This window comes from Loxodonta africana, chromosome 19, assembly GCF_030014295.1.
Source record: "Loxodonta africana isolate mLoxAfr1 chromosome 19, mLoxAfr1.hap2, whole genome shotgun sequence".
NCBI classification, from domain to species: domain Eukaryota; kingdom Metazoa; phylum Chordata; class Mammalia; order Proboscidea; family Elephantidae; genus Loxodonta; species Loxodonta africana.
Window position 1 is genome coordinate 65,909,582 of NC_087360.1, and position 1,153,433 is coordinate 67,063,014.

Here is a 1,153,433-nt window from a genome sequence, read left to right on the forward strand (position 1 = left end):
CTGGGGTGAGGGAAAGCAAGGAGCAGTAGGGAAAGAAAGAAGTCATTCGGCTTCTCTTTTATTTTCAATCTTACAATCCTGTCTCTGGTTTATTCTTATCCTTGTGCACTCATATTTTAGCCCATGTGTTCTTAGTACTTTATTTAGCTTTATACAGTCGTCCCTTTGATATTCAAATAAGCTGATTTAGATTCTCATCTTATCTGTTGCGGGAAAGCCTGGTGTCCTTTTACCCAGAAGAAAAACAAACCCGTTGCCGTCGAGTCGATTCCAACTCATAGCAACCCTATAGGACAGAGTAGAACTGCCCCATGGGGTTTCCAAAGAGCACCTGGTATATTCCAACTGCTGGTCTTTTGGTTAGCAGCTGAACTCTTAACCACTATGCCACCAGGGTTTCCCTTTTACCCAGAGTTTTCAGTTATTCTTTGGCGATTCATATCTCCTCTACTTTTGGCTTCCTCTCATCTCCTGTTTCTGATGAACTATTGTTCACTTTTGACCTGGAATTTACCCTTTAGCTCTTTCCCCAGCCACAAGTTGGGTACAGACGCTGTTTTCTTAATTTAAAAACTGCTTCTCATAGAAGGCAGTTATGTGTAGTAGACATTTTGATGAAGACCAAGAGTAATGAATGGGATTATACTGAATCATAGTAGAACCAACAACTTAAACCTGAACATTAGCCTTCTTCATCTCAGAAAATCTTCAGGCATCCTCATCACCATCTCATGGCTGCCTTATCCTTCGACAGGAGGGCACCTGGCCTTCTGTTGTGGAGACACCCCTGAGCTTCTGTCACTGACTTTCATGCCTTCTCTTCTTACCCATGTGTAAGTCCTCCCACCCTGTCCTTCTAGGCCACACCCAGTAACTCTGTTTCCTTTATTTTATTATGCATAGCAAGTTGTCTTCCTCCCTCTGTCCATTCCCTGAAATCCACAAATAAAATGGCTCATCAAAGCTTTTTGATAAACAAAAGACAGCTGTCTCCCCAAACTGAGTTCCCTACCTTAAAATAACAAAGTCCTTTGGTGAAATCATACTTCGGTTAAAGTTCAGCAAAGATCCATTCACAGTGTATTATTTTGGGTAACATGTTAGATTCAGATCAGTGTCCATTGGGCTAGCTTGAAGAAAGCATGAGAAGAAAATACTGCCTGCTTTTGTTTTTCTAAAACCATTGCCTTTGAGTCAATTTCGACTCATAGTGAGCCCATATGACAGAGTGGAATTGCCCCATAGGATTTCCAAGGAGTGGTTGGTGGATTCAAACTGCCAACCTTTTAGTTAGCAGCGGAGCTCTTAACCACTGTGTCACGAGGGCTCCTTTGTTTTTCTAGGATAATGTAAATCAGAAAGCACTACAATCTACTAGGGAAACCTACTTAAAAGTGTGGTAAGAAGGAAAGGTTCAAAGGAGATCCTGAAATTTATATGTCTTGAAAACTGTGTAAAATGCTTCCTTTTGTCCCAAGTAAATATTTTCTTAAGGGTTAGTTATGGGAAAGGGTTTAAAATATTTTTGTAACTTTATTTACTCTAAACACGTAAGAAATACAGGAATAAGAAGAAAAGCAAGGCCAAGTGAATAAGTAGCTCAGAGTGTATATTTAGTGAGAAGCAACCTTCTATAGAAATGTTCTGAGAACCCCTGTTCTGACCCAGAAAAAGAGGAGTCACAACAAGTTATGTGAAAAGGTTGAGTGTGTAGGGAACATTGATGCATCCAAGGTTGTCAGTTTTTACAGCCGGTAGACCAAGAAGAGGGGAAATAATGAAATTCATTGTCCTAAAAATATCTCAGAACTCCCCCTGCCCACCCACTCCTCCACACAAAATTGTAGTGGCTCAGGGAGTCCAGCCTCATGGCACATTTCATCCTGGGAGACTTTGGTTAGTCAGAAGAGCGATTTGTTTGACGAACACTCCAAAACCTCAAGGAATCTTGGTATTCTGAGCATGAATGCCCTGTAACCTAATATTTCTATTGAATTTATAGACCGATGTTATGAATATATGTTGGGAGGTCGGGCACGCTGCTGGGTTAAGGGTTCTTCCAACTGTTGATCTCAGCACAATAAAGAATAAGTGGTGCCACTGGAAATTTCATTTCTGTGCGATGGAAATGTGCTGAATCATCGATTATAGCTATACCCCTTGTGTTTCAGGCTCATTTGTAAAGCTGGGGCGGGGGGGGGGAGCTAAATAAAGTCAGACTTAGAGAATGTGGAAAAAAATATTTGTAGAAAGCATCAGGGGACCGTCAAAAATATGACTTGAGAGAACGATGTTTTAGAACCTTTCTGGAATAGCACTGTGCGGGCCACAAAGATGTTTAAAACCACTTTGAGTGTACTTGCATTAACTGAATTTCTAGATATTGAATGTAAAACAAATAGTTTTAGTAGTGCAGTCTATAACAAGAGCACTAAATAGTTTATGTGCTGCAATGCCTATAAATAGCTAAAAAAAAAAAAAAAAAAATCTAAAACACCAGGCAAATAGAATATGTTTTTTACACATATTTACTCATATTAAGGATGGAAGGGTGTAAGATAACTTGATGGTTTGGATTATAAAAGGCTCAGTATAGCCTTCTGTTATGCAAGAAAATGGCAGATAAATGCTGAGGTATGGAGTTCTATAAATGCATAAAATTCTTAAGTGATTGATGATAAACGTTTAGGTTTGGAGCTGTAGGTGTGGAAGCATTTACTCTTGGGATGCTGATATTGATGATGTGAACTTAATTGAGCTCTCAATTTTTAATTGGAAAACTCCTGTGAAGAAATCTAACTTTGTTGTCTGTTATTTACTGTTTCTGGTCCACTGAGGAAAACAAGACGGCAATAGCAGGCAAAGTAATTGAAGTTTTGTAAAGCACTTGTAAAGTCTAGCCACCCTGCATGGTTTGTAACTGCGTTGTCAGGTGGTATGTTTCTTTTGTGGTCCATCTCATCTGACCAAGTCATGTCAAAAATCCTTAGGGGCAGACCACTTACAAAGCGTAAGGGAAAGTGCCCTGGACATACAAGCAACAAATCCAGAGCTTAGACTTTGCTTTTCTGTAATGAGATATGTGACCTTGGGCGAGCCATTTAATTTCCCTGGGTGCTTATACTAAATAATATTAATAATTCCAGCTTATTATATGCCAATATTCTGCTAAATATACTTTCTTATCTCATTAATAACCCTTTGAAGTAAACATACTCCCCACTGAGTGGAGAATAAAACAGGTTTACAGATGCTAAGCAACTTGCCCAAGGTTACAGAGCTAATAAAGAGCAGAAATAAGATTTTAATTGAGGCATGTTCATGACAAAACCTATGTTCTTAATCATTATATTATACTGCCTTTGTAAAGAAGTATATCTCTTCCAAATTAGCTTGGTCATGTAGTGGCTAAGAGTATAGACTAGGGACCCAAACCGCTTGGGTTTTAATCCTAGCTTTGACACTTACTAGCTTTGTGAATTTCGGTAAGCTTTACCCTCTGTGTGGCCCAATGTTCTCATCTGTAAAATGGGGATGATAATCATAGTATTTACCCTTTAAGATTGTCGTGAAATATAAATAACACATTTAGAAAAGTGTCTGATGCACTGTAAATCTCGTATCAGTATTAACTATTATTTTCTTAAGCATAAAATTTACAGATATATGCTGAGAAATAGGGCTAGAAATACAATAAAATCATTGTAAAATATTCATTAATATCTGAATATATTTTATAACCCTGTGCCAGATGTTTTAGGGAAAATAAAATTAAAAAAAAAATCAACACAGCCTCTTTTCTCTCTTGCCTTGACAATCTTCTGGACATTGGAGATACATTGTTGCTGTTGTCGTTAGATGCCTTCCAGTCAGTTCCAATTCATAGCAACCCCAAGTACAACAGAATGAAACACTGCCCAGTCCTGTGCCATCCTCACAATTGTTATGTTTGAGCCCATTGTTGCAGCCACTGTGTCAATGCAGCTTGTTGAGGGTCTTCCTCTCTTTTGCTGCTCCTGTACTCTTTTTTTTTTTTGTAGTCTACCGACCATGATGTCCTTCTCCAAGGTACTGATCCCTCCTCATAACATGCCCAAAGTATGTGAGACCGAAGTCTCACCATCCTTGCTTATAATAAGCACTCTGGCTGTACTTCTTCCAAGACAGATTTTTTCCTTCTTCTGGCAGTCCCTGGTATTCAATATTCTTTGTCAACACCGTAATTCAAAGGCATCGATTCTTCTTTGGTCTTCCTTATTCATTTTCCAGCTTTCACACTCATACGAGGCGATTGAAAACATCACGGCTTGGAACAGGCACCCCTTAGTTCTTAAAGTGACATCTTTGCTTTTTAACACTTTAAGAGATCTTTTGCAGCACATTTGCCCAGTGCAATACATCTTTTGATTTCTTGACTGCTGCTTCCATGGGTGTTGATTGTGGCTCCAAGTAGAATGAAATCCTTGACAACTTCAATCTTCTTCATTTATCATGATGTTGCTTATTGGTCCAGGTGTGAGGATTTTTGTATTCTTTTATGTTGAGGTGTAATCCATACTGAAGGCTGTAGTCTTTGATCTTCATCAGTTAGTGCATCAAGTCCTCTTCACTTTCAGCAAGCAAAATTGTGTCATCTGCATTTCTCAGGTTGTTAATGAGTCTTCCTCCAATCCTGATGCTGCATTCTTCTTCATATAGTCAGTTTCTTGAATTATTTGCTCAACATACAGATTGAGTAAGTATGGTGAAAAGATATAACCTTGACGTACACTTTTCTGACTTTACACGGTGTAGTATCTATCCCCCTGTTCTGTTTGAAGGACTACCTCTTGATCTGTGTACATGTTCTTCATGAGCACAATGAAGTGTTCTGGAATTCCCGTTCTTAGTAGTGTTATCCATAATTCCTTAATGATCCACACAGTTGAATATCTTTGCATGATCAATAAAAGACAGGTAAACATCTTTCTAATATTCTCTGCTTTCAGCCAAGATCCATCTGCTATTAGCAATGATATCCTTGGTTCCATATCCTCTTCTATATTTGGTCTGAATTTCTGGCAGTTCCTTGTCGATGTGCTGTGGCAACCGGTTTTCAATGATCTTTACCAAAATTTCACTTGCATGTGATATTAATGATAATGATATTGTTCGATAATTCCACATTCTGTTGGATCACCTTTCTTTGGAATGGGTACAAATATGGATATATTGACTAAGCCAAAATTCCTGCTCTCCCTGAACTTCCTTTTTTAAAAAACGTTATTGTGGTAAAATACATATAACAAAAAATGTCCTATTTTAACAGTTTTTAAGTATACAATCCAATAACATTAATTACATTCAGGATGTTGTACTACCATCACCGTTGTCCATTTCCAAGTTTTTCATCACCCCAAACAGAAACTCGGTATCCCTTCAGCAACAACTCTCATTGCTTTCTCCCTCTAGTCCCTGTAACCACTAATAAACCTTTACCACTATGCATTTGCCCAATCTAGATATAAATAGGACCATGCAACATTTGTCCCTTGCATCTGACCTATTTCACTCAGCATAATGTTTTGAAGGTTCACCCATGCCATATCATGTCTCAGAACTTTATTTCTCTTTATGACTGAATAATATTGCACTGTATATATGTATCAAATTTTGCTTACTGAACTTCATTTAAAGTTTGATGATCATAAGGAATTTAAACTCCAAGGAAGAAAATAAAATCTCCTGGAAAGTACTTTTTCCTTAGAGAAACTGACCATTATCAGATTGCACTGTCTTGTGCCCATTATCATGTGTGAGTGTGATATTAGGTAAAGCATATATTTCTTCCATTTTTTTGAAAAATATTAAGTGACGTATCACTACTAACTTAATTTTCTTTTTGTTGTTGTGCTTTAGGTGAAAGTTACAGCTCAAGTTAATTTCTCATACAAAAATTAATTCACATATCGTTATGTGACCCTAGTTTCAATGCCTATTATGTGACAACACACTCTCCCTTTCCACCACCGGTTTCCCATGTCCATTCAACCAGCTCCTATCCCTATCTGCCTTCTCATCCCGCCTCCTGACAGGAACTGCCAGTTTAGTATTGTGTATCTCCTTGAACTAAGAAGCACACTCTTCACTCGTATTATTTTATGATTTATAGTCCCATCTAATCTTTGTCTGAAGAGTTGGCTTTGGGAATGGTTTTAGTTCTGGGTTAGTAGAGAGTCCGGGGGCTATGTCTTTTGGGGTTCTTCTAGTCTCAGTCAGACCATTAAGTCTGGTATTTTTACTTGAATTTGAGTTCTGCACCACATTTTTCTACTGCTCTTTCAGGGACTCTTTGTTGTGTTCCCTGTCAGGGAGGTCATTGGTGGTAGCCAGGCACCATCTAGTTCTTCTGGCCTCAGGCTGATGGAGTCTTTGGTTTATGTGGCCCTTTTGTCTTTTGGGCTAATGTTTTCCTCATGTCTTTGGTGTTCTTCATTCTTCTTTGCTCCAGGTGCGTTGGAACCAATTGATGCATCTTAGATGGCCGCTGGCAAGCTTTTAAGACCCCAGATGCCACTCACCAAAGTGGGATGCAGAACATTTTCTTAATAAACTTTGTTGTGCCAGTTGACCTAGATGTCCCCTGAAACCATGGTCTGCAGACCCCTACCCCTGCTACTGTGTCTCTCAAAGTGTTTGTTGTGTTCAGGAAACTTCTTAGCTTTTGGTTTAGTCCAGTTATGCTGACTCCCGGTGTATTGTGTGTTGTCCTTCCCTTCACCTAAGATAATTCTTGTCTACTGTCTAGTTAGAGGAAACCCTGGCGGCATAGTGGTTAAGTACTACGACTGCTAGCCAAGAGGTTGGCAGTTCAAATCTACCAGGTGTTCCTTGGAAACTCTACGGGGCAGTTCTACTCTGGTCTATAGGGTTGCTATGAGTTGGAATCGACTTGATGGCAGTGGGTTTGGTTGATTTTTTGGTATCTCTCCCTCCCTCCCCACCCTCGTAACCATTAAAGAATGTTTTTTTTCTGTGTTTAAACCTTTTCTTGAGTTCTTATAATAGTGATCTCATACAATATTTGTCCCTTTGCGACTGACTGCTTTCGCTCAGCGTGTAATGCTTAAAGTTTAGGTTTAGATTCGTCCATGTTGTGAGATGCTTTGTGGATTCATCATTGTTCTTTGTCTTTGCATGGTATTCCATTGTGTGAATGTAACGTAATTTGTTTATCCATTTGTCTGTTGATGGATCCCTGGGTTGTTTCCATCTTTTTTGCTATTGCGCACTGTGCTACAATAAACATGGGTATGCATATATCTCTCGTGTGACGGCTCTTACTTCTCTAGGATATATTCCAGTGAGTGGGATTGCTGGATCATATGGTACTTCTATTTCTAGCTTTTTAAAGAAGTGCCAAATCAATTTCCAAAGTGGTTGTATCTTTCTACATTTCCACCGCAGTGTATAAGTGTTCCAGTCTCTCCACAACTGCTTCAACATTTATTATTTTGTGTTTTTTGAATTAATTCCAGCCTTGTTGGGACGAAAAGGTATCTCATGGTAGTTTTGATTGGCATTTCTCTAATGCAACAATGAGCTCAAGCATGACAACGATTGTAAGGATGGTGCAGGACTGGGCAGTGTTTCGTTCTGTTGTGCATAGGGTCGCTATGAGTTGGAACCGAGTCGGCGGCACCTAACAACAACAACAACAATGGCTAATGATCATAAACATTTCCTCATGTATCTGTTAGCTGCCTGAATGTCTTCTTTGGTGAAGTGCCTGTTCATATCCTTTACCCATTTTTCAATTGGGTTATTTGTCTTTTTGTTGTTGAGGTTTTGGAGTATCTTGTAGATTTTAGAGATTAGACCCTGATTTGATATGTTATAGCCAAAAATTTTAACCCAGTCTGTAGGTCTTTTTACTCTTTTGGTAAAGTCTTTTGATGAGCATAAGTGTTTGATTTTTAGGAGCTTCCAGTTATCTAGTTTCTCTTCTGGTGTTTGTGCATTGCTAGTTATGTTTTGTATTCTGTTACGCCATGTATTAGGGCATTTAGTGTTGTCATTATTTTTTGTTCCATGATCTGTATCATTTTAGATTTTATATTTAGGTCTTTGATCCATTTTGAGTTAGTTTTTGTACATGGTGTGAGGTACCAGTCTTGTTTCATTTTTTTGCAGATGGATATCAAGTTATGCCAGCACCATTTGTTAAAGAGAATGTCTTTTCCCCATTTAATGGAATTTGGGCCTTTGTCAAATATCACCTTCTCACAGGTGGTTGAATTTATGCCTGAATTTTCAATTCTGTTCCTTTGGTCGATGTATCTGTTGTTGTATCAGTACCAGCCTGTTTTGACTACCATGGTGGTATAATAGGTTCTAAATTTGGTTAGTGTGAGACCTCCCACTTTGTTCTTCTTATTCAGTAATGCTTTACTTATCTGGGGCCTCTTCCCTTTCCATATGAAGTTGGTGATTTGTTTCTCCATCTCATTAAAAAATGCCATGGGAATTTGGATTGGGATTGCATTCTATCTGTAGATGGCTTTGGGTAGAATTGACATTTTCACAATATTGAGAGTTTCTATCCATGAACAAGGTATATTTTTCCACTTACGTAGGTCTTTTTTGGTTTCTTGCAGTAGTGTCTTGTAGTTTTCTTTGTATAGGTCTTTTACATCTCTGATTAGATTTATTCCTAAGTATTTTATCTTCTTGGGGGCTATTGTAAATGGTATTGATTTGGCGATTTCCTCTTCGAAGCTCTCTTTGTTGGTAGAAGAATCCAACTGAGTTTTGTATGTTTATCTTGTGTATCCTGATACTTTGCTGAAATCTATTAGTTCTAGTAGTTTTCTTCTGGATTTTTTTGGGTTTTCTGAGTATAAGATCATATCATCTGCAAACAGGAATGCTTTTACTTCTTCCTTACCAATTTGGATGCCCTTTATTTTATTTTATTGCCTTATTGCTCTGGCTAGGACTTCCAGCAAAATGCTGAATAAGAGTGGTGATAAAGAGCATCTTTGTATGGTTCCCATTCTCAAGGGGAATGCTTTCAGAGTCTCTCCTTTAGGATGATGTTGGATGTTGGCTTTGTATAAATGCCCTTTATTATGCTGAAGAATTTCCCTTCTAGTCCTATTTTGCTGAGAGTTTTTATCATGAAACGGTGTTGAACTTTGTCAAATGCCTTTTCTGTGTCAATTGATAAGATCATGTGGGTCTTATCTTTTGTGTTATTTATGTGATGAATTATATTGATTGCTTTTCTAATGTTGAGCCATTCCTGCATACCTGGTCCGAATCCCTTTTGATTATTTTTTTTTGACATGTTGTTGAGTTCTATTGGCTAGAATTTTTTTGAGGATTTTTGTGACTATGTTCATGAGGGATATTTGCCTGTAATATTCTTTTTTTGTGGTGTCTTTACCTAGTTTTGTTATCAGGATTATGCTGGCTTCGTACAGTGAGTTCCGGAGTATTCCGTCCTTTTCTATGGTCTGAAAAACCTTTAGTAGTGGTGGTGTTAACTCTTCTCTGAATGTTTTGTAGAATTTTCTAGCGAAGCCATCCGGGCCAGGGCTTTTTTTTGTTGGGAGTTTTTTAATTACCTCTTCGATCTTTTCGTTATAGGTTTATTTAGTTGTTCTACCTCTGTGTTAGTTTAGGTAGATAGTGTGTTTCTAAAAATGTGTCCATTTCCTTTAGGTTTTCAAATTTGTTGGAGTACAATTTTTCATAGTATTCTCTGATGATTCTTTTAATTTCAGTTAGGTCTGTTGTGATATCGCCCATCTCATTTCTTATTTGGGTTATTTGTTTCCTCTCCTGTTTTTCTTTTTTCAGTTTGGCCAATGGTTTATCGAGTTTGTTGATCTTTTCAAAGAACCAATTTTTGGTCTTGTTAACTCTTTCAATTGTTTTTCTATTCTCTATTTCATTTATTTCTGCTCTAATTTTTATTATTTCCTTTCTTCTGGTGCCCAAGGGCTTCTTTTGCTGCACTCTTTCTATTTGTTCAAGTTGTAAGGTTAATGTTTTTTTATTTTGGCCCTTTTTCTTTTTGGATGTGTGCAATTATTGCTGTAAATTGGCCTTTGAGCACTGCTTTTGCTGTGTGCCAAAGGTTCTGGTAGGATGTGTTTGGATTCTAATTTGATTATAAGAATTTCTTTATTCCATCCTTAATTTATTCTGTAACCCAGTAGTTTTTGGGCAAGGTGTTGTTCAGTTTCCATGCATTTGATTTTTTTTTTTTTTTCCTTGCTTTTTCTGTTATTGATTTCTACTTTTTTGGCTTTAAGGTCAGAAAAGGTGCTTTGTAATATTTCAATGTTTTGGATTCTGTTAAGGCTTCCTTTAAGGCCTAATATGTGGTCTATTCTGGAGAATGTCCCATGTGCATTGGAAAAGAAAGTATACTTGGCTGCTGTTGGGTGGAGTGTTCTGTATATGTCTATGAGATCAAGTTGGTTGATTGTGCCATTTAGATCTTCCATGTCTTTATTGAGCTTCTTTCTAGATGTTCTGTCCTTCACTGAAAGTGGTATGTTGAAATCTCCCGCTATTATTGTGGAGCTATCTATTTCTCTTTCCAATGCTGTTAAAGCTTGTTTTATGTATTTTGGAGCCCTATTGTTTTATTGTTGAGTGCATATATAATTATTATGGTTATGTACTCCCGGTGTATTGACCTTTAATTATTACATAGTGTCCTTCCTTACCCTTTGTGGTGGATTTTGCTTTAAAGTCTATTTGGTCTAAGATTAATATTGCCACTTCTGCTCTTTGTTGATTGTTGTTTGCTTGATATACTTTTTTTCCATGCTTTGAGTTTTAGTTTGTTTTTATCTTTGAATCTAAGATGTGTCTCTTGTAGGAGCATATAGATGGATTCTCTTTTTTTATCCATTCTGCCACTTTCTGTGTTTTTATTAATGGATTTAGTACATTTACATTCAGCAGTAATGATTGATAGGTATGAGTTTAGTGCTGTCCTTTTGATGTATTTCTTTGTGTGTTGTTGACAGTTTTTTTGTTTCGCTTAATTTTCTGTGCTGAGTTGTTTTTCTTTATTTATTTTCTTTTCCTCTTTTTCATTGTTGTTGATTTCGCATTTGCCAAGTCTTTGTTTTTTATTTTGATGTGTAGGATTGTTAGTTTCCTTTGTGGTTACCTTAATATTTACCTCTATTTTTCTAAGTTTAAGTCAATCTTTTATTTCTTGGTATCGCCTGGACTTCCTCTCCATATGAAAGCTCTATGACTACATTATTTAGTTCCTCTTTTTTTTTTAATGCTGTCATATTTTATATATCGATGTCTCTGTTTCCCTATTTTCAGTGTTTTATCTTTGATTTATCTTTGTGACTTCACTATCTGGGTTGATATCTGGGTGTTCTGTCCTGTGTGCTAGTCTCATGTTGTTATCTGGCATTATCGATTTTATAACTGGAGGACCCCCTTTAGTATTTCTTGTAATTTTGGTTTGGTTTTTACAAAGTACCTAATCTTCTGTTTATCTGGAAATGCTCTAATTTCACCATCATATTTCAGTGACAGTTTTGCTGGATATATAATTCTTGGCTGGCAATTTTTTTCCTTTAAGGCTTTATATATGTCATCCCATTGCCTTCTTGCCTGCATGGTTTCTGCTGAGTAGTCAGAGCTTAGTCTTATTGACTTCCCTTTGTAGATGACTTTTCAGTTATCGCTAGCCACTCTTAAAATTCTCTCTTTATCTTTGGCTTTGGCAAATATGGGATTATAATATGTCTTGGTAACTTTCGTTTTACTTTCTGTGGGGTTTGATGAGCTTCTTGGATAGATATCTTCTTGTCTTTCACAATATCAGGGAAGTTTTCTGCCAGCAAATCTTCAGCAATTCTGTCTGTATTTTCTGTTATAACCCCTGTTCTGGCACTACAATCACTCATAGGTTATTCCTCATGATAGAGTCACACATAATTCTTAGTGTTTCTTCATTTAAAAAAAATTCTTTCATCTGATTTTTCTGCAGATAAATTGGTGTGAAGTGCTTTATCTTCAGTCTCACTAATTCTGACTTCTGTTGCCTCAATTCTGCTCCTGTGACTTTCTCTTGAGTTGTCTAATTCTGTAACTTAGTTTTCAGGTCATTGCTTTTTAAATGTGTTCTTTTCTTATGCATTTAACAATATCGTGAATCTCTTTATTCTTTATTTATTATGACTGTCTTTTTTCATTGTGGCCTGGTGAGAGTTTATTAATACTTCATGAGAGCTTATTTATATTTATAAAGTTTCAAACAAAACGGAGCTTCAAAGCCAAAGATTTCGAGCTTGGGAAATCTTATGTGTTATAACCTTCGGTGCCTGAAAGGCAGAAAAGTTAATTACACTCTCCTAAGGGGAAAGTCTTTTTTACTTAAAACCAACAAATTAGTGATTTAATATTTAGGTGTCATTTTCCACACCGTTATTCCTGAGGTCTAATAGGAAGCTCAACTTTTAAATACTTGGAACAGCTTACATAATATATATCCTAGAATCACAAAATATTCTATGATAATAAAGTGTCTTAATTCTGTAACTTAACTGCAAGATAAAACGAAGAGAAGCATTTCTGAACTTGCCTAAGGTCACACAGTGAAACATAGAATCTGGAAGTCCTAGCTTGATCAAAGGTGAGTAAATCGTGAAAATCTACCTGGGTATCACATAGTGTATATATGCTGTAAGGATAGAAAAAGAAATTCAGTAGTTCAACAAATGTTTTCTGAATGCCAGTGTATACCAGACATTTTCTTTCCCACTTGTTGCTAAGAAACCCTGCAGTTTATCACTGCTTTTAATTTGAAGAAATTGAACCATACTGGGGTATAGACGATTGTCCGGCAAATGTCACTCCCCCCACTCTGATGAACTTCGTTGACTGTAGGCTTGGCCGGGAGCTTGGTTTGGCCTACAAGCATTGAAAGATATGATGTAAGCATAGGCTTGAAATATGCTTGTGCATTAGCGCTAGCTCTTATGCTTCTACATTGCTGTGAAAAGCATGTGACATGGGCATTCCACTCATGCAAGAAGAAATGAGAGACATGTAAAGCAGAAGTACCTTAGGTGACTGCCCTTGAAACCTGCATAACTGAGCTGAACTAGTGTGGTATAACAGATAATTTTTTGTGTGGTCTTTGTAGCCATGGCATTGTAACTTCCACCCAAGTGATTGGGCAGGACTGTGTGATAAGGTAATTATGGCCCACCAAGGGGATTGATCAGTTTTGCCATCCTGCTGTTCTTGAAATAAGCCACCCCAGAAGCATGAAAGAGAAGAGCCCACCACAACCAAGGAAGGAGAGACTTGCAGGAAAGACCAGCAGGAGAAACCTATAGGAGACAGCACAGTGGGCTTCCCGGCCTATGGAGCAAGAAAGCTGAGTGCCTTCGGGCAGAGACTGAGGGCCAGGGAGAAGCCTATGCCTGGCCCATGAATTTCGGCTTGCTGTTCTCCACAACTGCAAGAGCCATTTACTTTATATGGTTCATGAGTTCTTTGAGCCATTGCAGTGAATTAAGGAACACAAAGATTGGAGGGAGAGTGCTGAGGGGAGAGAGAGTAATTGATGTTAGGGATGATGGAGTGGTACAGCAGCTTGGAAGAGTTGGACATTTGGAACATCTTTAACTTCTGCCTCATAGGAACCAGCTTTGTGCCAAAACTTATAAAAGAAATTATTCATTTACCTGGGCACATGCAGACCTGCAGCTTGAACAGAGCCACCGCGCTTTAACCAAAGGCCTGTAAGTATGAGTATAAATGTTTATTGTTGTATGCCAATGAGTTTTGGGGTAGTTTGTTCTGCAGCAATAGCTGACTGATACAATAGTAATGGTATCAAAGTATTGGCCACAGTCACGTACCTAATTATCAGGGAATGTAGATTCCTGCCTTCATACTGCTTACAAAAATATAGCCAGGGAGAGAAGATAATTCCAGAACCCTAAACCAGTGATCTATAATCTATATTGCATAGATTAGACAATGTTATCTCTTAAAATTCCCATAGATGAAAGATTAGTGAGAGTTAGAATGTAGATGCAACATTTAAAATTAAAAAGTAACCTAATGTCTCTAACCTGAACAAAACCTGTTGCCATCGAGTTGATTCCGACTCACAGCAACCCTACAAGACAGATTCGAATTGCCCCATATGGTTTGCAAGGAGCACCTGGTAGATTCAAACTACTGACCTTTTGGTTAGCACTCAAACTGTTAACCACTGCACTACCAGGTTAAGGGCACTAAAATTGCTGCTTTAATGTATGCTGAGCTGTTCTACATTGTTGTTATTGTGTGCCTTCAAGTAGATTTTGACTCATAGCAACCCTGTGTGATAGAGTAGAACTGCCCCATAGTGTTTCCTAGTCTGTCATCTTTATGGGAAGAGATTGCCAGATCTTTTCTCCTGCAGAACATCTGATGGGTTCACATCTCAGACCTTTTGGTTAGCAGCCAAGGGCTTTAACCATTGCACCAGCCAGGCTGCATAAGTATGTGGGACAACTGCCATCACTTCCAAATACTGAACCTATGGCATGGATCCTAAATAAATTATATTATTTCCTGTGGTGCCTGGAAGAAGTCTGAAAATCCTACTTAGAGTAGTACTCTAGGGAATGACAACCAATTGATTAGAGTTGGCATATGAGCACAAATCTACGTGTCTCTCTTCATCTTGGCAGAAAATCTATCAAGGGATATTAATTTCTTCCCTTTAGAAGCTGATATTCTAAAGAAACTAGGTAGCAAAATATTTTGTATTTGCTGGACATATGGGCAATTATCAGTTTTGCCCAAAAGAGGGAAACTTCTTTTCTAACAGGACCCTTGCCTGAGAAGCTTCATTTCTTAATTAGATCATTTTTTATTCAATATATATTTATTGAAAACCTGTACTCACTAAACACTAAAGAGGCAAAGACAAATCATATACAGTCTCTCTCTGAGATACTTGAGATTTAAAAGCAGGAGAATAAGCAAAAGAAAACAAACAAACAAAAAACTAGTGATGTGATTATAAGACAAGAATGAAAAATCCAAGGAAGCACTTGGCAGAGAAGGCAAAGTGTGAATCTATGGGTAATGTCTGGGCTTCGTAGGATCCATGATACATATATTGGATGGTCTTGCCTGGCAGGAGACAGCCAACTATGCCATAAGTGGCATGTGGCAAGGGACAGGCTCAGTAGTCCAGTGTACCTGCATTGCAGAAGTAGGATTCAGGAAGTTGAGCTAAATAACCTAGCCCTGTATTAATTCCTCCAAGAAGTCCTCAGAAGTCATCTGTGATGAACTGGGAAATTTTGCGGGTATCTTCTACTAATTTTATCCACTCTCAAACATTTTTTTTATATACATTTTTTATTTATTGTGCTTTAGGTGAGTCTCTCATACAAAAACTTGCTATGGACTCCTAGTTGCTCTCCCCCTAATAAGACAGCACACTCCTTCTCTCCACCCTGTATTCCCTGTGTCCACTCAACCAGCTCCTGTCCCCCTCTGTCTTCTCATCTCTCCTCCAGACAGGAGCTGCCCACATAGTTTCATGTGTCTACTTGAGCCAAGAAGCGCAGTCCTCACCAGTATCATTTCCTGTCTTATAGTCCAGCCCAATCCCTGTTTGAAGAGTTGGCTTCTGGAATGGTTCCAGTCTTGGGCTAACAGAGCATTCGGGGACCATGACCTCTGCGATCCCTCTAGTCTCAGTCAGACTGTTAAGTATGGTCTTTTTGTGAGAATTTGAGGTCTGCATCCCACTGTTCTCCTTCTCCATCAGGGATTCTCTGTTGTATTCCCTGTCAAAGCAGTCGTTGGTGAGTAGCTGGGCACCATCTAGTTCTTCTGGTCTCAGGCGGAGGTAGTCTCTGGTTTATGTGGCTGTTTCTGTCTGTTGGGCTCATATTTACCTTGTGTCTTTGGTGTTGTTCATTCTCCTTTGCTCCAGGTGGGTTGAGACCAATTGATGCACCTTAGATGGTTGCTTGCTAGCGTTTAACACCCCAGACGCCACTCACCAAAGGCATCCCTAACATTTTTTTAAAATTTTTATTGTGCTTTACAAATCAAGTCAATTTCTCATACAAAAATTTATGTACATGTTGCTATATACTCCTACCCCCACGTGTCTGTCAGTTTGTCGTACTGTGGGGGCTTGTGTGTTGCTGTGATGCAGGAAGCTATGTCACTGGTATTCAGATACCAGCAGGGCCACCCATGGAGGACAGGTTTCAGCTGAGCTTCCAGGCTAAGACAGACTAGAAGGACCCGGCAGTCTACTTCTGAAAAGCATTAGCCAGTGAAAATCTTATGAATAGCAGTGGAACATTGCCTGATATAATGCTGGAAGATGAGCCCCCCCAGGTTGGAAGGCACTCAACAGATGACTGGGGAAGAGCTGCCTCCTCAAAGTAGAGTTGACCTTAATGACGTGTATGGAGTAAAGCTTTCGGGACCTTCATTTGCTGATGTGGCACAACTCAAAATGAGAAGAAACAGCTGCAAACATCCATTAATAATCAGAACGTGGAATGTACGAAGTATGAATCTAGGAAAATTGGAAATCATCAAAAATGAAATGGAACACATAAACATCGATATCCTAGGCATTAGTGAGCTGAAATGGACTGGTACTGGCCATTTTGAATCAGACAATCATATAGTCTACTATGCTGGGAATGACAACTCGAAGAGGAATGATGTTGCATTCATCGTCAATAAGAACGTTTCACGATCTATCCTGAAATACAAACCTGTCAGTGATAGGATAATATCCGTATGCCTACAAGGAAGACCAGTTAATATGACTATTATTCAAATTTATGCACCAACCACTAGGGCCAAAGATGAAGAAATAGAGGGTTTTTATCAGCTGCTACAGTCTGAAATTGATCGAACATGCAATCAAGATGCATTGATAATTACTGGCGATTGGAATACGAAAGTTGGAAAGAAAGAAGAAGGATCAGTAGTTGGAAAACATGGCCTTGGTGATAGAAACAATACCAGAGATCGAATGATAGAATTTTGCAAGACCAATGACTTTTTCATTGTAAATACCTTCTTTCACCAACATAAACGGTGACTATACGCATGGACCTTGCCAAATGGAATACACAGAAATCAAATTGACTACATCTGTGGAAAGAGACGATGGAAAAGCTCAAATCGTCAGTCAGAACAAGGCCAGGGGCTGACTGTGGAACAGACCATCAACTGCTCATATGCAAGTTCAGGCTGAAACTGAAGAAAATCAGAGCAAGTCCACGAGAGCCAAAATATGACCTTGAGTATATTCCACCTGAATTTAGAGAACATCTCAAGAACAGATTTGATGCATTGAACACTAGCGACCAAAGACCAGACAAGTTGTGGAATGACATCAAGGATATCATCCATGAAGAAAGCAAGAGGTCACTGAAAAGACAGGAAAGAAAGAAAAGACCAAGATGGATGTCAGAGGAGACTCGGAAAGTTGTTCTTGAGCATCGAGCAGGTAAAGCAAAAGGAAGAATTGATGAAGTGAGAGAACTGAACAGAAGATTTCAAAGGGGCTCTCGAGAAGACCAAAGTAAAGTATAATAATGACATGTGCAAAGAGCTGGAGATGGAAAACCAAAAGGGAAGAACACACTCAGAGTTTCTCAAGCTGAAAGAACTGAAGAAAAAATTCAAGACTCGAGTAGCAATAATGAAGAATTCCATGGGGAAAATATTGAACGACACAGGAAGCATCAAAAGAAGATAGAAGGAATACACAGAGTCATTATACCAAAAAGAATTAGTTGATATTCAACCATTTCAAGAGGTGGCATATGATCAGGAACCAACAGTACTGAAGGAAGAAGTCCAAGCTGCTCTGAAGGCATTGGCGAAAAACAAGGCTCCAGGAATTGATGGAATATCAATGCAGATGTTTCAACAAACAGATGCAGCGCTGGAGGTGCTCACTTGTCTATGCCAAGAAATATGGAAGACAGCTTCCTGGCCAACTGACTGAAAGAGATCCATATTTATGCCTATTCCCAAGAAAGATGATCCAACCAAATGTGGAAATTATAGAACAATATCATTAATATCACATGCAAGCAAAATTTTGCTGAAGATCATTCAAAAAAGGCTGCAGCAGTATATCAACAGAGAACTGCCAGAAATTCAGACCGGTTTCAGAAGAGGACATGGAACCAGGGATATCATTGCTGATGTCAGATGGATCCTGGCTGAAAGCAGAGAATACCAGAAGGATGTTTACCTGTGTTTTATTGACTGTGCAAAAGTATTCAACTGTATGGATCATAACAAACTATGGAGGACATTGAGAAGAATGGGAAATCCAGAACACTTAATTGTCCTCATGAGGAACCTTTACATAGATCAAGAGGCAGTTGTTCAGACAGAACAAGGGGATACTGATTGGTTTAAAGCCAGGAAACATGTGCGTCAGGGTTGTATTCTTTCACCATACCTATTTAATCTGTATGCTGAACAAATAATACAAGAAGCTGGACTATATGAAGAAGAACGGGGCATGAGGATAGGAGGAAGACTCATTAACAACCCGCGTTATGCAGATGACACAACCTTGCTTGCTGAAAGTGAAGAGGACTTGAAACACTTACTAATGAAGGTCAAAGACCACAGCCTTCAGTATGGATTACACCTCAACATAAAGAAAACAAAAGTCTTCACAACTGGACCAGTGAGCAACATCATGGTAAACGGAGAAAAGATTGAAGTTGTCAAGGATTTCATTTTACTTGGATCCACAATCAAGAGCCACGGAAGCAGCCATCAAGAAATCAAAAGATGCATTGCATTGGGCAAATCTGCTGCAAAGGACCTCTTCAAAGTGTTGAAGAGCAAAGATGTCACCCTGAAGACTATGGTGGGCCTGACCCAAGCCATGGTATTTTCAATCACATCATATGCATGTGAAAGCTGGGTAATGAATAAGGAAGACCAAAGAAGAGTTGATGCCTTTGAATTGTGGTGTTGGTGAAGAATATTGGATATACTATAGACTGCCAAAAGAACGAACAAATTTGTCTTGGAAGAAGTGCGGCCAGAATGCTCCTTAGAGTCAAGGATGGCGAGAGTGCATCTTACATACTTTGGATGTGTTGTCAGGAGGGATCAGTCCCTGGAGAAGTATATCATGCTTGGCCGAGTACAGGGTCAGCGGAAAGGAGGAAGACCCTCAACGAAGTGGGTTGACACAGTGGCTGCAAGAATGAGCTCAAGCATAACAACGATTGTAAGGATGGTGCAGGACGGGGCAGTGTTTCGTTCTGTTGTGTGTGCATAGGGTCACTATGAGTTGGAACCGACTCAATGGCACCTAACAACAACAACAATATACTCCTATTTGCTCTCCCCCTAATGAGACAGGCCACTCCTTCCCTCCACTCTCTCTTTTCCTGTCCATTCTGCCAGCTTCTAACCCCCTCTCCCCTTTCATCTCCCCTCCAGATAGGAGATGCCAACAGTCTCAAGTGTCTACTTGATCCAAGAAGCTCATTCTTCACTGGTATCTTTTTCTATCCCATTGTCCAGTCCAATCCCTGTTTGAAAAGTTGGCTTTGGGAATGGTTCCTGTCCTGGGCTAACAGAAGGTCTGGGGGCCTTGACTACCGGAGTCCTTCTAGTCTCAGTCAGACCATTAAGTCTGGTCTTTTTATGAGCATTTCTCCCAAACATTTTTAAGAACTTCTGGCATCAAATGGAACTTGGTCCTTCCTCGAGTTTAGGCAGCTTGAGCTAGTGGTGGGGAGGAGAAGATGGGGAAGTAGAGTCAACCTCCTTCCCCCAGGTCACGTGATCTTACTATTCTGTTGCCACTCCAATTCTAGTGGGCTAAAGCATCCATCTATAAGGCCCATTACCCACTAGCCTATCTAGCTTTCAAATCCATCCATTTTTCCTTACCAACTTGTTATTATCCTGTTCAAAGATACCTTTGGTTCTTGTCCGAGTGACTGCAAGAGCTAGTCATCCTGTACATTGCTTTCAGGGTGAACCTTGTAAGAACAAGAATCTGATGATTTTACCCATCCTGCTTAGAATCCTTCTAAGCTACACACTATCTTTAGGATGCAACTTAAACTCCTTGTTACTCTTCCATAATCTGTCTTCTGCCTATTTCTATAGATTCATATTCACTGAACTAGACTACTTTTAGGTATTCAAAGGTGTTACACTGTCTCATCTCAGGGCATTCGAACATGTGGTTTTCTCTGCCTGAAGTTCTAATGTTGTTAGTTGCCATCCAGTTGGCTCTGACTCATGGTGACCCCATATAAAATGGAATAAAATGGTGCCTGATTTTGCACCACCTTTTTTTTTCATGATCATTGGTATGTTTGGGTCCATTGCTTTAGTTATTATGTAGTTGCCTCCCAACCTAGGGTGTTCATTTTCCAGGACTATGTTAGACAATATTCTGTTGTGATCCAAAAGGTTTTCATTGGATAATTTTCAGAAGGAGATTACCAGGCCTTTCTTCCTAGTCTGTCTTAGCCTGGGAGCTCTGCTAAAGACTGTCAACCATGGGTAACCCGGCTGGTATTTGAAATACTGGTGGCATACCTCCAGCATCATAGCATCACACAAGACACGACAGTACAACAAACTGACACATGGGTGGTGGGTAGTTATAATACTCCTTTTTTTTCCTAATTCCTTGAGCCAGCTTCAACCTAAATATCCTGCTCACAGGATGCATTTACTAATCCACTATATAAAAGAGGTTACAGCTTTTATTTTTGTATGGATCCCTACATACTTCTTATATATTTATCATAATTAATTGCGTTTCAGTTCTACTGGACTGAAAATTCATGCAGGTAGTGACTGTAGACGTCTTATTCACCCTTGAATTTCCAGTGTTTAGGATAAATTATGGTGGAGCAAACAAATATTCATCAAATAAACAACTTCATTATTATAACCTTAGGTGACTACAATCGATGTAGAGGCTCAGTATATTCTGGAACAGGTTAGGCTTATTAGTTTGTATTACAGAGTCCACAGGGGATGTCGGGAGTAAGGAAGCTAGCAAGATAATCTGATGATAAGTGATTGAGGGCCTTGAGTTTTACAACGGTTGCTGTAGGCAATGGAGGTGATACCCTTCAGAGTATACCTTTTGAAGTACTTTCGCCTGAGTGCCCTCTTCTCAACTTACTGGCAACTTTCTAGCAAGTGAAGTAAAGATGGCTAGCAAATGCCTTGGCTGAATTCCTGTTGATTCTCTGCCATCCAGGCTCAGGGTATCTGCAATTACACTGGCAGCTAAATGGCAACAACTGAGGGAAGATTTGATGTAAATAGGACATAGAAACACTGTTCTTTACTGAGGACGCACATTCTATTGGACATATAAAGAAAGCATTCATTACTATCAAACTTAAAAGAGATGGCAGAAATTCATATTGAAAGTGGAAGGTTAGAATTTGAAGGGCCATTTTTGTCACCCTCAAGCGCCTTTGTGATAACAGACAACATGATTACTAAAGGGGTGTCAACATGTACATCTCCTTTCTTAAGGAAGAGCTAGAGAATAAAGAACTCCCCTTATTATTCAGGTTTCATTTAGGTGTGGTATTTTGACACCTAAACACAGAGAGAAATGCTAACAAAATATGATGCTTCTTCATTTTTTCTTTCTATTCAGCCCAGTAAAATAACTTTCAATCTTAATGGTTCAATTAAGTCTGTCTGTGGATAAATAGAAGTAAATGACCTTCAGGAGAGACTGCACTGATACACACATCAAAAGGCATGATTTAAACAGCTTTTATGGAAGGAATGTTAGGTTTCATATTGTTTAAACTAAAAAAAAAAAAAAAAAAACACTTTATATATCACAGTGAAATTTTTCCCATTGTTGCTTACTGGGACCCTAGTTACCAATAGCGCAGAGAAAGAACTGGCAAAATATAGAATTAAACAGACATCTCAGATGTTATCAAGATCCATTCTCCATGTGACATATTCATGATTCGTGTATTGGCTACTCCCACTAGGACTAAGGACCTACATGCCTGATTTAGCCTCCACAAAAGAACTAAGGCTCTTTTCAACTGCCTTTGGCATATCTAAAGATTTTTCTTTGGGTTCCATGATGATGCTACTCATGTAGTCCCCCCTGACCCACCCAGCCTCATAAATATGAGTAAAAAGACCAAGAAGTGGCCAAGAATTGTAAGACAGAGGGTGTGTTAAAATTTGTTCTGAAAAAGCTCTAAGTCTCTGGTGCTTGTGACTTTCCCCAATGGATTTCCCTGTTTCTTGGCCCCTCTTGAGCCCTGTTTTAATACATTTCTTTAAAGCTTCTCTTTAACAAATTTTCTCCCTTCGTGTTTGTTTTTCTTCAGTTCCAACCAGCAAAAAGTTTTTCTTCTCAAACCTAAAACTTTAGCCACCTCCAAGAAAGAAATAGATCTATCCCCTGCCAGCTTATCCCCAAAGGAGGTCCTGGAACTTCTTCATAAATATTTGAGTGTTCATTATAAACACAGATTCCTGGGATTTACCCCGGACTTATTCCAGAGATGAAGAAATCTCTGTGGGTGCAGCTCAGAAATTTGCATTTTAAACAATTCCCTCTTGTGATTCTGATGCACACTACAGTCTGAGAGCACTATCAAACCAAAAACCAAACCCATTGCTCTTGAGTTGATTCCGACTCATATAGTTGGATAATAAAAGAGTAGACATAGTTTGGACCTTAGCTAAGGCTGGGTTTGTCACCTGGGAAGAGCTAGATTAATTCATAAGTATGGGCTTTGATCTCATTGAGACAATCAGTTTATGTATTTATACACATATGCATATGTAGAAATCTACATACGTGTGTGTGTGTGTGTAAGAGCATCAGTAATGGTAGTGGAACAGGCTGCTCAGCCATACCTTGAACAGCACCTACGCCATTTTTTCCCACCTTCCCTAGCCTATCTCTGTCTCCAAGTATGATTTTGCTGTTAGCTCCTCTAAAAGTTAACCAGCGTTTCCCCTAGGACCTGGAAAAACAAGCGATATTGATCTAAGCCTATCAAAAAGGATGATGCTCACCAGGATGGCGTCATTCACCCCCTGGGCTGATGGGATAATGGCAGGAAAAGATCAACATGTTTGAGACGTGACTACCGAAATCACACAGAAAGAGAATGGATATTCCACAAGTTCCTATAACCCATGTCCCTTTTCCATATAAAACCCCAGGTGGCCTCAGTTTCTTGAGACAGACAGGTTTAGGAGGAGATCATTCCCCTCTGTCTCCTATATATCGATATATATAATAAAGCTCTTGCTACCCACCTCACCCCATCTCAAGAATTGGCTGTTTGCGGCAGGCAGCTCTAACTGGCGAAATTGCGCTAACAGTAGGAATGGCTAAGAACACAGGCTGTGGGACCTGCAGCCTGGGCTGGAATCCCAGTTACTAGTTCTACTATCTTGGTCAAATTACATAACCTGTTGGTCTGTAAGTTTCACCACCAATAACATCAAGATAATAATAGTCCCACCTCATAGGGTTGGTATGAGTTCTAAAGCTAGTATTTGTAGAGCATTTTGAACAGTATCTGAATTATCAAATGCTACACAAAAAAAACAAACCGATTGCTGTCCCGACAATGCCTACTCAGCAACCCTGTAGGACAGAGTACAACTGCCCCATAGAGTTTCCAAGGATCACCTGGAGGATTTGAACTAACGACCTCTCCGTTATCAGCTGTAGCCCTTAACTGCTAAACCGCCAGGGTTTCCAAATACTACATGAATATTTAAAATAAATATTATTTTTATATTATATTATGATATTATACTCTGTACCTCTCAAAAGTTTCTTGTTATAAAAATAATACGAATGGCTAAAAGTTAGTATTTATTTAGTACTTAACATGTGCCAGACACTGTGCTAAATATACCGAAATATTTATTATTTCATATTATCTCACTTATCCTTTACAACATGACTATAAAGCCGTGCTATTAATGACCCTATTTGATAAATGCGGTCACTTTCAGTGCCAAAGATGTTACATACCTTGGGTAAAGCCACACAATTACTGAAACCTAGCTCCCCAGAACATCTTATATAATCATTTTACTGTACTGTTTCCCAGAAGAAATAAGTAAAGATTTGGTATTAGATACGTATAGAGACTAACGAAATTACACAATCCTAACTCTTGTTGAGCTTCTAGTCATATGGAGAAAGCAAGTTTGCCATAATCTCTCAGAGGTAATTATAATTTAGTAAATTTTCTAGATTATCTCTTGGCTTTAGGCCTAATTCTCCTCATATGCTCTGAAGAAAACACCATTGATCAGAATTTCCTTCTTTAAACAATCTTCTTCTTTCTCTGTGACAATATACTTTCCTAAAATTTTTTCTCAATGATAATTTTTTTGGACAATTTATTTATAGAAAGAATATTTACTGAATATCCAGTACGTACTGGAAGCAATGGTAGGTACTAGGGATATAGTGGTGGCAAGACAGTTTTAGTCCATGTCCTCAAATAAATAAACAACTAGAAACATTTCAATATGATGCTAAGTATTATGAGAGAAACTGAAACTAAGGTAGAAAAACCCTGGAGGGACCAATTTTAATTAAGTTGATCAAAGAAGTCTTCGAGGAGGTGTCATTTATGTGCAGACTTATGGAAAAGAGAATGAAGGGCAACCACCCAATAGAGAAAGAACAGCAAATTCAATGGCTCTGAGATAATAAGGACCTTGCATGTCAGCAGAGCAGAGATAATGCCTGTGGGGCTGGCGTTCAGGGAGCAACAGGGATAGTGGTCCAGCTCTGAGGTAGTATCCTGTAGGGCTGGCTAAAGACATTGGATTTTCTTCGGAGTTGAAAGGGAAGCCACTGAGGAAGGCGTACATGAAAGTGAAATTATTTAATTTACCCTTAAGAGGATCCCTTTTGCTAATATATGGAGAAGAGATTGGAAGGGCGTGGGAATCTCTGAACCACCAGTCAGTAAGAGGTGATGGTGACCTAAGGTCGATTTTGGAAGCAGGAGTGGATGACTCTGAAACATAGTTTATACATGTAATTAACAGGATATAAAATGGTTTGAATAGAGGACTAAGGGAGAGGAAAGAATCAAGAATGACTCCTTAGTTCCTGAATTCAGCAGCCTTGAGAAGGCTGAGAAGGAAAAATTAGATATGAGGGACATTTCTTGGTGTAAGTAGGAGGAAAAATAGGGAAACAAGACTGATTAAAATAAAATTTAGTTAAAAAAAAAAAGTGCCTGTGAGAAAATCAAATGCAGGAGCCATTGGATATATAATCTTAAACCTCAAAAGAGAATTCTATACTAGAAATATAAGTTTGAGAATTTATATCAGCACAAATATTCTATTTAAGTACATGGAAGCGAATGAGCTCATCTCAACATAGAGAAAGTAAAAGCTCTGAACAGAAGGTTTCAAAGGGTGGCTGGAGAAGATAAAGTATTATAATGACATGTGCAAAGAACTGGAGTTAGAAACCAAAAGGGAAGAGCACTCTCAGCATTTCTCAAGCTGAAAAAACTGAAGAAAAAATTCAAGCCTTGAGTAGCAATATTGAAGGATTCTATGGGCAAAATATTGAATGACACAGGAAGTATCAAAAGAAGGTGAAAGGAAAACAGAATCACTGTATCAAAAAGAAGTGGTTGACATTCAACCATTTCAGGAGGTGTAGCATATTATCAAGAACCAACGGCATTGAAGGAAAATGTCCAAGTTGCACTGAAGGCATTGGCAAAACACAAGGCTCCAGGAATTGACAGAATACCAATTGAGATGTCTCAAAAAATGGATGCAGTGCTAAAGGTGCTCACTCATCTATATCAAGAAATTTGGAAGACAGTTACCTGGCCAACTGATAGGAACAGATTCATACTTGTGATCATTTCCAAGAAAGGTGATCCAGTAAAATGCAGGAATTATCAAACAATATCATTAATACTCATGCAAGTAAAATTTTGCTGAAGATAATTCAAAAACAATTGTAGCAGTACGTCAACAGGGAACTGCCAGAAATTCAAGCCAAATTCAGAAGAGAATGTGTGATGAGGGATATCCGCAGACAGTATCAGAAAGATGTTTACCTGTGTTTTATTGACTGTGCAAAGGCATTCAACTATGTGCATCATGACAAATTATGGGTAACATTTTGAAGAATGGGAATTCCAGAACACTTGATTGTGCTCATATAGAAACTGTACATAGATCAAGAGGCAGTCATTCAAACAGAACAGGAGGATACTGCATGGTTTAAAGTCAGGAAAGGTGTGTGTCAGCATTGTATTGTTTCACCATACATATTCAATCTGTATGCTGAGCAAATAATCCAAGAAGCTGGACTGTATGAAAAGGAACACAGCATCAGAATTGGAGGAAGACTCATTAACAACCTGTAAGATGCAGATGATACAATCTTATTTTGCTGAAAATGAAGACAACTTGAAGCACCTGCTGTTGAAGATCAAAGACTACAGGCTTCAATATGGATTACACCTCAACATAAAGAAAACAAGAATCATCACAACTGGACCAATAAGCAATATCCTGATTAACTGAGAAAAGACTGATGTTATCAAGGGTTTCATTTTAGTTGGATCCACAATCAACACCCACAGAAGTAGCAGTCAAATCAAATAATGCATTGCATTGGGCAAATCTGTTGTAAAAGACCTCTTTTGAGCATTGAAAAGCAAAGATGCCACTTTGAGGACTAAGGTACACCTTACCCAAGCCATGATATTTTCAATCGCCTCCCATGCATGCAAAAATGGGACAATGAATAAGGAAGACCAAAGGAGAATTAATGCCTTTGAATTATGTTTTTAGTGAAGAATATTGAATATACCATGGACTACCAGGAGAATGAGCAAGTTTGTCTTAGAAGAAGTTCAGCCAGACTACTCCTTGGAGATGAAGATGGACACTTCTTCTCATGTATTTTAGACATGTTATCAGCAGTGACCAGTCCCTGGAGAAGGACATCATGCTTGGTAAGATAGAGGGTCAATGAAAAAGAGGAAGACTCTCAGTGAGATGGATTGACACAGTGGCTGCAACAATGGGCTTAAGTGGGCTTAAACATATCAATGATTGCGATGATGGAACTGGGCAGTGTTTCATTCTGTTGTACATGGGGTCACTATGAGTTGGAACTGACTCAACAGCACCTAACAAAGACAAAAACAGACATAGAAGAAGGTTTAGGATGAAGCCCTAAGAAGCTCCAGCAGTCAGAGGTTAGATTGAAGCAGCTGAGCATCAAAGACATTTGAGAAAGAATGGCCCTAGATGTAAGAAAAACATAAAAGAATGCTGTCATAGAAGTCAAGTTAGGAGTGTATTAGAAAAAAGAGGAAGTGGTCAAGTATGATGAATGCAGGTCAAGTACAATAAAGACAAATAATTTGTACACTGGATTTAACATTATGGTTATCATTGGTGACCTTGGCAAAAGCAGATTCAGTCAAGTGGGAGAAGGTAAAACCAGATTACAGAGGGTCAAAGAGTAATGGAAACAGAACAGGGCATCAGAAAACTCTACTGTAATCCAGTGCACAGGGTCCAAAAATTTCAATTGTGTAAAACGTGGAGTCCCATTATTGCAAGGTTAATGAAAGGACCTGTGCAGCTATAATGCTGGTAGTTCTACGAGTCTGGCCATGTGATCCCCGCTATCCAAGTCCTGGCTGTAGTTAGCAAACATAGAGCAGTTACCCACTCCTGTTCAAATATAGACAAAAATGATTCTGGATGCTGTGGCTGTCTGAGATTTCCAGGGCATCTGCAGTGATTCTAATGACTCCTGACAGCAGAATGATTAAATTGGGCTGGGAGAATACTGGGAATTTTGGGGCTACTTCCTACCTTCTTAATTCAATACTACCATTTCCCAGCCTAGACAATTCTCCCATCCTCCATTTCCAAAGGAAAGAACTTTAAGTCACCCCTCTTGAGCCTGCAGGTTGGCCTGAGAACAGGTCTGAGCTGCCAATTGCTTTGTTTCAAAATTTGAATCATTTGAAGTTTTTATCGTTTATAATGACATCTGGCTCCAAAGGGAAGTGAACAGAGAGGATGGTAGCTAGAGCTCAATGCCGAGTTAAAGGAAGGTTTTGTGTTTGTTTGTTTTGATATTTAAGATGAAAACTGGCATAGCATGTGAGCTGCTGTTGGACATAATCCACTAGATGGCCCTTCCATAGGAACACAAAACTGCTAACAGTAAGGTAGGGAGCAAGGACTAGCAGCATATGTCAAGATGGCAGCCTACTTGTCTGGGTTTAGTGGAGGGTATCTGACTCTGAAAGGATAGAATGGGAAGGAGGTGAATCCCTGATTCAGGAAAACGTGGAGTCCTGGAAAAAAAAAAAAAATTTTTTTTTTTAAACATTGGAAAAATGCTTAAACTCAGGTAACAAGAACAGATCGCAGTTAGTGGAAGTGAGGTACAATACAGAGATTTGTTCTAAGGAACAAAGCAATGTACAGAGGCAGTGGATCAGAAAAAAATCAACAAAAGGCCCAGTTGGATGTTGATCATGACCCCTGGTTAGAGGCAATTTATAAGGCTGATACCCAAAGGTAAGTCTAACTCAGTAGGTGGTGAGTCAGATCATTATTAAAAGGTGGGCACTGGGGAGACATAGGGCAAGGACACAATGGATGTCATTAGATGTAACTTCTAATTTAACACCCCTACATCATTCTCTGTCTGAGGCACCAGCTGTGTATCTCCTACTTATGTAAGGAGATGTACCTCCATCACTTCTGCCCAGCATGTTTAAAATCCAGTTCACAATTTCCTAATTAAAAACAAAACATTTTCCTATTTCTCTGTCTCAGTCGTCAAGCTTTAAAATATCATTTAAAAATGTCTATCAACTGTACTTTCAGGTTAATTTTCAAGCAGTTAACAAATGTGATAATGTGATATTTCATTATATTATCTCCATCTCCTGTCTTTTCTTTTATATTGTGATTGCTAAAGATACGTTAAGCTATAGAAGAATACAGGCTTTGCAGCCCTACACAACCAAGTATAAATCTAGGGCCCAGTACTGATAATATTTTAGATTTTTTACAACTTAAATCTAAGTATCATTTTGGTTGTCATCTTAAAATAGTGATAATAATTTATAATTTGTTACATTGTTATAATTATTAAATGGCATATTGTATGTAAAATATCTAGTGTTATCTAAAACATAATAAACCCAAACCAAACCAAATTTGTTGTGATCAAGTCCATTCTGACTCACAGCAACCCTATAGGACAGAGTAGAACCGCTCCATAGGATTTCCAGAGAGCGGTTGGTGGATTCGAACTGCCAACCCTTTGGTTAGCAGCCAAGCTCTTAACCACTGTGCCATACATAATACGCTATTAATCTCAAATATTACTTTCTTCTTCCTCTCACAATTTATTCAGCATAGATTAGTGGAATAAATGGTGACATGCATTCTGTCTGCACTCTTTGTCTGCTTCATTCTTTCCTAAATGACCTTGAATAAGTTCCTGTTTGTAAAACACCCCATTCAAACATTTAACAGATTCTCCTTATTAACAAGACAATTCCTAATCTTAGATCTCCAATAATCTTTCATGTAAACTCTCAAATCCAGCCAGCTTTGACTACTCATTACTTCTTTGAAAATATGTTCAGATCTGTATTCCTCACTGCTTCTCCTGCTTAGAATATGCTTCTTAATTTTCTTAACCTACTGATCAATGCTCAACTCTAGTCTTTTTTTTTTTTTTTAACCACAAAACCTTCTAAAATCCCTCAGCCCTTAGTGAATGTTTTCTCTTCACCAAGATTAGCAATTATTACTTTTGCCCCTCATTTGGCAATTAATCATATATAGAAAATTACATTTGCAACGTTATTATTTCTTAGCTCATTCAGTACTAGATAACTAAGAATGATGCTCTCCTTTGCTAGAATTCACCCAGTACTATGTTTTCTAGGATGAGACCTGGCTAAGGCACTGGACATGGGCACCTGTTTATTTAAATACCTAAAGATGTTATCCATACAATCCCACAAATAGTGGCCATCTGTCCAGATACAGAGTCCTCATGGTCTGTCTTACACCCTTGCACTTCAATAGTCCCCTTGGAAATAATTTTCCATTTCAAGGCTGCTTTTGATATTGAGGAGAAAGAGGAAAGAAAAAGAACAAAGAAAAGGAAAGGCAACTTCTATTCTCCGTGCACACACAATTCAAGTATTTAATAAATTGTCAAATATATTCTCACTTCCGTGCCTTTAAAAAAAGAGTTTGATCCAACTTAAGTTCAGCTATAAAGTAAGAATGATTTTGAAAGCCTCAGCTTACTATAATAAATTTTATGAAGAAAAAGAAAAAAAAACAAGAAAAGAAAGGGAAGGTAGTTGAAATTTTACTAGATAGTCTTCTTAGGAGATAAGTTAATTCAGTCATTTATTCATTCATTCATCCATTGAACCCATAGTTAATTGAACACCAACTAGGTGTCAAAGAACTTTACTACAGCCTAGATACAGGGGTGTCTTCATGGATATCGGAAATGATAAGCATTAATCAAGTTACCACAAACAAATGTGAAACTGTAATAGTGACAAGTGCCATACAAGTGGGAACCCTAGTAGGGGGTTTTGTCCTAATAAAGGAGCATGTAGAAGGCTTCCTTAAGCTAAGTAGGAATAATCTAGGTCACGAAGTGAGACATCTTCTAGGCAGAGGGAATATCATGCAGAAAGGCCCATGACAGGATGGAACATTAAAACTATGAAGCAAAAAAAAAAAAAAAAAGGCAGTGGCACTGGATTGGAAATGATGGTGAGAATGAACAAAAGGAAAGAGGAATTTAGAGAAATCAGTGCCTATGAAGAGCCCTGCATGCCGCAAGGGGGTGTTTTGCCCTTCCTCTACTGTTTTAAAAGTGTGTGTACTATTGAGAAGAGTAACACAAATACATTTTTTATTTTCAAAAGATTGCTAAGGCTGCAAAATTAGCAAATAGAGGAAGAATGTCTAGGGTAAATGGTTAGAGAAGTATTGTGATCATTTAGGCAAGAGAAGACAGTGGCTTGTCTAGGGGCTGAAGATTGAGAGGGAGATCACTGGAAAGATGTACAATATTTTGTGTGGGTAAACCCATAAGCAAAATTACCAAAGATGACTGCCAGGTTTTTGACTCAGACAGATAGATGATAAGTGAGTCTCACTGAATAAGAAAACATTTCAAGAAGAACACATACAATGTCAAAGGAAGAACATGTGTTCTGTTTGAACACACCAAGTTTGAGGTGCCTCTGAAATATCCAAGAGATGTCAAATATGAAAGTGGACATACGATAAAATTATAGCTAGTAGTTTTATAGCATTTAAAATGTGTTATACTTTGTTCTAAGGGATTAAAATATATCAACTCAAATGGATTCTGGAGACGTAAGGAAATACATGATTTATGAACTACCTGAATAAAAAAAAAATAAGCGATAAATTAAGCTATGGTTTGGATGAAATTCCTTGGGGAGAGAAAATGGAATAACAGAATATAGACTAGGAATGAGACTTGAGGAACTCCAAAGTTTAACGTATAGTAGATAGATGCCTTAGCCTGGATTCTCTGGAGGAGAAAAACCAGTGAAGCGTATTTATAAACATACATACAGAGATTTATTTTAAGGAAACGGCTCATGCAATTGTGGAGGCAGGTAAGTTCCAAATCTGTGGGTCAGGCGGCAGACTGAACGCTTCTCCTGACTCATGGTTGCAGGGGTTGACGAACTCAAAATCTGCAGGTCATGTGGCAGGGTGCCAGCTCACAGGGTTGCTGGGGCTGGAGAATCCAAAATCTGCAGGTCCAGTGTCAGGTTGCTGGCTCTTGTCCCAAGAACTAGAGGCAATAGGATGACAAGGCAAACACAGGATTGAGAGTGAGGGAGAAAGTTTTTTTGGAACATCCATGTATATTAATTAGAGGATGGTCAGATGCTGGAGGAAACTCCCATCCCATCTGACTGGCTGCTCAGATCAGATCACAAAGTAGAGGATGATTACATCATGTCTGTCGAACCACTGAGACTGATGGCCTAGCCAAGTTGACACTAAACATTAACCGTCACAATGAATAAAAAAATAAGGAAATGGAAAAAAAGATGCCAAAAATCCTGAAGTCAAAGCTGGATAGCGTCAGTTTACAGAAACTAAGGGAAAATAGCATTTTAAGAAGGACAGAGTAGTCATAAACAGCAAATGCTACCAGGAGATCAAGTAAGATGAGAGCTGAAGAACATTTGTTGATCATAAGGACATGGAAACCAATGGTGGCATTAGCAAGAGCTCTTTTAGTGGCTTGATGATTTCCATTTATCCGTGTGTTCAGGTGTAAGAGAAAAGTGAGAAACCAGAGATTGTAAATACAGAAATATATATAGTAATACGCATAGAAATAAAATTTCTCCGTTGAGAAATTTGCCTCCAAACTGAAGGAAGTAGGTAGAAAAGAAGAGAGAAAAAGGATGTTAGCTAGAGGAGAGGAGAGTTTGAGTGGGCATGTGTTCTTTTTTTAAAAGAGGAAAGACTTGAATATTTAAAACAACAATAACAACAACAACAACAAAAATCGTTGGGAAGGTTTCATTAGGGACTGAGAGATTGAGGGTAAAAGGAGGGTAATCAACAATGCAAGTTTTCCTAAGAAACGAGGAGGAGATGGAATGCAAAGCACAAATGGAGGGATTAGTCTCATATCAAAGAGTGACAGATAAGGTAATTTGTTTTGTGTCTTGAAGATAAAGAGGTTCCAATCTAATGGTTTGAGGAGAGTAGAGAAGGTTTAAAATAATCTGGGAGGGTGGTAAAGTGAGCTTACCAGGGGAATGGGATAGGATTTTTGAGTAGTGTTGAAGAATCTATATTATAAATGTACAGTGGATGTCATTTGCTGTGTTGTTTGCCTTTTGCCGTATGAGTGAACAGTTGCTCAGAGAAAGACATGGAGAAAATGGATCATTGTTATGTTGATTAGGTTCAACAGTAAGTAACCAAAAAAAAAAAACCCACAAATCCACAATAAACGTTGAATAATAGAAATTTTCTCTTAGTATTCAATATGTTTGGCGGTACTCCATCGATAACTGTTATCACACGCCATGTTGTCCTTCTACGTTTCTTCATCTACTGCGAGGCTTCCTGTCTGAAGGTCACTGCATGAGAAGAAGGTTTCTGCATATCCAGCCATTCTGCCTACATTCTAACGAGCTGGAAAGAGGAAGGGACAAAGTAGAACTTGCACCCTTCCTTTAAAGACACTGCCCAAAATCACACACTAATCTCACACAGCCACCACTAGCTGAAGGAGAAGTTGGGAAATTTGGTATTTATTCCAGAAGACCATGTGCCAAGAAAACATTCAGGGTTTCTATTACTGAGGAGGAAGGGAAGCCTATATACTGGAGGAAAACTAGCAGTCTCTTCCAGAGTTAGGTTAATCCTGGAAAAGGAGTTTTCAAGGTGGCTAGTAGTGGTAGTTGAAAAACAAGCAAGCCAGATAAAGAAAATGGCCACAGTTGAGGTGAAATGTTTAAATTGGTGTTTTGGAGGTGGAGCAGTTATGAAAAATGAAATTATCAAGGTATGGGAGAGAATGTCCTTGGACATGAGGTGAGGAACAAAGAGGTATATTTGGTTGTGTTGGGGAAATGGATGTTAATGTTGTGCTAAATAAGAAGTGGGCTTGGAGCAGGGAGGAAGGGTGTCTGTCCCAGGTACAATTTTTGATGAATGAAAAGGAGTTCTTAGGGGTATGATAAATGATAACAGTAGAGAGCAGAGTGGATGATCTAACTGAATGCCACGAGCTTCAAAGTGATAGGTTTTAACATTGCATTGGTAGGACAATGCTCTGAAAACAGCAATGGAGAGCAAGGAAGATTCTAGATCCATCTCTAGTTGGAAGAAGAAAGCTTTGAGAAGATAAACTGCCACCACCAAAGTGTATAGAGGAAGTTGTTTTTATTGTTAGGTGCCCTTGAATTGGCTAAAACTCATGACTGTCTTGTATAACAGTAGGAAATGTTGCCCTGTCCTGCGCCATCTTCATGATTGTTAGTATGTTTGAGTCCATTGTTTTGGCTATTACATCAATCCATCTCATTGGGGGTTCCCCTCATTTTCTTTGACCCTCTACTTTACCAACTCTGATGTTCTTTTCTAGTGATAGGTCTCTCCTTATGAGTTGCTCTCTATAAGACCCTCACACCCTAATTTTCTGAAGTAGATTGCCAGGGCATTCTTCCTAGCCTGTCTTAGTTTGGAAGCTCTGATGAGTATATTGTTCTGAGACCTGTTCAGGAGCGAGGAAGCAGCAACCACCTGTATGGCTTCATGACATCTTTTTTGCTCCACTAAACAAACCCTGTGTATAAAGTTGTATAATGTATGAGCTATTTTAAATTCCATGGATGAACCTGCTGGCATTTAAAATACTGGTGATGTAGCTTCCAACTTATAGCTACATGCAAACCACCACAGTGTGATAAAACAGACAGGAAGGTGGTAGAAGTACTCATAGAGGAAGTAGTACTCTCAAAAGATGGCCAGATATCAGTTAAAGTAATGAGAAAATAAGTTAAAAATTGAAGAAAATTTGTCAGGCCAAAAAAAAAAAAACAAACCAAACCCACTGCTGTCGAGTCAATTCCGACTCATAGTGACTCTGTAGGACAGAGTAGAACTGCCCCCATAGAGTTTCCAAGGAGTGACTGGCAGATTAGAACTGTTGACCTTTTGGTTAGCAGCTGTAGCACTTAACCACTATGCCACCAGGGTTTCCATTTGTTCGGTAGGCAGCAACCTGCAATTTTATAGAGGGAGAGTTGGGGAGGTTGGGGAGGGGCAGGTGACAGGGCAGGGCGGGGTTCAGTGACATGTGGAGATGATTGTGGGGGGAGAAGCTAATGGTCATGGTCTTATAAAAACAGGGAAGTGAGGGAGGTGGATATTGTTTCCACTGCCACCTTGAGGGTAATGGGCACTGGGTCTAGTGGCCAATGAATTTCTTACACTGATGGAGTTATGACAGATCGAAAAACAGGGAGTCCTTGCTTCCATAACACTTTGCTCTGAGGCCTATTCAGGAAGTGAGGAGGCAGTATTAGAACTGCTTCTTGATGTCTCTTGTGCTCCACTTAACAATCCCTGTGCATAAAGTTGTCCCTCCTCCTTTACCTCATCTTCAGTGTGAGTTGCCTATGGGTAGAGACCTGATCTGGTTCGTCACTGTATTGCCACAGCCCTGAGCATATTGCTGTAGACAGGGGACTGTCAGTAAATGTTTACTAAATGAACATATGGCCAAATAAATCTGCTCATCTCCTCAGGTAAACCATTGCTGTCCAGTGGATTCTGACTCATAGCGACCCTATAGGACAGAGTAGAACTGCCTCCTAGGGTTTCCAAGGAGCTGCCTACCGTTTTTTTTGGTTAGCAATCAGGCTCTTAACCACTGTACCAGCAGGACTCCTGTCCTACATAGGGTGTGATAAAATCTTCAAAAACATGTGTAATATTTGGCTTGGCAGAGGGGTGAATAAAGAACATCTGAGTAGGGGGCAGTGCTGCTTAATCAAAGGCAAAGAAGGAGAGTACCATGTGGTGGGCCACCAAGGAAAGTAGGTTGTTAGAGTAGAGGAAGTGAACTGGGAAAAGACTGCCTGAGGAAGCTAAGGCTAGTTTAGGAAGACTCATCTTATTTATACAGAGATGGGGACACTCAGGCTAGTGTGACATATCTTCCAATGTTTCCATTATCTCTGTAAACTAACATTCTAAACTGTATAGAACCCAAAACTAGCCCCACTCTATGAATAATGAACTTAAATGAGGCTTATTGTGTTGATTATCTGATGATTCATTCTAATGGAGCAGTCACTTAGGGCTGAACTGAGAAAAAATACAGAATGTGCTCAGGTGGCATTTCTGATTCATGGTCTGTATTGTTTGAGTTATTATTCTGAGATATTCAATTTGAGAATCAAATAATTTGATACCAAATGATAGATTATTTTCTTCAGTGTGAAGAAAGCCTTGTTGACAAGTCATGCAAAGGAACTAACAGTGAGTGGGAGAGGTTTCTTTCCTTAAGATCCATCAGGAATAGAGGTTGACTTTAAACATGAGAGGCTCATTGGGTAATAGAACCACTATGGCAGCCTTTTATTCATTTAATAAATGATTTTCGGTGACAGCCTTACCAAATGTCAAGGCCTTTACTAGCCCAGTGGAGGGTAACAGTAGAATGTTGCCACAGGCTTATATGGCGAGACAGGCATTGTTGTGGGAAACTGTAGAACAAATGAGTAAGAACAAGCGAAAGGGCCTTATAACAAACACATGTTAAAGTCAAGCAACCATGTGTATGGAAGGGAAAAAGAACAAGAATGTGATCACAATGGGATAACATATATCAGAAAAGACTTCAGAGGACACCACAGGGGATACCAAATCAAATTCTAGATTTAGGCCTTTGCTGAAAACTGGACCGAGGGGGTCAGGGTGTAGATGAGGCTGGAGAAGCTCTGGCATCTGGACGTCACTTTTAGAATTATAAAAAGAAAACAGGATAAGAGAGAAGAGAGGAGGAGAGGAGAGGAATGGAGAGCAGAGAAGAAGACGGAAGGAGTGGAGGGGAGGGGAGAAGAGAAGAGGGGAGAGCAGAGGAGAAAATGGGAGGGGAGTAGAGGAGAGGAGACCGAGAAGGGGAGAGGAGAGGAGAGGAGACCAGAGGAGAAAATTAAATTGCAAAAGCATATTAAGAGATACTTTTAAAAAATCTAAACAAATGGAAATATATATTATGTTCATTGATAAGAATATTGAGATAATATAAATCCTACCCAAATTTATTTACATTCAGCCTAATTCCAAACAATTCCCAAAACTCATTTATGGACTTTATAATAAGATTGGCAAATTTATATGGAAGAGCAAAGGGGCAAGAATAGCCAAGAATTTCTGGAGATGAAGGAAAGGGGGAGGACTCTTGCCTTACCAGATACCGGGACTTGCAAAGCTGTAGGAATGAAGAAGGTTCATGAGACCAGGGATGAACCAATTAAACAGAATAGAATACAAAGCTGAGATCCAACCCCCCCCCCTTCAGTGCCAAAGTCAGAGATGGAAAATAAGGCTAATTTGGGACAAAACCCTGATTTCAAATAGCAATTAAAAATAGGTTGCAAGTACATTGCTAGCTAAAAGAAAAAAATCTGCTTTATACTGAGTTCTGTTCTCCAGTGAATGTCACAGGTGTGAATGTCATTCATGTAGTCAACATTATTTTTGAAATATATATTTTTAATTTGTAAAAGTTTCAGTTTAAGTTGTAATGAGTCCTTTATTCAATTTTAAAGATAGCATTTTAATTTAAAGACAGTTGTGGAATGGTCTTACTTGAACATCTTTGGAGGTCACCTCCCCGGTGGAGCCACTTCTGACTCCCTGAGGCAAGACAAGCTGCCAAGTCTTCTGAGTTTCCACAGCTATCTGCACAAATACTCACTGTAATGCATTTCATTTCTATTTCTTTATATCTGTCTTTCCTTCCAGAGAGTGTGGTAATCAAGGGGAGAGACACTGCCTTTTCATCTTTGTGTCACCTGGGCTGAACCAGGTATTTGGTCTACAATGAGCACTCAATAAATATTTATTGAATGAATGAAAGAATGAATGGATTTCTCTGAGACAGCTTAGACGAAGTGCTTTCTGAATGCAGGGACAGGGCCTAGAAGACTACTTAAGGAATCATTTCTGTTTGATAATTCAGTGATGAACTGGGAGTGGAGGCTATAAAGGGAAAGATCATACAAATAAAAATAAATAAAAATTCAATTTATCCAGGAAACATTTCCTTTTCAATGGCAGGCATTTTAAAGGTATGTCATTTATTCTGAGTACTAGGCTAGTAATTTCAAAACAAGAAAAAAAGTTACATATTTTATGTTTCTACTTTGCACAAAATATGCTCACAATATTTGTTTGCTGGAATAAAAGGTCTCTTGAAAATTCCAAAATCATTTCTCAGTAAGAGGTGAACCAATTAAAATCAGGTATTGGAAAGAAAAGTTTGATGAGTGTGTGGCGATAGACATTTGAGAGGGCTGCCGGGAAAATGATGCATGTACGTCATTTGTTTCCACCTAAATAAGAGAAGGAGAAAAAGAAACCTGACAAGAATATTGCATGAACTCTGTCATAAGCTGGCCCAATGTATTGGGTTGGGATACTTCATACATGTGAATTTCCAGAAGGAGTTCTTCCATGCCTCTTCGCATAGCCAATCACCAGTCTAGTCATTTGTCCACAGATATTCCTCTCCACCCCACTCCGTATATATATTAAGGGACTCATAAAAACATTCAGGAAGCGTTTTATTTTTATTTCAAGGCCCTACTTTTTCTGCCTGGAAACGTCTTCTAGCTGGGACTTCATATGTTGCGAAGTTGTTGCTATTGTTGTTAGGTGCTGTTGAGTCGCTTTCAACTTCTAACGACCCCATGTGCAGAGTGAAGTACTGTCCCGTAGGGTTTTCTAAGCTGTAATCTTTATGGGAGCAGATCATCAGGTCTTTCTCCCAAGGAGCCTCTCAGTGGGTTCGAACTGTTAAACTTCTGGTGAGTAGCCAAGTGCTTAACTGTTGTGCCACGATGGCTCCTTGTTGCCGAGATAGTAGCTGGCTTTTATAATTCAAAACGGTTATCTCTAGATATACCTTTTGAATCATTAATTTGGATATTTGGAATAGTTTGGGTGCTAATTCCATTAGAAAGTTATTTAAGAATGGTAACTCTCATAGGTCTACTTTCCATTAGCTGAAACATATCCATCATCAGAATATGCTATTTTATGACCATCCCGGATAGCACAGACTTCAAAAGTTAAAGTAGCAATGTGTAGGTGATACGAACGGGAAGATCGGAGCCAGCCTGCCTGGATTTGAATTCTAGTACTGTCTCTCACCAGTTTCTCAGATTTGGGCCCATTGTTTCACCCCTTGTGTCGGTTTTCTCACCTGTAAAAAGGTGCTGATGATAGCAAAAGTACATCTCTCATAAAGTTGTTTTAAGGTTTAAACAACTTACTTGGTATGAAAGCATTTAGAATAGAGACTAGCACATAGGAAAAATTGTGTGTTTATTTTTGTTATTATCTTTGTTATTATTACAGGCTCCTGGACACCATGGAAACCCTAGTGGCGTAGTGGTTAAGTGCTATGGCTGTTAACCAAAAGGTCGGCAGTTCGAGTCCACCAGGAGCTCCTTGGAAACTCTATGGGGTAGTTTTACTCTGTCCTGTAGGGTCAGTATGAGTCGGAATCGACTCGACTGCAGCGGGTTTGGCTTTTGGGTTTTATAGCACGCCCTGGAGCCCTGGTGGTGCAGTGGTCAAGAGCTACAGCTGCTAACCAAAAGATAGGCAGTACAAATCCACCACCTGCTCCTTGGAAACCCTATGGGGGCAGTTCTCCTTTCTTATAGTGTCGCTATGCGTGGAATCCACTCAACAGCAATGGGCTTGTTTTTTTTAATAGAATGCCATACGCTCTTACCATCACATGATCAATCTACTTACTACTTAGAAGATACCTAGCCAAGGAAAATGGGAAGTGTAGTCAAACATAGATCAACCTAGCATTGCCATATATTTGTTTAAAAATAAAGCAAATGTCTGTGAATCCCAGAAGCCAACATTAGAAAGGCATGTAGCAGAGAAGGAATAGGAAAGTCCCACTTTCTTCTTCATCACCATTACCCCTACACACAACAGGATACGTCACATGTTACACTTTTGTAGAACAATTTACAGTGGGTGTCAGCAAACTTTTCTGTAGAAGTCGAGAGATTAAATATTTTCAGCTTTGTTGGTCATATACTCTCTGCAAAGACTACTCAACCCTGCTGATGGTATGGTGAAAGCAGCCACAAACAATATTTAAACCAATAGGTATAGCTGTGTTACAGTAACACTTTATTTACATACGTAGGAAACCCTGGTGGCATAGTGGTTAAGTGCTATGGCTGCTAACCAAGAGTTCAGCAGTTCGAATCTACCAGACGCTCCTTGGAAACTCTATGGAGCGGTTCTACTCTGTCCTGTAGGGTCACTATGAGTTGGAATCGACTCGATGGCAGTGGAGTGGGTTTTACATAAGTAAGCACAGGCTTGACTTCCTCCATGGGCCATAATTTGCAGACTCCTGATTTACAGCACCACACACTAATTCTAGTTTTCAGCAATTCTGTCGACTGTGTTTGTTATGAGTTGGTGCAATGTAAAAAGTTGCTGATATTAACCTCTGCTTTTTCTTCCCTGTTTTTTTTTTTTTTTTTAATTTTTATTAAGCTTCAAGTGAACATTTACCATTCCAATCAGTCTGTCACATGTAGGTTTACATACATCTTACTCCCTTCTCCCACTTGCTCTCCCCCTATTGAGTCAGCCCTTACAGTCTCTCGTTTCGTGCCAACTTTACCATCTTCCCTCTCTCTCTATCTTCCCATCCCCGCTCCAGTCAAGAGTTGCCAGCACACTCTCCCGTGTCCACCTGATTTAATTAGCTGACTTTTCATCAGTATCTCTCTCCCCCCCACTGACCAGTCCTTTTCATGCCTGATGATTTGTCTTCGGGGATGGTTCCTGTCCTGTGCCATCAGAAGTTCTGGGGAGCGTTGTCTCTGGGATTCCTCTAGTCGCAATCATACCATTAGGTGTGGTCTTTTAATGAGAATTTGGGGTCTGCATCCCATTGGTCTCCTGCTCCCTCAGGAGTTGTCTGTTGTGTTCCCTGACAGGGCAGACATCGATTGTGGCCGGGCACCAACTAGTTCTTCTGGTCTCAGGATAATGTAGGTCTCTGGTTCAAGTGGCCCTTTCTGTCTCTTGGGTTCTTAGTTGTCGTGTGACCTTGGTGTTCTTCCTTTGCCTTTGCTCCCGGTGTTCTTCCCTGTTTTTACGTTTCCTGGCCCCTTATCCATGCTGGATAAATTGATGAGTCCCAATCATAGGTTTGGGCCTTTGTACATTCCCTTCTGTTTGCTACTCTAGATCCACTGTCCACACTTCTACACTCTTTTCTGCCCTTGTTGGGTTGGCAAGGTGACAGGTGAGAGATGGGTACTGCCCTTCGGAAACTACATGGATGATTTCTTATTTCCTCTGACTATCATGTGGGTTCAGCCAATGGAATCTTAGTAGTAAGAGATAAAAGGAAGGAGGAAGATGAGGTGTTTCTTCCCCTGACTCTCTTCTTGCAATCACCCTAGGACAGCTGTGTTCTTTCACAGAAGTACTATTTCTCTCAAGACAGGCGACAGTGCTATAGCACTCCTTCCTCTTTGGTTCTAGGAACTACTTCCTATTGTACTTGTCAGCTTAGAAAACTATTCCTTGTGATCGCCCTACGTCCACAACTTTGGAAGTAGTCCCTTTGAGAATAAATCCTCCTTGAATTCTCTTATTTAAATGTTCCATGTGTTTCCTGTTGTGGCCTTGGGGCTGGAGTTTACTCACCAAGAGTACTTAATATTTACTTTCCAGGTTTGTGAGTCACATGGCATGGTGGGAAAGAAGGTTTTCAAAGCTTAAAAAGGACAGATGGTTAACAGAAAGTGGCAGAGAAACGAAGAGTAGAGATGAAGTCTTTGGGGAATGCAAGTGGAAGTCCAAAACTCAGCCTAAAAAGATAAACTTCAGGCTCAGGTCAGGCATCCATTTGAAGAAGAACTTGATCTGGGGCATGGAGAGCAGAGCAAAACTTCCGTGACTGAGACGGGAGTGCAGAAATTTCAGGCCCAACATCTGCTGTGGTTGGGCCCATGAGGCACCCATTACAAAAAAAAAAAAAAAGTTTCCATCAAGTCTATTCTGTCTCCTAGTAACCCTGTAGGTGGAAGTAGAACTGCCCCACAGGGTTACAAAGGAGTGGCTGGTGAATATGAACTGCTGGTCTTTTGGTTTGCAGTCAAACTTTTAACCACTGTGCCAAGCATAGGACTGTGCTTTGTTCTTGCCTTGAGACTGGTACTGAAGTACCTGCATAAGGAACTAAGTCTTCTAGAGATTTCTTCTAGTCCATTTGAGAGAATTCCAGCTCAGTTCATAGCACCCATCAGATACTATGACAGCTCTTTTTAGTCCCCTATCCCGTAGCTTTGAATCTTCATTCTTGCTATCCTCAACCAATATCTCATAACTATGAGGCAATGACCCCTGTTCAGCATATGCTTGTCTTCTACTTGAGATCCGTTTCTCCTATGCCCTTTCCTCCAAATTGGACCTTGTGGAACAAACTCACTGCTTTGGATCTCATAGCTGTGTTTACCTAAAACAACCTCTATAGCCAGGTTAGTTGTCCCAAGGCTGAGGGGGACAGCCTCCCAGGCACCACTGCCAACCCCAAACTTGTAAGTAGAGTAGCATGATCCACCTCCCTGTCTATCTGGTTTCTCCAGATGTTTTTTAGGCAGTTGACCAACTTCCTGCACAAGATAAGAAAAAAGGAGGCTGGGGTCACAGACCACAGAACCAGTTAAGACCAAATCTGGCCCACCTGATATGTACAGAACCATAACGCCCGTGTCCTCTGGGTGACCCTGGAACTTTTTTTCCCTCTGGTCTGAACCAAACTTAAGTGACCCATGGTTGGGTGAAGCCTTTCAGAAGCGAAGTGTCCAATCCTAAGATCCGGTTTGAGAGACTCCCCCCCACTTTTGGACTGAGCAAGTGCGGCCATCAGAACCACCCCAGAATGTCTTTTTCTGGCCAGGATCAATCGACGACCTTGCTCCTTCCTGCCAGGACCCTACCCTTAATAAATACTGTTTTGACCATTGTTCAGAGAGCCATCTTGGTGACGTAAGTCCGGGTGTGCTTCTTTGCTCGGCCGACCAAATAAAGCTGCTTTCGCTTTCACCCGTTTCATGTCTCTATGGCCTCACTGAGTGAGAACTGAGACCCCTGGTAACAGGGCCACATCCCACAACTCAGGGAAAGGGGCTCTGACAAACAGGCTTCACTTTGATTCAATGTATGCTGTGCACCATAAATGCTTCCCTACTCTCCCTGCCTTCCATTTGGAAGTTGATCTATTTGAAAATGCACTGTGCTTCTTGACCTTGAAAAATCCATATGTTCACACATGCGCACACTCACACTCAAGGAATGCAAAATGCTTTTTGATTTCTAACCTCATTTGCTTAAAAGCAGCAAAACAAAGGTGTGGAGTGGTGAGAAATCAGAAAGAAAAAAAAACCTACCACTGAATAGTCACACGCAGAACTAGCCATGGTTTCAATCTCTGCAAGAAAAAAAGCCAGCCCAAAGTGATATATGAAGAGTGAGAAAAGCACAAACTAATGGGTGACTGGTTAAATTCATCTTCAATAATTCATTTAGAAATCAGGAGCAGCATAAAGCTGGAGAAATCTGAAAATGTCAAGAGAGAGACCTATTAAACTACTTTCCAACTTTCCAACCGTTACCCAAGGTCAGGGGAAACATTAGCCTGAAACCATGCAAGTCCTGGCTCCTCCTCTCCGATTTTAACAACAAGATGATATGCTTTGTTCTTCAAGGTCTAGCCCCCACCCTTAGAGGAATAAAAAGGAAACAAACCCCAGAGATAAATACACGTAATTCAGATTACTCTGGTCTTATCTGTTAAAAGGCATTAGTTTAGTAGAAGCAGCAGTGGGTGTGAATTATTCAATGCCCATATCCTTCCCAACTTTAAGGTTTTTTTTTTAAGTTTGGTGTCAAGACCATTAATAATTGATAAAGCATTTGTAAACCCTTAGCAAATGAAGAGTCGAGGGACACATTAATAAAACATCTTTAAAAATCTCAGTGTCTGGGCTGATTCTCAGCACTCTGTCCAAAGCCGAGTAAATGGGCTTGTTCATCCTGCAGCTGAAAACAGCACAGTCTAACAAGGTGAGACGGGGGCAGAGGGCAGAACCTTTCAGGAAACCAAGGCCATCTTTTACACGATTACTCTTACCCCTCCAGCTGATTCAAAGTTTAGCACTGGTCCCCAAATTAAATCCTTGGGCCAAGATTTTTCTGCTGGGTCGCTAAATAAAAAAAAAAAAATTTTTTTTTTTTTTACAAATGGACTTTTTGACATCTCTATTTGCGAAGCAAAACATCCAAGAGCCTGGGGGAATTGGAAGGTTAGGCATTTAGGAAGGGTCAGTGAAAATCTTCACCTTGAGGTCGCTGTTCAAATTCAACCCAGGCTAAAGGAGAGGTCAGGGCGGATGGACGCCACAGCTTTGGTGCAGTTAAGTGGCTTGGTTCATCTTATTTTCACTGGATAATGCAAAAGAAATCTCAATTTATTTTACTGACCTAGCATTAGGAATGAAAAATAGTGCATGTAGGCAAAGGAAGGAGCTATTAGCATATCAACCTGTCACAGCCCTTGGGCAGAACAGTGATTGTCAAGAAATCTCAGTGTAAATAAGATCAAGAGGCAAGGGTCAGGATTCCAGAGCAGACAGGCACTTACCACAATCCTATAGAGAGAACTACCCACTGGAGAGTGACCTGGTAGCAATTCCTTCTTTGGGTAATTTCCTTCAATGTCAAGATACAGAGTGGCCGTTTTAGGGGTGGTGGATGATTTGAGCCACACTTCCAGACATTTATTGAACACCAGCTATGTGCATAATCCTGAAGGCCCTGAGTACATAATGATAATATAGGACCTGGGCTGTACTTTCCTGGAGGTGTTACTTGATTCCTGGAGGTGAAATGCATAGGTAAATAGAGACATGTTTTCTCAAGGTGACATAAGATTTCAAGGTACCAGCTTAGAAAATAATTCTACTGAAGTCCTAAGGTGCGTATTACAAGGGTCTCCAACTGATACACTTAGGTGCATTATAGCGTAAAATATAAGGTCTCTCCATCCCTAAACATTTTGGTCTAATTTACTTAATACTGCTTCTACCTGGATTCCCATTCTGCAGGTTCAGTTCTGCTCAGGCCACAAGAAGGAGGTGAATGAGCCTTTTATCTGGAGGAGTTCTCACTGGGACATGCAGTATGTACTTTCTGCTCTGAATAAACTCTAGGGTAGCTGATCCATCTCTAAAAAACATAGAACTTTATCACATCTGTAGCAAAATGTCCAGAAGAGAATAAGGCCTTTCTCAGTATAATTTCCCCTGTTGGCTTCTTTGGTTTCTATTAGGGTTAGGGTTTGAGTTTGATTTAGTGTTTGGGTTAGGGTAAGAGTTAGAGTTAGTATTATCTCAGATTTTCCTAATTAGTAAAAGGAGGTCTCTAAAATGGACACACACCCTCATTCTAGAAAGTCTTCTTTTCCTTTTCACTTACTTCATCACTCACCAAATGCTGTAGTCTACCCTTGTACAAGTTGCCATCTACTGTCACCTGAACTATGTCTTATCCTCCTAAGGGATCTTCCTCCAGCCATTCTGGCTCTCTTAAAATCTTGGTCTTCATATCATCCGGAATGATCTTAAAAATGAAAACCATTCCGTGTCATCACTCTTAAGATCCTCCTTTTCAGAGCCCATGAAGGCTCACATGAACTATGCCCTCCCCAGCTTCTCCCCAATCCTCTAATGATGGCCTAGACACAGTCGTAACCTTTTATTCTTTGTGGTATATTCCAAGCTCATGCCTCTCTAATGGTTTTGCCTTCTCTGATTCTTTTCCAAAAAAATACTCTAATCCTGGATCTTCACATCTTTGGTCCATTCTTTTAATTCATCCCTCAGCTTGAACATCAGAGGGACCCTTCCTGACCCTTTAACCTAAGTCCTGTCTCCCTTTCCCTCCCATCCAACTCCCTACTCACTATCAAATCCCTGTTTTATTTTCTTCAGAAATCTTAACTATGTGGTTAATATATTTATTTGCTTTTTTGTCTTTCCTATCTGTCCCACTCCCACTTTCAATTAGTTCCATGAGAACAGGACCTACTGAATGAATGTTAAATGTTTATGACAGTGACTTAAGACTTTACTCTTCAGAAGTATATGTACTAATACAGAAAATTAGAAACATACCACATTAGCTATTAAAGGCAGTGTGTGGAAAGTATCATAAGTGAGTGTCCTGGATAGAATTGTGTTCCCCACAAAATACGTGTCAGCTTGGCCAGGCCCTGATTGCCAGTATTGTGTCATTGTCCTCCATTTTGTGATCTGATGTAATTTTCCTATGTTTTAAATCCTAATCTCCACCTGTGGTTAATGAGGCAAGATTAGGTTATATTAAAGAAGATTAGGGTGGGATGCAACACCCTTACTCAGGTCACAGCCTTGATCTGATGTAAGGGGAGTTTCCCTGGGGTGTGGTATGCATCATCTTTTATCTTACAAGAGATAAAAGGAGAGAGAAGGGAGCCGAGAGAGAGAGAGATCTAATACCACCAAGAAAGAAGCACTGGGAGCAGAGTGCGTCATTTGGACCCAGGGCCCTTGTGCTGAGAAGCTCCTAGACTAGGGGAAGATTGATGATAAGTACCTTCGCCCAGAACCAATAGAGAGAGAAAGCCTTCCCTGGGAGTTGGGGCCCTGAATTCAGACTTCCAACCTCCTAGACTGTGAGAGAATACATTTCTCTTTGGTAAAGCCACCCACTTATGGTATTTCTGTTATAGCAGCTCTGGGTGACTAAGACAGTGAGACTGAGGACAGATCACAAGAGTTCTAAGGAAAATTACTTTTGTCCAGAGTGAATGTGGAAGACTTTGTGAAGAAGGGAATCTTGTAGGTGATGGTTGAAGAGTCTAAAATCTGGGAATGGTTTTAGAGGAACATGGTGCTCAGTGTAAAGCATAGTCGAATATCTTTCAAGATGCGTGAATGAAAAATCCCAACCTATCATTGCATGAACGAGGGAAGGGAGACCAGTTGAGGCAGCCACCACCCCACAAAGAATTTCATTTCTTTCATGATGGCTCAAAATTTTACCTCATTATTCAGATGAAGAAATGTAAGGTACTTCCTGGAGATTTCAAAGTGGGAAATAAATGACTCATTTTAAGAAATTAAAACTTTGTGTAAAAGGAATAAATACACAGAGTTTATACATTCCTTGTGATCAAATACTTGACTACCTGTGACTGGTTATGATTTAGCTCCCTATGCACAAGAAGTTGTCACTTAAATAATATTAGGAATAATCTGAAAGAATCTTAAATGTGATGTTTCTTCCTTGTATCTGTCCTCTTCTCGACCCCAGCAAACACACTTTTTTTAAAAAAAATAAAATAAAAAAACAACAGATATGACTATAGATATTAAAAAACCCTGAATTTTTTTTTTATTTCACGTAAAGGAGACAAAAAAGGATAAGCCCTGCTAGTATCCCATTACTCACTGTGTCCCTCGCCCAGGTACTTGCTCTCGTAATAATCTTGTTCTACTTGCAGCAACACAATTCTCTCCAACAGCCTCCTATATCCTTGTAGGCAGTGGGCTGTGTCCATTCCTATCAGCACAAAAGATGCAACGAAAAAGGTCCCGAGGTAGAGCGTCAAGTGCAGAGCCAAGTAAAGAAGTGTTGGCGATGACACAACCCTAATTACTATGGGTGCTGTCAGATAAATCACCTAGTTAGACCCCTACTGTCACTTTACTTCTCTGCTGGTATCACCTGATGTTTTTCCAAAGCAAAGTCTACCCAGCCGTTAAAATAAATAAGGACGCCATTACTCCTTTCAGTCTCCTCACAGAAGAATAAATTAAGAACATAAACACATGCCCGTTTCACTGGCACTGAAGATTTCGTCTGCTATCTGACAAGAGGGTATTTAATTAACTCTCGTACCTGTCTCTCCCTGTACGAGGCAAACAAAGCAAAGAGCTTTAGAAGAATAATTAATTCAAGGTGTAAAAGCAGCATCAGATTTAAAAACAACAACAACAATAAAAAAAACCCTAGAGACGGAAGCCAGTAGGAGTCTGGAGTGTTTAATTATCATGGGTTGGGAACCTCCTGATCCTGGCTAAGAGGTTTCCCACCAAGGATTCTTCTGACATAAGGGCCCAGCTGGTCATGCTCCACCAAAGGGTATGTAATAAACCCTGGGGATTTAATATAGGGCCACCTCAGAAGGTTAAAAGTGTGTCTTTGAAAAATGGGTGCAGCCAGAGTATAAAAGCATCTCAAGTATCTCACCTTCAGAAGAGTGTACGTTAGAAGATATTTTCCCAGTGGTGAAGATGGGTTTGCCATATTAGAGCACAATTATTTTCCAGTGTCAGTTTCTGCCTGCAGAGGGACCCTAGTTTCTTGCCTATCGTATCTTATTTGATGGATGAATTTGGAAGGAGGGCCTAGTGTGCTGAGTTCACTCCTCCACATGCCACTTCTGCCTGAGCCTGTCAAACAGGCAGAATCAGTTCTCCACTCTTCCAAGCATAAGGCCGGAAACCTGGGGGCTTAGTGGTTAAGTGCTACGGCTGCTAATCAAAAGGTCAGCAGTTCGAATCTGCCAGGCGCTCCTTGGAAACTCTATGGGGCAGTTCTACTCTGTCTATAGGGTCGCCATGAGTCGAAATCGACTCAACAGCAGTGGGTTTAGTTTTGGGGTTTTATCCATTAGGCTTACAGGTTAGACAGCTCCCACAAGGGAAGCCTGGGCTTCTACCTTTTTGCCTGTAACTAGAACAAAACATTAAAAGCTCACTGTGCCACAAATCTTAAATCACATTCTGATTCATAGCAACCTTAAAGGACAGAGTAGAACTGCCCCATAGGGTTTCCAAGGAGCGTCCAGTGGATTTGAACTGCTGACCTTTTGCTTGGCAGCTGAGCTCTTAACCATTTCACCACCAAGGATGCTTCTGTAATCCAGGTTTGATTATTTTTATTGTTGTTCTGCTTGTTTGTTGTTAGTAGTAAAACTGCTATTTTGCTCTCTATCTAACTTTCATGTTTTTCTCTCAGTTTTTTTAGAGTTTGGACAAGGAGGAGGAAGTCGTTTATTGATACCTCAAATACCTCTTTCACTGAGTAGGAGGAAGGTTTGGATATCATAAGAAAATGTCAATAATTCAGTAGAATCTTGATATCTTACTATTTAAGGCAAACTAAAAAAAAAAAAGGATTCCACTTATTAAGGCCTTAGGCTTTCCTGACTCTGATTTTCCCCTCTTGACTCAAATGAGCTTGTGAAATTTTTTTTGTCAAGTCAAGGTTAGCCCTCTTCTTTCACCCCAGTAGATTTGGTGCTTTGGACTATCTCCTACTTCCAAGCCCTTTCACCTGAGATCCTTCTTTTTGTGCCTCTTTATACACCTGGCAGTCATAGTCAACTGGAATCTCCTCTTAGAATGTAGCTCTGGTGAGAACCTGGGTCCTCGACATGATGGGACGGGTTGGGTACTAACATTTACTATGTACCAGAAACTTTTAAAATGCTATTGTAACACCTCCAACAGGATAGAAATACATATACACAAGATTATTCATCATAGAATTGTTTGTAAATGCACAATACTGGAAACAGCCCCCCAAAACCAGCAAACAGTCCATACGTAGGAGACGGACTGAGTAAAACTGGGTGCGTCCACACAATATAGCACTGTGCAGTTATCAGGAAGAACGAGGAAGGTCTGTGTAAACTTCCATGAATTTCTTGAACATAATGTTAATTGTTACATTGTTGAATATATTGTTATATTATTAAAATGAACAACAAAAAAGAGTATCTATAGTATGCTACTTTTCAGGTAAGAAAGAAAGGATTATAAGAAAATATGTATTGCTAACATTTGTACAAAAATGAATAGGAAGGATTAACCAGAAAATAATGAGACTGATGAGACTGTTACCTACAGGGAAGAGTGGAAAGGGGGTGACAAGAATAGGGGAAGGTAAAGGGGATGAAGAATGAAGGAGGGGTCATAGTTTTCTGAATATATCTTTCAGTATAGTTCTTTCGTTTAGAACATGCCCCCAAATAAATGTTGTTGTTGTTAGGTGTGGTCGAGTCGGTTCCCACTCATAACGACCCTATGCACAACAGAACGAAACACTGCCCGGTCCTGCACCATCCTTACAATCGTTGTTATGCTTGAGCTCATTGTTGCAGCCACTGTGTCAATCCACCTTGTTGAGGGTCTTCCTCTTTTTCGCTGACCCTGTACTCTGCCAAGCATGATGTCCTTCTCCAGGAACTGATCCCTCCTGACAACATGTTCAAAGTATGTAAGACACAGTCTCGCCATCCTTGCTTCTAAGGAGCATTCTGGCTGTACTTCTTCCAAGACAGATTTGTTCATTCTTTTGGCAGTCTATGGTATATTCAATATTCTTCACCACCACCACAATTCAAAGGCATCAACTCTTCTTCGGTCTTCCTTATTCATTGTCCAGCTTTCACATGCATATGATGTGATTGAAAATACCATGGCTTGGGTCAGGCGCACCTTAGCCTTCAGGGTGACATCTTTGCTCTTCAACACTTTGAAGAGGTCCTTTGCAGCAGATTTGCCCAATGCAATGCATCTTTTGATTTCTTGATTGCTGCTTCCATGGCGGTTGATTGTGGATCCAAGTAAAATGAAATCCCTGACAACTTCAATCTTTTCCCCGTTTATCATGATGTTGTTCATTGGTCCAGTTGTGAGGATTTTTGTTTTCTTTATGTTGAGGTATAATCCGTACTGAATCCATTATTGAAATCAACCAAGTTGCTGGGGAACCCAAAATGACATATTCATGATCTATTCTGTAAAGCTGAAAACAAAAATTATTGTACACAAATATACTCAAGTTGGTAAATTTGGTTTTCACAGGTATACGGGTTAACAATTCTGAAGTAACTTTAACTGCATGCTAAGACTGAACAATTAAGTAAATATGTAATGGCTAATGAGAATACTTTCTCATTGTTGGAGAAAGAGCATGAATAAAGAAAGAAAGGTGAGAGTAAACTCTGATGTTGGGTGGAAATTCCTACTGTAGAGAACAACAGCAATGAATATGAACTAACTCATGGCTTTTTAAAAATAAATATACAGAAGGATAGATACAAAAATGTATACGTGTGTATGTGCACACGGGTACTTGTGCGTATTTTCCTAGGTTTTTTTTTATCTGCTAAGAGGACTTAAAAGCAATGACATCCTGGTAGCAGTTAGCACATGTTCAAATCTTGATTTCTAAATGTTATTTTCCTGTAAAAGGTACAGGACTCCTTGGAGAAAAGGTTGATACTATGGCTGGAGCAGGAAAAATACAAGATGAGGCTGGAATATCTTGTGATGCCAGAAAGTTAAGAACATACTCAAAAAATGATGAAGCCATGTTGAAATGACACAGGAATCAACTTGGTGAAACTCCCAAGAGCCAAAGCTAGGATAATTTGAGCAACCAAGTAAATAACCATAGTAATGAATTAAAACCCATCAAATATAATAAATATGTTTAAGTCCATGCCGATATAAGTACATAACTGAATAATAAAAAAAGTTGTTGTTAGGTGCTCTTGAGTCAGTTCCGACTCATAGCACTCTATGCACAACAGAACTAAACACTGCCCAGTCCTGTGCCACCCTCACAGTCGTTGCTATGTTTAAGTCGATTCTTTGAGCTCATTGTTGCAGCTACTGTGTCAATCCATTTTGTTGAGTGTCATCTTCTCTTTTGATGACCCTCTACTTCACCAAGCGTGATATCCTTCTCCAGGGACTGATCCTTCCTGATAACATATCCAAAGTACTTAAGTTGAAGGCTTACCATCCTCATTTCCAAAGAGCACTTTGACTGTACTTCTTCCAAGACAGACTTGTTTGTTCTTCTGGCAGTCCATGGTATATTCAATATTCTTTGCCAACACCGTAATTCAAAAGTATCAATTCTTCACCAGTCTTTCTTATTCATTGTCCAGCTTCCACATGAGTATGAGGACATTAAAAATCCCATGGCTTGTGTAAGGCACACCTTAGTTCTCAAAGTGACATCTTTGCTTTTCAACACTTGAAGGAAGTCTTTTGCACAGATTTGCACAATGAAATATGTCATTTGATTTTTTGACTGCAGCTTCCATTGACATTGATTGCGAATCCAAGTAAAACGAAATCCTTTAAAAACTTCAATATTTTTTCTGTTTATTGTAATTTTGCTTATTGATCCAGTTGTGCGAATTTTTATATTCTTTATGTTGAGGTGTAATCCATACTGAAGGCTGTGGTCTTTGATCTTCATCAGTAAGTGCTTCAAGTTCTCTTCACTTTCAGCAAGCAAGGTTGTATCATACTCATATCGAAGCTTGGTAATGAATTTCCACAAATCCTGATGCCCCATTCTTCTTCCTATAGTCCAGCTTCTCAGATTATTTGCTCAGCATACAGATTGAATAAGTATGATGTAAGGATAAGACACTGGAAAATAAACAAAGATTTTTCTTATAGTAGAATTCGAATTAATAAATATAGAAGAAAAAATTAGACACACAATAACAACTTTTTTTTTTTTAACGGAAAGTATGTGCTTTTTTTTGTTGTTAGTTGTTTGTTTTGTTTTTCCTTAATGTGATTTGTCAGTCAGGTGGAGTATTGAGTCTATTTGATTGCCACAAGCTATTCTCTTCAACACATATCTACCCTGTATGACGGAGTAGAACTGTTCCATTGGGTTTCTCAGGCTGTAATCTTTATAGGAGCAGATTGCCAGATCTGATGAATTCTAATTGGCAGTCTTTTGACTAGTAGCTGAGTATTTAACCATTGCTCCACCAGGGCTCCTTTTTACAATAATAATTTTTGAAGGTAAGAATTGTCAGTGGATATTAAAATTAGTGCACCAAAGTATCATGAGAAAGAGGACATTTGAAGAGTCACAAAGTATCTCCCCACAAGATACTTATTAATTACAAAACGAAAATGGTGAATTTAGAGTAGAGAAACCTGCCAGTCTCCATCTTAACCAGTCGATTGAAATTAACATCACCAATAGTAAGATGTATTAACACTACGTGGCCCCTGTTTCAATGCACTGAGACGGGCACAGCATCACTTCTGTGGCATTCTTACAACAGTGCATTCTTGACAAGCATAAGGAAACATTAGGCAAGTCCAACTGAGGGATAGTATACAAGATAACTGGCCAGTACTCTTTAAAAGTGTCAAGGCCTTAGAAGATAAAGACTGAACTGTCACAGATTGCAGGACATTAAGCTGACTTGGAAACTAAATACAATATGAAATCCTGAATTGGAGCCTGAACCGGAAAACAGATATTAGTGGGAAAATTAATGACATTTGATCAAGGTGTGTAGATTAGCTAAAAGTGTCTGAATTTGAGTTGCATCAGTGTTAATTTCCTGGTTTCAATAATTGCGCTATGGCTATAGAAGGTGTTAACATTGGGTGAAGTTGGGTGAAGGATATGCAGGAACTCTGTTTTTATAACTCTTTTATACATATCTAATATTTCAAAATACATTTTTAAAAATGTTATACTTAATCTTCTTATGAACCCTGTGAAAATCAAAACCAAACTTGTTGCCATCGAGTCAATTCTGACTCATAGCAACCATATAGGACAGAGTAGAACTGCTTCATAGGGTTTCCAAGGAGTGGATGGTAGATTCGAACCGCCAATCTTTTGGTTAACAGCCTAGCTCTTAACCACTCTGCTACCAGGGCTCCTTTAACCCTACGATGTAGATATAATTATCTCTACTTTATCAGTGAAGAAATTGAGACCTAATGAAGAAAGTACATACATTAAGATTACCAAACAAATGATAAGCTATACCCAAGTCTGCTTGACTACTATAAACAAGCTTTTGCAATATACTACATGGTAAATCTTTCCAAGAGGAGCCCTGGTGATGCAGTGGTTAAGTGCTTGGCTGCCAACCCAAAGATCTACAGTTAGAACCCACCTGCTGCTCCAGTAGAGAAAGTTGTGGGAGTCTGCTTTTGTAAAGATTATGGCCTTGGAAACTCTATGGGGCAGTTCTACTCTATCCTATAGGGTCCCTGTGAGCCGGAATCAACTCAATGGCAGTGAATTTAAATCTTCCCAAGGTTGATGATTTCTCTAAATGGATGGCATCCACATCATTGCTGTCTTTTACTCATGGTCCAATATGCGTCAGATAATAATGCATTCCTACTTTAAGTTTTTATTTTAAGAAACAACAAATGCCAGGAATAAAGGTATGATATTTTACACATTGAATAGTGGTCAAGGAAATAAACACTTCCAAATTTACCTACAATCACAATCAACTAACCAAATCACTCAAGGCAAACAGTGTTATCTTCTGGAATTTTTATATTCTACGTTGAGTGACCAATTCCTTTAATAATGGGGCAGTGACTTCTCTACATTACTTTGAACAGCTAACATATGTTAAGGATCTAGTATGTGCTGTAGGGTCACTATGAATTGGAATCCACTTGATGGCAACAGGTTTGGTTTGGTTTGAGTATATGCCAGACACTCTGCTAAGTTGTTAATTGTTGAGCACTGTTGAGTAAGCTCCAACTCATGGAGACCCTGTGTATAACAGAAAGAAATGCTGCTCAGTCCTGTGCCATCCTCACAATAGTAGGTATGTTTGAGCCCATTGTTGCAGCCACTGTTGAGTCTCTTCCATTTTTTCACTGACCCTCTACTTTACCAAGCATTATGTCCTTCACAGGGATTGGTCCCTCCTAATAACATGTCCAAAGTACGTGAGACAAAGTCTCACCATCCTTGCTTCTTCTAAAGAGCATTATGGCTATAATTCTTCCAAGACAGATTTGTTTGTTCTTCTGGCAGTCCACGGTATATTCAATATTCTTTGCCAACACTGCAATTCAAAGGCATCAATTCTTCTTCAGTCTTCCTTTTTCATTGCCCGGCTTTTGCATGTACGTGAGGTGATTGAAAACACCATGGCTTGGGTCAGCTGCACTTTAATCTTCAAGGTGACATCTTTGCTCTTTAGGATTTTTAAGAGGTCTTTTGCAGCAGATTTGCCAAACGCTAAGAGCTTTATATAAAGATTTGCATCCCATCTTCACAATTCACTGTGGGTGAGGTACAAGTACAAACTCCATTGTCAGAGCAGGACGTGTGAGGTAGCTTGAGGGGAGGTAACTTGCCCAATCAGAAATTTGAATCCAGGCTTTCCATCTGACTTCTGAGCTCATGCTCTTCCCCAGCTGCACAAAATGTTCAGGGCAAATGGAAGATAAGTGCATTTGATTGTAATAAGCCGTCCTCGTCTCCTCTTCCTGGTCTCTTTGACAACTCAGCGTGCCTCCAAGTACATAATTATGACTGTTGGTTTCTTGAAAAGGTCAGGCAGGGCCCCTCAAGGTGCATGCTTCCATCACACACCATGCAGGCATATCTCTCCTGGCTTTGTCATTTGTTGCCATAGATTTCCTATATTTTCAATTATGTTCTTTTTCAGAACTGGTTAAATCAGATTGGAGGGCAATAAAGGGTTAATGAAATTATCTTGGCATAATTATTCATTATGAAGCATCTCCTGTTTTAGTTGTGCCATTAGATGATTTTATTTGGAAAGGAAAAAAAAATCTTCTGGGGCATCAGCGACAGCACAAGCTGATAAAGGAAGAGAGAGCTGCCTATTCTTTAGAGATTTTGATCACAAGTGGAAAAGCATGTTACTTGTCAAAGGTGCTATTAGGAAACTCACTGTGAGATGAAAAGTAGAACTGAAAAAAAAAAACAAAAAAAAAACACAACCACCTGCTTTGCTTTTTCCATTGCTCAGGAATGTTTGTGTGTGTTTGTTGAAAAATGACAGTTTGAAATGTAAGACAGAAAAGGCTTAGGTGATGCTAGCCTTTGTTTTGTACTTTGTTCTTATTGTCTGTGGGGGTCCAGACACCCTGAAGTCTTGCCAGCCCTCCTTCTCCCTCCCTCAAAAGTGGCTTGATAATAACATGTTTAGAAATTCAGACAGAATTACATCTTAATTAATAGAAAGGAAAAAAAATGTAAAGCAGAAGGAGGATGGCAGTAATAAATACATGAGGCTGTCTTTTACCTAAAGCAAAATGGATTCGCTCTACCCTTAATCTTTATTATGCAGCCATTTTGTGGAAGGTGTTCTGGGTTGATGCTTTGCTTTTCTGAACCAAAAAGCATTTCTGTAACTCAAGCTGTTAAAATCATGGATAGGAACACCAAGTTGTTGTTTGTTTTGTTGTTTTTCTGCCCCCAGTGTGGAAACATGGAATGTTATCATCCTTGAGCCATAAGTCACACCACCCTCTTTTCTACCTATGAATTTGTGCTAAATAGAGCTGGGTAAATGCAAACTTCAAGGCAGATAATCTCAATAAATCTGTGTGCATGCTATTTGAGATAGCCTTCTGCATGAAACCATCTGAGTGAATGGTAGAAAAACACTGGGTTCTAATAGTACCCTTGACTCTAACTAGCTAGGACTTTTGAAGAACCTCTAGCTGATAAGCTGACCACTAGCTTCTTTGTGTTTTAGCCTTTTCTCCACACAGTTCCTATAGTTATCTTCCTAAACAGCAAAACTATTTATGGCACTCTCCCATGTAAAAACATCTTTTAACTATCTACAGTCCAAAAAATAAAATTAATATTATTTAGATAGGTAAGTAATGTTCTTTGCAATTGTATTACAGAGGTTTGGAATGCCTGTCACTTGAATAGCTTCTCCTAGGGATTGGCCCACCTATCATCTTTCTTCTGAGGGACAGCCTTTGAAAGATGGAGTAGGATGACCGGTAGCCTATGAAATGGGTCGGTAGAGAAATACCACCCAAGTGTAAATGAAGATTATTTGCTAAGCCAGTTTTATTCCTTCCCTAAAGTTTTGGCTAGAAAATATCGGGAAAAATCAGCTGATTGCTACTAAAAACAGTAAGTAGACAGATATGAACAGAAGCAGATCTGAATTAATGGTTGAGAGCTAGAGTGAAGAATCTGAACTCTTGTTGCCAAGATTCCCAGAGCTGCTTTGGATTCCAAATAACCTCCCTGGTCCCAGCTCTGGGCTATTAGTTTTGCTATGGTTTCTTCTCTTCCTCAGCCTAGATGTTTGGCTTTGCCTGGGTTCCTTTCAGTCCTGGCCATAAGGTTGAGATCTTTGTTTACTTACCCCCATGCATATCCTTAACCATAAAATGTCCATAATTTAAATTAATCCTTGGGTGGTACAAGTGGTTAACACAATTAACTACTAATGAAAACGTTGGCGATTTGAGTTTACCCAGAGGTGCCTCAAAAGAAACCTGGGGATCTACTTCTGAAAAATCAGCCACTGAAAACCCTAAGGAGCACAGTTGTGCTGTGAAACACACATGGGGTTTACATAAGTCAGAGTCCACTCGGTGGCAACTGGTGGTGGGCGTGGAGAGCGAGTTTATTGTGAACTGAACGTAACAACCACTACCACCGTCATCTCTAACAGGAATAAAACAGCAACCTGGCCCTAAACTAACTTCACCTTGCAGATGCTCATTCTTTCTTAATGTCTTAGCTCAAATGTCATGTCTTTGGAAAACCACACTGCCCTCAGACATACATTTTTCAACTTCATTTCCAAGATATTTTACTCATATTTCTGTTAGAGCAGTTACCACATTTTAATGTGGTTATTATTTTATCTTCTTCCTAGACTAGAGCCGCTTATAGGTAAGACCCATGCCTGATCATTTTATATCCTGGTATTTAGCAGTATCTGGCACAGAGCTAAAACTCGATAAGTGACATGTTGAATGAATACATGAGTGAGAAAAAAAAAATCTTCAACATCTCTCACTTATATTTCTAGGCTTTAATTTCCTAATCTTTAAAATGAAAGGCTTAGTTCAGTTGATTTCCTTGGTCCCTTTCAACATGTGATGAATAGATGAAATAGGCAGTGTACTAAAATCTGGGACTCTCATTCTCTCAGAAACACTTTCCAGAAAGATTGCCCCTTTGATGCTGTGATGATTTAAAATAAATAGTTTCTAAAAGGAAACTGGTCTTTTTCTTTTAAAATGTGTTCTCCAAAATGCTTCCTCTGAAGGCAAACCCACATACAGGTAGAGCATGATACACACAGATGTCATTGTACTGACATATATATTTTATTATAGTCAAAAGCTGGAACATATGTCCTGACAGGGAAGGCCATGTTCAGGGGGATAAAAGGATAGAATACTTTAAACCAGGTAGAGTGGGTGCTGTGGTATGTAACCTGGATTCCCCCTTCAGGACTGGGGCAAGTGTTCTCCTAACTGCTGGGAGTGTTGGCTGATGATGATGCTCAACTGGGTCACTTCCTGGGAAAGAGAACTTCCTGGCCCAAGTCCTGATCCTCACTGGGGGCAAACTTCAATCAACGGTAAGTCAGTATGGTGGGGAGGGGGTCACTGGGGAATAGAAAGGCCCAGCCCCCCTACCTCAATGCAGGGCCACTCTGAAGGGCCATCTCAACATCAGAACTCCTGGTGAAATCTACACTGTAGTTCAACCCATGACTGCCCAGTCATGCTTCTCTCGCTCCCCATCAGGGGTCGATCCTGAGGGCACTCTCCAATACATTCCTGCTGTGCAAACCTCTGACCCAGAGTCTGTTTCCCCTGGACCAGACCTAGAGATGAAACCAGACCTGCTCTAGAAAATCATTAAGTTCATCTCCTGTGTAACCTTACTCTTTGGAGGTGTACTGTCCAATGTGGTAACCACTAGCCACAGATGGCTACACGTATTTAAATCAATTACAATTAAATAAAGTTTAAAATTTGGTGCCCTACCACACTAGCCACATTTCAAGTGCTCAGTAGCCACATATGGTTAGTCACTGATATCGAACAGTGCAGATGAAGAATATTTTCATTATCACAGAAATCTCTGTTAAAGAGTGTTGCTTTAAGAGACAAAATACTTACAATTATTTGTCAACCTCTCCTCCACTCCTAATTTAACCTCAAAGCTATCTCTATAGACTTCGATTGCTTTTTCTCTATTTTTCCAGATATTTCCCATGATTCTGAATAAGTACCTCCAAGGTTGTATACCAATAGTCATTATTTTATTGCAGAGGGGTTGCATATGTCTATTGTATAACCAGATGGGTTTAACTTTTATTTCCCCCATAGCATCTCATAGCATAGCAGATAGAATCTCTTCTAAAGAGCCCAGGTGGCAAACTGGTTAAGAGCTCGGTTGTTATCTGAAAGGTCAGTGGTTCAAACTCATCTGCTGCTCCGCAGAAGAAAAGACCTGGTGATTTGCTCTCATAAAGTTACAGCTTAGGAAACGCTTTGGGGCAGTTCTACTTTGTCCTGTAGGGTCACTATGAGTCAGAATCAACTCAATGGCACACAACAACAGCACCTTTTCTGAGAAGGGGATGTGACAGAAGGGAGAAAGAGATGTAAGAACTGGGATATTCTTGGTCCCTTATGCAAACAGCCTTCTGTGAGTCCCCTAACTGCCTTTCAGAGAGCAATGCGGATGTCTATGGTCTGGCAGAGGTTGCATGACCTCAGCCTTCTATGCAGGCTTCTTTTTCAGGACCAGCTTCTACTGTGATGGACATCCTCCTCAATTCATCATGGCATGGCTTCTGAGAAGAACAACTGATAGATATTGGAGAAGGCAAAAAGAAAGGGAGCTCATTGGAAGGCCACCGACTGCACACAGAATGATGCATGCAGAAGATGAGATCGAGTTAAGATAGAAATAATGCACTGAGTTGTGGCTAAGGAAAATGTGTCTCATGTATTTTAGGGGACACTTGAAGAGAAGAGACATTTGAAACCTGGCTGTATCACTTACAATCTATATGACCTCAGGTGATTTTCTTAGTCTCATTGTGCCTCAGTGCTTCATTTATAAAATGAGGCTAAGATATATTTGAGAATTGAAAGAGAAAACAAATAAATTTAATTTAACATTGCACATAACACAGTGTAGCCTGGCACTGAATATTGGTTCCCTGTCTCCATGTCCTGAGGCCACACAGGACATGATTTTCTTACCCATTCTCCTTAGACATTTCCTTAATTTCTTTAAATGAACTAGAAAAGGATATTTTGTATGTCTTTTTCACTGTTACTTTTGTTTACCTTTATCCAAATGTTTGAACAGTGAATTGTATATTATTGGTGCTCTAAAATGGACTGGAATGATGGAATAAAAAAAAATGATGAATATGGACTCTGAAGTCATACAGATATAACTTTGAATCCTGGTTCCATGACCACCTTAGTTATCTAGTGCTGCTATAACAGAAATACTACAATGACTTTAACAAAGAGAAATTTATTCTCTCATAGTCTAGGAGGCTACAAGTCCGAATTCAGGGTGTCAGCTCCAGGGGGAGGCTTTCTTTCTGTGTCAGCTCTGTGGAACTGTCCTTGTCATCAATCTTCTCCGTTGAGGAACTTCTCCGCACAGGGACTCCAGTTCCAAAGGACATGCTATTCTCCTGGCTTTTGTTTCTTAGTAGTATGAGGTCCCCATATCTCTCTGCTAGCTTCTCTTTTATATCTCAAAAGAGATTAATTTAAGACACAATCTAACCTTGTAGACTGGGTCCTGACTCATTAACATAACTGCCTATAATCTTGCCTCATTAACATTATGGAGGTCGGATTTACAACACATAGGAAAATTACATCAGATGACAAAATGGTAGATAATCACACAATACTGGGAATCATGGCAAAGCCAAGTTGACAGTTATTTTGGGGGGACACAATTTAATCCATGACAATGGCTAACTTTTTTTGTCACCTTGGGCAGGTTAGTGAACCTAAGTTTTAGCTTCTTCATCTGTACGATGAAGAAGATAAAAACTATGTATCTTATTAGGGTGTTGTGAGAATGAAATCAAATAGTGTGTGTAGTGCTTCCTTCGGTGTCTGGTAATTCTGAAGCTCTCAATAAATGTTAGAAGGTGTGATGAGGAAGAGGGGGAGGAGAAAAGGGGGGACAAGAAGAGATGAGGATTTGAAATACTGAAAAAACTTTAGAGTAAAATTAGTTTCCATAGCTTCAAACTTTCTCTGGATCCAATTTCTGTTTCTTGTAAGATGAAGCAGTATGCCACAGTTAGAGACATACCAGTTGTGGGGATCAAATTCCTGGATACAAATTTTGGTCCCAATGACCTTAACCACTGTCTAGCTATGCGTATTTTGACAAGTGATTTTAACATCATCTCCCTCCCCTTTTCTTTAAATTGGGAGTGACAGTGCCCATTTAACTGAGATATTGTAAAAAAGTATAGGAGGTCTTTATTTGGAGATGACTGCACAAACTGTTATGCACTCAGCTGCTAACTGAAAGGTTCATGATTCAAATCCACCTAGAGGTGTCTTAGAAGAAAAGCCTGGCAATCTGTTTCTGAAAAGTCACAGCCTTGAGAACTCTATGGAGTGCAGTTCTACTCTGTAACACATGGGGTTGTCATGCATCTGAATCAGCTTGATGTCAACTAGTTTTGGCAATGTAGCAGGTAATCAAAAATTTTAATGAAGACAGAATTAGTATGAGCGAACTTTTTTTCCCCCCAACTCCTTTCTTAACCAGTATCCAAAAGGGGAAAAGAACTACACCCACTCCTCACTTATAGACATGGTTAGGTTCCAAAGACAAGGTTCCTATGCAAAAATTGGCATTATGCGAAAATGGAGGATGACCACAACAGACCACAAAGTGGAGGATGACTACATCATTGTATAACTGTGAAATTACATCATAACATAGCCACCAAACCACTGAGAATCGTGGTCCAGTTAAGTTGACACATAACGTTAACCATCACAGCCAGGGTTACTCTTGCCTGGCACCTTGGCATTCATTACTTCCAGACATGTGTCGTTAAGGTACAAAATAGCTGCATAGTAGATTTTTTACTATTGTTGGAAATGTGAAATGTTGGATAATGAGAGTAGATAAGTGAGGAGTAGGTGTAGTGTTATCAAGGGCCTACAATGTTCTAAATATGTTTAAAAAAATTACATATGTTACTAATTTATTCAAAATGAATAGCTAATATCCACGTGATTATGTACATACACACACATACCATCCACATACGGACACCAATATGTGCATGTTTAGCAATACATTCTGATTGCATTGTATATAATTGCAAGTGCTAGAAAAAAAAAAGTTATTCCAGTTTAGAGAATATTTTTATGTTCTAGTTTTGTTTTCAAGTTAATTGTTTTAGAAACTATATTCTGTTCTGTTCATCTTGTTTCACTAAGACATTAAAAACAAAGAAGCTAAAACTCCAAACTTTGATTTGGTTCATGGTTTAGTAGATGCACAAACCAAAACAAAGCAAAAAAAAAAAAATCTTAAGGGACCAGTTTTAGATTCAGAATATTAGGGCTGCTTGTTATGGTTCTTAGTTTGCAGTTCAGCCCCACTTAAATACCCAGTAATTATTATAGCCCTTTTGGTTGTGTAAGGATGGGTGATTTTCCTGTTGTAGAATGATTGTTTATTTGCTGTATTACTTAGGCAGACCTATGGATGGAACAGCAAATTGAAATTAGAATGATAATTTGAAGTGTCCTCTTTGTTGTTGATTCATCTTTGTCTTCCAGTGGACTGTGACAAGCGCTGCAAACCCATTTGTGCCACCTACACTTCTGTTTGTCCTCGCAAGAGATGAGCGCCTCTGCCTATCTAGATTGTTATAAATTGGATCTCTGGGTCACTGTTAAGCGAGAAGGTGGAGACACAATATAGCTTAAGATAAGAGCCGACTTGTACTGGATGCCTGAATGAAGCTAGAACAGTAACAGCCATGTCCTGTTTTCAGCAAGATGTGTGCATTGGACGTACAGCATATTATTATTTATTTATTTATTTTAACAAAAGATCATTGATGAAAGGCGCTGCCTTGAAGAAAGTAAATAGCACAACTGAAGAAAAACAAACCTGCCTCAAGCACTGATACCTATTTTGCCCTCCTGGGACACAAGAAGAATGTTAATACAGATTAGTTTTAGACCGATGAGAACTTGGCCTCTGTACTAATTATATAACCAGGAAAATTTTTAAGAATGATACTTTTCAAAGGTTAAAAAAACAAATGAGCTTTTTCCCCATTCTAACTTTATGTAAGTCAATTCAAAACATTATGAACAGCATATTTCTCACAGGGCTTTTCGCTCCTTCGTTTACATTTGTGGGCTCTCTGTGGCTATTTGTACCGTGTTCATCAATTTCTCTTTGACTTTCTCGGTCCACTGGCACTTTAATTTTGAATATTTTATATTCTGTACCTCCTCAAGTTTTTCTTGATGTAGACAGCAATCTGTTTCCTTACCCCTCTTCAGTTTATTAAAAAAATATTCCTACCTAAATCCCCCATCATCTGCATTTACTTCTGTACTTGTGGTAGTTGGTTTTCCAGCTGTCTTTCTTTCCTAAAACCCCCTCAGATGCTCTTCAGAGGGGTCACACTGTCAAGAATTAGAGCGGAATGCCAGTGGGAACCTCTTGGAATCTATTTGCATAAAATAACAAACAGTGGGAGATCATCATGGCTTCAGGCTAAGTCTGGCCCTCTCAGTGAAAAACACCTGTAACTCCTCTAGTATGAAAGATCTTGTCATAACCTCCCAGACACTAGGGACAGTTTTTAGTGTTAGGGAGAAGAGAGAGAGAGGACAAGAGGGAGAGATGGAGAGAGAGAGAAAGAGAGAGGTGAAATGCACAGATCGAGTTTAGGGAAAACCATTGGTGAGAGAACTGAGGAATGAACTGGATTTTTATATTATGTTGTCATAGTTTAAATTCCCTTAAAACAAAAATTTGGGTGCAGACAGATTTTTTTTTTTTTTGCACCCAGTGACCTCAGAATACTGGAATGAGGAAAAAAGAGAACAAGACAGGAAAAGAGGGAAGGCTAGTAGAGGATGAGTTATCAAGCTGGCTTCCCCTATGGGCTATTGAAGCTGAATCCTCTGGGAATCCCTTAGAGAAACTGGGCAGCAATCACCTCAGAATTATCCTTCTCAAATGTGGGAAAGCTGGGGGCATTTACCCATTGATCCCAGGTCCCCACTGGTTGAAAATTGCCTTCAGGGACATTAGTTTGCCTTCACTTCTGGGTTTCAGAGAATTCCTTGGGGCAGAAGACAGAGATGTTGCAGTCAGTTGAGGTGGGAATGCTGTCCACCACAGCTGTAGCTGAAGAGCCAGGTGAAGACGGAGTGAGGTGGGGCACGAACGGCAGATACCGTAACTGTAAACGACTTAAGTTTTCCTTTAGCAGAAGCTCATACTACAGTCCTGGAAATGGGGCTAGATCATTGTCGGGGTGTAGGATTGCAATTATCAAATGAATCAAATAAAAGAATTTTATCCCTATAGTCTTTCCTACTCACCTTCTCCACTCACCCCAATCCTCCCCGCAACACCCACTCACGCATGGTGGTAAAGGATGGTTGCTTTGTACCCAAGGAATAAAATGAAATGCAGAACTTTATAAATGATATATTTTTCCCCTTAACAAAACAGCATTTGTTCAGGTTGAACATTAGAACCAGTGGGGCACATCAGCACTGCAAACTGAGGGTTAAGGGCCTGACGGGAACCAGTGTGAGAAGAACTGCTGCTGCCAGCAAACGACTATGAATAGGAAACCGGCTGATCAGGTTAAAGCCACAGAGGAAGAAAAGTGGGTGCCACAGATTCATTTAGTCAACAAATGTGTGTTTAATTTGGACTAAATAAATATGGCTCTGACTTCATACAGGCCCGGCAAAGTTGAGAAATAGAAAGTGTGTGTATGTGTGTTTGTGTATGAAGAAGAGAGACAAACACACAGTGAAGTAAATACACAAGTAACCAAATATACAATAACATAAAGAAGCCTATTTCCGTAAAATCTCAATGAGTAAAGATCACGTTTCTCACAGGGCTGTGTAACAATCCCTAAGCAGAGAACAATGAAGGTATAAAAGACATGAATATTCTTGGTCCTTGAAGATACCAAGAGTAGCCCAGAGAGTCCTGTCGGTAGATGGAGAGGTCCAGTCAGCCACCCCTAGCAGAGACAGAGCACTCTGAACAGCTGGTAAGCGATGGAACCAGGAAAAGGAAAAGAGATGGGAGAAGTCTTCAGGAGCTGCCATAATTGTGGAATTTGAGGGAGAGCTTTTGATTAGAGTGAATTTCTGTGAGATATTTTCTGAAGTACGTGGTTAAACTCCTGATTCAGGCACTTAACACTCACAATAAAGATAGACATTTTAATAAATTCTAAAGTCATCTTTATGATTCCTTTAAAGGTAACTCCTTCTAAAGATTAGTCCATGCGGAACTTCCATTTATATTTGGGCTATTTTAAATTGCAAATTGTGAAAAGTGCCATAAAGTAAGAGATTATAGTACAATCAGAGAGAATAATGGTGGGGAGTATTGCTTTAGAGAGTATGGTCAGAAAAGTATTTTCTGAGAGGTGATAACTGAGAGTGAAGGATTAAAAGGTACCAGTCATTAACGAGTGCAGGAGGAAGCAGAGGGAATAATAGCAAATGCTAGTTCCTTAGGCGAAGAAGAGCTTTATGTACTGAGAACCCAAAACTGGAGAGAGTAGCATGAGGTCAGGCTAGAGAGCTAGGGAGGGATCAAACCTTACAGGTTCTTCCAGGCCAGTAGAAGTCTGAAATTTATTCAGAGCATAATACAAAGTTATTGAGGGGGTTTAAGTAGGAGAATTGATCAATATACATTTTCAAAAGATCTGGAGTGTTGTAAGGGGAGTGGATCCAGTGAAATGGCAAGGTTGTAAGCCAGAAGATAGATGGACATAGAAAGTTATTGGTTGCTTGAGCAAGGAGAAGGAAGATAGCATTCATGAGAATTTGTGAACATTTCTAACATAGCCCAGTGATCTCTTTAAATCAGAAAGCAAGATTTGAGATTGGTGTTTCCAGGCTTTGTTTGCTTGTGTTTCAGGGAGAAACTGCTATTTTTTTGGGGGGGGGCGGGGGTCGGGGAGGAGGAGAATCTCCAGAAAAATCAGGAAGTTATGCTGGTTATGGCACAAACATTCTTTGACCCTTTATATTCCCCAAGGTTTGGTGTCCTGCCTTGGATTACAAGGATTCTAAACCCAGGACTGCATCTAGATTCTTAGTTTCAGATACTTGATTAATGGCTGTGGTCTTAACCAAACAGTCTGATTCTCTCTCACATTTACTTTAATCAAATTTGGCTTCTCTTGTGTTAATGAGGGTTCTTTCCCAGCCCCCACCTCTCTTTACTGCAGTTCCACAGGCTCCATTGTTAGTGCTTCTCTGGCTTCCCTTCTGATCCCTCTCCCTTGTTTAACTTTTATGCATCCCATCTTGCTCTAACAACACTTAGAATAACACTCTGTGTTACTGCAATTTTGTCTTCCTGAAAATATCTGTTTAAACCATTAAATATAGGTTTTTAAAAAAGCAGCAAAGAAAAAAAAATCAGAGAACCAGTTGTGAAGTAGCAAATGTTTAAAAAAAAAAAATCAAACCCATCACCAACTAGTTGGTCCCAACTCATACTGACCCTATAGGACAGAGTAGAACTGCCCCATATGGTTTCCAAGGAGCGACTGGTGGATTCCAAACTTCCAGCCTTTTGATAAGCAGCCAAGCTGGCAATCACTGGGCCACCAGGGCTCCAGCAAATGTTCAGAGGTGCTTTATGCATGAGCCTAGTTGAGTTGCCATACACTCCTTGTCAGAAAGTGAATACCTTCCTGTGTTTATTCAAACATGACATTCAATTCTTTATCAGTGCTCACTCATTATTTTTCATCATATATGTTTAAATCATACTATGATTTGACTGTTCTCATAATTTTCTTCCCCACTAATCATAGTTCTTCTTTAAAACCAAAAACAACTATCTATGAAGGCTTTCTCCAGGGGAAATTATCCTATGTCTTTGAACCTTCCTATAAACTACCATTTTATATCTCATTTGGGTCCTTTGTAGTTCTCTGCTTCAGTGTTGGCGTGCTTCTTGGTTAACAAAAGAAGACATCAGAGATTTTCTGCCTCAGGTTCCTGACCAGTGATATTCCCGAATCTTTCCTGAGGCCCATTCTTGGCCTTCTCTGCAAGGTTGCAAATTTGATATAATGCAATTAGCTGTTGCCTAGCATGTATTTTTTTGAGAACAACAAAAGGTGTAAATAATGGGTTCCATGCCCATCAATGCTGCCATTTCTGTCCATCTGTCTAATTGCTATTGACCATGGCAAGTAGTTTTTGACTGAGGTGCAATGTAAAGTAATATTGATTACAGTCAATGAACTTTTCTGCAGTCACTGAGTCAATTAGGGAAAAAATATCTCGAGTTGCATCTCATGTAACAAAGTCCAATCCTCTTGTCACTGATTTGTAGCCCTGGTTTCTCAGCCTCGGCCTGAATATTGGAGGTAAATTCCCTCTTTTGTTTAATATCAAACTCCCATTGCCCTGAGCAGAAGGATAGTAAAAAATAAGTCTGTATGCCTGCTGTTCAAACAGAACAGAAGGAAATTAGAACAAAAACAGATTTTACTTTTAATCCTTCAAATAAGAAGCTTTTCCACATGCATTTTTTTTTTCTTATCAGCGGAATATATATTTTATTCTGGGTTAACACTCAAGGAATCCGTATCAAGAAGATATCAGCAGTTTGCAGCTGCTGTCACCCTGGAAAGAGGCTCAGTTCTGATTTCGCTGAGATGGCTGATAATGATAGCATTATGGATGGAGGGAGCACCTTTCACCCTGATATGCTTTACAGAAATCACTCCTGCCAGCTGTGACTGCTGATGCTTAGAACCTTGGGGACTTAGATGAAGCAACAGAAATGCCACATAGTGGGGAAATGGAGAGGAAAAAGCACAAGGCCACTGGACAGGTACAACCATATGGCGTAGAGACCCATTCAGGAGCAGGGAGGTCATTCAGTACTCCTGACACTTAAGCTTGGAGGTCTGAAGGTTTACAACCTTGATGGTTTACTGTGCTAACCTATCTGTGGAAATTCACACAGGCCTTTGATCCCAGGGCCTCGGTGGCCTGGGGTATAAAGGGAAAAAGTCACAAGTTTAAAACAGATGATTGACATAGCTCTTATTACACTTAATTTGTATGGGATTTTCAGGGAGATTTTTGCTATTAAAACAAAAAATAAGTGAGTTGGACTTTTACTATGCATTTGGGTATTCAAGGCCTAGTAAATATGTACATCATTGTCACCAAAAGTTCATAGCTCAGTTTTAAAAATGCATTAAAGCTTTGGTATTTATATATTTTTTTTGATGGAGATTTTTCATGGGAATCCCCAAACTGTCATATGTGACAGATAAGGTTGCTTACTGTTGTTATGGTTGCTCTATGTGGTTAAGTGCTACAGCTGCTAACCAAAGGGTCAGCAGTTCGAATCTGCCAGGCGCTCCTTGGAAGCTCTGTGGGGCAGTTCTACTCTGTTCTATAGAGTCGCTATGAGTTGGAATTGACTTGACGGCACTGGGCTTGGTTTTTCTTTTTTATGCTATAGAAGTAGAATTTCAGGCTTGAGGAATTTAGTTAACTTCTACCAAACTATGCCGGTAGCAATTGGTTGTCTAAAATGAGATCCAGAGATACCTTTCTCTAGGAAATGTTATTAAATAACCATGGAGGTTAGTTACATTTTTGCTGACAGTGTCTCTAATAAAACATTTCCTCAAGAAAACCTTCTGCTCCTAAACCTGTGAGTCTCAAAATTTTAATCTGCTAAATATCTTCTCTTTTCGAAGATGGGTTTTCTTGGTAATCAGTGTATCTATGACTACTGGAATTAGATTTGTTTTAGCATTAGAGTTCACATTGTATAATTTGAGTGTTTCATTCTAGTTTTAGTGACAATCTTATGCTAACCGTAGCCAGGTAAACTTTCAGAAAAAACACTCCTTAATGTATCTGTTTCATAGATTGCTCAATGTATTTCATCCCATTTGTTCCCAGAACAAAAATACTGAACGTTTTCATTACAGAATTTGGTTGCTGCTAATTTATTATAGGGCCATAATTAATGTAATTATATTATCCTACTGAATAAATCCACCACTTATTCCGCACCCCACCTCTCTGCAGATATAGTACTTGCCACAGTTCCAGTGTGAGAGTGATTAAAGCTTTTGCCAAGGTAATACATCATGCAATCTTGAGCATATAAGGTGAAATGATTTAAATAAAAAACTTCCCACTCATTCCCTATAGCTCTATAATTCCCTTATGAAGATTAAATCATGGTCAGAAGATAGAGCTGTTTGGTATACTTTCCTGGGGACAGCTGCCTCCTGTGGATGGTTGAGCAGGTTGTCCACTGCCCAGTCGTACTTAATAGCCTTTCCCACACAGTGATAGTAATAATTCCTTCACTCAAACACTGAGTGCCCATTATGGACCTTTTTCTAAAACTTAGGATATGTTTTCAGAATATTGTCTGGGTATCTGTTTTTCATAGAACCAGTATTTTAGTGGGGGGAGGTATAAATAAACGAGAAAATATGTAGTTATGTAGTGTGATTAAAGTAATATGAGGTGATGTGAAAATGATTTGAGGACTCTTTTAGACCAAGTGGCCAGGTTGGCCATACCTGAAGATGTGATGTTTTTGCCAAGACCAAGCAATGATCTGGGAAAGAGTATTTCAGGCACAAGGAACAGGAAATCACAGCTATTAAATGAGAAAAAGTGTGGCTGGAGCTTAGTGGGCAAGGGGAAAGTGATACCACATCAAGTCAGGGAAGTAAAGAGAGGAAGGGAAGATTTTGTAGGGATAAACCAAGAAGGGTCAAAGATCCAGCTTTCATTTTAAACAAAGTTTGAAGGCACTAGAGTGTTTAGAGCCGTGGAATGACATGACCTGACAGGTGTTTTTGAAAAGGTCTTTCTGGGTATATGGTGTCAATTAGAGAATAGGCAGCAGGGGGCCAGTTAGGAGCTGTGACTGTTGTCCAGGTGAGGAACAAAGCTGGTGTGGTTGAGGGTGGTAGCAACAGCAATGGTCACAATATGCTTTGACGGTAAAGTCAATGGCATATGGAAATATAATAGATACATGATGTGTAAGAAAGAGAGGCAGTAAAAATAATCCATGACTTTTAACTTGAACAACTAAGAGAACCCTATCGCCATTTATTGAGTTGGAAAATTCTGTTGGAGAAGCAGGTTTGTGGTGTTGAGTGGCTAGAATTAAGAGTTACTTTCTGGATATATTAAGCTTAAAGTTCTTTTTAAATATTCAAGAGAGATATTGAATAAGATATTTGATGTAAAGGATTGGGACCTGGAGGAGATTGGGGCTAGAATTGGAAATTCATTCAATTATTGATTAATATCCATTTAAACATTCAATGAACACTTATTGAACATCTTCTACTGAGGTCATACATGACACTAGTACTTCAGACACAAAGATAGAAATATCTGTTCTCAGTCTGATTGTAGGAATAGACAGTAAATAGAAAATGTCAACACAGCATTCTAGGTGTTATGATAAGAGGTATATAAAGGATGCTACGGGAGCCCAGCTGGAAAGCCTGGTGGTGTAGTGGTTAAGTGCTACAGCTGCTAACCAGAGGGTCGGCGGTTTGAATCCACCAGGTGCCCCTTGGAAACTCTATGGGACAGTTCTACTCTGTCCTATAGGGTTGCTATGAGTCGGAATCGACTCGACCGCGCTGGGTTTGGCTTTTTTTTTTTTATGGGAGCCCAGAGGAGAAGTTTCATGGAAGAATTCCTACGGGAGGTGATAAGTGAACCTAACCTTAGAGGAAAAGTTAGTTAGCTAGTTGCAACAAGAAGAATAAGGATATTCCATTTGCAATGACATGGAGGTAAAAAAGAATCTGGCTTATTAAAAGAGTAAAATTTTATCACTTCATTTTAGCATAGGCCATGTACTAGGGTAAAGCCTTGAATATCACACTGACTAAACGTTGTCCTTAAAATTATTGGGCTTGAGGAAGGATTATAATCAGATTTTCCTTTTAGAAAGAATTCTCTGGAAGTAGCTTAGAAGATGGATTCCTAGAGCCATTGAGTCGAGTCCAGCTCATGGTGACCCCATGTACTGTAGAGTAGAACTGCTCAATTGGGTTTTCTTAGTTGTAATTTTTTTTTTTAATCTTTATGAAAGCAGATCATCAGGCCTTTTTCCTGTGGTGCTGCTGGGTGTATTTGAGCCATCAACCTTTAGGTTAGTAGTTTAGAGCAAATTGTTTGTGCTCTAAACTACTAATAGATTAGAGAGGAACAATACCAGAGGCTGGTAACTCATTTTATTAGCTTTCTGTCGCTGCATACAAATTACCACAGACTTAATGAATTAAACAACACCCACTTATTACCTGACAGTTCTATAGGTCAGAAGTCTGGGTGGGCTTAGCTGGGTCTTTGCTTAGGGTTTTATAAGGCTGAGCGTAGTGTGTTGCCTGGGTGACTATTTTATCTGAAGTCTCTAGGGAAGAATCCACTTCCCAGTTCATTTAGGTTGTTGGTGGAATCCAGTTCCTTGTGTTTGTAAAACTGAGGTTATCAGCAGCTGCTCTCAGATTCTAGAGGCCACCCACTTTCCTCATCATGTGACCCTTCCATCTTCAAAGTCATCAATGCCATGTTGAATTTTTCTTGTGCTTTGAAGCTCTCTGAATATACCTTCTGTGACCAAAGATATTCTCTGCTTTTAAAGGGCTCGTGTGGTCAGATTAGGCCAACTCTGATTATCTCCTCTTAGATTAAATGAAAGCCACTAGATTGGAAACCTTAATTACAAAGGAAAATTCCTTTGACCATGTTACATAACATAATTAGTCCTGAAAATTAGGGCAGGAAATCTTGGATGGCTAATTTAGAATTCAGCTTACCGTGATCATTCCACCATTTAGAAAAAAAAAAAAAAAAACCCATTACTGTCGAGTCAATTCTGACTCACAGCAACCCTATAAGAGAGAGTAGAACTGCCCCATATGGTTTCCAAGGAGCACCCGGTGAATTCGAACTGCCAACCTTTTTGTTAGTAGCCGTAGCTCTTAACCATTTAGGAAGAGGTTATAATAATCTTGGAAGAGACCCTAAGGATCTTTATTGAGACAGAGGCAGTAAGAATGAGAAAGAAGGATGGGTTTAAAATATGTTTAAGTGGTAGAATAAAAATAGTTGATATTTGACTATCTGTGTTAGGTGGGTTAGGGAGTAGATCAAAATGATGATAGAGTTTCCTTTGTTTGGATTAGATGGACTATAGATAATTAAAAGGAGTAGCAGGCTTAGATGAGCATGGATGGAGAGGAATAGAAGTGGAAACAAGGAAATAATGAGTCGTAGCTTGAGACTATCAAGCAGAAGCATCAATGATACAGTGGGATACACTAGTGGGGGCACCAGTGGGCAGATGTATGAAAACATCTGTTACTCAGTGAAATGCTTTTGCTTCAAATTCAGATATTTGGGAATTTTCAGAGTATATATGATAATAAAAAACATCAGAGTAAATGAAATTCCATAGAAGAAAACATGCTTTCAAATGTATTTTGCTGTTTTGCCTCAAAAAGCATGTACCGCATGTCATATTTTGTTGTAGAAATACATAAACCCCAAGAATCTCAATCCTAGAAGGAAACCTACAGATGACATCATTCATTTATGTCCGTATGCGATGGTTGACTTCTGTTTAAAATGTGTCCATGATGGTTATTTAGTCTTTGCTTTAATATTACCTCTGAAAAAGAATTTATATCTTCTTTGAGAGCTGGGTCTGATAAAACTTGATTCTTAAAAGATAATGAACAGAATATATATTCTTCTCAAGTGTACATGCAATATTCTCCAAGATAGACCATATACTAAGCCATAAAAAAAGCCATAATAAAATAAAGGTTTGCAATCATGCAAGGTGAGTTCTCTAACCACAAGAGAATGAAGTTAGACTTCGTTAACATAAAGAAATTTGATAAATTCCAAATAGATGGAAATTAAACAACACGGTCTTAAAACACCAATGACTCAAAGAAGAAATTCCAAGGGAAATTAGAAAATACTTGGAAATGAATGAAAATAAAGACACAACATAACAAAACTCAGGGCATGTAGCTAAAGCTGTGTTTAAGGTAAATTTTATAGCTGTAAACACCTATATTAAAAGGAAAGAAAGATCTCAAGTCAGTAACTTAACATTCTTCTTTAAGGCATTGAAGAGAGAGAGCAATCGAAACCTGAAGCAAGCAGAATAAAGGAAATAATAAAGATTAGAACAGAAATAAATAAAACAAAAATAATAGAGAAAATCAAGAAAACCAAAAGTTAATTTATGAAAACATCAACAAAACTGACAAACCGTTAGCTAGACTGACTAAGGGAGGAAAAAAGAGAGAGGGAGAGAAAAGGCTCAAATTACTGAAATCAGGAATGAAAGAGGAGGCATCAATACCAACCTTACAGAAATAAAAGATTCATCACGGAGTACTTGATAACACAGCAAATATGGCCAAATGTTAATATTTGTCACATTCATTTGGCAGCCAATGTAACCATATCGATAATGATATTTATGTCTATATTCATATCTATCTATAAAATAAACATAATAAGGGACTAGTGAAATAAAATAATAGTAATTAAGAAAAACACCATGATAGATGTGAGGGAAAAAAATTGCGGAATGAAGGAAGAGAAAGAAGAATATAGAAAATGTGGTTATAAGAGCATTATGGTAAGAGAGATGAGAGATAAGGACAACAATGAAGAAGAAAAGAGAAAACAGGAAAAAAAAAGAATGGAGAAAGATTGGATGGATGGAGCTATAAGCAAGAGGAAGGAGTAAGAAACTGCAAAATTCCTAATGGGGAGACTAGAAATACATAGGTAAACAGGGAAGGTCAGATTGAGGGGGTAAGGGATGATTTCAATTTTATTTATTTTGTGTATGAGTTGTCAGATGGAGATGTCAAATATTCAGAGCTCAGGATACATGGGGCTAGAGGTGACAGTAGGCATTTGTCTCATTTAGAGTCAAAATTTTAGATAGTAGTTTGAATGTGGAAGTGGATGTTATGTCCAAGGAAGATGGTGTAGAAGTGGAAAATGAGCACAAAGTACCTCACTGTGGCAAATATAAACATCTAAGAGGTGAGGAAAGAAGCTATCTGCTCATCTTAGATTATTTGAAGAGAAGGTTATATAAACTTTTTTTTTTTTTTGTAGTGACTGTGTTGTTTGTCTAAAGTTGGTTTGCAGGTCTTATATCACAATCCTAAACCTTCTAGCTTCCTGGTGGTGAGCCAAAATCTGGTCTGTCATCTAAACCTGAGTTATATGCAGTTTACTTTTTGGCTTGTGTCTGAAAGTGGCGCTGAAGGAATTGATCGTCTGCTCACCATTACTCATCCTTTGAGATGGGATATTCCTCCTAAGTGTAGCTGGAATGACATCTGATTCCAGAATTTCTCTTTTATGCACTGTTCTCTCCTATTTGTTCATTTTCCATAGTTAAAAATCCTGCCCCCGTTTTAGCTATGCTAAACTCTGAATGTATTTTTAGTAGATTATTGTAGATGCTCTGTCCTATAGGAATCGACTCGATGGCAGTGGGTTTGGTTTTTTGGTTTATTGTGGACGTATCTATTTGATTCTTTTGTCCACAGTTAGAACCCCCTGATTATAATATGAGGATTGATATACAATGAGCAACTTGGGCTGTCCACAGCTTAACCATTAACTGCAACAATATTGAAACACAAATTAAAAACATAGGCTCTTAATCTTCATTTCGGTCTTTCCATTTATGTGAGATATAAATCAGGTAAGTGTACTGGGATGTCCTTGAGATTCTTCACTGGTGACCTTACTACTGAGCATAAAGCTTCCGGGATGACTGCAGCCACATTGATCTCTCTGTGGTCTAACTCACTCTGGATTTTTTGTTGGCACTGCACAGCAGCTAGGCCAAGTTATTACATATTGTTCCATTCTCTAACTTTTCTATAGTATTATCTTCTATTGCCTACTATAACAACTCATTAATTGTTTTATGTGTGTATATGTTGTTTCAATAGTTAGCATAAAATCTTTTCAGGAGGAAACATGTTTGTGTTTTGTACTCCTTTTGAATGCTACAGCTTGGCATAATGCTGGGTATAGAAAATCTTTTTGATTTATTGACTGATGCGTTGGTTCCTTACTACTATTATTATAAAACTACACTAGATAAAATAGAAATAGTAACGGTGCCTTTGCCTGTCACATACAGTCATTGTGAGGAGCAAATCAGATGTTAGGAGGGAAACTGCAGGAAGATACATTGCTGTTATGGACACGTATTAGAGCAATTCAGTTGGATTTTTTTTTTTTATATATATATAGGTATCTTTACTAGACTTCTTATATGGAATTCTAGTCTTGAAGAAGACCCTACTCACTAGTTAGGAAATCATTATTCAATTTCAGTAGACAGACAATAAAGGTTTTTTGCATAATGTAATATAGAAGGGAGCTAGTTTTGACTGTGTTTTGAGGGTTTAATCACCTTCCTCTTTGTCACCATTAATAAAGACAAATAATCCTCTGAAACAAAAGCAAGGGTTTTCAGCAGCCATTCCCAGGGGCACTATGGGATATTTAAAATTTTCAGTGTAAACACAATAATAGTTGACATCTGCTGGACACCATGCTTACTAGCTTGTGGTAGTTTACAATTTCAACAGCGGATCATGCTACGTTCCTTCCCCCTTATGAAGTTGAGGTTTTTGGTGGTTGCTAGTCAAAACCACCACGACTTGTCTGTCAGTTTGTTGAACTGTGTTGGTGTGTGTTGCTGTGATGCTGAAAGCTATGCCACCCTGCTGGTCAACCATGGTGGACAGGTTTTCAGCAGAACTTCCAGACTTAGAAGAATGACCTGGCAATCTACTTCCAAAAAAAATTGGGCAGTGAAAATCTTAGGGATAGCTGTGGAATGTTGCCTGGTATAGTGCTGGAAAATGAGCCCCTCAGGTTGGAAGGCACTCAAAATACAACTGGGGAAGACCTGCCTCCTCAAGGTAGAGTCAGCCTTAATGATAGATGGAGTAAAGCTTTCGGGACCTTCACTTGCTGATGTAGCATGATTCAAAATAAGAAGCAGCAGCCATAAACATCCATTAGTAATTGGAATAAGTAATGTAAGAAGTACAAATCAAGGAAAATTAGAAGTTGTCAAAAATAAAATGGAATGCATAAAGATCAATATCCTAGATATTAGTGAGCTGAAATGGACTGGTATTGGTTATTTTGAATCAGACAATCATGTAATCTACTATGCTGGGAACAACAAATTGAAAAGAAATTGAATGGCATTCATTGTCAAAAAGAACATTTCAAGATCTGTCCTGAAGTACAATCTGTCAGTGACAGCATAATATCCCTATGCCTACAAGGAAGACCAGTTAATAAGACTATTATTCAAATTTATGCACCAACCACTAATGCCCAAAATTAAGAAATTGAAGATTTTTGCCAACTTTTGCAGTCTGAAATTGATCAAATATGCAATTAAGATTCATCGATAATCGGAGATTGAAATATGAAAGCTGGAAACAAAGAAGAGGGATTGGTAGTTGGAAAATATGGCCTTATTGATAGAAACAATGCCAGAGATTGTATGATGGAATTTTGCAAGACTAAGGACTTCATTGCAAATATCTTTTTTTCAACAACATAAATGGCAACTGGACACATGACCTTGACCAGATGGAACACACAGGAATGAAATCCACTACATCCGTGAAAAGAGACAATGGAGAAGTTAAATATCATAGATCAGAACAAGGCCATGTACCAACTGTGGAAGAGACCATCAATTGCTCATATGCAAGTTCAAACTGAAGCAGAAGAAAATTAAAACAAGCCCATGAGCGCCAGAGTAAGACCTTGAGTACATCCCACCTGAACTTAGAGACCATCCCAAGAATAAGTTTGGTGCATTGAACACTAATGACTGAAGACCAGAAGAGTTGTGGGATGAAACCAAAGACATTATACATGAATAAAGAAAAAAGATTACTAAAAAGATAGGAAAGAAAGAAAAGACCAAAATGGATGTCACAGGAGACTCTGAAACATGCTCTTGAATGTAGAGTAGCTAAAGTGAATGGAAGAAATGATGAAGTAATAGCTGAACAGAAGATTTCAAAGGGGTGACTCTGAGAAGTCAAAGTAAAATTTTATAATGAAATATACAAAGCCCTGGAGATAGAAAACCAAGAGGGAAGAACGCGCTTGGCATTTCTCAAGCTGAAAGAGCTGGAGAATAAATTCAAGCCTTGAGTTGCAATACTGAAGGATTCCATGGGCAAAATATTGAATGACTCAGGAAGCATCAAAAGAAGGTAAAAGGAATGCACGGAGTCACTATACCAAAAAGAACTGGTCACCATTCCATCATTTCAGGAGGTAGCATATGATCAAGAACCAATGGTACTGAAGGAAGAAGTCCAAGCTGCACTGAAGGCATTGGTGAAAAACAAGGCTCCAGGAATTGACGGGCTACCAATTGAAATGTTTTAACAAACGGATGCAGTGCTGGAAGCGCTCACTCATCTATGCCAAGAAATTTGAAGGGCATCTACCTGGCCTACCAACTGGAAGAGGTCCATATATGTGTTCATTCCAAAGAAAGGTGATCCAACAGAATGAAGAAATGATAAAAGAAAAACAAACAAACAAAAAAACCATTGCCTTCAAGTGGATTCCGATTCATAGGAACCCTATAGGACAGAGTAGAACTGCTGCACAGGGTTTTCAAGAAGCAGCTGGTGAATTTGAACTGCTGACCTTTTGATTAGCAGCCGAGCTCTTAACCACAGTGCCACCATGGAGAAAATGATAGAACAATAAAACTTTGCTGAAGATAATTGAAAATGGTTACAGCAGTACATCAACAGAGAACTGCCAGAAATTCAAGCCTGATTCAGAAGAGGACATGGAATGTGGAATATCATTGCTGATGTCAGGTGAATCTTGGCTGAAAGCAGGCAATACCAGAAAGATGTTTACCTGTGTTTTATTGACTATGCAAAGGCATTCAATTGCATGGACCATAACAAATTATGGATAACATTTTGAAAAATGGGAAGCCCAGAACACTTAATCATGCTCATGAGGAGCCTGTACTTAGACCAAGAGGCAGTTGTTCTAAAAGAGTAAGGGGATAATGCATGATTTAAAGTCAAGAAAAGTATGCATCAAGATTATATCTTTTCACCATACTCCCTCTATCTGTATGTTGACCAAATAATCCGAGAAGCAGGGCTATACGAAGAACAGATTGAAGAATCAGGATTGGAGGAAGACTCATTAACAACCTGCGTTATGCAGATGATACAACCTTGCTTGCTGAAAGTGAAGAGGACTTGAAGCACTTACTAAAGAAGATCAAAGACTACAGCATTCAGTATGGATGGTACCTCAACATGAAGGAAACAAAAATCCTCACAACTGGACCAGTAAAAAAAATCCTGATAAATGGAGAAAATATTGAAGTTGTCAAAGATTTCATTGTACTTGAATCCATGCCCATGGAAGCAGCAGTCGAGAAATCAAACAACGTATTGCATTGGGCAAATCTGCTGCAAGAGACTTCTTTAAAGTGTTAAAAAGCAAAGATACCACTTTGATGACTAAGGTGCACCTGACCCAAGCCATGGTATTTTCAATAGCCTCATGTACAGGTGAAAGCTAGACAATGAATAAGGAAGACCGAAGAAGAATTGATGCCTTTGAATTATGCTGTTGGCAAAGAATATTGAATATACACGCCATGGACTGCCAGAAAAAGGAACAAATTTGTCTTGGAAAAGGTACAGCCAGAATGCTTCTTAGAAGTGAAGGTAGAGAAACTTCATCTCACTTAATTTGGACTTGTTATCAGGAGGGATCAGTCCCTGGAGACGGACATCATGCTTGGTAAAGTAGAGGGTCAGTGAAAAAGAGGAAGATCCTCAACAAGATGAATTGACACGTGGCTGCAATGATGGGCCCGAACATAGCAGTTATTGCGAGAATGGCACAGCGCCAGGTATCGTTTTATTCTTTTGTGCACAAAGACACTATGAGTCGAAACCAACCTGAAGGCACCTAAAAACATCAACAACAGTCAAACCGCAGTGATGTATTACTTCATCCCCACTAAGATGGCTATAATTAAAAAAAAAAAGAAAAGAAACAACAGGAGTTGACAAAGATGTGGAGAAATTGGAACCTTCATCTACTTCTGGTGAGATTGTAAAAACATACAGCTGCCAGGGGAAAGAAACTGTTTGGAGGTTCCTCAGAGAAATAAACATAGAATTTCCATATGACCCAGCAATTCCACTCCTAGATACATTCCCTAAAAAACTGAAAGTAGGAACACAAACAGATGGACCAATGTTCATTGCAACTCTATTCTCAATAGCCAAAAGGTACAAACAACTTAAATGTCCATCAACAGTGGAATGGAAAAACAAAGTGTGGTACATACATACAATGGAATATTACTCAGCCATTAATAAAAAGGAAGTAGTGGTACATGTTATGACCTGTATGAATCTTGAAAACTTTCTGCTGAATGTAATAAGTCATTCACAAAAAAGGAAAAATATTGTATGATCTCATTCTGGTGGCACAATTATAAATTAAGCACTGGGCTGCTAACTGAAAAGTCGGTAGTTAGAACCCATCAGTCGCTCCATGAGAGAAAAGACCCAGTGATCTGTTCCCATAAAGATTACAGCTAGGAAACCCCGTGAGGCAGTTCTACTCTGTCCTGTAGGGTCACTATGAGTCAAGTTGATTTGACAGCAGACAACAAGAATAAGCAAATGCATAGAGACCAGTGTTTATTAATGGTTACTTTAGGGTCTCTGTGAGTCAGAATCGACTCGATGGCAATGAGTTTTTTTTTTTCTTTAATATGAAAATTTTCTAAATATTACTAACAATAAAAGAAGCATGAATTAAAAAAAAAAAGAGTATGTTGTAAAAATCAATGTGGAATGAGAAATGAATGGCAATATCCAATCTGATCCCAAGGTTTGACAAGGCATGCGTTGATCCCATTAGTAGGTGCATAGATCCCATTTGTAAGTATTGGGGTTAAGAATGAAATAAGCATCATATCATTTAATCTTTCTTTGTATGTGTGTTCTTTTTGCAGACAGTTAAGACACAAATACTAAGTTGTTTGGATTAGATTTGTTAATAAACTGAAACGTTAAATGTTTCTTTTGGCACATGAGAGCTGTAAAAAATTAAGACATGAAGGGGCCTGAGAACCAAGATAGATTGGGAGCCTCAGGCCTAATGCAATAAAATATTTTGAGTTTTCCATGTAGCCAAGGTCTCCGCAGCAGCTTCATTTCTTATCTTCATTCCTTTATTTTCCTGTGACAGTTTAGAGAGATATATTTTGCACAATCTATGTAAATAAAAAAAAATTGTTGATTCTCATAGTCCTCCTATAGAAGTGACTCTGATATATTAGTGCCATTTTTGGATTAGGAAATTCGCTTTACTATTGTTGTCCTTGATCTACAGATCAGTGAAAGAAGAACATTGCTATGGATTGAATGGCGTCCCCCCAAAATATGTATCAAAATCCATACTCGTAAATAGAATCCTGTTTGGATACAAGATTTTCTTTGTTGTGTAAATGAGGCCATGCCTGAGAAAATACCTGTTGGCATTGTCGATTACGACTCATAGCCACGTAGGACAGAGTAGAACTGCCTGATAGACTTTCCACAGAGCACCTGGTGGATTTTTGAGCTGCCGATCTTTTGGTTAGCAGCCATAGCTCTTGACCACCACGCCACCAGGGTTTCCTACCTGAGTAGGGTGGGTCCTAAATCTTATTATTTCTGAGTTATAAAAAAGAGAAGAATAGATTGACATACTGAGACAGATGTGTCTACAGGGATTGTTGGTACCTCCTACAAGTTTAATTAATTAGACAAGAAAGCAACTCTCATTAGAACCACACCCTGAGTTGGGACTTCTAACCTCCTGAACTGTGTGAAAGTAAATTTCTGTTCTCTAAAGCTGCCCAATTATATTTGTGTTACAGCAGCACTAGGTAATCAAGGCAAGTGTGTGTGATATCGCTGGTCTCTTTCTAATGTAGTATTCTGTGATGCTATAAACCCGTAAGGTTCTTAAAATGTAAGGATAGGGTCATCCAGCCGGTAGCATGAGGAGAGCCCATGTTTCATGTGGCAGAGAATAAGTCTTCTAGAAGCAATGGCCTACAGTTTTGGTACGTGCGTAAGGGTTGCAATGATGTAGGTATTGTCCAGTGGGAGGCCCTGGGTAAATAGGTGCCTGCATCTAGTGTGGACTTTGTGGAGCAGACAATTCTTTTATCTATAATTTAGTTTGGATCTTGGAGTTGGAGGAGGCACAATGGAAACGAGTCACTACATTGTTGAGAGCAGTATATTTGGAACTCGGTGAAATTCCAGCCCGTTCTTGCAGATGCCCTGAAACTCATGTCATATGTATAAATAAAAAATTCAAAACCATTTCCTTTGATACTTAAGTACAAAATCCCGTGATATTTCCTTCATAGAGTTAGATAACACCTCCCCCCGAAAAAAACGTATTGTCAGCGAGTTGATTCACACTCATAGCAACCTATAGAACAGAGTAGAACTACCCCATAGGGTTTCCAAGGAGCAGCTCGTGGATTCGAACTGCTGACCTTTTGGCTGGCAGCTGAGCTCTTAACCAGTGATAATTTAGCCAAATTGTGCATGCAGACAGACAGACTCTGCTCTCTAGATATTTACGGTGATACTTTTCTAATATTGCAATAGCTGCCTTTATGCATGAATAAACTCTTAATTACACTTCGAAAAATACCTTTATCATCCTGTCAATGCTATTTAAAGACTTAGTGAATGCCTTTCTCAGTCGCTTCTTTTAAAAGCAGCTCTGGCTGTATGCATTTCCTTTTACGCCTGTCTCCTGCCTTCACTCTTTTATGCTTTGAATAGTTCTCTCCTGCCTTCTGTGTATTGTATTAATATCTGTCACTTATTCACCTCTTTTATCGTTTTTATCTCCATCGTCTTGGCTCCACTGTGGGCTGAACTTTAAATTATTTTTTCCCTTTTATTTTACTCACTCTGCGGTTTCTCTCTGATGTTTTCCTTGTGCTACTTTTATAACCCGTAATGTATTTTATTGTTCTTTGCAGAACCCTTCTTGTTGCCATGTTAATTTATTTTTCAATCATCTTTATTGGATCTTTTACTTTGTAATTTTTTAAAGTTCTTTTTAATCCCTTTTTATACAAATTCTTTTTTTTTTTTTTCCCCTTCCACTCGCTTAGTTGGCCTGTTCTCTGATCTTCCTTTCACTGTTTTATTACAGTTTCCTCTCATTTAGTTTTTTGTTTGTCTGTTTGTTTGTTTTTCTGGATGTCTTTAAAATATGACCTCCCCACATTCTTCATTTTTTTTTTTTATTGTGCTTTAGAAGAAGGTTTACAAAGCAAATTAGTTTCTCATTAAAAAATAATACACATATGTTTTGTGACATTGGTTGCCATTCCCATGACATGTCAGCACTCTCCCCTTCTCAACCTTGGGTTCCCCATTACCAGCTTTCCTGTCTCCTCCTGCCTTCTTGTCCTTGCCCATGGGCTGGTGTGCGCATTTAGTCCCATTTTGTTTTATGGGCTTGTCTAATCCTTGGCTAAAGGGTGAACCTCGTGAGTGACTTCAGTACTGAGTTAAAAGGGTGCCCGGGGTCATACTCTTGGGATTTCTCCAGTCTCTGTCAGACCCTCCCCACATTCTTTAACTGTTTCAGTGATTCCATCCCTCTATCCCATCCTCCCATTCTTGGCCTTACAATTTTGAAGAATTCATTTTCTTCACTAATCTCTCTGCCTCTTCCTCCTTCCTTCCTTCTTCTTGGTTTGAAATTAGTTTGCTCCAAAAGAATTGGTTACCCAGAATGGCTTTCTTAATTATTTAAGGGAGGATTAAACTGCTGTCCCTAAGCACTGTACATTTACAATGTATAAGGCCTGAGAGATGGCAGCCTGAGGAACAGGGTTGAAACCAACTCTATGAGAATGAAAAGGTCCCAGTCAGGTTAAGTTGTAAGAACTTCAGAGCTAACTTGTACCTTGTACGGTCTATGGTTTTCTGAGTAGACTTCGTCTTCAATAGGAAGTCAAGTCCAATTTTCTGACTCAGACATATACCTATAATAAAAATGAAGCCTTTTTTTTTTCTCCTCTCTCTCTCTGACCTTTGCATATGCTAACTTGGGGTGGGAAAAGAGATATAGGGATAGACAACTGTCACGTTCCAGATTTTTCTATCTATAATTCCTAAGTTTTGTGGCTGCTTCTGCATGGGGTAAACAAATATAAAGCCAACTCATCCTTTCCTGCAACAAGATGGTACCTGAATATTCCATAGTAGTTGATTAGTGGGCATTTTCCAGGTTAGATGTTGCCACTTGACTTACTACTTCTAGGTGCAAAGTGTCTCTTTAGTATACTGTTCTTTAGGATGTGATGGCCAGCAAAGAGCATGACCCCTGAGGCCTGGAGGCCTGGGGGTTGATTCATTGCTGTTGGGTGCAAGTGTTGGGTAGGACGGACAGGTAAACTTCACTGTTGACAGTAAGGTAGCTGCTGCTGGGTTTCCCTCACGGCACATGGCACAGCAGGCAGAGTAACCACTTGTGAGTCTGATTTAAGTTTCTACCTGAGCTATGAACCTTGGCTCTTGGGCAACACCTGTCATTTCCCTCTTTTCATCTAAATTTTCCCATCCATAAGACGAAATGGCTGTACTCAGTGAAATCTAAAACCTCTTTCAGCTTCTTCTCCTCTGTCATAATGCTTCAAAATCCACCATTAAACATTGATTTCTTTTGGTTTTTAAGGCTTTTAGGTTTTCAAGGATTGCCATTAAAATGCATACCCTCAGGGAGGTATAACACTTTATAGTGTTTTCAGCCCATATCTTTCAGCAAGCTTTGACTGATATCCTAAAAAAAAAAAAAACAGGTATTTTGGGACTAGGACATCGGGGATCAACTACGAGAAAGGAGGATACTAGGATCAGGGATAGACCTAAGTGGAGTGACAGAAGGAGCCAAGAACAAACAAAAATAATGACTAAGTGCTACTTTTCATTTTTGTTTTACATATGTTTTCTCAATTCTTGCAGAAAATCCAGGATGTAGTCATTACCATACCCATTTTACATATGAAAAAACTGAAATTCAAAGCTGTGAAATGACTCACCTACAGTTCCTGGTGGAAGAAGAGGCATGAGATTGGAATCCACAGTTGTATGAGAACAGAGTCCATGTCCACAATCTTCCCACTGCATGTGTTCGTTTTTGTTTGCTTGCTCATCTTTCTACCATTTTTTATGCAAATAACACGTGCCTTCTATGTTTGTTTGCCAGCTGCTCCCTCTCAATTCATGTAAATGCTGCTATGCCAATTTCTTTTTACATGCTGCTTTTACATGTTTGCATAAAAATGTGGTTTCTGTCTCTCTGTTTCATCATATATCTATTTATTTATTTAACAGTGTTATCTGGAGTGACATAAAATAAAGCATTTAGTGGATGTGGATGTCACAGAGTAACACTCAGTTCTCACAAGGTAGATACCTTCATTTTTTCAAATTTTCGGATGAAAATCCTGAAGTTTCAATTTGTAATATAGCATTTAAGTCTTGAGTACCCAAACCAAAAATCCCAGGGCCGTCAAGTCGATTCCAACTCATAGTGACCCTATAGGACGGAGAAGAACTGCCCCATAGAGTTTCCAAGGAGCGCCTGGCGGATTCGAACTGCTGACCCTTTGGTTAGCAGCTGTAGCACTTAACCACTACGCCATCAGGGTTTCCAAGTCTTGAATAAGATTTGCAGTTAATTAGACGACTTGAGTTCAAATCCCAGATTTGTCTTGTATTGGCAGAATAAGTTAATTTTTTGAAGTCTCCTATTTCTCATTTAGAGAAAAAGCTAATAAGAATATCTTCCTCACAGAATTATTGTGCAAATTTAATGTATGGCAAATTACTTAGTGAAATATAAAGCTCCAGTTAAATGAATTGTAGTAATCTTCACCTCGCTCACAGGGCGTTGACATCCAATAACTATCACATCACCCTATGCTGTTGGAAGGGCAGGGGTGGTTTATTTGTATCACACAGTATATAATGGGCTCCAAGTAGGAGGGAAGAGTCCCTTCCAAAGAAATTTAAAATGCCATCCTTTACCCTAAGAAGCACGGAGAATGTTAATCCTGCAGGAAGAATGTGACTGTCACAAGGAACACAAAAAAGGCACTGAATATTAAGGTTTTAGGTTACAGAACTATGACATGTCATGCTGACTATATTGTAAGAAAGTATATTCTTCCATTCAAATCAATTAATGATGGCTTGGTCTTAAAATATCTATCTTGAACAAATGCATAAAAATCATTGGTAGAGATCTTAATACTAGAAGGGTACTATTTGGTATAAAAATAAGAAACAGGGACAAAAAGAAAGAGCCACAGATAAATACTGAGACTGGGCCAGATTCATTCCCTGGTTGAATGGTTATTGGTTTCCTTGTGAGAAGGATCTTGAGAGTCATTTAAAAAAAAAAAAAAAATCACAGAATTATCTTCAGCTTATATCATTTTTCTCTATATTACCACTGCAGAATATAAGATTATTTATTCCTCAAAAATTTTTATCAACTTCATGGAATCACACAGTAAAGAATCCCTCCAGAAGAGGGAGCCAGGGAACCACTGGGCATAATGGAAATGTTCTATGTTGAAGGGGGTGGTGGTTATACAGGTGTATGTATATATATGTAAAAATTAATCAAGCTGTACATTTAAGATTTTTACAGTTAATATAACTTGAAGATAATTTTAAAACGAGATTATTGCCTCTAGATATTAAATATATAAGCTAGTTATTTTGACTGGTTGGAATATACCTGACTATTAAGAGTCAAGATTTGTGCTTAAAAAGGAGTTAAACCAAGTAAGGCAGCATTCTCCCCTCAACATCGACTTCAGTGTGACAGGGTTCTTACTGTAAAAGCCTATTTCTGTCTGTGTGTGCAACATATTACTCATAAATATGAGAAAACACCCTGATGTAGGCATGAGAGTCACTCCTTTCTAGTTCCTTCGCCCAGGCTTTTAGCAGCTATTAAGAGTGGGAAGCAGCCTTTTTGAGCATTTCTTAAGCCCCACCTCCTTTTACCAATAGCCAGCTTTCTACTTCTCTATTGAACTTGGCCCTTATGAGAGTATGCGTGCGTGTGCTTGTGGTTAAGTTCCTGCTACACACAACTACAAGTGCCAGAAAGTACAGGCAGCCTCTAGGGCCCTTAACTGCTAGTGTGAAGTCCTTCACACTCAATGATAGTCCTCTCTCTTTCCTAGAAATTCTTTCTCTCTTCAGCACTGCCGAGGCCAGCGCCTTGTGAGTGCTAATGACAGATTGGATGGAGAGAGAAGCTGAGAAGGAGGAATGGCAAAGAAGGTGAAATAAGCTCCAAAATAGTGACTTTAATTGCTTTTGCCTGTCAAAATAGGGTCTTGTGGAAGGGCACCTAGGGTCCAGATGAACAGAGCACTATGAATTACTGAGACTACCCCAGCAGCCGCTAATATTGAATCTTTAGGATTTGAATTATTACAGTTTATTCCATAAACTTCTCAAATTAAAACTTTACATTGCGTAAGTGTTTATCGAGGTTTTATCATGATAATGACTAACATTTATATCATACCTATAACACCAATGGGTCTCTAGGCAGTTCCAGAATGATACATAAACTCTAATTATATAAACTAATTAGGACAAACTTTTTTGCTCCAACCATGTCTGGAAAAAGAATAAAAATCGACAGTAAATGTGTCAAATTTAATATAGTTAGCAAGAGAAGCCATAAATATGAAACAAGACCACTGCTCATAGTAGAGTGCTTGAAAAAAGGTGGTGCCCTCTTTCTGTAGCTGTTAATGGACTTTTTAAAAATTATCTGGTAGCAGACACAGAAATTATTGTACAGGGAACACATGAAGTGTAGTGCAGTGGATAACCAAGTTCTGGTCCTTTCTCTTCTGGTCCACTCCTGTGGTTGGGGAACCCTAGGAAGCAGTCACCAAATATCCCTGGAGCAGTGGGCAAAACACGGACTTTGGATTTGTCCAACCTGGCTACTTTTCTTAGCCTTGCACCACTGAACTTAAAATTTCACCTAGTTCTATGACTGTTAGTTTCCCTATATCTGGAATGGAATCCATTAACTGCTATCATTAAATTTGTGCTTATATCATGTAAACAAACAAACAAAAACTGTACCCATTGCCATCCAATTGATTTTGACTCATAGAGACCCTCTGAGACAAAGTAGATCTGCCCCATAGGGTTTCCAAGGAGCAGCTGGTAGATTTGAACTGCCAACCTTTTGGTTAGCAGCCAAGCTCTTAACAGTGTGCAATTAGCAGTTTTCTTCTTACTCTGCCCCCTTTACCTTTGTATCAAGTCATAGTGCCTTAAAGGCATTTCTTTTACTATAATCATTATATGTTGATGTCTGTCTTCCACATTTTATTTTGAGCTTCTTAAGGATGAGGACTTTGTTTTATGAATCTTCTTTGTATCTTCTGTGGTTAGTGCATTGCCTGTCACATGGTAAGTAATTTTGAAAATTATTTAATGCCTGAATTATTTTAAATAACTTCCTCGTTAATTTAATTAGTCGTTTTTTTAAGAGGCAAAGGAATTAAGTTAACTGAGAACATCTAAGTTACTAGAATTAATTATAAAAACTCCTGGGGATATACAGTTACTTAAGAAAGTTATCCTCATGGATGCTCAGATAGCTGGACCTGATTGAGTAGTAGAATACTGTTCTGAGTACCACACAGCTCTGATGACCTGTCATCTTGTCATTCTCTCAAGAGGCCTTGCTTCTCTTGACTCTGGACATGGAAAAAAAACTTGGAAAGTCACATCGAAAAAAGTAGACCCTCTCATGTTCAAGACACAATTATTTTCAGTGTCTACCCACTGAGCTGAGCCTACCTACATTAGTGCTAAGATTCTGGAAAGTAGAAAATTTCAGGTATCAGGTATAAGACTAGGTGTTTCCATTTTTCTCATTTCATGATATCCACCAATAAATTCCATGAGATGGTTATTATTTCTTTCATGTTATAGATGGAAAATAGGACGAGGAAGATTCAGGACACTTCCTAAGCTCACATAAGCAGTAAGTTATAGAAATATATTCAAATCCAGATCTCACAGACACCAAAGCACATACATACTCTTTTCTCTATATTTTGTTGCTGCCTTAGAGTAAACCCTGGAGGGTCTAGTCCAGGAAGGGCAACTCTCTCTATAGAATAAAACACTCTGCAATAGGGATAAAATCCCAGTACCAAATAAAGGAATGTAACTTCACATCAATTTTTCCATAATTTAATTTATGTCAACTGAGCCCTTGTGTTATCAAGTGGCAGACATTAAATCTCAATTATGTCAAAGCCACTAATTTATGCAACCCCCTTTTCTGAGGCTTCATTTAAGTTTGGATGGATGTGGGATGGTGACAGGGAGCTTACAGAAAAGGCTTGGAGTGGGAGCATACCATTTGGTCCTAGGCTATCATCTATCCATGGTGACATCCAGTGAAATGTCATTCTTCACATTTGATTTCTAAACATCCATCTAAAGAAATTAATTCTGAGGACTTCTTCATGCCCACACAAGACTTTCTGAGTCTACCTCTTCCTCTCTTCCTTTCATGTCATATTGAGCTTATGGGAAACATAGAACTTCCTATTTCTTAATATGGTTGAGGAACCCTAGGAAGTCCTAGGTCTGTTGGCCTAGAATCTGACCACCACTTACACCAAATCTATGGCCATCTTGTTGAGTCTGACTCATAATGACCATGTAGGACAGAGGAGAACTGCCCAATAGAGTTTCCAAGGGGCGGCTGATGGATTCAAACTGCTAACCCTTTGTTTAGCAGCCAAGCTCTTAACCACTGTGGCTTTTGTGGCTTGGTTAAAGTGCCTGTCTGTGAACAGAAGATCCTAGGTTCAACTCCCAGTAGGGCCTTGAAGTTTTCCTAGGAAGTCACCTATTGCCAAAAATCAACCCCCGCATAGCTATACCTAATCCATTGATCCTGTACCATATTGGGCCTATGAAACACTGTGAGAATTGCCACAGTTCAAGGGTATATCTGGGGGGGAAATACATGAGTCATCTTCTTATTTAGATCCCCAAATCACCCAAGATTTCAGTCATTTCACCCTCACCGTCGTAGGGACATGACCCAAGATGTGAAAGACAATGATGGCAGATATAGTAAGTATTGTACTCTGAAGTAAAAGAAATAATGTGAACCTTTTTGAGGATGGTTACATTGTATCCATTTAGTCATAGAAAAACAGAGGTTCATGGTGTAACTTGGATGCCATTGTACCCTCAAAGGTAATATACCTTTGCATGACTGTTGAATGCATGATCCTATTCAAGAGTAGCACATTAGGTATTAGGTCAATTCTTCTCTTTAAAGGACCTAAGCACTCATAAGTTAATATTTCCAAAGAATGTATAAAATATTTTTCTATGAACATAGTGTTTATAGCCAACACATGCAATTAAAAGGAAGAGGGGTTCCTTTGCTCTTTCCATTTTTCTTCACCATAGCTGGGGTTAGGCTGGCTGAGGAAGAACCTGGCCGGGAAATCAGGTTCTTCTCAAATGCCCCAAAACAGTCTATGTGATGGAAATGGAAATAGGAAAACATCATGACCATTTTGAGCTCTAATAAGTCACACTTTGCCCACCCCCAGTAGGGTCTAAGGCCCAGAAATTAAGCAACAACATAGGTATTGGGAATATAACCTGTAGCTTTTTACCTCTGAATTAACCAAAAAGCAAACTGCTTCCACTCAATTGCTGCCTTCCTTCCAGTCACTCTTTAAACTCATAAATTTTCAATTAATGATATATTCACCTTCTAGAGGCCTTATGGAAACCCTGGTGGTGTAGTGATTACAACTCCAGCTGCTGTCCAAAAGATCTGCAGTTCAAATCCACCAAGCACTTCTTGGAAACCCTATGGAGCAGTTCTACTCTGTTCTACAGGTTCACTATGAGTCAGAGTCAACCCAGTGGCAAAGGGTTTTTTTTTGAGGCCCTGTGGAAATTTTATGGAAACATCAATAGTTTCTACCTCTCTCTGGACTTACCCCGTTTACAAACACTATACAATGTCAATAACTCATCAGTGATTCACTTCCTAATATTTAATTATTGTTCACTAAATCGTTTACCTGAATAAAGGGAATACTGTAAAAGGATTTTAGAAATGTTCTCTGACGATATAATTATTTAACTGGTAGAAACACAAAGTCTCTCAGCAAATTAAAAAAAAAAAAGTGAAGAAAAAACACTTGAAAATGATAAAAACAAAAATAATTGCAGCCACAATTTATTGAGCTCCTGTTAATATATATCTACATATATCTGTATCTGTCAATCGGTAGAGATATGTTTTCTGAGTTGTCCATTAATCTTGCAGAGGAAGTATTATTATGCACATTTCATAGATGAGGAGACTGAACTTCAGAGCAGCTTCGTGGTTTGCCCAGGTTTTACATTGTAGGTTCTGGAGGTAGGAATCAAAGCCTAACACATTTTTATACACCACACTGTTTCTTCTCAGCAAATGTATTTTGGATGTCTGAAGAATGCATCTTTTTCACACAAGTATTGTGTTGTGCTTACTTAAGCTATGAAAAAGAGATTTGCAAAATAGTTGGAAAAAGCTCATTAATCACTTAAACCAAGGTTCACACGAGTAGCAAATGTCCCCAAAATTGAGTAGTTTGAAGAAATATTTTTTATCTTACAGTTTCTGAGGGTGAGGAATCAGCACAGCTTAGCCTGGTCATCTGCTCTGAGTCTATAATAGGCTGTAATTGAGGTATCATCAAGGGCTCAGGGATTGACTAGAGAAGGTTCTTCTTCCAAGCTCACTCACATAGGTGCTGTAGAATTCAGTTCTTCAGGAATTCATTTTGCGTGAGGCCTCAGTTCTCCCTGGTTGTTGGGCAGAGTCACTCTTAGCTCCTTGCCATGTGGTCAGGGGTGATGACCCAGTAAGCAAGGTAAGCCCGGGCTTACTTGTGCTTCCTTACTGATCTGTAGTGAACAATTTCATGTGTTTTTCACCACATCTACAAGTAAGCCCATGTATACCTTGCTTACTGGGTCATCTGCCCCTCTCAGGGATTGTAAATTTAGAAAGTGGTTTTGATTCTATAGCAAGGTGCTGTAGGGCTGGGAGAGAGACAGATGCCAACCATACCTAGAAGCAGAATCTTTGATGTGAAAAATATGAATTGTTCATTACAGATGATCTGGTAATCAAGGTAAGCACTGTGCTTACCTTGCCTATTAGATAATCCACTCCTGCATGTAGTTTTCTCCATAGCACTGCTCACAACATGGCCACTTGTTTCATCAGAACAAACAAGTGAGAAAAGTCAGAGAAAGATAGTGTGAGCAAATGGAAGTCATAGTCTTGTATAACCTAATTGCAGAAGTGACATCCCATTCCTTTTGCCATATTCTGTTTGTTAGGAGCATGTCACTAGCTACAGCCTACACTCAATATCAGGAGGCAGAGATCATTAGGGATCATCTAAGATATCTGCCTACCACTTCATCCAACTTATTTCCAGCAGTTCTGTAGAACTTCATGTGCCGTTCTCATTTTCCAGATACAGAGACAAAGGGGCACCAAAAGAGAGTGGCAGGGAAGGTAACAGCAGATAGACAGACCTCAGGATGCAACGTGACTTTTCTGCTCCTACACCTCCTGCCTACTTAGAGGTGATACTCAGACAAAAAAATGTCCAGCAATGTCAACTTGACTCCATTTGACATCGGTTTTATCCTCTCTCCAGTTGAATTCAAGTAAGCAAAACTTAAATTCTCGCAATACCTTCTAGAGCACTTGAATTTCACTCAAAAATCACAGCTTACAGTTACTTTTTAAAAAACATACAAATATATATATTTAGAAGACCCCTGTATGAATTATAAAAATAAATAGGTACATTAATCCCACCGACCCTCCTTTGGCTCTGTTCATTTCAAATCTTGCTTCTCCTCCACCACTCACATTCTTTTAGTACCAGGTTCCATGCGATGTGTTCAAATTGCAGTATGACTTCTGGCCCTGCACCTTTATGTCACAGCACCAAATGAGTTGACACAGTGGATGGTATTCTTGGAAGTCATTCCTTCTGTGAGATAAAAAACAAAACAAACAAACAAAAAAAACTAGAAAACCCATTGCCATTTACTTGATTCCGTCTCATGGCAACACCATGTGTTGTAGCAAAGTAGAACTTCATTCCATAGGACTTTCAAGTCTGTAACCTTTTGGAAGCAGATTGGCAGGTTTTCTGCCGAGGTGTTTCCAGGTGGGCTCAAACCGCCGACCTCTCAGCTCAAGTGCTGCTCAGGGACTCCATCTCCTCTGAGGTAGATGGCAATAATTTAACCATACAGAAAAAATGACTGTGATCCATTTAAACATATCCCACTAAACTCATCACTGATTTTAGAGATTAGACCCTTGTCAGATATGTTGTAGCCAGAAATTTTTCCCAGTCTGTAGGTTCTCTTTTTACTCTTTGGTGAGCTCTTTTGATGAGTGTCTTAGTTACCCAGTGCTGCTATAACAGAAATACCACAAATGGATGGCTTTAGCAAAGAGAAATTTATTATCTCATAGTCTAAAAGTCTGAATTCAGGGTGCATAGCTCCAGGGAAAGGCTTTCTCTTTGTGTCAGTCCTGCCATCAGTCTTCCCATGGCCTAGGAACGTCTCGGTGCAGGGACCCCAGGTCCAAAGGATGTGCTCTGCTTCTGGCACTGCTTCCTTGGTGGTATGAAGTCCCGGTGTCTCTGTTCGCATCTTTCTTTTATAATCTCGGCAGAGACTGATTTAAGAGACAACCTAATCTTGTAGATTGAGTCCTGCCTCATTAACATAACTGCCTCTAATTCTGCCTCATTAACATCATAGAGGTAGAACTTGCAACTTATAGGGAAATCACATCAGATGACAAAATGGTGGACAATCACACAATACTGGGAATCATGGCCCAGCTGAGTTGACACACATTTTGGGAGACATAATTCAATCCATAACAATGAGTGTTTAATTTTTAGGAGCTCCCAGTTATCTAGTTTATCTTTTGGTGTTTGTTCATTGTTAGTTATGGTTTGTACTGAATTTATACCACTGATTAGGACCCTTGCCATTGTCCCTATTTTTTCTTCCATCGTCTTCATCATTTTAGGTTTTATATTTAGGTCTCTGATCCATTTTGAATTAGTTTTTGTGTATGATATGAAGTGAGGGTCCTGTTTCATTTTTTTATAGATGGACATCCAGTTTTGCCAGCACCATTTGTTAAAGAGACTGTCTTTTCCCCATTTAATGGACTTTGATCCTTTGTCAAAGATTAGATGGCCATAGGTGAATGGATTTACATCTGGATTCTCGATTCTGTTCTATTGGTCTATGTGTCTATCCTTGTACCAATACCAGGTTGTTTTGATTATTGTGGCTGCTTCTGAGATCAGGTGGTGTGAGGCATCTTTCCTTTCCATATAAAGTTGGTGATTAGTTTTTCATCTCATTAAAGACTGCTGTTGGTATTTGGATCGGCAATTTGTTAAATCTGTAGATCATTTGGGTTGGATTGGCATTTTCACAATGTTGAGTCTTCCTATCCATGAGCATCATGCTTTTTTCCATTTATGTTGGTCTCTTTTGGCTTCTTGCAATGGTGTTTTGTATTTTTATCTGTATATCTCTTTTACGGCCCTAGTTAGATTTATTCCTAAGTATTTATCTTTTCAGGGGCTATTATAAATGGTATTTTCCTGATTTCCTTTTCGATGTTTTCTTGATTGGTGTATAGGAATCCAACTGATTTTTGTTTGTTGATCTTGTCTCCTGTGACTAGGCTGAATCTTTCTATTAGTTCCAGGTGTTTTCTTGTGGAATCTTTGGGGCTCTCTATGTATAGGATGGAGCACTGGTGTAGTGGTTAAGAGCTACAGCTGCTAACCAAAAGGTCAGCAGGTTGAATAAACCAGCCACTCCTTGGAAACCCTGTGGGACAGTTCTACAGTCCTGTAGTGTTGCTATGAGTCTGAACTGACTTGATGGCAACAGGTTTTATATATAGGCTCATATAATCTTTGAATACAGATAGTTTTACTTCTTTTTTTTTTTCAATTTGGATGCCCTTTATTTCTTTTTCTTGCCTTATTACTCTAGCTAGGACTTCCAGCACAATGTTAAATAGGAGTGGTGATAAAGGGCATCCTTGTCTTGTCCCCGTTCTTAGAAGAATGCTTTCAGTCTCTGTTGAGAATGATGTTGGCTGTTATGTTTATAGATGACCTTCATTATATTGAGGAATTTCCCTTCTATTTCTTTTTAATTGAGAGTTTTTTCAGGAATGGCTGTTGGACTTCATCAAATGGCTTTTCTGCATTGATTGAGATGATTCTTTTCTTTTATTCTATTTATGTTGTAGATTACGTTGATTGATTTTCTAATGCAGAACCGTGCTTGCATGCCTGGTAGGAATTTTAGTTGGTCATGGTTATTATTTCTGTGATATGATGTTGAATTCTATTGGCTAGAATTTCATTGAGAATTTTTATGTCTATATTCATGAGAGATATTGGTCTGTAATTTTCTTTTTTTGTTTCCTGGCTTTGGTTTCAGGGTTATGCTGGCTTCAGGGAATGAATTCATGAGCATTCCTTCCTTTTCTATGCTCTGAAATATTTTGAGTAGCACTGATGTGAGCTCCTCTTTGAATGTTTGCTGGAATTCTCCAGTAAAGCCATCTGGGACACAGCTTCATTGTTTTTGGGAGTTATTTTAATTATTATTATTATTACCTCTTCAATCTCTTTTCTTGTTATGGATCTGTTCAGATTTCCATCTCAGCTTGTGTTAGTTTAGTAGGTAATGTGTTTCTAGAAATTTGTTCATTTTCTGTAGGTTCTCAAATTTATTGTAGTACAGTTTTTCACAGTATTTTGTTATGATTCTATTTCACTTGGGTATGTTGTTATCTGGGTTGTTTGCTTACTGTCCTGTTTTTCTTTTGTCAGTTTGGCCAAAGGTTTGTCAATATTGTCAATCTTTTCAAAGAACCCACTTTTGGTCTTGTTGATTCTATTGTTTTTCTGTTCTCTGTTTCATTTATTTCTTCTCTTTATTTTTTTCTATTTTCTGGTGGCTGTGGGATTCTTTTGCTGTTCTCTTTCTATTTGTTAGAGTTGTAGGGCTAACATTTTGATTTTGGTCCATTGTTTTTTGATGTGCATGTTTATTGCTATGAATTGAACTCTGAGTACTGCCTTTATGTCCCAAAGGTTTTGGTATGATGTGTTTTCATTCTGATTTGATTCTAGGAATTTTTTTATTCCTTCTTTGATTTCTTCTTTTACACAGTTGCTTTTAAACAAGGTGTTATTCAGTTTTCATGTATTTGCTCTTCCTGTTCTTGATTTCTACTTTTATAGCATTGTGATCAGACACAGTGCTTTGTATTATTTTGATATTTTGGATTTTACTGAGAGTTACTTTGTGGTCTAAAATGTGGTCCATTCTGGAGAATGTGCCATGTGCGTTGGTAAAGAACGCATAGTTTTCTGCTGTTGGGTGGAAAAAAAAAAGTGTTCTATATATATCTATGAGGTCAATTGGTTGATTATGGCCTTTAGATCTTCTGTATCTTTGTTGAATTTCTTTCTAGATGTTCTGCCCATTACTGAAAGAGGTGTGTTGAAGTCTCCTACTATTACCGTGAAACTATCTTTTCAGTGCTGTTAGTTTGTTTTATGTATTTTGGAACCCTGTCATTGGGTGCATTGTAGTTAGTCTTTAAGATTGTATGCTTTTGTATTATGTCTGATATGAGTCCACACTATACTGAGGTTTGAGGTTTCAACAAGAAATTTATCCCAAGCCTTTGTTGTTCCACTTCTCTTTATAAGGAGCCACCTGAATTCTCTCTGCCACTGTCTGAAGAGCAGGAACATTTTCCAGTATTTGATAGATACCCTCCCACCTCTCCAAGGTTAGAAAAGAAAAATGTCAGCATTTCCCATTCTATCCACACAACCAAATGTCTTCCAGCTGATCCAATTACACTCTCATCTGCCTGACTTCCACTTTTCTTGCTCCTTCACTCCCTTCCTGGGCCCTAGAAATTGAAAGGTGACATAGATGCCACCTTAGTATGTTGGGAAACAATTTCTACACAGTTCTAAGCCTATTTTATTTCTCCTTTAGGGATGTAGCATAATAATTACATCCAGAATCTATTGAGAGAGAGAAAAAGGGAATGATGGAGGGGCAGATTCCTGAAGGAGTTGTAAATTAGTTGTCATATGCATCTCAAGAGTCCCTAAAAACTTTTCAGAAACTGTTGTCCTTAACAAAATTTACAAGACAATCTTAATGAGTAAAAAATTTCTAAAAGATCATTCACTCATTGATTGATTTTTCAAATTTATTAGGTCCCTACTATAGGTTGGCATTGTCCTGAGCATGAGGGATAAAATGTTGAACAAGACAAATCCCTGAGTATTTGGGCTTACATTCTAGTGGGGAAGGGTTTGACAACAACAACAAAAATAAAAGAAAGTCTTGTTCCAGATTTTAGTCATCTGGTCAAGCAGTTTTATATACATACACATATGTAGTTGCTGTCAGTTGCTATAAAGTTGATTCCAACTCATGATGACAACAGAGTGAAATGTTGCATGGACCTGAACAATCTTCACAATCATTTGTATGCTCAAGTCCGTTGTGGTAACTGTGTATTTTGAAAACCTTTCAACCTGGGAGGCTCATCTTCCAGCAATATATCAGATTATATTCTGTTAGAATCCACAGGGTTTTCATTGGCTATTTTTTAGAAGTAGGTCTCCAGGCCATTCTTTCTAGTCTGTTTTATTCTGGAAGTTCCACTGAAATCTGTCAACTATGGGTGACTCTTATGGTATTTGAAACACTGGTGACATAGCTTCCAGCATCATAGCAACACAACACACAGGGCACCACAGGCGGTGATATATATATATATGTATATATATATATATATATATACACACACACACACACACACACACACTGTGTAATGGTTAAGTGCTACAGCTGCTAACCAAAGGGTCAGTAGTTTGAATCCACCTGGTGTTCCTTGGAAACCCTATGGGGCAGTTCTACTCTGTCCTATAGGGTCGCTATGAGTCAGAGCGGGTTTGGTTTTTGGTTTTATATATATATATAGCAATACAGTACATTGCATTTGTCTTGCTTAAATTTTTTTCAAACCTGGTTAATTAGTACTCTTGTTGTCCATAATTTGAAGATAAGAAAAATAAGACTAAATTGAGTTACCTGTCACAATCACTCAATAAATTACAGAAAGGGCCTGAGATACTTTTAACTCCATTTCTCTGGTGCCAAATCCTCTCCTTCATGGTGTAATAAAAATCCTGAAGACAAGAGACAAAAGCAAAAATAAAAAAAACAAACCCATTGCTGGCAAGTCAATTTTGACTCAGCAGCCCTATAGGACAGAATTGTACTGCCCCATAGGGTTTCCAAGGAGCGGCTGGTAAATTCAAACTGCCAACCTTTTGGGTAGTAGCCAAGCTCTTAACAAAAATTGAAGTTATTAAAAAAAAAAAAAAAAGGAAAGATACTGTAAAAAAGACAGACAATAGCAAACAAAAACAAGAACATTTCTATTTTCGTGTGTTCTTTTTCAAAAAAGAACTTTGTTGTCTCGTTGACCTTTTTTTAAATAATCTTATCACCCAGTTTCCTATCCATAAAGAAATTTGTGAAATTAATCTCCAGTACGTAATTTCAAGAAAGGAAATACATACAGGAAATTCAAGTGTTGAAATAAGTGCAGAACACATCTGTAAGGGTGGAGGAAAGGATGAGCACATATCGAAACATCTTGCTTCCTTAGTATCCCTGACTAGCTACTTGCCTTTGCTGAGACCACTCAGAGATGTTTCCTATATGTAGATTTAATAATATAAATGTTCTTAATAATAGTAAATAAAAAACCCAGAAATACCCTCTGCAAAGTGAGCAGAAAATGTATGTCTCATGAAGAAAGACTCCTCCTAGGTCAGCCCAGTGGGAGAGGTTCCCATCATCAAAGCCCCTGACTGTTAATTGCCTTTGAAGTCATGAGAGCTTGTTCAAGCCTTAGCTGCACTCATTTTCAGAGAACCCATGCTGGAGACTATCTGTTAGATCAAGGACTCATTTTGCTAAAGCATCTCTCCTTTTTGACCACTGGTTGCCTGGCAGATCTGAATATAGCAGTGGTGCAAAATTCTAGGTAGTATCTCCAAGTGTCTGAAACTTGCAGCAGGCAGAAGGAACAGAGAAGACAAAAGAATTTCAGAATTACTCTCTGGATAATGGCATCATAGGAAGCAGAGGGATATAGCAACTGCCAGTCGTGTGTAAGATGGTTGGAGCTAGGTGTGACTTTAGCCAAGAAACATGAGTTTGCTTTGTCATTGATGCTTCCAGCACCAGCTAGGCCTTACAGACAGAGTATACATGGGAATCCACAAAATTAATTTTATGAATTGATTCATACAATGACAGTATTTTAGAGCTGAGAGACATCATGGTGATCATGTAGTTCAGTGGTCTTCATTTTTCTTAAGTAGTTAAATTATTTTATGACATCTTTTTTAAATTAATTTTTATTGTACTTTAAGTGAAAGTTTACAAATCAAGTCCGTCTTTCCTCATACAAAAATTTATATACACCTTGCTATATACTCCTAATTGCTGTCCGCCTAATGAGACAGCACACTCCTTCCCTCTACTCTCTCTCCTCATGTCCAGCTTCTGGCCCCCTCTGCCCTCTCATCTCCCCTCCAGACAGAAGCTGCCCACATAGTCTCATGTGTCTACTTGATCCAAGAAGCTGACTCCTCACAAGTATCATTTTCCATCCTATAGTCCAGTCTAATCCCTGTCTGAAGAGTTAGCTTTAGGAATGGTTCCTATCTTGGGCTAACAGAAGGTCTGGGGACCATGACCTCCAGGGTCCTTCTAGTCTCAGTCTGACCATTAATCCTGGTCTTTTTATGAGAATTTGGGGTCTGGATCCCACTGTTCTCCTTCTCGCTCAGGGGTTCTCTGTTGTGTTCCCTGTCTTGACATCTTTTTAAAAATTCAACAAAAATTGAGCCCCTTCTTTGTTGGAGACACAATTTCAGGTGGTTAAGATAAATCAGTGGAAAAAAAAAAGGTCAGAAAAGTCTTATTTCACGGGCTTAGATTCTAGCGGAGATATGTGGGCAGGAAACTAGACAAATTATGAGAAATAAAAATAAAGATGGATGATGAAGAAAGGGGAAAAAAGTATTATAGGATGAGGTGGCTAGGGCCTGCTGGAGCAGGTCGTGGGCAGAATTTTTAAATAAGGTGGCCTCATTGAAAAACAAAATTTTAGAAAATACTTTAAAGAGGGGAAAGGCTTAGTAGTTTGATATGTGAAAGAAAAGGATTCCAGGCAGTGGGAAGAGCCAGTGGAAAGTTCCCATGGTGAGACCATGCTCAGCTTTTTGAAAGAACAGCAAGGAAGCTACTGTGGTAGGAACCAAATGATGGAGGTGAGAGAAGTAGAAGAAGCAGCCAAAGTGGTAAAGATGCCCCCATCCTACCTGCAGTGCAGATAATTAGGACCTTTTATCTCATGGGGCTGATTTTATCCTTTATTCTGAATGAGATGAGGAACAACGGGAGAGTTTTGAGCAGAGAAAGAACAGGATCTGACTTAAGTTTTACAAGGATTCATCTGGCTTCTGTGTGGAGAATAGACTGTAGTGGGCAAAGGTAAGAGCAGGGGAAGGAGGCCACTCCCATAATCCTGGTGAGAGATGATGGTGGCAGGCTCCAAGGGGATGAGGAAACACAGTACAACTCTGGATGTATTTGGAAATTAGAGTCAACATGATATCCAGAAAAACTGAATTTTGAGTGTGAGGAAAAGAGAGGAATCAAAGATGACTTCCTAGGTTTTCTGCCTGAGCAATTGGTGTTGCTGCCAGTCGAGATGCATAAGGTAAGGTTGTGGTTGGAGTAGACTTGCGATGAAGATCAGCTGTTTAGTTTTGGACTTGATTATTAGATATAACACAGACATCTACATAACGATGTCGAGTAGGGAGTTTTTTCCAAAGTAATCTTATAGAAGCTCAGAAGGTAAAAGATATGAAAGAGAAATTACGGTGGTTGATGTGAGAGGGCTTAGTGAAGAAAAGCTCTGTCCATGCATAGTCATCTCCCCACCTTCTATGCCTATGGAGTTCTGTAGCATTCCAGAACCCCTCCAAACAGACCTTGGAAACCAGTGATCTACTTCAACGCCTTCATTTACAAATGTAAAAGCTTGGGCCCCTAGGAGCTACATGAAACAATTTGCTGACAAGCATATATCCCATTTAATAACAGAATCTGAATTTAGACTCTGGCCTCTTGCCTCCCAGTCTATTGCTCTAGTAGCTACCAACAGTTTTCCTTTGAGTTCTTAGGAACTCTCTTATATCTAGATTTTGGCTTTAGTTGATCCCAATTAAATTTCAAAAGTACTTTTGATTTCCATGAGAATCCTGATAAATTTGAATTTTTCCAGTGAGAATTTTAAAGGAAGAAACCAAAACTAATAACAAAAGCAAAAAAAGAAAAAAAACAAAAAACAAACATTCACCTATTGTCAAGATCATTTCTTGAAAAACAGGATGTAGAAAAAAGAAAGGAGAAAACTATTTAATCTCAGAATGAAGGATGGTCTTTAAGAAAGAGCAATTGGCGGCTTGATACTGGTTCTCGTATAAAAAATAGCTATCGATATTTCTGTGTTTGTGTAGCACTTATTTTAAAAAATGGCCTTTATTTCTGCAAGATCATTAAGATTTTATCAAAGAATTTTTACTACAGATTTTTCTATGCCGTGGATATCAATCATAGGGCATATGTGAAAAATAACATTGTCTGAAAAATTCTCGCTCCTTTCATGCATGTTTCTCCTGTCACCTTACCCATCCACCTTCTTCTGGTAGATACAAATCATTTTCTCTTTGAAGAGGGAGCAGCTGTGCCTCTCTTGGCAGCCAAGCTGGCGCAGATGAGAGACTGTTGGCCTTGGAGGAGAAAACGAGTACCCCATTCCCCCGTGAACTCAAAAACGACCTTGCCACCACTCTCCAGGCTTTGAAAATCATCTACTATCTTTTACTCAATAGTCCTAACTATTGATTATTATTTATTTTAGTTTCATTCAGTTAGGTTCAGAAGATTCAACTACCATTTATTGCATGCCAACTATGTGTGCCAGACTCTGTACAAGGTGCTATGGGTTCAAACATATATGCTTTTTACCAAAAAAATAAATAAATAAATAATAATGCTTTTTACAAACACACATTCTATTACAGTAAATCACACAATGTGCTATGAGCAGTCAGAAAGTGTATATGAAGTGCTTGAGAGCACAGAAAGAAAACAATGGTGGTGTAGGCAATGGAGAGCATAATGTCAAAGTTACAGAGAGGAATGCATGGTTTAGTTGGAGCTTGAATGATAAAGTGTTTACTAGACAGAAACACCCTTTAGGATAAGGAAAAAAGTATGAATAAAGGTAAAAGAGATATGAAATGGTATATGTGGGAGAAGAGAATAATCTGGTTTGTCAGGAAGTGACTAGAAAGAAGACTGTCCTCTGGTTGCGAAGGGATGGCCATGTTGCTCAAAAGAATTTGAGCCTCACCCTTGAGGATTGTTATGCTGGAGAGTGATACAATCAGATCATTTTAGAAAATTTACCGTGGTGGCAGAAAACACGTTGGATTCGTGGGGAAATAGACTGGAGACAGGAAGAATGGTTAGAATGCTGCTCAAATTACCTGGGCGAGAGAGGCTAGTGTTCTGAGCGAGGGCAGTGGAAATAGAAAGGAGGCTACAGAATCAAGATGTGTGATCTTCCAGTGAACACAAAGTAGCTATAAGAAAAAAAAAAAAAAAAAAGAGTCAAGATGTGTGATCTTCCATGGAACACAAAGTAGCTATAAAAAAAAAAAATTTTTTTTTTTTTTTTACCTATAGAGACCCAATAATCTTGTTTCTCTGGCATAACCGCCATTCATTTGAAAATGGCAGTATTAATTTTGGTCAAGTGAAGCACCCTAGTAAAATGTAAAATATAGGTAACCACCTCAGGCTGCATCCTAGAATCCCTGTGATGGGCAGTAAAAGTCATTCTCAGCCAGGCAGAAAGTCAGACTCTATAGAAATTTTTAATAGCAATAATAAAAATAATATAGCCCCGTAGAATGCTAGAAATGTATTTGAACACACATTTTCACTAGCCCCACAAATTTTTCATCAGGCTTCCCACGTTTGATTCGGCAAAGCAGTGATGTTATATGTCAATAAGCAGAGAGAGAGTTGTCCACATGAGAAAGTGGGTATGGGCTCTGTGTTTCAACAGGAGGTTTACTCTTGAGATCTTCGTTTTATCCAAAACACACTGGATTTTTCTTGAAATCTGATTTGACTTACTTGATTTTCTCTGGAAAATTAGAGCTGGTAATGTCAGAAATGCAACTTAAAAAGTTAGAATTATTTTCGTTTTCTCATTTTATCTATGAGAATGAGATGCAGTGACCTACCTAAATCACAAGCCAGGTAAGGGACTGACTTAGTAATAGAGTCAGGGGTCCTGATTCTGAACCTATTGCTTTCTTCACTATATCCTTCTCCCTTTTCAAGAATTTCTCCACACAAATTCCTTCCATTTGAACACCCCCACTGTTATGCTGTGTACCACTCAGTGATTTAGTCCCAGATTCTATTTTTCCATTTCCTCATTCTTCATCTAGTGTTGCCGCCTGCAAATTCTTAGTTTAACTTAGGTAAGCCCCTTTTTTAAGCCCCTTTAGGGTTACCACCATTTTTTGTTTTTTCTTCCCTCTTGGAATTTTTTTTACTTCCTTTTTATTTTTTTTTACTTCTTTGTTTTAAGGGGAGACCTTCTTTCTTTTCTAGCACAGAAGCACTTTAGTTGTATAATGTTTACTACTTTACAAACACGTTATCAGAAAAATCACATAACAATAAGTCACTCACTTCTGGGGCAATCCTTCTCCAGCCTGATATTACCCAAAACTTTTATAACACACCAGCCATTCCCTATTCTCCTCTTCCACAGATTTTTCACAATCACAGGTTCTATCCCAATAGAATATAAGGTTGCTACTCAATGGCACATCAAGGTTGCTACTCAACAACATCCCAATAAAAAGAGCTGGACAGTTCAACATTTCACTTCCTGTGTAACTTGAGAATGAGTCCCCTTCATTCATTCAACGAATAATTTTGAGTGCTTACTACGTGCTAGGCTCTGTGCTGAGTTAAGGAAATAGAGCACTGGCCAAAATAAATATGAAATTTATTTGCTAATTGTCTTAGTCATCTAGTGCTGCTATAACAGAAATACTGCAAGTGGATGGATTTAACAAAGAGAAATTTATTCTCTCACAGTCCAGTAGTCTAGGAGTACAAATTCAGGGCACTGGCTACAGGGGAAATCTTTCTGTCTCTGTCAGCTCTGGAGGAAAGTCCTTGTCATCAATCAGCCTTCCCTTGGTCTGGGAGCATCTCAGCGCAGGAACCTCAAGTCCAAAGGAAACGCTCTGCTCCCAACACTGCTTTCTTGGTGGTATGAGGTTCCCTTGTCTCTCTGCTCACTTCTCTCTTTCATATCTTAAAAGAGATTGGCTTAAGACACTACCTAATCTTGTAGACCTCATCAATATAATTACTGCTAATCCATTTTATTACATCATAGTGATAGGATTTACATGTAGGAAAATCACATAAAATGGTGGACGGTCACACAATACTGAGAATCGTGGTCCAGCTAAGTTGACAGGTATTTTTGAGGACACAGTTCAATCCATGACACTAATGGAAGAGATAAAATTTAAACAAGTAAACACACAGACAAATATATAATTACAAATTGAGAAAAACGTCATAAAATAAAATTAACACGTACAATAGGATAATAAATTCTCTTTGCCGTGCAGGATGGAGGACAGAGAGTTGAGGTCACTAAAAACACTGGTGAGAAAGCAATATTCAAGGAAAAGTTAAAGGAGCGATGCAGGTGAAGAGTGGGGAGGAGAGAAAGAATGTTGCAGGCCAAGGGAGCAGTGTGCACGTTCTAGAGGGACAGGGCATAATCTTTTTGTGTTTGAAGAAATTTAAGACCAGTGTGGCAAGCAGGGGAAACTGAAATGAGATGAGACCAAGAAACAGGCAAGAGTTAAATGATACAGGGCTTGGTACAGCATAGAGAGGACTTGAGATTTTATTCCAAGTGCAAGGAAAAGTCTATTAAGGGTTTTAAGCAGAAGAATAGATCAGGCTTTCATTTTAGGAAAATTGCTTCTATTTGGAGAACTTCTATAAGGGAGTGAAAAAGTCTAGTGGGATAGCAGGGAGACCAGTTAGGAAGCTCATCTTTGAGCTCAGTCAGGAGTTAATGGTGGCTCACCTGATTATCGTTCTGGGCCTAATAGAGACACTGTTCGTATTGTTGTCTACACACATGATGATCAATGAAGTATTGCAGTAAAGTGGCCCACTTCTTTTTCCTTTCTCTCTGTCTCTCTTTTTTCTTTCTAATCCTACAAACTGATTCGTTTTAGACTCTGACCCTATCCTAATTATTCAGAGAAAGGAAGTGATTTGGCCCAAATCATACAATCAGAAACAGCAAAATCTAGAGTTTTAAGTATAGGTGTTCTGACTTCTGGAGCCCTGATGGCACAGTGGTTAAGAGCTCGCCAGCTAACCAAAAGGTGGCAGTTCAAATCCACCAGCTTCTCCTTGGAAATCCTATGAGGTAGTTCTACTGTGTTCTATAGGGTCGATATGAGTCAGAATTAACTGGATGGCAATGGGTGTTGTTTTAGTTGGTCCTGACTTCTTGCTCAGTATTAATGTAGTTATAATTTCACTGATTGTTTCTTTTCTTCCTTTTATTCTTTTTTGGTACAGCTTTACCTTCTCCACAGACTGTCACTGTCTTTCAACCATTTTGATTTCCTCTGCAAAAATCCAGTAAGATAAGCAATCCAACCTCCAACTAGCTGGCTAATGTCCAGACTAAATAGCTTTTCCCATTATCAATTGAATTGGAACAATGTTTTTCCTGCTCCAAAACCAGTATTGTGATTGCACAGACATATTTGGACCAAAGGAGGTTCATTCCGTTGATTAAAATCAGCTGATATATTTTCTACCATCTACCATTATTTACAATGAAAGAAATCCATCTCTGGTTTCCGGTTTACTCCTCTCATTGCATGAGCTGATAGAAATATTGTTGTCAATGAGAATTCAATTACATCAATTTAAAGACTTGTATTAAGAACTTAATGCACTGTTTTCTCTCTTTTAGTCTAGAAAATCAGCTCATTTCCAGCAAAATAATTTAACGTACTTTTTAAATATTTGACAGCTTTTGTTCTAACCTTCAGCCTTTACCTTTTCAGCAACCATACCCAACCTGCACTTTTCTATTTAATCATAGAAATGCTTCAAGGCAAATCTTTATTTTAAGGCAATTTTGCAAGTTTTCTTTTTTATTAGTAGTGTGTCAAAATATAAACTCATGTATTGTTGATCTGTGTCCTTGTGACTTAGAAACAGGGAGCTGAATTATCAGCAGTGTCAATTAGGACATTGTACAACAGTACATTGCTATGGTACAAGTCAAGTCAAGTAAGAACTACAGGTAGAGGTTATAATGCTCAGATGCTGTCCCATGAACATGAGCTGGAAAAAAAAAAAAAGGGATGCTAAAAACTTTGCCTGCTGCTCAGTCTTAGCAGTATCATGAGTCTACTGCCATAGCGACAGAATAGAAAGCAGTTTACAGGTATTTCTTTGCTGGAGCAGCTTAAGCTGCAGTTGGGCTACTGGGCTCTAAATCTCCTGCAAACCAATCCAAGCTGTATACACATTTCACTGTGTGGTCCAGGTTTTGATTAAAAAGCTTTCAGCACATTTATCCTAAGAGCTCAGAATTCTTTTCCTAAGAAAATGCATACAATTTCTAGACAGGCAAAGAAGCAATAAAAATTTTGAGAAAGCTCTAATTGGAACTTAGGACTATAAGGTCTTACATGAAAATAATGGAATTGATCACAAATATGCCCTAACCTCCCACATTCAGTCTACTTTCTCAGCTGATGTCTGCTGCTACACTAGAGAGGGACTCCAAACAAGTCATATTGATTAGCAGCAATGGAGCCCCACTAGCTCTGATTCTCATCCTACTTGACTTGATCACTGGTGCAAGTTCCCTGCAGGTAAGAGTGAAAGAAAGAAAGCAGGCTTTTATAAAGCAAAAAATACATTTATGTGTTCATATGGGGTGCACATATGGGAAAATATCAAGGTGAGAGAGAATAATTGCCTTCCATCTATGTTGTTATTAGTTGCTGTTGAGTAGATTTGAACTTATGATGACCTCATATGTGCAGAGTAGAACCGTGTTTCACAGGGTTTTCAAGACTATGACTTTTTGGAAGGGTTTGACCCATCAACGTTTCAGCTAGTAGTTGAGCATTTAACCATTTGTGCCACCCAGGTACTTCATTCGTATATTTATACACACATTTATTGAATATCCTTTTCATGACCCATGGTACATATAGTATAAAAAAAAATAAAAAATATTTTTTTTTTATAGTACACCACTCATTTTTTCCAACTCTCATGTTTTTTGGGAGTATACTTTTACCACCAAAATCATTTGCTGCCCTCCAGTGGAGATTTGTGTAACAGCAAAAAACAAAAGAAACAAACCAAACCAAAAACCAAAGCTGCTGTCTTAGTTGAAGCAAAATACCTGGTATATGAGGATTGCAAGTGAGGTAGTGTAACCAGGAAGCATAACTGAGTAAAAATTACATCTCTTTTGGTTCTTGTGCCCCTAGATAAGCCTTGTAAGCATATTTATAGCTTCCAGTGTGTTAGTTGGCATAATGGTTAAGAGCTATGGGTACTAACCAAAAGGTCAGTGTTCGAATCCAACAGGCACTCCTTACAAACCTTATGTGGCAGTTCTACTCTGTGTTATAGGATTGCTATGAATTGGAATCTACTCAAGGGCAATGTTTTTTTTTTTGTGTGTGTGTGTGTGTGTGGTAGGGATTGGATGGATTGGATTTGTGTGTGTGTGTGTGATATTTGGAAAACTAGAGGTTCTCTATGTTACCTAATGGAAAAACCCATTGCCATCGAGTTGATTCCAATTCATAGCAATCCTATCGGACAGAGTAGAACTGCCCCATAGGGTTGCCAAGGAGTGGCTGGTGGATTCAAACTGCTGACTTTTTGGTTAGCAGCCAAGCTCTTAACCACTGCGTCACCAGGGCTCCAAGCTAATATAAAAAATATATATATATAAGGTGCCACAAAATACATATACGTTAGCAACCAAAGTCCAGAGATAGAGGTATAGATAAGTGCCCACTAATTATGGAGTTTGAGAACCTTAAAAGTTCTTTGATAACCATGTAGTATCAGATATTTCACAAAATCCACATTACCAACCAAAAATTTAAACACACTTCATGACTCAGCACGCTTCCATTAATAAAAACACATTAAGAAAAAAAAAGCAGAAAATAATTGGATCTTGAAAAGGATATGATCATCTTTTAAATATGTAATTGAGTAGACAATCTCCTCACTGGTTATTAGTTAAGCCCTTGTAAGTTCACAAAATGTACAGTCCTTCAGAATTATTGTAACTGACAGCATTACATCTTTGGGATATCTATGTTAGCAGTATGGATTCTAAGCCAACCTAATTTTCTTGTCCTTTTTTCCTTGACTTTTACTTTTTCTTTAATTCAGGGACTGCGCATATGGCCTTCTGTCCATTTGCATTTTTAAAATAGCATAGTGTCCAAATATAGAAAACTAATATGGTTTCCATTCCTCCCTTCTCTTTTTTAAAGTTTGAAGTGCTTGAATTCAAAAATAAATGAAATGGTATAACTTTAAAAAGTGGAATCCCAAGAGTATGTCAAAATTGCCAATTTTATTTTTTCCGAGGGTAAGTTTTAAGAAGGACATCATGATATAGTCCAACTACTAAGCTGGGAAGTCATTCCCCAAAATCAAATACATGGTCAAATATATCCTTTTATATAAATTAATATAGATGATTTACAATATGTTCAATATCTTAAAAGGATCTTACCACCTTCTAAAACCAATATGGCTTCTTTCCCTAAGGGCCAAGTCTTTACTAACATGATCTTAGTTCCCATTGCAGTTGCTTCTGTGTCTGAGATTGGTATCAAGCGTCTGGGAATATAAAGTCAGAGTATTATTTCCATCCTTGTCTTACCTTAAAATACCACCCACGGAGTTGATAAATAGATGAACCAGATCTAGAAATCACAGGTTTGGGCAAGCAGCAGGGTTTCAGGAGCTGCTTACCTGCTTTCCCTCTCCTTCCTTGTAAAAAATTTATTCGCTGTTAGTACTTCCTCAGGTACCCTGCATGGGGGCCTAAGGAACTGGAACAAAATTTTGAACCTACAAAAATGACTTAAGTTTCTCACCTATAAAAGTTGAATTTCCGGGGCGGAGCCAAGATGGCGGACTAGGCAGACGTTACCTCGGATCCCTCTTACAACAAAGACACGGAAAAACAAGTGAATCGATCACATACATAACAATCTACGAACCCTGAACAACAAACACAGATTTAGAGACGGAGAACGAACTAATACGGGGAAGCAGCGATAGTTTCCAGAGCCTGGAGCCAGCGTACCAGTCAGGTACGGCACAAGCACAGAGACCTGCTCCACCCCCCTGAACTAACCCCGGGAGGGGGACCAGCCGGATCCACGGGCGGCGTGGGACGCAGCCGGTAGGAGAAGTCCCCGGGAGGAAGTGACTGATCTTGGAGCAGAAAGACCAGCATCCGAGCCGGGGAACCATCCCGCAGGGATTTGGACTGCTCGCAGGTACGCCATAAACACGGAGAGTTGCTCCACCCCCTGAACTAACCCCGGGAAGGGGACCAGCCGGGTCCCGCGGGCGGCGTGGGACGCAGCCGGTAGGAGAAGTCCCCGGGAGGCAGCGACTGGTATTGGAGTGGGGAGAACAGCGTTCCAGCCGGGACACTTGGTCGCGGCACAAGCACGGGGAGCTACTCCACCCATCTGAACTAACCCCGGGAGGGGGCCCACCTGGTTCACAAGGGCGGCACGGCCACGCGGCTGGAGGGACGAGAAGTCCCCGGGAGGCAGCGACTGATTTTGGAGTTGAGAGCGCACCGTCCCAGTAGGGGAGCCTTGACGCTGGGCGTGGGGCTGGAAGCGGAGAATCTGACCGTGACTCCAGCGGGCCAGACCCCCTGGGGGCAATCTCCACACAGCCAGCACACATAGGCGACGCGCCCGCGGGAATCTCAGATATAACAGTCATTCCAAGCAAGACAAGCAACTCTGGCTATATTCTGAGGTGCTACTCTCCTATCTCTCTGTTCCCTCCCCCACCCTCCCCAGGCGGCTTCATTAACATCTGAATAGCCTGAGCCAGAGGGAGAACTCTGATAGGGATCTGACTGCAGTTTTTTTTTAGCGGATTTTCTGGAAAAACTAGTTTCCCAGTGATGGCTCGGAGACAACAATCCATATCAAACCACTTAAACAAGCAGACCGTGACAGCTTCTCCAACCCCCCAAACAAAAGAATCAAAATCTTTCCCAAATGAAGATACAATTTTGGAATTATCAGATACAGAATATAAAAAACTAATTTACAGAATGCTTAAAGATATCACAAATGAAATTAGGATAACTGCAGAAAAAGCCAAGGAACACACTGATAAAACTGTTGACGAACTCAAAAAGATTATTCAAGAACATACTGGAAAAATTAATAAGTTGCAAGAATCCATAGAGAGACAACATGTAGAAATCCAAAAGATTAACAATAAAATAACAGAATTAGACAACACACTAGGAAGTCAGAGGAGCAGACTCGAGCAATTAGAATGCAGACTGGGACATCTGGAGGACCAGGGAATCAACACCAACATAGCTGAAAAAAAATCAGATAAAAGAATTAAAAAAAATGAAGAAACCCTAAGAATTATGTGGGACTCTATCAAGAAGGATAACCTGCGGGTGATTGGAGTCCCAGAACAGGGAGGGGGGACAGAAAACACAGAGAAAATAGTTGAAGAACTTCTGACAGAAAACTTCCCTGACATCATGAAAGACGAAAGGATATCTATCCAAGATGCTCATCGAACCCCATTTAAGATTGATCCAAAAAGAAAAACACCAAGACATATTATCATCAAACTCACCAAAACCAAAGATAAACAGAAAATTTTAAAAGCAGCCAGGGAGAAAAGAAAGGTTTCCTTCAAGGGAGAATCAATAAGAATATGTTCTGACTACTCAGCAGAAACCATGCAGGCAAGAAGGGAATGGGACGACATATACAGAACACTGAAGGAGAAAAACTGCCAACCAAGGATCATATATCCAGCAAAACTCTCTCTGAAATATGAAGGCGAAATTAAGATATTTACAGACAAACACAAGTTTAGAGAATTTGCAAAAACCAAACCAAAGCTACAAGAAATACTAAAGGATATTGTTTGGTCACAGAACCAATAATATCAGATATCAGCACAACACAAGGTCACAAAACAGAACGTCCTGATATCAACTCAAATAGGGAAATCACAAAAACAAACAAATTAAGATTAATTAAAAAAAAAATACACATAACAGGGAATTATGGAAGTCAATAGGTAAAAGATCACAATAATCAAAAAGAGGGACTAAATACAGGAGGCATTGAACTGCCATATGGAGAGTGATACAAGGCGATATAGAACAATACAAGTTAGGTTTTTACTTAGAAAAATAGGGGTATATAATGAGGTAACCACAAAAAGGCATAACAACTCTATAACTCAAGACAAAAACCAAGAAAAACGTAACGACTCAACTAACATAAAGTCAAACACTATGAAAATGAGGATCTCACAATTTACTAAGAAAAACGCCTCAGCACAAAAAAGTGTGTGGAAAAATGAAATTGTCAACAACACACATAAAAAGGCATCAAAATGACAGCACTAAAAACTTATTTATCTATAATTACCCTGAATGTAAATGGACTAAATGCACCAATAAAGAGACAGAGAGTCACAGACTGGATAAAGAAACACGATCCATCTATATGCTGCCTACAAGAGACACACCTTAGACTTAGAGACACAAACAAACTAAAACTCAAAGGATGGAAAAAAGTATATCAAGCAAACAATAAGCAAAAAAGAAGAGGAGTAGCAATATTAATTTCTGACAAAATAGACTTTAGACTTAAATCCACCACAAAGGATAAAGAAGGACACTATATAATGATAAAAGGGACAATTGATCAGGAAGACATAACCATATTAAATATTTACGCACCCAATGACAGGGCTGCAAGATACGTAAATCAAATTTTAACAGAACTGAAAAGCGAAATAGATACCTCCACAATTATAGTAGGAGACTTCAACACACCACTTTCGGAGAAGGACAGGACATCCAGTAAGAAGCTCAACAGAGACACGGAAGATCTAATTACAACAATCAACCAACTTGACCTCATTGACTTATACAGAACTCTCCACCCAACTGCTGCAAAATATACTTTTTTTTCCAGTGCACATGGGACATTCTCTAGAATAGACCACATATTAGGTCATAAAACAAACCTTTGCAGAGTCCAAAACATCGAAATATTACAAAGCATCTTCTCAGACCACAAGGCAATAAAACTAGAGATCAATAACAGAAAAACGAGGGAAAAGAAATCAAATACTTGGAAAATGAACAATACCCTCCTGAAAAAAGACTGGGTTATAGAAGACATCAAGGAGGGAATAAGGAAATTCATAGAAAGCAACGAGAATGAAAATACTTCCTATCAAAACCTCTGGGACACAGCAAAAGCAGTGCTCAGAGGCCAATTTATATCAATAAATGCACACATACAAAAAGAAGAAAGAGCCAAAATCAGAGAACTGTCCCTACAACTTGAACAAATAGAAAGTGAGCAACAAAAGAATCCATCAGGCTCCAGAAGAAAACAAATAATAAAAATGAGAGCTGAACTAAATGAATTAGAGAACAGAAAAACAATCGAAAGAATTAACAAAGCCAAAAGCTGGTTCTTTGAAAAAATTAACAAAATTGATAAACCATTGGCTAGACTGACTAAAGAAATACAGGAAAGGAAACAAATAACCCGAATAAGAAATGAGAAGGACCACATCACAACAGAACCAAATGAAATTAAAAGAATCATTTCAGATTATTATGAAAAATTGTACTCTAACAAATTTGAAAACCTAGAAGAAATGGATGAATTCCTGGAAAAACACTACCTACCTAAACTAACACATTCAGAAGTAGAACAACTAAATAGACCCATAACAAAAAAAGAGATTGAAACGGTAATCAAAAAACTCCCAACAAAAAAAAGTCCTGGCCCGGACGGCTTCACTGCAGAGTTCTACCAAATTTTCAGAGAAGAGTTAACACCACTACTACTAAAGGTATTCCAAAGCATAGAAAATGACGGAATACTACCCAACTCATTCTATGAAGCCACCATCTCCCTGATACCAAAACCAGGTAAAGACATTACAAAAAAAGAAAATTATAGACCTATATCCCTCATGAACATTGATGCAAAAATCCTCAACAAAATTCTAGCCAATAGAATCCAACGACACATCAAAAAAATAATTCACCCTGATCAAGTGGGATTTATACCAGGTATGCAAGGCTGGTTTAATATCAGAAAAACCATTAATGTAATCCATCACATAAATAAAACAAAAGACAAAAACCACATGGTCTTATCAATTGATGCAGAAAAGGCATTTGACAAAGTCCAACACCCATTCATGATAAAAACTCTTACCAAAATAGGAATTGAAGGAAAATTCCTCAACGCAAAGTCAACAGCCAATATCACTCTAAATGGAGAGAACCTGAAAGCATTTCCCTTGAGAACGGGAACCAGACAAGGATGCCCTTTATCACCACTCTTATTCAACATCGTGTTGGAAGTCTTAGCCAGGGCAATCAGGCTAGACAAAGAAATAAAAGGTATCCGGATTGGCAAGGAAGAAGTAAAGTTATCACTATTTGCAGATGACATGATTATATACACAGAAAACCCTAAGGAATCCTCCAGAAAACTACTGAAACTAATAGAAGAGTTTGGCAGAGTCTCAGGTTATAAAATAAACATACAAAAATCACTTGGATTCCTCTACATCAACAAAAAGAACACCGAAGAGGAAATAACCAAATCAATACCATTCACAGTAGCCCCCAAGAAGATAAGATACTTAGGAATAAATCTTACCAAGGATGTAAAAGACCTATACAAAGAAAACTACAAAGCTCTACTACAAGAAATTCAAAAGGACATACTTAAGTGGAAAAACATACCTTGCTCATGGATAGGAAGACTTAACATAGTAAAAATGTCTATTCTACCAAAAGCCATCTATACATTTAACGCACTTCCGATCCAAATTCCAATGTCATATTTTAAGGGGATAGAGAAACAAATCACCAATTTCATATGGAAGGGAAAGAAGCCCCGGATAAGCAAAGCACTACTGAAAAAGAAGAAGAAAGTGGGAGGCCTCACCTTACCTGACTTCAGAACCTATTATACAGCCACAGTAGTCAAAACAGCCTGGTATTGGTACAACAACAGACACATAGACCAATGGAACAGAATTGAGAACCCAGACATAGATCCATCCACGTATGAGCAGCTGATATTTGACAAAGGACCAGTGTCAATTAACTGGGGAAAAGACAGCCTTTTTAACAAATGGTGCTGGCATAACTGGATATCCATTTGCAAAAAAATGAAACAGGACCCATACCTCACACCATGCACAAAAACTAACTCCAAGTGGATCAAAGACCTAAACATAAAGACTAAAACGATAAAGATCATGGAAGAAAAAATTGGGACAACCCTAGGAGCCCTAATACAAGGTATAAACAGAATACAAAACATTACCAAAAATGATGAAGAGAAACCCGATAACTGGGAGCTCCTAAAAATCAAACACCTATGCTCATCTAAAGACTTCACCAAAAGAGTAAAAAGACCACCTACAGATTGGGAAAGAATTTTCAGCTATGACATCTCAGACCAGCGCCTGATCTCTAAAATCTACATGATTCTGTCAAAACTCAACCACAAAAAGACAAACAACCCAATCAAGAAGTGGGCAAAGGATATGAACACACATTTCTCTAAAGAAGATATTCAGGCAGCCAACAGATACATGAGAAAATGCTCTCGATCATTAGCCATTAGAGAAATGCAAATTAAAACTACGATGAGATTCCATCTCACACCAGCAAGGCTGGCATTAATCCAAAAAACACAAAATAATAAATGTTGGAGAGGCTGCGGAGAGATTGGAACTCTCATACACTGCTGGTGGGAATGTAAAATGGTACAACCACTTTGGAAATCTATCTGGCGTTATCTTAAACAGTTAGAAATAGAACTACCATACAACCCAGAAATCCCACTCCTGGGAATATACCCTAGAGATACAAGAGCCTTCATACAAACAGATATATGCACACCCATGTTTATTGCAGCTCTGTTTACAATAGCAAAAAGTTGGAAGCAACCAAGGTGTCCATCAACGGATGAATGGTTAAATAAATTGTGGTATATTCACACAATGGAATACTACGCATCGATAAAGAACAGTGACGAATCTCTGAAACATTTCATAACATGGAGGAACCTGGAAGGCATTATGCTGAGCGAAATTAGTCAGAGGCAAAAGGACAAATATTGTATAAGACCACTATTATAAGATCTTGAGAAACAGTAAACCTGAGAAGAACACATACTTTTGTGGTTACGAGGGGGGGAGGGAGGGAGGGAGGGAGAGGGTTTTTTTATTGATTAATCAGTAGATAAGAACTGCTTTAGGTGAAGGGAAAGACAACACTCAATACATGGAAGGTCAGCTCAATTGGACTGGACCAAAAGCAAAGAAGTTTCCGGGATAAAATGAATGCTTCAAAGGTCAGCGGAGCAAGCGCGGGGGTCTGGGGAGCATGGTTTGCGGGGACTTCTAAGTCAATTGGCAAAATAATTCTATTATGAAATCATTCTGCATCCCACTTTGAAATGTGGCGTCTGGGGTCTTAAATGCTAACAAGCAGCCATCTAAGATGCAGCAATTGGTCTCAACCCACCTGGAGCAAAGAAAAATGAAGAACACCAAGCCCACATGACAACTAAGAGCCCAAGAGACAGAAAGGGCCGCATGAACCAGAGACCTACATCATCCTGAGACCAGAAGAACTAGTTGGTGCCCGGCCACAATTGATGACTGCCCTGACAGGGAGCTCAGCAGAGGACCCCTGAGGGAGCAGGAGATCAGTGGGATGCAGACCCCAAATTCTCATAAGAAGACCAAACTTAATGGTCTGACTGAGACTGGAGGAATCCCGGCGGCCATGCTCCCCAGACCTTCAGTTGACACAGGACAGGAACCATTCCCGAAGACAACTCATCAGAAATGAAAGGGACTGGTCAGCGGGTGGGAGAGAGATGCTGATGAAGAGTGAGCTAATTATATCAGGTGGACACTTGAGATTGTGTTGGCAACTCTTGTCTGGAGGGGGGATGGGAGGATAGAGAGAGAGGGAAGCCGGCAAAATTGTCAAGAAAGGAGAGACTGAAAGGGCTGACTCAAGACGGGGAGAGTAAGTGGGAGTAGGGAGTGTGATGTATGTAAACTTATATGTGACAGACTGATTGGATTTGTAAACGTTCACTTGAAGCTTAATAAAAGTTATTATAAAAAAAAAAAAAAAAGTTGAATTTCCATGAATAATGGATCCCTGATGCAATGTCTATATAGCAATTCATTATCACTTTCAAAGCACAAAAAATGAAATAATGCAATTGATCACAAAGATGCCTGCACCGCTCACATTGAGCCATCATGCTTGTTTTCACTGAAATCCAGATTTTTACTCCAACCGCTTAGTTCTACTGTTTTTTATCCTATGTTATTCCTCAAGTTGTAGAGCATGAGTAAAATTCCTGTAAAAATCATCTGAAATGATTCCCTCCTGACCATGATAGCGACAGTTTGGGAGCAATTAATTGAGAAAATCCACCCTTGGCTGTCAACTAATTTAATTGTAAACTAATATTTAATTAGTTCCTACTCTATTCCTGCTTTTGCACTAGTTGAGATGTATTATATCATTTATTCTTTTTTCGTGTTATTGTTGAGAATATACACTACAAAACATACACTAATTCAACCGTTTCTACGTGTACAATTCAGTGACATTGATTACATTCTTTGAGTTGTGCATCCATTCTCGCCATCGTTTTCTGAGTTGTCCCTTTCCATTAACATAAACTTGGTCCCCCCAATGTTCCAAGCTAATATTTTGAGTTACTGTTGTCACTTTGATTCCTCTTAATTTATATAGTCATTTGAGGTGTGAATATGTTATTTACATTGTAAAGATGGGAAAATTAATATTAAGAAAATGTGTGATCTGCCTAAAATCACCCAACAATTAAATGGTTGAGTGGACATTTAAAATTAGACCTTCTGGGCATGGAATTAGAGTTTTGTGATTATTGCTTGTTTTCTTAATTTTTTTGTGTTTGTAATTTTTCTGAAATAAATATGTACTAATTTAAATATATATATAAAAAAAAAAAAACCAAACCCAGTGCCGTTGAGTCGATTCTGACTCATAGCGACCCTATAAGACAGAGTAGAACTGCCCCACAGAGTTTCCAAGGAGCTCCTGGTGGATTTGAACTGCCAACCCTTTGGTTAGCAGCCATAGGACTTAACCACTATGCCACCAGGGTTTCCAAAATATAAAATACTTCTATTAAAATACCTGTTGTGTTGAGTTAATTACAACTTACAGTCTTAGGTTATTTTTTTTTTAAATGTGCCTGTTTTACTTTTTTTTTTTTCTTAGTGGTAGGATGTGAGAAACTAGAGATTCATTATTTTTATGTATTCAATGAGATGCAAAGAGTTTTCAGTTTGAAATCTATCAATGAGAACAACTATCACAATGATCAATTTTTCCTCCCACCTTCCCTCCCTCCCTCTCTCCTTCTTCCTTTCTCCCTCCCTCCCTTCTTCCTTCCTCTCTTCCCTCCTTCCTTCCTTCTTCCATCTTTTCTTTCTTTTTTTGGTGGAAACAGAAAATGACCATTGCCAGGACTCAAGCTCTAATTTGGATTGGATGAGTTCAGTATAAAAATAACAGATGGTTGTGTCTGGACTAATTCAACTGAGAATTTCTAAGAAGCTCTCAACTCAGAATATTACCACCATAAAGTATGTAAATTAGAAGACAAATCATATTAATAGGCCTGTGTTTGCACATGAGTTTACAAATGGAAGGGCAGTGCAGTTCGCTGTGCAACACTATGGAAATGGAATGCGTAATTACTCGTAGGTCAGGATTAGAGATAATATTATTGAAGTAAACAATAATTTGGTATTGTTTTTTAAATATTTTATAAACTATTTAGCAGTGTTTTGGGAGTAGGGATAGAAGATTCTGCTGGGTAATTATCAAATAATACTGAAGATTAAATGTGAGAAGAAGCTTGTAAAACTCTCAGAGGGATTCACAGTTGCAAGGGGAAATAACTTTATTATTTAATCTAAAAGTGAAAACATTGCATTATGTTTTTCTTCATCAGTATTGCTCAAAAGGACTAAGAAAAATATTTTAGAAGCATAAACTAAAGGTTTGTAATATGTATCTGCCCCATATTATCTTTTTTTTTTTTTAATTGTGCTTTAACAGGCATTTAGAACTTTCAGTTAACTAAAAACCCAGTTACCTTTGATTAATGCAATAGTAGGGAGCACCTATTAAATCTATTTTATTTATTTATTTATTCTAGATAAATTGAATCTTTCAATTATTGAATGAGTTCTCCCAGAATAAACCTTCACCCAAATTCATGATTCACGTCAGATGCCCCTTTCCTATACTTAGGTAAATGAAGATTTCTAATGCAACCTACAAGTTTCTTCTGCCCAAGAAAATTTCACTGAGGATAAAAATAAAGGTAGATTTTGTGCCTTACTCTTCCGAAGAACCACCTTGCCCTTTCTCACACTAATCCCATTCCTAAACCAGAATTCATGGACTCTTGCATTTATAAAAGAACTTCTAGAGGACTGTAATATAAAATTAAATATGTTACGTAGGAAATCAGCTCTTACCCAATCATAGCAATTCGTAGAGTTAAGAAATGTGAGACTCGAGGTGCTTTGCCAAATGACACATTGCTAATCAGAGACAGAGCTGAACCTCGAACAGCTCTTAATTAAACTCTCTGTGTCTCCTTTCCTTGCTTATTTTCCTGTCTGTTTTTCATCAGCAATCCTATCCTTCCTTTATCCTATAAGAACTCTCATGTTGTTCCATCTATAGTTCAGCTTCAACTACCAGATATTTAGAGAAGGACCAGCTTTCAGAGATCACCTGCATGCTGTGGTACCCTTGTATTTTTTTTTTTTTTTTAAATCTAAGACTGAAGGTAGTCAAAGTCCTGTTATAGCTCACGGTGGGTCATTGAAGGCATACAATTAACACCTGTAGTCACCTAGAATAAATTGTCAATTGAGGGAAAGGATCATGGCAGGGATAGGAACTATGAATATGATTTCCCTTGTCAGTTTTGGTTTGACTCTTGATTCAGCTGGGTTCCTAAAATATCAGCAGTAGAGACCAACCTTCAGCCTTCATGTGATACCACAGTTTCCAGGGATTAGTTAGTTCCCTGGTAGAAGGTGCTTAAACTGACCCCATCTATCACAGTAGAATAGACATTAATTCTAGATTGAATTTGCTTTTGCTGACTATCATTCCTCTTAAAAACACCCAGTATGAGGACTTTCTGGATGCCTCTGGAATCTCAAATTACATTGAGTCCTACCAAGGGACTTAATTTATAGTGAGAGAAATTAGGCAATGGAATGAATGCCTATGTGATTCACAGGTCTCATCTAATACCTCATCACCCAGAAGCAGCTGGGCTTACAGCTTGGTGAAATGACCAGGTGAAGACAAAGTTATGGGACCAGCTAGAAGACAATCCCTGTCAGTTTGCGGTGTTATCTTTAGAATGTGAAATGATATTTGAATATGCCACCAACATACATTGATATTTTTCCCACATCCAATACAAGTCAGCCCTCCTTATCCTCAGATTCCACATCCTCAGATTCAACCAACTGCAGAGCTAAACTATTAAAGACGAAAGAAAACAAACACAGGCTTTTTCTTCCTTGTCATTATTCCCTAAACAAAACAGTATGACAACTATTTACATAGAATCTGAGAAACATCTCATAACATGGATGAATCTGGAAGGCATTATGCTAAGCAAAATTAGTCACAAAAGGACAAATATTGTATGAGACCACTCTTATAAGAACTCAAGAAAAGTTTAAACACAGAAGAAAACATTCTTTGATGGTTACGAGGGTGGACAGGGAGGGAGGGGGAATTCACTAACTAGATAAGTAGACAAGAATTATCTTTGTTGAAAGGAAGGACAACACACAATACAGGGGAAGTCAGTATCACTGGACTACTCCAAAAGCTAAGAAGTTTCCTGAACACAACCGAACACGTCAAGGGATAGTGTAGCAGGGGTGAGGATCTGGGGACCATGGTTTCGGGGAACATCTAAGTCAATTGGCATAACACAGTTTATTAAGAAAATGTTCTACATCCCACTTGGTGAGTGGCATCTGGGGTCATAAATGCTAGCGAGCAGCCAAGTAAGATGCATCAATTGGTCTCAACCCACCTGGAGCAAAGGAGAATGAAGAACACCAGAGACACAAGGAAAATATTAGCCCAAAAGACGGACAAAAGGGTCCACTTAAACCAGATTCCATCAGCCTGAGACCAGAAGAAATAGACGGTGCCAGGCTACTATCAAATGACCACCCTGTTAGGGAACACAACAGAGAGGCCCTGATGGTGCAGGAGAATAGTGGGGTGCAGAACTCAAATTCTAGTAAAAAGACCAGACTTAATGGTCTGACTGAGACTGCAGGAACCCCAGAAGACATGGCACCAGACTCTCTTTTAACCCAGAACTAAAAGCATTCCCAAAGTCAACTCTTCAGATAAAGAATAGACTGGATTATAAGACATAAAGTGATACTTTGAGAAGTGTGCTTCTCGGTTCAAGTAGATACAGGAGACTAAATGGGCAGCTCTTGTCCAGAGGCGAGATGAGATATTGGAAAGGGATAGGGCTGGTTGAATGGACCCAAGAAATTGGGTGAAAAGGAGGAATGTGTGGTGACATTATAGGGATAGCAACTAGGGTCACATAACAATGTGTGTATAAATTTTTGTATGACAAGCTGACTTGAGCTGTGAACTTTCACCTAAAGCATAATAAAAACAAACAAAAAGTAAAAAAAAAAACTTGCTATTTTAATCATTTTTAAATGTAAAATTCAGTGGTATTAATTACACTCAACACGTTGTGCAAACATCATCATTACCCATTTTGAAATATTTTTTATCACCCTAAAAAGAAACTCAGTACCCCTTAAACAATATGTCCCTTTTCCTCTCCCCTTCTGCCTCCCCCTGGTAACCACTAATAAATTTTGGTCTCTATCCATTTGCTTATTCAAGATAGTCATATAAGCAGAATCATACAATATTAGTTCTTTGGTGTCTGACTTTTTTCTTCAGCATAATGTTCAAAGTTCATCCATGATGTAGCATGTATCAAGACTTCATTTCCCATTATGACTGAATAATATTATGTTGTACGAATATACCACATTTTGTTTATCTATTCCTCTGTTGATAGACATTTAGGTTGTTTCTACCTTTTGGCTGTTGTGAATAATGCTGCAATGAGCATTGGTGTAGAATTATCTGTTTGAGTACCAGCTTTCAGTTCTTTTGAGCATATCCCTAGGAGTGGAATTGCTGGGTCATATGGTAATTCCATGTTTAACTTTTTGAGGATCTGCCAAATTGTTTTCCACCAGCAATGGATGAGGGTTCCAATTTCTCCACGTTCATACAAACACTAGTTTTTTTTTTTTTAATCATAACCATCGTATTGGATGTGAAGTGGAATCTCATTGTGATTTTGATTTGCATTTCTCTAATGACTCATTTTTAATTTCTTTAATGACTAATAAGAAGTCCCTGGGCAGCACAAATGGTTAAGCACTTCACAGCTAGCCAAAAGTTGAAGGTTCAAACCCACCCAGAAGTGACTCAGAAGACAGGCCTGATGATCTGCTTCTGAAAAGTCACAGCCTTGAAAATCCTCTGGAGCAGTTCTACGATGAACGCATTGGGTTGCCATGAGTTGGAATCCAATCGGTGGAAATGAACAATGACTAACGACTTTGAACATCTTATCCTGTGCTTATTGGCCATTTATAGATCTCCTTTAAAGAAACATCTATTCAAGTCCTTTGCACATTTTTAAATCTGGTTGTCTTTTTTGTTGTTGTGTTAAAGGAGTTCTGTATATATTCTGAATATTAAACCCTTATCAGATACATGATTTGCAAATATTTTTTTCCCATTCTGTATTCTGTCACTTAATTTTCTTGATAAAGTCATTTGATGCACAAAATTTTGAATTTCAATGAAGTCAAATTTATTTATTTTTTCTTTTGTTGCTTTTGCTGTTGGTGTTCCTTTTCTGTTTAAATCTTATTAGTTTCAATCACGTGAAATTCTACTTTTCCTGAAACTCTCTACTCATTCATCAAAGCTTCCAGCCCATGTACTCACCATGATATTTGCTACCGCCACCCTCATGCACTGACCATACTCTCCATAGTTAGTTCACACAGCAGAAACCACCTTTGTGACATAGGTATCTTGGAAAGGTGCAGACAAATTTGTCATATGCTGCTAAGTAAGGGCACAGCATTCAATCCGCCTTTGCCTTAGGTCTATATAGATGATCAAGTTTGACACATCCTAGCATGGGGACTATAGGATGGCTGCATCTCTCCCTCAATGATCCGTTCAGCTTTCCAATCTACTTACACTTGTAGCAACTGTCCTTCTACCCTATTACTTGCTTCTTCTCACCAAACTTTCCTTTCTGGAGACTGGAGGAAGGACATGGTGATAAGCATGGTGTCTTAGTCATCTAGTGCTGCTATAACAGAAATACCCCAAGTGGATGGCATTAATAAAGAGAAGTTTATTCTCTTACAGTCTAGTAGGCTAGAAGTCCAAATTCAGGGCACCAGCTCCAGGGGAAGCCTTTCTCTGTTGACTCTGGAGAAAAGTCCTTGTGATGCATTAGTCTTCCCTTGCTCTGGGAGCATCTCAGAGCAGGAACCCCGGGTCCAAAGGACATGCTCTGCTCCTAGCACTGCTTTCTTAGTGGTATGAGGTTTCCATGTCTCTCTGCTTGCTTCTCTCTTTTATATCTCAAAAGAGATTGGCTTAAGACACTATCTAATCTTGTAGATATCATCAATATAACTGCCACTAATCCATCTCATTACATCATAGTAAGATTTACAGCACATAGGAAAATTATATCAGATGACAAAATGGTGGACAACCACACAATACTGGGAATCGTGGCATAGCCAATTTGACAGATATTTTTGGGGGACACAATTCAATCTATGACACATGAGAAGACTGAAACCACAGACATCATCAGTCTCCAGTTACTACAAGATCAAGGTTTGCCCAGAGATCCATAAGCCAATGGATGAATTAATTTACTGGCAGAAGAAATAAATGATTGATAATGGAGCAAAAGAGGGTGTGAAGGGAGGAGCAGAGAGAAAGCAACTTTTTCCTTCATGAAAAACCTGTCAACCTTTCACAATAACTCCACAAAATGACTAAGATCCAAGGAAATAAGAAAATGAAAAGATTTTTTTGAAAGAAACATTTAAAGGCCATTTGGGGAGGAGGAAGTCAACTTCAAGAAAACTGCCAAAGAGAAGAAAAGATTAAAGCATCATGCTTGAAAATAGCTTCCCCTCTCCCTGGAGTGACTGTAGAAAATGCATCAGTTGGCCAAATGATTTAGGTGGTATAAAACACTCACTGACTCTTGGAAAGGACTGGGCGGCTGTCTCTATGGCAGATATTTCTAGAGGTAGAAGAGAACGGAGGCTAATGTGAGCAAGAGCAGAATGGTTCAAGTGTATTTTGTAGAAATTAATCCAACAGGTAAAGTTTCCATGTTTAATAGCTAATCCAGAGTATAGCTTCTAACACAGCAGCAAACACATGGCATATGATCCATGGGTTTCTGGCTCTACTACTAGGTTATTTGTTCAACTGCTCTAATCTTCAATTTTCTTATATATAAAATGAGTAAAATGCCTGTGTCATACCCACCTTGCAGCACTGAGCTTTGTATTAAATGAGATAATGTAAGTGAAAGAAATGCATATATTTTGAAGCTGTTTAAAACAAAATGGTAATTCTATTCATAAAATTTAAACATGGAATTTCTCATACCTGACTTAAGCAGAAGAACCTGATTTCATATCTGTAATGATCAATGGGATACTTGTAACCTGTGCAGTTTTGCTAGAATGTTCACAACCTAATTTCACGAACAAGGGATTAAAGCCGTTAAAGATGATGAAAATGACCTCCTTCATTCACTTTTTCAGTTATTGCATGAGCATTGAGAAAACTCTTTTAAAGCATGTTATCCTAGCCATTTCACCTGCTTCTTGGGCTAGGCATAGTCTGATCTGTAGTTCAGAAATGGAGAAAAAGCAAGGTCAGACATGGATATGGCATCGTGTCTGGTTCTGCCCTACACCAACATGGACACAGAGCTCAGCACTTCACTACTACATCACAACACATCCCACAAGGCTTTGTAGAACATACCACTTTAACTAAGAACCACATTGGGAGGGCAAAGAAAACAGCAAACAACTTAAACATAGATATTTATTTTCCACAACCCTCTCTTGACCACCAGTGCTTAGATTCCCTTTTCCTCTTACAGCGTCTAGCTCCTCATCTCCCATCCTCCAGCACTATTTAGATAGATCTCTTCTCTCTCACTTGCTTCTGCTCTTGCTTTTCCCCTTTTTCTCAATCCTGAGCACCAGTGATCCCGTTGACCTGGAGCCCCAACTTCAGATGGCTTATACAAGTGTTTTCTTTACTCAATCAGGTGTTATTCTAAGGGGAATTCTGCTGTTAAGAAAAATAAGCTTCCACTTCAATGTTTTTGTAGCCGCACACCACTCAACCCAACACCCTGCACGCTGAGCTGCCAAATTCTCTTTGACCTACTTTGAACCCCTGTGGGAGTCAGGCTCATGGCAGAGTAAAATTTCTGGCTCCTTTGTGGTTGGCTAGGTAAAAGCATGTGTCAAGTTCTGGCTAATGAGCTTTGAGTAGAATAGATGTCCTTAAGGATTAAGCATTGAATTGCTGATATGGCTATTCTCCATAGTTTTATGTTTTTTCTTCTGCTGCAGCAATGGTCTAGCTATCAACTGAGATGTGGGTGCTGTATCAGCCTAAATCTCAGAATGAGAGTATGTGGAACACAGCTGCCAGCTTGCCATTGATGGACATATAGCATGAGAGATAAAAGATTAAAAAAAAATTGTAAAACCTTGGTATTATAAACTACTAATAACCTGAGAGTTGTTTGTTATAAAGCATAGCCTCTTATATACTGACTGACAAAATCCTTCCTTCCCAGAAAGGATACGCCTGTCTTATGACAGCTTTTACAGTACTCTCTAATCTGTGGCTGGCTCTGGTGGCAAGTTCCCTAGACCCAATTCTTCCCTCATACCCTATGACTTTTTCGTTTATCTTATCTCACAAAAATGTGTTCAAAAGCAGAACATGGTAAGGTTTTAGAAATCTCATTTTATGATGTCTAAAATTACCGTCACAAAATCCTACCATCTTGGGTTTCCTTAAATGATAAAAAGACAAATTTTCTAAAAACAAAACAAAACAAAAAAGACTCCTTTGAGATTCCTGAACTGATCTTCATGGAAGCTCTATTTTCGTACCTTTATTGCTCCCTATATGGTTTGATTCTTCAGTTAGTGCAGTAGCAGTAGGTTGAAATTTTGTAATTAGTAAGAAATGGGTACAAATTCTTGGCTCATAAATTGCAAGTATATGAGTTTGCACAAGTTATATAACACCTCTGAGTTTTTAATTTCTTCTTCTGTAGAACAGGAACAATTCTAGAACCTTCCTCAAGGATTACTGTTAAGATTAAATTAGGTAATGCATGTTAGGTGCTAATTATAGTGTCTATCAAATAGTAGAAGCCCTGGTGATACAGTGGTTAAGAGCTCAGCTGCTAACAAAAAGTTGGCAGTTCAAATTCACCATCCACTCCTTAGAAACCCTGTGGGGCAGTTCTACTCTGTCCTATAGGATCGCTGTGAGTTGCAATCAACTCCATGGCAATGGGTTTTGGGTTTAGTCAAATAGTACATGCTCGATAAATATTAAATATTATTATTTTCTGGTAATTAAAAAAAAAAATAGTTGTAGATTTACTGGCCAAGAAGCATTCTTGGCAGAAAAATAACTTTGTATTCATATTCATATATATACATACATATTTTACTTAAAGCTACAGTATTATTCTTATCACAATGCTCTGAATGAGTGATAGCTTTATTAATTTTCACATTTCAAATTCAGTACCTATGCAAATACAGTAGTCCTATTCTAAGCTTTCCTCAGGTTAAAAAAAAAAAAAGTGCCATAACACTTCCAAGTGGTGAAAGAAGTCTTGCAGTATGTCTCATATACAAAAGAAAGATAATGTACATAGATTTTTATACAGTCCACCTTTTATTGCTTGAGATTGGGATTGGAAAGATAGCTTTGTTGGAGAGGACATAAGCTGTGTGTTGTTGAAAGGTGACTAGACAGTCTTTTTGTCAGCTTTTTTTCCTCTAAATATCTTTTCCTGCATCTTTCAGATTTTTCCCCTTATTTTTTTCCTCCCCTGATTCCCACAACCTCCAAATCCCATGAAGACATTATTGGAGAAAAAAGAAATGAGGAAACAAAGAGAGGAGCAAGTATCTATTGAGTAACAATAATATGCCAATGATTGTACTAGGCACTTTCCCTTTGTTAATTTATTTCATATTGATAACAATACTGTAAAATATATGTATTCTCCCTTTTTATGCCTGAAAAAGTAGAAAACCAGAGGGAGGGATGAAAGTTCCTGGGTTCAAATATCTGGTCTGAGTTGGCACTTGGATTGAAATTCAGGCTGACCTGACACCAAAGGCCTTGCCCATTTTACACTTCAGTATGACCAGGGGGGAATGGTGTTCACTATCTAAGGTTTTTTTTTTTTTTTTTATGTAAGGCTACTGATGAAGAACTCAGGGTCAGATTAAATCATGTTCAACTGTGCCTGCCATCTTTGCAGCTGCTTCAAGGACTCTGGAATGCAGATTTCTTTCACGACAAAAAATAGTAGAATTTGGCAGACTTTTGTGTTGTCTTGATATTGCAACCCATCGTTAGATTCTTCAGGCTACGTAAAAGCTCCTTTGGCTTTAACATATAAAGGCACAGACCTATGCCTCATGTTTAAAAGAGCCCACCCAAAGGGGTTACATGTTTGCCTTCTCACTAATTGAACTTCTAATATGCAGTTGTAACATCTAACCCTTTCTATGCCATCTCTGAAATGTGTTCATGTTGTAAACCAAACCAAATCCACTGCCTTAGAGTCACTTCCAACTGATAGCAACCCTATAGGACAGAGTAGAACCGCCCCATGGGGCTTCCAAGCCTGTAATCTTTACAGAAGCAGACTGCCACATATTTCTTCGGCGGGGGGGGGGGGGGGGGGGGGCTGGTAGATTCAAACTGCCAACCCTTTGGTTAGTAGCTGAGTGCTTTAACCATGATGCCAGCAGGGGTCCTTCATCTTGATATACATACAAATATATTTCCAAAGGTTTAGTTTCCCTTTGATCTCCAAAGCTAAAAAATCTATTTTTTTTTCTTTTATCTGGCACCAAATTAATTATAAAAGCTGTATGTTAACATTAATATTGCTTCACTGTAGATCAGTAGCTTTTATTACCTTTGAATCAAACATTTCCATTTGATGACAGAAAACTCACAATACCATTCAAAAAAAAAATCAAGCTGATAAATTCAGGTAAAGATTTAAATGGAAGTGTTTTATCTTTTAATCATTCAACCAAGCTCCAGTTCAGCTGCATAACCTGCTTAAAGTGCCTGAATCCTCACAGCCACAGGAATAAAATGAAAGCAAGGTTTATGACATTGTTCTGTCATTTTCACCGGTAATTCTCCTTGATGGATGGCTGGAACACACAGGGCTGGGGGGAATTACTGCCTACCAGCCATTCGGCGGGTCTAGGATGCTTTAGTGCAATTCCAGTATTACCTGCTTCCTTCCTGCCTGCATGACAGCAAGCACAAGGGTTTTCTGTGAACTTGCATGTTGTTCTCCCAGACTTAGAAGAAACAGGAGAAAGAACCACATTAGATGATGTAGTGGGATGTGCGAATTTACCCAGCTTAAGAGGAGCAAGCTTTGCTTTCATAGCCCACGGTGGATTCAGCTGGATAGTTCTTAGCTTAAGGAGTGTTGGTGGAAGTGATGGCTATACTGGAGCTACTGGCTTTTCTGGAACCAAACTCTCAGAACAACAGGGATGGTCTCAGATTCTGGACTTCTCGGCTTTCTCCTGCTTTATGGGACTTCAAAGAAGGGGAGCAGCAGGAGAGGTTTGTAGGTAGCTTCTTATGGAGAACACTTCTTTTTCTGTCTTCCACTTTTCATGATTAAGTCTGCACAGAGCAGGTAAAGGACCATTCAAATGGGACCTTCATATAAATGCCCCACAGTGCCAACAGCAACAGCAGCGTATTAGATGAGGCAAGTCTTGGGTATAGACATGGCTTGCGATTTTACTTGGGTCTAAAACTCTGACAGATTCCAGGCCTGAGTTAACAGCCAGCAGGCATATAGGGTCTGTGGATTGATGAAAAGATTGAGCAGGCACTACTCTTTGGCCTCTTCACTGTTATTCCCTTTGCCTCTTTTCCTTTTAACTCCTCACTTTCATTTCTTCTTCCTGTTTGTCTGGTACTCAATTTAGTTTCCCTTTCATTTTTGTTTTTCTCTGTCCTTTTTAGCTACCACGTAGGAGTCTTATTAAAAGTTATTTTCCATTATAATGATGCCAACATATTTTTGCTTCATTTAATGGCAGCAATGAGTGCAGGTGGCCCTTAGAGCCTTTTGTCTCACTGAAGATCACATGGCCCTGAAACTTAAAAAAAAAATTTTTTTTTAAAGAAGCTGATTTGAGAACTGCTGCTCTTGTCTTAGTAGTTGACAGACCTCTCTTTTTATTTGTTTCTAAAAGATTAAGGCTTTGAAAACTGGGCAAATTAGTGCATAAATTGTGAACCTGTCACTTTAAATGAAACACCAAAGAAAAATAGATGCATAGCTGGCAACATATAAAGATCACAGTGGTTGCCAAGGGTGATCTAACCTTTGACTGAGCCTCCTTAGGAAGAGCGCAGAGAGATTTCACATCCAAACAGTTGCCTTTCATGAGTTTCAGTCCCTTCTCAGGAAACTGACATTGCAGACTCTTGCGAAAAGAAAGAAGATATGCTCTGGGACGTACACATTCTGCAGTTCTGAGAAAAGAATCCTCTCCAGAAAGCATATTCTTAATATACCAGGCAGCACATCCAACTGCCATTTACAAAAACCACTTTGTTGGTTTAAGTGACAGATTTGCCATTAACTAGTTTGGGGGAAGACAGTTCATCTTTCTGAGCCTCAGCTCTCTCATCCATGAAAGTCAGTGATCAGACTAAGTCATCATTTAAGTTCCTTCAAGCTCTAACACTGACTCTAAGAGCAAATTGACGAGCATCCCAAACACAGTATAACTGAACTACTCTCTTATGGCAGTAGGTGGCGTAGACTTTGACTAACCAAATCCTTACTATTAACATGTTCTTATTCAGCAACAGTTACCTTCTATCTTAGCTTGAGCCATGCTCCTGGTCTGGGCTTACATACACAGATGAGTTTTCAAAGAAAGGATGAAAATGAGGATTTTTTGAGTGCTTATCCTAAGCATAATCCTGGCTAGATAAAGACACACAAATATCAAAACAGCTTGTGAGTAGGGTATTACTAGGTTAAACACACCCATGAAAAAAACTGAGAGTCAAAGGTCACTAAATCATTCGAGGTGACTGAGAAGTAAAGCCAAAATTTTAAACAAGACTGATTCCAAAACCCAGGCTCTGCTATCCCTGGGTCCTTAGATGACTCTATTGCTGTCTATAAGACTCTGCGGGACTTGGATGGACTCAGTTGGGTTCAGTGCCAGGTTGAAGGTTTTGGAGGCACAAGATGATGAACTAGACCCTATGTGGGGCACACCCTTTGTAAAGTTGGGAGGCAGAATTTCAAAAACAGGAACAAAAACATACCATGCTTCTTCTACTCCAAACTGACAGAATATCACTTCCACCCATATTTTATTGGTCAAAGTCAAATGGATAAGCTCAAAGTCAATGGCTCCTGGATGTATACTTTTATGTGTTGGGAAGACATGGCAAAGTCTCATGGCAAAGGAAGTGGATAAAGGAAGCTACTGGAGGTGAGAAATAGTTGGGAAAATAATTTATCTATTTTGTGAAATCAATAAATAGATTGTTGTGGGAGTTTGGGACTCTCTTTTCATAATATCAGCAAGAATAGGAAAAATAGATTAATTCCCATTTTGTGAAATTCTAACTGGATATAATCCAAAAACCAAACCCCTTGCCGTCTAGTTGATTCTAACTCATAGCAACCCTAATAGGACAGAGTAGAACTCCCTCATTGGGTTTCCAAGGAGCACCTGTTAGATTCGAACTGCTGATCTTTTAGTTAGCAGCCAAACTCTTAACCACTACACCACCAGGTTTCCAACTGAATGCAGGGCTATATAATCACTGACCAGCTTTGTCAACCCCATGATTATAACACAGGCATTATTTTCCAGTAAGTAAGAAATGTAAATATTAAACAGATATTAGTATTCTTCCTGAAATGTAGCCACATTTTCCACTAAATCTACTCATTAGCCAATTGATTACCATCACTGTATTTTTTAGATAAATGCATGATTTTAAGGATTCTGTTTTATGTAGTCTACCCTCCCAATTACAAAAGACCAGAGACTGGTCTGTTGACTTTTTAACCAAGCATCCACTAGGATTAGGTTTCACTCTAGTTGAAAAGGTCCTTGTTCATTGAGTGACCATTGGTGGTATTAGAGGGGAACAAGTTCTAATTGCTCGTTTTGTTTCTAAAATGAGACTTTCTAAATGCAAAATATATCTTGATACCTCATTCCCTTCCAAACTCTTTTGAGTTATTCTTCTGTATTTTCTTTTTGTAGGAACTATGGTGAAATCTTGACTGTTGATTTGATTTCTGGCAAAAGCAAACTCCTAATGAGCTAACTTCGCATGAGAAGGTAAGAACAAAGTCAAACTTTAAACTTCTCCACTCTTGATTTCACTGCAGGATACACTCCCTTTCATCTGACTGCAGACTGCAAAGACCACTCCTAGCTTCCATGGAGACAGTTCACATCAAGGGTTTGCAGAACTGAGCTTGTTTATCTGCCTCACAAAGGTATTTGTCTTGCAACAAGAAAGGAAAGCCAGCATATTGAGGTCACTCTAATTACTCAAGCAATAGCCTTCTAAACAACCCTATCCACCCCTCTTTTAATTATGATTTGTTCTCTAACATTTAAGAGATTAAATTGAAGGAGCCAAATCAAGGTAAAGGAATGACAGCTTTAGAATGCCTTGAGCCAGAGTTTAAGCAAAACATGATGATACATTTTTATGTTACCATAAAAACAATTTACAGAGTTTTTTTTCCACTTTTTTTAGGGTTAGTCTAAAAGATTATAGTTTCCTCTTATGCCACAAAGTTTACCAAAGCGTGAGAAAACAGACTTTTTTTTTATGAATTAAGAAAGCCAATTTAAGATACAGAGGATTTGCATTAAATTTGGAATGGTATAGTCAATTTCAGAAACCCTGGTGGCCTAGTGGTTAAGTGCTAAGGCTGCTAACCAAAGAGTCGGCAGTTCGAATCTGCCAGGCGCTCCTTGGAAACTCTATGGGGCAATTCTACTCTGTCCTATAGGGTCGCTGTGAGTCGGAATCGACTTGACAGCACTGGGCTTGGTTTTGGTTTTTTATAGTCAGTTTCAGAGGCTGATGTTCAAAAATCAAACCACCAGTGTGAAATACTAATGATTATTATCAATGGTAACAACTTCTCCATACATATAAAGTTTTATGGTTAAAAAGCTTATTTAATTGCATCATCTCATTTGATCCTCTCTGCAACTCTAGAAGTCAAATATAGTCATAATCTCTCCTCTCTCCAACTACCAAATAAAGGAATTAGTAGCACTCCTCAAACGTTAATTGACTTATGTGTCCAAGGTCTGACATTTCTAAGTTTCTGTAGTAATTGCCTATGTGAGTAAATCAGAATTTGTGAAAATTTTGACTGCTGTATTTTTGACCACTGTGCCACCAGGGCTTAGTGATTAAGTGCTACAGGTGCTAATTAAAAGGTTGGCAGTCCGAATCCACCAGGTGCTCCTTGGAAATCCTATGGGGCAGTTCTACTCTGTCCTATAGAGTCGCTATGAGTTGGAATTGACTCAACAGCAGTGGGTTGGGTTTGGTTGGTTTGTATTTTTGAAGTTTTAGTTTTCTCTTTTTATGAATAATTTTTTTTCTCCTAAGAAAGTGAGTTGTTCAATCCTTTCATGAATAATGGGTTATATGATCATCCATTTACATTTTCCGTCTCTCAGCTTCCTTGGGACTTTGCTTTCCTACGAACAGAAGGTACAACCATCAGGAAGGGACTTGTATAACAGTCTGAAGTGGGAAAAGTGGGCTTGTACCACAAATTACTGTTTTTATAGGGTATTGTGTGAGGTGGTGCATCCTAGAGTAGCATATGTTTCCCAACAATCTGCACATGAGTCCACAGGGATGTTTGTGTCCCAGAGTCCAGTGGGGCATATGCATACTACCAATTGTACCCCACAGAGTCCAGTGGGACACACTCAGTTCAGCCCCACTCAATGATTCAGCATGCATTCCATTAATGAAAAAAAAAAACTGTTAAAAAATTTAAGGCGAAAAATAATTAGGTCATGAAGGGGTTATTAAACAAGACTGCTAAGAAAATAACCTAATAGAACGTTGCTATAAAATGTCTTAAAAAGTATTTGGAAACATTCGTTGACTATATCAAAACTGACAGAGAATTAAAAATAATTCTAATTAATTGATCAAATTAGCTTCATTTGAGATTTCTATTAAGAAATAATCAAGCCCTAATACAAGGCATAAACAGAATACAAAACATTACCAAAAATGACGAAGAGAAACCAGATAACTTAATATTTTGTTAAGGCTTTTGTGTCTATATTCATGGTAGTTTTCTTTTTTGTACACTCTGTTCAGTTTTCTTATCAGGGTAATACTAGCTTCATAAAATAAACTAGGAAGTATTCTCTCCTATTCTATTTTCTGGAAGAGATGTATAGAACTGGTCTTGATTCTTTAAATGTTGGATAGGATTCTCCAGTGAGATCATCTGGGCCTGAACATTTTTTGGGGGGAGGGGAAGATTTTAAATGCAGAATTCAGTTCCCTGATGCCTTTGAATTATGGTGTTGGTGAAGAATATTGAATATACCGTGGACTTCCAGAAGAATGAACAAATCCATCTTGGAAGAAGTACAGCCAGAATGCTCTTCAAAGGCAAGGATGGCAAGACTTTGTCTCACAGACTTTGGATATGTTATGTGGAAGGATTAGTTTCTGGAGTAGGACATCATGCTTCGTAGAAGATGGTCAGCAAAAGAGAGGAAGACCCTCCACAAGATGGATTGGTACAATGGCTGCAACAATAGACTCAAGCATAACAATGATTGTGAGATTGTGCAGGACTGGGCACTGTTTCCTTCTGTCGTACATAGGGTCGAAATTATCTACTTCACATTGAAAGAGTTGTGGTAGTTTGTGCTCTTTAAGAAATTGATCCATTTTTTTTCTAAGTTGTCAAATTTATGTGCAAAGCTGTTTGTAGGGTTCCCTTATCCTGTTTATGTCACAATTATATCATCTGCAAATAGGGACAATTTTGTTTCTTCCTTTCCAATCTGTAATTAAGTGTATGTAGTGGTTTTTCTTGTTCAGTTCATGGTATTGGTAATTTGTTTCTTCTCTGTTTTTCTCTTTGACAGTTTTATTAGAGGGCTTCCAATTTTATTGATCTTAAAAAAAAAAGCTGTTTCATTGATTGTCTTTATTGTTTGTAATTTCATTGATTTCTTACTCTTATCTTTATTATTTCCTTCGGGCTCATTTTTGTCTTTTACTAAATTCTTGAAGTAGAAGCTTAGATCGTTGATTTGAGACTTTTCCTGTTATAATGTATATATTTAGTATTTGAAATTTCCCTCTCAGCGCTGCTTTGGCTGTGTCCCACAAATTTTGATATGCTTATTTTCACTTTCATTCAATTTAATGTATTTTAAAAAATTTCTCTTGTCATTTACTTTTCCACCCATGGATTATGTAGAAAAGTGTTTATTTTCCAAGTGTCTAGAGATTCTACTGTTATTTTGTTGTTGATTCCACTGCAGTTGGATAATATATTTGGACTTATTTTCAATTATTTTAATTTTTTTTTTAATGTCCAGGACATTGTCTGTCTTAGATTTGTTCTGTGGGCACTTGAAAAGAATGTGTGTTCTGCTGTTGTTGGGTGCAATAATCTATAAATGTAGTTAGATTGTCCTGATTGATGGTCTTGTTGAACTCACTGCTGCGTGGTTTCTCAGCTCCTGATGTCCTTAGCTGGTCTGCCTTCTCTCTATCTTCCAAAGTCTTTTTATGCTTGCTTTATGTGTAAAGTCCAGGGTTTTATGCGTACATATATTATACAGTCAAAATAGGGAAAAGAACATTTACTCTATCTTTGCCAAAGCAGAAATCCTGTCTAAACTCTTTCATTCTGTATATAAATTGAGTATTTCAAAGCTATGCAAAAATTTTATATTTAAAATTTTTGCCATCTGATTTTTTTTTTTTTCATTTGTATTGAAATGTTTCTGCATTTTCCAGGAACTAGCTAATAGTCATGGCAACCACTTTTACAACTTTTTGTTATTTTGTGTCTATATCCAAAAGAATAATTTTTGGTGCTTCGATGTTAGAAACTCTTCAAATAAATATGCAACACACAAACATTTTTTTATGTGTATGGTGTGAAATAATTTTAAGATTAAATTATCTGTTTAGTTTTTGTAAAGCCACCTCTACAACAATGAAAAGACTGTTATGGTTTGAATTAAATATAAGCTGTGGAAGCTCAAGTGAAACACCACTTGAGGTGTACATACTTGTGACCAGATATTAAGCAATTTTAGTATGCTCAAAAGCCATAATATCAATTAATTCAACAATTTATTTCCTCTAAGTATTGAAACCATACACGTGCCTAAGGCAATGAATCCAAGTGATGCTTTCTGAGCCTCTTGGTTTTTACATGAAAAGTGCATTCCTGAGAGCTAAAATTATGGATTCACAGACTATTTCAGCTGGGAGGGCACTTGCAACTTCAGCTCTCCAACTGTGGTCTTCTCATGTGTGTGAGTACATGGCAATATGCCTGGGTTACATGGAGTCACAGCGTTGACAGGGCATACCTTCATGTAGAATGAACTATGAACTGTGTTAAAAAATATGGAGGATGGTGTTTTGAAATTTTATGTTCTTAAAAGCACATTCTTACGTATATATCTTGTCTTTAAGTATTGTGGTTGCTCTTCCTAAAAAGCTAAAAAAAAGAAAAAAGGGAGGGGGAAGGGAGGGCCAGAAAGTTGTTGAACTACTATATGTACTTTGTGTTCTTGGGATAATTTGATACCATTATGTTAGATAATGGTGGTGTTAGTACTTCAATCTGTTAGAACAAATAGAGAATGATACCGAAGTGAGAGTCATTTATGTCACATTTATGTTCATGTCATTTTTGGATGTCATTTATCGGTGACTCCATGAAAGACCTTATAGCATATATTTTTTAAAACGTGTCTAAAATTACACCAGCTTAGGAACCATGGCTTATTTACTCTGTGTGGCATTAAAAAGTTGTCTTCCTCAACTTTTTTTTACCATGTGCATTCAATCAAATCTCTTTTTATCAATTATTCATTTGTTTATTCAAAAATATTTTTGTAGTGCCTATTTTGAATCAGGAAAAGTGCTAGATAGTAAGAGTAGAGTGGTAATTAAGACTTACATAGCATTGCCCTCATCAAGCCCATGGTCCAAAAGGAAAGACAACAAATAAATAAATAAATAAAATTAAAAAAATAAAGATGCAAAGTGGAATATGAGCCGTAAGAACTGACAGTGGAAATTTGGCCTCCTAAAATATGTTCTCGTTAGGTGCTGTAAAGTCCGTTCCAACTCATAGTGACCCTATCTACAACAGAAGGAAACACTGCCCACTCCTGGGCCGTCCTCGCAGTCATTGTTACGCTAAAGTATGAAAGTACTAAAACATTTGTTAGGTGATTGTTGGTAAAATATTTGTGTGTACATGTGTAGGGTTTTAATGTTTTTCTCCATTTACTAATTTTTTTTTTCAAATATATACGTCTTAAACTATATTTTTCACTAGAAACATAATTTTGGTGAGAAATATAAAAATTTAAGCCAATAAAAATGATAATGAAAGAAAGAGCAATATGAAATGACATAGTGGAGCACAGAAGTTTTTCCTTAGGAATTTAGGCAATAAATCTTCCAGTGAAAAAAGGTAATATGACTTCATTATCAGTTGTTGGCAAATATATGCGCTTAATCTAATTATTGCAGGTTGTGCTTAAATGGAAGGAACTCTGGTGGTGCAGTGATTAAGTGCTTGCTACTAACCAAAAGGTTGGCTGTTCAAATCCACCAGCCAATCAGTGGGAGAAAGATCTGGTGACCTGCTCCTGTAAAGACTATGGGGCAGTTTACTCTGTTCTTTAGGATCACTATGAGTCAAAATTGACCGGACCGGAATGAGGTACTAAAAAACAAAAACAAAAAAACCATTGCCACACAGTTGATGCCGACTCATAGAGACCTTATACGACGGAGTAGAACTTCGCCGTAGGGTTTCGAAGGCGCTCTGGTGGATTCTAGCTGTCAGCCTTTCTGTGAGCAGCCAAGCTCTTAATCATTGGGCCACCAGGACTCCAGCAATGGGGAAAGCCTCCTAAACTATGAGAAAATGAGTTTCTGTTTGTTAAAGTCACCCACTTGTGGTATTTCTGTTACAGCAGCACTAGGTAAGTAAGACAAGGGCTATACAGATTGTATGTTTTACCTTGTGTTCCTTTTAGTCAGTCGTATTTTTTGAGGAGTCTGCTCATTTTATGTAAATTGTTGAATTTTATGGCATAAAATTGTTCATAATGTTCCTCTTAGGGAGCCCTGGCCAGGAAGTGGTTAAAGAGATCAACTGGTAACAAAAAACGTTGGTGATTCGAAATCACTAGCTTCTCCAAGGGAGAAAGATGTAACAGTCTGCTTCCGTAAAAATTTACAGCCTTGGAAACCCTATGGGTTTGCTCAGAGTCAGAATTGACTTTAAGGCAGTGGTTTTAAGATTCTGTTATCCTTTCAAAATCTGTAAAATTGCTAGTGACAATCCCTCTTTTGTATCTGTTAAAAAAATTTGTGATATCTCTTTTTCTTTGTACAATTTATATAAGATTTATCCATTTTGTGGACCTTTAAAAAGAAAACAGGCTTTTGGGTTTGTTAATTTTCTCTAAAATTTTTCAGTTCTCTCTGTAAATTATTTCTGTTCTTATCTTAGTTCTTCCTTTCCGCCCTTTCTTTCTTTCTTCTTTCTTCTGTTTCTTCTTATGTTGAATTTTTTTTTGCTTCTCTTTTTCTAACCCCTTAAGGTTTTAGATTTTTTTCTTCTTATTTTTTACATAAATATTTAAGTTTATATATTTTAATTTCCTTTAGGATTGTTGTGATATTTTCATAAGAATTATACTTTAATTTTTCTATTGAATTTTAAAATATATCTGTTTGCATTTTATTTTTAATGGTTGTAGAATTTCAATATATGTTTTAATTTTTCACATTCAAATTAGGGTTATTTTTGTACTATTTCACCTGAAATGCAGGAATCTTCTCATTTTGCACTTTAAAGATATTTCCAATGTTTACAAGGTTATTGTTTCTGTTGAAAAGTCAGGGATTATTTAAATTATTGCCTTTCTTCCTATAAAATGTTATCTTTCCCACTGACTTCTTTTAATATTTTTTTCTCTCCTTGATTTTCAACAGTTTGAGTACAATGTGACTAGATGTGAATTTCTTTGTGTTTATTTTGCTTATGGTTCACTGAGATTACTGAATATTTAAACTTACCTCTTTTCTCCAAACTTTGGAATATTTCAGCTGTTATTTCTTTAAAAAAAAAAAATTTTCTACCTTTTTCTCTGTGTCTTTTCCTTTTGTAACCCCATCTTAACTTACATTAATTTTTCGTTATATCCCACAGATCTCTAAGGCTTCTGTATATTAATTTTCAATCCTTTTTTCTCTTTGTTCTTCATATTGAATAACTCATACTATTATACATTCAGGTTCACTGACTCTGTCTTCTGTCATTTTCATCCTGTTTTTAAGCCCATTTAGTGAAATTTTATTTCAGATACTCTGTTTTCCAGTTGTAAACAATATTCAGTTTTTTAAAACTTCTTTAAAATGTTTTTTCCATTTTATATTTGAATACTGAATAGATTCTTTAAAATTTATTTCTGCTAATTCCAACACCTGGATCAGGTTAGTGTTGGCTTTCATTAATTTCTCTTAATCTTGAGCCATTATTTTCTGGTTTTAAATATGTAATTAAATGTTGGATTGTGTTGAGCATTGACAAGAGTGTTATAGAGAGTCTGAATTCTTTTTTTCCCCAAAGGATAGTTGTTTTTTTTTTGTTTGTTTTTTGTTTGTCTTTAGCAGGGAGTTAATTTGGCTAGACTTAAAGTGTGCAACCTTCGTTTTTCTTTTAGTGGGCAACAGCTGAAATTTCAAATAAATTCTTTTAGCTTTTCTTTTTTTTTAAAATTGTTTAGAGTATTTTCTGCATGTATGGGTCATAGGTTTTGGATAAAGTTTATACACAAAACTTGGGGTTTCAATCTCTGGCTGTTTTGTTTCCAGGATTTTTCTCTTCATATTCCAGATTCTGTGAATGCCTTGCAATTCGATCTCTGCAATTGTCTGTCTACCCAGTGCCGTTTCCTTATCCAAGTCATCAACTCCCCTCCAGAATCCGATTCTGGTTGTTTTATACTGCCTTCAGGCAAGATTTTTGTTATCGTTATTTGTTCCTTTGTTGTCCAGAGTATAATTACTATCTGTTGGAGGGCTGGCTCTACATAATCATAACTAAGGACACAACCTTGGCTTGGATTTTTGTGTTAAAATATATGCAGTAGATACCTTCAGCTATGTCATCGTATTATATATGCTGTTTTGACTTGTTTGGATGCAAGTGACATAAATTTAGCTTAAACTAGTTTGAGAAGAAAGAGGCATTTATTGGAAAGTTACTGAGACTAATCACATAATTGTAAAAAAAAAAGTTTTGGACAATTATGCAGAGTGAGAGCAGGGATGCAACGGGACAGCAGGACAAATCTAGAACAAATGATTTAAATTTTTATCTCTTGCTCTAGCTTCTCTTAGTGTATTGGCTTTATTACTCTACATTTAACCCATTTCCTCCACAAGTTAAGAAACTTAGTAAAAACACTGATGTTTAAACATATTATGAATTGCATCAACAGAACAAAATGATTTCACTCACTACTTCTGGTTCCAATTAAAAAAAAAAATTAAGTTGTCTTAAAATTTGAGGCAGTTGCCAAGCTCTAAACCAATCATTTGTAGCTAAAATGCAGAATCTGAAAGAATACGATATACTACCATTGAAACCTCTGATGTGCATAGTCTCAAACATCGCTGATTCCCCAAGATCTATTGTTTTGATCTGAGTTGATTACTGTTCACAGTATTTCCAAACCAGGGCAGCACTATCTTTTTCTAAGGGTGGTTTTATATGCAATCTGACAGTGCTAGCGCCACATTGCCTTCTCTTCTTTGTCGTGCAGTCTCTGCACAACAGTCCATCTTAGTATGGGTTCAGGAGTGTCTCTAAAGTTTTAAGATGATTATTTCTAAAATAATATGAAAATTGAAATTTGTAGTACCCTCTCCTAGTTACCCTTTATGTGTAAGCCTGTTTGGTTTTATTAGCTCACCTTGTTGATCCATGGTTTTTGGAGGATATGTGAAGAGATTTGGGTTTGGACAGCTGCCATTTTCCAACAGGAATGTTCCAGTGCATTTTTCCACTACCTGTGCTATTTTTTGAAAATAAACATGTTGGATAATTAACAGTTTTACTAAGGTCGAGGTTTACATAGTGGAGTGCTTGTATCTCAGAAGATATGAGATAAAAATCTTAGTTTTTTTTCCTTAATCTAAAAATAAAGGAAAGATATTAAGCTTCAGTAAATGAATCAACAATAGCCTGTGCATATAAATTATTAAAAAAAAAAAAAACCTTAAATTTGTATTGTTACATTTGCATTATAAGACTAGGAGACAATTGTACCAGAGTACTGTGAAGAGTTACCCTGAGTTGTTTCTTTCCATTTTGAATAATCACTGCTGTTAAACCAGCTTTTTGGTAGATCGGCCTTTTGCATTCTTTTTATTCCCTTGACTTGGAGGTCCGCTTAATGCTCTTTTGGTAGAGTTGAGGCTTTGGATAAGTATATTAAAATTAACATCTTCACCGTGTCAACAGCCACTGATCATGCAAGTTCAAGAATAAAAGTCAATCAAGGAAGATCAGCAGAGTGGAAATATAGTGCATTGGGATTCTTTTTTCTTTGTGTCATAGATTCTTTGCTAACGGAGAAATTCTGAGATCATTTCTATTGGCATGAAATGACCATAGTATATTTGTTTATTTTGACTAGATTAACCACTGACATAGATCTTCAAACTTGATAGTACAATTGTGTTGATTACACCATGATAAGGGAAGAAATGTTACTTACATAAAGTGACATTCTAGCTTTTATTTGTTGGCCTGATTTATACAGAAACTAGTTAAATTTATTGATTAGAAATGAAAATATTTAATAGTAGTTATTTGTCTTTAGCCAGTAGTTAGTTTCGTGACAAGGGTAGCAGAATTTGGTAAGAATAGAAAGGAAGGAGGAACCTAGTAATGGCGCGAACAGAAAAAATGAATTTAAGATTGTCCTGGAAAATAACAATGATAATAGCCACATGACTCCAAAAGCCTCTAATTTTTTAACATTGTTGTTGTTGTCTCTTTCCTTGTAGCAATGCCTTAAAAGTAGGCAGCTAGACCTAGATGCCTCTTGGTTAGCCTTAACAGTAGCACATTATTTCAACTGAGGCTCAAGAGAAGTTACAGCAGAGGGATGGAAGTACAGCCCACACCACTCTTCACACACTCCATGAAAGATTTTCTTGGCTGATCAAAACACACTGCCACATTTAAGTCTCACAACCCTTGTCATCATGGTGTTCCCAGAAGACAAAAACAATCAACTGAAGTTAACAGTTGACAAGAACATTTTGTATTCAATAAAAGAAAACAATTAAGGCTGAATAGAATATTATGGTTTTATAGGTAAAGATCAGTTTTGACCTAAATCTCTAGCAAAATTAGGCTAAAACATGAGGGATAGAATCACTGCGAACACAGCATAATCATTGTAAAGAACTAGTCTCTAACATAATACAGTGAGTCCCCCGGTTACAAACAACCAATTTACAACTCTTAATTGCTCTTTGATGTTATGTAAATTTGTCCTTACTTTGAAACAATTGAAGTAACCAAAAACCAAACCCATTGCCATCAAGTGGATTCCAAAATCATAGTGACCGTATAGGACAAAGTAGAACTGCCCTGTAGGGTTTCCAAGGAGCTGCTGGTGGATTAGAACTACCAACCGTTTGGTTAGTAGCCGAGCCCTTAATCACTGAGCCCCACCAGGGCTCCGAATCAACCCCTACAAGTAGCAAACTCTTTATCACAATCACCTTTGCATGCTGGATGTGCAGTTTTTAAATCATTGAAAAGGCTTCGAGTCTATTCTTACACTAAAGTAAGGCTAAATAAGAACCATATGCACCTAGGATGGCTTTGAAGTTTTATATTTTGACAGTAGTCACCAATACAGAACATTTTAAAGAATGCAGGTTCTAAAGGGCCATTCTGATTTCACATACCAGTGGCATTATTATTCCCCAATACTCAAGAGCTCTTGGAGATTGGCTGGGAGGGACAAGAATATTTTACGTGCCACACCTACTAGTGGCTCAGTTGGAGCTACAGAACATTCCCTGTGGTGTGTAGGGGGCATTCTCCTAGAGTCAATGGTGTCACCTGGTCAGAGCCAATGATTACACCTGAATTGCCACCATATACCTCTTCAATTCCTGTCCATTATCTTCACGTGATTAAAGCAAAGGCCCGGATGGTGCAGATAAGAAAGAGGGGTCACTTAGTGCTATATAGCAGCTTTGATTACATTCTAAGCCCACGTGAAAAACGTGATACAATTCCTAGGCTGTGAATGATGGCAGTACCAAAGCCATAGTCACAGTTTATAGCTGTACAAAGGTATATTTGATAGTAGGTAAGTGTTCTTTCATTATTGCTATTTTTAATGAAACTAGTCACTTTCCACCAGACTAGTTTCACAAGTGATGCCTCTCTCTAGACAAATTTTGGCTGTGACCAGCAGTCAGAAACACAGAACTATATAATTTTATATCCCACCTCCTCCCTATCCTGTATTTCTTTCCCATTTTTTTTTCTTTTGGGTATTATGTTTTTACTTGAACTCCACCCATACACCAATTTGATAAATACAGGAGAAAAGGGTAAATAAAATTTTAATTTGGCTATTAATATAAGTAGATTCCTTATCACTTCATTGGTAGATAATAAAAGGGGTATATTGCCATCTAAGATTAAATTAACTGTTTTATGTGTGTTTGTGTGTTGTGTTTAGAAATTTAAGTTAATTTAAATAATGTCCTAATTTTTTTCAAAGTGATAAGCTACCTGTTGGTAATAGGCAAAATTCTTTTTCATAAGCAGCTTTGGTTATTGGAAAGAAAATTTATACTTTACTTGGGATCACCGTCATAAATTTTTCCTTATACTGGAAAAATTTTCAATAAAAACATGCCTGGTAGGATTAAGTGGGTTAGCTCTGCTGCTTGTGCTGGCTTTTTCCTGACTTTGAGCTAACGGAATCTTCTCACTTACTCAACAGCTAGTCTACAACTGTTGACATTTTTCACTTTCCAATTAATTCAACAGCATCTTTTTTTTAAAAAAAAATATAAATTGTTCCTGACAAATCACTGTCTTAGAAATATTCGATAAAATTCCTGTGGGCAACCAGGAATAGGGGTAGAGTGAAGGATGTCTAAAAAAGCAATTAGTTACAAAATGACATGAATTGAAATTGGGACTATAAGAAATGATGCTAATTATTGTCGAGGTTGCTTATATCCCACACAACACTTCTCTTAACATCAAATTGTCTAATTGTAGACATTCAGGTTTACAAAATCGTGTTGAGGTGGAGGTGTTATAAAATTGGTGAGTCAGAATTTAATTTATGGGCAATTTTGGAAAAATAGTTTTAACGTTTTTGCTTCTAATTACTGAATGTCCATATCATTTCAAGTCTAGTTCCATCAATTCTCCTAAGTTATGCTAAGAATGACAATCCTGGAGGAAATAAGATATAAAAATTAAGGAATCTGGGTTATACTGCTGACTGTGCCACCAACAGTCTGTTGGACAATCACTTAGGAAGTCTGAGTCTTAGATTTATCATCTGTATAACATGAAAGTCAAAACTATTTAGATGTCATCTAAAGTTACTGAAGATCTTGATTCATTATCTCCAGGAGTGAGATCCGAAATATGCCATTTAAAAAATTTCTCCAGGTGATTCTGGTGCAGGAACAAGTCTGGGACCACTTACATAATTTTTGCCTAATTTCTTATATGTGATGGTTTATGATTCGAGCTTTTGAGAAAGTAAATACTCAACAAGCAGCTGGCAGATTATATTAGGCAGGGTGGGTTATAAACTGTGACAAAAAATCCCCAAATCTCAGATCTTAGCACAACGTGGGTGGGGTCGAGAGGATGACATGTCCTTTTAGTTGTTCAGGGGCCCAAATCTTTCATACCATGTTGCCACCATCCTCAACGTACTGCTTTTCTTGTTACAGAAAAAGGGAATGAAAGAGAAAGATCATTCATGGGAGATTTCTGATTTTTTTGTTTGTTTTTTATTTGCCAAGTCTGAAGTGGCATACCTTATATTCACCACCACGCTATTGTGTAACAGTATGCATATGGCCAAAGCTAGATAGAAGGGAGTGGGAAAATGTAGTTTTCCTGAGCGTCTAGGGAAAAAAATGAAATGATTTGGTTAATGTATAGCATTTTGTCTGGCATGTAGGTGAACAAGTAAAGGCTTTTCCATCTTTTGTTCACACTTACTCTGAATAAACCAAATAAAAATAGGGATATTGAGGTAGAAACATTTTTATCTTTATATGAAAAACTGGAGATTTGGACTTAACATACTTACCTTGGGTTTTGGTAGAAATTGCTCCTAGGAAATAGAATTGAAGTGGCCAGTAAACTTGATTTGTCTTTAGTATCCATTTCCTTCCTGTGGAAGGTATAATAATGGCCTCCTAAATGTGGAGGCCTGGTGGCACAGTGGTTAAGAGTTCAGCTGCTAACCAAAAGGTTGACAGCTCCAATTCCCTGCCTTTCCTTGGAAACCCTATGGTGTAGTTCTACTCTGTCCTATAGGGTTGCTGTGAGTCGGGATCAACTCGAAGGCAACGGGTTTGTTTTTTTTAAATGTGTTCACATCCTAATCCCCAAACCAAAAACCAAACCCATGGCTGTCAAGTAGATTTTGACTCATGTCAACGCTATAGGACAAAGTAGAACTGTCACATAGGGTTTCCTAAGCTGTAATCTTTTCTGAAGTAGACGGACACATCTTTCTCCCTTGGAGCAGCTGGTGGGTTCTAACTGGTGACCTTTCGGGTAACAGCCGCGTGCTTAACCACTGAGCCCATAGGGCTCCTTAGCCTAATCCCAGGGACCTGTAAATATGTTACTTTCTATGGCAAAATGTAATTAAATATGCAGATACAATTAAAAAAAAAAAACTTTTTTTTTTTTTTTTAACAATCCATTTACCTTAAAATAGGGGGATTATCCTGGATTATCCGAATGAGTCTACTACATGGCCTCTAAGTAGAAGAGGAAAGCAGAGGAATTGATCAGAAATGCCATGATGAAAGAAGAGGAAAAAGAGTTTGAAAGAGAGAGACTCGCCCACCATTAGCAAATTCGAGAAAGGAAAAAGACAGCCATGAGTCAAGGCATGTGGACAGCCTTTAGAAGTAGGAAACCACTCTCAGCTGACAGCAAGCAAGGGAATACAGATTTCAGTTCTATAACATGAGAAGCTGAATTTGGCCAAAAACCTGAATGAACAAGGAACTGGATTTTCCCTTAGGGTCTCCAGTAAGGAATGCAACCCTGCCAACATCTTGACTTTAGCCCGGTGAGACCCATGTCTAGAGTCTGACCTACAGAATCATTAAGATAATAAGTTGGTATCGTTTTAAGAACAAAAGTTGGTGGTAATTTGTTACCAAACCCCCCCCCCAAAAAAAAACTAATACACTCACTATCAGCAAACTTATTCTCTCTTCTTGACAACTAACAAGTGTCAAGGTTTCTGTGGTCTGAGACAAAAACAACAACTGAGAATATTTTCCACAACAAATTACTAGGAACTTCATGTTATGTTTGTCATGACTTATGCACATATTAGAAGCTAACTGTCTGGAAATGAAGAGAAACATTGAAAGAAGAATATGGCAAAATCTTTTTAGAAAAGTTAGGTGGGGCACAGAATCTTCTCAGAAATTCTCTAAATGTATGTATCTAGGAAAGTGTATACTTTTTGTCTCACATTGTTGTTGTTTCAGTGCCTTGAAGTTGGTAACCTTATATATAACAGAATGAAACGTTACCTGGTCCTGTGCCATCTTCACAATCACTGGTATATTTGAGTCCATTGTAATGGCTGTTGTGTCAATCTATATCATTGAGGGTTTTGTTCCTTTTTGCTGACCCTCTGCTTTACCAAACACCATGCCCTTTTCTAGCAATTGGTCTTTCCAGAAAACATGTCCAAAATAAGTGAGCTGGAGTCTTGATATCCTCGCGTCTAAGCAGCATTCTTGTGGTACTTTTTCTAAGACTTTTTCTAAGATTTGTTCATTCTTCTGGGAGTCTACAGTATATTCAATATTCTTTGCCAACACCATCATTCAAATGCTTCGATTCTTCTCTGTTTTCCTTTTCCATTGTACACTTTCTCATAGATATTATGTTATTGCAAAGACCATGGCTTGGTTCTGGCTCACCTTAGTCCTCAAAGTGACATTTTTGATTTTTAAGATTTTAAAGAGGTCTTTTGCTGCAGATTTGCCTAGTGCATTGTTTGATTTCTTGACTGCTGTTTCATAGATGTTGATTTTTGATCCAAATAGAATAAAATTGTTGACAACTTCAATTTTTCCTCCGTTTGCTGAGTGTAGGATCTATGAAGAATGTGTTATAAAAAGATACACTGACAACCTGGTTTGGGACTAGAAGGAAGCATTTAGCAGAAGAGTAAAAATGTGGAAATCATCACATATCAGGAAGAATGGAAAGTATGTATGGTCTGGAGAAAAAACAACTTGGTTTAATAGGACCATTGCCTACAAATATACAGGAGAAAAGAAGTAATTTCTTTTTCTCTTTTACTACCCTGGTGGCGCAGTGATTAAACTTTGGGCTGCTAACCAAAAGGTCGCAGTACGAATCCATCAGCAGCTCCTTGGAAACCCTATGGAGTAGTTCTACTCTGTCCTGTAAGGTCACTATGAGTAGGAATAGACTTGACAGAAATGGGTTTGTTTGTTGGTGTTGTGTAAAAGTTATACATATATATAAAAAGATTTATGAACATAGTGTTTTGATATATTAATCAGCATAGCCTCCCTCTTGCTCTCTGGTTTTCTGTTTAGCCTGTGACCCTTCTTTCTACTCAGCCAGCATTTAGAGTGTTTGGTATTCTGTCTCAGAAAAAGGGGGATAGAAAATAAATGGAAAAATAGACTAGCAAATCTCGGCTTCGAGGGATTTGGAGCATAGAGAATTTGGGTTCAGAAAAAACACATCACTTTTAAAAGTGCACATAATTTTGTGGATTGGAAAACAAAGTAAATTGAAATGAGATAACGGAGGTCTGAGATGAGAGAACAAAGCAGGCAGGGTGAATCATTACAGAGAGATATCCCAGCCTTCGAGGAAAGGAAGACCATTCACTGTCAATGCCAGAGAGTCATGTGAGAACAGACTCAGAACCCACAGATTTTCTAGTCTTCACTTGATTGAAATCATAAACCACCTAATCTGAGGAGTTTGGATAAATCTATCTCCATTTTGACATCTACTCCCCTGCCACAAAAAATAACCAACATGTTTCCCATTGACTGCCTAAGAAGGTTCATTCCTGTGTGAGAGCCCTCATAATTTGCTCAACTTCATTGAACTTGTATTTCATATATTATATAGGTCATTATAAAGACATTGCTTACAGTTAGGATAATCCAGTAATTGAAAGGGAAAGCCTATGAAGTGTTTCTGAGTTGAGACTAGATATGCTACAAAAAAATCCTGTGTATGGTAGAATATAGATCAGATTTGTATCTCACAGTGTTTGGTGGAACAGCAGCAATTCTCAAGTAATTAAAATTTAAAATGAGTACAATAATATATATGTTTGAGAAATGCTTAGTTACCGCAGGATTTTGCAAAGCCTTTTGTTATCCTAGTACGTTCTGTAAATCTTCATGAGAAAAAACGGAGTACACAAAATTACCCAAACTTATTTAACTCTTTGGTTTTCTCTTCTATTTTTAGAAAAAAAATCTATTCACATCTTTCAGAATGTTATTATTATTGTTTTAACTGTTGGGAAAAGGTGGACTAAATAGTCACTAGCCTTCACAAAGCTCTCCGGTTCTCTGACTCTTTAATGACATATTTTTCTTGGGTTTAAGAAAAAAAATAATAAATGGGACAGATCAGAAGAACATATATGGCATTAGAACATAGAATTTAATATATCATAAACCTGGGGACTCCAAAGAAGGACAATTCAATTTGTACAGTGGGGCAATTTAATTGATTATTCTGGAAAAGTTAACTTTATATCACATAATAGTAGTTGAAGGAAAGAATAAACTGCTGTAACTAACAGTTCCCCATCAATTAAAAAAAAAGAAAGTTAAAAAACAAAGAAATTGAAGAATCAGTGACCTAGAGTCTTTCTATTGGTCAACCCCTGTAACTTTTTTTCTCATTTGATTGGTCAAAACTTGAGTAAAAACGCATCCATGTGCCAGCTCACAGAAAAGAGAAGATGATGGATGAGAAGGAGTGCATGCCCACAATTACAGGAAACAAGGGAATGGCACTTATCATTTCTGTTTACATTCTGTCATGGATTGAATTGTGTTCCCCCAAAGTATCTGTCATCTTGGCTAATATCGTGTGATTGTCCACCATTTTGTCATCTGATGTGATTTTCCTATGTGTTGTAAATCCTACCTCAATGATGTTAATGAGGTGGGATTATTGGCAGTTATGTTAATGAGGCAGGACTCAACCTACAGGATCAGGTTGTGTTTTAAGTCAATCTCTTTTGAGATGTAAAAGACGGAAGCAGAGAGACAAGGGAAGCTCATACCGCCAAGAAAGGAGCACCGAGAGCACAGTGTGTCCTTTGAATCTGGTTTCCCTGTTTGGAGAAGCTCCTAGATCAGGGGAAGTTTGATGACAGTGACCTGCCGACAGAGAGAGAAAAAGCCTTCCCCTGGAGCTGGCATCCTGAATTCAGGCTTCTAGCCTACTTGAATGTGAGAGAACAGACTTCTGTTTGTTAAAGCCATCCATGTGTGGTGTTTCTGTTATAGCAGCACTAGATAACTAAGACACATTCCACTGGTGATAACTAGCCATATGGTCAAATCTAGATGCAGTAGAGGTTTGGAAATGGAATCTCTAGTTGAACATCTATGGCTCTGTTACTACATAAGGGCAGGATTGGTTTGGGTGAACAAATAGCAGTCTTCAGCACACATATGTCTAAAAATATATATATTTTTAAGTAGTTCAAAAAGTTAGAAATATAGATAGATGATGGATGGATAGATGAATGGATGGATGGATAGGTAGGTAGGTAGATAGGTAAGTAGGTAGATAAATATAAAAGATTATAGATGATGATTGTCATGGATTGAATTATGACCTCCCAAAAATGTGTGTATCCATTTGGCTGGGCCATGATTTCCAGCATTGTGTGGTTGCCCTCCATTTTGTGATTGTAATTTTATATTAAAAAAGATTAGGGTGGGATTGTAACACCACCCTTACCCAGGTCACATCCCTGATCCAATGTGTGTGGCCTGCACCACCTTTTATCTCTCAAGAGATAAAAAGGAAAAGGAAACAAGCAGAGTTGGTGACCTCATGCCACCAAGACAGAAGAACAGGGAGCAGAGCGTGCCTTTTAGACTCGGGGTTCATGTGCAGAGAAGCTCCTAATCTAGGGGGAGATTGACCAGAAAGTCTGTCCTCCAGAGCTGACAGAGAGGGGAAGTTTTCCCCTGGAGCTGATGCCCTGAATTAGGACTTTTAACCTACTTCACTGTGAGAAAATAAACTCTTTGGTAAAGCCATCCACTTGTGGTATTTCTGTTGTAGTAGCACTAGATAACTAAGACAGTGATCAGTTTGATCTTTGAATGAAATAAAAAGTTATTCGGCATAAAAGCAATGAATTCTATTGGTGAATAGATGCACACTTTTTTTTTCTTTGTAATTCATTAATGATCTTACATACTTTGGGTTATTGTCCATTCTTGTCCCTTATTTCCCATTCTTCTTAACTTTTTCTCCTTTATATCAGTCTCAAAAAGGATTTATCCATTTTATTTTTAAAAAGATTTTTGTTTTTGAAGAACAAGCTTTTGGGTTTATTTATTGTTTCTATTTTTTTTTTCTTTCTCTTTTTTTAATATTAGTTTCTTTTACAACAGTAATATTTATTTTTTAGTGCATGTTTTGTTTCTCAATATTCTGAGTACTGATTTCCTTTCTTTTGAAAATTTTTAAAGTTTTGAGAAATCTTCTGTCTCCTTTAGAATTGATAAATGTTTTTCCTTTTAAAAGTTTGTTTTTTTTAAGATATTTTTTAACTATGGCTTTGGTTTACATTCTCAGTCAGTAATTACCATTGAGAAAGTACCTTGTTTTCTCGCTAGTTAATATTTTGGAGTGTTATCATTTATCTTCAACATTATTGTGTTATGACCATATTGACCATATAGTATGATTTATAACATCTCTACTTCTAAATATTTGTTAAAATACTATTCATCAGCTATATGACTGATTTTGTGTGTTTCCAGAAATATACTAAGAGGTATGTGTTTTCTATTCACGATATATACGTATTTCCTATGTACTCATTAAATTGAATGTATTAATATTTTATTCAATATATCTATTTTCTTTTTTTTTTTTTATACCTGACAATTCTGAAAGAGGTGCTTTAAAATCTACCAGTGTAATTATGTTTTTATGAAGACCTCTGTACATGGTAATCAGAAAAACAGAAATCTTGTGAGGTATCTCAAGTAGGGAAAGGTTGAATATGGCTAATTGTGTCCTGACAGAACTATTATAAATGCTGGGAGAACAAAAGCCAGGGACCTCTCACTACCTCTGTATGTGGACTCTCTGAAGAGAGTCAGGAAGTTGCAAGAATCTCACAAACCCCTGTTGTTGATCACAGCTGCCTCCAGAGCCAAAGTAAATGCTTATCAGGAAAATGCACAAAAGTCATTGGAAAATTTTGTCTGTGAAATTGCTTGAAGAAAAACACTATGACTTTGATCTCTCTTTCTTTGCCCAAACCTCATCTTTTTCTGGAAAATAAAATTTCCTCTCTACAGCTTCTGAAATTCAGATGAGAGCATAGAGGAAGGGAGATTATACTGAGTTCCAACAGGTAGTCTGTCATATTCTGCTTTCATTTCTATTAGCCTTAAAATTTATACTTTTAGCTAGTATGTGGTTTTCTGTATACAGGTTTAAATCTCTTTAACATTCTTCAGAAATTTTGTTCTTTATTCATAATTCCCTCTTTATCCTGTTTAGAGCCTTTAACCAGGCATATAAACTTGTCTGATTTTAAGACTGCCATTTCAGCTTTCTTCTTGTTCTCCCTTTTTGTTTCCCTCCTTTCCTTCCTACCTCCTTCCCTTCCTTCCTTCCTTTGTTCCTTCCTCCCTCCCTTTCTTCCTTTTTTTCCCTGAATTTACCTGCTGTCTCTTTGGATACCTGTTTTTATAAAACTTTTTATTTTGCAATAATTTTAAATTTACAAAAAGTTGCAAAGATACTAAACAGTGCTCACAAATACCCTTCTCCCAGATTCCTATAATGTTAACATCTTTCATAACCATGACATGATTATCAAAAACTAAGAAATTTACATTGCCACAGTACTATTAACTATAGTCCTAGTCCATCTGAGTGGCAATTCCACTCTTAGAAACCCCAGAGGCTGTGGCTCCACCCTTTGAAACTCCAGAGGTCGTGGCCATACGTTTTGAAACTGAAACAGTGCGGGTTCCTGTTTTACTTGTCTCTTCAGCTTCTGCTTTCTGGTTCCTTGGCTTCTTGGCCCTTGGGCCTCACGCCTGCATCTGCCCTCCTGGAGCAAGTGTTCCAATGCTCTTTAGCTCCACTTATAATGTTGCCAATGCCTCTATGCCCTTAATTGAAGAAGGTTCTTGCCTCTCACTGGTCAAGAATGAACAGGTAAGGCACGGAGAATTTTTCCACAAGAGCAAAGCTTTATTAAAACAGGCTTGCAGGTGGGGATGAGGAGGTTCTAGGCAACGCTTACCCCCATCTCCCAGAACAAAGAACTTGCATGGGTTTTTAAAGGTTTTTGAGCAGGAAAGGATTAATCTTTATTCATAGGTATAGGCAATGTTTTCCAGAAAGTAGCCCATCTAGGCAGGGATATGTTAACTACGATGCATATGCAGCAACTTTCTAAGATGGCTTCAAGATGGCTCCAGTCCTGGGGGCTTTAAGGATTCATATCAGGACTTATTATTGGATGCTGCACCTGTGCATTCCCTTGCTCCCTGAGTTCAATTCCTGGGGTCCGACTGTAGCCCTCTGTAGCCCCTGGTGGAGGATCACATAGCAGTTAGAGGTGGATGTTGTGCCCATGTCCCTGGGGCTGGATCTTTCTGGTTGCTGTGGGAAAAAACAGCTCTGAGAAAATCTGTGACCTTTAACATTAGGTCGACTTGACTCATTGTTCCAGGATGTGTTTGGTCTGTTGGTGATTGTCCCTTATCATCTATTTGCAGCTTCAGTTACATACAATGTTAAAGCTGACCTCAGGGGCCTCCGGATTCCCAGTATTAATAAGTGCCTTGAGGCACCCCACTCTACCAATAAACTTCAGCAGGAAGGAACTCAGCTCTCTAGCTCCATGGGTCAGCTCCATGGCCATGTCAGGCTGGTCTCCTGGTTCTGCTGCTGCCAGTTCACTGCTGCTGTTTCTCATCATCTGTACTTCTCCAGTGTTAACACTTCTCCTCACTTCTTTCTGAGTTGCTATCCATTCATGGTTTCAAAACCACTTCCACATTTTAGGTATTTGTTAAAGCAGCACCCCACTCCTGGTACCAAATCCTGTCTTAGTCATCTAGCCCCGCTGTAACAGAAGTACCACAAGTGGGTGGCTTCAATAAAGATATATTTACTCTTTCATAGTTGAGTTGGCTACAAGTCCAAATTCAGGGCATCAGCTCCAGGGGAAGGCTTTCTGTCTCTGTTGGCTCTGGAGGTAGGCCCTTGTCATCAATAGTTACCTGGTCAAGGAGCTTCTCAATGCAAGAACCCCAGATCCAAAGGACACATTCTGCTTCTGGAGCTGCTTCCTTGGTAGTATGAGGTCCCCATGTCTCTCTGCTCACTTCTCCCTTTTATATCTCAAAAGAGTTTGGCTTAAGACAATATCTAATTATCATGGATTCAGTTATGTCCCCCCAAAAATGTGTGTATTAACTTGGTTAGGCCATGATTCCCAGTATTCTGTGGTTGTCCTCCATTTTGTAATTGTAATTTTATATTAAAGAGGATTAGGGTGGGATTGTAACACCCTTACCAGGTCACATCTCTGATTCAATGTAAAGGAGTTTCCCTGGCGTGTGGCCCACACCACCTTTTATCTCTCAAGAGATGTAAGGAAAGAGAAACTAGCAGAGAGTAGAACCTCATACCACCAAAGAAGAAGCACCAGGAGCACAGCAAGTCCTTTAGACCTGGGATTCCTGCATAGAGAAGCTCCTAGTCCAGGGGAAGATTGATGAGAAAAGCCTTTCTCCCGAGCTGACAGAGAGAGAAAGCATTCCCCTGGAGCTGATGTCCTGAATTTGGACTTCTAGCTTACTAGACTATGAGAAAACAAAGGTCTCTTTGTTAAAGCCATCCACTTATGGTATTTCTTTTATAGCAGCACTAGATAACCAAGACACCAATCTTGTAGATCTCATCAGTATCTCATTACATTACAGTGATAGGATTTACAACACGTAACAAAATCACATGGTAGACAATCATACAATACGAGAGAACATGACCTACTCAAGTTGAAAGGCATTTTGGGGGGACACAATTCAATCCATGACACTAACTCCTTGTAAAAATGGCTTTGGGGCAGTGTCTGGCCTCATCCAACCCCATAAGGGGGAAGAAGAACCAAGATCAACTGTGCAAGGCTGACTCCCATGAGGCGGTGACCAGACAAGCCTTCTCTCTTTGCCATCTTTACAAATTCTGACACCAACCGTCCTTCACACAGCACTCTCTAAGTATCTGCTGGGTTCAGTAATTCATTGCAATGGCCACACAGAGCTCAAAGACCATACTCATGATTATGGGGTTTATTATAAGGGAAGTAACAGTTAAAATTCAGGCTTGGGTACACTCAGGATACAGTTCTTTCATCAACACAGCCTCTCCCCAGCTGTGCTCACAGGCACGTCTCTACCTGGCCCTCAGGCTCTGTTCAAAAGCACTCAGTTTTTTCTCTCCGTGGGTAGAGAAACCCACTATGCCCTCTCCTGCTGCAGGGTCTCTGCTTCTGGGTCTCTACTTCCTTGGTGTTGTGGGCACCTCCTCTTCTGCTCTGGAATTGGCTCTCTTTCAAGGTCAAATTGACCAGTTCCCTTGGTAGACCACAACCACCCCATCACACAGTCAACTGGGTGGGAGTTTACAAGACCATGGCTAGAAAGGCCACACAAAAGTAAACAATCAGTAATCAATCACACTGCACCCATAATAGTATGAGAAACAATTTATCAACTGGAGCACCGTGTTTATGTACAATTCTTTTTATCTTTAGCTTAACAGTTTCCAGAGAAACACTCCTTTATTTTTAACTTTGCATTATTAATTAGTTTTTGTCTATTTAAAATAGCATATAGACAATTTTTGTTTTACTTGTTTTTTTTTTAAACTTAATTTGATAGATTTGATGTTTTGAGAGGAGTGCACGTCCAGTTAAAATGAGAAATGTTTCCTAACAAAATATAAATTATGAATAGACATTCTATTAAATATGTTTCCCAATGAAATTTAAACTATCAGAATCAATCTAGAAAAAAGCCTGAATACACAATAATCAACTAAGGGAATGAAAGTCTTTAGTCATTTTTTATCATTTAAAAAAATATTAGAACCAAGTGTTTCACGCATGAGTTAAACCTAATATATAAAGAATAGAGTATTTTAATGTTTAAAATTTTCAAGATGACAATAAAATATATATATATATATATATACATATATATATATATGCCCGCAAAATAACAAACAGTGGCCAGGTAGGGGTATATTTCAGTAATGAAAATATGAATTAATACATGAAAAGTCTACAAACATAATTTGTATATCAATAAATTTACTAAGAAAACACATCAAATCAATAAATGTCAAAAAATTGATAAAATCAATCTGCCAGAAATAAAAGTAACTTTAAAATAGAAACAAATTAAACTACTTAAGTACAATATAGAATATTCATCAAACACATAAAGTAGTACTTTAAATGTTGAATCATTAAGTCCATTTAAATGAAAATCAGCAACTTGTCAGAGATATATCCCATCTACGTTATTATTCAGATGTGTCTTGGGGCTTCTAGACTCTAATAGCATTTTACAGCTATGTTGTGTATCAGGTAGACAGTAGTTACATGTGACAATTTAAATATAAATTTATATTAAACAAATTTAATTAATAAAATTATTTTTTCAGTCACACTAGGCACATTTCAAGTGCAGATTTTAAAACATTTCTATAACTGCAAAAATTCTATTGGACAATGCTGTTCTAGGGTATGCAATTATACAGGATGCAATTAGGCAAAATAATGAAATAATATGTAAAACTGTTGAAGAAAAATAGATAAAATCATATCCTTAGCTGGTTATATTATTGTGTATCTAAAAAATGAGACATACTAAAGATTATATTAGTAAGCAAATTTGGTTAGGTGGCTAGATATAAGATAAATGTGAAAACATCCATAGATTTTTTATTATGCTAATAATAAGCACATGTTTTTGTTGTTGATGGATGCTGTTGAGTCCATTGCAACTCATACCAACCCCATGTGACAAGGTAGAACAGCACCATAGGGTTTTTTGGCTATAGTCTTCACAGAAGCATTTCACCATGTCTTTCTGTGGTGGAGCCTCTGTGTGGATGTAGACTGCCAAGCTTTTGGTTAACAGCCAAGAATAGGAAAAACTCTCCTGTTAAAAATATATAATATTAACGACAAATGTAACAATAAAGATATCTGACCAATATAAAGAAAATGATAAAAGTATAAAACTCACTTGAGCTAATAGAAAGATATGGTATATCCTTGGATAAATTAATGTAATTAAAACTCCAGTTTGTCAAAGTTGTTATTTAAATAAATGTAACTATAATTAGAATACGCATGGAGTTGGGGGAATTGGATAAAATGATCATAAATCATATAATAAATTCCCTAGGACAACAAATAGTATTATGAAAAAGTACTATAATAAAGCACATTGCTTACCTGATATTAAAATGTATTACAAAGCACTTGTCATTAAATCAATAAAAATGATTAAGATTATGACAAAGCTATTTTTAATAGTACATAAAGTTGAAACAGATCCAGAAGTTATGAGAAATTAATATATGACAAATGTTCTGTCTTAGTTCAGAGACAAAAGGTAGATTAATTCACAAGAAAGTGCTGGCATAGCAGACTATCCATCTGGAAGGAAATAAACTTCAGACATCTTATACAACCTACATGAAAAATTAAACACAAATGTAGTAAAGACTGTAATGTTTTTAAAAGTCCTGAAAAAAGGCCTCTGAGATTGTATCTAAAATCTTGAAACTAGGAAGAAACAGGCAAGTATTCCAGCAACTACAAATGGATATTTGAGGGTATGGAAACTTAAAAAAAAAAAAAAAAAACACTTTTGTAAAGCAGTAGCCATCTAGAAACAAATTTAACGTGTGGGTTTTAAGCAAAACAATATTTATAAAGTTTATGATTGATAAGCTTAATATTTATTATATATTTATATATATACACATATACATAATATATATGTATTATAGCTCCTCACGTTAGTAAGCTTATTCTACGTAGATGAATAATCAATGTCCACGGAAGCAGCAGTCAAGAAATCCAATGATGTGGCAAAAAACCTTTTTAAAAATCCTAAAAAGCAAAGATGTCACTATAACGCAGATGTGCCAGACTCAAACCGGGGTCTTTTCAATCTCCTTGTGTACATGTGAAAGCTGGACAATGAAAAAGGAAGATAGAAAAGGACTTGATGCATTTACATTGTAGTGTTGGCAAAGCTATTGAATATACTGCCAGAAGAATGAACGAATCAGTGTTGGAGGAAATACAGCCAGAATGCCCCTTAAAAGAGAGGATGAGGAGACTTCATCTTATTTACTTTGAATGTCTTCAAGAAAGACTAAAATAGAAAATGACATCATGGTTGGTAAAGTGGATGGCTGGCAAAGGCAATGGAGGCCTTCAGTGAGATGGTTGATTCCAACTCATAGCGACCCTATAGGACAGAGTAGAATTGCCCCATAGGTCTTCCAATTCTTATGGAAGCAAAAATTTTTATAGGCTATAAATTTTTATGGAAGCAAACTGCCACAGTGGCCAAAACAACAAACTGATCAATAGCAACAATCACGAAGATGGCGCAGGACAGGCAACGTTTAGTTTCGCTGTAAAGAAGGTTGCGATGAGTCAGAGCCGACTCTGAAGCAAGTAACAATAACAAAGAATCAAACTCAGTAAGAAGAGTATACAGCGAATAATACATAAATCATGAAGAAAGTTCTAGACAAATCAGAAAAGAAGAGCTAAATAAATGCTTCAATTTACTAGAAATCAGAGTAATAAATCTAACTACAAAGATATTGTCACCTTTCTAATTAAAAAAAAAAAAAGATTTATTCAGAATATTGGTGAGAATACAGAATGAAAAACACCAGTGTTCTGCTGACAAGAGGGTAAATTAGTATATATGTTAGAAGAGATATTTGACAGTTCATTTTCAGTAAAAAAAAAAAAAAAAATTTATGTTTTGGCCAAATGATTTTAACTTTGGAAATATATCCCAAGAAAAAAATCAGAGAGCAAGAAAAAGTATGAATACAGTTACTGCAGAATTATATGTTCATTGTGAATAATCATAAGCAAAAAATTTCAATACTAAGTTAATGATAAATAGCTAATTCGTAATCAATAACAGGACAGAATGCAACATTGACAGTAATATGTCACTATTTTTAATGTCATGACAAGAGGCTTATGAAAAAATTATACACGTATGAAATAAGGTAACATTTGCACGTACTGTTTTGATTTAGCTATAAAAATGTATCGATAATTGCTGAAATAAAAATGCTACAATACTCTTGAAAATAGAGGTTGAATATTCTGTTTTACAATCTCCTATATTCTGTATTTTTCTATAGTGAACAAGTATTGATTTTATAATCAGATATAAAACAATTTATAGAAATAAAAGAAAATTACTGCCTAGATATATTTGCTTTTTAAGTGTTTACTTATGTTTATGTCATTGTCACAAAAACCCTTGTAGATTGTTGCAATTATTGTTGTTATTTAAGTTCAGTCAATCAGTATATACTGGAAGCAGCTGCATCCAGATCTCCTTGGTCCAACCTCACGTCGTTTCTGTTCTTCTACACTTCTTTACATGTTGATTGGGTAAAAAATAGACACCTTGCACGTGGATCTCTTTTATAGCTATTGAAATCTTTATTCTGATACTCTTATCTTTTATGATTGTAGATTAAATTTCCACTTCTGAGGGTTTTGGGAAGAATTTCCCTTGAAGGATGGGAGCATTCACAATGTCAGCCATTCAGGAACAAGGTAGACTCAGGTTAGAAAATAAGACTTGGAAAGTTGTGTCATAAATTGGAGAGACAGTTCTTTGTTGCTTTAGGCCTTGATCTTTTCAGACTTCGATCTTTTTAGACCTCTCTATGATCTCTACTAGGTTAAGGGAGACAGGAGTCCCAAGAAGAAAGACAACCTGAGTCAAAATGATATCCCCAAATATGATGCAAGACTGTTATTCCATTCTGGAGTTTAATATCTTTCTGATGTCCCTGAGCGAATGAAAGTTTTAATAAATATTACAGTGTAATCTAAGTTCTGCTAGGAGCCACATCAGGTAAAAGAAATCAATGTTCTTGAGGCCAGTATGATGGTACAATTACTAGTGAGATATCTAAGGGGAAAGGGACCCAGGCACACACCTCACAAAAGAATTCCTCCTCTGTTGATATATTTGAAGAGTTGGATTTTTGTTCCATTAAGAGAGTTAAGAGGGATTCCTTTCATTGTTGTTGTTAGGTGATGTCAAGTCGGTTCCAACTCATAGCGACCCTATGAACAACAGAATGAAACACTGCCGGTCCTGCGCCACCCTCACAATCACTGCTAAGCTTGAGCACATCATTGCAGCCACTGTGTCAATCCATCTTGTTGAAGGTCTTCCTCCTTTTTGTTGATCCTCTACTTTACCAAGCATGATGTCCTTCTTCTCCAGGGACTGGTCCCTCCTGATAACATGTCCAAAGTACATGAGATGAAGTCTTACCATCCTCGTTTTTTAAGGAGCATTCTGGCAGATTTCCTCTAAGACAGATTTGTTCGTTCTTCTGGAGTTCATGGTATATTCAAAACTCTTCATCAACACTGTAATTCAAAGGCATCAATTCTTCTTTGGTCTCTCTTATTCGTTGTTGGTTCCTTTCATAAAAACCCAAAACCAAACAAGCCCATTGCTGTCGAGTCTGACTCTTAGTGACCCTACAGAACAGAGTAGAACTGCCCCATTGGGTTTCCAAAGAGCAATTGGTGGATTCAAACTGCTGACTTTTAGGTTAGCTGTCAAACTCTTAACCGCTGTGCTACTATGCTTGGTTCCTTTCATAGCAGTATGTAAATCTTTGAGAGTTTGAGTAAAATGCCCATTACAGTGGTATACAAAAGAATAAGCCAGGAGATTGGAAAGAATGGCCTTATCTGAGAGGGAACTGAGTCTAAGCTTCAGAAGTTAAAAGCTGAGAGGAAAAGAAAGTGAATGAAAGAAAGGCAACTCGCAATGAGAAGCAAAAAAAAAAAAAAAAAATAGCCTTACTCCCCTCTCTCCTAGAAGAAAAGAATATTTTGGGAAGCTTATCTTTGAATAAAGCTTACTTTGGAGTAAACAGTAGCCGAGTTGGTCATGTACTGTAATGCCACTTACAGATTCAAATGAAGTGGGAAATTAAGATAATCAAGCACAATGAAGCAAAGGAGTATTTTCTCATTAAGGTGGCAAACTAGCATGAGCTGCTGGCTTGCTCTCTGAAAATCAAACCTGGTGAAGATACGAAAGTGAAGGACAAGCATGAATCCCAGTAAGTAATAAAACTAAAAACAAACAAATACTTGTGAGAAAATGTAGGAGACTGAAGGCACTTTTGAACTGGGAAGGAGGTGGGTTCCTGAAGTCTGAGATCGAGTATTGCTGGTGGTGGCAATGGGTGACTGTTGTGAGCTATGAAAATTTAGCTATGAAAAGCATGAGCTGTGATAAACAACAAAGTAGAAAAACAGCACAACAGATACAGCTGAAAAGAGCAAAAATAAAAATTCAATGCTGAGATATTGAGAATAATTATTTAAGTGCCAATTCCAGGTCATAATAATATGAGAAAGATGGGAAAAATGAATGGGATGCAATATTTGAAGAAATGATGGGCATATATTTTCCAGAGTTAAAAAGTAATAATAATTCCACTCAATAGAATTTATAGAATGCCAAATGAGAAAATAAATAATCCACACAACTAGATGAAATATAAAGCAATTTAAGATAAAGATAAAGCACCTATAATAAATAATAAGTTTGCCAAAAACACCATATGCAAAAAGACATGGAGAAAGTTTTTTTCTTTACTTTTTTTTTTTTTTACTAATTTCCCTGTATTGTGTGCTGTCTTCCCCTTCACCTAAAGTAGTTCTTATCTACTATCTAAATAGTGAATACCCCTCTCCCGCCCTACCTCCCTCCCCACTCTCCTAACCACAAAAGAAAGTTTTCTTCTCAGTTTAAACTATTTCTCAAGTTCTTATAATAGTGGTCTTATACAATATTTGTCCTTTTGCAAATGACTAATTTCACTCAGCATAATGCCTTCCAGGTTCCTCCGTGTTATGAAATGTTTCACAGATTCCTCACTGTTCTTTATCCATGCATAGTATTCCATTGTGTGAATATAGCATAATTTATTTATCCATTCATCCGTTGATGGGCACCTTGGTTGCTTCCAGCTTTTTGCTATTGTAAACAGAGCCGCAATAAACCTGGGTGTGCATATATCTGTTTGTGTAAAGGCTCTTATTTCTCTAGGATATATTCCAAGGAGTGGGATTGCTGGATCATATGGTAGTTCTATTTCTAGCTTTTTAAGGAAGCACCAAATTGATTTCCAAAGTGGTTGTACCATTTGACATTCCCACCAGCAGTGTAGAAGTGTTCCAATCTCTCCACAGCCTCTCCAACATTTATTATTTTGTGTATTTTGGATTAATGCCAGTTTTGGAGTGAGATGAAATCTCATTGTAGTTTTGATCTGCATTTTTCTCATGGCTAATGACCATGAACATTTCCTCATGTATCTGTTAGCTACCTGAATGTCTTCTTTAGTGAAGTGTCTATCCATATCTTTTGCCCATTTTTTAATTGGGTTATTTGTCTTTTTGCAGTTGAGTTTTTCCAGTATCGTGTAGATTTTAGAGATCAGGCGCTGATTGGAAATGTCATAGCTAAAAACTTTTTCCCAGTCTGTAGGTAGTCTTTTTACTCTTTTGGTGAAGTCTTTGGATGAGCATAAGTGTTTGTTTTTAGGAACTCCCCGTTATCTAGTTTTTCTTCTACATTCTTTATAATGTTTTGTACACTGTTTATGCCATGTATTAGGGGTCCTAATGTTGTCCCTATTTTTTCTTCCATGGTCTTTATCGTTTTAGATTTTATATTTAGGTCTTTGATCCATTTTGAGTTCATTTTTGTACATGGAGTGAGGTATGGGTCTTGTTTCATTTTTTTGCAGACAGATATCCAGCACCATTTGTTAAAAAGACTGTCTTTCCCCCATTTAACTATGTGGATGGACATGGAGAAAGTTTTGAAGTTCTAAAAATACGATATTTATAAAGATAGAATGGCTATAAATGAGTGAATTGTGTGGTATGCAAATTATATCTCAATAAAAAAAATTTTTTTTAATAGTTGTATTAAAAGCAACAACAAAACAAAAACCCAGAGTGTGTAAACTTTTTAACCAAGACAAAGAAACTTGATATACTAATGGAAAGGAAGGAAGGAAGAAAATAGAAAATACAATACAAAAAAAAAAAAAAAAGGCAGAAATAAGACCTAATGTAGAAGTTAATACAATATAGAAGTGTAATTAATTAAAATCACTATTTCTTAGGTTAGGTTAAAAAACTGTAGTAGTTTGTTCTCTATAACAGATTCACTTAAAACAGAAGATAATAAAGAAAAGTTGAAAACTAAAAAAAAAAAAGAAAAAAATGTACCAGGCCAATGTGAGAGGAGAAAAAAAATTGTCAGAAATCTTACATCTATCAAAATAAAATTGTGAGTCAAAAATATCATAAGAGGCAAAGAAGGATGTGATATAGTGGTTAAAAAAAAAATTCACCGTACTAAAGATATATAACCTCAATATATATCCCCAAAATATATTGAACAATTGGCAGAACTACAGGGAAATAGATGGATCAACCTTTTTAGTTGAAAAGTTTAATACGTCTTCTCAGAAGCTGGTAGAACAAAAGGAATAAAAGTAAGCACAGATGAGACTTCTGGCTTCTGTTCTGACTTGTAAAGAGCTTGGAAATCGTCACTCCCATTCTTACCACAAAGAAAAAACGGAACAAACAGGAAAGCAAAGACTTTTCTTAGAATCTTCAGAGAACTGAGGTTGTAGGGCAAACTGCCACCCTGAAATTTGGAGAGAAGGGAAAACCTAGGGTCACAAACAAGGTAAACGTACCTTAAGCAGAAACTGCTGTAGCCATAAACTAGTAGGGACGCTTCAGCGTTGATTTTGATAAATTGTTAGAGGCTGATTGTAGACTTGCAGGAGAGTCAAAAACTCCTGGAGCCTTTAGTCTTAGGGGTGACTCCACATTTTCTTAGGTTTTATCTCCAGGAACCCACCAAGTTCTCATGGTGAAAACCCAAGAAAGATTCTTTTACAATTCTGAAATTGTCTTTAACAATGGCGTCCACCGCGGGGAAAAGATTTTTTCTGAGCCTTATCCACCTCAGGAGTGCAAAGCAAAAGGTTTGGAGGTTCAGGTCCACCCAGAGGCATCTCAAAAGAAAGGCTTGGTGATATTTCCGAAAACACAGCCACCGAAAACCGGAAGGAGCGCGGCCCTACTCTGACACACGGGGCTTGCCCTGAGTCGGAACTGACCGATGACGACTGGTTTCTAACTAGTTTACTCATCTGGTGGAAGATTGGTTCTCCCATTCCGGTTGCTTTTAGCCCTCTTTTCTCACATAAGGGGATTCTTCACTGAAGAAACTTTTGTGAAGGTCACAGACCTGAGATACTGGCATTTCCTTTCAAATGGGGAAAATATATGTGCCCAACAAGCCCACAACTCTTTCACATAGTTCTGGTGGTTCTGGCAATGTCACAAGCAAATAAAAAAGAAACAATAGGTGTACATATTAAAAAGGAATAGATAAAACTGTCATTACTTGTAGATGGTATTGTTATTTATCTAGGGAAAAAAATGAATCAACAAGTTATTATAAAAATGAGAGAAATCATCAAGAATGACAAGCCTGCAAAAAAAATCAACAGTATTCTACTACAGCAATGATAACCAACTATAATATATAATAAAAATAAGATACCACTCATATCTACAGCAAAGACTATAAAGTATATAGAAATTAATCAAGCATACAAAACACCCACAAAACAGATTTGAAATCATTAACAAAAAGACATAGAAGATAATCTGAATAAATTACAAATTCTTACACTGGGAGAAAATTTAAGGAGGATATGACTTCAATTAATTAATTACATTCTTTATAATATTTTGTATACTGTTTATGCCATGTATTAGGGGTCCTAATGTTGTCCCTATTTTTTCTTCAATTAATCTGAAACTGTTAAGGCAATACAAAATAAAATTCTAGTGCAACCCTTGAGTAGCAGGTTAAAAGTACTTAAAAATTAATATGCACTTGTAAAAGTCTGTAATTAACAAAATCATTCCTGAAAAAAAAAAAAGCTGAAAAGTGACTCACTCAAAAAAAAAATTACAGTTTACTACATTGCCGTATTAGTGAAAATATTTATAGTATTGGAACACGCAGGGATAAAGAGTCCAAGGTAAGAGAACGGAAGTCCCAGAAACAGATATGATATTATCAATCACATTAATGTATTATGACGAAGTATGTTCCATAAACTGATGAAAACGAGCGGATGGTTCAGAAAGTATTTTGTAAAAAGTGCTTCACTATATTGCTACTAAGGACATCAATACGAAAAGTAAAATATGTAAAAGTTATTTTAAAAAATTCAGAGCAAAATATCTATTTTAAAATTAGGGACACATAAAGAATTCTTTAGTAGACCCTCATAAGCACAGCGCATAAGGGAGAGAGAGAGAGACAGAGGGAAAAAGCGGGAGAGAGATTTATTGGTATTAAAAGAAAGTAAAGAATTTCTGCTCAATAAAGGATGTCTTGAATTAAATTGACAAACAGAAAATTGAAGATAAAAATACATATGTATAAAATCGACAGACCTGAAGAAATTCTACAAATCGACAAGGAAAACAGTACTTCAATAAAATTGGACAAAATATCAAAATATATGAAGAGGCAATTTAAATAAGAGGAAAAACGGATGGCTACTATGTTAATGAGGTATTCAATCTCATAACTAATTAAAAAAATAAAAAAGTAAACCAACAATGAAATAACACTTTATTTTAGGAAGAATGATATTCCCAGGAGTTGGAATTGATATGTGGCTAGTGGAACCCTCAACATAGACTCCCAGTGTGAATGTAAACCGATGCATCCTCGTGGGAAAATACTGGTGATAGTCATTGACCTAAATATGCACAGAACACAGGCTCTAGCAGTTTTGATCCTGAGTACAGTCCTTACAGAAATTCTCTCATAGATAGATAAAGCGACCAGTTAGAGAATTTCCTGCACAGTGCTATTTATGATGGCAGGCAGGCAGTCGGAGAAGGATACCCAGCTGCTCATCATCAGGAAAGCAGATGTATAAAATACAGTGAGTGCAAACCAGAGTACTAAGCACCAGTAAGAAGAAACAGAATATATGTACGTATAGCAAGTTGGGTAGATCAAAACGTTGAATGAGAAAAAACAAGAAACAAACTATCATATGTAAATTAAAAAAAAAAAATCAAGCACACAAGATAGCAACTCACAGTTTGCAAGAAAAGTATCTTAGTTTCCTAGTGTTGCTGGAAAAAAAAAAATACTACAAATGGGTGGGTTTAAAGAACAGAAACATATTGCCTTACAGTCCAAATCAGGGCATCATCAGCTCTAGGGGAGGGTCCTTCCTTGTCAGTAGCTTCGGGCATTCCTTGGTCTTTCTTGGCTTGTAGACATATCTTCGCGTGATCTCTTTCCCCCATGCGTGTCTCTCCGTGTCCTCCGTTTTTATATCAGAAAAGATTAGTTTTATGACCCAACCTACTCTTGTATGGCCTCATTAACATAACAAAAGAAAAACTTCTACTCCCAAACAAGACCAGATTCACAGGTACAGGAGTTAAAAAAACAAAAGCAAACGAGAAAATATTCAGTCAATTCTGACTCACAGTGATGCCGGGTCTTACAGAGTAGAACTGCTCCTAGGGTTTTCTTGGCTGTAATCTTTATGTAAACAGATCTCCAGGCCTTTCTTCTGCAGCTTCTCTTGGTGGGTTTGAGCCACCAACCTTTAGGTTAGTAGTCGAGCAAAAATCATTTGCAGCACCCAGGGACCAATGTCGAATGTAGAAGACACAAGGCTTAGGACTTCAAAATATCTTTTTGGGAAACAATTCAATCCATAACACTACCTTAGCTTGGGATTCTTGGGAAATAATAGTGTGTTTTTATGCTGGAAGAGGAGAGTAGTGAGGAGAGTAGAGAAGAGAGAATGAGTAACACAAGAGAATGCTTGCTGAGAGTAATGATGATAGTGGGAAATGAACCGAAATATATTTAACTCTACTTTCTTCACCCAAGTTCAAAAAGAAATGGAAGTAAAGAAAATCCAGTACCAGGCGTCACAATCAGCAGGAAATATAGGTTGTGAAATCCCAAATAAGAAGATTCTTTACCTATTAGATTATTAAACCCATTGCTGTTGATTCAATTCCAACTCATAGCGACCTTATAGCACAGAGTAGAGCTGTCGTAGGGTTTCCAAGGAGCGTCTGGTGGATTTGAACTGCCTACTTTTGGTTGGCAGCTTTAGCTCTTAACCACTGGATAAACACAAATTTGTGTATGGCAGAAGGGAGTATTATAAATCGTGCCCCCCCCATTTATGTTGAAGTCCTAACGCCTGGTACCTGTGAACTTACATTGTTTGAAAATAGAGTCTTTGAAGCTGATATTGGTTAACATAAGGTCATAACAGGGTACGGTGGGTCCTAATCCAATCTGAGTCATGTCTTAGAAAAGAGAAGAGACAAAGAAAGACAGACAGAAGAAAAAAGGCCAGGTGATGACTGCATGATGCTGCAGCTGCAAGCCAACAAATATGTGGGGCTACCAGAACCCGGAAGAGACAAGAAAGGATCTTCCCCCAGGGCTTTCAGAGAAAACAGCCTTGCCTACAACTTGAATTTGTACCCCCAGTTGCCAGAACTATGAAACAATAAATTGCTCGTCTATAAACCTACCAGGTTTTTTTTTTTTTAACGACAGTCCTAGGAAACTAATACGGAGGATTTGCAAGTCCCTCCCCCCTTCCGAGTCAGAAAACTAAATATTTTTTGGTTTTGTTCAATTAAAATATAAATAAAATTCTATGATACAAGTAACCTTTCCTATATTACCAATATTTTCAAGAGTGATAGGAAAATCCAAGTGGGATTAGCAAGAGTCCATGAAACTAATCAGAGATAAGTGTTTACTAATATATTGCTAAGGGTGTTTAATTTAGCAAGGTATTGCTTATAAACTGTAAATTCCTTGGGTCTTGTGTAGACAATGTGCTGTCTTTGTGAAAAAATTTGCTTAATATTTGTTAGGACCCTTTAGCCAGCAGATGACAGAAACCCAACACAAACAAGTTTTAAAAACAACAAGAGAGTAGGCAAGAGGTATTGAATGTCATCTTACTTCACAACATAAAAAGTGCAGTTGAACTCACCTTCAAGTGAATGCACAATCTCAAATAACATTAGGATTTAGGGTCTATCGTCATGTTCTCTTTTTTTCTTTCTCAGACTCTTGTTGTAATTTCTGTCATTTCACTGCCAGCACTCTAAACTTAAGTACTATGTTTTAGGTACAGATGACTCAATTTTGACTCATAGTGATCCCATATGACCCAGAGTAGAACTGCCCCATAGGGTTTCCTAGGCTGTAATCTTTACAAGAGCAGACCACCAGGTCCTTCACCTGTGAAGCCGTTGGGTGGGTTCAAACTGCTAACCTTGCAGTTAGCAGCCAACCTTTTGGTTTGCAGCCAATGCTTAACCAATGTGCTATCAGTGCTCTCTTTATGTACTATAGAAACAAACAAACAAACAAAGAAACCCATTGCCATGGAGTCCATTTCAACTCATAGTGACCCTATAGGACAGAGCAGAACTGCCCCATAGGGTTTTCAAGGAGTGGATGGTGGATTCCAACTGCCAACCTTTTGGTTAACAGCCATTATTTGCACCACCACGGCTCCACACATACTGTATAATACTGTAGTATAGAAAGTTTCAGAAGTTTTCCATTAAAATACACATTTTAATTAAAATGTATTCTTTATTTTATTGTGATAAGATTAAAAATTTCAATATTGTGTACAAATGATCTATACCTGATACAGATATTTCATAATAGAAAATACAAAGAGAAGACAGAATGATTACAAAATAAATGCCAGATAAAAATCATTTTAAAATTGAATGATAAAAGCAAAGAATTATTATTTCTAATCTAAGATGAAATTTTAGTGTCTAAAGTATCGATTGTCTTGTCCTATAGTTTTGATCTTAACAAGAATTCTAGTCTTAGGATAATGTCTTCCAGTTTGCAATAAAATTCGTTGAATTATTGATTGCATCCCAAAGCACCTTCATTTCTGAGTGTTAGGATACATGTTGTTTCATATAAGCCCTTTTTCTTTATTAATGAAATAATATTATAATAAGGGAATACTGATATTCTTACTGTAATATTAAAATAATAAGAAATATCTCGCCTCCTTGTTCTGATTTTGATTTTTGCCTTTGGTATTGATATTGTTTCAGCTAATTAAGATTTTTTTTTTTATCATTTTCTGGTTTTATGCCTACTTTTATGTCAGCATCTTCTCTTTGTATTTCTTCTGTTAATGTGTTTCAAAAGAACTGTAGCCCATAGCAAATATTCAAAGCTAGAAAATGTCAGTGAACATTTTTGAGTGGTATTCAAATAATGTAATATTAGTATCCCCTAGCAAGGCTGCCATTGAATTATGGTGTTGGTGAAGAATATTGAATATACCATGGACTGCCAAAAGAACGAACAAATCTGTCTTAGAAGAAGTACAGCCAGAATGCTCCTTAGAGGCAAGGATGGTGAGACTGCGTCTTACATACTTTGGACATGCTGTCAGGAGGGATCAGTCCCTGGAGAAGGACATCATGTTTGGTAAAGTACAGGGTCAGTGGAAAAGAGGAAGACCCTCAACGAGGTGGACTAACACAGTGGCTGCAACAATGGGCTCAATCATAACAATGATTATGAGGATGGTATAGGACCTGGCAGTGTTCTGTTCTGCTGTACATAGGGTCACTGTGAGTCAGAACTGACTTGACAGCACCTAACAACAACAAGCAAGGTTAATAGCAGTACATAAAATCATGTATAAAAATTGCCAATTTAAAGATTAATTTTGCTTCCTAACTTTTTTATTGGAACACCATTCATAGAACTAGCATAAAGTACGACGCATGGCCAACTAACTGGAAGAGATCCATATTTATGCCAATTCCAAAGAAAGGTGATTCAATGGACTGTTGAAACTATGGAACAATATCATTAATGTCGCACAAAAGCAAAATTTTCTGAAGATAATTGACAAATGGTTGCAGCAGTACACTGACAGGGAACTGCCAGAAATTCAAGCCAGATTCAGAAGAGGACATGGAATGACGGATAATCATTGCTGATGTCTGACGGAACTTGGCTGAAAGCAGAAAATACCAGAGAGATGTTTACCTGTGTTTCATTGACTATGCAAAGGCATTGGACTGTGTGAATCATAACAAATTATGAATAATACTGTGAAGAATGGGAATTCCAGGACACTTAATTTGTGCTCATGTGGAACCTGTACGTAGACCAAGAGGCAGTTTGTCCAAACAGAACAAGGGGAATACTGCGTGGTTTAAAACCAGGAAAGGTGTGTCAGTGTTGTATCCTTTCAGCATACCTATTCAATCTGTATGCTGAGCAAATAATCTGAGAAGCTGGACTATCTAAAGAAGGGGACATCAGAATTGAAGGAAAAACTCATTAACAACTTGTGATATGCAGATGGCACAACTTTGCGTGCTGAAAGTGAAGAGGACTTGAAGCATTTACTAATAAAGATCAAAGACTTCAGTATGGCTTACACCTCAACATAAAGAAAACAAAAATCCTCACCACTGGACCAATGAGCAACGTAATGATAAAGGGAGAAAAGAATGAAGTTATTAAGAATTTCATTTTATTTGGATCCACAATCAACACCCATGGAAACAGCAGTCAAGAATTCAAACAATGTATTGCATTGGGCAAATCTGCTGCAAAAGCTCTCTTTAAAGTGTTAAAAAGCAAAGAGATCACTTTGAGGACTGAGGTGCCCCTGACCTAAGCCATGGTATTTCAGTTGCCTCATATGGATGTCAAAGCTGGACAATGCATAAGGAAGACCAAAGAAGAATTAGCACCTTTGAATTGTGGTGTTGATGAAGAGTAGTGAATACATCATGGCCTTCGAAAGAATGAACAAATCTGTTTTGGAAGAAGTACAGGTAGAATGCTCCCTTAGAAGAAGCAATGATTGAGAGACCTTGTCTCACATACTTTGGACATATTATTAGAAGGGGCCAGTCCCTGGAGAAAGACACCATGCTTGGTAAAGTAGAGGATCAGTGAAAAAGAGGAAGACCCTTAATGAAATGTATTGACACACAGGACCCCAAACATAAGCAATGATTGTGGGGTTGCCACGGGACTGGACATCGCTGTGAGTCAGAACTAACTCAATGGCACCTAACAACAACAACAATATGCTGTACATATAAATTCACTAATATGTATTTTATTTGCAAGAATAAATGACTCACCGTTAGCACCTGACCAGTCCAGGACGTACACTTGTAATATGGCAACATCTATAAGTAAGAGTCACTGATTATATTGTGACCACTCTCTTCTACTTGCTCCTGTACTCATTTTCAGAAATGTTGACCTTAAACTTCTACTTCTTGTGCCAGCATTTTCTGCTCTACTTTCAATTTGACATGAGTGGATTCTTTCAAAACATTAAGATTTCTATGTTTAGAGTTAAGTTTTAATTTTCATGGGAGAATTATATTTTCCCATTTTCCTGATTTCTTTCAGAATTCAGGAGTCAGAAAACATAAGTTTTTCAAAAAACATTGAGAAGAGATGCCAAGATAAGTACACTAACTTTCCTGAATCCCTTGAGTAACTCATCTTAGATAAAAGGCTTGATTTGGAAACATGCAATGACGTTTGACTTTGTAGAAAAAGACTGAGTTCACACAGAAACCTAATAGCTGGTTGTTCTTTCTCCTTCCCCTAACAACCTATTTCTACAATCTGAATTGCTGTCACTGAGAGGCAGAGATATTAACCTGAGGTAGCTTGGACTCCACAGGAAAACTTATCCTATGCATGGGTAAATCCGTCCTAGTGACAAAATGGTGGGCATGTCTGATAATATTCTCTACCGGAAATTGCTTCTGCTAAATAACAGTATAAATTTGATCACTGATTTCAAGAAGATAATGAAAATACAAGAACAGTACAACTAAGGGCAAGTGTTAAAGTTTAAAAGGAATAACGCATCTATTAATGTCTTTTCCTTTTTATTGTTTAGAAGTTTCTTGAATTTTCACAGGGTTAAACAAAATCTTAAAATAAATCTTTTTTTCTTTTTTCTTTCCTTTGCTTTATATCAGAAGATCCTAGGCCCTAAATGTCTTGACTGAAAGAGTTCTTCTAATGTTACCAAACTTTAAAATATATATATATATATTTGCAGTTATTTCATTCAATTAGTTCTTCCTCCACTCAATAGTTACCTTTCTAGGAAACCTTTTGTATTGTGTTTAGCCATTATGTGTTTTATGCTTGATTCTTATCTAGATTTCCAAATGATACTTTTTATGTGATAATTACCTTTTAAAGAAAAAACCAAATTGATTTTTAAAAAACAGAACATTTTCTCCTTTTCAAATTCAGTTGTGGAGATCCACAACCCAAAATTAGGGTACAGTCACTTGGGTGACTGAAATTCCACAGAGAAAGTACTGTCTGTTCTCTTGGGTCTATATTCCTGATCTTTTTCCTTGATCAATAGTGAATTATATATATATATATATATATTAATCTTTTTCAGAACACAGGCACTCTCAATAGACCAAATGCTTCACAACTCTTATAACACAGGTCAGCCCCTGTGCTTCCCTCTCATTGACTTAAATTGGCGTCCTGGACACAGACAGAAGGCCCTCATCGTTACAGCTGACTGAAAGGTTATGTAATCAATCAACAGGCTGTTGGGAAAGGTCAGACATATTACAATTTTTTTTAAAAGTAAATTTTCTTTTGAGATAGGCAATAAAGATCGTCAATGGAGAACTAATGAAGCAAAAGTTTGCACTTCTCTGTTTACACATTCCAGGCTCCCGACCTTCAGAAATTGTACATTGTCTCAGCTCCTGCCTGGAAATTTTAACTTCCTTGAATTGCAGCAGAACTGTGCTGGTGATCTGTTTACCTCCGTACTTGGATTCATTAAGGACCGGTATTTCAAGCATGTCTTTCTTGTTTTTTGATTCTAAATTTTTTTCAGTTGGTTGTAAACAGTTTACAAAAGTAAATGAAACAAGGAAAATGCTGGATTTTTTTTTTTTTTGCCAGAGTTGTATCTGAAATCCATTGCGAGTTGTGGTTGGAAGGGTACCCTACAAAATGGACCCATAATCAGCCAATGACTTATCTCTATTTCCCTAAAATAGAGAAATTTTAGAGGCGATGGTAAGATATGAAAAGGATAGGTGGAGGGGACTGGGGAAATCAATAGCATGTTTCTGCATTATTTTTCTTTGAGATTTGTTGTGGATCATACAATACATGATTTTGTATCAAGCATTAGAGAGTATAACACAATTTTTGCTTTCAGCTACAGCAGCACATCTTAATTAAAAACAAATACATAAAATGGAGTTACAGCTTGGAAGATCTGTATGTGCATGCTTCAGGTGACTGTGCATATTAGCATTTCATGTACAAGCCTGGAGGGGGATATTGTTCTATCACATGAACATGGAGCAAAAATCTGTCAATAAATAGTTTGCAGAGATGAGACGGAACTATCTGAGGCAATTCTAGCACATATACTGTGTAAAAGACAATGAAAAATAGCAGACAGTACCTTTGTGATTCAAACAATAATAAGAGATAAATTGGTTATTTTACACCTAGATTCCTTCCTATGTAAAAGAACATCAGGTCTCTAAATGTCTTTCCTAACATAGGAGGACCAGGCAAAATAAAACATGGGCAAATATTCTGTGATTTCTTAAGTGCTTTGAATGCAACCTGTCATTATCACTAATTTTAAATATTAGAGAACATAGAAAACAGTAAAACTAATAAGAGCCTAGAAAAGACTAGATTATTGTTCAAAAATATATTCCTATCACCTTTATAGAAGGATATTTTCCTCTCCCTTGATTTTGGACCCAAACTTGAACTTGTTTAGTCAAAGAAATATTAGCAGATTTGATTCAAGCAAGGGCTTGGCATGTGTTTGTATGATTGGGTGAGCCCTCTTGCAAGTTTATCGAGAGAAAAACATGCCTTAACTAGCCCTCTGAACTCAAGGCCCAACCAAATCTGGGACATAAAGAAGACCCTCCCCGATGGCCAGATGATCCAGTGCCAATCAGCCAACCTCTAGCCAATGATGATATCAGTGAGAAATGCCTATTTATGTTCATATGCCACTAAGATTTTATGATTTTTTTGGTACTCAATAATAGTTGAATGATATACTGCCAAAGAGATATAAACCTGGCAATGCACTTAGAATTAGATTTCTTTCTCCTTTGAGAGGGGTGTATGAAAGATAGCTTACACTTGTAGTCTTTTTTTTTTTTTAATTTAATTTTTGGTGAAAATAGATACAATAGTACCTGCTTCCATTTCACGGTTTCTAGACATAAGGATCAGTGATGGAGGTTACATTCTTCACATTTGGTCAACATTCTTGTTATTTCTGTTCTAGTTGTTTCTTCTTGTAGTATTTTTAAATTGGTCTTGTTGGAACATTCTCAAGTTTTTCGTGCTGAAGCAAATTTTGGAACTCACATATGGAGTTGCGGGTGTGATATAATTTTGACTCTACTGTCCTCCTGTACATATGTTCACCTTACTACCTGAAAATTTTAAAGAAACCACTTTAGAAGTGATTGTCTTCCACTTATGCACTGCTTTTAATAAAAGATTCTTCTGTTGAAAGAAAATACTAAAAATTGTGTTTTTTGAATATGAATGAGAGATATTAATTCTACAATAAACTACAACTTCAATACTTTGAAACATCCCTTCCACAGTAAATGCATATCAATTCCAGGTACAGAGTATCAAGAGAAAACTAAAAAGATAGAATCAGGCTTAAAAGCAAGATTTTTATTATTTTTTTTAATGTACTAGAAACAGAACAGAAATGCCCAGTCGTGAGAGGGGCTGAAGCCACGGGCCAGCTGGGCTCTGGGTATGAAGTAGGCATTTTTGGACTAGAGTTCAGATTCTAAAAATGGTATTTTTGCATAAGGAACTGTTGCCAAGCTCATTATTTGAATTTAGAGGCACAGGAAGAATTATGAAAACATACTGGGGGGAAAAAGAGAGAGAGAGACAGGGAAAGAAAGCAAAATGTCTGGGTAGGCTTCATGCTGTAGGCCAGCACCATAAAACCTTGTTCTGTACTGCCAGCTCTGGAAACTGAATGACGATAACCACAAAATTGCTAGACATGGTCAGAAAGAAGTAAATAAGCTAAATAATAACTCCTCACACTTTCTGGCCAAGTTGGAGTAACAAAGACTAAATTTACACTCCAGTCTGAAACATCATCAATAACAAAACAGTATAAATTATGTGAAGCAACAGTTTTCAAGACCCAGTACCGAGAACCAGATAAGAGAGAGCTGCAGAGAAAGAACTTCATAGACTGGCAAAAGGCCCCTCTCAAGTATCCCAGAGTGCTGATTATCATATATGTGTGAAGAAAATACCCAAAGGCAGGGAAAAAGCAAGCAAGCAAACAAAAAAAAAACAAAAAGAGTAGCCGGAAATACTACCTTGTGCTCACACAAGACAGGGAATAATGCCTGCTCTTATGAGCCAGACTGAAAAGCACCAAATTTCATGGAACGCTGAATAAGTACTCAGCAAAGTCTTGCCTCAATAGTGGGGCAAAGCCTACCAAAGACTTACCACTTTCTCAACTTCCAAGTAACTTAAGAACAAAGCTCATGAAGAGTTCAAGAAACACGAAAAATCCAGTATGCGAGCAGTACTTCCCCACACGTCCGTCAGTTAGTCGTACTGTGGGGGCTTGTGTGTTGCTGTGACGCTGGAAGCTATGCCATCAGTATTCAAATGCCACCACCCACAGTGGACAGGTTTCAGCTGAGCTTCCAGACCAAGACAGCCTAGGAAGAAGTACTGGCAGTCTACTTCTGAAAAAAAAGGTAGCCAGTGAAAACCTTATGAATAGCAGCAGAACACTGTCTGATATAGTGCCAGAAGATAAGCCCATCAGATTGGAAGGCGCTCAAAATATGGTTAGGGAAGAGGTGCCTCTCAAAGTAGAGTATGACCTTAATGATATGTATGGAGTGAAGCTTTTGGGACCTTCATTTTTGCTGATGTGGCACAACTCAAAATGAGAAGAAACTGCAGAAATATTCATTAATAATCAAAATGTGGAATGTATGAACCATGAATCTAGGAAAGTTGGAAATCATCAAAAATGAAATGAATCGAATAAACGTAGCTATTAGTGAGCAGAAATGGACTGGTATTGGCCATTTTGCCTCAGTCAATCACATGGTTTACTATGCTGGGAATGTCAAATTGAAGAATGGCATTGCAGTCATCATCAAAAAGAACATTTTAATATCTATCCTTAAGTACAACACTGTCAGGGACAGGATAATTTCCACATGCATACAAGGAGGACCAGTTAATATAACTATTATTCAAATTTATGTACCAACCACTAAGGCCAAAGATGAAGAAATTGAAGATTTTAACCCACTTCCACAGTCTGAAATTGATCAAACATGCAATCAGGATGCATTAATAATTACTGGTGATTGGAATGCAAAAGTTGGGAAAAAAGAAGAAGGATCTATAGTTGGAAAATATCACTTGGAGATAGAGACAATGCCAGAGATCGCATGATAGAATTTTGCAAGACCAATGACTTCTTCACAGCAAATACCTTTTTCAGCAACATAAATCATGACTATACACATGGGCCTCACTGGATGGAACACACACAAATCAAATCGACTACATCTGTGGAAAGAGATGATGGAAAAGCTCAACATCATCAGTCAGAACAAGGCCAGGGGCCAACTGTGAAACAGACCATCAATTGCTCCTATACAAGTTCAAGTTGAAGCTGAAGAAAATTAGAACAAGCCCGTGAGAGCCAAAGTATGACCTTGAGTATATCCCACCTGAGTTTAGAGACCATCTCAAGAATAGATTTGATGCATTGAACACTAATGATGAGTTGTGGAGTGACAGTGAGGACATCATATATGAAAGCAAGAGGTCATTAAAAAGACAGGAAAGAAAGATAAGACCAAAATGAATGTCAGAAGAGACTCAAACTTGCTCTTGAACATCGAGTGCTAAAGCAAAAGGAAGAAATGATGAAGTAAAGGAGCTGAACAGAAGATTTCAAAGGGCAGCTGAAGAAGACAAGGTATTATAATGACATGTGCAAAGACCTGGAGTTAGAAAACCAAAAGGGAAGAGCATGCTCAGCATTTCTCAAGCTGAGAGAACTGAAAAGAAAAATTGAAGCCTTGAGCTGAAATGTTGAAGCATTCTATGGGCAAAATACTAAATGACGCAGGAAGCATCAAAAGAAAGAATATACAGTCACTGAGCCAAAAATAATTCATCAACATTCAACCATTTCAGGAGGTAACATATGATCAAGAACCAATGGTACCGAAGGAAGAAGTCCAAGCTGGACTGAAGACACTGGTGAAAAACAGGGCTTCAGGAACTGGCAGAACACCAGTTGAGATGTTTCAACAAATGGATACAGTGCTGAAAGTGCTCACTCGTCTATGCCAAGAAATTTGGAAGACAGGTACCTGGCCAAACGACTGGAGGAGATCCATATTTATGCCTATGCCAAGAAAGGCGATCCAACAGAATGTGGGAATTATTGGACAATTTCATTAGTATTACATGCAAATAAAGTTTTGCTAAAGAACATTCAAAAGTGGTTGCAGGAGTACGTTGACAGGCAACTGCCAGAAATTTAAGTTGGACTCAGAGGAGGATGTGGAACCAGAAATATCATTGCTGATGTCAGATGGATCCTGGCTGAAAGCAGAGAATACCAAAATGATGTTTACCTGTGTTTTATTGACTATGTAAAGGCATTCGACTGTGTGGATCATAATAAAGTTTGGATACCATTGGAAAGAGTGGGAATTCCAGAACACTTAATTGTGCTCATGAGGAACCTGCACATAGACAGAGGCAGTCATTCGAACAGAATAAGGGGATACTGCATGTTCTAAAGTCAGGAAAGTTGCGCATCAGGGTTGCATCCTTTCACCATACTTATTCAATCTGCATGCTGAGCAAATAATCTGAGAAGCTGTGACTATATGAAGAAGGATGAGGTATCAGGATTGGAGGAAGACTCATTAACGACCTGCATTATGCAGGTGGCACAACCTTGTTTGCTGAAAGTGAAGAGGACTTGAAGCACTTACTGCCGAAGATCAAAGACCACAGCCTACAGTATGGATTACACCTCAACATGAAGAAAACAATAATCTTCACAACTGGAGCAATAAGTAATATCATGATAAATAGAGAAAAAATTGAAATCATCAAGGATTTCATGTTACTTGGATCTACAATCAACACCCGGGAAGCAAGAGTCGAGAAATCAAATGCATTGGGCAAATCTGCTGCAAAAGAACTCTTTAAAGTGTTAAAAAAGCAAAGAGGTCACTTTGAGGACTAAGGTGCACCTGACCCAACCCATGGTGTTTTCAGTCACCTCATATGCATGCAAAAGCTGGACAATGAATAAGGAAGACTGAAGAAGAATTGACGCCTTTGATTTATGGTGTGGGTAAAGAATATTGAATACACAAAAGACTGTGAAAAGAATGAACGAATCTGTCTTGGAAGAAGTATAGCCAAAATATTCCTTAGAAGCAAGGATGGTAAGACTTTGTCTCACATATTTTGGTCATGTCATCAGGCGTGGACCAGTCCCTGAAGAAGGACATCTTGTTTCGCAAAGTGGAGGGTCAGCAAAAAAGAGGAAGACCCTCTATTAGATGGATTGACAGAGTGGCTGCAACAATGGGCTCAAGCATAACAACGATCACGAGGATGGAGCAGTGTCCGGTACCATTTCATTCTGTGGTACAGAGGCCCTCTGTGAGTCGAAACTGACCCCAGGGCACCTAACAACAGCCTAACAAAAATTCAGAGTATATGGTAATGAATAAAAAATTTACCACACATGTAAAAAAGCAGGAAAATGCAACCTATAGAAAGAAAAAAAAAAACCCAACCCAGTATTTACACATATATTAGAAGTATCAAAGACATCAAAACAATTATTATAATTGTACTCCATATGTTCAAAAAGTCACTTAGAGACACAAAAGATATAAAAATGTCCCTAATTAAACTTTGAGCGATGAAAACCACAAAGATAAAAGATACACCAGGTTGAATTAATGGCAGATTAGGCAGTGAAGAACAAAATAGTGAACTTGAAGACAAAGCTATATGTACTCGCCAAAATGAATAGAACACAGAGAGAAACAATAATTTAAAAAAGTAAAAATAATATCAGCGACCTCTGGAATAACTTCAAATATACTAATATACATATAGTACAAAGCAAGGTGGGGTGGGGATGTGAGCAAAAATATTTGAGAAATAATTGCCAAATACTTTCAAATGTTATGAAAAAAAAAAAAAAGCCCATAGATCTAAGAAATTTGTTGATCTCCCAGCACAAGAAGCATGAAAAACCTCTATCAATGAACATCAAATCAAATTGTTCAAGATCAGTGATAAAGAGATAATTTTAAAAGTTTCCAGAGAAAAAAGATGTATTACACACAGAATCAAAAATAAAGATGATGGCAGACATCTCATAAAAAAAGAAAAAATCAAGTCAGAGGTCAATGGAGCAATATTTTTAACATATGGAGAGAAAAACAAAAATAATACTTAAAAAAAAATCTACTCACAGCATAAATATTTGAGGAAAATGAAGGCAAAATAAAGACCTTTTTCCTATATATATATATATATATATATACATATAAAAGCTAAAGAATAAGCCAGCAACAGACTTGTTCTATCAGAAATGTTAAAGAGAACTCTAGGCAGAAAGAAAATGATACAACAGGGAAACAGTGATCTATACACAGGGATGGTATGTCTCAGATGTAATTACAGGGGTGAATATAGAGAGTATTCTTACTATATACTTTCTTGAAAAATAATTGTTTTAAAAAATAACAATTTTTTAATGTGGAGTTTATATAGTAGAATAAAATAAAATATTTAACAGCAATAAGAAAAAGGCAGGGAAGGGAGAAATGCAACCATGTTATTCTCTGTTTCTAATGCTCTATGTCAGGGGGTATAATATTGCTTGAGTTTAGGCCGTGATATGTTAAGATGTGTACTACAAACCCTAAAGCAACCACTAAAATAAAAACAGCTAATAAGACAAAAAGGATATATAAAAAAATAATCAAAACACCTTTCTAGGACTGGGTTTCAAGTTCGTGGTAAGGTCTAAGACATCTGGGGCAGCTCTGAGTTTCGGGCTGGAAGAAGAAAAGATTAAAAAAAGATAAGAGAAGGGCCATTCCAGCCAAGTTGATTTTCTTCAAGGAGATGACCCAAAAACCTCACACAATATTTATGTTTGTATTTCGTTGTCCTAAATTTAGCAAAGTGACCACCTGCTGTTGCAAGGGAGGCAGTAACGTATTATTTTAATTCTGGTTGCCTGGCAAAACGTATAGCTAACAATCGGGGAATCTGAAGGGGTTTTTAGGGATCTAAAAACAAACTAAAGTCAGGAGCCTAGATAAAGTCGGAAGGCCATATGGAATGAGTAGAAAGATTTTTCCTTTTGAATTAGAGAAAAATGCCTTAAATTTCCTGATTCAGTGACTCATGAATAGTAGGCATTCAATTAATATTTGATGAATGAATTACTAATTTTTTGTATCACATAGTCTTGCCAAACACTGAGAATTCCATCATGTCAATCATGATAGAATCCTGCTATTGTGCAAACCCGACCTCTTGGCTCCTCTAACATGGTGGCAAAAGATTTGAAAGATACAAAATGCTTTTCTGTTAAATAATGTTTTGTTTTTTTTTTCCATTTGAAATAATTTAAGTGCAACTGGTGTATTTGATTTTATGAAAAATACCATAAATAAACACCTTTCTCACTCTCTTCATCTCTTCTTGAAAGCCAAATGACATGCAAATTTAGTTTGAACAGTATTAATTCCCTGATAAACTTGAACTGGGACAGAAAACATAAAAGGACAAGAGACTTTTTTTTTTTTTTTTTTTATCTGATAGGATCCTTTGTTTCTTGGTTTACAAATCTTCCTGACTTTGTAGTGGCAACGCTCACAGTTCTGCAGCCTTTGCAGACAAGTCCTAGGAATTCAGTTACAAAGAAATACAATCTACTGCATATATTTTCCTTTCGACCAGAGGATTTCTGGGCAAACCTCAGGGATCTGTTGTAATACAGTTGTTTCTTTTGGGTAGATAAGCTGTGTAAAAAAAAATATTCCAAAGGATAGCTGCAGTAAACACTAAAAAAAAAAACACTAGTAGCAGCCTAATTCTATCCAATAAACACAAATTACTTAAAATAAAAAATAACAACAACCAAAGAAGTATATTGCAAAACACATTGAATTGTCCCACTGACAACACAAAGATTACTTAATGAAAAACTATATAACTTTATTTTTATTAAGCTATGTTGATTATCTTAAAGAGCTTTCTAAGAAAACCAGAGTGTTTCTCTCATCTGTCCTTCCGGCCATGTGCATCTTGATGTTTAGAAACAATAGGGACTTTGGAAACATCATTAAACACAAGATATCCACCTATTTTTAAAGTGATTTTCTTTTTATAATTTTACATTCCCAACTCAGTGTAGTTTGTAAGAAACCAATCAGCATTTGAAGCTAAAGGGGTTTCTGTGTGTGTTGGTAATTATCTTAGCTACCTAGTGCTCCTATAACAGAAATACCACAAGTGGATGGCTTTAACAAAGAAAAATTTATTTCCTCACAGTAAGTAGGCTGAAAGTCCAAATTCAGGGCATCAGCTCCAGGAGAAGGCTTTCTCTCTCCGTCGGCTCTGGAGGAGGTCCTTGTCTTCCATCTTCCCCTGGTCCAGGAGCTTCTCAGGCACAGGGACCCCATGTCCAGGGACTCGCTCTGCTCCTGGTGCTGCTTTCTTGGAGGTATGAGATGCCCAACTCTCTGCTTCCTTCCCTTTCCTTTTATCTCTTGAGAGAGAAAAGGTGGTGCAGGCCACACCCAAGGGAAACTCTCTTTTTATATTGGATCAGGGAGGTGACCTAAATAAGGGTGGTGTTACAATCCTGCCCTAATCCTTTTAACATAAAATTACAATCACAAAATGGAGGACAACCACTCAATACTGGGAATCATGGCCTAACCGAGTTGATACACACATTTTTGGGGGGACATAATTCAATCCATGAGCGTAATTAAGCTACTATCTCTCAGTTTCAAACTCACTCTTCTATGATTTGCTTCGTGTTACTGGGCTAGGCCTCTGCCAACCATGTTTTGGTTTTTCCAGCTGCTCCCTTTTAGGCCCTGTCAACAGGAATAATAGAAAAAGATCTGAAGGCAGGAAGAAAGAGGGTATGCTTCTTCACTATCTTCTTCTGTTCTTCTTTTCTTTTTTTCCCTATTCACATTTCTGCAATAGTTCTTCACTCCAGTGGGGGAAACTTGTTTAGTAAAACCAGTTGCCATTATGTTCGTTCTGTCTCATGGCAACCCCGCGTGTGTCAGAGTAGAACTGTGCTCCATGGGGTTTTCAGTAGCTGATTTTTCAGAAGCAGATCCCCAGGTCTTTCTTCCAAGGTGCCTCTGGGTGAACTTGAACCTCAGCCTTTCAGTTACCAGCAGAGTGCTTTAACAGTTTGTACCACCCAGGGACTTCAATTTGTTTACTAGTAGCAATTAATTCCAGTTTGCACATTTGCCAATACTTGTAGAACCAGCCTCATCATGACCCCTCAGGCCAGTCAGTACTAGCCAGCTGGTGCCCTTTTCTTAGAGGTCTGATCCCCAGCCTCACGGCGCTCCTCGCTGAGCTAAGAGACATCAGCACCAGCTGAGCAGTGCCTACTCCTTAAAGCTCTGTGTTTCAGCTTCTGGAGAATCCTCCACTGAGCTTCTAAATTTTAATAATTCCAAGTATTTCCTCCAGTTCTAAGGGTTGTAGCTGCATTCTGCAATTGTTAATTGTGTTATATCTTAGTCTTTCCTTTTGAATTTTCAGTTTTTCAATACCAAGTCAATAATTCTTTATATTAAATTCTCTCTGTTAACGTAATGGGCATGGTTTCTTTTTCCTGACAGGACTATAATTAATACACTTTGTGATGTCCACACTAAGAACAACTGCCAAATTTGGTGTAAAAGCTTGCCATCTAGAGATTAAAATGATGTCGCAGACTAATTCATTTTTTCAGATTATTTACTTGGTATCTAAATGGTACAAATGTACTATGCTAGGCACTGCAAGGAATTCAGAGAATTATTAAACATAACCTCATCTATAAGTACTTAGCCAATTTTTATTATGGAACTGGAATAGGTATAAAATAATTGTAACACAGTAAATACATCAAGAGTATTAGGCAGAGAGATCTTTAGGGAAGTTCAGAGGAAGTAGATTATTGTCTTTGTCTGGAAATCAGAAGAAATAAAAAAAAGGAGGATAAATGATACTGGCTTAGAATTAAGAGACATATTTATAAAGGTAATGAAGAATATGACTGGCAGAGATTTTGAAGGATAACATTCTAAGGGAGAAGAGACCATGAACAGGGCAGAATATCAAAAGAGTTCAGCGCATGATTGTATCAACGTTTGGCCAGGATTAAGGGTTTATTTTTAAAAAAAAGTAATGGAAGATGGAATTCACAGAGAAGATTGAGGTGAGATTCTGAAAGATCTTAAAGGCCAGTTTAAGGATTTGGGGTTTTCTCCTTTAGGTAACAGAAAACCATTAAGGTTCTGAAAAGAACTGGTGGCTTAGAAACATTAATCTGTGTTCACGTTTGACTTAGATGGGGTGGGGGATAACTGAAGAATGAAAAAGCATCTAGTAATATGGGTACAATAGCCTAATACCTCCTTTTCAGATTTGGAAACTCACCACAGAGGATCTCAAAACTGATTCATGGCATTGTGATCTGAGTATCTGGAGGAATGGAAGTAATACTTATTGAGATGGGAATATAGGCAGGGAGGAAATACATGTGTATGGGGGGAATAAGGCTTCATTTTTGGACTTGACAGTTCTGAATTGTCTATTAGACCTCAAATTGGAATTACTGAACAGGTGGTTGTACAAAAAAATGTGGAGACAGAGATATGTATTTGTCAACCACCCACAGACAGGTGGTATTTATAACCATCATAAGGCTGAATGAGACCACTTAGGGAATGAATGTAGGTAGAGGAATGAGAAAGTCTGAGGACTGAACCCTAGGGCAGGAAAACATATAGAGGTTGAGATGAAGAGGAGGAGCCACCAAAGAAGACTAAGACAGAGGTGTCCATGAATTAGAGGAAACTACATTTTTTTTTTTTTTTTTTTTACCAGTGTGGTGTTCTAGAAGAGAAGACATGAAAGCATTTCAGGAAGTATAAATTGAACAATAGTGTCAAATGACATGAAGAGACTGACTAGGATGTGAACTGTGAAAGGATCATTATGTATTTAAATGTAGATATCATTTATGACCTCAGTGAGGGCAACTGTAGTCTTTTTTTTTTTTTTTACCAGACAAACATCCTCTCACAGAAGCCTGATATTTACTCCACATTAGGTAGTTCATTGCCTAGGAAGACACACACAAACTAGGTAAACTGTATAGGCAATTAAGTTTATGCTAATAAAAAGTAGCACCTCTGAGAGAAGCACAGTCATTGAGAGCATTCTGAGGATGTAGACATCCTGTTGAATAAAAATATAACTCTTAGACAGGGTGATTGGGACACAGCTGTTTTTACATGTGCCATGCTAGTCCACTTGGCCCATTAACCTAATTTACTGTGTAAACTTTCACTGATAACACAGTGAAATATTATTTAAAAAATAAAAAGAATCAGGCAGAACAATCTATAAAACATACAAATTTGAGCATAGGCCATGTTCCCACCAGTCAGAGCAAAAAAGCCTCTTAACACATGACCACTGAGTAGATTCCTCAGATAAACGCTGCCTAAATAGTGGGGCCGAATTAGCCCTCAAATAAATGCTCTTCTATACCTGGTGGCATAGTGGTTAAGTGCTACCACTGCTAACCAAAAAAGTCAGTAGTTTGAATCCACCAGGCGCTCCTTGGAAACTCTATGGGGCAGTTCTCCTCTGTCCTCTAGGGTAGCTATGAGTCAGAATCGACTGGATGGCAATGGTTTGTTTGGTTGTTTTTTAAATACTTTCCTAGCAAAGCTTAAAACCAGCCAGAAAAGGAACAAATCTCCTCCAAGTATGTTGACTTTTCCGCAGTCCAGGAAAAAAGCCCCAAAATATTTAAAAAATAAAACAAAAGCCTTCATGCAAAAACATAAAATTTACAATGTCGGACAGCTAATAAAAATTTACCAGGTATACAAAGAAGCAGAAAAATGCAATTCATAAAAAAAAAAAAAGGAGGAGAAAAATCATTTAATGAAAACCAATCCAGAAGTGATGCAAATTTAGATGCAAATACATTTGTGAAAAATCCATTATCTGTCTACCTATCAACTTATCTATCCATCTCTACATATAATCTGTGTACAAATTAAGTGCTGGGTGTCCCTGGGTAGTGCAATGGTTAATGCACTTAGTTACCTGTCCACCTAGTGATGTCTCAGAAAAACAGGCAGGAAATCCACTTCCAAACAATCAGCCACTGAAAACCCCACGAAGCACAGTTCTACTCTGCACACAGGAGGTCACTATGAGTCAGAGCTGACTTCATAGATTTAAAGAAAAAGGGTGGAAAAGATGAACATTCTTATAATTACCAAAGAAAGGTGAAGTGGTTATACTTATAAGAGATAAAGTGGATGTCAGAACAAGCAACTTTACCAGAAATAAAGAGAGCAATTTCATAATAATAAAAGGCCAATCAAGAGGATGGAATGATCTTTCATGCTTATGCAAACAATAATACTGTTTCAAAATAAATGAAATAGCTATAGAACATCAAAGAGAAATAGATGAAAATTCGGCTTCACTTTATCTGTAATTGATAGAACAGTATCAGCCAACTTGGCCTAATTGATGCTTTAGAACTCTCCACTTAAAAACAACAGAATATACTTTTTTTTTTAAAGTATACATGGAACACTTACCAAAATTAATCACATATGGCTGGAGACATAAAATGTCTCTATAAATTCACAAAGACTGAAATCATATTAACTATATTTTATGAAAGCAACAAAATTAAATAAGAAAAAAATAACAGAAAGATATCTGGAAAATCTTCAAATACATTTGTAAATTAAACAACTGACTTCTAAATCATCTCTGCATCAAAAATAAATCCTTAAGAAAATTGGAAAATATTTAGAACTGAAAAACATAACATACCAAACAATTGGGGATCCAGTTAAAGCCATGTTCAGAGGAAAATGTACAGCATTAAACATTAAGTATTACATATTAGAAAAGTACAAGGATTTAAAAACAGTGATGTAAAAAATCCCCCCAAGAAATAAGATAAAAGCAAGCAGCTATAACCCAAAGTAAGCAGAAGAAGGGAAGTAACATAAAAAGGAAAAATTAAATGATATTTTAAAAGGTCAGTAAACTAAATCAATAAACTAAAATATGGTTATTTTAGATGATCAATAAAATTAAGTAACCACAGTGAGGTTTGAATCCACTAGCTGTTCCACAGGAGAAAGACATGGCAGTCAGCTTCCATCAAGATGACAGCCTTGGAAATCCCCTGGGGCAGTTCTACTCTGTCCTATAATGTCACTATGAGTCAGAATCCACTCAATGACAGTGGATTTGGTGTTTTGGTGAGACTGATAAGGAAACAAAGATAACATACAAAAATTAAAGATATCAAGAATGAGACATGGGACATCACCATAAATCCTATAGACATTAAAAAGACAATATAGGAATATTATGAACAATTTCACACCAATAAATTTGACAACTTAAACAAAATATATAAATTCTTTTCAAGGTACATACTATCCAATCCCAATTAAGAAGAGTTAGATAACCTGAATAGCCCTCTATCAGTTAAAGAAATCAAATTTGTAGTTAAAACACCTTCCCACGAAGAAACCTCCATTTCCAGAAGCCTTCACTAGTGAATTCTACCAAACATGAAGTAATGAAATAATAGTAATTTTATATAAGCTTTTCAAAAATTGAAGAGGAGGAAGCATTTCTCAACTCATTTTATGAAGCCAACATCATGTGGATATCAAAGGCAAAGACTTTACACTTCAATCTACAGAGCAACATCACTCATGGACATAGTCGCAGAAATTCTCAATAAAATTTTACCAAAGCCAAACAAAATGTAAACATTATGATACTATATGGCCAATGGGATTTTTGACAGGATTACAAGGTTGGTTTAACAGTTTAATGTCTATCAATATAATCATCATATTGTTAAAGTAAAACAGATAAACATATCATCTCAACAGATGTGAAGAAAATGGACTAAATTTAATGTCCACACTAGGGATAGAAAAGAACTTGTTCTATAATCACAATAAAGATGCTACAACTAATGTCACAATTCATGCCCACAAACTCAATATTTTCGCCCTAAGATCAAGAACAAGACAAAAGTATTTGCTCTTCCCTGAGCTTCAAAGGCAAGCTTAGAAAATGAACTGAGGGGCAGGGGGAGGAAAAGACCGTTCAGAAGCAGAGAGGAGTTGCTGGACCTGAATTGTGGGGAGCCCTCAGGCACCATTCCCAGAGCGATGGCGGCAAGCTGGTACTAGTGTTCGGCTGCAGTTTCCTCAGGGAGAAGCAGCCAGCCACACAGCCTACTCACACCTCCGGAATCTGAGAAGAATGGTGCTCTCGGCAAAAGCTAAGTACTTGCATATATTTTACCATGCCACCCCCTCACCCACAAGGTGGCTTCAGTGACTAAATTCCCTGGGCCTGAGATAGGCCCTGCTGAGCACCTAGAGCCATCCATCTGGTCTTGGGGAAGGAAAAAATTTGCAATTGGGGAAAAAGATAATTTGCTAGCTCCACTAACTGGGGGAGCTCAGGACAGAAGCGGCTCCTGTCCAGGCATAAACTGTCCATGGACTTTGAGCACCTTTTCCTTCTGCATGGACCTATGTGGTCCTATTTCAGGAGAATAGGCTCTTCTTGGCAGACTCCAACCATTTCATCTGTGCGGTAGAAAGGTGGGGGTTTGATGTTTGACATTGCTTTGCCTATTAAACAAGGTCCTCATCTACCCAATTAGGGACTGGTAGCTCCACTCAGGTCACCCAGCCACTCACGACAGGGGTCCAAAGATAACTGGTACCTCCCAGTCCTTACAACCAAAAACTTCGGGTGCCCATGGTCCATCTGCAGAACCCACCCACCCGCACGCTCTAGGAAACAGGGACACTCCTCAGAGACACTTGGGGATAGGATCTCAGCCCCCTGCCTTGTTCAGAGCGTGACCCCCTGCTGCAATCAGATACTGGTATATATGCCAATCACTCCTGTCCCTCTAAGACTGTAGGACAGAGCCTGTACCACACACTTGATGACCAGCCACCTGGAAACCTGAGCTGAATTCATACAAGAAAACTGAATGGACCCCTAGACTGATATACATGATAACAGCTCTAGCCATCTAGGGACAGGACGTCAGAGCTCCAAAGGTGAAAATAATCAAGCTAGCTCACTCAAGCAACTCATAGGGGTATACCAAAACAAAACAAAGCAAGAAGCTATGACATAGTAAGCAAGCACAAACTAATACAATAACTTATAGATTGCTCAGAGACAATAAAGAAACAGGCCGTGATCACCTCAACAGGCTCTCAAAACAAAGAATCCAGGGATCTTCTAGATGAAAGTGCATTCCTGGAATTACCAGAGCCAGAATACAAAAGCTTAATATACTGAGCCCTTCAAGACCTCAGGAAGGAAAGAAGGCAATATGCAGAACAAGCCAAGGAGCACATAGATAAAGCCATTGAGGAAATTAGAAAGATTATTCAGGAACATAATGAGAAGTTTAATAAGCTGTAAAAATCCATAGACAGAGAGCAGTCAGAAATTCAGAAGATTAACAATAAAATTACAGAAGTAGACACCTCAATAGAAAGCCAGAGGAGCAGAATCGAGCAAGTAGAAGCTAGAATTTCTGAACTCGAAGATAAATCACTTGGCACTAATATATTTGAAGAAAAATCAGATAAAAGAATTAAAAAAAAAATGAAGACACCTTGAGAATCATGTGGGACTCTATTAAGAGAAATAACCTACTAGTGAATGGAGTACCAGAACAGAGAGGGATAACAGAAAATACAGAGAGAATTGTTGAAGATTTTTTGGCAGAAAATTTCCCTGATATCGTGAAAGAAGAAAAGATATCTGTCCAAGATGCTCATTGAACTCCACATAAGGTAGATCTTAAAAGAAAGTCACCAAGACATATAATCAAACTTGCCAAAACCAAAGATACAGAGAGAACTATAAGAGCAGCAAGGGATAAATGAAAAGTCACCTACAAAGGAGAGCTAAGAAAAATAAGCTCAGACTACTCGGCAGAAACCATGCAGGCAAGAAGGCAATGGAATGACATATTTAAAAAATTGAAGGAAAAAAATTGCCTGCCAAGAATCATATATTCAACAAAACTGTCTCTTAAATATGGAGGTGAAATTAAGACATTTCCAGATAAACGCAGGTTTAGGGAATTTGTAAAAACCAAACCAAAACTACAAGAAATACTAAAGGCAGTTCTTTGGTCAGAATATCAATAATATTAGGTATCAACCCAAGACTAGAACATTGGGCAGAGCAACCAGAAGCCAGCCCAGACAGGGAAATCCAAAAAACAAAGCAAGGATATTAAAAAAAAAAAAGCTCAAAACAGGGTGACAGCGATGTTACTATGTAAAAGAAGACAACATTAAAATAATAAAGAGGAACTGAGAAATGTAATCATACACCTTCCATATGGAGAGAAACATACGGCAATACAAAGAAATAAAAGTTAGGTTTAAATTTAGAAAAATGGGGGTAAATAATAAGGCAGCCACAAAGGAGACAAACTATCCTACTCATCAAAATAAAATACAAGAAAAAAATAGAGACTCAGCAGAAACAAAATCAACAACAACAAATACGAGGAAAGGACAATATATAAAGAAAATCTACTCAGCACATAAAATCAAGTGGGAAAAAGAAACTGTCAACAACACACAAAAAAAGACATCAAAATGATAGCCCTAATTCATACCTATCCATAATTACCCTGAATATAACTGGACTAAATGCACCAATAAAGAGACAGAAAGTGGCAGAATGGATTAAAAAACAAGATTCATCTATATGCTGCCTACAAGAGACACACCTTAGACTTAGAGACACAAACAAACTCACACTCAAAGGAAGGAAAAAAATATATCAAGCAAACAACAATCAAAAAAGAGCAGGAGTGGCAATATTAATTTCTGACAAAATAGACTTTAAAGTTAAATCCAACAGAAAGGATGTGGAAGGACACTATATAATGATTAAAGAGACAATACACCAAGAAGATATAACCATATTAAATATTTATGCACCCAATGACAGGGCTGCAAGATACATAAAACAAACTCTATCAGCATTGAAAAGTGAGATAGACAGCTCCACAATAGCAGTAGGAGACATCAACACACCAGTTTTGGTAAAGAACAGGACATCCAAAAAGAAGCTCAGTAAAGACATGGAAGATCTAAATGCCACAGTCAACCAACTTGACCTCATAGACATATACAGAACACTCCACCCAACAGCAACCAAGTATACTTTCTTTTCTAGTGCACATGGAACATTCTCTAGAATAGACCACATATTAGGTCATAAAGCAAGCATTAGCAGAATCTAAAACATTGAAATATTACAAAACATCTTCTCTGACCATAAGGCCATAAAAGTGGAAATCAATAACAGGAAAAGCAGGGAAAAGAAATCAAACACTTGGAAACTGAACAATACCTTGCTCAAAAAAGACTGGATTATACAAGACATTAATGATGGAATAAAGAAATTCAGAGAATCCAATGAGAATGAAAACACTTCCCATCAGAACCTTTGGGACACAGCAAAAGCAGTGTTCAGAGGCCAATTTATATCAATAAATGCACACATCCAAAAAGAAGAAAGGGCCAAAATCAAAGAACTATCCCTGCAACTTGAACAAATAGAAAGAGAGCAACAAAAGAAACTCACAGGCACTAGAAGAAAACAAATAATAAAAATTAGAGATCAACTAAATGAAATAGAAAACAGAAAAACAATTGACAGAATTAACAAGATCAAAAGATGTTTTCTTTTAAAATCAACAAAATTAATAAACCACTGGCCAAACTGACAAAAGAAAAATAAGAGAGGAAGCAAATAACCCAAATAAGAAACAAGATGGGCGATATTACAAGAGACCCAACTGAAATTAAAAGAATCATATCAGATTAGTATGAAAAATTGTACTCTAACAAATTTGAAAACCTAGAAGAAATAGATGAATTCCTAGAAACACATTACCTACCTAAACTAACAAAAACAGAGGTAGAACAACTAAATAGACCCATAAAAAAGAAGAGATTGAAAAAGTAATCAAAAAACTCCCAACACAAAAAAGCCCTGCTCCGGATGGCTTCACTGCAGAGTTCTACCAAACTTTCAGAGAAGAGTTAACACCATTACTACTAAAGGTATTTCAGAGCACAGAAAAGGACGGAATACTACCAAACTCATTCTACGAAGCCACCATATCCCTGATACCAAAACCAGGTAAAGACACCACAAGAAAAGAAAATTACAGACCTATATCCCTCATGAACATAGATGCAAAAATCCTCAACAAAATTCTACCCAATAGAATTCAACAACATATCAAAAAAGTAATTCACCATGGTCAAATGGGATTCATACCAGGTATGCAGAAATGGTTCAACATTAGAAAAACAATTAATGTAATCCACCACATAAATAAAACAAAAGACAAGAATCACATGATTTTATCAATTGATGCAGAAAAGGCATTTGACAAAGTTCAACACCCATTCATGGTAAAAACTCTCAGGAAGATAGGAATAGAAGGGAAATTCCTCAACATAATAAAGGGCATTTATACAAAGCCAACATCCAACATCACCCTAAATGGAGAGAGCCTGAAAACATTCCCATTGAAATCAGGAACCAGACAAGGATGCCCTTTATCACCACTCTTGTTCAACATTTTTTGGAGGTCCTAGCCAGAGCAATTAGGCTAGATAAAGAAATAAAGGGCATCCAGATTGGCAAGGAAGAAGTAAAAGTATCTCTATTTGCAGATGATATGATCTTATACACAGAAAACCCTAAGGAATCCTCCAAAGAACTACTGAAACTAATAGAAGAATTCAGCAGAGTATCGGGATACAAGATAAAATACAAAAATCAGTTGGATTCCTCTACACCAACAAAAAGAACATCGAAGAGGAAATCACCAAATCAATGCCATTTACAGTAGCCCACAAGAGGACAAAACACTTAGGAATAAATCTTACCAGAGAAGTAAAAGACTTATACAAAGAAAACTACACTACACTTCTGCAAGAAACCAAAAGAGACTTAAAAATAAGTGGAAAAACATACTTTGCTCATGGATAGGAAGACTTAACATTATAAAAATGTCTATTCTACCAAAAGTGATCTATACATTTAATGCAATTCCAATCCAAATCCCAACGACATTCTTTAATGAGATGGAGAAATGAATCGCCAACTTCATATGGAAGGGAAAGAGGCCCTGGATAAATAAGGCATTACTGAAAAAGAAGAACAAAGTGGGAGGCCTTACTTTTCCTGATTTTAGAACCTATTATATTGCCACAGTTGTCAAAACAGCCTGGTACTGGTACAACAACAGATACATAGACCAATGGAACAGAATAGAGAATCCAGACATAAATCCATCCACATATGAGCAGTTGATACTTGATAAAGGCCCCAAAACGGTTAAATGGGGGAAAAGACAGTCTTTTTAACAAATGGTGCTGGCATAACTGAAGGCATTCAAGTAGCTAACAGATACATGAAGAAATGTTCATGATCATTAGCCATTAGAGAAATGCAGACCAAAACTACATTGAGATTTCATCTCACTCCAACAAGGCTGGCATTAATCCAAAAACACAAAATAATAAATGTTGGAGAGGCTGTGGAGAGTTTGGAACACTTCTACACTGCTGGTGGGAATGTCAAATGGTACAACCACTTTGGAAATCGATTTGGCACTTCCTTAAAAAGCTAGAAATAGAACTACCATACGATCCAGCAGTCCCACTCAGAATATATCCTAGAGAAATAAGAGCCTTTACACGAACAGATATATGCACACCCATGTTTATTGCAGCACTGTTTACAATAGCAAAAAAATGGAAGCAACCAAGGTGCCCATCAACGGATGAATGGATAAATAAATTATGGTATATTCTCACAATGGAATACTATGCATGGATAAAGAACAGTGAGGAATCTCTGAAACATTTCATAACATGGAGGAACCTGAAAGGCATTATGCTGAGTGAAATTAGTTGCAAAAGGACCAATATCATATAAGACCACTATTATAAGAACTTGAGAAATAGTTTAAACTGAGAAGAAAACATTCTTTTGTGGTTACGAGAGGGAGGAGGGAGAGAGGGTGGGAGAGGGGTATTCACTAATTAGATAGTAGATAAGAACTGCTTTAGGTGAAAGGAAAGACAACACAAAATACAGGGGAGGTCAGCACAACTGGACTAAACCAAAAGCAAAGAAGCTTCCTGAATAAACTGAATGCTTCAAACGCCAGCGTAGCAGGGGCAGGTGTCTGGGGATCATGGTTTCAGGGGACATCTAAGTCAATTGGCATAATAAAATCTATTAAGAAAATATTTTGCATCCCACTTTGAAGAGTGGTGTCTGGGGTCTTAAACATTAGCAAGCAGCCATCTAAGATGCATCAATTGGCCTCAACCCACCTGGATTAAAGGAGAATGAAGAACATCAAGGACACAAGGTGATTACAAGCCCAAGAGACAGAAAGGGCCACATGAACTAGAGACTACATCATCCTGAGACCAGAAGAACTAGATGGTGCCCAGCTACAACCGATGACTGCCCTGACGGGGAACACAACAGAGAACCCCTGAGGGAGCAGGAGAGCAGTGGAACGCAGGCCCCAAATTCTCATAAAAAGGCCAGACTTAATGGTCTGACTGAGACTAGAAGGACCCCAGTGGTCATGGCCCCCAGACCTTCTGTTGGCCCAGGACGGGAACCATTCCCAAAGCCAACTCTTCAGACAGGGATTGGACTGGACAATGGGTTGGAGAGGGATGCTGGTGAGGAGTGAGCTTCTTGGATCAGGTGGACACTTGAGACTATGTTGGCATCTCCTGCCTGGAGGGGAGATGAGAGGGTGGAGGGGGTTAGAAGATGGTGAAATGGACATGAAAAGAGAGAGTGGAGGGAGAGAGCGGGCTGTCTCATTAGGGGAAGAGTAACTGGTAGTGTGTAGTAAGGTGGATATAAGTTTTTGTGTGAGAGACTGACGTGATTTGTAAACTTTCACTTAAAGCACAATAAAAAGTAAAAAAAGAAAGAAAAAAAAAGAAGCGTTTGCTCTTACTACATTTAAGGAGCCCTGGTGGTGCATTGCTTAAAGCGATCAACTACTAACCAAAAGCTTGACTGTTCAAAACCACCAGCAGCTCTGAGGAAGAAAGACGTGGCAGCCTGCCTCTGTGGAGACTTACAGCCTTGGAAACCCAAAGGAATTGCTGTAAGTCAGAAACGACTTGTTGGCAGTGGGTTTTGGTTTACAACCACTATTCCAAGTTGAAGTGGTTTTTTTAGCAGTGCAATAAGGCAAGAAAAACGAATAAAAGCTGTATGAATTGGAAGGGAAGAAATAAAATATTTTTATTTAAAAATAACATGATTACTTATGCAGCATATCCTTAAAAAAATCTAGACCATACATATACAAACTGAAAAGTTAGTTTAGCAAGGTTTTAGAATATAAGATTATTATATAAAAATAAATTGTGTTTCTATTAACTAGCAATAAGTAATCAAGTATTGAAATGCAAAGCACCAATGCCTTTTACAATAAAAATATAGCACCATAAAATATGAAATACTTAAGGATAAATTGGATAAAAATGTTTAATGACTGTACACAGCATACTACAAAACTTTGCTGAAAGTAATTAGATAAGGACTAATTTAATTAGATGGAGAGATAGAACATAAGCATTGATATCTCAATACGGTCAGTTCTTTCTAAATTAATGTGTAGATTCAACACAGTCAAAAGCAAATTACTGGGTAAAAAAAAAATTTTTTTTTTTTTTTCCTGATACTACTGGAATTTGATTTAAAAAAAAAAAGTCGATGACAAATGGTGGGAACCAATGTCTCACTGTTGGAGTGCAAGGATGCAAATAATGCAAGAGGAGGAGACTAGAATAATACATGTAATAATGGAGTAGAGTCGGAGCAGTCAATATGAACTCATCATGTTTAATTTAACGTACATACGTATGTGTGCATATGCGTGGGTTAGTGTGTATATATTTTTTGCTTCATTGACAAAGAAAGCCTAAGAGAAATGACATTCCAGTAGCAATGAGCACATTTAAAGGGCCAGATAGAGTTTTGAACACAATTTTCTAAAAAAAAGACCCAGAGCTTCTTAGAAAAACTGCTGATTCTAAGACCAGGTCAGGAAATACATAAGCTGGGCCTGGAACATCTCATTGTGCCAGAAAGTAAGGCACTGCTAAAAAAAAATATATATATATATATATATATATATATATATACATTGATGCTGTTGTCAAAGTAGCATAGTAGCCAACTGAATGAGCGTCTAGTGGACAAACCTGGAAAAACTTGAGCAGCACATTAAATGATATTGAATTATAACCCAAAATATAAAATCCACAAATCATTATTCAATCATTTATTTATGCTGCTATAAATAAATGATTGAATAAATTAATAAATTCAGAAGAAGAATCAAATCTCCCATGCAGAAAAATTCTAAATTATTTATATTGATGCACTGCCCTCAAGGACTTAGAATGTAACTCCCCACTCCTTAAGTGTAGGCTGCACATAGTGACTTCTGTCCAAAGAGTACAGTAAGCAAACAGAAAGGAGGGGGAACTTTACAGCAAAAGAGCCTGGAAAACATTACTTCAGCCAGGAGGTCATGGTCAACGTCAATGGTCTTAAATCATGTTGATAGCATCTACCATTGTTATGATGTGATGAAAATGGCACTTTACTTCTGTGATATGTCTCTCAAAAACACTTAGCCACAGTGTAAAGAAGAGAAAAATAGCATACAAAGGCCAATAGTGAGGCATTTTAAAAAATCACTCACCATTGAGCCCTGGTAGTACAGTGGTTAAGAGCTTGGCTGCTAAACAAAAGGTCCACAGTTTGAATCCACCAGCCACTCCTTGGAAACCCTATGGGGCAGTGCTACCCTGTCCTGTAGGGTCCCTATGACTCGGAATCAACTTGATGGCAAAGAGTTTGATTTGGTATACTCCTCAAAACTGTCATCAAAACAAGGAAGCTGCCATAGCTTAGAGAAGCTAAACATGACAACTAAATGAAATATGCTCTTCTGAATGAGATCCCAGAACAAAAAAATGATATTAGATAAAAACTAAGAAAATATGATAAACTATGGACTTCAATTAATAATAATGTATCAACATTGCTCCATTGATTGTAACATATGTATCATCCTAATGTAAGGTATTAACAATAGGGGAAACTGAATGAGGAGTTAAGTGTAACTCTGTCCTGTCTTCTCAATTTTTCTGTAAATCTTAAAACTGTTCTAAAAATGAAGTCTATTATTTAAAAAAAAAAAAAAATACCAGCAAGCTTTGGGTAGAAATTGAAATGCTGCTTCTAAATTATATGTGAAAATGCAAAGGACTTAAAATAGCAGAAATAATTATGAAAAAGGAAAACATATTTCAGGGTTTAAACTACATTATTTCAAGATTTTTTACAAAGCTACAATTACTAAGAAAGTGGGTATTGTCATAAAAATAGTAACACAGAGAAAGGGATTAAACTACATTATTTCAAGATTTTTTACAAAGCTACAGCTACTAAGAAAGTGGAGGTATTGTCATAAAAATAGTAACACAGAGAGAGGCATACAAACACACGGACATGCAAACACATATCAGTGGAACAGAAGAAAGAATCCAAAAAGAGACTTCTGTATTTATGCGCATTTGATATTTACAAAGTATTGAGGTAATTCAAGGGGGACAAATAGCGCTTGGTTAGCTGGATACCTGCAATTAAAAAAAAGAGCCTGACCCTGACTTCACACCACACACACACAAAAAAAAAAGTAATTAAAAATAGATTACAGACCAAATATATGAGTCAATACCTAAAATTTCTAGAAGCTCTAGAAGAAAACATAGGAGAAAATCTTAATGACCTTAGGTTAGGCCGTGATTTCCTAAAGAGGAAGCAAAAATCATGAGCTATAAAAAGGAAATTTATAAATTGTACATAATCAAAATTCAAGAGATTAGCTACTCAAAAGACAATGTAAAGATACTGAGAAGGCACACCACAGGTGACAAGAAAATATTTGCATGGTTTATAATTGATAAAGGCTTGTATCCAAAATATAAACTCTTATATCTCAATAAAAAATGGACAATATATCTTAAAAGAGGCTTTATCAAGAAAGATGTTGTTAGTTGCCGTTGAGTCAGTTCTGACTTATAGTGACCCTATGTACAACAAAAAAAACACTGTCCAGTCATGTGCCATCCTCACAACCATTGCAATGTGTGAGTCCATGGTTGCAGCCGCTATGTCAATCCATCTCCTTGAGGGTGTTGCTCTTTTCTGAAAAAAAAAAATGCTCTCTTCTAAGGAGCATTCTGGTTGTACTTCTTCCAAGACAGACTTGTTCATTCTTCTGGTAGTCCATGGTATATTTCAATATTCTTCGCCAACACTGAATTCAAAGGAATCAGTTCTTCTATGGTCTTCCGTACTCATTGTCTGGTTTTCACATGCACGTGAGGCAGTTGCAAATACCAGGCTTGGGTCAGGTGCATTGTCTTAGTCATCTAGTACTGCTGTAACAGAAATACCACAAGTGGATAGCTTTAAGAAGTGGAAATTTATTATCTCACAATCTAGTAGGCTACAAGTCTGAATTCAAGGTGACAGTTCCAGAGGAAGTGTTTCTTTCTCTATCGGCTCTGAAGGAAGGCCTTTGTCATTGATTTTCCCGTTCTAAGAGCTTCTAAATGCAGGGACCCAGGATCCGCAGGACGTGCTTTGCTCCTGGAAAGTATTTCTTCTTGGTATGAGGTTCCCAAGTCTCTCTGCTAGCTTCTCTCTTTTATATCTCAAAAGAGATTGACTTAAGGCACAGCCTAATCTTCCAGATCGACTCCTGACTCAATTAAACTCACTGACAGAACTGCCTCTAATCCTGCCTCATTAACATTATAGAGGTAGGATTTACAACACACAGAAAAATCACATCAGATGACAAAATGGTGGACAATCACACACTGCTGGGAATCATAGCCTAGCCAAATTGACACATATTTTGGGGAGACACAATTCAATCCATGACATGCACCTTAGTCCTCAAAGAGTCATCTTTGCTTTTTACCACTTTAAAGACGTCTTTTGCTGCACATTTGCTCAAGGCACCACATCGTTTGATTTTTTGACTGTTGCTTCCATGGGCACTGATTGTGAATCTGAGTAAATTGAAATCCTTGACAACTTCAATCTTTTATCTGTTTATCATGATGTTGCTTATTGGTTCAGTTGTGAGGATTTTTGTTTTCTTTATGTTGAGGTGTAATCCATGCTGAAGGCTGTGGTCTTTGACCTTCATTAGTAAGTGCTTCTAGTCCTTTTTCCTTTCAGCAAGCAAGTTTGTGTCATCTGCATATCAGAGGTTTTTAATGATTCTCCCTTCAATCCTGATGCCGTGTTCTTCATATAGTCCAGCTTCTCAGATTACTGGCTCAGAATACAAATTGAATAAGTATGGTGAAAGGATACAACCCTGAAGAACTCCTTTCCAAGCAAGATATAGGGTTCACAAATAGCACATGAGAACATGTTCAAAATTATTAGTCATAAGAGAAATGCAAACAAGAACCACAACAATACTACTATACATTCGTTAGATTGGTTAAAATTAAAAAGACTGACCGTAAGTACTATTATTGAAGAGGTAGCAATACTGGAGCTCTCATGTACTGCTTGTGGGAAATTAAATTGGTAAAGCCAATTTGGAAAAGAGTTTGGCAATTTATAAATTAATTAATATACACTTATCATATGGCCCAGCCATTCCACTGCCGTGGATTTACCCAAGAGAAATAAAAGCGTATTTTTACAAAACGATGTACAAACAGATGTTTGTAACAACTTTATTTCCAATAGCCCCAAATTAAAAATAATCTGAATATCATGTAGGCCCTGGTGAATGGATAAACTGTGGTGTATCCTTACAATATAATACCACTCAGAAACAGAAGAACAAGTTATTGATATACCCAACAATATGAATGAATCTTGAAACTGTTATGCTGAGTGGAAGAAGGTACAAAGAAAGAGAGTAAACAATTATGTATGATGAATTCTTGAAAAAGCTAACTAGTCTTTAGTGACAGAAAGAGGATCAATGGTTTTCTAGAAATGGAAGTGGAGGGAGGAATAGATTACAAAGGGAGCAAAGAAACTTTTGACAGCGATGGAAATGGCTGTTATCTTGATTGCGACAATGGTTTTATGAATGCATATATTTTGAGCCTCATCAAATTATACATTTTAAATTGTACAATTTATTGTATATTAACAAGACCTTCATAAAACCATTAAAATTAAAAAAAAAATTTCAAGTCAATGGTGTCTTATCCACTATCCGCAGCAAAGAAGAATAGTTCACAAATGCAGGTATCTTAGGGAAATGAGACAGTGGAATTGTTGGACAGAGCAATGCAAGTATTTTCTGGGTGTTCAGAAACATTAGTAGAGATCCAGAATCCCCATGATGACCTCAGAGTTGGGACCACATGCAACACAGCATCACGATACAGAGCACAGATACTACTCCTCAGCCTTCCAGCTCACATTTTCAGCCAAAGGGAGGAACATCTTTTCTTCTTCTTATACAAAAAGATAAATATAAATATACTTAAACTCTTGTATGTTCATTGATAGTCAAGACAAGGGTAAGCTTCATACATCTAAAGTGAATTTAAACTAAGATCTCAGGATGCTTCTGTCGAAGATAACACTAAGAAAAATGAGATTCAGGTGAAAGTAAAGATGTTAGGGATGTCAACAGGAAAACAAAAAGTTTTGGAAGGTGAGCATCGTAAAACATTGTTATTAAAGAAAACTGTAGAATTGTCTTTGGATCTGATATTTTTAGAATGGGCCCTCTTTTTTCACTACTGTCATAGAGTAAATCATGGTATAATATTTAGTCACCTAAGCCAGAAATTCTAGGTGCAGTAAAAATTTTTATATTTTCTACACTTCCTGTTTCAAACATATTCTTAGGTAGGGAGCAATTAACATTTCTCAGAAACTTTCTCGATCGCAAAAATCATCTGAAGTTGCTCATTTAATATACAGGTTTCCAGGGTACCTTTCATATGGATTCTGGTCAAGAGTTCTAAAACTGCACAGGTTATCTAGTGACTGGTCATATTTCCGAAACACAGGAAGGAGACATGGGACATTGACTTTGTTCTCGCGTTATTTCAGTTTGGGGTTGAACAGGCCTAGGTATTTATCATCATGAAAATGTATCTTCATGAAGTTAGGTACTATTAGTCTCACTTCTCTGACAGAAAATTAACGAAAAAGTAGTTTTAATATTCGATCTCATTGCACTACTGAGGGAAAACTCTTGTTAGAGTTCTATATTGGAAAGAGTATCACATTTAGAATCTTATTTGAGTTTGAGTCCAAATTCTATAGATAACCGTGTGAACCTGACAAGGTATTAAACTCCTTGAGCTAAGGGTCCTCAACTTTATATATATATTATATGCATTATATGTATAGTATTTATGTATTATACATCATGTAAAAACCCCACACAAAACCCATATCGATTCTGACTCATAGTGACCCATGAGACAGAGTAGAACTGCCCACAGGGTTTTCAAGGCTGTAATCTTTATGGAAGCTGACTGCCATATCTTTCTCCCATGGAGCAGCTGGTGAGTTCAAACTACTGACCTTTTGGTTAGCAGCCAAGCACTTTAACCACTGTACTATCAGGGCTTCATACATCATATGAAAATTATACAAAACCCGCTGCCATCGGGTCAATTCCAACTAATAATGACCCTATAGGACAAAGTAGAACTGCCCCATGGGGTTTCCAAGAAGAGACTGGTGGATTCAAACTGCCTACCTTTTGGTTAGCAGCCAAGCTCTTAATCACTGTGCCACGAGGGCCCTATAAAAATTATATATTATATTAAAATACAACATATATTATATAAATTGTACTATACATTATAGTCATTATATACTAGATAAAATGCACATTATATATACATATAAAACACCTCTATAGCCTAGTTTATCTGACTGCATAAAATGACGTTGTGAAAGTTCTTTTAAACCATGTAGTTCTACGTGAATTTAAAGTCGTAATAATCAGTCCCGTCTTTGCACTTCCTTCACATCAATGTTCATTATGGTATTTTCTGAGAAGAACGTATCTAATTACTTGGCTGTAGGTTGCCAGTTTCATCATTTTTTTGCTTGTCCTTATTTTTTTCTTTTGGTTTTGCTGCCTGAATTTTTCTCATGTTGTCCAACCACAATGAGAAATCCTTGCCATTTCACTGAGGTGGCTGAAGTAATTCACATTTCTGTTCATACATTCCAATTCACTTTTCTCCCTGATGGCCCATTCTGATCGTCTGTTTCCATCTATTTTATCTGCTCTTGCAATACCGTCCTCTTATTACTCTGCTTCGACCACAGCGCTCCTATTCTTGCAAGAGATTTCTAACACTCTTTTTCTCCTGAGAGCTTTGCTTCCTTCCTTGCTTCCCACCTCCCATCTGTCCACTCTTCCTGATGTGGTTTTCTTGCCTTTCGGTCTACCTACAATCCTTTATTTTTCTACCTAATTGAAGAAAAAACTAATCCCTAGAGTCCAGTTAAACATATTTACTTTCAATGGAGATATTCAATGCCCATCTTCGTGATCACAAGACCATAGAGCAGCTTCCATGGCTCCTGGGACAATTGTATTTACACCAGGGTTATTGTCCAGCATGGCTACTGGGTAAACAGAAGTGACAGTACCTTGCATTTGATGACACATGGCCAGCTGCTTTCTGTCAGTGAGATCTGTCATCACTTAAGCCTCTTGCTGTCCTCAACGCCGAGGAGCTTTTTTTTCCATTTGAAGGCTTTACATTTGTGAATTGCAAGAGTTCATGACCTGATTCCACTCTCCTCTGATTATTATTGGCAGGCCACTCATCTTGAGTGGTTGCTCTGACAACGGGTGAAAAACAATGGATTAATAGCTTGCCAGGAATATCCTTCAGACATAATTAATCCCTGCCTTTGGCATTTACACCTCATGTGCCACCCCTTCCTGCTAAATTTCTATTCTACCCATCTTGGAAAGAACCCTAAATTCACCTCTCTATTTTAGTACAGTTAAGTTATGTATTTTCCCTCTTTAAACAGAGGAGTTTTTTTTCCCCTGTTACCCTATTTTCTCATATTATTTACCCTATTTTCTCAAGTGGATATTTTGAATGGAAAAAAAAAAACCCTCAAGCACTGTTTGATTTCGATGTATTATCATTCCGAGTTCACTAATTCATCGTATATCTTAGGAAAAGCATTTCAATAAATCAGGAAATAACAATTTGAATAAGGAAGAAAAAAAAATTCTCTCTTGTGAGAGTAATTCACAGATGTAATTACTTTTGGCTGGATATCTGTATTAGGCAGTAGTTTGCTCTGTGGCTTGCTTATTTATTTTTTTACCCTGATGCAGTGAAAGTCCAGTGGGAATGCTCTCCTGTCTCGAAGAGGGAATCTCTTTAGAGGATTTTCTCTAAGTCAGGGTGGGGGGGCGAGATCTAGAATCCAGGCTACCTTTCATTCTGTGCGGTCACAGTCTCCCAGGCTCGTGGAAACCTCCTCTGTGTTTTCCGTATCTGATTGACCGATGAGCAAAAAGGTAAAGTGGGTGATCTCAAGGGCGATATTTGGTGTAGACTGTAAAGTGGCATTCATTACTTCCCCCACATTCCATTGGTAAGAACTAGTTTGTGGCCCCAAATCATACAAGGGGGATATAAAAAAGCTGTCTTTCTACATGTCAGTGAAAGACAGCATTCATAGGCATTAATCTGTGCCACAGTTGCATTTCATTTTTCCTTTAAATTCTCATAGGCAAAGACTTAGCTTCTAGTTTTCCTTATTTCATTCACTAGCTGGCAGTCAATAAAACTTTCTGGGTTCCAATTTAATCTAAAGGAAATGAAAATAAAAACAATAATCCTAAAGAAGAGTTGTCTTAGTCATCTAGTGCTATAACAGAAATACCACAAGTAGATGGCTTTGACAAAGAGAAATTTATCCTTTCACAGTCTAGTAGGCTAGAAGTCCAAATTCAGGGTGTCAGTTCCAGGAGAGGGCTATCTCTGTTGGCTCTGGAGGAAAGCCCTTGTCATGAATCTTCCCCTGGACTAGGAGCTTCTCCGCATAGGAGCCCTGGGTCCAAAGGACATGCTCTGCTCCCGTCCCTGCCTTCTTGGTGGTATGAGGTACCCATCTCTCTGCTTACTTGCCTTTTATCTCTTGTAAGATAAAAGGTGGTGCAGGACACACTCCAGGGAACTCCCTTTACACTGGATCAGGGATATGACCTTAGTAAGTGTGTTAATCCCACCTTAATCTTCTTTAACATAAAATTGCAATCACAAAATGGAGAACCACCACACAATACTGGGAATCATGGCCTAACCAAGTCGACATGTATTTTTGGGGAACACAATTCAGTCCATGACAGGGGTTGTCTTAGTTAACTAGTGCTGACATAACAGAGATACCGTAAGTGGATGGCTTTAACCAGCAGAAGTTTATTCTTTCACAGTTTAGGAGGCTAGAAATCCAAATTCAGGGTACCAGCTCCAGGGGAAGGCTATTTCTCTCTGTCTGACTTGAGGAAAGGTCCTTGTCATCAATCTTCCCCTGGTCTAGGAGCTTCTCACTGTGGGGACCCCCAATCCAAAGAACCCACTTCGTTCCTGGCTCTTCTTTCTTGGTGGTAGGAGATTCCTCTCCTCTCCGCTCACTTTTCTCTTTTATATCTCAAAAGAGATTGACTCAAGATACAACCTAATCCTGTAGATTGAGTCCTGCCTCATTAACATAACTACCTTTAATCCTCCCTCATTAACATCATTTCCATTGCCAACGAATAGATTCTGACTCATAGCGACCCTGTAGGACAGAGTAAAACTGCCCCATAGTGTTTCCAAGGAGTGACTGGTGGATTCAAACTGCCAACCTTTTGGTTAGCAGCTGCAGCTCTTAACCACTGTGCCACCAGGGCTCCATCACTAACATCATAGAGGTTAGGATTTATAACACATAGGCTAATCACATCAAATCATAAAATGGTGGACAACCACACAATACTGGGAATCATGGCCTAGCTAAGTTGATACACATTTTTGGGGGACACAATTCTATCCATAAGAGAGGTTTTGAAGATCAAATATATTGATGGATGGGAAAATCCTTCAGATGAAAGAGTTATTGATATAAGGAATTGTTATTAATAATGTTATTAATGTTTACCAATTTTTGTAGGCAAGTGAAAGTAGGGATTGAAGAGTCTGTCTCAAGGCACATGAAGAACCCAATCACTTTCTGGAAAAATATTAGAGAGAGGATCCCCCAAATTCCCACCCCAAACAATGACTCTAAATGCTATGTATTATGAAGAATCTAATCTATACCAAAGAGTAAGAGGTAGGAGAACGTTGTTAGATTAAGTTGTGAGAAGGAACTGATCACCTATGGCCTTGCTTTCACAATTCCATTATAACTGATTGAAGAGCCTCAACAGAGCAATGTGCAAATATGAAGCATTTCTAATTTTTGAAATAACTGTCATCAGTGTAGTTTTATTAATTCCCTACCTTTCCATGCTCTAGGGAAGAAGACACAAAGGTGTAGAGGAAAGGAAAGGAAAAAAAGAATCTTAGCATTTGTATCTATTCTAAGATGTTTAGTCCAGTCCAGTGATTTGTTGTCCAACTGATTTTTAAAGCTTCATGATTTGATGGTAAATATTCAATACAATTTATATCTTATTATCCTTCATCACTGTCAGTTCTGAGAACTCAGAATGACTGCCCATATACTAGAAGTCAGTTCCTGGTTTGGAGCTGGTTGTGTGGCTTACTTTCCCTCCCTCCCACACTTCCTTCCCACATCCTATACAAGCTAAAACTCTGGGTGGGAGGTGAAAGTCACCATCTTACAAAACTGATCACACTTGGTGATAATGAGTTTCTTAGCTTACCATCTCTTGGTCATTCTGCCTGATCTAGGCCTTCAGACTTTTCAGAGTTGGAAGGTGTATTAGTGTACTAGAATTACCATAACAAAATACCACAACTTGGGTGACTTATAAGGATAAAATTTTATTGTCTCACAGTTCTGGAGGCTAGAGGACTGAATTCATCATGTTGGCAGCTTTCTCTGAAGTCTCCACAGGAAGATCATTTCTTATCTCTCCTGGCTTCTGATAGCCTCAGGCGTTCCTTGGCTTACAGCCATAGTGCTGTATAGCGTCCTTCCCTCTGTTTCTGAGTTTATTATCCTCTTTTATAAGGACACCACTCACATTAGATTAAGACCCACCCTACTCCAATATGACCACATGTTAACTGATAACATCAAAGACCCTATTTCCCAACAGATCACATTCACAGGTACGGGGGCTTAGTACTTCACCATATCTTTTTAGGGGACACAATTCAGTCCAATAGCAGAAGGCCTAGGGGACCACCTGGAACAGGTGCAGCCTGTGCAGGCACCTAGAATCCTTGTGAAAATTGTGACCTGATATTTTGCCTGACTCTGAGCTGTTGGCATCATACATACTTTCCTCAGATGCACCCATTTTTTTTTTTGGCTCTGAAGACCTTAGCTTCTGACTAACATGTACACTCTCACTATTATTTACTGTCTGAAACTCTATTCAGTGTCTATAAAAAAAAAAAAAGAAACTCATTAATTCATTTATTAGTAAAGTAGGCACTAAGAGAAACTCAGAGAGTAATGTTTCCTCGTTCTCTTTTAGCAGCGCAGCTATGACGTTTTTCTCTAAGATCCTTCACCTGAGTTCAGTCTTCTTGCTGCTGCTGATGTGTCTAAGACTGTCAAGTGTCTAAGGGAAAGGAGGATGACTAATCCCACAACTTCCTGAATGGAACTAAACAGAGACTAAAAGCAGAAGCCCTGGCTAGAAGGGTATTCAAATTGTCTATGCAAAAAAAAAAGGATGTGAATTTGGGTTGGTGGTTTGCTAGTGGCAATAAAGAGACTCATTAGACAGACATTTATTGAGCACTTTCTATTTGCCAGGCACTGTACTAAGTTCGAAGCCCTAGTGGTGCAGTGGTTAAGAGCTATGGCTGCTAACCAAAAGGTCAGTAGTTCAAATCCACCAGCAGCTCCTTGGAAATCCTATATGACAGTTCTACCCAGTCCTATAGGGTCACTATGAGTCGGAATCAACTCGATGGTGATGGGTTTGGTTTGTTTTCTTTGTACTAGGTTCTAGAAATATGGCAGTGATAAGATGAGCATTGATTTTTGAGAGCATATAGACTAATAAAAAAATAGCAGAAGCAAATTTTGAGTAAAAAGTTAGTGTAAAATGTTATGGTTAAAATAAAATTGGAAGTACAGAGCTGATGAGAGTACATAGTACGAAGCATATAAGTTAGGATTTGGGAGTATCATGATGTTGATAATGTAATGATGATGATGATGGTGATGATGATGATGGCTGTAGCTTTTATTAAATCATATCAGGCTTTGCTCTAAATTTCTCACATTCATTATTTAATATGTCTTTAACTTTAATGGGCATATGACTAATCAGAGAACCTTATTAAAATGCAGATTCTGATACCGTGAATACGCGGGTGGATCCACGAATCTGCATTTCTGTAAACTCCCAGGTGATACCACTGGTACTGGTCTGAGGATCACTTGTTTAGTAGGAAGGAACTAGCTCATTTAAGCTTTATAACAACTCATTGATGTTGGTATTATTATTGTCTCCATTTTGCAGATAAGGAAAATAAGTTCAGAGAAGTAAAATCTGTGTTACAAGGTCAGATGCCTAGAAAATGAGGGTGTAGCAGATGAAGTCAGTTAGTCTAGTGCTAGAGTTAACCCCCGCAGTTTTTCAGTGAGTTTGTTTTAAGCAAGGATCTGAAGGCTGAAAAAGTGTTAGCCAAGAAAATTTCAAGTGTTCAGGAGGAGTTAGTGTTTCTACACGTGTAGGAAGGATGCAATGCAGGGATAAGAAGAGTGTTCCAAGGGAGAAACAACGTGTATGGGGGCTGAGTGGTAGAAAGCAGAAAAACATCCAGAAACAGAAACATATTCATGAGTATTTTGAAAGCAAAATCAATAAGATATGAGATACATGGGATGGAGGTGATGTAAGGAAGAGGCAGACTCAAAGGAGAACTCAAGATTTCGAGTTTAGGTAGCAGGATGGGGTAATAAAACCATTAATGAAGATGAAGATACTAGACATGGCTCAAGTTGGAAAGAGAATAGAGAGGAGATGAGGACAGAAGCCCAGGTCTGGATGAAGAGACATGACTTTCCAGGTTAACCGTCGTTGGCTCAAACGTGGCTGATCATCAGGCATTTGGAAAAAGTAGCAGAATTGTGTATGTCAAGTACCGTCGGCAACTTCTGTAGCCTTGGGGATGCAATCATGTATTATTTTTCAAGCCAATAATGAGAGGTTGGAGTACAGATGAAAAGATGTCCCTTCTGGTCTCCTACTTACATCTAGCCCACCTACATCTACCATTTTTTGACCTGCTTCATTTCACTGATATCAGGATTCCTCTATCACGGAGAGAGAAAGGAGACTGAGGTGAAAAGTTGAGGAAGGGAAGAAGAGAATAATTTTTATTTCCACCTAGAAAATGAGCCCATTCTTTCTTTTAAATTCTGTCCCCTAGTCTGTATTCTATCATGCCTTTACTCTGGAAACTAAATCACTGTTAAGTAGGCCCTTGCAACCTACTTGAATAACGCAAGCCCCAAAGGGTCCTATGAGAGAAGACACCACCCTTGCCTCCACTCAAACACACACACTAGAGTTCAGGGGTCTGTTGACTTTATTCTTTTTCTTTCTCTTTTATACAAACTCAGTGATAAAACTGCTCATGCAATTTATTTTTCCTGGAATTACAAATAGATGAAACCTCAAATCTGTTTTGTCCCCATTAGAGATATATCTCCTCTTTTGTTTCATATTAAGTTTTATGTCTCCCTTTGCCCACCCCCCTGGTTTAAAGACAGAGAAATGAGAGTTCCTTGTGGGTTACCCAAGTCCAATAACACATAAGGTGTAATTACACAGCTATCCCAGTGTCGAGGGAGAAGATAAGGAATCGTATGTCTTCTGAACAGAAGATACTCATGGATATGTTAGCCAGACTCCTTAACCCCAGGACTAAGAAACATACCTTAGACTCTGTTGCTACCCATATCTCTTTAATTAAAAAAAAAAAAAAATTTTTTTTTTGAAGAAATTCCCAAGTTGGTTTGCCGGAGTCATTGAGACACGCCTGTCCCCTGTGTACTTTGGAAGCAGGGAGTAATTGTGGGGTTACTCAAAGTGAGCTATGCATTTAAAACTAATGACTTCCTGGAATTTCTCTAAACACTGAACTAAGAACTTTCTACAAATCCAGGGTTCGTGAAGACATGCCATTCATTGAAGTAGCCCGAGCCTTGTCCTGTAGTAGATATAGTTTGGTTACAGTATACGCCCATGCAGTGTTTTTTAAAATGTAAGCAATTCCACATTACAAACATGCTTAAAATAAACAGGAAAAAGCTGGCCACTGCTAACAATAAAGGCAATACATCTGTAAATTTATGGTATAATTTTGTCCTAGTTACACAATGTACAGCAACGACAAGCAAGGCTGCTTCTCACAAGCAAATTTATTACTTCTGGTTGCTCTTCTATTGCTTTCAATAAGAAATGCCAAAATAGCTGTGATTTAAAAATGCTATCAGCTGATTTGAATGCTCAATAAATTCAGTGCATTATAATAAAGCTTGCCTCTAAGTGTTGTATTGAGAAGAAAACACTGTGTGAACTTAAATCCTCTGCTTCGGCTGCATATTCCTGCTGATGTATTTACTAAGGACCACTGTCAGTCTTTAGTTTCCTATCTGCATATTCATAAGGCTGTCAAACAGCTCAGAGAGGTTTTTGCTTAGTTATCCCACTTTAAATATTAGGATTTTCTAATGCTCAGCTTATGCAAATCTAGAGTTGAACTCACATCATTCCTCTGATGTTGTGGGTCATAATTTCTCTATGAGATAACCCAGAGACTACACAGCAGCTAGAGCACGTGAATGTGGACTTATACTCCAGGATCCTCCCAGCCATTTAGAACCTGAGGTTCAGAACCCTCCTTCAAGGAAAAGAAATGAAGGCTTTAACTGTGGCTCCATTTCACTGAGGAATGAAGAACCAAGTAGGGAGCAGGCCCAGACGGTTAGAGCAGGTAGTATGCATACACACACACGTGCACACACACACGTGCACACACACAGACACACACACAAGCCCAGGTTCTCCCCTATATGTGCATCCTACAAACTACTCTTTTGTGACTCGAAAGCTATTTTCGATAGACAATATTTTTTAACCATAATGAGCTTGTGTGTGCTTGTGTGTGTGTGTATCTGTGTGTGCAGGAGTATGAGTTGTGCTGTACTGTTTTTGTGAGGGTGCTTTCTAGGTTGAATCCCTTATTCATTGTGTGTCTTGCAGCATGGTGGGAACAGCAGTATTTGATACACTTCTATTAGGGAAAAATAACCATCTCTGGTTATTTCTAGGTTATCAAAGAATTCCAGGATCCTAGGATGATCGCTTAGAGTTTGGAAATGATAGGCCAATTTGGATTACAATTAGGGCAGATAGCTAAAACAGTGATTACTCACAACCAGTGTCCATGTAAAAGGTAGCTTGGATAGCGTGTGTGTGTACCTGCTAAAGCTATTGGTTTTCAATGATGAATTCTACCCAACCCCTTCTAATCTTCAAATTTCTTGTCAGAACTTCTGAAATCCATTTCCACTTCCTCTGGTGCTCACACTGTCCGAAGAGAACAATGTGTATTAGTTAAGCGTGAATTACGTGTAATCAACGCCATCACTTCCCCAGAAATCTGTTATTTTAAATTAATACCATTATTAACAGGATTATAATTTTTTCTGAGTGCAAAATTGGCTCTTCAGAGATACAAGCTAAATGGTAAGTGTTATTAAAAAAAGTAGATATCTATTTGTTGAGGATTTTGAAGTGCATATTTGTGCATTAGCAAAGAATTTGACAAGATGATATCTGATGGCCCTAAAAATTTTGAGATTCTGTTGGCATTAAAACCAGCCCTAGGAGTATGGGTGAAAAAACTTTAGGGGAAAAATGTAACACAGGTCGTCCCCGAATTACAAAGGGGTTCAGTTCCAGTGACTCCATGGTAAGTCTGTTCTGATGTAAGCCGAATACCTCTTTTTTTTTTTTAGTTTTCATTATCATTGTCTTTTATTATCAGTATCTTTATAAATCTGATCTTTATTTGTCTTTGGGGATTGGTATTAGAATGATGATATCAGCGAATTACATGCTACAACATGGCATGTAGTACATAGTACTAACAATAAGATTAAAAAAAAAACTGGACGGTTGTAAGTGCAGTTTGTTGTAACTTGAATGCATTCTAAGTAGTGAACTACCTGTAGATATGATTTTTTTATTTCATTTTATAGGCCCAAATAGTAACTCCTTTTTCTTATTTATGAAAGGGGTAAATGTTCAATTGAGTGTACAATTTATATGGAAAAAAAAATGTCTTATTTACGTAAACAGAATTTACTCTTCATTCTAATTCCCTTCTAGACCCACTTGGTTTACCACAGATAATTTAGTGGGTTATAGTCCATAGAGGTTTGCACAAAACTATAAGTTTCTGGGGGGTGAGATCCCAAAAGGTGGAAGAAAGGCAGAATGGACAAAGGTAGCATTTAAAGAGTGGTTGAACTTGGAGATAAAAGTATAACACTAGAAAAATGGTGCTGTGTACCAAGTATCATTTAGCGATATTAGGCAATTGAAAGAAGATGAATCCCAAGGTCAGAATTAAGGCATAAGATAAAAACAACAACAACAAAAAAACACGTTCAAAATGGGTTAGTAGAAGTGGTTCCATATTAAGATCATATTAAGTGATTATGTTGGAGCCTTACATAAAGTGGCATCAAATATGCTGTGGATGAGAAGACAGCTCAGAAACTGAGAACTCCTCAACCCCTGGGGTCAACTAAAATGTATTTTTCTCATAATCGGAAGCGCCACTATTTGACTTCATTTCTACAAAAATCTCAATACATTGAATGTTTTCCGGGAGGATAATCCCAATGAGTGGATTGTTACCTAGAAAATTGTATGTAAACTCTCAGCATCTAGTTCAATGATATCAAACTGGCATGATTTCTCTTTTTCCAAAGCATGTTGGATTAGAACTGGCAGCTAAAAAAGAGAAAAAGACCGTGTAGCTGATTTATAGGCTACGACAGTACTTTCAAGTAAGATTTCAGGTGGTTATGAATTAAAGTCACTCCCTTTTCTGCTTTAATACAACTAAAGTGGAGACTGAGTGTGATACGTACAGGCATGTTGTGAAAATATTAACTGACTCTTTGGATAATTACAGAGTCCTGAGGTCTGGAGCTACAGTGAGATATCACTCAAGATCTTGAAGAATGTGAAGAAAATTGTATTTTCCTTAGATGGTTGTACTGTATTATTTCCTGATGATGATTCAAAGCAGAGGTAAGTAAGGTTACCTTGAAAAGGCCTTGACCTCATAGTTTGTGACTTTACTTAATGTGTTACTATATATAGATATAACAAGAGAGAGAGTTTTACTTACCAGAATTCATCCTGGAGAATTCTCTACTAGAATTTCTCCTGCAAAAAGCAGGCAGAGTGGGAGAAGTGCATCCCCCGGGCACTCTGTAAACTTTACTTGTTGCAGATTGAGGGACACTGTGACATGGAGTGCTACTATTTCCTCCACCCTTGAGAAGCCACTTGGCACAGCTGGTAGGTCGAACTATAAATGTCAACAGTCATTCTCAGGGAGCGGAGGGCACTGCAGGGTGCTGGGGAAGGAGGAAAGAAAAGATTCCATACAGGCAAGGTGTTTTGGGAGTTTTTTAAGGAAGAGTTAAAAGTAAGAAGATGATGGGAGGCTCAAGGCCCCTGCAGGTTGTGAGAGACTAGAAGAGGAGAAGAAATGGAATTCATTGGGCAGATTTCTGCTGTGGGTTAGGGATTAAATCCTCATTAATGTACTCAGAAACCTGCAAGTACTGGCTAGACTCATTTTCTAATTACTCTTGCTAGACTATGGTATCTTTAATGTGTTGTTGTTGTTGTTAGGTGCCGTCGACTCAGTTCTGACTCAGCCTGGTCCTGTGCCATCCTTGCAATAGTTGTTATGCTTGAGCTCATTGTTGCAGCCACTGTGTCAATCCACCTTGTTGAGGGTCTTCCTCTTTTCCGCTGACCCTGTACTCTGCCAAGCATGAGGACTCATCTCACCTGACAACATGTCCAAAATATGTAAGACGCAGTCTCGCCATCCTTGCCTCTAAGGAGCACTCTGGCCACACTTCTTCCAAGACAGATTTGTTCGTTCTTTTGGCAGTCCACGGTATATTCAATATTCTTCGCCAACACCACAATTCAAAGGTGTCGACTCTTCTTTGGTCTTCCTTATTCATTGTCCAGCTTTCACATGCATATGATGCGATTGAAAATACCACTGCTTGGGTCAGGCACACCTTAGTCTTCAGAGCGACACCCTTGCTCTTCAACACTTTAAAGAGGTCCTTTGCAGCAGATTTTCTCAATGCAGTGCATCTTTTGATTTCTTGACTGCGGCTTCCATGGCTGTTGATTGTGGATCCAAGTAAAATGAAATCCTTGACACCTTTACTCTTTTCTCCGTTTATCATCATATTGCTCATTGGTCCAGTTGTGAGAATTTTTGTTTTCTTTATGTTGAGGTGTAATCCATACTGAAGGCTGTGGTCTTTGACCTTCATTAGTAAGTGCTTCAAGTCCTCTTCACTTTCAGCAAGCAAGGTTGTGTCATCTGCGTAACGCAGGTTGTTAATGAGTCTTCCTCCAATCCTGATGCCCCGTTCTTCTTCATATAGTCCAGCTTCTCATATTATTTGTTCAGCATACAGATTAAATAGGTATGGTGAAAGAATACAACCCTGACACACACCTTTCCTGACTTTAAACCAATCAGTATCCCCTTGTTCTGTCTGAACAACTGTCTCTTGATCTATGTAAAGGTTCCTCACGAGCACAATTAAGTGTTCTGGAATTCCCATTCTTCGCAGTGTTATCCATAGTTTGTTATGATCCACACAGTCGAATGCCTTTGCATAGTCAATAAAACAAAAGTAAACATTCTTCTGGTATTCTCTGCTTTCAGCCAGGATCCATCTGACATCAGCAATGATATCCCTGGTTCCACGTCCTCTTCTGAAACCATCTTGAATTTCTGGCAGTTCCCTATCAATATACTGCTGCAGCCATTTTTGAATGATCTTCAGCAAAATTTTGCTTGCATGTGATATTAATGACATTGTTCTGTAATTTCCACATTTGGCTGGATCACCTTTCTTGGGAATAGGCATAAATATGGATCTCTTCCAGTCAGTTGGCCAGGAGCTGTCTTCCATATTTCTTGGCATAGATGAGTGAGCACCTCCAGCACTGCATCTGTTTGTTGAAACATCTCAACTGATACTCCATCAATCCCTGGAGGCTTGTTTTTTGTCAATGCCTTCAGGGCAGTCTGGACTTCTTCCTTCAGTACTGTTGGTTCCTGATCATATGCCAACTCTTGAAATGTGTTACCATGTAAGATATAGGCCATATGGAATCTCTGTTTATCGTTGAGCTACATTAAAACAAACAATAAAGAAAGAAAGAAGGAGGAATGTTCAACCATAAAATCATGGTAAAAGGAGAAACACTTGGGCAAATACTGGCAGTACTAATCTAAGCACTGTCCGGTAGACAGGTAGGCCTGAGGATTCAACCTACCTGTGTTATTGGCATCACTATTTTTAGCTTGATATTATTAAATAATTAATTGCAACCTTCTCGTTGTTCTCCAGCTTCTCATGTTGCATGTCCATAGGAAAATAATGCACTGGATAAAGAATTCAAGTGTTCAATCTGCTCAGGTTTCATAATTCTCATTGCCCATTAATAAATAGATTTTCTGATTTTGTACCTCATTATCTGTGACCTGAGTTGACATGAGTCTGCCTGTGAAAGAACCATACACGCTCTGATGTCTCTGAACATTTAAGACCAAGCAATTTACACTTGACCTTGAAAAATTCAAAACTGGCCCTGTGAGGGCTCATGAGATGTGCTGCCAGTCTCCCTAACTTCGTTGTGTCACAATCCCCTGTCCTATTCAAACAACCCTAATGGCCACATCAGTCATGTCTATCTGGGAAAGAAAATAATACACACACACAAACCAAAAAAAAAAAAAAAAGCAGAAGAGAAACAATAGAACATATAATGGACCATTTCATCTCATGCTCTCTTTGTCAGCCTTGTCCTAACGTGGTGGGTTCTATTTCCCTGGCATTACTCAAGCGGAGCTGATGGTCCCCTGGCAGTGATGCTACCTTACTTCTGTGAGATTTAGCCTTATCATCTCTTCCTGAGACTAAAATAAATAAATAAATAAGAAAGGCATAAAGTCTTTTGCACAATAATTAACATGTAAGCACTCACTACTGTACTTAGTCATTACTGTTGTTTTGGCATTGTACGAGAATATCAAGTATAAGCATTATGGCCATAATGGATAACATATATGTCCTTTCTGTCTTTAATATTCTCTGATTCTTCAAGAAAGAATGAGATTTTGATAATGTGCAAATAAATTTATAGGCCTTAATAAATAACATCAATAAGTCAACAGTTTGTGCCACATCCTTGCTACAACTTCACCCAAGTTCTTACTCATCTTACAAAGTTCAACACAATCCGTGTCCTTGCCACTTTTCTGACCACATCTTCTACAGCTTTCCCATTGAGTCACTCTCTCCTGACATACTAGCTTCCTTGCTGCGTGCTTGGACTGAGGGCCTGTGCAATTACTTTTCTCTTTATCTGCTGTGCTTACCCCACCAGCTATCTGCATGGCTTGCTCCAGCTGTCCTTTCAGTCTTGGTTCAAATATTATCAATGAAAACTCTCTGACCTTCATACATAAAAAGTCACCCCTTAATTATTGTCTTTCCCTTTACCCTTCTTTATTTTGTTTTATACCACTTTCAAACACTAACATATCACATATGTTACCTGACATATATTTGCCTTTATCTATCCCTTCAGCTGGACTCTAAGTTCCATATGAATAGGAATTCTGCTTTAATCACTGTTGTATTCCCATCACCTTGAACAATGCCCAGAACATAGCAAACCAAAAAACCAAAACCAAACCTTTTGCTGTCAAGTCAATTCCGACTCGTAACAACCGTATAGTGAACTGAGTAGAACTGCTCCGTAGGGTTTCCAAGAAGCAGCTGGTTAATTTGAACGGCTGACTTTTAGGTTAGCAGGGAAGCCTTAACTACTGCGCCACTAGGGCTCCGACACATAGTAGGCAGTCAATAAATATTTGTTTATCTCCAGGATGTTGCTTGTGATGTCATACTACCTGAAATTACTTCCCCCATCCTTTGCTGTTACAGACCTCCCACCTTCAACTAGTTATCTCCTATTCATCCTTTTAAGACTCAGTTCAGATATCACCCTCTCCCTTCTTGATATCCACAAACTGTTTTTCTTAATGTCAGTGCGTATCTTATCATCACCTTAAACATTTAGAAGAATGAGGATATGTGTGCCTATGGCTCCCATTAAATCCTTGCTATTGAGGGCTGAGGCCATGTATTTCTTTACTAAGTAATTACTTTTTCCCAGGAACTAAGTGCTTTGCCCCCATTATCTCATTTAATCCTCACAACAACCCATTTAGCTCATAGTTTTATTATTATTGTAATTTTATAAACGAAAGAAACTAAGTCTTAAAAAAAAAAAAGATGGGTTAAATGACAAGGTCACTCTGATACCAAAGACTACTTTTAATTACTTGGAATCAGGCCTCTTGGTATTATTGTTTTTGTATTCCTGGCACAAAGCACACTACCTGGCTAATAATACTTATTGAATAAGCAAATCAACGAACAAGTGAACCAGCCCATGGACCATAAAGAATAACTTTTTTTCTTTCCTAACTTGTGAAATGCCTGAACAAAGAGTGGATCCTTCAGACTGGGAAGAGTCAGGATCTGGAGAACAGGATGTTCCAAGGAGGCTGGGATTTATCCCCAGGAACAATGTAGAAATCCAATTATCTGAGTCAAGCCATAAGGTGAGTACTTGCCTAGCAACAAGTAAATTCATTGAAGCCACTGGTATGTTAGCCTAGAATTGCTTAAATCCCTCTTGAGGTCAGAATTGGCTGCAGAGCCTTAAGAAGATAAAATCTAGAGTCAAACTACATGGCCCCAAATCCTAGCTTAATCTTTCATAGTGATCTTATGAAAGTTCTTAAATTTGCTTAATCTCTTTGTGTTTCAGTTTTCTCCCTTGTGCAAGGAAGTAAAAGCACCTGCCTCATACAATCCTTGTGATGACTAAACAGTGCCTGCTCATGGAAGTGTTGTAAAATTGTTAGCTACAATTATCTTTAGCATGCAGTGACGGATCAGATGATCCCAACTATAGGAAGAGGCAAGTTTCTAACTCTGACAATTCGCTGTCTGTTTCTGAACCACGGCTTACAAATCAGTACTCTAATACAGACTGGAAAAGAAACAGATCCTTCATGCCCATTGAGTAATTGTGACTTTGATGATAACATGCATCATAATCTGATGTTTATTATTTAAAAAGAGATTATGATTTTGGATAACTAGAGCAGCAGGATTATTTTATGAATTTCCTGGATAATTGTCTCTAACTTCCACCTTGCTTTGACTAGGGACACCAGGTCACAGTGTTCTGAGGTGAGTTCCCAAAATACCCATGGATCCACATCCTTGAAGTGTCTCCAGAGTGAAGTGTAAGCATCAGTCCTGAGGTTGCCAAGCAACAAGTCATGTACCTGGCAGGTAGTTAACTTCCTGGAAACATTAGCAGAAGCAACTCAGACATGCCTGACTCGGCAGACGTGTACTGGTCGGCTTCTAAGTTATTCCCTGACTTTAGGGCAAATTCTAACGTGAATCCTCCAAAACACAGCCTATCATTGCTCATGTGAATTTAGTCTCACTCCATTTAAAAACAGCATCAGGACGGGTGAATTAAACAAAATATTTTAATATAAGAAAATAAACAGCAATTGTTAGGAAATAGTCTGCCTTTTTCTAAGCTGCTTCTAATCACTGCATGACAATTTCTATTCCTTTTTCCACTTCCTAAAGTCAATCTATTGATAAATCAGTAAGTATCGTAATTCTACTATGGCAGGAAGGTTTTTATTAGGTTGTTGGAGGTTAAAAAGGTTGTATGCGATGTAGTTACTATTCTGTAAAGATTTTTCTTATTTATGGAACAAGAAAAACAGTAGGCAATTTATGGCTATCTGTGATGCTCGCTCAAATTATAATTCTGAAACCAATCTGAGAAGCATATGCTTTCTTCTCTTATATCTGCAAACATTCATTCATTCACCCACCCATCCATTAGTCAAAATGACTTGGTTATGTGTTATTTTCCAGATTCATTCCTACGTGCTGAGGCTATAGAACCAAACAGACAACATTTCCATCCTCATAGAGTTTTCATTTTATTAGGGACAAGATAGACACTGTAGACACCAAAGACAGACAGTTTGGTATTTATAAGATAAAAAACCAAAAAAATCAAACCCACTGTCGTTGAGTTGATTCCGACTCATAGCAACCCTATAGGACAGAGTAGAACTGCCCCATAGAGTTTCCAAGGAGCGCCTGGTGGATTTGAACTGCCGACCTCTGGATTAGCAGTGGTAGCACTTAACCACTACGCCACCAGGGTTTCCATTTGTAAGATAGGGACTATATACACCAGTGTATGTAGTGTTTATAAGACAGACACTATGTACACCAAAACTAGAAGTTGATATTAATATCAGTAGCTCTGAGGGAAAGTAAAGCAGACTAAGGAGAACCCAGAATGTGGTTGCTAATTCAGAGAGGGTGGCCAGGGAGAGTAGCTGTGAGGAGATGCCACATGAGCAGAAGCGGGGAAAAAGTAAGTGAGCCGGCCACGCGGATAACTGAGGGAAGATGACTACAGACGGAAGTAACAGCAAGTGCATTCACAAAAGACAGATGACCAAGAACATACCAGTGCATTTCCGTTTGGAGCCATTAACAGAACAGTAGATGTGGCAACAGTGGAAGATAAAACAGGCCGGGGGAGGTGGGGGGTGGAAATAACCTTAGGTAAACCTCAAAATATTTGAAAAGAATTGGCCATCTAATCAATCTTTTATTTACTCTTGGTATTTGGACCTTTGGAGTCAGCTGTTTCCTTTAAAATCACGCTTAGACATATTTATTCAATTACTGTTTTTGCATCAGCTCCTCTGTACCAGCCACTGCCTTTCCCTGTTTAAGCATTTATCACCACTTGCCTGGACTATTACAATAGTCTTGCCTATACTAATGCAAAAGCCCCTGAGTGGTATAAAAGGGTAATGTGCTCAACTACTAGCCTAAAGGTTGGTAGTTTGAACCTACCCAGAGGCTCCTTGGAAGACAGGCCTGGCAACCTACTTCTAACAGGTCACAGCCTTGAAAAGCCTATGGAGTAGTTCTATTCTGCACACTCGGGTCACCATGAGTCAGAACCAACTGAATGGCAACGAACAACAACCCTAAACTAAAGACTGGCTCTTTGAACTCACCCAGTGGCACTACAGAAGACAACCTTGGTGATCTGCTTCTGTGAAGATTACAGACAAGAAAACTGTATGTAACAGTTCTACTGTATAGCACATGGGGTTGCCGTGAGTAGGTGACTGACTCAACGGCAACGAGTTTATTGTTGATGCTGTTTTCTTTATACTGATACAATCTCTCCTGGTCTATAATAACTCCCCCTCCTCAACCGGGGAAAAGATCTATCACATAATACTAAACTTATCCACTAAAAAGAGAAAAATTGTTCAATCCATGAAGGATTTTATCAAATAAATGTATATTAAAATTATCCAAAAATTGAAAATAAGGCAAAATGCTGAGTGTATAAACTTTTAATGTCACGCTAGAGCCTTGTCCAACACTTTACCCAAGGGTCAACTGGCCTTCTTGGGAACTGTAACTTTGTTTGACCTCGTATTTCCTACTGATTATGGCCCAGATGTGTTACAACTCCATAAAACAAGAGGTTTTAGAACAACAATAAAACAAGATGTCCTTATTTTCTGCAATGAGGAAAGATAACTTAGAGTCTATGGTTTTATTGCAATGTAAGGTATGAGCCAATTTATTTTAAATCAAATCTAAGAATCTTATGTGGGCATTCCTTTTTTTTTTTTTTCCCATTGATTATATAAAATCCCATTTCCTTTATAGAATTTTTGAATCTGTTTTCTCAAATTGATGGTTCCCAGCAATTTTTGATAAATGATCACTATGTTTTCAAGAACTGTATTTTAACATTTTGAGAATTATACTTTAACACGTGGTTGACTTTGTGATATTAGATTCAACTAGCTAATATCAGATGAGTAGTAATTTCTTATGTAAAATTCTGAGTATCGTCTATATGTGAGGTTGTTCCACAGATTTATTCAAATACACCTACAATCACACTGGCAAGATACCCCCTTGGGGGTTAGAAATGTTTTACAAATCGGTTTTGCTTAATTTGAGTTAGAATTTTCTAGAAAACATGAATTCTTAATGGGATTTTCAAAGATGGAAAAAGATTGGTTTAGAGTCTTTATACACAGGTACCAGTTCTCTGTGATAATTGACTGCTTTGTATGAAATCCCAGCCACGGGACTGTGAGCAAAAAGCACTTTTATATATACTGAAACTAGGAAATAAAGAGATTTTAATTATTGGCACTCAAAGTGTTCCCTGAAGTGTTGAGAAGTTGGTAGCGAATTTTGGCTTTTAAAGTGAGGAAGGTAATGGTCAAGGCAACTTGTGGAAAATGGATTCAACAGACCAGAGGTAAGAAAATCTGCAAGTGTATCAAAATTACTATATAATTCTTCTTGACAGAGATCTTTTTCATTACATACCACAGCACAATTCTACTCACATTTTAAAGTACTCAGTAAATCCTCGAAGTTATTTATGGTAGATTGGCATCAACATAAATTAGAGATTTAATAGTGGGAATTAAAAAATAAGAATAAATCAGGCAAAAAAAAACCAGACACCATAAATTATGTAAATTAGCAAAATTGTACCAATAAACTGGGTCTAGAAGAGCATGGTGGTAACTATGAACGTTGGAGCTAGACTGCCTGGGTTCAAATTCTATCTTAAACTCATATTAGCTATGTGACCTTGAATAAATTGTTTAAGGTCTCTATGCCTAAGTTACTCATCTGTAAAATAGGGTTAATAATTAAACCAATGGTATATAGTTATTGTGATGATTAAATTATTTAATAAGTACCCTAACAGGAATACCACAAGTGGATGTCTTTAACAAACAGAAATTTATTCTTTCACAGTTTAGGAGGCTAGAAGTCTGAATTCAGGGCGCCAGCTCTGGGGGAATACTTTCTCTCTGTCAGCTCTGTGGAAATGTCCTTGTCATCAATCTTCCCCTGGTCTAGGAGCTGCTCAATACAAGGACCCAGGATCCAAAGGATCCAAAGGACAGGCTCCCCTCCTGGTTCTTCATTCTTGGTGATGTGAGGTTCCTCTACCTCTCTGCTCACTTCTCTCTTTTACATCTTAAAAGAGATTTACTCAAGATACAACCTAACCCTGTAGATTGAATCCAGCTTCATTAACATAACTGCCTCTAATCCTGCCTCGTTATCATCATAGAGGTTAGGATTTACAACACATAGGATAATCACATCAGATCACAAAATGGAGGACAATCAACCAATACTGGGAATCATGATGTAGCCAGCTGACACATTTTGGGGGGACAAATTTCAATCCATAACAATAAATATACATGACTTAGAAGAATTTCTGGCACAAAATATGTACTATACAAATCTTGGCTATTATTATCATTACAATTATTAACTGTACATGGGAGACACAAGAGAAGGAGCTTAACGTGGCTTCAGACACCTGAGGGGTCAGATGTTACAGATGATGCTGTTGCCCCTAGCGACTAGGACGTTATGCAAAATAGAACTTATGAAACTTGCAAAACTCCTCTAGTTCAGTGAAGACAGATTTTCATAAGGAGTTGTCTGCTATATTTTTGCCTGAAGATCCATTTTGAACATATTTATTCCATAGTTATAGATGCAGAGATAGTCAGGATAGGAAGGAATTTTAGATATTATCAAGTCTAATCAATCCCAGCCTTTGGCCTGTATCAGCATCACTAGGGGAGATTATTTAAAAATGCAGACACCTGAATACTCTGCAAACTGTACTGCATCAGAAATTATAGCATTATCTTCTTTAGGTTACTCTGAAGTAAGTCAAGTTTGAGAAACATTAATCCAGTCCAACACCTTTTTTTTAAGGAGGCCTTGTGCCCAGTATTTAAGTACTTTGCTAAGTGAAAAGTCAGCGGTTGGAACCCACCAGCCGCTCTGTGGGAGAAAAGACCTGGCAGTCTGCTCCTATAAAGATTAAAAAGATTACAGCCTAGGAAACCAGATGGGGCAGTTCAACTCTGTCATATAGGGTCTCTACGAGTTAGAATCAACTTGATGGCATACAATCCCTTTTTTTTACATGTTGGAAAATTGAGATTTAGAGAGATGAAATAGCATAGATAGCTTCACACCCTTAAGGACAGCTTTGGGACGGGGACCCTGGCTTCTTGTATTCAGATTTGTGTCTGTCCCACATCACGTGAGGTGTGCAGAGTACAATGAAAGAGTTAGCCACACCCCACATCCCAGTGTGCAGAGGGCTGTCACATCCACGCAGGCTCCAACTGAGCACGCATTTATACCACCCTCTTCACCTGCATCTTGAAATATCTGTTGCTTAGCAATGGCATTGTTCAAGAGTCAGGATTTCTGCAATGAAAAAAGAAGGGGGTTCAATTGCTAAATAAGCTCCACACATCTCATTTTCATGCTTCTTCTAACAGAGTCTTACATCTGTAACCTTTCTACCAATGAGGAGAATGTACTAGCTTGGCAAAGACGACAAATAACCCCATACCGTCTTTTATTTACCAAAGATTGTTCCTTTTGTGAGACTAGGGGTAGGAGACATGACTGAGGTGTCAGAATACACACTGATCTTGTTCTTTTTTTTTTTTTTATCAGCAGAATAAGTCATAGTCTAGAAAATTGGTGCATTTAAGAGCGATTTCTTGCCATAGCTTTTAAACATCCCATCCCCTTAATCTTCACTGCACTTGAAATTTCCTCTGCAGGGAATTCCACTCTAGGTTCACGAAGACATCTGGCAGCAGAGCAGGGAACGAGATCTGTCTTGTGGACAGTTGCTGGGAAGATGTGACAATTCCATTCTCTGTCGAACAGCCAAGAGCACGTTGTTAAATCTAGGGTATTTTCACAAACAGCTGGAAAAATGAAGCCACAGAAAAGCTTGTTTATTACCCTGCAGCTTCCCATCCTACACAGGAAACATAACTGTGTTTGACCATGTGGTTCAGCATATTAATAACATCTCTATTCTGGGTAGATTTATTCTCTCTTTTAACAATAAATATGTCTATGTTTTTCCTCCTCTCGTTTTTCCTCCCCCAAGTTCATCTCAGAAGTCAACTGAGGAGGATATACCAAATCAACTTTCAAAGAGAGAAAAAGCCCTCCTACAGTTCATTCAAGTTGACAATGAATTGTATGTTCTCTGAGGATTGATGGAGTTATGCAGCAAGACCATGTAAATGAGAATTTAACTATTATTATGATAACAGGCATTTTCTAAAATTCAGGAGTCAAAATTTTATGATCATTTCTGTTTCAGTATTGTGGTAATGCTCTATCCAACCTGACTAAAACAAAAAACAAATCTGTTGCCGTTGGGTCAATTCCGACTTGTAGCTGCCCTATAGGACAGAGTAGAACTGCCCCATAATGTTTCCAAGGAGTGGCTGGTGGATTCGAACTGCTGACCTTTTGGTTAGCAGCTGAACTCTTAGCCACTGTGCTACCAGGTCTCCCATCTGGCCTGTAATTTCTGGGCATTTTTTTTGAGGGAATGCTTGAGTTCCTGTCTATTGGTGGCATTTCATTCGGGAAAAATATTCCTAGAAACAGAATCATCATATTAGAAGGTCATATAATCAAATTCTCTCATTTATAGATTATATATTGAGCCTCAAAAAGTTAAGTGATTAATCCAAGTTCTAATACCAGAGTTGATACTAGTATCAATATATCCTGTTTCCCTGTCAATTCAATTCAATTAAGTAAATATATAATGACTTAGTGAGATACATTATGAGCCAGGCACTGTTCTAGGCAGTAGGCCAGAATACGCAATAGAGCAAGGATAAAGGCAATTAAATTCAATGAGCTGTGATAGAAAAGCTAAGGGGAAGTGCATGGGGGGAGTCAGCGAGAACTTCAAGGAGTAAGTATCAGCCAAACTGGGACCTGAATATAAGTTAGCGTTTCTGTTTCCCTGAATCCGTCTTTTCTTTTTTCTTGTCTGAGACAATAAAAGAACGATAGCATAGATGTTAGGGAGATAGGCAGAGAGGAAGTATGTGTGTGTGAGAGAGAGAGTAAAAGAGAAAGCAAGAAAATGAATTTCATTATAGTGGGAACACAGAACGGGGAGAGTGGGGAAAGTAAACAAGTGGTGAGTGTTAAGAATTTGGAGGTCATTATAATAATTGGGAGTCACTGAGAAGTTTTCATGGGAAGTTACAGAACTTATTCCACCATACCATGTGAAAACTGGAACCTAACTAGTCAAAATGAAGGCAAAGGATAGCACTGAGGACGCTCCTACAGTAAGCTGAATGATCTGAGGAATATCAAAATCAGCATTTTTTCTGTTCCCAAGTATATCTCCTGTCAAGCTGTTAAGTTGAGTCCAACTCATAGCGTCAACCTATCACAGCTCTCAAACTTCCACACTTTGCTCTCCCTGTTCAGCCTGAGAAATGTGATGCCCAGGTCATGAATACAGGGCAAGGAGTACATATTTCAATGAAGAGGAGAGGAGATGCACTTGAACAGCCCAGGAGGGGTCAGAGAATGGACATCCTATTATGGGGAGGGAAATTATCCAAGGGGACCATGGTACAAATGATATTCATGGTTTTCTTATTGAGAGCTTTGTAGTGTAACTTTTTCATTCATAATGAAATCACGCTCTCTAAGAAAACTTGGGAAGCATTATTATCCCCACTAAACTATGGCCTACAGTGAGGGACTTACCAGTGTCAGAGAGCCAGGAAGAGGCAACAGCTGCACTTGGCCAATGGTCTGTGGCTTCTGATCCAGTAATCTTTTTTTTTAGCGTTTTATTTTGTTTTAAGTGAAAATTTATACAGTAAATTAGTTTCTCATTCAACAATTCATCACAGATTGTTCCCTGACATTGGTTGCTATCCCTACAATGTGTCCGCACTCTCCCCATTTCCACCCTGCCTTCCCTGTTTCCATCCGGCCAATTTCCCTGCCCCTCCTTGCCTTCCCATCTTTGCTATTGGGCAAATGTGGCCCGTTTGGTCTCATATAGTTGATTGTTCTAAAAAGCCTATTCCTTAGGGGTGTTATTGTTTATTTTATACACCATTCTATTATTTGATTCAAAGGTGGCCTCTGGAAGTGGCTTCAGCTCCAGATTAAAAGTGTGCCTTAGGGTGATACCCAGTAATCTTTTCACTACACCATAGCTGCTTTTGAGAAAGAAGTTCAACTGTCTCATACTTTTCCCAGGCACTTACTGTGACACCATCAGCCACGGTTGGTGTTTCTCCTGAGCTCCTCACATATTTCTGTTGATTGGTTGCTCGGCACCACTTCATGTCGTCGTTAGGTGCCATCCAGTTGATTTCTGACTCATAGTGACCCCAAGTGACAGAGTAGAACTGTTCCGTAACGTTTTCTTGGCTGCAATCTTTTTGGAGGCAGATCACCCAGCTTTTTCTCCCTGAGAGCCCCTTGGTAGATCTTAACCACCAACCCTTCTGTTAGCAGTCGAGTGCTTAACCGTTGTGCCACCAGAGCTCCTTTCATTTCTCCATAACCTTTAATAATCCAGATAAATAACCAAAATCCATCTCTTCAAGAAGATATAAAAAAATATGTATAAGAAGATAGGGAGAAAAAAAAAGTTGGAGACTGCTGGTAACCTTCAGAAACATCTGTCTACTCTTTTAAGAAGTCTGCCTTCCAATACCTTCACTTAAATAATGTTAGCCAAAGTTTAATTACTGTGCAGGTAGCTATTCCAAATAGTTGTTGCAATGCTATTTAGAAACCATCCTCCTTTCTTCCTTTTTGCCCCAGTCTCCACTTAGTCCGGTAACATCTCCTTAGCTTTAAAACCCGCACTTGTCAGATACTCTGCACAGCTCTGCCACTCCTACTCATTTTCAAAGAAAATAAATCACCAATAGGTGCCAAATAAAACAATCAACTTCAACTAGCATTTGAGCTTAATCAGATAGGTGAAATGGATTATACGAAGTTTCCCTTTTTTTTTTTTGTCTTCTCCTAATAGAGCAAATGCTCGTGCTGGCTCTTTAAATATTTTGTCAGCATAAATAAGTGCAATATTTTTGAAGGCCTTGATTTTTTTTTTTTCCTCCGGGAAAAATTCATTCAGTTCTGAGTTTGGCCATACCCTGGGCAACTCTCCCTTTTGCTCCCATTCTTCAACGTTTGGCCCAAAAAGCATTTAGCACAAAATCTGGCCCAGAATGAGGAACCAGTAATAGCTGAAAGTGAATGCTTTCCTAGTTTATTTCCAGAAAGAAAGGAAGGAAGGAAGGAAGGAAGGAAGGAAGGAAGGAAGGAAGGAAGGAAGGAAGGAAGGAAGGAAGGAAGGAAGGAAGGGAGGAAGGAAGGAAAGAAAGAGAGAGAGAGTGTAAGTAAGTAAGTAAGTAAGTAAGTAAGTAAGTAAGTAAGTAAGTTTGTTCCAGACCTCTATGCAGGTATCCTGGGTGACTGATGCTAATCAGAAGTTAGGACAACACAGGCTGTCAATGGCAACAGCTCTCACTATTCATAAAATGGCAGAATGTCAAGGAGTGTAGCATAGAGATGAGACAACACAGACTTCACAATGACCAAATTTGTTTTTATTTTATTTTTTTGAGATATTGCACAAAAAGACAGCTTCCTGCTGCCCATTTCAGACTTGGATTTCCTATGAGCCAGTCCTGGGTCCAGGCCAATGGGCTGCTGATTGGTTTGGAAAGAAAAGTCTTTATTATAAGTACAAAAAGAGAGAACAAATTTAAAACTCTCCTCTGGGTGTTTTTTGTTTTCTTTCTCCCAGAGATAATCAGGGAGAAAGCTTAGCCAGGATTTAAAACTTGTGTTTTACTTACAGATGCTAATTAATGGAGGCTTTTGAGACTTTCTCTGATGATCAGTTAGTTATTCGTGAAGTAGAAATCATCAAGTTTTTTTGTTAAAAGAAAAAACTAACAATTTCTAACATCTAGTAGAGATGCTCACTCTTTGAGAAAGCAGTGCTTAAATGAATCGAAAATTCAAGGGCAGAGTAGCAGCTTTTTACTATTTTCTTCAAGACTAAGAGTTTGTGAACTTTGAAATTTAGAATTTAAGAACTGATATCTCAAGATCATAGTGTAAATTACCCAGGTACAGAGTATTTGATGGACATTTGGGTCAAGGGTAAAGTGGACGCCACAGAAATTTGGTTAAAATTTTTGTAAACCAAACACCTGATTTTTATCAATTTCTGGAGTAAAAAAGGGTCATGAGTTTTATGAGAGCGCCTTGACCACTAAGAATTAACATCAACCCAAAGAAGACACATTTGGACGGAGACCAGGAAAAGGAGCTCACAGGTCTAATCCAAACGCAAGAGCTTGTTGTTCAAACTGGATTCTAATCTTCGTACTATGGAGAGAAAACTGTCCATTTTAGTTAGACTTCACATAGCAATCCACAGCTCTAAAAATAGGGTTTCCACTTAACAAGCACTGAAGCCACCAATTGACAAGCTTGACTTCCTGACCCAAACTTGTGAGACTGTAGAAGCAAAAGCAAAATGTGCCAGACTAAGACAAAACAGGCAAACAGGAATATAGCATGCTTTCTTGTCCAACAGAGGTCTAGATGCTCTCTCTAAGCATGTCAGATGCCTTCTCTTAGAGTTCACACCTTTGCTCCCTCTACAGCATGCTGATCTTCCTGCTGTTGCTGAAACATGAAGGGATGTCTAGCTTTGCACTGGCTGTTTGCTCTGCCAGGATCACTCTTCCAACTGAACACACTATTGAAAATTGCAACCAGTACACTGTATCATCCCACAATTCTTATATACTTTTAAATTTTTTTTTAAAGTTCTATTAACACTTTTTATCTTCTAACATGCTATGCTGTCATTGCTGTTGTCATTAGGTGCTGTCGAGTCAGTTCCAATTCATAACGACCCTATGTACAACAGAAGGAAACACTGCCCAGTCCTGTGCCATCCTCGCAATCATTGCTGTGCTTGAGCCCATTTGTTGCAGCCACTGTGTCAATTGATCTCATTGAGGGTCTTCTTCTTTTTTCCTGACCCTCTACTTTACCAAGCATAGTGACCTTCTCCAGGGACTGGTTCCTCCTGATAACGTGCCCAGTGTAAGTGAGATGAAGTCTCTCCATCCTTGCTAGTAAGGAGTATTCTGGCTATACTTTTTCCGAGATAGATATGTTCATTCTTCTGGCAGTCCATGCTATAGTCCATATTCTTCGTCAACACCATAATTCAAAGATGCAATTCTTTGGTCTTCCTTATTCACTGTCCAGCTTTTGCATGCGTATGAAGCAATTGAAATATCATGGCTTGGGTCAGGTGCACCTTAGTCCTCAAAGTGATATGTATATATTTTCAAAATACTTTTTAAAGAGGTCTTGTGTGGCAGATTTGCCCAATGCAAAGTGTCGTTTGATTTCTTAACTGCTGCTTCCTTCCATGGGTGTTGATTGTGGATCCAAGTAAAATGAAATCCTTGACAATTTCAATATTTTCTCCTTTTATCATAGTATTGTTTGCTTATTGGCCCAGTTGTGAGAATTTCAACATGCTATATAATTTGTTTATTCATTATTATTAGTGTTATTTTTTGTCTCAACTCTGCTAAAATGTAAGCTCTGTGAGGGAGAGGGTCTTTCTGTGATTTGTTTATAAATGTATCCCAGGAGTGTCTAGAACTGTGTCGACGAATAGTAGGTACTCAATACATTTATGTTGAATAAATGGATAATAAAACAAACCAAAAACTTAGTTGGATAAAATGTATGAAAGTTAATTAAGAAAAATCATTTTTCATAGCTTCATTCTAACCACTTTTTTCCCCCATCCATTGCTAATGAAATTCTCTAGAATCAGTTTGAAAATTAATATCATTATCATCTCATTACATACAATAGCCAGGGTGCAACTAATATGCTGATCTAAAACTGTTAAATTTGTGGACATTGGATCCAGACAGACCTGGATTTAAATTTTATCTCTGCCATTTGCTAGTGGTGATTGCAGGCAGTTTACTTCAAGTTATTAAGACTACATTTTTCACTAAAGTGAAGATAAAAACACCCACCTCCCAAGGTCATTATATTAATTATAATGTTTGCAAAGTGCCTAACACAGTGCCAGGTTGAAACTCCATAAATGTAGTTCTCATTACTGGATTACCTTTAAGCGCTTCCCTGCACTGACATTCTTAAAGGCCACAGATGAGTAACTCTGTACAGCTGAATCAAATAAGAGATGGTACTGAGTGATTTGGGAAATTTCCAGACTGTGCAGCAGGAATGCGTATCATTGGGAGTAAATTATTACATCTCGGTGGGCCTCAGTTTCCCTTCGGTAGAAGGAGAATTTCAGTTAACATCTGTGCTCTCAATATCAAGTATCAAATGTTTAATTTACCAACTGGAAAATGAAACCACCTAGACGCTGATAAGATAAATTACTTAAAACTTGTAAGTACTACTGGGGGGACATGAACAAGGTGTTATTGATCTATTGGCCTTTGTAAGCATGGGTGTGCACGTGCATGCACACACACACACACACTTATACCAGAGCAGCTCTCCTCCAAGTGTAGTCCAAGCAAGCAACGATTTTTTTTTATCTACTGAACCTTTATATCAATGTGTGCTCCCACTTTCATCACAGGAGAAGAATGGGCTGACATTCAAGAATCGGCAGTGCTTTCACTAGGAAGTGATGTCTGCTACCTCACTACACAGTTCATTGGCCAAAACATGTCACATGTGCAAGGGGACAAGGAAGTGCAATCTTCATTTGTGCCCAAGAGTACAGAGCACCAGGTATTGATGAAATGTTCACAGTTGTAACTGTCTTATGTCTAATGTCTAGAAAACTTTTGTGGCATACATTTTATCTAATATTGTAGGTGTTTCAAACTGGAGGGTAAATGTGATCTTTATTATCCTCTTATCCAAAAGTGCCATACTTTATTTTACTGTAATGTTGTACAGAATTTGAGATAGTTTATTATTACGATCTTCTTGATACACTTTCCTACCTAGGAACACATTCTCGTTGTTTTCTTCCAACCCTTTTAGCTATTCCTTCTCAGTTTCATTTGTAAATTCTTCCTCACACTTTGAACTCTAAATTTTGGAGCTCTCCAAGGTTAAGTTCTAGCTTGATGGAGACAGAGATTCAGGAAAATTATTTAAGTAAAATCCCCTTGAATATGCTTATAGACCATAAAGAGTAACCATGTTTACAATTTTACAACAGAAGACTTGATAGAGAAAGAGAATAATTAATAGAAGCATCACGTAAATGTTTAGCTCAAAGGCTATGAAACTTCTTTTTCAAACTTAGGAGGAAATTAAGAACTGATGAGCAAACATGGAGGAAGAAGAAAGCAATGAATTAGAAGAAAATTGAGTGTGACCGAGTTAAAGTCAAATTAGAAAGTGAATAAGGACTAGACAGCCAGCTTGGGCAGTGGACATATTAAGTGGAGGTAAATAAAACATGTAATGATAATGATGAACAGCCTTAATGGCCCTGAGTGACTTAAATAGTATTTTCTTGAGTTATATCAAAAAAATTGATATTTTATTTTATCCATCAGGTAGCAGAATCAGAGAAAATGGGTACCTGATTATTGTCCTAGAATGGGAATAGATGGGATGAAACCAGAAAAAGATCGAGGATTTTTTTTTTTTTTTTTTTTTAGTTACCTCATGCTGCCAAAACAAAAAATACCAGAAGTGGGTGGCTTTAAAGAACAGGACTTTATTGTTTCGTGGTTTTGTAGGCTAGAAGTTCAAATTGGTGCATCACTTCTAGGGGAGAGTCCTTCCTTGTTGAGGCCCTGATATTTCCCTAGCATTCCTTGGTGTATATCTGTGTCTATACTGCTCTTTTTTTAAGACACAACTCGGAAGTGATTAGGTTTAGAGCCCACTCTACTCTGGTATGACCTCATTAATATAACAAAAGGAAAGCCCCCTACTTCTAAACAGGGCAGTATTTACAGGTTAGAACTTTCACACTTATTTTTGGGGGCACAAAATTCAATCCATAACAGGGATGAAAATATTTGGACACCACTGAAACTCAGTTGACCTTAGTAGACTTCTAGCATGCAGAATTGTGAGAAAATTAATTTCTGTTCTTTACAGACACATATTTTGTGGTATTTTGCTGTGGCAGCCTTAGGAAACAAAGACACTGGTAGATCTAAGATGCGAGAAGTTAAGAAGGTTCATGCAGCCTCAGTTGATTGGTTGTTGTTGTTGTTAGGTGCTATTGAGTCAGTTCTGACTAATAGCGACCTTACAGGACAGAGTAGAGCTGCCCCATAGGGTTTCCAAGGAGCAGCTGGTGAATTTAAACCACCCACTTTTGGTTAGCAGCTGAGCTCTTAACCACTAAACCACCATGCCTCCCAGTTGATTGGTAGCATTATTTAATTAGGAAAGAAGGTTGGCCTTAGGGTCCTGCTGAGAGGAAGAAGAGACCAAGTGGAACTGAAGGACTGGATGCAGTGGGTTTCTCTAGACAGAAAAAGTTCAAGGTTAAAGTCTGAAAGTGAAACCCTTTGAGGTGACAAGCAGTCTGAGCTATGTCTGGGTGTTTTTGTTTAAAAAAAAAAAAATGTGGGTAAAACCAAGGATTTGGAAGAAGCAGAAGATACTAGGGAGAAATATGATTCATGCTTCACCTCATTTTCTGGTCCAAATACGGGAAGGAGGAGGATTGTCATTTTGCAAGATCAGGGGAAACTGGGTAGTATCTAAGCAAGGAGGTAGAGGAAGTAATTAGGAAAAATATTAAAATGTTGAGTTTGTGGAGGAATGTAAGGGACCAAAGATAGACTTAAAGAGATAAGTGGAGAGATTGGCAAGATGGGAATAGTCGAAACAGCTATATGCAGGTTGCCCGCGAGAGAGGGAGCACGTGAGTGTGGAAGGCATATGAGATCACAGGAATTTGCTCTTGGGTACTAATTGTTAGTCATGGGAAGTGAAGGCAAAAGCTTGGTAGTTAAAACACATCTTTTACCCACACTTCTGAGTTTTTGGAGGTCACAATTATAAGACATTTTCTTAACCTGAGCCCTTTTAGTAAGGATAGGATATTGGAAAAATGTTAATAGCATAGGAATTGATAGTAGACTGTGCATAATCTCTTAGTCTCAAAGTAAACACTTCAATCTTATAAATATTCCTTATATTTCAATCTACTGGTACAAATTTTGTGCACTAAGATCCAGGGAAAATCATAGATGAGGGATTAAATTCATTCACTAGAACAAGTAGGTAGAACCACCAAATTAAGAGTTGTATAGGTACATATAAATTCTTGACTGTATTATCATTTTTATACCTATTCTCCCTACAAATTGACTAATCATTTAACATCTCAGAGATACTTTCTGAGTAGCTTTGACAACATTTACAAGCGTGGATTTTTTTTTTTTTTAATATTTAAAAGAAAATGAAACCTTCACCATGAAACTAACCAAGCTAATTATGCAGCAAGCACATTCAATTAATACATTTTGGGCTCCATAAATAAGATATGAAAGGTGCATATGTAATGTGGATTCATTTCATGGTTTGCATCTATCTCCCCTTATTAGAGAACACTGGCATCGCAATAATCTCCATAAAGGCCCGTATAAGCAATGCCCTTGGCAATGACGAGTATGTCATTTTAACCTTCAAATGACCAGTTTTGTAATAATAAAGACCTGTCTGGGCTGGGTGATGAGTGCAAATTATTCACAGAGTTAAACCATTGGATGACTACAATCTCTCATGATACTGGTGTGCCCAGGGAAGGCAAGTTGGAATTTTTATGAAGTTACTCTCTTTGGATCCCGTAATTTAGAGTCTGAAGGATAAAAATGACCCCAGTACCCCCCAAATATCACCTGAGATGCTTGCAGAGTTTTACTGCTTCATAAAACTGCAATCAAGCCCTACTATTGAAAAAAGAGCTATCACTTTATCAGATGGTGTTTACAGTCTGCGATCACTTCAGATGGAAGAATTGGCCTGCTGCCAGAAGCAGAGAACTAGCAAGGTTTTGTGCTTTTCTATCTATTAAAATATTCGTATGCGTAAAGGGAAAAAAAAGAACAATGTCCCAAACAAGGTACTTCTGTACCATGTAAACAACAGTGTGATTTAATTTGCTAATTCTCAAATTTGCCCTGGAAAATAAAAGACTACCCGTAAGCTGTCAGCCTGGAGATAAATCTTATTGTTAGTATGCAAGCCTGTTAGCACAGTTTTAAAGATTAGATCTGCTCCTCAGGTGTAGGTAAGTCCTCTGCATATTCCATGAGCAAAGGAAAACAAGAATGTGCCATTGATGAGCAATGGTCCAACATGAGTCCCATGTCAAAGCATCATCAAAAGGAGTCATTTTCTTAAAACTAATCAGATCTCCTATGTCTGCTTAATGCGACTGAATCTTGCATGGTAGTTACCCACTAAGTGAACTCAGGAATACCCCAAGAGGCTTTCTGAAAATGGCCATGCTCCGACTAGGGACTGGCTCCAACATCTGTGAAATAAATAGATTGTGCTTTGGGGCCAAAGAGCCAACAGGAACAAATGAACCCTTTGAGTAAAGGAAAATCAGCAAGTTTAATTTTTGGTTTGACCCTCTGGGCAAGGTTAATACCTGGAAACATTTTAGTAAGGCCAAGTGGGCAATGGAAAAAAAAAAAAAAAAGAACATCACAACTAAAATATATTTTGGAACAAAGTGGTTTATAGATAACTTTTAAAGTACATTTTAAACTATTTTTATCTTTCCCATTAGGTTTGGAAGTTCGTGAGTAAGATGATACTTAATGATACTGCTCCTTGTGGATTTTTCTATGTATCTTTTTGTACGGACAAGCGTGAGCCCTCTCCATATCCACAGCCATTTGCACTTACACTATTTCTTTTTTTTGTGTGTACTTTGTTTTTTTACTTTTATTTTTTATTGTATTTTAGATGAAGGTTTACAGAACAAACTAGTTTCTCATCAAACAGTACACATATTGTTTTATGACATTGTAAACAACCCCATGACGTATCAACACTCTCCCTTCTCACCTTGGGTTCCCTATTACCTGCTTTCCTATCCCCTCCTGCCTTCTAGCCTTTGCCCCTGGGCTGCCGTGCCCCTTTAGCCTTATTTTGTTTTATTGGCCTGTCTAATCTTTGGCTGAAGGGTGAACCTTGGAAGTGACTTCATTACTGAGCTAAAAGGGTGTCCAGGGGCCAAACTCTCAGGGTTTCTCCAGTCTATGTCAGGCCAGTAAGTCTGGTCTTTTTTTGTGAGTTAGAATTTTTTTCTAGCTCTGTCTAGGACCCTCTATTGTGACCTCTGTCAGAGCAGCCAGTGGTGTTAACCAGGTACCATCTAGTTGTACTGGGCTCAGTCTGGTGGAGGCCGTGGTAGTTGTGGTTCATTAGTCTTTTGGACTAATCTTTCCCTTGTACCTTTAGTTTTCTTCATTCTCCCTTGCTCCTGAAGGGGCGAGGCCAGTGGAATATCTCAGATAGGAGCACTTACACTATTTCTACTTTCAGGTAAGATTTCATCATCACCTTATTTCAGCCCAACGATGTAATCACCATTATCATCATTGGACATTTCTTGAATGCTTTCAACTTTCATGAAATCTCTTATTTATTCACTGGAACACCAGGTAGAACCATTGTTTTACTTATCCACTTCACAATTGTTAAGGATACAGGATATGAAGATGGTTTTGTGTGTGTTAGTATCACATTTTGGCTTAGTTAGAGCTGAAGCATGCTAATAAGGCAACAGCCCTTCTCCTCTACCATAAATATCTCTTCATAGCAAGAACAGACTTTGCATGGGATACCCTCATGTAAAGATAAGATTTCCCCTACCCCATCCTCTCTGTGAAAAACAAACTCTTTAAAAACTTTTGGTAAATAATAACAACAACAAAAACCCTTCCTGCGGTGTGAGGCAAAAAGAGGACTACTGCTTCAGTCTTGATTTGGGGAGAAGGGGGTGTGGAAGGAGAAAGAAAATAAATGTTTCATAAAAATTCCTATCACAAACCCACTCAGGCTTAGCTTTGGTGATTAACTTCATATTGCCCATCTACTTTCCACTAACACTGAGATAAAATAACCTTAATGCCTACTCTACGGCGGTCCTGGTAATGGTGATGTCCTGATGCACCAGACAGAAGAGAGCTCGAAGCCTCTTTTAAGGAATACCCTGAAGACACAGAAAACTCAGGCAACAGAGATGAAATTCCAGGAAAAATGAACTTGAGTAATAATAGTCATCAAAACAAGTTCAAATAAACAAGTCACTGCTGAGTGACAGTCAACAGAAAAACGAAACCAAAAAACAAACAAAAAACAATTGCAGAATCAGGCCCTCAAAGAATTTTCAGAATCTGACTATAAAATATGTAGGCCTAAAAAAAAAAAAAAATTTTTTTTTAATATGTTTAATTTTTTAAAGAGATATAAGAAAATTTAGAAAAGAAAAAGTATGACTAGAGAAAAACCATCAAAAGTGACCAGGAAATTTTTTGTGAGGCATGTGTGAAGAGGTACTTGGTGAAGCAAGAGATAGATGGGAAGAAATTATCTAGAATGCAGCATCACAAAAGAGAAGGGATACATGAGAAAGAGATGAAGAAAAATGTAGCTTAAAGTTATAAAGGCCAGCTTTACTTTAAGACTTCTGAAGTTGCAGAAACACAGATTAGAGAAAATGGAAGAAACACAGAGTAGAGAAAATGGAGTACGTTAATTGGGGTAATGCTAGTTGCTCTTACACATATATTCCATTATCTCAATCAATTAATATAAAATAAATTTATTTTCTCTCATGTGGTTTCCTAAGCAAGTGTTCCTAATCTGTAGACGGCCTTCCACTTGACCAAAGACTGAGGTGGCGCCCGTTATTTTCTACCCACGACTGTAAATGTGGCTGTACTTGTCTGCATCATGCCAAAGTAAAAAAAAACATGGAAGATCAACCATACAAGGATGTTACAACACAGACTGGAAAGTGATGTACATCACCACTTGCTCAGATTCCATTAAACTGGAACTTAATTATGTGGTCATACCTAATTGCTAGGGAGGTCAGAAAATGTAGTCTAGTGAAGTGCTTGAAAGAACAGGGAATTGATCTGATGGTCAGTCAGCAACCTCTGCTATAGCCCACGTCTCTGGTCACTAAATACACATTTTACCCTTCTTCCGATACATTAAACACACTCATGCCCTCCCCAACAGATGTTACATAGAGTTCAAACCATTTACTTCCCACACCTGAAAATCCAGGATCTTTAGTTGATACACGTTATTCTCTGTTTACGTACATAAATCAAAAAACCCATTGCCATTGAGTTGATTCTTACAGCGACACTATAGGGCAGAGTAGAACTGTCTCATAGGATTTCCAAGAAGCTGCTGGTGAATTTAAACTGGTGGTGCAGTGGTTAAGCACTCGGCTGCTAACCATAACATCAGTGGCTCGAACCCACCAGCTGCTCTGCTAGAGAAAAATATGGCAGTCTGGTTCCTTAAAGGCTTACAGCCTTGGAAACCCTGTGGGGCATTTCTACTCTGTCCTATAATGTTGCTATGAGCTGGAATTGACTCGATGGCAGTGGGTTTTTTTTTTTTTTTTAACATTCCAGCAAACTATGATCTAAAAGAGACAAGTTATCTCCAGCCCTCCCCCTACTCCTCCAATACAATGGCAAAAGAGGGGCAAGGAAGCCACCATAAATATTCTCATTAAGAGCAGGGCAGAAAGGGAGACACAGGGCAGTGAGTGATTTTAAAACCAGGCCAAAACAGTATTATATATGAAAACTGGAGGCCAATAACACCCACTAATTTAGATAAACTTCTTAAACAAAATATGAGTCAATCAAATTCAACAATATATAAAAAGGTAGTACCAAGTTTTTATAACCTGCAACCTCAGAGATGCAAGGTTAGCTTATCATTTGATAACCAATTCATGTAATTCAATACATTGAAATGAGTGATGGATTTCCAAACAGAATGGCACATAAAATAAGCAAGCTGCAGGAGTGAACTTAGGGTAGGATCCATTGATCTTTAAAACATAAAAAATTAATAAAGAGGTGCTTTTAAAGATATGTGCATCTGTATTAAAAATACGAAAATTAACACAAGGAAATGATAAAAGCAAAGTTCAGGGTAATGGTTATCTGTGAATTGAGGAGCTTCAAGGATACTGGTAATATTCTCTTAAGCTAGTTGATAAGTATCCTGAAAGTTTTTGTTGTAGTGGTACTTCGTAACTGACATATCCACATAAATGAACTTTAATATGTTATTGAACTTGGTTCTTAAAAAAATAAAACAAAAATGTATAAGAGCGAAAGAAATTTAAATAGAGGGGATTTGGTTAGGGAAAGAAACAGCAAAAGAGAAGTCCTTTGGGGATGAGGGATTAGAGCACAGTGTTTTCCACCCATCCTCAAGATTTTGAGGACAATAAACTGCTTGAATTATTTTCATAAAAAATTTTTTTGGAGACTCTGGGCACAAGCAAAACTGCTGTAGGACTGAGGTGACAAAGTGTGTCACAGAGATGTGGAAGGACCATAGTCCCAGCTCCTGTTCAGCATCTAGGCTCACTCTGGAGCCCTGACAATAGGTGGCCTTTTCAGATGGGCTCTGTCAGCAGGGCCAGGGTGAGTCTCCTGCCAGGGGCCTTGCAAACAGCAGAGAAAACCAGTGGCAGTCAGAACATGACAGGTAGACCATGGTGGGTGTCACACTGTGGCTGCCACTCGCACTGAGAGTTGTGGGGACATGTGAGGCACTCATTTGGGAAATGCCAAAAATATAGAAAGAGGCATTTAGAGGAAGTTAATAAACTCATGCCCTGAAATATCACAAGGAGTCTATTTGTATTCATGGTCATTTAAACCAGGGGACCTTTTTGACATGTACGTATAGGTACACTACACAAACACACACTCCCCCAACACATCTAAAAATTGTATGTGTGTGTGTCATATGTTTGGTAGCTTTTCAATTTAGGAAAAGGAGAGTGCACTATATTGGGTTCTCCAAAAACACTATATTATATATTCTTTAAAAAACAATTGAAATACAACTAATAGGTTTTCAAATATTATTCAAAACATTTGATTATGGGCCTTGGCAAATATTTTGTTTTATGGTCATGCTTTATGGATTCTTTTCTTAAATGAAAATGGCGCAGTGGTCCAAAGCCCCTGCCCTGTAGAAAATGCTGGTCACGCTCTCAGCTTATGGCCTTCTGGCACCATAGAATGAGTGAAGGGGCTTGCCAAAACATCATTTGGTTACCTTACATTTCCACACCTTTGATTGTTTACTAATGACACAGCACTCGAGAGCTTTGCAAAGTCCTGTGACTCAGCCATCACCATCAGGTTTAACGGCATAAAATAGCTACAATGAGAAATTCACTTAATCAAGTGCTTGAAGTATTTCTGAAACGATGATTTCAACGAAATGCCCCGGCGCTTGTTCGTGTCCTTTCTATGAAGCCATTTTAAGCCGGTTTCTTCATTTTAACTTTCCTAAAAATGAAGCATTTCTATACAGTTAAACCTGCTTACCAGACACAGTCCACAGACTTATATTTTAGAATTGGCTTCTCCTCCTTCATTTTCAAATGGATCAAACAGCAAAATGCAACATCCATCAGAGGAAGTCATCGCAGCAGGAAGCCCAATTAACTCAAAATAAAGACTCAAATGGTAGATGAACCAGAACTCGTAATAAGCTTCTCCCAGGGTACCGGGACTAGTTTGTACATCGAAAAAAAAAAAAAAATTCGTACATTAAAAAAAAAAAAAATACTGTGATTTTGTTTTTTGTTCTTCCCAATCCTGTTATCTCTTTTACCAATACATTATAATCTATTATTATCTTTAATGTATACACTATTAGGTAAATGCACACACACATACACACATATATATGAATTGGGTGTGCTTTTTGGGGGGGGTTTGCTTTCAGTTACTGGGACAGAAATGTCTGCTTATGTCCCCTTGCCGAGAGTAAAGATTACTTGGTCGTTTTTTTGTTTTTGTTTTCAATTTCTCTTTTATAGTTATTTACTGAGATATTATTGGATGAGAGGAGTAAGAAGAGGAGAGAGAGAGAACTTAATTATGCAACAGATGCCAGGAGTGGCATTTATTCACCAAAACCAAGCGGGCCATTCATTAAAATCTCAGTTTTAATTAGCAAACACCTGTTTTCTGTTTGATTTTACACTGATATCTACTGTCTGCAATTTGCTTTCTTCAGTACAAGCAATTAGATGATCCTGACAGTAACAGTTAATCTAATTAGTCCACTAGTGCCCTGGGAGACAACTATCGACTTGAAGAAATTACAGATACAAGCGATCACAGCTTCATTCACCTGATCAGTAAGATCTGTGCACAATTATTATTGGGGTCATCTGTTCCCTTGGCCCTTCCTCTTAAGCATGGGTTTCAGAGGGACCTAATAAATATTTTCGAGTGCCTACTACGCACCAGTTACCACGCTAGGTCCAGAAAATAGAAAGATAGAAACATTACTGCTCCTACCCTAGAGGAGGTTACCATCTGATGAAGGAAGTTATTGTACATGTATAATACATATACAATACGTATATTGTATATGCTTCTTGGGAGGCTGGAAGAGGCAAGTTAGAATGCAAACACTTATAAGCCAGAAATGAGATACTTCTCTAATAAACGCTGGTTGCTACTGATGGAACACGATAATGACATTGGCTTTTCTCAAGCTGAGAAAGTTGTGCTTGTTTTCTAACTGTAGAAATTTCTGTATAACCTTGTGACGTTGAGTGACTCTATCAGCATTTTCTCATGAAACTTGATGTCCCCTGATACCTGTATTTACATGGATTATGGCATGGAAGATGTCCCCTTTCCTATTCTTGATACTTACATACAGCAAGTTGTCCCTGAGTCCAAAGGTCTGGGAAATGTTCACTAAAGAAATTTCAGTCCTCAGTTCTCATCCAATATGCACATTTCAGGAATGGTGTGGTTAGATGATTTAGAGTTAATATTTCCACAAGCAAAGCAGCAAAGGCCAAAACATGGTGCCGATAGAATTGTCTGGCAAAGATGTTCTTCCTCTGCTCCAGGCTCAGGCTGCTACACCGGTTTTGAAAAGATGAGAGTCCTGAGATTCACTTGGTTCAAATCACAAATGGGACACAGAAGCAGAAAACTAATCTACCTCTCAAGTGCACACTGATTGATTCCCATGCCCACTTATGGAGGTAGCTTCTATGAATAGCACAACTTCATAGAAGCAGCCTCCGACTCTGGGAACATCACCTTATGTTAAATGTGGTGAAAGAGTGGTGACGGGGACTTTTAACAAGAGTTAAAAGTCATAAAAATTAAGTTATGCTCTATGCACAAAACTTCCCAAAGACTTTTTCCCAAAGACATTTATTTGCTGGTATGTTGATACTCAATGATCAACCCATTGCCCAGAGTCCATTCCAATTCATAGCGACACAATAGGGCACAGTTCTACAAAGTAGAACTGCCTCATAGGGTTTCCAGTGCTGCAAATCTTTACTGAAGTAGACTGCCACATCTTTTTTCCAGACAGTTGCTGGTGGGTCTGAACCACTGAACTTTCCGTGAGCAGACAAGTGCTTAACCACTGTGATGCCAGGGCTCCTTGGTGGGTTGGTGTGGTTATTAGGTGCCATAGATTTGGTTCTGACTCATAGTGAACCCGAGTATAACAGAATGAAACACTGTCTGGTCCTGCACCATCCTCACAATCGTTGCTATGTTTGAGCCCATTGTTGCGGCCACTGTGTCAATACATCTTCTTGAGGGTCTTCTTCTTTTTCACTGACCCTCTACATTACTAAGCATGATGTCCTTCTCCAGGTACTGGACCCTCCTGATCACATGTCCAAAATAAGTGAGACAAAGTCTAGCCATGCTTTCCTCTAAGGAATATTCTGTCTGCTTCTTCCAAGACAGATTTTTTTCATTCTTCCGGCATTCCATGGTATATTCAATATTCTTCACCAAGACCGTGCTTCTTTGGGTTCTTTATCCATTGTCCAGCTTTTCCATGCATATGAGGCAACCGAAAATGCCATGGCTTGGGTCAGTGCACCTTAGCCCTGAAAGTAACATATTTGCTTTTTAAGACTTTAAAGAGGTCTTTTGAAGCAGATTTTCCCAATACAGAAACCCTGGTGCCATAGTAGTTAAGAGCTATGGCTGCTAACGAAAGGTTAGCAGTTCAAATCAACCACGTGCTCCTTGGAAACCCTATGAGGCAGTTCTACTCTGTCCTATAGGTTTACCATAAGTTGGAATCAACTCTATGGCAGTAGGTTTGGTTTGGATTTTGCCCAATAAAATATGTTGTTTTATTTCTTGACTTCTGTTTCCATGAACATTAATTGTGGATTCAAGTAAAATTAAATCCTTGGCAACTTAAATCTTTTCTCCATTTATCATGATGCTGCTTATTAGTACAGTTGAGAGGATTTTTGTTTTCTTTGTGTTGACTGTAATCTATACAGAAGGCTGTAGTCTTTGATCTTCATCAGTAAGTCATCTTAGCTTTCAGCAAGCAATGTTGTGTCATCTGCATATTGCAGGTTGTTAACTAATCTTCCTCCAGTCCTGATGTCTCATTCTTCATATAGTCCAGCTTCTTGGATTGTTTGCTCAATATACAGATTGAATAGGTATGGTAAAAAGATACAACCCTGACACACACCATTCCTGATTTTAAACCACTCAGTATACCCTTGTTCTGTTCAAATGGCTGCCTCTTAGTCTAGGTACAGGTATATCTTGTGCACAATAAGGTGTTCCGGAATTCCTATTCTTAGCAGTTATCTATAATTTATGATCCACACAGTTGAATGCCTTTGCATAGTTAATAAAACACGGGTAAACATTTTTCTGGTATTCTCTGTTTTTAGCCAAGATCCATCTGACATCAGCAATGACATCCTTAATTCCATGTCCTTTTCTGGATCTGGCTTGGATTTCTGGTAGTTCCCTGTTGATGTACCGCTGCAACTGTTTTTGAATTAGCTTCAAAATTTTTTTATTTGGGTGTGATATTAATGATATCGTTCTATAATTTCCAAATTCTGTTGGATCACCTTTCTTTGGAATGGGCACAAATATGGATCTCTTCAAATTAGCTGGCCAAGAAACGATCTTCCAAATTTCTCGGCATTCACGAGTGAGTGCTCTAATGTTGACTGTTTGTTAAAACATCTCAATTAATATTTCATCCATTCCTGAAGCCTTGTTTTTAGCCAATGCCTGCAGTGCAGCTTGGACTTCTTCCTTCAGTACCTTTGGTTCTTGTTCATATGCTACCTTTTGAAATGACTGAACATCAACCCATTCTTTTCGATATAATGACCCCATGTATTCTATCTTCTTTTGATTTTTCCTATGTTGTTCAGTATTTTGCCAATAGAATTCTTTAATATTGCAATGCAAGAAATGAACTTTTTCTTAAGATCTTTCAGCTTGAGAAATGGCCAGCGTGTTCTTCTCTTTCATTTTCTAACTCCAGGCCTTTGCACATTTCATTATGATATTTTACTTTGTCTTCTTGAGCCACCCTTTGAAGTCTTCTGTTCAGCTCTTTTACTTCATCAATTCTTCCATTCACTTTAGCTACTCTACATTATAAAGCAAGTTTCAGAGTCTTCTCTGACATTCATTTTGGCATTTTCTTTCTTTCCTGTCTTTTTAATGACCTTTTGCTTTCTTCATGTACAATGACCTTGATGTCACCCCAAAATTGGTCTGGTTTTCTGTCAAATCTATTGTTGAGATGGTCTCTAAATTAAGGTGGAATATACTCAAGGTTGTACTTTGGCTCTCATGGACTTTTTTTAATTTTCTTCATCTTCAACTTCAATTTGTTTAAGAGCAATTGATGGTCTGTTCCACAGTCAGCCCCTGGCCTTGTTCTAATTGATAATATTGAGCTTTTCCATCATCTCTTCCCACAGATGTAGTCAATCTGACTGCCGTGTATTCCACCTGGTGAGGTCCATGTGTATAGTCAGTTTATGTTGGTGAAAAAAGGTATTTCCAGTGAAGAAGTTATTGGTTGTGCAAAATTCTATCATGCGGTCTCCAGTGTCATTTCTATCACTAAGTCCATATTTTCCAACTATATGGATCCTTTTTCTTTGTTTCCAACTTTCATATTTCAATCATCAGTAATTATTAATGCATCTTGATTTACTTTTGATCAATTTCAGGCTGCTGAAGTTGGTAAAAGTCCTGAATTTCACCATCTTAGGCTTTAGTGGTCAGTGTGTAAATTTGAACAATAGTTGTATTAACTGGTCTTCCTTGAAGGCCTATTTGTATGGATATTACCCTATCATTGACAATGCTGTGTTTCAGGATAGATCTTGAAATGCTCTTTTTGACGATAAATGTGATGCCATTTCTCTCCAATTTGTCGTTTCCAAGTTGGTAGATCATATGATTGATTCAAAATGGCCAATATCACTCTATTTCAGCTCACTATTGCCTAAGATATTGGCCTTTATGAGTTCCATTTCATTTTTTATGACTTCTCATTTTCCTACTTTCATATTTCATACATTCAACATTTCAATTATTAATGGATGTTTGCAGCTGTTCGTTCTCATTCCGAATTATGCTGCATCAGCAAATGAAGATCCATCATTAAGGTCGACTCTACCTTGAGGAGTCAGCTCTTCTCCAGTTGATTTTTGGGTGTCTTACAACCTGAGGAGCTCATCTTCCAGCGCTATATCAGACAGTGTTCTACTGTTATTCATAAGGCTTTCACTGACCAATTTTTTTTTTTTTTAGAAGTAAATTGTCAGATCCTTCTTCTTAGTCTGTCTTAGTCTAGAAGCTCCCCTAAAACCTGTCCACCATGGGTGACCCTGCTGGTATTTGAAATATTGGTGGCATAGCTTCCAGCATAACAGCAACATGCAAACCCCACAGTATAACAAACTGACTGACAAGTGGTGGTAATATGTTGATAAAAAAAAAACCCCATTGCAGTCCAGTCAATTTTGACTCATAGTGACCTGTTTTAGTCACCTAGTGTTGCTATAAGAGAAATACCACGAGTGGATGACTTTAACAAAGAGAAATTTATTTCCTCACAGTAAAATAGGCTAAAAGTCCAAATTCAAGGCATTCAGCTCCAGGGGAAGGCTTTCTCTCTCTGTCGGCTCTGGAGGAGGGCCCTTGTCCTCAATATTCCCATGGTCGAGGAGCTTCTCAGGTGCAGGGACCCCAGGTCCAAAGGACTCGCTGTGCTCCTGGTATTGCTTTTTTGGTGGTATGAGGTCCCCAACTCCCTGCTTGCTTCCCTTTCTTTTTATCTCTTGAGAGATAAAAGGTGGTGCAGGCCACACCCCAGGGAAACTACCTTGGATCAAGGAGGTGGCCTGGATAAGGGTGGTGCTACAATCCCACCCTAATCCTCTCAACAGAAAATTACAATCACAAAACAGAGGACAGCCACAGAATAGTGAGAATCATGGCCTAACCAAGTTAATACACACATCCTGGGGGGACATAATCTATGACATTTGCCCCGTGGCCCCCCCGAAAATCACATTCTTGCAACATGCAAAACATAATCATCCCATCATATTATAGCAAAGGTCTTAACTCCAAGTCCAAAATCCAAAAATTCCTCTTCATCTGTGAAACCTAGAATACAAGTTATCAGCTTCCAAAGGTACAATGGCAGAACAGGCACAAGCTAGACATTTCCATTACAAATGGGAGAAACAGAAGGGAAAGAAGGCATAACAGGCACCAAGCAAGTCAGCAGAACACATTACATTAGCCTTCAAAACTTTGAAAATAATCCTCTGTTCTCTGAGACAATTTAGACTATAACCCTGCCCTCCAGACTCTAGGTAATGGCCACATTCTCTAGATTCTAAGTGGAGGCCCCTGGCCCTGGGCTTCAGCTCTGCCTTCCAGGCCCTTTGGGACAGCAGCTCTGCTCCTGGGGCTTTAGGCGCACCATTCTCCTACCCCGTCTGAGTGGCAACCCTTCCCTTAGAAACACTAGAGGCCACGGCTCTACCCTTTGAAATCCCTGAGGTCTGGGCCATACCTTTTGAGACTGATGCAGCTCGGCTTCTCATGTTGTCTCTTCAGCTTCTGCTTCCTGGTTTCTTGGCCTCTCAGCTCTGGAGCCTCATGCCTGCATCTGCCCTGCTGGGACAAGTGTTCTAAAGCTCTGTAGCCCCCCCGATAAGTGCCTGGAGAGAACCCACTCCACCAGGAAGCCTCCTGTGCACAGGCACTCAGGTCTCTCTCTCGTGGGTCAGCTCCAGCACTGGCTGGCACTGGTTTCCCGGTTCTGCTGCTGCCAGTTTGCTGCTGCTACTCTTCTGCTGCACTGGTCCTCTGCTGCTGTCGCAACTCTATCCATTCACAGTTTCAAAACCACTTCCACATTTTAGGTATCTGTTAGACTAGCACCCCACTCTTGGTACCAAATTCTGTCTTAGTTATCTAGTGCTGGTATAACAGAAATACCACGAGTGGATGGCTTTAACAAAGAGAAATTTATTTCCTCACAGTAAAGTAGGCTAAATGGTGTCATCTCCAGGTGAAGGCTTTCTTTCTCTGCCTGCTCTGGAGGAAAGTCCCTGTCCTCAATCTTCCCAAGGTCGAGAAGCTTCTCAGGTGCAGGGACTCCAGGTCCAAAGGACGTACTCTGCTCCTGGTGCTGCTTTCTTGGTGGTATGAGGCCCCCAACTCTCTGCTTTCTTCCCTTTCCTTTTATCTCTTGAGAGACAAAAGGTGGTGCAGACCACACCCCAGGGAAGCTCCCTTTACCTTGGACTAGGGAGGTGACCTGAGTAAAAATGGTGTTACAATCCCACCCCAATCCTTTTAACATAAAATTACAATCACAAAATGGAGGACAACCACAGAATACTGAGAATCATGGCCTAACCAAGTTGACACATATTGTTGGGGGGTCACAATTCAATCCATGACATGACCCTATAGGACAGAGTGGAAAAACCTCGTAGGGTTTCCGAGGAGTGGCTGGTGGATTCCAACTGCCCACGTTTTGGTTAGCAGTTGAGCTCATAACCTCTGCTCCACCAGGACTCCATTGTGTTAATAGTGGTAATTAATTAATTGGAATTTTGTTTTTTCCTCATAGAACAGATATGCATATAAAGGGGGATGGATGTGGGCCTTCTCTAAGAGATTAATCATCAATATATTGAAAGATCATGACTTTGAAAGGCTTCTTGTCAATATAAATTACAGTTATGATGAAAAGGGTGATCAACGTTGAGATTATTGAGATGAACTTCACTGGAAAGTCTTGCATATGCAAAGGTTCTATTGCATTTGGGAAGAAGGAGAATGAACATTTGTTAAGCATCTGTGCTGGTTGGGAATTTCATATATAATAAAAATCAAACCCATTGCCATTCACTCGATTCCAAGTCATGACGACCCTGCAGGACAGACTAGAGCTGCCCCATAGGGTTTCCAAAGAACGGTTGGTGGATTCAAACTATTGATCTTTTGGTTAGCAGCCGATCTCTTAACTGGTGCACAACCAGGGGTCCTTCATATATAAAATATATATATATATATATATATATAATATTACATTCTAATTCTCATGTTAATACTGTGAGCTAGGCTTTATTTGTGTCATATATGAAAGTGGAAACAGGCTCAAATGGTTAAGTGATTTTGTTAATAACCTTATTAAGCAATGCAGTTAGGAAATGGCAAATCCTTGTTTTGACCAATGTCCCTTTGATTCTTTACATTGTCTCTAAAGGACAATTAATAAATACTAATGTGGCTCTCATGCTCTGCATTTTAGAGCACACTATTTAAAATTATATGTGAAGCTCCCACTTAGAGTAGTGCTTGGCACTTGTATTCTTTCATTTGACTCTCACAATAACCTCAAGATATTTTGGGACAGACAATATTTCTATTCTGTTAGAGACCAAAAAAAAAAAAAAAAACAAATCGGAAATTAACAAGCCTGGAGATCTGCAGGGCTCTGTTAGACACTACTAACCATCAGATAAATGAAGATAAATGCAACACAGTTTTCCCTTAAGGAACTCACCACATTATGGAAAAGGCAGCCATAAGCGAATAGATAATAATACGTCTCCTATTATAGGAGATTCAATAGAACTAAGTACAAGGATTCTGGGGGAACGCAAAACAGGGATTTGCCCTTCAATGCAATAGCATATATTGCCATTTCTAGATATCCTGTGACCAATTCAATATTTACCTGTCCTGTACTGCACTCCCTCAGAGTAAACTAATTTAATGTGTTCATGGTATCTGATAGGTATGTATTACCTAGGATAAGCCATAGTCAGTGGTGTGCTGGCAAATGTTTAACAACTGGCACCCTGGGAGGAAAAACAAAAACAAAAAAGAACCCCCAAAACCTGATTCATAGCATTTGCCAATTTCCATGGTGTAAACATCTACACAATGGACCATTTCAAACTACCACTGTGATTTTACTGAGTGTGAAGTTGAAAGGATACATTCTTATTCGGCTCCTGAGAGCTGGTAAGAGCTGGCTTCATCATGCCACTGGCACAGTTAGTAGAGGAGTGTGGACTGTGTTGCCATAGCAGAGCACTCATTCCTCTCTCCATGATATTTTCCTCCTTCACTTATGTGTACTGGTGCCCTCAGATCCTCTCAGCCTCGGAGACAATACTTTCATCAGGTGAAAATTAAGTCAATTATTCACCTCTCCTAGACACTTCTGCGTTTTACTGATTAAAGAAAAATAATGACAAGAATCAACATGCAAGGAATGTATTTTAAAGGCAGAGCCCCATTCAGGTAATCACAAAAATTAGAGGTTGCCAACATCATCTAGACTTAATGGGAAGCCCAGCAATGCTGGCCCTTGCCTCCTACAGGTAAGGTGCAATTTAGTCAGACAATTTTAGCAGAATCATTGCACAAACATAAAGGGGCAACTCTAATCCTGGGAGCTAGGTAGATAAGGCAAAAAACCAAATCCATCGTCGTCGAGTAGATTTCGACTCATAGGAACCCTACAGGACAGAGTAGGGCTGCCCCATAGAGTTTTGAAGGAGTGCCTGCAGACCTTTTGGTTAGCAGCTATAGCCCTTAACCACTATGTCACCAGGGTTTCCAGATAAGATAATAAAAGAAGATCCTTGCAAAAATTAAGTTGGTTGTTTTCTTAAATATGCCCCATTTGTTACTTTACTGTCAAATCTCTACCTCAGTGATAATTCTGTTTCTAGCCTTCTCTTCAGCCCAGACCACTTTATTTCTAGGCACCATTAGGATGCAAAACCTAATCACTCAAATAGAATGTCGCTCTTCTGCTGAGGGATGTTGGGCAGGGTATTTTGGGGACCCTGGAGTTCCTGGGTGGCACAAACAGTTAAGCACTTGGGTACTAACTGAAAGGGGGATGATTTGAACTCACACAGAGGTGCTTGGAAGAAAATCCTGGTGATCTGCCCCTGAAAGGTGACAACCTTGAAAACCCTGAGGAACAGTTTTACTCTGCATGCATGGGGTATTCATGAGTCAGAACTGACTCAATGGCAACTGATTTTGTTTGGTTGGAATCCCTAGGTGGTGCAAGCGGTTAATGAGTTTGACTGCTAACCAAAAAGTTGGAGATTCAAGTCCACCCAAAGGTGCTTCCTGAGACCTGGTGATCTATTTCCAAAAAATCTGCCATTGGAAACCCTACAGAGCACAGTTCTCTGATGCAAATGGCATCGCCATGGGTTAGCTGACTTGTCAGCAACTGGTGGTTGGTTACGTTACTTCTCAACACGTAGCTGTGATAAGTTATGCTGTCTTTTTTCTCCCTCTAGTTTTGTTTGTTTGTCAAACAGAAAAACAACCCTGGCTACTTTCTTATTCATATTCAATGACTTCATTTGATTATTGTTTTAATACTTCATTAGAGAATTCTTCTTTTCTTTTTTTTTTTTTTCCTTTACACATGTGTTTTTAAAAGGCTGGCTGAATTTTAAAATGTGTCTTTGTCATATCTCCAGGCTTATATTCTTTCATAAAAAAATACACCTTCAATTTGATAATAGAAGTCACTGAGGAATTTGTGTCTTAAAATGTAGTTTTGAGGAGGTTATTTATTCAACAGTAGTAACAGCAAACACATAGAGCTCTTGCTACATGCAAGCCATTGTTCAAACCACTCTATATATGCTACTTTATTTATTCCTCATAACAACTTTACAACTAGGTACTACTATTCTTCCAGTTTTATAAATGAGTAAACGGAGGTACAGAAAGACATAGAAATAGAGAGTAGTAGAGCTAATCTTTGAGTCCGCCATCATTGACTCTAGAATATGTGATCTTTAACACCTGTCTTGTGTTTTGACTGAAAACAGAAGATACTGATCCATGATGGGGTCTATGAAACTAGAAGCACTAGAGACCTTGAAGGGTTTTCAATAGTTAAGATCGTCTATTGTAGTTTTTCTAATGAAAGAAGCACAAGATACCTAGACAGCAGTTAAAAAGTCTATTCCACTCTCAATATATATATATATGTTGCTGTTGTTGTTAGATGCCGTTGAGTTGACTCCAGCTCACAGCAGCCCTATGTACAATAGAATGAATATATATGTATTTCTGATCAGAAGATGATCTCAGGAAGCACAGTAGTATTTATGGAGTGTAGGTGATTCTAATTTTGAAAAAAAGAGGACACTAGGGACATCTGTGTGAAATTGTTGCATGGTTTCTTGGCTTCCTTCGCAACAACATGCCTCAGTCCCCTGACACCAGGAAAAGAGCCACTCATTGCATCAGGCATACAGTAGCATCTCAAAAGGACAAGTTCTTAGTTTGTGCCTCACAGATGTTTATGGAATAAGTGAAATGAATATAAGTGGCATAGATTGCTGCTGTTTACAGAGACTTGATATTCCACAGTTAGAATCAGAAACTCATTTCTCTAAGTTCCAGAATACATGATCACTTATTAAAATATAAAATTCTTTAAGCAAGTTACCCAAACCCACTGCCGTTGAGTCGATTCGGACTCAGCGACTCTATAGGACAGAGTAAAACTGCCCCATAGAGTTTCCAAGGAGCACCTGGTGGATTTGAACTGTCACCTTTTGGTCAGCAGCTGTAACACTTAACCACTACGCCACCAGGGGTACATTATAATACTTTCTTTAGTATGAATGCATACACTGAGGATAGTTGGGCAAAAAAAGAAAAAAAAGATATATTAGGGCATTAGGTGCTCTACAGTGAATAGGTTCTTAGTGAAAACTCACAGCCAAGGGACAAGGAGTGTGACTGGGATGAGAATTAAAGATACATCCTATAGAATAAATTATAAGACTCAAATGAGAGGGTAATGGATGAAGTAGATTCCTGGATAAGCTTAAGTCTTGAAAAAAATGAGTGAAGCAAATTATAGGTAAGATACAGGTCAGCCCCAGGAAGTAAATGTAAAAAAGATAGGCAGTAGAGTCAAGACTTTGATCCATGGATCAGAGTTAAAAATGAAAGATGAACAAAGATGGAGGGTGGGAAAAGACAATTTCCTGAAATGGAGACTCATGAATAGTCTCAGGAGAGTGGTAATGTTGTGGGAAAAAGGCAGAACCATGAAGTCAGAATGTCCTTGCCCAGCTCAGTAAGAGTTCTGTCTGACAGACAGCTGAGTAGGGAAGGCATTAATTTATGTTTACCTCAGTTTAGAAAAGATACAACATTGGATTGAATACTTAACTGACTCTATGGATAAAGGTGAACCTTGCCCTGAAGTGTATACGTGAACGTTGTTGAAATGTCAAATATTTTGTTACATATATTTGTTGTTGTTGTTGTGTGCCAAGTTGATTCTGACTCATATTGACCCCATAGGACAGGGTAGAACTGCCCCATGGGGTTCCAAGGCTGTAACCTTTAAAGAAGCAGACTGCCACATGCTTCTCCCTTGAGGCGGCTAATAGGTTCCAACCACCAACCTTTTGTCTAGCAGTCGAGCACTAAACCACTGTGCCACCAGGGCTCATTTGTTACATACGTATTTACCACAATTTAGAAAAAAAAAGCTCACCAGATTAACTGAAAATACATTTCATTAGGTGTTAACTTTCTCCAAGGAAAAACTTGATGAAAAATAAAATATCTAGTTAATTATTGAAAATTATAGCTAAACTGAAGCCAACAGCATACCATTAGTAAAAAGATGTCATTGAGGATTATTAGAAATGCGCTTGGAGTGAGTGTGTGTGTGTGCGTGTCAGAGAAAGAGAGAGAGGGAGAGAGAGCTTTAATGAATACGTATGTCATAAAAACAAGCAAAAAAACCCACTGCCGTCAAGTGGATTCCGACTCATAGCGACCCTACAGGACAGAGCTGAACTGCCCCATAGAGGTTCCAAGGAGCACCTGGTGGATTCGAACTGCCGACCTCTTGGGTAGCAGCCGTAGCACTTAACCACTATGTCACCAGGGTTTCCATAGAGAAGAAATATTCCGGTCTTGTTCCAATGGCACGGGACTGTACATAATACAATCATTTGGGGCTTTCTTTAGAAGGAAACAAGGAGAAGTGTGTCTGACTTCAAAGTCCATGACCGTAGTCACTATAGCATTTTGGTAGCTGACATAATCCTTTTTTTAAGAACCTCAGCCTGGCCAGGCAGTTTTCTTCTCTCCTTTTCTCTCCCGGTTGCCCCCCATAAAATGGTTATACTTGAGCTGGAGCACATGGATCATGCTATATGACTCACAAATTTAAACATCCCAGGTTGGATGTGAATGAGACTTTAAGATTATTAGACCTTCTCTCAGCTCTAATAGAGGTAAGACATTTCTGATCAAATTTATAACAAACATAAATTATCTTCCTATGCCATGTTGTAATGTGATATGTTCTAGTGAATATGAGCGTGAACTTTTGAGCAGACAGGTCTGTGCTGATTCCAGCTCTTTCACAACTCGATATGGGTCTCGAGCAAGTTACTTAACATTTTAGACTTCCATCACTCATAAGATGAGAATAATGATATCTATGTCATTGAATTGGTGTAATTAGCTTAGCAAAGGTCCTGGCACATATGTAAATGTTCCATAAATGTTACTACCTGTTATTTGTTGTTGTTGGGTGCCGTGAAGTCAATTCTGACTCATAGTGGCCACATGTGACAGTGTAGAAATGCCCCATAGGGTTTTCTTGGCTGTAAGCTTTACAGAAGCAGGTCACCAAGTCATTCTCCTGCTGAGCCACTGGGTGGGTTCTAACTGCCAACCTTTTGGTAAGCAGCTGAGCACTTAACAGTTGCACTACTTCTTTAGCTATATATACTTAACTCCCTTTTATGTCTAGTTATTTTGGGGGGGGGCCTTAAGCTGCCACATGTTGTTGGTGGCACAGAACTAGTCCCTCATATAAATGATACAAGAATGTCATGCCTTTAGCTCAGTTGAAGGTTGAACCACACTTTAAACTTTCCCAAATCCCCATGGACTCTGTGTTCCTAATTTTTTCTAATATTTCATGTTAATTTTTTCCTTGATGTTTGGATTCCTTTCACATATGTAATAGTGTATATAATAGTAAGAGTGACTTGGCCAAGGTCAAGTAGTATGACATCAGCCCTGCTCCATTTATTGACCTTTCTCTCACTACTATAATATTCACTCAATACTTAAATGCTATTTATATTATCCTATGAGTGACATTTACTTGAGTCACCCTGAGTGGCCATTCTCCTCTGTTCCACGTTTGCCTCTGGGTGCCATTTTTGCCAGACTAAAAGGGCTTTGAATGTTAAGTCTACCTAACTAGTTAAGAAAGAGTTTGAAGCCACTTTGCAATTCTCATACATGATTTCTAAGCTACTGGGCAAAGATACTCTTTTTCAGGCTGAAAGCATGGGTCACAGAATTAATTGTCAGACATAGGATGAAAATTGGTTCCTGTAGCTCTGGTCACTGCCCTGGACTTCACCAGTATCTCTGGTACCTTTGTAAAAATGCTCCTTGGGTTCCTTGAGTGAAATCTATGGCCGTTCAAGCCTCCCAGTTTTCAGGGGGCATGGATAGGAGGTAAATAACCTGCCTGATGGAGAAGACAAAATGAGTCATTCCTCATATGCACCCATGCAGCTTCCTTCTAAAGGCTTCCACCAGTGCTGCAAGGGATGTGCTCTCTGTATCCATTGGTGGCGAACCACTATGCTGTTGAGTTTCAGTTGCTAGTTTAAGGGCCTTCCAGGCATACTGACATTCTTCCTACCTAATACCAGGACAGGACTGCCAATCTCTCTCATTAGTAAAACAACACATCAGCTGTCCTAATGCTGGTATCAAAAAAAGAAGCTTCCAGGCACCTTCTTACCATTCGTAGTATCATTTATGAACTGTCTACCCTAACTTCTCCATGTAGCATACCCATATGACCTCTCCTTGTTCTTCTATTATCACTTCACTCAAAAGATTTGAAACAGTTTCAAAAACTGTGCCCACAGCTGTTCTCTGGGATCTCAATTCAGATTCTACCCTCAGCTATGTGATCTCAGATTATGGTGAATAAACTTTCAGTCTAATTTAACTCGGTCCCTGAATCTCTTACCTTAGCATGGATTCCGTTTCCTTTTCAAGCCCAGTACATTTCCCTTTCAAGCCCAGTACATTTTCTCACACTTCACAAAGTTGGACTTTGTAGTCCATCCATGATCCTTTCACTCTTTCCTCTTATTTCTTCCAGCATTCAGATTCAGTCCTCATTTGCTCTAAACACACCTCAGGGGGTTCTTCACAGCTAGAGGTTGCTTGCCTGAAAATTTCTGTGTGCTATACATGCAAGAGCAGCCCTGGTGGCACAGTGGTTAAGCGTTCGGCTGCTAACCAAAAGGTTATCAGTTCAAATCCACCAGGTGTTCCTTGGAAACCCTATGGGGCAGTTCTACTCTGTCCTATAGGGTCTCTATGAGTTGGAATCAGCTCGATGGCAGTGAGTTTGGTTTTTCAGGTATATATGCAGGAGGTTCTGGCGGTACAGTGGTTAAGCCCTGGGCTGCTAACCAAAAGGTCAGAGGCTTGGATCCACCAGAGGCTCCTAGGGAGAGAAATGTGGCGGCCTGCTCCCATAAAGATCTGCAGTCTCCGAAACCTTATGGGGCAGTTCTACTCTGTCCTAGAGGGTCGCTATGAGTCAGAATTGACTTGCTGGCTGTAGATTTGTTTTTGGCTTATGCATGAAGTGGTTGGGGGGGAGTAGCACTTGGTGGAAGATTCTGGGTGTATCAGCCTGTTTCAAAACCCAAAGGCATAATTTCTCCCTGGTCAGAGGAAGGAAAAGAACTTTTGGAAATAAAGACATCTGCTAATTAAGTTAAATTGTGTAGCCTGGGAAAGCTAAGCACTGTAATTAATCTATCCCTCTTACAGGACCTGAGGGGAATCCTTTCCCAGATACGCTGAATAGAATTTGGTGATAGAGACTAAAATGTTTTCAGTATATCTGACTTCAAGCAGGTAAAATAGAATCTGACTGAGCAGTGCAATGAGGCCCATGAAGGACTCAGAGCCCAATATGATTTAGTTGTCTTTGTCTGGCAGAAGCCCTGAGTTCATGCACACCAAAGGCCCCCTACAGAGAGCTGGAGGATAGATAAGGCAGACTACAAGATCATATTCAAAATCATCTTCCAATGCTGTACTCTCCTCTGCTAGACTCACTGGACAAATTTTGAAATCAGGACTACTAAAGAAAGCTCTTGCAAATTTATTCATTTATTTATTGGTTACTTAGAGAGGATCTACTATATGACAGGCATAGTTCTAGGGATGGGGTACAATAGTGAATAAAATAGACACAATTTTCTGCCCTCATGGAGCTTATAGTCCAGCCATGAAAACATCAAGTACATAGGTGAAATTCATGTCTATTAGAAAGTGATTAGAGTATGGAAGAGGGGATAAAATCCCTTGAATGGGAAAGTGCAGGGGTGTGAAATTTTAAGTAGGGTGATCAGGAAGGTGGCGTCTGGGTAAAGATATGAAGGAATAGGGGAAGTTAGCCATAAACTTATCTGAGAGTAGATTCTTCCAGAAAAAGAGAATAGCAACCACAAGGCCCTTGTGTGGGACAGGTCATGGCAAGTTTGAGAAATAGCAAGAAGGATGAGGAATTGAAGTGGAGTGAGCTAAGGAGCGTCTATGATGACATAAGGCATGTGTGAGTCTGGAGGTGGGGCAGAGTTTCAACTCATATTAAGAATTTTGGTGTTTACTCTTAGATGGAAGCCATTTGCCAGTCTTGAGCAGGTAAGTGACATGATCTGACTTCTGATTTAACAGATCATCTTGGCTTCTCTGTGGAAAATGGATTGCCAGAGGTAAAGATGGAAGTAAGAAGACCAGATAGGAGACAACACAGCACTCCAGGCGGGAGTTGATGGTGGCTTGGACAAGAAGAGTGGCAGTGGGGATATTAATATGTAGTAAGTTTAGAAAATATTTTGAAGGTAGAATCTATGAATTTTATAATAGAACATGAAAGAAAGGATAAGATTAAAAGCAAGATTACGGCCTCATCAGCTAGAAGACTAGAGTTGTCATCAATAAGTATATGTTAGAAGAGCATGGATAGGAGGCAGAAAGTAAGGACCTCAGTATTAGCTTATTTATTGAGGTGACCATCCAGTATTCACAGGAAGATGTCGAGTAGACAGTTTGACACGGGGGTCCTCTCATTTTCCTATTTTTATTTACAGACCCCTAAAGGGGGAGGAAAACATGAGATGAGATCAGAAGCTTTAGGTTCACCCATTTTTTTCTTACTCTGAATGGCTCTAGAAGCATAACAGGACTACAATTTTCAGAAAAAGCAATATGACAGAAGGCGATGAAGTTTTTATTTCACAGAAATGCTCACTCACACATTCTTAAAATAGCAGACTTTATTAGAAAGGATTTTTAAAAGTACGTTGGTCTGGGTTGTATTAACCTCTAAGATTTTAGATTTATATTGCTGTCCAAACATTACTGTATTGATTTTACCTTGGTCATCACTAAGTTTCACTGGCAAAAGTTAAGATCACTGACATCCATGTTGTGACTTGTTGACTGGGAAACTGACTGAGGTCAAATAGATCTCAGGATTTATGTCTTCATTCAAGGGCTCCAAGTAAATGATAAAGCTGTTAATAGAGCATTGAAGATTGTGGTGCCAAGACTTTTCCTCTCCGTGAGGCACTGAATACTAACTTAGGTCTCATGACTCGGAGGCAGGTGTCTGCCTCTTGCACAGTCTTCCTGTTCGCATCAACCCTGACCAGCAAGGTCTGTGGCTCTGATTCTTCTCTCTTGATTCAGCCCTTAAGAGAGTCCGAGACCAACTTACTTAATCACCGCATTGTACACCACCCCTTTCTATCATCAGGACTCTGGGAAAGGTTTCCATACATCTCTGCATACTCCAACCCTGAAAGTACCCACTTTTTAGCAATATGCAGGCTCCTTTGAATAGGCAGTGTTTCATCATTTTTAACAAATGGCGATTACTTCCCCTCCAGCACGTATTTTTTCTCACTAAAAGCCTACCTAAGTGACCTTCAGACTGCATTAGGAATTTTTATTTTTAAATTGCATTTTATTTAATTTTAAGGCTGGAACAAGATAAATAAATGAGTGGTCATTTTTTTTTTTTTTTCCCCTTCTACTCTACTGCAGCAGTGTTCCTCAACCTTTTATTCATTATTGGAAGAAAAAAAAAAGGAGTCCTTTTGGTCCTAATTGCTCCCTCCCATATAATTTTGATACCACTGAAATGCTATGTATTTATTTATGTACTGTGGCCCTTTGGAGTAATAGCTAAGATTTTGCCCCACCAATGAACCAATTTTGGCTCCCTTGGGAGCAGTATTGCCCCTGCGGAGAATGCATGCGCCACAGTGGTTCAGCTTCAGGAGTGGGGAGAAGTGGTTCATGAGAAGTAAAGGAAGCCTGTGGCTTCTGCTGTTGACATGGTTACCACTTTCTGTTTTTTCAGAGATGAGATGTTCTCTTAAAAGTTAGCATTGATAAGATGCGTGTATTTTTTGTGCCAAGTGGCGCATTTACATCAAGCAATCTAATGTCACCTGAGACGAGTACACCTGCCACTCTGAATCAATCAGCCACAGTGTGTGGTGTCTATATCCATAGATGATTTTCTAGTTTTGCCATTTAGTAAAACGTTCTCACAAAATTAGCGCTCCTAAAAAGATAAAGAATCAGCTGGGAACTTTACAGAGGCAGCAGTACTTCAGACTTTTCTTTGTCTTTCCAAGAACACGATGACCTAGGTCAGAACAGATGATTGGCACATCAGGAGAAATAAAGGCAAGCTTTGGATGAAGCCCTACATGACTGTTTGTTGAGGCCAGTTTATGGCAGGAGAAACACAGTCATCAAATGGCAAAAAAGGTCAGTAGTTAGGGTAACAAGACACAAAGGTGGGGCAGAATGACTAATTTTGTTTTATCAATAGCACTTGGCCTTAGAAGAATTTCCTACTCAAAAGCTGCATGGGTGAACCCGAATTTATAAGATAAATGAGTATTGTGATTAGTTACATGCCAAACTATTGGCTTTTTATGACATCTATTGTTTTTCTTTTATAAGCTCCGGATTTGGTATTTGAATAGCAATTTCTAGCTGGAAAGTTTATGATTATGACCATATTACAAAAACATGTAGATTTCCAGCATGAATAATGTAATTTAAAGGAATGCATTACATGCCTATTATTTAATAGTTTGGTATAAAAATTAGTTTCATATTAAATTAGAAAGTTAATATTTTATTTATTAGCAATATTCGAGGTGATTTAAAATGCTGTGAATATATTCAAGAATGTGAAATAAAAAGCACCTGCATATAATTTGTTCCTTCTTTACCAGTCCTCAACTTTCAACATTATTCTAACTCTCAGGTAACCAAAAAAACCAAACCCATTGCCATTGAGTCGATCCTGACTCAGCGAACCTACAGCACAGAGTAGAACTGCCTCACAGGGTTTCCAAGGAGTGCCCGGTGGATTCGAGATGCTGACCTTTTGATAGAACAACAACAGAAAAAACCCTTATTTTTGATTAAATTAATTAGTTTATTTACTCACTTACACACTTATTCATTTATTTTTATTTGTAGTAGACACCTGGAATGAAAACTCAGCGTCAGCTTTGGTATTAAAGTTGCCTTATATCAAAAGCCCTTTCAATAGCTTTCAGTGACCAATGTATTTATAACTCACAACAAAAAAAGTTTTTAAGCTGTTAAAAAATTATTTTTGGTCTTTTTAATTGGCCTCCCTGCTCATATTGATCCATGACTTTTCCATTCATAGTGTACAAGGAGAGAGCCCTATTACTTTGAATTTCTATTCTACGTGAGTTACTGTAAGATAAAAGAAGGAAGATTTTTCCTTTCCACAGGGGTGTAGGGCTTTATGTTTCCTCCACTGGTGTCCCTAAGAGGGTGTGGGGAGTGCAGGCTGCACCAGATGACACTGTCAGAGGGGTGACACTGAAATAACTGTCTATACAATTTTTCTACAGTGTTTCAGCAGAAATTTATTATTTTATTTAAAAATACCCCTGTAGTTAGTTACAACCACAAAAACACTTTTGGTAAGCCCAGCTTACACGTATCAATACGCCTACAAGGCTAAAACCCTATGCTAATTTGTTTTTTGAACCTTGTAATGAGAGCTGTCGTTATTATCCAATTACAGTGATGCTTCAGGTCACGTGGTTTTATCCACACGTGCTCCAAGCACCGGCTGTTGTTTTCCTTGCTGTTGGAGTTTTTAGGGTTGCTGATTTTGTCAAATATTCTGGTGTTTTAGCTACAATATTGTGGTAATTAGTATTTGTGAACCTGTATCAATAACTTTTTTGAGAATGAAGTAGTAATAAAAAGAAAAGAAGGAGAAAAGTCAAAAAAAGGCTACCGCTCAGTTACTAATAATGTCGTAATTAATAATATTGTTATTCAACATAGAAAAGTTTTACTGAACAATTTTATTGTTAGTATTTATATAATCTAAGGAACATTACATCTAAGCAGTTAACAACTGTATTTGTCAATATTATTCTATGATTAAAATTGGTAATAAACTTCCATGTATAACAATTACTGGTGATGCAACTCTTTGATAATTAATTAGAGAAACTGTCAGTTTAAAACATGAAGTGAGGGAAATGACACCTGTCTTGATACATGTTTGACATATAACTTAGATCTTAAATTCATTTTTTTGACAATTTCAGTCTTTTTAAAAATTTCTTTAAAAAGTCACTGTCTTGCAAATATATATCTGACTTTAACGAAATTTTCAGGGTTTAGGTTTAAATTCTGGTTTAAAAAAATGGTGACATTAAAAAGGGAGTTGGTGAAAGGCATTGATTTTGAGGAAGTGACGCACAAGTTTGCAGGCTTGAAGGCCAGGAAAGCAAATTTATGATTTAGTTGAGATGTCACTGAGTGCTGAAATGCTTATGTATTGGTTCCTGTTTATTTTTATGGTATTATTTCACTTATGAATATATTTTTATATGTGTTTCTACAACTTCTACAATTTTGGGCCACTATGGATTAAGCAAACCTAATCCATTGGCGTAGTGGTTAAGTGCTACGGCTGCTAACCAAAGGGACGGCAGTTTGAATCCACCAGGCACTCCTTGGAAACTCTGTAGGGCAGTTCTACTCTGTCCTACAGGGTCGCTACAAGTTGGAATCTACTCCATGGCAATGGGAATCCATTAATGTATCTCATATAATGGTAAAGGTTAACATTCAAATGAACATAATTTTGACATAGTTCTTAAATGTTTTTACTTCAAATTCTATTGTTTTCTTACCAAATATTCACTTTAACCACATGAAACCATGTAAATCTAACTACATTTAGGCTATGTGCAATTTTGCTGGTTGTTTATGTCAGTGTTATTGCCATTACAAGGAGCCCTGGTGTCACAGTAGTTAAGAGCTTGGCTACTAAACAAAAGGTCGGCAGTTCAAATCCACCAGCATCCTTGGAAACCTTATGGGGCAGTTCTACTCTGTACAGTAGTGTCACTATGACTCGACAGCAATGGGCTTGATTTTTGTTTTACTGCCATTACATTCAGTGATATACGGGAATTACCATTTACGAGTAACATTAGTACAAAAAACATTACTAAGACTTCTGTATGGTTTAGTACGGGAGAAGGTCCATGGGGGAAGGCGTGACACCATTTGTTACTGTACTGGGCAACACCAGCCCCAGTGATGCCAGTGGTTCCTTTTATGCTGATGTTCTGTAATTAGGAAAGTCATTCACAGAGTTACCTTCCTCCATGATTTAACCAACTGCTTTACTTAATGTTTACTTTCATCTTTATTGAGTACTAATGAATATTCTTGGCACTGAATAAACAAATTTGCATTCCTTTTATGATTGTGACTATTTGGAACATCCATTTTAGACTACATCTGATCAGACCACAGAGACTATGCAATTTAAGACTGAAATATAGTCATTCTTAGAGGTATCATGGCGTAATCATTTTCAAAGGAACTTTACATCCAAGTTTCTCCTTTATACACAGTAGTTCTAAAAAGGCATAGGGTATTCTTCCTATTTGACATATAAAGTAAACAAAGTTCAAGGAGGCTGTCACTAGTATAAGGTCAACAAAGTCTATGACATTAAAAAAAAAAAAAAAAAAAAATCTTGCCGAGTTGATTCTGACTCACAGCGGCCCTATAGGACAGAGTAGAGCTGCCCCATAGGGTTTCTGAGGAGCTCCTGGTGGATTCGAACTGCTGACTTTTCTGGTTAGCAGAAGTAGCTCTTAACCACTATGTCACCAGGGTTCCCAGTTTATGACATAGGTAAGAATAAAATTTGATTTTTAGTCCCTTCCACAAGAATATATTTTCTTTGAGAAATACAATCAGAGGTAATGAAGAAGCACCTTATGTGAGAAAACTGAGATGTGTGTGAACTTCAAAGCCCCGGGTGCAGTCAATAAGCATTTTCTCAAGCATTGTGCAAAGAGGCAGAGTGGCGGGCCCACCTCTGTCTCCTGGGAGTCCATACTGTGATGCTCAGCCCCTTACAGCAGAGAGTGTTCTTTTCCTCTTCATCTCCAGATTGTAAAATAAAAGCCATGTATACACCTTTGGGAGTCCCTGGGTGATATAAACAGTTAGCACGCTACACTGCTAACCTAAGGGTTGGAGATTCCAGTACACCCAGAGGCACCACAGAAGAAAGGCCTGACAATCTGTTTCCAAAAAATCAATCATTGAAAACCCTATGGAGTGCAGCTGTCCCTCTGACACACATGGGGTTGCCATGAGTCACAATCGACTCCATGGCAATCGGTGTTGATATAGCTTTACCTGCCTATCCAATGCAGTTACTGTGTACAAATAGAAGAGTGGCAACTCGTGGGGCTGTATTTTACATTCGCCTCATTTGTTAACCTAATGGGCCAGCAAGGAGCACCTTTTCATGCTTGGCCGATTCCTTTTCTTTCTTTTTCCCCCAGGCACTGCCAAGGGGATTAGGAACTTCCTAGGACTTGAACCAAGAACAATTTAAAGGACGTGAGGCCACCTAAGCCCCAGAAAGACCTGCAGTGCCCTTTCTATTGGAAGAGTTCTCCTTATTAAAATGAATGCATTTTTGAAAGGTTTCTTGAAAATATAAACACATTTTAAACAGCTAATCTACCACTGAATTTTAAAGGAGACTTAACAGTATAATGAAAACAGGACTCACTAACTTAAAAAAAAAAAAATCACAGTTCTCATAACTTTCTTCCTTTTGTTTTGTGATTTTTGTCACAATACTTGTAAAGACTCACTTTCCAGTTGTATACAATCACAAAAGTCCTGAGACATAATGAGAAAAACAGATGGGGTAGAATTTTGAGCTAATAAATATCAGGTTCACTGTATCTGGTTTTCAACCTCTAAATATTCCATCCAAATATCCAAAAACATACACGGAAAACAAATTGAACACAATTATAAACTAGAGTTAGGAAGAATTTTCATGCTGAAGTTCAGAGAAATTTCTAACACCTGTTAAGCACTCTTGGGCTACAATACACTTGCTCCAACTTCTGACCCAGGACAGCTTATATTGCCACCAAAAAAAGGAGATAAATAATTTTATCCTTTCTATGCCTTATCCAAAACTCCAGGATGCAGGTATAATAGAAAAATAGGCTGCTGGCATTCCCAGCTATCTTAGAACAATTTCTGATCAATGCAGTTACGGTTTCTCTCTCCCTGTGTTCCCTCAAATCACTAATATCAGACTTTTATTCACACAGAGACACAACATCTCACAAGATTCAGCAAAGCAAGAAGTAGAGGTAGATTGGTAAACATTCACTGAATCTACTAAGTCCTGAAGTTCTTGTCAAAGAAAATGTTTACATACAAGGAAAGTGATAGGAGAATCCCAGGGAGCAGCGCGTGCTGGGATATGTGTTTTCTCCTGCGGGACACCAGGCAAGTGTAAATACAAACTGACATCAAACCAAAAAACTCAAATTTGTTGCCATTGAGTCAATTCTGACTCATAGCCAGCTTATAGGATAGAGTACAACTGCCCCGTAGGGTTTCCAAGGAGTGGCTGGTGAATTTAAACTGCTGACCTTTTTGGTTAGCAGCCTTAGCTCTTATCCACCACCCTATCAGGGCTCAAAACTGACATCAGGGATAGAAAATTTATAAAATCGTACAGTGTTTTTGCCATCAGTGGAACACAACTGAAAAAATGTTAATTTCTAATGTTATCAAGTGTGGGAAACTAGTACTCTCATAAATTTTGAATGGGATAATCCATTGACATAGCCTTTTGAAAATATCTAGGAAAATTAGTAATTCACTTATTTTTAGTGCTAGCAATTCTGCTCCTGGTACCTGCCCTATAAAACAAACAAAACAAAACAAAACACCCTTACTCCTGTGAATTAGGCAGGAACAACTAAAGGTTTGTTAACTAGATAATAAGTAAATGTGATCCAGAGGACAAGCTTGAGAAATACCATAGTAACTGAGGGGAAAAGTGTAAACAAGTAAAAATTGCAATAATATAAGAAATATGTGAGATTTAAGATAAGAGCGTGGAGATTCCACTTAAGAATTCTAGCTTTTGCTGTGGAAGAAATACAAACAGGGACAAAAACAGTAATAAAAATTACGAAAGAAGGAAATTTTGCTAAGTTGGAAATCAGATTCAAGGTTTTGTTTTGCTCTTAGTTTAGTAGTTTTGCTTTTTTTTTTAGTTCTTTAATTAAAAGGTCTTAAAACATACAGGATTCTATTACTAAAGATTGACTAGTTATGTCCCTAAATTACCAAATCTCAATGGTTTAAGGCAACAAAAAGGTCATTTTCTGCTCATGGTATGCATCCATTGCAGGGTTAGGGTTAGAGTATTATCCTTGTTCATACATCTAAGCTGATGGAGTTTCCATCTCTACACTTTCTGATTTACCAGGCCAAAAATATATATTTATGTATATAAATCATGCACTGATTCTTACGGTTTCTGTAGGAAATGACATTCGTTTTGTCTCACACTTCTTTGGCCAACTCAAGTGACATGGCTAATTGAACTTCAGAGGGCAAGAAAGACTAATCCCACCAAGTGACTTAAGAATAAATAGATATTTGACAGCTTTCCAAACTACCCCCAAAGTCAATTTTGAAAATACTAAGACATTCCTTAGCAAAATTTTGACATTCTACTGTAAAGAAAAAAAAAAAAAAAGTCTAAATAACTTAAAATAATTGGTTACTCAGAAAGAAATAAATATCAAACTAACAGCAAACTTCTCTTCTACACCAGAAAGAGAAGATAATAGACATTTGGTGTGGAAAAGTTGTGATGAAAATAGTGAAATTTTAGTTTGCTGAACTAGTTAAGGAGTCCTAGTGACTCAGTGGTTAAGTGTTCGCTAAATGAAAGGATGGCAGTTAGAAGCTACCAGTTGCTTCTTGGAAACCTTATGGGGCAGTTCTACTCTGTCCTGTAGGATCGCTATGAGTCAGAATTTATTCCATGGCAATGAGGTTTTTTTTTTTTTTTTAACTAGTTAAATCATGTCTTGAGTGAGGTGGACTCCCAGGAGGAATGTACGAACATGAGAGTAGCTAAAAAGTTTGGAGCAGAGGTTTTAGAGAGAAACATGGAAAAGACTGTGGGATAAAGTAATTGCTAAGGAGAAGAAAGCTGAAGAAGGGCAGAGTCGATCAAAGAGCGGCATTTAGACAGAATTTATTGCTTGAACTGCAGGGTATACTCTGTCTTCAGTCTCTCTATAAAATATTGACTATGAATTATAATTTCAGATATTTATGCTGTTTAATTTCTGAGATGTATTTAAAATTTTGAAGAGGATGACGTAAGGAAGCCCAACGATACGCAGAAATGATCAGGGGTGCCTAACCCTTTGAGCTTATTTCAACAGGATCCAGGTACCACTGCTTTTGTCTGATTGACTTCTCCAGCCAGAAGTTCCATCTCTGTGCCTACTGGAACCTCAGATGTAGTTGTGGTATCTTGTCCCACAAAGTGTTTGCAGAGCTGAAGGAGAAAGAAAATAAGCCAGGATGACATAAATCTGCAGCCAACATTGTTATCCTTTCTTGGATGCTACCTGAAAAGTAGGAGAGACCCTTTTGCTTACCCAGATATATCTTTAAGAGGTCTAATGACTTGGAAAATTTCACTAACCTAGTCATGATCTTCTAAAAATACTGGAATTGTGACACCAAGTCTAAACACACTATTTCATCCAGAAATCTCTCCTTGATTTCCCAACAGAATTAGTTATGTTCCTTTCCTCTGTGCTCTTATTGCAATTATCACACTTTTTGCAACTATTTCTAGTTGGCTGAGAGTTATTATATTGCATGTTGAATTGTGTCCCATGCTTTTGAAGTGTTCATTTTTTTCTTTACTCTGCTAATAAAAAACCCGTTGCCATCGAGTTGATTCCGACTTGTAGCGCACTATAGGACAGAGTAGAACTGCTGCATAGGGTTTCCGAGGAGCGGCTGGTGGATTCAAACTGCTGACCTTTTGGTTAGCAGCTAAGCTCCTAACCACCGTACCACCAGGGCTCCACTCTGTTAATGCAGTGATTTAAATCGACTGATTTTTTCTTTCAAGTGTTAAATTAAACTTTCACACGTGAAATAAATCATGCTTGGTCATGACGTATTATCCTTTAACCTTTTTTTTATACATTGTTAGATTTGGTGTACTACTGTTTTTAAAATTCTCTTTTGTGCTTTTTTATTCTGATTTTGAAGTAAGGGTTATGTTGTTCTTATAACATAGCTTGTGAAGTTATTCCTCTTTTTCTGATTTCTGAAAATGTTTCTGTAAGATTGGAGTTGTTGCTTCCTTAAATGTTTGATAGAATTCTCTAGAGTCTGGAGTTGCTTTGAGGAAAGAGATTTGATATAAAATTCCAATTCTTTAATAGAAATAATATTATTCGGATTCTTTGTTTCTTATGCTAATTTTACTAACTTGTATTGTTTTCAGACAGTGCCCATTTCATTTATATTGTTGCATTTGTTGGTATAAAATTGTTCATAGTGTTTTCATATTATTATTTCAATACCTATACGATCTTGTAGTAATAATTTCCTTTCTATTTTTCTCATTGGTGGTTTGTATTTTTTTTCCTTTATTTCTAGAAAATCTAGCCTGGGATTTTTCAATTATACTGACATTATTGAAGACCCAGCTTTAGATCTTGTTAATTTTCTCTTCAAATTTTTTTGTTAATTTTTCTGTTTTGTTGACTTTTTTCTCTTGCCTTGGTTATTTCTTTTTTGTGCTTACTTTAGGTTTACCTTGCTCTGTTTCCCCCCACCCCCCACCATCTTAAGTTGGAAGCTTAGGTCATTGATTTTAGATATGCCGTCCTTTCTAATATAAACACTTAAAGGTATAAATTTCTCTCTAAATCTTGCTTTAGCTGCATCTCATCAATTTTTCTATTTTTCTTAGTCATTCATTTCAAAACGTTTTCTAATTTCTCTCATCATTTCATCTTTGCTCCATAAATTATTTAGAAATGTGTGATTTAAGTTCTAGGTATTTGGGATTTTCCTAGCTATGTTAATATTGATTTCCAATTTTAATTCCATGATTGTCAGAGAACACACTCCTCATTTTCTTGATCCAGTTAAATTTATAAGACTTATTTTATAAGACTTATTGTCTATCTTGGCAAATGAATTATGTGCACTTGAAAGAATTATTTTACAGTTGTTTGGTGCAGTATTCAGTAAATATAATTACACCAAGCTGGTTGATAATCTTCAGATCTTCTATGCCTTTAAGCTGATATTTTTTCTAGTTGTTTTATGAATTGCTGAGACAGGGATTTAAAAGATCTCCCAATATATTTGTGGATTGTCTATCTCTCCTTTTTATCTGCTCAATTTTGTCTCATGTACTTTTAAAGTTCTGTTATTAGATACATGTTTGTAATTTTAGTTTTTCCTGATGAATTGTCCCTTTTATCATGAACAACATGAGCTAGTATGCTCGTATGTTACATGAATTTGTAAGGGGCCCAGGGTTATTTTTATCTTATGGCTCCACTACCCCTAGAACGTGCCCTTTGTCCACATGATGTCAGATGAGTCAGCCACACATCTATATTACAGACAGAACCAAAAAACCCAGTGCTGTTGAGTCGATTCCGACTCATAGCGACCCTATAGGACAGAGTAGAACTGCCCCATAGAGCTTCCAAGAAGCGCCTGCAGCATTTGAACTGCTGACCCTTTGGTTGGCAGCCGGAGCACTTAACTACTACACCACCAGGGTTTCCCTTCCAGACAGAAGGAACACAAAAAAAGTGAAGAGGACAGCACACCCCTTTCTTTTAAGGACACAACTATGAAGTTGCTCTCATCACTTTTTGTTGTTGTTACATGCCATCAAGCCAGTTCTGACTCATGTAGCCTGTGTACCACAGAGAAAAATGCTGCCTGGTCCTGTGCCATCCTCACAATCATTGCTATGTTTGAGCTCATTGTTGCAGCCACTGTGTCAATTCATCTTGTTGAGGGTCTTCTTTTCTTTTTCTTTTTTTTCATTTGTACTTTAAATGAAGGTTTACAGAACAAACTAGCTTCTCATTAAACAATTAGTACACATATTGTTTTATGACATTGGTTAACAACCCCACAACATGTGAACACTCTCCCTTCTCGACCTTGGGTTTCCTATTACCAGCTTTCCCTTCCACTCCTGCCTTCTAGTCCTTGCCCCTGGGCTGGTGTGCCTCTTAATCTCACTTTGTTTTATGGATCTGTCTAATCTTAGGCTGGAAATCCTGGTGGTGTAGTGGTTAAGAGCTAGGGCTGCTAACCAAAAGGTCGGGAGCTCAAATCCATCAGGTGCTCCTTGGAAACCCTATGGGGCAGTTCTACTCTGTCCTACAGGGTCACTATGAATCAGAATCAACTCTGTGGCGATGGGATTGGATTGACAGACTCTTTGGCTGAAAGGTGAACCTCAGGAGTGACTTCATTTCTGAGGTAAAAGGGTGTTTTGCGGGCCATACTCTTTGGATTTTTCCAGCCTCTGTGAGGCCAGTAATTCTGGTCTTTTTTTGTGATTTGGAATTTTGTTCTATGTTTTTCCCCAGCTCTGTCCAGGACCCTCTATCTATTGCGGTCTCTGTCAGAGTAGTCAATGGTGGTACCCAGGCACCATCTAGTTGTACTGGACTCAGTCTGGTGGAGGCTGTGGTAGTTGTGGTCTGTTAGTCCTTTGGACTAATATTTCCCTTGTATCTTTAGTTTTCTTCATTCTCCCTTGCTCCTGGAGGGGTGGGTCTTCCTCTTATTTGCTGACCCTCTACTTTACTAAGTATGATGCCCTTTTCCAGGGACTGGTCCCTCCTCATAACATGTCCAAAGAACATGAGCTGAAGTCTTGCCATCCTCGCTTCTAGGGAGCATTCTGGCAGTACGGGTACTTCTTCCAAGACAGATTTGTACATTCTTCTGACAGTCTGTGATATATTCAATATTCTTTGCCAACACCGTAATTCAAATGCATCAATTCTCCTTCGGTATTCCTTATTAATTGTCCAGGTTTCTCATGAATATGAGATGGATGAGGCCAGAAAATTTAAAGTGAAATAAAAGAAGTGTCTGCTCTAACAAGTGAGCTTCACCAAGTGACATGCTCAATCTGGCTCATTTGCTGTTATTTCTGGAGAATGAGACTAACCTGGGCACTTGTTCATCAGTACCAGTGGCTTAAAGAATTGAGCCAGTGTGTACTTGTATACGTCCGTCTGCAAGTTGTCTGTCAATCCGTGACTGTATCATCTGGTGGAGGGTATATAAAGGAGAAGTGTGTCATTGAAGGTCACCACTATTTAAAGCACTCCCCGATGAGAGCCAAAAGCAATTTTTGGATCCATCACAAATGCAACAGCAATCACACCATGACTATCCAGCAGAATTACTCTAGATCACATCATGGCAATTGTCTTCCAATGCCTAGTTCCCTTTCATTGTTCTCAATTTTCCTTGCCCTCTCCCTTTAGCTTTGTAGCTGCCCCACAAAGGGCGCTTTCTGCTTTGCTTATGTCACTTAGACTGCCGCTTACCTATTCCATCAAATTCTTAGAACGTTTTTATACAGTGACTTCACACTCCCATACTTATTTTTGTAATGTCCCCACCTCGCTCACCTACCTCTACTTTGCTTTGGATGTACCAGTATCAGCTGCATGAAGATAAAAGTGTGGAAAATGATGCTAAAAATGAGACTTAAAATTCTAGTGATGACTAAATGTATTTGTTGTCTTATCTGCCACCACAAGTAAAGGTAGATATTCTAGAACAGTTGTATATAGCTTTTTTTTAAAGCAATTTGAAGACACTTATTTAATACTATGACACAGAATTAATACATACATTTGAAAAAAGAGTGAAAGCTTACTTTCCTATATAATTTTTAAAAAATTTTTTATTATTGTACTTTAGATGAAGGTTTACAAAACAAACTAGATTCTTACTAAAAAATTAGTACACATATTATTTTGTGACATTCGTTACCAACTCCACGACATGTCAACACTTCCCCCTTTTCTACTTGGGTTCTCTTTTACTAGCTTTCCTGTCGCCTCCTACCTTCCAGCCTTGCCCCTGGGCTGGTGTGCCCCTTTAGTTTCATTTTGTTTTATGGGCCTGTCTAATCTTTGGCTGAAGGTAAATGAAGGATTTGCTTCATTACTGAGGTAAAAGAGTGTTAGGGGGCCATACTCCTGGGGTTTCTCCAGTCTTTGTCAGGCCAGTAAGTCTGGTCTTTTTTTGTGAGTTAAAATTTTATTCTATATTTTTTTCTCCAGCTCTGTCCAGGACCCTCTATTGTGATCCCTGTCAGATCAGTCGGTGGTGGTAGCCAGGACTCAGTCTGGTGCGGGCTGTGGAAGTTGTGGTCCATTAGTCCTTTAGACCAATCTTTCCCCTGTATCTTTGATTTTTTTTTTTTCGTTCTCCATTGTTTCAGAAAGGGTGAGACCAGTGGAGTATCTTAGATGGCTGCTCACAGGCTTTTAAGACCCCAGATGCTACTTACCAAAGTAGAACGTAAAACATTTTCTTTATAAACTATGTCATGCCAATTGAGCTAGATGTTCCCTGAGACCATGGTCCCCACAGCCCTCAGCCCAGAAATTTGGTCCCTCAGAGAGTTTGGAGGGAGTCTAGGTGTTTAGTGGTTGACAGCGGGGTTGTTAACCAAATGGTTGGCAGTTCGAATTCACCAGCTTCTCCTTGGAAACCCTACAGGGAAGTTCTACTCTACCCTAACTGACTTGACGTCCTAATTGACTCTGGTTTTGGAAGCTCCATAGGCACATCGGAAGTTCCGAGGAAACTCTGTATATGGCTATTTGTGATCAAACGAGAGTGGTATAACGATTTGTGTGTGCCGTGGTATCTTTATAACACCTGGACTCTGGATAGTTAGCAACATTTCTGCAGATTTTCTTTGAATAGAATATTTAAATGGGGTAAATGTGGGCATTCTTTTCCTCTACTTGGCCCTGGAAGAACAAATAAGATCCTCCAAATTTATATGCCCAATTGCTTTTAGGTTAACAAGCTCTGAAGTGCTGGGGAAATGCTACCCTAGAGTTTTGTTGTGGACTAATGGAGAATCATCCAGACTTTCTTCGGGACTGTTAGAACAACAAACACCAGGCGGTTCAATCAATTAGACATTTCATCAAGACCATTACTCAAATGGACAAGTAATTCCAAACATTCCCCAAGGAAGACTGACCTCTGTGATCTCTGCTCTTTGCCAAAACCTTGGTGTGAGAGAGTTAAGAATTATTCTTCTAAGAATACAAGGCAAAGCCTGCTAGGGTGGCTTTTGCCGTGCCTGTCATTGGAGAGGCCATGAAGGAAGGACCAGGAGCAGATGCCTGACACAGGCACTGGCGATTCTGTCCCTTTTTTTATAGGACAAAGAAAACCATCAGCAATATATGATTCTCGTCTAGGAATGGCAAAGGGATACATTAAAACCTCACTATTTCCAAGGGTATGTGTGTGTGTCTGTGTGTGCGTGGCAGGTTCCAGTTCGAATATTCAGAAACATTTTTTAAAAAGCAACTAAAGAGGGGTGGAGCCAAGATGGCGGACTAGGCAGACGCTACCTCGGATCCCTCTTACAACAAAGACACGGAAAAACAAGTGAATCGATCACATACATAACAATATACGAACCCTGAACAACAAACACAGATTTAGAGACGGAGAACGAACTAATACGGGGAAGCAGCGATTGTTTCCAGAGCCTGGAGCCAGCATACCAGTCAGGTATGGCACAAGCACAGAGACCTGCTCCACCCCCCTGAACTAACCCCAGGAGGGGGACCAGCCGGTTCCACGGGCGGCGTGGGACGCAGCCGGTAGGAGAAGTCCCCGGGAGGCAGTGACTGGTCTTGGAGCAGAAAGAGCAGCATCCGAGCCGGGGAACCGTCCCGCAGGGATTTGGACTGGACGCAGGCGGCTTCATTAGCATCTGAATAGCCTGAGCCAGAGGGAGAACTCTGATAGGGATCTGACTGCATTTTTTTTTTAGCGGATTTTCTGGAAAAACTAGTTTCCCAGTGATGGCTCGGAGACAACAATCCATATCAAACCACTTAAACAAGCAGACCGTGACAGCTTCTCCAACCCCCCAAACAAAAGAATCAAAATCTTTCCCAAATGAAGATACAATCTTGGAATTATCAGATACAGAATATAAAAAACTAATTTACAGAATGCTTAAAGATATCACAAATGAAATTAGGATAACTGCAGAAAAAGCCAAGGAACACACTGATAAAACTGTTGAAGAACTCAAAAAGATTATTCAAGAACATACTGGAAAAATTAATAAGTTGCAAGAATCCATAGAGAGACAACATGTAGAAATCCAAAAGATTAACAATAAAATAACAGAATTAGACAACACACTAGGAAGTCAGAGGAGCAGACTCGAGCAATTAGAATGCAGACTGGGACATCTGGAGGACCAGGGAATCAACACCAACATAGCTGAAAAAAAATCAGATAAAAGAATTAAAAAAAATGAAGAAACCCTAAGAATTATGTGGGACTCTATCAAGAAGGATAACTTGTGTGTGATTGGAGTCCCAGAACAGGGAGGGAGGACAGAAAACACAGAGAAAATAGTTGAAGAACTCCTGACAGAAAACTTCCCTGACTTCATGAAAGACGAAAGGATAGCTATCCAAGATGCTCATCGAACCCCATTTAAGATTGATACAAAAAGAAAAACACCAAGACATATTATCATCAAACTCACCAAAACCAAAGATAAACAGAAAATTTTAAAAGCAGCCAGGGAGAAAAGAATGGTTTCCTTCAAGGGAGAATCAATAAGAATATGTTCTGACTACTCAGCAGAAACCATGCAGGCAAGAAGGGAATGGGACGACATATACAGAACACTGAAGGAGAAAAACTGCCAGCCAAGGATCATATATCCAGCAAAACTCTCTCTGAAATATGAAGGAGAAATTAAGATATTTACAGACAAACACAAGTTTAGAGAATTTACAAAAACCAAACCAAAGCTACAAGAAATACTAAAGGATATTGTTTGGACAGAGAACCAGTAATACCAGATATCAGCACAACACAGGGTCACAAAACAGATCGTCCTGATATCAACTCAAATAGGGAAATCACAAAAACAAACAAATTAAGATTAATTAAAAAAAAAAATACACATAACAGGGAATCATGGAAGTCAATAGGTAAAAGATCACAATAATTAAAAAGAGGGACTAAATACAGGAGGCATAGAACTGCCATATGGAGAGTGATACAAGGCGATATAGAACAATACAAGTTAGGTTTTTACTTAGAAAAATAGGGGTAAATAATAAGGTAACCACAAAAAGGTATAACAACTCTATAACTCAAGATAAAAACCAAGAAAAACGTAACGACTCAACAAACATAAAGTCAAGCACTATGAAAATGAGGATCTCACAATTTACTAAGAAAAACGCCTCAGCACAAAAAAGTATGTGGAAAAATGAAATTGTCAACAACACACATAAAAAGGCATCAAAATGACAGCACTAAAAACTTATTTATCTATAATTACCCTGAATGTAAATGGACTAAATGCACCAATAAAGAGACAGAGAGTCACAGACTGGATAAAGAAACACGATCCATCTATATGCTGCCTACAAGAGACACACCTTAGACTTAGAGACACAAACAAACTAAAACTCAAAGGATGGAAAAAAGTATATCAAGCAAACAATAAGCAAAAAAGAAGAGGAGTAGCAATATTAATTTCTGACAAAATAGACTTTAGACTTAAATCCACCACAAAGGATAAAGAAGGACACTATACAATGATAAAAGGGACAATTGATCAGGAAGACATAACCATATTAAATATTTACGCATCCAATGACAGGGCTGCAAGATACATAAATCAAATTTTAACGGAATTGAAAAGCGAGATAGATACCTCCACAATTATAGTAGGAGACTTCAACACACCACTTTCGGAGAAGGACAGGACATCCAGTAAGAAGCTCAACAGAGACACGGAAGATCTAATTACAACAATCAACCAACTTGACCTCATTGACTTATACAGAACTCTCCACCCAACTGCTGCAAAGTATACTTTTTTTTCTAGCGCACATGGAACATTCTCTAGAATAGACCACATATCAGGTCATAAAACAAACCTTTGCAGAGTCCAAAACATCGAAATATTACAAAGCATCTTCTCAGACCACAAGGCAATAAAACTAGAGATCAATAACAGAAAAACTAGGGAAAAGCAATCAAATACTTGGAAAATGAACAATACCCTCCTGAAAAAAGACTGGGTTATAGAAGACATCAAGGAGGGAATAAGGAAATTCATAGAAAGCAACGAGAATGAAAATACTTCCTATCAAAACCTCTGGGACACAGCAAAAGCAGTGCTCAGAGGCCAATTTATATCAATAAATGCACACATACAAAAAGAAGAAAGAGCCAAAATCAGAGAACTGTCCCTACAACTTGAACCAATAGAAAGTGAGCAACAAAAGAATCCATCAGGCACCAGAAGAAAACAAATAATAAAAATGAGAGCTGAACTAAATGAATTAGAGAACAGAAAAACAATTGAAAGAATTAACAAAGCCAAAAGCTGGTTCTTTGAAAAAATTAACAAAATTGATAAACCATTGGCTAGACTGACTAAAGAAATACAGGAAAGGAAACAAATAACCCGAATAAGAAACGAGAAGGACCACATCACAACAGAACCAAATGAAATTAAAAGAATCATTTCAGATTATTATGAAAAATTGTACTCTAACAAATTTGAAAACCTAGAAGAAATGGATGAATTCCTGGAAAAACACTACCTACCTAAACTAACACATTCAAAAGTAGAACAGCTAAATAGACCCATAACAAAAAAAGAGATTGAAACGGTAATCAAAAAACTCCCAACAAAAAAAAGCCCTGGCCCGGACGGCTTCACTGCAGAGTTCTACCAAACTTTCAGAGAAGAGTTAACACCAGTACTACTAAAGGTATTCCAAAGCATAGAAAATGACGGAATACTACCCAACTCATTCTATGAAGCCACCATCTCCCTGATACCAAAACCAGGTAAAGACATTACAAAAAAAAGAAAATTATAGACCTATATCCCTCATGAACATTGATGCAAAAATCCTCAACAAAATTCTAGCCAATAGAATCCAACAACACATCAAAAAAATAATTCACCCTGATCAAGTGGGATTTATACCAGGTATGCAAGGCTGGTTTAATATCAGAAAAACCATTAATGTAATCCATCACATAAATAAAACAAAAGACAAAAACCACATGATCTTATCAATTGATGCAGAAAAGGCATTTGACAAAGTCCAACACCCATTCATGATAAAAACTCTTACCAAAATAGGAATTGAAGGAAAATTCCTCAACGTAATAAAGGGCATCTATGCAAAGCCAACAGCCAATATCACTCTAAATGGAGAGAACCTGAAAGCATTTCCCTTGAGAACGGGAACCAGACAAGGATGCCCTTTATCACCGCTCTTATTCAACATCGTGCTGGAAGTCCTAGCCAGGGCAGTTAGGCTAGACAAAGAAATAAAAGGTATCCGGATTGGCAAGGAAGAAGTAAAGTTATCACTATTTGCAGATGACATGATTATATACACAGAAAACCCTAAGGAATCCTCCAGAAAACAACTGAAACTAATAGAAGAGTTTGGCAGAGTCTCAGGTTATAAAATAAACATACAAAAATCACTTGGATTCCTCTACATCAATAAAAAGAACACCGAAGAGGAAATCACCAAATCCATACCATTCACAGTAGCCCCCAAGAAGATAAGATACTTAGGAATAAATCTTACCAAGGATGTAAAAGACCTATACAAAGAAAACTACAAAGCTCTACTACAAGAAATTCAAAAGGACATACTTAAGTGGAAAAACATACCTTGCTCATGGATAGGAAGACTTAACATAGTAAAAATGTCTATTCTACCAAAAGCCATCTATACATTTAACGCACTTCCGATCCAAATTCCAATGTCATATTTTAAGGGGATAGAGAAACAAATCACCAATTTCATATGGAAGGGAAAGAAGTCCCGGATAAGCAAAGCACTACTGAAAAAGAAGAAGAAAGTGGGAGGCCTCACCTTACCTGACTTCAGAACCTATTATACAGCCACAGTAGTCAAAACAGCCTGGTATTGGTACAACAACAGACACATAGACCAATGGAACAGAATTGAGAACCCAGACATAGATCCATCCACGTATGAGCACCTGATATTTGACAAAGGACCAGTGTCAATTAACTGGGGAAAAGATAGCCTTTTTAACAAATGGTGCTGGCATAACTGGATATCCATTTGCAAAAAAATGAAACAGGACCCATACCTCACACCATGCACAAAAACTAACTCCAAGTGGATCAAAGACCTAAACATAAACACTAAAACGATAAAGATCATGGAAGAAAAAATTGGGACTACCCTAGGAGCCCTAATACAAGGTATAAACAGAATACAAAACATTACCAAAAATGATGAAGAGAAACCTGATAACTGGGAGCTCCTAAAAATCAAACACCTATGCTCATCTAAAGACTTCACCAAAAGAGTAAAAAGACCACCTACAGATTGGGAAAGAATTTTCAGCTATGACATCTCCGACCAGCGCCTGATCTCTAAAATCTACATGATTCTGTCAAAACTCAACCACAAAAAGACAAACAACCCAATCAAGAAGTGGGCAAAGGATATGAACACACATTTCACTAAAGAAGATATTCAGGCAGCCAACAGATACATGAGAAAATGCTCTCGATCATTAGCCATTAGAGAAATGCAAATTAAGACTACGATGAGATTCCATCTCACACCAGCAAGGCTGGCATTAATCCAAAAAACACAAAATAATAAATGTTGGAGAGGCTGCGGAGAGATTGGAACTCTCATACACTGCTGGTGGGAATGTAAAATGGTACAACCACTTTGGAAATCTATCTGGCGTTATCTTAAACAGTTAGAAATAGAACTACCATACAACCCAGAAATCCCACTCCTGGGAATATACCCTAGAGATACAAGAGCCTTCATACAAACAGATATATGCACACCCATGTTTATTGCAGCTCTGTTTACAATAGCAAAAAGTTGGAAGCAACCAAGGTGTCCATCAACGGATGAATGGGTAAATAAATTGTGGTATATTCACACAATTGAATACTACGCATCGATAAAGAACAGTGACGAATCTCTGAAACATTTCATAACATGGAGGAACCTGGAAGGCATTATGCTGAGCGAAATTAGTCAGAGGCAAAAGGACAAATATTGTATAAGACCACTATTATAAGATCTTGAGAAATAGTAAACCTGAGAAGAACACATACTTTTGTGGTTACGAGGCGGGGAGGGAGGGAGGGTGGGAGAGGGTTTTTGATTGATTAATCAGTAGATAAGAACTGCTTTAGGTGAAGGGAAAGACAACACTCAATACATGGAAGGTCAGCTCAATTGGACTGGACCAAAAGCAAAGAAGTTTCCGGGATAAAATGAATGCTTCAAAGCTCAGCGGAGCAAGCGCAGGGGTCTGGGGAACATGGTTTGCGGGGACTTCTAAGTCAACTGGCAAAATAATTCTATTATGAAATCATTCTGCATCCCACTTTGAAATGTGGCGTCTGGGGTCTTAAATGCTAACAAGCGGCCATCTGAGATGCAGCAATTGGTCTCAACCCACCTGGAGCAAAGGAAAATGAAGAACACCAAGCCCACACGGCAACTAAGAGCCCAAGAGACAGAAAGGGCCACATGAACCAGAGACCTACATCATCCTGAGACCAGAAGAACTAGTTGGTGCCCGGCCACAATCGATGACTGCCCTGACAGGGAGCATAGCAGAGGACCCCTGAGGGAGCAGGAGATCAGTGGGATGCAGACCCCAAATTCTCATAAAAAGACCAAACTTAATGGTCTGACTGAGACTTGAGGAATCCCGGCGGCCATGCTCCCCAGACCTTCTGTTGACACAGGACAGGAACCATCCCCGAAGACAACTCATCAGAAATGAAAGGGACTGGTCAGCGGGTGGGAGAGAGACGCTGATGAAGAGTGAGCTAATTATATCAGGTGGACACTTGAGATTGTATTGGCATCTCTTGTCTGGAGGGGGGATGGGAGGATAGAGAGAGAGGGAAGCCAGCAAAATTGTCACGAAAGGAGAGACTGAAAGGGCTGACTCAAGACGGGGAGAGTAAGTGGGAATAGGGAGTGAGATGTATGTAAACTTATATGTGACAGACTGATTGGATTTGTAAACGTTCACTTGAAGCTTAATAAAAGTTATTAAAAAAAAAAAAGCAACTAAAATTCAGAATATTTCTGAGGCAGTTTTGTAACTCTCAAATATATACAGTAGAAGGAAATAGAGTAGCAAATTGTTTTCTCATAGAGCTCTTTAGGTGCCCTGTTTTTTCACACGCATATAAGGATGATTTGTGAGTGGTATGTCAATTAATTGTTTAGAAATGGTGCTTCTCAATTGCTAGAGGGCCCTTGAAAACAATTGTTTAAGTGTTTTAAATGTCTTTCCAGCATGCTTACTTATACCATGAATTATTTAGAGAACACTTATTCTGTTGCTAGCATAAAGATAATTTTCAGCCCAGTTCTAATCAGAATTGTCACAAATTTTCATTTGATGCTGTCCAGTATTCCCTTTGTTGAGGGATGACTAGCGCTTTCTGCAGCTGCCATCAAAAAGAATCAGCTTCTTCCATAGCACTGAGCTTTTATTTCTAAAAGACAATAACAAATGGGAAAAAAATCCCAAATGTGTTGGAGGAGTTTGACATTTCCAAAACTAAAACCGAGATTGATTTTTTTTTTTTCTAGCGGTATATTGTAAGGTCACATTTAAAAAGAAAACCAGCATTAGCGTGTGGCACATGTGTGTGCGTGTTTACGTGAGAAAACAGGCTATTTTTCCTAGCTCCTGTCTTTTTTTTTTTTTTTCCTGTCTTAAATACTGGGGCCATTTTAACAATTGTGCATTTTGTTAGTGAGCCAAAGCTTATAAAAAGAGTAGTATTGGTACAAAAGATCCAAATTTTTACTTTTATTAACATTTCTATTGATGTAGCTTGATGTGTGTGTAAACACACACAAACACATGCATGAACACTTTTTGTAAGATTTTATTTTTTCTTTTTTTTTAAATTTCTTATACAAAAATTTATACACATACTGTTTTGTGACATTAGTTGCAATCCCCACAATATGACAGCACACTCCTCCTTTCCACCCTGGGTTCTCAGTGTCCATTCAACAAGGTCCTGTCCCTTCCTGCCTTCTCATCCTGCCTCCTGTCAGAAGCTGCCCATTTGGTCTCCTGTATCTGATTGAACTAATGAGTACACTCCTCACATGTATTATTTTTTTGTTTTATAGCCCTGTCTAATCTTTGTCTGAAGAGTGGGCTTCGGGGATGAGTTCAGTTCTGGGTTAACGGAACTTGCTGGGGCCGTAGTTTCAGGGGTTCCTCCAGTCTGTCAGACTATTAAGTCTGGCATTTTTACAGGAATTTGAGTTCTGCTCTGCTTCTCTCCTGCTTCTCCTGGGACTCTTGGTTGTGTTCCCCGTTAGGGCGGTCATTGGTGGTAGCCTGGCACCATCTAGTTCTTCTTGTCTCAGGCTGGTGGGGCCTCTGGTTTATGTGGACCCTTCGTCTCTTGGGCTACTATTTTCCTTGTGTCTTTGGTGTTCTTCATTCTCCACTGATCCATGTGGGTTGGGACCAATTGATGCAACATGGATGGCTGCTCACTAGTGTAAGATTTTATTATTGAGTGAAGTCAAATAAGACAATTATTTTTCTCCCTTGGAGACAGAAAGTTGGATATGTTCCCACTTTACTGAACTAAATGAAGAGGTTTACAATGGTTGTAATTTTCTGGTAGAGGCGTGGTACTTTTAGGCAAGAATTCCAAAAATAAAAGGAGAGTGTTTTCAGACCTTTCAGTTTTTTTTTTTTTTTAAATGCACTGGGAATATATCAGTGAGCAAAATAATGTCCTTGCCATCATGAAGTTTATATTCAAGCACTATCTATTCTTTCATAACCTTTTAACTTCCTAATTATAACAAGATAGTTCATTCTCATGCCTCTTTACGACTCAGTGTCAACTGAGCCGGCTCCAACTCTTGGCGACCTTACGCATAACAGAATGGAACCGATTGTTTTGGTCATTGTGTCGATACATCTCAGTGAGGATTTCCTCAGATGAGAAACTTTACATTTCTGTACGGGACTAAGTTTTCCACCAAAATTTTCTCAGCTTTGAACGAGTACTTGTCCCTGTGGAAAAGCCTCCAGTTCAAAATATTTCCATAGAATACTCACCCTCTAGCACTAGGATGCCGGCAGGAATTTCCCATCAAAAGTCAAGGGTCTCCAATTGGTGATATGCTTTCATGTTCAAAGCTACTCAAAATAATGTCTAAAGAGATTCTTTTGAGAACACAACTTTGGGTGCTTGTATTTTGAAGTTAGCATTTCCACAATAACGTTGGCATTATGAATACAGGATAGAAGTTTCACTTTATTGCTTAAGGCTGCTATTTGAAGCTGCTATCCCAGATTTAATATATCTCAAATCCACTTCATCTCTCTGGCTTTATTATTTCTACACACTAAACCTCAGCGTTTATTTTGGCAGCAGGAAACATTATTCTTGCTGAGAACTAGATCCCATTCCTCAACAGTTATGGCAAACAAGATGGCTTAAATATTGCATTTTACAGGCTTCTGACTTTCTTTGACTTCTGATCCATGGATGAAAATCTAGGAATCTGATAGTAACTTGTATTTGAAGACATCAGTACAACTTCCTCAAAATGAGGGGCATATTGAAAAGCAGACAGTAAAAATACATTTTTTCGAAAAATGTGTTTTATAGGGAAGACGTACCCCTGCCCTGTTTGGGAGCATTTTCTGTATATGTTTTTTTTTTTTTTTTTCTCCTCCCTTTAAATCTCAGTGGCAGGTTTCTGAGGCTCCTTGAAGTGAGGCCCAAGAGTGACACAGGTGAATAGCCCACACTTGATTACAGCATGTTCTTTTCATGTTAAATGGCTGACGATGGCACAAAGCCTTGTGCCTTATGTTATAGGCACAGCTGGATCTGAAGCTAAAATGCTGGAGCCCTGGGCAGCCAGCAATTCCATCCTAAGCCCAGGCAGCTAAACAATAACTAATAATGTGGCCATAGTTTGATCGGTCTTGAATAAAATACTAGGGCTGTTTACTCTACAATGGAACACACAGCAAGATTCTAACACTGTTTTCTTAACCAAATCCTCCCCTCCAGCTTTCTCAACTGTAGAAGAAAAACAACCAAGAGGGAACCTGGTTTTCTCAGGAGAGAGGTCTGGATATAATTTTGAAATCTGCTTTTAAACGTGGATGGACTAGGGAAAGGGGAAGCTGAATGGAGGATAACAAATTATTTATCAATTTATCTATTTAAATATATACATTAGTATATTTTAATTTCTCCTGGTGTATATAGATGTATGAGTTTCTATAAGCACACGACATTTTCAATAAAAATAATGAGCGGGCAAGCCTACTTAGCAACGATTGTTTTCTCAGAGATGTACACTGGGGAGACAGAAGGTTTACTTAGAACGGTTGATAGCAGTGCTTCATTATCGAGCTCTAAGAAACAGAAGAGGACAAAACAGGACCTAGGAGTGTACATCATTGCCACACTTCTTCATATTTGTTTTCTTCCTATATTCAATTCAAAAGTTCCCCTTCACTTGATTCCTTTACATATTGACTCTCGATTGTTGACAAAGACCTAAAATATGGAATTTTTTCACTGTCATCATCTGCATAACTCTGAGAAGCTGTGTAAAAACTGAATGTTTACAGAATTGGAAATGCAGATGCAATTATATTTGAATCAGCAGGAGCCCTGGTGGCACAGTGGATAAAGTGCTCTGTGGCTAACCAAAAGGTCAGCAGTTTGAACCCACCAGCTACTCCGTGGGGGAAAGATGTGGCAGCCTGATTCTGTAAAGATTTACTGCCTTGGAAACCCTAAGGGGCAGTTCTACTCTGTCTTATAGGGTCACTATGAGTCCAAATCGACTCAAGGGTGGTGGGATTTGTTTTTTAGTATAGTGTTCAGGAACATGGACTAAAGGTTAGACCCTCTTCTCTGACACTTATAGGTGTAGAACCCTAAGCAAGTTACATTATCCCTGCTCTACCTCAGTTTCCCATTGCTAAAGTTGAGTCAATAACAGTATCTAAATTATTGGGTCTTGTGAATATTAAATTTGTTAAAGCATTTCAAACAGTGTCTTGCACGTAATAAACCCCATATCACTGTTTTCTCTTTTGGTGGTGGCTGTGGTTGTGGTTATTTTAATTACTGTTCTTTTACAATGACAATTTTCTTTTTTGACTGCAAGTCTCTCGTTTTGGATTTTTAAAAATCTTAATTTAGTCAATTCCTTCTGGTAATTTTTTTTTTTTTTTTTTGTCCTTCTTTTCTTCAATCTCGGTTTTAAGACTTGTAGGTAGAGGGGTTGGTGGTGAGGCTTAAGAAACTACTTCATCAGTGTTGTTGGGAGAATAGCCCAAAACTGCATTAATGAAAGATCTCTGAAGTTTATTTCCAAAGTTTCCACTCAGGATGAACTTTGTTGTATCTAGCAGTTGAGCCAGTAATGTATAAACTCAAAACCAGTCTCATTGCAGTCAATCTGATTCAAACTCATGCCAACCCCTTATGTTACAGAGTAGAACTTCTGCAGAGTGTTTTCTTGGCTGTAATCTTTATGGAAGCAGATTTCCAGGTCTTTCTCCCATGGAGTCAGTGTGTGGGTTTGAACAATCAACATTTATGTTAGTATTTTGTTGTTGTTGTAAGGTGCCATGGAGTCAATTCCAACACATAATGACCCCATGACAGAGGTCTTTTCTCCTGCAGAGTTGCTAGTGGGTTAGAACCACTGACATTTTGGTTAGCACCTGAGCACTTAACCACAATGCCAGCAAGGCTTCTTATCAGTAATGTATAAACCCATTGTCATCGAGTAGATTCTGACTCATAGCAACCTTATAAGACAAAGTAGAATTGCCCCATAGGGTGTCTAAGTTTGTAAATCTTTAGAGAAGCAGACTGCAAGGTCTTTCTTCCTTGGAGGATCTGGTAGATTTGAACTGCCACCCTTTCAGTTAGAAGCTGAACATTTAACCACTGTGCACCAGAGATCCTCATCAATAATGCATACCAGACCAAACCCATTGCTGAGGAGTCAATTCTAACTCATTGTAACCTTATAAGAGAGAGTAGAACTGCCCTACAGGGTTTCCAAGGAGGAACTGGTGGATTCAAACTGCCAACCTTTTGGTTAGCAGCCAAGTTCTTAACAGTTACACTACCAGGGTTCCTAGTAATGAACAAAAACCCAAAAGAAAAATCCATTGAGGTCCACTCAATTCCAACTCATAGCACCCCTACAGGACAGAGTAGAACTGCTTCATAGGGTCTCCAAGGAGTGGCTGGTGGATTCTAACCGCCAACCGTTTGGTTGACAGCCGAACCCTTAACCACTATGCCATCAGGACTCCAGTGACTCTATTAAAAAAAATCCAAACCATTGCCATCATGCCAATTCCAACTCAAAGCAACCCTATAAAACCAAAACCAAACCCATTGCCATGGATTTGGTTTCAACTCTTGGCATCCCTATAGGACAGAGTAGAACTGCCCCATAGAGTTTTCAAGGAGTGGCTGGTGGATTCCAACTGCTGATCTTTTTGTTTAGCAGCCAAGTTCTTAACCTCTGCTTCACCAGGGCTTCCATCCTTAAGAAGCAATTGGATGGCTCCCTGGTACTGGCAAGCCTCTGAGTTGGAGCCAAGACTCCCATGATCCCAGGGTCATTCGATGACACTGAATTATCTCCATAATGAAACTTCTGTTCACTGTCTCACTCTACCTCTATCTCTCCCTCCTTTCCTCCTTTCTTACCTCCCTTTATCCCAGAAACTTTCTGCACTCCCCTCTTGGCTTAGAGGGAATTTTTAATGCCACTCTATACACTTGAGTGCTGCAAGAAACTTAGGGCTCTGCTCCTGATAGTCTTCAGAACTACCAGATTGCCAGAAATAGTCAGTAGAGCCCAGTTTTTATCTACTCTCATATCCCTCAACGTCAAAGGAAGAGTTCTATCAGCACTCCATCGTCATCTCCCAGCTCAGTTCTTAGGTGGGAAGTTGTGGGAAGGCTACAAATACAGGCCTTTGGCTAAGCTTCTTAAATCACTCCAGTTTGGCATTTGCTCTGCCTCTTTCTCTTCAGAGTTTAAGGGGTTGGTGAAAGGCATGAACAAATAAACGATTTGCTTTCTCATCCAAATTTTAGGCTTTAAACTTAGAAGCCTAGAATTTAGCATCACTATTTTCCAACATTGATCTGACAACTCTGACAACTTTTTCCGAGGTTTGTGTCGGTCCATGTCTTGCAGCAGAATACTTTTGTATGTCTTACTAATTTTCTACCAAATGTCCCAAGTCCTCAGGCAACACCTGTCTTAAACATGACTCAAAGACCTATATGAGTTATGACCAACTTTAAAATCTTAGTATAGTCATCATATCTAAATAGATAGAGCATAATTTTTAAACATAATAATGCTAACAAAATTTATTAGTGCAGCAAACTTTTGATCATCTCCGTAGACCAAGATCTGTATTGGACACTTTTATTCACTCCACAGATATTTATATGAAGCCCTTCTACATGTCAGCCACTGTTCTAAGACCTGGAGTAGAGAACAAATAAGAAGACTAGGTCTGCTCTCATGGAACATATACTCGACAGAGGGTACCCGAGAGAGGGAGATATACAATCAGCCCATTCACGAACAAAATAATTTCAGATATTGAGAGATGACGAAAGTAAATAAGCTAGAGTAACAGGACTCGTTGAAGGGTGAATTCAGGTTGGGTGTTGAGGGGACAGCTGTCTGAAGAGGTGGCTCTGAGAGGTCCCTGAAAAATTGGAAGGAAGTGATTTTGTGGCAATCTGGAGAAACAGCACCCCAGGCAGAAAAAACCCAAACAAAGTAAAACAAACAAACAAAACAGCAACAATAACAACAACAAAAAAAACACTCAGTGATTCTCTCAGCAGTCTTAAATGTGGGCACCCATATTTCCATTTTATTGATGAGGGAGCAGGCTCAGTGTGGTTAGGTAGGTTTCCCAAGTCTACACAGCTCATGAACAGAGGACACAGAACTTGAACAAACATCTGTTCTACTACAAAGCTCTTTCCAATAGCACATACTGCCTTTTTTTTTTTTTTTTAGAAAGACCAAATGCCTCACACTTAGTCAGCTGACAGAAGGCATTATTTGCTCTGACTATGCTCTACATAGGTGAGAACGCTTCCTGTGGATCACTTCACCTTGGGAAAGAATACTGAACATGCTTGCTTCCTTCATGTAGACCTCCTGTTGATAAAGGGCTATCAGAGGTACAAGCTGTGGGAAGAGAAGAAACCAGCAAAGTCTCCAGAGAGTCAACAATTATTTTGACTCTCTTCCTATAAACCATTCTCACGTTTTGAGTGTCTTGAGCAGGTCAGTAAGGGAAGTGAGTTTTAAATTAATTTTCTTCTGGCAGGTTGTATCTGTGATAAATTGAAGAACTCCACAAGTCATCCACATAGCTAGGCGCTTAATAGCTCAGTCACTTCAATGCCCCATTGGGGTCACTTTGTTTTTTTTTTCCCCTTCCCTTCCATCAAGAATAACATGAAGTCTTAACAAGACTTAGAAGCAATTTTGATATAAAAAACTAAGAAACAGCTCTACTTTTAATAAGCTTTAATATCAGGGTATCAGCAGCACCCTTGGTGCTGTGGCTGGAAATGACAGTTTTATTATTTTTTCCTCTGAAACTGATAAATTGGTTCAGGCTAAGGGCAGTCTTTTTAGCCTCCACAAAAAAAAAGGCAAGGAAAAAGAAACTGAAGATCACTGGAGTTATTTAAAGCTCCATAGAAAATTCTAATAGACGGGAGATTTCACATGGTTGTTGTCACTGAATGCTGAGTCCTGGATTTTTCTAAATAAAAAGAAACATTAGTGTGTGTGTGTGCACGTGCATATTTTAGAGAGCAATAGAGAGAGAGAGAAAAAAAATATTTAAGTTTTGGCTCACTTTTGACTTTGACTTTGCCTACTGCATGGTCTCACCATTTTGGACAAATCAAACATTATCAGTGTGTAAGAGGCTGCAACCACTGTTTATATTAGACATAGGTCACTATAAAAAAAAAAAAAGCATATAGTCATCTACAATCAGGAACCAGTAAACCCTATGAACCCTTTTAACAATGTCACAGTATTAAACTACACAGACATGAGTTTAGCATCAGTCTCTGATGAAGTCAATGGACAGGTTTAGATTCACATTTGCCCCAAGTAGCCAGAATCTCTTAATGGTTTGACGGTGAGTAGAAACACTGTAAATTCATAAGGAAAACGTTTACAGTGCCATGTGTATCCAGCATGGCATAGTTGAAGATACAGAGGCATGACTACAGCAATTATCGATCTTTTGTGAACCTGCACTTGGCACTTAGCATCTGTGCCTTCAGATTACACTTCCTGACTTCAAAACTGGAGAATTCTTTGTGAAAAATCTGTCTCTTCTCCAGACAGGAAGGCATGTAGTTCTAGAGGCTCAAATTCCTGGGCGCGGTCTGTTTTTCAGGCTGTACTATACCAGACGGTAGGTCAGTGTTTAAGAGCTTGGCTATTAACCAAAAGATCAGCAGTTTGAATCCACCACCTGCTCCTTGGAAACCCTATGGGGCAGTCCTACTCTGTCCTATTGGGGCGTTATGAATTGGAATCAACTCAATGGCAATGGGTTTGGTTTTTGATTTACTATACCAGATATACTACCTAATTTAGAAGACCAGATGAGGGGTACCCAGTTGGCAGGGCTGTGATCATACCGTTGTTAAGTATGACAGCAGAGCATCCCTCCGTTTTAGCATTCACAGAGAAAATAAGTGAGGAAGGCAGTATAGACTAGTGATTAAGGGCACAGTCTGGAGAGTGAGTTAGACTCAAGTTTTAGTCTAGTCTCCATTCCTTGTTATGCAACTCTAAACTTTTTTCCACATCTCTAAAATGAAATATAATACTACCACCTAGGGTTATTATAACAAGGAAATGAAAAATTTAAACTTTTAACACAAACCTGTCACATATAATGCAGTTAAAAATGATATTTGTCATTATCCCTGTATTATTAACTTTTTAAATTTTTAGATCAATTAACAAGAAGGACATCATGCTTGGTAAAATTGGAGGGTCAGCGAAAAAGAGGAAGACCCTCAACGAAATGGACTGACACAGTGGCTACAACAAAAGGCTCAAGCAAAACAACGACTGTGAGAACGGTGCAGGACCGGGCAGTGTTTCGCTCTCTCGTACGTAGGGTTGCTTTGAGTTGGAACTGAATCGACAGCACCTAACAAAAATAATTTTGACTGCGTGCATGATTTCTTGATATATGTGGTAAATAAAGCAAATTATCTCTCCCTCCAGGTTCATTACATGTTCCTGGTGTTAGTCAGTCTCACAAACCTGAGGAAATGTTGTCAGGGGGCAAAAATCCAGGGCAACTATGTCAAACCCCCAGTTATCTATTCAGTTGTCAATATCTTGTCCTCAGATATATTTTTTTACTAAAATATTATTATTTATGGCAACTTTTGGAATGTTGAAGTCTGACTTACTTGGGTTGGTCTTCTGTTTGAGGGCTCTCAGTGGTCTTGAGAATTAATGAACCTCTTTGAATGCATTTCTTCACCTAAGGTACAGTTGCTGCAGCCTCATACAAAGTGCTATTCTCCTTTCTCACGATGTATTAAAGGTCCACTGCCAAAGTTGTGCCAGCCATCTCCCCTCCTTCTCTTGTCTCCGCTCCATCTTTTCCACCAAGAAGGATCTGGTTCATATTTGAGGCCCTGTGTTAACAAACTGGAATACAAGGGAAGCAAGGAAAAACAAACAAAAAACCAGGACCACAGCATAGCTTCAGGTCGTCCTGAAGTGGTCGTTTGACCAAACATTTGCTTCCCTAGAAGTGGTAGTTTGGCCAAACTGGCTTTATTCGGAGCTCCTTCTCCCAGCCCTCAGTGGCCCCATCTTGCCAAGGCTTTTAACAGAAACACTGAGGCCCTGTTTTCATTGTTTAAGTCATATTGAGAACTGTTAAGCATGGACACGTGAGGTTTCTGGACAAAAGCTGTAAAACCAACAACATATTATAGCAATTTTCCATTTCATGTTTTTTCTTTGCTTAAATGGGGAAAATTCATTGCAGGTGAATATTTAGAAGCACAACATGGTACTAGGAAAAAATCTTCAGCCCAGATAACGAATATTTGTTTCTTCCAAACATCCTCCTTTCATTGGATCTTTTCATCCTGAGTGATTAATCAAAAACAACTACTTGACAATACAAATAAGCTGGGAACCTTAATATTTTTGCTTGTTTTCTTTTAAGTCTCAAGTCTCAGGAATGTCAATGAATTTGTGGAAGTCTTTTTTTTTTTTTTTTATGGACATAGCCCTGTTTAATTTAGTACATTTGAATTCCTGTCTGACTGGGTACATTGTGTAAACTGCAGCAGCTGTAGCAGCATTGCAGTAAGGATCAAGTTGCGCCAAAAGCTACGTGTTCCAGTCTACAAATATTTGACGCTTTGATTGTGAAGGTTGACATAGCATTGCAATCAATTAAACAAACAAGCTACAAGGGTACTATTGACTGGGAACATAATGCTTCAGCAAATCTGGTCATTGGAGTGCATGAGTAAAAAAAAAATCCATCTTGCCCTTTCTCAGCTATTTATGTATTCAAAATAAGAGCTCGGTATAGTCTCTCTAATACCCTACAGTGTTCCCTAGGCCAAGCAGACCCTTACTTTTAAAGGACTTCTCTTAACACTGCACTGCCACAGGTACTTAGCCTCACATATAGTTTGTTTTGTTTATTTTAATGATTAATCTGTCCCCTCTTGGAGCTTGACAGGATTACCTCTTCCCTCTTGTCATACTGGTTCTCTTTTTATATATATGTATATTGATTTTTCTCCAGCCAAAAGCATTGAATTCAACACTTCTTTTTTCATTTTTTTGGCCTTTATTTTTTCCTTGGGCGTGTGATGTCAGTGATGTCAGCCAGGCTTGGGAATAGAGCTAAGTTGTTCAACGGGAGAAGATTGTTAGTTTCTCATAGCCTACCCTGTCCTCTTTGCAGAACATGATGTAACCTTATAAATAGCATCCTGACCATGTATATCAGACAACTGAAAAAAATTATTATACTTATTTCATTTTACAGCAATTATAATTATATAATTAACCAAACTTTCTTATCCCATAGCTACCATCAAAACAATATGATCTATAAACCAACCTAGATGTGCAGAAGAGTTGCTAATGATACAGTTTTTATTCAAAACTGGTCCAGTGTTTTTATGTTCTAAAAGTGCAGCTGATTCTGTCTCACTTTGACCATAGAATGTGGCAAAATTGGCTCTGCATGACTTTTGAGAGTATATCCTAAAAAATTCTGTAGTTTCCATCTGGATCTTCTGCACTACTCATTCTTGAGAGGATTGTGTAAGAATCTATCATACCGTTAGAAGCCTAAGACACATAGAGTTATGATGTGTAGGGTTCTGGGCCACAGGATCAATTCAGCCTACAGTCAGCGGTTAGCATCAACTGCCAACCACGTGAGTGAGCCATCTTGTACACAAGCCCAGTCAAGCCTTCAGATGACTGCGACCCTGAGGGACCCTAGGAGAGAACTACCAGCTGAAACCCATTCAACACTCTCTATTTTAGGGGATAATAATAATTTTTAAGCCACTCAGTTGTATGTAAGAATAGATAACTGAAACAGGTATTTTAACTAGGTGGGATGCCATTTGGTCACCCAAAAGTCTTCACTAAGGAAGTTGTCTTTGGCCCAAATCCTTGTAAAGAGCAATTTTATAATTATCATTCTCTTTCATTATAGTCATTCCATTTTCAATTGGCCTATGGTTGTCCCACCACTAAAACCAATCTTTTGAAGGTCATTTATGACTTTGTAATTGCCAGTCACTTCCTAATTCAATCCTCTCATTCTATCCCCAACCTTTCTGGCTTCTTATATGATTTCACAGCATATCATTTTCTTATAGTTCCCTACAGCAAACTAGGAGAAAAATGAAGAATGTCACCTCTTCCCAAGTGCAGGAACTTCCTTATGCCTTCATTACCAAAGTAGAAGGAGAAGCGAGCAAATTGAACAGCAGACAAAGAAATCCAGAAAGGAAAGAAGTCTACAAACGTAGACTAAAGAGCAATGAGAGCTTTAATCTTTTTTTCTTTTTTAATTGATTCGCTGCACTCATGGCCCAACTCTTTGTACTTGTCCGAGATGCAGTTCTTTTTAACTTGAAAGTGGAAGTTAAGAGGAAGGGGTTGGTGAAAATAAAAAGCCCTGGTATTTTTCTAAAAATTATAATATTTGTCCAAGTTATCTAGTGCTGCTATAACAGAAATACAAGTGGATGGGTTTAACAAACAGTCTATTAGGCTAGAAGTCTGAATTCAGGGTACCAGGTCCAGGGGAAGCTTTCTCTTCCTGTCAGCTCTGGAGGAAGGTCCTTATCATCAATCTTCCCCTGGTCGAGTTGCTTTTCAGCACAGGAACCTCGGGTCCAAAGGAACCACTGTACTCCCAGCATTGCTTTCTTGGTGTCATGAGGTCCTCCTGTCTCTCTGCTCGCCTCTCTTATACTTCAAAAGAGATTCACTTAAAACACAACCTAGAGGCCTTACTTTACCTGATTTTAGAACGTATTATTCCGCCACAGTAGTCAAAACAGACTGTTGCTGGTACAACAACAGATACATGGACCAATGGAACAGAATTGAGAACCCAGACATAAATCCATCCACCTATGAGCAGTTGATACTTGACAAAGGCCCCAAAACAGTTAAATGGGGAAAAGACAGTCTTTTGAACAAATGGTGCTGGCAGAACTGGATATTCATCTGCAAAAAAATGAAACAAGACCCATACCTCACTCCATGCACAAAAACTAACTCAAAATGGGTCAAAGACCTAAATATAAAATCTAAAATGATAAAGATCATGGAAGAAAGAATAGGGACAACATTAGGGGCCCTAATACATGGCATAAACAGTATACAAAACATTATAAAGAATGTAGAAGAAAACCTAGATAACTGGGAGCTCCTAAAAATCGAACACCTATGCTCATCTAAAGACTTCACCAAAGGAGTAAAAAGACTACCTACGGACTGGGAAAAAGTTTTTAACTATGACATTTCTGATCAGTGCCTGATCTCTAAAATCTACATGACACTGCAAAAACTCAATTGCAAAAAGACAAATGACTCAATTAAAAAATGGGCAAAAGATATGAATAGACACTTCACTAAAGAAGACATTCGGGTAGCTAGCAGATACATGAGAAATGTTCACCATCATTAGCCATTACAGAAATGCAGATCAAGACTACAATGAGATTTCATCTCACTCCAACGCTGGCATTAATCCAAAATACACAAAATAATAAATGTTGGAGAGGCTGTGGAGAGATTGGAACTCTTATACACTGCTGGTGGGAATGTAAAATGGTACTACCACTTTGGAAATCTATCTGGCGTTTCCTTAAAAAGTTAGAAATAGAACTACCATACAATCCAGAAATCCTACTCCTCGGAATATACCCTAGAGAAATAAGAGCCTTTACACGAACAGACATATGCACACCCATGTTTATTGCAGCTCTGTTTACAATAGCAAAAAGCTGGAAGCAACCAAGGTGTCCATCAACGGATGAATGGTTAAATAAATTGTGATATATTCACACAATGGAATACTACGCATCGATAAAGAACAGTGATGAATCTGTGAAACATTTCATGACATGGAGGAACCTGAAAGGCATTATGCTGAGTAAAATTAGTCAGAGGCAAAAGAACAAATATTGTATAAGACCACTATTAAAAGATCTTGAGAAATAGTATAAACTGAGAAGAACACATACTTTTGTGGTTACGGGTGGGGGAGGGAGGGAGGGTGGGAGAGGGTTATTTACTGATTAGTTAGTAGATAAGAACTACTTTAGGTGAAGGGAAGGACAATACTCAATACACGGAAGGTCAGCTCAACTGGACTGGACCAAAAGCAAAGAAGTTTCCGGGATAAACTGAATGCTTCAAAGGTCAGAGGAACAAGGGCGGGGGTTTGGGGACTATGGCTTAAGGGGACTTCCAAGTCATTTGGCAAAATAATTCTATTATGAAAACATTCTGCATCCCACTTTGAAATGTGGCATCTGGGGTCTTAAATGTTAACAAGCGGCCATCTAAAATGCATCAGTTGGTCTCAATCCACCTGGATCAAAGGAGAATGAAGAGCACCAGGGTCACACGATAACTATGAGCCCAAGAGACAGAAAGGGCCACAGGAACCAGAGACTTACATCATCCTGAGACCAGAAGAACTAGATGGTGCCCAGCCACAACCGATGACTGCCGTGACAGGGAGCACAACAGAGAACCCCTGAGGGAGCAGGAGATCAGTGGGATGCAGACCCCAAATCCTCATAAAAAGACCATACTTAATGGTCTGACTGACACTAGAGGAATCCCGGCAGTCATGGTCCCCAAACCTTCTGTTGGCCCAGGACAGAAACCATTCCCGAAGACAACTCATCAGACATGGAAGGGACTGGACAATGGGTAGGAGAGAGATGCTGATGAAGAGTGAGCTACTTGTATCAGGTGGACACTTGAGACTGTGTTGGCATCTCCTGTCTGGAGGGGAGACAGGAGGGTAGAGACGGTTATAAACTGGCAAAATTGTCACAAAAGGAGAGACTAGAAGGGCTGACTCATTGGGGGAGAGTAAGTGGGAGTATGGAGTAAGGTGTATATAAGCTTATATGTGACAGACTGACTTGATTTGTAAACCTTCACTTAAAGCTCAATAAAAATGATTATTAAAAAAAAAACTACAATGAGATTTCATCTCACTCCAACAAGGCTGGCATTAATCCAAAAAACACAAAATAATAAATGTTGGAGAGGCTGTGGAGAGTTTGGAACACTTATACGCTGCTGGTGGGAATGTCAAATGGTACAACCACTTTGGAAATCGATTTGGCACTTCCTTAAAAAGCTAGAAATAGAACTACCATACGATCCAGCAATCCCACTCCTTGGAATATATCCTAGAGAAATAAGAGCCTTTACACGAACACATATATGCACACCCATGTTTATTGCAGCACTGTTTACAATAGCGAAAAGCTGGAAGCAACCAAGGTGCCCATCAATGGATGAAAGGATAAATAAATTATGGTATATTCACACAATGGAATAGTACGCATCAATAAAGAACAGTTAGGAATCTGTGAAACATTTCATAACATGGAGGAACCTGGAAGGCATTATGCTGAGTGAAATTAGGCAGTTGCAAAAGGACAAATATTGTATAAGACCTCTATTATAAGAACTTGAGAAATAGTTCAAACTGAGAAGAAAGCATTCTTTTGTGGTTACGAGAAGGGGGAGCGAGGGAAGGTGGGAGAGGGGTATTCACTAATTAGATAAAGTAGATAAGAACTGCTTTAGGTGAAGGGAAAGACAGCACACAATACAGGAGAGGTCAGTACAATTGGACTAAACCAAAAGCAAAGAAGTTTCCTGAATAAACTGAATGCTTCAAAGGCCAGCGTAGCAGGGGTAGAGGTCTGGGGACCATGGTTTTGGGGGACATCTAAGTCAATTGGCATAATAAAATGTATTAAGAAAACATTCTGCATTCCACTTTGAAGAGTGGCGTCTGGGGTCTTAAACACTAGCAAGCAGCCATCTAAGATGCATCAAATGGTCTCAACACACCTGGATTAAAGGAGAATGAAGAACACCAAGGACACAAGGTGATTACAAGCCCAAGAGACAGAAAGGGCCACATGAACCAGAGACTACATCATCCTGAGACCAGAAGAACTAGATGGTGCCCAGCTACAACCGATGGCTGCCCTGACAGGGAACACAGCAGAGAACCCCTGAGGGAGCAGGAGAGCAGTGGGATGCAGCCCCCAAATTCTCTTAAGACCAGACTTAAAGGTCTGATTGAGACTAGAAGGACCCCAGTGGTCATGGCACCCAGACCTTCTGTTGGCCCAGGACAGGAACCATTCCCAAAGCCAACTCTTCAGACATGGATTGGACTGGACAATTTGTTGGAGAGGGACTCTGGTGAGGAGTGAGCTTCTTGGATCAGGTGGACACTTGAGACTATGTTGGCATCTCCTGCCTGGAGGGGAGATGAAAGGGTGGAGGGGGTTAGAAGCTGGAGAAATGGACACAAAAAGAGAGAGTGGAGGGACAGAGTGGGCTGTCTCATTAGGGGAAGAGTAATTGGGAGTGTGTAGCAAGGTGTTTAGCAAGGTGTATATGGGTTTTTGTGTGAGAGACTGACTTGATTTGTAAACTTTCACTTAAAGCACAATAAAAATTATTAAAAAAAAAAAAAAACCTAATTTTATAGATTGAGTCCTGCTTCATTGATATAACTGCTGCTAATCCCGCCTCTTTAAGACCATAAAGGTAGGATTTACAACACATAGGAAAATCACATCAGAGGACAAAATGGTGGACAATCATACAGTACCGGAAATTGTGGCTTAGCCATGTTGGCACACATTTTCTGGGGACACAATTCAATCCATAGCAATGTTAGAACAGCATTTTTTTTTAAACCCTTCACATTTTTATAAGTATTTATTTGGCTGTCTTTCTTCTCAGTTAGATTATGACCTCCTAGCATATCTGTAATGAACGCTTGAATGACAATTTCCAACCCTGCAAAGCATTCTTTTAAATTTTGAATCAATATGAGTAAAAAATACTGACATCATCACTTTAGGGGGAAAAAAATTCAGTATTCACTTGTGGCCTGGGATAGGAAGAGGGTAATGTACTTGGATGGAGCCCTGATGGCACAAACTTTTAGCACTCAGCTGCTAACTGAAAGGTTGGCTGTTTGAATCCACCTGGCAACTCAGTAGGATAAAGACCTGGTGTTCTGCTACCTTAAAGATTACAGCCAAGAAAATATTATGAGGCAGTTCTGCTCAGTCATAGGGGGTCATTATGAGTTGAAACTGTCTCGATAGATCCCAACAACAACGTTCTTGGAGTTAGGAGGTGAAGGGATTCCCATTCTCTACTTACTAATGCCATCACATTTATTAGCATATTTCATTTTCTTTATTCCCTCACCCTTCCTTCTTTTCCTTTCCTTTATTCTCATATTCTCTTCCTTTTCCCTATACATTGCTTTCTGTATATGTATATATGTGTGTATATATATATATATATACATATTTCTTCCTTAAAAATGCAAAGCAGGTAAGAAAAATAACAGACCATTTTATTTTTATATTTGAGAGCCTTTCATAAGCAGAGCCAACTGCAGCACAGATCTGTGGATGAACAGTGCAAACACTGAGCTATCAACTGGCGTCCATCTGTATAATCACACAGAACACCAGAAGGACGAGCTACTGTCATGTTTGAGTGTCTGTCTGCTCTATGGCTCCATGATCAAATGGGCTTCCTGAGGAGGCATTTTGTCACTGTGCAGTGGCTGTGTGTGTGATGCCTTTAGTCCCTGAGCCACCTCGATACCAGTCAAAGGCGTGGTGACTTAGACATCTGAAATGCACAGATTTTTCTGAAAGTCCAATGGCAAGACAAAAATCTCTTTTTTTGTGTGTGAAAATCAACATTGCTTCTGAGGAGTTTCAGTCCTAGTTCTGGTATTTGCCAGCAATGGGATCTTGACCAAGTAAATTTACCTCTCTCGGCTCTGATACCCTGGTGGCGTAGCAGTTAAGTGCTATGGCTGCTAAACAAAAAGTCGGTAGTTAGAATCCGCCAGGCGCTCCCTGGAAACTCTATGAGGCAGCTCTACTCTGTCCTATAGGGTCACTATGAGTCGGAATCGACTCGACGGCAGTGAGTTGGGGGGGTCTGATATATGTATTCATTAAGTAGAGATATTAATTGGTATATAGAACAAATATGTGTAGAGTATTAAAGGACAGCAAAAACCACCAGGATTTGCAATAGAAGGATGCTTTTTTGGTGAGACTTATTTACAAAAAGTGCAAAGCTTGGTCTTCAAGTGATAAGATCTGAATCTGTGACACTGAATTTTTTGTACTGAGTTACATTTTTGGAGGAAGTGCACCTCACTGCCCTGCCCCCCATCTTTAATGATCTGATTTCTGTAGAAACATAAATCTCTTACCCTGTGTCTACTTAGTATAGGCTGAAATTTTACACAGCGTTGTCCAAAATATCAAGGGGGAAAGAAAGAGATAATGGAAACAACAAATGCTGACATCATAAAAACATATGGTATTATATATATCTCTCTCCAGTGAGTCATACCCAGGGATTGATGGATCTATTCCCTAAAGCATGCAGGGGTGGGGTATATACACACACACACATGAACACACACACAACGCAACACACTTTCATCTCAAACAACAGATACAAGTTATGTTTTCTTTGTCAGCTCCCAGGCTGTCTGAAATATTTCAGGAGCCATCAATGAGTTCACAACACAAAGCTATTTCTCAAATATCTAGGCTCCTTTTTGGTCAAGGACAAGAATGATTTCTTACTGTTCCTGTCATCTGGGACTCTATTTAGTTCTGGGATCCCATCTGTGAGAAGTGCTGCTTCCCAACACAGAAAATGACTTCCTTCTTTAGATATTTTCCTACCATCTATACACAGAGAGGGAAGCCCTGGTGGCTTAGTGGCTAAGTACTACAGCTGTTAACCAAGAAGTTGGCAGTTCAAATCCGCCAGATGCACCTTGGAAACTCTATGGGGCAGTTCTACTCTGTCCTATAGGGTCGCTATGAGTCGGGATCGATGGCAGTGGGTTTGGATACACAGAGAGTTCCCTTTTCCCAGTATAGATCCTATACACACACGCACACACACACTCACACACACAGAAAATCCAAAGAAGAATCATTATACATGTAGTGTTATGGACAGGCAGAGCCAGGGTGCTGGGAAGGGAGTCGGGGATGATATTCTAACACATGTAACTCCTACTAAACACTTCACAGAGTGGCAGTGAAGGTTGACTAGGTAGCATAGAGGAAGATGCTTAGTACACTGCACAGCCATATAAGAGGTCAGTTTAAATTCTAGAGAAGATAATTTTATTTCACATTGAAGTGAATTTTATGTGGGGGAGAAATTTCATTCAGTGGCTGGGCAATGCCTATTTATCTTCCCATGTCCTCAGGCACCCCTTAATATTCAAAGGCTGGCTGCCTACTTTGTCCTCTGATTTGTTTCTTTTCAGGATGATCAGTTTTATTACTTACTAACGTCTACCCCTGGAGGGTATTCAAAATATTTAACAATGCGTAGGGAAAAGGCATTGATCAGGCAGAATGATGCCACCTGCAAACAAGTGTTTATTACTAGTGCACACGGATTGAATGTCAGGCCAGCTCCGTCAGGGAATGCAGGATGGAAGGAAGACCAATGACTCCATTTGGTTCTGATTCATTGATTAGTTGATTTAACATCTACTATTTAAAGGAATATGTTTGAAATATTTGTTAACATGATATTTACAGGGGGCTAAGGAGTTCTTGGGATCCCTATTGGTACAGTGGTTAAGAGCTTGTCTGCTAACCAAGAGGTCGGCAGTTTAAACCCACAACTGCTCCTCGGAAAGTTTATGGGGCAGTTCTACTCCATTCTATAGGGTCACTATGAGCTGGAATTGACTCAACGGGTTTGGTTTTTTCTTTGGTTCTTAAGAAGTCCCTGTGGTCCTGGTGGCTCAGTAGCTAAGAGCTTAGCTGCTAACAAAAGTTGTCAGTTCAAATCTACCAGCAACTCCTTGGGTACCTTATGGGACAGTGCTATTCTTTCCTATAGGGTTGCTATGAATTAGAATCAACTTGATGGCAATGGATTTGGTTTAGTTTTTTAAGGAGTCCCTGGGTGGCACAAATAGTTGAGCACATGGCTACTAACCAAAAGGTTAGTGGCTTGAATACACCGAGAGGCATCTCGAAAGAAAGGCCTGGAGATCTACTTGAAAAAGGTCACAACCATTGAAAGTTTATCGAGCACAGTTCTACTCTGAAACACATGGAGTTGCAAAGAATTGGAACCCATTTGATGATAACTGGTGGTACTGATATATACTTTAGTGTTTGGTGGATTTCAGGAGTGGAGAGAGGAAGGCAAAACAGTGTCTGTATGGGGAGGGATAAGGCTTTCGTTCTCCTTTAGCAGTTTTATTTGAACTCATCCGTTATGTCCTAAGCATGGTGCACACAGTAGTCTCATTGACTTGTATCACAACACCCGTATGGGCTATGTACCGTACTGTTTTCTATATAACGTGCCCACATAAATAATGCGCACTCGCACAGCACACATAGGAAGCCAACATGGGAAGGAGTTTCATGGTTTGCAAAAAAAAAGCCATAAAGCACGTGTTATTTGTGTAAAAATACAGTAAATCACCCTTATTTTGTATAAGAGAAATATGAGACATATAAAGATTCAGAGCTTACTCACCTTTGTAGTGGCTGTTGCCAGGATTAGCCAAACGTGCTCCCAACCATGTCAGCTGCTGTTCTTCTAGGTGGTGAATATGGTGAACAGGGGTGCAGCTGTTCTTTTGTGCTGTCCCGAACTTAAGGGGAGGGAAAGTGAAAAACTTCATCTCCTAAACTTTCTATAAGTCAGTTTCTGAGCATGGTTTATTTTTGACCAATTTGATGACTTTCATGACTTTTAGAGGATAGGAGTGAAACAGAGGCTTCATTTTTTGCTATTTCTGATTTTCTGCTGGTGGGGACAGTTAAGGAGCTTTTAGGTTTTTCTGGGACAGTGTTAGGAGACATGTTGGTATCCAGGCAGTCACTAGCTTCATAGGTAACAAGAGGGAGGTTGAAGTGTATACCTTCTGCTGGTGTGACTCCCTGGAAGTACAGCATGGTTTGGGAGCTTTCTGATAAGTTTTGTGGTTATTTCCTGATATCTGGGTATCAATAGCTTCTTCCTACTGGCAATAATAGTATGAATTGGTGGTCAGGTTCTGCAGTGTGGCTTTTGGGGTCAGTTCTGAATAATCAGTTAGAAACTATTTCTTCAGCCCTATCAACAATTCTAGAAGCTAATGCATAAGTGATAAGAAAAAATATGTTGCTTAAATGAATTAGAGTGGATTCTGTGTTCTAAAAAAAATCAAAACAAAACAAAACAAAAAAACCCTGATTGACACTATAATTGGAACCAGCAGGGGCTGCAGGTAGGAGAGTAAAGGAAATGGTAACTTGAATTTAGCTATCTGAACCGATTAGGTGTGATTGCCACGAAGGTCCCGCTAACATGGTGACGCATGGGGCCAGAGGTATACATTCTGTTTAATTATGCAAAGGGTGACTGAGGGCAAATATTTAATTGGCAAGTGGCTGCCTGCCACTGAGGCTCATTACTGCACAAATGAAGAATGTAAGAAATGTACATGTGATGGAGAGTTTAAAAGAAGCAAATGGTAAGCTCACGGTTTTAAATTCTGAGAGAAGATGAGAGATGCTCCTGTAACCACCCTTGTGTAACATCTCACCTCTTGTCACCTGAGGTCAGAGACACATTTAAGTCAGAAGCAGAACCTGATTCTGCATGTTGCTGGATTACCGGAAAAAAAAAAAAAAAGGAATGTATAAACAAAAAACCGTTCTTCAAGGTATATAAGTTGGTAAATTTGAGGGACAGAGAGTTGGATCCCAAGAGTTTAACTGAGAACTTTTAAGTAGATTTGGATGATTTTGAGTATCTCAGCCCTGAGTCCCCTCTAAACTACCACTGCAAACAGAAGTAGCTCCTCTTCCTACTGCTGAGCCCAGCCTTGCCTGGTTTGGGCCTTAAGATGACTTCACATGAAGATTGGCCTGGTAAAATGAAGCCATTTCTCTTAACTCCTCACCTCTACTGCAACTTCTCAGACATATAGCACACTCCAGAGGGACAGGAACAGCATGTGACCTTGAAGGGGGCTGTATACCAAAAAAAAAAACTGAGACTTTGTTAACTTACGTCATCCTAAATCTAGGGAATATGTGTGGAAATTGATTTTGTTGGTTTTTATAGCAGAGTGGATGCAACAGAATTTTATATTGAGCCAAGTGTAGTAAAATTTTACCAGAGTTTCAGGATTCAAAGTACTAATTTATATAGTTGAGTGTGCTATAACTGCCACACAGCTAGTGGGCTGAAACCAAGATTCAGGGGCAGCTTGTGCTAAATGAAGTTGAGATGCCATAAACTGCTTGATATGAAATAAAGAAAATAATCTAAACATTTGAGGAGAAAGTAAGGAGTATTTATCATGGGAAACCTACATATTAAGCCTACAAATACATCCTTCTTGGAGGATCCAGAAAACACTTCTTTCACTAAGACTTAAAAATACGTTGATGAAGAGACAACCATCATTCTGAAATAATAATAATAATAACGACAAAACAAGCAAGCAAATAGACAAATCATTTAATCAATAAGCAAATGCTATAGTGCTGTCCTCTAGAAACCAAGGATGAAGGATGAAGGTAAAAGATGCTCTATTCAACTGTGCCTCCTGACTTTGGTGGAGAGGATCAGATTCTAGAGTCTCAGAAGCTACCTGCAAGCACACCAGTACTTAACCACCAGGGTTCTGATGGGCATAGACTTATCTTGAGATGTCCGATTCCCCAGAATTGAGTTAGCTTACAAACTGAGAGCCTTTTGAATGATGTAGAGCCTGTGAAATTTTCAGCAATAGCCCTGTGATGGCACAGAAATCATGACTGTAAATCTCCCTCTTTGCCATCCTCTAATGGACCTGGAAACATTTACCAGGGATTCTGTGCGTCAGAGAAAGGTTAATCCCCAGACTTCTGCAGCTCTGAGAATTTATAATTTCTGGGGATCCAAAGCACCTCTTTGGTTGGTCCATTTATGAGCATCTAGTTTTTTTTAGTCTGCACAGTTCAGGTGATAAATAACTTATTGTCCCATGTCAAAGCAATTGCGGATCCAAGGAGTCTGCAAAACTAGGCTGTTGTTTCTTTGATTGCTGAGTACATAGTTGGAATAAAGATACTCAGCTACCCACCCTAGCTCTTGAAGCATAGTATAGTAGGAAGGAGTGATTAGAAGCCCCTAGAATTAATGCTTCCCACCAAAACAGTACACAAAAAGCAATAGCATACCCCTGTTATTTTTGTTGTTGTTAGGTGCTGTTCAGTTGGTTCCAATTCACAGCAACTCTATATACAACAGAAAGAAACACTGTTTGGTCCTGTGCCATCCTCAAAATACTTGCTATGTTTGAGCCCATTGTTTTAGCCACTGGGTCAAACTATGCCACTGAGGGTCTTCCTCTTTTTTTGGTGACCCTCTACTTGCCCCTGTTGTTGATGTTGTCCTGAACCCTTAAATAAATTCTGACTCATAGAGACCCTATAGGACAAAGTAGAACTGCCCTATAGGGTTTCCAAGGAGTGGCAGGTTGCCCCTAGGGAAATAAAAAAAAGACTAGTGCCATCATCCAACAGCTGAAAGATTCAGGTTCTTGATTGTTACAACAATCTCATTTAACTCCCCTTTTTGGATTATGCATAAGATAGATGGGTATTGTAAAATGACAGTGAATTTCACAGATTTTATCAGGTGGTGAACAAGTTGCAGCTGGCGTTCTATTGGTTGCCTACTGGAGTTAACAACAGAGGTGCTACTTCTGGAATGCAGAGATTGAGTTGACTTTTTCCCTCCATCTCTCTAGTCATCAGACAACACTAGAATCAGTTTCCATTCATCAGGCTAAGGCAGCAGAACAATATCACTGTCTTATATCAGGAACACATCAACTCTCTGGCCCTTTTTCATGATTTAATATGCAGAGACTTAGATTATCTGACTACCTCACAGGACATCTTGCTGGTCTACTGTATTGATAGCATGATGGCAATGGTCAGGAATAAGCAGACTGACCTGTGCTTGAGAGAAAGTGGGAGATGAATTCCCCAAATATCTAGAATTCTGCCATGTCAGTGGTATTCCTGGGGGTGGATGGAATCACTGTTTCATAGCATGTTGGCATATCCCCATCAGAATGAAAGAAAACTTGCTAGACCTTATTACCCTTACTACCACAAAGAAGGCACAATACTTGGGGATCTCTTTGGAGCTTGAAGGTAAATATATGACATTTGAATATCCACATTGATCCAATAATCAAGCAAACTGTAAAGCCACCAGCTTTAGATAGGACCCCTGCTCTAGCGTTGAGTGGGACCCTGACTGAACTGCAGGGCAGACAGCTCTGCCTCTTGACCAGTGCTTCAAATAATTCTTGAATTATCTGTGGCCGATCAGATCAGGATGTTAAATGAAGCCTGTGGCCATCACTGGTGAGAGAACCACAACCCACGCTTCTGGAGTTTTGGAGCAGAACCACGCACTCTTTGATGACTCTTTACTCTTTAAGAAATAATGCCCGTTTGTTACTGGATGGGCAAAGCAAAAGGAGAAAAGGAAGACAATTCATGTATGGGGATTGTCTTGAGCGAAGAGAAGAAAAAGTTTGTGTGGAGTGTTCTGCAAACCATAAACCCACTTGATAGGCTAAAGCACAAAGCTTCTGCAAGTGAGTAGATTTATTAACTAGGGAAAATAACCCTTCCTTTATATTGTAGAAAATGTGCCCAAATGAATTTAAATTAGTCTGATTCACTCCTGGTTTTAAATCGTATAGCCAAGAATGCTTGGTGGAAGATATTTTTCACTTTGGTCAGGACAAACTGCTCTACCCTGAGTCATGCCCGGGTACTAGGAGATTCAGTACACAGCTTGACACAGCTGGAAACAGCCCTGTGCTGAAATCAACTCAGTGTCCAGCAGTGGCTTAGAAAACAATATATAGCACAGAGTGTTTAAGCTCCTCGTAAACTGACAGTTCTCTTAAAACAGGCTTCATAAAAAGAAGCTGCCCTTTGAATTTTGGAGTTTTATTTATTAACTTTTGTACATTTTTGAGAGGAATTTGAATGCTAACAATTGAACATTTTTAATAAATGCTGAATCACCACAGACCAAATGCTATATGGCCACAATAACTGTATTTAAGTATACTATGTCATTTGGGACTTGAATTCTTGGCAGGTGAAATATAAAATATTCATTTTTCTTATCCATTGTTTTTCTAGCTCCAGAAGTAAAACTTTCAAAAATGGATTTTTTTTTTCATCCACCAACATAAGTTTTCAGTAGAAAATGAGAAAGTCAGTCTCCCTGGTGTCTCTCTCATTCTCATATTTTGAGGGCAGAATGAACAGACTATAAAATCAGTCAGCATTAGAGAATAGCGGGTGTCTTAGCTGCAGGTGACTATTTTACCAGTCCTTTTTCACGTTCGGTGTGTAAGCAGATATAACCTACCTTGATTTTCTGTTATGTGTGTGTCAGAAAATTCTCAAAGCATCTGTAAAAACAATTTTTTAAATCACATTTGCTCCTCTACTTGTCTGTGGGACAGTATAAAATAATTGTGACATAATTATGCTGAATATGTCCTTCCACAGAGTGTGCAACTCTGTTCTGTCAAACCGATAGTTCAGTGTGAATCTTTGAGATGGTCAGATTGAACGCCAGCCAGCATGGGACGCTGTCTCTGTCACTACAAGTCAGATTTGTCTTGTGGAATATAGATTTGCTGTTGGAGGAGAGCAAGAGTGGCTCTTTTCATCTTTGAATCAGCCATACAGTCAAGCACTGTACTTTACGCATACAGATAATCAAATTAATATATATATTTTAATTGGTGGTGGAGGTGATTAAAGTTTCCTTTTTAGAGGCAAAAGAAGCAATGAACCTGTGATGTTTATCTGTCAACCTGGCTAAGTTATGATTCCCACTGCTTTAACCAAATGCTAGACTAGTTGCTGTTCCGTAATATAATGTAATCACTTTCCAGAAAGTAATCAAATGTTATCAATCAATCAGTAAAAAGGGGAGTTTCCTTAGGGTGTAGTTTGCCTTTACATTTTAATTGATATTTGGCAGAACTTTCTCTCTCTCTTTCTCTCAACTCTGCACTATCCCAATCACCTGATCTGTGAATCTTGGGACACAAACCTGCAGAAGTCCCTAGCCTCCTGCCTGACCTACAGACTTTGGACTTGCCAGCCCCCCACAATTATGTTAGCCAATCCCTTGAAGTAAATCTCTCTTTCTCTCTGTCTCTGTTATATATATCTTTTTCTCTTTTTGATATTATCCAAGGGAATATAACCTACCTAGGTTTTCTGGTATGTGTGTACATGTATATCAGCTGGTGTCACAAAATTCTCAAAGCGTCTGTAAAAATAATTAATTTTTAAAATCATATTTGCTCTTCAACTTGTCTGTGGGGACAGAATAAAATATATATGTACATATTACCCCTCCAACTGGTTCCGTTTCTCTCGAGAACTCTAACACAGTACTTAGCACTCTATCATATGTGAGGGTGTAGTAATTTGTAACATACTGGAAGGAAAATGTAATTAACAAAATGTATTTCTCCCTACTTTAATGCTTGTTCTCCTTCAAGGTTGTGTGGGTGGGTAGAGCTGTTGTACTGAAGAGATTAAAGCCTTATGCCAGACACAGCAATTGGTACAAGTTTGGCATGTTAAGGCATCTCAGTGGTTCAGCTCAAATTCCCAGCACTGCTACCAGAAACCTGCTGACTGTGCAAAACACTTATGGTGAAAGGGTCATGATACTAATTCAGAATCTCCTTTGAAAATCAGCATTTTTATCATGTAATTAAACACACAGAGCAACAACTCCAAAGTCAAATTTCAGGATAATAGTAAAAAGTCAAACTAGAATTCTGAGGATGCCAGAGATAGAGAGAGAGAGAGAGAAAAGATATTTAATGGAAATGGGGCATGAGGACTTTCCAGGAATAGTGTTGCTGAAATTTTCTGAGTCTCAGTATGTTGACAATAGATATATTACTACACACTCGACATTTTTTTTTTTTTTTGTAAAGTAGCCGTATAAGAGGATTAGACATCCATTCCCTGACCTGGGGAGAATTCCTGGGGAACATTTTACTTGGAATATATATAGTTAAAATATATGTCAAAGCAACAGCAAGTCCCAAAAGACATTAACATTGCCATATTCTGATTTGAATGTCAAGATTTCATTTTATTTGGTTTTTAAGGAGAATTTTGAAATGCAAGAAAAAAATGAGCATAACTTTTACAATTTTTCCTCTTCTTGTTGAAAAACTTTCTGAATAGACTAGGCATTTCACTAGTTCCCTTTAGTGAATTCAAGGCCCAGAACACATTCTATGCCTCCCTTACTTTCTAATCTATAATTTGATTTTGTTTAGTAATTGTGGTTTTTTTTTTTTCTAATTTTTATTCTGAATTATAGACTTAGAGGTGATTTTAAAAATAGTACAGGTAGTTCCATGGACCCCTCACTAAACCTTGTGCAGTAATAACGTTCTACACCTATAGGCAGTCCCCTTTAAGTTGAATTTGTATATAAGTGGGAGCAGTTAGGTACGATTCGTATCTAACGTCAGTCAAATGTTTGTCTTAGTATACAGTATATTAAAAAACCTGTTGCCGCCGGGTTGATTCCAACCCATAGTGACCTCATACAACACAGTAGAAGTGCCCATAGAGTTTCCAAGGAGCAGCTAGTGGATTTGAACTGCCGACCTTCTGATTCGCAGATGAGCTCTTTACCGCTGTGCCACTAGGGCTCCATATAGTATTTTAAAAAAACAAACAAACAAAAAACCCATTGCTGTCCAGTTGATTCTGACTCATAGCAACCCTATAGGACAGAGTAGAACTGCCCCATATGGTTTCCAAAGACAGCCTGGTGGATTTGAACTGCTGACCTTTTGGTTAGCAGCCGTAGCTGTTAACCAGTACACCACCAGGGTTAGTGTACCTTTATATGCATAAAAAACATTAAAGGAACAGTTCCAGATACACTAAAACATCTTTAACATGATCGTATGGTAATAATAATAATGATGATGCTTTGATTCATATCGCAAAGTAGCATCTGTTTGTTATTGTGAACCATTGTATGTACCTCGAATTTTTAATATTATAGGCTTTATGGGGGTTGGTTCATAACTACCAGTTGTACATAAAACAGATATTCACAATCCGGGGATTGCCTGTAAAACAAAAAAGGAAGACAGTAGAAAAATACATTTGAACTGAAGTGTTGGTGAAGAATGTTGAATATACCATGGAGTGCAAAAAAAAAAAAAAAATGAAGGAATCCATCTTAGGAGAAATACAACCAGAATGTTCCTTAGAAGTGAGGATGGCTGCACTTTGACTCATTTACTTTGGACATTTCGTCAGGAATGACCAGTCACTAGAAAAGGACATTTTGTTTGGCAAACTAGAGGGTCAACAGAAACAAGAACAACCCTCAGTGAGATGGATTGACACAAGAGCAAAAAGAACGGACTTAAACACACAAACAATTGTGAGAGGGTCGCAGGACCAGGCGATGTTTCGTTCTGTTACATATAGGATTGCAATGAGTTGGAGTAGGCTCAATAGCAACTAACAGCTAACGTCCTACATAAGGACAGTACCGCATCAAAACCAGAAAGCTGACGTTGGTGCAATCTAGAGATCTTCTTCAGATCTCACATGAACTCTTCTTTAACGTGTTAAAAAGCAAAGATGTCACTTCTATGACTAGGGTGCATCTCACCCAACTCGTGTTCTTGTCAATCACCTCATGGCATGAGAATGTTGAATAATGAAAAAGGAAGACAGAAGAATTGATGTGTTCAAACTGTGGTGTTGGTTAAGAATATTGAATGTACCATGGATTTCCAAAGTAAACAAATCGGTCTTAGAAGAAAAACAACCAGAATGTTCTTTAGTACAAGGATGCTGAGACCTCAACTAGCTTACCTTGGACACCTCATCAGGAAAGATCAATCACCAAAAAAGGACATCATGGTTAGTGAAGTAGAGGGTCAGTAAAAATGAGGGAAACCCTCCATGAGATAGATTGACACAACAGCCACAATAACGGGCTCAAAAATACCAACAATCGTAAAGATGGCACAGGATCGGGCAATATTTCATTCTGTTATATCTAAGGTTGCCATGCATTGGAGCTGACTTGACGGCAAATAACAACAACAATTCCTATAATTATGCCCAATAAAACAAATATGCTTTGTTACATATCCAATGAAATAAAGACTATAGAATGAAAGAACAGATTATAACATACCCAATCACTATTAAATGGAAAATATGATAGAGCAAAGATTAAGCATATCAGTTTTGTCAATAAATATAAATGAGACTTAATGACATATTAATAGAAAAACATTAAATGTACACAAAGCAAAATCCAATCTAAAGCTCTTATAAAACAAAGTGATTCGGAAAGGCTAAAATAAAATAGTGAGCAAAGGTAGACCAAACAAATGGAAATACAAAAAGCAGACATTACAGTCTTGACAACTGACAGAATGGAATTCAGTCCCAAAAGCATTAAACAGGAGAAAGAAGAACACTTTATGACGCTGAAGAGTAATTTTACAATAAACATGTAAAAGTTATGAATATCTATGCATCAAATATCAAATCATATGCAAGGAGAAATGAACAAAAGCACACTAATCACTGAAGACTTTACTATGGGAATCTTGGTTTAAGATGACCTAAGTGAATAAAAATAAGTAAGAATATAAAAGACTTACAAAGCATAATAAAACTCTAGGCCTCGTGAATATGTGTATAGTTGTTTACCTTCAATTCCAACACAGACCTATTCTATATTACAGAATAGAAAGGCCCCATAGGGTTTCCTAGGCTATAATCACATATATGTGTGTGTGTGTAAATTACATTCTCCCAAAAAAGCATATATCTTCTTTTGAAGCACATAAAGTATTGTTAGAAATTGACCATAAATTAAGTTACAAACAACACTTAAATAAGTTGTGTAAAGTGGAAATAATATAAACAACATTTTTGATGAACAGAAATTAAAAACAAAAATTTGAAAAGTCGTTACAGCTTGAAATCATAAACCTCTTTTACAAAATACTTGGGTTCCAAAAGGATTACATGCCAAAATATCAACAGTTAAAATAATAATAATAATAATAATAATAGTGACAGTAGAAAGCACTACTTATCAAAATTTGTGAGATCCAATTAAAGCATGTTAAGAGGGCAGCCTAAACCCGTAAATATTATACCAATAAAATTAAATAATGGAAATAAATGACTATAATGTTTATCTCAAATAATTAGAAAAAAGTTAGCTATATTGTAAAAACAGAGGAAAACATAACAATAAGAGAATCACTTAATGTTAGAAAACAGAAGAAAATAATGACAAATAATTCTAAAATACTAGTTATCCTTATTTTCAAAATAGAAAAAAAAGACAATGAACAATTATTCATAATAGAAAGAGAAGACATGAAAGTATCTCAAGAGACTATGGGCATAACTCCATGTAAAGAAATTTTAAAACCTTCATGAAACAGATAATTCCATAGGGAAATATAATTTACCAAAACTGTCTTCAGTAAATGTAGAATGTTTAAAACTAGCAACTCTGGGGATAGGGATCGGGGGGGATAGGAAAGTTTTTAAAAGAATGTTCACAAGAGTTACCAGGTCTAGATTATTACAACAGAGAATTCTACCAAAACTTCAGAGACCAGATAACCTCAATGTTCTTAAACGATCCCAGAAAATAGAAAATAAAAACTTACACACACACACACAACTAATAAAGATTACGCAAAAAACTTAATTTCACTTATGCATATTGATGCAGATATACTGAATAAAATAGTATTGAATAGAATCCAACAAGGTATTAAAAAATAATACATTAATACCATAAGAGATTTAATTTGTGAATATAAGGATAATTCTATTTTAGAAAATCTATTTATATAATAATAGATATTAATAAACATAAAGAGAATAAAGAAAATGCTTGATTATCTACATACATGCTGAAGAAGCCTTCAACAATATTCAACTCATTTCTAATTCAAAATGAAAAATCTATTAAATAAGTCGTAAATTGATGCTTCCCTAGGATAATAAAACATATATACCTTAATCCAAAACCAGTGTCTGATGCACTGGAGAAATAGTAAAGATCTGCCTGCTAAAACTAAAAAAAAAAAAAAAAAAATAGGAACTTTAAAAGAAAGTTCCTATCACCACTACATTTTAGTATTATATAGAAGGTAGACAATGCAGTCAAATAGGAAACAGACAAACCAACAAACAATTGTAGGGTTATTGGTCCAGTTAAGAGAATTTTTGTGTGTCTTTATGTTGAGATGTAATCCATACTGAAGACTGTAGCCTCTGATCTTCACCAGTAAATGCTTCAAGTCCTCTTCACTTTCAGCAATCAAAGGTGTGTCATCTGCATCTTGCAGGTTGTTAATGAGTCTTCCTCCAATCCTAATGCCACATTCTTCTTCAGATAGCCCAGCTTTTCTGTTTATTTGTTCAGCATACAGACTGAGCAAGTATGGTGAAAGGATACAACCCCGACGCACACCTTCCCTAACTTTAAATCATGTGGTATCCCCTTGTTCTGTTTGAATGACTGCCTCTTGGTCTTTGTATAGGTTCCACATAAGCACAATTAAGTGTTCTGGAATTCCCTTTCTTCGCAATATTGTCCATAATTTGTCATGATCCACACAGTCGAATGTCTTTGCGTGGTAAGTAAAACACAAATAAACATCCTTCTGGTATTCGTTCTCTATTCAGGCTCAAGAAGGGAACTGTAGAGATATTTCCTGTGCCTGAGAGACCATGTCCATAGACTTTTTGGACTTAAGACTCAAAGGAACAAACAGCAAAGACAGGGTATATGAAAGATAAGCCAAGAAGGATAAGACGCTAATAGGTCAAATTCATGACTGGTCAAATGTTAGAATAGTGGGGTGGGGGGATTCACTGGGTAAGCCTATCCAATTTTAAACAGAGAAGATTTGTTTGAATGGTATACCCAAGACTCTTGGATTTAGGGCTGCTCAAATCTGTTTCACAGATCTCTGCAGGCAAAATCTCAAATTCCAACAAATGGCTCCAGGAAGATACCCCAAGGTGCAGTGACTAGTTTAGTAAAACACCCTCACGAAAACAGGGACAGATGTGTCTTGATACACTGTTGATCTCTTTCCTACACCCCTGGTTGATCATAGGCTTAAGCCCAAATTAAGGGAACCAAAGGCTGGAGAAGGTAATGGTGATGGGTGTGTGAGTCTCAGAACAGGGGACACTTAGTATCCACTTCTGAGATTTCCTTCCATATGGAGGTAATATCAATAATACACTGGACTTTCTTTTCTCTATCTCTTTACTTGCTCCTCTAGGGAGGAACAGAGAGTTTCTATGATTGGCAAGTTTGGAGAAAGAAAATGGGCACGTGTGGCCCACCTTTTTCTTCTTTTCTCTTGACAGTAAGTTGACCACAGAGATCATGCATTTGACTCTGCTTTTCTATGTTCAGACTTTGCCTGGGATAATCTCTGCCCCTGTGTGTGAGTTCTGCTCCAGACCAGAGTATTGGGGGTAGATGGATAAGGCTACCCGTAGCTGGGGCTCAGTATTAGGACTTGCCTGAAGACTGATGCACAATCTCCAACATCAGTTAGTAACAGAGTAAAGTATAATGGTGGAGGGTAACAAGCCTGGGCCAGTTGGCCGCTGTTCAGATCTGAACTCTGCCACTTACTTGCAGCATGACCTTGGTCAAATTATTTAATATCTCTCTGTTTTCATTTTTGTTATCTGTAAAATGAGGTAATAATTTTATCTTGTGAGGGCTAAATGAGTTAATATATATAAATTATTTAAAACAATCCTTAGACCATGTAAATGCTCAATATGTTCTTAAGCTGTTCAGAGCTTTATCAGTTATAAATAATATTTTGGTCTTCATATGCTTTTCCTTTTGTCTTTTTTCCTCAATTTATTCTCAGGTCAGGTGAAAAAAAAGTTACTATTTTGTCATGTCCCTCCAACTTACACAGACCATGGATAAACTAAAAATATGCCCCTTTCTTCCTACTTCCACTGCAGTCATAAAGGCCCAAGTCCTCCATGTCCTCGGTCTGTATTACTAGAGGCTATGTGAGAATTTTGGGGACCATTAGTGTCACATCTTTCAAATGCTGCTGGTGAAATATAATCTAATAATGGCCTCCACATCTGACCCATGTATTGATCTTGACTCTACATCCAGTCTAACCCTCTCTAATTAGATCATGCTTGCAATTCTACAAGAATCTTATCTACTTACTTTCCAACAATTAAAAGGACTAACTATAATGATAACACTTAACTGGGTGTAATTTCGCTTGATAAAGCCGAGTCTACCTTTGTGAGGGTCTTCTTGATTTCATTCCTGAATATGCAGCTACTTCTCAAGAAGAAGAATGTACACTGACCTTTAGTGTCCTTCTTAGTCTTTTTCCACATTTCTGCATTTAGAAAAGCTGTCTAATGTTTTTGCCAAGTGGATGTCTCCTTTGATTATCTTTCAGCCATGCTAGAATCTTCCACTTTTATAGGTAGGTCATTCTAGTGAGAATCTAAGAATCTCATATTATACTTTTATTTAAAAAAAAAAAAAAAAAACACCTTTATGTCAATATTAATTAATCAATTATTAAATACTGATTGGAAACCTAATTTTCTAGATTCTATGTAGTTTGCACTAAGACATGGATATATTTGCATCCTCACATGGTTAGCAGTTAGAAATACAACATAGATATTTTAGAAGATAATGAGGAATATAAGGCAGTGCACGTGTCACTGTGTCACCCACTTTAAAACTTGATGACAGACACACCATGCACAAAAAGCACTTTCCAACTTAAAAATAAAAATCCTCCCCTTCCCATAACAGTTAGCTGAGAGAAAGGCTTCTGTCTGCAATCACTCACATGTTTCTCTTTACCCAAGCATGTCCTAGGAAGTAAAATTAAAATGGCAGTAGAGAAATGGAATCTAAGAACTTTAAGATACCCCAAAGGTCACAGGACACTTTTCCCTCTCATTGTATTAATTCTCTATACAGCATTCTCTGATGTTAACATCCAATCTTGTTCAAGTAGATCCAGTGATGTGGAACTCAATGGCTTCTAAAGAAGTCCATCTTATTTGGTTGGTAGCTGTAATTACTGTTGATGGCTTGAGCCAAAAGCTGCTTCCCTCTACTTCCCAACTGCTGCCACTAATTTTTGCTCTTGAAGTCACATGAAATGTGTTTAATGCCTCATTCACATGACAACTTCTCAAATATTTTACATCATCTATAATTAAGTCTTATCCAGGCTAAAAGCTCCCAGTTTCCAATTATTATATGGTATAGTATTAAGTGCCCATGCCATCTTATTTTAGTCACTCTTCAAGGGCATGTCTCCATCTTCTGATAGCTCTTTTAAACTATGTGGCCAACAAATGAATAAGAAATAGAGAAAATTCTCCTTTCTTAATCAGTACAGCTAATGCCTATTGATCCACCGTAAGTTAGATTTAGCTTTTAGGGAAACAATGCTAGAATCATTTTAATGTCAGCTAAAATTTGAAGTTTCATATCACCCTCCTTCTACACTTTTGTAATTGGTTTATGCGTCTGCAAATTGGCAAAAATTATTAAAGCTAGATAGGGAATATAAAGGTCTAGAAATTGTAAGTTTGAGGACTAGGAAAGTTACATGACTGGACAAGATTTAAAAGCTACTTTTGATTGAGCTCAATATCCCATCTCAGGTTATGTATTTTCTGTGGGGTCTTCCACTTAGTTTCTTTCAAAATTATTTATCTGGTGACATGAGTATTGATAATCTTCTTGGATGATTTAGCCTATAATTACATGGGGTTCGTATTTTTGTGTTAAAGTCAAGACAAGAAACTCTGGTAATAGGAATAGTAGAAAATGCCTGTTTTCTTAAGAATTGGTTCTGATATGAATCCCATAGCAGCTAAGCCCTCCAGACATTTAATATTATCTGTAAATGTTATTATTGTTCATGTTTTCTTTAGCTCTACTGGATAATTTAAGAATATCCCTTAAAAAAAATCATCAAAGCAGACTTATCCCTCAAGTTATAACACAAAAATAGCCTTCATCCCTGAATGAAAACAAATCAAATTTGTTCTACAGTAAACAAAATTTTCTTGCCAGCAAATAGACCCTACATTTTAACCCATATTAGTTTTGTAATTGCTTTGTGTAGTGATGATGGCCTGCCTGCTATGATCTCTGGCTAATAGAGAAGATAGCAAAGCCTACATGCTAATAGTGGAGATTAAGGGAAGAGGGGCCAATTGGAATGACTTAAGGAATTTTCTGTAATACATCAAGTATATCACAGAACAAAGAGCTGTTCAGTGAGTGGCTCACAGCTTTTCTTTTCAGCCAACTCTAGGTGGTTCGGTCATGGCAACAGACCGTACTGATACTACAATCCCAGTTCGACTCACAAGCAGTACCATGGGGATGAGTGAATGTGAATGTGCACCCTTCCTAGTCTGATAATGGCCCTCGTGTGGCTAAGGAAAGCCAGAGGACTAGGGAAGGCAAATCAAGGTGAATTTGCAACATGCATGTCTTTACAGCATCGACTTCTTCAAAGTCAGTGAGAGAAACAAGAGGACTGAAAAAAAAAACCAAACCCATTGCCATCAAGTTGATTCAGACTCACAGCAACCCTATAAGACAGAGTAGAACTGCCCCATAGGGTTTCCAAGGGGCTGCTGGTGGATTCTAACTGCTGACCTTTTTTTTATCAGCCAAGCTTTTAACCACTGTGCCATCAGGGCTCCAAGAGAACTGAACCCGCACACTGCCGTCAAGTCGATTCCAATTCCTATTCATAGACAAGTACCCCAATATGCTCAATCATGCCAGCTTGGATTTACGTAGCACATGTGTGTGCACCCACACACACACCAAAAATTTTTCTTCCTTCCTTGGCTCCTTCCCCTAACTCCACCTCAAGACTGAAACTTGACTAGCAATCTTTGGGTAATCCCACATTGCTCCCTCACCCCTGTACCCAGATTGGCATTATAACATGGAGAGTGGTTCAATGTCCTATTGTCAGAATAGTCCTTCCTTGGTGGTAAATGTAGTGCTAGTTGACTTTGTTCTAAACGAGTATAAATTTTACTATGACTCATAATCTAAATTCTGCAAAAAAAAGTAAGAACAAACAACAACACAAAAAGCAACAGCAAAAACAAACAAAAAACTTTCAGTTGCTGTTACATATTTCATAGACATGGCTTTTTAAATCTTTCTTCTCTCTGTTTTGGTGCAAATCTTTTTCCTCATAATTTTATGATCAATCTTACCTCTCAACGATTTCCCAACACTGGTAAGTGCCTGGGTATTGATCATGTGCATTATGGATTTATGGATTCCAGAGAAGAAACTGTACATCCATTCCTTACTTTCCTTATCCCCCTTAACTGCCTCTCCCTCAACTACGTCTTCCTTTCTAAATGTTCTTATATCAAATTACTTCTGAAAAGCTCAATTGCCACTTAGAACCATATGTTCAAAGGGGCTGAGAACATGACTGAATGGAATCTGCCCTCAGGTAATACAGGATCTAGAGAAAACACAAATCCCAATTAGTTATCTTTCCCCAAATTTGTCCTTATCTTTATTTTCCTGACATTATAGACCTAGGAAATCCATGCTAAGTTAAGAATCACGTAAGTTTGGCATGGGAGGAGGCCCAGAGATAATTTATTTCAATGTTTCTATCACACAGAAGCCCATCATTTACCTACTTGACATACGGATGCCAGAGTCTTTCATATTCCCTTGCAGATGCAAGCTGTTTCACGCATTACTTGGATACATTCTTCCTTCTTTCACTTTCTCTCTTTAATTTTATTGTGCTTTAGGTGAAAGTTTACAGCTCAGGTTAATTTCTCCTTCAAAAATTTATACACATATTGTTTTGTGACACTGGTTGTAATCCTCACAATGAGACAGCACCCATCCCCTTTCCACCCTAGGTTCTCTGTGTCCATTCAACCAGTTCCTGTCCCTTGCCACCTTCTTGTCTTGCTTTTGGACAGGAGTTGCCCATTGTTTTGCACTCATATCTTCATCACTTCTACATTACTTCATTACAGAGGGTAACGTCCACTCTTTGGTTCTGTTATGTCTTCTGGTAATGTCACAGGAGATATTATTCTCTTTTTCATAGGATGGAATCTAAAAATATATGCCCAGTTAGTTCTCTGCCATTAGATGTCATGCATTTCAATACCTGATATAAGAAAACAACCTCTCATGTTTAATATTGCAGGATGAGGATGAGGTACCAGTCAGGGTTTTCTAAACCTAATATCTACAAAGAGCTATGAGTTGCCTGGTTCAATTTTTTTCTTAAGAAAAAACAAACCATTATGTAGAAAATGTATGCATTCATCTGTGTATATCACCCTTTGAAATTCTTTCAGTATTCTCTTCATTTCATGATTTGTGCAACCAAGTAAGCTTATATTTGTATTAACATGAACTTTTTTGTTCAAATAACTTGCAGTTTGAAATTGTGTTTCCTATACCAGGACTTTTAAATTTTCTTATTCAAATTTTGTCTCTGACTCTCTTTTTTATTTTCATTGTTTCTTTTCATCTTAACCTAGAAAGTGGCCTACTTTCTTGTTCAATAGATAAGAATTTACATACTGCATTCTAAATAAGAAAATTTTTAAACCATTTTATTGTTATTATTGCTTTTTGTTGTTTGATATGTGCTTTGAATAAAATGTGGTTATTGTAGGTTTCCTGCCCTTTAGGGAGCTATACCTAAATAATTTGATTTTAGGATAAGTCTAAATGAAGATACAGTTTATGGGTAAAATGAGCACTTACTCAATGTGACATATTTTACCTGCTTATGCAAATTTCCAGTTTATTTGTTAGCAGTGTGTATAGCAGCAGAGGGTGCAAATATTTGGGCTTATAGAACACTGGTGGGGAAGTTAAATCGAAAGGTAAACTAAGAGAAAGTACACTTGGAATAAAGGTTAAGACCTTCATTATGAGTCAATTTAGCTGGTCCAAGAAAAGCATGTATCTTGAAGACACAGGTGCTTCAACCTCCTAGGTGTCAGAAAATTTGGGTCATGAAACTATGGTCTCAGAGTTCTTAAGCCATTTGAAGACTCTGTCATTCTGGGTTCTCCAAGTCAACAATCAAAAGTAGTTTGGTTTTTCTAAGGCTTTAAGGAAAATCAAGTATCTTATCCTTTCCATTTACTATGAACCACTTCCACCTAATATTCTAGATAAGGAGCAAACCCAGTAATTAAATAGCCACTTAATGTTGAAACCAAGAAAAGTAGCAAAGCACAGCAGATACAAATCCTTCTTATAATCACTTCTGGACTATAGCGTTCATGAAGGTGAAAAATGTGAATGAGAACATGATTAAATCTGTAGGGTGTTAAAAGTCTTCCCTACACTTGTAAAGGACACAGAAATCCATATATCACAAGGATCTACATTTTGGATCATTTCAGATTCACTGATTTACCTTATATTCACAAAAATCTCACGAAGTGGCTTTTAATTTTCTTTTTCCAAAAGAGTAAACTGAGGCTAGGAAAAGCTAATTGACTCATCCCAGGTCACACAGCAAAAAATTGGCAGAATCAGGATGTGATCTTTTGTCTAATGTAGAACTTGCACTGAAAAGTTCTTAATTGATGCAAACTAATATCTGTCATACGTATAAAAATTCATTAGGACAAGTCAGGAATTTTTGAAAATAAGATCAGATTAGGAAAAAAATTCTGTTTTTGCTGGCTGCTGCAACGATAAGAAGAAACCAAGGTGGCCAAATCATAAGAGGGCATAGCATGCAGCATGAGCAGTAGGAAGCAGCAGGACAATTCACGATAAAAAGCTCCAAAGACAAATATCACCAACTACACAATTTTCTTAGGTTTGTCTTCCTAGGAAAATGTAAGGAGTCTACTTTTACATTTTTAAAAATTATTTCATTATTTTAAATATATTTTGAGTGTTCTGTAGGAAAAAGATAATAATTTAATCACCTCTTTTAGAAAATTATGTCCACACAAGAAAAGTTGCACGAGACAGTTATTGAAGAGCTGGAAGGGCAAGCTTTAATATCCAGTGCAAAACAATTGTCACACTTTTTGTTAGATTTAAAGGAGAGTGATTGATGACTAAAAGCTTTCTTCTAGGTAACATAGCTTGTTTGGAGAAAAAAGTCACAGAATTAAGTATGAACTTACGTAGATTGAAGTTGGATAGAGACATGTAGGAAAAGAAAATTCTATCTAATACTCTGTTTTTAACTCAAAGAATAATCATGTTTGATGGGCATTTTGGAAACCTAGTTTATGAGCAGAAAGCCAGCAAGAAGCTCCAACTTCATGGCTCTTGAATTGACAATTAGAGGCAATAGTAAAATGCAATTCAAGATTTTCTTAAAATCAAAATTGTAAGGGTGAAATAAAACATCTGTGAAGTGTCTAGAACAGCTATGTTTCCACATGCAAGAAGTTGACTTTAGTTGCCAAAACAGTTTAAAAGTGGTGAGCAGAGTCAAATTAATTCAGCTATATAATTTAAATGCCAAAATTGAAAAAAAAAAAAGTGACAATAAAAACTACTTAGCACTGAGTTAAGCTGTAATTGAAAACAGTTGGGATCTATGCCACTAAGGTGAGCTCCAGAAAAAGATAGAGCAAAATTGTAGGAATCTTGGCAGTTGAGATCAATGGGCTTAAAAAAGAATCACCTTGGATGGTGAAGAGTCAAGGATAATAAAAATAACATCCATGTAGTAGACAGTAAGCAACTTAAGTACACATAATTTCTTGTTTCTAATTTGGACACAGGTACAACCAGGTATTAAGGGTAAGACTTCAGGAATTCTAAATAGTAGACAATTCTTGGTGCCTTTTTTAGGCAGGCACCAATGATCACCCAGAGAACTTGCAAGATTGGTAAAAGTTCTACCAAGCACAGACCCTGGGAAGGGGAAGAAACAAGCTTATTCTGATGCCAAGAGGAGAGAACTGTATTTCCGAGAGGGGTAAATGATTAGCTGTAAGGGGCAAGGGAGAAGTATGGGCGTTGTAGCATTTTGCATGTCAGATTCAAAGCCCAACTGACACAAAAGGGAACAGCACTAGATTGGCACACTGAACCAAAAAACCAAAAACCCGCTGCCACCGAGTAGATTCAGACTCATAGTGACCCTATAGGGCAGAGTAGAACTGCCCCATAGAGTTTGCAAGGAGCGCACGGAGGATTTGAATTGCTGACCTGGTTAGCAGCTGTAGCACTAAACCACTATGCACATTGGACAGGACAGCTTAATTTCAGGACCAGGATCATTTATTCCAAGCTATCCCAAAATCTGACGACAGGAAAGGGAGTTATGACAAAGGATGAAGAGCTAGTTGATTCAAAAACTAGAATTTATAGATGAGGATTATCAGTAAATCCATCTGGGGATAAAGAAGAAAGTAGATGACAGAAATTAAAGAAAAATGTAGATGTATATTATACTTCTTTAATCCTTATGAAAAAGAGTTAAATTTAATCCAAACAGAATCTTATATGAATGTTTCCATTTAAATGGAAAAGGCATGAATGACTATGAGACATGAGTCATCCAAACCTGGAGTACCTAAAGTGGTCCATTCTAACAAGTGTCACTATCTACCTGGTGATAACTTACAAAATTGTATTTACATACATATTGTCCTTCAATAAACATTTACTAAATACTCACCATGCAACAATAGGCTTAAGCATAATACTGATTGTGAGGATGACGCAGGACCGGGCAGTGTTTTGTTCTGTTGTACATAGGGTCACTATGAGTCAGAACCAACTCTACGGCACCTAATAACAACAATAATGACAAATACTCACTATATATTTGGTATTGGGTTACCGCTACTAACAAGACAACACCCCTGCCCTGTTGAAGAGAATACATTAGCCACTAGGGAAAGGTGGCATCCTTTACTGTGATAGTACTCACTGGGGAGGAGCAGGTTTAAATGCGAAATTATGGATTCAGTTTTTCACAGCTAAGACGGAAAGACGTATTAGACGTGAGCTGGAAAAGTTCTGTTAAAAGCCATGGAACTGAGTGAAACAAAGCAGTGAGTGAGGACAGATAGAAACATGAAAAATTAAGCAATTTAATCCAACATTTTCAAGTATGGAAGAAGACAGAGGGCCAAGAAAAAGACCTAGAAAGGGAAGCCAATGTGGAAATTTACAACAGAAGGGAGCACTATAACCAAGTTAGGAAAGAAAAAAAAAAGTTCCAAGAAGGATGTGGATTTCTGTTTACCTCCATGAAGAATAACTGTAATGGAAATTTCTCTCTCTTTATATATAAATGAAAAATTAGACAAGGTAAGTATAATAGCTCTTTCAGACATTAGAAAATGGCAATGCAGGCCTAAATTTTGGAAAGAAATGAAGAGATCCCTATGATAATCCCAGGTTATTGTCTGGAGGCAGTAGCCAGGCTGCAAACAGATAAAGGTAAACCAAAATAGAGCCCAGTGATCTCACTGAGATGAGGAAACATAGATAAGGGTTTAGGGAGGCCAAGCTAGCTAGAATTTTTAGGGAAAACTCCCAGAGAGGAAGGAATTAAGCAAAGAAAAAATTCCATAAATCTGTACAAAGTTCTCTTTTAGTAGCAATCCGTATACACAAACAGATTAAACACCACTACGCTGGGCAAAAAAAAAAAAACTGAGAAAAGAATAATCATCAGGAAGTAATAAGGAAAACAATTCTCAGAGCTCACACAGAGTTGAAAACCATTTGGCTTCCTTCCTAATAATATGGAGAGATTTTGTTGAATAAAGATTAAGCAGACAACTGAGAAGGGACAATAGTAGACACTGAGTTATATTAGCCCTACAATAAAGTTACTCTAAACCTTTCCTAACAAAAGACTAAAATCAGAAAAACCAAATTAATCCTCAATTCTCTAACTACCTGCCTGAAAAAATCTAGCACTGAAAAACATTAAATTCAGAATATGAAAAAGCAGTCACGTGTGATCAACAACCAGGAGGAAAAAAAAAAAAATCAATAGACATTGACCCAGACATGATGAATGTGGTGGAATTAGGGTCACTATGAGTTGGAATCAACTGGATGGCAACAGGTTTTTGGATGGGTACTGTATGATCCACATGGTCAAAGAGGTAATGAAACACACAAATATAATGAAGAGGGAACTGGACTATACCAAAAAAGATTTAAATGTAATACCTAGACATGGGAAATAAGCTAACTAAAAGGAAATAGATTCAGGATGGGATTAACAGCAGATTAGATACTGTAAAAGAAAAGATCAGTAAACTTAAAGACACAGGAAATAAAAGTACCCAAGAAGAATCTCAGGTAGGAAGTAGATTGAAAAATTTAACACAAAATCAGTGATTCAAATGCCAAGTGGAAAAATACCAAGCAGATACAAAATATCAATACATTCATACAATTAGAGTGTGAGATGAGAGCTGAGATAGAAAAAACGTTAAAGAACTATGGCTCAAAATTTTCAAAATCTCGTGAAAATATAAACTTACATATTGAAGAAGTCCATCAAGCCCCAAGAAGAATTAAAATAAAGAGAAATATACTGAGCCAAATGTTGAAACTAGTGACAAAAAGAAAAACCTGAGGAGCAGCTAGAAAAAACAAACACTATGTATAGAATAAAAAAATAAAAATTACCAACAGCTTGTGGGAATATATACCAGCAAAAGATAACAGAATGATATATTTAAAGTGCTGAATATATATACATATGTATATTCTGTCACCATAGAATTCACTACCCACAGATTACACCTTTAAGAAAATGATAGTGATATAAATATATTTTCAGATAAACAAAAGGTAAAATAATTCATCACCAGCAGAACTGCCCTCAAAAGTTATTAAAGAAAGCTCTGTAGGCAAAAGAAAAACGATAGATGGAAAGCTGGTTCTATGGAAAGAAACAAAAAGCATGGGAAATGGTAAATATCAAAAAATATATAAATATTTTTATTATTTTAAAATCACCTTAAATTATCATATTTTCAACTCCTTAAAGGCATTTTAAAAAGCAAAAATAATGAAAATATACCACGTACTTTATAACATATAGAAAAGTAAAATGCATGACAACAATAGCAGAAATAGGAGGGTAAATGAAAGTATACTGTTGTAAGGTTCCTACATTATAACTGAGTGGCAAAATATTTTCAGTTACACTACGATAAGGTACATATCATAAACCCAAGAGCAACCATTGCAAACAATAACATGAGTGGTTTATAGTTGTAAGGAAGCTCTGGTGACCCAGTGGTTTAGAGCTTGGCTGCTAACCAAAAAGTCAGCAGTTGAAATCCACCAGCCCCTTCTTGGAAACCCTATGGGGCAGTTCTACTCTGTCCTATAAGGTCTCTATGAGTTGGAATCGACTCAATGGCAGCAGGAATATAGTTGTAAAGTTAAGAGTGATGATAAAATAAAATTATAAAAACCAAATCCTAAAGAAGAGAGAAAAGAAAGAAAAACAAAAATAATATGGGGAAATACCAAACAAACAAGATGATGGATTCAAACCCAACCATATCAATAATTACATTAAATATAAATGTCTAAAAACTTCAGATATAAAGCACGACCCAACTATTTCCTATCTAAAACAAACCCAATTAAAATACAAATACACATAAGATTTAAAAATAAAATGATGGAAGAAGATATCACATGCACACACTAATCAAAGAAAACTATATTAACATCACACAAAGTAGTAAATATTATCAGAGATAAAAAGCCAGTTGTTGTCGAGTCGGTTTTAACTCCTGGTGAATCCATGTGCAGCAGAGTAGAGCTGTGCTGTGTAGGATTTTCAGTTGCTGATTTTTTGGAAGTAGATTGCCATACCTTTCTTCCAAGATTTCTCTGGGTGGGCTCAAACCTCCAAACTTCCAGTTAGCAGCCAAGCATGTTAACCACTTTCACTACCCAGGGACTCAGTTATCAAGGCTAAAGAAGGCTATTTCTTAATAGTAAAGGGGACAATATGCGAAGATGACATAATGAACCTAAGTGTGAATACACTGAATAAAACAGCTTCAAAAAATGAAGCATAAAATGATAAAATTGAAAAGTGAAATAGACAAATCCACAGTTATAATTGGAGATTCCAACATTTCTGTCAGAGCAATTGATACGGAAAAAGACACAAAATTAGTAACAATATAGAGTAACTGAGTTTGCCATTTATAGATTGCTTCAACCAAGACCAGCAGAAAACACATTAGTTTCATGTGCACAGACAGCATTCATCAGCTAGACTGCGTTCTGGATCATAAAAAAAAGTCAGTAAATGCAAAGGCGTTTTACATATTCCCCTACCAAACAGAATTATCCTAAAAATCAATAACTAAAATATTTCCCAAAAATCCCTCAATACTTATCAATCTACACACATTTAAATAATCTACATGTTAAAGAAAAAAATGAAAAGATATTGGAAGTTGTTTTGAATTGATTTGAAATGAGAAAATATCAATCAACATTTGTGGAAATTGACTCTTAGATGGAAGTTTAAAGCATCAGACACACATTAGAAAACAAGAAAGGCTAAAATCAATGAGCTAACCTTCCGTAATAATAAGTTAGGTGGAGACAAGATCAAACCAAAACATAGCAGACGAAAAAATAGAATAAAAAGTTGAAATCAGTGAAATATAGACTAGAGAAACAACTGTTGTTAGATGTCATCGAGTCGGTTCTGACTCATAGTGACGCTATGTACAACAGAACGAAACACTCTCTGTTCCTGTGCCGTTCTCACAACTGTTGTTATGCTTGAGCCCATTGTTGCTGCCATTGTATCAATTCATCTCCTTGAAGATCTTCTTTTTCGATGACTCTTTATCCAGTATGATGTTCTTCTCCAGGGACTGGTCCCTCCTGAGACATGTCCAAAGTATGTGAGACAAAGTCTCGCCATCCTTGCTTCTAAGGAGAATTCTGGCTGTACTTCTTCCAAGACAGATTTGTTCGTTTTTCTGGCAGTCCATGGTATATTCAATATTCCTCACCAACACCATAATGCAAAGGCATCAATTCTTCTTTAGTCTTCCTTATTCATTGTCCAGTTTTCTCATACATGTCAGGTGAAGGAAAGCACCATGGCTTGAGTCAGGCACACCTTAGTTCTTAGAGTGATATCTTTGCTTTTTAACACTTTAAAGAGATCTTCTACAGCAGATTTGCCCAATGCAATGCGTCTTTTGATTTCTTGACTGCTGCTTCCATGAATGTTGATTGTGTATCCAAGTAAAATGAAATCCTTGACCACTTCAATCTTTTCTCTGTTTATCATGATGTTGTTTATGGGTCCAGTTGTGAGGATTTTTGTTTTCTTTATGTATAATCCATACTGAAGGCTGTAGTCTTTGATCTTCATCAGTAAGTGCTTCAAGTCCTCTTCATTTCAGAACAATAGAGAAAATGAATTAAACAAAAGTCCAACTCTTTGAAAGTAGTCAACAAAATTGACAAATCTTCACCCAGGCAGATCAAGACAAAAACAGAAAAATCACAAATTACCAGTATCAGAAATGTGAGAAGTGATATTGTAACATATCCTAAATAAATTAAAAAGGTAATAAAAGAATATTAAGAATAATAAATTACACAATTTAGATGAAATGAGTAGATTCCTTTAAAGACAAAATCAAAGCTAACTGAAAAAGAAATAAGCACCCTAAAGAGCCATATATCTATTAAATAAATGGATTTTGTAGCTAAAAATGTCTTCATGATGAAAGCTCCAGGCTCAGATTGCTTCATTAGGTAATTCTATCAAATATTTAATGACTAAATAATGCATATTCTATACAAATTCTTGCAGAAAATAGAAAGGAAGGAAATACTTTCCAACAAATTTCATGAGGCCAGCATTGCTGTGATACTAAAACCAGAAGAAGACATTATAGGAAAAGAAAACCACATACAACTATCCTTCATGAACATAAGATGAAAAATTCTTAACATGATTTTAGCAAATTAAATCCAGTAATATGTAAGATGATAATACATAATGGATGAGTTTGATTTATCTCAGAAATGTTCAGGTTGGTTTAACATTCAAAACTCAATCAATTTAATCACCTCAATAGCTAGCAAAATTTCTAACTAATTAATTAAAGAACTAAATGTAAATGAAAGGATAAATGTATAAATGAAAGAAAATGTAAATAGAAAAGATAATATAATCACAATAGATGTAAAAAAATATTGGACTCAATACTCAGCCACATGTAAATAGAAGGAAAATGTTTCAAACAAAGAATATTTGTAAAAAACTAGAGCTAACATCAAAATTAATGGTGAAAAAACTTCTAAGAAGGCTTTCCTTCCACGTTCTGGAAGGAGACAAGGATGTCTTTTTTTTTTCTTTTTTCTACCACCAATCAACATTGTTCTAGTGCAAGGAAGCAAGCAAGGAAGTTGACTGGGATAAGGAGTACAAGGGAACTTCCTGTAGTGTGTATATCTTGATTGTGTTGGTGATTACACATTTGTATCTATTTGGCAAATTTCATCAAACTGGGGACTTAAATTAGATATTTCTATAAATTTGGTTTAAAAAAAAAGAGGCTGATGAATGAGCAGATGCTGCTGAGTGGCCCAGTAAGATGAGAGTTGAGGAGAGCCATTGGATTCAGCAATATGGCATTCACTGATTACATAAATGATATGTTTCATTAAAGGAGTAAGGTTAAATCACGCTTGAAGTCATTTCCAAGAAAATTGGGTGTAAAGAAAGTAAAAACAGTCAGTAAAGACAATGCTATAGTTTGTTTGTTTGTTTTGTTTTTTCGGTGGAAAAATAGGGTAGTAGCAAGAGAGGCCGAGTTTTTACTTTGTTTTTTGTTTTTAAGCCTGGGGCAATGTAACACATTTACATATTGATGGGCATGATGAGGTAGAGAAGAAATAACTGATAGAGCAGGAGAAAGAGAAGTTGCGGGAAAATTTTGAAGAAGGTTTTGACTTAAAACATTGTAGGAGAGAAAGTAGAGTTTAAGGAAACAGAACCAGGGAGACAGGTAGGGTTGGTGATGAGGGGAGAAGAGAAACTTTGTAATAATCTGCAAAGAAGGAAGTGAAGTAGGAGCACTGGGCAGCATGAAGAATAATTGAGACTTATGGATCAAAAATGTCTTCATTTATTCATTTTACAAGTATTCCCTGAGCATTGAGTACATTCCAAGTAGAGCAATAATCACTAGCAATGCAGTGGTGAGCAAAACAGAGACTCTTGTTCTCTATTCTTATGGGCCTAGTATCAGAGGAGACAAGTAATATACCAATAGATAATCCATAAACAAATAATATTTTATGAAATGATAAACGCTATGAAGAACATAAAGCAGGGTAACGGGCTAGACAGTCCCTGGGGGATTGGTAAGGATGATTATAGAGGCCAGGGAAGACTTCTCTGACATGCTTTATTTGAGGAGCGATCTGAACGAGCAGATGCCTAGGATTAGTTAACTGGCCACCAGGGGATATAAATTGTGAATTCAAGAGAAATAACAAAGCAAATAATAAGGGTAGTTATTACAAAGTTTTGCAAGCTGTACCTCGTCCCTGGCTCTATACAATCCTATTCCCAACTTGATCTCCAAATTTGCAGAGTCCAGACCAGGTCCGATACTACTTTTCTAAAGGTGCTCCCACCAGTGGGAAATGTGCAATTTTAAATTCAAAAGAGAAAAGCACAGCGGTAGGGAAAACATAATAAGACACAGAGGCTGTGTTAATTTTCCACCTTCCCCTAGGGCCCTGGGCCTCATTCTGTTCTATTTCCCAACAGCTGGCAGGCTTTTGTTCTTTTCCTCTGTAACTGTTTCTCCAGCAGGTAAAGCTCCATTTGGCATCCAGCGCATATGATTGTTATAAGCAGTGTCCCCATGACATTTCATTAAGCTGGTCTCTCTGCACTTACCATCAGACTGCTGGAGCCTTGTTAGAAGCACTTAATTGCTTCCCATTTTTGAGACTGTAGCTGTACATCAAGATTCTCTTCTCATGTTAATTTCCTTTTAGTTTCCCCCAAGGTCTTTTTGCTGATTAGAGTTCTAACACAGACTTTCTTCTTTTACCTTCCTTTTTTTATCTTTGTCTCCCTCCCTCCTTCTCCATAATTTGGGATAATGTTGGCTATAATAGGCCTTGCTTTTTGGCTGATGTGATTTATGGTTGCCTCAATGTCAAGAATTTATACATTCTCGTGGGAGTGTTGAGATTGGAAGTTGAGATGATGCCCACTGTGCCACATTCCCAGAGCATTAATCTCATCCTTTTTCATTGATTTAATGAGTTTTTGAATATAACATTACCACGTCAAAAAAAAAGACTCTTTAAAAATGTGCTGCTTCCATCTTTAATTGATACTCTGGGGATTGTATGTGCATAAAAAATAGAAAAATAGAACACTGACTGCTCTGACAGGGATCACAATAGAGGATCCCGAACAGAGAGGGAGAAAAATGTAGAACAAAATTGAAATTCACCGAAAAAAACAAAAAAAAACCCAGGCTTGTTGGTCTGATAGAGACTAAAGAAACCCCAAGAGTATGGCCCCCAGACACCCTTTTACCTTAGCACTGAAGTCACTCCTGAGGTTCGCCCTTCAGCCAAAGATTAGACAAGTCTATGTTGTGCTGTTGTTAGGTGCTGTTGAGTTTATTCCAACTCTTAGCGACCCTATGTACTACAGAATGAAACACTGCCTGGCACTTCACCATGTTCACAATCATGCTCAAGCCCATTGTTGCAGCCACTGTGTCAATTCATCTTGTCGAGGGTCTTCCTCTTTTTTGCTGACCCTGTACTCTACCAAGCACAATGTCCTTCTCCAGGGGATGATCCATCCTGATAACACGTCCAAAATATGTAAGATGCAGTCTCACCATCCTTGCTTCTAATGAGTATTCTGATTGTACTTCCTCCAAGACAGATTTGTTCTTTTTTTTTTTGACAGTCCATGGCATAATCAATATTCTTTGCCAACACCACAATTCAAGGGTGACAATTCTTCTTCAGTCTTCCTTATTCATTGTCCAGCTTTCACATGCATAAAATGTGATTGAAAATACAATGACTTGGGTCAGCTGCACCTTAGTTTTCAAGATGACATCTTTGCTTTTCCACACTTTAAAAAGGTCTTTTGCAGCAGATTTGCCCAATGCAATGTGTCGCTTGATTTCTTGACTGCTGCTTCCATGGAGACTAGTCTATAGGGCCAACAGTGACACATGTGATTGACGTGCTTCATAGTTTAATCGTGTATACGAGATGAATGGGAACACCAGCCCAAAAGCAAAGATGAGAAGGCAGGAAGGGACAGGAAAACTGGACAAATGGACACAGGAAAGCTGGAGTGGAGAAGGGGAGAGTGTTGACATATTGCAGTGTTGACAACCAATGTCACAAATCAATTTATGTATTAACTGTTTAATAAGAAACTAATTTGCTCTGTAAACTTTCACCTAAATCACAATAAAAGAGTAATTATCAATGAAAAAAAAAATCAGATAATACGAATGCCTTGGGATAAAGAATATGAAGTAGCAATCAATGTGTCTTTTGAGATAGGTAACGTCTACTGCCGCTTCTAACAGCTGACTCTTATTGAGCCGTTATGATGGGTCAGGCAGTCTCAGCACTTTCTAAGCGTTAATGCATAGTGCAGAAGTTAAGAGCTTGGCCGCTAACCAAAATTTCAGCAGTTCACATCCACTAGCTCCTGGGAATCCCTATGGGGCAGTGTCCTATAGGATCACTATGAGTCAGAATCTACTCTATGGCAATTTTTTTTTTTTAATTTAACATACAAGGAGCTCTGGTGGCACAGTGGATAAGTGCTTGGCTGCTAACTGAAAGATCCACAGTTCAAATCCACCAACCACTCTGTGGGAGAAAGATGTGGCAGTCTTCTCCTGTAAAGATTTACAGCCTTGGAAACCCTTTTGAGCAGTTCTACTCTGTCCTATAGGATTACTATGAGTCAGAATCGACTTGACGGCATTGAGACTTGGTTATGTGACATATATTATGATTATTCTCACACTACAGATGAGGAAACTAAAGCACAGGGAAGTTAAATAACTTTTCCAGATGGACTGGTTATGAAGTTGTTGAAGTAGATTCAAAGCTATGTATTTATAAACCTATGTATTTGTACGTATCAAAAGCCCCGGGTCTTAAAGCAGCATATTCCAAACGAAGGTAGGTGATATACTGTAGGAAAATTGCTCTTTCACTTGAAGTCACATGTTTCTCCTCTCTTTAGTTAGACCCTGCATGTGTTCTCCTATATAGTCCTATGTTTTTCCTCCTGAATTCATAGCAATCCAATGGGACTCTAAAGGCAAACTTCCAAGTTGAATCAGGAAAAATTTCAGTAGATCCTCAAAGTGCCCTCTGCCATCTCTCCCATTTCAGTGCTCAGCATCTTCCCTCAGGTTCTGCACTTGCCTCATTGGTTTTCTCTGCCTCCAACCACTCCCCGACTATGTTTGACCAGTTACCAGTGAACTTTCTAACACACAATTCTGATGATGCCACTCCTGCTTCCACTCTCTATTGACCTCCCATTGTTAAAGAATAGAGTTCACACAGCGAATGTGGAGACTGAGCACACAGCTGATGATTAATTAGTTCCCCATCCAGTGGACTCCAACTCATGGAGACCTGTCTTAGTCATCTAGTGCTGCTGTAACAGAAATACTACAAGTGTATGGCTTTAACAAAGAAACATTTATTTTCTCACAGTCTAGGGGACTAGAAGTCCGAATTCTGGGTGCCAGCTCCAGGGTAAATATTTTTCTCTCTGTCAGCTCTGGAGCCTCTCTGGGAAGGGACCCTGGGTCCAAAGGACACGCTTTTCTCCTGGTACTACTTTCCTGGTGATATGAGGCCCATCTGTCTCTTTGCTTTCTTCTCTCTTTTATATCTCAAAAAATTTGGCTTTAGACAAAATCTAATCTTGTAGATTAAGTCCTGCCTCATTAACAGAACTGTCTCTAATCCTACCTTATTACCATCATAGAGTAGAATTTACAGTACATAGGAAAATCACATCAGATGACAAAATGGTGGACAATCATAGACTACTAGGAATCATGGACTAGCCAAGTTGACACACATTTTTGGGGGACACATTTCAATCCATGACAAGGCACCATGTGTGTTAGAGCAGAAGTGCATTCTAGGGTTTTCAGCAGCTGATATTTCAGAAGTAACTGCCAGACTTTTCTTCTGAGGCACCTCAGGGTGGATTTGAGCCTCCAGACTTTGAGTTAGCAGCTGAGTGCTTTAACCATTTGTACCACCCATAGATTCCTCACATTGCTAAGCACAGATTTATTTACTATGTTGACTCACACTTCCATTCCAGCCACATCTCCTGACAACTCCTGTTCACATTACATTCTGTGCTTAGTCACACCAGTTCACTCATTTCTCTCTAAAACATCCATGTTATTGTTCAACCTGTTTCTGTCCCCAGGAATGCCTTTTTTCTACCTGGCAAAATCACTGTGACCTTTGAAAGCCAGCTCATAAGTCATCTCTATGATAGATTTTATGAACTTCTTCCTGCTTTCAGGAAGAGCTAATGGATATAGTCCTTCCTGTCTGTCCAGAACCCTTTGTACATGTAGTCAGGGCAACAATTACCAGTCTGTTATTATAGTTATTTACATTTCTACTTTTCCCAACAGATTGTGAGTTCCTCGAGGGCAGGAATCATGTCTCACACACACAGTAGATGCTCATAAATTTCTCTCACATGAATGCATGTTTGAATAAATGCTAAATATTCCTGTACCACAAACTGGATACATTGATCCAGCAGACAGCATTTGTGTAGAATGCAATGATAACAATTACTGAGATTCTGGTCATGTTAGATTGTTTTTATGCCTTTCTTTAAAAATATATATATATACTCTTTTACCTCTTTAGCCTAACTCTAAGAGATTATTAATGCCTCTTTTTTTAAAAAAAGAAAAATAACACATATTAAATTACGATAATGTTCTTTGGACCCAACAAAAAGGGAAGAAAAAACAGATGCCTTGAATCAAAAGTAAAAGGCCAGTTGGGTAACCTGCTCTACCACGTGTTGATAATGCCTCTTGCTCACTTTCTTGCATCATCCTCACCCCTCTTAAAGCCTAGAGATTTTTCTCTTCTACTCCTACTCCACGAACCACTTTATCTGTCTTTCACTGTCTTTCTGAACTTCATTCATCCCAACCTCCAATGCTATTTCGGTCTCAGCCCCATTTCCATCTTTTTTCTCTGTTGCAATTTAAATAACTTCCTGAGGTTTTCAATAGCTTATTTTTCCAGAAAGTAGACCAGTGCCTAGGGATATTTAGGAATAAAAACACCAAAAGGACATCCTAGTTATTTTCTATGGAAAGCAGTCAATGTAAAACATACATTGAGTACCCTGGGAGGGAGGAAAGGTAGAATTATGAGGCTTGCATATGTTATTTAATTCTCTTTCCACCTGTATAAACACAATATGTCAAGAAGCTTGAAAGGGAGTCATTGTTGTTCATCTCACATATTAAGGACGACCACGTGTATGTGTTTGAGAGCCTTGGATGGAGCATTAAGTTCACAGACTAGGAGCTGGGCAGTGGGCCATGTCTGACTCCCTAGATACAGAAGCATCAGATCCACACCCCTGGCAAAATCTGTAAGTCAAAACAGCCATTGTCCAAAAACTCAGAGCAGAAAAAAAACCCTGTATTTCACTCTCTAGAGTCAATGTAATAATAAGAAACAGTTAAAATGCGCTTTCTAGGCCTTCTCATCCATCTCTTCTGTCCTCACCTCTTACCCGGATGTCCTGTCTCCTCTTCCTGGCCCTAGGAACCCTCTAGATTGGAGAGCACATGGCGCCCCTGGTTTCTTAAAACCGTGTTTTCATTCGGCAAATGATCCCCAGAATGCCAGCTCTCGGGATATCCTGGATTCTAAAATCATTCTAAAACCATTCAGTCTCTCTCCATACATTCTGTTCAAACTCCTATTCCTCATTGGAACTCATATTATCTAGTTAATATATATATTATCTAGTAGAGTAGGAAAAACATTTCTTTTGAATTAGCACAAACACACACACATACACACAATTTAAAGGACTGACACAATCTTTAAATTCTTCCAGGTGAATTTTAATTTTATCCAAGATTTTACACCAAAAAGAGATATATATCCAGAAGATATTGAAGGAGAGCTTCTTGGTATCTTATTAAACTGCTTGTGAGACCTGCTACTGACACCTGATATGTAGATCTGGGACAGGTCAGTCCTTCAGGTTTTTTTTTTTTTTTTTTCCAAATAAGAAAGAATTGGTAAAAGCATCCATTGTGTTTGTTTTGCCCTTCTACCCAGAGATCAAATAAATGAACCAAGAAATAAATAAAATGGTACATAACTGCCAGAATAAGAATGCAATCTGTTATAAATTCTCCAAACAAATATTGTCAGTTATATGATAAGACTTCTGCTCTCCCCAAGGAAATGGGGCTAATTCTTTGCACATTTGAATTTACATTCATCTAACCTGATATAAATAGATGAAATTCCAATGCAATTCTTTTGGCATCAGCACAAACACCCCTTATCTCAAAAAAGTCCATATTAGAAAATGGACATCTTGTTATTAATTTCTTTCTTAATTAATTTGCCATATTTGAATTTAGCCAGTGTCTTCTGAAGACAAATCTCAGTAATCCAAATGAAAGGCTTCTGTGGTACAAATTTCTAGCTCCTCAAGTTTTAGCCTTTCACATCTCGTCAAATCTCTGCACAAGGTGACACATACTCTGCTCACATAAACCAGAGCCAGCCCCACCAAGAACGTAAATGAAGATCTGCCCCTAAAAAAGCCATCATGCCCATGGTTCTCACGGCTGATTCTGGTCTTTCTAAGACAACTAGAACCTGGAAAAAGGCTCTTCCCCATTGTAAATCAGTCTTTAATGCCTTGCCCTCTCTCCACTATAGATAACTCAGACATCTGGAGATAGTTATTCACAGGCAGCTTCTGTTGAACCCTCCATTCTGCCTCATATACACAACACCCTAAACAATTAAGAGCCTATTTTCTGGTTCCTCAGTTCTTCAGAATATGCCTTGGTTCTTGATCTAAGTTATAGAAGCAGTAAATCTCCAGGTCATAAGAAATTTTATAAATTCCCATCTATATCATGTTCCATCTGACAGACAAATCTTTTGTTTACCCCATTTTGCCAAGAGTCCACTTGGCCTCTGCTTGAGTACAGCTAGTTAGGCAAACATCCCCAACATCTAGAGGTAGCCATCAGGGTAGAAGGAAGCCTGACACTAGTCCAGCGTCCACTAAGGCTGTAGTAATCAAGAGTGCAGATCAACTCACTCTCCTGGCTTTGTAGACTTCCTGTGTCCCTTACTCTCTTCACTCGCCTAGCGGAGTAGTAAAAAAAAAAAAAAAGTAGTACTAATAAAATCTATCTGCTGAGCTGGTCAAGAGAAGTCATGACAAAAGACACATTTGGGATAGGCTAAGAGGAAGTATTTATTTCTCAACGTCTTCCTATAGAAGTCCAAAGTGACCAGGTTGTGAAGCTGAGCTCCTTCAAGGTAGAAGGCCCAGTTAAAGGCCAGGGCAGAGCAGGAAAAGCTAGCTGTGGCCTTCATTCTAGTTTGGTATATAGCAAGCCCTGAGCTACAGTGCTATTAACAGTCTTCAGTGTAATTCCATGTGGCTTTATGTTTACCTGGGGCATCTTTTTATCCTTATACAATTTTAATTAATCCATGATAATCTGTAGTGATAGAAATTTCAAGTAGCTGAATTCCCACTCCCTAATTTTTTTTTTTTATTCCTGGCCATGGCTTTTGGCCATTAAATAGTCTGTCTTCTAATTATGGTGGGACTCTCATCTGGCCTAATGTTCTGCCTTCTTCAGTTAAGAGCACCACAGCACCAGGCACGTGCTCTTTTAAGAGCACAGCTGTTTCCTTGGACCAGGCTTAGTGATGTGTGCGCTGAAGAGTTGTGGGGAGTCTTGAATCTCCAAGTTACAGCTTCTTTTACAGCTGTAGTTCTCAAGACTTTCTGCTTTCACCCCACAGGACCAACTACTGTGGAGCTCAAACAGACTATGATGAAGCACACACATATAAAAACATCTCTCAGGGAAGCCTCCTTTAGGGGACAGACAGCTGGAGTGATAAACAAGGCTGTTTATATACCCCAAGAGCTGGTGTAAAATTTTTTTATATATCCTATAAGACCATTCTGACTCTGGCCAGATGGCATCTACTCTCACTTCTTTATCATAATCCCTTCAGTTTGCCTTAATCTCCTTTCAGATTGCCTTAAATTTCATTTTAGCCAGACATGCTCTGAGAAAAAATATTCAAGGAAAAGTCTGAGATACCAAGAAATGTGCCTTTTAGGAGCTTAACAAGTTGAGATGACCCTAAATGCATATAAATTACCACTGGTTCAGCGAGCTAGATGCTGTCTCCATAAATAAAAGGAGTTACTTTTAACTAACAAATGCTGGGATTATGCCTAACCACAAATCTCACCTTAACATGGAGTGGTTTGGTGAAGAAGTTCAATGCTGACTGAGGGCAGTGGCTCTCAAGATTCTCCCTTGATTTCATTTGAAGTTACTTAAAATTTAAAGTGAATTCTACATGACAAAGTCAAATCAGAGAAATTTTATTAACTTTTTCAAATTTAACCTGAATCTCTCCTCGGATTTTAACATCCTCCTTAATCTCTGCCATCTGCCTGTAACCACTGACAACCACTTAACCATACAGTTCCTTTGTTTGCTAAAAGAGTCATTCTTTTACAGGACGAACTTTCTCTCCTATTTTCTGTTTATTCTTACACCTTTCACAATATACAAAAATCACCACATGAAGATTAGAACTGTAAGTGGATTCTTGTAAAAACAAATCAAGTGTGAGGAAGTGATTAGCCCAAACTTTCTGAGAAAAAGATGCCCCATGGTAGTAAAAAAAACAAAAATGATTGACATTCCAGTAATAACAGGCTAATCAACACCAAGATCTTGATTTTTGAATGCCATATTAAAGAAGGGAAACCACGTGTTTTTGGAAAATTACCTATTCCTGGGCTTGGAAAAGGAAAGTATAAGAAGATCCCAGAACACCTTGTGGTGTTCAAGAATAAGAAAATGCTTAAAATATTATGGCAACATGGCAAAAGGACATGGAAGCCAATTTGAAGAAGCTCCCAAATGGTCAACTCTGAGACAATCCGAGTAATAAAATAAATAATAGTTATAGATTATGATCCACGTAACAAATAAGGATCCATGCTTTCATAGAAATATAAATATTTGAATAAATAAGCAAGTGGGAAATAATAGAAAACTCTTCCTTACAGTAGAATTCCCATTAATAAATGTAAAAGGAATGATGAAAAAATTATTATTTTGTGAAAACCACAGTAAAAATTATGTCTGAAAGTGTAATGTTTGCTAAAATCAGGGGGCAAAAGTACGATGACAAACAAAATATTTACATAGTTAGGAAATGTCTCCCCATAATTGTTGATTACTGAGGGAAAGGAAGGCAATTTTGCACTGGAGAAATCTGGAGAAGGTCACCATAACCAAATGACCAATGTTAGCCTTACCATTAGTTGGTCAAATCAACATCATGTACCTCCTGATATAATGCACTAAAAAGGATACAACATCACATCTGAGGTATTCTTGCAAAAATATACCGATTTCTACCACAATAAAATGCTGCTGTTGCTGGGGGAGTCGATTCCACTCATAGCAACCCCACGTGACAGAGTAGAACTGCCCCATAGGATTTTCTAGGCTGTGGAACACCAGTGGCACAGTCGTTAAAATGATCGACTGCTAATTGAAAGGTTGGCGGTTCAAAATTACCAGTGGCTCTGCTGGAGAACGATGTGAAAGTCTGCTTCTATAGAGATTTACAGCCTTGGAAACTCTATGGGGTTGCTATGAGTTGGAATCAACTCGATGGTAATGGATTTCAGATTTGAATCTTTACAGAAGCAGATGGCCAGGTCTTTCTCTCAAGGAGTCATTGGATGGGTTGGAACTACTAACCTTTCAGTTAGCAGCCAAGCATTTAACCATTGTGTCATCAAGGCTCCTTTGAGAAAACACTAGGCTAATCTTTTGTGTGTGTGTGTATGTGTGTGTGTGACTTTGACAACTTTCAAGAAAAGTGGCCAGTTATTTTGTGGAATATTCTTCAATTTAGGGAGAAAACATTAGGCTAACCGAAATCGAAGGGTATTCCATGAAATAACTGGTAGGTCTCTTTAAAATTACCAAAGTCACAAAACAAAAAAGCTTGGGGAATTCTCACCTATTAGAAGAAACTGAGGAAACGTGATAACCATACGTCCTAATGTTGGATACAGGAATGCATCTTGGGCCAGAAAAGGAACATTAGCAGGACAATTGGCAAAATTCAAATGAGGTCTACAATTTAGTTAATAGTATTGCATCTGTTAATTTTCTTTTTTTTTCATAATTGCACTGTAGTTAAGAAAGATGTTAGCAGGGAAAGCTGAAGAAGGGTGTACAAGAACTCATTGTACTTGATTTGCAACTTTTTTATAAGGCTAAAATCTTTTCAAAATAAAAAACTTAAATGAAGAAATGTTTTACTTAACTATATTCTTCTTTGTCATCTTGTAATTTGGTCTTTATTTCTAACTTAATTTTTTCTGTTTCTTTCCTGTGTTCAATCAATTTTCTTTTTATTTCTTCTATTTCTGTCTTTAGTTTTTAAATTTTTGATTCAACATTTTCTTCTCCCATATCTCAAAATGCTTGTTTAAGGATATGTAATTCAGTCTGAGGAAACCCTGGTGGCTAGTGGTTAAGTGCTACTGCTGCTGACCAAAAGGGTCAGCAGTTCAAATCCGCCAGGCGCTCCTTGGAAACTCTATGGAGCAGTTCTATTCTGTCCTATAGGGTCACTATGAGTCGGAATTGACTTGACGGCACTGGGTTTGTTTTTTGGTTTGTTTGAATTCAGTTTGGAGCGTTGTGGTACCGTTTTCTTTTGCCTCTTGATTATTTGCGGGATGGGGAGCTGATTTTATCAGTTAAATGTTTTCATTTACAATTTACTCATTTTCTCCTTATATGAGTTTCGCCTTATATGAGGATTAGCGTTTTGAAATGCCCTCTTCTTTCCTGTGTTAAGACATGGTTTGACTAACAGATGTCTTTTTGGAAAGTGGGAGGAGGAGGTGTTATATTCTTCAACTATTTGGAGGTATCTTCCTATGTTGCTTATTTTTTTCTTTACTACCCATCTCCAAGCACGGATTCCCTTTTCTTCCATGTCTCTCCTCCAGGAACGCTGCTTTCCCAATACTGCCACTTTTCAGTCTCCAGAACTTGTGTTTCTCTTCCTTATAGTCATAGCTCTGATCAACCAGAGCCCTTTTATCCATTTCCTCTTCTCTCTCCAATGCCTTCTTTCTGGACATAGAGGGTCTCAGTAAATCTTGCAATGGGACCTCTGTTGGAAATTGTTTTCTCTAGTATTTACTTTTAAATTTGCATATAATTTTATGTTTTATGTGTTCTATCTTCTACTTATGTTTAAGGTGTAGGATTCGTGTGTTGCTTTTTGTTGTTCTTGTTCATTTATTTAGTTTGTTGGAGGAGCAGGGGAGAAGTTTAAAATGAGGAGACCACCATTTACTAAGACTATGAAATGGTTAACTTCAAACTTTTGTTTTTTCCAATGTGATACACAAGTTATGTTTTTTTATTCCACAAGCAAAAAATTGTAAATTTCCCTCTAAGCATTGCTTTAGTGCATTCTGTACATATTTATATATCATATTTTTAAAATCATTCAGCTTAAAATACTTTCCAGTTTTCCTTGTTAGAATTGTCATTAAACCATGGGCTACTTATAAGTAAGTAGCCCATTTACTTAGTAAATTAATGGTATACTAGTCTGTGATACTTTTGAAATTTACTATTTCACTCATGGGCCAGCATGTAGTATACCTTGATTTCATATGCACTTGAAAAGAATGTGACATCTTCAGTTGTTGAATGTGGTGTTTTGTAACTGTCAGAGTGGATTATTGCTTTTGATTTGTTTTTAAGTTTACTGTCTCCAGTCCACTTCTAAGGGTATTAATGAATTTTTGTTTCAGTTACTTTAACTTCAAATATAGACTTTTTATTTGTTTCTAAGTTCTATTCCTCTGCTAGAATTCTCCACTTATTTTTATTATTATGACTATGTTTTCCTTTACATCCTTGAACATATTCATAATAGCTCTTTTGTGGTCCATGGCTGTTAATTTCAACATCTGGTTCATCTTTCCTTTTGTTATATTGACAACTTTTTTGGTGGGTATAGGTTACCCCTGTTTCTTTACATGTGTATTAATTTGAATTGTATGTGGACATTGTGAATGATATGTTGTAAGGATTTGTGATTCTGCTGTCTTTCTATCAAAGGATTATATGCTTTGTTTCAGTAGGCAGTTGAATTATCATAGTTCTTTCTGGCTTGAATCAAAGTTCCAAAGACATTTTGAAATAATCAAAGTTTAACTCTTCATTGGAATGGTCTATTTTCATTGTATCCCTAGTCCTAGGGCATGCCCTTACTCTAGGATATATTTCTTATTCCCTAGACATGCCATTCTGGTGTCTCTGTTAAATGCCTGAGGTGTTCTGCAATGCCTCTTCACTTTCCCTGGGCCAGAACCCCAATAGCCTCAAGACTGGCACTATTTCTGGTGTGGCATTTTGCCTCTCAGTCCGGAAGTAGCCAATTTCCAACAAGTCTCACAGAATCTTTCTCTGTTTATGAAAAGCCTAGCTATTGGCCAAGGGCCCATGGTGAACCTCCATGCAGACTCTTGGGCCATCCTTTCCAACAGTGCAACTTTCTCCTTTCTGATGCCCTGTCCTGCAAATTCCAGCCACTCCACTTTGAAGCTCAGAACTTCAAACTCTGCCTCCTTAACTTACAGAGACTTTCAGTCTTCATTGGCTTAACCATCCCTCTACCACCCAGAAATCCTGGATAAATGTAGGGCTCAGAATGTGTGTTTCCTTTTCTCAAAAATCACAAATCTGTACTGCCTCTTGTTCAACGCATGAAAACAGTTGCCTCACATATTTTGTCAAGTTTTATATTTGTTTATGGTAAGAGGCTTTCCTTTATTCTATGGCCAGATTTTTTTAATACCAGTTTTGGTGACATTTTCTCAATATCCAAAAACCAAAAAACCAAACCCATTGCCACCGAGACAATTCCAACTCATAGCGACCCTATAGAACAGAGTAGAACTGCCCCATAGGGATTCCAAGGAGCACCTGGTGAATTCAAACTGCTGACTTTTTGGTTAGCAGCCGTAGCTCTTAACCACTACCACCAGAGTTTCTCAATATAATTACATGTATCTCAAGTGGAGAACAAATAGTCAAATGTTTTATTATAGTGAGGGTAAGAACAAGTGACTGGGAGTTTATTGCCATTCTTATCTACCTGGAATTGATTCATAATAACATGCAAAATAATAAATATTGCTGAAATGTATTTCTCTGCTCTGGTGGAATAGTGATTATTATCCCCATTTTTAAAGATGAAGTATTTCATATTATTTGAGAATACATGTTAACCCACAAACAACAAAGCCAGAACCTTGAATACATCCACTCCTCTAACTCTAGAATAAGTACTTTTGCACTATATCTTAATCCACTCAATAAGTTCTCAAAAGCTATTTCTTATATTAGAAGCTCTTTCATATCCAAATCTATTTCAGATGTTCAAAATACTTAAATTAAAACACATTAAAATATCTGAAAATATAGAGAAATGGATATCAAATATGTGGTTTGGAAGAGTTTTCTAAGCATAACATCAAAGGCTGAAGCTATAAAGGAAAAGATGAATAGATTTCACTGTATAATTTTCTAATTAAAAAGGATCAGTTGTCAAATATACATAACCACGTTGAATGGCAAATGATAAGCTGGAAAAAATATTTGCAATATATATTTAAAACATATTCTTAACATATACTAAGTTCTTATATACAATTTTAGGGAGACAAAATCAGCAATAGAAAAATGTTTTACAAACGAAAAAGGAAATGCATAAACACAGAAATACATATGCCAAGAATACAAAAAAAAAACATAAAAACTTGCTAGTAGTCTAGTCAAGGAAATACACATCAACACAGAAAAAAAGCTAATATTTTAAATTATGAATTTGGAAAAGATGAAGATATACTATAATATCCTGTTTACAGGAGTGCTGAGAAATGAGTACTTTTATTTACTGCTATTAAGGTTATAAATTGATCGGTAAGATCTAACAAAAGCTTTAAAAATGTGCAATCTTTGTTTATTTAGAAATTTTATCTCTAAATTAATCTTGTATAAATTATCATAGATATGCGCAACATTATAAGGGCAACGAGGTGGATTGACACAGCAGCCGCAACGATGAGCTCAAGCATAACAACGATTGTAAGGACGGCGCAGGACTAAGCGGTGTTTTGTTCTGTTGTGCACAGGATTGCTATGAGTTGGAACCGACTCAATGGCACCTAACAACAACAACAACAATGTAAGGGCATTTATAACAATATAAAGTCTGATAACAACAGTTGGAACCCTATTTAATTATACAACAGTAGGGGGTGGCTTAAATGACTCATTATACATCTATATTAGCAAAAACTGGGCAGCAATTACAAAGAGTATATAGGACGATTACATGTGATGGGGAAAAAAATGATGATGTATTTTATTTGAGAAAAAAGGTTACAAGTTATACGGACAAACAAAACATATGAACAGTTTGGTCTTATTCATAGCATATTCACACATACATGCTTGTCGATTATTTCCAGATGTTGTTATTGTAAGCTGCCGTCTAGCCAACCCCCAACTTATGGCTAACCCATGAGTTACAAAGTAGAACTGACCTCCATAGGTTTGTTTTTGTTTTTGCTGTAATCTTACAGGAGCATATTGCCCAGCCTTTCTTCCACGGAGCCTCTGGGTTGGGTTGAATTGCCAATCTTTGGCACTGTTGTGCCACCTAGGCTCCTTCTTTCAAAATAGTAGAGAACTTTTTCTTCATTTGAATTGTATTAATTTCTATAGTACTATGTATATATTAGGAGCCCTGGCGGTGCCAAATATTATTTAAAACCATGGGTGGGAGGGAGGGCCAAAGAGGGAGTTTTTGCTTAGGGTACATTGAGCATATGTTTCTGGTGGGGAGATCCTTTGAGAAAAGTAAGAATGGTTGCACAGCTTGAAGACTGTTATCAATGTCACTGTATTGTACGTGTAGAGGTTTTTGAATTGCTGTGGGTTTTGTTGTGCATGTTTTCACCACAGTAAAAAAATTAAATTAAAAAGGATATATGACATCTATAACATTTTAGACCTTGGAAAATAAATGGACTTACAGGTTTCAAAAAATAAATAAAAAATGAACATGTGTACACACACGCACAGAATTGTGCAAAATGAGATGAGGAGTGGCGGTATAGCTCTTAGTAATAATATTTAATCCTTTTAATGTCTGTATTTCACCTCCTAGGCTAGTCTTAAAATGAATTTTAGAAGAAAATCTTCTTTTTTATTTTCTTCTCCCCTAGAGCTTAATGCTGGTATCTGCACTAGTATCTGTAAGCATAAGGTCAATGAGTGTCACTGACTATGATAAAGAACATTGTAACTATTCCTGAGGGTGTGAAGTGTGTGTGTGTTGTGCGTGTATGGAGGGGAGGGCTATAAATGATGTGGAAAAGCCTAGAAAAAAAAGAGGCATCATTATCAACTCCCCAAATTCTGCCAAATGTAATGCATGTAGTTGAAGTGTTTCTACGAACATCTCTGCAGGCAACACTGTGGGGAGACATCCCAAAGCCAGGCACCAAAGGGAAAAAGCAGACAGTCCTCTTCAAATCAATCAGCTCTCTTCCAAGAATCGAAAGACACATAGGGATTATTTGGCAAGCATCACTTTACAGAGACTCCACATTGCCTGCTGTGCAGTGAAGAAACCAGAAGCTGGTGCTCTGAAATCCATCCCAGCAGCTCGTGTTGGCAGCCCTTGCCGGGTAAATTCAAGGGGTGGCAGCTGTGTTGGAGCAACAGTGTGGTTGTCACCCCACTGGGCCACGAAGCAAGAAGTAGGACCCATCAAGGTTCTTTTTCAGTGAACAAAGGGCCTGAATCAGAGCAGGACTGTCCAGAGTCAGAAAATATTTGCCAGCTGAGAAATTGTATCATTGTTCCTAGAGCTTCCTTCCTACCCATTGAAATCTTTGGGGGTTGCCTCCCTGGGATCTGCAGATTGCCAGGCAAAATTTGAATGAGGCACAGAGTAAGGGAAAACTCAGATGCTTTATTTTGCTTCTAGGCTAACATATGCCTATTTAAAACTTAGCTTCTTATATGAATTTCTTATAAAGAATGTTGTAAATTCAGTGCCTTTCCTAAGAAGAATGAGTTCCAGCTTTTACCCTACACCAGGATTTTGCCACATTCTGGATAAGGAGAGCATTGTGTTTGCAGACCAACAGCCATCCTTGTGAAGGTCATTAGGATAAACAGTGTAACAGGCAGCACTTTTCTGCATGAACAATGAGACACTCATTTTTTGTGCTTCAAATTTACACTCAGGCTACCTGGGTAATAGCTCCATCTTCTCAGCTGAGGTCCCAAAGGGGACCGGTGTCCCTTCACCCAGAACAATTCCCAACCCCAGGGTGAATTTTGTGAACGGGTGTGCTATTCAGTGAATTACTTTCCGTCTCTTTGGTACTTGGGGTGAGCTCTAGGAGGCTCATAAATTTTACCTCTTCTGATGGGCTACTTAATTCTCCAGTTACCATGTGAGGAGTTGGAGATTTATGGGAAAGAAACTCTATTCAATACTTTTCTGCAGGCTGGTCAGGGGCTTCGTTTAAATCCTTAGAAGTTTAAAGAATCGGGGCGGCGGAGGAGGGGTGGATGGAAACTGTGAATAAAACCTCAAAGTCCTTTTATCAAAAAGAAATCCTTAAGAAAATATTCTTTGATTTTTAGAATTCCAGATCATGGTGGTCTATGGGTTGTGTGGCAGTTAGGTGAGCATTTGGGGGCCTGGAGTTGGCTGTGTAATTTCTAGAACTTCCTGCTATCTTTAGAATTCAGTAACATCATGGAAAGACCCCTTGGGTCTAGGGTTCTAAAAGCCCAATCCAAACCAGTTGTCATGGAGTTGATCCAGACTCATGGCCACGCCACGTGTGCCAGAGTAGAGCTGCGCTCCACAAGGTTTTCAGCGGCTGTGATCTTTTGGAAGTGTATCACCAGGTCTTTCTTTCTGAGGCAACCACCAACCTTTCAGTTAGTAGCCAACACAACTATTTGCTCCAACCTGGGACTCCTAGTAGGAAACTTAGCCCAGGGGAAATTTTTACAAAAGTTGAAGAGAGAAAGCTGACTTTGGGCTAGAGGAGACTCTGCAACCACCTGCATAGCCTGAAAGCTAAGTTTTTCCTGCCTAATTGCAAATGGTGCACAAGTTGAGCCCACCAGTCTTTGAAGAGACACACAGCAAGATGAACAATAACCACTCAAGGAAAGCTCTGACTCCAGGGCCTTCTCTTGGCACAGACTCTGAATGAGAAAGACTCAACAGCTCTCACACTTTGGGCTTGCTCAAAGATGGCCCCTGGTGCCTTGTAATGGAAATGTATCGACTCTTTTTATCAAGTTGGCAGTATCCCAGTAGCTTTGCCGCAGCTTGCCCTTTGAGTTTCTGTGAGAACAGCAGAGAGCTAGGTGCAACAAAGAAACTGCTATGTTTGATTAATGCGGAAGATACTGTACCATGGTTCTGCCAAAGCCTCATTTCCAGACTCAGCATTGTACATGCGTGCAGGTAGCAAGTATTCAGTACAGCTACCCTCTTTGTAGCTTGTCATACAAAAGAATCAACAAATTCCGTGACTGTCAGGAAGGCTGTAAGTGAAGATAATTGCTCTCCTTTGCACCTGCCTCAGCCCCGTCATCGTTGTTCAGCTGAAAGGTCTAAATATTGTGATTTACACCCGTGCCAGTATGTCTTTTAAAAATTATTCCCTTTTTTACTCACCTGGGAATGTCAACAGTGGCTAAGGAGTGGTTAAAGCATCGAAGCACAAGATCTTGGTGCCACAAAGTCGTTTCATCAACTGCAGGTACGTGAAGGCTCTGAAAGGTCCCTCTGGAAGAGGTTTAGTTTAATACTACCACACTGAATAAATCATTTTTATTCCTGTATAAAGTTTCCTTAATAAAGGAGAGGGATTATGCAGGCTGCTGAGGGACACAGAGTCAAGAAAGAAAATGGCGGCACCATTAACAATGATAAGGAAGTCTAGAGGAGCAGAATGGGCCAAGGCAGTCCATTCAATTTTGGGTATACAATTTAAGGATAGAAGTAGATGGAGATTGGCTTTATCTAGTTTCAAGGATTGTGCCTAAAACACAAAGAGATGATGAATTCTAGGTAATTAAGTTTATAATAGGAATGACTGAATATAGGAATTAGACAAGTAATTAGAGATTATTGACCTTGATTCCTTGGTCCATTAACCATTTCAAGGACCAGAGGGTTCCTCTATTTGTCCTTTCAAGGTGAAATAATTCAGAGGCCCTTCCCAGGAGTTGTTGCCAGTATACCAAGTTCCAGCTCTGATATCAAAATTATGTCCCTAATATTCAGAGTATTTGTTCAAGGGACCCAAAAGGCCTGGAGTTCCCTTTCCCATCTATACTCTCTGGATGGAATATCAAAGACTCTTCTTATAAATGACTACCCAGATATTCAGTTCCTATACTTGAGCTACTACTGACTTATATTCCTGAAATATACAGGACACTCATGATACAGGGATTCTCCCTCTTAGCCTCTGTCTTATAAATTAAAGTTCAGCTAGCTCTCAATCTAAATAAACATGATTACAGAGGAATAAATATCAATAACCTAAATTCTAGTGTACCGTTAAAATTGCCACCCACCAAAACAAACAACCACTCAAACATCTATTTCTAACCATAAAAAAAAAGATTTATTAGTTTGGACAATTCCAGTGTGATCTATGTAATAGGAACAATATGGGGATTTCTCTATTCTAACCAACAGTTGTTCTGGCTGTCTTTGGACAATAGCCTGGTCTAAGGTCCCTGCTGGTTTGTGGGGTCACAGTCAGCTAAGTAAAAGTCAACTCCTGATTATGAGCCAGTCCTGGCAGTTGATTTATTCCAGGGGGTGTTCGTGAGGATTAGCTTCTTTGGTCTCTACAATATGTGGAACTTCGTATTCAGGAATGTGCTGTACTTTCTTCTTTGATTGGCTTATAGTCACTGGGGCTTTTGCTGAGGTGTCTCCACTAAAAAGAGGTGAGGATAAACTGGCAATACTCCAGTAGTTAAAATTACATTCCACAGAAGTGCATGAGACAAATGTCCTGTAGCAAATGCATAAGGGAAAATGTCACATAGCAAACACGCAATGAACAGAGCCGTGGAGGGTGCCTGTTGCCTCACTTAGGATCACGAGCAATTCAGATTATCTGAGAGCAGAGCCAATTGTGCCCATCCCATCTGCACATGTGAGGGTGTGTTTGTGTACTTGTTTGGCAAAGGTCATTACAGACACAACTGGACAAATCTGGGTGAGGTTATGCTAAATGTGTGACTTGAATTTGATCTCTTAAGATGAGCAGACATTATAGATGTGGAAAGAGAAGAAAGGAGAGGATAGGAAAAAGGTGAAAGGAGTAAGGAGAGGATTTCTGGCTTCAAAAAATACAAAGCAATTTGGAGATCCATATACTAAGACAACCTAGCTGAACTGCAATAGTCCCTGAAGAGTGTAGATTTGATAGCTGCGCTGGGCCAGACTATAGATGGTGTCGGAGTCTTATACATGTTTACCTTTTGCAGGAAAAGTGATTGAACACGGGAGCCATAATGAGAGTGCTGATCAGTGAGGATACTGTACCATGAATGAAGGAGTGCGATTAATTCAAACCTCTTCACCTGTAGTTCAAAACAGTAAAACCTGAGAAAGCTGGAGCCTGGGTAAGGCAGAAACCTGTCAGAGAAGGAAAACTCAAATAGTTTCCACTAAAACAAGTGACAGAAAAGTGGTAAGACTGCACCATGCCAAAGGCGGAAAGCTTGTGAGACCTGGAAAAACAAGACAGTCTCTTCGACTTCTGCCTCTCACAGGTTTCACGGTTGTTTTTATTTTTGTTTTCCTCCATATTCAGAGCCAGCTAAAGGAAAAATGTTCATCTCAAAGTCAATGTCATGGCATTAATGGCTGTTGAATGTTCTACGTTTTTCTCCTTGCAGATGACATTGTTTCCTTTTGATGGTTGTCCTTAGCATCTTAACAAAAGTGATGAGGAAATACAGGCTAATATAGGCAATTGTCTGATATACAAGATCAGTGAGCTCTTGGGACTTTGAAGACCTATGGAAAGAGCTCAAATTTACATCACGAAAAAGGTCATGATTTCATTTAGTTTGTTAAATAGCTTTTTTCTCCTGTTACAAAACTGGTTTAGATTCAGTGTGAATGATTTATAAAATACAACAACCACAAAATAATATGAATTCACAATTCCACCATTCAACATTTTGAAGGTAATTTTTCTAGTCTCTTTTTCTAGGTCAGAATTTCTAAAACTGAGGTAGAGAAATATAGTGTATGATGAGTTAATAGGTGGTATGAAAAAAATATGAAGTGGATAAACAAACTTAGAAAATGTTAGATTAGACGAAGATAAATAGATCTTTATTACGATACTATGTTTTACCCAAAGGTAAATACAATATACACATTTTCCAAAACTTATTTGATCACTTAAGCCTTTTCATAGAGATCAGACTGGACTGCCTGAGGTTGGGTAAGGAAGGGAGATTCAGTGATTCTTCCTGTTGGTGTGTGTGTGTGAGCTTTCTATTCTTTTAGCTTGTCCATCTGTAAAAGAAATTATTCTGTGTATACGTGGATCCTCTTCAAATGCAAAGTGAGGTTTAATCTCAGAAATGAGCAAATTTTTTACTAAATAAATGTAACTGTATAGTGCCTTGACTCTTTTTTACACCTCTTTCTGACTGTCGCCTAATATGAACTCCAGAGGGTAAAGGAAGTTAGTGTCTCAAAAAAGTTGTCAAGAAAGGGGTTTCACAGGTTTCAGTTTCGAATCATAGAATAAAAACTTGAAAACCCCTAGCAATAGGCAATGATTCAATTTCAAAGGTAATGACTCCATTTCATAAGTAAATAAATATACTATGGGGAAAAAGTTTAACATTTTAATAAAATCAGTAAAATTGGGGTGAGAAGCAGGGATGATATGAAATATGAAATAAATCCACAGTGTCTTTAAATTAAAAAAAAAAAAACTTACCTTTAGCCAAATAAATTCCTACAGTATTTTCCTATCCCATTTGTAAGGGTATATATATATATATATATATATGAGGGCACAGTACATAATTCCACAATAGGTACAGAAATTCTTGAGGCACATACACGCACACACCCAAAGAATAAAAAGAAGAGAAAACAGAAGAGAAGAAAAATTTTAAAACGCTATAGATGATGAGACAGAGAAAAGTAAAGGGACTTCTTAATGAAATACCAATTGAACAACATTGGCCAGTGCCTAGACTCTTGTGAATATTAAAAACTAATAACACTTCACATGTTTACAAAGATTGCTTCAGCTTCATATTGTAAATCAGCCTGAACGGGATTGTTCTGGAAACAAGCCTGCTCCTGCCGAGGCTGTTGTCGCATCTGGACTCACCTCTTTATCTGCAGCAAGAACAAACAAACAAACCACTTCGTCTCCATCCTCTGAGTATGATCATTTATTTGGCTTTTTGTTGAAAAGCTCAAGAGTGTTGTCAAGTCCTTTTTTTCCCACTGTTTTTCAGCTGCAGGTGCCTCATTCTCACTGTGGGGAGCTTGCCCACCCTCCCTGTTCCAAACCAGTTTGTCACCCAGCACCAACCAAAGCAGTCCAGAAAATTGGTAGAAATACCTACTTTTTTTTTTTGTAGTATGTGTTTTTATTTTATTTTTTGCTATTGTCATGTATTCTAATTTGTAAATATGTCCTAGAGAAAGAAATAACTATCTAAGAGTGTGATTTCTGGAGCAAGAGGATTATTCACTCCATGTCCAGCCTCCTCCCTCCCAAAACGTAGTCCTCGGCTGCTTGTAGAAGACCTAAATTACTATATGGTTGAAAGTTGATAGCTTCAGTTTTATTTTTTGATCCCTGCTAAGACAATTACTGTAAAAGCTGATGTAGTTGAAAGGGCACACAGCACAGTGATGAGGAGACTTGTTCCAGACCTGGTTGGACCACTAAATACTTGTGCAATCTTAAATACGCCACTATTTTCCCTGAATCTCACTCTTTACTCATCCATGTAATTTCTATCCTTGAAATTCTGTAGAATATATTACATCATAATTCACTTAACGATTTGCTGTATGAATGAGTTTTGGGTTCTTGCCTGAGGGGGGATTTGATGAGGCAGGAAGAATTAAGATTTTGCCTACTTGATAACAGCAGGATAACAAAGGTACAAGCGATAATTAAGAAAATTAGGGGCACTAAGGCAAATTTTATTGCAAAATTTTATTTCACCCTGATGGTACATCTTATTGAAAAACAATATTTTTAAGTTCAGTTTAGTCTAAGTTCGACTGCAAAGTCTTGGTCCTTTATCAGACTGGCCAATCCAATTGGACTCTGGCCTATGCTTTGAGATGAAAGTGAAAGGGATTTATTATTATCAAAATTAAAATTTGAAATATTGCATGATTGCTTTATTGTACACCTTTTCTTGTTTTTGCAACCTATCCAAGCACGTTCTAGTGAACATGTGAGGAAAAGGCATATTTCTTCCCTTCATAAAGAATTTCTGGCTTGTAAGTCTGTCTATAATTTTGAAGTTCTTTGTTTCTATGCCTCCGAAAGTCATGAAACTTTAAGACGATCTACTCAAGCCCAACTTAATAAAAGAATCCCTTCTGCAAAATCCATGACAGTTAGCTATCGCATGTAGAGTAGAAAATTTTTACTACTAACTCCTTCAGAGTTACATAGTTATTCCAATATGTGAATTCCTCTATCATACGTATTTATATATTTTTTTTAACTCCAGGCTGTATAATATGGTAGCCACTAGTGTGTGGCTGTGATGCTCGGTTGCATGTGTTATCTTGACTAGGGTATAGTCTAGAGTTGTCCAGTTAGGTACTAATATAGATGTTTCTGTGAAGATGTTTCATAGATATGATTAACATCTACAAGTAGTTGACTTTAAGTAAAGGAAATTATTCTGGATAATTTGGGTGGGTCTGATCTTAGTTGAAAAGTCTTAAGGGAAGAACTGACATTTCCCTGAACAAGAAAAATTCTGCCTAAGGGTTTCAGCTTTAATCCTTTCCCAAGAATCTCCAGCCAGTCTTCTGCTATGGATTTTGGGCCTGTCTAGACAACCTCCATAATTGCATAAGTACCTTGAAAAATCTCTCTCTTCTCTCTCCAACCTACTGGTTCTCTCTCTCCTTACCCTTCTGGTAGAAACCTGAGTAGCTATATTTAATTTAAAATTAAATAAAATTAAAATTTTAGTCAGAGCAACCACATTTTGGGAGCTCAATAGCTACTTGTGGCTAGAGGCTCCTATACTGGACAGCACAGAACATTTCCATTATGGCAGAAATTTGCAGTGCACAGTGCTTTTGCAGACCAAGCTTTCTCATATTTTCCTCAATCATTTCTTGTTTGACATGCTTACTTAACATTGCATCATATTATCTTTCATAGTCACTAAAATTTAAATATCCCTGTTAAAATGTTATACTGATGACTGGACATTAAATAAAATCTGATTAGCTCAGGATATGGGGGACTTAACACCTCTTAAACTGGATATGATTGACATAGTTTCTAAAGCTATCTAAATCCGCATAGTTATGATCTATTTCCCTCTCCATTGTGGAAAATTGTGTTCCATATTGCCTTCTTGCTTTCATATTAAAGAGTTTTATTTTATAAATAAGGTTAATTAGTAGAGTGGAAGTAGAGTGGAGATGGAGGAGAGGGAACCCAACCTGGGTAGCTGTAATGAGGAGAGATTTGCATTAGAAAGACAAATACTTACTTCTAAATAGAAGGAATAATAATAATAATAATACAGGAGTAGGAAGAACTAAGGGAGACATTAAGAAGGGTAGGTAGAAAATAGAGAAGAGAATAAGGGTGAAGGACAGAAGACAGATTGCTAAGCAACTGGAGACTAAGAAAGTTAGAGAGAAAGAGGTGAGGGAAAGATGACTTCAGGAAGTGTCGTTTGCTTTATGAAATGAATCTTTAACGTTAACCTAGAAATGTATGTGAGGACTGGGCTTACTTTAAATTGTTTTATTTTTAAAATTTTCTTTTTAATAAAATATTTCCCTATACCTGTATTATGGAAATTCAGAATTTTTTCAGTATGTATTATTGCCTATGAATTTTGCCTTAGATTATAGTTAAATGGATTGTAGTTGCATTTCTTTTAGTTCATATTGAACTTGGAGTTGGCAAAAACTAGTAAGTGTCTTAATATAAAATGCTATTAAGTCTGGTCATCCATTTCTTAGGTAAATGATTGGTTATTTATTTCTTTTTTTGATTTTAGAGCAGAAAACGTATGCTGCAGCTTTAATTTATACTGATGTATGTCCTTGTTTTCTCCCCGCAATTTAGTAAAAATACCAAAAACCAAACCCAGTGCCGTTGAGTTGATTCTGATTCAAGCGACCCTACAGTACAAAGTAGAACTGCCCCACAGAGTTTCCAAGGAGTGCCTGGTGGATTCAAACTGCCGAACCTTTGGTTTGCAGCTGTAGCTCTTAACCACTATGCCACCAGGGTTTCCAGTAAAAATATAGTAGCTTTAAAATACATATATTCTTTCTACCATATCATGTATTTTAATTTAGAATTTCAGAAACCTTTTGACAAATCTAGAAACCGTGGTGGCATAGTGATTCAGAGCTATGGCTGCTAACCAAAAGGTTCTCAGATTGAATCTACCAGGTGCTCCTTGAAAACCATATGGGGCAGTTCTACTCTGTCCTATAGGTTTGCTGTGAGTTGGAACCAACTTGATGGCAACAGGATTGGGTTTTTTGGTTTTTGACAAATCTATAGATAAAAAATCATGTGAGAATTTTTTTTTTTTTAAAGATAAAAAATCATGTGAGAATGTTACTCTTCATTTTTAGATGTTGTGAACTGAAATTTTGCATAATTTTCCTGGGAGTAACTGTATTAAATTTAAAGACTTTTAACAAAACGAAACAAATAGAAGAAAAGTTCAAACGATCTCTTCATAGCCCTTCTGCCCTCCTGTAATTCTTTTTTTTTTTTTTTAATTGCGCTTTAGGTGAAAGTTTACAGCTCCAGTTAATTCCTCATACAAAAATCCATACACACATTGTTATGTGACACTAGCTGCAACCACCCATGTGACAGCACACTCCTCCTTTTCACTCTGGATTTTCCTTGTCCAACCAGCAGCTTCTGTCCTGTTCTGCCTTCTCATCCTGCCTCCAGATGGGAGCTGCCCATTTAGTCTCCTGAATTTGCTTGAACTAAGAAGCACACTCTTCACAAGTATTATTTTATGTTTTATAGTCCAGCCTGATCTTTGTTTGAAGAGTTGGCTTCCTGGGATGGTTTTAGTTCTGAGCTAACACAGTGTCCAGAGGCCATGTCTTCTGGGGTCCCTCCAGTCTCAGTCAGACCATCAAGTCTGGTTATTTTACTAGAATTTGAGTTCTGTACCCCATTTTTCTCCTGCTCCATCAGACACTCTCTGTTGTGTTCCCTGTCAGGCTGTCATTGGCAGTAGCTGGGCACCATTTAGCTCTTTTGGTCTCAGGCTGATGAAGTTTCTGGTTTATGTGGCCCTTTTTTTTTGTAACTTTTTTTTTTTTTATTAACTTTTGTTGAGCTTTAAGTGAACGTTTACAAATCAAGTCAGTCTGTCACATATAAGTTTATATACATCTTACTCCATACTCCCACTTGCTCTCCCCCTAATGAGTCAGCCCTTCCAGTCTCTCCTTTCGTGACAATTTTGCCAGCTTCCAACTCTCTCTATCCTCCCATCCCCCCTCCAGACAGGAGATGCCAACACAGTCTCAAGTGTCCACCTGATATAATTAGCACACTCTTCATCAGCATCTCTCTCCTACCCACTGTCCAGTCCCTTTCATGTCTGATGAGTTGTCTTCGGGGATGGTTCCTGTCCTGGGCCAACAGAAGGTTTGGGGACCATGACTGCTGGGATTCCTCTAGTCTCAGTCAGACCATTGAGTCTGGTCTTTTTATGAGAATTTGGGGTCTGCATCCCACTGATCTCCTGCTCCCTCAGGGGTTCTCTGTTGTGCTCCCTGTCAGGGCAGTCATCAATTGTGGCCAGGCACCAACTAGTTCTTCTGGTCTCAGGATGATGTAGGTCTCTGGTTCATGTGGCCCTTTCTGTCTCTTGGGCTCTTAGTTGTCGTGTGACCTTGGTGTTCTTCATTCTCCTTTGCTCCAGGTAGGTTGAGATCAATTGATGCATCTTAGATGGCCGCTTGTTAGCATTTAAGACCCCAGACGCCACATTTCAAAGTGGGATGCAGAATGTTTTCATAATAGAATTATTTTGCCAATTGACTTAGAAGTCCCCTGAAACCATGGTTCCCAAACCCCCGCCCTTGCTCCGCTGACCTTTGAAGCATTCAGTTTATCCCAGAAACTTCTTTGCTTTTGGTCCAGTCCAATTGAGCTGACCTTCCATGTACTGAATGTTGTCCTTCCCTTCACCTAAAGCAGTTCTTATCTACTAATTAATCAGTAAAAACCCTCTCCCTCCCTCCCTCCCTCCCCCCCTCGTAACCACAAAAGTATGTGTTCTTCTCAGTTTATACTATTTCTCAAGATCTTTTAATAGTGGTCTTATGCAATATTTGTCCTTTTGCCTCTGACTGATTTCGCTCAGCATAATGCCTTCCAGGTTCCTCCATGTTATGAAATGTTTCACAGATTCCTCACTGTTCTTTATCGATGCGTAGTATTCAATTGTGTGAATATACCACAATTTATTTACCCATTCATCCGTTGATGGACACCTTGGTTGCTTCCAGCTTTTTGCTATTGTAAACAGAGCTGCAATAAACATGGGTGTGCATATATCTGTTTGTGTGAAGGGTCTCGTATCTCTAGGGTATATTCCGAGGAGTGGGATTTCTGGGTTGTATGGTAGTTCTATTTCTAACTAAGATAACGCCAGATAGATTTCCAAAGTGGTTGTACCATTTTACATTCCCACCAGCAGTGTGTAAGAGTTCCAATCTCTCTGCAGCCTCTCCAACATTTATTATTTTGTGTTTTTTGGATTAATGCCAGCCTTGTTGGAGTGAGATGGAATCTCATCGTAGTTTTAATTTGCATTTCTCTAATGGCTAATGGTCGAGAGCATTTCCTCATGTATCTGTTAGCTGCCTGAATATCTTCTTTAGTGAAGTGCGTGTTCATATCCTTTGCCCACTTCTTGATTGGGTTGTTTGTCTTTTTGTGGTTGAGTTTTGACAGAATCATATAGATTTTAGAGATCAGGCGCTGGTCGGAGATGTCATAGCTGAAAATTCTTTCCCAGTCTGTAGGTGGTCTTTTTACTCTTTTGGTGAAGTCTTTAGATGAGCATAGGTGTTTGATTTTTAGGAGCTCCCAGTTATCTGGTTTCTCTTCGTCATTTTTGGTAATGTTTTGTATTCTGTTTATGCCTTGTATTAGGGCTCCTAATGTTGTCCCTATTTTTTCTTCCATGATCTGTATCGTTTTAGTGTTTATGTTTAGGTCTTTGATCCACTTGGAGTTAGTTTTTGTGCTTGGTGTGACGTATAGGTCCTGTTTCATTTTTTTGCAAATGGATATCCAGTTATGCCAGCACCATTTGTTAAAAAGCCTATCTTTTCCCCAATTAACTGACACTGGGCCTTTGTCAAATATCAGCTGCTCATATGTGGATGGATTTATATCTGGGTTCTCAATTCTGTTCCACTGGTCTATGTGCCTATTGTTGTACCAATACCAGCCTGTTTTGACTACTGTGGCTGTATAATAGGTTCTGAAATCAGGTAGAGTGAGGCCTCCCACTTTCTTCTTCTTTTTCAGTAATGCTTTACTTATCTGAGGCTTCTTTCCCTTCCATATGAAGTTGGTGATTTGTTTCTCTATCACCTTAAAAAATGACATTGGAATTTGGATCGGAAGTGCATTGTATGTATAGATGGCTTTTGGTAGAATAGACATTTTTACTATGTTAAGTCTTCCTATCCATGAGCAAGGTATGTTTTTCCACTTAAGTATGTCCTTTTGAATTTCTTGTAGTAGAGCTTTGTAGTTTTCTTTGTATAGGTCTTTTACATCCTTGGTAAGATTTATTCCTAAGTATTTTATCTTCTTGGGGGCTACTGTGAATGGTATTGATTTGGTTACTTCCTCTTCGATGCTCTTTTTGTTGATGTAGAGGAATCCAAGTGATTTTTGTATGTTTAGCGTATAACCTGAGACTCTTCCAAACTCTTCTATTAGTTTCAGTAGTTTTCTGGAGGATTCCTTAGGGTTTTCTGTGTATAAGATCATGTCATCTGCAAATAGAGATAATTTTACTTCCTCCTTGCCAATCCGGATGCCTTTTATTTCTTTGTCTAGCCTAATTGCCCTGGCTAGGACTTCTAGCACGATGTTGAATAAGAGCGGTGATAACGGGCATCCTCGTCTGGTTCCCGTTCTCAAGGGAAATGCTTTCAGGTTCTGTCCATTTAGAGTGATGTTGGCTGTTGGCTTTGTATAAAAAAAATAGATGCCCTTTATTATGTTGAGGAATTTTCCTTCAATTCCTATTTTGGTGAGAGTTTTTATCATAAATGGGTATTGGACTTTGTCAAATGCCTTTTCTGCATCAATTGATAAGATCATGTGGTTTTTGTCTTTTGTTTTATTTATGTGGTGGATTACGTTAGTGGTTTTTCTGGTATTAAACCAGCCTTGCATACCTGGTATAAATCCCACTTGATCGTGGTGAATTATTTTTTTGATTTGTTGTTGAATTCTATTGGCTAGAATTTTGTTGAGGATTTTTGCATCTATGTTCATGAGGGATATAGGTCTATAATTTTCTTTTTTTGTAATGTCTTTACCTGGTTTTGGTATCAGGGAGATGGTGGCTTCATAGAATGAGTTGGGTAGTATTCTGTCATTTTCTATGCTTTGAAATACCTTCAGTAGTAGTGGTGTTAACTCTTCTCTGAAAGTTTGGTAGAACTCTGCAGTGAAGCCGTCCGGACCAGGGCTTTTTTTTGTTGGGAGTTTTTTGATTACCGTTTCAATCTCTTTTTTTGTTATGGGTCTATTTAGTTGTTCTACTTTGGAATGTGTTGGTTTAGGTAGGTAGTGTTTTTCCAGGAATTCATCCATTTCTTCTAGGTTTGTAAATTTGTTAGAGTATAATTTTTCGTAATAACCTGATATGATTCTTTTAATTTCAGTTGGGTCTGTTGTTATGTGGCCCTTCACGTTTCTTATTCGGGTTATTTGTTTTCTTTCCTGTATTTCTTTAGTCAGTCTAGCCAATGGTTTATCAATTTTGTTAATTTTTTCGAAGAACAGTTTTTGGCTTTGTTAATTCTTTCAATTGTTTTCCTGTTCTCTAATTCATTTAGTTCAGCTTTAATTTTTATTATTTGTTTTCTTCTGGTGCCTGATGGGTTCTTTTGTTGCTCACTTTCTATTTGTTCAAGTTGTCGGGACAGTTCTCTGATTTTGGCTCTTTCTTCTTTATGTATGTGTGCATTTATCGATATAAATTAGCCTCTGAGCACTGCCTTTGCTGTATCCCAGAGGTTTTGATAGGAAGTATTTTCATTCTCGTTGCATTCTATGAATTTCTTTATTCCCTCCTTGATGTCTTCTATAACCCAGTCTTTTTTCAGGAGGGTATTGTTCATTTTCCAAGTATTTGATTTCTTTTTCCTAATTTTTCTGTTATTGATTTCCACTTTTATGGCCTTGTGGTCTGAGAAGATGCTTTGTAATATTTCGATGTTTTGGATTCTGCAAAGGTTTGCTTTATGACCTAATATGTGGTCTATTCTGGAGAATGTTCCATGTGCGCTAGAAAAAAAAGTATACTTTGCAGCAGTTGGGTGGAGAGTTCTGTATAAGTCAATGAGGTCAAATTGGTTGATTGTTGTAATTAGATCTTCCGTGTCTCTATTGAGCTTCTTAATGGATGTCCTGTCCTTCTCCGAAAGTGGTGTGTTGAAGTCTCCTACTATAATTGTGGAGGTGTCTATCTCACTTTTCAGTTCTGTTAAAATTTGATTTATGTATCTTGCAGCCCTGTCATTGGGTGCATATTAATTTAATATGGTTATATCTTCCTGATCAGTTGTCCCTTTTATCATTATGTAGTGTCCTTCTTTATCCTTTGTGGTGGATTTAAGTTTAAAGTCTATTTTGTCAGAAATTAATATTGCTACTCCTCTTCTTTTTTGCTTATTGTTTGCTTGATGTATTTTTTTCCATCCTTTGAGTTTTAGTTTGTTTGTGTCTCTAAGTCTAAGGTGTGTCTCTTGTAGGCAGCATATAGACGGATCGTGTTTCTTTATGCAGTCCAAGACTCTCTGTCTCTTTATTGGTGCATTTAGTCCATTTACATTCAGCGTAATTATAGATAAGTGTTTAGTGTTCTCATCTTGATTCCTTTTTATGTGTGTTGTTGACAATTTCATTTTTCCACTGAGACGTTTTTCTTTCTAAATTGTGAGATCTTCATTTTCATAGTATTTGACTTTATGTTTGTTGAGTCGTTACATTTTTCTTGGTTTTTATTTTGAGTTATGGAGTTGTTATACCTCTTTGTGGTTACCTTAATATTTACCCCTATTTTTCTAAGTAAAAACCTAACTTGTATTGTCCTATATCGCCTTGTATCCCTCTCCATATGACAGTTCTATGCCACCTGTATTTAGTCCCTCTTTTTGATTATTGTGATCTTTTACCTATTGACTTCAATGCTTCCCTGTTTTGAGCATTTTTTTTTTTAATTAATCTTAATTTGTTTTTGTGATTTCCCTATTTGAGTTGATATCAGGATGTTCTGTTCTGTGACCTTGTGTTGTGCTGGTATCTGATATTATTGGTTTTCTGACCAAACAATTTCCTTTAGTATTTCTTGTAGCTTTGGTTTGGTTTTTGCAAATTCTCTAAGCTTGTGTTTATCTGTAAATATCTTAATTTCGCCTTCATATTTCAGAGAGAGTTTTGCTGGATATATGATCCTTGGCTGGCAGTTTTTCTCCTTCAGTGCTCTGTATATGTCATCCCATTGCCGTCTTGCCTGCATGGTTTCTGCTGAGTAGTCTGAACTTATTCTTATTGATTCTCCCTTGAAGGAGACCTTTCTTTTATCCCTGGCTGCTTTGAAAATTTTCTCTTTATCTTTGGTTTTGGCAAGTTTGATGATAATATGTCTTGGTGTTTTTCTTTTTGGATCAGTCGTAAATGGGGTTTGATGAGCATCTTGGATAGATATCCTTTCATCTTTCATGATGTCAGGGAAGTTTTGTGTCAGGAGATCTTCAACTATTTTCTCTGTGTTTTCTGTCCTCCCTCCCTGTTCTGGGACTCCAATCACTCGCAAGTTATCCTTCTTGATAGAGTCCCACATGATTCTTAGGGTTTCTTCATTTTTTTTAATTCTTTTATCTGATTTTTTTTCAGCTATGTTGGTGTTAATTCCTTGGTCCTCCAGATTTCCCACTCTGCATTCTAATTGCTCAAGTCTGGTCCTCTGACTTCCTATTGCGTTGTCTAATTCTGTAATTTTATTGTTAATCTTTTGGATTTCTGCATGCTGTCTCTCTATGGATTCTTGCAACTTATTAATTTTTCCACTATGTTCTTGAATAATCTTTTTGAATTCTTGAACTGTTTTATCAGTGTGTTCCTTGGCTTTTTCTGCAGTTTGCCTTATTTCATTTCTGAGGTCATCCCTGATGTTTTGAAGCATTCTGTAAATTAGTTTTTTATATTCTGTATCTGATAATTCCAGGATAGTATCTTCATTTGGGAAAGATTTTGATTCTTTTGTTTCAGGGGTTGTAGAAGCTGTCATGGTCTGCTTCTTTATGTGGTTTGATATCGACTGCTGTCTCTGAGCCATCACTAAGATATAGTAGTGGTTTATTCTATAATTGCTCACTGAGTCTTATCTTGTTTTGTTTTCTTTCAATATACGTGCATGGGCTACTAGATTGTGCTGTCTTGTTTGTTGTAGCCCTTGACTTACTTGTGACCTATTACCAGCTGGTTTGGGCTGTTGCGAGATATATATGCCTGAGTCTATTCACTATTCTCGAGTAGAATCTGATTTTGGGTCATCAAGTGTGTGCTGCACCCTAACACCTATCCACCTTGAGAAGTAGTGGTGATAGTTGTGTGCACCAGATTCTAGTAGCAGCTGGGGTTCACCCTCCGGGGGGGGGGCAGGATGCTGACAGGCTTCCCCCAAGTGTCAGTGAGGTGGGTGTGTCTCTATTCCTATAGCATCTTGGTGGGAGGGCACTGTAGCTGTACCTTAGGCCCCCAATGCAAGTACCTCTACTGATTGGTAGGTTTCACCCTCCTTAGACCCCTAAAGCAAGAGGCTAGGTGGTCTGGGGGGAGCTTCAGCCCTCAGTTCCCTGTTGTGGGTCAGTTAGGGCTCTGTCGAATAAGCAGAGATATCAGACCTGGGAAACTTGTTTTTCCAGAAAATCCATTAAAAAAAAATGCAGTCAGATCCCTATCAGAACTGCCTTTGGATTATAACTGCCACCTTGTTCCCTGTAAGGATGAAAGTCCGAGATTTGGATCATATATGCTTGGCTGTAGCTGGTTCTGTGTTTTTAGTCCAATTAGGGATGGATTTTTGGTCCCTGGGTTTTTTGTGGTTCCTTCTTTCAGGCTGGAAGAATGGGTTAGGAAAAGACCAAAAAAAAAAGGGGGGGGGAAGCAAAGCCGCAGCAGAGCCGGAGCCGTTCTCCCTCTGGCTCAGGAAATTCCAAAGTTAATGAAGCCGCCTCAGAAGGGTGGGGGAGGGTTCAGAGAGATAGGAGAGTAACACCTCGGAATATAGCCAAAGTTGCTTGTCTTGCTTGGAATGACTATTTTATCTGAGAATCCCGAGGGGCGTGTCACCTACGTGTGCTGGCTGTGTGGAGATTGCCCCCGGGGGTCCGGCCCGCTGAAGCCGCATTCAGATCCTCTGCTGCCAGTCCAAAGTCCAGTGTCATGGTTCCCCTGCTGGGACGCTGCACTCCCGGCTCCAAAATCAGTCGCTGCCTCCCGGGGACTTCTCGTCCCACCAGCCGCGTCACCGCGTTGCCCTCGCGAACCAGCTGGGCCCCCTCCCGGGTTAGTTCAGTGGAGTAGAGCTGCGCCCTGTGCTTGTGCCGTGACAGCGCCCAGTCAAAAGCCTGGCGCCAAGGTTCCCCTGCTGGAACACTGCACTCCTGGCTCCAAAACCAGTCACTGTATCCCCGGGACTTCTCCCACCAGCCGCGTCTCCATGCTGCCCGCGCGGACCAGCTGGGCCCCCTCCCGGGTTCAGTTCAGGGGGTTAGAGCTGTGCCCCTTGTTTGCGCCCTCACAAGATTTTTGAGTTCAGCTCCCCTGAGCCCAGAAGCCCGGCGCCAAGGTTATCTGACTGAGACGCTGGCTCCAGGCTCCGAAAACAGTCGCTGCTTCCCAGTATTTGTTTGTTTTCCGTCTCTAAATCTGTGTTTGTTGTTCAGGGTTTGTAGATTGTTATGTATGTGATTGATTCACTTGTTTTTCCGAGTCTTTGTTGCAAGAGGGATCCGAGGTAGCGTCTACCTAGTCCGCCATCTTGGCCCTGCCTCTACGTGGCCCTTTTTATCTCTTGGGCCAATATTTTCCTTGTGTCTTTGGTGTTTTTCATTCTCTTTTGCTCCAAGTGGGTTGGGGCCAATTGTTGCATCTCAGATGGCCACTTGCTAACTTTTAAGACCCCAGATGCCACTCACCAAAGTGAGATGTGGAACATTTTCTTAATAAATTTTGTTATGCCAATTGACTTAGATGTCCCTTGAAACCATGGTCCCAGACCCCAGCCCTAGCTACTCTGTCCCTTGAAGTATCTGGTTGTGTTCAGGAAACTTCTTAGCTTTTTCCTTAGCCCAGTTGTGCTGACTTTTCCTGTATTGTGTGGTTGTCCTTCCCTTCACCTAAGATGATTCTTATCTATTATCAGGTTAGTGAGTTCCCCTTTCCCTGCATCCACACCCTTGTAACCATCAAAGAATATTTTCTTCTGTGTTTAAACGTTTTCTTGAGTTCTTAGATTAGTGGTCTCATACAATATTTGTCCTTTTGTGACTGACTAATTCACTCAGCATAATGCCTTCCAGATTCATCCATGTCAATTGGTTATTTAAATGTCTAAGAGAAATTTACATTTATTTCAGAAAAGTGTGCACTGTGAATTTTGTCCCATAATTCTAGGTCAGTAAATATTTCATACTGTTTCTGATAGTCCATATTTTAACTATGTATCTCAATGAGAAGGCCTTTAGCTCTAAGTAACAGCTATCTGAATGAAACTCACTTAACGTATCATTAAGGCAGAGGTAGAGTGGGCTTCAAAGGACACTGAACCAGGGTTTTATTAATGTCATCAATGTTTCAAGTTTGTTATTTCTCTCTCTAGGGTACTGTCCATAGCTTCATCATGAAATTATATGCTCCCCTGGTCATACAGCAACTGCCAAGCATAATCAGAGCTGCTTCTGTATTCACATACAAAGGGTAAGGATAACTTTCAGTAACTCTCTCTTAAGAGTTACAACTTTTTCTAGAGCCTCCAGCAAACCTCGTCACACACTGCATTGGCCAGAGTAGATGATGCACCCATCTCAGAACCATCGCTGGCAAAGGAATGGAATCTTCTTCCTTACAGTAATCATGTCCGTACCTGGAGGCTAGAGCAGAGTCAGCTTCCTTTGAATAAAATTGGATCAATGTTCGGAGAAAAGAAGGGTGAATAGCTATTGCAAGAACTCTTTTAGTTTTGTATGACTTACGCTCTTTCCATCTTATCTCTTTATCTAATTTTCTAAGAAAAATGTTTAAAAGGTGAAGTCCAGTATTATCTTTTCAGCATGGTATCCATTTTTTGCCAGGCTGAGTGTTTAAATTTAAAATGGCTTACAAATGATCAATTTCTTAGGCCCAATCCTTCTAAAGTACAGTAAGTTATGTAATATACCAATATAATTATATGTAACATAATTTATTACTAATAAGAGAAGTCAAAATATTTACTGAGCGCCTACTATGTACCAAGTACTTTTCTAGGTGCTCAGGATATACAATGAATGGAATAAATTAAAACCCCTGATCTTATGGCCCTTATATTCCAATGGGAGAGGGAATAGTCAATAAATAAGTGAGTAAAATACTTAGTATATCAGATCGTGATAAATTTGGAAAAAAATAAAGCAAGAAAGGAGAATAGGAGATGATAGGTATGGTGGGGTGATTTTAACAAGGTAGTTAGTAAAATTCTCAGTGAGAAGGAAGAAAAGATTTGAAGAGGTAAAGGAATAAGACATGAAAATATGTAAGAAAGGAACATCCCAGGCAGAGGAAAGAGTTCAGTAAACCACAAGGAGCCTTGTATGACTGGTACCAAGGGAGGAGAGTAGAGAAGGAGGCCAGGGACAGTGCAAAGAGTATGTTGGACTATGATAATGTGAGCCATTTTAATGATTTTGGCTTTTATTCAGATGAGGACAAGAAGCATTGTAGAATTTTCAGTTGCGAAGTGAAATAATCTATGTATTTAAATATTTTCTGGTTACTGTGTTAAATTTTAGAGGGAAGAAGGGAGAAACTGGAGATTGCTTTGAAAACCATTGTGGTAATCCAAATGGGAAATATGGTGGCTTGAAACCCCAGTCGTGGGGCTGTTAACCAGTGTCATGCAATAATGTGTGTACTAACTGTTTAACGAGAAACTAGTTTGTCCTGTAAACCTTCATCTAAAGTGTGTGTTTATATATCTCTATGTGTATCTATATCTATATTTGCAAGCTATCTCAGACATCACCTGGCCCAAGCCCTTCACTTTACATATAATTACAGGCCAGAGAATTGAACTACTGAGTTCATGTTTGAGTGTGAGCATAAGGGTGTGTATATATCCAACATGGCATTCCTCCCTTCTTAGCCTCAGTAACTTCAAGGATGTCAAAAGATATGTCAGAATTAACATACCAACATCTCTAAAATGTATCCCGAATCTTACTTCTTACCAGGTATACCTCAGTAATTTAAAGTAATAAGGAAAAATAGCATACTCAAACATAGTGTTCAGTGTATAAACCAAGAAAAAATAGCCTATGCAACAGAGGCTGAGTGATTGGTACAGCCAAAAGAACATTAAAGAAATGGCTCCACTAAACCAACTTCTTGGATATTGGGGTAGTAGAGTTGCTCTTTTGAGATCCTTGAAATTAAAAATATTTAAGTTATAAGAAAAGAAATAGGCACATAAAAGCTATATGATTCAAGATAAATCTCTCTTCCAAACTCCAGTCTGAATAATAAAATTGCTTTTCGTATTAGGATTCAACACTCAGAGTGATTCATGAGATTTCTTCTTTCTTTGCCTTGTAAAAGCCTATACTCCTTTAAAATTCTGCAAGCAGACATTAATTCTTAAGTGTGCAATAATTCAACACATTCCTGATAGGGAAAAAGTCTCCATCGACCAGCTGATGTACATTGTATGGTTTTCTACCCAATAGGTCCTGAATTGTGTTGCAACACTTCTATACACCTAGACCATGAGGCTACTTGATCTAAATGAAAAATAGACACGTGGATTCATGCCTCAAAACGTCTGCATTATCTCTGGGTAGGCATTGATGGATGAATGAATTAAATGTGCGTGGATATGAATGAAATAACTGAGGACATAAAGAAGCTTCCCGCACCATAGGTTTCAACAGCTCACAGAGAACTGGGATAAATTCCCACCTGGGGATACCATCTATCCAGATCCACGAGCTCTTCAAATTGTTATTCTAGAAGGTGAAACTCTGGCTTTTTGTAGCCATCAAATCTTTTAAGTGCTATTCAAATGTGTTTTTCATAAAATACCTCCTGTTTTAAAGAAGGATTGTGCACACACATCCTACAATAAAAACTGCATCTAGTGTCATTTCTCACTGAATTCCTTTAGCCTTTTTGGAGCTAAGAGTCTAGTCATTGCATTAACATGCTGGTAGCTGATTGCACTTCAGACTTTCTCCTCTAATGATTTCAGGTAATATAGAGGTAGAGGAGAATATGATTAATGACAGAGAATCATTTCGGCACTTCAGAGTTTATTAATCAAGTGTTTGATACACTGGAGCACTAGCTAGAATGCCAAATTGCAGGTGCTCGCGTGCCATTTTCAAATGAATCTTAACACATGTAAATCCACTATACGTGAAGATGTAATTAAAGAACGACGATTGGATGACTCAGGGCCAATTTGAGAGCTGCTCATTGGCTGTCAGAGTTTGCGCCTGATTCACTTAGAGGTCACTCACCGCTGGGGCACGTGGCAAGAGCTCTTCCATGTTCAAGTTCCTATAAAGCTACTCATCTTGTTTTTGCTTTTCCATTTAACCTCAGCCACTGGGGGAAGCTGGCACTCAAACCAGACTCAATGCAAAACAAGCAGTGAGGGCAATTGAAAAAAAGTCCAGGATGTGAACATGATTAAATCACCTGCCTTCTCGCTCACAGAGCTGGCCTGACCTAGTTCTTCTCAATAAGAAAGAAGTTATAAATCAGTGACAGACCCATCATTCATGCCCCAAAGACTCCCACAAAAAAGGCCTCCCCAATGGGTTTCCCCAGCTGCCTCCCAACCGAGCAATTTTTAGCTTGTTTGATTTTATAGCTATCAAGGTAGATAAGCTCAAATCCCTTGTTATTTCATGGCTCACAAAAGCAATTTTGAATTTCCATTCACTTTTCCAGTTCTAGGGAGTAAAAAGTCATCCCATAGGAAAGTCCAAGTCTTCGTGAGTTTTGCCTTGTCTAACCTAGAGACCTTGATAGCTTCTCATTAGGAGAATCTTCGTTAAAGAATGCTCAAACCTCCAAGCAAAAAGGCAAGTTTCACGAGAAGACTGTCTTAAACCAACATATTTGCTGGATTTCTGAAGTCAGCAGGATTTTATTTTCTTTTTTGAGGGATGCAGGTGATGGTCTCTATGTAAAGATTTTGGGCCAAAAAACAGTAGAATGAAAGCCCTGACTTAAACTTGGACCCAGAGTTTATCATAAAAATGCCCCATTACTTCACCACCTTTGCCCAACTTCATTATTAACAAAAAGAGACTTTGATGCCTCGACCATGAATAGTTGTAAAATCGAAAATTTCATGTCACTTGAGTAGACAATACCTGTAGACATATTTAGCTTCTTTGATGAGAACTGGTCATTATGAAAATGCTTGTCTCTGTAATTAACCATGAGGTGTTCTGATTTCCCACTACATGCAGTGACAGGAAGAGATCCAGCAGAGCCTTGGAATTACGGGGTTATTGATTTTCAGGGTTTCACTTCCATATGTTGGTTGTGAGTGTCCAAATAGGTGACAGCTTAATAAGACAAAGGAAATATCTTTGAAATCATTTGTTTATTTACAACTTAAAAAGACCTTGCCTAGCTGTTATTGGCCTTTCTCTACACAGTCGCATTTCCTGGGTATCCTCAGGAAACCATGCTCTTGTCAAGCTCTTACAGTAGGGTATTTCCTAGGAAGATGTCTGCAAAGAGATCATATATTTGTACAAGTCCTTAAAGCAAGAAAAGACCCAGGTCCGTTCCAGACACAGGTCAGTTCCAAAGTATGTGTTATTTAGTTTCTATTGCACTGTCACACCCAGTCAAAGCAAGACTGAGCTTCCTCCCTCGTTTCCTCAGTCCTTCATGTATACAGATCCCTGATGACTCTGTAAATCCTTTAAATAGTGGTTTCCAAATTTTTGTTATAAATTCCTAACTGCAAAAATAAAAAACGTTAAGCATTCAGTCTCTCTTTTTACAGATAAATATATATATTTAAATATGCATACTTATATGTATGGAATCCTGGTGGCCCAATGGTTAAGAGTTCAGCCGCTAACCAAAAGGTCAGCAGTTCAAATCCACCAGTCACTCCTTGGAAACCCTATGGGGCTGTTCTACTCTGTCCTATAGGGTGGGTATGAGTCAGAATTGATGGCAATGTGTTTGGGTTGGTTTGATTTATGTATACTTGTATGTATATATATATAAAACACAAGTGCACTATTGAAAGTGCAAGTTAAAAATAAACGCTAAAATGAAAATGTAACAGAATGAGATTGAAGATGCATATAAATAGAAGTGGTAGTGTTTCCTTTCTGAATCGCAGTGGACCATCAAGAAAAGTCCCTGGGAAAGAAAATCCAGATCAATCAATGTGTCCAGTCCCTGGAGAAGGACATTGTGCTTGGTAAAGTAGAGGGTCAGTGAAAAAGAGGAAAAAGCTCGATGAGATGGATTCGCACAGTGGCTGCAAAAATGGGCTCAGTCATAACAACATTTGTGAGGACAGTGAAGGACCAGGCAGTTTTTTGTTCTGTTGTGCACAGGGTTGCCACGAGTCAAAGTCAACTTGACGGCACCTAGCAACAACAACTGACAAAGAATTAGATGTTCAGGGAACTTAAGCTACCTAACATATCATGGAATTAATATGTAATTATGCCAGGGCCTAAGCCCAAATTTCTTTGATTTATCTATTAATACTATACTATTCTGGTAACGGAGACCCTGGTGGAGTAGTGGTTAAACGCTACGGCTGCTAGCCAAGAGGTCAGCAGTTTGAATCCACCAAGCGCTCCCTGGAAACTCTACTGGGCAGCTCTACTCTGTCTTATGGGTTCCTACGAGTTGGAGTTGACTTGATGACAACGGGTTTTTTTTATTCTGGTAAAGACAAAGGCTCACATATTCACTGGGCTATCTCACCGTAATTTTAACTGCCATCACCAATTTTGGAAAGAAAGAGGAATGAATTCTCAAGTCAGGTATAAGCTGAATCATGGAATAAACATCTCAAACTGGCATAACCTATAAAGCTCATCCTTTCGTGCCTAACACAGCCAAGGGCTCAGACCAATGACGACTCCACCCTAAGTTGGTGTCAATTCCTCAAGCCATCTTTCTGTTACAGAATTGGAGAGGGGCGGAATAAAGGTTAAAGGGTCGACTACAGTGTCCACTACAGAACATGCATCTTGTATTAACATGTGTTCATTGAAAAACAAGTGCTGGCACAGAGTTGAGCAGACTGAAGCCCAGTGTCCCCACCAGAGCACAGAGTCATGCCATCTCCTGATGACACCTCTCAAGTTTACAGTGACCTCTCAAAGGGTGCCTGGATATCTAAGGATATGACGTCAAGCACAAAGGCTTGGTGGCAACCAGACAGGTATCCTATCGAAGAGGTGTGTGAATTCTCTGGGGAAAGCCAGAGTAGTTGATCAGTGGCTAGAAGGAACTAAGGAAAATGGAGTGGATAACATTTGTGAATACTCAGAAATTCTTCATATTCTTCACTTTTTGAAGCAGAGTGAGGAATTTGAACAGACTGCAGAATGACGCAGAGTTGTGCTATTAATTCACACTCAAAGATTCTAAGTTGTGAATATAGTGGGGAAGTAGGTGAATCTGAATTTGTTTCCGCTCTTTTTGATATCTTTGTCTGCAAAGAAGATCACTACTGACCTCATCTTCACCTCCATTTGCAGGTATTTGGAAGATTAATGTTCATAAAAACATTAGTGAGCTCATGGTGGGAAAACAGACTTCTTAGAAGACTGGATCTTATTAACTCTTGGCCAAAATTTCTTCATATTTTCCAGAGATTGTGAAACTATTTTTAGAAAACCATTTGCATGTTTTTAGGGTTCTGAAGCCTCTTATATACTAGTAACTTTGGGTGGTGCACACTCTCAATATGATCTCTTGGTAATCTTGGTAGCAGTGAGCTTGTTGACCAATCACAAATATTAAAATGGTGGACTATAGGAGTGTGTGTGTGTCTTGGCAACTCATTAACTTTTCCTTGTAGACAAGGAAAAAGAGACAAACTAAATCTGTTGCTGTCGAGTCAATTCCGACTCATAGTGACCCTATAGGACAGAGTAGAACTGCCCCATAGAGTTTCCAAGGCTGTGCAGTAAATCTTTACAGAAGCTGACTGTTGCATCTTTCTCCTGCAAAGCCACTGGTGAATTCGAACCACCAACTTTCTGGTTAACAGCAAGCTCTTAACCACTGTGTCACAGGGGCTCCTTTAGTCAAGGAGAAGGTAATACAGTATTTTACCAGTTGAAAAGTTGATCTTTATTAAAATGTGGAATGGTTAGAAAATAGAAATAATTTCAAGATGCTTTAACTCAATGGTTTTCAAACTGTGTTCTTTATGGCCCTGAGTCTCCTCAAAGTTACCTTTGGGTCTTACTCAGATGGCAAGGAAGAGTTTAAGAAGCCAGTGACTCTAATAACATTTGAAAACAGATGAGGTCTAATTTTCCTTGGAAACCCTGCTGGTGTATTGGTTAAGTGCTATGACTGCTAACCAAGAGGTCGGCAGTTTGAATCCTCCAGGTGCTCCTTGGAACTGCCCCATAGAGTTTTCAAGGAGCAGCTGGTGGATTCAAACTGCCGATCTTTTGGTTAGCAGCCAAATGCTTAACCACTAAGCCACCATTTTCTTTGTCATTGTCACTCTCTGGTACAAAATCTTTAATAACTCTGTATTGACTAATTAATGAGGTTCAATTTACTAATTAAAGCATTGAAAGCTCTTCATTATATCTTCAACTTTATTTACTGATATTCTCTTACCCTTGTGTGGCAACCAACCGGACTTCTTGGACCAGGACACTTCTCTCACTTGCCTTACTTCTTGTCTTCACTCACACTGTTTCCTCTATAATGGGCTCCCAGGAACCCCATCTCTACTTGCCAAAATCCGGCACTTCCTTTACTCCGAGTTTGTATGTTACCTTCTGCATCATACCCATCAACCAGCCTTTTCCAACAAGCTCTATTCAGTCCTTCCACTGAACATCCACAGCACGTTTTACATCTCCAATGGTACCAGATTCTGTTTTATTAACCTTTTCTTTTACCTTTTTTTTTTTTTCCCCAGTCAGTTATAGGGAAAGAGCCTTCATCTCTCTGCTTCTCTGCCTGGCCTCCAGGGACTTGCGCACAGTTGGTGCTTAGTCAATGTTGGTTGAAATCAAGTTATCATATTTGACCTAGTGGCTCATTTGTTGGAATAGTATTTGTCTTTTCTTTTATTCTGGAGAAAATTTAATATTTCCAGATTATGTAGCCACTTATTGGTGTTCTTGGTAGGACAAATTTTCTCTTTCTACTCTCATTGTAATTGTAAATCTACTCACAGAAGAACTAGAAATAATCATTATCTACAAATATGTACTCATCTCCTAATATTCTCAGCCCCCCTGCCCCCACCGTTCTTGACACGTTGACCTCATTGCTATTCCATGAACACAAACACGCAACATTTATTTTTGGCTCAGGGCCTTTGCAATTTTCCTTTCTGTGTGGCTTGTTTTTCAGCCTCAATTTGGCCAAATCACTGCCCTCCCAACACAGCCTGAAAGATGCTTTTCCTAACGTCTTAAAGCATGCCACATTATTCTCTATCTCTGTTACCCTTATTTTACTTAATATTACATGTTATATTTTTAAATTTATTTACTAGTCTACTTCAGGATAACCTAACTTTCATGAAGGTAGGAGCTTGGTCTTGTTCATTGACGTAACTCCAGCACTGAAATAGTGCCTGGTAGCCCCCATGACTCAGAGCCAACTCAATTGGCTCTGACTCATGGGGGCCACATGTGTGTCAGAGGAGAACTGCTCCGTAGGATTTTCTTGGCTGTAATCTTTACAGAAGCAGACTGCTAAATCTTTCTTTCAGGGCACCTCTGGGTGGGTTTGAACCACCAACCTTTAGTTGAGTAGTTGCCACCCAGAGACTGGAATATAAGAGCTCAATAATCATTTATTAATAAATGGAGAACTATGGAAATTAAGGGAGCCCTGGTGGTGTAGTAATTAAAACACAGGGCTGCTAACCAAAAGGTCAGCAGGTTGAATCCACCAGCCAGTCACTCCTTGGAAACCCTGTGGGACAATTAGTTGTACTCTGTCCTACAGGGCCCCTGTGAGTCAGAATTGACTCGACAGCAACGGGTTTATAAAAATTAATACACAGAGACCATCAGAGGTGGAGTGTGACTTTTCAGAAAGGACACTGGATTGTAAGCAAGTGGATCTGACTTTCAGTCCATGTTCTGCTCTTAACTAAAATGTGAACTGGGCTAATCACTTAATGCTCTAGTTCCAATTTTTTTTTCTTGTAAATAATCTGAGTAGATTAGATTAAAAGACAATATTTTTAAAATTGAATCTATGATTTTTTAAGCCACTTGCTTCTTTTTCAGTGAAGTTCATGGTATCTCCTTACTATGAAGACTTTGAAGGCTGCTGGTATACACTGGGGGAAGTCAACTTTCAGAAAGAATTGTGACATAGACAAGAAGTGACCAGAATTCACCCCGGAGCTGTTGATATGTGTGGAGCAGCTTAATGAAATGACAACTCTTGTTTTGTAAAGCAGCTAATGGACTTGACATGAATCACAGTTTCCACGCAATGACACTAGCAGTCCAAATAATGAGTCTTTAACTCACTCACCAGGACTGTCATATCCTCAAAATGCATTTGTTAGGAGCTGTATTGGGCCAAATGCTTAATAAATTCAATCATCTTCTCACTAAGAGCATTAGGAGTGCCAGGCTATGATCTCTCTGGATTGCATTAGTTGTGTTTAAGCAATTACAAATAGTACAATTGTCCCAAGTAAGTGGGAAGGAACCGAGAACTAGAACTCATTGGTTGTTTTTCTGGACTGGGATGGAGCAACAAACCTAAGTGAGATGCAAAGCCAATTACAAAATCCACTTAAGTGTAACAAATGATGACCTGAAAAACTCAACTATTAATTAAGGGCAGGGACATTAAAATTAAAAAAGATGACCATTTACCCTTACTCCAATGATGCATATCTGTTGCCCAGTAAATTGATAATAGGACTTTGGGAAGAAGACCTTGATAGAACTCTGAAGTATTAACACAAGTTACAACAGGAGGCGTGAAACCAATCAGTCCAGCTTTTGGTGGCTTCCTGACTTCCTGGCTGATTCTCAGCATCAAAGACTACTTACTATGCAAGTTATTACTGGCCTATATATGTTAAGGACTGGAAAAAAAGCAGGCATCAAGCAAGGCAGAATTAAGTCAAAACTGGAATCAAGACTCAAAGCTGAAGTTCTCCAGTTTTAGGTGCCCTGGGTGTTATTACTTGGCAGGGTATCTCAAGGTACAATTTCTAAGCAAGGCTCTCTCTATTACCCTTCTCTCTCTCCCGTGAGCATCTGTTGTTATTCAGGCACATACTTCCTGTATATCATCGTCTTGGTACCCAGACATACCGAGCATTCTCTAGAGAGCCCAACGTTGCCCTCTATGATGTTGTACTAGGCTCTCAAAAAACTCCTTGAGCCTTTCCTGATTCTAACCTCACCATGATTACTTTTCCATTTTATTCCATTTGCTCAAGGGGCAACAGTTTGTTATGTGATGGTAAGAGATTAACATCCAGATACTGCGGCTGTTATCATTATTAGTTGCCATGAGTTGGCTCTGAGTTACAGCCAGCTCATGGACATCAGAGCAGAACATTGCCTGGCCCTGCACCATCTTCACGATCACTGGTATGCCAAAGTTCATTGTTGTGACATTTCAATCCAGGAGACTCATCTTCTAGCACCGTATCAGACAATACTCTGTTTTGATCCATAGGGTTTTTATTGTTTAGTTTTTGGAAGTAGATTGACAGGCCTTTATTCCTAGTCTGTCTTAGTCTGGAAGCTCCACTCAAACCTGTCCACCATGGGTGACCCTGTTGGTATTTGAAACATCAGTGGCATAGCTTCTAGCATGATAGCAACATGCAAGCCACCGCAATACAGCAAGCCGACATACAGGTAGTGGATCCATTTGTTAGCCCTGCTAATTTCTTGAGAAGCTAATATGTTATATTTTCAGGAAGATATGAAGTCTTAATGGAAATAACATCAAACCCATCCTGAATTTCATACCCAGAGGACAACTTGAGGACCATTTATTTAGAACCTTTCTTTTATTAACAATGAGACTAAAGCTCAAGAACTTGTCTATTCTGACCATTGTAACACAGTGGTCTTTCCAGTAACCCATACCAATACCTTATCAAGAAATAATGTTAGAATATTGTACTTTTAGAATATTAGATTTCCTGGAAGGCTTGAGGGAAGGTCAAGGTTTTTGGTGCCACTTAGATTATTACCTCCTTTTGCCTCTATTTACCTATGAGTAAGAGCAGCCCCGTTGCTAGAAGAATGATATAATGTTGGCGATGTTTATGCATTGTGACAACCATAATCTTCTTAAGGACTTAATACATCTCAAACCACACCAGATATCAAGCAGGAAAGTGATATGCTAGAAAAAAAGAGCATGGTTTGGGGGATCAGCCATCCCTGAGTTTCAAGTATTGCCTTCACCACTGCCTTAGGCAGCTGCTTACCCAATTTTATGTAAGTTTCTTTTTGAAGCAGAGGTAATAATCCTACATTTCAGTGATATTGTGAGGATTAAAGATATCATGCACACACACATGCGTGCCAAAAGTTCTGTCAAGTAATAGTCAAAACAGTAATTATGATTCTTATTTTTATTAAATTACTTTATTATTCTTATCTTATTAAAATAAAAATTGACACAGTGGATTGACACAGTGGTTACAACAATGAGCTCAAGCATAACAATGATTGTAAGGATGGCACAGGACCGGGCAGTGTTTCGTTCTGTTGGGCATAGGGTCGCTATGAGTTGGAACCGACTCGATGGCACCTAACAACGACAATAACATTAAGTACAAGGAAAGTGCTTTCTTAATTGCGAACGATAATCTTTCTTCAAAGTTATCCGCTTCCCAAATTCCAAACACTGAAATGCTACCCAACTACAAATGTCAGCTTTTACCTAGTTGCATACTTCTACCATGAAATTATAGCTCAATGACTGTGAGAAGGTATCAAATTTGAATCACACCCACATGTGTGCTCACGGCCATGCACAGGTACCCATGTACACGCTGAAATGTTTATTCTTTTCCACTTAGATTATGTAAGCTGGAGAGAAACACAAAATCACCCTTCTGTCCAGCTACCTACGGGAGTGGCCTTACTCCAGTGCCCCTTCTGGAGTGACTGTTCTCGGAGCCACACCGCCTTCCTCCTCCAGCTTCATGGCCAGCTGGTCACTTTGCTGCCAGCTAGCATCTGTAAATGTTCGCGGACACACGCCCTCCACAGGGTGTGGTTTTCTTTTCATGAGTGCCAGATCACAGGCTGATGTGGGAGAGGCCATGCTTCTCTTTGCTGTTTCTATAGTTTTCTTTCCCACAACACAATCACACAAGGCTATACAGGATAAAGGAGTCTCTGGGTGATACAAACAGTTTGCGCTCAGTTTGTGCTCGACTACTAACTGAAAGGTTAGTGGTTTGAACCCATCCAGAGGTACCTCAGAAGAAAGGCCTGGCAAGCTGCTTCTGAAACGTCAGAGCCTTGAAAACCCTATGAAGGACAGTTCTACTTTGAACACACGGGGTCACCGTGAGTTGAAATCAACTTGAGAGCAACTAACGCTAACAATAGCAACATGGGTAGAAAGGTCCCAAGGTGGCACAAAGAGTTTGCGCTCAGCTACTAACCAAAAGGTCACCGGTTCAAACCCACTCAGCAGCACTGCACAAGAAGGGCCTGGTATTCTAAGGTCACAGCCATTGAAAACCTATAGCATGCGGTTTCACTCTGACCCACGTGGGGTCATCATGAGTCTGAATCAACTCCAAGGCAATGGGTTTTTGAAAATGGGTGTAAATAACTTTGCCTAAGAATTGGGGTACTTCAGGTGAACTGAAACAAAGCAGAAGCTTCAAACTGCATGCCAACACTGTTTTTCCCCTAGTTTTGGGGAAGCACCTAAGGTGAGCTCTTGCTGGGATGTCTTCCTGAGTTCACTCTTCTTCCTAACCTGGTTTCCCCGCCCTGAGACTTCCCCTCTCTCAAACAGCCTTTCCTCCTTCTAACCTGCACCGTGCACACTGGTACCCATCTTTTGGGAATTCTGTCCTTTATCCTTAGGGTAGCAGCAGGTTCCCAGGCCTGGGTTATCAAGTCAAGGTAATGGATAGGGGGAAGGTCAGTCTTCGCCAGTTTTGTCATACCTGGTTGCTGACACCTCAAGCCTCGGCAATAGTCCACAGGAGGGCTTTGCCCTTGTAAGTGGCACAGCACACTCTGGGCTTGACATGGGAACACCAAGTCTGATCCTCCCTGGAGGTCTCTTCACCTGTGTGAGTTATAGGCACACCTATTCATCCTCCTAAATTGCCCAGTGAGTAACTGGTAAGTCAAGCGGACATACACGTGAACACAAACACATGCGATTTTCCAGAATAAATAATTATTACTGACATTGAAGCCTAAACACATAAAAGGGAAGAGAAATATTTTTCTGCCTCCTGTGTTGGAAGGTGCCTTTCTACACAATAGTGTGAATATTCCATATAGCCCTACACAAATACTTATCTCCTCCTTTCTGATTTTGCCCTTTGGGGCCCAGGTACCTTATTTCCCTAATAGCCGCTGTCATAAACTGAATGGTGTCTCCCTAAAATATGAGGCAACTTGGCTGGTCCATGATTCCCCGTATTGTGTAATTGTCTACCATTTTGTCATCTGATGTGATTTTCCTCCGTGTTATAAATCCTACCTCTACGATGTTAACGAAGTGGGATTAACAACAGTTATGTTAATGAAGCAGGACTTGATCTACAAGATTAAGTTGTGTCTTAAGTCAATCTCTTTATAAGATATAAAAGAGAGAAGCCACCGGGGAGTGGGGGGAGCCTCATACCACCAAGAAAGCAGCACCAGGGGCAGAGCACATCCTTTGGACCTGAGGTTCCTGTGCTGCGAAAACTCCAAGACTGGGGAAAATTGATGAAAAGAACCTTCCCCCAGAGCCAAGAGCGAGCAAAAGGCTTCACCTGGAACTGGCTGGCACCTTGAATCAGGACTTCTAGCCTCCTAGACTGAGAAAATAAATTTCCCTTTGTTACAGCCATCCATTTGTGGTATTTCTGTCATAGCAGTACTAGATAACTAAGTCGGCTACTTTCATGAGTTAAAAAGACCTAGTCAAAGATTAGATATTATTCCATGATAGGATTATTTCCAGTTTTTTGTCATGGACACTCAGGCTCTTCAATTTCTCTTTTGGATGGGAATGGAGGATGGGAATTTATTTTTCCAGTTAGAGAGGGTTTAAAGGAGCCAGTTTCCTTTTGGATCCACAGTTACCTGACTTTTTTTTCCCCCTCTGGGTTGATCTTCTTTTTATAGGCTTTTCACTAGAAAAATTGTCTTTTTTCGATCTAGCTTAAACTCAACCACCTGATGCCTAGACTAAAATCCTTTTTCCCTTCAGATGTTATTGGTGTGTGTGTTAGAATCAGCTGGAGCCTAAATAAATAAATAAATAAATAAAACAGTCTCTGTTGCATAATGGGCCAAGCTTTTAGTCAAAGACTGAAAAGGAGAAACAGATTTCCTGGGTTCTTTAAAATCGGTCCCACAATATCTAGCCTGGTGCTCAAACGTATTCCAAATCCTGTTTGAGTGCTTTTTAAAGCCCTACTAACATAAAAAAAAAAAAAATGGAGACTGACAAATCAAGGAATTGCACATCTTCTTCCATCTATGTGTTTGCCTGACGCTAGATAGCCTAAGCACCAAATCGGAGCTATTAGAGGACGACAGGCATCTGAGCAGACAGTAAGGACGGTGGGGAGAACGTTTAACCTAATACTTATTCCTTAGACTTGAAGCACTTTTGTCTGCAGTTAACAAGACGTATGGTTATATTGAGTAAGGAGGAAAAAGCTTTCCAATTCACTTAAAGGTCTATTTCCACAACATATATAATTGAATTACATATCTGATTAAATCAGAAAATGGGAAAATCTTTGGATTTATACCACCTTGGGCTTACTACCTTAACGTGGGTTCGCTAGCTACCTCACTGCCAGCTTTAATAAAGCAATTAGTGCCAGCAAAACTCTGTTTGCTTATGGACCTAATTAGAGATCAAGAAAGTGGCTCACTTTTGATAATTACGTGGCTGTGGCCCATCTATCAGCCATTGTTAAATTGTTGTTGTATTAATGTAAAGCTTATAATCACTGCTGTTCCAAATTGAATAAAATGTTCTTGCCAATTCTCCAATGCAATTAATTTACATAAAAGCCTCTGTAACCCAAATTAAAATGATATACATCCTTGCAAAGTCTTCAGTTAAAACAAAGCTAAGTAATAAGGAACTCCTACATCTTTTTCCCTTGCATTTTTATATTTACTGGAGTTAATGGCCAAATAATCATTAAAATGTGCCTAAAACTTATGAAAACTGTTATGCTCATACCTCATTTGCTATGTGCTCTAATTTATTATTCAAGGCATTAATATTTTAAATTCCCTGCTACCAGAGTCCAGGGAGATTCCAAGCAGTGGAACAGGAGGTCAGCAGTTCCCCTTCCTTCTAGTAATCTGCATATAAATTACCTTAATCTTGTTGAGACATTTGATATTGGCTCAGAAGAACTGATGATATCAGTAGTCTTATCTGTTTTATTCCTTCTGCTTAAACTAAATAAATAAAATAAAACACAGTAAGGCATCCTTAGAAGAGTTGTACAAGGCTGCAAGCAAGGGGTGTTACATAATAGATGCCTCATTTATATCAGCTCAGAGAAAGAGAAACAAAAATGTATTAGATGCCCTGTACCAGATTCCTCCACGTTAAGACTAGCAAAGGCAGAGGTACTAGTATGGGATTAGGGACTTCCAGAATTTCATCATAAATATATAGTTAATGTGACCATTTATAGCAGAGGCAGGCAAGAGAATTCAGTCTGTGTGTCTGCCATTAGAAGTCATATTAATAATGTAATATTCTTCCTGCTAATTTTATGTTGTCAGTCTATGCTGTTACTCAATTACTACTAATAAAAACGAAACAAAACAAAACAAAAAAAAACAAGATAAACCCTTTGACATCTAGTCAATTCTGACTTATAGCAACCCTATGGGACAGAGTAGAACTGCCCCACAGGGTTTCCAAAGAATAGCCAGTGGATTTGAACTGCCGACCATTTGGTTAGCAGCCAAGCTCTTAACCACTACACCACCAGGGCTCCTAATTACCAATAAAAAAAAAAAATAGCTACCATTTATTTGGAGCCCTGGTGCTCAGTGGTTAAGAGCTTGGCTGTAACCAAAAGCTTGGCAGTTCGAATCCACCAGCCGCTCTTTGGAAACCCTATGGAGCAGTTCTACTCTGTCCTATTAGGTCACTATGAGTCAGGTTCGGCTTGAGGGCAATGAGTTTTTTTGTTTTTGTTTTTGTTTTTAGTTTTTACCACTTATTTAGAGACTAATCTGAGGCAGTATCTCTTACATAATCTAACCGAATCTACTCACCAACACTGTTATTATTGTCATTTTAATGTTTGATGAGAAACCAAAGCTCAGAAATATTAAGTAGCTTGTCCAAAGTCACATGCTCTAGATGACAAACCAAGAAATTCATCTCTCCGTCTCGCTCTAATGTCTAATATCTTCTTTCTAATGTCCATGGTCTTTCTACTAGACCCTGTTGACCATACTAAATATTCAATTCTCCGGGAATTCTTCAGTAATTATTTCTTCCTTACTCATCTCCTACATATTCACCTTCATGGACTCTGCTAAGGTCATTTTTATATCTCTGCATCAACACATCACCATAACACAGACTTTCAAATCATCTAGCCCCTTGGCTAGATTGAATACCAGTAAAAATTGGTAGCAATATTTGGTAAATTTAAGTCTTAAGTTGAGGCGAGTTATACTTCCTGATGAAATGAGGAGTGTTTCCAACTGACTTGAGGCACAAGGAAATACTGCGTAGTTTGGCAAGATGGAGCATAGAACAGGCATTTTTTTCTTGAAACTCATTTCAGATTTTTGCTCTTTTGACTTTCATACTAAGTCACAGTGTGAATGTGAACGAATCACTCCCTCTTAGGGCCTATTTTCATCATCTGTAAAAGGCGGGCGCAGTACAGGATGTTCAAAAGGCATCCTTTCAGCTCTATTATCTATGATTGTATCTGGAAGAACTTGAATCTAGACAATGACTGTAACTTGGAGGTCAAGAAGTTGAAAAAAGGAATCATGTATATACAATGGAGTTTGGTTCAAGAGTGATTTGGAAACTGAAAGTTACTGTGTTAATTTGTAGCCATATTTTCAGTTGTTAAAAATATCTTTGGGAACAGGCTCACTTTGTCAAAGACAAAGTATCAGTCTGTTTGGTTCTATGTGTGTGTGTTTATAGGTATATTCCAGTATATTGAATAGTTATAAAAAACAAATTGGTATGTGGGGGTGCGGGAGGTGAGGAGGTTTGTGCATGAGAAAAGTTTCTAGGAGTTCCATTCTCTTGACTCGCCACCCCATCTCTATAGCAAGAAACTCTGCAAAACCCCTGTTCTCAGAGGACCACAGTTTAAAGTCCAATTCCATACCAAGTGATTCCAATGAGAAAAAAGAAAAATAAAAATAGAGAGAAGAAAAAAGGTATCTAAAAGAATACACAAAGCTCCTCAGAGAGCTCGCTACGAGTTTGTTGTTGTTAGGTGCCATCCATTTGGTTCTGTCTCATAGATACCCTATACACAATGGAACTAAATACTTCCCAGTCCTGTGCCATCCTCACAATCGTTGTCATGCTGGAGCCCATTGTTGCAGCCACGGTGTCAATCCATCTCCTTGACGGTTTCCTCTTCTTTGCTGACCCTCTACTTTACCAAGCATGATGTCCTTTTCCAAGGACTGATCCCTCCTGATAACATGTCCAAAATATGTGAGACAAAGTCTCACCATCCTTGCTTCTAAGGAGAATTCTGGTTGTATTTCTTCCAAGACAGATTTGTTCATTCTTTTGGCAGTCCATGGTATATTCAATATTCTTTGCCAACACCACTATTCAAAGGTGTCAATTCTTCTTGGTTTTCCTTATTCATCGTCCTGCTTACTCATGCATAGGAGGCTATTGAAAATTCCATGGCTTGGGTCAGGCACACCTTAGTCTTCAAGGTGACATCTTTGCTTTTTAGCACTTTAAAGAGATTTTCTGCTGCTTCCATGGGTGTTGGTTGTGGATCCAAGTAAAATGAAATCCTTGACAACTTGAAGTTTAGGTAATAAAAATGAAAGAAATGAAAAGAGTGATTAAAAAAAGGGTAAATCAGACAAGTCATACAAGACAGTCAAACCTAGAATGAATCAAGACTAAATGCAACGTAATCAACTCTATATGTAGTACCTAGAGTGTAATAACAAGATAGAATGCACTTTTGGAGGGGAATGGGCACTTTGGTCAAACTCTGTGGGTGTTCAGAGACAAATGAGGTTATTTTCTGCTAGGTTAAATCTGTGACTGGAATCAGAATACAAGCAAGAACTCCTTTGGTGGAAAAAGCATGGGAAAAGTTGCAATAAACAATGTAACCTTTTAAAACAGATGTGAAGGGTGCATGAAATGGGGACTTGGAAAGATTTAGGGAAAGGGTGAAAGATGCCTCAGGCAAAGGAAGAGACTGTCAAAACAAACGGGGGGTAGGGAAAAGAGCACAGTGTGCATTTGGGGGCAGCACATCTCCATTTGGAGCAAGAATGAAGAAAAGTAGTAGCAGGTTCATTTATTCATTCAACAAATAAATACTGAACACTTACTATGCACCAGACTTCTACTCTAAGTGTTGGGGTACAGTAGTGGACCAAATAGAAAACAAAAACAAAAACCTTGCTACTATGGAACTTATAGTTCATTGAGGTGGCAGACACTAAGCAAGAAAATAGTTAAAAATACATATTATAGTAAAAATTTATAAAAAGAAGACACAAAATACTAAGTAGAGACATGAAATGTTAGGGTAAGAGTTGAATGGGAGGATCCACTGAGAAGGTGAATTTTTAATAAAAACCTAACCTAGTCATGGGGCTATGAATTAAAAGAATCCTCATCAGAGAAAAATCTTGCCCAAAGGCCCTAAAACTAGATAGAGTGTGTTGGGAATAGAAGGAAGGTAATATGGCTGGACCACGAATGGAGAGGAACTTCGTACTAGATGAGGACAGGCAGTTCACATAGGATCGGTTCATGTAGGGCCGTTTAGAAGATACTAAGTATATTGACTTTTACTCTGAGACAATAAGAAGCCATTGCAAGGTTTCGAACCAAGCAAGATCTTGATTTGTGTATTTTTTAAAATAATTAACGCAGCTACTGTGTTGCGAGAAAGCGCGTAGGAGACGAGCAGAAATAAGGCGATCGATTAGAAGGAGAGGTAAGACAGTGTCCTCAACCAAGAGAGTGGTGATGGTAGTCGGGAGTGTTAAAGAGTAATACTCTGGATATATGTTGAAGGTGAAATCCATGGGATTTTCTAACAGGTTTTATGTGAGATGTGTAACAGAAAAAGAGGCATCGAGTATAACTGCAAGGTGTTTAATCTCAGCAACTAAATGAATGAAGAATAACTGAGATGGAAAGACTGAGGTAAGATTTATTTATTTGTTTATTCATTCATTGATTCATTTATGGTTTCATTTTGTTTCGTTTTTGATGGGAGAATATCAGAAGCTCAAATTTTGGGCATGTTAATCTTGATACAGATATTAAACAGGCAAGAGGGTGTGTTAATTATGCAATTTTGCATATTGGCAGAAGTCAGGGGAGAAGTCCAGACTTGAGATATAAATATCATATAAATGCTATTTAAAGCCGTAAGACTGTATGAACTCATCTAGAGAGTAAGTGCAGGTAGAGGAGATGTGGAGACATCAGTGCAAATAATCAAGAAAAAGAATACAAAAAGATGGAAGAAAAATTAGCCGAGTATAGAAGGCAGTAGAAGAACGTGTTTCAAGAAAGTGCAATCATCTATGTCAAACGCTTTCCGTAGTTAAGTGAGTATTGAAAAATGACCTTGGTGTCTAGCAACATGGAAATTATGACTTTGCAGAAAGCAAGCTTGGTGGCATGGTTGGAAAAAACCAGATTGGAGTGTTTTTAAGAGAATATATGAAGAGACAATTGGGAGAAGCCTTTCTTTAGAGAACAAAATAAAGGGGACAGTAGCTGGAGGAGGAAGAAGGTCTAGACACCACGTTTTTTCTTTATTTTACATATTGTTAAGGTAAAAAAAATGAAAGCACATTTGTATGGTGATGGGCATGATTCGGTCAAGGTAAAATTGGAAAGGGAAGATAAAGTCAGATTGTAAAAATATTAAGGATTGTTGTTGTTAGTTGCTGTGCAATTGGCTCCAACTCATGGTGACCCCACGTACAACAGAACAAAATATTGTCCGGTCCTGCACTATCCTCATGATTGTTGGTATGCTCAAGTCCATTGTTTTGGCCACTGTGTATTTTGTGTGCCTCTAAGTCCAGGGGGGCTCAGGTTTCAGCATTATACTGGTTATGATCCACATAGTTTCATTTAATAATTTTCAGAAGTACATTGCCAGGCCTTTCTTCCTAGGCTGACTTAGTCTGGAAGCTTCAGTGAAATCTGTCCACCGTAGGAGACCCTACTGATATTTATTTGAAATACTGTTGACGTAACTTACAGCAGCAGAGCCACCACAGTGCAACAAGCTACGCTGATACATTTGAATCTTGTTCCGTAGACAATGAGGGGCACGGAAGCTCGAATGTTCTTACTGTTAATTGCTGTTAAGTCTATCCTAACTCATGGCAACCGCATGTGTGTAGGGTAGAACTGCTCCATAGGGCTATCAATGCTGTGACTTTCAGAAGCAGATTGCCAGGCTGGTCACCCAAGACACCTCTGAATGGGTTCAAACAGCCAGCTTTTCAGCTGGTAGTCAAGCATTGAACCATTTGTGCCCCCCAGAGACTCTGAAGTCAGGATACTGTATTCAAAATCGAACTTTACAAAATTAATATAACAGTTAACTGATTGGAGGGAAAGACACACAACCAGTATTGCTAAAAATGCAGGCAAAAGGAAATTATGGCCTAAGCGAGGGTGAAATTAGAAAGGATGAAAAAAGGAAAACTGATTTAAATAATGTGACAAAAACAGAATCAATCACACGTAACAACAAGCAATATGAGTTGGGAGTGAAGGAGAACGAGGATTCCAAGTGAACTGTAAGCGTTCACGTATGGATGATCAAGAGCATAACAGTAATAGTGATTGAAATAAGAAAATTAGAAAGGGATAGGGGAGTGGAACAGATTAACAGGTTTGATAGGCAGATGTCGCCGTGTTGGCAGAATATCTGTATGGAAAATTCCAACATGCAGCAGAAAATAATTCCCCAGTGTTGAAGAGAATTAACTTAAGAAAGCTCTTGGGCTGCTCAGAATGTTTTAAAATCATGAAAGTTTAGCAAATTAAAAATATAGCCCATGCTTTGGATCAAATTTCCCTTTAATATAATTTTGAAGGCGATGAATGATGAGCAGGAACAAACAATTCTTAAAAATTCTTGGATACTTTCTCAACAAGCTAAGTTCTCATTTAAGAAAAAAAAGTGATCCGCATTAATTAGAAACATAGGAGAATTTACACCTTGTCATTCTGATTCCATAATTACAGTTTGTTTCTCAGGTGTCTGAGATATGAAGAGGTCACTGTCAAAAGCAGAAGAGTAATTAACAATACCGGAATCACTGAGATGTCCCAAATGACAGGCACAACTAGTCTCAGGAACCAAGTATATGATTCCTAATTGCCTTCACTCCAGCCCTCGCATGCACACCTGGTCTTTGATTCCCACCTACCTTTAGTGCCATCTTGTCCAGACCACAGTGTCAATTCTTACTTTTTGACATCTGCCCTTCTAACCTGTCCCACACCCTCCCTTCAACTTTACACTCAAGACTTCAGTTTTTTCCTCTGAACTGAGCATGTCTACTCCAAATGATTTTCCACTTAGCCTCTCTCATCCCAGTACTGAAAGATTGTTCTGGTCTTGATTGGATAGGCAACATAGGATGTATTTAAATAACTCAAGAAAAGCTTCTGATCCAGCTGTCGACAACCTTGATAGCCTAAGATCCAAGAACAGAAAAATTTTGCCAATAGCAGCTAAAAGCAATGGGGAATTAGGAAGAAGAAAAGGTGTAAAATAAGGAAGAGTGATAAAAAGAAAAAGATAGGGGCAGAGAAGGGGAGAGTAATGGCAGAAAGAGAGGGTCTTGATATTCCAAATGCCAATCGAAGGACTACGGCCAATCCATAATTAAGTTTTCAAATGTGGGTGGCACAATGAACAAAATAAGGTTAATTTAATAAATTTTTCATAATTCTAAATTTGTTCCATTTATAGTTCTGTTGTTTATTCAAAAAACATATCCTTCGGCCTTTTTGTAAAGTGTTATATAAAAACTAAATGATGAAACAAAATGATACTCTGAGAATATGTGTGGTTTCTACGTTACTGCTTTAAGAAATCCAAAATCTGGCAACTCCTGTCATAAATTACCTTACATTTTTACCAACATATAGTAGAAGTGTGTTCGAGTACCTGAAAGCAATGATCAACATAGCTTCCCCATGAGGATAAGTCAAAAAGTATTGTTATAAAATCACAGGACACCTTTATTAAACAAAAATATCAAAATGTGAAGCTATTGTTTCTTGACATAACCTTCACTGAGGCCTATACATTTCTGAAGGTGGTGTTTTCATCTCGCTAACCCTTCCTCAAAGAATTCTGCACTCTTTGATTTACACTGCATCAGAATGGCAGTTTTGGCATCCTTGAGGGACACAAATCATGTTATTTTTAAATGTTCTTTAAGTTTTGGGAACAAAAAGAATTCTGAAGGGGCAAGATCAGGGCTGAGGGTGGATGGGGTAAGGTTTCCAACCAAAGCCTCGTAGGACGGCCCTTGCTACCCTTGAAGAATGAGCAGGTGTGTTGTTGTGATGGGAAAAAAAAATTCCTAGGGAAAATTTTCTGGCCTTTTTCTCACCAATGCAGTTGTAAATTTTCTTAAAACTTCTTTGTAATAAGCCCCCTTGATCATCCTGTGTCCTTCGAAAAAATCTATCAAGGTTACCCCTTTGGAATCCCAAAAAACAGTTGCCATAATCTTCTGGGTGGTCTTCCCTCCCTTGGTTCTTCTTTGAGTTCTTTCCGAGCTTCCTTAAAACTCTTGATTCATCTAAAAACTTGTTTTATGTAGGCCAGCATTCTCACAAACTTGTTGCAAACCTTCGATAATTTGGGAAGACTTCCACTTGAGTTTTGTTAAAAATTTGATATTAATCCTGACTTCAAAACTGGTTTAACCCCCATGGCACAAAAAGGATCCTTTTTTTTTTTTTCGAAGGCACCCTATGAGACTCAGACAAGTGTATTATTGAGAGAACTTGTCTGTCACTATTCACTGGTCACAGAGACATGTTTAAACACATTTTGTTTGGAAGAAACCTACACATGTGTGAACTGGAACCCAGTTTTGACTTACCCTCGTACTTCAGTGAGTTCTTAGTAGCTACTGTGTTTTATGGACATGCAAAGGTATTCAACTGTGTGGATCATAACAAATTATGGACAAACATTTCAAAGAATTCTAGAACACTTAATTGTGCTCATGAGGAAACTGTACATAGACCAAGTGGCAATTGTTCAAACAGCTACAGCTGCTAACTAAAAAGGTCGGCAGTTCGAATCCCCCAGGCGCTCCTTGGAAACTCTATGGGGGCTGTTCTACTCTGTCCCATAGGGTCACTGAGTTGGAATTGACTTAACGGCTATGGGTTTGCTTTGGTTTTTTATATGCAGAGGACACAATCTTGCTTTCAGAAAGTGAAGAGGACTTGAAGCACTCACTAATGAAGATCAAAGGCTATAGCCTACAGCATGGATTACATGTCACCATAAAGAAAACAAAAATCTTCACAACTGGTCCAAAAAACTACATCATGATAAATGGAGAAAACATCAAAGTGATCAAGGATTTCATTTTACTTGAACTCACAACCAATGACTGCAGAAGTAGCAGTCAAGAAATCAAACGACATATTGCATTGGGCAAATCCTGCTGCAAAAGACCTCTTTAAGGAGTTAAAAAGCAAATATGTCACTCTGAGGACTTAGGTACCCCTGACCCAAGCCATGGTATTTCTAATCGCCTCATATGCATGCAAAAGTTGGGCAATGAATAAGAAAGACCGAAGGCGAATTGATACCTTTGAATCATGCTGTTTACCAAGAATATTGAATATACTCTGGATTGCCAGAGAACAAGCAAATCTGTCTTAGAAGTATAGCCAGAATATTCCTTAGAAGGGAGGATGGTGAGACTTTGTCTTATGTACTTTGAATATGTTATCAGGAGGGACCAGTTCCTGGAGAAGGACATCATGCTTGGTAAAGTAGAGAGCAAAAGACAGGAAGACTCTCAATAAGATGGATTGATACAGTGGCTGCAACAATGGGCTCAAGCATAGCAATGATTATGAGGATGGCACAGGACCAAGCAGTGTCTCATTCTATTGTACGCAGGGTTGCTATGAGTGAGAACCAGCTCATGGCACCTAACAACAACCAGTGGCTGAATGGAACAGAAATGGAGCAGGTAAGTATCTTGAAGGGGTAAGGAATAAGGATTGCAAAGCATCATAAAAGAAGGTTCATTACCTCAGCTTCTCTAACATCTATACATTTAGGTACCAACCTAGCCAGTTATCTTTAAACCTGCAGAATAACGGTTTCATATGAGTTTAGGCAGTTCTCTACATTTTTCTTTTCTTATTTCTACTAAGGAAACCCTGGTGGTGTACTGGCTAAGTGCTATGGCTGTTAACCAAAGGGTCAGCAGTTCAAATTTGCCAGGTGCTCCTTGGAAAATCTATGGGGCAGTTTTGCCCTGTCCTATAAGGTCACTATGAATCTGAATCGACTCAACGCCAGAGGGTTTTTTTTTTTTCCACTAACGTGCCTGTTCAGATTTGTCTGTGCCTTTGTCTTGTTCAGTGGTAGTTCAGCTGAACTTAGAGATTTCCTATGGCTAAAACAGTTTGTGCTTGGCTTGGTTTGAGTCGAATTCTCCCCATTCCTTTTCCTTTCTCTACTTCCTCCTCTAGGCAGGAACTTCCAGGATCTGAACGTGTTGGCCTAAGTATGACTGACCTCAGTTAACGTATCACAGGACCGCCTAGTGTTCACTCATTTTTTTGTACTGCCTCTAAATCATTATTCAGGGCAACCTCTCGTATGTCTCCCTTCTCTTGTTATAGTCTTATCCAAGAAGCCAGCAGCTCCAGCATGCAAAGTTTCAGCCCCATGCTTCAGTAACGTGGATGACCTTCTATTCTAGCTCAATCTTCCTTAGCTATGTAGGCACAAATGAAAAAGAAATGCCTCTGCCTCTTCTTAACATGCTCATTTCTGACCTTTCACGTTTTCACAAGAAGTCAACATTTGCCAAGTCAGTAGTACAAAAGGAAAAAAAAAAAAATTGGGAGAGAAGAGAGAAAATATAATCCAGCATTTTCGTTCTGCCGGGAAGTATATTTACTCACAGCAACAGCTGACCTTTCTCAGGAAGGACATCTTTAGGCAGGTGGTGTTCCTATTAAATGAATTATCATTCTGCTCCTAGCTTCGGGGCCTGCTCTCCTCACAAACATCCCGTCTGTGTAAGAACAAGAGACTCCAAGATAACATGGGGACACGGGTCACGCCAAAGTCTCTTAGAATAACTGAATGCTAGCATTGAAAGAGCATTTAGAGGTCACCCAGTGCATCTCCCAGATTTTACAAATTTATTCACTTCGATAACAAGCATTACCTGAGAACCTTTTACTGCATGTGTGTGCGAGGGTGATTGGGAGAAAGGGAGCTGGTGGTGGTTTGTCAAACAATGTGCCAGGTAATGGGAATGCACAGATAAAAACAGTTTCTACTCTTCAACAGTTCAATGTACAGCAGCCAGAGAAGCTAAGTGATGTCGTGGTTATATTATGCTTAACGGGGGCAGTGGTAGCACAGTGGTAGAATTCTTGCCTTCCATGTAGAAGACCTGGTTTCGATTCTTAGCCAGTGCACCTCAAGCACAGCCATCACCTGGCTGTCAGTGGAAGCTTGTGTGTTGCTATGAGGCTGAACAGATTTCAGAGAAACTATCGGATTATGGTAGACTAGGAACAAAGGCTGGTGGTCTACTTCTGAAACTTAGCCAATGAAAACCCGATGCATCGCAATGATCTGATCTGTAAATCATCATGGGAATGGTGCGAGACGGGGCAGTGTTTTGTTCCATTACATATGGCGTCCCCATAAACCAACTCAATGGCAACTAACAATAACAATAGTATGCTTACTAACTGTGGCGTGGATACCCTGATCCCTAGTATTACACGTCCTTCACCTTGTTCTCTTAAAAGCACATTTACTTGCCTTCCCAACTCCGAAGGGATTAACGACTTCTTCCCTCATGCACCTACTGAGCTATTATTACGTCATAGTTAAGCCCCTAACTGCAACACAAGGAAAATGATTTCCGTGTGTCTGAATCTCAAAACAGTGTAAGCTTTGTAAGAACAGAAGCTATGTCTTATGTACCCCGGGCCCACCACTGGCTAGTGGAGTGCCTTGAACACAGCACACATATTCCATGACATATTTTCATAGGTTTATTAGGGGATATAGACACGACCATAAGGTATGTCGATGGAATTGTGTGTATGGCAGCAGTAGGCATGGAGACATATGTAATTAAAGAGGGTTGGTCTACTGTCTCCAGGGATTTCATGGTTCAGTGACTTAGAGGTCAAAGGAAAAGGTAGAACTGAGTAGTTATGCAATAAAGTACTGCCTTTTCAAACTTGCTTGATCTTTGTCTGCCTTGTAACTTTTAACCAACTGAGAACCTATTAATCAGCATAGCTTCTCAAGCCAGGCTGTTGTTAGGTGCCGTCAAGGTAGGTGGTTCCGACTCATAGCAACCCTATGTACCACAAAATGAAACACTGCCCGGTCCTGTGCCATCCTCACAATCATTCTCATGCTTGAGCCCATTGTTGCAGCCACTGTGTCAACCCATCTCGTTAAGGGCCTTCCTCTTCTCTGCTGACCCTCTACTTTATCAAGCGTGGTGTCCTTCTCCAGGGACTGTTCCCTCCTGATAACATGACCAAAGTATGTAAGACATAGTCTCACCGTCCTTGCCTCTAGTGAGCATTCTGGCTATATTTCTTCCAAGATAGATTTGTTCGTTCTTTTGGGAGTCCGTGGTAAATTCAATATTCTTTGCCAACACCACAATTCAAAGGCTTCAGTTCTTCTTCAGTCTTCCTTATTCATTGTCATATGGGAAAGTAAATAATGCTTAGGAAGCACTTCATTTTCAGCTTGCATATCATAATATTTTCTCATACCTTTCACAGCATTGACAGATAAAAAGAGATTCTTAGACTCCTTCTTATAAATATATATAAAGTCTCATATAAATGTGCCCAAGGAACGTTAAAGTGAAGCAATAACAACTAGCCAAAGGATAATCACACATTGCACATGAACATGGATCATTTTAATCTACAAAAATTCCATTTAATATTTAAGACACTGTTTTGCATCAAATAGAGTTTGGTAAAAAGTATAATACATCACGTTATTTCTTATAAATGAGACAATTACAGCTTAAGACTTTATCAGGGGATTCACCACAAATCAAACTAGTTTGGAGGAAGCACAAGTTACTACAAAAATGAATGTCTTACTAAATATTTAAAAAAAAAAAAATGCAAAGTAAAGAACTTTTTTTTCTCTGTACACAGAAAAGGAGATTAGAAACTAAACCCTCAGGATGATATCTTTATATCCAAATCTTTAACCAGCTCTACCTGCTTATTATGGTAATTATTATTGTGGTGCAGTTGTTGAGCGCTCAACTGTCAACGGAAAGCTTAGTGGTTGGAACCTACCAGCTGCTCCACAAGAGAAAGACCTAGCGATCCGCTCCTGTAAAGATTACACCATAAAAAACCCTATGGGACAGTTCTACTCTGTCACATGGGGTCGCTATGAGTTGAAAATCAACTTGACTGGACCTAACAACAACAACAGGTACACAAACAAGTAGAGGTGTCCGATGGGAACCCAGATGTGATCAGACATAGTTCCTGGGCTGGCAGTAGTAGCAGTGGAATTTTGCTGTTTTGAGTCAGCTTGGGATGTGTTTTTCTTTTTTTTTAATAACATTCCACTTTTAACTTAGATAATCATTCTCTCCCACGAAGCCTATGGACTTCAGGTCTAAATGATTTTGATCCTTTCACATTCCTGATTCAGAGATATTCATTGGTCCAATGAAACAGAAACCTAGGCATTCTGTGAAGAATATTTTCTCTTTCCTGTGTGATAAAGTAAGGGAGTAGGATCTTCCAGGAGCTTATGGTAGCCATTTTAAGACAATCATAAAGAAAGCCTGATAGGAATGGTATTAAGTCCTGGGAGAAGAACTGAAAATGGAGAAAGAAAAACCCGGTTTTGGTAAAGTTTGTAAAGAAGCCACATCAAGCTGCCCTCAAAACAAACGTAACTCCACAGTTTTTTAGGTATGTGAACCAAAAAATAAAAATAAAAAAACCACCCACAAACTCGTTGCTGTGGAGTCAATTCCAACTCCTAGCAACCCTATAGGACAGAGCAAAACTGCCCCACAGGGTTTCCAAGGATTGGCTGGTGGATTCGAACTGCTGGCCTTTTGGTTAGCAGCCAAGGTCTTAACCATATGTGAGTTCATACATATTCCTCATTCTTCCAACGGCTTCCTGTGACACAGTAAAATTTATAACTGTACCATGACCTAAAACACCTCCGTGATCTTCCCTGTACCTCCATGCCTTCATCTCCTGCCATTTTCCCCCTGTTTGTTCTGTTCCAGCCACACAGGCCTCCTTGCCATCCCTCAAACATGTGTGTACATGCCTGCCTTAGGCCTGTGCACTTATTGTTACCTTTGTCTGAATGCTGTTTGTCCAGTTATCCTCATGGCCTGCCCTCTCAACTTTCTCTGCTCATTCAGATCTGTCTTCAGATATTCACTTTCAAGCCATCCTGTTGAAATAAAACTCTCTATCACTTCCTGCCCCTTGTTGTTATGTGCCATCAATTTGATTTCGACTTATAGCAACTCCATGTCGCAGACTAGAACTGCCCCATATGGTTTAAGCTGTAATCTTTATGGAAGCAGATCTTCAGGTCTTTCTTTCACAGAGCTACTGGGTATGTTCAAACTGCCAACCTCTTGTTTAGCAGCTGAGTGCTTAACCATTGAGCCACCAGGGCTCCTTTTCTATCCCTTACCTTGTTTTATTTTTCTTCAAAGCAATTTCTACTATCTGATGTTATATACTTATTACTTTATTATTTAATTTTTGCCATCTTCACTGAAGTAGAGTAAGTTTCATGAGGGCAGGGACTTGGTCTGATTGGTTAACAGCTCTTCAAATTTCCTGTCACAGGATAAGCACAGAATAAGTGTTCGTTGAATGAATAAAAGTTCAAAGTGCCAGCTACTCAGAACAGCAGAAGAAATATGACAAATCTTTTTCTAGGTTCCATGATTACCATTCTTCAGCCTGTTAACAAATTTTAACAGAATATTTCTTCAGAGCTTCTTCTTTCTGATTACAACTGTGTTACAATCATTCTTTTCTTGATTAAATTTTTCCCCCATTTAAAAAAAAAAAAAAAACTTCACTTACACAGGTAAATTTTAGAATCGGTTTTTCCTCTAGAAATAAAATCTCACTCATTACATAATTTTTTTAAAAAAATAATTTTATTTCTAACCCTAATTTTAAAGAGCTTTCGTAGCTCAATGCTTAAGCACTGGGCTACAAAAAGGAAGGCCTGCCGTTCAAACCCACCAGCAGCTCTTTGGGAGAAAAGACCTGGTGATCTGGTCTGGTGAAGATTACAGCCTAGGAAACCTTACAGGGCAGTTCTACTCTGCCATGTGGGATCTCTGTCAGTTGGAATGGACTCAAGGACACTCAACAACAGCAACAGCTTAACTTTAACTAATGTTGGGTCTACTTTGCTGATTGCTCTATGTAGAGGCTACAGTAATTGACTGAAAAAATTTCAAAATCTCTTACATACGCCTAATTCATAGATACTACACATCTTGTCTGATATACAGTATTGGAATTAGGAACTGGCATTTTTTGATGCAGAGCTGGAGTCAAGTCCTACCTTGCATTTGTTATTTAAACACTTTACACCTTAGATTTTTCATCATAAGTTTATCAATAATTAAAGGAAAAAAACTTAGTCTTATTAGGAAGACTAAGAATATTTCATTAAGACATGCAAAGTGTTTAGTCAGTTCTCTATACGTGGTAAACATTCAAATATTAGAAGTATCATTATTAGCATCATTGTCAGACTGAGTGTAAGGCACCAATACTTAATCAGAGATTCTTGATGAATTAAGTCTATTTGCCTCAGCATGATCGTTTATATTCTATGAAGCATAGTATTGATTGTAATACAAATGAACTAAGCATATATCCATATCGACAACCCACATATAAATACTGAGTGTAGCAATTGCACTCCTACAGATTCTAAAATAAAAAATACTTCCCAAAGCCAAGCCTCTAAATAGTGCTGGTAGTCATTCTTAGAGGAATTAATTTTTTAGTTTCTGTTTCTAGTTGTACAAAGCAAACAAAAATAATGATAAAAAAATACTGAAAGTGGCTGTTTTGCATGTGTATAACGAAAAAAAAAAAAAAACCATTGTTGTTGAGCTGATTGGGACTCATAGCATCCTTATGGGACAGAGTAGAACTGCCCCATAGGGTTTCCAAGGAGTGACTAGTGGATTCAAGCTGCCGATGTTTTGGTTTGCAGCGGAACACTTAACCGAGACACCAGGGGTCCCTATACATATACACATACATACATATACATATACACATGCCTGTGTATCCTGGTGGTGTAGTGGTTAAGTGCTATGGCTGCTAACCAAAGGGTCGGCAGTTCAAATCTACCAGGTGCTCCTTGGAAATTCTACGGGGCAGTTCTACTCTGTCTTATAGGGTTGCTATGAGTCGGAATCAACTGGACGGCACTGGGTCTTTTTTTTTTTTTTTTTTTTGGTGTATAGGACACTCTATTTTGCAAAAGGCTTTCTTACAATGATAGCATTGGAGCATAGTGGTTAATTGTGAGGACTCTGGGGAAAAATCTGTGTGATCTTAGGCAATTTCTTTACATCTTTATGTCTAGTTCCCTCAATAGCATTTATTTCATCAGATTGTCATGCAATGTAAACAAGTTATTCTTTAAAAAGCATTCAATATAAGCCCAGCATACACAAAACACTCAATAAATGGTAGCTATTATTAACCTTCACTGCAATTACTTTAAATACCCAGGAAAAATATAACAGCCCTCATTTTATAGAAGAGGAAACTGACCCTAGAGAGCCTAAGCACGCTGACCAAAATCACAATACTTTCTTGTGATGGTTCTGAGGTTAGAATCAAATCTTCAAAGTCCTAAATTAGTAATCTTAATGCAATAATATTCTCTTTTCCATTGGTGTAAAAAAATAGTACAGGGCTTGCGGCCAACATGGCTCTATAGATGGAAACACCATGCTGTCCCTCCATAGCAAATACCTAAAAAACTAAGTAAAACAGAGACAAACGTCAATCCTTGAACCCTAAACATCAAGTGAAGAGGTAAAGAACTCAGCCAAGCACTGAATGGAATAAGAAACTGATAGAAAAAAGAGAGCAAGGAGACATACATGCAGAGGTCCCCTATCAGCTAATGCAGCACAGATTCACCATCTTGGACTCCTGCTGGAGATGGGAAAGCAGCTTCATGGAGCTCCCAGCAGGAGACAGAACAGCTGGTAACCAGCAATATATGCTTTCCCACCCCCCATGTTTCTCCTCCCATTCAACCTTCCCCACTTAATAGTTGGCTGTGGTCAATCTGCTGGCCAAGAAGTGTGGAGCCCATGCTGCTTGGATTCACCCCACCCACATCAGAGATCAGCAGACAGGGAGTATGGGAAAGCAGCTTACAGGAGTTCCCAGCAGGAGACGGTACCTGGTAACCAGTGATGTACGCTTTCCCAACCCACATCTTCCTCCCCCCAGCTGCTCAGCCTTCTCTGCTTCCCACCAGCCACAGCCTCTTGGCTGAGAGGCAATGGCTTAGGCCTCTTTTTTCTTGAATTTGCCCCACCTACAATGGCTGGCTTCTGGAGTGCTATTTGTTTGTTGCTAATGTTGCTTTTTTCTGCTTCTTTTAGTTTCTTTCATCCCTCCCACCACCTCCCCCTCCTTTCTCTTGAACACCTGGCTCCATGTGCTGTCTTTGCTTCTTCTTTTTGAAAGGCTGTGAAATACTGCTCAATTGGGGAACAGCTTCCCCAGCCCGCTGCCATGCTTTTTTTTTTTTTTTTTTGCTTTGTTTGTTTTTCTTTTCCTTTTTGAGGCTTAGGAACCTCTTCTAGCCAGACTGTACTGTGTGACTTGGGAGCCACTTTCCCAGTCTGTGCAGCCACACTGGTGGGATCCCTGGGGGCATTTCTTTCTTTTCTTTTCTTTTCTTCATTTCTCAGTTCTCATCTCTCTATACTTACCTTCTTTTCCTATCTCCTGAATGCCTGGTGCTGTATCACATCTCTACCTTTTCAAGCCAGGCTGTACTGCATGGTCTGTTAGCCACTTCCCCCATCTTCACAGCAGCATGTGGGATCCCTGGAGGCTTTTCTATTTTTATTTATTTTTCCCTTTTTCTTTTTTTTCCCCTTCTTTTGTTTTTCTCCATTTCTCAGTTTCTCATTTCTCCACTCCAATGGCAAGCTCCCTTAGCACTTTTTTTTGTTTGTTTGTTTTTGGCTCCTGTTTCTCTCTCTTCTGTCTCCTATTTCCCATACCCATCTTAGCTCTATACATCACAACCTCCCCCCTCCTACCTGTGTATCTGCACCATGTGCTGAACATCACACCCCTGAGCAGCACAGGCATGGCCTACCAGAACCTACCATGCACTGATTCCCAGCCTGCCCTGTTGGCCCTAGTATGTACCACAAACAACTTGTCCCAGCCCCTCCCCTTCAGCTGGATCTGCCCTGCTGCACCATAGCTAACTTACTGGACCTGCCTGTTGGACAAGGAGGTGAAAAGTATTGTGCCCACAGACGAGCAAACAGCAAAGAGTATACAGCCTGCCTGCTCAGACATAACCAATTAAAACAAACAAACAAAAAGAAAAGAAAAGAAAAACAACAAACCTACAATTAATAAATGAAGAAAATAACTACTCAATGTCCCAAAAACAGCTGACCGTATCAAAACATATAAAAAGATAGGAAAGGATGGTTCCAGTAGGCATCCAAAATAAAATACCAGATGACTTTCCAGTAGAAAAAAAGTCACTAGAACTACCTAATAGGGAATTCAAATCTCTAATATTCAGAACTATCCAGGAATTGAAGGAAAAAGCAGACAAAAAATGAGAAAAAATGGACAAATTCATGGAAAATACAAACAAAAAAAATGGAAGAATTCAGGAAAATAATACAAGAACAAAATGCCAAAGTAAATTCACAACTAGAAATTGTACAAAAACAACTACTAGAAATCCAAAAGATAAACAAGATTTCAGAAATGGACAGTATCATAGAAAGGCTGAGGAGCAGGTTTGAAAAGACTGATCAGTGAAGTTGAAGGCAAACATTTGGATACAACACTGTTTGAGGAAAAATCAGAAAAAGAACAAAGAAAAATAAAGAAACACTGAGAATTATGTGGGATACAATCAAAAGCAAAAGTTTGTGAGTGATCAGCGTTCCACAACTAGAGGAAAATGTGAAAAATGCAGAGAGGATCATGGAAGAATTGCTGAACAGAAAACTGCCCTAATATTATGAAAGATGAAAAGCTGGCCATCCAGGAAGCTCAGTGAACCCCACATAGGATAGACCCTCAAAGAAAATCACCAAGGCATTTGATAATCACACTTGCTAAAACCAAAGACAAAGAAAGAATCCTGAGAGCAGCTTGAGAAAAACAAAAAATCACATACAGATGAGAAACAGTAAGACTAAGCTCTGATTATTCAGCAGAAACCATGCAGGCAAGAAGGCAATGGTATGACACATATAAAACCTTGAAGAAAAAAATTGCTAAACAAGAATAATATATCCTGCAAAACTCTCATTCAAATATGATGGTGAAATTAGGACATCTCCAGATAAACTGAAATTAAGGGAATATGTGAAAACCAAACAAAGCTTATAAGAATTAATAAAGTGAGTCTTTCAATCAAGAAAAAACAACATCAGACCACAGCCTGAAGCTAAGATGCAAGATTGCACCAGCCAGATACCAACCTAGGGAATGAACTCTCCAAAACTATCCAAAATGAAAATAATTACAACAGGGAACCAGAGAAGTTAATCTGTAGATGACAACATCAGAACCAAAAAGAGAGAATAAACGGTGTAGGTACAGAATTTTCTAACAGAGAAGAAGGCAAGATGATATCAATTAATAATAGACTGGTCAAAACCTAGGAAGATAAGGATAAATTTCAAGGTAACCACAAAGAAAGTTAACAAACCTACCAATCAAAATAAAGAAGAAAAACACAAAGTCTTAGTAAAAACAAAATCTACAAAAACAAAAGAAATGGAAAAAATTCCACAAACAAAAGGAATTCAGTACAGGAGAGTAAGAGGAACAAAGAAAATGTTAGCACCACAAAAAAAGCACTACAAATGATAGCAATAAACTCACACTTGTCAATAATTACACTGAATGTAAATGGTCCAAATGCACCCATAAAGAGACAAAGAGTGACAGAATGGATTAAAAAAAAATCCATCAATATGCTGTCTACAAGAGACACACCTTAGAAACAGACATAAATGTATTAAAAATCAAAGGATAGAAAAAATATATACCAAGCGAACGGCCACCAAAAAAGAGCAGGAGTAGCAATATTAATCTCAGATAAAATAGACCTCAAAACAAAACACACTATAAAAGACAAAGAAGGACACTATATAATGATTAAAGGAATGATCCATTATGAAGACATAGCCATAATAAACATCTACACACCCAATGACAGGGCTCCAAAATACATAAAACAAACTCTAACAGCACTAAAAAGAAATCGACAGTTCCACAATAATAGGAAACTTCAACACATCACTCTTGGTAAAGGACAGAACATCTAGAAAGAAACTTGGCAAAGATACAGAACAGCTAAAGGGCACAATCAGTCAACTTGACCATATAGACATGAACAGAACACTCCACCCAACAGCTGCAAAGCACATATACATTCTTTTCCAACACATATGGGATGTTCTTCAGCATGGACCACATTTTAGGCCACAGAGCAACCCTCAGCAAAATCCAAAACACTGAGATAATACAAAGTATCTTCTCTGACCACAGTGTCATCAAGGTAGAAATTAACAACAGGAAGAGTAAGGAAAAAAAAATCAATTACATGGAAACTGAATAACACGTTGCTTAAAAACCACTGAGTAGTGGAAGAAATCAGAGATGGAATAAAAAAATTCCAAGAATGAAAACACATCATACCAAAACCTTAGGGACTGAGCAAGGGCAGCCCTAAGAAGTCAATTTATAGCAATAGATGCACACATCAAAAAAAAAAGAGAAAGGGACAAAATCAAAACATTAGCTATACAACTCGAACAAATAGAAGAACAGAAAAAAAAAAAAAAAGCCCACAGCCACCAGAAGAAAGGATGTAATAAAGATCAGAGCAGAAGTAAATGAAATAGAGAATAGAAAAACAATAAAAAGAATCAGCAAAACCAAAAGGTGGTTCTTCGAAAGGATCAACAAAATTGATAAACTACTGGCCAAACTGACAAAAGAAAAACAAGAGATGATGCAAATAACCCAAATAAGAAATGAAATGGGGGACATTGTAACAGACCCAACTGAAATGAAAAGGATCATAACAGAGTATTATGAAACACTATACTCCAACAAATTTGAAAACCTAGAGGAAATGGACAAACTAACACAAAATGATGTTGAAAATCTAAACAGATCCTTAACAAGAGAAGAGATTGAAAAGGTAATTAAAAAAAAAAAAAAAAAAACTCCCAGCAACAAAAAAAAACATGGGCCAGATATCTTCACTGGCGAATTCTTCCAAACATTCAGAGAAGAGTTTACACCAGTACTACTCAAACTATTTCAGAACATAGAAAAGGAAACAATACTTCCAAATTCATTCTATGAAGCCAGCATAACCCTGATACCAAAACCAGGCAAAAAAAAAGACACTACAAAAAAAGAAAATTACAGACCAGTATATCTCATGAATATAGATGCAAAAATCCTCAACAAAATTCTACTGAATAGAATTCAGCATCATATCAAAAAAATAATACACCAGGACGAAGTAGGAGCCATACTAGGTATGCAAGGATGGTTTGATATCAGAAAATCAATCAACTTAATCCACCACATAAACAAAAGTAAATAAATAATCACATGATCATCACAATTGATGCAGAAAAGGCATTTGACAAAGTCCAACACCCATTCCTGATAAAAACTCTCAATAAAATAGGCATAGAAGGGAAATTTCTCAACATAATAAAGGTCATCTATGCAAAACTAATGGCCAACATCATTCTTAATGGAGGAAGGCTGAAAACATTCCCCTTGAGAAGAGCAATAAGGCAAGAAAAAGAAAAAGAAACAAGTGCAGCCAAATTGGCAATGAAGAAGTTTAACTGTCCCTATTTGTGGATGAGATGATACTATACATAGAAAACCCAAAAGACTCCATGACAAAACTACAGTACACTACTGCAAGAAACCGAAAGAGATTTACACAACTGGAAAAACATACCATGCTCATGGATAGGTGGACTCAACATTGTGAAAATGACAATTCTACTCAGAGTGATTTACAAATACAATGCAATCCTGATCCAAATACCAACAACATTCTTTAAAGAGATGCAAAAACTAATCATTAACTTTATATGGAAAGGGAAGAAGCCCCAGATAAGTAAAGCACTATTGAAGAAGAAGAATAAAGTAGGAGGACTCATACTACCTGACCTCAGAAGCTACTATACAGCTACCATGGCCAAAACAGCCTGATACTGGTACAATGACAGATACATTGACCAATGGAATGGAATTGAGAACCTAGGCATAAATCCATCCACCTACCATCACCTGATCTTCAACAAGGGCCCAAAGTCCATCAGATGGGGGAAAAGACAGCCTCTTTAACGAAAGGTGCTGGCAAAACTGGATGTCCATTTGCAAAAAAATGAAGCAAGACCCATACTTCACACCATATACAAAAACTGGCTCAAAATGGATAAAGACCTAAATATAAAGCCAAAAACTATGAGGTTCATGGAAGAATAAATAGGATCAATGCTAGAGGCCCTAATATATGGCATTAATAGGATACAAACCATAACCAACAACACACAAACTCCAGAAGATAAGCTAGATAACTGCGATCTTCTAAGAATTAAACACTTATGCTCATTAAAAGACTTTACTAAAACAGTAAAAAGAGAACCTACAGGCTGGGAAAAAATTTTTGGCTATTACAAATCGGACAAAGTCTAATCCCTAAAATCTACAAGAAAATCCAACACCTCTACAACAAAACGACAAATAATCCAATTAAAAAATGGGAAAAGGAAATGAACAGACACTTCACCAAAGAAGACATTCAAGCAGCCACAGACACATGAGGCAATGCTTGCAGTCACTAGCCATTAGAGAAATGCAAATTAAAGCCACAATGAGATAGCATCTCACCCCAGTATTACCGGCACACACACAAAAAGGAAATAACAAATGTTAGAGAGGCTTCAGGGAGACTAGAATTCTTATACACTGCTGGTGGTAATGAAAAATGATACGACCATTTTGAAAAAAGATATGGTGCTTCCTTAGAAAGCTAGAAATAGAAATACCATATGATCCAGCAATTCCACTCCTAGGAATATATCCTAGAGAAATAAGAGTCATCACATGAATAGACATATGCACACCCATGTTCATTGGAGCATTATTCATAATAGCAAACAGATGGAAACAACCTATATGCCCATGAACAGATAAATGGATAAACAAACCATGGTACATACACACAATGGAGTATTACACAACGATAGAGAACAATGATGAATCTGTGAAGCATCTCATAACATGGATGAATCTGGAAGGCATTATACTGAATGAAATAAGTCAATCACAAAAAGACAAATATTGCATGAGACCACTATTGTAAAAACTCATGAAAAGGTTTACACACAAAAAAAACAATCTTTGATGGTTACAAGGGACGGGAGGGATGGGGACAGAAAAACACTAAACGGACAATAGGAAAGTGGTAACTTTGGCAAAGGGTAAGACAATACACGGTACTGGGGAAGCCAGCACAACTTGTACAAGGCAAGGTCATGGATGCTCCAAGGACACATCTAATCTCCCTGAGGGAATGAATTGCTGGGCTGAGGGCTGTGGGGACCATGGTCTTGGGGAACATTTAGCTCAATTGGCATAACATAGTTTATAAAGAAAAAGCTCTCCGTTCTACTTTGGTGAGTAGCATCCGGGGTCTTAAAAGCCTCTGAGTGGCCATCTTGGATACTCTATTGGTCTCACCCCTCTGGGAGCAAGGGAGAATGAAGAACACCAAAGATACAAGGGAAAGATTAGTCCAAAGGACTAATACACGACATTTACCAAGGCCTCCACCAGACTGAGTCCAGTACAACTAGATGGTGCCTGGCTACCACCTTCAACTGCTCTGATGTTGTTGTTCTTAAGTGCTGTTGAGTCAGTTTCGACTCACAGAGACCCTACGTACCACAGAACAAAACAGCACCCTGTCCTGCACCATCCTTACAATCATTGTTATGCTTGAGCCTATTGTTGCAACCACTGTGTCAATCCATCTCATCAAGGATATTCCTCTTTTCTGCTGACCCTCTACTTTACCAAGCGTGATGTCCTTCTCCAGGGACTGATCCCTCCTGACTTGTCCAAAGTATGTTAAGGGGAAGCTTTGCCATCCTTACTTCTAAGGAGCATTCTGGTTGTACTTCTTCCAAGATAGATTTGTTGGTTCTTTTGGCAGCCCATGGTATATTCAATATCTTTGGCAAACACCAAAATTCAAAGGTGTCAATTCTTCTTTCATTTTCCTTATTTATTGTCCAGCTTTCACATGCATAAGATACGATTGAAAATATGATGGCTCTGACAGGGATCACAATAGAGGGTCCCAGACAGAGCTGGAGAAAAATGTAGAACAAAATTCTAATTCAGTAAAAAAAGACTTGCTGGTCTGACAGAGACTGGAGAAACCCCAAGAGTTTGGCCCCCAGGCACCCATTTAGCTCAGTAATGAAGTTAATCTGGGGTTCACCCTTCAGCCAAAGATTAGACAGGCTGATAAAACAAAACAAGACTAAAGGGGCACACGTGCCCGGGGTAAGGACTAGAAGGCAGGAGGGAACAGGAAAGCTGGTAAAAGGCGACCCAAGGTTGAGAAGAGAGACTGTGGATATGTCCTGAGGTTGTTAACCAACGTCATAAAACAATATGTGTGCTAACTGTTTAATGAGAAACTAGTTCGCTCTGATAGAATTTTGCAAGACCAGCGACTTCTTCATTGCAAATACCTCCTTTCACCAACATAAACGGTGACTATACACATGGACCTCACCAGATGGAACACACAGAAATCAAATTGACTACATCTGTAGAAAGAGATGATGAAAAAGCTCAATATCATCAGTCAGAACAAGGCCAGGGGCCGATTGTGGAACAGACCATCAATTGCTCATATGCAAGTTCAAGCTGAAACTGAAAAAAATCAGAGCAAGTTCACGAGAGCCAAAACATGACCTTGAGTATATCCCACCTGGATTTAGAGACCATCTGAAGAACAGATTTGAGGCATTGAACACTAGTGACTGAAGACCAGATGAGTTGTGGAAGAACGACATCAAGGACATCATCCGTGAAGAAAGCAAGAGGTCACTGAAAAGATAGGAAAGGAAGAAAAGACCAAGATAGATGTCAGAGGAGACTCTGAAAGTTGCTCTTGAGCGTCGAGCAGCTAAAGCAAAAGGAAGAATTGATGAAGTAAAAGAACTGAACAGAAGATTTCAAAGGGCCTCTCGAGAAGACAAAGTAAAGTGTTATAAAGACATGTGCAAAGAGCTGGAGATGGAAAACCAAAAGGGAAGAACACGCTCGGCGTTTCTCAAGCTGAAAGAACTGAAGAAAAAATTCAAGCCTCGAGTTGCAATAGTGAAGGATTCTATGGGGAAAATATTAAACAATGCAGGAAGCACCAAAAGAAGATGGAAGGAATACACAGAGTCATTATACCAAAATGAATTAGTCAATGTTCAAGCATTTCAAGAGGTGGCATATGATCAGGAACCGATGGTACTGAAAGAAGAGGTCCAAGCTTCTCTGAAGGCATTGGCGAAAAACAAGGCTCCAGGAATTGATGGAATATCAATTGAGATGTTTCAACAAACAGATGCAGCACTGGAGGTGTTTACTCGTCTATGCCAAGAAATATGGAAGACAGCTTCCTGGCCAACTGACTGGAAGAGATCCATATTTATGCCTATTCCCAAGAAAAGTGACCCAACGGAATGCGGAAATTCTAGAACAGTATCATTAATATCACATGCAAGCAAAATTTTGCTGAAGATCATTCAAAAACGGCTGCAGCAGTGTATCGACAGGGAACTGCCAGAAATTCAGGCCAGTTTCTGAAGAGGACGTGGAACCAGGGATATCATTGCTGATGTCAGATGGGTCCTGGCTGAAAGTAGAGAATACCAGAAGGATGTTTACCTATGTTTTATTGACTATGCAAAGGCATTCGACTCTGTGAATCATAACAAATTATGGATAACATGGCGAAGAATGGGAATTCCAGAACACTTAACTGTGCTCATGAGGAACCTTTACATAGATCAAGAGGCAGTTGTTCAGACAGAACAAGGGGATACTGATTGGTTTAAAGTCAGGAAAGGTGTGCGTCAGGGTTGTATTCTTTCACCATACCTATTCAATCTGTATGCTGAGCAAATAATCCGAGAAGCTGGACTATATGAAGAAGAAAGGGGCATCAGGATTGGAGGAAGACTCATTAACAACCTACGTTATGCAGATGACACAACCTTGCTTGCTGAAAGTGAAGAGGACTTGAAGCACTTACTAATGAAGGTCAAAGACCACAGCCTTCAGTATGGATTACACCTCAACATAAAGAAAACAAAAACCTTCACAACTGGACCAGTGAGCAACATCATGATAAACGGAGAAAAGACTGAAGTCGTCAAGGATTTCATTTTACTTGGATCCACAATCAACAGCCACGGAAGCAGCAGTCAAGAAATCAAAAGACTCATTGCTTTGGGTAAATCTGCTGCAAAGAACCTCTTTAAAGTGTTGAAGAGCAAAGATGTCACCTTGAAGACTAAGGTGTGCCTGACCCAAGCCATGATATTTTCAATTGCATCATATGCATGTGAAAGGTGGACAATGAATAAGGAAGACCGAAGAAGAATTGACGCCTTTGATTGTGGTGTTGGTGAAGAATATTGAATATACCATGTACTGCCAAAAGAATGAACAAATCTGTCTTGGAAGAAGTACAATCAGAATGCTCTTTAGAAGCAAGGATGTTGAGACTGAGTCTTACATACTTTAGACACGTTGTCAGGAGGATTCAGTCCCTTGAGAAGTACATCATGCTTGGCAGAGTCCAGGGTCAGCGGAAAAGAGGAAGATCCTCAATGAGATGAATTGACACAGTGGCTGCAACAAGAGCTCAAGCATAATGATTATACGGATGGCTCAGGACCGGGCAGTGTTTCGTTCTGTTGTGCATAGGGTCACTAAGCATCGGAACCAACTTGATGGCACCTAACAACAACGACAACAGTTTGCTCTGTGAACATTCATCTAAAGTACAATTAAAAAAGAAAAAATTGTGCAAGGAACAGACATTAATGAGCAGATAACATTTTCAGGAGATGCTACCAAGGGAGGTGTTCACCAGCAAGGACCAGTGTGCCATACCCATTGGTAAAAATAACAAAATACTTCCAGACTGGCTGATAACAAGCCATTGTACTGAGCCCTTCAAGTACCCTCCCCCAAACCTCATCACCACTACCAGTGCCCATGCTTATCTAGTCCTTTCCCTGAGAGCCGTACTTTTAGCATCTGCAGGATTAAAGCCTAGTACAGAGGCCTTAGGGATGCTGTTTTCTGCTGCCTCTTTTCTGACTGTTTGGTGCAAGCACCGTTCCTGTTTCTAATATTTTTAGTATGGCCATTGGACACTAAAGACCTCCCAGAAATATTATAAGGATCAAAGGAAGTTGTGTTTACGATTGCAGTGATAAACTGGAAAATGGTGGACATAAAGGTCAGCTCTCTTGGTCTATTCTAGGCACAGAGCCACATCGTCATGACAGAAGTCTGAGCATCCCTAAAGGGCATCCTGTTATTAACTTCCAATTTTTATTTACAATATCTGTTATTTTCAATATTCTCAAAAGTGATCAATGAATTTGAAATCACTGAGAATAAAAATACTACTCTACAAATCTTATCAATAGCACACACACACAGTCAATTTCATTTTCTACAAAATTGTCCAGCTAAGGGCAACCTGGTGAGTGTGCAGTAAACAAATGACTGCCTGAAAGAGAAGGTGAGCTCAGGGTGACTTCAAGTCAGAAGGAACGTGTTAATATCCAGGTGCTTGAAAGGGGTGAGGGTGGGTTGGGGAGGTACCGCGGAGGCCTCCTCCCTCTTCTGCAGAGGCCAAGACAGACTTGGAGATTTTTCAGTGTAATTCAGTGGGCTTGGTTTTGAGGAGGGTTTTCCCTCCTCGGGAATCATAATGTGAAGTTGTTGGAGTTAAATTTCTAGGCAATTTTCCTGCTCTATGGAAATGAATCTTTAAAAGACAGAGAGAGAGAGAGAGAACATTCTATATATAGTCAAACGCTGTTTTTTTTTTTTTTTTTCCTTTTCCAAAGCCCCAAATTTTGTTCTGGTTACTCATGTTTCTAATTTTATTTTCCATTTTTGCATCTTTAAACATATGGGCTCTTTGCCTTCCTAAGGAGTGGAGTAAAATATAGAAAAATGTATTATAAAATATAGTCCTGTGAAAAAATGCACATTTCATGTAACTGAGAAAATAGGTCACTTAAAATGTAATTCAGTGCACTGTATACTGGGGGCCTTTGGATTTCAGCAGTAATATGTATGCTTGCAGTTCATCCATTCTCATTTAAGTTTATTTCCATCTAACTATCGCTGCTTTAAAGATACTTATTATTCTACTTTAAAAGGAAAACTGTGTAAATATTTTGGAAACTGTGTCTTTTGTCATAATTTTAAAGGTATTACTATGAGTAGCTGTGTTGCAAGAAGAGATAAGAAAGAATAAAATGATTGTGAGAATGGAGAAGAAAATTTGGATTTACATAAATCTACCCACCCAAATAGAGCTTTCAACCATCTTCTGTATTAGATTTCTTCATGTAGACATACAAAATGAATTTGTCTTAGGCTATGCTGACATAACACCAATACCACTAACTCAACAGTAGAATTTATTGGGATATTTCTATGCACAGATACTTGTTTAAATAATTTATTGAATTAACTAGTTACTTGAGTATTGTGTAGACAAAAGTCCATGGCATAGAAATGTAAACAGGATTTTCAATTTCTGTTAGTGGTTCTTGATTTCAAGTAGCAAAGGAAAAATGCTAAAATGTGCTGTTTTATACATACCCAATTATCAGCCCATTCTAGTAGAATGTTTTCCACAAGACCCAAGGACATGAGGATACTATAACCGGCACCAGCAAACATTTATTATACTGTCTAGAGGACTATGCTAAATTCTACATATATTGTTTACCGTCCTTTGGGGAAATGATTAGTTGAGTGAGCAGGCTATCAGCTGCTGAAAGCACAATCCATTATCTTTCAAGGCTGCCTGAAAATGACAAAATTTGAAAACACCAGAACCACTTCCTGGGAAAGAAAAACAGGTATTATTAGGTAATGTGGTCAACAGGCAAACATAGCACAGTCAACTCTAATCATCATCGTCTTTTCCCTTCTTGGATTTATTTTAAAGACAAGCAGGAGGAAAACAACTGCCAGCATTTGTTGATGACACCTCCGTATTCACAAATATCATTCTGCTAAGTGCAGGGTGGGCTTCTTTAGAGGCTAGTGTGTTTGCAAATGCACTTGCTTCCTGCCTAGGACTTCACAGTAGGGTGTACAATTTTTGTGTACAATGCAGGAGTCATTGGAACTGTAATTTAGAAAATTTTCAAAATGGGGACCAGTGTCACCTTTCTCAGATAATTTCGTTTTAAAAGAGCAAATCCCAGTCTCTGAGTACTTCAATCCAGGCTTCCTTTCTTTCTGGAGTAAATGAAAAAGTTGGAAATAAAGCACATTATCTCCCCATCCGCCTCAACCCTATCAATCTTGCCACCCGCTACAATTACTTTTCATACCACCCTGCGTGAACCAGAGGGACGGCCATTAAAACACAACCAAGCATTGGAAGCCAAGGCTTCTCCAGCCCACAGCTGAACTTAATAAAACTATTAATGTCAGAGCCTGCCGGCTAGCTTCCCAGGAATGCCACTTGTTCAAAAATCCTTCCATACCAGCCATGCATGTGGCATTTCATCCTCTCCCCATGCAGAACCAGGCCATCTGCTATGAAGCACAGACATACCACATGGCAGGTGACATTTTCCTTTAAATTTCTGTGTTTTATTCCATATTATTTACTAAGAAGTATACTCAACACCCAAAGAACAAGAAGAGATTTGTGCTCTACCTAGGCCTGTTGGCTCCAATTTCTTGATATTTATTACATTCTGGCTCTGCTTTTGAATGGTTGGTGAGTAATTTATGGGCAGGCATCCTTAGAAATAAATGTGTAGATATGTAATAAAGAGCTCTGAGCACTGGCACTCTAATAAACCAAGGAATAACTATGGAACTGAATAAAAAAAAATTTTTAAGGGAAGAGGAAAGAGTCATTAAATCAATAATACCAAGGTCTGATGGAGCTGTGTGAAGTCAATAACATCATAAACTTTTATAGCGACTTCAACATGGGAGCATGCTATTATCTGTGACAAGGGATGACAAAAGAATTTAGATCTGATACATTTGCAGGAAAAATGCTGGGGAGGCTTTGGAAATGCTTCGTGCTTTCGTGCATTTTGGATAAGGGTTGAATCCCGCATGCAGAGATGGCAATGTATATAAAACCACTCAGAGACCGATGGGGTCAAAGGAAAATAAGTGAGGTTCTATTTTTAAAAATGGAGATTGATCCTTATTTCCATGTTCAATTCAAAACAGATATAAATGTATCCTTCCCCTTAGGGTTTCAGTTGCCGTTGAGTAGATAACAACTCATGGCACCCCTATGTGTGTCAGAATACACGTGCACCCATAAGGGTTTTCAATGGCTGATTTTTCAGAAGTAGATGACCAGGCCTTTCTTTTGAGGACCCTCTGGGTGGGCTCAACCCACTAACCTTTCAGTTAACATCTGAATGGATTATCCATTTGCACCACCCAGGAGTCTTCCCTTTAGGGTCACCTGTGAAGATCTTAAGCTGTAGATTTGGAGTCTTTATACATAATGGAAAAGTAAATTACACGAACCTCACTTTTGCATGTCATCTGGGACCGGAGTTCCCATTGGTTGTTTACCAGGATGTGCACAAGAGCATACCCGTGTGTGTGTATCATGGCAAAGAGCGTTGTCAGCCCTTCTACCTGAAGTTGCTGGATCAGCAGAATTAGATATACAAGATGATTCTCTCAAAATGGACCCAAGACCTGTTATCTATTTATATAATCTGTTCTTGCCCAGTAACCACTCCTCCTGGATCCAGTTGCATATTGGCTGAATGTAGCAAGAGTTAGATTTGAAAAGCCACCTCTACCTCTTATCCTTGAGAAAGAAATACTATACTCCAAGAGACCTGCCAAGACAAGGAGTTTCAATTACCTGGGAAGGGATAGTAGTAGACAGATGTCAACAAATGTGTTGAAGCAGTCTGGGCCTCATAGCTTAAACAATCTCATGCATGGATGCCCTCATGACCCTGCATGGACTTTATTTCTGGCTGGCACATTCTCACACACTGGCATCAGTTTCATTCAGTGCCCTTCCAAGTCCCTTTTGCCGTTGAACTTGCTTCTCCTTGTGTCCTGTCTGCTTGGCATCTATGGGTCTTTGTTTTGGACATCTAGTGCCTCTGTTTTGTTAATGTCTGAAGCACATGATTCCTTGCTTACAGGTAATCTGTCCCTGGTCACAGCAGCCATGTGTAAGACTTTCTCTGCTGAAGGAAGTGTATTCCGTTAGGTTCCAGGACTGGTGTTAAAAGCCAGATCAGTTATACCATGACCCATATATTTGGTGCATACCATGAGGCTGTCTTATTGATCGTTATTTGGGCTAATTATGAATGCTGGTAGTGGGATGCCTAGGCAACTTGAGATTGAACTATATGCAATAATCATGGCACTCTACCTTTAATACAATCAGAATTAATTTTCTCCAGTTATAATTATTTGGTCAGTTGTTTAAACACACACAAATTATTTCACAGTTTACCATTCTTAGAACTGACTAACGAACAATAGATTTTTATTTAAAAGATTTTTAATTACTTTCCTCTATTTGCTATGCCCTTTTATTGACTATTAATTTCCTGCTCCACTTCATATATTCAAACCTCCATCCACTTTACTTCACTAAAATGCCCCTGTGACTATGATGACCTCTCCCTGACTAAACACCATAATGTCTACTTTGGCCAACAGATCAATTGCTTGAAAACATCAGTCTGACCAGGTTGTTTCTTACTGACCCCAACCGTCTCCTGTTCTCCCTCTCTCAGCCTCGACAAAATATGTAAATGCTTAAAATTACTTCTTATTAATGCTCTCTTCTGCACCCAGTCACACTGGCCATGCATTACTTTCTCGTATTTGTCACGATCTTTCCCACCTCTGCTTCTCCTTGCCTGAGTGTTCTTCCTGTTCTCCTTTTGACAACGTGCTCTCATGGCACCTGTTACTTCATATCTGTGGCATTTATCACTGTTTCAAATTTGAATCAATTATTTGGTTATTGAGTAAATGTGTTCTTTTGAACTAGTTTTTGTTAGTTTCCCGAAGGCATGGGAAGCATATCTTTCTCTTACTACTGACTCTCCAACATCTTCAACACTGCCCAGCATACACTAAGCACATGATAAAAATGTGCTATAGAGTGAATGAAATACCATCTCTGCTATGATTCTGTAGATCTTATTCCACTACTGATTGTTAATTGCAAGGAAGGTCAGAGAATAGACGAGCTCAGGATGCCCAAAGTTAACTATTTATTTGTTCATAAAATATATAACATTCCTTTTCCAAAGAGAAGTTAACAAGACAGGTATGAACATTGTACTCAAGGAATTTATGTTATAATGCGGGTAAAGTTTTTTTTTTTTTTTTAATTACAGATTGTTTTAAGTGCTAAAAATGGGAAGACAGGTGTTGGAATAAAGAGGAACATACGTACCTACGGTATTCAGGGAAAGCATCTCTCAGAAAAGCAAGCTGAGATGCCTAGGAGAAAAGGAAGCAAACTGTGCAAAGAATGAAGTGGAGAACATCCCAGTCCGAGAGAACAGCATGTTCAAAGGTCCTACTGTAAGAAAGGGTCTGGTGTGTTCCAGAAACAGAAAGAGGCTTAGCGAGCCAAGGATAAAGTGGCAGGGGATGAGACTGATGATAGAACTCTGCAGAATAACGTGAGGAGTTTAGGGTTTATTTTAAATGCAATGACGGTCATTGAAAGGTTTTAAACAGGCCATGCCATAGTCTGATGTACATTTGAGGAAGATTGCTGTCACTTTTGTGTGGAGAAGAGATCGGAGTGGGCCAGAGTAGAGGTAACAGACCAGTTAGGAGGCTCAGGGGCTGCAGAAGTAATGTGGCATGGAACATGAGGTGGTAGCAGAGATGGAGTGACATAGGTAGATTTAAAATATATTTTGAAAGTAGGAATAAAAGGTCTAATAGCTGTTGGTGTTGAGGTAGATGCAACAATCAAAGACGACTCCAGATTTCTGGGTTGAACCCGTGGGAAGATGATGGTAGCATTTACTAAGATGATAAGCTTCATGGAGGGAAGAGAGAGGACAAGAGGCTCAAGCAGCATAGGTGAGAGTAGGAATTTGGAAATTAGCCTTCTTTGTTGAAGCCATTTTGCATTTATCTTCATAAGCAAGTCTAGGAAGCCATCGTTACCCATTTTTATCATCTAGTTAGAATTACAGAACCTTATTTATCCTGATTTATCCTGCATGTGTTATTGGAAAACAGGATTCTACCTTTCTCGATAATGTCTAGTATACAACCAATACAGTCTAAACCTAATGTGCTAAATACTTTAAATTTATAAGGGCAGTGTCTGTCCAAGCCTGCAAATCACTACAAGAAGCGCTACATCTACAGGAATCGCTGTTACTCTTCCACTGGATTGGAGAGTTACTAGGAAGCCTATCTGCATAAATGGCTGGAGGTGTCCTCTGTGAATTAAAATAAAGTCCGTTTAGTCACAGAGCAGAGACGTGAACTCCAGATGATCAAAACTTCTAGCATCAGAAAAGAGTCTACAGTATTTCATAGGATGAACAAAGACCAGTGATAGCATCAAGTCGATATCAGTTAAGGGAAAGGGTCCCCAATAGGAAAACAGCACATGAAGACAACTGGTAAAAATGTTTAAAAGATAAAAACCAATGACAAAACTAGATGCCTAGAAATGTGCAGTCCCATGTAAAAATGTTAGAAGAAGCCCCCTCTGAAAAGTGCAAAATAAAGATAGCACCATCTTCACAGTTGTAGTTTGCAACAAAATAGGGAGGACACAGAAGAGAGCTGGCAGAGATTCTACTTTCTCTTTTACTAATGCCTTCTTGGGAGCCCTGGTGGCATAGTAAAGAGTTCAGCTGCTAACCAACAAGGTCGGTGGTTTGAATCCATCAGCTGCTCCTTGGAAACCCTATGCGGCAGCTCTACTCTGTCCCAGAGGGTCTCTATGAGTCGGAATCAACTTGATGGCAGTGGGTTTAATGCCTTCTCACTGTTTCAGTCAAAAATAGAGGCCCGTGGTTACTCAACTGAATCACAACTATGACAAAATGAATTGTAGATAGTAGTTACTACTTTAAGATCAATAGTTCTTGATTTTATAAGACACAGGTCCCTTTTAAGAGATGACAAATTAGTGGCTCTCTCTTCAGGAAAAATGTATTTAGAGTCACATGCCTTCATTTACATACAATTTCAAGGTATTCGCAGCACCCCTCTCAAAAAACAAACAAAAAAAACTACAATATCTCAGCAATTCAAGGATACCAGTTTAATAGGTCTTCTCAACTCAAGTTAAATGAAAATGATCTGATAATAAAAATCTGTTTCTTGGAACAGTCTGGTAACAATCTGTAGACCTCCTTTGTTGAGTTGGCAGCTGAAGGTATTGTTAGTTGCCCTCTAGTTGGCTCCTGCTCGTGGAGATCTTACGTATAAGAGAATGAAACATTGCCTGGCCCTGTCCCATCATCTTCATGATCGTTTGTATGTTTGTTGAAGCTATTGCGTCAATCCATCTCATTGAGAGTTTCCTGCTTTTTCACTGATCTTCTAGTTTTCCAAACATGTGGGTTTTTTTGGCAATTAGTCTTTACGATGACGTGTACAAAGTAAACAAGTCGAAGTCTTTCGACTCTTGCTTCTAAGGAGCATTCTGGTATTTCCCCTAAGACTGGTTTGTTCCTTTTTCTAGCAGTGGCAGCTGAAGCAGGCTGTCTCCATCTCATCATCAGTAGCTGTAAATGGCAAGTTGTTTTTCCAAGTGCCTTTCAGTTACTGCAAATGAACGTAAGGCTCAAAAGCCACAGTGCTACCTCTTCCAAAGATAATAACTAGAATGGATCACACACTTGCTATGTTCAGATATACTCACGCCAGCCTATGACATCAGTACCACTATTACCTCCACCTTGCACTTAAATAAAGAAACTTTTCCAATATTAACCATTTAACCAATCTCTTCTGAGAACATAAAACAGTATAATTCTCAGTATCCCTGCATCTTGATTCAGCCATTTTCCTGGTTATGTCCAATGGAGTGTGAATAGAAATAACATTCATCCCTTCCCTGCCTTGCCCCTGAAATGTTTTGTGTGCTATACATGTTTTGCTATACATTCATCAATCAGATGAATGCAGAGATCCAGTAGAGCACATAGAGAATTTCAGGAGTCACCAAACTGAAGGTGTATGGATTCCTTGGTTATCATTTGGAGTAGAGCAACACAGGAAAGCAACTCAATCAGGAACATATGAGTGGGATTTTATGAGGGCTAGAAGTATAAAAAAGAAGTATATAGAATATACCATGAACTGCTGGAAGAACGAACAATTTGTCTTGGAAGAAGTATAGTGAGAATGCTCCTTAGAAGTGAGGATAGGGAAACTTTGTCTTACATACTTTGGACATGTTATCAGGAGGGACCAGTCCCTGAAGAAGGATATCATGCTAGGTAAAGCAGATGGTCAGTGAAAAAGAAGAAGGCCCTCTTTGCCACAGTGGCTGCATAGGATCACTATGCGTTGGAATGGACTCGACAACAAACAACCTGTTGCCGTCAAGTTGATTTTGACTCACAGCGACTCTATACGACAGAGTAGAGCTGCCCCATAGAGTTTCCAAAGAGTGCCTGGTGGAGTAGAACTGCTGACCTCTTGGTTAGCAGCTGTAGCACTTAACCACTGCGCCACCAGGGTTTCCAACGGACTCAATGACACCTAACAACAAAGAAATATAGTTTTTTATTATATTAAAATTAAGCCACTGAAATTATAAGGTATTTTGCTATATATAGCAGTGTGCATTAGCAACCCTGATTAACATAATTATACATGATCTAGTGACAAAGTGAGATTGGTACCCAGATTTTCTTATTGGAAAACCCTCAAATTTAATCACAACAGTATGCAGCTTCCTATCTTAGGGCTCAGCACTTATGCTTTCAATAAAGATATAATAATTGATTAGTTGCTTGATAATCAGAGCTTTTTAAAGAGAGATAAAAGGGGGGATACTCCAGGAACTTGTGAATAGAGTAAAATAGTGGGAGATTTGGGCAGTCTGTCTTAGAAGTGAAAAAACGGAGCATGTTTTGAGAGTGTTTGCCCAACCCCAGTCTTAGTCACATGACTCTCTGGCTACAACATCCATCTTGTAGCCACCCAGAAAACTGCAGAAAACAACTTGAAATCTTAAAAAGAAATCACAATCATTTCCACAGAATGGGTCTCTGAACCTTTAGGATAAAAAGAGCTTTCTGTGGGAATTAAGATAATTACTGAAGGAAGATTGACAGAAATTGTTTTGCCAGCATGAGTGAAATCTGGAGCTGTGTTAATGAGCACTGGGACACGGGAAGATTGGGAAGGCATTCTTGATGGTATGTAAGAGAAATAAGTGGTTATCACTTTAGGTGGAATGCTGTTAGTTCCTGAGCTCTTCTAGGAGTTTAAAAAAAAAGAGAGAGAGAAAAACAGAATTTGCTGGAATAAAAGGAAAGAGAAAAAAAAAATACAGGAGCTGGGATTCAACTCTACTCTGTATCCTGGGAAACAGAAAATGAACAGATGGTGATAAAAAAAAAAATGCAGAGATTTACAAATATGGGGGAAAAACAAAGAATTTTATGATGACTGTATAAGTGGATCAAGTTGGTTTTTTATCCCGAGAAATGTTAAAACAGAATGACGCAAGAAGAGCAGTTGGCCGTAGAAAGAATAACGGATAATCTCTTTGTTAATAGCGTCAATCTAGTTCCAGATAACTAAATGATTTCTGGTTTTCTTGTTAGACCTGTGGAGCATATTGTTAGAAGGGGTTTTTTTTTTAATTTCGTGAAAAGAGAAAAGGGGGCAATGACACTCTATGCCCTTCTTTGCTGCGGAGGTGAAGCACTTTGTACCAACAATGGACTATTCTAACTTTAGAGACTGGTAGACACAGGGGTAGAGGAGACGAAAGTTTGCAGTACTTTGCTCCGTATCTCCTTTTGCTCCAACTTAGGCTTTCAGAGTGAAATAGTGGCATTGCATATACTTATCTCTTTCTTGGACAAGGGATCTCTTGTGAAACTACTGGGGCCGAAGACCATAGAAAGCTCACTTTTAAAGCTGCTATTTCTCTTCATTTTGATCTATAGACTCAGTGCAACCCCAATAAAAATAAACAGTTTGTGTTTTATCTTAACATGCTAATTAAAAAATTTGCATTGAAATGCATTCTAGCTTCTTTCCAGAATATAAGAAGAAGATCTATAAATCAATAAGGAAAAAACAAAGAAACGATGACATAGAAAAATGGGAAAGAGACTAGAATAGGCATTCACAAAAGTGGGCATACAAAATTACCACTATGTATTTGAAAAACAGTTTAACTTCATCAATAATCACAGAGGTGCCAAATAAAAACAAAATGAGATAATACTACGCACACTCTAATACCAGATGTTGCTGAGGTTATGGAGAGCTGGACCTCTCATACACTGCCGGTGTGAACTGAGTTGATATAATACCTTTGGAAATATTTCGCATTATTGACCAGAGCTGGACGTATATGTATCTTGTGACTATAATGTCCATAAGTCCTGGTTTGTGCACGATAGACCCAGTTCGCACCTGTTTTCTTGGCATAAGGACTAATCACAACCTCCTTCAACCTCAAGGTAATAAATTTTATGATAAATTTTACGCTTACTCTCTCCATAACCGAACTATTCCACAATTAGGTATGGCTCGAACAGAAATGTGAGTACATGTGATAAAAAGACGTGTAGAAAAGTGTTAATAGCAGCACTGTTCTTAGTAGACAATGCAAATAGCACTAATGTCCATCATTAATTATTCTTTCTACTATCAGCAGCAGAAAGAATAAATAATTCATGGCAAATTATGCTATAGAACAATAAAAATGGAGAAAATGTAACTATATACATAATATAGTTTAATAATGGTAATATTTTAGAGTGACAATTAAATTATCTGTAAGTTTATGTTTTATTTACCCTTCTTATGTAAATTATTACTTCAAATAAAAAAACTTAAATTTCCATTTTGGTTGCAGATATGCATTTTTCTTCAATAAAGAAGTCATCACTCTAGATATGAACCAGAGGAAGAAATACTGAAAATTCTCCCCAGTTAGGTTACCTTCTGTTCCCTGTAAGTGGTCTTCTTATCTATTAAGTAAATCCTGCACTGGTAACCGATAGCATCCAATCCAATGGCCTTGAATATTTGGGGTGGTTTTTTGAGAAGAGTTGTGAATCATTTGTACTCAACCAGAAAAACAAATCTTGTAACCAAATAACAATGTCTTCCAAGGGACTACGAGAAAGGAGAAACAATGAGCTTCACATATTGGTTTTCCCAGGGAGAGAACTACTCTACAATTCTGTAGAATTAAAATAAAGGGAAAAACCATAAGTATAATTAGGAAACTCATTTAACTTGTGGATGCAAAAAGGAGAGGTTTGCATGAGATTATACTGACTACTAGATGTGATACTGAGAATAGAAATAAGAGGAATGAGCAGGGGAGGAAAACCAAAGGTGGCAATGCCAGATTGAACTCTTTCTGGTAGAGCTTAATACTAAGTCTCACAATAAAAGATCAGAGATGGAAACTCTGACCTGTGTACACTAGCCTGTTTAGAGTAAGGCTTTGTTGATATGAATTTCCAAATAGCTCAAAGGAGGAAACTCTTCAATTGTCCCATATTTATGGATGACATGGTCAATCCTAAAACTAATTAATTATAGATTTCTGCTTCTGTCATTACAGAGGATTAGATAATCAAAATAACAGAATTATTCTACTTTAAAAAATATATCCTACAAATAACAAATATTTGAAGTGGTCTCATAAGAAGTAGAGGAATTTTCTTCAAACATTCCTCCATCCTCTAAAATATGATCTGGGACTACAGAATCATGGAACTGAAGATGCAGTGGCTAGAAGTCTAGATGGGCAAACTTACTCTGAAGGTGGATGCTGAGAGCTCAAGATATAAAATGGATTTCCTACCACAAGCTGGGTACCTGAACTTGATACATACAGGATAACCCAACCTTTTAAATGAAGAATCTCTAGGTGAGTGGTATAGCCTGGCTATTGAGAAAAACAGCAAATGGCCCCTGATTGGAGGAAATCTTTCTCAATTCAGGAGACATATGTTAATATCAAATAATTCGTTTACAACCAAAGATCATTAAGCAAATAAGGAAATAGCCATATGAATTAGAGTCGGTGGAAACAACAAATAACAGATTTAGAACCCTAGGAACTTTAAATATTGGCCTTATCAGACACAGATCTAGACAGTTACATATAAAAAGCACACACACAAAAAAGATGAATGATGGAATCACAAAAATGAGTTTTCAGTAAGAAAATATCAGGAATGAAAAGACAGATTTAAAAAATGAAAAAGAATTCTGGAAATACAAAGTATAGTTAACTGAAATAATAATAATGAACAGGTTAACACACCTAAAGGTTTAACACAAAAAAGATATATCCCATAAAATAATACAAGATGTAGCGTATAGAGACAAGATTAAAAATATATATTCATAATATGCAGAATAGAATATGAGTATATATAATTGAGTCCTAGGAAAAGGGAGAAAGCAGGGAGGGGGCACAATATTTGTAGATACAAGAGTTGAAAATCTTTCAGACTAACGAAAATAGTATATCACGTCCATAAATTGACAAACCCGGGAATCATTGTACATTTTAGGAAAGACTAATGAAAAATTCTCATGTAGACCTGTCGTAGTGGAAATAGAAAACACCAAAGACCAAGAAAATAATTTAAAAGCAACCAGAGAGAAAAGAAAGATCTCCAAAAAGTAATAAAGATTAGAATAACATCAGAAATCAATAGATTCAACTATATTATGTGTATAGTTACATTTTCTCCATTTTTATTGTTCTATAGCATGCTAAGAATTCATTTGCCGTGAACTATTTATTCTTTCTACTGCTGATAGTAGAAAGAATAATTAATGATGGACGTTAGTGCTATTTGCATTGTCTAAATTTTTTTTTTACTAAGAACAGTGCTGCTATTAACACTTTTCTACATGTCTTTTTATCACATGTACTCACGTTTCTGTTCAATGCATACCTAATTGTGGAATAGTTTGGTTATGGAGAGAGTAAGCGTAAAATTTATCATAAAATTTATTACCTTGAGGTTGAAGGAGGTTGTGATTAGTCCTTATGCCAAGAAAACAGGTGCGAACTGGGTCTATCGTGCACAAACCAGGACTTATGGACATTATAGTCACAAGATATATATACGTCCAGCTTTGGTCAATAATGCGAAATATTTCCAAAGGGATTATATCAATTCAGTTCACACCGGCAGTGTATGAGAGGTCCATACACTATTGATACAATACAATAATAGAAGCTGATAAACAATAAAACAAAATGTGAAAATTGTTTTAAATAAAATAATATTAAATCTAGAGTTATGAACCAAGTAAATTATCCTGGTGGGGGGAAGCAATCACAAAATGACAATCACAAAGTTAGGGAATCCTTCACTGTCACCAGTCCAACTGTTGCTCCACACCTAGAAAGCTCCTTCCTAGGACTGGACCATTGATACTGAAGCACCCAATGTTCTCACGGTTTTTACTTAACCACAGAAAATACCTAAACAACAGGAAACTGTCTTCCACTTTACATTCACCATCTAATTCTAACATAAATGCACCTAATTCCTGAAACTCAAAACTATCATAAAGCCTAGCTCCAGGGAACTTGTAAAAGGAAATTGTGCCTTTCCATCATCTAAGATCAAGGAAAATGGAATAAAAAAATGGCTGAGATGGATGATGTACAGGCTGATCCACCACATGCACCAAAATTTTGCAAAGGCCTCTGGGATGAGGGAAGATGGAAAGGGATGAGAACTAAAAGGCGACAGTGTGGAAACAAAGAGAAACATGGTGCAAGGTCAGTTCAAAGTAGAACATAGGTTCGAGACTACCAAGGGCCTTAAAGGCTGTATTAAGAATTTCGTTCTTTATCTAAAGAGCAGAGGGAAATCAACTGAATTCTTTGGGTTTTGTTGAAGGGTGGCTATGTAACATTTGAAAGAAATTACTCTGGGCTCAAATGTGGAAAATGGATTATGGCAGGAACAACTACTCCCAGGGTGGACTAGTTCAGTGGTTCTAGTCTCTGGTTGCTGCAGATGCTGACTAGATTCCCCCCTGCAAGCCTCCAATGATATCATAAACACCTGTTTCCCATATGGAATCCCTTCTGCTTGAAAAAAGGAGCTACAAGTTTTAAGATTTTGCAGCTGAAATCTCACTGACACGTATGTATCGTATACACTTTATGCAAACAGATCATCAAGGATGGGGCTCTGGAATTGATTATCTCACCTGCTTGGGTTTCAAAGAAATGAGATCCAGATGTCATTGGAAACGAGACATTGGCGACACAAGGTATACAGCATCAAGACAGTTACTAAATTTGTTTTGTGTGGTGGTATCATCTGGAAGGAAGTGCCTGATGGGGGAAAGGGGAATTAGCATATCAAAAACTTGCTGCAAATAGATAACTGTATAAAAATCTAGATAGAAAGAATATGTTTTTATATGCATTTAAAGAAAGAAAATAAGTTGAAATTTTTAGCTCAAGATATAGTCAGAGGAGTCATAAAATACTTCAATAGCTAAGCCTAACATAGCCAAAAATTGATTCAAAGTCTGATCATGTGGATTGCTGAATTACAGTATAAGTTGAATTCAGTCTCCCTGGCTTTATTATCTAAACGTGAAAGTATTAATTGTCAAAGATTATAATCCTAAAACTTGGAGATATTTCATCTGATTCAGATAACTCTAGATTACTTGAACCCTTTGAAACTGTGAACTCCATTGAGCTCTCCCTGCTGAATGCTTACCATGTGCCAGGCAGTTTTCTAAATAATGGTGATAGAGTAGTAAATGAGATGAACACAGTCGTTTCTCTCATAGGACAGATTTTGAATGAAGTAAGGAAGTGAGCAAATAATGTGAAAATCTGGAGGAGGCACATTCTGGCAAATGCGGGAGCATTTACAAGTGTCCTGTGGTGAAAACTAACTTAGACCTATTGGGAAGACCAGTATTTCTGTGGCAGAATGGACCTGGTTGAGAATAATGGAAGGTGAAATCAAGAAGTAGGTAAGACTCCAGACAATGTAAGACTTTGTGGACCTTAAATAGACTTTGGATGTTGCCATCATAATATGGTAATGGAGGCTATTGATTATCTGCTAGTATGTGCTTGTTGTTGTTAGGTGCCACTGAGTCCATTTCAACTCATGGCAATCCCATGTGATAGAGTATAACTACCCCATAGGATTTTCTAGGTTGTAATCTTTATGTAAGCAGATCACCAGATCTTTCTCCTATAGGGTCGTCAATATCTCATAATTGAAATAACATAATGTATCAGATGGGACATTTCGTATTATAAATTAAAAAAAAAATTCAACCTGTCATAACCATTAAGTATATTTATTTGTTCACAAAACTGAGTAGTCAGAAGTCATCCAATCAGGTAGAGTTTGATCCAGGGTTTAAATGATGTGACTAGAATTCAGTATTCCTGTATATATTTCTGCACTGATTGCCTGTTGACCCCATTCTTGGTCAATCTTTTCTCTCATGGACACAAAAGAGCTGCCAGCTGCTCCTAGAGCTCCAGCATTCTGTATGCATGCCCAGTAGAAAGAGAATCTCTCTTTTGTAATCCCATGGGAAAAGGAAACATTCCAATCCTACAAGCCTGCATACTACCGATTCTGGTAATTTTAAATGCCCACCCCAATATAGGGGTTGGCTTAAGCCAAATAGAGTCCATTCCTAGAGCTGAGAGTTGGGTTAAACCAAACTATTTGACTAAAGGTGAAGAAATGATTAATTCTTAAACAGTAAATTAGGATATTCTTGTTGGAAAAAATGGTCTGCAAAAAGTCGACTCTGTGAATGACACTAGAAAATGTCCTCCACGGTAATTTTAGAGTAACAAATAAATTATATTTTTCATTTGCGCCTGGTTCACGAACTCCTATAAGTTGATTCTAGAAGCCTCCATGGGTTCTTAGACCCCAGATTAAGAAGGAAAAAAACAAAAAACTGGGTTAATATATTAGAGGATATGAATCTAGTCATAGGTCTTAACTGGAGCAGCAAGACTCTTTACCTTTGAAATCCTAATTTAAGAACTTGCTAATGACCTGTGAATGTAAATTGCCATGTACTTGAGCAGTGATTTAATCCTGCGAGGCTGTGGGGAGCTGAGCCAGACTGGCACAGATCTGGAAACCTGATCTGACTGTGTTATTGTGGGTTTTTCAGAAATTTGTTGTAAAGTTGTGTATAATATGTTTCACATGAAAAACACATTCAAGTAATGCCCCATAGAGTAGTGGTTCTCAGACCTGGTTGCATATCCCAGTATCTAAGAGTGAAACCTGAACATTAATATATTTTAAAAGATATCCAGGTAATTCCAGTATTCAGACATGGTTGAGAAACATTTCTGTAGAGATAATAGGATAAAGTATCTAAAGAATAGCTTTCCTGAAGACTGGAGAAGACATAGCTCTTGTTTTCCATTCCTATCCTAGACACTAACAATCTGGTTCGATTTATCTATAAGACTAAGAGATTCAATCATCTTACGCATAGCTACCAACTGAGACAGTGGCTTGTTCATGTTGAAATAATAACTAATAAGTCCCCTCCCCTAGATTTCTAAAATATTTATAAAGCATGTATCATCTCTCAGTAATATAATATATGCCCTAAAGGAACTTATATTCCAAAACAGATACATTTAAGAATAGGCTCCAAAACTCTAGGGAAGTATTTTCATTATTTATTAGAATTGCAAAGTTTTATTTTTCTCCAAATAGCTTAAGGCAGGTTACCCTGTTCCCTCATTTGCTGAGAACATGGACAAACCACCCTGGAGAACTAATTTCAAATTACCTGCTTTCACTTAGGATCTACCTATATTTCTTGTTTCTTTCTGTTCTTCTTCTTCTTTTTTTTTTTTTTTGGCCAGAATGGCCTATAAACGCTCACTGCCCTATTATTTCAATTGAGTTAAAGGTGCAGAATGCTGAACAATGACTGAGCTTTCGTGGCTGTGAAATCTTCAGTTATCAGAAATGAAATTTGAGACTCTAAGAGGCAGGATTGAAGTTGACTTCTGCTTGGGATGCTACAAATATATCAGCATGGGGTGCTCAGCATTTATATTGATATTACCTTGAAAGCAATGCTGCTTCATCTGTCTCTCCTGAGAGCCTGCCACTGGGATAGCAAATATCTTTTATCTAGTTTATAATCTCAGAGCACAATAAGCATTATCACTATTCTATTACACTACAAGGAGAAGTTAACATCTGGAAGGTTTTTCTCTTCCCTGCTTTAAATAGAAGTTTAGTTTAGTTTATTTATCAACCATTTCATAAGCCAAAATATTACTACATTGCAGAAAGTACCATGTGTGTCTTGGTCACTGTAGCCCACTGTACCTTGTATTTCATGAGCCGTATAGAAGATTCCACAAACGTTTCAGCTGAATGTTTACTTAAACACGGGGGCAGTTTACACATGATGAATCAATGTACTTCAATTTATTCGCAGTATCTACTTTGAGAAGCAGGTCATGTGTGCCTTGCTCACCACTGTAGCCCCCTGTGCCTGGCACTTTATGAGCCGTATAGAAAGTTCTACATGTATTTCAGTTGCACATTTACTTATCCATGGGGGTAATTTCAAATGCAATGAATTAATGCTTTTCAATTTATTCTTGATAGCATGCTTTGAGGAAATCGATGCCCTTGATGGAAGATTCAGAAATTACTCTGAAAAGGTACACTTAGATCAGTCTTGAAGAATGAAGAGTTCACCAAAAGAAGAAGGGGAAATATTCTGATAAAAGGAACAGTTATACAAAGGCATGAATTTAAGGAAGCAATGACAAATCTGGAAATGCAAGAGAGTATGGCTTGGCCATGGGACATAAACCAAAAAAAAGAAAAAAAACTAAACCCATTGCCTTCAAGTCGATTCCGACTCATAGTTACCCTATAGGACAGAGTAGAACTGCCCCATGGAGTTTCCAAGGAGCAGCTGGTAGATTTGAACTGCCAGCATTTTGGCTAGCAGGCTGAGCTCTTAACCATTGTGAAACCAGGACCTTATAGTAGGGAAAAATCCGAAGATGAGACTGGAAAGAAAGGCAAGGACATTTTGGCTAGGCTAAAATGTTTAAATCTATTCTATAGGTTATGTTATGGGAATCCTTTAAAGTATTTTAATCTTGGGGCTATCATGACTACACTTGCATTTTAGAAAGGTTAATCTGTGACTCTATAAAAGAGGAATTAGAAAGAAGAAGCAAAACTCAATATAGGGAGGTATAATGGATTGTGTCCCCCCAAAACACGTATCAACTTGGTTAGGCCATGTAAGGTTGTCCTCCACTTTGTGATTTTCCTGTGTGTTATAAATCATAATCTCTGCCTGCTGTTAAAAAGGGTTAGAGTGAGATGTAACACACTTACCAGGTCACATCCCTGATGCAATGTACAGGGAGCTCCCCTGGGGTGTGGCCTGCACCACCTTCTATCTCTCAAAAGATAAAAAGGAAAGGGAAGGAAGCAGAGGGTTGGGAACCTCATACTAGCAGGAAAGCAGCACAGGGAGCAGTGTGCATTCTTTGGACCTGAGGTTCCTCCACTGAGATGCTCCCAGACCAAGGGAAGACTTATGACAAGGACGGTCTTCCAGAGCCAACAGAGACAGAAAGCTTTCCCTGGAGCTGGCACCTGAATTTGAACTTCAAGCCTTCTGGGCTGAGAGAATAAACTTCTCTTTATTAAAACCATCCACTTGTGGTATTTCTGTTATAGCGGCACTAGATGACTAAGACAGGAGGTATTAGAAGATAACATATGAGTCTGACCAAAGATGCCTTCAGTGGGATATTAGATATATTCAAAAGATAATAAGGGGCTAGTACTAAAAGGATTTAGTTGCCATGTGCTTGTAAATAATTGAGTACTGTACAAGGGGAAGTCTTGGATGACCACTAGATTTACGGCTTATAAGACAGGATAGGTAGAGTTGCCATTATTTTTAAAAGGGAAAGTACATGAGAAACATCAGGTATTATGGTAAAACATCAGTGAGATAATAGACCTATTTGTGAACTTCAATATGTACCTGTGAGATACCTAGGTGACACACTCTAGTAAGCAAACGGAAATGACAGTCATTGTTGAAGAGTTATCAGACATCAAGCATTATGCCATTATACCCTTAGCTCATTTTTACCTTAGAATTCTTTGTGATCAGGATTATACCCTTTTTGCAGAAGGAGAAGTCAATGATCTTAGTTTTCAAATATTTTCGTTAATACCATCCTACGTAATGTTGAATGTCAGAGTTACAATGGCAACCCAGATCTATCTGACTATAAACTCCATATTTCTACTCCATTACCTCTATAAAATTTAGGAGGGACATCACAATTGGAAATATTTATTTGGGAGTAAACCAGCTATAGTTAGTAGCTGGAACCTTAAGAGTAAAAAGAGTCCACCCAGGAGAATCTCCACAGTAGCACTAATAATTATTAGTTACTGGCAAGACAAAAATATCTGTGACACTGGCCACTTTGTCTTTCTCTGGTCCACCACATTTCAGTGGTCTTCCTTCTCTCCTAGCCCCCTCTGCTCTCTTTTTCTAGATTAAGTTTTCTAAAGCATGGCCTGTATCATGGAACACACTGCTTAAACATCAATTCGTTGAATAGATATTTGAATGTCCATTGTAGGCCTTCTAGGTAAAGCGAATAGTTACAATCACTGGTCTCAAGGAGGTAACAGTCTATTGGGGAAGACATTAAAATAAATGTGCAATTACAAAATACTCTAATTGTCAAAATAGAGGTAAGTCCAGGTTTCTAAGGCAGCACAGAGAAGTGTCTAGGCTACACTGTCAATGTAGGAGTGGACATCCAAAATAAAGATGCTCCACAAGCTCAGTTTGGAAAGAGAACAAGGAGATGGATGAAAGTGGTATCAGAAAGCCTTTTTAGCAGAGAGGGCTTTATTGCAAAGCGAGAAAGTACAATGCTTTTAAGAAACTTTAAGAAGCTGACAGATTAGGTAGGGATAAATGAAACGAGCTGTGGAAGAAATCAGGTGACAAACCATAAATGGCCTTGTGTGCTTAGCTCAGGAGTTTGGATTTTATCCTGAAAGAAATGAGAAACCATAGAAAGGTATATGACAAGAGAGTGATTTTAACAGATTTACAATTCAGAAAAGCCACTCGCACTTTGATGGATAGATAAGCGTTACATGAGCCAGGAAGCAAGGATATCAGCTAGGAGCCTATTGGAATAGTTCAGGTAGAAACTGATAAAATTGACTATTGCGGCAAATAAATTTATTAGCCAATCATTCAATGCACCCCACATTTTGTGTCTAACCTACCTTCCCAACTTTCTCTCTGATGCCTACTTTCCAATAGACTATGCTTTCATCAAAAACTACCTGGCTATTTTAGAATCACTACTCTCCTATTCTGTGTTCTTAACTCTGGACCTTGGTTCAGGCTATCTTACATGGCCTAACATGTTGTATAGCAGGTAGTGGATACTCAATACAAATTGAGAAGACTAATAGAAAAAGAGAAGTTACTTTTTTTTTTTTTTTTAAGTTTCAGGAATTTTATAGCTGAAGTCATATTTTAACTTGAATTTTTGACCAAATATTTCCAGAATCCATTCAAAAATCTAAAATTGTTTTGTATCTCAATAAAATATTTTAATAACTTTTCAACCCTGTAAAATTGATCTTGATGAGCTAGTGCCATTTCTTGTCACTATTGGACAAATACCAATTGAGATGTTTCAACAAGTGGATGCAACTCTGGAAGTGCTCACTCATCTATGCCAAGAAATTTTGATGACAGCTATCTGGCCAACTGACTAGAAGAGATCCATATTTGTGCCCATTCCGAAGAAAGGTGATTCAACAGAATGCAGGAATTATTGAATAATAACATTAATATCACATGCAAATAAAATTTTGTTGAAGATAATTCAAAAATGGTTTCTGCAGTACATCAAGAGGGAGCTGCCGGAAATTGAAGTTGGGTTCAGAAGAGAACATGGAAAGAAGGATATCATTGCTGATGTCAGATGGATCTTGGCTGAAAGCAGAGAATGCCAGAAAGATGTTTACCTGTGTTTTTTTTTTTTTTTTGACTATGCAAATATATTTGACTGCGTGGATCATAGCAAAATAAGGATAACATTGCTAAGAAACGGAATTCCAGAACACTTGGTTGTGCTCAGGTAGAACCTGTACATAGACCAAGAGGCAGGCAGTCCTTCAAACAGAACAAGAAGATATTGCATGATTTAAAACCAGGAAAGATATGTCAGGGTTGTGTTCTTTCACCACACTTATTAAATCTGTTTTAGGAACTAATAATCTGAGAAGGTGGACCATACGAAGAAGAATGAATGCAGCATCAGGATTACAAGAAGATGTATTAACAACCTGTGATATGCACATGACACAAACGTTTGCTGAAAGAGAACAGGGCCCAAAGCACTTCCTGATGAAGATCAAAGACTACAGCCTTCGGTACAGATTGCACCTGAACATAAAGAAAACAAAAATCCTCACAATTGGACCAATAAGCGACATCATGATAAATGGAGAAAAAAATTAAATTGTCAAGGATTTCATTTTACTTGGATCCACAATCAATGCCCATGGAATCAGCAGTCAAGAAATCAAATGACATATTGCATTGGGCAAATCTGCTGCAAAAGACATTGTTAAAGTGTTAAAAAAGCAAAGGTATCACTTTGAGAATAAGGTGCACCTGACCCAAGTCATGGCATTTTCAATCACCTCATATGCAAGAGATAGCTGAACAATGAATAAGAAAGGTGAAGAAGAGTTGATGCCTTTGGATTATGGTGTTGATGAAGAATTTTGAGTATACTATGAACTGCCAGAAGAAATGAACAAATCTGTATTAGAAGGGGTACAGCCAGGATGCTACTTAGAAGTGAGAATGATGAGAGTTCATTTCACATCTCACGTACTTTGGACATATTTTCAGGAAGGACCAGTACTTGGAGAAGGACATCATGCTTACTAAAGTAGAGAGTCAATGAAAAAGAGGAAGACCATCAATGGGATTGACACAGTGGCGCAACAATGGGCTCAAACACAGCAATGATTGTGCGGATGGCACAGAAACAGGCAATGTTTCATTCTATGTTTTATACTATGACTTGGATCTGACTCGATGGCACCTAACAACAACACTGGACAAATAAGTAAACTTCTTCGCACCCTAGTAATTGACAAATATGTCAAAAATGAGGTAAATTCTGGTTAAATGTCCTACATAAATTCATGAAGTCTGACTGCATTTATGATTCCAACGCATCAAATTCCCAATGATTGATGTCAGACTCCTCTCTCAGCTCTTGTCATATTGGATCATTATTTTCCAATTTTTGTTAGGTATCAATATGACTCAAGAAATTCCAGCAATTAGTACAGCTGTTCGGCTTTTTAAAATGCTCTTTGGAATCCATGGAGATTAACAGAACTTGAAAATAGAGGTCCACATTTAAACTGTCTTGGGGAATTGGGTAAGTATTATAATATATGCCAAAAAGTAAAATAAATAAATAAAACTTTCCAAGACCAGGCTTTAGTTTTACATGGTTGTGGAAATTATAGTGTAGCTAATAAAATGAGTGTGTCATACACCCACCACAATATTGTATAAATCATGAATAATACAACAGGCAAAAAATGAGAAACTGCAATGGAATCAAACCTATATGGAAATAAATAAAACATATAAGCAAAGCAGTAATCATGTTGGTTCTGTTAATAAAATGTGCGTGCACAGGGGGCCCTTCAGAAAATAAATGCAATATGTTAATTGTAATTATTATTGCAGAACATAAATGTAACTAAGAAATAGTTGGTAATTAACAAGTAATTAGTCCTCCAGTTCCATGGAAGATAAAATAGTGGTTTGTAAAATGCTCGTATCCCTTGAATGGGTCTCTTACAATGAAAGGAAAAATATAAGATCTAGTTGGGACTTTCCAGATTAGATGTACTAGAGCTTTTTGAGTTTCCTTCTATCAGAATTCTTGATGATTGAAAGATGGCTGCTGTTGTGGTTTGATTTTGTGATTCCGTGCACCTGTTTATGTTATTAGGGAGTGGTGGTGTGAGTTGAAAATGTTAAATTCACATTTTTTTCCTGAAGAAATCAGGCAAAATCCATCTGATCTTATCCTCCAGTTCTACCACGTGTCCGTTTGAGAGGAAGATTGCTTTATGTGATGAATAACGTTGACTTATAGTTATGTCTTACTTCTCTTCTTTAGAGTCCTTAACAAACACTGCAGAGAATTTTTTTATAGTTATGTCTCACTTCTCTTCTTTAGGGTCCTTAACAAACACTGCAGAGAATTTGCTCTGCACGAAACCAGATGCCCTGTTGTCAGGATGTTCTACATCCCCTCCATTTCTTTCCACATCCCACAACCCCTCCTTAGCCCAACAACCCTGTTCAACTAAAAAATCAACTTTAGGATTGAATATTTTTAAAATAATGCAGTAGAAACTAAAAAAAAATGGAGGCAACTGGCTGGAATCTGGAGAAGACAGGTAATCTCCTCTCCTGCACTGGAGACACAAGCCCATCTCTGATGGGCCATATATAGTGCAGCCAAATCTTGTCTAGATGATTTCCCTAGTGGTCAGCGCATTTCAATGGCTTCTGAAAGAATCAATGCACCACTTATGTGACCCACTTTTCACCTTTATTAATCTGTCCCACAAGGAAGGGCAGGGTTGGGCTAAAGGAACTTATTACATTTATTGGTCAGAATTAAATTACTCCCTCAGACTTTAAAAAAAGGCCACAGTATTTGGCAATCGATTGTGACCACAATACCTTTGCCCTCAACTAAGAGGAGTTACATTTCAATTTTAAGAAGTATTAACTTCTTAATACTTATTCATCTAAAAAAATAAGAAAAAAACAGGGAGTGCATTTTATCGTGTGAGCTTCCTGGAAACATGGAATTTATTGCCCTAGATCTCAGCGTTTAGACTTAAGATCCTCTTCCCTAAGTCCCAACTGGTAATTGATCATGGACATGAATTAACTTCCCTAGTTCCATCAATTTAATTAGATTTAATCAGGAAGTAGTGTCAGTGCTGTACCATTGTTGGATTAATAAAACATTAATTTACATATGTCTCACAGTTTCTTTTCACAGTACTTTGCAAACAATTGAAAGAATTGCTTGCAAATTCCTTAAAAGAATCTACTCTTAATGATCAACTCAGTGACTAATTAACAGCTAACCATCTAAATTCTCGTTCCACATAAATTTTAAACAATGTGCTTAATGACTCCAGAAGACTGTGTCTGACAGAATTAAGGTCATCCCTCAAGAATAACATTGCCTTTGAGCCTGAATCCATGCACTCTAGTGTCTAATCTCACCCAGAAATTAGTGGACATATTTGAGTTGTTTTAAGAAAGAGCTGAAAAGTAAATTTTTATTGATGTAGAACAGTCTAAAATACAAGTACTCATCTGTCAGTTTGTCATACCGTGGTGGCTTGCAGGTTGTTGTAATGCTGGAAGCTATGCGACTGCTATTTCACATACCAGCAGGGTTGCCCAGGTTGGACAGGTTTCGGCAGAGCTTCCAGAATAAGATTAAGTAGAAGGACTGGGTGATATAATTCTGAAAAGAAAAATTGGCCAGTGAAAACATTATAGATAGCAGGAGAATATTGTTTGATAGAGTGCAAGGAGATGAACCCCTCAGGTTGGAAAGCACTCAAAAGTCGACTGAGGAAGAGCTGCCTCCTCAAAGTAGAGTCAACCTTAACGATGTGGGTGGAGTGAAGCTTTCAGGGCTTTTAGTTGCTGATATGACACAACTCAAAATGAGAAGAAACAGCTGCAAACATCCATTAGTAATCAGAAGGTGCAATATACAAAGTATGAATCAAAGAAAATTTGGAAGTTGTCAAAAATTAAATAGAACCATTCAAGAAGAATGTCCCAGGCATTAGTGAGCTGAAACGGACTGGTCTTTGTCATTTTGAATCAGACAATACATAAAAACCAAACCCATTGCCCTGGAGTCGATACCAACTCATACCCACCCTATAGGACAGACTAGAATTGTCCCATAGGATTTCCAAGGAGCTGCTGGTTAGCAGCCAAACTCTTAGCCACTGAGGCACCAGAGCTCTCTATGTGTGTATATATATATATATACACAAACACACATGTTTGTGTGTGTGTCTGATTCAACATGTTCTTACATATGATTTATTATATATATATGATATTTATCATATAATAAAGTCACATATGTATAGATAATATTTGATTTTATTGACTGTGCAAAGACAATTGACTGTGTGGATCATAACAAATTATAGACAACATTGTGAAGAATGTTATCCTGTACATAGATCAAGAGGCAGTCATTCTAACAGAACTAGGAGATACTGTGTGGTTTAAAGTCAGGAAAGGGTGTGCATCAGAGTTATATTCTTCACCATACTTATTCAATCTGTATGCTGAGCAAATAACCAGAAGCTGGACCATATGAAGAACAGGGCCTCAGGATTGGAAGAAGACTCATTAACAACCTGCATTATGCAGATGATATAACCTTGCTTGCTGAAAGCGAAGAGGACTTGAAGCACTTACTGATGAAGATCAAAGACTACAGCTTTCAGTATGAATTATACCTCAACATAAGGGAATACGAATCCTCACAACTGGACCAATAAGCAACACCATGATAAATGGAGAAAAGATTGAAGTTGTCAAGGATTTCATTTTACTTGGATCTGCAATCAATACTCATGGAAGCAGCAGTCAAGAAATCAAATGACTTATTTATTGCATTGGGCAAATTTCCTGCAAAAGACCTCTTTAAAGTATTAAAAAGTAATGCTGTTACCTGACCCAAGCTATGGGATTTTCAGTTGCCTCATATACAAGTAAAACTGGACAATGAATAAGGAAGACCAAGCAAGAACTGATGTCTTTGAATTACGGTGATGGAGAAGAATATTGACTATACCATGGATTGCCAGAAGAATGACCAAATCTGTCTTGGACGAAGTACAGCCAGAATGCTCATTACAAGCAAGAATGGCAAGACTTCATCTCATGTAGTTTGGATGTGTTGGCAGGTGGGGCCAATCCCTGGAGAAGGATATCATGACTGGTAAAGTAGACAGCCAGCGAAAAGGAAATGGGTTGATATATTCTCTCAGCAACGGGCTCAAACATAGCAATGATTGTGAGGATGGTGCAGGACTGGGCAATGTTTCATTTTCTTGTGGCTGTGATTCAGAACCTACTCCATGACACCTAACAACAAAAGCAACATATTGTAAGGGTATACACTTCAGTAATTTTTTATAAAATAAAAGCACTGCCGTATTGAGAACAAAGATCAAAAAAGGGAAGTGCATGCTCCTCTCTCAGTCACTAAGCTCCTTAAGATAATCAGTGTAATGATTTCTATAACATAGATTAGTTTTGTCTATTTTTGAATTTTGTACCCACGGAACCATATTGAACTTTTTCTTTTGTTTGTGGAACTTCTTTTTTTTATGTTATACGTGTGAGATTCATTCATGTTGTTGTATGTAACAATAGTTCATTCTTTCCTATTGCTGAATAATATTCTATTGTATGAGTAACCCCCCCAAAATATCAAACCCATTGTTGTCAAGTCAGTTCCGACTCATAGCAACCACATAGGACAGGCTAGAACTGCCTCAAAGGGTTTGCAACGCTGTAATATTTACAAAAGCAGACTGCCACATCTTTCTCCCATGGGGCAGCTAGTGAGTTCAAATTGTTGATCTTTGGATTGGCAGCCGACTGCTTAAACACTGCCTAGTGATAACATTATTTAACTATTCTAGTAATGATGAATATTTGGGCTTTTACCAGTTTTGGAGAATTATAACCAGTGTTGTTGTTGTTAGGTGCCGTCTAGTCGGTTCCCACTCATAGCGATCAATGTACAACAGAATGAAACAGTGTCCAGTCCTGTGCCATTCTCCCAATCGTTATTATGCTGGAGCCCATGGTTGTAGCCACTGTGTTAATCCATATCATTGAGGGTTTTCCTCTTTTTCACTGACCCTATGCTCTACCAAGCTTGATGTCCTTCTCCAGGGACAGGTCCCTCTGATAACATGTCCAAAGTATGTGAGATGAAGTCTCGCTATCCTTGCTTCCAAGGAGCATTCTGGCTGTACTTCTTCCAAAACAGATTTTTCTTTCTTTTGGCAGTCCATGGTGTATTCAACATTCTTCGCCAACACCATAACTCAAAGGTTTCAATTCTTCATTGGTCTTCCTTATTCATTGCCCAGCTTTTGCATGCAAATGAGGCAATTGAAAACAGCATGGTTCGGGTCAGGGGCACCTTATTCCTAAAAGTGACAGCTTTGCTTTTTTAAGGCTTTAAAAATGTCTTTTGCAGCAGCATTGCCCAATGCAAGGCATCGTTTGATTTCTTGACTGCTGCTTCTATGGATGTTGATTGTGGATCCAAGTAAAATGAAATCCTTGACAACTTCAGTCTTTTCTCTGTTTATCATGATGTTGCTCATTGGTCCAGTTGTGAGGATTCTTGTTTTCTTTATGTTGAGGTGCAATCCATACTGAAGTCTGTGGTCTTTGATCTTCATCGGTAAGTGCTTCAAGTCCTCCTCACTTTCAGCAAGCAAGGCTGTGTCCTCTGCATAACTCCGGTTGTTAACCAATCTCTCTCCCATTCTGATGCCCCTTTCTTCTTCACATACTCCAGCTTCTCAGATAATTTGCTCAGCATACAGACAGAATAAATCTGGTGAAAAGATACAAACCTGACGCATACTTTTCCTGACTACACAGGATCCCTTTGCACTATTTGAATGACTGCCTCTTGATTTATGTACAGGTTCCTCCGGGGCACAATGAAATGTTCTGGAATTCCTGTTCTTTGCAATGTTATCCATAATTTGTTATGACCTACATGGTCAAATGCCTTTGCATAGTCAATAAAACACAAGTAAACATTTTTCTGGTATTCTCTGCTTTCATCTCGGATCCGTCTGACATTAGCAATGATATCCCTACTGCCACATCCTCTTCTAAATCCAACTTGAATTTCTGGCGGTTGCCTGTTGATGTACTGCCGCAGTTGCTTTGCATGATCTTTAGCAAAATTTTACTTGCATGTGATATTAATGATATCATTCAATAATTTCTACATTTGGTTGGATCACCCGTCTTTGAAATAGGCATAAATATGGACCTCTTCCAGTCGGTTGGCCAGATAGCTTTCTTCCAAATTTCTTGGCATAGATGAGTGAGCACTTCAGTGCTGAATCCATTTATTGAAACATCTCAAATGGTATTCCATCAATTCCTGGAGCCTTGATTTTGCCAATGTCTTCAGTGTAGCTGTATTTAGTTAATTTACATTATGCTTCCCTATTTATATTACAGTTATACATTTTAATTCGACATACATCGCAAACTCCACATTTTGTTATGTACCATTATTGTTTTGTACCGTTATTATTACTTTGGCTCCACCTGGAATCATTTGCACTGACCCACATATTTCCTCTTTCAATTGCTCTTTGTTTCTTCTTGCATTTTTCTAGTTCCAGTTGAGGTCTCTTCTCTTCTACCTGAAGAAACCCCTTTAGTATATTTCTTAGTGTGATTTTCCACTTATGATTTCTCTCTTCTTTAGTATCGTTACTTTTCCTCCACTTTTACCAGATATTTTTGCTGGGTAGAGATACATAGGCTGGTGATTATTTTATTTCAGTACCTTAAAGATATCAGTTTATTTTCTCTGCCTTCCATATTTTACTGAGAAGTCAGTTGTCTGTCTTTTAATTACCCTCTAAAGTTAATGTGTGTTTTTCCTCTGACTGCTTCATGGTGTTTTTCTTTGTTTTGACCTTTATCAGTTTTGTGCTCATGTTCCTAGATGTGATTTTCTTTGCATGTATTTAGTGAGGATATTAGTGCTTCTGGTGTCAATGACTTCAAGTCTTTTGTTTGTCAATCAGTTGTGGGGAAGTATAGGCTATGACCTCTTAAATATAAGTTCTGACTTATTCCTTTTCTTTGCTCCATTTGATGCTTAAATGGCACATTTTAGACCACTTCATCATGTCTAATATAATTTGCCTTTGCACATTTCTGTATTTTTCTTTTCTTTTGAATTTTTGTGCATCATCCTGGACATTTTCAATGAACTTTCTACATTTTAGTAATTATTTTACTCTGTCCCCTCTGTTGTCAAATCCTTCTATTGACTTCACAGTTTCAGTTATTCTTTCTGTAAGATCTGGAGCGTTCAATACATTCTTTCTTATAGATTTCATTTCTTTGGCGAAATTCACCATCTTGCCATCTATTTTACAAATAATCTAATCAAAGTTATTTAAAGTCAGTTTCTGATAATTTCCAAACCGAGGCATTTGTGAGTCTGTTTCTGTTATCTAGTTTTCCTTTGATTTTGTTTCTTGATAACCCACTACAATATTTATTTATTCATTTATCTTACTAAATATCATGCCCAAGATATTTAGTAAGACTATTTTTTTTTTTTTTTTTGTAGAGGCTAATGATAATATTGTTTTCCTCTAAATAGTGTCTAGCCTGTATCAGCTGGTGGGCAGGTAAAACAGGTATATCAGTGAAATTTAATCCAGATCTGAGCAGATTTGGAGCAGATTTGCAGATTTTACAAAGATGAACTCTTCCTTCATCTGGATCACCCCCACTCCTCAGCTGCAACATTCCAGGGGGAGTTCTAACTGAGACTATGAAACCTAAGAATTTGGCAAATTGTTTTAGCAAAATTTAGCAAAAAAATGTGTTGCTCTTGAGAGTTCTATCCATGCCTTACTTTCTTGTTTCCTAGGCATTATTTGCATGATATTATCAAATACTAAGGTTTCTACAATATTGCATATTCTTGTAAATTCTAAATTTAAATCTAGTCCTAATCTTTCTGCTAAACTCTATACACAAATACAAAAGACCCATCTTCATCTGAATATTTTGCATAAAATATGAGTTTGCTATAGCAAAAATTAAACTTAGTATCTTCTCTAAATGCTCTCCCCTCCTGTATTCCAGGATACTTAAGTTAATAATACCCATTGTTATACAAAAGTAATATTCCAGTTGCCTATCTACATCACCAAAAGTTAATACCATATCTAGTTCATCTTATCATTTTTCTTCTATTCTCACTCCTTTGTACTAGTTGAGACTCTCTCATTTAGTTATTTTACACTATTTCCAGAATTATCTTTCGACGGCACTGGGTGGTGGTGGGTTCTTTGTAAGGCACAGATCTGAACAGACCATCTTCTCACTCAAAACCTTTCACTGACTTCCAATTGTGAAACGATAAATTTTAAACTCTTAAGTACTAGTGTTTTACAAGTTCTTTCAACATTATCCCAGTCTTAAAGGAGCCCGGGTGGCACAGTGGTTAAGCACTTGGCTGCTAACTGAAGGTCCATAGTTTGAACCCACCAGCTGCTCCATGGGAGCAAGATGTGGCAATCTGCTTCTGTAAAGATTACAGCCTTGGAAACCCAATAGGGCAGTTCTACTCTGTCATATAGGGTCTCTATGAATCAAAATTAATTCTACGGCAATGAGTTTTAAGTATTAGTGTTTTACTAGTTCTTTCAACATTTTCACATTCTTTATCTCTTTTGTCTTACTAGTAATCTCTTCTTCATTTTACATTCATACCAAATGTCATTGATGCCAAAGTCTACCATGAACTTATTTCTCCATTCCTTTCTTCATGCTATTCTAACTATATAGAAAGATACTGCCTTTTATTTTATTTTTTCTACATTTAGAAAACTCCTTCAAGGCCCACCACAAATGTTCACTATTCTGTGAAGCCTCCACTTTTTTACCAGTAGACTAAATTATAGTCTTCTTTGTGTACACCTTCAAAATACTTCTATTTTGGAACATAGACTATTGCATTGTGATCATTGTTTATCCCTCAGTTAACTATAATTCATTCTTAGTAATAATAATTTATTACCAAACTTAATATTCTTAGAGTCCATCACAGTTCGTGACAAAGTATTAGACATTCAATATATACTGGAATGAAACTGAGCCAAGTGAAACTTATTATATCATAGTAATCTGTGTTGGTGTATTACAGTTGAGTTGAGGTACCATCAAGAAACTGACTCAAGTTCAATTTCCAGTCAATATAACAGCCCATTTGTCCCAAGTTCATATGTTTAGCTATTTATAGTATATTGTAGAAGGCCAAGTTTGTCAGTTTGAGACTTAGCTCTGATAATTAGCTTTATTCCAACCCTCATTTCATTTGCTCATGTTGTACCATTTTGCCGTATTCAATTGTCTTACAAATGCCTTGATCATAAATGGAAATTGAAGAAAAGTGAAACCCTAGGACATAAAGAGTAGTCTCAACATGCATGTTCTGTAGGTCCTCAGCAGGGTCATCTTTTATTTACACTTAAGGTGATACATTGTAGTGACATTACAGCAAGCTAAATTCTTTAAATTCTTTAGAAAAGGGCTCAAGTACAAGATCAATGATGAAGTTTTTCAAACCATTCTCAACCAAAGTTGGAGGTTAGTTTTCTTCCTCAGGTTTTGATTTTAATTTTCTGTTAACTGAGATGCTTTATGTTATGTTTTCTCAATAATCTTGATTTCCTATGTTTGTTTCTTTATACCCCCTGTTCATGGCCATTTTCTAAAACCAGGTTATTTGTGCAGCTTCCTTTCAGACTGAAGTAGATAGCCTCTGAGTGTCTTTTATTAAAATCAACATGACTCTGTTTATGTCATTTCACTATGTCCATCTTTGCCCTTCTTTCTTTCTCTCCTAAGAGTTACTTAATTCTAAAGTAAGTTTTAATTTCTCAGGAGTTTGTGCTACTTTTTGTTTCTTTTCTTTTGCATTTATTTATTTTTTGTAATTTCTCTGAATGGAAAGGAAAATGATCCAACAAAGGCAGTCAGTACTAAAAATGTTTGGGATAAAAGACAAAGTGGTGTTCAACATTTGTCAGCAAGGTCTGTTGCTCCAAGAGCCATTGACAATTTAACTGTAAGATGTGAAGCAGAACTTTCCAAGAGCCTAAAGGTGCTCTGAAGAGAATCTCACCTGGCCTTGAAATCACAGCAAAATCTTTACCTCTGGCATGATATTATGGTTGACGAAAGTGCAATTAAGAAAGAAAATTCTCACTTTACTCATTGTAGAATAGGGGATAAATCAATTTGCGGAAAATGTAATCCTTGTTTTCTGTACCTAAACCCTTTGAAACACATACAATGGAAGTTACTCAGCAGCGTTTCCCCAAGAAAACAATATATTAGCTCAGAGTAAACTAAACATTGCTACAGGACTGCTGCAACAAAATTGTTTACTTGTATAGAATCTGCCCTTCCCTGGTTATTTCAAGGATCTCGTCATCAATATTAACAGCTTTAAAGAGCAGAAGCAAGAGAGATAAAACACCTTTCATTTGATTCAATGACAGTTGTCACAGAACATTTGCCCTTTGTCTTCATTCTCGTAACACAAGGCATATTCTTGTCTAATTCTGTCCTCTTTTTCCACATTCTACTACACCCTTTTGTATCCTCCATTATTCATTCAGAAAAAGAAAAAGAAAATGTTGGGAACTTTTTCTTTGAGGAGAAAATAAGAAAGAAAAATGAAAGATGTTGTGAGAAAGGAGCAGCTGTAAACAGGCAAAGGAGAAGAAATGAAAAAAGAAAAATTCAGGAAAAAAAAAAAGAATGGGAAGTAGAGGTAGGAGGAACATTACAGGAAGAATGGTTGTTACAAGACAGAAAACCAAAGGAAAGAAGGCCATTGCAGAATGAGAACAGTCGAGCTCTGTCAGTCCCCCACCTCAAGAAAGCCTTTATCCAGTCTTACCTTAAAGAAATTAGGAATCCAGGCAGCCTGTGTTCTCCAACTATCACAGGGGCAGAAATTTCAATCAAGTTGTTTTTCTCTCTGGGGCAGTGTATTTAACCTCTAAACTTCTACCGCCTATAATATCCCAGTGAAGAAGGGATGCCAGTCATGTTTCCATTATAAGAAATAAGAGTATCTTTGGAAATAAACTGAAAGAAGCTTAAATACAATAAAGATCAAACAAATAGCAAATTTAATGAATTCATTATTAACCCAAAACTTCAGAGAGTGTAAAGAGTTGGAAAAATACCTACTTATTTCAAGGAGAAACTGTAGTTACAACTTAAATTTCTGATCAGATGTTGTACATGGATAAAATATAATAGAATACGTAATAGTCTTTTTATATTCTTTTACAATTCCATTCTGGTATTTACACAAGCCATTTTTTAGAGGTTTTCCCTTGTTTTTTTTTTTTTTCCCCCTTTCTTTTTTTGGTTTGTTTGTTTTGTTTTTATTTTTTACATTTCCCCAGTATGCTTCCCCAAGACTAAAACAAAAATAGGATGTCATAACTTTAATGTGATGTTAGGGTCCTAAGGGAGCCTACTATTGATTCCAATGAAGTGATTAAATTTTAACACAACTTTCTAGAAAATTCACAAATCAGGACTTTCTTTTGCTCTAAATATATGATCAAGGACATTAAATAAAGAGTTAATGATCTCATTTCAGAGTTAACAAGTCCACAAGTGGCAGTATTTTCCCCTCCAGAGAGCAATGAGAAATTCTTTTTAAAAGCTTAACTGCTTGATTCAGGACTTTGCACCCACGTGTTTTCTTCACACTGTTTATAGATGTAGCTTAACACCCCTCCCCCGCCACCTCTCTTGCCCTCTAGAGAAGCCGTGATAATCATAGAAACAACTCCATAAATCATGGTAGATATTTCAAAACAGGGATGTGATGTACAGGTTTAAAAATAGGCCCAAAGCACTGAAACAAGAAAGGGCTCTAACCAAGTAAGTTATCCCTTCTACGTTCATAATAGTTGCTCCAGAATTTGATCAGATTCTCAGAGAAAGAAACAACCATTAAATAAGTCCTGAAATTTTAAATGTCCTTGAAATTTTCTCTCCACACTTGCTAAAATGAGCGCATGATATAATGCTTGCAAAATTTCATGGATAAAAAGTACTCTAAAAAGTTGAGGAAGTGAAGTGTGTTAGGATGACATGCTCTGGAATCAGCAATATTCTTGGGTGTATTAAGACAAGTGTGACATCTGAGTCCTTCCAGAAATAAGAACCCCTGGGACTCTGGCCCCCTCAGGTCCTGGCAACTGACCCTAAAGCTCCAGAACATAAAGCCAATGATGATGGCAAAGGCAACACCATGGGAGTGTCTTGGCGAGCAGTTAAATGAGGCAGCAGTGTTCAAGCGCTGTTAGTAGGGTGTCCAACAGTCTCAGCTTGCCCAGGACTGAACTAGTTTTAGCACTGAAAGTCCTGAATCCTAGAAAAATCGGCCTGGGGTGCAGGATGATGTTCAGTGATGAGTGTAAAGTTTGCAAGAAAAGTACAAGAACTAATTGGATATTTCCAAAAATAGGGGCTGAAAGCAACATTGTTTCAGCATCAAAACAATAAGGAATAAACTGCTCACTCACCTTCCATATTCCCTGCATTGTTCTTTCCTCTGACTACTGACATTGGCAACCATGGTATGTGGTTCACAGTAATGGGTCATTCACTGTTGCATCATTCCAAGTAATGCAACTTAAGTGTGCAACTTTATAGTATGTTGTAACCGTGTGCATTAACAATCCATCTTTGACTTTGCCTGTGGATAAATTGTTCTTCTTTTTATTGAGATGATGCTGATTTACTATTTTCACTATTATAAATATTGTGATCATGCTTTCTAAGAGTTCAGATAATAAAAAAGAGAATTATCACAGTTTCAATGTCAGCAGACAGACAACACTGGAAAAAACAAGGTTAAGCAACTGTGTTAATTTAATGGCAAGTGAAAGGACATACACAACTGAATTGGGAAGGTAAACAACCACAGAAGAGCATCATGCCCAAAATGCAGAGAGGAATTTGGGGTCGAGCATGGTGGAGAAAAAGATATAAAAATACATAAGGAAACTGAATCACAAAAGTCAAGTATGACATAGGCAAATACTTCTAAATCAGTAAGCTTCTTCATCTCCCCAAACACCACCAATGTTTAGTCAAAAATAACAGCCACTGAATTAGCTTGGGCATACCAGGGCAATGTCCATGCATTATCTTATCATTCCCTTGATTGTTCTATGGAACAATTCAGCTATTGCAACTAAAATGTCCTGTGCACTAACTAAAGGGCAGGTGTGTTGGCCCTTCACAGTGACACAGTGATTCTGTCAGATCTTACCAGTGATTATACTTTCTATAGTATATCAAGTGAAAAATTGAATCATGGCAACAAAACATTCTTCCATAGTTCTTAAGTAATTTAGTTTGAAAACTGGAGTTTTAAATAAGTCTTGTGATTTCCGTGAAGATTTTAATGAAACCACAGAAAACATAAAGCAGAAGGTTTTTGATATCTTGTCCAAATACAAACTAGACTTTGTTCATTTATCTCCATATTTTGCAGACAGTACAAATGTAAATTTTGGCAAATCCTACTTAGTCTATAATTTCTTACCAATGAAAGGAAAAGAATTTGCCTGCTAAGTGTTATCCACATCTTAGAAACAGCACTGCAAAAAGAGGGTCTGATTTGTTTGCTGTGATACTGAGTTTTCCATAATGAAGTTTTTGGTGACTTTTCATTTCCCTCTATGCATTTAATGAGATTTTGACTTTATAGATACGGAACAACATAGACTCCTCAGACATGTGCCTATAAGATGGCATCACATAAGATGACCATCACTGTTCTCAGCGGTAGAAATGTTGTTAAGATATTGGCCCTCCATACAGTCATACTTTCAAAATGAAGGACAGGGAAAATGACCTTCAAATACACTGAGGATGAGAATGGAAAAAGTAATTACTGTAAAATAGAAATTTATATGCTGGTTTTCCAAAGCTACCTGGTAAGCCTTAAAGAAGCCACAAGGAGTCTAGAAGAAGATACACTGATAGCATTTCAGTTGTTAGATGTTAAGTGTTTTTAGCGGCCTTCGAGTAGATTTTGACTCATGGCAACCCCAAGTATGCAGAGTAGAACTGCTCCATAGGGTTTTCAAGGCCGTGACTTTTGGTAGCAGATGGCCAGGTCTGTCTTCCAAGGTGCCTCTGGGTGAGTTTGAACTGCCAGCCTTCAGTTAGTAGTCCAGTGCTTAGCCATTTGCACCACCCAGGGACTGTTATGTTAAGTGTGAGTTAAAAAAAATTAAACCAGAATAAAATGACTCCTTTTTTTTTTAAGTAAGACTGCTTTAGTACTCCAAAAAAAAAAAAAGTCACCAGAAAAAGGCAGCTAATTTAAACAGGACTTTCTCAATTTCTTTGCTAAAATTCTGACTTATTTGGAATCCAACTTTTATTTCATAATTTTAAATTACCACTATGCTCCAAACACATTTTTTCCTGAGAAAAAGAAGTTTAAGTTAAGATGACATCCAATGTGTTTAAAATTGATGGGCGTTCTATACGTGGATTCTCTAGGTGATAAATACGTAGATGTAAACGACCTAATTGACAAATAGCTGGCCTATTAAAATAAGCCTGTAGATACAAGGTAAATGGACGTTTTTGGAGAGCTGGAAGCTAATTCCTACAAGTTTAAAAATTTGTGGTTGCTAGTAAGTACCCTACTCTGTCCTATAAAATCTCAAGTATTCTATGCTTCCAACCAAATGGAATTTCAACAGAAATTTCCTGACTCCAGGAAAGAAGGAAAGGAGGGCTTGATAAAAGCAGAACTGCGACATGAAGTTAACTTTACATATGAGCGTGTTCAGTTTCACCACTACATAAAACAAAAGAAGAATGTTTCAAAAGCTGTAGGCAGTCCAGAGAAGTATTATTAGAAAAAGAAGTAGAAAAAATTGAAATATCCTGTTGTAAATGGGACAGAAACAGGTGGCTTTTTTTTTTCTTCATTAAATACGGGTAGCATCTGTTTAATTAGTCCTATTGAATTTATGTTCTGTTAAAATATCTTACATTTATTTATTTCAAAGATACAAAATAATATAGAGTACAAATTTAAATAACAAAAATAGTTTTTAAAAAGAGTTAAAATAAGCCACTATAATCAGAGAATAATAAGAAATGTAAAATATTGTTATGTTTTTATCATACATACTATTTAATTAGTTTTGCTGTTAATTACAACTGTCATTATTAATTAGTTTTTTTTTTTCTTAAGCAATACCATCTACAGTGGTTAAGAGTCTGGCTGCTTACCAAAAAGTCGGCTGTTCGAATCCACCAGCTGCTACTTGGAAACCCGAAGGAGCAGTTCTACTCTGTCCTATAGGGTCACTATGAGTTGAAATTGACTTCACGGCAATGGATTTTTGGTTTTATATAGCAGAAAAGTAAATAATTGAGAATAATATGAAATTTCATATGCGTATTATATGCCATCGAGTTGATTTCAACTCATAGTGACCTTATAGGACAGAATAGAACTGCCCATAGGGTTTCCTAGGCTGTAGTTTTTATGGGAGCAGGTTGCCAGAAGATTGCTGGTGGATTTGAACCGCCAGCCTTTCACTTAGCAGCCCAGCACTTAACCACTGGGCCACCAGGGCTCCTCGTGTTTATGTTAAAATAATAATATATACAGTATGTAATTATTTATTATTTTATTTATTTATTTTTTGTCTGTTATGGTTGTGTCCCAGACTGGCTCTGTAAACAGTTGGTCACCCTAGTTGGTAGAGAAATAGAATCTAGATGTGAAGAAAAATATGGTGTATTACTCAGCTTTTGCCATGTTACCACACAACCCTGGTACAGGGCTTAGAAGGATAAAGGTTGCTTCAGGCATACTGTACTCATTGCGCATTGGCTGTGTTTCTGGAGCCACTTATCTTCATTTTGGAAACCAGGCTGAAGGAACACCCCCTATCAGTGACTTCCTTCTATGGTTGTGACAGAGAGATAGTACAGGGTATCTCAGATGTGGCCTGCATCCCCTCTGCTGACATTTTATTGATCAAGTGAGTCATGTTGCGCTGTCAAGCCACATGACTAGATACCAATGCACGTAAAAAAAGAAACAACTCACCATTGAATCAATTCTGCCTCATGGCGACCCTACGTGTTACAGAGTAGAACTGCTCCATGGGGTGTTCTTGGCTATAATCTTTACTGAAGCAGATCTCCAGATCTTTCTTCCATGGTGCCACTGGGTGGGTTCAAACAGCCAACCTTTAGGTTAGTAGTTGAGCACAAACCATGTGCACCACCCAGGGACCTATGAATGGATTGGGGATGTATAACCCTCCCACAGGGTGGGCAGAGAGTACTCGTGAAAAAAACATGATTTCTGAAGTTACCTGTCTTTGTCTCGAGTGTTCGCTTTCCTGTCTTCCACTTTGATAATGTATTTAATTCCTCCCCAAGGAAACATCCACTGCAGATTGAAGGTAGCTCTGTTATCAACTTATTTATTCTGAGACTGAGACTGAGGAGAAGCCCCTCTAGGAGACACGCTGCTCTTGTAGCAGGGGACAAAGAGTTCACGATGGACCTATGCTATGGCTTTTAAATCTTCAGCTCAGACATGGTGTGTGTCATCCTGCTCACATTGCATTGAATAGTGTAAGCCCCCAGAACCACACCAGGCATCACCGAGTGGGGTGATACAATCTCCTCGCCAAAGGAGGCAGCAGATTATTGGAAACAGTAGTCAGTCTTCTCAGAAGGGGAAAGAGATGCTAAGACAAAAAAAAGGGGGGGGGGTTGAAATAAATAGAAAGTGGGAGACAGATATAACGTGACCTCTAAGTCACTGGAGCAAAAGCCATTTTTATCAGGTGTCTGATGCTTGGGTTTAGGTGGAGAGAGGATTGAAAAAGCCAGCAAGCTGCCTCACACAGCGTGTGAGAATTACTACACATTGTTCAAAATGGAGTTTCTGTCAAAGCACCGTAGACATTATAGCAACAGGCACACCTAAAATCAATATTGTCTGTAATGGTGCCTACAATTCACCAGCTACTTTTCTTCATACAATTGACCAGGTATTCACAACTACTATGCCATCTATTCTTCCACGGGTATTTAAAAGAATATGTGGGGATGGTTGATAAATTCAAAGATTTTTCATCAGAGAAATACAAAGCTTTAAAAATAAAAAGATCCCTTGTAAATGTTATCACGAACACATATTTTAAGTCTGCAGTGAATGCAACAATAAAGAATGAGGATTAGAAGCTTTCCCATAAATGGCATGAACTCCTTGAATTCACCAGGGATGCCCTACTGTCTCTTTTACTAAATATTTTCTGAAAATTCTCCTTAATATTATAAAGTCTGAAACAAGGTTTGAAATAAGTGTTTGAAACAAGACGTGAACTAAGTATTGTATGCAGAAAACTCATATGATTGGCTAGACAAGATAAACGTGTGAAAATCAATAGTTTTTTATATACCTACAGTTAGAAGATGTAATAGGAAAATTATATTCCCCTTGCAAAAGAATCATAAAGAATAAAGGAGAAATTGAATATTAAATGTGCTGCCTGATGAAACGGAACTTGTGTAGTTGACCTGCCACTTACTGTGTATCTCTTAGCAAATTGTTTAGCTTTCTAAGTTCCCATTTGTCTCATTTGTAAAATGTAGATAACAATAGTATATAATAACTCTAACTTTTAGAAAGCTTGCTATATGTCAGGTACAATTCTAAGGAATTTGCATATGTCATCTCAGTTAAATCTCATAATGATTTTATGAGGTATAAACCAACCAAATCCATTGCCATCAGGTTGATTCCGACTCAGTGACCCTATAGGACAGATAGACCTGCCCCATAGGGTTTCCAAGGAGCAGTTGGTGGATTTGAACTGCCAACATTCTAGTTAGCAGCCATAGCTCTTAACCACTATGCCACCAGAGCTCCTTATGAGGTATAGACACGTTAGTAATCCTTTTTACACATTTAATATGAAGCCAGGAAACCTCGGTGGTGTAGTGGTTAAGTGCTACAGCTGCTAACCAAAAGGTTGGCAGTTCGAATCCACCAGGCGCTCCTTGGAAACTCTATGGGGCAGCTCTGCTCTGTTCTATAGGGTCACTATGAGTCAGAATGGACTTGACAACAACGGGTAATATAAAGCCACAAAATACCAAGTAATTGCACAGGGTCACTCAGCTTCTGAAAAGCGGTGATGAGATTTGAACCCAGGCTGCTTGACTCCAGAGCCCACATTCCAAACAGCTACATACTCTTCATTCAAGTTGAATGAGAATGTTCTAGGTTCTTGGGCTACATCAATGAACAAAATAAAGATGTGTGTCCTCAAAGAGGTTGTGTTCCAGCCAGTGGAAGGAGATAGAAAATTAACATAAATTATAAGTAGATTATATAATAGATTAGAAGTTATAAATGCTATGAAAAAAATTATAAAAGGTAGACTTATGGTAAGGGGGAAGCATCAGAAGGTATGGAATAAGCCTCATTGAGAAGGTGAGATGAAAGCAAAGACTTGACAGACATGAGGGAGTTAGGCAACTAGATATCTGGAGTAAGAAGGAGCCGACTAGAGCCAAGGGTCTAAGGCAGGATCACAAGTAAGGCAGGAACAAGGATCCACATGGCTAGAATGAACTGGGCAAGTAGGTGAGTACTAGGAGATGGAACCACAAATAAAGAGGGGCCAGTCCATGTACAGTGTTTGTGCATTTTCTATGTGCCCGCTGACTTTTTCTCTGAGTAAAATGGATAGCCATTGCAGGGTTTTGAACAAGAACGACCCTGTGTTGAGAACGTATTCTCGGAGAGCAAGAGTAGAGGTAGCAGACCTCCTAGGAAAGTCTGCAGTAATCCAAAAGAGAAGTTATTTGGTTTGTTGCACCAAGGTGGTAATAAGAGAGGTGGTTAAAAAAAAAAAAAATCTTACACTATATTTAGAAAATAGATCCAGTCATATGATGGATTCAATGTGATATATGAGAGAAACGAAGTAATCAAAGATGTCATGTTTTGTGACCTAAGAAATAAAAGGATGGGGTTGCCATCAACTGAGATGAGAAAGCTACAGGAAGAATAGGCTTGGTAAGAATGAACAGGGTTTTTTTGGGGGGGAGGGGATATGTTGGGTGGAGGTATCTCTCACATATCCAAGTGGAGTAGTGGCTAAATGAAATAAGAGTTTAGAAGAAAAGCCTGTAATTGAATGAGATCAAGAAAGATGTAAGCATAAATAAAGAGAAGAGGACCAAGTATGAGGTCCTGGAATACACCAACATTAGGAAGTTGGGGGAAAGGGGAGAATCCAGCAAGGGAGACTGAGAAGAAGCAACCAGACAGGTAGAGGAAAACCAAGAGAGTCAATATGTCCTGAAGGCCCAGTGATGAAAGTATATAAAGGAGAAGGAAGACAATTGTGCTAAAGCTTTTGGACCATATGATTCTGGTAGGTGATAGAGAGAGCGTCTCATCTAAGGAATTTTGCTGTGAAAGTCAGCAAATAAATAAGGTGGAAGCTATCAAGAAGATAAGGTGAATTTTTTTTTTCTTTTAAAGACAGAAGCATGTTTTTGTATTAAATGGGCATAATAGAAAATAAAAATTTGATAATATAAGAGAAAGTGGGGAAAATGGCTACAACAATATCCTTGGGTAGACAACAGAGATGGAATATAATAAACAAGTGTAGACATTGACTCCAGATAGGAGCAAAGAAATTTCATCACTGGCAAAGGTAAGAAAGCAAGGTACATAAGTCCAGGTGCTTGTAGATGGGAAGATGTGGTGGTATAAGTCTATGACCCAGCTCTTCTGTTTACGTCAACTTCTCAGTAAAGTAAGAGACAAGATAATTAGATGAGACTGAGAAGTCAGAAGAGGTATTGGAAGTTTTGAGAAGAGAGGAGAAAGGGTGAGAAAGTTACCTAAGAGTGTAAAGTAAATGGACTGGGATGTATATTTGATTGCCTGCCATCACTCAGGACCTACTTAAAGTCTGTGTATAGGACTGAAGTATACAGGAAATTCAAAAAAAAAGAAGATGCTAAGATTTTAAAATATTAAGATTTATGGGAATTCAAGAAATTGAAATTTTTAAAAGGTGATATATATTTATATTTATGCACATAGATAAATAAAAATTTATGTATAATTTATGTATACATACATATATTTGATATATGTAAAGATATATTAAATTGTTAAAAAGTACCAAAAACTATATTACTTGTTGGGTGTCTTCGAGTCAATTTTTGACTCCTAGTGACCCCATGTGACAGAGTAAATCTACTCCATAAGGTTTTTTAGGCTGTAATCTTTGAGGAAGCAGATCGCCAGGTCTTTTTTCCCATGGAGCCACTGGTGGGTTCCAACCAACAACCTTTCAGCTAACAGCTGAACGCTTAACAATTGTGCCACCAGGGCTCCTATATGTTGTTAGTACAACCACATTAAATGTTCTTAACACTGGAGCCCTGGTAACTCAGTGGTGAAAGTGCTTAGTTGCTAACTGAAAGGTCAATGGTTTGAACCCACCAGCCACTCCGTGGGAGAAAGATGTGGCTGTCTGCTTCTGTAAGGATTACAGTCTTGGAAACCCTATGGGGGCAGTTCAACTCTGCCCTATAGGGTTGCTGTGAGTCAGAATTGACTCGATAGCAACGGGTTTGGTTTTGGTTTAGATTAAGAGCAACTTGGCAATATGTATCAAAATCGGTTGCTATGTATCCAAACCAGTTGAAAGATGTAAGGAATTTCAGGAAGGTCCACCTCAAACCAAAATTGTCACTGATATGAAAGGACTCGACTTGCCACCATTCTTCAATGTTAAGGTGCAAATACCACTGGAAAGGGCAGTACATCAATTGCTATCAGTCATAAAGACTTTGTCATATTTAAAACTGTTCCCTGGGGCAACTAGTTGGTTACAACTTCCCACAGATTAAACACATGATAGATACATTTTAATAGAAGAAGGGGTCCTGAGAAAAGTTTGGAGACAGAGTCTATTCCCAGGTCCAGGGAACGCTTTGTAACACAGAGAGGGTAACGAGAGCAGGGACACCCAGGAGTGTTGACTAACAACTAAGGGTAAAAAGACAAAAAAAAAAAAAAAAATTGTCTACACTGCTAGTAAAAGTAGGTAACACCGAGGCTTTGGCTTTTTTTTTTTTTTTTTATCATTTCACTCTGGGACGAAAAAAAAAAAAAACTAAAAGGTAATATATTGCCAAGTAAGAGGGTTTGACAGAGAAATGGCATCCATTCCAATCAAGGGAGATCAGCTGGGTGATCTGGGAAAAGTTTCCCATCTCTGCACCCTCTGGAATTTGTGAGTCTGGTCTCAGTACCAATCATATAATAATGAAAGCATAGGTTATGCTGATGTTAAATAGAACTCACTAGCAGACACAATCAAGGAAGGGACCCAGAGGAGGACCCACCTAGGCCTTATGGTCTCACATTTGTTAATATGATAAATGAGATTTTGGCCCCAGACCCTTCTTTTTCCCTTCACAATCTACTTCCAGAAGAACTTCCTAATTGCCTCTGAACATTAAATCTTTCTAATGATAACAGCATTAACCCGGGCTCACTTTTATTTTGAGCCAAATTATCATCATTGTATCACACAGAATTAATTAAAATGTAGCCAGGGAAGGCTGCTGTGAACGACAGGCAGGGTTTGATTCTAAAAACCTGTGGGAATCACCAGTGAGATAAAGAGCAGCCAACATTCCTGTGCCAGAGCCCTGGCTGATATTTCAAATGCTATTTATGATGGCGGACATGGTGGGCTAGGGAAAGGGAGTAGTGAAGACAGGGGAAACATGGGTAAGAAATTGAGATAGTTTCAAAAACAAGCTTGGGCTGTTCAAGTTGGGAGTGTCATTTGGTGTAATTGCACACGTTCAGCATTTAATATCTCTAGGGAGATTTAGCTTGAGTTGCTACTTCTCACATTTAATGAAGCGAAACTCTCTCAGGCCACTGCAAGACGTATCTAAGGATGAAAACCAGTAATTTACAGCTTTAGTGACCTTATTACGGTGTACTTTGTGCTTGGCTGCTCTTCACTCTTATCTGGGCCATTATCAAAGGCTCCATGGAATATTGGCCATTAGCTACATGCAGACCAAGGGGCTTTGTCTTCAAGGGCTGTGAGAAAGATATTGAATATTTTATCTTAACTCCCAGGAAAAATCAAAATAGCAACATGCTCTTTGAAACGCTAATATGCATGTGAATGGTGGTGATGAGGCAAAGTCTCCGATAACAAACAAGCCTTGGTGCAAAGGCTTCTAAAAAGATGAGCTAATTATACTGACAGCCCAAATAACAATGAATATTCTCCACTAGTTGATGAATAGCTCCTGATTTTGAGATGCCTAAACTACATCTGTGCTATGGAGATGGAAATAACAACAGGGCAGAAACACTCATATCTGCCAGATGCCAGTGGCTCACAGTGGGAGGATGAAGAGTTCAGGTTCTCTCAGTTGGATGGGTCTTATTGTCAGGAATTAGCTTCATGGAAGAAGGCCCACATGAAAGAACAAACACATTCATTCCACAAATACATGGCGCACCTACCGTGTTCCAGGCAGCATGCTAGGCTAAGTGTAGGCAAACTTTTTCTCTAACAGGGCAGATAAATACTTTATGCTTGGCAGGCCACACACAGTCTTTCTCGCATAGTCTCCCTCGGGTAGTCTCCTTTAGGTTTTCTGTGTTTTTTTTGCGACCCGTTAAGAATGTAAGAAATAACTCTTAGCTGAGGAGGGCTCTGGCGGTGCGCAAAAACAGGCTGCAGGCTAGTTCTTGCCTATAGAATATAGTTTGCTGACCCTTGTTCTGGAAACCCCAGTGGCTTAGTGGTTAAGAGCTACAGCTGCTAACTAAAATGTCGGCAGTTTGAATCCACCAGTTGCTCCTTGGAAACCCTATGGGGCAGTTCTACTCTGTCCTATATATAGGGTTGCTATGAGTCAGAATCGACTTACTGCAACAGGTTTGCTTTTGGTTTGGTGTGACCCTTGTTCTAGATACTTGATTTACAGTCCCTGACCAAAACAAAACAATAACACAGAATGGTCCTGCCCTCAAAGAGCTTGGGGAGGGAATGAAAGAGAAAATAAACATTAATACGATAAAAAGACTTTAAAAGGTGATTAGTGTGAGGGCAAAAAGAAAAAATAGAACTGGAGGATGACGGTATAATGTTAAAGAAAGAAATGCTTGAAAGAAAAATATTTTCTCTGAGATCATGATAAGGAGAGCACCTCCTGGATCTGAGTGTTAGTGCATCAGAAGAGGCGATATGGTTCACGGAAGTCTCAGATATTTTAGAGCCAACAGACAAGCTTAAATCATACCCCTACTACTTAAGAGTTGAATGGCCACCATGAAAACCTGGCATAACGTTCTTGATCCTTCATTTCCTTATCTGAGAAATGGGACTACTTACGCATGCCCTACCATCCTGCAAGGTTACTACTGTGTGGCAGCTCTTTTTAAACGGTAAAGCAAAACACAGATTTCTCTTAACAGCTTCTTCAGAGCTGCATCTACTAGAGAGGCATGTTTTTGCTTATGAATTCTATGAAAATGAATGGTCAGCTTGAAACAAATTATAAGAATATGGTTTAAATTTCTATAATAAAAACAAGGGCATAAGGAAAATGCAGCCTCCATCAGTGGAGAAGACATTCTCCCATGGGAAGTGATTGAAGGAGCACCAACCCAAAGTCCCATTTAACATAAAACAGTCTTCTGCAATGACTATTAAAGGTTTGAAACTCCAGCACTAGTCTCACTCCCTTGGATGAGTTGAGCCATGTGCCATCATGAACCAGTTGCCCTTGAGTCATTTCTGACTCCTGGTGACCCCATGTGTGTCAGGGTAAAACTGTGTTCCATATAGTTTTCAAATGCTGATTTTTGGGAATTAGATTACCAGGCCTATCTTTGGAGGTACCTCTGGGTGGATTTGAACCACTAACCTTTAGTTAGCTACCAAGAATATTGTTTGCACCACCCAGGGACTCCAGTATCATCAAGAAGTCTCCTATAAATATGGAGAACGCAGTTTGTGATGACAAAGACTTGTGAATTGTAATCTAATAAATTAACTTCTTAATTAAAGTAGGGCTCAAGTCCTGGATGAAAATTTAGTCAAAGCATGAAACATTAGGTTGGAAGGCAGATGTTTAAGGGCACCCTCTAGAGTGCGTGCTCAAGTACAAGAACTACCAGAGCAGGAATTCAAGCAGCCTGGGCAAGGTAGAAGCTCACTGGGTAATACCAGTTAGGGATGGAGACTGGAGGTGGCAATCAAAAGAAAGGCATATGGCCCCCAAATATGGCTTTGGTCTCTTTACTTTTTTCATGTAAGTTCTATCTTGGGAACATAACAGAAAATAAAGTACAAATTGGAGAAAAATGGCATTTCTGTAAACTACAAACCATCCCCATACCCCTTGACACTGAAAAATATACAGATGTTATATCCTACCGAGGGCGGATCAACCAGTAAGCACCCTATGGACCTGCTTACAATAAGCAAAGTATGCATGGGATTAATTGTGTTTATTTACTAATCCGTAGCTAACAACTTCACTTGAGTTCCACTACATCTTTGTGGTGAAAGCCAGGTGAAATTGTAGACTATAGATTACTAAGTAAAAAGTAAGCACAACTAAACCTGTGAGTACCTTGATTATTTATTATTGTAAGTGTAATTATTATATAAGTAATCCATTCCTGCCTATCCCATCCACCTAGCAGGTACTACAGAGCTTCCCTGTGTGGAATCTGGTAGCTCTATCCTGAAACATTAACATATGGACTGTAAAAGCTAATATGTTTTGGAGTTGTTTTCCTTGGACTTACGAGGAGTCCTCATCAATGAGATCTATTCCACAGTCCATTTGAAGAGGAGGAAATGTACCACAAAATTCATAAGTGGTGAGTACACATTATAAAATGCCAAGACCTGAGGTGGCATCCATGATGTGCCAACGTGTTAAAAGGAACAGCTTCCTGAAATGGAACGAAAAGAGCATAGCTATGATGGAGCCTATAATTAATTAATTAAATAAAGATCTTTTTTCTTGTAGTAAAATCAAAAAAGATTTCCCTTTCCTGTACAAACACACACACATATTCCCACACAGTGAGGAAAAAAAAAAAAAAAAAACTTATTTAAAAGCCATCTTTTTAAGAAGCCATGAAAGATATGGTCTACTTTCACAGGTTTTCTCTGACAACCTGTTACTAAACTACTCCCTTTAACTCTGCCTGAGGCCATTTCATTTCTAAAGATGTCTTCCTGTATAATTAAAGAACCACTGCCACACTCCGGCAAGCCCACCAAATGGAATTTTTTAAAAAACTTCAAACTCCATTTTAACTGGCGTTTTCCTGTGTTCCCACTCTTGTCATCACTGTTTAGCAGGAGAGTTCTCTGTTAACAGACGCTGTTTTCTTTCTAATCAACCTGCTTTACCCCCGGTGACTAACTCAAGATTTAACAGCACCAAGAAGACTTTCTATAATGTCCCCTGCTCTGCAGTGGCCAGCTGTTGGGAGAGAGGGCTTGGAAAGTGAGGTCGTATGCCTCATCTTTGAGTTGGCCAGTGAGCTATGTCACAGGGTAAAAGATTTTGCATATACTGTTAGGGACTGAATTGTGTGCCCCCAAAATGGGTATCAATTTGGCTAGGTCATGACTTCCAGTATTGTGTTGTTGTCTGCCATTTTGTGATCTGATGTGATTTTCCTATGTGTTGTAAATCCTACCTCTACAATGTTAATGAGGCAGGATTAGAGGCAGTTGTGATAATGAGGTAAGACTCAGGATTAGATTGTATGTTGGGTCATCTCCTTTGAGATATAAAAGAAAGAACACATCAAAGAGGAGGGGGACATCACACCAAGAAGAATGAAGACCAAGGAGCAGAGTGTGTCCTTTGGAACGGGCATCCCTGCACTGAGAAGCTCCTAGACAGAGGAAGATTGATGACAAGGACCTTCCTCCAGAGTTGACAGGGAGAGAAAGCCTTCCCTTGGAGATGGCACCCTGAATTTGGACTTCTAGCCTCCTAGATTGTGAGAGAACAAATTTCTCTTTGTTTAAGCCATCCACGTGCAATATTTCTTTTATAGCAGCAGTAGATAACTAAGACAGGTACCCATAAGAGAGAGCTATTCTCATTCACTTTTAGTGGTAATCCAGTGTCTGGCACTTAGAAGGAGCTTGATATATATAAACTGAATAAATATTGAATGATTATTTTCCCTGATAGAGAAATTCAAGGTCATCAAAGTTAATCAACTTGGCATCAGGTGAAAATATAGATCTGAGCATTTTATACCACACTCAACCTTTATCATAGACTCAATATTCTGAAAGATTTTGGTTTACGCAGTGTCTTGTTTCCTACTGCCAAGATAGCAGAAAGACCATGAGTGAGTGGCTTTAAAGAACAGAAGTGTACTTTATCACAGTTTAGGAGGCCAGAAGTCTGAATTCAGGGCACTGGCTATTGGGGTAGACTCTCTCTCTCTGTTGGCTCTGGGGGAAGACACTCACGCCTTTCAGCTTCTGCAGTTCCTGATTTCCTTGGTTCTTTGGCCATCTTCCTGTAGCTTCTAATCATCCCCCATTTGTGCTTTCTTGTCTCTGCATCTATGCTGCTCCTTAGAACTCAGAAGTGATTAAATTTAGGACACCTTCTACACTGATATGGCCTCGTTAACACAGCAAAGAAAACCCTATTCCGAAGCAGCATTACATCCACAGGCATAGAACTTAGAATCCTGAGGAACCCCAGCTATAAAGGATATCTGTATCTACCCATCAACTTGGCCTGGCCTTTCACTGAGGCCATGGGGATAAAATGCTAAAGGTTGAGGGTATGGCAGGAGAGTTGGAAGAAATCCCTCAATGGTACTCTAGTTCTTCACTGAGAATATCGTAGCATTCTAGCAAAAGCTTGGGGCAGGGCAGCGAGGTGGAGAGAGATTATCCAGGTGCAAGAAGCCAAGAGAAGTGCTGGAGAGCAAACAGGCTTCCCCAGATTTCAGAAAGCTGGCAGCTAGGCTATAGGGCTAAAAGTGCTCTTTGAAGCTTTGGAAAGCTCATGGCTCAGTAGTATAATATAAAGAGGTCTCCATAGTCTTCCTGATGCTCATATCCTTAGCCTTGCTGAAATGGAAATTCCTGGTCTCACCCTTAAATATTTGAAGCATTAGTAAATTAAATCTACCTAAAGCTGCCACAAACCCCAAATCCAGCACAACTATAAATTATATTGACACCAATGGCCTGACAGAATGGACTTAACATTTTCCAGAGATAAATATTATTTACTTCAGCCCATACTCTTCTTTTACACAAAATGTTGTAACGTGATAATAATAATTAAAAAAAAAAAACTTCCAGGCAACTAAAGAAGTAAGAAAACATAATCCACAGCCAAAAGAGAAAATTATTAATATAGTCAGACTCAGAATGGACACACACGTTGAAATTATCAGACAGGTATTATAATAACAGCGATACAATCTTTAAATGAGATGGTAGAAGAGGTGGGCAGCATATGAATGAGTGAGAAATGTGATAAAAGAATTGAAAACTATTAAAAAGAGCCAAATGAAAATGCTATAAGTGAAAAACACATCAGAAAATAAATAATTCTTTCCATTTGCTTAAAGCACATTGAACACAGTAGGGGAAAGAACCAACGAACATAAAGAAAGGCCAATATAAATTAACAAAATTGAAACATTAAAAAAAAAAAGAGTGAAACTATCAGAAGAGAGCATCTGAAATTGATGGGACAATGTAAGGTGGTCTACATACATATAATTTGGGTAGCAGAAAGAAAGGAAAGAGAGAACAGAGCAGAAGTAATATCTGAAGAGATAATGACTGAGAATTTTCCCAAATGGTTGAAAGGCATTAATTTACAAGTTCAAAGTAAGTGAGTAAAACAGAATAAATAACAAGAAAAAGACACAGGGACAAATAACAAGAAAAAAACACAAAGACACATCATAGTCAAATTGCAGAAAGCCAAAAATAAGGACCAATCTGAAAAAAATAAAAAGCAATAAGACAAAAAAAGTCATTGTATACAGGGAACAAAGATATGAATGATACCTGACTTCTTTTCAGATGCAATGGAGGCAAGAAGAAAAAAAACGACGGCTCTAAAGTGCTGGAAAAAACTTCTAGCCTAAAATTTTATACCCAGTGAAAATATCTTTCAAAAAGGAAAGCAAAATGGAAACATATTCAGAAGGAAAATAGCTGACAGAATTTGTCTTCAGTAGACCTGTACTATAAAAAAATGAGAAGATCTCCAGGTGGAGGGGAAGGAATGAGAGAAAGAAACCTGAATCTGTGTGAAGGGATGAAAAGAACCAGAAAGGGTAAATACATGGGTAAGTTTAAAATATCTTTCTTATTCTTTCTACCTTCCTATGTATGTATGTATCTGCTTGTCTAGCTGTCTATCTAAAGAGTCCTGGTGGCACCATGGTCAATCACTCGGCTGCTAACCAAAAGGTCAGTGGCTTGAACTCACCAGCCACTCCGTGGGAGAAAAGACCTGATGATCTACTCCTGTAAAGATTACAGCCTAGGAAATGCTAGGGGAAAGTTCTGCTAGGTTCTGTATAAGGTCTCTATGAGTCTGAATTAGCTTGATGGCACACAAAAACGTTTATCTATCTATCATTTGTAAATACAGCTATTGATACTTGTGTGTGTATGTATACATATACCCACTGCCATTGAGTTGATTCCGACTCATAGTGACCCTATAGGACAGAGTAGAACTGCCGCATAGAGTTGCCAAGGAGCACCTGGAGGATTCTAACTGCCGACCTACTGGTTTGCAGCCCTAGCACTTAACCACTACGCCATATGCACAAACCAACACACACTTACATATTTTTTTCTTCACTTTCTTTTCAAAAGCCTTAACTGTTTAAAGCAATACATAATAACACTTAATGTTTATGCTGGTGCTGTTGTTAGGTGCCATGGAGTCAGTGTCAACTCATAGTGACCATATGTACAGCGGAACAAAACACTGCCAAGTCCTGTGTCATCCTGGAAATCATTGCTAGTTTTGAGCCCATTGTTGCAGCCATTGTGTCAATACATCTTGTTGAGGGTTTTCCCTTTTTTTGTTTACCCTCTGTTTTACCAAGTATGATGTCCTTCTCTAGGGACTGGCCTCTCCTGATAACATGTCCAAAGTATGTAAAATGAAGTATCGTCATCCTCCCCTCTAAGGAGCATTCTGGATATACTTCTTCCAATACAGATTTATTCATTCTTCTGGCAGGCCATGATATATTCAATATTCTTCGCCAACACCTAATTCAAAGGCTTCAATTCTTCTTCGATCTTCCTTATTCCTTGTCCACAATTCCCATGTACATGAGGTGATTGAAAAGACCATGGCTTGGGGCAGGTGCACTTTAGTCCTCAAAGTGACATCTTTGCTTTTTAACACACTGCAAAGAGGTCTTCTGCAGCACATTTGCCCAATGCAATATATTGTTTGATTTCTTGACTGCTGCTTTCACGAGCGTTGACAACTTTGATCTTTTTTCCATTTATCATGATGTTACTTATTGGTCCAGTTGTGAGGATTTTTGTTTTCTTTATACTGAGGTGTAATTCATACTGAAGGCTGTAGTCTTTGACGTTCATCAAGTAAGTGCTTCAAGTCATCTTCACTTCCAGCAAGCAAGATTGTGTCATCTGCATATCGTGAGTTGTTAATTGGTCTTCCTCCATTTCTGGTGCTGTGTTCTTCAAATATTCCAGTTTCTTGCCCGGCCACAACCGATGACTGCCCTGACAGGAAGCACAACAGAGAACCCCTGAGGGAGCAGGAGATCAGTGGGATGCAGACCCCAAATTCTCATAAAAAGACCAGACTTAATGGTCTGACTGAGACTAGAGGAATCCTGGCAGTCATGGTCCCCAAACCTTCTGTTGGCCCAGGACAGGAACCATTCCCGAAGACAACTCATCAGACATGAAAGGGACTGGACAATGGGTTGGAGAGAGATGGTGATGAAGAGTGAGCTACTTGTATCGGGTGGACACTTGAGACTGTGTTGGCATCTCCTGTCTGGAGGAGAGATAGGAGGGTAGAGAGGGTTAGAAACTGGGAAAATTGTCACGAAAGGAGAGACTGGAAGGGCTGACTCATTAGGGGGAGAGTAAGTGGGAGTATGGAGTAAGGTGTATATAAGCTTATATGTGACAGACTGACCTGATTTGTAAACGTTCACTTAAAGCTCAATAAAAAAATAAAATAAAAGATAAAAAAAAAAAAAATTCCAGTTTCTGAGGTTATTTGCTCAGCATACGTATTAAATAAGTATGGTGAAAGGATACAACCCTGATGCACACCTTTCCTGATTTTAAACCATTCAATATCCCCTTGGTCTGTTCAAACGACTATCTCTTGGTTTATGTACAGGCCCCGCATGAGCACAATTAAGTGTTCTGGTATTCCCATTTTTTGCAATGTTATCCATTAATTGCTATGATCCACACAGTCTAATACCTTTGCATAGTCAGTAAAACACAGGTAAACTTCTTTCTGGTATTCTCTGTTTTCAGCTAAGATTCATCTAACATCAACAATGACATCTCTCATTCCACATTCTCTTTTGAATCCAGCTTGAATTTCTAGCAGTTCTTTGTTGATATACTGCTCCAACACCTTTTGAATGATCTTCTGCAAGATTTTACTTGCATGTGATATTAATGATATTGTTTGATAATTTCTGCACTCTGTTGGATCACCTTTCTTTAGAATGGGCATGAATATGGATCTCTTCCAGTCTTTTGGCCAAGTAGCTGTCTTCCAAACTTCTTGGCACAGAAGAGTGAACACTTCCAGTGTTGCATATTTTGTTGAAACATCTTCATTGGTATTCTGTCAATTCCTGGAGTCTTGTTTTTTCCCAATGTCTTCAGGGCAACTTGGATATCTTCCTTCAGTAATATTGGTTCTTGGTCATATGCTGCCTTCTGAAGTGGTTGAACCCCAACCAATTCTTTTTGGTACAGTAGCTCTGTGTATTCCTCCCATCTTCTTAGAACACTTCCTGCATAGTTCAACATTTTGCACACAGAATCCTTCAATATTGCAACTCGAGGTTGGAATTTTTTCTTCAGTTCTTTCAGCTTGAGAAATGCAGAGCATGTTCTTTCTTTTTGGTTTTCTAACTCCAGGTCTTTGCATATTTTATTGTAATACTTTATCTTCTCAAAGTTCCCTTTGAAATCTTCTGTTCAACTCTTTAATGTCACTCGTTCTTCCTTTCATTTTAGCTATTCTGCATTCAAGAGCAAGTTTCAGAGTCTCTTCTGACATTTTTTTTCTGACATGCATTTTGGTCTTTTCTTTCTTTCCTGTCTTTTTAACGCCCTTTAGCTTTCTTCATGTATGCTGTCCTTGATATCATCCCACAACTTGTCTGGTCCTGGGTCATTAGTGTTCAGTGAATCAAATTTATTCTTGAGATGGTCTCTAAATTCAGGTGGGATATATGCAAGGTTGTACTTTGCCTCTTTTGGACTTGTTTTAATTTTCTACAGCTTCAACTTGAATTTGCATTTGAACAGTTGATAGTCTGCTCCACAGTAAGCCCCTGGCCTTGTTCTGACTGATGATATTGAGCTGCTCTATCATCTCCTCTCACAGATATAGTTGATTTGATTCCTGGCAAAATAGAAGTCTCCAGAAATTCACAGAAAGCAAAGGATTGTTAAAAAACAAACAAAAAAAAAAGCATTCTATCTGGCAAGGCCAGTGTGTATAGTTGTCGTTTACATTGTTAAAAAGGTATTTCCAGTAAGTAGGTCATTGGTCTTGCAAATTCTATCATGCAACCTCCAGTGTCATTTCTGTCACCAAAGCCATATTTTCCGACTACTGATCCTTCTTCTTTGTTTCCAGCTTTCACATTCCAGTCACCAGTAATTATCAATGCATCTTGATTGCATGTTTGATCAATTTCAGACTGCAAAAGCTGGTAAAAATCTTCAGTTTCTTCATGGTTTGTCTTAGTGGTTAGTTCGTAAATTTGAATAATAGTCAAATTAACTGGTCTTCCTTGTAGGCTTGTGGATATTATACTATCACTGACAGAGTTATACTTCAGGATAGATCTTGAAATATTCTTGTTGTCAATGACTGCAACACCATTTTCTGCAATCGGTCGTTCCTGATATGCTACATCATATGATTTTCGGATTCAAAGTGATCAATACAAGCCCTTTTCGGCTCACTAATGCCTGGTACATGCATCTTCAGGCATTCAGTTTCATTTTTGACAACTTCCCATTTCTCTCGATTCATAATTTGCACATTCCACATTATGATTACTAATGAATGTTCGCAGCTGTTTCTTCTCATTTTGAGTCATACCACATCAGCTAACGAAGGTCCTGCAAGCTTTTCTCCAACCATATCATTAAAGTCAACTCTACTTTGAGGAGGCAGCTCATGCCCAGTCATTTTTTCACTATTTTCCAACTGAGGAGCTCACCTTCTAACAGTATATCAGACAATGTTTTGCTGCTACCAAGAAGGTCTTCACTGGCCAGTTTTTTTTTTAGAAGAAGTATCTGGCAATCTGCAGAAAAAAATTGGCCATTGAAGACTGTATGCTGTGTATAGATATGTAGAAATAGCATGTAGGATAGCAAAAGTGTACATGACTAGGAAGTTAATTCATTAAAAGTGCTAAAATGGAATAAGAAAATTTGTTTCACCAAAAAAAAAAAAAAAAAGGAGGTAGGAAAAGAGTCACAGAAGAAAAAAAAAAAAAAAAACAGATGGAACTGATAAAAAAATGAAAAACCATGATGGTAGACTTAAATCTAACCATATCAAAAAACTACATTAAATATAGAGGGCCTAATCGTTCCAAATAAAAGACACAGATTGACAAACTGAATACAAAAGCAATATCCAACTATATGCAATTTGCAGCAAACACACTTTAAAAATAAAGATTCAAGTGAATTAAACATAATAGAGTAGAAAAATATGTGTAGTGTAAATATTAAGCCTAACAAATCATGAAGACAGAGAATACTACCAGAGACAATGAGGCCCATTTCATAATGGTAAAAGAAAATATTCTTCAAGAACATAGAAATCATAATTGTTTACACACTAAATAACAGGGCTTTAAAATCGGTAATACAAAAACTGACAGAGCTAAAGAGACAGAAAAGTCTACCATTGGAGAATTTGACATTTCTCTTTTATCAACTGAAAAAAGCAAGTAGACACAAAAATAAATAAAAGTATAGAAAATTTGAACAGCACTGCCAACCAATTAGCCTAGTTGATATTCATAGGAGACCATACCCAATGATTCCTGAAAAATCATTCTTTTCAGTGCATATTAACCATATTAAAGCATATGTTAGACAATTTAAAAAGTCTCAATATTTTTCAAATAATCATCATCATACGAAGAATAGTCTCAGGTGGTAACAAACTAAATTAAAAATCTATCAGAGAAAGTTATCTGGAAAATTCCCCAATATTTGGAAATTAATCAAAAGCATTTGTAACAACCCATGGGTCAAAAAAAAAAAAAATCACAAGAAATTATATTTCAAACTAAATGCAAAATAAGTAGAAAATGGAGATATAAAATTGGAAATCATTAAAATAAAAAATGTACAAACAATAGAGAAAATAAAGTAAAATATTAGCTCTTTGAACAGATTAATAAAATTGACAAACTGCTACCAAAATCGGTCAATAAACAGAAAACAAAAATTAAATATATCAGAAATGAAAGAGGGTACATAACACCAAGATACTACCTATACAAAAAGCTTAGTATGGCTAGGTCAATTGGCATAACATAGTTGTCAAGAAAATGTTCTACATCCTACTTCGGTGAGTAGTACCTGAGGCCTTAAAAGCTAACAGGGGGCCACCTAAGATACATCTATTGGTCCCTTCATGTTCTGAGCAAAGGGAAATGTCAAAAACCAAAGACCCAAGGGAAATATTAGTCCAAAGGGCTGATGGGCCACATGAACCACAGCCTCCACCAGCCTGAGCCTAGAAGAACCAGATGGTGCCTGGCTACCATCACCAACCGCTCTGGCAGGGATTGTAATAGTGGGCATGGGACAGAGCTGGAGAAAAATGTAGAACAAAATTCAAATTCACAAAAAAAGATCAGACTTACTGGTCTAATAGAGACTAGAGGAATTCCCAACACTATGGCCCTCAGATAACCTGGTAACTCAGAACTGAAGCCACTCCTGAAGTCCACCTTTTAGCCAAAGATTAGACAAGCCTATAAAACAAACCATAACACAAGTGAGGAACATGTTTCTTAGTTCAATCAAATATACAAGACCAAATGAGCAACACCTGCCCAAAAGCAAAAACAAGAAGGCAGGAAGGGACAGGAAAACTGGATGAATGGACATGGAGAACCCAGGGTGGAAACGGAAAGGGGGAGAGTGCTGACACATTGTGGGAATTGCAACCAATGTTACAAAACCATTTGTGTATAACTTTTTGAATGAAAAATTAGTTTCTGCTGTAAACTTTAATCTAAAACTCAATAATTTTTTTCAAGTGTAGTATGAGGATATTATAAACAGCTTCATGCAAGTAATTTTTATAACTTAAATAAACTGAACAAGTATCTTAGAAAACCAAACTAACCAAAACTAAAACAATGAAGACTTAAAAATCTTAACACTATCAACAAAATAATTAAATGCATCATTAAGAAAACGCCAGTTATCTTCACTGATGAATCCTAGCAAGTCTTTAATTGAGAAATAATACTAATATTATGCTAACACAGAAAAGAGAGATTGAGGGTGCATTTCCCAGTTTATTTAATAAGCCAAGCATAGCTCTAATGCTATCAGAAGAAAAGAAAATTACAGATCAATAACTCTCATTAAATAATGGCAAAAAATCCAGAAATTCATGAAAAGCTAATATATCATGACCAATGAGAATTAACCAAAGAATTCTTCTGTGGCTTAACATGTGACAGTCAATCAATGTAAATCACCACACTGAAAGAATAAAGGAGAACGTATCTTCAGAATTAACGCAGAAAAAAAAAATTTGACCAAATTCAGTTACCGTTCTTGATAAAAGCTCTCAGCCAAATGAAATTTGAAGGAAATTACTTTAAAGTTATGAAATGTATCTATGATAAACTTATAGTTAATATCACAGTTAATGGAGAAACAAATGATTTTTTTTTTTTTTCCGTAAGATTGAGAGAAAGAGAAGGGTGTTCATTCTGATCACTTAATTTAACATTTTAATAGAAATCCTATTCGGTACAATAAGACAAGTAAAAAATTAACACCATAGAGATTGAAATGAAGTAAAAATATCTTTATTCCTAGATAAAATCATTGTGTACATAGAAAACGTTATAAAACCCCGAACCAAACCCATTGCTGTCTAGTCGATTTCAACTCAGGATGACCCCATGTGTTACAGAGTAGAACTGGGCACCGTGGGGTGTTCTTGGCTATATCTTTAAGGAAACTGATCCCCAGGCCTTTCTTCTGTGGTGCCACTGGATGAGTTTGAAACACAAACCTTTAAGTTAGTAGTCCAGTGCAAACTGTTTCCAACACCCAGGGACCTAGAAAACGTAGAATTTGTTAGCAAGGAAACCAAACCTTCTGGCACTCATAAAAAAATTTAGTAAGTAAACCAATACAAAAAAAAAAAGGGAGCTGCAACGTATTCTTTCCCACCACTTGATTCTCATTTGTGTGAAGTAGATGCTCAAAACCTTAGGTAAAATTTGCATATAACCTACACAATCTTCCTGTAAATCATCTCTAGGTTACTTATAATACCTAATACAATGTAAATGCTATGTAAATGTTGTTATACTGTATTGTTAGGGAATAATGACAAGAAGAAAGTCTTTTTTTTTTTTTTAAATATTTTTAATCCGTGGTTAGTTGAATCCCACAGATATGAAGGGATGGCTGTGTGGCTGTAGGTGGGATTATATCCGCACGTACTTTAGGTAAGTCACAAAATGCTAGCCACAAAAGAAAAATGATAAATTGGACTTATTCAAAATTAATAAAAATTCCTGCCTATCAAAAGACACTGTTAAGAAAATAAATGGCAAACCAGAGAAAGGGAGAAATTACTGGTGATACATACATTTGACAAAGGACTGGTATTCAGAATACATTAAGAACTCCTACAAACCAGCAAAAATAAAAACGTAACCCAATTAAAAATGGAAACAATCTTAAACAGACCCTTCACAAAAGAAGGTAAACTAATGGACAATAAACACATGAAGGTGCTCAGCATCATTTGTCACTGGGGATGCACAAACTAAAACCACAATGAGATACAACTTCATACCAACTAACTTGACCATAATTAAAAAGACTGACAATTCCAAATTTTGGCTACCACCTGAAAAAATGGGAAGTCTCACCAATTCTCATTTTTGATGAGAGTGGAAAGCCCTGCAACCACTTTCAAAAATTGTTTGGCAGTTTCTTATAAGGTTAAACAAACAACTACCATACAACCCAGCAATTCAATTCCTAGGTAAATACAAGAGAAATAAAAACATATATTTTGTATACGAACATTTATAACAATGTCATTCATGATACTCCCTAGTAGCTTCCTAGGGCAGCCATAACAAAGCACCATGATGTGGGTGGCTGATAAGAACACAAATGTATTGTCTCACAATTCTGGAGGTAAGTAGTCCGAAGTCAGGGTGTTGGCAAGACCAAGTTCTCTCTACAGGCTCTGGGAGAAAATCTTTTCTCGCCTCTTCCAACTTCTGGTAGTCCTACATGTTCTCTGACATGTAGATGCATCTTCACAGGGCCTCCTTTCCTCTGTCTGTCTCTCTGTGTTTCTTCTCTTTCATATGGACAGCATTCAGAAGAAACTCATGTTAACCTTACCGATAACATCTTCAAAGACCCTATTTCCAAACAAGGTCGCATTCACAGTATTGGTGTTAGGACTTCAACATATCTTTTTGGGAGACCCATTTCAACCCATAATAAACCTCAAACTGTACAGAACCCAAATGTCATCAACAAGTGGATTAATTGACAAATTGCCATATAATTATAGAATGAAATACTACTAAGAAATAAAATGGGGGAAAAAAAGCTAATCATACACGCAACAGCGTAGATGAATGTTATATTGAGTATCAAACCCAGACACGTGCAAAAAAGAGCATACTGTAAGAATCTGTTTTTGACATTCTAGAACAGGCAAATGTAGTCTATGATAAAATCAGCAAGCAATTGTCTCTAGTCTGGTGGGGAGGGCAGTGAGGGCAAACTTTAGGAGAAGCATCTGAAAAGGAGCACAAAGCATCATTCTGAGATGATACAAATATTTTCTATCTTGTTTGGGGTAGGATGTATATAATTATCAAAAGCATCAAGCCGGACATTTAAAAGCTGTGTGGTTTATTGTATGGGAATTAAACCTCAATAAAGAACAATAAATAAGTAGGTATAAAGGCAAAACAAAACAAAAAGTATTATTAATCAAATTGAAGAACTTTCTGAGTAGGGATAGCCTCAAATAATATTATTCATACCACCCCGTGGAAAGTGAATGCTCACATATAAACATACATCTGCTCTGTGGGAGGCTTGGGTGGAAGAGCATATTGTATAGACAGCCTTGCAAGCGGCTGTGTTTATTTTCAGTTTAAGACAATGAGACAATAACAGGCTGTGAATTTGAGATGAGGAGAATGATTGTGAGAAGAACTGTTAGGTGTATAAGAAAAGGCAAACAGAATGGACTTCAGAAAAGAGCAGTCTGAGTGTGTCCTTCTCAAGTCCCTAAGCTTGCAAAAGGACAAGAGTCAGGCTGCTTTTGTGTACATATTTGCTTTCATGATTCTCAGAGTTAAACATTGTCATGTCCGTAAGTTTAAACAACCCTTGGACCAAACCAAATTGGCAAGGTAAAGAAAGCCTACCTGGGGCATACATCTGACTCCCTGTCTTCCTTTCACAGTGCTGCTATAATAGAAATATCACAAGTGGATGACTTTAAGGAACAGAAATTTATTTCTCCACATTTTAGGAGGCTAGAAGCCTGAATTCAGGGTACTGGCTCTAGGGTAAGGCTTAACAGATCTAGGGGAAAGGTCCTTGTCTCTTTTTAGCTTCTGTTCCTTAGCTCTGTGGCGATCTTCATGTGGTGTGTATCTCCTCCTCTGTCTGTGCTTGTTTGCTTCTGTGCCTGAGATGCTCTTTTTATATCTCCAAAGGGATTGGCTTAAAACAGACCCTAAACTGATACAGCCACAATAATATAACAAAGAAAACCCTGTTCCTAGATGGGATTATATCCACATGTATAGGAGTTAGAAGTTACAACACATATTTTGAGGGTCACAGTTCTTTACATAACACTCCCTTCATGGCATTCTAAACTCCTGATGGCCAATTGTAACATGAAGAAAAATGACCTTCACCGTCATTACTACTTCCTTTCACATCAATGTAAGTAGTATAGTAGTAAGTAGTAGTAACCTGCTGGATGAATAGCTAGCTTGGGAAGAAGACTAGAGATCCTGAAAATTTTTGCAAATCTAAACAAATCAAGCAATTAGTAAACTGTAGCTGTGATGATATCTTGTGTCCAACAAAAGAAATGATCAATGATTTAGAAAGTAAACACTGAGCCCTTCCTTCACCTTTTATGGAAACAGATGCAAGTCAGGAACTTTAACTTGTAATCAACTTTACCACCTTAAAAATTTTAAAGTGCTCATACATTATTGTCTCAGTTTTTCACATTCCAAATCCCTGAGAAATACAGAAACAGTTTTAACTTCCCTGACCTTTAGTATTCTCACTTATAAATGGAGATAAATGGCCTGCCCAGCTCACATAGTAAGCTGTGAAGCCTTACAATGTATGCCCTGCCAATAATACCCCTCTATTATTGATGTCTGAGTTCCTGGATGGTGCAAAAAGTTAACAGGCTTGGCTGCTAACTGAAAGGATGGCAGTTCTAATTCCTCAAGAGGTACCTCTGAAGAAAGGCCTGGCAAGATACAAAAGCAGGCCAAGATGGCAGCTTAGTCAGACACTTCCCACTGTCTCTCCACAGCAAAGACCAGAGAAACCAAGTGAAACAGATGCAGATGACAATTCTAGAACCCTGAACATTAAATGGAAGGAGAAAGAATAGAATCGAACACTGATTGTTAGAAGAAATTGAAAGAACACAGCAAATGAGGAGTGGTACAGCCATCCAGGCTTGGAGTGACCATCTTGAGACAGAGCCAGTGGCAACTGTGGGAGAGGAAGGCAACTTCCTGACATTCCCAATAAGAAACAGAGAAACTGTGCAGATACAACTGGAGAAAAGGAGGTTGAGCAAAACAAGATCTGGATCTAAGGAGTGAAAGCACAGGAAGGAGGGTGAGAGTTCCAGGGATCCTGGCATCCACAGAGTAGGGAGGGAACCAGGATCCAGAGTCAGCTATAATCATGGGTGGTAGTTCCTGACCTTTAGATGGGTAATGTGCACACAGCAATAGACCCATAGAGTGTCAACAGGCAGTGACCCCCTCTTCACACTTGGGCAGGGGCAGGTCCTGTGCACCCACTTGCTTGTCACCCACCCCGTAACCCAGTGGGCAGCAGCAACTAAGCTCCTGTGTGCTTGTGCACCCACCCCACCAACCTGGCAAGTGTCAGTGACGGTGCTCTCACAAGCCCACTGACCACCTCCCCAACCCAACCATACACCTTTGACCACCAACTCATAGAGCTGTGGAGAAACTACTCCCTTGGGACTGCCATCCAACCCCACCCATTGACCCAGCAAGTGGAGGAGAACCTGCCTCTGCAACCTGCCTGCCCACCATAACCACCACACCTGCCACCCCACCCACTCGGTGAGCAATATCACCCACTCCAGAGCCAACAGAACAATGACAGATGGTGGACAACACCCGCCCAGCCCATGCTCAGCCACCCTATGCAACCAGTGAATAGAAGCTCATGCCCACACTTCCAGCCACTGCTCCAAACACCTGGAGACAGGTGATGAGTGCTCCAGTGCTGCCAGACTAGCAACTAGCATAAATCAAAACAAAACAAAACAGAGGACAAAGCATACAATCAATCAATCAATAGAATAACACCTTTATGCTTCAGAAACAACCAAAAAAACCCAAAAACCAAACCCACTGCCATCGAGTTGGTTCTGACTCATAGAGACCCTATAGGACAGAGTAGAACTGCCCCATAGAGTTTCCAAGGAGCACCTGGCGGATTTGAACTGCCGACCTCTTGGTTAGCAGCCGTAGCTCTTAACCACTACGCCACCAGGGTTTACTTCAGGTTTTTTTATGGTTTCTAATTGTCTTTTTATTTTGTCATTTGTTGCTGTACTGTTTTCCTGATTTATTCTAGAAATTTGTCGGTGTTCTCCTTGGTTTTGCTTGTGTTTTCCTTGATCTCTTGGAGGACTCTATACATGTCTTTTGAATTCCTTACCAGGTGCTTCTATTACCATTTCTTTCTTAGGAAGGTTTTTTGTTTGTTTGTTTTGCCCTTTATTTTGAGCATTTGCTTGAACCGTCTTTTCCTGCCTCTTTATATCAGTTGATATTGTCTCTCAGAAACATCAGACAATATCAAATGATATAAAAAGGCAGGACAAGACGGTTCAAGCAAGTCATCAAAATAAAGGGCCAAAAAGCCTTCCTGAGAAAGAAGTGGTAATAGAAGTACCTGATAAGGAATTCAAAAGACATGTATAGGGTCCTCCAAGAGATCAAGAAGGAGATCAAGGAAAACACAGGCAAAACCAAGGAAAACACAGACAAATTTCTAGAATAAATCAGGAAAACTATACAAGTGACAAAACAAGAAGACAATTATAAACCATACAAAAACAGCAACTAGAAATCCAGAAGAGTAGCAATAAAATTTCAGAAATAGATAATGAAAGGACGTAAGAATAGAGTTGAAACAATGGAAGAGAGAATCAGCAAAATAGAGGACAAATCCCTTGACACTAATCTGTTGGAAGAACAATTAGAAAAAGAATAAAGAAAAATGAAGAAAGCCTAAGAGTTATGTGGGACACTATCAAGAGGATTAATTTACACATGATTGTAATTCAAGAACAGGAGGAGACCAAAAAAAAGCATGGAGAGAATTTTTGAAGATTTGCTGGCAGAAAACTTCCCAAATATCAGGAAAGATGAGAATATATCCATCTAAGAAACTCAAAAAAACCCATATAGGATAGATTCCAAAGAAAATAACCAGGACATGTCATAATCAAACTTTCCAAAATCAAAGACAAAGAAAGAACCCTGAGAGCAGCTTGCAAAAAATGAAATGTTACCTACAAAGGGGAACCAATAAGACTTAGCTCTGAACTCTCAGGAGAAACCATACAGGCAAGAGGGCAATGGGATGACATATATAAAACCCTGATAGAAAAAAAATGGCAACCAAGAATTATATATCCATAAATTCTCTCTCAAATATAATGGTGAAATTAGGGTATTTCCAGATAAACAGAAATTAGGGGGATTTCTAAAAACCAGATCAACCTTACAAAAAATATTAAAGGAAGCCCTTCAGACAGAGAACGAACAACATCAGACAACAATCTGAGATTAAGACACATGACAGCATTAGCCAGATACCAAATCAAAGAATTCTCAAAAATAAAGCTACAAGACTGGAAAACAGGGAACCAGAGATATCAATCTGTAAATGACTACAACTTCAAAACAAAAAGGGGAGATAAATGGTATAGTTATAGAACTTCTATATGGAGAGGAAGTCAATGTGACACCAAAAAATTAAAGAAAGTTTTAAGCTTAGGAAGATAAAGGTAAATTTCAGGGTAACCACAAAGAAAATTAACAAACCTACTCATCAAAATACAAAAGAAAAAAATCATAAAGTTTCGGTAACCACAAAATCAACAACATCAAAGGAAATGAAAACAAAATCCACAAAGAACTAAGCACAGAAAATTAAGTGGAACAAAGAAACCATCAACATCACAAAAAAAGCATAACAAAACAACAGCAGTAAATTCATACCTATCGATAATCACGGTGAATATAATGGTTTAAATGCACCAATCAAGAGACAGAGGGTGGCAGAATGGATTTAAAAAAACAATGACTCATCAATATGTTGTCTACAAGTGACACACCTTCAACACAAAGATATAAATGAGCCAAAAATCAAAGGATGGAAAAACATATGTCAAGAAAATAGTAAACAAAAAACAGTAGTAGTGGTAATACTAATCTCTGATAAAATAGACTTCAAGGCAAAATCCACCCCAAAAGACAGTAAAAACTGCCTTCCTGATAAACACTCTCTACGAAATAGGAATAGAAAGGAAATTCTTTAACGTAATTAAGGGCGTATAAACAACTAACATTATTCTCAGTGGAGAGGCTGAAAGCATTCCCCTTGAGAATGGGAAACAGACAAGAACGCCCTCTGTATTGACTTTTATCCAATGTTATACTGGAATTTTTGTATAGTTAGAACAATAAGGCAAGAAAGGGAAATAAAGGGCATCCAAATTGGTAAAGAAGAAGTAAAACTATCTGTATTCACTGATGATATGATCCTACACATAAAAAATCCCAGAGATTCCACAAGAAGCTGTTGGAACTAACAGGAGTCAGCAAAGTGGCAGGGTACAAGATCAACATATAAAAATCAGTTGGATTTCTCTACACTAACAAAGAGAACTCTGAAAAGGAAATCAAGAAAAAAAATGCCATTTATGATAGCCCATCAAAAGGTAAAATACTTAGGAATAAATCTAACTGGGGATATAAAAGACTTATACAAAGAAAGTACAAAACACTACTGCAAGAAACTAAAAGAGACCTACTTGAATGGAAAATCATACCATGCTCATGGATAGGAAGACTTAAAATTGTGAAAATATCAATACTAGCCAAAGCAATCAATCTATAGATATAATGCAATCCTGACCCAAATTCCAACAACATTCTTTAATGAGATTTAAAAATTAATCACTAACATTATATGGAAAGGAAAGAGGCCCTGGATAGTAAAACATTATTGAAATTGAAGAACAAAGTAGGAGACTTCACACTTCCCGATCTCAGAATCAACAATATAGCCATGATAGTCAAAATAGCCTGGTGCTGGTACAATGATAGACAGATAGATCAATGGAACAGAATTGAGAACTTAGAAGTAAATCCATCTACCGACCGACAGCCAATCTTTGATGAAGGATCAATGTCCATTCAACTGAGAAGAGATAGTCTCTTCATTAAATGGTGTTGGCAAAACTGGATATTTATTTGCAAAAAAATGAAACAGGATCCATACTTCACACTATACACAAAAACTAACTCCAAATGGATCAAAGGCCTAAATGTAAAGCCTAAAACCACAAAGTTCAGGAAAGAAAACATAGGGACAAATATAGAGGTCCTAATTAATGGCATAAATTGACTATCAAACATAACTAAAAATGCACAACCAGCAGAATATAAATTAGATAACTGGGACCTCCTAAAAATGAAACACCTGTGCTCATCAAAAGTCTTCAACAAGAAAAGTAAAAAGAGATCCTACAGATTGAGAGAAAAAAATTGGCAATGACTTATCTGCCAAGGGTCTTATCTCTAAAATTTATAGGAAACATCAATACCTCAACAACAAAACAAACAAACCAATTTAAAAAAAGGGCAAAGGACATAAGCAGACACTTCACCAAAGAAGACGTTCAGTTAGGTAGCAACATATGAAAAATGCTTGTGATCATTGGCCACCCAGGAGATGCAAATCAAAACTAAAGTAAGATACCATCTTACCCTGGCAATAATGGCACTGATTAAAGAAAACAAAAAAACACACACAGAAAAAAATAAATGCTGGCGAGGCTGTGGGGAGTTGGACCTCTTATATAATTATACCCCGCTGGGGGGACAGAAAAATGGTGCGACCACTCTGGAAAATGGTATGGTCCTCCCTTAAAAAGCTAGAAATAGAAATATCACATGCTCCAGAAATCCCACTCCAAGATATATCGTAGAGAAATAAGAGGCTTGACACAAATAAACACATGTACACTTATGTTCATTGCAGCATTATCTGCAATAGCAAAAAGATGGAAACAACCTAAGTGTCCATCAATAGATGAATGGATAAACAAAATGTGGTACACACATACAATGGAATACTATACAATGGTAGAGAATAATAGTGACTCTACGAAACACCTCACAATATGGATTAACCTAGAGGGCATTATGCTGAGTGAAATAAGTCAGTCACAAAAGGACAAATGTTGCTTGAGGCCACTATTATAAAAAGTCAAGAATAGGTTTGAATATAGAAAGAAACATTCTTTAATGGTTACTGGGAATAGGAGGTGGGGGGTGGTGAGAGATAGTACACAACTGTTAATTACAGTGAGGGGAAAGGCAATACACAATATGGGGTAAGTCAGCACAACGTGACCCAGGAAGACACTGAGAGGTAGGCAAGAGTAAAGGAGAACAATGATAAATGCTATAACATATACAATCCTGTAACGACAGTAATCACAAACAATAATTTGTGAGTAGATACATATGAAAATACGTATGCTAAATAGATGAGGGAGGTCGCACTGGAGTACACCTGCATACATATATAGGTGTGGCTGTGGGTATTTCTACATACAAATCTGTAAATGTTGCATGCATACTCTTGTATGTAATACAGCATATAGGGAGCACAGTTATAGAAACTACTTAGACATTGGGACTGAACTACTGGACTTGAATGCGAAGGGTCATAGTCTCAGGGGACACCTAGGTCAATTGGCAAACCACTGTTCATAAAGATATGTTCTACATCCTTGTCTGGTGAGTAGCATCTAGGGTCTTAAAAGCTTGTGAGCAGCCATCTAAGAAGCAGCTACCGCTCTCTTCCCACCTGGAGCAAAGGAGAAATAATAAAACCAAAGACTCAAGGAAGAAATTACTCTGAAGGACTAATGCCTCACACGAACCACAGGCTTTTCTAATCTAAGACAAGAAGAACTAGACGGTATCTGGCTACCACTACCGACCACTCTGACCACATTAGAAGGTCCCAGTTAGAATGGGTGAAAAATGTAGAACAAAATTCAAATTAAAAAGAAGGAGAAGACTAGACTTACTGGCCTGAAAAAGACTGGAGGAACCCCTGAGACTATCGCCCTAAGACAACCTTCTAACTTGAAACTAAAGACGTTCCCGGAGACCACTTTTCTGCCAAATAATGGACAGGGCTATAAAATAAACAATAACCCCCCTGGAGAATGTGCTCCTTAGAACAATCAAAAGACCAACATTTTCCCAAAGTTAAACATGAGAAGGCAGGGAGGGACAGAGAAACTGGATAAATGGAAATGCGGAAACCGGGGAGGAAAAGGGGAGAGTACTGAGACATTTTGGGAATTGCAACCAACGTCATGGAATAATTTGTGTATGAATTATTGATTGGAAAATGAATTTGCTGTGTAAACTTTCATCTAAAGCACAATAAAATGTTCAAAAAAAGAAAGCAAGCCTTGGTGATCTACTTCCAAAAATCGACCATTGAAAACCCTACGGAGCACAGCTCTACTTTGACAGCGTGGGGTCATTGTGAGTCAGTATTGACTCAACAAAACCGACTAGTAGCCGATTTTGGTGTCATGAGGATGCTCAACCTCAACATTACTTTCTCTCATTCTTTTCTGGCCAAACATAGTTTGAAAACTTTACTGTAATTATGTATTTTGGATTTATTTTTATATTTTCTGTACTATAGAAATCCTTCAGAATTTACATCCATGACAAGGACATAAAGAATTCAAGAGACTAGCTGTTTCTTACATAGTGGAGACTTGCTGGGGCATAGAACAAGATAAATGTGGTCAGGGAACATGGGTGGTAAGATTTAGGGAGCAAAAGCCCATACTGATAGCATATATTCAGGTGGGGTATCCCGTGTGGGACCGTGGGAGTCCCAAAAGCAACATGAAGGAATAGGTATTCACAGTGGTGGGAGCCTGGATGGAGAGGCAGGCCGAGAAGATAATTTCAGGCTAAGGACCCATCTTCAATATCTTAATTCTACAAATATTTGTGAGAAGGTATCATGTGCCAGCCATTGTGCTCGGTGCTAAGGTGTAAATAGACCAAAATGAGGCATAAAAAACCACATTGCACTTGCACTCCATAATTTGAGAGAGAAGTGGACATGTTGAGAGTATGGAGAAAATATAGAGACATAGACCCAGGAGCTAATATATATATATATTTTTTTCCTCCTCCAATTTTAGGAGATCTGAACTACTCCACTGAAATTCTCCTTTGAAAACCCATATAACCTGTCTCTAATTTCTGAACACCATCGATCTATTTCTTTAAGAATCATTAAAAAATTAGTTTAATTATATAGTGTTTTCTTCAGCAATTTTCTTTAGTAGTACATGGGCTTAGAACTGTTTTTTCTCCTGCTGCTGTGTTGTATTCTTCATGCTATTGTACTCGCGTCACGTCTGGAGGCCCCATCTCATTAGATGCTACCGGTCTGTGTGCAGACAGTTGGCATTATTATGATTGGAACATTATTTATTCCTATTAAACAAAAGGTGGTTTTATGTAAGTGTTAAAACATTATTGCTTTTTGACTCCCTGGATCCATCAAATACCAGCTTGCACACTATGGCCTGGCGGGAAGTGTAATCGCATGTTAACATTCAGCTCTGATATACACAGAAAATGAAACTAGTATTGGGTTGTCTTTAAATGTTAGAAACGTGCTCCCTTCTGGTGGCTGTTCTTTCCCTGAACACCAGGTAGGAGGACGTAAACAGATTGCTTTCTTAAATCCTGTGTATGGGGATGAAGGTGGATGGAAAGTATCAGTAACCTAAGCCTCACTCTCTAGCCCTGAGAGAACAGGTCAGGAGACAGAAACTGGGGGGATTTGTGAGGCCTTTGGAGAAACATAAGACACAAAGCTGCTGAATTTATATTAGTAGGTTATGGACAGAGAAGTTGAAGTTCTCACTATAATCCACCAAGCAAAGAGGTCAGCTTTTTCTGATCCAAAGGATATCTTTGAAAAGGGTGAGCTGCTCTTCCACTCTCCTTTTTACCTTAGATTTTTTATTTCTTAAATGCAGTTTTAAAACTCAGTAATTAATGTTCATGCTCTTTGTATTATTTATATTTGTTCACTTTACTGTCGTGAATAACAAATGCTGTCATGAATAACCATCGAAAGCAACCTCAGTGTGGCGAAGTCAGGAGGCTTGGATCCTAGTCTTGCTGTGCTATGGAATAGCTGACGGGTGTGACATTAGGCTGGTGTTTCCAAAAGTGTGGTCTCTAGCCAGTAGCCTCAGCTCAACTGGGAATGTATTACAAATGCAATTTTTGTTTCCAGACCTACTGCATTAGCTACTTTGGGAATGGGCCCAGCAATCCCTCTTTAACAAGTGGTGCAGGCATTCTGCTATACACTGAAGTTGAGAAGCACTACTCTAAGCAGTAGAGAGTTCTCTGTGACTCAGTTTCCTTATGTAGAAAATCAGAAAATGAAACAAAGTGATTGTTTGAGATCTATCTCAATTTATTGTGATTGTGCGATGTTTTAAAATATATAAAGTGGTATTCCTTTTGCCTTAGGCAGCATAGTGCCTGAACATAGTAGGTATTCATGAAATAAGCACTCAACTCCTAGCCAAAAGGATGGCAGTTCAAAACCACCCAGAAGGGCCTCAGAAAATAGACCTGGAAATCTGCTTCCAAAAGGTCACAGCCTTGAAAGCCCTATTGAACAACTCTACTTTGCACATATGGGGTCGCCATGAGTTGAAATCGACTCAGTGTCAACTAACAACAATAAGATGGCCCCTGCCCTAACTTAAAAGAACTCATAGTCTAGTATGGAAATACTTGACTACTGTTTTCATTTGTTTATATGCATTGTTTCTAGTGAGTAGAATTCTGAGTAAGGCCTGCAGCAAATATCTCCGCCCAGAAAGGTTAGAAAAAGATGTCAAGAAGGAAGTGTACAGTTGACATGGTTCATAAGAGAGAATTCATCAGAAAAAGGGAAAAGACCAAGGAATACGGCAAGTGCCAAGGAATTAAGACACGAAAAAGCATTCTGTGCTTGGGGGATGAAAAGGAGTACACGGTGAAGTAAAAAAAAACAGTGATATCCACTCAGGATTTTCTTGGGGAGCACTACATCTTTATTTCAGATTTCTATAGCAAGTAAAAATTTGCACCCCCAAAATTTGATAAGTGCGAAATATCACATTTTTCCCCCTTCATAGTAAATCACACTTGACTCCAAGTCCCCATTTTGCTAGAATGGCAAGAAATTCAATAGCCTCACTACTGTACCAACCCACCATCCTCTCCCCAGGGATAAGTTTTAAAAGGTATTGACTCAAACTGAATATTCTGAAAAGTCCCAAGCCCATATTGTTCTTTCAAGACCAGTGGCTCTGTGGTTTCTATACACCTTAGGTCAGAGGAATCTAGAAGCCAGTCTAAGAGCAATGGTGCCTAAGTCTATCTCCCTGGATACCTCAGATGCCAGGTAATTATATATTTCTTCCTATCAAGGGGTACATAAAGGCACTCTGTTGATGCAAAAGCTTAAGAGTTCATCTGCTAATGAAAAGATCGGCAGTTCAAACCCAGCCAATGACTCCGAGGGAAAAAAGATGTGGCGATCTGCTTCCTTAAAGATTTCAGCCTTGAAAACCCTGTGAGGCAGTTCTACTCCATTACTTTGGGTTGCTGTGAGTCAGAATCGACTGGATGGCACGTGACAAAAACAACAAGGGGTCTGTAATTCTCTACCCCATTAAAAATCTAAAGAAAACCCTCTTCCTGCCTTCCAAAATACTTGCCTCTCTTCCTGTTCCCTCTGGAGCACCCTACATAATCACAAATGTGAATGTAAGGTTACCTGGGAGCAGCTTCTGTGAGGGTAAGCTTCTGAAAAAGACGAAAGGGAAGAATTATAAAGAATAAAAGACACATCATTGCAGTCATATTTTCTAAAACCAAATCATTGGGACTGAGTTCTTCTTTAATATTTGGAGTGCTTAATGGTATTCCACAAAATAAAACCAAGATAAGGGCTATATAGCCCAGAGGACTGTTATTTTCATAATTCAAAGAACAATCCCATACAGAATGTTTCACCTATCAGTTTGTGACTTGGCAAGAAATAAAAAATGTTGCACTGGTGATAAGTCCACAACCGAATCAATGTGACCAGACTCAAATCTCCTTCAAGGCCGTAGAAACGGAAGTATCCCCTGGAATGACTAGCTAAGTTTTCTACCGACATGGACGTGTCCTAAACCATACATTTGAGATGCAGACCTATTATTTTCTGATAGTTTAAAGAGATGCTTAGTAAAGTATAGAAGGATTATTTTGTGAAGAAAAATCTGCTGTGTGTGACATTTATGTAATTTTGTGAAAGGGGAGTTTTTGCTGTTAGACACGAAGCCCTGGTTTGCTAATCATTGAACCCTCACATTCAGGCCACATCATATTCTTTATTTCTTTCTCTTTAGAAAGTTTAGACAGGACAACCATTTTAATTAACCTTTGTTTTACAACAACCAGCCAATTTTTCCCTTTTTATTTTTATTTTATTTTTTTTTTCCCTTTTTATTTTTAATAAATTTTTCTATTTCAATCTCACCCCCCTTCCCACCAGACACCCCAGGAAATTAGTCTTGGAAAAAGACATGAAATTCAGGAAAAGGAGCAGTGTATTTGCTCAGGAAATCCTCTGAATCTTCCCTGAAGCATTACTGTAATTGAGATGTCCCTTTCTGATTTCTCTCCACCCTTAGAATACACTTCTGCTGGCTGCTTGGTCTTAAAAACAACATTTTCAAAGAAGTAACATGTATTTATCATAAAATGTTGGTATGAAATGTGAAAAGACCTGGAGTTAAAAAGGCAAAAGTTAAGAATGCAACTGGCATTTCTCAGGCTGAAAGAACTGAAGAGAAAATTCAAACCTCAATTTATAATATCGAAGGATTCTAGAGGCAAAAAAAATTGAATGATGCAGGAAGCAGCAAAAGAAAATGGAAGGAATATACAGTCACCGTACCAAAAAGAATTGATTGACCTTCAACTATTTCCGGAGGTAGCATAGGATCAAGAACTGCTGGTACTAACTAATGAAGTTCAAGCTGCACTGAAGGCATTGGTGGATGACAAGGCTCCAGAAATTGGTGGAATATCAATTGTGAGAGTACAAAAAACAGATGCAATGCTGCAAGTGCTTACTCGTCCATCTGAAGAAATTTAGAAGATAGCTACCTGGCTAACTGACTAGAAGAGATTCATATTTGTGCCCATTCCAAAGAAAGGTGATCAAATGGAATATAGAAATTTCAAACAATATTATTAATATCACATGTTAACAAAATTTTGCTAAAGATAATTCAAAAATAGCTGTGGCCCTACATTGAGAGGGAACTGCTAGAATCTCAAACCAGATCCAGAAGACGACATGAAATGAGAGCTATCATTAAGGAAAAATAAATAGAATATGCTGCATTTTGGCTGGATGCAGCAAATACTGGAAAGATGTTTACCTGTAATCATCTACTACTTGAAGGCATTCAACTCTGTGGATCATAACGAATTATGGGTAACTTTAGGAAGAATGGAAATTCCAGAACACTTAATTTTGCTCATACGAAACCTGTACATGGAGCAAGAGTCAGTCGTTCAAACAGAACAAGGGGATACTGTGTGGTTAAAAATTGGAAAAGATATGTGGAGGGTTTTATCCTTTCACTTAACTTACTCAATCTGTATATTGAACAAATAATCAGAGAAGTTAGACTACATAAAGAAAAACGTGGCATCAAGATTGGAGGTAGGCTCACTAACAATCTTCGATATGCAGATGACACAATCTTGCTTGCCTAAAGTAAAGATGGTTTGAACTACTACTGATGAAGGTCAGAGACTATAGCCTTCAATATGGATTACATCTGATCATAAAGAAAACGAAAATCCTCACAACTGGACCAATAAACAACATCATGATAAATGGCAAAGAAATTGAAGTTGTCAGGGATTTCATTCTATTTGGATCAACAATCCAGCGTTCATGGAAGGAGAAGTCAAGAAATCAAATGACACACAATATTGCAACGGGAAAAGCTGCTGCAAAAGACCTCTTTAATGTGTTAAAAAGCAAAGATACCACTTCAGTGAGTAAGGGGAGTTTGACCCACACCATGATCTTTTCGATCGCCTCATATACTATACGTGCTAAAGCTGGACGATAGAAAAGGAAAACGAAATGAGAGTTGAAGCATTTGAGTTGAGGGAATATTGAATGTCCCTTCTTAGAAGCAAGGATGGAAAGAATTGGCTGGCTTACTCTGAACACATCTACAGAAAAGACCAATCACTAGAAAAGCACATCATGTTTGGTAGGAGCAAAAATGAGGGCAACCCTCCAAGAGCTGAACTGACACAGTGGCTACAACAATGGGCTCAAACATACCAAAGATTGTGAGGAGGCACAGGACTGGGCAATGTTTTGTTCTGTTAGACATATGTAGGGTTGCCATGAGTCGGAGCTGATTCAACGGCAACTAACAACAACAAGGAACACTGTAAGTAGATTTTGATCAATAATATAACTCTACGTCCATACACAGATGTTTTATAAAATTGAAATCATACTCAGCATATTAACTGCCTGCTTATTTTTCCACTTACCATATATCCTGACCATGTTCCTTTAAAAGTTTCCTAAATGTTCAATAATGAGAACAGAATGTAATATATTTAATCTCTTATTTTAATCAGTTTTTCACTATCATTAACATCACTGTGATCAACATTCTTGGAGGTAAGTCATTGCACACATCTAATTTATTCCTTAGGACAACATCTAAAAGTTGGTTGCTGAATTAAAACTATGTACCTTTTAAATATATTTGAGTAAAAGAGACCTTCAAACAGAGTTTATCAATACATATTCCTAACAAAAATTAGAATACCGTTTCCTCATGCTCACAAACACCAGGTATTTTATTTCTTCTTTTACTCTTGAATAGTTGGTAGTTGAAAATGGATATAATTATTATTTAAAATTGCATTTAAAAAATTACTAATGAGATAGAGCATTTTGGCAAATTTTTGTATCGGTCGTTTGTATTCCTTTTTGGCTTAATTGCCTCTTCGTTTCAGTTCAGCTTGACTCCTTTTTCTTTATTTGTAATGGCTGATTTTATTTACGTCTACCAACTAAATACGGGCAGCAAAGAGCTCTCTACATGGTGGTTAACATGGTGGTTAATGGGTTGCCTGGGAACTTTCTACCTGTGGATAGGACTGAGAGTCCCTCTGACTACTTAATATCACATAAAAGTGAAAAGAAATACATTTTAAATTTTCTATTAGAGAAAACCTCCATTTGAGCTTTCTATTCTAATACTTCAAATGGAGTTAAATTTTCTGGTGTTTTGATCAAAGAGTGTAGCCATCTGATCTCTTCTCCATGTAGCAAACATGACCTAGGAACTCTAGGGAAACTCTTGCAGACCTTTGAATTCTTGAGTTCTGTTAGTTTCAAGCTGTTCCCTTTACATTTTCAGATCACCTCCATAACTCCTTTTCCTTTTGAGAATATGCGCTCATAGATATAATTTACCAAACCAGGAAAGATGAGTAGAAGTGGAAATGATTTTTTTTTCCTTGTACTAGGTTTCTGCCATTGCTCATTCTTGAATTATGGTACAATTTTGCCATGAGAAGTGATTCTTGGTTCCACTTTTGCTTGGATTTCTTTGTCACAAGACTACGGTATCAAATATTTAATGTCCTGTATATTCCATGAATAATAGCACAGTCGACAAGATACAATGACCTTTTCAGTATTCTGTATTGTGACTAGCTATAGTGAATCCATTCATTTTGCTCTTTTATGGCCTCCCTGAGCTTGAGAGCAAAGAGTGAAATGGCCATCCAAATCAAAATATGATGTGCCAAAAGGTCAAAATAGTAAAGTACACTAGTATATTTCATAGAATATATTAAAGCATTAAAATCCTAATATCTTGCCCTGGTGCCAGAATCTATAATGGGAAAAGAAAATGGCAGCTCAGGAATTTGCCCTTGTGAGAATTGAAACAAATCCAAATGGGCAATGACTATTTATCATCTTAATTACAGGGACATTTTATTTCCCATATTCTAAAGTCTACATATGGTGTTACATATTTTTAATAGCATATGTCTTGGGGGTTTGTTGACACATATAATCTGACTATTGTAGGTGAGAGAACTTTCCTGCTCTATGGTTTCTGCCATCTGGTATATTATTTCCTGCAGTTTTCCATGTCTTTCTAATTTCATCATAAGCTTAAAAAATGCTTGCCTGAAGACAGTTACACACAGATAGGCTGATAAGTAGCTAGAAAGATGTTGTTATTGTTGCTAGGTGCCGTCGAGTTGGTTCTGACTCATAGATACCCCATGCACAACAGAATGAAACACTGCCTGGTCCTGTGCCATCCTCACAATTGTTGCTATGCTTGAGCCCATTGTTGCAGCCACTGTGTAAGTCCATCTCATTGAGGGCCTTCCTGTTTTTCACTGATCCTCTACTAAGGGATATTGCAGCTGTTTCTTCTCATTTTGAGTTGTGCCACATCAGCAAATGGAGGTCCCAAAAGCTTGACTCCATCCACAACAATAAGGTCGACTCTACTTTGAGGAGGCAACTCTTCCCCAGTCATGTTTCGAGTGCCTTTCAACCTGAGGGGCTTACCTTCTGGCATTATATCAGACAGTCTTCTGCTATTATTCGTAAGGTTTTCCCTGGCTAACTCTTTCCAGAAGTAGACTGCCAGGTCCTTCTTCCTAGTCTGTCTTTGTCTGGAAGCTCAGCTGAAACCTGTCCGCCTTGGCTGACACTGCTGGTATAAGAATACTGGTGGCATAGCTTACAGCATCACAGCAACACACAAGCCCTCACAGTATGACAAACTGACAGAAGCATGGGGGGAGAAAGATAGATGCCGCTATTGCCTTTCTTAACTCTTCACTTTGCTTTTTATATTTGATTAAAAGTTTTAAAATTATTTTTCTAATGATACAACGCTCTCAGATTGGAACTCTAGCTCAAGAATATGGTTGTTTTTACTTTTTTCTTCCTCTAATTATTTGTGCTAACTTAGATCTCAGAATGTCTTCACCTAGTGATATTTTAACCAAAAATGATTACAATGGTTGAGTCAGTTCTACAATGGTTCAAGGAAAAATTATCTTTCAACTAGGTGGTATAAAATTAATTCAGAACAAAACTTGTTATCAGGTCTGTGCTGAAATTTAGATTGGAATCAGGGAAATGTGGGTGGCTAGATTTTTTTTGTGTGTGCTTTTTTGCCCCCAACATTTTGAAGGAATATTTTTTATCGATGAAAATAAATATGCTTGTTTTAGTTGTTTTTTATCTTCGTAGAATCAAATGTTCACAAATGAAAGTCCATTTGAAATACCAAGGGAAGGCTGGGAAATGTTTTGAAATTATAATTATTTGTTGTCACTGATAAAGCAAGTTCAATAAGCTGTTTTAAACAATCTAGAAGTAAAGGATTATGTCGACTTTAAATTTTCAAATTCATCAACTTCTAAAGCTGCTCTAAGAAATACTAACCTGAATCAATACTCTGACAGTAATAAGGAAACGAGTTTTTTTTTCTCCCCCCGCCAAACACATTAAAAAAAAAAAGAAAGTAGCTTTTGTTATGTGCATGCTTATGAACAGAGGAAAAAACAAGCATCTTTAGGTTACTAAGATAGTTAAAATCATGAACTTTATCATTGATCTCCTTTTAAGACCATTTTGTTGGATAGCAAGCATTTACGTGACTAGTGATAAAACCAAATTATCCAGCTGGCCAGAGCTTGCTCAACTTCTCTTTGGATTCTCCCCTGACTCTCAGTTGCACAGTTAATTCACCTTCTACAGTCATCTTTGTCGCCAACCACTTGCTCCCTTGCAAATGGAGCAATGAAAAAGGAAGAGGGAGAAGTGTTTTTCAGTTTTGTTACTTTTTCTGAGACATGTAGATTAATCTGCATGGAAACACCATATGTTTCCACAGTTAGCCTTTTTTTAGAATGGGTACGTACAATCACATAACAGTGAAGTAACGATGACCACAGTGGAAAAAGGAATTCTAAAAAAAAAAAAAAAGGCAAAACCCTCAAGGATAGGCCCACATTCCATATCACTGAAAAGGAATACAGGAGTTTATAGGAGCTAGCCAACCCTCAAGAATGGCCCAAAAAAGAGTTTTCATGGTTTACTGTGTCACTGTATATAATTTATTTTGTACTGTGATGAAATAGGATAATAAATATTTTTCAGATAACTGGTGAATACTCCTTGATTGTCATACTTCAAGAAAATCAATCATCTTGTTTGAAATCCGTAAAAAATATATACTTCACTTTCCTATTCTTGTAACAAATTATTCTGTGAATAGTGACATTTTAAGAAACTTTTGAGTAGTTACTGTGAACGTGCAGTGAGATGGTAATACTCTAAATGGCCTCAGGTTGTTGGGTTTCAAAGTTCTCATTCTTGAGATACATAGAAATACTACTTTTCTGTCTATCTAAGCCCACTCACTCACTATAGGGGAAGATCTCTTTCACCATGTGGTTGATATCCTCCCATCTTCTTTACATCTTATATCTTAGTTCTCTTCCAATAGCTAGGGTCCTGACCTACAGAGACATGAAGAATGGCTGTAGAGGCAAACTGCAGGCAGTCACATAATTTGATATCTCCTAAAATATATTCTTTAAATATGTGTTCAATATTTATTTAAACAGAAGCCTGAATGGTGCCTTAGGGAAGGGTAGGAAAGGACTACTGATAGCAGATCACACCATTTCTTCTACTGTGCTGACCTATTTGCACCAAAAGCAATTTTTTTCTTTTATTTTTTATTATGAAAAATTTAAAGCATATAGAAAATTTACTAGTCGCTAGGTTTCCATGAAGTCAACTCTGACTCATGGTGACCCCATGTGTGTTATAGTAGCACCATGCTTCATAGAATTTTCATTGCCTGATTTTTCAGAAGTTCATTGTCAGGCCTTTCTTCTGAGGTACCTCTGGGTGGACTCAGAACTCCAGCCTCTAAGTGAGCAACTGAACACATTAACCATTTGCATTGCCCAAGGACTCCTGTAGAATAATTTGGGGAAATTAAATGTCCTTAGGTGGCATCGACGGTTAACAACTTGTCTACTAACCAAATGGTTAGTAGTTTAAACTCACCCAGAGGTGCCTTGGAAGAAAGGCCTGGTGATCCACTTCCAAAAGGTCATAGCCTTGAAACTCCTGAGGAGAACAGCTCTACTCTGACACACATAGGATCTCGATGACTCAGAATCGACTCAAAGACAACAGGTTTGTAAGTTCTTGGTCACCAACAGAAAGATTGGCAGTTCGAATCCAACAGTCGAACCATGGGAGAAAGGTGTGGCAGTCTGGGTCCGTAAAGATAACAGCCTTGGAAGCCCTATGGGATAGTTCTACTCTGTTCCATGTGGTCATTAAGAGTCAGCATCAACTCGACAGCAATGGCTTTTGGTTTAAGCGTTCAAATATCCAGTGCCTGGATTTTCAATTGTTAACATTTTGTCATATTTGCAACATCTATTTTTTTGGCTGGTACATTTTACAGTGAATTACAGACAACAGAGCACTTCAGTCCTATATATTTCAATATGAATCTTTATAAAATAAGGACATTTTCCAGCATAGACACAAAATTATTATGACACTCAAGAAGATTAAAAATAATTCCTTAATATCATCTAATGCCTGCATTTACCCAGACCCAGCCTCCTTAGATGGTGGCTTAGAAATCAATCATCTACCATTACCCAATCCTGCATTTTGTGGTATTACTGTCACTCTACCTTCAAGGTGAATCTCACAAAGTTGTCCTCACACTTACATAGTGATCCTCCTGAGAGGAGTTCCGGTGAATGAGGCTGTATCCATTATGTTACATCTCTAATAACATTCTAGTGTAACAGTGACCCTCTGGAGCCCTAGTGGCACAGCGGTTAAGAGCTACAGCTGCTAACCAAAAGGTCAGCAGCTTGAATTCACCAGCCGCTCCTTGGAAACCCTATGGTGCAGTTCTACTCTGTCCTATAGGGTCACGATGAGTCAGAATCAACTTGAGGACAACGAGTTTGGGTTTTGCTTTGCTTCTTTTTTTTTTTTTTTTTTAGTGCCCCTTTAGAATGGTTGCCTTTTACTTTGTCATTCCAGGCGGGTGTTTTAAAGGAGAGACCCTAATGGTGAAAAACCATCAGGACTCAGCACCACAACCGGAGTTCAGGAAGCTTAAGAAATGAAAGAGGGATAAAGACATGTAAAGGAGCTTGGAAAGTAGGAAGACAGCTAACACATTTAACATCTGTGAAACTGACTATTGCACATGAAATCCCAAGCTTTGTAATTCAGCTGCTTAAATAAAACACAATACGAATCTTAGATTTCTGGTCAAAATGAGTTTAGCAGACTCTGTTGTTCGAGCAGCTTGCTCTGCTATTCTACCTCCTTGGCAGTCGTCTCAGTATTTTTACTGGAGTCACAACCCTGTGCTCCGAATGCTAACTGCAGACATTAAAAGCAGCCATGAATCAAGGCTAAGACAGGACATATCTTCAGGCCTCTGTGCCCTAAGATGTGTGGTGGGAATGAAAATTGCTGTTATTATACGTGTTTATTCTCCAAGGGAACATGAATCTGGAAGAGCAGAAGCTGCCAAGAAGACTCACAAGAAGCAAAACATCCTTTTTTTCATCTACAGGACAAAAGCTGGTGTTCAGACTAAAGGGGAATTCTTCACTGGTGAATTCCGAGAGAGATGTTGGCCAGAATCACTCTAGAACTATAAGCATCTGTGAAGATGATATTAGAGTCTATGTTTTCGTGGTTGCAAATAGAATTGTTTCATCCCCTTTGGGAATTAAATACTCCGCTCTATAGAGTTACCTTGTCTATTAAGGTATCACCTGGGGAGAAGTGGAGCAAAAAGGGAAGATATACCTAGATAGAAAAAGTTTGAATATAATTTGCAGCCTTATGTATCTATGCAGAAGCCAAAATGAGTGACCCTTATGATGACGATTCACACCCCTATGAACACTGTCCCATCAGAAAAGAATGTTGTATGATGGTTATTTAAATTCATATAAGAGTAGCATTGTCCTGGTTGGGTTCAAAATTTAGCCTTGTGCCCTATTAATTGTACGATATTGGAGAAGTTACTAAAACTTTGTTTAAATTCAGCTTTCTCATCTGTAAAATGGAGATCATAGTGGTATCTACCAAAACAAAGTGGTTATGAGGATTAAATAAATAAATGTAAGAAAAGGCCTTTAAAATAAATGTGGTTTCTTATTATAGGGAGTGTGGTCAATTTGATATTTTGTCACTATAACAAAAATATCTGAAAGCCTTTCTTGAAGGTGATCCCAACGATCCCTGCCTTCTGCTGTTCACAGCCTTGTTCAGTCCCATTCCACAACGAATGAGGCTGACCTGTGTACCCACTAAGATTTTCTAGAAGTGATGGTGTATGACCTCCAAGGCTAGAACATAAAAGACGTTGTAGCTTCTGCCTTGCTCTCTCTTGGATCATTCACTCTGGGGAAAGCCAAGGACCGTGTTGTAAGGACGCTCAAGCACCCTGATGGAGAGACCCATGTGGCAAGGAGCTGAGGCCTCCAGCCAACAGCCATGTGAGTTAGCCATCTTGGAAGTGGATCCATGAGTCTTAGTCAAGCCTTTGGATGACTGCAACCCTGGCCAACTTCTTGAGCACAATTTCTTAAAAGACTCTGAGCCAGAACCACACAGCTAACTCACTCCTGAATGCCACACCTGCCTATATTGTGAGATAATAAATGTGTGAAGTTTTAAGCCACTGAGTTCTGGTAATGTGTTAAACAAGAATAGATAACTAATACACATCCCATAATTGAGAAGGCCCATGTGGTCTTGCTATAATGCAATCAACACTGTGTATCAAGATGTTTTCAAGTAGATTGAGTCTCAATTTTATGAAAGGAAGTTTGTTATTAATACATAAAAATCCCATTGCCATTGAGTAGATTCTGACTCATAGCAACCCTATAAGACAGAGTAGAACTGCCTCATAGTGTTTTCAAGAAGTGGCTAGTGGATTAAAACTGTTGACCTTTTTGTTAGCAGCCTAGCGCTAATTAAATTCTATAATAGGAAGTCAAAAGTTTGAAAAGTAGGAAAGTAGGTAGGTTGGAAGAAATTTAAGCTGGAAGGATAATACAGGTGAGAGTCCAGAAAACAATCTGATAAGCAGGAATTCAAATGCCACGATAAGGTACATGTTTTACGTCTATCAGTATTGTTGTTGTTAGTTACTGTCGAGTCCATGCTGACTCATGGTGTCCCCATGTGTGCAGAGTAGAACTGTTCCACAGGGTTTTCAAGGCTGTGACCTTTCAGAAGCACATCACCAGGTCTTACCTCTGAGGTGCCTCTGGGTGACTTCAAACCAACCTTCAGTTAGTAGCCCAGCCCTTAACCATTTGTATCACCCAGGGACTTTTCCATTCATACTAGACCCCATAATCATCATACGTAGGCTGCCAGAAGTCACTGCAGATCATATTCATCTATTTAAGAGGACTGGGTGAGGTAGTTTTTGATATACAATAATCCATGGCATAAGGTGGCAGGGTGATGGTCTATTGTTCCTTTCGGGGTATGTTGGGTGGTGCTGGAAGTCTGCCTGAGCACAGGGAGTATGGCTTAACCCACTACTGATACTGGATGAAGGCAGTCTGTGTCACCTGCTCAGAGTTCCTCTTATAGTCCATTACTCTGCTACCCCTGTCAGGTGAAGACCAGGATTGATGCTCATTCTGTACCCACATGAGCCGAAGAATCCAGACAGTTATACAACCTTCAAGCTACCTCAGGCACCAGATAGCTGTATGGTATTTCCCCCAAAGAGTTTTGAATTGAGCTATGTGGGAAAGCAGCAGCACCTCTGGCAGGGACTTTGTGTACAGAGCAGCTAGTTCTATCCAGTGTGCTACTTCTGGGCCCATGGGTATCCTCTACTTAGGTGACCTTACATTCTCTCAGAAATTGGTTACCAATGAAGATTTCATGGTACTTAAAAAGAAAAAAAAAAAAATGTCCAACAACTGGAGGTTATAAATGACATCTGAATCCTTTATTCTGAAAGAAGGAAAGGGGATAAAGATGAAGGGCTGGGCTTTACCAGGGCATAGATGTCTAAGAGGTAGCACTAAATTATGAGATATTCTGGGGCTATGCTGAAGGGAAAGGAGCCCTGGTGGCACAACGATTAGCATTGGGCTGCTAATCAAAAGGCTGTTGGTTCAAATCCACCAGCTGCTCCAAGGGAGAAAAGACCTAGTGATCTGCTCCTATAAAGATTACAACTTAGGAAGCCCTATGGGGTCATTCTACTCTGTCCTGTAGGGTCATCATGAGTCAGAATCGACTCTCCAGCACACAACAATAATAATAATGCTGAAGGGAAATCATTTACCAAGTCATCATTGGCTAAAGAAAATGTGCCAAGAAAAGAAAGCAAAAGGATTTGATGCTCGTATGTAGAGTGGTGAAACAGTATACTGACCTAACAGAAGAGAAGAATAATCTTAGGATTAGAAGGGACATGACCAGAGACAAGACAATAGAGAAGTGTAGTAAAGTAGTTCCAGAAGTAGTTCTGGAAACATAGCTTGTCTCTTCAATGCACCTATTTCAAATGATCATGGTTAAATCCATTAAGGGACAATTGGTAGTACCCTCTGCCATGTTTAAAGAGAAGTCTGGGAGGCAGATCTCCTCCAAATATTCTCTGCTCAGATACAATGGAGTCTGAAATTCAGCATCTAGAAAGGAATTCTTAAGGTTTCTTCTTATGGTGATACTCTTCTAAAATGCAAATACTTTTGAGAGGACCAAGACGGTTATTTCACCATGTTTTCATCGGTTATTATTGATGCATTCCTAATTAAAGGAACTGGATTATGAAAATGGACTACTCAGGAAGACGAAGAGAGGAGGAGGAAAGAATTTTGGTGCCTTAAAGTAGGGGAGGTTGAAAGACAATTTAATTTTGTGCAAACCGGCACATGTGCATAAATGTATGTGTGTACACATAAACATACATAGAAGTGGCCTCACCCATCTCAGAATCCCCTAACATTTTATTTGAACCTCATATATGACATATACCACTCACAAATTTCTATTGCATGATTTGCCTGTGCTATGTTATCTCCAATAGACCCTAAACTCCTTGCGATCAAAAGTGTCTTACTGAATTATAGTTGAATAAAACAATCCATCAGTCAGTTACAGATTTATTTACACATTTCATATACAAGATGTACAAAATGCTATATCTGATAGATGAAGGCAACCATTAACACCTCATGGTAACAATTCCTTTGTAGGGGATTGCTGTAGAAACGAAACTCTTTCACGTACAGAAGTCTTGGAAGCACTAAGTCCATGTACAACCAGAAGGAAGTAGAAATGAGGACTGTACATATGTCAGTACAGTCCCTCCAAACAAAGTCATCCAAGACATCTAGTCCATTTTTTATACTTTCTCAAAAGCAGATTCAAGGCATGATTAGAGCAGTAAAAGACCTTCCATACTCCAGTGCATTTGCTAAATTTCACAAGCACTCTGCCTAATAAGGATCACAGATGCATCACGTTGTCACTGGAGTCAACTGAAATTATAGAATGGATGGGAAAATTAAATAAATAAAACACTTGGTAGCTGATGGAACTTCAGAGGCCTGAGAGCAATTCATCTGCTAATTAATTACTGATTTGTAATGAAAATATCATCTCGATATTCTTTATCAAATTAGTTTTAACCATAAGATGTAGTGTAGGAAACACAAGCCAATAAATCAATAGCCTGTAGGAATTAGCATTTGCCTTCTAAGCCAGGATTAGAGTGGCAATTTTTGCAGTTTTGTGTTTGTGAAACACAGTTTGTGAGAAAATATTGCCTTTAATTTAAACAATTAATTATGATGTTAACAAGGTTGCTAAAATAACTTGCCAGTTGCCTCTTTTCTCTTTCTCTCTGGTTTTCCACTATGTTGAAATTTATTATATTTCCATGTCATAATAGTAGATCAGCCTATGACTAGCAGAATAATGATCCTGGGAGGTTGACTGAAATTTCTCAATATTCAGAGACCTGGATTTGTGATATGCCACCAAGTTTGCAGTGGCTTTCAAAGCAAGCAACCAAACCTGTTGCCATCGAGTTGATTCTGACTCATAGAGATCCTACAGGACAGAGCAGAACTGGCCCATAGGTTTTCCAAGGAGCAGCTGGTGGATTCAAACTGCCAACACTTTGGTTAGCGGCTGAGCTCTTAACCACAAAGCCACCAGGGCTCCTCTGAAAGCACAGTGAAGGTAAATAATTAGAATACAGGTAGATAGATATAGACAAGTAGATAGACAGGCAAAATGATGATAATAATAGTAATAACTTCCTCCATTTCTACCCCACAATGGCAATGTCTTTTGGCAACTTGGCACTACTATCTACTTCACACAAATGAGAATCAAGTGGCAGGAGAAAAAAACGTTACAGCTCCTTTTTTTTGGACTGACTCATTTAACCCAGGACTACTTGTGCCTCACAAGATTGACTAATGTTAGCATCACCATTACATAGCACCATGCATCAGTGTCTCCCAAATTTGCCTAAAAATAAAAAATCTTGGTACTTTTTAGAAGCATAAATTTTTGTTACCAAACCAGATTCTGCTAAATTAGACTTAGTTAGGATGAATCCTGGTAATCTGTACATTTGATAGGAATCTGAGGTGATACTTATCAGGAAAGTTTGGGCAACACTGATTAACCATCCTATTTTATTTAAAATTTATTTGAACAATCATCTGAAGTAGGAGTTATAAGGTAGACGATATCTCAGTTGTTACAAATGTGAAAACTGGCAGAGACATTAAATCACTTGTTGATGGGCACATAGCTAAAAAAGTAGCAGGTAGCTCCTAAATGCGTAGACTCTGGTTCCTTTTTTTTTTTTTTTCTCCACCAAATACTGAACTATTGACTTCTATACTGCTGGTCAAATAGCTGCTAGCCAAGATAAAGGCTTTGGAAAAAATTACAAAGTAAAACATAACCTTCTTTCATCCCTCACTGAGTCTCTCTGTACCTCCTGTTGCTTCCATTCCTTGCACACAAGTTTTCTGGCTGTCTGAAGTGTTCCATTGCAATCTCCTACTATGGCTACACTACAGAACCGTGAATATTCACCCTTATTTGGAAATAAGGACTTTGCAGATATAATAAGTTAACATGAATGTATAATAAGTTAACATGAAGTCATACTGCATTGGGATGGGCCTTAAATTCGACTCATGTCCTTTAAGACATGAGAAATTTGGACACAGACACGTGGAGGGAAGATGGCAGTGCAAAGATGGCAGCAGAGTTTGGAATGACACCAGACAAAAAATGCCAAAGATTGCTGGCAAAAATTGGAAGCTTACAAAGAGGCAAGGAAGGATCCTCACCTGTAGATTCTAACACCTTTATTTCAAGATTCGAGCCTCCAGAATACTAAGAAAGTAAATTTCTATTGTTTTAAGTCAACCAGTTTTTGGAACTTTGTTAGAATTTTAAAAGATGTTTTGAAACAACCAAAAAAGAGTGAAAATTTGATGATTAAAGAGAGAAAGGGTTTACTTGCATAAATTAAATCCTTAGAATGATGATAGTGGATGAAACGTGGCACGAATGAAACTGGTCTTGATAGAACCAGGGGCATTACTTTTCACTATAATAAAAGGAGAGGCAGAGTCCATAGGTGGTGATTCTGTTGTTGTACTTAGGTGCCATTAAGTCGGTTCCAACTCATAGCGACCCCATGTACAACAGAACTGCCTGGTCCTGCACCGTCCTCACAATTGTCGCTATGTTTGACTCCATTGTTGAAGCCACTGTGTCAATCCATCCCTTTGAGGATCTTCCTCTTTTCCACTGACCTTGTACTTTACCAAGCTTGATGTCCTCCTCCAGGGACTGGTCCCTTCTGATAACATGTCCAAAGTACATGAGATAAAGTCATGCCATCCTCCATTCTAAGGAGCATTCTGGCAGTACTTTCTCCAAGACAGATTTGTTTGTTCTTTTGGAATTGCATGGTATATTCAGTATCCTTTGACAACTTCATCATTCAAATGCGTCAATTCTTCTTCAGTCTTCCTTTTTCATTGTACAGCTTCACATGCATATGAGGCAATTGAAAAGACCACAGCTTGGGTCAGGCCCATCTTAGTCAACAAAGTGACATTTTTGCTTTTTAAAACTATAAAGAGGCATTTTGAAACAGATTTGCCCAATTCAATACATCATTTGATTTCTTGACTGCTGCTTCCATCTAACAACAAAGTCTATAGTATGATGATGTGACTGGGTGGCTAAATTGGATTGATGAAAAATGCTGGAGACAAGTAGATCAACATTCTAGGAATGTAAGGATTTGATGTATCATCTACTTAAATGAGGAGATTTCAAGGAATCATAGTTGTAGAGAAGGGGGCAAGCTCTACCTGCTCAATGAATGTTGGGAGAAAAGATGTCACTAGACGACTGTAACAGGAACAAGAGATTAAAAAAAAGTAGGTCTTGTATTGAACCTGAAAAAAGGCTAGTGTCTTTAAGGAGGAAGAGTAGAGACAGTTTTGATGTGTCAATAAGAAATAGGAAAGACACTGGAGTTATATGGAGCGTAGAAGAAAAAACTTGTTTCTTGCGGGTTTACAGAGATTCGATATTTTCAGGTGCAGCCACATTTCAGTTAAGTAAGCGGTTAAAGGGACTGTTCAAAGAATGGGTTGAGAATAGAATGGAGTATGCTTGTGATAGTGATTTCAAAAAGTTACTGAAGGATTTGAGCAGAAGTAAAGGTTGGAAGTCAGGATCAGATCAGTGAAAGTAAACAACTGAAGGAAATGATCATTTCTATTATGATGTATACTATTTAAACTTGGATTTCTGTTGGCGTCCAAGGTGAAAAGGAATGTAGGCATGGTGAATTAATTCTGAAAATCTGAAAAGGGATTGAAGACCTTGAAGCAGCTGCCCCCAGCCCTTGGGGTAGAGGTCAACTCATCATAGAATAACTGGAGACGGAAGTTTGGTTTTGCCCTTTAGTAAACAGACTGATTGAAAAAAGCACGGAGATGATGATCCAATTTAATTTGAGAAACATGTAAAAGATATGAAAGTTTTAATTGGCCAGCAAAGAAAAAAGGGCTGACAACATGACTTAACTAAAGAGAAAATAAAATTGTATTCTTTGGCTCCATCAATCAAAATTCACTGTTCATAAAAAGGAAGTAATATACTCACTCGCTGGTAGAACTTATCTGGGGCATCTTGGATAATTCTGGGCCTCAACCTTAAAGGATAACATCGCTAGGTTCATAAGGTGTGTTGGAGAGCAAGATAGTAGTCCTAAATATGTTTAATGATCCAGAGGTTGTCAGGACCTTGAACAAACCATGACTCACTAAACAGAAAGTGCCACGTCAGGCAGATAAACGTGTTTAGACTACTCTGGACATAATAGGGAACTTTAAGAGTATAAAAGACAGACTGGGAAGTATGATCTCTCTTTCTAAAATAAATGATGTTTCCCAAAATGTCATTTATGAAAAACTCACAGCCAACCTCATACCCAATGGGAAAAGACTAAGAACTTTGCCTGTAGGATTAGAAATAGGACAGGTATGCCCGCCCTCACCACTGCTATTCGATATTGGAGTGGAAGTCCTAGCTGGAGCAATTAGGCAAGAAAAATAAATAAAAGGTATCCAAACTGGGAAAGAAGTAAAGGTATTCGTTTTGCAGAGGACATGATCCTATGTATACAGAAAACTCCAAAGAGTCTACAAGCTACAAAAGATAATAAATGGATTCAACAAAGTGGCAGAATGTAAGGCCAAACACAAAAATCAGACAGGTTTCTACATATCAGTAACGAGCATTATGAAAAGGAAATTAAGGAAACAATTCCATTTACAATAGTATCTAAAAGAATAAAATACCTAGGAATAAATTTAGCCAGGTAAGTAAAAGAATTGAATATTGAAAACTATAAAACATTAGTAAAAACAATTAAAGAAGACCTAAAAAATGGAAGGACATTTCATATTCATGGATTGTTGTTTGCTGTTGTTAGGTGCCGTCGAGTCGGTTCCGACTCATAGCGACACTATGCACAACAGAAAGAAACACTGCCCGGTCCTGCACCATCCTTACAATCGTTGTTATGCTTGAGTTCATTGTTGCAGCCACTGTGTCAATCCACCTCCTTGATGGTCTTCCTCTTTTCTGCTGACCTTGTACTCTGCCAGGCATGATGTCCTTCTCCAGGGACTGATCCCTCCTGACAACATGTCCAAAGTATGTAAGACACAGTCTCTCCATCCTTGCTTCTAAGGAGCATTCTGGCTGTACTCCTTCCAAGACAGACTTGTTTGTTCTTTTGGCAGTCCACGGTATATTTAATATTCTTCACCAACACCACAACTCAAAGGTGTCAACTGTTCTTTGGTCTTCATTCTTTATTGTCCACTTTCACATGCATATGATGTGATTGAAAATACCATGGCTTGGATCAGGCGCACCTTAGTCTTCAGGGTGACATCTTCGCTCTTCAACACTTTAAAGAGGTCCTTTGCAGCAGATTTGCCCAATGCAAGGCATCTTTTGATTTCTTGACTGCTGCTTCCATGGCTGTTGATTGTGGATCCAAGTAAAATGAAATCCTGGACAACTTCAATCTTTTCTCCATTTATCATGGTGTTGCTCATTGGTCCAATTGTGAGGATTTTTGTTTTCTTTATGTGGAGGTGTAATCCATACTGAAGGCTGTGGTCTTTGATCTTCATTAGTAAGTGCTTCAAGTCCTCTTCCCTTTCAGCAAGCAAGGTTGTGTCATCTGCATAATGCAGGTTGTTAATGGGTCTTCCTCCAAACCTGATGCCCTGTTTTTCCTCATATAGTCCAGCTTCTCATATTATTTGCTCAGCATACAGACTGAATAGGTACGGTGAAAGAATACAACCCTGATGCACAATGATAAAGAACAATGATGAATTTGCAAAACATCTCATGGCGTGGATGAAACTGGAGGGCATGATGCTGTGTGAAATAAGTCAATCACAAAAGGATAAATGTTGTATGAGACCACTATTATAAAAGTTCGTGAAAAGGTTTACACACAAAAAGAAACAATATTTCATGGTTATGAGGGAAGGGAGAGGTGGGGAGAGAAAAAAACACTAAATAGGCAATAAATAAGTATTAACTTTGGTGAAGGGTAAAACAGTACACAATACTGGGAAAGCCAGCACGACTTGACCAAGGCAAAGTCATGGAAGCTTCATAGACCCAACCAAACTCCCTGATGGACTGAATTACTGGGCTGAGGGCTGGGCACCATGGTCTTGGGACACCTAGCTCAACTGGCATAATATATTTTATAAAGAAAATGTTCTACATCCTGCTTTGGTGAGTAGCATAGCATCTGGGCTCATAAAAGCTTGTAAGCAGCCATCTAAGATACTCTACTGGTCCCGACCATCTGGAACAAGGGAGAATGAAGAAAATCAAAGGCACAAGGTAAAGATTAGTCCAAAGGACTAATGGGCTACAACTCCCACAGCCTCGACTAGAATGAGTCCAGCACAACTAGGTGGTACCCGGCTACCAACACTGACTGCTCTGACAGGGATCACAATATAGGGTCCCGGATAGATATGGAGATAATTATAGAACAAAATTCTAACTCACCAAAAAAGACCAGACTTACTAGTCTGTCAGAGATGGGAGAAACCCTGAGGGTATGGCCCCCAGATGCCTTTTTCTTTTTGTATTGTACTTTAGATGAAGGTTAACAGAACAAACTAGTTTCTTATCAAACATAGTTCTATGACTTTGGTTAACAACCCCACAACATGTCAGCACTCTCCCATCTCAACCCTGGGTTCCCTATTACCAGCTTTCCTGTTCCCACCTGCCTTCCAGTCCTTGCCCCATGGCTGGTCCCCTTCAGTCTTGTTTTATTCCATGGGTCTCTTCAGTCTTTGGCTGAAGGGTGAACCTCAGGAATGTCCTCATTACTGAGCTGAAAGTGTGTTCCGGGACCATACTCTCAGGGTTTCTCCAGTCTCTGTCAGGCCAGCAAGTCTGGTCTTTCTTTTTGAGTTAGAATTTTGTTCTACATTTTTCTCCAGTTCTGTCTGGGACCCTCTACAGTGATCCTTGTCAGAGCAGTCAGTGGTTGTAGCTGGGCTCCATCTAGTTGTACCGGACTTAGTCTGGTGGAGGCTGTGGTTCATTAATCCTTTGGACTGACCTTTCCCTTGTATCTTGAGTGTTCTTCATTTTTCCTTGCCCCTGAAGGGGTGAGACCAATAGAGTACCCTAGATGGCTGCTCACAGGTTTTTAAGACCCCAGATGCTACTCACCAAAGTAGAATGTAGAACATATTCTTTATAAGCTATGTTATGCCAATTGAGCTAGATATTCCCTGAGATCATGGTCCCCCCAGCCTCAGCCCAGCAATTCGGTCCTCGGGGAGTTTGGAAATGTCTATGGAGCTACCGTGACCTTGCCTTGTACAGGTTGTGCAGGCTTCCCCAGTATTGTGTACTGTACTACCCTTCACTGAAGTTTCCATTTATCTATGGTCTATTAAGTGTTTTTCCATCCCCACCCCTTCCCTCCCTCGTAACCATCAAGAATTGTTTCTTTCTGTATGTAAATCTTTTCATGAGTATTTACAGTAGTGGTCTTATACAATGTTTGTCCTTTTGTGAATGACTTATTTCACTCAGCATAACGTCCTCCAGATTCATCCATTTTATGAGATGCTTTACAGATTCACTGCTCTTCTTCATCATTGTGTAATACTGTGTTGTGTATATGTACCATAGTTTGTTTATCCATTCATCTGTTGATGCACATCTAGGTTTTTCCATCTTTTTGCTATTGTGAACAATGCTGCAATGAACATGGGTGTGCATATGTCTGCTTCGGACACCCTTTTAACTCAGTACTGAAGTCACTCCTGAAATTTGCCCATAAAACAAAACGAAACTAATGGGCACACCAACCGAGGGGAGAGGATAAGAAAGCAAGAGGGGGCAGGAAAGCTGATAATGGGGAACCCAAGGTCAAGATGGGAAGAGTGATGACACATCAAAGGGTTGGCAACCAATGTCACAAAACAACATGTATATTAATTGTTTAATGAGAAACTGATTTGCTCTGTAAGCCTTCAACTTAAGCACAATTAAAAAAAAGAAAAAAGCCTACAACTTAACAACAAAAAGACAAACCAGCCAATCATAATATGAGTGAAGAACTTGAATAGACATTTCACCATAGAAGACATACAAATGGCCAATGAACATATGAAAAGTTGGTCAATGTCATCAGTCTTTAGGGAAATGCAAATCAAAATCACAACGAGATACCACTTCAAACTCACTAGGATGGCTAAAATCAAAAAACAGCAAATGTCAGCGAGGATGTGGAGAAATTGCATCCCTCGTTAATTGCTGGTGGGGATACAAAGTACTGGAGTTGCTGTAGAAAATACCGTGACGGTCCAGCAATTCCACTCCTAGCTATACATACCCAAAAGAACTAAAAGCAAAATGCAAACAGAAATTTGTACACCAGTGTTTATTGCAGCAGTAAACACAATACCTAAAAGGTGGGAACAACCGAAATGGATTAACAAAATGTGATACATACATACAATGGAATATTACTCAGCCTTAAAGAAAAACAGGGTCTTATTACCTGCTACAACACTGATGAACCTTGAAAATGTTATGCTGAGTGACATCAGTCAGTCACAAAAAGACAAATATTGTATGATTCCACTTATATGAAATATCTAGAATAGGCAAATGTATAGAGGCCAAAGTTTGTTGGTGATTATCAAAGGTGGGAGAAGGAGAACAGAGGAGTCTTTGGTTAGGGGGCACTTAGTTTCTGTTAATGGAGGTCAAAAAATTTGGAAATGGGTAATAGTGATGGTTGCCTACATGATGAACATAATCAACATCAATGAATTGTACATGTAAAAAAAACATTGAATTGGCAGATGTTTTAATCTATATATTTTACCACAATAAAAAAAAATACAATCTGTGGATCAAGTATATCAAAATAATCTGGGAAAGTTGTTAAAAGCGTACGTGTTCCCGGGTCTTGTGCCAGACTCATTTACTTAAAACCACTGACAATGAATCCAGAGATCTGTATAATTTAGCACGTTGTATCTCTCACCCCTTCCCCAATTGAAAAAAAAAAAAAAAAGCCCAGTTGCTATCAATTCAGTTCTGACTCATGGTGACCCCACGTGTCTCAGAGTAAAACTGTGCTCCGTAGGGTTTTCATGGCTTTGATCTTTCAGAAGCAGATCGCCAGGCCTTTCTTCTGAGGTGCCTCTAGGTAGGTTCAAACCGCCAATCTTTTAGTTAGTAGTTGAGCACTTAACAACTTGCACCACCCAGATGCACTGAATTAGATAATTAATGTGATAATAGGGGATACTTGACAGGCAGTTGGTTTGGTGCACTATGTTATTTTGAAGAAATGCTAGCTTAATCAAAAACAAAACAAAAAACAAACCTGTTGCCCTTGAGTCTATTCCAACTCATAGAGAGCCTATAAATCCCAGTGCCTGGCACAGAGTGGGTACTCAATAAATACTTCTTGAATGAATGAATGTAGGAATTAATTTTTTTCCTTAATCTAAATTTGATCCTTTCTCTCCTCACAACTCCAACTTAGGATATTGCTATTGACTAAACCCCTCTGTTTCTCTGTCTCTATCCAGATATTTCTACCTAGCGAGATCTACTTGTTCTAGAAAGGAGTCTCTCTGTGATTGAGTTCCTGCCCACTTAACCTTCCCTGAATGCACTTCTGACCCTGTTATTCTAAGCTACTGATTAATGAAGTATCAGCCTTTTCCTTTAGTTTTCCAACCTTGATACCAATGGATGCCTATCCAAGTCACCAGGCTAGATTTTAGCTATTCACTCTTAACTTGGTTGGAACAGTCTCAGGGGCTTTGGCCAAGCTGACCATGGCTAAACATGGCTATGTTATGGCCATCCCCGGCAGAAGTAGAAATAAGATTTGCCAGGGCTGAACGTGATCATTCATTTCAAATAGTTGAAAAACTAACCCATGAAAAAGAAAATGGAGTTATTCTGAGTTTTTTTAAGGACAGAGTTAAGACTAGTAGGAATAAGTTATACAAAGAAAATTTTGATTCATAATAAGGGAGGGCAATCTAAAACGAATCTCCCTACAGTGGCATCAACTGCCTTAAAATGGCAAGTTCCCTTTTACTAAGAGAATTCAAATAGAAGCAAAATAATAATTTATCTGGAATAGAATCATAAAGCTTGAAGGAAGTTTAGAGATCAATTTAATATACTATTCCAACCTCATCCTTTTGTAAGTGTGGGATCTAATATCCAGAAAAATTGAGACCTGTCTAAATCCATACAGCTTATTAAAGCCAGCCGTAGGAATATAACGTGACCTTAGGGCTTTGTTTACACAGCTCCTCAAATCGTAGAATTATCTGCTTTGGTTTATGGGACTTCAAATATCTTGTTTAAATTCTAAGGCTTACAATTCCATATTTGGAACTCATCCTTGTTCTTTCTTTTTTGTTTATATCTGGGATTTTATAGTTAATTAATTTTACGTGGAAATGAAGTGAATCATGACTCTCGATTTATGTATTTGCTACTTAGAAAAAGAACCAAAAACAAATCTGTCTGAAAAGAACTTATGACAACCTGCTATTTACTAACAAAGACATCTCTCTCTCTGTCCTTTTTTTTTGGGGGGGGGCAGGTAAAATAAATTCAATGGCACCCACCTTCCTGTTGCGTATAAAAGGTTCCTTCCCTTGGGCCTGAGAATATGATTTTGCCAATAATAGGGAAAAGAAATGACATTTATGGAGCATTTGCTTGGTAGGTTCTTTGTCTATGTAACCATACTTAATTTAATTTAATCTACGCAGCATCTCTGTGAAATAGATATGATAACCATTTTACAGTGGAAGAAATTGGATCTGGTAATGATTTAGTGCCATGCCCAAAGCCTTACAGCTAATACGGAGTGGAACAAGATTTGAAACTAGGCCTTAGTGGATACAGCCATTCCACTTTGCCAAGAACTGAGGGGTTTCCCAGGACATGGGGCTTTCAGTGCTAAAATTGGGTAAGTCCTAGGCAAACTGAGATGTCTGGTTGCCCGAATTATTCCAAAATCCAGAGAAAGGAAAAGAAAGTTCTTCCCCAAGCTGACCAAAATTCTCCTCTCTGGCAGTTTTAGTAACAGTGATTTCAAGATCTTCGTTATTATCCTGGAAGCTCTGCTTATCTGTGCTTCTCAGTAAATGGATAAATAGTCTTCTCCTTTGGAGAACATGGGCACGGGCAGTGATCTTATGGCCTTCGTAGCAGAACGCCCAGGCTGAGGGACACCAGGTGTGCACGATAGCCATTACTCAGGCATGGGAATGATCCCTTCTGGCCATTATTCTCAAACTCCGTGTGTATAAGAAACAAGAGGGGATCAAGTACAACACACATATTCCCGTGCTTCATACTGTGGGAGACTGTTTTAATTGGTTTGAGGTGGAGCCCGGGGATATGCATTTTATGTGCCTCTTCTTCCTGAGCAAGGTGATTCTGATGCCTTCTTGGTGGTCTGATTTAAACTTCATATTCATTCCCTGCTTACTTTGGACCCAGGCGGATACCAGCCACTGGCTGGGGCAGGGGGTTTGGCTACGACCAACACGTATAAAAACAGACCATTAACTAGTTAAAGTTTTTAACCTAGATGACAACGTTTCAATTATAAGCCTGCTCTTATTCTTTTTGGTGGCAAAATCCACTTTGAAACGTTCTCAAAAGACAAACATCTGGATGGAAAAATTTTTTTTCTTGGATTTGACATTTTACTGATTTTTTTTTTCTCTTCGTCATTCATATTTCAGTGCTAATTTTCTAAAGTCTTTTACACAAAACCGTTTCAAATTCCACGCAAGCCAAATTGGGCAAATTCCATTTCAGAATTGCAGTCATGTTGACACATGGTAATCTTATTAGCAATAAAAGGATATTACCTATAATTGAATAGCTCGGCAATTAGCAAATTTCAGAACCAGAGAACACCATTCTTCAATTTTACATTTGTTTTTATCCACAGCAGGAAACGTTTGGATTACCAACAAAACTCTGAGCAGGTCCCTGCTCTACTAAATGAAAAAAATAATATTAAAAAAAAAAAAAAACCTGCTTCACACAGAATATATATTAACCACAGTTCACTCAGCTAAGCTTCACTTTCACAATTAGGATTGTGTTGTACATGTACTTAGACAAATAATGTGTGCATTTATTTCAAGCAACGTAACATTTGTGTCACCCCCAACTCTGATTTTGTAAAATTCCATGTTGATAATAAAGGCCAGGCTTTAATTTCTTTGAACAAATATATCTGTGAAAAAATAATTAAAGTATTCATCTGGGGAAGTTATATTTGGTGTCTTCATGACAGCTGTCTAATTGGATCATTCTAATTCTATAACACACGCACACATACACATATATACAGCTATTTCCTTTAAAATGGATTTAGTTATGTTCTAGGTCTCAACGTCACCCATGGAACAAATTACATTAAAATTACAATTAGCTTCCACTCAACTGTCAGCAGAAATCAATGTCCCTGTGTACATACTGCCTGTTCCTCACTTTTATTAAGCCCCTTTCAATTATGAGGGAACATAAATTGGAAGGATGTCGCTATGTCATCTACAGTATTAAAATGTACGAGGAACATTGACCCTGGCCTCTAGAGATTATATGAAAAGCCATTTATATGCACAGCTGTACAAATTGCCGGAGTTTAATGCTAAATTCCGTGGAAAATCATCTTTGCTGCTCTGCATCTGAGAAAGGACAAGGTTTAAATATTTAATGTCTTTTCTCACCAGACAAGCCCAGTCAGCAATGAATTAGTGAACCGGTCAGTACAGAAAGCTCTTCTTGGGAGTGACAGGTTTTGCCTTCAAATGTACAGAATGACCTCAGTTCACACTTAACTAGAAACAGCAGCCAGAGGAAGAGCCAGCTGGGTTAGCCCACCTTGCCCTCACTTCTGTAGTCTTCCATAAAATTATTCCTAGATTGATCCTTAGGGTCCTGTCTCCAACCCGGTCTTGACTGTTGGTGGCAACAGTGTCCCTTTCCCTCCTTCATGTAGCAGACCTTTCTGCATAGACAGGCACAGGTCTTGAAGATACTTTTTGACATATTATTGAAATAGCCCTACTTCATATTAGGAGAGAAAAGGAAAAGCCCTGCCCCATGCCTTGTGTAATGGGTCAGAGTGTAGCAGTGGGAGCAGATTGTCATAGTCAAATCCCACTTGACTATTGGCTGGCTGGTTCTGTCAATTTACTTATCCTCCATGAGCCTCAGTTTTGTCATCCAGAAAAATGAGGGAAATAGATCTGTATTTGAAAAACAGAAATGATATAACATCTCCACAGTACTGCTGTGAGGTAAAAGGCTTAGTAAATATAATACAGTAAGTATTTAAAAAAAAAAAAAGTTAGCTATTTTCAAGAGACACTATGGCTTAATTTTTTTTGATTCCCACACACAGATTTCTTTATCACGAGCTAAAATGTGTCTCCTTTTCACTTTTCCATCGTACCTTATGAGTACTCTCCAAAGACAAGACTGATTGGCCAGAATCAAGTGTGGTCCCTGTCATTACAAGTATTTAAACAGAAGCTGGTTATTAATGTTCGTCTTGTTGTTAGGTGCTGTCTTAGTCGTCAAGTGCTGCTATAACAGAAATACCACAGGTGGATGGCTTTAACAAAGAGAAATTTATTCTCTCACTGTCTAGTAGGCTACAAGTCCAAATTCAGGGTGTCAGCTCCAGGGGAAGTCTTTCTCTTCTTGACTCGAAAGGAATGTCCTTGTCATCAGTCTTCCCTTGGTGTGGGAGCATCTCAGCACAGAAACCTCAGGTCCAAAGGATGTGCTCTGCTCCCAGGGCTGTTTTCTTGGTGGCATGAGTTTCTCAACTCTCTACTTGCTTCCCTTTCTCTTTATCTCTTGAGAGATAAAAGGTGGTGCAGGCCACACCCCAGGGAAACTCCTTTTATATTGGATCAGGAATGTGACCCAGTAAGAGTGTTACAATCCCTCCCTAATCCTCTTTAACACAAAATTACAATCACAAAATGGAGGACAATCATAGACTACTGGGAATTATGTCCTAACCAAGTTAATACACACATTTTTGGGGGGACATAATTTAACCCAAAACAATTAAAACAGGTGCTATCAATTCAGCTTGGACTCATAGTGACTCCATATATAACAATGAAAATTTGCCCCATCTTGTGTCATCCTCATAATAGTAGGTAATTCAAATGCATCAATTCTTCTCCCATCTTCCTTACTCATTGTCTGGCTTTCACATGCATATGAGGTGATTGAAAGTACCATGGCTTGGGTCAGCTGCACCTAAGTCATCAAAGTGATACTTTCACTTTTTAAAAATTTAAATTTGCTTTTTAAGATTTTAAAGAGGTCTTTTGCAGCAGATTCATCCAATGCAATGCACTATTTGATTACTTGACTACTGCTTCCATGGGCATTCATTATTGATACAAATAAAATGAAAACCTTGACAACTTCAATATTTCTTTATTGTGATGTTGTTTATTGCTCCAATCATAAGGATTTTTGTTTTCTTTATGCTGAAGTGTAGTCCACATTGAAGGTTACAGTCTTTGATCTTCATTAGTAAGTGTTTCAAGTCCTCTTACCTTTCAGCAAGCAAGATATTTCATCTGCATATGACATGTCATTAACGAGCTTTTCTCCAATCCTGACCCCGCATTCTTCTTCATATAGTCCAATTTCTCAGATAATTTGCTTAGCATATACATTGAATAAGTACAACCCTAACACGCATCTTTTTTGGTTTTAAACCATACAGTATCTCCTTGCTCTGTTTCGATGACTGCCTCTTGATCCTTCTTCTCAGTGTTAACCTGAAATTTGTTAAGATCCACACAATTGAATGCCTTAATGCTGTCAATAAAACACAAGTAAACCTTTTTTTTTTTTTCAGTTACAATCCATCTGACTTCAGCAATACTACCCCTCTTTTCACATTCTTACTGAATCTGGCTTGAATTTCTGGCAGTTCTGTCAGTTTTTTAATTACCTCAGCAAAAGTTTGCTTGTATGTGATATTAATGACATTGTTTGATAATTTCTGCATTCCTTTTGATCACTTTTATTTGGATGGGCGTGAATATGGGTCACTTTCGTTCCATTGTCTTCTAAATTTCTCAGTAAAAATAAGTGAGCTCTTCCGTCATTGCACCTATTTGTTGAAGCATCCCAATTGGTATTCCATCAGTTCCTGGAGTCTTGTTTTTCTCCAATGCTTTCAGTTCACTTTGAACTTCTCCCTTCAGTACCATGGGTTCTTGATTGTAAGATGCTTCCTGGAATGGTTGATTGTCAACCAAATATTTTTGATGTAGTGACTGTGTATTCCTTCCATCTTCTTTCAATGCTGCCTGCATCATTCAATTTTTTGCCCATAGAATCCTTCAACATTGCAACTTGAGGTTTGAATTTTTTCTTCAGTTCTTTCAGTATGACAAATCCTGAGCATGTTCTTCCCTTTTGGTTCTCTGACTCCAGGTCTTTGCACATTTCATTATGATGCTTTACCTTGTCTTCTCAAGCTGCTGTTTGAAATCTTCTGTTCAGTTCTTTTACTTAACTTCTTGTTCACTTTAGCTACTGCACAACCAAAAGCAAGTTTCGGATTCTCTTCCCTACTTTTTTTTTTCTTTCTTTCTTTATTTCCCCATTGTATTTTTAATGTATGATGTACTTGATGTCATCCTACAATTCTTCTGGTCTTCCATCATTAGTGTTCAGTACATCAAATTATTCTTGAGATGGTCTCTAAATTTTGGCAGGATATATTCAAGGTCATACTTAGACACTTGTGGAATTGTTTTAATTTTCTTCAGCTTCAATTTGAATTTGCATGTGAGATATTGATAGTCTGCTCCAGTCAGCCCCTAGCCTTGTCCTGACTAATGATATTAAGCTTCTCCATCATCTCTTGCCAGAGATGTAGTCAATATGATTCCTGCATATTCCATACAGTGAGGTCCGCATGTATAGTCATGGTCTGTGTTGTTGAAAAAGGTATTTCTGATGAATTAGTCATTGATCTTGCAGAATTGTTGTTCTAGAGAATATTTAAGCTGTGAATGTACATTTGCACCAGGTTAATTCTCAACTGGAAGGGCAGAAAAAGATAAGGAAATGGAGGTGCGGTGAAAAGTGAAAAAGTACAGAATAGTAATCAGAATCACTAGGAAACACTTTGAAAACATAATGCTCAGGCCTCATCTTAGGGGAATAGGAGAATAGTGTGGAGAGTTAGCAGACAAACTAGCCTTATTTTCAAAATTACTAAATCAGTGGTACCCAACTCTGGCTGATTGCTTGAATTACCCAGTACTGAATGATACGTTGAGTCAGGACTAGTGTTTATCTAGACTGGAGAGTCTCAAACCTGTAAACACTAGATTCACTGAGGGGAGCTTCTCAAATGTGTCGGTGATCAGGACTCACCCCAGAGAAGTTAAATAAAAATCTCTGGGAAATGGGCCAGGGCATTGAAGCTTTTAAAAAACTCCCCATTTAATTCTAATGTGCAGCCAATGTTGAGAACCAATTACCTGTAGAAACATATCTAGATAACCTTAAATGTTCTTTTTTAAATCTGCAAATCTATGACTGTAACATCCCAAAATTAACTGCATCTAAATCTCCCAAATAATAATTATTATCTAGGTTAAGATGCTTATCAAGATGTATCCCTCAAAATATAAATACATATCAGCTTTTACTTACATAGTGAATAAGCTTATTCAACTCTAAACAACCACAGTGACTGTGGTTTAGGAAATTTCTCTGACTTGACCAAGATTACATAGCTGATTAAAGGTCACTTTGAGACTAAAGTCAAGATTTTCACCCTTCTTAATTAGTTGTTTCCGTTCTGTCTTCATCAGCTGGTTTTCCAGGTTCTTTTCTTCCGAATCCTGTTTGCATTAACAGATCATGCTCCCTCTTTAAAAATATTTTACAGCAGAGTTTAGTTATCACAAACACAAGAAACAAAGCTAGTCTCCAGCTTCTACTGGATACTTCCAGGACAGATACCCTTTAAGTTTCCTTTTGTTGACAAATTGTAGTCTCAGAGGACTGATGATAGGATTTCAGTGACCCTTTCAGGACCTCCATGAAATCCCTAGGATGAAGAAACTGTTAAGAGCTCGACTACTAATTGAAAGTTTGGTGATTCAAACCCACCCAGGAGCACCTCAGAAGAAAGCCCTGGTAATCTGTTTTTGAAAGCTCACAGCCTTGAAAATCCTATGGAGGTCAGTTATATTCCACACGCATGGGATTGCCATGAGCTGGAATCCACTGGATGGCAACTAGTTCGGTTTTTTTGGCGGTGGTCCCAGGAACTCCAGGGTTCTGATTACCATTACAGTCATTTCACATGTGATAATCAACAGGTCTTAATGCAATAAAATAATCAACTTACCTGCTGGGAGAAAAAATAAAAAAACAAGCAAGAGGCAAAAATTACCTCATTCTCCAACACAGCTAAATCAGACAAAAAAGAAAATGTAGATGGTAGTGAGATTTTTACTATCTAAGTCATGGTGGTAAATCTGAGTTTGACATTCTAAGTTACTTGTGCGAATTAAAGTTAAACCGTCAACCCTTAAAAACATACTTTGTCTTCTGCTTCCAGCAAGATGGAATAGATGGAGACCCAGGGCAAGACGGTGTAAGAAGCTCCATGCCGTCATCCACATACACACACACACACACACACACACACACACACACGCACAGAATAGAAACTGGCAGAATCAACTTTGTCAGACTCTGGAAACTGGTTAAAGGGTTATGGCAACTAAGTAAACATAGAATCAAGTAAAAGACAGTGTCAAAACGGTAGAAAAGATTTAGTTTTCTATATACTGTATGCCCTCCCGCAACCACCATCAGTGCTGTCTTAAAGTTGTGGTGGTCTATATTCCCAGACAGGGAGTCTGGTCTCTGGCTCCAGAGGGGGTAAAACCAAACCCGTTGCCATCAAGTCGATTCCGACTCATAGTGACCCTATAGGACAGAGTAGAACTGCCCCCTAGAGTTTCCAAGGAGCACCTAGTGGATTTGAACTGCCAGCCATTTGGTTAGCAGCCGTAGCACTTAACCACTACGCCGCAAGGGTTTCCAGAGGGGTAGGTAGACCTAATTTTCAAATTATTGTGTGCCTGTTCTAACCTGTCAGACAGTTGATTGAAGAACTGAAGCAAGGTGCTTGTCTCAGTTTGGCCTGTGTCAGAGCTCAGACAGGACAGAGGAGCTGTAGGCAATGAACAAAAATTGTAACCACATGGAGCTGCCTGTAGGTACAGAGTGCAACTAAGGCATATGATGAACATCTAACTCAGGAGAGTGCATGAGGGAACTGAGAAAGCCACATTCGTGGCCAGGACAAGATTCCTGCTCAGAACAGACCTGAAAAAAACTACACTAGCTGAACATGAGTAAGGAACAGAGACTTCAGGGTTCATACATGGCTAGGAAGGCAGTCTTTGCAAAAATAGGCAGGGAAATTCACCAAACATATTATCCAACTGGTGAATTCTACCAAATCCAAATGTTTAAAGCAGAATTTACACCAATGTTTCACAAACTTATCCAAAAAAATAGAAGAAAAGGAAAAACTTTCAACTCTTTCTATGAAGCCAATATTATCCTGATGACAAAACCAGACAAACACATCACAAGAAAAGAAAACTACAGACCAGCATTTCATATAATTATAGATGTAAAAATCCTCAACAAAATGCTAACAAACTGAGTTCATTAATGTGTAAAAATGATTGTACAATAAGACTAAGTAGTACTTATCCTACAAATGCAAAATACAAAAATCAATCAATGTAATGCATTATATTAATAGGCTAAAGGGCAAAAAACACATGATCATTTCAACAGGTGCAGAAAAAGCATTTGAGAATATTCAATACCTTCATAATAAAAATACTCAACATACTAGGGATAGAAATACACTTCATAAACATTACAAAGGACATATAAAGGAAAACGATAGACAACATCATACTTAATGGTGAAAGACTGAAAGATTTCCCTCTAAGATCAGGATCAAGTCGAGGTTGTCCCCTGCTGCCAATTCTAATTAACGTAATACTGAACTTCTATACAGAAAAATTGGACAAAATTAAAAATAAAAGGCATTTGTGCTGAAAATAAAATAGTAAAATTATCTATATTTATAGATGACATGATCTTGTGTATAAAAACTCCTAAGAAATCAACCAAAAATATGTTTGACCTGATAAACAAATGCAGCAAAAAAAAAGCAAAGATGCAGGATATAAGATAAATACACAAAAATAAGTTGTATTTATACACAGTAGCAATGAACAATCTGGAAAAAAAAAAAAGAAGAAGAGAACTATTCCATTTACAATAGCATCAAAAAGAATGAAGTACTTTCAAAAAATTTAACCAAGGAAGTACGAGATATAGAAAATACAAAATATAGAAAGAAATTAAGAGATGTTATAAGTGGAAAGACATCATGTGTTTATGGAAGAAAATCTTAATATTGTTAAGATGCAATGCTCCCCAAATTGATCTAGAGATTCAATGCAATCCCTACCAAAATTCCTGTTGGTTTTTTGCAGAAATTTAGAAGTTGATCCAAAAATTCATATACAAAAGAAAGCAACCCGGAGTAACCAAAATGATATTGAAAAAGAAGAACAAAGTTGGAGGACTCACACTTCTAAATTTTGAAGCTTACTAAAAAGCTACAGTAATCAAGAGTGTGTGTGGATACTGCCCAAGATGGCAGCCTAGTCAGGCACACCATGCCATCCCTCTACAGCAAAGACCCAAGAAACCAAGTGAAACACACAGATGATAATTCTGGAACCATAAGCATCAAATGGAAAGGAAAAGAATTAGATAAACCCTCAACTGGAAGAAGAAACTGAACAAAAACAGCAAACAAGATGCAGAGAGGAGGTGCTCTGGATCGGAATTGCATTATATCTATAGATCACTTTGTGTAGTATTGATATTTTCACAACATTAAGTCTTTCAATTCATGAGCATGCTATGTTTTTCCATTTTGTGTAAGCCTCTTTTGGTTTCTTTAATGAAATGGAAAATCTAATCTCCAACTTTATATGGAAAGGAAATAGGCCCTGTATAGCTAAAGTATTATTGAAGAAGATCAACAAAGCAAAAGGCCTCAAACTTCTCAAATCTCAGAATTTACTATACAGTCACAGTAGTCAAAACAGTTTGGTACTGGTACAATGTCAGACACATAGACAAATGGGACAGGATTGAGAACCCAGTAGTAAATCCATCCAGTTATGGACAGTTGGAAACCCTGGTGCCATAGTGGTTAAGTACTACAGCTGCTAACCAAAGGGTCTGCAGTTCGAGTCCACCAGGCACTCCTTGGAAACTCTATGGGGCAGTTCTACTCAGTCCTATAGCGTTGCTATGAGTCGGAATCAACTTGATGGCACACTGGTTTTTTGTTTTTTTTTTGGTTTATGGACAGTCGCCCTTCAACAAAGGGTTGTTGTTGTTAGGTTGTTGTTAGGTGCTGTCGAGTCAGTTCCAACTCATAGCGACCCTATGCACAACAGAACGAAACACTTCCCGATCCTGAGCCATTCTTACAATCCTTGTTATGCTTGAGCTCATTGTTGCAGCCACTGTGTCAATCCACCTCCTTTAGGGTCTTACTCTTTTCTTAGGACCCTGTACTCTGTCAAGCATGATGTCCTTCTCCAGGGATTGATCCCTCCTGACAACATGTCCAAAGTATGTAAGACGCAGTCTTGCCATCCTTGCTTCTAAGGAGCATTCTGGTTGTACTCCTTCTAAGACAGGTTTGTTCATTCTTTTGGCAGTCCATGGTATATTCAATGTTCCTTGCCAACACAACAATTCAAAGGCATCAACTCTTCTTCAGTTTTCCTTATTCATTGTCCAGCTTTCACACGCATATGATGTGATTGAAAATACTATGCCTTGGGTCAGGCGCGCCTTAGTCTTCAAGGTGACATCTTTGCTCTTCAACACTTTAAAGAGGTCTTTTACCCAATGCAATGCATCTTTTGATTTCTTGACAGCTGCTTTCATGGCTGTCGATTGTGGATCCAAGTAAAATGAAATCCTTGACAACTTCAATCTTTTCTCTGTTTATCATGATGTTGCTCATTGGTCCAGTTGTGAGGATTTTTGTTTTCTTTATGTTGAGGTACAATCCATACTGAAGGCTGTGGTCTTTGATCTTCATTAATAAGTGCTTCAGGTCCTCTTCACTTCCAGCAAGCAAGGTTGTGTCATCTGCATAACGCAGGTTGTTAATGAGTCTTCTTTCAATCCTTATGCCCCATTCTTTTTCATATAGTCCAGGCTCTTATATTATTTGCTCAGCATACACACTGAATAAGTATGGTGAAAGAATACAATCCTGGCACACACCTTTCCTGACTTTAAACCAATCAGTATCCCCTTGTTCTGTCCGAACAACTGTCTTTTAATCTATGTAAAGGTTCCTCATGAGCACAGTTAAGTGTTCTGGAATTCCCATTCTTCTCAATGTTATCCATAGTTTGCTATGATCCACACAGCTGAATGCCTTTGCATAGTCAATAAAACAAAGGTAAATATCCTTCTGGTATTCTCCGCTTTCAGCCAGGATCCATCTGACATCAGCAATGATATCCCAGGTTCCATATCCTCTTCTAAAACTGGCCTGAATTTCTGGCAGTTCCCTGTCAATATACTGCTGCAGCCATTTTTCAATGATCTTCAGCAAAATTTTGCTTGCGTGTGATATTAATGATATTGTTCTACAATTTCCACATTCCGTTGGATCACCTTTCTTGGGAATAGGCATAAATATGGATCTCTTCCAGTCAGTTGGCCAGGAAGCTGTCTTCCATATTTCTTGGCATAGACAAGTGAGCACCTCCAGTGCTGCATCTGTTTGTTGAAACATCTCAATTGATATTCCATCAATTCCTGGAGCCTTGTTTTTTGCCAATGCTTTCAGAGCAGCTTGGACTTCTTCCTTCAGTGCCATCAATTCCTGATCATATGCCACCTCTTGAAATGGTTGAATATGGACTAATTCTTTTTGGTATAATGACTCTGTGTATTCCTTCCATCTTCTTTTGATGCTTCCTGCATCATTTAATATTTTCCCCATGGAATCTTTCACTATTGCAAGTCTAGCCTTGAATTTTTTCTTCAGTTCTTTCAGCTTGAGAAACACCGAGCGTGTTCTTCTGTTTTGGTTTTCCATCTCCAGCTCTTTGCACATGTCATTATAATACTTTGTATTCTTGAGAGGCCCTTTGAAATCTTCTGTTCAGTTCTTTTACTTCATCAATTCTTCTTTTTGCTTTAGCTGCTCGAAGCTCAAGAGTAAGTTTCAGAGTCTCCTCTGACATCTACCTTGGCCTTTTCTTTCTTTCCTGTCTTTTCAGTGACTTCTTGCTTTCTTCATGGATGATGTCCTTGATGTCATTCCACAACTCGTCTGGCCTTCTGTCACTAGTGTTCAATGCATCAAATCTATTCTTCAGATGGTCTCTAAATTCAGGGGGGATGTACTCAAGGTCATATTTTAGCTCTCATGGACTTGCTCTGATTTTCTTCAGTTTCAACTTGAACTTGCATATGAGCAATTGATGGTCTGTTCCACAGTTGGCCCCTGGCCTTGTTCTGACTGATGATATTGAGCTTTTCCATCGTCTCTTTCCACAGATATAGTCAATTTGATTTCTGTGTGTTCCATCTGGTGAGGTCCATGTGTAAAGTCGCTGTTTATGTTGGTGAAAAAAGGTATTTGCAATGAAGACGTCATTGGTCTTGCAAAATTCTATCATTTCATCTCTGGCATTTATTTTATCACCAAGGCTATATTTTCCAGCTACCAACCCTTCTTCTTTGTTTCCAACTTTTGCATTCCAATCACCAGTAATTATCAATGCATCCTGATTGCATGTTCAATCAATTTCAGACTGTAGCAGCTGATAAAAATCTTCTATTTCTTCATCTTTGGCCCTGGTGGTTTGAATAATAGTCGTATTAACTGGTCTTCCTTGTAGGCGTATGGATATTATCCTATGACTGACAGTATTGTACTTCAGGATAGATCTTAAAACGTTCTTTTTGATGATGAGTGCAACACCCTTCCTCTTCAAGTTGTCATTCACAGCATAGTAGACTATATGAATATCCAATTCATAATGGCCAATACCAGTCCATTTTAGTTCACTAATGCCTAGGATATCAATGTTTATACATTCCGTTTCATTTTCAACGATTTCTAATTTTCCTAGTTTCATACTTCATATGTTCCAGGTTCTGATTATTAATGGATGTTTGCAGCTGTTTCTTCTCATTTGGAGTCGTGCCGCATCATCAAATGAAGGTCCTGAAAGCTTTACTCCACCCACATCATTAAGGTCGACTCTACTTTGAGGAGGCAGCTCTTCCCCCGTCATCTTTGGAGTGCCTTCCAATCTGGGAGGCTCATCTTCCAGCACTATACCAGACAATGGTCCGCTGCTATTCATAAGGTTTTCAATGGCTAATACTTTTCAGAAGTAGACTTCTGGGTCCTTCTTCCTAGTCTGTCTTAGTCTGGAAGCTCAGCTGAAATCTGTCTGCCATGGCTGACCCTACTGGTATCTGAATACCGGTGGCATAGCTTCCAGCATCACAGGAACACGCAAGCCCCCACAGTATGACAAACTCACAGACAGGTGGGGGGTAACCCAACTAAACAATGTAAAAAGGATTTGCGTAGATATTTCTCCGTATAATATATACAAATGACTAATAAGTGCATGAAAGGTGGTAAACATTATCTGTCATTTTGTTGTTTTTGTTAGTTGCCATCAACTACTCATGGTGACCTTTTCTATAACAGAACAAAACATTGCCTTTTCCTCTGCCATCTTCATGATTATTGGTATGTTTGAAACCATTGTTCCAGCTATTGTTTCAATCCATCTCATTGAGGCTTTCCTTTATTTTTGCAGAGCCTCTACTTTTACCAACCATGATGTCCTTTTCTAGTGATTGGCCTTTGCCTGATGATGTGTCCAAAGTAAGCACCTCAAAGTCTCACCATTCTCACTTCTAAAGAACACTCTAGTTATATTTCTTCTAAGACTGATTTGTTATTTTGGAAGTCTGTGTTATATTCACTATTCTTATCTAACACTGCAGTCTGAACACATTAATTTTTCTGTCTTCCTTTTTCATTATCCAACTTTCACATGCTCATGAGGAAATGGAAATGACCTCTTATGAGTATAAGGATTCTGTTTGGGTGATGAAAATATTCTAGAAAATATTCTAGAATTAGTGGTGATGGTTGCACAATTTTTTGAATATGCTAAAAAAGTACAGAATTGTACACTTTAAATGAGTGAACTTTATGGTACATGAATTTTACCTCAATTAAAAAAAAAAAAAAAAACCTAATTGAAGGACATTCTACAAAGTGCCTGATCAGTAATCGTCAAAACTGTCAAGTTATCAAAAATAAAGTCTGAGATTTTCACAACCTAGAAGAACCTAAGGAAACATGATTATTAAATGTTATGTGGTATCCTGGACGGACTCGTGGAACAGAAAAAAGAGGTGAGGAAATCTAAATAATGTATTGACTTTATTTAATAATTATGTATCATTGTTCATTAATAGTAATGAAAGGAGCATGCAAATGTAAGGTGTTAATAATAGTAAAAACTGGGTGTGGAATGTAAGGAATCTCCACTCTAAATTCAAATTTTTCTACAAATCTAAAATTACTGCAAAATAAAATTTGTTAAGAAAAAACTGTGAATGTTGAAATACACAAATTAAAATACATAGATTAGTGTAGTAGATTAAAAAATAGGACCCAAATTTATGCTGTGTAAAAAAAAAAAAAAACTCACTTCAAGTATAAAGATTGAAAGTAAAAGAATGGGACATTATATCATACAGATATTAATTGAAAGAAAGCAGGTGTGGCTATATGAATATCAGAGAAAGAGGTCTTCAGAGCAAAGAAAAAATCCAGTGAAATAGAGGAACATTATGTATAATAAAAGGGTCGATATACAAAGAAGGCATAGCAATCTTAAATGTGTGTGCAACAAACAGAGCTGAAGAATAAATGAAGCAAAAGCTAATAGAGATGAAAGAATAAATAGGGGATCTATAACTACAGTGGAGGCTTCAATATGATGGAACAACCTGAACCAAAAGTTAGCAAGGATATAGAAGAACTCAACAGTTCCATCAACCAACAAGTTTTAATCAATATTTATGAAATACTCCACCTAACAACAGTAGTATACACATTCTTTCAAGTATCAAAGGAGCATATACCAAGATAGGCCATGTCCTGGGCCATAAAACAACCTTCCTAAAATTAAAAGAATTGAAATCACATAGACACGTTCTTTGAACACAATGGAAACAAACTAGATATTGATAACTAAAAGATAAAAGGAATATCTCCAGACACTTGGGAACTAAACAAGTCTCCAGATAATCCATGGGTCAAAGAGTAAGTATCAAAGGAAATGCAGAAAGAAAAAAAAAATACTTTGAATAAAAAGGAAAATAGAACACATCAAAATGTATGGAATACAGCTACAACTCTGCTGAGTGGGCAATATATAGTACTTAATGTACATATTAGACAAGAGGAAGTCTGAAATCAAAAAGTTAAGTTCCTACCAAGAACCTAGAAAAGAAAGTAAGGTAATACCAAAGCAAGAAGAAAGCAAAAGATATGATTAAGAGCAGAAATCCACGAAACTGAAAACAGAAAAATAATAGAGAAAATCAATAGAACAATGAACTGACTCTTTGAAAAGATCAATGATATTGACAAACCTTTAGCAAGACTGACAAAGAAAAAGAGTGAAGACAAGCATATTAGCAGTGTCAGGAATAAAACAGGACCTATCACTAAAGAAGCTGCTGGCCTCCAAAAGATAATAAGAGAATGCTATAAACAACTTCACGTATACAAATTTGATTACTTAAAGGAAATGGACAGATTCCTCTGAACATAACCACAACTTACCTAATCTGAAATAGATCATTTGAATAATCCTGTAACTATTAAGAATTCACAATTTTAAAATTCCCCAAAATGTACTCCCAGGCCAAAATGGTTTTGCCAAGAATTCTACCAAACAGAATTTAATTAGATTAAGGGGAAATTAATTTTCCATAATCTCTTCCAGTAAGTAGAAATGGAGGAAACTCCTCCTGATTCATTTTATGAAGCTCCTATAAGCTGATACCAAAACCTGACAAAGACAGTACAAAAATAAAACTAGAGATTTATATTCCTCATATTTTCTTAATAAAATATTTCCAAATAGAATTCAGCAATATATACAAAGAATTATACATCATGACTAAATAGAGACTATTCAGATGCAAAGCTGAGTCATTATTAAACAAATCAATCAATGTAATCCACTGTATTAACTGGCTAAAGAAGATAGATCACACAATAGCGTCAACTGGTGCAGAAAAATAATTGAACAAAATTCAATACCATTCATAATTAAAATTCTCAGAAAAATAGGAATAGAGGGGGAACTTTTCCAACTTGACAAAGAACTTCTACAAAAAATCAACATCTGACATCATACTCAATGATGAGAGACTGAATTCTTCCCCCTAATATCAGAAAAAAAGACTAGGATTTCCATTATCTCTACTTTTATTCAGTCATGAGCTAGAAGTTCTGGCCAGTGAAATATGGCAAGAGAAGTAAATAAAAGTCGTGTAGATTGGAAACAAAAGAAATAAAATTGTCCCTATTTGCAAATGGCATGATTTCCTACGTAGAAAATGCCAAGAAATATACCAAAAAGCAAAGCACAATATAATATCTACGGCTAATACGAGAATTCAGAAAGGTTTCAGGAAACAAGACAGGCATGCAAAAATTAATTTAATCTCTTTATATTAACCATGGATACTTGTGCACTGAAATTAAAAATACAATATTATTTACAATTGCTCAAAAATACTTAGGTGTACACTATCATAAGAACTCAAGAAATAGTTTAAAGAGAGAAGAAAATATTCTTTGATGGTTATGAGAGGGGACAGGGAGGGAGGGTGGCAAGAGGTATTCACTAATTAGATAGTAGATAAGAACTACTTTAGGTGAAGGGAAAGACAACACACAATACAGGGGAGGTCAGCACAACTGGACTAAACCAAAAGCAGTTTCTGGAATAAACTGAATGCTTCAAAGGCCAGCATAGCAGGGGCGGGGGTTTGGGGACCATGGTTTGAGGGGATATCTAAGTCAATTGGCATAATAAAATCTATTAAGAAAACATTCTGCATCCCACCTTGGAGAAAGACGTCTGGGGTCTTATACACTAGCAAGCGGCCATCTAAGATGCATCAATTGGTCTCAACCCACCTGGATCAAAGGAGAATGAAGGACACAAGGTAATTATGAGCCCAAGAGACAGAAAGGTCCACATGAACCAGAGGCTACATCAGCCTGAGACCAGAAGGACTAGATGGTGCCTGGCTACAACCGATGGCTGCCCTGACAGGGAACACAACAGAGAACCCCTGAGGGAACAGGAGAGCAGCGGGATGCAAACCCCAAATTTTCTTGTAAAAAGACCAGACTTAATGGTCTGACTGAGACTAGAAGGATCCTGGTGGTCATGGCCCCCAGACCTTCTGTTGGCCCAGGACGGGTAACATTCCTGAAGCCAACTCTTCAGACAGGAATTGGACTGGACAATGGGTTGGAGAGGGATGCTGGTGAGGAGTGAGCTTCTTGGATCAGGTGGACACTTGAGACTATGGTGGCATCTCCTCCCTGGGGGGAGAAGAGAGGGCAGAGGGAGTTAGAAGCTGGCGAAATGGACACGAAAAGAGAGAGTGGAGGGAGGGAGAGGGTTGTCTCATTAGGGGGAGAGCAACCGGGAGTATGTGGCATGGTGTATGTAAGTTTTTGTGTGAGTGATTGGCTTGATTTGTAAACTTTCACTTAAAGCACAATAAAAATTTTAAAAAATACTTAGGTGTAAATCTAACAAAACACGTGCAGAATTTGTATGTTAAAAACTAAAAAATGTTGTTGAAATAGATTGGAAGTCTGAGCATAACAAAAAGTATCATTTTTCCCAAAATGAATATACAAATTTAACACAATTTTTATCAAAATCCCAGCAGGGTGTTTTATAGATATAGACAAGATTATTCTTGCCTGTAAAATTTATATAGAAAGATAAAAGAAATAGAATAGTTAAAATAATTTTGAAAAATAATAAAGATTGAGAATCCTCCCTGATGTATTTCAATACTTATTATATAGCTCCAGTAATCAAGACTGTGTGGTATCGACAAAGGGATAGTCACACAAATTAATGGAACAGAATAGAGAACTCATAAATAGACCCACACAAATATGTCCAACTAGGTTTGCACAAGGATGAAAACAACTCAGTGTAGGGAAGATGGCTTTTTCAACAAAAGGTGCTGGAGCATTTGGATGTCTATAGCTATGAAAAAAATTAACCTTGATCTAAGTCTCACACCTCATGCAAAAATTAACTCAGAATGGATTATAGCTATAAATGTAAAACTATGAAACTTTCAGGAAAAAAAATGTATAAGAAAACCTTTGGAATCTGGGGCAAGGCAAATTCATAAAAGGAAAAAAAATAGATTAGACTTGATCAAGATTAAAAATTTTTGCTCTGTGAAAGATTCTTTAAAGAGGATGAAAAGAAAAGCTACTGACTGGGTTAAATTATTTGTAAACCACATATCCAACAAAGACTAGTGTTTAGAATATATAACAAAATCAAAACCAAACCCACAGTACTGTGGAGTCAATACGAACTCATAGTGACCCTATAGGACAGAGTAGGATGCTCCATAGAGTCTCTGAGGCTGTAAATCTTTACAGAAGCAGACTGCCACATCTTTCTCCCACGGAATGGCTGGTGGGTTCAAACTGCCGATCTTTAGGTTAGCAGCCGAGCACTTTAACCACTGTGCCACCAAGTCTCCTAGAATATGTACAGAACTTTCAAAACTCAACAGTAAAATTTAAAAAAAAGTCCAACTAAACAATGGGAAAAATAAATGAACACACACTACACCAAAGAGAATATATAGATGGCAAACAAATACATAAAAAGATTCTCAACTCCACTGGCCACCAGAGAATAGAAGTTAAAACCACACTGATATATTACCACAACCTATCAGAATAGCTAAAATAAATTAAAAAAAAAAAGATGATGACACCAAATTTGTGTGGAGAAACTGGATCATTCATAAATTGCTAGTGGGAACCTAAAATGGTATAGCCACTCTGGAAAACAGCTTGGCAATTTGTTTAAAAACTGTGCATACAACTCTTATACCAGTACCAGCTGCTGTCACATTGATTTTGGCTCATGGCAACTACCATACCACCCAGCAATTGTACTCCTGGGCATTCAAGAGAAATAAAAAATTATTTTCAAACAAAAACTTGTAAATTAATGTTCATAAAAAAAGCAAAAACTAAACCCATTACCATCGAGTCGATTCCGACTCATAGTGATCCTATAAGACAAAGTAGAACTGCCCCATAGGGTTTCCAAGGAGTGCCTGATGGATTCAAACTGCCAGCCTTTTGGTTAGCAGCCATAGCTGTTAACCACTGTGCCACCAGGGTTTCCAATGGTCATAGCAGCTTTATTTTATAAATGCCCCAAACTGAAATATCTCTAATATCCTTCAGAGCCTGAATGGAGAACCAAACTGTGGTGCATTCAAATCATGGAACACTACTCAGTAATAACAACCTGGATGAATCTCCAGAAAATTATGCTGAGTTAAAAACTCCACTACCGAAAGGTTATATACTGTAGGACTCCATTTTATATAATAATTTCCAAAAGACATAATTATAGACATGGAGAACAAATTAGTGGTTGCAAGGGCTAAGAATGGGGTGAGAGCAGGAGGGAAGTCAGTGTAGCTCTGAAAAGGCAAAGGCAACGAGAGGGGTCCTTGTGGTAACGGAAATGTTCTGTATCTTGCCTGTATCAATACCATTATTATGCTTGTGCTACGGTATACTATACAGTAGTTCTGTAAGATATTACTAAAAAAAAAAAAAAAGATATTACTATTGGGGGAAAATTGATAAAGGGAACATGGTGCCTCTGTATTATTTCTTACAGCTGCATGTGTATCAAAAATTATCTCAAAATAGATATTTTAATTTAAGAATATGCCGTATACCTTCCTCAAGGAGCCCTGGTGGTCCAATGGTTGAGCACTTGGCTGCTAACTGAAAGGTCAGTGGTGTGACTCACCAGTGGCTCTGCCAAAGACTTGGCAATCTGCTCCTATAAAGATTACAGCCTAGGAAACTCTATGGGGGAGTTCTACTCTGTCACAATGGATTGGTATGAGTCAGAATTGACTAAATGGCACGTAACAACACTTCCTCAACTTGAGCTTCGTATTAAATTAGTCCTTATTAAATGGTCAATTTGGAGCCCTGATGGAACCGTGGTTAAGAGCTACAGTTGCTAACCAAAAGGTAGGCAGTTAGAATCTACTAGCCACTCCTTGGAAACCCTATGGGGCAGCTCTACTGTACCCTATAGGGTCATTATGTGCCAGAATTGACTAAAAGGTAGTGTTTTATTTTTTTTAATGGTCAATTTATCATCCATTTGGTTAATGTTTTAAAATTGTTAAAAATATGAAAACTTCTATAGTCCTTACCGTGTCTTTCCTGGTATTTGGCAGCCTGGGTTGAAAAGCCTTGATGTTCATTATGTCTTCGGGGATTACAAGAAAGAATTAACACTATTCAAATTAAATAAAACAAAAACTATTCAGGTCAGAGCCTGTTTTTTTTTTTTTTCCTAATGGGAGTTCCCACTCTTTCTCTCTAAATACTGATTCTTATAATAATAAACTAACAGATTATGAAAAAGACAAATATTCACACTGATATTTCTTGAGTTCATATTATAATCAAGGAGCTGAGCTTGGGTCTATGGCCTTGGAAAGAAGAATCACATAAAGATCTATTCAGGATCTACACGGAATTAATGAAATTTTCCAGGCCAGCATCTTGTTCAGAATTCTATTTTCATATTTGCCTCTTTCTGTTAAATAATAATGGTATGAAGAGATAATATTTACAGTTCTTTCTTTGCGTCAAGCACCATTTTAATTGCTTCGCAAGTTTTAATCATCTAACCCCACGACAACCCTACAGATGGAACTATTTCTATAAACATTTTACAGTTAATGAAACTGAGGCATAGAAGGGTTATTAACTCGGCTGAGATCACGTAGCTCATGCTTTTAAGAGCTCAGTTATAATACAAAATTGTATGGCTAAAAAGACTACGTTCTTAACCACTAATGTCATATAATACATATCAAATCACAGCAAAATATAGATTTTTTACCATACCAGTGGGAATCAAAAGGCAATCTTGAAAGCCCACTATAAGCTGTTACAGTGATATCACTAATCAGCCATTGCATGCATGTTAAATCATTTTACATCACAGTTGCACTGGTGAGGGATATGAAAGCTTTAGAATGAAAGAACTGAAAGGCGCCATAATTTTCTCATTGGTGAAGTGAATGAATAGAAATGTGTAATTCAAGCTCCAAGTGGTTATGGCTTGGGAAATTGGTATCCAAACCTGAACTCGTGTGTAGCTCTTCACTTTGAATCCATTTTCTTTTATCCCAATACTTCTCTTAGGAAAGAAACTATGAGATAATGTCTACTACTATGACATCTGCAACTGGCCATTCCAGCTTGTCCCCTAAAGTCATACAGTATGGACATTTGAGAGATGATCTGTGATTACACTGGGAAAGAGGAGTGTCTCTTTCTGTGACACTACATTAGAGGGTTCCTCAAAAGAGTACACTTGTGCCCCAATGTGATGTGTGATTCAGAAAAGGACATTCAATCTCTCTCTTTCAAACTTGGCCTACTCCTAATAGCATGGTGTGTCCTAGGGACTGATGGATTTTTTTTTTTTTTTCCTCCTTTCTCTCAAATGAGTTTGTCCAAGTGGTTTCTAGGACCTCATGCAAACGAGCTTCTGTCAGACCTGCTCTTTCAGTGCCCCTGACATGCCTGAAAGGGGCTGAATATCAGACTTAAGTCTCAGAATGTATCGCTATATTGCAAGCCTGAAACATGAACACGTACAGTGCCCATGCAAAGATTTTTCATCTGTCTGTCTTGCCATCTAAAAACTAAAAGCTTTGACATTTTGACTTATGGCTTTCTAAATTTTTATGAACCTTATCAAAAATCTGCAGAGAAAACACATGACAAACATTATTGTCAATGCTGCATAGTATATGTATGACATAGATTTAATTTTCTCTCAAGCATCTTTCAGGTATTGTCTAAAATATTAATATGTTCAACTTAATACTGTTTTGTTGCAAGACAACAAAAAAGGTCATGAACCCAGTGATCCAAGCAAAAGTCAATAATGAGATTTTTACATAATGGAATCTGTGCCTGTGGGAGACAATGATTTGCAGGGATGCCGTGTGATGCGTCGTATACTGTGGGTGTTTTCCTTTTATGCACGGGTCTATGTACTGGCAGATATAAATTCACTGCTGTGCATATCAGATACGAGCTGCTGGCTGAATGCATTCTGATTAAAGTGAAGTGTTGGACTGACAGTGAATGAGCTGCCCAAAAAATCTTCATAGGTTTCTCCTAAAACATAGGGGTTCAATTTAGTCAGTGCCTAAGTTTATTGACTTTACAATAAAGATCCATTTCAATTTTTCAAAGCCTTTCGGAGAAGGAGGCCCTTCCACAGCTTTTAGTTCTATGATGACGTGTTGCTCAGAGCTGATAGATGACACAGAGGAATAGAACCTGATTAAGATCAATCTACCTGACGATGCTCAGTCTGTGTACTCAGCATGGTTATACTGGTCAATATTTGTCTTGAGGACAGGTGCAAAGATCTGGGCATGCAGTGGATTTCTCTCCCCCTCTTTCTCTCGAATGAGTTTGTCCAAGTGGCTTCTAGGACCTCATGCAAATGAGCTTCTGTCAGACCTGCTCTTTCCATGTGGTCGCTATTCGAACGTGCACAAAGTCCCACAGCTCAACCTGAATCGTGGAACAAGTTAGAGCTTTGCTGTCGCTTGTCTCTGACTGGCTCTCTGCAAAGGCTGGTCAAACAAATGGAAGCTTATGGCCATCAAACGTTAAGCCCTGACTGTCCAGGGTAAAATTAGACTGATTTAGTGTCACGGTATTTAGGTGGTTTCCCTTCACACTTAGAGTAGATGTTTCATTCTGAAATTCTGGAGCATTTATTTAATTAAATGCAATGACAGCAAAGAACCAGGGAACGCCTAGAAAGGAATGCTTTGCAGAATTACATTGCCAGCCCACACATCCCTGCAATCATGATTTCATCACATTCCAAAGTATTTCTTTTTAATTTGTATACCTAGAGATATAATATATGAAACAAATAACTCAGGGCTGAGTACACTATTCCAAGACCCAATGTAATTTATACAGAAAGCTGGATATTTATTACTGATGCTAGGGGTTATTAAGTTATCTGAAAGGTATAGACTTCATTTCTGTTTTCAAGAAATAGAGATTTATATTGCTTATTTATTCCCAGCTGTTGAATATCTGAGTCGTGCTCAGAAAAAAGATTAAAAATGTTTGATGATGCCAGTGGCCGACATAGGAACAACTTGGAGAATCTCACCCAATTTTTATCCAGAACAGGTTTCTGAGTGTGTGCGCCTGTGTTTGTATGTCTGATCATGAGTATCACATTCAATAGCGACACGTTTTGACAGCCTACCACGGAATATTCTATTGTCTCAGACTTTCTGAAATGTGAAGAACTCAATTCTTCAAGACATTTTCCTGACTTAGGTTTTTTTTTTTTTTTTTCCATTGGAGTAGTATAAATCTTATGGGAGCCCTGAGCGCTAGACTGAGTCCCTGGCACAGATTCCAATCATAGCTTTGCCGCAAACTAGCTGTGCGGCCTCAAGTGAGCCATTTAACCTTTTTGGATCTATAATTTATTCTTTGTAAAACGGAGGAGTTAGATTTTAAGAATCTCATCATTCTGTATTTATGAACTGAGGTCTAATGAGTTAGGAGTAATTCCCAGATAGCTTTCCTTTTAGACTTGGAGAAGGTGAATCTGAATTGTTAACCAGCCCACCCCATGCCCTAGGTTTTTCATTAATATGTTCACTTACCCATTCCACAGAGTTATGAATTACAGGATGCTACAAAGTTTAGTAATTGCTTTGCCTCAGCCATCTCAGGAATCATAGGCTGTGGAAATGACTAAAACCAGAAGACAGTTTTGCAACATGTGTTTATCTTGAAACGGAAAAAGTTCCAGGTTATTATACATCAATCTTTTCAACTTCTTGGGTAGTAACAATGTCAGCACAGGATTATAGAAAACAATGATATATGGGATAAGGATAGGTAACTGTCTATTGGTAGAAACAGGCATCTACATTCCTGTCCAAGGCTTTGCTAGAGCATGCTTGCAGAGGTTTGGGATCACTTGAGTGTATGTGCCTGAGTTCAGAAATCTCTGGCAGATATTTAATCTTGTCTTTTAGGTTTGTGCCGTGACTACAGACAGGCTGAGCTCTCATTAATAGTGTTCATGAGCAGAAAAATAAAATGTATCCTGGAATGGTGAAAAGAACAAAGGGCTAAGGGTCAAGGGCCTTGAGCTGTAGTCCCGAATCTAATACTAACAAGCTCTGTGCTGGAGAGCAATTCACTTTACTTCCTTTGACCACTGAATGAAAAGAAAATCATGTTTATTAGTTCTCAGACTAAACCTGGATTGTCTCTAAAAACCTGTTGCCATAGAGTTGATTCCAACTCATGGCACCGTTGTGTGTTATAGAGTAGAACTGCTCCGTAGGGTTTTCTTGGCTGTAATCTTTATAGAAGCAGATCACGGCCTTACTTCCACGGGAAACTGGGTGGGTTCAAACCATTGAGCTTTACATTAGTAGTTGAGTGCAAACCTTTGTGCCACCCAGGGAGATGAACACTCTCTAATACACCCTTTTTTGTACAACTATTGCCTCCTGGCTTGATAAAGTCGAGGGCCAGTGAAAAAGAGGAAGACCCTCAACGAGATGGATTGACATAGTGGCCGCAACAAGGGGCTCAAGCACAGTAACAATTGTGAGGATGGTGCAGGTCCGGGCAGTGTTTCGTTCTGTTGTGCATAGGGTCGCTATGAGTTAGAATCGACTTGAAGGCACCTAACATTGCCTCCTGAGCAATGTTGGTGGTATTGGGAAGATTGATGGGTTAAGTCCTATAAACAACTTCTAGGCAAGGTGAGTTCTAAACCAAAGTTCAGAGAGCAGCTCTTCCTTCAAAATTTTTTCCTTTCGCTTTCTTTGCCCCATTTTGCTCCATCCATTTCCTTATTTCTCAGGCCACTTCACGATTGTAGGCCTGCTCATGTCAGTTGCACACTGTGCTTCTGAATTTCTTACTCTTTCTCTTATAAAAATTCACTTTTCTATTTTCCCTTCTCAGCTCACTGTGTTGTGAGTAGAGTCAGTCACATAAACCAATTCTTCCTTTATCCCAGTTAGGGACTTCTGAAGTCAATACCTTAAACAAAAGGCAAGTAAAGTGGGAATTCTAGTCATTTTTAATGGCTAAAAAGAATGTATCGTGCTTTTTGATGTTCTTTTAAACCATACCATTAAGTACCCAATTTAACTGTATTATGCCCAGTATTTTACTATTTTAAAAATGCTTTCGCATACATTATTAGTTAAGTAAACAAAAGAGTTATTTCTTGATTTATATACTTATTCCAAAACCAAACCCTTTGCCCTCGAGTCAATTCCGACTCACAGCAAACCTATAGGGTGGGGTAGACCTGTTCCATAGGGTTTCCAAGGCTGTAATTGGAAACCCTGGTGGCATAGTGGTTAAGTGCTGCGGCTGCTAACCAAAAGGTCGGCAGTTAGAATCCACCAGACACTCCTTGGAAACTCTGTGGGGTAGTTCTACTCTGTTCTGTAGGGTCGCTATGAGTTGGAATCGACTCAATGGCAATGGGTTTGGTTTTTTAGATTTTTTTAATCTTCACAGAAGCAGAATGCCATATCTTTCTCCCACAGAGCATCTGGTGGGTTTGAACCACCAACCTTTCAGTTAGCAGCCATGCTTATTACCTAGGAAAAAGAACAAAAGAAGACTAAGAGAAGGTATGGCTTGCCCAAATTCTTACAACTACATAGAATAAAGAAGTTACAGTCTGGCTCTGTCTGACCCTGGTTCTATGTTTTTGCCTCCAAATCTCTCTGTCACTCTGCTGAAAGGTGCTGGGAATACCCTGGTTATGGATACAAGAGAATTAAATTACAGCAGCCCAGTCATCCCTAAGGGTTACTTGAAAACAAAGTGTAAAGTTAAAGCATTGTATTTATGCATCCATAAAGTTAGTATTTCTGAGGCTTGATATCAACCATATGAAAATACAAACTGCAAATAAAACTGAGTAAAATGTGCCAAAAAGCAGAAAGTGTCTAATTGTCTCTTCTGCTTCTTTCTCTGTGTCTTGATCAGAGATCTGAACTTCTTCCCCCAAAACCCAAGTATCTTTTAAAGGCCCTATGGGTCCACCTCTGTTCTCTGATAAGGTATTTATGGCAGAGAATAACTTGTGCTATGTTATGGTAGAGAATACCCTGTGCTGTCTTCTATAATCACTCGCCTAAAATTTCTGATAGTGTCCTAGATCTCCCACCCTTTATAATGTAGAATCTATATGACATTTTATTTTTTTAATTTACTTATTTTTGCTGATAGATGTTGGGCATTGGGAGAAACACAGGGACTTAGAATAATATATTGGAAGACAGTAAGTCTGGAATACTTAGAGACATTGACCAAATTGGTAGCATCACTAAATAAGTGTCAAAATAAGTGGCATCCAATTTCAGAAAGAAAGAGAAAGACAGACATGACAAAAATAAGTTATGTCCCCAGAAAGGTGAACATAGAAATTTTTCCTTAATTTTTTATGAATTGCTCTAGTTGTTTTTAATGGAATCTAAGTTGTTATGTTATGGCATGGGGTATATAATAGAGAAGAAACTAAAAAGATATTGCAAGAATAATCATGCATGCACTTGTTTATAAAATATACTTAAAAATGCGTCTCTCCAAATCAGAGTTGGGATGAAATAAAGCTTCTTCCTGTGTAGTTATCAACTAGATATCCTAAGCTTTTTTTTAAACTAGAGGAATCTACTTTAAACTATTCCAGGATGATAATGGCCATAGCAACATCAGAGAAAAGAAGGTCCTGTTTCAATGAAAGTCATGATATAGAAATAACTCTTGAGGCTGCTCTATCTCAAAGAACTTTTTTGCCAAGAAAGGCATGAAGCAGCTAGAATTATTTTCCCTCAGCTAGGCTGAGATAGGAAAGACAGAAATTTGGAGAGCACATGGAAAAACCCTTGGTAGTAAAGTTCGTGAAGAAGAAGGCAACGCAGGCCACTGCTGAACACTTAGGTGCTACGCTAATCAAGCAAACTCTTTAGAAAGGTCATGGTCAAATGCAGCACATTGTTGCTCTTGTGTCAGACAAAGACCATGTAGATAAGAAGAGAATGTTTAATGATCTCCTCACGGTTTTTCTTCCTCATGTAGGCAAAATGTTAATTTTATCTAGAGATAACAAATGTTAAGGGCAAGACTGTGTGCCCTACATAGTATTCAATGACCTAACTCTTCTTATTTCAGACTATAAGATTCTGGAGTATCATAGGATGGTTTGCTTTGCCTCAAGAAAGTAGACCTGCGTCTTTCCCTGATGAGAACTACAGGGGATACAGGTAAGAAAGAAGAAGGTCCTCTGCCTTTGCCTTGGTGATTAAGGGGTTATTTGTAGGATGGGATTTAAGAGTATCCTGGATTTAGAGTTTGGTTTGGTTTATACCAATATGCAGGACCATCTCTATATTCTATGGCAGGCTTTCTTCTTCAGACACTTAATTAGTCAGCATTGTGCTTGCACATGGAAGCAGTGCTGGGGATTACTGGCTATTCACCTAGAACTGCTGGAAGGAGTGGGGAGAGGTGCCCAGAGAAACTCTCTATCCTACCACCCACATGCATGCGTATATATGCACATACACACACAAACTTGTACAGCATGCATGTCCTGATTGATGCGGGAACATTCTATAGCACTAATGGGTCAGGATAGCCACGATTTTTCTTGCTACCAAGATCCCAAACTTCGTTCCACCAGGATCCCTCATAGGGACCTTGGAAACAGAGACAATTTTCCCTCTCCTAGCAGTTACAGAGACTATATAGATTGACAACAGCATATAAAGTTATGAAAATAGTAGAATATGATCATACAATGAGCATCCAAACTTTTTTTAATGGACTATATCTTGATTTATTTTTTGGAGTCCTGGTGGCGCAGTGGTTAAGAGCTTGGTTGCTTACCAAAAGGTCAGTAGTTTGAATCCACCAGATGCTCCTTGGAAACCCTGTGGGGCATTTCTACTCTGTCCTATATGGTCACTATGAGTCAGAATCAACTCAACAGCAAAGGGTATACCTTGATTTTACCCTTTGATAGTTAATAATCCTCTGTAAATTGTACCTTCCCTCCAAAGAGAATGAATGAGACTACTTCTGGAATACCCTTTTTGATCAAAGTGTCAGATTCTGCAGTACTCAGTTTTAGGAAAAAATCATGATGGCTGGTTCAGATACCTTAGATTAGGAGCAATATTTTCAAATAACATTTGAGTTTTTAACCAGTTCTTATCCATGTACTGTCCCTTGAGGCCACGTAAGAGAGGAGTGAGTAGCTTGGGTTCTTAAAGAAAACTAGGTTTTAAATCCCTTGTCACTTATAAACTATGTGCCCATGGGCAAGTTACATAACAGCTTTGTGTCCTAATATCTCTATAGGTGGGATATGGATAATAACCTCTGCCTCTCTTACATGGTTGTTTTGAATTTCTAATGAGTATACAAGAAAGTATTTATATAATCGTCTATAAAAATATAAAGTTTTGATAGGGCAAGGGACACAAATATTATGATGACGGCAATGACATTGAGTGACTGGACAGAGCATCTCGGTTGCCATTTGACAGTAGATTTTCATCCCTGCTTGCTATTTAAGGTGTATGTGGACCTGCACCCCTTTAGATATCACAGTTCTTTTTCCTGGTCATTCCATGTGGTATATCTTGCCCCCGCTGAAATAAATATAAAGTCAATAGGAAGCACAAAGTTAGGGGAGATATTTGGAGCCCAAATGTCCAATTTTCCTATATTTTCTTCCAAATTTTTTCTCACTTACCCTAAGACCTAATTTCCCTATTGGTACTGCTGCTAAAGTAATATTGATTCTGACTTCCCTCTGGTGTCTACTGAGATACAGCTCAAGCAGATCAAGAGCAATGCAAAAACGATTCCCAAAAGTGAAACCAACAAAACATTCTGAGCAGCAAAAGAAAGCTGATAGGAGCAAAGAGGAGAAAATAAACAGAATTGAGGCTGGGATACAATGCCTTTTCTCCCAGTACCCTGCATTCATGAATTCTGTTTGCTGTGAGGGTAGATGAATGCAAATTTAAGTATGTGAAGGGTGTTTCATAAACATACATTAAACTCATAGACAAATAAACTTCACACTTGCATTATGCAAACACGCTGTTTGTATAGCTAATCTTCTGGGACTGGGAGCTGGAAGAGTAAGGGACGATTTAGTTGCTGTATGATCCAAAACAAAAAGAAATTATGGCTGGAGAGCTAGCTTAGGGATTGGAAGAAATTCTGTTTGCATGGTTATAAATCTTGTGGTTGGTGTCTCCCATACTATGGTTTATGATTATTTTATTATAATTATCTATGCAGTTTCCCTAATATTTTGGAAAGGTTTCATAAATAAGTGAATATATTTCTTATTTTATTCTTCATTACTGTCCCTGGAAACAGTGACAGGCTGGATTCACAAGGTCGCCTAACCTTCTCCTACCATTCTTTGTACCTTAAGGTATCCCGTAAGTTTAATGTCTTTTACGCCATCTCATTGAAGGTATAAATGATATTTTGCTGGGTCACAGAGATGATGTCCCTATTATATTCTCTCATCAGATCACTGACACCATAAACTGTAATGGCTTCTTCAGAACTATTAACGTATCTGGCATCAGTCTGTGTTGGGGAAGTCCTTAATCCTGCAAATGGCTTTTAATAACTTACGTTTATATAGAACATTTTCATCTCAATCTTAAAGTGATATATATACACAGAGTATGAATCCATCCACTACTGAAATGACAGCCATTTTTAAAATGGAATGCAATAGCTGGATAGCTACTGTTCTGTCCAAAGGCCAGGGATGAAGAACACTGTACTTAATATGAGCTGAACTAGGTTTCTGAAATCAGCTTGCACTTTTAAGTGAGGATTTAAACAGGTCATTGTGACCCATGTTTCTATAATTTTTAATCTGTGTAAGGTAGAGGCTACTGAGGTTGGTATTTCCCATTTTTCTGGTTCTTTCCAAGGGCCTGGAGTGACACTTGGAGAAATGCTGGATCAGACAGCAAGAATTTTTACCCAGAGAATCCGGAAGCAATATGGTCAAAGAGTTAAAAGTGAGTCAGAGTTGAGAAAGAAAACCAAAGTTTGAAACTTTAGGACAATATCAACCATAAGGAAGGACTGAACAGGCAAAAGTCAATCTAAAAGAGAAACACTTGGCAAAGTTTTATTTGGAGTAGATCATGGCACAGAGTTTAGGATGCCAGCCATGAACGAGGCAAAAGGGTCAAGGATTTTTATTGGGTGCTTGTTAGCGTGGTACTTGGATGCAAAAGCAGCCATTCTCTGACCCAGTCATGAATAATAGAGGCATTCACTTGAGTGGGTAAATCAGATAGGTCAATTTTTATTTTTCTAATGTTAGCATGGACTCACCTCTGTTTTGTGTGGAGAAAGCACATTGATTTCAACGTACCCGAGCAATCAATCCATATGAACTATGCATACGCGGTTATCAAGGTAATATGCTGTGGTTGTTCTAGCCTCCTCCGTGGGAACAGACAGCATGAGACATCTGATTAAAATTCAAACAAATAAACACACATTGAATTTTACAAAAACATATTATAACTAACCCAGAGCATGGCTCTTCTGAAAAGAACATTGGACTTGGAAGTAGAAGACTTGATTTTGTGTCTCAGCTCTCATTTCACAGCTATATAATGAAATATGATTTTGGACTATGATTTTGGGCCTGAACATTCTCATCTGAAAAGTGAAATATAGCAATATCAAACTCAGATTGCACTTCAAGGATCAAGTGAATTACTGCATATATAATATTTTGGAAAAAATTAAAGAACATGTAAATATGAGAGATTACCAAATGCCTTGGCTAGGGACATATTTCTTTAGTTGCTCTGACATAATTAAACTATGTAACCCTAAATTCTAGAAATAGCCTAAAATAGTGAAATTGCTGAACTGGGTTTTTCTGAATATTAGGGATTTTTTTTCCTTGAATATGTATTTCAGTGATGGAAACCCTTAATATTTGTATCTTTATTCTTGAAAGATTAAGTTACTGATACATCCCATGTAACATTTTAGAGCCGAATTACATCTGAGAGCTCTTTCAGAAGATTTACACGAATGCTAAAGATAATGTTTCAGGTACATACTGGCCTATAGTAAACCTGAAAACCCTGGTGGCATAGTAGTTAAGAGCTGTGGCTACTACCCAAAAGGTCAGCAGTTCAAATCTGCCGGGCACTCCTTGGAAACCATATGGGGCAGTTCTACTCTGTCCTATAGGGTCTCTGTAAGTCGGAATCGACTTGATGGCAATGGTTTTTTTTTTTTTTTATAGAAAACTTTTTGGTCTGTCTTCATATCTTACTCATCACACAGGTGTTGACTGAAAAGGGAGGGGTCAAGAGAAAGGGACAGTATCTGATTAAGAATGAGAAAAAGTACTCGAAGATACTTTATTTAGAAAGTTCTAGGGCAAAATTGTATAAACAATGGAAATTTCCAACATTCAGAACTCTTACAAAATAGCAAGCTTCCACCCACCGACTTAATTGCATTTCTTTTCATAACCCTTTTAGGTTGAAAACTCTCCCTCCATCTAACATAACTTAATGGGGTTATATCCTGAAGAGCAAGTACAGCTGAAGCACTGACTTCATTAGCTGCCTGACTCTACCTGTCAGGAATTCTGGCTGTAGGCCAATTCAAGGTAAATTTGTACCGGGAAATAAGGTTACAAATGAGCATATTTGGAGAAGAGACTGTTGGCTAAAACTCTTTTATAGGAAAACGTGATAGTACATGATTGTTTTTGAGGACTTATGTGTTCATAACACTCTAATTATATATTCAAACTAGACTGGAAATTGCTTTAGGAGATGAAGTAAAACCAAAAAAAACCCCATTGCCATCGAGTCGGTAACAAGTCATAGCAGCCTTCTAGACTTTACAGGACAGAGTAGAACTACCTCATAGGGTTTCCAAGGAGTGGCTGGTGGATTCGAACCACCAACCTTTTGGTTAGCAGCCAAGCTCTTAACCACTGTGGCACCAGGGCTCCAGAATATAAAGTAAATGAGGCTTATTTTTCCTTACCACAAAACTGGGGTGAGCAAGGCCAATGAACCCCTTACCCCACTCCACAACACCCTATTCCTCATTCAACATTAACTAGTTGATCAAATAAATCATTATATCAACCTAGGAAACTCCTACAAGACTCAGTTCTAATACCTTCTCTCTTCTTGACAGGAGAAACATACCTATATTGTATATTTTAAAAAACTGTCTTAACAGAAAATTGGCTGTGAACTGAAACTCTTTATCTCTCAGGTAATAATTTTGAAACAACAGAGAATGAGACAAAGAATTCAATGAGAGGGGCCAAAATCACTTTTATTATTTATAAAAGCAAGGCTTTAACTTACATCTCTAGACAAGTGGGCTTTCTTATACACACCATCCCTGGCAGTCTAGGACTTACAGTATGAAAGCACAAAAGTAAACACATACTCTCCATGGTAGGCTTGCTTCCCCCGCAAAAAAGAGCAAAGGCCAGGGATATTGTATCAGCCAGGCTAGAATAGCTTTATTTCTGGCTCAAAAGACATTTCTAGTGGTGGTCAGGCTAGTGTTATTCTTCCCATCCTTTTCACTACAGTACTAAAGCTGATAGCGTAGCCAATATCTGGAACACTGCTGATAGCTGTGGCTATGGCAAAGAAAGTCTGGGACAACACACACTGGCTGTTAATTTCCTCACCTGAAATGACAAACATCCGTTTTTCTTATATTACACAGACACGGACAAGCTATTTGGTCAAATTTAATCTTACCATGTGCAGTGAATGAAAGGGAAGCAGCATATTTGTGAACAGCTCTCATAATTCTCGTAGTCCTTCCTTTTTAACTGCTGAATATTTGGTTCACTCGCCTTCCTACACACAAAATAGACTTAGCTCTTTTCCAAGAAAAGCAACCCCAAACTCTCATTTAGTTAAAGCATCAAGCTCCAAGTCTAGGACCTGTGAGTGAAATATTAGTCTCTCATCAAAAAAAGGTAACGTGAAAATTCTATCAGGTACAGAAGTCTCTCTTCTTACTCCAGGAGTACAAAGACAAGCTATCAGCCCATGCCCTCAACCCTGTCATTACAATGATGAGACACAAACAGGGCAACTTTAACATTTCCATTCCAAAATGGGTAGGCTAGAGGATAGGAGACATCCTGTAGACACAAGTTCATAGCAATTTAAATCCTACTGGGTAGATGTTGGATGGGCCTTTTTCCCTGGAAAAGGTAATACTCCTTAATTAGACCTTAATTCGGCTTCCTAGAAGAGGCTCCACAGTCCATTGACCTCTATGGCCAATAGGTCTGTCTTTTAGAAGGAACCTGTTCATTTACTATAACATGGTCACCTAAAGAGGACATCCGAAAATATGACCTCTTTAGATATGAAGCAACTGTTTCAGCCTTCTTATGCTCATAAAAAATTTGGCTTCCAAGAATAATTTTTTTTTTTAAAGTCTCAAAGAGCCTGAAACTATTTAAGTACTGCCTCACAGCATATTGGACAATATAACTCTCTCAAAAAATTAGTTGACTTCTTTACTGTTTGATCCAAGTCAGAGCCACTTGCCAATAGCCAAGAAAGACTAGGCTCTTTTAAGGACATGTCTCTTTCTCTGGACTTAACTACTAAGTACTTTGAGCTTATCAAGCTCCATGGTGAAAACCACACATTTAGCCTCAATTCCTGAGACATATTGTCTAAATGAGGGGGTTTACTGGGTAACACATTAATTTTTTTTTTTCCAGTTTTAGCAATGATGGGTTGTCAGGAGGGATCAGTCCCTGGAGAAGGACATCATGCTTGGCAGAGTACAGGGTCAGCGGAAAAGAGGAAGACCCTCAACAAGGTGGATTGACACAGTGGCTGCAACAATGAGCTCAAGCATAACAACGATTGTAAGGATGGTGCAGGACTGGGCAGTGTTTCGTTCTGTTGTGCATAGGGTCGCTATGAGTCGGAACTGACTCGACGGCACCTAACAACAACAGCAACAAAAACAATGATGGTGATTACTAGAATCCCTGACATTTTCTCCTTACCAGCGAGGCTGAGTTCTATCAGTCTTTTGTCACTCAACAAGCTTCTCAGTTTTTCATTTTACCTGTTAGAAAGAGAAGTACACCCACTCCTCACTTACTGACATGGTTAGATTCTAAAGACCAGGTTGCTATGTAAAAATTGGCATTAAGCAAAAATGGTGAATGACCACATCAGATCTAAAAATGAAGGATGACTACATCATTACATAAGTGCCAAATTACATCATTATATAACTGCCAAACCACTGAGAATCATGGTCCAGCCAAGCTGACATATAACCTTTAACATCACAACCAGCGTTACTCTTGGTTTGCACCTTGGCATTCATTACTGCCAGACATAGGTCATCAATGTAAAAAATAGTTGGATAGTAGATTTTTTTTTTACTATATTCATAAATGTAAAATATTGGATAACGAAATAGTAAGTGAAGAGCAGCCTCTTCTAATCCTAGAAATCCCTTTTCTATTTCTTTACATTCTTTCTTGCAAACTAGCCAGTTTTTTCTGTGATTTCTAGTACCCTTTCAAACGCAGCAGCAGTAACTAATACACGGTACTAATGTTCATTTTTCCAACTTCCTCATAAAAACGTGTATACTCATTGGATATATAATCTGCCTTTCAAGTTATTGTAGGGGACAATTTTACCAAATATGTCTCAAAATAACATATTTCCAGGCTCCAATATTAGCTTCCTCACTCTCCATTACTTGGCATGTAAAGCAATGCCAGTGTTATGGATTGAATTGTATCTCCTTAAAATATGTGTTGGAGTCCTAACCCCTATACCTGTGGATATAATATAATGTAATGTAATGTAATGTAATGTAATGTAATGTAATGTAATGTAATGTAATGTAATGTAATGTAATTACCTTCAATAATGCAATCTGATGCTATGTTAATGAGGCTATACTGCTGTAGGGTGTGTCCTAAACCTAATCACTTCTGAGTTATAAAAAGAAATTAGACACAGAGATGAGCACAAGTGGGGGAAAGATAGATGCCACATGAACATCACCAAGGAACTGAGGAACACCAGGGCTATAGAAGCTGAAGGAGACAAGGCCTTCCCTCCAAAGTCAACAGAGAGAGTCTTCCACTATAGCTGGTACCCTGAATTCTGACTTCTAGCCTCCTAAAATGTAAGAAAATAAATTCTGTTCTTTAAAGGCACCCACTTCTGAATATTCTTGCTACAGCAACACTAGGAAATTAAGACAGCTAGCTAGTTCGGATATTTTTATTATGACAGCACCCATTTCTAGGGACTAATTTTTGTACCAGTGAAGACAGTCTACTTTATAACCTATTCAAATCATTAAGACTCATGCTACATGTCTCTCAAGGGTTGTTTGGGTGCTCTGTTCAACACCATAATACTTAGTGACCTAGGCTGCTGGAATACTGCAGGTCTTTGTGGCATGGGGAAATGGAGTCACTGGCCTAAGGTATGGAGAAATGTAGCTCTTTCTTGTGCCTAATAAGAGAGGACATCCCTGATGGCTTCATAGCTCCTCATGCCCAACTTCTTCCTCCAAATCATTGCGGGGATTATGTCTCTCCTCTTGGGAAGTAATAAATAAGGGGGCAGAAGAGGGTGTGGAGTGTTATGTTAATGAAGTACCCCCGACATGAAAGGAGACACCAAGTTTGGGAAACCCTGACCCTAATCCTAAGTACTGTTGTTGTTTTTATTAGGTGCCATCGAGTTGGTTCTGACTCATAATGACTCTATGTGCAACAGAAGGACACACTGCCCAGTCCTGTGCCATCCTCACAGTTGTTGCTATGCTTAAGCCCATTGTTGCAGCCACTGTGTTAATCCATCTCATTGAGGGTCTCTCTCTTTTTAGCTCACCCACTACGTTACTTCATGATGTCCTTCTCCAGGGACTGATCCCTCCTGACAACAAGTCCAAAGTATGTGAGACACAGTTTCACCATCCATGCTTCCAAGAAGCATTCTGATTGTACTTCCAAGACAGATTTGTTAGTTCTTTTGGCAGTCCATGGTATGTTCAATATTCTTCACCAACACCACAACCAACACCGCAATTCAAAGGCGTTAACTCTTCTTTGATCTTCCTTATTGTCCAGCTTTTGAATGCATATGAGGTGATTGAAAACACCCTGGCTTGAGTCAGGTGCACCTTAGTCCTCAGGGTGACATCTTTGCTTTTTAACACTTTAAAGAGATTTTTCGCAGACAATTTACCCAATGCAATGCACCTTTCCATTTCTTGACTTCTACTTCCATGAGTGTTCATTGTGAATCCAAGTAAAATCCTTGACACCTTCAATCTTTTCTCTATTTATCATGATGTTGCTTACTGGTCCAGTTGTGAGGATTTTTGTTTTCTTTATGTTGAGGTGTAATCTGTACTGAAGGCTGTGGCCTTTGACCTTCATCATTAAGTGTTTCAAGTCCTCTTCACTTTTAGCAAGCAAGATTGTGTCATCTGTATAAGGCAGGTTGTTAATGAGTCTTTCTCCAATCCTGATGCACCATTCTTCTTCATACAGTTCAGATTCTCCAATTATTTATTTGCTCAGCAATAAGTACCATGCCCACCAAATTTATTGAATGCCTTTTTTTTTTTTTTTAGTCCATTAGTTTTAGCCTTTAATCCCCTCATCAAGTAGAGATGTGACTGTTCCTCCCAGGGGAGAATATCAGGATTTTATTAGGACAGATCTGCTCTTACCTTCTTGAGGCTGGTCTCCGACAGTGAATAAACACAGATCCTTTGGATGTTTTCCTAAGGCCATGAGTTTGCAGGATAGATTTCACCCCAAAAGATTCCTAAATGGGCCACAAAATACTCGTGTTGAATTGACACCAAGACCTTTATGTACTCAAATCTGGAAATGTAATCCTTACTTTGTTTAATATTCCCAAATCATGTCCAGTTGCACTAATCAATAAAGTCCATAAATATGGGACAATTATTTTAAAAGTCTTTCTTTTTCATTTAGCATATTTAAATTTTAATTACTTCTCTGAATATTATGGTTTTGTCAACACAGTGAAGTAATATTGAGGGTAAATGCTGCCTAGTGACAAATTTAAACATCGGTAGTGAATAGCCGCTTTCTCATTTTTTATATACTTAATCAGTAGAGAACCAACTTGAAACCTTATAGACAAGCAAGTTGAATCCAAGTGTACCATCCACAATAACTTCTTTGGCCCTAAATGCAGAAAGAATCTTAGGGGCATAATGTTCAGCACTGCCTACCTAGGCGTAGTGTTAAAATGTACAAAAGTTGAGAAAGCAGTATAATTAATTTCCTCTCATCAATATCTTTGCTTCGACTATTGTTATTTTTTTTACCCAGTTTCATCAAGGCCCCTCCCACTTCTGTTGTTGTTTACTTGAACTTTTTTAAGTGTAATTTCACCCATAAACACTTCAGTAGCGTTGACAATTTAAGACTAGAATTTTGTAGAAGCACTCAGATGCTTTACAGTTAAAAAGCAATAAATATTGCTCTCTACCTCCAAAGTCAAAAAGGCCGGTAAAACACTTTCCTGTCTCATCAAAACCTTGTGCGTCTGGTCCCACCTACTAAGGCCTCTGTGAACTGCTGGCAAGTGGAGATTCCTTTTCTCTCAAAACCATGTGAGGTCAATCTCCTACAGACTGTACCCAGGGAACCAGCTCATGGAAAAGGTCAGGTCTTTGCTGATATAGTCAGGGTCAGCTGGTATTTGGGTAATGCTCCTGAAACCTGCACCCTGCATTTTTGGCTGTGGTCTGTACCCCCCATCTTTGCTGAAACCCAATCCCTTGATGGGGCTTATTCACTGTTCACATATGGCCCAAATCTGTGCTATGACCCTCACCCTTACTGAGGCATATGCTTTTATTGTGGTCTATACACTTTCGTACAAGAAGAGTAAAACGTACACCTCGTCTACTGAATATCCAATTTCTTTCAATGAAGAACCTCAAAAGCTCAACCTACCTGCCCTAGGCATGTAAGAAGCCTCAATCACTTCTCATATATTTTGGTTCTCCGCATTCTACTCATTGTATCTTTTTCAAACTCATCAACCCGTTTGACAGATATTGAGGATTTTGGTAGGCTCAATCTAATAGCACTCCTCTTGTCTACCTAAGTTCTGAGCTAGACAGGAAGTAAAACAAATGAAGTACGTGTGGGGGGTGAGGGAGACAATATTACTTGCCATCCAGTTGACACTGACTCATGGCAACCTCACGTGTGAACTGCTCCATAGGGTTTTCAATGGCTGATTTTTTGGAAGTAGATCACTGGGCCTTTCTTCTGAGATACCGTTGAGTGGACTCGAGCCCCTACAACCTCTTAGTTAGCAGTTGAGTGTACCCTTTGCACTACTCAGGGACTCCATGAGGTGGGAGGAAGGAGGGCAAAATTCCATCTTTATTACTGAAAAAGCTGATATTGGAGGGTGTTGCCCATATATATAGTCAACATTGCTTCCTAATATTAAACCTGAAAACCAGATAGACTTACCCACTTTCAAGCATCTTCCCACACTGAGGCAGGCCTCTGTAAAGTGTGCAATAGTGAGGAGGAGATGAGAATGCATAATCTGTGTGAGCAAAGCTGCTTCCAAAAAGGAGTGGAGAAGAGACTGGGCTGTGTGTGCTTCATTTATCTTTCACACGCAATAATCTGATTCAGTCATTTTTCTTCCCTTGGAAAGAAGCAAGTGAAGAGGCAATGAGGAACCTGGAGGGTTGTAATAATGAAGCTTGCCTTGCATAGAAGAAACTATCAGCAAAGAAAAGGAATTACAGTTGATTCTCATTATTCATGGTAGTTATGTTCTATAAAGTTGGTGCGAATACTGAATTAGTAAATACTGAACTATTGCTCTGAGGAGAAATACAAGGTTAGATTCCTATGAGTCTCTGGTCATAATTGATCAATACGTAAGCTTGTTTTATGCATGTTTCTGTTTCAAGACACTTTAGTTAGGGCAGATTGCTCATTCATAACATTGAATAAACCAACGGCACTTTAAGTCATACCTGAACGAAGCTTATCTAACATCTGTATTTTCTCCATAAGGCACAGCACAGCTTTCTTGTGCTTATGGACACTAGACTGCACTTCAGCACTAAGCTTGGAAGCCATTTTAAGTAGTGGAATCACCAACAAAAAGCACAAAGATGGGAAAACTCGACACTAAAGAGACGGAGAAAAGGACACTTGTTTACAGTATGAGAGCTGAAACAAGAAGGCAGAGTGATGTCTTGTTCAATCTCAGCTGGAAACATGCACCTTAGCAACAAGTTTTTTTGCCACTCTGTACGTGTGTACAAATGAACACAAAAATGTCACAAATCTCAAGTGATCGGGAAAGGGTTGTAACTGTTGATTTGGGGGTTATAAGTAATTGTCAGCAAGTAGGCAAATTCACAAATACAGAATCTGCAAATGATGAGGGCCCAGTTTAATTTTGTTCAGGTTGTTTTATTTTCTTAGAGGTGCCATCCATGCCTGACTATGGACCGTTTTATATGAAACTAATGAAAGTTCCAGGTCTTGCAATAGGGGCACAAGTAGAAGGAGGTTTCTTAATGTGCACCACAGGCACAGAAGAAGAGATTGCACAAGATTGGTGCTTCAAGGATTGTCTGGCCCCAGAGCCAGGACACATGTCTAGGGGACATGTCTGACTTAGTGACAAATGTATTGCCTCGCCTGGTAGAAATAATTCCTGGGCATTGATGGGGCTCTTCTGCAGAGGAAAAGATAAAAACCTGAATGATTTTTGGAGGGGTAAGAGATTCTTAAAAATGGCAGATTCTTTACCCCAAACTAGTTGGTGATCATGAGCTTCACCCTGGATAAATTCCCTTGAGGAGTAGAAAGGGGTTACCTGGGAAATGTTGGAAAAATGAGAGTCTGTAGGGCAGCCTTCAGATCCCCACCTGGACTGCCTAATCAGAAGACTTGGACCGTGATAATGGAGTCTAAGAAGGCAATCAATTTCTCTTTCTCTCTCTCTTGCTTTCTTTCTTTCTCTTTTCCAGTTTCTTCTCATTGTTGGGGAAGCTCCTTTCTTCTGGGTACACAGTAAACACTCTGCTCTGTGCTTGTATGACCCTGACCATACAGCATCTGGCCAACCCCATTCTTATATCTGTTCCTAACAGGGAAGGAACAAGATCTCTCAGCTGTGGCACAGAGGGGTGTACACAGAACAACAAGCCTGCCCTTGGGGCACTGAGGAAATCCGCTGGCCATGGGAGATGACACCCAAAATTGTACATGACCTTGCTCCATCTCTTCTCTGAGTAAAGTGTTGTTTCATCCACTGCCTGTGTGTGTAAGGCATGCTGTTTGTGACCCTGGACTCGGCTCAACAGGAAACATGCTTATTTAGATGCGTTCTTTGCCTATGCTCTTCTCCTGTCTTTTTTGACGCTTAATCTTGTGTGCTGAACTGAGCAGATCTCATGATTTTCAGGGCCACCATCATCAAATCCAATCCCAGTCTTCCTGAATTTAGAACTAAGACATTATCTGCATCATGATCACCATCACAATAAGAGTCATAAAAGACCATCCCATTAATAGTACCAGATTTAGAACCCAGGCCTAATGAGTCTCAATCCCTTGGTCTCTCCACAGCTTCTTCCTCATGGTGGGTATTGCCATGGTAACTGATGCTTTAAATCCAATTGTGACAGAAGTAATTCAAAGAACTGACCAATTGTTTTAGTACCAGGAGCACTTTTTAAGTAAATATTCTTTTATGAGAAGAACGTTGAGAAAGAAAGGAGAAACAAAAGGGACTTTAATCCTTTGGCCTGCTGGTTTTTATCTAAGGAGGTAAACACAAGTAAATAGTGAATACTAGATAAAATGTAATTCCTGGAGAAAATATTAGAAAACTTTAATGTAAGTCACGTGTATAATAACAGAATATTTTAGCCATCATTTCTTGGTCTCCTTCTGTGAGTGTGTTGCTGTTTAAATCTAGATACGTTTAGTGGAAGCAAAAGGAAACATGTCACCCATGCATTTCGTGTGTTTCATGACTGCACTTCTGTTTTTATTTTTCCTAATATCGTTCCTCGCTCCCTTTTATCTAACTCTAGTACTCTGTAATAGTCTGAATTTTTAAAAAAAGATTGAATAGTTTTTTTTTAGCCTATTTTAAAAAAGGAAAAGTGTTTCTCAGCCATTCTCAGAAATTAATGAGAGTTTAATGCAAATATGAACACCTAAACCCATGCCCGATTCCTGGTGGTGCAACAGTTAAGAGCTACAGTTTCTAACCAAAAGACTGGCAGTTCAAATTCACCAGCCATTCCTTGGAAACCTTTAATGGACTTATTTTAATTTTTTAAATTTACGAACTGTAAAATTCGCTTTCTTATTTTTTGGCATATAGTTCCATGAGTTCTTACACGTGTGTAGATTCTTGTAACCATTTCCACAAACAGAACGCAGGACATTTCCTACATTCCAGTCCTTAGCCCTTGGGAATCACTGATTTGCTCTCTCTTCCTATATTTGGCCTTTCCCACAATGTAAATATAATTATTTTTAATAAAAATAATATGGTATTTTGAATTAGTAAATTTTCTTATTTTGTTTCACTAAAACAGTGATATTGCTTACAAATTTTCACCAAGGGACTGATACTTTATCTGTCTCAATAATAAGTAGAAAAGAAAAAAAAAATTTTTTTTTTTTAAGCTGGTACTTAATTCAGACCCCAAAACTAGTTTCTTTGCATTCTTCATTAAATAAGGGGAAAAACCCGTAACTATAGGTCAGCGGAATAAAAACAAACTTATGGTGCTTCTGAGAGACAACTCTAACCCTTTACCTTTGAGTAGATTCCAACTCACGGTTACCCTATAAAACAGAGTAGAACTGCCTCATAGGGTGTCTAAGGAGCAGGTGGTGGATTTGAACTGCCGACCTTTTGGTTAATAGCTGAGCTCTTAACCTCTGCACCACCAGGACTCCTTCTGATAGATAGTTCTGAATATTTACTTTGAAAATGGTCCTTGAATTTTGTAGCAATTTCTCCATGAAGTCTATTTTCAGTGCACTATCAGATGGAGCCCTGGTGGTGCAGTGGTTAAGAGCTATGGCTGCAAACTAAAAGCTGCCAATTGAAATCCACCAGCCCCTCCTTGGAAACCCCCACGAAGCAGTTCTACTCTGTCCTCTAGGGTTGCTGAGTCGGAATTGACTTGAAGGCAAGGTTTTGGTTAATCAGATGCTAAAGTCACAAACTTGTTACATTCAAAAGATGAGATTTTTGAAAGTTTTAATTTAGAATGTACCTGTAAAAAGCTCTCTCTTCTACATAATGAAGGTGATTATTCATTTCTCTAATAACTAAGTAAAATCAATTTTGGGGAAAGGCTCTACCCTCAGTAATATCCACAGTGATTCAGTGTTCTTAAGACTGTTCTCAAGGTGAAAATTTTCTTCCTTTACCTGCGAAGTGATACATTCTAAATCCCAAGTGTACTACCACTTGAACAAGCCACCTGAAATAATAAAAAAGAATTCTTATTGGACTGCTAGAATTAATAATAAACTTTTGGAATCTGATACTAATTTTTCAACTCACATCTGAACATGGCTCCCTAGATAGCCAGTGTGGCAAAACAATGGAACATTTCTTCAAACAATATAATAAAATATTAACTCTCAATGGCTAAGGATTAATCATGTTCACAATGTGTGTTCAGCGTGTGTGTTTCCAGACACAGCAAACCCCAGGAAGTGTATTGACAACCATATTTCCTTGTGGCTAAACAGTGTGAGGAGCCCTAGTGGTGCTGTGGCTAAGAGCTCTGCTGCTAACCAAGAGGTCAGCAGTTTGAATCTACAGGTCACTCATTGGAAACCCTATGGAACAGTTCTCCTCTGTCCTATAGGGTCACTGTGAGTCAGAATTGACTTGAAGGCAATGGGTTTGGTTTTTGGTTTAAAGCAGTGCATATTCATGTAGCACCACACACAGAGCAGAGACACAATCTACACAACCAGTGCTGAGTGTGATAAGCCTTTAGTGGTCTACGTCCTGCTTACAAAATAATCATATATTAAATGAAGTACGTTTTCCCCTGTAGCTTGCGCTTCCACTTATTAAAAAGTGTTTGATCGTCTCTCATATACATTGATATCAAGGCATCACAGCTGAGTTAGCCTTTGCATATTAGAGGTTTTATCCAAATTTAAGGCAAAATTTCTACTTGATCAGCAGGAAAGCACACAGGTTAGTAACTGGATTTCCACACTATATGACTCTGCTATTACGTAATATCCGTACATGTCTTGAAAGCATTATTTTGTACTTGATAAGGAAAAAGTCATTTAGATTATCAAAGAGGTTACTTTGCCTTGTTTGAAAATGATGTGAAAGACTCAGTAGATTTTATGTTACCGCTTGACAAAATTTCTTAATAGAGAACACAACAGTCTGAATTTTTAAATATTTGTTCTCATACTTTCTATTTCATCTTTTTCTTTCTTCAGTTGCACATCACACTTACAGACTCACTGGTCCCAGTGCATAAAAACCACATTCCATGTTTTCACTAAAATCTTCTTCAATATGCAGATCAAAGATGTTTCTGGAGTAGGAATATTTTCATTAAAATGGCTATTTCCTACTTGCATATGTCAATGATCTATTGATTTATTTGTATGAGTTGAGGATACGAGCAACACAAAAGTAACAAGAAAGAGAAATTTGGCAAATATACATAATACACAAATTATATAGTTATTAGAATTGAGACAAAGGAAATCTTTCGTTTAGCCAAGTGTTCTAGTTATCTATTATTTCATAAAAACCTACTCAAATACTTCACAAACCAGCAACCATTTTATTTTATTTCACATTTTCGCGAGTCAGGAATTCAAGGAAGGCTAGGTCAGGAACTCTTCAGTTTCATGTGGTGCTGAGGAAGGTCGTTCAGCATTCAGCTGGCAGAAGGACTTGTCTGAAAGGCCCAAGACAACTTCATTCTCAAGTCTGGGGCCTAGTTAGGGTGACTAGAGGCTGGAGTCCGCTGGGACTGCTGATCAGAGCTCTTATACATGGCCTTTCTAGTGTGGCAGTCTCAGGGTAATTACAGGTCTTAAATGATGGGTGGCTCAGGGCTCCCAAAGAAAGTGTTCCTAGGGATAGGATATGGAAGCTGAGGGCCTCTTAAGGCCTGGGCCCAGAAACTAGCTGAATGCTTTTTCCATCATATTCTATTGGTCAAAGTATTCACTAAGGCCAATGCTGATTTGAGGGAAGGCAATTAGACTCCACTTCTCAATGAAAGGAAACCCTGGTGGCATAGTGGTTAAGTGCTACGGCTGCTAACCAAAGGGTTGGCAGCTCAAATCCTATGAGTCGGAATCGACTCGATGGCACTGGGTGGGCTCTCAATGAAAATGGAGCCCTGGTGGCACAGTGGTCAAGAGCTCAGCGGTTAACCAAAATGTTGGCAGTTCAAATCAACAAGCCACCCCTTGGAAACCCTATGGGGGGTGTTCTACTCTGTCCTATCGGGTCACTGTGAGTCTGAATCAACTCAGTGGCAATCGGTTCTTGATGAGCATAGTGGCAAAAAATTTGTGGCCATTTTTAATCTATCATACCAAGGCTAACTGATGAAGACAATCCTGAAGGTATATGGGCAAATTTTCCTAGTGACAATTACTATGAACATTGTAAGATTTCTCTCTCGAGATCATAGTTAGTTGTGTATTTCAAATTTGTGCAAGCCATGTAGTAAGGTTTTTAAAGTTTGTTTGTTTTTTCCCTATGAAACTGTCAATTTATTTGTTTTGATAAAACACGAGGGACTAGCCCCGGTCACCAGACCACAGTATGAGAAACAAAGCTGTATAAAGTATTTCCTTTTCCCATGGCGCTTACAAGGACATGTCCCACGTGCTCTGGGGTATTGAATTTTTTCATGACGTACATATGGCCTCCAACACTTATAAAAATGGTAACTCATTTGCCTAGGTCACCAAACTATGACATGGAGAGTAAGAACATCTTCCTCTTCCTTGTCCTCCTTCTTTTCTCCAGGTGTATTTAATTTGTATCTGTACAGAATTGGGTATATATTCCTTTTATTACTATCTAGGTTAACTTGAACAAGTAATTTAGGCTGTTCGAGCTCCAGAGTTATTTTTAATAATGATGCGTATTTTCTAGGCTGTCGAATTCTTTGAGATTATGTACTTAGTTTCTTAGTTTTAACAAATGCTATTTCTTCTCTCTTTTTCCTTCTCATTAAATTTTGCTCTGAGCAAAATGGCTGATTAAACTAATTCACACCGAGGTGTAAAGGACTAATAAGGCTTAATAGGGCATCTGTTTTGAGGTATATGTGCATCAACCTAGAATGAGGTTCTCTAAATTAAAGGGTTGTTTCTCTAGGTATATAATTTCAGGCATAAAGTACTTGGTGTGAAAAGTACAATTTGGCATAGAAACGTTCACATGTTCCATAAATTACATCCTGCAGACAAAAATCTACTATACCTGCATTTTCTAGAGTATCAAAGCTGTCTTAGAGTATTTATGCTAGGGTTGCTATGAAGTCTGTGATGGTAAAATTTGTTTTTAGTTGGCAAATCAGCAAGGAAGAGCAGGAGCTACACTAACTGGTCTGTCCAGCCCCACAGTTTCTTCTCTGATTGAAGTCTTTGGGTGAGTACAATAAAGGAGTACCAAACATCATTTTTCTCATCAGAGTTATGTCTTTATTGGACCTGGTTCCATCATAAGGGCTTCTTAGTTGCTTATTTCTTTGTATTTGACTATTGGCTAGCTTATGATTACTATTGCCCCAGATGAAAACTGGGATGCTCCACGTAGTGGTCTCTTTGTGCTACACTCTCATGAGCTCATGGGGTGAAATTTTGATCCAGAAGCTAATCTGGATCTAATCTCCACCAAAAAAACAAAGTTTTGCAGCTGCATATCTCCAGAAACAGCTGGCCTACTCATCCGAATTTGAAATTTCAATTGAACAACCTAAATGTGTTGCCTACACGTGTAGCTGAAATGTCAACTCCTAATTCCCTTGATCGGAAGAGTTGTTGTATAAGTTTATGCTCATATTGTGTATTTTTTAAAAGAAATATTATCTTCATTAAAATAACTTATTAAATTGCTGCTTAGAACTGTGTAAGCACATTGATGTCAGGAAGTGTGTTTCTCATTATTATAGCCCCATATTGTAAAAGTTCATAAATTAATGGATTAATGAACACCAAAACTAACTAACCCCACATGTCACAGAGTACTGTAGTTGATGGAGTAGCGAAAATTATATAGAAAGTGCTCCAGGCCATCATGAGACACGGATGGTCCAAGAACATATAGCAATGCCTTCAGATCCAGAAAAGAAAGGAGGCAAAGGTCTAATTCTATTCTAGAATAGCTCACTGCAATCGATGTTGAGCAAAGCACAAAATGCAGCCCTGAATTCCATAAACTGAATGTTTGTGAATTTGAATCAACAGAGTTTATAAAAAAGAAATATGTGCTGTTCCCTTAGATTTCTCTAGAACAAGAGATCAAAGCCAAGTGGAAACTCTTCTTGGGGGAGACCCTGAAATGAATGTGTTTGTTCCTTGAAAGATGCCTTCCCCAGCTCTATTGGACTATTAAAATGCCCAAGATGTTTTTGAAATCCTTTCTCAAATTAAAAAAATTTCAATAAATAGTCACTAAAAAACCTGTTTCCTTTTCTGTGATAATATAAATTCTTTTTTAAAGACTCTGTTTCTCTCTCTTTTTTAAAAGAGATTTCAGATTGAGTATTACATATTGGTTCACTATTTCAGTGTAAATATTTATTTATAAAACTTGGGAAATTGTCTAATACATGTTTTGGAGTAAGACACGTTGTCACCATTCTGAATTCAAATGCTCTCCAATGCTACAGGAGTACTGGCAATGTGCACTGCCCATTTTTTCTGCTATGTTTTTCCCCTTCTCTCTGGGGAACATCTCTACCCATAGCTTATAGAATATTCTAGAATCTTCAAAGGTAAAAGAAGCTAAATAAATTTGCAATATTGTTTCAGAGAAGAGGGGTTGGTAAAGCTGGCATTGTAGTATACCATATTTATTTCATAACAAATCTGCAAGTCAAATACAGTTGTTTTTTTGTTTTCTGTTTTCCACTCCTGCCTTCTGAAAAATCCACTTGGAATTCAGAACTCCATCTGTGTTCTTCCAGCTTCCTTCATTGTCATTCGTAATGAAGAGTTTGCAATAATTTTTTAAGAGGACTACTTTGTTCACTGTTTTGTGAAATCTAATGGAATCCAGATCAGTTTATGCCCAGCTACCTGGCTCTTCAGAGGCTATAACAAACATATTAAAACCTGCTTATGTCAGTGAAAAGAGGAGACTCATTCAATGATTTACAGGGAGAAGCTACTTCTGAGTGAGATGGCATCTCTGACTTAACTTTCTTCTCCTTGACAATGGAAGGGGGACAGGAGAGGGGCATTTCCTGAAATCGATTCACACTAATAAGAGAAAAAGAGTCCATCTTCATATCTATGATTCTGAAATATTTCCATACTACACGTAACCTGTCAAAAGAATTGATGACACCCTGTTTTGTTCTTGCCTTGTTTGCCTTTCAGAGTGAAAGACATGTTTTATTAGAAGGAATTGAAAAGAGATCCCATCTTTAAACATGATTAAAAATAAGAGCTGAACTCAATACTTTTATGGGAGCCTGTTGAGCCCTCATGACTTTGTTCTCAAGCAATGTTTTTGCAGGTTGACTACATCCTGAGGTTTGCAGCAGAGATCTAAGCAGGCAAGTCTTTGAATTGAGAATGAACACTCTGTGGTATTCAGAGGTGAGACTGCTCACAGGGGTTCAGTGACCTTGGAAACTAATTCCTCAGCAGTAAACCTTCAAAAGGAAATGTGATTAAATTGATGGAATGGCAATTGGTGGCTTGATTAAAGTGGGAAGGTGGGGAAAAAAAAAAACTCTGCCTTTGGAAACAGAGACATAGTCTTTAATGCTAATTGACCCAGTCTTTGCCCTAAAGTATGTGTTCCGTTCTTTATATGAGGAGATTGAGCTACAGTGACAAAGAGCCAATCACTTGCCTCTCCCATTGATAGAGAGGGAGCTGAGAGAGCAGACAGGGCTTAAGAATTTCTTTCTCAATGGCTTCTTGGAATTTTTAAGATGAGGTATCAAAAAAAAGAAAAAAAGTAACTACCTCTCCTCCCATCTACCTCTTCCTCTAAAGACACCACTAATCTTAGTTCAGTGATTCTCAACCTTAGCTACACGTTAGAACCATCTGGTGATCATTTTAAAAATCCAGAGCATAGGCTGTACCCACAGAGGTACTGCTTTGATTGTCCTGGTGTTACAGATAGAATCCTGTCCCACAAAAATATGTGTCAGCATGGCTAGACCATTATTTCCAGTATTGTGTGATTGTCCACCCTTTTGTCATCTGATGTGATTTTCCTATGTGTTGTAAATCCTAGCCGTATGATGTTAATGAAGGAGGATTAGAGGCATTTGGTAAGGAGGCAAGACTCAGTCTAGAAGATTGGGTTGTGTCTTAAGTCAATCTCTTTTGAGATATAAAAGACAGAAGCAAGCAGAGAGACATGAGGACCTCATATAACCAAGAAACAAGAACCAGAATAGCACACAGAGTCCCTGCACTGAGAAGTCCCTCGACTGGGGAAGAATGATAACAAGGACCTTCCCCCAGAGTCAAAAGAGAGACAAAGACTTCCCCTGGAGCTGGCACCTGAATTTGGACTTCTACCCTCCTAGACTGTGAGAGAATAAATTTCTCCTTGTTAAAGTCACCCACTTGTGGTATTTCTGTGATAGCAGCACTATATGACTAAGACACCTGGGGTGAGCATCAATGTGTGTGCTTGTGTGTGCATGCATAGGCTATATAGGCTCCCCAGTTTTTCGTTTGTTATATGCAGCCAGGTTTGAAAACGAATATGTTTAGTTCCAGCCCTGACTACAACTTTATCTACACCTACACTAAAACTAAGAGACAACCTGAGTGTCTTGGTTAACTTTGCCACCTGTGAGCTCCTTGGGGGTTATTGTGTCTTTTTGTTCTGTCTCCCACATGTCTTAGCCAGAAGCTTAAACAATTTTTTTAATAAATAGAAATGCTCCTTCAATCTTTCATTAAGCCAAGTAACCCCCTAATTATGGAGGTATATTAGTCAATCAGTAAATACATGGTTCGGTTTGCATTTTTTAATAGAAATTCTTTCCCAAAATGAACAATGTTGTTTATGTATTTTCCATTCAAACCATTGATCTTTGTGTTTGCTACCTGGATTTATTTAAATAAATAAATAAAGATCTTTGGAGGAAACAAATGCTGCCATCAGAACTGTTGTTGATGTGAATTCTCGTGAGGAAAAAACCCATTTCATCTTCACTCCATTGACTCCAAGGGGCTCTGCTGACTTAGCAAGGTGATTTTATGCAATGGAGACACTGCCAACGGCAGGTAGACTATAAAACCAACAGGTGTTCCATGAACATTTTCAAAGATTTCCTTGTACTTAGAGGCCACATTGTTAATGCTCTTATTCCTTCAGGGATAACAGGTTTAAGCCAAACTCCCTGAGGCAGATACCATGCTCTATAAACTTTATTATAAAATAATGACGGTAATCATCAGCATAGCATTGACCTTTGGTTTTCAGGGCAGAATAAAGACATCATGCCCCTTTCCTACTTGAAAAATCACTCACCCTCAAACAATCAGAACAGGAAACAAAAACAAAAGTATTGTACTCAGTAAATCTATTCAATGAAAGTAGGGGATGTCTGTAACCCCAAGGCACAATAAGTGAAAGGGGAAAGCTGGTAGCAAAGAGTAGTAAATGAGTTATCAGGGCAGATAGTTACCAAGCATATAAATCTGATGATAAACAAGCAGGTTTTCCTCACGGAATTTCCCAAAAGCCTAAAAATTACAAGCACTGGGAGCATTGAAGGCAACAGGCAAGGTGGGATCTGGTTTCAAAGACCACAAGAGAGCAGTTAAAATCCCAGCTTTGCGACACCACTCTAAGCAGACAGGCAACCACCCTGCACTATCTTTATTGGAGTCAGGAGCGTTATTTTTGAGACCAAAGAGACTCTAAGAGTTATAGGCAGAAGACAGTGAGGTTGAGATGCTGACCTGAAAAGAGAACCATTAATTGAAAGCCTGTATATTTGATAGTGAGGCCTCCAGCTTTCTTTCTCCAACCAGCTCCAGAAGAACAACAGCCTGATTTAAACTTTTCCTCCTACCATCCCATCCCCAGGCAGGAGATTAAAGAATCTACCCTTGAGAAACTAAATCAAACGTATCAGACCCAAGAAAACTGGATCTAAGCCAATAGTTGGGAAGCTATCAGCAAGTCATTTTATACTAAAGAACCTCAGTAAGGCTGAGAAATCGAGGTACAGGTATCTCCGATAGTGAGGGTAAGTTAATGGCAGAAAATAGGAAAATTAGTTGAAGTACCAGAAGCCATTGTTGTCATTAGCTGCTCTGGAGTCAGCCCCAACTCATGGTGGTCCCATGGACAACAGAATGAAACATTGCTGGGTCCTATGCCATCCCCATGATCAGCTGCGGATTGGACCGTTGTGATCCACAGGGTCCAAGATTTAAGATGTGCGAGTCTAGCCTTGAAAACCCTATGGGGGAGTTCTACTCTGTCCTATAGGGTGGCTATGAGTCGGAATTGACTCGATGGCACACACCAACAACATAGAGGGGATAGACAAACTTCCAACAGCTTCTGTGTCATCACAGAGTGACATAAATTTGGCCACACTCCCACCTTTGTGTTCTTTAAGTAAACTAGTAGGAAAAGAGTTGAAGAAACAATTAATTATCATAAAACATAGCTATAAATTTCTCATTTCTGTAGATAGTCCCAAAGCCTCAGTTCATAAATCATAGTTAATTTTTTTTTTTTTATTGCTTATTTCACCCTATCTAGCCAAGATGCTTATCAATGACAGAAATTGATAGTGGATATCTTGCTTTGATTTGGAGGTTTTCTTACCGAATATTCACTTTGAATAAATCCCTTATCAAAAATTAGTCTGCCATTGGCTTTTCTTTCACCCAAAGTTGCAAATCCTTTCTTTCCTGTTCAAAGCCAGTTTTATTAAATTTGAATTTCAAAAGATATGGCTGGGTGGAGGGCAGAGACCATCTTGTGTCCTGATACCGGTTGATCTAGTAAAAGAGGGAGGGCAGGGTTCAATCAATCACGTTAAGATTACCCAATGGTTGATCTTCTATATTTCTCCCTCCTCTTCTCTTTGTGGAAACCCTGGTGGCCATAGTGGTTAAGACCTAAGTAAGAACTAAGGCTGCTAATCAAAAGGTTCAAATCCATCAGGCATTCCTTGAAAGGCTGTGGGGCAATTCAACTCTATCTTATAGCATCTTATGAGTCAGAATCAACTGGATGGCAAAGAGTTTTCTTTTTTCCTTCTTTTTGTAAATTTCATTGTATCTAGCTTCTTTGAGTCATTTGCTTTTCATGGAATCAAAATGACCTCCCTATATGCATGTAGAATACCTGGTTAGAATAAACCTTATGTTCAACTTTCATTGAGTTTTGACTGTTCTTAACATACTAACCCATTGAGGAAGACCCTCAATGAGATAGATTGATATAGTGAATACAACAACGGGCTGAAGCATTAACAATGAGCTTGAGGATGGTACAGGACCTTTGTTGTACACAGGGTTGCTAGGAGTCAGAACTGACTCCACGGCACCTAAAAACAACGACAACCCATTGCAGTTGTCTTTGAGTCTATAGTGACTCATAGGGGCTCTGTAGGAGAGAATAGAACTGCCCCGTAGGGTTTCCAATGCATGGTTGTTGGTTAGCAGCTGAGCTTTTAACCATTGTGCTAACAGGGCTCCCTTAACATACCAAGAAAAAAAAAAAAAATGGGAACATTACCATTATCCATCTGCAAAGAAGGCTGTTAAATATGTTTGTTATTCCAGGTAGCCGTGTACCCAACTAAAAATCAAGGCTTGTGTTGCTAAGAAAGACGGAGAAATAAATGCATTATTTCTCCTAAAATAAATATATGAATACATCATTTTAGACATTTTATATAAATTATTATAGTATATTGTTTTAAATATCTTATTGAAAATATTATTATACTATTTTATAATCACTAAATATATTAATTTAATTATATTTACACTCCCAAAAGAATGTTGATATAATTTTTGTCTGTTTTTGCTGTTGTTTTAAACTGGATTTTAAAAAAAAAGCTTAAAAATTTTATAGAAGGATGATGCCCAGGATTAGCTCAGTGAGCTATTGAAAATAAAGAAGAATGAAGGGGAAGTCATCTTATCAGATATCAGAACACACTAAGAAGTCATTAAAATAATATAACTGTAATATTGCTATAAAAACCAAAACCAAATCCATTGCTGTCGAGTCGATTCTGACTCATAGAGACCTTACAGGACAGAGTAGAACTGCCCCATAGGGTTTCCAAGGAGTGGCTGATGAATTCAAACTGCCAACCTTTTGGTTAGCAGCCATAGGTCTTAACCACTTCACCACCAGGGGTCTGGTATTGGTATTAAAAAAAACCATTGCCGTCAAGTAGATTCCAACTCATAGCGACCTTATAGGACACAGTAGAACTGCCCCACAGAGTTTCTAAGGAGCGCCTGTTAGATTCAAACTGCTGACCTTTTGCTCAGCAGTCATAGCTCTTAACAACTACGCCACCAGGGTTTCCAGTATTGGTACAGGCATAGATAAATATATCAAGAGAACAGAATAGAAAATCCAGAAGTAGATCCCAGCGTATTTAAAATGCTAATACATGACAAAGGTAGTAGGTTAATGTAGAGAACTAAAGATAGATTGTTTAATAAATGGCACTTATGCAACTGGCTACACAACCGAAACAATATATTTGGATCCATATCTTACATCATATACAAAATAATACTGGAAGTGTTTATGAAATAATAAACAAATGAAAATCATGAGAATTTTAAGTCAACTTAAGCAATCTAAGTACAGATGTTCACCTCCTAACCCCCAGAATCTGTTACATAGTAAAGAAGAATTAAGGTTGCAGGTGGTATTAAGGTTGCTGATCAGCTGACTTTAAAATAGAGAAATATTTAGGGATTATCAAGGTGGGCTCAATATATTCATAAAGGTCATCAAAAGCGGAAGCAGAAGGCAGAAAAAGAGGCAAAGTCAGAGTGACATCATGTGAGAAAGACTCAGCCAGCATTACTGGCTTTGAAGATAGGGGAAGGAGCCATGAGCCAAGGAATGAGGGCAGCCTCCAGAAGCTGGAAAAAGCAAGCGAATGGATTCTCCCTCAGAGCCTCCAAAGGAGCATAGCCCTGTCGACACCTTGATTTTAGCTCCCTGAGACTGATTTCAGACTACTAACCTCCAGAACTGTAAGAAATAAAATTGTGTTATTTAAAGCCACTACATTTGTATGCTCCTTAGATGCGAGAATGGCAAGACATCATCTCACGCACTTTGGACATGTTATCAGGAGGAACCAGCCCCTGGAGAAGGACATCAGGCTTGGTAAAGTAGAGGGTCAGAGGAAGACCCTCAAGAAGATAGATTGACACAGTGGCTGCAATAATGGAGTCAAACATAGCAACGATCGTGAGGATGGTGCAGGACCAGGCAGTGTTCCGTTCTGTTGTGCATGGGGTTGCTGTGAGTCTGAACCGGGGATGACCCTTGAATTAGCGCCATCAGAATGTACAGCTGGTGCTCTTACGCACCACTTTTAGTCACTGCTCTCTCACTTCTTAGCCCAGTGCACCTGCCTCAGGGCTTGGCCACCAGTCCAAGTTTAGCAGCAGGTAGTGAGTCAGTAAGAATTCTAGCTTGGAATCGGACAACCCTGCCTTTGAATCCACTTACAAGCTGTGGCTGAAAACAAACTACACAGTTTGAGCCTGTTTTCTCATCTATAAAACTGAAGAAATAATTTCTACCTTGTAGGGTTAGAAAAAGCATTGGGTGAAATAATGTATGAAAAGGGTCTGGCAGAAAGCCTTGTATAGATTTTGTTTTTAATAAATCCAGTTTATTGTTGGTGGAGACTATTACTTTGTTATGATGACTCTAGAGGAGGTTTTAGGTTTTGTTCATTCCTTTCTCACATCTGTAGCTCTTGATCCAGAGAGTGATTAGTGCCTGTGGCACAGATGCACAACTACAAACTAGGAAACTGTTAACTGAGTCCAAGCATAGAGAAAAGGGTTTGTAGTGGTGTGGATATCAGTGATCCATAATATGGATCCAGCCAGTAGCAAAGATGTACAGGGGAACAAAAGAAAAATCAACAGCAAACACTGAAAATTTCCTTCTAAACTTAAACTTGACCAGAATGCTACCAAAAAAAAAACAAAACAAAACCCATTGCTGTCCAGTCAATTCCAACTCATAGTGACCTCATAGGACAGAGTAGAACTTCTCCCTAGGGTTTCCAAGGAGAAACTGGTGGATTAAAACTGCCAGCCTTTTTGGTTAGCAGTCGTAGCTCTTAACCACACTACCAGAGTTTCTAGTATCCTATGGGAACCTAAAAAAGGGGCAACTGTATAGGAATCCAGATTATGTTGGCCTTCTGTTTTCTGATCATAGAGCCCTAGTCTAAGTTCTCTTATAATACAATTTGTCTTTCAGTCAGCAAAGATATCCTGTAGGTCTAGATGCTCAACAAACTCTTGATGGCAATGATTACCAGTGAGAGTTGTACAACCTAATCAATGTATATCATGTCACTAAATTGTACATGTGAAAAAACAGGGAATTGGCAATGTTTTGTTATACATATTTTTAGAACAAAAAAAAAATCCTCTTGAAAAATTTCCTTCCGGTTGTCATTTCTTTACCACTAGGAATTTTTTTTTTAAGTTGTCTTTAATGATTTCTGAGCAGCTATTTGAGAAGATAATTCTTGATGATCCTCTACAGAAAGAGTCCTTTGAGTTGTGTGTTGCACAGCGCCTGGTACGTTGCCTGACACATAAATCTTTTCCATCCGTACACACTGAATGAGTGAATGAATGAATGAATGAATAAAAGAACAAATTGTAGGGTGAGGAAATAGTCGTGGCCTGTAACAACTCAGTCATGGAAATAGACCTCTCCCCCTAGTTGAAAGAGGAGTAAGCCAGAGTGACCACATTTCCCCAAGAGCTAATTGGTCTAAAGTCTTCAGACCATCTTGACTATTTGTATATGTGCCCCTTGTACCTCATAAAAGAAAAACCGAGGAGAGGGATAAAAAAGCTCTTTGAGAGTTTTGTTCTGTTCCAAAAAACTCAGAGGCAATAAGGCAATTGCATTGCTAATTGCTTTTTTCAGAATGTGTTGACACCGGGGTGGGTTTGGGAAGGAAATCCTTTCTGCATGTGGGAAATATCGTTACGACTTAGCGAATGTGACTCTAGCTTCTTCTGTGAAATTTCTGTACTTGCAGTGCCCTTCATTCAAGCAACCTTTGTCCTGCCTCTTATTTCAGATTATTTGAACCAGCTGCAGATGCCTTGAAAGCAGCAGGGTAACTGAGCAGAATGGAGCATGTATAGCAATAACAATTTATTAAGATCATCATTATTACCCATGACATGGGGCTTTCTTAATCACATTTATGATTGCAATAACTCCTAATGATACTGTATCATTTGTACTTTAATACTTCCAAGTGCTTAATACATGTTACAAAGCTATTAAAACATAAACCTACAGAGCCATTGATAAAATCATTCCAGTCTTTTTATTGTTCAGGTTGCATTTATCAACATTTTAAGATCTGCTACACTAAATTTATGAAGGACCACAGTATCATACCTTTGAAGAGTACCTCTAAGAGGTAATTTTATCCAGTTCACTGCCTTAAGTAGTAATATATTTGAGCAATCAAAGACATATGGTTGTAATTCCCATTTCAAAAGTCATAAGGTATGGAGTCTTCAAAACACTCTTTTGATACTTGATCACCATTTGTTCATTGAGCTTTGCTCCAAATTTATCAGGTTAGAGAAAATTATACATAAACCTATTCCTCTGTGGGGACTGAGAACACATTTCACACTTCCTTTATCGTACTAAAGCCACATAATAGAACTCATTTTCCCAGACTAAACACTGACCGTTCCCAGACTCTTCAATCCTTTATTAGAATTAACATCATCACTTACTTGAGTCTCCTGGATATTCTTTGATCCTTAAATACAGATTTTGTTACATATATATATATATATATATTTAAGATAAATGACAACACATAGGATGTGAGGAAAAGAGAAATAGAAATAAGGACCCCTGCCCACATTCTTAGTGTCAGCTACATTGCTTCATAAATACTGTGTTGTTAGTTGCCCGTCTAGCCAAACATATATATTGGTTGCTTAAAATCAAAACAATATGAAAAATCTTTAAATGTTGAATTCCTTATATCTGAATTTTTAAAGGTCATCAACTTTTTTTTTTTCTTTCTTTAGCTGAAAGCTCATTGACAGAATAATGTTTTGGAAAGAAACTTGTATTTGGTGACTGTAATGGATTGAATTGTATTCCCCAAAAATATGTGTCAACTTGGTTAGGCTATGTGTGGTTGTCCTCCTTTTGTGATTTTTCTATGTGTTATAAATCATAATCTCGCCATGGTTAAAGAGGAATAGGGTGGGATATAACACCCTTGCTCAGGCCACATCCCTGATTCAATGTAAAGGCAGTTTCCCTGGGGTGTGCCCTGTACCATCTTTTATCTCTCAAGAGATAAAAGGAAAGGGAAGTAAGCAGAGAGTTGGGGACCTCATACAACCAAGAAAGCAGCCCCAGGGGCAGAGCGAGTCCTTTGGACCTGGGGTCCCTGCCCCGAGAAGCTCCTTGACCAGGGTAAGGTTGATGGCAAGGAATCTTCCACCAGACCCGACAGAGAAAGCCTTCCTCTGGAGCTGACACCTGTATTTGGATGTGTAACCTACTAGACTGTGAGAAAGTAAATTTCTCTTTGTTAAAGCCACCCACTTGTGGTATTTCTGTTATAGCAGCACTAGATAACTAAGACAGCGACCTCGTAGTAAACAAATACATGAAGGACCAAAATAAAGGCAAAAACAGAATAAAAAGTGAACCCCTTGCTAAATCTCGTGGAGAACTGGACTACCTGTCATTACTCTTTAGAAGGCCATAGTAGCGGCAGTGACCTACAATAGCTTACCCGAGTATCTTGTCCACTCACATGCTGGTTTCCATTATTCTTATTCAAGAGACCTCCTCTTACTTGTGACTCAGTGTCTCATTATCTTTGCTTTCTATTTTTTCTAATATTCTCTCCACTTCTTCACTGTCACCAAGGCTGCTTCCAACATTTTCTACAGCTTTTTTCTGTCTTTGTCATGTGTATTCACAATTCCATAATACAGAACATCTGAATGAATGAAGTCGTTACCATATAGTAAGGAGCATTTCTGTTGGTCACAATTCTCATGCCAAAGCACCTCACAGATAACCAATTCAGACTTTCAGTATGTCCCAAGTTCCTCGTCCAAAAACTGTGGGCAGAGTAACAGACTCACATGATCGAGCATGACAACCTGTATGTAAGGAACTGACCATGACCATTTTTCTCAAATGAGGTTGTGGGTGTTACAAGCACTGCATGCAGTCATGGGCCCAGCTCAAAAGAAATGCCTCCTTCCTGACTTGAATAAAAACTTTCTAAGAAGAGTGATTGAATAGTATTACCATGTGACGTGCCATGGGAATGCAACACATTGGTATACTTCCAATGCCTCAGTATGCGACATTGCATGCTGTATAGATATTTACCAAAGATAATCATTTTACTTAGTAAACTCAGGGATGACCTATGAACAGAACACTGTGTTGACTTTTGCATGAAGGTGGTGGTGAGGAAGGATTTGATCGAAAATAATGAATGTCATGATATTCTTCCCTATCCCTAAAGAAGTTTATTACATAGCAGGCTAGACACAAAAATAACACAAATACAAATAATGCAGGAGAGTGAGTGGCATTAGGAAAGGAAAGAAGTAGGGAATATCTCTGAAAACTTCCATTGTTTGTACTGTGCTAATGTTCCAATTGGAACTGTGTGGGGTAAATGCTGCTCTACAATTGAAGCCCATTTCTAACTTCCAGGGGAAATACCTCCCTGATGTTGAAGTCTGAAGAACGGAGAAGTAGACCTGCTTCAGAGTGGATCGGATAGATAGGATTGGTGATGGTCTTCAATCACAAATGTCCTCTTAGGTCTGGGAACCATAGAATAGACCAGGTGGAGAGTCTATTTTTAAACCACATGCAACCAACCACACTTTCAAAATGCCATTCATTTATTTACTCATTAATTCAACCAGCTTTTATTGGAATGTTTAATGATAAATCCTATATAAGCCTTGTCCTAGAAGACATATAAAGGGATCATTGTAGCATGTTTTATGTCCTATAGGGTCGCTATGAGTCAGAATCGACTAGATGGCACTGGGCTTTTTTTATATAGCAATATAATGAAGTTTTATTCAAAATGCTACTGAAACTCGGAGGAGGAAACTGGATAAACTGGCTAGTGACGTCAGCGAAGGCTCTTGAAAATTATGTCTTGGAAGAAGGGTAAGAGTTTGCCAGCTGAGAGGCAGTAGAAAGAGTATTGTAGAAAGGCAGAACTGACTAGGCCAAAATGCACACTTGCAAACTGAAATGATTCTTCCAAGATTACCGATCTTTTATATGAAATCAGAAGGTCACTTTTGTGGGTGATGTGGCAGAAGACAAAGCTAGAACAATAACTTGGATTACTAATCATATAATGCTGTAGCTAAAGCTCTGATAGGCAAATTAACTGAAATTGTATTTATAGCAAGATGTGTCTTGACAATTGTGTTTTGTTAATATGAGTTTTTACCTTTCCAAAAGCAGATTTTTTTGTTTACTTTTGTTACTGCAATCAAACTGAAGTATCATATAGAATTACCTGATAAAGACACGCTTGAAGGAAATTAGACCTCAGTGAAATTTCAGCTTTGCTATTTACTCAACCAAAAAAAACCCAAACCCATCGCCATCCAGTCAATTCTGACTCATAGCAACCCTATAGGACAGAGTAGAACTGCCCCACAGGGTTTCTGAAAAGCGCCTAGTGGATTTGAACTGCTGACCTTTTGGTTAGCAGCCACAGCTCTTAACCACTACACCACCAGGGTTTCCACACCATTTACTAGCTGGGTGATATTAAGCAAGTTACTTAACCTTTTTAAGCTGTTTCATGTATAAAGAAGGAGTAATAAGACTACATAGGCTGTTGTAAAGATTAAGTTGGTAATACTGATGGATATCTGCTATGTGGTGAATACTCCATGAGTATAGCTATAACAAGGTTTCTAGGGTAGTTGTTTTCAAACACAGTTTAGTCATGAAAGTTTCTCCAAATGTTAGAAGCCCCGGATGTAAAATGGATTAACTCTGAGCTGCTCTATTTGAAGTAGCATTGGGGCACCTACGGCCTGCATGGCTCCACTCTCCCCCACCCTACCTCCACTCCAGATAACCCCCGAAGGGCTCTGCAGATCACAGCTTGAAAAGTGCTGTCCAATCTTACAGCTGCCTTTCTTCAAAATGAAGTGTTGAATAAACAGATGGATTGATCTTTATCCAGAGCTCCCGTCTCTAGAATTTATTTTACTTTTTATCAGTGCTTTTGGTCATCAGCGTTCAAAGCATTCTTCTTTCTTTAATACTTTTACAGCGTGACTATGGTGAGCTTCAACCTCTCCTACTTCACTTTCCTTAAATTACCAATTGTGGGAAAGTATCATTCAAGTTTTTTAAACTATGTTTATATGTATGATACCTTCAAGCAAATTAGAAGTTTTCTCCTCTACATTGACTTCCTCTGGATGAAAAAATATTCTATGAGAATGTGGCTTGGCAAGTCAATGGCATCTTATGCAGATTAGAAAAAGCCAGACCCTTGTTTTAGCAAACCCAGCCCTGTGCTAAGATGCATCCTTTGGTGGGCTACACAAGCAACAGCTAGATTTCATCCCTCACCTGGCCCAACTGCAGGAGCCTTCGTTTAATTAACACTCTACCTGACTATACAGCGAAGCCCTTCTTATACACTGCTTTTAACTCCAACTCTAATTCTTTGGGATTTTGGAAACATACAAAGCTGTTTAAATTTACTCTAGGTCCTCTTCAAAGTCACTCTTTTAAGAGCATTTGAAACACAGGCAATATTTTAAAGCTACTTTTTATGCCAATTGATGATTATAAGAGGGACTTTCTTGTGTATTAGTTTTTTCCTATGAAATACCTCCAGTAGTATCATTTCAAATTCTGAACAATGGCTTGGCCCTGAAGCGGAAGCAATGAGACACCACTGGCAGGCAGAACACGAGAAACGTGTTTCCCAATGCTAACTCTGTTGCGTAGGAACAAACTTTACAGGTGTCGAGCATTGGCTATCTTTAGGCAAGCCTTTGGGCAAAATGTTCCATTACTGAAGGTACAAACAGATGATGAAACTAGTCAGAGAAAAGGTACTCAATGCATAACAAATGAATGCGAAACCTTTGATAGTGGAAAGCTTTAAAATTCCATTTGCCAGAGTCCTGTGAGCCTGCAGCATTAGAAAAGGAGAGGTAGCTTAAAGGAGTTAAAACGCACACACTGGGCATGGTTAAGATCTGGGTTTAAAATACAGGTTATGCCCACATTAGCTATCTGAATTCAAACTGCCTGTGCACCCGCATCTTCATTGGTAAAATGAAGATAATACCACCCCACCCCGACACACACACATAATTGTTATATATGAAATAAATGAGATAACCTGTATGACAGCGCCTAAAGCTGAAGAAACATCATTTCTTCCTAAATAATTTATCGTTTAGAATAATCTATTCTAAACTTTATCTTTATTCACTTTAAAGCCTAGAGTTCAAGTTCTAGAACAGTGCTGTCCGATGGAAGTGAGATAACGGAAATACCCTATAACTGCATTATCCCATATAGCAGGCAGCCACTAGCCATATGTGGCTATTGAGCACTTAAAAGGTGATCAGTGAGCCTGAGGAACTGACTTTTTAGTTGTTTAATTTTAATTAATTGAGAATAAAAATCATCAAATGTTGTTGGTGGCTACTGTATGTTATCACACAGCTCTAGAAGAGAATTTGACCCCGATAGGACAGCCTTGTTATTGATATGTCTTTTTCAACAATAAATTTCTAGGGAAAATAATACGGGATATTTTTATACAAACACTTTTAGGGTAGGGAGTTCTTAAACTAGAATCAATGGGCTCCTTGAACACCTAAAATCATAAGATAATCACATTAAGTTTGAATATGTATTTTTCTGGGGAGAGGATTCATACTTTTCATTAGATTCTGAAAGAGGCCTGTGCCTCACGAGATGATAGTAACAAATTTAAATAGGCATATGCCTAAGTAATGTACATCATCTCTAAGTTTAAAATGCCCCGACTATTGTTCGGAAGACAGAGGTGGCCAAGCTATTACACTAACTCATATGATTATAATTAATTGATTCTATGAACACTAAAATATAAGCAGATTTTTCACTGAAAATATGTAAAATATGGAATGTACAGAAGCATTCAATTGCTTCATTTAGACCCAAACTAGTAAACAAATATTTTAATACATTTAATTATGTATTGTGTTAAATTTATTAATCGCTAATGACAGCAAAAATGTACAACATAGTTAAGAAGTATACAAACACTAAAAAGTGCAATTATCTTCCACCTCCAATCCTGTTTCTATCCTAGTTCTTTAGAGATAACCAAGTCAATATTTGTTACATATTCTCCCAAACCCTTTCTTATGCACCCAGACGTATGTTGTGTTTACACAAGCACAGGAGTGTAAGTACAAAAACTGAATTCTACTATAATATTTATGGTAGGTTAGATAATCACTTGCAAAGATGTCCCAATCCTTGGAGTCTGTGGATATGTTACCTCACATGGCAAAAGGATCTTTGCAGATGTGATTAAGTTAAGGATCTTAAAATGGGGAGATTATACTGGATCTCTACAGAAGCAGGATGCCACGTCTTTCTTCTGCAGAGACACTGGTAGTTTCAAGCCACTGACCTTTCCATTAGGAGTTGAACTCTTTAACCACTGTCCCACCAGGGCTTCTATACTGGATTGTTCAGGTGGGCCCAATGTAAGCACAAGGGCCCTTCCAAGAGTTGGCAATAGAATTAAAGTCAGTAGTAGGAGATATGATGACAGAAGCAAGAGGTTGAATTGATCTGAGGAAGAGGTCACGAGCCAAGGAATGCTGCTTGCCTGCAAAAGCTGATAAAGGTAAGACAGCCGATAGATTCTCTGAAGCTTGCAGAAAGAATGCAGCCCTGCCAGCACCTCCAGAAGTGTAAGTGGATACCTTTGTGTAGTTTTAGGCCGCTATGTTTGTGGTACTTCATGAAAGCACCAACAGGAAACTAGTACACTGTTTTGTAACTTACTCTTTTTAACTTAGTGTAACTTGTGCATCCTGCCATGTAAGTACCTTATACATGTGGTGCTATTTCATTCCTCTTAGTAGTTGCCTGGAATATCAGTTCCTCACCCTTTTATACTATTATTTACAAGGTTTCTATGTGCATCCTCAGACATAATTTTTGAGCATTTGTACAGATGGTTCTGTGGAAGAGATAACTGCAGAAAGGAACTGTTTGGTGAAGAAGTAAAGGTATAGATGGCTGACATATTGCTGTTCAGAACGTTTGCCTCCCCTCCCTGCGGAGTGCCTTACTCAGGGAACATTAAGCTCTTCTGCTCCATGGACCACAGGCTTGGTCATGTGCCTTGCTTTGACCAATAAAATGTGAGCAGAAAGAAGTTGTGCCCCCGTGAGTGGGCACTTTAGGAGCTAGGGTGTGTTGGCTGTCTTTTCCATGCCACAAGATGTCCAATACGGAGTCTACTTCATCATCTCAGGTGCCAACTTCTGTTAACCCACTGTACATATATTCAAACCAAATCCATTGCTGTCTAGTCAAGTCCAACTCATAGTGATCCTACAGGACAGAGAAGAGCTGCCCCACAGGGTTTCCAAGGAATGACTGGTGGATTCTAGCTGCCAACCTTTTGGTTAGCAGTCAAATGCTTAACCACTGTGCCACCAGGGCCCCCTATACATATTTTAAAAAACAAAACATTGCCGTCAAGTCGATCCCAACTCATAGCGATCCTATAGGACAGAGTAGAGCTAACCCATAGAGTTTCCAGGGAACGGCTGGTGGATTTGAACTGCTCATCTTCTGGTTAGCACCCAGAGCTCTTTAGCCACTGTACCATCAGGGAGACATAAAATAAACCTTTGTGGTTGAAAGATACTGAAGTTTTTAGTTTCCTGACTACCACGATATAACTCAGCCTAAGCTACCAGATACAGTATTTATATTTAAAATATTTAGAATTACTAATAAACTGCTTTCCAAAAAGCAGTGTGTGTCCAACAACATTGTTTAAGAATGCCTTTTCCCCATACCCTTGCCAATCCAAAACCAAACCCACTGCCGTCAAGTCGATTCCGACGCATAGCAACTCTACAGGACAGAGTAGAACTGCCCCCATAGAGTTTCCAAGGAGCACCTGGCGGATTTGAACTGTCGGCCTCTTGGTCAGTAGCTGTAGCACTTAACCACTACGCCACCAGGGTTCCCCTTGCCAATAATAAAAAAAAAATAGTGCATATTAATTATTTCAAATTTTGTCTTTCTCATGGGAGTCATATTATCAGGAGGGAATAGTCCCTGGATAAGGGTATTATGCTTAGTACAGGGTCAGCAAAAAAGAAGACCCTCAACAAGATAGATTGACACGGTGGTTGCAAAAGTGGGCTCAAACATAGCAAGGATTGTGAGGATTGTGCAGGACCAGGCAGTATTTTGTTCTGTTGTATATAGGGTTGCTGTGAGTTGAAACCAACCCCATGGCACCTAACACAACAATTACAACCTGGGAGAAAATGCTATCTCACACTTTTAACCTACATTTACCTGATTTCATGTGTTCTTTTTATATGCTTATTATTCAATTGTATTTATTCTCCTATGAAATGTCTACACGGTTACTGTTCATTTTTATCTAGAGTTATCTGGAGTTTTCATATAAATTTTTCAGACTGTTTTGTTTTGTATATTGTCAATGTTTTGAATGCTTCATTCAATATTAACTTTATGATGGTTTTCACCACACAGAACTGGTTAATACGTATAAACTAGCATCCACTGAGTTGAAATATAATTTCAAGCCTAACTGGTAAATACAGAAATCATAGGCTACTAAGAGTAGTCCACTTAATCGAGAAGTCCAGATGAGAACTGCTGATTGAATATCTGTTTTTGAGTCACAGCAGCCACCAAGAATGGTTAGAACATGTGCCGGATCAGAAAAGTGGAATAGAAGAAAAGACCAGCAAGGTTAGAAGCATCAAAGAATAAAGCAAGGACCAAAGCTCATGCAGAAATTAGAAATCATAACATAAGTAACAATATGATTATAACAAAGGCAATTATTTGGTATATATCAACAACTGTAAAAATGCTTAGAACCGGTGTACATATCACGTGTTCTTCATTTAAACAATTTTTTTACCTAAATTCTTAAGGGTAGAATTTTTTAATCCAGGTTAATCATAGAATCACTATTTAGCATACTGAAAGCATGAAAATAACCAAGACATGGACATTATTATGTTTATAATTAGACAATTAGGTTAATTGAACTCTGATTTACCAGTTGATTGAAATATAATGAAGTAGTTAAAAATTAATCAGTATAATATGTAGGATCCTAAGCCAACCCAAATGTCATTTTTTTTTTTTCTTTAATGAAGCTTTTTATGTCTTTCCTAGTTTTGCCCCCCAATAGGGTCTCTATGAGTCGGGATCGACTTGACAGCAAGGGGTTTGGTTTTGGTTTGGTGTTTTTACAGCCCTTTGTTCATCCCCCTATTCTAACATTTCTCAAGATATATCGCGTTCTTTTTTTTTTTTTTTACATCTATATGTTTTGCTCTGTAGACTTTAAGGTCTCCCAGGACTATATTTGTGTCACTTTATTTTGATACATATGCATGTTTTTTCACTAAAAATGTATTCATCCATTTCTTCAAGAAAAATAGAAAGCAAAATTGTACTCAGACCACAAGTATTACTGTGTAAAACTACAGAAATATGTTGATATAGGTGAGAAGGGAACAAAGAAATGAAAAGAATTCTTACAGCACAATCAGATTCTTATAGGTTCTGTTTCAGATGATTTTTTCACAAGAAAGTTTCTTCTTTTTTTTTTTTTTAATGCAATGTATAAAACCAAAACCAAACCCATTGCCATCGAGTCGATTCCAACTCATAGTGGCCTTACAGGACAGAGTAGAACTGCCCCTATAGAGTTTCCAAGGAGTACCTGGCGGATTAGAACTGTCGACCCTTTGGTTCACAGCTGTAGCACTTAACCACTACACCACCAGGGTTTCCGCAAAAGGGTATAGAGAAGAAAATTTACATGATTCATAGTTTTTCCACCTGGAGATAACCATTGTTAATGCTGTTGCCTATTCTTTACAGACTTTAAATTTTTAGTCTACTTTTCCTCATATTTCCACTTTAAAGTTACTTTTTAACAATTTATCATTAAACTCACATAGTCTCATGAAAGTGGTCTGTAGTACTCAAAAAGCCAAGCAAGGCAAATGAAAGCCCTCAGGAGAAGAGGCTGAGGGACTGAGAACAAGGATTCTTTTCATGGAAATGACAACCATAACCTCTCTTAAGAAACTTAATTTGTTTTGTTTTATTTTGCCATCAGAATTGCCAATCAATAAACTCAAGACTTGTAGGTAAAGAGGTTAAGAACAGAAAATAAGAAGTGGAACAGGAAGTAGGAAGTGAGAGGTTTTAGAAAGACTACTCTCAGAGAGGTTGTGGGACAGGCTGTGGTGTTGGCAGTGTTGTCTAAGCTAACCTGAGTAAGATGATTTCTTATAAATAGATGATAGGCTGTCAGTACGTACTTGTTTGGCCCTCCCATGATGGAAAATAAAGCTCCTGATGATGAACAGAGTCACTCTTGCACTGCAAATCCCTTCACCTTGTAACCTAATCCTCCCATACCTGGAAATGATATGTTGTTGTTGTTAGCTGCCGTTGAGTCAGTTCTGACTCATAGTGATCCCATGCACAACAGAATGAAACACTGCCTAGTCCTTTGCCATCCTTAAAATTGTGTTGCTATGTTTGACCCCTTTGTTGCAGCCACTGTGTCAGTCCATCTCCTTGAGGGTCTTCCTCTTTCTTGCAGACCCTCTACTTACTGATGAAAATCAAAGACCATAGCCTTCAGTACAGATTACACCTCAACATAAAAAAAAACAAAAATCCTCACAACTGGACCAATAAGCAATATCATGATAAATGGAAAAAAGATTGAAGTTGTCAAGGATTTCATTTTACTTGGATCCACAATCAGCATCCATGGAAGCAGCAGTCAAGAAATCAAAAGATGCATTGCATTGGGCAAATTTGCTGCAAAAGACCTCTTTAAAGTGTTGAAGAGCAAAGATGTCTCCTTGAAGACTAAGGTGTGCCTGACCCAAGCCATGGTATTTTCAATCGCCTCATATGCATGTGAAAGCTGAATAATGAATAAGGAAGGCCAAAGAGGAATTGATGCCTTTGAATTGTTGTGTTGGCAAAGAATAGTGAATATACCATGGACTGTCAAAAAAAACAAACAAATCTGTCTTGGAAAAAGTACAACCAGAATGCTCCTTAGAAGCAAGGATGACGAGACTACATCTTGCATACTTTGAACATGTTGTTAGGAGGGATCAGTCCCTGGAGAAGGACACTATGCTTGGTAAAGTAGTGGGTCAGCAAATAAGAGGAAGACCCTCAATGAGATGGATTGACACAGTGGCTATAACAATGAGCTCAAGCATAACAACGATTGTGGGAATGGCACAGGACGGAGCAATGTTTCGCTCTGTTGTTCATAGCGTTGCTATGAGTCAGAACAGGCTCAATGGAACCTAACAACAACAATAACTACTGTACCGAGCATGATGTCCTTCTCTGGGGACTGGCCCTTCTGTAAGATGAAGTCTTACCATTCTTGCATCTAAGGAGCATTCTGGCTGTATTTCTTCCAAGATAGATTTGACCATTCTTCTGGTAGTCCATGGTATATTCAATATTCTTCACCAACACCATAATTTAAAGACATCGTTCCTTCTTTGGTCTTCTTAATTCATTGTCCGGGGAATAATATGAATCCTCTCAAAGCCTCAATTCAATGGAAAGATATGGCATTCCCTCAGGTGGTAACAAAGGAGGTTTCCATCTGGATGAAAACAATTATTTCTACTTCAGGACATAAATACCAGAACATTTTCTCTTGGGGCAGAGCTACCTTAAGTGTCCTGAGTGTCCATAAAGCAATGACACTCAATCAGTGCTGTCCAATAGAACTTCCCACAATGATGGGATTAGTTTATACCTTTTCTGCCCAATACAGTAGCCATGAACCACATAGCTATTGAGCACTTAAAATAGGATAGTATGACTGAACAACTGAATTTTTATTTTATTTTATTTAAATTTAAATAGTCAAATATGGCTATGGTTGGCATACTGGACAGCACAAATCTAAGCAGTCCCTTTCTGTTTATCCCTTAAGCTAGCTTTCTCTGTTCTAAGTCAAAGTAGTTCCAGATATAATACTCCAATCCACCCAGATCCCATGGTGATGGTCAATATCTTGTGTCAATCACTGCTGCTCCTGATGAGGCTTGTATGAAGAGCGTAATGATTACGTCTCATATAAGTGGGCTGCATGATACCAGAATCTAAGCATGCACCAACTCTGCCCATAGAGCTTTTACGTTTGAAAACAGAAATGCTCAGAACTATATAGTACCTTTTCCCAATTCCCTCTTTGATCAGGCGTCCATTCACTGTTAATATGTATGTTGACATATTGTTTATTCCTGGCTCTTATTGTTTAATATAGCTAATGAGAGTGGAAAGTAATAAAAACTGATAACTAACAAAAAATAATAAATCATCATGGTACTTTTATGCAGGAAAAGGGAAATTGAAGCTTTAAATTGGATCCGGATTATCAACTGCAAGCAAATAGCTCAGTGACTTAGGAATTCCATGCTTACCAGTTTCCCCAAGACCACTCTCTTCTATCATCTCTCAGCTCTAACTCATCAGGCCTTTTATAAGTCTCTCATGATAAGCCCTATTATTTGCTTTCTGCTTGTCTTTCTTCCTTTGCTTAACCATCAGAACAAATGGACTAAAAGATTCAGGGTGATGACATCAGTGAAATGAAACAAAAATGTACAGAAACCCTTGAATGGGTAAGAAATTAAGAAGGTCGAATTAAGCTTATTGAAAGATGTATCTGCAGAGGCATTGCTTCCTTGTTTCTTAATGACTTGCTCTAAGTGAAATTCAGCCCAGGCTTATTTTTCTTCCTTTTGGCTTCTTGCTGTCTGCCTCCCAACAGGACCATCTCAGTTCTGAGTGTGGTAGGGGCTTTTGTAATGAAGGTGAGTTTTTGGAAGGGTAGATTTTTTTTTTTTTTCCCAATGTGGTTTTCTTAGAACCTGAATCGATTAGGGGAGTAAATGTGAGACAAACTGCTGCCGGGTTCTGAATAGGAAATGATCTGTGAGTAAATTGAACAAGCCGTGAGACAGTAAATAGGCAATTAACATTCGTTTTTGGCAAGTTTGCACCTGTTGTTGCTGAAAATACAAAGAGAAACGTGACGGGGAATGACAGAGAAGACCTGTCAAACTTCCTGGTATCAAAAGACATTAAATCCTGAGCTTCATGAAACCATGAGTATAAATTATATAAAGCTGCAAATTTGGCCAGACGTAAAGATACAACCCACTTGAAGTTGCCAGGAGAGTTGTAGCAATTTAGTGCACTCAGTTTTAGATGATTGCTATCCTCAAGGATTCAGAAAGCCCTGATCGATCTTGATTGAGGCAGGATTGCTCACAGAGAAAATAATTTAGGGCTTTCCCTTCGTTCCCTTCTTCTGCTCTCACCCTTCCACTTTGGAGGACCCCTCACTATCCCACAAAGAACCACATCCTATAAGACACCCTTTGAAAATATTAGGGATGTGCTTTGGAACTTCACTGTAATTCTGCTCTCCTGGGAAATAGTCCATGTTCCACATCTTTATTTCTATTCATTTAGGATTGGAAATCCACCACCCATCTGTCAGTTTGTCATACTGTAATGGCTCGTGTGTTGCCGTGATTCTGAAATCTATGCCTCTGGTATTTCAAATGCCAGCAGGGTCACCCATGATGGACAGGTTTCAGCAGAACTACTAGACTAAAACAGATGAGGAAGAAGGACCTGGCAATCTACTTCTAAAAAAAATGGCCAGTGAAAACGTTATACATAGCAGCAGAACATTATGTCTAATACAGTGCTGGAAGATGAGCCCCTCAGGTTGTGAGGCACTCAAAATACAACTGGGGAAGAGCTGCCTCCTCAAAGTAGAGTCTTTGGAAGACAGCTACGTGGCTAACTGACTGGAAGGAATCTGTATTTGTGCTCATTTCAAAGAAAGATGATCAAACAAAATGTAAAAATTAGCAAATAATGTCATTAATATCACAGGCAAGTAAAATTTTGCTAAGGATAATTCAAAAATGGTTGCAGCAGTACATTGACAGGGAACTGCCAAAAATTTAAGCTGAATTCAGAGGAGGATGTGCAACAAGGGATATCATGACTTATGTCAGATGGATCTTGGCTGAAAGCAGAGAATACCAAAAAGATGTTTACCTGTGTGTTATTGACTATGCAAAGTCATTCAACTGTGTGCATCATAAAAAATTATGGACAACATCACAAAGAATGTGAATTCCACAACACTAAACTGTGCTCATGTGGAACCTGTACATAGGCCAAGAGGTAGTTGTTCAAACAGAACAAGGGGATACTGAATGGTTTATAGTCAGGAAAAGTGTGTGTCAGGGTTGTGTCCTTTCACCATACTTATTCAATCTGTATGTTGAGGAAATAATTCAAGAAGCTGGACTATATGAAGAAGAATGAGGCATCAGGGTTGGAGGAAGACTCATGAACAACCTGCATTATGCAGATGATGAAATTGCTCACTAAAATAAAGAGGGCTTGAAACACTTACTGGGGAAGATCAAAGACTACCCACTTCAGTATGGATTACACCTCGACATAAAGAAAACAAAAATCCTCACAACTGGAACAATTAAGCAACATAATGATAAATGGAGAAAATACTGAAATTGTCAAGGATTTCATTTTACTTGGGTCTGCAATCAATGTCCACGGAAGCATCAGTCAAGTAATCAAACAACATATTGCGCTGGGCAAATCTGCTGCACAAGACCTCTTTAAAGCCTTAAAAAGCAAAGACATCACTTTGAGGACTAAGGTGCACCTGACCCAAGTCATGATATTTTCAGTAGCCTCATATGCATGCGAATGGTGGACACTGAATAAGGAAGACCAAAGATGAATTGATGCCTTTGAATTATGGTGTTGGTGAAAAATATTGAATATACCATGGATTTCCAGAAGAACAAACAAATTTGTCTGGGTAGAAGTACAGCCAGAATGCTCCTTAGTAGCAAGTATGAAAAGACCTCATCTCATGTCATTGTAGACATGTTTTCAGGAGTTACCAGTCTCTGGAGAAGGACATCATGCTTGGTAAAGTAGATGAACAGCAAAAAAAGGGAAGACCCTCGATGAGGTGGATTGAAGCAGTGGCTGCAACAATGGGCTCAGACACGGCAAAGATTGTGAGGATGACACAGGACCAGGCAGTGTTTCACTGTTTGTAGACAGCGTCGCTATGAGCTGGAACCAACTTTAAGGCACCTAACAACAACAAGATTGGGAATGCTATTTAAGGTTTAAACATCTCTGAAAAATCCAACTCCTTAGATTTATGACTGACATTATAGTGTTGCTCTTTGCAAATCTCAGCTTCATTTAATCAGAGTCTTCTAGAGGTATTCCCTAATACAATCATACCATAAATGTTTAGAAGTCTAAATTCCATGTCTGGCCTTTGTAGCAGACATGCTAACACAGGTGGGCATTTGGCTTTTATTAATTACACTGATTAGAGAAGCAACTGCCTTTGCATGAAGGAGTCCTCTGTGACAGAAGCATCCTAACTGTAAAGAACCCAAGATAATCAGATGGTTTGTAAGAAATGTTCTTCTCTAAAGACAATTTAGGCAGTTGGACATGTACCCAATTCTGAAATGTTTTATGTACACTTATTCAAGAGGCAGGTGGTGAGCTAGACTTACCTTCTAAATCTATGAAAATACCACATACTCAGGCTATGTTTGATAGACTATTGGTATCCTGAGAGATGCTACCATGTATTCTCCACAATCAACTTTAGGGATTTCTGTCTATGTATGATATCCTTGGAAATTAATCATGTATAACCCAATGCTATGGATTGAATTGTGTCCCTCGCCCCCCCAATTTATGTTGAAGTCTTAACCTCTGGTACTTGTGAACATGGCTTTGTTTGGAAATAGGGTTTTTGAAGATATTAGCAGTTAACATGAGGTTATACCAGAGTAGTAGTAGTTGTTGTTGTTGTTAGGTACCATCGAGTTGGTTCTGACTCATAGAGACCCTACGCACAACAGAACGAAACACTGCCCTGTCCTGCACCATCCTCACAATCATTGTTATGCTTGAGTTCATTGTTGCAGCCACTGTGTCAATCCACCTTGTTGAGGGTCTTCCTCTTTTCCACTGACCCTGTACTTTGCCAAGCATGATGTCCTTCTCCAGGGACTGATCCCTCCTGACAACATGTCCAAAGTATGTAAGATGCAGTCTCGCCATCCTTGCTTCTAAGGAGCATTCTGGTTGTACTTCTTCTAAGACAGATTTGTTCGTTCTTTTGGTAGTCCATGGTATATTCAATGTTCTTTGCCAACACCACAATTCAAAGGCGTCAATTCTTCTTTGATCTTCCTTATTCATTGTCCAGCTTTCACATGCATATGATGCAATTGAAAATACCATGGCTTAGGTCAGGCACACCTTAGTCTTCAAGGTGACATCTTTGCTCTTCAACACTGTAAAGAGGTCCTTTGCAGTAAATTTACCCAATGCAATGCGTCTCTTGATTTCTTGACTGCTGCTTCCATGGTTGTTGATTGTGGATCCAAGTAAAATGAAATCCTTGACAACACTCTTTTCCCTGTTAATCATGATGTTGCTCATTTGTCCAGTTGTGAAGGTTTTTGTTTTCTTTATGTTGAGGTGCAATCCATACTGAAGTCTGTGGACTTTGATCTTCAGTCATTACTCGGTGAGCAGGAGAAAGAGGGAAGTCTTAATTGATGAGAGTTTAAATTGGGGTATGTTTCTGTATTGGTGGGATTGTTGTCAGTTAGTTATTCTAATTTTCTGTAGTCTAGCACATATATTATAGATATATAGATGAGAATCCTTTAACAACCAATACATTCTACAAAAGAGGCAAAGTCTCTAAAGAAGGCCTTAGCCATAGAAAATAGAAGGTCTTTGTCCTTCTGTCTCCTAAATACTTATCTGCTTCCATGGTCCTAACATTCCTTTAGTTCTTCATAACTTGTATTTCTCTGTGCTAGATTTACTCTTTCTTCTGGCCTTTCACTGTGCATTCTCAACCTTGACCATCCCAAATACTAGCTGCCTGCTCTAACTGATCCAGTTCAGTAAGTTTCTCTGTGACTAGTCTGAACTCAGTGACTATCAGCTCCAGCAGCTTGATTCCATAGCACAATTTACCTCATTTAACAGCTTTTCTTCCCTAGTAATACCACCTCTGTTAGAAATAAAGGGTAAGTAAGTTCTTTATCATACGTGTCCAGAGATTTTTCACCTGATCATACAAGTAATACAATACAGATATCCAGCACTGAGGAAAAGCTTAGGTAAAACAAGACTGGACTCTAACTGTGCTTGTCCCTGTTGTTCCACAAAAGCAGACCTACAGAAAAAATAGTTCTTTTTTCTACCTTAATTTCTTTTTTAAAATTCATCCCAGGTCATTTCTGTACACCAGCTTGCACTATTTGCTTTCTAAAGTCCAATAAAACCAAAAAACCAAACCCGTTGCCTTTCAGTCAGTTCTGACTCATGGCGACCCTATATGTGTTACTGATTAGAACAGGTCCCTAGGGTTTACCTAGCTATAATCTTTACAGAAGCAGATTGCCAGGCTTTTCTTTTGTGGTATCCCTGCTAGTTTCGAACTGCCAACCAAGTGCAGATCTAACCCACCGGAACCCAATACTTCCTCAGTATAGGAACTCTATAATACACTTAAATTACATGATTGGGAGACCACATAAAAATAAAAGGATTCTGATATTTTAGGATCTACTGGACTTTATCACACACTGTAATAATGAGAGCTGGCATTTGTATTACATTGCTCTGTCCGATTCTTTCTGGCACATGTTAATACATGAATTCTTATAGCAACACTATAAGGTACATCATTTCATTTACTATCATTTTGTAGATGAGGGAATTAAACCCAGACGGATTAGGCAAATCATCAAAGGCCACACAACTAGTAAGTAGTAAAGCCAGAGTGTGAACCCAGTCTGCCTGGTTCCAGAAGCCTGGCTCTTAGAAATGTGTTAATACAAATAGTCTTTCAGGTTAGAAGCTTGGGAAACAGGCTGACCAAGGAAAACTCCTGCTCATTTTTCAAAATGTAGCTCAGTAGTTCTTCTTTTTTTTAATTTTCCCTCTAATTCCAAATTCCTATCTCCTCTTCCCCACTGTCGGGCTGATTTAGGTACCCCTAAAAAAAAAAAAAAAAAAAAAATTTTTTTTTTTTTTTTTAAATACTACCCTATCTCATTGTATATCCATGTAACATACACATATCCCAAGGCCCCACATGATTCAGTCTGTGTACGGAGCACTTTTTTTTTTTTTTAAAAAAAAAGCACAGCCAGCAACCAGATGTAAATAAATCCAAACTCCATTTTTTATTTGTGTCTGGTGAAGAACACGAAAATCAGCAGTTCTCCAAAACCTCTAGCCAGTCCAACCTTGGTCTCTCTTTCCCCAAAGCTCTGATATGGCAACACTTTTAATTCCCCGGTCAAAAAGGAAAAAATTACCAATACCCAGAACATGTGACTTGTTCTCTTTCTTTGCCCACTGCACTTTATCTTTACCTATGTTTTCTCTTGTAAATTTTCTGATATTTCTTTATGTTTCTGCTGCATACAGGAATCCTTCAAGGGACCACTCTCGTCTTAATTAATTCTGTCCCCATCACAACCCTATTAAAGCATTTCTCATATTATGCATTATCACTTACTACCCAAGCATATTTTATTCCAATATTTTTCCTCTTGTGGGAAACTTGAGAGACCACTAACTCTCCTCCTAATTAGTTTTAAAACTCCAGTATTTCAATCAAGGCAAATTTAAGCCCAAGAATCAAGCTGGTAATATTGATAATATGCATTTGTAATTACATATTTCAGTTAGCTATAAGATCTATTATTACACTAGTAAAATATATAGAACTCCTTAACCAACCAGGAACTTAGAGCAGCTACAACATCAGTGCTTGCCTTTTCACAGTTGTTCAGAGGCTATGCAAGTTAACATTTAAAAGGGTAACACAAAAAGTTTGAAAGCTATTCGTGCGTGATATCACAGCATATTTTTAGATTAAACACTAGGTTTCCATGCAAGTCCTTGGGATATAAGAACACAAATAGAGATCTATGTACTAAAGTGATGTTTGGAACAAAATCAGAGTAGAAGGATTGAAGTCATGTACCTGTTTGCAGCCTGCCCATAAGTAGGAGATAAGTGTATTGTATTGTTAGATAAGGTACTTTAGGCAAAATCTGATAGAAAGAACTCTTTTTTGCAGTTGTCATTGAGTCGATTCAGACTCATGGCGACCCCATGTGTGTCACAATAGAATTGTGCTCCATAGGGTTTTTAATGGCTGATGTGTTGGAAGTAGATCACCATGCCTTTCTTTTGAGGTGCCTCTAGGTGGACTTGAACCTTCAGCCTCTCAGTAGCTGTGTGTGTTAACCATTTTTACTACACTGGGACTCCTAAAATACTCACTAGGTGTAACCAATATCACTATGATTAGAGTCTATGAGCCCACAAGTCTATTCAAGAGGAGATGAAGGAGATCCAGGATATAACAAAAGAGGAAATGGAATCCAAGACCAGAGCAAGAGAAGAGGCTCACTTAACACAGGAGAAAGACAGAATCCAATATGGACGGAAGCCAGTTGGATATCCTAGTCTCCAGGTTGCACAGTTATGTGATTAGTGGGCAAAGCTGTACTTCAACTCTGTACATTGTCTCTGTTCTAGTTTTCCCTGACTTTATTTGGGATCCCAGTGGACCAAATGAGAATGGTTTGCAGGTCAGTATCACCCTGAGTCTAAGTCTGTCTTTGACCACCCAGAGCCCCAACTATGCTCCCACCTCTTACAGTAGTCACAAGTATCTGCATCCCACTGTCTATTCCCCTCTCATTCTGTTCTGAATGCCTTCATCTTGCCTTCTTTTATCCCTCCCATCACCATCACCATCTACTCCTGAATTCTGATGTTCCTTGCACCCTTTCTTCTCTAGCTTTCTCGTCCATCTTACATCCACCCATATAAATTTCTTGCTTATTACAGATTACCAACTATGCAGAACTTCTGTGCATCAATTTTTTATCATTTACATGCAAAATAGTTGCATTTTGTTTGAGATATGGAACCTTGAAGGCCGCACTTATTTTGAAATATACATTTGTAAATTTAATCCTGTCAAATGACTGCAGATATCTCTGTTTACCAGCTAAAGTGGCACTGCCATGTGGCAATAACAATGTCAACACAGCTCATTCAGTCTGACAACTTTGGAATTCCGTAATTCTTGAAAAAAATTTTAATTCAGGGTATTTGCATAATTATGTATTAAGTTCATAAAAGTCAGACTTCATTATATTTTAATTGCACAACTTTGGATTTGCATATTTCACAATTATATTCATATGACTACACATTACATGGCAGTAGAAGTATTCATTTCAGGGGTAAATTAAAGGGTAAAATGGAGTCTTGAAAGACCCCAAGAAGGCCTATAAGGAAAGCAAGACCAACAGATAGCTGCCAAATTATCTGAGATGTACAAGGTATAGCTTTATGCTGAGGATTGTTGAGCAGGCAAATGGCATGATTCCGGGGAGTGATTCAGCAAACTAGGACCAACCAACCTGCAAGATGATATCAAGGAAGCAGCAGTCAAAGCATGACCCTAAGAGAAACAGTCCTGATTTTTATATTTGATTTACATAGAAATTACGAGAGAAATTTTCTCCAATTATAGAATTTTCAAGAACTCATATAAAAAAAAAATCATTTCAAACACAAACAAGACTTAAGAATTAATTCTTAAAATTATTGAATGCCTCTTCTCTTGGTTTAAAAAAAAAAAAAGCAACCAAACTGTGGTTTGTAATTTCATGAGAATCATCATTTAAATTTTTCATGACGAGTGAATGGCTCTTCCATTACTTTTTAAATTCTTCCTGCAAAATAACCAACACTAATGACAATTAAAATTTTTGAAACTTATAAGAGCAAAGGAATCTTTCTTTTCTTATATTTGGAGGCAACACAGTCAATCCTAAAGTCAAAGCTACACCAGCAATTTACCCCTCCATTCATCACCAATTCAAATGGGGCCCTAGTGGCAGAATGGTTAAGAGCTCAGTTCTTACCAAAAGGTTGGCAGTTCAAACTCACGCAGCGACTCAGAAGAAGAAAGACTTGTCAATCTGTTATTGTAAAAACTACTGCCTAGAAAACCCTGTGGGGCAGTTCTACTCTGTTACATGGGGTCGCTATGAGTCAACATCAACTCGATGTGCCACCCAACAACGATAACAACAATGACACGGGTGTTCAAAGGTGAACAAGACATCCTCTTGACCCTTAAAATAACTTATGTAACATCAAACAACTATAATATACAAAAAAGTCTCCATATTTCAAAATAATGCTTTGTACCTTTCGTTTCATCCACTACAGACAAAGTTAAGAAGGAGCCAGGTTAACAGGAGAAATCCAAGGGAACTTTAGAAACCTTGGAATGAAACGTCAGAAAGCTGGACTGATATTTGTATTCTGCATATAGTTTATAAAGTAGTTTAGCCTTCTTACCTCAAATATATTTTCACTATAACCCTGAAAGACAAGAAGGACAAGTAGTATTTTTTCATTTTAACTTAAAATAAGGAATGATTTTTACCAAGGTCGCAGAGTTAGGAAAGAACAGAGGTTAGATTCAAACTCAAGACTGAACTCCAAAACCCATGATCCTTCATTACACCACACTTCCCTTTCAGGACAATGAAGATGTTGAGCAAGGAAGTGGAAAGGGGTTGGACCATTTTTGATGGAAGAAACTAAATAATCCAAGGCATGGAGAATTCTAACACATGGACAGTTTGGAAAATTGAAGAAATTAAAGATAAGCCTGGAAAGAGGTCAGGACCAAGGTACAAGTATACATTTAACTTAATTCGGTGAGCAAAGGAGAACTATTCAGCCCACAAATATTTAAAGCTCAACATTTGTTGAGTAATTTACTGTATTTCAGAAATGATTTTAGGCATTAAAGACTTAGGAGGAGTGGACTTGGTCCTTTTCATCAAGAAGCCAATAAAATAGTGAGAAGACATATATGCGACTATTTATAACATATTGGGGAAATTCCTATAATGAACATAAATGCAAGGTACGATAATAAAAAAATAGAGAAATGATCTGCAAAATCTGTCTTAAAATTTAAAAGGGTTTATCAACAAGAGAAAAATCCTAGCCTGGCCACAGTATGTAAAAATGATTTAAAGAGGGCCCCAAAACCCATTGTCATGGCTTTGATTCCAACTCATAATGAACCTATATGGCAGAGTAGAACTGCCCCATAGGGCTTTCAAGGCTGTGATCTTTACAGAAGTGGACGTTCTCCAGCAGAGTGGCTGCTGGGTTCAAACCGCTGATAACTGCTGAGCATTTTAACTACTGTGCCACTAGGGCTCCTCTGGAAGAGTTAAGGTGATGAAAGTGGAAATCGAAAGAAGGACATAGATGTGAGACTGTGCAGGGAGAACCTGCAATATTTGGAACCAACTGTGAGTATGGAGCAATAGGTCTGGATGGAAATATTGAAATCTCAGAGAAGAGCAGATATGATGAAGACAAAGAAGAGGGATTCAAACTGCAAACCTTTTGGTTAGCAGCTGAGCTCTCACCCACTGAGCCAACAGGGCTCCAAAGAAAAGTTTACTACTTCTGAATATTGTTGGGTTTGAAGAAGGATTTCCACATAGGGATTGCCACTGGATATTCAGAAATGTTGATGTAGTGTTTAGGAGAGAAGTTTAAAACTGGAGATCTCTGCTTGGGTATCACAGTTAAAGTTATAAAAATAGAATGTTATCATCAAGAGAGATCTTGCAAAGAGAAAAAAAGCTGAGAAGAGAAAACAAACTAAGAATAGACATCAGTGACAGAAATGAGAATGAAGGAAGTACAGTGAAAGAGAAAGCAGGGGAGTTTCAAGCAAGTATAACCAACTTTTTCAAATATTATGAAAAAGCAGACCTATAAGACTTGGGTTAAAAAAAAAAGAAATTAAATTTAGTGAGTGCAGGGCCATAAATGACCTTTAGGAAGGGAGATTTAGCTGAACTCCTGTCAAGGAAGCCAGATTGAAAGGGATTAAAGAGGCAGTGGTGAGTGAAAAACCAGTGCCTCTTTGGTGAAATACAAGATGAAAGAAAAATAGCCCCAAATCATAAACACAAGGAGTTTTTCTGAAGACACACAGGAGGGGAAAAGGAAGAAAGAAAAATACAAGACTTACTGTCATAACACTGAAGAATAGTAGAGAAAAAGAACTCAAGCAAGAAGGCTACCTGTCACTGACTGGCCTTGCCCATCTACATCCACCATCAAGAGGCTGACTCCAGAGTCAGAGGTAAGCTAGAAATAGCAAAAGAAATAATGGCAGAATTTTTCTAGAAAATGTGTTGTATATTTGAATATTCTTACTTGTGCCCTCCAAACTTTGGTTCCCTGGAGAATAACTCTGATGGCCTGACTCTAGACGTTTTCTGGGTAGTTCAAATGGGTAGCAAAGTATAGAGTCTTGTTCTGTTGTTGTTGGTTTTCTTTTTAGTTTGTTTTGCTGTTATCTGACAGGAATTTTTTTGTTGTTGTTTCCTTTTGAAGACTAGGAGGGAGTCTGTTGATGGGCTTGGGTTGTTTCCACTTTTGGCTGTTGTGAATAATGCTGTAAGGCACTATTGTGACAAGAATCTGTTTGAGTATCTGCTTTCAATTCTTTTGATATATACATAGGATTATAACTGAGGGGTCATAAGGTAGTTCTGTGTTTCACTTTTTGAGAAACCACCAAACGGTTTTCCACATTGCCCGCTCCATTTTATATTCCTCCCCGCAGTGCATAGTGGTTTTAATTTCTCCACCTCCTGACCAACTCTTGTTGTTTTCTAATATTTTGATAATAGCCATCCTAGTAGGGGTGATGTGGGAACTCACTATGATTTTGATTTGCATTTCCCTAATGATTAACTATATGAAGAAGAACTCAACATCAGGATTGGAGGATGACTAATTAACAACGTGTGACATGCAGATGACACAACCTTGCTTGCTGAGAGTGAAGAGGACTTGAAGCACTTACTGAAGAAGATCAAACACTACAGCCTTCGGTATGGATTACACCTCAACATAAAGAAGACAAAAATCCTCACAACTGGACCAATAAGCAACATCATGATAAATGTAGAAAATATTGAAGTTGTCAGAGATTTCATTTTACTTGGATCCAAAATCAATGCTCATGGAAGCAGAAGTCAAGAAATCAAATGACTCATTGTATTAGGGAAATCCGCTGCAAAAGACCTCTTTAAAGTGTTAAAAAGCAAAGATGTCACTTTAAGGACTAGGGTGCACCTGACCCAAGCCTTGATCTTTTCAATCACCTCATATGCACGAGAAAGCTGGACAATGAGTAAGGAAGACTAGAGAAGAGTTGATGCCTTTGAGTTATTGTGTTGGCAATGAATACTGAATATACCATGGACTGCCAGAAGAACAAACAAATCTGTTTTGGAAGAAGTACAGCCAGAATGTTCCTTAGAAGCAAGGATGGCAAGACTCTGTCTCGTGTACTTTGGACATATCAGGAGCTACCAATCTCTGGAGAACAGCGTCATGTTTAGTAAGGTAGAGTGTCGTTGAAAAAGAGGCAGACCCTTCACAAGATGGATTGACAACAATGGCTGCAACAATGGGCTCAAGCATAACAACAATCATGAGGATGGCGCAGGACCAGGCAGCATTTTCTTCTGTTGTTCATAGGGTTAGTATGAGTCAGAATTTACTCAAAGGCACCTAACAGCAACAACAACAATGATTAATGGTACTGAGCATCTTTTCATGAAGTTGTTTTGTATGCAAAGAAAGGGAACAGGAGGAAAACAAGAAAGATTATATGAAGACACTGAGAGATTTTGATGTGAAGAAGAAAGCCGAAAGAATGCATATTATGTAGGTGACCACACCGAATGCAAAAGGATTGAGCAAGAATCAGGAGTCAGAGATTGTGTTCCTCAGGAAAGGTTTAAAACAGTCATTGAAGTGGGACCAGAGCAGCAGTGAGGATTCTTAGAAGAACCTTCACTTGAGACTGTATTGTACTCTCCATGTGGCAGGGGGAGAGATTATGAACCAATGTGCCATGTCCTGAATCCCAAGAGTTTTATGGTTTGTTTGTTATGTTGTGCTTCCCTCCATCCTCCAGAAACTTCAGGGGCCTATTCTTCTAAAACCCATAACAGACATCCCAGGCAACATATCCAACAAAACACTCTTACATCTGTGTTGCAAATCTTTGTTTTCCTACGAGAGAGTCAAAGAGGAAATAGCATTACTTCTTTTGCCAAAATTTCTGTATTTTCTATTGCTGCCTAATATACTACCAGAAGTTTATCAGCTTAAAACATCATACAGTTATTTTCTCACAATTTCTGTGGATTAGAAGTCCAGACACAGCTCAACTGGGTCCTCTGTTTCAGTGTCTCCCACAGGTTGCAATCTATATGTCAGCCATGGCTAGGCTTTCATCAGGGGCTTAACTGAGGAAGGATTTTCTTCCAAGGTCAAGTGGTTTTGTCAAGATTCAGTTCCTTGTAGACTGCTGGATTGAGGGCCCCAAGTCCTTAGTGGCTGTTGGTCAGAGACTGATCTTAATTCCATGCCATATGGGATTCTCCATACAGCAGTTTTCCTTATCAAAACCAGTGAAGGAGACAGTCAATAGAGAGAGCCTGCTCACAAAATAGAAGTTATTATCTTATGTACTGTAATCACAGAAATGAGTTCCTATCACCTTTGCCATATTCTATTGGTTAAAAGTCAGTCACAGTTCCTGTCCACACTCAAGAGAAGGGGACACACAAAGGCATGGTTATCAAAAGGCGAGGACAATTGGGGGCTATCTTTGTATATTTATATATTTGGCACAATTCTTCTACCTTAAGGGAGTAATGTTCTCTATGTGGCAGCAAAGTGGTCTAAGAACTACAAAGAAAGGGAAATGAAAGTGATGCCACCATTTGCATTGTGAATTCACACATTTTATATTCATGGAAAATGAAGTGTAATATGCAGGTGAGGAAGGCATTTGATTTTATTTCAAACAACTATATACAGTGTTATTCTGAAATTGGACATCAGGTTGTATTCTTAGCTCAGTCAATACCTGACTAAAGAAGAACAGCAGTTTAAATTTAGGAAATCATGGGTTGTACTGTGTATGCCTATCTATTTGTGATGAGGAATACAGATTTGTCCTACCTGCCAAAGAAATGGGAGAATGGGTAATTATGACCAGAACCAAGTTTTAAGTGCAATACCTCATCATTTGTCTAGCACAAAAGACATCCATTGGATTCACTCTGAAACCTGCAATTAGAGGCTGGATGAAAATATAAATTAAAAAAGAGAAGTGCGTGGGAAAAATACCAGACATCAGGGGTCAACATACATACTGATTTAATCCTTAAATGTTTTTCATAATCTTTCTCAAATCTCACAAAGTGCTATCCATTTTTTTAAGCTACAAAGATAGCCATGTCTATAGACCACTCTGGTAATAAAAGAATGACATAAATGATGTTGCTTTCCTCCTGACACCCTATTTATATATTGACCAATGTGGCAGTCAAATAGAATGAGGACTATATATATATACATATGTATACGTATATATACATATACATTTTTACATATATATATTGCTCAAGAGCTTGGCTGCTAACCAAAAGGCTAGCAGTTCAGATCCACCAGCTGCTCCTTGAAAATCCTCTGGGACAGTTCTACCCTGTCCTATAAGGTTGCTGTGCATCAGAATCAACTCAATGGCCACAGTGGTGTAGTGGTTAAGAGTTCAGCTGCTACCCAAAAGATCAGCTGTTCAAATCCACCAGGCACTCTTTGGAAACCCTGTGGGGCAGTTCTGCTCTGTCCAATAGGGTCACTGTAAGTTGGAATCAACTCGGCAGCATCAGGTGTTTAAAACATATATGTATACACACGCGCACACACACAAAAATATATTTTAAAAATGAAAGAAATGGAAAAAAAAAATTTTTAAGAAATTCAAGCCAGATTCAGAAGAAGGCATGAAACAAGGAATATCATTGCTGATGCTAGATGGGTCATGGCTGAAAGCAGAGAATACCAGAAAAATGTTTATCTGTGTTTTATTGACTCTGCAAAGGTATTCAACTGCATGGATCATAACAAATTATGGATAATATTATAAACAATGAGAATTCCAGAACTCTTAATTGTGCTCTTGAAGAACCTACACTTAGACCAAGAGGCACTCATTCGAACAGAATAAGGGGGTACTTCAAGATTTAAAGTCAGGAAGGGTATGCGTCATGGTTGTATCCTTTCACCATACTTACTCAATCTGCATACTGAGCAAATAATCCCAGCAGCTGGACTGTATGATGAAGAACGCGGCATCAGGATTGGAGGAAGGCTCATTAACAACCTGCGATATGCAGATGACATAACCTTGCTTGCTGAAAGTTAAGAAGACTTGAAGCACTTACACATGAATATCAAAGACCACAGCATTCAAAATGGATTACACCTCAACATAAAGAAAACAAAAATCTTCACAATTGGACCAATTAGCAATATGATAAATAGAGAAAAGATTGAAGTGTCAAGGATTTCATTTTACTTGGATCCACAATCAACAGCCATGGAAGCAGCAGTCAAGAAATCAAAAGACACATTGCATTGAGCAAATCTGCTGCAAAAGATCTCTTTCAAGTGTTAAAAAGCAAAGATATCACTTTTAGGACTAAGGTGAGTCTGACCTAAGCCATGGTATTTTCAATTGCTTCATACACATGCAAAAGCTGGACAATCAATAAGGAAAACTAAAGAAGAATCAATGCCTTTGAAGTATGGTATTGGTGAAGGATATTGAATATAGCATGGACTTCCAGAGGAACAAACAAATCTATCTTGGAAGAAATACAGTCAGAATGCTCATTAGAAGCGAGGATGGCAAGACTTCATCTCACCTACTCTGCACGTTATCAGAAGGGATTAGTCCCTGGAGAAGGACATCATGCTTGATAGAATACAGGGTCAGTGAAAAGAGGAAGACCCTCAACAAGATGGATTGGCATAGTGGCTGCAGCAACAGGCTCAAGCAAAACAATTGTGAGGATGGCTCAGGACTGGAAGGTGTTTCCTCCTGTTGTACTTACTGTCGCTATGAGTCGGAACCAACTAAATGGCACCTAACTATATATATAGAGAGAGAGAATTATTCCAAAACATATTATTAAAAGAACAGGTGTATAGTCTGTACTGTATAATCTTGTTGTTTTGTGCAGTCGAGTCTATTCCAACAGCGTACCTACGTACAACAGAATGAAATACCACCCTATCCTGCGCCATCTTCATAATCACTGTGATACTTGAGCCATTTTTGCAGCCACTGTATCAGTCTGTCTTGGTGAAGGTCTTCCTCTTTTTCATTGACCCTCAACTTTACCAAGCATTACTTCTCCAGGGACAGATCCCTCCTGATATTATGCCCAAAGTATGTAAGACGAAGTCTTACCATCCTTGCTTTTAGGGAGCATTCTAGCTGTACTTCTTCCAAGACAGATTTATTCTTTCTTTTGGCAGTCCATGGTAAATTCAATATTCTTTGTAACACCATAATTCAAAGGCATCAATTCTTCTTAGGTTTTCTTTATTCCTTTCCCAGCTTTCACTTGCATATGAGGCAAATGAAAACACCATGGCTCTGGTCAGGTGTACTTTAGTTCTTAAAGTGACAACTTTGTTTTTTAACACTTTAAAGAGATCTTTTGCAGCAGATTTACCCAAGGCAATGCATCATTTGATCTTGACTGCTGCTTCCGTGGGTGCTGATTGTGGATCCAAGTAAAATGAAATCCTCGACAGCTTCACTCTCTTCTCCATTTATCATGTTGTTACTTATGGGTCCAGTTGTGAGGATTTTTGTTTTCTTTATGTTGAAGTGTAATCAATAAGTGTTTCAAGCCCTCTTCAGTTTCAGCAAGCAAGGTTGTGTCATCTGCATAACACAGTTTGTTAATGAGTCTTCCTCCAATCCTGGTGCCAAGTTCTTCTTCATAGAGTCCAGCTTCTTGGATTATTTGCTCAGCATACAGATTGAATAAGTATGGTGAAAGGATACAACCCTGAAGCACACCTTTTCTGACTTTAAACCACGCAGTACCTCCTCGTTCTATTGGAACAACAGAACTGCCTCTTGGTCTATATGTAGGTTCCTCATGAGCACAATTAATTGTTCTGGAATTCCCAACCATATTGTAAAAGAGTAATTATTTAAAAAGAAAAAAAAACCCTAAACTATATATGTGTGTATTTGAGTCTATACACATACACATATATGTAAATATATTGGAAACGTATAGAGAGACAGGCATGGAATATTTATATGGCTAATTACATTAATTTTAGGACAGTAGGAATGGCTAGAGGAACGGATGAACTAATACTGAGCCATAATTGCTCAATGCTTAAGTGTTTGGCTGCTAACTAAAAGGTCGGCAGTTCAAACCCACCAGTTGCTCAGCAGGTGAAAGGACTTGGCAATCTGCTTCTGTAAACATTACAGCCCAGGAGATCCTATGTGGCAGCTCTACTCTGTCATATAGGGTTGCTATGAGTCAGAATCAACTTGACAGCATACAACATCTGACGCTAGAATTTTTAACTGGCAGATATCCACGTATTACATGCAATACCTAAAGTAAGAAACCTGTGTTTTAAAAACTTAGTTTAGTAGCGACATTCAGATAGGGCTAAAACATGGATTTTTTCAGACAAGTAGCCAATCTTGTGCCTTCTGGCTAGAGTATGCAAACCTCCATCCTTACCGATTTGCTTAATTAAAACGGGAGTTGACAGGAAGAAGAGGGAGGTATGCTCTCTACATGTGTCACATAGTAGGAATTATTGTTTGTAGGCACCAATAAGGAGAAAGGAACAGAATCCTAAGAGGTCCATGGTACACTGGACCTGTATGATTTATTATTCAGTTAGAACCTCTAAAGAGGGAAATAAGTCCTCGTTGTCAATTCTGATTTATATTCTCTCATTTCTCAATTCAGTGAGTGAGTCAGGTGGGTATTGCCGAAAACTGGTTATGGGTTTCACCCAAAGACACGTAATTGTATTTGTATGTAAATTTTCAGTTTCATTCGCTTCATGTGACTTTATTTTTAGCTCTTTTTTATTTAATTTTTATTTATGTATTTTCTTCGCCCACTCAGACTAGAATGACAGGAGGTAGTTGCTTAGTATTTAAGCCATTTTTCATGCATTCTTTTGGTTCAGTTCTGAGCCTCAGTGGCACTGCTCTAGAAATAGATGAACTGTTTGTAATTCCCACCTCCGTTTGTGTCCCAAAACCGTATCTATGCTGAGCTGCCAAGCCACTGTCAATCTCATCCAGAAGGTAAATTCTTACTTTCTACATCTGGAAGCAAGAAAAAAAAAAGTGGAAAACACTTTTTTCTTCAGCTGTAATTTACACTGTTTCTATTTAAGGAGTAGAATGATTCAGACCTCTGTTGGAATTACTCTGGCTGTAGGGATTTAAAGAGAGTTTGTCAATTTCTGCAGCAGCAGTGATGTTCCACACCTTTTGGATGGGTCAGTGATGATAGAACCTGGGAGCTGGAAAATGAGAGTTTAGAAGAGTACGTTGGTAAAACGTAACCATCTACAACTTCTCAAGTAATGTTGTATGATTAAAAAAAAAAACACTCAAGTAACATTGTATGATTAGCTACTGTCAAGTCAGCATCCAACTCATGGCCACCCCATACACAATGCATCAAAAGGCTGCCCAGTCCTGTGCCGTCCACATGATCAGTTGTAGGTAGGACTGTAGTGATCCTTAGGATTTTCACTGATTGATTTTCAAAAGTAGATCTCCAGGCCTTTCTTCCTAGTCCATCGTAGTCTGAAAGCAGTGGTGAATTATCAATAAGTAAGGCAAGAACACGTTTATCTGTGTTCGCTTACTAATCTGTAGTGAACAATTTCACATTTTTCACCAATCAAAGATTCTGCTTCTAGTATGGCTGGCATCTGTCTGTGTCCTAAATCCAAACACCTTTCTACAGAATCAAAGCCTCTTTTCAAATGAATAATCCCTGACAGGGGAAGATGCCCCAGTAAGCAAGGTAAGCAAGGGCTTGCTTGTGCTTACTTACTAATCCATAGTGAACAATTTCACATGGGTTTCACTTTCATATGATGTGGTGAAACCCATGTGAAATTACTCACTACAGATGAGTAAGTAAGCACAAGGAAGCCCATGCTTACCTTGCTTATTGAATAGTGCACCCCTGTCTAGATGCTCAGCTGAAACCTGTTCAGCATCACAGCAATACTCAAGCTTCCACTGGCAGATGGGTGGTAGGTTGCATATGAGGTACACTGACTGGATATTGAAGCTGAGTCTCCCACATGGAAGGTGAGAATTCTACCACTAAACTACCCCTAACCCCTTTGCAAGAAATAAGCTCACATAAAATGTATTAAACTATGGAAATATTCATATCCTTTGCCAGTAATCCCATTCTGGAAATCTACACAAGAGAAAAGAAAACAACGTGAAAAAAGGTTTTATGCACTAAGATGGCCATCAAGCAGTATTTATAATAAAACACTGGAAACCACTAGAATATCCAGTAGCAGTGTGATAATTTCGTAAAATATTTATATTCAGTTTTAAAGTGTTATATAACCATTAAAATGTATGGTGATGAGAAAGACTTAGCAACATGAAAAATCCTTACATTATCAGTGAGAATGAAAAATCCTTACATTATTAGTGAGAAAGAAAGATGCAAATTAGTATATATAATGTGGTTAAAGCAAGGTCAAAAAGAGATGCATGGGAAAAAGACCAAAAGAAAATGAAAAAAAAATATATGCTAATAGGAAAAATAATCTTTTTTTTCAAATTTTTATAATGTGCCTATATTTTTTGATTAAAAAATTTATAAACTAATAAGACACATTCTTTAAAATATTTAGTTCCTTTTAAGCAAACAAAAATCAGGAGCAAAGGGGTCAATCATATATCCCCCATATCAAATCTATAAAGCTCTCTGTATTTCTATATTTCCATTCTGCCTGCTACTACCCTCAGCGTGCGCGCGCGCACACACACACACACCCACAAACACAAACACACACTTCTAAAATAATAAAATAGTCACTCAGGCAGTAGTTAAGATTTATCAGCCTTTCAAGTCATTGAGCACATTTCTAGTAGGTTGACATCAGCTTGGGGGTTCTCATCCTTCCACACTGTTTTCTTCAGAGAACAATCTTCTCTATGCTGCATCACTCTTTCTGGCAAAATCCAGCATTGTAATCATCTGAAATGGAGCTATCAACACAAGATTACACCCCAAATAAACAGCACAATAAGGTTAGGCCAAGTATTTTCTTATGGAAGACCTTGAACAATCTTTCAAAATGCATAAAATTAATTATAAAATTAGACAGATTAATACATTGTTTCCAAGGTTGCTTACATACTCCCAGAAAAGTGATCACTTGCCCTTGATGAAGAAGATGCAAACCACCCCCCACAGACAGACACACACATACAAACACCAACCCATTCAAGCTCTTTTGAATAAGTGAATGACTAAGGAAGGCTAGGGAGGGTCTCCTAAGTTTTTAATTACATAAAAAAAGCAATAATAACAACTAAAATCTAGAATTTACTGTTGCGATCGATAGTTTACTCAACGTTAACTTCCATTATCTTCTTCCATCCTCACATCGATCATAAGAGTAAGGAACTATTTTATAAACCTGAGTGAGAAAGCTGAGATTCAGAGAAGGGAAGTACTTTTCACAATGTCCCATAGTTGCAGGATGTCAGAGGTGTGATTTATCTCAACCCAAAGTTCAAGATCTTATCCACTGTCCTAACTGCCTCCTACTCCTATCATGTTCTTCTTCAGGGTCACAACGTATGGTTGGGGAGGTTGTACACTGTATAACTCTAGAGTACACTATTTACTTTGCAGTCTATATGAATGCTACTTCCAAATGTTGGGCAGCACACAGCCTGAGTGATTCCTCTGGATGCTTCTCTCCTTTCCTCTCTGAATAACTACTGCTCTCTCTCATTCTTTACCAGCTCAGCCCATCACCTTCATAAACTTTTCTCCAACTATCCCAGTGCATACTATTCTTTTCTTTCACGCTATCAATTGACATAAATAAAATTAGATGAAACCTGTTTAAGATCACAGAACTAACACACATGAATTCTGAACTCTTGATCCGCAGAGGTTCACTTGTGTTCCTTTAGTGGCCTTCAAAGCACGAAGCCCAACTGGGCACAGAGCAAGTACTTGATAAATGTACATTGACTGGCCATATGATCTTCTAGGAAAAGTGTTGTAAATCTTATGAAGAGATCTTTAGGAAGACATTAGGAAAAATGTTGTAATTGGTGTTAAGCATATTTTAGACTATCTGCTGGAATGCAGTGTAGTAGGTGGCTGTTCTGCATGAGCCAGGGCAGTTACCTAGTATCAGTGTTGATGAAAATTTAAACTCAAGTTCATTTGCTCCAGGTCTGTAGAGAAGCAGAAATCAAATGAATTGCACCGGTATGAATATTCAATTTCTCGATCTCCTGGCCCGAGCACCATGCAAATTACTGACAGTTTTAGAAATGATTTAAGAGCGTGATTATCAAAATTTGTAGAATAAGTCAAATACAGTGATAGGAATAAAAATAAGATTATAAATTCAGCTTGCAGTTCTCGTCTAGGACATTTCCATACACATTTGTAAGTGTGATTCCCCACTTCACAGGTGGCAAAACTAAGATTCAGTGGGATGATTTGTTCAAGGTGAGTAGATTTTTTGAACGAAAATAAATGAGAACATGCTACATCTGTGGGTTTTCCAGTTTGCCCTTATCCCAGTGGCCTATGCTGAACCAGTTTTAGGAAGAACCGAATATACCATGTGGATACTAACTACCGCTGATGAGTAAAATATAAATCGTTTGTTGCGTGTACAATACATGCATGCACACACACACCCGATCACACACTCATTAAAACAAAAGCAGAGGAGTTAAGATTTATCAGCCAATAAATACAGACTTCCAGCTAGCTACTGACTTCATTTAAGAAAAATAAATGGATGTAAAGCCGGGCATTTATCTCTGGGATGTGAGCACTGTATTTCAGACATTATGTGCCACAGAAGACGCCAAGAAAAGGAAGGAAGAAGAAGACAGAAGACTTGGCCACATCTCAACAGCATCTTTTTCCTTGTGGCAAACAAAAGCTTCCAAGAGCTGTGTACAGGTTCAGTCTTTCTAGGAGCAAATGAGTGTGCAAGGCATAGTCTGCTTCTTCAGCTTCCGTAACTTTCCTGCTGCTCTGAGCATTAAGGCTCTTAATGGAGGAAGGAACCATTTCCTTGAATTAGCTTGAATCTTTTCGCTGGAGATAGGGTAACTACCAGTAATTTTCAGATCAATTTACATGATATTCCACTTATTTTATGCAGCTACTTATTGCTCCTCCACTTGAGTGCACTAATAACACGGGCCCTTACAATTAAAACCTTTCATCTTCTCAGAGCTCGTATTTCCAACGGTTATATATTGAGACATCTCCTGTGGAGTCAAAAGCTTAACCATTTTTGGACCACAGCTAAAAAGTCTCTCATGGAGAGTCTTCAACTTGGGGGGGGGGGGGTGTGAAAGAAACACATGGAAATGACTTAGTATTTTTATCTGCAAGTCTTCCATATAATAAGCATTTCTTCCATGCATGCCTGTCCCAGTATAGGAGGGAAATATGATGGCTAACATTGTTGAATTCTTAACACTGTTGAATTCTTAACACTGTTGAATTCTATTTAAGGAGGCAGGAAAAGAAAGAGCCATGGAAATCCAGGAGCCGGGGTACCAGTGGCAAACATCTATTTTACTGCTGGAAATTGAGATTTGGTTAATTAATTCATATATTCATTCAACAGAGATGGATTCTATGCTAACTCCTGGGGATAGGGTGAGGAGATAAAAGACAGGGCTTCCCTCACGAGGAGACCACATAAATGATAGTTCCAGGATAAGACAAGGGCTATTCGAGAAGAGGCAATGCAGCGTGACCATAGCACAAAGGCAGCCATTCCTTCTTGAATTTCTACTACTCTTCATATATTATTTATTGTCCACTAAAAAAAAAAAAAAAATGATGCAAGGTAGATGTGATCTCCATATCATATATGGAAAAAAGTAAATTTAACATTACATATCTAATAAATGCCAGAAGTAGGATACAAATGTGAAAATGTATTCCTCCAACATCATTTCCATATCCATTACTTGTGCTGTCCACCTGTTAAGCTGGGATATTATTTTCTCCATCCCCTTTTCCCTGACACACCATCATATCCTTTTGGATAATTTTCCAAAACATTTCTGGATAAATTGATTAGGATTAGGGACAGTAGACAGAGTTGTAAGGAAGAGAATTCTTGTTCTTAGGTGCCATTGAGTAGGTTCCAATTCATAGTGACCCTATGTACAACAGAATGAAATGCTACCTGGTCCTGTGCCATCCTCAAAATCATTGATATGTTTGAGCCCATTGTTGCAGCCATTGTGTCAATCCATTTCATTGAGATTCTTCCACTTTTTCTCTGACTCTACTTTACCAAGCATGATGTCCTTCTCCAGAGACTGGTCCCTCCTGATAACATATCCAAAGCACGTGAGATGAAGTCTTGCCATCCTCACTTCTAAGTATTCTGGCTGTACTTTTTCCAGGACAGATTTGTTTGTTCATCTGGCAGTCCATGGTATAGTCAACGTTTTTCACCAACACCGTAATTCAAAGGCATCAATTCTTCTTTAGTCTTCCTTATCTATTATCCAACTTTCCCATATATATGAAGTGACTGAAAATGCAATGGCTTGGGTCAAGCGCACCTTAGTCCTTAACGTGACTTCTTTGCAGCAGATTTTCCCAAATGCAACACTTTGATTTCTTGACTGCTGCTTGCATGGATGTTGATTGTGGGGAGAGGGAGAAGGGAATAAAGTTTGAGGAATAAAGTATAAACCTAAAATCAACGCTGAGCTACCAGTTTTTATTTTCAGTGTGTTCAGAACCAATAGTCCTATAATGGAAGAGTATTTATCTTTACATTTCTTTACTTGCCGACTCTTCTTTCTCATACGTATGCTTTCATGGGAGTGTATCAACTATCTATTACCACAATACTGTTGTATAACTAGATTCGCCAAAACTCAGTGGTTTAAAACGATAGTTAGCTCAAACATCTGTGAGTCAGTGATTTAGGTTGGGCTCAGCAGGGTTCCCTCACATGTCTAGAAGTTAACAGAGATTGAGCTGATGTAGGACAACCTTATCCAGGATGTCCAGGATGACTTGAATCTGCTCCATGTGCTTTAGCTTCCAACAGGTTGACCTGGTATGTTCCCATGGCTAAGGAAGAGGAGCAAGAGCAGAAGTAGCAATGCGCAAGCACTTTTTTAAGCCTCTGTTTGCTTTGCAACTGTTAATGTTCTATTAGTCAAAGCAAGCCACACAGCCAAACTCAGAATCAAGGGCTGGAGAAGCACTCCACCTCTTAATAGGAAGAGCTACTGTGTCTCATCGAAAACGGTGTGGATACAGAGAGGTATAAAGAATTGAAGCCATTAAAACAATCTACCACTTGGGGTAAACAAGCAAACTTCTGACCAGAGAAGTTTTCTAGGCTTCACACACTGGCTTAACAGGGCACACATTCTTTTTCTGTGTTCAAACAGAGTAGATGAAAAATAAGCATAAGGAGGTAACAGTGAACTCTGTCGCTCTACTGATAAACCTTTCCTTAAAATCCTCTATCAATGTTTTGATTTATTATCATGGAACTCTCATTCTTTCTCTCACCCAAACAGTTACACCAAAGATTCAGTAACTGTATTAGTTTCCTAGAGCCATAGTAAGAAATTACCACCAACCATGTGGCTTAAGACAGCAAAAATTTATTCTCTCACAGTTCAGGAGGCCAGAAGATTTAAGTCAAGGTGCTGATAGTGTTGGTTCCTTCCCGAGGATCTGAGGGAGAATGCCATGTCCTAGTGCTTCTCTTTGCCTGGCTTGTGCTGGTTGCTGGCAGTCTTGGGCACTCTTGGCTCTTAGCTGCATCACTTCAGTCTCTGCCTCAGTCTTCACATTGATCCTCTTCTGTGTGTCCTTTTCCCTTCTCTTCTCTTCTAAGGACACTTGTCATTAGATTTGGGTGAACCATAACCCAGGATGACCTCATCTCAAGTTCCTTAACTAAATCAGGAGTTCCTGGATGGTAATTGCGTAAGTACTTGACTATTAACCCAAAGGTTGGTGTTCGAAACCACCCAGAGACACCTTGGAGGAAAGGCCTGGCAATGTGATACTGAAAGGTCAAAGCCTTGAAAATGCTCTAAAGTGCACGCATGAGGTTGCCATGAGTCTGCAAACACCCATTTCACAAATAAGATCACATTCACAAATTCAGAGGGGACATATTTTTGAGGGGCCATCATTCAACCCACTGTAGTAACAAAACCTGTGAAATTCCTCAGGTACAATTTCTCTCACAGAATACTATAATTATAAATAAATAAAAATCGTCACTACAATTTATTAAATCATTACTGCATAACAAACCCTACATAAAGTTACATTTTCTCATTTGTGTGTGTGTATATATATATATATATTAGTATCCAAATTTTATAGATGAGGAATTGAGTCCCAAAGCTAAATTTTTAAACTCAAGTCTAACTCCAAAATACCTTATCTAGTCAATGTGCTTTCTTTTTACTTTGATATCACCAAGTTTCCTCACATTAAGACTTGGATAACATCCTTTTTTCTTCATTTTGCCTTTTCTCCTACTCCAACTCACACAGAAGTCTCAAGATTGATGTCATAAAAGCACTATTCCTAATGATTACTCTCCTGCATTGTATGCCGGAATGGCTCACTATGTCCTATACCTCAGTTCCAAACTTAACAAGACATTTTGATTGTCTCACAAAATAAGGCATCCTGTCTATCCATTTCTCCTGTACCTTTGCTCTGAAATGAACTATGGCCATTAGGATATTATTTTACCCCATACCACTCAACATCAAGAGTTTTTCTTGAATTTCTCTTTGTCCATATACTTTCTTCATCACGGATGCCCTCCTCTATCCAAGTCTTACCAATCCTTCAAGGCTGAGCACGAGACAGATTTTACAAGGCATACTCTAATCCATTTTTATGGCATAGATTAGTCTTCTCCCGTAGAAAATCAGTTCAAACCTTAACTAGAAAACTGAGTATCGAGAAGTAGCTCAGGTCAGTAATGTTTCAGTCCATGTTATGGAAGGAACATTCCTCCACAGAGTGTTTTAAAAAAAAAAAAAAGGAGAAAAACAGGATAAAAGAAAAGTTCCAATGAAATATCTCTGTATAAGTAGCTGGATTTGACAAAACAGACTCTTAATTTTTTTCCTTTTAAGTGTGTTTTTCTTCAAACATATAAGGCCCAGCAGTCTGTCACCTTTCAAAATAAATTCACAGCAAAGAGAAGAGTCAAAAGATGTCTCTAATGGGGTACCAAATTAACACATTAAAAAAAAAGTCCTGTTCACTATGAATTGTTAATGGTCTGTTTACTGCTGAAGCTGTCACAGAAAACAAGAGAGTCTGGTAAGTCAATAATTTATTTCAGAACTGTGGAATTAATTAGGAAGACAATTAAATAATTGTGGGAAAGCAAAAAGAAATATGTTTGGACGTTTTGTCTTTAGAACTCAGTGATGGTTTACATGGTGTTTGGATACTGCATGGGAACAAAAAAAGAAGTTCCAGGCAAAAAGGGAATAAACTGAATTATACGAGTTTGATAAAGTCCACTTTCTGTCAACCCCTTCAAAGAAATCTCAGTCCAACAGCAGGTGGCAGTAAACTGCATTAATCCCTAAGAATATTTAAATGATTTTACATTTCGTGTAAGATCTGGTGGGCAAATATTTAGTGGCCTGGCTTTATTTTTATTCCACTTTGAGGGTAAATAAGGAAAAAGTAATCTTTTATTTTTGCATCTGCCACTTGAATATTAATAGTTGACCCAAATGAAGTAGAACACGCTACAGGCAGTCCCTGGGTTGCCAACAAGATCCATTCCTAAGTCTGTCTTTAAGCTGAATTTGTAGGTAAGTCAGAACAGGTACGTACAGTCCTTATTTAGCATCAGTTAGTCAGATGTTTGTCTTAGTATATGGGATATATTTTACCTTTCTATGCGTTTAAAACACTTGAGAAACACTCCCAAACCGTGCAGTATTTTCACGAGCATCACAAAGTAGTGTGTGCATTCTTTATTATGAACTATTGCATTTAACTCAAAATTTTAATGTAATAGGCTTTATGGCAGTCTGTTCTTAATTACTAGTTGTCCTGAAGTCAGACGTTTATAACACAGGGACTGGCTGCTTAAGCATGTTTTACAGCAACTGTCTTTACAGACTTCAAGTCACTTCATAAACTTTTTTTTTTTTTTAAGAATAATAAGATTTAAATAGAAATAAAGATCCATAAAATAGCATTTTCCATTCCGAAACTATAACTGCCTCATCTGTTTCAATAGAGCTACCGCCATGCCTTAGTGCTCACCTACGGAAAAAGGGAAAACATTCAGTGATCTGGTTAAAGGAAATAGTTCTTTATAACAAGTTGTGCTGCATAGATTGCACTTGATTATACTCGGTAGTGATGACAATAGAACTCTACTAGACAAAGCTGATGATTCTTCTCATACGTTGCGTCTACCAGTAAACTTGCCCTTCTGTTCTTTACTTGGAAAATATAATCATTCTGAAACACCCACCAAAACTTTTTTAAAAATCTAGTACTTGGCAGGGGAAATAAAAGGATGGATTACATGGTGGACACATTTTTTTTCTTCTTCTTCTATAAAATAACTACAGAGAAATCTACAGGCACAAGAGGCAAATTCCTGAAAATTTACATTCATATTAAAGAAAGCTTAATAATATACTACTCACAAGACTCCTTTCCACTGCTAAAGTGATTCTTCACTGTTTTTTTTCCCCCACCTGCAGTTACAGAGAAGAAACCAGAAAAGAAGTCAACTCTAAAAAGTGTCTTAGCTGAGATATGATTTGGACATTTTTATAGATAAAAATGTAGTCCTTGGGTGGTGCAAACAGTTGAGTGCTTAACTACTAGCTGAAATGTTGTCCATTCAAACCACCCCGAGGTACTTTGGAAAACAAGCCTGGCGATCTGCTTCTGAAAGGTCACAGCTTTGAAAATCCAGTGAAGTTCTACTCTACACACAAAGCATCGCCATGAGTTGGAATTGACTTAACGGGAACTAACAACAACCACATAGATTAAAAAACACACAATCCTCAGCATCATCAGTGCCATTGTCATCGCCATCGTCAGCCTCATCATCAACTTGGAAGTATAATCTTCAACTTTTCTGTTGCTCATCAGTCACCAACCAGACCCAACGTCTGAAAAGGTCTCCAGCCCATACTATTGGCACTAATGAGAGGAACTCAGGATTTGAGGACTAGAAGGACACTGAGAAAACAATCAAGTTACCAAAAGAGAAATTCAATTATGCAAACTGGTCTGGGGCTTAATACCTATTTCTGAAGCAAGAGATGAAGCTGGCAAGGAAGGAAACAGAAGCTCAAGGGCAAGAGAGGAGGAGCCTTGATTTCTCAATATCCTCGGGTTTAGGCTCCCTCGTGAGCAGGGTGGTCTTAGCAACTGGAAAGTTGAGAAGTAAGCCTACTACTGGTAGTATCCAGTAAACCCAGCTGTGAGGAGGAAGAAAGGAGCTAGGAACCATGGTTGGAGAGGATGCCTGGCCATCTTGAAATGTTAACATGGGCTTTAGGGCCAGTTTTCTTCCTACTACGTCAAATTATCAGTTTGTGATACTATGTGGCTTGTGTGTTGCTGTGATGTTGGAAGTTATACATTGGTATTTCAAATACCAGCAGGGTGGACAGATTTCAGTGAAGCTGAAAGACAGAGTAAGACAGACTGGGAAGAAGGACCTGGCGATCTACTGAAAAAATTGGCCAGTGAAAACCTTATGGATAGCATCAGAACACTGATGTAGTGCCAGAAGATGAGCCCCTCAGGATGGAAGGCAGTCAAAACATGACTGGGGAACAGCTGCCTCCTCAAGGTAGAGTCGACCTTAATGATGTGGATGGAGCAAAGTTTTTCAGACCTTCATTTGATGATGTGACGCAACTTAAAATGAAAAGAAAACAGCAAAAAAAAAAAAAAAAAAGGAAGTCCCTCAACGAGATGGATTGAGACAGCGGCTGAAACAATGAGCTTAAACATAGCAACGAACATGAGAATGGCGCAGGACCAAGCAGTGTTTTGTTCTGTTGTGCGTGGGATCACTATGAATCGGAACCAACTTGATGGCACCTAACAACATATAATATTTTTTTTAGCCAATGTATTACAGGTGCAAATTCGCATCATTTGCCTGACACAGAGAGTATTATATGCTCATAAATTACTGCCTGAATTGGTCCCATTATTACCTACAGAAGATGAGGAAACAAATATTTCCTGAAAAGTAATCAACAATGAGAAAGGAAGAGACAATCAGGAGTTGTTTACTCCTTTGTTCTTTCTTTGTCAGGCTTCCGTGGAGGAATGGGATGGAGATGGGAAGCTTCCACAAGGCCAGCTGGCTGGTGAGCACTTCCTCTGAGCACTGGAAACATCAGGCACTCAAGAGGGAACAAACAGCTGGAAGCCACCCAATAAAGCTGCATAATTCAGAATTTCACTTGCCTGAGGTTGCTGAACTGGCCGATCTTTCCAATTCCCTTTAAGGCTCTGCTTCTATAGCCACTGAATTGTCTGGTCTGCAATCCTTAGGCCTGGCTCTTTGTAGTAAGTGTTTCAATTCAGGCAGAGCTCACAGCTGTAGTTCTCAAAGCCGGGAGCTCTTGAAAGTCTGCCAGCAGATAAGTGCTGGTCCATGACTTTGGTTAGCATGTCTTTTCTAGGGAAGACTGATCACTATTCTAGGTTACTTCCTTCTTTCTTATTTTTGTATTAAGAAGTTCTTTCTTTTATTAAAAAATAATAATAATCTGATATAATGCAGTGGGTTTTGGTTATTTTTCAGAAGTCCATATTTTAAGATTTGAAAATACAAAGTGGCAGCGCTGGTTCTGGCATGTACATATATACGTATATACATACAGGGTCATGCGTTACTTAACGTCCATGATACACTCTGAGAAATAGGACATTATGTGGTTTGGCCATTGTGTGAACACCACATCACATACAGGCAGTCCCCAGATTACGAACAAGTTTTGTTCCTCTGTCTTGAGTCGAATTTGTATGTAAGTCGAACAGTTAGGTACAGTTTATATCTGACGTCAGTCAAATGTTTGTCTTATTATACAGTATATAGTGTGCCTTTCTATTCATTAAAAACACTTCTATGCATTAAAGGAACACTTCCAAATACATTAAAGCATCTTTAACCTTACAATACAGTAATAACGATAATGATGTTTTGATGCATATTGTAAAGTACCACCCATTTGTTAATTACCTTGAATTGTATGTGCCTCGAATTTATAATATAATAGACTTTATTGGGGTTGGCTTATAACTACTGACCGTACATAAGTCGGATGTTTGTAGCCCAGGGACCACAGATGTGTGTGTGTGTATGTATATATATAAAACCCCATTGCCATCGAGTCAATTCTGAATCATAGAGACCCTACAGGACAGAGTAGAACTGCCCCATAGTTTCCAAGGAATGCGTGGTGGAGTTGAACTACCAAACTTTTGGTTAGCAGCTGTAGCTCTTAACCACTATTCCACCAGGGTTTCCTGTGTGTGTGTATATATATATATATATATATAATATGTATATTATATACATATAATGCATTTGTTGTGCAAAATCTCAAAGACTGTGAACAACTTTCCGGGAAGATCTATGGTTATTCAGACTCATAAAGGGAGCACAGATTTTTTTATTCTTTGTTTATTCAACAAATGGAGCCCTGGAGGCTCTCTGGTTAAGAATTTGGCTGCTAACCAAAAGGTCAGCAGTTCGAATCCACCAGCTGCACCTTGGAAATCCTATGGGGCAGCTCTACTGTGTCCTATAGGGTTGCTATGAGTCGAAATTGACTCGATGGCAACAGGTTTGGTTTGCTGTTTGGATTCAACAAATATTTACTGAGCATCTACTACATGCCTGGCACAGTTCTAGATACTTGGGACATGTCATTTACCAAAATATTAGATAAAAACCCCTGCTGTCTTCTAACTTACCTTAGTTGCCTAGTGCTGCCATAACAGAAATACCATAAATGAGTGGCTTTAAAGAACAGAAATTTATTTTCTCATATTTCAAGAGGTTAGAAGTTCAAATTCAAGGTGTGTCTCTAGCGGAAAGTTTCTTTTTATCTCTTTCAGTTCCTAGTAGCCAGCAATCCTTGAAATACCTGGGCTTTGATATGTATCTGCCTCTCTTGTTAGACAGTGTCTGTCTTCTCCTTGTGTGTGTCCCTGTGTCTGTTTTGATATTTTTCTAACTCAGAAGTGATTAGGTTTAGGATCTATCCCACAATGGAAAAACCTTATTTCCAAACAGGATTACATCTACAGGCACAAGGGCCAGGAATTCAACACGTGTTTTTGAAGGACATAATTTAATCCACAACATTCCACCCCTTGGCTCCTTTGGTCCCCCCAAATTTCTGTCCTTCCCACATGAAAAAACACATTTACCATATTGCATCATTCCCAAAAGTCAACCTATTCAGCATGAACCCTAAGTCTAAAATCTTCATCTTCTGAATCATCTAAATCAAGTATGGGTGAGACTCTAGGTGTATTCCATCCTGAGAAAAATTCTTTTCGTCTGTCAACCAATAAAACCTAGAATACATGTTATCTGCTTCCAAAGGACAATGATGGAACAGGCACGGGGTAACCATTCCCATTCCAAATAGGAGAAATTGGAGGGAAAAAGGACACATGGATACTAAGTAAGTCCAAAACCCAGCAGAGAAAATTTTGTTAGCTCTCAAATTCTCCACAAACAGCCATCTAAGAAATAACTATTGGTCTCCACCTGTCTGGAGCAAAAGAGAAAGAAAGAAACCAAAGACCTAGAGAAGAAACTAGTCTACAGAACTAATAGTCTACATGAACCATGGCCTCATCTACCCTGAGACCAGAAGAACTAAATCGTGCCCAGACAGATCCTAATAGAATGGGAGAAAAATGTAGAACAGAACGCAAATTCAAAAAAAGTTCAGACCTTCTGGACCAGTGGAGACTAGAGGACTCCTCGAGACTATTGCCCTGAGATATACATTAAACCTTGAACTGAAACTATTCCCTGAGGTCATCTTTTAGCTAAATAACAGATTGGCTCACAAAATAAAGAATATCCCTTGTGAGTACTATGCTTCTTTAAAAAAAAAAATCATTTATATGAGATCAAATGGTCAACAGTTAATATAAAGCAAAGATGAGAAGGTAAGAGGACAGAGAAATTAGATTACTAGAAACAGAACAAGCATAACAGAAATAATGAGAATCTTGACACACTGTGAAAAATTTAAACAATGTCACTGAACAATCTGAGCAGAAATTGTTAAATGAGAACCAAATGTACTATGTAAACTTTCACCAAAAAAAAAAAAAATGTATATTATTTAAAAACAATAATGATAAGAATTCTCTATTTCTCAGGCATATTTGGGCAATAGCCCCACCCTCTGGACTATGGGTATTAGTCATACTCTCTGGATTTGGGGTGGGTCCCTTAGCCCTCCTTGTTAGTTCCATCTTCTAGGCCCCAGCCCCTCAGCCCTAGGCAGCTCTGGTCTTCTAGCCTACTGATATAGCAGCCCTACCCCTCAATGTGGCCTCATTTTCCTGGTCCAGTGGCATGACAACTCCACATCCTCAGCTTTGGGCACCTCCATTCTCCTGGTTCATCTGACTGGTGACTCCAATCCCTCATCCCTAGGCAGCCCCATTCTCCTGGCTCACCAGAACATCCCATGTTCCAAAACCAAGGTGGTAGTCCCTACTGTATGAAACCTAGGCGGTAGCCCCACTTTTTAAAACCTAAGGATTGGTGGCTCCATCCTTTGAAACTGAGGAAGTGGTTCCCCTACCCCCTGTGTTCCTTCTGACAGTTCTGCTGGTTTCTGAACTGCTCTTAGGATAGCGTTTTCCTTTTTTTTGTTTGCAACCAAGTCATTCTGTTAGTCTATATCCTGTCTGTTGAATTCCAGGAGGTAGACAGCTCTCCTTCATTTTATTCTCTCTCTGTCCATCACAGTATGAACTGACAGAATACCTGCCAAAATTGTTGATTATGTAGTCACACCTCTGGTGTCTTTTCCAGGGAGCACTCTCTTAGTTTTTACAACAAAATTTTCCAAGTCTTTAAGTTCTGGTTTCTTTTTATTTAACAATTCATGTCTCAATATATCTCTTCCCTCTGGTGTTTTACTATAAGCAGCAAGGAGAAATCACATGGCCCCTTTAAGATCTTGCAGAGAAATATCTTCCTCAATCAAATATTCAAGTTCGTTACTTACAAGTACTATTTTCCACAAAATATTTAAGCATAATTCAGACAAGTTATTTGGCAATTTATACCAAGGATTCCCTTTCCTCCAGTGTCCAGTCACATGTTTATCATTTCCTTTTAAAACCTCACCAGAAGCTCATTTAATGTTCACATTTCTAGCAACATTCTGTGCACTACAATGGAAGCTTTCTCTACAAAATTCTCTAATTCTTTCTGAGCTCTTATCAGAATTGTCCTTAATGTCCTTAATTCTACCCACATGCTCTTCAAAGCAGTGTAGGCTCTTACTATTAAGTACATCAAAATTCCTCCAGCTTCTATCCATTATCCAATCCAAAACCACTTCCACATTTAGGTTTTGTTAGAGTAGCATCCCACTTCCTGGTACCAAATTCCATTTTAGTTACCTAGTGCTGCCATAACAGAAATACCAAAAGTGTGTGGCTTTAAAGAATAATCATCTGTTCAGGAGGCTAGAAGTCCAAATTCAAGACGTGACTCTAAGGTGAGATCCTTCTTTGTCCATTTCAGCTTCTAGTGGCCAGCAATCCCTGAACTTCCTGGGCTTGTGGCTTTATCTGTCTCTGTTGTCGGAAAGCATTTGTCTTCCCCTTGTGTGTATCTCTGTGTCTACTCTTGTCTTTTTATAATTCAGAAGTAATTAGGTTTAGGACTCACTCCTACACTGGTATGGCCTTATTAACATAACTAAAGAAAAACCCTATTTCTAAACAGGATCGCATCCATAGGCACAAGGGCAGGAGTTCAACACCTGTATTGGGGAGACACAGTTTAATTCACAAAAGAGTTCATCTTTCAGTAGAAGAGAAAGATAATAAACAACAAATATAATAAATAAATAATCAGGTTTTAAACTATAGGCATATATAGGTCTTGAATAAGAGGCTATAGCACTTGAATTTAATTAATTTCCAAACCCATTCACAGAGCATTCTCCTACACCAGACCCTGTATTCTAGGCTAGATTGGTCTAGAGATGGATAAGACAAAGCTCCATTCTTCAAGAATTTCGGAAAATGAAATGAGACAATTTCCTTCCCTATATTAGGAGTTTATGGATTATAAGAACTAAGAAACAGATTCAAAAAAACACCTCTGTAAGTTCCATAGTGGAGGTACTCTCTAGTTGTTAAAACTACGGAAAAATACTTGTTTTATGGTCTCTGCACTTGTGACATCCGTACTTCCTTTTTTCTTTTTCCTGACCATGATAAGCTTAGCCCTAAGCTCAGTCTTCTCTTTTGGTTTACCACAATGTGGAACGGCATGGACATTGACATCAGATATACCTGACAGTGTGCAAATCAGCAACCCACATTGTGGCCACCATCAAACTGCTTGGTTTAGTCCAGAGGTATGAGCATTTCAAAGCTTCATTAGGTTTTCAGAGGCAAAGGACAGTGCTCTGTATATGCTTGTTAAGAACTCAATTCTTAATACCTAAAGTGAAGAACGTTTAGAAAATAAATTAACTCTCCTTGGATCAGGTTCTGTTACAGAGTCAAGTTTTAATAGGTACATAAATGATTATGTTTTCTCCAAAAATTGCTGCACAGGTGGGAGATCACAGAGAGATGATGCAAATGAGCTGGCAGTTTAGAACAAATTAAAAAACAGTGTCAGATATTAACATGCAAAATGCCGATGAGTGGAATATTGAATAGGATTTTTATTTTTATTTGACTGCCAGCTTATGTCAGTGGGCTTTTCACAAGCTGGAGAGGGGAAGAGAAAATGAGGAGGTGCTATTCCAACTGTTGAGCCCATAAGACCCATCAGGTTCCTGCTTCCAGTGAAAGCAGATTACTGGTTAGAACGAGAAGTGGCGTAACTGAAGGAGACTTTAACAAATGGAGCTGGGTGACAGCCAAATTTCACATGCAAGGGGAGCTTAGGGGAATAAAGCCTTCTGGCAGTTTGGTTGTGTTTATCCCAAAATGTTTGTGGGGAAAACAGAGTATATTTGCATTTTGTAAGCAAATGATGATAATAATGGGCTTCTGAGAGATACAAATCAAAAAAGACTAAATAAAAACAGAAAATTGTGAATATGCACATTTTGACCCTCAGAAGCAGAGTTCCCTAGATTATAGGGTGGGTGAGGTAGGGGTTTAGTGTTTGTTTCTTTGAATTCTGCATGGGCAATGATCAGATCCTCTAGATACAGCCACTTACCAGGTTATTTGTGAATACCTTCCTCCTCCTTTGCCTTATTTGCCTTCCCCATCACTCTCCCCACCTGATTATAGCTTCAACATGCAATGACTTGGCTGTTAACACCCACTTCTTCACAGCCCCCACCACCAAGTCAGAGAACAGGGTTTACTAGTTGTTAAGGATGGAATTGTGTCCCCCCAAATTATGTGTTGGAACCCTAATCCTTATACCTGTGGATGTAATCTAATCGAATGTAATGTAATTACCTTCCATAATGTAATCTGATGCAATTTATAAATCAGTGGCAGTCAAACTGGATCCTAAACTGAATACCTTCTGAGTTATATAAAGAGCAGCATAAACACAGGGAGAGGCATGCACAAATGGGGGAAGACAGATGCCATATGAGGATCACCAAGGAACCAAGGAATTCCTGGGCTACAAAAGTTGAAAAAGATAAGGGTCTTCCCCTAGAGCCAACTCTTTGAATTTGGATTTCTAGCCTCCTGAGAGAAAAAATTTCTGTTCTTTAAAGCCATCCACTTGTACTATCTCTGTTTCAGCAGCACTAGAACAGTAAGAGGAGACCTTGGGTCACCCAAACGGTTAAGTGTTTGATTCTAGCCAAAAGGTTAATCATTTGAAACCACCCAGGGGTGTTTCGGAAAACAGACCTGGCAATCTACCACCAAAAGGCCACAGCCTTGGAAATCCTATGGAGCAGTTCTATTCTGCACACATGGGGTCACCATGATTTTGAATCAATGCCATGGCATCTAATAACAACTGGACAGTAAGATGCTAGTAAAGAAGCTTCAGCTTGCACTCAAGCATGGTATGAATATAATAATTACTCTATATTGATTTGGGAAACCCTGGTGTAGTGGCTGAGAGCTACTGCTGCTAACCAAAAGACTGGCAGTTTGAATCCACCAGGAGCTCCTTGAAAACCCTATTGGGCAGTTCTACTCTGTTCTATAGGGTCGCTATGAGCCGAAATAGACTTGACAGCAATGGGTTTGGTTTTTTTCATTGTTCTATACTGATTTGAGTAGGTAAACCTCCAATCATGCCAGTCAATATGTTAATCCAATTGATCATATTGACTTACAGACACTTTTAGAAAATTATTTGAAGTACAGAAAGTATTTAACAGAAGAAAAAAGTTATACTGGCTAAGTTCAGTCATTGATTCCTAAATTCTGCAAATATTTATTAAATGTGCAGATACTTCATATCCAGGTGGACAATCTCCCTCTTTTTCCCTAAGTTAGTTGCAATTATTCACAGGTGCTTGAAAATAGTCCATTTCCTAAAAATAAATCATCCAGAATTATGTATTGGTCTTTGATCTTATGCAGTTTTATCCACCAGTAATCTCCTCCCTACCTCCACATGGGTTGTCACCAGAAATACTGAGATCCTATCAGGTAATCATTTTACATGAACCCCAGGACTTCCCACTGAGGAGAGTGTATGCAAGTTCCCTCGGCAGAAATGGAAGGAGCTCACAGGTTTACCACCTCGCAAACTTCTTTCTTTAAATATTTTTTAAATAATTTTTTGATTCTTCAAAGTAACATATGGATTCAGTTTGAAAAATACAATAATAAAGATGAAATTATACAAATCAACAATTCACTGTCCCTAACTTTCACCATTCTGAGTCCTGCTCCCCAGAGCTGCCTTTTTGTTTTGTTTTGTTTGTTTGTTTGTTTGTTTTCGTGCTTACCTACATGTGTCTCAATAATATGTCAACATTGTTCGTTCTATTCATTTAGTCATTCATTCTAGAAATACGTGCTTATAGTGTGCCAGGACTTTTCTAGGAACATAAATTAAGAAAAAACAAAAGCTGATGGATTCGAACAGCCAACCTTTGGGTTAGCAGACAAGTTCTTAACCACTGTACCACCAGGGCTCCATAAATGAAGAAGTGTTTCCAAAATCATACTTCTCTGGCCTATTTTCGAAAATGTATTGCACTCTCTTGTCTGTTGATAAGCTTTCACTCATTCTCTTTGTTATTATGGATTTATATCTTTTGTAGACCAATGTAATTTTAAAGAGCTCTGAGGAAACAGAGAAGATCTCTTTAGGGAAAACTCCTTGGATGCATAAGAGCCTGGAAAGAGATGAGTTCGCTTCAATAGACAAGGAAACAGGACACATGGGATGTTAAAACTATAAAGGACTTTGTGATTCTTCAATTTCCATACTGTAAGAGGGCCCCAAATCCCAGAAAACATGATATAATGTTAATTTAAAGCCCTTAGCATGGACCACTATCTCTAAAATAGCATCCTCATACTTCTCGGTCCCTTTATTCTGTTTTCATTTTCTTTCAGACTACATGTCCACTCCTTGCATAATGAAGATGTCTGTTCATCTGTCTGCCTTTTCCTAAGCCCCATGAGGGCAGAGCCACTGATTGGTTTAATGCTGTATCTCTAGCAAATGTGCCAGTCAATAAATAATTACTCAATGAATAAATGAATGTCCATACTCCACACTCTGTTCTGTTTTGCTCATGTTCTTTCTATGTGAAACCCCCTCCATCTTTGTGTAGTTATATTTATCCTTTAGATACTTCTCTTCCAGAAGACTTCTCTGACTCCCACCCACCTTCATTTGGCTAAGTACTCCTCACTCTGCATTCCCACATCACCCCTACCTTAGCACTTACCAAAACATACTGGCTTACCACTTATATTAGCATCTTATCTTAAGTTCTGTTGAAAGTGATCCTTGATACAAAGGCTTGTGAGCAGGTGGTACATTTGGCTGGTGATCTCAGGGACCAGGAAAGGGGCTGAGGTGAGTGAGGCAGGGAAGTAGGGAAAGTCAACATACAAACGTGTTTTACAGACCTGGGACCTCCTAAGGAGCCTGCAAAACGTATCTCAGCATTGTCTGCCCCACGTGGAGGAAGTTGGGGCATTTATCCAACTGATTCTTTCCTCTAGCTACTGAGGGTTGTCTTCCAGGGTGCTGATGCCCAAATATTTCTGAGCTACACAAAAGAAAAGACAGCACTAGCTCCTGCTGGTATCCACAGTGTCATAGAAGACCTGGGCACATGCTTAAAGGAAGAAGCTATTAGCAGGAGTGTATCAGGAATTGGAGCCTGCCTGGAGCTTTCCAACTAGACATGGCTATAACCAGAGGTGAGGCCAAATCTGTTGCCGTCTAGTCAATTCCAACTCATGGCAGCCCTATAGGACAGAGCATAGTGGAACTGCCCCATAGGGTTTCCAAGATTGTAATCTTTAAGAAAGCAGACTCCCACATCTTTCTTCCGTGGAGCAGCTGGTGGGTTCACACAGCCAATCTTTTGATTAGCAGCCAGGAGCTTAACCACTGCACCACCAGGTCTCTTAGAGGTGAGGCCAAGAGGATATAAACAAGGTCACCACAGGTATCTGATATGCCAGGCTGTAGTCATATTTTTTGTCTCTAGACCCTAATAGCAGAGCCCAGTGCATGGCAAAGAATAGAACTTCAAACAATGTCTATTGAATTGGCCTTAACAGAAAGAGAAGCATGAGATAAGTATGGGCTCCAGAAGCAGACTTGGATTTAAATCCCAATGCTGTCATGAAACTTTGGAAACGTTACATTACTTCTCTAAGCCTTAGTTTTCTCATCTGAAAAATGGGATGATATCAGTACCTAACATAAAGAAGAAAATCCGTACAGCATCCACAATGCCTGACAAATAGAAAGAGCAAAATAAATGTTAGCTACATTATTATGGTAATAAATAACCATGTTCGCTTATTCTGTTTGCCAAGCATTACTGTGATTATCAACATGATTATAGGTGTGATCTGGGTGTCCCAACTCCCAGTCCAGTGCTTTTCTACCACTCCACATTTCTTCTAACATGGCAGAGGTCAGTCAAAGATGACCTCTAAAGGAAAGGGTCATTTGATCTAAGAACTAAACGACATGAGAACACCATCAAGTATCTGGGAAAAAAGTGTTATAGACAGAGAGGAACGTGTGCAGTGTGTTCTGAAAACAGTAAGAGCAGTGAGTTTGAAGCAGAGTGGGTGAGGCAAAAATAGGAGGAAAGTAAATCAAGGTTCAATAGGGCCTCTTAGGTCAAGTAAAAACTTGGTCCATGCTAAGGGCCTTAAATTAACATTACGCCACTTATTCTGGAATTCAGGTCCCTTATACAGTAAGAAAATTCAAGAGTCGCAAGGTCCTTTATAATTCTATCATCCTACATTCTACACTCAAACCCCATGGCAACTCAGGACTAATCTCCTCTATAAAAAAATAGCCCTGCTATATGACACTTCTTTTGATTGTTGACTTTTTCATGGGAAGAAAAACACTCAAGTAAAGTGTATGAAAGTGCTGTGTTTTCCTTCAAACTGTAACACTCTATTTCTTAAATATAAATAAAGATAAATCATGACCTACTAAGGCAGATCACTATGAGTCTAAGTTGACTCAATGGCAATGGGTTTGATTTTTTTTTTTGGAAGGCGTGGCCTTATGCTTAGAGGTGACTCTAGACAATGAGGATAATGACCACCCTCACATGGCACTCCTTAGAGGGTTGTCCACAATATGGAGGATCTGATTTCTCTATCCTACTTTTACCTATTTGCCACCAGGAGTTTGAGGACAGAGAGTAGTCCTAAGTATGAGGAAGCAAGTTACACCTACCTCACAGAGTTCAGAGCCCACCTCTGACCTCCGACTATTTGCTTGAAGGAGAGATGGTGTCGGATGCAACAGTGGCAAGCAGTAGCCAGTTTTTGTGAGTAAGCTGATCTTCAACTGTGACCTCTAGGGAAACCTTTCTGAGAATGTCATTACAATGCTGACTGTCTCCATTAAATAATGAGAGCAAAATAAGGGATGTACTCCCTTGCAAGTTAGAAAGGGCAAACTGACTGAATGTCAGCTTGGCAAAATGGAAATGAGGTGAACTTTTAATAACATCTGGGCTTGACTCCTGGCTCTCCCAGTCCCTGACTATACAACCTGAAGTGTGTTACAACCTCTTTGATGTCAGTTGCATCAGCTGTTATGCCTCAGATAATAATATTCACTTTACATAACTAGTGCTAATATTACAATAAATGTATGTAAAAGTATCTGGCATACAGTAAGCCCTGAACAAATAGCAAAGTCACTGCGTGGTGCAAATGGTTAACACTCTCGGCTGCTAACCAAAAGATTGGAGGTGTGAGTCTACCTAGAGGCGCCTCAGAAGAAAGGTCTGAGGACCTACTTCTGAAAAATCAGCCACCTAAAACGCTACGGAGCCCAGTTGTACTCTGACACACATGGGGTCTCTATGAATTGAAATCAACTCCAGGGCAACTGGTCTTTTTAAACAAATGGTAGCTATTATTGATGCCGTTACTGCCATCAATTAATGAGAATTACAACCACTGCTATTATTATTTAATCTTCCCATAGATGAAGAAGAAATTCCAGGCCCTTAGTAGAACCTCTTGTTAGAGCTCCGCCTGCCTCTGATAGCACAGCACGAGATCTAGAGTCTCTTCCACGGATCTATATTCTTTTTCTTTTGGCTTAAAGTTTTAAACTACTTACAACATGTGGAATTCAAAGCTTCAGGCACGTGGCTATCGGAACTGTCAGGAAGATTAACAATAGGTATTTGAAAAGAAAACAGTAGGCAGTTAAGACACTGTGCTTGGGGTATGATTTATGAAGGTTTTCATGACAAGACCATGGTTTTGATGAGAAAACAGTATACATTTCTTGAAACTCAACTACATGGGTGTTTTGATAAACAAGTTGCTTTTGACCAGTAAATACTATTCATAGACCTAAAGCATCCTTGAGAATAAATAGTCAGAGGGAAACACCAGAGTGATATACAGACAGCCTGGAGGGCCACTCGAAAAGAATAAACTTTTTGTGTTCGCCATTTTGCATGTCATCTGAACCACAGGTGACCCTTCATTTATATTTTACGGAGGTATCAATTTACCAGCCTCAACCCCTGTCTTGAGGAAAGCACCCAGTTATTCTATTAAGTGTGGCTGTAAAATAATCGATATATTAAAGGGAAAAAAACTCTCATAAAACTGTATTTAATATATGAAAGCACAAGAAAAAGAAAGGATTTGGAGTTATAGTTCACCACTCTGATCGTAAGAATTATTCAGCCATTAAAAGGGCTTAGTCTCACAGGAATCTAGCTAGAATATATTTAATATGACAATGAACGGGTGTTATAAGAAGGTGATATATACGCAAATATATAATTTTCACAGTATTTGATTTTGGTGGTAATTGTTTACTCTTTCATTTTTAAATCTATTTGATTTGAGCTCTGCATTTCTTTTTATTGGGTAATAAGTCAGTTGAACCAATTCGGGAATGCGATGTTGTGGCTAGGGGTTTATCCGTTAGTCTTCACTACCACACGGCACTCAACATCCATCAAGCACCACCTTCCCCGGGCCTAAGGCTTCAGCTGTCTTCTGGTTCCACGATGTTATTCATCTGCTGCCTTCCCCTCCCAAGAAGCAGTTTCAGCCTAAACCAGGTGCACCCACTGGAATAAGTTGATTGAGAAGATTATATCTAAACAAGGATCAGCTATTAAGTTTCATCAAGCTACATTTTTGCTCTATTTCATAGAAACAGCAGGTGAGTTAGACTGGTTGCTCGCTAAAGAAAAACACATTAAGAAGGCTTAAACCGCAAGCAAGCATGGATACAGAAGTGTCGTTAGTGACAAAAATCTAACCCCGTAGGACATTTCTACGGCTATAATCTAGATGATTGAAATGAACATTCCTATTTTAGGTTTAACACAGAGGATTTCGTGCCTCAAGGGGTACTTTTGAATCCCCAAGACAGTACCCGGCACTGCTGAAAAATGTCTCTACATGTTATGTAGCTACATGGAATACGATGAAAATATTTAGAACATACGTCTTCAGCAATGAGTTCTTGGCTGCCGCAAATATATCAAAATGACTACACTTGGGCAAAATGGGAGAAAGGAAGAGCAGTGACAGTTTTAAGAAGATTAAAAAACCAACCAGGGTTTCCAACCAACTTTTAAGAAGATTAAAAAAGGGAGAGCCAGGAGGATCATTTATAAAAAGAAGGATGTAAATTCTTTACAAGCTGATTGGTTTTCCCGGGAATTTGCTTGCTTTAATGAAACTGTTATTCCTGAAGGACTGAAAGCCCTTTTTTAATGTGAATAAAGTGGTACTGGGGTTGGCCCCTTGTTAGTCTTTGGCCTTAGGAGACTGTCTTTGAAGACCTAATTAGGTTACAAACGTGTGAAAATGAGTTTAGCAATCCCTTGTGCAGAGGGCTCCAGGGTGGCTGATTTCTGAACTTTAGGATGGTGAACACTCCCCAGAGCGTTCCTTTTCTTAACTTTACATATCCCTACTTTTCTGCCTTCCATACGACAACTAAGTTATCATCAAAGATTCATTTTAATCAAATAATCTTTTGTGCAGTGAAAAATTTAAAGATATCTCGGGGTTTTCCTTGGCTTTTGTCACAATGGAGTTACTGACACAATTTGCACCTTAAGTTTTCTTTTGGCTTCTCTGCCAAATACAGTAAGGAGTCTGATTTGTTTTTAAAAAAAAAAATCAGACAAAGAAATCGAAATTAAACATAAGCTTAAAGTGGTGTTTGAGCTTTATGAATGAAAGCTTTGATTGCTGGCAGCCTCTAATGGGGAAATGATAACCCATTATTATTTCAGTAAAGGCAGAGGCAGTGGGTGGGACTGAAAAGAGAATGGACTTAAGAGTCACAAGGGAGCAAGCCACTCAGACTCACTGAGCATTTTCCCAACCATGCAATGGATATAATAATATGTACCTCATACTGTAATTGTTCTAATTAAAGGAGGTAATGTAAGAGAGAGCATTTTGTCCAAGAAAAAATACTCAACAAGTGGAAGATATTTGTATGTGTACAGAGCCAAACACAAGTCCCTATAGCCAGTACATGCACTATTAGCAGTTATGAAATCAGTTAAATTATTTGCTAATGAGATCATAGATTTTATTAAAATATGGGTCAATCATAGACAGAGAAACCACTTAATATTGTCCACCCAGGTTAAAAGGAAAGTCATTACCCACCAAAGGGACCAGGGAGGTGAATTGTATCTTCATAAAAAGGTATAGCAGCCCAGTTAGTCAGATGACTCAGTATTACCAAAAAAGAAAGGAAGGAAGGAAGGAAGAGAAATGTACTTACAGAGTTGATGTTTGACTATATGGATACACAAGTAAAGACGATAAGTTCCGTAAAGACAGGGGTCTTTGTCTATTTTGTTCACTAGCTACCCCAATAACTTGGACAGTCTCCTTACATATAAACCCTTTGCCATCAGGTTGATTCTGGCTCATGGCAAACCTATAGGACAGAGTAGAATTGCCCCATAGGATTTCCAAGGCTGTAATCTTTACAGAAGCAATTTTCTCACGCAGAGCAGCTAGGAGGTTTGAACTGCTGACTTTTCAGTTAGCAACTGAGCAGCTAACCAGTTTGCCACCTAAGCTCATTTCCTGCACATAGTGGGGACTAAACTTGTTGATTGTGAGAATAAAATTTTTAAAAAAGAGTGAAATCATCTCTTGCCATGTGGCACCTCAGTTTTCTAGATCTTTGGAGGCACAGTAGATTTCAATAAGCCAGCTCAATAGTGCTGCAGATGGTAAACAGAGCTAGGTAGCTGAAGCTGAGTTCATCCTTCCTTTGATTGCACTGGCTTGGGGCCACCTTAAAGAGAGTTTCTGTACTGTTCAGGATTTTGGCCAGTTCCCTCAGAGCTTTCTCTGTCCTCAGAAGCCCGGTAGTATATGTCTGCATTCCTGCTAAAGCAATCCTGTTCCATTCCATTAAAGCTTAGTTTACCATGGACTTTGTTTCCTCAGCTAAGCTCATGTCTGAAAAGAACGGAACTGCTTCAATGGGGCAGAAAAAAAGTGGGCTGAATAAACGTCTTTTAAAAGGCAGTTGGTATCTAGCATGCACTGAGGTTTTGAACCTAGCTAGTCACAGTGTCAAAAAGGATATCAATCAAAAAACTTACAGTACTTAACTTTGCACAGGACACTTCTTTGGACACTGCTCGTTAAAAGAGAAGATACAGCCCTGAATTTAACAGAGCTTAACGCTCTCATGAAGAGATATGATCTATATAGATTGCATTTCCTAACCGTAAACCAAAAAGAAAAAAAACAAACCAATTGCTGTCGAGTCAATTCCAACTCAGAGCAGTACTATAGGACAGAGTAGAGCTGCCCCATAGGGCTTCCAAGGCTGTAATCTTCATGGAAGGAGACTGCCACATCTTTCTTCCATGGAGTAGCTGGTGGGTTGAACCACCCACATTTTGGTTAGCGGCCGAGTGCTTATGTTAGATTCAATTGGTCAGGCAAGACTTCAAGGTAGAAATACAATTTCAGCTGCTCCTGAAGGGTGTTTTTGATATGGAAGAGGAATAGAAAGTACATTATAGAAAAGGGAAATATAATAAGCAATGACAAAAAAGTGAAAAAATGCAAGATACATTTGGTAAAATATAAGAAAAACCACTGGAATAAGGACAGTATAGGAAAGAATAAGCAGGAGATAAGACTGACAAGTGGTACTATTTAAATTCTTGTCCTTTTGACGTGCTAAAGAGGCATTTAGGGGCCACACAAGGACGCAAGTTTCTGAATCAGGTTAAAACTAGGGTGAGATAAACTGAGCAGAAATGGAAAGGGCATTTTAAAATTAATAGTGTTAAATTCTTTTTTTTTTTTTAATTGAATTGACCCAAAAAATTAAGTCTTCCTGGTAGCCACCATTTTGCCACCTCTATTTTTTTTTTTTTAGGAAAGAAAAAGCAAAATAAAATAGTAATGGGCACAATTTGAAATAGATGAAGTAGAAATGTCCAGCAAAATTAGAGATAAACTCAAAGCCTTTCTGGTACCAAAAGGAGAAACTACAAATCAATTTTCCAAAGCCTTAGTATGCTATATAGAACAGTGATTCCCAAACTTCAGCGTATGTCAGAATCGACAGGAGAGCCTGTTAAAAAACAAACTGCTGATCCCACTCCAAGAGTTTTTTATTCAGTAAGTCTGGGCTGGGTCTCAAGAATTTGCATTTCTAACAAGGTCCCACATGACACTGTTGCTTTTGGTCTGGGGACTACATTTTCAAACCAATGCCCTAGAGCAGGAGCCCTGGTGGCAGACTGGTTAAGAGCTCAGGCTGCTAATCAAAAGATGGGCAGTTTGAATCTACCAGTTGCAAATTTGAAACCCTGTGGGGCAGCTCTACTCTGTCTTATAGCATTACTGTGAGTCGGAATCTACCTGATGGCACACAACACCAACAGCCCTAGAGCAAGTCACATCATTCAGGTACTACTGTTATTCTAATTTGCCTGAGTAACATTTGCCCAACCTAAGCATTCTTTGGAAGATTTATAGATATTGTACTTTTCTGGTTAGACCTATTTATAGGAGCCCTGGTAGCACAATGGTTAAGTGCTGGACTGCAAACCAAAAGGTCAGTTGTTCCAACCCACCAATGGCTCTGAGGGAGAAAAGGCCTGACAATCTGTTCCCGTAAAGATTACCACCTAGAAAACATTGTGGGGCAGTTCTGCTCTGTCCTATAGGGTCACTATGAGTCGGAATTGGCTTGACAGCACACAATAAGAACACCTATTATTTACTTATGGAGCCCTGGTGGTGTAAATGGTTAAGCACCTGACTGCTAACCAAAAGATTAGTGATTCGAACCCACCCAGTCGCTTCATGGAAAAAACACCTGGTGATCTGCTTTCATAAAGATTTTTAAAAACCCATTGCTGTCAAGTCAATTCCGACTCATAGTGACCCTATAGGACAGGGTAGAACTGCCCCATACGGTTTCCAAGGAACACCTGACCTTTTGGTTAACAGCCACGGCTCTTAACCACTATGCCACCAAGGTTTCCTCGTAAAGATTACAGCCAAGGAAACCCGATGGGGAAGTTCTACCCTGTCACATAGGGTTGCTGTGAGTAGCAATCGACTGGACAGCACCCAACAATAGCAACAAGTAGACTTATTTCTGTGTGAAAATTGAAAATACATTCTAAGAAGAACATTGAGCTTGGAAAATGGAAGTAGAAGGCCCCTCTCTACCATTCCACATTTTATTAAGTTCTTCAGTTTTCACAAGATAAAAATGTCCCCCATCTTGGCTGCCCTTAAAACATATTACTTAGATTTAGTTAGCAGTGTAAACAGCTGCATTCTAGGGATCTGCCGGGCAGTTCAGTTTTCATTTCACCCCATCTCTATTTTTAAAAAGCTGAAAGAAATTATATTTGTCAAGCATTGTCTGAAGTATATGCAACACTCATGTTCCTCTCTAGGTCGTTTGTACATTGGTGACATGGTGGTACGTTACTGTCAATTTCAGAATATATGGGAAACAATTTATTGGTAATGAGAGTTAAGATAGCAAAATTTGCAAATGATTAGTTTAAAACAAACAATTAGGGCAGAGGTAAGGTTATTCCTACAACATCATTCTAACCTACCATCTGAAATGTTTTCTCAAGTGGGAGAGAAAGCCAGAAGACTTCTGAAGCCTATCTTACATACATCTTTACCAATATAACATAGAAACATCATTTGTTACATATCAAAAAAAAAAAAAAAAAGCATTGCTTAGATGCTCATAAATTATGTTCCTTGTCAGAATCACCTAAAATGCTTATAAAAACTCATATTTCAGAGTTTCACTGCAGACCTATTGAACAAGAGCCTACTTGGTAGGCGGGACTGGGAACCTGCACATTGACAAACTACTGTGCTGAATCTAACACCCACTAAAGCTTGCGAATTGTACATTTGGACTTCTAACTTTTGGTCTCTACAGCAGAACTGCTCAGAAGAATGACACCATTGTTCCCTATGGTCCCTAGAGTATGCCTTTAAAAAAAAAACAAAAGTTATCTGGTCTATCTTTGCATCTACTCTAAAGATCTAAGAGGGAGCTCTTTGTCATATTATTATTCATTATCCTAATTATGATGTCTCTCAGAAAATAATTGTTTTCTATTCTAAGTATTAAATAATTGTTATTCTCTTGAGCAAAGAGTTTGGTTTTGGTTAGCCATTATAAACCATATTACAAGAGCTGCTTTCTCTTTGTGTGGAATTGTAGGAAAGCACAGAACCAAAGTTGTGTTCTTACCTTTAGTGAAAAAGGAGTCAAGTGGACATTTCTGGATGTGCTTCATTCCCACCTCTACTTCATGTCCCTCAACATGTTTGTTTGTTTTTCTCTTTCATCTTCTACTTTCTGTTATGCCTTTTTATTTTATCCCTTACCTACAGTCTTAGATTGTTGGTAGAAAACGGTGAAATAAGCCTGCGTGAGTGTGCTTATACTGGACTTTGGCAAATGATGTGTTTTCCTTAAGAAAAGAGGAGATGCGGCTTCATCTGAAAATAAAATGTTGTCCTTTTAGGAAGATTTGAGAAATCCTTGTCTAGCATTAATTCAGTAACAGCACAGCAAACCAAAACCCATTGCTGTTGAGTCAATTCCAGCTCATAGTGACCCTGTAGAACAGAGTAGAACTTCCCAATAGGGTTTCCAAGGAGCAGCTGGTGGGTTCAAACTGCCAACCTTCTGGTTAGCAGCCAAGATCTTTAACCACTGTGCCACCAGGGCTCCTAGTTAGTACAGCAGTTCTCATAATTTACTCCAAAAAAATTAAAATGGTATAAGATTGTAGAATGGTCCTCTGAGAATGTGACCAAGCCAGTGTGTGTGCGTGAGGGAGGGAAGATATTTTCTAGATAGCTTTAGGTATTACTGTGGCCCTCTCCTCCTGGATCTTCACTTTGAATATTAAATGAAAAACAAAACAAAAAGTTAAAACTGTTGAGAGACTCCAAAGCCAGGGATGTAAACCAATCCTAAAAGTGTTAAAGGAAAAAAGAATTATAGAGATTTAGTCTGTATCTATACATAACTAGTACAAGAACCCTGTATTCAACCCCTGTCTCAGTCATCTAAACCAAAAAAAACCAAACCCAGTGCCATCGAGTCAATTCCGACTCATAGCGACCCTATGGGACAGAGTAGAACTACCCCATAGAGTTTCCAAGGAGTGTGGTGGATTCAAACTGCCGACCTTTTGGTTAGCAGCCATAGCACTTAACCACTAGACCAACCAGGGTTTCCCTTAGTCATCTAGTGCTGCCATAACAGAAATACCACAAGTGAATAGCTTTAACAAACAGAAATTTATTTTCTTGCAGTCTAGTAGGTTACAAGTCCAAATTCACAGTATCAGCTCCGGGGGAAGGCTTTCTCTCTCTGTCAGCTCTGGAGGAAGGACCTTGCCCTCAAACTTCCCCTGGTGGAGGAGCTTCTCAGGCGCAGTGATCCTGTGTCCAAAGGACACACTCTGCTCCTGGTGCTGCTTTCTTGGTGATATGAGGTCCCCAACTCGGCTTGCTTCCCTTTTCTTTTATCTCTTGTGAGATAAAAGGTGGTACAGGTCACACCCCAGGGAAACTCACTTTACCTTGGATCAGGGAGGTGACCTGAGTGAGGGTAGCGTTAGAATCCCACCCTAATCCTCTCAGCATAAAATTACAATCACAAAATGTAGGACAACCACACAATACTGGGAATCATGGCCTCACCAAGTTGATATGCACATTTTGAGGGGGACATAATTCAGTCCATGACAGTCCCCTTTGTTTTTAACCTCAGTCCATCTGAACATGCTTATATGATATTGCATAAAAAACATAGCTGTTGTGGAAGAGCTTCCAGTCTCTTTAAACAAATGAAATTGACCTGAGGAGTTACAATTCAAGGAATGAGTGAAGGGCCAGTATTCTAGACCATGGGTTACAAACCTAAGAAGTTTTTTTTTTTTTTTTTTGGCAGTTTGACCAGAGAAGGATAAAAATCCAAGGACGGAAACTGTTTCTTTTGGAAAATGATTGAATAAAGATGTTAAATAACTAAGAGGAATTTGAGTAGAGCTTGTGGTAGGGGTAAGTAGGACAAATAGCTCATGCCCCTGGAATGGGGCAGGAAGTGAAGACAGAAGTACCTGGCAGAGGAGGGGTGATTTAATAAATCACTCCTAAAAAAAAAAAAAAAAAAAAAATTTTTTTTTTTATGGAGCAGTTTAGGAGCCCTGGTAGCACAGTGGTTCAAAGCTCCGCTGCTAACCGAAAGGTCTGCAGTTCAAATGTACCAGCTGATCCTTGGAAGCCCTGTGGAGCAGTTCTACTCTGTCCTATACAGTTGCTATGAGTCAGAATCAACTTGACAACAACAAGTTTGCTTTTCAGTTTATGGAGCAGTTCTACTCTGTAACACATGGGGTCACCATGAGTCAGAATCAACTTGGGGACAGCTAACGACAATGCCTATCCATTACTGTAAGCTCATAGGTGAGTAGAGACAGCTTTGCTGAAGGCTCCTAGGTTGTGAAAAAAAAACACAATAAAACACTAGGCTCTTGTTTTAGACTCAGTAGTCTGATCCAATGACAACTTTGAAATGCCTTCCATATCAAGGTAGACCATTACTAGAAATTGTTGTATCCCAACTAATTCTTAACTTACAGAACTCTCAGATTTCTGTCATTTTCTTGTGTGTTAAAAAAAAAAGCAAAGGAGAGAATTTAGGCTTGCAACCAATACACAATAAATAAAAAATGGAACAAAAAAGTAAGACCTTTAAAAGTATAGAAGTTAGAGTTATGTACCCCAAACACTCAAAGGATTACCAAAAATAGGAAAAAAAAACCAAAAACCAAAAAAAACATTTGATTCATTTGATTGGTTTTTACATAGTTTAAGTATTTGGGTAACTAGAGAGGTTTGTCCAAGTTTTTGACTGTTAATGAGGAATAAACTACTTTCTAAATTGAAATTAAATATTGATTTGGTGTAATACTAATTGCTAAATTCCCTATCTCAATTTGACTTTATACATTTTATGATTGCCATCTCTGTCTCAAATTCCCTTCTAATGAAATGAGAGCAATAATTTATGTCACCTGTCTCTAAGGTTACTCCTAGCTCTGTGATCACATATATTTCAAGCACAAGTGCATGATTCCACATGATTCATGAACAGAAATATGAAAATTTGGATTTCCTTCTTCTAATATGGCAAGTGGACATATGATTTACTTACATACTTTTTGTTCCTAGTCCGCTCCCCCATGTACACACACTAGAATGGATACATCTATATAATCAGGGACTTTAATCATCCTGTTAACTACTAAATCACAGGTACCTAGAATAGTACCTGGGGCATAAAGATACTCCATAAATATTTCTTGATTAAATTAATAAGAAGATGGCAGTTGGAGCACATACAAATCAGATTGTACTGCTGTTGTCAGTGACTGAAATCTAGGAAGTAAAGAATGAGAAAGGAATATGTGTGTGTGCATGTGTGTGCCAAAGAAGGGCTGAAAGGAAACAGGTGCCTATCAGCCACTTATTCCCCAGTCAGAACCTAAGCTAGTTATGATTAGCTATACTCTCCTATATGACACAACCTTCTCTTTGGTTTGAGATGCCCATTACCTTCCTTTTACATGAATAATTAGAAGTCCCAATTCTTCATTAACTGAGAATCACTAATATGCCCGAGAATGTTGTTTCCCTGACTCCCAATTTGTTGAACTTCACACTGAAGAAAAGGAGCAACAGAACTGAGTGCTCACATGCATCGCTAGTACATCCTCTCAAACTATTTTCCCACCTCTTTTCTTGACCCTGACATAATCCATTACTGCCTCTTTGTGGATCTTATCTATCTTTTGTTTTGTCATGCCTTTCTACTCTATCTCTGGCTGTCGCCTCTGCTACAGGAAAAGCACAGAGAAGAGGACTCTCTGAGGAGCCACTTGTCAGAACTGTCCACTTGGACATCAGTCCTGAAGTCTGAAAGAAAACACTGAAAGGAAATGCTAACGAAATGTGCAGAGAGAAGACTGAGTTTTCTTGATTTCAAATCTAAATCAATGCTATAGAATATGAACTATCTTAAAATCAAATCTTGAAAAACATTGGACCCTGGTGGACTGAGACCTTCAAAAATATTGTCAAAAGAGTTTCTAGAACTCAAAGACTCTCTAGGCCACCACTGCACCCCTCTATAGGAGCTTCTTTTGTTTTAAGTCAAATTCACACATTTTCCTTTATCAATCTTTAATCAAGTGATCATAATCAGAATAAATAACACATATTTCACAGTGCTCAAAATGTGAGCTAAGTATGTTTCATCTGTCAGATGTCACCTAATCATTTTTTTTTAAATCATTTTACATTATTAAATGGAGACACGGAACAGAGTATGTTTGGCCATGATTATTGAACAGATCAAATGAGCAAAGTAATGAGACCGAACAAAAGTCAAAACTATGTGTTGTTTTTAGCACATACACTCTAAAACGGCCAATTGTAAGTCAATATAGTGTTTAAAAAAACCTGGGGTGTATTCTGAATGAGAGAAGGAGAATTAGAAATTAGATCCCTATCTCCATTTTTTTTTTTTATCTCCATAAGCAAGAGTCATGAGGAAGTCCAGAGAGCTCAGAGTGAGACCTACCCTTAAGTCTCTAAGCCTCTTTCAGGATGAGGGAAGAAGGGATCTCTTTCCCTCCCCAGTACTCAGACCCTCAGCTTCTCTATCTGCTTCAGGTCAGTAGAGTGACCTCATTATGCTCTGTATTGCAGTTTAAGCCATGGACCACAAAAAACCTAGACATTCTGGATCCCCATTCAAAAAAAAAAAGAGAGAACATTTTAAGATCTATCCTGAAGTACAATGCTGTCAGTGATAGGATAATATACATAAAACTACAAGAAAGACCAGTTAATATGACTATTATCCAAATTTACACACCAACCACTAATGCTAAAGTTGAAGAAATGAAAGATTTTTTTACCAACTTTTGTAGTCTGAAATTGATCAAATGTGCAATTAAGATGCATTGGCAAGTCCTGGTGATTGGAATGTGAAAGTTGGAAAAAAAGAAGAAGGTTCAGTAGTTGGAAAATGTGGACTTGGTGATAGAAACGATGCTGGAGGTGACATGATAGATTTTGCAAGACCAACGACTTCTTTGTTGCAAATGCCATTTTTAAGCAGCATAGACAAAAATCAAACCAACTACATCTGTGGAAAGAGATTTTGGAGACGCTCAATATCTTCAGTCAGAACAAGGCCAGAGGACAACTGCAGAACAGATCATCAATTGCTCATATGCAAGCTCACATTGAAGCTGAAGAAAAATGAAACAAGTCCATGAGAGCAAAAGTACAACCTTGAGTACATCCCACTTGCATCTAGAGACCATCTCAAGAATAGATTTGACCCACTGGACACAAATAACTGAAGACCACCAGACAAGTTATGGGATGACATCAAGGACATCATAGATGAAGAAAGCAAAAGGTCCTTAGAAAGACAGGAAAGAAAGAAAAGACCAAAATGGATGTCAGAAGAGACTCCGAAACTTGCTCTTGAACTTAGAGCAGCTAAAGCAAATGGAAGAAATGATGAAGTAAAAGAGTTGAACACAATCATTTCGAAGGCTGGCTCAAGAAGACGAAGTATAGTAATGAAATGTACAAAGGCCTGGAGTTAGAAAACCAAAAGGGAGGAACATGCTTGGCATTTCTTAAGCTGAAAGAACTGTAAAAAAAATTCAGACTTTGAGTTGCAATACTGAAGGATTCTACACGGAAAATATTGAACGACTCAGGAAGCATCAAAAGCAGACGGAAGGAACACGCAGAGCCACTGTACCAAAAAGAACTGGTCCACGTGCAGCCTTTAAAAGAGATGGTATCTTTTCAAAAACCAATAGTACTGAAGGAAGAAGTCCAAGCTTATCTGAAGGCATTGGCAAAAAACAATATTCCAGGAATTGACAGAACACCAACTGAGATGCTTCAGCAAACGTACACAGGACTAGAAGTGCTCACTTGGCTATGCCAAGCAATTTGTAAGACAGCTACCTAGCCAACTGACTGGAAGAGATCCATATTTGTGCCCATTTTAAAGAAAGGTGATTCAACAGAATGAGGAACTTATCGAATAATATCATTAAGATAACAAGTAAAATTTTGCTGAAGATACTTCAAAAACGGCTGCAGTGGTATATCCACAGAGAACTGCCAGAAATTCAAGTTGATTCAGAATAGGACATGCAACAAGGGATATCACTGCTGAAAGCAGAGAATACCAGAAAGATGTTGACTTGTGTTTTATTAACTACGCAAAGGCATTCAAAAGTGTGGATCATAACAAAGTACAGATAATTTTATAAAGAATGGGTATTCCAGAACACTTAATTGTGCTCACGAGGAACCTGTACAGAGACCAAAAGGCAGTCATTCAAACAGAACAAGGAGATACTGCATGATTTAGAATCAGGGGAGGTATGTGTCAGGGTTGTATCATTTCATCTTATTCAATCCGTATGCTGAGCGAATAATCCAAGAAACTGGGCTATATGAAGAAGAATGCAGCATCAGGACCAGAGGAATACTCACTAACGATCTGTGTTATGTAGATGACACATTCTGGCTTGCTGAAAGCAAAGAGGACTTGAAGCACTTGCTGATGAAGATCAAACACTACAGCCTTCGGTATGGATTACATTTCATCGTAAAGAACACAGAAATCCTCCCAAATAGTCCAATAAGCAACATCACAATAAATGGAGAAAATATTGAAGTTGTCAAGAATTTCATTTTACTTGAATCCACAATCAATGTACATGGAGGCAACAATCAACAAATCAAACAATGTATTGCATTGATCAAATCTGTGTGACAAAAGACCTCTTTAAAGTGTTAAAAAACAAAGATGTCACTTTGAGGACTAAGGTGTGCCTGATTCAAGCATGGTATTTTCAATTGCCTCATATGCATGCAAAAACTGGACAATGAGTAAGGAAGACCAAAGAAGAATTAATGTCTTTGAATTACGGTGTTGGCAAAGAATGCTGAATGTATCATAGATTGCCAGAATAAACAAATATGTCTTAGAAGAAGCATAGGCAGAATACTCCTTAGAAAGGAGAATGGAGAGACTTCGTCTCACATACTGTGGACATGTTATCAGGAGGGACCAGTCCCTGGAGAAGGGAAAAAGAACAAGAACATCAACAAGATGGATTGGCACAGTGGCTGCAACAATGGGCTGAAACATGGCAACGACTGTAAGAATGGCAAGGGATTGGGTAGTGTTTTGTTCTCTTGTACATAGGATTGCAATGAACCAGAACCAACTCGATGGCAGTTAACAACAACTCATCTCTATTCTAATTCTCTTATGACTCCACACATCCTAGTTCTCTCCTCTTCTCAAATTCCTTTCCACTCCTGAAATCCTTCCATTATGCATTCTAGAACTCATGATGGGTCAAAATTATGTTCTCAGACTCTTCTCTGAATATTCCTTTCATCTTCTTACCTCTTTCTTTCCTGAGGATACTGCTTCTTTGAAGCCCTGTGAATTAGTAAAAACCTCAGCTCCCATCCTTTATCATTGATTAAGCTACTTCCTGTTTCAGTCATCTACCAACCTTTGGATCACCAACCCTTCTTGTTTTAGGCATGGCTCAGTGTAACACTCTCCAACATCACTCCTATTTTAAATCATGGATATTCCCATATCCATTTGAATGATTCTTTCTATATCCCAGCCTCATAGTCTTTGAACTCCTCTTCTCCTATTTTTTTTTCTCCTATATTTTGTCTTAAACCAACTTCTCCTTTTATGCATGAGTTTACACCCTATCTCTTCCACATAAGATTTTGGCTCCAGGAAAAGTTCTGTCTTTCTAGCCTGTATCATCAATATTTTCCTGTTTGCTTGATCCTTGTCATCAGCTTACAGATTACAACCACTGAGCTTTCTAAAAAAGTCATTCTTGACTCCAAGTTCCTTTGCATTTGCTATCCCTTTTCTCTGCTCCAATATACAGCAAAATATTTACCACACTGAGATATTAACAATAGAAAAAACTGTCTGCTAGGGAGAAAGAGGTTACATGGGAACTCTGTACTTTTCATGCAATTTTTCTGTAAAGTAAAACTTCTCCAAAAAAATTAAGTGCATTTAAAAAAGAGCAACCTAAACCTGAAATTTCTATTTTTTTTCTCATTTTCTCTTTTATTTAATCCAAACAGTTCTCTACCACTTCATTGAAAGAGCGCTTGTCAAGATCATTAGTGAACTCCATGTTGTTAAATTTAATAATCAAAACCCAGTCTTGATCTTACTAAACCTACTATAACATTTGACCCAATTGGGCATTCCCTCTTTCTTTAACTCTTTCTTGTTGATGTTTAGGACTACACTTTCCTTGTTTTTCTCCTACCTCAGTCACTCCTACAGTCAGTATGCTGGCTCCTCCTCATAGCTCTGGCTTCTTAACTTTTGTGTGACCATGGTTCGTTTCCCAAACTTCTTCTCTTCTCTATACTCACTCCCTTGGTGACTCAATTCTGTCATGCATTTTTTGATAACTCTCTAATTAGCATCTTAATTCCAGACCTTTCTGCTAAAGTTCTGAACTCCAGATTTGTGTATCTGACTGACTCCTTAACACCTCTGATAGGATACAAAGTAAATTAACTTAAACATATCAAAAAATGAAAATGAGCTCCTGGCCTCGTTCACCACCTCTGCTCAGTCCCTGCCAACTTGCCCGTCCCTTCATGTGATTAATTGCAATTAATTCTTTCAATTTCTCCAACCAAAAATCTTGGCTTTATCTTTATCTCCTGTCTTCCTCTCACACCCAACATCCAATCTGTCAGCAAATTCTCTTGTATGTACTTTCAAAATATATCCCAAATCTAACCATATTTTTAATGACCTCCTCTGCTACTTCTCTGATCCAATCCACCATCATCTCCTGCCTGGAATATTGCAGTAGCCTTCTAACTAGCCTCCATGCTTCAATATTCACCACCCTTATAGTCTACGTTCATACAAAACCAGAAAGAACATTTAAAACTTTGAGTCAGCAGTCGCTTCTCTATTTTAATCCTTTCAATGCTTTCCATTGTCACTTAAAAAACCGAAACCAAACCCAGTGCTGTCAAATTGAATCCAACTCATAGCAACCCTATTGGACAGAGTAGAACTGCCCCATGGAGTTTCCAAGGAGTGCCTGGCAGATTCAAACTGCTGACCCTTTGGTTAGCAGCCGTAGCACTTAACCACTACACCACCAGGGTTTCCTTTGTCACTTAGGGGGAAAAAAAGAGAGAAAAATTTCCAGTGCTCAACTCACTGCGCACTGTAGCTCCCATTTATTCCGTTCTTTCATTTTTGACTAGTCTGCTCATCCATCATGCTATTCCAGCCACTGGCCTCCTTATGTTCTCAAGCAGACCAAGCATGCTGCCACCCCAGCACCCATGCATTTGCTGTTACATCTGTCAGGAAGGCTCTGCCCAGCGGTCTTCTCCCAGATCACATCTCAGTGAGGCCTTGCTTAACCACCCTCTAAAATTTTCACCATATCCCCATTCCACCACTTATTTCTCTTCTTTGCTTTATTTTTCTGTATTGCAAGTTACCATTTCATAACAACATACTATGGAATTTATCTGTAATTTTGTTTTTATCTCCTTTCTCTAGAAAGAGGTCAGGAATTTTGATCTTTTTCTTTTCTTTTTGACTTTAGCCACAATGTCAAAAATACTGCTTTGCACACAGTAAGTAATCAGTCAAAATTTGTTGAATGCATGAATGAATAAATAATAAATAAATGAGATATTATCTGGCAGTTTCAACCGGTGACCCAAGGTATAAATGATGGCTGATCCCAAAGCATGTTGTGAGAGAGTCAACATGGCAAAGCTTTAAAAACAGATTTCCATGATCATTTAGACAACTCGTGAACATCAAATGTAAAAAAGTTGTTGGAGATGTCAGGAATTCATAAGAAAGATTTTAGAAGGAAATTGTGATGAAAGTACTGCCTCTTCTATCGAAGAGGGAAGGGGAAAATGGGAATAGAGGTAGTGCTTTCCCTTATGTCTGCAGTCAAAAGAGAAGAGTTTCAACAGAGTTACTCACAGAAGTTGCTATATATTCTCTAAATCTGGGTGTGCATTACAATGGACAAATCTCTATCACATATCTGACAAACCTAAAGGCAAGAGGTTGTAGCTATTCTTCTGAGGAGTGGTACTCTAAGGGCATCTACGTGGAAGGAATCATCAAAAAGCCAGGGACTGAGGCAGTAGCAGTCAGCTGGAACAAATGCAGCGCTGCATCTAAGGGCGTTAGTGTAATGTTTCTGCCAGGAGTCTCTGAAAAAAAAAAGAACCTACAAAATCATCCAGAAGAGAAAGAGTTAGCCCTAAATACCTGACTCACTAAGACAGCATAAACCCCCAACCATAACAGAAATTAAGAAAGAAATTTTCTGTCCCTGCTAACTCACCTCCTTTCCCTGACTCTGAACCTATTGGGGTCATAAATTATAGTGAAGAAGAAGGAAAAATGTGTGGAGAAAGAGAGGAGAACACATAAATACGCTCAAGGCAATGGTCCAACCCATATCAGGATCGAAATAAATGGGAAGGAGATGGAATATGAGATCAAGTTCAGAGTTTAGATGTCTTTAGGAGTGGAAAAACTAACTTACTAGTTAACAGTTATTTGTGAATTTTATCTATAGTATTTTAGCCAGTAGTGACCAAAAAAGTCACAGGGACCAGATCTGTATTCATTCAGAAGCTGAGGCTAAGAAAAAGCAGCTCTACTGAGCAGGTTTAAAGATAGAGTGAAAAACAAAAATAAATTTGCTTTAACGAGTAAGCATGGTATAAAAAAAAATTTATTACAAGAGTATAAAGACATGCAAGCAGAACATCTACTTCAGTACAGGATTGTACCTGAAAAACAGAAAGTACTCTACTTCTAACCTTGGCCTCCCAACAGTTTTGAACTCTCATATCTCATTGACATTCTAGAAATAACAGAATTTATTCAGAGTATCAGTTTAGCTCCTGGAGTTCAGAAAGACCAGTTTATATATATATAAAAAAAAAAAAAAAAAACTATCTTCTTTTCTCAAATATTCTAAATTCATTGTATGATTTACTTTTTCAAAATATGAGACACAGTTTGATTATAAAACACCAAATGATGGAATAAATACTGAGTAAATAGTAAGATTGAATCCAAATATAGTGTAATCACATTAAACACAACTGCAATACATATTCCAGTTCAAAGACAATAATTGTGAGACTGGAATATTTTTAAAGGCAACTACAAGAGACACACCCTAAATGTAAGAATACAAAAACGCTTCAAAGTAAAAGGACAGAAAATGTTAAACCATGCAAACGCTAATCAAAAAAAGAAAGGTGAAAATCAAAGTGGCAAGAAGCATTCCTAGAATTAAAGAGGGATATTATATAATAACCCAAGGAAAATATAACCATTTGAACTTTACAGGCTCCTGACTACATAGTCTCAAAATACATAAGCAATAATTGGCAACAGTAAAAAAGGAAAGAGACAAATATATAATAACAGGGGACAATTTTAATACCCTTCTCGGTAATCAATAGATCAAACTGATAATTAATAAAGAAGGCTATTCAAAAATTGAAGAATATGATTAATAATCATATTTTTGTAGAAATTGGGAAAATTAACAAAATAATTCCAAAATTCTATGGGCTTGTATGGGACCAAAAACAACAACGACAATCTTAAGAAACAAAGTTGGAGAACAAACTGAAGTTTATGTCCAGAATGTGACAAGATATAGTCTTTAAGATTATGTAACATTAGTGCAAGGAAGGACAGATAGAGCACTGGAAAGTAACTGAGAGTCAAGAAAGAATTTCACATAACTGGTCATCTGTCAGGCGCTCCTTGGAAACTCTATGGGGCAGTTCTAAACTGTCCTATAGGGTCACTATGAGTAGGAATCGACTCGACAGCAGTGGGTTTTTTTGGGGGGTCACCTGATGGAGCCCTGGTGGCACAGTGGTTAAGAGCTCGTCTGCAAACCAAAAGGTTGGCAGTTAGAATCCACCAACCACTCTTTGGAAACCCTATGGGGCAGTTCTAGTCTGTCCTATAGGGTCACTATGAGTAGGAATCAACTTGAGGGCAATGGGTTTGTGTTTTGGTTTGTTTGTTTGGTCATCTGGCATGTTAAAGGCAGCACTGCGCAACAGTGAGGAAAGGTCAATATTTTCAGTGAATTGTAGTTGGGTCAGTTTGCTATGCACATTAAAAAAAAAAGTCTTAATTCCTACCACACTTCATTCACAATCCATTATCAATTCCAGATAAACAGTAAGTCTAAATGTAAAAGGTGATACGATAAACTTGTTAGACAATAACAAAGAACATCTTAATGTGTTTAGGGTAAGCAAAAATCTCTTAAACAGGCCACAGAAAATATCAACCATGGAGAAAAAGACTGATACATTATGCTAGGTTAAAATTTTGAAATTTTGTTTTGAACAGACATCAAGAGAGTGAAAAAGTAAGTCGCACTGTGGGAGAAGATATTTGTAATACATATATTGGACAAAAGATGCATAAACAGAAGATGTAAAGAGCTCTTACAAATCAATAAGACAAAGTTAAGCAAGAAAATAGAAAAAAATGCAAAAGGATTTGATTAAGGCCCTTCAAAAAAGAGGATATCAAAGTGACCAAATTGACCTGTCCTTTCATGTTTGATCAAGGAAATGCAAATTAAAACCAAGTGAGATTCCACTAAGTACCACCAGACCTCGTTAAAATAAACAAAAAAACAAACCATATAAAGTGTTGATGAAATGGGAAGCGCTAGAATCCTCAGTGATGGGGAAGGCTTAAGTTGGGGAATCAATTTAGAAACAAACTATACACCGAAGTACAACATGCATACCCTGTTTACGTAGGTAGATAACACAAATGTATACAGAAAAAAGTATACGTATGAGTCTCCAAAACACAAGATTAAGAATTATCACGGCATCATAAGTTTGCCAATGCCAAAAAATTGAAAAAAAAAAAAATTGCCCATTTTCAGTAATTAACATGGGTAAATAAATAGTTGCTACCTTTTTTTTTTTTTTTACCATACAACATGAGTGAATTTTAAAGAAACAGTCTTGAGAAAAAGTTAAACACAAAATAATGCATGTAGGGTGAATTCACTGGTATAAATTTCAAATTTCTTGTGTTACAGAAATCAGAATAGTGTTTTCTAGTAGGGTAAAGAAATGGGTAGTGACAGGTAGGGGGCATCAAGGGTTTTCTTAAATGCTGATGGTGTTCAGCACCAGGAAGTTACAGGGTGTGCTCACCGTGTTATATTTCACCAAGTTTATACACATAATGCAAACCCTGGTGGCGTAGTGGTTACGTGCTATGGCTGCTAACCAAAGGGTCGGCAGTTCGAATCCACCACGTGCTCGTTGCTGTGAGTTGGAATCGACTTGATGGAACTGAGTTTCTATGCACATAGAGTTGATGGAATTTTTGTATTTATATTTTAATAAAATTACCTATTTTAGTATATTTATATTAATTCAAAACAAATTCAACTAGTAAATGAAATAGGCAGGATAGAAGAAAGTATATAATTGTTACTTTTTTTTTTTTTTATACTAAAAACTTAAACTTGGCTGGCTTTTTTTTTTTCACCAAAAAAGAGAAACCACTGATCTGTTCTTCCATGTTTATAGCACCATTGGTCCTTTGACCTGATATTATCTACAACAGTTTTTTGAAGTTCTTGAGTTTAAGCTTACTACCCTGGTGGTGTAGTGGTTAAGTGCTACGGCTGCTAACCAAGAGATGGGCAGTTCAAATCTGCCAGGCAGTCCTTGGAAACTCTATGGGCTGTTCTGCTCTGTCCTGTAGGGTTGCTATGAGTCGGAATTAACTCAATTGCAGTGGGTTCAGTTTTTTTTTTTGGTTTTTTATATAGATGGGAGACATGATGCCAGATTCTGTAATTTGTAACAGATATCCAGTCAATAAAAATATCTGTCTTGAGTAATGTTTATCTGAAAAAAAGCATGCCAAATCTTTGAGGATTCAATTAAAGGAAGAGTGCTATTGATAATATCATTTAAAATTACTCCTTTAAGTATTCTTTTCATTTATTATTATTCAAATTGTATATTTCTTCATCTAAAGAATTTTCAACAATTTATGAGTTTATAAAGCAAGACAACCCCTTTCTAAATATGCACATAAAACTCATTTTTATTTCAATTTTCATCTTTATTTCGTAATGAGATTCTACTAGAGTCAAGGCTTTATTCTATAGGTTGTTGTCATTTAATAATCCAGCTCACAGACCTTATCAGTACATATCTCTACCTCAGTTTTTTTAAACTATTGCACTGAATTTCATAGGAACACTGGACCATCATTTGTTTAGCCATAATTTGAAATTTAGGATGTCTCAAATGTTTACTAATACAGTTTTTCAATAAATATTTTAAGTTCAGAAATAAGTATTTTTGAACACTCATGCAAACATGTCTATAGAATAGATTTACGAGAAAGAATTTCAGGATTTTTGTCCCTGTGTATGTGTTTTTGCAGTTTCAGTAGATAACACCACACTGCTCCCTAAATTAATTATACCAGACTATTTCCCAGCTAAGATGAGCCTCAAAGATGTCTCTTGATGAATTCTTCATCCTGGTATTTTCACACCCTGTGTAATCCCACCCCTTGAGTGTGGGCTGGATTCATTGACTAGATTTTAATAAATAGAATATTGTAGAAGTAATGGGATAACACTCCTGAAATTAGGTTATAAATAGACTGTGGCTTCTATATCTATCTATCTTTCTCTCTCTCTCCCTCTCTCTTTTCTCCCATTCACGCTAGAGGAAGCAAGATGCCACATTGTGAACAGCCTGATGAAAACGCCATGTGGAATGGAAAGGAATTGAGGCCCTCAGTCCAACAGCTCACGAGAAATTGAAGACTGCCCATAACCACATGAATAGGCAAAAGTGGGTTCTTCAGTCCCAGTTGAATCTTAAGGTGATAGACTCCTTGCTGAGAGCTTGACTGCAATCCAGTAGGAGACCTGGAGCTAAGTCCATCCAGTCAAGCTGTTCCTAATTTCTGACCCACAGAAACGATAAGGTAATAAATGTTTGTTGTTTTATGATGCTAAATTTTGGGATAATTTGTTAAGCAGTTAGAGTTAACAAAATCACCTTGTCAGCCCCTTAGACTGGCAAAAAACTAAATATATAATAAACAATTCAACAGAAAATGTTGACATTGATATTTGTGTGTGTGTGTGTGTGTGTGTGTGAACGGTTTCTTCAAGTCCTTTGCACATTTTCTGTTGAACTGTTTGTTTTGTTGATTTGTATTTGAATTTAATTATCAGTGCTTTATTTTTTCAAAGTATAAATATTCTATTTTATCTATATAACAACATAAAATTTGTAATTCTTGTGCAAATATAAAGATTATTTCCTTTGCCATTTCTAGGCCTGTATCTACTAAGTCATTGAAAGTCCAAGATTTGTAATATTTTCATGTATTTTCTTACAAAAATTTTAGAGACTTGCTTTCTGTTGAACTTTTTAGCTAATCTCCAGTAAGTTATTTTTTATGAAGTGATAAAGATAAATAAAAATTTCCAAATTAATAACTCTCATTGTGATATAGTCCATCTTTTACCCCTATTTCATTCCCCAGAGTTTTTGACAAATTGAACCTCCTTATCAACATGAATCTATCTGAATTTTATATTATGTACCATCAATATTTTTATCATTTCCTGCAACAACTATACTGTTTAAATTGCTGTAATTTTATATATATGTTTACTCTCCCCCTTCCAGACCCTGGTAACCACTACTCTTCTTTTGTCTTGATGGATTTCCTTACTTTAGATATTTCACATAATTGGAATCATACAATATTTGTCCCTTTGTGTCTGGCTGATTTTACTTAGCATAATGTTTTCAAGGTTAATCCATGTGGGAGCAGGTATTAGAACTGTATTTCTGTTCGTGGCTGAATAATACTCCATTATTTATCTACTCATCTATTAGTGGACACTTAGATATTGTGAATAATTCTGCAATGAATAGTGGTGTACATGAGTCTTTTTGAGTCTCTGCTTTCAATTCTTTTGGGTATACTTAGAGTGGAATTGCTGAATCATATGGTAATTCAATTTTTAATTTTTTATGAACTGCCAGATTATTTTCCATGGCGACTCGACCATTTTACATTTCCACCAGGAAGGTATGAGTGTTCCAACTTCTCCACGGTTTCACTAACACTTGTTATTTTCCTTTTTTTCATAATAGCCATCCTAGTGGATGTGTAGTGGTATCTCATTGTGGTTTTTTGTATGTTTTTCTGAATTTTATTGTGCTTTAGGTGAAAGTTTATGGCTCAGGTTAATTTCTCATTCAAAAACGTATACACTTATTGTTTTGTGACATTGGTTGCAATCCCTGCAATGTGCTCACTCCCCCTTTCCACCAAGGGTTCCCGGTGTCCATTCATCCAGTTCCTGTTCCTTCCTGCCTTCTCATCTGGCTTTTGGACCAGAATTGCCCATTTGGTCTGGTACATTTGATTGAATGAAGAAACACATTCCTCATGTGTGTTATTTTTTGTTTTATAGTCCAGTCTAATCTTTGTCTAGAAAGTAGGCTTCAGGAATGGTTTTGGTTCTGGGTTTGCAGAGTGCCCGGGGGCCATACACTCCAGAGTTCCTCCAGTCTCTGTCAGACCAGTAAGTCTGGTCTTTTTTGGTGAATTTGAATTCTGTTCTACATTCTTCTCCCACTCTATCCAGAAATCTATGCTGCGATCCCTGTAAGGGTGGTCATTGGAGATAGCTGGGCACCATCTAGTTCTAGCTTCAGGCTGGGAGTGTCTCTGGTTCATGTGGTCCTTCGGTCCTTTGGGCTAATATTTTTCTTGGTTTTCTTCATTCTCCTTTGCTCCGGATGGGATGGGAGCAATAGATGTATCCTAGGTGATCACTCACAAGCTTTTAAGACTCCAGAATCTACTCACCAAAGTGGGATGCAGGACATTTCCTTTATCAACTATGTTACGCCAGTTGACCGAAAGGCCCCCCAAGACTATTGTTCCTGGCCCCGAGCCCCAGCTACTCGGTCCCTCAAAGTGTCTAGATGTGTCTAGGAAACTTCTATGATTTTGCTTTGGTCCAGTTGTGCTGTCTTCCCCTATATTGTGTGTTGTCCTTCCCTTCATCAAAGTTAACACTTGTCTACTATCTAGTGATTTCATTGTGGTGTTGATTGGCATTTACCTAATAATTAATGATGTTGAGAATTTTTTCATGTGTCTCCTGGCCATTTTGTGTAACTTCTTTGGAGAAATGTCTATGTGAGCCCTTTGCCCATTTTAAAATTGGGTTGTTAGTCTTTTTGTTCTTAAGTTTTCAGAGTTCTTTATATATTCTGGGTATTAAACCTTCTCTGATATATAGTTTCAAAACACTTTCTTCTGTTCTGTAGGTTGTCTTTTCACTTCCTTGCCAATGTCCTTTGATGCACATAAGTTTTTAATTTTGATAAAGTCCAGTTGATCAAATTTTTTTCTTGTTGCTGATGCTATTGGTGTTATACCTAAGAATCCGTTGCTTAAAACAAGGTCCTCAAGCTTTGCCCCTATGATTTCTTTTAAAAGTTTTGTGGTTTTAGTTCTTATATTTAGGTCATTGATCAATTTTTAATTTTTTTTTTATATGGCATAAGGTGTGGGTCAAACTTCATTCTTTTTCATGTGGTGATCCATTTGCCCCAACACCATTTGCTGAAGAAAGTATCCTTTCTTAATTGAATGGATTTAGCACATAATCAAAAATCAATTGGCCATAGATGAATGGGTGTATTTCAGGATTCTCAATTCTATTTTACTGGTCTTCATGCTTATTCTTACAGTACCATATTGTTTTGATTATGCTTATAATATGTTTTGATATAGATTTCGTTCTACTTGAACCAACAGTGTCTACAGGAGCAGCACTCAAGAAATCAAATAACATAGTGCAATGGGTAAATCAGCTGCAAAAGACCTTTATATATTTTTTGTTGTTGTTGAGAATATTCAAGCAGAACACACACCAATTCAGCAATTTCTACATGTACAATTCAGTGACATTGATTATATTCTTCAAGTCATGCAACCATTGTAACTCTCCCTTTCCAAATTGGTCCTCCCCATCAACATAAACTCATTGCCCTGTAAATTTTCTACCTAATCTTTTGAGTTGCTGTTGTCAATTTGATCCCATATAGATATTTCTTAAAAGAGCAGAATGCTCGAGGCAGACATTATTTACTAAACTATTATTTGATTTTAAGAAGACTTCAGGAGATATTTTTGGCTTAAAGTTTAAAGAATGTCTTAAGGCAATGGTTTTGTGGGTTCATCCAGCCTCTAAGCCTCCACAAAGTCTGGATTCCACAGGGATTGGAAATTTTGTTTTTCATTTTCTCCCTTTTGATCAAGATTCATCTATAGAATCTTTGATCAAAAGGTTCAGAAATAGTAGCTGCATACCATGTTTAATACTTCTGTTTTATCTCCTAGTTTGTTGCATAGTATCTGAGATATTAAAAGTTTGCCAGCAGCCACCCAATGTACAATTGGTTTCTATTTACCTGGAGCAATAGAGGAAGAAGGAGAGTCAGGAATAGGAGGAAGAAATGAAATTCATGGCTAATTGCCTTCATGAACAACTGCCTCCTTTGCCATGAGACCAACCTTTTTAATGTTCTAAAAATCAAAGATGCCATTTTGATGATAAAGATGCCCATGACCCAAGCCATGGTCTTTTAAATCACCTCACATGCATGCATAAGCTGGACAATTAAAAAGGAAGACAGAAAAAAAAATTGATGCATTTGAATCATTGTGTTAATGGAAAATATTGAATATGCCATGCACTGCCAAAAGAACAAACTAATCAGTCTTAGAATCAATACAACCAGAATGCTCCTTAGAAGCACAGATGATAATTCAGCTCACTTACTTTGGATATGTTACCAGAAAAGACCAACAGCTAGAAAAGGATATTGTGTTTGGTAAAATAGAGGATCAGCAAAAACGAAGGAAACCTTCAATGAGATGGATTGACACAGTGGCCAAAACAATAAACTCAAACATACCAACAATCGTGAAGAGTGCACTGCACCCAGCAACATTTCATTCTCTTATCCATAAGGTCACCATGAGTCAGAGCTGGCTGGATGCCAGCTAATAATTTTGTCTTATATTTTTGTGCAACTTTTCCTCCATAATAAATTTAAAATCAGCTTATAAATTCCTTAAAATTCATATTTAGATTTTAATTTTCAGATTACTCTTAATATGTAGAATAATTCAGAGAGAGTTTACTGCCTTCAAATTATGAATTCTTCTTAACCAGGAACACGGTGTAACTTTCCCTTTTTTTCAGAGCTTGCTTTATGACCGTCTGTAAACTTCTATAGTTCTTTTTTTAATAAGTTTTATAAGCTTCTTATCATACAGAATCATAAGTATTTAATGAGCTTGTCAGCTATTGTAAATGAGACCCATTTTTCTATTACGTTTTAAATTTGTCATTGCTTGTGTATAAGAAAACCATTGATCTTGTAATATTGATTTTTTTTTTAATCTGGCTATTTTCCTGAACTCTCACCAGTTCTCATATTTTCTCATTGACTCTCATTGATTTTTTTATTATACTCACACACACACAAACATGCATATACACACATATAGGGAGCAGTAGTGGTGCAGTGTTTAAGCGCCCGGTTGCTAACCAAAAGGTCAATGATTTGAACCCACCAGCCACTCCACAGGAGAAAGATGTGGAAGTAGGCTTCCGTAAAAATTTACAGCCTTGGAAACCCTATGGGTAGTTTTACTCTATCCTAGGGTCGCTAGGAGTTGGAATTGACTCAATGACAATGGGAAAAAATGGGAATACATACGTACATACATGCACCTTTTACTTTCATTTTATAGCATGATCTAGTATCTCCAGCAAATATCAATATTAACCTAATAGCTGAGATCCTATTCTTATTCCTGACTTACTGTGGATACCTACTGTATTAGTGTTCTAGTTGCCACTGTCCCAAATTACCAGAAACCTAATGGCATAAAAAAACAGAATTTCAGAATTCCAAAATTAGTCTTATGGAGGTAAAATCAAGATTTTGGCAGGACTGGGTCCTTCTGGAGGCTTCAGGGGACAATCCATCCTTGCCCTTTGAGCTCTTAAAGACTGCCAACATTCCTTGGCTCAAGGCTTCTTCCTTAAATCTCGTCAACCTCTTGCATCATCGCATCGCCATCTCCTCACTCTAATCTCCTTCTCCCTTATGCAAGGACCCTTGTGTTTATGTTGGGCCCACTCAGATAATCCAGGATAAACTCGCCATCTCAAGATTACTAACTTAATCACATCTTCAAAGTCTGGTGCCATGTAAAGTAACATATTTGCAGGTCATGAGGATTAAGACACGGACATCTTTGAGGGGCTATTATTCAGACTGCCACACTTAGAATGCCTCAGCATTATTTAATTGTTTTCTGGTAGATTTTTTAAACCAGCTTTTCACAGTTTATTTCTGTAACTGACTTACTAAGAGTTTCTTTTTTCTGAATCAGTAACAAATGATGTATTCATAAACATTGAGAAGTTTATGAGCTTTTCTCCTTTAATCTGTTAATGAAGCAATTACATTAATGCATATATTTCATAATCTAAAAAGCTGTTGTATTCCCAGTATACATCTTTTCTGCATAATGTATCACTCTGTTAACACATTCCTGAAAATTAATTTGCTAATAGTTCCTTTATGGTTTTTCATATTCGTGTTTGAGTTTTCTTTTATGTGCTATCTTTGTTCAATTTTGACATTAGTCTTTTGTTACAGCCAGAAAACATTTTAAGAATGATTCTATTCCTTTCTGTCAACCACAAAACATAAAACAAACTATCTCTTCTTTAGAGGTTCAGTTAGCCCCATCATGATTCCCTTTGTAAAGGTAGATAAGCTTTCAATTTTTTCCCATGTACATTTGCTACCCTGCTTAAGCGGATTTTAGTAACCTCTAATTTTTTTTTTTTTATTACTAGATAATGATTTCTATTCAGGTATTCAAATTTCTAACATAAAACAATATTTACATGGCCTTTATACATACGTTTAGTTTCTCTTTCCTAGTTTTATTTATTTATGTATTTTAATTGCTGAAAATTGCTAAAGTTTGTCTATTTTAGTGATAATTTTGAAGAGTTTACTTTTAATTTTATTTATCACCCTTACTTTTATTCCGTTTTCCATGTAGTTAGAGTCTACTTGTATCCTTCTGAATAAGGAAGACTGAAGAAGAATCAATGCCTTTGAATTATGGTGTCAACAAAGAATATCGAATATTCCGTGGGCTGCCAAGAGAATGAACAAATCTGTCTTGGAAGAAGTAGAACCAGAATGCTCCTGAGAAGGAAGGATGGTGAGACTTCATCTCACATACTGTGGGCATGGTATCAGTCAGGACCGGCCCCTGGAGAAGGACATCATGCTTGGTAGAGTGTCAGCAAAATAGACAAAGACCCTCAACAAGATGAATTGACACAATGGCTGCAACAATGGGCTCAAGTATAACAATGATTGTGAAAATTGTGCAGGACCAGACAGTGTTTTGTTCTGTTGTGCATAGGGTCACTTTGAGCGGGAACTGACTCGATGGCACCTAACATTTATTCTTGAAAAGACTATGTGTTCCCCACTTCAGCGCCAAGTTCCATTCTTCCTTTCCTTCATTTCATCTACTATACCGTGCATATCGTGTCGTTCAAAATTTAGGAATCCTTAATCGTATTATCTCTGTTTGATAGGTTTGTTTGTTTCCATTAGGGAATCTCCCACTCTGCTGATTTGTCAAGTTTTCCCTGCCTTTTTATCATTTTTAAGAGTAAAACAGTTGATGACTTTTTATATATATATTATTATTGGACTATCTATTTCATGAATGTAAGTACCCCCTTTATTCTGTTGTTTTTAATTTAAAATCTATCATGTCATATTGATGTGACAATTCTCATGTATTTCATTTTTTGTTCTTTCTTTTTTTTTTCAGTTACATCTTTTACCATGTCTTTTTTTTTTTTTTTTTAATGTTCCTGTTAAGTGTGTTAATTATAAATACCATTTATTTGGTACTAGGTATATCACTTATAACCACCCCTTTTTTTCTCCCTCCAATCTGTGCATTACTGCCTTTCAATAGCAGAAATCCCTCTCTCTCTCTACATATATATACATATATGTGTGTGTGTGTATTTGTTCCACTGAGAAATATAAATCCTATTTCTATTCATCTGTCTCTTAAAATTAATTTACCATTATTTTTATGTTAGCCTGTATATTTTTTCTTCCTTAACCATTATTTCCAATATTGCTTTATGCTAATGTTTGGGACATTTCAAAGCTCACTGTAAGGAATCCTAACATGGGTTCCTCTTTTTTGAGGCTTGTTGGTTTTGTTTGCAGCTGATTCACCTCCAATATGTCTTTTGGGGTCCTTTTAAGAAATGTTACACTGGTGGAGCTTGGTTGCTAACCAAGAGTTTGGCAATTTGAATCCACCAGGTGCTCCTTGGAAACCTTATGGGGCAATTCTACTCTGTCCTATAGGGTCACTATGAGTCAGAATCCACTCCACAGCAATAGCTGTATATTTTATTAGAGCCCTGGTGGTTAAGAGATCAGCTGCTAATCAAAAGGTCAGTAGTTTGAATCCATCAGCCACCTCTTGGAAACCCTGTGGGGCAGTTCTACTCTATCCTGTAGGGTTGCTATAAGTTAGAATCAACTCGATGGCAAACAACAACACACCAGAAAGATAAGACAGAGGGGCGGGGGTAGAACGCACAATATTAATACCATGTTGCTGTTGTTAGTTGCCATTGAGTATATTCCGACTCCCGGAGACGCCATGTGTACAGAGTAGAACTGTCCCCTAGGGTTTTCAAGGCTGTGGTCTTTATGGAAGGAGATCACAAGGCCTCTTCTAAGGTGCCTCTAGGTGGGTTCAAACTGCCAACCTTTGGTTTGTAGTTCAGCACTTAACTGTCTATAAAAAATAATTAGGATTAAAAATGTCCATTTTTATTGATAAGTAATATTAAAAAAAAAGGGTTTTTTTACACCACAATAAACTTAAATTTATTCTTCATTTAAACATATACCAAATGTTGGCAATATAAGGGAAGACTGATGGTAGCACAGCTGAATTAAAACACCCTGACACATTTCTTTTAATTCTTGGAAAATTAAGATGGTTAATTAATTAACTAGGAAATACATAATTGACAAAATTAATACCTCCTCAAAACAAACACATCAACTAGGAAGAGAAAGAAATTTCCTCAACATGATAAAAAACATGTATAAATAATCTATAATTAACATCATACTTAATGTTAATAATAAATGAATACCAGAGACGGGGAATAGGGTAAGGATGTTTATCTTACTGCTTTTATTCAGTATTATATTAAAGTCCCTACCTAGTGCAATAAGGCAAGTAAAATTTAAAAAAATCATAAAGTTTGTCCCCCCCTAAAAAAAAGGAAGAAAGCATTTTATTTTTATTCAACATGATAGTCTATACAGAAAATCTAAGGAGCTACAAAAATAATAATAATAATCTACTGGAATTAGTAAATGAAATTAGTACTATTACAGACCCACACAGAGAAATCAATGTGTTTCCATATTAGCACGAAATAATTAAAAAAAAAAAAAACTAAAATACTGAGGAATAAATTTAACAACAGTTGTTCAGTCTTTCTACTGAAAACTACAAAGCATTGCTGAAAGAAATTAAAGAATAACTTAATAAATTGAGGTCCATACCATTTTATGAACTGTAAAATAACATTGTTAAGTTGTTCATTTTTACCCTCCCTATACTCAGGATTTGCCGTGTGACTTGGCATCCCTCATACTATAGGTGAGTATATTCTCCCATTCCTGACTTTTGGACATGACTTTGTGACTAGCACTAGCCAATGAAATGTAGGCAAAAGTGACAGTGAGCCATATCTGAGCTTAGGCCTTAAGAGGCATAGGAAATCTCTTCTATTACACAGGCCCTCTTTTGCCTCTCAACTGCCATTAGAAGAACCTCAGCTAATATGCTGGTCCAAAGAGACTGGGAGCTACAAGGACTCAACCTAGAGCTTAGATTCACCTAGCTGAGCATCGTCTATATAAGCTGAACTGTATGGTGGTTCTACCAGCCAACGGTAGACACATGAATTAAATAAATGCTTATGGTTGTATACTACTGAAGTTTTGTGATTGTTGCCAATTATTGACATTGTTAGCTGCTGTTGAGCCAGCCTCCAATTCATGGCAAACCCACACGCTGTGGAACAAAACACTGTCTGGTAAAGGCCATCTTAGTCTGGAAACTCCCCTGAAATCTGTTCAGCATCATAGCAACACACAAGCCTCCACTGAGAGATGAGTGGTGGCTGTGTGTGAGGTGCATTGGCTGGGAATCTAACTCTGGGTCTCCAGACTGGAAGACCAGAATTCTACCACTGAACCACCACTGCCCCTACTGCTGCCAGTTAGAGACTGATGAACTTCACACCTAAGCCCACTGTTTCAGATTGCCCGACGACTGCCACCACTAGATTCAGGAAGGGAGAAGTGAGCTGAGGGTACGGTACAGTTAATAAATGTGCTGACGAAGAATGGTGACCAGACAAGATAATTGTTATTTTAACTTTCACATGCAACTGTCTGGAGGTAAAGAAACCAGAACCCTACTAAATTTGGAGGAAGTCACTTTGTCAACCATACTACAACCCTGGCAAACAAAAGCTGTGATTGCTTAGTGCTAGATCTCCTAAATGGTACCAACAGGAAATGGACTGTGAAAACTCTGCAGTCCCCAAGTGAGATATGTTCTCCAAAACCTATTTCTGATGTGGCCACAAGTAATAATGATCTGCACACCATCCCCTGGACTGTGAGTTGTATGGCATAGCTGAATGGAATCTTGGGAGTATCTTTGCAGAAGTGGTCAGTGAGCCTATGAGAGAAAGAAGTTCTCACCAAATGAAATGTATGTGGAAATGATGTTTGCAACTCCACATGACTCCCTTTAAAGCTGTGAGTCCCCAACAAGGTTCTATTCTCCAATACCTACGTCAGATGTGGCCACAGGTAATTATGGGCAATTAAGAATCTCCCAGAGGGCACTGTCAGCAGTGAAGATTACTGAACAAAGGAATTTCTCCCAGAGAGCAGAACCAACCTTATCACAATACCTATGTCTTATATCACTGTCATGTCAATAAACTTGAATTTGGGTGCTACAGGAAGCAGGAAGGAGAAGTAACTTCAGAAAAATCCCCATTGTTTTAACTGCAAACGATGTTATAGCAACATTTGTGGTTAACTTAAATGCCTATTGCCTATCTCCTTTTTCTTTTCTTTTTTGCCTATCTTCTTTATGCCTTGCTAAATTAATTAATACAGGAAAGAGAGAGAGAAGAGAAAGCTTGGGAATGATGAAATAATATAAAGAAAGCAGGAAATATAAACAACTTGCAACTAGAAAGAAAAAGTAAGGATTTAGTAAAACATGCATATATTTTACTACTACCTCAACTTTAGTAATAAGGTTGGTGAATTTTCAAGGATATGTTCAACTTAAAAAGAGTCTGAAGTGGTATCTAAAAGTTCTCTACGTGTTACTCCTTTTCAGTATTGTAAATCCTGACACTTTTCATTCTATCATTTCACTCAAAACTCTAATGACATTAAAAACACACCTAATGGGTCCATCTGTACAGTTCAGCTCCGCATCTGCTCCCTTCTCCCTTATTTAAATTTTTAATTCTTTTTCTCACTCTTTGCCCCTTCCCCCATCACACAAAAACACACCCTTCAGCTTCTCCAGTCCTTCTGGAGCCAATGGGGTCAGATCTAAAACGTAATCAAGAAGTGAAAAAAAAAAAAAAAAATGTATGCATGCACACTTTGGGAAACCACAGAAACCCCCAGAGGAGAGGTAATTGCCAATTTCAGAGTGGTTTAGGCCAGTTTTGACACAGCCTGAATTCTCTAACACCTTTATTATGTGGTACCTGGAACACATACCAACAGAAACACTTTGACGAAAATCTCAGACTTTATTAAGAGGGCCTGAGGGCATGTTTTGATATTCACAGAGAAACTCACATTTTCTTATTTAAAAATCTCTGACTTCATTTCTTTTTTCACTTGTAAGAGAGGACCAGGGTCTAAAGTCTGGTCAGCTGATCTAGATGGAGACTGAGCCCCTAGGAAGTAAGGCTACATAAGTGGTTACACAGATGTACCTTTTCTCATTTAATAGTTTTTAAAAAAAAGGTTCTCCAAAAAATTAAGAGGAATAAAATGAAGGGCAACTAATCTCCACCCCCGCCCCCAACAGTGTCGTCTCTCCCAGTGAACGGCACCTCATCTACCTGCTGCCAGAGACAAAAACCTGGTATTTCATTCACCATGGCCTTCCCATCTACTTCCGGTATATCCTTCCGCTTCCGCTTATCTCCAATGCCGATACTCTCACGGTACAGCCAAAGCCTGATTGTAGGCTCTGCGCCGTCCATTTTGTTCACCTCTTCATCCGAATCTAGGTTTCATTGCAGCCAGAGAAATCCTGAACATGTATACGTTATTCCTCTACTAAAAATTCTTTAAAGGCTTCCCCGTGCCAAAAGTACAAAGACCAGACTCTTTAGTATGCCTTTTGCTGCCTGTTTTCCTAAAGAAAGGAAAAAACCTTAACTTTTCCCTGAAATTTTGCGTAAGTAGAAAAAGGTTAAGAACTCCGTTAAAGTCATCAACCTCATGAGATACTATCTTCACAGCTACTTGGATAAACATACTTCAGGAACTCCAGAAAATGGGGGAACAAACTATACTGCCCAATGTGATTTGAAAAAGGAATTTACATAGAATATAGCAAATTAAACAGACTCCCCTTCCGAACATTGTGTGAGGTGAGACCCTCCACACTCCACACACATATTTCTTTCATCTAAATGACTACCCTGCCCAGACCTCCGAGGTAGTCACATCCCTAAATTGTATGCTGACAGAGACCGTTTTCACCAGATGAAAAGAAATCCCCCCAAATTCTCAAGCTTCATCCAGTGCTTCATTTTCACCGACTAACTCTACTTAGAAATAATACATATAAAATTTTGCAATTGTAAACAAGTTTCTGCCAGACCATCTATAAGGTGCCTTGTTCCTGACTAAGTAATTGCAATTGAACAGAAAGATAATTTATTTGTATCTATGCGGTCACAAAAAAAAAATTTTTTTTTTTTTTAATTTCCACAGCATAGAATTGATGTCCCTATATGCAATTCAAAGCATGCTCCCAAGATTCAGATAAACGGTACTACACTGCTTTCTGAGTATCTATAGAGATGGACGAATTTGTTTAGGGAACTCGTTACTAATAATCTCTACGTGGGAACTCCCCACCTAGTCATTTAATTCTTCCCCTTCAAAGATAGCAGTGTCCACCATGACGTACCTTACTTCCAAAGCACACGGCATCCCATTTTCAAGGGCGAAGATGTGTCAAGTCTTTCAAATACTTGATGAGGACGCAGAAGGCAACCCCCCCCCCCTTTTTTTCTCTCTTGGTCAGTAAACAAACCCAAAAAGAATAGCTTTCCAGCATGTTGAAGATGCCCTGGCAGATCATTAATCCCAGAAAAATCTCTCCAAACTTACTGATGCGTGGATTCCATTTTCAAATTTCTCATTAGTTCCTCTTTATGGATTAAATGCTGATGTTCACGAGTGAGTGCGCACAGCTTCGGCTGATGGATGTAATTGGGTTGTAATGGATTTTAGCTGCTGTTCCTTCTGATTTAGCCAATTTGAAATGCAGCATCAATGTATTCTCCCCATCTCTCGGTAGGGAATGAGAAATTGAAACTTACAAGATGAAATTTATCAACTTTCATAAAGTCAGCTTCAACCATCGTAAAACTGTTAAACTTCTCATTATCATTCTCCCACAGTTATTTCTCGAACTCTTGTCTGGCAGTCAAAATATTAAAGTGTATTTGGAATAAGTAGAGTTGATCCTTCAATATTCTGTGTGTCTTCAACATTGATGTAGGTGTTGTAAATATTACCAGGCGAAGATGGCATTAACGCAGCAAAAATTTGACACCAGGAACATAAAATGACAAGGGAAGATTTAAAGGTGGCAAAACCTCCTGAAATTTTATATTTAAAAATATGGTTTATAACTACACTAGGTTCAATTACAAAGATTAGGAGTTTGAAAAGCTCCAAAAATCGCTACTGAGCTGGTCCTCTGATACTATATTCTTCTATATCTTGGTTGGAAAAACACATGGTGATGAACGAGAGATGTGGTTTGGAGAGAACTAGAAAAGTTGTTAGCTGTCAAAGTCACTCGTCATTTCTACACTGGTGTGTGTGTGTGTGTTTGTGTGTTGCAAGTTCCAACCAGTGTTTTCTTTTAGTTGTATATACATGAGCTCTGGACAGTGAGGTAAGGAATTTAATTGAGCTCAAATAAGCTGAACTTTCCTTGTATCATTAATAGTGTAAAATGGAAGATACTGTGAAACGACTCTCCTATTAAGAACGTTCAGTGAAGAATATCATGGAAAACAACCTTCTATTCCTACCTGTCTAATTTCTTCCTTTTAAATTAATGCAGAAATTCAAAGTTCTCCTACAATTCAAACGTTTACTTAAATAATGCAGAGAACACTGTAAAACACCACCAGGCATTTACACACCACTTCTATTTTATTCTACAAAGACAATTTACCACTGATAAAATTAGGGAACATAGGCTAGATGAAAACATAGAAAAAAATTATCTAGTGCTTATCAGATGAGTCTCTGATTTAAGCAATATTTTCTTTGCATCATGCATTTTATAAAACTACAAATATGCAACTCTTATTTGGGTTAATAAAAGTTAGCCAGCTTAAGTGTCATACCTGTGAGGAAATGGAAACCATTAATGTCTTATTTGCTTTTCATAAATAATACTAATTAGCACATATATTTCACTTAGCACCTTCAAAACACTTGACAAACATTAAGCAATTAATAAATTAAACAGAAGACCATGATGAGAATAATTGGAATCTCCCCAAGGGCACTCAATACATCTTGGTTCAAATAGGTTTTGAAATAACAAGAATAACCTTTCTTGTGATATTTGACTGCCAGTTCAAGTCCGGAAGGTACCTGGGTGCATGACAATTAGATGTTTTTAAAAAGGTCAATTAGATTTTGTGAAACCTCCAAAATGGGAAGTTAAGTTTTTTCTTCTCTTTCTCTTTTTCTCTCTTTCCTTTTTATTCTCTCTCTCCTTCAATTTCTTTCTCCCTTTCCGTCACTTACACACATACACACACACACACACACTGAACTGGCTTATCCTGCCAATTAGAAATCTTCCCACTAGGAAGACCATGCCCAGAACAAAATTAATGACAAATGACCTTGTATCAACATCCAACCAAGCCAACATAAGAAACCTTCATTAAAAAATAACTATAATAAATTTATGTTCTCCTGCAGATTAATATAAAACCAGTAGTTATTATCTATGAAGACAGTCCACTCTTTTCCTGAACAATATGAGAAAAATTAACTCAGAGCAGTAACAAAGTTGCTTGCTAACACAAACCTTCAAAGGAGAGGCCCCCACTGACAAAAAGTAAAATTCAAGTTCTTAATCATTCATCGCTTTTATTTGTACCTGACTTAAAGTTTAAAAGGTAAGACTCTTTCTTAATGAGAACAATCTTTTTTTTAATGTGATAAAAACGCAGAGGAGAGAAGAAATACGAATTTTCATGACCATTCTATAAATCTTATGTTTCGGAACCACCCTAATGCCACGTAAGCTCTTCAAGGTGACTCCTTGAAACAGTATAACAAGAAAGATGAACCCTGCAAAACTCTCTTCATTTTTGAATCACCCCTCTCAGTAACAAAAGACTAAAACAGAACAGGGTAGAGTGAGGTCGCCCATGAGTTGGAATCTACTCAAAGGCAATGGGTAGGTCTGTGATGGAGTCCTAGGTGGTGCAAACAATTAATGTGTTTGGCTGCTAACCAAAAGGTTGGCTATTCTAGTCCACCCAAAAGTGCCTCCAAAGAAAGGCCTGTTCTTTAATCCAGTCATAATTCAGACAAGGTTTTCAAATTTTCTTTGAAGTACTAAAAAAAAAAAAAAATCCATTCCAGTACTAAATACAACATATTTTTTATTTAAAAAACAAACAAAAACAGTGTGTGTGTGTGTGTGTATATATATATATATGTCACTTTTATTATATACACAAGTCTGATCACTTGTCACCTAAAATTGGTTTCTGCTATTTCTGAAAATTAACGTCCTCATTCAGAAGGGGAAGGCTTGTCATTATTGGGTTGACAAAATTAAAAGAAAAAACATGCTCAGTGCACCAAGAAAAATTCTAAACAAAGGGATTCCAAAATCAAAATGATAATAGAGATTTATTTAGATTTGCTTATATTATGGTAGTTTTATTAAAATGAAATTTCAACAATTGCCTTGGGAGGTTTTATACCTACTTACTCTAATGCTGTTGTTTTTTCTCAAAAAGACATATACTTCTACCTCTCCAGCAGATAATCTATATTTTGCAAATAGTATCTGCCTTGCATGATTAATTTTTTGGCCCCAGAAATATCTCAAGATTTGTTTCACACAACTGGTTCCATATATAGTGTTGAAGGTCAAGGAAAGGACCCCTTCTCTCAAATGTCATCATAGTGATGCCTAGATCATTTAGATGAGATGATGACAGACCCATTATCTTTCATTTTAAACTTTAAAGACAAGGCTTGTTCATTAAGATTATTATGGAAAAATGAAACTCCATCGTGTTTAATTTTTATGTACTTAAAAATAGATATGGGATGATTTGCTTTAGGTCCTATTTTATCTGTACCCGTTAAAACTAGCAGTTCAAAAAATAAATAAATTCATAAAAAGACTCCACGAAGATGTTTCCATCTGTAACGTACTTTAAAACACATAGCTGAGGTGAAGGAAGAGATAAAGGAGGTGATGACAAGGAGTGGGTGAAAGTACCAGATTAAGGCTTTTGTACTTTTTTTTTTTGCCCATGATTTTAACTTGAAATGGCCAACTCTATTATAGTAAGTTATTGGGCATATTATATAGCAGCATCAAAAGAAAAGAAACAAACAAGGAAGATCCAACAACTTGGGTATAGCTTTGTTTGATTTGTTTTTGTTGTTATCTTTCAATTTCCCTTTAAACAGTCTGAAACATAATATTATTAGAAGAGTAAAATAAAAGAAAAGATGGGTGAATGTACTCAAAATGTTAACAATGCTAAATGGGTTTAAGGTGTTGTAGTTCTATGCAAATAACGTGCACCTTTTACGTTTGTCTGCCGACTGACCCTCCCCCAAGGCATTTTCGTAAGGGCCGCTAAGCCAATTTTTTTTTTTACATGTTCCTGTAAAAAAATTAGCATGGTGCACTTATGAAAATACCTCTCAGGGGGAAGCAGCAGCTGGCAAACAATTGTAGAAGGTGGGCATTATTTGCGTAAAAATACAGTATATGTTTTTCTTTTCTTTTTGTTGTTCTCCTGTCTTCTGAAGCTAGGCTGCTTTATCCTGAATAAGTTTCTCTGCTTTAGAGCCTCTTTCTCTGCTAATCTAGACTGACTATCTATGCACAACAGAAGTATTTCCTTGACATCTAGTGAATATTCATTAATTTTTATGTATTAAGTTATTGGCTTGTGTTGCTGAAAATTGGGTATTTTATTCTTTTTTTGTATTTCTCTACCTGCACTAGCATGTTACTTAACAAATCCTAAACTAATTCCCTAATTTTGGCAAATGCAGAGCATAAATTTCATAGCTTTATTATCTTTATTATAGGCTCTTCAGATCCACTTCAAAGGCGGTTAAAAGATTGGCATCAGCACTAAACTGTACATCAAGGACGCTTTGCATTAAACTCTTTTTATGCTCCTCAGCACTGAACCTGATTTTCTTATCTGTTCGGATTACATAAAATTAATCAATTGTTTGAAAGAGCAGTGAGATATTGTTTCCTTCAGCTAAGAAAAATGATTCAAAGGAATAGAACTGATCTTTCAATATATTTATGAAGAAAAATTTAGGGAGAATCCAGAGGGATAAGAGAAACCTTTTTTCTACTTCTTACTGCCTTTCTGTTGATTTATGGACAATCTCCAAGTTTTTCTAATAGAAAGAAAGAAACCCTTACAGAAAGGGAAAAATAAAATCTTATTCAGCATCCAGGATACTCCTCAAAATAACACAGCACTAACAATGAGAACTCTGCCTGGTAACCGCATTGGACAATGCACATACTAAAGGCATGTTTGTCACCAAGCCCTCTCAATTATTTCCTTATCAAACAGTGCCCAATATGCCCAGTGGAATTGACTCGACGGCACTGGGTTTGGTTTTTTTTTTAATATGCCCAGTAAATATATTATGGATTTTATTAGCATTTGACCAGATTTGGCATCTCACACCATTTCCAATAAGTGCTTCCTTTCTCTCTCTTACACACACACACACCTGTATACATATATATTATATATATATACATCTATGTATATATATAATTTTAAGTGCCTTAAATTAAATCTGATTTCAAAATAACACAGAACTGCAGAGCTAAGCCCCTTTATGGTAAGACAAGAAAGGAGAACTCACCAAGGGGCAAGGGCAAATGGTCTTATAGTTTTATATCAGATGGAACTGGTTTTCAGTCCTGGTCCAATCACTTACTAGAAGTGGAATCTCAGATTAGTTTCTCAATTTGATGTCAACTCAATGCGGCAAACACTCATTGGTGCTTACTATGAATTAAATATGATAAGACTCAAAATAAAGGACACACAATTGGAGTTTCAAGCCTAAAGCAGTTTGTAGTCCAAAACAATGGTGGGCAAACCTTTGCTGTAAATGGCCAGATAGTAAATATTTTCAACTTGGTGGGCCATTTGGTCTCTGTCAGAACTACTGAACCCCACCACTGTAGCACAAGAACAGTCAAAGGAAATACATAAAGGAATTGGTATGGCAATGTTTCCTTAAAATGCTTTACAAAAGCAGACAGTGGGCCAGATCGTGACCACAGACCACAGTTTTTCAACCAGTGGTTTAGTCCAACACTATCCAATAAAACTTTCTGTGATGGTGGAAATGTCTATGTCTGCATTGTCCAAGACTGTACCACTAGCCACATGTGTTGTTGAACTCTTGAAATGTTACTACTGTGACTGAGAGACTACATTAATTTTACTTAATTCAAGTTTAAATAGCCACGTGTCACTAGTGGTTACTGAGTTGCGCAGCACAAGTCTAAAGGAAGACAGGCATAGGAAAACACAAAGATTGTGTAAAAAAATGCCTAAAGTCATATTGGTGCAAGTAAGAAATAAATAGCACTAAGCAGAAGTTTAACGGAAGGAGTCATTTGAAATGACTCTTGAGAAATGAGTAGACTTTGGTAAGCTTTCTAACTTTGCTTGCAAAGCCCATATTAAGAAAACGGTGCTGCAGCAGGGAGTCTTTGCAACATAATTCTTCTTATGGTAATGATACTTCATGTTTGAAATGTGTTTTATACTTAGAGCCACTTGTGTGGCCCTCTACTGTTTTCCAAGAGTGTTATAGTGTAGTGGAAAAAGTACACCACCTAGGAAGAGCTGATCTAAAGCTTTGTTTTGCCTCTTAGCAGTCGTGTGAGTTTGTATAAGTCCCTTCACCATCGTGAGCAGCAGTTTTCTCATCTGTAAACTGGGAGAGATAATACCTGTATCTTAGGGCATTGTAAAAATCAAAGATGATTTAGTTATAGTGATTAGAATGGTGCTAAGAACTCGGGATTCAATAAAGGAGAGCTATCATTTAATCTTCGTTATGCCACAAATATCATTTCAATCAATTCTCACAACCCTGGTTAAGGAAGAGTAGATATTGTCATCTTCAATTTATACAAGAGTTATTTGTGTAAGAAATGTCGAGGTGTCTTACCCAAGACCACACAGTTCATAATTGGTAAAACCAAATTCAGAAGACTCAGGGTCCCTCGTACCTATTTCAGTGCTTTTCACTACCTATTTTTTTTTTTATTATTAACTCCCTATCAAAACTCCCTGTCAAAACAAGGAGCCCTGGTGGTGGAGTGGGTAATAGCTTGGCTGCTAACCAAAAGGCAGGCAGTTTGAATCCACCAGCTGCTACATGGTAGTTCTACTCTGAGCCGTAGGGTTTCTAGGAGTTGAAATCAACTCCACAGCAATGGATTTGGAGTGGTTTTTGGTATCAAACAAACAAAGAAAATATTTGGAATATTAGCTCTTGACTGAACTTTTCATCCCTGTAGATTATAAGGGATATTCAGGTGGATGAGGCTTTATCCAGCAAGTCATTGTGCTTATTAGACAGATTTCCTCTTTTGACATGGAACCTGTCCAGACTTTATTATTTAAATATTTTTTACAAGATATCTCCATCTGTATGGCATTAATTAGTGCCACTGTCTAGAGCTATGAATCTTGATATTTAGAAGCATTATGTGAAACAAGCCAAACATGCTAATACATTAAAAATATATATATACATACGGCTGTATATCTTAAGCTTTCCTTGACATGGGTTTGTACTAAGTCCTATCCTTCCCAGCGGCTTATGCTTAAGTCATTCTTTCAACATGAAGCAATAAATTGCTAAAAACATAAGGAATTTTTTTCTTTTCATATTTTTATTGTGCTTTAAGTGAAAGTTTACAAATCAAGTCAATCTCTCATACAAAACCTTATCTTATATACACCTTGCTATATACTCCTAGTTGCTCTCCCCCAATGAGACAGCACATTCCTTCTCTCCACCCTGTGTTTCCATGCCCATTCAGCCAGCTCCTGTCCCCCTTAGCCTTCACATCTCCTCTTCAGACAGGAGCTGCCCAGATAGTCTCATGTGTCTACTTGATCCAAGGAGCCCACTCCTCACCAGTATCATTTTCTGTCTTATAGTCCAGTCCAACCCCTGTCTGAAGAGTTGGCTTTGGGAATGGTTCCTGTCTTGGGATAACGGAAGGTGTGGGGACCATGACCTCCAGGGCACCTCTAGTCTCAGTCAGACCATTATGTCTAGTCTTTTTACAAGAATTTGGTAACATGAGGGATTTTATCTCATGCTACTATACCCTACATCCAACTTTTAAACTCACAAACCAACACAAGAACAACAAGCCAGTCTTTCATATTTCGGAACAAAAAAGTAATAAAATGACATAGGTAAGCCCATGTGTTTTCTTTCCGTATGTCACCTTGGAATCTAGATGAAGAAAGATGAGCATTGTAGAAAGTGTGTTTGTTGAAAAACAGACAATTCTGTGTTTGACTTACGTGTCCTCTCATTCCATCCACTTCTTTTTCTTTCTTTTTTTAATTTATTGTGGTGAAAATATATGTAACAAAACATTTTCCAATTCAACAACTTCTATATTGATTACTTTCTTCATGGTCGTATGCCCATTATCACTATCCTTTTCCAAACTCTTCTGCTACCAGTAACACAAACTGAATGTCCCCTAAACAAAAACTCCCCCATTTTTCCTTTCACTCCCACCCGTGGTAACCCAATAATCTTTGGTTTCTATATATTTGATTATTTCATGTAAGTGAGATTATACAGTAGTTGTTATTTTGTAACAGACTTATTTCACTTAGCATAACGTTTTCAGGGTTCATCCATATTGTGGCAGGTATCAGGACTTAATTTAACTTCATGACTCAGTCATATTCCATTTTATGTATATACCGTGTTCTGTTTATCCGTTCGTTTGCTGATGGACATTTTGATTGTTTCCACCTTTTGGCTATTGTGAAAAGTGCTGCAACAAATATTAGTATTCAGGCTTCTATTTGTGTTCCTCCCGTTTTTAAAATGCCCCATGTCAAACAGGATTCTACAACTCCAACTCATCCCTGCGCACATCACCTCTCTGTGTGTGTACAAAAATAAACTCACTGGTGGTCTCTGAGATGCTGTGGTTTTGTCTCGCTAAAATGATGGTATTGCAAGTGGAAGCAGATGCTGCCTAGCTGAGGGATCAAACCAATTGGATTAGACTTTCCGGTCCTGGATGACAGTTTTCTTCCACACAGTAGTCTACTGGTTGCTGTCCAGTCAATTCCAACTCACAGCCAACCCTATAAGAGAGGGTAGAACTGCCCCATGGGGTTTCCAAGGCTTTAATCTTTATAGAAGGAGGTTGCAACATCTTTTTCCCACAGAGTGGCTGGTGGAGCAAATTGCCAACCTTGTGGTTAGCCACCAAGTGTTTAACCACTGTGCCCCCAGGGCCCCTTACACAACAGTATAAAAACAAACCAAAACTCAAGGCCATGGAGTCGATTCTGACTCGTAGTGACCCTATAGGACAGAGTAGAACTGCCCCACAGGGTTTCCAAGGAGTGGCTGGTGGATTCGAACTGCTGACTTTTAAGTTAGCAGCCATAGCTCTTAATCATGCCACCAGGGCTCCCACAACAGATAAAAAATAGGAAGGGTCAAACCTGAAACCAATAACTTCTCATCCTTTTTTTTTTCTTTGTAACCAGGTAGGGTATGGCTAAGCATTCCTGCATATTAGATGTTAGCTCTACATCTCTCCAAGAGATTTCAGATTGGGACTCAAACCACTATGCCAGTCAAAAGAAAACAAGGAAGTAGCAAAAGAAAGGTATCAATTTCCTGGGTGCAGCCCCTTTCACAATTCACTTGAACTGGAACTTTTTCATGTGTTCCCAGATCAATCTCATCCGGCAATGTGCGTTCTACACTTAAAATTATGATCGTATGTACAGATCTATCCTTTTTCTCCTGACGACCACAAATAAAATTGTAGAAAAGTAAAGCAGGAAGGGATCATTCAAGGCTTTGGGAAATTTTATTTATTTATTTTCTCACTGATTTACTTACTTACTCATTTTATTTGATTCATTCGTTTATTAGAGATGGGCCAGCTATAATAATTGAGTTCCGGAGAGCAGATGTTCTCACCGAACAAGAACTAACAGCAGAATTGTGTTTAGCATCCGTATTAGTTTTCTAGCGCTGCTGTAACAGATATACAAGTGTGGAGGCGGGGGGGACAATGCCTTTAAAAGAAAAGTATTTTCCCACACTTCAGGAGGTTAGAATTCTGAACTTCGGCGGTCATTACTAGGGGAAGTCTAGCCCTCTGGTGCTTGAGCTCTCTTCGCTCCACCCACTCTGCGGGAAGAGCCTTGTTTCTGCTCTGGTAGCCGGGCCTTTCTTGGTTCTTTGGTGATTTTCATCTGGCATTTATCTCCGCCGCTTTGTGCCTGGTTGTCTCTGTTTATGCTGCTCCTTTTAACTCAGAAATGATTAGGTTTAGGACACCCCTACACTGATAAGACCTCATTAGCTTAACAAAGAAAACCCTAGTCCCCTACAGGATTACATCCACAGGTATAAGGTTTTAGGATTCCAGCACATATGTTCAACAAAACAACAACCCAGTGCCCTTGAGTCGATTCCGACTCATAGCGACCCTATAGGACAGTGTAGAACTGCCCCACAGAGTTTCCAAGAAGCACCTGGTGGATTCAAACTGCCGACCCTTTGGTGGGCACCTGTAGCACTTAACCACTACCCACCAGGGTTTCCAACACATATGTTAAAAAAAAAAAAAAACATATGTTAGGGGGCACAATTCAATTCATAATACATCTTAAAATTTTCAATTCAATACTTACCTTCCTGCCTGTACTCTTCCCCCTACGTATAGACCTCTCTATGCGTATACCATAGCTTTGTTTGTTAAGAAAAAACTCCACGCTCTAGGTTCTTTTTGTGCAAAAATTTCTTCCTAAGAGCAATCTATATGTTTTAGGAAATTGGCTTAGCTGAGTTCCAACATAAATTTCATCACACTGTGAGGTGACGTGATGTTCACTGTTGCCCTGGTGACTCCCTATAGATCCCCCTTCCCATATAGGTTCCTACTTCTTTCACAAGTTCAAATTTGCGCAGTTGTGCCTAGCTCAATTCCACAGTCTTCTGTGATGAATCCAGCCTTTACTGATTTTCCGTATAATTTGTCCTGCATGCTTTAACCCTAAATGACTCCACAGCAGTCACATATCAGTTTTATAGCCCTCGACCAGATTGTATTTAACATTGGCCTTAAAGGGGAATGAGTCTTCAACACGTTAGGCCTACTTCTTCTCAAATTGACATGAATTTGAAGGACTGAATTAGTACTTTGATGGCTTTAAAGAGCGATTGTGACTTTCCAAATTACTCTGAAACACTCCAGTCCTGGTTTATTCATTGGGTGGATGACCCTCAAAGTCTACTCTAGGTTTGAATGCTATGTTTCATCAGTACTTTTGCCTTCAAAAGAGCTTGCTACATTTAGCTGAGCCAACAATCTTCACAAACCTTGATGTTTCATTCACATCATAGTTTAGGAAGCTTTGTTTCTCTCTGAATGACTGAGAATAAAACTTTAAAGGAAAACATCTCCACAGGAAGCCTAACTTTGCTTCAGAATGAATAATCAGTCATTGCCAGAAAACATTACTTGACTATCAGTCCGAATTTTCTTTTGCTCCTTAGTTTCATTCCATTAAGTAGTTCTTTTATTCACTTGGACCACCCCCAGACTCTTCCCCCTCCTGTCTGTCTCTAGATCTTTCAAGTGTTTGGCAACCTTCAGATTGTGATTGATCCCTTTTTTTTTTTTTTATCCCTCCCCAAGTGCTAACTTCCATCTTCAATGGATTCTTATCTATTGTTCTTTGCGATTAAATCAATGAAAATTACAAAAGCTAAAGAATTATTTAACAAGTTCTTTTTGCCTTCCTTTCACCTTCTCACAAAAGACCTTTTCCATCCTACCACTTTCCTTCCAAAAGTACCATATACCTTAATTAAATTATTACAATTCTTTTGAGGATTATGAATAAATCTTCGTTTTCTTTATTAGCATTCGATCTGCTTTTGTTAATTTTGTAAATGTTCCCCGTAGGCAGAAAAGCAATATAACTCAAATGAAGCAGGGCTTTTTGTTAAGGATAGTCAATTTGATTAACATCACCGTCAATATGATGAATGGAAGCATTTTGCAACAAGTTGCTCAGTAACTTGAAATTGACAATACAATGTTTGTATCATTAGGACTACAACAATAAATGCAACGAGTCATCATAGCATTGATCTGGGATGCTCCTTGGTTTGGGATAAAATAATAATCCTGTACATTTACATAATAGCATTCATTCTTGGATTTCAATGCTTATAAAAAGGCTTTATCATCTCAATGTTTACATGATGTAGAAAAAAGTGGCCTTCATCAGTGCTGAAGGAGTAAAATCGTAATTCGGGGACCTGGATTCAGGGCTTAGAGTAAAAGAAATTGATTATCCCTCTATGGCTAATGTGACATAGTTAATAAGGAAGGATTTATAGCAAACATAAGAAAACGTTCATTGGAGACACTTAAAATGCAAACCAAAAAACTTGCAGACTTCCAACTATACATATTCTCTGTGTCAACCAGATAATTACCAATATCCACCAACAGACAAATGTCTAACTAACAAATTTTCCTATGATAAAAGGATAAGTAGATGGAAGAAAACATACCTAAGAATTAAGACTGCTATAAAAGAATTCTTCTAAGCGGCTATTTCTCATTATTGAATCACTTAAGTCTTCCAGAAACTAAGGTTCTAGAACTAAAAATATTTTTTTCCCTGTGTTTTACTGTGATAATGGTTCTTTTTATTTGCATATTGCTTTTTTTATTTTTTACCAAGATTGCAATACAATTTTGTACTGGAAATAAAAGGAGAGAGACAAAGAGAGAAGAGCCTTTTGTGACTCATTTATTTACCTGTCAGAAAAAATGAAATCATCAAAACTATGAAACAGAAGAAGCAGTGACTGAATAAATCTTTTCAATATGAAAGAAAAACATTAATCGAATGATATAAACTTCACATACGAAATCTAACTAGTCCCTTCCCAGTATTTCTTCACAAAGAAGGAAGCTGATTATTAAAATTAACAAGTTAATAAAACTCCGCCATCAAACTATTATCAATCAACAGTTTCCCTTTATCCAAGCTGCTCTGTGTTTCATTAATACTTCTTAAGATTTCTGGATTTTCTCAGTTGTGTACATTTTAATTTCACTACATTCTATTTATTACTCCTAGGATTAACTTTTAACTCTGAAGAAACTAATATAACATATATATATATATATATATATATATATATATATATATATGGCAAATGAACATATGCAAAAAGAAAACATAGACAGCTTAGTTTTAATGTAAAAAAAAAAAAGAGAGAGACCTAAAATTAGGTTTAAAAAAATTTTTGGTGTAGACTGAAAATTGGTTCCAGGCTACAAAGCCTTGAAGATAAATACAGCTTTTAGTAAGAAGATAAATTATATACACATGCAGAATAACCATCTTCAGGGAAAAGAAAAGTTTAAAATTACTTTGGGGAAAAAAGAGAGTAAAATAACCTAAATCAAAATCTTCTAATGGTCTTTCTTCCAATCACAGATTCCTCAACAATTACTTTGTTTTCCCCGTATTTCTTCAATGGAGTACAAAAGATGCCAAAGAACAAGAATGGGAAAAGTCAGTGGGTTCCTTAGGTCTGTGTAGTTAAGGTTAAGATTAAGGTGAAAATAGAAGCCTATCACTGAAGAAAAACAACAGATTTTTTAATAGTAGATTAAAGAAGTGGGAAGTCTTAAAGTACATGGACAGGTTGAAAGCAAACTAGAAAATCATAATCTGCTTAAGTCTAGAAGAAAATCTTGATTAGATGAAGCAAAAATTCAAAACACTTAAACATTGCCACACCTGTATTCTGAGGTGAATATATTTCTTTGAATCTTGTTCTAAATTTTATGTAATAATAAAGCAGTAAATATAGCCAATATACTCTGATGGACTATATTCTAGAGCCACTGAGGCTGGATCGACCCTCCCTCCTATCCCCCAAACTATTGCTCTGAGGAAATCTTTAAACGTTAAACTGGAACTCTCTCCTGAAGCCATCTTTAGACCAAACAATAGTTCAGCTTCATTAGAAAAGAAGTCTGCCTTAAGCATCGTGTTCTTTTAAAGAATCAACTATATAAGATCAATTGACAATACCAACTCGAAAGGTTAGATGAGAGAAGCTTAGGGGGCAGTGAGTTTGTGTCGATGACAGTGAAACAATTCAGAAAAGGATATCAAGGAAGGTGGCACAACTTGAAGACTATAACCAATGTCATTGAATTGTACATGTAGAATTTGTTGAATTGGTGTATGTTTTGCTGTGTACATCTTCATCAAAAAGAAAAAACAATGATATTTATGCTATTTAAGATAAATGTCTTTTTTTATCTACATATTTATGTTACTCATTCTACCAGGATTTGAAATAGTTGTGCGATTTTCTTTCTTTCTTTTCTTTTTTTTAAATTTAGAAACAAGTGAAAGTGGAAAAGTGTGTTATATATTCTCTTTTGATTTACTCCACCACCTACCTGTCTATCAGTTTGATATACTGTCGTGGCTATTGTGTTGGTGTGTTACCAGAAGTTATGCCATTGGTATTTCAAATATCAGCAGGGTCACCCAATCTGGACAGGCTTGAGCAGTGCATTCAGACTAATACTAACTAGGAAGAAAGGCCTAGGGATCTGCTACGGGAAATTAGCCAATGAAAACTTTATGGATCATAGCAACATTGTCAGACTTGCTTGCTTTGGACATGTCATTAGGACAGATCAGACACTGGAGAAGGACATCATGTTTGGTGAAGTCGAGGGCCACCAAGTAGGACCCAGACCCTCAGTGAGACAGATTGACACAATAGGCATAATGACAGACTCGAACATGCAGGCAATTATGAAGATGACATGGAACCAGGCAACATTTCACTGTATTGTATGTAAGGTCTCCACGTAAGGAGTCGACTCACTGGCAGCTATCTATGTATCCATGTGTCTTGGTTATCTAGTGCTTCTATAACAGAAATACCACAAGTGGACAGCTTTAACAAACAGAAATTTATTCTCTCACAATCTAGGAGGTTAGAAGTCCAAAGTCAGTGTACCAGCTCCAGGGGAAGGATTTCTTTCTGTGTCTGTTCTAGGGGAAGGTCCTTGTCATCAGTCTTCTCCTTGTTTAGGAGATTCTCAGTGCAAGGACACCAGGTCCAAAGGACACACTATGCTCCGGGTGCTTCTTTCTTCGTGGTAATAGGTCCCCCTCACTCTCTGTTTACTTCTGTCTTTTATATCTCAAAAGATATTGGCTTAAAACACAGCCTAATCTTGTAGATTGAGTCCTGCCTCATCAACATAACTGCCGCTAATTCCATTTCATTAACATCATAGAAAGAGGATTTACAACACACAGGAAAATCACATCAGATGACAAAAAGGTGGACAATCACAAATACTGGGAATCATGGCCTAGCCAATTTAACAGATATTTTGGGGGGACACAATTCAATCCATGACACCATCTATCTACTTTTCTATCTACCTTCAATTTACTTAAAACCATACATATGGAAAGCGTGCCTGTTCTCACTATGGAAACCAAGAGATCGTTTGTCTGGTAGCGTTGGGTCTTATTTTAGGTCGTGTAACCAGGAAACAACTAAAGGCTATGTAGATTTGAGATGGAAAGGCCATCTTTGCAGAAGTTAATGCTACAGACTATTACATCAGGACTTTTCCTGCAGTTTCAATATTTTCATATTTCTTGAATTATCTTGGGGTGTTGTCACATTTTTTTCAATGTACTCTTTTAATACCCTCCTTGTATGAAGGATTCATAGCCCCTAAGAACAAGAAAGTGAGCTAACCATGGATAAGGAAGAGAAGCGTCATTTCAACATTGCTTTTCATAATCTCTCTTCTCCCTTGGCAATACCCTTCCTCTTCAGCGCCCAGATAAGTGAGGAGACCCAGTGTCAGATTCACTTATTTTGTTGTCCTGTCCTCTTTCGGGGTCCCTATCCCTTTGCCCTCAACCTCCACCCTGAGGAAGGATTCCAGGACAGTGACCTTTCTTTTTTTTTTTCTCACCAACTCTTTTTCAGAATCTTTTTGCTGTCAACGCACACTCGCTCATCATTTTAGCTTGAACAAGCCCCTTACAAAAATATCTGCTGACCCTGACCTTTGAAAAGGGCAAAAGAGGCTTTTAGCTAGAGCTAACTGGGAGGAGATGAAAGGCCTGGCAGTCTCACTGGAATCCAAGGATACTAAAATTTCTCTCTGTGTGTCCCTTCTCTCAGTTTGCCGAATCATTGTGCTGTTGAAACAAATGGAGTGAGCAAACCTGCAGCAGAGGTAAAAGAGAAATGGCCCTCAAAGTAAAAATTAGAGCCTGTAAAAGGGGAAGAAAATTTGTCATCTTTCATTCAACCTGTCCTTGGCCAAAGTAGCCTTTAAGAATTTTCTTTACATGCATACTCAATGTCTGGTCAGTATCTTGGCAATGCGATTCCCTCTATTCAAGAGTGATTATTTCAGCTTCCCAATTCAGTCCCCCAGCCGTTTTAGGAATAAAAAGTTTTCTCCCATGGTCTTTCTTCTTATCCCCAAACAAGTTTTTCTCCCCAGGACACTATCACTTTCCAAGAAACTGAACCTGCTCCAATGTTGTATTTCCAACTGCCTTAATGACTGACCTATTTAAGTTTATTACGAAAAAAGAAAAGGAATGCTGTATAAACCAAAGAGATGTGTTTAACTGCACCTATTCTTTCAAAATCAGGGCACAACTTATGATGTGATATTTAACTAGCAGTGATACAGTACAGCGTGACTGACTTTCAGACACTCAAAACCCACATACAGGCAGAGCCTTCCTTCCCTTCTCATTATCTTTTGTGTGTGTGTGTTTTTAATTAAATATCTTCAGGAATGGTGATACTGCAGGTGTTTAACACAATACTTGTTCATTAGAAATGCTTTATACTTATCACATCTTGAAGACGGATTTATCAGCTCCTTCTTTCAACCCCATGTTTCAGATTAATATGCATGACGATAGAACTTATCTGACGGGGTCAGGAGGGTCAAGCGGCAAGGAGATAACAGTCCAAATCCTGCTAGAATTAGTAAAAAAAAAGGCAGAAGTGACTGCACTAAGGCATAGTCAATAGTTTGAATAAGTCCATATGCTATTATCTCACAAGCACACAAGAAGAGAGGGAAAAAGATAAGAGAGCTATATTTCTACCTGTTGGTGCATGTATGGTTTTATTCTAATCCCCACATCTCTCCTTGCCCTTCATGAGAGCTTATACATTTAGCATTGATGGCTCAGCTGAGCTTGGGTGTCTTAGATGACTCCTAATGAGATAGTAATCCTCTCTCGTTAGGGTTCCTGACAACCCCACTTCACAAAATATCATAGATGCCCCCATTGCATTTTTTAATCACCCCAAAAGGCAAGTTATATTTCCTTCCAGTCTATGTTGTCTTTTTCACCTGATAGCTCCATCTGCCCCTGCTGTAGAGCTGCCCAGGTAACAGCAAAACTCCTCGTAGGCCAGGTTGCATCATTTTCATGTTATCCTAAGTGACTAGTAACCAGGTGTCACTGAGTTGATTCTGAATCATGGAGACCTCACATGTGTCAGAGTAGAAATGTGCTCCATAGGGCTTTCAACAACTGATTTTTCAGAAGCAGTTTGCCAGGCCTTTCTTCTGAGGTGGACTTGAAACTCCAACCTTTCAGTTAGCAGCTGAGAGTGTTAACTCTTTGCATCATCCAGGGACTCCAACCTAAATGAAACAGGAGATATGTTCGGAGGTATAGGAGTTGTTTGTTTCTTGGGAAATAGCAAGTCATAAGCATTTTTTTCCTGAACGCTCAGTTGGGACACTTGCACTCCTATTGGAAGAACACAGGCAGAGTTCTTCTCTCCTTCTTTGAATGTCACGCAAACCCACACGTCTGAGCTGATGAAAAAGATTCAGTGTCAAACAACTATCTGGGAGGATTAAAGGGAGGAGTCAGAGAAGATTAGCAAGTACCAAATATCAAAGAACCAATGATCCCATTTCAGAGAGGGAGAGTGGTCTGGAAGGGGGACATTGGTACCTTTAGCCTACCCCTTATATGCTGATGGAAACACCGGTGGCATAGTGGTTAAGTGCTACGGCTGCTAACAAAGAGGTCAGTACTTCAAATCCACCAAGCGCTCCTTGGAAGCTATGGGGCAGTTCTACTCTGTCCTATAGGGTCGCTATGAGTCGGAATCGACTCAAAGGCAGTGGTTTTGGTTTTTATACTCTGATATCTTCTTTAGATTCTACTTATTCATCTCACTTTCCTTGGGTAATGACATCCACTCCCATGAGTTCTCTCTATAATCACTATTATACAGTCTCTCTCTGTGAGCCAGAACCCTGGGCAACTGTTATGTACAGGAGATAGAAGCAGAGGGAGCACTGGAATGACGGGTTATGGGTAAACAGACACATGGATAATTGCTCAATAGAGATGGAAAGCCATGGGCAGCTTTGCCTAAATTAAAATTTTAGATGTTTAAAGGGGGATTGAGGAGCCCTGGTGCCACAGTGGTTAAGTGCTCAGCTGCTAACCCAAGTTTTGGCAGCTTTGAACCCACCAGCCACTCCAGACCTGGTGATCTGCTCCTGTAAAGATTACAGCCTAGAAACTCCCCAGGCTATGACCCTAAGACACCCTTCTGAACTGGAATGGGAGCCATTCCTGGAGACCACCTTTCAGCCAAATCATAGACAGGCCGATAAAATAAACAATAATACCCAAGAAGAAAGTGCTTCTTAGAAAAATCAATTGAACCAGATCAAAAGGAAAACTTCTCCCCAAAAACAATCATGAGAAGGCAAGAAGAGGTAGAAAATTGGGATGGAAATGGGGAGAGTGCTGACACATTGTGGGGAGTGACACCACTGTTGTTCAACATTTTATGTACAAACTATCAAATGGGAAACTAATTTCCTCTAAAAAAAAATAGAGAGAAAGAAAGAAAAGAAAAGATTACAGCCTTGGAAACCATATGAAGCGGTTCTACTCTGTCCCACAGGGTCACTATGAGTTGGGATCAACTTAACGGCAAGCCACCGCCACCACCACCATAACAAAGGGGAATCTATTCCTATGTCAGCGATTGCTTATCTGAAGAAGTAAAGGAGAGCAAATACCTACTTTGTCCATTTTATTTTTATTTTGAAAAAGAAAATGACCCCCCTAGTGGCCACAATATATCCAGCTGGTTTCCTCAGGTCACTTAAAAGCCTTCACATATTGGGAAAGAAGAAGGATAACTGGAGAGTTGGGGAAACTGTTACAAAAAAGATCCACATGGGAAGAATTTATCCAGCAACGACAGGTTGTGTGAAGATGATGTGAGACTGTCAGACACTTTTATGACCCTTTCCTTCAGTCTGGCTTATGTACCTTTTGAAGGAGCACATGGCGTGATTGGGAGGCAGCCTTGAAATCAATTCACAGAGCAGGGAAAACATTAATACCATCTGCAGCCACAGGACACTCTGCTACAGTGAGATTTGTTGTAGGGTAGAAATGACAACTCAATAACAACATCTTATTGATATGGGCTTCCTGAGCATGGGTAGAAAAAAAGAATGGATAATCTGGCAGAAAGTGTTTGCAGCAGAACTTAGAGGTTTTGATGGAACAAACTGGGCTACCAACACAAAAGTACAGAGGGAAAATGAACATACTGCAGCTGTGAAGAAAGCTCGTAGGATAAACACCAGGCCCTGGTGATGGATGCAGTGTTGGGCCTCAACTCCATTTTTAGCCCATTCTGTCACACAACAGCCACTGCTTAGCCCTTTTGTTTTTCCATTTGAAGCATCGATAGACATTTAACGCTAGGTTGACTTTACAGAGATGGTATGATAATGACAGACAAAGTTGGGTTCAATCTATCTGGTTGCACAGATGGAATTCACAGAAACAAACCCTGTAGTTAGGCTCATGCTATTTATGAGTAAGTTCATAATAATATTAACAAAAATTGATTCTGAAATTACCATCAGAGTCTTTCGATATTTTATTTTTGAGGACACAGAACCATTTTCAGTTGAATTGCTTAATCCATTTTAAGTCTCACATTCACAGCTCTTGAAATATTGATTTGTTTTGCAATAGGAAAACTTTATATAGCACTACCAGGTAGAATTATATAAATTAATTGAGGATATTTTTCTAATATGTTATAATCACAGTGCAGAATAGCCTTGATGTGGTACATTTATATGTGTGTATAAACACACACACACCACACATATATATGTAAATATATGTATATACATATATACATATTCTTATATGTATACATAGATACAGATACAGATGTAGATATTGTCTCTAGGGACAGTTTTGATGCTAATCCAAATTTTTCAAGGCAGGAAATGAGGCGTCTAGTCTGGTAAAGAAAGTCATTCATCAGAATTACAGTTTTTCCTGGTTGGGGATGTAAACAGAAATATCTAAATAGCTTATGAAATCTGATCTTATGATATCCCTGAAAAAGATGTCATAACACCAGCATCAGCCATCATTTACTCCTCACTTCCCAAGACCTAAGTACATCAAGGTTAGTGATACATAAATAGGTTCTTGTTTTATGAAAAGACATGAACTATTAAGGTTTCTTTTGTTCTAATTCTGGATGGTATCTGTGTACTTGGAGAGAGGGGAGAGCTCTGTTAGGAGAAAAGGCAGTGACTGATCCCCTTTCTTTCTTGGTTATTCTTTATCTGCTATGAAGAGTTTTTTCCCCCCAGTTTTTTTTAACTTAGCCATGTCCTATTTGGAAGCCCTGGTGGCATAGTGATTAAGAGCTACAGCTGCTAACCAATAGGTCAGCAGTTCAAATTTACCAGGCGCTCCTTGGAAACTCTATGGGGCAGTTCTACTCTATCCTGTAGGGTCGCTATAAGTCGGAATTGACTCAACAGCAATGGCAGTTCTTTTTTTTTTTTTAATCCTATTTAGACACTTCTGAAGGGTATTGCTAGGTTTATTTCATAACATCACACACTGTTAGATCTTGTTTATTTCTGCCAAGAGCAATTCTAGGTGCCATAGGATTTTACCACCCATTTAGTACTTTTGTATAGTAAGATAATTAAAAATAAATGCAGTTTATGAGCCAGACTCCCCACTCTGTAACTTAGTATTTTAAGTGACCATGGCCTTGTGCTTTAGTTTTTATAACTGTAAATGGTGCTGGCAAAATAATATACATCATCAACCCAAAAAATCAAAACCATTGCCATCGAGTCGATTCGAACTCATAGCGACTCTATGGGAAAGAGTAGAACTGCCCATAGAGTTTCCAAGGGGCACCTAGTGGGTTCATACTGCCAACCTTTTGGTTAACAGCTGTAGCACTTAACCACTACACCACCAGGGTTTCCATATATATCATAAAAAAAAAAAAAAAAATAGGGTTCATAAAATCCAAACCAAACTCCTTACCATAGAGTCGATTCTGAACTATAGAAAACCTATAGGACAGAGTAGAACTGTCCATTAGGGTTTCCAGGGAGCAGCTGGTGGATTCAAATTGCCAACTTTTTGATTAGCAGCCATAACTCTTAACCACTGTGCCACCAGTGCTGCATAGGTTTTGTATGAGTATTGCATAAGAAATCACACATAAAGTGAGGAGAATTGTGCCTACAATTGAGATAGAGTCATTTAATGTTATTATTCATTTACTTATTCTACAGATATATGCTGAGTACAAATTTGTACTGGATATGCAGATGTAGCTAAGACAGACAAGTTGCCTTGCATCATGGATCTTATATTCTAGAAGAGGGGAAGAAATTGGGCAATATATATAAGCAAGGAAGTGTAAGAGTATTAAGTGCTATGAGGCAAAATCAAGGTAAAGGGATTGCAAATAGGATTGGGAAGAGGATTTAGGTCAGTCAGAAAAGGCCTTGCTGCAGAGGAATTATTTGGGCTGAAACACAAATGATTCACAGAAACCAGCCATATGACCAATATGGAAAACACATGTGATACTGAGTTGATTCTGACTCTTGGTGACCCCATGTGTGTCAGAGTAGAAGTGAGCTCCACAGGGTTTTCAATGGCTGATTTTTCAGAAGTAGATTCCCAGGTTTTTTTTTTTTTTTTTTTTCCTGAGGTGCCCCTGAGTGGATTTGAACTTCTAACTTTTTGGTTAGCAGCTGAATTTGTTAACCATTTATACCACCTAGGGACTCCATGATCCATATGTAAGGTAGGTCAATTCAAAAGGAAGGGGAATCTCTGAGCCCTGGGGGTGATCTGATAAAAACTGCATGAAGAAGTGAATTTCAGATCCACTTCAGATTAGCTGAGAGCAGTAGAAAAGTCACTCCAGGCAAAAGAATTGCCACAAATTTAAAGATGCAGAGGTGGGAAACTCAAAGCATAAAGTTTGCTGACAAGTTCTAATATGTCTGTCTGTAATGAATGATTTATGCAAAAGAGACAAGAAAAGGAGGTAAGCTGAAACCAGATTATATAGAGGGCATGCAACCTCAAAATCTTCTGAAAATATCACTCAGATTTCTCTGTAAAAAAAAGGGAGTTATTGATGTTTTATGAGTTAGAGAAATAAATCATTTGATTATGGTTAAGCTGGTTCCAACTTCAATGACAGGCACCCAGAAGGGGTAAAAAAAAGTACGTGGTAAATATTTGTTGACTGAGTGATTGATTGGTTAGTTGGCTGGTTGATATACTTATTGCACAAGGCCTGAAAGAAAGATGCTTAATAAATATTTAGTAAAAAGATTTGGCAGTGGGACAATATGAGCAGAAAACCTACAGTACTATATTAATGTAAAAGGGGTTGAAAAGAGGCAAATCAAGGATGAATGAGGTGTCAAGTCTGAATGGCAAGTACACAATAAAAAGAGAACACCAAGGGGAACTTGGTTTGAAAGAAAAGAAGAATGAGACCCATTTTAGATGTATGCACATCAAGGAAATGCTGTGATAGTCAAACAATTTTCTCTAACAAAGAGCAGAAACACAAAATTGGAACTAAAGAGAGTGTTGTTATTAGGTGCTGACTCATAGCAGTCCCATGTACAACAGAACAAAACATTGCCTCATCCTGCACCATCCTCACAATCATTGCTATGTTTGAACCCACTGTGGCAGCCATGTGTCAGTCCATCTCATTGGTGGTCTTCCTCTTTTTTGATGGCCCTTGACTTTACTAAGCATGATGTCTTTCTCTAGGAACTGGTCCCTTCTGACCACATGTCCAAAGTGCCTGAGGGGAAGCCCCACCATCTTTGCATCTAAGGAGCATTCTGGCTGTACTTCTTCCAAGACAGAGAATAGTACTGCCAAAATATGGAGTTTTGGTTAATCAAAAAAGTGATGATTCATCTCTCTTTTGTTGTTCTTTCACTCTTATAGATGTGTTACCCATTATGACAGTTTTAAAAAAGATTGAGTTCAGCTGAATTTAACATATTGATTGAACAAGAACAATGTACCGGCCATGAAGTTGAAATGAATAAAACATAATTCCTTCACCCCTCCTAAAGGGAATCAGGAGAAAGAGAAAGCAGCAACATAAACACACGTGCACACACTTACATTCACATATCAGAAGGATTAGTTGGTTAAAGGGGATCCAAGATAATCAATGCAATGGGAGTAGAAATTTCCAACAAGAACTCTTTCAATCATTTTGCAATACAAATTTTATGCAAAATAAAAGTTAACAAAATACCATCAGGTTTGCTAATTAGGAGGTGTTCATTTTTCTTTAAAGAGGCAAATCAGATATTGGGGTTGGAAGCCATGTTGTGTCTTTGTCTCTTCATCCTTCACTCTCCTGAATTTTCAGAATGTTTGCACTGTTAATCCTAGCAATAGGCTAAAAATCCTGGTGATGGTGCTTTTTATAAATCCTGAAAATAAATTACTAAACTATCAGGTTCCACTTTTAAAAACAAGACAACCAAAAGCATCTAGAAGAACAGCAAATAAAGTGTCATCTCATCCACAAAAAAAAAAACTTTTAAATTTGCATAATAATGTGTAATTATAGACATAAGACAATTGCATTTTCTGACATCTCATACCAGTGGAGGTGCCAAAAAACAGAACACCAAAAAAGAGAACGAGTAAATAAATACAGTAGAGTTTTTTGAAAGATAATTTGTATTTACTTTATCTTAGAAGATAAATTTAATAATAAATAACAAAGGAAAGGACAAAGGTTTTGAAGGTCAAGTTCAGCATCTCTCTTTAACAAGATTATTTTTGACATTACTAAATGGATCAGCCACTAAACTTTGAACAGGACTATTGGATTAATGGTAGCATCAATGGCAAGAACAAGTACTATTTGTTAAGCATCTTTTCCCCTCAGTACTTGAATTCTACTTGGAACCAAGAAAATGGGAATGACAAGAAAGCCTAACCTAACTCTGGTCACTATATATTTCCTTTCTCTCTCTCTCTTTTTTCAATTTGATGAAAAGAATCAACAGCAAAAAATAGCCTTTTTCAGAAAGTACCAAAAAAAAAAAAAAAAAAAATCAATAATCAATCTTGCCAGAAGAAATTCAGGAACATTTTCAGGACTGCTACAGCTTATACAGACTGTATTAATAATAAAAAGCTATATGCTCAGTATTTTATATACTCTGATAGGAAGTATCTTTATTATTGTATAAAGCCTCCTTGACTCACTGATGCCCCTCAGCCAAAAATAACCTCTTTGTTCCTGACAACCTTAGGATTTTATATTTCATATAGAAAATAAGAACTTCTGGCTAAACATGGAGGATTAAGTAAGGGATTAGCTCTACTTCACCCAGGCACCCCTATTCAACTGAAAGTAAAGACAAACCCACAATCAAGAAGGGAAAGGGAGAGAGCTATTAGGGGATAAAGAGATGCAACAAATTATTGAAAGATGAGTAATACCAAGGAAAAGCAAGCTGGATCTTGCAGCAAGGCCTTGGAAAACCTCATAAATTGAAATACTAGATAACAAGGCAGCCTAGGGAGAGGTGCGAGACTAAAAACATAAAGTCTATACTAAGCACAAAGAAAAGGTGAGGGAAAGGCTCCATCCTGGAAAAATACTAATTGACGACAACCCCAACCTTCTTAATTCCACTCCACTGCAGAAATGTCCTCTGTTAGGCCAATATCCCTAGAAAGGCGTTTGAGTAGTCTTCCCTGGAAAAACTCAACAGCACCCAAAAAATGCTTATAGATACTGACCTTTTGGGTGTCTCGCAACAGAACACCTGGGTCCCCACATAATCTCCCTAGTATAAAACCCACCAGTCCATAAGACCTATCCACACATACAGAAAGTTGCGTATTAATATCCATCTCTTAGGCTGCTTCCCAGGGAACTGAACCTGTGGTACAATGATGGAAGAAAATCTAAAAGAGAACAACATCCTTTTCCAATTTGAAAGGGTCTGCCACAGTTCCAGCACAATGAATGATAAATGGCCCAAGGCACATCAACATGCAATCTCAGAAGAGAAAGAAGATCCTAAAAGCTTCCAGAAAAGAAATAGAACAGCTAACATAAAAAGCATCAGAATCATAATGGCACTGGATTTCTCAGAACTCAACACTCCAATCTAGAAGACAATAATTTCTTCAAAATTCCGAGGGCAAATGGTTTCTAAATTGTAATCGCAAATGCCATCAAGTTATTAATTAAGCATGAGGGCAGAATGAAGTAGTTTTATACACGCAAGCTTTATAAAAATATATCTCTCTTCCTCCTTTTATCCAAATGATGCTGATGGGCTTGTACCACCAAAACAAGAGAGTAAACCAAGAAAAAGATTTAGTGTCTGCTGGACTGAAGTAAGGGATCCAACGCAGAACAGAGATGCAGTAAGGAGCCACAACAAAGGCTGTACATCAGGCCCCAACCATGTATCCGGTAGAGAGTAGGAGGAGAGAGGACTCTGAGAGAATTTTCCAGAAAATGGTGGAACTGTTACAATGCCTGAAGTACTTTAGTATTCAGGGGATATTATGATTCTGTAGGGAAATATGGAAAGGAAATGTCATGGGAATATAATACATCCATCAGTTATGATAAATTAAAACCTGAATATTAATTGAACTAATATTGTCATATAACCATACTGGGACAATGGAGGGGAGGAATTGAAAAAGAAACAGTTTGTGGAAGAATATCATGAGTAGTGAGAGGTGGGTCAGAGAAATGTTGTAATTTTGTAACTAGCCTTGTAGTACTATTTATTGGAGTCCTAAATGGTTAAGTGCTCAACTACTAATGAAAAGGTTGGTGGTTCAAATCCAGCCAGAGGTACCTTGGGAGAAAGTCCTGGCAATCTGCTTCCAAGAGATCACATCCATTGAAAACCTTATGGAGCACAGTTCTGCAACACATGGGGTCACTGTAAGTCAGAGCTGATTGACAGGCAATTGGTTACTCCCTACTTAATTATTAAATTCTGCGTATGTATTTTATTAATAAAAACATTTCAGTTTTTTAATGGAGTGGTGAGAGTCATAAAAGAGGAACAGATAAGTTATTTGTACCAACACCTTAACTCTATTATTAGATCATCAGATCTTGAGTGCAGGTTCCGTGTCTTATTTATCAGGATCCTGCCTGTATTCTTTGCATAGTACATGAAAAGTCCATGACTAGAATGCATAATTGCTTCAAGAAAAGTTTCTGAAATTAGAGAATATTAATTTTTTAATTCTCATAGTACTTAGCACAGTACCCAGTTTATGACAGGTACTCAATAAGTATTGTTCAAATGTACAAATTACTAATTCAGTAGGAGAACGTTAGGAGACATTTATAACCACGTACTAAGAGTTATTGCAGCTTTAGGCAATCTCAGATAGAAAATGATCAAATGAATGGGAGAGAGCGAGAAAAAGAAGATGGAGAAGGAGAAGGAAAAGAAGAGGAAGTGGTTGTTGGCAGGATTCAGCTCCTTGTGGGCCTCAGTTCTCACTAGCTGTTGGCTGGAGGCCTCCCTCAACTCCTTGCCACAAGTTGTTGTTGGTGTTAGGTGCTAAGGAGTCCATTCCAACTCATGGGAACCCTATGTACAACAGAACAAAACACTGCCTGGTCCTGCGCCATCCTCATGATCATTGTTATGCTTGAGCCCCTTGTTGCAGCCACTGTGTCAGTCCATCTTGTTGAGGGACCTCCTCTTTTTCACTGATTCTCTACTTTACCAAACATGATGTCCTATTCCAGGATCCCTCCTGACAACATGTTCAAAGTATATGAGAGGAAGTCTCACCATCCTTGCCTCCAACGAGCACTCTGGCTCTACCTCCTCCAAGACAGATTTGTTCGTTCCTTTGCCACATGAGCTTCCCCATAAGGCAGCTCACAGCAGGCCAGCTTGCTTCATCAGAGTGGTAGAGAAAAAGAGAGGGCAAGCCAGGCAGAAGTAACAGTCCTTTGTAACCTAATCTCAGAAGTGGTAGCATGCTGTATTCTATTTATGAGAAGTGACTCACTAAATTCAGTCCACACTCAAAAGGAGGGGGTTACAAAAGAGCGTTCATGAGGCAGGAATCATTGAGCCTATCATAGAAGGCTGCCTATCACAGTAAGTTATGGTAATTCTTCGGAGAATAATGTGTGTGGGTGTGTGTGTGTGCACGCATGTGTTTGTATGTGATTTTTCTGCGTAAACCTTAAAATGCTCGAGTCTTGAGACCTATTGATTCCATCTCCACTGGGAATCTATCTAAAAACTAAATCCTAGATATGGAAAAATTTAAGTGCTGGGAGATATTTATTGTAATTTACTGTGTTTTAAACAAATGAAGCTAAAAGTAACCTGGTAATGTGGAGAAGAAGGAGCCCTGGTAGCATGGTTTTTAAGCACTCAGCTGCTAACCAAAGGTTGGAGGTTCAAATCAGCCATCTGCTCTACAGGAGAAAGATGTGGCAGTCTGCTTCTGTAAAGATTGCAGCCTTGGAAACCCTATGGGGCAGTTCTACTCTGTCCTATAGGGTCCGTATAAGTCAGAATCAACTTGCCAACAACAGGTTAATATGGGAAACGGTAATGCAAATTGTGGGATATCCACTCTATGAATGATATGCAGCCATTAAAGGTTATTGCTTTGAAGTCTACATGAGAGTCTAAAAAACTCTTATTTTTGAATAAGTAAAAATTCAGAATACAATCACTTATTTTACGAGTTTTATTTCTTATATCACTGCAAGTGGTTTAAAACTTGCCTAAAACTGAAATAAAACACCCAAATGATTGTATTAGACCAAAGAAGAAAAGCAATCACTCGCCATCCTGGGTCCACAGCTTCCCAAATTTCTCTAAAGCTCTTTATTGCTTTTGTGTTATCTTTGTAAGGAAAGAAGAAAGGGAGAGAGCTACCCAGAGAGGGAGGAAAAGGAAAGAGAGAAGTATTGGCAATGAAGGAAATAGCTAATGATATGAAATGGGGTACAAGTCAAGGTTAAGCGGGCAGCACGGGGCTGGCCTGAAGCTGAGTAGATAGAGTTCTTCCTAAAGACCAGGAAGAAGCTGCCTCTAGCTGTGGAGCAAAAGGGTGGCAGAAATCAGAAAACAGGCAGGGGTAAACATAACAAACTTGGGTCTCAAACCTCCAACTCAGTTTTTTGTTTTTGTTTTATTGTGGTGAAAATAAACACAACAAAACATATACCATCTCAACAATTTCTACATATACAATTCAGTGACACTGATTACATTCTTCAAGTTGTGCACCCATTCTCACTCTCTTTTTCCAAATCATTGCATCACCGTTGGCATAAACATACCCCCTAAGCGAAACCACTCTCATCCTCCTTTCCCACCCCTGCCACCCCTAACCCACGGCCGTCAAGTGGATTCTGACTCTATCTTTGGTTTCTATATATTTGCTTATTTCTTACGTGAGCTCGTACAGTACTTGTCCTTTTGCAAACGACTCATTTCATGAAGCATGATGTTTTCAAGGTACATCCATGTTGTGGTATGCATTGAGACTTCATTTCTCTTTACCAACTTGTTTTGAGAAACTACTATCAGATAAAATCAGTTTTATTTTGAAGGCAAAAAACTCTTTTTAGAGTAATGTTTGAGAAATGGGAATATCATAGTTGCCATCAAACTGAAAAACAAGTATTAGTCAAAATATACTTAGCAAGGAAAACAGTAACAAAATATCCCAGAGATTTCAAACAGGAGAGTTTAAAAGATATGGAACCAAAGTCATTCTCTAATAGTTGGTGTCAAATGAGTTTCCACCATTATATTATTAATCTAAGGGTTCCAATTCATCTGCTAAATGAAGGGATATTTTTTCCCTGAGTAACCTCAAGTCAATCTTCTTTCCATAAGTTGATTATAACTGAGAATGATTCAGCAATGATCTCACCATCGCTTAAATCTATTCTAATATGTGGCTTGCGTGAACATTAGAAGACTGATATAGTCATTAAAATAAGAAGCATTAATTCCTTCATATTTATTTAAATTAAAAAACCTTAGTGGCACATATGTAGATTAGTTGAAAAAGGAAACTGTCTAAAAATGCGATGCACGTTCTTGCCATAGATATCAGACCAAGGATTCAGACTAAAACATGACTTATTTCCTTTGTTGGAAATTACAAAATGTGCATTCTTTACCACTAATTAATTGTACCAAAGGGGTTTGTCCAAACTATTCTCACCTGAGATATGGTTAAGAATTCTTACTTCTTCAGCACAAATATTCTATCTCTGATGCTTAACCAGAAAAGTACATTTCAAACTGTACTCTCATCCTTTCACAAAGTGAGGTTAATTCGTGGGGCTGTTAGCTCTGTCAGTGTCTACTACCAAGGACATAGTATGCTGTACTGCTGCTATTATGGACAGTGTATGATTAAGAAAATAATTCAAACTCTCATAAAACAATTAATGGTTAAAACAACAGATGATAGAATGTCATTTTGAGCAGTATATATTGACAGAGACCAAGAAAGCACTCAATAAGTTACAAACTACACAGTAAATTCAAAACATTTAAAATGAGTTAGGGAATGAAGAGACAAATGAATATAAGATTTAATGTTCGAGGGTGAGAACATTGTTAAAAAAAATCCAAATATATCACCTGCTCACCAATCTCTGTACATTTAGCTGGGGCCATGCAGCCTTCAACAATATTAATGACACTGTTATAGATTGAATGGTGTCCCCCCCAAAAATGTGTGCCAAGTTGGCTAATCCATGATTCCCAGTACTGTATGATTGTCCACCATTTTGTCACCTGATGTGATTTCCCTATGTGTTGTAAATCCTACCTCTATGATGTTGATGAGGAAGTATTAGAGACAGTTATGTTAATGAAGCAGGACTCAATCTACAAGGTTAGGTTATGTCTTAAGTCAATCTCTTTTGAAATATAAAAGAAAGAATCAAGCAGAGAGACAAGGGAACCTCATACTACCAAGAAAGCAGCACCAGGAGCAAAGTGTGTCCTTTGGATTTGGGATCCCGGTGCTGAGAAGCTCCTAGACCAGGGAAAGATTGATGACAAGGACCTTCCTTGGAGCCCTGAATTCAGACTTCTAGCCTCCTAGACTATGAGAATAAAAAATAGACTCAATGAAATCGACTGGACGGCAATGGGTTTGGTTTTTGGTTCGGTCTTACACTTTTCAAAATCCTTTCATATTTGACTGATAAGTCAAGGTGTGCATTATCACTATTTTTGGATGTGGTTACAAGATTCAATGACATAAGATGACTTTCTTAGCACTACACAAAAGGCAAAGTGTGAGGCCCTGGTGGCATGGGTTCTACCCATGGCCCTGCCACTGTGACATCAAGTTGCGTGACCTAATGAGAAGGAGTGTGTAGCAAAAGAGAAAGGAGGAGGGCATAAGAGAGAATGATTTTACAGCACCCAGGTGTCAAGTGGCTCCTGGGATAATGGTTAAAATAATTTTGAACAAATTTTCCATCATCTGTTCCTCTGAGCTATGGGGAGGGGAGAAAGGGAAAGGACCATACAGTTGGCTGTTATGAGGGAGCTTCCCTTCTAGTTTAGAGAAAGTGACCAGTTTGAGAGACATGGTTTTGCCTCAGCAGGTGTCTTCCTATGAGTGGAGCGAACAGGGGGCTCCCTTATCCCTGTCTTCAAAGCAGGAGCAGAAGCTAAAAACAATGGTCAGATGGAAGGGTTGGCAACTTGATTCTATTTATAGTGAATGTAGAAAGTGTTAGTTGGCACTTAGGGAGTGGTCCACTATACAGAGAACAGTGTATTGTGGATATCCTTCACAGAGTTGTTGTTAGTTGTGAGGTGCAGTTGAGTCAGTTCCGACTTGTAAAGACCCTAGGTACAACAGAAGGAAACACTGCCTGGTCCTGCGCCATTCTCCTGATTGTTGTTATGCTTGAGCCCATTGTTGCAGCCATTGTGTCAATCCATCTCCTTGAGGGTCTTTCTCTTTTTTGATGACCTGGTACTTTACCAAGCATGTTGTCCTTCTCCAGGTACTGGTCCCTCTTAAAAACATGTCTAAAGTACATGAGACAAAGTCTTGCCATCCTCACTTCCAAGGAGCATCCTGGCTGTACTTCTTCCAAGACAGATTTGTTTGTTTGTTCCTGGCAGTCCATGGCAATTCAATATTCTTCACCAACACCATAATTCAAAGGCATAATTTCTTCTTCCATCTTCCTTATTCATTGCCTTTACAAAGTAGTCAAGTGCAAGTAGATTGCTCCCTCTAGACCAGCTGACTGTCTTAAGTAAAACTATAAAATCATTTGCATTTATCCTCTTTGTCAGAGGAAGCCAGCCACTCAGGGAAAAAGTTCCTTTGTAAATGAATGAAATTCCCATTCTAAGGGAAACATACATTTTCAAAACTTGGTCTATGTGGCAGGCCTCTGGGCATCTCCTCAGCCCTGAATTGTCTTGTTTACCCTTCCTTCTGCCCTCCACTTGCTACCAAACAGGATAAATCCATAAAGAATGATGATCTTCTGGGAAGAATGCACTACAGCTCTCTCTCATGTAGCTGTATTGGATCTGTGGACCCTAATGGGAAATGAAATGTATTTTTCTGACAGTAATAGTCATCAAAAATGACTTGAAGACTCACAAGAAAGAAATGTCTGTGGCAAGAAGATAACATATTTATAGAGTCCCTCTCTGGCCACAACCAAGCTTTTGGGAGAAAGAAAACCTTGGAAAACTGAAGGTTACAACTGGAGATTACAGAATCCACTCCTTAGAATACACAGCTTGTCATTTCTGCACTGTTTTCTGCGCTGCACGGTTGTAAGCCTTTTCCCACTGAACAGATCCATCTCAGGAGCCCTCTTGGAACTGTCAATATAGTCATTATCAATTATATAACTTAGGGGGGAGCAAAGATTAATAATTCAAAGCCAAGACATCACCGTGATTTATAATCTTGCATGTAACTGTCTACAGCTTACATTGGGAACCTGTCTTTAAAAGGCATTAACTTGAGAAAATTAAAGCTCTGTATTGATTACCAAACATGTATAGTTTATTGTGGAGTGATGCTTTAATTTATATTCCAAGCAGGGCTCTAGGTGAATATCATTGGCGTTGGGAGGGCTACCTCCTGAAGCCATCTGGCTCTACAACATGACAGTAGCTGTAGTTAAGCATCTTCTCTCGGTACTAAAGTGCATTCCAGTTGTAGTAAACAAAGAATGAACCCAACACCACTTGTGCAGAGCAGCATGTGATTAATGTGCAATTATTAACCAAAGAGATCTAATGTTGCTTTTTCTTGAACAGGCAGAACTTTGGGTTGTAAATAGTTGGATGGATGATCTAGGGGGAGTATTTCCTTTCCATGTTCCTATTTTTGGGTAGGTTGCCATGAACTGCTTCTCTGCTCTTTCTCTTCACCTGACTCTCTAACAGTTTTCCTTCCTTAATAACATTAGGGAAAGTTATCTAAATTACTTAGCCCAATCCCTGAGTGTCTGTAAGTGGACACCAGAGGTCTGTGACTTTGTAGTGTGATCCGGGGAGAATTAGGTGTAAGGGCACATTCACTCTGGTAATCAGACTGTCAGCACCAACCTTCAGAGGAAGCATTCAAGAGATCTGAGCTGAACTTGGGTCAAGTAAACAAGTTTTGCATACACTGTGTAATAGGAAGTTAGGAAGAAATCTCACAGCATCGAGGTGACAATGGGTGAACAATGATTTTCAACTCTGGCTGTAGATAATAATCATCTGGGGAGATTTCACAAAATATTCATGTCTGAGCCTCACCCCCAGTCTAATTTAATTGCTTTGGGGTGGGCAGCAAGCCTTGGACATTTTTTAAAGTTCCCTAGATGATTCTAATGTGCAGCCAATTTTGAGAACCACCGTTTGTGGGGTGTTCAAACATATGTGAGTAAAATTTAGACAGAAAGAATGGGAGATAATGCAATGGGTAAGATTTGGTATGAACATAAAAATTAAGCAGCAAATAGCAAATACGAAATTGTTGCAAAGATTTGAGGGGGGGTTTACATTGGTCTTGGCTACTTGGTAGAAGAGTCTTAGAGGGAATAGGATGATGAAAGAAAGTACCAGCATGCCCTGTCTACTTACACCATACTAGAAAACACAGCTGTTCATTTTGACACCTAACAGCTAAGGCGTGTGGTGGACATCTGCCGAGTTTAATGGGTATCAGATATGCTCATACTGGCTATGAAACAGAGAAGGGGTATAGAATATATGTGCTATCAGAAAACAGGATTTTGCAGCTTTGGGGTTAGAAAAGAAAACCATGCCTCTAAAAATGTCTTTGAAAAGTTTATGTCCAATACATATTTCACAGAGGCTGCTAGGAAAATGTTCACTGTGTCCCATCCAACTTTTATCTGTACATTCTGGAAGGAAACAAAAAGAGAGGGTGATATTAAGAGAACTTGGAGCCAGAAACAGTGCAATGTGATAAAGGAAGATTAAATGAGTGTTTTTAAGGGCTTAAAACCTCAAAGATAAGCATCTGACAAAGAGCATTCAAGGAAAAGGACAATAGATTAGAGCAGTAGCTTTGATAAATTTTCATGCTGAGGAAACAAGACGAATAAAGAGATAAACCATCTAGAAAAAGCCCCCAAAGACCTGTCTGCTTATACACTGTTAATAACTAAAGAGGAATAAAAAAAATAATCTTGATGAATAGAATGATGACAGCTGTGATGTTTCTGTGGTAGTCAAGGATGAATGAAAAATATGTGTCTTCTACTTACAAATACATGTGTAAATTAGGGTAAAGTTACATTATGCAGGATATTATCACAATCTCTAGATCTAAACAGAGGCTAGTTTGAATGTTAGCAAAACAATTCTTGGTGGATTTCAGGTTCCTTCTGAGCACTATTGGTTGTTTAGTGATTAGTGTCACATAGGCCTGTGCCCCAAAATTCAAAGACCCTGTGATGCCCAGTCTGCCCCAGTCTCCTAGAATCTGAATCATGGCTGATTTTTCTCACTTTCCAACTCTTGGCATATTCAGCTACCAGATAACCTCTAGCACTTGCTGAGACATGAAAAACAAACTTTTCTTCAGCTTCTCCCTTTGCAATAGCAGATACATAGATATATATAAACGCAGCACCGTCGAGTTGATTCTGACTCATAGCGACCCTATATATAGATGTAGATATTTTTTAATACAGAGCCTATGGAGTCTTATAATCTGGGGAGAAATATAATAGAAGAAGGAAAAAAAAAAAAAAAGACATGCAATATGGCCCCATCAAATAAGGTATCGGCATCATTTCTTGTGATTAGATTAAAGAAACCTCAGGGCACCACAAAGCAATTTATAGAAAAATGCATTCTTATTTACCTGGGGACGAGTGACTCAGGTTACAACTCCCAGGTTCTAGTCTCACTGCCTTAAATTTGATTAATAGGGTGCAATGGTTGGAATTAACTGCTTCGAGTTCAGCTGTAATGAGATGTGGTATTGACAGGGACATTTCTGTTTCAACAGGCCAGTTGAGAGGTGAGCACTCATTTGGAAGGAAATGTACTTGTCTGAATTCCCTTCTAGTCCCTGTCTTTGAAACCAGTATTTGTATTCTCAACCCTCACTTCCATTATATATGCACCTTCCCTTTGTCTGCATTGCCCAACAACATCTAAGTGGGCACCAATCCAACAACCCAAGAGGTAGAGAAATTGGCCTAGATTCTGTTATAATTTCAAAGAGCTCCCTCTGAAACCTTAACCTCCTTTTTATTATTTTTTTTAAGGACAACCCCCAAGCCTTAGCACTCCCATTTCCTCAAAAATAATCAAAAAAACCAAGCGAGTTGCTGTCACGTTGGTTCTGACTCATGGTGATCTGAGTAGAGTTGTTCCCCGTAGGTTTTTCAATGACTGATTTTTTGGTTGTAGATCACCAGGCCTTTCTCCCTGTCCTCTGGGTGGACTCAAACTTACAACTTCTCTGTTAGCAGCCAGGTGCGTTAATCATTTGCACCATCCAGTGACCCTTTTCACTGGAGAAGACATGTAACCTGCGTTCTGAAGGCTGAGTAAGGGAAGAGGAAGAGCTAGAACTGGGACTCAAGGGAGGTGTGCCCTGAGCTTGTGCTCTGAATCACTGTACTACAGCTTCTATTCTTTAACCTGGTCCACACTGCTCTGAGGCCATTAGTCATTTGTTTTTCTCAAGTCACTCTAGCCAGCCCTCTGTCAACCTCCATTTAAATGTAACCTCATACTTTTGTGACTCCCCTGGGACCTTGCTCCTTTAGCTATGGTTTCCCATCTATGTCTCCATCCTCTCTTTTTCTCCTAATTCCTTTCTTGTGGTCTACAAACATACAGACATTGCTTTTACTTTAAAATAACTCTCAAACATACATCTCCCTTCTAGCCGCAACCCTAGGTCCAGTTGTCCTTCCACAGAAAATTTGCTTGAAAATAATAATTCATTTTTTCCCTTTCATGCTCTTTATTCTCACCATGAACCCTGGTGGCGAAGTGGTTAAGAGCTATACGGCTGCTAACCAAAGTGTTGGCAGTTCAAATCCACCAGCCGCTCCTTGGAAACCCTATGGGGGCAGTTCTACTCTGTCCTGTAGGGTCACTATGAGTCAGAATCAACTCAGCAGTAAAGGCTTGGTTTGTTTGCTTTTTTGGCAAACATGACTCACTAGTGACTGACTAATTGCCAGATCCAATGGGATGTTTTCAGACCTAGGCTTTCTATAACTTGACTTGGACATTTGATATTACCAAACACTCCCCTCATCTTCGGATTCTGTGCTTGGCCTCCAAACACCACTTTATCCTATTTCTCATTCTAGCCCATAGAGTTTCCAAGGAGTGACTGATGGATTCAAACTGCTGACCTTTTGGTTAGCAGCCAAGCTCTTAATCACTGTGCTACTAGGGGTCCAATTAGGTGAGTGTGAATGGTTTGTACCACCCAGGAACTGTCCCAGGGTCCATAGACACTTTAAAGACAAATGTTTACTTCCCTTTGGTTCCCTATCTCATTTTATATTACCAAGAGCCACTTGATCTCCCAAGTATAAAAGATTGTTACTATGATAGCGTGCTTACCTGGCAGATCTAGGACAACTACTCAAATCTCTTGCCTCCAAATCCGGTTTTCTTTGACCCAGTGCACCATGATTAGCAGTTTACAGCATGCACTTTAGGCAAGTTAGTAACAGCCTGGCCTTATTACTCTATATGTGTTTCTTCTCTTAGAAAGATATCATTACACCCTGCCAGCATAACTTCCCTTTTACACATTTGTACTATTTATTTTTCGCATGAATACATGCTGTGTACGTAATTGGCTACCTACTCTATTTAGATAAATGATATCTAGGAATATGTCAAAGTGTGTGCAGGGGTGTTTCTTTAGTCTGTAGAAGACAAAGCAGCCATTCTCTTTTCTCTCTTCCACTCACTCCTTTTCTTCTTCAGCCTCCCACTGCACTCACCCATCCCTCCATAACCAAGGCATAAATGAATGTCAAACTTCTCACTCACCCGAGTGGTTGGCAAGGATTTACAATTCAAGTATTTTAGCCTCCCTCGATAGGAAAACAAACTAATTTGCCACCTTGAGATTCAGGTGGTGGTTGTTATTAGTTGCCGTCAGTGGATGCCAACTCATAACAACCCCATGTGCGCAGAGTAGAACTGCTCCACAGGGTTTGCCAGACCTTTCTTTCATTGCACCTCTGGGTGGGTTAGAACTGCCAACCTTTCAGCTAGTAGTTGAGCTCTTAACCTTTCACACCACCCAGGGATTCTCTGAGATCCAGGTGGTAGAGAAAAAAAAAAAAAAAAAAACTAATAAATTACAGCATTGTGTCCTTTTTTCCTTCTCATATTTCTAAACGATTATTATGTCTGAAATTGATTAATTTAATGTCGACCATTGCCCTTAAGTGATAAGTTAAAGACTGAAAGAGTTTTGCATGTCACCAGTAATTTGGCTTCTCAGAAACAAGGGACAAAATCTGATTTGAAGAGAAATCTCTAAAGGATTAATTAACTCAGCGCTGGGTAAAGGTTGAACGATGGACTGAACGTTGTGTGCCATGGGCTAAAAAATGCAATTAATGTAGTAATGTAATTAATGTAGTATTAAGCAAATATTTTAGGATATAAAAAGAAGACGAAAGTGTTGTTTCTTTTTGACCTAGGTGTTTTTACCTCACAACCAAACTTATAAATCCTCTTCCTTCTTCTGTCTGGAAAAGGGAATATCTAAGAAGTCCCTGACAGGGAGTAAGTTACCGCTCATCGTACGCTGGATGCCTTAAGATGATATTGAATGCAATATTCACCTTTGCTGAACTGCCAGAGCTTTTAGTAAACACATAGGCTTTGGACTTCTGTTGTTGTTATTTGTCATCGAGTCAATTTTGACTTATGGCGATCACATGTGTGCAGAGTAGGAATGCTCCATAGGGTTTTCAAGGCTGTGACCTGTCAGAGAAGTTGCCAAGCCTGTCTTCCAAGGTGCCTCTGGGTGGGTTCAAACTGCCAACCTCTCACCTAGTAGCTGAGTGCTTATCTGTTTGCATCACTTACGAACCTCTTTGGACTTCTTGGTTCTGGTTTGTGGGGGTGACTCAGGGGGTAATGAAATTAGCCAGGTTTCTCTCTCAAAAAACCCATTGCCATTGAGTCGATTCCGACTTATAGGGACCCTACAGGACAGAGTAGAACTGCCCCCATAGGGCTTCCAGGGAATGTCTGGTGGATTTGAACAGCTGACCTTGTGGTTAAATGACCTTGTGGTTAGCAGCCAAGTGCTTAACCACTGTGCCACCAGGACCCCTTCTCTCTCAAGCAAGGATATATGACTATTTACTCAAATAACCTATTTCAGGAGCTTTAAACTATTCTCTACTCCCCATGTTCTGCTCTTGTGAATATCTGGATTATGGGAATTAATATCGAGAGGAGGTACAGACAAAATTTTTTATGCAAAAGGATAAATAATATGATATCACCCGTGTGTCCAGAAAAGGAGTATAAATCTGATCCTCACAAATATCATCTCTTTTTTTCTCTTTCTCTAAGGGTATTCTTTTTAAAAGAAGGTGTCCTTAGCAACTCACCATTCCACAAATGGTACATTACCCTCCCTACCTATTTCCCAACTACTCTTCTTATTGTGATGGTCTTCAACACAATGACATGAAAAAATGAGCATAAAATAAAATCATAACACTTTTAAAAAAAATGCAGTGATCAAGTGGAATTCCAGTCTGTAGTGCACACATTGGCATAAAGACTTAGAGTTTTAGAAAAATGGTTTATTTATTTTTACTGGAGAAATGTCAATCCAGCTTTAGAAAAGACAACATGCACTATATTTGAGCCCATGCTTAATATCTTTGCAAATAAAATACACCATCAAAGGAAACATAAAACAAGTAGACGTGTGAGGGTTCTTTGAAAATCTACTTGGGATGATCTAGATGAGGTTTATTCTAAAGCCTGAGGAAGGGATGAAATAACTTTTTAATCTATCCACCTTGTCCTAAAATTGTAAGACGTAAGAAAATTTATCCTGATCCCAGAAATGGCACTTTCTTGAGTAAAGTTATTTGCCAAAGGTGGGAGGAGGGGAGGAAGACATGTGCTGATGTTGTTGAAGTAAAATTAACACGTTTTGCTCTAACTTTAAAATCCTAGTGGATATTTCATTAAAATTATGATTTAATTATTCATTAGGTATAATACACTTAACATTTCAATAATTAACTGCTCTAGCAATAGGGGAGAACATCCAATTTATTTATTTCCACCCTTTAAAATATCTTATTGTTCTTCCCATCATCTATTTCATAAAGTACCAGTGACTAGAAAACATCAGAAATTATTTAAGGGCTGAGTCTCTAGATGAAGATTTTCTCTTCTCTCCTTTAAATAATCCATTGAAAGCCAGGAAGAAGTGTCTTTCTATTCATGCTCTCTCTCTTCTTCTTCTTCTTCTCTTCTCTTCTCTCTTCTCTCTCTCCCTCCTTCCCTCCCTCTCTCCATTTCCTCTCCCCCTCCCTCTCTCTCACACACACACAGTATTTAGTGCTTTGGAAGACTCAAGACAGATTAAATACTATAGAAATACCCAACACAAATAACAGAACATGTGTATCTTCTTAAATAGTGTTGATATACATAAAAGCAAGCAAATTCATACATACATAGACAAACAATACACACACCCACATACTCGCACACAGAGAGAGAAGTTAGGTCATCAAGTGATAGTACAAAAACAACTAAAAAAAAAAGTGCTCTGAGCCAACAAAGAGTTATGTTTAATAAGAAGTCTCCCATGTATTTCTGTAGCTCACCCAGCCTTCAAGTAGAACTCTCTACAGTAAATATGATTCAAAAGCTCCATCATTAATTCTATTTAGGCTTAACATGTCATAAAGCTAAGGAAAGCAGGACCATTTTCCTCTCTGCTGGGGCACAAAAAGTATATTAACTATCCCAGCTAGTACTGTGAATGATTTATTAATTCAATTTTGGAAAGTGAGACTGTCAGATCGCATAAGCACATATTATAAACAGATGATCTCTCTGAAGATTCTTGTTCCTTCTCTTAGTTAAATGACTGACAATGCAGTTCCCTGCTGAAATCTTCCCTTATCTCTACTTTTTTTCTCTCTCCCTGATCACCCCCCCAAACACACACACACACACACACACACACACACACGCACACACATACTCACTCAAGCAATCCAGGGATGGTCAATTATATTCTGTCATAGTTGAGGCCAAAACCAAAAGGCCAAACCTGTTGCGGTCAAGTCGATTCCAACTCATAGCAACTCTATAGGACAGAGAAGAACTGTCCCATAAAGTTTCCAAGAAGCACCTAGTAGATTCGAACTGCCAACCCTTTGGTTAGCAGCTATAGCACTTAACCACTATGGTACCAGGGTTTCCATATTTGAGACAGCTGACTCTAAAAGTACCTGGAATGAAAGGAAGGCATTTTCCCAAGCACAGACCTAAAAATTATGGAGGCAACTGTGGTGCGGTAAAAATTACATTAGGCTGGGACTCATGAGTTGGGTTCTAAACCGGGATCTTCCATAAATGACCATGGGCAAGTCACTTCACGTGGGTTCTTGTCTTCAAAAAGGGAGGACAAAATGATCTCTGCAGCTCCTTCCCACTCTGACTTTCTATGAACCAAGTTTGGTAAATGAGTGAAACGTGATGAAATAATGCTGATCGAGGCTCAACTGAGGAGTCCCTGAGTGGTGCAAACAGTTAAGCACTTGGCTACTAAACAAAAGGTTGATGGTTCGAATCCACCCAGGGGCACCTCAGAAGACAGGCCTGGTGATCTGCTTCTGAAAGATCACAGCCATTGAAAACCCTATAGAACAGTTCTACTCTGACGCACATGGGGTCACCATGAGTCGGAATGGATTCAACAGCAACTTGTACCCTGCTCAACTGAGTGGAACAATTTTCTATATGGTTCTTCTGCATGTGATTTGACACGGTACCTGAGGACATCTCAGTGCTCAGCCCACGTCTTCTCAATAAAATATCGTGGTAAAAATTTATATTATCTAACCTTAGAATCCTGATATTGAGGCAACATCAGAAGGTGTGTGTGTGTGTCTGTCTGTTCCCTGAGGTTAAATTCTCAGCATTTACTAATTTTCCTGTGACAAATTTTAACCAGGACTCTTTTGCCAAAGAATGCTGCTAGCATTTTAGGGTGCTAACACCATTATTATCTTTCTATAAGACTTTCAATCCCTCCGTCATTTCCTTTTTACAGAAGAGCTTGGTTTTCGTTTCATGGAAACTCTGAGAATTAAAATGTAGAAATTCTTTTAATCATGGATAGTGACTCATTTCCTAAGTAAGACATTCAGTGCATGAGAAATATGGGTAAAATCAAGGGATAATTTTCAAGACCGGAGAGCTGTTTGTAATTTTGCATCATGCTGAAAGTACACTCACCTGTTTCCTAGCAAGTTATTCTCAACGGGAAATGTTTATTCCTTGTGTCTGGCTCACCCTTTTTGTAGAGAACGTGCCCATCTCTGTCTTAGACAAAAACCTCAGGTGCAAAGCAGTTAGAGATAAGGTCAGGAAAGCAGTGTGGAAGGGAGGGGGCAGAAGGAAACCTGATTTTACAAAAGTAGAAAAAGAGCACCACTTGTTTAATGTAAGAAAGAGTCATCGTTTATTCTTAGCAAAAGCTGTACCATCCTGCCTTATGCGCAGGAGCTATTTCGGTTGGAAAATTTGTGTTTCACAGTATCTATTAACACTTTTCTGCCTGGGGACTCTTTACAGACTGCATCCTCAGAACTCTTCACCCATTCTATTATGTCCCAGATGTCACAAATGCAAGTAAGATGGCCAGTTTCAACATGATTAGTGCCTCCTTCCATTATGATGATGCAACGTTCAAAGGAAAAGCAGACACAGGAACTATGTTAGAATTCAGTCTTTTAAATTCCAGTGCAACACTCCTGACTTTATTTTGTCCTTTGCTTTTTAAAATAAAGGCTTTACTTGAATTACTTTCTACCTACATGCCTGGGTTTACTGTTTGCACAATTTATTTTATTATTATTATCCAAACACAAGAAAGCTTGAAATGCTTGCAACGAGGAAGAAGTTTTCTGGGCACACAGCTTGAAGAGACTGACTTCACTAATTGGCTGAACTTCAGCTGAAGTGGAAGGATGTTCACTTTGTTGGCTACGTGTTTTGCTGCGGTCCCTGTCACTTTAGGTCCAGCGTACTAATCTGTGGCAATAGCACTGTGACCACGGACTTCACCAAAAAAATGCCAGTTTAACTGTCCATTAAGGAATAAACAGATCCCCCGCCCCAACCCATTTACTTTACCCTCTTTTTTCCCCTTCTTTGCTCTTTTTCCCTTTTGCAGTTCACCTTTCAAGTTTCTTTCTGCATCAGCAAGATGTTGGCAATTTGCTTCAGGAGAAATCAGCCCCAGTGTCTCCTAGGCAGCTGGTCAGTGTCTCAGACTTGCCATCCTCTTCAAGGTCTTGTGTGTAGAATACAAAAGGGGGCTAGCAGAATGGGTGGGAGGAGGCTGTGAATCTGATTCCAATTTTTTATTGAAGTCTTCGAAAATATGGAGGATGGGCTTCCTAAGTCCCTTGAATCCTCCTCCAGACTTCCTCCTGTTTCATAGAGCATAAAATAACAAGCTCTCAGGTCACCTATATTCTGTTCTCTGTCATTTCCTCCGAGGCTTGATGGGTGAGTCTGTAATAATACCATGGCAGACACTTCTCTATTCCCCAGACGGAAAAGAATTAGGTGCATGCTTCTATCATTTTCTTTTTTTCTCTATTTACACAGCGTTGTGAATAGTGAATTAATATCTCCAAAGAATCACTCATAATAAAGAAAAACTGGTTAAGAATTGATTTGTATCTACTGCTATTGTGCTTCAATTGCTGTTTTTCTATTTGCTTTTTGGCCGCAGACAAGAGGAGGCCAGCAAAAGAAAATAAAAGCCCCCAACCCCCTGCAAATGTCTTTGTTTCCAGGACATTTTCACATTGATATACCATTATGGACTGATGTTAATGAGTTCAAGGCCTCCTTCACAATCCCTCCACTACTCACCAAAGAAAGAAAAATCCCACAAACCAGTTCGGTTCTCATATAAACCTCCTGGGTCAGCAAATTGAACTGTAAATTTCCCTAAAATGGCTTCTTGGGAGATTTCTAGTATTTCCGAATGGGCCAGAAATCAGTGAAAATGGCCTCTCTCTTGCCGTACTTTGGCATCTGGGCTACAAGAAAGAGAAAAAGACGCAGATTTATATGGAGTTTTTACTACCATTTTCCATTTAGTTGCACTCGGCTGCAATACCTGATTACACAAGGTCTCTGGGGCTTTGCTTTAGTGCCTGTGAAACATCATTGAGCTAAGGGAGGCTTCACCCCCCAGAGTTCTCCTAACAACAGTGGGCCCCTCAGCACACAGGGCTTCTCACCTTCCAGGAAAGCTCTGGAAGTAACTCTGTGAGCTTTACCTCCTAAGGAGAAGATGTGATTGTGGAAGGAAGCAGGTTTTCTCCAAGATAGTTTATCCCTTAGGAAACTCACGGGAACCACTTTTCTGAAAGGAGGAAGTACAAGGGTAAAATTGTCTGCTGATGCTTCCTCTCCCTCGGTGGTTCAGTGGTAGAATTCTCGTCTTCCATGTGGGAGACGTGGGTTCCATTCTCAGCCAATGCACTCATGCACAGCCACCACCCATCAGCCACCAGAAGCTTATGTGTTGCTATGATGTTGAACAGGTTTCAGTGGAACTTTCAGACTAAGACGGACTAGGAAGAATGACCTGGTGACCTATTTCTAAAAACCAGCCAATGAAAACCCTATGGATCACAACGGCCTGGTCAGCAACTTATCATGAGGATGGTGCAGGAAAAGAGTTCCTTTCCATTGTGCATGGGTTCTCCATGGCTCAGCAACTCCACAGCACCTAACAACATTTATTCTGTCAATGAAACAGGCCTTCGAAGTCAGGTAGGAAGGTGGAGGTTTTCATAACATATATTTGGGGCACAGGTACCCCTAGAGTATCTAGAGTCTTAAGAAAATATTGCTCGTGCATGACCTCTGACTACATAAACAATTTGAGTCAGCCCAAGTTTCCTGTCAGTTTCTTTCTCATGGCCCAGTCTCACACGATCCCCTGGAAGAAGTTAAGAGCCAGACAGCAAGAAGGATCAGCTGGCCAGGATGCTTTCAGGAAAATGATCCAGTAGGTATGACTCCCCAGGCCCTTCCAGGTGTCTGGTTGACCTCAAACAGGTGGGTGGAGGATTGGAGAACAACCTGCACCCTAAAGGGTCCAGACTTGAGGTATCCTGCCTGGAAGGCATTGCTACCCTAACAGAGGCAGAGTGACTTTGAAAATTTTGAGGAAACCACTCCAAAGGAGGTTGTAAGGTAGGATAACCCCCACCCCTGACCCCGCCCTACTTGCCTATGTCTAACGCGGTACACCTTTGGAACGTCCAATAGAGAATTTTACAATTTTACACATAGTTTTGGATTGATATTTAATCAGCATCATATAAAACTGAAAAGAGGAAACTCACTTGGATTTGATTGTAGTCCGTTACCTCAGTGTTGTTCGAATATTTAAATGACCATACTTCCACATACAGGCATATAGTGTTCTATTGTTTGAGAAAAGAACCACTTGCATAAATGACTATATATGATTAGACTATTTGCAATCTGTGTTTCACAAAGTAGAAATGAAATGGCTGACTCATATCAAATATTTGAACAGCATATGTTGACGTGTGAAGTGTTGTAGCAAAACGGGTTGTTTTTACAGAAGTTCACAAATGTTGCAACAGTTATGTGTTGCTATAGTTTCCAAATTATTTTATAATATTATATGGTAAGTTTGGGTCTTGTATAAACATCTCTGCTTGGCCTTTTTTAAGAAGAATAAGCACAAAGAACTTCCATTTTCAGCACTATGGCAGTGGGGAAGGATAAATGAAAAATGGGTGTGGAGACAATTGGTTAGCTACATTAAAAAATGGATTCTTTTATCATACATAAAAAAATAATTGGACATAAAATAAAGTTCTAATTGTGAAACATAAAATTTTAGAAGAAAATACTGGAGAATATTTTTTTCATGTTCGGGCTAGGGGGAGAGACTGTTCTGTTTGTTATTCTTCCAAAACCTTCCATCTATTGCCAACTAATGGATCATCTTCTACCTCCCTATTCTTATTAAGCAACCTTTCTAGGTTCTTGGTTCCAGACACCTTGGCCTTCTTCCCACATTTCTTTCATATAAGGAAGAGTTTAGCTATACATCATTCTCATGCTCTATTTTGCATCCACAAAATACTTGTACTCTATTTTGTATCCATACATCCATTAAACAGGTTGGCAGACAAGCTTCAAGGCCCTTAAACCCCTTGATATCTAGGTAACAGAAATCTATAAACAGAATTCCCCCACTTGAAATTTGAAAAAAAAAAAAAAATACAGAATTCTTTTCCAAAAATAACAGAAAATCTAACTGTAATAAAAAACCAAAGTTATAAGACTAAAAAAAAAAAAGCTATAATCTAGTTGATAAATTTGTTTCCCATGGGTATACAGGTTAATTCTGGAACCAATAAGCATGGATACTGGAATTGAACAATTAAGTCAATGAATGGCAGATGGTGGGAGCTAGGCTTCTTGCTGTTGGAGCTAGAATTTTCAGACAGGCAAAAGAAGGAAGCCAGAATGATCATGTCATAATGGGTTAGAGTTGGGGATATCAATATTAACCCATGTTAAGCTGAGTATAGGGGTTGTTACACATAGAAATATTGTAGATATGTATATGTACATGATTTGGTATACACATATATATTTCCTAGCTCTGTCAGCTGAGAGGGCACAGAAGCAATGACATCCCAGTAACAACAAGCATATCTAACACCCAAATCTTGGTTTCTAATACCATTCTCCAATGAAAAGAACCAGGAGAAATGGCTCATTTCTAGAATTGGGGCAAGAAATGTACAAGATGAGTCTGGAATATCTTGTAGTGCCAGGAAATAAAGAATGGTTACCACGATTCCATACTGATAGAAATAAATGACTGAATAAACAAATAAATGGGGCCAAAAAGACAAATCCCCCATGAGGAAGAATCCCAAATAATTTGCTAGTTACTTTGCCCTCAAGGAGGTGAAGCATGACACCCACTCTGTAAGTCTGGGGTGTGCATAGTGACTTTCTTCCAAAAAAGACAATATGGAAAGCGGGAAAAGAGTAACTTTACACTGAAGTAACCTAACCAACACTACATGTACCAACTATTCAAGGTTAGGATCAACAGTGATTAGTCATATTGATTCTACGAACCCTTGATGTGTTATAATGAGAATGGCGCTTTATCTCAGTGGCTTTCCTTCCAAAATGCATAACCCCAGTCTAATCATGACAAAAATCATCAGACAAATTCCAATTGAGGGTCATCCTACAATATACCTGAACCCCACTCCTCAAAACGGTCAAGGTTATCAAAAACAAGGAAAGTGTGAGAAATTGTCACAGCCAAAAGGAGCCTAAGGAGACATGACAACTAAGAAGACATGTAATGTTTAACCTAGATGGAATCCTGGAACAGAAAATAGATTTTAGACAGAAAATAAGGAATAAAGTATGGACTTTAGTTAAAAACAGTGTGTCATTTTTGTTCATTAATTGTAATAAATGTATCCTACTGATGTAAGTTGCTAATAATAGGTAAAACTGGGTGTGGGGTATTTGGGAGCTCTGTAGTTTCTCCGTTCCACTGGAGAAAAATGTGGCAGTCTGCTTCTGTAAAGATTTACAGCCTTGGAAACCTTATGGGGCAGTTCTGCTTTGTCCTATACGGTCACTATGAGTTGGAATTGACTTGATGGCAGCGAGTTTGCTTTTTTGTGGGTAAGGTGTTCACAATTTTTCGGTAAAACTGACATCATTCTAAAATTAAAAGTTTATTTAAAATAAACTAACAAAAAAAAAACCCTCATTGTTGAATATCTTGGGTTTTGACAAAGTATTTGGTGGAAGGTCCCTCTGATCAGGTACAGTTCAAATGTCAACTTCTCAGTGGGAAATTCCCTGATCATTTTATCTTAGATGGTTTCCACAGTTATTCTTGCCACAGTACCTCATTTTATTCTCTGCTTAGAACTTAACATCACCTGAATAACCTTTTTTTATTTATTCGTTTTTCTCAGGTATTCTCTGTTTCCTGAAGTAAAAAGTAAGCTCCATGAGACCAGGCTCCATGTCTATTTAATCTGAAAAGTGTTTGTGCTCCATAATCACTCATTAGGTATTTGTTGAATAAATGATCTTTAAAACCACTTGGAATCATGAAATCATACACCCTCACAAAACTGAAGGCAAACTACGCTTATCATTTCACCTTGCATGTGTGACTTCCTAGCAAGCTCTTATCCACCCAGGAGTGTTTGAATCTCAGCCTCATGTTTCTAGTCATGGAATTTCAAACCTGGATGTGTCCTGAAATATCATCCAGTATAGGTTCGCATTTTATACATCGGGTGTGTCAATAAGAAACCATAGACTTTAATGTCTTTGACTGACCTTAGAAAGGAAAATAGGATTGTATTAATAGTAAGACCTATGGAATTCAAAGTGTGTTCCTTAGCCATGAATTAAAGGGAAGAGACAGCAAATTTTCTTGTATATTTGCTATTGTATTTCAGTGTCTACAGCAGTATCATATAAACAAAGAATACGATGAGACCAAGACTTATGAGATTAAATTTCACAAGCTCTCTGAGCTTAATTATAGGATCCTTTCCCTACATTTCCTGATAGTAGAAACGAAGATTTATTGGATACGGAAATTTTGTTTGTTCACTTAGGGCATAAAATATGTTCTGTAAAAATTAACTTTTCCCACTTAAACTGTGAAATAGATTTCAAAACCTTGTATTAATTTACTTTCTACTGTCTATATTGGAAACCCTAGTGGTGTAGTGGTTAAATGCTACGGCTGCTAACCAAGAGGTTGGCAGTTTGAATCCACCAGGTGCTCCTTGGAAACTCTATGGTGCAGTTCTACTCTGTCCCATAGGGTTGCTATGAGTCGGAATCCACTCGATGGCACTGGGTTTGGTTTCTTTTTTTTTTTTTTTGATTACTCTCTATATTATTTGAATTCTCTCACTAATCAAAACCAAAAAATCCCTCAAATTCCTAAGTCAGAATTTCTCTTTGTGGACTCGCAAACTACAACAGATTTAAATCCAGATGAGAGATTTTCTCACAAAGGAAAAAAAATATCTTCAATATCCTTTGAAGGCTTACTATGAGCCAGGAGCTGTTCTACGCATTTTATTGGTATTATAAAATTTAATCTGTGCAGCAGCCCTGTGGAGTAGGTTCTATAATTATTTCTATTTAACAGGTGAGTAAATTAAGAAAAAAAACTTTAAGTAACTTATTTCAAGCCATATATCTAATAAGCGGTGGAATATGCATTTACATCCAGACATTTCAATTCAAGAGAATAAGTGCTTAACCAGTATGCTAATAATTTCTTTGGCCATCATTCTATCATAATAATGAGAAAGCCACACGGGACAAAATAAAAAGTCTTGTTGAAATTTAAATTCACCTCTCTTGCTTTCTCCTGCTCAAACAAGCACATTTCTCTTAGCAATGCAACTCTGGATATACACTAACTTGATGAAAAAAAGATAGTAGTGAATATTATAAACATGGAAGGAAATGGGTAATTTGCTACTGACAAATTCCTGATAACCAATCAAGATGTTTTAAAATATATGTCTCCTTCTTCTAGTTCATTCTGCGATATTGCCAAATTGATATTCTATGGCACAAATTAAACATATCATTCCTTTATTCAAGGGCTACAGCCTCCTCAACCCGTTGAAGAACTATTAAACAAAGTGCAGATGTCTTTGCTTAGGATCCCAGACCACCACAGGCTGACCCAAATATACGTTTCCACTAATCACTCACTTGTAAATGATACTATAGGGAAACCAAACTGGTTGTCATTCTCCTAGCCCTTTCATGTATGAATTAATATATATATATATATATTTTAGTTTTGTTGATATCATGTGTTTTCATTAATGGAAGACATACTGAATCAAGGAGTATTTCTGAAAATTTGTTATGAAATGTGGATTTTGATACACATTTCGTGGGACACATATGTCCCTCTGCACCCTGGGGGTAGGATATGAAGGACACACTTATCACACTGGACTCTAGAGGTTAGGATTATGTGGGGCAGATATGTCCCTCTGGGCTCTACACCACTTTCTAGATCCCTTGACAGGTGCATTCAATGTATGGCACCTGAAAATGCATATTGGCATGAGCATGGAATCATTGCGAGAAACGCAACTTCCAAATGACACAAAGAATCTAGGAAATGTACTCACAAGGCTTAAATCACTGTACAAAAGCCAAACGAGATAAAAGCTTTGCACTATCATACCTCCAGGATGCAGCAACTCATACAATACCCTGCAAAAACAGGAATTTATGGCACATGCCCGATTCTTATATTTCCAACAGCTATACAGGTCCCTGCCTACCAGCAACATATATTATTAGGGGTATAGCTGCTTCCAAAAAAACATGAAAGGTGGAACAGGTAGGTGGGCACCATATATCCTGCTGCTCCTGCAAGGGCTAATATGCTGTGGTCTTTGAACTTCATCAGTAAGTGCTTCAAGTCCTCTTCACTTTCAGTAGGTAAGGCTGTGTCATCTGCGTATTGCAGGTTGTTAATGAGCCTTCGCCCAATCCTTATGCTGCACTCTTCTCCATATAGTCCAGCTTCTCAGATTATGTGCTCAGCATCAGATTGAATAACTATAGCGAAAGGATACAATCTTGACGCATGGCTTTCCAGATTTTAAACCACGTAGCATTCATTTGTTCTTTTCAAACCACCCCTCTTAGTCTATGTACAGGTTCTGCACGAGCGTAATTAAGTGTTCTGGAACTCCCACTCTTCACAATGTTATTCATAATTCATTATGATCTGCACAGTCAAGTGCCTTTGCACAGTCACTAGAACACATGTAAACCTATTTCTAGTATTCTCTGATTCCCCAAGATCCATCTGACATCAGCAACGATATCCTTCATTCCAAGTCCTCTTTTGAATTCAGCTTGAATTTCTGGCAGTTCCCTGTCAGTGTACTATTGCTATTGTTTTTGAATTATCTTCAGCAAAATTTTACTTGTGTGTGATATTAATGCTATTTTTCAATAATTTCCACCTTCTGTTGGATCACCTGTCTTTGAAATGGGCACAAATGCGAACCTCTTTCAGTTGGCTGGCCAGGTAGCTGTTTTCCAAATTTCTTGGCATAGATAAGTGATGCTTCCGGCATTGCATACCTTTGTTAAAACATCTCAATGTATATTCCGTCAATTCCTGGAGCCTTGTTTTTCACCAATGCCTTCAGTGCAGCTTGGACTTCTTCTTTTAGTGCTTTGGTTCTTGATCATATGCTACCTCCTGAAATGGTTGAACGTGGATCAATCTTTTTAGCCCAGTGACTTTGTGTATTGCCTCCATCTTCTTTTGATGCATCCTGAGTCATTCAATATCTTGTCCATAGCATCCTTCAATATTGTAACTTAAGTCTTAAATTCTTTCCTCAGTTTTTTCAGCTTAAGAAACACTGAGTGTATTCTTCCCTTTTGGTTTTCTAACTCCAGGTCTTCACACATTTCATTATAATACTTTACTTGGTCTTCTGAAGTGGCTTGTTGAAATCTTCGGTTCAGGTCTTTTATTTCATCATTTCTTCCATTCACTTTAGATACTTTGTATTCAATAGCAAGTTTCAGAGTCTCTTCTGACATACATTTTGATCTTTCCTGTCTTTTTTTTAAATTGTGCTTTAGATGAACGTTTACAAAGCATATTAGTTTGTCATTAAGCTATTAATACAGATATTGTTTTATGACATTGGTTGCCAACCCCGCAACATGTGGACACTCTCCACTTCTTGACCTTGGTTTCCCCATTTCCATTTGCCCAGCTTTCATGTCCCCTTCTGCCTTCTCGTCCTTGCCCCTGAGCTGGTATGTCCATTTAGTCTCTATACACAGTTCAGCTAAGTGTATTATTGTTTGTTTTATGAGCCTGTCTAATCTCTGGCTGAAGGGTGAACCTCAGGAATGATTTCAGTACTGAGCTAAAAGGGTGTCCAGGGCCCGTACTCTTGGGGTTTCTCTAGTCTCTTTCAGACCAGTAAGTCTGAACTTTTTTTATGAGTTAGAATTTTGTTCTACATTTTTCTCTAGCTCTGTCCAGGACCCTCTACTGTGATCCCTGTCAGAGCCATCGATGGCAGTAGCCAGGTACTACCTCTACCTAGCTGTGCTGGACAAAGTCTGGTGAAGGCTGTGATAGTTGTGGTCCATTAGTCCTTCTTTCCTGTGTTTTTAATGACCTTTTGCTTTCTTCACGTATGATGTCCTGGATGTCATACTACAACTTGTCTGGTCCTGGGTCATTAGTGTTTAATTGCTTCAAATCTATTCTTGAGGTGGTCTCTAAATTCTGTTGGGAAATACTCAAGGTCATACTCTGGCTCTGATGGACCTATTTTAATTTTCTTCAGCTTCAACTTGAACTTGCATAGGAGCAATTTATGGTCTGTTCCACAGTTGGGCCCTGGCCTTGTTCTGACTGATGATATTGACCTTCTTCATTTTCTCTTTCCATGGATGTAGTTGATTTGATCCCTGTGTATTCCATCCAGTGAGGTCCACGTGTATAGTCGCCGTTTATGTTGTTAGAAACGGTGTTTGTAATAAATAAGTCATTGGTCTTTCAAAATTCTATCGTGTGATCTCTGGTGTCATTTCTATAACCAGGGCTATTATTTTCCGACTACTATTCCTTCTTCTTTGTTTCCAAACCTTGCATTCCAATCACCAGTTATTATCAATGCATCTTGATTGATCAACTTCAAACTGTAAATGTTGGTAAAAAATCTTCAGTTTTTTCATCTTTGGTATTAGCGATTGGCACGTAAATTTGAATAATAGTCGTAGTAACTGGTCTTCTTTGTAGGTGTGTGGATATTATCCTATCACTGACAATGCCATACTTCAGGATAGATTTTGAAATGTTCTTTTTGACAATGAATTCTATGCCATGTCTCCTCAATTTGTCATTCCCAGTATAGTAGATCATATGATTGTCTAATTCAAAGTGGCCAATACCAATCCATTTCAGCTCACTGAATCCACCTGTATGCTTGCTTTCCATTTCATTTCTGAAGACTTCCAATTTTCCTAGATTGGTGTTTTATACATTTCACATTCCAATTATTAATGGATATTTGCAGATGTTTCTTCTCATTTTGAATTTGCCACATTAGAAATTGAAGGTCCCGAAAGCTTGACTTCATCCATAGCATTAATGTCGACTCTACTTTGAGAAGGCAGCTCTTCCCTAGTCATATTTTGAGTGTTCTCCAACCTGAGGGTCTCGTCTTCTGGCACTATATCAGGCAATGGTCCACTACTTATTTGTAAGGTTTTCACTGGCTAATTTGTATAGATAGATAGATATAAAGCAGCCCTGGTTTCACAAAGTTTAACTGCTCAGCTGCTACCCGAAAAAGGTTGGTGATTCGAACCTACCAGTGGCTCTGTGGGACAAAAGACCTGGCAATCTACTCTTGTAAAGATTACAGCTTAGGAAGCCCCATGAGACAGTTCTGCTCTGTCACAGTGGGTCACTAAGAGTTGGAATTGATTGACTCAACAGCGTACAACAACAGTATGTATATCATATAATAAATAATTTTATTTACATGTATATAAATAAAATATATATTAAATATATATATTATATGCGAAAACTAGGATCATACTATAAATATGGTTTTGTAAGTGTTTTTCTCACATAACACATGAAGATCTTCCCATATTGACAATATGGACTGGAATCATAATTTCAATATCTGAATACTTATTTATCCAATTCTTTTTTTCTACACTTAGAAGGCTCACATTTTTTACTACAATAAACAACACTGCAATGAAGATCCTTGTACATAAGTTTTTGCGTATTTGTCCAATTATTTTCTTTTTAATTTAATTTATTTATTGTGCTTTAGGTGAAAGTTTACAAATCAAGTCAGTCTCTCAACAAAAAGCCATACATATCCCACAGTGCACTCCCAGCTGCTCTCCCCTTAATGAAACACCACATTCCTCCTCTCCACCCTGTATTCCCCGTACCCATTCAACCAGCTCCTGTCCCCCTCTTTCTTCTCACCTTGCCACCAGACAGGAGTCGCCCACATACTCTCATGTGTATACTTGACCGCGAAGCTCACTCCTCACCAGCATCATTGTCTATTTTATAATCCAGGCCAATCCCTGTCTGTAGAGTTTGTTTTGGGAATGAATGGTTCCAGTCTTGGGCTATCAAAGGGCCCAGGGACAATGACCATCAGTGTTCCTCCAGTCTCAGTCAGACCATTAAACCTGGTCTTTTTAAGAGAATTTAAGATCTGCATCCCACTATTCTCCTGCTCCATCGGGGATTCTCTGTTGTGTTCCCTGTCAGGGCAGTGATCAGTGGTAGCTGGGCATCATCTAGTTGTTCGGGTCTCAGGCTGATGGAGTCTCTGGTTTATGTGGCCCTTTCTGTCTTTTCGGCTCATATTTACCTTGTGTCTTTGGCCAGTCATTTTCTAAATAGAAATAACTGGATGTGGAATCATTGGTTGAACACCTATGAGCATTTTAATAATATTTAAAACATTATTAAAGCTCTCTGGAAAGACTGCATAAGTTAACACCCGCTAAGAGACATAAAACTGCCCATTTGCTCCTCACTAACACCAGATACCAAAAAAACCAAAGCCATTGCTGCCAAGTAGATTCTGACTCATAGCAACTCTACAGGACAGAGTAAAACTGCTCCATAGGGTTTCCAAGGCTGTAATCTTTGGGGTAGCAGATTGCCACGTTTCTCCTGAGGAGCAGCTTGTGGGTTCAACCTTCTAGTTAGCAGCCAAGTGTTTTAACCACTGTACCACCAGGGCTCCATCCAAGACCAGATATTAACTCTAAATTTAGTATTTGCTTATTGAACAAAGAAAATAGTCTCTCATAGCTATTTTAGTTTTGGTAGAGTTGTTTAAACCAAGTCAATACCATGAGTACCTTCAATTATGAGGGACAAGACCTGAATCAGACCCTTCAGCCCTTGAGTAGTAGACTCTGTTGCCATATGGCATCTTTGTGCTCAAACATGGACTTTAATTAACCCTAGAAATTAGACCTTTTTTTTTTTTTTTTAAAGTAAAGTAACAACAACAAAACCAAGCCATGAATTGGAGACTTGTCTCACAACCAGTCTCATTTCAGTGAAACCAACACAGACTCTCAGTCTTTCTCTATGCTCTTATACCTTTGTACTTCTGAGGCTTCTTGTTTTACATGAGTCTTATCCTTGGAACTTGCTCAGTTGGAGAGAGGGTTATGATTAAAAGAAAACTTGGCCCCTCCATCTTGTTGACTGTGTACCTTTCCTGGTGATGTCTTTCTACCTGCCTTAACGATCTCTTCTTAGCAGGTGGGAGAGGACAAGGATAAACCATGCCACTGTGGAATTCAAGGAGCAGCATCTGTCAGTATAATTGGCACCCTGTCTGTCGGAAGGTCTCTTAGGAACTGACAAGTAAGAGACACGTAATTACTGGACACAATTTTCTGCTTGAAAGTAAAACAGAACTTAATAAACGTAAAGCCCACAGGGTGCCCAGACCAAAGCAGCTCTCCTAGTGTCCTTCTGGGTACTTCACTACCACTTGCCACCCCATGCATCCTATAATGAAGTCACCTCTCAGGCAAAGATGAATGATTTATTACATTTTCAAATTGTTACGGGGTAGAGTTGCTAGTTGTAAATACCACCCAGTGGCAAACTGAAGTCTAACTTTGGGAAAGCTAACTGTGCACTCAAACTTTTGTTTCTTTTCATTGTATTTCAGGCTTTCATTGGACTCAACCCCTAAACTCCCTACAACTCTAAACAGGAAAGGCAATAACAGAAACGCTCTGTGCAAGATAGAAGTAGGCACCAACACATCTGAACGATGTCCATTATTCAAAAAAGAAAAAAGGAAATTTTATTGAAATAAACAAGGAATTGAAAATTGAAATGTAAACAGAACGAAACTAATGAGATTTGAAGCCAGTTCTAAGTTCCACTTGCTAGCTGAGTGATTTGGGGAAGGTTATATATCTTTGGAATGCAATTTCCTCATTTTGAGAAGCGATAACACATAAATAAAGATTAAATAAAAGGCTATTAAAGGGGGAAAAAAAGTGAGTAATTTCCTGTAGTCTATATTTGCTCATTGTGGAATATCTTTGGCTTTTGATGGTTGATTCCATTTTGCTCTTTTATTTTATTTTTCATAAGTTATGCATTCGCATGGTACAAAATGTAAAAAGCAGAAAAAAAAGAATATATAGTGAAAATGATCTCTCCCATCCCTAAACTCCAGACATCCAGTTTCCCTCCCCTGGGACAACAAATGTTATCATTTTCTTTTATATTCTTCCAGAGATATTCCATGCTACATAAGGAATTACTAACTCCCTGAATATATAAAGGTGTCTGTACATCTACTCTTTTTATTCTAGTTATTGCTATACATATATGAGAATACCAAATGCACTGGTGTGAACCTTGATTTTTTCATATTCAGCACAGAAGTCTTTCTGTATTTGGACACATAAAGCTCTTCTTGTTCCTTTAAATAGCTGCATAGTATCCCTTTCTTGGAATGTTCCATAATTGAATCATCCCTATCAATGGATATTTAGATCGTTTCTAATATTTTGCTATTTCAAAAGTTATTTGCAGGACTTCGGATTTTTAATTTGGTAGGTAAAGAGCTTGAAGTCATGACCGCTGCTGTCGAGTCAATTCCACCGAGTCAATTCCGACTCATAGCAACACTAGAAGACAGAGTAGAACTACCCCATAGGGTTTCCAAGGCTGTAAGTCTTTATGCAAGCAGACTGCCACATCTTTCTTCCAAGGAGCAACTGGTGGGTTCGAACTGCTGACGCTGACCTTTTCTTTAGTTGCCGAGTTCTTTAACTGTTGCACCACCAGGGCTCTCTCTCTCTCTCTATAAATATATATATGTATAATATTTCTCAGTCTCCTAATGTTATACAACCCTGGCAAAAAGAATCACATTTCAGTCAAGGCAAATATGCAAATATACTCAAAAGGACATTATTGACAGCCTATCGGTTATGCCATAACCATGGAAATGTAACAATTGCAGACCAGAAGTTCTGAACTAGAAACCTGCATTTATCTTTTGAGCTTACTGCTTCTGGGCAATCTCAGAATGATAGTACCTTGTATTCTATCTGCAGAACACCGAGATATCATTCCTTCTTTGGACAATGAGGGGGGGAATGCTAAGGCATTTCATCCTTTTGCTTGATCTGGGAGCAGTTTTAGTTGAAATGACAGAACACCCACATAAGCCCTTTGCTCTGGGACAGATGGCCACATGGTCTCTGCCAGCACATTTTATTGCCAAGGAACATAGGCTACAGGGGAAGTTCCAGGGAGTCCTGCTCAAATGACCGTCACCTTTTGGGTCTACGTCTAGGTTTCCATTCTAGTCAAAGCTGCCAAGTAGTGAATGACTCCACAATTCATCAAATTCACTTGATATCCATCTCCCCCCAGTAAGACAGAAAAACACTCCAGCGATGGAACGGGTGGAGACACTGTGTTTATTTCAATGGCTAGCTGGCATCAGACTCAAATGACATACGCAGGAAATTTACCAAGCCAGAGGGGTGCCATGCAGGCTTGGCACTCACCATAACAAAAACATGAAGCCACATCAAAGGCTCTCTAGAGGGGAAGGGGGATGTAGAGGAAAAGATAAACCAAATTGTTCTTCATAATTACTGCCAACCCTTTACTTTTGAAACAATAGTAATATGTACTTTAAATTCTCTTAGACTTTATTCATTTTTCATCAAATTATAACACGCCCCTAGTTAAAACTCTTCAATGGTTTCCCATTGCAACTGGAATAAAATGCAAAATCCTCACCATGACTGTATTTCCCTAAATGCCCTGACCTTTTAAACTCTCCTTCCTTCATTCACGGTGTTCCAACACCACTGGTTTTCTTTTACTCAAACATGCCAAGAACATTGACTGTTTCCTATGCTTTGAGCACCTGCCCCTTACTCTTCGTGTAAGAAAGTCTTCATATTCCAGGAGTCACCTCAAATTTAATCTGAGTTGTCTTTGTCCTTTCTAAGATAGCCCTCTTCTCTATGTCCCCAGTTGCTCTCTATCTCGGGGTCCATATTTCACGTCCCTAATGGGACTTGTCAAGTATACACACACACATACACATACACACACAAACATGCACACACACTAGAATGTAAGCTCCATAATGGGGGAAACAGACCTCTTTGTTCTGGAACTGAGAAAAGTAACAGCCGCAGAGCAGCCACCCTGTAACTATTGGTAAATAAATGGAATTAATGTACTAGAAAAAAATATTTTTAATATCCTTCTTAGACAATATTTTATTTCCAGGACATGAAAATGGGTAATTACAGATGTGCTTGAAAATAGTTTTTTTTTACTTAAGACAGTACAGAGCCTAATGGTTAGAGCAGCTGCTGCATTGCTGTGCCAATCAGCTCACGTCTTTTTCTACTTTCTTCCATTTTTGGAAGGCCCATAACTAAATGTTGTATGTGGGAAAGAAAATGCAGTAATTAGATTACAAAACGTATTTTTAAAAGGTTAGAGTATTCCAGGACCTTTCTTTTTTTTGGATTTTTTTTATTACTGATTCAATTTCTCCACTTGTTATAGGTTTGTTGGGATTTTCTGTTTCTTCTTGAGTCAGTGTAGGAAGTTTATGTTTTTCTAGGATTTTATTCATTTCTTCGAGGTTATCTAATTTGTTAGTGTACAATTTGTTCATCATTTTCTCTTATGATCCTTTTTTATTTCTCTAAGGTCAGTGATAACAACCTCACTTTCCTTTCCGATTTTAGATGTTTGTATCTCTTCTTTTTTTTTCTTTGTCAGTCTAGCTAGGTTTGTTGATTTTATTGATCTTTTCAAAAAACCAACTTCTGGTTTCATAGGTTGTCTCTATTGTTTTTCTATGAAATTTCCTCAGAAAGTTAAGCATAGAATTACCTTACGCTTCAGCAAGTTCACTCCTATGTATGTATCCAAAAGAATTGAAAGCAGGTACACAGATACATATACCCCAGTGTTCACCGCAGCACCATTACAATAACCAAACACGGAAACAACCTAAATGTCCATCAACAGACGATGGCATAAACAAAATGTGATGTATGCACGTAATGGAATATTACTCAGCCATAAGGAGAAATGAAGTCCTAATACATGCTACAACATGCATGAACTTTGAAATAATTATGCTGAGTGAAATAAGTCAGTCACAAAAGGACAAATATTGCATGATCTCACTTATATGAAATATCTAGAACAGGCAAATATCCAAAGTTTATTAGTGGCTAGCAAGGGTGGGAGGGAGGGGGAAAATAAAAATTCATTGCTAAGGGCGCCCTGAGCTTCTGGTAAGGGTGGTGGAAGAACTTAGAAATGAATAGTGCTGGTGGTTGCCCAACATGATGAACTTAATTAATGTCACTGAATTGTATGTGTAAAAAATGTTACAATGTTTTATATATGTATACACGTACATATACCCACACACACATATATACCACATATAAAATTGGGAAAAAATTAGATTATTTCAGAAGGTCAATGCTCTAAAGAAGAAGAAGAAAAAAAGGACATTAAAAACAACCTGTATTTTACAAAATACAAAGAGATGTCTATTCTAATAATGAACATACTGTCTTCCTTTTGTATTTCAAGCCATAGCCACTATTTTCAGTTCTGAGGGTAAAAATAGAGTTCTACTCTTTCTAATGTTTTTGGCCTCCATGATTTTAAAAGTGGATTTGTTTTTCTAAATTAAATGTAGCAGGTCAATGAGCCTATAATGTAGTTCTTTAGATTCCACAAAGGAAATAGAATTAGACACTTTATTAATGGCTGAAAATTAGTTCACTCTGTCTGCTTGAAAAATTCCTCTCCTATGTCAGACGCTCAAACCCATATTCACATCAGGGTAATAAGCCACAGATTAATGCTGAAAACATTAGGAAGTGTTACAGCAAAAAGCCATTCGCTGAGGAGGAAGAAGCCATGATATTCTCAATGGGCCCCAGCTGACTTGTCTCCAGGATGCTGGTTACATAATACAACATTCTCTGGTCCTTCCTCTTCCATAGGTATGCAAGTGAAAGCAATGACATCTTGGAACACACATGAGCATGGTCTCATAAACAGATTGCTGAGTAAATCACCAAAAATGTGCTGGATGTGAAATCAGGAAGCAGAGGTTCAAATCCTGACTCTACTCATTATGAAATGAGTATCCTAGAACAAATGATTTAATTTCTCTGAAAACCAGTTGCACCTCTACAGATACATATCTTGAAAGGTTTTATAGAAATTGAAATAAGATGATATAAAAATAAATAACACAGAATCCATTAGGTTTTCAACAAAAGGCTCCTTTTCTCTTTCCTGTCTTCGTCTTTCCATTCTTTCTTCAAATCTAAATAGGTTCCATGTTGTTGTTAGGTTTTGTCAAGTTGGTTCTGACTCATAGCAATCCCATGTACAACAGAATGAAACACTGCCTGGTGTGGTACAACCCTCACAATCGTTGTTATGCTTGAGCCCATTGTTGTGATAGTCCATCTCATCAAAGATCTTCTTCTTTTTTGCTGACCCTATACTCTACCAAGCATGATATCCTTCTCCAGGCATTAGTCCTTCCTAATAACATGTCCAAAGTATGTGAGATGAAGTCTTACCATTCTCGTTTATAATGAACTTTCTGGGAAACCCTGATGGCGTAGTGGCTAAATGCTACGGCTGCTAACCAAAGGGTTGGCAGTTTGAATCCGGCAGGCACTCCTTGGAAACTCTATAGGGCAGTTCTACTCTGTCATATAGGGCCGCTATGAGTCAGAACTGACTCGACAGCACTGGGTGTTTTTGGGTTTCCGGCTATACTTCTTCCAAGACAAATTTCTTCATGTCTTTTGTCAGTTCATGATGTACTCAATATTCTTTGCCAACACTGCAATTCAAAGGCATCGATTCTTCTTCGGTCTTCCATATTTGTTGCCCAGCTTTCATATGCATATGAAAAAAAAAATGCGTATGAGGTGATTGAAAACACCACGGCGTGGGTTGAGCGCACTTTAGTCCTTTAAGTGACATCTTTGCTTTTTAACACTAAAGAGATCATGTGTGGCAGATTTGTCCAGTGCAATGTGTTGTTTGATTTCTTGACTGCTGCTTCCATGGGCATTTTTATATTGTGGATCCAAGTAAAATGAAATCCTTGACAACTTCAATCTTTGTTTAATCACGATGTTGCTTATTGGTTCAGTTGTGAGAATTTTTGTTTTCTTTATGTTGAGGTATAATCCATACTGAAGGCTGTGGTCTTTGAGCTTCATCAGTAAGTGCTTCAAGTTCACTTTACTTTCAGCGAGCAAGGTTGTATCATTTGCATATCACGGGTTGTTAATGAGTCTTCCTCCAATCCTGATGCTGTGTTCCCTGTAGTTACAGAAAAATTGGGAATTTTAAAACAATAAGTGGAAAATCAATAGAATTTCACAAATTGGTATTGAGTGGTTGGGGTCACACTGCCTATAACAGAAAATCACCTCTTTGCATCTAAGTAACTGCCATCTAGGGTTTCCAACGCTGTAAATCTTTTGGTTAGTAGCTGAGAGCTTTAATGGCTGCACCACCAGGGCTCCTTTTCACATCCTCTTTTCCTCCCTTATTTATAACTGTCTTAAATATTTCCTCTACATACATTTAAAACCACATCAGTGTTACAATTTTTATTCAATTGTTAATCATAATTTAGGAAACTCAAGTAGAGGAGAAAAATACGTTGTATTTACCTACATATTTACTCTTTCCATTATTCTTTGTTTTGTCTTGATATTCCTGGATTCCTTCCTTTATCATTGCTTTCTGCTTAGGGAACTTCCTTTAGCCATTCTTTTTAGAAAAGCCCTGCTGATGACAAAAATCTCCTAGCTTTTCTTCATGTAAAAATGTCTTGATTTTCCTTTAATTCCTGAAAGATATTTTTGGTAGATTTAAGATTTTGAGGTTGACAGTTATTTTCTTTCTGCACTAGAAAAGTGAGCTACTTCCTTTTAGCTTCCATGGTTTCTAGTGATTTGTCTTTTGAATTCCTTCCTTCCAATAGCGAAGGTAGGTAAGATATTGTTTGTCACTGCTTTTGAGATTTTTTTTTTTTCTTCGTCTTTAGTTTTCTGAAGTCTGGCTATGGTGTGTATTGGAGTGTATTTCTTTGAATATCCTATTTGAAGTAGCCCCGGGTAGCAAAAACAGTTAAACGCTTGGCTACTAACCAAAAGGTTGGTAGTTTGAATCCACCCAGAGGTGCCTTGGAAGACAGTCTTGGTGATTTAATTCTGAAAGGTCACAGTTATTGAAAACTCAGTGAAGCACAGTAGTACTCTGAAACACATGGAGTTTCCATGAGTCAGAATTGACATAACAGCGATAGGCATCCTATTTGGGGTTCTTTAATCTCTTTGAATCTGTAGGTTTATATTCTTTGCTAACTTTGGGACATTTTCAGCCACTATTTCTTCAAGTACTTTTTCAGCCACAACTTCTTTCTCCTTTTCTTCTGGGAATCTGATGACACCAATGTTAAATCTTTTGTTATACTCCCAATAACCCAAGACTTTTTGTTGGTTTTTTGTGTAGACTTTCTTTCTCTTCTTCAGATAGGTATTTTCTATTTTCCTATCTTTCAATTCATTCATTTTTTTTTTCACTCTTCTTTCCATTTTGCTGTTGAGCCCGTCCATTGAGTTGCTTTTATTTCAGTGATTGTATTTTTCAGTTGTAAAATTTCCATCGGGTTCTTTTTTACAGCTTCTGTTTCTTTGCTAAGGAGTTTTGGTGGTGCGATTGTTAAGTGCTCAGCTGCTAACCAAAAGGTCAGTGGTTCCAACCTACCAGCTTCTCTGTGGGAGAAAAGACTGGAAAACTGTCTAGGAAAACCTATGGGCTGTTCTATTCTGTCTGATAGGGTCACTATGAGTTAAATTTGACTCGCCGGCACACATTTCTTTACTAAGACTTTTTGTTTCTTTCCTGAAACTTTCTACTTTTTAAAATTTGTGTCAAGCATGTTTGTAATTATTTATTGAATTTTTTTTTTTTTAAACGATGATTGCTTTAAAATCTCTGTCAGATGGTTCTAGCACCTCTATCATCTCGTATTGACATCTTTTTTTTTTTTAATGCAGCTTGAAATACTTTTAGTTCTTGGTATGACAAGTGATTTTTGACTGAAACAAGCACATTTGAGAGTTATGTTATGAGATTTTGGGTTTTATCTGAACATTCTATTTTATCTGGCTTCCTCTGATCCATTCCTGGAGGAAGCGAAGGGACATTTCATTGCTGCTGGTGAGGGTGGGAAGAGCCCAAGCTTCCCCCATGGTCCCCACTGACACTGTGGGAAAAGAGAGGGCTCATTAACACCCAGTGAGGATGAAAGTCTCAACTCTTATGCAGCCTTCTCTAACACGACCCTGGCAAGAGTTTACAGCACCTTGTTACAGCCTGGTGAGAATGGAAGTCTTGGCTCCCACACTGTCTTCTACTGTAAAGACATCCCGTCAGGAAAGACGGGATGGAGCCACACTTTTTTCTGGGATATTTGGCTGGAGTAGACTGGTTGTTGTCTAAAGGTATTCTTTCTTGCTAGACTGTCTCTTAGTCCTTTGGTTACAGAGGGGAGGCTTTGTTAGAGTTTTTTTTTGTCTGTGATCATTGGTGTTTCTGGGTAGCTGACTTCTTCAATTACAAGTCTGGGATACAAAAGGCAAAACAAAATCCTAGAGAACTTACTACCACATCATTTTTAGGGTCTGGAATTCCCTAGCTTGCCTGGTTTCCTCTCTCCACCTTTCAGAGTTTTCTTCTAAAAAAAAAAAAAACTACCTACATCTATCTATCTATCTACCTATCTGTCCATCTATCTATCTGTCTGTCTGTCTATCTATCTACCTATTCCCCCCCCCAGGGGTTTTACTTGTACTTAAAGGAGGAATAGAGAAGGTATTTCTACCCCATCCTTATGAATGTGCAAGTCTCCTGTGAGTTTTTAATTTTAATTATTGTTTATCTCTTCTAAAACTTTATTTTATTTTTTATAATTATTAATTTCTATTCTTGTATTGCCTTTTTTATCTCTTACCTTTTTAAAAATTCATTTTGTAATTTATATCTTTTTACATTATTCTGCTTTCTCAAGCTCTTAGAACACTAACCCTGCTGTTTGTTGTATCTGTCAGTTCCCCTCCATTACAGATCATTTCATCCTTCAGTTTGTAATTTTTGCATGAATGTTTATTTTCAGCTTGAATTTTTTTTTTTTTCTGTGTGAGCCCCTTTCCTCCTGTGTAATTGAAGCCCTAAAGAGCAGTTTTGTTTTGCTTCTATTGGCCATCTTCAAGAATTCCCCATATCCAGGCTCAGTGTTTACATTTTTAATTTCCCAGTTTAGAATTCATGCCTGTACACAGAGCGTGAATTGGTATTCCATACCTGGAAATGCTGCAAGCTTTGGGTTTCAGTTCTTAATTGGAATTTTTTTTTTTCTTACCCAAAGCATAAAGTAGAAACAGGCTTCCTTGTCACTTCTTGAGACTTGTGTTTTTCTTCCCGTCCACCTGACAATTTAGGCAAAACTTAAAGGGTATTCCCCTGGTGTCTCAGTTTCAGCAGTCAATCTCAGACGGGCCTAAGACCACATCTCCTATTCTACGTGGGCATTAAAATCCTAGTCTCCAGTCACTAAAGTCTGCATTTATTATGAACCTTCAGGTCCATCTTGACATCTCTTATTAATCTGGGTATAAATTAATTGCGGAACCTGGGGATTGCGTTAATGTGTGCTTAAGCCAGCCTTTACTTTTACAGTCTGTCAAGGGTTAATGACTAAATGTTCAGAATTTTGTGAACTGATTGTTTTAAACACACTCTTTAAAAAATGCATTTCTAAGTGTTTTTGATGTTGGAGGTTCTGCGTTAATTAGTTCAGAATGTCATGATATTGAAATTAGAATTGTCATTAATTTAACAAACTCTAAAAGTTTAAATTAAGTAGAAAATTATTTTACTCTTTATCCAGGGTAATACCTTTGCCTGCTTGCAGAAATGAGAAAACTAAGGCTCAGTAAGATTAAATGGCAAGAAGCTGGGTAAAGATTTATCTCACTCCCTATTGCATCATTGTTCTTTCATCTTTGGTCCCACCTGTGCTTTTTTTTAGTAAAAGATAACTTTCTCCACTTTAAATTTAAAATAAGCTCCCAAAAAAGGACCCAAATGCCGAGCTTCTTGCTTCCAGGTGGCAGGGTGCTGGAAGGTACCGTCAAGAGCTGTCCAGGCAGTTGGTGTCTCCCTGGAGATACTCCTGGCTGGATCAATTTGAAAAACCATCTCTGAAGAGCAGATGCCTTTTCATATTTCCCCAGAGGACACCCAGCACTTGCCAAACAGCTCCCATACCAACAAAAGTCTCCAGAATTCAGTTTCTCCAAGGCTTTATGCAGCCAAATGGATGTCACTTTGAGCCACTTCTATTTTTTCTTATTTTCTGTCTTCACTCTTCCTGCTCTTTTCATCACCTCTCCTTTGTGCCTCTCTTTATTGCAGCACACCATTATTATTGTTATTTTACTAAAGTAATCATCATTGATATACTTAACCATATACGTCATTAACAAGCTACATGAATATACTGTTTCCCAAGTACTGCATTTTGGAAAGAGACAGTGGATTTCTAATTAACAGGGGGAAATGAATCTTACCTAGTGTCTTAGCTTCTTAGCACTGTTGTAGCAGAAATACCACTACAAATACTGTCAAATAGTAGTATATTCGTTATCTGATTACAGGTCACCCTTACATAGCTCTGGATCAATACACAACTACGATGCTGATGAAATTTGTATATTAGAATGTTGAGGAACCAACAATTATTTAGTCTTATCCTCTCATTTGATATATGAGAATGTAATTCCAAGAAAGTGAGCACCTAGTTCTATTTTCCAGCTCGGGCTTGAACCACTCCTCTACGCAACCTTCTTCAAGCACGTAATAAAATCTCCTTTTAGCTTTAATGATACTACATTACATGCTACCAGTTGAATTTTCTTGTCATATATGTAACAATATTATTTAAAATGTCTTGCTCTTTGGCCCAGAGACCCAGCACTGACCCAGAAATGTATATTGATACCATTTGACGCTCCATTCATAGTGAAAATAAACCCTCCACAATTACCTATCACAACGTCATCTCTGCAAAAAGACATGTTTTAACCAGGTAACACAGTGATTACAAGCCCAAACTCTAGAGCCAGCCTAAATGTGTGTGCATACCGTTTTCATCATTTACTATCCATGTGACCTTGGACAAGTCCCTTATGTTCTCTGTGTTTCAGTTTTCACATTTGTAAAATACGGACGATGATAACTATATTTACGGTAGTTTTGAAGATTAAATGAACTATACATGTAGAACGTTTAGAATAACTTTTGGTGCAAGATAAACACTACATAAGGATTAGTTATTATAATAATCCAAAAACCAAATCCATTGCTGTCAAATTGATTCGAACTCATAGTGATCCTATTTTTTTTTTTTTTTCATAGTGATCCTATAGGATAGAGTAGAGCTGCCCCATAGGGGTTCCAAGGAGCAGTTGGTGGGCAGATTGTTTTAAAATATCCGCAATTATTCCCTTTCCCGCTCCCTGTGCCCCTCACAAAGTGGTCATACAGCTCCTCCCATTAAGAAATAGATTCTATTTTCTCTACCCCCGGAATGGAATCTGTCCTGGACTTGCCCTTTGCTTTGAACAATAGAAAGATGATGTGTCAATTTTGAGCCTAGCCCTCAAGAGGTGGTATGTTCTCCCACGCTCTCTCAGTTCTTCCTTCTGCCATGGAAATAAGGCAAGGATAGCTTCTGGAGGATGGTATAACACATGTACCTATATCTGCCCCAAGGTGGGACCCAGAGAGACTAGATGAGATCAATGAAGCTGACCCACAACTGGGTCTTTTTGCTATTGTGAACAGTGCTGCAGTGAACATGAGTGTGCATATATCTATTCATGTAACAGCTCTTATTTCTCTTGGATATATTTCAAGGAGAAGGACTACTGGATCCTTTGGTACTTCTATTTCGAGATTTTTAGGGAAGCATCAAATCGATTTCCAAAGCGGAGGTACCATTTTACACACTCACCAGCAGTGTATAAAATGTTCCAGTCTCTCCACCACCTTTACAACATTTACTATTTTGTGTTTTTTGGATTAATGCTATCCTTGTTGGGGTAAGATGGTATCTCATTGTAGTTTTGATTTGCATTTCTTTAAGTGCTAATGATCATGAGCATTTCCTCATGTATCTGTCAGCCGTCTGAATGTCTTTTTGGTGAAGTGCCTGTTCATACTCTTTGCCCATTTTTTAATTGGGTTATTTGTCTTTTTGTTGTTGAAGTTTTGCAGTATCTTGTAGATTTTAGAGATTAGACCCTAATCAGATATGTCATAACCAACAATTTTTTCCTAGTCTGTAGGTAATCTTTTTTCTCCTTTGGTGAAGTCTTTGGATGAACATAAATGTTTGATTTTTAAGAGCTCCCAGTTATCTAGCTTCTCTTCTGGTGTTTGTGCATTGTTAGTAACATTCTGTATTCTGTTTATGCCATGTATTAGGTATCTCATTTGATTCTGTGAATTTCTTTATTCTGTCCTTAATTTCTTCTATAACCCAGTAGTTTTTGAGCAAGATGTTGTTCAGTTTTATGTATTTGGTTTTTTTCCCTTGCTTTTCCTGTTTTTTTTTTTTTTTTTTCCTGTTATTGATTCCTACTTTTATGGCTTTACGGTCAATACAGATGCTTGGATTCTGTTAAGGCTTGCTTTGTGGCCTAATATGTGGTCTATTCTGGGGAATGTCCCATGTGTATTGGAAAAGAAAGTATACTTGGCTGCTGTTGGGTGGAGTGTTCTGTATATGTCTATGAGATCAAGTTGGTTGACTGCAGCATTTAGATCTTCCATGTTTTTATGATGTTCCTTTCTGAATGCTCTGTCCTTCACCAAAAGTGGTATGTTGAAATCTCCTACTATTATCGTGGAGCTGTCTATTTCTCTTTTCAATGCTGTTACAGTTTGTTTTATGTATTTTGGAGCCCTGTCATTGGATGCATGAATATTTATTATGGTTATGTCCTCCCGGTGTATTGGTCCTGTAATCATTATATAGTGTCTTTCCTTATCCTTTGTGGTGGATTTTGCTTTAAAGTCGATTTTATCAGACATTAATATTGCCACTCCTGCTCTTTTCTGAGTGTTGTTTACTTGATATTTTTTCCCCATCCTTTGAGTTTTAGTTTATTTGTGTCTTTAAGTCTAAAGTGTGTCTCTTGTAGGCAGTATATAGACAGATTGTGTTTTTTCATCCATTCTACCACTCTCTGTCTCTTTATTGGTACATTCAGTCCATTTACATTCAGTGTAATTATTGATAGGTACAATTTTAGTGCTGTCGTTTTGATTCTTTTTATGTGTGTGTGTCGTTGACAGATTTCATTGTTCCACTTAATTTTCTATGCTGAGTCATTTTTCTTTATGTATTTTCTTTTCCTCTTTTTCCTTGTTGTTGATTTTGTATTTGGTGAGTCTTTATGTTTTTGTTTTTTATTTTGATGTGTAGGATTGTTAGTTTCCTTTGTGGTCACCTTAATATTTACCCCTATTTTTCTCAGTTTAAACCAATCTTTTATTTCTTTATATTGCCTTGACTTCCTCTCCATATGAAAGATCTATGACTAGGTTTTTCAGTCCCTCTTTTTTTGTTTTAATATTGCCATCTTTTATATATTGAAGTCTCTGTTTCCCTATTTTCAGTGCTTTACCTTTGATTTATTTTTGTGACTTCCCTATCTGGGTTGATATTTGATTATTCTGTCCTGTGTTCTAGCCTTGGTTTGTTATCTGAGGTTATTGATTTTCTAACCAGAGGATTCGCTTTAGTATTTCTTGTAATTTTTTTTACCATAAATTTGTGATATTTTTTAATGCAACAACAGCAAAATGATGTAGCTATGATTACTATAAATATATTTTAATAGTACCCCACTGTGGCAGTCTTAAAACTTAAAATCCTTTATCCCTCCTCCCATCTAGGAGAGGAGTGTATGATTCTTCTTCTTGAATCTAGGTGGGTTTTTGTTTTGACATATAGAATGCAACAGAAGTGATACCACATGACTTCTGAGGCTAGATTAGAAAAGGTCACTCAGCTTGCACCTCATTCTCTTGGAATGCAGACTATGGGAGAAGCCAAGCTTCAAGAAATGTGTGTACTGAGACTGCCATTAAGGGATGAACAATATTCCCCTACCCTTTGGGTCTGACCAGGCCTGAATCTGGTCAACAGCCCCCACTGAGTTCCCAGCTGACAGCCAGCCAGCATGGACTGCTAACTATGTGATCGAGCTAGCTTCTCTGTCCAGCCCAGTCAAGTCCCCAAACAACATCGAATTGCAACTTCATGACAGATGTAAATGAGAATTACTCAGTGGATCCTTTCTCGAATTCCTGACCCACAAAATTGGGAGCAAAATGAAATGGTTGTTTTAAGCTGCTAAGCTTTGGGGTAAGTAGTGACACAGTAATAGTAACTGGAATACCACTGTTGTGATTGATGTATGGTAGAAAAATGAAGCAGTGTTTGGGATAGTCTAATTTTTCTGTTATGGTATTCTAAAATCAAAATGTAGGAATAGTTGCAAGGTTATCAATGACATATGAAACTAGAAAATTGCCTGGCCCCTTATCAGCAAGCCCACCACCCGCCAATGACATTCTCCCCTACTGCTTTCTTTCAAAGAAGCTGTTTGAATAGCATAGTGTACCTACTTCTTTTGGAGCAAAGCCAAGATTTAGAATTATGAACACTCTTCTCCAAATATCTTGAAGTTGAAGGCCCTATGGAAATACAGAATCTTGGTCTGTAGTCTCCTCTAATCTGTGCTTGGCTTTCAAGCTCTATCTCTTTAGCAACCGACCTGTTTGGGTCCTGTGGGCTAAAGTGGAAACACTTTTTTGATTCACATGCTCAAAGTGTTTGGCTTGTATTTCCATGGAAACCTGTCTGAAGAGTTCTCTTGGGATGTAAGGATCCGTGGAGTAGAAAAGGAAACACTAAATGTCATGCAGAGACACATTGGTTGTTTGCATTTTAAACTTCATCAAACTGAAAGAAGTTTTGAGACTATATTTTTAGGTCATTTTCTCATGACCCAGAATTATTGGTGGCTAAATGTCAGATCCGGAGGGCCAGGAACTGAGGCCTTTTTTGATATTTCCTTTGCTTCTTTTCATTGTGCTAAACTCCCAAATCCCTCATTAGGGAACACATTTCCAGAAGTAATTCACTAGAGTCATAGGTCCACTCTAAACATTTTTCACAGTGAGCAATGTTCCTGTGCATTTTTCCCTAATGGGAGTAACTTTAGAGAAGGTTGCACCTGGGTTTGGATCTAACAGTTTGAAGAAGATGGTTACCAGTTGCCATTGAGTTGATTTTGACTCACAGTGACCCTGTATATGTCAGAATAGAACTGTGCTCCATATGGTTTTCAATAGCAGATGTTTTAGAAGTAGATTGCCAGGCATTTCTTCTGAATGGACTCAAACCTCCAAACTTTTGGTTAGCATCTGAGTGTGCTAACCATTTGCACCACCCAGGTACTCCTGGACAGATAGTATGGAGCATCTAGTGTGAGGTCAGGCACTATCACTGGCTCTAATATTAACTCATGAGAAGATCCTGGCCAAAACATTGAATTATTTTATGCCGCAGCTCCCTCCTCTGTAAAATATGAGCAATAGTAGTTATCTTGGGGGACACAAATAAGATAGCATTTGAAAAAGCACCTAGCCCAGTGAGTGCTTGGCATAAAGTAATTGTTCAATAATTACTAGTGTTAAAGCTGACATTTAAAACCAGTTCCAAGTTTCATATCAATCTAATTAACCGTGCAATGCCAAAAAAAAAAAAAAACCATTGCAGTCAAGTCAATTCTGACTCATAGCAACCGTATTGGATACAGTAGAACTGCTCCATAGGTTTCCACGGAGCAGCTGGTGGGTTCAAACTGCAAACCTTTTGGTTAACACCCAAAGTTTTAACCACTGTGCCACCAGGGCTCCAGCTGTACAATACTGGGTAATTTATCTCCTCTATTTTTTTATGCCTTAGTTGGAAACCCTGGTGGTGTAGTGGTTAAGTGTTATGGATGCTAACCAAAAAGTCGGCAGTTCAAATCCACCAGGTGCTCCTTGGAAACTCTACGGGGCAGTTCTACTCCATCCTATAGGGTCACTATGAGACGGAACCAACTCAACGGCAACATTTTGGTTTGGTTTGGTCTTTATACCTTAGTTTAGAGCACCCTGGCTTGGCTGCTAACCAAAAGGTAAGCAGTTCGAATCCACAAGATGCTCCTTGAAAAACCTTGTGGGGTAGTTCTACTCTATCCTATAGGGTCGTTATGAGTCAGAATGGACTCCATGGGAATGTTCCCCCCCACCACCCCACATCTATAGAATAATTTAAAAGTCTTTTTTTCCACAGGAAACCCTGGTGGGATAGTGGTTAAGAGCTATGGCTGTTAAGCAAAAAGGTCGGCAGTTCGAATCCACCAGGCATTCCTTGGAAGCCCTATGGGTCAGTTCTACTCTGTCCTACAGGGTCGCTATGTGGCAACGGGTTTAGATTTTTTTTAAAAAAAGGCTCCCATACATTTTTGGGGTGGTATACATAATCTTTTTTTTTTTTTATACATAATCTAGGTCAAATGCAAAATTATATTAAAAAGCTCTGAAAAGTAAAAGACACCCTACAAATGGAAAGGAAGATAAAGAGGATTATGATTGTAATTGTGAAAATTGATTATAATAATAATTATTTGGGAAATACTTGGAGAGTCTGCCACAGGATTCTCAGCAAGTGCCTTAAATTTCCCTTTAGGATATCTTTAAGCATTAGTGGTACGAAATATAAATATCAAAGGCAAGATCCACCTGAAGAAGAATGAAGACGTAAAATGTGTCCTTATAAACACTTCTCCCCAACACACGTGTACTTGAATGTAACCAGGCTTAAAAATGCCTTCCCCATTGCGTTTTATTTACCTTTTTCAGCATGCCCATTCTGTATCCACACAAACCCCAATGTCCCACATTTCTCAGCATGTTCTGAGGCTCTTTTATCTTAAAAGCCAGAGTCCACTTGAGCAGAAGTTAATTTCTAGGAATGGTGTTACCTGAGACATTGTGGCATCAATTGGAATGTGGTATTTGTGAGCAACAGACCCCAAAATACATCACATAGGCTGGCAAATAAACTGGAGGGAAGGCCATAAAAAATGACGACAACATTTTGAGAGGTTAAGGATAAGTAAGAAGGAGGAAAAGGTAGGGGGTTGGGAAAGGGAGAGAGAAAAACAGCAAGAGACAGATAAAGGGAAGTTTTCTTCTTGAGGCTAAAATCTGACCAAGTGTATTGAATGAAAGGATTTATTACAGAAATCGGAATTCCAGAAAAAACTTTTTTGAATCATATTGTTTCTTATGCAAGCAATGTCTTTCTGTCTTAATAACAAAAATAGTAACAAGGATCCAAGAGCTGGAAAGAGTGAAATTTCTTTAGTAATGTTGAGATATTCCATTCACTCTTTGACTATGCATACTCACAGACAAAGCCTTTCATTGGACAGACAGAGCTCAAAGGTAACACTGCATTTTCTTTTTTCTGAAGACATGGGCTGAGCATTTTTAGGACAAAAGATAAAATTTATAACTAATGTAGGAAGCAACTGTTTTACAAAGAGTATGCATTAAATGTTAGTGGCAGTTTACTTCTTTTTTCTACTATCTCTGTGGATCATAACAAATTATGGATAACATTGCAAAGAACAGGAATTCCAGAATACTTAATTGTGCTTGTGCAGAATATGTTCATTGACCAAGACACAGTAGTTCAAATAGACCAAGGGGATATTGCATGGTTTAAAATCAGGAAATGTGTGCTCCAGAGTTGTATCTTTTCACCATACTTATTCAATCTTCATATTGAGCAAATATTCTGAGCAGCTGGACTATATGAGGAGGAACAGGGCATCAAGATCAAAGACCACAGCCTTCAGTATGGATTATACCTCAACATAAAGAAAATAAAAATGCTCACAACTGGACCAATAAGCAACATCATGATAAACGGAGAAAAGATTGAAGTTATCAGGGATTTCATTTTATTTGGATCCACAATCAACTCCCATGGGACTGTCAGTCAAGAAATCAAAAGACACATTGCATTGGGCAAATATTTGCAAAAGACTTCTTTCAAGTGTTCAAAAGCAAAGATGTCACTTTGAGGACTAAGGTGCACCTGACCTAAGGCATGGTGTTTTCAACCACTTCATATGCATGTGAAAGCTGGACAATGAATAAGGAAGACTGAGGAAAAATTGATGCCTTGAATTACGGTGTTGGCAAAGAATATTGAATATACCATGGACTGCCAGAAGAAAGAACAAATCTGTGTGGAAAAAGTACAGCCAGACCACTCCTTAAAAGGGAGGATGGTGATACTTCATCTTTGGACATGTTATCAGAAGGTGTCAGTTCCTAGAGAAAGACATCATGCTTGGTAAAGTAGAGGTTCACCAAAAAAGAGAAGGACCCTCGATGAGATGGATTGACACAGTGGCTGCAACAATGGTCTCAAACATCGCAAGAATTATGAGGATGGCGCACGACCAGGCAGTATTTTGTTCTGTTGTACATAGGGTCGCTATGAGTCAGAAATGAAGACGACACCTAACAACAGCAACATTCTCTCAAGTCTTGAGGAAGTATAGCCCATTCATTCTGTCTTAGTGTCTTTTTTCTTTTCTGTTTTAGTGTCTTTTTTCTTTTCTGCTGTAACAGAAATACCACAAGTGAATAGTTTTAATGGACAGAAATTATTAACTCACAGTTTAGGAGGGTAGAAGTTCAAAATTGGGGTACCAGGTCTAGGGGAAGGCTCCTGTCTGCTCTGGGAGAAAATATTGTCTCAGATTCTCTAGCATTTTTCATAGTTTGGAGATCTCCACATGGCATCTATCTTCCTTCCGTTTGTGCTTGCTTGTCTCTGTGCCTGCTGAATCTCCTTCTGATTCTTTTTATTTTTTTTTAATCTCAAAAAGTGCTTAGGTTTAAGACACACCCTACACTGATATGGCCTCATTAACATAACAAGAAAAACTCTCTTTCCAAATGGGATTATATCTACACATATAGGGGTTAGGATTCTAACAGAAATTTTAGGAGGACACAATTCAATCCGTAACAGTCCAAAAGAAGATAGGATAAGGGAAAGTAGTACTGGAACAGAAATTTCTCAGACTAAGTCAACTTGACAGGGCTGTTTGATCCAGGCAGATGGAGAAGATTCTAAAGATGGGTCAGGGCAGTCACTATTACTTCCAGGAGACAATGAGAATCAGGATTAAAGGTCTAGACAAATCTGAGGGGCAAGTTAGGATGGAAAAGAGAAAAAAAAAAAAAACAGGTCTACTCACAGGGAAGAGATTTAGAGATTGAGGAAAATCATGTTCTAGAAATAGGTCAAGATAACTGCCCCTGATGTGGTGTGTATACACACCACACTCAAACTGTGGTAGCTGAAGTCATCAGTCAGGATTGGAACCTAATACCTTTTTTTTTTTTCTTTTAGATAATAAAAAGAGGATCCTTAATTAGTTTGTTAAAATAAAGAGAAAAAACATTCCTTGTGTCATGAAGATTTAAGTTGGACTAACACAACTAATAAATATGGAAAAAAATGTGGTAGGAGACATTTTGCTGTTATCATTAATTATTCGGCGATCCAGTTCTAAGAATGTGGCTATGCTTCTTAAAATCTGTTTTCTTTTGAAATATTTTTAAAACATTCAATAACTAACTGTACATGTAGAGAAAGATAGCAAAATATATTAATACAAAAAGGACTATGTTATTAGAGAAAAGCATAACATACTGCAAAAAAAAAAAAGGATAAAGAAGTTATTTATCAAGCACGTTAAAAGTACGGTATCTCCACCTACTGTAGACAAACAGATTCAGACCTTCAGTGTTGCCGTTTTGTTCTTTTATTCTAATCCTAACTTTCCTCCTCTCTCCATACTTATCCTCAACAGGAAGAAGTACTTATTTATATTTTTTGAGGGGAGGCCAAATTTTTTTTTTCACTTGTGAGCAGATGCCATCAATAAAGCAAGAATCAAATAACTGTTTCTAAGTCCCCTCTCTCCCCCATCTAGTTTGTTCCTAAGCAACCTTCACCTCAGTTCCTTCGGTATTCTTTTTTTCATTCAAACTTTCCTGTTTTTACTTTTCAGAAATTTGTAATTTGATGTCATTTTTGCTACTCTGACAAATATCAGAGCATATTGAGGACAAAAAAAAATTCTTGGTTTTGTACCTGATTCTGAGCTTAGCCTAAAATTTCTTCAGAGGGGCGATGGTGAAAGAGATGGGTTTCCTTTAGCCCTCGAGAAAACCAAACCTAGCAAACAATCTCCCCAAGAAAGTATAGTTGGTCAACTACGAGTTAGATTCACTAATTATTGTAGCGTAGGCCCATAATGACTCAGCTCGTTAATGCATAGACTTAGATAAATGCTGCAGGGCAAGTCATGTCTCCCAAAGTATGATGGCTAATTCATATGCTAAGCAGAGTCTAGAAGACTTTTCCTTTTAGCTCTGTCTTTTGCTGAGTACACACAATGCATTTGCTGCTGTCCAGGCAAGAATACAGTACAATTCCAGCTTCATGGGGATTTACATCCCAAGGGTCAGCCTCACCAGACTCAGAAGTAGAATACAGAAAAGTACCTCAAGGGCAGATTCTCGTCAGACTTATTCTTCTGAGTCTGACATGCTATCTTTCTGATAGAAATACCATTCTCCAGGACTTCCAGAGGACAGAAATTTACTCAAATATTTCCAATATGTGGAAAAAGATGAAGGCATATGGGCAAACCCCATTTGATGCAGGGTGTGGTTTAACCATCATTCTCTTGTACACAGGGTCACTATGAACTGGAACTGACTGGACAGCCTCTAACGACAACAATAATGGTTTAACCAGTCCTGTCTCAATGGGCCACCATTTAGAGAAGGAGTCATATTTAACAGCATTCTGGATTGAACTGGGACATTATGGCGATAAGTGAGCTCAGAATATATCCAAGAGATTTTGGAGACACTTGAGTTTTTAAAAGAAACCTGGATGTGGAGTTAGCTGACCTTGGTTTGAGTCTCAAATCCACCATTTGGGTATAAGCTATATGATAAATAATCATTTTAAACCTCAATTTCCTCTTCCATGGAATGGTGTGTTTGTTTGTTTGTTTGTTTGTTTGTTTGTTTTTTCCTACCTCATAAGGTTTTCCAAGGACTGAGATAAACCTGTGAAGTAATTCATAGTTTGCAAAACACTTTAACTCCCATACAATTATTATCATCGATAACAACAGAATTAGAGAAAAACTAAAAAAAAAAAAAAATTTTTTTTTTTTTTTTTATAGACACTGACACTGAACCTCCCCCCACCTCTGGGTCAAAATATCGATTAATCAGAATATCACGGCTAGTTTTTCATACCAGTGGAAAGGGTGACTATTACTGCCTCCTTTATTCCTTGACTGACGCCGGAAGTTTCACTATTATATCGACAAAGATCGAAGTCTTAAGCTAATGCTATTGTCCCAGGAGACCTTGAGATTATTGATTATTTCATCTTAAAGGTGTTTCAGCTCCCGTACCGGAAGAAAGTGTTGCTGATGGAAATGAAATTGGGTGCTAAGGGTCAGAGCACTACCTAAGGGGCAATAAAAGTATCCACCAGGCCCCCATCAAAGGTCTTCCTCAGGGACCCAAGCTCTATCTCAGGTAAACCTTCAGGACACAGGGGATCTTGTTCATGGCCACTCCTCAAAGTCCTACTGTTTGCCCTGTTAGCCTCAGAACACTCCTGATTTGCTAGACCTTTTTAAACACAGGCGTTGGTGGTTCAGTGGTAAAATTCTTGGCTTTAATGTGGGAGTTCAGGGTTCAATTCTGGCCAATGCGCATCATGTGCAGTCACTCCCAGCTGTCACTGGAGGCTTGCCTGTTGCTATAATGCTGAACAGCTTTCAGTGGAACTTTCAGACTAAGATAGAGTTGGAAGAAAGCCATAGCAATCTACTTCCAGAAATCAACCAGTGAAAATCCTATGGATCCCAACTGTCTGATCCGCAACTGATCATAAAGATGGCATAAGGCCAGGCAGCATTTCGTCCCATTGTGTGTGGGATCATCTTAAGCCAGGGGTCAACTCAACGGCACCTAACAACAAAAAAAGAACTGTGCAGGTGTGAAATAGAGTAGGGAATGCTCAGTTAATTTAAAGGTTGTTTTCAGCAGCAGGCTTAATTAAGATAATTGATCTTTCAGGGCATAAGCTCTTGCCTCCAGCCTTGGCTCAGCTGCTACATTATCATGTTCACTTCTCCCCTTAAGAGGAAGAGGCACAAGGGAGGAGGAAGGTTTTTGCCTTCAGGATGGTGTTGTCCAGGTCAGTGCCAAGCCACAATGAAGTCTGTAGGAAAAAAAAAAAAATTGGTAACAGTGAACCTGTCTTTATTGAACATGTTGTTATTTCATTAAATGTGTGTCTTAGTCACCTAGTGCTGCTATAACAGAAATACCACAAGTGGGTGGCTTTAACAAAGAGAATTTATTTTCTCGCAGTCTCATAGGCTAGAAGACCAAATTCAGGGCATTAGCTCCAGGAGAAGGCTTTCTCTTTGTGTCAGCTCTGGAGAAAGGTCCTTCTCGTCAATCTTCCCCTAGACTAGGAGCTTCTCCATGCAGGAACCCTGGGTCCAAAGGATGTGCTCTGCTCTGGGCACTGCTTTCTTGGTGGTATGAGGTCCCCCCACTCTGCTCACTTCCCTTCCTTTTATCTCCTGTAAGATGAAAGGTGGTGCAAGCCACACTTCCAGAAAACTCCTTTTGCACTGGATCAAGGATGTGACAATCCCACCCTAATCCTCTTTAATATAAAATTACAATCACACAATGGAGGACAACCACACAAAACTAGGAATCATGTTCTAACCAAGTTGATAGGTATTTTGGGGGGACACAGTTCAACCCATAACAACGTGGAATTTTGCAGTAAGTTTTACTTTTTTTTCAATATTGCATTAAAATATTATTTGTCTTTACTACTGTGGTTATTTTGCACCCAGGGCAAAAGCCTCACTCTCCTCACACCAGTCACAGCCCTGACTCAGGACCTCAGTTCTCAGAGGAGAAAGCATGGGATGAGAGGCAGTGCAGACGCCTACCACTGCAATCAAATACCTCCCAAATTCAGGATGACAGGGCAACTCCTCAAAGAGCCACATCAGACTGGAATGCGTGGTCTCTCCCCTGACAAGAATTCTACCATCTCTTGGGGAGGGGGAAGATGCCAGATGCAGGGGCAAGTGAGAAACATCAAGCCCAGGGCCAACACCACACTTGACTCTGTGACTAACAGGGCAACTTCTCCAGAGACAAAGCTGTTTCCCTAGGAAGTACTCTCCAACAGGCACATGGACCGAGCCCTCTTCCTCTAGAATTTCCGCACTACCTCCGTTATGCTTAGGTAGTTCTGAGTTTGAGTAATTCCTAAACCAACTAACAGCCAGCCTGAGTCCAAATCTGTTGTTAACTTCAGCTCCTTTCATCTCTGCTGTTCCCATGTCCCAGCCATGCCCTAGAGTGGCATCTGGTTCCCAGCTGGGTTTGTAACTGGAATTAACATGTCATGTTGCTGCTCCTCTCTTCTTGCAACAGAAAGGCAGCAAATTGAGAATTAAAAATACCACTTGAAAGATACACCTTATTTCAAAAAATGTACATGTTAACACACTCTAATCTCTTCTAACCCCTGCTAGGATCCGATAATGCATGCACAGCCACATCTCTCACTGAGTGAATTCCCTCGTTCCCAAAGCCAGGAGAAAGGCTGCAACAATTCAGCTTTCCTCCAAAGGCAGCTACAAGCCTAGTTGTGTTGTTGATACAATATTTTTGATGTATCTAAACTATTTAGCCATGATATTTTCAATCGTCTCATACTCATGCAAAAGCTGGACAATGAATAAGGAAGACTGAAGAAGAATTTATGCTTTTGAATTATGGTGTTGGCAAAGAATATTGAATACACCAGGGACTGCCAGAAGAAAGAACAAGTTTGTCTTGAAAGAAATACCCTCAGAGTGCTCCTTGGAAGCAAGGATGGTGAGACTTTGTCTCTCGTACTTTGGACATGTTATCAGGAGGACCAGGCCCTGGAGAAGGACATCATGCTTGGTAAAGTAGAGGGTCAGCTTAAAAGAGGAAGAGCCTCAACCAAAAAGGCTGACATAGTGACTGCAACAATGGGCTGAAACATAGCTAGTGATTGTGAGGATGGTGCAGGCCTGGACAGCGTTTCTTATGGTTGTACGTAGGACGGCTATGGGTGGGCACTGACTTGACAGTACCTAACAACAAACAAAAACAATCCAAACTATTCATTTGCTCTATAGACATCAAAAGAAAAAGAAAGGAGGCTTGGATTCTGCAGGGCACCTTGTCTCAGACCATTCCTCCTTGACTTTCTCCTCTCCTATTTTTCCTTCCGTTCTTTGTTTTCTTCTTCTCTCTGTCTTTCTGAGAGTCTAATTTGTGAAACGCAGAAAGTACATGTTGTACCAGTCTCGGGCACTTGAGCTGCCAGATCTGTTTTCTCTGATAGATGTGGTAGATTGAAGAAAGAACAACTGTGGCTAGAGATTAGATTTATTTTTCTGCATGTGTCCCAACCCTTGACATAGTACCCAGCAGTCCTCAGCTAACCTACTGTCTTCAGCAGAACTGGGGGGATTTTATTGGCCCTAAAAGCGGGGATACAGAATTTCTCAGAGTCGGGTCAGACCCTCCCTGCTGGCTTGTCAGCTCTTTCAGCATCACTCATAACAAGTGCTGTACATCCTTGAAGAAAACACTGGGAAGAAGACAGTGGGATATCTTTGGGAGGTAGAATGTGCAAGACCAGACACAAAAGGACTGCAGCTAAATGTTACTTTTTTTTATCTCTATCTCTCACTCTGACTCCACCGTCAGAGTCCACTGGCCAAAATATTTTTCAAGTAAATCCAACAGTTACTATTCTGAATAGCATATTTCCGAAAGTACCCTCCTCACTCGCTATTCTTAACTGTTATACTCTTTGAGAATAATTATTTGTTTGTCAGTCATTAACAACAAAGCATAAGATGCTGTAAAATGTTTTTGGATTGGAAGAAAAGCAGAAAATGCAATACAGGAAAGCAACTATGTATATATAGTTTCAATATCATTTGAAAAAAATATTCAACATCATTTTTAGTGCTGAATATCATAGACCATCCCCATACATATATGTGTGTATATATGTGTGTGTGTGTGTGTGTATGTTGTTGTTCTTGTTGTTAGGTGCAGTCGAGTCAGTTCCGACTCATAGCGACCCTGTGTACAACAGAACAAAACACTGCCCGGTCCCGAGCCATCCTTACACTCCTTGTTGTGCTTCAGCTCATTGTTGCAGCCACTGTGTCCATCCACCTCGTTGAAGGTCTTCCTCTTTTTCACTGACCCTGTGCTCTGCCAAGCATAATGTCCTTCTCTGGAGACCGATTCCTCCTGACAACATGTCCAAAGTATGTAAGACGCAGTCTTGCCATCCTTGCTTCTAAGGAGCATTCTGGTTGTACTTCTTCCAAGACAGATTTGTTCGTTCTGGCAGTCCATGGTATATTCAATATTCTTGGCCAGCACCACAATTCAAAGGCATCAATTTTTCTTAGGTCTTCCTTATTCAACGTCCAGCATTTGCACCTTAGTCTTCGAGGTGACATCTTTTCTCTTCAACACTTTAAAGAGGTCCTTTGCAGCAGATTTACACAATGCAACGCGTCTTTTGATTTCTTGACTGCTGCTTCCATGGCTGTTGATTGTGAATCCAAGTAAAATGAAATCCTTGACAACTTCAACCTTTTCTCCATTTATCATGATGTTGCTAATTGGTCCAGTTGTGCAGATATTTGTTCTATGTTGAGGTGCAATCCATATTGAAGGCTGTGGTTTTTGATCTTCATTAGTAAGTGCTTCAAGTTCTCTTCACTTTCAGCAAGCAACGTTGTGTCCTCTGCATAACACAGGTTTTTAATGAGTCTTCCTCCAATCCTGATGCCCCATTCTTCTTCATATAGTCCAGCTTCTCATATTATTTTCTCAGCATACAGATTGACTAGGTATGGTGAAAGAATACAACCCTGACACACAGCTTTCCTGACTTTAAACCAATGAGTATCTCCTTGTTCTGTCCAAACAACAGCCTCTTGATCTATGTAAAGGTGCCTCATGAGCACAATTAAGTGTTCTGGAATTCCCATTCTTCACAATGTTATCCATAATTTGTTATGATCCACACAATTGAATGCCCTTGCATAGTCAATAAACCACAGGAAAACATCCTTCTGGTATTCTCTGGTTTCAGCCAGGGTCCACCTGACATCAGCAATGATATCCCTGGTTCCACGTCCTCTTCTGAAACCAGCCTGAATTTCTGGCAATTCCCTGTCAATATACTGCTGCAGCCGTTTTTGAGTGATCTTCAGCAAAATTTGCTTGCATGTGATATTAATGATATTGTTCTATAATTTCCACATTCGGTTGGATCACCTTTCTTGGGGATATGCATAAATATGGATCTCTTCCAGTCAGTTGGCCAGGAAGCTGTCTTCCATATTTCTTGGCATAGACGAGTGAGCACCTCCAGCACTGCATCTGTTTGTTGAAACATCTCAATTGATATTCAGTCGATTCCTGTAGCCTTGTTTTTCGCCAATGCCTTCAGAGCAGCTTGGACTTCTTCCTTCAGTACCATTGGTTCCTGATCATATGCCACCTCTTGAAATGGTTGAACATCAACTAATTCTTTTTGGTGTAATGACTCTGTGTATTCCTTCCATCTTCTTATGATGCTTCCTGCGTCGCTTAATATTTTTCCCATAGAATCCTTCATTATTGCAACTCGAGGCTTAAATTTTTTCTTCAGTTCTTTCAGCTTGAGAAATGCCGAGCATGTCCTTCCTTTTTGGTTTTCCATCTCCAGCTCTTTGCACATGTCATTATAATACTTTACTTTGTCTTCTCGAGTCGCACTTTGAAATCTCCTGTTCAGTTCTTTTACTTCATCAATTCTTCCTTTTGCTTTAGCTGCTTGACGTTCGAGAGCACGTTTCAGAGTCCCCTCTGACATCCATCTTGGTCTTTTCTTTCTTTCCTGTCTTTTCAGTGACCTCTTGCTTTCTTCCTGGATGATGTCCTTGATGTCATTCCACAACTCGTCTGGTCTGCGGTCAGTAGTGTTCAATGCGTCAAATCTATTCTTCAGATGGTCTGTAAATTCAGGTGGGATATACTCAAGGTCATATTTTAGCTCTCATGGACTTGCTCTGATTTTCTTCAGTTTCAGCTTGAACTTGCATATGAGCAATTGATGGTCTGTTCCACAGTTGGCCCCTGGCCTTGTTCTGACTGATGATATTGAGCTTTTCAATCGTCCCTTTCCACAGATGTAGTCAATTTGATTTCTGCGATTTCCATCTGGCAAGGTCCATGTCACTGTTTATGTTGGTGAAAGAAGGTATTTGCAATGAAAAAGCTGTTGGTCTTGCAAAATTCTGTCATTCAATCTCCGGTGTTGTTTCTACCACCAAGGCCATATTTTCCAAATACTGATCCTTCTTCTTTTCCAACTTTCACATTCCAATCGCCGGTAATTAACAATGCATCTTGATTGCATGTTCGATCAATTTCAGGCTGCAGCAGCTGATAAAAATCTTCTATTTCTTCATCTTTGGCCCTAGTGGTTGGTGCATAAATTCGAATAATAGTCGTATTAACTGGTCTTCCTTGCAGGTGTATGGATATTATCCTATGACTGACAGCGTTGTACTTCAGGATAGATCTTGAAATGTTCTTTTTGACGATGAATGCAACTCCATTCCTCATCAAGTTGTCATTCCCATCAAAGTAGCCTATATGATTGTCTGATTCAAAATGGCCAATACCAGTCCATTTCAGCTCACTAATGCCTAGGATATCGATGTTTATGCATTCCATTTCCTTTTTGACTATTTCCTAGATTCATACATTGTACATTCCAGGTTCTGATTATTAATGGATGTTTGCAGCTGTTTCTTCTCATTTTGAGTCATGCCACATCAGCAGATGAAGGTCCTGAAAGCTTTACTCCATCCACATCATTAAAGTTGACTCTACTTTGAGGAGGCAGCTCTTCCCCAGTCATCTTTTGAGTGCCTTCCAACCTGGTGGGCTCATCTTCCAGCACTGTATCAGACAATGTTCGGCTGCTATTCATAAGGTTTTCACTGGCTAATGCTTTTCAGAAGTAGACTGCCGGGTCCTTCTTTCCAGTCTGTCTTAGTCTGGAAGCTCAGCTGAAACCTCCATGGGTGACCCTGTTGGTATCTGAATACCGGTGGCATAACTTCCAGCATCACAGCAACATGCAAGCCCCTACAGTACGACAAACTGACAGACACGAGGGGGAAATATATATCTGGCCAAGGAAATAGGAAGAGAGGGAACCAGTTTTGTTTCTATTTATCCTGGGTCATCTGGCACTGCAATGGAGGGAGGGGGAAAGGAGGCAAGCAGTGTCATATTACAAAATAAATCTAAGAAAAACAAATCCCTCCTCAAGTAGAGATCGAATGTCCAACCCAGAAACTGAAAAAAGAAAAGAAAGAAAAGACACAAGAAGCAAAAGAAACTACAAGTCAATGGGGATAAAATGAACCCACGATTGTCTATACTTCATGGATATACTGTAGAGAGCTGCCATCAAGTTGACTCCCATTCATGGTGACCTTACACAATTGAACAAAGTGTCGCCCAGTCCCACATCATCCTCAAGATGGTCAGCATGTTGGGGTCCATTGTTGTGCCTATTTTGATTATCCATCACACTGAGGGCCTCACTTGCCTCCTCTGGCCCTCTACTTCACCAAATGTGATATTCTCCTCCAGCCATTGATCCCTCCTGAAGACGTGTTCAGAGTAAGAGAGTTGTACAATGTTCTGTTGTGATCCTTGTGGTTTTCACGGGCTGATTTTCTGGAGTGGATCACCAGGCCTTCCTCCTAATTTGCCTTAGTCTGAAAGCTCCATTAAAACCTATCCACCGTGAATGAACCTGCTAGTATTTGAAACACCGGTGGCATAGCTTTCAGCAACATAGCAACACACAAGCCACCACAGCATTAAATATTTATAGACAGGTGGCAGGGTTGTAGTATAGGGATTTTATTTGCTTCTACTCCTCAACACAAGTTTTATTGCTAAAATCATGCCTTGTATTTGGCTTGTTTGTTCTCAAATCTTATAACATGTAGTCTTTTAGAAAATCTGACTTCGCCCCAGAAGCTGTGGTCCCTCCTTTCCTTCCTACACCTCCAGGCTCGTTCCAGCATCTAGCTGAAAGTGTATCCTGGCTAGAAGGGTACTCTTTCACTGCCCCCTCCTGCCTCTGGATTCTGAGTGGCTTTGCCTCCCACCAAGGTTAAATAGATTTTAGACCCAGACAGTATATCTGAGAATTACACCTGAACAACAACTTCATGGCTAACCTTTATCTGATCTGATATGTATCGAAAGGCTGAGGGTTTCAAGGCAAAGGATGCTTCGGAGCATTTATTACCAAGTGCTGTGGTCTGTAAATGGGTAAAATTGTATTGGTTTTGGCTTCTCATTTTATAAGGAGAACACACTTTCCCAGAAGACACAAGTCTTTTTATATACTTTTCCTTTCTGTGTGTGTGTGTGTAAAGCATTGGATTCTTCTGAAACTGAATTTGAGATGCCTAGATTCCTATTCAGTTTTCATCTTTAAAAATAAAATACCCATAAGAGAATTCTGTCATTGCTCCCAAGAGACTGGAATGGAAATAAGTAAAGGAACTTTTAAAGATAATTGGTTTCCAAATACCTTCCTATCCTTCATTCTCTATTTCTTGACAACCCTTCTGGGAATCACATAGAAAAGCTCCTTGGGGTCCTATGGGTGCATGGTATGTGGTCAGTCCATGGGAAATAATCTCTTAGGAGCCGGGACGTGCTGCAACTTGGCTGCTGCATGTTGGTGGAAATGCACTTGTTGACGTTAACTGCTATAGAGTCGGCTTCCACACGTGGGGACTCCACGTGCAACAGAATCAAACATTGTCTGCTCCTGCATCATCTTCATGACCTTTGGTATGCTCGAGTCCATTCTCACAGATACTGTGATTTTGAGAACCTTCCAACCTAGGGGGCTTATCTTCCAGCACTACATCAGACAATATTCTCTTGTGATCCACAGAGTTTTCATTGGTTAATTTTCAGAAGTAGATCGACAGGTCTTTCTAGTCTTAGTCTGAAGCTCCACTGATACCTGTCCACCATGGGTGACTTGCTGGTATGTGAAACACTGGTGGCATAGCTTCCAGCATCATAGCAACATGCAAACCACCGTAGTAGGACAAACTGACAGAAGGGTGGTAGAGAAATTCACTACCTCTGCTAAGGTCCTGATTCTGACCTTAACCCACTTGTCCTGTTGTCTTGATCCTGCTCCAATCCCCTCTAGCTACTCCTCCTTACACATTTCAAAGTATGTATTTTGAATCCTAAATCAAAGAGTTCCTCTACAGTTTATTTATCCTAGAATACAATTTTCCACATGTTCCTATGTAAGGCAATGAAGTGAATTGTTCACAATCTGTTTTCAGGAAGTCCCAGGACATTTAACTCATACATTTAACAAATATTTGTTGATTACTAATAATCGAGGCATTAGTCCAGTTGCTGAGAAAACAGAAGTGAAAAAAGCAAATAATGTCCCTGACATTAAAGAGCTTATATTCCAGCGGCAGGAGTCAGAAAATCACTAGGAAAATAAGAAAATAAGCATTGATCATGTCAGGTTATTCTAAGTGCTATAACCAACATGCAAAAGTTCATATGCTACAAAGTGACTGGTGAAAAAAAGCATTTCCTAGAGGATAGAATAACAGAATGTTCTGATTTTAGATCAGGTAGTGAAAGAAGGCCCCTCTGGAAAGGTAACATTTTAACTGAGACATAAAAAATACAAAGCAATGAGCCAACCAAAGGCCAGGGGATTTCAGGCAAATGGAACATGTGCAAAGACACTAAGATAAGAAATATTAGGGCGTTAGGGTGGAAAGAATGCTTCTATTCATAACATCTCAAACTATAGAAAGGTGAGATGGCCAGGGGTAAAAATATATAGGACTTTGTATGTCATGCTGAGGAGTTGGAATATTATTCTAAACATAGTGAGAAAATATTTTAATCAGGTAGATTAACCACCAGCCCATGCCCATGGTTAGCTGAAAACAGTATCTCAGATATAAGGGTTTATAGGGAGTCCTCACCTTCCAGTTCTGGCTTCATCTCCACTGGCACAGCTCCCCCTGGCTTTCAGAAAAGAACAACAAATAGGGGAAGGGCTGTGAAATGTATGAGTGAACATTTGTATCTGTGTCAATTTCCATTTAGCCTGTTCGATCACCTCATCCCACACAGCCAAATGTCTCTAAAACAACCTAATATTTGTGCTGAATATCATACAGTCTCCCCTTTACCTTGACCAATACGGACTGTTTTAGGGTATGTGTTATTGGATAATTTTGTGAATGATGATCAAAAGTTGCTGTTTAATTAACAGGGAAGAAACCAGCATTTGCAGGGAGATAATAAAGAAATCCTGTAAAAGGCCATGATGATCATAATAGGAGATGGCTGGCCCAAAATGCTCCCCATTCTAAGTATTGCTATTGGCAGGCTGTTGTGTAACTACTTAAAAAGAGGAAACTCCCAAACACCTGGAGAAACATCTCCATGATGAACACCAGCTACAAAATGGGAAGACTAAATTCACAATAAGGATTCTTTGAACTTCTATTATACTTTCTGCCAGCAGATACAACCCAAATCATGAGAGGCACAGAGGCTGAGTAGCACAGAAGTTGAAGGTTTGGACTTTGGAGTCACACAGAACCAGGTTTACATATTCACTCACCCAACACTTATCAACAATGTGACCCTCTTGTCTTGCACTGCTTCGTATCAGATGGCATCTCCATACTTCCAGGTGGTTGGAATCATCCTTGACTCCTTTCTTCATATCCCATGACCAATCTGTCAGTAAATCTTATTCGGTTGCACCTTCAACATATATCTAGAACCCAACTACTTTCCACTGCCCATTGATGCTACTACCATCGTCCAAGTCACCCTCACCTCATGACGGATTTGTGCAATAGTTTCCAAGCCAATTTCCCTCCCAGACTTTTCTCAGCATGGCAGCCAAAAAGAACTGACCAAAAGTCAGGGAGGTGAAGATTAATCTCCCTCGCACTGAGTGTGGGCTGGACTTAGTGACTCATTTCCAAAGAATGAAGTAGGGAAAGGGACAAATAACAACTTCACAGTGAAAAAACTGACAGACACCCCCTTAACCAAGTCATCAAGGCACATTGCCACTGGTATAAATGTTGATGTTATGTACCCTGTGATAGGATATGATGAGAAGAGTACTTCAACTCTGTGATATTCTTCCTCAAAGCATAATTGTAGTCTAATCACGAGAAAACATTTAACCAGTTGCCATTGAGTCATTTCCGACTCACAGCTACCCATGTGCATCAGAGTAGAACTGTGCTCCACAGGGTTTTCAATGGCTGGTTTTTTGGAAGTAGATCATTAGACCTTTCTTCATCGCCAACCTTTTGGCAAGCAGCCAAACATGAAGATATTAGACAAATCCAAATTAAGGAATGCTCCACAAAACACATGACCAGTATATTTCAAAATTCTTAAGATCATGAAAAACAAAAGAAGACTGAGAAGCTGTCACAGATCTAAGGAGACATGATGACTAAATGCAACGTAGTATCCTGGATTTGAAGACTAAGCTGCGCCTGACCCAAGCCATGGTATTTTCAATCACCTCATATGCATGTGAAAGTTGGATAATGAATAAGGAAGATTAAAGAAGAATTGATGCCTTTGAATTATGGTGTCAGCGAAGAATATTGAATATACAATGGACTATCAGAAGAACGAACAGTCTTTCTTGGGGGAAGTACAGTCAGAGATCTTCTTGGAAGCAAGGATGACGAGACTTCGTCTCACCTACTTTGGACATGTTATCAGGAGGGACAAGTCCCTGGAGAAGGACATCACACTTGGTAAGGTAGAAGGTCAGCAAAAGAGGAAAACCTTTGACGAGATGGATTGGCACAGTGACTGCAACAATGGGCTGAAAAGTAGCAACTATTGTGAGGATGATGCAGGATCAGGCAGTGCTTTATTATGTTGTACACGGGGCCGCTGTGAGTCAGAATCTACTTGATGGCACCTAACGACAACTTCCTAGATTTGGATCCTGGAACAGAGAAATGACTGTAGTGCAAAAATTGGTGAAATCTGGATAAAATCTGTAGTTTATGTAAGAGTAATGTGCCAGCGTTACTTAGTTTTCACAGATGTACCATGCTTGTGTTAGACATTAACATTAGGGGAAACTAGAGGAACGGTTTATGGGAACATAAACTGTATTATCTGTATTATCTCTGCAACATTTCTCTAAATTTAAAAATATTCTAAAATAAAAATGTTTATTTAAAAAACAAAGTACAGTAAGTCAGATCACTTCATTTCTCTGTTCAGAACTCTTGAAAGACATCCCACCTTGCTGACTGCCCTGCATGCGCCTCATTTCCTGACCTGCTCCCAACTAAGGGACTTTGTGCTAGCTTTACCCATGTCCTGAAGTGCTCTCCCTCCAGGTGTCTGTATGATTTGCTTCCTCAGCCTCTTTACATCTCTATTCAAATGGCACCTTCTTAGTGTGGCCTTCCCTGGTCATGCATCTAAAATTGCTACCTTCCTCTGATACTTCCCTAGCACTTGAATCTGCACTGCTGTTCTCTTTCACACCAGCTACATGTACCGCACAATACGTTTTGTTTATTGTTTACCTCCCCTGCTAGAATGTAAGCTCCATAAGGCAGAGATTTTGGGGGGCTCAGTGCTTAAGCATTCAGCTGCTAACCAAAAGGTCAGCAGTTCGAATCCACCAGTTGCTCCTTGAAAATTCTATGGGGCAATTCTACTCCACCCTATAGATCTTTGTGAGTCAGAATGGGCTCAACAACAAGGTTTCTTTTATGTTGTTGTTGTTTTTTAAATATATCCATGCCTTATCACCATTTCCTAAAACAGTGTCTGACACATGGTAGGTACTCCTAAAATTATTCTTTTTTTAAGAATTATAACAACTTTGGGTATTTACTTAATCTCTAAGTCTGTTTTCATGACTTTAAAATGAGGGTAATAGTTACTTATATCATAGGTTTGTTATAAAGCTTAAATGTGATAAAAGATGGGAAGTACTTTGCACAATATTTAGCATGTAAAATATTTAAGAAATGATACATTATCACTATTGATGTTATTATTTACATTATTGATTACTCATAACTGACTACATATTTTACATTGAATAAGAATTAAAACAGAAAGATTTAAAACCTGTGATCAACCCCTAAGGCACAGAGGTCTCTACCTATGGGAAAATTTTATGGTCCCTTCTTCCTTCTTAATGAACAATGGTCTGTCCACTTCATTGTTAAAGGAGGAGAGAATGTTGAGGGAGAGGACAAGATTATGAAACAGGACTATTGTATCCTCATTATTCAGATAAAGAAACTGAAGTTTAGCCAGATAAATAACTTGCTTAGAGGGAACTCCTAGGAGATGAGAGGGAAGGGACTAGAACCCAGGTCTACTTGACTCTAAAGTCTACATCAAATCTCTCCCCTGTGTTTGGAGAGTCTGAAGCTGAGACCCAGTGCTTGGAGCACAACTATTTATACATGCTAATTGGGATTAGGTTTATATTTATTCTGCTTAGGTCACAAATCTTATTGTCCAGGCATACATGTCAAGTCTGATCAGGAACAATTGGAACTTGGAATTGAATTTCCTGTGCTCTTTGCCCCAACAGCTTGTAGGTTAAAGTTAAACGTATGTGTTATCCATCTCTGCAGCTTTGTTCAGGGACATTTATTGGCCTAAAAGTTAAATAGCACAAGAGACATACTCATCCAAACCAGACTCTTTTGTCTTCTTTAGTCAGACTTGTGGTGACATTCAGGGAAACTGCACCAGGCAACGTGAAGGTATTTTTCCAGGGATCTTCTCCCAGGAGGAAGAAAAGGATCCCCAGGGAGAGGCATGGTCTTATAGCTTTGGTAGCCCTTTTCCTTTCTGAAATAAGAAACAGAGAAACAGAGAGAAACTATTCTGTTGATAGACATCGGAGACAACTGCATTCATATTGCGTAAATGAACATGAGTCTGGAGGACCCAGTCGTCCCCTGAAGGATGGCAATGTTGGTCCAAAGCTCAAAGTGCTCGTTGATTGATACCGTGGGCTGAGTGAGGCCTCCAGCAGGATCAAGAGTGAATTACAGCTGTAGAGTTCTATGTGTGTGCTCAGCACCAATGATGGCCAGCCTGTAAACCTCAGACAGCCCTGGCCCACATTGGCCCCCACACACAGTGAATGCTGATTTCGTACTGGCTGATTTTATCCTTGTAGGTCTAAGGAGAGGACAAGAATGAAGAAGAAACCATAATAAATAGAACAACAGAAACCATAATCACCAGGACATGTTATAAGGGTGGCAGAGAGAAGGTAGAATCACTCCTAATTGGTTTCCATCTTCTCTACCAAGATTAATTGTTTAAAAATTAATAAGTGTGGGGAAATTAAAAAAAAAAAAACTGAGAAGGAATTACACTACAAGCAAGAATACAGTGCCCTATAATATGATGTAAGTTGATTTCTTGCCCAGAGGGTTCAGATGAGGTCACAGCAACACTGCTGATTAACTTTGTTGGCAGTAACTCTGGCATATTCCCGTGTTGCCTGAGTATTCACACAAGTCAATGAAAAATATAGAATCTAAAAACGTTGCCTTATTGCTCTATTCTCAGAAATAAGGTGGAATGCATTATTAAGTGAGTAAAGCATGAGGACGGAGCCCTGGTGGTGCACTGGCTAAGAGCTACATGCTAACCAAAAGGTCAGCAGTTCAAATCCACCAGCCACTCTTTGGAAATTCTGTAGGGGCGGTTCTACTCTGTCTTAGAGGTTTGGTTTTTGGGGGGACAGTGGGGTAAACTATAAGAAAGGCAGAAGCCTATGCTGTTTTCTAGTACTTAAACTATCGTTTTTCAAGAACAAATCCCACCCAAGTCGAAGCCTTCCCTTTTGTGATAGTTGTGATTGGCACTATGGGAGAGGACTGACAAGGATGTTGTCTGCAGACATTGTCAAACACCTTGCTGAGATCAGGATACACTGAATCTCTCAGATATTCTTGTAGAAAAGACAGAAAAACATTTGTTAATGATGAATCAAGGAATTAACTTTCATAACAGATAAATATCAACCTAAAGATAAGTGCCTGGACTGCCACCTCCCTCACCTTGCCTTTTAAGGGTCCAATGTTTTCTGTTTTGCTTTTTTTTTTTTTTTTCTTAATTCAATTGTTTTAAGAAGGTATCTTTTGTCCAATTCCTATATGAGACAAAGGTGGAAGGAATAACTAAGATATAGCCCTGAGAAATAAGATTCAAAGAGATCTGTTTTTAAAATAAAACTCTAAGTTAAATATATATATATACAGATAGCCAAGATAAACCTGTATGAGAAAAACAACAGGAAAACAGGTGATATTCTAATATAAAAAGTTTTCCCGCAAGTTAATAAGAAAGACCTCCAATAGATTAAAAAAAAATAGATACAAGGGTATAATTCACAAAAGAAAAAAGGCTTCCAAATTTTTAAGACATATGTTAGCAACCACTGCAATAAAAGAGCAACATACTATATTTACCTATTAAAATATTAAATATCAAATTAAGACAAGAAGAAATTCTGATGTTTAATTTTGGTGGAGATCAATTTTATGAACACATTACAAAAGAATTTAGCAATGCCTATTAGCACCCACTCTGACCCATCTATCAGTTTGTCACACTAAGGTGGCTTTCACGGTGCTGTGATGCTGGAAGCTAAGCCACTGGCATTTCAAACGCCAACAGGGTCATCATAGTGGACAAGTTCCAGCAGAGCTTCCACACTAAGACAGACTCAAAATGAGAAGAAACAGCTTCAAACATCCATTAATAATCCAAATGTAGAATACACAAAGTATGAATCTAGAAAAATGGCAAGTCATCAAACATGAAATGGGCAACATAAGATCAATATCCTAGACATTAGTGAGCTGAAATGGACTGGTATTGGCCATTTTGAATCAGACAATCATATGGTTTACTATGCTGGGAATGACAAATTGAAGAGGAATGATGTCCTATTCTTAGTAAAAAAGAACACTTCAAGAAGTATAATGCTGACAGTGATAGGATAATAGCCATACAACTAAAAGAAAGGCCAGTTAATACTATTATTCAAATTTACATTCCAACCACTGAGCCCAAAGATGAGGAAACTGAAGATTTTACCAACTTCTGCAGTCTGAGATTGATCAAACATGCAATTCGAGGTGCATTGATAATTACTGATGATTGGAATTTGAAAGTTGGAAACAAAGAAGGATTGTTAGTTGGAAAATATGGCCTTGGTGATAGAAGCAATGCCTGAGATCACATTACAGAACTTTGCAAGACCAATGAATTCTTCATTGCAAACACCTTTTTCAAGAACATAAATGGTGACTATATACTTGGACCTCATGGGATGGAATACGCAGGAATCAAACCAACTACCTCTGTGCGAAGAGGCAATGATGAAGCTGAATATCATTAGTTAGAACAAGGCCAAGGGCTGGCTGTGAAACAGGCCACCAACTAATCACATGCAGGTTCAAGTTGAAGCTGAAGAAAATTAGAACAAGTCCTCAAGAGTCAAACTACTACCTTGAGTATATCCCACCTGAATTTAGAGACCATCTCAAGAATAGATTTGACACATTGAACCCTAATGACCAAAGAACAGACAAGTTGTGGAATGACATCAAGGACATCACACCTGAAGAAAGCAAAAGGTCATTAAAAACACAGGAAAGAAAGAAAGAAAAGATCAAAATGGATGTCAGAAGAGACTACGAAACTTGTTCTAGAATGTAGAGTAGCTAAAGAGAACAGAAGAAATGATGAAGTAAATGAGCTGAACAGAAGATTTCAAAAGGCAGATCTAGAAGACAAAGTATTATAATGAAATGTGCAAAGACCTGGATGGAGTTAGAAAACCAAAAGGGAAGAACACACTGAAGAAGAAAAAAAAAATCAAGTTTCAAATGACAATACTGAAGGATTCTTTGGGCAAAATATTGAACAACACAGGATGCATCAAAAGAAGATGGAAGGAATACAATAGTCACTGCACCAAAAAGAATTGGTCAACATTCAATCATTTCAGGAGGTAGCATATAATCAAGAACCGATGGCACTGAAGGAAGAAGTTCAAGCTGCACTGAAGACACTGGTGAAAAACAAGGCTCCAGGAATGACAGAATATCAGTTGAAATGTTTCAACAAACGGTTGCAGTGATGCAGGTACTCACTTACATATGTCAAAAAATTTGGAAGACAGGTTCCTGGCCAACTTTCTGGAAGAGATCCATGTTTGTGCCCATTCCAAAGAAAGGTGATCCAAAAGAATGTGGAAAGTGTTGAACAATATCATTAACACCACACAGAAGTAAAATTTTGCTGAAAATCATTCAAAAGTGGTTGTAGCAGTACATCAACAGGGAACTGCCAGAAGTTCAAGCTGGATTCAGAAGAGGACATGGAACGAGGAATATCATTGCTAAAGTCAGATAGATCTTGACTGAAAGCAGAGAATACCAGGAAGATGTTTACCTGTGTTTTATTAATTATGCAAAGCCATTCGACTGTGTGGATCATAACAGATTATGGATAACATTGCACAGCATGGGAATTACGAATAGTATTGCAAAGAACAGGAATTACAGAACACTCAATTGTGCTCATGTTGAACCTGTATGTAGAACAAGAGGCAGTTATTTGAACACAACAAGGAGATACTGGGTGGTTTAAAGTCAGGAAAGATGTGTCTCAGGGTTGTATACTTTCATCATATTTATTCAATCTGTATGCTGAGCAAATAATCTTAGAAGCTGGGCTATATGGAGAAGAATGTGGCATGATGATTGGAGGAAGACTCATTAACAACAACATGGAATATGCAAAGGACAAAACCTTTCTTGCCGAAAGTGAAGAGGACTTGAAGTACTACTTACTGATGAAGATCAAAGACTACAGCCTTCAGTATGGATTACACCTCAACATGAAGAAAACAAACCTGGCCAATAAGCAACATCATGATAAATGGAGAAAATATTGAAATCGTTAAGGATTTCATTTTGCTTGGATCCACAATCAATGCCCATGGAAGCAGCAGTCAGGAAATCAAATGACGTGTTACATTGGGCAAATCTGCAGCAAAAGACCTCTTTAAAGTGTTAAAAAGCAAAGATGTCACTTAGAGGAGTGAGACGTGCCTGACCCGAGCCATGGTATTTTTAATCACCTCTCATGCACATAAAAGCTGGACAATGAATAAGGAAGACTGAAGAAGAATTGATGCCTTTGAATTATGGTGCTGCCAAAGAGTATTGGGTATACGATGGACTGCCAGAAGAACAAATAAATCTTTCTTGGAAGAAGTACAACCAGAATGCTCCTTAGAAGCGAGGATGGGGAGACTCCCTCTCACATACTTTGGACATGTTATCAGGAGGGACCAGTCCCTGGAGAAGGACATCATGCTTGGCAAAGTAGAGGGTTAGCAAAAAAGAGGAAGACCCTCAAGGAGGTGGACTGACACAGTGGCTGCAGCAATGTGCTCAAACACAGCACAGATTGTGAGGATGGTGCCGGACAGGGCAGTGTTTCATTCTGTTGTACATAGGGTAGGTACGAGTCAGCATCAACTCTACGGCACCTAGCAACAACATTAGTAGCCTTGAGACACTCCACCCTTGCCCTCTGACACATTTTCTATCTCTAGGAATCTTTCCTAAAGCTACAGACATTCAAGCCAAGATTTGCAGGCCACGATGCCCATCTCAGCACAGAGAAGTAAGAGATGGAGACAGAGAGGTAGTGGAAGAGGAGGACAGAAGAAGAAGATGTAAAATAAGGAAATAACAGACTCATCCAAATTAATAAATGATGAATTAATTTTTAGATATTCATTATAGGAAACTTTATATATGGCCATAAACCCAATACTTTGAAATATTAAATGACATGTTAAAGGCTTATTTAAACCCTACCACCAAATTTCATATTAATTTCTTTAAACATCAACTGTGCTAGTATCACAAATGCTATAATTTAATAAAAGTTTGTATCAAAAAATAAAAATTTAATAATCTTATTTCTAAAGGCTTAGTGATCCACTTCAAAAATCAGCCAGTGAAAACCCTATGAATCACAACAGTCTGGTCAGCAACCAATCACAGGGATGACGCAGGACAGGGCAGAGTTTTGTTTGTTGTTGTTCATGGGGTTACCGTGACACTGGGGTTGACTCAGTGGCAGCTAACAACAACAAAAACTAAACTGTAAGCAACTTTCCAAGAAAGTGTCACAACTTTTCAGCACACCGTCTGGAATATACACATGGAAAGGAAACCAAATCCATGGCCATCAAGTCAATTCCAACTCATATCAACCCTATAGGATAGAGGAGAACTGCCCCATAGGGTTTCCAAGGAGCAGCTGGTGGATTCGAACTGCCTCTCTTTTGGTTAGCAGCTGTAGCACTTAACCACTACACCACCAGAGCCCCATATTTATACATGGAAAGCACTTAGTAAATGTTTGTCAAATAGATTATTGCAACTCAATCTTGGCTTAGCCCAAGTTCCCTAGAAGACAGGTCAAGACAAAGCTTACATTCTATTGCTTTCATGGCAATACCAGCAGAACAAGATTGAAGAAAAAGGGAAGTGAGGTAGGAAAGAAGGGACAGTAAGAAAAAATGTTGTGCATTGCCATGCTGTTCACAGCTTTACAAGGAAACTTAACTGGTTTTTAAGTCTCACAAAATGTCACTGTGCATTTTTGATGGCTACATCTTGGAGCAATCTATCAGAAGGAGAACGGGGGAAAAATGTATCTACTGCCTTCTTTCTATCTCCTCCCTGTCATTGGTCAACCTTTGTCCCGTGGGGCGTTAACCCCCTCACACATGGCTGTGTTACCTAACCCTCTGAGCAGGCACTGGGGATGCCAGATCTCATAATGTGTGACACTTTACCTAAGTCCTGAGGTGATGAGTTGAACCAGAGTCTCTGAGTTGAGTCGGGTTGAGTCTGAGCACTGAAAGGACTGAGACTTCTGATACAGTGGAAACAATGGAGGCAGTGCTGAAGACCAGCCCTAACCCAAGAGAGGTGGAGACAGCTAGGAATGTCATGAGATGAGTCAACGGCATCAAGACTTTCCATAAAGTGAGTGGCAGAAGGACCAGGAGACAGGTGAAGCCAAACAAAATTGGAAAGGTGATATCACAAATCTGGCATATTTAGTTGCACTGGCAGAGAGTCTATGTCCTAGCCAAAACACATAGCAGTCCCTCTATGACTCTCAAAATTAAACCATAGAGGAAGTATGGTGTTCAGGTCCAGCTGAAAATGAAAGAGATGGCCACAATGAGGAGGAGTCTGAAAAACATGCTATTCAAGGAACTGTTAAAGACACTGTGATTGTGTGCTGAAGAAGGAGGAGGAGGATGACAAGAAGGAAAAAGAAGAGGTAGAGGAGATGGAGGAAGAGGAATACAGGAAGAGGGAAAAAAGAAAAACTTGATATTCCTAGGCAGAATGCAAACTCTCCAAGATTTCGAAGGTCTATCAAGTGGAAAAATAATTAGACTGACAACTGACATTGTATGTCTTTAGTGGCTAGAACTTGGTTCAATTACTCTAAAATAAATAGGAGCAGATTTTGTTTCAAAATTTGGATGAATTTTTTAAATATAATTGGTCAAAAACAGAATGTTTATTTTGTGCAAATAGTTCTCCCCAATTTTTCAAAATACATTCAAGCGGAAGCTGGACACCTAGGTATCAAACGTTGCATTGGGTAGGAAGTTGAATGATCTCTGAATTCTCTACCGGCTGTTATATTGCTATATTATATTGTCATGCAGATAATCAACTGAGTTGTACGAAACTACAGAATCTAATGACAGGCTAATTAAATGCAAATAAGATCAACAGAGTATGTTTCTTATTCAGAGCACCTAATAAAATCCTTATCATTGCTTTCCTTTATTTAGTATTGGTTATCTCTGACAATACATAATGACAGAAAAAGGATAAAAATAATAAAATAATAATAAAAATGCTAATAATAATAACAACAATAATGAAATACAATGATGTTTTGCACATGCATAATGCATAAGCAGTACAAAGAATTTTTATGTTCTAGATCTTTTGGTTTTTACAGTAGTCTTGGTTTAAGCACAAGAGATAAAACTTAAGATGGCATAAAAATAGAAAGAACGATTCTGGAATACCAGGATAGTAAAAAATACTATAGCCCCATGAATGAGAAAACTACTGTAATTACTTGCTTTGTGTTGAGTTTACAGGTAGCAATATCTTTATTCTTGAATTAAGTCTAAGTACCTCAAAATCATTTTGCTCCTGTACTGTCCTCTCATGCTGTCGACTGTAATACCCATGTTGAAATCTAACTAGTAATTTTCCTAAGCTTCTAACGGACATCAAGCCTTTCTGAGAGCACAATTTCTACAAGCCTTCTTGAGTATTTTCACACCAGGTACTAGTTATTCCTCCAATCTAAGTGTTTTTCCAGACCATCAGGATTGGATTGCTCCTCTTTCCTTGACTGATCCCCAGAACTTAGCATCTCTTATCCACACTTTGCCTACTACTTTGGGAGAAATTTCTCCAATTCTGTTGTGGTTGTTGGAGTCGTTAAGTGCCATCAAGTTGGTTCTGGCTCATAGCGACCCTATGTACAACAGAACGAAACACTGCCTGGTCCTCTGCTATCCTGACAATAATCGTTAGGCTTGAGGTCATTGTTGCAGCCACTGTGTCAATCCATGTCCTTGAAGGTCTTCCTTTTTTTTTTGCTGACCCTCACTTTACCAAACATGATGTCTTTCTCCAGGGACTGATCCTTCCTGATAACACGTCCAAAGTATGTGAGACTTAGTCTCGCCATTTTGCTTCTAAGGAGCATTCTGGTTGTACTTCTTCTAAGATAGATTTGTTCGTTCTTTTGGTAGTCCATTCAGTATTCTTCACCAACACCTAAATTCAAAGGCACCAGTTCTTCTTAGGTCTTCCTTATTCAACGACCAGCATTTGCATGCATATGAGGCAATTGAAAACACCATGGCTTGAGTCAGGTGCACCTTAGTCTTCAAGGTGACTTCGTTGCTTTTCCATACTTTAAAGAGGTCTCCAACTCTGCTCTACCCAAAATCCATGAGGTGTGGTGGGAACCAGCCTGGCATCAAATTTGAATTATTCAAGTTGGACCAATTTTCCCTTTGCTTTTTATTTTCTTAGTAATATGGGGGTATAATGACTGGTAATCCATTAACCTACCATAATTAAAATTTCACAAGATGTATCACCTCCAAAAAACTATGTACTTCCACTAAACCGGGAATTCATTTTCTTTAAATACTCTCTTCTCATGCCATTAAGTACTCTGATGAAACCTCTCGGGGCCCCCGTTCCCTGAAGACTAACATCCTAAGTCCTGAGCACTCCACAATTTAATCCCAGGCTTCCTTTCCAAGCTTAACTCTTCTGTCCTTTTTTTTGCTCTTTCTACGTGAACCCAGCTGGATATATCCAATCCCCTAGACGTGCCTCTATGCTTTTATTTTTGCCCTTCCTCCTTTTCATGATGCCATCTTCTTTCCATGACTTTCTAAATTCTACCAGTCCTTCAGACATCACTAGGTCAAACTCCCTCCAGGCAGCCCTCCCTAATTCCTTTCCCCCTCAGATTCCTTTACCCCGAAGTGATTTCTCCTGCTTCAGAGATGTTATAATATTTATATTTTGGGGCCATTTATGTGCTACTATTATCAAGTTCTGTTTTGCTTTGCAATATAACTTTTCATGTATATGTGTTTCACTTTTGTCCACTAAATTAGCTATATTATATGTTTCTTTATAACATTTAAAAGGTATAAACCCTAGAAGATATTTAATGCCTGGGATTATTTTAGGATTTCTTAAGTAATCGTTTATCATTTATTATGTCAAAGTTTAATCTTTATGTGTTCCAATAAGAATTATATTTAAAAGTGGAGTAATGGCGGTCTTTGAGAATGAGAGAGAGAAAAAAAAAATCCTGGCTTGAAAAATACTGAAAATTATTTACTAAATAAGCCAGATATAAATTGTTTTATGTATGCAACACTTTCTAATTTAGCCTGACCTTAGTGCTACCCCACCCCTTAGTGCTAAAATGTGATATTAACCTTTCCAAGCCTCAGTTTCCTCATCTGTAAAATAAAGATAATTTTTCCATCACTATGCAAATAGTACATAATGGAGGAAGCAACTGAACCAGCCTATGTTTGACCTAAAAGTCCCTGACCTTTTCACCATGCCAAGTTGTTCTTCCAGGAAATCAGGAAACTGAAATTCGAAACCTACCTTTGACCATCAGCCTTCTGGATGACTTGGGTCAAGTCTCTTTATGCCCCTGAGTCTCAGCAGTTTTCTCAAATCTAAAAGGAAGCTAGACAAGACCAATGACTTTAAGACATATCTGAACATTATGTCACAGCAAGAAATAACACTTTACATTGCAACCCTGTACATGTTGTTTGTTGTTAGTTGCCATTGAGTCAATTCCAATCCATGGCAAGCCAATGTGTGCAGAGCAGAACTGCTCCATAGGGTTTCAAGACTGTGACCTTTTAGAAGCAGATTTCCAGACCTGTCTTCTGGGGCATCTGTGGGTGTATTCAAACTACAAGCCTTTTGACTAGTAGCGGACAGCTTAGTTGTTTGCGTCACCCAGAGACTCCTAATCCTCTAAACACACACACACACTATTTATTCATTTATTTATTCAACATAAATGTTTTGATTAACATTTACTATATGAATACAGGAAATCCTAGTGGTGTGGTGGCTAAGAGCTACAGCAGCTGACCAAAAGGTCAGCAGTTCATATCCACCAGGCACTCTTTGGAAACTCTATGGGGCAGTTCTACTCTGTCCTAAAGGGTTGCTATGACAACTCGACACCAACAGGTTTGGTTTTTTGGTTTTATATGAATACATGAAAACCCTGACAGCATAGCAGCTAAGAGTTTGGCTGCTAACCAAAAGGTCAACAGTTCGAATCTATTAGCCTTCCTTGGAAACCCTATGGAGTAGTTCTACTCTGTCCTGTAGGGTCGCTGTGAGTCGGAATCAACTCAATGGCAATAGGCTTATATGAATACAAGAGCCCCGGTGGTTAAGAGCTCGGCTGCTAACCAAAAGGATGGCAGTTCAAATGCACAAACCACTCCTTGGAAACCCTATGGAACAGTTCTACTCTGTCCTATAGGGTCACCACTATAAGTCAGAACTGACTCAACGACACCTAACAACAACAACAACAATATGAATACCGTCTAATAGTTCCCATTCTTTTCTATTCTCTTTCATCTGTTTTAAAAATGCTACCTACACTCCACTGCATTAATTCCACAATCAGATCAGCACCCGACCCTAGCAGAAGACCTCTGAAATCCCTTCTGCGGTACTAGCCCAAGCCCCTGACTCTCAGCGGGGTGAGAGCACAGGGTAAAGTCAGAGCCCATGGACTCCATAGGCTTCACCTACCAATAAAAAGACTTGTCAGCTAACTGATGCAGCCTCAGGGCATGAGCTTTTATGCAAGTTCAGCCACTGACACATCCTGTGAACTAGGGCAAACCACTGGCATCTAGACGTTTATTCATAAATTGAGAAAATAAAAACCCTGACTGACTTCACAGCATTGCTACAGGGGAAACTCAGAATGCCTACAAAGCCCTTTGGAAATGCCAGGTGACCCCTTTGGAAGTGCCTTCTTTCTATTCAGTAAGAAATGTTCTATAGCAGACACTGTTCTAAAAGTGATACGGAACATACCTGTCTGAAACTCATCAAATTCTGACCTCTGGGTCTTTGGCAAAATATGGGTGCATGTTTTCTCAATGCCCTCACCCTCAAAGATGCACGATTCCTTTATACTAAATGGAGGAGAGGCGTGGAGAGTTGCAGAGAGTTGATCTCCATTTCAGAAACTTTGCATAAAATCTCAGAGAAAATATACTATAAATGTATTACGGATTTGGAAGATCTTTTCAATATTTCACAGAAGAAAAACAGTTCCAAAGAGGGAAAGTGACTTCTATTTAATTCCGTTTATTAGCCTCAGAGGAAATGGGCTACAGTCGCAAATAGAGTTTCTTGTTGCAGGTGGTGTGCAAGCAAAGAATGGGCAGCCATTTGGTAAAGATGTTTAAAAAGTATTGAAACATACAATGGTAGGGAACTAAGAATTCTTTAAGATTATTGATTCATTTGACAAATGCTCATGTAGCATCATTTATCCTATGCCCACACCCGTCTGTCAGTTTGTAGTACTGCGATGGCTTGAGTATTGCCGTGATGCTGGAAGCTATGCTGCTGATTTTTCAAATACCAGCAGGCTCACCCATGGTGGACAGGTTTCAAGGGAGCTTCCAGACCAACACAGACTAGGAAGAAAATCCTGGCAATCTACTTCTGAAAATCAGCCAGTGAAAACCCTATGAATCACCATAGGATGTTGTCCAATATAGTACTGAAAGATGAGCCCCCTAGGTTGGAAGGCATTCAAAATATACTGTGGCCACAACAATGGACTCCAGCATACCAATGATCACGAAGAGGGCAGAGGACAGAGAAATATTTTCTTCTGTTTTACATGGGTTCACCATGAGTCTGAGCCAACTCCAGAGCAACTAACCATATCAACAACATCTTACACCAGTTACCAAATTTACCCAATTATTCCCCTTCCAATAACCATGCACCCTGTCATATGACTTTTCATGTCATCCTGTTAAAGAGTAAAATCTGCGCACTCTCACCCTTTAAATCTGGACTGGACCTGTAAATTAATTTGGCTAACAGAATATGGTAGACAGAACAGAACATTGTGCTAGTTCTGAGCCTAGGCTTCAAGAAGCCTTGTTGTCTTGTAATCTTGGCCAGGTACTGTGAGAAAAAGCCTCGACTACCCTGCTGGATAACATGTGTTAACCACCCCCATTAAGCTAGCCAACAACAAAACATGTGAGTGAGGTCATTCTAGACCAGGCAGACAGCCCCCTACTCACCCATCAGTTGACCACAGATACAAGAACAAGCCTGGCCAAGATCAGCCAAGCCCTGCCTAGAACAGTAGAACTAACAGACCCATATACTCATGAACAATAATAAAATGCTTATTGTTTTAAACCACTAAGTTTTGGACAGTTTAGGTTATATAGCAATAGCTAGCTAATATCCAGTCACATACTGGACTAAACCCTGTTGAATAAGATGAATAATGCTGAAAGTCCTTTCTTACGCTTAGTATAAATGATTTTATAGAATTCCAGACCATATATATCACCTTTTTTGAATACCATCAACGTATGTATATTTATGTCTTCATAAATTTTAAAAATTAGTTTAAAATTACCTATGAACAGAAGCTTTACTATATTCTGCCCACAGGCTAAAGTGTGAACACACTGTTTAGAAACCAGAGTCCCTGGTGGCAAAAATAGTTAACATACTCAGCTGCTAGCCAAAAGGTTGAAGGTTCTAGTCCACCCAGAGGTGCCTTGGCAGGAAGTCCTAGTGACCTACTTCTGGCAAATCAGCCTCTGAAAATTCTAAGAACACAGTTCTACTCTGACACACGTAAAACCCAAAACCAAACCAAACCCAGTGCCGTTGAGTCGATTCTGACTCATAGCAACCCTATAGGACAGAGTAGAACTTCCCCATAGAGTTTCCAAGGAGCACCTGGTGGGTTTGAACTGCCCACCCTTTGGTTAGCAGCCGTAGCACTCAACCACTATGCCACCAGGGTTTCCGACACACTTAAAGTCACCATGAATTGGAATCAACTCCATGGCAACAGGTTTGGTTTTGGGTTTTGCTCTCCGTTATTTTAGATCTTTTGCATTTCCCCAAGGTCCTTGGGTGGCGCAAACAGTTTGTGCTCAGCTGCTAAGCTGAAGACTGGCAGTTCAAACCCACCCAGTGACACCACAGAAGAGAGGTCTGGCAATCTACTTCTGTAAAAATTACAGCCCAGATAACACTAAAAAGCAGCTCTACTTTGTAACACGTGGGATTCCTGTGAGTCAGAAACAACTCAAAGGCAGTGGCTTTGATGTGTGTTTGGGGAGGGGGCAGGAGGGTTTCCATAGGTGGCACTGTGATTCCAGTGCCCAGGAGAGGCACGGTTGCCGTTCCCTTTCATGCTTCCCACCAGACAAGCAGGCTGGGAAGTCACACAGCTGCTGATGTTTTTGCACCCTACCTGCTGTGCTGGATTCTGCTGACCTTGCCTCCACTGGAAAAACCCTGGTGCCTGTCCACACCACCCTGGAGAGAGTCGGGGGCCTGGGAAAGGAAGATCTGCTGTAGACAGAACCACTGCACTGACATCTCCCTTGAGCCCAGGATGACATCACTCAGCTCTGAACACTATCACGGTGTAATTACAAGTGTGGCTTTGGATGTTCCACCTTCTAACCAGACTAGAAATTTCCCCTTCTTTGTGCCTCCGTGTTGTCTTCCTATCTTCTGCCCAACCAGGAATATCAGAGTGTTCTGAAGAAATCCGCTCTGGGCTGTGGCCACAAAGGCAGAAGGAGACAGAGCTGATGTTCACCTGAGCTCTCCTACTTCAGGCACAGTGAGACAGCACGGGGTACCTCAGCAGCCCTTTCCCTCCTTTTTTCACCTGATTCTGGCCCCCATGCAAAGTTATGATTCTCTGTAACACTGACTTTTCATGAAATGATGGGAAATTACATCAATTCTCACTCAGATAAAGAAGCAGTATTCATAAGAGATTCTCTCTACCATGTTTAAATATGGAGGAATACTTACTATTTCCAGTCAGGGAGAAAGGGGGAAGAAATGAACTGAGTGGACAAATAAACTTTGCAGTTTAAGTGAATTCGAATCCACTTGACATTTCTTATATGCTCTGCAAAGGACAAAGCATGTATAATAAACTTGTTACCAGCCATCTTCCTGCCACTGCCTTTCAGGAGTTTGTAAACCAGCCTCCATTGGCATTCTAAGTGTTGAAAAAGCAGTTCCATGCAATATTTTACAAGCTAACTGGTTTTAAACCTTTGATTAATGGGAAGAAAGGTAAAACACTTTGAGAAAGACTATTTATTCATTCATTCAACAAATAATTATTGAGTATCAACCACACACAAGTACCCTATAGGGGCTGAAGACACCAAGGAAACAAAGCCCCTAGACAGTGGAGAGAAAGGACTCACCCACCCTCCAGTCTCTAGCCTAGGGAGAGGCCTCTTGAGTAAGGTATATATATGATGTAGCTCAGGACAGGAGCCAGAAATATTTCTTTGCCTAATGAGACAAGAGACTTAGTTCCCAAGTAAAAATACTCTCTACAGTTAAATAAAATAAATACTCTTTTCAGCCCAAGAATTGGGGAGGAAAATGACAGAAGTAACAGGCACTGTTCTAAATGCTTTTGGTGGATCATCTCATGTGATTTTCATAATGAATATTTGGGGTAGATTTTGATATCACACCCACATTCTAAACTTGAAGTACAGGCTAGCATAAAGGAGGAGGGATCTATCCCTAAGACCTTCTTAAGGTTCTTGCTGGGCATCACCTTGAAGGCCTCTATATACACAAAAGTAGAAGTGCCTTCATCAAGCTAAACGATACTATAGAGTTGAGAAGGGAAAAGGATCTGAATCTAACTCTCCAGAGTCTCCTTTGGCTGGTGTTTGGTATCAGTGGAATTCAGAAGTTCCTATGTGTCCTCTGGAAGGATTCCAAGAGCACTGAGAGAGAAGAAGAGCAGCCTCTGACACCCAGAATTGATCTGACTTTTATGATTAAACCTCGGTGTTGCTACAGGCTCCTCTGATGCTTACAGCCAGCCCATTTTGTTCTCCTGTTGAGCAGGAACATCTCAGAGAATATCTTTATCAAACTAGATTACTCTGAGACCATGATAAAGTGAGACAAAAACAGTCATTCTGCTGCACAAAACACCCAACATCTCTCTCTCGCTAATGAGTGGCTGCTGCTTCAGCTTCACTGTAGTCTGTCTTCCCCATAAATAATTACAATTATCTTATCCCTAAAGATAAGATTTGTTTTTAAAATACCCAATCATAGAATTGCTCCTGTTTTCTTACAACACCCAGTGTGGAGTAAGGCCCTGGTACCTTAGACCAGCCCCAAATTAGCCAACAGCCCAGATCCTGTCTATGTTGTTTTTACGTGCCATTGAGTTGGTTCTGACTCATAGTGACCCTATGGGACAAAGCAGAACTACCCCATAGGATTTCCAAAGAGCGACTGATGGATTTGAACTGTTGATCTTTTGGTTAGCAGCTGAACTCTTACCCAGTATGCCACCAGGGCTCCTAAATCCTGTATAAATAGTAGGTTCTTTTTAACACTGTTTTATTGGGACGCCTCATGGCTTCCTATGGTGCGTGTTCTCACTTACTCAATGAGAAGAAATAAACCTAACTTGTTCATCTACAGATGAGGTCCTGGTGGTCTTTGGCCGAAGCTCATTGGCAGTAGGTAAGGATGGCTGGCAAGTTTTCTGGAGTGGGCTACTACAGCTGGGGTGAAGTGGTTGATCAGTTAGCTTTTGTTGCACGAAAACAACAAAAATAACAATAAAACCTCTTTGGCACAACACAATAAATATGTTGTGTTCACGCATCTGGTGGTCAAGTAGGCTGATGATTTTTGGCTACATTCGCTCAGATTTCTGGAGGCAATTGGCCGTTGGCTGATCTAGGCTGGTCTGGGTTGGGATAATTAAGCAACACAGTTCTGCTCCAAGTGTCTCTCAACCTTGAGCAGGCTAGCTGCAGCATGTTCCCATGGTGACGGCAGAGGCACAGGACAGCAAGAGAAAACATGCACAGCCTTTTGAAGGCCTAGGCTCAGAACTGGCACATCATTCCTGTCTCATTTTCAATGCAAGTAAAGAACCTGCATTTACAAATATCCAAAAAAAAAAAAAAATTTTTTTTAAGCAAGTCACAAAATCAGACCAGATTTGAAGCAGTGGAAAGGGGACCATGTGGAGAATAGACTCCATGCAAATAGACTCAGTGGCAAAGAGCAAGGGGAAAGCAAGGTAGTTTGCAGAATTGGGACCCTCATTGCAATCCTCTACAGGTCCCATGTTAGCCTGCCAGGGCTGGGGCTGACTGAAAATTATAGATGGACCTCCTATATGATATCAGTGAGAGTTAGTTAGGACCAGGACAGCAAGCAAGCCCCTTCCCCACATGCCCTGACCTAACCAAACTGAGAGCAACCAACTAGACTCTGATTTACACTAGCCATAGACTTCAACCATGAATCCCAGCAGGGCAAACAGCATCCAGCAAGTAAGGAACATGCCCCCATTACGCACTAAAGCCAGAAGACATCGCTACCAAGGACCCCTAAGCCTTCTACTCCACCCCGAGTTTGTGTAAACCACATTTCTCCCCATGCTCCTAAATAATCTTTGGCTGTGAGGGGCACAGGGAGCTAGGGTGTTCAGAAAAGACTTGAACCGGCAAAATAAAGATGGTACATTTTCTCTGAGAGTAGGAGTTATACTGTGCGTAAATTTGTGGTTGATATTGTCAGAACGAAAGATTGTGAATTTTTCAAGAAGCCTAACATGCTTTAGGACCTGGTCCATAACAAGGTTTTCTATCATATTTTCCACTATCTCTGGCCTAGCAGGCAATATTGGAGAATGATGAACAATCTTTCTCCATCTGTCTGATTGGGAATATTCTCTTTAAACTTTGGGGCATTCCCTAATTTGTAGTGCTATCTCTGTTTTATTTTTCAAATGAAATTACTTTGTAAATACTTCACAGGCTATTGTGAGAATCAAATTAGATAGCAGATGTGAAAGTACTTTGAAAAGTTCAAAATGTTACAGAAATGTAACATTATTTGACACACTGTTACGATAGTAACAATCTAAGTGTGCTAATAGGCACTGCTGTCTCATTATGGAGACTGACTGGCATAGCAGAAATAGTACCAGATGGAGTCAGGACTCCCATGTTCAAACTCCAGCTCTGCCACTACCTAACTTTTTTTTTTTTTTAATTAACTTTTATTGAGCTTCAAGTGAAAGTTTACAAATCAAGTCAGTCGGTCACATATAAGTTTATATACACCTTACTCCATACTCCCACTTACTCTCCCCCTAATGAGTCAGCCCTTCCAGTCTCTCCTTTCGTGACAATTTTGTCAGCTTCCAACTCTCTTTGTCCTCCCATCCCCCCTCCAGACAGGAGATGCCAACACAGTCTCAAGGGTCCACCTGACATAATTAGCTCACTCTTCATCAGCATCTCTCTCCTACCCACTGTCCAGTCCCTTTCATGTCTGATGAGTTGTCTTCGGGGATGGTTCCCATCCTGGGCCAACAGAAGGTTTGGGGACCATGGCCGCCGGGATTCCTCTAGTCTCAGTCAGACCATTAATTATGGTCTTTTTGTGAGAATTTGGGGTCTGCATCCCACTGATCTCCTGCTCCCTCAGGGGTTCTCTGTTGTGCTCCTTGTCAGAGCAGTCACTGGTTGTGGCCAGGCACCAACTAGTTCTTCTGGCCTCAGGATGATGTAGGTCTCTGGTTCATGCGACCTTTTCTGTCTCTTGGGCTCTTAGTTATCGTGTGACCTTGGTGTTCTTCATTCTCCTTTGCTCCAGGTGGGTTGAGACCAACTGATGCAACTTAGATGGCCGCTTGTTAGCATTTAAGACCCCAGACACCACATTTCAAAGTGGGATGCAGAATGTCTTCATAATAGAATTATTTGCCAATTGACTTCGAAGTCCCCTTAAACCATGGTCCCCAAACCCCCACCCTTGCTCCGCTCACCTTTGAAGCATTCAGTTTATCCCGGAAACTTCTTTGCTTTTGGTCCAGTCCAGTTCAGCTGACCTTTCATGTATTGACTATTGTCCTTCCCTTCACCTAAAGTAGTTCTTATCTACTAACTAATCAGTAAATAACCCTCTCCCACCCTCCCTCTCCCCTCCCCCCCTCGTAACCACAAAAGTATGTGTTCTTCTGTTTATACTATTTCTCAAGATGTTGTAATAGTGGTCTTATACAATATTTGTCCTTTTGCCTCTAATTTCACTCAGCATAATGCCTTCCAGGTTCCTCCATGTTATGAAATGTTTCACAGATTCCTCACTGTTCTTTATCGATGCGTAGTATTCTATTGTGTGAATATACCACAATTTATTTACCCATTCATCGGTTGATGGACACCTTGGTTGCTTCCAGCTTTTTGCTCTTGTAAACAGAGCTGCAATAAACATGGGTATGCATATATCTGTTCGTGTGAAGGCTTTTATTTCTCCAGAGTATATTCCTAGGAGTGGGATTTCTGGGTTGTATGGTTATGGTAGTTCTATTTCTAACTGTTTAAGAAAACGTCAGATAGATTTCCAAAGTGGTTGTAGCATTTTACATTCCTACCAGCAGTGTATAAGAGTTCCAATCTCTCCGCAACCTCTCCAACATTTATTATTTTGTGTTTTTTGGATTAATGCCAGCCTTGTTGGAGTGAGATGGAATCTCATCGTAGTTTTAATTTGCATTTCTCTAATGGCTAATGATCGAGAGCATTTTCTCATGTATCTGTTAGCTGCCTGAATATCTTCTTTAGTGAAGTGCGTGTTCATATCCTTTGCCCACTTCTTGATTGGGTTGTTTGTCTTTTTGTGGTTGAGTTTTGACAGAATCATGTAGATTTTAGAGATCAGGCACTGGTCGGAGATGTCATAGCTGAAAATTCTTTCCCAGTCTGTAGGTGGTCTTTTTACTCTTTTGGTGAAGTCTTTAGATGAGCATAGGTGTTTGATTTTTAGGAGCTCCCAGTTACCTGGTTTCTCTTTGTCATTTTTGGTAATGTTTTGTATTCTGTTTATGCCTTGTATTAGGGCTCGTAAGGTTGTCCCTATTTTTTCTTCCATGATCTTTATCGTTTTAGTCTTAATGTTTAGGTCTTTAATCCACTTGGGGTTAGTTTTTGTGCATGGTGTGAGGTATGGGTCCTGTTTCATTTTTTTGCAAATGGATATCCAGTTATGCCAGCACCATTTGTTAAAAAGACTATCTTTTCCCCAATTAACTGACACTGGGCCTTTGTCAAATATCAGCTGCTCATATGTGGATGGATTTATATCTGGGTTCTCCATTCTGTTCCATTGGTCTATGTGCCTGTTGTTGTACCAGTACCAGGCTGTTTTGACTACTGTGGCTGTATAATAGGTTCTGAAATCAGGTAGAGTGAGGCCTCCCACTTTCTTCTTCTTTTTCAGTAATGCTTTGCTTATCCGAGGCTTCTTTCCCTTCCATATGAAGTTGGTGATTTGTTTCTCTATCACATTAAAAAATGACGTTGGAATTTGGATTAGAAGTGCATTGTATGTATAGATGGCTTTTGGTAGAATAGACATTTTTACTATGTTAAGTCTTCCTATCCATGAGCAAGGTATGTTTTTCCACTTAAGTAGGTCCTTTTTAATTTCTTGTAGTAGTGCTTTGTAGTTTTCTTTGTACAGGTCTTTTACATCTTTGGTAAGATTTATTCCTAAGTATTTTATCTTCTTGGGGGCTACTGTGAATGGTATTGATTTGGTTATTTCCTCTTTAATGTTCTTTTTGTTGATGTAGAGGAATCCAAGTGATTTTTGTATGTTTATTTTATAACCTGAGACTCTGCTAAACTCTTCTATTAGTTTCAGTAGTTTTCTGGACGATTCCTTAGGATTTTCTATGTATAAGATGATGTCATCTGCAAATAGAGATAATTTTACTTCATCCTTGCCAATCCGGGTGCTCTTTATTTCTTTGTCTAGCGTAATTGCTCTGGCTAGGACCTCTAGCACAATGTTGAATAAGAGTGGTGACAAAGGGCATCTTTGTCTGGTTCCCGTTCTCAAGGGAAATGCTTTCAGGCCCTCTCCATTTAGAGTGATGTTGGCTGTTGGTTTTGTATAAAAAAAAAATAGATGCCCTTTATTATGTTGAGGAATTTTCCTTCAATTCCTATTTTGCTGAGAGTTTTTATCATGAATGGGTGTTGGACTTTGTCAAATGCCTTTTCTGCATCAATTGATAAGATCGTGTGGTTTTTGTCTTTTGTTTTATTTATATGGTGGATTGCATTAATGGTTTTTCTAATATTAAACCAGCCTTGCATACCTGGTATAAATCCCACTTGGTCGTGGTGGATTATTTTTTTGATATGTTGTTGAATTCTATTGGCTAGAATTTTGTTGAGGATTTTTGCATCTATGTTCATAAGGGATGTAGGTCTGTAATTTTCTTTTTTTGTGATGTCTTTACCTGGTTTTGGTATCAGGGATATGGTGGCTTCATAGAATGAGTTAGGCAGTATTCTGTCATTTTCTATGCTTTGAAATACCTTTAGTAGTAGCGGTGTTAACTCTTCTCTGAAAGTTTGGTAGAACTCTGCAGTAAAGCCGTCCAGGCCGGGGCTTTTTTTTTGTTGGGAGTTTTTAGATTAATGTTTCAATCTCTTTTTTTGTTATGGGTCTATTTAGTTGTTCTACTTCTGATTGTGTGAGTTTAGGTAGGTAGTGTTTTTCCAGGAATTCATCCATTTCTTCTAGGTTTGCAAATTTGTTAGAGTACAATTTTTCATAATAATCTGATATGATTCTTTTAATTTCAGTTGGGTCTGTTGTGATGTGGCCCATCCTCGTTCCTTATTCGGGTTATTTGTTTCCTTTCTTGTATTTCTTTAGTCAGTCTGGCCAATGGTTTATCAATTTTGTTAATTTTTTCAAAGAAACAGCTTTTGGATTTGTTAATTCTTTCAATTGTGTTTCTGTTCTCTAGTTCATTTAGTTCAGCTCTCATTTTTATTATTTGTTTTCTTCTGGTGCCTGATGGATTCTTTTGTTGCTCACTTTCTATTTGTTCAAGTTGTCGGGCAGTTCTCTGCTTTTGGCTCTTTCTTCTTTTTGTATGTGTGCATTTATTGATATAAATTGGCCTCTGAGCACTGCTTTTGCTGTGTCCCAGAGGTTTTGATAGGAAGTATTTTCATTCTCATTGCAGTCTATGAATTTCTTTATTCCCTCCTTAATGTCTTCTATAACCCAGTCTTTTTTCAGCAGGGTATTGTTCAGTTTCCAAGTATTGGATTTCTTTTCCCTAATTTTTCTGTTATTGATTTCCACTTTCATGGGTTTGTGGTCTGAGAAGATGCTTTGTAATATGTCGATGTTTTGGATTCTGCAAAGGTTTGTTTTATGACCTAATATGTGGTCTATTCTGGAGAATGTTCCATGTGCGCTAGAAAAAAAAAGTATACTTTGCAGCAGTTGGGTGGAGTGTTCTGTATAAGTCTATGAGGTCAAGTTGGTTGATTGTAGCAATTAGGTCTTCCGTGTCTCTATTGAGCTTCTTACTGGATGTCCTGTCCTTCTCCGAAAGTGGTGTGTTGAAGTCTCCTACTATAATTATGGAGGTGTCTATCTCACTTTTCAGTTCTGTTAAAATTTGTTTTATGTATCTTGCAGCCCTGTCATTGGGTGCATATTAATTTAATATGGTTATATCTTCCTGATCAATAGTCCCTTTTATCATTATGTAGTGTCCTTCTTTATCCTTTGTGGTGGATTTAAGTTTAAAGTCTATTTTGTCAGAAATTAATATTGCTACTCCTCTTCTTTTTTGCTTATTATTTGCTTGATGTATTTTTTTCCATCCTTTGAGTTTTAGTTTGTTTGTGTCTCTAAGTCTAAGGTGTGTCTCTTGTAGGCAGCATATAGACGGATCGTGTTTTTTTATGCAGTCCGAGACTCTCTGTCTCTTTATTGGTGCATTTAGTCCATTTACATTCAGCGTAATTATAGATAAATAAGTGTTCAGTGTTGTCATTTTGATTCCTTTTTATGTGTGTTGTTGACAATTTCATTTTTCCACTTACTTTTTTGTGCTGAGACATTTTTCTTTGTAAATTGTGAGATCCTCATTTTCATAGTATTTGACTTTATGTTTGTTGAGCCGTTATGTTTTTCTTGGTTTTTATTTTGAGTTATGGAGTTGTTATACCCCTTTGTGGTTACCTTAATATTTACCCCTATTTTTCTAAGTAAAAACCTAACTTGTATTGTCTTATATTGCCTTGTATCCCTCTCCATATGACAGTTCTATGCCACCTGTATTTAGTCCCTCTTTTTGATTATTGTGATCTTTTACATATTGACGTCATTGCTTCCCTGTTTTGAGCATTTTTTAAAAAATTAATCTTAATTTGTTTTTGTGATTTCCCTATTTGAGTTGATATCAGGATGTTCTGTTTTGTGACCTTGTGTTGTGCTGATATCTGATATTATTGGTTTTCTGACCAAACAATCTCCTTTAGCATTTCTTGCAGTCTTGGTTTAGTTTTTGCAAATTCTCTAAACTTGTGTTTATCTGTAAATATCTTAATTTCGCCTTCATATTTCAGAGAGAGTTTTGCTGGATATATGATCCTTGGCTGGCAGTTTTTCTCCTTCAGTGCTCTGTATATGTCATCCCATTGCCGTCTTGCCTGCATGGTTTTTGCTGAGTAGTCTGAACTTATTGATTCTCCCTTGAAGGAGACCTTTCTTTTATCCCTGGCTGCTTTTAAAATTTTCTCTTTATCTTTGGTTTTGGCAAGTTTGATGATGATATGTCTTGGTGTTTTTCTTTTCGGATCAATCTTAAATGGGGTTCGATGAGCATCTTGGATAGATATCCTTTCGTCTTTCATGATGTCAGGGAAGTTTTCTGTCAGCAGATCTTCAACTATTTTCTCTCTGTTTTCTGTCCTCCCTCCCCGTTCTGGGACTCCAATCACACGCAAGTTATCCTTCCTGATAGAGTCCCACATGATTCTTAGGGTTTCTTCATTTTTTTTAATTCTTTTATCTGATTTTTTTTTCAGCTATGTTGGTGTTGATTCCCTGGTCCTCCAGATGTCCCAGTCTGCATTCTAATTGCTCGAGTCTGCTCCTCTGACTTCCTATTGCGTTGTCAAATTCTGTAATTTTATTGTTAATCTTTTGGATTTCTGCATGCTGTCTCTCTATGGATTCTTGCAACTTATTAATTTTTCCACTATGTTCTTGAATAATCTTTTTGAGTTCTTCAACTGTTTTATCAGTGTGTTCCTTGGCTTTTTCTGCAGTTTGCCTTATTTCATTTCTGAGGTCATCCCTGATGTCTTTAAGCATTCTGTAAATTAGTTTTTTATATTCTGTATCTGATAATTCCAGGATTGTATCTTCATTTGGGAAAGATTTTGATTCTTTTGTTTTGGGGGTTGTAGAAGCTGTCATGGTCTGCTTCTTTATGTGGTTTGATATCAACTGCTGTCTCCGAGCCATCACTAAGATATTGTAGTGATTTATTCTATATTCGCTCACTGAGTCTTATCTTGTTTTGTTTCCTTTCAATATAAGTGGATGGGCTACTAGATTGTGCTGTCTTGTTTGTTGTAGCCCTTGACTTACTTATGACCTATTACCAGCTGGTTTGGGATGTTGCCAGATATATATGCCTGAGTCTATTCACTATTCTCGAGCAGAATCTGTTTTTGGGTCATCAAGTGTGTGCTGCACTCTAACACCTATCCACCTTGAGAAGTAGTGGTGATAGTTGTGTGCACCAGATTCTATTAGCAGCTGGAGTTCACACTCCAGGGGGGGCAGGATGCTGACAGGCTTCCCCCAAGTGTCAGTGAGGTAGGTGTGTTTCTATTCCTAAAGCACCTTGGTGGGAGGGCTCTGCAGCTGTACCTTAGGCCCCCAATGCAAGTACCTCTACAGATTGGTAGGTGTCACCCTCCTTAGACCCCTAAGGCAAGGGGCTAGGTGGTCTGGGGGGAACTTCAGCCCTCAGTTCCCTGTTGTGGGTCAGTTAGGGCTCTGTTGAATAAGCAGAGATATCAGACCTGGGAAACTTGTTTTCCAGTAAATCCACTAAAAAAAATGCAGTCAGATCCCTATCAGAAATGCCTTTGCATTATAACAGCCACCTTATTCCCTATAGGGATGAAAGCCCAAGATATGGATCATATATGCTTGGCTGGAGCTGGTTCTGTGTTTTTCGTCCAGTTAGGGGAGGATTTTTCGTCCCTGGGTTTTTTGTGGTTGCTTTTCTTTTTCTCTCAGACTGGAAGAATGGGTTAGGAAAAGACAAAAAAAAAAAGGGAAAAACAAAGCCGCGGCGCCGGAGCTGTTCTCCCTCTGGCTCAGGAAGTTCCGATGTTAATGAAGCCACCTGGGAAGGGGAGGGGAGGGTTCAGAAAAACAGGAGAGAGTGGCACCCGGGAGTATAGCCAAAGTTGCTTATCTTGCTTGGGATGACTATTTTATCTGAGATTCCTGAGGGGAGTGTCGCCTATGTGTGCTGGCTGTGTAGAGATTGCCCCCGAGGGTCTGGCCCGCAGAAGACATAGTCAGTTCCTCTGCTGCCAGTCCAAAGCCCAGCGTCAAGGTTCCCCTGCTAGGACGCTGCACTTCCGGCTCCAAAATCAGTCACTGCCTCCCAAGGACTTCTCATCCCGCCAGCTGCTCCGCGGACCAGCTGGGCCCCCTCCTGGGGTTAGTTCAGGGGAGTAAGGCTGCACCCCGTGTTTGCGCCGTGACCGGATGCTGTGTTCAGCTCCCCTGTGCCCAGTCGAAAGCCCGGCGCTAAGGTTCCCCTGCTGGGACGCTGCATTCCCGGCTCCAAAACTAGTCACTGCCTCCCGGGGACTTCTCCTCCCACCAGCTGCGTCACCACGCCGCCCGCTTGGACTGGCTGGGCCCCCTCCCGGGGTCAGTTCAGGGGGGTGGGGCTGCGCCCCATGTTTGCGCCATCACAGGATGTTGTGTTCAGCTCCCCTGCGCCCAGTCCTAAGCCCGGCGCCAAGGTTACCTGACTGGGACGCTGGCACCAGGCTCCAAAAACAGTCGCTGCTTCCCTGTAGTTGTTTGTTCTCCGTCTCTGTCACTCAGGTCAACTCTTTAAATCTGTGTTTGTTGTTCAGGGTTCTTAGATTATCATGTATGTGATCGATGCACTTGTTTTTCCAAGTCTTTGTTGCAAGAGGGATCTGAGTTAGTGTCTACCTAGTCAGCCATCTTGGCCCCCCGAAGAACCACTACCTAACTTTGATGACCCTAGACTAGTCCCTCACCCACCCCAGACCCTTGATGTTCTCATTAGTTAAGTGAGAAGGTGGAACTAAAGGATTTTGAAGGTCTTTTGAGCTCTAAATAACATTTCAAGTTGACATTTTCTCTAAAGCAAGTTTTCTATTATTTGACAAAGAAAAAAAAAAAAACATAAACTACATATATGGAAGCCCTGTTAGAAGACTGTTTTTAAAACAACGAAAACAAAGTAACACTTATTTTAGACTTGACTCCATCCCAGCCACTTTAATCTATCTGCAGTTGGCTGGATGTGTCTCCTCAGCTGGTCTGCATTGGCACATGGGGGTTTTTCTGCCTAGAGCTACTGGCTAACCCCACCTCTTTGGTGAAGCCTTCCCTACTCTCCTCTGTAATTTAGTTTGGGGCATCCCCCTCAGTGTTTTTATAGATCTTTGCGTTGCTTCATCATCAGGCCTTCCATCATCATCATCTGCACAATAGCAGTCATTACTGGGCATTCATCCCCTCTGTGCTAGACACCAAGCTATAAAAGTTAATATGGTACCTCTAATTAATGCTTTTTTTTTAATGCTTACAAGGGAGCCCAGGGGTGGTGCAGGTTAACACACTGGCCTGCTAACTGAAAGGTAGGAAATTTAAGTTCACCTCTTTTTTTTTTTTTTAGAGGCACTTCCAAAAAATCAGCCATTGAAAACCCTATGGAGCACAGTTGTACTCTGACACACATGGGGTCGCCATACCAAAGAAAAAAAAAAGGGGGGTCACCCTAAGTCAGAATAACTTGATAGCAACTGGTAGTGCTCACAAGAATGCTGCATGGTGGTGTTACATCTCTTTATTGCACAGATAAGAAACTGGGCTCCAGGGCAGCTAAATTTGTTACCCAAATTCTCACAACTTGGAAAGAAGTAAATCCAGATATTATACTCGCATCTGCCTAACTGGGAAATCCTTGTTTCCGCTAAATCATCATGCTTCTTGACTTCTGTTGTTGCTCTTAGATGCTGTCAAGTCGGTTCTGACTCATAGCGACCCTATGTACAACAGAAAAACCACTGCCTGGTCCTGTGCCATCCTCAGGATCATTGTTTTGCTTGACCCCATTGTTGCAGCCACAGTGTAAATTCATCTCGTTGTGGGTATTTCTCTTTTTCACTGGTCCTCTACTTTATCAAGCACGTTGCCCTTCTCCAGGGACTGATCCCTCCTGATAACATGTCCAAAGTATGTGAAACGCAATCTCGCCAAGGAGCACTCTGGCTGTACTTGTTCCAAGACAGATTTGTTAGTTCTTTTGGCAGTTCATGGTATATTCAACATTCTTGATCAACACCATAACTCAAAGGCGTCAGTTCTTCAGTCTTGCATATTCATTGCCCAGCTTTCACATACACGTGAGGCGACTGAAAACACCATGGCTTAGGTCAGGCATCCCTTAGCCCTAAAAGTAACGTCTTTGCTTCTTAGCACTTTAAGAGGTCTTTTGCAGCAGATTTGCCCAATGCAATGCTTTGTTTGATTTCTTGGCTGCTGCTTTTATGAGTGTTGATTGAGGATCCAAGTAAAATGAAATCCTTGACAACTTCAATCTTTTCCCCTTTTATCATTGTTGCTTGTTGGTCCTGTTTTGAGAACTTTTGTTTTCCTTATGTTGAGGAGTTCTCCATATTGAAGGCTGTATTCTTTGATCTTCGTCAGTAAATGCTTTAAGTCCTCCTCACTTTCAGCAAGGAAGGTTGTGTCATCTGCATAACCCAGGTTGTTAATGATTCTTCCTCCAAGCCTGATGACCCATTATTCTTCATGTAGTCCAGCTTCTCAGACTATTTGCTTAGCATACAGATTGAATTAAGTATGGTGAAAGGATACTACCCTGATGCACACCTTTCCTGACTTTAAACCATTCAGTATCCCCTTGTTCTGTTTGAAAGACTGCCTTTTGGTCTAAGTACAGGTTCCTCATGCACACTATTAAGTGTTCTAGGATTCTTGTTCCTCGAAATTTTACCCATAATTTGTTATGACCCACACAGTCAAATGCCTTTGCATAGTCAATAAAACACAGGTAAACATCTTTCTGGTATTCTCTGCTTTTACCCGGGATCCATGTGACATCAGCAATGATATCCCTGGCTCCAAGTCCTCTTCTGAATCCAGCTCGAATTTCTAGCAGTTCCCTGTTGAAGTACTGCTGCAACCACTTTTGAATGATCATCAGCAAAATTTTACTTGCATGTGACATTAATGATATTCTTCAATAATTTTTACGTTTTGTTGGATCACCTTCCTTTGGAATAAGCATAAATATGGATCTCTTCCAGTCAGTCAGCCAGTAAGCTGTCCTCCAACTTTCTTGGCACAGATGAGTGAGCACTTTCATGCTATATCCATTGTTGAAACATCTTAATTGGTATTCCATCAATTCCTGGAGCCTTGTTTTCCACTAATGTATTCAGTGCAGCTTGGACATCTTCCATCAGTGTCATTGGTCCTTGATCATATGCTACTTCCTGAAATGGTTAAACATTGACAAATTGTTCTTGGCTGAGTGACTCTGTGTTTTCCTTCCATCTTCTTTTGATGCTTCTTGCCTCATTCAGTATTTTGCCCACAGAATCCTTCATTATTGCAACCCAAGGCTAGAATTTTTTCTTCAATTCTTTCAGCTTGAGAAATGCCAAGCATGTTCTTCCCTTTTGGTTTTCTAACTCCAGCTGTTTGCACACAACATTAAAATACTTTACTTTGTCTTCTCAAATCACCCTTTGAAATCTTCTGTTCAGCTCTTTTACTTCATCTCTTCTTCCTTTCACTTTAGCTAGTCAACATTCAAGGGCAAGTTTCAGAGTCTCTTCTGACATTCATTTTGGTCTTTGATCTGCTCTTTCTTTCCTGTCTTTTTAATGATCTCTTGCTTTCTTCATGTATGATGTCCTTGATGTTGTTCCACAGCTTGTCTGGTCTTCAGTCATTAGTGTTCAATGTGTCAAATCTATTCTTGAGATGGTCTCTAAATTCAGGTGGGATGTACTCAAGGTAGTACTTTGGCTCTTGTGGACTTGTTCTAATTTTCTTCAGCTTCAACTTGAACCCACATGTGAGCAATTGATGGTCTGGTCTGTAGACGGCTCCTGGCCTTATTCCGACTGATGATATTGAGCTTTTCCATCATCCCTTTCCACAGATGTAGTCAATTTGCTTCCTGTGTATTTCATCTGGTGAGGTCCACCTGTATAGTCTCTATTTATATTGTTGAAAAAGGTATTTAAAATGAAGAATTCTTTGGTCTTTAAGAATTCTTTCATGGAATCTCAGGCATCATGTCTATCATCAAGGCCATATTTCCAACTACCGGTTCCTTTCAACTTTTGCATTTGTATTCCAATTACCAGTAATTATGAATGCATCCTGATTGACTATTTGATCAATTTCAGACTGCAGAAGTTGGTAAAAACCTTCAGTTTCTTCATCTTTGGCCTTAGTGGTTGGTGCATAAATTTGAATAATAAGTATTAACTGGTCTTCCTTGTAGGTGTATGGATATTATCCTATCACTGACAGCATTGTACTTCAGGATAGATCTTGAAATGTTCTTTTTGAGGATGAATGCAATGTCATTCCTCTTCAATTTTTCATTCCCAGCACAGTAGACCATGTGATTGTCTGATTCAAAATGGCCGACATCAGCTTATTTCAGCTCACTAAAGCCAATTGTTTTTGTGTTTTGTGTTAATGATACTGATGTTTATGTGTTTTGTTTCATTTTTGATGATTTCTAATTTTCCTAGATTTATACTTCATGCATTCCATGTTCCAAGCATTAATGGATGTTTGCAGCTGTTTCTTCTCACTTTGAGTCGTGCCAAATCAACAAATGAAAGTCCGGAAATCTTGACTCCATGCACGCCATTAAAGTCGACTCTACTTTGAGGAGGCAGCTCTTCCCCAGTCATATTCTGAATGCCTTCCAACCTGAGGGGCTTATCTTCCAGCACGATATCAGACAAAGTTCCACTGCTATTCGTAAGTTTTTCACTGGCTAATTTTTTTTTCGGAAGTAGACCATCAGGTCCTTCTTCCTAGTCTTAGCCTGGAAGCTCAGCTGAAACCTGTCTGCCATGGGTGGCCCTGCTGGTATTTGAATGCCAGTGTCATAGCTCCCAGCATCACAGTCACATGAAAGACCCCACAGTATGATAAACTGACAGATGCATGGGCATCTTGACCTCTACTATAACAGAAATGATTGTACTGTGATAATTTAATCACTTTTGTCTCCCTTTTAGACCATCAATTCCTTGCTTTTGAGAACACTTGTTCTTTTTTGTGTTCCTCGGACCAGAAGCTCTGGTGGTGCAGTGGTTAAGAGCCTGGCTGCTAACCAAAAGGCCAGTGATTCACATCTACCAGCTGCTCCTTGGAAACCCAATGTTGCAGTTCTACTCAGTCCTATAGGGTTATTGTGAGTTGGGATCAACTTCACAGCAACACTTTTGGTTGGTTTTAGTACCTGGAACACCCCCTGGGACATGAAAGATGCTCCAGAAAAACATTTGTTTATTGAATACATTATATCAGGTACATGGCCATTTTTTTCCTGAGTACTAGAGTTAATATATAATATATATGATTCCCAATAATAATGTGCCATATTATAGTGATGTTTTAACTCAAATATTCTTAGGTCTATAAAATAAATAGAATGGGATTTCTTGAGGCTACAGATACTCTAAAAGCTTTCTCGACAGTTACAAAACAAATCCTATAAAAAAAAAAACAAAACCAAACCTGTTGCCATTGAGTCAATTCTGACTCATAAGGGCCCTGTAGGACAGAGTAGAGCTGCCTCACAGAGTTTCCAAGGAGTGGCTGGTGGATTTGAATCGCCAACTTTTTGGTTAGCAGCCGAGCTCTTAACCACTGCACCACCAGGGCTCCAATAAGTCTCGAATTTACCATAAGATCAAGCTAATAAAGCAATGCCATCAGATAGTCATAAGATTTACCATAATATCATATGCACATGAGGAAACAATAACTACAATACTAAGTATTATCTGCTCTATGCCATAGGTGTTATGGTCCCCATCTTCAGGCTGATTAGAGCTTAGTTTAGGGAGATAGATGTCTTTTGTGCTTCCTTGGTGCTTGACATAAAGGAGTTGAATAGACGTATGGTTTCATTGAATGAAAATAAATAATAATACTGGTTCTGCCACTGATTTTTTACCTTGACTACCTCACTCATAACTGAAGAATAATATAACAAACAAACAAACAAAACCACTGCAGTCGAGTCGTTTCTGACTCATAGCGACCCTATAGGACAGAGTAGAAGTGGATTTGAACTGCTGACCTCTTGGTTAGCAGCCGTAGCACTTTACCACTATGCCACCAGGGTTTCCAAGAATAATATAGGTTTCATTTATTGCTCTACTTTCAGTTGTCTAAGAAAACTTTTAAGGGCTACATCAATGCAGACCTTTCACTTAGTTGCATCCTGTGTATAACTCTGAGTATTTATTTTAGGTGCATACTATGTGCTCAGCATTGCCAAACACTGTAGCAAACATGAAAAGCAGAAGACATGGTCCCTACCCTTGAGAGAGAGAGGCAAGAATTATGCAGAAAAAGGAGACACAAAATAATGCAAGACTGAATGTAATCAAATACTAACTTGTTTAGAACGGATAATTAGGCTGTAGGACTTCAGAAGGGAAGAGATTATACTGTCACTGTTGGAGACTGTGAACACATAGGAAAATAATGAAGGAGTTCTCAGGCTAGAGCTGTCTAGTGAAGGCCTTTTGGATAGTAAACTCTTCTAAATCCCTAAGCATAGCATGTTTTGTTTTACTTTTTTTTTCTCATAGAGACCTCTTCTTCCTTAAAAAACCAAACCCATTGCCACTGAGTCAATTCTGACTCATGGTGACCCCAGGTGTTATAGAGTACAACTGCTCCTTCCTGTCTATAATCTTAACAGAAAGCAGATTGCCAGGCCTTCCTCCCCTGGTACCACTGAATGGGTCTGAATCATCAACCTTTAGGTTAGTAGTCAAGTGCAAACCATTAGCACTACCTTTGGACCTTCTTCCTCCTTACATCTCTAAAATAAAGGCATTCCCAAGGCTTGGTTCCCAGAACTCCATTTGTTTTTATCCTCCTGCAGCTTGGGAACAATTCCAATCAAGATGGGTAAGTTTTATGCCAAATCATTGCTTAGACATTGCCAATCTTACTTCTTTCCCAAGCACCAGCCATATTTTCCCAAATGTCTTCTGAATGTCTTCATTCAGTCTTCTGAGAATTATTTCTAAATGAAGCATGTCTAAAATCAACCATAACATCTTCCTCCCTACAAGATTTCCTCCCTTTCTAAACTTGATATTTGTATCAGTCCTGTACTCTGAGGGGTTCTTTTAGGCCCATCTAGGCTTTTTTTAGGCACCCTTTATCCATATTTTTGATATACTCCATCTCCCTCTGATTGCCTTTGTTACAGCTCTTATTCACTCAGACTTTGTTCATTAAAATATACTCCTAACTAGTATCCCTATCTCTTACTTTCTACCTGTCCCACCCATGTCTTTCTCCAGCTCTCCATCTTTCACAAGCAATCCATCACCTGTAATATGTCACTGAGGGAGGCAGTGAGGCAGGACAGAAAGAAGACGTAACTTAGGCCTGGAAATCAGTTAGACCTGAGTTCAGATTTTAGCCTGAACACCATTATGTGTCCTTTAAAATCTCTGAAATCCTCTATTCTCATCTCTAAACTAGAAATAACACTGCCTACCTGGCAACATTGTGAGGATTTAAATGAGATAACATATTGAAAACCCAGAGTAAAATTAGAGCTAAATAACTAGAAACTCTTACAGTGACAATTATTATTATTATTACTTGGAATACTTCAATCCATAAACAAAGCATGGCAACTTTTATATTTATATTTTATAGAATTTGCCATAAATAAAAAATCTTTTTCTCTGACATTTCTTTCTGCTAAGACAAATGTAATTTATTGTTCAAGACACTGTTCTTGTCATTGACTTCCTCAGTGAAGTTTCTATGCCCACTCCAGTCCGAAGCAAGACTGTCCACCAAATTACTGATTTTTCTTATATTTATTTTCTATGCTAGCCTTTGAATTTTAGCACAGACTGGCTTGTTGTCTCATTTTTTATTCATATTAAATAAATGCTACTATTCAGCCTCCCAGTTAGAATGTAAAGTCCAGGAGTTGATGAAATATCATTTGTGCACAAAAACTCAGGACCATGCTCGGAGTAGGCTCTTGATAAATATTTGTTGAATTGATCAATAAATAAAGGACTACATTAATAAAACGGAGAAGCAAGAGTTAGCACAAGAATTAATGAAAGTTAGAGTCCTTCTAGTGGGAGCTGAGTGCTAAGAAAGGTAGTGGCATGATTAAAATGGAAAGTTGGGAAATCTGATATGTTAATTCTGCCTACAATGGACTATGATTGAGGAGATGGCAAGCAGAGAGACCAGTCAGAAAAATTTGTTAAGAATTAAAGGAATAGAGAACAGTCTGGGATAACGAAAACATGGAAGAAAATGCAGCAGGAGAGTTCAGTGAGTATTTTAAGAAAAGAAAAAAACAAGACATGGTAAATGAATAAATACATTTTTAAGTATAAGCAAAAAGTAAGAGAATCAACATTTCAAGACTAGAGAAAGCTGACCCTGAAAGAAATGGAGAAACTCTAAAGAGAATCAGAACTTATTTTCTTGCACGTCCAAATATGGAAGTCCAATGGACAAGGCGTGCAGCCAAAATAAGAAAGCTCCCAATAAACTGTCACTGAAGATGGGGAAAAACACAAGAAGATAGAATATTGCTTGTCCTTCTAATACTGCTTCAGAGAGTTACATAATCTTTATATTTGTTCAACTATGAGGTAAGGGAGGGAGAGCCTAATAATTTTGCTTACTTGGTTACCCAGTTAAGACCTTCTTTTACTCAAGTAGCCTGGAAAACCCTAGAGAACAGAGAATGTAAATAAGATAGTGTCATCAGAAATATTCCTCTCATTTTCTGACTTTCTCTGTCCTATCCTACCAAAGTTCCAAGCTAAGGCTGGGGCTAAGAGTGGGGAGAGAGAAAGAATGTTTCCCAGACTTCTCCTAGCTAAGATGGAGTAACAGGAATTGAATTTACCCTTCCACTTGGAACAACCAAAAACAAACAATATCTGTAAAACAATAGTTTAAAAGCACTACATATCAGGCAGTAAAGGATAGTGATCTCTGAGAAATGGGAAACTAAATGAGGTAAGCCTTAAAATTGCTCCAATTTACCGTCTTGAAAAAGTTTTCAGGCTACAGCACAGGGAGATGGAATCCAGGCAGAGCCCGGAACATGTCCTGAGTTGAGGAGCCAGAGCTGAGATTCCTAGGACATCAGAGTAGTTACAGGCCCCAGTTCAGAGTCTGTACTGCAGGGAACATACATAACTGACAGTCACCCACTGCCACATGTTTGAGTCCACCATAGTGTTCACACCAGCCACATTTCTCCTGGGCAACTCCTAGTCAAAGATTATAAGAAGTGGGTAATCCCTGTCCAATGTGAGATTCCCCTAATGGGGACCTTTGGCTCAGGGACTCCCCGTTAGTCTGGTCAAGACTTGCATAGAACTAAACTCCAGTCAAAGTTGTTGTTAGGTGCCATGGAGTCAGTTCCAACTCATAGCAATCTTCTCTATAACAGAACAAAATGTTGCCCCGTCTTGTGCCATCTTCACAATCATTGCTATGTTTGAGCTCATTGTTGCAGGCACTGTGTCAATCCTTCTCCTTGAGGATCTTTTTCACTGACCCTCTACTTTACCAAGCATGATGCCCTTCTCCAGGGACTGATCCCTCCTAATAACAAGTCTAAATTATTTGAAATGAAGTCTTGCCATACTCACTTCTAAGGAGCAACCGGGCTGTACTTCTTCCAAGACAGATTTGTTCATTCTTCTGGCAATCCATGGTCAATATTCTTCACCAACACCATAATTCAAATGCACCAATTCTTCTCTGGTCTTCCTTAATCATTGCAGTGAATATAAGGCTCTTACTACCTATCTCTTTCTGTTTTCACACGTGTCACCCTTGTTGTCTAAGGGCTCTACTTGCCTCCTACTCTCTTTCCCTTTATCCTTCACAGCCTTTTCCCCCAAGAAATCTCTTTCACATGCAATCTTGTATTGGCATCTCCTTCTTGGAAGACTTAAACTAATACACAGAGATACAGTAAGTTGCTTGGGTGGGAAAACATCAGTGTTTTTCATATGATTATCCTAAATGCAAGGTCCTTCACATAATTGTACATGTCAGGATTACAAAACTCAGGAATAGGGTTGTTTTCATTAGAGAGTTAGCAACTAACAATTAAAAGCTCAAGGTTTCATTTGTTTGGGGGACGATTTTTGGACAGGGTGTTCTTGCTTTTTTGAGTTTGTCTCAGGATGCAAAATGTATTTTCTTGATGTCTATGGAAGGTATAATGGAAAGCTCATTGCACTGGGAATCTGCACTATTGTCTCAAGTTGGTTTTTACTCGATGGTATAATATTAAACAAGGCCACTTAACATGATCTGATCAAAATCACTAATATTAGAGGTGGGATATCAAAGGAAACTGCCAACTCTCTGATTCTGCAATAAACTTCTCATTGTTGTTGTTAGTTGCCATGGAGTCATTTCCAACTCAGGATGCCCCCATTGTGCTGAGCAGAACTGTATTCTATAGGGTTTTCAAGGCTGTGACCTTTCTGAAGCAGATCACCAGGCCATACTTGCAAGCTGTCTCTGAATAGGTTTGAACTGCCAACCTTTCAGTTAGTAGTCAAGCACTTTACTATTTCTGTAACCCTGGGACTCCCTTGCAACATAGTAGGCAATAGTAACCAAACTCAAAAAACCTGTTGCCATCGAGTCGATTCTGACTCATAGCAACACTATAAGACAGAGTAGAACTGCCCCATGGAGTTTCCAAGGAGTGGCAGCAGATTTGAATTGTCAACCTTTTGGTTAGTAGCGGAGCTCTTAACCACTGTGCCACCAGGGCTTTAGGCAATAGTGAAGTAACCATCTAATACAATGAAGACACCGCCATTTTGCTAAGCATCCTCAAAGAATAAAATGGGAAAGTGTTTCGAAGCAAATTATTTTAGCAATGTTTTCTATCCTATATTACTCTAAAATGTGCTTATGTGCTGTAGGTTGGGGAGTGGAGGTATTTCTCAATGGAATCTGCATCTTTCCACTTCCTAGTGATACTCAAGTATACAGACAACCAAGCTAGAAATCCCTGAATTCAGTCGTCAAGTGTTCTGGCCTTACACCAGCACACAGTGTAGCTGCATTAGACCGTATCTAGCACTCAAGGTGCATTTCTTCTTTAACACCCTCGCAGAATTCAGCGTGAGTCCTTCAGAATCACTGTATTTAAGCCTTTGTTTGAATGGGATTGTCTTTTTTCCTCATTCAGTTGGCAGTACACTGTCCGAGTGAATCCTGCTGTTAGCTAGACAGGAGTCCCGAGAGAGGACATGTTGGGTTCTGTATGTTTAACTTTTTATCCTTTGTGTCAACCAGTTATGTTTCTAAAACATTTCCAATCCCCTAGCTTCGGAGAAAACAAATAACTCTCCACAGCCCCCCTCTCCCTTCATCCCTTGTAAATAATCCCCAAGAAGGAGGACAGCGGCAGAGACAGGGCCTGAATGCTGAAGACAGTGCTGTGGCTGACTCCAGCTTCACCTCAGAGAATCACTTTGCAGCTCAGGCACAATGTATAGGAATAAATTCCAAGCTTTTCTTCTGTGATAGGAACAAGGTGTCATCAGGCATGGTAGCAAGGGCCAAAATGAATAGCTCTTCAGCAGTGTGTCTATGAAGAAGTCCAAAAATCTTGACTATGTCTCGGGAAGAGTTCAGGGCTTAGAAACCTAGTCCAAACTCAGTGACGTATTTATGTTTGATTTAGACAAGCTATGTACCTCTCCGGACCTCAGTTTCTTTATCTGTTATGAAGCAGTACTATGAGGGAGTTAAATATGTGGCTGAGTAAGCCAGATTCCTTAATTTTGACTCACAGTTGTCTTAGTTGCCTAGGGCTGCTATAACACAAATAGCACAAGTGGGTGGCTTTAGGGAATAGAAATTTATTTCTCATAATCATGGAGGCTAAAGGTCCAAATCCATCACTCAGCCTTGTTACTCCTTCCCTGTCGGTAACGCTGGGTATTCCTTGGTGTCATGGTTTGAATTATGTCCCCCCAAAAATGTGAGTATCAACTTGGTTAGGCCGTGATTCCCAGTGTTCTGTGGTTATCCTCCATTTTGTGATTGTAATTTTATGTTAAAAGGATTAGGGTAGGATTGTAACTCCACCCTTACCCAGGTCATCTCCCTGATCCAAGGTAAAGACAGTTTCTCTGGGTGTGCCCTGCACCACCTTATATCTCTCAAGAGATAAAAGGAAAAGGAAGCAAGCAGAGAGTTGGGAACCTTAGACCACCAAGAAAGCAGCACCAGGAGCACAGCGTGTCCTGTGAACACGGGGTCCCTGTACCTGAGAACCTCCTCAACCAGTGGTAGATTGAGGACAAGAACCTTCCTTCCTCCAGAGCCAACAGAGACAGAAAGCCTTCGCCTGGAGCCGACACCCTGAATTTGGACTTGTAACCTACTAGACTGTGAGAAAATAAATTTCTTTTTGTTATAGCCATCCACTTGTGGTATTTCTGTTATGGCAGCACTAGATGACTTAGACACTTGGTTCTTGACGATCCTCAAACACTCAGCACCTGTCTTCCCCAATGTGTGCCAGAGTCTGTGTCTAATCTGCTCTTTTTATAACTCAGAGGTGTACAGGTTTTGGTCACACCCTACACTACAATGCCATAACAAAGAAAATCCTATTTCTGAACAGGATTGCATCCACAGAAATAGGAGTTAGGATTCCCATGCATCTTTTGGGGGGATACAATTCAATTCATGTTATGGATTAAATTGTACACCCTTCCAAAAAAATGTGTGTCAACTTGGCTTGTCCGTGATTCCCAGTGCTGTGTAATTACCCACCATTTTGTTATCTGATGTGATTTGCCTGTGTTGTAAATCCTACATCTATTAAGTTAATGAGGTAGGATTACTGGCAGTTACATTAATGAGGCAGGACTCAATCTACAAGATTTGGTTGTGTTTAAATCAATCTCTTTTGAGATATAAAAAAGAGAAGCAAGCAGAGAGACATGGGGACCTCATACCACCAAGAATCAAGAACCAGGAGAATAACGCATCCTTTGGACCTGGGGTCCCTGTGCTGAGAAACTCCTCATTTGGGGAATATTGATGACAAAGGCCTTCCCCTAGAGCCAACAGGGAAAGAAAGGCTTCCCCTGGAGATGGTACCCTAAATTCAGACTTCTAGCCTCCTAAACTGTGAGAAAATAAATTTCTCTTTGTTAAAGTCATCCACTTGCAGTATTTCTGTCTTAGCAGCACTAGATAACTAAGACAATTCATAACACTTGCCACTTATTAACCAAGTAACCGTGGGCAAATTAAAGTTTGTATAGTAGTCGTCAGCTCACGTTTACTTATGCTGTATAACAAACATTCTCCAAAATCTCAATGACTTACCACAATAAAGGTTTATTTCTCAGTCAGTGCCTTTTGCTGTGAATCAGCTTCAGTTCTGAGCTCTGTGGCTTGTTCCACGTGTCTTCATCCAGTAATATAGAATGACATAGATCCTGTATCTTGGCCTCATGACAGAGGTATAAGAAATCAACAGGCAGCCATGTGATGGTTCTAAAAGTATTTAATTAAGACTAGCATATCGTCTCTTGCACTCATACTTCATGACTCAAGTCATGATAAAAACAAAGCAAACCAGTCAGAGTAGAACTGTGCTCTACAGGGTTTTCAATGACTGGGTTTTCAGAAGTAGATTGCTAGGCCTTTCTTCTGAGGCAACTCTGGGTTGACTAAAACCACCAACCTTTCTGATAGCAACCTAGTGTGTCAATCATTTGCACCACCCAGTGACTCCTAAACCATCATACCAATGTGCAAAAGAGTATATGTCTATGACAGAAAGGCTTTGTGAGTCAAATAGCCAAGGCCAGGGAAGGGGTACATAATTGAGTTTAAAACATAATCGACCTTCTGCATCTCACTTTCTTCATCTGCAAAATAAGGCTGATAGTAATAACAGTGCTCACTTCATAGGGTTGTTCAGAAGATTGAATGAATTTTTATATGTGAAATATTTAAGAATGGGACCAGGAACACAGTCAACCCTCATTAAACGTAAGTTACTTTTATCTGTCCAGTAGGGATAATATTTCCTTTTCTAACTCACGGAGAAGTTTGAGAATCAGATTATGACTGCTTTTGTTAGAGATGCTATGTGAGATGAGAGAAACGATATTAAGTACCACATGAAAGTAAGAAATGTTATTACATGAACAGCTGTAATACTGTAGATGAGTGGCCAACACACATCTCCATGGAGATATTCATTGAGAAGGTTTCAAAGGGGATTATTAAGAGTATAGTATCTCTTAAAGATATCGTCATCATTAATAGCAAATAAATCATTTATGGAGCCACTATTATTCATGAAGAATTATAGTCAGCGTAAGAGAAGCAATGACAAACAAGACCTGGTCCCCCATATGTTTACAACCTAGCTGGAGAGACCTTATTTATTTATGTGTCTTAACTATGGACACCAGGGTGCAGGCCACAGGTGCAATGGAAGTTCAAAGGAAAGGACCCTGAAGTCTGGGGTCGAGAGAGATTTCACCTTCACTGAGAACAGGACACTTGAAAGAGTCCTTTAAGGAAAGTAAGATTCATCTAGAGGAGGAAAGAAAGGGAGAAAAAAAAAAAAACAAAGGTTGAATTAAAGTCGTGTTTTCAGGAATAATTGAAACCCTGAGAACATGCAGGGAAAAAAAATGTTAATATTGGAGCAGTACAAAAAGGGACAAAACAAAACAAAATCAGGTTTCCTGGCTCCCAGTTCTGTGAGATTCTCCTCTCAATTTCTGACTTTTTTTTATCTTCAGGAATACTTCACCTTCTGCCTAGCTTACTTGATTTCTTTCTGTAAAGACCCCATCCATCTCCCTACCACTGTCCTTTTATAATGTTATGTTTTACAAAATTCATTTTAATTTGATTGCTATAATAATATTTATTATTTGTAAGCATCTACTATGTGTCTCTTACCACTCTTTCTTTTAATCCTCCTAACACCCAGTGGGAACCCTGGTGGTGCAGTGGTTAAGAGCTTAGCTGCTAACCAAAAGATTGGCAGTTCGAATCCACCGCTCTTTGGAAACCCTATGGGGCAGTTCTACTCTGTCCTATAGGGTCACTATGAGTTAGAATCAACTCAACAGCATCAGGTTTGGTTTTTTGGTTTGGAACACCCAGTGAGTTGTTTAATATGATCCACATTTTCAAAAAAGAGAACAGAAGCTTAGAGGGGTTAAGTAACTTGGCACAAATCCACACTCAGGACGTGTCAGAGCTAGAACTTGAGCCGTTGTCTGTCTGAATTCACAGTATTACACTGTCCCTGCGCCACTCTGGACACAACCCCAGAGTGGCATTGAACCAGGATGAGTTTCTTCAATGCCAGAAACAAGTTTTGAGGGTGAAAATGTTATATATAATGTACGTAATGAAGTTTTCCCAAATTTTAGCAACAGGCTAGCTTCCGCGAGATGATGAGAGATGAGACAAAAGCACTTGGACATTCAAGCATGCACTCACTTTCCAGCTTAGCATCTGAATTATGATAATAGTGAAGATTTATGGAGCCCCTACTTGTGTTCCAGACACAGGTAGTATTACATTTAATCCTTACATCAGAACTCCAAGGTAGACTGCTTTTTCTCTATATTAAAGGGAAAGTTGGAGCAGAGAGAAGTTAATTAACTTGCCTAATATCACCTAGTAAGAGCCATATTTAAGAGTCAAGTATTCAGATCCAGGCACTTTAGCCCCCAAAACTTGTGCTCTTTTGTCCATAACACCATACCCTATCCCATTAAAGGTGAAGGATAGGGGTGTGAGTGTGTGTGTGTGTGTAGACACACAAGCATGTCCTGGCACATGTGTGCCATGGATTTTCATATTCACCTACCTTGGGCAAAGGCACCTTGCCAAAGGGACATGCCTTCTGCTGATCAAATGCTTCTTCCCACTTGGTAAATGTCAGTGGGTCAGACCCTAGTTCTTAATGCTGTTCACTGATTACAAGTCAGTTGCTGGCTGTAAAGAATATGGAGAATTGTAAGAGTAATTTCCTTGTTAGTTTATTTCAAAACAACTCACGACTGTGCATTACGGTCATGTTTTGGAGGACAGTGAGCCCAAATGATCTAGGCAAGAGCCATGGATTGCAGGAAACCTCCCTGGAAGGCAGAAAGAATTATTAGTCCTTGGGTGTCTCGTCAAAGGTAATGGTGAATATCCCAACTCATATGTGTATCAGTGGTTTGGTCTCTCTGGTGACAGTAATTTAGTAACAGCCAAGTAACTCTTACTGTCATACAGCTGTCCTGTGCCCATACCTGGCCCTTTAATATGAACCCAAGATCAGATGGAAGAAGCCCTGCAAGTCATTTCTAATATGATTCTTTTTATTCCCCCACCTCCCTCACCAAGTTCTCAGTGCACATGGACACACACACACAAAATATCCCCCAGATTTCTTTCAATGAGTTTGAAAGGCCTCATAAGCTCCTTGAAAATATGACTGTACTCATGAGATCTTGTCATGTAGTACATGACTTCTATTGGGACTTAATAAAATTTTGTGGAGGAGAGAAAAGAAAAGAGGGAGAAACCTACCCAGGCTATAGAATTTTAGAAAAAATTTAGAAACCTATGCTTGAGCCCACTTCTAGCTACAGTGAAAATTTTTACTGTAATTTTCAACTCTGCTGCCTTTACTCATATTATTCTCTCCCCTTCCCTTTAGGCCACTGTAATCCGACATATCTGCTTTAGTTTTCAATACTTTGAGATATCAAGTAACCACTGTGACAATGGGGAATTGATTCTGCCAGGACCTTCTGAGAAACATACAATTCTCAGAACTGACCACAAGATACACAATGGACCTCCACTGCCTTATTAGTTAGCGGTTGTCTCAACGTCAAGTTTGCCCATGCACCAGGAATGCTGAATGGGCTCTTTGAGGCATTGCACACCCACAGTGTAGTTGAGACTCAGCATGGTCATATGAGATAGGACATCAAAGAGGCCTAATACAGTCTACCTCTTGAGCTTCTTGGGTCCATTCATATTCTACATAAATTTATTGCATCACAGAACCTCCAGAATGGTAGTAAGCTCAATCTTCACAAAAGATTCAATAAAAAATTGTTAGTGGAAAATGCTACAGCCCTAGTTACTCAATTTGCATAGTTCCAGCCAATTGTTTTGTGGGAGTTACACGATATGGCTAGAAAGGCCATATAAAAGTGAGTCATTGCACCACAATACTAAGAAGAGAAAAAGGGCATTAGATAAAAACTAAGGAAATCTGAATTAAAGTGTAGACTTTGTTTAATAATAACATATCACTGTTGGTTGATGAATTGTAACAAATGTATCACACTAATGTAAGATGTTAATAATAAGTGAAACTGGGCGTGGGATATATGGTACCTCTCTATACTATCTTCACAATTTTTCTATAAATCTAAACCTATCCTAAAATAAAGCTTATTTAAAATAAATGAATGAATTGTTATTAAATAATAATGATAAGACTTTTCACCACAGAGGTGAAAAGCAGAACCTGTGACAAGGACTTATGTGAATCCTGTTTCTGTGGGAGGTGATCCACAATGTAGGAGCAAGGGATTGGAGAGAGTGAGACAGATAAACAGAGAAAGAAACGTAGTGGTGCATTATTGAGGTAACTACCATGGGCAGAGGAGTCTTGATTCCAAAAAAAAACACAGTCTCCCAAAATTATCCACCTGTGGCAGAGAAGAGTGGGGTATTAATCCTCCCATTCCAACCCCCTATGTGTCAAAAGTACCAAACAAACAAACAAACCTACTGCCGTTGAGTCAATTCCGACTCATAGCAACCCTATAGGACAGAGTAGAACCACCCCATAGAGTTTCCAAGGAACACCTGGAGGATTCAAACTGCTGACCTCTTGGTTAGCAGCCAAAGTACTTAAGCACTATGTCACCAAGGTCAAAAGTAACCCCACCAAAAATAAAACAAAAAAGCCAAACCTCTTGCTGTCGAGTTGATTCTGACTCATAGCAATCCTATAGGACAGAGTAAAACTGCCCCAAAGGGTTTCCAAGGAGCCTTTGGTGGATTTGAACTGCCAACCTTTTGTTTGAGTAGACCAGTTACTCAGACTCTCATTGAAAAGTGGGATTATGTTGGCATTTCTGAAAAGGCTGAAAAGGCAAATTGCATCCATCATCTCACTGGCGTTCTAAAATTTCTTCTTTTAAAGGCACTAAGCCCTCCTTTTTTGTCCTTGGCTGAGTCACCCTATCCCGCTCTGCTTATAGCACAGGTCTTTCTGACTATGGATCTTTGACTTCATACCTCCATTCTTTACCCATATCTCCCTGACTTGTTCAGTGTCAACTCACGTCTTGCATTCTAGACAAGAACGAAATGAAGGGAAGAAAAGGAAGGTAAGACTGATTTAGAATCACTCAAGGAAGTTGAGCAGAGGCTTGGAGAACCACCTCAAATGCAGAAACTTGCTCCAGAGATTTGACTCACAGGATCTCCCTCCTGCCTCTGATCACCATTTGACTTCGAAATCATAGTTCCTCACTTATATAATAGTAAAATTGTGCATACATAAATAACAAACCATTTCTAAAAAAAGGAATGGAAAGTTCCTTTTCTCACAGACTGAGAGTGAGACAGAGACATCCATGGTGGGTAAACCCGTTGCCATTGAGTTGATACCAACTCACAGAGACCCAATAAGGAGGAGAGCACTAACAGTTGTGGGAAGGAACACTGAAGTGCTTTGCCTTGATTTGCCCTTCCAAAAATCCTTAGGTTTTCCTTTTGCACAACTAATGGCCTCTTCAAAATAGCAGTCTCAGTCCAGGAATCACTAACATAATAGGTTTCTCTATTACCCCATATTTCTAGGCTTCCCAGGTCTGGTAAACTACATCTTCACTTAGATCACAAACCTTTGGGCTTTTTCTGGTAGATCATATGACCTCTTCCAGCTCCAACCTCTCAGCCCATCAGAGTAACTGTCTTTTGCTAACAGCAAGGATCACTTTTGGTGATTCTTTCAAGCTTAACTTTGAAAGTTCACTTTTCTTGTAGTTTTTGTAATCATTATACCAAAAAGACAAGCTGCTCTTTAGATTTCAGTCTCTGCACAGTGAAAACCAAAGACTTCCCAAGTTTGAGGTATGTCAGTCTGAGGTCACTTAGAAACCTGGCTTAACAGGATTGCTTCCCTCACTGTGTAAGCTATTTAATTCCTCTTAGCTCTGTTCTGCTGCTGACTGATTGGCAGGTGCAATTGTTTCAAGGTTACTTCCCAGGGACTGTATGTACAGTGCAGTATGTTTGCTGGAAGTCACAAGGGTGGAATTATGAGAATTATCATTTGGGTCTTTATCTTTACTCCAGCAAATACATATAAAAAAAAATGAACATATCTTTATGTTCTTTTTTTATTATTTGTTTTCACGTATATGTGTGTGTGATTAAGTTTTATTTATTTTGTTTTTTTTTTAAATACACACAGCAAAACAAATGCTAATTCAAATGTTTCCTACACGCACAATTCAGTGACATTGATTACATTCTTCAAATTGTGCAACTAGTCTCATCCTTCTTGTCTGAATTGCTCCTTCCTCATTAACACAAACTCACTGCCCTCCAAGGTTCCAATCTAATCTTTCGAGTTGCTGTTGTCAGATTGATGCCATGTAGGTAGATCTTGAAAAAGCACGATGCTCAAGGCTGGCATTCTCTACTAGTTAAGCTAAGCTACCGTTTGGTTTTAAGAAGGCTTCAGAGGATATTTTTGGTTTAAGGTTTAAAGACTATCTCAGGGAAATAGTTTCAGTGGTTCATCCAGTCTTCATGGCTCCAGAAAGTCTGGCATCCACGAGAATTTAAATCTTCCACATTGCTATTAATTGTCTACCCCAGTCTTCTTCTGGTTCTTTGTCTCTAGCTGTACTTTAAATGTTTGAGCAGTCTAAGGTCATATTCCTGTCATGTTTCTTTTCTTGGCTTGACATACTCTCTCTATACGTTGTCATATATTCCCATGGCTTTGGGTACCATAATGAGTCCAAGTACCTATCTCCCAGTAGATCTCTACAGAGTTGTAACACCAACTCACCTGGATGTCATACACCTGTCATGTCTCAAGTGAACCCCAGACTCACCAAGTACAATGCACTTATCTTTTTACATTGCTCCAAACACTCCCCAAACCAAATCTAAGGACTCTTCCATGATGGCTGTCACCATCTCACCTATCTGTTTGTCCTCCTGTCCCTCCTATTGTGGTGGGCATCATTGGTGTATGTGTGGTTCTCTTTTAGTTCCATGGATATGCAAGGTTAAATTTCCCTACCAGTTACCCTACCATCCCCTTATCCATAACACAGCCATAAGTACTACTGTGTAATGAGTGTGATAAATAATGAAATATAAACATATTAATGTGTGTCTGTCACTTACATGCAAACACAATCAGTAGCTGGTGCATATTTTTCATGCTCTCTGACTCAGTACATGGAGGCACATGTTGAAATAGTAACCTGAGAGTGACCTCTCTCAATCTGGTTCCCCAAATGACTATGATGCACAAACCCCCCTGTCAAACTGCCTGAACAAGAAGTAAACATGGGCTGTTTTGAGTCTGTGATTTGGAAATTGTGTGTTCATCCATCATGACCTGGCCAACCCTGACTGATACACCTTTTCTGATTAATAACAGGAAAAAAAAAAAAAAGAGCCCCTTGTCATTCAGTTGATTTTCTACTCATAGCAACCTTGTAAGACAGAGTAAAACTGCCCAAATATGGTTTTCAAGGCTGTAAACTTTAATGAAGCAAGCTGCCACAACTTTCTCCTGTGGAGCAGCTGGTGGGTTTGAATCACTAACCTTTTGCTTACTAGCCAAGCATTTAACCACATTGCCACCAGGGCTCCTTTAGTGGTGAATAGGGCCTTATAAATAACAGCAGAAAATTGTCTGATATAGTGGAGGAAGATGAACCCCTCAAGTTGGAAGGCACCTAAAATACGATTGGGGAAGAGCAGACTCCTCAAAGTAGAGTCAATCTTAATGACATGGATGGAGTCAAGTTTTCAGGACCTTCATTTGCTGATATGGCATGACTCAAAAAAAGAAGAAACACCTGCAAACATCCATTAATAATCAGAACATGGAACATAAAAAGTATGAATCTAGGAAAATCGGAAGTCATCAAAAATGAGATGAAATGCATAAAGATCACCATCCCAGGCATTAGTGAGTTGAAATGGACTAGTATCAGTCATTTTGAATCAGACAATCATTTGGTCTATTATGCCAGGAATGGCAAATTGAAGAGAAATGGAGTTGCATTCATTGTCAGAAAGAACATTTCAAGATGTATCCTGAGGTACAACACTATCAGTGATAGGATAATAGCCTTACTTCTACAAGGAAGACCAGTTAATACAACTATTATTCAAATTTAGGCATCAATCACTAATTACAAAGATGAAGAAATCGAAGATTTTTGCCAACTTCTGCGATCTGAAATTGATAAAACATGCAATCAAGATTCCTTGATAACTACTGGTGATTGGAATATGAAAATTGCAAACAAAGAAGAAATACCAGTATTTGGAAAACATGGTCTTGGTGATAAAAAGAATGCCAAAGATCCCACGATAGAATTTTGCGAGACCAATGACTTCTTCGTTGCAAATATCTCTTTTTTCACCAATATAAATGATGAAGCAAATTCACTACACCCGTGGAAAGAGACTATGGAGAAGCTCAACATCATCAGTCAGAACAAGACCAGCGGTCGACTGCAGAACAGACTAGTTGCTCATATGAAGCTCAAGTTGAAGCTAAAGAAAATTAAAACAAGTCCACAGGAGTCAAACTACAATCTTACGTATACCCCATCTGAATTTAATGACTGAAGACCAGACAAGTTGTGGAATGACATAAAGTACATCATACATGAAGAAAGCAAAAGGTCATTAAAAAGACAGGAAAGAAATAAAATACCAAACCGGATGTCAGAAGAGACTCTGAAACTTGCTTTTGAACATCAAGTAGCTAAAATGAAAGGAAAAAGTGATGAAGTAAAAGATCTGAACAGACTATTTCAAAGGATGGCTCTAGAAGATGAAGTAAAGTATTATAATGAAATATCCAAAGATCTGGAGATAGAAAACCAAAAAGGAAGAACAGGCTTAACATTTCTCAAGCCAAAAGAACTGAAGAAAATTTCAAGCCTCAAGTTGCAACACTGAAGGATTCTATGGTGAAAATATTAAACAATGCAGGAAGCGTCAAAAGAAGAAGGAAGGAATACATGGAGTCACTGTACCAAAAAGAATTGGTCGACATTTTACCATTTCAGGAGATATCACATGATCAAGAACCGATGGTACTGAAGGAAGAGGTACAAAATGCACCAAAGGCATTGTCAAAAAACAAGGCTTCAGGAATTGGCGAATTACTAACTGAGATGTTTCAACAAACAGATGCAGCACTGGAAGTGCTCACTCATATGTGCCAAGAAATTTGGACAACAGCTATCTGGCCAATTGACTGGAAGAGATTCGTATTTGTACCCATTCCAAAGAAAGGTGATTCAACAGAATGTGGAAATTATTGAACAATATAATTAATATCATAAATAAATAACATACACAAGTAAAATTTTGATAAAGTTTGTTCAAAAGCAGTTACAGCAGTACATCAACACAGAACTCCCAGAAATTCAAGCTGGATTCAGAAGAGGACATGGAACCAGGGATATCATTGCTGATGTCAGATGGATCATGGCTGGAAGCAGAGAATTCCGGAAAGATGTTGACATGTGTTTTATTGACTATGCAAAAGCATTTGATGTGTGGATCATACCAAATTATGAATAGTATTGCAAAGAACAGGAATTCCAGAACACTCAATTGTGCTCATGAGGAGCTTGTACATAGACCAAGAGGCAGTTGTTCGGACAGAACAAGGGGAGTCTGCGTGGTTTAAAGTCAAGAAAGGTGTGCATCAGGGTTGCATCCTTTCACTGTACTTATTCAGTCTGTATGCTGATCAAATAATCTGAGAATCTGGATTATATGAAGACAAACGGGGCATCAGGATTGGAAGAAGATCCATTAACAACCTTCTTTGTGCAGATGACACAACCTTGATTGCTGAAAGTGAAGAGGACTTCAAGCACTTACTGATGAAGATCAAAGACCACAGCCTTCAGTATGGATTGCTCCTCAACATAAAGAAAACGAAAATCTTTAGAACTGGTCCAATAAGCAACATCATGAAAAACAGAGAAGAGATTGAAGTTGTCAAGGATTTCATTTTACTTGGATCCACAATCAATGCCTATGGGAGCAGCGGTCAGGAAATCAAACGACCTATTGCTTTGGGTAAATCTGCTGCAAAAGGCCTCTTTAAAGTGTTCAAAAGCACAGATGTCACTTTGAGAACTAAGGTGCACCTGACCCAACCCATGGTGTTTTCAAATGCTTCATATGCATGTGAAAGCCTGACAACGAATAAGGAAGACCTAAGAAGGATTGACACCTTTAAATTACGGTGCTGGCCAAGAATATTGAATACACCATGGACTGCCAAAAGAATGAATAAATCTGTCTTGGAAGAAGTACAGCTAGAATGCTCCCTAGAAGCAAGGATGGCAAGGCTTCATCTTACAGAATTTGCAACAGTTATCAGAAGGGACCAGTCCCTGGAGAAGGACATAATGCTTGGTAAAGTAGAGGGTCAGTGAAAAAGAGGACGACAATCAACAGGATGGATTGACACAGTGACTGCAACCATGGGCAAACACAGCAACGATTGTGAGGATGGTGAAGAACCGAGCAGTGTTTCGTTCTGTTGTACACAGGACCACTATGAGCCATAGCAACTCGATGGCTCCTAACAACAACAGGACCTGCTTATCTAAGCACTCAAATATCACTAACATTTTTCTTTTCTTGATTTTTCTATATCCAGGTGGTCAATTAAAAAAAACCCATTGTCATTGAGCCAATTCCAACTCATAGCAACCCTGTAGGACAGAGTAGAACTGCCACCATAGGGTTTCCAAGAAGTGGTTGGTGGATTTGAACTGTCAAACTTTTGATCAGCAGCTATAACTCTTTACCACTGTGCCACCAGGGTTTCCAGGTGATCAATAAATCCTAATAATTCTCTTCTATCATTTCACTTGAATCAGTTTTCTCCTTTCCTTTCTACCTGCCAGCCACTATTCTTTTTGTAATACATTTTTTGCAGTACTTCCTAAAGGGTGGCCTATGCCTCCTCAGCCCCACTCCTACCCAAATACTCTTCACCTGACTGCCAGTGTACTTCAAAGAAAAAATCCGATTTGTTTACTCAGTTTTATTAACTGCAAAAATCTTTATTTAGAGTGTTTCTACTATAGTACCTATTGTGATGAGTCTCTGAGTTTATTGGCATTATTTTGTCTATAGGACATGATGGCCTCAGAAACCAAAGCATTCAAGAGTATATCCAAGATACAAGGAATTTCATCAAAGAAATAGAGCAAGTCTGCACGACCAATGCTTTGTGAGGTGAGGCTGTCCCTCCCTAGTATATGCTTCTGTCAAGTGGGTAAGGCTGGGTAAGGAGGTGAGGCAAAGAGAAAGCAGGATAAGTAGCTGGCAGAACAGAAAGCTACATGCCTTCTCAACTCTCTAAGTATCTAGAACTTATGACAACTTCTTTTCCAGAGTAAGTCTAAAACCAATCCCTAGACCCAACCAGCAGCTAACTCAGTATATTTTTCTCATCACTCTTCCACCCTTGGAGTTAAGCACTCACTGTGAAAGCAACAAGCCAGTGCTATTATCCCTGATTTAGAAAAAGAAAAATAAGCTTTTAAAAAATGAGCCGGAGAATGACCATTTAACTAGACCAATTCTGCACATTTGTAGCCCAGCAAGACGTCTTCCCAGGAATCCTGATTAACAGCTAATTTCTCCTCACACAGGGATGGACTCCTGCTGTTTGCCATTCATTTTGGGTGCAGACCTCTGAGTTTAGTGGAAACTGCTGCCAAAAAGTAATATTACTAACCATTATTTTTTTAGGTCTTCTTTTAGTCCTATGAGAGTTTCTCTAGGGAAGTCCACGTTATATTTGGAAGAAAGAATATGAGTGGTGGCTGAACGTTCTCCCCAGCTCCTAAGCCCCCAGGGTTCTCACCTGGAGCTGTATTTAAACTCACATACTTAAATCTAGAGGGCAATTTCTAACGTTTGGTGCCCTACGGGATCTACTGACTATTATTCTCAACTTAGATATAAATAACCAAGTGACAGGCAAGAGAAAGGAAATTAGTGCTGGTACAGTCTCAGTAAAATCTACTGAAATTGCTGAGATTATTTTTCCCTTAGGGAAAATAATAATAAAACAGTATTAGTAATTAGTTGAGTATTGTTTTAAGGTGAATTCTCCCAGGATGAAAAGCACTTAGGCACTTTAAGCTTGCTTTCATCAATAATCTAATTTTTGAATACTTATTTGAGCATTTTAAGTAATTTCCAAAATTAGTGGGTATTGGGATTCTATAGATACACTTTTCACAGGCTGAATGTCTTAAGGGGCATAGATTATAAACATAGAAGTGTCTGCTGGAAAATGTCCTTAAGGCAAAAAGTGTTTTTTTTTTTGTTTTGCTTTGTTTTCTCCCTTGCTTCTCCTCCCTCAGCATCTCCCCACCTTCCCTACCCATCCCCTTCCCTGCCCAAGATCCTATATCTTGGTATGGGAGAGGGGGTGACTAGGGAAGGTATTGGGGGAGGGAGAGAATTTAAAAGATTATGAACAATGTTCAACGAAAAAAATAATCTCTGGAGAGTGTCCCTACCTCAGTTGTGCCTAGTTCTTCACCAATAAGCAGAACTAAATGGTGGTCTCCTTGAAGGTGGGTGATGGGGTGTCCAGGAAATGCTGCTGCTGGGGTCTAATTCTCCTAGAAGTGCATGGAGTCTTATGAGCTCCTCTTTCAGTCCTATGAGAGTTTCTTTAGGGAAGCCCATGTCATATTTAGCTCTGACCAGGAAAGGAACTACACAACCTTAAATGTCACCAGTGACACATGTGTTTTATAATTCTTTGTCATTTGCTTGTGTGGGAGATTACTATCTCAGTAATGAATTGGGCACTAGCTTGTGTTATCACTGGGGGGTGTGGGGGGTGTTGTGCAATAGCTTCCAACTCATGGTGACCCCACATGTGTCAGAGTAGAAATGTGCTCTATAAGGTTTTCAATGGCTGATTTTTGAAGTAGATCACCAGACTTTTCTTCTGAGGTACCTCTGGATTAACTAGAGCCACCAAGCTTTCAGTTAGCAAGCAAGCATATCAACCATTTGCACCATAGAGGGACTCCTGTATTACCACTCCTGTTGCATCGAGTCAATTCTGACTCATAGCAGCAGGGTAGAACTGCCCCATAGGGTTTCCAAGGAGTGGCTGGTGGGTTTGAACTGCCGACCTTTTGGTTAGCAACCAAGCTCTTAATCACTGTACCACCAGCCACACCTTGGAAACCCTATGGAGCTCTACTCTGTCCTGTAGGGTTGCTATGAGTTGGAATTGATTCAACAGCAATGGGTATGCTGTTCATAGTGACATGGGCATCCTTCAGGCCAGAGCCACACAATTATGTGTATAATTTCCCCTCATCATTACACTATTTGGCTTCATTAGAAGGAGATAATTTGTCTGTTTTGCTTATGACTAGAGCTGCATGAAAGCTTGGCACATATTAGGATGAGTCAAGGGAGTTGAATGAAGAAGGATGAACACTCAAGTGAGAAAACTAATGAACTAGTAAAGCCACAAAGGAGAAGTTGGAAAGAGAGAGGTAGTAGGCAAGGATTATTTCAGATGATAGCTATAGTAATAATCCCAGATATTTGCTTACTCTTTAGTACTTCTCAACTATTTTAACCTCCATTATTTCATGAAGGCCCCAACAAGAGGAGAAGACTAGTAGTTGGTTGCAGGAGAGGTAGTTGGTAGCTTATTGACCTGACTCTAGAAAAGCTTGTTGTGTTCTTGGCAAGTAGTTATTTTTAAGTAAGAATGTCTTGCATTTATGTCATGGCACGCTTTTCTATGACGTTTCCTGGCACACTTACATCTGAGACGATTCCTGTTCTGGTTTCAGCTGGGTTTTCAATGTCTCAGTAACAGGTTTTGTAGAGTCTTCCTGTTAATTAGGTAACAAAATTTTGTCTACATGGTAGTCGGAGCCACTCAGCTTTAGTCATTTCTATTCTATGCATGCTTTTAAATTTAAAAGTGTGAAAACAAATTACTTATCTAAAAAAAAGTAAAATGAAGGCATCTGCATACACTAACCTGAAACATATGTATAGTTCTGCTATAATTCCTGATCTCAACTCACTAAGGGATAAATAAGCCTTGGTCTTGATTCTATTTGGTGTCAATTTATACCAAAATCCCATAATGTCCTGTACCTGTGTTTCATTTTTATATTGTTCCACTATTTCTAGAGCCCTATTCAAAGGATCAGTGCAGAATAACAATGCACTTATTTAAATCTACTGAGTAATATTTAAGACTTTCTACTTTAACTGCTGCTGCTATTACGGCTACTATTACTCTTTTCCTTTTCATCCATTTCTGTCTCTTTGCATTTGTGTATCCATGCTTTGCACCACATCGTTGCAGGGAAGAGTAGTTTTTCTTTCCAGTCTGGAAAACCACCACACTGATTTTTATCTGTTGCACAGTGTGCACTTGGTACCCGATATTATTCTGTGCTGGGTTCAATTTTCTGTGCACTACAATAACTGTTGTGTAACTAAGCACTTGGTAGAGAGTCAGCAAAAAAAAGGAATACCCTCATTGAGATGGACTGGCACAGTGGCTGCAAAAGTAGGCTCAAGCATAACTACGATCATGAGGATGGTGCAGGACTGGGCAGTGTTTCATTCTGTGGTACATAGGGTCACTATGAGTTGGAAGCAAATTGACAGCATCTAACAACAACATAACAACAATAACTGTTGAGTTAAACCAACCTGCACTTCTTTCAGAGTGTGCTCTTTGCAGCCTGACGGAGCAAATGATTCTTTTTAATCTTGTTGGCCAACATGGCTGAAAGGCCAGGAGTTATAATGACTTATCCAGTTGTATTGTCTATCCTAGCTTCATATTGCCACTTTCTTTGGCCTGCATAAACTCCTGAGTTTCCATGATTATTCTGATTTGGTTGACCCTTGGTACCCCAACATTTTTAAGATCTAAGGGTAGCAAGGATTAATTTAATGGGAAAGTGCATTGGGAAGACAACTATTTTCTCAAGAAAAACTTATTTCTCTTTTGTGGGTGCGGTTTATATATCATCTGTCAATATGTAAAAACTCTGCATTATGCTCAAATTGCTGCTTCCAAAGGAGAAAAAAAAAAGTTAATTATTTTTTCTTTTCATTTTAACTCTTTCCTGAAATGATCTTTAAGTACTTTTACATCTGTTAACATATTTGGTAATTATATCCATCCTATGCATTAAGCAGGAAAGGTACAACTATTATCTTTTTCAAATCAGGAAACTAAACTTGGGATAATTAAAATGCCCATGGCCACATACCTAGTCAATAGACTCAACAAAATACAAGTCATTTTTTTCTGACTGTGAGCTCAGCGTACTTTTGACAACATTAAATAATCACCAGTGCCAGCAATAAAATGGTTTCCCTTAACAAGGCTCTTCTGTGTTTTTCTTCACACACCCATGCAGTTTTTAGTCTTTGGGGATTTGCTTGGGTATGGGTGGGTGGGAAGAAACTGTGAAAAGTAAGTTGAGAAATAGGAACAAAAAAGGAAGAGAAGCAAATGGAAAAATGGCGGCCCAGAATCTTCGGCCTAGGCTCAAAATGGGAGGTGAATTTATAGCTTCCAAAAGAAAAAGAATGCGGTTGCTGTTCTTACTCAAATACTTGCAATATACACACTTACTCCAGTGGTATAAGCATTTTTACAGGTAAAGGCTTCTTGACATCTTGAGAGCTGATGAAGCTGGAATGCTCTGATGAGCCAAAAATACCATATAGCATTCCAGAATTCTAGTCCTTACTCTGTCATTAGGTACGTCTTCCCATTCTAAGATTTTCTATTTATAATACCTATCCCAAAAAGTAAAAAGATATTTGTATTTTTCCCCCTCAGGAAATTTAGAGAGTAAGACATGTTTTGAATAAAGCTCTCAGGTTTTTAACATCACTGTTACATCATTGACTAACTCCAAAGCCCAACAGCCATGAAACCATGAAATTACTCCACCTATTTTGTGATCATCTCAAGAGAACTTATCACACTCAAGCCTCTTTGCCCTTGAAAAGTTCTTCTGTTGAAGTGGGCTGTGCCAATTATATACTTTTTCTCTTGTAAGGCAACTCCTTTGTACAGGAAAGAGAATGGTAAAGAGAGAGACTCTCAGTTTTGGTTTTCAGGGGGGTATTTTGGTGTTTTTGAGTAATTACAACAACAACCTGCAATAAAAATGGAAGGGTATAGACTAGGTGAGAAATGGAATAAATACATGACAGGCATAAAGCTGTTAGAAAATGTAATTATCTTAGTTAAAATGTTTTTCAAGAATGCTCAAGAGAAGGACTGATCAAGTATTAACAAAGATCAAAGATAGCCATCTTCTTTCCTCCTATGGAACATTTTAAAAATAAGCTTTGTAATGTGTCACAAAAGTCAGTTTACAGACAGGAATGACCCCATCATTCAACCAGTTTGGGATAAGGCCCAGCCCTAGCAGGTAATTCTTGTGTAGGCGGTCAGAAAACTACCCTGAAAGAAACTATCCCGGACTTGGAGCTTCTTTTGATTCGTTTTACTTTCTGTTTTTCTACTGCCAGGTATTGGCCGCAGGGTGGACTGGCGCTATAAGGAACCTGTCAGCTTGGTGTGTGGCTCTAAGCAAAACAAGAACCATTTGAGATTTATTAACGCTGATTTCCTGTTGGGCGGGAGAGCCAGAAGGAGGTGTCAAGTCACGTTTGTGTCTGTTTCATGACTAGATAAATGTATGTTATTCTCTATTTACAGAAAATGGCACTGGCCTGCTCTTGTGGTGCTAAAATGGATAAGGATGAACGATGCAGACAGTTCTGTCAACTGTACTTTAATTTGTCTAAATGGTTCCTGCAAATTCCCACCTACAACGGACAAGGTCAAAAGCACCGAGGAAGTGCCTCCTCATTAAGACTGAAAGGCACCTAGCTCCGACCCCCACACAACTATCCCTGGTGCTAAAATTAGCCTATAGACACCTGAGTACTCCATCTTTCCATCTCACGTTTGGTCCCATTAAGCACAGAGGACAGTTAATAAAGGAAGAAAAATTAGTCTTCTGAAATTAATTGAGCTCTAGTAGAAGGGAGGGTGAACCCTACCGTTCAGTCTATTTCAGAAAGAACAATGGGGCATTTATTGCCATTAATGCTGAATGGCTGCATTCTTCTTTAATTCTTTCTTAGGCTTCAGGTGTGCTGTACTGCTGGGGAAGAAAGCTCAGGAGTGTTTCTGCTTCAATTCCTTCAAAACAGAAGAGTGCTACATATACCTAAACAAAAGAAAACAAACACACACAGAAAAATCAATCCCATGAATAGAATCAAGATAACTAATGGTTCATGAAATGATATTAGTGAACCTTGCACCAGGCCTTTCTCTGCAGCAATCCATTGTCAGGCAGTTCAGTTAATATGGTTATGAGACTTAGAGAAAATACCCAATACTGTCTGCATTATATTGTTAACAGAAGAACAAGTTTATACTCATGTTCACTTATAAAAAGAATAAACCAAACTTTAGGACTGGAAAAAACAAAGAGATCACTGAGTTCAATTCTTTCTTAGACAAAAAGTGTGAGGTTCAGAAACTTACCCAGGTGACCTGTCAGGTCATAGCCAACTAGGTCTCCTGAAGGTTATGGTACTACTCTTCCCACTGGACCTCAGTGTTGCTGGCCATACTAACAGGAGTCCCTATTGTTCCCCTTGATGACAAAATTAATTTTTTTTCTAAAACCATAGTTTTCATATTTGAATAGGCATAAGAATTACCTATGGTCTTTAAAGAAAATCTAGATTCTTGATACTCAACCCTAAATACTCCAATTTAGTGGGTCTTGGGTGGTGCCAAATTTCTGCACTTTTAACCAGCCCATGAGTGGTCATAATGTAGCTAGATCCAGCATAGAACCTATTTCGAGAAACATGATTCTACATGACTGTTTATAATGGTGATGAATAGGAAAAATAATATTTTTTTCCAATTTACAAAAGGCAATTAAATAATCCCTCCCTGTTTTTCCTCACTGCCTGGGTAAACGTAACTGCTATCTCCTCAATGAAACCTGCAATTAGAAGATTACAAAAGACTTCTAATCCTTCCACTCCTGCTTCCTTCTAAACTCTATGCAATCTACTCATATCTGATTTTTTTTCAAGCCCAGGTTCCTGTGCTAAAGTGAAGTGGTGTTGTTGCTGAGGTTGTCAAGTCAATTCAAACTCATGATGACCCCATATGTGCAGAGTAGAACTGCCTTGTAAGGCTGTCAAGGCTGTGACCTTTCAGAAGCAGATTGTCAGGTCTTTCTTCCATTGCTCTTCTGGGTAGAATCGAACCACCAACCTTCTGGCTAGTAGTCCAGTGCTTAACTTCTTGATTCTTGAGTGATGCATAGAGACATTATAAATAATTGCAAGCAAAGCTTCAGGAAGCAGGTGAGGTAAGACACCAGTATCTTTTACTACACTAACAGTCTTAGCTTTGTAATGGATCAGCAACAGTGCAAATGTACAGAAATTCAGAGATGTGAGAACACTCTCAGCTCAGGGGACCAGTGCAGAGCATATAACAGTCATTGTGCTGAGCTGAGAATTGAAGAAAAGTCAGGAAGGCCAAAGGGGAAGTAGCATTTATTGAGTGCATACTATGTGCCAGGTATTTTATTTACATAGCAGAGAAGGAGAAAGGAAGATAAAGAGAGTAGCAACATTCCTCTGGGAAGAAATGATAGATCTTTGGTGAACCATTTAGATACTGTGAAAATAGTCCATTTGTGTATTTCCGAGATAAACTAGAAATGAGCTGTCAAGAAAAACCGTGAAAGATTTTGAAATGATAAAAAAAATCTGGGTGTGTGTTTGGCACATTCTTCCAGGTTCTCTCCTTTCATTGTTGTTAAGCTCTTTTACAACCCTGCAAACATACCAATGATCAGGAAGATGGCGCAGGACATCGTGAGTCAGAGTCAACTTGATGGCAACTGGGAACAACAAAGATATAAAATCTGACAGCAATGCAGATGATTCTTATCCATAGACATTTAAATTGTGTCCGGAGGAGGTGTACTTGCTTATCACCCCATGAATACTGACCGCTTTTGCTAGTTTTGCAACTATCAAGTAAATTTATTTCAGCATTTTCAAAAACATATACATATGTATGCCCAGAGCCATGGTGGTGCAGTGGTTAAGTGTTTGGCTACCAACCAAAAGGTGGCAGTTTGAATCCACCAGCCGCTCCTTGGAAACTCTATGGGGCAGTTCTACTCTGTCCTGTAGGGTCGTTGTGAGTCAGAATTGACTGGACAGCAATGGGTTTAGTGGAATACGTATATATGGAACCCTGGTCGTGCAGTGGTTAAGAGCTACGCTGGTAAACAAAAGGTTGGCAGTTCGAATACACCAGCTACTCCTTGGAAACCCTATGGGGCAGTTCTACGTTATCTTATAGGGTCGCTATGAGTCAGAATCAACTCAACAGCAATGGTTTTTTTTTTTTTGTTATACATATGTATAAAGTCCCCGGGTGGTACAAAAGTTTAAGAGCTTTGCTGCTAACCAAAAAATTGGCTGTTCAAATACCCCCAGAAGGACCTCAGAAGAAAGCTCTGGCAATCTACTTCTGAAAGATCACAGCCACTGAAAATCCTGTAGAGTGCAGTTCTACTCCACACACATGAGGTCACCATGAGTCAGAACCAACTGGACAGCAACTGGGTGTGGAGATAAATACATGATTCTTTGAATTTTCTTTTGAACCTGTTGTAACATCTTACTGGTTCCCTCATTAAATAATGAGTTAAAAAAAATTGTCACATATTCATTTTTATTTGTTTGAAAGTCGTGACTTCACCTTTTAAAAAATATAACTTTTAACATAGCAAATAAAATAAAATTATTCTGAATAATAAAATGGAATTAAAAAAAAAAATCTCCAGGTAGATTCCTCTACATCAACAAAAAGAACATCGAAGAGGAAATCGCCAAATCAATACCATTCACAGTAGCCCCCAAGAAGATAAAATACTTAGGAATAAATCTTACCAAAGATGTAAAAGACCTATACAAAGAAAACTACAAAGTACTACTGCAAGAAACTAAAAAAGACCTACTTAAGTGGAAAAACATACCTTGCTCATGGATAGGAAGACTTAACATAGTAAAAATGTCCATTCTACCAAAAGCCACCTATACATACAATGCACTTCTGATCCAAATTCCAATGACATTTTTTAATGTGATGGAGAAACAAATCACCAACTTCATATGGAAGGGAAAGAAGCCTCGGATAAGCAAAGCATTACTGAAAAAGAAGAAGAAAGTGGGAGGCCTCACTCTACCTGATTTCAGAACCTATTATACAGCCACAGTAGTCAAAACAGCCTGGTACTGGTACAACAACAGGCACATAGACCAATGGAACAGAACTGAGAACCCAGATATAAATCCATCCACATATGAGCAGCTGATATTTGACAAAGGCCCAGTGTCAGTTAATTGGGGAAAAGATAGTCTTTTTAACAAATGGTGCTGGCATAACTGGATATCCATTTGCAAAAGAATGAAACAGGACCCATACCTCACACCATGCATAAAAACTAACTCCAAGTGGATCAAAGACCTAAACATAAAGACTAAAACGATAAGGATCATTGAAGAAAAAATAGGGACAAACTTAGGATCCCCAATAAAAGGCATAAACAGAATACAAAACATTACCAAAAATGACGAAGAGAAACCAGATAACTGGGAGCTCCTAAAAATCAAACACCTATGCTCATCTAAAGACTTCACCAAAAGAGTAAAAAGACCACCTACAGACTGGGAAAGAATTTTCAGCTATGACATCTCCGACCAGCGCCTGATCTCTAAAATCTATATGATTCCGTTAAAACTCAACCACAAAAAGACAAACAACCCAATCAAGAAGTGGGGAAAGGATATGAACACGCACTTCACTAAAGAAGATATTCAGGCAGCTAACAGATACATGAGAAAATGCTCTCGATCATTAGCCATTAGAGAAATGCAAATTAAAACTACGATGAGAGTCCATCTCACTCCAACAAGACTGGCATTAATCCAAAAAACACAAAATAATAAATGTTGGAGAGGCTGCGGAGAGATTGGAACTCTTATACACTGCTGGTGGGAATGTAAAATGGTACAACCGCTTTGGAAATCTATCTGGTGTTTTCTTAAAAAGTTAGAAATAGAACTACCATACAACCCAAAAATCCCACTCCTCGGAATATACCCTAGAGAAATAAGAGCCTTCACACAAACAGATATATGCACACCCGTGTTTATTGCAGCTCTGTTTACAATGGCAAAAAGCTGGAAGCAACCAAGGTATCCATCAACAGATGAATGGTTAAATAAATTGTGGTATATTCACACAATGGAATACTACTCATCAATAAAGAATAGTGACGAATCTGTGGAACATTTCATAACATGGAGGAACCTGGGAGGCATTATGCTGAGTGAAATTAGTCAGAGGCAAAAGGACAAATATTGTATAAGACCACTATTATAAGACCTTGAGAAATAGTATAAACTGAGAAGAACACACTTTTGTGGTTACGAGGGGGGGAGGGAGGGAGGGTGGGAGAGGGTTAGTTACTGATTAGTTAGTGGATAAGAACTACTTTAGGTGAAGTGAAGGACAATACTCAATACACGGAAGGTCAGCTCAATTGGACTGGACCAGAAGCAAAGAAGTTTCCGGGATAAACTGAGTGCTTCAAAGGTCAGTGGAGAAAGGGCGGGAGTTTGGGGACTATGGCTTAAGGGGACTTCTAAGTCAATTGGCAAATAATTCTGTTATGAAAACATTCTGCATCCCACTTTGAAATGTGGCGTCTGGGGTCTTAAATGCTAACAAGCGGCCATCTAAGATGCATCAATTGGTCTCAACCCACCTGGAGCAAAGGAGAATGAAGAACACCAAGGTCACACGATAACTATGAGCCCAAGAGACAGAAATGGCCACGTGAACCAGAGACTTACATCATCCTGAGACCAGAAGAACTAGATGGTGCCTGGCCACAACCGATGACTGCCCTGACAGGGAGCACAACAGAGAACCCCTGAGGGAGCAGAAGATCAGTGGGATGCAGACCCCAAATTCTCATAAAAAGACCAGACTCAATGGTCTGACTGAGACTAGAGGAATCCCGGCGGTCATGGTCCCCAAACCTTCTGTTGGCCCAGGACAGGAACCATTCCCGAAGACAACTCATCAGACATGGAAGCGACTGGACAATGGGTTGGAGAGAGACGCTGACGAAGAGTGAGCTACTTGCATCAGGTGGACACTTGAGACTGTGTTGGCATCTCCTGTCTGGAGGGGAGATAGGAGGATAGAGAGGGTTAGAAACTGGCAAAATTGTCATGAAAGGAGAGACTGGAAGGAGGGAGCGGGCTGACTCATTACGGGGAGAGTAAGTGGGAGTATGGAGTAAGGTGTATATAAGCTTATATGTGACAGACTGATTTGATTTGTAAACGTTCACTTAAAGCTCAATAAAAATTATTAAAAAAAAAAAAAATCTCCAGGTAGACTAACAAAAAAGGGAAGAAGAGAAGAGACTGGCAGGGATAAGACTCAGCCACGAGATAATAAGATTATAAAGGTTTATTTGGGGAAGAGCCCCATGAAACGCCATGATGGCAGGGAGAATCTATGCACTTTGAGTTGGGATAACTAATTCATTCATTTTTTTTTGGCTGTGCTTTTTTCCTCCCATTACTTCCAAACCTTTAATACATTCTCCTACTTACACAGTCTTAAGTCACTTTATGTGTGTGCTAGTCCATGCAGTTAACAAGGAACAGAACAAGCAGGAGAAGGCAGCACTGAGGCTGGCTATGCCACAGACCCAGGGATTAAAGCCAGAAGGACCTAGGTAAAACAAAAGAATTCTCCAACTCCTCGAAGATATCGAGAGGAAGCTGGGCTGATCAGTGTATCATGGATGGGTGATCTAGCTAATATTTACTGATGTTAAGTTTTAAAGGAGGAGTTCATTCCAGCTGAATAACCATATCCCCAGGGCCTGACATCCAGGTACCATATTCTCCATCTTCCTTAAAGCAACCAGACAAGATAGGTCTTATTATAGCTCCATTTTGTACAAGAGGAACCTGGACCCAGGAGGCAGTTTACTCAAGCTCAAACAGCTAGTAAATGATGAAGATGAGGTTAGAGCCCAAATTGGTCTGATTCCAACAATGCCACCCTTCCCGTTATTTTCTGCCATCTTCTAAAGTATGTGAACCTCGGGAAAGAGTACTCTACGTAGTGGAATATTTTGTTTTGCTTTATCGAGGTTTCAAGCAAGCAAAGATTCACCCTAAACATTGGCAGTGTCAAGAGGGCCGGCAAGAAAACATATCACAAGTATGTTATAACTCAGTCAACAGCACCGAGCCAAGAGCAACACTGAAGAAAGGCACATACAGGCACATTGTAAGCACTTTTTGCAGCCACTTAAAAAAAAAAGAAGTGGGTTGATAATTGCGCTGCTCAGGCTCTGAGCCCCTTAAAGGCAAAGGATTAAATTCTCACACCTTTCAGGTTGAAAGATAATTTCCCAGTAAAGAGAGACATATTAGACCTGTCATATGCAGATTTTGTAATAATCAAGGCTGCATTTGCAAGAGAATCAAGGTTCCACGTTGTCAGTTTCAGCTTTTCCAGTTAAATTAAATTTTTCCCCCAACAATACAGTCTTCTGGGGAAGAAATGAATGGAGAGTGGAGTGAAGGATCTAATCCTAATAAAGGAAATATGCTACAAAATTAACCTGGCTTTATGTGTTCTGAGTTAGAAGAAAACATTGAATACACTACGAAATTAATCTGACTTTACATGTTATGGATTAGAAGAAAACACTGAGACCGAATCACGTCTGCACATATTGAGAAACTAAGCTCCTATCTGAACCCCTTTTGCAAGCTGCTGCCACTTCTCTCCACCTCTCCCATGCAATGGCATAGCTCTAGAATTGTCACCCACTTCTACTCTGCGGCTCAGCGGTTAAGAGCTACGGTTGTTAAACAAGAGGTTGGCAGTTCGAACCCACCAGCCTCTCCTTGGAAACCCTCTGGGCAGTTCTACTCTGTCCTATGGGGTCACTATGAGTCAAAATTACTCAACGGCAACGGGTTTGTTTTGTTTTGGTTTGGTTTCTACTCTGCAACACATAGGTTTGCCATGAGTAGGAATCAACTCAATAGCAATTTGTTTTTGTTGTTGTTGTTGTTTGTCTCTTCTATAAACTGTTTCATTGTCTTTCTTCTGCCTCTTCTTCCTTCCCCTCCATAGTATCTGCTCAAACATCAGATGTCACAACCTTCAAGAAATCTTCACTAACCAACCTAGCTTAAGTCACCCTTCAGTTGCTCTCTGACTCCTTCCTTATCCTGCCTTGTTTTTCTTCAACGTGCTCATCACTAACTAAAACTACATAACTAAAGTTATATTAGTGTATATATTGATATGTCTGTTGGCTTATTGTCTCTCCCCTACCTTTTTTTTTACCCAGGCAGCCACAAACATTAGTGCCATGAGAGCGGAGACATACTGTGAATTGTTTGTTATTTTCCCAGCCTCCAGAATAGTTTCTGGGACACAGTCAATGCTCAATAAACATTTGTTGAATAAATAAATGAATAAAATATGTGAGGTGATGGCTAGGGAAGGAAGGAGTCACATGTAGAGCTGGCTTCAATTATTCTGGTCCCTTCACCATTTCCCCAACTCACTATCTCCCTGGACTAAGAAGCCAGTCTCCGGTCTGTGATTCTATGCCAGTCACTAAAAAGGCATTTGAAGATGTGTGTTTATAATGTCATTATGCTCATTGAGGCTTGGCAAGGCTATTTCTATACGCTTTGACAAAGCCACAAGCTACCTCTACATCTGACAAGATCTTTTTGCTCAGAAGCCCATTGTTACACAAAGCAAAACACAACAGTGCCCTGAGAGTATGAGAAATGAATGGATTTACAAGCAAGGCAAAGCTTTCTCTGCTGCACGTTTTGGAACTGGTCAGGCCACAGTCTGTCTCATCTGAAACATATTTGTGTTCCCAACTCTTCGAGATTCAGACAATCTTCGCTCTTCCAAAACCTGTGTCTAGCCTTGGATCTGCGTAGAGTGTCCTGAAATGTCCTGTTTCGGGTTTGGGCACCGTTTGTTGCACTTTGATGGGCTACTGCTGCAGTGTGTGCAGATTCACAGCACCCTGCCAGTGTACAAAGGAAGGGCTGGGATGGCTCTCTTCACAGATGTTGGAGAAACCACCTTGGCCCTTGGCCAACTCATCTATTCTGTTCTCATCTTTGATTCACTTCTCTCAGTCCCATGTCTGAAACATTCTCACTAGCAGGTGAAGGAGGCAGTATTAGAATGTGGAAAATTCATGGACTTTGCAATTACACAGTCCAAAGATTAAATCGTGACTTAGAAACTTTCTAGATGTGTAGTCTTGGGGAAATCATTATTATTTTTAATTTTAGGAAACTCATCAGTGATGTTTAAGTAATGATAATTATATTATAACAACAACAACAACAAAAAACCCATTGCTGTCATGTCAACTCTGACTCATAGGGACTCTATAGGATGGAGTAGAACTGTCCCATAGTTTCCAAGGAGCACCTGGTGGATTCAAACTGCCAACCTCTTGGTTAGCAGCTGTAGCTCTTAACCACTATGCCACCAGGGTTTCCAATTATATTATAAAAAAATAGGACTGTGAAAATACAGTGATATTCATAACATAAAAAACATAGGTTTTCCAAGGAGCACCTGGTGGATTCAAACTGCCAACCTCTTGGTTAGCAGCTGTAGCTCTTAACCACTATGCCACCAGGTTTTCCAATTATAGGACTGTGAAAATACAGTGATATTCATAACATAAAAAAATTATGCATAGTAGGCACTGAATTAGAGCCCTGGTGGCACCGTGGTTAAGAGCTCAGCTGCTAACCAAAAGGCAGTTTGAATCCACCAGCTGCTCCTTGGAAAACCTAGTGGCAGTTCTATTCTGTTGTAGAGTCACTATAAGTTGGAATCGACTCTACCGCAATGGGTTTAGGCACTGAATAAAAATCTTTTCTTCATAACTTCTTGCCCCAGGTAGTTGAAATTGGACAAGTCCATTTACGAAAGTTTTTAAATGAGTGTGTTGACTTCCTTTTTCATGTGTTCTCTCTGTGACAAGCATTATCTTTCCTTGAAGTCGGTGGATACACATGGAGAAATTTCATTCTGCCTCTCAGCTCCTTTGTTAAAAATAATTAACATTTCCTGAAGCAAAATGGAGCCCTGGTGACGCAGTGGTTAAGAGTTCGGCTGCTAACCAAAAGGTCAGCAATTAGAATCCACCAGCCCCTCTTTTGAAACCTCATGGGGCAGTTCTACTCTGTCCTACAGAGTTGCTATGAGTCGAAATCTACTCAACAGCAAAGGGTTTTTTTTTTTTTGTTGTTGTTGTTGTTTGGCTTTTGAAGGAAATGAATGGTCAAGACACCCAAACCCAAATAACTTCCCTTTCCAAGTTCACACTTTACATGCATTATCTCATTTAATCCTCACAACAACCCTGTGATGTACACTATTTTGGGAATTGAGAATTTCTACAGTTCAAATAATTTGATCAACTTGAGGCAGTCAGTAAATGGCAGAGTCTGCCTGACTCAAAAGCTCAAATTCTAAGCTGTCACTATATTGTGTCCTGGAATACCTCATCATTTAATTCCTCCTGTGAGAGAATAGACCACATTCTCTGGGCACCTTAATAACATCCCTACAGATTGCAATATTTTAAACACTTTGGGTATTATTAAGTACTTATGTGTTATATAATATAAGTAATAAGAGACTTTCTATGACAAAGAACCTCATTAGAAGTGCTGATTAAAGACACAGAAGTGGCCTTTAGATACTCAGACTGAGTGCCTTTTCCTGTTGTCCAGGAAAACCTGAGGAAACTTCAGATGCCTCATGAACAAAGCAAGGATTTGACTTACTCATGGTCAAGTAACCACTTAAGGACAGTTATTCCCTGAGGGCTCATGATGTGTGTTTTACAAAGATCCTGTGGGTGTTCAAGAGGAGCCCTGGTGACACAGTTGTTAAAGCACTCAGCTCCTGACTAAAAGGTCAGCTGTTCAAACCCACCAGTCGCTCTACTGGAGAAAGATGTGGCAGTCTACTTCCATAAAGATTCACAGCCTTGAAAACCCTATGGGGCAGTTCTACTCTGTCCTATAGGTCATAACCCTACTGCAGTGGGTTTTGGTTTTGGTTTTGTTTTGTTGGTATGAGTGTTCAATGGGTTGCTAATAATAAAAGTTTACCTCCCAGAACTTAAAACTGAAACACCTACCTGACCTTGGAAAAAACCTTGGAAAAATATACTCAAAACTCAAGCATACCTAAAATACCTAGAGGGATGGCATTCTCATGTCACTTCTATTTCCAAAGTGCTGAATCTCTGAAATGCCTCTGTACTTGGGACAGGTTAATACCTAAGAAGACAGCTGCCTTCAAGCCTTGCTGGTTTTTTAATCTCTGGTGGTAGATAGACCCAAAAGGTTATTCAGAAAAGCCAGAAAGATAGTGCTTAGAAGATACTAGTCAGACAATATGAATTTTTGGATATTCTCTTAGCTGACCACAATTTCAGGGGCTAAATTCTGGGAAAGCTGTAATCTATGGTACATCTCTAAACTAAAGGGAAAAGTTTCCTATTCCTAAACTTTAGAAACTAAAGTCTACAAGTCAGATGAAAAGCAACTTACAATAAACAGAATACTTCCTTTCACTATTAAATAGCACATGTACTTTTAAACTCTGTAGAAAAGACTATTTTATTTTAAATAATTATAATAATTAGACTCATGGTGTTACAGCATAACACTCTAAGTGTTTCTAAAATAATGTGATAATATGCCATACATGTGGCATAAAAGATAATTAATTTTCAAAATGACAGCTGCAAAAATCTCTTTTAGTATGGAAGAGAAAAGACATATTTGCCAATTGTGATACATCCCATTCCTACTTAGGAATTTCTTGAGAGGTTGTAGACAGGATAACATCAAGTTTTCAAAAAAGCTTTCAAAGCAGAGAGTGAAACAATATATTTGGCAAAGTTAACCTTCAACTATGCAATGAAACAATGATTAAGAGTCAGCAAAAAGAAAATCAGTAAAAATTTTAGGGCATGAATACAGAAGTGCCTAGAGCATCTTGTCCCAAGGCTTGATTCAGGTCTAAGTATAGACTAAAACGAAAAGTCACCTAGGCGCATGTGGCTGTCACTTTCCTGAAGAGGGAGAGGTTACATTTTTACTGGATAACACTAAGACCCCTCAGTTAATAGTCTCTAATTCCATGAACCACCACCCATCTCTCAGTTTGTCGTGCTGTGGAGGCTTATGCGTTCTTGTGACACTAGAAATTATGCCACGAGTATCTTAAATACCAGCAGGGTCACCCATGGTAGACGGGTTTCAGTAGAGTTTCTAGACTAAGACAGATTAAGAAGAAAGGTTTGGCAATCTACTTCCAAAAAATAGCCAATGAAAATCCTATAGATCCCAGAATATTGTCTGAGACTTCCACTTGCTTACTTTGGACATGTCATCAGAGGAGACTGATTATTGGATAAGGACATCATGTTGACTAAAGTGGAGGGCCAGCAAAGGCAAGGAAACCCTCAATGACATGGATTGACACAATAGCTGCAACAATGAACTCAAACATACCAACGATATAAAGATGGCGTAGGACCAGGCAACGTTTTGTTCTGTTAGACAGTGGATCACCATGAGTCGGACTGACTCAGTGACAACAGAGAACAGCCACATGTAAACATCCATGAGATACCCTCAGGAATTTGCAGAATAATTATAGAGTTTGGATTATTTTTTTATCTTCTCCTTTGACTGAAGGTTTGTACGGTCACAGACTCTGCTCCTTTTTTTTTTTTTTTTTTTTGGATCATTAAATATTGGTGGATAGTAATTGGTTATTTTTACTTAGATGCTGTGTAATTATAGGGAAGTGAAAACTCCTGCTTTGTGTTGTTGTTCTAGTTTCCTGTAGATAAGATAGAGATAATCTTCTAAACCACCCGACAAACAAATGCTCCCATCCGTATCCCCAAAAGCCCTAATCTCTCTCGGAGCCCTGATGACATAGTGGTTAAGAGCTATGGCTGCTAACCAAAAGGTCAGCAGTTCAAATCTGCCAGCTGCTCCTTGGAAACCCTATGGGACAATTCTACTCTGCTCTGTAGTGTCACTATGAGACAGAATCAACTCGATGGCAATGGGTTTGGTCTAGTTTTGGTTTTAATCTCTCTCTCGAGCACTAGAACAAGATTTTCAACTGTCTTCCATGTTTTTTTTTTTCCATGTACTTCTAAAACTCAAATTCAGTCAAGCTGAACTCTTCCTCTTACTGAAACTTGCTTCTCCGCTGAGATTATCTTGTTTAATAGTGCCATTATATACTAGTCACATGCGCAAATTCTGGAGTCATCTTCGCCAGCTCTCTCATTCCCATCCACCGCCTCAAGGCACTTAACAAATCCTGGTGATTCCATTTTTTTCAACATTTCTGCTCTTGACTATGTTCTTGGGGGTTGTTTGTTTTAGCCTAGACTAATTCAGTGGTTTCCTACTTAGCCATACATGCTAAACAGGTGGCCGTTGTCCATCATACTCCCACCCTGGATCGGACAAACACTTAGATCAAGTTAGTTCATTTTCTTTCTCAAAAACTATATGGGCTCTCCTTTTGCCTCCAGAATAAAACTCCAAATTCTTAGCGTGGATTTTAAGTCATATTTCTTCTACATAACTCTATGTGCTCTATATTCTAATTGGTTCCAAAATGCACCCTTGGCTGGTATATCTTGATGTTTTGCTCTTGCTGCTGTCTCATTTCTCAGCTCTTCATGAACATTTTTCTCATTCTTCAAGACCCATTTCAGTTGCCATCAAACTTCTGGATTGTCTAACCAACCCCATTTCAGAAAAAAAAAAAATTGCTTCTTAATTTGGATGCCCATAGTTTATTTGTACATATACTTGTTGTTGTCGTTGGGTGTCGTTCAGTTGGTTCCAACTCATAGTGATTTCATGTGACAGAGTAGAACTGTCCCATAGGATTTTCTTGACTGTAATCTTTATAGAAGCAGATTGCCAGGTCTTTCTCTGGGTTCCAACCACCAGCCTTTTGGTTAGCAGCTGGGCACTTAACCGTTGTACCACCAGGGCTCCTTTACATATACTTAGCACTTATTTTATTCTCCTTCCATGTTATCTCAAAGACACAGACAGAATGCTGATGGCATTAGAAAGACATGGGTTACCATTCTAGCTTTACCCCTTACTAGGGATGTGGCTTTGTGCAGCATACTTAAAATTTCTCTACTTCTTTTCATCACTCTAAAAGTGGATGGTAATATCTACTCCACCTAATTATTATTAGGAGTAGACAAAATCTCTATGCCTTTATATCTGCTATTATTTACATAATAGGTGACAAAAAGACATATTTTCTCCAGCTGGTTTTCAGTAACTAAACTCCTCTGATGTTTTCCCTCTGGAGAAATAAAAAGCAGCAAGTTAAGAGAATCTGAAGCAACGTGACAACAACAACAAAATCGTGTGAATTTTGCAGATGAATTGGATAAGTTATATAGATTGCTTTATTCTCCATATATGCAGAATGACATACAAAACACCCTTAGGGGAAGCAGAGGAGGGCTGTGACAAATCTCTCACGAGGGATGGTATAATATCACACTTGTCATTTATGTCTGCTTACACTCCCCCAATCCTGCCCTCTAGACTGTAAGCTCCTTGAGGATATGAATCTTGTGTTACTCATTCCTGGATAACCTCACTATCTGAGTGAAGTGTACTGTGGAGTGAATGATGTTGAATTGAGTTCAATTAAATTTAACCAAATTGAAGCTGATCAAATCTATGCCAACTAAATGTGTGCCTCAAAGAGAGAAAAATACGCTGTTGGAGATTCGTTCCCCTCTCACTCCATCTCCTTGATCTCCTGCACTTGGTGTATAGAAGCACGTGAAGCATCTCACAGCTCCCTTTTCTTTTTCTCATTTAGTTTCCACCTGTTGCTCTTGCTGCCTTACATCCTTCCTGGGAAATGCTGCTTTCCCTAATTATTTCTCTTTGGTATACCCTCCCCTTTCATGACGGACATGTGATTTGTACAATCTGCAGAGTGTTTCATTAGCAAAGACGTGTACACTAGGAGGGGGTGTGTTTATTATTAATATTTGTCGTTATGCTGGGACCGCAATTGCTTTTTTCATTTTGTCTCTTCTGCGCCTCCTCAATTTGTCTTCCTTTTGACTCATCTCCTTTCAAAAACAGCCTGACTTTGGTTATAACTGTTTGGATTTGTAACAGATGAGTTGGGTCTTCTGAGATCGGTATAATTTCACAAGAAAGGGAAATTATGCACCGAGGCCTCTCAGTCAGTAGACTTGCAATTGTTTCCTCTGCTGCCGTCACCAGGTAATACCAGGCATTTCCCAAAATGAGTCCGCAGCACATTTGACGACCTATTATCCATCTCCCACGAGCAATCACTGAGCTCATCCATCTGCTCTGTCAGCACACAGCCCCTCCTCCCAGTAAAATTAAGAAGATTGAAACCAAGGGTAATTGCAATCCTGTTATCAATAACAGCTCCTTCATACCATATTACAGTCAAAGTATTATTTCTATCAGCTTGAGAGTCAGTGGTAATAGCAGGATTTTTTTAAATCATTTCTCTTGAATCAATGCCTTAGAACCACCTGAAAAACCTGATAACCATACAAAATCTTGATCCTATCCCCAGAAATTCTGATTCAATGGGTTTGGAATGGGACCAAGAATCTGCATTTAAAAAAAAAAAATCCAGATTCTAAGGTGGGTTAAAAAAAAAAAAAAAAAGTGGGTAGTATACATAAAATATGTTGACTAAGCTGTTAGAAGCGTGATAAACGTCCATCAGGTATCAAAACAGTCATAAAACTTAGTGGGGAAAAAAAAAAAAGAAATTCATCCAAGTGGTTACTAGGGGATAAGACAATGGATGAAATGACCATATTTTTCAGCCAGCTGTTTGCTTGATCTTAAAGCCTACAGTCAGTCTCTAAAGTTCAAGACTGTGTAAATAAGTGTCTAAAACAAATCTTAGTGTTTCCATTTGGAATCTCAATAACAATGGCTCCCATATGAATTACTTATTCCTGGTTAACAAATTAACCCAAAATTTGGTTGCTTAAAGCAATTATTATGTCACAGTTTCTGTGGGCTAGGAATTTAGGAAAGATTAGGGTAATAAACCACCCTGATTTCCCTGGGACTGAGATTTTTGAGACACGTGACTTTCATGTGACTTCACACAGCGCGGGTGGTACACTGGCTAAAGAACTCAGCTGCGAACCTAAAGGTTGGTGGTTAGAACCTATCAGCTGCTAGCAGAAGGAAGATGTGGCAGCCTGCTTCCACAAAGATTACAGCCTTGGAAACCCTATGGGGGCAGTTCTACTCTGTCCTACAGGGTTGCTATGAGTTGGAATTCAACTCAGTGGCAGTGGGTGGGTGACTTTCATGTTAAAACCAGGAAAATTGTTGGCAAACTGGATGAGCTGGTCACTTTAGTGTTAGCTGGGTGGTTCTGGCACTGAGTTTCTCACGTGGTTGTAGTCAGGATGCCCACAGGGTCTGTAGTCATCTGATGCCTTGACTGGGACCGGAGGATCTGTTTCCAGAATGGCTGCCTCACATGGCTATCGGCCAGAGGCTTCAGTTCCTTACTGGCTATTGGCAGGAACCTTCAGTTTCTCACCATGTGGCCCTCTCCATTGGTTGCTTGAGTGTCCTCACTCATGGCAACTAACTTCACCCAGAGTGAGCAATCCAAGAAAGGGATCAGGGTAGAAGACGCAGTGCCTTCTTATGACCTGTTCTCTGATGTACACGTCATTACTTCTGTTTTATTCTATTCGTTAAAAGACAGTCACTAAATCCAGTCCACATGGGAGGACAATTAGGTTTTTCCTCTTGCAGGGAGGACATATTTTAAACTACCACAGCTCCCGATGTTATCTTCAAGTTCAAAACATTTCAAAAGACATGGTTTAACAGCTATTCCTACCTTCTCACACCGAAACAACTTCAAGATGGGGGAAAAAAAAAGATCTCCTCCTGATTTTTACTAGTTGTGCTATAGCTGACCTTTCTGACTTTCAAGAATTATTTTCTTATTGTTTTAATAAAGCAGAACAAACTTTAATGATATTTTAGTCAAAGAAAGTTCATATTTCTAGGTAAATGCCAGTAGGTTTCCTTCATAGCTAAGGGTAAGGTAGAGACTTGGCAAATTCATTATTAACTAGACCATTGTTTTCAGTCAAGCCAGAAAATTGTAGTTTCAATCTTTTTTTATTTTTATTTATTTGTTTATTTTTTGTTCTAATCAGTAGCTGGAAACCAGGCCTTTAGCAAATTAGCTATGTGACCTTAGATAAGTACCTTCTCTGGACACTTTGCAATCATAAAAATAGAGAAATTTGTCTAAAAATTATTTAAGGTCTTTTCTGTCTATAATATTGGAAAACTATCTGGATGACCAGGAATTTGGCCAGAACTTAAGATAAAGTGAACAAAGCCTATTTCCCTTCCACTTTTTGGACCTATAAGGGTGGAACACATATCGATATATGAGTCCACTACATTGATGAATTAGTATAATACTCCAGTTGCTCTATAAGGGCAAGACAGTATCAGGGAGGTAATGCAGTATCTGATGACCTGTATGAGCAATGCGTCATCAAAACTTGTGGCTCTGGTGACTGATTACTCAGAAAAGGACACCATTCTTGGAAAGAGGAGATTCATGAGTAGAAGTCTGACACGTTCACATATGCTGGAAATCTTCCTGGTCATCCAAACCCTGGAGGCTACACGAAAGTATGTGATGTGTAGTCTCTTTTGTTCATCATCCATTACCCATGCCACCTGTTACAAACTCACGTGTCATACATGTCAATTCAATTCTTTGGTCAAATCTCCTCTGCATTGTCCAAGACACTCATAATCTTTTCCTCAAGCAGTAAGCACTAACAGCCTTACATATTATTTTAAATGCCTTCTTCCCTATTGATTTCCCTTCTCTTTGTGTCTGTAAAACTTAATTAATTTAATAGAGTCTAATAGAATCAACTCGACAGCAATGGGTTTGGTTCCTTTTTTTTTTTTTTAATGCAGTTATTTGGGTTTCTTTTCTTCCTTCAAATGCCTCCTCTAAAAATGCATTGATTTTTTTCTCCCTAACATAAACAAAGTTTTTATACATAGAGATAGCACTAAATAGTTCAAAATAGTATTCTAAAATGAAAAAATAAAAATTAAGATATCTATAATAGGAAAAGTACAAATACAGAGCAAATAATCTAGACCGACACTCTAATGTGCAACTCTTCAATATCCTGAATTCCTTTCCAAAACACCAGGCATACAGTATTTATATCTCATACATAAACACAATGCTTCATAAGCTCAAGGGAACATAAATTCTCTCACTACAGATAAAAAACAAACAACACTGACAGAATGCTACTAGCCAGAGTAACATGAGTCAATGATTAATGACAGAACACCATATATTATTTTTTTAATACATAACAAAGGAAGTTCAGAGAAGACTAATGTAAGAGCTGTGCAAGCTGTGAAATGGTCTTAGACTCATACCTCCCTACTGTGTGACATCTTTGTCAGGACATAGTGGCCTAGCTCCTCTGCCTTAATCACAGAAAAACTCAACAAGTGAATGTCAGTGTCTTCACCATCCGGGACACATATTAGGTACAACACGGTGACATTTGACTTATGCAAACTCAACTCTGCAAGATTAGTTAAAAATACTTTTTTTTTTTTTAATGAAACACTTTTAGACCATATGGTTAGAAACACAAGCCAGCCATTTCAAAACATAAGCCAACCACTACAAAAACTAAAGAAAAATATATTTCTTTCAACACTGGAGGGGAAAACTGTCTGTGCATTGAACTTATTAAAAAAAAAAAAAAAAAACCAAACCCGTTGCCATAGAGTCAATTCTGACTCATAGCAACCCTATAGGAGAGAGTAGAACTACCCCATAGGGTTTCCAAGGAGCACCTGGTGGATTCGAACTGCTGACCTTTTGGTTAGCAGTCATATCTCTTAACCACTATGTCACCAGGGTTTCCACTGGATTTATTAGGGTAGCGCAGTATGCATAAATACATCTAGTCTATTCTTTATGGGAAATTTAATGGATTTTTTTTTAGAGTAATTTTGAGTACATTCAAGTTTTGTCACATACCATGAGTTGGGAGCCTAACCCCAGAGGAAGAGAACAGGCCATGAAGGAAAAGGACAGGTAAAAAGGAGCCAAAGTCAGTGCCTGCCCTCCTAGTAGCTAGAGCTTGACTCTAAGAATCAAATTTAAGCTGGTCACCAAATAACATAGAGGGACTCCAGGTACCCCAGGTGGGTAATGGTAAACATCTTCCCAGTTGGGTTGATGCTCATAAAGAAGACCTGACCCTGACTAATGAATAACGGTCCACAGAGATATGTTTGTGCCTTTTAACATGGAAGCAGATGAAGAACTACAGCCAGTGAGCTTGCTCCTTATCGGATAGAGCATAAAAGAGCCACATATTGAGTTATGTAGCAGGGCTCCAAGAAAACTACGAAGATCAAGAAGTCATGTTTTCAAAGAGCTTCCCATAAGATATCTTGTACACTCTTCTGCTCTTTGCATCTCCACCCCTAGCTTATTCCCTCTGCTTGCTTGAAAAGACAATCATTGTATTAAGTGATTAAGTGCTTTTCTTCTGACTCATAGTTCATAAGGCCACAGCATGAATTTCAATTAGCTTCTCTTACTGTGTGAGGAAAAAAAAAAAAAGGAGCAGAAAAAAGGAAAATCAGACCTTGGAGGACAGGGTTGATGGGAAGTATTTTCAATGCCTGAATGCAATTCCTTCATCAGGCAAGATTGCAGTAAGACAACAAGTGGGTTCAAGGACCAAATGTTCCTTAAATGAGCAGTTGCTATACTAATTCTTGCATCTTCTGTAACTGTGGAGAAATATGTTACGTGGAAAGATATATTTTTAGTTCAAAACCTTTGTTCAAGTTCCAGTTGGACGATAACTAGCTGTTGGGCAAATCACAGTAACTTTCTAAATCCCAGGCTTCTCATCTTTAGTGTGGAAAAATATTAATACTTGCATTTGCAGGCTTGCCGTGAGGACTAAATAAATTGTATACGTAAAACAGTTTTACAGACTATAAAATACTACGTATGAAAGACAATAATTATGGCAGTAGAGACTGGGAATTCTGGAGATGGCTGCCTGGGCCTGAAAACTGGCTCCACTACCCACCAGGTATGTGATTTAGGAATACATAACCTCTTTGTGCCTGAATTTCCCTTCCATCAAATGCAGATGCTGTGACACTGTGATGATTAACTAAGCATCGAGGCTAGTGCCTGGTGCACTGCAAGCACTACATAAATGTCAGCTACTATTATTATGTAACTGTTATTGATGTTTATGTTAATTACTAATAATACCTGCAATGTGAGTAAAGGGAGAAGAGATAAGCAATAGAAAGGAAATGATGACACTACCCAAAGCAAAGCCTCTCTTAAGAAAGGAAATAAAATAGGTTGTGTAAATAATACCCCAGACTTAGCATTTAAAAATCAGACTCAATGATTTGTAAGAACTGCATTGCAAGAAGGAAGAAGGGCATGCTCTCCAGATGTCACATTGCCCAGTTCCTTCACACACCAAGTGCTCCGGGTCTTTTACTTGTGGTGCAAACCATTAAGCACTCAACTACTAACCAAAAGGTTGACAGTTCAAACCCACCCAGAGGCACCTCAGAAATAAGGTCTGGTGAACTACTTCTAAAAGGTCACAGCCTTGAAAACCCTATGGAGAAGATCTAATCTGCACAAATGGTGTCACCATGAGCTGGGGTCGACTTGATAGCAACTAACAGCAACAACATCCCAGTCGATAGGCACTTCTGAGAACTGCCTTGTGGTCAACAGTGGGGGAAGAACCACGCATCACTCAGGTAGGGTTGAAGAGGCCACATAACAACCAGGGAAAGGCATTTTACGATACACGGCAAGGAATGGGAATACTGACTATGAATTAAACCAAAAAAAACTCAAACCCAGTGCCGTCGAGTCGATTCCAACTCATAGCGACCCTATAGGACAGAGCAGAGCTGCCCCATAGAGTTTCCAAGGAGCGCCTGGCGGATTTGAACTGCCAACCCTTTGGTTTGCAGCTGTAGCACTTAACCACCACGCCACCAGGGTTTCTGACTATGAGTTGGCAATCTCAAAAAAAAATAATAGTAATCACGTAAAGAGGTAAAGATAACATATATGTGAATGTCTCGTGGTATTTGTCCAGTATACACTTAAGGCCCATAAATGGATCCCCATGTTTGTCTTAGAGTATGAAGGGTTTAACCTCCTCCAACCACTGGCAAATGGTGCTTAGGGGATGATTTCCCAATCAACTCTTCCTGTTCTTCAGGATCTACCATTTTAACATTCATCCTAAACCCAAAGGAGAAAAGGTGGGTAGACAGGATAATACAAACAACAGTGGTGATATTTTCTTGAGCTTCTACTGAATGCTGGTACAGTGATATGCATTTTACATGCATTATCTCATCTAATCTTCCTGAATAACCTATGGGAGTAGAACTGTAGTAGGAAACTCAATTTATAGAAATAAGTAACTTGCCCAAGTTCGTACAGCCAGAAAGTATTGAATCCAGGGTCCAAGCCCAGTTCTACCTGACTCCAAAAAAAGTGTTCTACACTCATATGTTATCTTGAAGTTAGGGAAGTTGTTACTTCTCACAAAAAAGACATCAGTGTAAGGATAGGTCTGGTTAGGAATCAAAACATCTCCAGTACCCACTGTTGGTTGAATGAATGAGTACAAAATGGGAATTTGCTTGTTTTTATTTTTGTTTTTGCTGTTGGTTTTTAATGGAAAAAAAGTGGAGGAAAAAATCATAAAGAAATAGAGATAGCAAGCTCTTTTTTCTGAGGAAGCTAAAAATCCAAAGAAACAAAAAGAATATTCAAGAAAGAGAAGGAACATGAAAACAAAAGCTAAGGCCCCCACGTGCTGCAGGCAGGAGGGATGCACGCTGGGTGGGCTGCTCCCAGCAGCCCCAGAGGTGAGACCTCGGGCCCTTCAGGAGTGGCCACGGCACAAGCTGTGTGAAAGGAAGGCTGTTCTTTCTTCCCCCTGTAATCTACCAAAATGCAGGAAGAAGAGTGTCATTAATAATCATTAGCTTAAGGCTTACAGGTGCTACAGCAGATGTTGCCTGGCAGGAAAATTGGCAGCATCTGAGAACACAAACTGAGAGGTAATTTTCATCATGGGACAATTTTCAGAAGATGTCCAGCCTGATTCAAAATGTGTTCACTCTCCCAGCCTTCACATGCGATGTGATCTTCACTTCACCTAATCCTTCCAGGAGTTAAATGCCCCCACTACATACTCCTAAGATCAGTAACTTAGCTCATCCAAACCTCTATCCCACTGTGCTATGTCTGTATGTTGACTTGTTTATTTATCTGTATGCCTGCCCAACTAGAATGCAAGCTCTCTGAGAAGAGGAAAACATGTTTCATTCATCTTTGTAGCTTAAGCACCCAGCACATGATGGTTACTCAGTAATTATTGAATGAATTAGTGAATTAGTGGATGGATGGATGGACGGACGGACGAACGGATGGATGGGACAAGCAAAATTCTTCAATCAATCTTCACCCTCAGAACCAACAACCTCAGAATTAACCTTGGGAGCCCTATACTTTCACAAGAATATCACCTTACCTATGGAAAACATTTTATTATTTGCAGTCTTTTCACACCCACAACCCTGTTTAATCCTCGATACAGCTTTTTATGGCACATGGGGAAAATGCGATCAACTCATTTCACAAATAAGGGGAACAGCTCACAAAGGATAAGTGACTTTCCGAAGGTCAAGCAGTATGTGGCAGAGCTGGATCTTAATTCAGGTTCCCTATGACCACCATGTGGACTTTTCCTGCCACTACACTACACTCCTCCCAGGCATTACTTCTCTGCTACTAGGGAAACAGATTTCGCTCAAGATGGAGCTCTTCCCTCTGTGACCACCAATCAGAGAGTCAAGCTGATCGGATTTCTCGATATTTTCAGCACAAAACACAGAATCCTTAAGCCTTCCAACCTACTTGTTCTCCACTCATCATTAGATGAAATTGTGACATTTCTGTTTCCTAGATTGGTGACTAGAGCCTGAAGAGGAGGACAAAGAGGCAAGAAGCATCCCACATTATACCGAGATTCCCCAATTTTAGAGGCCAGTCAGTTCCCTGTAGAGAAAGGGAAGGAGTTGTTTTCTACTTTCCAAAGCCAAATGCCCTAGTAAAGATTAGAAGTGACTGCAAGTCAAAGAGACTGGCATTCAGTCCCCATTTGCTCATCTACTTACACAGAGGCCTTGTTCATCTGCACTATATATGCCTAAACAATGGGAGCTATATGGTGGAAGATGTAAGGGCATAGAGAGGAAGCAGATGTACAGCAGTGGTATATCCACCTTTGACATTACAAGAAGGAGAGGGTTTCCTGGGGGCCAAGTGAACACCTAAAATTATACCCTGGTTTGAGCTATGTCACTGGTACACTATCCTGAAGGCCCAGACATGGGGTGAAGGGACTCAGATAACTGCAAAAGGCTATGAAAGGTACAGTCAGGCGTGAATAACGTAAGAGATTGGAAAAGGGGTGTATCAGTCAGGATTCAACCAGAGAATCATAACCAGTAAAGCGATAGATCAATAGATAACAAAGAATTCACTTACATAATTGCAGGGACTGATGAGGGCGGGTGAGAAGGAAACATATACTATATTTTTATGCAAATAATGTGTGCCTTCTACGTTTGTTTGCCAAACATGTCCTCCCCTGCCCCCATGGAGTATTTTCATAAGCACCGCTGTGACAATTTTTTTTACATGTTGCCCTTAAAAAAAAAAAAAGAAAGAAATTAGCATTTTTTGTGGAGAGAGAATATCTTCCCAATGATTGGTGTGGACAGTGCACTGGTTATCTAGTTTGCATGGAAGAAAAAGAGGCCTGAAGCTAGAATGTGTATAGATTCACGAGCAATGGAAAAGTCCTAGATGCTGGCCAGGACCTAGAAGGTAAAAGATTGGAGGAGACAAGAAAAGCCTGGGGTAGAACTATGTAGATACCTATATAGGCACAAATGTGATGACCTCTGCATCATGCATTAAGCCTATGAACAAAGTGTCCATGATGGCAGAGATAGAGCTATGCATGGGACAATCGGCATTGACTTCCACTGACCAAGGCTGATGTAGCTATGGTTACCTCAAAATTTCCAACATGCCACCAACAGAGACCAAAGCTGAGAATGGAATTATTCCTTGAGGAGACCAACTGACCACATGGTAGCAAACTGGCTACAATGGGTTCCTTTCATCCTGGAACAGTCAGTGATTCATTCTGACAAGAATAGACACTTATTCTGGGTATTGGTTTGCTTTTTCTGCCTACAGAGCTTCAGCCAGCACCACCATCCAGGTGCCTATGCAGCGTCTGATTTACAGCATAGACTCCCACACAACACCACATCTGACCAGGGGCCCCAGGTCACTGTAAAGGAGGCTCTAGAGTGGGCCCACGTCCATGGGATCCCAGTTGTATCCCATACTGCACCAGCTAGAGCAGCCAGCCTTATACAGTGTCACAGTGTTGGAATGGCCTGCCTCCCCATTTCCTGCCCCTCAGGTTATAATCCTGACATATAATAATGGCAGGCAAAGCTTTGAATGAGATATGAGATTAAAGTTTAAACTGGATGGTCTTTTAATAAGTGAAAGTATCTGGGAAATTATGGAATCTGTCCAAAATTCATTAGGGAATCTGCTCTCCAAGAGGAAGGGAAATTTGGTATGGAATGGTTGGGAACGGTAATTGTAGAGAAATAAAGCTGTTTCCTGTTTGTATCTTTCTTAATTGTGACTGTTCAAACAAACCAGTTGTATTGGTTGCTTTCTGCTCATCATCAACAGGGCCCGTTCTGGGAGGGCGCAGATGTTGTCCCCACACTGAACCCTCGCTGGCGTCCACAGACTGACAACCTCCAAAGGTTTCCTCTTCTCTAATGGCTGCTGAATGAGTCACATCCCGAGTGATTTTGGAGAACATGTTGTCATTACTTGGAGTCCTTTCTGCAACACCCATCCTCTCTCGCTCCATAAGAGAACCTGCTTCCCTATTGTCTTCCTCGTTTGCAATTCATTCTCCTAATCATCACAGCTTTGTCTGGACTAAACAGGGCCCTGGACTTTGTCTATGTAATTCTCTCTCACTTCAGTTATGGGGAGGAGAAGCAGCAGCTGACTCATTGAAAAAGATTCACTCTTAAAAAAAAAAAAAATTATTCTTTCCTGATTGGAAAACACTTTATATAAAGTGTCCTAAATACACTTAACTGCTCTTTCATTTTAATTTAATACTGGGAGTTTAAAAAAAAAAAAGAACTAATAGACCTTTAACAACACACCTTTAAAAGGTTGGAAATTTTTAAGTGGCTATATAGCTAGCTACACAGGAGCCCTGGTTGCTCAGTGGTTAAGGCACTCGGCTGCTATCCAAAAGGTTGGCAGTTCGAACCCACCATGGGAGAAAGATGTGGCAGTCTGCCTGCATAAAGATTTATAGCCTTGGAAACCTTATGGGGCTGTTCTACTTTGTCCAAAATCATCGCACTAAAATCAACTCAATGGCAGTGGGTTTCGGTTTTTTTGGTTATATTGCTTCAGAGTTTGGAAATGTCACTGAAGAAGAATTTGTATGTTTGTTACCGTTTTCCACCCTACAGAGTATGTGTGTGTGTGTATCCCAAAATGAACAATCTTTGCGATGTATTGTATACATGTTATTGTTGTATGCTATCGATTCGATTTTTCGGCTCATAGTGACCCATGTGACAGAATAGAACTTCCCCCATAGAATTTTCCTGGCTGTACTCTTTACAGAAGCAGAACACCAGGTTTTCTCTCACAGAGCTGCTGGATGGGTTCGAACCATCAGCCTTTTGGTTAGCAGTCAAGTCCTTAACTATTGTGCCACGAGGGCTCTCTATTACATACATGCACACACACAACACATATATATAAACTTTGTATTTTACATACATACTTACCTCACAGAGAATACATGTGCATGTGTATAGGGCTGCTATGAGTTGGAATCAACAGCAACAGGTTTGTTTTTTTTTTTTTAAAGATACATAGATACAAATACATACATACATATATATCCTAAAACAAATATGGACAACATTTGGTCAAAGAAGCTTAAAAGAATCGGTACACATACTCTCTGCCTTCCCTCCAGTTACTACGTATGATCTACCTGTCCTATAGGGTCTCTGTGAATTGGAACCGACTTGTTGGCACCTAACAACATCATCTAAAGATATATTTAGACATGTTCTCATCTAAAGCCAGGCTCTCCACATTTGTACAATACCCCAACTCCCCTCTCCTACTCAAGGACATTTAACCCATCTCTCTCTTATCATCCATTTTTCACCTCCAGTGGATTTTTTCTACCAGCATAAAGCACACAATTTCTTCTCCAACTTAAAAGACAATAATGCTAATAACGAATACATACCATTTCTTAGTCCCACTTGCCCCTCCAGCTGCTGCCCTATTTGTATGCTCCTGTTTATACTAAACTCCTTGCAAGAGCTGTCTCTGCTCACTATCTTATCTAACCCCCATTCTCTCCTAAACTCATTCCAGGTAGGATTTTGCCACCAAAACCCCACAGAAACTGCTCTGGTCAAGGTCACCAGCAACCTCCATATTGTTAAATCCTGTGTCAATTACCAGATCTCATTTTATGTGGCTTTTTCTTTTTTTTATCAGCAGTATTCAGCACAGTTGTTCATGACTTTCTCTTAGATATACTTTTTTAGCTTTGCTTCAGGTACACCATAGAGACACCATATGGTTCTGTTTTTTCTACAAACTCTGGCTACTCTTTTCTATTCTTTGTTAATTCCTGTTTTCCCTGACTTCAGTTCCTAACAGTTTAGTCCTTGGAATCCTTCTATTCTTGGTAATCTCCTCCAGTCTCCTGGCTTTAAGTTCCAATCAGACGCCAATCCCTCCCCAATTTTTTTATTTTAATTTCCAGACCAATCCTTTCCTCTGAACTCCACATTCCTATATCCAACTCTTTACTAGACAAATGCGCAATAAAATAACCAAATCCACTGCCGTCAATTCCGACTCATAGCGACCCTGTAGGACAGAGTAGAACTGCCCCCATAGGGTTTCCAAAGAGCAGCTGGTGGATTCGAACTGCTGACCTTTTGGTTGGCAGCCGAGCTCTTAACCACTGCGCCACCAAGGCTCCAAATACCTGACAGACATCTCAAATTAAACATGCCGTAAATTGAAATCCTGATATTCCCCCTAAAACCTGCTCTAGTAGCAGCCTTTCTCATCTCAAATTATGGCAACTCCCTCCTTCCAAATGCTTGGAATCATTTTTACCCCTCTCTTTCTCTCACATCTCACATTCAATCCACGGAAATTCTGTCGGCTCTCCTGTTACCTCCCTGGTCCCAGCCACCATCATTACTTGCCAAGATTATCACAGTGGCCTCCTAATTGGTCATCCTGCTTTTGGCCTTGTCCCATCCATGGTCTTCACTCAGTACAGGCACCATAATGATCTTTTTAAAATGTAAGTCAGATCGTTGACACTCTGCTCAAAACCAGAGGCTTTCCGTGTCATCAGAGTAAAAGCCAGAGTCACTACAATGGCCTATAGGGCCCTATAAGATGTGCATCCCCCTAACTCTCTGACCTATTTCCTCCTACCCTCCCACTTGTCATGCCGCTCCAGCCACAGTGGCCTGTTTGCTATTCCCAGAAGAGGTCAAGCATGCTCCCTCCACCTCAGAGCCTCCCCTCTGCCTAGACCCCTCTTCCCCACGTATCTACACAGCTAACTCCTTTACTGTTTCAAGTCTTTACTCAAATGCCATCCTTTTCTTGAAACTCCCTCCCAATTGTCCTTCCCTCTTTATCTTATTTTCCCATAGCATTTATCATCTTCTGACCTATGAAACAGTTTACTTATTAATTATATTTCTTGTCTGTCTCTTTCCAATAGAAAAAAAGTTCCATGAGAACAAGGACTTTTCTTTCTTTTTTTTGCTACTATCTCCAGTGCCTAGAAAAGTGTCTATCACATAGCGCGTTTTACAACAATTTTTTTTGTAAATTAAAGATTCAGTTCAACTATCACTTACTGAGCAATTACTTGCAATTTACTGTCCTAGGCACCAAGGAGAAGATTCTAGGATGAGAGAAAAAAGAGCCTTGCCCTCAAAGAGCTTATTATAGTCAAGTGTTAATGGATGAGCCAAGTAAAGCCTGCCCATGAGACATGGTTGTTCGAGTTCTTTTTCCCCAGTTTACCTCATGGACAAATTCCCTGATGCTTCATCATTGTTGTGGTGGTTGTCATTGTTGTTGGGTGCCATCAAGTTGATTTTTGACTCATAGAAACCCTTCTGACAAAGTATAACTAATTCACGCGATTTTCTAGGCTGTAATCTTTACAGAAGCAGACTGCCAGGTCTTTCTCCCAAGGAGCAACAGGGTGGGTTCAAACTGTCAACCTTTGGGTTAGCAGCCCAGCATTTAACTATTGCACCAAGAAGTCTCCTTCACTAACACTTTGAATTCCATAATTAAAGGTTAAACACTCTGTAGCTCTGTGACCTCGAGCAAATTATTTACCATTTCTAAGTCTCGGATTTCTTATTTGTAAAATGGGATAATAATATTTCCCATCTCATAGGGTTATTATGAGGGCTAAATGAGATAATCCTTATAAAAAGGTCTAGAACAGTCTCTAGCATTTATTGTGATCCATTCTCTTGACTCAAAACATTTACCCTTATTAAAATGCAAAATATTTTCACAAAAGTACTGAATTTTTCCGAAAATGTAATAGAGAAATTGCTCAAACCATGATACAGAGTTGTCTTTAAGTCAAGAAGAGGGAGAAACAATCATATTATGACGTGCATTGCCATGTGAAAACAAAGTACATCCAAAAGGTAGTGACTAAGTTCCGTATCAAGGGATTTACCAAACCCCGTGCCGTCGAGTCAATTCCAACTCATAGCGACCCTATAGGACAAGGGATTTACCAAGGACCAGGATAAGGGCAAGAAAAGGCAAATAAGGGAAAGAAATAATCCAGCTTCTCTATGTAGAAGCAATAGCCATTTTCATGGCTATCCCCAGTGATGCTACTGGGTTCTATTTCTCTTTTTTTTAAATAAAGATTGCTGTTGTCGTTAGGTGTCATCAAGTTGTCTGTGACTCATGGCCACCCAATATATAACAGAACAAAACCTTACCCATTCCTGAACCATCCTCACAATCATTGCTTTATTTTGATTCCACTGATGCAGCCACTGTGTCTATCTATCTTATTGATGGTCTTCCTTTTTTTTCCCTGACCCTCTACTTTACCAAGCATGATGTCCTTCCCCAGGAATAGGTCCCTCCTGATAACACATCCAAAGTAAGTGAGACAAAGTCTCTCCAACCTCGTTTCTAAAGAGCATTCTGGCTGTACTTCCTCCAAGACAGATTTGTTCATTCTTCTGGGAGTCCATGGTATATATTCAGTATTCTTTGCCAATACCATAATTCGAGTGTGTCAATTCTTCTTCAGTCTTCCTTTTTCATTGTCCCACTTTCACATGCATATGAGGTTATTGAAAATACCATACCTTGGGTCAGGAGCACCTTTGTCGTCAAAGTAACATCTTTTTAAGATTTTATAAATTGGTCTTTTGCTATAGGGTCCCTATGAGTCAGAATTGGCTCGATGGCAATGGGTTTGGTTTCTTTGCAGCAGATTTGCCCAGTGCATCGCTTGATTCCTTGACTGCCACTTCCATTGGCATTGATTGTTGATCCGAGTAAAATAAAATTCTTGAATAAAATAAAGATTAAACAGAAGTAAATACAGACATTATATTATTAAATAAAAGATCCTAAAAATATTTATTGAGCCATTCATTAATATGTCTGGCTTCTTTCACATGTTTTATATAATTCCATTCTCAGACTACTTCTGAGAGTTAAATATTATTATCCAACTTGCTGTTCACTGACTTCATATTGATAGCTTGAAATCAGCCATCATGGGAGTAGTTCTACCACAGAAATCAGTAAAAGCTATGAATCAGGGCTTTCTTTATTCAGACAGCCAGTTTCCCAGCACACACTATAACGGGTCTAGAGCCTGTTCCTTGGAATTCCTGGATCCTTGGAATCCAAGATGTCTGATACCAGTGTCTCTGGGAGCCATTCACAGATGTAAAATGACCAGACAGATGAGCCCCACCTGCATTCTAGGTGTAACAGTCTTCTACTACCCAGTGAAGATTCCCAACACCTAAATCACATCAAGAGCAAATCCATCAGATCCCTTCCTGAGAGCTGGTATCAGTGGGGAGAGGGTAGAGAGAACCTGAGGACATTGACTTACTGAAGACATGAGTGGACAGGGATGCACCACCGGGGCAAACAGGCTCAAGAAAGGGAGCCTGAGTGCACTGAAGGTCAACCTAACCTGCTTCTGTGCTGCCTAAGGTGGGTTCTGGCCTCACAGGCAGCTATAGCCTGTGTGACTTGGGGTAGGACAAGCACCCTGCCCCATCCAACCACCTGCCTTACTATTACTTCATCATCCAACGATTCCTTTTAATCATAACTTTTTTTTCTTGTATTTTGTCAGTAGGAAAAGGAAAGCATCAATAAGCATACTCACTGAGGCCAATTTAAAAGCAGACAGATGGAGATTTAATCAGAAAACTTCATCTGGTATTCCTAGAGGTTGGGAGGTTCTAGGAAAATGGAGCCACATTGTCTTCTGGAGAAGAGAGGAAATGACCATCCCCTGCCTAGGAGGTACTTCCTGGCTTTTGCCAGATAAACAGAAAGAGGGTCTTTTCGAAGAGCATATCCAGCCCAGGCTGAAAATGCAAACAAAGGTTGGTTGGTTGGTTTGGGGCGGGGAGGAGGAGTAGTTGCTATTTTCTAAGTTGCTGCTTCTTATTGAGCTAAAGGAAAGAGAGTGCCGAAAGAATATAGTTGGTACAACTGGCTAGGGACGTATTTCTTTCTGACACCTAGTAGCATTCAAATGACAGCAGATAGGACTGAAAGCATTTCTCACACTCCCTGACTCGCTTTAATCTCCCACCAAGGGAAGCTGCTCTCAGCACCGGGCAGGGGGGATAACGAGGCAGCTGACCAGGCTGCCTGAGTGGGGCATTGATTTTAGGGTCCCAAATTACTACCCGCTGCAGTTTCCAGCTGGCTGCCCGGTGTCTCCAAGTGGATTATCAGCTGAACAGCACGAATGCTGGGAGATGTTTCCAGGCAATCAGATTGGCTTACACACAGGGCATTAATTCTCCAGCAATATGCCGTGTTGACCAATCAAAATGGCTTCCTCTTTCAATAAAGCCTATAGTCTCTAAAGCAGCGTTCGCAGTTTCAAATGGCAGTAACGACCTCTGCTTGCAGGCCATGTTCCAGGAATTAGCACCTAGGTCGGGTTAATGGTGTAAAGCACAGCTTCTCCTAACTGGTCATTAATCCCGAGAAAGTACCCAGCAACTCGATTTCTGTGGCTTTAGGATAAACCTGAAAACAAATAGCCTAGTCAGACCAAACAGATTTAATACAGGAAAAGCTAATGACCACAACAGCCTCCCCCTCTGGGTACAGTGGGGGACAAGCTAATCTAAAAAGCATTTTTCCTTTCATGGTGTTGAAAATGCTGATTTCCGAATAGGAGCATGCCACATTTAATAAGTGGAGATTCGCCATCGGCCCCAGTCAGAGGAATGAAATGGGAGTTGTTTTTCTAGTTAGTGATGATGGATTTTGAACTAATTTATCCACATCCTTTGACCCTCCCCCACCTCCCCTCAGCCTCCCATGATCAAATAGCTTGTGTCTGCAGAGCTGCTTGTCCTCCTTAGGCTGCTGCCTGTGACTAAGTGACAAACCAAGTCAACCAGGGGTGGAAGGCCTAGCTTCAGTGCTTGCACTGGGTTAAAGAGGCCAGCAGAGTTAACTGATGAAACCTCAGGTCCTCCTTACCTTTATGGAATGCATTTCTTTTATCTCTATAATTCTCTGCAGTCATCTGGCTTGATAATTTTCGAACTGCATTCTTCAATCTTTGGGGTTTCAGAGAGGTGCGGTATGAACTTTAGGAAGGCCAAGGAGCAAAGAAGGGTGTAGACACAGACTGGGGGCGTTGGGTCAAGTGAGCAGGGCTCAGACTCTCAGTTTATGCTTTAATCAGAGAAGCTATGCGCTCACCTATTTTATATGTATGTTGTTGACATATTGAAGGTCTTCGTAAATTGTCACTTATAAAAACTACAGTTTAAAAACATCTGATTCTTGTCAGCTTCCTCATCTTAGATATGAAGAAATGCCTTCCCCAACTCCCACAGTTTGACAGCCCTCCAAGCGTATAAGCTGAGATTCAGGTTCAGGATAACCCTCTTCCACTCAGTTCTAACAACTTTTCTTACCTGTTCCAGTCTTGAAAATTTACATTGCTATCATTGCTGATGTCAGATGGACCCTGGCTGAAAGCAGAGAATACCAGAAGGATGTTTACCTGTGTTTTATTGACTCTGCAAAGCCATTTGACTGTGTGGATCATAACAAACCATGGATAACATTGCGAAGAATGGGATTCCAGAACACTTAATTGTGCTCACGAGGAACCTTTACATAGATCAAGAGACAGTTGTTCAGACAGAGCAAGGGGATACTGCATGGTTTAAAGTCAAGAAAGGTGTGCACCAGGGTTGTATTCTTTCACCATACCTATTCAATCTGTATGCTGAGCAAATAATCCAGGAAGCTGGACTATATGAAGAAGAACAGGGCATCAGGACTGGAGGAAGACTCATTAGCAACCTGTGTTATGCAGATGACACAATCTTGCTTGCTGAAAGTGAAGAGGACTTGAAGCATTTACTAATGAAGTTCAAAGACCACAGCCTTCAGTATGGATTACACCTCAACATAAAGAAAACAAAAATCCTCACAACTGGACCAATGAGCAACATCATGATAAATGGAGAAAAGATTGAAGTTGTCAAGGATTTCATTTTACTTGGATCCACAATCAACACCCATGGGAGCAGCAGTCAAGAAATCAAAAGACACATTGCATTGGGTAAATCTGCTGCAAGGGACCTCTTTAAAGTGTTGAAGATCAAAGATGTCACCTTGAAGACTAAGGTGCGCCTCACCCAAGCCATGGAATTTTCAATCGCATCATATGCATGTGAAAGCTGGACAATGAATAAGGAAGACCAAAGAAGAATTGTGGTGCTGGCTAAAAATATTGAACGTACCATGGACTGCCAGAAGAACGAACAAATCTGTCTTAGAAGAAGTACAACCAGAATGGTCCTTAGAAGCAAGGATGGTGAGACTGCATCTTACATACTTTGGACGTGTTGTCAGGAGGGATTAGTCCCTGGAGAAGGACACCATGCTTGGCAAAGTACAGAGTCAGCAGAAAAGAGGAAGACCCTCAATGAGGTAGATTGACACAGTGGCTGCAACGATGGGCTCAAGCATAACAACGATTGTAAGGATGGTGCAGGACCGGGCAGTGTTTCGTTCTATTGTGCATAGAGTCACAATGAGTCGGAACCGACTCAACAGCACCTAACAACAACAACCTTTTGTTTTGCTGATTACCGTTTTCTCAAAAAAAGCTGTATCCTCCTCAAGGCAGGGTAATAATGTCTGCTTCTTATCCTCATCAGTGCCTAGCAATAGCTTATACAAATAACTTTGATTTCTTGGGAAAATGATCAATGATAACAACATTAAAGGCTTTGAACAAAGAACTGGGAAATTTTGTTTAGACTGGCTTAAACCATTTGCTTGTTTTTTGTTTGTTTCTTTTTGGTGGTGTTTGGGTTTGTTTTGTTTGTTTTTGTTAATTTGTTTGTTTTTCTTTTTACTCAACGCTACCAAGAAGTGTTGAGATGATAAGCTGCTGACATTTGTTAAATGGTTCAGTGATGTCAGCGTTCATCTTTACTTAATGATCTCAAGATGGCTCCCACTGCACCAGAATTCATACATGCCTAGACAGGAAAGAAAGGAAGATGTTGTGTCTAAAAATATAAATTTTTTTTTTCCAGAAGCCTCTTAGCATAACTTCTTGTAAGTCTTTGTCCAAGGACTTCGAATGGTCTCGAGATTTTACCCTACTTGCACGCTACCATGTTAGCCTACCACAGGTTCCTGGATGCTGGCAGAAGACATGAGACTTCTAGGTCAGAGAAAAAGGACTTTATTATTCACAGCACAGCAAGCATAATGAGCATCAGCATATTTGTATCAGTTCCCCTTGCTCTCAAGTCCCACGGTAGTGACACCAATGAGTGTAGATAGATGCCTGCACAAGGGATGGGTTGCATTACAAGAGAGGAACTCTGAGCTAGGAAACCAAAATCCTATATAATGAATAGTAGGCATGCCTGCCCTTTCCTCCTAAATAAGACACTATCTCTATCTTCCAAGGCTGATTGCTATACAAACATCCTTGAAATGATAATCTAGAATAAAGGTCAGTCAATTTCTCAGCTTCCAAGATGTGCAGAAACATGAAAAACCCATGGAAAATTGTCTCCCAATGAAGTGTTATGAGCCAGAAGTAGGGCCTATGGCCATAGCTGTCTGCATTTAAATGATGATGTAATTATTTTCCTTTGATTAACATAGAAGCCATAATATTAGACTCATGCAATGTATGAAATTCACAAATTCTTAGGGTGAAGGACCATTTGCAGCAAGGTACAGACCACTCACTGTTCTAATGGCATGATCCACTGGCATTTATTACTCACAGAATAAACAGGACAGGGACGAATAAAACAGCAAACATCATCAACAGCCAAGGTTTCCTGAAATTAGTCTCCCGTCCCACGGTGAAATGTTATGCACATGGATTAGGAACCCTGAAAGCCCTCTCTCCCGGCGTTAATATAGTAGTAAACTACAATGATTATGTCCCAAACAGCATGTACAAAAAGAGATTAAGGGAAAGGGATAATAAAAGGAGAAGGGGTGATAAAAAAGAAAGACTCCCTAAGCGCAATGCAAATTACTCACTGCCCCCTTTTCGGGGTGGGTGACCATCTCCTGATCTGCTATTCTACACTTCCAGGTGTCACTCTTTCCTCTTTTACTCCACTAAGTTAGTTTTGGGCCTCTCAGAGGGCAATCGTTTTCCCCTAAGGCACATACTTTGTGTCTATTGGTAGCTATGCAGACGGTGAGAGTGATTAAGTACAGTATACCTGGGCACCGAGAAACCCAAAAAGAAATACTATTTTAGCTGACTAGGTGACTCTGAAGTAAATAATATATACGTAGTTGTAATAATGTATTTCTGTTTATTGATTTTCACTTTTTACGACCAACACTTTGAAAAATCACAGAAGACTAAATTGTGTTTATTGAAAAGATAATAAATATTATCAACAAGGCTTCTTCTGGAATGGTATACCGAGCTGATGTAGACAAAGACACACACCATCACTTCAAACCTTTGTTTGAAGAATATTGATTAGAGTATAACATTTTTAAGTTTTGGAAATATAATCAAACTTGACACCAAAAAAGTAAAATCCTTAGGTTCCAGCAACAAAAGGGAGCTAGAAGTCACAGTGGTCAGTATAAACAAAACCCAACAAAACCTGTAAACCTGTTGCTGTTGAGTCGATTTCAACTTACAGCGACCCTATAGAACAGAGTAGAACTGCCCCGTAGGGTTTCCAAGGAGTGACTGGTGGGTTCTAACTGCCAACATTTTTGTTAGCAGCTGAGCTCTTAACTACATTGCCACCAGGGCTCCAACACCAAAATACCCTCACATCATTTTGGAAATGAAAATGGTCCTTAAATACTATTCCTCTGCAGAATAAATAAAAATAAACCCTTACCTAGAAATAGGATAGTGAAACTATAGAACATCAAACACAAAGAAAAAAAAAAAACTCACAAAGGGTACATTTCCTTTAGTATAAGTTGAGCTGCTAAAATACAGAAACAAATAATACAACGGCTTCAAAAGTGTTGAGGTTTATTTTCTTTTCTCATGTAATGGTCTAAAGCACCCTTTCCAAAAGAAGAAGAATATTAATCACATATACAGTTTCAAATATACTAGTAGACACATTCAGAAAAGTTTTTTTAAATAATTTAATCCAGTATATCCAAATATTATTATTCCAATATGTAATCAATATGAGATATAATTAATGAGATATTTGACATTTTTTAACTAAATCTTTGAAATTCTTTACATTGGCAGCCCATCTCAATTTAGATGCTACATTTGTATTGGAAAATACTTGACCTGTGTTTTTGTTAGGTGTCTTCAAATCGGTTCCAACTCACACCAACCCTATAGGACAGAGTAGAACTGCCTCATAGGGTTTCCAAGGAGTGGCTGATGGATTTGAACTGGAAACCTTTTGATTAGCAGCCAAGCTCTTTACTACTAGGCCACCAGGGCTTCAAAACCTGTGTTTAGATTTCATAAAATTTACTGTCAAAAAGTAGATTCATATGACAAACTTGTTCCAAACATATTCAAAAGTTCTCCAGCTTCTAAATCAAATGTTGTTGTCAGTTGCTGTCAAGCCAGTTTCAACTCATGGCGATCCCATGTGTGCAGAGTAAAACTGCTCTACAGGGTTTTCAAGGCTGTAACCTTTCGGAAACAGATCACCGGGCTTTACTTCAGAGGCACCGGTGGGTGAATCGCCAACCTTTTGGTTAGCAGTCTAGCACTTACTCATTTGCACCACACAGAAACTCCCCTAAATCAAATATCAGCATTTAATTTTAAATTTCAATGAGTTAAAACTAAATAAAACTAAAAATTTAGTTTCATGAAGAAAGAAATTATGGTTTGAGTTACCTATTTGAAGATTGAACAAATGGAGATGGTAGAGCTAGGAATATTTATATAATTATATGGGTGAGAAGTGATGAGAGATTATGATGATAGGGTTAGAGTTATAGCAGAAAGTCTAGCAATGTCTACAGTAAATGAATCAATGAAGAATGGCATAAGCTTACTATCTCAAGATTTGGGCAGAATTACCAGAAAAACCAAAGTAGAGAGGACTGAAAATAGTTAATTCTGTAGAACAAGATTTCACGTGGGGTACTGTTGGGCAATGTACTATTGCTTTTCGTTGGAAATCCTTCTGAATTATCTAATTTTCACATGTATATATTTTTATTAAAAAATGTTTTAAAAATAGATGAAGTATATACTTCTGTATTATGTATATTTAAAATTATTAAGCTTGGTTTATATTTCTCTCAAGCATTTGAGAAATTATACATAAAAATTCTCTATTGCATTAACTACCAATATTTTCTAATCTATAGCCTTCCAAATCAGTGAGTCTCTGAATGAAGCTGGAGTGCCAAGGTGGTTCCTGTGACTTCTTTTTAAAGACATTTGAATGATCGTTCATCTATGTAACCATTATAATTAGGATTCTGATACTGTCACAGCAGAACTGAATTTTTTTTTTCATATTTGCTACCTGCTTTAGACACCGGCCCAACCTAATCAAAGCCGCTAAGCACTCCCAAAACGTATCCCAAACCCCAGTCATCTCCAGCCAGCAAAATAAAATGGTGTCCATACTAGTCTTTCATCATTTCCATTTTTATTTCTCTTTAAATATATATACAAGTGGCTATACGGCCCCTATGAGTCAGAATCAACTCAACGGCAACGGGTCTGGTTTGGGTTTATATATATATATATCCGCAAAGAGGTCCAAGTGATTTTTACAAAATATAAATCAGATTGCATCGCTTCATAGATTAACTCTCTTCAATATCTTCCCAACACTCTTAAAATAAAATTTCTGTTGTTCCCATGATCTACTGGAACCTCCATGACCTGGCCTCTGCTTCCCTGTCTCAGTTTCTCATTCTACCACACTACCTTGCTTATTAAACTTCACCAGGACTGGCTATTTTTCCATTTCTTTACTAACCCAAGCTTGCTTCTGCCTTAGAATATTTTTCCTTTGCTCTTCTGTTAGACTGGAAAACTCTTCAACCACATCTTCATATAACTTGCTTTCTTTTTGTTATTTAGGTCTCAGCTCAAATGTTACCTCCCAGTCTAAAGTAGCCATTCAGATAACCAAAGTCACTCTCAATTCACATGGGCCTCTTATGAAATTTTTCTCTTTCTGTAATTGTTGTTGTTATTAGGTGCTGTCCAGTCAGTGTCAACTCATAGTGACCCTATGTACAACAGAAGGAAATGCTGCCTGGTCCTCTGCCTCCCTTACAATCATTCTTATACTTGAGCAAGTTACAGCCACTGTGTCAGTCCATCTCCTTAAGGGTTTTTTTTTCTTTTTCGCTGACCTTCTACTTTAACAAGCATGATATCCTTCTCCAGGGACTGGACCCTCCTGATAATGTGTCCAAAGTATTTGAGTTGAAGTCTCACCATCCTTGCTTCTAATGAGCACTCTGTCTGTACCTCTTCCAAGAAAGATTTGTTCATTCTTCTGACAGACCATGGTATATTCAACATTCTTCACCAACACCATAATTCAAAGATGTCAGTTCTTCTTAGGTTTTTCTTATTCATTGTCCAGCTATCACATGGATATGAGGCAACTGAAAATATGTGCTTGGGTCAGGCACACTTTAGTGCTCAAAGTGATATCTTTTTGCTTTTCAACACTTAAAGTGTGTTTAAGTGTATTTCAGGGGTCTGTTGCAGCAGATTTACCCAACACAATGCATCATTTTATTTCCTGATAGCTGCTTCCATGGGCGTTAATTGTGGATCCAAGTAAAATAAAATCCTTGACAACTTCAATCTTTTCTCTGTTCATCATGATGTTGCTTATTGGTCAAGTTGTGATGATTTTTGTTTTATGTTGAGGTGTAATCCATACTGAAGGCTGTGGTCTTTGATCTGCATCAGTGGGGGCTTCAAGTCCTCTTCACTTTCAGCAAAGCAAGCTTGTGTCATCTGCACAACACAGGTTGTTAATGAGTCTTCCTCCAATCCTGGTATCCCGTTCTTCATTATATAGTCCAGCTTCTCAGCTTATTTGCTCAGCATACTGATAGAACAAGTATGATGAAAAGATACTACCTTGACACACACCTGTCCTGACTTTGAGCCATGCAGTATCCCCTTGTTCTGTATAAACAACTGCCTATTGATCTATGTATAGGTTCCTCATGAGCACAATTAAGTGCTCTGGAATTTCAATTCTTCACAATGTTATATGTAATTTGTCATGATCCACACAGTCAAATGCCTTTGCAGAGCCAATAAAACACAGGCAAGCATCTTTCTGGTGTTCTCTGCTTTCAGCCAAGATCCATCTGACATCAGCAGTGATATCCCTTGTTCCACATCCTCTTCTGAATCTGGCTTGAATTTCTGGCAGTTCCCTGTCGATGTACTCCTGTAACTTCTTTTGAATGATCTATTTAAAAAAAAAAAAAAGTTTTTTTTTTTGATCTATTTACCTACCACTAAATGATAGTCAAGTTGAAAATTTTAGTTTTCTTATTTATAAAATTGAAGGAAGCTACTGGACCCTCATACAGTAGGATTAGACATATTCCTTCTCTGTTCAAAAACCTTAAATGGCTGGGAGCCAAGATGGCGGACTAGGCAGACGCTACCTCGGATCCCTCTTACAACAAAGACACGGAAAAACAAGTGAATCAATCACATACATAACAATCTACAAACCCTGAATAACAAACACAGATTTAGAGACAGAGAATGAACTAATACGGGGAAGCAGCGATTGTTTCCAGAGCCTGGAGCCAGCATACCAGTTAGGTACGGCACTAGCACAGAGAGCTGCTCCACCCCCCTGAACTAACCCTGGGAGGGGGACCAGCCAATTCCGTGGGCGGTGTGGAACGCAGCTGGTAGGAGAAGTCCCCGGGAGGCAGTGACTGGTCTTGGAACAGGAAGAGCAGCATCCCAGCCGGGGAACCGTCTCGCCGGGATTTGGACTGGATGCAGGTATGGCATAAACACGGAGAGCTGCTCCACCCCCCTGAACTAACCCCGGGAAGGGGCCCAGCCAGGTCGCGCGGACGGCGTGGGACGCAGCCGATAGGAGAAGTCCCCGGGAGGCAGCGACTGGTATTGGAGCGGGGAGAACAGTGTCCCAGCCGGGACACTGGGTCACGGCACAAGCACGGGGACCTGCTCCACCCATCTGAACTAACCCCGGGAGGGGGCCCACCTGGTTCGTGGGGGCGGCACGGCCACGCGGCTGGAGGGACGAGAAGTCCCCGGGAGGCAGAGACTGATTTTGGAGTCGAGAGTGCACCGTCCCAGTAGGGGAGCCTTGACGCTGGGCGTGGGGCTGGAAGCAGAGGATCTGACCGTGACTCCAGTGGGCCAGACCCCCCGGGGGCAATCTCCACACAGCCAGCACACATAGGTGACGCGCCCGTGGGAATCTCAGAAATAATAGTCATTCCAAGCAAGACAAGCAACTCTGGCTATATTCTGAGGTGCTACTCTCCTATCTCTCTGTTCCCTCCCCCACCCTCCCCAGGCGGCTTCATTAACATCCAAATAGCCTGAGCCAGAGGGAGAACTCTGATAGGGGTCTGACTGCATTTTTTTTTTTAGCGGATTTTCTGGAAAAACTAGTTTCCCAGTGATGGCTCGGAGACAACAATCCATATCAAACCACTTAAAGAAGCAGACCATGACAGCTTCTCCCACCCCCCAAACAAAAGAATCAAAATCTTTCCCAAATGAAGATACAATCCTGGAATTATCAGATACAGAATATAAAAAACTAATTTACAGAATGCTTAAAGATATCACAAATGAAATTAGGATAACTGCAGAAAAAGCCAAGGAACACACTGATAAAACTGTTGAAGAACTCAAAAAGATTATTCAAGAACATACTGGAAAAATTAATAAGTTGCAAGAATCCATAGAGAGACAGCATGTAGAAATCCAAAAGATTAACAATAAAATTACAGAATTAGACAACGCAATAGGAAGTCAGAGGAGCAGACTCGAGCAATTAGAATGCAGACTGGGACATCTGGAGGACCAGGGAATCAACACCAACATAGCTGGAAAAAAATCAGATAAGAGAATTTAAAAAAATGAAGAAACCCTAAGAATTATGTGGGACTTTATTAAGAAGGATAACCTGCGGGTGATTGGAGTCCCAGAACAGGGAGGGGTGACAGAAAACACAGAGAAAATAGTTTAAGAACTCCTGACAGAAAACTTCCCTGACATCATAAAAGATGAAAGGATATCTATCCAAGATGCTCATCGAACCCCATTTAAGATTGATACAAAAAGAAAAACACCAAGACATATTATCATCAAACTCACCAAAACCAAAGATAAACAGAAAATTTTAAAAGCAGCCAGGGAGAAAAGAAAGGTTTCCTTCAAGGGGGAATCAATAAGAATAAGTTCAGACTACTCAGCAGAAACCATGCAGGCAAGAAGGGAATGGGACAACATATACAGAACACTGAAGGAGAAAAACTGCCAGCCAAGGATCATACATCCAGCAAAACTCTCTCTGAAATATCAAGGCGAAATTAAGATATTTACAGACAAACACAAGTTTAGAGAATTTGCAAAAACCAAACCAAAGCTACAAGAAATACTAAAGGATATTGTTTGGTCAGAGAACCAATAATATCAGATATCAGCACAACACAAGGTCACAAAACAGAACGTCCTGATATCAACTCAAATAGGGAAATCACAAAAACAAACAAATTAAGATTAATTAAAAAAAAAATACACATAACAGGGAATCATGGAAGTCAATAGGTAAAAGATCACAATAATCAAAAGGAGGGACTAAATACAGGAGGCATTGAACTGCCATATGGAGAGTGATACAAGGCGATACAGAACAACACAAGTTAGGTTTTTACTTAGAAAAATAGGGGTAAATAATAAGGTAACCACAAAAAGGTATAACAACTCTATAACTCAAGATAAAAGCCAAGAAAAACGTAATGACTCAACTAACATAAGGTCAAACACTATGAAAATGAGGATCTCACAATTTACTAAGAAAAACGCCTCAGCACAAAAAAGTATGTGGAAAAATGAAATTGTCAACAACACACATAAAAAGGCATCAAAATGACAGCACTAAAAACTTATTTATCTATAATTACCCTGAATGTAAATGGACTAAATGCACCAATAAAGAGACAGAGTCACAGACTGGATAAAGAAACACGATCCATCTATATGCTGCCTACAAGAGACACACCTTAGACTTAGAGACACAAACAAACTAAAACTCAAAGGATGGAAAAAAGTATATCAAGCAAACAATAAGCAAAAAAGAAGAGGAGTAGCAATATTAATTTCTGACAAAATAGACTTTAGACTTAAATCCACCACAAAGGATAAAGAAGGACACTATATAATGATAAAAGGGACAATTGATCAGGAAGACATAACCATATTAAATATTTATGCACTCAATGACATGGCTGCAAGATACATAAATCAAATTTTAACAGAATTGAAAAGTGAGATAGATACCTCCACAATTATAGTAGGAGACTTCAACACACCACTTTCGGAGAAGGACAGGACATCCAGTAAGAAGCTCAATAGAGACACGGAAGATCTAATTACAACAATCAACCAACTTGACCTCATTGACTTATACAGAACTCTCCACCCAACTGCTGCAAAATATACTTTTTTTTCTAGTGCACATGGAACATTCTCTAGAATAGACCACATATTAGGTCATAAAACAAACCTTTGCAGAGTCCAAAACATCGAAATATTACAAAGCATCTTCTCAGACCACAAGGCAATAAAACTAGAGATCAATAACAGAAAAACTAGGGAAAAGAAATCAAATACTTGGAAAATGAACAATACCCTCCTGAAAAAAGACTGGGTTATAGAAGATATCAAGGAGGGAATAAGGAAATTCATAGAATGCAACGAGAATGAAACTACTTCCTATCAAAACCTCTGGGACACAGCAAAAGCAGTGTTCAGACGCCAATTTATATCGATAAATGCACACATACAAAAAGAAGAAAGAGCCAAAATCAGAGAACTGTCCCTACAACTTGAACAAAGAGAAAGTGAGCAACAAAAGAATCCATCAGGCACCAGAAGAAAACAAATAATAAAAATGAGAGCTGAACTAAATGAATTAGAGAACAGAAAAACAATTGAAAGAATTAACAAAGCCAAAAGCTGGTTCTTTGAAAAAATTAACAAAATTGATAAACCATTGGCTAGACTGACTAAAGAAATACAGGAAAGGAAACAAATAACCCGAATAAGAAATGAGAAGGACCACATCACAACAGAACCAAATGAAATTAAAAGAATCATTTCAGATTATTATGAAAAATTGTACTCTAGCAAATTTGAAAACCTAGAAGAAATGGATGAATTTCTGGAAAAACACTACCTACCTAAACTAACACATTCAGAAGTAGAACAACTAAATAGACCCATAACAAAAAAAGAGATTGAAACGGTAATCAAAAAACTCCCAACAAAAAAAAGCCCTGGCCCGGACGGCTTCACTGCAGAGTTCTACCAAACTTTCAGAGAAGAGTTAACACCACTACTTCTGAAGGTATTCCAAAGCATAGAAAATGACGGAATACTACCCAACTCATTCTATGAAGCCACCATCTCCCTGATACCAAAACCAGGTAAAGACATTACAAAAAAAGAAAATTATAGACCTATATCCCTCATGAACATTGATGCAAAAATCCTCAACAAAATTCTAGCCAATAGAATCCAACAACACATCAAAAAAATAATTCACCCTGATCAAGTGGGATTTATACCAGGTATGCAAGGCTGGTTTAATATCAGAAAAACCATTAATGTAATCCATCACATAAATAAAACAAAAGACAAAAACCACATGATCTTATCAATTGATGCAGAAAAGGCATTTGACAAAGTCCAACACCCATTCATGATAAAAACTCTTACCAAAATAGGAATTGAAGGAAAATTCCTCAACATAATAAAGGGCATCTATGCAAAGCCAATAGCCAATATCACTCTAAATGGAGAGAACCTGAAAGCATTTCCCTTGAGAACGGAAACCAGACAAGGATGCCCTTTATCACCGCTCTTATTCAACATCGTGCTGGAAGTCCTAGCCAGGTTAATTAGGCTAGACAAAGAAATAAAAGGTATCCGGATTGTCAAGGAAGAAGTAAAGTTATCACTATTTGCAGATGACATGATTATATACACAGAAAATCCTAAGGAATCCTCCAGAAAACTACTGAAACTAATAGAAGAGTTTGGCAGAGTCTCAGGTTATAAAATAAACATACAAAAACCACTTGGATTCCTCTACATCAACAAAAAGAACACCGAAGAGGAAATAACCAAATCCATACCATTCACAGTAGCCCCCAAGAAGATAAGATACTTAGGAATAAATCTTACCAAGGATGTAAAAGACCTATACAAAGAAAACTACAAAGCTCTACTACAAGAAATTCAAAAGGACATACTTAAGTGGAAAAACATACCTTGCTCATGGATAGGAAGACTTAACATAGTAAAAATGTCTATTCTACCAAAAGCCATCTATACATACAATGCACTTCCGATCCAAATTCCAATGTCATTTTTTAAGGTGATAGAGAAACAAATCACCAATTTCATATGGAAGGGAAAGAAGCCCCGGATAAGCAAAGCACTACTGAAAAAGAAGAAGAAAGTGGGAGGCCTCACTCTACCTGATTTCAGAACCTATTATACAGCCACAGTAGTCAAAACAGCCTGGTATTGGTACAACAACAGGCACATAGACCAATGGAACAGAATTGAGAACCCAGACATAGATCCATCCACGTATGAGCAGCTGATATTTGAAAAAGGACCAGTGTCAATTACTTGGGGAAAAGATAGCCTTTTTAACAAATGGTGCTGGCATAACTGGATATCCATTTGCAAAAGAATGAAACAGGACCCATACCTCACACCATGCACAAAAACTAACTCCAAGTGGATCAAAGACCTAAACATAAAGACTAAAACGATAAAGATCATGGAAGAAAAAATTGGGACTACCCTAGGAGCCCTAATACAAGGTATAAACAGAACACAAAACATTACCAAAAATGATGAAGAGAAACCCGATAACTGGGAGCTCCTAAAAATCAAACACCTATGCTCATCTAAAGACTTCTCCAAAAGAGTAAAAAGACCACCTACAGACTGGGAAAGAATTTTCAGCTATGACATCTCCGACCAGCGCCTGATCTCTAAAATCTACATGATTCTGTCAAAACTCAACCACAAAAAGACAAACAACCCAATCAAGAAGTGGGCAAAGGATATGAACACGCACTTCACTAAAGAAGATATTCAGGCAGCCAACAGATACATGAGAAAATGCTCTCGATCATTAGCCATTAGAGAAATGCAAATTGAAACTACGATGAGATTCCATCTCACACCAGCAAGGCTGGCATTAATCCAAAAAACACAAAATAATAAATGTTGGAGAGGCTGCGGAGAGATTGGAACTCTCATACACTGCTGGTGGGAATGTAAAATGGTACAACCACTTTGGAAATCTATCTGGCGTTATCTTAAAAAGTTAGAAATAGAACTACCATACAACCCAGAAATCCCACTCCTGGGAATATACCCTAGAGATACAAGAGCCTTCATACAAACAGATATATGCACACCCATGTTTATTGCAGCTCTGTTTACAATAGCAAAAAGTTGGAAGCAACCAAGGTGTCCATCAACGGATGAATGGGTAAATAAATTGTGGTATATTCACACAATGGAATACTACGCATCGATAAAGAACAGTGACAAATCTCTGAAACATTTCATAACATGGAGGAAACTGGAAGGCATTATGCTGAGCGAAATGAGTCAGAGGCAAAAGGACAAATATTGTATAAGACCACTATTATAAGATCTTGAGAAATAGTAAACCTGAGAAGAACACATACTTTTGTGGTTACGAGGGGAGGAGGGAGGGAGGGTGGGAGAGGGTTTTTTATGGATCAATCAGTCGATAAGAACTGCTTTAGGTGAAGGGAAAGACAACACTCAATACATGGAAGGTCAGCTCAATTGGACTGGACCAAAAGCAAAGAAGTTTCCGGGATAAAATGAATGCTTCAAAGGTCAGCAGAGCAAGCGCGGGGGTCTGGGGAACATGGTTTGCGGGGACTTCTAAGTCAATTGGCAAAATAATTCTATTATGAAATCATTCTGCATCCCACTTTGAAATGTGGCATCTGGGGTCTTAAATGCTAATAAGCGGCCATCTAAGATGCATCAATTGGTCTCAACCCACCTGGAGCAAAGGAAAATGAAGAACACCAAGGTCACACGACAACTAAGAGCCCAAGAGACAGAAAGGGCCACATGAACCAGAGACCTACATCATCCTGAGACCAGAAGAACTAGTTGGTGCCGGGCCACAATCGATGACTGCCCTGACAGGGAGCACAGCAGAGGACCCCTGAGGGAGCAGGAGATCAGTGGGATACAGAACCCAAATTCTCATAAAAAGACCAAACTTAATGGTCTGACTGAGACTAGAGGAATCCCGGCAGCCATGGTCCCCAGACCTTCTGTTGGCACAGGACAGGAACCATCCCCGAAGACAACTCATCAGACATGAAAGGGACTGGTCAGCGGGTGGGAGAGAGATGCTGATGAAGAGTGAGCTAATTATATCAGGTGGACACTTGAGATTGTGTTGGCAACTCTTGTCTGGAGGGGGGATGGGAGGATAGAGAGAGAGGGAAGCCGGCAAAATTGTCACGAAAGGAGAGACTGAAAGGGCTGACTCAAGAGGGGGAGAGTAAGTGGGAGTAGGGAGTGAGATGTATGTAAACTTATATGTGACAGACTGATTGGATTTGTAAACGTTCACTTGAAGCTTAATAAAAGTTATTAAAAAAAAAACCTTAAATGACTCCCTGCACAAGCAAAGTGTAAAATCCAAAAAGGTAATTAATTCCTTAATACCTTTAAATTTGTCCTTCATCTACTTTCTGTAACAGGAAAGAGCTTGCACTCAGATTTGCAGATATGTTTTGGGAGGATGTTTATTTAAAAGGACAAAAAAATGCCCTCTTCATCTGCGGTCTTAAACGTTAGCAAGCGGCCATCTAAGATACATCAGTTGGTCTCAGCCCACCTGGAGCAAAGGTGAATGAAGAACACCAAAGACACAAGGGCCACATAAAATCAAAGGGTACATCAGCCTGAAACCAGAAGAACTAGGTGGTGCCCAGCAACAACCGATGAGTACCATGATAGTGAGCACAACACAGAATCCCTGATGAAACAGGAGAGCAGTGGGATGCAGACCTCAGATTCTCGTAAAAAGACCTGACTTAATGGTCTGACTGTGACTAGAAGGACTCTGGAGGTCATGGTCCCCAGACTTTCTGTTAGCCCAAGACTGGAACCATTCCCAAAGCCAAATCTTCAGACAGTGATTGGACTGGACTATAAGATAGAAAATGATACTGGTGAGGAGTGAGCTTCTTGGGTGAAGTAGACCCATGAGACTATATGGGCAGCTTCTGTCTGGGGGGGAGATGAGAAGGCAGAGGGGGACAGGAGCTGGCTGAATGGACACAGGGAATACAGGGTGTAGAGGAGTGTGCGGTCTCATTAGGACAAGAGCAGCTAGGAGTACATGTTGTTGTTGTTAGGTGCCGTCAAGTTGGTTCCAACTCATAGCGACCCAATGCACAACAGAATGAAACACTGCCCAGTCCTGCGCAATCCTTACAATCATTGTTATGCTTGAGCTCATTGTTGCAACCACTGTGTCAATCCACCTCGTTGAGGGTCTTCCTCCTTTCCGCTGACCCTGTACTCTGCCAAGCATGATGTCCTTCTCCAGGGACTGATCCCTCCTGACAACATGTTCAAAGTATGTAAGAAGCAGTCCGGCCATCCTTTCCTCTGAGGAGCATTCCACCCGCACTTCTTCCAAGACAGATTTGTTCAGTCTTTTGGCAGTCTGTGGTATAGTCAATATGCTTCGCCAACACCACAATTCAAAGGCATCCACTCTTCTTCGGTCTTCCTTATTCGTTATCCAGATTTCACATGCGTATGATGTGATTGAAAATACCATGGCTTGGGTCAGGTGCAACTTAGTCTTCAGGGTGACATCTTTGATCTTCAACACTTTAAAGAGGTCCTTCGCAGCAGATTTGCCCAATGCAATGTGTCTTTTGATTTCTTGACTGCTGCTTCCATGAGTGTTGATTGTGGATCCAAGTAAAATGAAATCCTTGACAACTTCAATCTTTTCTCTGTTTATCATGATGTTGCTCATTGGTCGAGTGTGAGGATTTTTGTTTTCTTTATGTTGAGGTGTAATCCATACTGAAGGCTGTGGTCTTTGATCTTCATTAGTAAGTGCTTCAAGTCCTCTTCACTTTCAGCAAGCAACGTTGTGTCATCTGCATAAGGCAGGTTGTTAATGAGTCTTCCTCCAATCCTGATGTCCCGTTCTTCTTCATATAGTCCAGCTTCTCATATTATTTGTTCAGCATACAGATTGAATAGGTATGGTGAAAGAATACAGCCCTGATGCACACCTTTCCTGACTTTAAACCAATCAGTATCCCCTTGTTCCGTCTGAACAACTGTCTCTTGATCTATGTAAAGGTTCCTCATGAGCACAATTAAGTGTTCTGGAATCCCATTTTTCTCAGTGTTATCCATAGTTTGTTATGATCCACACAGTCGAATGCCTTTGCATAGTCAATAAAACACAGGTAAACAACCTTCTGGTATTCTCTGCTTTCAGTCAGGATCCATCTGACATCGGCATTGATATCCCTGGTTCCAGGAGTACGTAGCAAGTTGCGTACAAATTTTTGTATGAGAGACTGATTTGATTTGTAAACTTTCACTTAAAGCACAATAAAAAAAAAGGCAATGGAAGAATGCCCTCTTTAATAAGAATATTACAAAAAGTAGTTGCATTCATAAACTTTTCATACTAAATGTTGTTGTCAATAATATAATAGTAATGCACTTATAGAAATTAAAATTTTATAAGAATGTTTCCAAATACCTTTGCTTGATATCAGGGATTTGAGTTTTAGACAGACTGTACAAAGTTGGCTGTGCCAACTCAAATTCATACATGAATCGGGTTATACACATAGCAGCAGTTTTAACTAGTTGAAAATAGAACATAAAAGAAGAGAAATAGTTCCACAATACTTTTAACTTTCCCTCTAACCATTCTGTCCTCTACTATCTACAAATCCACCTCTGCATTCAGTTACTAGATATTGTTTTTGTTCTTAATAAACACATTGCATGCTTTATCGGGAGCATACATACCCCTTCCACCTAGAATTTTCTTCTGCCTTTCTTGATTTACTAGACAAAATGCTGTCTTTTTAAAATAGTCATCCTTCTTATTTTCTCTTCCTTGAAGTCTTCCCTGGTTCATCAAATCCAAAGTAATTGCTGTCTAATCTGCATTACATACCACTGTTTTATATATAGTTTTTTAAACTTGACTTTTTTTTTCACAACTTATGTGTATGGAGCCCTGGTGGTGTAGTGGTTAAGCAGTATGGCTGTTAACCAAAAGGTTGGCAGTTGAAGTCCACCAGATGCTTCTTGGAAACACTGTGGGGCAGTCCTATAGGGTCACTTTGAGTTGGAATCGACTTGACATCAATAGGTTTGGTTTTTGGTATTATGTGTTTATCTATCTATCTGCCTCCCTAAATTACTTATCTCTAAATTACTCTAGATATAATTTGTATATCTGTCTTCCTCTCTAGATTATAGAATCCAATAATGCAGGTAGTATACCTTTACAGTCCATATGTCTATATAGTGCAGATGCCTATATTATCTATCCCTTAGAAAATGATAAGGGTCAAGAAACTATGTAGACTTATGTGTGTTTCATAAACTGTAAAGTGTCCTGAAAATATTAATATAATCTCATGGAAAAATCAGATTCACCCAAATTTCTTTTAGGAAGTGAACTGTATCCACTTAGAAATGTGCTGACTATGAAATGTGTGACTCCAAGAGGGCCTGAGGATAGAATTGATTTGAGCAAAATGAGGAGAAGAAATTGCTAGTTACTCTGGAGAAAGAGGGAGGAGGAAAAGAGGAGGGGCAGATTCTGAGATATTTCTTGATGTGGTCTCTCCTCCCGACCCCTCCCCCTATCTTCAAGCCCATATCTGCAACAGAATTACTAAACTAATTAAATGATTAGGAGTGAGATGGTGTAGGTAGAACCCAAAGTGGCAGGACATTTTCCCAGTTCTGAAGGGCAAGGGATTCTAGACGACTCTTTGGTTATTTTAATGTTTGTTTTAATAGTGGCCATCATGGTGGTGGTACCTGCCCAGAAACTAACTCAGTGCTAGTCACATAATGGATTCAAACTGCTTTAAATAAGGAATAGTCATTCAATTATAAATATGGAGAAAATTCTGAACAAAGTGGTCTCACTAAAGTGGTAATTTTCCAATCTTCTTGGCAAGGGAACACTTTTCAAATAAAATACTGATTGATCGTCATTATATAAGAAGTTACAAATAATAAACAGTTCCCTCAGAGGGATTAATTCTTTATGGTTTGATGTTAAATAATTTATTGTTTGTATGTTGTTGTTGTTAGGTGCTGTCTTAGTCATCTAGTGCTACTATAACAGAAATACCACAAGTGGATGGCTTTAACAAAGAGAAATTTATTTTCTCACAGTCTAGTAGGCTAGAAGTCCAAATTCAGGGCATCACCTCCAGGGGAAGGCTTTCCCTCTCTGTCAGCTCTGGAGGAAGGTTCTTCTCACCAATCTTCCCCTGAACTAGGAGATTCTCTGCTCAGGAACCCCGGGTCCAAAGGACACACTCTATTCCCGGTGCTTCTTTCTTGGTGATAGGAGGTCCCCAACTCTCTGCTTGTTTCCCTCTCCTTTTATCTCTTGTAAGATAAAAGGTGGTGCAGGACACACCCCAGGGAAACTGCCTTTACATTGGATCAGGGATGTGACCTCAGTAAGAATGTTACAATCCCACCCTAATCCTCTCTAACATAAAATTACAATCACGAAATGGAGGACAACCACACAATACTGAGAATCATGGCCCAGCCAAATGGTTGCACACATGTTTGGGGAGATATAATTCAATCCATGACAGGTGCCATTGAGTCAGTTTCAACTCACAGCAATCCTATACACAACAGAACAGAATACTGCCCAGTCCTGCACCATCCTCACAATTGTTGCTATGCTTGAGCCCATTGTTGCAGCCATTGGTGTAATAGGACAAAAATATTGACGTTTCAACTAAAGCATGACTATGAGAGATATCAGATTCCAAAGTGAATATAGGAGTATTCCTATGTGCAGAATTTATAAAGGATGATTGAGACATGGTTCCATAAATCTTGGACCCTTCAGAAGAATTAAAGATATTAAAAAAAAAAGGGTCAGAGAGAAAAAGAATTTGTGATACTATCTTTAGAGAGAGCTGTTGAGCTGCTGAGTCCTCCCCTCCAAAGGTGAGGATGCAGGTGAGAGGGATGCTAACATCTAACCCAAGCACAGTAAGAAGAAGCTTCAAGAGAGCTTTCTGTGTGTTCCATACACTCCTGATAAAGCTAAAGTAACTATCCTACGACAGCAAGATAAGATGGCTTCACTGAGATTCCCCTACACTTGCAGAGACTTTCAAGACAAAGGTTACATGAGTATGTGCTTGAATCAAATAGGGACTACTGACAAGAGAAAGATCTGGACCATAGCCCTTTAAAATCCTGCCTGAGAGGTTTGAATGGGAGCAAAAGAGACAGCAATTGCGGTGAACCACCAAAGAATTGGTGTTAAGAATTGCGTGGCAGCCTGAGAAATAGAATAAACCACCTATGTTACAGGAGTTGCCAAAGACTGGAATCTGAAGAATCCATTAAAGTACCAAGAGAGAATCATCTTTAACCCTTGTCCAGGCCCAGAGGGCTTGACGTAGCCCAGCCAAGTAAGGCTACATTGTCCCCTCAGTTTCTGAGTTCTCCTGTGACCCCCACCAGCTTTCCAAAATAGCAAGAATTGCTAGCTTGTGAAGATGAGTGGAGAGAGAAAATAAACCATCCCTACTTGAAACCAGCTACATACCTTGATACAGGGAAAGAAAGAAGTACTTTGAATTGTGGGTTAAGGAAAATTGATTTGGATCAGACACATTCCATTTACCAAGAGAAAGCAGTGTTGGTGGTTTGTGACTTAGGATCACGTGACTGTTGGTTACCTAAGAATGAATAGAAGAGCTATGGGACCTGCCTACATTTCCATCTAAGGACAAGGAAAGGTAATCTTCCCTTGGAAAAAAATTTAATGGAGCAGGGTTGATGAAAAATTGAGTTGCATGTTGATTATATCCTGCAAGTTCTACATTCACCATACAAGTTACATTTGCAAAAGCCCTAGAGCATCTCTTTGAAGTTCCTAGAAGATTAGAATCCAGAATATCAGAGTTCCAACCTAAATCATTCAATAGTAATCATTTATTCAACAGCCATTTATAGAGTGCCTGCTTTGGCCGAAGAGTGTAATGGAAGTTTCACCTATGCTATTTCCTTTGTCCTCATGGCAATACACACTCTCCGGTACAGGGAAGAGACCAAGGCCCGTTCACACACTCCATCTCACTTACGCTCCTCAACTACACTGTGATGTAGTCAGGGCAGGGTTTATATTTCCATTTTACCCTAAGGAAAATTGAGCTAGAGAAGTTAGGTGACTTACCAGAGCTAGTAAACTATGAATTTCCTCCTTCTCATGTAAGCACCTGACTTTCTATCCTGGGTTCTGTCCAATACAGCAGGCACAGACAGTGTTGTCATCTCCACTTCACATGCTTTTTGCAAGTTAGTCGGTGTAAAAAAAAAAAATGCACACACACACACACACACACACACATTCATTTCATTCTACCTTGATGTCTTAGGCCAGGCTCTTTAGAGAATCAAAACCAGTGAATGGTTCTAGAGGCTGGAAAGTCCCAAGTCCATGGGTCAGGCTGGAGGCTCCTCCTGACTCATGTGGCTGCAGGGGCTAATGAATCCAAGATTGGCAGATACACTGGCTCACAGCCTGCGGAGGCTGACAAATTTCAAGATTGGCAGGTAAGTTGCTAGCTCAAGTCCCGAGAACAGGAGGTCAGATGAACATGATCCAGATGCAGAATCAAGTGAGCAAAAGCCCATGAGCTTTGCCAGAAATTCCACATATATTAGATGCAGGCCACACCCCCAAGGAAACTCCCTTTCAACTGATTGGCTGCTCATAGCCTATCTCATCATGGAGGTGATTACATTATATCAGATCTCATTGTGGAGGTGGTTACATAATTACACAGCTGCCAAACTACATCATAACTGCCAAACCACTGAGAATCATGGCCCATCCAAGTTGACACACAACCTTAACCATCACACTTGGTAAATCTTTATTTGTAAACTTCATTCCTCTCTCTACTTCCTCTTGTGGCCTACTTAATAAGCGTTAGTACAGAAGTTTTAACCTTCATCTGCAAATCATTGTGATAAAAACAAAAGTTAAGATACTGTATTTTCTCTTTAGTTACAGTAGTGTTTCCTTAGATTCATTTCTAACCTATATTTGGAGATTAATTATTGCAAAGAACTCTATGGCCTCTTATTAAAAAGGAAGTAGGTATCAAACTCAATGCAAATTCTCAGAAAGTAATCATTTCAATTCTAGAATCTGTCAGTCACTTTTGAGCTAGTAAACTCTTCAGTCCTGCGTTTTCCAGCATATTATCTGAAATACTTAGCAACTAATTACACTATTTATAGTGCTATTCCAAGAATATGGAAAATCCAAGCAAATGTCTTGAGCCCCTAAGATGATATTCAGCAAAGGGCTGATCAAAATAAAAAGAGAAGGTTCTGCTTTTAGGTACCAGATAGAGAGCAAGAGAAGACCCTTGTCTTGTGGATGGAATCTTACTGTAACTCTGTAATACACCAAATCTCCTCCATCGTTTCACCAAAGCAAAACAAGAAGAAAGAGCCCTTGACCCCTCATGCCTCCCCAACCCAAATGGAAGACTAGAGAAATAGGTAAACTCTAGAAACAAACCTATTATCTTCAAATCATAGTCTACTATTTACTCACTGTATCAATGGGACAAGTGACTTAATCACTCTGAGTCTCAGTTTTCACCTTCTTTAATGAGGGTACAGGTAGTTCCCAATTCACAATGTATTCAAGTTACGATGAACCCAAACTCACAACCATCCTTTTTTCTTTCTTTCTTTTTTTTTACGTCTTGTCATTAGTACATCTTCCTGGGAGGAAGTGACAGGACAATGCAAGCAAGGGATATTGAAAATATTCCTGAGTTATGTGAACACACTCCAAGTATTGGATCAGGACAATAGGATCGAAGACACTGGTGGGAAAAATCATCCTTATGTCAAAAACACTGAATTTAGAACTTGGTATCCCCGATGTGGAACAGCTCATAGATCAAGAAGAAGGGGGGTTGACAGATCAGGACTTAATGGATTTTGAAGTAGAAAAACATACTGAAGAAGAAAGAAAGAAGTTGTCAAAAAAATTTGCAGTGAGGGGGCGGAGCCAAGATGGCGGACTAGGCAGACGCTACCTCGGATCCCTCTTACAACAAAGACACAGAAAAACAAGTGAATCGATCACATACATAACAATCTACGAACCCTGAACAACAAACACAGATTTAGAGACAGAGAACGAACTAATACGGGGAAGCAGCGATTGTTTCCAGAGCTTGGAGCCAGCGTACCAGTCAGGTACGGCACAAGCACAGAGACCTGCTCCACCCTCCTGAACTAACCCCGGGAGGGGGACCAGCCGGTTCCACGGGCGGCGTGGGACACAGCCGGTAGGAGAAGTCCCCAGGAGGCAGTGACTGGTCTTGGAGCAGAAAGAGCAGCATCCGAGCCGGGGAACCGTCCCGCAGGGATTTGGACTGGACGCAGGTACGCCATAAACACGGAGAGTTGCTCCACCCCCCTGAACTAACCCCAGGAAGGGGACCAGCCGGGTCACGCACGGGAGGCATGGGATGCAGCCGGTAGGAAAAGTCCCCGGGAGGCAGCGACTGGTATTGGAGCGGGGAGAACAGCGTCCCAGCCGGGACACTCGGTCACGGCACAAGGACGGGGAGCTGCTCCACCCATCTGAACTAACCCCGGGAGGAGGCCCAACTGGTTCTCGGAGGTGGCACGGCCACGCGGCTGAAGGGACAAGAAGTCCCCGGGAGGCAGAGACTGATTTTGGAGTCGAGAGTGCACCGTCCCAGTAGGGGAGCCTTGATGCTGGGCGTGGGGCTGGAAGCGGAGGATCTGACCGTGACTCCAGCGAGCCAGACCCCCCGGGGGCAATCTCCACACAGCCAGCACACATAGGCGACGCGCCCGCGGGAATCTCAGATATAATAGTCATTCCAAGCAAGACAAGCAACTCTGGCTATATTCTGAGGTGCTACTCTCCTATCTCTCTGTTCCCTCCCCCACCCTCCCCAGGCGGCTTCATTAACATCTGAATAGCCTGAGCCAGAGGGAGAACTCTGATAGGGATCTGACTGCATTTTTTTTTTAGCGGATTTTCTGGAAAAACTAGTTTCCCAGTGATGACTCGGAGACAACAATCCATATCAAACCACTTAAAGAAGCAGACCGTGACAGCTTCTCCAACCCTCCAAACAAAAGAATCAAAACTTTTCCCAAATGAAGATACAATCTTGGAATTATCAGATACAGAATATAAAAAACTAATTTACAGAATGCTTAATGATATCACAAATGAAATTAGGATAACTGCAGAAAAAGCCAAGGAACACACTGATAAAACAGTTGAAGAACTCAAAAAGATTATTCAAGAACATACTGGAAAAATTAATAAGTTGCAAGAATCCATAGAGAGACAACATGTAGAAATCCAAAAGATTAACAATAAAATAACAGAATTAGACAACGCACTAGGAAGTCAGAGGAGCAGACTCGAGCAATTAGAATGCAGACTGGGACATCTGGAGGACCACGGAATCAACACCAACATAGCTGAAAAAAAATCGGATAAAAGAATTAAAAAAAATGAAGAAACCCTAAGAATTATGTGGGACTCTATCAAGAAGGATAACCTGCGTGTGATTGGAGTCCCAGAACAGGGAGGGGGGACAGAAAACACAGAGAAAATAGTTTAAGAACTCCTGACAGAAAACTTCCCTGACATCATGAAAGACGAAAGGATAGCTATCCAAGATGCTCATCGAACCCCATTTAAGATTGATCCAAAAAGAAAAACACCAAGACATATTATCATCAAACTCACCAAAACCAAAGATAAACAGAAAATTTTAAAACCAGCCAGGGAGAAAAGAAAGGTTTCCTTCAAGGGAGAATCAGTAAGAATATGTTCTGACTACTCAGCAGAAACCATGCAGGCAAGAAGGGAATGGGACGACATATACAGAACACTGAAGGAGAAAAACTGCCAGCCAAGGATCATATATCCAGCAAAACTCTCTCTGAAATATGAAGGCGAAATTAAGATATTTACAGACAAACACAAGTTTAGAGAATTTGCAAAAACCAAACCAAAGCTACAAGAAATACTAAAGGATATTGTTTGGTCAGAGAACCAATAATATCAGATATCAGCACAACACAAGGTCACAAAACAGAACGTCCTGATGTCAACTCAAATAGGGAAATCACAAAAACAAACAAATTAAGATTAATTAAAAAAATAAATAAATAAAAATACACATAACAGGGAATCATGGAAGTCAAAAAGAGGGACTAAATACAGGAGACATTGAACTGCCATATGGAGAGTGATACAAGGCGATATAGAACAATACAAGTTAGGTTTTTATTTAGAAAAATAGGGGTAAATAATAAGGTAACCACAAAAAGGTATAACAACTCTATAACTCAAGATAAAAACCAAGAAAAACGTAATGACTCAACTAACATAAAGTCAACCACTATGAAAATGAGGATCTCACAATTTACTAAGAAAAACGCCTCAGCACAAAAAAGTATGTGGAAAAATGAAATTGTCAACAACACACATAAAAAGGCATCAAAATGACAGCACTAAAAACTTATTTATCTATAATTACCCTGAATGTAAATGGACTAAATGCACCAATAAAGAGACAGAGTCACAGACTGGATAAAGAAACACGATCCATCTATATCCTGCCTACAAGAGACACACCTTAGACTTAGAGACACAAACAAACTAAAACTCAAAGGATGGAAAAAAGTATATCAAGCAAACAATAAGCAAAAAAGAAGAGGAGTAGCAATATTAATTTCTGACAAAATAGACTTTAGACTTAAATCCACCACAAAGGATAAAGAAGGACACTATATAATGATAAAAGGGACAATTGATCAAGAAGACATAACCATATTAAATATTTACGCACCCAATGACAGGGCTGCAAGATACATAAATCAAATTTTAACAGAATTGAAAAGCGAGATAGATACCTCCACAATTATAGTAGGAGACTTCAACACAGCACTTTCGGACAAGGACAGGACATCCAGTAAGAAGCTCAACAGAGACACGGAAGATCTAATTACAACAATCAACCAACTTGACCTCATTGACTTATACAGAACTCTCCACCCAACTGCTGCAAAATATACTTTTTTTTCTAGTGCACATGGAACATTCTCTAGAATAGACCACATATTAGGTCATAAAACAAACCTTTGCAGAGTCCAAAACATCAAAATATTACAAAGCATCTTCTCAGACCACAAGGCAATAAAACTAGAGATGAATAACAGAAAAACGAGGGAAAAGAAATCAAATACTTGGAAAATGAACAATACCCTCCTGAAAAAAGACTGGGTTATGGAAGACATCAAGGAGGGAATAAGGAAATTCATAGAAAGCAACGAGAATGAAAATACTTCCTATCAAAACCTCTGGGACACAGCAAAAGCAGTGCTCAGAGGCCAATTTATATCAATAAATGCACACATACAAAAAGAAGAAAGAGCCAAAATCAGAGAACTGTCCCGACAACTTGAACAAATAGAAAGTGAGCAACAAAAAAATCCATTAGGCACCAGAAGAAAACAAATAATAAAAATGAGAGCTGAACTAAATGAACTAGAGAACAGAAAAACAATCGAAAGAATTAACAAAGCCAAAAGCTGGTTCTTTGAAAAAATTAACAAAATTGATAAACCATTGGCTAGACTGACTAAAGAAATACAGGAAAGGAAACAAATAACCCGAATAAGAAAAGAGAAGGACCACATCACAACAGAACCAAATGAAATTAAAAGAATCATTTCAGATTATTATGAAAAATTGTACTCTAACAAATTTGAAAACCTAGAAGAAATGGATGAATTCCTGGAAAAACACTACCTACCTAAACTAACACATTCAGAAGTAGAACAACTAAATAGACCCATAACAAAAAAAGAGATTGAAACGGTAATCAAAAAACTCCCAACAAAAAAAAGCCCTGGCCCGGACGGCTTCACTGCAGAGTTCTACCAAACTTTCAGAGAAGAGTTAACACCACTACTACTAAAAGGTATTCCAAAGCATAGAAAATGACGGAATACTACCCAACTCATTCTATGAAGCCACCATCTCCCTGATACCAAAACCAGGTAAAGATATTACAAAAAAAGAAAATTATAGACCTATATCCCTCATGAACATTGATGCAAAAATCCTCAACAAAATTCTAGCCAATAGAATCCAACAACACATCAAAAAAATAATTCACCCTGATCAAGTGGGATTTATACCAGGTATGCAAGGCTGGTTTAATATCAGAAAAACCATTAATGTAATCCATCACATAAATAAAACAAAAGACAAAAACCACATGATCTTATCAATTGATGCAGAAAAGGCATTTGACAAAGTCCAACACCCATTCATGATAAAAACTCTTACCAAAATAGGAATTGAAGGAAAATTCCTCAACGTAATAAAGGGCATCTATGCAAAGCCAACAGCCAATATCACTCTAAATGGAGAGAACCTGAAAGCATTTCCCTTGAGAACGGGAACCAGACAAGGATGCCCTTTATCACCACTCTTATTCAACATCGTGTTGAAAGTCTTAGCCAGGGCAATTAGGCTAGACAAAGAAATAAAAGGTATCCGGATTGGCAAGGAGGAAGTAAAGTTATCACTATTTGCAGATGACATGAGCTTATACACAGAAAACCCTAAGGAATCCTCCAGAAAACTACTGAAACTAATAGAAGAGTTTGGCAGAGTCTCAGGTTATAAAATAAACATACAAAAATCACTTGGATTCCTCTACATCAACAAAAAGAACACCGAAGAGGAAATAACCAAATCAATACCATTCACAGTAGCCCCCAAGAAGAATAAATCTTACCAAGGATGGAAAAGACCTATACAAAGAAAACTACAAAGCTCTACTACAAGAAATTCAAAAGGACCTACTTAAGTGGAAAAACATACCTTGCTCATGGATAGGAAGACTTAACATAGTAAAAATGTCTATTCTACCAAAAGCCATCTATACATTTAACGCACTTCCGATCCAAATTCCAATGTCATATTTTAAGGGGATAGAGAAACAAATCACCAATTTCATATGGAAGGGAAAGAAGCCCCGGATAAGCAAAGCACTACTGAAAAAGAAGAAGAAAGTGGGAGGCCTCACCTTACCTGACTTCAGAACCTATTATACAGTCACAGTAGTCAAAACAGCCTGGTATTGGTACAACAACAGACACATAGACCAATGGAACAGAATTGAGAACCCAGACATAGATCCATCCACGTATGAGCAGCTGATATTTGACAAAGGACCAGTGTCAATTAACTGGAGAAAAGGTAGCATTTTTAGCAAATGGTGCTGGCATAACTGGATATCCATTTGCAAAAAAATGAAACAGGACCCATACCTCACACCATGCACAAAAACTAACTCCAAGTGGATCAAAGACCTAAACATAAAGACTAAAACGATAAAGATCATGGAAGAAAAAATTGGGACAACCCTAGGAGCCCTAATACAAGGTATAAACAGAATACAAAACATTACCAAAAATGATGAAGAGAAACCCGATAACTGGGAGCTCCTAAAAATCAAACACCTATACTCATCTAAAGACTTCACCAAAAGAGTAAAAAGACCACCTACAGACTGGGAAAGAATTTTCAGCTATGACTTCTCAGACCAGCGCCTGATCTCTAAAATCTACATGATTCTGTGAAAACTCAACCACAAAAAGACAAACAACCCAATGAAGAAGTGGGCAAAGGATATGAACACACATTTCACTAAAGAAGATATTCAGGCAGCCAACAGATACATGAGAAAATGCTCTCGATCATTAGCCATTAGAGAAATGCAAATTAAAACTACGATGAGATTCCATCTCACACCAGCAAGGCTGGCATTAATCCAAAAAACACAAAATAATAAATGTTGGAGAGGCTGCGGAGAGATTGGAACTCTCATACACTGCTGGTGGGAATGTAAAATGGTACAACCACTTTGGAAATCTATCTGGCATTATCTTAAACAGTTAGAAATAGAACTACCATACAACCCAGAAATCCCACTCCTAGGAATATACTCTAGAGATACAAGAGCCTTCACACAAACAGATATATGCACACCCATGTTTATTGCAGCTCTGTTTACAATAGCAAAAAGTTGGAAGCAACCAAGGTGTCCATCAACGGATGAATGGGTAAATAAATTGTGGTATATTCACACAATGGAATACTACGCATCGATAAAGAACAGTGACGAATCTCTGAAACATTTCATAACATGGAGGAACCTGGAAGGCATTATGCTGAGTGAAATTAGTCAGAGGCAAAAGGACAAATATTGTATAAGACCACTATTATAAGATCTTGAGAAATAGTAAACCTGAGAAGAACACATACTTTTGTGGTTACGAGGCGGGGAGGGAGGGAGGGTGGGAGAGGGTTTTTTATTGATTAATCAGTAGATAAGAACTGCTTTAGGTGAAGGGAAAGACAACACTCAATACATGGAAGGTCAGCTCAATTGGACTGGACCAAAAGCAAAGAAGTTTCCGGGATAAAATGAATGCTTCAAAGCTCAGCGGAGCAAGCGTGGGGATCTGGGGAACATGGTTTGCGGGGACTTCTAAGTCAATTGGCAAAATAATTCTATTATGAAATCATTCTGCATTCCACTTTGAAATGTGGCGTCTGGGGTCTTAAATGCTAACAAGCGGCCATCTAAGATGCATCAATTGGTCTCAACCCACCTGGAGCAAAGGAAAATGAAGAACACCAAGGCCACACAACAACTAAGAGCCCAAGAGACAGAAAGGGCCACATGAACCAGAGACCTACATCATCCTGAGACCAGAAGAACTAGTTGGTGCCCGGCCACAATCGATGACTGCCCTGACAGGGAGCACAGCAGAGGACCCCTGAGGGAGCAGGAGATCAGTGGGATACAGACCCCAAATTCTCATAAAAAGACCAAACTTAATGGTCTGACTGAGACTGGAGGAATCCCGGCGGCCATGCTCCCCAGACCTTCTGTTGACACAGGACAGGAACCATCCCCGAAGACAACTCATCAGAAATGAAAGGGACTGGTCAGCGGGTGGGAGAGAGACGCTGATGAAGAGTGAGCTAATTATATCAGGTGGACACTTGAGATTGTGTTGGCAACTCTTGTCTGGAGGGAGGATGGGAGGATAGAGAGAGAGGGAAGCAGGCAAAATTGTCAAGAAAGGAGAGACTGAAAGGGCTAACTCAAGAGGGGGAGAGTAAGTGGGAGTAGGGAGTGAGATGTATGTAAACTTATATGTGACAGACTGATTGGATTTGTAAACGTTCACTTGAAGCTTAATAAAAGTTATTAAAAAAAAAAAATTTGCAGTGAAAGGATTAGCTGAAGTTTTTTCTAAACTAAATCAGGGGCTTCAGTTCCTTGAAAACATGGGCCCCAACACTGACTGCTTTGCTAAAGTTGGTAGACAGATTTGAGAAGCAGTGAGATGTTACTGCAAATTATATGAACAAAAAAAAAAAGAAAAAGACCACACAGACAACTCTCACTAATTTTCTGGCTAGAATGCCATCCCCATGCCCAGGGATAATCTAGGTGACCCAGAACGTTCCATATGTGTAGTTATTACCACAATTGACAAAATACCAACATTGTCCAACTCTCCTTCATAGTCAGAGAAAATTTTTATGATTTTTGTGTTTGTATGTATGTATACGTGTATTAAAATATGTCTGTAAGTTTACATGTAATGTCCAACCCCCAAAGACAAATAAAGACGACATTTACAAAGAAACTGATAATAAAAGGCAATGATAATGAAAACTAAAAAAAAAAAAAATGAGGTATTCAACTTACGTCAGAGCCTATTTATGAGGAAGTGGTCAGAACGGAGCCCTGTCCTAAATCAGAAACTGCCTGTATTGAGGAGCTGTGGGTGGTACAATAGATAAGCCTGTCAGAAACTGCCTGTATTGAGGAGCTGTGGGTGGTACAATAGATAAGCCTTTGGCTGCTAACCAAAAGGTTGGAGGTTGGAACCCACAGTGGCTTTGCAGGAGAAATACCTGGTGATCTGTTCCAGTAAAGATCACAGTCTAGAAAACCCATGGGGCAGTTCTACTCTGTTACATGGGGTCACTATGAGTCAAAAATCAACTCAACGGCACCTAACGAAAACAACAACAGCGCTAAGGGTATTTATTTGCAGATTGAAGGGGTCACTGTGATTTCCTCTAATCTTTTCTCCCACCTCACCCAAAAATTGTCCTGGGGTCAAGAACTCCTAGGGGCACTCTACAGTGTAACCAGTGCTTGGCTAGCCTGCATGTGACTATTCTGAAATAACCTTCTCCAGATTCATTTCCCACTGCCATCGAGTCAATTCCGACACATAGCGACTCTAGAGGACAGAGTAGAACTGCCCCATAGAGCTTCCAAAGAGCGCCTGGTAGATTCGAACTGCTGACCTCTTGGCTAGTAGCCGTAGCACTTAACCACTACACCACCACGGTTTCAGTTAAGGCATTTACTCTAGACACAAGACAAGGGAGAGGAATGATTCATTGAGTATCAGCCTTTCTCCCCCATTGAGAGGTGCTTTGCAGAAAAGGGACAGAAAGGCAGGAGCACTCTCCAACTGTGATTGCTTTACTTCATAATGAAAAAAAGGAAAATCTCTAAGTTCTGCAAGGGGCAAGTGCTCTCCGTATCATGTTTACCGTGTTCCCCAGTGCCTGCCATAGGCCCACAATATGCTCAAGAAAAACTTATAAAAAGAAGGGAAGAGGGGAGGAAGCGAGGAAGGAAAGCAAAGGGGAAGGGAGGGAAGGGAAGGGAAGGGGAGGAAAAGATCAAAGGAAAAAAGATGCCACACTTCTTCATTTTTAGAGACTTAATGACCCAGATAAAATCAAGTGAGGCCCAAAATTGTCACAAAGAGATTATCGATTTTTTTTTTTTATGTAACATCTTTTTTTTTTCTCTCTCTCCCCGAGTTGGAGCCAGTTTACAAAGCAAGGTATATATGAGCAAATGCCTTCACCAGCTCCTACTAGATTATGTTATAGACTTTCTTAGAATGGCAGAATATTTAGAATTCTAATTTTAAAAAATGTTCTAGTGGGTTTCATATTGAAATGGTTCTCCTAGCCTCTACCTTGTCTAATGGCACTTTTTTCCCCCCTCTACTCACCTAAGGGAATTTTTTACATCTATGTGGAAACCCTAGTGGCATAGTGGTTAAGTGCTATGGCTGCTAACCGAAAAGTCAGCAGTCTGAATCCACCAGGCGCTCCTTGGAAATTCTATGGGCAGTTCTACTCTGTCCTATAGGGTCGCTACAAGTCAGAATCAACTCGACAGCAATGGGTTTGGTTTGGGTTACAGGGTATGTAAGTAGCTCAAGTGGTGCGGTGGTTAAAGCGCTCAGGTGCTAACAGAAAGGTCAGCAGTTCAAAACCACCAGCCACTCCACAGGAGAAAGATGTGGCAGTCTGCTTCCATAAAGATGGCAGCCTTGGAAACCCTATGGGGCAGTTCTGCTCTGTCCTATAGAGTCACTGTGAATCAGAATCAACTCGATGACAGTGGATTTGGTTTTTGAGTATAGAGTATGTATTGATTCCTCAACACGTAGTATGATTCGATTTCAAAACTGGTCAGGATTATGACTTCCAGAAATTTTCCAAAACCTTCTGATCCTTCTGCTACCTGGTAAGTAACTAAACCAGAATCAACAAGCAGGAATGTGGATCATAACGTCATTCCATCTAGCCAGGTCCCATTTCCCAGATTCTGAAGTCTGCTCGGAGTTGTTTATCTCATGAAATCGCTAGATGCCTTAGTCACCTATATTTGGCAGAGGGACAGGAAACCTCGGGCTGTGAATTCAGATTCAGGGTGGACCCAGGTTTTACGGGCCTCGTTAAGAAAAACAATACAAAATGGGGCACAAAAGTAAATGAGAAATCATAATAAATTACAAAAACTTAAAAGCTAGCAGGTGCCACAAACATCACAAAAAAAATTCAGAAAATAACACTTTTCATTCATTAATAGCATGACAAACATCTATATTTTCCCTACATTTTTCACTGCCTGCTCTTTGATCAGTTCTATGATAATAATTTCATAAAATAATTTCCTATAAAGGTCATGGAGAAATAATTGGATCTTTCATTTAAAATCCCTTGGTCGATCAAAATTTGGTTTTGCTATCAATCATTTAGAAAAGTTTCAGTGTCACAACTCAATATTGGTGATGCCATACAAAAAAACACAAGGTGAAAAAAAAGATACATTTGCCATCAAGTTGATTCTGACTCATGGTGACCCCATGGGTGTCAGAGTAGAATTGTACTCTGTAGGATTTTCAGCAGCTGGTTTTTCACAAATAGATTGCCAGGCCTTTCTTCTAAGGTGCCTCTGGGAGGACTCGACCTCCAACCATTCAGTTAGCAGATGAGTGTGTTAACCATTTTTACCACCCAGGCACTCTAGGGCAAGTTTTTAGGATTGCCAAGTATGGAAAAACCTCTTTTAAGCTTCTCTCATATTGAATTGTAAAATTTCAGGGTATTTTAAATTTTCTTGTGTACTGATGAACTTAAACATTCTTTTAACTGACCATCATCACAGTCGGTCGTAGGAGTATCCCTGGCAGCTGGTCCCTCACTGGAATAACTGGCAGTAACCTAAATATACAAGGAAGGGATAGGTAATCACATAAATGTGGCTCGCTAAACCCAAACTAAATATGTCCTCAACTCAACTTCCCCTTAGGGAATTCCAAGGTCATTGGGGAGAGTGGGTTACTGAGACTGTTGTAGTGGGAAAAGTCCAATTACAGTTAAAATATCTTAACTTCTGCAAATTTTACAAAGCATAGAACCATGTGAACACATTCCCGGGACCCTCTCAGAGCTTTGGACAGGCTCTAAAGCTTAGGATTTATTAGCTTCTACTTGTATCACCTCTGGGTCAAAATTCAGGGTAATGTTTTTATAAAAAGCCGAATAATGTGAGTGGGTATTACCGTATAACTTTATTCTTGATCTGCTTACAAGGGAATGTCTTTATAGCCTTTTAAATATCTAGTTCTACTTTCCCCCCCCCCCTTAATTTTTTCCTCCTATATAACCCCTCCCAAACTCTTCCCTGTGGAATCTTAAAATCCTTCCTACTCTGGTTCTTTAGTAGAGTGAAGAAATGAGTTTTGTTTTAAAATACAGACTTGATTTCCAGCTATGGGGGTGGGGGAGTGCGCAAAAAGTGAAAACAATGGGGAAAAAAGGGTCAAAGAATCCCTTAGGTGAGTCACAAAGCTATTTACATATTTTTTAAACTCCGTGTCTAAGAACTGGCTGAAAAGTGACAATTGAGAATGGCTGAGTGGGAGGGAATGAAAAAAAATCACAATTCTGTGACATGACTCGGCTCCACAGCCGGCCTGTCAATGATTTACAGAATTAGATAGCAACCCAGAGAGGGAGAAATTAGCAAAACACTGGCACTGAAAAAGTCAAGGTGGCAGTAGAGATGGGAAATGACAGACAGGACCAGTGATGTGGAATGATTCGCAGGGACAATTTTAGATCATGGCCCCTCAACCATAGTCATTGGGCAAGTCCTGTGTGAAGAAAGAGGAAGAAAGAGGGCAGAAAAAGACAACGTTGAAACCCTCTATGGACTAAGCCAACAGTGAGAAAGCCCTGGCACAAGAATGATTAAAGACTGTTCTCCAGCTTCCGTGTGGGAACGATGCTTTAGTGGGAAAAGAGAGGCAAGAAAGAGAAAAAGACAATTGCAGAATACTAACTATTTCCTTAGCACTATAGCAAGCTCCCTTTACCATTAAAAACAAACTAAAATCAAACTACAAACTGCCCATCCTTGGACAGCTATATCCTTCTAAGGTTTGGTAAATAAACTCACCTTCTCCAACCTCTGTTTTAACAAACGCTTACTAGCCTTAAGGAGATCTGAACTTAAGTTCAGCAGAGGCTCCTCACAGACAAATGATCTATAATTTACATCATTTTTCTAGGAAAAGCTATTTTAATACTTAGAAAGGCAGGATTTAAATTTGGTGGTGATAGATTTTTTTTTTTTTTCTTCCCCATAAGCTTTGTTGGAAGTATAGAGATTCATATTCAAAACAGAGAACCATTTCATGGGATAATTTTCATGGCCTCTGTCAGGAGAAATGAAATTATTTAAAGAATCTGGATTTCAGCATAGCTCTAACCTGCTGGGAAGGCAAATTCAGGCTTCCTACAAACCAAATGCCACGCTGACCCAGATTCACAGCAGAGTGAGCGCCTAGGTGTCACTAGGCAGTTTGAATGTCAGTTGAACTGGGGATTCTGTTTTAATTTTTTTACCCTCCATTTCTTTTAAAAAGCCCCAGGGCATGCAAAGAGTAAAATATACCAATCGTTAAAATATTTAAATTCACCAGCAGCAGTGATTAATAAAACATCAAAATGAAACAGTTTACAAAAAGTGGTCTCAACTTATCTAATCTAAAATAGCACACTCAACCCAGCCAGTTCATTTTTTTTTTTCTCAACCCCCCTTTTTTTTTTTTCCACTCATCAGCCTCCATAAGTTGCCTGCAATTCAACAAAAACATATTGAGCACCTATTCCACGAAAGATACTCTCAGGTTTCAAAGATGATCACATGTAGCTCTTATTCTCCGTGAACTGATAATTAATAATGGAAACGTTGTATTCTGTCTTACATCATTTATATGTCCCCAAAATCTACAGGACAGGGTCACAAACTGAGGCCATGGACCAAACATAGCCTTCGGGCAGATTTTTATTTAGTCCACGACTTCTCAAAAACATTTGAATTATTTGCCAGTATTTTTAAAATGATTACATACATACGATACACACACATACACGCACACAAATAAATGGAACTTAATGCCTATTCTGTAATAGGAGCTGAGTAGTGGCTTCGTATTAGATGAGACACGAGCTCAGCTCATCAGGGCCTTCACTTAAAAAAAATCTAGTTGTTGTGAGGTCACCTCTGGCTTGTGGCAACCTCATGTGTGTCAGATTAGAACTGATTTTTTGAAAGAAAACCACCAGGCCTTTCTTCCAAGGCATCTCTGGATAGACTCGAACCTCCAACCTTTTCTTAGCAGCCGAGCACGTTAGTCTTTTATACAACTCATTTACTCCATGGCCTTCATAGTTCCCTGTATTTTTATGCTTAACAACCTCCTTTATTTAAGTTAAGGTACCAGTCTGTGCTACTGGAATAGCACAGATTAAATTTGCAATCTGTGCTGTAAAGATACAAACACAATGCAGTGGAAGGTAAGAGTATGAACAGACAGGTGGCGTGCAAGGGGAAACAGAGGTCATCTCATGGAAGAAAAAGCAGACATTGATGGATAGGCCAGAGTGTGCAGGTGGAGGTGGAGAAAAAGGGCATTCCTAAAGGAAAGACGGCGTCAGCAACACGACAGAAGTCAGAAAGGGTAGAGAGCATAGATGTCTGTAGTGTGGTAGAGCTGAGCGACCCATATACATGATGAGAAATAAAAAGCTGGAATAGTAGATGTCAGCTTGTGGAGCGCCTGGACCACCAGTTGGTAGTCTAAGTTTTTAAGGCAGAGAAGCTATGAAATCAGAACTGTGCTGTAGGATAACTTTTCTATTAAAGTCTAATCATCTAGAAGGATCCCTTGAGTTACTGTGACAACTATCCCCAAACAACAGAATTCTTATCCTTAATTGTATTCTATGCCCCTTCTACAGTATGAACTCATCAATAACATCACATTCAATGGCCACTTTGGAGCACAGAAGCCACCTTCCTCCAGGGTGCAGATGGAATGTGGATGCAGTTAGGAGGATATTGAACTTCCTGTCAGAAGACCCAGGCTCTCTTATCAAAGCTCCACCACTTACTATGTGCTCCCAGGGAAGTGGCCGACCCTACCTGACATTTCCTGTAAAAAAATCAATGATAATAACCTTCTTCACAAAGATGTTTTTAGAATTAAATGAAGCAAATGGTATAATATTTGAAAGTACTCTGTAAACAACAGTGTAATACAAATAAAAGCTCCTATATTATTAGTCTACACTCATGGGGTTGGCAGATTCCAGCTGCTTTCTGGATGAGTGCTTTGACTTTTATACTCCACAAGAAGACTATCTCTTACACTTTCAGTCCAATTCTTGGCCCTTTTATTCAGCAACTCATACCTCTGAAGGCAAAGGGTCATATTAGTTGGTTCAGTTGATGACATTCTAGGGTTTGGATCTAACCGCTGGCCTCAGCTGGTGTTTAGTAACCTAAGCCCATTGTCTTTCCTCACTGTGACCTATATATCCACTCAAATTCACTCTTCATAAGCTTCTAACATAATTTAAAATTCAAAGCTTTCTCCTATTGCTGGCTTTATCAAGGTAGCTCTTCTTATTGTTAGTAATATTCAACTTTCTCTAACTTATTTTCAGATATCCAAGAGAAAGTGCTAGATAATAATTGTTCAAACACATAAATAAAAACACTGAGGACCTGAAAAACACAGGGGCATACCTCATGCCAACTTTTGGAAGAAATCCTATAAGCAAAGAGGTAAGTGGAATTATCAGAGCACCAAATCAACTTTGGCCCTGAGGGCGGTTGCTGATGCAGCAAACCTTGTGCTCAAGTGGATACCATTGGCCACTTGGGACTAGAGATTTAGAGTTCAGAGGAGCTTTTGGGGGACCCTCCTCACACAGCTGGGGCCCTAGGTGACATTCTACCAAAGTGATGGTAAACAATATCTAAACCATTCCCCTTTTTTCCCTAACTAATGAAAATTGCAGAGAGAGCTGCCTTGGCAGCAGACCTAAAGGGAAGGGAAAAGTGAAAAGCAAAAAGAACAAGAAGCCATTTCTGGTATCTGCCCACTGGACCTCTGGGGCATACAATGAGTCTGGCTATTACACGTATGACTGGGTTAGTTGGAGACTCTCCAACTCTGAGCTTGGTTCATAGCAGTTCAGTCTGCAGGTGTTTATAGATGCCTGGCAGAAATAAACACAAAGCCTCCCTACTCCCACAAATAGTTTTTCAAGAAAAATAACCAGCAAGTAGCAATATATTACCCTCCATACAAGAAAACAGGACTGCATGAGCATAACAAGAAACACAGACAGCAGAACCAGACCTACAAAGTCTTCAGATATTTGAACCATCAGTCAAGAAGAGAATGGCATGTACAAACATAACTACCTTTCACAACAGAATAGCAGTCAAAATGAAAGAAGCACAGAATGTCACTTAGAATGGGAGAATATTCCTTCTACGCAGTGGGGCTTTGCGTCATCATCACAGCTCTACCATCTGCTTTGTTCCTGGACAGGGGTTGCTGAAAGGTCTTATGACAGAAGAGAAGAGAGCGTTGAGCCAGGTGGAGCCATGGGGAAAGGTTGTATCTTGCACTTAGTACTGTTACTTAATCTATCTGAGCCTCGGTTTCCTCATCTATAAAAGAAACAATGACTACTTCAAGAAGAGATTTTGGAAATTGAAAGAGTAGGCCTATATAAGATTTTGGAAATTGAAAGAGTTGGCCATGAGTCCAAGCTGACATATTATTGATGCTGAAAAATGGCACCTGCGTTTATTAGAATGCTTATGCAAGGTTTGTTGTTAGTTGCCTTCAAGTCAGCTTGGACTCATGGTGACCCTATGCAAGAGTTAACTCACAGGTGTCTCAGTGTTATTATGTAGGATGCTGTTTTACAAAGGGGGACAAAATAAATCTGCCTGCCCCACATATTCAACCATAAAATCCCACCCAACTCCTCAAACCTAAAAAGAAAAAAAGAATTGAGTTGACAGCCAAATTATGTAGGAACCACCAAAGCACACACTTAAACTCATAAATTCAAATTTCAGAAACTATAAGTGAATAAATTCCCTGAAGAAAATGCTTGTAGATAGGACAATCAGAAATAACTCCAGAAAGATTGAAGTCTCTTGTAATTTCAGATGGCCAGGAAACTTCTGGAGCACTAAGAGAAGAGTAATTCAAGCTGAGTAGCCCAGGATCATCTGTTCCCTTGGAGGCCAAGTCTTCTTCCCAACTGTAATAACCGATTTAGTGAGCACAGAGCCAATGTGATGGCTGGGTTTTTTCCACCTGTGGTGACCAGCACTGTCGCCATGAGGACCAACAGCAACAGTCAAGATAATGCAATCCAAGCCATTTCTAACTGGTGCCCTTATAAATATGCTTCAGTTGTCCAGAGTAATTGCTTCTGATAAAGGCCAAACATACAATTCTGACAGGGATGTCCTTACGAGTTTGTGCTGCTTATAAATCTGTCAGAATAGATGCCTCCTTGCATTTCCATCTTTAAACCAAGCTAAGGATATCTTTCAGGAAATTATTTCATAGGTTTTATTAAAAGCCAATTATGAAAACTAGATGAGTCCTCAGGGATCCATGATTTTAATGAGGGTAGCTTCATGTGTCCCCTCCAAAAGTTAGGAATTTGGAGTCTCCACTACCACTCTCTCCCACCCAAAACTACTCTTACTTTTGTGCTTGCTATCTTGGTTAAAAAAAAAAAAAACTACCACTATGTATCCGGAGGAGTTCTTGGGTGGTGCAACCAGTTAATGTGTTTGTTGCTAACCGAAAGGCTGGAGGTTCAAGTCCACCAGAGGCACCTCAGAAGGAAGGCCTGTTGATCTAATTCCAAAACAACCAGCCATTGAAAACCCTGTGGAGCACAGTTCTACGCTAACACCCATAGTGTCACCATGAATTGGAATCAAGACCAACTAGAAAAAAAAAATTATCTGGTAGAGTTGGAACATGAAAGTCATCATATAATCTGTACAGGGTGTCCTGTAATACCTACAACTAACTGGCTACCTCTCCTAACAACACTACATCTAAAGATCTCTTAACCATCACTACGTATCCATCTGCATGGCCACTGCGGTATCCAGGCCCTTAGCACTTCTCATCCAGGCTAACTGCTAAAGTCTCCTCACTTACTGACCCACTCTTTGTCCTCATTTTTTTTAGGACCACCTTTCCCAACAGGCTGATCATTAGAAAATACAGATTTGATCAAGTCCCTCTCTTATTTAAAGTCATTCACTAGATCACCATGACTTTCAAGAACTCCCAATTCTTCAGTATTTTACCCAAGACCTTTCATCACATCACATCATACTGTCCTTGTACCACATCTGTCCATATAGACCCTATTTGTACTCCGGCAGGATATAATCATTTGTCATTCAGTCACAATGCCATGATCCATCATTCTCCAGGTCTGCAGGGTTCTGCTCCCTGGAAATCTTTTCTATATATCCTCCCTTCCATTCTCTACTAATTCATCTGGATAACTTTTACTTACCTTCCATGATTCAACTGAAACATCAAATCATTGGGATGCTTTCTGCTACTATCACTGTCTCTCCACACTCAGTAAACTAGTTCCCTCCCTTGCTGTTCCTCTAACATAGGGTTACTCAACCTCAACTATTTGACATTAAAGGCCAGATAATTCTTTGTCATGGGTGAGGCAAGGCTGCCTTGTTTATTGTAGGATGTTTAGTAGCATGCCTGACCTCTACCTATGCCAATAGCACCTCCCAGTTGTGACAGCCAAAAATGTCTTCAGACAAATGGCAAATATCTTGGGAGAGGGAGCAAAATTATCCCATTGAGAACCACTGTTATACCACTATGCAAAAATCATTCCATAGCTCTATTGGAATTTGGCCATTCTCCCCATAAAAAGCGTCTCCTTATTAGCAGAAACTCTCTCTTTCTCATCGGTGTAATTGCAATGCCTACAACAGTGTTGTCATGGATTGAATTGTGTCCCCCCAAAATATCTATCAACTTGGCTAGGTCATGATTCCCAGTATTGTATGATTGTCTACCATATTGTCATCTGATGTGATTTTCTTATGTGTTGTAAATCCTGTCACTATGATGTAATGAGCTGGATTGGTGGCAGTTATATTAATGAGACCTACAAGATCAGATAGTGTCTTAACCCAATCTCTTTTGAAACATAAAAGAGAGAAGCAAGCAGAGAGACATGGGGACCTCGTACCACCAAGAAAGCAGTGCTGGGAGCAGAGCACATCATTTGGACCTGAGATTCCTGCACTGAGTTGCTCCCAGACCAAGGGAAGAATGATAACAAGGACTTTCTTCCAGAGCTGACAGGAAGAGAAAGACTTCCCCTGGAGCAGGTGTCCTGAATTTGGACTTGTAGCCTACTAGACATGAAAGAATAAATTGTTCTTTGTTAAAGACATCCACTTGTAGTATTTCTGGTATAGCAGCACTAAATGACTAAGACAAGTGTCCATCATGTAATAGGTGGCTGGTAAGTATTTCTTGAGTGAATGAAAATAAATAAGTAAATGAATATTATGCACTCATTCAATGGAACTTCTCAGACCTAGCTCCCAGAAATCCCAGTGTATCAAGTATGCAGCCATGGGCTAAGAAAACTGTTCTGTAACTGAGAACACTGAACTCTTAGAATCATAGAGAGAATCAAGAGGTACTTTAGTCATCAACTAGTTCCGCCACCAATTTCTTTGATTTGAGAAAACAGAGACACAAGTATATAAAGTGGTTCTGACTATGCCACACAGCATATATGGAACAGAAACTCATCCTAAGGCTCCCACTGATCTTGGCAAAGCTACGTCCTTCTCGGTACATAGAGATAGGGAATTTGTCATGCAAACTTCATCTTGCCAAGATATACAAGGAATGTGTTAGCAGGTCTCATTGAATCTATCCTTACAATATGGCTGAGATTTCTTTTTCTGTGGTAATTTTAAAGTATGGTTGAAATCTTGGGTAAAACTTTAGCTGTCGTATTGGGGCCTATCACTTTGCATCGATAACCATATAAACTATTTATGGTATTACCGTTTCAGACCACCTTGTTCTGAGTTCTTCTGTCCCAACAGCAAGTCCTAGTTTAAACACCATATATATTATACTCCAGGATAACTGAGGATAAGAGGCAGGCTCTGAATATGACATTTCTCAAGACGCTAATGCTTAGCTGGAGAAAAATAAACCAATGTAAACAAAGCTGTCAAATGCCCATTGGAATGGAGATTCCACCCCCACATCCATAACAACGATATCGTGCCTTCAGCAGCTCACGCATCAGTGCACGCTGTGAGGATAGCTCAGTCTCTGCCCTTCCAGTATCCAACACTGCAAACCAAAGACGAGTTGTAAGAGTGATATACTTTTAAACTTAAAATGTACAGGTAGCACCATTAGGCATTTTCAAGGCCGTACAATTCATATTCTGGTAGCTATGGGGATGAGGTAACCTTAGCATTCATAAAGTGCTGAGAAGAGAGCTGCTTAATGGAGAGATCGGTCCACTGAATGGTGACCTCCTTTATTTCATCTCCTCTGGTATAAAAGCTTCCTCTCATGTGTGCCAGTAAAAAAGACAGAGATTGTCTTTCATTTTTGTGTATACAAGCTCCCTGAAATGGAAGGAGAGGGCTTTTTGTTACCTAGAGGGCTTGACCGAGATGAGATATTTCCTTCTCTTCATTTCTGGGAGAGGAAAAAAAAAAAAGATTACGGCTATAGAAACTCAAGCACTTTCCCAGAGAAGACAACATAAGGAACTGTGGAGCTAAAGGAGACTTCCAGACTTTCCATGGTTTAGTGATGATGAAGACGAAAGCAGGTGATGCAGAGCTTTTCGAATCACCTGGGTTTTGTCCAAGTCCTGAAATGGGCTTTATGCCCCAGCTGAGACAAAGCCATGTCAGCCAGAACTCCAGAAATGTCTGAAAAAAAATCCACTAATTGCCACTGCAATCATTTTACCAATAAAAAGTAAAGTTGACCTTTGAAACATCATGACATCAATATTTCTGAAACACTTCCTTTTCTCAGTAATTTCACATCCTTCTAACAGTAACTCTTGGGATCGTAAAACTGCCTATAGTTGAAAGTCCCACCTGTGATGGTGATTCATCTTTATAATCTTGTATTTGGAAATTTTGGGAACTATAAGGAGCCCTGGTGGCACAATGGTTAAGTGGTTGGCTAATAACCGAAAGGTCAGTGGTTGGAACCCACCAGCAGCCCTGTGGGAAAAAAGACCTTAAAATCTGCTCCCATAAAGATTACAACCTAGGAAAACCAATGGGGCGGTTCTACTCTGTCCTGTAGGGTTGCTATGAGTTGAAATTGACTCGACCACACACAACAACAGTAACACCTGACATTAGAATTAAACTTACTGAGGCAAGAAATTAACACCTTAGCAAGGTGGAAATTGAAAAATGTCTGTCTCGCTATAGTTAGGTAGGTATCAGGCCACGTTAGAAGAAGTTTGTTTTTCTTCCCTAGGTCTGTCATGCATTCATCATTATATTTTCAACTCTTACTCATTTTTTGATTGACTCTTTCTGATGCTCAGTGACTCTTGCTGAAATCAAGACAAATAAATTGAGATATGTGCTTGTTGTATGATAGATCTAGTAAGATCCTTCAGTAGCATGTCTGATTTAAGTCCAGAGCTAAGATAAGGACATCTTGTTATGAGCTTCTGAAAAGGAGTGCTGGCCTGGTTCTACAGTATAGAATGTGAAGGGCAAGGGTTATTTGTTTGCATTGCTTGTAAGATTTTTGTTGTTTTTTATGTCCTCATATGTGTGTATGTTTTGTGTATTTATAATTTTCCTGTTATCCTTAGCAAGAATATTATTTCATTCTTTCCTAAGTTATCATAAGCATTATTCCAATAGACTGGAGATCATATTATCAGCATCTTTATATGATATTTGTATTAACTCATCTTGGATACTCAACAAATACCTTACTATTCATATCTAAGCTAGTGGGGTCCTCGCCCTTCAGAAGTCTCCATTATAGGACATGACTGATTATCTTTGCTTTTTTTTTTAGAATTTGAAATCTTAGCTATGGATGTGGAGGGAAGGGGAGAAGTTTTGAGTTAGGTTAAGATCAGGGATTCAATTTAACACATTGTGTGCCTCTTCTCCAACATTGCTTCCTTATTCAGTTCTTCTCTTCCAACTCCACATATGCCCCAGGGCTCCAGTTATTATGTATATATTCAAAAATGTCAGATGTATATCTAAAGCCCAGATCTCCTGATTCCATGCAAAAATTTCTTCATCCCACTTAGATAACCAACAGGTGCCTTAGATTCAACGTATGTAAACTCACCTCCTTCCAAACTTTCTGGGCTCTCTTGGTGAACGACATACCAATCCACCCAGTTGTTCAAAGCAGAAAACTAGGAGTCACCTTTGACTTCTTCTCACTTGCCTCACACAACCAACCAACCACCAAGTCCTATCAGTTCTCCCTCCCTAATATTTTTCAAGTTTGTTCTCCTGATTTCTACTGCCATTGTTTAAGTTCAGACTATCATTGTCATCTCTTTCCTGGATGACTACCGCTGTCCGCTAACTGGATACCCTGTCTATACCCTAAATCCATTGCCGTCAATTTGATTCTGACTCTGACTCTATAGGACAAAGTAAAACTATCCATGGGGTTTCCCAGGCTGTAATCTTTCTGGAAGGTAGACTACCACATCTTTCTCTCATGAAGCAGCTGATGGGTTCGAACACCTGACCTTTCAGTTAGCAGCCCAGTGCTTAACCACTGCACCACCAGGGCTCCTTCACCCTGGCCACCTCCAATTCAGCATTCACACGATAGTCAGAGAAATCTTCCTAAAGATAAAATCTGGTCTGCCTTGTTCTGCTTCAAGCTTTTCTATCACTCCCATTACACTCTGGGAAAAGTCTGGCCCCTGCTTTCCTTCCTTGCCTGAAGCATCAGTACTGTCCACCTTGAACTCTGTACCCCAAATGTATTGTACCATTTGCAGTTCATCAAAAGGGCATACTTTCTCTTTTCTGGAGGACCATGAACAGCTGCTCTCTTTACCTGGAAAACACTCTCTTGCTACACACTCCTTCATTTAGGCAATTACAACTCATCCATCAGATGTCAGCTCAAGCATTACCTCCTAAGAAGGCATCCCTTTCTCTGCCTCCCCCGCCTCCAAAGCTGTGTTGTCTGGCCCTGCTATGAGGCCTATGCCATCACAGCATTTTTCACTTTAATAATTACTGATGGAGTTTTCATTTGTGGGCCAGACTCTATGCTAAATGCCTTATGTGGCTTATATCAGAGGCCCCAAACTGAAGGTTTATGGGCCAAATCTAACATATGGATATTTTGTTTGACCTAATAGGATGTAACAGTTTTTTAAATAAATATTAATGTGTTTTTAATTAGGATATTTTTATTTTAAAAATTTAGATTTAAGGCTTCTTTTGAAAAGTCGTCAAATCTAGCAATGGCTCCACATTTCTGAGCATGGCAATAATAAGCTGTGCCTGAGTCGCGGCTACTCCCCTTAATGATCTTACACTCTCAGTTGGACATGGTTCACACCACACTCTCTGGTCAACCAGACAAGTATCCATATACACAGCCAACTTCACTCATTTGAGGTTATCTTCCTAGCCCCTATAGTCATTTGAGTTTATGATCCTATATTGCCTTAACTAATTTTGTCATTCTTCTGTGAAACAGGATCTCTAACTCCAGGTTCCAAGCTCTTAACAAATACATCACCTTTTGCCATTGGGGCCCCGGTAGCAGAGTGGTTAAGAGCTCAGCTGCTAACCAAAATGTCAGCAGTTCAAATCTACCATCTGTTTCTTGGAAACCCTATGGGGCAGTTCTACTCTGTCCTATAGAGTAGCTATGATTCAGAAACAACTCAATGGCAACAGGTTTTTTGTTTGTTTTGGTACCTTTTGCCATGCTATATCAATGGCCATGGAAGAAGCAGTCCAGAAATCAAAAGATGCCTTGCATTGGGCAAATCTGCTGCAAAAGACCTCTTTAAAATATTCAAAAGCAAAGATGTCACTTTGAGAACTAAAGTGTGCCTACCCAAGCCATGATATTTTCAATTGCTTTCATATGCATGAGAAAGATGGACAATGAATAAGGAAGACCCAGAAAGAATTGATGCCTTTGAATGTTTGTTGGTGAAGAATATTGAATATACCATGGCATGCTGGAAGAACAAACAAATCTGTCTTGGAAGAAGTGTAGCCAGAGTGCTCCTTGGAAGCAAGGACAGTGAGACTTTGGATATGTTACCAGGAGTGACCAGTCCCTGGAGAAGGGCATCATGCTTGGTAAGGTAGATGATCAGCAAAAAAGAAGAAGACACTTGATGAGATGGACTGACACAGTGGCTGCAACAAGGGGCTCAAACATAGCAACTACTCTGAGGATGGCGCAGGGCCGGACATTGTTTCATTCTGTTATACATAGGCTCGCTATGAGATTGGAACTGACTCAACGGCACCTAACAACAACAACATACTAACCCCGAGCTGTGCAATATTATAATTTCCAGTCTTTTTGTCTTTCTTTTCCCCAGATACGAGTATCTTAAAAACAGGGAGTTGGTCTTTGTAGTAGTTTCCCACGGCTGCCATAATAAAATACCAAAAATTGTGGAAAGCTTTAAGCAATAGAAATTTATTGGAACACAGTTCTGGAGGCTAGTAGTTTGAATTCTGGGTGTGAGCAGGGTCATGTTCTGTCTGAAGGATCTAGGGGAAGGTCTTTTTCTTGTCTCTCACAGCTTCTCAAAGGCCCAGATGTGTTTTGGTGTTCCTTGCTTACAGATGCATCTTTACATGGCATTTTCCTCCATCTCTCTCTCTCTCTCTCTCTGTGTCTGTTCTCCTCTTTTATAAAACATCACTCAGGTGGGATTAGGGCCTCTCCTACTCTGGCATGCACTCATGTTAACTGATAACATCTTCAAAGATTCTATTTCCAAACTAGGTCAAATTCACAGGTACAGGGGTTAGGACTTCAAGATAAATTTTTGGGAGACACAATTCAGTTCATAACAGGCTTATTTATCATCACAGCCTTAAGACCACAAGGCAGCTTGCTGTAGTTTGAATCAAGGTTTTCCTACTTCCTAGCTGTGTGCTTTAGACAAACTATGTAGATATTACAGTGCTTTTCCTCTAGGGTTGTTGAGAAAATTAAATAAGTTAATACATGCAAAGTACTCAAAACAATTTTTAGCCTCGAGGAAACCAAGGCAAATAGTTTGCCAAGGTCACACAATTGGTAAATGTCAGAGCTGAGAGTTGACCCCACATCTGACTTGAGACTCTAGAGTCCGTGCAGTTCACCCACAACACACCTGTTGCAGTACTAGCACAAGTGGGCAATGAGGAGATCGAGGACTTTGCCCTTATTTTGCCTCAGGTTTTGTGTGACATTGGAAAGGCCTTGTCTACTCTGTCCTGAGTACTATAAATGGATCCCACTATGGGAACACCAGGCCTCTTCCGACATTCACAGAGATCACTCTTCAGCCTTAATGTCTTTGATCTCATCTACTCTGGCTCCACTGAGTTTCCAAATATTTGTAGTCTTTCTCTGGTTGAAGAACCAACTGGAAATGTTTCTCTGTTTCAATCTGATACATACCCTTTATCTCCACTTCTGCCCAGCCATGGTTTCTTGAACATTTCACATTCCCACCTGGGAGGAAATTAGTTAAGTCAATTTCTCTAAGTATCAGTTAATTCAGCTACTGAACAAGGTGTTTGAGCTAGATTACCTCTGATGCAGCTTTTGGTACCCAACCCCAGTGCTACCGAACAAGGTGTTTGAGCTAGATTACCTCTAATGTAGCTTTTGGTACCCATTACCATTAATAAAATTAAAAACCTGGAGGTGTTCCCTTCATTGGAGAGAAGTGTGGTATGCTTCAGTCCTAACTCCCAAGTCTTATCCCATGACAGTAGTTCTACATTTTTCTCCCTACCTCTGAAGCGCACAGTGAAAATTAAATTAAAAAAGGCCGGGGGGGGGGGGGGCTTAAATTTTAACCCACCCAAATCACCTTTTCTTTTTTCGGTTAAATTTTTAAAACAAACCCCATTGTTATATGTTGACATCTGTCTTAAATGGAAACACCCTCTCCCCAAAACATAAAAACAAACTACAAAATAATGAATGGGAAGGAATCAGTTTGGAGCAATTCTGTTTTTATATGATTGTGTTTAATCAATTTTTCTTCTCATTATTGCACATTCAATTCTACTTTTCATGGCCAAAAGAGAAAAAAATGCTAGAAGGGATTAATTTCCCTTTGTTCTGCTAATGGAACAATTTTTCACTTATCACTCTGACTATCTCCAGAGAGGTAACATTTTCCAGCCACAGTGAAGTAGATGTAGACCTGGTTGGAGTGGAGGAAAGACAGAAAGTGGGCAGATAATCACTCTCTTCACAGAGTTCCACCTCCTCACTCATTACCCTAACCTTCAGGTGCGTCCTGGAGTCTCAAGCAAACATAAAAGATATCTGAGAGACCTGGAATCCCCTCGAGCACTACCTCACAGTTTGCTGAGGCAGAACCTGCACACACTCCCCAAAACCCTTTTTAACAAGAATAGCAGAAAAGTATCTCTGAGCTTAAGTGCATACCTTTAGAATGAGAGGAATGTAATAACTGTCTCATTAAGTTAGCGTGAAAATCAAATAAGAGAATGCTTATGGACACAGTAATTTATGTGTGTCCTACCACCTCATATGCATGCAAAAACTGGACAATGAGTAAGAAAACCCAAAGAAGAATCAATGCCTTTGAATTATGATGTTGGCAAAGAATATTGAATATACCACAGACTGCCAAAAGGATGAACTAATCTGTCTTGGAAGAAATATAGCCAGAACGCTCCTTAGAAGCAAGGATGGCAAGACTTTGTCTCACGTACTTTGGACATGTTGTCAGTTGGGACCATCCCTGGAGAAGGACTGCATGCTTGGTAACCTAGAGGGTCAGTGAAAAAGGGGAAGACCCTCAACAAGATGGATTGACACAGTGGCTACAATGATGTGGTCAAGCATAGCAATGATTATGAGGATGGCGCAGGGCCAGGTAATGTTTTGTTTTGTTTTGTTTTCTGCTGTACATAGGGTCACTATCAATCAGAACCGACTCCATGGCACCTAACAATAATAGCAATTTACAGGCAGTAAGGGTGGTCACTTGACTTGTGCTTTCTAATTTTGACTCTCAGCCTATCCTTTGTAAACTGTTCATACAACGTTAGGCAGTTTACTTGAGCTCTCCAATCCACAGGCTTCTTATTTATTGGATAGGAGTGACAATAGTACCCAACACATGCATAGCTGTGAGTAGTAAATGGAATAATGCAGTCCGTGCCTAGCATATAGTGAAAGATCAATAAGCGCTAGCTAGTATTAATGCCAGCATGGAATTGGGAAACAAGCACTTAGGACTACACAGGTCAACAGGATTTCTGCATGGATTTGTGTATCCTTAGTAGAAATATTCAGTGGCAAGGGGAAGAGAATGAGGAAGGAAAGAAAAAATAAATTATTTCCTGTGTTTGGGACAAAGAGGGAAAAATCCATAAGCTAATTTGCCCTTAATTGATGTGCTCAGCCAAGGACAAAGAAAATAAAAACACTCCTTATATCTAATGAGGCTCAAGGTAACCACCTTTTGCCATTCACCATTCCCTAGCCTGACCCCTCTCCCTCGGCTGACTGGATTTTATCCGCATCACTTTTTTGAAAACAATCAACCAACAAAATTTAGAGGCAGCCTCTTTGTGAGACTTCAAGAGTGCATCAGGGTCATAAAAACAGAGTGGTTCTATCTATATGGAAATGTAGATTTCAAATATATCCATTCTAATATTCAAATTATAAGGGAAATGTTTCTCTAATAGGTAACTAATAAAAGTTGATTCTTAAGGCTGCCTGGAGCTGTAAGCAATAAGGAACAGATTTACAATGCAAAGTTTTTTTCTGTTTTCTTCTTTTTTTCCCCATTTTTGTGATCTATGCCAATAAAGAGATGTCCCAAGCTTGAATTAGAAAAAAATAGATGGAGCAATCAAAATCTTCACCAACAACACACACACACACACACACACACACACACACACACTCTATTAAAAAAAAAAAAACTCATGTAAAGGTTTGCCTAAAGATGCTAAATTTACTCCCCTGTTTGGACTGGGATTTTCTCCTTCTGTGCAATGTATGTGTTCCCCGTGGGACTATTGATTAGCCATTGAAACTGTGCTTTGGATAATGAGGAGACTGTTAACAGGGCTTAGGAAAGCAGATTTGGCACTGTAATACATGTGAAAAGGGAGGCAGATTTTTTTTTTTTTAACCTCTGAATTTTCCAGATGTTCTCTCTGAAAATAAGCCATTTAGACCTAAAGTAGCTTAAGGAGTTGTGTGTTCCTTTACTGAAGGGACAGCAGGAGAGAGCAAGAGCAGAGCGAGGGAGAGAGATGAAAATAGGTGCCTTACTCTCGGGCTACAATGCAATGTTTCCCAGATGAGAAAATATAATAACCAACCACATACCTCTGGCTGTGACCCAAACAGATTTTCCCTAGTAGTTTATTGTCACACTGATGGTAAGTGACAGCAGCCTGAGTGGCAGTGCAAATCTGGGGCTGGCAAAATGGAGGAATCCAAACCTCCCACTCAACTAGTTTTCCCAAATGGCTAAGCAGGAACTCAAGGTCATCCAGGTAGATAAAATGTCTGCTTGTCACCATGCCAGAACCCCTCACCGTCATCAAGGAAGAAAATATCATAGGAGAAAACACCACCAGCATGATTCCCAGACAACATTATAACACACGGTATAAGAGTAACATTTTAGTCATCTATTTAAACAATAACGCCCCCAAGCTTTTGCTCTGGTGTAGCACTAGCAATGAATGGGGGATACACCCATGGATTTGATTCCAAGTAGACAGTGATACTTCCAACCAAGAAAGGTTTTTTAAAGTAAAACACTCATTTGCTTTGCTCAAGTAAAATATCACTCCCATGAAAGAATTCAGATGCCAGAGAAAACATAGGTATGTCACCTAGGTAATCTTGGAGCTGAACGATCCCATAAGAAATATTTGGGACTGGCAGAGAGTTGTTTTTTGTTTTGTTTTTAATTTTGAATGTAACTAAATTTAGGCAGGTCCACGCTCTTCAAATTTCTCACAGATCCAGCCATTTCTTTTGTTTTACATTTGAGACCCTGGGAGAGACAGGCTATAGCTGGATACTTTTTAGAGTACAGCCTGAGAGACGCAGTGACAGCCACTGATAAAAGATTTAGGATTAGAGGTTGCTTTCAGTAAGTACATGAGCAAAGATTAAGATTTAGTCATCAAAGCTTAAAGCAAGAAGCCATGTGACATCAAAAGGTGAAGATTCACACCAGCAACGTCCAAAATGATAGCTGGTAGCTACATGTGGCTATGGCACACTTGAAAAGTGGCTAGTCCTAACTGAGATGTGCCGTAATGCAAAGGGAACCCTGGTGGCACCGTGGTTAGATGTTCGGCTGCTAACCAAAAGGTCGGCAGTTCAAATCCAGCAGCTGCTCCTTGGAAGCCCTATGGAGCAGTTCTACTCTGTCATATAGGGTCACTGTGAGTCAGAATGGACTTGACTGGGCAACAAGTTTTTTGTTTTGTGTAATGCAAAATACACACCTGATTTTAAAGATTTAGTACAAAAAAAGAAAGTAAACTACCGCAATAATTTTTATACTGATTACATGTGGAAGTGACCATGTTTGGAATGTTTTGGGTCAAATACAATATAGTATTAAAATTAATTTAGCTATTTCCTTTTATTTTTGAACATGGCGAAAGAAAGTTTTAATTACATATGTGATTTGCATTCTATTTTTTATGAACAGTGCTGATCTAGATGAAACCAGAACCATTCCCGTAGGTACACAGGCTCGTGAGTACTTTTCAGAGTTTCCTTAGTCAAGAGGAAACAGACATATCAAAAGCTATTAGGTACAGTTTATAACCAGTTGTTGCCATGTGTACTCTGACGCATGGAGACCTCCTGTGTATCAGAGTAGAACTTTGCTCCACAGAGTTTACAGTAACAAATTTTTTTAGAAGATTGCCAGGCCTTTCTTCCAAGGTGACTCAAAACTTCAATCTTCTGATTAGCAGCTGAGCACTTTAACTGTTTGCATCACCCAGGGACTCCTGCCTATCTTATAGCTTGTAATGTATGTGGCAGGGGGGTGTGCATAACAAACCATATATAACCCATTGCTGTCGAGTCAATTCCGACTCATAGAGAACCTATAGGACACAGTAGAACTGCCCCATAGGGTTTCCAAGGAGAGGCTGGTGGATTCAAACTGCCGACCTCTTGGTTAGGAGCCATAGCTCTTAACCACTGTGCCACCAGGACTCCAAACCATATATAGTTATCATTATATAGATTCAGACATTCTTTTTTTTTTTAATTTATTGTGCTTTAAGTGAAAGTTTACAAATCGAGTCAGCCTCTCATACAAATAGTTATATACACCTTGCTATGTACTCCTAGCTGCTATCCCCGCAATGAGACAGCATACTCCTCCTCTCCACCCTGTGTTTCTGTGTCCATTCAACCAGCTCCTGTTCCCCTCTGCCTTCTCATCTCACCTCCAGACAGCAGCTGCTCACATAGTCTCATGTGTCTACTTGAGCCAAGACGCTCACTCCTCACCAGTATCGTTTTCTGTCTTATAGCCCAGTCCCTGAGATTCAGGCATTCTTAAAGAGTCTTAAAGAAACAGCCTGGAGCTGTCAGTATATACGGATTCTGGAATTGGGCATACACTGTTGGACTAGTTAATTAATAATTGTTACAGAATCCTATAACGAAGCTCATTTAATCACCATGCCATCCTTATTTCTGTGTTTTCTGGACATTAACCTGAGACCAGAACCGGTCTTTTGAAATATCTCCCGCAACAACTCTGCAGAGGCAGCCTTGGGGTGGGCATGGAGGATGGGGAGTGGGAGACGGGGGCTAAACACCCAGTCATTCAGTCAGTCAGACGAGCAAGATTGGTGTCCTGGCCTTGCATTACCACCTGTGGGACCCAAGCCACTTCTGTGAAGCTGAGACTCAAGCCTCTTCAAATATCAAAGGGGGAGGATGAAGTCTATTCTATCAAGGATCCGTGAGGATTGAAGGGGAGAAAGTGGGTGAATGTGCTTTGTCGACCACACAGTGTTACCTGAAAGCTTGGTGCTATCATCATGAGTCGTAAGCTTGAGTCATGCCTGTGTCTCAGAGAGACCCTAGAGCACGTTTGTGACAGCGACAGTCTCAGCGGACAGCTCCCCTTTGCAAGCAGCCAGTCAGCAAGACAGAGTCTATGCAATGCAAAAACAAAGCCTGCGGAAAAGTTTGAAAATGCCGTAAGGTATGACTCCATGTTCTGTCTTCAGTGTCAGACAACCAGTAAGATTAAATTTTTATTGAGTTGGCAATTTCTGAGGAGAAATACAGACGCTGTTGGCTGTTTTTACATCGTTCAGCAAGGCTGCTTGTTCCCTTGCAATGTTGCCGGTGCCAGGCGTGTTCAGAGTAAGACACTACCACATAACTTGTGTTGCAGGCTTTGCTCTCTCTCACCTACTTTCAGTCTTTTAAGCTGTGGATATTCTACTCCTCAATCCCTATTTTCCTGTCTCCTTTCATTAAAAAAAAAAAAAAATCATCTACAGAAAATTCTAGGCTTGTCCTTTCCAGCTTTTTCACTACAAATGGGTGGCTGTTGTTCCCTTGAGTGAACATCTCTCAACAAAGATAATAAAAAAAAACATTGCCGTTGAGTCAATTCCAACTAATAGCAACCCTATGGGACAGAGTAGAATTGCCCCATAGGGTTTCCAAGAAGCAGCTGGTGGATTTGAACTGCTGGCCTTTTGGTTAACAACCGAGCTCTTAACCACTGTGCCACCAGGACTCCAACAGAGATACTAGTGATTTTATAGTCTCAGTTCTTATAATGCTTATGCAGGTGGTTTTTGTGGTTTTCTCTGAATCTACTGCCTATAACAAGTAATCCTTTACTGATTATTTTTCGAAATAATTGAATTTATTGGAAACTACTTTGTACAAAGCACTCTGATAGGTCCTATCCAAAACAAACAAACAAAACCCGTTGTTCTCTAGTCCATTCCAACTCATAGCGACCCAAGGGGACAGAGTAGAACTGCCCCATAGTGTTTCCAAGGAGTGGCTGACCTTTAGTTAGCAGTCGTAACTCTTAACCATGGTGCCACTGTACATCGTAAGAAAGAAGCAACTAACAGGCCCTTCCTTTAAAGGAGTTTCTATTCAAGTAGTCTTTATCTCCTAAAGACTTGGTTTAGAACATTTTTCTCCCTTCTCTATCTCCACGGCCTTTAACTCGTAAAAGCATCACTTTGTAAATATGCCTTGAGCATGGTGCTCTTTTAAAGAACTATCAATGTGCAATCAAATTGACAACATTGGCTCAAAAGGTTGGATGGGAAGCTTAGGGGTCAGTGAATTTAAGATAAGGGTGGTGGAATAATTTAGAAAACGATAGTGAGAATGGTTGCACAACTTGAAGAATGCAGTCCATGTCACTGAATTGTACATGTAGAAATTGTTGAAATGTTGAATCTTTGTGTATATTTTCACCAAAATAAAAAGAAATTCTTTTTTTTTTTTTAAGCATCACTTTGACCTCTTGTCAGGTGACAACTCACCTCTTACAAATTTACCCAGTTACTAATTTTCATGTGTATAGGGATTTGCTGGAGCCTTGGTGATGTAGTGATTAAGAGCTTGCTGCTAACCAAAAGGTTGGCAGTTCAAATCTACCAGCTGCTCCTTGGAAACACTGTGGGGCAGTTCTACTCTGTCCTATAGGGTTGCTATGAGTTGGACTCGACTGTAATGAGTTTTGGTTTTAGTTTATAAGGATTTGCTGTTATGTCCAGTAGGTGTCCTGGAAATCTTTCCTGAGCCTTCCATGAAGCTGGATAAGCTTGCACAAGCTATTTGACTTCACTATGCCCTGATTTTTTGTGAAACACAGATAGCAGTAGCACCTACGTCAAAAACATGGGAGGACTAAATATTTTCTAACACATTATAAGCATTGTATGAACGTTAGACACTTCTACAGTGTTTAGGAAATCCAACCCAAAACTCTATTAGATACCACTTCTCTATAGTTGGAGTCCCTCTTTGGTGCAAACTGTTAACATGCTAAGCTGCTAAACAAATTGTTGGAGGTTCGAGTTCACCCAAAGTTGTCTTGGAAGAGAGGTTTGGCAATCTACTTATGAAAAATCAGTCCTTGAAAACCCTATGGGGCACAGTCCTACACTGATACACATGAGGTCGTCATGAGTTGGAATTGACTCAACAAAAACTGGTTTTTTCTACATCCACCGCATGGATGTAGTGTTTTTGTCTAACATAACAGTATTTACTCTATTGTAATGGCCTTCATACTTGTCTACCAAATTAAAAATAATAGTTGCTATTTATTGGAAATTTACTGTACATACCAGGTTGTTGTTGTTGTTAGATGCCATCGAGTCAGTTCCACTCATAGCAACCCTATGTACAACAGAACAAAAGACTGCCCGGTCCTGCACCACCCTCGCAATCGTTGTTATGCTTGAGCCCATTGTTGCAGCCACCGTGTCAATCTTATTGAGGGTCTTCCTCTCTTTTGCTGACCCTTTACTTTACCAAGCATGATGTCCTTCTCCAGGGACTGCTCCTTCCTGATAACATGTCCAAAGTGTGTGCAACGTGGTTTCATCATCCTTGTTTCTAAAGAGCATTCTGATTGTACCAGGTAAGTTGCGTATATTACGTAATTTCATCCTGCCTAAAAAAAAAAAAAAAAATTTTTTTTTTTTTTAGCCCTATTTTTTTTTTATGAGAGGAAACCCTGGTGGCATAGTGGTTAAGTGCTACGGCTGCTAACCAAAGGGTCAGCAGTTCGAATCTGCCAGACACTCCTTGGAAACTCTATGGCACAGTTCTACTCTGTCCTATAGGGTCGCTATGAGTCAGAATTGACTCGACGGTAGTGGGTATGGTTTTGGTTTTGGTAACCCCATGAGATGCATACAATCATTTTCATTTCTTCAGCTGAAGAAATTAAGATGTAGGTAGACTCACATATCCAGGGCACAAACTTAGTAAATGAGAGAAGTAGGTTGAGCCCAAAGCCCATGCTCTCATCCACTCACCACACTTGGCCAGCCTACCAGCTCTATGCCCCTATGGCTAGTATAGTGCCTGACACATAGTAAGTTTCCATTGGCTCTTTGGTTAATTAACGTAAGATCTCTCCAAGGAAAAGCATAAATATTATTGTGTTTCAACCAAATATACTAAGGCACAAAAATAATGCGACTGTCACATGGATATATAGGTAGCTTTTTAAAGGGCTAAGCTGACCTAGCTTTCTCATTTTAGAAGTGTTGTTATTTCCTTTTCAGAGACGGAAAGACATAAGAGGAATAAATTGTAGACAGATGTCTCATTTATCCAATTTATTATTCTGGGGTGAAAATACTGAGTGACAGAATACATCACAGGACTGTCATGGCTGAGTATGGGAAGATACATCAAACAGGTATGGCTCTTGGAAGAACTACCAAACAGGCCTTAGCTAATGACGGATTAAGTTATTGGGATGTTTTCAAGTTATTAACATTATAGGGGGATGGGAGAAATGTGTAGGGTCAGAATGAATATTATTAAGTAGAAGGTAATTTTTGTTTCTGGTAAGGTTTCATATAGGATCCCTGAAAAATCACAGACTATACCTACTCCTCACTTATCAACTATCTCATTATCTGACATTTCCCATTTATTACAATAGTAAAAACAATGTACATCTGGCAGTAATGTACACAGAGGTGCAAGTTGAGAGTAACACTGGCTGTGTTGGTTAAGGTTGTGTGTCAACTTGGTGGGCCATGATCCTCAGTGGTTTGGCAGTTATGTTATGAAGTAATTTGGCAGTAATGTAATGATATAAATTGGCAGTTATGTAATCCTCCATTTTCTCATAACACCGATTTTGCATACTGGCCTGATCTTTGGAACCTAACCATGCAGATAAGCAGGAGTGGGTGTATAGATACCTTCAATAATGAATTCAGTGTATCAGGATCTCTTCCTACGAATAGTTTGTGAAGTGAGGAGTTCAGGGAATGTAGGCTAGACAAGGGGGAGTCCATAAAAGGCCTTTAACAGCAGGTCAAAGAGTTTGGACTTCATTCAGTAGACAGCAGAGGGTCACATCAGATTTCTGGGTAAAAGAATGACATCAGTGTGGCACATAGCTAGAGATGGAGTAGGGGCATCAGAAAAATAGAGAAACTTAATGGGCCCAAAACTAGAAAAAAGAGAATAGATTTCAAAAGATATTTAAGAGGAAGAATCAACAGGACATAATGGCCACTTGGAAGCAGTGGTGTGAGAAAGGCAAGGAAAACAAGGCAGCCGATGGAAGACAGGAGAAGAAACAGGTTTTACCAGAAAGGGGAGATAATGGTGTATTGGACGGTGGGATGGGGGTGACTCCATGTGTGTCAGAGTAGAACCGTGCTCCACAGCTCTTTCAATGGCTGATTTTTTGGAAGTAGATTTCCAGACCATTCTTCTGAGGTACCTCTGGGTGGGTTTGAACCTTCAACTTTTTGGTTAGCAGCCAAGCGTGGCAGTCATAAATTTGGGATCTCCTCTCTTAGACTGAGAAGAGAAGATAAAGCCTTCAGTCTCTGACATGGAAAGTTATTTGTGTTGTGCCCATAGCCAGCCCCAAAAATACTTGTTGCTGGTGTTAGAGACACTAGTGGCAATGACGATTTGAAAAATAATCATGTATTACTTGATGATACCACTTGTATCTTGTGCCTGTGGTTATTTCTTTTTTATTTGTTTAGGCCTTGCTCCCACCTAGGAAGTAAACTATAGGCGTCATTGCTGGAAACTCTGTCCAGTGCCTTTTTGTACTCTCCACAGGCAGGGGCACGGTTCCTAATTCCTTGCAGGTGCTCAGAAAATAACTGTTACTTAATCGATTTGTTGGTTGGCTAACCCTCCCTCTAAGACTCTCCCATCTCCCCACCTCTACAAATTCTCTATCACATCAGCCCTTCCTTGATCCCTAGATGCCTTTCCTCTGAGCCAAGCAGAATTAGTCAATGTGTCAAACTAAACTGCCTTTGTGTACATGTACGGTTGTTATGGTTACAGTTTTAAAAGTATTGTTCTATTGTCATGTTTTCTATATCATCAAGGGAAACACTTTTGGCGATTCAAATTTGCCCACTAATGTCTGCTGCAAACCAACCTACAGACTACGACCTCTGTAGAGCACTGCTTTGGCACCAAGCTCTGCTTGCTTCAAAAGAAAAATGAACTGTGAAGAACAGGGACAGATATATATAACAATAGCCTATCTTGCTCCAAATGGTGAGGAGTGGGATATTGAGACTGAATAAAAATGTAGCTGAAGGTAGACCAGGAAGACACTGTTCTGAATGATCTAAATGCCTTCTATATGCTAATTCTCTAGGTTTTATCAGCCTTGGGACAATTCGATGCCTTATTCAATCCTTGCTGAAATAAAGCATAGTCTGCTGAGTCTTCGCTTTGAACAACAGGATATGTGTTCTCCTAGGGCTTAAAGAAAAAAAAAAAGACTCCAGTACTCTCCCCACTGATGGGAGGCAGTGTTATATAGTGTCAAACTTCAAAAAGACAGAGATTCACACCTTCACTCTACCAGTAAGTTTTGTGTGAACTAGAGCATGATATTGAACTGCTCTGAATCTCAGTTTTCTCACAGTTAAAATGGAGACAACGTCATTTACCTTTAGAGTTAAGTATCTAATATATATTAAGTACTAACGCAATACCTGACATATAGCAGGCACTGAAAAGTTTAGAATGATTATTGTTATCTGGAAGCCTGCCCTGAGCAATGTTCCCACTACACTGTAAGGCTGGAAAATAAACACAGGCAGGGAGTCAAGAGACTGGGGCCTCTCTCTCTGACTCTCCTCTGGCTCGCTCCTGGCTCTGTTTAGGGTAAATAGCCCACTAGAAATGTGTGCGATGCAATGTGACAAAAGGCATAGAGCTTGGACCACCCTGACATGGGAGGAAGATCTACTTCTTTCCTCTCTAGTCTGGTTTCTCATTGGAACCCAAAGTATTGGCCACATGGCTCTAGCTTACTCTAAGAAACAGTATTCCTCACAGATGACCTGCTGTTGTTTGTTTGTTTGTTTTTCTCCTAGTTCTTCCGTTAGCTACAGGTCCTACCAGCTAAAAGCTACTGCGTTCTACACTTTTGGCCACCCTAGTTAAGTGTTCAGCCCTGGGTGGTCAAGCTGGGTATCAATTCCAGGCTCTACGATCTTGTCTCTAAGACATCTGCCTCAGATATCAAGGTTCTCTCTTACAGCAATAAAATAAGCAAGACATTTTACGTATATTACATATATTGTGTCGTCCCCCTCCCAAAAAAGAGTACGTTGAAGTTCTAACATCCGGTACCTGTGAAAGTGATCTTATTTGGAGATAATATTCTTGCAGATGTAATTAGTTAACATGCCCTCACACTGAAGTAGGGTGGGACCTAATTCAATGTTATGAGTGTTTTTATAAGAACAGGAGAAGAGACACAGGGACAGAGAGACACAGAGAGAAGACAGATTTGTGAAGACAGAGCTAGAGACTGGAGTGATCTTGCTACTAGCCAAGAGATGCCTGTGGCTATCAGAAGCTAGAAGAGATAAGGAAGCTTCTTCCCCTAGAGCCTTGAAGAGAACATGACCCTGCCAACACTCTGAATTTGGACTTCTTGCCTCCAAAACTATGAGAGAATAAATTTCAGTTGTAGTAAGCCACCTACTTTGTGGTAATTTGTTCACAGGATTCCTAGAAATGAATACAAGCAGTCATCATGGCAATGCTCTGTGCAAACTCTCGCTGTCTGCCTTTTGCACACAAGGAACCTGAGACTTAGGGCAAGCGACAGAGGTTCACAAAGTTAGGCAGTTAGGCAGGAGGGGGCAGAGATAGGAGCGCTGTCCAATTCCAAGCTCATATTCTTTCTGCTTATAGAATCTCAGTGTTGGCAGCCCACGGGTGTGTTTTGTTGGCCTGCACCAATCTTGGCCCTGATGGTGTTTTTCAAAAAAAATCTGAATTTGCTTCCAACATTTTATTTTTTTAAAAAAGCAGATTTACTTTAAAAACCCAATTTTTCACTTTTTATTTAAAGAACTACCAGAAGTGCTGGCAGCCCTGGGCTTGTTTTCCTCAAGGCAGCTATCTGCTGGAGCTGAGGCACAGTGGCTCCCTTCAGACAAACAGGACATGGGGCTTCCAGCTGGCCACATTCCCCACCACTCCTTAATGCTTTCCTATACCTCGCTCTCTCACTCTTGAGTTTCCTGCCTGACCTTGTAAGCGTCTGACTTTGTCACCTGTGAAAGTCCTAGGGGAAAGCATGTCTTCCTCTCTGTTTTGCACCTCAGGAGATGACAGATTTCAGGCTGCGCACCTGGACCCATGCCTCCCCCATTGTTCTGCCTTCTGTTGTGATCTTTTCCTGGTTGTGTCTACTAGTCTGACTTCTGATCCAAGCCTGACCCTACTCTCCATCACTGAGACCCTTGTTTGCCTGCAGTCAGCTTCAGATTCTCTAACTTGCTCTGATGATCCATGTTAGATTGAGGCCCAATCTGAACTGCTTACTAGATCCACCCTCCCGTTCCACTTTGATCACTCCGGTGTTACCTCTCCAGTCCAAGAGTTCTCTTTACTCTCACTCTGCTTCCTTTTACCTGCCCCATGCTGCAGAGTGAGTTGCTGGCTGATGCAGAAGGACCTTTCTTCTTTTTCTCATCACTTATCGCTACCTTCCCCCATCACTTTGGCTCCCCAGCACTGTCCTCACAGCAAAGTGGAGAGGGGGACTTGAAGACAAGAAAGGATTGATCAGTTCTCCCTGAATAGTACAAAAGGAAGAAATTCTTAGAAGCTCTCTGGACTTTGTGCATCAAGAATATTTTCTAGGGAACTTGACAGAGACTTGTAAAATACATTTCATGTAAGAAAGAAGTTGAAAAGGGCAAAAAACTCTGCGAATCTGACAAGAGGCAAAAGAAAAAGGTGTACACTGGAATATTGAGACCGAAAACCCTATTGAAAGCAAAGCTGCCTATGACCTTTGTGCCTCCCCAAATGAAAAGCAAACTTCTCCTCCTCCTCCCTCATCTCCAAGCTTGTCAAGCATGATTGATGACACAGTTTTTGCTAAGGACACTGCAGAAGCGTTCCCACATATAAAACGAGAGTTCACACCGTACTTATCTACAGAAGAAAAGGGGTGATATTGTAAAAGATAGAGGCCTGGCAATTAAAGAGGCAACAGTGGAAAGGAACAGTTACTGGCAGGATGACATGCCACCTAACTAGTGTTCACTATCATGCCTCTCAGTCATGGTCATGGCTTCTGTCTTTAAACTTTTCAGAGCAAGAATCAAAGATAGAAGCCTTACCCAACACTCTTCAAGTAAACTCTCCAGTCGTATGGAAGCCAGTTGTCTCTTTTTCTAACCAGTCCCATCATAGATAGTTCAGCTTCCAAGCCCCTTTTAGATGAGAGCTGACCCCTTCATTTTCATCCACTTGTTTTTGTTCATCGCCATGGAGTCAGCCCACACCTCACGGTGTGCAAGGGAACAAAATGCACCTAGTCCTGTGCCATCCCCATGATTGACTGCAGATAGGATCATTGGGATCTATAGGGTTTTCATTGGCTGATTTTTGGAAGTAGATCACCAGGCTTTCCTTCTAAGTCTATCTTAGTCTGGAAGCTCTGCTGAAACCTGTTCAGCATTATGATAACACTCAAGCCTCCACTGACAGTTGGGTGATAGCTGTACATGAGGTGCAAATCATTGGCCAGAAACAAGCTCGAGTCTCCCACATTAAAAAAAAAAAAAAAACCCACTGCCATGGAGTCAATTCCAACTCCTGGCGACTCAATAGGAGAGAGTAGAACTGCCGCATAGGGTTTCCAAGGAGTGGCTGGTGGATTCGAACTGCTGAGCTTTTGGTTAGCAGCTGAGCTCTTAACCACTGCCCCACCAGAGCTCCGAGTCTCCTACATAGAAGACTAGAAGTCTACCACTTAACTGTCAACTTAAACCCTACCCATCTTTTAAGACCCAATTTCAATCCCTTGTCATTCTTTTGTTCCAACCTCTCCCTTTTCTGAATTTCTGTAACAAACACAGCCTCTGTGTACATAATTCATCAACTTGATTGTAAGCACATCAGAAACAAAGCAAAGACCTGTCATTTTATCCCTAATACAATGGTTAACACTTAATAGGTGCTCAGTAAATATTGACTGAATGTGCACTCCTTTGTATTCTTCACTACTTATTTCATAGATAGTTATTTTTAACTCAAATAAGATTATAAATTTCTCAAGGCCTAGGATCATGAATATTGTACTTTTTTGGCAGTCTAAACAGCGCAAAGCTCACAGTAGCAGATAACTATTTACTTGATTGAGTTGGTTGATTGACTAAAAGGAATTTAAAGCTTTTGCACAAGTTACTAGTTGAGATGCCATGAATTTATCCCCCAGAATAGAAAATATCACTTCATGACTCAAACAAAATTATCCAGACTGGACAGCCCCACAGTTGTTCAATGCCATAATATCACCAGGCTCCAGGGAAAAAACCCCAGTTAGCCTCTGGGATTTTCAAATACCACCTCGCAATGAGTGACTGGCACCTGAGCCGCCATCCTGGGCATCTCATATCAGAGTTTTCCATCCTTATCCCAGGAAAGTGCTTATCACACTTAATCAGTTTTCACGTCAAAAGACAGTTTTGTTTTTTAAAAGTCTTTTCTTTGAGTTCCATCTGGGACTTGCAAATCCATCTGAGATCTTGATTTACACATCATTGTTGAATGCAAGCCTCTGTGATGAGATCTCAGCTGTCAGTGGGAAGTGAAGCAGGATGTCAGCCTGCTCCTTCTTTCCTGCCTCCCCCCGGCATCTCCTGGGCAGATTCAGGGGAAAGCAGTGAAGATAAGCAGATAAGATTTGAAGGAATAAGAAAGCACACGGAAGAAGAAAAACTGTCATTAGGTTGTTTTCCTGTCTGTAATGACTGTTCTTAGACCATCAGCTTTAAGTAATAAGTTTTCAAAAACCAAAAATCTTAGATACAATTTTGTGTAAGCAAATCATTTGTGTGCACAAAACTCTGTATTTTCTTGTGCAAACAGCATTTTCACATGCAAATTGGGCTGTTGGGGCTTTAGCTAATTGAGTAGTAGCGCAAGGAATTCAATGCTTTTGCAAGCACAAGTGGAAGTGATAGTAGTATAGCTACAGAGAATGTTGAAGAGAATGGCTGGCATTCAGCAGCACCATTTGCCTGCAACTGGATGGTTCAAGGAGTCCCTGGGTGAGACAAACAGTGAATGTGCTTGACTGCTAATCAAAAGGTTGGGAGTACAAATCTACCAAGAGGTGCCTCAAAAGAAAGCCCTGGCAATCTGCTTCCAAAAAATCAGCCGTTGAAAACCGTCTGAAGTACAGTCCAACTCTGACATCCATGGGATTGCCAAGAGTCAAAGTCAACTCAACACCAACTTGTTGGGTGGTTCCATCTCCTTGCGATGCTGTGACTTTCTTGAGAAGTGGAATGGAAAAATTGTCTGATATGAATATATTTTCAAACAAGTTACCCTGCCAACAGTCCTCTATATCAATTAGGTTTATTCCAAACTCATACATGTCACCCAAGTTAGCCCATCAACATGGCTTCGAAGAAATGGTCCTATAGACTTTTCTTGTTGGGTGGATGGAACTTCTCAGAGCCTCTCTGTCATCCTAGGCTCTGCACTAAATAGGAAATTAGCAGCATGTTGAAGTTGGGTAATTGAGAAGAGTATAACAACAGCACTATTTAGGAAGGTGTGGAAAAGTATTAGGAAAAACAACAGGGTTTATACAGTACCTCAAGACTAGTAACAACGGTTGCCATCCTTAGTCCTGAACGGACAAGACAAAGAGTCAATTAATAGAACCTGGAGAGAAAGGCTTAAGAGCTATATGAGGAACACCTAACAGGAGCTGTGACCTTTCAGTGGAGGAAGACATCCAGCCCACAATGACCACCAAGGAGAAAGCCAGAGGGATGAATACTCAACCTTGTTCCTCTCTAGCTCACTGATGTCCTGACAGGGTCCCCCATTGATCAGCCCCAACTGGAAACCAGAGAACAAGAGCATTTCTTCATTCTGTTTATACTGGTCGGTCTACCAGGGTCAGGGCAGGGTGTAGAACTGATCTGAAAGTGAAAGCTAAATGTATCCTGCACACCTTCCCTGAATCCAAAGATCTGCGGTTATCAGATATTTTCCATTATTCCATACTTCGGTATATCTGGGCCTCAGGCTGCAGAATATCTCTGAGAGATACATCACAAAATATCTCATCCAGCACTAATTTTCCAGCCTCAGTGGAAACTTGCAAAATTCACAAGAGCTTTATTAAACCTCTAAGAATCATTCCTAAACCTCAATGATTGTAGCTTATAATGCTAACATGGAAATGGTTATGGAGTTCATCAAATAAGAACTAATTGGCTTGGTTTGTTCCCTAAACATAGCCCAAAATCATTACCTGTACAACATAAGCCAAATATGAACAGCAACTTCTTCCTCTAATCCCTTATCTCTACCTCTATATGGTACCATTTCTGAATACTCTTGCTCTCATTAGTCCCACTCTTTTCTAAATCCCTGTTTGCATTTATATTCACCATTACACAGTTCAGGTTTAATAGTTCCATAGGTATTGGATGTGTACTGTTGTTTTTTTTCTTTTCTACCTCAACTGCAAGCTCCCCAAGGGCAGAGGGCAGATACTATATTTGTTCAGACATCTACTAGGGTCTTAATAAATGCTTCTGGGTTGACTAATTCTGCAGCAATATGCAAGTTCCAGTATTCAGGATTTATAGAACAGTTTCTCAATACCTGGAACTGACAGATTATAGACTACTTGGGAGTACAATCAAAGTGTGTTTTATCTCAAGACCCACAAGAGTGCCAAGCACAAGGCTTTTCTACATAGTTGTAATTATTCTTGGAGAGTCCCTGGGTGATGCAAACAACTAAAACGGTCAGCTGCTAACCAAAAGTTTGGAGGTTTGAGCCTACCCAGAGGTACCTCAGGAGAAGGGCCTGGTGATCTCCTTCCAAAAAATCAGCCATTCTAAACCCTATGGAGCACAGCTCTATTCTGACACATGTAGGGTCTCCAAGAGTAGGAGTTGACTTGATAGCAACTGGTTGGTTGGTTGGTTGGTTGTAATTATTCTCGGAGGACACAGAAAGGAAGGAAGAAAGGGAGCAAAAGAAGAGGGATAACCAAATGTGCTCCTTGTGTACAAAGGCACTACATTATGCCCGCATGTGAACAGTTGTTAGGTACAGAGTAAGCAAAGCTGCTAAAACATAACTGGATCCAAAACCGTAATCCATATGGTGCTGCACAGATGTGATGAAGATAACTGACCTCTGGATGTTTACACTATGGTCTTTGTCCTTTCTTTTATAGGCTCTACACACCTTTATATATAATAAGCCAACTTGATTTGGGCGATGTCAAGATTTAGATATGCGTGTCTTAGGAGTTATAAAATAAGAACTAAATACAACTATAGAGAGATTGTGCAATAAAGAAAACTTCCTGAAAAACTGGTCACAGCCTCAGAACACAAAGTTAATGATACATTGTTTCACTGTTCACCCCAGAAAGCACAGAGAGAGAATGGTATTAGATTGAAGAAGTGGTTAAGAGCTCAGATTGCTAACCAGAAGGTCGACAGTTCAAATCCACCAGCCACACCTTGGAAGCCCTATGGGGCAGTTTTCCTCTGTTCTCTGTCTTAAAGAACTTAAACACATATATATATTTACCAAGAGATAACCTCATCTTTCCATTTCATTTTGGCCCTGCTGACACAATCTCTGAGTTAAACAGTAGCTCTGAGAATTTGTTTTAGGCACAGGATTTGTCAATACAGCCAACAGGCTTTCAAGAAAATTAAGTTTGAAGACAAAAGTTTTGAGGAGTGTGGTAAAGAGCTAATAGTATGATGACTGGGCATCTAGTATTCTCTGAGACTACCAGAATTCCACCCAACTGTATTCACTTTAGTATATGTGTTAAGTTGATCATAAAGATAAGTGTGCTTTCATTTATGCACCTTGGTACATAATGCAGTGGTTCAAGCGCTCAACTGCTAACCAAAAGGTTGGTGGTTTGAAACCACCAGTGGCTCTGCTCAAGAAAGATGTGGCAGTCTGTTTCCATTGAGATTTACAGCCTTGGAAACCCTATGGGGTAGCTATGAGTCAGGGTTGACTCAAAGGTAGTGGGTTTGGTTTTTTGGTTTTGGTGAAACTTTATGAAACAAACTCAGAAATCAGAAGAAAAGAAAAATTGTCAACTGTGTGTCAGAGGTAGTTGTTACTGTAGTATAAGGCACCCCCAACTTGAATGGGAGACACATACCACTCCCCTACATTTAAAAAATACATATTGGGCACTGTTAATGGATTGACTTGTGTCCCCCAAAAAGATATGCTGAAGTCCTAACCCCTGGTACCTGTGAACATAACTTGTTGGGAAATAGGGTCTTTGAAGTTGTTATCTGTTAACATGAGATCACACTGAAGTAGGATAGGTCCTGGTCCAATACAAATGGATCCTTATGAGAAAGGAAGAGAGATAGTGAACAAAGCCAAGGATCACCAGTCAGTCACCAGAATCTAGGAGAGCCAGGCATGGAACAGACTCTGTCTCAGAGCCCTCAGGAGTCAACCCAGCCAACACCCTGATTTGGACTCCTATCCTCCAGAACTGTGGGAAAATGAGTTTCTGTTCTTATAAGCCCTCAATTTGTGGTACTTTGTTATGGCAGCCCAAGAAAACTAATACAGCTGCCTACTCAGTAATCAGAAACATTTTAAGTGTTGGGAAATGCAAGAAACAACAAAACAAACAAGAAGCCCTAAAAAAGTTTATACTCCCATCTCTATAGGTGACCGTCTTTTCACACAAAAAATTCACAGATCCAGGTGCGTTACCATATTTTTATGCAAACAATGTGCACCTTCTGTGTTTGCTGGCTGTGCACTTCCCTCCTTGATGTATTCTCATAAGCGCCCTATGCTATTTTTTTTTTTTTTTACAGCAACATGTGGAAGAGGATTGGCATGGCGGGCGTTTGGAAAACGCCTCGCTGGGGGAGGGTGCAGCCAGCAAACAAACGCAGAAGGCCCACAATATTTGCATAAAAATCCAGTAATTCTACCTCTGCTCTTCCATCATCAGAGCCTTTGCATTGATAGTACTAACTTTCTGCTACCCACCTTAATAATTCGGTATCAAACCCTTAACCTTGCTCAGTCTTCTTTGAGAATCTGTAATGCCTCCTGATAAAAGGCACAGGCATGTGCTGGCCCTTCTGGGCAAGTGCCCACGTTTGTCGTTGGGACTGGGATGTTGTTATTGCTTTTTTTTGTTGTTGTCTTTTGAAGAGGGAAGGTGTGAGGGTCAGTTTGATGGGGAAGATGAAGGAAAGTAAATCACCATAGCTGCTCTGTCCAATGCAGTAGCTTCTAGCCACAGGTGGCTATTAAATTTAAATCTAAATTAATTAAGTAAAATTAAAAATTCGGTTCCTCAGTTGCACTAGTGCTCAATAACCTCATGTGGCCAGTGGCTGTTGTAGCAAACAGCACAGATTTAGAACATTTTCTTCATCATAGCAAGTTCTTTCGGACAGCACTGCACTGCAGTATTTGACTAACCCTTCTGGAAATCTCTCCCCCAAGCTCAAAATTCTCTTTTCTTCACTGTTTTTTATAGACGACAGTTTATGTTCCTTCATTGTGTCTCAAAAGACTACTGTGTTTATGAGCAACTAATGTTTTTACATGTTCCTCTGTATGAAGCTGGTTCTTAAATATTATCGTAGATACTAATTAAGTGGAGTTAGAAGGTGTGAACACATTGGCATTGTTAAGGCTAATGGCCTAATCTTGAGCACAGGAGACAGCTTCAAGAGCTGGTTTGGAAGATTTGTATTGAAGCGCAGGGAATTCACTGTTTCATTATCCATGAGGGTTGTCTCTTCTGCTCCCCTTAAGAATGTGATATCTACATGCCCTTTGAGTCACTGATCCTTAAAAAATGCTTCCCAGACTTAGCATTTCTTATCAGGAAGGCAAACTGCCGATAAAGGAGAGAAAGTTATTTTCCCAGGTAATTCTAGAATAACCAAGATCCAAAATGAGTTTTGAACCTATTGGAAACAAATTAGGGTAAACAGATTTTATATACACATTTATGTATATACGTGTGTGTGTATACATATATATATAGACACACACATATATGTATATATGGAAACCCTGGTGGCATAGTGGTTAAGTGCCACGGCTGCTAACCAAAGAGTCGGCAGTTCGAATCCACCAGGCGCTCCTTGGAAACTCCATGGGGCAGTTCTACTCTGTCCTATAGGGTCACTATGAGTCGGAATCTACTCGAAGGCACTGGGTTTGGTTTGGGGTTATATGTATATATAGGAACAGTATAAGTAAAAGATAAGAAAAGCGGTTGATGGAGCCTCAAAAGCTAACTTCGCAATTGATTTTTATAGAAATTGTAATTCTTGTACTTACATGATTGAAACATTCCCAAACACCTGATTTTGGAGAACAGAGATTTCATGAGAAAGGGGAATGTTGGATCAATAGTTTGGGAGAAAAAGAGCTCTTTTTATTTTGTTTTGTTTTACGTGCTATCTCTCATTCTCTTAAAACTATGCATACACATAGAATATATGTGATATGTTAATTATTTTGAGAAACTTAGCTGGTTTTAAGGCTATGGCTACTCCTATAAATGAATGAAACTGGCCAGATGTCAGGCAACAGAGTAGTGAGGGTTGAGGTGAACTAGAAGGCACATATCCCCACCAAGCAAGACATCTATGAAACAAGTTTGGTGTACTGGCTACCGATTCTTGACCTCTAAATCTTACCACACCCATTTTATTGTTCTGTATGTGTTGGTCTTTATTCTGCAACTATTGCCTACATTACTTGGAAATAGGCATCATCTCTTACCTATCTCTTGTATCCTTAATAGTGCCTAGCCACAGTTAGGAGTATGTCAGATTCTCACCAAGGATTGTTAATTAATTGTTGGTTGGTGCGATAGGCAGAATAACGGCCACCCAAATATGTCTACATCCCAATCCTCAGATATGAATATGTTATGTGACAAGGTGTCTTAGTTACCTAGCGCTGCTGTAACACAACTACAAGTGAGTGGCTTTAAAGAACAGAAATTTATTTTCTCACAGTTCTGGAAGCTAAAAGTCTAAATCAAGATCTTCGCCATGTAGATTCCTTCCTTATCAGTAGCCCCAAGACATTCCTTGGTTCCTTGGCGTTCCTTGACTTGCAGATGATCCTCACATGGCATCTGTCCTCTCCCGTGGGTGGGTCTCTGATCTTTCTATAAGTCAGAGTGATCAGGTTTAGGATCCAACCTACACTGATAGGACCTTGTTAACATAACAAAAACCCTTATTTTCAGACACAGTCATAACTACAAGTACAGGGGTTAGGATTTCAACACATATTTTGGGGACACACAATTGGATACCTAACAAAAGACAAAGAGAAATTAAGGGTAGATTCAGATTTTAGGTTGCTAATCCACTGAATTTAGAATTGAATTTAGAATAGAGAGATTATACTGGATTATCCTAATGGGCCTGTTATAAACACAAGGGTCCTTAAAAATGGAAGAAGGAGGCAGAAGATGAGTCACAGTCAGAGAAGGAGATAGACTGATGGAAGAAGAATGCGATGTGATGGAGTCTTGACCCACTGTTGTTTGTGTTGAAGCTAGAGGAAAAGATCCAGGAGTCAAGGAATGAGTGTGTCCTGTAGACACTGGAAAAGGCAAGGAAACAGATTTTCCCCTGGAGCCTCCAGAAGGAACAGAGCCCTGCTGACACTTTGATTTTAGCTCATTGTAACCCATGTTGGACTGCTGAAACTACAGAATTGTGGAATAATGAATTTGTTCTGTTTTAAGCCACTAAGCCTGTGGTAATTTTTTTTTACAGTAGCTGCAGAAAACTTGACAACATCATTCTTTTCTCCGTTTATCATGATGTTGTTCGTTGGTCCAGTTGTGAGGATTTTTGTTTTCTTTATGTTGAGGTGTAATCCATAATGAAGGCTGTGGTCTCTGATCTTCATTAGTGTTTCAAGTCCTCTTCACTTTCTGCAAGCAAGGTTGTGTCATCTGCATAACACAGGTTGTTAATGAGTCTTCCTCCAATCCTGATGCCCTGTTCTTCTTCATATGGTTCACCTGCTTGGATTGTTTGCTCAAAATACAGATTGAATAAGTATGGTGAAAGGATACAACCCTGATGCACACCTTTCCTGACGTTAAACTAATAAGTATCCCTTTGTTCTCTCCAAACAACTGCCTCTTGATCTACATAAAGGTTCCTCATGAGCACAGTTAGGTGTTCTGGAATTCCCATTCTTTGCAATGTTATCCATAATTTGTTATGATCCACACAGTCGAATGCCTTTGCACAGTCAATAAAACACAGGTAAACATCCTTCTGGTATTCTCTGTTTTCAGCCAGGATCTGTCTGACATTAGCAATGACATCGCTGGCTCCATGTCCTCCTCTGAAATGAGCCTGAATTTCTGGCAGTTCACCGTTGATACACTGCTGCAAGTCATTTTTGAATGATCTTCAGCAAAATTTTGCTTGCGTTTGATATTAATGATATTGTTCTATAATTTCCGCATTCGGTTGGATCATCTTTCTTGGGAATAGGCATAAATATGGATCTCTTCCAGTCAGTTGGACCAATAAGCAACATCATGATAAATGGAGAAAAGATTGAAATTGTCAAGGATTTCATTTTACTTGGATCCATAATCAACAGCCATGGAAGCAGCAGTCAAGAAATCAAACAATGCTTTGCATTGGGTAAACCTACTGCAAAGGACCTCTTTAAAGTGTGCAAAAGCAAAGATATCACCTTGAAGACTAAGGTGCACCTGATCCAAGCCATGGAATTTTCAATCACATCATATGCATGTGAAAGCTGGACAATGAATAAGGAAGAGCGAAGAAGAATTAACTCCTTTGAATTGTGGTGTTGGTGAAGAATATTGAATATACCATGGACTGCCAGAAGAACGAACAAATCTGTCTTGGAAGAAGTACAACCAGAATGCTACTTAGAAGCAAGGATGGCTTCATCTTACATACTTTGGACATGTTGTCAGGAGGGATCAGTCCCTGGAAAACGACATCATGCTTGGCAGAGTACAGGGTCAGCAGAAAAAAGGAAGACCCTCAACGAGGTGGATTGACACAGTGGCTGCAACAATGAGCTAAGCATAGCAATGATTGTAAGGATGGCGCAGGACAGGACAGGGTTTCGTTCTTTTGTGCATAGGGTTGCTATGAGCCAGAACCAACTTGATGGCACCTAACAATCTAACAACACAGAAAACTAGTACAGTTGAGATACTTCTTCCCTTTGATTTCTCAGAAGAAACAACTAACAATTCACCATTCTACTGCTCTGAATCATTGCCACATATTCAGCTGTGTTCCAGGAGGGTGCAACAATGAAAGAGACACATGCCAACAGAAAATTTTATCCCACAGGAAAAGCTACTTCAGCATTTTAAAATAGTGTCTCATGTCCCTTCTCCAGTGATTTGCTTATTTAAGAAAAGTAATTGTCCATTCAAAATTCCCCTCCAGGTAGAAACTTGATGCCATGTAAACACTCGTTTGCCGATGTCTCTCTTCCAGGGTAAAATATCAGCTTTGCACATGGTATTACTTAATTGATAATTATTAAATAAAATTAAAAGAGCCATGGCTAGCAGACTAATTGTTGACCACTGTTCTCTTGGGTTTGTTTCCAATGTAAATTTCTACTCTGCTCTTGATTCAAGGTAATCAAGCTTTTCTTTTTTGATTTTTCAGAAATCCTTGCAGTATTTGTGCAGACTCACCAGTATGACCATTTGCACTTGGAAGGCAGAATTGTGCTCTTTTCCCTCAGGACAAGGAAAAGACTTTGGCAGACCGGGGTCACCATGAGTTAGAATTGACTCAATGGCAATGGGTTTGGTTTTTGGTTTTGGTGGTATTGTATTATTGTCTTAGCTTCCATGGAGACACGAGGGAACTGATCAACCTGCAAGAGAACTGGTTACCAAGGATAATTATTTACCAGAGAAAGAAGAGCCTGATAATCAAAATGGATTAGTTAAATTCAATAAGGAGGGAAAAACTCCTTCATGAGGTGACTTACTGAACTAGATGATGTCTAAGTTCTCTTGTAGCAGAAAAATTCCAGAAGACTAGCACCAATTCTCAGAAAATCATGCATTTCATGACACCATCCTGGCAGACTATACCTCCCCCCACCCCCCCACTCCTCCATCTAGAACTCCCTTCTTCCATCGCTCCAACCTTCAGCCCCGAACTTTCCAGGGCTAGGACTACATTGAGTTGCTGCTAGTTTAGGGATACTTCTCAATCCTTTCTTAGTTCCTTTTACACCTGCTCACATTTATAGTATCACCCTTCTATATAGGGTCACTATGAGTCGGAATCAACTCAACAGTAACAGATTTGGTTTTTGGCTTTAGATAAAACCTGCGAGAACCATGACTGATAAAAACCTCTAACTTATACTCACTAGTTATGAGTAAACAGCCTGTCCCTTGTATGATTCCCCTTCCACCTGTACCTGTAGAATTCTTATGGATAGCTGCCATTTGTCAAAAGCAATCAGAAGCCATAAGGCATGGGGGCTGGGTAATTCAGTCCATAGAGGTCAGCTTCTTGTACCAAAAAGTGAGTAGTATTCCATTGCATGTATGTGCCACATTTTGTTTATCCATTCATCTGTTGAGGGGCATTTAGGTTGTTCTCATTTTTTGGCTATTTTAAACAATCCTGCAATGAACGCTGGTTTGCAAGGGTCTATTTGTGTTCCTGCTTTCAATTGTTTTTATTTTCATTTCTTTTCCAAGCAATGCATGACTGATTACATAAGGGGAGGATCTTGAGGTAAGAAGGAAATTCATAGATGAAAATTAAATGTTTGTTTATCTAACCAAGATTTTATATTTAATTTACTAAGAAATAGAGGAGACAGAAGCAAGTTAAACAGCATCATAAAAAAAAAATTAAAAATGTGGGTCATTGTACGGAAAATTGGCCTAGTCTTTTCAACAAGGCAGTGTCATGGGGGAAAGGTGGGCAGTAAATAAAAGAAAGTGGAGAGGACTTTCTACACCAGGGTTCCACAGACTTTTTTTTTTTTTAATTAATTTTTATTAAGCTTCAAGTGAATGTTTACAAATCCAATCAGTCTGTCACATATAAATTTACATACATCTCACTCCCTACTCCCACTTGCTCTCCCCCTCTTGAGTCAGCCCTTTCAGTCTCTCGTTTCGTGACAATTTTGCCAGCTTCCCTCTCTCTCTATCTTCCCATCCCCCCTCCAGACAAGAGTTGCCAACACACTCTCAAGTGTCCACCTGATTTAATTAGCTCACTCTTCATCAGCATCTCTCTCCCCCACGCTCACCAGTCCCTTTCATGTCTAATGAGTTGTCTTCGGGAATGGTTCCGGTCCTGTGCCAACAGAAGGTCTGGGGAGCATTGCCTCCAGGATTCCTCCAGTCGCAGTCAGACCCTTAAGTATGGTCTTTTTATGAGAATTTGGGGTCTGCATCCCACTGATCTCCTGCTCCCTCAGGAGTTCTCTGTTGTGCTCCCTGACAGGGCAGTCATCGATTGTGGCCGGGCACCAACTAGTTCTTCTGGTCTCAGGATGATGTAGGTCTCTGGTTCATGTGGCCCTTTCTGTCTCTTGGGCTCTTAGTTGTCGTGTGACCTTGGTGTTCTTCATTTTCCTTTGCTCCAGGTGGGTTGAGACCAATTGATGCATCTTAGATGGCCGCTTGTAACCATTTAAGACCCCAGACGCCACATTTCAAAGTGGAATGCAGAATGTTTTCATAATAGAATTATTTTGCCAATTGACTTAGAAGTCCCCTCAAACCATGTTCCCCAGACCCCCGCCCCTGCTCCGCTGACCTTTGAAGTATTTATTTTATCCTGGAAACTTCTTTGCTTTTATAGTCCAGTCCAATTGAGCTGACCTTCCATGTATTGAGTGTTGTCTTTCCCTTCACCCAAAGCAGTTCTTATCTACTGATTAATCAATAAAAAACCCTCTCCCTCCCTCCCTCCCTGCCCCCTTCACAACCACAAAAGTATGTGTTCTTCTCAGTTTTTACTATTTCTCAAGATCTTATAATAGTGGTCTTATACAATATTTGTCCTTTTGCCTCTGACTAATTTCGCTCAGCATAATGCCTTCCAGGTTCCTCCATGTTATGAAATGTTTCAGAGATTTGTCACTGTTCTGTATCGATGCGTAGTATTCCATTGTGTGAATATACCACAATTTATTTACCCATTCATCCATTGACGGACACCTTGGTTGCTTCCAGCTTTTTGCTATTGTAAACAGAGCTGCAATAAACATGGGTGTGCATATATCTGTTTGTGTGAAGGCTCTTGTATCTCTAGGGTATACTGCAAGGAGTGGGATTTCCGGGCTGTATGGTAGTTCTATTTCTAACTGTTTAAGATAATGCCAGATAGATTTCCAAAGTGGTTGTACCATTTTACAATCCCACCAGCAGTGTATAAGAGTTCCAATCTCTCCGCAGCCTCTCCAACATTTATTATTTTGTGTTTTTTGGATTAATGCCAGCCTAGTTGGTGTGAGATGGAATCTCACCGTTGTTTTAATTTGCATTTCTCTAATGGCTAATGATCGGGAGCATTTTCTCATGTATCTGTTGGCTGCCTGAATATCTTCTTTAGTGAAATGTGTGTTCATACCCTTTGCCCACTTCTTGATTGGGTTGTTTATCTTTTTGTGGTTGAGTTTTGACAGAATCATGTAGATTTTAGAGATCAGGCACTGGTCTGAGATGTCGTACCTGAAAATTCTTTCCCAGTCTGTAGGTGGTCTTTTTACTCTTTTGGTGAAGTCTTTAGATGAGCATAGGTGTTTGATTTTTAGGAGCTCCCAGTTATCTGGTTTCTCTTCATCATTTTTGGTAATGTTTTGTATTCTGTTTATGCCCTGTATTAGGGCTCCTAGGGTTGTCCCTATTTTTTCTTCAATGATCTTTATCGTTTTAGTCTTTATGTTTAGGTCTTTGATCCACTTGGAGTTAGTTTTTGTGCATGGTGTGAGGTATGGGTCCTGTTTCATTTTTTTGCAAATGGATATCCAGTTATGCCAGCACCATTTGTTAAAAAGACTATCTTTTCCCCAATTAACTGACACTGGGCCTTTGTCAAATATCAGCTGCTCATACATGGATGGATTTCTATCTGGGTTCTCAATTCTGTTCCATTGGTCTATGTGCCTGTTATTATACCAGTACCAGGCTGTTTTGACTACTGTGGCTGTATAATAGGTTCTGAAATCAGGTAAAGTGAGGCCTCCCACTTTCTTCTTCTTTTTCAGTAATGCTTTGCTTATCCAGGGCTTCTTTCCCTTCCATATGAAATTGGTGATTTGTTTCTCTATCCCCTTAAAATATGACATTGGAATTTCGATCAGAAGTGCGTTATATGTATAGATGGCTTTTGGTAGAATAGACATTTTTACTATGTTAAGTCTTCCTATCCATGAGCAGGGTATGTTTTTCCACTTAAGTATGTCCTTTTGAATTTCTTGTAGTAGAGCTTTGTAGTTTTCTTTGTATAGGTCTTTTACATCCTTGGTAAGATTTATTCCTAAGTATTTTATCTTCTTGGGGGCTACTGTGAATGGTATTGATTTGGTTATTTCCTCTTCGGTGTTCTTTTTGTTGATGTAGAGGAATCCAAGTGATTTTTGTATGTTTATTTTATAACCTGAGACTCTGCCAAACTCTTCTATTAGTTTCAGTAGTTTTCTGGAGGATTCCTTAGGGTTTTCTGTGTATAAGCTCATGTCATCTGCAAATAGTGATAACTTTACTTCCTCCTTGCCAATCCGGATACACTTTATTTCTTTGTCTAGCCTAATTGCCCTGGCTAGGACTTCAAGTATGATGTTGAATAAGAGCGGTGATAAAGGGCATCCTTGTCTGGTTCCCGTTCTCAAGGGAAATGCTTTCAGGTTCTCTCCATTTAGAGTGATATTGGCTGTTGGCTTTGCATAGATGCCCTTTATTATGTTGAGGAATTTTCCTTCAATTCCTATTCTGGTAAGAGTTTTTATCATAAATGGGTGTTGAACTTTGTCAAATGCCTTTTCTGCATCATTTGATAAGATCATGTGGTTTTTATCTTTTGTTTTATTTATGTGATGGATTACATTAATGGTTTTTCTGATATTAAACCAGCCTTGCATACCTGGTATAAATCCCACTTGATCAGGGTGAATTATTTTTTTGATGTGTTGTTGGATTCTATTGGCTAGAATTTTGTTGAGGATTTTTGCATCTATGTTCATGAGGGATATAGGTCTAAAATTTTCTTTTTTTGTAATGTCTTTACCTGGTTTTGGTATCAGGGAGATGGTGGCTTCATAGAATGAGTTGGGTAGTATTCCGTCATTTTCCATGCTTTGAAATACCTTCAGTAGTAGTGGTGTTAAGTCTTCTCTGAAAGTTTGGTAGAACTCTGCGGTGAAGCCGTCCGGGCCAGGGCTTTTTTTTGTTGGAAGTTTTTTGATTACCGTTTCAATCTCTTTTTTTGTTATGGGTCTATTTAGTTGTTCTACTTCTGAATGTGTTAGTTTAGGTAGTTAGTGTTTTTCCAAGAATTCATCCATTTCTTCTAGGTTTTCAAATTTGTTAGAGTACAATTTTTCGTAGTAATCTGAAATGATTCTTTTAATTTCATTTGGTTTTGTTCTGATGTGGTCCTTCTCGTTTCTTATTCGGGTTATTTGTTTCCTTTCCTGTTTTTCTTTAGTCAGTCTAGCCAATGGTTTATCAATTTTGTTAATTTTTTCAAAGAACCAGCTTTTGGCTTTGTTAATTCTTTCAATTGTTTTTCTGTTCTCTAATTTTTTTTTAATTCATTTAGTTCAGCTATCATTTTTATTATTTGTTTTCTTCTGGTGCCTGATGGGTTCTTTTGTTGCTCACTTTCTATTTCTTCAAGTTGTCGGGACAGTTCTCTGATTTTGGCTCTTTCTTCTTTTTGTATGTGTGCATTTATCGATATAAATTGGCCTCTGAGCACTGCTTTTGCTGTGTCCCAGAGGTTTTGATAGGAAGTATTTTCATTCTCGGTGCATTCTATGAATTTCCTTATTCCCTCCTTGATGTCTTCTATAACCCAGTCTTTTTTCAGGAGGGTATTGTTCATTTTCCAAGTATTTGATGTCTTTTCCCTAGTTTTTCTGTTATTGATTTCTAGTTTCATTGCCTTGTGGTCTGAGAAGATGCTTTGTAATATTTCGATGTTTTGGACTCTGCAAAGGTTTGTTTTATGACCTAATATGTGGTCTATTCTAGAGAATGTTCCATGTGCACTAGAAAAAAAAGTATATTTTGCAGCAGTTGGGTGGAGAGTTCTGTATAAGTCATTGAGGTCAAGTTGGTTGATTGTTGTAAGTAGGTCTTCCGTGTCTCTGTTGAGCTTCTTACTGGATGCCCTGTCCTTCTCCGAAAGTGGTGTGTTGAAGTCTCCTACTATAATTGTGGAGGTGTCTATCTCACTTTTCAATTCTGTTAAAATTTGATTTATGTATCTTGCAGCCCTGTCATTGGGTGCATAAATATTTAATAATTGATCAGGTTATGTCTTCCTGATCAATTGTCCCTTTTATCATTATATAGTGTCCTTCTTTATCCTTTGTGGTGGATTTAAGTCCAAAGTCTATTTTGTCAGAAATTAATATTGCTACTCCTCTTCTTTTTTGCTTACTATTTGCTTGATATATTTTTTTCCATCCTTTGAGTTTTAGTTTGTTTGTGTCTCTAAGTCTAAGGTGTGTCTCTTGTAGGCAGCATATAGATGGATCGTGTTTCTTTGTCCAGTCCGTGACTCTCTGTCTCTTTATTGGTGCATTTAGTCCATTTACATTCAGCATAATTATAGATAAATAAGTGTTTAGTGCTGTCATTTTGATGCCTTTTTATGTGTGTTGTTGGCCATTTCATTTTTCCACATACTTTTTTGTGCTGAGATTTTTTCTTATTAAATTGTGAGATCCTCATTTTCATAGTGTTTGACTTTATGTTAGTTGAGTCGTTAAATTTTTCTTGGCTTTTATCCTGAGTTATGGAGTTGATATTTGTTTTTGTGATTACCTTATTATTTACTCCTATTTTTCTAAGTAAAAACCTAACTTGTATAGTTCTATATCGCCTTGTATCACTCTTCATCTGGCAGTTCAGTGCCTCCTGTATTTAGTCCCTCTTTTTGATTATTGTGATCTTTTACCTATTGACTTCCATGATTCCCTGTTATGTGTAGTATTTTATTTATTTTTTTAATTACTCTTAATTTGTTTGTTTTTGTGATTTCCCTATTTGAGTTGATATCAGGATGTTCTGTTTTGTGACCTTGTATTGTGCTGATATCTGATATTATTGGTTTTCTGACCAAACAATCTCCTTTAGCATTTCTTGTAGCTTTGGTTTGGTTTTTGCAAATTCTCTAAACTTGTGTTTATCTGTAAATATCTTAATTTCGCCTTCATATTTCAGAGAGGGTTTTGCTGAATATATGATCCTTGGTTGGCAGTTTTTCTCCTTCAGTGCTCTGTATATGTCGTCCCATTCCCTTCTTGCCTGCATAGTTTCTGCTGAGTAGTCTGAACTTATTCTTATTGATTCTTCCTTGAAGGAAACCTTTCTTTTCTCCCTGGCTGCTTTTAAAATTTTCTGTTTATCTTTGTTTTGGGCAAGTTTGATGATAATATGTCTTGGTGTTTTTCTTTTTGGATCAATCTTAAATGGGGTTCGATAAGCATCCTGGGTAGATATCCTTTCATCTTTCATGATGTCAGGGAAGTTTTGTGTCAGGAGTTCTTCAACTATTTTCTCTGTGTTTTCTGTCCCCCCTTCCTGTTCTGGGACTCCAATCACCTGCAAGTTATCCTTCTTGATAGAACCCCACGTGATTCTTAGGGTTTCTTCATTTTTTTTAATTCTTTTATCTGATTTTTTTTCAGCTATGTTGATGTTGATTCCCTGGTCCTCCCGATGTCCCAGTCTGCATTCTAATTGCTCGAGTCTGCTCCTCTGACTTTCTATTGCGTTGTCTAATTCTGTAATTTTATTGTTAATCTTTTGGATTTCTACATGCTGTCTCTCTATGGATTCTTGCAACTTATTAATTTTTCCACTATGTTCTTGAATAATCTTTTTGAGTTCTTCAACAGTTTTATCAGTGTGTTCCTTGGCTTTTTCTGCAGTCTGCCTTATTTCATTTGTGATGTCTTTAAGCATTCTGTAAATTAGTTTTTTATATTCTGTATCTGATAATTCCAGGATTGTATCTTCGTTTGGGAAAGATTTTGATTCTTTTGTTTGGGGGGTTGGAGAAGCTGTCATGGTCTGCTTCTTTATGTGGTTTGATATTGACTGCTGTCTCCGAGCCATCACTGGGAAACTAGTTTTTCCAGAAAATCGGTTAAAAAAAAATGCAGTCAGATCCCTATCAGAGTTCTCTCTCTGGCTCAGGCTATTCAGATGTTAATGGAGCCACCTGGGGAGGGTGGGGGAGGGATCAGAGAGCTAGGAGAGAAGCACCTCAGAATATAGCCAGAGTTGCTTGTCTTGCTTGGAATGACTATTATATCTGAGATTTCCATGGGGCGGGTTGCCTATGTGTACTGGCTGTGTGGAGATTACCCCCGGGGAGTCTGGCCCGCTTGAGTCACGGTCAGATCCTCCGCTGTCAGCCCCAACCCCTAGGTTAAGGCTCCCCTACTGGGACGGTGCACTCCCGACTCCAAATTCAGTCACTGCCTCCCGGGGACTCTCTGTCCCACCGCGTCACGTGCCGCCCCCCCGAACCAGCTGGCGCCCCCCTGGGGTCAATTCAGGGGGATGGAGCTGCTTCCCGCGCTCCCGCCACGCCCGCGCCCACCAAAATCCCGCCGGGACAGCTCCCCGGCTGGGACGTTGCTCTCCCCGCTCCAAAACCTGTCACTACCTCCCTGGGACTTCTCCCACCGCCTGCGCTGCTGCGCCGCCCGCGCTAACCGGCTGGGACCCTCCGGGGTCAATTCAGGGGGATGTAGCTGCTCTCCACGCTCACGCCAGGCCCTCGCCCGCCAAAATCCCGGCGGGACAGCTCCCCGGCTGGGACACTGCTCTCCCCCCTCCAAGACCAGTCGCTGCCTCCCGGGGACTTCTCCCACCGGCTGCGCTGCCACGCAGCCCGCGCGAACCACCTGGGCCCCCTCCCGGAATGAGTTTGGGGGCTAGGGCTGGGCCCCTTGTCTGTGCCGTCTGCCCCCCTGGGCTGTGCCCCGAATCAGGCTCCGAAGGTCACCTGACTGGTACGCTGGCTCCAGGCTCTGAAAACAATCGCTGCCTCCCCGTATTTGTTTGTTCTCCGTCTCTAAATCTGTGTTTGTTGTTCAGAGTTTGTAGATTGTTATGTATGTGATCGATTCACTTGTTTTTCTGAGTCTTTGTTGCAAGAGGGATCCGTGGTAGCGTCCACCTAGTCCGCCATCTTGGCCCTGCCTGCCGACATTCTCCACAAACTTTTTTGAGAGCCAAGTAGTAAATATTTTAGGCTTTGTGGGCCCTACACTCTCTTATTGCAACTACTCAACTCCAAAAGCAGACATAGACAATACTTAAAGGAATAGGCATGGCTATTCCTTATTTAAGGAATAAATAAATAAAAACTTATTTACAAAAACAGGATGCAGGCCAGATTTGGCCACTGCCAACCATTGTTCTATATTTAAGGAGATTTAAGAGATATAATGGCCGAATGCAAAATGGATAGCTTTCCTTCTTAAAAGCTTTTCACAAATTGTGGGAGTTACGGGGCAGAAGTGAGGGTAAGTCAGAGTCTCAGGAGCATAGGGAGAGGCAGCAGAGGAATAAGGCTCTTGCTATGGATTGTTAGAGAAAGAGCACACACAAAAAATGGAACCTCTTGTTGACTGTCTTTGATGGTGACTGTCTTTGATATGTGTCTAGTAGTTCTGCTTCCATGCCGCTTCCTCTACTCTCTTTTCATCATGGCTCCCAGAATGGTAAGGATGGCATTTATCTTCTACAAGTTATCAAAAATGTATCAGTTCAGACAATGTACTCAAGGGAGCCGTCATTCTCCCTAGTCCATATTTCCCAATCATTCCCCTCCCCAGATGGCTGTGCTTTGGATAGTGGGGGTGATCTGCTTTTTATTCACTTAATTAACACTGAATATTATTCTTATTTCTTTTTGCATCACCAGAAGGGGTCAGTTGACAGTTACAGGATACCAAACTGACTCTTTCCAAAAGAATAGTATATTATAGAATCCATTGAACTCATTGTTCTATTGAAAAAAAAAATTCTATTGAAAGTGGTGATATTAAAACCCCAAGTGGTGGAATCTCTTCCTTTATTCCTGGATAATATTGACCACGTGCTTTAACATCTGGGATTCAGCTTTTTTCATCAATAGAAGAGTTTGAACAAGATTATACTTCCCATCAATCTTACATTAACCAGACACCTTTATCACCCTATAATTATTAATATGAACTCACTCTCACATCAATAACTTAACACTGCCCCATTTCTGCTAAGATTTTTGTGGAACATATGTATATTATAAATAAGAACATCCAAATATCTTTAATTACTTAGGAAAACATCAGAAAATGTCAAAAGATGTTAAATAAAAACCAAGACCATGAAACAATCCTTAGAAAGATTTATATCAGTGAACTCTGAACCAAAGATGCCAAAAGCATAGAAAGTTGCCTCCAGAATAAATGAGAAACAGTTTTCAGGCAACTGAGAAAATAATTCAGTAACATTAGTGATCAGCTCTGAAGAAAATATCCTTTGCTCGGTCCAGGCAAAGAATGAAAGAGAAATAATGAGACAGGAAAAGATAGAATCATTCAATCAAAGAAAAATGGAATCAAAATGGTAGGGGAAAAACACAGCATAAAGGATCCTTAGTCCAACTTCTTGTACACCAAACTCTCTACTTTTACATCACCCATTTTGTCACTTCTGCATTTAATTATCAGTTTTTCTAATGAAAATTTCTAGCAAAGTGAATCACGCTTTTCTAAAATTGTCTGCACAGACTCTCAATTATTTGGAAGAAAAATCCTGTGCAAATCCATCAATGAAGCTATCTGTAAATTTTAAGATTAGATACAAATGCTATTCACCCCTGCGTAAGCAAACCTTAGTCTCTAAGAGACACGCGCGTGATTCAAAAAAGTTGTCTGAGTGTGTGTGTATATGTATACACACATACATATAGTCCTAGTGGCTAAGTGGTTAAGAGCTTGGCTGCTAATCAAAAGTTGGCAGTTCAAATCCACCATCCGCTCCTTGGAAACCCCATGGGGAAAGTTATACTTTGTTCTATAGGCTAGCTATGAGTTGGAATCAACTCAAAAGCAATGAGTTTTTTGGTATATACATACATTTGCATGTTATATACCAGTTGCCATCCAGTTGATTCTGACTCACAGCAATCCCATGTGCTTCAGAGTAGAGCTGCACTCCATGATGTTTTCAATGGCTGTGATCTTTCAGAAGTAGATTGCCAGGACTTTCTTTTCTTCTGAGGCACCTCTAGGTGGATTTGGACTGCTAACTGTTTGATTAGTAGCCAAGCACTCAACCGTTTGTGGCACCTGGGGTGTATAGGTAGATTTCCCCTTTCCTAGATATAATGGGCTGTCAAACTGTTTCATTGTACACCAATTTCACTTAATCTAAAGGCTATTATTATTAGGCACAAAGAAGGATGTGCCCGTGTTTACTTTCATTTCTATGCTTCTTACCTACTCACCCCACATCAATCAGGACCTCTCCTATTTTCACTGCTATTTCCCCATGGCCCTCAATTTCTCATTATCCTTCTGCGGGGCTTCAGTGGAACTTGGCACTAACCCGTCAACTGCACTGTCTTTATAGGCATCATTCCCCCTTATCTTTCAAATGCCTGAATCATCGCACCTCAAATGGCATTCCCTTCCACCAGAACATTTTCCAAAGTCCTACATGTGAAATCTTTTACAACTGGACAGCCACCTTGTACTAGAGGCTATCTGTGTCCAACTTACCACTCAAGATGGTGGTCTCTCAGTTTATTGCCTAAAATAATCCACTCTCAGTACCACTTACATTACCTTGAGTCTTCTGAGAAGTGATGTCGGGACAGGATTCAGAGTACAAAAGATTTATTTGGGAAGGGAGGAAAGTAAGGTGGGAGATCCTTTAGGCTGTGACGCAGGTCTGACACCTGCAGAAGGAGAAACAGAAGAAAGGAGGATTGGTCAGGAAGAACCCTCAGCTGTAGCACAGTTGCAAGAAAGGTTCATCCAGGCTGATGGGAAGTCCTACAGCCAAAGCCCTCTGCTGGAGGAGTCTGCAATATGGCCAGACAAAGAAAGTGTCTTAAAATCCATGCCATATTCAGTCATTACCTTGGAGAAACCCATAGACACATGGCTTTACAATGAATGTGGCAGAGGACTGAGAGGGGCAGAAGCTGGAGTCATCAATTATGCTGCCCACAGCAAGCCATCTGAGTGGCATATTTCCACATTTTTGCCCTGGATCCACCCCTGAGATCTTCAGCACCACCAAAACACTCAGCACATTTTAGAGATAAGCCATATGAAGAAAGTAAATAGTGAGGTGGAATTTGGGAGGTAGCTGAAAGACACTCTTCCACTCATCCGAAAGTCTCCACTCATCCTTTCACCTTATGGAAGTCAATTAACCCTAGGCTAAAACAGACCTTTTCCACATGGTTAATGTGAGTGTAGAGTTCATCTCTTAAGGATATTTACATTTTATGGCTGATCTTTCAGTGAACCAAGAAATAGTTAATGCAGAGGAAAGATCTTAGAAAAGGTAAAGATGAAAAAACTAGGTTGTGCTTCACACTGCTACTATCCAACCTTGGGAAGGTTAAGCAACATCTGTGAGGCTCATCGGGGGGTTCAATACTGAGTTAACAAACCTAAGTTCCTGGAACTACGTTAGTTTGTGGGAATAGTCACAGCCCTTTTAGAGCTCTGATTTCGTAGAGCTTTGAATCAAATGTTCACCTAATAACCTCAGCTTTAAAATTACTTTATTTCACAGCCTTTCTTAAAAGTCATTTTAATTAGTTGATGGGAAAGCTGTGATATAGTATGTCACATAAAATCATTCAAGGATTAGATATTTTGTAGGAATGGGGTAATTAATATTTGTCATCATCAAGCCAAGGTTCTCCAGAAATTAGCCATGAATTACCAAGGAGTCATGAGATCTTAATCCATTTCTTACTGCTATATGCTGGATTAGTTGAAATTTCTAGAACCAGATTCATATCAGTGAAGTGTGAGGGCACATCAGTAAAACAGAATGGAGTTTCTAGGACTGTATTCAAAATCTTTCATTTCTCTTTTTTCCCTGATTAGCAATAGGGCCTTAGAAATGCAATTAACATTTTATAAGCTTTCATTTTCTTATATGTAACATAATGATAATATAGAGGCTACCTCACAGGAATGTTTTAAGAATTAAATGAGATATTACATGTAAAATTCTTAACACAATGTCTGCCAAAACCCTTAGTAAATATTCTTATTTTTATCAAAAACTGCCAAGTATGTGCCTGAAGAGTCTGATATTTATTGGATGTATGCATTGTCTTAGATCAGGTTCTCCAGAAAACAGAGACAGATGTGAATTCAGAAATTTTATTAGGAGAGTCCTATTGATCAACATCTTTGAGGAAGGGAAGGAAGTAAGATTGGGCAAAGAGGGAAGTTGAGTTGCAATGCATTAGCAACTAAGGCCTCAGACAAATTTTTGAGGTGCTCTAGAGCTGGGATAACTCTTCATAAATGTACATGGACCAATCATTGAATATGAACTGCCTCCAAGGAAGTGATGTGAGCTTGAAGGAGGTTGCTCTCCATGTTTGAGAGCAACTCCAAGAGACCAACTCAGCTGAGAGCCATCAGCTACTAACACTACCAGCATCTGAGAGAATCAGTGCTTCAGTCCTGGAGGAGAGACATGGGCAGCACGCCACAGCATCTACTACAGTCTCCCCATGCATTATTTAGATCCACTTTCTACATATAGTAAGTTCTTGGAACAAATCTCCAGGGATTCTAGTTGATCTGTTTACCTGTAGAAATTTATAAGATAAAGATTTATGGGACTAATACAACCCTCAACTCTGCAGTTGGTTTCAGGGTTTCCATTGATACTTATTGTCTCCCTTCTTTTTCTCCCATTCTATATTTTCTTCTCCCTTGTCAGCATCTCTCCACGTCTAGGGGCTTACTTGATGAGATGAGCCTTATCCTTCTCATGCTGTAGCTATTGCACTTGTCCACTTATCAATATTTGGGAAAGTATCACTAAGAAACACCCCAGTGGATCACCTGAATGTCAAACATATCCTTCCTTATCCCACTGCGTAACAACAACCCTACCTCTTCCTGATGATGAGTGACAATTACCCCTCCCAGGATAATGGCTCCTTTCTTGCCTTCTGGACTCTTATTAAGAGGACCCCAAAGTGATCAGGCAGCAGTTGTAATTTAAAATTTAAAGGGACCCTTGATTACTTCCCCTGATGGAAGAGTTCCATCTCTGGGGAAAAGGATTTTTAAACCAATAGAGCCTCAAGTTGCAGGAACAGGATGCACAAATTCCCCAGATGGGTCACTGGGACTGATGATAAGTAGGATCATTCTTACTTCTACTCACTGGTTTTTGGACTCATGTATTTTACCAATTAGGGTCATTGCATCATGTAATGATCATTGCCACCAGGTCACTCGTTAGTTTCCTCAAAAGATGGTGCTACACTGGGGGCTCGGTTTTGGATTTGCGGCTGGCCGTTTTGACAACTGGAGGAAATGGTGGCTAGATGAACGTCCGTAAGTGGATGCCATGGCCTTTAGCCCATGAATAGCTTCCATCGCTCTCACCATGACTAGCGTATTCATTGTTTCAACACTATGGGAGCTTATTACTAAGGCTGGATGATGTCAAATTGTTGAGTCATTCTGTCTATTCGATTCTTTAGAACATCTTGCATGGTGAATGCTCTCTGGTATATTATCACGCAATACAAAGATCTTTTCTTCATGGTCATTCTCTTGGGTTAATTCACTTGCCTCTCCTGCAAACCCCCTTGTACATAATCTTCTACTCTTTCTCTTCCAAGATTCCGGATGAACCAGCCAAGCCATTGACCTCTGCCCATTAATTCATACATTTTAACATCAAATCACTTCTCTTTACATCTAAGACAAGAATTACCAGGTGCCCCATTAGAAGCTCTGGCTTTTGGAAGAATTTTCACTCACCAATGTCCTTCAGTGCCATTCCAGAAAGAAATATAGAGCAGCAACTGTCCATTTTTGGCTTATCCATGTGCCATCCATGTACCAATGCTTGGTCTTCTTCCTCTTCCATTAGTTGGTCATAAGGGATTTTCCATGTGGTCCTAGGTATGAGGAGAGAGAAAGATACCAATTTGACAGTGACATATAACATAGGGTCTGCATCATGAGGCTTATATGTGCCGTCTGATTCTGCTCATTCCTGTTCCCAGATGTACCATTTCCTCCTATAATATATTTGTACTGGGCCCATTCAACCTTCTGATTTGATGGATCTAAAGAACCCAGGTCATGGGGGATAGTTCTGGCTGCACAGCCATTTGACATCCCTTGGTTAGGTACTGTGTTTCTACAAGGGTCCATAGACTATCAGGAGCTATTTTTGAGCAGAAATGAATTCTCCACTGCAAATGTCAGGTCTTTGCTCCAGAAACCTAGGATGCTACATTATATTTCTCTTTTTGAGGCTTGTCATAAATTTTACTCAACGTCTTTCCTACTGCCATAGGGTAAATAGAGTCATATGGTCCAAGCACCAGGGCCACTTGCATAACAGCCTGCACACGCTACAGAGTCCTTTCCTATTGTGAACCTGCCTCAAAACTGGTAGCCTTTCATGTCACCCAGAAAATGGTATGGAGTGTGTTTCCCTCAGACTTTCAAGAGGCCTACCCAGTATTGTGCTTTCCTCTTAATGTTAGGAGGTAAGATGCAGTAATTTGTCCTTATTTTGGATGGAATGGCATGGCATGCCATGGATCACTGGACCCCACTGATGTGGCAGGGCTCTGAAACAGTTTTTAACTCCCTCAGGAGTTCATGCATCTTACCAAAGCCTCCAAGGTACTTGCCGTTTCCTACTTACCCAGACCAAACACCATTACAGTGGACCAATATGATACTCCATGAAATAATCACAGGGGTGTCTCTCTGGACTATAATATAACAGAGAGCAGGAGATTTAACATATCCCTGGAGCAAGGTTATAATTGGCTATGCTGTTTTCCAAAGTAGATGTGAATGGTTTCTGACTTTCCTTCTTCATAGGGATGGAAGGAATGCATTTGCCAATGGCTACGTAACATGCCTCTGAGGTCACGTTAATTTGCTTTAACAAATATACGTCTGGTATAGCTGCATTAAGCCACTTCCGTTATCAAGGTTCTGTCCCATTTTTGTAAGGGCCAAAGTGGTGGATTAAATGGCCATAGGATGGTGACTATCACCGCACATCCTTTAGAACTCCAAGGGTGGCACTAATTTTTGTCATTCCCCTAGATGAAATACTGTTTTTTTATTTAATATCTTGGTGTTTCAGAGGTCTTCATTTGGCCTCCTTCACTGCTTTTACCCCACAGACTATGGAACCAATGTGAGGGTTTCACCAACTCTTCAAATATGGAGTAAGGAGACACCGCAATTATACAGGCCCAGAGAAATGACCACTGGGTGGTTCCGTATAAGCCAGACCTTGGTGAGGATGCTATTTATTACATGTTCCTCACATTCCTCCATAACAGGGGCCCATGATGATACTTTATGTTCCCAGGTATCTACTTCAACTAGGATCCTTGAAATGTTGAATTATCTCTCTTTCTCTAGTGTTATCCAAGTAAGTGGTCATAGACCCATTAGGGAAAGTATTGGTAGGATTATTACCATGTATGATTACTACGGTGTTGCAGAGACTTCCTGGGGAACTGGCTTGTCTGTCAGTCAATGGTTACCGGACCAGAAAACTGGCTCACATCTAAAAACTGGCTAAGAGATCATGACTTCTTTTTGGGACACCTGTCTTCAACCTCTTCATCACCTAATCTGGATTTCTTTCAGTTGTATAGATTGAGCAATACTCTTGCTGGTTGCCAATTTATTTTTTTCCTGGAACACTGTGCTCTTTTAACCACCTCCCTAGTTCCTGGTAGAGTAGTATCTAGCATCACAGCAACACACAAGCCACCACATTATGACCAACTGACAGACAGAACTCAGGGACTACAAGTGTATATTTAGAGAGAAAGATTTACTTGAAGAAATTGGCTCATGTGATTATGGGGGACTATCAAGTCCAAAATCCATAGGTCAGGTGATGGGAAGAGTGGAGAATAACAGTGTTCTGGCAAGATATCTATTTATAGTCTGCAGACAAAACACAACTTTTTTGCTCTCAAGGCCTTCAATTGGTTTATTGAGGCCCACCCACATTATGGAAGGCAATCTGTTTTATTTGAGGCCAACTGATTTAATTGCATGCAAATTACTTTATAGCAGCAACTAGACTAGTGTTTTATCAAACAACTGGGCACCATGTTCTAGCAAAGTTGACAATAAAACTAGCCATCACACCTCTCATCTGTCTTTAGATCTAATTTTAGTCCCTGAAGACAGTATAAAATGTTAGATAGGAATCTTCAGGAAATTGAATCATTTTTAATTTTCCAAGGTAAAATTAGAATGGTAGCGAGATCAAGAATATGAGTTCACTATTTATACTCCTAAAGCAGAGTTTCTCAACCTCAGCACTAACGACATTTTGCACCAAATAATTAATTGTTTCAGGAGCCTATTCTGTGCATTGTAGGATATTAAAGTAGCTCTACTTCCACTTCTACTTACAAGTTGCCAGAAGGACCCCCCAGTTCACCCCCAGGCCAAGTCATAACAATGAAAGCCTGCGTTCTTGGGAACCGTTGCCCTAGAAAGAGAGAGGATCATAGAATACAGAATAGAGAAGGGTTTTAGAAATTCTTCAATCCTGCAATCTAACTTTAAAAAATAGGAGTGAGGTTCAGAAAGGTTGTGTGACTTAGCAAGGTCACTCAAAGAGTTAGTGGCATAGTCAATGACTACATAGGAATCTCTCATCTTCCTGGACCACGAGAATAGACCATTTTTGTTTCCAGAGCTTCATGTGCATATGCAAACAAGTCATTTAAAGCACTGCAAGTTGACCCAGTTTTCTTATATTTCCATGTTGTTTAAGATTTCATTCTTCAGTACTTTTGTGGATAAAATTGCCTCTCATAGTGGCTGTTGGGAAAGCATTTCTACTAATTAACAGAGGTGACACGACAGAGATATATGGAGCCAAACAGGTATCTCCCACAACACTAATCTTCCTCCTTTTCCTTAAGCTGAAATGCCTTGTTACTCTTTGTGCACAGAGGGATAAAAAGGGATAGGGGCTGAGAAATCCCTTTTTTTTCAGCGGGGGGAATGGTGGTAAGAAGGTCATTCCTCGAACTTCCTGAGAGATTTGATCATCAATAAGGCATCAGTTGCTGGAGTTGGTTTATTTTAATTTGAAGTTCTATTTTTACTAAATAGAAAACTAAGATCAATAGCAGCTGTGGAGATTTCTAGGTTGCTCCAATCTCAATTCTTACTTGTGTTTAAAGGCATAACAATGTCAGTAGAATTAATTAAATTGCTGTCACTGTTTCTCACCCACCCATCGCTCATTCACACACTCCTATGTTAACATAGAGAGATCAGCAGGCTACACATTTATATATGCGCCCATCTACACATGAAGGGAAATATGGTATTTTTTTTTCCATTTGTATCATATATCTGTGGTTTTGGATCACTTTGAAAGCGTATTTAAAGAATACGGGGATTGTAAGACAACCAGGCTTTCTCAGAATGCTAAACATGGAGCACCCTGCGGAGTCTGTGTCAGCCCTCTGAAAACGTGAGGATTTACTAAATGGTTATTTTTTTAATCAACAACCTAATCAAATTTTTATCTGTAATTCAAGAGAAAAAGAATGTCGTATCCTATTCAATTTATTTGATATGTTGTTGTTAACTGCCGTTGAGTCAGCCCCTGACTCACTGCGACCCCATGCACAATAGGATCAGACTAAAACAACTTCCCTGAAACCTGTTCAGCATAGCAACACACCAGCCTCCACTGATAGGTGGGTGTAGCTGTGCCCGAAGTGCACATGTGGAAGTTCCATGTGGAAAACAAGAATTCTACCGCTGAGCCACCAACCAGGAAGGAAGGTAGACTTCCTGGGGAAGGGCAGCATCAGGTAGTGATAAGGCAAGGTTGTGCGTAACTCAGCTTTACTGGCTTAAACCCTGTGGGCCATTGGCAAGTCTCTTTATCTGTTAAATTTGCTAATGATCTGTTTTGAGACATGCATGATTACCTGTGTTAAGTACCTGGCACCCAGTAAATGTGGAACAATAATTTCCACTCTCCTGGTTTGGTTTTTTTGTTTTGTTTTGTTTTCTGATCCATTATTTTCACAAATAGACCCAACTGAAAGGCTAATACTTGTGTCTCAGATGCTGCATGCTGGCAAAATTCCTTCAGTTGAAGCCCACCTCCCTCCCCCCCCCCATGTAAATCCAGAATCAGTGTTTGCATTTAAAGGTATCTCAAACTGTGATGCATTCAGGGCTCCCTCAGTTCTCCATGGATACTAAGGACACTGTCAGGGGAGCCTATATGTTCCTTTCTAGGCTGAGCTCTGCATTGTTGTTGTTGTTAGCTGTCCTTGAGTCGGTTCTGACTCATAGCTACCCTATGTTCAACAAAACGAAATACTGCCCAGTGCTGCACCATCCTCATGTTCGTTGCTATGCTTGAGGCCATTGTTACAGCCACTACCTCGATCCGTCTCATTGAGGGCCTTCCTCTTTTTTGCGGACCCTGTACTTTACCAACCATGATGTCCTTCTCCAAAACCAAACACCAAGCCAGCTGCTGTAGAGTCAATTCCGACTCATAGCGACTCTATAGGACAGAGTAGAATTGCCCCATAGAGTTTTCAAGGAGTGCCTGGCAGATTCGAACTGCTGACGTCTTTGTTAGCAGCCATAGCACTTAACCACTAAGCCACCAGGGTTTCCCATTAAGCACTATAATATACCAAACCAAACATTGCACCCCTACTTCACAGGTTTGTCACTAGCTACCTCTGAATGGCAAAGGTTCACCAAGCTGGAGATTTTCTGGCCTCAAAGAGTAATGCATCCCCTTCTTCACTTGACCAAACTCCTGCCCTGAAATCCAGAGCAGCCAATGACACAGACCCTATTTCCAAACAACAAGACTGATGCTATACCTCAGAACTACGTCTGACTGCTATGTGTGAGGTAGCATGATAAGACTATCTAATATATACTGAACCTTGACAATATGGCTGGCATTATCGTAAGCACCTCTCAAATTTTATCTCATTTGACACTGACAACCCTATAAGGTAGGTACCATTATTGCTCTCATTTTATTAAAGAGGAAACTTAGGTCATATCTGTCCAAAGGCTGACATATTGTCCCAATTCCTTTATTTTAGTCTCTATAGACATTAGGACTATTTTAGAACCAAAATGGTTTTGCAGACCTATATTCTTGGAAGAGTAGGGGCTGAGTAAACAAGCCTACGACACTTTAACCACATTTTACAGTTCAGGAAGTAAAGTTCAAATGTCGGAATGTTTTCTTCATGGCCAGAGAGCTAGAGAGCTGTAAGGCAGAACCAACCTTCTGGTTTCCAATGCCTATCTGACTCAATGTCGTTTCTACTACCCTACGTTACCAATCTGCAGCAAAAACTGGTCCATTCCTCTATACGTTCATGGGGGTGGCTATGTTCTTAGAATCCTTTCAATGATTGTGGCTTGGGTAATAGTAGGGTGGGCATGGAATTGTCTTTGGTTCCTCTGCTGTGTGGAAAAAAGGAACAAGAAGGTTTGGGCTGAGAATTGAAAACTGCCCAACATAAGCAGGATTAGAGATGAAAAGAAACTTCAATAACATAAAATACCTATACGAATGATGTCATTTTTTGACACACAGGGATTTCAGGTTACAATAGAGCTTTCTGGGACTCAGGACATGAAAACTCAAATTTGGAACATACCCACGTATGCTTAGCAACCATAGCTGGTCCCCGGATCCTCTCTCAATCTGAAGACCAAGGATTAGTACTTGGAAAAATCTTCTCTTCCCTGTGTCCTTCTCTGTCTTTTATGGTTGGGCAACAGGGCTTTCATCTCTAGCAAATTGGAGAGAGACCCAAATGCTCCCTCAGTGGGAAGAAAAGCAGCTAAAGGACAAATAATGAAACTGCCTTTCACACTACAAGCTTCACATTACACTTTTCTTTCCCCTTTCTCCACGCTTTGCTTCATTTAGGAAGAAAACCTATTTTTAAAAGCACCAAAACCCCTTTGTGTCAGGGAGCTTGGCAGGATTGATAAATAAGGGGAGTCATCTTAATGGGGGTGCTGTCAGCCAACTCCTTCTCTTAAACAAATAAATGTGAGAAATGAGAACGTTCAAGAGGTCCCTGTGTTCTTTAAAAGAAAAAAAATACACAGAAGATTCATTTTCCACAGCAATATGGAATTAGACTTGCTCAAAATGGACCTCCTCTTGCTATTGGAAAGTCTTGTTAATTAGCATGTCAGAACTAACCTGACCCCTTCCCCCATAATGCTAAGGGAGTGGTTTTTCACAGTCCTCTGGGCTGTCCTTTGCTTTAGCATCCATCTTCAGTTCTCCCCTTTTCCTATCAGTTTGCTGGTGGGCTCCCGGTGTTGCTGTCTCTTTGAACACATGCCTGGTTACCACAGATTTGCTGGGTTTAAATAAGAATCAGACTGCTCTCGTTTATTTCCATGCAGACAGTGCAATTTGTCAAACTCAAAAATGCCCGACAGTGTAAAGGATTTAGGGAAGGCAAAGGATTGAGTGAGGAACAAGAGACTGGTATGTCAGATGAGCCTTTGAGGAAAACCAGTTTGATCAATCAACTATAAGACATCACTAATGCCCTCCTCCACCTTCAACAAAAAGTGCAGAGACTGCCTCACTCTGCCTTCTTCCACATAGGGTAGGCAGGTCATTGGATCTCATCCAAATAAAAGCAGGAGCCAGGCCCACTCAACTTTAGGGAGGAACATTTCAGTTCCATTCCAAATTGAATGTCCTATGCTTTCAGAGAGTAATATAAAAATACAGATCACTGGGCTCTGGTCTGAAAGTTTGACCCAGTAAGACTGGGACCTTAGCCCCATGGGGTTAGCTCCATGAATGCTACTTACTAAAGCCCAGTACTTGAGATGCTGTCTTATAATTCAGTGGTTTGGTTTATGTTGCTGTGGTGGGCTTTGTGGAGTTTTTTTGTTTTATTCTGTTTTGATTTTTTTTCCAGGAGAGTCTATCCCCCTTGAACTATGAGCTACAACATAGCTTCCAAGGAGATTTCAAGTCGCTTATAGTCTTCTTATGAGAATTTAACAAAATGTTCATCAAATCTGTTGTTGTTAAGGCGCTGTCAAGTTGATTCTGACCCATAGTGACCCCGTGTACAACAGAACAAAACTCTGCCCAGTCCTGCGCTATCTCCACAATCATCGTTTGCTTAAGCCTGTTGTTGCAGCCACTGTGTCAGTCCATCTTGTTGAGAGTCTTCCTCTTTTTCATTGACCCTCTACTTTACCAAGCATGATGTCCTTCTTCAGGGACTGATCCCTCTTGCCACCCTTGCTTCTAAGGAGCATTCTGGTTGTACTTCTTCCAAGACAGATTCGTTCGTTCTTTTGGCAGTCCATGGCATATTCAGCATTCTACACCGACATCATAATTCAAAGGGATCAATTCTTCTTCAGTCTTCCTTATGCATTGCCCAGCTTTTGCATGCCTATGAGGTGACTGAAAACACTACGGCTTGGGTCAGGCATACCTTAGTCTTCAAGGTGACATTTTTGCTTTTTAACACTAAGAAGAGGTCTTTTGCAGCAGATATGCGTGATGCAAAAAAAAAACCCTATTTCTTCTTATTTCTGGACTCACAGCTAAACTACGTTTCCAAGCTTCCCTTGGAATGAGTACGGGGCCCTGTGGCAGAACTCTAGCCAATGGAATGTGGGTGGAAGCGTTTCTTGCTGCTTCCACAGCTGGCTCAGAAAAGATCCCATGCAACCTTGCTGGCTTTTCTCTTCCTTTACCTGCCAGAGTCATTTAAAAAAAAAAAAAAAAAAACTCCTGAGGAGTACTTCGAGGCTCTTTGGGATACTTGAATCCCTAGAAAGAAGAAATGTGGGTCCATGAAGGTCAGTATGTGCAGCAGAACTTTTCCACCAACCTGCACTGGACCATGATATGAGAAAAAGTAAATCCTTGTTAAGCTGATCCACTGAGATTTGGGAGTTGCTTATTATAGAAAAAAAAATTTTTTTTTTTTTTTTTATTATAGCACTTAGGCTACCCTGACTAATACCATCTGGAGGGGAAATATCTGTGTTAGCTGCACTGTACTGTGAGTATTGTGAAGGAGACCAAACCTTAAGATATTTTTATATTCCTGCCCTCTGGTAGAAAGTATGCCATACAACTCTTTGAAGAGGGATGAAAGGGAATTTGGGAGAAGCATAAAAAACAACTATAATATATGGTAATATATGTTGTTATAGATCATATGGTAAAATTAAATAAGCTTTATAGTAGTTTCTTTTTCTCTACTATAAAGCTTATTTAATTTTGCCATATGATCTATAACAACATATATCACCATATATTATAGTTGTTTTTTCTGCCCTCCTTGAGTTCCCTTAGAGAGGAAACACTGGTGACGTAGTGGTTAAGTTCTATGGCTGTTAACCAAGAGGTCCGCAATTCGAATCTGAGAGGTGCTCCTTGGAAACTCTACTTGGCAGTTCTACAGGGTCACTATGAGTAGGAATCGACTCAATGGCAGTGGGTTTGGTTTTGGTTTTGGTTATAGTAAAGATAAATGTAAAATGGAAGAAAAAAAAAGGAAGAAGACGTATACAATTATTTATGAGTGGGAGAATCTGAAAATCTTCATGGAGGGAGTAAAAAGCTAAGTCGGCATTCCACCATTAGAGAAGTAGAAAGGGCATTCAAAGAAGAGGGGAGAATGTAAGATAAGGAAAGCCGTCTTAAATTATGTGACTATTCTAAGAATGGTAAGTGGTCAGCCTGAGGAACAACTGAAAGTTTTTGAAAAAAGCGACATGGCGTCTATCTGAGTTTTTAGAAAATCAACTCTGGCAACAATCTGATGAATGGATTTGAGAAACAGAAGATTGGAGTTAGACTGAGGAGCAATAATCAATGATGGAAGATCCCCTCCCAGAGACCCAAAGGAGTCTAAGAGGCCTTAGTGGTAAAAATTAGATTGACAAACACATTTGGATTAGCCAGTTAATAGCCACAGATGCTAGGCATAATACAATCCACCAAGGAAATCTAGATAAAACTGAGTTGTGGTTGGGAAAGTTTTAAAATTAAAATTATGTATAGAATGTGTGGTTGATTGTATCCATGAACAACTACCTCCTTTGCCATGAGACCAGAAGAGCTGGATGGTGCCCAGCTACCATTAAGGAATGTACTGATCAAAGATCCTATAGAATCTTGATTAAAAGGGGGACATACAGAACAGAATTTCAAATTCTCATCAACTCCAGACTTTCTGGAGCTGAGGGGGGCTGGATGAACCCTGAAATTATTGCCTTGAGATAATCTTTAAACTTAAACCAAAAATATCCTCTGAAGTCTTCTTAAAACCATTAATAGTTTAGTTAGCTAGTAAAAAGTATCTACCTTGAGCACTGTGTTCTTTTAAGAACTATCTATATGGGATCAAAGTGAAAACAGCAACTCATAAAATTGGACAGAAACCCCAGGGAGTGGTAAGTTTATGTCGATGGGGGAAGAACAACTCAGAAAAAGAGGGTGAAAATGGCTGCACAACTCAAAGAATGTAATCAATGTCATTGAATTGTACATGTAGAAACTGTTGAATTTGGCGTACTTTTTGCTGTATATGTTCTCAACAACAAAATAATTTTTTATGAAAAAAATTGAATCATGGCCATATCTCAGTTTAGTATGAAGAATTTTCATGTAGTGTACCATTGTACACTACAGCATCAGAAAATCTTTGACTTCCTGTTACCATTAATATTAGTTTCCGGTAGGTACCAGCTAACAATGACAGATAAGGAAGTACACAAAGCCAAGTTATCTACCATGGCATCAGTAAGGTTGAGAATGTAGCAAATTCAATGTAAGAATTCAGCTAGTTCAGGGTAATGCAATCCTCTAAGACATTCCATGTCTTCAAACCTTTCCAGAACTTTCTACTGCCTACAGCAGTCAATACTGCTCAGGTGGTGATTCTTGGACCTCTTACATCCAAATCACCCAAAACACTAGTTGAAAACACATGTTCTTGAGTCTCACTAAGTAACTAATGAATTGGTATCTCAGAGAGTAAGATTTAGGATTTGCTTTTAAACATTCTCTAGGGAGCCCTAGTGGTGCAATAGTTACAGTGCTCAGCCGTTAACCAAGAGTTGACAGTAAGAACCCACCAGCTACTCCACAGGAGAAAAGACTTGGAGATCTGCTCCTGTAAAGATTCCAGCCTAGGAACCCTATGGGGCAGTTCTACTCTGTTCTATAGGGTCGCCATGAGTCAAAATTGTCTTGACAACACACGGCAACATCATGATCCTTAAACACACTAAAGTTTGAGAATCATTAACCTAAAAAATTAAATTCATCCTTCTCTGGTGCTTATAAACCCTATTATGAACTTGCCCTAACTACTGCTCTCCTCCTCTTGCATATATAGACCATTCTCACTTCCTCCTCTCTCAATTAAAATGTCAACTTCTCATTGAAACTTCCCTGATGACCCTATCTAAGGATGCTGCACCCTATCCTGTCCTCTATCACATTGCCCTGTTTATTTCATAGTGCTTCCACCATTGCTCAATTTTTTATTTCTTTGTTTATTGTCTATCTCTTCAGTATACTGTAAGCTCCATGACAAGAGGAGCAACGTCTGAGTTATTTACTGCTTTGTCCACCGTCTCTAATATAAATGCCTGGCACATAGGTAGATAGATAAGTAGACAGATAGATGATTAGATAGATAGATAGACAGATAGATAGGCAGATAGATAGGTAGATAGGTAGGTAGGTAGATAATTGCCATATCAGCTAGAACTCATGGCAACCTTAAGTACAACAGAACAAAACGTTGCCTGGTCCCGCATCATCCTTGTGATTGCCAGCATGTCCAAGTCCATTGTTGCGGCTATTGTGCCAATCCATCTCTCCGAGTATCTCCTTTGCTTTCGATGGCCCTCTACTTCACCAAACATAATGTCCTCTTCTAGCAATTGATCTCTCCTAACGATGTGTCCAGTGCAATAGAGCCAGACGATGTTCTGCTGTGATTCATAAGGTTTCATTGATTTTTGGAAGTAGATCACCAAACCTGTTGCCATCCAGTCAATTCTGACTCATAGCAACCCTATCGCATATAGTAGAACTGCCCCATAGGGTTTCCAAAGAGAAGCTGGTGGATTCGAACTGCTGACATTTTGGTTAGCGGCCGAGCTCTTAACCACTGTGCTTTTTCAAAGACCAATGGCATAGCTTCCAACATCACAGCAACATGCCAGCCACCACAATGCAACAAACTGACAGACTGGTGGTAGGCCTGGTACAGAAAAGGCACTCAATAAATATTTTTTTGAATGAATGAGTGATCAGAACAGTCATCTCAAGATGAATTTATATTTTTGGAATAGTAACCCCTTGCCACTCTAAACCAAGTATGGTTAATAAGCAAAAGAAATTATACCCTTAACACCTTTTCCTTTGGCTATATTGTGCCAATACTAAACACTTGCATAATCTCTTTGAGTTCACGTGTTTCTTTGCCATGGTCACACACACACACAGTGTTGGTTGTATTTTCTAATAACCTAGAATGAAGCCAGTAATGCAGGCCTGGGCTGTGTCTATCCAGTGGGCAGTTAGATTATGCCACAGCTGATACTTTATCCCTGCTACTGATTATCTGGGTCAGATTAATCATGGAGTGATCCAAATGGATTGTCAAATTGGCTGAAGTGGCTAATTTGGTCCAAGCGGACATACAGAAAAAAGAGTAATGAAAAAAAATCCCTTCTTTAAGTTCTCAGTGCTCTGCCTGTTAGTGTTTACTATCATTCACCCCTGATAATATGAAAATAAAATATTAATGCAGCCACTTAATGCTAATGTCTATAATGATAATAAATGCCTTTGCAGCCAACTTAGTGCCTGAAGAACAGAATGTTATAAACATAATTTCTTAGTTTTGTTTTATGATTATTGGTGCTAGTTGGCATTAAATCGTAACTATTCAGCTTTAAGACATCAACAAAAAGTACCAGCCCTCAATGAGGATTGTCCTAAGGGTAAATATATGCTGGAGTCACATGATGAAAAACCTACTTATTTAGCCTGTTTCCCTGCTCTCCCCATTAACACACACACAGTTCAGGCCACAGATAACTAAGCATGTTAAGGAAATATAAAACCATGCCTAACAATGACAAATCCCAAATCTACCATCTTCTGCATGGTTAGAAATCACCACGCTGTGCAGGGAACAAACAACCACAACTCACAGACAGATGAAAAGCCTACCTGAAGCAAACAGTTTAGAAAAATCAAGAGAATAAACAGGAAAGAGCAGGGCACAGTAGCAATCTTTATCTCCGGTGAGCAAAATGAGCTTCTTAAATAGATAGAAAAAAAGGAGCCTCCACAACTAGCCTAAGGAAGAGAAACCACACAGTCTTTCACCAGGACAATCCTTGCAAAGCCTGTGCAGAGCCTGAAATTATTCAGTGCACTCCAGGGGTCAGCAGGGTCCTTGGTCTTGGCCCCAACTTGAGGTTGTGCTCTGAAACAATGACTCTGGAAGTGTGTTCTCCAGACCAGAAAATCAGCATCGCCAGGGACCTTGTTAGAAACACAAATTTTTGGCCTCCACCCCAGACCTATGGAATCAAAAACTAGGGGTGGGCCCAGCAGTTTGTTTCAACAAGGACTCCAGTGCAAATTTGAGAAACACTGCTTTGAGCAAAAGGAGACCTGATGGCCAGTGGTAAAGCACTCAGCTGCTAACCCAAAGGTCAGAGGTTTAAACCCATCAGCTGCTCTTCTGGAAAAAGACATGGTGATGTGCTCCCATAAAGATTACAGACTTGGAAACTCTATGGGGCAGTTCTACTCTATCTTATAAGGTCACTGTGAATCGAAATAGACTCTACAGCCCACAACGACAACAGCTCTGAGCAATGGTGGCACGTGGTCAGGGAGGCCTGTTTCTCCTGTCCAAAACACCAAAAGCCATTTCAGCCCCTTGACATCTCAGATGTCCCATTTCTCCTCATATCATCCCAACCTAGCAGAGACCCCATCATGGTGCTCTTACATGTTTCTGTGTGGATTTCCATTGCTGTGCTTTCTATACTTGTGACAATCATTTCAGTGCAGCTTTATCTCCCCAACAAGACTCTGTCATATTCATCTTTGATTCCCCAATGCATAGTGCATGCCTGCCTCAGAATAACCACTCAGTGAGGGTTTCTTAAATCATTTATACAATGAAGAATAATAATGGTTTACACAGTTACTAAGCAAGGCTTTATGATCTACCTACGTGTCTTAGTTTCCTAGTGCTGCTACAACAAAAATACCACAATTAGGGGGCTTTGATAAACAGAAATTTATTTTCTTATAGTTCAGGAGGCTAGAAGTCTGAATTCAGGGTAATAGCTCTAGAAGAAGGCTCACTCTGTAGGCTCTGGGAGAAGACGTTTGTCTCTTTCAGCTTCTGGTCCTTGGTTTCCCAGCAGTCTTCGTGTGGCATCTGTCTTCCTCACCCGAGCTTCCTTGCTTCTGTGCCTAAGCCGCTCTTTTTATACCCTAAAAATGATTAACCTAAAGCATGCCCTACAGTGGTGCGGTCTCATTAACATGACAAAAGACTTCCTATTCCCAAATGGGATTACATCCATAGGTATAGGGGTTTAACACTATGGATCCTAATTCATAAAAAAAAAAAAAAAAGAACAGGGTTATTTATAACGATAACATTTATAGAGCTGCAAATACCTTTGAGACTGAGAGGTCAGTGCAATCTTTGTCTGCCTTAGATCATGTGAAAAAGACTGGAAGGGAATTCAGCTGATCTAGGTGTAAATCCTCACTTTGCCACTTACTAGTTGTATGATCTAGAACAAGTTTCTAAAGTTTTTTCAGCCACAGTTTTCCTCACATATAAAATGGAGATTAAACAGTACCTGAATTACTGCAATTTGAAATGGAGTATTATCTTAATTTTAAAGTAAGATTGTCGATTTTGTGATTCAACTGCCCAAAATTGATATACTTGTCGTTACTTTTGAGGATAGAACAGCTGTTAGCCCAGTGGAAATAAGAAAGATAACATACAAGAAATAAATATCAAGCTAAGAGTTAAGAGCCTATCGTACATATCTGGCCCCTTCTCTAACTGATTCTATACCTGGGCAATTCATGTTACTTCTTTGGGCCTCACCTTCTTCATCTGTAAGTGACATGGTGGAGTTTTTTGTGAAGAGGTATTTTTTTTTCAATATATTTTCCAAATATCTTGTGATCAAGCTAGGAGCTGTAGTGTTAGTGGGTAGGAAGAACGATGTAGGGAAAATGATGAGACCATGAACAATGGGGTACTTGTATGTTTCCTGTTAACAAGGCCAGAAAACAGGTAAAAAAAAAAAAAAAAAACTCATTGTCCTCTAGTAGATTCTGACTCATAGCAACCCTATAGGACAGAGAAGAATTGCCCCACGGGGTTTCCAAGAAGCAGCTGGTGGATTCGAACTGCCAGCCTTTTGGTTAGCAGATAGGTGAGAGAAACCAATCAGAAGAAGACACATTAGTGATTTTCAGATTTAGTGGGTAAGGACTTATGATCTACTTGTAAATCCTAATCTATAGTTAGGGTTTATCTGTACAGGTTAACATGACAGAACTGGGAAATACCATAAAGGCTGACAGGTCATTGCAATTCAAGTTTCCAGAAAAAGAAATATGAAAGGAAATCCAACCTAAGCAGGGGTGCTCCACTCCATCTGTAATAGCAGGTGCATTGATTTGAAGTGTGTCTGTATTATCATCAACTTCACATTTTAGGCTTGTACAACGATTGGGTCATACTCATAATGATTGGCATTGGCACAAAACTAGGTTTCAGGAATTGATAGAACACCAGTTGAGATGTTTCAACAAATGGATGCAAAGCTGGAAGCTCTCACATGACTATGCCAAGAAATTTGGAAGACAGCTTCCTGGACAACTGACTGGAAGAGATCCATATTTATGGCTATTCCCAAGAAAGGTGATCCAGCCGAATGAGTAAATTATTGAACAATATTATTAGTATCACACACAAGCAAAATTTTGCTGAAGATCATTTAAAAGTAGCTGCAGTGGTATATTGACAGGGAACTGCCAGAAATTCAAGCCAGATTTGGAAGAAGACATGGAACCGGGGATATCATTGCTGATGTCAGATGAATCCTGGCTGAAAGCAGAGAATACCCGAAACATGTTTACCTGTGTCTTATTGACTATGCAAAGGCATTCGACTGTGTGGATCGTAACAAATTACAAGTAACATTTCAGAGAATGGGAATTTCAGAACACTTAATTGTGCTCATGAGGAATCTACATGTGGATCTAGAGGCAGCTGTTCGGAAAGAAGAAGTGGATAGCACGTGGTTTTAAAGTCAGGAAAGGTATGCGTCAGGATTGTATGCTTTCACCATACCTATTCAATCTGTATACTGAGCAAATAATACAAGAGGCTGGACTATATGAAGAACGAGGCATCAGGGCCGAAGGAAGACTCATTAACAACCTGCATTACGCAGATGACACAACCTTGCTTGCTGAAAGTGAAGAGGTCTTGAGGCACTTACTGATGGAAATCAAACACCACAGCCTTCAATATGGATTGCCCCTCAACATAAAGAAAACAAAAATCCTCACAGCTGGACCAATAAGCAATATCATGATAAACGGAGGCAAGATTGAAATTGTCAAGGATTGCATTTCACTTGGATCCACAATCAACACCCATGGAAGCAGCAGTCAAGAAATCAAAAGATGCAATGCATAGGGTAAATCAGCTGCAAGAGATCTCTTTAAAGTGTTAAAAAGCAAAGATGTCACCTTGAAGACTAAGGTGCACGTGGCCCAAGCCATGGTGCTTTCAATTGTCTCATATACATTAGAAAGCTGAACAATGAATGAGGAAGATCTAAGAAGAATTGATGCCTTTGAACTGTAATGTTGGCAAAGAATATTGAATATGCCATGGACTGCCAAAAGAACGAACAAGTCTGTCTTGGAAGAAGTGCAGCCAGAATGCTCCTTAGAAGCAAGGATGGATCAGTCCCTGGAGAAAGGCATCGTGCTTGGTAAAATAGAAGGTCAGCAAAAAAGAGGAAGACCCTCAATGAGACAGTTTGACACAGAGGCTGCAACAATGGGTTCAAGCATAGCAACAATTGTGAGGATGGCGCAGGACCGGGCAGTGTTTCGTTCTGTTGTGCATAGGGTCTCTGTAAGTCTGAACCGACTCAACAGCACCTAACGATAACAACTAGGTAAAAGACAATATTAAGCTGAAGCATAGTAATGGTGAGTATTGACCCACCACTGATTTTCAATATGTAAACATATGTACAAAATGTGATTAAAGGAATGAACCCAATTTTAAGAGACATATCAGAACATCAGCGTCTAAATGGATATTCTTTTCAACACAATGATTCCGAGTGTAGTTATTCCACTAATGGTGTCATTGCTCAAAATATGTTTGAAATCCTGCTTTAAAGTTGGCTTTAGAGCAACAGACCCATTCTTTCAAAAAGCCCCAAGTTTGAGAGCTCCCTGTAGAGGCGATTGTGTTTTGGAAACAATGATAAGGCGTGACGCTGAATAACTTTTGTCTAAAGTGGGCAATCAGAATCAAGGTGAGGCTATAATCTGAAAAGATTAAATTTTTGTAGTTCATGAAATGATGACAAGTGATAAGAAAAGTGGTGCCTTAATAAGCTGAGAAATATTAGACAAAAAGTACTCAGAAGGAAAAAATAAGCCACCATGGGCTTCCCCTGGAATTTACCATCATGAAGCTGCAGGTAAAGTAAAAATCTTTACTTTGCCCTCACAGTAGAAAGTAAAAATCTTTACTTTTTTGAATGCCCAGTGCCCAGCATAGTGACTGGCGTATAGTAATCACTCAATAAACGTTTAAAGGATGAGACTATTAGAAATTGGTCCCATTATCTGGCTAGAAGACAATGCCTTTCAATACATGAAAACAATGCAGATTGTATTTTGCATATTACTACCCCACGATGTCATTTGTTTGCCATTCCTATAGATTTTTCCCATTCCTAAGGAGCCCTGGTGGCTCATTGGTTAAGAGTTCGGCTGCTAACCAAAAGTTTGGCAGTTCAAATCCACCAGCCACTCCTTGAAACCCTATGAGGTAGTTCTACCCTGTCATATAGGGTTGATATGAGTCAGAGTTGACTCAACGGCAACAGGCTTATTTTTTGTGTGTGTGTTTTTTAATAGACTTTTTAATGGATTCAAATTCCCAATCTTATATTTTCATTTAGAAATTGTCATAATTTTGAAATACAAAAACTGTAAAGAATAATACAACAGCCTCCAAGGTACACACCACCCAGATTTAACAAACGATACTGTTCAACCATTTTATAGCATTGAAACACACAAAATTATACTTGATATCTGCTAACATTGTGGTAGGCAGGACAAGAAAAAGATATCAGAAGTGCACTTACAAAATAGTGTCTTTTCTCTACCTGGTTCTCTGTAGCCTTCCTCTTTTTTTTTTTTTTTTTTTAATTTGTGTATTCTCCTGACTCTTCAAATTGCACCTTTCAAACTTTGCTTTTACTTTATGCCTCTGCCTAGCTCTTGAAAAGACTTTGTAATTTAGTGTTAATGGCATATATTGGACTATAATCGCCATTTCTCTTATTTGGAGTACATTTTTCTCCCAGACTTCTCTTCCTTTCCATTCAGCCCAAGCTGCAAATAATAATTTTCTCCAGACTCCTACCTTGATGCTCTTTTATGCACTTCATATTACTCCCAGTTATGTCCCCCAACCATTCTCTTTGGAATGAAAACAACAAAAAGCCCCTCATTTTAACCAAAAATAAAGTCAATGTGCTGTTATTTTACTGTACTTAGGTACTATGTTTATCATGTTCTAATATCCCATGCTTCTTGGCATCAAAGAACATTGCTTTATTATGACATTTTCAAATGAAAATTACAGGATAGTAACAGTTTCCAAAGAGCTCTCATTTACCTTGCCAACGCTTACGAGAGGTGGGGGAAAAATACATAAAACCACCGCTTTGAGCAAAATGCTACAATGATTATTTAGCAAATAAGCTCACCTATTAGAACAGCAGAGAGGAGGACTGCTTCTACAGAGTAAATCACACTTTACACACAGACACTGCTGAATGGCTTTCTACAGAGGTTACATTTAAATTATAGCTCTTGCTAAGCAAACATCTCACGGTTTGTGTGTGAATTTGAATTATGAATCTAACAGGCAGCATGTTTATGAAAAAAAAGTCAAGTCGATAGATTGCTAAATTGCTATAACATTTGTAAGGGACAAAATACCTGTGGTGTCGGACAATGAAGAAGCTTTGAGAGATGTCCAGCTTACTCTCCAGTAAGAAAATGGTTTGGCAATTCTGGGCCACGGTGAGTGATCAACCTTTGGCTGCATTCAGAGGGATCCAAAAATTGCTTCAGTCCCTTTCTCTTCAAAAATATAATTTGATACGTATGCTTGGAAACTCTGAATCTGGAGCAGGCACAGTGTATGACTTCCAATTTTAGTTTCATTTCTAGAAATATGAGCTGTCCTGATTCCAGGGAAATACACTGATAGGCAGTCTGAACAGGCAAGTCAAGTGAAAAGGACAACATTGGGGAAAAAAATCGAAGAGAAGGGCATTCAGCCTTTGCAGAACATGCATGGCTTCCAAGTACATTTTGGAGTACAATGGCCACAGGGCAGAATGTGTCTGACTTGTAACCATGTGAGCACATGTTTAGGTGAGGGGAGGGTCAAAACAGCTCTCGCATCCCCATCTGACTCTAGGATTGTGTGATTCTATTATTTGTACATTATGCAATTTCTACGCATAGCCCTTAGAAATGTTATGCTACTTTATTTCTTAAGATTTACATCTCTTCCACATGTGGGAAATATCTAAATTTCTGCTGCAATAAGCGCACGTCTACTACCATGGAGACCAACTGGTGGGAGCTGGGTGGCAGCAAAGTCTCAGTCTACTCACTAGAGAACAAAGATTTCCCATGGTCCCCAATTCTCTCTTGGTAATGAATCCGAGGAGAAAGAAAGTGCTGGCCAACATTCAATAAAGAGCTCGGAGTAACTGGGGAAAACTAAGCAGTAAAACCCCTGCCATTTGACAGTCTGGAAAATCCGTGGATGCTTCTGACTACACTATTATATGTATGTGTGTGAGCGCAAGACTTTTGGCTCAAGAAGTGGCCTCTATGATTTCACTTATACAACATTCTTCAAACGACAAAATTATAGAGATTAAAAAAAAAACAGGATAGTTGGTTGTAGGTGTTTTGGCAAGAGGAAGAAGGTGGCTGTGTCTATAAGAGGATCCTTAGGGTGATGGAACTGTTTTTTATTTTGAGTCTGGTAATGGTCACAGATATCTACACATATGATAAAATTGCAAAGAACTAAGTACATACACACAACAATGTAAAACTAGTAAAATCTGAGTAAGGTCAGTGGATTGCATCAAAGTAGGTTTTCTTATAATTTTTTACTACAGTTGTGCAAGAGTTATCCTTGGGGGAAGCTGGGTAAAGGGTACACAGGATCTCTTTGCATTATTTCTTACTATTACCTGTGAATCTACAATTATAACAAAACAAAAAGTATTTTTAAAAAGTGGTCTAATCTCAAGTATGTTGGCCTTAATAGATCCTTAGGAAGTAGGCCAGGAAGTTACATCAGTACTACTTTAAAAATGAGAAAATTGGGACTCAGAGAAATTAAATGAATTTCCAAAGTTTATAAGGATAGTGAGAACTTCCTTTCTTGAATCTACAACATCCAAACTGGAGTCCATCTTGTTTTTGCATGATTTTCACATGCAGTATGATGATTTCATATGATTTTGCATGCAATGTTTTTATTGCATATGATTTTCATTTGCATAATTCAATTGCTCAGATTCCCTCAGGCAACAAAGGTTTCAAACTGAGAGGGGAATCTAATGAGGTCAAAGAGCCAATGTGGGCCGTAGAAGAAGGAAGAGGGAGAAAAGCTTAGGGAGAGCTTTTTCTTTTTCCCAGGGAAAGGAGATCTGATAGTTTTTGTATACGCTATAAGGTAAGGATGCTGAGGACAAAACTGTTCATTGAGAAGAGCCATCAAGTCCCACCGGGACAATTTCCTTTTTCAGTAAAAATGTGAGAAGAATTGACTGCCATGGGCTTAGATCATGTGAAGATCCCTCAGAAAACCACAGCCAGATTAAGACAGGAAGCTGCAAAGAAAGTAGAGATATGAATCAAAGCATCTAGAGTTTATTCACCACCAAACCCCAGAGCCCTGGCAGGGCTCACACAAGCTATCACTTCTTAATTGCATTCAAAAGTAGATGGGTCAGAAGCAGGGAGCTATTTGTCAGCCTTATTACCTGTGCTAGGCAGCTGTTGTGTAATCCTCTCAGGGATCCCGGGTGGCTTATATGAAGTGTGGAAGACACAAAAAATACCTGCAGCCGACTGCAATTCTGGAGATAAATGACTCGAGGGAAGAAAACGATCCCATTTCTTGCCTGGACTTAACAGGAAAATGGGAAGAAAGGCACCAAATTCTGTTTAGATTTGTGTGTAAATCAGAAACAACAACAACAAAAAGAATACAAGGATGCTGATTACCTTAAATTAACAAAGGTCCTTTTATCCTGTAAAAGTTTTATATATTTGGAAAGTCCAGATTAGACATCTCAGAACAAATGGAGGACCAAGAGGGAGATAGTAAATCATATCTCCAAAGGTGGACGAGGAGCAACAGGATTACGGTTTACAAGTGTTCAAAAACTAGATTTTGGTCTCCTGGGTTTCCTTATCCGTCATCTAACCATTCATATATAAATGGGCTTTAACTGGCTGGGAAACCCTGGTGATGTAGTGGTTAGGAGCTATGGCTGCTAACCGAAAGTTCGGCAGTTCAAACCCACCAAGTGCTCCCTGGAAACCCTATGTTCTACTCTACCTTGTAGGGTCGCTATGAATCAGAATCGACTCGACAGCAACAGGTTTGGTTTTTTTGGTTTAATAGGTTGACAATTCTCTTCTCCTGGTCAGCTCCCTCCTATAAGCAGAACAGAGAAGTTGTTCAAATGCGGCCTGCGAACACCAAGCTGGCAGAGGCAACCAAGAACAGATTCTTGTGTACATTTGTTCCCTGCCTTTGAGGAAGCCCCTTTATTTTCCCATAATTGTATCTGATGAGAGGGAACACAAAAGTAAATGGAGCAGGAGACAATCTGAATCTTTGCTTGCAGCCTTGTTGTTTAATGACTCATAGGCTACCTGCCCTGAGAAAAATATAATTATGGAGCAATTACCCAATGTTCCTCAGGCTAAAGAAAAAAGAATCAGAGATATGTTATGTCCCACTGTTTCAGTTTAGAAAAACTGTGTAAACTCAGATAGTCATACTTGAAGCGTTAAGAAAGATGTTGGACAATTATATATGTTCCATTAAAAACTCAATTGTCATTTTGTCTTATACACCAGTACTTCTCAAAATTTAATGGACAAATGAATCACCTGGGTGGGGAGTCTTCTTAAAATGCAGATTCTGATTAAGAAGGTGTGGGGTGGGGCTTGAAATACTGCATTTCTAATAAACCCCTAGGTGACACTGACGCTGATGCACCTGGTTCTTAGACCACACTTTGTGCACCCAGATTCCAGCTCAGGGTATCTGGGCTAGAATTCCAGTGGGTAGATCCTGTTTACAAGGGCTTGGGGTTAAATGCATTTTCCCTTTCAGCTAGGTCCTTTTGTTTCCCCAATTTCTATCATAAACAAGAAACATACACAAAGGTTAAAAGAATAATACCATGAACCTCTACAGACACCATCTAGAGTCAAGAACTAAATGCTTTGCCATATTTCCTTTTCCTGCCCCCCCCAGCCTCTTATACCTATATCCTTCAAACTATAGAAGGTACAGAAGTCATACTTCAGCCCTGAATAATTCATCGTGCATCTTCTAAGAGTAAGAATAACCGCAAAGCAATTATCACACTTAAGGGTGTAAACGATAATTCCATAATACTGACTACTAAAAAAAAAGCTAGTCCTTTTTCCAATGTCCTTGGTTATCCCGAAAATGCCTTTTACAGCTACTTTTATTCAAACAAAGATCTAATTAAGGCCAAGGCCCTGGCATTGCCCTGGTTGCTATGCAGCAGTCCCTCAACATTCTTTTTTTTTACGCTTTTCCACGGCATTGACTTTTTGAAAAGTTCAGACCGTTTGTCTTTGAGAATGTCTCATATTCTATATTTGTCTGGTGGTTTCTTCATGATGTTAATTTTCCCTTTAATTGAAAATTGGGCCTAGAAACTTGAATGGATTCAGGTTAAACATTTTTTGACAACTTTTTTTTTTTTTTTATACCTCATAGAGGTCATATACTTCACATTGCATCACGTCAAGAAGTTCGCAAAGTCAGATCACCCGACTACTGGTGACGTTGACGTTGCTTGCTTGGCTCCAGTAATAACCACCAGATCTCTCTATTATAAAAGTGAATTTTTCCCTTTACAATTTGGCAACTAGTAATTAATCTGTGAGGTGATACTTTGGCCATTTGTGAATATCCTAGTTCCAAACAGCATTCCATCTAATGACATTTGCATTGATAGCAGACACTCCCCTGAATCAGTGAATCCGTTATTTCATTGGGAGTTTAAAAATGATGATTTTCTAATCTTATTATTTTTTCTCCATTTATTAGCTAGCATTCCTCTGTCATAAACAGCCTCTCTCTCTCTCTCCTCCCCACATCTCCAAATTCTTCCCTCTCCCCATCATGAAATCACAACAGTTCTTTCACTTAATTCATTGCAATCAATTACAACCATTATTCTTTTTGGTGCTCATATTATCCTAAATGTATCCATTTAGAGTCACTTCAGGTTAACTCTTGTGTCCCTTAGACATATCCCCATCAGTTTTTGAGTGCTTCCATATTTTCTGGCACAAAATGTCCCAGATCTACCCCGTTCTTTCCCAGTCCTAGACCTGGAATCAGCCCTTTCTCCAAGGAGCCCTGGCTGTGTTTAATGGAGAGTGACATTTAGAACCAAGGTCTAAGCACTGGGCCTGCTCATTGCTGCTCAGGTGTCATTATTTCCAGGCATGTTCACTGACAGAGCTTGAAAATGTATTTTTTTTTTTAAACTGTAAGTTTATGTTGATATCTCTCATTCAAATTTAAATTACAGGGATTTTTAAAATTTTTACATTTTATTCTCTTTTCTCTTACAAAAATTTTGATGTATTTACTTATTCACTTTATCCTACAATATATAGAAAAGCAGTTTGGAAGTTACAGTAACAATGTCATTGTTAACAATAAACTAATGTGTGAAGTTTAAGATTTCTTTGCAATCCTTTTTTTACCTTAAAATATATTCTAAAGATGTAAGAAGTGGTGGGCTCAAAAGTTACTTAAAATAATTATTTTTCTGATCAGTTTGACATTGTTTTTTTTCTCTTTGTGTTCCATTTTAGTTAAATTTTTGAACACACAGAACACGCGTGGTTCAAAAGTCAAAACTGGATTCTCAGAAAAGTTGCAATCCATTTCCATCCCTCCACCCTGTCTCCTCACCCCCATTGGTAATCCTTTTTACTAGTTGCTGGTTTATTTTTTCCATGTTTTTGTTTTTTGGGGGGAAGAGGGAGAAAGTAAATGTATATATTTATTCTTATTTCCCCTACTTTTTTACACCAAAGGTAAGGATCGGTGGTGGCACAGTGGTTAAGCACTCAGCTGCTAACAGAAAGGTTGGCAGTTCAAACTCACCCAGAGGCTCCATGGGGGAAAAGACCTGAAAATTTGCTTCTTTGTCACGGGGGGTCACTATGAGTCAAAATCAACTTGGAAGCACCTATCACCACCAACAACTGTATATTCTGCTCTACAACTTGCTTTTTTCCCTTGTAAGTATATTCTAGAAATCACTACACAGTAGTTCAAAGAGATCCTCTTCAGTCTGTCTTAACAGCTGTATAGCACTCATTTCGGTGATATACCAGGGTTTATTCAAACATGCCACTATTGATGGATGTTGGGTTGTTCCAGTCTTTTGCCATTACAAATAATGCTGCAATAAATAAGCTTCTGCCTATTTTCTTTATATTTGTTGAGGAGTATCCTCAGGATAGACGCATAGACTCTGGATCAAAGGATAAACACATGTGCAATTTTATTGGATATTGCCAAATTTCTCACCACAGGAGTTGTATTTTTTCAGATCATTACCTGCCATATGTGAGTGCCTGTTCCTCCAGTCTTGCCAACACACTGTTTTGCAAGGGTTTGGATTTTTTTCAGTATGATAAATCATAAATGATACATCAATGGATTTTTTACCTGCATTGTGTTGATGAGTGAGGTTAAGATCTTTTCACATACTGAAGGGAAACATTGGTGGCTCGAAACCAACAGTGGCTCTGCTGGACAAAGATGTGGCAGTCTGCTTCTGTAGAGATTTACAGCCTTGGAAACCCTGTGGGGCTGCTATGAGTTGGAATTTACTCAATGGCTCTGGGTTTGGTTTTTAGTTTGGTTTGCGTTGCTTTATCTGTAAATTATGTCTTTTTTCCTTTTTTCTGTCATGTGTTTGGTCTTTTTTCTTCTACTAGGTATTACTATTAATGTCAGACAATGTAGACCTTAAGGCAAAAAAAAGAAAAAAAATTCCAGGAAAAAAAAAAGGGATATCCCATGATTTTAAGGTGTCCGTTTTACCTGGAAGATATGATAATTTGAGTTTACTTAATAATATAGCCTAAAAAATGTAACGCAAAAAATTGACTGGAGTGGACAAATCCACAACCTGAGTGGAAGATTTTAACACATCTTTCTGTAAGTGATAAAGATGATGAAAATTCCCCCAAAACATGGAGGTTTGAATGATAGTATTAATTGGCATGACCTAATTGGCATGTAGAAAAACTGCCTCCAGACAGCTGTATAAAATGTGCATAAACTACTTATAAAATGTGATCCTATGTTGGGCAATAAAACAAGTCTCCACCAATAAAACCAACCTCATTTTACAGGAACATAGCATGTTCACTGAAGAGGGAATAATTAAGATAGAGATCAACTTAAAAAAAAATAATAGTAATAACTAGAATATACTCAAATATTTGGAAATTAAGAACTATACCTCGGGGGGCGGAGCCAAGATGGCGGACTAGGCAGACGTTACCTCGGATCCCTCTTACAACAAAGACACGGAAAAACAAGTGAATCGATCACATACATAACAATCTACGAACCCTGAACAACAAACACAGATTTAGAGACGGAGAACGAACTAATACGGGGAAGCAGCGATAGTTTCCAGAGCCTGGAGCCAGAGTACCAGTCACGTACGGCACAAGCACAGAGACCTGCTCCACCCCCCTGAACTAACCCCGGGAGGGGGACCAGCCGGTTCCACGGGCGGCTTGGGATGCAGCCGGTAGGAGAAGTCCCCGGGAGGCAGTGACTGATCTTGGAGCAGAAAGAGCAGCATCCAAGCCGGAGAACCGTCCCGCAGGGATTTGGACTGCACGCAGGTATGCCATAAACACGGAGAGTTGCTCCACCCCCTGAACTAACCCCGGGAAGGGGACCAGCCGGGTCGCGCGGGCGGCGTGGGACGCAGCCGGTAGGAGAAGTCCCCGGGAGGCAGCGACTGGTATTGGAGTGGGGAGAACAGCGCTCCAGCCGGGACACTCGGTCGCGGCACAAGCACGGGGAGCTACTCCACCCATCTGAACTAACCCCGGGAGGGGGCCCACCTGGTTCATGGGGGCGGCACGGCCACACGGCTGGAGAGACGAGAAGTCCCCGGGAGGCAGCGACTGATTTTGGAGTCGAGAGTGCACCGTCCCAGTAGGGGAGCCTTGACGCTGGGCGTGGGGCTGGAAGCGGAGGATCTGACCGTGACTCCAGCGGGCCAGACCCCCTGGGGGCAATCTCCACACAGCCAGCACACATAGGCGACGCGCCCGCGGGAATCTCAGATATAACAGTCATTCCAAGCAAGACAAGCAACTCTGGCTATATTCTGAGGTGCTACTCTCCTATCTCTCGGTTCCCTCCCCCACCCTCCCCAGGCGGCTTCATTAACATCTGAATAGCCTGAGCCAGAGGGAGAACTCTGATAGGGATCTGACTGCAGTTTTTTTTTAGCGGATTTTCTGGAAAAACTAGTTTCCCAGTGATGGCTCGGAGACAACAATCCATATCAAACCACTTAAAGAAGCAGACCGTGACAGCTTCTCCAACCCCCCAAACAAAAGAATCAAAATCTTTCCCAAATGAAGATACAATTTTGGAATTATCAGATACAGAATATAAAAAACTAATTTACAGAATGCTTAATGATATCACAAATGAAATTAGGATATCTGCAGAAAAAGCCAAGGAACACACTGATAAAACTGTTGAAGAACTCAAAAAGATTATTCAAGAACATACTGGAAAAATTAATAAGTTGCAAGAATCCATAGAGAGACAACATGTAGAAATCCAAAAGATTAACAATAAAATAACAGAATTAGACAACACACTAGGAAGTCAGAGGAGCAGACTCGAGCAATTAGAATGCAGACTGGGACATCTGGAGGACCAGGGAATCAACACCAACATAGCTGAAAAAAAAATCAGATAAAAGAATTAAAAAAAATGAAGAAACCCTAAGAATTATGTGGGACTCTATCAAGAAGGATAACCTGCGGGTGATTGGAGTCCCAGAACAGGGAGGGGGGACAGAAAACACAGAGAAAATAGTTGAAGAACTTCTGACAGAAAACTTCCCTGACATCATGAAAGACGAAAGGATATCTATCCAAGATGCTCATCGAACCCCATTTAAGATTGATCCAAAAAGAAAAACACCAAGACATATTATCATCAAACTCACCAAAACCAAAGATAAACAGAAAATTTTAAAAGCAGCCAGGGAGAAAAGAAAGGTTTCCTTCAAGGGAGAATCAATAAGAATATGTTCTGACTACTCAGCAGAAACCATGCAGGCAAGAAGGGAATGGGACGACATATACAGAACACTGAAGGAGAAAAACTGCCAACCAAGGATCATATATCCAGCAAAACTCTCTCTGAAATATGAAGGCGAAATTAAGATATTTACAGACAAACACAAGTTTAGAGAATTTGCAAAAACCAAACCAAAGCTACAAGAAATACTAAAGGATATTGTTTGGTCACAGAACCAATAATATCAGATATCAGCACAACACAAGGTCACAAAACAGAACGTCCTGATATCAACTCAAATAGGGAAATCACAAAAACAAACAAATTAAGATTAATTAAAAAAAAAAAATACACATAACAGGGAATCATGGAAGTCAATAGGTAAAAGATCACAATAATCGAAAAGAGGGACTAAATACAGGAGGCATTGAACTACCATATGGAGAGTGATACAAGGCGATATAGAACAATACAAGTTAGGTTTTTACTTAGTAAAATAGGGGTATATAATGAGGTAACCACAAAAAGGTATAACAACTCTATAACTCAAGATAAAAGCCAAGAAAAACGTAACGACTCAACTAACATAAAGTCAAACACTATGAAAATGAGGATCTCACAATTTACTAAGAAAAACGCCTCAGCACAAAAAAGTATGTGGAAAAATGAAATTGTCAACAACACACATAAAAAGGCATCAAAATGACAGCACTAAAAACTTATTTATCTATAATTACCCTGAATGTAAATGGACTAAATGCACCAATAAAGAGACAGAGAGTCACAGACTGGATAAAGAAACACGATCCATCTATATGCTGCCTACAAGAGACACACCTTGGACTTAGAGACACAAACAAACTAAAACTCAAAGGATGGAAAAAAGTATATCAAGCAAACAATAAGCAAAAAAGAAGAGGAGTAGCAATATTAATTTCTGACAAAATAGACTTTAGACTTAAATCCACCACAAAGGATAAAGAAGGACACTATATAATGATAAAAGGGACAATTGATCAGGAAGACATAACCATATTAAATATTTACGCACCCAATGACAGGGCTGCAAGATACATAAATCAAATTTTAACAGAACTGAAAAGCGAGATAGATACCTCCACAATTATAGTAGGAGACTTCAACACACCACTTTCGGAGAAGGACAGGACATCCAGTAAGAAACTCAACAGAGACACGGAAGATCTAATTACAACAATCAACCAACTTGACCTCATTGACTTATACAGAACTCTCCACCCAACTGCTGCAAAATATACTTTTTTTTCCAGCGCACATGGAACATTCTCTAGAATAGACCACATATTAGGTCATAAAACAAACCTTTGCAGAGTCCAAAATATCGAAATATTACAAAGCATCTTCTCAGACCACAAGGCAATAAAACTAGAGATCAATAACAGAAAAACGAGGGAAAAGAAATCAAATACTTGGAAAATGAACAATACCCTCCTGAAAAAAGACTGGGTTATAGAAGACATCAAGGAGGGAATAAGGAAATTCATAGAAAGCAACGAGAATGAAAATACTTCCTATCAAAACCTCTGGGACACAGCAAAAGCAGTGCTCAGAGGCCAATTTATATCAATAAATGCACATATACAAAAAGAAGAAAGAGCCAAAATCAGAGAACTGTCCCTACAACTTGAACAAATAGAAAGTGAGCAACAAAAGAATCCATCAGGCACCAGAAGAAAACAAATAATAAAAATTAGAGCTGAACTAAATGAATTAGAGAACAGAAAAACAATCGAAAGAATTAACAAAGCCAAAAGCTGGTTCTTTGAAAAAATTAACAAAATTGATAAACCATTGGCTAGACTGACTAAAGAAATACAGGAAAGGAAACAAATAACCCGAATAAGAAATGAGAAGGACCACATCACAACAGAACCAAATGAAATTAAAAGAATCATTTCAGATTATTATGAAAAATTGTATTCTAACAAATTTGAAAACCTAGAAGAAATGGATGAATTCCTGGAAAAACACTACCTACCTAAACTAACACATTCAGAAGTAGAACAACTAAATAGACCCATAACAAAAAAAGAGATTGAAACGGTAATCAAAAAACTCCCAACAAAAAAAAGTCCTGGCCCGGACGGCTTCACTGCAGAGTTCTACCAAATTTTCAGAGAAGAGTTAACACCACTACTACTAAAGGTATTCCAAAGCATAGAAAATGACGGAACACTACCCAACTCATTCTATGAAGCCACCATCTCCCTGATACCAAAACCAGGTAAAGACATTACAAAAAAAGAAAATTATAGACCTATATCCCTCATGAACATTGATGCAAAAATCCTCAACAAAATTCTAGCCAATAGAATCCAACGACACATCAAAAAAATAATTCACCCTGATCAAGTGGGATTTATACCAGGTATGCAAGGCTGGTTTAATATCAGAAAAACCATTAATGTAATCCATCACATAAATAAAACAAAAGACAAAAACCACATGATCTTATCAATTGATGCAGAAAAGGCATTTGACAAAGTCCAACACCCATTCATGATAAAAACTCTCACCAAAATAGGACTTGAAGGAAAATTCCTCAACATAATAAAGGGCATCTATGCAAAGCCAACAGCCAATATCACTCTAAATGGAGAGAACCTGAAAGCATTTCCCTTGAGAACAGGAACCAGACAAGGATGCCCTTTATCACCGCTCTTATTCAACATCGTGTTGGAAGTCTTAGCCAGGGCAATCAGGCTAGACAAAGAAATAAAAGGTATCCGGATTGGCAAGGAAGAAGTAAAGTTATCACTATTTGCAGATGACATGATTATATACACAGAAAACCCTAAGGAATCCTCCAGAAAACTACTGAAACTAATAGAAGAGTTTGGCAGTGTCTCAGGTTATAAAATAAACATACAAAAATCACTTGGATTCCTCTACATCAACAAAAAGAACACCGAAGAGGAAATTACCAAATCAATACCATTCACAATAGCCCCCAAGAAGATAAGATACTTAGGAATAAATCTTACCAAGGATGTAAAAGACCTATACAAAGAAAACTACAAAGCTCTACTACAAGGAATTCAAAAGGACATACTTAAGTGGAAAAACATACCTTGCTCATGGATAGGAAGACTTAACATAGTAAAAATGTCTATTCTACCAAAAGCCATCTATACATTTAACGCACTTCCGATCCAAATTCCAATGTCATATTTTAAGGGGATAGAGAAACAAATCACCAATTTCATATGGAAGGGAAAGAAGCCCCGGATAAGCAAAGCACTACTGAAAAAGAAGAAGAAAGTGGGAGGCCTCACCTTACCTGACTTCAGAACCTATTATACAGCCACAGTAGTCAAAACAGCCTGGTATTGGTACAACAACAGACACATAGACCAATGGAACAGAATTGAGAACCCAGACATAGATCCATCCACGTATGAGCAGCTGATATTTGACAAAGGACCAGTGTCAATTATCTGGGGAAAAGATAGCCTTTTTAACAAATGGTGCTGGCATAACTGGATATCCATTTGCAAAAAAATGAAACAGGACCCATACCTCACACCATGCACAAAAACTAACTCCAAGTGGATCAAAGACCTAAACATAAAGACTAAAACGATAAAGATCATGGAAGAAAAAATTGGGACAACCCTAGGAGCCCTAATACAAGGTATAAACAGAATACAAAACATTACCAAAAATGATGAAGAGAAACCCGATAACTGGGAGCTCCTAAAAATCAAACACCTATGCTCATCTAAAGACTTCACCAAAAGAGTAAAAAGACCACCTACAGATTGGGAAAGAATTTTCAGCTATGACATCTCCGACCAGCGCCTGATCTCTAAAATCTACATGATTCTGTGAAAACTCAACCACAAAAAGACAAACAACCCAATCAAGAAGTGGGCAAAGGATATGAACACACATTTCTCTAAAGAAGATATTCAGGCAGCCAACAGATACATGAGAAAATGCTCTCGATCATTAGCCATTAGAGAAATGCAAATTAAAACTACGACGAGATTCCATCTCACACCAGCAAGGCTGGCATTAATCCAAAAAACACAAAATAATAAATGTTGGAGAGGCTGCGGAGAGATTGGAACTCTCATACACTGCTGGTGGGAATGTAAAATGGTACAACCACTTTGGAAATCTATCTGGCGTTATCTTAAACAGTTAGAAATAGAACTACCATACAACCCAGAAATCCCACTCCTGGGAATATACCCTAGAGATACAAGAGCCTTCATACAAACAGATATATGCACACCCATGTTTATTGCAGCTCTGTTTACAATAGCAAAAAGTTGGAAGCGACCAAGGTGTCCATCAACGGATGAATGGGTAAATAAATTGTGGTATATTCACACAATGGAATACTACGCATCGATAAAGAACAGTGACGAATCTCTGAAACATTTCATAACATGGAGGAACCTGGAAGGCATTATGCTGAGCGAAATTAGTCAGAGGCAAAAGGACAAATATTGTATAAGACCACTATTATAAGATCTTGAGAAATAGTAAACCTGAGAAGAACACATACTTTTGTGGTTACGAGGGGGGGAGGGAGGGAGGGTGGGAGAGGGTTTTTTAATGATTAATCAGTAGATAAGAACTGCTTTAGGTGAAGGGAAAGACAACACTCAATACATGGAAGGTCAGCTCAATTGGACTGGACCAAAAGCAAAGAAGTTTCCGGGATAAAATGAATGCTTCAAAGGTCAGCGGAGCAAGCGCGGGGGTCTGGGGAACATGGTTTGCGGGGACTTCTAAGTCAATTGGCAAAATAATTCTATTATGAAATCATTCTGCATCCCACTTTGAAATGTGGCGTCTGGGGTCTTAAATGCTAACAAGCAGCCATCTAAGATGCAGCAATTGGTCTCAACCCACCTGGAGCAAAGGAAAATGAAGAACACCAAGGTCACACGACAACTAAGAGCCCAAGAGACAGAAAGGGCCACATGAACCAGAGACCTACATCATCCTGAGACCAGAAGAACTAGTTGGTGCCCGGCCACAATCGATGACTGCCCTGACAGGGAGCTCAGCAGAGGACCCCTGAGGGAGCAGGAGATCAGTGGGATGCAGACCCCAAATTCTCATAAAAAGACCAAACTTAATGGTCTGACTGAGACTGGAGGAATCCCGGCGGCCATGCTCCCCAGACCTTCAGTTGACACAGGACAGGAACCATCCCCGAAGACAACTCATCAGAAATGAAAGGGACTGGTCAGCGGGTGGGAGAGAGATGCTGATGAAGAGTGAGCTAATTATATCAGGTGGACACTTGAGATTGTGTTGGCAACTCTTGCCTGGAGGGGGGATGGGAGGATAGAGAGAGAGGGAAGCCGGCAAAATTGTCAAGAAAGGAGAGACTGAAAGGGCTGACTCAAGATGGGGAGAGTAAGTGGGAGTAGGGAGTGAGATGTATGTAAACTTATATGTGACAGACTGATTGGATTTGTAAACGTTCACTTGAAGCTTAATAAAAGTTATTATAAAAAAAAAAAAAAAGAACTATACCTCTAACCAAGGTAATGAAGAAATGACAATAGAAATTAGAAAATATTTCAAGTTGAAAGATAATGAATAAGTACATATTAAACATAAGTAAAGCCAACAGTTGCTTGTTATATATATATTTTTAATTTGAATCATTTCGATGGGTATTTCATTGTATTTAATCCACGTTTTTCCAATTACTAATGAGACTGAGCACATCTTCATATATATATTGGGCATTTATAGATCCTCTTTAGTTTAGTGACTATTCATGTTCTTGTCTTTTGTTCTGTTGGGTTTTCTTTCTTTTTACTGATTCGTAGGCATTATTTATATATTAAACACTTTGGCTTCTATTTTTACTCCATTAAGGATGTACTTTTAGGAACAGAAGTTCCTAAATTTAACAATCTGTTATTAATTTTTTTGTTGTTTAATTTGTGATTTGGAGTTTCTATTGAAAAACAACAAAAAAAAAAGTAGTCAATATCATTACTGATCAGAGAAATTGAAATGAAGACCACAATGGCATATCATTTTACATCCATTTGACTAACAACCTTAACCAAGATTATGAAGATACTCTTTCATATTACTGTAATGTTTTATCATTTTCCCTTTTGTGTATTAGATTTTTATTTTACCTGGAATTGATTTCTGTATTTGCCCCAAGGATGGGGTCAAGTTTCTGCCTATTGGGATATCAAAGTGTCCTCAAATTACCTATAAATTCAATGCAACTTCAATCAAAATATCAAGCTTTTTTATGGAACTGGATGAGATGATTCCAAAATTTGAACAGAGGAATAAAGGACCAAAAATATTTACACTATCCTGAGAAAGAACCATGGGGGTGAATCATTTCCCTCTGGAAACTGGGTCTTTCAATGAAGTTGTAGTGATTAAGACAATGGGGCATTGGCACAGGACAGAAAAAACAATCACTGGGACATAACAGAGAGTAGAGGATCTTGCCCAAATATGCGCAGCAGATTAGTACATGACAGAGAACTCGTGTCATATCAGTGAGGAAAGTAGAAAATATACAATAAAGAGTTCTGAAAAAAATAGCAATCCATATGAAATTAGATGACTTTTGATTCCTTCATAACATCATTGGCAAAAATCAACTCCAGAGGGATTAAGTAAATCAATATTCAAAACAATGTTTTAGTCCCTTTGTAGAAGATATAAGTGAATAATATTTAGACCTTGGGTTAGGAAATTATTTTTCAAACAAAATATAATACACAAAAAGCACTGATCATAAATTTGATTATAATAAAATCGAGAATTTTGTTCATCAAAGGCACTTCAAAGAAAGTAAAAAGACTAGTTAAGAAGAGAGAGATGATATTCACAATACACAGAACTCAAAAAAAAAAAAAAAAACAGCTGCCATGAAATTGACTCCAACTCATGGCAACCCTGTGTGTGTCAGAGTAGAACTATGCTCCGTGGGGCTATTAGTGACTGATTTTTTGGAAGTGGATCTCCAGAATTTTTTTCCAAGTTGTGTTTGGGTGTACACAAACCTCCAACTTTTGGTTAGCAGTTGACACCTTAACCGTTTGCACCAACCAGGGGCTCCACACACAACTTACAAAGGATTGTTAGCCTCATGTATATATAAAGAACTCCTACAAGTATGTAAGGAAAGCACATTCACCTAATAGGAAAAGGAGCAACTCACAGAAAAGGAAACACATATAGGCAATAAGCATGTGAAGAAGGGTTCAATAATGTTATTGATTAGAGAAATGCAAACGAAGACCATAGTGCCATTCAATTTTATAGCCATTTGATTTGCAAAAATTAGAAAGTCAGACAATAATAAATTTGAAAACATATATGAAGAGGGTATGATGCAGTGTGAACTGGTCTACTTTGAAAAAGTTTGGCATTCTCTCTGAAAATTCACATTCTTGTGACTCAGCAATTTCACATGGAGGAATATATACCCCAGAGAAACTCTTACAAATGTACAAAAGAAATATAATAAAATGTTCATAGCAGTATTATTCACAAGAGCAAAGTTTTGAAAACAAGGCATATATTCATCAACAGAAGAGCAGATGAATAAACATAATAAAGTTATACAATGGAATATTATGCACATTTAAAACAACTGAACTTCAGTAATATGCAATAATATAGATGAAATATTAGTAATAAAATATTAAGTGAAAAAAAGTCCCCAAAAATTGTATATGACATGATATACTTCTTATAAAGTGTAAAACTACTAAAATAAAGGTATAGAATTTTAGGTGTACATAGAGGACAAAAATGATTAAGCACGCGACTTCTAGCTGAAAGGTTGGTAGTTCAAACACACCCACAGGCATCTCAGCAGACAGGCCTGGTGATCTGCTTCTGAAAGGTCACAGCCTTGAAAACCCTACTGAGCAGTTCTAGTCTGCACACACGAGGTTGCCATAAGTCAGAGTTGACTCGAGAGCAGCTAAGCACAATAACAACAGAGATGCAATAAAACTATATAAAAAGGAAAGAAAGACCTGGGACTCAAGCTAAAGTGCAAGGAGGAAGAACAGGGTAGAAAGGCTATATGGTTAGAGGGAGATCCTGTGAAGGTATCAGCTTTTGTTTTGGGTGGTACTTTGACAAGTGCTTTTTATATTAAATAAGTAAACAAACAAACACATGTGAGGTGATGGTGTGTCATGAACCCAAGCCTGATTATCGATTTCTGTGCACCTGGAATCTAAAGAAAACAAATACACAGAAAAGAAAATCGTCGATTGATGAAAGCTAAAAAAATAACAGCAAAAATCCAAAGAAAAAAGAAGTGGGATTAATACAGACAAAAATAGACATTAATGAGATGAAATAATAACAAAATCAAAGTAGTAGAAAACGATCAATGGAAAAGAAAAGCTGGCTCTTTGAAAAGACCAATAACAAAGACAATCCCTTGGAGACTATGATCAAACCTATAATAAAGAAGGGTCAACAGTGTGCCAGGATATGTGCTAAATATTCAATATACCAGAATTTTTCTTCCAAAAATGCTACTCAGACTTACTGGTTTGCAGATCATATGGTAGAACAAGCAAAAAAATGAATGAATTCTTTCTGGAGTAAATAAGCATCATTTTTTCTGCGTTGCTTAATGCCTATTTTTAAGGGATTCCAAAACACTTTGTATACCTTTGCGTGCATATCATTCTTTATGCCTTGGTTTTTAAATCAGCCCTTATGCCACATGGTAACCTGAGACACCAACCACCTGTGCCAATTCTGAGTCCACAAGCATTTGGTTTGCATTCAGAAGGAAAGACGGTAAGAAGTTTGGGGAGTTATTTGAGGACTTCCAAGTATTCCCTGTTACTACTTTTCCTTTTGCTTATTTAGAATGCAAAGAAGAAGTTAAAACCTTAATTGTTTTACTTCTGCCCATTAAAATATGCTATTAAAAAATCATTGTAATGAATAGATATTAATATCTGATGATGGCTGCTCTGACCTCCCGTCTAACAGGCTCCACTTATGTCTTGTTTGATGAAAGTTCTTCCCATCTGCAAAGCAAAAGGGCAAACTGATTTATGAACAAGACTTATTGTCACAGCGGCAGATTTGTATAATGAGAAATATATTAAATCCGATGAAGGGAGAGCGTGCCTACCAAGGCAGCAAGTCTGTGTTGTGATTAAGTGATTCAATATCCCTCAATGGATTAATTTAGACAATGCATCGGGGTATGTAGCCACTGCCAGACCCCTTTGCTCTAATGACAAATGCTAAGCAATGCTGCATATTTGTGCATATGTATCGGGTTTTTAAGGTGTGATGATAAAGTGAGGTGTCATCCTCAGACCTCTGCATTAAGAAGATGAACCCCAAAGATGCATATGTACTACTGATAGAGACCCAGGAAGATCTATCAACAATGTCATCTTTTAATACCCACTTAGAGTAACGCATTTACTATGAAACAGTCACAGCACTTTTGCCCTTTCAGCCAAGCCCAGCTTACTGTACCTGACAAAAACTAAATGCAATCCAAGTTAATTTCCTCTCTGTTACTCCACTGGGGCCAAAGTCAGACGCAGGACAATCAATCATGGGTTCTGGTTTTCAAATAGGAGAATGTTAGCTATTATTTAATTGTCTACATTTACAAACCCTATACAACAAGTGGTGCCATTCACAGCATTTGAAAACAACGGTGAACCTGTCAGGACTCAGCAGTCACCTTTCTAGAATTTGGAACAAGTCCATTTTCCAGTTGTTTCCATCAGTGTGACTGCAAAAGCAAAGTCCAGTAACTTTCTGTTAGAGAGAGCAGAGAGGGAGTTGAATTCAGCATTAAAAATAGCATGATTCCAACACAATGCTCTTGAGATACACAACCATGCTGAACCCAAGGGATATAAAGGAAACAGCTGTCATAAGCCCTCAGTGCCACCTGGGAAAAATGTTCCACGTTCTAAGTGTCTGCAGGTAATGGATTCATAAATTATAACGCTGTTTTCCATCCTTTTATTTTCTTCTACAGGGTTCAACTAAGAGAAAAGTATCTTGGAAGCACCAGCACCAGGATTAGGAAATTAAAAGAAAATGGCCATGTCTTTGGTGTCCAGCAGTCTTCATAAGGGAAAGTAGAATTTTCATTGCCTTGGACATCCATTCTGAAGACTCAGGGACAAAGAGAAATACAATTCTAGATTCCCCTCTTTACAATAACTGGGAGGGAGGTGAAAAGTTGGCTTCTACATGAGACTGGTAGTAGGGGGAAAAAGCTATTACCAGAAACAAAAAGAAGACATGGTTAAGAGAAAGTTTCAGCTTTCTCCTTTGGATTCCCCCTAATATGCATGCAAAAGCTGGACAATGAATAAGGAAGACCGAAGAAGAATTGATGCCTTTGAATTATGATGTTGGTGACGAATATTGAATATACCAGGGATGCCAGAACAACAAACAAGTCTGTCATGGAAGAAGTACAACCAGAATGCTCCTTAGATGTGAGGATGGCAAGACTTTGTCTCACATACTTTGGACATGTTATCAGAAAGGACAATTCCTTGGAGAAGGACATCATGCTTGGTAAAGTGGAGGGTCAGCTTAAAAGAGGAAGACCCTCAAGAAGATGGACCGACACAGCGATTGCCACAATGGGCTCGAACATAGCAATGATTATGAGGATGACCCAAGACAAGGCAGAGTTTCATTCTGTCGTACATGGGGTTGCTATGAGTTAGAACTGACTCAACGGCACCTAACAGCAAAGACTATTGGATTCCTGTAAGCCTAATGAGACCATCTGTACTGTTTGATGTGTAGTGAAAAGACCTTAGATCTGGGCTCAAGCAAGCTGAGGTTGCATCCTGTTTTGCAGTATACTATCTATGTGAACCTGATTGCACCACTTGTTCTCTCTATTCCTTAATTTCGTCATCTCCGAAATAGTTATACTAATCTAATAAAATAAAAACTAACATTATATATATTAATATTTCCTCACTGAGCTTTAAAAAAGGCGGCTCCTTGTACTAAATAAGCCTTTCTTGAAGAGGAACGTGTTAGGGGACAGCACGCAAATGAAGACATAGAAGCAGGAAAGGAGATAAATTGTTCTGCATAAGCAAGTTGTAATAGGTGGAGAGGCCTTGGTGAAGATCTTGTAAAGTGAACACTGAAACTGCTATGGCTGAGTGTTAAGTCTGGTGTGGAAGGAGAGGACTTCATGAAGAGACAGCTGATATCAGGCTGCGCCACGAATACCACCAGCAAACCAAAACCAAACCTGTTGCCATCGAGTTGATTCTGACTCATAGCAACGCTATAGGACAGAGTAGCTCTGCCCCATAGAGTTTTCAAGGAGTACCTGGTGAATTTGAACTGCCAACCTTTTGGTTAGCAGCTGCAGCTCTTAACCACTACACCACCAGGGTTTCTGAATACCACCACATAGGATTATAAATAAAAGGTCTTCAGCAGTGGTTAAGAAACCTGGTGACGTAGTGGTTAAGAGCTATAGCTGCTAACCAAAAGGTCGGCAGTTTGAATCCAACAGCTGCTCCTTGAGGGTCGCTATGACAGTAATGGGTTTGTTTGTTTTTTGTTTTGTTTTACTCTGTCATCCCCCTCTGGCATGATTCTTAGGTGCCAGCATAGTGGTTAAGAGCTACAGCTGATAACCAAAACGTTGGCAGTTCGAATCCACCAGGTGCTCCTTGAGGGTTACTATGAATCTGAACCAACTTGACAGTAATGGATTTGTTTGTTTTCTGTTTTGTTTTACTCTGTGATCCCCTCCGGCAATGATTCTTAGGTGCCAGACTGCTTAAGTAGAAAGACTACTATTCCTGAGAAGATATGACTTGATATAAATAGAATTTTTTTTTTCCCAAGTCACACTTATTTCTATACACCTCAGGAAACAGCAAATTCACTCCCAAATATTTCTGGGGAAGAAAGTCCAGATGCTGGAGGCACAAAACAACAATGCAGGTAGCTTAGTCCCAAGGGTTCCGTATGACCTAAGAACACCTACAATTATACAGCATTTACTATGTACCAGACACCATTATGTGCTTTACACATCCTCACTCATTCAATCTTCACTACAAACTTATGAGATAAACACTGATATTATCCCCATTTTACAGGTGAAGAAACTGAGGCATGTAGAGGTTAGATAACTTATCCAAAGACATGCAAATAATATTTGGTGGAATGGGATTCAAATCCAAATAGTTTGGCACCTGAGCCTGTGCTCTTAAATACGATATTGCATCTTTATATCTGTATTAACACAGAGAAAGAGGGATAAAAGTACGTGTTCAAACCAATATACATATAGATATACACACAACCCAATGCCATCAATTCCAACTCATAGCGACCCTATAGGACAGAGTAGAACTGCCCCCATAGAGTTTCTAAAGAGCACCTGGCAGATCCAAACTGCCCACCCTTTGGTTAGCAGCCATAGCACTTAACCTCTACGCCACCAGGGCTTCCAGATATACACATAGATAGGAATAAAGTTTAGATACAGACACAGAAACAAATAAAGCAAAAAAAAAAAAAAAAAAAAAAACCCAGTGCTGTCAAGTCAATTCTGACTCATAGCGACCCTATAGGACAGAGTAGAACTGCCCCATAGAGTTTCCAAGGAGCACCTGGAGGATTCGAACCGCCGACCCTTTGGTTAGCAGCTGTAGCACTTAACCACTACGCCCCCCAAGGTTTCCAAACAGAAGCAAATACAGATAGAAAAATAGACATGGATATGAATACAGACATACATGTAGATCTTAACGGAAAAAAAAAACATGTCTGCAAAAAAAGAACTGGAGAAAAAAGATGCTGAGAAATGCCAGAAATTAACATTTGCTCCTTTATTCAAGAAGCTTGGATTTATATTTGGGATTTTTTAATTCTGTTTGTTTTCATTTTTGCATAGATACACATAAAATAGGATTTTTCAGATTATGAAGCCTAATAAAATACGATTAACTCTGGAAGTGGTGGACGTTGAAGATAAAAGAGGATCAGGAAAGTTTCTGCTTCTGACCACGATGGAGTAACTATTAAGAGACTTACTCTCTTGCTGTGAACAACTAGAATACTGGGCAAAATATGTGAAACCAGAGTTTCAGGCTTTGGGCAACAGGCAGCACAGACCGTTGATCCCTCTGAGAGAGAAAGAAAACAACCAAGGTCAGCCCCATGATCGCCTGACCTTTGTCTCAAGAGGCACTTTCCCATCTGTAGTTTAGGGAAGGAGGACACAAACAGAGCACAGTGGTCTCATGGACTTGAGAGGAGGGAAACTGGCCTTCAGTGAGGCTAAGGAAGCTAGAATTTTGTGGGACACAATACTGAAAAGAGGGAGCCATGCAGAGAAAGAAATCCAGAAAACTGCCTAGAGGTACTCAAAAGCCTGCTGCTGAATTCTAACTGTGTGTGTGTGTGGAGTGAACTCCATGAGACAGGGCAAAGAACTACCATTCAAGTTTCTACCAGTCAGAGTGAAAAAGTCTCCTTGGATACCCAGGACATTCAGCTGAGATCTCTTAAGGGTCAGGCTTTAGAGTAGGGTTAAGCTACTCATAGAGTAAACACTACATGTCAACCTCTAACAAAGCTTACAAACAAGCATAAAAGTATCAAGCTGGTCTGCAAAAAACCTGCCTGCCCCCCTGCCTGCCTACTCAAACAAACTTCAGTTATCTAAAACCCATTGACGCCAAGTCAAAATGAAGGTAAAAATATTCAATCAACATCGAAACTCAGTCATCCCATCAAAAAACACTATCATGCAAAGAAGCAAAAAAAAAAAAAAAAAGACCCACATCCAGAAGAAAACTGAATCAATACAAGCAGGCCCAGAAACAACAATAATGGAATTAGCAAATGAAGACTTTAAAAGTTATTAATAAAATGATCAAAGACAGAGGGAAAAAAAGATATTTTTAAAATAGAATGTCTAGTGCTGAAAACCACAGCGTTTGAAATGAAAAATTTCATTTAAATAAGATTTACAGCATAGTGTTTGCTGTTGTATGTTGTTAGGTGCCATGGAGTCGGTTCTGACTCATAGTGACCCTATGTACAACATAAGGAAATACGGCCGAGTCTTGCAGCACCCTGAAAAGAAATAATCAGTAAACTTAAGGACATAACAATAGAAACTATCCGAACTGAATGACAGAGTAGAAAGAGCAAAAAAGAACAAATCAGCAGTGGTTTATGGGAGCAATATCAAACATCTATCATGTATTTATAATATCCCAGAAGGAGAGGAGAGATAGAAAGAATTGGGCAGAAAAATACATTTGAAGAAAAGGTCCATAAATTTCCCAAATTTAAGGAAAATTATATTTGATGAAAACTTCCCAGTATATTCAATAAACCCCAAGCAGAATAAACACAAAGAAACCCATATCAATGCATATTAAAATCAAGTGACTGAAAACCAATAATAAAGAGAAAAACCTTAAAATCAGAGAAAAAAATTGAGAACTAAAATAAAAACTATCACTGAGTACTTGTCAGAAAAAAAACACAAGTCAAAAGGAAATAGGGTGATACTGTTGAAGTGCTAAAAAAAAGTCAACTTTGTATACTAGTATATTCATGAAAATACACTTCCAAGAACAAACAAAATAAAGATTTTTTCAGACAACCAAAAGCCAAGAAGACTTGCTGTTTGCAGATCTGCACTACATGAAATGTGAAAAAGTTTTCTGGACTGAAGGAAAATAATACCAAATGCAAACTTGGATCTACACAAGGAAATGAAGAATCATGAAATGGTAAATATGAGGGTGTATATATAAATTTTTTTTTCTCATTTTTAAATACCTTTAAAATATAATTTAAAAGCAAAAATTATAATCATGTTGTGGGGCTTACAACATATGGCAGAACAATGTTTGACAACAGTAGCTCAAAGGCCAAGGGGGGAAATGGAAGTATCTTATTGTAAAATTCTTATACTATGCATAAATCCCTTGAAAGGTAGATGATGGTAAGAGAAAGAAACATGCTATAAACCCTAAAGCAACTACTAACATAATAAAACAAAGCAGTATAGCTAATAAGCCAATGTTAGAGTCAAAAATACAAAAAATTATCAAATCACTGTGGAGACCATGGTCTCAGGGGAATGTCTAGCTCAAACGGCATAACTAGTTTATAAAGAAAATGCTCTGCATTCTACTTAGGTGAGTAGTGTCTGGGGTCTTAAAAGCCTATGAGTGGCCATCTAAGATACTCCACTGGTGTCACCCCATCTGGAGCAAGGGAGAATGAAGAAAACCAAAGATACAAGGGGAAAGATTAGTCCAAAGAACTAATGGACCACATCTACCTTGGCCTCCACCAGACTGAGTCCAGTACGACTGGATGGTGCCCGGCTGCCACCACTGACTGCTCTGACAGAGATCACAATAGAGGGCCCTGGACAGAGCTGGAGAAAAATGTAGAACAAAATTCTAACTCACGAAATAAGACCAAACTTACTGGCCTGACAGTCACTGGAGATACACTGAGAGTATGGCCCCCAGACACCATTTTAGCTCAGTAATGAAGTCACTCCTAAGGTTCACCCTTCAGCCAAAGATTAGACAGGCCCATAAAACAAAATGAGACTAAAGGGGCACACCAGCCTGGCAGCAAGGACTAGAAGACAGGAGGGGACAGGAAAACTGGTAACAGGGAACCCAAGGTCGAGAAAGGAGAATGTTGGCATGTCATGGGGTTGTAAACCAATGTCATAAAACAATATGTGTATTAACTGTTTAATGAGATGCTAGTTCATTCTGTAAACCTTCTATTTCCCCCCTCTTGGCCTTTGAGCTACTGTTGTAAATAATAATAATCCAATCAAGTTGGAAAAGTAAAAGAGTGAAAAATAAAAAAACAAATAGCCAGATGTCATTCATAAACCCAACCATATTGATAATTATATTAAATGTAAAGGCTTAAATAAAACAGTAGTTAAAATATAGCAGTTGTCAGAATATATTAAAAAAGCAAGACCCAACTATATCTGCAAGAAACACAATTTAAATAAAAGACATTGGTTAAAAGGAAAAGGACGAAAATATATGTACGATTACACAATGCAAACACAATAAAAAAGCTGGAATTGCTATATTCATATAAGACAAATTGGGCATCAAAAGAAGGAATACTATCCAGGATACAGAAGGACATGTCAAGATGATTCAAGGTCAATTGTCAAGAAGATGTATCATCTTAACTGTGTACGTATACAAGAGAGCTACAAAATATATGAAACAAAGACTAGTAGAATTGAAATAAATAGAAAAATCACAATTACACTTGGAGATTTCAACACTTCTCTGAGTAACTGATTAAACTTGTAGACAGAAAAATCAGCAATGATATAAAAAACTTGAACAAATTTATAATGTTGAACAATTCGACTTAACTGAGTGGGATAGTCTACCCAAAAAGTATATATTCTGACCCATTAAAAAAAAAACTTCGAATAATATAAAAGAATTGAAATGACACAAAGTATGCTCTCTTAGCACAATGATATTAAACCAAAAATCTTCAACAGAAAGATATCTGGAAAACACCTTCCCCCCCCAAAACTGAAATTAAACAACAACAACAACAAAAACCAATGCCGTTGAGTTGATTCCAACGTATAGGGACCCTATAGGACAGAGTAGAACTGCCCCATAGAGTTTCCAAGGAGCACCTGGTGGGTTTGAACTGCCGACCCTTTGGTTAGCAGCCATAGCACTTAACCACTACGCCACCAGGGTTTCCAAAACAACATACTTTTAAATAACTATGGGTCATAGAAGAAATAACAGCAGAAATTAGAAAATATTTTAACCAAATGACGATGAAAACCAACATGCAAAATTTGTGAGACGTTTTGACACATGATAGGAGACTGGATGATGCAAGCAGTTTGCAACTGAGTACTAATCTAAAAGTGTAATGATTCAAACCCACCCACTAGCTCCTCAGAAGAAATGCCCGGCACTGTTTCTATAAATATTACAGCCAAGAAAACCTTATGGAGTAGTTCTACTCTGTAACACACGGGGTCACCATGAGTTGGAATTAACTTGACAGCAATGGTTTTTGTTGTTGTTGTTGTTTGATAGGGGCAAAAAGAGCATTTAAAAACATTCAAACCATTCATGTCTGTTCAGGAAATGTGCTGAAACAACTAGATACCTGTATTTAAAAAAAAATAGCTTCAACCACTTCTTAACATCATACACAAAAATTAACCCAACATATAGAAACAGATGTAAGAGCTCAAACTGTAAAACTTGTAGGAGAAAATATTTGTGACATTGGATTAGGTAAAGATTTTTGTAAACAGAACACTAAAAGCAGGAACCTTAAAAGAGAAAATGGACTTCATCAAAATGAAAAACTTTTGCTTTTCAAAAGACACAGGTAACAAAAGAAAAAGCAAGTAACAGGCTGGGAGGAAGTATATTCAAACGTGTATCTGAGAAAGGGCTTATATCAGGAATATGTAATGAAACTACTACCTTTATAACTCAGTCATAGTAAGACAAACAATCCATTTTTAAGAAGGAACAAATTATTTGAACGGATTCTTCATAAAAAACATGTGAATAGTTATTATGAAAATTAAAGTCATAATTAGATACCACTAAATACACACTGAGAATGGCTAAAAATTAAAGACTGACACACCAAATGTTTGCAAGGATGTAAGGCAATTGGAACTGTGACTCTGCAGATGGGACTATTTGGAAAATAGTTGTATAAAGTTAAATACACATTCTTAGGTATTCATCCAGTAAAAATTAAAATGCATGTTCATGCAAAGACTTGTATGTAAATGTTTATATAAAAACATTATTTATAATGGAGGAAAGCTGGCAAAAACCTAAATGTCCATCAATTTGTGAGTGAGTAAACCAAATGCTGTGTATCTATATTGCAAAACACTACACAGCAGTAGAAAGGAATTAATAAACTCTTGATAAACACAACACTGATGAATCTCAAAAATACAAGTAAAAGAAGTATTTACAAAAGACTATGGATTTTTCGGAGTCCTGGTGGCATAGTTGTTAAGAGCTTGGCTGCTAACCAAAAGGTTCGAACCCACCAGCTGCTCTGGAAACCCTGTGGGGCAGTTCTACTCTGTCCTATATGGTCACTACGAGTCGGAATCGACTCGATGGCAGCAGATTTGGGTTTTTTTGTTTTGTTTTGTTAATGTATTGTATGATTCCACAAATATGAAAACCTAGAAAAACCAAAATTATAGTGACATAAAACAGATCAGGGCAAGGAATTGGGGAAAGGATTTGACTGGAAGAAGACATGAAGGATCTTTAGGAGAGATGCAGGTGTTCTATAATTTGATCATGGTGATGGTTGCCTAATTGTGCACAGTTCCCAAAACTCATCAAAGTGCATATTAAAAATAGGTGAATGTTAGTTTATATAAGTTATGCCTCAATAAAACTGGGGAGGGGAACAAGAAATAACAAAGTGGTATCAGAAAATTTTGAGATATGGTTAAAGCAGTACTTTGAGGCAAAATTTATAGCTTTAAATGTCATAATAGAAAACAAAAAAGTTTAAAATCAATTGTTATGGATTGGATTGTGTCCCTGAAAAAAGTGGGTCAACTTGGCTAGGACATGATTCACAGTATTGTATGACTGTCCACATATTGTCACCTGATGTAATTTTCCTATGTGTTGTAAATCCTACTTCTATGATATTAATGAGGTGAGATTAGCAACAGTTATGTTAATGAGGCAGGACTCAATCTACAAGATCAGGTTGTGTCTTAAATCAATCTCTTTTGAGATATAAGAGTGAAGCAAGCAGAGAGACATGGGGCCTCATAAGACCCAGAAAGTAGAGCCAGGAGCACGTGTCCTTTGGACCTGGGGTCCCTGCACTGAGAAGCTCCTAGAGCAGGGGAAGACTGAGAACAAAGACCTTCGCCCAGAGCCAACAGAGACAGAAAGCCTTCCCCTGGAGCTGGCACGCTGAATTCAGACTTCTAGCCTCCTGGACTGTGAGAGAATAAATTTCTATTTGCTAAAGCCATCCACTTGGGGTATTTTTATTATAGCAGCACTAGATAACTAAGACATCAATTATTTAACTTCTACCTTAGAAGTCACCTTAGGAAACTAGAAAAAAAAAGGCAAATTAAACTAAAACTTACAAAAAGAAGAAAATAATAAAGATAAGGTTGAAAATGAATAAAATAGAAAACAAGAAAATTAGAGAAAATCAATAAAAAGCCCCAAAACTAATATTTTAAAGATCAATAAAATTGATAAACCTGTAACAAGTCTCACCAAAGGAAAAAAAAAAGAGAGAGAAAAAGGACTCAAATTTCTAATAACTTGTATGAATTGTAATTATACTAATAATTTCTGTGAACGATAGGACATCACTACAGCTCCTACAGACATAATAATATGATAAGGGAATGTTTTGAAAAACTGTATGCCAATAAGGTTTACAATGTAGGTAAAATTTACATATCCCTTGAGAGACACTAATTACCAAAATAAAACAAAAAGGAAATAGAAAATTTACTTATATCTATATTTATTTTATTTTACAAATTTAATCAAAATAAAATTATTTCTATGAAAAAGATTCAAGGACTTTATAGCTTCACGGGTGATTTCTATCATACATTTAAGAAGAAATAATACTAATTCCTCACAAACTCCTTTAGAAAATAAAAGAAGTGGGACTACTTCACAATTTATTTATAAGACCAGCATTATTTTCACACAAAAACTACAACAGACAATTATATTACAAGGAAGCTGTAAACTGGTATGCTCACAAACACTGACATAAGATTCCTTAACAAAATATTAGCAAATGGAATCCAGCAACATATTAAAAATATACTAATTATGATCAAGTAGGGTTTATTCTAGGACCACAAGGTTAATTTACTATTCAAAGATAAAGAGACAAATAACTCAATAATAAAATGCACAAAATATTTAAACAGACACTTCACAAAAGGAGATAATCCCACAGCCATTAAGCACATTAAAAAAGAGTCTTGATACCATTAGTTGTCAGGAAAAACACAAATTAAAACCACAATAAAATATCTCCTGTAATAGCTAAAATTAAAAAGACAATACCAAATTTGGGCAAGGATATAGAGTAACTGGAATTCTCATACATTGCAGGTAAGAATGTAAAATGGTACAACTACTTTGGAAAACAGTCCGGCAGTTTCTCATAAATGTAAACATATACACTCAATAAAACCAAGCAATTACACTCCTAGGTATTTACCTTAAAGAAATGAAAACATATGTCTACATGGAAGCTTGTGTGCAAAGTTCATGTAAATTTTATTTATAATAGCCAAAAACTGAAAACAACCCAAATGGTCATCAACAAATTGTGTCACATCTATACAATGGAAGAGTAAAAATTAAAAAAAAAAAAATAGTAATAATAACTACTGATGCATGCAACAACATGGATAAATTTCAAAAACACTATGCTGAGCAGAAGAATTCAGCACGAAAGATTATATACTGTACAAAATTCTGGAACAGGCTAACCTAATTTATAGTGACAAAAATCATCAGGAGTTGCCTAGGGCCAGGAGTAGGGTGGGGATCAAATGCTCCAAAGGGCCCTGGAGAACATTTGGGAGGTGATGGAAACGTTCTTTACTCATTTGCGTGGTAGTTACATGGATATATACATTTTTCAAAATTCAGTGAACTTAAAATGGGTTTTTTATTGTCTGTAAATTACAGCTCAAAAAAATTGATATTTTTAGCTGCTAACCAAAAGGTCAGAGGTTCAAACTCACCCACTGGATCCACTGAAGAAAAGACCTGGTGATCTGCTCCCATCAAAATTAAACTGGTTACTGTTGAGTAGATTCTGACTCATAGTGTCTCCATAGGACAGAGCAGAACCACCCCATAGGGTTTCCAAGACTGTAATCTTTTATTGAAGAAGAAGGCCACAGCTTTCTTCCTTGGAGTGGCTGGTGCGTTTGAATCGCCAACCTTTCGTTTAGCACCCAATTGCTTAACCACTGCACCACCAGGGCTCCTGTTCCCCACTAAGATTACAGTCTAGTAAACCCTATGGGACAGTTCTACTCTGTCCTATAGGGTCACTAGCTATGAGTCAAAAGAGGAGCCCTGGTGGCTCAGTGGTTAAACACTCATCTGCTAATGGAAAGGTCAGTAGCTCAAACCCACCAGCCTCTACGCTGGACAAAGATGTAGCAGTCTGCTTCCTTAAAGATTATTGTGGTTGTTGTCAGGTGCAATGAAGTCAGTCCTGACCCTACATATGACCCTTTGTACAAAAGAAAAAACACTGCCCAGCCCTGCACCATCCTCAACAGTTGCTGTTATATTTGGGCCCATTATTGCAGCTACTGTGTCAATTCATCTCATTGAGGGTCTTCCTTATAGATTACAGCCTTAGAAACCATGTGGGGCAGTTCCACTCTGTCCTACAGGGTGGTTATGAGTTGAAATCAACTTGATGGCAGCGGGTTTATGAGTCAAAACCAATTCAATGGCACACAACAACAACAAAATCCCTAACCTCCTCATTTTTCAAAGGAGGAAGCCGAAGACCAGAGAGATTGGATGGCTTAACCAAGGTCAAAGTACACCTTTAAGCATAGCCAAGAGTGGTACTCAAAACCTTAAACGGAGCACAGTGTTTTTTTATAACCAGGTATGGACCAAGAGAAAAAGGATAATATGTACCAATTATCCTAAAAAGTAAATTCATTTAAGGGTAAATTCACAAGGAGGCACAAAAGTTTTGAAAAAGCCTTGGGGTCTGTCTGTTGGCTGGCAGAAGAGACATTGTTTTTGGTGTAGGGATGAAGAGGGTTGTCAGGCCAATGTGGTACAAATTGCCTTCAGCAATGAAATCTCTATTTTTCCTCTTCCTCCCTGAATCCCATCAGGTCCCCCATTTAAGGTGTTCTCCTGACAGAGAAAGGGTCCTTAGACTTCACGTCCAGGGTTATTTATGATGAAATTCTTTTCAAAACAAACCTCACATGCTAAAATATACAGTAGTAAACTGCAATGATGTTTTCTATTTACTCTCAAATGTTCAGCAAAAACAAATAATATACATACATCTACACTTATATCTATACATATGTGTACACAGAGAGAGAGCAAACACACATGGCAGAATGTTAACATTGGATATGGCCAAGATCAGGGGAGGAAAAGAAGAACCAGAAGAAGGGAATTTATGAATTAGAGACCAAGCTCCTTGAAGAAAAGAAAGAAAAAAAACCCATTGCTCTCAGTTGATTCCAACTCATAGCAACCCTATATGACACAGTAGAACTGCCCCCATAGGGTTTTCAAGGAGTGGCTGGTGGATTCCAACTGCTGACCTTTTGGTTAGCAGCCAAGCTCTTAATCACTGCACCACCAGGACTCCAAAACCATTGCTGGAGGTGCTGCGGAAGAAAAAGGAGGAGAAAATAGAAGAGTCAAAGGGAAAGGTAAAGAGGAGGAAGAGGAAAAGGGAGAGAAGAAGTCAGAGAGGAGAATAGGAAGAAAAACAGGGAGGGGACAAGGGAGAAAGGCATCCTTTTTGCTGAACTGAAAAGCCCTCATTCCTCCAACAAGCCATTTACATTGTGCCCATAATTATTTCTATAAAGAGTGGCCCCAGACATCATGTGATTAGATAAAATCACCTCTTTTACTAGGGGGCAGTGGCCTGTCAACGTCCAAACTGCAGAAACATTGAGGGCCATTTCCATGCTCTTATTGGAGGCAGCTATAGAAAAACGTCAGGAGCCCTGGTGACACAGTGGTTAAGTGCCCATCTGCTAAACGAAAGGTCCACGGTTTCTAACCCACCAGCCACTCAGCAGGACAACCTGTGGCAGTCTGCTTCCTTAAAGATTGAAAAAAAAATTACAGCCTTGGAAACCCTATGAGGCAGCTCTACTCTGCCCTGTAGGGTCACTATGAGTCAGCATCAACTTGGCAGGAATGGATTACAGAAAGAGTTGGTACTTCCCAAGTAGATTTAAAAAATGCTCAGTACCCTGGCTTGGATGAGTATATCTCTATGACCTCTTCCTCGCTGGTAAGCTCCCCTCTCCCCTGCCCCCCCCCCCCCGCCTCCCCATGCTACCTGAGAGAGCCAAGATCTTACACCCCACCCGTTGAGTTCCACCAGCCTGTCCAGGATGCTGTTCACAGCCAAGCTACTGAGAAGGACTAGCCCTGCCAATCACCACCTTCCTGCCTCTCCACTCTCTTCTCACTGTCCCCAGACCTCCACTCTAACCCACTCTGGCCCCCTTCCTGGGAAACAAAAGAAAATGGTCCTTAAACAATAGGGCTGTCTGGGAGAGTCTGGAAAACAAAGGCTGGAGAAATCAAACATTGATAAACTTAATTAAATTTCTAATGAAAACAGAGGCAGCCTGTAGTGATTACTCTCTGTAACTGAGACTAATATTCCAATTAGGCTAATTCATCCCCTGACGCTCTAAACATAGTTATAGGCTTAATCCATATTTCTTCCCTCTTGTCAACAATAGATTTCCATCATCGGGGAAGCTCGGGTTTCAGTGTAAGAAGCTGCAGCTCTGGTCTGCTCTGAGTGATTTATGTACGGCTGAAGTCAGCCTCCTGCCTTCTTTACTGCAGGGCAGCCTTTCTCTCCCCTCCCTTCACTGAGATACCAGAATCCTTCTGCATCTTTCAAAAGCCCCATTTCAGATACCCTTAACTTTGTGTTCCCTCTCACTGCCAGGTTAACCCTCTCCCAGATTTTTAAAACATAAAAGCAAAGAGAAAGGAAATCTTTCTTTCTACTGCCCTAAAATGTAGACAAGCTGCTATAAACCTGGGCTGATTTTTAACACAATAGAACCAAGTGTTCCCAACAAAACCACCGGTGTCCCTTTTGGGTACATAAAGCACAGATTAGGCCACTGGCAGCCACCAAGCAAAGGGGACACAGGGAGCTAGGTGGGAGGGGTAGGCTTGGAGGCAGGCTGACCTGAGTTAGCATCCCAGCTCCTCCACTTACTAACGGGGAAGTTTATTCGATATTTCCCAGCCTTTGCTTCCTGATGTGTAAAATGAGTATAATAACAATTTTCTCAGGTTCTGTTATATGGGTTAAATGAGATAAAATAGCTGCTTTGGGTTGCTTCTTGCTATATGTCTGGGACAGTGAAAAGCATCTTACATATATTATTTCATTTAATCCTCACGAAACTCTTTTAAGGAGAAGCCACAGTTTATACAAAGGAAATACCTTGCCCAAGTTCACAGACAAAGCCAAGGTAAGAATTCCAATCTGTCTGTTTCTGGAATCTGCTCTTCCCTCAACCAATACCTTGCTGTTGTTATTGTTGTTAGGTGCTGTTGAGTCAGTTCCAACTCATAGTGAACCTATGTACACCAAAACGAAATACTGTCTGATCCTGCGCCATCCTCACAATCGTTGCCATGTTTGAGCTCATTGTTGCAGCCACTGTGTCAATCCATCTCATTGACGGTCTTTCTCTTTTTTGCTGACCCTCTACTTTACCAACCATGATGTCCTTCTCTAAGAACTGATCCCTCCTGATAACATGTCCAAAGTAGGTGACACAAAGTCTCACCTTCCTGGCTTTCAAGGATCACCCTGGCTGTACTTCTTCCAAGACAGACTTGTTCATTCTTCTGGTAAACCAAAACCAAACCAAACCCATTGCTGTCAAGTCGATTCCGACTCATAGCAATCCTATAGGACAGAGTAGAACTGCCCTGTATGGTTTCCAAGAACAGCCTGGTGGATTCGAACTGCAGACTTTTTGGTTAACAGCCATAGCTCTTAACCACTACGCCACCGGGGTTTCTTCTGGCAGTCCATAGTATAACCAACATTCTTTGCCAACACCACAATTCAAATGCATAGATTCTTCTTCGGCTTCCTTATTCATTATCTAGCTTTCACATGCAGGCATACAAGGCAACTGAAAATATCATGGCTTGCTGATATGTTCAATTATAGGAAAGGCCAAACCACCAACAATTTTTAAGAGGAATTTCATTACCTTCAATTAAATACACTTAGTTGAACTAATCATTTAAAAAAAACTTGTCAAACAGGAATCTTACCTGCTATACTTTAATGAACACACAAAAATCATTTGTAATGAGTATATTGTTTATATGTCAATGGTGTTACTAAGTGCTTGAAAATTGTTTGTTTTCTTAATTAGATTAAACAAGCTTCCTGCAATCTTCCTTACTTTATTGATTTACTTAATGAACCTTTTTTTCATAGATAGTATAAATGTAAATTTCCACTTGGCCTGTGAACAAATTACCTTAAATTCTGAATCAGTGGGGCCTTAATTAATGAGGGTTTACTCTGTATCACTAGCAAGGCACAAAGATTTATTACTTTGAAATAGTCATAATGAGAATGATTCTCCACATGTGGCTAAGGAAGATGGCCTCCTTCGGGTCACTGAAAAAGGAATTGCTTTCCTCCAGCTTGCACTGAAGTTATCTGAGGTGGCTATAGCATTGTCACATGAGGGCTCAGTAGAGGCAAAATGAAGAGATGGAAATTGAGAGGAACAAGCAATAAGCAAGACCCTAAAAAGTCAAAGGCAGAGCTAAAAACCTGGCAAGTGCTTTGTCTGCGTCAGGGAGTGTTAGTGAGAGGAATACAGAAGTTTCAAGATCAGTAGTTGTGACCACAGTGTTTAGCCTTCAAGTTAAAGTAAAAGTGTGGTAGGTCATATTAGCAAACTGGATCGCAGGCAAGAAACAAAGTCCTTCAAATTTTAATTGGAGATCCGGGGCCAAGATGGCGGACTAGGTGGACGCTACCGCGGATCCCTCTTGCAACAAAGACTCGGAAAAACAAGGGAATCGATCACATACATAACAATCTACGAACTCTGAACAACAAGCACAGACTTAGAGACGGAAAACGAACAAATACGGGCAGACAGCGACTGTTTTCAGAACTAGGAGCCAGCGCACCAGCCGACTACTTGGAAACTCTAGTTTCCCAGTGATGGCTCGGAGACAGCAGTCCATATCAAACCACATAAAGAAACAGACCATGACAGCTTCTCCAACCCCCCAAACAAAAGAATCAAAATCTTTCCCAAATGAAGATACAATCCTGGAATTATCAGATACAGAATATAAAAAACTAATTTACAGAATGCTTAAAGATATCACAAATGAAATTAGGATAAATGCAGAAAAAGCCAAGGAACACACTGATAAAACTGTTGAAGAACTCAAAAAGATTATTCAAGAACATAGTGGAAAAATTAACAAGTTGCAAGAATCCATAGAGAGACAGCATGTAGAAATCCAAAAGATTAACAATAAAATTACAGAATTTGACAACGCAATAGAAAGTCAGAGGAGCAGACTCGAGCAATTAGAATGTAGACTGGGACTTCTGGAGGACCAGGGAAACAACACCAACATAGCTGAAAAAAAATCAGATAAAAGAATTAAAAAAAATGAAGAAACCCTAAGAATCATGTGGGACTCTATCAAGAAGGATAACTTGCGAGTGATTGGAGTCCCAGAACAGGGAGGGGGGACAGAAAACACAGAGAAAATAGTTGAAGAACTCCTGACACAAAACTTCCCTGACATCATGAAAGACGAAAGGATATCTATCCAAGATGCTCATCGAACCCCATTTAAGATTGATCCAAAAAGAAAAACACCAAGACATATATCACCATCAAACTTGCCAAAACCAAAGACAAACAGAAAATTTTAAAAGCAGCCAGGGAGAAAAGAAAGGTTTCCTTCAAGGGAGAATCAATAAGAATAAGTTCAGACTACTCAGCAGAAACCATGCAGGCAAGAAGGGAATGGGACGACATATACAGAGCACTGAAGGAGAAAAACTGCCAACCAAGGATCATATATCCAGCAAAACTCTCTCTGAAATATGAAGGAGAAATTAAGATATTTACAGATAAACACAAGTTTAGAGAATTTGCAAAAACTAAACCAAGACTGCAAGAAATGCTAAAGGAGATTGTTTGGCCGGATGACCAATAATATCAGGTACCAGCACAATACAAGGTTACAAAACAGAACGTCCTGATATCAACGCAACTCAAACAGGGAAAGCACAAAAATAAACAAATTAAGACTAATTCTAAAAAATAAATAAATAAACAAAAAAATACACACAACAGGAAATCATGGAAATCAATAGATAAACGATCAAAATAATCAAAAAGAGGGACTAAATATAGAAGGCATTGAACTGCCAGATGGAGAGTGATACAAGTCGAAATAGAAGGATACAAGTTAGGTTTTTACTTAGAAAAACAGGGGTAAATAATAAGGTAACCACAAAAAGGAATATCAATTCCATAACTCAAGAAAAAAGCCAAGAAAAACGTAACGACTCAATAAACACAAAGTTAAACATTATGAAAATGAGGACCTCACAAGCTACTAAGAAAAACATCTCAGCACAAAAAAGCATGTGGAAAAATGAAATGGCCAACAACACACATGAAAAGGCATCAAAATGACAGCACTAAAAACTTACTTATCTATAATTACGCTGAATGTAAATGGACTAAATGCACCAATAAAGAGACAGAGAGTCACGGACTGGATAAAGAAACACGATCCATCTATATGCTGCCTACAAGAGACACACCTTAGACTTAGAGACACAAACAAACTAAAACTCAAAGGATGGAAAAAAATATATCAAGCAAACAATAAGCAAAAAAGAAGAGGAGTAGCAATATTAATTTCTGACAAAATAGACTTTAGACTTAAATCCACCACAAAGGATAAAGAAGGACACTATATAATGATAAAAGGGACAATTGATCAGGAAGACATAACCATATTAAATATTTACACACCTAATGACAGGGCTGCAAGATACATAAATCAAATTTTAACAGAATTGAAAAGTGAGATAGACACCTCCACATATATAGTAGGAGACTTCAACACACCACTTTCGGAGAAGGACAGGACATCTAGTAAGAAGCTCAATAGAGACACGGAAGACCTACTTACAACAATCAACCAACTTGACCTCATTGACTTATACAGAACTCTCCACCCAACTGCTGCAAAATATACTTTTTTTTCTAGCGCACATGGAACATTCTCTAGAATAGACCACATATTAGGGCATAAAACAAATCTTTCCAGAATCCAAAACATCGAAATATTACAAAGCATCTTCTCAGACCACAAGGCAATGAAGCTAGAAATCAATAACAGAAAAACTAGGGAAAAGAAATCAAATACTTGGAAAATGAACAATACCCTCCTGAAAAAAAGACTGGGTTATAGAAGACATCAAGGAGGGAATAAGGAAATTCTTAGAAAGCAACGAGAATGAAAATACTTCCTATCAAAACCTCTGGGACACAGCAAAAGCAGTGCTCAGAGGCCAATTTATATCGATAAATGCACACATACAAAAAGAAGAAAGAGCCAAAAGCAGAGAACTGTCCCGACAACTTGAAGAAATAGAAAGTGAGCAACAAAAGAATCCATCAGGCACCCGAAGAAAACAAATAATAAAAATTAGAGCTGAACTAAATGAATTAGAGAACAGAAAAACAATTGAAAGAATTAACAAAGCCAAAAGCTGGTTCTTTGAAAAAATTAACAAAATTGATAAACCATTGGCTAGACTGACTAAAGAAAAACAGGAAAGGAAACTAATAACCCGAATAAGAAACGAGAAGGACCACATCACAACAGAACCAAATGAAATCAAAAGAATCATATCAGATTACTACATAAAATTGTACTCTAACAAATTTGAAAACCTGGAAGAAATGGATAAATTCTTGGAACAATACTACTTACCTAAACTAACACATTCAGAAGTAGAACAACTAAATAGACCCATAACAAAAAAAGAGATTGAAACGGTAATCAAAAAACTCCCAACAAAAAAAAGTCCTGGCCCAGATGGCTTCACTGCAGAGTTCTACCAAACCTTCACAGAAGACTTAACACCATTGCTATTGAAGGTATTTCAAAGTATAGAAAAAGACGGAATACTACCCAACTCATTCTATGAAGCTACCATCTCCCTGATACCAAAACCAGGTAAAGACATTACAAAAAAAGAAAATTTTAGACCTATATCCCTCATGAACATAGATGCAAAAATCCTCAACAAAATTCTAGCCAATAGAATCCAAAAACACATCAAAAAAATAATACACCCTGATCAAGTGGGATTTATACCAGGTATGCAAGGCTGGTTTAATATCAGAAAAACCATTAATGTAATCCATCACATAAGTAAAACAAAAGATAAAAACCACATGATCTTATCAATAGATGCAGAAAAGGCATTTGACAAAGTTCAACACCCATTTATGATAAAAACTCTAACCAAAATAGGAATTGAAGGAAAATTCCTCAACATAATAAAGGGCATCAGCCAACGGCCAATATCACTCTAAACGGAGAGAACCTGAAAGCATTTCCCTTGAGAACGGGAACCAGACAAGGATGCCCTTTATCACCGCTCTTATTCAACATCATACTTGAAGTCCTAGCCAGGGCAATTAGGCTAGACAAAGAAATAAAGGGTATCCAGATTGGTAAGGAGGAAGTAAAGCTATCACTATTTGCAGATGACATGATCGTATACATGGAAAGCCCTAAGAAATCCTCCAGAAAACTACTGAAACTAATAGAAGAGTTTGGAAGAGTCTCAGGATATAAAATAAACATACAAAAATCACTTGGATTCCTCTACATCAACAAAAAGAACACCGAAGAGGAAATAACCAAATCAATACCATTCACAGTAGCCCCCAAGAAGATAAAATACTTAGGAATAAATCTTACCAAGGATGTAAAAGACCTACACAAAGAAAACTATAAAACTCTGCTACAAGAAATTCAAAAGGTCACACTTAAATGGAAAAACATACCCTGCTCATGGATAGGAAGACTTAACATAGTAAAAATGTCTATTCTACCAAAAGCCATCTATACATACAATGCACTTCCAATCCAAATACCAATGTCATACTTTAAGGGAATAGAGAAACAAATCACTAATTTCATATGGAAAGGAAAGAACCCCCGGATAAGCAAAACATTACTGAAAAAGAAGAAGAAAGTGGGAGGCCTCACCCTACCTGATTTCAGAACCTATTATATAGCTACAGTAGTCAAAACAGCCTGGTACTGGTACAACAACAGGCACATAGACCAATGGAACAGAATTGAGAATCCAGATATAAATCCATCCATTTATGAGCAGCTGATATTTGACAAAGGACCAGTGTCAGTCAATTGGGGAAAAGATAGTCTTTTTAACAAATGGTGCTGGCATAACTGGATATCCATTTGCAAAAGAATGAAACAGGACCCATACCTCACACCATGCACAAAAACTAACTCCAAGTGGATCAAAGACCTAAACATAAAGACTAAAACAATAAAAATCATGGAAGAAAAAATAGGATCTACCCTAGGAGCCCTAATACAGGGCATAAACAGAATACAAAACATTACCAAAAATGATGAAGAGAAACCAGATAACTGGGAGCTCCTAAAAATCAAACACCTATGCTCATCTAAAGACTTCACCAAAAGAGTAAAAAGACCACCTACAGACTGGGAAAGAATATTCAGCTATGACATCTCAGACCAGCGCCTGATCTCTAAAATCTACATGACTCTGTCAAAACTCAACCACAAAAAGACAAACAACCCAATCAAGAAGTGGGCAAAGGATATGAACACACATTTCACTGAGGAAGATATTCAGGCAGCCAACAGATACATGAGAAAATGCTCTCGATCATTAGCCATTAGAGAAATGCAAATTAAAACTACGATGAGATTCCATCTGACACCAACTAGACTGGCATTAATTCAAAAAACACAAAATGATAAATGTTGGAGAGGCTGCGGAGAGACTGGAACTCTCATACACTGCTGGTGGGATTGTAAAATGGTACAACCACTTTGGAAATCCATCTGGCGTTATCTTAAACAGTTAGAAATAGAACTACCATACAACCCAGAAATCCCACTCCTTGCAATATACCCTAGAGATACAAGAGCCTTCACACAAACAGATATATGCACACCCATGTTTATTGCAGCTCTGTTTACAATAGCAAAAAGCTGGAAGCAACCAAGGTGTCCATCAACGGACGAATGGGTAAATAAATTGTGGTATATTCACACAATGGAATACTACGCATCGATAAAGAACAGTGACGAATCTCTGAAACATTTCATAACATGGAGGAATCTGGAAGGCATTATGCTGAGCGAAATGAGTCAGTTGCAAAAGGACAAATATTGTATAAGACCACTATTATAAGATCTTGAGAAATAGAAAAAACGGAAAAGAACACATACTTTTGTGGTTACAAAGGGGGGAGGGAGGGAGGGAGGGAGGGAGGGAGGGAGGGAGGGAGGGAGAGGGCTTTTTATTGATCAATCTGTAGATGGGAACTGCTTTGGGTGAAAGGAAAGACAACACTCAAAACAAGGAAGGTCAGCCTAATTGGACTGGACTAAAAGTAAAGAGGTTTTCGAGATAAAATGAAAGCTTCAAAGGTTAGCGAAGCAGGGGCTGGGGTCTGGGGAACTTGGTTTGAGGGGACTTCTAAGTCAATGGGCAAAACAATTCTATTATGAAAACACTCTGCATCCCACTTTGAATTGTGGCACCTGGGGTCCTAAATGCCAACAAGCAGCCATCTAAAATACATTAATTGGTCTCAATCCACCGGGAGCAAAGGCAAAGGAAGAACACCAAGGTCACACGACAACTAAGAACCCAAGAGACAGAAAGGGCCACTTGAACCAGAGACCTACATTATCCTGAGACCAGAAGAACTAGTTGATGCCTGGCCACAATCGATGTCTGCCCTGTCAGGGAACACAACAGACAACTCCTGAGGGAGCAGGAGACCAATGGGATGCAGACCCCAAATTCTCATTAAAAGACCACACCTAATGGTATGATTGCGTCTAGAGGAATCCCAGAGACAGTGCTCCCCAGAACTTCTGATGGCACAGGACAGGAACCATCCCCGAAGACAAATCATCAGGCATGAAAAGGACTGGTCAGTGGGGGAGAGAGAGAGATTGATGAAGAGTGAGCTAATTAAATCAAGTGGACACTGGAGAGTGTGTTGGCAACTCTTGACTGGAGGGGGGATGGGAAGATAGAGAGAGAGGGAAGATGGTAAAATTGGCACGAAACGAGAGACTGTAAGGGCTGACTCAATAGGGGGAGAGCAAGTGGGAGAAGGGAGTAAGATGTATGTAAACTTACGTGTGACAGACTGATTGGAATGGTAAATGTTCACTTGAAGCTTAATAAAAATTTAAAAAAAAAAAATTTTAATTGGAGATAATTGAAGTGGTTTCACTAAGGCCATAAAAAGGGGTTGAAGCATGAAGGTAGCAGCCTCCCTATGCCTCCTGGGGAGCCCTTGTTGCTGCTCCAACAGGAACCAGTCTAGGACTTCTGTGGCTCCAAACTATTAGCTCCAGTCTAGCAGAAGCACCTACTGGGGAACCTTGAAGGCACATGGGGCAGATCCAAAGGATGTAGGAGCCCAAAACCTCAGCCCCTCACTTCTAACCACTTGACATTGTCCAGGGCTCACCTGATCCATTGCCCTATGACATGGGAATGAAAAGGGCGAGAGCTCAATCACTCAGAGAAAGGCAAAGTTATATAAAACAGTAAAATCAGTTGCCATCAAGTTGATTCTGACTCATGATAACGTCCTGTGTCAAAATAGAACTGTGCTTCATACATTTGGGGTCTTAAAAGCTTGTGAGTGGCCATCTAAGATACTCCACTGGTTTCACCTCGTCTGGAGCAAGGGAGAAAGAAGAAAACCAAAGACACAAGGGAAAGAATAGTTCAAAGGGCCTACGGACTACAAGTGCCACAGCTTCCACCAGACTGAGTCCAGCACTACTAGCTGGTGCCCGGCTACCGCTAATGACTATTCTGACAGGGATCTGGACAGAGCTGGAGAAAAATGTAGAACAAAATTCAGAAGCTCACAAAAATGACCAGACTTACGGATCTGGCAGAGAGTGGAGAAACTCCGTGATTATGGCTCCCAGACCCCCTTTTAACTCAGTACTAAGGCCACTCGTGAGGTTCACCCTTCAGCCAGTCATGTAAACAAGACTAATAGGCACAGCAGCCCTGGGGCAGGGACAAGAAAGCAGGAGGGGACAGAAAAGCTGACGAATGGAAATGGGGAGCCCAAGGTGGAGAAGGGGAGAATGTCGACAAGTCACAGGGTTTGCAACCAATGTCACAAAACGATATATGTATTAATTGTTTAATGAGAAGCTAATTTGCTCTGTAAACCTTCATCTAAAGCACAATTAAAAAAAAAAAAAAAAGCTGTGTTCCACAGTTTTCGATGGCTGTGATCTTTCAGAAGTAGATCACTAGGACTCTCTTTCTAGGTGCCTCTAGGTGGATTCAAACTGCCAACCTTTACGGTTAGTAGCTTAAGTGTTTTCAGCAATCAGGGACTCATATAAAACAACAAACATCAATTAATACTATTGTCGCGTGCCATCAAGTCAATTCCAATGCATAGCAACCCTATAGGACAGAGTAGAACTGCCCCATAGGGTTTCCAAGGAGCAACTGGCAGATTCAAACTGCTGAACTTTCGGTTAGCAGCCAAGCTCTTAACCACTATGCCACCAGGGCTCTAGTTAACCATTGATTATTTTCTTTGTACCTGGTAGTGTGGTAAGCATTTTATGAGTTTTATCTCATCCTTACGACAACCCAAATATATAAGTACTACTAAACCATTTTAGAGATGAGGAAGCTTAAGCTTAGAATTTTCAAATAACTTACCCAAGGACAGAGCAAGAATGGGGTCTGGTTTGCCCAAGCTCTTGACCCTGACTGCCTCAAGCCAATGAGATGTTATTGAGGGGAGATAAGGCTTCTGGAAGTGAAAGACCCTCAACCACAACTGGGGAACCAATGAATGAGTATAAGCAGGCACAGCCAGCATTGAGGACTCCAGAAAGTCAAATCCAAAAAAAAAAAAAAAAAAAAAAAACCTTGCCATCGAGTCGATTCTGACTCATAACAACCCTATAAGACAGGGTAAAACTACCCAATAGGGTTTCCAAGGAACAACTGGTGGATTTGAACTGCTGACCTGGTTAGCAGACGTAGCTCTTAACCACTGTGCCACCAGGACTCCAGAGAGTCAAGGAAAGGCTAATATTTCCAGTGGGCAACTGCAGCAAGCCATTGGTATGGCCCAAAGCCAAAGGTGCAACCCAAGTTGACAAAGGGGTTGTTTATTTCAAGGCAGGATCCCGTGTCCAAGTGATAACAGTCCTAGACTCAATGGTTAAAGCAAAGAAGTGACACTCGTGGCCAACTCACGTACCGAATACTCACTAGAGCAAAATGGAATTACAGGGAACCCCAACAGGTGGCACCAGAGAGCCTCTTTTTATACACAGGATATGAGTTGCCACCACCATTTGGTCATCACCACTATCTACATAAACATCACCAGCCCCTGAAGTAGTAAAATGCTTTATAAGAAGTAGTATAGAGTAATGGTAAAGAACGTAAATCCCAGGTCATTCAGTTCTGACAAAGAACCTTGTTCTGATAAAAAAAAAAAAAAAACCCACTGCTGTTGACTCGATTCCGATTCATAGCAACCCCACAGGGTTTCCAAGCCTGTAAATCTCTACAGAAGCAGACTGACACGCCTTCCCCCACCCCGCGGAGCCACTGGTGCTTTCGAGCCACCAACCTTTCACATCACTTTAACCACTGGGCAATGTTGTCATTAACTATATTGGGCAAGAAATTTAACCTCTTAAAGCTCCATTTCCTCATCTGTAAAATAAGTGTAATAAAAATAGTACTTAACTTCAGAGAGTTGTCTTAAGGATTAAAATAAATCATGTATATGAAATGCTTAGCAGAGGGCCTGACACATAGCGTTTAAAATACTGGCCATTGCTATTATCTATGCTTTTGAATAAGGAAGTCTGAAGAAGAATCGACACCTTTGAACTGTGGTGTTGGCAAAGAATATTTAATATACCATGGACAAATCTGTCTTGGAAGAAGTACAACCAGAATGCTCCTTAGAAGCAAGGATGGCAAGTCTACGTCTCACATACTTTGGACGTGTTTACCAGGCGGGATCAGTCCCTGGAGAAGGACATCATGCTTGGCAGAGCATGGGGTCAGTGGAAAACAGGAAGACCCTCAGTGAGGTGGATTGACACAGTGGCTGCCACAATGGGCTCGAGCATAGCGACAATTATAAGGATGGCGCAGAACGGGGCAGTGTTTTGTTCTGTTGTGCATAGGATCACTGTGAGTTGGAATCAACCCTACGGGACCTAACAACAACAGCAATGCTCTTAAAAGCTTTTTGACATTCATGGTCACACCTGAATTAGGAGATGTGGTACCACATCAAAATCACCTTGGCTCTGTCTCTTTCTGTTCTTCCCTTGAATAAGTTGTATTTCCAAACAGCGCTGGCAGGCCAGGAAATAGCATGCCAGTGACCATTTACTATTGCTCTTCCCAGGTAGGAAAGGACAGCAGCGAGGACATCATTCATTGAACTTCAAATGTTTTCAATAACTAAGCACAAAACGGCCTTATGGTCTGAGTTGCCTCTTGGCATCAACGCTGAGCACGCACAAGGGAGCAAGCCCAGGTTGGCCTTCAGGAATTCTGAGCTCTTACCTGCACAGCACTTACAATGTAGCAGAATTTAGAACAAGTCCCTGGGGCCTATCAATTGACACTTACAAATAACTGACTTATGCTGTAGCTATTTTAAGGTACAAATGCGCTGTCTCCCTAAGATATTGTAAACTCCTTGAGGACCAAAACTTTGACTTATACTCTTCTTTGTTCACTTCCCTAGAGCATCTAGAATGGTACTGTGTGCATAAGAAGTGTCTAATAAATATGCATTGATTCATTAGTAGCAAGACTCAATATTCAGAAAACCAGGGCAATTTCGGGGAGAATGAAGGAATTTGTGAACTCTTTGGTCACCTGTCCCTAATATCCAAAAACAAACCCGTTGCCATTAAGTTGACTCCAACTCATGGTGACCCATGTCTTACAGAGTAGAACTGCTCCATAGTGTGTTCTTGGCTATAATCTTTACAGAAGCAGATTGCCAGTCCTTTCTTCTACCCTGCCACTGGGTGAGTTCGAATGGCCAACTTTTAGGTTAGGAGTCAAATGCAAACCACTTGCCCCACCCAGGGATCGTCTGTCCCTAATGGTCCCAGGTAGTTTGCATGTGTAATTAAGAACTGTCTGTGAGTAAGCAGGATTAGGGTGCTTTTCTAATGCTTAGCCCAACTGTACTAGAGAATAATGTCTGCCAAAGGATCCGTAGTCAGCATGGAGTTACAGCCCTCCAGGCCTGGAGATCTCAGGTGCTGACTCGGGACAGTGATTTTCTCACATCCCAGAGCAGCCACCATCATGGTTCAGAAGAGAGGAAATGGCTGCCTTAAGTGTGGACACCGAAACGTTCTCCAGGAATCTCTGAATACAAGTACTTTGGAGTCAGTAACTCAAAAGGCAATAGTACCCCTTAGCCAGGGCATGGGTTTAGAACTGCTGGCTGTAGTGGGAAGTAATAGGTGGGCACCGGGGACCCCTTCCACATCCAACATGAAATTTTGATTGTTTTCCCACTTACCGTAGACTGGAAAAGAGAGTCTGGCACCAAAAGGAAAGTATCCAATAAAATTAAACACTTGAGAGTTGAAAATTCTAAGAGCCATTTGGCAACTTTGTTACTTGCTTATTGACAGTGTGAACTTCAGTTGGTGAGTTGAAAAGCTAGCCCAAACAAATCCTATCTCTGGCAATTAGAAGCACTTAAATAAGCTGATATAATCAATTATGTCTTTTAATTTGCCAGACAGCATTTACAGAGCTTAATTTTCTGCTGCTACAACTTCTAAATTATCTTCAGGTGGTATCTGGAATCGAGTAGGAAGATGCATGGCAGCTGCATTAATATTATCTCTGCTAAGTTTCCCGGATGCACTTCCTCCAGACCAACACCCTCTGTATCCCGTACCTAGAAGTGAAATGAGTATATAGTGAAGAATAAAAGTCATAAGATGGTTACTTAATTTTCCTATTTCACAGCATTCATACCATCCTCCTGCAATAACCAAACCCATTGCCGTCGAGTCGATTCCGACTCATAGTGACCCTATAGGACAGAGTAGCACTGCCCCATAGGGTTTCCAAGGAGTGCCTGGTGGATTCAAACTGCCAACCTTTTGGTTTGCAGCCATAGCACTTAACCACTACATCACCAGGGTTTCCTCCTCCTGCAAGGTTGCCCACAAAGTTATATAAAAATCAGTGGCGGTAATGACAGAATCTAAATATGAAAGAACACTATTTAATGGGAAAACATAATGCAAAAATAACTGCTTATGGAGAAATAAACTAGGAGACTAAATCACTTACCACAGGCTGATATCATTTGAAGAGTTCCAAGGTAGAAGAAAATAGAAGTCAGATTTCAGTTAGTAAAGAGCATATATACTGACCTACTTAATGCTTGTGAGCCCTCCATAAAGTACTAATACCAATTAAATTATAATATTTAAAATATCATAATGGTTTAGGACATAACATAGAATATGGATAAGGGACAACTGACTCCCACAAGTGGAGTTCCTGTGTGGTGCAAATGATGAATGCGTTCGGCTGCTAACAGAAATGTTGGAGAGCTGAGTCCATCAGAGGCAGCTCAGAAGACAGGCTTGGCAATCTACTTCCAAAAAACCAGCCATTGAAAACCCTATGGAGCACAATTCTACCCTGACACGTATGGAGTCTCCGGGAGCCAGAGTCAACTCAACGGCAACTGGTTGGTCTGTCAGTCGGGCGGTCGGTCGACCCCACAAAAGAAGAGCTACTCCACAACTGAGACACAAGGCCCACAAACAGTTTTCTCCTTGGATCTGAAAAACACCAGAATCCACGTATAATTGACAGCAGTGCTTCCCTGTGAGTCATTAGGAATAAACAACTGTACATGGGTTGCATTGTGCACCTCCCCCAAAAAAGATGTGTTAAAGTCCTAACCCCTGCTACCTGTGAATATTCCCTTATGTAGAGATAGGGTCTTTGTGGATGTGATTAGTTAGGTTAACATGAGTAGGGTGGACCCTGAGCCAGTATGACCAGTGTCTTTATAAAAGAGAAAGAGGCACAGACACACAGGGGGAACAACAAGTGAAGGCAGAGGCAGAGACTGGAGTGATGCACTTGCAAGCCAAAGAACGCCAAGAGTTGTCAGCCATCACCAGCAACTAGGAGAGAGACATGGAACGGATTTTCCCTTAGAGCCTCAGGAGACACCAACACTGGTGATGCCTTGGCTTCAGAATTCTAGCCTCCAGAGCTGTGAGAGAATAACTTTCTGTTGCCTTAAGCCACCCAGTTTTGGGTACCTTGTTACAGCTGCCCTAAGGAGCTAAAACAGCAACCATGTAAATGTAAAGCGCAGCCATCACCTTAGAAAACTGCAACCACATGGTGCTAAAATGACAGTCGTCTCTGACGACATCTAAAAATCTTGAATGAAGGAAGGAGAGTAAGAATTCATGGGTATTTTTCCAGTGCTCTCTGAGGACTAAAAAGGACCCATGTATTTGGCATATATAGGCATTTCAGTACCCCCAACAGATGTCCTATAGGGTTGCTATGAGTCGGAATGGACTCGATGGCACTGGGTTTGGTTTTTGGCTTTTTAGCAGATGTTTTGGAGCCCTGGTAGTACAGCGATTAACAGCTCGGCTGCTAACCAAAAGGTCGACTTGACAGCAACCAATGTGGTTTGGTTTTTTAACAGATTTTTATTGTAAGAGGACAACTGTCTAGGGCCTGTAGCAGTCAGTCTGCATCATCCCCATAAAATTTTGCAACTGTCTTTGCTCAGACTGAATTAAGTATCAAAAAGCAGCTTGTTAACTTAAATTGCTCTGTCCTCTTGATACTATGAAGACGGTGTCCTGGAGAGCAAAACTCAAGAGTTCAGTTAAAAGGAGCTTAGAGCAGAAGGGAGTGAACCAAAAACCTGTTTTCATTAAGTTGATTCTGACTCATAGCGACCCTATAAGACGGAGTAAAACTGCCCCATAGGGTTTCCAAGGCTGTAATCTTTACGGAAGCTGACTGCCACATCTTTCTCCCGTGGAGCAGCCGGTGGGTTCAAACAGCTGATCTTTGGGGTAGCAGCTGAGCACTTAACTCTTGCACCACTAGGGCTCCAGAAGAGAGTAGGAAGTCCAAAATCTGAATTCTTGTCCATTTTTCCACTTCTAGTTGTGCGATCTTGGAAAGTTATGCTAACCATTCTGGAGTTCATTGTCTTTAAGGATAAACTAATATTTTCAATGAGTAAGTGGGATTCTGACCACTGGGAAGCTATAGCCCATTTTCCAAATTACTTAATGCTTGTTTCTTATTTTCACTGAAAGCAGCCTTTTTTGTCTCCTTAGTGAGAGCCCATCCCCATAGCTACAGCACCTTCTGAATGCACTGAGGAAATCAAGTCTGAAAGTAATGATGGAAAACAAACAGCCACAATAAGGCCAAGCTTAAGGAGTTCATAAAAAACCCACCAAGGTACAAATAGAAGGTACCTGAAAGCCTCAAGGAGAACCCCTGAACTAGATACAGAAATTTAGGAGGTGTTTCATATGCATCCCATTTATTGACCTTTTTTGAAGGTAATAATAATAATTCTATGTGTGTGTACATGTGTGTTTGAAATCTAAATTTTAGAAAAGAAGAAAGTAAAATAAGTAAATAACATTTTATTCCACTACCCAGAGATAATCACTATTAACATTTTGGTATGTATCCATAGCCTTTTGCTATGTAGACATGTGTTTGCATTTTTTTTTTTTTTTTTTTAACAAATTGGGATCTGCTTTACCGGCTCTTTTCTTTTTCACTTAAAAAAAAAAAATGTATTTTCCCATAGCTTTAAAAATTCCCTTGAGATCATTATTTGTAATGACCACAGAGTATTCTGGATTTCTACATATAGACGTACCATAATTTATTTAAGTAACCCCACTATTGTTTAACATTTAGGTTGTTTCTACTGTTTGCTATTATAAAAAATGCTGTAATAAATGTCATCTTACATAAATCTTTGGCTAACATCTCTGATTTTTGCCTTAAGATAAATTCCCAGACACGAAATTACAGGGTCAAAGGGTATGAATATGTTTACGGCCTTCCAAACCTATTGCCAAATTACTCTCCAAGAAGGTCCTCCCAGTTCTCAGGTCCAATAGCCATGTAAAAAAAGTGCCCAAGAATTTTAATAAATGCTTGATATAGCTAAAGAATTTAGAAAATTTTCAAAAGAAATACATCAGTCAGATGCTTAGGTTTTTACTTAGAGAAATAGGGGTAAATAATAAGGTAACCACAAAAAGGAATATCAATTTCATAACTCAAGAAAAAAGCCAAGAAAAACATAACGACTCAACTAACATAAAGTTAAACATTATGAAAATGAGGACCTCACAAGCTACTAAGAAAAACGTCTCAGCACAAAAAAGCATGTGGAAAAATGAAATGGCCAACAACACACATGAAAAGGCATCAAAATGACAGCACTAAAAACTTACTTATCTATAATTACGCTGAATGTAAATGGACTAAATGCACCAATAAAGAGACAGAGAGTCACGGACTGGATAAAGAAACACGATCCATCTATATGCTGCCTACAAGAGACACACCTTAGACTTAGAGACACAAACAAACTAAAACTCAAAGGATGGAAAAAAATATATCAATCAAATAATAAGCAAAAAAGAAGAGGAGTAGCAATATTAATTTCTGACAAAATAGACTTTAGACTTAAATCCACCACAAAGGATAAAGAAGGACACTATATAATGAAAAAAGGGACAATTGATCAGGAAGACATAACCATATTAAATATTTACACACCTAATGACAGGGCTGCAAGATACATAAATCAAATTTTAACAGAATTGAAAAGTGAGATAGACACCTCCACATTTATAGTAGGAGACTTCAACACACCACTTTCGGAGAAGGACGGGACATCCAGTAAGAAGCTCGATAGAGACACGGAAGACCTAATTACAACAATCAACCAACTTGACCTCATTGACTTATACAGAACTCTCCACCCAACTGCTGCAAAATGTACTTTTTTTTCTAGTGCACATGGAACATTCTCTAGAATAGACCACATATTAGGTCATAAAACAAATCTTTGCAGAATCCAAAACATCGAAATATTACAAAGCATCTTCTCAGACCACAAGGCAATGAAGCTAGAAATCAATAACAGAAAAACTAGGGAAAAGAAATCAAATACTTGGAAAATGAACAATACCCTCCTGAAAAAAGACTGGGTTATAGAAGACATCAAGGAGGGAATAAGGAAATTCTTAGAAAGCAACGAGAATGAAAATACTTCCTATCAAAACCTCTGGGACACAGCAAAAGCAGTGTTCAGAGGCCAATTTATATCGATAAATGCACACATACAAAAAGAAGAAAGAGCCAAAATCAGAGAACTGTCCCGACAACTTGAACAAATAGAAAGTGAGCAACAAAAGAACCCATCAGGCACCAGAAGAAAACAAATAATAAAAATGAGAGCTGAACTAAATGAATTAGAGAACAGAAAAACAATTGAAAGAATTAACAAAGCCAAAAGCTGGTTCTTTGAAAAAATTCACAAAATTGATAAACCATTGGCTAGACTGACTAAAGAAAAACAGGAAAGGAAACAAATAACCTGGATGAGAAACAAGAAGGACCACATCACAACAGAGCCAAATGAAATTAAAAGAATCATTTCAGATTACTACGTAAAATTGTACTCTAACAAATTTGAAAACCTAGAGGAAATGGATAAATTCTTGGAAAAATACTACCTACCTAAACTAACACATGCAGAAGTAGAACAACTAAATAGACCCATAACAAAAAAAGAGATTGAAACGGTAATCAAAAAACTTCCAACAAAAAAAAGTCCTGGCCCAGACGGCTTCACTGCAGAGTTCTACCAAACGTTCAGAGAAGAGTTAACACCATTACTACTGAAGGTATTTCAAAGCACAGAAAAAGACGGAATACTACCCAACTCATTCTATGAAGTTTCCATCTCCCTGATACCAAAATCAGGTAAAGACATTACAAAAAAAGAAAATTTTAGACCTATATCCCTCATGAACATAGATGCAAAAATCCTCAACAAAATTCTAGCCAATAGAATCCAACAACACATCAAAAAAATAATTCACCCTGATCAGGTGGGATTTATACCAGGTATGCAAGGCTGGTTTAATATCAGAAAAACCATTAATGTAATCCATCACATAAATAAAACAAAAGATAAAAACCACATGATCTTATCAATTGATGCAGAAAAGGCATTTGACAAAGTTCAACACCCATTTATGATAAAAACTCTTACCAAAATAGGAATTGAAGGAAAATTCCTCAACATAATAAAGGGCATCTATGCAAAGCCAACAGCCAGTATCACTCTAAATGGAGAGAACCTGAAAGCATTTCCCTTGAGAACGGGAACCAGACAAGGATGCCCTTTATCACTGCTCTTATTCAACATCATACTTGAAGTCCTAGCCAGGGCAATTAGGCTAGACAAAGAAATAAAGGGTATCCAGATTGGCAAGGAGGAAGTAAAGTTATCACTATTTGCAGATGACATAATCGTTTACATGGAAAACCCTAAGGAATCCTCCAGAAAACTACTGAAACTAATAGAAGAGTTTGGCAGAGTCTCAGGTTATAAAATAAACATACAAAAATCACTTGGATTCCTCTACATCAACAAAAAGAACACCGAAGAGGAAATAACCAAATCAATACCATTCACAGTAGCCCCCAAGAAGATAAAATACTTAGGAATAAATCTTACCAAGGATGTAAAAGACCTATACAAAGAAAACTATAAAATTCTGCTACAAGAAATTCAAAAGGACATACTTAAGTGGAAAAACATACCCTGCTCATGGATAGGAAGACTTAACATAGTAAAAATGTCTATTCTACCAAAAGCCATCTATACATATAACACACTTCCGATCCAAATTCCAATGTCATATTTTAAGGGGATAGAGAAACAAATCACCAATTTCATATGGAAGGGAAAGAAGCCCTGGATAAGCAAAGCATTACTGAAAAAGAAGAAGAAAGTGGGAGGCCTCACTCTACCTGATTTCAGAACCTATTATACAGCTACAGTAGTCAAAACAGCCTGGTACTGGTACAACAACAGGCACATAGACCAATGGAACAGAATTGAGAACCTAGATATAAATCCATCCACGTATGAGCAGCTGATATTTGACAAAGGACCAGTGTCAGTCAGTTGGGGAAATGATAGTCTTTTTAACAAATGGTGCTGGCATAACTGGATATCCATTTGCAAAAGAATGAAACAGGACCCATACCTCACACCATGCACAAAAACTAACTCCAAGTGGATCAAAGACCTAAACATAAAGACTAAAACGATAAAGATCATTGAAGAAAAAATAGGGACAACCCTAGGAGCCCTAATACAGGGCATAAACAGAATACAAAACATTACCAAAAATGATGAAGAGAAACCAGATAACTGGGAGCTCCTAAAAATCAAACACCTATGCTCATCTAAAGACTTCACCAAAAGAGTAAAAAGACCACCTACAGACTGGGAAAGAATATTCAGCTATGACATCTCAGACTAGCGCCTGATCTCTAAAATCTACATGATTCTGTCAAAACTCAACCACAAAAAGACAAACAACCCAATCAAGAAGTGGGCAAAGGATATGAACACACATTTCACTAAGGAAGATATTCAGGCAGCCAACAGATACATGAGAAAATGCTCCCGATCATTAGCCATTAGAGAAATGCAAATTAAAACTACGACGAGATTCCATCTCACACCAACTAGACTGGCATTAATCCAAAAAACACAAAATAATAAATGTTGGAGAGGCTGCAGAGAGATTGGAACTCTCATACACTGCTGGTGGGATTGTAAAATGGTACAACCACTTTGGAAATCCATCTGGCGTTATCTTAAACAGTTAGAAATAGAACTACCACACAACCCAGAAATCCCACTCCTGGGAATATACCCTAGAGATACAAGACCCTTCACACAAACAGATATATACACACCCATGTTTATTGCAGCTTTGTTTACAATAGCAAAAAGCTGGAAACAACCAAGGTGTCCATCAACGGATGAATGGGTAAATAAATTGTGGTATATTCACACAATGGAATACTACGCATCGATAAAGAACAGTGACAAATCTCTGAAACATTTCATAACATGGAGGAATCTGGAAGTCATTATGCTGAGCAAAATGAGTCAGAGGCAAAAGGACAAATATTGTATAAGACCACTATTATAAGATCTTGAGAAATAGAAAAAACGGAGAAGAACACATACTTTTGTGGTTACAAAGGAGGGAGGGAGGGAGGGAGAGGGCTTTTTATTGATCAATCAGTAGATAAGAACTGCTTTGGGTGAAGGGAAGACAACACTCAATACAAGGAAGGTCAGCCTAATTGGACTGGACTAAAAGCAAAGAGGTTTCCGGGATAAAATGAAAGCTTCAAAGGTCAGTGGAGCAGGGGCTGGGGTCTGGGGAACTTGGTTTGAGGGGACTTCTAAGTCAATGGGCAAAATAATTCTATTATGAAAACATTCTGCATCCCACTTTGAATTGTGGCGCCTGGGGTCCTAAATGCCAACAAGCGGCCATCTAAGATACATCAACTGGTCTCAACCCATCTGGAACAAAGGCAAAGGAAGAACACCAAGGTCACACGACAACTAAGAACTCAAGAGACAGAAAGGGCCACATGAACCAGAGACCTACATTATCCTGAGACCAGAAGAACTAGTTGGTGCCCGGCCACAATCGATGTCTGCCCTGTCAGGGAGCACAACAGACAACTCCTGAGGGAGCAGGAGACCAATGGGATACAGACCCCAAATTCTCATAAAAAGACCATACCTAATGGTATGACTGCGACTAGAGAAATCCCAGGGATAATGCTCCCCAGAACTTCTGATGGCACAGGACAGGAACCATCCCCGAAGACAACTCATCAGGCATGAAAAGGACTGGTCAGTGGTGGGGAGAGAGATGCTGATGAAGAGTGAGCTAATTAAATCAGGTGGACACTGGAGAGTGTGTTGGCAACTCTTGACTGGAGGGGGGATGGGAAGATAGAGAGAGAGGGAAGATGGCAAAATTGGCACGAAACGAGAGACTGAAAGGGCTGACTCAATAGGGGGAGAGCAAGTGGGAGAAGGGAGTAAGATGTATGTAAACCTACATGTGACAGACTGATTGGAATGGTAAATGTTCACTTGAAGATTAATAAAAATTAATTAAAAAAAAAAAAAGAAATACATCATTTTAACAGCATGCAACCTATACAACCTGTATTATCTCTCATGGGTATGTATAATCCAGGGGATCTTGGTTTCAAATACATTGTTTTATTTTGTAGCTTATTTTAAACATTGAAAGTAGTGGATTATCTAAAAAGATGATCTGAGATGCATGAGATACTGGAAGGGCATTGGCTGTTACTTACAATATTGTGTCCTTGGTTTTCCCACTATAAACATATCTTGCTTTTATAAAAGGGAATAATAGAAAATATTAAATTTGCTGAAAGTATTTCATAGCTGAATTTATAGAACTAAATCTTCTTCAAAAAAGCATGATATACCTCTGTTTTCATGTAAAAAGCCAAATTCAAAGGAACATCTCTAAACTCATTGATTCTCACAGCTATAGCGGACGACAGAGATAAAACCAGTGCTAATATTCCCATTTTCCAAGTTTCCTACTGAAACGGCCAGTAGTGGAATCACCACAACCCTCCAATATGTTTAGTTTTTTTAATATTCGGGGCTCTGTGTTAGCACATCCTACTGTGCTCTGAAAAAACAGACAAGAACCCAAAACAAAGCAATAAAACAGATCAGAACTCAACAAAGGAACCTGGTCTTTTCCAAGGTGATGGACAGCTGGCAGGAGCAGATGGCCGGGAGGAAAATGTCCCAGCCAGGGGCTGTGAAGGACAGATGGGTTGCAATGCTCCAAACCACTCTACCAAATGCTCAGTGGTCCACTGGCATTAGGAGCCTTGAAGAGGTTGCGGCTGTCATCTGCTCCAGGGTTTGGAATTGTAGAGCCATGCAGACCCCAAACATAGAGATCAGAGTTACTGTTGGCCAGAAATTGGTTGTCTAATTGGAAATGGGCCTGATTCTCTAGCATGGATCCCAGGAAGAATAATTCAATTGGAAGTTGTACAAATTTGGTCACAATGTTGCCTTTGCTTAAGTGCATTGCTGCCTATTTCTGCAAATCAAAATCCTAGCTATTCCTCCCAATTCACCGTAACTACTGTCTCTTCCCAGATTCCACAACCGGAAGTAATTTTTGCTGACCCTGGACTCTCAAAGTCCATCACCTCTATCGCTCATTACACTTAACATATCCTATTTTGTATTAAAGTGAGCAGTACAGATGTCATATCCTGGCCCCAATGAGCTAGGAGTCTGGCAGAAGTGATCGCTGTGTTTTCTCCCATGTGCTGCTCCCAAAATATTATGGCAATGTGCACACTGCATTGTAGCAAAAGCTTTTCGATAAACATTTATAGAATTAAATGAACGCATGAAAATGTGGTATGTAGCCATTTCCTCCAATTCTATTAAACAACTCAGATACTAATTGTCTTGGACTGGGTTCTCTAAAGAAGAAAAACCAGTGACCTCTATATACATATAAAAACAGAAATTCATCTCAAAAAATTCACACAGTTTTAGAAGCTGACAAGTCCCAAATCCGTGGATTAGGCGTATCAGGCTGGAAACTTCTCTTGACTCACATAGCTGCAGGGGCTGATGAATCCAAGGTTGGCAGGTAAAATCACAGGCTGCTGGCTCAACTCCCAAGAGCCAGAGGTCAGATGATAACAAGCCTAATGCAGGATCCACAACAAGTGGACTCTGCCAGAACATCTGTATATGTCGGATGCAGGCCACACCCCCAAGGAAACTCCCTTTTCAATTGATCGGATACTCACATCAGATCACAACATGGGCGACAACTATATCATCATGTAACTGTCAAATTACATCATTACATAACTGCCAAACCACTGAGAGTCATGGCCCAGCCAAGTTGACATACAACCTTATTCATCACAGCCCACCCTTTGTCAACTTGGTACCTACACACATCTCCTTAAACTGTACATGATATCTAAATAAAGGCAATTATAAAGTTATATTTTCACCTAATGTGACACAATTAACACACATACAACTGAGGGCTTACTAGCCCCATTTACATCATATATTTTATAGTAAGTATTTTTTTTTAATGGAATAAAGGAAGGAAGAAAACAAAATATATATATACACACACACATACATGTATAACAAAACAAGGAAGAAATACTAAAAGCAATTGCAGTCCTCTTTTCTACAAGTGGTCGTGTGGTCATAGGTCGTATTTAGAACTACCTTTTTCCACCATCTATTCCATATTTCCTTTAGCCTCAACAAGCACCTAAGCTGATTATGGTTCTTTGCCTGGTGGGGTGACCCAAATCTTCATTCTTGAAGGGTCTGCACCATTAGTAGTCATGTTGGAAGTGAGTTGCTGTAGTTGTCCATTGACTTTAATCACAGAGCACGATAGTACTAAGAGACGCCCTGAGTGATCTCCTTTATTCCAGACATGCTCTTCTTTACCTCCATTATGTTAATATCCCCTTGGTAGTCAGGATCAATCACACCAGCCAATATAACTCCTTTCTTTGCCTGTTAATCCAGAGATGTGTGGAGCCCAAAGTGGCCAGGTGGCATTCTTAACTTCCAGTTCAGTGAAATCAGTGTTGAATCTCCAGGTGGGAGTATTCCTTCATTTGGAACTAAGACCTCTAGACCTGCAGAGCATAGGGTCACGGGAACAAGAAGCAATAATTTTGCAAGTGGGTCACTAGGGGTAATATGAGTGGTGCCTCTCCCATTTCCACCCCATGATCCCTGGACCCACCAATCCTGGCTATGGAAGAGACAGCACCATATATTTAAAGCTGGTTTAGAGCATATACAGCCTCCTGGAAAACATTGCCCCAACCCTACAAAGTATTACATCTAGCTGGCACCATAATTGTGTCTTTATAAGGCCATTTCATCGTTCTATCAAGCCAGTTGCTTCAGGATGATGGAGAACATGGTAAGATCAGTAAATTCCATGACCATATACCCATTGTTGCACGTATTTGCTGTGAAGCAAGTCCCTTTATCTGAGGCAATGCTGTATGGGATATCATGATGGTGGATAAGGAATTCTGTGAGTCCATAAACGGTAGTTTTGGCAAGAGCATTGCATGCAGGAAAGGAAAAACCATATCCAGAGTAAGTTTCTATCTCAGTAAGAATGGAACACTGCCCTTTCCATGATGGAAGCAGTCCAGTGTAATCAGGTTGCTGGCTTATCACTTCAAAGAATGGTGCCATACTGGGGACTCAGTGTTTGTCTCTGCTGCTGGAAGATTGGGCACTCATCAGTGGCTGTAGCCAAGTCAGCCTTGGTGAGTGGGAGTCCATGTTGCTGAGCCCATTCATAACCCACCATGACCACTTTGTTCATGAGCCCATTGGCAAAGACAGTGGTGGCTGGTGAAAGTGGATGACTGGCCAGGTTGACACACAGCCTTAACCATCACCCTAATGAACAAGTCTAAAACTTTTAAAAGTTTCCTCACAGGGCCAGAGGTGAATTATTGTCTCAGTGTAGATTCACCCTAAAATTCAAAGCTTAATTACTTCCATTTTATATTTCTTGGTTTTTATATATTTAAAAGGAACATCAAAGGAAAAGATAAAAAATGACTGGCAGAATATTGCACTAACAAATGGGCTATTCTGGGAAGTTTTCCTCATCCAGTTTTAAAACAGCCAGATTTTCGGCTTTATAAGTATTAATTAAGTTTCCACATGCTTGTACAAGAAGTCCCAAGTGTGATCACTTATAAACGCTCTTGATGGTAAAAATGAAGATACTGCCCATGTCAAAATTATATTTTTCTTCTGAAAACAGCTGCTCATATCCACCCCTCCTCTTTCCAGGGTCTAACTTCCCAGAGGCTCAGACGTTTATGCCTTTAGGGGTAATCAAAAAAGCTCAGAGAAGATATCTAGAAAGACAGTAAACAAAGAAATACTTCATTTTTAAATGACAAAAACTTTTTGAGTATTCCTTAAGATCTTTTTAGTTTATTATTGCAAAGGAAATGTGTTTATAAAGGAAAAAACCCAGAGCCTATTAAACAACTGGTCAAGTGCACAACCATTAGGAGTATGCAGGGAGAGGATTAGAAAAAAAAATTTTTCCCAATAATGCATGCAACCACATTCACTCTGTGCTAGAAAAAAACACATATGTAGGGCAATACCTGTGGGATCATGGGACCAAAGATATTAGATTAATACCCAGGGAATATCAGCACAGGGCTGGGACAGATGTGGTTAGTATGTGCAAAAGGTTGAGTAGTCTTTAAAAAAAAGGGAAAATTGTATTTGCAGTCCTCCTTTGTAACAATAATCCAACTTGAGCAAGAGAGTTAATACAGAATAAACTAATTGAACACATTTTATACAATTAATAAGGCTGAGTGTGAAGATTTCGGAAATTTGCTAAAATCTCAGGAGTTCTGGTTCTAAATCAGAACTAGGTTCACTTCCTAATCAGCAGGACTATGTCCTCATCTTTTAAAATGAATCCATGACTTACAACTGTGTTCTAGGGGAAAGATCAGAGAACCTTGCATGGGTATACCAGATGGCCCCTTACTGGCTGGCATACTTTTCAACCTCAAGTATTATTATCGAAATTATCTTTAAGAGATGATTTATAACTTCAGGTTTTCCTTAGTTTCTTTGCTAAAAAATTGTAGAATTGGTTATAACTAACAGCTGAGCTGCCCAGGCAATCATAATCAGAAAAACTTTTCTCTGAAATAACAAAGGGAAAAGTAGTTTGATATCGAACGGAAACCCTTCCATGCTGCCTAGACTAATACTATAGCTCCCGTTTCGCATCCAGAGATTTTCAAACTCTAGTTCATGAAACTGTATGGTTTCAGGGAAGCGTTCCAAATTTATGGGGTAGAAGTTTCTACAAATTGGTGATGTTTTTCATAAACTAAATTTAAGTGCAGGTGTATGATCAATTTTTAAAAATACTTCGTGGACTTGAATAGATCTGTGTTTGTGTAAGTGTGTGTATGTAAACACCCATATTATTCATATTGTAAAAACACAATATAATCTTGGTTATTTTTTTTGTGTGTGTAATTTGTCATGGAATAAGAGCAGTGTATTAGAGAGTCTTATTATTAGAATATTTGTCAATTTTTCCTTTATTGTAATTTTAACCTTAAATATTTTGATGCTGTGTTAGTGGATACCAAGATTTATGAGTTTTATTTTCAATATGCTGTATGCCCTTTATTAATATAAATTGTCTTTTTTCATGTAATATTTTGTTTTGAGTTCACACTTTTCTAGTATTAATATTTGTGATCCCTAGTTGTTATTGTTTATTGGTTTGGGGAGTTTGTTTATTATTATCATCTGGCTGTTGCCTGCATGCATTCCTCTGACTAATATGTAATTTATATTCCACATTTTGAGGTTATTTTGCTTTAAATCTGTCCCTTTTATATAACCTGAGATATATTTTTTTATTAACTTAATTTATTCCATTTATACTCTTTTTTATATTGAGTCTTAATTTTGTCATCTTATTTTATGTTACTGTTTCTGTTTTTATGCTTCTGCTGTTTGCTATCTTTTTCTTGTAGTCTACATTTTCTTAGTATTTTCTGTGTTAATTTTTTATTTCATTCTGATAATTTAAAGACTTATCTTGTTGCTTTTTCAAGTCTTCTATAATTTTAAATCACATACTTTAACCCCTATTTATTGACTTAACTTTGCAGAGTGTCTTGACCTTTGACAATGAAAGATGAAGAAATTATCCTCTAGCTCTCCTCCTCCTTGTCTTTCTGAGATTGTTTATATCAAGTAATTTTTCCAGAGGATTCACAAGCGTTGTATTACATTCCTCAGTAACATGCATGTTCAAGAATGCATTTCTTTTAATTTGAAAGACAAATCGATGTGGTATACAATTCGTTCTCTTCTCTTTACCCAATAGAAATCTGTAGACATTTATCCACTCTATTTTAAAATTAAATGTTAAAATGGAGCAAGCTGAATCCAGCCTAAAATTTCCTCCCTTGCTTTTCTACCTGGATTTCCATAGGATTTTCTTTCCCTTGAAGATTGCTGAACTAGTTAGCCTATATCTCAATATTTATTAGTCTATGTTCTTTTTTTTCTTTTTCCTTTGAAACACAGTGTGCTTTTGGGGCAATAGATTCAAGACAGCTTTAGTAGACATGTGTGTTCCATTTTGTTTTTCCTATCCATTTCCTTCTTTAAATCAGTTTTAACTCTTGATTCTTCCCCATTTGGTTTTTATGTTATTTTTCTCAAGAATCTTCAGTATGTCCTTGACTCCATTTAGCAACACCCATTCTACTTACTGCTTCTAACATGGCTCTCACTCAGTTAAAACAATTTTATGGTTACGTTCATTTCCTTTCCTCAATTCCAACATTCCATATTTTATACTTTTTTATATTATTTTGATTCATATATATATATATAAAAATGGAGCTGCTTTTCAAAATCCAGAGCATTATTTTTCTTTTTCTCTCCTCTCACTGACTTCTAGAGAAGAGAAGTCAGTGATATGATATATCAATATGCCTACAAGGAAGATCACTTAATACAACTACTATTCAAATTCACCAACCAATCACTAAGGCCAAAGATGAAGAAACAAGATTTTTACCAACTTCTGCAGTCTGAAATTGATCGAATGTGCAGTCAAGATGCATTGATAATTACTGGCAATTGAAATAAGAAAGTTGGAAACAAAGAAGAAGGATTGGTAGTTGGAAAATGAAGCCAGAGATCGCATGACAGAATTTTGCAAGACCAATGACTTTCTTCATTGAAAATACCTTTTTTAAACAACATATACTTGTGGATCTCACCAGATGGAATACACAGGAATCAAATTGACTACATCTGTGGAAAGAAACAATGGAAAGGCTCAATATCATTATTTGGAACAAGACAAGGAGCCAACTGTGGAACAGACCATCAGCTGACTATATGCAAGTTCAAGATGAAGCTGGAGAAAATTCGAACAAGTCTATGAGAGTCAAAATACAGCCTTGAGTATATCCTACCTGAAATTAGAGACTATTTCAAGAATAGATTTGATGCATTGAGCACTAATGACAGAATACCAGATGAGATGTGGTATTACATGAAGAACATCATACATGAAGAAAGCAAGAGGTCATTAAAAAGACAGAACAGAAAGAAAAGACCAAAATGTATGTCAGAAGAGACTCTGATACTTACTTTTGAACTTAGAGTATCTAAAGCAAAAGGAAGAAATGATGAAGTAAAAGAGCTGAACAGAAGATTTTGAAAGGCAGCTCTCAAAGACAAAGTAAAGTATTATAATGAAATGTTCAAAGACCTGGAGATAGGAAATTAAAGGGGAGAACAGGCTTGGCATTTCTTAAGCTGAAAGAACTGAAGAAAAAAATTCAAGGTTTGAGTTGCAATATCGAAGGATTCTATGGGCAAAATACTGAATGACACAAGAAGCATCAAAAGCAGATGAAAGGAATACACAGTCGCTGTACCAAAATCATTTCAGGACATAGCATATGATCAAGAACCTATGGCTGAAGGAAGAAATCCCAGCTGCACTGAGGGCGCTGGCAAAAAACAACACTCCAGGAATTGATAGACTACCAAGATGTTTCAACAAACAGATGCAGCGCTGGAGGTGCTCATTGTCTATGCCAAGAAATTTGGAGAACAGCTACCTGGCCAATCGACTGGTAGAGATCCACATTTACGCCTATTCAAAAGAAAGGTAATCCAACAGAATGCAGAAATTATCGAACAATATCATTAAGATTACAAGCAAGTAAAATTTTGTTGAAGACCATTCAACAGCTGCAGCAGTACATTTGCAGGGAACTACCAGAAATTCAAGCCAGACTCAGAAGAGGATGTTGAACCAGGGATATCATTGTTGATGTCAGCTGGATCCTGGCTGAAAGCCGGGAATACCAGAAAGATGTTTACCTGTGTTTCAGTGACTATGCAAAAGCATTCGACTGTATGGATCATAACAAATTATGGATAACACTTCGAAAAATAGGAATTCCAGGACGCTTAACTGTGCTCATGAGGAACCTCTACATAGACCAAGAGGTAGTCTTTCAGACAGAACACAGGGATACCACATGGTTTAAAGTCAGGAAAGGTGTGCGTCGGGGTTATATCCTTTTACTATACTTATTCAATCTGTATGCTGAGTAAATAATCCGAGAAGCTGAACTATAAGAAGAACTCAGCATCAGGATTGGAGAAAAACTCATTAACGGTATGTGTTAAGCAGACGACACAACCTTGATGCTGAAAAGTGAAGAGAACTTGAAGTACTTACTGATAAAGATCAAAGACCACAGCCTTCAGTATGGATTACGCTTCAACATAAAAAAAAAAAAAAAAATCCTCACAACTGGACCAGTAAGTAACATCGTGATAAATGGAGACATGACTGAAGTTGTCAAGGGTTTCATTTGCTTGGATCCACGATCAATACCCATGGAAGCAGCTATCAAGAAATCAAAAGACATGTTGCACTGGGCAAATCTGCAGCAAAAGACCTCTGTAAAGTGTTCAAAACCAAAAATGTCACTTTAACAACTAAGGTGCGGCTGACCCAAGCCGTGGTGTTTTCAATTGCCTAATAGGCACTAGAAAGCTGAACCATGAATGGATAAGGAAGACCAAAGAAGAATTGATGCCTTTGAATTGTGGTGTTGGTGAAAAATGTTGAATATACCATGGACTGCCAAAAGAATGAACAAATCTCTCTTGGAAGAAGTACAGCCAGAATCCTCCTTAGAGGCAAGGATGGTGAGACCTTGTCTCTCATACTTTGGACATGTTATCCCTGGAGAAGGACATCATGCCTGGTAAAGCACAGGGTCAGCAAAAGAGAGGAAGACCCTGAAGGAAAGGGATTGACACACTCGCTGCAACAATGTGCTCAAGCATAATTATTGTTAGGATGCCACAGGACCAGGCAATGTTTCATTCTGTCGTACATAGGGTTGCTATGAGTTGGAACCAGCTCAATGGCACCTAACAACAACAATATGTGATCTTAGGTACATAGCTAAAATGAAAACTCTGTTTTCTCATCTCTAAAACAAACATAGTATTAATAATCTCTCTCTACTTCCCTACCTCATTCACCAATTTTTTTGTCAAGGTTAAAAGAAAAAACAGTGAATGTTAAAAATGTTTTTTAACATAAATTACATTATAAGCATATTTTCCAAATATGACACTTATCACATAACAGTGCATTTGTTCATAGCCAGACTCAATAACGTCACCAACAAAACTATTACAACTACAACCACCATTAAAAAAAAACCACCATTAGCCACCGTTTATTGAGCACCTATGATGTTTATGATGTGTCAGACTCCACATTAATTACATATGTTAAGTCATTTAATCCTACTGATAACACAATGAAATCAATATTGGGATATATATAGATTTTATAGATGGGATAACTGAGACTAGAGAGTTTAAGTAAATTGCCCAAGTCATAGAGTCTGTAAACGACAGACCTGAGATCTAAATGAGTATGTCTGCAACCAATTCCACGCTCTTTGCACCACTATGGGTATGCATAAGAAGAAGCAAACAAAAAATAAATTTAATTTCAAACTTCATATCCAGTGCGAGGATCATTGGTGACCTTCGTAAGAGTATGAATGTCTGAAAATCAGATGTTCTAGGTAAAAGCATTAGCCAAGAGCCTATTTGCCATTGCTTCAAATGGGAGAAATTGTAATAGTATTAATAATTAAGAACACCCAATTTCCTAAAAGTTAACTACAAAACAGTAAAATGTCCATGAGCGCGTATGGTGTGTATGTGTACGTATGTATGTATATATATATATTTATGTATGTATTTATGTATTCACACCATATATACATTTTAAGAAAACCAAATCCGCTTCCCTTGAGTCAAATATAACTCATAGCACCACTGTAGGACAGAGTAGAACTGCCCCACAGGGTTTCCAAGGAGTGGCTGGTGGATTTGAGCTGCTGACTTTTGTTTAGCAGCCAAGCTCTTAACCACTGCACCACCAGGGCTCCAAGTTACATACATATAAAACTAAAACTAAACAAAAAAAGAAACCCATGGCTGTTGAATTAATTCCTACTCATGGTGACCCTGCATGCGTCAGAGTAGAACTCCACCTCATAGGGTTTCCAATGGCTGTGATCCTATAGCGAGCTTCTCTGGGGGGTGCAAATGGTTAAGCACTCAACTACGAACTGAAAGGCTGATGGTTTGAGCCTGCCCAGTGGTACCTTGGAAGAAGGGCCTCTCGATCTGCTCTGAAAGGTCACGGCCTCAAAAACGGTGTGAAGCAGTTCTACTCTGCGTACCTGGAGTCACCATGAGTTGAAATTGACTTGACGGCAACAACAACAAAAGGCTTTAGTCCAGGGAGGGGCAAAGAATAGGTGAATAGTTGGGTTCAAGCAGAGTTTAGGAAGAAAGAGGAAAATAAGTTGTGGGGGTTTGCAAGGCAATGATTACAGTGATGGACCGTGGACTCTAAGCTGGGAGAGAAGAGAGGAGGGCCTGATGCCTAGTGAGAAGATGCTCCAGTGCTTTTCTTGTGTGTTTGTTTTCAAGACGGTTCTAAGGATTCTGGCATTCCCAAGGCTGAAAGCAATCTCTGAGGCTTAGCTGTGCAAAATGTAGTAAAAAATGAATTGGCCTGAATAAAAAAGATCCAGGTTGTCCCTACCAGCTTCTTTCTTGCCCCTCTCTTTTTTCACTTCCCTCTTTTTCTTTCTTTCCCCTATGACTTTCTCCTCTCTTCCTCCCTGCCCTTCTTTTCTACACTATTTCCTGCTTCTATAGCCTAATTTACTCTCTTTCCTAATCCTCTTCCCTTTCCTATTCTTTCATTTCCTGATTCAATCTTCCCCCTTTCTTCTCTCTTCTGATGAAATACCAGGGTTGGGAGACAAGGGTGGTAAAAGGAGTTAGTGAGCAAAGCCTGTCTCTCCTCTCTCCTCCTTGTCCTCTTTTTACCTACATACATTCTATTAAACTGTTACTTTTGTAGCTTGTTATTTCTTATTAAATAGACACATCATGTGTTACCGTTCTCAAAGGCTCTCACACTCCTTACTTCATGCCAACCTCAACCCTGGAGAGTTCAAAGAAGTCTGTTTCTTCATACCTTGTACTCAGGAGGGAGGAAGCTAGATTTTGGACACTATTTTCTCTAGGTCAGTCGTTCCTGATCTTACAGAGAGTTAATAATTTGCCCCTCAGCCTTAATTTAAAAATCGCTAATTCATTAACAATGCAATTTTCAAAATGAGGTTTGGTGAGAGATGCTTAGTAACTAAAATGCCCTATCAGTCTTTTCTCCCTTAGAGCCTAGCTTCTAGGCTGATAGGTCTGAGAGCCAAGCTCAGACACCTTGGGGCAATAATTCCAACTCAGACACTGGAGTAGGACCGACACTGCAGTCTTCAGCCACACTTCACAGTTTGCAAAACACTTCCACATGTGTCCTTTGGCTTTGTCTGGCAACACCTTTGTAGAGGACTCGGACCTGCCTTTAATTAATGAGGACCGTCAGTTGCTGTGGTCTTGTCTCCCCTTGGAGGGGAGGCATTTGTCTAACCCAGGCTGGGGCCTCTGGCCATGGACTGTACATTACTATGCAGCGCTAATGATGCAATTAATCTCCTACAGTAGCTGACACACCATTCCTTAAAGTAAAATTTCCAAGTTGAAACCTTAAAAAAGGGAAGAAAAAAAAAAAGAATAATTGAAAAGGCAAAGCTGAGGGCCAGCAAAAAAAAACCTCTTATACAAGGAGTCTTAATTCATTCGAAGGTTCTGCCTATTATATTGACAAATACGCTTCTTTAATCTCTCCCTACCAGGCCTCATACACAGTGATCAAGAGGCCACTTTATTAGAGTTTTGTTTTTTTTTTTTCCTTCATCCATTGGTTGTGAGGAAGGTTATGGGTACATACACCTCACAGCCAGAGTTAAAAGGACATACTGGCAGGGAAAAAAAAAAAAATTATATAGTCAGTTTTCCTAAATTAGTTTACCTAAAATTGTATGTGTGAGTGATTTTAATCAAAATCTAATTTCCCCTCTTTTTAGAGTAACTGAAATGAGATTTTTCTAATTTACTTTTCTCGGTTCAAGTTTCTCATAATTCTTCTATGGTCATGACAGCACCGTGAACGCGTCTGCTGCTACAAAGCATTAAAAAAAAAAAAAAAAATTAGATTTTCAAATTGATGTGTTAAATTAAAAATGTTTAATGTTTCTCATCAAAAGGCACAGGAGTATGCAAGGGGCCTCCAGTATAGTTAAAGGCACAATATTTTTTTCATACGTTTCTTTAATTCACAACCCAGGGCAACTGTACTGTGAAAACTAACAAGTTACAAGTAAAGGAATCCTTGTAAGCAGCGTCCTCTGAGAAGCTTCCTTTTAATTTCCTTCTCTCCCTTGACATGGTGACCTTAAGGATGTCATAATAAAAATGGATGTTGGTGCCTTGGGTTTGTTTTTTGTTTATTCGCTTGCTGTTGCATAGCGTGGTTTGTATTATTTTTTCCCTTCTGCCCCAGTTGGAGTTTGCCAGATGTTGTTAGGGCTTGGGAGCCGATGAGTAATTGTAACTCTCGGGCTTGACTAGCTAATTCCGATGATTTAGAAAATCATATTACTTCTGTAAATTGGCTTCAGTTGTTATATTAAAATCCAAGCTTCTGCCCTCTTAGATGGCTCCCGCCTAGCTTGGGGCAAGGCTGGGCATATTACAGGAACTGCATAGCCAGTCGTTGGAAGACGGCTCAGCGAGTGAAGAAGGCTTAGTAAGCGCTTCCGTTATGCAGCTTTGTACTCAACCCTCACGTGCATTAGATCATCCTCCAACAGAACGTTAGAGTCCAGGGCTATGTCTTGCTACAAAATTGAATTTTATTTATTTCTGAGATAATGATAGATATAAGACTCAGTTCCCAAATATTACAGCCTTTGCTGCTTTTATGAATATGGGCACAAGGCAGCTACTTTATATTCCTTCTCTCTCCACCACCCCTGATGTTCTATAAAGACATTGGGTATCTAGAAAGAAGAAAGAACATGCCTAAGGCCACACAGTAACTCCTGGCAGAGCAAGGCTGAAAACCCAGGTTCCCTGATGTCTGTCTAATTCTATCTCCACTCCTGCCCCAGTGAAGAGAGGAGCCTGTTGGTGCCTGATTTGGTTCATAGCAAAACCATCACACCACCACCGCTACACCCATACACGCTTATTGCTGCCTAATGCCCAGTGACCTGAATGATCAGGAGAGGGTAGAGGAAAGAGAAGGCAGACACCATGTTTTCTCTAGCCCCTGCATGACCAAGGCCTTCTTACATTTTTCTAAAGCCATTGAAACTTCAGTGCGGCCCTATTTAGAATTGTCTCTCCTCCCTCTCTCCCATCCACACTTGTCAATTTCCCATTCTATTTTCCCCTAGCTCACTTCTCTCCCTTAGGTAAAAACTGAACCTGGCTCTTTCTATCTAAGCAAATTCCAACTCTATAGAAGCTACTGGAGGCATTAGCCTTCCAGAGAATAAGGCTTTAACTGTGACCACAGAGTAAATATGTCCAGAAAGCACCTACCTACAAAAGCTAATAGTGGGAATTTTGGTCGCTGCAGGCCAGGGGAAAACTATTGGAAGTCAGTTTTGGCCTGGACGTACCTTGGCTCATACCACATAGACAGCACTGAGTAAGGTCTGTTTTTTATTCCTTGTCAATAGGTACAACAATTGGTCATTAGTTTTTGAGGTCTTTTTTACAATATTATAAGCAATTAAATTATCCTAGAGGTCAGCACAGATTCCAGGTAAAAACATCCTAGCTCATTGAATTTTTTTCCTTCTTTTGAGTAGCCTACTAGTTGAAGCTAACCTGAGCCAAGATTCATCCCCACACCTCCCTACAATACCAATTTAGTTTAGTTTTTATTTTAAAAAAATTAATCTTTATTCCTATTAACTTCTTCTGGGACTCAATATTTTATTAGGCTATTCTGCAGTTTCTAATAATTTTGTAAATTATTTGTTTTATGGAAGCTGCAAGTAAGCTAAATAATATTATGTTGAGGTCTTCTTCTCTCATGGCACAATTTAAGCCTGATGAAAAACGTGCCCTTTGCTGTCACTAATGCTGAGAGGGTGATAGCTCCCACAGAGTATGGTGGATATTGAAGGCTGAGGATAAAAAGAAAAATCAGTTCTGCCAGAAAACAGAAATACAATTATGAAGGATTTAACCTCCTTTTCTAGGATGCAAGCAAGCTCCTCGAGAGTGCGACTGTATATTATTCATCCTTGTTCCCATCCTCTATAGCCTATTCATGGTAAAAACAAACAAAAAAAAATTCATGGTAGGTATTCAATAAATAGTTACTAACTTAATGAGGAATTCAAAGACTATGATGGGAAATCTGATTGTCAATAACCACCAGTTATCATTTCCTAAACTTAAATTCTTTGCTCTATAGGGATTATTCCTGCATTGTACTGAGGAGTTCTGAAGTCTGGAAGTCCTATTGGGCAACAGGATAGGAAGGTGTCTAAGGTAAATTAGGTACTAAGATAGGTGAGACCTGGAAGGTGAGGATGACCAGTGACTCACTGAGTAAAAAAGATTCAACTTCAAAGAGTCTCTTGGATTCTTCAGCACAGGCTTGTACCTCAGACTGAGCCAGGAAGGGCAGTCAAGACTTCTAAATCAATGGAGTTAATGTGAAGACAAAGCCTGCAGGGGCTTTAGGATTCCTGGTCTTAACAATGAGTGTTTACATAGAAGAAATAGGCATCTATTGAAACCTTGCAAATACCAACTCATCAACATTCAAACCATCATAAATATCACTTATCTTGAAGTTTTGATAGTGGGGAGAAATATGCATTAAGTTTTACCTTTCCCCAACAAATTTTATATAGGCTATCACATAAGTCTGTGACAAAGGTCCTACCAAAGCCACTTAAAGGAACAAACTGTTTTTAAGCACTTTAGAATTTTACACGGATGTATGAACAATAAAAGTTAATTACATATCATTCGGATACATTCACACAAAGATCTATATTTGGCAAAACATCCTGGCAACATTATGTTAGCCTAGCATATTTACTGTGCCCATTTGAAAGTAATAAAAATGGCATTTCTAAAAAAGTATCCCATAATTCAAACTATTCACTGCCCCCTCTGTGAGCTCAAGCCAGGAAGGTTTCACTGTTAGATCTTGTGAAAGCTTTCTGCCCTATAAAGTGCTACCAACTGGTGCAGTGGTTAAGAGCTCAGGCTGCTAACTAAAAGGTCAGCTGCTCGAATTCACCAGCCACTCCTTGGAAACCCTACGGAGCACATTTACTCTGTCCTATAAGGTCGTTATTAATCGGAATGAACTCGATGGCAACAGGTTTGGATTTTGTTTGTAACTAGCGCTTTAGGTTAGGTTAGCGCAGCAATAAACAGGCATTAACTAGTCACTGAGTCTTAGACTATTAAGACTAAATAAGTAAACTTCATGATAGTTCCTTTCAACCCTCATATGATACTGATGAAGAAGTAGTCTCAGAGAAGTTAAATATTTTGCCTAAAGTCAAAAAACAATAACTCGTACAGCTGGAACTTGAATACTTGTACTTCCTGCCTCCCAAGCTATATTAATCCAGAAGACTGTAGGTCTAGCACTTTATCTGCTATCTTTTCGTCTGTAACAAATAATTTTGGAGTAACAGAGAAGGCTGCTGTGGAAGAGAGATTCCCACTGATAGCAGTATTCTAAATGTGCAATGGTATTGCCTGTCTCTGTTCTATTCTTCCACAGAATAACTAGAACCCATTGCCACTGAAACAATTCTCACTGACGGTGACCTTATAGGGCAGAGTAGAACTGCCCCCATAGGGTCTCCAAGGCTGTAGTCTTTTTGGAAGCAGACTGCCACAGTTTTCTCCCTCAGAGCAAGTGGTAAATTTGAATCACCACCTTTTGGTTAGCAGCCAAGCTCTAAGACCACTGCACCACCAGCGCTCTTTAGAATTATGAGACACCATGTATTTCTCCTTTCCTGAACTATACCATGTGCTGTATACCCTCCACGGTTTGTTTTTTTGTTTTTGTTTTTTTGTGGATGGGCCCAATCATACAGAGAAGATTTCCTTCCTCACTTGATAGTTACATGAAGAGATAGTATATTTTTTTCCAACTTAGCCCCAAAGCAATCAGTTGACAAGTCCAGAGTAGATCCCTGCTGTACAGTGAAATATAAAGACTCTCTGGGTAGTAGGTGTCTCGTTTTTAATGACAGCTTAACTGGTGAAGTGGTGAGCAGAGAGCTGTCGTTTCTCCCCGCTGTTTGCATTGGGCTGGGAGCCAGCATAAACTTGTCCCAGTAACATTTCAAGTCAAACCATCAGGGCAGGAGCTTCCCACACAGCCGGTGGAAAGAAGATGGGTTGCAGCCTGCATGCTTGTAACTAGATCAGAAGAGGAGTAATCTGCAGACAAAAGAGCACCCTGAGGACTATGGTCCAGGAAGAAGCCTTTAAGGTGGCAGAAGAGAACAAAGCATCATCTTCAACTTAAAATGTTGACCCATCTGCATTTATCAGGTTAAAGAAGAAGAAAATAATACAATAGGGTGATGGGGTAAGCAGAGAACGGATGAGAATCATATTTAAGGCTGCAGTGACTCTTCATCCAGAAACCCTGGTGGCATAGTGGTTAAAAGCTATGTCTGCTAACCAAAAAGTTGGCAGTTCAAATCCACCAGCTGCTCCTTGGAAACTCTATGGCGTAGTTCTACTCTGTCTTATAGGGTCACAATAAGTCGGAATTGACTCAATGGCAACAGGTTTGGTTTTTGGTTTAACTCTTCACCCTGTCATTCTTTCATTCAATAGATTTATGTCGTTAAGCTCCTTCAGAAGGCAATGTATCTGCTAGGCACTGGGTGGGGATCTGAAGGCTAATATTACATAGTTTCTAACTTCAACAAATTTATAGCCTGATAGAGTAGAAGAGATATATACAAATAACACTCAAGCATAGCCAAATATGATCTAAAAACAGAATATTTTTCTAATTTAAAAGCAGCAGAGGATATTTTCTGGCTGGGTAACAAGACAGAATTAAAAGAAAAAGCGAATTTTCTTGCCGAGTGAGTAGAATTTCCACACATTAGGGGGAGAGGAGGAACTTACTAAATTTACCAACCAGCATGAACCAAAAGTTAGAAAAAGGCAAATATCAGGGAATACCAGGAGAGAAGAAGGACCCGATCTTAACTGGAACAAGGTTCTTTGTGAACGAATTATAAAAGCTAACCCTAAAAACACAGGCTGGGTCAAGAAGTGCTTCATAGATCTGAATGAGAAGTGTTTGCTTTCATTGGGAAATATAGAAGATCTTGATCAAGAGAGTACTAGCACTGTCTGAATTTCTGCCCAAGGCAAGTTACAGAAGAAAGGAAGGAAGAAGATCACATAGAAGAGAATGGTAAAAGATAAGCAGATGAGAGAAAAAGAAGGTTGAGTGAGGTTGGATTTATGATGGAAAAATAAGGAAAAAATAGAAGAAAAGAGTTGTGGGAAGGGTAGAAGTGAGGCAGGGCTAACATGGGTTAACAAGAAAAGGGGCAAAGATGAAAGGTATCACAGACAGAGGTAGGCTCAGAATCAAGGAATGTCCAAAGCATTTAAGTCCAAAGGGAACAATTAGTCAAAGGCACAAATGGCATCTGAAACCAAAACTCTAGAGTAGCAATCAGAAAGGATAAAGGAATAGGACTCAAAGTGGCAAACCAAAAGAAGAGCCAAAAGAAGGTCCCTGAAACAACAGTAAAAAAAAAGAGAACGGCTCTCTACTCAAGAGCCTATTGACCCAACCATCCTATAAAGACCAGGGTTAAGGTGTCTGATGGTATTTCAACAGTTGGTTGTATGAATTGAAAAGGAGAGAAGAAAATAGAAAGAAAAGGTGTTAAATTTAGTGAGTTCAGTTCATCAACTCTCAGTATCCACGAGAGAGGAGACGAAAGCTCGAACCAGCTAATAGCAATGGTAATGGAAGATAAGCAGCTAAGCTTATAAAGCATTCTTCATGAGAGGTGCCACCTAATAGGGTGTGGAAAGCAAAGGAGGAGGAGGAGGAATAAAGTCTGGAATGGTTAGGATGATGCCAATTGCATTAATTAGAAAAATAAAACCCAAACCTGTTGCCACCAGGTCCATTCTGACTTCTAGTGACCCCCGCATGCTAGAGAGTAGAACTGCTCCATAGGGTTTTCTTGGGTATAATCTTTATGGAAGCAGATTAGAGGTCTTTCTTCTGTGGTGCTGCTGGGTGGGTTTGAACCGCCAGCCTTTAGATTAGCAGGTGAGCTCAAACCTCGTGCACCACACAGGGGCAGATAAAAAATAAGATCCAGTTAGTGAGAGGAAGGATGCAAATTTAGCTTGAGACATACTGAATTTAAGGGATTAGCAAAATGTATAGATGGTGATGTCTTGCCAATTGAATTCATAGATTTAGCTCAGGAAAGAAAATATGTAGTAGTACAAAAGACTTAAAAAGCATTCACACGCTGGTGATGTTTGAAACTAGGAGTTGTGGAGATAGACAAAAGAAAATAGTCACTCAAATCCAAAGAATATGTGTTCTACGTCAGACCCATCAAGATCTAATAAATAAGACTGCCCTTAGCAGTTTACGCCATATAGCAACATGAAATACACCCAAGAAGTGATATTTCAAAATCTTAAAAAGATCAAAAGATTACTAAAAATAACCCCCACTCCAACAACCATCTAGGCCCATCATAGATGGTCAACAAATATTAGGTGACTGTGGAAATTTACCAAGAATTTATTTAATTAGATTGAAGATCCATTTCTAAGCGAAGATACCAATGTGAAGCTGGGTTGATCAGAGGTAGAGGAATGAAAAGGTTTATGTTGAATGTGCCCATCCAGGACACTTGATCCTTCTCTGTGGCCCTGGAGTAGACTCATGCATACTGTGGAAATGAACAAGTGGGGATATTTTAGGCACTAACTGCCAGGTCTTACTTTTATGATTGAATGTTTCAGCTGTTAAAATCACAGATATCTCCTAGGTAAGTTTCTAGGCACACCTACAAACCTTCTGATTATATATCGTCAAATACAAATGAATATTTTATCATTATATTTCATACTGTAAATTAATAAATAGCCATTATGTTTAACATATCAGACTCTTGAGAACTTTGCATCTTGTGTCCACCAGCATGACTGAGTTCAGTCACTTCTAGGACACCAAAAAGACCCTGTCTCAGGGTTTGCAGGACTGACAGCAGGTCCCTGGGCCACAGAGAATGCAGAAAGTTCTATCATTCTGCAAAACCTTTCAGGAACCAGCCTACTGCCATCCTTTAACTAGCTGATTGGGACAGTCCTATGCTGAATGACACCATATATTTCTGGCAAATTAATTAGATGTTTAATCAATTTTAGACAACTTTTCAGAAGTGGAAATAGATGAACTTTTAAGCTTGTAGTATTGCAAGCCATTCCTGTAGTTCCTGAAAGAGAAGCACAGCACAGTATAATGTTAACAGTGTGGACTCTGGGGTTCCATTTCAGCTCTGCCACTTAATGGTTGTGTGATCTTGAGCCATTAAGTTAACGCCTCTTTGCCTCAGTTTCTTCACCAGTAAGATGGAGATAATAATGGTATGTATCACATGGGGTTAAATGAGTTAATATTTGTAAAACACCATAAAGCAGTGTCTGCTAAAGTTAAAAAAAAAAAAATTGATAATACTAAGTGCTGATAAGAAGGTAGAACAACCAGAGCGCTCATACATGACAGGCGGAAATGCAAAAGAGTACAGACACTTTGGAAAACACATTGACATCTTCTTACAAAGCTAAATATACACCACCTGTCGTCATTGAGTCGATTCGGACTCACAGCGACCCAACTGGACAAGGAAAAACTGCTCCAAAGGGTTTCTAAGCAGCCGCTGGTGGATTCAAACTGCCAACCTTTTTGGTTAGCAGCCAAGCTCTTAATCACTGCGCCACCAGGGCTCCCTACACTAACCATATTACCTAGCAATCTCACTTGTAGGTACTTACCCAAGAGAAACAAAAACTTACATTCACATAAAAACCTGCACAAATGTTTGCAGTTTCCTTGTTCATAATTGCCAAAAGCTGGAAACAACTCAAATGTGAGTGTGAGTCAGCTGGAGAGTGGATAAACAAACTATGATACATCCATATAATTGAATACTACTCAGCAATAAAAAATGAACCAACTACTGCCACAGGTAACAACATGAATCTCAAATGCATTATGCTAAGCAAAAGAAGTCAGACTCTAAAGTCTAGTTACTTTATGATTACAATTACATAACATTCTGGAGAATGCAAAACTACAGGGACAGGAGACAGACCACTGGTTGTCAGAGACTGGGGTTCGAGAATGCAGATTAACTACAAAGGAGTCAAGAAAATTTGGGGGAGTGATCAAAACTATTCTGTATCTCGATCGTGGTGGTTACACTACTGTATGCATTTGTCAAAACTCGTAAACCTGTACATCAGAAACAGTGAATTTAACTCAGTAAGAAATATATAAAAGACAGAAAGGAAGGAAGGAAAGAAGGAGGGAGGGAAGGAAGGAAAGAAGGAGAGAGGGAAGGAAGGAAGGAAGGAATTTCTTTTTTGACATGTTCCATAAAATAATGAGACTCTGTTGCTTAGAAAATATTGATAGAACTGCTCTTGTCTAAGTTCTTACAAGGATACTATCTGGGATAGATCATTATATAAGTAAATCATGTTTCTTACAGAAAAAAAAATAGACAATACAGATAAAAAAGGAAAAGCAATCACCCATATCTCCACCATCAAAATATAACCTTAGTTGACTACTAGGCATTTTGCTGTAAGTGAATAAAACTTTTTTAAAGCTTAGAATATGATTTCATACCATATATTTTGTTTGAAACTACTTTTTCACTTAGCAATATGTCCTGAAAAAATATAGATCTGCATTATCATTTTTAATGACGGCTAATTTATGCTACCAAGCCTCCGTTGCCAAACATTTAATTTGGCTCCATTTTTTTGGAAGTATATTAAGCTGCGTGTTGAATACCCTTAGTATTCACGTCTCTGTACACTCAACATTTCTTTATGGTAAATTCCTAAAATGAGAATTGCTGTATGGGAAAAAAAGGTACATTATATGATTTTTCATTCATATTGCCAAATTGCTCTCCAGAAGATTATATAATTTATGTACAGCAGCTGTGAATGAGAGTTGGGCTATGTGTCAGTAGTCCTTTTCTATCAAGGCTCTACCAACTTTTTCTCTAAACTAATTTGTGGATTATCAATGTTGATTCCTTTTTAATTAAAAGATTATCAAATTGACCTTAAGTGCTATGAAACTGTGCTGAATTTTTATTGGTATCAAGCGATATGGAACATAATTAGGAAGGTAAGCCAGCTGAGCATGTAAAATAACTTTTGACTTAGTCATTTTCAGGGGTCACTTATACTACTGCTAGATGCCTTTATTGGGTAGTTTGGGGAACGTGACTTCATTTTGTGGGTAGGGACACTTCCCAGAAAAATAATTGCCTTCTATTAAGAGTTCTCTAGAACACCGAATCATGGTGCTTTCAAATCTTGTTTTATTGTTTAGAATATTTAAAAATGGTCTTGAGTTACACTCATCATTGTGGCCTCTTACTTTGGGTAAGAGACCTACAACTTCCCTCTAAGATATACAAATAGGTACTGTCTGCATTTCCTGGGTCCAGTTGAATTTATTTTATTTTGGATGTCAATGACGAAACACATTCTAGCTCACTGTAATCATTCCAAAGCTACAAAGAAACAAAAATATGGATTTCATTTTGCAAAAAAAAAAAAAAAAAAAAATCTATTCTTTACTTTGTAAAACATTTGTATTTTATTCCTAGACTCCAGTCCCTCACTAAATCCTAATATGGTTTTACAAGCCATCTCTAGGCTTATTGTAAGTATTGATTAAGGGAAGAGAAAGCCAATGGAATTTTCAACCCCACTGATGATCAAAAATACTAAGTAAAAGTGAATGTATTCAGCTCTGACAGAGAAACTGGGTCACCTCAGGGAACTCAACCTTTTAGAGACAGAAGAGTTCTTGTTTTATATTTTATAATTAAGACTCTGATGACTCCCTTGTAAGTCGGTTCTGAGGTAAGTAGAATACTTTTTTTTTAGTTTTCACTATTACTGCCTTCTATTATCAGTATCTTTATTATTCTAATCTTTGTCTTTGGAGTTTGGGAACATTACATATAAACTCACAAATATATTTTAATACATACATAAAAAAATACACATATTGTTAAAATTTACTCCAATGATGAAGATCTGTCATTGTGTCAGTTGAAGTAATAACTGCACTTGTGGAAGGTTCTGGGTCATCTGGTTTATCCCTGGCAATGAGGATGGCATTTCTAGTTAAAAAATCAGTGAGAGTTGTCTGTATCATCCTTTTCTTTTTTTCTTCATATATTTCATGGTAACATCTCGCTATTTCCCAAATCTGCCTATCGGCTTTAGCAAAGCCATCACTGTTTGGGTCCATGTTTTCAAGCAACTGAAACTTCTGGTTTAGTTTAGATTTAGTTTTCTACGGCAGTGTTTTAAACAGTAAATCACAAAATTGAACATCTGTGAGTGAACATCTGAGAATGATAATGTCAGCAAATTACACACTGCAACATTGTATGTAGTACATATTACTAAAGATAAGATGTAAAAAAAAAAAGACAGTGTAAGTGTGGTTAGTAGTAATTCAAATACTTCATAAGTTGGGGACTACCTGTATTTATCTAAGAATATTTTGCTTATATACCCTGGATTATTTTCCTTAAAATATGAACTTTCCAAATAATTAGATTCTAATTCATCCTACATTAATATAATTCAGAAAGTTTATTTTGTTAATTACTTCACTGAGATGGAATTGGTAAGAACCTGATAAGAATGTTTATGATGAAGGTTTGAGTATGCCCAGGGACGGCTTGGAAAAAGATCTTGTGATCTGCTTCCGAAAATTCAGCCATTGAAAACCCTGTGGAGCACAGTTCTACTCTGACACACATGGGGTTATCATGAGTTGGAATCAACTCAACAGCAACTGTTTAACCAAAATTCACACAAAGTGTGAAGTTCCTAGGCTCTAAGAAATAGGAACATAGATTCAAGGGACATCTACTTCAACTGGCACAACATAGTTCATAAAAAATAATGTTCTACATCCTACTGTGGTAAGTAGCTCCTAGGGTATTAAAAGCTTGTGAGCAGCCATCTAAGATACAACTATTGGTATCTTCTCATCAGGAGCAAAAGAGAGTGAAGAAAACCAAAGATACAGGGGAACAATTAGTCCAAAGGACTAATGGACAACATGAACCACAGCTCACATGACCCCAAGGCCAGAAGAACTAGATGGTGCTTGGCTACCGTCACCAACCACTCTGACTGGGATCACAACAGAGGGTCCCAGGCAGAGTGAGAGAAAAATGTAGAACAAAAAATCAAATTCACAAAAAAGACCAGACTTACTAGTTTGATATAAAATGGAGGAACCCCGAGACTATGGCCCTAAGGCACCCTTTTAAACTGGAACTGAACCCATTCTCAGAGACCACCTTCCAGCCAAATGTTAGACAAGCCCATAAAATAAACAATAACACTCTAGATGAATGTGCTCCATAGAACAATCAATTATAAAAAAAAAAAAAAGATCAAAAAGGCAATATTTGCCCAAAAGCAAATATAAGAAGGCTGGAAAAGGGTAGAAATCAGGAAAAAGGAAGTGAGGAATCCAAGGCAGAAATGGGAGAATGCTGACACGTTGTGAGGAACAAAACCAAGGCCATGAAACACTTTATGTATATTTGCTCTGTAAACTTTCACCCAATGCACAATAAAAAAAAAATTTTTTTAAACCTCAAAAAAAATAATCTGAATAGACCTATACTTATTAAAGATAATGAATCAATAACTAATAAATTTCCAAACAGAAAACACCAGGCCCAGATGGTTTCACTGGTGGCTTCTACCAAACATTTCAGGAAGAAGTTAAATCGATCGTCTACAATCTCTTCAAGAAAATGGAAGCAGAAGAAACACTTTCTAACTCATTCTACAAGGCCAGCATCACATAACATCAAAACCAGACAAGGATACTATAAGAAAGGAAAATTTTAGACCAATATGTGTCTTGATTATAGACGCAAAAATCCTCAAGGAAATATTAGCAAATCAAACACAAAAATGTAAAAACGAATTACACACCATGACCAAGTTGGCTTTATTCCAGGTGTGCAAGGCTGGTTCAACGTTCAAAAAGGCAAGGTTCTACTTATTGTTTTTACTCAAAGTGTATTCTCCCTCCTGGATACCCACTTTCAACTGCTTAGTCATGTAATCACCAAACCAAAAAAAAAAACCAAACCCAGTGCCGTCGAGTCGATTCCGACTCATAGTGACCCTATAGGACAGAGTAGAACTGCCCCATAGAGTTTCCAAGGAGCACCTGGTGGATTCAAACTGTCAACCCTTTGGTTAGCAGCTGTAGCACTTAACCACTATGCCACCAGGGTTTCTGTGTAATCTCCAGGGACCATTTAAATGTTAGATGTTACAGAGTAGCAGATTGGATGCTTAAATCCTTCCTGGACCAACTGCCTTACATGTTAAATATCTCTAGTATCAATTAGTGCAATGCCGAATGCTGAGCAGGCTACAAACTCAATCTGAGATGATTTCTGGATTCTAAGCCAGAGTGAAGATCATACAGTGATTCCTTCTTAAACCAGTGCTAGAAAAAAAAAAATTATTTTCAACTCCAGCATGCAAAGTAATAGCAGTTCTCTTTATGGGTATGTGATGTGAACTATTGACAAAATTACACTGTAATTACTATGTGGAGTCAAGGTAATTACATAGCAATTGCCCTATAATTATTGGATTTTGTATCTTATTTATAAACTGCAGTATGAATTACATGGTTATTAATACTGGGTCTTCCTGGTAAAATTTAGTTATTATTCATTAATTCATCAGGAAATCCTCCATTCACATAATTCAGTGTGTTCAACAATGAAAATCAGTATTTAAACCCCTAAGACCTGGGAGTCTGAATCACACATTAAATAACTTAAAAACTAGTGTAAAGCAATATATAATTTGACAAAATTAACCAAAGTGCTCAAATGTGGTCTGAAACCCCAATTACAATGTTTAGGAGATGCACAAACACCACATTATATTTTATTTATTTATTTCTGCAAATGACCACCAATTCCATATCTGCTCCTACCAAGCTGATCACCATGGGCTGTCACTGACTACAAAGCCCATCAATGAAGAAATCCTATCAAACACCATCCAAATGATTTCATACAGTCATTCTCAGTTTGGCCACATTGAAATCATTTGGGGAACTTTAAAATACTGATGTCTATTTGAGTAGGAAATAAAAAAAAAAAAAAATTTTTTTTTTTATATCCTACCAAATGCTGGTGGCGTGGTGGTTAAGTGCTACGGCTGCAAACCAAAGGGTCAGCAGTTCGAATCCGCCAGGTGCTCTTTGGAAACTCTATGGGACAGTTCTACTCTGTCCTATAGGGTCATTATGAGTCGGAATCGGCTCAAAGCGTTTGATTTTTTCTGGGTTATATCCTACCCATAACAGATTTTGATTTAGTTGGTCTGGGGAAGAATTATGGAATTGTGAATTTTACAAATAACCCAAGTGGCAACAATTTGTACCCTGGGTAATTGTCATTTGCCCCCAAGTTGAGCGCCATTTGTTTTGAAACGTCATTAGAGACAAACCAATACTACTTTCTTATATAGACCCAGGTCAAGAATGAATATACTATACTGCCTTCTCCACAAGCATTAATTACATGCCCAAGGGAGAAGAGGAAAAGTCTATTTAAAATATTATATCAAGTCTCAATTCAACAAAAATTCAGCTAACCTAAACAAAATTCAAATGCAGAATTGTAGTCACACTTAACGTTTAGAGAGGTGAAAAAAAAGTGATAATAATTAGCTCAGATTAGATGTGGTTGCAAGTGATAAAAAACCTAAAATAACATGACTTAAATAAAATAGAAATCTATTTCTCTCTCACATAAGTGATGTGTAAAAAAAAACGTGAACAATCCAGGGCTGGGGTGAGCATCCCACCCAGGCTCATTCTAACTTGTTGCTTCTTCAGCTTTCTCAACACAGGTCTCTACGTCATGGTCCCAGTTGTCTGCTGAAGCCCGAGTCATCATATCTGCCTTCCAGCCAGTAAGAAGGACACCCTTCTTCCTTATAGGTCATTCCCTTAAGCCACATACACAACTTCTACTTACATTCCATGGTTCAGAGCTCAGTAACATGATTATCCCTACAAATAAATAAGGCTAGGAAAGATAAACTTTATTAATAAGGTCATGTGCCCAGCTAAAAAGTGTGTGCCTAGTTTAAGAAGAGAAAAACATGTAATAAGGAACAACCACTCAGTAGTCACTCCCTCAACTCCCCAAAGCTAAAGTTAACTATTCACCCAAAACCCAACTTCCAAGGTCATGTTAAGACTGATACGTATTCTGTGTGATAGTCTATATATACCAAGACTACATTAAAGTGTTCACTGATCAGACTGGTGATCTTGAGCCTTTGCACAGTCTCAGGTTTCAAGTTCCCCTCCACCCCGCTCCCTTTTTTTTTTTGTGTGATATTGATCTTATTAAGGCAAGGATGTATACAAGAATAGTTTTATTTGTTTCATTTTGGTAAGAATGGGTCAACAGGAAGGACCTTGTATTTAACCCACTGCAAGTATTAGAGTTCATTTTGGCTGCACATTATAGAACAGTAGCTTAAATATTATAGAAATGAATTTCTCTTGCACACAAAAATCTAGGAGTATAAAGTCCAGGGATGCAAAGATAACTTCATGAAGACATCATGAGCCCAGAGTCCTTCTTTCTTTTCCTCTGCCATCCTCGTCCATAGATAGGCTTCTATCTATGATGCAAGATATTTATTCAAATTTTCGCCATCAGTTCATATTCTAAACAGCAAGAAGTAATAAAGGATGAGGACAGGTATGCCCCATTTTTAATGACATGAATGCCCAATGGTGAGTGTTGGAGCTGGAGAGTGGGGGTGAAGTGAGGAGAGCAGATGAAATAAGATTCACCAAGTTGATAACTGTTAAAGCTGAGTACTGAATGCATAGAAATTTATTATATGATACTCCCTACTTTCGTAAAAGTTTGAAATTTTCCCCAATAAAAAAAGAAAAGTTAATAAAAATGAAAATTTTCAAGAGAATACTTCCTGGAAGTTGCACATGACTTCCGCTTACATGCCAAGAGCTAAACTTAGTCACATGGCCACAAGGAAGGCTAGATAATACAGTCTTTAGTCCTTGTAATACATTGAAAAAAAGGTGGGCTCAATATTGGAAGACCACGGTAGCCTCCACTATTGTCACGTATTGCAGATTTTGGGCCCAAAGTTAATAATGAACATCTGTGGCTCTGTTCCTCCACCTACAAAATGAAGATAATACTGTTCAGCATGTACTTAAATGATCGAATAATAGTAAAATTGGGACCGGAGTACCTGGCTGGTAGTAGACACATGATATGTTAGCTTCCTTTTCCCACTGATTTACATATAAAACCAAATGTTTTATATGTAAATATACATTAAAAACACTTTGGTAGTACAAAACACTTTACAAGCATAGAGTAGCACTTATCCTCAGTTAATTAGAAATCTTTCTCCAAGAGTAAGGCTGCATAAAACCAGTTGCCATTGAATTGACTCCAACTCATGGTAACCCTATGTGAGTCAAAGTAGAACTGTGCTAGATACGGTTTTCAGTGGCTAGTTTTTGGGAAGTAGATCTCCAGTCCTTTCTTCCAAAGTGCTCTGGGTGAACTCAAACCTCCAGTCTTTGGGTTAGCAGCCCAAGGAGTTAACCATTTGCACCAAGATGTTAATGACCATGCTATTTGAGTTTGCACCCGTTATCTTTAACCACCCACCCACCCACTGCCATCCAGTCAATTCTGACTCACAGTGACCCTATACGACAGAGTAGAACTGCCCCATAGGGTTTCCTAAGCTGTAAATCATTACGGAAGCAGACCACTACATCTCTGTCCTGCAGAGTGGCTGATGGGTTCAAACCGCCGACCTTTCGGTTAGCAGTCCGGTGCTTTAACCACTCCGCCACCAGGGCTCCTTTTATCTTTAAGGGGTTCTCAAACATTGGTGTGCATAAGAATCTTCTGAGGTGATGGTATAAAATTCAGATTCCTTGTTCCCATTCCAGATCTAGTAATCAGACTTTTTCGAGAGGGTACAGGGACCTGTGTTTGAACAAGTAATTCAGGAAATGTTGAGGCAGTTGGTCTCCAGTAGAGGGTAAAACAGAAACAACCAAAAAAAAACAAACCCACTGCCGTGGAGTCGATTAAGATTCATAATGACCCTATAGGACACAGTAGAACTGCCCCATAGAGTTTCCAAGGAGCACTTGGTGGATTTGAACTGCCGACCTCTTGATTAGCAGCTATAGCACTTAACCACTACACCACCATGGTTTCCAAAAGAGAAACAGGGGGCAGCATATGTCCTGAGATGTCGAGGCGATGCCAGGAGGAGAAGCAGACTCACTGATCTTTAGATTTGTTTCCCAGGAAAGTAGAAATTTATTTTGCCAAGAATTTACTTATTTCCTGGGAAAGCTCTAGCACAGCCTTGGGAGAGAGAACTCAAACTCATCCATCGCCCCAGGAGTGCCATTGACCCTCTGCTAAAGCACTGGTCTCCAGACCACACTTTAAGACTTTCTGCTTTAAAGTAAAAGTATAGTTGTTTAACCTGATCTCCTCTAAAGCTCGCTGTGAAGTCTCACCATCGACACTGGTTTATTGATTCCTTAATTTTCACAGAAAATGTGCTGTGGGTGGCAGAGCTCTGTGATGGAGGCGGGAGGGTGTCAAATGACAAGAAAGGGGAAGAGGTGAGACTGTAATTTCAAAATTATTTGTGAGCACAAAGAAGAGTCCTTAAGCTAATCATATAAAAATAAGGCCATTGAAGTTTTCCTGGACTCCCCTTCTCTGCAATGCCAGGTATCATTAAGCCCCAAGGAGCATCTAATGATGCCAAACCGCCACACCCGCAGCCTTTTCATTTGTGTTTCCTACCCTCTCCAGGAGGAAAAGAAGCTGTCTAACCTGGTGACTCTGGAAGGGACGTTCTGCAAATGGCATTTTGCTTCACATCAAGTGATTTCTTCCTAAGAAATCATTGCTGTTATAATAGCAAGCCAATTACGGAAGCAGTAAGAAGGGTTTGACTTAATACCACTTCTAACTCTTCCCATCCAACCAAAATGTGTCTCCTATGCCAGGACTGTCAAGCGGTTTGGATCCCAAATGAGTGCAGTAGTGATGGTGCCTTTAAATACGTGTGGTGTATCTGTGTGTGTGTGTGTGTGTACATTTTAATTGCTTATTATAAATCACAAGTAATTGGGTGTCTATTTATGCATAGTTTCCTCACTACTTTGCAGATGTGGGAAGTGTTTATTACCAGAGGATTTGTTTTGTTTCATTGCAAATTACGTGCATACACAGAAAGAAGCTGTTCAGACAAGAAGACGAATAATCCATAGATTGTCCAGCTGCTAAAGCCTAGATGCCCTCAGTGACGTCATCTGGTGGATCTGTGAAACATCCACTTGGAAAACTTAGGTTCGGGAGATATATTTTGCAAAACACACACGTGTTAGAAAGAATGTTTCAAGTAAGGCTAAGCATTCCTTGGAGCCCTGGTGGCTCAGTGATTAAGAGCTTGGCTGCTATCCAAAAGGTCAGCAGTTCGAATCCACCAGCTGCTCCTTGGAAACCCTATGGGGCAGTTCTACTCTGTCCTATAGGGCCCCTATGAGTTGGAATTAACTCAACGGCAAGAGGTTTTTTAAACATTGCTTTACTAACATACTTCTAATTGTGAATATCCTTCAATACCCTGCCTTTTCCTATATACTGGAAAAAGTCTATTTTCCTGTGTTTTCTGTAGTTAAAATATATCATAGGGAAATCCATAGGTAAATTGGTGTCAAAATAAGAATATATGCTTTTAATTTTTTTTTTTTTTTTGGTTGCTTCAGCATTACACATTTAATTTGCAAGGAATTTCTAACACAATAAAGAAAACATAAAAAGAACCCTAGGAATGAATCCCCTGGAATGCTAATGTTTTTATTAATCTGACTCTTAATTATGAGCCAGTACTTAGGCACCACATGTAGACTGTTTTGATCATTAAGTCTTGAACTCAGAAGTTAACATGTTTCTACCATGTGTGTTGTTTACTATATCACCACCCACCGAGAACCATTTCTTTCATGTCTCTTGCTTTCACTCTAGTTCTCTCTATCATTCTCACTCTCTCACTGTTTCTCACTCTCTTTCTGTCTCTTTCGCTCTTGAGTGCTCTCTCTTCTCTTTTGCTTTGTCATGCACACATACACACACACACACACCAGTCTTCTCTATTTTCCCATCACATATTTTCCTCCACCCAATCTGTACAATCTGTTACCACCTTTAATTATACAATATTTGTACATAGGGCCTTGAACAATGGGACAGGTTGTGTGTATGCCTTATGGAAAACAGTCCCATTTCTTTATACTCATATTTTGCTATATATGTACAGAGTGGTTTGCCATGCAATATCCCAAACATAGTTACCACACACACATCCACAAAAACAAATACAATATCAAAACCATGAAGATCCTGTCTTGTTTTAGTTTTCTATTATTGTACATCCAAACACCTCAAAATTTAACTGCTTAAAAAAAATGATTTAGGGTTTTCCATGATTCTGTAAATTGACTGAGTGGTTCTTCTGGTGGTCTTGGCTGCCTCCAACTGGCAGGAGAGCTGGGACTGAGCTCAGCTGAGACAGTTGGGATGTCTCGCCTCTATATATGGCCTTTCATCCTGGATTTCCGCATGAGACTTTCAGGACAACATTCCAGGAGGGAAGTCACAATACGCAAGTGCTTGCCAAGGCCCTGATAGTATCACAAAGCAAGCCAACAGCCAACTGCAGAGTCAATGTGGGAGGGAAATACATAAGTGCTTCTTTATTAGGGCATGTGACACAATGGGGTCATTACTATAAAATCTGGTATGAGGTCCAATAGCATAGACTTGTCCAAAGATGCTAGGTCTTGAACCTTCATAGACAGAATGAGGTGTCTGAATACAGACAATCTGAAAACATTGTCATTATGTGTATTGTAAGGCATGCTTTACCTTGAAGTCAAGCTTAATAGATGAAACATACTCCTGTGTTATTGAAACAATTGATAGCCTCTTTAATGCAAAATCCACGTACTTCCTGCAGTGAACAAACTTGTCAGAGAAAAAAATGGGAGAAATGTGAAGAGGACATTTGATGGTGGATTCCTTCTCTTTCTCAGCTGATGTTTCCTGCTCATATGGCCTCCCCTTGACCTTGTGCTGACTACTGACTCTGTTTATAGTGGTGATAGATTCATAGGTATCTTGATTTAGCTTTTCCTCTAACCAGTGTCCTTGCCCTAGAGTGTGGAACAAGTTATTATTGAGGAAAAGAACCTCTGAAAATAAGAGAAACCTTGAGAGTATCAATTAATCAAATGGTGTCTGGATAGAGTACATGGAGGAACAGGTAGGCTTCTTATTGGACGACTTCTTGCCTGAGTTATCCATCAAGAGATGTCCATAAATTGTTTTGTGCTTCTCTTCCCTTCTTGCTAATTCCCCAAGGACCAAGAGAAGTTCCCTTGTTTAACACGTTACTTGAATTTTATCCAAAAAAATTGAACCTTCATAAACCTAACCAAACACCTCCATTTTTTAAGCACATATGGACATTATTCAGAAAATTTCTAGTAGTAGTCCTAAGACAGAGGTTTTCTTTAGCTAAGTTTTTTAGTTATCTCATTAACAGACTCCTTTCCACGACCCTGTTTGCAAGCTCATTCCATGACCTATGAAGTATTTAGAAGACTGATTTTCAAAAACATAGGGATTAAATCCATACCTAATGGTCAATTGACTTTCAACAAGGGTGCCAAAGCTATTCAATAGGGAAACAATAGTCATTTCAACAAATGGTGCAAGAACAACTGAATAGCTACATTTAAAATAAAGAAGAAAAAGAAGTTAAAGCCTTATCTCACATTATGTACAAAAATGAATCAAAATAAATCAAAGACATAAATGTAAGACCTAAAACTATAAAACTCTTAGATGAAAACATAGGAGTAAATCTTTGTAACCTTGGATTTGGCAATGGATTCTTAGATATGACACCAAAAACAGAAGCAATGAAAGATAAAATATATATATAAATTGGACTTCAATAAAATTAAAAACTTTTCTTCACCAAAGGACACTACCAAGAGTAAGTAAGAAGGGTAAGTAATAAGACACCTCACAAAATAGGAAAAAAATATTTTCAAATCACATATCTTGTAAAAGTCTAGTATCCAGAATATCTAACAAAGCTTTACAACTAAAAAGACAATCAACATAATTAAAAGATGGGGAAAGAACTTGAATAGACATTTCTCCAAAGAAGACATACACATGGCCAATATGCTCATGAAAAGATACTCAGCATCATTAGTTGTTACAGAAATGCAAATCAAAACCACAATGAGATATATTACCACTTCATACCTACTCCAAAATCAAATGAAACCCATTGCCATCAAGTTGATTTTGACTCATAGCAACCCTATAGGACAGAGTAGAAGTGCCCCATAGGTTTTCCAAGGCTGTAATCTTTGCAGAAGCAGACTGCTCTATCTTTCTCCTGCTGAGCCTCTGGTGGGTTCCAACGACCAAACTTTTAGTTAGCAGCAAGTACTTTAACCACTGTGCCACAAGGGCTCCTTTCATACCCACTAGGATGGCTGTAATTTTCAAAAATGAAAATAGCAACTGTTTGTGAGGATATAAAGAAATCAGAAACCTTATACATTGCTGGTGGGAATGTAAAACGGTGCAGACACTTTGGAAAATACTTTGGCAGTTCCTCTAAAAAAAAATACAAATAACATATGACCCAGTAATTCTACCCAAGAGGGCTGAAAACAAATGTCCAAACAAAAACTTTCACACTAATGTTTATACCAGCATGATTCCTAATAGCCAAAAAGTGGAAGCAACCCAAATGTTCATCAACTGATGAATGGATAAAAAATATATAGTATGTCCATACAAGAAATAATATTCAGCCATAAAAAGTAATTAACTATTGAGACATGCTTCAACATGAATGACACTTGTGAAAATATGCTAAGTGAAAGAAGTCAGACACAAAAAAGCTGTAATTCATAATTCTAGAATTAGACAAAACCATAGAGACAGAAAGCAGAGTAGTGCTTGCCAGAGGCTGATGGGGAGAGGAGAATCAAAATAACTTAATGGATATAGGGTTTCTTTTTTTTTTAGTAAGCTTTATTTTTTAGAGAACTTTTAGGTTTACACTTGTGCAAAAAGCACAGAGTTCCTAAATCCCCCACACACGCTGCATGCTGCCTCTCCTATTATTAACATCTTTCATTCCTGTGGTACATTTGTTACAATTGATGAACTAATATTGATACATTGTCATTATTATTAATTAAAGTCCATAGTTTTCATTAGGGTTCACTCTTTGTGTTCCACAGTCTTATGAGTTTTGATGACATTCAAAGACTAAAGCTTCCAGTATGAATTACAACTCAACATGAAGAAAACAGAAGTCCTCACAACTGGACAAACAAGCATGGTTCCTCATGATAAATGGAGAAAAGATTGAAGCAGTCAAGGTTTTCATTTTACTTGGATCCACAATCAACACCCACCGAAGCAACAGTCAAGAAATCAAATGACGTATTGCATTGGGCAAATCTGCTGCAAAAGACCTCTTTAAAGTGTGCAAAAGCAAAGATGTCACCTTGAAGACTGAAGTGCGCCTGATTCAAGCCATGGTATTTTCAATTGCCTCATATGCATGAGAAAGCTGAACAATGAAAAAGGAAGACTGAAGAAGAATTGAAGCTTCTGAATTATTGAATATACCATGGACTGCCAGAAGAATGAACAAGCCTGTCTTAGAAGCAGTACAACCAGAATGCTCCTCAGAAGCAAGAATAGCAAGACTTTGTCTCATGTACTTTGGACATGAACCAGTCCCTGGAGAAGGACTTCATGCTTGGTAAAGTAGAGGGTCAGCAAAAAAAAAATGAAGACCCTTGATGAGACGGATTGACAAGGTGGCTGCAAGAATGGGCTCAAACATGCAATTGTGAGAATGGAACAAGATTAGGCAGTATTCGTAGGGTCGTTATGAGCCAGAACCACTCAATAGCACCTAACAGCAATGACTACGTGGGGTTTGGCAGATGACTTAATGTCGTGTATCTACCATTACAGTATTATACAGAATAGTTTCACTGCTCTAAAAATCTCCTTTGCTGCATCTATTCATCCCTGTCCCCTTTTCCTGACCCCCTGACAACAACTGATCTTTTCACTGTCTCATAGTTTTGCCTTTTCTAGAATGTCATGTAATTGGAATCACGCAGTATGTAGCTTTTTTGGACTGGCTTCTTTCCCTTAGCAGTGTGCGTTTTAGGTGGGTCCATGTAAGGTCCTGCACCTTCCTCACAACTGCCTGTGTATTCTAGTCTGCTGTTGTGGATATTGTGCCAATCCGTCTTTCTAAGGGCCTCCCAGGCCCTCACTGGCCCTCTAAATTATCAAACATAATGCCTTCCTCTAGCCACTGATCCCTCCTGAAGACTTTGCCAAAGCAAGCAAGTCAGATAAAGTTCTGTGGTGATCTATGAGGTTTTCATTGGTTAATTTTTTGAAAGTAGATTGCCAAGCATTTCTTCATAATCTTCCTTAATCTGGAAGCTCTGCTGAAACTTGTCCACTATGGGTGACCCTGATGGTATCTGAAATACCAGTGGCATAGCTTCCAGCATCATAGCAACACACAAGCCACCACAGTAAAACAAACTGGCAGACGGGTGGCAGCATCTCCTATTAGATGCCTCAAAAATACTTCAAACCTAGCACAGCCAAAATGAAATTCATGATCTGCTTGCTTGTACTTGTCTTGTCTCTACCACTCCAAATCAAGTTCTCATCATTTACTCCCTAGGAGAGTGTACTAGCCATCTAACTGGTTTCCTTGCCTCCTACAGTTGATTCTCCATACTGAAGACAGAGTAATATTTTCAAAATACAAATATGATCATGTTCCACACACATGCATGTGCACTGGTCATGGTCTTCAACGTTTTGTATGATCTGACCCCTACTGGTCTATCTAACCCCTTTCCGCTCCATAAATCCATTCCAAAGCTCTGCTCCCATCATATTAGACTTATTTCAGTCCCTCTTACTAACTACATCCCCACCCCCGACTATGGACACCCCATTTTCTCTGCTTTGGGTATTTCTATCCCCTGTCTTAGTTATCTAGTGCCACTATAACAGAAATACCACAAGCAGGTGGCTGTAACAAAGAGAAACTTATTCTCTCACAGTCTGTTGGGCTGCAAGCCCAAATTCAGGGTGTCAGCTTCAGGGGAAGGCATTCTTTGTGGGCTCTGGAGGAAGATCCTTATCATCAGTCTCCTCTTGGTCTGGTCTGCGCAGGAACCCCAGGTCCAAAGGATGCAGTCTGCTCCCAGGACTGCTTTCTTGTTGGTACAAGGTCCCCAACTCTCTACTTGCTTCCTTTTCCTTTTATCTCCTCTAAGTTCTGCTGAAGACATAAGGTAGTACAGGCCACACCCCAGGGAAACTCCCTTTACATTGGATCAGGGATGTGGCCTGAGCAAGGGTGTTATGTCCCACCCTAATCCTCTTTAACCACAGGCAGAGATTATGATTTATAACACATAGAAAAATCACGAAATGGAGGACAACCATACGATACTGGGAAGCATGGCCTAACCAAGTGGACACATATTTTTAGGGGACACAATTCAGTTCAGTCCATGATACCCCCTCTTGCCGATTTAGCTCTTATTCCCTCTTTTGCTTTCAGTACAATTATCATTCCTCCCAGACATCCCTAACTTGGTCAGATCACTTCATAATCAACTCTCATACAATGTGGACCTTTTGTTTATAGCACTTGTTAGTCAGGATTTAGTCAGGGAAACAGAGCCACGATGAGAAAAAAATTAGAACAAGAATTAAATTTTATGACATTGTAGAAAGAGATGGGGAAGGGAAGATCTGGAATTAGAGAGGAGAAGGATCAGAAAAGAGTTGTTAGCTAGTACTTCTAAAGTACTTGGGTAAGTAAGGAAGCCAGAGGTTTCAAGGAAATCCAAGAAACCAAGCAATTTAAGCTGCCAAACTGGGACTGCAAAGGAGAGCTTGTGCAGAGGTCTATGACAGTTGTCTCCGCATAGCTACCACCTCTGTGGACCACAACCCACAGTCTCATGGTGGGCCTGGGTCTGCTGTTGGCCTGGAAGGTGATCTGGATGCAAATTGTAGGAGGGCACGGACAAGCTAGAACCCTCTGGGCACCTCTGCATCACTCCATCATTTTATTTGACCACAAAGAGTTTTAGATTAATGGCCACTACTTCGCTTCCACTTTCCAAAATGTGGCAGAAGTTCCTCTTTTGATCAACTCTGAGTAGGGTCATACAGAGAAAGGGATTCTGGGAAGCATAATTCCTAGCTTAACCACTTGAAAATAAAACAATTCAACACAGCTTACAGCATATTCAAATCTACGTTTTACTCAGTAGACTGTATGTGTTTAATGCTATTCTTCTCTACTTGATACTTAAAAAAAAAAAAAAAAGCTTCCTTTGATTTCATTCTGACTCATAGCTACCCTACGTGTGTCAGAATACAACTGTGCTCCACAAGGTCTTCAATGGCTGATTTTTCAGAAGTAGATTGCCAGGCCTTCCTTTCAAGGTTCCTCTGGTTGTACTCAAGCCTCAACTTTTCTGTTAGCAGCCAAGCGTGTTAGCCATTTGCACCACCCAGGGACTCCCTACTTGATGTAAATTCTATAAAAGCCAAGACTATTTATACATTTATTTGACAAATATTTATTGAGGGCCTGCTGGTGCCAAGCACTTCTAGGACTGGGTATACTGCAGAGGAGAAAACAAAGAAAAATCCCTGCTGTCATTTTAGTGGTCAGAGTTGGGCAATAAACAAAATAACAATATAAATATTTAATATTTTTAATGTGATAAAAAGCAAGACAAAAAACACATCAGGGATGTAGGATAGGAAATATTGGCATGGGAAGTTCAGAGACTGAGAGGGAAGGAAGGAAGGAAGGAAGGAAGGAAGGAAGGAAGGAAGGAAGGAAGGAAGGAAGGAAGGAAGGAAGGAAGGAAGGAAGGAAGGAAGGAAGGAAGGAAGGAAGGAAGGGAGGAAGGAAGGAAGGAAGAGAGGAAGGAAGGAAGGGAGGAAGGGAGGAAGGGAGGAAGGGAGGGAGGGAGGGAGGGAGGGAGGGAGGGAGGGAGGGAGGGAGGAAATAGAGAAGGAAGAAAATGAAAATCAAGGTTTTAAATACTCAATTCAAAGCATGGTCAAAAATCCTGTAGCTTCTATGATTGTCCTAAAAGGATTTCTTACATATTCCAGTCACAGGTCTGGCATGAGCTAAAATCAAACTTACAGTCTGATCCCATGCGATGCTGAGATGCTCCAGAGATTAAATTCTTGAGTCAACACATCTGTTATATGAAAATCTGGGGACAATAGTACCCTGAGAATTTAAAATACTTAGCAGGATTTCATGACTTCATTTTTCCAAAATTCCAAAGGCTGCTGAGCCTCACTTATCAGCAGAATAGTGGTCTCTCCCTGTTTGATGAGGCATTGCTCAAATACCCCAAAACAACACTACCTGTGGCAATTATTTGGCAAATAGATACCAATGTTCTTTAGTCTCCATTCCTAATAAACCTCATTACTTCCAAAGTCATGTGCAGTGTGCCCCAAGGTTAAAATCAAAATGACATACCCTGGAGCAGGAGACATACACCCAAAGGGATACAAGATATTATTCATTCAAACCAGTAAAATCTAGGGAAAGCATATGAGAATTGATTATGAGGGCATTGAATCCTGAAGGGATGACGTAATTTTAGACTAGGCTAAAGTTTTCCAGAGTCCAGAGTCGCAATGCCAGCTCAAGCATCTGGAGGGATTCCACCTGTTAACTCAGTTGATTGAAAAAACTCAGTGTGGTCTACATTACACAACATTGAGACACTAGAAATTCCTGGGTATGATAGACAGGAAGGAGATAGAAATATGGGAGTTGCAGTGGATTAATTACTTTTGTGTGTAGCCTTTCTAGCCATGGTCTTGTAACTCCCACCCAGGTGATTGGGTGGGAGTATGTGATAGAGTAATTGCGGCCTACGACGGAGATTGGTCAGTTTTGCCTTAACAGAGAGCCAATTCCATAGCAGAGAAGAAGAGTCAACCACCACCAAGGAAGGAGAGTCCATCAGCAGATATCTTGCAGCCAGAGAAGGCACAGTGGGCTTCCCAGTCCACAGAGAGAGAAAGCTGAGTGTCTTTGGGGGGAAACTGAGGGTCAGGGAGAGGTGCGCCCATGAGCACAACTGGGGAGAGGCTATCTTGATCGAAGAACTGTATCCTTAGTGTCCTTGAGCCTGAATTGTAACTGTTACTTCCCTAATAAACCCCATAATTGTAAGTATGGTCTGTGAGTTCTGCGTGTACATTGTAATGAATTATTGAACCCAGTAAAGAGTGCTATGGGAGGGGCGGTTGGTGTCAGAATTGGTAAAGATAGCAGAGAGAGAAGGCATGTCTGACCCTCGCCTCATAGGAATCAGCCTTGGGCTGTTGATCTTGATTCTTCTTCCTCCTTATAAAATTAGAGGAGATCAGACACCGCCTCCACGTCATTTTTACAGGAGTGGATTTATAACAGTTGACTTGCTCACCCGTCCCTTCACTATGTTTTTCTAGAAGGGCCTGAGGGCTCTCCTTTCAACACAGTTTTGAGAAATACATTGGTGAGAAAGTTCTAACATCTGTGGAAGGTGCTGGGTTGGCTGTTCTCTGTTGACCAGAGATAAAACTGTGAGATCCTGTCACTGAAATGATCTCTCTTATTCCCATGGAAATGATGGAAATGAGACAGAGCAGAGAACACTTCCAGAAGTTGGGTAGGCTTAGTTATCCTAACAGGCAATAAGGCTTGAGGGTAATGAGAATAGCTTGACATGGGGTGTCTTTGGTGGTAGATAAACGATTATGAGATCTCCAGAGCCAGAATAAATTGCCTACCTTCTAAGATCTAATTGATTTTTTGTAACTGAAGGGAATCTCTTGAGCAGGCAGGTAGAGGGCTGATTTGAGTCCCTCACCTAATCTAATTCCAGACTCGAATCACTTCACAGAGTCCCCTGAATTAAGGGAAGACTCTGCGCCCTTGAGGAAGTCTCATGCACTATTGTAACATTTGTGTTTGTAAATAACCTCCCTGGTTTTCCCCAAAGAGAGCTGCTACCACATCCTAGAATGACTGTGCCCAGGAGAAAAGGAAACAACCAGAGCTTTCATGGATTATTAGACACTGGCTCTGAGCTAATGCTTATCTTTCCAAAATGCATTGAGATCCATTAGAGCTTATGTAGGTTTGGTGATAAATGTTGGACCCAATCTATCTCATAATGGATTCAGGAGGTCTACAAATCCATCCTATGATTATTTCTCCTGGCATAGTTAAATATATAGTTGAAATACGTATGCTCAGCAACTAGCAAAACACCCATGTTGGCTCCCCGGCTTATGGTGTGAGGACTAGTGTATAGAAAGAGTCTAAAGGGTGTTTCTGGACAACCATCATCTCCCTACCACCGTAATAAACCAGAACCTTAATCATATCCCCGCGGAACTGCAGAGATTAGCGCCACCGTCAGAAACTTGAAAGTTGCAGGAGTAAAAATTCTTAGCATCCCAATTTAACTCTCTGGTATGGCTTGTGCAAAAGGCACGTGGGACTTGAAGAAGGACAGCAAATTATCATAACCTTAATCAGAAAATTAATCTGCTGTTCCAGCTGTGGTCTCTTTACAGAAGCAAATCAGCATATTCTGAAACACCTGGTCTGCGGCAATTGATCCGGAAAATGCTTTATTTTCTAAAGCATGAAGCAGAAATCACCAGACGTGGCTTACTTTCACTTTTTGAACCAGAAGTACACTTCGCTCTCTTTCTTCAGGGCCACATCAACTATCCAATCTTGTGCAAAAATTTGGTTCACGGGGACCTTGACTATCTACCATCTCATAGAACAGTGCTGGTTTACTTCCTTGATGACCTCATACTGATTGGATCTAATGGGCAAGAAGTAGCAGGTGCCATAAATGTCTTGGTAAGACATAATTGTGCACAGGACGCAATGAAGTTTCTGGACTGGATATTTTCTCCAAGATGAAAGACCAGTTGTTTTACCTTGCACCCCACCACCACCACCACTACAGAACAGACCCAGTACTTGAGTGAGCCTTTTTATAGTTTTGAATTAATACATGGTATATTTGGGTGTGTTGCTGTGACTCATTTACCAAGTAACATACAAGGATGGATTTTTTTTTTTTTTTTTTTTTTTTTTTTACTGAATCCAGAATAAGAGAAACTCTCTTACTGGCTCAGGTAGCAGTGTCAGCAGCTTTGGCACTGGGTCCACAGGACTCAGTGGTGCTTGTAGTACCCACGACAAACTGATACTCTGTGAGTAATGTTATTTTGTGAAAAGCTGTATGAAGATTTTTGAATGGAAGTGATACTAATACCTATTTGGAGGTTAAATACACCTAATCATAATGATGGAACTAGAGTCAATTTCATTCAATTTAGCAGGTAACTTTTGTAAATCACAATATGACATAGTTTAATAATTTTAATTTTTTTAAGATAATTTCTGAACCATCCATGACAAATCACAATTATGCAAAAGTCCAGAAGTTGAGGACTCAATCTCGGTCAATCCATAGATACATTTGGTATAAAAGATGGCTTATTGGATAACGTTAAGATGTACAAAACCAAATGGAACAAAAAGTCCATATACTTCTGTAAGTGAGACATGAGCTATCAAAAAAGCATATGGGGAGAGCTTTTTTCCATTTAAACAATCTTCTCTAATTTTCATTCAATGGTTTTAGGCTTTTTCTCTCCAACCCTGGGGAATTCAGCACTGTGGACAGCGCAAAGCCAAAGCCCTTGGTGTTTTGATGACCTTCTGAGAAAAAGAAAAGGGAAGAAATGCATTGAGAGCTGTGATAGCTACAGTCTGCCTCCTGTTATTCCCTAGAAAGCTGTCTTTGCCACAGGTGGAAGTGAAATGACTTGTCTTGAGACCAAGACTAAGTAGTCAAAGTAAGATTAGTTCAATGTTTCTGAACACTGCATCAGTCTTAGTTCATCTGTTCTGGCTTCATAAATCAAATAAAATTCAAAATCAAGCTCCGAATACAAACTGGCATCCCTAAACGCAATATGTTTTATTAAAACAACAGGAAGAAAGAATTTTCTACAGTCTTTAGATGATGTGATTTCCATAACAGCAAATTACCCAAAGAAGAGAAAAATTGATTTTAATACTGACAGTATCTTCAATGAGATTTACCTCCTCCTAATTTTTTTTTAATGCATAATGATCATTAAGGAATTGAATGAAAATATCAATGAGGGCATGCAAAACACACCAGATGGACTTGATGAAAATACTAGAAAAGGGCAGGGTCTTCAGTAAAGGAATAATAAGTACAGGAACATTGAAAACACTGGGATAACTGAATCTTGCTGTAACCATTACTTTGTCCTTAATGATTATCTTATTTCAGGGTATAAAGCCACAATTTTCAAAGGAAAGGGAGGAGAAACACTGGGAAACATCTAATTTCTTCAACTAATAAGTAAGATTTTACATCTCTATTCATGAAAACACCAGAGCTGCTCCTCTTTTTCAAGGCTATGTTTTATCTTATGATGGTGTAGTGTAAACAGCACAGCTGGGTTTGAATCCTAGCTCTGCCCTTTCTAGGTGTGTGAACTGGCAGATACTTAACTTTTCTAAACCTAAGTTTTCTCACTTGAAATATGGTTATAATATTGATAATTCATAAGGCTATTTTGAGGATTAAAGAGTATGTACTGTTTTTTATTGCATCAGTTAGATATATAAAGTTTTATCTCTCAACTTTCAGCTGGTTTTATATTCAGGAAACATTAAAAGGCATAGAGGTTGATTGAGCAAAAATGCAAGATTGTCTATTTACCTCTTCTCATGTCCTTCAGTATACTTTTTGTCAGGGATTGAATTGTATCCCCCAAAAATATCTGTCAACTTGGCTAGGTCATGATTCCCCTGTATGATTGTCTACCATTTTATCATCTGATGTGATTTCCCTATGTGTTGTAAATCTTATCACTATAATGTAATAAGATGGATTAGCAGCAGTTATATTGATGAGATCTACAAGATCAGATAGTATCTTAAGCCAATCTTTTTTGAGATATAAAAGACAGAAGCGAGCAGAGAGACAGGGGGACCTCATACAACCAAGAGTGCAGTGCCGGGAGCAGAGCGTGGTGTCCTTTGGACTTGAGGTCCATGCGCCGAGAAGCTTTTAGTTCAGGGAATATTGATGACACAGACCTTCCTCCAGAGCCAACAGATAAAGTCTTCCCCTGAAGCTGACACCCTGAATTTAGACTTGTAGCCTACTAGACTGTGAGAGAATAAATTTCTCTTTGTTAAAGCCATCCATTTTTGGTATTTCTGTTATAGCAGCACTAGATGACTAAGACACTTTTCTATTCCAAGAGAATTCCTGGCAGTATTGCAAAGAAAGCAGAACTTGTCCTTTGTTTAAAAGCTTCTACTTTCCTACACAAATATATATGTGTGATGGAGGGAAGAGAACGCTGAATTCAGGAGCCAAGGAACCTGGATTTTAGTCCTAGTTCTTTCACAGTCTTGAAGTAAAGTCTTGCGCAAATCTCAACTTTAACCAGTAACATGTTGTAGGTTGCATTTATTCCTTCATAGTTGTTTTCTCCACTCTTGGCAAACCCACACTAGACTTTCTGAGAACTTGGTAGAAAGCTGCTGTCAATCTAAGAATCCTGGACAAAGTGTTTCCCAGTCTCACTTTTCTTACAATCTACTCCTATCTTCTTCATATACCAGCTACCCCCAGTGCCAACCTGTTTGGACTTCCATCTTGGCTTTCCTTTTTTTTTCTTTTAATTTTCCGATTGTGAATACAGTAGTCTGATGCTAGACTGTTTGTTTTCCAGGTTTCTGACACAGTCTTTGGTGGCAATAATAATAAAAACAATAATAACAACAGAAACAATTATAGAATCCTTACAATGCGCTAGGCACTGTTTGAAGTGCCTTGCAAACATTGCTGTTGTTGTTAGGTGCCGTTGAGTTGGTTCCAGTTCATAGCAAACCCATGCACAAAACGAAACGCTGTACTGTCTTTCGCCATCCTCACAATCACTGCTGTGTTTGAGCCCATTGGTGCAGCCACTGTGTCAATCCATCTGATCCAGGGTCTTCTTCTTTTTCGCTGACCCTCTACTTTACCAAGCATGATGTCCTTCTCTAGGGACTGGGCCCTCCTGATAATGTCCAAAGTAAGTGAGACAAGCTCACTATCCTTGCTTCTAAGGAGCATTCCAGCTGTACTTCTTCCAAGACAGATTTGTTTTTTGCAAACATTATCTCATTTAATTCCAACTAAAATCCTGGTGGCATAGTGGTTAAGTGCTACAGCTGCTAACCAAAAGGTCGGCAGTTCAAATCTGCCAGGGGTTCCTTGGAAACACTATGGAGCAGTTCTGCTCTGTACTATAGGGTCGCTATGAGTCGGAATTGACTCGACAGCACTGGGTTTCGTTTGGTAAAGCCCCATGATGGTGGCATATTTATTATCCCATTATATAGATGATGAAACCCGAGGCTTAGAGGAGATAAATGAAGAAGGAACAATGCAATGAGAATATCATCATTTGGCAACTCTGGATGAACTAGTGGGTGTAGGCATTAAATATTAATGGCTGCTAAGCTTCTATTACCAATGGCAAATCTACTGCTTTTGTTTCTTTTTTACAGCCTGTTTGAATCAAGATCTAAATGAGGTCCACATTTTCCAGTTGATTGATATGTCTCTTGGACCTTCAGTTTCTTTTCATTTGTAAATTCCCCTACTTTTTCTTTCTTTTCTTTTTTCTTGCAACTTATCTGTTAAGAACACCAGGTCATTTGTCCTGTATAGTTTTCAGGAGTCTGAATCCCGCTGATTACGCCTCCATGGTGTTGTTGAACATGTTCCTTTGTTCTCTGTATTTCTTGTATTGCTGGGTAGATCTAGAAGAGTGATCGAGTTCAAGTTTAATTTTTTAGCAAGACTATTTCATAAGCAGTGGTGTGCTCTTCCATTAGAAGGCATATAATGCTTGATTCTTTCTTTTTATAATGTTATCAGCCACTAAAGTTCAATGCCTACAACCGCTAGTTCATCCGGAGTTGCCAAATGATGATATTCTAATTGCATCGTTCCTTCTTCATTTATTATCTAAACCATTTCTATAAAGATTAATTTCCTTATATCAACTATGCAATTATCCAATGATATAGTTCATAGGAACAGCAGGATAAATGCTTCTTTTCTTTTTACAATTTTATAATTTTATATTTAGTAAGTAAATTCACCAGCATCCTCCAATGATGAACAGTTATTTTTTTTCTCAGAACCATTATAAACTCATGAATTTTATTATATTTGTATTTAAATCCATTGCAGTTGTTCTTACTGATATTCAATTATCCAACAGTTGGCCAAGCTCAAGTTGTCTCCTGAGAACTAGTGGTTCTTTACAACCTTCTTGCTTTTCGATATGATAAGATTTTCCAAGTTAAACTTGTGCATTTCCTTGCCTAGACTTGTAATCAGTCATTTTTCTAAGGATCCCTGGTTTCTGTCTGTGGAAAATGTTATTTCAAGACATTATTGTATACATTGCTATCGAACTAATCCTTTCTAGGCTCCCATGTCCATGGAAAGACAGAACCAAGAAATAAATTTTAAGACAAAATGTATCACTAGATTATACTCATTTCAACATCATTGCAAATTCAGAATTCAAGGTTTTTACTTTATTCTAATTTATATATCTATACCCTTTCTCTCACATGGGAATCACAATTCTCAATTACATTGGGAATGCTAGAACTAGACAATCACGTAACCACTTCTTTGGTTTAATCTATAATATACATATAATATTCACAAGAATAACAGGGCCAAAACTATCACCAAAAATATTATTATAACCAGTGTAAGATATTTCTGGCAGTTCTTTTAGTCCCTAGGATATATGCCACTAGGGATAGATTGTCAAATCACTGTGTTTTAAAGTCTCTTGGAACAGTTAGAATTTTAATTCAGGTAGTGTGACTCAAAAGTTGGCTCTTAACCACTACCTACATCTATATCCCATTAGCCAGGACCTGCAGTTCCCTACCCATTTGGGGCAGGCGATCAGAGAGTTTAGACAGGACAACCTCTGAGATCTCTTTCACTTCTAACTTTCTGGATTCCCTGCATGGTGCAAACATTTAACAGGCTCAGCTGCTAACTGAAAGGTTGGCAGTTTGATTCCACCGAGAGGCACCTCGAAAGAATGGCTTGGCAATCTCCTTCCCAAAAAGTCAGCTGTTGAAAACACTATGGAGCACAGTTCTGCTTTGACAGATGTGGTCACCATGAGTTGGAATGGATGGCCAGCAAATGGCTTCTAAGCTTCTACAGTTCTGAGGTCACAAGCACAGCTTCCACATAAAATGTGTGGATGGCAGATACATGCTGTGAAGAACATCACATTTAAAGAAAATAATTACTTTAATTATGTATACCAGTTCTTAGCACCCAAGATTTCTCAAACATGATGAAATTTCATCTGATCTCCTAAGAAACAAATTGATCTATGCAGAAATGCCAAGTTTCAAAACAGTTATTGAGAATCCTCCCAGCAAGAATGAACCCCAGCCTTCCTCTCTTCCTTCCCAGTGTAGTTTCTAACTTCTAATAGGATCTAGTGATAATTCCGAGGACCTGCCACCATCCCTGCCATTCATTTATTTCAAATAATAAGACAAATCAATATAGTGATTTTAAATTTATTAAGCAGTGTCACACTGTTTTGAACTAGTTTACACTCTACCAGAAGTAGATGAGAAATCTGGGTTCTGTTTCTCCACAATCTCATTAATGTTTAGTATACAGAGAACTTTCATTCATTTCTGCCCATCTGGTAGATACGAAATGAAGTCTCATTGTGATCTTAATTTGCATTTCACTGAATAATAACGAGGTTGAGCTTCTCTTCATGTGTTTATGGTTTATAGGTTTCCTCTTCTCTGAAATTTGTATTCATGCTTTTTGCCCATTTTTAAATTCAGTTTCTTGCCTTTTGCTTAATGATTCATAGGAGGTCTTTAAACGTTCAGGATACTAAATCTTTGTCAGTTACATTTGTTGCAAAATATATTTTCTCAGTTTATGGCTTGTCTCTTTACTCTATAGTGTCTCTTGATGAACAGAAGTTCTTATTTTTAATGTAGTTGAATTTACCAACCTTTTCTTTTATGTTCCTAGTTTTTTATTTTAACCTTGAGAAAGAAATCACTTGTAGCCAAGTTCATAAAGATATTCTCCCATATTATCTTCCCTAATGTTTATAGTTTTGACTTTCTTAATTTTAATTAAAAAAAGAAAATTGCCATAAAGTCAATTTCGACTCATAGTGACCCTATAGGATAGAGTAGAACTGCCCCCACAGGGTTTCCGAGGGCAGTTGTTGAATTCAAACTGCCGAGCTCTTAACCACTACGCCCCCAGGGCTTGGCTTTAATTTGATAGAAATGTATTATTGTGCATAAAGCGGAGCTCCAATTTCATTTTGTCCATATGGACCATGATTTGCCAGCTAGTCTGTTTTTCCCCTTGTGGCCTGTAGTGCAGCCTCTGCTCTACATCAAGCTCCCACGTAATCATGGGTCTGTTGGTGGCCTGTCTGCTCTGTCCCATGGGTCTACTTATCTATTTTGACACCAGAGACATGCTGTCTTAATCACTCTACCTTTATAATAAATCTTGATATTTGGTAGGGAGAGACACCTATACCCTCCCCCACGTACACACATCTCATTCCATTTTTTTTTAGGAGTATTTTGGCTATTTTTGGCCATTCAGTGCATCATATACATTTTTGAAAAGATTTTCAAACTCCATGAAAATACTCAACTGTATTTTATTGAAATATATTGAATCTTGAATTTAATCTGGGAATAATTAACATCTGTATGATATTAAATCTTTCCATCCGAAAACATTGTATGTCTTACCATTTATTTAAGGTTACGTCAATATTTTTTAAAGGATGTGTGCATCTTTTGTTAGATTTCTTTCTAGATATTTTATATTTTTATTGCTATTAATAGTCACACTTCCTTTTAAATAATGTTTTCTTCTTATCAGAAAGAAATGCAAGGAAAATTTGTGCGTGGATTCTGCATCCAGTAGTCTTAATAAACTTTGTATTGCTAGTAATTTTTTTTCTGTATATTCTTTTGAGTTTTCTATGTGAAGAATTTTGTCATCTTCAAATAACACAGTTTTGTTCCTTCTTTCCAGTTCTTACACCATTTATTTATTTTTCTTCGCTTACTTGCCTGACCCGAACATCCTGTACAATGGTGTGTGGTGGTGGTGATAGCAGGCATCCTTGTTTTTTTCCAGATTTTAAATGAGATACATTCAACATTATATCATTATATATGATGTGTGCTCTAGTTTTTCCTAGATTTCCTTATCAAATTAGGAAAGCTCCCTTTATTCATAATTTTCTTATATTGCTTAATTTTAAGATTTCTGCATCTATTGAGATCCTGGAACCCTGCTGGCGCAGTGGTTAAGAGCTCAGCTGTTAACCAAAATATTGGTAGTTCGAACCCACCAGGCGCTCCTTGGAAACCCTACGGGACAGTTCTACTGTGTCCTATAGGGTCCCTATGAGTTGGAATCAACTCAGCGGCAATGGGTTTGATTTTGGTTTTTGGTGTTGAGATCATATGATGTTTCTCCTTAAATCCTTTAACGTGGTAAAATATATTAATCAATTGTATAATATTAGACCTAGCTTCTTACCCGTGATAAAAGTTAATTTTGTTAATATGCCATTCTAATTATAATTGTTTATATTTCATTTAAGACTTCTGCATCTATGTTCATAGCTAAGATTAACTTCTAAGTTTTCTTTCTAGGGCTGTCACTTGACTAACATTCTCAAATGAGTGAAAGGTTTCCTTTTTTTTCTATTCTCTGGAGAAATTCATCTGAGGTAAGAGTATGTGTTCCTGGCACGTTTGACAGAACACACATTTTCTGTGTCCCAACAATTCCACGCGTGGATATTGACACTGCAGAAACTCTTGCAATGTGTATGAGGAGGCAAGAATGTGCAGAGCAGCACTCTTCACAATAGTAAAAAGCTGAAAACAACCCAAAGGTCATCAACAGGACAATGAATGGATAGACTCTGGTGCAACCATACAATGGATTATCATAGGACAGCGGTCATGAATATACTACAGTTACAGCATCAACATGAATGAAGCTCAGAAATAACACTGAGTGAAAGAGGTAGCAGATTATATACAATTAACAAGACACTAAGGAATATACTAATGCTTGTTTGTTACCTATGCATATGTATGTACAAATTAAAAATATAAAGAAAAGTAACTGAAAGCATAAAGACTAGCAAGGGAATGATTAACTCAACGTTTAATGGCTGCCTGTGAGGGGGTGGAGGCATGAGTGATGGAAGCTGGAAGGGAAAAGCACAAAGAGGCTTCTAAGATAATTTTCTATTTCTTAACCTGGGTGGTGGATATATGGATGATAGTTTCATTATCATTCTTTAAATTGGACTTATACATTTGATAGACTCTTTTACAAACTTGGCATGTTTCACAAAATTTAAGACATGTAATAAAGGAGATATTTGCCAAAACAATTGATTTAGTACAAAAGTACTAAAGTTTTGAATTTTTATCTTCAAAGTACATATACCAAAAGGTAATGAATTCCCAATGCAAGGTTTAAAAAAAAAAAAAAAAAGGTTATGCCCCTAAATGCACCATGGAGAAATTCTTCTAATTTAAATATATATATATATTATGTAATTATTTTTACAAAATTGAATGATATAGATAAAGTGTTGTATTTCTAATTAAATATACATGCTAGACTTAAAATGATTTTTTTTTTTTTACATTCATATTCAACTAACAGACTTTTGAAGTATATCCCTTTATAGGAGCCCTGGTGGCACAGTGATTAAGCACTTGGCTGTGAACCAAAAGGTTGACAGTTCAAATCCACCAGCTACTCCTTGAAAACCCTATGGGGCAGTTCTACTCTGCCTTATAGGGTTGCTATGAGTCAGAATTAACCTGACGGCAATGGAGTTTTTGGTTTTATCCTTTTATGTGGTTTAAAATCAGGAAAGGTGTGCATCAGGGTTTTATCCTTTCACCATACTTATTCAATCTGTATCCTGACCAAATAATCAGAGAAGCTGGACTATATAAAGAAGAACGGGGCATAGGGATTGAAGGAAGACTCATTAACAACCTGCTATATGCAAATGACACAACCTTGCTTGCTGAAAGCGAAGAGGGCTGGAAGCACTTACTGATGAAGATCAAAGACCACAGCCTTCATTATGTATTACACCTCAACATAAAGAAAATAAAAATCCTCACAACTGGACAATAAGCAATGTCATGATAAACAGAGAAAATATTTAAATTGTCAAGGATTTCATTGTACTTGGATCCACAATCAACACCCATGGAAGCAGCAGTCAAGAAATCAAATGACGTATTGCATTGGGCAAATCTGCTGCAGAGGACCTTTTTAAAGTGTTAAAAAGCAAAGATGTCACTTTGAGGACTAGGGTTTGTCTGACCCAAGCCATGGTTTTTTCAATCACTTCATGTGCATGCAAAAGCTGGACAATGAATAAGGAAGACTGTAGAAGAATTGATACATTTGAATTATGGTGTTGGTGAAGAATATTGAATATAGCATGAAGTGCCAGAAGAACAGACAAATCCGTCTTGGAAGAAGTACAGTCAGAGTGCTCCTTATAAGCAAGGATGGCAGGACTTCGTCTCATGTACTTTGGACATGTTATCATAGTGACCAGTCCCTGGAGAAGGACATCATGTTTGGTAAAGTATAGGGTCAGCAAAAAAGAGGAAGGTCCTCAATGAAATGGACTGACACAGTGGCTGCAACGATAGGCTGAAACATAGCAGTGATTGTGAGGATGGTGCAGGACCAATCTGTCCTGAAACCTGTCCACCATGGGTGACCCTGCTGGTATTTGAATACCAATGTCATAGCTTCCAGCATCACAGCAACGCACTAGCCTCCACAGTACGACAAACTGACAGATGCATAGGGGATGGAATATAAGTAATAGAAATAATAACGATAAGCACAAAATAGCAAGGGAGTTCAAAGTAGGGTGAAGTGATGTCTGATTGAAAGGGGCAGCTTGGGGGATAGTAATAAATCGTTACCTTTGGTTTTAAAAAATGCACGAAAACATATATGTGTTTCAGCCCTTCTAACTCACATGCCAAAGTTTCTGTCTGGTTGGAAGATGCCAACAGCTGAATTCACAGTGACTAATTCCACCCTCTCCTGGCTCCAAATTGCATTGATTTGGAATTTTCAAAATAGAAAAAATTTCATCTCCCTTCCAACCCCACCATGACAGAAAATTACACAATCCTAGGAATTGCAGATATAATATATTCTGAGTGGACAAAGACACTGCTCTCTTGCAAAGGTTTTACCTGCCCAAGGCCTGTGGTCAGCCCTGCATAATTTATATGCACCTCAGAGAAAAAGTCTGAAAAGGAGCCAGCACTAATTGATAGAATTGACCATCTCAGCAGGCTGCTTTGGTTTCATAGAAATCTACTCACACATTCAATACATTCGCTGGGGAGGAATAAATAAAAAAAGGATTATCTGATATTGTGTTGCCTGTTCCCTGCTCCCCACTGCCTCCCCAGCCCTCTCCTCTGGACTTGAAATGTTTGTTTGACTAAACTTTTCTATTTTCAGTTTGTTTCACTGGTTCTCTGTTTATATAACCTGTTAATATCCTGCAGTCAGTAGAAGCTATGTTTGATTGCCAGAGAAGCTTAAAATATTCCTAAGAGATATGGACATAAAGACAGAAACCACTCAGCAATCATTGACATTTCCAACCGGCAACAGGAGCAAAATGAAGAGTTCTTCTTGTCTGAAGATGCCGGCGATTTTGAAGCCTGGGCACAGATTGAAGGCTGTATTCTTGTCCCTCTGTAGCTGCGTTTGCACTTATTATGCAAGAATTTGTAATCATTAAAGTCAGGACCAGTTGCAACTGCTACCAGGAGAACTTCATCTCCCAAATGTGAGCTGAAGGAGAGCCCAATTGCCTACTGAAAAGGTTAGTAGATCCACATACTATCCTGAATGCTGGGCTCCATTCCAACCTTCCCCAGATTATGGGACTCTATAATAAGGGCTGGTCTGAGATGTTGGCGAAGTAAGCGTGAGGTAGGGAACCAAGGGCAGATTAAAGTTCACCCTATGTCTTTGAAACGGTCTCTTCTTTAGGATGTTTTTAAGATGACATTCTTTGGGATATCCCCCTACTGTGCACTAGGTATACTCTAAGAAATTATTTTGCAGGGCTTTTATTACAGATTGCTGAGTAGACACATGGAGTTAAGCCTTTACAATGGCCTCATCCACCAATTTCTGAATGAGGACGCCATTTCTGATAGCATACACTTCTACATGTCCACCTAGCAGCAGGAAACCATAACATGAAACTCTGACCAAGCACTGATTTCTTTTTATTAAGATGATGTAATATTTTTGCTTTAAAAACTGCTACTGAATTGCATATATATTCCTAGGGACAAAGAGTCTGAAATAACCATCCAATTGGCTTGCCTCACATTATCATTGACACGAACAAAATATGTAGCCCTCAAATTTGTTCAATCAAATCCCACAAGTGTTTAAGAGTTTGATTCTTCTTTTTTGTTTGTTTGTTTTTTAACTTGCCAATTTAATTTGTCCAAGTCTTGACCTTGCTTGGTTCTACCCACATCTAAAGTCACAAGGCAACAGAGCACTTAATAGTCACCAAGAAACAGGAGTTAAACCTTATAAGTGAGCTAATCACAGGGGCAGTTTGAATTGCAGTAGATCAACATTCTCATGGATAGGAATATTACAAAACTAAAGAAATGTAACTGTATACAGGGAACCCAAAACCCAAAACCCAGTGCCCTCGAGTCGATTCCAACTCATAGCGACCCTATAGGACAGAGTAGAACCGCCCCATGAAGCCCTGTTTAAATCAAAGTCACTTGACAGAATATGATTTTAAATATGTAAAACAGTCACGTTGATAACAAGTTCCTGTCTCCTCAAATGAAGATATAGGAAAACAAATTCCTTTGTTTGAATTTAAAATATTTTAACCATAGAAGTCTTTTTAAAATGAAATCTTTTACGAAATAGGTAAAAATAGATCAACTTGGTAAAGTAGACAACCTTCACTCACACTGTTGCCTTATTCTCCTTCTTGCCTCAAATGCGTTCTAATATACCCTGTTGTACCTGCGATCTCTTTATTTTTCGTACTCAGAAGTACTCTCTGGAATACAATATCAGAAGCACAAGTGACAAAAGACAAAACAGGTAAATTGGACTTCATCAAAAAAATTTTTTTTTTTTTAATCAAAGGACACTACCAAGAGAGTAAAAAGGCAATCTACAGAATGGGAGAAAATATTCACAAATCATTTATTTGATAAGGGTGTAGTGTCCAGAATATGTAAAGAATTCTTCTATCTCAATAATAAAAAAAGATAGATAACCTAATTAAAAAACGAGCAAAGGAATTGAATAAAGATTTCTCAAAAGAAATGGCCAATAAACACATGAAAAGATGTTCAACATCATTAGCCACTAGGGAAATGCGATTCAAAACCACAGTGACATGACACTTTCACTGAGTAAAAAAGACAGATAATAACAAGCATTGATGAAGATGTAGAAAAACTGGAACACTCACACATTGCTGGTGAGGATATAAAATGGCGTAGCCACTTTGGAAAACAGCCTGGCGGTTCCTCAAAATGCTGAACATAGATTCCCGTATGCCCCAGCAATTCCACTCCCAGCTATATACTCAAGAGAAATGAAAACGTACGTCCACATAAAAACTTGTATACAAATATTCATAGAAGTGTTATTCATAGTAGCCAAAAATGGAAACAACCCAAATGTCTAGCAACTGATGAATGGATACACAAATTGTGGTATATCCATACAACAGAATATTACTTCACAATAAAAAGCAATGAAATTCTGATACATGCTACAACATGGACGAACCTTGAAAGAACTATGTTAAGTGAAAAAAGTAGGTTGCAAAAGACCGCATATCATATACGTCCATTTGTAGGATAAGTCCAGCTTAGTGGTTAAGAGCTACAGCTGTTAACCAAAGGGTTGGCAGTTCGAATTCACCAGGCACTCCTTGGAAACCCTAAGGGCAGTTCTACTTTGTCTTTTAGGGTTGCTTTGAGTTGGAATCAACTTGACCGCAAGGGTTTTTTTTGTTTTTGTTTTTGGTTTATGGAGAGAGAAAGTAGATGAGGAGGGATTGATAATGCAAATAGGGTTTCTTTTGGAGGTAACGAAAATGTTCTAAAGTTGATTGTGGCGATGGTTACACAACACTGAATTGTGTAGATTCTCTTACACAATCACAGTATAGGGAGCTGTCCACAAATACCTTGAATTCCCTTCACTTAAGACATAACCAGACCTAGGGGAGAAAACCTTTCTTCTATGGTGTTGTGAATTCTCTGAATAGTGCCCCCTGGCACATAGGCATGGTTTTGGAGCAGCTGAAGTCACTCCCAGTGTTGCATGACCTTGGCAGCAGTGTTCTCTCAGCATGGGGCTTCTCCCATGCTGAGAGAGCTGCTCCTGTGCAACGGTTGATGTTCTCTGGTCCTTGAACCAGAAATGTTCACTGGCTATGTCTCCTGGAAAATATTATAAAAATGCATTGTCCATTGATTTACTGCTCCAAATTCTCACTCATAAACATCAGAATTAAAGTTTCTTTTCCCACAGTACTTGAAACAACCCTAAGTAGTATGTATTTTAAAAGACACATTAACCTCAGTGACCTTTGAAGGTCATTGTATTTCCCCTGAGAGTCAGGGATCCCCAAAATTTCTTACCATTACCCACACAGACTCAATTTTATTTTCTGTAGGCATTGGCCCCACCTCCCAGGCACCTTACAAGGATTCCCACTGAGAGAATAAATTGAATTATCATTTTCACTTAGCATATGGAACACTTTTGCAAAGCAAGTGAGATTATTGCAAGACTAGGGTCCTTTAAAAATGTTTAAATAGGGGGAAAAAGATGTAATATTCATGTCTAGGCAACTAATGTTATTTGATTTGACCTAAATTCAGGGACTATTTTCAGTAGTTTTCTATCTGCTCAAATATTCACCCATAAGATAAATGATAGATAATAAACAAGGGGCCTTCCTCCTCTGCCCTAAGTCTAGGTAATGGTTGGAGTAAACCATCCCATAAAGGCTTTGCCATCTAAAGTGTAGGTGGACCATCACCCTGAAAGTTAGAGGCGGGCACAGTGGCCTCCACAAAAATAAGCCTTGGGTGAGGTACCAGTGGCCATTGAGTTGATCCCAACATGTAGTGACCCCTTGCGTGTCAGAGTAAAACTGTGCTCCATAAGGTTTTCAATGGCTGATTTTTCAGAAGTAAATCACCAAGCCTTTCTTCCAAGGTGCCTCTGGGTAGATTCGAACCTCCATCCTTTTGGTTAGCAGCTGAGTGCATTAACAATTTACACCACCCAGGGACTCCTGGGTGAGGTAGCTTTCAGAAGTTAGATAGGGCAAGCAAAGGAAACCAACCACTAAGGGTCTAGCTGATGAATTCTGGCAAGGCAGAGCAGTCACGGGCAACAACAGCCTCAAATGAGAGTTAATAAAACACAGAATATACCTTGCCCATTTACATTTATTGCACGTCAAACTTCCTTGCATACAAAAGATAATGACAGATGCAAAATGACAGTGCTGAACACTGCAGGTCTGTCAGTGGGGAATGGGTGATATGCCAGCTCCCCACATTAAACCAAAAGGCAACTCGGTGCAGGGTGAATGGACTGGGAAGGGGCCGCTCTGACATGGGCATTTTCCTAAACCAAGAAGTTAAACCTACTAAGACAGATCTGTGAGTGCAGCCCCCAGGATGGATTACAGGTTACTTAGTCCTAAAATAAACTTGAGGTGGCTTGATGTTGCATTTTATGGACCATCTCCTGGAAAAGTTTCCACCTGAGCCAGGTTCTCCAATAAATGGAAAGCTCCTTGAAGCCCATAAAAGACGACAGCAGGTCGGGGTCTCAGGGTTAACACCAGGTGCGCCTCCATTCCCAAGAAGTTATGTTCCAAAGCATCCCAGCCTACTCCACCCAGAGCCTGTTATTATGAGACAGTTTTAATGTAGGTCCTTTGCCACACCTCTCAATTTACATCTAGGAAGTGCTGTTGGCTGAGAGACTGACTTATTGACAGCTCAAAACCAAAAACCCATGCCATCGAGTTGATACCGACTCATAGCGACCCTATAGGACGGAATAGAACTGCCCCCATAGAGTTTTCAAAGAGCGCCTGGTCGATTTGAACTGCCCACCTTTTGGTTAAGCAACCGTAGCACTTAACCACTACGCCGCCAGGGTTTCCACTGACAGCTCAGAAGCTCGTCTTTATGGAAACTTCCTCGAGTTCTCTTCTACCCCACCAGCTCTGAAGAAGCCTTGATTATGTTCCTAGTAGAAGAAACAATCTGTGATGTCAACAGGTGGAAGTGTGGATGCTATTTAAGCTACTCTGAGTTCCTCCATTTTTCTCCAACTCTAAGGCACCGTGATGCTATCCAAGTCGCACTCTGTTTGAAACAGCTGCCCCAGACTCCCTGGGGCCAGGACCAACCAAAACCAAACCAAACCCGTTGCCATCAAATCGATTCCGACTCATAGCGAATCTACAGGACAGAGTTGAACTGCCCCATAGAGTTTCCAAGGAGCGCCTGGCGGATTCGAACTGCTGACCTTTGGGTTAGCAGCCACAGTACTTCACTACTACGCCATCAGGGTTTCCACGGGCCAGGGCCAGGACCACGGGGAAAAAAAGGCCTCTGGCAAATCTCTCGGCTGGCTCTCTGCAGCTGTAGCGGAAAGCACTGACGCGGGGATTAATCGGGAGCCTGTTAACTCAATCCTGCTCAGTTGGAACCTCGGGTTTCCACTTTCCTGCCCAGCTGCTGTCTCCCTGGGGCAAGGCCTGCTGGAGTCTCAAGGCCTGTCTCTCCTTAGAGCGCTGCCTTCTGCACAGCTGGGAGCAGAGCTGCAGCCTCCTGACCACAGCTGATGCGCAAAAGCTTCCAGGGGCTGGTGGACAATGAGCTCCCCACCCCTCCCACCCCCACCCCCACCCCCACCCCCACCCTCACCCCAACCACTCAGCCCCCTTCCCTCTGACAAGTGGAAACCCTCCCAGAAGCTTCTCCCACCACCCGGCTCTTATTTATATATTTCCTCACCAGGGTGAGGCCGTTGCACGCCTGGCTTTTCAGAAGCTAAGATGCTTTGGCAGCCAAGAATGGAAGTGTTTGTCTTAATTTTGCCCTCTCGGCGGGAGCCCTGGCAGAGAATGGCTTGCCGTTTCCTCCGCGGCTGAGGCGGCTGCCGTTGTGGTGGCAAAGATAAAGGGCCCATCAGTGCGGAGCTGAAAAGAAATAGAGAAAAGGGGATGGGAGTAGTTTAATTACTTCGAATGGCTTTTTGTGTTCTGTGTGATTGCTTCCTGTGATATAGTAGTTTCTCATTCTCCATGCAAGCTCCGGCTTTCTATTCATAAGAATAAGACTGAAGCAGGAAATTGCCTTTCAAGAGTAGGAGGGAGAGAAAGTGGGGGGCTGAGAGGTTGGCGGTTTGCGTTAGAGGAAAGCCAGTCGCCCAGCGTTCCCACAGTGGCTGAGCTGAATCAGGAGCTGGGCCAGCTCTCAAAGACTGTGTCAGCTTCCTTGTTCCTGCCCTGAAGAGAGAGGATAACTTGGTCACAGAGGAAAGTTAGCCCCTGGGGCAGAGACGGAGTCTCCCAGAAGCTGGGGTAACAAACAGCATGGCTGAGGAAGGTACTCAAGCCAGGCCAGGGTCGTTGGTGGAGCTGCAGGCCAGTGCTGTGCCGCCTTCTTACCTGAACACGTGGGGTGGGCACTGTGCGTGTGTAAATGTGTGCTTGAATATGTTAGTGTGTGTGAGTGTGTGTGTGTCTCCCTCTCCAAGTACCCTTTGGAGGCATCTATCATTTTTTATCATAGGATAGATTTTAGGCTCTGGACTGAAAACAAGGAGGATCCTGTTCCTTCCCTCTATGTTACTTGCTCTTATGTACTTTCCATTTCTGTAAATTGAAAATTTGTGGTTCATAATATCGAGAAATAAATTTTTTTTTTTATACAATCAAAAGAAATATTACCAGGCCATTAGTCACTGACTAAAAATCAAGCACATATTTTATGTAATCAGTGGGTCCCTGAGTCAAATTCATCCATTTTTCCTTATAAATTAAATAGCCTTAGAAAATGAAAATAACTTGAATACACTAGAGGGGTTTGCTATCAGAGGAACTTTATGATAAATCTTTTTGTAACGCAAATAATGTATGTTCTGGTAAATTCTAGTTCTCACATATTAGGTTTTCTTAAGTGAGAGTAAATTTGTACTGGGGACATTTGAGTTAAGGGCTGGAAGGCTGAGATTTGCAAATCCATCCAGAAAATTGAGTGTCCTTTGTGTGCAGAACATTCTTAGAAGACTGGATGAAGTTTGGAAAGAATGAATTAAGGGCATCTTCTACTCACGAGCTTACAATCTTAAGAGGGGTAGAACCAACAAGCATTTGGAACCTTCCCACAGAGCATGCAGGTTGAGCAGCTACATGAGGTAAGCCCTGCAGATACGCTTTGCAATCTGCAAAGTAATATATAGATGATAACACCTACCATTATTATTACAAGATGCTCATAAATGTGGATATAAGGAGGTTTGAGAATAAATTCTCTTAGGCTTAAATGCTTCAGGGGGAAAGAGCAGAGATGGGAGCCCCGAAATAATGACATCTTATATACTCTGAATGCAAAAAGAATAAATGGTTGCTTCAAATTCAGAATCCCAAACAGCACAGACAAATGGGAAGCACATATAAAAGCAGCTAAAATAGGTAGAGAATCAGAGAGAGTCTGCCAGATAAAACTTCTCTGGGACAATGTAACACAGAAAAATTGCTCACTGGTTCAAGAAGAAATGGGCCTACAAGGGCACTATAGGACGTAGACAAGAAGAAATACAGAAAAGAGATTAAAAACTATAAAACAACACAAAATGAGGAAGAAATGAACCAGAAACTGTGGGAGAAGAGATGTAATTTTGAAAATGAGCAACATAGCGACAGGGAAAGCCTGCCTCTCATAGTCCTTTCCTCCTCTCTGTTCTTAGCGGCGCCCTCCCTTGACTGTTCTTACCTTTACGTGCCCTCTCCCTGGTGCCTTCATGATGTTTTCTGGCTATACCTTCTGTCTAGTCCCATGATGGTCATTTTCAACCCCATGCATAACTTTCTACAGAGAGGCAGAGACCTGAAGAGAGGGGAGGATCAAAATGATAGGCTTAGCTGCTGTGCAAACATGCTGCTATGCAACGGACACTGGAAATGACTCCGCTCCCAAAATCATCTTCCCCACGTGCTGGTCATGATTTCAGGATCTCCCACAATATTTACTCTTTGTGTAATAGTAGTGAGGGAGGAGAGAAGATAAAAACACTTAGGGGCTTGGGGTCCTGAGCATCTCAGGAGGAAATGGTATGTCTGATTAAAGTGTCAGCTGCCAGAGCATCCAGTACAGTGTGTGTTGGTGCGGGGGCCAGGTAGTGGGTTAAGGAAATTGAGGGTGAGGAGAGGAAGAGGCAGCAGAAAAGGTCTGATGGGGGTTCCTGGAAGTACAGCCCATAAAGGTCACTTCGGTGGATGTGGCAACCCCAGGTAGAGAGGAAGTAGCACCAATACACAGAGTGTCTGGCAGAATGACCAGGAACACCCTCATTGGAAAGGAAGACACGATAGGGAATGGAGAAGCACTGAAGACAAGCAAGCCATACTTTACAGCTTTACCCTTGATATGTTTTCACCACGGGATCTTTGGCCCACATGTGGATAAAAAAAACAAAAATTATTGATTTGACCTTAAGTAAGTTGTTGGAAAGAATATTGGTCTGAGAGTCCAGTTCTCATCCTGCTCTTTCGTTAATGAGTAGCTTGATCTTGGGTAAGCCGCCTTACTTTTTTGGCCTGACGTTCTTCATCCTACAATGCCTCTAATGTTCTCTAACTCCATAATTCCTGTTCCCCACTACTTTAGGTATTCCTAGGCTGTGTAGTGTAATGAACATGAAGATGACATAGGACGGTTCTGTTGTACATGAGATCACCATGACTCAGAGCTGACTCAGCACCAACTAACAAAAACAAGATTAAGGTCACAAACTTGAAGAGCAAAGGCCTGAATCAATCAATCAATATCACCAAATATTGCTCTCTTAGAGTAGTACCCTAAAGAAAATGTTTTACAAACCAACTAGAGGTTCAACGGTTCAAGGCATCAGTTGCCTGGAAACATGAAGACTTAGAAAGGGAACGTCATCTTAGGCTATAAATTCTTCAATAATATGAGTAACGTGCCAAAAGTGAGAGCAGATTTATTTGCCGAATCTCAAAATACGAGTATGAGGGGATACCTTTTGAAACTTTATAGAGGAAGTTGCCCACCCAAAGGGTAATAAACTTACCCAATGTATTACACCAACAGACAGTACAAGGAGGAAATAAATGTATAAATGACTGTAAACATGGTTTGGGAAAGCTTATGAATGGCCAAGTGTTATGGATTGAGTTATGCGTTGTAAATTATGAATTTATTTACATGTTGTAAATCCTAACCTCTATGTCTATGGCACAACTTTGGACATGTTATCAGGAGGGACCAGTCCCTGGAGAAGGACGTCATGCTTGGTAAAAAGAGGGTCATCAAAAAAGAAGAAGATCGTCCTCGAAAGCCTGTGAGCGGCCATCTAAGATACTTTCCTGTTCTTACCCCTTCGGGAGCAAGGGAAAATGAAGAAACCTAAAGACACAAGAGAAAGATTAGTCCAAAAGACTAATGGTCTACAACCACCACAGCCTCTAACAGACTAAGTCCAGTACAACTAGGTAGCTTGGCTACCAACACTGACTGCTCTGACAGGGATCACAGTAGAGGGTCCCGGACAGAGCTGGAGAAAAACATAGAACAAAATTCTAACTCACAAAAAAAGACCAGACTTACTAGCCTGACAGAGACTGGAGAAACCCCAAGAGTATGGCCCCTGGACACCCTTTTAGCTCAGTAATGAAGTCACTCCTGAGGTTCTCCCTTCAGCCAAAGATTAGAAAGGCCCATAAAACAAAACGAGTCTAAAGGGGCACACCAGCCCAAGGTCAAAGACTAGAAGGCAGGAGGGGACAAGAAAGCTGGTAATAGGGAATCATGGTTGAGAAGGGAGAGTATTGACATATCATGGGACTGTTAACCAATGTCATAAAACAATATGTGTAAGAACTGTTTACTAAGAAGCTAGTCTGTTCTGTAAACCTTCATCCAAAGTACAATTTAAAAATAAACACACACACTTTATGTGTTGTGGATCCTGACCTACACGTGTTGATGAGCCAGGATTGGTGTAAGGTGTGTCTTGGGTCCAAGCCTTGCAAGGGGGCATGACCCAAGTTCTATCCTTATTCAAGTTATGCCCTTCTCTGTGGTGTGACTTGCATCTAAGAGATATGTGTGTGTCCTGGCGAGGCTCTCTCTTTCTGCATCTGGATCTTGTGTCTGGTTCCTGATAAATTGATGTCCAGTTCCTGGAACTTGAGCCAGATGCCTGTTTTCTGACCTGCTGATTCTGGGATTCACCGGTCTCCATCATCTGACCTGGTTCACCAGCTTCCATAGCCTTGTGAGCCAGCAGCCTGTAGTCTGAACTGCTAGTGTGGGTTCATCAGCCCCTGCAGCCACGTAGATTGGGAGAAGCCTATGCCTGACCCACAGGCCTGGGACTTGCCAGCCTGCACAACCATGTGAGCCATTTCCTTTATATTGTTCATGATTTCTGTGAGACATCACAGAGAATTAGGGAAACCAAAGACAGGAGGGACAGTGCTGAGGGGAGAGAGAGTAGTTGATGTTGAAGATGATGAAGTGGTACAGCAGTTTGGAAAAGTTGGACAGTCAGGACACCTTTAACCTCTGCCTCATAGGAACCAGCTTTGTGCTGATCTGTATAAAATAAATTATTCGTTTAAGGAAATACCCACTTTAATCCAAATTATTATATACTTTAGTGGCTATTGTTAAATTTCAGTCCTATGAACTACTTGCTATAATTTCTCTTTGTTAATTGGGATCATCAAAGCTGTGGGGCCCATTGCAGTCATCATTCCATACAACCAATTGCATATAGCACTTTAACCTGGACCTACACTACTAGCAGACCACCACCTGTCTGTCAGTTTGTTGTACTGTGATAGCACGCAGGTTACTATGATGCTGGAAGCTAAGCTTTTGGTATTGCAAATACCAGCAGGGTCACCATGGTGGACAGGTTTCAGGGAAGCTTCCAGACTAAGACAGACTAGGAAGGAAGACCCAGCAATCCATTTCTGAAAAGTAGCCAGTGAAAACCTAGGGGTCACAACAGGATATTGCTCAATATGGTGCTGGAAGATGAGCCCCTAGGTTGGAAGGCACTCAAAATACACAGTGGCTGCAACAATAGGCTCGAGCATACCAACGATCATGGAGATGAGACAGGACCGGGCAACATTTTGTTCTGTTATGCGTGGGATCCCCATGAGCCAGAGCTGACTCAATGGCATTGACAACAGCAACCCTACTGGAAAACAGAGCGTTTATCCCTCCTTTTCTGAGATAATAGTTACAGTCTCATTCTAGGTGTCCATCCCAGTAGATGTTCTTAGGCTGAAAACACAGTAATGGCGTCCTGCTTAGGTAAGGATTTTAAAAATGGGCTCTGGGTGCATTTACTTTCTCCTTGCATTTGTAGTCAGCCTGTCATTTCATTATCTGTACTCTGCGTTGGCTGTTTAGGATCATTAGGCAAAACCTAGCTTTCGCTGCATATTACTCAGGACGTTTGCTCTAATAAGCTTTCGTAAATAAAACCCGAAGAGATGAAAAAGGCCAGTGTCTGATTACATGCAACCAATTTGGTCTCATTAGGTTCTTATAAGGAGAAAAAGTAATTATAATCTTTATAAATCATACTGCTATAAGAGAGATGCCTGGCGAAATTCATTAGTTAAGATAATAAGAGTGAAGACCATTTAAATGTGCGTAACAGTTTGGTTTATGAAGCTGTTAAGTGTTATTTCACCCATTATAAACTTCTACAAAACTCAGAGATGTATTCAGGCAGAGGAAATCATACATTCTTCCATGATTCCCTAAGGTTTTGGCTTGATAAATTGCTATTAAAACAATGATAAAAACGAATGCATGTATTAAATCTTTCATTCAAGGGTCACTTAGTGACTCGTAAAATATTAATTAATTTTCCCTCGATGCCCAAGGCCTGGATAAAGTTTATTCAACCTGTTTTACAGAAGGTACTATTGAGGCTCCAACAGATAAAATGGTAAACTAAGGAACTATAGCAAAATTGATAAGCAAACAGAGAAAAGGCCCTAAAGCTATTGCTTCTCAAGTCAATGAAAAGACAGAATTTTCATTAAAAAAAAAAAAAGACTGGGAGCCTCTTTTTATTACTTTGCCCTGAGCATATTATCTTGATTTGATTCGTGAGTGCCAAGTGGGGTGAAGGTTGTTCTGTTAAACTTGAATATTGCTTCTAACTAAAGAATTTGTTCAGAGATAAAAATAAATAAAGTAACAACTACCTAGAGTTAGCAGAACTTGGAATTAGAAGATCTGGTTTTGGATGCAGGCTCTGCCCTTTATTCTGTGACCTTGAGCAAGTCACTGAGTGGACCCAGTGGCCTCCTGTATGAGATAAGATGACAATGCTCTGAGAGGGAAATCAGATCATTACTGTCAGGGGGAAAATATCTTTGAAAACTTTAAAATCCATTGCAGGCAAGTTGATTCCCACTCATAGTGGCCCTATAAGACGGATTGAATTTCCAAAGGGCGGCTGGTGAATTCGAACTGCCGGCGTTTTGGTTAGCTGCCAAGCTCTTAACCACTGAGCCACCAGGGCTCCTTGAAAACTTTAAAGTGCTGTGTAAATGTTGTCTATTTTCTCTGTATCTTTAATTCTAGTTCGTTGTATGTTGTGATGTTTTGAGACTTAGTCCCACGCTCCCAAACCTCCTATCATCTTTTCTTTCTTCTTTTGTTTAATATTGCCCACAAGGCTTTGTGGCAATTCTAATGAGCGAGCTCTTCCTCTCCCACCTCAGCCTCACAACCTCTAACTAGACGTCAGAATGTATTTCTCACCCTTGGCCCAAACCTGTCAACCCAGGAGGAAGCAGCTTTCCTAGGCTGCCAGAAGGAATGGAATGGGAGAAACCAGTTGGCTTATCTCCCACTCTCCCTTTCCAGTTTCAGTCAGGTTGCTGTCCTCCCTGTCCCATCACCGCCAAGCTGCTCCCTTCAGAGCTGACTTGCCCTCAGAAACCAGTGCTTCTTGAGGGTCCAAGGCCACAATCTTCACCCTGGCCCTTCTTCCCATAACACTCACTTCACTGTGTGAACGTCCGCAGCATGGAAGGGAAAAATTGGGGGGATTGAAGGGGAAAGCAGAATGGGGGGGCCAGGTCTGTCTTGGGCAGTTAGGCTCCCAAGTGAATCATCCCTAAGTTTGATATGAACATACAGAGCAAAGGGACTGAGAGAACCACTGATTTTAAATAAATCATGTGAGGTTAAACAACATGTAATGTCCACTGGGTGGCATGAAGGAAGTGGGCTGAGGTAGCCGGCTGTGATGTTGGCAGACGGGCAGGGGATGTCGTATTTTCCTTTTTTTTTTTTTTTTTTTTCTTCTTTTTTCCCTCCATCTTAAATAGCAGCAATGTGTCTAGCCAAAATGCAGCTCTTCCGACAATAGATACAACAGCGCCACCTAGAGACCCAAGAAGAGATTGTCCTTCCAGCCGGCCAGAGGCCAGGACTGAAACTGATTACCCAAATAGACCAGTACTGCCTTAATGAAGCTTCCCCAGGCCAGGCCTGATGGCTGCTTCACAGGGCTGCCTGCAGACGAGCTTGGAGGAACTGCTTGCAAAGCCCAGGGATGCAGGGGCTGGCTTTGCTGACATCAGCTAACACACTGCAGCTACCCTGAGCACGGTTCCAAAGCATAGGAGAAAAAGTAACTTCTGGATTAGAGCCCCGAGCTTCCCCCTCCTCCCCAAAAATGCAAATTTCCTTGGATTTTTCCTCCCTGTGTCCTGTTCTTTGCCTGTTAAGATAATTCATGCAAATTTTATGCATTTTGCTCAGAGGCATCTAATTAGACAGATTAGCTCGTCAACTCAGTAACCTTCTATTTTATTCTTCTGAAAAGAAGGTTATGTCAGTTAGGAACCTCTCGTTCTTAATAGGTAGCCAGCCCTGAGCGTGTTTGTGTATGAGTGAGTGCTCACAGGTCCCTGCATGTGCAGGGTACATAAACAACTGTGTTTTGTTGTGTGTTATCACTGTGTGTGTGCATGGGGGGGAGGAGGGTTGCACACATGTGTACGTGGGCACCAGCGCAATGAAAGTCTGATTTTCCATGAGGAAAAGGGAAATGAAAGTGTAGCTGACAAAGGTCCAACAAGTATGAACATCCGATTGGCATAAGAGCTGAACAAAGGAAATGAAAGAGAAAAAAAAACATGTATATGCTTCCTCCTTTGTTCTGAAAATCCATTTCAATTCTTGTTGGCACAGGACCAGTCTGCATTCCAGAAGAAAAGAAAACTCACTCATGAGGGAAAGATAAAAAACCACAGACACGATGCTAACAAGCTCTCGGATTGACAAAAGTGTCGTGGGTTGCTAGGGAAAGAGGTATTTGAAACCGTGAGGGTCATTATCCCCTGACTCTAAAAATCCACCAGGTGTGCCAGCCTAGGGTCTAATTAGACAAACAAGATTCCTCAGAGTAGCGTCTGGGGTGACTTCCTGACACTTTTCCTTCCTTAAGGAGTCTGCCAACTCCCAAGAGCCATCCAGATGTGTGTTTAAGTCAACCACTGTATCAAGCTCCCTGAAGCAGACACCAGCTCTCCTGGCATGCAACCATTACTAAAATGTTTGGGTCAGAGGGCACAAACTCTGTGCCATTTGTTTGAAGCCAGGAAGACGGGGATGGTGGTAGGCTGAAGGGTTTCTGCCTGTCTAAAAAGAGCAGCCATTACTTGGTGCCAGCCTGTTGGCACACTGAGAAAATGCACCATCAGTACTGCTAGACTTTTTTCAAGAGAAGCTGGAAATTCATATGTGTACGTTAGCTGTCCGGGTTTTCAAATGTTGGCAGCTACTCAAAAAAATGTAAAACCTTGTGCTGGGCCAAACATGATTGACCAAGGGCCTGATTTGACCTGAAAACTGCCTGCGCAACCTTTGCCTTGGGCCATTCAGCAAAAACCAAACCAAACCCAGTGCCGTCGAGTCGATTCCAACTCATAGTGACCCTATAGGACAGAGTAGAACTGCCCCATAGAGTTTCCAAGCAGTGCCTGGTAGATCCAAACTGCTAGCCCTTTGGTTAGTAGCCGTAGTACTTAACCACTACGCCACCAGGGTTTCTGGGTCATTCAGAGCCCTTGAAAATTGATATCCCAACCACACCCAACTATTGTCCCTCCTGGGTGCTTCCAGCGGTCACACTTTCATGCCTTTGTTTATCCTGTCTCATCTGCCTGGGTTGCTCTTTCCTTCAGTCTCTGCCTGTTAAAATTCAATATCAAGGGCCAACTCCAACGTCAATTTATTTGTGAAGTCTGCCAGAATCGTTGCAGTCAAAATTAATCATTCCAGTAACACTTGGTTTTTATCTATTCTTGCACTTAGCAGAACTGGCCACAGAGTAGGGGGCAGCAGTGTTTGTGAATCCCAGTTGTGAGTCTTTGGGAGCTAAGAGCCCTGGGTAAGCGCTCGCCTGTTAACCCAAAGGTTGGTGGTTCCAACTGACCAGCGGCTCCTGGAGAAAAGACTTGGCGATCTGCTTCCATAAAGATTTCAGCCTAGGAAACCCTATGGGGCACTTTTACTCTGTCTTATAGGGTTGCTAGGAATCAGGATCGACTCAACATCACATAACGAGAACAGTGTGTCCGATATATCTGTCTCTCCCTGCCCTGCACAGAACCTGGGCTGGTTGTTGATTTAAGTTTACAGTTGGAGAGTTACTAAATGTGTGTAGTTCATTGACTAAAAGAATTCAGGGCACCTCAAAGACAATTAATTTGTTCCCAGCCTTGCATTTAACATGCCTGGTGACCAGATGACAGTGCGCAGGTACTTCAGAACTCCAACCTACATAATGAGGATTAAATCAACATTTAATCTCTCTGCCAGACATCAAGGCTCTGGCATGTAAAACTAGATTGTTATTATTATGCTATATTTTGACCTTCTAGAGGACAGGGTTCTTTTTTTTTTTTCATGTTTTCGTCCTATGTAACCAGCATGCTTTCAGACACAGAGAAGGGGATTCAATAAAGAAGGCAGTTTAGTCATTCAGAATTTTGTAATCATCATCCAAACAAGCCTATAATGAGCACCTACTTCACACAAACACGGTACTCTCTGCGGTGGTTACACGGTGCAATCCTCTCAGAGAACCACGATCTAGTTGGAAAAGCAAAACATACTTCCCTGAAAAAAAACTCATTGTAAAATCAATACATGATAAGTGCTGGAGGGCATCTATTGAGCCCTGATCTCGTGGTGTGCCTCTTTCGAAGTGCCAGGGATTACAAGAGAAAGAGAAGCAGTGCTCACCCCCATGGAAACTGGGTATTATATATGGGAGTTTGAGATGGAAAGATAATTGTGGGCTGAGCGGTCGGGAAAAGAGCAATTTGGAATCACAAGAAGCAAGAACCAAGTTCTGAATGACATCGATGACCTCTTGTTTTAATATCAGGATGCTTTCCCTGGGAAAGAAAAGTGGGGGGAGAGCGTCAAATAAATTGAAATGTTGCTAAAGGTAAAATATTCTAAAATGATGTCACACATAGAATCCCAGTGGCCTTTCTGGGATCTAGGGACCTAACCTTAGGACCCAGCTAAGAACTACGTTGTCGGTCCCATGGAAGTAAATTCAGAAAGATTGTGAGGTCTGAGAGGAAGGAGAACTCAGTCTGATGCCCTGGATTTGCTCCCTGACTCTTACTGCTCCGTGGGGACATAGATGTTAAAGGATAGACTGAGTCAGACCTTCTGTTCTCCCCCTGACCCCTCCTTCACAGCTCCCAAACACCACTTCTTACAGACATGCACAGCGTTCTTATGGTTCACCTCTGTCTATCCACAAACATCACAACCCAATGGGGAAAGCATCGAAAGTGATTTTGGAAGTTTACCGGTTGTGGATGGCGAGAGGGTAATACTATAACCATTGTTCACCCTTTCCTTTGCCCAACTTGAATTCGGCCGATTAGAGAAAGCAGTGACAAGGAGAGTGAGTTCTCATTTCAGTGTTAGCCTTTCCCTTTTAAGTAGGAAAATCAATGCCACAAAATCTTTTGTGAGCCTCAGTGCCCAAGCAGAACAATCCACCTATGATACAAGAGAGTATATAATTAATAAATAACCCAAACTATTTGTTGTTGACTTGGACTCGTGGCAAACCCATGTGTGTCAGAGTAGAACTGTGCTCCACAGGACTTTCAATGGCTGATATTTTGGAAGTAGATCACCAAGACGTTCTTCTGAGGCACCTCAGGGTGCAGGGGTGTAGCAAGGACAACAACCACCCAGGAGCAATCTGTAAGTTGTGTTCCTACATCCTATCAGAGAGCCCAGGGACAATCTCTAAGTTGCAAGCCCCCTTCCCCCCAATTTCAAGATGAATAGACATTGACAGCAGCTACAAGTCAGCAAAAACACCTCCTCCCGCCGCCCCGGTCCAGCTACCTCAGGCACCTGTCATTTTTGTGGAGCCTTGGAATGTCATTCCACACCTCATCTGCTGCCCCCTTGGCCTTGTACCCAAGGGCAAGTGTCCCCTCTGCCCCCCTCACTATGCCTCTGTAGACTGGTTGGACTCCAACTGCCAATCTGTTGGTTAGCAGCCAGGCATGTTAACTGTTCAACCACCCAAGTACTCCATATAGTTTATAACTGCCCTATAAAAATGCAGACAGACTAAGCTAGAAAAGGAAGTTAGAAGGAAAGGAAAAGGAGGGAAAGAAGGAGATTGGCATGGCTGGTACTTAAAAAGGGCTTATTGAGAGAATCTGAGGTGGGCCTGAAGTTTAAAGTCAGGAGCAGCTGGAGGGAAAATGAGGAAAAGTAAAAAACGGAATTAAATAAACTCAAATTCCTGCTTCTTAAGCTCATGCTCTGCCAATAATTCATTCTAAAAAAAAAAAAAAAACAGAAGGAGATCAGAATATTGGAGAAAACGAATCATCATGAAAGTGGAGGTGTCAACCTGAACAGGTTTTCAAATTGAAATAAAGAACTTATGTGATTAGCTACAGTCACATGGCGCTCTAGAAACATCTTGGACAAGATGGTACCCGGCAAAATTCCAACACTTCCTGGTGACTTCTGTGTCATTTAGTCTTTTGATGTCTATTTTACATTCTGCCAGCAAAAATTTTTGTCATATCTGATGTGTCTTGCCAAGCCCTTTATTTGGGATGCTTCCTGATTTAAATATTTTTAGCTGCAGTGGTTTTTTTAATCATGAGGGTATTGTTTCAAAAGCAATTATTTTATGTGCCTCCAAACACAAAATTGAAGCCCAGTCCAAATTTATCCGAGATCATCCTATAAGTGAGGGGCACTGTGGAACATGGCAGAAAGCTGACCTTGAAGACTGTTTGATGAAGGGAGCTCAGATTTCTACTACAAAAACTTGGTTAGTGAGTGACCTGTGACAACGTCTCCCGTTGTTGTTGATTGAAGACAGCAGATTGCAACCTCATCTGTGTACTTCAGGAAATAAGGCCCATTTATTCCTCCCACCCTGAAATCGAGCCTCTCTGCAATCAGCCAGCTTTCGGAGTGGCCTGCAATTTGGGTAAGAGGAGCATAAATGGGTGACTTTCTAGAAAGAAATGTAATGTTTTGCCATGTAATTGTTTTTCTTAGGAAGCAGTATCATCCCTGGTTTGGGTCTGAGAGGCTCAGAACTAGCATCTGAAAGGAAGAAGAACTGAAACCTCAAGACTGATGTAAGTTAGAGCTATCCCTTCGTGGGCTTCTGCCTCCAAAGCTCACTCTGCAGGGGCAGGAGCAAATCCATCTGTTCACTGAGGTAGCCTCTGGTGGGTTTTCTGGTTAACCCCAACTCTGTAGTCCTTTGCCCCAAAAAATCACGGAGAAAGATAGGGTCAAGCTCTTTATGACAAGGCAGACATAAACTCAACTGTCAGGAAATAAAGAAACAGCCTGAAGACCTTGGCTTTTCAAGCCCTTCTACAGGCATTGGGTTGCTTCTTTCACAAAGTGCTTCATTCTTTGTATATGTAAGTTGATCCAATAAAGGCATTGTTCAGAGTGGAAATGTGTACTGTAACCGACGCAGTCATTTCTACAACAAACAAATTACGGACCCAAAGAACAGTGCGAAGTATCTTTTCCAATTGTCCGTAGGAGTGTTTGTTCCAAGCCATTGCTGCATGTGTCTGTCAGAGGGAATCTCTGCACTGGGCTATAATGAGGCACATTAACTTTCTTTCCGCAACACTGTCCCAGGGCCTGGCTCTCTGACAGCTCAGAAACTGGTTCAGGGAGCAGTATCAGAGCCAGCTCCCCTCCTTTCTAGAATGTCCATAGCCGAAAAGGCTACAGTTATTCATTAGATTATAAAACTACAGGCAAGGAAGGAGAGGGTGATTCAACCCTAGAAAAAGTTTCCTCAGGGGAAGCCCCTGTTTAAAGAGGTAGACAGGAGCTGCTGTCTGAAAGAGTGGGAAGGACGTCCCTGACTGTCGCTGGTGGCTGCCTCAAGGAAAGTGTTTAATGCCATGGAAAAGTGAAGCGAGGAAGCCTAGGGTCTAATCCCACCATCTCCCTCCAGCATTTATTCTGCTTTACAGCCCACCTCAAACACTGTTGGTTTACTCTCTCGTTATGTTACCCTCCTGCTGAAAAACTCTCCATGGCTTCCACTGCTTTGAGAATGAAGTCTAAATCCCTAACCCTGGTCCTCAAGGACTGCCGAGACTGGGCACTATCAACCTTTCCCAAATATTGGCACTTTGGTATTCTCACTCTGTACCAGATACCTCCTCTTTGCTCCTCCAGACCCACACTCTACCTTCTGTCCGTGCTGCCTGTGTACAAGGGGGTGGCACAGGTGGGAGCATGACCTGTGCCAGGTGTTCCTCAGCATGCCGGCTTCCTGGTTTGACCAAAGGGGAGACAGGGACAGAGCCAGGCAGGAGATCAGAGGGAAGGACCTGTTGTTGTTAGTTGCCATCCAGTCAATTCCAACTCATGGTAGCCCATGTATGCAGAATAGAACTACTCCAGAGGACTCTAACCATTCAGAAGTAAATCATCAGGCCTGTTTTCCAAGGGGCTCTTGGGTAGGTTGGAACCACCAACCTTTTGGCTAGTAGTCGAGTGCTTAATTGTGCCACCCAGAGTATTTAATGTCCTGGCTCCTTCTCTACAGGACTCCTTTAGGCTAGATGTGTCCCTCACCTAAAAGGCACTGGTCCATTATCTGCATCGAGTTCTAGGAGTCTGAGGATCATACCCCCTCCTTCCCCTGACCGTCACTGCTCCAGGATATTGCACTACTACTTGTCAAATAAATTATCCTCTTCTTGCCCTATTTTGGGTATTGTATCTGTTTTCTCTTGGGACCCTGGCTGAAACACTCTCTCTCCCTCCTTATAGATGAGAAAACTGAGCCTTAGAGAGATTAAATTGCCAATTTTCTCAAGATCTGCAACTAACAAGTAGCAGACCTGGGATTTGAACCCAAACAGTCAAGCTCCAGAAACCTTGGTGGCAAAGCGGTTAAGAGCTATGAATGCTAACCAAAAGGTCAACAGTTCAAATCCACCAGGCGCTCCTTAGAAACTCTATGGAGCACTTCTACTCTGTCCCATAGGGTCGCTATGAGTCAAAATCGACTTGACAGCAACAGGTTATGGGTAGTCCATCTCCAGAAACTTCTCTTGTAGCCTCTGAGCTGTCTGTCTCACTTACACATTAGCTAGAATTGCATTTTCATCCCTCTGCTCCTATGAAAATACTATCCATCCGGCAAGGTAGGGGTGAAGACGCCCCTCCTCCGTGACTTTTTTCCTGTATCCCTTCAGCACCATTAAAAGTTCCACCTCCATTAAGCCATCCCCTTGTATGCACAGCACACTCTGATTTGTTCTGTCCTTTAAGTTTTCATCTGCTTATTCTTGTTCCTCCAGTGGATGGAAAAACTTCTGAGAAGACAGAAATTGTGGCTTCCACATAATCCCCCCATTGTCCTTGGCCCACAGATTTCAGCAAATACCCACCCACTGCCATTGAATCTATTCTCACTCATAATGACTCTATAGGACAGACGAGAACTACCCCGTAAGGTTTCCAAGGCTATAATCCTTACAGGAGCAGACTACCACATCTTTCTCCCGTGGAGCCACTGGTGGGTTCGAACCACTGACCTTCCAGTTAGCAGCCAAGCTTTTTAACCACTGTGCTACCAGGGCTCCTACAACCAGCAAATACAGTGGCCTGTATTAATAAGCTGAATGGATGAATGGGGAGGAATTTCAACAGCTGTTTATACTGTTTGTCAAAATGAATACTTCTCCCAGTAATACATGATTTCATTTTAAATTAGGAAAAAAAAAAAAAAAGTTTTGAGCCATGGAAGAGAAAGGTGACAAACTCTGAAGACATAACAGTCATCTGGAAGCAATTATAACATTTTTTTATTGACAAACTCACTCAAGATTCCTATAAAATTCTCCTAGTGTATTAGCTACTGCTCAGGAGCCAGCATAGTTAGAAGTTTCTGGGGCAAGACTATCTGGGTTCAAATCTTGGTTCTGCTACTTTTTAGGTGTAAATCTTGGGAAACTTAACACTTTAATCTCTCTAAAGCTGTTTTCAGGAGCCCTGGTTAGAGCGTTCAGCTGCTAGAGGAAAGGTTGACGGTTCGAACCCACCGGCCACTCTGTGGGAGAAAGATGTGGCAGCCTACTTCCATAAAGACTACAGCCTTGGAAACCCTAAGGAGTAGTTCTACTTTGTCCTATAGGCTCGCTAGAAGTCGGAATCAACCCAACGGCAGTGGATTTCAGGGAGGCTATTTTCTCATCTACTAAAAAAAAAAAATTGCCATTGAGTCGATTCTGAATCTTGGTGACCCCATGTGTATCAGAGTGGAATTTCACTCCATAATGTTTTCAATGACTGCAATCTTTCAGAAGAAAATCACCAAGCCTTTCTTGCGAGGCACCTCTAGGTGGATTTGAACCACTAACTTTTCAGTTAGCAGCCAAGTGCTTAGCCCTTTTCACCACCCAGGGGCTCCTTTTCATGTACAAGTGTGGAGATAATACTTACCACACCTCATATTGTAAGGGTTAGCTATGAGTTGGATAGACTCAGTGGCAATGGTTTTGGTTTTGGGTTTTAAGCACCTAGAACAAGGTGCTCAGTGAGAGTTCATTATCACTGCTGAACATGCAACAAACACATCATTATTGTGTTCTGTCAGGACTCTTCCCGGGACTTCCTAACACCTGGAAGTTTCCAAAACAGACCAGGATAGGCAAGGCAATGTTGTCTAGTGTTTATTTGTGAAGACTCTACCTTAAGGAGTAAGAAAGCACCACAAACTTAATCTCCTTCTTGTGAATAATGTGCTAAAGAAAGTATTTTCATGTAGAGTTGGAAGAAGGAATTGGAAGGATATTTTTAGCGTTTTAAACTATTTTAGAATTAAGCAAACTGAAGCATCAAAGGTATGGGGGAAACTAATTAAAAATGAATCCTTGCTGGGCAACTACAGTGTGCCTAGACATGTACCCAAAAAAGTGGAGGATGCAAAGGAACGGCAATCACCTGTCTAAGGTGACCCAGGACATCAACACAAAGGGCACACCCCAAAGACCCAAAGACCTAGACACAGCTCTGCTTTTTGAGAACCAGCTAACAATCTCTTGAGAGAAAGATGGTTGTTTTCTATCAAAAGATTACAGCATTTGGGACACTGCGAATTCACTGACTAACCCACCTGACCCTCATGTGCTCTTCTATGCTGTCCCTGCCAGCCAGCCGCCAGTGACACCTCATGTATTGTAGTGCTGGTGGAATGAGAAGGGCCTCGTGCCAGGAGAGCAAATAAAGAGGCTTCTTTCCTTGATAGGGCTCGTCTTTCTTTATAATCTTACCTTTTTATTACCTTTATTAAGCATGGTATGCACAGAGGGCCTAAGAAAGAAAGAAGAAAACAATTTTAGTGTTGGCTTTGCAGCAGTTCTTCCTCCCTAGAGAACAGAGCTTATACACATAGTTTATTACCTTCTCATGCTCCTGAACACTGCTTAAAGCCATATAATATCTTTTGGTGGGTTAAATGAGTAGCAGCTATCTCTAGTCTGTCAATCAACCCCATATCCCCCTAGAATAAAGGAAGTTCGTATCTTTACCCCTCCTGACAGTTGAGGAAATGAGATTCTTCTTGCTCTCCGTGAGGGGTTGTACCTTGGCAGTCTGGATGGTTCCCTGGCCTTGTGGGTCCCTGGGATGGGAAGGGTCTGTACTCACTCCGAGGTGAATCACCATTTCCCCACAGCAGTACTAGCTAGACTTTGGCTGCTGAACAGAAAAATCACAGCAATGCTAGTAGCATTTTATTTCACAGCCATGGCTTGGCCAAGGCAAAAATTGTGATGTTTTATTGAAGTGATCAAGACAGAATCCATATTCATTGCTGGTGGGAATGCAAAATGGTACAGCCATTGTGGAGAACAAAAAACTAAAAATAGAGCTATCATATAACCCAGAAATTCCACTACTAGAAATATACCCAAGGGACTTAAGAGCAATGATGCAAACAGACTATGTACAGCAATGTTCACTACAGCAATGTTCACTGCAGCATGGTTCACGGTAGTGAAATGGTGGCAACAACCTAAAGGCTCAGCAGAGGATAAATGAGTCAACAAAATAAAGTATGTACATAGAACACTGCTCAGGCAGAAAGAGAAATGAAGTCTTGATACATACTACAATGCAGATGGAGTTTGAAGACATTATGCTGATTGAAATAAATCGATCACGAAAGGACTAATATTCTATGACCTCACTTATGTAAAAAGACAAGAACAGGCAAAAGTATAGAGACAAACGTTTATTAGTGGTTTCCAGGGGCTGTAGGGAGGGGGAAACAGAGTTATTGCTTATGGGGCACACTGAGTTACTGCTTATGGTGATGGGAAAATCACATTGATTAAGGAAGGGTAATGGTTGTACAGCTGATTGTTGTAATTGACGTCAATAAGTTGTACACCTTATGCATTCGTTGGAGAAATGTCCATTTTTTTAAGTTCTCAGTAGTTCCAGCATATTCTTCAGTAGGTAAAGGTAGTATTTGGGCTCTATTCTAACACATTCTAGGTCATGTATTTGGGCTCTGGGAGTAACACTGATCTATTCATTCAGCAACTATTATTAAGTGTTTGCTGTGGGATAAACCCTGCTCTAGGCACCTGAAGTACATCAGGGAACAAAGCCTACAAGATATCTGTCCTGGGAATAGGGGGGTAGAGTATGGAAACCAACAATCAGTAATAAGCACAAAGAAGCAGGTTGAGATTTCACCAGGGTGAATTTTCAGGGTGAAAAACCCAAAACAAAGAAGCAGGTTGAGATTTCACCAGGGTGAATTTTCAGGGTGAAAAACCCAAAACGAAGAAGCAGGTTGAGATTTCACCAGGGTGAATTTTCAGGGTGAAACCCAAGTGAAATTGTTGACTACAGATTAGTAAGGCAGCACAAGGAAGCCCATGGTTACTTTGCTTACTGGGTCATCCATCCCTTTCAGGGCTTGTAAGTTTTAAAATAGGCTTTGATTCTCTAGGAAGGTGCTATGGGGTTGGGAGAGAGATGCCAGCCATACCTAGAAGCAGAATCTTTCATGTGGTGGAAAAAAAAATGTGAAATGGTTCACTACAGATGATCTGATAAGCAAGGTAAGCACAATACTTACCTTGCCTATTGGATAACCTGCCCCTGCTTACAGGAGTGAAGGCAGTAAACTCAAGCCTTTGAAAAGGTTTTGGTGAATGAGTGGATGCCGTCTTGCCTCTCTCAGTGCGACTGACTTTCCACAAATCAGTATCCCATGTTTTCCTTAACAGATCATTCCCGAATCAGTGTGGAGCTGGCTCATCCATCAGTTCGGTTCAGGATGTTTCATTCTCGACACTGATGCAATACCTTTTCTTTTTGTGTGTGAGTACAACCATGGTAGGGTGCAGCACGTTAATGCATTAAGGGTACATGTTACCAAAGCTTCATCAACTCTGTGACATGCCAGTAAGAACAACACCTTGTTTTTCAAATATGTTATAGCCTTCAACTTCTTACACTGTTTAATCATTACCAGATTCCTGCCGTCCTGCCCTGCCATGGTGCCATATAGATCTGCTCTTCCCCCAGTCACACCAATTGGGTGTTCCCAAATAAGAGACACTTTCCTCCCCAATCCAACACACTCATTCATTAGCACAGATACTGTATCACTCCTACCTGACACTTCTCCCACAGGCAACTCTCTGACTTGGCACATCCCAGCCTGATGACAAATTCAAGAACACCCATTCAGAACTATGACAGGTAGTCAGATAAATACACCAGGGTTTCTGGATGTGAAAAGGCTCATTCAAGACTCCAAATCGGTTAATGGCAGTGAGATAAGATCACACGTCCTACATTCCTTGAGCATATTTCTCAAGTGACCCCCACAACTTGAAACTACACTGGCCTTTAATTTTCAATTACTCTTCCTCCAGGCTCCTCCTTTCTTTTGGGATCAGATTACTTCTGAGATGATCATCTCCAGGGGAAATTGTGGTTCTGCTGGCTGATGCCCCTTATCCTTCTCTGTTAATATGGTTCACCATGCCTAGGTCCAGAAGCCATAAAAACACATGTGCTTTGCAGACCTACCTTTCTATCTATGTTCAAAAGAGAAAGGCTATCAAGATAATTAAAAATATCTGCAATTCTCTGCAGTGAAGAAGACTCATTAAAGGACAAATAAATCTGCCCAGGGCCTAGCAGTGATGACATTACCCTTTGGACTTGTCCTAGCAATTGAAACTATGAAATTTATACCAGCATCTGCCAAAGCCAAGGAAAATCCCTTTCTCTCACTATTTATGTCTTGCCTTCTCTTTTCTCAATTAGCTTTTCCCATGAAAGCCTTTTAAACCTGGTGGCTTAAATACAACAGCCATTTGTATTTAGATCATGATTCTGCAGGCCAGCAATTGGGCAGGGTTCAGCTGGCAGTTCTTCTGGCATGGGGGCAGCTGATCTCAGCTGGGCTCACTCACGAGTCTGAAGTCAGTGGCTCAGCTTCTTGTCATCAACTGACTGTCAGCTGGGGCACTCTGAGCAACTGGACCACCTCACTCTTATTTATGCTGTAGACTAGCCACGCCTTGGTCACATGAGGATTCAGGCTGCAGGAGCAACAGGATTTCATTGTGCAAGCACTTTTCAAGCCTACAAGTGCTTTATGTGTGTTAGCTTTCATTGGCCAAACTAAGTCACAAGTCTAGCCCAAAAGTTGGAGAAAGATTCACTTTTTTGAAAGAAGTTGCAAAATCACATTGCAAGGGCATGAATACAAGGAGGTAAAGAATATATGGCCTGTTTTTTTTTTTTTTTCCAATTTTCCATCAAGAAATGCATGGAAGAGGTTGTAAAGTATGTATGGGTGAAACAAAAGGGCTAATATGGGGAGAAGATTGGGTGTGTTTGTGTTTAATCATCTAGTCACACCTGATCACCCCAAGAGAATATTGCTTTAGGGTACCTGATACATTCATTCAGTTATTCAACAGATAGTTATTGAGCACCTAGTATGTATCAAGCACTATTCTAGGCACTGGTGGTATAACAGAAACAGACAATATCCCATCTCTTATTAGGCTTAGAATCTAATAGGGGACAGACAATAGATAGATAGACAGACTGACAGATAGACAGATAGATGATAGACAGATGATAGATAGACACACAGACAGACAGATAGATAGATAATAGACAGACAGATAAATGTATAATAGACCTGACTTATAAGTTCTTTGAGAAAAACTAAAAATGCTTAACAGCATCCAGAGTAGCAAGAGTGGAACTTTATTTCATTTAGGGTGGTCAGGGATGGGCTCACTGATAACACCTTGAAGAAATCCTTGAAGAAAATGAGAGAACAGACCATATGAATGGATGGAGAAGGAGCTTTCCAGACAGAGGAAAGAGTAAATCCAAAGCACTGAGGCAGGATCAGCTGTGCTTTTCTGGGTAACAGCAAAGAGGCCAGTATGCCTGGAGTGGAGTGAGTGAGGGGGAGAGAAATACAGGATGTGAGAGAAGTGTTGGTGGGCCAGGTTATATCAAGCTCGGTAAACCATGGCATTCTGGGTGAGAAAGGATGTCTTGGCAGGTTTTCAGAGACATAGCATGACCTGACACAAGTTTTAAAGAATCACTCTGATTCCTTTATGCATAATATTCTCCAGGGAGGCATGGGCAGAAGCAAGAAACCAGCTGGACAGTTCTGATTGTTCTGTTCACACAGGGTTCCCAGGCTTCTTGGATCTCACCCAATGAATGCACTGTTCAGTTCTGTTTATGGTCCCCTGTAGAGATGGTGGATTTCATTTGAATTTGGCAAGAGAGTAGTCGGGGCAGAGAATGCTCAAGACTTACTCATAAGGGAGACATGAGTTCCTTTACGCCCACCTGTAAGACTCAGGGATGAGAAATGGAAGAGGAAGGGGGAACAAATGCATCTAGGAGTCTTGCTATCCAGTTACAATCCACCTCTGTCTCCCTTTTCACTAGCGGATTGTAGAAAACTTGGTGGCTGAGGAACTCATGCTGGTGAGAGGAAAAGAATAGGGTCAGAAAGGAATCACCCATCACGTGAACAAATGGCAAATCGAGAGAGATTGCTCAACTTGGTTGACATCCAATATTTTAATGAACAGGGTGCTCCAATGAGAGAAACAAAAGTGGGATTAATGCTCAGGAGAAGCGAATCACTGGACTGGAGGAAGGAGTTTATGTCATGGCTTCCTCCCTTAGGAGCTGGAGTTCACCAAAAGTCATTTTTAAGCACCAAAAAATGTATAATTTCCCAAAGTTCAAACTTTCCTCCTCCCTCTTTTTCCCCCACACCCCAGGGCTCTCTGAGCCCCCTTACCTAATGGTTAAAGTCAAGTGAAATCCAACAGGAAAATGGAGAATTTCCATTGTCTTGTCAACTAGGTTCAGGCAAAGGCTTTCTCTCCCCCTCCCAGATCCCCCAGTCTCTCCAAGCCCCAATCCGCTTCTTTCTTTCCCCGACTGTCTCCATTTCTAACAAAGGAAATGCTGAAGCCAATTGCAATTTCCAAATATGGGAGAAATATCATTATATGGAGGAATAGTGATGACCAACAAGCACCAAGCCCATCTTTTCCACCCTAACCCCCATTCGAAACATGCACACACTTGGCCCAGGCAAGGGAGAACAATTTATGTTTCAAAGAGCAAAGTGAGTTTTTGCAAAAGCAGTAGACTATACTTGTCAAAAGCATGTCCAGGGAGTCAGGGAGTCTTGCCTTGAGCCCTATCTGTTCATCTTATTAGTCTTATAACCTTAGACAAGTTATGTAACTTCACTAAGCCTCTGTTTTACACTTATAAAATGGTAGCAGAAATACTTACCTCATAGGGTTTTTGCGTAAATTAAATGCGGAATTACATAAAGAGCTTTTAGCATTGTGTTTAATACACTGTAGGAAGTGGAAGTAATATTATTATCATTATTTTATTAAGGAAGGAGGCTGGTATCTATCTGCTTCTACACAGAATGCCAAGAAATGAGTGGTTGAAAACAGCCCAAGAATATTGATTGGCAGGTGCAAGCAGTGTTCAGAGAGGGTTTGCTGGCAGGAGGTTAGGGAGTGAGGTTTATCATGCCTCTGTTCAGTTTATTTAAAACTAACAGAAAAACATATTAGGTGACATGGTGGCTAGTATGATTCCAATAACCAGGACTTTACTCTGGTGTTTTTGCAGACACTCATGTACCAACAATGGTGGTAAGTGGCAGATGGAGAGGGTTCCACATAACCTATAGCAGCACATTGCAGCAACCAGGTCCTCCTCATTCCCTCTGCTTCTAAGCCTGCTCTGACTCTCTCGGTGGGCAGACACGCCACCATGGGTTAAAGCAAGTGTCTCAGATCCATTTAGGAAATGGCTTGCAAAATGATCCTACCTCTGATGGTCAAATTAGACCATTTGAAGCTCAAAAGAAAAAACTGAAAAACCCTGGGAACAGAGAACTGAAGAAATAAAGTTGTGATGCTGAGTCCAGGGACATTTGCCTTCCCGCGGCCTCCTTTACTATAATTCATACTGGTGGAGAGAACTCTGAAGAAGATGTCAGGCCACCTAGCTTCTAGACCCCTACTGCCGCCAAGATGCATGGGGCAGAAGTGTGTGGGGGCCTCGTTTTCTCTCATCTTTAAAAATGAAAACTTTCTCTTGGTCAATGTTTCTCAGTGGAACTTTTAATTACTGATTTCAGAACTCCCAGGGGAGTTTGTTTTAAAATGAAAAATCTTGGAATCACCTCAGACCATTGAATTCTTGCTGGACATGATGGATACCAGTATCTGTATATTTTAATATCCTTTTCAGAGTAAAGTTTAAAAACCACTTGTTGTTGTTGTTAGTTGCCATCATCACCATGTGTGCAGAGTGGAATTGCTCCATAGGGTTTTCAAGGCTACGACCTTTCAGAAGCAGATCGCCAGGCTTGTCTTTGAGGAGCCTTTGGGTGGGTGTGAACTGCCAAACTTTCAGCTAGTAGCCAAGCACTTAACCGTTTGTGTCACTAGCCTAAGAGATCTCTGAGACACACAACACCTAGCTCAAACTAACTGTGCTACTTACAAGATTTGTTTCCCCTCTTGTAAGAATCCTGCAAGATGATTCCCCTCGTTAGGCATGGTGAGCGTAATAATAAGCATAGCTAACACGGGAGCAGAAACCCTAGTGGCACAGTGGTTAAATGCTGTGGCTGCTAACCAAAACGTCAGCAGTTCAAATCAAACCTACCAGGCTCTCCTTGGAAACCCTACGAGGCAGTCCTACTCTGTCCTGTAGGGTCCCTATGAGTCAGAATTGACACGACGGCAATGGGTTAACGGGTTTAACATTGGAGCAGCCCTTCTCAAGCTGCAGTTCTGTCTCCCCTGCTGCTGTCTCCCAGCCAGGACCTCCTCCCCAGTCACAGCTTCCTGCAAAAGCTTGCCAGCTCTCGCAGCCACTGACACTACATAACTCAAGTCCAGCCCTTATTAAACACTGAGGGTGTACACATGCACACACACACACACAGTTAAGGTTTATTGAGGGGTCACCATGTGTGAGTCCCTTACACTTTTTATTTTTTTCATTATCAAAATAATCCTGTAAGGTGGTGGTGTTATTGTTAGGTGGTGGTGGTGGTGTTAGGTGCTGTCAGGTGCTGTCAAGTAAATTCCAACTCACAGCAACCCTGTGTGCAACAGAACAAAACACTGCGTGGTCCTGCACAATCCTCACAATTGTTGCTATGTTTGAGCCCATTGTTGCAGCCACTGTGTCAATTCATCTCCTTGAGGGTCTACCTCTTCTTCGCTGACCCTCTACTTTACCAAGCATGATGTCCTTCTCCAGGGACTGGTCCCTCCTCATAACCTGTCCAAAGTACGTGAGACAAATGCTCTAAGGAGCATTCTGGCTGTCCTTCTTCCAAGACAGATTTGTTCCTTCTTCTGGCAGTTTATGATAGGAACTACTTTATCCCTATTTTAACAATGACAGCACTGAAACACAACAAGGTTAGGTAGTTTATCCACGATCACACAGCTAACAAGAGGAGAAACCAAAATTTGAACCCAGGTAATAGGATGTCATTGTGCCTTATGTTCCCGGAAATAACTTCATCTCCAGTGGTGGAATTTTTGACATCAGTCTTTGTTTCTTCTTTTTAATAATTCATTTTATTTTATTGTTGATGTTGAGAATATACACAGCAGAACATATATCAGTTCAACAGTTTCTACGTGTACAATTCAGTGACATTGATTACATTCTTTCAGTTGTGCAACCATTCTCATCCTCCTTTTCTGAGTTGTTCCTCCGCCATTAAGGTAAACTCACTTCGGCATCAGTTTTAAGGGAGAGTTTTAAAAAGCAACAAATGGCTATGGAATGGATTTGATGGCAATGGATTTTCTGGTTTCATCTGTGAAATAAAGAGAGTTGAATTCAGAGGTCTAAACTATTCTTTCCAATCTTAAAAGTAAATTAATCTAAACAAAGTCTGGTGATCCCCATCGCCTAGGCTATGGATCTCAACAAGGTGAGGATAATCTGGAAATGTGAGAAAGTGTTTTGGGTTGTCACAGCAATTGGGGGCTAAAGAAAGGCACGTAGGACCTAGGATTTCTAAGCGGCCTGCAACTCTCAAGTCAGGCCCACATGAAGGAAAATTACCCTCCCCAATACAACAGGAGGAGCCACTGAGAAACACTCACCTAAGCAATGGAGATACCAGAACAACTATCAAGTCAATTCCAACTCATGACCACCCCATGTGTGCCAACGTAGAACTGTATTCCATAGGGTTTTCAATGGCTGATTCATTTGGAAGTAGATCTCCAGGCTTTTCTTCTGAGACATCTCTGAGTGGACTTGAACCTACAAACTTCCTGTTACCAACTAAGCAAGTTACTGTTTGCATCACCCAGGGACTCCAAATGGAGCTACTATGTTCAGTCAAGAGTTCTCATGATGTCCTCCCAAGACAGGGCACTGTGAGGATACTTGCCATTCAGAGCCTTTGTGGTCCCTTTCTGGAGCCCTGGTAGAGCAGTGGTTAAAAGCTCAGTTGCTAACCACAAAGTCTGCAGTTCAAATCCACCAGCTGCTCCTTGGAAACCCTGTGGGGCAGTTCTACTCTGTCCTATAGAGTTGCTATGAGTCGGAATTGACTCAAGAGCAATGGGTTTGGTTTGTTTGTTTGTTTGTTTTTTATGGACTACTTCTAACTCAGTTTCAACTGTCTGATCACTCTTGTTAACAGATTCTCTTTATGAGAACTTGGGCAATTCCAGGCAAGATTATCTTTATAAGGGAGAAAGAAAAAAGCAGCGTGACACGTGGGTATCATTTCATCATCTACCTGAATTATATTGAATGTGTACTCTGCAATAATTCAGAGAATTCAAATCAAAGCAAAGTTTATCTGCTATTGTGTAACCTTGATCGATGTTGAGTAACAGAAACATGAAAGTTTGCAACAGCATAAACAAAGGAGAAGTAAAAATATGCTACTTCCATAAGCCTGTACCCAGTAATGGTTATATTAATCACCATTATCATTATAGTCACCCTCCTTGGCATCATCAGAATCAATTCAGCAACTGTTCCTCTTGGTAACATCTCCTTATTACAAGATGGTATTAATTGTATCCGAGCTGATTTTCTGCTCCTACTGCTGAACATCTGTGTGGGAGTAAATATCCCTCAGCGAAACACCAGCTCAGGCTGCCAAGGCTCAGGAAATAGATCCAGATGTGAGCAGCTGGATTAGGGGGCAGCTGCAGAATACAACAGAAACCCTGGTAGCATAGTAGTTAAGAGCTACGGCTGCAAACCAAAATGTCGGCAGTTCAAATCCACCAGGCACTCCTTGGAAACTCTATGGGGCCATTCTGCTTGGTCCTATAGGGTCACCATGAGTCAGAATGGACTCAAAGGCAGCGGGTTTTGTTTTTTTTTCGGTTTGTAGAATAGAATACACCAGCACATGAACTAAACTAAGTGGCTGGTGCCTGATTTTAGGGATTCTGAGACTTCTTTTCCAATACAATGAGCCGTCAAAGAGTTAACAGCTTGAGTTTTGCTTTTTGCTTGCTTAATCTAGGTCAGAAAGAGACATTCATCCCAAGGAACTTTTGTATGGCTCTTTCTTTAAGAAAAAAATACACTCACCATCAAGAGACTAACTACATGAATTCCCTAAACAGCTGATTGAAAAATATAACTATCCCAAATTTCTATTGTGGTCATTGGGGAACAAAGCTGTCTCAGCACTTTGATTTTTGTTTTGTTTAAGTACCTTTCAAAGCACTTCCATTTGTGACTTCCACAAATTAGAGCTCTCACAGTTTTTTCCCTGGACAGAGCAAAGGCAACTACATTCTAAATCAACGGCTATTTCTGTCCCTCCTTTTAGAGGGACAACTGGCTGCAGAAAGTGCCAGAACACCTGTTGATTTGTATCTCTTTTGTTGTGTTTTAGCAATCCCACCACCTCTGGGCATCACAAATTGTGTTTATTTTACTCTGTTTTATTGTAAGGATCTAGCACTGAGTTAAGATTCAGGTCACTGGACTACTTACTCTTCTTAATGAGTTGCTTGTCCATGTGACTCTGGGCAGCTTACCTGGGCCACAGCTTCTGCAACTATTAAAAATGGGTATAACAGCTAATCTTTCCGCTGCTCACTGAGGTGTAGAAGAACCACCAGGGAGCTGAGTGCAGTGTGACAAGTCCTTCATATAATGTAAGAAGGTATGTAACTGAGAAAACTCCTTCTGGGATGTCAACTGGCAGTCCACACATAGAGCCTTAGCAATGTTGCCTCTGGCTCTACCATACTCCTAAGAAACTGTCCTTGTTTTTGTTAGACACCATCCAGTCATTTTCAATTCATAGAGACCCTATGCACAATGGAACGAGACACTGCCCAGTCATGTACCATCCTCACGATAGTTGCTATGTTTGAGCCCATTGTGGCAGCCACTGTGTCAATCCATCTCCTTAAGGGTCTTCCTCTTTTTCACTGACCCTCTACTTTACCAGGCATGATATCCTTCTCCAAGGACTGGTCCCTCCTGATAACATGTCCAAAGTACATGAGAGGAAGTCTTGCCGTCTTTGCTTCTAAGGAGTATTCTGGCTGTACTTCTTCCAAGACGGATTTATTTATTCTTCTGGCAGTCCATGGTATATTCAATACTCTTTGCCAACACCATGATTCAAAGGCATCAATTCTTCTTTGGTCTTCCTTATTCATTGTCCAGCTTTTGCATGCATATGATGTGATTGAAAACACCACGGCTTGGGTCAGACACACCTTAGTCCTCAAAGTGATATCTTTGCTTTTGAACACTTTAAAGAGGTCTTTTGCAGCAGATTTGCCCAATGCAATAAGAAACTGTCCTAGGTAAGACAATGTTGATGTGCTCAGAAGCTTTTGCATAAAAATACAGTTTGCTTCATGATTTGCAATCATGAAAATTTGCAACCAAACTAAATGTCAACAATGTAAGATTAGTTAAATAGGTTATGGCACATCCATACAATGAAACTTTATGTAGCCATTAAAGTGAGGTCATTAGCATGGTATAATATTCAATCTATGTTTATAAAATTATACAACCCAAATTTTGTCAGAGTTTTTCATATGCCCACGTGTATGTATAGAGCCTGTGAGTGGGGGAGGGAGGGGAAAAGGAAGGGAGGTGGAAGAGATGGAAGGAGACAGAGAGAAAAAGAGAGAAATACCCCAAAATACAAGCAATTGCTTGTCACTGGATGGACTCTTGTGTGATTTATATGTTTTCTTTGCCTATATTTTCCAATTTTTTATTAAGAGTATTTGTTACTTTTATAGTCAAGAAAAATAAATATTATTTAACCAGCTAAGTTTTGTATGAAACTATTAAACTTATGTTTTAAAATAAATTTATGATGTGGTAAAATGCCTACATGAACTGGAAAAAAATCAGAATAAAGTCTTAAGATTGTAACTGTTTCTGAAAATTATGAGTGAAAAAAGAAGTAAACACATTAAAATGTTAACATTGGTTATTTTTAAATTATGGGGCTGGGATAATTTTAACTGTTTTCCTTATATTTTTTTCTGAACTAAAACAACACAAACAAGAAAAGTGTTTTGTTTTTTCAAGAATTAAAGAAACAGGAGTGCTGATACTGGCAAAAATAGGCACCATTTAAAAAGAAAAAAAAAATCTTTTGTGTGCCCATTGTTTGGATTCTCTTCTTACAGACATAAAACATTCCAACACGTAGAGTGGCTGGAGACTTTCCTTATTCTGAATATAATATCCTGTGGCCCAGTGAAATATCTCAACAGTCCTGGAGAACACCAAGGTTAGCTATCACCCAACATCCATCCCACCAGCCTGTACTTGGAGTCACCACTTCCATCTCTGCCATTGGAGCCAATAGAACAAAACATTGCCCCTTCCTGCACTGTCTTAACAATCGCTGGTATGCCCAAGTCCATAGTTGTGGCCACCATGTATTTTGAGTGCCTTCCATCTTAGGGAGCTCATTTTTTAGCACAATATCAGGCAATATTTTATTGAGATCCGTAGGGTCTTCATTAGCTAATTTTCAAAATTAGATCACCAGGCCTTTCTTCCTAGTCTGTCTTGGTCTGGAATCTCTGCTGAAACCTGTCCACCATGAATGACCCTGCTGCTATTTGAAATACCAGTGGCATAGCTTCCAGCATCACAGCAACACACAGCCGCTACAGTACAACAAACTGAGAGACAGGTGGTGGATGTTTGCACTAAATAAAAACACAAAACAAAACAAAAAACCCACTGTCAATTCCAATTCATAGTGCGCCTACAGGGCAGAGTAGAACTGCCCCATAGAATTTCCAAGGAGTGCCTGGTGGATTCAGGCTGCCGACGTTTTGGTTAGCAGCTGTAGCACTTAACAACTACGCCACCAGGGTTTCCTTGCAATAAATAGCCCCTTACATTTCTCCATGTCAATGGTGTAGAAAATCAGGCCATGCTTATTAGACTTATGAATCCAGATGGGGCAAACATCACTTCTTGCCTTTGATGAACATTACAGAAGAAATAAACTTAAAAAAAAATTTAATCCTAAGGACTTGTGAGTTATTCCTCACACACTATGAAACATACTACTTCTAACCCATAATCCATTAATAGAAACCCATACATTTGTTACTAAATTGTAATCTTGAGATAAATTGGCATAATTTATTAATTTTTATCAGATATGTATTATTGAAAGAAAAGAGAAATTCCATTAAAATTATTGAAATTGAATTTTAACAACACTAAGGGCCCTAATATGTGGCATAAATAGAATACCAAACCTAACTAAAAATGCAAACAGAGGAGGAGATGAACTAGATAAATGGGACCTCTTAAAAATTAAACACTTATGCTGAACAAAAAGACACATCACACAGTTGGCAACCAACATCACAAAACAATATGTGTATTAATTCTTTAATGAGAAACGAATTTGCTCTGTAAACCTTCATCTAAAGCACAATAAAAAGAAAAAGTTTTAAATTAAAAAAAAAAAAAAAAGAGTAAAAAGAGAACCTACAGGTTGGGGAAAAAAAAATTGGCTACAACATGTCTGACAAGGGTTTAGTCTCTAAAATTTATAGAAAACTTCAACACCTCAGTAAAAAAAAGATAAATAATCCAGTTAAAAGATGGGCAAAGGGTATGAACAGACAAAGGATATGAACAGACACTTCACCAAAGAAGACCTTCAGGCTGCTAACAAATATATGATCATTAGCAGTTAGAGAGATGCAAATCAAAACTACAATGAGCTACCATCTCACCCCAACATTGCTGGCACTAATCAAAAAAACAGAAAATAACAAATGTTGGTGAGGTTGTAGGAAGATTGGAACTCTTATGCACTGCTGGTGGGAATGTAAAATGGTACAACCAATATGGAAAATGGTATGATGCTTCCTCAGACAGCTATAAATAGAAATACCCTATGATCCAGCAATCCCACTCCTAGGAATATACCCTAAAGAGTAAGAGTTGTGACATGAACAGATATATACACACCCATGCTCATTGCAGCATTATTCACAATAGCAAAAATATGGAAACAACCTAAGTGCCCATCAACAGATGAATGGATTAACAAACTGTGGTACATACATACAATGGAATGCTATACCCACTGCTGTCAAGTCGATTCCAACTCATAGCGACCCTATAGGACAGAGTAGAACTGCCTGATAAGTTTCCAAGGAATGCCTGGGATTCGAACTGCTGACCTCTTGGCTAGCAGCCATTGTACTTAACCACTACGCCACCAGGGTTTCCACAATGCAATACTACACAATGACAAAGAATAATGATGAATCTGTGAAATATCTCACAACATGGATGAATTTGGAGAACATTATGCCAACTGAAATGAGTTAATCACAAAAGGACATATATTGTATGAGACCACTATTACAAAGTAACAACAAAAGGTTTGCACACAGAAAAAAAAAAAAATTATTTGATGGTTACCAGGGATAGGAGGGGGAGAGAGAGAGGGAAAATTACCAAATAGACAATAGACACACATGTGATGGTTAAGGTTGTGTGTCAACTTGGCTGGGCCATGATTCTCAGTAGTCTGGCAGTTATGATATAGTTTGGCAGTTACGTAATGATGTAATCACTTCCATAATGAGGTCTGATATAATATAATCACCTCCATGATGAGATCTGCTGTAAGCAGCCTATCAGTTGAAAGGGAGTTTCTTTGGGGGTGCAGCCTGCATCCAATGTATATGGACTTTCTGGCAAAGCTCGCTAGCTTTTGTTCTGAATCCTGCATTCAGCTCATCCTCATCTGACCTCCAGTTCTTGGAACTTGAGCCAGTCCCAAGACTGAACCAATCAGCTTCACTGATTTTGCTTCTCTAAGATGTTATGTCAATACTGGTGAAGGGAAAGGCAGTATACAATATGAAGAAGTCAGCACGACATGACCAAGGCAAGACTTAAGTGAGCAATTGCTCCAAAGTACTAAAGGACCACATGAACCACAGCCTACATGACCCTGAGACCGGAAGAACTAGATGGTGCCTGGCTACCACTCCCAACTGCTCTGACTAGGATCACAATAGATGGTCCCAGGCAGAGCAGGAGAAAAATGTAGAACAAAAAATAAAATTCACAAAAAAGACCAGACTTACTAGTCTGGCAGAGACTAGAGAAACCTCCAAGACTATGGCCTTAAGACACCCTTCTGAATTGGAACTGAAGCCACTCCCAGGGACCACCTTCCAGCCAAACAGTAGACAAGCCCATAAAATAAACAAGAACACCCTAGAGGAATGTGTGTCTTAGAACAATCAATTACACGAGATCAAAAGGGCAATACTTGTCCAAACACAAAGATAAGAGGGCAGGAAGGGGTAGAAAATCAGAAGAAAAGGAAATGGGGAACCTAGGGCAGAAATGGGGAGAGTGCTGACATATGTGGGTAATGAAACTGGGCCCATGAAATACTTAATGCACAAACTGTTGAATAGGAATCTAATTTGCCCTGCAAACTTTCACCTAAAGCACAATAAAAAAAAAGAAAGAAAGAAATTTAAATTTTAACTTTAAAAAGCATTCGTGAGCATTTTTTCTGTATAGGGACTTGGGGAGAGAGAAATCCGTGGGTTTTCTCCCCTCATCTGGCTTGTAGTAAAGGTTTGGGACTCACTCACTTCCCATCCACTAACCCCAGCTCAGCCTTTGCCCAGCTGTTTGTGGTCTGAGTGTCTCCCTGTCTTACTGAACACGAAGGAGACTGATCACTCCATATGTGGCTGGAGGAGCTGTCTACCCGAAGCATATGCGTTTAACCAACTGTAATACCCCTGCAGCCCAAAAGGAAGTCAAATGCTCAGGGCTGGGAATAATTATCATTTCCATCACATTAGCTGGATTTGCTGGTGTGCCAGAGGAGAGGGGCTCTCTCAATCACTCTGCTAACAGGTGGGCTGGCAGCTTAGGGAAGAGTCATTGGTCATTGCCCAGTCAGTGGCTGAAATGCACACACCGCTGTACCTTATCCTCCCCTTGCTGTCAGTTGCCCCTCCTCAATCCCCCCATTACCTTAATGTCACAGCTTCTACTGTTATTAATGAGTGAAGTTACTGACCTTTCTCATTTTCCTCAAGGTGTCCTTATTATTCCTTTTTGTTAAGGGGGAGAAATCAAAATCTGCTGATTTTATCTTTAAAACTCAAAACAAAAATATCCCCTGAAGTCTTCTTAAAACCAAACAATAGGTTAGCTAAACTAGCAAAAAATGTCTGCCTTGAGCATTATGCTCTTTTAAGAACCATCTATATGGGATCAAAGTGACAACAGCAATTCAAAAGATTAGATAGGAACCTTAGGGGACAGTGAGTTTACCTTAATGGGGGAGGAACCACTCAGAAAAGGAGGGTGAGAATGGTTGCACCACTTGAAGAATGTAATAAATGTCACTGAACTGTACATGTAGAAACTGTTGAATTGGTATATATTTTGCTGTGTATATTCTCAACAACAGCAAAATAAATTTTAAAAAAATCTGTGGATTTTACAGGCCAGTGAAAAGTAAGTGAGCTCATAGGCAATATAAGAAGGAAGTTTCCAGAGGGCACCCATAATCCCATTAGACAGGGCAGCAGCTCAGGAGCCAGGCTGAGGTCCCCACCTCTACCATACCACTCGTCACAGGAGTTCTGGGTGCCAGGGCTCCCACACAGCTCTCTTTCCTCAGGGAAGCATGGAGGAGGTACCTGAGATCAACTGAGAAGGCACAGAGGACCTGGGTTCTTATCTGGGCTCTCTTATTAACAACGCAAGCCTGAGTGAGCTACGTGAGCTCTCTGAGTTTTGATTTCCTCTTCTATGAAGTGGGAATAAAAATATTTGCCTTTCCTACTCTTGGCATGGTTGTGAAGATCTGAGGGGTTGATATCTTTGAAGGTTCTTTGCATGCCATAAAGCAGTATGATAATACAAGAAGTGATATAAAGGAGTGTGTTGTTGTTGATGTTAGTTCCCTTCAAGTTGGCTCTGACTCATGGTGACCCTGTATACAACAGACCAACGTGCCTGCACCATCTTCACCTTCTTTGGGATGTTCAAGTGCATTGATTCAGCTATTGTGTTAATCTATCTCATTGAGGGTTTCCCTCATTTTTGCTAACTCTCTATTTACCAAACATGAAATAGCAAAAATGTATAAATGTCGAATCGGGTGGAGGGAGGGAAGAAGAGGGGGTGTACCCTCTCTTACACTGCAGGAACAAGGGTAAACTTTTTGGAGTTTAATAACATTGCTGTGTGTAGGATTTCAGAAATCTTAGAAAATTAACAGAGAGATACTCAGGTTTGTCATGCATAAACTAGTTTATTGTAAGGTAGTCATGGCAAGGCATACAAGTATGACCTCACAACATTCATTTAGAACTGGAGAATCAGAATTAACAATTACAATGTTAACTCAATGGTTAGAGTTCACATGTTTAGACTTCAGGCTTTGACCTTCAACAAGAGATCTCAGGAGGAAGGCTTAACCATGACTTTAACTCAGCAAAGATCCCTTGTACCTAGGATCCTAGGTCAGCAGTGGTGGACAGATTCTCTGTTCCATCTCTGCCTTCAGTAAGTGAGCATAAATTTAGGGTTGAAGCTAAATAAAATTAAAACAAGTCCGTAAGAGCCAAAGTAGGGCCTTGAGTATCTCCCACCTGAGTTTAAAGACCATCTCAAGGACAGATTTGGTGCACTGAATGCAAGTGACCGAAGACCAGACAAGTTGTAGGATGACATCAAGGACATCACACATAAAAAAAGTAAAAGGTCATTAAAAAGGCAGAAAGGGAAAAAAAAGACCAAAATAAATGTCAGAAAAGACTCTGAAACTTGCTCTTAAATATAGAATAGCTAAAGTGAACAGAAGAAATGATGAAGCAAAAGAGCTGAACAGAAGATCTCAAAAGGCGACTTGAGAAGACCAAGTACTATAACGAAAGGTGCAAAGATCTGGAGTTAGAAAACCAAAAGGGAAGAACATATTTGGCATTTCTCAAGCTGAAAGAATTGAAGAAAAAATTCAAGCCTCAAGTTACAATATTGAAAAATCATATGGGCAAAATATTGAATGACCAGAAAGCATCAAAAGAAGATAGAGTCACTGTACCAAAAAGAATTGGTCAACATTCAACAATTTTAGGAAGTAGCATATGATCAATAGCTAAGGGTATTGAAAGAAGTCCAAGCTGCCCTGAGGGCACTGGCAAAAAAACAAGGCCCCAGGAATTGATGGAATACCAATTGAGATGTTTCAACAAACAGATGCAACACTGGAAGCGCTCACTTGTCTATACCAAGAAATATGGAAGACAGCTACTAGGCTAACTAAATGGAAAAGATCCAAATGTGCACCCATTCCAAAGAAAGGTGATCCAACAGAATACAGAAATTATTGGACAATATCATTAATACCACATGCAAGTAAAATTTTCCTGAAGATAATTCAAAAAACAGTTGCAGCGTTCATCAACAGAGCACTATCAGAATTTCAAGCAGGGTTCAGAAAAGAATGTGGAACAACAGATATCATTGCTAACGCCAGATGGATCTTGGCTAAAAGCAGAGAATATCAGAAAGATATTTACCTGTGTTTTAATGGCTATAAAGGCATTCACTGTGCAGTTTGTAACAAATTATGGATAACGTTGCAAAGAATGGGAATTCCAAAACACTTAATTGTGCTCATGGAGAACCTGTACATAGATCCAGAGACAGATGTTCAAAAAGAACAAGGCGATTTTGCACGGTTTAAAAGGAAGTGTGATACCCTAGAGATACAAGAGCCTTCATACAAACAGATATATGCACACCCATGTTTACTGCAGCTCTGTTTACAATAGCAAAAAGCTGGAAGCAACCAAGGTGTCCATCAATGGATGAATGGGTAAATAAATTGTGGTATATTCACACAATGGAATACTACGCATCGATAAAGAACAGTGACGAATCTCTGAAACATTTCATAACATGGAGGAACCTGGAAGGCATTATGCTGAGCGAAATGAGTCAGAGGCAAAAGGACAAATATTGTATAAGACCACTATTATAAGATCTTGAGAAATAGTAAATCTGAGAAGAACACATACTTTTGTGGTTACGAGGGGGGGAGGGAGGGAGGGTTGGAGAGGGTTTTTTTTTTTTTAATCAGTAGATAAGAACTGCTTTAGGTGAAGGGAAAGACAACACTCAATACATGGAAGGTCAGCTCAATAGGACTGGACCAAAAGCAAAGAAGTTTCCGGGATAAAATGAATGCTTCAAAGGTCAGGGGAGCAAGTGCGGGGGTCTGGGGAACATGGTTTGCGGGGACTTCTAAGTCAATTGGCAAAATAATTCTATTATGAAATCATTCTGCATCCCACTTTGAAATGTGGCGTTTGGGGTCTTAAGTGCTAACAAGCGGCCATCTAAGATGCAGCAATTGGTCTCAACCCACCTGGAGCAAAGGAAAATGAAGAACACCAAGGTCACACGACAACTAAGAGCCCAAGAGACAGAAAGGGCCACATGAACCAGAGACCTACATCATCCTGAGACCAGAAGAACTAGTTGGTGCCCGGCCACAATCGATGACTGCCCTGACAGGGAGCATAGCAGAGGACCCCTGAGGGAGCAGGAGATCAGTGGGATACAGACCCCAAATTCTCATAAAAAGACCAAACTTAATGGTCTGACTGAGACTTGAGGAATCCCGGCGGCCATGCTCCCCAGACCTTCAGTTGACACAGGACAGGAACCATCCCCGAAGACAACTCATCAGAAATGAAAGGGACTGGTCAGCGGGTGGGAGAGAGACGCTGATGAAGAGTGAGCTAATTATATTAGGTGGACACTTGAGATTGTGTTGGCAACTCTTGTCTGGAGGGGGGATGGGAGGATAGAGAGAGAGGGAAGCCGGCAAAATTGTCAAGAAAGGAGAGACTGAAAGGGCTGACTCATTAGGGGGAGAGCAAGTGGGAGTAGGGAGTGAGATGTATGTAAACTTATATGTGACAAACTGATTGGATTTGTAAACGTTCACTTGAAGCTTAATAAAAGTTATTTAAAAAAAAAATTCAAGAAAAAGTTTATACACAAAAAAAAAAAAAAAGGAAGTGTGTGTGTCAGGGTTATATCTGTTCATCATACTTATTCAGTTTGTATGCTGAGCAAATGCTGTAATCCAAGAAGCTGAACCACATGAAGAACACAGCCTCAGGACTGGAGGAAGACTCATTAACAACTCGCCATACGCAGATGACACAACCTTGCTTGCTGAAAGTAAAGAGGACTTGAAGCACTTACTGATGAAGAAGAGTACAGCCTTCTGCATGGATTATACATTAACATAAAGAAAACAAAATTATGGACCAATAAGCAACATCATGATAAATGGAGAAAAGATTTAAGTGGTCAAGGATTTCATTTTACTTGGATCCACAATCAACGCCCACAGAAGCAGCAATGAAGAAATCAAACAATGTATTGCATTGGAAAAATATGCTGCAAAAGATCTCTCTAAAGTGTTTAAAAGCAAAGATGTCACCCTGAGGACTAAGGTATGCCTGACCCAAGCCATGGTCTTTTCAATCGCCTCATATACATGCAAAAGCTGGACAATGAATAAGGAAGACTGAAGAAGAATTGATGCCATCGAATTACTGTGTTGGCAAAGAATATTGAATATACCATGGACTGCCAGAAGAATGAACGAATTTGTCTGGGAAGAAATACAGCCAGGATGCTCCTTGGAAGGGAGGATTGTGAGACTTCATCTCAGGTACTTTGGACATGTTATCAGGAGGGATCAGTCCCTGGAGAAGGACACCATCCTTGGTAGAGGGTCAGCAAAAAAGAGGAAGACCCTCAAGAAGATGGATTGACACAGTGGCTGCAACGATGGGCTCAAACATAGCAACGATTGTGAGGATGGTGCAGGACCAGGCAGTGCTTCATTTTGTTGTACATAGGGTCACTATAAGTCAGAACCAACTCAATGGCACGTAACAACAACAACAGAAGGTCCCAGGAACACACAAATACCGTGTTTGTCAATTTTAACTGTACAGATACCCAAGACCTACCTCCAAGATTCAGAGATCTTTGATAGTGCACAGGAAATTGTATTTTTTAAAATACACTGTGCCTCAAGTTAGTCTATTCCCCATTCTTGGTCAAAAACTCTGAAGCATCAGTGTTTTCCTTAATAGATACTTTCCTCCATTTTAGAAACAATAATCTTGTTTGTATTTCTTTTTTTTTTTTTTTTTAACTTTTAAGATTTCTATTAGTTCCAGGAAATCCCTAGAAGGTACAAACAGTTAATACACTTGGCTGCTAACCAAAAGGTTGGAGGCTCGAGTCCACCCAGAAGCAACTCAGAAAGAAGACCTGGCGATATACTTCCCAAAAATCTGCCACTGAAAACCTTAGGGAGCACAGTTGTACTCTGACACACATGGGGTTGCCATGAATTGGAATCAATTCGATGATCAACCTGTTTTATTGGTTCCACACCTGTACAGTGTGCTATACCTTTTTATTGGTTCCGTACCTGTATAGTGTTCTAATAACTGGTGCTCAACACTCTCCACAAGAGATTTCCCTGGGAATTCTACGACAGCCTTCTTTATACTAAAACTGAGAGCTGAGGACCCGTGTGAACCCGTGGTTCTCAAACTTGGCTGAGCATAGGAAGCTTCTCTGTGGTTTTTCTCTGTGTTTTTTTTTTTAAATGCATATTCCCATATCCAACCCCACCCATATCTACTGAATCAGAACCTTGGAAGATGAGGTCCAGAAACCTATAAGCTCCCAGATGATTCCTATGTAGCCAACTGGGCTTGTTCTGAGAACCCACACTTGGGAACTTCTAAGTAAGCTAATCTATTCAACCGCTTTGTCACTGTCATTGTAGCACTTCTCTCTTACCTTTGGTCACCCATCATAGCCAAGCTCTGAATGTCCATAGAGAGGTAGCACCTTAGGAAAGAACTGTTTATTTCAGGTATCTGTGAAATGAGGAAAAACACATCACTACAGAACCTCGGTTTCTCAATAAACAGAATAACGGCCTTGATTGTTGCGTCATTTTTGGATGGAGAAAGAAAAGCAATATAAGGTGCCAATTGGCTTCAAGGAAGTCACAAGTTTACATGTTTGAGAATTTGTAGCCAATCTCCAAGGCACTTTTCAATCTCTACATAGCCCCCTTCCAACATTCCAGGGTTGACCCCAGGTCTGTTTTCCAGCACACTGATCACCTAGGTAAATAAAGGCTAACTACATTTTCTAAACCAGGGTTCATTACTGTCGTCTCTTTAACAAGTAAGTCTATTCCTAAATGAAACAAGAAACTCTTTAAAACACTCATATTTCACATTTGTACCATCCCACAAAGAAATGACAGTCTAGGGTAAAAATCACAAACCAATCTCCTACAGATTAGCTGTAGTCCTTAGGTATGTTTGGTTGGCCATCATGGGCTTTCTTTTCTTAAAAAGAAGGTACTAGTATTTTAAAATTCCATGTAAAAACCCAGATTCTGGCCTCTCCTGAAAGATCTGTGATCCCTGGGCTCACTCCTAAGAACTGCAATCATCTGAGCTGAATAGACTCAGCTTCCATTAGATGCAACATATGCTCTCAATTTGCAGCATTTCCCACCACTCCATATGGCCTCATGTGAGGCTTGTTAACTTCTTGGTCCCTTAGGCATGTGAGTTTGCCTCCCTTGCTAAGCAATGAGATCTCTGTAAAAATCAATACACAAGATGATTGGGAAAGAATTCTGAGCAAAGCAAACCATATGCATGTTTTCCAGACAAAGGGAAGTTCTAGGGCAAAGAAAAGAGTTTATTAAACAGAGTCAGCAAAGGACAGCATGGATGAGAAATCATTAGAACAAGAATCAAAAGATCTAAGTTCTAATCCCAACTTTGCTACTCAGCTAATAGATAATTCCAGCCACATCACCAGGTGTCTCTGGGATTTTGAGTCCTCCTCATCTGTAATCTGAAGGAAGAGAGTAAACTGACGTCTTAGGGCCTCGTAGGCCCAAGAGAGGAGTCAGCACACCGCAGGCAACAGGCCAAATCTAGCTGGCTGCTTGATTTTGCTTGAATTTTTTTTTTTTTCACTAGTACATTTTTAAATGGCTTTTACTGTTTTTAATAGTCAAAAATATAAAAAATAGTTCATAATACAGAAGAAGTAGATGAAATTCTAATTTCAATGGCCACAAGTCAAGTTTTATTTGAATGCAGCCACACTCATTCATTTACATATTGTCTATAGCTGTTTCACCATAAAATGATTAAAAAAAAAAATGATAGAGTTGAATAATTGCAACAGAGGCCCTGTGGCTTGCAATGGCTAAAGGATTTACTATTTGGCTCTTTACAGAAAAAAAATCTGCTGGCCTAAGACGTCATTCTAAGCTACTGCATTAAAATATAAAACTCTACCAGATAATTCCTGATTTGTACTTATATACCCCTTCAAAGAATTTGAATTCCCCAGGTGATTACTTCAGTAGCAAGGTGTTCCAAGTGGGGCCAAAGCATTTACATAGACCTTTTTTCCTTTGAAATAATATTAGTAGCTATCATTTATTGAACACATGCTATGTTCCAGGCACTTCACATGTATTATCTCATTAAACTTCTCTGTCATCCCCTGAGAAGATTTTATCATCCCCCCACCCCTTTCTTTCGGTAAATAAACCAAAGCTTGTTGCTGTGGTTGTTAGGTGCCATCTATTTGATTTTCAACCCATAGTGACCCCATATGACAGAGTAGAACTGTCCCATAGGGCTTTCTAGGCTATAATCTTTACAGCAGCAGATTGTCAGATCTTTATCCCATGGAGAAGATGAGTGACTTTGAACCACCAACATTTTGGTTAGCAGCCAAGAGCTTAACGCTGTGCCACCAGCACTCCTAAACCAAAGCTAAAAAGCTAAAACCAAACCTTTTGCCATCGAGTCAATTTTGACTCACAGTGACCCTATAGGACAGAGTAGAACTGCCCCATAGGGTTTCCACAGAGCTGCTGGTGGATTCGAACAGAAGGCCTTTTGGTTAGCAGCAGAGCTCTTAACTGCTGTGCCAACGGGGCTTAGAAAATTTAAATAATAGCACTGAGGTCAAAAAACTTGTAAATGGCCAGTGAAAATGCAAACCTAAGCCTGTCTGACTCCAATATCCAGTTGATAATAAATGTCATTGTCTAAGAATCTAAAACCTATCCCAGATTGGCTAGGCCTAAAGACAAATTAGGAGTAACGCCATATTCTGCTACACCTGAAACTTCGTTTTCTCATCAGCCCCATCCCATCTCTAACTCTGAAGTCTCTACACTTAATAGATTCACCAGTCTTGCTTTCCCACTTAAATCTTATCTTTCTCCATCAGAAACATTGCCACCGAGGCTGAGGAAAACCAATGTTCCTCAATTTAATGTTGAGGTGCTTAGGATTTATGGAAATAAAACCTCATTGGCCACTAAAATATGCTCAACCAGTGGCGGGTTGACTCCCGTTTCATGAATATGGTCTTTAACATCATTTCTTTTACTGCGCGTTTGCCTTTTTTCTTGGTAGCTGTTCATTTTCATCCTTAATATTCCCACTTTCATAATGGTGGTATTCCTTCACTTTTTTAGTTAGATCAAATGTTCTGGAATGAAGAGAAACTCGAGGTACTCTGTACCTTTAGGCAATAGATAAACCACAAATAAGAGAAAGTAGAAAGAAGAAGAATTGAGATAAAGCAATGGTGAAGAGGGGGCTGGAAGGAATAGAAAGAGATGAAGAGTGGACATTCTGTGGGAATAGACAGACAAAGAGGTGGATAGAGAGAAAAAAAAGAAGGGGGATGGCAAATAGAAGAGACACTGTAGGGAAGAGAGGAATGAGAGAACGAAGAGACGGAAGAAATAGAAGAGGTAAGAGTCCTGTTTCCCAGAAGAGAAAGAAAATATCTAGCCACCCTGTTTCCCTCATTCTTTTCCCATCTGGATCATTCTGCCACAGTTCCAATTTGAATCCAAATAATGTCTGAGATTTGGGATTCACTAGTAAACTAGCTCTGCTTCCCTAATCCCAGCACCGGATGTTTTGGGGTGTGGGGATTTGGAGTTAATTAATTCAGCCACCTGTAACATTCGTTCAGATGTTGCTACCTTTTCATCTTGGTGCAAAGTTATTTGCAGATGCTGAGAAATTGCTTTTCCCCACTCTTTTCTTTCACAGCTCTGAAAAACTATCTTATTCTTCCTAAACAACCTCTTTGGCCTCACTCTCCTTTATTTCCAAGCACAGATCTTTAACTTTGCTTAGGGCTCCTGGAGATAATTTATACTTTCCTATACTCTCCTTTAAAAACTTGTCTATTTGTGATCTCTTTTTAATGTGGGCTACATGCTCATCTTGCTATAGAAAACAGAAAGAAAAAACTGTATTAGGGAAAGAGGGTATAATTTTAGTTTCTCAAACATAATTGCTCATTACTTGTAAGCTAGAGCAGATTCAAAATAATTTCTGAAAGGCAATTTGGAGCCAGTCTGGTGGCAGTCCTTCAGCTCACCACCACACAAATGTAGAAACCTGAGATTCAAGAGAGTGATCTTGTTGGATACCCCCTCAGCTTTTTGCTGTCATATCCCAGTAGAGTGTTTGTAAGTACTCATCCTGCAAAACAGTGATAATAGCAGACAGCTTAAAAATATGGAACTCTTAACTTCCCAGTATTAATCAAAAGCTTTAAGAGATTTTCTTGAAGATCTTTCCTCAAAATATTTGTTAGTATGTGTTAGAATCTATCCTGTCCATGCTAGCCTGTGGGGGACTTTAGGTGCCAGACAATACAGCCAAGTGCTCTACCATTTTGATCTCATTTAGTAGCCCCCAAACCCTTTATGGAGCCCTAATGGTATAGCAGTTAAGAGCTAAGGCTGCTAACCAAAAGATGGGCAGTTCGAATCCACCAGCTGCTCCTCAGAAACCCTATGGGGCCGTTCTACTCTGTCCTGTTGGGTCGCTATGAGTTGTAATTGACTCGACGGCAACAGGTTTGGTTTTTTGGTTTGGTAAACCCTTTCTGGTATATATTCTTTACCTATTTTATAACTGAGGAAACTCTGGTGGCACAGTGGTTAAGTGCTACGGCTACTAACCAAAGGGCCGGCAGTTCAAACCCACCAGGCACTCCTTGGAAACTCTATGGGGCAATTCTAATCTGTCCTATAGGGTCACTATGAGTTGGAATCAACTCAGTGGCAATGGGTTCGGTTTTTTGGTTATTTTATAATTAAGAGAATTGAGACCAAGACTAAGAATTTATCCAAAGCTAAGCAAATTTAAACTAAATTAAAATCCATCTCTTCTGACTTCAAATTCACCATGTCACACTGCTCCCCACCTTTAGAAATAAAATAATTTCTTCCAAGAACACAGATCCTCTCATGTTTGTAAAGTGCTTGTGTGACCAACAAGCAGTTTAAGAATCTATTTCCTCCCACCTTTGAAAAACAAGGCTGTAACGTAAACAATCTGATAAACAGAGAATTCATAATATTCCTTCAGAAACTGAAGGATATTAAAAATGGTGGCTGCTAATATGCATGCTGGGCTTGTTATCTGGATTTCAAAGGAACTCCTGAGGGAAGGAAAAAGGTTGGTCAAGCACAATTATCTTGTATAGCAGTTAAAATTTCTAACTACTCCAATATGTTGATGGTGAGATTTAATCATAGTGTAAGGATACCTTTATCAACCATTGGGATTTATCATGCGCACAAAGCAATTTAGACACGCATGGTTCTTGCCTTTAAGGATCTTTCTAAAATGGAATCCCTGTCTGTGGATACTCATTTGTATTGGTGGAATTTCTTGTTAAGAAAACAAAATGTCTTTCAAAATCCCAGGTTGTTACTGACTCGTCATATTGGAAAGATAATACAATTTCAGCAGAATATTCCCTCTCCAGTCAGAAGTTAATGAGATAATGAGCTCATTTTAATTTCCTGGTAAGGGCACCATTTTCAAATCACAAAGGCCCCTGACAATTCTGGCATTTCTCACTGCCTTCAGTCTTTTATTTCAGTCTTGGTGCCCTTCTTGTTCCAGGAAAAAATCAAAAGGTACGAGTTCCAGTTTTAGCAAAATCTTTCTCCCAATCTGAATTTCATCTTAGCCTATGTTTTATTCACGTATCTGGTCCAACTCTTTAAATATACATAGAGAGAGAGAGAGGGTCTCTGTGAATCAGAATTGACCCGACAGCGAGTTTTTTTGTATATGTACATATAAAACACCTGTGGTGAGCAAGACATTGTATTAAGAACTAAAAAAAAAAAAAATGCTGAGCTGAATAAGACAGAGTCAGTCTTTAGCGCATTCAAACTAGTGCAGAAAACTGACATACTCAACCATTCAAGTTATGGGAGTACAGAAAAAGAGTACAGAGGGGGCATTTAATTCGGCTTAGAGGGATCAGAAAAGGCTTCTTAGAGGACATAGGTTTGAGCTGAGCATTCAAGGATGAATGAGGATACCTAAATTGGAGGAAGTAAGATACAATGCTCCCTGAAATCTTTAAAGGTGTCCTAGACCTGGATCTACAGCAGGAAAACAATAGTGGATGGGAAAGCTGTGACCTGGTGAGGAACGTGGGTGCTATATAAGGACTTTATACTGTATCCTATGGTTCAAAGCAGTCACTACAATGTGCCAGCAGGCGAGCCATGGCTTCAAATTACTATTTGAGGAAGAAAACCGGCAGCGGTGATTAAAGTAGAGGAGAAAGTGAAGCCAGAGAAATTTGTCGAGGGAAATTTCAAAGACAAGAACCAGGGTATGGAGAATGAAAAAGACGAGGAAGGAGTGTATTTTAGACACCTTTCTTCTACCTAGCTGTGCAAGCAGATCGCCTATGGGCACTTTCTTTAACCCTCCGACCCTCATGCACACTTTGGCTGGCTGAGAGCTAAACACAAGGATCCCTGCATTCATTTGAATCTCTTTTTTATTTCCAAAAATGAAGAATGGCAGATAATAATATCTCATCAGCTCAGTCCTGGCAACACCAGCTGGTGGCCTCTTCAGGGTGGCCTGGGACAAGTAACAGAGAGCGTGGATGACTGTGTTTGCTGTTGATTAAGTCTAAACTCCAGGTTCCTTAAGCTGCGATAGCCAGATGGAATGCTGCTACCTTCCTGCAGATACCCCACGTCCATCTTCATTTGCACTGAAAGGCAGAGACTCATACCTTTCATCAGAATAATAAGCAGAGATGCCCACAATAATAGAATCTGCAATTCATTTTATGGTGGTATCTCTTCTGAATCATTCCATCTGTATCAGTTCTTTATCCTGTCTGTCTGACATGTTAGAAGGGGCTAGACAGCGTGAGTATCTCCCATCCGGAGGAGTTCTCCTCATTCAGAATTTGACCTCATTTTCTGAATGTATTGCTGCGAAGACTTTAGGATATTTTAGGGCAGGGGTCTCCAAGCAATAGCGCAGAATCTAATGATATATCTCAAAGTCTTTCTAAGTTTCCCTATTCCCTGTGGTTTCTGGGGGATTCCTTTGTGGAGGTGAGCGGAGCCTGATAAAGAAACAGTTCCTGTTCTGCTTTCTTATTCCCCAGGACCTGAAGCACTTTTTTTGTCATAGTTTCATTGAGGTGTTATTCATATACCATAAAATTCACCCTTTAGCAACGTAGAATTCTGTGCTTTTCAATATATTTACAGAGTTATTCAACAATCTATTTTTAGATAGTTGTTCAATTATTTAATTTTAGAACATTTTCATTTCTCTAAAAGAAACCCCATCTGTATTAGTAGTTGCTCCCCAATCCCCTCTCCTCCCAGGCTCTTGCTGATCCAATAATCCACTTTCTGTCTCTTGTCTCTTCAGATTCACCTGTTCTGAACATTCCACGTAAATGAAATCACACGATATGTGGCCTTCTGTGTCTAGCTTCTTCATGTAACATGTTTCAAGGTTCATCTGTGTAGCACACATCAGTAATTCATTCCTTTTTATTGCCAAATAAAATTCCATTGTATGCATATACAACATTTTGCTTATTGTTTCGTCAGTTGATGGATATTCAGGTTGTTTCCTTTTTTGTTATCATGACTAAAGCTACTATGAACATTCCTATACGGTTTTTGTGTAGACATATGTTTTCATTTTTCTTCAATATTGCCTAGGAATGAAGTTGCTGAGTCACACGTTAATTCTAAGGGGCCTTGCTGACAGCAAAGGTTAAGCTCTCAGCTGCTAACCAAAAGGTTGACAGTTCTAATTCACCCGGTGTCTCTGCATGTCCGATCTGCTTCTGTAAAGATTACAGCCTAGAAAACCCTGTGGGGCAGTTCTACTCTGTCACACAAGGTCACTCGAAATCAATTTGACAGCACCTAACCAAAAAAAAAAAAAAAAACAGACTGCCACATCTTTCCCCTGTGAGTCTGTTGATGGGTTAGAACCACCAACATTTTGGTTAGCATCCAAGTGCTTAACCACTGCACCACCAGGGGTCCCTCAATACATATATCCATTGCCATGGTGTCAATTCTGGCTCAAAGCGACCCTATAGGACAGAATAGAACTGCCCCATAGGGTTTCCAAGGCTGTAATCTTCATGGAAGCAGACTGCCACATCTTTCACCTGCAGAGCGGCTGGTGGATTCTAACCACTGACCTTTCACGTAGCAGCCAAGCACTTAACCACTGAGTCACTAGGGCTCCTTTTGATTCACGTAAAACCAGATACTAAACCCATTGCCAACAAGTCAATTCCAACTGAGTAGAACTGTCCCATAGGGTTTCCAGGGAGCAGCTGATGGATTTGAACTGTGGAATTACTGGTTAGCAGCCAATCTCTTAAGCCACCGAGCCACATCAGCAGGATAGTTCTATGTTAAACATTCTGAGGAACTACCAGACTGTTTTCCACAGTGCCTACATCATTTTACAATCTTACCACCAAGGCTAAAATAAAATTAAGATTGGGGGAAAGCTGTAGTAGAACTGAAACTTGTACCTTTTGATTTTTTTCTGGAACAAGAAGGGCACCAAGACTGAAGGCAGTGAGAAATGCCAGAATTGCCAGGGGCTTTTGTGATTTGAAAACAGTGCCCTTACCAGGAAATTAAAATGAGCTCATTATCTCATTAGCTTTTGGTTAGAGAGGGAATATTCTGCTGAAATTCTGTATACCAAATTCTGAGTATTGGCCCTGTCATGGATTGAATTGTGTCCCCCAGAAAATATTTCTCAACTTGGTTAGGCCACGAGTCCCAGTATTGTGTGGTTGTCCTCCATTTTATGATTGTAATTTTATGTCAAGAGGGTTAGGGTGGGATTGTAGCACCACCCTTACTCAGGCCACCTCCCGGATCCAGTGTAAAGGGAGTTCCCCTGGGGTGGGGCCTGCACCACCTTTTATCTCTGAAGAGATAAAAGGAAAGGGAAACAAGCAGAGATTTGGGGACCTCATACCACCAAGAAAACAGCACCAGAAGCAGAGGTGTCCTTTGGGCATGGGGTCCCTGCACCTGAGAAACTCCTTGACCACGGGAAGATTGAGGACAAGGACCTTCTTCGAGAGCCCACAGAAAGAAAGCTTCCCTGGAGCTGACGCCCTGACTTTGGACTGGTAACCTACTAGGGTTTTCTGAATATCAAAGCAACTGACAACTCTTTTTAAAATAGCAAAGGACATTATTAACAGGTTACAGAAAAGGAAATACAAGTAGCTCTTAAACATATGGAAAGATGCTCAACTTCATTTATCATAAGAAAGTTACCAAAAAATCCAAAATGTTGACAGTATACTCTTTTGGCAAAGGTCGTCAGAAACATGCACAGTGCTAGGAGTGAAAATTTGCTCAACCACTCTGGAGAATAATTTAGCGAGAACTATCAATACAATGAATGCATTTGTTCTTTGATCCAGCAATTGTATTTCTGGGAATTTATCCTAGATGTGGAAACCCTGGTGGCGTGGTGGTTAAGAGCTACAGCCGCTAACCAAAGGGTTGGCAGTTCAAATCTGCCAGGCACTCCTTGGAAACTCTATGGGGCAGTTCCACTCTGTCCTATAGGGTCACTATGAGTCGGAATCTACTCGAAGGCACTGGGTTTCTGGGTTATGGAAACCCTGGTGGCAAAATGGTTAAGTGCCACAGCTGCTAACCGAAAGGTCAGCAGTTTGAATCTACCAGGCGCTCCTTGGAAACCATATGGGACAGTTCTACTCTGTTCTATAGGGTCACTGTGAGTCGGAATTGACTCAACAGCAATCGGTTTGGGTATGGGATCCTAGATATACCTGCATATTTATTATTAAATCGTATTTGCACAAGTTTTTTCCAACACTGTCTGTAATAATAAGTTGGCAGAATCCAGGTGTCTTCCAATGGGGCCCTGGTTAAATCATTTATGGTGCATTCATAGAATACTATGCAGTGTAACATAGAATGAGGAAGCTCTCTATACACTGATGTGGAAAGACTTCCAAGATACATTGTTGAATTAAAAAAGCAAGGTCCAGAGGACAGCATATAATATGTTACTTTTTGTGTCAGATGTAGAGGTATGTGGAGAATAAAAACATTCCTTCATTTTATGGATTGATATGTCGAAGTCCTAACCCCTGATGTCTGTAAACATGACCTTGTTTGGAAATAGGGCCTTTAAAGATGCTATCAGTTAACATGAGGTCATACTGGTGAAAGATGGATCCTAATCCAATCTGAGCCAAGGAACATTCAGGGCTACGAGAAGCTGAAAGAGACAAGGAAGTCTCTTCCACACGATCGTTCTTAGAGAAAATGGTCCCGCTGACACCTGAATTCAGACTCCTAGCCTCCAGAATGGTGAGACAGTAAGTTTCTGTTGCTTAAAGCTACCCACTTTGTGGTTCTTTGGTACAACAGCCCTAAGAAAGTAAGAGTTCATACTTGCAAGGGATGAAAATCAGATGACGTGGGCATGGATGGGAACAAGATTTTCAGCATGCACCTTTTATATTATTTTGACTTACAATCCATCTCCATGTATTACTAAGAAAATACATTAATTTTTTAAAAAAATAAGTTAGAGTGAGTGAGAATCATAGGCCATCTCCAGGTAAGAAGCCTAAATTATTCCTGCCACTTAATGTCATACACTCTTCTTAAGATTTTCTCTTTGCCTGTATAGATTAATGTGTGCATATAATTCCTCACACATGTAGGGGAAGCCTTAAAGAAATGCATAGGCTTCCTGTTAAATTTGCTCATGGAACAGAAAACTCCAAAGCCATCTGGAAACACCTGTTGTTAGGTGCCATCGAGTCAGTTCCAACTCATAGTGACCCTATGTACAACAAAATGGAACAGTGACCAGTCCTGCCCCATTCTCATGACCATTGTTATGCTTGAGCCCATTGTTGCAGCCACTGTGTCAATCCATTTTGTTGAAGGTCTTCCTTTTTTCCGCTGACCCTGTACTTTACCAAGCGTGATATCCTTCTCCAGGGACTGATCCCTCTTAATAATATATGAGTATATGTGACATAGTCTTACCATCCTTGCTTCTAAGGAGCATTCTAGCTGTACTTCTTCCAAGGCAGACTTGTTCATTCTTTTGGCAGTCTATGGTATATTCAATATTCTTTGCCAACACCATAATTCAAAGGCATCAAGCACCTAAGCACTTGAAAAAAATGGCAAGAACGTTTGTGGAACATTCCCAAGGACTAATAGATTAATTAGTCTATCGTTTCCCCGTGATTTTCCCAGGTTGATGTGGCCTAAGGAAATATCTGCTAAATATCTGCTCCATGTAAGGCCACCACTCATCAGTCAGTTTGTTGTTCTGTAGTGACTTGCACATTGCTATGATGTTAACAGCTCTGTCACTGGTATTTCAAATACAAGCAGCATCACTCATGGTGGACAGGCTTCAGCAGAGCTTCCAGACTAAGAGAAACTAGGAAGAAAAGCCTGGTGATATACTTCTGAAAATTAGCCAGTGAAAAACTCACAGATCACAACAGAATATTATCGGATATAGCACTGGAAGACGAGCCGCCTAGGTTGGAAGGTACCATACAATCGCCATAACAATGGACTCAACCATCCCAGTGATCATGAAGATGGTGCAGGACCAGGCAACACTTCATTCTGTTATACACAAGGTTGCTATGAGTCGGAGCTGACTAGATGGCAACTGCAACAACAACAACAATATAGGGAGCCACAGAAAAGAGTGATTTAACTTACCTCCCAAAGTACTATGAATGATAAAAAAAAAAAAAGTATTCTGATGTTAGAAGGCCACGCCTTGCTAGCTGTATAACCCGCTTCAATCACTGTTTCCATCTTTGTAAAATGGGAAAAAGAGTTAATACCTGCACTATTCATCTCACAAGAATGTTGTCAAGATCAAAGTAGCACCGTATGTGACAGCATTTTGTAAGTTGTAAAGGCCTATATTAATGACAGGCATGGTGGTTATTTTTTAAAGTTACTTCTGAAAGCTAGACCTTAACATGGACCCTGATTTCTCAGAAAATCAAATATCATGTCACTTCCTTTTCCCTTTGCCTCACTGTCATCAAGAAAGGGTAGACTTCGAAAAAGAAAGAAAAGCATAGTATTGCGTGACTTTTGCCATCACCTTTTTAAACTTCTCCATCCAAGGCTAATATTTTAGAGGCCATTCACTCATTTCTTTCTCAACTCTTCATTTGATTTGGGCAGTGAGCCCTGGGATGAAGTAAAGAGTGCTGGGCTCTCTATGTGGCTCCAATCATTTTCAAGGGAGCCTTCTCCAACCTGTAGACCTGAGTCACTGCAGGAAGACTTCAAATCCACAGTACTACAAGCATGGTCTGTACACCAATTGAGGAACACTACAACCACTATTATGAAGGGTGGAGAGGTCAGAGAAATTAATTTATAGTAACATGCCCCACATTCCACTGATTTAGACAATGGTAAAACTGAGGTAGATAAAACATAGGCTATAGACAACTTTTCCTGGCTATCACTGTGCATTTAAGGTATTTAGAAGCTTTTAGGTAAGATCAGGAAATATTTTCCTATAATGTATGTAAATAACTGCTCATGTAGGAAAAGAAGGAAGCTGTATTCTAAAGAAGAAGACACTGAGGTCCGAAATCCCCCTATGGTTGTCTTTATTAAGTCACTATCTGTCATGATTCTGTGTTCTAAAAAAAAAAAAAGAAGAGTAAATTAAATAAGGCATTAATAATGCGTCTTCTCTGCGTAACGCTTTTGAGTTGTGAGTGTGTTTAATAAACTTGATAATACAGGTAAAGTTCTCAACCCTATGTAAGATAGAAGCGTTACGGGACTTAACAATAACATCACTCCGGATCATCCCGTTTCTGGTATTTTCTGAGTAGATTTAAAGGTCTCCATTTATTTAAAACTATAGATGACAATGCAGTGAACACAGTTCCCAACACATTACATTTAAAAAATCAAATTACAAATAGCATTCTAGTATAATCATGTCTTTATTTTTCTATGAATAGAGGAAAAGCTTGTAAGAATACAAAATAACCCAATTACTAAGATTTTAACAATTCTTATACTGTGGTGGTGGAATTGTGGGAGAGATGTATTTTTTCCTTTTTGTTTGTCTCTATTTTCTAAATTATTCTAAGTACAAAAGAACACGTTTTATTTAAAGAAAACTTTTTTTTTTAACTGCCAAATATAAGAATCTCTCAACTGCTCAAACAGCTGTGCCAGGGATTTAAAAATCTGTACCTGTATTTGTTGTCATCCTTCAGATTTTACTAAGTGGAATAACCACCGAATGAAAAAAAAAAAAAGCAAAATCCATTGCCATGGAGTCCATTCTGACTCACAGTGACCCTATAGGACAGAGTAGCACTGCCCTGTCAGGTTTCCAAGGAGCACCTGGTAGATTCCAACTGCCAGCCTTTTGGTTAGCAGCCAAGCTCTTAACCACTATACTACCATTTTTAAAAGATCTATTTATATAAAATAAAATATTCTCAGGAAGTTAATTGAGTAAATATTCCAGAAAATCCATGGAATGAACTAATAAAGAAGATGCCTTTGGGTCACAGCAACACTGAATCCAACCAAGGAGGGTAATGAAGAAAGTAGGGTGTCTAAATGGAAGCCAAGAGGGGCTCAGTACAGGGCCAGTGTCTCTTCATTGGCTGGGGAGGGGGTTGTCTTTGAGAAATGAGCTACAGTCTCTAGAATTTGAAAGTTCTTAAATATAGAACTTGAACTAAGCAACTGTGAAAATTACGGTTATGGAACAAAATGTGTTATAAACACTGACACCATAAAAATTGTACTTGGGAGGTGGGGGAGGGGAGGTGGGAAGCACTGCTCGGAGCGCTGATTTCTTCATCTTCATAACAAAAACACGTTCAATACTGTCAAAAATTGAAACATGGAGTTTAAACAATGATTTTAGCTTCTTAGTTTTTTTCCCTTGTAACCTTAAAAAGATATTTTTAAACACTAATAACTCATGAGGTGAAGAAGCAGTTATATAAGTTCAGCAATTCCTATAAATCCTCTTGTTACTTTTTCTTCCATTAAATTCATAAAAAAATTAAGTTAACATTTTGTGCTAAAAGCAACATAGTGGTCTGATTCTATTTTATGAGATTATTTCTGTCTCTACCTGTCTACATGGACAGTGTGTATAAGTAGAACGACGAACACCTAATGTTGCCGGTGAAACCCGAGTAGTGGAATTTGGGGTGCTTTTTGCTCTCCGTTTGATCTTTTCTGTGCTTCTATAATTCTGTAAAAAAAAAAAAAAAATTCAGCAAAAGAAAAGAGTATACCCACAAGACTAAGGCCCTGAGACACCCTTCTGAACTGGAACTGAAGCCATTCCCAGAGAACGTCTTTAAGCCAAACCATAAACCAAACAAAAAACAAAACAAACCCAACGCTCTCAAGTTGATTCCAACTCATAGCGACTCTATAGGACAGAGTAGAACTGCCCCATAGGGTTCCAAGGACCAGCTGGTGGATTCGAACTTTGGTTAGCAGCTGAGCTCTTAACATTTGCGCCACCAGGGCTCCAAACCATAGACAGGCCCATAAAATAACCAATAACACCCAAAAGGAACGTACTCCTTAGAACAATCAATTGTACAAGATCAAAATGGCAACATTTGCCCAAAACAAAGATGAGAAGGCAGGAAGGGGTAGAAAATCAGGATGGTGAACCTAGGACGGAAATGGGGAGGGTGCTGACACATCGTGGGGCATGACACCAATGTCACGGAATACTTTATGCACAAGCAATCGAATGGGGAACTAATCTGGGCTATAAACTTTCACCTAATGTACAATAGGAAACCCTGGTGGCGTAGTGGTTAAGTGCTACGGCTGCTAACAAACAGGTCGGCAGTTCAAATCTGCCAGGTGCTCCTTGGAAACTCCATGGGGCAGTTCTACTCTGTCCTATAGGGTCGCTATGACTCGGAGTCAATTTGACGGCAGTGGGTGGTTTTAGTGAGTAATGTACAACAACAACAAAAAAAAAATTTTAAGTAAAAAGTATATAGTCAATCAATTTGATCCTTTCATTGAGGATTGATTTAATTTAGACCATTTGCTGAATAGTGCTTACCTGGGTAGAAGGAAAATTTTGAGCAGTGTCATCTTCCACAGAGAGTGATGATAAATTTAAGGCATTGGACTTTCTCCCAAGGCCCAATTGCCTACTGGTTCATTGGTGCCCCGAAATCAGTCTCCCAAAAGATCTGGAGGAGACAAGGAAAGGTCCCTAGACCTGCCTACTTTCATGTTTTAAAACAGCCTCTTAGTATTGACAATGAATGGGATTTGATAGCTGATTGCATTATGAATTGGAAATTGGCTTTAAAAATGGATTATTAAAGATTATCTGATTAAAGCTTACTAAGGAAAATAGAGCACTGAGAATATCTTAAAAGTCAGTGTCAAAGAGTCCATCTCATCAATCAACATCATGACAGGAAAATGTATTGTGTTACTTGAACCCAGTATGACAGTTATTGTTTTATCCTTCCACTTACAGAAGTTCAGTTCTTAAACTAACAACAGCAAAAAGTCTCCAGGACAGGGAATATTTCCATCTGTCTCTTGACAAACTATGCCAGCATTTGCAAATTCTAATGGTCAGAGATTTTGACTAGGCAATTGAAATCTGGGTCACCAATATAAGCCACTTTTGTCCTCCTTCACACACTAAGAACATAATAAAATGAGTTCTCAGACTTTTCTCCTCTAGACCAGCAATTCCCTTTTATCGTTTTTCAAAAGCCTTATTTCCTTGTATCCAAACACCCAAGACAGTGAAGTAGCATGGGCCAGTAAATGAATATTCAGCAGGTTCACTTTCTAAATGAAAACATGTAGGTATAGTGTAGAGTACATTTGACATGTGCCTGGTATACTCTGGTGGCTCAGGGGTTAAGAGCTACAGCTGCTAACCAAAAGTCGGCAGTTCGGATCCACCAGGCACTTCTTAGAAACCCTATGGGGCAGTTCTACTCTGTCCTATAGGGTCACTATGAGTAAGAATCGACTCAACTCATAAGGGCATCCTCCTCAAAGTGTTTGAACATCATGGATCCAAGTAACTGACTTAATATTGCTATTTAAACTTGTTAAACGTTTAATATTCTCATGTGAAATCAAGAGAGCAGTCCCTGTCCTCTGTCCCCTGGGAAGGGTTAGAGAAGGATATTATTGAGTGTGAGTTCAAAAATTCTATGGATGGTTTACAGGAGCTTGGGAAGTACAAAGATCCTAGTAACCAGTTGCCATCTGGTCAACTCTGACTCCAGGCAACCCCGTGTGGAGAACTGCACTCCATGGGGTTTTCAACAGCTGAGTTTTCAGAAGCAGATCACCAGGCCTTTCCTTTGGGGCACCTCTGGGTACATTCGAACCTCCAACCAAGGACTCAACCCTCCAACCTTTTGGTTGGAGCCAAACACATTCACCATTTGCACCATCCGGGGACTCCAAGTTCTGAGTAACTGATCATTAACTACTACAGGAATCACTAGGGTAGAAAGAGCTCTGAATTAGGAGGCAGGTAGCCCTCGGTTCTCAGTTCCCCTCTACCAGTATCTGCACTGTTAGCCAAATTCCTTCACCTTTCTGAGCCCGAGATTTCATGTTTGTAAAAATAAGCCCTTATTATGCATTCTAACTCTACATTTTGAAGTCTGATCCATCTAAACCAGGCCAGCAAAGCCTAAGAAGATATTTCTGGAAGGGAGGCAACCCGATTTGGTGAGGAAACTGGAACAGTGGGTCCAGAGAGAGCCCAAATGAGCACTGCCATTGCTGAGTGGGCTTAGAGTGGAGGAGCAGGAAGATGCTGAGTTCATTAAAACAGCCTTAAACACCACAGCAGGAACCTGCACAGAATTTGAAGCATCCCAGTGAAATCTGGAGCCCAGATTAATACTTTCGGTTCACATTAGCACCCAAAACAAATATTTTCCTAAAAATTTTATCACTAAAGCAGTAACCTCAGGGTTGGAGGTCTCCTCTTTATTTATTCATCTGAAAAGGAATAGAATTTCTTCAGAATAGGTAATAGAATCCTTTTGCAACCCTACCCTCTATACAAGTGCTCTTTGTTGAAATCAAGGTGAGGAGAAATATGGGCTGAATCCAGGTTTGAGAGAAGCCTAGGACCACAGAAGTAATTTTTTTAAAAAATTTTTGTGTGTCTTTATATGGTGGGAAAAGAATGAAATTTTCTCCTAAAACATGCACTTTGACACCCTATATCTATCATACTCACATACAGGCAGTCCCCAGTGTTACCAACTTCCGACTTACAGACAGCCTACAGTTTTGAACCAACCCGCTCCCTGAAGCCTAACAGGAAAAAGTTGACTCAGTGTTTGGGTCCCCAGGCTTCCACAAAGGGCCACCCCTCTCTCAATTACGCAGGTGCCACAGTGGGTCCTTGGGCAGCAAGATACAGGGCACAGATACCAGTAGAGGTGAAATTAGAACCCAGGGCTACATGACTCCTAATTCAGGGCTCTTTCCACCCTTAGTGATTCCTGCAGTAAGAATTTGTTGCTCAGACCTTGGAGTCCCTGGGTGTTGCAAATGGTTAAAGTGTTTTGCTGGCGATGGGCAGGCCCCTGCGTCTTGGTGAGCCCAGCCGTGGCCCCTTGGCAGCCAACCGAGAACCCACCCGCAGCCGCCTCCCTGGAAGCTTGGAAAGGGCAGGTGGGCTCCACGTCTGTGTGGCTCCGCTGTGCATCGCAGGCCCGCAGGTGGTGGCAGCTGGTCTTAACGCTGGCACTGCGCTCTACCATTCTCCAAGTATAACCAGTCAGTGTGCTACCCTGGGCACACGGCCAGGGCTCTGTCGCATCCTCTTACCCAGCTCTGTCCCACCCCACCCCAAAGGCCTTCCGCGCTGTGCAGCCCCAGGCCATCGCAGCACTTTTCCAGGCTTCTGTTTCCCCTACCTTACACTTGTGGAATTTCACTATGGCAATGGTTCTTGACCTTTTGGTGGCTGGAAAGAAGGGGGACAGTCTTGGATTTCTGACCTCTGTATGTACATAGGATTTCCAGGTCCGTGGAAAACTCTAGACTTAGGTTTCCCTAAGCATTCTCTTCCCAACCCTTGGGCAGGGAGCTCCTTGATAGCACATCCTGAGCAGCACTTTTGCCCTTGCACCCCAGGCAGGAGCCTCATAGTTGGTGCGTGGGGTCGACAGGTCCAGTGATGAGGTGATGGAGGAGTGGTCCTTCTGGGCCCAGCACCATCCTGCCCAAACCGCCAACCCTTCCTGCCTCTGCTGAGGAGGGTTTAAAACCCAGCAGGAATGCTGCCTGGTGGTACAATGTAGACTTTTTAGTTCAGAGTCAACAATAAAGTACCTAACTGGTCTCAAAGATTTTACAGAACAGAATCTTTTCAGTATTTTGGGGAACATTTGCCCTGTAGGTATCTCTTCAACTGTGAAGAAGGTACAAACAATGGTTCATAATTACAAATGGGTGATACTTTTTGAGGCACATCAGAACATTGTTACTATTATTACTGTGTTATTATGTTAAAGATGTTTTACTGTGTCTGGGAGTGTTTCTTTAATTTTTTTACTCATAGAAAGGCACACTATATACTAAGACAAACATTTGACTAGCTAATGTTAGATACAAACTGTACCTAACTGTTTCAATTTACGTAAAAATTTGACTTAAAGACTGGCTTAGGGACAGAATTCATTCATCTTGGGACTGCCTGTATTTCTCATCTTTATCCCTAAACCTACACACACACACACGCACACATGCACACAAACACTACCTGCTTTATCTCATCCCTCTTGAAGACGCATATTTACTTTCTCAAATAAATATGGATCAGACTCCATTTTATATCCTAGAAAACCCCATTTGACTTTCAGACAACCACTGCTCTCATCCACTTTTGTCAGGCCAACCTGAAGAATAAAGATGTGGACATGAAAATATTAGAATAATATGCTCCCAGCCTAGCCAACTCATCATGAAGCCTCTGCCTACCAGAATCTCTTAGAGGCAGGTACATGTTGAAATGTGTTAGCCAATAACAAAAACGTCAAGACATACCAGTTGTAATATGATCAAACAGAACTCTGGCACTCAACTCCCAAATATCTATCTGGAATAGGTCATGAGTGAGCTAAGCTAGTGAAAATTTTTCAGAAAAGAAGAAATAAAACTGCAGTTCTACACCTGATCTTAAAACTTACAGAGTTCAAAGTATTCATATTAGATCTATATTAGATCTGCTTTCAAGACTCCAAAGACAAAATAGCTCCAAGGAAAGTCAATCTTTCCCAAGTGGGAAGGATTATATTACACTTCCCATTGGCTTGAGGCATTCCTTCCTCTCCTATTTGTTTATTATTTATTCATACCTGTCCTCATTCTGAAGAAGAATTTGCTGCTGAGTGGGGGAAATTCACACAGAACCAGACGATCTAATGACACATGATGCTTTTAAGTGGATAATCTCACTGCCTCCAGTTCTTCAAGCCAACCTTGAAGTGTACTGTAGACACCCACAGTGGGCAGTGAGAGACACAAAGCCAGGAGTCTCCCCATTTTTTTGCTCTAATCTCTTCTTTAAACTCTTGGATCTATGAGACCCAAGGGATTCCGTCAGGTCCTAGGACTTGGTGTTTGTCTATTATCTCCACAGAGTTTGAATGCTGACTTTTCTTTCTCCTTCCAGTTCTCAGCATCTCACGATTCCTTAGCTAGAAAGTTCCACTCAACTCTGGCTTCGCAGAACCCAACTCTTCAGAGAATCTTTTGGTTTATGCCCCATTTGACCCAACAATCATCACTGGAAGAAAAAAAATATTTAGGCCATAAGTTGAAGGCTCAGTTGGACTCACCTCCAAAATTCAGCCTCTCTCTCTTGGACTTTAGCCCTGGCCCAGCCTCAGTTCCTTTATTTGCAAAATGAGGCTAATAATATCTTCTCTGCCTACTGCCACAAGCTTGTTGTATAGATAATATATAATCATAATGAAGTAATGAATGGCAATGTACTTTAAAACTATAAAATAAAAAATAAATGTAAATTAATACAGTAAAACCTGCAAAAGCCAGAAACTGTGTGTCTCACTTATTTAGTGCTGCTATAAGGGAAATACCACAAGTCGACGGCTTTAACAAACAGAAATTTATTCTCTCAAGTCCAGGAGGCTAGAAGTTCAAATCCAGGGTGCCAGCTCAAGGGGAAGTCTTTCTCTCTTTGTCAGCTCTGAGGAAAGGTCCTTGTCATTAATCTTCCCCTGGCCTAGAAGCTTCTCATTGAGGGGATCCCGAATCCAAAGGACACACTAAGCTCCTGGCTTTTCTTGCTTGGTGGTAACGAGGTCCCTCTCCTCTCTCCTCACTTATCTCTTTTATATCTCAAAAGAGATTGACTCAAGATAAACCCAATCCTGTAACTTGTGTCCTGCCCCATTAACAAAACTGCCCGTAATCCTGCCTCATTAACATCACAGATGTTAGGATTTACAACACACAAGAAAATTGTATCTGATCACAAAATGGAGGACAACCACACAATACTGGGAATCATGGCCAAGTTGACACACATTTGTGGGGGATACAATTCAATCCATAACACTGTGTAAGACAGAAATCTGTCAGAGTAGGAAACCTCAAATATTTTCCACTAAAACAAACAGAAAAGTGGTAAAACTGCACCCTGTCAAAGGCAGAAAACTTCTGAGACTCGGAAAAACAAGGCAGTACTGTTGAGTTCTGGCTCTCTCAGGTTTCATTGTATAATAATCCCAAACTTGGACTTTATTTGGTTAATTTTTAATTTTTTAACATTGAATAACAAAAAAAGAAAAAAAGCTGTCTGTCAGAAGAAAAAACTAAGTCCGAACCCTTGTTCTGTCACATTTGCTATGTGATTTTGGATAAGTTCCATGACCTCCCTGAATCTTAATTTCACCATCTCTGATCTTAACGCTCTTTTCTTTGTAAGTCACAGAAGCCCTCTTAAACTAACCTGAGCAAAAGGAGCTGTGAAATGAGAGAACACCAGCTATTTTACAGAACCCAACGACAAGGAAATGTAGGCCTCATACGCAAAGGGAACCAGGAAACACAAAGTCCTTGGGAATTTACACAAGTTTTCACTTGAGACCTCATGAATAATCATGGCTGTGTCTCTCTACAGGCCTACTTTCTTAGCATCTCCATGTGTTTAGTATACAATGACTATCCCTACTCCAATTGGCTAGCATCTAGTATCTCAGTTCCTGGGGAAGAAAAGCTTATTGAATCAACCTGAGTCCCAGGTCCTGCTCTAGTCCATTCAGCCATATCCAACAGAATGGTGTCATAGTGAAAACATGGCCGCTGGAGTCCACTACTATGACTGGGAAGCAATTTTCAGAGAACGGAATGGGCTTTACAGGGATCACAAATGTGTTGAAGTGGATGCTGTGCTACAGCAATCAAATCCCTCTTTAAGACCGAATGACTTACTTCCTCAGTTTCTGGAGGTACTGCCTGCAGACACCCCTCAGCTCTCAGCCCTCCCTGTCCTTGAAGAAAGACCTGCCTTGCCCAAGGTTACAACCTTTCCCACAGGTAAAATGCACACAGTGACTAGTCAATGCAGGGCTGGTAAAGGTCTCATCCCCTTTTCCAATGTGAAATACTTCTGAAAGGCATCAAGAGGTTGCGAGACTTTTGTTGTGACTGCACTTCAGCCCAACTTCTTCCTATACTCCATCCTGCTGGTCCCAAGAATACTCCCTAACTAGCTTCACACATGCCAATCTCTTTCTCAGAACCTGCTTCCCAGATAATCTAACCTGCAACATGTGTCTACTACATTTATTACACCGAGGTGCAGATTTTAGGGTGGTGAAGACTGGCAAACGTTGCATAGTGAAGACATTCAATGGATAGTAGTTCCTTTCACTACTGTAAGCTTTCCCAGAGGACAATTTCACAGCAAGCCTGCTACCAAACAGGACCCTTTTCTGTGTAATTCTAATTTGAGGCCACTTATTGCAATTAAACCCAGGCCTGGCTTCACTCCATGGGATGATAAGAGCCAAGCAAAGCATCAGCAACTGGCCTAAAATTAAGAGAAAGGAGACAACCTTGGGCTCTGGTCCTCCACCAACACCATCTACACTGCCCCACTAGACCTCTGTAATGCTGAGCCACCGAGATTGTCACACATATATTTTTTTAGAAAGTTAATCAGCATTCATCGAGTCCCCACTGTGTACCAGACTCACATCTAAGGTGGTGAGAAAAGGCCTGGATATATAAAAATCTAGTTAGCAACACAAGACAGTACAATGATGGATAAGTACCCAAGATGGCAACAGATCGTAGAGGCATTCAGAAAAAAGGACACTATCATGTCTTACTGAGATGAGGGTAAGTTTCATGGGGGAGGTTTCGTCTGGCCTTGACTTGAAGAATGGAATGGAATGGATGTGTAAGGGAATTTAATTTAATTTGAGGTACCTAATAAGATCTGAAATGGCCAATTTGAGAATTGGGTGCGATTCCTTGTTTTCTGGTTCCATTTTCACCCTAGCGGCAGCCACTTTCCATACTACTTCTTAGACAAGAATGTTCAGCGACGATGATGTTACTACACTGCGGCCCCACCCTGTCACATACCTGTGTAATTGCCACACTGTAACCAATCTAAGAAAGAAATGTACACCCTTTTAAGCCAATTGCCTTACAGAGTTTGGCACAGGAAGTCCTCCTTACAAGTTTCTTTACAGGAATCCATGCTTCTCAAGTTTCTGCCACTGGAAGCCCTCCTTAAAATTATCCACCAATCTAGTAATGTCTTTTGGTGATCTAAGCTTGTAAATACCAATCAAGTAACGTGTTTCATATCCATTGTTTCCCTTTCTATAAAATGTCACTGCTGAGTTGCCATTTTGAATTATTGGATTCCACAGCATGGAGTTCAGTCTATTCCCAGCTCAAGCTGTCTTTCTTTCAATAAATCTCTCAGTTTTACATTAATCAGAGTACAGATGGTTAAAAAAAAGAAATTTTTTTTTTTTTTTTTCTTTACAGATGGTTACTGTATGACAAATGGATTTAGAGTTGTTGATAGCCAAGAAAGGAGCCCTGGTGGCGCCATGGTCAAGTGCTGGCCTGTGAACTGAAAGGTCAATGTTTGGAACCCACCAGCCACTCTGCAGGAGAAAAATGTGGCAGTCTGCTTATATAAAGATTTATAGCCTTGAAAACCCTATGAGGCAGTTCTACTGTGTCCTATAGAGTCTCTATGAGTCAGAATCCACTTGACAGCAATGGGAATGGGATAGCCAGGAGAAAATGGAGAAGCATTTCTGAAGGAGGCCATTTTGACTGTAGAAAGGAGAATGTCAGGGTCTCCAGGTTGCTCAGTCCCATGTGTCTAGAAATTTCTGGAACACAACACTGCATTCTAATACAGTGCGAGTGGGGCCCCCGGAGTTGTTAGAGCTGCAGTTCAAGAAAAGCATATTTGAAGGACAGTGAGTGGCATGTGGTACTTATGATATAAGTAATTTGATGACGCCTCCACTGAGAAGAGGATGGTGAGAAGAGAGCTGCACTAAGCTCCCAGGCAATACCTGGTTCTTCATCATGAAAGACTATTGTAGCCTGGCACCAAAACTTGAATTCTGCAATCTAGAACTATATCCAGCCAGACTGTTTTCCTCAAGCCCCTTAGAAAGGAAAGAAATAGAGAATGTGTAGATCAAAACCAGAGAAGACTTGTTAAGAAGATTAGGTAAATGTTTTGAGCAATAAAGTGTTCTAGGCAGAATAGAGTTAATATTCACACGAACCTCATGAAGTAGATGCTGAATTGTTCCCCATTTGTAGATGGGAAAATTAAGATACAGGAATGGTAAGTAACTTTCCCATGATCAAAGAGCCAATAAATTATGGAACCAGAACTCAAACCTACACAGTTCACCTCCAGGGCCTGCAGTCATAACCTCTACATTTTACAACATCCTTTTACAGCATCCTTGTTCCAACTACAAAACAAGAGCAATGTGGTATAAGGCCTAAAATAAGGCCCAACGTTATGTGCTGACTTGACGTCTGGAAAAATTAGGAGGCCCTCAAATGGCCTAATCACAAGTTCCCCTCCCCACTGTGCTCTTGCAGGTAAGGTCCCCTAGCCAAATGACCCTCCTATCAAGGGCACCAGGGAAAGATCCTGCTGATTCTGGAGTATCAGGTTTCAATCCCCTGTAATCCCATGGAATTTTCCAAACAGGACAGTCATATCATCTGGTAGGAGCCATGGGGCACCCCACCCTCTTGATACTACAGTGTCTGACTCCTACAGCCTCAGGTTGTTCATTCTGTTCCTGAGTGTAAGCCCCATGTACCCCTGCATAGCGTATGGTGTTCTCCCTCCCAAGACTGTGAATAGATATGAATAATAAACTGCTGTTGATTTCATCCTTCCAGAGTCATGTGTTGTGTGTTTGGCCATTCCCACAAACCTGGGGCAAGAATCCCATCCTCATCAACAGGTGAGTAGGAGGCAAGTAAAACAAGCAGAACCAGAAATGAGAGGCAACACCAAATGGTCAACAGCCAGTGAGAAACCATAATGGAATGAAGGACAGGAACAAAGTTGAGAACAAACAGAAAAGACTAAAATAACAGCCATACATGATCCAGGTGTGTGTGTGTGTGTGTGTGTGTGTGTGTGAAGAAGCAGAAGCAGGCACATTAGCTCCGTCATCTTTGTGAAATTGGGATAAAGAAAAACATTCAAATGAGGCAGGAATGAGTAATTGACGATCATAACTGTGATTATAAGGCATAATTACAATTAGCTGCACAAGAGTGTTAATCATGAAAATAATTACATGTCAGCTTTCCTCCTAAAGAAGAGAGAATGTAATTAAGTGGCCCAAAGGGGGTGAAGAAAACACATCTCTGGATGGTATAGGTATGGGGTGAAGGGCTGATGTTTTAAGAGGTAAAATTTTCTCAGGGATTTAGATGAATCAATCAATTTCTTCCACCAAAATATGGGGAAGTAGGTAAGAATAAAAGGTGCCTTAATATTTTTCTTCCAAACAAAGCAAACCCAAACCTGAAGTATAAGGCAGAACCATGCAGTGATTAAAAGCCAGACAGACTTGAGTTCAGCTTCTTTTTATTCCGCTAGTTACCAGCTTCATGGCATTGGACAAGTCACCTAACCCTTCTCTAAGCCTTATTTCCCTTGATAGTAAAATAAAAAATAATTGTACATGTCCTTCAGCATTATTGTGGGGAAATAAAGTTTGTAAAACACTTATCTCAGTAAGCTGTCAACACATGTCTACTGTTATTGCGTAATGAGGGCAGGGGGTTGAGGGGAGAAAAATGGGAGTGATATAAATCCAAGTCTGTCTTGCTGAACTTTTCAGCTTTGGTGCCTATGTGAATTCAAAGAGAAGCAGGCTCCTAATACTTCTTTTCCTGTACCTCAAGAGTTTCTTGTCTTTCCCAGAAGAAGTCCTACTTTTGATTTCCCTGAAGTCTTATGATTTTAAGGTGTGAGATTGAGTGAGGGCTGATAAACTGGGACTGTGAGTGACAACTGGCTTACAGAGGATAGCTCAAGCTAGAGCAGCTTACCTCCTGACCCAATAGGTCTCCACCTCCTTAGCTGCTGGCTGTTGAGCTCCCCCCACACCTTATTCATCCACACATCCAGTCATTCATTCATTTTCTTAATTTTTTTTCAATACAGACAGTGGCATGTGTTCCATGCCAACTATGTGTCCAACAACGTATAAGGTATCAGGAGTGCAAATATGAGCCATTCTATCAAAAGCCTAGAGTTTACTGTAATATATATAACAAAGGTAGAGATAATAAAGTGGACTGGTCTGGAGCACCAGGTGATAAATTTCATCCAGCTGGATTATGGAGTGTGTGTAGAAGAGTAATGGAAATAATTAGAAAGTTATATCAGGTCAGGACTGGAGGGGCCTTAAATAGCAGGCCACAGAATACGCTGTTGTTGCTCGTTGCCATCAAGTTGGCTCCAACTCATGGCGACCTTACATATAGTGGAAGGAAACTGCCAGCCTTGAGCCATCTTCACAATCGTTGGTATGTTTGAGCCCTTTGTTGTAACGATTGTGACTATCCATCTCATTGAGGGTTTCCCTTATTCTCCCTAACTTTTTTGAAATAAATTGAGGAAAACTATGGAAACTTTCCCTCAGAAAATGTATCTATACATACAGTCCTAAATGTTTGCAAACCACTCAAAGGGATTCACAGATACCTCTGTATCACATCCAAAGACTCCCCCTTAAGAGCCTAGATTCTAAAAAAAAAAAAAAAACAAGAACCTAGATTCCAGTGGATGTACAATATGCGATTGGAGGAAAGAGGTTATGTATTAAATTAAGCCTGAAGTGTTCAGATGGGACTCGCAGGGAAAGTTACAGCTAAGCTAGACCTTTAAGGACAAATAGGTTTTCTCTGAATAGAAGGTATCACAGGAATATGACTTCAGAAAGGGAGGAGGACCAAGGCTCCAGGGACAGACAGGCTTTGATCACTCTCTCACCCTCCTCAAAGAGAAGATTGCTGACCATGTTGCTTGTTACTATGAGTTAATTTCCTCATACTGAGGTGAAGGCAACTACAGATAACTCTAGGAACCACGAAGCAGGCATGAATGTCAAAGGACCATGGTTTTTGGCTTCCAACCGACATGAGTGCTGAATGAGGAAAATTCAGCCAAAACAGCAGCACATCCAAGTTAAGTCATTCAGCCTAATGTCTGCAAACCATCCATGCCTGATCGTTTCCTATTATCTGCTCTAACTCATGCCCCTCTGCCTTCTGACCTGATTTCACCACTAGATTTTAGCTCCATAACTACCTAATTCTTACTCCAATTTGGCTTTACTTCCAGGTCTTGGACAATTTCTGACCTTGCTAATTTGGCTACTTGTTTTTGGTCCCTATCCAAAGCTCTGTGGTCTCCTGGTTCCCTTTGGGTGATGGATGGAGGGAGGGAGGGAGGGAGGGAGGGAGAGAGGGTGGGTGGGTAGATAGATGACAGATGTTTAAAGCATGTTAATTGAGACCCTCATTTGGTGAATGGGATATTACTAAGCATGACACAGCAGAGGCTTGAAAAGTACATGTGTAATTGGGCTTGCTCCCACTCTTGCTCCTCTGTCATTGCCATGAGAATATGCCCAGGCTAGCCTGCTGGGGGATGAAAGACACAGGGAGCAAACACCCCCAGCCAAGCCAGTCCTAGATCAAGCAGCAGTCAGTTGGCCCTCAGACAAGTGAACAAGCTCAGCCAAGATCAGCAGAGCCACCTAGCCTACCATCTCACCTACACAAGCAATTAATATGTATATTATTGTATGTCACAGAGGTTCTGCAGTCGTACGTGAAACAGAATTACTATGGTAATAAATAGTTGATAAAGTTTACAATAATCAGTTAGATGATACCTAAGCCTATCTCCTACACCAAGGGAAAAAACATGGAGGAAAGGAGAAATTTTGGAACAAGAGTTATGAGGAAGATTTCCCTAGAGAGGGTACTGGGTACCCCACCCCCAAGCCCAGGGAGTAGGATTTCAGCAGGACCACTCTGAGAACTGTAGTTGTGGGGACAGAGGTGAGAGATGTGCCAGTTGGCTGCTGACTGGTAAACAGAGGAGACAGGGCTGCATTGATATCCACCTGCACGCCCAGACTTTGTTAGCACACAGGATGCATAAGGGTCTTCCCTGTGCTAGAGCCGAGTCTCAACCTTGGCACTACTGACATTGTGGGCAAGATAGTTCCTTGTCATGTGAAGCTGTCCTGTGCATTGTAGGATATTTAGTAGCATCTCTGGCCTCATAGCACTTCCAAGTTGTGACACAAAAATGTCTACAGACAATGCCAAGTCATCCTTGAGTGAGAAAATTGCCCCCAATGAAAGCCACTGTACTAGAGACAAGCTACACGAAGCCATCACCAAATTCCTCAGGGCTGTGCAACAGGGCTGTGGAACCAGCCAGAATACAGATGCCTCTGACTGCAATACAGGAATAGCTGGTCAAAGACCCTTAGCAACTGGGAGGCGGGGAGCCTCCAAAGAACCAATCAGACTGTTGTGATCTGCAGGATTTTCACTGGCTGATTTTTGGAAGTAGATCTCCAGGTCTTTCTTCCTGGTCTGTCTCACTCTGGAATCCCCACTGAAACCTGTTCAGCATTACAGTAACAAGCAAGTCTCCTCTGATAGAGCAGTGGTGGCTGTGGTGCTTTGGCCGGGAATCAAACCCAAGTCTCCCACATGGAAGGTGAGAATTCTACCACTGAACCACCACATCAACAACAAAGTACAAACACAATACAGCTGAACACCAGGTCAGGTCAGGCCCTTCCAAATACTGAATAACAGTGTTCAGTTTAACTTGACAATAGTCCTCAGGAACACCCTCCTAGCCTGTCCTTTGGGCAGTGGCTTCATTTGAATTCCTCCTCCACCCTGCTCCCCGAGCAGCAGCCTTGCAGTGAGGTCAGCGGGCCACAAGTCATCAGTCAGCAAGACAGGTCTCCCGCCTAGGGCTCCCGAGGGGGTGAGAGCCATGAATCACAGCACATCCTTCTCTGGGAGCCAGGGTGACAAGGTCCTATAATTTATCTCACATGAAATGAGCTGGGTTATTTGAATAGGCTGGAGGAAAGCAGTCCATTAATTCTCAGAGATAGCTCTTGCCTGTTGAGGGTTTTATTTTGCACCCACACAACTGACACACCACCTCTGCTTCTTTTCCTATTCACTAATGACATGTCAAGGTCTCGCCCTTGATGACTTGATGCTGAAACAAGGCATCAGACCACCCTTCATGTTGGGAGAAGGAAAGGGCCACTTAGCCTTTTAGTGTTTGCAGTTAACCCACATGTTCTTTCCATACCACTGCTCCCAGCCAACTCCCACTCTCCTCTACAAGATCATTTTGCTTGACACCAAAAGCACAATCCATAAAAGGAAAAATTGATAAACTGAACCTCATTAAAATTAAAAACTTTTGGTCTGTGACAAACCCTGTGAAGATGAAAAGACAAGCTACAGTATGGGAATAATATTTGCAAGCCACATATCTGACAGAGGACTTTGATCTAGAATACGTAAAGAATTATCAAAACTCAGCAGCAAAATATAAACGGTCAAATTAGAATATGGACAAAAGACATGAAGAAACATTTCACCAGAGAGGATATGTGGATGGCAAAAAAAGATGTTCAATATCATTAAGCCATTAGGGAAATACAAATTGAAACCATAATGAGATCTATTATTGCACACTTATCAGAATGGCCAAAATAAAAAAGAATGACGACACCAAACGCTGATGAGGATACAGAGAAATTGGATGACTCATATCTTGCTGGCAAGACTTAAAATAGTACAGCCACTCTGGAAAACAGTTTGATAGTTTCTTATAAAACTTAACACACACCTACCATACGACCCAGCGATTAACTCTTAGGCATTTATCCCAAGGAAATTAAAACTTCTATCCACACACACACACACAAAAAAAAAACCTGTACATGAATTTAACTATGTGTAGTTGTTTGTTTGTTTAACTTTATTTATAATAGCAAAAAATAAATCAACCAAATTGTCCTTCAACAGGAGAATGGTTGAGCCAAGTGTGGCCCATCTATACCATAGATGTGGTCCATATAGCAATTAGAAAAGAACAAACTATTGATACAGGAAACAACTTGGATTAGTCTCAAGAGCATTATGCTGAATGAAAAAAGCCAGTCACAAAAAGTGACATACTTATGACTCTATCTAAACAATATATTTTTTTTTTTTTTAAGAATAACAACATTATAGGGATGGAGAACAGGTTATTAGTGGCAGTGATTAGGGATGAGGGATGGGAGGGGACATGGATGTAGTCATAAGAGAGTAACCCAAAGGAGTCTTGTTGTGATGGAACAATTCCATATCTGTTTATTATTGTGGTTATATGAATCTACACATGTGATAAAATTGCATGTGATAAAGATACACACAGAAGGATCCCTGGTGGAGCAGTGGTTAAGCACTTGACTGCCAACCTAAAGGTCGTCAGTTTGAACCCACCAGCCATTCCTTCGGAAAGATGTGGCAATCGGCCTCCGTAAAGATTACAGCCTTGGAAACCCTATAGGGCAGTTTTACTGTGTCCTATAGGCTATTTTCAATCACATCATATGCCAGCAAAAGCTGGACAATGAATAAGGAAGAACAAAAAAGAATTGACACCTTTGAACTGTAATGTCAGCAAAGAATATTGAATATACCGTGGACTGCCAAAAGAATGAACAAAGCTATCTTGAAAGTACAACCAGAATGCTCCTTAGAAGCAAGGATGACAAAACCACGTCTTACAAACTTTGGACAGGTTGCCAGGAGAGATAAGTCCCTGCAGAAGGACATCATGCTTGGTAAAGGACAGAGTCAGCAAAAAAAGAGGAAGACCCTCAACAAGATGGATTGACACAGCGGCTGCAACAATGGGCTCGAGTATAACAACAATTGTGGGCATGGCGCAGGACTGGGCAATGTTTCATTCTGTTGTACATGGGGTTGCTATGAGTTGGAATCAACTCAACGGCACCTAATGACAACAACATACGGTCGCTGTGTTGGTCATCTAGTGCTGCTGTAACAGAAATACCACAAGCAGATGGCTTCAACAAAGAGAAATTTATTCTTTCATAGTCCAGGAGGCCAGAAGTCCAAATTCAGGCTTTCTCTCTCTGTCGACTCTGGAGGAAGGTCCCTGTTGTTGGTCTTCCCTTGGTCTAGGAGTGTCTTAGCACAGGAACCTCAGGTCCAAAGGACATGCTCTGCTCCCAGCCCCTCTTTCTTGGTATGAAATTCCCATGTCTCTCTGCTTGCTTGTCTCTTTTATATCTCAAAAGAGGTTGGCTTAACACACTACCTAATCTTGTAAACCTTATCAATACAACTGCCGCTAATCCATCTTATTACATCATAGTGACAGGATTTACAACACATAGGGAAATCACATCAAAAGATAAAATCATAGACAATCATACAAGGGAATCATGACCTAGCCAAGCTGACAGAACCTGTTGGGGGACACGATTCAATCCATGACAGTTGCTGTGAGTTGGAATTGACTCAACAGCAACAGATTTGGTTTTGTTCTTACACATACATACACAAATGCATGTAAAACTAGTGAAATCTGAGTGAGTTTTTCATTGTACCTGTATCAATTTCCTGGTTATGATACTGTACTACAGTTATGCAAGATGCTGCCATTAGGGGAAACTGGGTCTTCCCTGTACTGTTTATTGTTCTTGTTGTTGTTTTTTATAACTTCCTATGAATCTACAATTATTTTAAAATAAAAAAGTTTTAAAAACCTAAATTCTTTTAAAAAGATAGTTTCATTACCATTCTGCAGGATAATGTGGCCTTTCTGGCCACAGCTTTGTATCTCCCACAAAATGATTGGCTGGGACTATGCAAATAATGTGTGTAAAACCCTTTCAGGGGTTCTTCAATTACTATGCAAATAAGGTGCCTGTGGCCTACCTAGGGGGTTGGACAGTTTGTGGTCTTGGTGAGAAGAATAGGTTTATAAAAGAGTCAATCCCTCAGAGGTTGGAGGGGGACCTCACTACCATCAAGAAGAAGTGCCAAAAGCAGAGCACATCTTCTGGACCCAGAGTCCATGCTCTGAGAACCTCCTAGACTCAGCAGACAGAGAAAGAGAGAGCTGTAACACTGGAAACTGTGTGAAACAGTATGAGAGAGTACAGCAGCACCAGGGGCCCTGGAGTAAGACAGCCTGGTGGGCTTCCCCATCCACAGAGTGAGAGAACTGAGCATCTTCGGGCAGGAGGCTTGCTAGCAGAGTGGAGTGCCTCTGGGCTTTTGACAGCAGAGTCAAAAAAGCTGTAACATTTGCCTGAGTGGGGCCCAGTTGCAGATCCAGGCTTGAGAGGGAGCCAGCAGCAAAGGCCAAAAGCAAGGCCTGCCTCCAGGCACTGCCAAAAAGAAGCTGACCAGTTGTCCTGGTTGGAAGTTGTCCTAATTGACATACTTATCCTGTAACCTGTTACTTCCAAGTTGATCCTGATCCTGATCCTGATCCTGATCCTGAATTGTAGCCTGTTATTTCCCTTCTGGGATTTCCCTTATCAACCTCGCAATTGTGAGTATGGTCTGTGAGTTCTGTGTGGCCATTGCAATGAATTATTGAACCCACCAGAGTTGTAGAGAGTGCCGAGGGGAGGGTGGCTGGTGTCAGAAAAGGTGAAAAAGGTTGGAAAGTGAAGGTATGTTTGACTTCTACCTCATAGGGATCAGCTTTGGGCTGATGGTGATTCTCATTATCCCCCCTGAAGTTAGAGGACTTCTGCTGCAACCAGATTACACATTGCGTTTGGATTTGTTCATTATTTTTAAGTTATAACTTGGATTTGGTTACAAAACTTTCTTCCCTAGAGCCTACTCTTCTTATTCTTTCCATGTCTTTGAGCACCCTGGCCTCTCAGGGTAAATTATACAGAAACGGGACTTGTAAACCAAGAGGTGTTATTTATTAATACCATTAGCTGTGGCCCTTCCTTTTGTAGTGTCTGAAGGACAAGCAGCCTCATCCTGTCAGAAGGTCTGCAAAGGTTTCCTGAGCTGAGTCACAGAGAATGAAATTTTAGTTAATAGAAACATAAATTCTGCTTTCTTGTGAAAAAAAGAAGAAAAAAGTGCTTCTTCCTGCAATGACTGGTCCAGAGTCAGAAAAGAAGCAACAATATCATATACAAAGTACTATTGAAAACAGGCCAGCTCTAGAGTTTATCCACTCAGGACCACTTTCTAGCTTTATGATCATGGGTGTGCTTCTGTGCCTGTCTTATCATCATTAAAATAAGAATAAAATCACCCCCTGCTCCATATGTTTGTCATGAACATTAATGACAAATACATGGAAAGAGCATAGCCAGAGCCTGCCACATAAGACAAACGTACTCTGTAAATGTAGATTTTCAATAGCTCCCTCACCCTGTCATCTTGGAGAACTAAACCTCCAGCAGCAAAAAATAAAAACGTCAAATGAAAAAAGTTGGTCACTCCAAACTATGAATTCCCTCTTGTTGTGGACCATACCCAAATTTTCCCACTGTGGCCCCCCTTGACTTCAAGTCATTGTTGTTGTTAGATGCCATCAAACTGGTTCCAACTCACAGCGACCCTGTGTACAACAGAAGGAAATGCTGTCCGGTCCTGCTCCATCCTCACAAACTTTGCTATGTTTGAGCCACTGTTGCAGCCACTGTGTCAATCCATCTCATTGAGGATTTTCCTCTTTTTTGATGACCCTCTACTTTACAAATTATGGATAACATGGCAAAGAATGGGAATTCCAGAATATTTAATTGTGCTCATGAGGAACCCTTACATAGATAAAGAGGCAGTTGTTCGGACAGAACAAGGGAATACTCATTGGTTTCAAGTCAGGAAAGGTGTGTGTCAGGGTTGTATTCTTCCACCATACCTACTCAGTCTGTATGCTGAGCAAATAATCTGGGAAGCTGGACTCCATGAAGAAGAACGGGGCATCAGGATTGGAGGAAGACTCTTTAACAACCTGCATTATGCCGATGACACAGCCTTGCTTGCTGAAAGCGAAAAGGACTTAAAGCACCTACTAATGAAGATCAAAGACCACAGCCTTCAGTATGGATTACACCTCAACATAAAGAAAACAAAAATCCTTACACCTGGACCAATGAGCAACATCATGAAAAAGAGAGAAAAGATTGAAGTTGTCAAGGATTTCATTTTACTTGGATCCACTATCAGTACCCATGGAAGTGGCAGTCAAGAAATCAAAAGATGCATTGCATTGGGTAAATCTGCCTCAAAGGACCTCTTTAAAGTGTTGAAGAGCAAAGATGTCACCTTGAAGACTAAGGTGTGCCTGACCCAAGCCATGGTATTTTCAATCGCATCATATGCATGTGAAAGCTGGACAATGAATAAGGAACACCGAAGAAGAATTGACGCCTTTGAATTGTGGTGTTGCCAAAGAATGTTAAATATACTGTGGACTGCCAAAAGAACGAACATATATGTCTTAGAAGAAGTACAGCCAGGATGCTCCTTAGAGGCAAGGATGACGAGACTGCATCTTACATACTTTGGACATGTTGTCAGGAGGGATCAGTCCCTGGAGAAGGACATCTTGCTTGGCAGAGTACAGGGTCAGCAGAAAAGAGGAAGACCCTCAACGAGGTGGATTGACACAGTGGCTGCAACAATGAGCTCAAGCATAACAACGATTGTAAGGATTGCAGGACCAGGCAGTGTTTCATTCTATTGTGCATAGGGTCGCTATGGGTTGGAGCCAATTCGACAGTACCTAACAACAACAATGACAACTCTTTCAAGCATGATGTCCTTCTCCAGGGACTGCTCCCTGCTGAAAGCATGTCCAAAGTACCTCAGATGAAGTCTCACCATTCTCACTTCTAAGAAGCACTCTGGTTATGCTTCCTCCAAGGCAGATTTGTTCGCTGTACTGGCAGTCCATGATATAGTCAATATTCTTTGCCAACACTGTAATTTAAATGCGTCAATTCTTTTTCAGTCTTCCTTATTTATTGTCCAACTTTCAGATGTGTATGAGGTGATTGAAAATACCACAGCTTGGGCTAGGTGCACCTTAGTTCTCAAAGTGACTCCAAGGGTTTACCATATTCCAGAACTTTCCCTCCCTTTCCCTTCTCAAAAATACTTACTTTTCGTAGGCCCCATGCCCTTTTGATATAAATGGATGGCAATTGACAAAGTGGAACCTGAAACCCATGTGCTGCAGGGTGGAAACACAAAGAAGAAAGCTGGAAAGGTGGTTTCAGTCCTGACCCTTCCAGGTATGAGCTGTGTGATCTGGATAGGTCGTCTCACCTTCCAGGATAGTCTCCTCATCTGTGAAATGAGAGGGTTAGACTAGATCAAGAATCAGTAAAATTTTTTTTTTTTTTTTGTAAAGGGCCTAGCGGTAAATATTTTCAACTTTGCTGGCCATACAATCTTTGTTTGTAATCAGGCGGATGAGGCTGTGTTCTAAACACAGGCAGCAAGCCCAATTTAGTACTATTTTGTCAACCTTTTTTTTTTTTCCTCTCTCTCCACCAAGAATCCATTTTATTTGTTTTGTCCTTATGGACGCTATATATTGAAAAATGTCCATCAAACCTACTGCATTCGGTATGAACAGAATTATTTCTCCAGTTCAATTTTATGTATATATTCTGCCAATCAGAGCTTTTTAGTTGCATGAAATAACCAATGTTAACACACTAGGTTAATACGATTCTATCCAAAATAATAAAACCTGACATTTTAGTTAACCCATTTGACCCTAACATGGGTAAATATAGGTCTGGCTTCTGTTTGGCTTCTCAAAACACAGAAAACCACTCACAAATGTCCTAGTGAAATCTCCAAGGCACCCTAGAGGTCTGGGACCCCCCCGAGCCAGACATTTCATAACAGCTTCTTTAGAGTCTAAACATTGCTTTGGCTTTGGGTAAGTCTCTTCTAATTTCTGGACCTCTATTTCTGCATTATGAATGATGCAGTTGGAGGAATTGTAAGGTCCTACCCATGATTCTAAGACCCTAATTCTTCAAATGTCCTTGCTGGTTTAGAAGGCAGCTCTCCCAGGTAACCAGTACCAGTTGCTGACAAGTCATTCCAACTCATGTGTGAGTCAGAGTCAAACCCCATGTGTGTCAGAGTAGGGTTTTCAATGGCTGGCTTTTGAGAAGTAGATCCCCAGGCCTTTCTTCTGATGTGCCTCTGGGTAGACTCGAACCTCCAACCTTTCAGTTAGCAGCTGAGCGTGTTAACCCTTTGTACAGCCCAGGGACTCCTTCTCAGGTAACAGGGAACCATAAATACCACTAAAACACAGGTCTCCTTCCTAAGAACCCTACAGGGTGATACCTGACCTGGTAGGTATCACCCCTGAGGCTTCACACTCTGACAGAAAGCTGGGATGTTTCAGCTCAAGCAGACTTACATACATCCTTCCCATTACACCATGAGTCCTGCCCTGGCCTCTGATGCTTCAGATTCAAAACATTTTCTGAGCATTCCCCGGGGTGAGTCCAAATCCAAGATCGGTCAGAAAGCATCCTGATTTTTAAGAGACTATAGAAAATAAATAAATAAATAAATAAATAATTTTTTTTTTTTTTATAGGCTATCTCTAGCCAGGGGTAGGGGTGAGGGGGGGAAGGTTTATGGAAGCATGTTAACTCAAACATATTGAACAAAAATGCCTTAATGGTCTGACTGAGACCAGAAGGACCCTGACGGTCATGGTCCCTGGACCCTTTGATAGCCCAAGACTGGAACCATTCCCAAAATCAGCTCTATAGACAGGGATTGGCCTGGACTATAAGATAGACAATGATGATAGTAAGAAGTGAAATTTGTGGCTCAAGTAGACACATGAGACTATGTGGGTGACTCCTGTCTGGTGGAGAGATGAGAAGAAAGAGAGGGACAGGAGCTGGTTGAATGGACATGGGGAATACAGAGTGGAGAGGAGGAATGTGCTGTCTCATTAAGGAGAGAGAGCTGGACGTGCATGGTGGGGTGTGTGTGGCTTTTTGTGTGAGAGACTGACTTGATTTGTAAACTTTCACCTAAAGCACAGTAATAATAATAAAAAAAAAAAAGCCCGCTCATTAAACAAAAACTCAGTCCTATCCTCTTCTCTGCTATACCATTTGCGAAGAGGCCAACTTACAACTATGTTCCAAGACCAGGGAAGTATGAGCAGAAAGGCAGAAGACAGAAACGGAAGCTCTGGAGGAGTCAACGTATTTGCCTGGCCAGGGGTGGAGCACGGATGTGCTGGCAGACAGCTGTCTGGCAGGCCAGCAACATAGTTCTGTGGGTGAGAGGCATGCCGCAGTGGAGAAAATACAACAATGCTACATTCTTACTATGACTGACCCACGTGAGCTTAGGGAAAATTAGAGTGTGGGTCAAGCCCCCCAACCCACACATACCCCCCACAAAGGTCTTATCTACTGACCACTAAGACGCTTTGCAAATTCCCTTTCTTATTTGTTTCACGGCCTCGTTCTTCTTGATTTTTTTAGTCTCCTCCACTACAACAAAGAACTCTCTAACAGGGGTCGGCAAACTTCTTTTTCTGTAAAGAGCCAGAGAGTAACAATTTTAGGCTTTGGGGGCCATATGGCATCTGTCGCAATTACTAAGTTCTGCCTCTGTAGCACAAAAGCAGCTGTAGACAATATGAGATGAATGGTTGGGCTGTGTTTCAATAAAACTTTATTTACAAAAACAGGTGGCAAGCTGGATTTGGCACACAGGCCTTACTTTGTAGACCCCTGCTCTATCATAATAAACCAAAAGCAAACCTGTTGCCGTTGAGTCAATTCCACCTCATAGCAACCCTAAAGGATAGAGTAGAACTGCTCCATAGGGTTTCCAAGGAGTAGCTGGTAGATTTGAACTACACACCTTTTGGTTAATAGCTAAGCTCTTAAACTCTGTGGCACCAGGGAACCCTCTAGCATAATAACTCACATTACCTTTTTTCCCCCAAAAGGCCTACGAGATAGGTACCTTTGTTATTTTCACTTGATGGGCAAGGAATCCAAGGCACGAAGGCATTAAATATTTGTCTAGGTCACTCAAGCAGTGAACGCCAGTGCTGAGACTCACACTAAGGCTGTTTGCAGCAGATCCTAAGTCCGTAATCACAGTGCCACAATTGCCTCCCTGGGCAGTACCTCACAGCTGCCTTATAGTCTGCCTCTAGCACACACTAACCTCTTCCAGAAAGATGTAGCCACAGATCGTATGTACCCATTTCAAAAAAAGGTGATCCAATGGAATGCAGAAATTATTTAACAATATCATTATCATATGCAAATAAAATTCTGCTCAAGATAATTCAACAACTGTGTTGAATTCAACAATTCAACAGGGAAATGCCAGAAATTCAAGCCAGATTCAGAAGAGGACATGGGACTAGGGATATCATTGCCAAAGTCAGATGGATCGTGGTGGAAAGCAGAGAATACCAGAAAGTTATTTACCTGTGTTTTATTGACTATACAAAGGCATTCAACTGTATGGATCATAACAAATCATGGATAACATTGCAGAGAATGGGAATTCCAGAACACTTAATTGTGCTCATGCAGAACCTGTACCTAGACCAAGAGACAGTTGTTAGAACAGAACAAGGGGATATTGCATGGTTTAAAATCAGGGAAGGTGCGTGTCAGGGTTTTATCATTTCACCATACTTGTTCAATCTGTATGATAAGCAAATAACCTGAGAAGTTGGACTGTATGAAGAAGAACAGGGACTCAAGATTGGAGGAAGACTTATTAACAACCTGTGATATGCAGATGACACAACCTTTCTTGCTGAAACTGAAGAAGACTTGAAGCACTTACTGATGAAAATCAAAGACTACAGCCATCAGCATAGATTACACCTCAATATAAAGAAAACAAAAATCTCACAACTGGACCAATCACCAACATCATGATAAAAGGAGAAAAGACTGAAGTCGTCAAGGTTTCTTTTACTGGGATCCACAATCAATACCCATGGAGGCAGCAGTCAAGAAATCAAACCAAAATATTATGTTGGGCAAATCTGCTATAGAAGACATCTTTAAAGTGTTAAAAAGCAAAGATGTCACTTTGAGGACTAAGGTGCGCCTGACCCAAGCCATGGTGTTTTCAATCACCTCATGTGATGCATGTGAAAGCTGGACAATGAATAAGGAAGACAGAAGAATTATTGATGCATTTGAATTAAGGTGTTGGCGAAGAATATTGAATATACCAATATACCATGGACTGCCAGAAGAACGAACAAGTCTGTCTGAGAAAAACAGCCAGAATGCTCCTTAGAAGCAAGGTTGGCAAGACTTCATCTCACATATTTTGGACGTGTTATCAGGAAGGACCAGTACCTGAAGAAGGAAATTATGCTTGGTAAAGTGGAGGGTCAGCAAAAAAGAGGAAGACCCTCAATGAGATGGATTGACACAGTGGCTACAACAATGGGCTCAAACATAGCAACAATTGTGAGGATGCTGTGAAACCAGTGTTTCATTTTGTTGTACGTGGGGTTGCTATGAGTCAGAAGTGACTCAATGGCACCTAACAACACTCACCCCAGACTGAAGCAATTTCTCATCCATCTCCAAAATCCACTTAATTCATTTGACAGTAATCATTTTCTTCATCATTTACATGACCAATTACTTCAACATTTTTTATACCTATTTATCTTGAGAGAATCAGAAACATTAATTCCAAAAGTTACCATTTTATATAATCACTCTGTGGCCAATTATACCTAGTGCCTTGGCGTTCTCTGGGTATCGATAAAACTATCATCCACCCAGAAGATCTCTGCTTGAAGCCTCCCTCCTGAGCTATCATTTGAAGATCCTTGACTTGGGGCTGGCTAACAGAGGTTTCTGTTACCTACTGGGGCCACCTTTGTGAATCTTTTCAGTACACTGTCTGTCTCCTGGCATCAGTCTGATGCATCACCGAGATTTAAGCTTTCTCTTTCCCTGGGCTTCATCCATAATGTCGACACTATGATTTTTTTAATTAGCTTTGTGAAACTTTCATTTAAAATGAAATACCAAAAAGTAACCCAACTGTCTTTCTGGAGGTACTACCTGCCTATGTATCCACAAGCTCTGCTAAGCTGCTGTCATCAATTATGTCTCTCAAAAAATGTGTGTAATAATTTGACTGGGCCATGATTCCCAGTATTGTGTGGTTGTTCTCCATTTTGTGATTGTAATTTTATGTTAAAGAGGATTACGGTAGGATTGTAGCACCCTTACTAAGATCACATCCCTGACCCAATATAAAGGGAGTTTCCCTGGGGTGTGGCCCGCACCACCTTTTATCTTACAAGAAATAAAAGGAAAGGGAAGCAAGCGGAGAGTTGGGGACCTCCTACCAACAGGAGCAGAGCACGTCCATTGGACCCGGGGTTCCTGCTAGAAGAAGCTCCTAGTCCAGGGGAAGACTGACCAGAGGGACCTTCCTCCAGAGCTGACAGAGTGAGAAAGCCTTCCCTTGGAGCTGACACCCTGAATTTGGACTTCTAGGCTACTAGACTGTGAGAAAATAAATTTCTCTTTGTTAAAGCCATCCCCTTGTGGTATTTCTGTTACAGCAGCACTAGATGACTAAAAACAGCTGCTATTTAGAAGATGGCCCTTCTCTTCACACTATAATGCCTTCCTCTGAGTTAACGGGAGCAAAAAGGGTGTCACCTGACAGTACCCAAGCCCTGAGTGAGTCTAGATGATCAGTCCTTTGGGGATAAATATACCCAGTGATGTAGGCTCCTGCAATCCCACTAGGGATTTCCAGTGCCCTCTCAAGACTCAAAATCAACATTTCCTGGAGGTTCTGGATGTCTACGCAAGGTGTCTCTGTCAATAAAACTCAAGATCAGCCCCAGGCCACAGATAGCCTCTGCAGCTACCTGTTCTTCAGGAAGGAATCACTTGAGGCTCCACTTCTACCCTGTACTCCAAACATAGTCCCCTCTAGAAAAACTCCACAGATGTGCTCATTGACAATGACCAGGGAACTCTTCCTGCCTACATCCCTGAAGCTGCAAAATGATGCAAAATTCTCAGAAGGATACTGATAGAGGTCTTTAAAGGGGTGACTTTTATCCCATGGATACTGCCAATTTTCTGAAGAGCAGTCTAGGAGATAAACGGCTGTATTCTTGTACTCAAATATAGATGGATATAGGTATAGATATAATCTTTATGAATTACTTGAAGGCAATGTACAAATGTTTTTGAAACAAACAGATAGATGGAAGAATATGACATTAACTCCTAGTTCCCAAGAGGACTTAGAAAAAACTAAAGAGTACTTTCTCTATGTCTTAATGTACAATTACAACAAATTCAATACAACCTGCATCAATTAAGCTCCTTCTATGTACTTTTTTTTTTTTTATGTACTTGGCACCATGCTAAGAGCAAAATGAATGTGTGTGGTCCCTGCATTAAAGAGCTCCAAATCTAGCCTGGAAGAAAGACATAAAAACAAATAACCATAATATAAGGCAGGCTATAGTAAGTGCTTATAAAGATACAAAAGTGCAGAAAAGTAATAGGGTTACTTGCTTTGTTTTCTAAAGAACCACGAATTTTAAAAATTTACCAAAGCATCCAGCAAGGGCAAGGGCTAATTGACAATCTTCCAGAGCTTAGCAATAACAAAAGAAATGAAAGTAGGATTTCTCATTCCCCAAAATAAAACATGCTGAATTATGGCCACAGATATCTTCTCAGTGCTCAGAAATGATCTAAACATTTCTTCTTCATTTATGACCTCAAGAACTCTATAATAATAGGTCAAAGTCCGAAGAAGAAACCAAAATACAGAATCACCATCTTTTCACTCATAATACTTTTATCTCTACTTCAGTCTCTTAATTCATTAAAGGTTCCATTTCTGGGTTTTTGCAACATAAAGGCTTTTGCCTATGGGCCAACCTGAAATGACTCAGAATAACAGCCTTCTGCGAATACTTAAAAATACTTGCTTCTCACATCTATTCATTCCACAAACCTGTATTGAGCACTTGCTGTGTGCCTCACACTGTGTTAGACTCAGAGACTAAGAGATGAATAAGACATGGTCCCAGTCTCGGTGAGCTCACAAACTAGTGATGGGGAACAGGAGAAGAGAAAAATGAGTAAACAAGTAAGGACATTTGAAAGCGATAAATGCTCGAATGGTTTTACTTCCAAGGTATTATATGAACATCCAAATACTATCTCTTAAGCACAAGGCTAAAGAAATAAGCCAGAAAATCAGCAAATGTTTTAGAAAGAGTCAGGTAGTCTGGTATTTCAGGCTTGGTTTCCTAACTGATCTCTTACCTCTAGTCTCTTCCCTATCTAATTCATCTTCTATGCTGTAACCAGGTTAACACTCCTAAAGTTTAATTCTGATAGTGTTAGTCCCCTGCTCAAAGACTTGTAATGTCCCCTCTCCTTGACCTATGAGTGACATCCAGACTCCTTAACACTGGCACACTAGCAATCCAAAACCTAGCCTCCACATGCTGATCCCATTTTGCTTATTCATTCAATAAATACCTGTTAAGTGTTTAGGCACTGTTCTAGGCATGGCAATAGTGAGACAAAAAAGACAGTCGAAGTTCCTAATTTATAAAGTTTTCATAATTGTAGAAAGGAGAGAAGTTAAACAAGCAAACAAAAAATGCAAATGGTGATTAAATGCCATGAGAAAAAAATATATAACAGAGAATAGTGGAGGAACTACTTTAGAATGATTGATGAGGGAAGGCACCTGGTCAAGTGGCACTTAAGCTGAGATCTGAATGACAAGGAGCAAGCCACATGGCCATCTAGGGGATGTGTGTCAAACAATGCCAGATCAAAGGCCCAGTAGAGCCAGAAAGAAGGCCAGAGTAGGTAGAGAATCAGTAACAAGGGGAAAAATGGTATGAGATGAGGTTGGAAAAAGGGCAGAGTCTGGGTCTTGCAAGCCTTGTAGGCAAAATGAGGAATTTGATTTTTACTCTGAGATGGATAGTTAGCCTTTTGCAGTTGTAAGTAGTGAAGCAAACTGATGTGATATTCAGCTTAAACAGATCACTTTGGCTACTTTAAGGAGAATGAATTGAACTGGGGCAAGAGGTGAATCAGGGAGGCTGGTTGGAAATCTTTCTAGAGTCCAGGCAAGAGATGATGGTGGCTTGGGCCAGGGTGGAAACAAAGGAGGTGGGAGAGAGGTGGCAGGTAGAGGACGTAGGATTGGCAGAACTCCTTGTTAGATTAGATGTGGGAGGCAGTGGAAAAAGGAAAATCAAAGACATTAGAGATGACTTCTAGATGTTGGGCTTGAGCAAGTAGGCAAACAGTGGTGCCATTTGCATAATTCCCATTGTGTCTACTTCCTTCCCCTTCAAGCCCTCTAACTCTAGAGTCAAACTAGTAACTTGTCACAGCTCAGGCACAACCTAGTCTTTTATGATATGTTTTGTTGTCCATTTCTGTTGTTGTTACGCACCATCACGTCGGTTCTGAATCACAGCAACTCTTATGAATAAAAGAATGAAACGCTGCTTGGTCCTGCACCACCCTCACAATCGTTATTATGCTTGAGTCTGCTGTTGCAGCCACTCTGTCAGTCCATCTCATTAAGGGTCTTCCTCTTTTTCATTGACGCTTTACTGAGGAAGGTGTCCTTCTTCAGGGACTGATCCCTCCTGATAACATGTCCGAAGTATGTGAGACGTAGTCTTGCCATCCTTGCTTCTAAGGAACATTCTGGTTGTACTTCTTCCAAGACAGATTTGTTCATTCTTTCAGTAGTCCATGGTATATTCAATATTCTTCTCCAACACCACAATTCAAAGGCATAAATTATTCTTCAGTCTTCCTTATTCAACATTCAACTTTTGTACGCATACAAAGCAATTGAAAACACCATGGCTTGGGTCAGGTACACCTTAGTCTTCAAGATGACCTCTTTGCTTTTCAACACTTTAAAGAGGTCTTTTGCAGCAGATTTGCCCAATGCAATATGTCATTTGATTTCTTGAGTACTGCTTCCATGGGTGCTGATTGTGGATCCAAGTAAAATGAAATCCTTGACAACTTCAACCTTTTCTCTGTTTATCATGATGTTGCTTATTGGTCCAGTTGTGAGAATTTTCTCTGTGTTGAGATATAATCCATACTGAAGGCTGTGGTCTTTGATTTTCATCAGTAAGGGCCTCAAGTCTCTTCACTCAAGCAAGCAAGATTGTGTCATCAGCATAACACAGGTTGTTAATGAGCCCTCCTCCAATCTTGACACCCTGTTCTTCTTCATAGAGTCCAGCTTTTCAAATTATTTGCTCAGCATACAGATTGAATATGTATGGTGAAAGGATACAACCCTGACACACACCTTTCCTGACTTTAAACCACACAGTATCCCCTTGTTCTTTTCGAATGACTGCTTCTTGGTCTGTGTACAGGTTCCTCATGAGCACAATTAAGTGTTCTGGAGCACCCATTCTTCACAAAGTTATCCATAATCTGTTATGATCCACACAGTCGAACGTCTTTGCATAGTCAATAAGACACAGGTAAACATCTTTCTGGTATTCTCTGCTTTCAGCCAGGATCCATCTGACATCAGCAATGGTATCCTTGGTTCCACATCCTCTTCTGAATCTGGCATGAATTTCTGGCAGTTCCCTGTCAATATACTGCTGCAGCCTTTTTTTAATGATCTTTAACAAAATTTCACTTGCTCGTGATATTAATGGGAAACCCTGGTGGTGTAGTGGTTAAGTGCTACAGCTGCTAACCAAAGGGTCAGCAGTTCGAATCCACCAGGCGCTCCTTGGAAACTCTATGGGGCAGTTCTACTCTGTCCTATAGGGTCGCTATGAGTCAGGATTGACTCGACAGCACTGGGTTTGGTTTTTTTTTTGTTGGTGATATTAATGATATTGTTCGATAATTTACTCATTTGGTTGGTTCACCTTTCTTGGGAATAGGAATAAATACGGATCTCTTCCAGTCGGTTGGCCAGGTAGCTGTCTTTCAAATTTCTTGGCACAAATGAGCGAGCACTTCCAGTGCTGTATCCGTTTGTTGAAACATCTCAACTGATATTCTGTCCGTTCCTGGAGCCTTGTTTTTTGCCAATGCCTTCAGTGCACCTTGAACTTCTTTCTCCAGTACCATCAGTTCCTGCTCATCTGCTACCTCCTGAAATGGTTGAAGGTGGACCAGTTCTTTTTGGTATAGTGACTGTGTATTCCTTCCATCTTCTTTTGATGCTTCCTGCATCATTTAATACTTTCCCCATAGAATCCTTCACTATTATAACTCGAGGCTTGAATTTTTTCTTCAGTTCTTTCAGCTTGAGAAATGCTGAGCTTTTTCTTCCCTTTTGGTTTCCTATCTCCAGCTCTTTGCACGTGTCATTGTAATACTTTGTCTATTCAAGCCACTCTTTGAAATCTTCTGTTCAGCTCTTTTACTTCATCCTTTCTTCCTTTTGATTAGCTACTCAACATTCAAGAGCAAGTCTATTCTGACATCCATTTTGGTCTTTTTCATTCCTGAATTTTTGAAATTTAAACATAATTTGAGACTAACAGCTAATGTTAGATTTCCTTACCCTGTCTACTGAAATCCTCTCTTCTTCCTCTATTCACAAACAAGACTTTCTTACAACTCAATTACCTCATGTGTGTCACTCCACTTAGTACCATTATGTCCACGTATGCCACTTCCACCCATAAACCATAAACACCATACAGGACCAAGTTTACTTCACCTTTGTACCCTCGCCCCCACGCAAAGCTTTATGTCCAGATGGCCCAGATAATATTGGACTTCTAAACCTTGTCTAGTTCCTCAGTCCTAGACAACCTTAAGATAATTCCTGTGGAGATGTTGGATGTAATTCCATTTTTTTAGATCAGGGGATCAAGTTTGTATGACTTGTCCAAGTGATCCAAGAGTTCCAGGATTAGAATTTCATCCTAGGGTTCTAACAAGTTTACTGAGAACCACATGGGTTGCATATATTTCCTCTTTAAATTATTACAACAAGTTTGCACAGTATCTTATTTCATCAAGTCTAAAATGTCAATTCTAAGACTATGTTACTTTATGGAACACTAAAAAAGAAAAAGTGAGATCAATTAAGTTTTGACACAATGTTAAAACACCATCCATTATAAAGATATCCTGACTTCAGAGATGCTAAAATGTGAGGGGAAAAAAGATATGTCTTAAGATCTCCATTTCATAAATGAGAAATTAAGCCTTAGAGAGAGTAAGCAATTGCTCAACATCAGACACCAGGTAAGTGGCAAGTAGGTGGCAAGTAAGAGAAGGCAAACACAGGTTTCTCGGCTCCAAGACCTACGCTTTTTCCACATTAGCAGTCCTTCCACACCCTCTGTGTCTCTTGGGTTTTCCATAAGAGACACAACCACACAGGTGATTCAGTTCAACATAAAGGAAGAAAGATCAAACATGGTGCCCAAGCCGATTCTGTGTTCTACACTAATGCACTTAGTTAAAAGCTCACAACTTCTTAGCCCTTACTGAATAAGGTGGGGAGGAAAGTCTGGCAGAGCCCTTTCTCTGTGGGTGGCACTGTCCAGAATTGTCAGGGATATGGTAATTTATGTTTTCCTCCACACCTGCTCTCTTCCCTTCCTTAGTCAACTGCTAACGCAGCTTCTCTCCAGGGGAGGACTGGGAGGGGCTGAAATGAGCGGAAGGAAGCAGCTCTTGTTCACTGCAGCTCAGCTAAATTGCATTTGCCCTCTTTTGCATAGAGCAATAAAGTGTTATAGAAAATGCAGCATGGATTTTTAATTTTCTCCTTGTCACCGGGTGCTGTAATCACATAATTAACCAAGTGGTAGAGATAGTCATTTATAGCAAATGGGCAAAATGATCACAGAGGTTAGCCATCCAGGGACCAAAACGGTCATGTTAGCCTCTCAAAAATCATGTGTGGACAGACAGCTTTGGGCTGTTTGGGACCTGACATCTAGACGACACAGTAGAGGGTGAAGGAAGGGCGTTGGGTTTGTCCTTCAGGACAAATGAATTGCTATCAATTCAGTGGTTTCAAAGGCCCTAAAGTATAATGGGCCAAAACGGGAACCCAGGACCTGTATATGCTCCAGTACTCCCTTCCCTTGATTTCTTGGTAAGCATGCTTCTCACTCTGCCCGAAATTCTCTTCCAGTTGGCCGAGCTCCTGTTCTTCTTTCAAGTACAGCCCAAATGTTTTCTTCTTGGGACCTTCCCTTCTTCCCACTGTCCAACCACCTCATCTCTGGCCCACAGCCCCCTCATTTCCACTGTTAGTGTAGTATTTATCACCGTCTATTTGGTGGGGGGGGAATACACTCATGCATCAGTATTTATTATACTTGTATGGAGAGAGAGCTCTGGTGGCTCAGTGTTTAAGAGATCGGCTACTAACCAAAAGATCAGCAGTTTGAATTCACCAGCTACTCCGTCTACTCTGCCCTATTGGGTTGCTAGAAGTTGGAATCAACTCAATGACAATGGGCTTGGCTTGGTTTTACACACACGTAAAAACACCACCACCACCAGACTGTGGGCAGAAGCTAACTAAATTCTGGTCAGTCCCAGGAAGGCTCTTGCTTACCTGGCTGCTTGGATAGAGAAATCTCCCCTCCTGGGCATGATGATTGTAAAGATGTGCAAATACCCACTTTCTAAGCTCTAAGGATGAGACCAAAACACGTGATTTTTGATGGATGTTTTGACAGAAACCAGAGAGCTCCCCTGCTCACTACAAATTTGTTTCACCATGGAAGCTTGAAACGCCACTATTTGTATTAAGCATTGCCTTCTGCAAAGGATATTCCCTTTCAAAATGCAACAACCATGGGAAAAGTAACATTTGACTTGCTGTGCCCTAAAACCTCGATGTAGAATAACATCCCGTATGTCCTTTCTTTCCTTAAAACATGAAGCCCAGACAACTGAAAACACTTTTCACCTGAGTAGGGAGAAAAATGGTAAAAGGAGAAGGAGCCCTAAAAGGCGCACTAAACTCTCACAACTCACTGAGCAGGGACTTCAGACCAGAAGTTGTTTATTTTTCTACCACAACTGCCTGGCAAAATAGGTTATTTCTATTACAAATATTGCTATTACTATTTTCACTTCAGGAAGGTGAGGCTCAGAAAGGTTAAGTGATTTGCCCAAAGTCTAAGTAGAGGAACTAGAGCTGCACCTTGGACTGTCTGAAACAAGATCCATGCTCCGTACCTACACCCAGGATGCAAAGTGAACCACTGTTTTCCTTTGTCACCACCCTGCCCCACCTCACTAAAGGGCCCTCGACTGGCTCTAGTGCTCTTACCTTTCTCTCCATCAAAACCTGCTCCAGGGAAAGTGTCTAATTATCCATCATTTACGCTTAGAGATGAGACCACAGAGGTGCAGGGAGAAAAGACAAACCCATTAACTTAAAATCACGCAAATTATGCTAAGATGTTCTTACTGCTCTTTCAAAACATTTTCAGCCACTGGAGAAGGACTGGAGGTTTAAGATCCTTTGTGAGTGCTGTGTTGAGGTGGTTTAAAGCATTCAGCTGCCAACCAAAAGCTTGGCAATTCAAACCCACCAAGGGCTCCATGAGAGAAAGATGGTCAATCTGCTTCCGTAAACTTTACAGCCTTGGAAACCCTTTGAAGCACTTCTATTCTGTCCTATAGGGTCACTACGAGTCCAAATCAACTCCATGGCAAAGGGTTTGTTTTCTGGTGTGCCGTCAGGGACATTGGGGAAGGGCTCAAGGGAGTGGAGTGGGAGTACAGGATCAGAGAGGCATCCAGGACCTCAACCTGAGAACACCTTGATGACAAAGAGGATTTTGATCTTCAGAACCAGAGGTAAAAAGTGTCTAAGAGGCATCCAGTAATCTGTCTTAACTTTCTTAATCCCACAAACCCTTTAAATAGACAGAGAACCTCCCAGCCTCTGAGCAGTGAGAACACAGGGGCCTCTCTGTTAAGTATTCCCACGGCCAAGAAGATTTAGTGGCACCTAAAAAATAGGTAGGTAGACTTTAATCTTTCAAATAGCCCAATGTTAAACATGCCTCCCCATCCCCTGCCAATTCTGATTCGCCCTATTTTATCTGAGACACAGATTCCCTCCTTTCCTGGTTCAACACTCCCTGCCTCCAAGCAAGACAGAGTGTGGGGCTTCTCTGGGTGCTCCATCCTAGGGCATGTTTAGGGTGGAAGGAGTGGCCTTACAGAACTTGGAGCAGGGTGAAAAAGAATGCAAATTCATGAGTACTGTAAGGGCTTGCGTTACATAAACCAGTACCAATTTCTGTAGACTCGATTCTGACTCATGGTGCCCGCATGTGTGTCAAAGTAGAACTGGGCTCCATAGGGTTTTCAGTGGCTGTTTCTTGGAAGTGGATCACGAGGTCTTTCTTCCATGGTGCTGCTGAGTAGACTCGAACCACCAACATTTCAGTTAACAGCAAAATGCATTAACTGTTTGCTCCACCAGGGGCTCCTGCTTTACACAGGTGAGTGTTAAGCTAAGCACAGGGAGGTAGCATGCGGTGCACTAATGTGAAAGCTCCTCCCAGAACATATGTCTGTCCCCAAGAGTCTGATCTGTACTATGAGGGACTGGCCAGAGAATTGACCACTATCTCTTGCTCCAGGACTTCAGAGCAAAGGTAAAAAAGCATTAATGCTGACTGTTCCTATATGTCAGGGCCTTATTCCATCCACACAATAATCCTATAGGAAAGGATTTTCTTTATTTTCCATTTCCCCATTTTATTTTCTTTATTACTCGTATCATTAGCTGGAATTGTAATGCTTATCTCCTGGTTTCTTGTTTATAGTCTGCCCCACTCATTGGGATGTAAATTCCGTGAGGCAGAAATTATGTCCTGGGTTCTATCCCCAGCACCTAGAAAAATATTTGTTGAATGAATTAATTTTACAGAGAGGAAATTGAAGTTCAAGTAAGAGAAACGACATGTTCAAAGTCAGTCCCCTACAAGGAGCACAGCAAGGAACTGAATGGGTCCAGGCCTGACTCTAAAGTCATGCATGCTCTTTCCTCTAACCAGGTGGCCTTCTTGAAAACATGGAAGTTCAGCCCAAACCTTCTCCTCGCCCATTCAGACAATGTTTAAAGAGAACTTAACTTCATGAGGGTTTTACGGATAGACGTATCGCTGCCCACTGACAATAGGATGTTGGTCCAGAATGCCCAGAGCTAAAAACATCTCTCATGCGTGGTACGACCTCAACTCCATATATAGTGGGATAATGCAAATCAGAAAAATAGAGCATTGGATGGCTTTGAGGTCCCATACATGAGAAAGTTTGAGAACTGCTGTTTTTGAGCAATGATTCTCAAAACGTGGCCCTGAGACCAATAACATCGGCATCACCTGGGAACTTTTTAGAAATGCAAATTCTCGCTTCCCACCCTGGTTCTACTGAATCAGACACTCTGGGGTGGAGCTCATCAATCTATGTTTTAGTAAGTCCTCGGGGTGATTCAAGGTGCCCTGGTGGTGCAGTGCTTAAGCGCTCAACTGCTAACTGAAAGGTCAGTGGTTCGAACCCACCAACCACTCAATGGAAAAAAGATGTGGCAGTCTGCTTCTGTAAAGATTACAGCCTTGCAAACCTTATGGGAGAGCTCTACTCTGTCCTATAGGGTCACTATGAGTCGGAATCAACTCCAAGGCAACAGGTTTTCCCAGGTGATTTTGATGTTCGCCAAAGTTTGAGAGCCATCAATCTAGTAGACTGAGGAAAGAATAGCAAGGGTAAGTGAAGTCATGGTTTTAAGAGCTATTTTCTCCAGTTGAGACTCCAGTAATAATCGAGGCAAGGAGAGAACCACGCAGATTGAGCACATCAGCCTGACAAAGGCTAAGCGTCCCTCGTTTACTGCTGCCTTTCTGACAGCCCACTGAGCCACAGCCCCAGAGGCCCTGGCAAAATGGAATGCAGTAAATTCAAATGATACCTTTGACCACCCTGGATTTTAATTTCCCAGGCAAGTCCCTAGAAAAGCTTAGAGTCTCCCAGAAAGGAGAGAAAGAAAAGCTACTGCTTCCTCCCTACCCCACCCCCTTGCCTTGAAATTGTTTTCTTCCATCCTAGCCCGCTGGCTTTAATTAGAAGGAGAGAAAGCAGCATGCAGACTGGAGACAGCAGGCAGTCTAAGCACAAAAATGTGTTCAATAAACAGCTTTGGATAATCAGAGGTCGCCTCGTCTCTGTAGCTGCATTCCCCTCCTTCTTTCTGGCTTCTCCTTCCCCATCTTGTTTATTTTACCATTTTCACCTCATTAGCCATAAGGAAGCACCAGCTCAGGGTCCTGTTGCTATGGACTTAGAAGGGGGCTGGGCTTTACAAGAGGTTCAAGGCTGGGAGGAGGGAAGTCAGAATATATGGAACCATACTGCGTGCACACAATCAGCTGTAAATGCCTACTGTACAAATGCCTTACAATGACAGAATCAGGCACATTTAAGTGTGGTTACACTCTGGACAACAGAGGGTCATTTTTTGGACCCGAGAGGAAACTGTGCTATATTAAAGACATTAAACTTGGACTTAAAAGGTATGGACACCAATCCGTATCCGTCTTGGTGGCATGCTAGCTGTTCGACCTTGAGCAAGTTGTTTAGCTTCTCTGGGCCTCAGTGATACCATCTATAAAATGAGAATGATGGTAGCTGCCAGACGGAGGTGTTGCAATGGTTAGAATAAAATGTCTAGACACACAGCCCATGTTTGTTTAGCTACCGATGGCAGGAAAATAACATGGAAAACCTGGGGCAAAGATCGGGGGCCAGGATTCTTGGCTGCTGTTCTAAAGCAGGCACAGCTAGCCCAGACAGCGCCCCTGAGCAGACTGTCACTTGTGTTACCTGATCTCAGATGTAAGTTCCTTCCACTACCATTGAGAACACTCTGCTCCCACTAGCGGGCTGAAACCTGACAGTCAAACAGTAATGTCTCCTGGGAGTAGTGCTGTCTTAGTTATATCTAGTGCTACTATACCAGAAAGGCTACACCCCAGGTGGCTTTCACAAAAGTTTATCTTCTCACAGTTTAAGAGGCTAGAAGTCAGAATTCAGGGCACCAGCTCTAAGGGAAGGCTTTCTGTCTGCGTCAAGTCTGGGGGAAGGTCCTTGTTTCTCTTCAGCTTCTGCTCCTCGGCTCCTTGGTGATCTTCATATGGTGTGGCATCTGTCTTCCTCCCTCTGTGCCTCAAGATGAAAAATCCAAGTGCCTCATTCCATTCCGTGAGCTCCATCCAGTGCCTGAAAACAGGTAAATGGCATGTTCAGGATGCCAGATTCCATATTTAATTTGTTAACACGCAAGACATCAGAGGCATCGCTTTGAACTGTAGCCATCAATATGATTTAAACGGCTGCCACTTAATGCAGCGAAGAGGAATCAATTGCGCCCTGAAAACAGAAGACAAGGAGGAGCGTCATCTTGTCAGTTTCCCGGGAAATAATGAGCCTTATTAATAGTTGTTAACGTGAATCAAAGAATCACTCTTCTGTCAGCTGCTGTCGGCTGGGGCCTGAGTCAATCAGTGAAAAGGAAGAGAAGTGACGATTCAAGAAAAGTCTCAGCAAGGGAAGTGGGCAGGGCATCAACTCCCTCTTCTAAACTGTGCCAGCCCCCTACAACCTCAGTAAAGCCTCTGAGGAAGGAGGGGAAGGATACACCACAGCCAAGGGACCCCGAGGGGTTATGTATGAGGTAGAGACATAAATATTAACCAGACAGCCCCATGAGGCTGAGGGAGGGGTTGTCAAAGGCAGGGCACTTCCTCCCCTAAAGACCTGGAATTTAAAGCCCTGTTGGCACAAAGATTAAGCACTCAGCAGTTAATCAAAAGGTTAGGGGTTGGAACCCACCCAGTGGCTTCTCAGGAAAAAAGACCTGTTGATCTGCTCCTATAAAGATTACAGCCTAGGAAACTCTATGAGGCAGCTCTACTCTGCCACATGGGGTCGCCATGAGTCGGAATCGAGTCCACTCAATGGTGCACAACAACAACAGTCTTTTCTAGAAGCAGATCGTCAGGACTTTTTTCCACAGTGCCACTGACTGGGTTCGAACCGCCAACCTTCAGGTTAATAGTCGAGTACAAACCATTTGCAGCACCCAGGCAATCCCCATGCGTTTTTCCTCTCCATTTCTATTGCACCATATATGTCAAAGGATAAATATCTTTAATAATCACAGGGCTTTAAGCTCTTGCAAATCAAAAAGAAAAAGCAAAAGATTTCAGTAAAAACTAATCTTTATGAAGCACCTAACTACATGCCAGCCACAGGCTATCTTTACCTAAATTATCTCATTTGACTCTCTCAAAAACACTAGGAGGAATTTGGCAGGTGGACAAACTGATGCTCAGATGATTTAAATAACTTGCTCAAGATTGCACAACAAGCCAATGACCAAACGGTGACTCAAAACCAGATTTGCCTGTTAAGTCTACAGGTTCGCACTACATTCTATCAGTTTCTCATAGGCAGCTCACCAAGGAAGAAATACAAATGACCAATAAACATTTAGAAAATTCAGCTACGATAAAAAGCAAAAAAAAAAAAAAAAAAAACTATATATATTGCTTATCAGGTGAATATTAAGAAGATTAACAAAACCTACTGTTAAGAAATAAATTCTCACAACCAGACCCATAAGCAACATCATAACAAACAGAGAGATGATTGAAGTGGTCAAGGGTTTGTTTTTACTTGGACCCACAATCAATGCCTATAGAAGCAGCAGTCAAGAAATCAAATGACATATTGCATTAGGCATATCTGCTGCAAAAGACCTCTTTAAAGTGTTGAAAAGCAAAGGTGTCACTTTGAGAATTAAGGCACCCCTGACCCAGGCCATGATTTTTTTTTAATTGCCTTATGTGCTTGCAAAAGCTGGACAATGAATAAGGAAGACAAAAGAAGAATTGATGCCTTTGAACTGTGGTGTTGGTGAGGAATACTGATTATATCATGGACTGCCAGAAGAACGAACAAATCTGTCTTGGAAGAAGCACAGCCAGAATGCTCCTTAGAAGTGAGGATGGCGACACTTCGTCTCACATACTTTGGATATGTTATCAGGAGGGACTAGTCCCCGGAGAAGGATATCATGGTTGGTAAAGCAGAGGGTCAGCAAAAAAGGAGGAAAACCCTCAATGAGATGACTTGACAGTGCCGGCAACAATGGGCTCAAACATAGCAATGATTGTGAGGATGGCACAGGACCGAGCAGTGTTTCATTCTCTTGTACACAGGGTCACTATGAGTAGGAACTGACTATAACAGCACCTAACAACAACAACATTAATAAAAGGAGCCCTGGTGGTGCAATGGTTATTAAGCGCTTGGCTGCTAATCGAAAGGTTGGTGGTTAGAACCGTGGTTCCGAGGGGGAAAAGACCTGGTGATCTTCTCCTGTAAAGATTACAGCCTAGAAAGCCTATGGGACAGTGCTAGTCTGTCATATAGTGTCACTATGATGGCACACAATAACAGTGCTAATAAGGGCTTATGCAATGTTGTTGACAATATAAGTTATAAAACCATCCTAGAGGGCAGGTCTTTTTTCCCCAAATATATCAGATTGTAAGTTATGCATAGTCTTTGAAACTGTCCACTTTCAGGAATTACTTAAATGGGATGTTCAAATGAGTAAAGTAGGCTAAAAGGGCATTAATCACAGTATTGTTTACAAGAGTTAAATATTGAAAACAACGTAAGTGTCCATTTACAAGAATTGCTTAAGTAAATTATGAAACATTCATACAATAGACCGTTACTCAGTCACCAAAAATAATGGTGTTGATCTACATTTACGGATACAAAGATGTCAATGAAAAATTACCTAGTCAAAAAAGCAATTACAGAAACATATGTAAAAGTATAAATATTTATCATACATACACGCAAAGCAAATTTTCTGGAAGGATGTTTGTGCAAATGGTATTAGCAGTGATTTTTAGATGATGGAATTTCTGGGGGCTTTTACTTTCTTTTTGTATGTTTTATTTATTTTCTGACTATCTTTGCATAAGATCTATCATTTTTACAATAAGGTTATTCTCAAAAGGAAAAAAAAAACCTACGTCTTCTCTTTTCTAATTTAACTTTGGTGTAGGATAGTGCTGGACCTGGGAACACTTTAAAATGATGTCACACAGTATAATGGAGAGAACATGGGCTTTGGAGTCTGACAGATCTGAGGTCCCATCGTGGCTTTTCCTAGCATTGTGATAATATTAGCTGTCTATTACCACTGTAACAAATTATCACAAATTTATCACCTTAAAACAAAGCAAAAAAATTATTATCTTGCACTTTTGTGGGTCATACCTACAGACTCAATGGACTAGAATCAAGATGTTAGCAGGGCTATGTTCCTTTCTGGAAGCTCTAGGGTAGATCCGCTTCTTCGCTCATTTGGGCTGTTGGCAGAATTCAGGACCTTGATTACTTCCTGGTTGTTTGCTAAGAGCTGTTCCTGGATTCTAGGGGCTGCCATATTACTTGGCTTTGGGTCCCTTCTTTCATCTTCAAAGCCAGCAACAGTCAAAAGAGTTCTCACATCACATCTTTCTGATCTACTCTTCCCCTTTTAAAGACTCATGTGTTTGGAGTCTCTGAGTGGCACAAACTTTGAAACACTCAATTACTAATCAATAGGTTGATGGTTTGAACCCACCCACAGGTACCCTGGAAGTAAAGGCCTGGCGATCTGCTTCATGGTATAGTACAGCCTTGAAAACCCTATGGAGTGAAGCTCTACTCTGAACTCATGGGGTCACCATGATTTGGAATAGACTCAATGGCAACTGGTTAGGTTTCTTGATGGATTTTTTTCTCTCTTGGTGGTTGGATTGGGCTCACCCAAATAACCCAGTATGACCGCTCCTTAGTCACATCTGGAAAATTCCTTTCTCCATGTAATATATTCAGGGGTTCCAGGGCAGGGCTTAGACATCTTTGGGAAGGCATTATCCCACCCACTAAGGATTTAGAGAAACTTACCTACCCTAACTAAATCTTATCTCTAAAAAGGCTTTGACAAGATGCTTTATTTTTGTTTTATTATCATTGCATTTTTTCCCTTCCCATTCTAAGAAGATAACCAGGCCTCCCTCAACTCAGGGGGATTTGTGATGTCTGAAGACAGCTCTTCTTCTTGGCTTTGGTTGTTTTTAAAAACCTAAATTACCCAAGTCCCTAGGAGATAGCAGTACATGTGAAGGGGTGACTGGATGGTATCACAGGAAGGTGGGGCCCTAAGAATTTGTATCCCCATCCTCAACAAAGATATCTTTAGCGAATCATGTGCCCTTGAATAATGAGCAAACAAGCTGCAGTCAGCATGAACAGAAAGCCAGAGAGCTTCCTCCAAAAGCTTCTGTGAGGGCTAAGACCCTTAAAAGTGGACGGGTTGGGAAGATAATTCCAAGGATGACAGATTGAATTTACTGCCAATACAATAGGAAAGTAATATGTCATCTTGCGACCCCTGTCTATGACATAACAACCATACCCACTGTGTGGGAATAATAATAACTAATAATAACAACTACCAGGCCGTGTCGTTGGAAGGATAAATATGCATATAGCACCTGGCACATAGCAGGCTCATAATAATTGATATTATTATGATAATATACATTGAATATGGGCCAAAAGCACTCAAACATTAACTTCTAAAGAGCTAAATAAATAAATGATTTGTGTACTTCTTTTATTATTTTGAGCTATACCTAAAAGTCCAGTAAAAGATTCATCACACACTGTTATCTTGCAAATACTCTTAAAACATTGAGGAATCAAGAGGAATTGCTCCAGGTAGAAATCTTGGAGTCTTCTAATTGATTCTTTCCTCTTTCTGGCCCCGCACATCCTATTAGCCGCTAGGTCTTGTTCTCTCAGCCCTAGAAATACCTGTAGCACCTCTTGCTGCCTCTCCAACCCCACTGCTGATGACCTGCCCCAAGCCATCTTCTCTCTCCTAGGCTATGTATGATACGACCTTCCTAATGGGTCTCCTTGCCTCCAGTCCATCCTCCACATAGCTCCCCAAAGGATTGTTCTAAAATGTAAATGTGACCAATTCACTTCCTTGTTTGGAATGCATCATGGGTCCCCTTTGGTTCACGGTCTTGTTCAATATCCCATCATGCCATGGTACTGATTATTACCTCCCCTCACCCCCGAATTTGCACCCGCTGCTACTTCTTTCTGAGATCACTCTTACTCTTTCTCTCCTTACTCATACTTCAAGAGACAAATCAAATATCAACTCCCCTGTAAGACGCCCCTAACTGCCCACACTCTCCGTCCCTTCTTCCTAGGTCATGTCATGGTATAGTACACAATGCCCTTACATCATTGCTTTGTTGCTCTCTTTATATGTATTTCCCCATTAAGCCAGGAACTTGTCAAGTGCAGACACTACGTCTTGTTCAACTTTGTCTCCTTACCACCAACCCATTGTGTGTCGTACAAGAGGTGCTCTCAAGTGTTTTATTCAATGAAAACCTGGGAATGTACTGTACATTGTGAGGCCCTTGGTAGCTGTGATGAAATGAAAAGGCCAAGTGATATCCAGTAGAGCTCATTCTTCCACACAAACTCTTCAGAGGACAAAAACCCTTTTTATCCTTGTTTCTCCAGAATATGCCAGAACAACAAAAGACCTTTTTTAAAAAAAAAAAAAATTAATAAATTTAAGGGTTTCGGGGTTTTATGTGTGTGTGTGTGTGGTAAATACGTATGTAAGAGAACACTTGACGTCTCAACGATCTTCACATGTACAGTTCAGGGGCATTAATTACGTTCATCATGTTGTTCACTTATCCCCCTTATCCATTCCCAAAGTATACCATCACCCCAAAAGGGCATTTTTGAAAAGCATTGATCAGTTAGTGGCCCAATGGCAGTGAAAAATCAAAATGGGAAGTTGGAGAGCAGTCAGAACTCAATTCAAGTATTTTCTGAGTTCCCTCTATGCTCTCTGGGGCACCTTACTGGGGACAGGGAGTGCACAGCCCCACCCTCAAACCCCTCACGCAAGGTGCTGGGGCAAGGTGGGCGATAGAGGCACAATTAATAAATGTTTAAAAGGTTATAAAGAGAATTTTTTGTTCTCCTAGGACAGGACCTCGGAGAAAGCTGATAACAAAAGTTAGCAAGAAGTTATAACTTTTGAATGGAGAGTTGGAGGGTAGCTAGAAGCTCCCTGGAACTTTCTGTGTGATTCTTTTTCCTCATCTGTACAAGCGAGAAAAGACTTCCCTTACATTGTTGGTAGGATGTCATAAGATAATATGCCTGAAAAGGCTTTATAAACTACAGGAGAACTCACTGACATAAAGTAAAATTTCAGCAGGCAAGACTTTTATGTTTACATTATATTAGTATTGTCCAAACCCAAAATCCATTGCTGTTGAGTCGATTCCAACCCATAGTGACACTGTAGGACAGAATGGAACTGCGCCACGGGGCTTCCCAGGAGCAGCTGGTAGACTCGAACTGCTGACCTTTTGGTTAGCAGCCAAACTCTTAACTACTGTGCCAGTAGGCTCCTAGTATTGCCCAGCCCAGGGTATTTTCCAAAGTCCAGCCATGATACAGTTTACTCTCTCCTTCCTTCCCCATGCAGCGATTAAAACTGAGAAGCAGGGAGATATGAAGAAGAAATATAGAAAGGCATTTAGTATTCTACTGTCTTCCCCCAATATATCATAAACTGCAACTCTGAATTTATAACTAAGAAAAAATACAGATACAAGAACAAGAACTGAAAGCCAATACATAGCTGCTATGTAGGCATGGGGCTACAGGTCACATTTTTCTCTCTTTTCGAATCCCTTTTTGTGTTGTTTTATTATTTTTACAACAAATAAGGACAAAAGAAAAAGTATTATATTACCCTTTTTAAATGTTTAGCAACCAGTTCCTGCATGAATACTTCCCCACAATGGCTGGTCCTGCCAGCTTCAGAGATGCTCAGAGGCCCGTCCCTTTAAACCCTGGGGGCCTAGAGGGTAGCATTTGCTTCTAGCAATGACAGAAGTCTGCAAAGAACAACTGAAGGATGCTCTGAGGCCCCTTCAGGGAAAAGAGCTACCGCCTTCTATAGATTTGTGACTCTGGGACACCAAGGTCACCAGAAGAGCCATCAAATCGTGTTTGGCCTTGGGCTCTGATTCAAAGGCTGCAGCTTCCAAGGCCCTCACCCTCGCCATTCTAAAAGAAAAGGTACTGACTCCGAATGCTTCCGACCCTCATTTTTATTTCCTCAGATGCAGGCTGAATTAGTGCGGGGGCATCACTTCTCAGAGCAGGGTTTCCCTCAACAGCTCTCCAGAGAGGAGTGGGCCATAAACTATTTCGACTGCTAAGCTCATAACTAGATCAAGGAGAGAAACTAGGAATGGCAGGTTGATTTTATGCCCTGGCGCTATCTCTCCAGTCTATCAACCTGTAGAACCAACAAGTATTAGCACCCCTGACATACATCAGAAGCCGTAGCCTATAAACATGGGAAGCAGAATCAGAGAGACATCTCAATTTCACTCTGCAGATAGAAGAGAAGACTTAACCCTGTAGCTCTGAGGGCTTCCTTCAGCCAAAGGTTTTACTCTTCAGAGGCAGGGCCCTGATTCCCAAGGTGCGTGAATTATTGGGGTTGTTCCAGCATGAGGGTGCCTAGCTAAGGAGGAGGCCAGGGACCAGCTTCCAGCACTCAGCTGCATCTCTCGTACAGGAACAGCTGCCTGGAGGAAGGAGCACCTTTCTCAAAAAGGCATGATCTGCTCACAAAGCCCTCAACCATCCCAGGGCTGTGTGTGCCCTGTGGGTGCCTTTCACTGATTCGCACAAAGCTCTCTGTAAGCTGGCAGCAGGCCTAACTGAGCAAAAAGAGGAAAACATCCTGCGGGTACCTTTATCTGTATCTCAAAGGCACAGCAACCTGCCTGAAAACTGTATATGGAAAGTCCAGGTTGGCTCACCAAAAACACAAATGAACTATTTAATGAAAAACAAATAAATGAAATAGAAAAAAAAAAAAATCGACTTTCCCATTTACCGTGGGTAGGTTCTATGGCATATAAATTCTAAATCAATAAAGCTGTTAAAGTGAAAAAAAAAAAATTTTTTTTTTTTTTTTAAAGCCCAGGTAGGAAAGCCTAGCATTTTATTTTCTTACGAAAGCTCTTGGCCTCATCTGACTTTCAGACCTTTTAGGCCCAGCAGTCAATGTTTCTTTACTTTTGGCAAAACATCAGTAGCTCTCCCTTATAATTTCCACTGTTTCTGACCCTCAACAAATGCCAGCCCCTACCTCTTGCTCCCTGACTCTTCCTTTCAGATCCTTCCTCATTGCCTGCCCTCTCTCCCAGACTGCCTTTCCCAGCCTCTTCCTGTGGCCTTAGGGACACTTTGATGTCACTAAGAACACCATCCTGCATCCTAACCAGTCTCTCTGACTGAATCCACAAGTTTGGAACTATGTTATAGGCCCCTGAAACTATATGATAATTCAGGGATGTATCTAAAATGATTCGTCCCACAGAATTATAAAATTCTCTGGCTGCAAGGGACCATAGCCTTCATGTGGGAAAATTGCATCGTTTAAAAAGAAAATGAAACCACTGAGGCTAGAAATGTTAAGTGACTTACCCAAAATCACAAGTGTTTGTTGCAAAAATAGAATTAGAGTCCAGCCCTTGCAGTTCTGTCCCCAGAACTTGCATTTACCCATCTATCAAAGAGGGACCAACCTTCTGTACAGATAAACTGTCCCGGATATTCTCAAGAAGAGCAACACCCAACAGACTGAGATAGCAAAGGCGCTGTGCTTTCCCAGGTTGACTGCCAGTGCATAAACCCCTGGGACACTTGCTAGAAAACATAGTAAAGAAAGAGGCATGGAACATGGGCTTGAGAGTCAAACTAAGTGGGTTCAAATCTCTCCTCTGCCATTTGCTAGTTTTGTGACTTTGGGCAGGAGTTTTTGGGAAATGGGAACAATGATAGTCCAATCCCAAAGAGTTGATAGAAAGATTAAATAACAAATAACTCATGCAAGAGGTGTTTAACATAGCACATGACACACAACTTAAAAGAGGTCCTTCTGCCAATTCTACTAAGAACCTCCCGAGACATATCAGCCTCATACACTGGCCACAGGTGAGTCACATACAATCACATACGGTGAAAGTCTAGGATTCTGTCTGATTTTAATGACAGCTGGCCTCATCTAGTCAAAGTGCGTTCACAAATGTTCCCGGAGAAGAATACACACAAGGCACAGTCAATAAATATAAAAATTGCTAAGTCAAGTTCGTTTAAAACCACATGGTAATTCCCTAGTCATTCTGGGTTAATTGCGTATTAATTACCAACATGTTACACCTTCAATGAGCCGTACATTGCAAGTGGGAACCTGCAGCAGGGATTAAATGCTAAAATGGACTTTCTCTGACTGCTGCCGGAAATGATCACTGATCTCTCCTTATCACCAAGGCTCTTCAGAAAAATCTCTAGCCTTAGAGACCCTTTGATAATAATGTCATCATGAGTTCTAAGTAGTCTGTCTGAATTCACAACTATGTTACTGCTTCTTCAAAGAGCTCAGGAGTTACAGAAAATATCCTCCAACTAAAGTTTCTTCTAGTGTAGGTATGTAAAGAGTAGCCAGTAATATCTACCACCAGAAACTGTTTCCATCAAACCGACTGCAACAAAATCATTCAGACTGACAACCCCAGACCTCTTCCGGAATGCTGGTTTAATTGTCCGCAAGCGTCTTGTGATGTTTCCAAGGTCTTTGCCTCCGCCTCCTTCCTGGGCCTTTTCAGAAGTTGACTTTTCCACGTTTACTGCATTGAAATACAATTCCTAAAAATAAGCTATGTGAGCCCAGCTGAATTTCTTGGTAGAGGAATTATGTATAACAAGGCGGTTAGCAAGGTTATATCACCCCATGAAAGCTGTAATTTCCCTGCAATTGATTTCCTAAAGATAACTCACTGTTTGCGTGCAGTGAAAGCTAATTTAACAAGAAAGATGAGTCTCTTCAGTACACCTTGATTGGCAATTGTGATAAATTCCTATAATTAATATTGACTCAGAGGAAGATTTTCATTTGTGAAGAAGTTGCTGAAATGACAGCCCTGTGATGGGTTTAAGAAGAGGAAAAGGGAATACAGCTTGTTGCTCACATCTTCATACAAGAAACCCAGGGACTGACCCAGTTACAGATACTTCAGAGTCTCTGAAGACGCTGATGAATCTCAGAGAGCCCGCCATATCTTCCTGGGCACTTCTGTGTTGACTGAACATTCTCGGTGGAGCCATAGCTCTTAGACTCACAGAGCCTGGCTCATTCTCCTAACAGAGAGACAAAGTTGGGTCTGGATCAGTACTTTCATGGTGGAAGCAACAAAATCTCAGTATTAATGTTAAAAATTGAGTAATATTAAAAGCCCAACGTTAGGCAGTTAGTTAAATCAATTAGTATAACCCAAACAATGTAAAGCTATGAGGCCATTAATAGGGTTTCATGGACAGTAAAAGGTAAAGGAAAAAGCCTATAATGGGATTTTAAGACTAAAAAAGTGGATGCAAAATTACTTGTACAATTTGAGCTCCAAACCAAAAATCAAACCCGTTGCCATCCAGTGGATTCTGACTCACAGTGACCCTCAGAGCTCCAATTTGAGGTGGCACAGTGGCTAAGAGCTTGGCTGTTAACCAAAAGGTCAGCAGTTCGAATCCATTAGCTGCTCCTTGAAAACCCTATGGAGCATCTCTACTCTGTCCTATAGGGTTGCTATGAGTCGGAATTGACTAGGTGGCAACGGTTTTTTTTTTTTTTTTAATGTAATATATATATATATATATATATGCATTAAAAAATACAAGAAAGAAGTGTGTCCAAGAACGTTAGCATGGTAGACTCTAAATCTCTGGGTGGCATGGTGAGCAAAAGAATTAAAAAAAAAAAAAAGAAAGAAACTCTGCTTTTTCAAAAGTCCAGGGTTTTACTAAGAAGCTACCTCTATTGTCCTTTTGGGTCAAGTTAGTTGAGACAGCCACACTACAGGTGTCCCTATTTTCTAAGTAAAAACCATCCTTGGATGTTTGGGAACATTATTGATGACTATCTCAATCATCATGGGCAGCACTATCAAAAAACTGGCCCATGAGTTTGTTGTTTGTAATTCTACGTGAAGTACAAAAAAACTAAGCAAGAACTACTTTTGCCCTGTAGGACTCAATACGCTAAGGCAGTCTAGACTGACATAAAGTATAGACTCTCTATGTAATTTTTATACAAATGTAAGGCATTAATGGTATTGATTGTAATTTTATAATTATAGTCGTTAATATTCCCAAGTGCTCTCCAAATGTTAACTCATTCATTCTGTTCACCAACTCTAGAAGACACAAGGATTATTATTCCTGTTAAAGATAAGGAGACTATGGCTCAGAGATACAGAGTGACTTTGCATGAAGCCCCAGAGCAAAGTAATTATTTAAACCAAGACTTCTGTCTCAACGTCTAGGACTCTTCCTTCCTTTTTATCTTACAAACTGAGGTGGTACCTGTATGGATGCTTTTCTCCTTCATTTAAAAAATCCTTTGCTTGTAAGTAACTCTCCTCATGGGGACTTCTGGCGTTTCAAAGGAATGTATTCTTAGAGTTCATTGTCAAAAACAAAAAAGCACAAGCAAACATACTGCTTGGCTTGTTCAACAAATACTATTTTAATGCATTAAGAGTCTCAGATACAAAAGCAAATCTTGATTAACTACAAATTGAATTCATTACACAATGACAAAATAGGATTTTAATAATGTAGAATGTTGCTTTGCATCAGCTTTTCAGGAACTTACACATGTTTGGTTCAGAATCCAAAAAAATAACTGACTGGAAAACTAAGACTATCATGTTCTGAAAATTTACTAGAGATTACTTAATCTCTCTGTCTCAATTTTCTCATCTGTAAAACAGGAGTAGTAGGTAGCACATGGAACCTGACGGTACAGCGGCTAAGCATCCCACCACTAACCAAAGGGTCAGCAGTTCTAATCTTGGAATTCTGCGGCTGCTCCTTGGAAACCCTATGGGGCACTTCTACTCTGTCCTTTAGGGTTGCTATGAGTTGGAATCGACTCGAAGGCAACGAGTTTTTAAAGGGTGATGCAGTGGGTAAGCACTTGAGTGCTAACTGAAAGGTAGGCGGTTCAAACCCACCAGCTGATCTGAGGGAGGAAGGTATGGCAGTCTGCTTCTGTAAAGATTACAGCCTAGGAAACCCTTTGGGGCAGGTCTACTCTGTCCTATAGGGTCACTATGAATTGAAGTCAACTCAGTGGATATGGTTTTTTTTTTGTAATTATTCTTTTTATATTTTTTATCAGTGCTGAGAATAAACCATAATTAAGCTTCAATTGCTGCTCTCAAAAAGCTCATAATCTAAGAACTTATATATTCTGCACAAAACTCAAAACACGATAGGAATTTGCCAATTATTAGTTATTGTTTAATGAGGCATTATTCAATGTGGAAACAGAGTCAAGGGAATAAACTATGGCAGAGAATAAATTCTCCACCCGAAAACTAACAGCATGGTTATCGCCAGCACAACAAATATTTCCAAACAGTAATCTCACCAAGATTTGGACTCAAATTTTCTTCGTAAATATAAATAAAAGTAGTAGATCTATTTTCACCGTGTGCAAGAATTTCATAAATTCTTGCTTCTGTTTTTGAAATAGCCACCCAGGAACTTATAACACCGCTATTGTATTTGCCTGCTCTAGACATATCAAAAATGTAAAATGATTGTAATAGCAGTAAGAGTGGCCTTTCTCTTCTTAATGAAATTCTAAAAAGCTACCAGTCTCCTGTAATGAAAACAAGCATTTCTGCCTTGGCAGATTGATCGCACAAGCCCAGCCAACCATGACTGAGCCGAGATTGTGGCCGGCAATGCTGCCACCTGCAGTAGGAGAGTGGAATTGCTTCCCTCGGAGGAAAATAATAAAAGGTGCTGCTGTTTGGGTAAATAACTCTACGTGATTCTGATAGTTTGGCACATTATTGAAGTAGGTTACTCTCCTACCTAGCTAAACTCACCTGATTGTTTTTGCTAACTTGCCCCCTTACTTACATTATACAGCCTCATTCTACGGCAACTTGGCTTTCTGTTTTATTTAGTCTAGATGAATTACTTACTGTCGAAACAATGTTTGCAATGTCAGAATTTATAATAATGAAACCCAAGGCCTCATTCATCAGGACAGCCTGTGCACAAGGACACAAGGTAGCAAATCCTTTTCTTCTGGGTCCGTAAACACGCACACATCACGTATCTCCTCTCAAATTATATACTTACGTACAAATCCAGCCATACCAACTAGGAGATTACTTTTTAAAAACCTATTTGTAGGCACAGACACATATTCAATTAAATAGTGACATGTCCGGACCTTCTTGTGCACTCAAAATGTACACACACTGACCCTAAGTGCAACTTAGCAAATGAGTCTTGGTTTTCCTAGTCATCCTTTAGAGATACCCAGTAAAGCATATTGCAAAACCTGGGACCTCCTAGTCTCCAGGCCTTCTTGATTCTTTCTCCCCCATCACCACCACCACTCAATCAAAACTTAACTATTCCAGCTTCTCGTTCCTGAATGACCTAATTGTTCTGAGAAATCATGTAAACGGAGCACCAGGTGACTGTAGCTGTTTACTTATTATATTTTGTTGTTTGCTGTTGGGTGCCCTCATAGCAACCCCATGTGACCAAGTACAACTGCCCCCTAGGGTTTTCTTGGTTGTAATCTTTACAGAAGATCACCCTCAAATGACTGCATGTCAGCAGAGGCATAAATAATGGACAGAATTTTAGCTGCAATGAACATGGATGGAGCCAGGAAGGGGAATATTTAGATGGGTCAGAGGAGGAAAACTTTCAGTGATAGCTTTCAAATCATATCATATAGGCAGCAGCCAACTGCTCTACCTGCAGATTCCTAAACACAAACACACACATCTCTTTATGTTCTGTATCTATTGTATTTGTTTCCTCTGTTTGCTATAATATATTAAGACAAACAGGGTGGCTTGAAACAACAGAAAATATATTCTTTTTCACAGTTCTGGAGGCCAGAAGTCCAGCTTCTGGTGGCTGTCGGCATTGCTTGGCGTCCTTGGCTTGTGGTCACATCACTACAGTCTCTGCCTCCATCTTCACTGGCCTTCTCCTCTGTATCTGACTCCCTGTCTGTGTTCCTTATAAAGACATTTGTCATTGGATTTAGGGCCCTCCCAGATAATTCAGAATGACCTCATCTTGAGGTTCTGAACTTAATTACATCTGCAAAGATGCTTTTCCTAGATAACATTCAGGGTTTTGTTGTGGATATCTGACAGGGGGTCCATTTTTCAGCCTACCACACCCATATACACATATACACCATACCTCTACACACACGAAGAATCCCCCAAGGAAAGAAAGTGCCACGTGCCTGTAAACGCAAACAGCATAAATGCCTATAGACACCATTTACATGAGAGAAGAGGAAAGCAGCACCTGGTGCAGATGTCACGTGTTCTTTCCACAACACCATAGACCCCGTACATCCTCACAATGGCTCAGGGAGGCAAGTGGACAGGCTTCGGGGAAATATAAACCCTACCTGGCATGAAACATCAGGTCCGCACCATCATCATCTTGGGTTACTTTTCCGTAACTCCTTCTCTGAGACTCCATGCTTAAAGCAGGAGGTTGGCCCTTTATGTAAACACGGCCCCATTTAGAAGACTTATCCCATCCAGTCAAAGAAACCCCTAAAAGAAAAAAGATCCAAACTTTACTAGGAAAATTATGGACAAGGACTCTTTGCCAGGTGACTTTTACTTACAACTCCAGCCAAAACCAAACCCAACCCATTGCAGTTGAGTCAATTCTGACTCATGACAACCCTATGGGACAGAGTAGAACTGCTCCATAGGGTTTCCAAGGAGCTGCTGGTGGATTCAAAATGCCGACCTTTTGGTTAGCAGCCAAGCTCCTAACCACTGAGCTACCAGGCTTCCTTACAACTCCACCACCATCACCCATTGCCATCAAGTTGATTTCAACTCAAAGTGACCCTGTGGGACAGAGTAGAACTGCTAGTGGATTCGAACTGCTGACCTATTTGTTAGCAACCAATTTTTTAACCACTAAGTCACCAGGTTTCCTTACAACTCCGGTAAGGGTTAATAAAATAGTATCTTATCAAAATCATACTGTGAATTTTCTCTCTTAAGCACAGAGATTGATATTATTGGTATATTAGCACTTAATGTTTTCCTTTAGCAAGTAGTCATTTGCTCATCAACTTGGAATAGATAAGGATGTTGTTGTTATTGGCTGCCATCAAATTTGCCCCTGACTCATGGTGACCCCATGCACAACGGAACAAAACACTGGCCAGTTAGAGTATTGTGATCCACAGGGTTTTTCACTGGCTGATTTTAGGAAGTAGATTGCCAGGCCTTTCTTCCTAGTTCATCTTAGTCTGGAAGTCCCTCTGAAACCTCTTCAGAATCATAACAACACACAAGCCTCCTCTGACAGATGGGTGGTGACTACCCACGAGGTGCATTGGCTGGGAATTAAACCCAGGTCCCCTACATGGAATGTAAGAATTCTGCCTTTGAACCATCATTAAAATAAAATCATGTGCTCTGAGCTTTAACCATGGAGTCTCCCATGTGGTAGAAGGTAGTTTCACTCTGCATACAGAAATACTTCAGATGACAACAGCAGCATTAACAAAAAATATATAAAGTATAAGGTGTGGATCTAGGCAATAAGCTATAACATGTTTTACTTGCTATTCACATTGTCTTTGGGTTTGCTGCTGGGTTGCATGAGAGCAAGAGAAGGAATTTCAATACGTATATAGTGTTTGGAAACCCTGGTGGCGTAGTGGTTAAGTGCTACGGCTGCTAACCAAGAGGTCGGCTGTTCAAATCCACCAGGTGCTCCTTGGAAACTCTATGGGGCAGTTCTACTCTGTCCTATAGGGTCGCTATGAGTTGGAATCTACTCGATGGCAGTGGGTTTTTTGGTTTATATAGCGTTTATTATACATTTGCATCTCAAGTGAGGAAGACAAAGACAAGGGAACGGAATCCTTGCCCTCAGAGCACTCAGACTTGGCGTGGTAACCCAGCTCCCCATCCCCATCAAGCAGAGATGTAAAATTCTATGATTATAGTTCACTTTCATGATAACTGGCTGATCCATAGCCCTCACCAGAGAAATCACAGCCCACTGATACCATTTCTCCTTCAGGGTTACCTCATAGTTCTTAAACTCGGCCTTGATGAGAAAACGTAACTGAAGACAAAGGCTACAAAATCTAATTAGTGGTTTAATGAGGACCCTTGAAAGGAATTGGAAGACTGTGACATGGGCGCTTTGAGAAGACAAAGTATTCAACTAGACATCCTATCTTGCTAGAGTTAAGGAAAAGCCTAGTGAACATTTACGTACAACTTACCATAAAATTTAACTGTAGACTTATTCTGTATCTTGTCAGCATCAAGTCAAGTTTCTGTCTAAGAATGTTTACTAAGAATGTCAAAGAGCTTTTCTGTAATATTGAAAGGTTTCTTTTAATTGTCCTAAGGCCTGTTGACTTCTACTTTTGGTCCTATGACTATTTGTAATGGGAAACTTCACTTGTTAAAATTTTTGTTATAGAAAATTTCTATCTCAGTAAGGTCATAAACTATTTTTGCAAAGAAGATTTATTTCAACTACCTACTTTGTGGCAATTAATTTATGTGACCACACTGACTTTGTTTTGTTACTTTGTATGTGAGTAAATTGACATGCCTTAATACTTTAAAAACATCAAGTCCTTTTTTCTAAGCTTTTCCCACTATAGTCCTTTTTGTAATAAACCTCTTTATTCTAGAAGTTTTATCTATAAAACAGAATACAAATTTTGTTTGTTTGTTTTGTTTTTTGCTTTTTGTTTGCATCATGGCCTATATTACTGTTTTACTCTTCAAGCAAATGAAAAGAAGTCACTCATCCCAAAAGATATGATAAATTCCAAAGCACCTATTAAGAAATGAGAATATACTCTATCAACACTGAACATTGGTAAGAAGAAAAAATATACCTTTTTTTTTTACATCTTAGACTTCATGTGTCAAGAATCAAGTTGACCATACTCTTCAGTTCATGGCGTCTATCATAATTGTCTGTACAAGCCCCCCCTTTTTATTTAGTTTATATTCATTTTTATTTCCATTTCCCACTCCATTCACCTTCCCATATAGCAAACATTCTAAAGTGTTTGATCCACATACTTCTGTCTGAATGTGCACTGAAAAAACATACATTGTGGTTGTGTGTGTTATAAATTGAATTATGTCCCCCAAAAACATGTATCCATTTGACTAGGCCATGATTCTCAGTATCGTGTGGTTGTCCACCATTTTATCACCTGATGTGATTTTCCCAACTGTTGTAATCCTATTTCTATGATGTTAATGAGGTGAGATTAGTAGCAGTTATGTTAATGAGACAGGACTCAATCCACAAAATTAGGTTGTGTTTTAAGTCAACCTCTTTTGAGACATAAAAGAGAGAAGTGAGCAAGGAGAAACAGGGACCTCATACTACCAAGAAAGTAGCACCAGGAGCAGAGCGCATACTTTGGCCCTGGGGTCCCTGGGCCTGAGAAGCTCCTAGACCAGGGGAAGACTGACGACAAGGACCTTCCTCCAAAGCAGACAGAAAGAAAAAGCCTTCCCCTGGAGCTAGTGCACTGAATTCAGACTTCTAGCCTATTAGACTGTGAGAGAACAAATTTCAGTTTGTTCCGTTTGTGGTATTTCTGTTATAGCAGCACTAGATAACTAAGACAGACAGTGAGTGTGTTTACAGAGATGGTATTGTATTCTGGGTCTCATTTTGCTTCTTTCTTCACTCAGCACCTGTTTTTAAATTCTATCTGTGTTGCTTTATATACATACCCAGTCTTTTCCTTCTAAACACTATACAGTACTTAGCGTATGCATCCCCCACAATTTACCACCCCAGTTATGCGGTGACAGATACCCAGAGTACCTTCAAATCCCTGCCTGTCCCGGTTATCAGTTTATTGCCTGAGCTCCAAATTGACCCTTCATTGCCTGCTCTGCAAAAATAAATATGGGCCCTGTAAATATTGTTTGCTTTACCAGTTGCCACAACGTTAAGCCTTATCTGTAGATGCTGAAGAAACATTGTAGGGAAAAGGAGTTTTCTTTCCTGGTTCCGGTGTGCTTTCTTGGCAGCCTTGTGTAGTACAAACAGCTTCTCCAAGGCAAAGCTCCTACAGTGCACGGCAGTCAGCAGCACCCAGCAGCCAACAGCTTTCCCAACACTGCTCTCCGGCTCCTATTTCCCAATCAGGTGGTTTTGCAACAGTGTGCCCGCAGCTCCTACAGAGCTCTCAGCTTTTCCAGTGCTGGACTCCTGCAGTGCACAGAGACCAGCAGCATAAAGCAGCCTCCTGCAGCATTCCTCCCTTGGATAGTTTTGTAGTTGAGAGTTTCTATCGAGACAGCTCCCCCTGAACAGCATCCCTGCTTAGGGAGGGAAGATTTCCAGCAAGTTACATTGGTGGGGCACCACGGTGACTTCTCTGCCACTCAGTCCTGGGAGGGAGGGTGGGGAAAGACTCTTCCAAGGGTGCAGCATTTCAGCCCTAGGGTAGCGGCTACTCCCTATATCTGTGATTCCTATATGCTTTAGGGTTCTCTTTACTTCTCACTGGAGTCTCTTTACTTCTCACCTCACAGGTGGTGCAGTGTTTGGCTGTTAACCAAAAGATTGGAGGTTTGAGTCCACTCAGAAGGCTTAGTGATCAGCTTCTGAAAAATCAGCCATTGAAAACCCTATGGATCACAGTTTTACTATGACACACATAAAGTCATCACGAGTCTGTAAAGACCCAAGAGCACTAGAATTTTTGTTTTGTTTTTGCTTTTACTTATTGTCATGGATTGAATTATGTCTCCCCCAAAATCTGTCAACTTGGCTATGCTGTGATTCCCAGTATTGTATGATTATCCACCACTTTGTCATCTGATGTGATTTTCCTATGTGTTGTAATTCCTGCCTCTATGACATTAACGAGGTGGGATTAGCAGCAGTTATATCAAATGAGGCAAAACTCAATTTACAAGATTAGATTTTGTCTAAAGCCAATCTCTTCTGAGATGTAAAAAAGAAAAGCACGCAGAGAGACAGGGAGACCTCATACCACCAGGAAAGCAGTGCTGGGAGCAGAGTTTATCCTTTGGACTCAAGTTTCCTGTGCAGAGAAGCTCCTAGACCATGGGAAGTTTTGTTTGTTCGTTTTGTTTGTCTGTTTTTAATTGTGCTCTAAGTCAAAGTTTACAGTCAGTTTCTTATACAAAAACTTATACATACATTGTTATGTGACCCTAGTTGCTCTCCCTATAATGTGACAGCACACTTCTCCTCTCCACCCTGTATTACCCATGTCCAATTAGTCAGCTCCTGTACCCTCCTGCCTTCTCATCTTGCCTTCGGACAGGAGCTATCCACATAGTCTCATGTGTCTACCTGAGCTATGAATCACACTCTCACCAATACCATTTTATATCTTATAGTCCAGTCTAATCTTTGAAGAGTTGGCTTTGGGAATGGTTTTAGTTTTGGGTTAACAGAGAGTCTGGGAGGCCATGTCCTCTAGGGTCCCTCCAGTCTCAGTCAAACCATTAAATCTGGTCTTTTTACTAGAATTTGAGTTCTGCATCCCGATTTTCTCCTGCTCCATCCGGGATTCTCTGTTGTGTTCCCTGTCAGGGTAGTCACTGATGGTAGCCAGGCACCATCTAGTTCTTCTGGTCTCAGGCTGATGGAGTCTTTGGTTTATGTGGCCCCTTCCATCTCTTGGGCTCATGTTTTCCTTGTATCTTTGGTGTTCTTCATTCTCTTTTGCTCCAGGTGGGTTGAGACCAATTGATGCATCTTAGACGGCCGCTTGCTAGCTTTTAAGACCTCAGACGCCACTCACCAAAGGACCACGAGAAGATTGATGACAAGAACTTCCTCCAGAGCCAAAAAAGAGAGAATGGAAGCCTTCCCCTGAAGCTGGCTCCCTGAATTTGGACTTCTATCCTACTAGACGGTAAGAGAATAAACCTCTGTTTTTTAAAGCCATCTACTTGTGATATTTCTGTTAAAGTACCAGTAGATAACTAAGACATTTGTCACTAACCAAGGTCTTATTACTCCTATACTCTAATTAATAATCCTTTATATTTAATTTCACCATATGGCTTCTCTGTCCTGATTGGATACTGATTGATATACCAACTCCCCAGGTAACAGTACACAAAGATCACCCTTATACATGCCTCCTTATGGACTTGAAATTTTATTTGGGGTATACATACCCAAAAGCAGACTTCCTAGATCATAAATTACATATTTAATTTACCCAGGAACTTCCTGTTTGTTCTCCTGAATGGCTGCACCTGCCTATACCTCCATTAGCAGGGCATGGCAGCACTTGAATCCTAAAGGACTGCCAACATTTGGCATGCCAGCTTTCAAACGTTTACTAGCCTAATGATGGCAAAAGTACATCATTGGTTCAAAATGCATGCCTGTGATTATTAATGTCTCCTTATAAACTTGTTAGCCTTTGGAAGTTTCCTCTTCCGTGAACTGCCTCTTCATATATTTTGCCCATTTCTTTTATCAGAGCTTCTAACGTTTTCTTGTTCAGTTGTGAGAATTCTGTGTCCATTCTAAAAAATGCTCCCTTGTCGGTTGTAGACATTGCAGTTATCCTTTCCCAGTCTATCCTCTGTCTCTAAATTTGACCCAGGATATTCTATACTGAAAATAAGCCCTCAACTTTGACGTAGTAAAAAAAAAAAAAAAAGTTTTGTTTAAATGTTGTTCTCACCATGAGATCACAAAGTGTTTTTGCTATGTATCTTCTACTGACATACCATTTCACTTTCACAGTCAGGTCTTTAACTACCCAAAGTACACTTTTGATTATGGTGTTAGAATGAATTTTTTACATCCAATTAGTGAGCCAGCAATAAATATTTTAAAGGAAAAAAGAATATTATTATCTCCACCTTTTTTGTGAAAAATTAAAAAAATAGTATATGACACTAAAATATAAAGTAAAAATGAAGACTGAGGCGAGACAATGTATCACAAAGTGCTCTATTCCATGTCATTATGGAAATTACTAAAACGCTGATTATGATTATGACAGTTGCTGGAAATTGGAATCAAGCATTAAGCCCAGAGACCTTGTGGTGGTTTTCTAGCTATAGCTTCAAATGGCATTACTCTACTTAAGAGACACTCACTTGTCTCAGTTATCTAGTGCTGCTATAAAAGAAATATACCAAATAGATGGCTTTAACAAACAGAAATTTATTCTCTCACAGTCTAGGAGGCTAGAAGTTCGAATTCAGGGCCTCAGCTCCAGGTGAAGGCTGTCTCTCTCTGTTGGTTCTGGTGGAAGGTCCTTGCATTCAATCTTCACCTGGTCTAGGGGCTTCTCAGTGCAGGGGCCCCAGATCCAAAGTATGCACTCCACTCCTGGTGCTTCTTTCTTGGTGGCAAAGGGGTCCCTCTTGTCTCTGTTCAATTCTCTCTTTTATATCTGAAAAGAGATTGACTCAAAATACAACCTAATTCTTTAGATTGAGTTCTGCCTCATTACCATAACTGCCTCTAATCCTGCCTCATTAACATCATAGAGATTAGGACTTACAACACAGAGGATAATCACGTCAGATCACAAAACGGTGGACAGTGGAACTATACTGGGAATCGTGACCTAGTAAAATTGACAAACATTTTTGGGGGACACAATTCAGTCCATAAGATTGTCTTTCTACCCACTACCTGGTTTTTATGGACAATTGTTTGGTTTGGTTATTTTACATCCATAATTTTTTTTGTTTTTTAATGGTAATCGTATTCCAAATTTCCTTCTCTAGTCTCAGGAATATAAACCTTCTCTATTCTCCGGCCACATGGTTTGGATGGGCTTCACCCCAGATATGGAGTGGAATATGTAGCCAAGACCTGACAGCAATGGCCACAAAAGTCCCTGGGCCAGTGATGGCTGAGTATAAACATACAACCTTGTCATTGTTGGTTGCCATCAAGTCAGCTCCTACTCATGACGACCCCACGTGCAAGAAAACAAAATTTTTCCCATCTTCAAAATTGTTGGTTTGAGTGCCTTCCAACCTAGGTATAGCTTATCTTCCAGTCCTCTACCGGGTAGTTTTCTATTGTGATCCATTGGGCTTTCATTGGTTAATTTTCTGAAGAAGGTCACCAGGCCTTTCTTCCTAGTCTGTCTTAGTCTGGAAGTACAGATGAAACCGGTATACTATGACCACTATACCAGTGGTACAACTTCCAGCATAACAGCAACACACAAGCCACCACAGTACAAGAAAACTGACAGACGGGTGATAGAAATGCATGACCCAGGCCTGGCCAACTGGCAAACTTCATTCTCCGGCCACAGTGATTGGTACAGTAATTTCTAATCATAATTAAGCCCAGGATTTATACAACAGTTATAGGAAAGAGATATTCTTTTTTCTCTCTCTCTCTCTCTTGAACTTAGGATGATATTATCTTTCAGTTGCCAGAGACCAACACATGAAGCTTGCTGATAAAAATTAGAGATAGTGAGAAACTGATTTCTGATGATGTTATTTAATACCAACTCTACCCTGGGAATTCTAAACTATATGAGCTAAGAAATTTTCCTTTTGGCTCAAGTCATATAGAAGTAAGTTAGAGACCTAATGTACCAATCTTTTCAGATGAGATATTTCGTAGAGTAGTGGTTCATGAGGGAGGGAGGAAAACATTACTCCTTCGGTGTGTATACTAATCTATAACACAACTGTACCCCACCTACACCTCACCAGCCATCGGTCCATGACATGGTTTTCCAGATTTGGATTTGGGAGGGTCTGAGCACATCACCTTGAAGAAAGGCAAAACACTCACTTTAAAGTTTTTCTTGGTTTTTAAACTTTCCTTTCTCTTCTCCATCCCAGCCCCCACCCCCCACCCCTTGTTTGAACATAAAGAGTAAGAGAGCCACTGCCAAGAAGGACACTAAATAAAAGGAAATAGAAAAAGGCAAAGAGTGGGAAATCAAAGGGAGAAATTTAGTGCAACCAACAAAGGTTTCATTAGGCTCGCAACAAAGACAAGCTCAATTTCTTTCTTATTGACATTAACGAGTTTGATGTGAGTCCAACATAAAAGCCAGGCAAATCTGCTTGCTCTTACTGGGGTCGCAGAATCTCTGCAGCTGCTTGCAAATTGCTTAATTCCAGGAAAGGTCATTTTTCTTGACTGGTTTTCATTCCCTTCTATGTCCAACCAATCAAGTGCTGGCCAAGCAGATGGCTCTGAGCTGGTCCTGATCAGCCAGGTCAGCAGCTGCAGCCTCACGCCAGATTTCATCGGCCCTCCCCCATCACGGAAATTATCCTTTCAACAGAGGCTCTTTAGCTAGAAACATAGGGTCCCAAATGATATTTCCTGTATGAATAAATTCTGTGCATAACACTATGTTAAGAGCTGGGGGTAAAACAAATGTAACTCAAGGAAGTAAATGGGAAAAGCTTACACAATTTAAAAAATAGCAGTCGGTAAGTAATGGGGCTGAGATCCCAAGTCCCATCTTTGTATCCAGAGCTTTTCATTCTACTTGCATGATGTCTGTCTGGGATGGAAAAGGGGGAAGGAACAAGAAATAAAGCAAAGAGATAGAAAAAGAGGGTAGGAAAGAGAAGTCAAGCATAGGATTATTTATTGGTTTTCTTCTATGTGGCAAACATTAAACCAGATCTCCCATTTTATGTTTTACCTTATTTACTCCTTACAAAATTCTAAAGGTAAACATTAATAACTCTACTTTTCCTGATAAGGAGTTCAAAGAGGTTAAAAATGCATCCAATGTTCTAAGATTTGCCAACTTCACAGCCAGAAGTCAAGCACAGTTCCATCTGATTCAAAAATCCATACACATTTGATGCCTTATAAGACCATCTCTCTCCCCACTCAAGAGCACCAAAGACATAATTGTGCACTTTTTTATGAGAAAGACCCGATATTGTACCCATTTTCTACTGTTGTCTTAGGCTGGAGTCTCTAGAATAGCAAAACTAGTGAAGTGTATATATAAATATATACTCGACTGTGTGAATCATAACAAATTATGGACAACATTGCAGAGAATGGAAATTCCAGAGCACTTAAGAGTGCTCATTTGGAACCTGTACATAGACCAATAGCAGTCACTTGAACAGAACAAGTTAGGAAAGGTGTATGTCAGGGTTGTTTCCATTCACCATACTTACTCAATCTGTACAGTGAGCAAATAATTCAAGAAGGTGGACCATGTGAAGAAGAATGTGGCATTGGAATTGGAAGACTCATTAACAGTCTGCTATATGCAGATGACATAACTTTGCTTGCTAAAAGTGAAGAGAATTTGAAGCACTTACAGATAAAGATCAAAGGCTACAGCCTTCAGTATGGATTACATCTCAACGTAAGGAAAACAAAAATCCTCACAACTAGAACAATAAGCAAAGAAAAGACTGATGTCGTCAAGGATTTCATTTTATTTGGATCCACAATCAACACCCATGAAAGCAGCAGCCAAGAAATTGAAGGACGTATTGCATTAGGCAAATCCACTGCAAAAGACCTCTCTTTAAGGTATTACAAAATCAAAGATGTCACTTTGAGGAATAAGACACCCCTGACCCAAGCATGTATCTTCAGTTACCTCATATGCCTGCAAAAGCTGGACAATGAATAAGGAAGCTCAGAGAAGAATTGATGCCTTTGAATTACGGTGTTGACCAAGAATACTGAATATACCATGGACTGCCAGAAGAAAGAGCAAATCTGTCTTGAGAGAAGTACAGCCAGAATGCTCCTTAGAAGCAAGGATGGCAACACTTCATCTCACATACTTGGACACATTAGCAGGAGGGATCAGTCTCTGGAGAAGGACATCATGCTTGGTAAAGCAGAAGGTCAGCAAAAGAGAGGAAGACCCTCAAGGAGATGGAGTGACACAGTGGCTGCAACAGTGGGCTCAACATAGCAATGATTGTGAGGATGGCACAGGACAAGGCAGTGTTTCATTCTGTGAGTTGGATCTGACTAGATGGTATCTAACAACAACAACAGAGAGAGGTTTATTTCAAGGAAATGGCTCATACGATTGTGGAGGCTGGCAAATCCCAAATCTGTGGGTCAACAGCACCCTGGAGGCTTCTCCTAACTCAGACGGTAGCAGGCGCTGACAACCCAAAATCTGCAGGTCAGGTGACAAGCTGCTGGCTCATGTGGTTTGGGGAGCTGATGAATCCAAAACCTGCAAGTCAGGTGGCAGGCTGCTGGCTCGTGTCCCAAGAACCAGAGGTCAGAGAATGACAATGTGAATGCAGGGTTGAGAGAGAGTGAACTTTGCCACAACACCATATATATTGGATGCAGGCCACACCCCCAAGGAAACTCCCCTCTCAACTGATTGGCCACTCACATCAGATCATAAAATGGAGGATGATAATAGGTTAAAGAATTTACTCCAAGTTCCATGGCTAACAAGTGGAAGAGCTTGAACTAGGCCTTTCTACCCGGTAGCTCCTATCCAATACGGATAGTCCCCTGTAGCATGATAATACCTGCCAAACCACTGAGAATCATGGCCTAGCTAAGTTGACAGATACCCTTAACCATCACAACTATATTTTTAAAAATTAAGGAACGTTGATATGAGTGTGATTTACGCATACAGCAATACATATTTACTCAGAATCTACTTTATTCTGGGTGTATATTTGGTAATACAACATTTACTAAGGGCCAGGCACACTGTCAGGTCCTAGGGGTAAGAAGACCAAGACATTATCCATTCCCTCAAGGACTTGAAGACTAGTGGAGAAAACAGCCTCAGCTGAACTTCCTCCATCCCTCCTTCCTGTTGCCTAGAATCCCACACAATAGCACCACCCCTGGCAGCTGTCTTGGACCCTTAGGTGACTTGAGGGCGGAAACCACCTGCTATGGTGTTGTTATTATTGTTGTGTGCCATCAAGTTGGTTCTGACTCATAGTGACCCTACAGGACAGAGTAGAACTGCCCCACAGGATTTCTGAGACTGTAAATCTTTATGGAAGAGATTGCCACGTCTTTCTCCCATGGAGCAGCTGGTAGGTTTGAACCACCAACCTTTCAGTTAGCACCCAAGCACTTTAACCACCGTGCCACCAGAGCACCTCAATGTTTTTATTTGCTTACCCTAATCCTAGAAGGAACCCTGGAGGTACAACAGTTACTTACTTGGCTGCTAATCGAAAGGTTAACAGTTTGAACCCATAGAGCAGCTCTGCTGGAGGGAAGACCTGATAATCTACTCCCATAAAGATTACAGCCTAGAAAACCCTAACGGGCAGTTCTATTCTGTCACATGGAGCCACTATGAATTGGAGTTGACTCTATGGCACCTAACAAGAACAATCCCACCAGATATGGGGTTGATGATGGTGCCACTCACAAAGAGAGACTATAGGAGGAAAGACTTCGGTGTGGGGGAGAAGATGACTTCTGTTTAAAACAAGTTCTTCTTTAGGTTTCTGTGGGGCCAAGGGAAGTACAAATGTTCACTAAGTGATAACAGGCCAGAATTACAAAGGCTTTTGTTTCATCACTATGTAGTAGAAATCATGAAAAAGAATTAGATCAATGATGGAGAGGTCATAAAATGAGAAGATGACAGAAATCTGGAGCATGCAAACATTTCTATGGCAGCAAAAGAAAAGAAGCCACTGAAGGAAAGTAAGGCGTGGCAGAGAGAAAACAGGAAAGCGTGACTAGAGGTATCATGGAATTCAGGTCAAGAAGGTAAGAGTTATAGCAAGCAGCATCAAACGCTACAGAGGTAACAAGCTAGATAGACCTGAAAATCATGCATGGGATTTAGCAACAAAATATAACTGCAAACATCAATCACAATTGTTTCAGTAGAGTGATGGTGAGGAAAGCTGACAACAATGGGCAGAAGAGTGAACAATGAGAAAGTGGTATATTTGCTTCCTAATTTTTTTTTTTTTTAATGCTGTCATAACAAATTTCCTCAAACTCAGCACCTTAAAACAACACACACGTATTTTCTCACAGTTCTGTGTGTTAGAAATCCAGTGAGTTCAGCTTGGTACTCCACTTCAGGCCTCACTGGGCTAAATCAAGATGTCCACAGTCTGGGCTCTTATAAGGGAAGCTCTGGGGAAGAATTAGTTCATTCAAATTATTGGCAGAATGCAGTTCCATGCAGTTGATGGGCTGAGGTTCCCATTTCCTGTCTATCAGCCAAGGATTATTCTTCGCTTCTAGGGGTCACCTACATTCCTTGGCTTGTGGTCTCCTTCCTCAATCTTCAAAGCCAGCAATGGCGAGTGGGCTTTATCATGCTTCCTTGTCTGCCTTTAAATGCTCTTGTGACTGCATCAGACCCGCCCAGATAATCCAAGATAATGTTCATATTTTAAATTCAGCTGATCAGTAACCTTAATTCCATCTGTAAAGTCCCTCCACTGCAGAACCTAGATTAATGTTTGATTGAAAAATGAATTTTGCTGTGAATACTTTCAACAACAAAAAAATAAATAATTACATAAAATTATTCCTTTAAAAAGAGAAAAAAAGAAAAGAAAATTCAAGGGGCAAGAATCTCAGAGAGAGGAGGACATCTTTATAATTCTGCTACCACAAGTACTTTCAAGAAATTGGGCTATAAATGTTTGGTAAGAGTTCTGAAAACAACCCAAAGAAGCCAGCAGTGTTTTGTTTTTCTCTGAGAGAGACTCAGACACATCCATATTCAGAAGGGAGAGCCAATAGAGAAAAAAAAGTATAAAAATAGAGAAGGAAAAAGTGAAAAATTGATGTCTCAGGAGGTGGACAGAATTTGGGTTCAGATCATAGGTGGAAGCAATTAATTAGCCTATTCTGTTTAATGAGCATAAACAGTCTGGTAAAGGTCATAGGTAGGAAAGCAGGTAGTATAGGACATTTGTAAAGGTCAAGGAGTGGCAATAGGTTGAGGAAGTTTTCTCCTAACATCCTTCATTTCTGTAAAGTAATGCTTCTCAAAATGCACCAGCAGCGTCAACATCACCAGGGAACTTGTTAGAAAAGAAGATTCTACTGAGTCAGAAACTCTGGGGGTGGGGCCCAGCCATCTGTGTTTAACAAACCCTCCCAATGATGCTGATACATGCCCGTGTTTGAGAATCACTGCTAAAGTAAGCGACAAGGTCGTTTGCTAAGAATGCAGAGGAGGTGGTAAAATAGAAGATTTAAGGACAAGGTGAAGGTCTAAAAGAACTATGAGAAGAAAATGATATAAGACTGAGAACAAGTGAAAGGACACCCTGGGATAAATCACTCCAAACTCCTACAGGAACCCAGTTCCAGTCCTGGATGTAAATATGGCATGGCTTTTGTCAAAAAATAGTGTAATATAACCAATTACAATAAGAATTCTTAGGCAACGATGGAATTGACTGATGATAGGGAGGCATTTAGCAGGGGAAAGGAACATTGATTTTGGAGTCAACAGAATCTAGATTCATTTCCCAGCTCTGCCACTACTAGCCACGGGAGTTTCTGCAATTTATTTACACACATACTCCTCACTTATCAACTGACTCGTTATCTGACATTTCAAATTTACGACAATAGTAAAAATTCTACTGTCTGACTATTTTGCTCATTAACAACATATGGCTAGCAGTAAATATTTCATGATCAGTGGGACATACAGCACCCACCTATATATTCAGACTTTTGGGTCCAGAGGGACATACGTTTCCCACATAATATTTTGTGATCTGATGTGGTCGTCCTCCATTTTTGCATAATGCCGATTTTCACATAACAACCTGGTCTTTGGAACATAGCCATGTCAATAAGTGAGGAATGAGTGTAATCTCTCTGAGCCTATTTCCTTAGCTATTACATGGAGATAGAAATACATCAGAGGGATAAAGGCCCTGACCATATGAAATATATGTAAACTCCTAGCCTGGAATCTGAGGCACAAAGGAAAACTATTATTGTTCATTGTGTTAACCTGACTAAACTAAGCCCAAAATGGAGTCGCTTGTTTTGAACCTCTTGTCAGCAAACTGACTGCCTAAGTTTCTATTTCATGTAAATGCCTAACCTTTCCAGAAACCAAAAATCAAGTCAATCAATTGACTCTCCCAGAAAAGGAAAGCAAAACTAGCCAATCAGGACTTGATTGATCAGTTTAACCTGGTTCAAAATTTTCCCTTAATCCCAAATAAGGAAAGAAAAATGTCCACCAGCCAATCTGAAAATTGCTTAGTATATCTTCCTTGTTCCTGTTTGTCAGTGATTACAAAAGCTTTTCCTCTTGTACCTCACTTCAGTACTCTTGTCTTTCAGACCAGACATTCCCTGGGTCATGAACTTAAAAGTAAATTGTATGAGTTCATACACAAATTTAATATTGTGAAAATTTTATTTTTCAACAATTCGGATAGCTGTCAACTTTTTCTTGGTAATAAACAAGCCCTATATCTCCGTGGCCCCGCCACAACAGATTTTCCTAGGTTCTGCTGGACTAGGCTGAATTCCACATGTCTTCCTATTTCAAGATCAAGGTCAATAGAAAAGCTCCTATCTGAGATGTGCTATTCTCATGGCAGAGAGAGAATCCAAGGTAATAATATTTAAAGCAATTGCATGTAAAGCTTCTGCTTGGAGTGACGTATGTTACATTCACCCACACCCCACTGGCTAACTCAAGTCATACAGAGGAACCCAAGGTCCGTGGAATGGGGAGATAAACTCTACCTCTGGAAAGCACAGCAAAGGTAGGAAGAGAATAAATAATTATGAACAAATATATTCTATTATATGTAAGAGTGAATATGAGTAATTTCAAATGGTATGTGTCAATAAGTAATTTCAAATGGTATTCCCCAAAGAATATGAGTGATCTCAAATGGTATGTGCTGGGCTGTTCAGGAGAAAGCTCCAATTAAAGGTAAAAGCCAGGGGTCACACAGAAGGCAGCCTGGGCCTGACCAAGATGGTCAAGTCTTTTTCAGGCTCTGGAACCTTAATTACTTCTGCCCTTGTCCACATGTCTGCTATCTCTGATTGGTTATCCACAATGGTAACACTCAAAAACACAAACCCATTGCCGTCGAGTCGATTCCAACTCCAAGTGACCATACAGGACAGAGTAGAGCTGCCTCACAGGGTCTCCAAGGAGCGCCTAGTGGATTTGACTTGATGGCAATGGGTTTGGTTTGGTTTTTTGGGTCTCCCACTCTAGCTACGGGGTTCCAGGGGCTCTGGTGGTGCAGTGGCTAAGAACTACGGCTGCTAACCAAAAGGTTGGCAGTTCAAATCCTCCTTGGAAACCCTATGGGGCAGTTCTATTCTGTCCTATAGTTGGAATCAACTTGACAGTGATGGGTTTTTACTTTTTGTCTACCACTCTACAGCCATTCTTGTCAGGAAAGGGACTCCAAGAGAGAGACGGGAACTGAGTCCCATAGCACACGACACAGAGAACTGCCGTTCCTTGCCTGCTGATAAGTCCACTCTTCTAATAAGCAAGCTCTGTAGAAGCACAGAGGTCTGTGAGGACAGAATTCTTGATCGAGCTGAATTCATTGTCTAAACTGAATGCTTAAGAGTCACCTAAACACCTACACACAGAGACAAAACGGATTTTGTGCTGCAAATTTGTGACTAAACATGTAGTAGGCTGGGCTAGGGAAGACAAGCTCCATCACAGTGCCATACAGCCTATTCACAAGTGGTGGCTGCAGAAGGAAACGAAGGCCAATAAGTAGGACTTCTGCTTCAGGGAAACAGGAGGGATTTCTCTAGACCTTTCAGCACCTGGCGTCCTTTGACCTTTTCTTATTTTAATAAAAGCCACATTCTATCTGGCCCTGCAAAGAAGAACAATGCCTCTTCTTCCTCTGTCCCTGAGTGAATCCTTCACTCTCTAGAAAGATTACTCCTTTCATAGTCAGACAATGTTAGATATCAGCTGACGCCTGCTGCCCTTTCCTCAAGTAAATTATCATTGTTCAGTTAGATATGATTTACCTTTTCCATAGCTCTTTCTGTTTCTCTGTCTAGCTTCCTTTTTTTTTTTTTTCCTTTTCTTTTCACTTGCTATAAACTCCTGGCCTTCTCTCATCCCCTCTCCCACCACACTGCTTCCTTCCTACACACACAGACATACACAGACACACACGCACATTTACACACCTCTTACCTATAAAGGATAAACTTGGAATCTCAGGAAAGAAGGGGAGACTTGATACAGCTTTTATGTTGTCATTAGAAATAATAAACCGATAACAGTGTTATCAATTGAATTGTGTCCTCCCCAAAAATATGTGTTGGAATCCTAACCATTATACCTGTGGATGTCATCCTGTTTGGAAATAGAGTTTTCTTTGCCATGTTAATTAGATCATACCTGAGTAGGGTGGGTTTGAAATCTAATCATTTTTGAGTTATATAAGGAGCAGAATAGACACACAGGGGAAGACAGATGCCAAGGATCCAAGGAACACCAGGGCTACCTACAAGGAAGGAATTGACACATCCAGACCCAGATTTGGACTTTTAGGCTCCAGAACTGTGAGAAAGTAAGTTTCTGTTCTGTGAAGTTACTCACTTGTAGTATTTGTGTTACAGCAGCACTAGATAACTAAGACACAGATTATTGTAACATTTAAACCCCTGCCCAAAAGCAGAAAACCAAAAAATCAAACCTGTTGCCACTGAGATGATTTCGACTCATGGTGATCTTACAGGATAGAGTAGAACTGCCCCATAGGGTTTCCAAGGAGCAGCTGGTGGATTTAAACTGCCGACCTGTTGGTTAGCAGCTGAGATCTTGAGCTCTGCTCTGAGCAGAAGTCAAGTACTACCTTCTGCAGAACTTTTCTCAGTGTCCCAATGGCCTACCACTCTGCCTCAGTTACAGGCAGAATCTCAGGCTGGGTCAACCTGGAGGCTTAAAACTCAGGTTCTTCTGGCCCAGTGTTG